This window comes from Bos grunniens, chromosome 6 (assembly GCF_055505025.1).
Source record: "Bos grunniens cultivar Pamir isolate PY7600 chromosome 6, Bosgru_T2T1.0, whole genome shotgun sequence".
NCBI classification, from domain to species: Eukaryota; Metazoa; Chordata; class Mammalia; order Artiodactyla; family Bovidae; genus Bos; species Bos grunniens.
The window spans coordinates 108,237,498-109,390,930 of NC_141170.1; the positions used below are offsets into that span (position 1 = coordinate 108,237,498).

Here is a 1,153,433-nt window from a genome sequence, read left to right on the forward strand (position 1 = left end):
TTCAGCTTCATCATCAATCCATCCAGTGAATATTCAGGCTTGATCTCCCTTAAGATTGACTGGATTGATCTCCTTGCTGTCCAAGGGACTTTCAGGACTCTTCTACAGCACCACACTTCGAAGGCATCAATTCTTTGGTATTCTGCCTTCTTTATGATCCAGTTCTCACAACTGTAGGTGACATCTGGGAAGACTATACCCTTGACTATACAGACTGCTCATTATTTCATTCTTTACTGAAAAGCAATAATGGGAAACAACACTAGACAAAGTCATTGGGGAGAGGTTGAAAATGAAAGCAAAAGTTGCGTCTGACTCTTTGCGACCCCATGGACTATATATAGTCCATGAAATTCTCTAGGCCAGAATACTAGAGTGGGTAGTCTTTCCCTTCTCCAGGGGATCTTCCCAACCTAGGGATCGAACCCATGTCTCCCACATTGCAGGCGGATTCTTTACCAACTGAGCCACTAGGGAAGCCCAAGAATACTGGAGTGGGTAGCCTATCCCTTCTCCAGCAGATCTTCCTGACCCAGGAATTGAGCCAGGATCTCCTGCATTGCAGGGGTATTCTTTACCAACTGAGCTATCAGCGAAGCCGGGGGAGAGGTTAATTATTAAATAATTGATTTTTCATTATTATTTAAATCCTGAGCACACATTGAGGACAGCAGTAAGTGGGTCAATTTTAGAATATTTACCGTTACCCTATATGCAAGACAGCAAAAGAGACACAGATGTATAGAGCAGTCTTTTGGACTCTGTGGGAGAGGGCGAGGGTGGGATGATTTGGGAGAATGGCATTGAAGCATGTGTATTACCATATGTGAAATAGATCACCAGTCCAGGTTTGATGCCTGAGACAGGGTGCTCAGGGCTGGTGCACTGGGATGACCCTGAGGGATGGGATGGGGAGGGAAGTGGGAGGGGGGTTCAGGATGGGGAACACATGTACACCCGTGGCTGATTCATGTCAATGTATGGCAAAAACAAACAAAAAAACAGAGTATTTACCTGTTAATTTGCTTGAAATTGTGATCTTAATTTTTCCCTCATTACCCTTTAAATTTACAGGTTTGGAAATCAGAAACGTATAGCTTTTTATGAATGAGGATTGATAGTGATCATTAACAGTTACACTTAGGCCTGGTTTACACGTCTATACAATGTGTTGACTAATATTTGCCTTGCTCTTCCCTTGTCCTCAGGCTCTGCTAATTAATGATTATCAATGCTAATAATTTTGAGTTACAGGTTAGAAATGCTATTTAGATATATTTTAAAATAATATGAGAAGATTGGCATCCTATATTCTTAACTAAAAAATAAAAACAAAATTAAAACAACATAAAAGCACAGACATGTTCATCAGAAAAATGTCAATCCATATGGCCTAGAATTCTGGTCAGTAAAGTACTTTGATTTCAAAATATAGCATATGTACTTAATATAACATATACATAAATAAATAATATCCATGTAATGTAGACTGTTTAAGGTACACTGAGTGGATGGGGAACCAACACTTGGGAATACTGTTCACTCTGCTTTTCCTTTACCTCTATATGCATTGTTGGTCCTCAGGGGAAGGTCTTTTGCATCTGTCCATAACTACCCTCCCTCTTTCTCTGAAGAATGGATTCTGAATTGCTTTTCAGAGGATATATATTTTCAGATTGCCCCTCCTCATTCTAACTCCCTAATACAAGGAGATTCCAACCACCAGTATAATAATAAATCTCTGCTTAAAAAAAAAAAAAAAAAAAAGAATTAGAGATGTCATTCACATTTAACCACTAAAAAAATTTATCCCAAGTTTCAAAAAGTGAATATATGTATATATATATGTGTATATATATATGTATATATATATATGTATATATATATGTGTGTGTGTGTGTGTGTGTATATATATAGTTCATTGTGAATATAAAAGAATATTAACACTATTTCCATTATGTGATTGTTTTTCCATTATGTGATCGTTAATGAATAACAGCATGGGAGAAAAAAAAAGAGCTGTTAAGCTGTTAAGAAGAGCTTGTGTTACATATATTTCAGCTATATATATCTGTGAAGAAGCTAAGAATTTTGATTCTCAAAATAAAATTGATATCTATTTTAATTTTGTAATCCACTCTGACCACTACTCTGACTACTCTGACCATTCTAAGTAGAATACTACTTAGAATATTGCTACTAGTTTTGGGACTGAGTAACTTAAGATTTCTAGAGAATTGGTGATATTTGAAGGTGAACAATAATGATGTCTATATTTTGAAATCTGATTTCTTCATAGGATGGCATCATTAATTACAGAAAATGAACCCCCTCAAAAAAAGATAATAGTGTGATTTAAATACATTTAAGTATTTCCTTAAGTGCATGAATATTCAAGGCCTATTGACTCTAAAATATGTGTATCCAAGAGGAGTTTCGACATTAGTGTGAGAAGAATATACTAGAGCTTTTATCACATTTATTTTGTCTCATCTGGATATTCTTTCAGTTATTATCTGCATGTACTATGTATATCATGCATGCTAAGTTGGTTAGTCATGTGTGACTCTTTGTGACCCCATGGACTATATCCCGTCAGGCTCCTCTATCCATGGGATTCTTTAGGCAAGCATAGTGGAGTGGATTGCCATGCCCTTCTCTAGGGAATCTCCTGACTCAGGGATCGAATCTGCGTCTCTTGTGTCGTCTGCATTGGCAGGTGAGTTCTTTGCCACTAGTACCACCTGGGAAGCCCCAATATATATCATATGTCTATATAATAATAGATAATTGTATAAATAATTAACTAAACATTTAAATAAATGTAAGCTAATTTTAAACATTTATAAAGTTAGGAGACCAATGGTCTAGAAAATTCCCTTTACACATTACCCAGGTCATAGAAAATTTAACAGAATTCTAGAAAATGTTAATTGTGCAAGAATTAACCTCAATTTAATCACTGAAAATGATGAACAAATTGTTTACTTCTATAGAGAAAAAAGGAGAGATGTACATTTCTTTAACTTTTCAATGATATGATTTTTTTATATAGGATTGTGTAAATCATACACCATGAATATGATTTCATTATATATGAAAGCATATTATCATGCAAGCAAAACCCAAACGCCATGAAAACAAATTTATGATTTTTTTCTGGTAAATTTTCTTTTTTTAAAATCTATTTTAATAAGAAATTAGGCTATTTTTATCTTTTTAAAATCACTTATTTGTGAAAATGCCAGGTCTATTCTTTGGAAAAAGATGGTATAATTTATGGGGTTCCTTCTTGCTTTCAAAAACCTGTTATTCTATTTAAAAATATGAATAGAGTGCTATTACTCAATCTTAATTTATTTTTCTTAGTCTTTGAATAATTCTTTTAAAAAAATCAATATTTCTATGTCTATGTCTTCCTAGGTAAAACTGAATAGTTCTTCCTATCAAATGCTAGAATCTTGGCAGAATTAATTCACAATTATTATCTCTGAGACCTGAAAAGAGTCATGAATGGGCTTGCTGAGGTGGAATTAGATTATTCTTCACTTATCAACTGATCATACTCGTTATATTTAGCATAGTATTTCTTCTATGGAGATTCTTGGTTGCCAGTTTTTGTATATACTGTAGGAAGTTGTACTGATTAGATATTATAGGTAGTCAAACAAATGTATTCTGTTCTACATTAGTGGTAGCTGTTCCCATTTACCCTCGAGAAGTGGCTTCTACAATCACAAAGAAACTACTAACAGTCATAGGTACGGTAGCCTGCTTAAAGAAAGATTTAAATTTTTGAATATATTTTATTTTAAAAATATGTTTTCATTTAGGGCAAATAGAAGATTGCCCAAATTAAATTTACTTTCTCTAAAATAGGGAGAAAAGGAAGAAAGTACTACAGAGTGTAAAGTGTGACTTTACATTTTATGGTATGCTTTCTGTGGCAAGATGGGCATATATACTTATGAGCCCAACCATGACTTCAGGGCAGGAGCCAATTTTTCAGTGAACACTGAAAAATGAAGTTTTAGAAATGTCACTTGTATATACATTTCCTCTTCTTTCCCTTTCTTTTCTTTTTCTATAGAAAAACTGATTAAAAAAAAAAAAAAAAGATACTTGTAAAACACCCTAACAAATTTGTTTAAGGATAGTTTCTCTTAACAAAAAATAATAAAATTGTTTTGGTATCAAAAGAGATTATGGCCATACTAAGCACATTTTGTTCATTATTCTATTTTCTTTTCTTGAGCCATAAGTATGAGAATACAAACTCACTAGATTTTTGAGAGGTTATAAAACTGAATAGCATTAATTGGAGAGTTTAATGTCAGGGATAAGATTACCATTTGTGATTCACAGTTTATACTAATTCTGAAGAGATAACTAGATCACCCTCCACACAGTATTTCTATGAAGTGACAGCAGTTTCTTTACATTTGTAAGATGTCCCCAAGATAATGCAACGAAAATCATTCAGCAATATAGCATAGGATGAGTTTAATCTTGACTTCTTGAGTTAGCATTTCTCATCACTATCAGTGGGAAAGAGTCAATCATTTACTGCTTAATTCAAGTTTATCAAACTTTCTCAACCAAATTAATAATGCCACTTTTCAACAACAGCAATCCTACTTGTAAGCCTCACCTGAGTTCCTTGAAAAGCTTATTAATAGACAACTATTTAATATATCCAAATCTTATTCTCCTTTTCTGAGTCCAGAAAAATTTCTAGGTTATTTTTCTTGAGGTTTTTCTACGTGCAAGTGATGTTTCATGCTTGGAAGCAAAAATCAGAAATATACTACTCTATCTACTAATAATTTAATTAAGAATTATTTTAGTATCTACTTTATATATATTATACTGCACAAGCAAACAGAAACATGTAAGACCCTAAACGTGTAATATCTGACCTCACTCACTGGCAGGTATTTTTAAAATCCAGTCATAGAGAAAGCTGTATATCAATAAATAATTGTATCTAATTCAGTTATGTTAAGCATCTGACCATAAATATAGTCAATATATGTGAAAAAATTCATATATTTACATAGAGAGCTGAAGTAGCTCGAAGCTCATTTTTTTAAAAAAAATTGACAAAATTTAGCACATTTATTTGACAATTTTAGATATTCAATAGATGTTTTTTTTTAATTGGAATTGAATCCTCACCCCCATTGCCTTAATTGCCCAGATTTAGCAGAGTACCTTATTTTCTCCCATTATGTTTCAGGAACATAGGGCAAATTATACATGCCTAGCAATTGAATATGCTGAAAACAGCTTTGCTAATCAGATATGGGCTATATTCCAAGCACATTCACTTGACATTTACCCTGAAGGCCTTTAACTTTCAGCTTTCCCAAGTGAGTGACAATCAGGATGTAATCGGTCGTTGAATTTTTCTGAACTTATATTATTTTTAAATGTGGCTATATGAAAAGAATAACACAGAAATAAATGTATTTTTGCAAGTTGCATTTTCAGTATTATTAGATGCATCTGTAAATAAAAATGTTGTCTTTTCACGCAAGTTAGCCTTTGCATTTCTATACTTAAATCTGCAAATTAAGACTGTTTTGAAACCCTATAGTATCCTTTCTATTAGAAATATGCCTGAAGGCTGCCAAGTGATTGGAACATCCAATATGCCTAATAAATAATAGATGCGTGTATTGACTATGGTTAATGTGGACCTTGTCTTCCTTCAGGATATGGAAAAACATTCAATTATTAATTTTAAAATTACATTCAAGAAATAAACAGTCTTTAAGGTTTAATCCGAGGATCTTAGAAGATCTATTGCTAAAAAATTATAGTTTTTTCTAATGTGTTTTTTTCTATTTGTCTCAACCCCTTGTAATATATTCTTGTCTTTATATTTGGAATCTCCTAAATGCTAGGTCTTTCATGTCCTTTGAAACGATATGTTTTAAATATAGGATGTTACACATTATATGCATGTGTTTCTTATGTATTTATTTTATTGGCATTTTGTATTTTATATTGTGAGAAAGTGTGATTATTTCTTTCTCAGCTAGATATTTTAATACTAATAAATTAGTTTACAGTTGACTCCTATTTGTGACTCTACAGTTAGATTTGCAAAATACCCTACATTTTAGACAATTTTGTATATACAAATAATAATCAGCTTTTATTATGTTTAAATTCTGTGACTGGAAAAACATTTATTTTGTTATTACTATATATGCTAAAATTTTCTCTAAACGTCTACAGTCGCAAGTAAACACTGCAATTTCCATGACTGAAGGCCTTTGCTGGCTTCCCATTGTACCTATGAAACATTCTCACGATTGTTAACATCCTCCTTGTATTCCCTGTATTTCCCAGTTCTTTTAGTATTAACTTGCTGCACATCTTCACAGCAAAATAGCAATGATTCCATGAATCTTACTCTCTGAATTGGCCTGTTTATCCCGGACTATGATATGGCATCCCTTCCTCATTGTTTCCATGGCAAAATATTAATACAAGTTCCTCTTCAATTTCATCATCATAACTATTTCCCCAGGCAGTGCTCTAAGAGCTTTATGTTTGTTAAGTCATTAATCCTCAAAGAACCTGATAAAATAGTTATCACCACCACCTTCATTTTATGGATGGGAAAACCGAGGCACAGTGAAGTTAAATGACAGCCGGTTAGTGTCTGTGTTAATCCACTTGGGTTGCTACAAAAAAAAAAAAAAAAAAAAATTGCCTGAGTGGTTTTAAACATCTATTTCACACAGTTTTGGAGGCTGGTAAGTTCAAGATCTCACCAGACAGATTCTGTCTCCTTGTGTCCTCACATGGAAAAGCAAGCTCTTTGGGATTTCTTTTAAAGAGACGAGGCTGCTGCTGCCAAGTCGCTTCAATCGTGTCGGACTCTGTGCGACCCCATAGACGGCAGCCCACCAGGCTCCCCCGTCCCTGGGATTCTCCAGGCAAGAACACTGGAGTGGGTTGCCATTTCTTTCTCCAATGCATGAAAGGGAAAAGTGTAAGTGAAGTCGCTCAGTCGTGTCCGACTCTCCGCAACCCCATGGACTGCAGCCCACCAGGCTCCTCCGTCCATTGGATTTTCCAGGCAAGAGTACTGGTGTGGGGTGCCACTGCCTTCGCTAATCACTGATAAAGAATCCTCCTGCCTACCTAGGAGACATAGGTTCAATCCCTGGGTCAGGCAGATCCCCTGGAGAAGGAAATGACAACCCACACTAGTATTTTTGCCTGGAGAATCCCATGGACAGAGAAGCCTGGCGGGGTACAGTTCATGGGGTCACAAAAGAGTCAGACATAATTTAGCGACTAAACAACAACAAAAACAAATCACCTTCCAAAGGCCACACCTCCTAATACTATAATACCTGGAGTGAGAATCTCAACGTATAAATTTGAGGTGAATAAAATCTTTCAATTCATAATGGTGGCAGAACAAATATTTGTGTCCAAACAATAAGCTTCCATAATCAATATCCTTAACTGCAGCCTTTTCTAACTACAAGCTCCAGCCTAAGAATAATTTTGTTTATGAAGTATCCTAATATCTTAAGACCAAAAATACTTTGCCTTTCAGTGTAGAGTTTATACCCTTTACATTTCTACTTTTTCTCTTATAGTAATTGAGGTTTTGCTGTAATCATTCATGAATGTGAAATACACCATACAAGTGTAAGACTTGTTATAACAAGTAATTTATAATCAAGTATCAGCAATATTTAAAATTTGAAAGACTTTCTTGGGACCCTTCCCACGCACCTCTTGGCACAAATACTCTTTCACCTCATTAAATTTTCTTTTTAAAAAAGCTTTATAAAAACTGCCTATACAAAATGAAATATTAAATGATGAAAATATAAAAAGATTAAACAGCATTAAATGATTAAAAAGCATTACAAAGTAAAATGTCCCAAAACTGTATATTTTTGTCATTTTATCATGAAATAGCAGTAGAGAAATCTGTACTGAATTACCTCCTTGACTTTAATCAAAATTGCAATTTTGACCAAATTCACATGTAGATATCTTTTAAAATATTTGTTCATTTCTCCAGTACCTTTATCTGTATTCTGTACATATTTAGGTATTTAGTACATATTTTCCAAAATTCTTCCCAAGTCTAGAAAATAAGGCAGCCTGCTTCTCCAGATTTGCCACACATTCACTGAATTTCTTTTTCCTGCTTCAAATCAGAATTAGCTTGCCTTCCTTGACATTACCAAAGCAGATATAGAGATTCAGGTACCAGGAATACTTGGTTGCAGACAGACTTTTTTTTTAATATGGTAATATGATACTGATTATCTGGCCCCAGTTGGAGCTGAGAGCAATTAAAAATCCAGCAGGTATTGCATAATTAGAGTTTGGCAGCATAGAGCATACAGTTGTAAAACAAATAATTAAATAATAATATGTGATCATCTGGAATTGAAGGACACATTAAGAAAAGACTGAAAAATTAAGTAGAGATTGATTAAAACAGATAGTAAAACAACATATGACACCTATTTTAGAGGAGGAAAATATAAGTATTGGAGGTAGATTGAATTCCTCTAATCCTTACAAATAACCAGAATAATGAGAAAGATAAGCTCAAAACCTATATTTTAATCTCAAAGTATACTGAATCCAAGGACTTCCTATAATTCTTTTAAGTCGCAACCATAAGGCCAGAGCTGCCAAAATTCATATGCAAGGTCAGAATTGGTTGCTTGCCAATTTGTAATTGTTAGTAGGATTTACTATCTCACAGGCTTTAGAAATGAGATTGAGGTTATTTAATAAAATAGAGGGGGTTACTAAGAACTGGAAAAGAGCTCTTAGTAATTCATCTTCGCAAACCCATGGGGGATTGTCACCTGAAGAGCTGGTTCCTTATTACTCAGGTATAGTTCTTGCGTTCTTGAAGTGTGTGCAGTAACTTAATGTAAGCAAATTATATGTGAGGGAATGCCAAATTTTCTTCTTCCAAACATCTCCCTTCTACACACAACTACAGTTAGGATCTCAGCACACTAATGGGTGAATTATAAAGTTATAAGTAAAAGACTTGTCTCACGAAAGCATCTCAAGCAGTGAAGGTAACATTCAAGCCTTTAATCACTTACTGCTAAAGTTTAGTCACTCAGTCGTGTCCAACTCTTTACAACCCCATGGATTGTAGACTACCCGGCTCCTCTATCCAAGCGATTTTCCAAGCAAGGGTACTGGAGTGGGTTGCCATTTCCTTCTCCAGAGGATCTTCCCAACCCAGGGATCGTCGAACCCGGGTCTCCCACATTGTAGGCAGACACTTTACCATCTGAGCCACCAAGGAAGTCCCTGCTAAGGAGTTAACAAAGAGACCAAACTGGTTTTCCTAGTGTCACATTTTCCCACACAGAACTGCACTGAGTGAGGGGCAGATGGACCAGCTCAGACACAGGGATTCTTCTCCCTGCTGAGGGAGTCCCAAACAAAGTCTCATGCTCTTTTATAGACCTGAGAAAAGGAGGAGGAGAAAGGCCAGGAGTGGAAAAGTATTGAGCCAGAGCGGAAGGTATTTTCAAAGCTTCTACTTTCTCCTTCAGAGTAGGAGACCTTGGCAGAGGCACTGGGGGTAGGCCTTTGTTCAGGACTCCTTTACCCTCAATACACTCATAAAGAGGTCTCAATACAGGAGCACCTGGGTTCTGAATGCAGCTATGTGCAAGGCCATGCATGGGCTGTCAGCTCCTGAGTCTTTGATTCCAATTCCTTTCAGAGACTTCACAAAGACTGTGCACAAAGTCTGGTGTAGGGAGGAGAGTTTTCTCCAATGAGGACTTCCTGATAAAGGCTTTGTAACTGACTAGGCTTGGACTTGAAAAACCACACATAGGATTTGACCTCTTCAGTTTTCCTGTACGTGCTGCAGTTTTGTTTATTATTTTTTTAATTTCTTAAAACTTTTTTGTTGTATTTTATAGTTGATTAACAATGTTATGTTAGTTTCAGGTGTACAGCAAAGTGATTCAGTTATACATACACATGTATTTATTCTTTTTCAAATTCTTTTCCCATTTACTTTGCTACAGAATATTGAGCAGAGTTCTCTGTTTTTTAATGTTGAGTAATTATTATTTTTGTCTGGGCCATATTGAGTATTGTACCATAAGTCTCTGATACTATTTGATTTTCTAGATGCCACTGATATTTTATTTTTCTTTTATTTTGCAGGTTTCTGAGATAATAACATTTTTCTTTCATTGCACAAAGTTTTAGTAGACCGAGCTGCTTTAGAAGCTGTTTGCTTTAATGATTGACTGAAACTTTGATCCAATAGTGACAAAATCGTGACGGACTTAAAGTCCTAGATATTGCTTGATATAATATAGAAGAAAGCATTTATAGGATGTAAGGAAATGTTGGTATGGAAGAAATAGTGGAAGATAAAGTAAAAGAAAAAAGAACAAATAACAGAAGAATGACATCATTTGTGACAGCCTTACCCTACTGTCATTTAGAGAAGTGAAGTGAGAACTGAGAGCTGTGTCCTATACCAACATCTCTTCCTGTTGCATCACATGTATATGTATGTATTATATATAACCTATTGTATTGACATATATATCACATGGATGGATTATATGTATTGAAAGTGAAAGGGTAAGCCATTCAGTTGTGTCTTTGTGACCCCGTGGACTGTAGCCTACCAGATTCCTCTGTGGGCTTCTGGGATTCTCCAGGCAAGAATATTGGAGCCATTGCCATTTCCTTCTCCAGAGGATCTTTCAGACCCAGGAATCAAACCCAGGTCTTGCACAGTACAGGCTTTTTTTTTTTTTTTTTAACCATCTAAGCCACTAGGGAAGCCTAGATCTAATATGGAAATAGGAATAATACACACATATTATTCTGATGTATATTTTACCTTATATAATAGATATAGGTCACATCTATTTTTCTATGTAGTGAAATTTATTTTTTCTTTTTCTTTTTTGGCTTAATTTCTGAGTCTGGAGAACCAAAGAAAGAATAGCCATAACCCAGATGTATTTAGCTAGGAAATAAATGTGGAATTAATGAGCCTTGAGATGTACTTTGTATTTCTTAAAGATAATTGGATTACATTAGAGGGAACACAGTGGGGGATAGAGAAATGATAGGGGAAAAGGTTTATATTGACACTGTGAAGCCCGAGTTGGAATTACTTAGGATGTTTTTTTCTTTTTGACTTCCCAAAATATGATCTCTTTCCTTTGGGGATTTCTCTATACAAACAAATATAGAATTTGACTCATAATAGGAAACTAAAGAAGACTAGATATTCAGCTCCTTAGATACCCTTTCAACTAGAACACACGAGAATTGTTTAGCATCAGAGGTTCTTATCTCTGACTTGTATTTAATGATGCAAAGAAGCAGAACCATGAAAAAATGCCTTTAGAGAAAAATGTTGCCATTATTGGAAGAAGCAACATGTGGTTTTCACGTGAGATGGCAGCATCATTGCCAATGGTAGCTCCCAATGTCCATCTCAAATATCAGTCATGCAAGCTGTGTCATCTGGTGTTAAGGGCTCTCGGTAGTTGGCTCCTTCACTAGACTGCTTTCAGTTCAGTTCAGTTCAGTTGCTCAGTCATGTCTGACTCTTTGTGACCTCATGAACCACAGCATGCCAGGCCTCCCTGTCCATCACCAACTTCCGGAGTCCACCCAAACCCATGTCCATTGAGTTGGTGATGCCAACCAGCCATTTCATCCTCTGTTGTCCCCTTCTCCTCCTGCCCTCAATCTTTGCCAGCATCAGGGTATTTTCAAATGAGTCAGCTCTTATCTTCAGGTGGCCAAAATATTGGAGTTTCAGCTTCATCAGTCCTACCAATGAACACCCAGGACTGATCTCCTTTAGGATGGACTGGTTGGATCTCCTTGCAGTCCAAGGGACTCTCAAGAGTCTTCTCCAACATCACAGTTCAAAAGCATCAATTCTTCAGTGCTCAGCTTTCTTTATAGTCCAACTCTCACATCCATACATGACCACTGGAAAAACCATAGCCTTGATTAGACGGACCTTTGTTGACAGAGTAATACCTCTTGGTGAATGACAATTGGCCAATAGCTCCCGCTGTCCAGCTTTCTTTACCACTTGCTAACTTTCTGAGCCTGTTTCTGCCTCTTTCTAGAGATTCAGTAAACTGTAAACATATCAATAAATTATTTTATGTTTGATTCAATCAGAGTCTGATTATATTATTCACAAATTAACAATAAACATGACTAGCATGTACTTGAACTTTTGTTATGCCAGGGGAGTTTGTAATTTCCTTGGTTCTGTCTCATCACAACAAAAATTTGAAATGACGGACAGACCAGAGTTACAGCCCCATGTAATTTCCTCGGACAGACCAGTGTTACAGCTCTGTGTTACAGCTCAATTTTATTTAGAAAGCAAAGGAAAATACATCCTTGAGGCTGAGAGTGCTGCTGCTACTGCTGCTAAGTTGCTTCAGTCGTGTCCAACTCTGTGCGACCCCATAGACAGCAGCCCACCAGGCTCCCCCCGTCCCTGGGATTCTCCAGGCAAGAACACTGGAGTGGGTTGCCATTGCCTTCTCCAATGCATGAAAGTGAAGTCTCTCAGTCATGTCCGACTCTCCTTGACCCCATGGACTGCAACCCACCAGGGTCCTCCGTCCATGGGATTTTCCAGGCAAGAGTACTGGAGTGGGTTGCCATTGCCTTCTCCATGAGGCTGAGGGTGGGTCAACCCAAAAGATGTGAAGAGAAGTCCCTGGCCCAATTTTGACTCCTCTTTTTATATGTTTTTTCTCCTCCACCTGAGCCTGCCCTATGTAAATTGGAGGAGGGCTGTTTTACCTGAGGTTCTCATTCTGATCCTTGGACCTGCCTTTGTTCTATTTTCATGGGCTTTTCCCTTCTTTGTCTTTTAGCCACCACAATTCTGGACTCCTTTTTCCTATTCTAACTACCTAATGGTTACAATTTTGATTATTGTATATCCTCAATTTATTTGGGTCATGAGCACATATTACCCATATCATAACACTGTATTTTTTCTTTTGAATTTCAATTATTGTTGAATTAAAAAAAAATTAATGGCTATTTCTTTCATCTATCTGTGAAATCTCTGGTCTTCTGTATTACTCATTCTGTTTTTCATGGTATCTGTTTTTTTTCTTAGTGTTGTCAAGATGGTATTACAATTTTACATTATTTAATAAAGAATATATTTTTATTTTCTATTGTTACTTTTTAAAGCCAAGCAAAGTGAACTAAATTCCTCTGAAGCCATTAAACTTTTACACTTTTATACTTTTCTTTGCAATGTAATGTTTTTCCCTGCTGTCTCTAGTTATGTTTTTCTGATATTCTGAATGCAACGTATATACAATTCTCAGTCCAAAAGGCCCAGCACTTAAAACTTATTATTGGCATGCTATCATGCTCTAAAATTTACTTTTGGAGATTATGAGTCCCAGAATTTTCAAAAAGCATTCCATTGTTGCTAACTCACTTCATTTTTATTTTTTGAATTGTAAAATCACTTGTGTTATAGCAAATAAAATCAAATGAAGAGGTGGAGGAGTTAGAAATTGGGAGAAATACTTAATTAACCTCACAAGAATGTGTTCTTGTCAAGCCCTACATCCTGAAAACATAGGAAAAACAGAAGATTCTAGGTTCCTCATCTGATCTTTGTTTCACAAAATAAATCAAAGCTACGATGGGAGCTGGTAGATTTTTCTTATCCTAGTTCTATTTGTCTTAGAATTGCTACCACGTTTTAAACTTAGTTATTTGTCACTTTTAGTTTTCAGTGTTATGATGGAGTTTTCATCATTTTTTGTTTTTGTGAATATGTGGAAACCAGTAAAATATCTCAAGAAATTCTAGCAAAATGCTCCTTTTCAATTGATAATTGTTTTAAAAAATTATAATTGAAAGGTTAAAAAAAGTAAATGGCGGCTATTGTTTAGATGAACCCAGTATCTATTTTTTCAGATTAGGAGCATCCACATTTTTAAGAGAAGAATTTGTATTTAAGCAAAACTAACATGGTCTCTTCGGAGAGGGCAATGGCAGCCTACTCCAGTACTCTTGCCTGGAAAATCCCAAGGATGGAGGAGCCTGGTAGGCTGCAGTCCATGGTGTCGTGAAGAGTCGCACACGACTAAGCGACTTCACTTTCACTTTTCACTTTCATGCATTGGAGAAGGAAATGGCAACCCACTCCAGTATTCTTGCCTGGATAATCCCTGGGATGGGGGAGCCTGGTGGGCTGCCGTCTATGGGGTAGCACAGAGTCAGATACGACTGAAGTGACTTAGCAGCAGCAGCAGCAGCAACGTGATCTGTGTGTGTGTGTGTGTGTGTGTGTGTATGAGGGGGATATTTTTTATAATTCATAGGCTTTAGATTGTCTTGAGGAAAATTTGATAAGCTATTCCTAAAGTTCCTCAAGTTATTCAGAAACTATTTAGAAAGGACTTTTTAGCAAGGTACAACTGTCTTGGGTTACAGCATTGTTTTTGAATTTGGTAAATGAAGAGTAGTCCTATATTGCAAATTATTGACTATTCAATTGAATTATATCTATTCTTAAATAAATTTTTGTATTTTTTTAATGTAAAATGCTCATATTTAGTCTTCAGCTCAAGAAATTCTCTTTATTTTAGGTTCCTTTGGAAAAGGCAATCTTGACTGCCCAGAACCATTGTATTTCTCCTGCCAAAGTTACCAACACTATACATTCTTGTTGAAATTTTATTTCAGATAGTAAAATTTGACAAACTGATGGCAAAACCTGGCAGATACACAGGTAAAATTCAAATTCATACTTTCATTTTAGAAATGCTATAGCTAGAAGGAAATGGCAATCCACTCCAGTGTTCTTGCCTGGAGAATTCCAGGGACAGGGGAGCCTCATGGGCTGCCGTCTGTGGGGTCACACAGAGTCGGACACGACTGAAGCAACTTAGCAGCAGCAGCAGCACAGCTAGAAAAGATAAACAGATATTTCAATAACTGGTATTTATGTTCTTGCATTGTTTTCAGGACACAGGATGCCATTGATACAGGATATTCTGTTGTTAAATCATTCTTAAAGCTAGAAAAGTATCAGTGACCTTTCTCTAGATATATGGTTCTCAAGTTCTGGGAACATTTAATAGACTAACTTTGACAATAGTAACTTGGTTTATATATCAGATAATCATATATTCTCTTTGAACACATAAAAAGATGTTGATTATAGAACTTAAGACCAATTATGCTAAAATTGCACATATAATTTTTTGATATTAAATTTAAAAAGACATTAATTATTATACAGTAAATAGGACAAACATTTGTTAGCAAAATGGATATCCTCCATAAAACTAATTAGCTATATTACTGGCATATGAATTATAGCAAAATATTGTCCTTGTCTGCCGGGAGCCGGTGAGGCATTCCACTCGTGACAAAGGTCATGATTCCTGAGGCTCGGCATACGCAAAGGCGGGATCGAGCCTCAGGAGTCCCCCTGGATATTCTCGAGCATCTACCCCCAAAAAACCAGAGTCTGCCTACTTTATTATTTTGTGCTCTCACCTCTGACTTTACTGGGGGCTGTCCCCCACCACCATCTCGCTCTCTCTGTCAAAGAGTTAACTTACAGCTCCAATTAATAAAGTTCCTGGGCAATTAGGAGTGTTTAAATCCAAACCCCTCAGATAGCTCTCTAACTTGCCTGACAAGTTTACCTGGACTCCTACAGCTATGCATATGATTGTTTACAGTCTCCCAGCCTCGAGAGGCACGGGAAGCTTAAGATATTCAAATAGCTTAGAGCCTCTCAGAAAGTTAGAAACTGTCAGAATAAAACTAGTAAGAGATTTCATTGATGAGCCAATGCTTGCTGCCAAGTTTCCACATCCCCTGTATTGTATCCTTGAATGTGTATTAATTAATATAGTTGGTATGTAGAAAAAATAAGTAGTGGCCTTGGTGTTAGCAAGTTTAGATCCTTAAGGTAATAAATTCTTTCCTTTGTTGTAAACCCATTATACATACGCCCTATAGGAATGCAGTTTTATCTAACACCTTCGGAAGATGGCGCCAAACCTTAAAATAATTACTCTTAGAGAAAATAAGTCTTACGGTTGACAAACCTTTGTCAAGAGTCATAAAATGTTAATAGGCCTTCTGGCCAGAAGATGATGTAAATCACCTAAACCATTTGTATAAGATAAATTTGCAGGAAAGAAACCCTGGCTTTTGATAAGGATCAAAGACTGTTGACTTTGCATCCCCTATTATCCTCTATGTGTAACTTAGGGTATAAAAACCCCTGTTGAAAATAAAGCTACAGGCCTTGCTCGCCAAAGCTTGGTCTCCCCATGTCATTTTTCTCCTTAACTTCCAGCTAAGTCTCCATCTGGAGTGCGGAGGTCCTAAGACCCACTCGAGAAGGTGTCTAAGGTGGGGCACCTTCCGCTATTCGAGAGGGTGCCTGTGGCCTCCGTGGTCAGAGCTAACCTAGTGTCACAGGTTATATTGATTTTCCGCGTAAACCAAGCTACTTAGCCTCTTTTCTCCACTGAATTTTCCTACTGAGCTATCCTCATTCTATTACTCTTTATATCTCTAATTAATATGTAAATAGTCGCCGACACTGTCTCTCCTTCGAATACCCTGGATCAGCTGGGGCTGGACCTCAGCACTTGTCTCTATGATGCTTATTATTAATGAGACAGAATTTCTAGAATGAAGTAAGTCACGTTCTACACTTAAGACAGTGTTGATTAGATACTTAGCTTTTATTTTGGGAACTTATTTTATTATTGCTGTTCATTTTCATATTCTTTTCAGAGTGACTTGATTTAGCAAAATACCGAGCTGCTGGTAATTAAAAGACCCAATATTCAGTTCAGTTCATTTCAGTCACTCAGTCGTGTCTGACTCTTTGCAATCCCAAGAATCGCAACACGCCAGGCCTCCCTGTCCATCACCAACTCCCAGAGTTTACTCAAACTCATGTCCATTGAGTCAGTGATGCCATCCAGCCATCTCATCCTCTGTCGTCCCCTTCTCCTCCTGCCCCCAATCCCTCCCAGCATCAGGGTCTTTTCCAATGAGTCAACTCTTCGCATGAGGTGGCCAAAGTATTGGAGTTTCAGCTTGAACATCAGCCCTTCCAGTGAACACCCAGGACTGATCTTTAGGATGGACTGGTTGGCTCTCCTTGTAGTCCAATGGACTCTCAAGAGTCTTCTCCAACACCACAGTTCAAAAGCATTGATTCTTTGGCATTCAGCTTTCTTCACAGTCCAACTCTCACATCCATACATGACCACTGGAAAAACCATAGCCTTAACTAGATGGACCTTTGCTGGCAAAGTAATGTCTCTGTTTTTTAATATGCTATCTAGGTTGGTCATAACTTCCCTTCCAAGGAGTAAGCGTCTTTTAAGTTCTTGGCTGCAATCACCATCTGCAGTGATTTTTGAGCCCCCCAAAATAAAGTCTGACACTGTTTCCACAATAATAAGTGACTTAAAAAAAATAATAACGTTTATCTTCCCATAACACTCCTGCAGTGATGACACAACGTAGCGGTGCAGCCCTGATCAGTGTGCTCATCCAGGGACAAAGACTGCTTCCACTGTGTTCTAGGGCAGGTATCTGTGAACATTTTCTGTAAAGGCCCAGAGTGTAAGCATTTTAGGCTTCACAGGCTATATGGTATATGGTGCAGCCACTCAACCCAGCCATTGTAGTCATAGACTCTATGTTATGAATGGACATGGTTATGTTACAATAATGTTGTTGTTGTTGTTGTTTAACAGGCAGAAGGGAGAATTTTACTTGTAAGCAGCAGTTTGCCAACTACTGTACTAGGGCAATGCTACTATTGCATGGTTGAAGTTTGGTCACCCCCATGTCTGAGTTTCACTGTGAAGGAGAGGAAAGGAAGTACGGAATCAGTATAGTGGTTTAATAACATCCAAACATGGAAGTGACAGATATCACTTTGGTTTACATTCAATTAGCAAAAATTTATTCACCATTTCTAACTATAAGGAAGGCTGGAAAGGATAGTTTAGCTGAGCAGTAATATATCCAGCTACAGTTATTTTTTCTTTTTAATTGAAAGTGTAGAGAAAGAATTTTAGTGAAAAACAGGCAATCTCTGTCACAACCGTATATAATTTGATGAGAAAAATACAGAAAATTGATATCATAATATTCTCCTATCATGATTTAGCCGGACAACAAATAGTATGAAGAATGATGTGTTATTGATCTCCCAAATTTATAAAATTGTCTTTACTAAGATTTTATATATTATAAAAACTATCCCTCATGAATTGGTATCTTTGACACACTGAATAAATTAGCTCTAAGTTTAAATGCTTAACAACTGTTCTAGATATTACAAAATCAGTAGTTTTTAACTGTCAGCTCATTTTTTTTTTCTTCTGAGTTTGTGTACCTAACAGTCTTAAACAGAATTTATAATTCACAGTCTGCAGAAATTGATAAATGTATCTATGAAGTTTTGTGGAGAATTTATGCTATTTGAAACAGCTGAATGCAAACTGGGTTGATGAAGCTCTCCAGCTGACAGTAGTTTGCTGAGGAGTGTCATGCTGCCTGCAAATGTGTCAATGTTTTATTAAATATTTTTCCAAAATTTACACTTCAAATCTATTTTCAATTTTTTAAAATCTAAATGACAATTAAGCACTACAAAAGCACTCCTTGAAATTAGTAGACCATATGAAGTTAGCTGCCTATACCTGTTCCATGAATAAGATTAAAATGCCAAGACTATATAATGATGTAGGAATGAAATGTGCTACTAAGTGTTTTATTTTTATGCTTAGACCTAAAGTGTAAAAACCTTTGGGAATTATTTATACCAAGTCTATAATTGTTCCAATCACTTCACAATTTTTCTTTAATATAAAATGATAATCATATGTACTCATTGCTCTCAAATGGCAACTTGCAAGGATACAGTTTTTTGACTGTCATACTGAATATATATTGGGATCCACAGACTTCCATTCTTACTTTTGTTTCATGTCAGATTCTCTCTCTTTCTGTTAATTCATGCAGTGATTCATACACTGCATTTTCTCATATTTTTACTGTACTGTTAACAGATAAACCCCCACTCCCAGTTGAGATATTTGTTAAGTTATTGCCAAATTTTGATGCCATGGAATACAATATGCAAATTTACATTTCTTTTTGTCTCCTAAAAGTTTCCCTGTGTTGGTATGATTTGTCAGTACATGATAGATTTTAAATTAATTTTTGCTTATCTGCCTGACTCCAGTACAATGATGACATTTTCTAGAGCAATAAACAAATCTAACATAATGAGCTATTAAATAAAATCTGTCTTTTTGGGGCAGAGTAAAATCTGGTTCCTATTTTATTTGAAAAGAATAACTTAATCATACAGCTGAGTATATGTAATATACTTTTCCAAACGATTCTAACACATTTCTTATATATCTTTTGGAATGTGCATTATGTTCTGAATTAAAACAACACCAGAATGATAGATCCTGGTTTATTTACTCCTGTTTCCACATCACAGTGTCCTTGAGCACAACAAAGCTATAAAAAATACTACCACACTACCATGGAAAAATAGTGAGATTATGCAATAAACTTTAACAGTTAAAATGATGAAGGGTTTGAATGTTAACTTACTGGATGTACAAAAGCATTATTACACTGGACGTAGAAATAATAAGATTTTGGCCTTAACTACTTTCCCCCCTCCATTAAGATAAATGTTTTGATGAAGAAATTGAACCTGAAAAAGACTCTATCAGTCTTTATTAAATGATCAATATAGTATCCTTTTTAAAGCTTCTTTCTTGCCTCCTCTTTTCTCTTAATGCGCCAACCATACTTTTATCATCCATCCAGATACTGCGGTACTTAGGCTATCACCAGGTTATAGCTGGAGAAAATGAGGATAGTACTCGGGAGTAGAAAGGTGTCATCCAAGAGCATAAGATGTTGCTCGTCTGGGTAGGTTGAAGGACTCTTTCTTAATCAGGGCTCTGTTTCAACCTACCCAGACCAACAACACCTTATGCTCTTGGATGACACCTTTCTACAGGCAGAGCCCTGGTTAAGAAAGAGTCTTTTTCATTCTCTGCATGTTTGGAAAATACTTAAATTTTTAAGATATTTTGAAAGATACATTCTTCTTTTTAACTTGAAGGAAAGAGCAGTAAGGGTTGGTGACAACCTTTTATTTGAATGAACTACATCAATGATTCACTGCTAGAGACACCTGAATCTAAGGAACAAAGGGGAGTATCATAAAACCAGGCAATGAATAAGACTAAACAGTGCACCATGCCTGGTGACATAGAGAAAACTTTTAGTCACTTAGAAAAATATAAAAACTTGGGCCTATAAATAATGCTGACATTTGAAAGGAAATATATTAAAAACAATTAGAATAGCAAGGAGAGATAAGAAAGCCTTCCTCAGTGATCAATGCAAAGAAATACAGAAAAACAATAGAATGGGAAAGACTAGAGATCTCTTTAAGAAAATTAAAGATACAAAGGGAATATTTAATGCAAAGATGGGCACAATAAAGGACAGAAATGGTATGGACTGAACAGAAGCAGAAGATATTAAGAAGAGGTGGCAAGAATACACAGAAGAACTATACAAAAAAGATCTTCATGACCCAGATAATCATGATGGTGTGGCCACTCATGTAGAGCCAGACATCCTGGAGTCCCTTGGACTGCAAGGAGATCCAACCAGTCCATTCTGAAGGAGATCAACCTTGGGATTTCTTTGGAAGGAATGATGCTAAAGCTCCAGTACTTTGGCCACCTCATGCGAAGAGTTGACTCATTGGAAAAGGCTTTGATGCTGGGAGGGATTGGGGGTAGGAGGAGAAGGGGACGACAGAGGATGAGATGGCTGGATGTCATCACTGACTCAATGGACATGAGTCTCAGTGAACTCTGGGAGTTGGTGATGGACAGGGAGGCCTGGAGTGCTGCGATTCATGGGGTCGCAAAGAGTCGGACACGACTGAGCGACTGATCTGATCTGATCTGATCTGACACCCCACAAGTGTATATTCTGTTGGAATTACCCAATGTCCATGGTATAAGATTGGAAGTTCTGAGCCTCCAGATCTAGAAAGAGGTCACTGACATAAACAAACGGTCTCCCATATAGCATCTCATAAGGATTAAGACCAACCTGTTCCTTAGGGGCAATATAGGTGTGGAGGAGAGCTATTGGTAAAGCCTCCTTTCATCCCAGGGAGATCTCCTGCGTTGTTTTTTATTGCTGCTTTTAAGAATTGGTTGGCTCTTTCTACTTTTCCTAAGACTGAAGCCTCCAGGCACAATGCACATAATAAGCAGTGCCCAATGCTTTAGAGATCCCTTGTGTGACCTTAGAGGTAAATGATGTCCCATTGCTAATTTGCAGTAACCTGGGCAGACCAAATCTTGGTATGATTTCATGGAGCAGTTTTTATTTTACCACCTCCTCAGCCTTCTCCTGTATAATGTCATGAACCTCCATCCATAGTTTTTCAGGCACTCTGACTATCAGATCTAATTACTTGAACCTATTTGTCACTTTCACTGTATAATCATAAGGGATTTGATTTAGATCATACCTGAATGGTCTAGTGGTTTTTCCTACTTTCTTCAAGTTAAGTCTGAATTTGGCAATAAGGAGTTCACAATCTGAGCCACAGTCAGCTCCTGATCTTGTTTTTGCTGACTGTATAGAGCTTCCCCATCTTTGGCTGCAAAGAATGTAATCAATCTGATTTCAGGATTGACCATCTGGTGATGTCCATGTGTAGAATCTTCTCTTGTGTTGTTGGAACCGGGTGTTTGCTATGTCCAGTTTGTTCACTTGGCAAAACCTTATTAGCTTTTGCCCTGGTTCACTCTGTGCTCCAAGGCCAAATTTGCCTGTTACTGCAGGTATCTATTGACTTCCTACTTTGCATTCCAGTCCTCTATAATGAAAAAAACATGTTTTTGGGGTGTTAGTTCTAGAAGGACTTGTAGGTCTCCAGAGAACCATTCAAGCATTCAAATAGATTCGAGGGATTAGATCTGATAGAGTGTGCAAAGAACTATGGAAGTTAATGACATTGTACAGGAGGCAGTGATCAAGACCATTCCCAAGAAAAAGAAATGCAAGAAGGCAAAATGGCCGTCTGAGGAGGCCTTACAAATATCTGAGAAAAGAAGAGACATGAAAGGCAAAGGAGAAAAGGAAAGATATACCCACTTGAATGCAGAGTTCCAAAGAATAGCAAGGAGCAATAAGAAAGCATTCCTCAGTAATCAATGCAAACAAATAGAGGAAAACAATAGAATGGGAAAGACTAGAGATCTCTTCAAGAAAATTAGAGATACCAAGGGAACATTTCATGCAAAGATGGGTTCAATAAAGGACAGAAAGCATACGGACCTAACAGAAGTAGAAGATATTAAGAAGAGGTGGCAAGAATACACAGAAGAACTGTACAAAAAAGATCTTCACAGCCCAGATAATCACAATGGTGTGATCACTCACATAGAGCCAGACATCCTGGAATGCAAACTCAAGTGGGCCTTAGGAAGCATCACTACAAACAAAGCTAGTGGAGGTGATGGAATTCCAGGTAAACTATTTCAAATCCTAAAAGATGATGCTGAGAAACTGCTGCACTCAATATGCGAGCAAATTTGGAAAACTCAGCAGTGGCCACAGGACTGGGAAAAGTCAGTTTTCATTCCAATCCCAAAGAAATGCAGTGCCAAAGAATGATCAAACTACTGGTCAATTGCACTCATCTCACAGGTTAGCAACATAATGCTCAAAATTCTCCAAGCCAGGCTTCAGCAATATGTGAACTGTGAACTTCCAGATGTTCAAGTTGGATTTAGAAAGGGCAGAGGAACTGGAGAGCAAATAATCAACATCTGTTGGATCATTGAGAAAGCAAGAGAGTTCCAGAAAAGCATATGCTTCTGCTTTATTGACTATGCCAAAGTTTTTGACTGTCTGGATCACAACAAACAGTCGAACAGTCCTAAAGAGATGGGAATAAAAGACCACCTGACCTGCCTCCTGAGAAATCTGTATACAGGTCAAGAAGCAACAGTGAGAACTGGACCTGAAACCACTTGTTCCAAATTGGGAAAAGAGTACATCATGGCTGTATACTGTCACCTGGAATACATCATGTGTAATGCCTGGCTGGATGAAGCACAAACTGGAATCAAGCTTGCCAGGAGAAATATCAATAACCTCAGACATGCAGATGACACCACCCTTATGGCAGAAAGCAAAGAACTAAAGAGCCTCTTAATGAAAGGGAAAGAGGAGAGTGAAAAAGTGGGCTTAAAACTCAGCATTCCGAAAACTAACATCATGGCATTGGGTCTCATCACTTCATGGGAAATAGATGGGGAAACAGTGGAAACAGGGCCTGACTTTATTTTTTTGGGCTCCAAAATCACTGCAGATGGTGACTGCAGCCATGAAATAAAAGATGCTTACTCCTTGGAAGGAAAGTTATGACAAACCTAAACAGCAAGTTAAAAAGTAGAGACATTACTTTGCCAACAAAGGTCCATCTAGTCAAAGCTATGGTTTTTCCATTAGTCATTATAGATATGAGAGTTGGACTATAAAGAAAGCTGAGTGCAGAAGAATCGATGCTTTTGAACTGTGGTGTTGGAGAAGACTCTTGAGAGTTCCTTGGACTGCAAGGAGATCCAACGAGTCCATCCTAAAGGAAATTAGTCCTGAATATTCATTGGAAGGACTGATGCTGAATCTGAATCTACAATACTTTGGCCACCTGATGCGAACAACTGACTCATTTGAAAAGATCCTGATGCCAGAAAAGACTGAAGGTCGGAGGAGAGGGGATGGCAGAGGATGAGATGATTGGATGGTGTCACCGACTCAATGGACATGAGTTTGAGTAAGCTCCAGGAGCTGGTGATGGACAGGGAGGCCTGGTCTGCTGCATTCCATGGGGTCACAAAGAGTCGGACATGACTGAGCGACTAAACTGAACTGAACTGAACTGAACTCAGCCTTCTCAGTCTGGGTGGGAAAGCCTTATCCATCCAGTGAATGTATCTATCATGACTAATGGGTATTTATACCTTTGAGAAACTGCATCTGGGGAAGTCCATCCAGCAGTCCTCTCCCGGGTAGCTCCATGTCATTGGATGAGCTGGGCAAGCTGGGTTCTAGGAGCTCCTTGGGGGTTGTTTAATTGGCAAGTGGGAGAAGAGGAGGCCATTTGCCTTATAGTGGTCCCTCCTTTTGGAACCACCCCATGTGATCTTCTTGAAGCCCCTGACTCTTAGTTTTAAGTCTCACCTTCAGTACATGAAGGAGTTTCTGGCAACTTAGTCTATGGAACTAAGGTGGCAACCCCAATAGGTCATTGTTCTGTGATGCTGCTCTCGTAGCTGCCTGATCAGTTGCTTGGTTCCCTTGTGCCACTTCCATGCTCCCTTTTTGGTGTCCTTTACAAAGGGAGACTGAAACCTCAGCAGGCAGATGGACTCCCTCCATGAGTCTAAGGATTTGATCACCATATTTGATTGGGGACCCTCGGATGGTCAAGTGGCCTCTTTCTTTCCAAATAGCACCATGTGCGTGTAACACTAGAAAGGCATACTTGGAGTCAGTGTAAATGGCTACTCTTTTTCCTTTTCCCAGCTCTAAAACTTGAGTCTGGGCTATGAGCTCAGCTAATTGGGCTGAAGTACATGGTGGCAAAGGTTTAGCCTCTACTGCCTCAAAATTGGAGACTACCTCATATCCAACTCTTCTTTTTCCATCAAGATAAAACTGCTTCCATCAGTGTACTAGATTTCCTCAGGATCGGTCAGAGGATTTTCTGACAATCCCTCTCGGGGCTTTGTCCAGTGGTCCAAGGTTTCTAGGGAATAGCGAAAGGGGATCGAGCCCCTGGGGGTAGGCAGGAGGGTAGCTGTGTTGAGAACCTCACAAGGGGGTGTAGTCAGGCTTGGATTTTCCATCAGCCCTACTTGATATTTGAGGATCCTTTTATCAGACATACATAAATGGCCTCTCCTATTTAGGAGTTGTTTCACTTGGTGGCTGGTAAAAATAATTTGCCCCCAGGAAAGAGTTTTAAAGCATCTTCTATCAGAACTGCAATAGCTGCAAGATTTCAAAGGCAGGGAAAGGAGTAGGACAATAAAGGAGTAGGACACTCGGGGACTGCCAGAAAGTGGTAGGAAAATATTTGTCCATCCCAACAACAAAGAAGTGCTCGGGTGAATCTTTTTGTAATTATTTTTCCTGTAGCACCCCTAATTGTTTGGGTTTGGGAAGAGAAGGCTCCCGGATAGGAGGTCAGGACAGAGTAGGTAGCCCCTGTGTTAACCAAGAAATGGTTGGACCTACCTGCCACATCCAGTTGCACTCTTGGCTCCAGCCCCGTGATGGTTATCTGTGACAGGCAGGCTGGCTGGAGCCGGCAGCTTCCTTCATTCCTGTTGAACCATCATGAGGGAAGGCTTGACTCTTGACCTTGAGGCTCTTGGGTATTGAGGGCAGAGTGCCGTCCAATGTCCCAGTTGATGACATTTGTAGCAAGCCATTTTAGGAGACTTGTCATGGTTTGGACATTCTTTGGCCCACTGTCCCGCTTGTCTACAGATTGGGCATTTGCCTTGTCCTTCAAGGACTCGGTGTTTGCCATAGGGCTTCTCTGGAGGGCAGCCAGCACACAGGCATGCCTTTTCTCTTTCCTTTTCTCCCCTTCCTGGGCATTGGCCTCCCTCTCCTGTTCTCTGTTATAAAAGGTATTGGTGGCTGTCTGGACCATCTCATCTAAAGAGGCAGCAGGGTCCTGCTGCTGTAGCTGTTGTAACTTTATCCTGATGTCTGATGCACACTGGGACAGGAATTTGTCCTTTAAAATCACCTGTTCCTCATAAGAGTCTAAGTCTAGATTGGTAAACTTTTGGAGGGCCTCTTTTTGACTTTCCAGAAAGGCAATGAGGTTCTCATTGGAATCCTGAGTTATTGCTGAGACCAAGCACAGCCCCACAACTAATAGGCTTCCTTCTGTTTCCATGCTTGGACTTCCATAGGGGTGAGTCTTTCTGAAGCTTATCCTACCCAGTACTGTTGCAACCTGAGAGCCAGGTGTTTCCAGGTCAGGGTGCAGATTCCCAGGCAGGCTGAGGTGTGATAGCCTCCTGGAGATCAAATCCCCAGGAAGCTTGAGGCAGGTCAGCCTCCTGAGAAGTGAGTCCCTGGGCAGGTTGAGACATGTCCACCTCCTGGGACCCCCAGACTGGTGGATCCCCGAGCAGGTTGAGGCGTGACAACCTCCCAAGGACCAGACCCCTAGGTGGGTCGACAGCCTGGGACCCTGGGCTGAAGTTGGGTGTTCCCAAGGCCCCCAGCGTGACTATTACTGGGTAGTATTAAGGGATTGTAATCTTAACTCATTGGCATTTTGTCCACCGCTGATGGGAATAGATATGATGCAAAGCAATCCAAGCCTATGCCCTAAGACTGGGAACATGGTGAAATATCCATAATCCTTATCCTCTGTTCTGAGGGAATGTAATTCATTGATTTCCTCCCCTAGTCCTTCATAAGAGCAGTCCTTATGAAGTCCTTCATAATAGTCCTTCATAATACCATTAGGGTGTTTCCAATAGTAAACATTTCATTGTCATAGATCCACTTTAGGTAATAACAGAAGTAATGACAAAGGATACTCATTGCCTACAAGGGGGGCAGGGTCCTGGTTGTAGGAGTTAGTAAGTGGCTTAAGGACAGAATGATAAGAGGCAACAGATCAGATGTTCTATAAAAGTGGAGTGGAGATTTGGTCTGGGGGTATGTTTGTAACTTTAGGAGAAGGGTGGCAAGGGTTTTGGCCCAAATGGCCTACAGAGCTAACTCTCAAAGTGGCAAACATCGCTGGAAGCTGAATTGCCCTTGAAGGGATGCCACCAATATAAGACTTCTAGCAGGCATTGCGTGCCTGCCATCTGCCCTAGTGGGTTCACTGAGAGATGCTGTTGTTGCACATGTTGTAGGAAAAATGGAAGATGAAGGCCTGAGTATCTAGAAGGATTGGATATTATCCAGAATTTCTCTCCCAAAGACCAGATATTTTCTGGCTGTCTCTCCTGAAGATTGTAGAGGCAACATCGTGGGCCCAAATAGTGCTCAGGAAAAGAGCAGGAAACAGGAGGGAAGGGGGCAGGGCACAACTTTTGCAAAAATGACATAGTCCAAGGGCTATAAACCAATTAAAATCAAATGGGTCCAAGAAGACAAGTCAAATTCAAAGAAATTTTGATCCTCAGTCTGCAAGCTAAATGACATCCCAGAGGTGCCAGGACAGTTCCAAGTCACTGTCTTGGACAGAGGAGTGGGTGGTTCCCCAATTGTTGGGATGATCCTTCCACTTATTAGCATATGAATTCACCCAGCTCACAAAACCTAACCATACCACATTCCACGGCGGATGCACTCTTCTCTGTGATAGCCCACACCCTGTGGGGTGTGCTTCTCTCTGAATTCTAACAAATCCACCTCTTACCTATCGCTGTGTCTCTCACTGAATTTCTGCAGTGAGACATCAGAGCCTGAGCTTCATTAGGTCCTGAAGCTAGGCACCATGGGTTTTGTCTGGGCTCAGGTCCTGGGAGAGAGGTATTGAGGGACAAGAGGGAAAAAGCAGTGGGGTAAAATGTGCCAAGGAATCCCCTTCATAACCTGCTGGAATATCTGCTAAATACCTGACCTAGGCTCACCGTTTTTATTGGCCTGATCCTTTCCACAAAGATTAAGGATGGAAGAACCCCCACCTGCTTGGCCAACAGCTACTAAAGCACAGCAGATAATAGAGCCTTCAGGACACCCTGAGGCACCCACTGCCACTCACATGTTGGGAGGGGATTCGAGGAAACAAGAAATAAGAAATTGTAAAGGAATTAAGATTTTGTTAGTCATATGTACTTTTGGACATAGCAGCGAGTACTTCCTACCCCAACCGGAGGTCTTCTGGAATCTGAGACTGAGCTGTGTGAGCTTTCTGTCGAGTTTGTTTTTGCTGCCCCAGTTTCCAGCATGCTGGCTTCTTGTCACTTCCACTGTGCTGGGGTTCTTCACATTCAGTTTCCACAGTAGGAGTTTTGCCGAGTTGGGCTTCTGCTGTGTTTGGCCTCTGCCTCGCTGGGGCTGAGCTGAGGTTGTTTCAACCAGGTTAAATCCGAGAAACGGCACCGTAGATGTCGGGGGAGTTTGTAATTCCCTTAGTTCTGTCTTGCCGCAGCAAAATTTGAAGCAACAGACAGACCAGTGTTATAGCTCAGTTTTATTGGCAAGCAAACTACATCCTCAAGGCCTGAGGGTGGACCAACCCAAAGACGCACAGAGGAGAAGCCCCCAGCTCAAGATTGGCTCCTCTTTTTATTTGTTTTTTTCTCCTCCCCTTGATCCTGCCCTATGTAAATTGAGCTAGCCAGGAGGGCTGTTTATTTTACCTGAGGTCCTCACTCCAGTCCTTGGACCTTCCTTTGTTCTATTTTTGTGGGTTTTCCCCTTCTTTGTCTTTTAGCTACCACCACTTTGAACTCCTTTATCCTATTCTAACTATCTAACAAAATTAAAAGATACTTGCTCCTTGGAAGAAAAGCTATGACTAATCTAGATAGCATACTAAAAAGCAGAGACTTACTTTGCCAACAAAGGTCGGTCTAGTCAAAGCTATGGTTTTTCCAGTAGTCATGTATGGAAAAAGAGTTGGACTATAAAGGAAGCTGAGCACTGAAGAATTGATGCTTTTGAACTGTGGGGTTGGAGAAGACTCTTGAGAGTCCCTTGGACTGCAAGGAGATCCAGCCATTCCATCCTAAAGGAAATCAGTCCTGAATATACATTGGAAGGACTGATGCTGAAGCTGAAACTCCAATTCTTTGGCCATCTGATGAGAAGAACTGACTCATTGGAAAAGACCCTGATGCTGGGAAAGATTGAGGGCAGGAGGAGAAGGGGACCACAGAGGATGAGATGGTTGAATGGCATCACCAACTCGATGCACATGAGTTTGAGCAAGCTTTGGGTGTTGGTGATAGACAGGGAACCCTGGCATGCTGCAGTTCATGGGGACTCAGAGTCAGATACAACTGAGTGACCAAACTAACTATATTGAAAACTAAAACGAAGAGCACACATAAAAAAAAAAAAAATGAAGAAAAAACTATTTGTATATAATCTATTCTATTTCTCCAGTAGCATTAAAGACTTCTATTACATGATGTAAGGAATAATGAATAAATGACATAATATGCTGAATCAAGAAAATAGAGAAAAAAATTAACTGATAAGAAGAGAAACCCTCCAAAAATATTGGAGGGATGAAAAAGGAGACAAAATTATCCATATAGAAGCCAGGTAAACAGATTTAACACTGCAGAAAGTCCAGCCAAATACCTAAAGGATAAAGTTGAGACACATTGCTAAAATAAAAAATAAAAAGGCAAAGTAATATGGATGACTAGGATGAGAATGAACAATATTGGTGATGAATTCCTTGGGATTTTTTATTGCCTTCCATATATCCCAGACAGAAAACTGCAGAGGTCCTCTATCAGGAACTGCCAACAGACACAGACAAAAATCTCCAAGAAAAGTCTAGGGCTGGGATAACAATGGACTAAGGACAGGATACCTTTTTTTTGCCAATATCTATCCTTCCTCAAACTAATACCAATGGAAATCAATCCCCACACATTTCCCTAAGGGGCTGTTCATCCCTCATCTGGCAAAAACAGGCAGTATTCCAACTCTCCTGCCTAGCAGTGTCTATGACTGGGTGCAAGTGTCAAGGAGGGTGCATATATTCCCTCTTCCTTTCAACTTGAATAAAGCAACCCTTCTCTGGTAGAGAGACTGTGCTCTGATCTCCCTACCAGGGTACTGGTAGAGGGGTCCAGGGGGAAGAAAAATAAATGATTTTTGACAAATATGTGAAAACAATTGTTGGAGAAAGGATACTCTTAAACAATGACATTAGAGAAATTGTGTTGAGGCAAGGAATATGATATTATTCAGAAAGCCTGCTGACCAAGAAGATGGCAGACAAATGTCTCAAAATAATCATGTTTTCAGGGCCTGGATGTCAGATTCTTTTATGGATCAGAGATGGGTGGAATAAGGAAATAAAGTAAAAAGACCATTTAACTTTTGCAAATATCTCCTAGAATGACAAGCCTCAGTCAGGGGGATGTGTTAGTTTCTTCTTCTTGCAATAGTTCACAGGTGGGCAGAGTCAGATTACCTCCCTGTGAGCTAACAAAAAGGTCAGGCAGTGGAGGTGGAATTCTCTGAGGCAGGTCATTAGGTAGGATTACAATAACAAAAGAGCAAAAACAAGGGTTAAAGTCAAAGAAGCAGACCCAGGAGGGAGTCAAAAGTAACCCTTGCTGGTTACAATTGGACTTCTCTAGGCAAACTGTGGAAAATTCTGAAAGAGATGGGAATACCAGACCACCTGACCTGCCTCTTGAGAAACCTATATGCAGGTCAGGAAGCAACAGTTAGAACTGGACATGGAACAACAGACTGGTTCCAAATAGGAAAAGGAGTATGTCAAGGCTGTATATTGTCACCCTGCTTATTTAACTTATATGCAGAGTACAACATGAGAAATTCTGGGCTGGAAGAAGCACAAGTTGGAATCAAGAATCCCGGGAGAAATATCAATAACCTCAGATATGCAGATGACACCACCCTTATGGCAGAAAGTGAAGAGGAACTCAAAAGCCTCTTGATGAAAGTGAAAGAGGAGAGTGAAAAAGTTGGCTTAAAGCTCAACATTCAGAAAACAAAGATGATGGCATCTGGTCCCATCATGTCATAGGAAATAGATCGGGAAACAGTGTCAGACTTTATTTTTGGGGGCTCCAAAATCACTGCAGATGGTGATTGCAGCCATGAAATTAAAAGACGCTTACTCCTTGGAAGGAAAGTTATGACCAACCTAGATAGCATATTGAAAAGCAGAGACATTACTTTGCCAACAAAGGTCCGTCTAGTCAAGGCTATGGTTTTCCCAGTGGTCATGTATGGATGTCAGAGTTGGACTGTGAAGAAAGCTGAGTACCAAAGAATTGATGCTTTTGAACTGTGGTGTTGGAGAAGACTCTTGGGAGTCCCTTGGACTGCAAGGAGATCCAACCAGTCCGTTCTGAAGGAGATCAGCCCTGGCATTTCTTTGGAAGGAATGATGCCAAAGCTGAAACTCCAGTACTTTGGCCACCTCATGTGAAGAGTTGACTCATTGGAAAAGACTGATGCTGGGAGGGATTGGGGCCAGGAGGAGAAGGGGACAACAGAGGATGAGATGGCTAGATGGCATCACTGACTTGATGGACATGAGTTTGAGTGAACTCTGGGAGTTGGTGATGGACAGGGAGGCCTGGCGTGCTGCAATTCATTGGGTCACAAAGAGTCAGACAAGACTGAGCGACTGAACTGAACTGAGGCAAAGAAGAAGAAGAAAAAGAACCTTGACTATACCTCACACTTTATAAAAAATTAACTCAAAATGGACCGTGGACTTAAAACTTAAATCTATAGAACTTTCTTTAACAACAATAGAAGAAAATGTTTGGATATCACTGAAGAAAATACACAGATGCAATAAATACATAAAATTATGTCCTCTATCACCAATCACTAGTGAAGTGCAAATACTCTTGCAATGAGATGTTACAATCAGCCTATCAGAACAATTAAAATTAAGAAAAAAAAATGATGCTATCAAATGCTCTAAAGGAGGTAGAAAAAAAATCAGTTATGTCTTGATAATGGAACTGTATTCCTCTGAAAAATGGTTTGACAGTTTATTATAAAGTTAAACATACAGTTAATATATGACATAAAAGTTGCATTTCTGGACATTTATCCCAGAGCAATGAAAAATTATGTTCACCTAAAAACCTGTACATAAATATTTATAGAAGATTTATTAGCCATATCTCAAAACTGCAACAACCCAGATGTTATTCAATGGTTGAATAAACAACTTGTGCTACCATGGAATGACTCAGCAATTTAAAAAGAAACAGACTATTGATGTATGCAACAATTTACATGAATCTTTGGAAAACAATGTTGAGTTAAATAAGCCAATCGGCTTGAATACTGGTTACATACTCTACTGTCCCATTTATATTAAAATTACAAAAGAATAAAATGCTATGTTTTGTTGCACCCAACTCTCTGTGACTTCATGGACTGTAACCAGCCAGGCTCTTCTGTCCATGGGGATTTTCCAGGCAAGAATACTGGAGTGGGTAGCCTATCCTTGTTCCAGGGGATCTTCCCAACCCAAGAATTGAATTGTGGTCTCCTGCATTGCAGGCAGATTCCTTACTAGTTGGGCTACCAGGAAAGCGCCCAGAATGAAGTAAAGAACACATTAATGGTTAGACATGTGAGGAATAATTTGTGAGTAGCCAAAAAGGATCACAGGAGTGATCTTGTGATGAAAATGTTCTGTTTCTTAACTAAATCCAGGTCAATATACTTTTTGTGATATTGTACTATAATTTGAAAAAATATATAACCATTAAAGGAATCTCTGTAGACTTACTCAGGATCTCTCTGCATTATTTCCTACAACTGCATGTACATAAAAATCATCCTATTGGGTAGTTCCTTGTTAACATTCTTAGTTGAAGAATGTGTCTATTACACAAGTTAATTATTGCACTGGGTTTCATGCTTAGAATTATATAACTTTAATGATACAATCCTTTGCTCTCTTCTATGGAATTATTCAATAGCTAAAGAGAAAAGAAACAAAAGGATATTAACCAAATGTTGAAAATTATGTAAATCCTGAAGTTTGTTTCTATATAAGATAGATTACTATCAGTCAAGAGAATGTGTTTAAACTTTTATTTTTAAAAACTACACTCATTAGTGAAAAGACCACTTTATCCAGTGAGATATAATTATGTAAAATACAACATATTTATTATTTAGTGAATAAAGAAAAAAATTTTAACGTAGGTTACCAAAGAGAAGGAAAATCATACATACCACACATATTTTCACTTTAAAATAAACAGTTGTGATGTTAATGGAGAATGAAATGGCAACCCACTCCATTATTCTCTCCTGGAAAATTCCATGGATAGAGGAATCTCGTGGCTAAAGTTCATGGGGTCACAAAGAGTTGGACACGACTGAGTGACTAACACTTGTGATGTTAAACAATTGCGACTTGTTTTCAACAAATGCTTTTGGAATAAGATTTCTGCACAGAGTAAACTCTGTGTGTGCTAAGTCACTTCAGTCATGTCTGACTCTGCGATCCTATGAACTGTAGTCTGCAAGCCTGCTCTGTCCATGGGATTCTCCAGGCAAGAATACCAGAGTGGGTTGCCATGCCCTCCTCTAGGGGATCTTCCCAACCCAGGGACTGAACCCATGTCTCTAAGTCTCCTGCACTGGCAAGTGGGTTCTTTAACACTAGCACCACCTGCACCAGGTTAAGTAAAGACACGCCCTGAGAAGGAAGCTTTTCACCAAGCTTCTACACAAGTCAAACAGTGAAAACGTCTGAGGATAGGAATTTTGAGGAGCTCCAAACTTGCTCTGCCCTGTTCAGGGACCATTAGACAACTTGTTTTCAAAGTTACTGTAATTGAGAGGTCCTGCTTTTTAAGACTGCCACAGACCTGGGAATGAAATATAGAATTAGGACACTTTAAAATGCCATGAAGATCACTGTTTTGAGATTCGGCCATTTTTTATTAAATCAACACTGCTGAAAATGTTGATTTTTATATTCTTTGCCATTTTCTCATGGCTTCTATTTAGGAAAGGACTTTTTCTTCTTTCAAAATTAAAGCTAAAAATTCATAGGAATTTCAGAATGGATTGGTGACTAATTTCAAATATTTATTTACAGTTTGCTATATAGTCAAAATTTCTTATATTAAATAAACTTATTTTAAAAAGTATTTTTGCTTTTATTTATGTGTTGTGTGCTTATGTGCTATAACAAGGGAACAAAATTGCTCTTATATAATTATTCTCTGTATCATTCTCTGTAGTAGGAGCACTGCAATAAAATCTCTTTTTAGAAAGAGACTTTTTTCTATCAAGTTTTAATTTCTGGTAACATTTCTATTAAAATTTCTATTAAATTACACACCCTCTTATACTGTTGGTGGGAATACAAACTAGTACAGCCACTATGGAGAACAGTGTGGAGATTCCTTAAAAAACTGGAAATAGAACTGCCATACGACCCAGAAATCCCACTGCTGGGCATACACACCATGGAAACCAGAAGGGAAAGAGACACATGTACCCCAATGTTCATTGCAGCACTGTTTATAATAGCCAGGACATGGAAGCAACCTAGATGTCTATCAGCAGAGGAATGGATAACAAAGCTGTGGTACATATACACAATGGAGTATTACTCAACCATTAAAAAGAATGCATTTGAATCAGTTCTAATGAGGTGGATGAAATTGGCGCCTATTATACAGAGCGAAGTAAGTCAGAAAGAAAAACACCAATACAGTATATTAACTCATATATATGGAATTTAGAAAGATGGTAATGATGACCCTATATGCGAGACAGCAAAAGAGACACAGATGTAAAGAACAGACTTTTGGACTCTGTGGGAGAAGGCAAGGGTGGGATAATTTGAGAGAATAGCATTGAAACATGTATATTATCATGTGTGAAATAGATCACCAGTCCAGGTTTAATGCATGAAACAGGATGTTGCACTGGGCTGGTGCACTGGGATGACCCTGAGGGATGGGATGGGGCAGGAGGTGGTTCAGGATGGGGAACACACAAGTACACCCATGGCTGATTCATGTCAGTGTATGGCAAAAACCACCACAATATTGTAAAGTAATTAGCCTCCAATTAAATAAATAAATAAGTAAAAGGACAAGAAAAAAAAAATTACACACTTAAGCTTGGTCTTATTAATCTGACAAAGCAAATAGGTCAATACAGTTAATAGCATTTTCCAAATACATATTCTAGTTCTAAAAATGACACAATCATACTTGGAAATATAAGGAAGGCCAAATCTCAATGACCAATTAAGGATTTTTTATTAGGAAATGATAAAAGATGGAAGACAGAGAAATTAAAAACTTAAGTATATTATGAAAGATTACATCTTCCACATTAGGGCAGTAGAGATGACTTTCAGGTTCTAATTGAAGATTTAATTGTCTGAAACACTGTCTGTAACATACTCTGCCTGACAGACTTGATGATTCAGAAATGCCTGACAGCTATTTATCAAAGACTGTCCTCTATGGTGCTTGCTTCATGTTGCAAAAAAACATTAAACATGATATACCGCTAACAGATACACAGCATGCCACTAATGAAAATAACACTAATTTCATGAGGTTTTAAGCCATATGTTAGCTTTAACATCTCTTATTCTTAGGTTTTCTTTCTATCAGGTTGCTTTGAGAATGATTCCCATCTTAATTCCACATAATGTTGTATTTAAAGTGCTTAGCTCAGTGTCTTATTGCCAGCTCAATAAATGCTTAACAGTATGTATTCTTGGTAGTAGTATCATTATTTAATATTTTTATGAGTTTAAAATTCAAAGATACTACTAATAATTTTATTTTTTAAAATTCACATTTATTTATTTAATTAGTTATTTTTGGCCACACCATGCAGCATGTGGGGATCTTAGTTCCCTGACCAGGGATCAAACCTGTGTTCTCTGCAGTAGAAATGTGGATGCTTAAACACTGGCTGGCAGGGAAGTCCTTTTTAGTTACTACCAATAGTTTTAAAGTAATTTCAAAATGCATTTGATGTATATATATTTAAACCCATTCAATGATACTACTTTATAATTTGTAGAGGTCCAAATGATTATTTGATTGATACAGCTTTATGTTATACATTGATTTCATTAAAATTATTTAAGAAAATAATCATAATAGTTATTATTTTATTTTTGATAAACACGGATTTATTATCTTTTTTTCAAAGAGTCAAAATGGTCAAATATCTCAGTACTGAAATTTTCTGAACCAGATAAGAATCATCTCACAAAGATGCTTACGTAATTAAAAATGGTTTTGCTTACCAAAACATAATAAATAGATAAAATTATATTTCGTAATATTATGTGAGAATAACTATCTTAACATAGCTACTTTATGAATGCTTATACATATTATTTTTAAACGATGTGTACATAGCCTATAATTCCATGAGGATATTGTAATATTGTTAAAAATTTGCATGTAGATGTGATTAAAAAGATAACCAGAAAAGCACACTATAATCCTTAGCAATAAAATAAACTTGCCTTAATTGATTTCTGCATCTACCTCTAGAAAAATAAATCACATTGTCACACTTTCTATTTTTTATCTTTTCATAACTTTTGTTTCTACAATGGGATCGTACATATACTGTATCTTGTCTACACTTCAGTTTTTAATTATAACAATAAATTTTAAAAATATTCCATATCAGTGCATGAGTACATGCAGATATGCCTCATGAGCATGTTCTATGTGTGTGTGTGTGTGTGTGTGTGCTCAGTTGCTTTGGTTGTGTCCAACTCTGCGATCCCATGGACCATAGCCAGGCTCCTCTGTCCATGGGATTTTCCTGGCAAGAACATTAGAGTACTATAGTTTATTTAATAATCACTTATTTAATTTATTAGCTCTATTATTTATTTCAATTGTATCCCAATTTTGCTATTTTGTGCTAATCTACATTATAATGGAAAACTTGGAAAACTTTCATCAGGGCATGCTCAGTCACTCTGTCCTATGTTCGACTCTTGCGATGCCACAGACTGTAGCCAGCCCCAGGCTCCTTTTTGAGTATATTCACAGGAAGTCATTGTAACAGAATTGCTAAGTCAACAATTTGTGAATTTTACATGGTAGTAAATGGTATTGGATAGCTCTCCAGAAAGTTTACACCAATTTTCACTCCCAACTAATTGTTTGACTATGCCCATTGCCCCATATTCCACTACAATATGAATATCTAAATTTAAATTATACTATGCTAAATGAGAGTACCGATACTATACTTAGAGACTGAAAGCTCCCATGTCATTTATTCTGTACACCTTTGGACTGTGACGTCTATAATAAAGCATATTCTCACAAGAAGTCTCTATTTTTCTTTTCTATGCATTCACTACCATTCTTGTATATCCTGTTAATCATTTAGATATTGAGGGAAGTATAAGAAGCAGGGCTTATGAGTTTTACAAAGCCTTGGTTAAAGCTTGGATTGTGGCAAAGCTCGTTAAATCTATGGTTGCTTAAAAATACTCTAGCTTCATCTGAGTGGGTTGCCTACATAAATTTTACTTGAATTCCTTTTGTCATCCATTCTGCTTCCCCAGAATTGCGTCTATCAAGAATATTGGGAAATATCTAGAAGCCTGAAGCTTTCCCAAGGCTGCTTTATACTTGAATGCAAGGCAGTGATTGATATGAGACGCTATATCCTCACAAGCTCTGCAAAATAAAGATTAGTTTCTCTGCCAAAATAAGTTTAACTTCACCAGGGGAGTGCTCAGGCAAGTTACAATAACTTCACATTTTTCCTCAGATTATTTTCATGGGCAACTGAATTATGCAACTACCGGGAGGTTGATGCACTGACCCGCCCATGCTCAAATTCATTTTATAGCACCTAAAAATGTCATAAATCACAAGACATAAGACAAAAGTTTTGAAATGAATAGTATAGCTATAAGATGGACTATTCATTATAGAAATAAAAAATGTTAAAGCCTCAGTATTTAGGGATGAAACAACATAAACTTTGGTTTCAGAGATAATTGTTTAATTTCAGGCGTATTTCAATTAATTATATTAAAAATTTGTATAATGAGTCCTAAATTAGGTATTGGTATCTTTCAGGCTAGTAGTTTTTCTAAGCATAAAATTCTATTGATCCTGTGTCTGGCTTATTGTACTTGAGGATAGAGTACAATCCATTATCAAGGAAAGCAAAACCATTAGACTTTTCATGCATTCAATTAGACTATTACTTTATCTGTCTTAATTGGTACTGCTAATAGTATCATATAATTGCTCTCTATATAGGCAGAAAAAGGGTTGTTAATAAGTCTTATCTAATTTTCAGAATGGCATTTAACTACTATCAGTAGAACTATACACACATTCAAGATCAATATGTAACTTAAACTGGGTAAATATAATTTACAGTGTGTTATACAGTATTTTTTTTGTTTTCAGAGAAACAGTTTTCTTTCTGCTGTTTTTCTTTTTTTGGTGAATGATTATATAAGATATAAACTTGAGGTGTGGATTGATGACCAAATGGTTCTCAAATTGGAATCACTGCTATTTACAAACTTTTATGTTTAATTATGTCACAAGAAATATTCATTAAAAGAAAACCTCCACTTAACAAATTATAACAAATCAAACAAAAAGATTAGAACTCTTCAACCTTCTTGAACTTATAAAACTACATTGCACTACTTAAACCATGTAGAAAGATACTAAGACTAGAGATTGTGTTAAAATACATGATTTTTTAAAATGCTGATTTTTGTTTAATGCAAGTTTTCTTATGAGTATAAGTTGATTTTCCTGGATGTTTTAATTCTATGAATGAGATACTATTTAACTCAGCTTTGAATAATGAAATGGTTTCTTTCAGAAGAATAACTTTTGCAGTGCCTAAGTAGCTCAGTACCAAGTAAAGCAGAGTCCTGAAAGCCAGAGTGGAGAATGTTCTGGACCTGGTGAGGTGAACTCCTAATCATCTGCAGTGGAGGCTCTACTCTGGGGAGATGGAGAGGGGGCAAAGAGTCCCCCTATTCAAACAAAGGATGCTTTGCTTGAGAAGCACACTTTACCACTCCCTAGAATTGTTCATTAAATTCTGTTTCATAAAATCACAGCACGGCTGTAGCTGAAAAGAAATTGAGCTGTAAAGAAATGTACATCCTAGAAAGATTATTTGATTTGTCCAAGGCCTTATCCAGCAGTTATCTGCTGATATTTAATTAGATTCAGAATTCCTCAGAATGTCATTTAATTTTTTGGTGGGGTGTTTAGATCACTGAACCATGAACTTAATTTAGAAAAATTTGCATAATATTGGGTTTTTTCAATCCATTTATACAACACATCTGACATGTTTTCAATCTGGAGAAAGCATATTTGCAGTTATTTTGCAAAAGCAGCTCTAAAAATATTTTACTTCTAACATCAAGATGCCCTTGCCTCAGAATTTATAATTTTTTTCAAGTATTTCTATGAGTTCTTCCCAACGGAAACTATGAACAGCTTACAGCATTTTTACTGACTTTCACTTTCTGAGCAGTTTAGACTGGAAAATGAGTGAAGAACGAATTGGAAAAAAAGAGCATCTCTCTATTTTCCAGCTCAGTAATATCCCTTAATGTTACATAAATTCTAAATGGTATAGCATGTAATATTTGAAGAGTGCTTTGGACTTGAACACTAGATAAGTCTGTTTCTTTTTACAGAGAAAATGATTTGAGAACCTAGACCACATTTCAAACAGTATTCAGATCAGATCAGATCAGTTGCTCAGTCGTGTCCGACTCTTTGTGACCCCATGAATCGCAGCATGCCAGGCCTCCCTGTCCATCACCAACTCCCAGAGTTCACTGAGACTCACATCCATTGAGTCAGTGATGCCACCCAGCCATCTCATCCTCTGTCATCCCCTTCTCCTCCTGCCCCCAATCCCTCCCAGCATCAGAGTTTTTTCCAGTGACTCAACTCTTCGCATGAGGTGGCCAAAGTACTGGAGTTTCAGCTTTAGCACCATTCTTTCCAAAGAAAGCCCAGGGCTGATCTCCTTCAGAATGAACTGGTTGGATCTCCTTGCAGTCCAAGGGACTCTCAAGAGTCTTCTCCAACACCACAGTTCAAAAGCATCAATTCTTCGGTGCTCAGCCTTCTTCACAGTCCAACTCTCACATCCATACATGACCACAGGAAAAACCATAGCCTTGACTAGATGAACATCTGTTGGCACAGTAATGTCTCTGCTTTTGAATATGCTATCTAGGTTGGTCATAACTTTCCTTCCAAGGAGTAAGCGTCTTTTAACTTCATGGCTGCAGTCACCATCTGTAGTGATTTTGGAGCCCAGAAAAATAAAGTCTGACACTGTTTCCACTGTTTCCCCATCTATTTCCCATGAAGTGGTGGGACCGGATGCCATGATCTTCGTTTTCTGAATGTTGAGCTTTAAGCCAACCTTTTCACTCTCATCTTTCACTTTCATCAAGAGGCTTTTGAGTTCCTCTTCACTTTCTGCCATAAGGGCGGTGTCATCTGCATATCTGAGGTTATTGATATTTCTCCTGTCAAACAGTATTACAAAACCACAAGTATGTAATTATCTCAAGGCTATTCTTTGTTTTGTTCAGAACAGTTTGGTAATTGAATAATACATATTCATTATGAGGAAAAGTCAGTTTCTCCTTAGTAATCACCTCTATCAGTAATCACCTCTTTTTCAGGTTCTTTGAAAACAGTTTTCACAGGAATTTAGTCACTTATCTTTTAGGGAAAGTAATGCAGTATCTATGCCATATATATAAGATATAATAGGGGCTGATGTTTTAATTATTTTTTCTTTGTACTATAGGAAGAGAATATCCAAAAACTTCAATGTATTTGCTGGGATCAACTCTCCAAGTGTTTGTCAGAAATGCACTTACAGATAGCTTTGGGGAAGTGACATTCATCTAATACATACTCCAGATATAAATACAGCAGAAAAATATCAATTCATATCAAATGGTAAACACAGCTTTAGAGAAAGAAAACCATAATATCTAAAGATATTGTTTGGAATCTGCCGGGGTCCAGCCCCGGTGGATCCAGGGAATTCGAAGTGGGGACGGCGTCGGCGAGGATCAGGAAACAACTGCTTAATTAAACGTTAATTAAGGATATAAAGAGTGGTTAAATAAGGATAGCTCAGTGAGGATATTCAGTGGAGAAAAGAGGCTGAATAATTCAGCCAGAAGGTGAGAGAAAGAACGACATGGGGAGACCAAGTTTCGGTGAACAAGGCCCGCACTTTATTTTCCAAAGTAGTTTTTATACCTTAAGTTATGCATAGAGGATAATGGGGGAAGGGGTAGAGTCATGCAGTAAGCCAGGCTTTCTTCCTGCAAACTTATCATATGCAAAAGTTTAGGTGATTTGCATCATCTTCTGGTTTAGAGGCCTGTTAACATTTTATGACCCTTTCTTCAGAAAACTTATTTTTCTCTAAAGGTCAGGCACCACCCTCCAAAAGCATTAGATAAAGTTGCATTCCTATAGGGCAAAGGTGTGGTGGGCTATAACAAGAAAAAGAATTAACTCAAGGGTCCAAGGTTACAAACATTAAAGCTACTACTTATACCAATTATATTAATCAATACACTGCCAGGGACACAGCAGGTAAGGGATATGGAAACTTAGCAGCAATATTGGCCCAACAAGTGAAAAACCTTTCACCAATACAATTTCTAATCAATCTTTTAACTGCTCAAAGGAATCTGTATTCAGACAGTTTAGAACATCTCATGCCTCTCACGGTTGTGAACTAAAACACTTTTGTCACGCCCAGGAACTTTATTAACTAGAGCTGTAAGTTAACTCTTTTTTCAGAGAGAGGTGGTGGGGGACAGCCCCCTGTAAAGTCAGAGGTGTAGGTGAGAGCACAAAGCAGAAAGTAGGCAGACTCTGGTTTTGGGGGTAGATGCTCAAGAATTTCCAGGAGGACTCCTGAGGCTTGATCCCACCTTTGCATATGCCGGGCCTCCTTCCTCATGACCTTTGCCATGGGCGGAGTTCCTCACGCTGGCTCCCAGCAGGAATCCTCTCTATTTTTAATGTGTTTGCTCAGTCCTTTAATATAAACCACATTCTAATATTTTGGGAGGAACATTTCTAAAATTTTAGTGGAAATATTTTCACATCATCTATAGCATATTTTATACACAATTAAATTTCTCAATTCAGCCTAAAATATATAATACAAACTTCAAAGCAAAATGACACATAAAAACTAAATTTAAAATAATTCTAGATGGATAGAAATAAGTTATTTATGTATTTAACTTATAGATTAATTAGCAAAATTATATTAGGGAAATCTATGTGACCAAGTGTTGGGTGATGACATTTTAGATAAGCCAAAAACACAACTGTGAAAGAAAAAATGGATAACTTGAATATATATCAAAATTTAAAACCTCTACTGTGCAGAAGACAGTTAAGAATAGGGAAGTCAAAATCTGAGAAAAAATATTTCCAAAGTATATATCTGATAAAGCACTAGTATCTAAATTATACAGAAAACTCTTAAAATTGAACAATAAGAAACAAACATCCAGTAAAAAACAGGCAAAAGATCTGAATAGGGAGTTTACACACACACACACACACACACACACACACACACACACATATACACATACAGATGGCAAACAAGCATGTGAAAAAATCAATATCATATACCATTGTGTATGTGTACACTTCAGTTATGTCTGACTCTTTGCAACCCCATGAACTGTAGCCCTCCAGGCTGCTCTGTCCATGGGATTCTCCATGGAAGAATAGTCCTCCAGGTCATATGTCATTAAGGAGTGGCAAATTAAGACAATGAGATATATAATTTTTCAGTTTAGTTCTGTTGTTCAGTCGTGTCCAACTCTTTGCGACCCCATGAATCGCAGCACGCCAGGCCTCCCTGTCATAGAAGGGCCTAAATCTAAAACACTGAAAACATCAAATGCTGGTGAGAATGTGCAGCATAAGGAACTCCTATTCATTGGTGGTAGGTGTGCACAATGGAATAACCACTTTGGAAGATAGTTTGGCAGTTTTAACTTTTTCTCCATCTATTTGCCATGACGTGATGGGACTGGATGCCATGATCTTCCCTTATTGAATGTTGAGTTTTAAGCCAGCTTTTTCACTCCCCTCTTTCAATTTCATCCAGAGACTCTTTAGTTCCTCTTCATTTTCTGCATATCTGGGTGGTGTCATCTGTGTACCTGAGGTTATTGATATTTCTTCCTGCAATCTTGGTTCCCATTTGTGCTTCATCCAGCCCAGCATTTCTCATGATGTACTCTGCATAGAAGTTAAATAAGCAGGGTGACAATATACAGCCTTGACATACTCTTTTCCCAATTTAGAACCAGTCCATTGTTTCATGTCCAGTTGTAACTGTTGGTTCTTGACCTGCATACAGGTTTCTTGACAGGCAGGTGATGGTCTGGTATTCCCATCTCTTTATAAGAATTTTCCACAGTTTGTTGTGATCCACACAGTCAATGGATTTAGCACAGTCAGTGAAGCAGAAGTAGATGTGTTTTGGGAATTCTCTTGCTTTTACTATGATCCAATGGATGTTAGAAATTTGATCTCTGGTTCCTCTGCCTTTTCTTCTGGAAGTTTCAGTTCACGTACTGTTGAAGCCTGTTCTATGCTTAGTCACTCAGTCATATCCAACTCTCTGCGACGCCATGGACTCTAGCTCACCAGGCTCCTCTGTCCATGGGATTCTCCAGGCAAGAATACTGGAGTGGGTTACCATGCTCTCCTCAAGGGGATCTTCCCAACCAAGGGATCAAACCCAGGTCTCCCGCACTGCAGGTGGGTTCTTTACCATATTCAACACTGAATCCTAGTTTAGACAATTTTGAGCATTATTTTGCTAGCATGTGAAATGAGTGCAGTTGTGCAGTAGTTTGAATATTCTTTGACATTGCCTTTCTTTGGGATTGGAATGAAAACTGACCTTTTCCAGTCCTGTGGCCACTGTTGAGTGTTCCAAATTTGCTGGTGTATTGAGTGCAGCACTTTCACAGCATCATCTTTTGGGATTTGAAATAGCTCAGCTGGAATTCCATCACCTCCTCTAGATTTGTTCGTATTGGTGCTTTCTAAGGCCCAACTGACTTCACACTCCAGGATGTCTGGCTCTAGGCGAGCAATCACATCATCATGAGTCATTAAGATCTTTTGTGTATAGTTCTGTGTATTCTTGCTACCTCTTCTTAATATTTTCTGCTTCTGCCTGTTCCATACTATTTCTTTCCTTTATTATACCCATCTTTGTATGAAATGTTCCCTTGGTATCTCTAATTTTCTTAACGAGATCTCTAGTCTTTTCCATTCTATTGTTTTCCTCTATTTCTTTGCATTGATCACTTAGGAAGGCTTTCTTATCTTTCCTTGCTATTCTTTGGAACTCTGCATTCACATGGGTATGTCTTTCTTTTCTCCTTTGCCTTTCAATTCTCTTTTCTCAGCTATTTGTAAATATGGATTTTAGTTAACAATGAAAGTGACGGTGTTAGTCTCTAATTAAGTTGGACTCTTTGATATCCCATGGACTTAGTCCACCAGGTTCCCCTGTCCATGGGATTTTCCAGGCAAGAATACCCAGGAGTGGGTTTCCATTTCCTTCTCCAGGGGATCTTCCCAACCCAGGGATTGAACCCACATCTCCTGCATCACACATAGATTGTTCACAGTCTGACTCCAAGGATACCTAGTTTATCAATTAATAATAATTAGTATTATCTCAGCAATTATTACAAATATGTCATCCTCATGCAAAAAGTTAATAGGAGCAACTAGGACGGAACTTTCTGCTCATTTATCTATAAATTTACAATGTCCCCAAGTAATGTTTATTTTTCAAAAAAATATACTTAAATTTCAATTGTACTATTAGCTCTGTAATCCTGGGCATTATAATTAAAACTCCTAAATCTTGACTTGTTTGGTTCATAACCTTCAAAATGAGAATAATCATATTTACACATTGAATTTTATAAACACTCTCTGACATACATCACAGCAGGATCCTCTATGACCCAGCTCCCAGAATATTGGAAATAAAAGCAAAAATAAACAAATGGGATCTAATTAAAATTAAAAGCTTCTGCACAACAAAAGAAACTATAAGCAAGGTGAAAAGACAGACTTCAGAATGGGAGAAAATAATAGCAAATGAAGCAACTGACAAACAACTAATCTCAAAAATATACAAGTAACTCCTGCAGCTCAATTCCAGAAAAATAAACGACCCAATAAAAAAATGGGCCAAAGAACTAAATAGACATTTCTCCAAAGAAGACATACAGATGGTTAACAAACACATGAAAAGATGCTCAACGTCACTCATTATCAGAGAAATGCAAATCAAAACCACAATGAGGTACCATTTCATGCCAGTCATAATGGCTGTGATCCAAAAGTCTACAAGCAATAAATGCTGGAGAGGGTGTGGAGAAAAGGGAACCCTCTTACACTGTTGGTGGGAATGCAAACTAGTACAGCCACTATGGAGAACAGTGTGGAGATTCCTTAAAAAACTGGAAATAGAACTGCCTTATGACCCAGCAAGCCCACTGCTTGGCATATACACTGAGGAAACCAGAAGGGAAAGAGACACGTGTACCCCAATGTTCATCACAGCACTGTTTATAATAGCCAGGACATGGAAGCAACCTAGATGTCCATCAGCAGACGAATGGATAAGAAAGCAGTGGTACATATACACAATGGAGTATTACTCAGCCATTAAAAAGAATACATTTGAATCAGTTCTAATGCAGTGGATGAAACTGGAGCCTATTATACAGAGTGAAGTAAGCCAGAAGGAAAAACACCAATACAGTATACTAATGCATATATATGGAATTTAGAAAGATGGTAACGATAACCCTGTATGTGAGACAGCAAAAGAGACACAGATGTATAGAACAGTCTTTCGGACTCTGTGGGAGAGGGAGAGGCTGGGATGATTTGGGATAATGGCATTGAAACATGTATAATATCATATAAGAAATGAGTCGCCAGTCCAGGTTTGATGCAGGATACAGGATGCTTGGGGCTGGTGCACTGGGATGACCCAGAGGGATGGTATGGGGAGGGAGGTGGGAAGAGGGTTCAGGATGGGGAACTCGTGTACACCCGTGGCAGATGCATGTTGATGTATGGCAAATCCAATACAATACTGTAAAGTAAAAAAATAAAAAATAATAATTAAATAATTTAAAAAATAAACTTAAATGCAGATGCATTTAAAATATGTGTGTCTGGCACATACCAATTGTGCAGTGAGTTCTAGTGAGGTCTATTATTATAATAATGTACTTATCTAATTGATTTTTTTATAATGCCACAAAAATAAGTGCTCTCTTAGGGATTAACCATGCTTCAATAGCACATAAAATTTAAAAATTGTGAAAACCTTTTCTGAAAGAATTGTCTCCTCTTCCCTGCTCTTTTTCCATTATAAACATAGGATTCTCTAAACTAAATAATCTTCTTGCCAGAGAGAAAAATCAGAATTAATCCTGCTGGTGATATCCAGGAAGGTGAAAATGAATCCATTCTTGGCTTCCAGTATGCTGACAAGTTACTTTCATCTGCCTTTTCAGTGTCTTGTTCTTTGTCTTATTTTCCTGATCTAAGATTATGGGCATGTACTTTCTATTTTTTTAGAGGATTGAGCCACTTTCTGCAATAGGAAACTATTTGGCCCTTCCTTGCTACTTCCTGGACTACAAGGTACTTGAACATCATATTTGAAATTTGAAGTTAAAAGAAATCCAAAATCTAATACAACCATGCAAGTGACATCATCTTAGCCAAATATTGCTCTCATTTCAGAGTCATTAACTGAAAAAACATTCCTATGCTATAAATAGCATTTATGATAAATATTACCAAACTGTTTAAATAAGCAACATCCATTGCAATTTGATTTTATTATTTTATCACTGATTTCTGTGTAATTCTTAGTGTTACACACACACAGATCTTAGATGTCATGACAGCTTCATAGGAAGTACAAGCATGATGAAGTAAAAGATATACATTCATATTAAGTTTAACTGAACTCTTTACTTCCTCACTTTAAAATGAAAGCATAAAGAAAAATGAAAGAGTGTATATATTTATACATATCAATACATTATATATCTATATATTTATACATATATTTTTATGATGAATCATTTATGGAAGATGCAACCTCAACCTTAGATATGCAGATGACACCAATTTTATGGCAGAAAGTAAAGAGCCACTTGATAAAAGTGGAAGAGGAGAGTGAGAAAAACTGGCTTAAAGCTCAACATTCAAAAAACAAAGATCATGGCCTCCAGTTCTATCACTTCATGGCAAATAAATGAGGAAACAAAGGAAACAGTAGCAGATTTTATTTTCCTGGGCTCCAAAATCCCTGAAGATGGTGATTACAGCCATGAAATTAAAAGATTCTTGCTCCTTTTGAGAAAATCCATGACCAACCTTGGAGAAGGAAATGGCAACCCACTCCAGTACTCTTGCCTGGAAAATCCCATGGATGGAGAATCCTGGTCAGCTGCAGTCCATGGGGTTGCAAAGAGTTGGACACGACTGAGTGACTTCACTCTTCACTCACTCATGACCAACCTAGACAGTTTGTTAAAGAGCAGAGATGTCACTTTGCTGACTAAGGTCCATATAGTCAAAGCAATGGTTTTTCAGTAGTCATGTACAGATGTGAGTGTTGGGCCATAAAGAAGGCTAAGCACTGAAATATTGATGCTTTTGAACTGTGGTGCTGGGGAAGAGTCTTGAGAATCCCTTGGATCAAGGAAAGCAAACCAGTCAATCCTAAAGGACATTAACCCTGAATATTTATTGAAAGGACTGATGCTGAAGCTGAAGCTCTAATACTTTGGCCACCAGATGCGAAGAGCCAACTTACTGGAAAAGACCCTGATGCTAGGAAAGATTGAGGGCAGGAGGAGAAGAGGGCAATAGAGAATGAGATGGTTGGATGGCATCACTGACTCAATGGACATGAGTTTGAGCAAACTCCGGGAGATAGTGAAGGAGAGGGAAGCCTGGCGTGCTGCAGTCCATTGGGTCACAAAGAGTCAGATAAAACTTAGCAACTGAACCAAAACATCAATTTATGGAAGATACTGTCATCCGGCCTACCAAGGATTCTGAATATAATAGATAAATAAATATGGAAATATTTATTCTTAAGATGTTAAAATAATTTTTTTTTCCTATGATGGAATTTAGTTGAGAAATAATATATAAAATATATTATTTTACATCTGATTGTATTCTGAAAGAGCCAGAGAACTCATTTTTCATAAAGTAACATTGTTGATGTCCCTCTCTATTATGAATGGAATGTTTGTATCTTCTCTGAACTTATATGTTGAGGTGCTAAACCCCTCCCAACAATGTGATAATACTTAAAAATAAGGTCTTTGTGAGATAATTAGGTTTAGATGCGGTCATGGCGGTGGGACTTCTATGGTGAAATAGGTGAGTTCGTAGGGAGAGACACCTGAGAGGATTCCCCACACCATCCCTCACACACCTTTGAGCGTGTGCTCAAAAAAGATGCCGCACGAGCGCACAGCGGTGATGACTGCCTATAAGCATTGAGAAAAGGCCTCAGAGTAAAAGCTACTTTGCTGACCCCTTCATAGTGGTCTTTCAACCTAATTCTTAACTGCGGGAAATAGATTTCTATTATTTAAGCTCTCAGTATTTAGTATTATGTTATGGCAGCCTGAACAGACTATATCCTCCTCATACCCAATTCATTTTATAATTATTTATTCTCCATAACACAATCTCTTATAGCTTATTATGCATTTAGTCATCATTTAAAATTTCTCTTTTTTAACCTAGAAGGTAATGTTCTAGGAACTTGTCTCTTTTACTTTTGTCTACCTAGTAATTAGAACACTGGCTACTGTTGGTATTCAGTAAATTCTCAAGAAATAAATCAATGCAAAAATCAAGAAACTTAAGCCACCCTCTGCAGCATTAAATTTTGGGCTTACTTTTAATATTTTATAGTCATTTCCCCTCCTTTGTCTTATACATATATTCTAAGAATATATGTAAGAATATATACATTTAACAGTGAAAATCTTAAGATTCCTTAAAAAAGCATTTCTTTGCTGTCTTGGTTTGTTATAATTATTAGAGAGCAAACGAGAGAGAGAGGGAATATGGTGCTGTTACTGATTGAATATTGTGTGATAATACTAATATCATGAACCTTTGTGAGCCCTCCAGTATAAAAGCTGAACATTAGTGATGACTTTGAAGCTCACCATGTGCTCCTTCAAATTCAAGGTCCCATCTCCCTGCTTATCCTCCAAACTGCTAGGCTCTCATCATTTTCCATCACACTGCCTTTCTGCCCTCTATTCTGCTTTATTTCTTCACTTTTGTCTTCCAATTGACAATTAACCTTTTGCTTGCTTATTTTAATTCTATATTTAAGTGATTGGATTTAGCTTTCATTCATTCTTTATATAATTCCAAAATATAAAGTCTTTAAAGATCTATATCTATAGTTTTGCTGAAACTCATTTATAAAGCATATTCTTAAATGGTATATATATATATATATATATATATTTACAGTGGTACTACATATTTGATTGTACCCAATTGGTGGCAATGCTAACAAACTAAAGTTATTCTAAAAGCATTTTAGGTTTATTTTTGACTGGAAGTGAATGTGCACGGGTGGGGAGCATTTTAGTATGCTACCTGGGTGCTAGTTAATGTAAGCATCTGAAGACTGGCTCCTACACATTGCCTCTGGCCCTAGACTCGGTTTTCTATCCTATAAAGCTGTAATTCTAGTTTTATGTCTGCTTATTGCTCATGATTCAGGTCTTGGATTTTTAGCTAATTTTGTTTTTTTGCAAATTTAGCAATGCTTTCAACAATAGAAGCAGAATGTTGCCCATTTCTTTTTTATTCTAATAAAGTTAAATTTTTTTTTCTTTTTTGTATCACAGTGCCCTAACTTCTTTTTCCATATTTCCCCAGTTAGGCTGATATCCCTGAAAAGGTGTGTCACAGGTCCAGAAAGGAATGCAGACACATGCACACTCACACGTGCATCTTGCAAAGCTCCATTTGCTTCTCCCAAGAGTTTCCTGAGGCCCTCCCCAGGGGAACCCCTGAATACATTTTTGGGATAATCAGAAGACTTTCTTTCACTCTTTCCTATGAATGTTTTTCCTCAGAGAGCATTCCCTTAAGACTACAGATCACAGTGGCTCTTTCTTAATCTTCTCGATTTTAGTTATCATGATCTGTGATGGTAACAGTGGCACAGACCTCCTTCCTGGGTCCCTGGAGCAGGGAGAATTTATAGTCTATATTTATATTATATTATATATTTATATTATTATATTGCTTTATATTGCTTCCCCTTCACTTGTCTAGCTTCCCACCCCTGCCCTTGGCCTCCTCAGGATTAAATGTGCAAGACTCTTTTTTAAAGAAAAGAAACTAATTCTCAAACAGAAAGGACCATTTAATACTAGGTATCCAGAAATTTCACTTACATGTAAACATGAACTAATTCATTTTTAAATGCCTAGATTTTCACACTGAAGAAATCTCTGGTGGGCATTTCCTCCTTCTGTTCCCGACTGCACTTTCCTGCCTCTCCAGTAACATTTCCTTCAGCTCTTAAACTATTATTCTTACTGCTCTCCTTTGGGAAAACTGAACCTCTTCCACAAGAAGACCCCTTATTCTTTAGCACTTCTGTTTCTCCTTTTCCCTTAACAAAGTTTCATTTTTTGTTTATAATATGGTCTCAATTAAAAACTAATTACTATCACCTTGTTCCACTTCTAGTTAGAGGTCAGGTTTTGGGATGATGAGAAGCATGGATAGGGGTTGCTATGCCCTGGTTCTATGGGCTATATTAATGAGCCTCTCTCTGACATTTCCCAGTATTTCTACCACTGAATACTAAGTTGACAGGGGCACAAAAGAGCTTTACAAGTGATAGTGATGACATTCTTCATTAAAAGGAATGACAATCTCTATTAATTTCTTCCGATTCTTTCTTTGGAAGAAGAATGGATGAGTCTGTTAATTTCTCAAGTGATACTTAGTACTAGATAATACTGTTTTCTGCCTAATGCCACCTGGTCACAAGTTATCTTTTATTTTCCAGTTTCTCTTCCCTCAGCTTTACTTCTGTCCTTCTTCCTCATAACAAAAAGCTTTGCTTTCAGAGTTCGTCCCTTCTCTGGTCATTTGGTAATCAACTACCCAAACCCCAACTAGTATAGACAAAAATCAGCCCTTGAGCACAGTTATGAATTGACCCGATTTGTTCCACAATAGGTATTAAAGCTTTTCTCTCTCAGCATTCATAAGTGATGATGGGTATTTTTTGATGACAGATATTTTTTAACATAAAACATAATATCCAAAATGATTTTAAAATAAAAAAAAAAACACCTTTTACTTCTATTTATAAAACAATTAAAAGCAGACCACTTTGAATTAATGTTCACTCTTTTCATTGTTACATTCTGTAACCATGCATATTTGCATTCTGCATGTACTTCCTGAATCTTTCCTCCTTTACAGACTCTCAAAAGTAGCATATGCATAGATCTTACATATAATGATTTCAAGCACAGAAAAAAAAAAAAGAAAAAAATGATTGTACATAAATAAAATAATTACCTTTTACTTTTTTATTCGGTATATTGTATATATTTAAATTGTGTTATTTTCATTTTTTCAGTCTACTCACTGATCATTGCATCTCCCTCAGAGGCTGAAATTTTAAAAGGTCATGAGGGGCTGACGGGAGACAGAGCAGCGAGCGAAGGCGTCGGTCATTTTGTGGATGTTTCCTGTGGGACGCGGTGGTGGCGGTTGGGTTGGAAGAGTGAGCTGTTCTTCACGTCGTTAAAAAAAATAAAAAAAAATAAAAAAATAAAAGGTCATGAGGGAATGATGCTGAGATGATAGATTCAAAGAGTTAGAGGATAGGCACATAGGTATATACTTAGATGAGGTAATATTAAACTAATTAGATGATATCTAATGACCTAAATCAAATCCCATATGATTACACAGTGGAAGTGAGAAATAGATTTAAGGGACTAGATCTGATAGATAGAGTGCCTGATGAACTATGGACTGATGTTCGTGACACTGTACAGGAGACAGGGATCAAGACCATCCCCACGGAAAAGAAATGCAAAAAGCAAAATGGCTGTCTGGGGAGGCCTTACAAATAGCTGTGAACAGAAGAGAAGCAAAAAGCAAAGGAAAAAAGGAAAGATATAAGTATCTGAATGCACCATTCCAAAGAATAGCAAGGAGAGCTAAGAAAGCCTTCCTCAGTGATCATTGCAAAGAAATAGAGGAAAACAACAGAATTGGAAAGACTAGAGATCTCTTCAAGAAAATTAGAGATACCAAGGGAACATTTCATGCAAAGATGGGCTCGATAAAGGACAGAAATGGTATGGACCTAACAGAAGCAGAAGATATTAAGTGGTGGCAAGAATACACAGCAGAACTGTACAAAGAAGATCTTCATGACCCAGATAATCACGATGGTGTGATCACTCACCTAGAGCCAGACATCCTGGAATGTGAAGTCAAGTGGGCCTTAGAAAGCGTCACTACGAACAAAGCAAGTGGAGGTGATGGAATTCCAGTTGAGCTGTTTCAAATCCTGAAAGATGATGCTGTGAAAGTGCTGCACTCAATATGCCAGCAAACTTGGAAAACTCAGCAGTGGCCACAGGACGGGAAAAGGTCAGTTTTCATTCAAATCCCAAAGAAAGGCAATGCCAAAGAATGCTCAAACTACTGCACAATTGCATTCATCTCACACGCTAGTAAAATAATGCTCAAAATTCTCCAAGCCAGGCTTCAGCAATATGTGAACTGTGAACTTCCTGATACTCAAGCTGCTTTTAGAAAAGGCAGAGGAACCAGAGACCAAATTGCAAACATCCTCTGGATCATCGAAAAAGCAATAGAGTTCCAGAGAAACATCTATTTCTGCTTTATTGACTATGCCAAAGCCTTTGACTCTGTGGATCAAAATAAACTGTGGAAAATTCTTCAAGAGATGGGAATGCCAGACCACCGGACCTGCCTCTTGAGAAATCTGTATGCAGGTCAGGAAGCAACAGTTAGAACTGGACATGGAACAACAGACTGGTTCCAAATAGGAAAAGGAGTATGTCAAGGCTGTATATTGTCACCCTGCTTGTTTAACTTCTATGCAGAGTACATCATGAGAAATGCTGGGCTGGAAGAAGCACAGACTAGAATCAAGATTGCTGAGAGAAATATCAATAACCTCAGATATGCAGATGACACCACCCTTATGGCAGAAAGTGAAGAGGAACTCAAAAGCCTCTTGATTAAGGTGAAAGAGGAGAGTGAAAAAGTTGGCTTAAAACTCAACATTGAGAAAATGAAGATCATGGCATCCAGTCCCATCACTTCATGGGAAATAGATGGGGAAACAGTGGAAACAGTGTCACACTTTATTTTTGGGGGCTCCAAAATCACTGCAGATGGTGATTGCAGCCATGAAATTAAAAGACGCTTACTCCTTGGAAGGAAAGTTATGACCAACCTAGATAGCATATTCAAAAGCAGAGACATTACTTTGCCAATTAAGGTCTGTCTAGTCAAGGCTATGGTTTTTCCAGTGGTCATGGATAGATGTGAGAGTTGGACTGTGAAGAAAGCTGAGGCACCAAAGAATTGATGCTTTTGAACTGTGATGTTGGAGAAGACTCTTAAGAGTCCCTTGGACTGCAAGGAGATCCAACCAGTCCATTCTGAAGGAGATCAGCCCTGGGCTTTCTTTGGAAGGAATGATGCTAAAGCTGAAACACTAGTACTTTGGCCACCTCATGCAAAGAGTTGACTCATTGGAAAAAACTCTGATGCTGGGAGGGATTGGGGGCAGGAGGAGAAGGGGACGACGGAGGATGAGATGGCTGGATGGCATCGCTGACCCGATGGACGTGAGCCTGAGTGAACTCCGGGAGTTGGTGATGGACAGGGAGGCCTGGTGTGCTGTGATTCATGGGGTTGCAAAGAGTCGGACACGACTGAGCGACTGAACTGAACTGAACATTTTCCAAAGTATATAAAGTCTTTTTGTATATAGTTTTAAGTATGTATTCTATTATTGAGTAATGTTTATCTTTCTGCATGATATATATATGTTATATTCTGCAAGATTATTTTACTGCAGTCATTTTCCACATGGAGTCCTCAGATAGCAGCATCAGTATTACCAGGGAGTTTTTCAGAAATGCAATTGCAGTGACATCCCCGAGCTCAGAATGGAATGGGAAACCAGGGATAGGTGCCCCAAAATGTGTGTGTAAACAGGCCTTCAGGTTATTCTGGTTCAAAATAATTGGGAACAACTGAATTAATGTTGCAGGTCAAGAAGCAACAGTTCACACTAGACATGAGACTACAGACTGGTTCCAAATCGGAAAAAGAGTACCTCAAGGCTGTATATTGTCATCCTGTTTATTTAACTTATATGCAGAGTAATCATGCAAAATGTGAGGCTGGATGAAGCACAAGCTGGAATCAAGATTTCCAGGAAAAATATCAATAACCTCAGATATACAGATGGCACCACCCTCATGGAAGAAAGTGAAGAAGAACTAAAGAGCCTCTTGATGAAAGTGAAAGAGGAGAGTGAAAAAGTTGGCTTAAAACTCAACTTTCAGAAAACTAAGACCATGGTATTTGGTCCCAACAGTTCATTACAAATGGATGGGGAAACAATAGAAACAGTGACAGACTTTATTTTGGGGGGTTCCAAAATCACTGCAGATGGTGATTGTAGCCATGAAATTAAAAGACATTTGCTCCTTGGAAGGAAAGTTATGACAATCTACACAGCATGTTAAAAAGCAGAGACATTGCTTTGTCAACAAAGGTACATCTAGTCAAAGGTATGGTTTTTCCAGTAGTCATGTATGGATGTGAGAGTTGGAATATAAAAAAAGCTGAGTGCTGAAGAATTGACGCTTTTGAACTGTTGTGTTGGAGAAGACTCTTGAGAATCCCTTGGACTGCAAGGAGAGCCAACCAATCCATCCTAAAGGAAATCAGTCCTGAATATTCATTGGAAGGACTGATGCTGAAGCTGAAACTCCAGTACTTTGGCCACCTGATGTGAAGAACTGACTTCTTGGGAAAGGCACTGATGCTAGAAAAGATCAAATGTGGGAAGAGAAGGGGATGACAGAGGATGAGATGGTTGGATAGCATCATTGACTCAATAGATGTGAGTTTAAGTAAGCTCTGGGTGTTGGCGATGGACAGGGAAGCCTGGTATGCTTCAGTCCGTGGGGTCGAACACAACTGAGCAACTGAACTGAACTGGTTTAATGTTATCCTAAGCCTAAATTATCAAGGCTTTCTTTCAATGAAGAAAATAATTAATCTTTTTTTGGTGCTTTTTATGTCCTCTGCCATTATGTATATAATATAAAATAATCTCCTTTATGATTTGTAGTTTTGTGAATTTATTGCCTAAAAATCAGCCCAAAGCATTAGAAACTCTAGGCAGTTATAAATATACCTGAAAACATGTTTATTTTCTTCTAAGATGTTTGCTTTTGTTTAATTTATAACCTCTCAATTTAAGCTTTTACTCCTATCAAGAACCTTGCTTACCCAACATATCTAAAATATACCATAATTCAAATCGCATTGTGTTCTCCTATCCTTGGGCTCTTATTGTTAAAATCTATTCACATAGCTGTTGATGTGGAAAATACTTTGTAACTACAATTTATGGCTTCAAGTTAGGGAAAAGAGTAAATGTATCAAGATGCTGATCTGAATCAAAATGTCTACTTCCCCTGTCTACTAAAACACATTAATATTTTAATATGTGTATGTGTGCATGCATAAACATATTGAAAAGACAAGAATGGATGATTTCAAGGGAACTGCATATTTCAATAAATAAGAGACAAGGGATTGGATATTTGTATGTCTGAAGTCCTAGTACAAAAGATCAAAGATAAAATTTCTTCCAAAGTATACTCCCAATATTTCTAATCCAGAAGTCATTGATTAAACAAGGCACAAGAAACTCGGCAATTTAAATAGAACATCGGTCTAACCATTCTTCCTTTTTTAACACCGAGCCTAAGGCAGAGATGACATTTGTTTTCATCACGAAAAACAAGCCTGACTTCCAAACAAGGTCCTCTGACTTACTGGGAAGTGTTGTAATATAAGTTTTGGGGTTCAAGAAAATAAAGAAGCACAATTTGATACTGTTTTTCATATCCTATTCATAAAGGAAGAATAAAAGGAGGTAGAAAAATGGCATTCTGTTCTCCAGAGAGGTTGTACTGACAAGATATTAGGAGAGACACTGAAGTAGCTTACATTCACCCTGAGACATGGGGAAGCAAGCTTATTCAACCCCATAACCCCAAATATTATCTCTTCCCAACAATGATGAGAAGCAGGCCACTGACATCCTTACTGGATATTAAATACTCCTGTCTCAACTTGAAACCCACTCTACTATGTTGTACTTGAGGATGCTGGGGCTATGGCTTACAAATAATAAAGCTCCCTTGTTAGCTAGCTGCATTATAGGATTTTCCAATATGGGGTTCTGAAAACACTGATGCCAGAAATTACTCAACTTGCAATTCCCTTTGAGTTTTGTTTGTTTTTTCAAATTATTATTATTCCAGTTCTGTCACCCATTTTTTTCACACTCTGACAATAGCATGATATCCATTCATAGATAACAAAGCCACCAAGGCAGCACTTCCTCCTCTGATCGGCATCCCCAAACATGGTGAGCCTCCTCCAATTCTACCACTAGGAGAATGGATTAAAAATTGCAGTGGGTACACAGTATTTATCTTTCTCTTTCTGACTTACTTCGTTTTGTATAGTAGGCTCTAGGTTCATCCACCTCATTAGAACTGATCCAAAAATTGCAGCAGGCACATCCAACAGAATACTACACAACAACTATGAAAGATGAAAAACTCCATGCAAAAGGCTGAACTTTCTAAGGTGTTTTATTATTATTATTTTTTTTTTCTGTAAGTTGTTTTAGTTTAGATACCTGACAAGCAACCAAATAAAGATCCACAAATGATAACAAACATATTAAATGAAAACATTTGTGGAATAATTAAAATGTATGAGTTACACAACTAGCTTGAAAGGACCAGATAAGGATAGATGCACAAAAATACCATTATTTTAATTAAAAGATTTGAAGAATTGTGGAGCTTAGGACCAATATGGATGGCAAGGTGTTGGTAAAAATATCCCTATTTTAATCACACTTGTGTTTTCTTGGAAAACAGTGAAATATTTTTTCTATTTTCAGAAAGGAGATAGGATTGTAAAAACTCTATTTTGAATTGTTTCTTCAGTTTTGTTTATTACCAAGTAATGCTCCCAATTATCTGACATTTAAAGATGCTTGCTTCTTGGAAGAAAAGCTATGACAAACCTAGACACCATATTAAAAAGCAGAGACATTACTTTGCCAACAAAGGTCTGTACAGTCAAAGCTTTGGTTTTGCCAGTAGTCATGTATGGATGTGAGAGTTGTAACATAAAGAAGGTTGAGCACTGAAGAATTGATGCTTTTGAACTGTGGTGTTGGAAGAGACTCTTCAGAGTCCCTTGGACTGCAAGGAGATCAAATCAGTCAATGCTAAAGGAAATTAACCCTGAATATTTATTGAAATGAGTGATGCTGAAGCTGAAGCTTCAATACTTTGGCCACCTGATACAAAGAGCCAACTCAAGAGAAAAGAGCCTGATGTTGGGAAAGATTGAAGGCAGGAGGAGAAGGGGATGACAGAGGATGAGATGGTTGGATGGGATCACTGATTCAATGGACATGAGTTTGGGCAAGCTCCAGGAGATGGTGAAGGACAGGGAACCCTGGAGTCCATGAGGTTGCAAAGAGTCGGACATGACTGAATGACTGAACAACAAATGACCCAAAAGACATCTGCATGACCTTTAAAAATGCATGGGAGGTGTTAGTAACAACCCACAAATTTCTCAAACAAAGACACCAACAATAGGTCACAATAAACTGTTGTTTTTTAGGAGATACCCAAATATAAAAATTTTGGCATATTTCAGTGGATACAATTTCAATCACAAGGGACTTTCAGCAATTTATTAAATGTTATGAGCATGTGTAGTCATTTCTAAGATAAGCAAGTAGAATTACACAGAGTATATTTGGAGACAGGCATTAATTATAAATGATTAAGTGAAAGAAAACATTTTTCATGAGACTATTTACAAATTGGCTTTTTATCTTAATGAATGGCAAACATAATTTTGACTACATTAACAAAGCCTCTCAAAAATAGTAAATCAGGAAAGGTCACCTGTTGCCCTTTTGAGTATAAGGAATTTTTATCAAAAAATTCCAGTAAAAATAGTTACAATTTTGTGATTTCAAGTATCATAATAACACTTTGATGCATTCTATAAATTGCCAAATTTCAATTCAAACAAGTATTTAACTATCTAGGTAAAGCAAGCTCCCATTGGATAAATGTGGAATTATATATGTGACTAAAATATATATATATATTTTAATTTTAACATACTGGAAAGATATTGATAACATTTTGGCAATGTTTAAAAAATTAAAAAAATTGAGATATCTGGATTAAATTTTTTAAAGCAACATAAAAAAATAAAAACAGTAGTGTTCTGAAGGAAATATTGCAGACAAATATGCCTATCCATATTTGTCCTATGTCCTTTAAAACTTTATTTGCAGGGCAATAATGGAGAAACAGACATAGAGAATAGACTTATGGACATGCGGAGAGGGGAGGAGAGGGTGAGATGCATGGAGAGAGTAACATGGAAACTTCTATTACCATATGTAAAATAGACAGCCAACTGGAATTTGCAGTATGGCTCAGGAAACTCAAACGGGGGGCTCTGTATTAACCTAGAGGGGTGGGATGGGGAGGGAGAGGAGAGGGAGGTTCAAAAGGGAGGGGATATATGTATACCTATGGCTGATTCATGTTGAGGTTTGACAAAACAACAAAATTCTGTAAAGAAATTATCCTTCAATTAAAAAGTAAATAAATTAAAAAAGAGTAATCACCATTTCTTAGTATTATAATCTGTAACATACAAGAAATGTCTCAGTGTGATTTTACCCAATTCCCCTTCAATTGCTCACTGTCCTTGCTAACTTGGTGTTAATACTTTCTTTCATTTTAGAAATTTTGTTGGTGGGTTATGATATTTCACTGTGGCCTTTACTTGAAATTCATTGATAATGGTTTGAACATCTTTTTAAATGTTTAACATTCATTAAGATATCTTTACTTGTGACATGTCAACTCATGTGGTTTGACCTTTATCACCTTTTTTGTTGTTGTTGTTAACTTTTTGTTTTGTTTTTAGTGGAAAAGTATTTTTGTCAGTTTTATGTAATGAAAATATTTTCTCCCAGCCACAGTTTGCATTTTTACCCTACTAATGATATCTTTGAATAAATCAAACATAGGAGTCTTTACGTTTGTAGTGATTATTTCCTGTGTTTTGATAAAGACATGCCTATTTAACTAAAGGTCTACATTATAACATAACGACAGAAGGATCTCTGCTCGTTTCCAAGGCAAACCATTCAATATCATGGTAATCCAAGACTATGCCCCGACCAGTAACGCTGAAAAAGCTGAAGTTGAACAGTTCTATGAAGACCTAGAAGACCTTTTAGAACTAACACCCCAAAAAGATGTCCTTTTCGTTATAGGGGACTGGAATGCAAAAGTAGGAAGTCAAGTAACACCTGGAGTAACAGGCAAATTTGGCCTTGGAATACAGAATGAAGCAGGAAAAGGCTAATAGAGTTCTGCCAAGAGAATGCACTGGTCACAGCAAACACCCTGTTCCAACAACACAAGAGAAAACTCTACACATGGGCATCACCAGATGGTCAACACTGAAATCAGATTGATTGTATTCTTTGAAGCCAAAGATGGAGAAGCTCTATACAGTCATAAAACAGGACTGGGAGCTGACTGTGGCTCAGATCATGAACTCCTTATTCTCAAATTCAGACTTAAATTGAAGAAAGTGGGGAAAACCACTAGACCATACATGTATGACCTAAATCAAATCCCTTATGATTATACAGTGGAAGTGAGAAATAGATTTAAGGGACTAGATCTCATAGACACAGTGCCTGATGAACTATGGATCCCTGTCTCCGTATACAGGAGACAGTGATCAAGACCATCCCCAAGAAAAAGAAATGCAAAAAAGCAAAATGGCTGTCTCAGGAGGCCTTACAAATAGCTGTGAAAAGAAGAGAAGCCAAAAGCAAAGGAGAAAAGGAATGCTATACCCATTTGAATGCAGAGTTCCAAAGAATAGCAAGGACAGATAAGAAAGCGTTCCTCAGCAATCAATGCAAAGAAATAGAGGAAAACAATGAATGGGAAAGACTAGAGATCTCTTCAAGAAAATTAGAGATCCTAGGGAACATTTCATGCAAATATGGGTTCAATAAAGGACAGAAATGGTAGAGATCTAACAGGCAGAAGATATTAAGAAGAGGTGGCAAGAATACACAGAAGAACTGTACAAAAAAGATCTTCATGACCCAGATAATCACGATGGTGTGATCACTGACCTAGAGCCAGACATCCTGGAATGTGAAGTCAAGTGGGCCTTAGGAAGCATCACTACGAACAAAGCTAGTGGAGGTGATGGAATTCCAGGTGAGCTATTTCAAATCCTGAAAGAGGATGCTGTGAAAGTGCTGCACTCAATATGCCAGCAAATTTGGAAAACTCAGCAGTGGCCACAGGACTGGAAAATGTCAGTTTTCATTCCAATCCCAAAGAAAGGCAATGCCAAAGAATGCTCAAACTACCACGCCATTACACTCATCTGCACGCTAGTAAAGTAATGCTTACAATTCTCCAAGCCAGGCTTCAGCAATACGTGAACCGTGAACTTCCAGATGTTCAAGCTCGTTTTAGAAAAGACAGAGGAACCAGAGATCAAATTGCCAACATCCACTGGATCATCAAAAAAAGCAAGAGGGTTCCAGAAAAACATCTATTTCTGCTTTATTGACTATGCCAAAGCCTTTAACTGTGTGGATCACAATAAACTGTGGAAAATTCTGAAAAAGTGGGAATACCATACCACCTGACCTGCCTCTTGAGAAGCCTGTATGAAGGTCAGGAAGCAACATTTAGAACCAGACATGGAACAACAGACTGGTTCCAAATAGGAAAAGGAGTACGTCAAGGTTGTATATTGTCACCCTGCTTATTTAACTTATATGCAGAGTACATCATGAGAAACTCCGGGCTGGAGGAAGCACAAGCTGGAATGAAGATTGCCAGGAGAAATATCAGTAACCTCAGATATGCAGATGACACCCCCTTATGGAAGAACTGAAGAAGAACTAAAGAGCCTCTTGATGAAAGTGAAAGAGAGTGAAAGTTGGCTTAAAGCTCAACATTCAGAAACAAAGATCATGGCATCCAGTCCCATCACTTCATGGCAAATACAAGGGAAAACAGTGGAAATAGTGGCTGACTTTATTTTGGGGGCTCCAAAATCACTGCAGATGGTGATTGTAGCCATGAAATTAAAAGACACTTACTCCTTGGGAGGAAAGCTGTGACCAACCCAGATAGCATATTAAAAAGCAGAGACATTACTTTGTCAACAAAGGTCCATCTATTCAAGGCTATGGTTTCTCCAGTGGTCATGTATGGATGTGAGAGTTGGACTATAAAGAAAGCTGAGCACAGAAGAATTGATGCTTTTGAACTGTAGTGCTGGAGAAAGAGAGTCCCTTGGACTGCAAGGAGATCCAATCAGTCCATCCTAAAGGAAATTGGACCTCAGTATTCATTGGAAGGACTGATGCTGAAGCTGAAACTCCAATACTGGCCACCTGATGTGAAGAGCTGACTCATTTGAAAAGACCCTGATGCTGGAAAAGATTGAGGGCAGGAGGAGAAGCGGATGACAGAGGATGAGATGTTTGACATGGGTTTGGGTGGACTCCAAGAGTTGGTGATGGACAGGGATGCCTGGCATGCTGCAGTCATGGGGTCGCAAAGAGTTGGACAAGATTGAGCAACTGAACTGAACTGAACTACATTATTATCTTTGAGAGACTTTAGAGTTTTTCCTTTTCATTTATATCTGAGTCCAATAGGAGATGATTTTTCGAATGATGGAAGATTGGGACCAGATTATTTTTTCATGTAACATATAGTTGGCGAGGTCTTCATTTCCTTATCTCTAGCAAATGTCTATAGAAGTGTGGGTCATTCCTGAACTCCCTGTAAATGCCTCCCACAGGCAAGAGGCCCCATTTGGCCCACTTCTCCAGGATTTTCTTCTTTTTCTTCTCTTGCCTTACAAGTTATTGGGTTCTTCCTCATTCTCTGAGGTCTTCAACAAAGTTGTTTTTGCTTGTTTGTTTATTTTTCTACCTTTTCTAGTTATTATTAGTAAGTATATAAGTCAGAAATAAACTAATATGCCATAACCCGAAGAATGACATTTTTAACTAAGAATGAATGTTTTACATTAATTGTTGTTTCTAAATATAATGAATTACTCATTTACTTCCTTCCTTTGTACACTGTAGACTAAATAGACAATACCAAATATTCCATGTTGCACAAGACTATTCCAATTTTAGTATTGGAAATCCAGTATCTCAAGAAACCTTGTAAACTAAGGAACCAGGGCAACTGTTTAACCTATTAGTAAGGGAGTATATATTGATAGATATTCTTACATTATACTTTCCATCTAATTTTTGAGAAAGTCCTACTTGGCCATAGAGTACTAATTCTTCAACAATCACATGCACTCTGTTAAAATCTAGGTTTCAAAACCTTTTTAAAAAGGGTTTTATATTAGCTAAGATTAGTTTTGACTGCATGTAACAGATTAAACCAAAATAACCATGTATAACAAAATAAATCATTTCTCAAGTTTTGAAATTCTAAAAGTAGTAAGTTCAGAGCTAGTGTGATCAGTTCTCCATGAAGTCAGACTCCCGATATCCTTTAATTTTATTACTTTGCCATAAATGGCCATTCCATAGCTAAACTCCTGATGTGTGTGGCTGCTAGAGTACTGTCCACCAAGTAGAAAGAGAGGAGAGGGCTTTAATCTTTCCCTTTAAAGATATTTTCTAGAAGTTGGCAAAACCACTTCTGTTTGTATCTCCTTAGCCAGAATATAATCACATAGTCATACATGGATAAAATAGACATTTAAATTATTTGTGCTTTATTTTGATTAATAATTCACCTAAACCCAGAATATATTACTAATGAAAAAGGCAAGGGTTTGTCAACAGAAGAATGGAGTGAGAAAATGTGATTCACATATCACTTCACACCATTGCTTCATTGTAATAAATATAGTACACAGCCATAAAAAAGAGAAGTCCTATCATTTGTGATAGACCTGGAGGTTATTATAATAAGTGAAATTCTTTATTATCAACAGATACAATATGCAATTAGAAAAATGTTTGTATGTCATTGCAACAGAAGCAATATACTTTAGTTTGTTTACAGTCAATTTTATGGTTTGCTCAGCTGCCATTTTATATATTTTATAAACATAGTTGCTTATTATAAATTATATGTTAAAAATGTTCTGTTTATTTTAGCCTCTAATGCACTATTTTGTGTGGGTAGCAAATGCATTGTTATTTTGTGCGTGGTGCGTACTAAGTAAAAACAAGGCTATTTTTAAACTTCTGAATAAAAATTCATGATATTTGATAATGGTGGGTGTTTGTGTATATTTTTAACATATTATAAAATATATATGTATTCTAAGTTGTATTTCTCATCTTCTTAATAGCACCAGAAGATCCCCTGGAGGAGGAAATGGCAATCCACTCCAGTAATCTTGCCTGGAATATCCTATGGACAGAGGAACCTGGCAGGCTACTGTCCATAAGGTCGTAAAGAGTGGGACAGGACTTAGTGACTAAATATCAACAGCAACGAAGCACAAAATAAATGTCACTTCCTTCCCTGGTGATGATATATTTTTAAACACAGTCTAAAATCATACCAGAGTAGGAAATGGCAACCCACTTCAGTATTCTTTCCTGGGAAATCTTATGGACAGAGGAGCCTGGCAGGTTATAGTCAATGGCATTGCAAAAGTGTCAGACACGACTGAGTGACTAAAGGACAAACCACAACTAAAATGATCTATATTCTTGACAATTGCATCATGTTGTATCTTCTTTCAGCTTGCTTTTGACTAAAGTATGTGTTAGTCCAGGCTTCTCCTGAAGCATTGAATTCCATTACATATCTTGACTTCTTTAGTATTTTGCATTTTTTTAAGTGGCTTGAGAAACTTACAATAGTGAAGTGTTAGTTGCTCAGTTGTGTCTGACTTTCTGAGTGGGTAGCCATTCCCTTCTCCAGGGGATCTTTCCAACCCAGGGATCAAACCAGGTCTGCTACATTGCAGGCAGATTCTTTACTGTGTGAGCCACCAGGGAAGCTCAAAATAGTGAAAGGACCTGCTTACATTGTTAAGGATGTATTTTTTTAAGAAAAAAAATATTTATACCAAGTGATTTTTAGAGTTTATCTGAACAAACCTTATGGCATCCAAAAATTAAGTATCAGAAATTACAGGAAAATACATATATAAAAGTTTAGAGGAGAGTGTATACCTCTGAGATGGAGAGAGGACATCATTTAGAAGCATATGAGAGGTCTTCATGCTATTGGTAATATTCTTATTCTTAAACTGTGTAGGTGTTCATTATTTCTCTCAAAATTAATATAACTATTATATACATTCTGTAATATATTCCTAATTTTATTATAGGACAATTTTCAAAAAAAGGTAAAATTATGACCTTAATGCTAATATAAAATTTGAAAATGTGTCAAAAATTTTATTTCATTCATTAACAAAGGAGACACTCAGAAAGATGTTCAGATCAATTTAAAGTATTTGAAAAGCTATGTATTTAATAAAGGCATGTTATAATAAGATTTTCTGGGTAAGATTCATATTTAAATTTAAATATTATACATCACAATGCTTAGATGGTTTTTTCTTTCATGCATGTATGTGTGTTAAGCCACTTCAGTTCTGTCTGACTCTTTTGCAACCCTATGGACTGTAGCCCCCCAGGCTGCTCTGTCCATGGGACTCTCCAGGTAAGAAGACTGGAGTGGGTTGCCCTACCATTCTCCAGGGGTTCTTCCCCACCCAGGGATAGAACCTGGGTCCCTTAAGTCTCCTACATTTCCCCCCAAACGATATTGTAAAGATATACCAATCAGATTTTTTTGCTTGTTTTGAAATTTAGAGGTAGTTTTTCTTAACAGTTAAAAATTTGTAAAAATAAGTTAAAACTAGAGTTGGAGAACAAAGTTTTATATTTATACAAAAACATTTCACTTTACTTAAAATTTTCATTGAAATAATCTGAATAACTCACATTTGAATAGATATAAAGAAAGATCTTTTCTTACAAGATTGCCCTATAAGTAATCTTTTTTATCTGTTTAAACTTGAAACAAAAATAAGGATATTAATAGAAAAATTAGTTAAAATTATCCTTATTTTTTCTTTTGCATGACTCTTATCTATTAAATAGTTATTTATTGTGCTTTATAGTAATATGTCCTTTTTCATACCACATGCTGCTGTGAGATCTAAGGATACCAACAGAAATGTGACAAACTAATTATTTTCTCTCACTGCATTTACAATTCAGTGGCAGACAGTAAATGACAAGTACAATACATAATGGTATTTCAAATAATAAGTGATACATAAAATTTAAAAATAAATTAAAAATAAAATTAGGATAATGGGAAAGAAAATATCTATGGATGGATAGTCAGTTCAGTCACTCAGTCATGTCCGACTCTTTGTGACCCCATGGACTTCCCTGTCCATCACCAACTCCCAGAGCTTGCTCAAACTCATGTCCATCAAGCTGGTGATGCCATCTGACCATCTCACCCTCTGTCACTCCCTTCTCCTCCTGCCTTTAATCTTTCCCAGCATCAGGGTCTTTTTAAATGAGTCACTTCTTTGCATCAGGTGGCCAAAGTATTGGAGTTTCAGCTTCAGCATCAATCCTTCCAATGAAGGACTGATTTCCTTCAGGACTGACTGGTTTGATCTCCTTGCAGTCCAAGAGACTCTCAAGAGTCTTCTCCAACACCAGAGTTCAAAAGCATCAATTCTTCATGCTCAGCCTCCTTTACAGATAGAGGGAGACCATTTTGATTATGGAGACAGTTTAGGTCAGGAAAGCCTCTTTGATGATGAAAAAAGCCAGTTCTGCTAAAATCATTTGAAAACTGTAGTTGCCTTCAAATACATGCTTTTGACTGACATAAGTGATAAAAATACCATGTTGCAATTTAAAAATTATGTTACAAATATATATCATGTCTGACAGATAAATTGAACTTATCTAATAAACTGTTCAGTCAAATTTACAAGTAGAAAAGGCCAATGCTTCAATCCTGGTGGCTGTATTTCAAAGTTATTTGTCAAAATTTAAAACAAAAAATAAATTATGGCCTTAAAATATGAGTTTTGGGTATGCCACAGGTTGTAATATAAGATTTAGTTTAACAAGATTTTCAGATCAAGTTGCAAAGTAAATCACTCCATGACTGAAAAAATGCTGCTAAAATCTTAAGATTGTATTTATCTGCAGATTGTGTCTCATAATTACCATTAATCTTTAGTTGGTTAAAATGAACAGTTTCTCATATTATCCTTTTTATGGTTATTGAAGGGATATAAGTATGTTTTAAGTGTTTAAATTGTACACCATCTCAGTGGACACAGTGAGGAAAGTAGTCTTCTTTTTGGCCATTGCCGTAACTTCAGCTCACTTTTGTCCTTTCCTGTTTCTCGTTTGTCTGACAGTTCAATCTGTAACTCTAAATAGTATATTATGTGGCTGTTCCAATTTAGGAATTGAATTGTATCTCCCTCTCCAGATTCATATGTTGAAGTCCTAATCTACAGTATGTTAAAAGAAAGAAATATAGTGTTAAGTCATGTCCGACTCTTGATCCCACTAAATGCAGCCCGCCAGGCTCCTCTGTCTATGGCATTGTCCAGGCAAGAATACTGGAGTGGGTTGCCATTTCCTTTTTCAGGGGATCTTCCCAACCCAGGAATTGAACCCACATCTCCCGCATTGCAGGCAGATGCTTTACTGACCGAGCTACGCATGGAGTCAAACAGGACTGAGCAACTGAATAGCAATCATTTAGTACTCACCATAGCCCTACTATGTACCTACTACTATTATCCCTATTGTGTAAAGAACAAAGCACACGAAGGAGAGAAGTACTCTTCCAAAGGTTACAATCAGTGTGATTTCAGAGCTGCTTATTTAACTCTGCCAACAGAACACTGATTTCTTGATTCTTCAACTCAGTTAACTCTAATTAACTTTTCACTAAAAAACCTGTGGAATTTTGTTTGGTTAAAATAATCTCTCTTACCATGACCTGAAATATTTATTAATTTTAATTAATACTTTCTACTGGTTACCTTTTTAAAATATTACATTTAGACCTCTACTTCCCATTCACTTTTGGACATTATTTATCTACCACTCTGTACAATTAAGAAAATAGTACTTCTCCATTTCCTTCCAACTGTTTTTTCCCTTTTTAGCTCCCAGTCTCTGTCTGTTCTCCTATTATGTTTACATCATCAAAATAGTTACATGCAGTAAACTTATAACCTGATTAAGTCTACCTAGTTTCAGATATCATTTCCTATTATATAAAGATTCTCTAAATTTATAATATAAGTAAATCATGCTGCTGCTGCTGCTAAGTCGCTTCAGTCGTGTCCGACTCTGTGTGACCCCACAGACGGCAGCCCACTAGGCTCCCCCGTCCCTGGGATTCTCCAGGCAAGAACACTGGAGTGGGTTACCATTTCCTTCTCCAGTGCATGAGTGAATGTTCAAAGTGAAATCATAGATATGTAAATATTATTGTATGTCACTAAGCATGCTGTTTCAAATTTAAAAATCAGATGCAGCATATTTTCTGACACTTTTTCAACCAATTAAAATGTTTAATTTACCTAACTTAAATTTATTCACTTTCTTCTACATATTCTTTTCCAAACCCCACTTTCTCCAAAGTTTCCAATGAATTTCCCATTATTTTACTATTCAGTTCAGTTCAGTTTCTTAGTTGTGTCCAACTCTTTGCAACCCCATGGACCACAGCACACCAGTCCTCCCTGTTCATCACCGACTCCCAGAGCTTACTCAAACTCATGTCCATCAAGTAAGTGATGCCATCCAACCGTCTTATCCTCTGTTGTCCCCTTCTCCTCCTGCCTTCAATCTTTCCCAGCATCAGGGTCTTTTCTAATGAGTCACTTCTTCACATCAGGTGGTCGAAGTATTTGAGTTTCAGCTTCAGCATCAGTCCTTCCACTGAATATTGAGGACTGATTTCCTTTAGGATGGACTGGTTGGATCTCCTTGGAGTCCAAGGGACTCTCAAGAGTCTTCTCTGACACCACAGTTCAAAAGCATCAGTTCTTTGGTTCTCAGCTTTCTTTAAAGTCCAACTCTCACATCCATACATGACTACTGGAAAAACCATAGCCTTTACTAGATGAACTTTTGTTAGCAGAGTTATGTCTCTGCTTTTTAATATTCTGTCTAGGTTAGTTAACAAATTTTCTTCCAAGGAGAAAGTGTCTTTTAAATTCATGGCTGCAGTCACCATCTGCAGTGATTTTGGAGCCCAAGAAAATAAAGTTTGTCATCATTTTCATTGTTTCCCTATATATTTACCATTAAGTAATGGGACCAGATGCCATGATCTTAGTTTTCTGAATGTTGATTTCTAAGCCAATTCTTTCACTCTCCTCTTTCACTTTCATCAAGAGGCTCTTTAGTTCTTCTTCGCTTTCTGCCATAAGGGTGGTGTCATCTGCACATCTGAGGTTATTGATATTTCTCCCAGAAATCTTGATTCCAGCTTATTCTTCATCCAGCCCAGCATTTCGCAGGATGTACTCTGCATAGAAGTTAAATAAGCAGGGTGACAATATACAGCCTTGATGTACTCCATTTCCAATTTGGAACCAGTCCAGTTGTTTGGAATCAGTCCATGGATATTGTTCCATGTCCAGTTCTAACTGCTGCTTCTTGACCTGCATACAAATTCCTCAGGAGGCAGGTCAGTTGGTTTGGTATTCCCATCAATTTAAGAATACTTCACAGTTTGTTGTGATCCACACAAAGGCTTTGTAGTCAATAAAGCAGAAGTAGACGTTTTTCTGGAATTCTCTTGCCTTTTCCATGATCCACTTGATGTTGGCAATTTGATCTCTGGTTCCTCTGCCTTTTCTAAATCCAGCTTGAACATCTGGAAGTTCTCAGTTCACATACTGTTGAAGCCTCGTTTGGAGAATTTTGAGCATTTCTTTCCAAGCATGTGAGATGAGTGCAGTTGTCTGATAATTTGAGCATTGTTTGGCATTGTGTTTCTTTGGGATTGGAATGAAAGCTGACTTTTTCCATGTGACAACTGCTGAGTTTTCCAAATTTGCTGGCATATTGAGTGCAGCACTTTCACAGCATCATCTTTCAGGATTTGAAAGAGCTCAACTGGAATTCCATCACCTCCACTAGCTTTTTTGGTAGTGATGCTTCCTAAGACCCATTTGACTTCACATTCCAGGATGTCTGGCTCTAGGTCAGTGATCACACCATTGTGTTTATCTGGGTCATGAAGATCTTTTTTGTACAGTTCTTCTGTGTATTCTTGCCACCTCTTCTTAATATCTTCTGCTTCTGTTGCTGCTGCTGCTGCTAAGTCGCTTCAGTCTTGTCTGACTCTGTGCGACCCCATAGACGGCAGCCCACCAGGCTCCCCCATCCCTGGGATTCTCCAGGCAAGAACATTGGAGTGGGTTGCCATTTCCTTCTCCAGTGCATGAAAGTGAAAAGTGAAAGTGAAGTCACTCAGTCGTGTCTGACTCAGCGATCCCATGGACTGCAGCCTACCGGGCTCCTCCGCCCATGGGATTTTCCAGGCAAGAGTACTACTTCTGTTAGGCCCGTACAGTTTCTGTCCTTTATTGAACCATCTTTGCATGAAATGTTCCCTTGGTATCTCTAATTTTCTTGAAGAGATCTCTAGGCTTTCCCATTCTGTTGTTTTCCTCTGTTTGTTTGCACTGATCACTGAGGAAGGCTTTCTTGTCTCTCCTTGCTCTTCTTTGGAACTCTGCATTCAGATGCGTATATCCTTCCTTTTCTCCTTTCCCTTTCACATTTATTTTGCTCTTAAGACAGAACAATAATAAGTCACAAGCATCTTTATTTGATAAAACAAATAAGTGTCTACTGACTTCCTTTCCAGTGAGTTATATGACTCTTGTCCTGATATTTCATTTCAATACATACATATCTGGGCTATTTTTAATTCCAATATTTTTAGTCTTCTTAGCTCTTTTAAGTCATATTTCAGCACTTAAGACATGCATCTGGGTCCTAGCATATTGTCATTTATCTTATTTTATCCATATGCCAATGACAAGGCATATTATTTCAGGTGGAAATTTGTTTTTGTTGAGAACTTTGCTTGCCTTGTTTTTTTCTATGACTACTAATGAAAATCCTGATAAAAGTTAATAAAAGTTCTTTTTGTAGTTTACATTTCCTCAGGGCAGACTTTGAGGCATGCATTTGATTTTAGATAGTTGATATTATAGGTGAACCTAAAAAACACTTTAAGCAGAGAGAGTAAGCTGTACAGAGATGGGAAGGTGGCCAGTAGAAGCTTTGTTATCAAGTGAGTTACCGCCCTGGGTAACTGAAGCCTACCTAATCCCACAGAGTATCCCTCAGGTTCAGCTAAGATGATGTTCCTCAAAGTGAATCCATCTGAGGAGTGAAGGTCTAGGGGATCTATTCCCCAATTTTTTCCAGGCATCAGATATGGAGTTCACTGGATGTGGAACTGGATTTCCTGGCACGGGCACCAATTAGATGAGAAAGTTCTCAGGCAAAGACGGTCTGGTGCCGGCAGTCGGAAGTTGGGCCTGAGGCAAGGCATGGCAGTGGCAGGGGCTGCCAGCGGTCAGAGCCACAGCACTTGGTCTCCAGTCGTGGGCGCTACATTTCATGTGTGTACGTGACCGTCAGCTGGCACCTGTTTCCGCACGCCCTATGGAAGGGTTTATGATTCTATCTTTATTCTCTGAATCCCCACATTTTAGGAGAATGTGTCTACATATTTATTTTTAAAGGCTCTAACATCTGACAGAGCCTTTTAAATAAAGTACAAAGCCTTTCTTTCACTTTGTGAAAATGTATCCATTATTATTGTGATTATTTCCTTTATTTCACTATCACTCTTTTCTTTTTCAGAAACTTCTATTAGACAGATGTGGGTGCATTTCCTAAGCTTTATTTTCTCATACAAATTGATTTTTTTCTAGACAATTTTGTTTTTATTTTCCACGACCTATTTCTTACTTCCTGTTTCTTTTTTCATAGCATGTTGTTAGGTTTTATGGATTCATTTTATATTTTTTATAGAAGGAATGTATTCTGAGGATATTTTAGAAGCATATTCTGGTTTTCTCATTCCTATCTTTGCCCTTGTTCTCAAATTAGTCAAGTATCACTGAACAGACTTTTATTATTGTGACACCTCCTTCTGGAGAAATCTCTTTCTTATTCAAGGTCTAGCGAGCAGTTTTTTCATCTCTCAGTTTACCATCAGTCACTCTAGTATTTAGTACAGATTTCAAGTATTTGTCAGGTCTGCTTTTTTTGCACTGACTTTACAACTGTAGGCTTTCCTTTGCTTTCATGTATTACAAATGCTCATCCTCTCTTTTTCATTATTTGACCATTTTACTTGAATTCTAGGGAAGCAAGTGGAATAGTTCACAAATTTTAGGCCAGATTAATTCACATTAACATGAATACATATAAAATATGAACATTTTAAACTATAAAACATAAAATATAAACATTTTAAATATTTTCAAATTATTTAAAACTTCCCTTTATGTTTACAAGTTAAAAATAATGGCAGTGAAAATGACACAGTAGGTCTAAACACTTTGCAAAAAATCTTTCTAGCTTCTTCGATATTGGTGCTTCAAAAATGTCTAGTTCTACTTTTGTTCTCTTATTTTTCTTTAATTAGGTAACTTTTTTTTTGTTTTCTATATGTTCTATTTTTTCCTGGCAGTTCAAATTATTTGATAAATTTGTCTATATAGATGTCATTTTCAGTAATTTTTGGTTGGAATATTATATCTGTTGTAAAATTAATTCTGCCACTGTGACAAAACAGTTAAAGACTTGGAAATGTCTGTAGAAATATTGCAGAGAGGGAAATTAACAGAGCAACTTCTTATACAAAGTTCAGGATTTAAGCTAAATATGGCAGATCATTTCTTTTGACTTTCAAAATCTGTATCAAAACTACTTACTTTCTGGAAAATAATCAATGACATTATAAATAATTCTGAAACTCTTACTTAAATTTTACAAAAGAATAATTAAATAGAGCTGGAATAATGTAAAGGCCACTGCAATTCTGTAAAATATATATTAAGGGATTATCTTTTAGCTTATTTTAAAATTTTAATGAGCTTTCCAGGTAGTGCTAGTGGTAAAGACCCCTGGCTGCCAATGCAGGAGACATAAGAGATGTGGATTTGATCCCTGGGTCAGGAAGATCCCTTGGAGGAGGGCGTGGCAATTCACTCCTCTAGTCTTGCCCAGAAAATCCCATGGACAGAGGAGCCTTGAAGGCTACAGTCCATAGAATCTCAGAGAGTAGGACATGTTTGAAGAGAGTTAGCATGCAGAATATTCTTTACCAATCATTTCCCTAGACCTTTGTTAATATATTTTCTAATTTCTACTTTATTTTACTTCAGATTAATGTTCCATTTGATATTTGTCACTAAAATAATTATTCCTAATTTCTTTTTTTTAATATGAGATTTATTATTGTTATTATTACATTTCTGTTCACTGCTATTTTCATAGACATTGTACACAATATTTTTATTTTTTTGAATGTCTATTTTATTTTTTTATTTTTTTTTAATTTAATTTAATTTTATTTTTAAACTTTACATAATTGTATTAGTTTTGCCAAATATCAAAATGAATCCATCACAGGTATACATGTTTTAATTTCTTAATAATTATTTCACAAATTACACTATTGTAGTGATGGTGATTATAAGAAAGAAAAGATCAAAAATATAACCAAAGATATTTGAAATTTGAATATTAATGTTAAACAGAGATACAAGATTTTAAAATATTTGTAAGATAACAAATATGAAGAATGAAATTATATTTCTTCTAAAAGAAATAGCTTACTAGTAAATAATTGCTATTGTTTTCACAGGCAATTCAAGGTAAAGAGAGGAAAAATGTTATTATATATAAATACGTTCAATTAGAGATATTTTTCTTGTATGTTTCTTTGTTGTGGTGTGGAATTATAGTTTAAGAAGTTTGGACTGAATTTGTAGACATTGTGGCTTTTCTATATAAAGACTATTCAGTAGGGAATAATCAGAGGAGAGTTGACAGTTGAAACAACAACAAAAAATTGTTCACACATGGGAACTGAGTGGAGATATAAAAGCATATATCAGAATGTTATAATAAGTTTGGGAAATATAAATTATATTCTTCAAAGAATTATCTGAAGGAAGCTAATAAGGATTTTTTCAGAGATGTAACAGAGAACAAAGAGATTGTTTTGGCATGAAAATCAAAGAAGGGAAAATTTTAAAACACATGCTAAATATCAAATGTGACTAAAAAGAGAAAATTGAATTTTAATAAATAATGATTTGAATAAGAAGTGTATTACAATTGCCTTAATTAAGTGTTAATCAAGTAATACAAGAGAGACTACACTGCACAGAGTCCAGAGGAAACTGTAGTAAGAAAACACAGAAGCAATGGACAGAATTCTCATTGGAAAATGTGGGAAAAGTAGAGTAATACATATATAAGAAGGAATCATAAAAATGTTGGTGATCCTAGTCTTAATTCAAGCCTGGAAAACATATTAAGTTAACAGGAAAATTTAAATGATAAAATAATAACTCTTGCTAGTCAATTTTTACACAAAATATTTCACAAATAGTTTTACAGAAACCATGCCAATTTTATCATACTGCAAAATTTTTCAGATCACAATGTATGTAAGCTATCACTAATATACCAATTGTATGCACACATGTAATGATTAATACGGTTGTACTATCATTGCAAAAGGATCCTGAAGAAGGAAATGATGAATAAAGTTACGCCACAAAGGAAAAAACAAAAAAGTTTGAGTCATCTTGCTGCTGCTGCTGCTAAGTCGCTTCAGTCGTGTCCGACTCTGTGAGACCCCATAGGCGGCAGCCCACCAGGCTCCACCGTCCTTGGGATTCTCCAGACAAGAACACTGGAGTGGGTTGCCATTTCCTTCTCCAATGCATGAAAGTGAAAAGTGAAAGGGAAGTCGCTGAGTCCTGTCTGACTTTTCTCGACCCCATGGACTGCAGCCTACCAGGCTCCTCCGTCCATGGGATTTTCCAGGCAAGAGTACTGGAGTGGGGTGCCATTGCCTTCTCCATTGAGTTATCTTAAATAAGATTAAAACAAAATCCACAAGATGCCATCTAGACAGCCAGCACAGTTTATATATATTGGAAAGCGATTTTCTCTCAACTTGTCTTAAATCTAACCTAAAGTTGTAGATGCTGTATATAAAATCATCATTAACACTGCCTCAGTTTTAAGCATCTCACTTTCCTTGGAACCAAAGATTGGAAGAGTTGATCAAACAGTATACAATTCTCATGAAATAGCAAACTGCTGCTGCTGCTGCTGCTGCTAAGTCGCTTTAGTCATGTCCGACTCTGTGCGACCCGATAGACAGAAAGCCCACCAGGCTCCCCCATCCTTGGGATTCTCCAAGCAAGAACACTGGAGTGGGTTGCCATTTCCTTCTCCAATGCATGAAAGTGAAAAGTGAAAGGGAAGTCGCTCAGTCGTGTCTGACTCTTAGCGACCCCATGGACTGCAGCCTACCAGGCTCCTCCATCCATGGGATTTTCCAGGCAAGAGTACTGGAGTGGAGTGCCATTGCCTTCTCTGAATAGCAAACTAGACTTCTTCAAATATGCAATTTTTTTCTTACATTTTAATTATTTCCCATGCCATATACACTAACAAAATTATGAAAGTAAAGAATCTGGGTTGTAGTATATTTGCTCAATGACTAACTGTTACTCTGAAATTTTGAGTAATTAGTAAGTGATTTCCGATTTCAGGCAACAGTTCTCTGGCAGGCCTTTGAAATGCATAAAGACAGCAGAAGAAATCCCCAAATGTCCTGCACAGTTCCGTATGGATACTTGCTTGCCAGAGGTCGAATGACAGGAAAACCACGAGGCTCCACTCCTGACACAGAGTGGTGATAAGCTATTCTAATTCACTATAACAATCTGGGTTTCTTTAAACAATTATGAATTGAGCCTGCAAATTTATCCATCATCTGTAACAGCAGGGCTGCTATGAAGTTACATAATAAAATAGGCAGGTGTTGGTTTGGCTGCAGGAGGAAATGTCTGAAAAAGAATTACATTTAAGCAACTTACTTTCAGTGGAACTACTACCAGCAAATTTCTTTGGAGAACTTATATTTTAGTCACTAAAAATAGTTTCAAAAAATCTTTTGACTCTCAAACATTCATAGGCTAGATTAATATCTTTCAGTTTAGTTTGGGTTAGTCTTTTTCAAAATGTATCTATAATAAATTTTTATATTTAAGGAAAATTTTGTTAGCGGGAATGAAATTCACATACTATTCATTGTGAAAGGATCAAATGATTTCAGTAGATTCTTTCAGCAGTTGTTTTTAATGATCAGTTAATTTTTTAAAACAAGTGAACTGGATCAGACTCTTAAAAGTCCTTTTCATGAGACACCTGTGAAAAATCATTGAATTATTCACATTTTTAATGCCTATGTTAGGGGAAGCACACTGACTGAAACCATCCACCCTAGCCAGGCACCATAGTAGCTATTTGCATGAGTTGTTTTACGACAGGAGCTCCTGATAAGAAACACAGAACTAATAAGCCATCACCAATGAGAAGAGTTCAGGAAAAGTCAAAAGGAGACACCACACGTCCGACGACCTCCCAGAATCCTTCTTGCTGGCATCCATCTTGGCTGAACAAGGCATGGAGGCACCAGGAAGGACTCTGAGTCAGAATGACTGGCTAAAGACAACCCGAAACTAATACTTTCACCATAAAACCTGAGACTGTGAGCCACGTGGCAGAGCTAGTCTCCTGGTTTCCCTTACCCTACTGCTCTCCACCGTGGTGCCCTTTCCCAATAAAATCTCTTACTTTGTCAGCACATGTGTCTCCTCAAACAATTCATTTCTGAGTGTTAGATAAGAGCCCAGTTTTGGGCCCTGGAAGGGGTTCCCCTTACTGCAACAGCTATACATACTGATTGACATCTAGAGAGGATAAAAGTATGTAACTTACTGCATGTGTGGCCATTTTTGAATTTGTATGCTTTTGTATGCTATGCTTTGTAAGAATATATTTTGAGAATATGAGCTATTAAAACTACATTTGCCAAAAATTCCAAAAGCAAAAAGTAGTTTTCCCACATATCATTTTGTCAGTTGTCTTAGGTAGTGATGGCTTAATGTTACTATATATAAAAAAATGAGATGCCCTATTCAAAATGTGTCATTTGTAAATCAATCTAATGAATGAACTTAGAATATGAGATTGTTTTTCTGGGTAATGTTTCCCAAAACATGAAATAAACTTTTATATAGATAATTATCTGAATAGAAATCTAAAGGAGAAGCATTATTCCACTGCGTATATACATACATACAATGTATAAAATATATCCAACATATATTTACAGATATGCATATGCTTACATTTTACAAGCAAATATATGCACACTTAAAATGAAGGAAGACAAAAATGCAATTTTAGAAGGAATTTAATTTTAAGCGTATAGGAATAGATGGAAATTCTGAAAAAAAGGGACAATTTTAGAAGTAATTTATCTAGATTTACATCTTAATAATAAGACTGATGGCTAATTATTTTATTCATTGGAACTGAATGAGGAAAGATTATTACTCCTTTTTACTCTTGGCACTTTAAAATGTTAGCGCACACACGCAGAGGCAGGATTCCTTGCTTCTAAAGGCTTTTTGGATGTTTATTATCATTTTCTTCATCTAGTTTCTTCCAAAATTGCTAATACCTACAGTTTGAAAATTATGGGTTACATAGGAATGGTTCTTTCTTTGTGACACTCTTTTAGATTAAAATTGGAAATCACGATTCTAATCCCCTTTTTTCTCTGATTCTTAAATGCAGTAACTATTACTCATAAATGTCAGTTTCACATGGAATAAAATCTATTTAAAAATACAGTACATTCAAAAGTGAATGTGTCTTCTTTGTTCTCTCCTACATTCTGAACATTGTTAGAATTTGAGACATTTTGTTGTTCCTTTTAATCAATTTAAAATTTAGTCTTCTTATATGTGTCATTGAATAAGCCCACATTTAGTCTAAAATTCTCTTTAAAACATGCGTTTTCCTTCCTACTGTTCTTTTAATTTTGCACATTATAAGCCTAATTCTCTAATCCACAGGTTTACACAGAGGGTGGAGAATAGCAATTCTCACCCCTGTAGGAGTAGTGCCTTTTTCAGCAAGCTTGTTCTACCGCTCAAGTCCCAGAGGATGTTAAGGAAGTGATGCGTGTTCACTGACAGAGCTATTAACTCCAAGGTGACCCTACATCACATTTTAGTGGGTCCAAAATATAGATTGCATGTATATGTGATTGTGTGCATATGTGATGCTGTTCCAACAGACAATGGCTCAATAACTGACATCTCAACACGAGTGGAATTCATGCCTTGTAACAGGAAACTCAAAATGGTTTTGATGTGGAAACAGGGTTTTTCACCCCCTGCGTTAGTTGTGGCGGCACCCCATGGAGATGATAAGGGAAATAGGACGGGAGATGGAGTATGAGCATTTTTGTGCAGTCTTATTATGTTACATGGTCTTTCACTGAAGTCGATATAACCTCAGGACAAAATTAACTTGCTTTAAGCATTGCATTATGTTGGAAAATTACCAAAAACAGGGCTTAAAACCTGAAAGAGCAGGGAAGCCAAATATATGTAGATTAAGAATGTTTCTATACTGTATTTATAAATAATTTTAGTACACCATATCTGGGATAAAGTTTTGTTCTTAAAGTTAATTTTAGTGACTGACCATTTATTAGATATACTTCTTGAGAAAATGTGGTAATCATTAGTTTAGAAAGTCTTGCATTAGGACCTGAAGATTTTGAGAGAGACAAAATATAGGTGCTTCACTAGTTAATCAAAATAGAAGAAATAAAAGGAAAACAGATGTAAAACTATTACCAACTTTCTATATGTTCTTTCATCAAGTAATTGGGATATGGAAAATAGATATTTTTCCTAAAATATTCTTATGTATTTTTAGTTCAAGCCGCCACAAAGTGGAGGGGGAAATGACTAGTTTCATTAAAAAGAAAATACAAACATTTGATTAGTGTTTTTTTAAACCATTTCCCTACAAATTGCACTCATTTGTGTTAGTGTGATGCACACATTTGTGAAATGTACAAGCACCTGTGAAGTGCTATAATTGTTTTCTGTTAATAGATCCTTTACATCGGTGCTCTGCAATCCCAGAATATCTGAAGCTTCCATCTCAATGAAGAACTCACATTCTAGTCAAGCGCCCTGTTTTCCCCCATAACTATCATACTGAATCTTTTTTAGATCAGATAGATTTCCCATCTCCAAATTCCTTCAACTTTCTTCCTATATCCAGGAACAATGGCGGTCATGAATTCTTAAATTTCCAAGTACACATACAGTTCTTAGGCAGAGTAGTTTTAATTCATAGGTCTATTATAATAAATTGATCAGGAACACTATGAAAACTATGGCCTCATCTCCAGGCATAGAGAACCACATATGTGGATGTCTAGTGTCAGATAAGCAAAGTGGGGATTCGGAACAAAGTGGGTATGTGGTTGATATTACGGCTCTAAGCACTTGCCTCATCTGTACTGATTGAAAGACCACAGGTTCTGAGATGGCAAACACCAGATTCAGAATACTTACATTTTCTTAAAATATGATTATGATACAGTTTTTTAATTTGCCTGAGCCCCACTTTCTTATAATTGGGATTTATTTTTTTACAAAAATGTAAAACCTTTGGCAATGTTCAGTAAGCATTAGTTCCTTAGTCTCCTTTCCTTCCCAGTTCCAGATGTAAGTACCACAATATTAGAACAAAACTGCTATATCTGTATAATCATGATAACATCAATATATTAAAAAACTGTAATATGACTTCACTGTCAGGAAATGTTAATATCTATCATATAGAAAGATGTTAGTTTTTAATTTAGTTATTAACTATAATATATAAGACATTGACAATGGATAGACAAATACAAATGAATCAATACTGTATTTCCAAAGGCATTGCAGATTTTATTACTTTGGGAAAAATGTATACTTATGGCATTTCGTTTCTAATTACAGAATATTTTAATCATTGTAATTGGCACTAGCAGGATTTGCTGAAGGTAAAATAGACTAGGAAAACACTTTAAGCTCTTTTGAAGTAAATTTGTGTGGAAAGAGCAAGTGCAATATTATTAGACTTGTGCTAATTGCAGCGATCAATGCAAAGAAATAGAGGAAAAGAACAAAATGGGAAAGACTAGAAGAGGTCTCTTCAAGAAAATTAGAGATACCAAGGGAACATTTCATACAAAGATGGGCTCGATAAAGGACAGAAATGGTATGGACCTAACAGAAGCAGAAGATATTAAGAAGAGGTGGCAAGAATACACAGAAGACCCGTACAAAAAAGATCTTCACGACTCAGATAATTACGATGGTGTGATCACTCACCTAGACCTAGACATCCTGGAATGTGAAGTCAAGTGGGCCTTAGAAAGCATCACTACAAACAAAGCTAGTGGAGGTGATGGAATTCCAGTTGAGCTGTTTCAAATCCTGAAACATGATGCTGTGAAAGTGCTGTACTCAATATGCCAGCAAACTTGGAAAACTCAGCAATGGCAACAGGACTGGAAAGGTCAGTTTTCATTCCAATCCCAAAGAAAGGCAATGCCAAAGAATGCTCAAACTATCACACAATTGCACTCATCTCACATGCTAGTAAAGTAATGGTCAAAATTCTCCAAGCCAGGCTTCAGCAATATGTGAACCGTGAACTTCCAGACGTTCAAGCTGGTTTTAGAAAAGGCAGGGGAACCAGAGACCAAATTGCCAATATCTGCTGGATCATGCAAAAAGCAAGAGAGTTCCAGAAAAACATCTATTTTTGCTTTATTGACTGTGCCAAAGCATTTGACTGTGTGGATCACAATAAACTGGAAAATTCTTCAAGAGATGGGAATACCAGACCACCTGACCTACCTCTTGAGAAATCTGTATGCAGGTCAGGAAGCAACAGTTAGAACTGGACATGGAACAACAGACTGGTTCCAAATAGGAAAAGGCATACATCAAGGCTGTATATTGTCACCCTGCTTATTTAACTTAAATGCAGAGTATATCATGAGAAACGCTGGGCTGGAAGAAGCAGAAGCTGGAATCAAGATTGCCGGGAGAAATATCAATAACCTCAGATATGCAGACGACACCACCCTTGTGGCAGAAAGTGAAGAGGAACTCAAAAGCCTCTTGATGAAGGTGAAAGAGGAGAGTGAAAAAGTTGGCTTAAAACTCAACATTCAGAAAATGAAGATCATGGCATCTGGTCCCATCACTTCATGGGAAATAGATGGGGAAACAGTGGAAACAGTGTCAGACTTTGTTTTTATGGGCTCCAAAATCACTGCAGATGGTGACTGCAGCCATGAAATTAAAAGACGCTAACTCCTTGGAAGAAAAGTTATGACCAACCTAGACAGCATACTGAAAAGCAGAGACATTACTTTGCCAACAAAGGTCCGTCTATTCAAGGCTATGGTTTTTCCTGTGGTCATGTATGGATGTGAGAGTTGAACTGTGAAGAAACCTGAGCGCCAAAGAATTGATGCCTTTGGACTGTGGTATTGGAGGAGACTCTTGAGAGTCCCATGGACTGCAAGGAGATCCAACCAGTCCATTCTGAAGGAGATCAGCCCTGGGATTTCTTTGGAAGGAATGATGCTAAAGCTGAAACTCCAGTACTTTGGCTACCTCATGCAAAGGGTTGACTCATTGGAAAAGACTCTGCTGCTGGGAGGGATTGGGGGCAGGAGGAGAAGTGGACGACAGAGGATGAGATGGCTGGATGGCATCACTGACTCGATGGACGTGAGTCTTAGTGAACTCCGGGAGTTGGTGATGGACAGGGAGGCCTGGTGTGCTGCGATTCATGGGGTCGCAAAGAGTCAGACATGACTGAGCGACTGAACTGAACTGAACTGAATTGCAGACATAAAAATACCATTTGTTTCTCTACTGCAAATATGCTCCTTTTGTACTCTTTCTCAACCATGCAGTGGTTCCTAGGTGGAAGGACAATATATTTGCTTTACTGAGAGCAGAGTGGCTTCATCACAACTGGTTTGAGAATATAATTACTCTGAATTTGAACCCATTCTTCCATTCTGGTCAATTTAGATTCAGTTTCATTTCATTTTTACACCAGCCTGTATTCTTGATGAACACTTCCTTATAGGATTCATGGGTGTTTCAAATTCAAGATGTGATTTAATAGGTTTAAATTTTGATATTACAAACTCAACTTCTATTAATGATAGATATGCTCATTTGAAGAAGCTTTCTACAGATTTTATCAAACTATTCTTGAGGATATTAAATTTTTTTTAATATTACTTACATAAATAATATATAAATTCTACCATGCATGTGCATTGTAAACCAATCATCTAAAATATGTATTGAAGAATTCCAATTATAGATTAAAAATACAATAAATTTTATTTGTAAATGCTGCTGCTGCTGCTAAGTCCCTTCAGTCATGTCCCCAGACTCTGTGGGACCCCATAGATGGCAGCCCACCAGGCTCCCCCGTCCCTGGGATTCTCCAGGAAAGAACACTGGAGTGGGTTGCCATTTCCTTCTCCAATGCATGAAAGTGAAAAGTGAAAGTGAAGTCACTCAGTTGTGTCTGACTCTTAGCCACCCCATGGACTGCAGCCCACCAGGCTCTCCCGTCCCTGGGATTCTCCAGGAAAGAACACTGGAGTGGATTGTCATTTCCTTCTCCAATGCAAGAAAGTGAAAAGTGAAAGTGAAGTCGCTCAGTCGTGTCCGACTCTTAGGGACTCCATGGACTGCAGCCCACCAGGCTCCTCCATCCATGGGATTTTCCAGGCAAGAGTACTGGAGTAGGGTGCCATTGCCTTCTCCGATATTTGTAAATGAGACTCTAAGAGGACTCTGCTAATAGTATTTTTATTTCTTTCTGAATACAAAAGGTAAGTTAGTAAGTACAGCAATAACTTCTAATCACTGCATGGGTAATTAAGGTGAAACATGAATAAAAATGGGCTTCCCTGGTGGTTCAGACAGAAGGGAATCCGCCTGCCATGAGGGAGACTTGGGTTTGTTCCCTGGGTTGGGAAGATTTCCTGGAGGAGGGCATGGCAACCCACTCCACTATTCTTGCATGGAGAATCCCATGGACAGAGCCTGGCAAGCTATGGTTCATGGGGTGGAAGTCAGATATGACCAAAAGATTAAGCACAGTACACATGAACAAAAATGTGGAGTGTTTGAGACTTCACAACAAAGTACTGAATTGAGTTGGGAATTTTTTTGGATTGTAAATGAAGTAGCAACACTCTGAAAGCCCTGCCTATTCACTGTAACAATTTTGGAAAATGTGGCTTAATAATGACGCACATTGGTCATTCTCTTGCTGAGAATCAAATCAGCACTGCCTTTTAGAGCAATCTGACTATTGTAGTACTGCTAACACTTTCCAAATTTAACCATCCGTGCCTCTAAACGTGTCCTGTTTACAGTGTCACTTGAAAAGATCCAATAATTTTTTGTGTATACATTTGTCTTGACTGTGGATAAAGACTTTCATCCTTAGTGGATAGTGTTTGAAAGATTGCATCTGAAGAATAAATTATTTGAAATCAGAGGTTTTGTAGAAATGATTTCTAGAAAATGTAAGGAATAAGACAAAACTGTTATTGCACTTTACATATGAAGAGCTATCTTGGAGAAATTATTTACTTGAACTTGTGTAAATGCACCATACTCAGTGGAGAAATAGGATAAAGCTATTTATTCTTTGAAAATTAACAGGGGACACGTTCTCCCTTTAACAACTTGATTTCCATCAGGATAGTATAACATTATATTTCTCATCTTCCTTCAGGTACCTATTTTATGTCTTTCTTCAAAGATGCATGTGAGTGCCTTTTCCTAAAGCAACTGCTGCAGAAACCACACATTTCTCAGAAATTATCTCATAAAATTACTGCTCTATCCTTTCAGTATTTAATTGAGGCCCTGAAATTAGATTGGGCTTTTACAAACACTCATTAGTGGGTCTAATTCTTTTTATAGGAGTAGCCTTCATAGAAGAAGATAGAATTGGCATAGTGTACACATTTGAATTCTAAAAGTAATTATTCATATTCTTTTGAGAGAATAAAAAATCATTTCCTCTTCTTCCTTAGTTTTAGTTCATTTCCTCATTTGGTTCATGAAGGGGGCACAATTAGGTAAGATGTCATGGGAGAGAGGCCATGGAGACAAAAGAAGGACAGTCTCATTGATTGAAATTTTATTTCTTGCTCATTAATTATCTGGATGCTGCGCTACCTGATTTGAGAAAAGTAACTTCTGAAAATGTTGGGATTTCTTTGTAACATATTATTAACAAAGTTTAAATTTTAATTGGATTTTTGGTTACATGACCTTTGTTACTCCTGGCAGAGATGCCACACACTATAACTAGATAATCCCATTGGAGTCAGAAGGATTCCAAATGTCGAGATGGCAGTGAAAATGGTACAGCCCATGCTTCTGATTTTCAAAACGAAAAAGGCAAGACAAACCAGGCACAGGATATATAGGCAGAGAGACAACGAAAATGAGTCTCCTGTCTTCCAAGCCACCACCTATGCATATTTGAAGAAATAATATAAGAAAAAATACTGATTTTTTTTTGTGCTTAAATGAGATAATATGATGAAGAATCATAGGATCTACTGTTATACATCTGAATTAAACTCTGATTAGATGTTCTTGGAGGTAAGAGGAAGTACTATATCTAATATAAGTTACATAAAAAATCATGTCCCAGTTCTGCAAAGCACCCGGGTTTTATATAATTCCTGATGTCTGAATGTACTCTGAGAAAACATTTAGCTCTTGTGTGCACGCTAAGTTGCTTCAGTCGTGTCCAACTCTTTGTGACACTATGGACTGTAGTCTTCCAGGCTCCTCTGTCCACGGGATTCATACTGGAGTGGGCTGCCCTGCCCTCCTCCAGGAGATATTACTGACCCAGGGATTGAACCCCAGTCTACTCCATTGGCAGGCAAATCTTTACCACTAGTGCCACCTGGAAAGCCCTGCTACCCTCAACTTGCCATGAGGAGGCACTGAATGAGAATGTGATACCATGTAGAGAGAAATATCATTTGTACCTTCTCAGGAAAGAGGAAATATGATCATAACAGGATGAATACTGTTTAAGACTTTACTAATTTTTTTCCTAAAAATGTCAATTTTGTCTTATTTAAAGAAGTCAGCTAACTCTATATTTAATTTCCTCAGGAATTGTAGGACAGATCAAAAAGTAAAGGAAGCAAGTCTTAATTTTTTCTTTCCAAATATATAACCTCTTGGGGGGATTTATTAAGTTTGAAAAATAAGTAAAAGCAAAGAGTGTGCATGCAGACATCAAAATAGTCAGTTCTCAGCCTTTCCTGTAATTGAGAACTTATTCTTGGTTGAAGAGAGACAAGCTGATAAGGAAGAAACCATTTTCTCAATATCATTGCCACTTGTGTGGTGATCCGCACCCGGGCAGAGAATTTGACCTTATTATTTGACATGAGGATTAAAAATTCTAGGCTATACAGTAGTACGTTTAGCATATATTTTAACAAGAATGCTGCAGATGGATAAGTCTGTTGTTCTGTTGATAAATATACTCAGTATAGCCTCCCATTTCATCAGAGTAAATTCTGCCCCAGAGGAGCTTTGGCTCTGAAGACTTTTTCTGATTAAGCTTTGTGATCTATTGCTTCCTTCCTTTCAAAATTAGAAAACTAAATCTGCAAGCCATAAACTATTTCCCACTGCACTGACCATATTCTAGCAAATTATAACTATATAGCTTATAATTACTTCTTTGTATACAAGCCTAGCTCCATCAAAACATTTACTTTGCCTCAGCATTTCTCAAATCAAACTTACTATCAGAGTGTGTATTGTTATAGCATATGGATTTATATGTATTGATTTTGTATATATCTATCTTTGGAATATAATTGTGCACACAAACATGAATACACATCTATTTTACATATGTACATTATGTATGACTGGGTAAACAAGCCATTGAAAGAAAGTGAAGTCGCTCAGTCTTGTCCCACTTGTTGCGACCCCATGGACTGTAGCCTACCAGGCTTCTCCGTCCATGGGATTCTCCAGGCAAGAGTACTGGAGTGGGTTACCATTTCCTTCTTCAGGGGATCTTCCCAAAACAGGGATCAAACCCAGGTCTCCCACATTGGAGGCAGACGCTTTAACCTCTGAGCCACCAAGGAAGCTACTAAACAAGCCATTAAATGCAGTCTATTTCCTTTTTAATAGGAGGCAGTGAGATGGCTGGATGGCATCACCAACTGGATGGATGAAAGTTTGAGTGAACTCTGGGAGTTAGTGATGGACAGGGAGGCCTGGTGTGCTGCGATTCATGGGGTCACAAAGAGTCAGACACAACTGAGCGACTGAACTGAACTGAACTGAACTGAGGGGACATTATTTTTAATATACATTTATTAAAGTTTTATTAGGTATTTGTGAATAGCAAAAATAATAAGCAATATCTTATGTATGGATTTTATTTTTCATTTCATAATATACATATTCAAAGGGTTCCATCTTTGTTAAAATGCCTTAATAATATACGGAGAAGGCAATGGCACCCCACTCCAGTACTCTTGCCTGGGAAATCCATGGATGGAGGAGCCTGGTAGGCTGTAGTCCATGGGGTCGCTAAGAGTCAGACACAAGTGAACGACTTCATTTTCACTTTTTACTTTCTTGCATTGCAGAAGGAGATGGCAACCCAATCCACTGTTTTTGCCTGGAGAATCCCAGGGACAGGGAAGCCTGGTGGGCTGCCATCTATGGGGTCGCACAGAGTCGGACACAACTGAAGGGACTTAGCAGCAGCAATATATCTTTAAATCAATATTCAAAGTATTTATATATAACCTGAATTCCCAAACACTGTTGAGAATTGAGCTTATTGCAGCTATTCCAGTTGTTAAGTATCTCACTGACAAAGCCTGTGATTTATGTGATGGGAAGATGAGAAGTAAAGCTAGTCCACTGTGTCCTAAAGTAAATTATAAATGGTCAGCAAATTTAAGGGTTCAGAGCTTTTGAAAATAATTTCAAAGGGCCAAAATTTGGAAATTCAGTGAGACAAAGAGATAGGAAACTTGGGTTCTAGTTTCCTGACTAGAACATCTGACTGAGATTTGTTAGGGTAAGGCCAGGGGAGTTTTTTGGAGCAGGTTATGATATTCTTTCAAAAAATTTTTGTTGGCTCTCATATTTTGTGTATAAGTGTTTTGAGTTTACAGAAACAGAGTTTGGGTAGATATGTATACGGTAGCTCAATATTTTTTAATCATGAATCATGAAGTCAGTGTTTCTACATGTGCTTTTACTGTCTTAAAACTAAACTGCAAGCATTTAAATTAACTTAGAGCTTCAGATCAGATCAGATCAGTTTCTCAGTCGTGTCCAACTCTTTGTGACCCCATGAATCGCAGCATGCCAGGCCTCCCTGTCCATCACCAACTCCTGGAGTTCACTCAGACTCACATCCATCAAGTCAGTGATGCCATCCAGCCATCTATTCTCTGTCGTCCCCTTCTCCTCTTGCCCCCAATCCCTCCCAGCATCAGAGTCTTTTCCAATGAGTCAACTCTTTGCATGAGGTGGCCAAAGTACTGGAGTTTCAGCTTTAGCATCACTCCTTCCAAAGAAGTCCCAGGGCTGATCTCCTTCAGAATGGACTGGTTGGATCTCCTTGCAGTCCAAGGGACTCTCAAGAGTCTTCTCCAACACCACAGTTCAAAAGCATCAATTCTTTGGCACTCAGCCTTCTTCACAGTCCAACTCTCACATCCAAACATGACCACAGGAAAAACCATAGCCTTGACTAGACGAACCTTTGTTGGCAAAATAATGTCTCTGCTTTTCACTATGCTGTCTAGGTTGGTCATAACTTTCCTTCCAAGGAGTACACGTCTTTTAATTTCACGGCTGCAGTCACCATCTGTAGTGATTTGGAGCCCAGAAAAATAAAGTGTGACACTGTTTCTACTGTTTCCCCATCTATTTCCCATGAAGTGATGGGACCGGATGCCATGATCTTCGTTTTCTGAATGTTGAGCTTTAAGCCCACTTTTTCACTCTCCACTTTCACTTTCATCAAGAGGCTTTTGAGTTCCTCTTCACTTTCTGTCATAAGGGTGGTATCATCTGCATATCTGAGGTTATTGATATTTCTCCCGGCAATCTTGATTCCAGCTTGTGTTTCTCCCAGTCCAGTGTTTCTCATTATGTACTCTGCATATAAGGTAAATAAACAGGGTGACAATATACAGCCTTGACGAACTCCTTTTCCTATTTGGAACCAGTCTGTTGTTCCGTGTCCAGTTCTAACTGCTGCTTCCTGACCTGCATACAAATTTCTCAAGAGGCAGATACATTCTATCAAAGAAGATATGATTAGCTTAGATATAAGTACAAACAACTTTGCTTTGCCCAAAGTTATTAAAATAAAAAACTTGTGTGTGTGTATATATACATGTATATATAAGTGTGTATATATATATATATGTATATATACACACACACACACACAAACTTGGTATAGTATTTATTTACATAGTGATTCCACAGTCATGATTAGCAAGGATTTCTTGAAGTAACGGTAGGACTTGCTTATCTCACTTCCAATCACAGAAGAAAGGTTTCAGCACTATATTACTGAGTATGTTATTTGCTATTTTCTTACAAATATCCTTCATCTGACAGGACACATTTTAAGATAATAAGAAATACTATAAATAATAATAATAAATAGTATCATATTGGCACATGAATATGCAAATAGAATTCATGCAAATATTGATAATTAACTTATCAATACAGGCTAGTGGAGAAAACATGATCTTTTCAATAAGGAGTGCTGGGTCAACTGAATAGTCCTCAGTTCAGTTCAGTCACTCAGTAGTGTCCGACTCTTTGTGACCCCATGAATCACAGCACGCCAGGGTTCCCTGTCCAACACCAACTCCCGGAGTTCACTCAAACTCATGTCCATCAAGTCGGTGATGCCATTCAGCCATCTCATCCTCTGTCATCCCCTTCTCCTCCTGCCCCCAATCCCTCCCAGCATCAGAGTCTTTTCCAATGAGTCAACTCTTCGCATGAGGTGGCCAAAGTACTGGAGTTTCAGCTTTAGCATCAGTCCTTCCAATGAACACCCAGGACTGATCTCTTTTAGGATGGACTGGTTGAATCTCCTTGCAGTCCAAGGGACTCTCAAGAGTCTTCTACAACACCACACTTCAAAATCATCAATTCTTTGACACTCAGCTTTCTTTACAATCCAACTCTCACATCTATACATGACCACTGGAAAAACCATAGCTAGAATATCAATTACCTCAGATATGCAGATGACACCACTCTTATGACAGAAAGTGAAGAGGAACTCAAAAGCCTCTTGATGAAAATGAAAGTGGAGAGTGAAAAAGTGGGCTTAAAGCTCAACATTCAGAAAATGAAGATCATGGCATCTGGTCCCATCACTTCATGGGAAATAGATGGGGAAACAGTGGAAACAGTGTCAGACTATTTTTTGGGGCTCCAAAATCACTGCAAATGGTGATTGCAGCCATGAAATTAAAAGACGCTTACTCCTTGGAAGGAAAGTTATGACCAACCTAGATAGCATATTGAAAAGCAGAGATATTATTTTGCCAACCAAGGTCCGTCTAGTCAAGGCTATGGTTTTTCCAGTGGTCATGTATGGATAGTCCTAAAGAGGAATAAATAAATAAATCTTCACCAATAACTATATTCCATAAAATATTAATTAGTTGGACTGTAGATTTAAATGTAAAACAGTATAACAAAGCTTTAAGAAGTTAACACAAGAGAATGTCATCATGGATCACTTTATAAGCGGATTTCTTTATATGACACAAGACCTAACAATAATAAAAAAGATTTATAAATTCAATACCTTAAGAACTACAAAGTTTTATTAAATCCACCATTAAAAAGGAAAAAACAAACATCAACAGAGAGAATTTATTTCAATATTTACACTAACTTCCTGTTTCCAGAATATTCAAGAACTCAAATGCATAATTAAGTAAAAGAGAACTTAGGAAAAAAGAACAAGAAGTGTGAGGAAAATATTCTATAAGAACATACCAATATTCACTAAATGTATGAAAAACTGTTTAATTTCATTAATTAACAGGGACGTACATATTAAAAGCAAGTGAATGCTAATATAAACCCCCAAAATTGCAAAATTAAAAGAAAACAAAACCAAATAACCTGACAGATTCAAGTGTTGCCAAATATGTGGCAGTAGTAACTCTCTTAAACAGTTAAAGAAAATATAAATGTGCAACTTATTCAACTATTACTGAAAACGTCTGGATCCAATCCATTTCAGTTGAAAATATATAAGGCTTACAACTTAACAATTCTGCCCCTAGTTAGAGAACACATTTGTGCAAATATGGACAGGTACAAGAAGGTTCATAGCAACATCATAAAGAAACCAATAAGAAAATATTGGTGAAAATCCAATTTTCATCATTAGTGAAATGATAAATTCATTCATTACAATATTAAAACACAATTAAATGAAAAAATTACTTCTACATTTAACAACAGAGATAAATTTCATAAACATGATGTTGCATGAAAGACAGATATTACTTATATCTATATGTATATGTATATTCTGTGGTTTATGTATAATTACATAAAAGTACTACACCAGATATATATGTATGCTGCTAAGTCACTTCAGTCGTGTCCGAGTCTGTGTGACCCCATAGACGGCAGCCCACCACGCTCCCCTGTCCCTGGGATTCTCCAGGCAAGAACACTGGAGTGGGTTGCCATTTCCTTTTCCAATGCAGGAAAGTAAAAAGTGAAAGTGAAGTCGCTCAGTTGTGTTTCTTAGCCACCCTATGGACTGCAGCCTACCAGGCTCCTCCATCCATGGGATTCTCCAGGCAAGAGTACTGGAGTGGGGTGCCATTGCCTTCTCCCACATATATGTATATATGAATGCATTTGCGCTTCCTAGGTGGTTCACATGGTAGAGAATCTGCCTACAATGCAGGAGACCAATTTTTGATCCCTGGGTCGGGAAGATCCTTTTGGAAAGGCAATGGTAACCCATTCCAGTATTCTTGCCTGACAGAGGAGCCTGGTGGGCTACAGTCTATGTGATCACAAAGAGTTGGACACGGCTGAGTGACTAACACACACATTATATAATATATAAATATGTATACATAGTATGCATAATGTTAAAGTCAAGATTATAATTACCTATAGAATAAGGAAAGAAATATTAATTTGCAATTGAAAAGGGACAAGATGGCAACTTCATGGGCTTCTGGAATTATTAATAGTTTATTTCTAGAACTGAGTCATGCTCAGTTTGTGGTAACATTGTGTTGTACACTTCTTCTTTTGTCCTTTTCATCTCAAGTGAGACATCTTCAGTCAGTTCACAAAAAATAATAAACTAAACGGACAGTTAGATACACATAAACAAGGCCTGGGCAGGAAAGTGGAAATAAAGGAAGTGGGAAGGAGAGGAATGAGCAAAAGGCCAAGACAAAAGAAGAGACTGGATCCCAACTTGGTGGATGTGGGAGACGGAAATGCAAATGGCAAATGGCCTTTAAACCTTCAGTCCGTGCGAACAACGAAAAGTGTCCAATTCCTCTCTAAAATATAAAGAGTATGTCATTAGCTCAGTCAGTCAGCAACTGCAGTTCCTTAACCTGATTGAATCAGAAAAGTTGCTGCTCTCAAGGGGCATTAGTCTTATGGGAGAAAGAGAGGTATGAACATGATTTCCAGCTAGAAGAGTCTCAGTGTTCTCTAGTCCTAGAAGTGGCCTGTGATGCAGAAAGTTAATTTTTTAGTGACATTTAAATTACTGCAGAAATGGTGTGGCTTCACATTTGAGTGACATTTCAGAGATAAAATATACCTAGTGTAGTAGATTCAGTAATATTTATAAATTTGACTATAACTATAATGAGTTCCTGGGCTTCCCTGGTGGCTCAGCTGGTAAAGAATCTGCCTGCAATGCAGGAGACCTGTGTTCGATCCCTGAGTTGGGAAGATCCCCTGGAGAAGGGAATGGCTGCCCACTTCAGTATCCTGGCCTGGAGAATTCCATGAACTGCATAGTCCATGGGGTGGCAAAGAGTCAGACACGACTGAGTGACTTTCACCTTCATAAAGAGTTCCTATGGTTGCCATTTAAAACATAATTTTGAATTAACTACTGCTGCTATACTACTATCATTATGAAAATTTAACTCTAACTACATCTAGCTGATAGTTATTATTCAGAATTAATTCTTTCCCTCCTGTGTACCCTGAACTGTTTTAAGTGCTTTATGAGTATAAATTCTTTAAAATTTTATTTCAATCTTTTATTTGTCACAGAAGATTAATGAAGCAGCTACATTTAGTTTTCTATTTTGGAGATGAAAGAGCTAAAAACCAGAGAAATACCTAAAACTAATATATTCTACAAATGTATCATTATAAATAATTCACATTGAAAGTGGAGTTTTAAAAATATATACTGTTCTTCAGAGCCTAGAATATTAAGTACTAAATCATCTGAATAAAGAAACAAGCAAGTCCTGCCATATATCTGTTAGGCAAGAGTTTATGTACTCTTGTATATATTGTGATGTACAAGCCTTCTTAACTTTAAGAGAAAAGTGAACTCTTAGGTAATGAATTTTCTAGTTAGAGCCACATTGCTCTTCCTTACGTGAATATGACATGAATAAACCTTGGAGTATGTTTTCTATCTATTTTGATTGCCAATAATTTTATTACTATACACTAAATTAATTTTTCATTTTAAATATGTAAGTTTTGATAGGAAAATACCTATATTGAAAAAGATTCTCTTATAAGGTAGAAGAATCTGTCTCCTATTACTTTACCTTCTTGAACTTGTCCATTGTCTATTCTTGTTTTTTGTTGTTACTTTAATTATAAAAATTATTTAACATTTTTTGGAAGAAACCTATTATATTCACCATGAAAATGTTTGAAAGAAAAGCTGCACCTATCATATTAAATTTCACCTCACAGTTCTAGAAGACAGAAACAATAATTGTGCTATCACCATGCTCTGCTGTGGCACAGTTCCTAAATGATTCACTTTTATGAAAATATATTTTTAAGACTAGTATGAAATTTTTAAAAAGAAATAAGCATGACCTCATCTTCTTCCATTAAGCCTGTAAACCAGTACAGGGCAGAGAAGTGTTTTTAAATAATGCTATTTCATTTTGAACTTGATTTTCACAGGGAAGATTATAGAAAGGAAAGCCAAAAGCATAATGTTAAATCTTATTACTCGCTACATAGGCCAAGATACAAATATGAGGACCATGCACATCCCAAATGAAAATGCCATATCAAGGCAGTAATTCTGTCAAACATGAACTCAAGCCTAATAAACACAAATACTGAAGGAATATAGTGTTTATAATCTCTTGTGATTTGTGATGTTTGGTCTAAATTGAGCCATTCCATTTGACTTTCTACAGGCAAGGGAAACTTTTTTTGCAAATCTACAAGATATTTAACAGAAACTTGTAAGGAAACCGTCACTTGTAACCTACAGCCAGAGCACAGGCATATTAAGCCTGTTTTGAACATATTGGTGCCGATCTTGACTTGAGAACATTTTTCATTATCTAGGCAGATGACACTGCAACAAGTCAATTTAACACTTTGGCCATGAAAAATCTCACTCTTTGATCACACTGTGATAAAAATAAGAAGTTCAGAGTCGACATTGTTCTGAGAAGAGAAGCTGCTATCATGTGGTGATTTGTATCCTATGTTTGAATGTTTTCTATTTCCTCCACATCAACGTTCATGCTTTCTAAACAGCAAGAAAGTAGATAACTATTATTTAAAAGAATACTGTTTAAAAGAAAGAACTGCACATTTACTAACACAAATACACAAAAGTGACTTATTCAACTGGGTGATGATTTATGAATCTCTAACACAAATATAATATTTGTATTTTAGTTTCTATCCCAAGAAACTGGAACACTCAGTGTTCTGTGTGTTAGATTCTGTGAATAGTTATAACACCTGGAAAAGTTTCTGGTCATCCAATTGCAGTATAACTAGTCTAATCCAAAGCCTCTGAATATCTTTACCACTCATTAAGTTCAAGCCATCTCAAAAGATATGTGAAGTTTTTATCTTTCCCTTCTATCTGTCAGCATAAATTAATACTTGCCAAAATAAGAATTGAAGCAGCTAATTAAAAAAAATAAGGATAATAGTCAAAGTTTATAATAACTCGTATATTTAAAAATACTATACAAATGCATTGTAGTTTTTAAACTTTTTAATAACACTTCAAGTAAAAGAAATTAATTTCCTTTCTATTATGCATTAGATTATTTGTTTCTCAGAATATCTCACTGATATAAACAGCATGAGATTTTAAAGTTTATAATCAATGAGCAACCAATGTTCACTGAAAGGAAAAATGACTTGCCCACTGTTGGGAGCCAATTCTCCATGGGTCTCTTGCATTTCTGCTCATCTTCCGAGCAAAAGGTTGGTGTGTTTTATTAAAGATTCTTGTCAAGGATGTTTGTATAGTAAGCAGCCTGTGATGAGATTTCACTCTATTCTCACTAGAATGGATAAAATTGAAAACATTGAGAATACCATGGTTTGGATATGATATGGAGAAACTGCACTCTGACTTCAGCACAGGAGACATACTGAAGCTGGGCATTTGGTCTGTTTCATGGTTCTCTGATATAATCCTTACAGTCATAAATGATTTTTAGCATAATATGACCTTTAACTGGAGATGATGTAGGTCTCTCTCTAAATGTTGTTATAAAGACTTTTTGGCTTTTGAGCTATTCCTTGAATTGATAACTGACTTGAATCTGTCACTCTTTTTTTTTTTTTTGAAGTAAACTGTTGTTCTTTAGTCACTAAGTCCTCTCCAACTCTTTTGCAACCCCATGGGACTATACCCCACCAGATTCCAACAACTGCAAAACCTTTATCAAAACCACTGCTCTGTAAAACTCCAAGTGCTACAGTTATTGTTATGGGTAACAGAGTCTTGCTTGTCTTCACCCCAAATTATTGCATCTTCTGCCAGTGCCCATAAAACTGTGGCAAGTTAACTTTTTATCTAGCAAATAGGGTAAATTGTAGGCCCTTGACAGTCCTTGACCATTTTGGTGATGAAGATTTGTTACTGAAACAGAAACACCTTTCTCAGTCAGAAATAATAATGGCTGTTTGGTAAAGGAGATATGAGAAAACTCCCTGAGATGCAGCCTCAAAGGTTCTAGCTCAAGTTGTTCACAAGAAGGGCTGGTAGAGGGATCTATCTGCTAGTGAGTACCGAAACAGGAGGTGCTTGGGATGCTTTCCTCTTGGTAGGAGAAGGGAGAGTCAAAGGGGTCCCAAAGATGAAGTAAATCAGACCAGCAATGAAGACATAGAGCTCTGTATGAATTGAAAAGTTTACTTAATTAAGTCAAAGCAGACAATGTGCTGCTCAAAATAGAAAGTAAATATAAAATGTCGCTTGTGGAACAAGACCACTCTATCCTTCTGTATACCCTAATCACTCTTTCCATCTCAACAGTCTTTGAGAACTGCCACTGCGGAAGATAATCAGTGCTTGCAACACTGCAGTATTTAGCAGTTCTTGAGTTCCTAGGTTTATTGACACTGTAATTAACATGTATGGCCATATGGATCCAGTGACCATACATGGCAGTGCAGTAGTTAGACTCTGTGCCTTTGGCTTGTGCACACACTCTTCCTAAGTCTTAGGCTTTATCAGAATGGTAATGGAATCTGTGATGAAAGGAACTTCAGCGCTGACTGTCAATCATCCTTTATGGGGATTGTTATCTTATTCACTTCTCAAAAGGGTTACAGAGTTGTGGAACAGGCACTGGGCTCTAGAGGATGAAAATATCACCACCTACTACACTATGGATGGATGTGCTCCCAGAACCTCTCCTGAATGGGTCAGGCACACCGTATGGGGGACATTTCTGTTCTTACTGCCTGAGAACTGTTGTGATAATTTGCTAATAAATTCTGTGGATAGCAAAAGAAATTCTTCAGATGGCACAGCTTTTTCAAACTGGCAGATGTGCAGTAAATTTAATTGACTGCTATGTCTGCTGTCCTGCCATATAACTCTAACCATGCTTTGATCTCCATTCCTGTTAATCAAAGAAGAAAAGACAGGAACTGCAGAGATAGTACCTATGCTTAAAATACCTATGGAGGTCTTCTCCAACCATACTCTCCATCATTCCTTTGGGTACATAAATGCCACCCTGGCTGATAGCATAAGCTAACAGGACAGGTGAGTCTAACTGGTCTCAGGAAGTTCCCCTAAAGAATAATTAGACTCAGTTATTCTAAAAGGAAAATTCTCCAAGCCAGGAATCAAGAGTACATGAACTGTGAACTTCCAGATGTTCAAGCTGGACTTAGAAAAGGCAGAGGAACCAGAGATCAAATTGCCAGCATCCGTTGGAAAATTGAAAAGGCAAGACAGTTTCAGGAAAAAAAAATCTATTTCTGCTTTATTGACAATGCCAAAGCCTTTGACTGTGTGGATCACAATAAACTGTGGAAAATTCTTAAAGAGATGGGAATACTAGATCACCTGACTTGCCTCCTGAAAATCTGTATGCAGGTCAGGAAGCAATAGTTAAAACTAGACATGGAACAACAGACTGGTTCCAAATTGGGAAAGAAGTATATCAAGGCTGTACATTGTCACCCTGCTTATTTAACTTATATGCAGAATACATCATGAGATATGCTGGGCTGGATTGAAGCACAAACTGGAATCAAGGTTGCTGGGAGAAATATCAATAACCTTAGATATGCAAATGACACCATCTTGATTGCAAAAAGCAAAGTAGAACTAAAGAGCCTCTTGATGAAAGTGAAAGAGGAGAGTGAAAAAGTTGGCTTAAAACTCAACATTCAGAAAACTAAGATCATGGCATCCAGTCCCATCACTTCATGGCAAATACATGGGGAAACAATGGAAACAGTGAGAGACTTTATTTTGGAGGGCTCCAAAATCATGGCAGATGGTTACTGCAGCCATGAAATTAAAAGACACTTGCTCCTTGGAAGAAAAGCTATGACAAACCTAGATAGAATATTAAAAAGCAAAGACATTACCTTGCCGACAAAGGTCTGTCTAGTCAAAGCTATGGTTTTTCCAGTAGTCATGTATGAATGTGAGAGTTGGACTATAAAGAAAGCTGAGCACTGAAGAATTGATGCTTTTGAACTGTGGTGTTAAAGAAGACTCTTGAGAGTCCCTTGGACTGCAAGGAGATTCACCAGTCAACCCTAAAGGAAATCAGTCCTCAATATTAATTGGAAGGACTGATGCTGAAGCTGAAACTCCAATACTTTGGTCACCAGATGTGAAGAACTGACGCAGGAGGAGAAGGGGATGACAGAAGATGAGATGGTTGGATGGCATCACCAACTTGATGGACATGAGTTTGAGAAAGCTCCGGGAGTTGATGATTGACAGGGAAGACTGGTGTGCTGCATTTCACAGGGTCACAAAGAGTAGGACATGACTGAGTGACTAAACTGAACTGATTCTAAAAGGAACTGGAGCTTTAATGCATTTAATACAGGGAATGACCATGTGGGAAATACTCTCAACCTATGTCCCCCTATGCAAGTCCAACATGGGGAGCCCCAATAAGTGTGAACAGCACTTTCATTTCCAGTGTATTCTTTGCCTCCTAGGACTCTACTTTCAGTGTGAATACCAGGCATTAAATTGCCTCTCTTGATTTTCATCTTATGTGGATTAGACTAGAGATCTTTAAGTGTTTAAGGAAATACCACCTGAAACTTGGAAGGCACTTTTGCAGACTCAACTCATCGTCCAAAATTCTAAAATATGACCATAGTCAAGGTGGAATCTGCATAATCCTCAAAACAAGTGGAAAATTTCAGTCCTACACTCATGTGGCTTTGTATGTTGAATGGTGGGGGATTCATAAATTTGTATACCCAGGACACTGGAGTGCATGACTGAAGTTGGCACTGATGACTGGCCTCACCCTGATGCTAGGCCACCTGCTGATTGCAACCTTAGTTCAATGCTGTCTGAGAAGATCTAATCAGATTCCATTTCAGCTCCTGCTCAATGGATAAATTAGAGTAACACAGAGAGTAGTGTGCTCACGGCCAAACTTACCTAAAGTCAAGATGGTTTAGAAATATGGTGTGGTTAATGTTGGAAGATAATTCTCGCCGAGTCTCTTATGTTTCTTTTCTTCTTCTAAACACAGGCTTTCTTTTTTTTTTCCCCCTTTTTACTGGATTATATTTTGAAGAATCTTTGTATACCAGACATTTTAGAATGATAGTGAACAGTGTTTCTCTCCAGACAAAGGACAGATTTGTTTTCTGATGAAACTAATAAAAACAATGTCTCCCTCCTGGGCACTGACTGGCCCATTTGCTAGCAACTGTTCTACACCACTGGGAGGTTTTCTTAGCTGGAAGTCATTCAGCTGCAATGGACACTCACTGCATGTACAGCATCCACCTGGACCACTCCACACCCTCCCCATGGAACTCGGGGGCAGGCCAACCAATGCAAACACAAACCGCATGCTGCCTGGGGTTCTGAGTAAAAGTCTTTTTTAGACCAGGACATATATTTTCTGCCAACATACATGAGGCTGGGCAGCTGTACTGTTGGCTTGAAAAAGTGAAGTGAAAGTGTTAGTTGCATCTGATTCTTTGCGACCCCATGGACTATATCAGGCTCCCCTGCCCATGGAATTTCCAGGCAAGAATACTGGAGTAGGTTGCCATTCCCTTCTCCAAGGGATCTTCCTGACTCAGGGATCAAACCTTGGTCTCCTGCATTGCAGGCAAATTCTTTACTCTTTGAGCCACCAAGGAAGCCCAGAGTAACAAACTTTATACTCTTCACAGAGTTTGACATCCATATTTACTCCTCTACCATCCCAAGGAAATAGAACAGAAATTAGGCCTTCTATTCCTCAATAATATGTTCCTTAAGTACAACCATGACTTTTATTGTTTCCCCTACAGTGCCCCAGAGAAGGCAATGGCAACCCACTGTAGTACTCTTGCCTGGAAAATCCCATGGGCAGAGGAGCCTGGTGGGCTGCTATCTATGGGGTTGCACAGAGTCGGACATGACTGAAGTGACTTAGCAGCAGCAGCAGCAGCCCAAGGAGAATATATAGTCTAAGTGTATTTTTTGATAGAATAAAAAAAGTATTTCACACATCCCCATTTCTAATGTTTACTTATGAATCTTTTTTTTTCAATGAACAGCAACATCTAGAGTTTCACTGACATTATGTTTTCCTGTAAGAAAATTTCACCATGCTAGTGTTGATCTTAAAATTGGAAAGCTTATTTTTCTAGTTCAAATTTAAACTAAGAGATTAATCAGCAACAACAGGGCTGTAGGGGAAAACAGCATGCTGAAGTGAAAGTAGTTTTGGTTCTTTGAATTATAGGGATTTACTTTGTTATAAGATTTATGTACAACCTAAAGCAATGCACATTAAAAAAATATTTCCCAATTGATTAATCTGCAGTCTTTGGAAAAAGCAATGCAGACTTGAAAGTTTTTGATAAAAAACTTTGAAACACTGTGTTCTGGATTTATATGTTAGAATTCTAACAGAATTCAAAGTATGAAATTCTCATAAAATTTACAGTAGAACTATTAATTCTTATAATTTACAATACTATATATATGTCAATATATATTAAATGATTAAAACATTATGATTTTATGACATGAGATTCTAGTATTATTACATATTAATAGTCATCATGTAAACAAAATAAATGACTACAGACACTATTATTGGTGTATATCATAATTCATGTATAAACTTGTGTCTTTAAAAAGTATAAGTTAGAACTGAGGAAAATTAACTGAGGAAAACTTTAATAAAACTAACCTGATAAAATGCATTTTATTTATTTTTATGGAAGGTTGGTCTAAATCAGCTAAGTCTAAATTATAAAGTAAGCTTAACAGAGCTACGAAACAACTGTTTTAGTTGTTTATGCATTAGCCAATATAAATAATTTCAGCCATGTATTGCTTTAAAGAGGTCCTTAGATATCTGGAGTTAATTTGAAAATGAAGAAAAAAACACTTAAGAACATTATAGAGTAGTTCTTGTTCAAGATGGCCATGTATGATGACCATTAACTCATCTCCTCCCAAGAGTCTATAGCTACACATGGAACAACTTCCTCTTATAAAAACCTAATGGCTGGCGAGTAATGACTACACATTGGACAAATGAAAAGAAAATCACATCAATGTGGGTATGAAAGGCTAGGCCATAATAAATGTCATATATTATATTATCATATAAAGTCATATATGACAAACCCACAGGAAACATCATTTTCATTGGTGAAAAACCAAAAGCACTTCCTCTGAGATCAGTAACACGACAATGATGTCCGCTCTCACCGCTAATATCCAACATAGTTTTGGAAGTCCTAATCACGGCAATCAGAGAAGAAAAAGAAATAAAAGGAACCCAAACTGAAAAATAAGTTAAACTGTCCCTGTTTGCAGAGGACATGATACTATGATATAAAATACTAAAGATGCCAGTAGAAAACTATTAGAGCTCATCAACAAATCAGGTAAAGTTGCAGAATATACAATTAATACATAGAAATGGTCTCTTGCATTCCTATACACTAAAAATGGAAGATCAGAAAGAGAAATTAAGGAAACAATCCCATTTACTACTGCAACAAAAAGACTAAAACACCTAGGAATAAACCTACCTAAAGAGGCAAAAGACCTGTACCTAGAAATGTAAACAGGTGAACAACCTTTACTTTAAAGTCTGGATGCAATCAGCTGCCTCTGAGCTGGACCCTGTAAGATACTGATGAAAAAAATCAAAGATAACACAGACGGGGAGATATACCATATTCTTAGATTGGAAGAATCGATATTATGAAAATAACTATACTACTCAAAGCAATCCTCAGATTCAATGTAATCCTTATAAGATTACCAATGGCATTGTTCACAGAATTAGAAGAAAAATTTTACAATTTGTGTGGAAATATAAAAGACACTGAATAGCAAAATCAGTACTGAGGAAGAACAACAGAGCTAGGGGAATCAAGTTTCCTGACTTCAGGTTATACTACAAAGCCACAGTAATCAAGACAGTATGGCACTGTCACAGAAACAGAACCACGGATCAGTGAAAGAGGACACGAAGGCAAGAGATAAACCCATACACCTATGGCCACCTAATCTATGACAGAGGAGGGAAGAATATACAATGGAGAAAAGACATCTCTTCAGTAAGTGATGCTGGGAAAACTGTACAGCTATATGTAAAAGATGACATTAGAACACACCTTAACACCACACACAAAAGGAAGCTGCTCTTAAAGGACTCCTGTGCTCAGACTCATCTGGCCCAGGGCCCAGCTCAGAGGCAGCTGATGGCATCCAGACTTTAAAGTATGGGATGTTCACCATTTATATTAACATGCAGACCTGAGGAGCATGGGATGTAATTTAATACACACATCTAGGAACCTGGTGGAACCCTCTAAGGGAATGAAACTGCAGTTTACCCTTCTAGGTGAAGAAGTTTCTCTATTAGAGTTTTCACCTGTTCTCTGAGGTACCAAGCTGACCCTCTTGCAATCCTTTGACACTGAATCAGGCTTTTTAAAATGTAAATCTGATTGTTTCATTATTCAGCTGCAAATATTTCAATGACATCTTTTTTTTTTTTTGGTTTGTTTCCTGAAAAAAAAAAAAAAAAAACACAAAGCATGGCTTAAAAAATATTGTGATCAAACTCTACTTATTTTTTCACATCTGTAACCACTCATCCATGTTCAGAGATACCAATGTGTTTCACATGTTCCTCACTCTGCCTGGAATCATCTTCCAAACTTGAGTATGGCTAATTTTACTTTACTCACTTTGAATATCCACTCCTCTGTGAAGCTTTTATCTATCAGACAAGAGTTAAGTACTCTTCTGATATGTTTTCATGGAATGTTGTAATTACATCCATCATGCCATAGAGTCTATTTCATTTTTATGGATAGCTCCTTAGCCTACCAAATAGCAGATGTTCAAAAAAAATTGGTACATGAAAAAAGTGTAACTGGGACAAATTATAGGTAATAATTATTACCAGATTTATCCAGTGATGCAGATATATTGAAACATTAACTAAGTGTGGGAGAACTGTCTTGTCTCCATTATATAAATCAATATGTATTTTCTTTTCTTTATGATCTCACAGTTCTTGTTAGTAGTCATCAATAAGGCCTCGTGTTTCACATCAAAATTACACCATCTCCACTGTAATGTCAGTGATACCCACATTTTGCCAGGTGAATGGCTAGCACTTGGATAGTATTTTTTACTAAAACAAGAAAGAACTGCATTTTTCACCAAGTAACACTTGTGGCTTTATAGTTTTAAAAATTCAGAAACTGAACAAATTCTTGGCAGATATTTCTCTAATAAACAAAGAAAAAAATTATCCTTACAACAAATACTTCAATGATCATGAGAAAAAAAAAATTGAAATTAAGGACTTTCTTTGGTTCTTACATTTACTATGGCAAGGGAGTCATTTAAAGAATATTTTACATGGTTAGTCTAAAATACCAATAGGCTAGCAAATTATTCTTACTGAGTGCTTTTCAGAACTTGATAAGTTAGAGCCCTGTAATATTAAACTTACAGTTCCCAAAACGTATCAACAAAGTTTATATTTCATATACCTTCCTTCTGCACGAAATTAAATTAAAGACACTATACTATTATTTGAATGCTGCTCAGGAATGCTAATGCATCAAATGTATAATTCCTCAGGGAAAATCTCAAAGATAGCAAGTAATTAGATTGGCATTAACGGCCAGCTAATGAAAATTTAATATAAGCTGAACAGCAGGATATGAGGAAATTGTGGTGAATTACATTTAAAAAATTGTCATATTGTTGCAATGTTTTATTTGGTTAATGTGAATGTCTCATTTCTATGGTGTTAATTAAACCAATACAAACATTGAGTTAAGGTACCTGGTTCTTTGTAACATTATAAATGTCCTAAAGTCTTACATTTTTAGAAAAACATCTCTATTGAAGAGCACATCAAGTAACTTTAAAAATTATGGTTTTATTTTCTGATTGTCAGTTTTTGAGGAGTGGATAGAGATTTATTATGATTTTCATAATAGAGACTCTTTTTTTGTTAAAAGGATGCTTATAACCTAAGCATTCTTCGCCAAATCACTTTGATATTTATCTTTGCATATAAGACACATAGAACATCAAACCATAAAGGATATGAGCTGAGCAGATAGGTATCTTATTATTAAGGAAGTGTTGCCCTCCTTCTGCTTTAAGTAAGGAAGCAAGGGTCTGCATACACCCTCCCCTCCCCTTCTAGATGCTTCTCTTCTTTCCCAGTGCTGGTCAGTTTCATGTCAGTCATGTGTGTGACAGGGACTAAAATTATTAGCACCAATGAGTTTAATACAGGATCATAATTTAGCATTTAAGGGCATGATTTCTAGAGTTAGATATGAAGGTAAGCCTTCATGCTTACTATGGATCCCTTGCAAGCTGTTTAACCTCTGTAAAGTTGAATTTCCTCATCTGTAAAATAGGAGTAATTATTATACATACCTCACTGGGTTACTGTGAGGTTAATGAGTTGATGAATGCAAAACAAGGAATAAAACTTTTAGCGGTGAGTACATCTAATCACAAGCTCTGCTTATTCCTACACATTCAGGAGGATGGTATTGCTTTTCTACCTTTCAATTCTCCATAAACATCCTAACCCCAAATTTCAAACAGATGGCAAGTTTTATTTTTTCAGGGTCTCATTATGTAGGTTGAAGTAATGAGTGAGAGGGGTTCTGGAGAGGCGAGAGGAACTCCACAGGAAAATGTAAAGGAAAGGAAAAAGGGAGGAAGAGTCCAGAAGGAACTGTATGAGAGATTAGTAGAGAAATTTGGAATATGGGTAAGCAAGATTTTTTTGGAAACAGCCATATTGTGTGTGAGAATTATTAGTAGAAATGGAGAGATGGAGAAGGGAGGTAATGAAATAATTTTTACTGAATTGTGTAGATGTCCTTTTACTTAGATACTTCTTTTTAATTTAAAAAAATAAATTATCTTATTTTTTGTTGACCATATATTCTTTGAATGAAATACCAACTCAAAGTAAGAAGTTATTCTAACTTGATGAAGGTTACATATACATATATGTATTGTATACAATCAGTAGTCCTGCTTATGAAATTTCCTAGTTCAAAGATAAACTGGAAAAAGTCTACAGTTACAATATACTGCTATTTTTCAAGCAACCAACATTCTTTATCTGCTCCTCTAAATCTTAGCAAGGCTGTAAGGTTGAGAAACTCCCTCCTTTCTATTATAAATATCTGATAAAACCATTGTAATTTGCTGGAATAACAGTGATTTTACTCTACTTTTTTTTTTTTTTTTTCTTCTGTAGTCACGCCAACACTTTAGAGACTACTCGGGACTTTTCAAGGAAGAGATCACGTGAATTCAACCTGAAAATATTTTCCCACTGAACTGGACATCTTGACTATGCTTCTTCTCTGTGACATAAGCAAATATATCCACTGGCTACAGCACAAGTTTGACTATGCTTAAAAGCATTGTAGGGTTGTACCTGCAATGACATAATTTAGGGTCTAAATTACATAGTACTTTTCTTTTCCTTGTCATTGTTGCATATTCTTATACAGAATCCTCAGTCTTCAATAGTGAAAACAGTACAGACTTCGGTAAGAAATATTTCTGGATGTTACAGTTGCCATTCCAAAAGAGAGGGGTTAAAGAAATGCATTGTTTAAGGAAGCAAGCTTCTTGATTGTCATCTCAATACATAGCACTGAAAGGCATTATTCACAGGAAAAAGGGACAAAAGAGACCAAACTACATTTTGAAATGTACAGAATTCATACTTTGGGTCATTAGAAGCATATCGTTTTTCATTTTGACAGTGTTTTAAAATATAAGTATAAACAACATAAACATCCTTTTATCATTAGGGGCTTCCCGAGTAGTTCAGCAGGTAAAGAATCTGCTTGCAATGCAGAAGACCTGGGTTCAATCCCTGGATTGGGACGACCCCCTGAAGAAGGGCACGGCAACCCACTCCAGTATACTTGCCTGGAGAATCCCATGGACAGAGAAGCCTTATGGGCTATAGACCATGGTCAGATTATTAAGCCTAAAGACATCTGTATGCTTTCATAGAGCTTTAAGAATACAGGGAAAATTTTACCCAATAAAATGGCTACTTAAAAATATATAATAGGAGTTTTATGTAGATCAGTTCAGTTGCTCAGTCATGTCCGACTCTTTGTGACCCCATGAAGTACAGCCAGGTCTCCCTGTCTATCATCAACTCCCGGAGTCCACCCAAACCCATGTTCATCGAGTCGGTGATGCCATCCAGCCATCTCATCCTCTGTCATCCCCTTCTCCTTTTGCCTTCAATCTTTCCCAGAATCAAGGTCTTTTCAAAGGAGTCAGATCTTCACATCAGGTGGCCAAAGTACTGGAGTTTCAGCTTCAACATCAGTCCTTTGAATGAACACCCAGGACTGATCTCCTTTAGGATGGATTGGTTGGATCTCCTTGCAGTCCAAGGGACTCTCAAGAGTCTTCAACACCACAGTTCAAAAGCATCAGTTCTTCGGTGCTCAGCTTTCTTTATAGTCCAACTCTCACATCCATACATGACCACTGAAAAACCACAGTCTTGACAAGATGGACCTTTGTTGGCAAAGTAATGTCTCTGCTTTTTAATATGTTATCTAGGTTGGTCATAACTTTCCTTCCAAGGAGAAAGTGTCTTTTAATTTCATGGCTGCAGTCACCATCTGCATTGATTTTGGAGCCCAGAAAAATAAAGTCAGCCACTGTTTCCACTGTTTCCCCATTTATTTGCCATGAAGTGATGGGGCCAGATGCCATGTTCTTAGTTTTCTGAATGTTGAGCTTTAAGCCAACTTTTTCACTCTCCTCTTTCACTTTCATCAAGATGCTATTTAGTTCTTCTTCACTTTCTGCCATAAGGGTGGTGCCATCTGCATATCTGAGGTTATTGATATTTCTCCTGGCAATCTTGATTCCAACTTGTGCTTCTTCCAGCCCAGCATTTCTCATGATGTACTCTGCATATAAGTTAAATTAGCAGGGTGACAATATACAGCCTTGACGTACTCCTTTTCTTATTTGGAACCAGTCTGTTGTTCCATGTCCAGTTCTAACTGTTGCTTCCTGACCTGCACACAGGTTTCTCAAGAGGCAGGTCAGGTGGTCTGGTATCCCATCTCTTTTAGAATTTTCCATAGTTTATTGTGATCCACACAGTCAAAGGCTTTGGCATAGTCAATAAATGCTAGATCAGAGTTACAGAACTGTCTCAGAATTCTTAGCACATTTATGCTATATGCTAACAAAACTCCTTTGTTACTGGATGGTAAGAACTTCATTTGTGTAAGAATCTCTGCAAGTCTTACTGTTAATATTGCAAGGGGCTTAGCACAGAAAGCACTAGCGATGGATATAGAAATGTGTGTAAAATCTTCTCAGTATTTACAAGGCCATGATCAGTATATATGGTCTAGCTACTTTAAACACAGACCCATGCACACACATACAGTTTAATTTGTGGTTTCTATTATGTTCTATTACTACCATGATGGCCCACAGCACTTAAATCGAGTACAGACATTTTATCACTGCAACTGAAGAGTAAGAAAATGGAAGCAATAACAATGAAATGTAGTTCAGTTATAAAAATTCAATAGATTATAATATATATGTGACCAAAACAAATCACTGAGGAGAATAATTTGAAAATTATAACTGATTGTTATACATATAATTTGGCATACTGCATTAAATATAACAATTATATAAAATCTCAAATTAGCAGGAAATTAGCTAAATACTGCATTACATGTTACACTTCATATATTACTTTATATTACAATATTTATCTTTATAATGACTTGAAACCAAATTATTAAAAGCATTTCTCTGAATAAAAAGAGCCAGAGAAGAGTCTGACTTAGATTAAGCACTTACTTTTTCTGCACTGCTATTTCCTTGCCTTATGAACTGCCCTGTGCTCCCAATCAGGGCCTGAGCTTGTGACTTGCTTGGGATAATGTCATGTTAGCAAATGTGATAGAAGCAGAAGCCTGACTAGTACTTGCAGAGGGCTAGTCCTCTCTTATGGACTTCCCTGGTGGCTCAGACGGTAAAAAAGCATCTGCCTACAATGCGGGTGACCTGGGTTCAATCCCTGGGTCGGGAAGATCTCCTGGAGAAGGAAATGGCAACCCACTCCAGTATTCTTGCCTGGAAAATCCCTCTCTTATAGCTCCTGTAGCTTCTATTACCTTGAAAAGAAGCCTAGTCAGGCTACCAGATTGATGAGAGACATATGAACTGGTAACTCCATTGACCTGGCTGACAATCTGCAAACCATTCACATGAGTGAGGCCAAACTGGAGTATCCAATAACCAAACTATCACACTATCATGCAACAGAAAACCCAGCAAAAATGAATTCAGCTAGCCCAATGCCAAATAATTGCCAAAAGAGCCTACAAAATTATGATCTAACTAAATGGTTGCTGTTTTAGGCCACCTTGTTCTGAAGTGGTCTGTTACACAGCAAAAGCTACTCACACAAAGAAGTACAAACTAATATGTTAGGGGTTGTTAATTCTGTTAAGCAACATGCTGAAAATGGAAGGTTGCATGGCAATTTTAAGGATTATACAGATCTATAAAGAGTAGAATGGGTTATAATAATAAAACTTAAGAACCATTATTTATCTTTTTCACTTAGAATGCATTTAATGTTGTTTCAGTTACCTTACACATATGAACACTTTATATTCATATGTCAACCTGATAAATTGGTAGTATTTTTATCTCTCTCATTTTATATAGGAAGAAACAGAGAATAAATCAGTTAAACAAGATGGATGATTGATTTGAAATGAGGCAGTCTGGCTACAGAAACTGTACTCCCAAACATTGTATGGCTTCTTGTGACATACTCACAGTACACTGTAGGGTGACTAAGACAGGAAACAAAATATTATGTAAATTTCAACCTACATTTTTGTTTAAAAAATTAATAGTCTGTGCAGACTAGACAAGGATAAGAAGTGACATGAACATTAGTTTCTTGTTGTTATTGTTACAAATTACTGTAAATCAAATGGCTTGAACAACACAAAGTTACTATCTTACAGTTCTCTAGGTCAGGAGTCCAGTGTGTTTCAGTAGACTACAATCAAAGTACTGGTAGTGTTTCTTTGGGAGAATGTAGCAGAGAATGTTGGGGAGAAGGCAATGGCACCCCACTCCTGTACTGTTGCCTGGAAAATCCCATGGATGGAGGAGCCTGGTAGGCTGCAGTCCATGGGGTCGCTAAGAGTCGGACACAACTGAGGGACTTCACTTTCACTTTCCACTTTCATGCATTGGAGAAGGAAATGGCAACCCACTCCAGTGTTCTTGCCCAGATAATCCCATGGGTGGAGAAGCCTGGTAGGCTGCAGTCCATGGGGTCACACAGAGTCGGACACAACTGAAGCGACTTAGCAACAGCAACAGCAGAGAATGTGATTCCTGCCAATTCATCACATTGGCAGTGTTCATTTCACTGAGGTTGCTGGACTCATGTCCTTCCTTGTTGGCTCCTAGAGACAGCTACATTCTTTGGTTCCTACTCCCTTTCCTCCATTTTCAAATCCAGTGATGATGAGTTAACGATTTTTCAAGCTACATCTCTCTGACATGCTTTTCTTTTGTTGTTTTCCTCTTAAAAGAAATCATATGATTAGATTGGGTCCACCTAGATAAGCTAGGATAATTTCTTTATATCAAGATACTTAGCCTTAATTACATCTGCAAAATCCCTAATACTGTATAAGGTAACACAGTCTCAGTTTACAGGGATCAGGACACGAGCATTTTTGTGAGCTATTTTCTGTCAAATGTATCTCATAAAGATATATATCCCAAAGCTAAAACAACTATAATTTCTGAATGCTTTCAGTTGTAGGTGAGTTTTGTTCACTTCTTTAAGTTTAATAGAATTCTCTGGTATTCCCAAAGGGAAATTTATTATAATATTCATATAAATAATATTTGTACTCATAGTACATTTCCTGAACAATATTTAGGGTATGATTTTCAGATACCCCAATTTCTGTATCTTTTAAATATAAACAATTTTATTTAATTAAATTAACAGTGCTTGAATATAAAATTCTTTAATTTATTGCTATAGTCAAAATCATTGTGCCAAATGGCACAAAATTGGACTTATTTTCAAGTCTACATATTTACAGGTTATACTGCTTTTCTAGTAGTCCACAGGTATTAAAGAATTAGGAATTTAGGTTATTCTGATTTTTTTTATTAACCTATTATAGTATTACCATAAGCTTCTCATGAATAAAGTTAGTAATCCTTCTTGAATATCTTTTTAATTCCTTCCAGAAACTGAGTTAACAGAGAAATTTTCAGAAAGCTAATATTTTCAAAAGTTTTATTAAAATTTTGGTGTCCATTTATTAAAGTGGTATTGTGACATTGTTGACCTTTTAAGCTCTTATTAACTCATATTCTCTCTGTGTCTCCCTGCTTTTTCCCTCTCCTTGTTCTTTTCCGCCCCATCTCCTGTCCTTAAAATGTCTCTTTCCTTAATATCTCAGCACTTTTACATTCATATTTCCAACTCCATGTCCTTTGTATCTGTTTCTATTATATTTGGGGGCCTTAAATGACATATAGTGAGTCTTACTGAACTCTCACAGTATTGGCATTCTGTACACATGACACATTACAAGTAATACGTGTAATGGGATGGCAAGGAATGTTAGACATGCACATTGCAAATATTCCTCTGATCACATGCACGCTTCATTGTTCCATCACACATCACTTACGAAACTCAAATTAAAAAAATTGTTAAGATGTCACCATGATGGTGAGAGCACCACACAGAATTATGGGCAGTGTCCTTCTTAGCATAGGCCCCATGTGAAAGCACAGCTTGTATATCCATGAAGCCAGCCCTGTCTTCTTGCTCCCATATCACTTTCCCCATTTTCTCATTTGTGTTTCTTGTGATTACCTCCTGGACAAACTAATTGCATTCCAAACCTTTACTTATTTTATTTTAAGGAAATCATGCCAAAATGCCAATAGTATTGGTGATCAAACTGAAATGCTGGAATTAGTCAGAGAGCACCAAGAGCCCCACACTGCTGGTGGCAGATCAGGTCAGACTGGTAGACCGACAATGCATGCTAAACTGAAGCATCAGTTACTTAGACCCTCATTTTCAGAGAATGAAATCATGTGCAAGTAGAAAGGAAAATGTTTCATGCAGTAGTTCAAAAATTTGAAACATACTGGTGCAACAGCTATTCTAATGATATCAAACTTGGCTACATATTATCTACTGACCTAGGGAAAAAAGAGAATGACAAACTCATGTCAGGGGACTAGCAACATAAGTCATAATGCAAGTCAGAAATCCTTCAAGGCAAAATGTAGCACGACCCATATATTTAGTAACCAAAGGTCAGATTTGGCTGAAGCTTAAACCCATGTTTTGATTTTAAGAGCTCTAGAATCACCAAACAATATTAAATTCAGAGCCCCAGAGCATATTCACAGAAAAACTTACACCCTTTATAGAGAAGGCTTGGAACTGGAGATCCGGAAAAGACACTGGATAGGATTTCCCTGAACCCTCTGAGGGGATGGAAATGTGTCCTCATCTCTTGCTATAGGAGGGAAAAGTTGCCTGAAGATCAAGAACTATCTTACCTAAGAGAGATAATATGTTAATGATACTTTCCCTCATTGATCTTTACCATTTGCCTTCATTGCCTGCAAATTAATAGCCAAGCTAAACTCTCAGCATGTATCAAATGGGAAGTATGACTATATTATGTGAACAAAAGAGTTATCCATTTGTAAGAACACCATAAACTGGTCAACATCTAACAGGAGAAGAATCAATTCTGTAATATATAACATCTTATAATGTAAGATTAAGTATATAACATGGTGACTATGGTTAATAATGCAGTATTGTAAACTTGAAAATAAGTGACTGAGTATAGATCCTGAGTGCTCATCACACACAAAAAAGTGTTATCTATGTAAGATGATGGATGTGTTGATTACCTTGATCTTGGTAATCCTATCACAATATGGATGTATATCATATCATTACATTATATACTTTAAATATACACCATTATATTTGTCAAGTATTTCTTTAAAAGTTGGGAAAACAAAACAAAACAAAAAAAAACAGTAGAAGCCAGTTTACTATGAAAGTGAACTTTGAGTATATTGCACAGAAGAAAGAAGAAAAGACATAAAGCTACTTAGCAAGAGAGTATATAGTTATGGGAGTGATATCTGACTCATCAGGACTAACAGACCGGCAGGTTTGATGAAACGCCTGCAGCCAGTCCTAATATACTGCTGAAGTAGATCTGTATCAGTTTTCTACTGTTAATAACAATACTGTAAAACAGATAACCACAAAACCCAATGACTTAAAAGAGGAATCATTTATTCAGTGTTTTGCTGTTCTAGATCTCAATAAATGGCCAGTGGATTATCTCTCAGGCATACAACACTAGCAGACAGGTGGTGTGAATGTAGCTTTTCTAGTACCACCTTAGTTCATATAGCCTTTTATCCTCTTGCAGCTTAATTTACACTTCCTTGGATGGTGAGACAGAGGCTGAAGAGAAAGAACTGAAGTATGTACTACTCTAGGCTAGATACACATACATTGTTCCTTCCATTTCATTCTAGTGGTCAATGCAGGTTAAAGATCCAGCTGCGATTCAGAGAATAAAGAAAAAGAGTCTGTCTCTTGAGCTGCAAAGTCATATTACAAAGAAATTGGTACTAGAAGGAGTAGATAATTGAGCCATTTTTCAAATATCCCATCTCTCCTGAAGCTTGGGAAAAGATAATCATCACTGCTTTGACAGAAAATTGAAAAAAAGGAAGTCAGAAAACTCAGAGACAAGCATGCTAGGATGAATTTATCATGTGAGAATAGGAAGACTATCTGCATCTACTGTGCCAGATGCAGCATCTTTAGTGGAATAAACCCACATAGCCTCTTAGTATGGGATGGATAGCTATTGATCTGGCAAATGTATTTTTTCTAGTTACTGACAGAAAAGACCTTTTACATGTATGCTCTCGTTCTGAGAACCACTCAGATTTGGGAAGGAGGGTTCAAAGGCCTACTAATTTGAGTGAAGCCCTGGGCAAGAGATGAGTCTGCACCAGGTTCAGGTATCCATATAGGGAGCAGAGGCCAATTCTGAAAGGTGGGTTGCAGTGCAGATTACTAGGAAGCTGGAGCAAGGTCAAGCCTTCAGCAATAACGAATTATTAATAGAAGGGAATGGCTATTCACTCCAATATTCTTTCCTGGAGAATTCCATAGGCAGCAGACCCTGGAAGGCTATAGTCCATGGTGTCACAAAGAGTCAGATATGACTGAGTGACTTTCACAAACCGTAATTATGATCACTCTTAGTAGCCTCTAGCATTCTTCTAGAGCCTAGAAGAGACTCAGGATCTGAAAATATTACAAGAGACTATGAAATTGACTCTGTTCTTTATAAGCTGGGTTGTCAGATATACCAATTAATAAGTTTAGATGGGCACAGCAGCAATCCGTCACATGATGGAAATCACTCAATCTTGATGGAGCCACAGTCATTGAGTAGGTAGAGAGAGTACAAATGAGTTAAATGAACATAATCCAACATCAGCTACATATGTTGCACTAATACCTCTCCCTCAGCTAAGAACTACTTTCACATAATCAGCTGATGGAGGAGGAAAATACTGAGGACTAGTTCAAGGATGGGTCAGTGAAATATATATCTGAGCTCAAAATGGACTGCCACAATATGAGTAGCATTAAATGATAATGTTGAAGGAAAAAAAAAACCCTAATGGAAAGAATTTCAAGCAGCATACATGGTCATCAACTTTGCATGGAGGGAGAAATAGTTTGAGCTAAAGATACACATTAACTTGTGCACGTTTGTTAAGTTGCTAAGTTGAGTTTGACTGTTTTGCGACCCTGTGGGCTGTATCCCACCAGGCTCCTCGGTCCATTGGATTTTCCGGGCAAGAATACTGGAGTGGGTTGCCATTTCCTCCTCCAGGGGCTCTTCCTTACCCAGGGATTGGACCCACATCTCCTGCATTGGCAGGTGGATTCTTTATGACTGACTCACCTGGCAAGCCACACATTAACTTGTGGACAGTGGGAAATACATTTGATTAACTGGTTAGGGACCTAGAAGGAGCACTTCTCAATTCCTCTGTGGAACGATTCTCAGGCACACTCCATGTGCTTTCTCACAGTTGTAGGCAGGATTGGTCCCAGTTGACCATGCCAGTCACTTAGCCACTTATGTATAGTTAATTTCCCCCATTCATAGCTTATTCTCCTTGGCCCCTCATTTGATTTTCTCATGATTACCTCTCACAACTATCTGCAACAAAGCCTCATCTTAAGAGCTGATATTAGGAGAACCAAAATACTCATGTTTTCTGGCAGCATTGTTTTTCTTCAAAAGTAATTTGTGAATGTCCTATGCATGTTTATTGAACATTTTCTATTTTAAGGGTATTGGTTCTCCTTGACTTACTGCAGATTAGTTTATATATTAAACTTCATGTAACATCTTACATATTTTTCATTGCTACATATTTTAACATTTTAAATATTGTCATTTGCCATTCTGTTACCTTCATGACATTTTAATATGAAAAAATTTTAGTCAATAAATCTAACGTTTTCTTTCATGGTTTTTTCCTTCACTGTTTTATCATAGATCACATTTTCGTCTGACATTTTACTTGTAAACCAAGATCAGATATTCATTTTTATTTTCTTCTTATTTTTTTCCTTGCCAAGAATGCTAACTCTCCACTTTTTATAATTTCTGGTACTTCACCTAGTTAGTTTTCCAAAATGAGATCAGAGTGAGATCGCTCCTTTATGAATCTAATCTCCTAAAAAAACTTATAACACTTGGTTGCCTTTCCTCCTTCTTCAACCTCGAATACAACCACCACACTAGTTTTATTCACCACTGAGTAGCTGGCACCTAATTCAGTGCCTGGCACAGAGTAGGAGAGTAATAAATAGGTTTTGATGAATGAATTGACATTCATCTGGATTCAGTCACTTTCTTGAAAATAATTCTTTGACAATTAAAAAATTTCTACAACTGTTATTGATCTATTCATTCCCACTCATGCTTTTAAGTTGATTTTTCTAAACTTTTTGTAAAAATGTATTTTTTAGTTCAAAGTTGTTATAGAATTATGCATATTATTCTATTTTTATTTCTGTGGCCCAGAAAAAATTTTAATTGAAATAATTTTGTGCTCAATTTCCTTATTGTCAGTGTTCTCTTCAATGTATTTTGTCCTTGATTTCTGACCTAATTGGTTTCAAATGATCTACAATTTTCATTCATCCATATGAATGAAAACTAAATGTCTAAAAGTTGATTTAATACTTATGTTGAATGGTCCCTATTTTAGCACCTTAATTTATATAATTAGCCAAAATAGTTTCATCATCCAAACAGGGGCAACAAATATTATTTCCTATTAAATTCAGCACAGATTAGAAAGCATTCGATTGAGTCAGTAGCAGATAGAGTACAAATAAAGTTTTTCTTAGCATGCTGCATCAAGATTTCATATTCCTTTTTATATCAGTTGTAAATATATACTTATCAAAAGAAAACTCATCAATATTGGTCTAAGATTATTTTATCTGGGAAACCAAATGTTGGTATTCCCTAGATAATTTCCAGCAAATTTTACCATACATTCGACGAAGAGTTAGATTCTCCTTATTTTTCAAGTTTCTAATGCATTCAGTTCAGTTCAGTTCAGTTCAGTTCAGTCGCTCACTCATGTCCGACTCTTTGCGACTCTCACCAACTCCCAGAGTCCACCCAAACCCATGTCCGTTGAGTCGGTGATGCCATCCAACCATCTTATCCTCTGTCGTCCCTTCTCCTCCTGCCCTCAATCTTTCCCAGCATCAGGGTCTTTTCAAATGAGTCAACTTTTCGCATCAGGTGGCCAAAGTATTGGAGTTTCAGCTTCACTAAGGACTGGTCGATAATGTTGATTTTATTTCAGCATCAATTGTACTTTTCCTCTTTTATTTCTTTTTGCCAACTTTATTGATTTTCTTCTATACTGACTGAAGGTCTTATTTATTCTTTTGCCATTTTATAAGGTTTGATTATAATAAAAGATAATTTCATAGACTGCTCTTACCTAAACTCTCCACTCTCTGTTATGAATTCTGTTGTGACATAGCAATTTTTAGTTGGTGTAAGTGTACTACATAAATTTGCAAAGTTTGTATTTATATTTATTTTAATTATGAGTGCAACAGAATCAGAAATCAAAACTCAGTTGTTTCCCAGTAGCTTGACATATTTGGTAGTATCAAAGTATTTGGCTAGTTTTTATTGTATCAGAAACATTTACTTTTTTTTGATATGTGATCACAAGTACAAACAAATAAATTCTTCTAGAAATGTTCAGTAGAAGTGATGTAAAAAGCTATATTTCTTTGGGCATCTCCATAAATATCAGCAACAGCATTTTCAATGCTACAGGCTTGGGAAAGGGTCATTTTTCTTACTTAAGGCAGTGATATCACTTTGTCAATTGCTTCTATAGCTGAAGGATTGCTTGTTTTAGCCCTGGCTATAGCAAATACCTAAGTTCACTGGCTTGGATAACTGCCCAGCATTGCAAAGAATATTGGATCTTCTCTTGCTTTTTTATACCAGCAGAGTCCCCACTCTTTTGCCTTTAATGATATTTCTGAGATAATATTCAAGCTCTCTTTTCCCTCAACAAATTAGAAATATTTCCATATCTTGGGGAACACCAAAATTCCATCATATTGATATAAGACCAGGAAAACTATTAACACTACAGAAAGTTACTGAGAAAATCATGGAAAATGGCAGTACAAAGCATTTCTACTAAGTGTGCTCCTTAACTCTGTACCAATCACTAGTGTCTCTATAATCAAACAGATTTAAAGTCTGAGAGTTAGGATAAAAAAGTGTGGTCCTATGAAATGAAAATAGTTACGTGATGTTTTTCCCTTAGGTCAAATGATATCTGGGATACCACAAGCAGAATATCTCAGGGAATGTATTCATGAATAGAGGTTTTGGAGAATCATTGCTTTGAACAGATTTATGAAGTGTAGAAAGATGACATTCTCTTTGAATCTCAAGAGGTTGAAAATTAGTAAATCAGATGGACAGAAGCCTCTTCAAACTTAAAAATGCTAGGAAAGCTGTAAAGTTTCTAGCCAACATCAGGAGAAGAAAAACTTTACTTTCTGGACAAGGGAACTGAAAATCCTGGCTCTGGCCAACAGAGAGTGAGATCTAATAACTTCTACCATTCTTCAGTTCAGTCACTCAGTCGTCTGACTCTTTGCGACACCATGGACTGCAGAATGGCAGGCCTCCCTGTCCATCACCAACTCCCGGAGCTTACTCAAACTCATGTCCATCGAGTCGGTGATGGCATCCAACCATCTCATCCTCTGTCATCTCCTTCTCCTTCTGAATTCAGTCTTTCCCAGTATCAGGGTCTTTTCCAATGAGTCAGTTCTTCGCACCAGGTGGCCAAAATATTGGAGTTTCAGCTTCAGAATCAGTCCTTCCAAAGAATAGTCAAGACTGATTTCCTTTAGGATGGACTGGTTTCATCTCCTTGCAGTCCAAGGGACTCTCTAGAGTCTTCTCCAACACCACGATTCAAAAGCATCAATTCTTTGTGCTCAGCTTTCTTTATAGTCCAACTCTTACATCCATACATGACAACCGAAGAAACCACAGCTTTGACCGGATGGACTTTTGTTGGCAAAGTAATGTCTCTGCTTTTTAATATGTTGTCTAGGTTGGTCATAACTTTCCTTCCAAGGAGAAAGTGTCTTTTAATTTCATGGCTGCAGTCACCATCTGCAGTGATTTTGGAGCCCCCCAAAATAAAGTCTGCCACTGTTTCCACTGTTTCCCCATCTATTTGCCATGAAGTGATGGGACCAGATGCCATGATCTTAGTTTTCTGAATGTTGAGTTTTAAGCCAACTTTTTCACTCTCCTCTTTCACTTTCATCAAGAGGCTTTTTAGTTCTTCTTCACTTTCTTCCATAAAGGTAGTGTCATCTGCATATCTGAGGTTATTGATATTTCTCCTGGCAATCTTGATTCCAGCTTGTGCTTCATCCAGTCCAGCATTTCTCATGATGTACTGTGCATATAAGTTAAATAAGCAGGGTGACAATATACAGCCTTGACGTCCTCCTTTCCTAATTTGGAATCAGTCTGTTTTTCCATGTCCAATTCTAACTGTTGTTTCTTGACCTGCATACAGATTTCTCAGGAGGCAGGTCCGGTTGTCTGGTACACCCATCTCTTGAAGAATTTTCCACAGTTTGCTGTAATCCACACAGTCAAAGGTTTTGGCATAGTCAATAAATCAGAAGTTGGGGCCCACCTAAGTTATTTAGTACCTGAACCCATGCTCTAAGTAGTTTTCAAAATCCTCTGACAATGTACCTGATATGTTCTAGTAGCCAGAAAAAGAAAAGAAAGAAAAACATACTGAATATCAGATAAGTCATTGTAAATTAGAATTTTTAGAAGAGAGAGGTGGCAATTTGAAAAACAATGAGAAGAAAGAGAAAGACAGAGAGGGATATTGAGTTTAGGATGTAAAATGAAAACCAGAGCCAAACTTAGTAAAGAGAAACTTTATTCTCTTCAAACTAGTAAAGAAGAAACTTCTTCTTCCAAGAAGAAGAAAGGTACTATTTCAACATGGGAGTGGCACCATTGTAGCAGGGAGAATATTCTGATCATTATATTAAAAAGTGTCTCACGGGTTTTTCTTTCATAGAGTGAACTGAAGAAGGTTAGAAGGAACCAAGTATGGGCAAGTGGGATGGTTGGAAGGGGAATGACAGGGCAGAAGATCAGAGAATGTTTTTTGTTTTTTTTTTTCAATCTTGAGAAGGTTTTATTTCATTTTATTTTTTTAAATTTTATTTTATTTTTAAACTTTACAAATTGTATTAGTTTTGCCAAATATCAAAATGAATCTGCTACAGGTATACATGTGTTCCCCATCCTGAACCCTCCTCCCTCCTCCCTCCCCATACCATCCCTCTGGGTCGTTCCAGTGCACTAGCCCCAAGCATCCAGTATCGTGCATCGAACCTGGACTGGCAACTCATTTCATACATGATATTATACATGTTTCAATGCCATTCTCCCAAATCTTCCCATCCTCTCCCTCTGCAACAGAGTCCATAAGACTGTTCTATACATCAGTGTCTCTTTTGCTGTCTCATACACAAGATCAGAGAATGTTTTACCTGAACACCAGCTTATTCTCAGGGGAGGCTGAGGAGGGTAGGTACGCTGGTTCAGGCTGAAGGTGGGTCAAACTTTAGGTACCTTTGGCAAGGAGAGAAAATTAATCAGAGTTTGTTTAAAAAGTATTTTGTTCCAATTGATAAGCCTATCATTTATGAGACAAAGAATGAGAATTTGAAGGATCTCTGTCTGTTCTCGTTATAAGTACACATGGAGGTGTCCATGAATTTTATTGAAATTATATGGAGACTCCAGTACTCTTGCCTGGAAAATCCTATGGACGGCAAAGCCTGGTAGGCTGCAGTCCATGGGGTCGCTAAGAGTCGGACACGACTGAGTGACTTCACTTTCACTTTTCCCTTTCACGCATTGGAGAAGGACATGGCGGCCCACTCCAGTGTTCTTGCCTAGAGAATCCCAGGGACGGGGGAGCCTGGTGGGCTTCCATCTATGGGGTCGCACAGAGTCAGACACGACTGAAGCGACTTAGCAGCAGCAGCAGCAGTAAGTCCTTTTCAGCAAACCCTTTTTTAGAAAACAAAGGGTGAGTAGATTTCTTAACCTTGGCTGTTTTCTAGGATTTCACATAAATGGCAACATTCAGTATTGTCATGGAGTACTTTTATAGCACAAAACAGTTTGAAGAATTTAAGAAATACATATTTCCTGAAAATAATCAGGAGATAAATTGAAATAATTTTCTCTATTGGATAGATAAACTCTTACGTGAAAGATTAAATGGAAGAAATATCATAAAACTTAGGTTAAAATTTCAGAAAGGTAAAAATCATGAAGAAAGAGCCAAAATAACTAGAGCAGATAACGACAACTAGGACAAGGAAATGGCAACCCACTGTAGTATTCTTCCCTGGTGAATCCTGTGGTCAAAAGAGCCTGGTGGGCTGCTGTCTATGGGGTCGCAGAGAGTCGGACAAGACTGAAGTGACTTAGCAGCAGCAGCAGCATCAATGACAACTAATGTAAAAACAGTTTTTAATTATAAACAATACATTAAAAGAATCAAATTAAAGAGAGAGATGTGGGTTCAATCCCTGGGTCAGGAAGATCCCCTGAAGTAGGAAATGGAAACCCACTCCAGTATTTTTCCCTGGAAAATTCCATGGACAGAGGAGCCTGGCGGCTACAGTCTATGGGTTTGCAAAGAGTCGGACATGACTGAGCATGCATGGACATTACTATTTTCAAATTAAGACTTACACTTCTGAATTACCCTAGATAGAAGAGATCAACTCTAAAGTTGAAGCTGCCTAAAAAGCAAAGAAAATGAGAGTACATTTTACATCAGCACTTAAGCCTGATGAATTTTGAGGAACACTCTCACTGTAAACAAGGTATTCCAATTTTATCTGAAGCTAATTAACAGAGTCCCTGAAACTCTGTATGAAGCTATGGAATGCTGCTGCTACGTCGCTTCAGTCGTGTCCCACTCTGTGCAACCCCATAGACCGCAGCCTACCAGGCTCCCCTGTCCCTGGGATTCTCCAGGCAAGAACACTGGAGTGGGGTGCCATTGTCTTCTCCAAGCTATGGAATAGGCAGATACATTTTCCCCTCTGACTGGCAAGGATGGTTAGAATGAAGAATGAAGGGAAGACAGACATCACCTCCTCAGCATTGCACTGTAATTCTCAGCAGTTACATTTCCTCATGGCTCCACCTCTTGCCTGCCTGTGCCGCCATGATTCTACATTGCATCTTTGTATTAGTTTGTTGGGGCTGCCAAAACAAAGTATCACAGACTGTGCAGCTTAAACAAAAGGAATTCATTTTCTCCTAGTCTAAGAGATGCAGGTGTCCTGAGGTTCTGTTTCTCCTGGGGTCTTTGTCCTTGTCTATCAGATGGCCACTGTCTTGCTGTGTCCTTACATGATCTTTCCTGTGTGTGTGTGTAACGCTAGTTTTCCTGTGTCCAAATTTCCTTCTCTTGCAAGGACACCAGTCAAATTGGATTAAGGTGCAACTTAATGACCTTATTTTAACTTAATTAAATTTTAAAGGCTCTATTTCCTATTCTTAGACACTAGAAGTGAGGGCTTTAACATATGAATGTGAAAACAACTCAGTTCAGACACAGCATTCTTCTATTTAGTTTTTAGCCAAGGAGAGGTAAGAACATATGAAGGTAATTAATCACCAGGCCTCTTCCGTTAGCTTCTGTGCTCTTTGATCAACTTCACTTTTTATTTTTAGAAAAATTTTAAAATTTAACTTCATTATCAATTTTAATCCTTTAAGGATAAGGTAATGTCATCTCATTTCTTACATAACTCGTACATCTGTTAACCCACTAACATGCTTTTATTATGACCATTATAATTACCAAGCCCTCATACTAGATATATTTGCTTTGTATCAATAGATGTCTCAGATGCACATGATTTTTTTCTGGTTTTAAAATTTGAACAGTGTCATTTTACTATTTTCCATGACATGACAATAGGACTTAGAGACTAACCATGATAGACTGGCTATTCAGTGTCATTCTCAGCAAATTGATGTTCATCATGAAAACACCATAGTGACTTAGTGACTATGGGTCAAAAACTATTAAGAACCATTAAGATAGGTTAGACAAAATACAGCACTGAAGCTGAAGCGTTCTAGTAATGATTCAATGGACTGTGTTTTAATTACTTGCAGGTTCTCTAATTTTTTAATCTTACTCTTTATAAAAGAATTTTCTATTTTCACTCTCATGAATAAAATAAAGACATAAAACATTAGCTCTATTTTTGACAATAATGTGTAACAAACCAGTGCAAATCTTATTAGCTTAAAACAATAATCATTACTCTTATACATCTGAGTTTCCATTGATTGTTGGCTGGTCTAGGTTGGACTTGGCTCCAACCTCCATGTTGGACCCAGATCTGCTTTACAAGTCTTATCTATTTATTTATTTTTGATAATTGACCAGACAAGGATAAGTTTTTATTATAAGATGGAACAAGAGAAAGAAGCAAGCTCATTGACATAAGCATATTTCAAGCCTCTGTTTACAAATTAAGTCTGGTATAAATAACATCCTGTCAGCCAAAGCAAGCCTTATGATTAGCCCAAAGTTAATAGGCAAGGAAGCACTGTCTTTGTCTAGGGGACAAACTGTAAAGTCACATTATAAAGGAGTAAATAGAATGAAGGAGGACTATTTAAGAAAAATTGATATTTTTGTGAACGTTACTAAATATTAACAGGTTCTTAGCATTTACAGAGATTGTTCAGTATTGAATTCAACCCTCAACATTGTTCTCGGAATATTACAACTGAGTTCATATTATCAGTGTTATAGAAGAAGCCCAATGATCTAACTCTAGGGTTACTCTAGTGTTAGTCACTCAGTCGTGTCCAGCTCTTTGCAACCCCATGGACTGTACCCCTCCAGGCTCCACTGTTCATGGAATTTTCCAGGCAAGAATACACGGGTTGCCATTCCCTTCTCCAGAGGATCTTCCCAACCCAGGGATCAAACTCTGGTCTCATTCATTGTGGCATATTCTTACCATCTGAGCCATCAGGGAAGCTTGAAATATTACACTGGCTTCATATTATCAATGTTATGGAAGAAGCCCAACAATGTAACTAGTTGCATATTTTTACTATACCTGCTTGCATATGCACATTGTAAATAATCAGTTTAGTAACCATTCAAAGAAGCCTTTTCACTTTCATATCTTCTACCCTTTATATCTCTGCTTGACATTTTAAGTATACTGTCTGAACAGCCACTTCCTACTGATTATAAGATAAAGGATGTTATGGAGGATGAATATCAGCATGATAGCTACTAAATTAATCTATTGAGTCAAGATGAAGGTCTTTTACACAAAAGAAAATATCAGGACATAAATTTTATTGCTTTAAAAACTTAACTTCTTTATTATCAAGTCTTAAATGATTCTTCAAAAATATTTATGAGAGGAAAAATAAGCTGTTGATCATTGGGAATAAGCCTTACAGAAGACTTTTGGGCAGAACGCTCAAAGTATGAGTTTTATTATTCTATCCTTGAAGAGAGGAAAAATGTATATACTCTTTGAAGCTTGGGTAACTGAATTATTCTATACATTAAAAAATTGATTACTTGTTTAGTTTCATGGCACTAGTTGAAAATATATGTGTAGATAAAAAAATTCTAACTCTCTGTAAGGACATAAAAAATTTTAAAAACCTACTGATAGCTTTATAACATTTAGAAGAAACAGTCATGAGTTTTTTTTTTTTTTTTTTAGATTTGACATTTTCAATATATATAATATTGATTATTTAAAACATTCTTTAAAGTAAATTCAGATAATATACCCCAATATAACATTTGTTGTCAAGAAAAGATTTTATTTAATACACAGTTAAAGGTACACTAGAAATAAATTATTATTCAAAGGATAATGAGTAGAAGGCCATGCTTCAGTATCACTGCATTTTCATCTTGTTTAGGGCTTGTATTTCTTTGCTTTTTTATGCAAAATTTGCTTTTGAGTGACTATTACCCAGAATGATGCCACAATATATTTGCTGAGTACATGCTTTCATGAACAGAGGCAAAAAATTAAAAAAAAAGGATTCAAACTTTAAATATTCACTCCAACATCTTTTATGAGGCTTATCTGTCACCTCTCTTCTAATACTTTCCTTTTCACCTGGTACTATCCTCTGTCTACATACATTTTCAATAAATGTTAAAAAGGAAACTTGTCCTTGATCTTGATTTTGTTGGAATCTCAAAATACTATCCTGTCTTAAGTTTTGCAACAGACGACTTTGTCCAGTAATGCTCATTTATGGAGTAAGGAGATTTAGCAAATCTGAGGCTTGAAAATTTCAGACCTTTGAGATTCAGATAAAGTCTTTTGTCTTTCAGAGGCTGCCATTCCTCATGTGTTTGTCCAGAAAATACTAAGGACTTAGGGTAATAAAATGCATTGGGAAATATGGAAGGGTTAGTCTCTGGAAGGCTTGATGGCAGACTGATTTACCATGGATGTCTCCAATAGGAATATTCTAAAATAGTCTTCATTTTCAAGCAAGATGGCTGTGGCTTGTATGAAAAACCAGGCTTGATTTGTCCACAAAGATGGAAGTCTATAGAATTTGTCTTAACACAAAACAGGATATGTGGCCCAATATTAAAATTTCCTTAATTTGTTTTTTTTTTATTTCTTTCACTGCTGCAAATGGATACCTGGTTTTCCTGGTGACTCAGTGTGAGGTTAGGTGTGTTTCTCCCTTGTTTGCAAGCAAGACTGAGATGCTTGCAGAATTTGAGAAAACACTGTGAGCTTACTTACACAGTCACTATTTTTCCCATAACACAAATATATCTTCCTAAGACTTTATTCACTGTTATGAAAGTCTGTGGTATTCATGAAACTTGAGAATAAAAATGGAGTAACAAAGGAAAAAGAAAAACATAACAAACTGAGCATTACTCTTAGTATGACAGGTGATAAGCAGATCACAAATATAATCCTTATTCATAACATGCTTGCAAAAGGTACTGCTAAATCATATACAAATGAGGACCGCTTTATATAGTATGTAATTATTTATAGGGTACATTATCAAACCATAGATTGTATATATAGACAGATATGTAAAAAATTTTACTGAACTTCTTAATGATGGCACACAGGCATGTGAAAAATGAAGTGTTAAGTCAAAGTCAACTACAGTTAAAGTTTGTCCACCATATCACTCTTTTGATGGGACAATCCCTTGCTACTGAATCTGCTCTGTATAACAGTATCCTCAGCAGTATGCCTCTCTCCCAGGTCGTGGCTTAGTTGGTAAAAACGTGCCTGCAGTGCAGGAGACCCAGGGTAAGGAAGATCCCCTGAAGAAGGGAATTGCAAAGCACACCAGTATTCTTGCCTGGAGAATTCCATGGACAGAGGAGCCTGGAGGGTCAATGGGGTCACAAAGAGTCAGACACAATTAAGCAACTAACACTAACGCCACTAGGCCACTACATGCCAGTAATTCTCTACTCCAATTATTTTATGAAAATATTTAATTCTCTGATAAAATATCACACTCCTCCAAGGGAAGTAAAACATTCATGGTTGATGGAGTTTTTATTAACAAATGTTGCAAGAAATTTTTCTTGATAAACATTTTACAGTAGATTTTTTGACATATTGACATAGAGATTTGTCTTATTATTGCAGATCTTATTAGTGATGACCCTGTGCCAGAGATTTTTCAAGGGCATCTGTTGTTGACACTTCTCTTTATGGTTTACAGAATCAATGCCAATGATGTTCATGTGGAAATAGATATCTTTGTCTTCCTGCTGGCATGCCTTTCCCATTCTTTGCATTTTTCTAGTTCACATTAAAAACAGCATAAACAGTACCCAGCAAATTAATCCATAAAATATATAAAAATATTTATATATAAATGAAGAATAAAGATAGAACTAAAGTTATCTCTAAAAAAAAATCTCTGGCACAAATAACCAATTTTTAAAAATTCCCCCCCACCACAAAAAAATTCCCATTTAGTTTTCATCCAAATTGTAGAAAAAAGTTAGTGAAAATTCAATAATGATTCTTATTTTCACTTTTCCTTCCAACATTTCCCTCTAGTACATGTCCCATTGTTGAAAGTCTTTAAATTTGTCATTCATGAGGATTAGAAAAATGATCTAAACTGATGTTGCTAGGAACATTGCTATTACTGGGTTTTTATCATAATGATGCCCTGGGGAAAAAATATATTCTCATAAGTTGTTTTCTGCTCTTGCTTCAGATTTGTTTGGCCCTTGTAAATAATGAATACCCAATGGGAAAGATTTCGAGTTAGTTAGCCTGGTTTTTATGCATAATATTACTAGATTTTTAAACATTTTAGATACATTGTTTCATTTGAAAATATTACAAAATGTGTAAAGAAATAGCATTAATTCATAAGCAGTAACAATGTTGAAAAGAAAAGTATAACTTTTTTTACTTCATTAATTGTACTTTAAACAGTATATTTGTCTTTAGATGTTAAAAAGACCTCTTTTTAAAATAACAAATATTTCTTTCTTTGCATTCTTCTAATGTATTAGTTAAAACATTTTCAGAACAGACATCTTGAAATAATTTTCTGTATGGTGTACCTATAGCTGATTCTTGTTGATGTTTGAGAGAAAACCACAAAATTCTATAAAGCAATTATCCTTCAATTAAAACAATAAAGTGACAAAATGCTTTTTCAAAATATATACACATTAGCATTTATGGTTTAGAACATGAGAGTACCAAACTCTTTTCCAGTTTTGTTATGCTTAATGCAGATTGAAGTAATAAACAATATAAAGAAAAAGAATCTTGATGTTTCACTATTATATTTAATTTTATCATTTTCTGAAATGTCAAAATATACTTTGATTCAAATTGCTTTTATCCCATATAAATTCATACAAGAATTGAATTTAACACTAAATTTACTCCAGTAACTGGAAGATATTATGGCTATGTATAGAGGTATTTCAGTCAAAGGCTTTTAGTTAAATAAGCTGAATTAAGTTGACTTAAAGTTATCTATTCAGGATTAATTATGCTGCTAATGAATATAAATATGAATTCATCAATGCCACTCCTATTTATCAACTATTCTGATAATTATCAATTTTCTAAATACATTCATCATCATTGCTATATCATTATTGATACTATATTGTTTTGATAAATCCCATCATGTCTCTTTTTCAAAGAGAATATTACAAAGTTAAAATCATGTTAAAGGTAAAATATCATCTTTTAGTGTATGTTTCATTAATTCAAAATTTTGTACTTTATATACTAATGCTGCTGCTGCTGTTGCTGCTGCTGCTGCTGCTACTGCTAAGTCGCTTCAATCATGTCCGACTCTGTGCGACCCCATAGACGGCAGCCCACCAGGCTTCCCCATCCCTGGGATTTTCCAGGCAAGAACACTGGAGTGGGTTGCCATTTCCTTCTCCAATGCGTGAAAGTGAAAAGTGAAAGGGAAGTTGCTCAGTCGTCTGACTCTTAGCGACCCCATGGACTGCAGCCTACCAGGCTTCACCGTTCATGGGATTTTCCAGGCAGCAGTACTGGAGTGGGGTGTCATTGCCGTCTCCATAAACTAATGCAGGGCACATCAATTATACTTCTTTTTCAAAGTGAATTTATTTCATGATCATCTATACCTTAAATAGTCCATGCAGTTTTTCATATGCTTTTAAGTGGACTTATTGAGGCTCTCTGGAATCAAAATAACTACTACTCAATTTAATTTTCTTTTCCAGCTAGATAAAATCTACTTATTTATTGGCTTCATTTCAATTCTCCCACTTCTTATGTCCATATATATTTTGCTAACCATTTCTTCAACTAATTGTTTTTCTTAAATCACTTCAACAAGACTTAATTTGTTCAGTTCTAATCATTATATTGTATATAACTCTAAGACATTCTTCAATCAATGACATTAAATCACCTTTTAAAATAAATGATATATAAAACTGATTCCCAATATATTAGAGGAGACAGTAATAATGATTTAAAAACATTTCATTAGTAACAACATCTAACGACAATAATTCTTGAGGAAATGTGTGATGTAAGAGGGATAAATAGAAATTAAATTTTTCTCTCATTAAAATAGAGTGTAAAAGAGCAAATGTGATGTAAAAACAACGCTTAATTTTAAACATAATGCTGAATGCAAATTTTAATCACCTATAACCAGGGGATAAACATTTAAACTATGCCCCAATGTCCTCTAGCTATACCATCTGGAACATGTCATCTTTATCTCCCCAGTAAGGAATGAAAACACTGGATAGTTTTCACTGACAAATATATTGGTCCAGAACTGATATCCATCACTCTTCTAAAGCCAGACAGAGTTCTGCCTAACTTCCAGGGGCCAAAAAAGCATAATCCTCCAGTATACCTGGAAAAAAAGGAGAACCAGACGTGGATAAACAATAAAACTTTCTACCAATGAAAGTTTCTATGATAAAGACCAAGAAAGATATAAACACATAAATCACAGAGCAAATCAGGATGGATCACATCCATGTTTAAGAGAATCCTAGATGCTGTTTTGAGAAGTCTACTGTATGACAGAATCCTTGGGTGATATTTCAGGCTCAGCTGTCTGTAATCACAGTTTGAAGCTGCCCACCTCACATGAGATTTGGTGCACAATAATGTCTTGTAGATTTCTGCAGGGCATTAGAGTCGAGATTCAGTACCTTACTCCATCCCCAGACCAGCCATACTCAAGCACTTGATCCTGGCACCTCTATTCAGAGGCTACATCAGAGGAACTGGCCAAGGGATTTTTCCATAGTTTTGATTCACGAGCTTTCTTCTCCTAGCCTTTCCAAGACAAACAGGTCCATAAGCAGGCAATCACCCTTTTGGGGGTTCCCTGGCAAAAAGAAGATACCCCATATCTGAGTTGCATCTACAAACCTTACCTGGTGCCATTCTGTGGGGGGAAATTGAATATTGGGCAGCCGGCCCCTTGCTTTCTTCCTTCTTGCTCACACTGTTGTAGTAAGCGAATAAAGGCCTGATTGTTACTTTCACATTGACTCATTGCTCCTTTCACATTGACTCATTGCTCCAGCTGACCAACTTGACACCTGGTTGTTTGGCATTTTGAAGAGCAGAAAAAGTCTTGTGAATCTTGGGAAAGAACTAGAAGTCTCTTTGGAGAAAAACGTACTCTGATATCTCAGATCTGAAAAAGAAAAATTGAGCTGCAGATGTGGCATGTTAGGAAGTGACACTCTAACTGAAGTGCTGCTTTCTCCTAATGGTAAACATTACTTTAAAAATGTGGATAACAGAAAGTGGCTAGTTTGATTTTTAATTTATGAGCATGAACTGAGAATTGCTTTTATAAGATTACATGTATTTATACTGCTTTCCTTTAATTTTTAAATGTTCACCTTTATTTAGTGTAGAATATGTTCTTGCACTGCATTAAGATTTTTTTTAAAACAACTAAACATTTAGAATCCTATTCTAAATATTTCACACCTTAAAAGATGATGCTGTGAAAGAGCTGGACTCAATATGTCAACAAATTTGGAAAATTCAGCAGTGGCCACAGGACTGGAAAAGGTCAGTTTTCATTCCAATCCCAAACAAAGGAAATGCCAAAGATGGCTCAAACTACTGCACAACTGCACTCATCTCACATACTAGTAAAGTAATGCTCAAAATTCTCTAAGACAGGCTTCAGCAATATGTGAACCGTGAACTTCCAGATGTTCAAGCTGGTTTTAGAAAAGGCAGAGGAACCAGAGACCAAATTGCTGACATCTGCTGGATCACTGAAAAAGCAAGAGAGTTCCAGAAAAACATCTATTTCTGCTTTATTGACTATGCCAAAGCCTTTGACTGTGTGGATCACAATAAACTGTGGAAAACTCTGAAAGAGATGGGAATACCAGACCACCTGACCTGCCTCTTGAGAAACCTGTATGCAGGTCAGGAAGCAACAGTTAGAACTGGACATGGAACAACAGACTGGTTCCAAATAGGAAAAGGAATACGTCAAGACTGTATATTGTCACCCTGCTAATTTAACTTATATGCAGAGTACATCATGAGAAACACTGGCCTGGAGGAAGCACAAGTTGGAATCAAGATTTCTGGGAGAAATCTCAATAACCTCAGATATGCAGATGACACCACCCTTATGGCAGAAAGTGAAAAGGAACTCAAAAGCCTCTTGATGAAAGTGAAAGAGGAGAGTGAAAAAGTTGGCTCAACATTCAGAAAACCAAGATCATGGCATCTGGTCCCATCACTACATGGCAAATAGATGGGGAAACAGTGGAAACAGTGTCAGACTTTATTTTTCTGGGCTCCAAAATCACTGCAGATGGTGATTGTAGCCATGAAATTACAAGATGCTTGCTCATTGGAAGGAAAGTTATGACCAAGCTAGACAGCATATTAGAAAGCAGAGACATTACTTTGCCAACTAAGATCCGTCTAGTCAAGGCTATGGTTTTTCTAGTAGTCATGTATGGATGTGAGAGTTGGACTACAATGAAACCTGAGCACTGAAGAATTGATGCTTTTGAACCGTGGTGTTGGAGAAGACTCTTGAGAGTCCCTTGGACTGCAAGGAGATCCATTCAGTCCATCCTAAGGGAGATCGGTCCTGGGTGTTCATTGGAAGGACTGATGTTGAAGCTGAAACTCCAGTACTTTGGCCACCTGATGCAGTTGGTGACTCATTTGAAAAGACCCTGATGCTGGGAAAGATTGAGGGCAGGAGGAGAAGGGGACGACAGAGGATAAGATGGTTGGATGGCATCACTGACACAATGGACATGGGTTTGGGTGGACTCCAGGAGTTGGTGATGGATAGGGAGGCCTGGCATGCTGCGATTCATGGGATCACAAAGAGTCAGACATGACTGAATGACTGAACTGAACTGAACTGAAACATTTATAAAAACAACTGTTTTTCTAACCATAGGAGGACCAGTTATATAAATTATATGCCACTAATAGCAAATAAGGAATTTCACTGCCTCTCTCACTTATAAGTATTAAAATAATCATGTATTTTTCTGAACATAAAGGAAATTTGAAGTTTTTTTCATGTTCTATAGCAGTTCATACAGTATAATGAACTAAGTTCTAATGAATTTGAATATATATATCCATTTAAAATTAAACTATATCTTTCAACTAAAGCTTCTGTAAATTGTTGTCAAAATTTTTCTACTGTGTATTTTATCTCCCAGAAATTAAACAATGTAATTTGTAGAACATATTACTTTCTGAATTTTAAAAATTATGCAAATATTAATTTTACATATTTTAAAATAAATAATAAAGTGATCACATAAACCTATCTACTCTAAGATTCAAAACGTTCAGAAACTGCAACATTTCTATGACTGCTTTGGCAAGATGGCTGAGAGCTTATTAAGATCCATTCTGTACCACTTTCCTGGTAAGAGCTGTAGCAGGTATGGGCTGACTGGCTGTGAATTTTTCAGCTCTTATGAAAGCTAAGTGTAGATATTTGATTTAGTTCTTCCCAATGTTAGATGAGAAGAGATGTATACTACTGCTGCCAAGTCGCTTCAGTCGTGTCCGACTCTGTGCGACCCCATGGACTGCAGCCTACCAGGCTTCTCTGTCCATGGGATTCTCCAGGCAAGAACACTGGAGTGGGATGCCATTTCCTTCTCCATATACTTCTACACTGGGCCTAAAAAACAACAACAACAACAACAAAAAACATACAATATTTTCTTTCTTCAGTGACTGAACTGAACTGAAAGAATTTAAGAAGTATTATTTTATTACTTCTAGATAATATAAGATTTCAGTTTTAAGTTTCTTAAAAATTATTCTCAAGTAGTCTTCTTTGACTCTTATTTTCTACATATTTAGTGTAAAATTTAGGTACAATTTCAAAGATAGGAAAAGCACCATATTGGTTGAATATAAGGATAAAGAATATCATTTTTTCTACTTCACTTTTTTCCTGCTAAACTTGTTTTCATCATATTTTGTTCTGAAAGGATTTTTTTGCTTTCTGTATTTTACTGTTTCTATTTTACAAAACCATTGTAATTTTATTTTTCCTTGCTTTATAATGCTTTTAGCCTTAATTTCTACTTTTTCCCCCCCAGAATGCTGGAATTTTTATTTATTTGTTTAATTTAATTTTTGTTTATTTGTCTGTGTTGGGTCTTAGTTGTGTCATGAAGGATCTTCCATTGCGGCGCACGGGTTTAGCTGCCCCATGGCATGTGGCGTCTTCCCAGACCAGTGATAGAACTCTGCATTGCAAGGCAGATTCTTGACCAACAGACCATCAGTGAAGTCCTTAACTTCTACTCTGATATTAATGTTTTAGGCACAATTTGTATCTTTCTATTATATTGGAATGCATTTTATTTTATTGAAATACAAATAACATTTGACAGGACTTTCTTCTCATTTAACTTACTCTGTCTATAGAAATGACATTTACCAGTCCACCTTTACAAGATGCCAACACATCACCTTGTCTCTGTTGTAAATTCTCTTCTGTTGAGATCTTTTCTCTAGTTTAGTAATGTCAGAGTCATTTATCTAGTACTGACCTCAGACAGAATGCACAAGAGGTATAGCAACTTAACCCCACTTGAAAAGAAGTTCTGGACTGATTCTCATTTTGAGTGCCATTTGATCAAAAAGTTCATAATATCCTCAGCATTCCTGCTCCATTTTCTAGCAATAAACGCAACCTTGGCCTTTGTAGTGTCCTTCAATTCGGAGTCCTCTTTACTGGCAAAAACAGACATGTTAAATAATTAGACAAATGTAGAATGTCTGTACTACATCTCCTATTAAGGAGCAGAGTAACATTTTTTAATACTATGCCTTGCTCAAAATATTTGTTTCTTTAACCCAAAATGTTTTAAACATCTATCCCTAGAACAATACGTGTGAGTAGGGTGATGCTCAGTTCAGTTCAGTCGCTCAGTTGTGTCCGACTCTTTGCGACCCCATGAATCACAGCATGCCAGGCCTCCCTGTTCATCACCAACTCCCGGAGTTCACTCAAACTCATGTCCATCGAGTCAGTGATGCCATCCAGCCATCTCATCCTCTGTCGTCCCCTTCTCCTCCTGCCCCTATCCCTCCCAGCATGCCCTAGTAAAGACGCCTAGTAAAGACAAAAAGTTTCCTCTTTTTTTCACCGTGTCTCTGTCAATAAAATATACGAGATGTACTAAGATCTGTATATAGTCAAACACTTTATAAGGACATTATATTACAAAATATATCAGAGATGAGATTTCTGGGTCCTATTAAAAATAGTCATGCAATGCCCAAATTTTATAATATTTCTTGTTACATTATTTTGGGCTTCCCTGGTGGCTCAGACGGTAAAGCGTCTGCCCGCAATGTGGGAGACCTGGGTTCGATTCCTGGGTTGGGAAGATCCCCTGGAGAAGGAAATGGCAATCCACTCCAGCATTCTTGCCTTGAAAGTCCCATGGACAGAGGAGCCTGATAGGCTACAGTTTATGGAGTCGCAATTATTTCAAGGGAAAGTATTATTCCAACTGAAATTTGTCCTAATGATTGAATAATAACTTGATTCTCTAAGGAACACAATTGGTTTCTACATCTGAGCTGAAAACAAATGTTCTCTTGACATATAATAAAATTAAATATATTAATTCAGAAATGGCAGATGATATAAAGAGTAGGATGAATTACCAAAGTCTTTTTGTTATTTTCAATTCTTAATATTGATGGTAAGGTGACTACCACTTAATATTTTTATCATTATTTCAGACTGTGCTTATTAACAAACTTCAAGGTTGGGAAAAAAGTAATATGCTAGGGAAGCTATGTGATTTTATTATGACTTTTTAATATTCAATTCTGGTTGGTTTAAATATTTATGGGTAATAAAATAATGAATGAAAGAACAAAGGCAAATATAGAATTATAAAACTGTAAAAAAAAAAAAAAGAATAGCTTACACTTCAGTCTTATTTTTTCAATACAAATTATACTAAAATAATTGAACCATTTTTGCATGAAATTTGCCATCTAAATGCAAATGTAAACTTGTATTTTCTGTGTGAAATTAGAATAAAAATAATACAATTATCATGGCTTATAAAACATATATAATTGCAAAACCATGTCTATTACACTTCCAAATGCTTTGCTTAATCATGAAAGATTCATGGGAAATAGAAGATTTACATCACACAGACGGCAGACTGATACCATTCATCATGATAGCTTCACATTTTGGCAGTTGTCAAATATTTCATCTCATACATATACATACTAACGCTTTTATGTAGTTAATCTTATTATAACATTAAAAATTCTAACATACATTTAACACAAAATAAATTTTGCCTTATCTAGAGTCTTAGTGTTGCCTTGCTTTCAGATTTTCTTAGATGATTTTCATCTTTTACTAAAATTCTTTATATATTAAAATAAGTTATACATTTAATGCTTATTTTACCCAGAACTAGGAGAAAATAGAGAAACTTTGCAGTATAATATATCTGGATCATTTTTCTTCTGTTGCAATGTTTCACGGTCTTTTCCTTGGAGAAACCTGGTGCTCCTCAGAGAATTAGATTCTTATTTGATTTTTAGGACAAATTTAAGTTGGAATAATAACTTTCTTTGAAATAATATAAAAAGTAATATTCTCAAAGTTGGGTATTGGTATTACATGACCACTTTTTAAAAGGCCCAGAAATTTCATCTCTGATATATTTTGTAATGCAATGTACTTATTAAATTTTGACTATATATAGATCTGCTTATAGAACCTACAAAATATGTCTGTCATAACCAAATAATGAAATGCTTATTTTTCCTTGTTAGAATGATTATATTATTAAACAGGACAGTAAACTATTTAAAATAATGAAATAAGTTTTATCATTGATAATACTTTACCAGTATTAACTCCTATCATCTTAATAATACTGTTGTAAAATTCAAACATTATAAATCTAAATAAAATAGCCATACATATCATGGATTGGAATACAGGTCTCCCTGAAGCGTGTCTAGCACTCAATTGACTAGTATGCTTTGATAATTAATCTGATCAATTCAAAAGATACAAATATTCTATCCTTTACTTTGTTATTTACTTGAATTTACATAATTGTAAATCAGTTAATGTTCACATGAGTTTATAATTTATTATTTTAATCACATAATTAGCAAATAATTTTCAGTATATTCACATTAGGTTTCAATTGGGAAAAAGTTCTATATTGTTTTATTATTTATTATAGATATCTCTTTTTTTATTTTTAAAAATAAAAGTGTAGTTGATTTACACTGTTGTGTTTGTTTCAACTGTACAGAAAATTGGTCCAGTTATATATATGTATATTTACATGATGGACGTGAGTCTCAGTGAACTCCGGGAGTTGTTGATGGACAGGGAGGCTTGGCGTGTTGCGATTCATGGGGTTGCAAAGAGTCGGACACAACTGAGTGACTGATCTGATCTGATCTGATATACTTGTTCAACTTATATATACGTGTATTCCTTACATTCCCCTTTGGTAACCATAAAGTTGTTTTCTATGTTTGTGAGTCTATTTCTGTTCTATTTCTGTTCTATTACAGTCTATTTCTGTAAGTGATCATTTTTTAGATTCCACATGTAAGTGGTATCATATGATATTTATTTTTCCTTGTCTGGCTTACTTCCCTTAGTATGATAATCTCTAGGTCCAAGTATGTTGCTGCAAATGGCATTATTTCATTGTTTTATATATGGCTGAGTAATATTCCATTGAATATATATATCACATCCTCTTTATCTATTCACCTAAACACCCATTGACAGATAAATGGATACTCATTGCATTTAAATCAGATATAATTATCATATATTACCTTATATGGAAGAAAGTAAATACTGAATTCACAAGTTAACAGATTGTTAATAAATATAGAAAAGTGTTTTATCTAATAATTTATGTCTCAAAATTTTTACTCTCTGAACATGTTTGCTTTTATATCATCAAAAAATCTACAACCAGTAAGTCCTGGAGAGGGTGCAGAGAAAAGGGACCCTCTTGCACTGTTGGTAGGAATGTAGACTGATACAGCCACTATGGAGAACAGTATGAAGGTTCCTTGAAAACCTAGGAATAAAACTATCGTATGACCCAACAATCTTACTAATGGGCATATACCTAAAGGAAATAATAATTGAAAAAGACACTTGTACCCAAATGTTCATTAAAGTACTATTTACAATAGCTAGGGCATGGAAGTAAGCTAGATGTCCATCAATGAATGAACAGATAAAGAAATTGTGGTACATATATTCAATGGAATATTACTCGGACATAAAAAGGAACACATTTGAGTCAATTCTAATGAGGTAGATGAACCTAGAGTCTGTTATGCAAAATGAAGTAAGCCAGAAAGAGAAAAACAAATATCACATGTTAATGGAATATATATGGAATCTATAAAGATGGTACTAATCAATCTATTTGCAGAGTAGCAATGGAGACACAGACTGAAAGAACAGACTTGAGAATGCAGTGGGGGAAGGAGAGGGTGGGATAAGTTGAGAGAGTAACATGGAAATATACACATTAATACATGTAAAATAGATAGCCGGTGGGAATTTTCTCTATGATGCAGGGAGCTCAAGCCCCATGCCCTGTGACAACCTAGGGGGATGGGATAGGATGGGAAGTGGGAGGTAGTTTCAAGAGGGAGGAGACACGTGTATTCCTATGGCTGATTCATGTTGATGTGTGGCAGAAACCAATAAAAAAATTAAAGAAAAGAAAATAATGCAGTATTTCACTCAAGAATTTGTAAAAATCAAAGATACCATCAAAAATATAACAAATATATTTTCCAAGGAAAGCCCATTCAATTGATTCCATCATGGTTAGATAGAAGATATCATGACTGATATTATTTAGTCTGCATTTTATTAATAACTGATGTTTTAAATAATTTGAGCATTGTCAGGCAGGAAAAAAAAAAAAAAAACAGGAAAAACACACTGTTGAATCCTACTGGACTATTAAGTCTTCCCTGGTAACTCAGTTGGTAAAGAATCTGCCTGTAATGCAGGAGACTCCAGTTGGACTCCTGGGTTTGGAAGATCTCCTGGAGAAGGGATAGGCTACTCACTCCAGTATTCTTGGACTTCCCTCGTGGCTTAGATGTTAAAGAATTTGCCTGCAATTCAGGAGACCTGGGTTTGATCCCTGGGTTGGGAAGATCTCCTGGAGGAGGGCATGACACCCCGCTCCAGTATTCTTGCCTGGAGAGTGCCCATGGAGAGAGGAGCCTGGCAAGTTAAAGTCCACGGGTTCATAAAGAGTCAGACACGACTGAGCAACTAAGCACAGCACAATGCTATTATATTATATATTTATCAGATCAGATCAGATCAGTCACTCAGTCGTGTCCGACTCTTTGCGACCCCATGAATTGCAGCACACTAGGCCTCCCTGTCCATCACCAACTCCCAGAGTTCACCCAGACTCACATCCATCGAGTCAGTGATGCCATCCAGCCATCTCATCCTCTGTCATCCTCTTCTCCTCTTGCCCCCAATCCCTCCCAGCATCAGAGTCTTTTCCAATGACTCAACTCTTTGCATGAGGTGGCCAAAGTACTGGAGTTTCAGCTTTAGCATCATTCCTTCCAAAGAAATCCCAGGGCTGATCTCCTTCAGAATGGACTGGTTGGATCTCCTTGCAGTCCAAGGGACTCTCAAGAGTCTTCTCCAACACCACAGTTCAAAAGCATCAAATCTTCAGTGCTCAGCCTTCTTCACAGTCCAACTCTCACATCCATACATGACCACAGGAAAAACCATAGCCTTGACTAGACGAACCTTTGTTGGCAAAATAATGTCTCTGCTTTTGAATATGCTGTCTAGGTTGGTCGTAACTTTCCTTCCAAGGAGTAAGCGTCTCATAATTTCATGGCTGCAGTCACCATCTGCAGTGATTCTGGAGCCCAGAAAAATAAAATCTGACACTGTTTCCACTGTTTCCCCATCTATTTCCCATGAAGTGATGGGACCGGATGCCATGATCTTAGTTTTCTGAATGTTGAGCTTTAAGCCAACTTTTTCACTCTCCACTTTCACCTTCATCAAGAAGCTTTTTAGTTCCTCTTCACTTTCTGCCATAAGGGTGGTGTCATTATATATATATATATATATATATATATATATATAAATGGACTGTAAATATATAAAGTGGACTATTAAATTTATATATTTGAATATTAAACTACTGCTATGATGTGCTGTATGCTGCTATATTATGAAATAATTTAAGATATATACTTTTCATTTTATTATAAATGAAAAAGTAATGCAAGGAAATTATATGCTTTGCTTTGAATGAGATAGTCCAGTGTAGAGTTCAGCTATGCACTGAGTTTACAGCAAAGGGATAGGATTATAGAGCAGCATAACTTCAGATAGACATTTTATGGGAAATTCATTAGATGAAGGAATATCATCAAAGTATGATATCAGGAAGACCCAATCGATATTTGACATTTATGAGAAACAGGAACATATGAATCAATGTGATAAAATTTGCATTACTTTGTATGCATTGCAATCTATATTTCTTCAAAGAAGAGAATATAGAGACAAATTTTCCTCTGACTACAAAATCATACTAGGTAACATTTCCTCATGTAAACTCAATTTAGAAGTTTCATATATTATCCATGAAGGTCATTAATTTAAATATTGCATTAACTCAGAAAACTGGCAGTAGTTCTTCCAAACCTGTTATAGCTCATTGAGTGGTAAATTGGGCAAAGGCAGTTCTTAATTAAATTCATATGTGGTGGCTCTTTGCTAAATTAGCAACAAATGAGGATACTCAAGATTTTGTCTTCATTTTGCAAAATAAATAAATAAATAACAATTTCTCTAAGTATCATTTCTCTTATGAGAATAATTTTAATAATAAAAGTCTGTCTATATCATAGAGCACATTTGATAATGAAATCCACAAAAAGGAATCAAAAAAGTACAAATTCTTCATAGTACTTTACTCATTAAAGGACTCAAGTGGACACCACTCCAACCTTTTCTCATTAAAATAATGATTACAAGGTAATGTTGCCTACACAGCTTTATATTAAAATGAATAAAATGGTCAAGTTTTAAAACTATTCAAGTATATTTTGTTTTAATTGACTTTTTATTTTGTAGAAAAAGACTGCTTTTTAATGTATTATATAAATTATGGCTTGTAAAAGAAAGCAGTAAAATACCTTGAGACTGAAAAAGGAACTGTTTTCTTTTTGTTTACAGGCTAAAAGTGTTTTTCTATTTAGTTTTCTGAATATATTTAAATTGCTGCAGACCAACTACCTTGTGTTCAAGTCTGCTTTCAATTTAGCCACATGTGATGACAGTAAAACTGAATAATTTTATACTCTTTATAGATGATATATTTGCTATCTCTACTTCTTCAGAAATGATCAATAATACAAACTCCATCAGGGAAGATCAGTATTTTATTCCTCCTCTCTATACCCAGAGCTTAAAATGAAGCTTCACATCTAATTGGTATTTAACACGTGTTTTCTGAATGAATGCACACGGGATACTGCCATTCATTTATTGCTCCTTTGTGCCAAGTTCTCTTCTAGGGGCTGGGATAGAGCAGTCAAAAGTTACATGGACTCTTCCTGTCATGGCTTTTACATTTTTAAAGAGATAGAGAAGAAACAAATTTCATGGAGATTCTCACTTAATATATTACTAGGAGACTAACCCTCATTAACACTACAATAAAGATTAAAGAAGTATAAAGGGGTAGACAGTGAAAATAGATTAATTTCCATAACATATAAAATAATTTTATTAAATATTTTAATTACACTGTACATCTCCAGGTGAAACAATATATAATGTAGCATTTCATCATGAATGGTTTTTATTTTTGCTTTCAAAGAACTTTTTTAACTGGTGTTTCATAGAACATACGTTAGAAATGTCACCACAGTCATCTTTATGAATTGTACCCTATAAGAGAAAGCATCTCTTTCTTAAAAACTGTCACTATAAATATTCCATTGCAATATTACTAAAAATGTGAAAGTCGCTTAGTCCTGTCAGGCTCTGCGAATTCTCCAAGCCAGAATACTGGAGTGGGTAGCCTTTTCCTTCTCTAGGGGATCTTCCCAACCCAGGGACTGAACCCAGGTCTACCCTCATTACAGGTGGATTCTTTACCAGCTGAACCACAAGGAAAGCCGAAGATTACTGGCATGGTTAGCCTATCCCTTCTCCAGCAGATCTTCCCGACCCAGGAATCAAACTGGGGTCTCCTGCATTGCAGGCGGATTCTTTACCAACTGAGCTATCAGGGAAGCCCCCAATATTATTGAACTGATTTTTGCTTATTATTACTTATAGTGTTATTTATCATTACTTATTATTTATTATTATTTTATATATTACTATACTGAGATTTATTAAAGGCTTTACAAAAATTACAATATTTTAGGCACTGCACTCAATACTAGTAGTGCAATATTAAATAACATATACTCTCCTAAAAGAGTTCAGTCTTTACTAACATTTTCTCAGAATTGAAAATTCAGTATGGTTTAGAAAGTAAAATCTCTATGTAGTCAAAACACAAAAACAAGGTTCCATTTCTTCTAATGACTAAGTTCCTACAGAACTGTTTTCTCTGAGGAAAACAATTATAAAATCTAGACATAAGGAAAACCTGGAGGATCCAGAGAGTAAAACACAGCAAACAAATTCTTGTTGAGCATACACTCTCAGAGAAGCAAATCTTATTCAGTGAGTTCTTGCTTTCACAGTTTTTAGCCTTTTGCCAGTCACACTCTAGTGTGACATCTGGGGTGTTTGTACTGGTGGAAAATATGCAGTTATTCGTGCCTGAGGAAACAGAAACTTGAACTGAGAGAAATTTCTGGGTAAGTAGGTAGGGAATGTCAGGTAGAAAAAAGCCATAGAAAAGATCCCCAAATTCTCTCTACCCACATTTTGGCGAATACGAAGGAAGCATATGTTAAGCAGAGTCAAAGCAGCTCTGAATGAAAACTACCATATCTGACAAAACTGAAATATTTGATCCTAAAATCGATTTTGGAGGGTGATGTCAGCAAGATGGAGAAATAGGAAGCCCTACCTCTCACTTCCACTAAAACAATGACACTGATACTAAAGCACGTTGAAGAGAAATTCAGTATACAGCTAAGGAGCAGAGCTCTGGAGGAGCACAGAGCAGTCAAATTTCAATGGGTGAAAAGAACTACTGCACTTTCTCCCTGACAGTCCCTGCCTCAAATCTGCTTTGTTCTGAGAAAAGGTTGCTCTGTGATGTGATCTGTGGGGAACATGAGATTTTGGACTGAGCTCCTGGCCTCTCGGGGCATCCTGCATGAGGTCAGGTTCTACGTCACCTTATCTGGAGTCCTGAGTGACCTGCACTCCAGGTCACCACTCTTATGGACAGGGAGGAACAAAGGGAAGAGAATTCCCCAACAGCCAAGCATGGCTCTGTGAGACTGGGAATAGGTACAGAACAGAGGTTATTTTTCTTCAGTTAGAGCTAGAAGGAGTTGAAGAGCCTTATCCCAGCATTTTAGAGCACTCTCCATGAAGCCAATTTTTTCTTGCTTCATACCAAACAATGAACAACCTACAGAACACAGTCGCCTGGAAGTTAGCTATGAAGACAAGGTGCAAACATCCACTCTGCTCTGTATCACTGGGATAAAAGCACAGAGCTGAGACTTTTCCTATGTAAAATTAAAAAAAATATATATAGAGAGAGATAGGTATATGAATATTTACTCAACATCACTAATCATCATGAAAATGCAAATTAAAACCACAATGAAATATCACCTCTACCTCTTAGAAGATTATCATAAAAAAATAAAAGATACAATTGTTGGTGAAGATATGATCAAAAGGAACCCTATTGCACTGTTGGTGGATTTGAAAACTGTAACAGCCATTATGGAAAACATTATGGAATTTCCTAAAAAATGAACAATATGATCCATCAACGTACTTCTAAATAGACACTAAGTGGAAAGGAAATAAAATCAGTATATCAAAGAGATATATACACTCTCAAGTTCATTACTGCATTATTTACATTAACCAAGATATGAAACCATGCATTCAGAGAAAGAATTGTAAATAAGAAACATTTTATTGCATTATTTCTTTTTAATAGAGTTTAATACAGGTCAAATATCCATCACAGGTAAATTAAAAGACAGTGTTATATCTACACAATGTTCCTGTGTTTATCAATTTACAGAGTAGAGTATTCATGAACTAAACATGGATAATCATCAAAAACTGATAAGTGAAATACCAGAAGTACATACTGCATAATTTGATGCATATAAAATCTAGGAAAGGAAAATCAGTAATTGAAATAGAACTGTGGTTACCATAGCAGAAATCTCCACGTGGAGCTCAACTTAAAAAGCATAGGAGAAAATTAAAGTTGATGTAAATGTTCTATATTTTGATTGTCATGGTGTTTACATGACTGTAGAAATGCCAAAATACATTAAACTCTATATTTAAAATAGGTGAGTTTTATTTTATACAAATTACACATCAGTAAAACCAAGGGAAATACAACAGCTGCTTAAGCAGAATGTAAACACAGAGAAGGCAATAAATATGTCTAATTTAAACCTTAATCCTATAAACTCAAAACCTTATAATCCTCAGACCTTAAACCTCAAAACCTATCAAATATATACCTATCAAATATAAACCTATCAAATATATTCCAAGTATATCAAATATATATGTGGAAAATTCTTAAAAAGATGCGAATAACAGACCACCTTACCTGCCTCCTGAGAAATCTGTATACAGGTCAAGAAGCAACAGTTATAAGTGGACATGGAACAACAGGCTGGTTCCAAGTTGGGAAAGGAGTATGTCAAGGCTGTATATTGTCACCCTGCTTATTTAACTTATATGCAGAGTACATCAGGAGAAATGCCAGGCTAAATGAACCACAAGCTGAAATCAAGATTACCGGGAGAAATATCAATAACCTCAGATATGCAGATGACACTATTCTTATGGCAGAAAGTGAAGAGGAACTAAAGAGCCTCTTGATGAAAATGAAAGAGGAGAGTGAAAAAGTTGGCTTAAAGCTCAACATTCAGAAAATGAAGATCATGGCATCCGGTCCCATCACTTCATGGGAAATAGATGGGGAAACGGAGGAAACAGTGTCAGACTTTATTTTTCTGGGCTCCAGAATCACTGCAGATGGTGACTGCAGCCATGAAATTAAGAGACGCTTACTCCTTGGAAGGAAAGTTATGACCAACCTAGATAGCATATTCAAAAGCAGAGACATTACTTTGCCAACAAAGGTCTGTCTAGTCAAGGCTATGTTTTTTCCAGTGGTCATGTATGGATGTGAGCTTTGGACTGTGAAGAAAGCTGAGAACTGAAGAATTGACTCTTGCTCCTTGGGAGAAAAACTATGACCAACCTATACAGCTTATAAAGAACAGAGACATTACTTTTTCAACAATGTCCAGTTAGTCAAAGCTATGGTGTTTCCAGGAATCATGTATGGATGTTAGAGTTAGACATCTAACTCTCATAAAGAAAGCTGAGAGCTGAAGAATTGAAGCTTTTGAACTGTGGTGTTAGAGAAGACGCTTGAGTGTCCCTTGGATTGCAGGGAAATCCAACCAGTCTATCCAAAAGAAATCAGTCCTGAATATTCATTGGAAGGACTGATGCTAAAGCTGAAACTCCAATACTTTGGCCACCTGATGTGAACTGACTCATTGGAAAAAAACCATGATGCTGGGAAAGATTTAAGGCAGGAGAAGAAGAGGACAAAAGAGGATGAGATGGTTGGATGGCAGCACCAACTTGATGGACATGAGTTTGACTAAGCTCCAGGAGTTGGTCATGGACTGGGAAGCCTGGTCTGCTGCAGTCCATTGAGTCACAAAGAGTCGGACACTGAACTGAATTTGATAATAGATTCTTACAGTTTGTCATTTTAACTTTTTGCCTTGTGACTCTTCTTAGATTCAATGGTTGCAGTTCAGTTCAGTTCAGTCGCTCAGTCGTGTCCGACTCTTTGCGACCCCATTAATTGCAGCATGCCAGGCTTCCCTGTCCATCACCAACTCCTGGAATTCACTCAAACTCACGTCCATTGAGTCGGCGATGTCATCCAGCCATCTCCTTCTCTGTCGTCCCCTTCTCCTCCTGCCCCTGATCCCTCCCAGCATCAGAGTCTTTTCCAATGAGTCAACTCTTTGCATGAGGTGGACAAAGTACCGGAGTTTCATCTTTAGCATCATTCCTTCCAATGAACACCCAGGACTGATTTCCTTTAGAATGGACTGGTTGGATCTCCTTGCAGTCCAAGGGACTCTCAAGAGCCTTCTGCAACACCACAGTTCAAAAGCATCAATTCTCCAGTGCTCAGCTTTCTTCACAGTCCAATTCTTACATCCATACATGGCTACTGGAAAAACCGTAGCCTTGACTAGACAGACCTTTGTTGGCACAGAAATGTCTTTGCTTTTGAATATGCTATCTAGGTTGGTCATAACTTTCATTGGTTTACTGATTTGTAAATGAAGGAGTGAAATAATAGTTCACTGCAATCATGGTGGAAACAGACTGCCACAATAGAACAACAACAATCAAAAGCACTTTTTTTTTTTTTAAACTGCTTATTTCTCCCCTAATCCCTTGCTTTTTTTCAGGACTTATTCTTTCCCCAACCACAGTAAATCAAAGCCAATGATTCAAAGAAAACACAAATCTTAGTGTAACAAAAAGTCTGACTTGTAGAAGAAATATTTCATCTTTAAGTGTCTGAAAGGGAGAGGAAAGAGAGAAGCAAGGTGCTTTGATACACTGTGGAAGAGAAGTATTTAGTTTAATTGAGCCAGCTACCACAGAGTACCTCAGAGACTGGGGAGGAGCTGTGAGGATAAAGTACCACTGAGCATGCATGCACCTCTTGTTTCATTTGTGGGCTGCCTATACTGTTACAGTGAAAGACATTTCTAAACACAGCCCCTGCCCTGTTGCAAACCAAAGGAACACAGGGGCTTCGCACACCCTGTGTGGTGGTGGCCTGAAAGGAAAGCCTTATCCACGGCCCAGGGGAGAAATCAACAGAACCACAGGAGAAACTTCTCATGAACATGGGCAGTGTATGCCATGTACGACTGTTATTCTTCTTACAGGAATAAAGAAGAGCCTCTCCAGTCTAATCAGATCCACTTAATGTAGTTCCCCAGAAACAATGAGATTCATGCCCAAAGAGGCAAGTTGAAGTACTTGGTTTGACATCCAGATGCCTCTTTACAATGAATCAACACTAGTCATCTTGTGATTTTATCAGGAGAAAAAAAAAAAAAAATCTTTTCCCCATTATATCCATATGCTACTCAGAAATTTCTTGCCTATCCAAAATTATTTTTGAACATTTCAGCTTCCCCAGCAATAATTTGGCAGGGTTAACAACCTCCGCTAACTAAGTCATTGCTGAAAAAGAACAATTCATCGTTGCTGGGTTGGACATCATTTTAATTTGTTTGCCACTGTTCTTTCTCTGTTTTCCACATCTATGCCTTGGTGAATTCAGCTGTGTGTTGGTGCATCCTGATAGTATTTCTCTTGCCTTCATTTAAAAAGAAAAATACCAGCTGTTCAGATGCTGTGCTTTACATCTGTCTTCTTATCCTGCTCTGCTCTCTAAATTCTCAATTCCATCAAGATCATTACTATTCTTTCCAATCACTCTGGATCACAATTTTAGCATTACTTTTACTCCTATTACTGCTTCACCTCCAATCAATTATCAAATTTTTTTTGTTAATGGATTCATTTTTTTTTCTATTTGACATGTTAGAACAAGATTCTCCAATCTCTCTTTCTTCATTTGCCAGAAAGATAACTTTTATACTGTTTCCAGATTAGCACTCTATTTAACATCGCTTTCAGCACTTATTCCCTTGGTTAGAAACTTTTGCTCCTCTGAATTGTCGGGCAAATTGGATAAAAATGGCGTGACCTCGCACATAATTTTTTTCTTGCTGTCCTTCACCCTGCTTCCCATGCTTGTTTGTATTTCTAAATATATAATCCTTTCTTGACTGTGAAGTCTTACCTAAGAGAGATGTGTCTTCTCACCATATACATACTTAAGTCACAGATTTTGTTTTCATGGTGATATATAGCAAATCTCCTCATTTGTGGGGTTTGTGTTCTGTAAATTTGCTGTGAACACTGAATATTGGAGCATTACTCCCAGGAGAAATCATATATCCGTATCTATATACCTATATCTGTAAATTCTTATCTCACACAGATTATAATCTTAAATCCTAAAAATAATTCATCCTGGTAGTATATTTATATATATATATAGTTTTACAAAAGAGGAAACAAGGTTTAGATGCTTTATGTGACTTGCCTAAGGCCAAGTTTTAGGTTCTTGGCCTTCTAAGGCCAAGAAGGCCAAGAGTTTCTTGTACTCCACTGCCCCCAGCATTTCCACCCTCTACTCATTTCTGTATGAGAGCAGAAATAATTGCTTTGTGTGGCCTCTCTGAGAGCATGAGTTTAGTAGTAGTGATAGTCGCTGTCGTGTCCAGCTCTTTGTGAGCCCATGGACTGTAGCCCGCCAGACTCCTCTGTCCATGGGATTCTCCAGGCAAGAATACTGGAGTGGATTGCCATTCCCTTCTCCAGAGGATCTTCCCCACTCAGGGGTTGAACCCCGGTCTCCTGCACTTTAGGCAGATTCTTTACCATTTGAGCTACAGGGAAGATACTTACATGAGCTTAGGGTGACCAAAAACTTTTGCTACTCTACATATACCTGCAAATGTCCTTGAAAACACTGTGAATATTAATTTTAGGGTTACAAATACCTTGCTTATAGTAGGAATTCATTAATAATGATAATCAACTGAATATGTCTCTTCTGTGAGCTCATAATTTAATATCTGCAGCAGCAGAAAAAATATGAATTCTAATTCTTTTGTGTTTTTATCTTACCACATTTTTTAGCAATTAATTTAAGATAACCATATAATTGTGTGTGTGTGTGTTTAAAAGAGCTCTAAACAGTGGGAAGAACACAATAGATACATCTATTAAGCACCACTATATAACCAGTTGTCCATTGTTGTTATAAGCCTTTTCAAAATGCTCATTGGCCAGACTTCAATACAAAACTATTCATCTTGTAGTCATAGACTGTAATTCTTAGGGTGGCTCTTGTAGAAGTTTTAATCTAAAACCTCTGCAGATGACTTTTATGACGTTTGTGTTAGCAATAATAATGACTTCAACTGTTTAATGTATATCTACTCTTTGACTGAGGTATTATCCACAGTACTTTATATATAGTAGATTTTTTAAACTCCCATCAATGTGACCTAAGTCCTTTCCTGTTTTCTATGTCAAATACTTGGAAAAGGAAGAGCAGGCTACTACTGCAGGTTTTCTTAATTGTAGAAAACATCTTAAGTGCATGTCTTTGTATACAGATATCTCAAAATCCTCTGCTTATAAACTCTGTGAAACTCAACAATGTGTTGTTAACAAAAGTCTTTTAATACAATAAAGGTATTCTGAATAACTTTTAAGATTAAATTTGAATGTGCTGATTGAACAAAATCAAAAGTCTCCAAGGGATATACGGTTTTAGCTTGCAGATATAGAATGCTTGAAAGAGTGTCACTGTGTTGCTCCACATAACAAGGAAAAAGATGCACACACTTCCCCTGCAGTCATTAGACAACTGAAGTCACAAGCAAAAAAATAAAAAATAAAAAAAACCAAACTTTAAATTTGGAGAAATATAAGCACCTGCAGGGAGAATAAAAACTTGAGAATCTGCTACGTGGAACAGATTTACTGGATGTTACACAAGTAGTATTCAGCTAGAAATGTTTTTTGTTGTTGTTCAGTCACTCAGTCATGTCTGACTCTATGACTCCATGACTGCCGCATGCCAGGCTTCCCCGTCCTTCACTACTCCCTGGAGTTTGCTCAAACTCTGTCCAGTGAGTCAGTGATGCCCTCATCCTCTGTGATCCCCTTCTCCTTCTGAGCTCAATTTTTCCCAGCATCAGGGTCTTTTCCAATAAGTCAGCTCTTCGCATCAGGTGGCCAAAGTATTGGAGCTTCAGCTTCAGCAACAGTCCTTCCAGTGAATATTCAGGACTGATCTCCTTTAGGATGGACTGGTTGGATCTCCTTGCAGTCCAAGGGACTCTCAAGAGTCTTCTCCAACACCACAGTTCAAAAGCATCAATTCTTCAGTGCTCAGCCTTCTTTATGGTACAACTCTCACATCCATACATGACCACTTGTAAAACCACAACTTTGACTATATGGACCCTTGTCAGCAAAGTGATGTATTTGGTTTTTAATATGCTATTTAGGTTTGTCATAGCTTTTCTTCCAAGGAGCAAGCATGTCTTAATTTCATGGCTGTAGTCACCATCCACAGTGATTTGGGAATCCAGGAAAATAAAGTCTGTCACTCTTTCCTCATCTATTTGCCATGAAGTGATAGGATCGGATGTCATGATCTTAGTTTTTTGAATGCTGAGTTTTAAGCCAAGGTTTTCACTCTCCTCTTTCATCTTCAACAAGAAACGTTTTTAAAAACTGCTAAAGACTGATTGTGGACTAGCTGGGTACATGAAGCTCCTGGGAATCACAGAAATAGGTAAATTTTCACTCTTAAAAACTTTTCTTCAAGAACCCCAAGGGATTCACAGGAAATATTGGTGAGAGTCTTGAAGAAGTTTTCCCTGTGGTGCTGTGGACAGAAATAACAGCTACTGCCAAAATAAGCCTAGATCCATTTTCCTTTTTTTCCCATATGGAACAGCAGACTTTGCTTATAGGGAGAATGCCAAGGGAGAAAGTAGCCTGGGACACTGGTGGATACCCACTGGATTGGGGACCAGAATAGCAGAGAGCACTGAAAATATGTCTTTATCTATCTTCTCTACCGTAGAAAACAAAGAGTTTACAGTGCAGGGAAAATGGAAACAAAATAATAAGTTGGAACAAAGGTATAAACCCATTGCAGCAGGAGGGAGAATAGGAATTAAACAAAACAGAGAGAGAAAGAAGCAAGGAAGGAAGCGAGGAAGGCTGAAAACATTATACTTGAAGGGTCAGGTTTATCCTCTATGCCCAGGGTTACTTCTGGAGAATGGATAGAAACACTGCTGCTGCTGCTGCTAAGTCGCTTCAATCGTGTCCAACTCTGTGCGACCCCTTGGACGGCAGCCCACCAGGCTCCCCCTTCCCTGGGATTCTCCAGGCAAGAACACTGGAGTGGGTTGCCATTTCCTTCTCCAATGCAAGAAAGTGAAAAGTGAAAGTGAAGTTGCTCAGTCGTGTCTGACCCTCAGCGACCCCATGGACTGCAGCCTACCAGGCTCCTCCATCCATGGGATTTTCCAGGCAGGAGTACTGGAGTGGGGTGCCATTGCACTGGTGAAGTCTAAAAGTCACAATGCCTTCTTAGGACTGAGGCGTACTCCGAATATCAGAGACTGACTTCCCTACCTCATATCTGTCACCATGCGAAGAAACATCAAGTAAAAACAAAAGCAGAATACATTTGGGGAAGCTGCAAGTGATGGAGTTTCTCTGTTTAGAACAACAAAGGGAAAATCTAGAATCAGATGAGATGTAAAGTCAATTAAGCAACAAAACATTTAATCCCAGCTCAATTTCTGACTACATGAACACAAAAACCCCACCAAAGGCTAATCAGGAGGACAGCATACTCATCTTTAAAATAAATAATATTTATTTTAGTTTCTATCTATCCCATACAATACGGCTGCATTTCAACTAAAATTTATATGATGTAAAAAAAAGTAAGAAAATCACAGTCAGAAAATAAAAAAGAATAAAAAGACCCAGACTCAGATATTACAAAGATATTAGAACTATGAAACAGAGAGTTTAAATTAAGTAAATACATATATAAAGGCTACAATGGACATGGAAGACAGCATGCAAGATCAGACAGGTAATTTCAGCAGAGGAAAAATCATTAGAAATATCAAAAAGAAATGTTAGAAATCAGAGACATATTAACATACCTTTGATGAGCTCATCAGTAGGTTCAAATAAGGAATCAGTAAGTTGAAAAATAGGTTATTAGAAATTATTCAGTCTGAAATGCAAAAAGAAATGGGGTGGGCAGAGGTATAGTGCATCCAACAACTGTGTGACCATAGCAAGAGGTCAATAGACAAACCGAAATCTCAGAAAAATAAAAGAGATAAATGGGGAGAATAAATGTGAAGAAATAATGGCTAGCGGTTTTCTTAGTGACAGATACCTATTTATAAACAAACAAGCTCAAGAGAACATCAAGCAGAATCAGAAGAAACAAACAAAAACTCTAAACCAATGCATATCATTCTAATTAACATAAAATACATATTACCTGAAAAGGAGTAAGTGTAACAACTATAGAAATACATATTACCTAAAAAGGAGTAAGTAACAGCTATAGAAAACTTATTAGAAACTATGCAAGCAGAAAGATGAGTGATACCATTAAAGTACAAACAATATTCAAAACAGCTCTTAGAACTGAGTATCCCAATACCCAGTGGAAATATTGGTCAGAAATGGGGTTTTTGAAGACCTGTTCTATAAGAAATATTAAAATAATATCTTCAGATAGAAATGATACAATGTGGTCAGAAAGATTGATCTACATAGAGAAATGAAGAGTACCAAACATGGAATAAATAAAGGTTAAACATCATTTTTCCTTATTTTTTGTTACTGTAAAAGATAGCTGATTGGTTAAAGCAATAAGACAAACAGTGCAGCGTGTGTATGTAATGTATACGAGACTGAAATGTATGAATTCCATAGCACAAGGGATGGAAGGTAGGAATACCAATTTTTGTAAAGTTTTTCAGGAAATAGAAGAGAGAATACTTTCTTGCTTATTTTATGAGGTCTGCATTGTTCTAGTAGCAAACACATTACCATAACAGAGAATTAAAGACCAATATCACTTATGAATGTAAAAGCAAAAGCCCTTGACAAAATATTAGCAATTTGAATCCAGCAATATATTAAGAAGATAATATAGCACAACAAGTTGGAGTTCACTCAGATAATGCAAAGTTGACTCAATATTTGAAAATCAGTTGATGTTATTTCACCATGTTATCAAACTGAATAAGAAACTCATAGTTTCATCAGTTAATACAAAAGTAAGCTTCAATAAAATTCAAGATTTATTTATGATAAAAAATTCTCTTCTAAGTTTGAATAGATGATAAATCTTGTAACCTAGTAAAAGACATCTACAAGAAAACATAAAAAGACAAAAAGGATGGTGAGAAACGAGATGTTTTCTCCCTAAGATCAAGAGCAAGGCAGAAACACTTGTGGCATTTCAACTTTACTAGAAATATTGGTAATTTTAATAAATCAAGAAAAAGAAATGAAATGCCCACTTGGAGAGGTAGAAATAAAACTACTTCCCCCTTCATGGAAGTCATAACTATCTGTGTAGGAACCTCCCCCCAAATCTATAAACTTTAAGAATAAACTGTATATTTAAATAGTCTCAAAGTATCATTTTAAAAATATTCATTACTATTTGTGGTGGTTTTACCATATACTTACAGATATTCTATATTTTTATCCTCCAGGAGGTAGAGCTTAATTACCTCTCCTTGAATATATGCCGGACTTAGTGACTTGCTCCCAATGAATCAAATATGAAAACTGAAATATAGTTACTTTAAAGTAGAGAAACCTGAAGGACACAACCTTACTCAAGAGATGAAGATTAATATCATCAGCAATAAACTGTGCTGATATCATGTATCCTCTACTATAATTTAAGAGAAAGGGCACGTCTTTCTGAGTATTTCAAATTGAATATGAGGGATATTCCACAAAATACCTAACTAATATTCTATAAAAGTGCCAGGGTCAGGGGAAAAAAGGAAAGACAGAGATACTTTCACAGATTAAGACTATGGAGATGTGATGACTGAAAACAATGTCGTATCCTAGATTGAATTCTAGGATGTAAAGAAGATATTTGTAAAAAAAAATCTGTTATAAGACTCAAGTCTGAGGTTTGGTTAGTAGTACTGCAGAAGCATAAATGCTAGTTGTATTAAATATAAAATAATTGTGTATGATGTGAATGGAGCTTCCATGGTGACTCAGTGGTAAAGAATCCACCTGCCAATGCAGGAGATGCAGTTCAATCCCTGGGTTGGGAAGATACCCTGGAAAAGGAAATGGCAATCCATTTCAAATATTTTCCCTGGGAAATCCCATGAACAGAAGAGCCTGGCAGGCTACAGTTCCAAGGGTCACAAAGAGTTGAACACAACTTAGTGAATGAACAACAACAACATACTGTGAATATTAAGAGAAACTGGGGGAAGGGTATACAGGAACACTGTACTGCACTTTAGTCTCTAAATCTAAAATTATTTCCCCAAAAAGTTTTTAGAAAGTCATGGAAAAGGAAAATGTACATCATGTCTTCACTAATAATCATGGCTAAATTCATGAATTCTCCATATCCACCACAGTTCAGGAACTCATCAGAAGCAATTAATACACTGGTATTCTAGCATTCAGGTGACTATAATGAACAAATAAAGAAACTTTTGACTTTAAGGCCCCAAAATCAAGGTATGATTACCTTATGCCTATTTAGAAGAGAGCAGAAATTTATTTAAATAGCAAAAATAATTAAGTTGTAGTAGTAGAATCAAAAGACTATTACTGAGTCCTATACAATTTTGAGTTTTAAAAATCATTTTTATAAAAAGTTTTTATGTTAGTGTACCTAATTAACTTGTATATAATTTCAATACTGGAGTAATTTTGGAAATCACTTAAATGTCTTAGGTATAACAACAATCTGAGACTCTGTGCCCTGGGAAACAATCTTCTGATTAATAGTCTAAATTTTTTTCTATTTTTTTTTTTACAGTATATCAGTTAGTGACAACTTTACATAGTGATTCCAATTACAAACTACTTCAGTAAAACAGACTAGTTCAGTTCCATATTCCATCCTACACATGATGAATAAAGTTGTACATGTTTCTTAGCATATTTTGATTACTTTTTTCATTTATTATTAGATGATAATGATGAAGAAGATGAGGATATTTTCTCCACAGAGATAGAAAATTGAATGATAAAACATGTAAATCACTTAGAAGAATACATTGCATGAAGTTTAGTTGCTGTCATTAAGTAATATTCCCAAATGCTATGTACTGAACTGTGTTCCCCTACAATCCATATGTTGAACTCCTGACTCCCACTGTGACTGTATTTGGAGAGAGGACCTAAAGGAGATATTTAAAGTTAAATAAACTCATAAGCACGGGACTCTGACCTGATAGGAATAGCATCCTTCTAAGAAGAGACACAAGAATGTTTGCTCACTCTTTCCCTCTCCACATGCACTCACCAGGAAAAGCCATCAGAGGATCCAGAAAGAAGGTGGCTGTCTGCAGGCTAGGGATAAAAGCCTCATCAGGAACTGAACCATGCTCGAACCTTGGTCTTGGACTTCCCAGCCTTCAGAACCACGAGAAAACAAATTTCTGTTGTTTAAACCACACACTCCATGGTGTTTTATTAAGGCATTCCAGCCAGATGCACTAAAGATACTAATTAGTCTCCAGGAAATGCTTCTTGACATTCCCACACTGTTTATGTTCTATCTTTGATTTGATCCCAAACATTGTGATGAGTGTATCATTATGAAAAGCATAATGACTAAATGTGCTCATGGATAACATTCAACCCAATAGTATCAACTAAAAAAAAATAGGACTGTAGTCTGCCAGGCTCCTCTGTCAATGGGATTCTCCAGGCAAGAACACTGGAGTGGGTTTACCATTCCCTTCTCCAGGGGATCTTCCTGACCCAGGGATTGAATCTGGGTCTTTCTCATTGCAGGTGGATTCTTTACCATCTGAGCCACCAGGGAATCCCTTCTATAGGCCACCTATTATAATTACTGCATTTCTGCAGCAGTCATAATTTTTCACATTGTTACATAGAGCTTCCCTGGTGACTCAGTGGTAAAGAATCCTGGCAATGTAGGAGACTCAGGAGACTCTGGGTTGAGTCATGTGCTAGGCAGATCCCCTGGAAAAGGCAATGACAAACCACTCCAGTATTCTTGCCTGTGAAGTCACATGGATAGAGGAGCCTGGTGGAATACAGCCCATGGGAGACACAAAACAGTTGGACAAAACTTAGCAACTAAACAACAACCTGTGCTTGAAGAGCAAATTCAATCACTTACAATAATTCTCAATTTTTAAAGATTTGTAGTTTTCTATTTGTTACTTCAGTGTGATTTGCATATTAAAATACTATTTTTGTTTTGAATTCAGTATTATTTTAAACATTAAAATTTTCTCAGTTGAACTTTTATGCAAATTTACAGGATAAAACTATTCAATGATAAAAACAGCAATACATTTAGAAGTTGGGACAGTTTTGCTTGCTTTCTTTGGTGCATAAATAAGTAATAGTTTGTTACAGTATAAACTCATTTCAATTATATGCAATCCAATAGTCTTCTCCAGCACTGCAATTCAAAAGCATCAATTCTCAGGCACTCAGCCTTCTTTATTGTCCAGCTCTTACATCAATACAAGACTACTGGAAAAATCGCAGCTTTGACCATATGCACCTTTGTCGGCAAAGTGATGTCTCAGCTTTTTAATACGTTGTCTAGGTTTGTCATAGATTTTCTTCCAAGGAGCAAGCATCTTTTAATTTCATGACTATAGGCAACATTCACATTGATTTTCGAGCCCAAGAAAATGAAACCTGAAAGCAGGTAAGTGGTGTCCAATATACTACTGGGGAAGAGCAAAGAAATATCTACAGAAAGAATGAGGAGCCTGAGCCAAAGCGGAAATGATGCCAGTGTTTTGCATATCTAAATATCTGATCATCTGTTCTCTGTAACTCTTCAAGAGAAAGTGTTTGTTTTAAAATGTTTCTTTATTATGAGATTAAAAATAAGATTAGTAATACATTAATAAGCACAATATTAAATCTAAGTCATGTTTTACTATTTCTGCATAGCATGTTTAGAATAAATGTATCATCCAACACAGAAGTAATTTTCTTTTTAATAAAGCATGAACTTTGGGCCTGGTCTATGATCTATGTTTTCCTCATGAACATGTCTGGCATAACCCACGTGGAATGTTAATCCAGCTGAATTTATTGGACATTTTGGTGAATGGAATAACTCAGGGATCTGCATTAATCAGGTGATTCTGAAGAAAAAAAACATTAAGACAAGATATATCCATTTATTCATTTTATCAAGTCTTTGTTAAGAACTTTATATACAATTTGCTGTTCTTGGTTATAAGGACAGAGCAGTAAAAACAAAGTTCTATCTTAATGGGCAATACCTCTGATAATTCAATGTTAATAAGGTTTAAATGTATAAGGCTTCCTTATATTATATGGAGGGATAATGCATTCATAAAGACAATCATATAAATTAATTTTTAGTTACTTGGCTAAAGGTAAGATGGTAATATAAGTCTACAAAAAGACAAATCGAGAGAAAATCCTAAATACCAGAGTGGAACAAAATCCATATATAGCTCATGGTACATTTCATTTTTGTCTCACTAAAACTGACTCACCAGAATTCTACATAAAAGGGGGAAATTAATTAGTGCTATTTGATATGCAGATGACATCACACTTATGGAAGAAAGTGAAGAGGAACTAAAGAGCCTCTTGATAAAAGTGAAAGTGGAGAGTGAAAAAGTTGGCTTAAAGATCAACATTCAGAAAACGAAGATCATGGCATCTGGTCCCATCACTTCATGGGAAATAGATGGGGAAACAGTAGAAACAGTGTCACACTTTATTTTTTGGGGCTCCAAAATCACTGCAGATGGTGACTGCAGCCATGAAATTAAAAGACGCTTACTCCTTGGAAGAAAAGTTATGACCAACCTAGATAGCATATTCAAAAGCAGAAACATTATTTTGCCAACAAATGTCCGTCTTAGCAAGGCTATGGTTTTTCCAGTGGTCATGTATGGATGTGAGAGTTGGACTGTGAAGAAGGCTGAGCGCCGAAGAATCGATGCTTTTGAACTGTGGTGTTGGAGAAGACTCTTGAGAGTCCCTTGGACTGCAAGGAGATCCAACCAGTCCATTCTGAAGGAGATCAGCCCTGGGATTTCTTTGGAAGGAATGATGCTAAAGCTGAATCTCCAATACTTTGGCCACCTCATGTGAAGAGTTGACTCATTGGAAAAGACTCTGATGCTGGGAGGGATTGGGGGCAAGAGGAGAAGGGGACGACAGAGAATAGATGGCTGGATGGCATCACTGACCTGATGGATGTGAGTCTGAGTGAACTCCAGGAGTTGGTGATGGACAGGGAGGCCTGGCATGCTGCGATTCATGGGGTCACAAAGAGTCGGACATGACTGAGTGACTGAACTGAACTGAACTGAATATGCTTATTTTTAATTTCAGTAGAAGCCCATTAAGGTTATATTTTTCTTCTCATCTTTTTCAACATCAGTATCATCACTTTGCATCATTACCATTTACAGTGTCATTATCATCATCTTCATCAGCATTTTTATTGTTTTTCATTAAACATATATTGAATTTTACTGGGTGGTTAACATATTTTGTGCTAAAGGTACAGTAGAAAAGGTCTCCCTACAAATTCATCTCAATAAATAATTCCCCAATTCATCTTACTGATCAAAGCAGTTTTAATATATTTAAGATTCCTCATTATTATCATATCTTGTATCAAAAAGTGAAAGTGAAGTTGCTCAGTTGTGTCCAACTCTTTATGACCCTATGGACTTTAGACCACCAGGCTCATCCATTCATGGGATTTTCCAGGCAAGAATACTGGAGTGGGTTGCCATTTTTTTTCTCCAGGGTATCTCTCCAACCCAGGGACTGAACTTGCTTTTCCCTCATTACAGCCAGACTCTTTACCGTCTGAGCTGCTAGGGAATCCCAAAACAAGGCATCTTGCATCAAATCCATCAGCAAATTCTGTCTCTTTTGTTACCAAAATGAAACTGAACTTTCTTCTTTCTATAACCTGTCCTGCTGCTGCTGCTGCTGCTAAGTCACTTCAGTCGTGCCCGACTCTGTGTGACCCCATAGACAGCAGCCCACCAGGCTCCGCCATTCCTGGTATTCTCCAGGAAAGAACACTGGAGTGGGTTGCCATTTCCTTCTCCAATGTACGAAAGTGAAAAGTGAAAGGGAAGTGAAAGGGAAGGGGTGCCATTGCCTTCTCCGTAACCTGTCCTACCCAAGTTCAAATGCCCATGACCTCTCCCCTGAACTATTGAAATACTTACCTTACTTTTCTGCTTCCACTCTTGTTTCCTACATGTCACCTTCACAGTAGTTGAATGCCTTTCTTAAAGTGTTAATCAGATAAGGTCCTATTCCTTTCTGGACTCACCAGAGTCATCTTCACCATATTGTATTAGGTATCTGCTGTTGTAAAAAAATGACTACATGCTTAGTAGCTGAAAACAGTGTGGATTTACTATGTCAATTTGGGAGTTCAGGTGTCTGAAACCGGTTTCACTGGGCTAATATCAAAGTGGGTGTACTTCTGTGCTTCTTGCGGAGGCTCTAGGGAAAAATCTGCTTCTTTGGCTTTTCCAGCTTCTAAAGGCTGATTTAGAAGCTTCTAAAAGCTTCTAGGGCTTCCCTTGTAGCTCAGTTGGTAAAGAATCTGCCTGCAATGCAGGAGACCCAGGTTTGATCCCTGGGTTGAAAATATCCCCTGGAGAAGGAAATGGCAACCCACTCCAGTATTCTTGCCTGGGGAAACCCGTAGACAGGGGAGCCTGGCAGGCTACTGCTCATTGGGTCGCAAAGAGTCTGGCACAACTTAACGATCAAACTACCACCAAAGGCTGCTCATATCCTTGGCTTATGTCCTCCGTGCATCTCCAAAGCCAGCAATGGCCAGTCAAGTCTTTTTCATGCTACAGCGCCCTGACCCTGACTCTTCTGCCTTCTTCTTCCATATTTAAAGACCATTGCCATTATGTTGATTCCACTCAGAAAATTCAGCTTGCGGTCATCTGACTAATAAACTTAATACTATTTTAAATATTAATTCCCCCATACCATATGACAAAATATCCACAATTCTGAGGAGTGGGATGTGGATGTTCTTGAGGATTATTACTCCACCTACCACACACATTTATTATAAATTCATATAAGCCACCCTTGGTGAACTTTCTACTTTTCATGTCATATTTATTTTGTGCCTTCATTGATACACTTAAGTTGTTGTAATCTCCTTTTTGTTATTTGAAAAATGTGGATTTCATTCATTGGCAGGGATCTTATATCATTTCTTCTTTCTTCCCTGAGGAAAATTGTTCTCAAAGATGCATGCTTTAACTTCTCCTTTGTGTTATTTCATTTGTTGAAAAGTGCTATATACAAACATTATTAAGAGTAAATACAAGAATTCTCATTACAAAGAAAACATTTGTTCTATTTCTTTAATTTTGTATCTATGAGATGATGGATGTTCATTAAACTTAAAATATTTTATGATGTATAATAATCATAATGCCATACTTCTTAAGCTTATATAGTGTTTTATGCTGATTATATCTCAATAAAACTGGAAGAAGAAAAAAATAAAAAATAAAAAAAGTCCTTCACTAACCAACCTATGTAATACAATATTCTCTAAAAGTATCCTTTCCTTACCCTGCTTTACTTTCTTCATAAAATATATGTACTTATTTCTTTTATTACTATCTGAGTCCAACATAAGAATTTAAGCACCATCAAGGCAGAGATTCAGTATGTTTTGATTTACCTCAGTGTGCTTATTAACATCTAAAAAAGTGACTGTTATAGAACAAGCACTCAAATGTTTGTTATATAAATGGAAAGGTGTACACATGCTTGGTTTTCATGCTCAGATCTATGGTAGGTATTTCACATTTGATATATCACTTCATCTTCGTGGCTTTTTGATGAAGTAATTTGTCATTTATATTTTATAACCCAAATAACCACTGTTCAAATAAATGATTTTTTCTGAGTCTCCACAGTAGCAAAACTGGGATACTTACTCATATATGTCTGCTTTCATATTCCATATAGTTCCACAACAAAGTCTATGCTGTTCCACTATATTATGCTACTTTGTAGAGATATAATGCATATCCATGCCTTCCAGATGACTACAATTTTATTTGAGATGTTAGATATTTAATTTAAAGGATAGATATCAAGGTACAATAATTAGACTGTGGAAGAAATAGTAGAGTATTTGTTACATAGTATGTTTCCATACAATTTTATTGAATACTTGTTGAAGAAAAATCAAGTGCTTTAAGATTCCAGAGAAACTACAAAGGCACTAAAAGTTTGAGATAACTGTGACATCTTCAGAAGGAGGTACATTTGAACAGCATAAGAGTATACAGTTTATGCACTTTGCCTCACCACTCTCATTTATGTATTATCTGATGATAGCATTGGTAAGTGAATTTACCTATATTGAGCATCCTGATAAAGAACAGAGAGACCCTGCTCATGATTCATTTAGGATATTTTATAGTACAGTGATTCTCCACTCTGGCTTCACATTATAATCATATAATTTGTAAGGGAAACCTTACAAATACTTCCCCAAAGTAACTCCCCCCATATAAAGATTTAATTGGTACCAGAATCTTCAAAATTTCCTCAAGTGCTTTAATGTTTAGCTAAGCCTGGGAACCAATGCTATAGTATATGTGCCCTGAGAATACTTAATAAAGGCCAGGGTCTGCATTCAGTAATAGAAATGCTTAGACTTAACAGGTTAATGGTTACCTTAAACTATGATTTGTTGAAGAGAGGAGCTTTAATAAGAAACATTGTACTGCATTCAATCTAATTTTTTTATATAATAAATGAATACATAATTTAATTTAGATATCCAATAACTGAGTCATGAAAAACCTATATATATCCTCCCATTATTTAATGAATATAAATTATTGGGTTTTATGTATAAAATGATCTTTTCATGCCTTCAAAATAAGGTATGACTTCCTTTAAACTTTTCACTGGCGTAAAATTCCCAGAAGCAATAATTTCTTTTGTTTTTCCTGGGTAGAAGTTTTAACATATGTATCTCACAGAAGTAGTAATTTCATTTAAAATGACAGATGGGATACTGATGTAGAAATCTGAACAACTGAGCACAGACATGTTAAGTGTCTTAGGTCATTCTACTGGTTCCACTTACTATTCTTGAGAGAATGCTTCTTCTAAAACCTCTGTAAGTAAGGTATGAATGCAAGCTATTTTCACTATTTTTGGCTTTTTAAAATAATAATCATTTTCCTGTAAAGCCAGATACACTGAGTGGCAGAATACAACTTAGCTTTAATAAAAAACTATTATATTTTAATACTTTTAAATGCTATTGTAATTATTATCTCCCCAGCCAAAGAGGTACTTAGTTACCTTAGTAAAAAAAAAAAAAAAGATTGCTTAATTAAATAGAATAAACTGAAGGTTATATAAAGAAAAGTAATCATAAACTTTTCATGGAATATCACTGAATATCTGAATATGGTCACCACTTATATTTATAAATAATAACTACATAAAATAGCAAATAGCTCTAAATTAATATAAATTCCTGTTTCTGCTATATGGTAAACATTAGAGTCAAACACTATTTAAATTTGTGATTTGCTTAATAAATAATCTTCATTCCTTTCAAGTTTTACATATTTGCCTTTCCTATTATATTAAGACTCCTCATTAGTCTGCATGTTCTGTCACTATTTCTCAGATGAGCACTCCTTGACGTCAATGAATGGGTCTCTGTTGACGAATCACATTTGAATGCATAATCAAAAGCCAAGAAGAAAAATTTCATTCACAATGAAGACTGAAGTGAGGCAGGGCAACAGCATGGGCTGTTTCAGGGTTTTTAAAACCACAGGTTCTCTGTGAACTTTTCAATGTAATTGTCTGTAAGTCACTTACTTAAGCAGCAGACTTTTACACATAACATCCTTACAGAAAAAGCATAAATGAGAGTATACTTGAAATTATCACCTAAAAGTTGACATCAAATGGCAGTACCTATGACTGAAAAGTGAGAAACAGTGAGAAAAAAAGCTAGAGCTATAGATTTGGGTGTATGATTAACCAGTTATCAAGGTAGAAAAATACTTCATTGCTATAGCAAAGGGGCAGCAAAATGGACATTTTGAGATTAACTCAGCAGGTGCAGAAACCAGTCAATGCCTTCAAGCAGCTGCTCTGTACATGTCATTGGGAGTAAACGTGGACTTCACAAACACGTCTGAAAGAGGAGTCCAGCCAAGTGAATGAATATTTGACCTCCTACTTATTGTTTCTTTTCTGCCATGTCTCTTTAAGTATAAGCAGACTACTCACAGAATCATTTCAGGCTACACTGTTTAAGTCTCTGTTACTCAGCTGGCCCCTCACCAGGTACTTGACTTAGTTATGGATAATAATGCCTGTGGTATTGTTCTGAAAAGGAAAAAAATAAAAAAAATATTCTGACATGGTCTTTCTTGCTTGGATTTCATTTTCCAATAACGAAAGTTGAGCTGCAGTTTCATTATCAAACTCAACCTTAAGGTTGTCATAAAAACTTAAAAAAATACTTTAATAGATTAATAAGACCTGAAATGGAAGTAAATTTAGGATATTTTACTTGAAACTTTGAATTTTGTTTTCCATTTTTTCCTTCCTCTTTTCTTCTTTTTACCCTACTACTCTTCTCTCATCACCTTTTTTTCTTTCTTTATCAACTCCTGCTCTCCCAAATATTTCAAGTCCTTTTTTTCTCACAGTGGTGAGGTTGACTGTGGTCAAAGAAAGTACAACTGAAACTTGGATATGGGCCAGGGAATGGCCAGGGAAGTGATGGCCATCTTAAGATTAAGCTGGCTGCTTAGCCATGCTGTGCATATTCTCTTACAACTGGAAGCATTAGAGATGCTGAAAGTGCTGACTTGAATACTTGTGTGTTAAGAGAAAGCTCAGTATTTACACTGAGAATATTCAAATAGAATTGGAAAGACAGAAAATATATAAAGGTATTATGACAATGAAAGATTTCATTAATAAAATAAGTTTTATAAAAAGTCTGACACAAGTAACTTAACATACCTGTGACTAATATATGCGATTTAATTATGTTCCTTTGGTTCAGCACATCAGTCTTAGATATGTACCTAAGATATGAAAGATAAGAAAATAAATTCCATTATTGCAATTTGAATAATTATCCTCAATTTTAAAAGAAAATACATTCTTTTCATATTAAATCCTTGGTAACAAAATTAAACCAAAATATTAAAGGCTATATTTAGCATTTCCTTGTAAGGGGCATAATGCAATTATTTTCCTAAAATTACTATTGATTATATAAAATCAATTTATAAAAGGTCATTTCAAATTGGTCATTCTTATTATTCAAAAGCTTATTATTCTGATTTGAATTGAAATGAACATTTCTTATTGTGGCATTGATAGAATGTTACATTATATATCATTAAAATCTCAATTTTTGTATTCAAGAAATACAAAAAAATAATATGGGTAAGTTTAAAAAGAATTTTTTCAAATGTATTAATCTAGCTTCCCAACATTTTCAAATGATGTTTATCCATGGGCATTTGAAACGTTCTTTATGTGGGAAATACGACAGAGATTGCACATTATCTATTGACAGTTCTCTCCTTTTACTTCAGTAACACAAAATGTAATGATAGATATAAGAATATATGAATAAATTCAGCAATAAAAAAGTCTTTCATTTCTTGGCTTTCCTTTGAAAAAACGAGTAGTCAGAACATATACTGCAGTCATTGAATGGCACTTTGACGAAGAGCAGCTTCATTCCTTCTCACTCCCCTTCACTTATTTTTCCCTGAGTATAATTAGGAATTAGTGGTTAATACTATAGTATTGATCTTGTTGAGTAGAAAGAAACTTGAATACTACAGATGGGTTCGACAGAGGACAGTGACATTGTTGAGACACACAACTAGTCCTGAGCTTCCTGCCTAAAAATTTAGTTATATTTTAAAGCACTTTTATTTCAGCTCCATTTCTCTAGAAGCAAACACTATTTATCATTGATACACTACAAACATTTTAATTCCAACTACAGTTCTGGGTGCTTCTTTTACATCTGTATTCTGAGGGACAAAAATTCAGTAAACTTGACTGTTTATGGTGTGCTGATGACTCTGTTCTGCCACTACCCAGACCAATGAATATTTTCAGATTTCCATGTGGGTAACATAAGTAAGAGGTTATGGAAATTTCAGTGATGGAACAAGGAGGTAGGAAAGTTAGAGTCTTGATGTTTATTGATTTAAACTTGAAATTAAAATATGAATTAGTAAATAAAAGCTTAACATGCAGACATATAATCACACTAAGGCGATGGTTTTTAAAGATTTAAAGAACTATTTCTCTGGGGAGGTTTTTTTTTTTTAATAAACATTTTAGTATTCTTCATTGTGCCTCATGAATTTTTCCCTTAAAAGTTTGTTATGTTTCTTTCTACCATGTTAATTTATATGAAAAAAAAAAGATGTGTACTTTGATAATCTTAAATGTTATTTTCATATGTTTAATGGTACATTTTTATAGGACAAACCATTGTGTTCATATGTTATTCACACAGAAAAATATAAGAAACAAGAATGAGATAAGAAATCTGTATGTATTTGAGAATTGACAATTATACCATAAAATATATTTTCAAATATCAGTATCATCTATAACTGTCACTTTTATAATTTATGGTAATAATATGTTGATTGTAAGGTTTTACAGAGATCAATGCAGAAGTTTATAGGAATGGAATTACATAATAAGTGATTTGTTGTTCAACTGCCCTGTCGTGTCTGACTCTTTGTGACTCCATGGACTGCAGCACACCAGGCCTCCTTGTCCCTAACCATCTCCTGGAGTTTGCCCAAGTTCATGTTTATTGCACCAGTGATGCAATTATGCTCTCAAATGATTCACATAAATAGAAGTGAATAAGTAAATATTACACAATCTTAATAATTGTTTAACCTAAGTCATGGTTATATTGGATTGTATTGAACTGTACTATTTTCAAATATATCTTTAAAATTTTATTTTTAATTAAAAAATTAGATTTAATTGGAAATAATGATAAACTCTAAGTATCAGCAGATTAATGGATATAGTTTCTTAAAAATATATGAGCAAAATGATGCTCTACAATTTTAATATCTTTCTTATGTCACTTATGTTTCTTATATTTAACATCATCTTATGACTCAGACAATTTTACACAATATTGTAGATGTAACCTGAGAAGTAAAATGGACCTGGCCAGAGGCATAATATAATTTGCATATTAATAGTTATATGCTTTTCTGTGCTGTATTTCTACTAAAGGAGTCAAAACCTATCATATCAAGTTCACACATTCCTCATGCTAATAATACATAGTATAGCTTAATCGATTATTGTTTGTAAGATATATAAGAAAATAAGATAAGATGGAGTCTGTTGCTGAACAGTTTAGTTTCCATTTCCATAGGGACTATTTAGAATGATGCCTTGTGCTGTCAGTTCTTTCTCTCTAAACCCACTGCTTAATTCTTTCTGCAATAGCCCACTCTTCCTGCCTGTTAGTTATTTTTGATTCTAATATTTCCATCAAAATAATTTCCTGTTATTCCTAGCTCCTTTGGTTCTGAAAAATCTGTTTATGTGACTCCTATGGTTTCATCCAAGTTTCATATAAGGATACATAAGTATGAAGTGTGCTACATTCTATTTAAATGTAAGACATTACTATTACTAATAAAACTAACAAGATCACTGGAAACAAAGGCTATCTAAACAAAAAAGCTATCTAAATTCACAATGGATTACCAAGCAGTGTCTCTAAAATATTATGAACTATGTAATAAAGTGTTGTTGTTTAGTCACTAAGTCCTGTCTGACTTGTTTGCAACCCCATGAACTGTAGTCCACCAGGACTCTTTGTCCCTGGGATTCCCCAGACGGGAATACTGGAGTGAGTTGCTATTTCCTTCTCCAGGGGGGGTCTTCCCAACCCAGAAATTGAACCCACATCTCTTGTGTCTCCTGCATTGGCAGGCAGATTCTTTACCATGGAGCCACCAGCAAAGATATAAATAAATGAAATAGGTATAAGTAATTGAAGCTTCTGCTCAGTCCTTTTGCTTTTGTTTCCACTCTATCCACATATAGTTTATATAATTTCCATGAATTTCTTTTGATTTTTACTACCACCTTTCCGTATTCCTAAACTAACACTAACTTTACATATATACCTAAATACACATACATAAACATATGTATGTGTGCTGTGCTTAGTTGCTCAGTTGTGTCTGACTCTTTGCGACCTCATGGACTATAGCCCACCAGGCTCCTCTGTATATGGGGGTTCTCTGGGTAAGAATACTGGAGTGGATTGCCATGCCCTCCTCCAGGGCGGTCTTTCCAGCCCAGGGATCAAACCCAGGTCTCACACATTGCAGGTGGATTCTTTACCATCTATATATATTTTCTGTGTTTTAGTAGTCATATGCTTGATTGTAGTTTACATATTCTCTTAATGTTGTCTTTTATCATGTTTTCTATTAAAGTATTCCCTACATTTAATGTGTAACAGCAATAACTTTATCTCATCAAAGCTGATGGTCTACTATTCATACTGAGCATTGTCTTACCAGCAGCAAAGGTTAATGCCATGGTCTTTTAAGGAGACCAACCAATGTCTTTGTGACCAGTTGATGAAAGTGCATCCCTTCCACCCTGGAAATAATAGCATTTCATCCTAATTGTGTTTGTATATATTACAGTTATAAGTTTGCCTCACCTGAACACAGATTTCACCCAGCATCACTATCAGAGGCTCACAGAAGTCTCATTTACTATATCATGATTTCGCTTAGTATCCCTCATACTTGAGCAATCTATTTTATGGAGAATGTGGTGCTGCAGTGGGTACAATGCCATGAATACAACTGGTCACAGAAAACGCTATACTATCCAGAGTTCCATCCTGAAAAAGCAATGGGAGAGCTTCTTGACAATGTAGCAAAAGCACCAGCTTGAATACTGTATTACATGAGACTGGTGTCTTATCTTTCATGGTGCAGAATATTCCTTAAATCAATGGACATTTTATGGTTCTGTCATTACAACAGGTAGAATAAATGGGCCTGGGAACAAGGCATTGAAGGAGGAGTTGCCCTGCTTTCAAAGACTGAGTCACCATCAGTGACCTTCTTGGAAAATTGAAGTTTTCACAATCTTAGTCTTTGTGAGTGGAGTGTTATAAAAGGGACTTGAATGAAGAGCATGATGAAGAACCATATTTCAGACAGAGGGAATAGCAAATACAAACTCCACATGTGTCGTAAGCAGTGTGAACCACACAGAGTATTAGTGGTTCATGGGATTCTTCTCAGAGGTTCATACCCAAGATGAAAAATAGAAAATCTTGATTTTTTTTCTAGCTACGATATAATATCTTTTTTCCTTATTTTTTCTAAGATCCTTTTTCTGTGATTGTGTGCTCTCAATCAAATTTCTATTTCTATTTTTCACAACCATTAAGATTTCTAAGATTTCCTATAGTCAAATTCTCTCCAATAAATCCAGTGACCAAATGCCACATCTAAATGTTAATCTTTAAATTATACAGAACTGTGACTTGTATATTGTTAACCATCCAATCCTTGAAATTCCTGTTAACTTCTACAATAAACTGGTCTCCTGTCATTCAGTAAAAGGAACAATGTGGTTAGAAAGAACTAGCCTGGGGCAGATTTATTACTCTGCAACTTACCAGCCTCACAGGTATGATTCTAGCTCTATCTCTGCTAGGCATATTAGCCACTGAGAGAATGGTCTACTTAATCCAGATGCTGGCCTAAACATGCATGATCTCCTAAGAATATGATCTTAAACACTCCCACCAAAAGTGTCTGCTCTTCCTCACTGAACCATTTAGTCTCTTGGAATTAGTTTCAAATATTGGTTGTGTGAATACATTATTATTATTTACAGCATTCTTTTTTTAACTCTCGGTCTGAAGTTTGTTCATATATTTATAAATTATTGCCTTCTTCCTACTGTTCTCCTATGTACATAATTTTATACTATTATTTAATTTATTAAATCTACTAATCTCTCCTGGCTTTCATGATCTGGCATAATAAGATTTTGCTGTACGTGAGTGATGATATTTTCCACTATTTCTCAGGCAGCTTAACCAAGCTCTAGTGTGGTACATTTTCACCAGGGACATTCCCAGGGTTTTAGTCATCTATTCACAGTTTTTGTTTTTAATGACCACCAAGTATCATCCTCTCCCACAAAGCCTTTTCCAGTTAAGGCCAGACATTTTTCTTCTCTGAAGTATAAATCATTTTAAAACAATAATAATGTGATTTCAGTTATTTGTCAATATTTTATTATTTTTTAATTCCTAAGCCAATTCAAATAGAATACACCTTTTTAGGCTTTAAAGTGATTCCCAAAAAAGTATACAAATGTATTTGAGAATATAATACTTGCATAAAGTTGATTATAGGAGTCCATAAGCAAAGTAAGTCAAGGAAAGTATAAAACAGTGTGTTCATAGCTAATTGTTAAATACATAGCATAGAATTGATGCTTTTGAACTGTGGCATTTCAGAAGACTCTTAAGAGTCCTTTGGAATGCAAGGAGATCCAACCAATCCATCCGAAATGAGATCACTCCTGAATATTCATTGGAAGGACTGATCCTGAAGCTGAAACTCCAATACTTTGGCCACCTGAATGCAAAGATCTGACTATTGGAAAAGACTGATGCTGGGAAAGATTGAAAGCAGGAGGAGAAAGGGACAACAGAGGATGAGATGGTTGTATGGCATCATGGACTTGATGGACATGAGTTTGAGCAATCTCTGTGTGTTGGTGATGGACAGGGAAGCCTGGCGTGCTGCAGTCCATGAGGTCGCAAAGAGCCAACCATGACTGAGTGACTGAGTGATATATATATATATATATATATATATATATATATATATATATATATTTAATTCAGTTTGGTTCAGTCGCTCAGTCATGTCAGATTCTTTGCAACCCCATGAATCACAGCACGCCAGGCCTCCTTGTCCATCACCAACTCCTGGAGTTCACTGAGACTCACGTCCATCAAGTCAGTGATGTAATCCAGCTGTCTCATCCTCTGCCATCCCCTTCTCCTCCTGCCCCCAATCCCTCCCAGCATCAGAGTCTTTTCCAATGAGTCAACTCTTCCCATGAGGTGGCTAAAGTACTGGAGTTTCAGCTTTAGCATCATTCCTTCCAAAGAAATCCCAGGGCTGATCTCCTTCAGAATGGACTGGTTGGATCTCCTTGCAGTCCAAGGGACTCTCAAGAGTCTTCTCCAACTGTGGATGTGACTGGTGATAGAAGCAAGGTCCGATGCTGTAAAGAGCAACATTGCTTAGGAACCTGGAATGTCAGGTCCATGAATCAAGGCAAATTGGAAGTGGTCAAACAAGAGATGGCAAGAGTGAATGTCGACATTTTAGGAATCAGCAAACTCAAATGGACTGGAATGGGTGAATTTAACTCAGATGACCATTATATCTACTACTGCGGGCAGGAATCCCTCAGAAGAAATGGAGTGGCCATCATGGTCAACAAAAGAGTCCAAAATGCAGTACTTGTATGCAATCTCAAAAATGACAGAATGATCTCTGTTTGTTTCCAAGGCAAACCATTCAATATCACAGTAATCCAAGTCTATGCCCCAACCAGTAACGCTGAAGAAGCTGAAGTTGAATGGTTCTATGAAGACCTACAAGACCTTTTAGAACTAACACCAAAAAAGTTGTCCTTTTCATTATAGGGAACTGGAATGTAAAAGTAGGAAGTCAAGAAACACCTGGACAGGCAAATTTGGCCTTGGAACACGTAATGAAGCAGGGCAAAGACTAATAGAGTTGTGCCAAGAAATTGCACTGGTCATAGCAAACACCCTCTTCCAACAACACAAGAGAAGACTCTACACATGGACACCACCAGATGGTCAACACCGAAATCAGATTGATTATATTCTTTGCAGCCAAAGATGGAGAAGCTCTATACAGTCAACAAAAACAAGACCAGGAGCTGACTGTAGCTGAGGTCATGAACTCCTTATTACCAAATTCAGACTTAAATTGAAGAAAGTAGGGAAAACCACTAGACCATCCAGGTATAACCTAAATCAAATCCCTTATGATTATACAGTGAAAGTGAGAAATAGATTTAAGGGCCTAGATCTAATATATATATATCAATATGTGTATTTCAAACATTTATTTGTAGACATATGCAAACTTTCCATAATTAACAACAGGTCACATGGCAGAGTAATGTGATTGTTTCAAAAAGAAGCTTTCAAAAGTCAATTTGAACTAAGAATAGTTATTTTAGATAGCTCTCTTTACCTCATGAGATCAGACTAACACTAATTCAAGGCCTGCTGTCTTACCGATAAGAAAAAATAGGTTATAAACTTGATTTGTAAGTCATGTGATAATCAACAATGAACTTTGGTTTTCTATGCTATGGTAATAAAGGTGTTTTGAATTTAGAAATTCCTAGTACAGACACAAAGGCTGATGAGGTTACAATTTGCCAGGGTTATAAATCATTATGTTTTTATTGTAGAAGTAGTTCTTCAGTTCTTTGTTGTGATAGAGTTATTTGGCTTATGTCCCTTGTTTATGTTTGTATCATTATTATCTTATTTTTATGGAGACAAATTAAGGCAGTTGTGTTTTCTTGAGACTGACAGATTAAATTCTCTTTTAAGGAAAATTTTAGCTACTTTTTTTTTTAAATTTTATTTTATTTTTAAATTTTACATAATTGTATTAGTTTTGCCAAATATCAAAATGAATCCATCACAGGTATACATGTGCTCCTCATCTTGAACCCTCCTCCCTCCTCCCTCCCCATACCATCCCTCTGGGTCGTCCCAGTGCACTAGCCCCAAGCATCCAGTATCGTGCATTGAACCTGGCCTTTGCTTAGCAAATATGTTTTGCAAGTAGTGATTAACTAAGTACAATTATTCCTCAATTGTATAACACATCTACAGTTGTACAAAGTGGCAAAAGTTTTGCCTCTCCCTTCAACTTTTTTAACAAAAGTAGAAGAGTTTCTATTTTTGATGTTTATGCCTCAAAGATAAATGTATTATGTATTTACAGCAGCCACAGATAAGCTTAAACAATGCACATGAAACTCATTATTATTACTTCTTTTACCAAATTTGCTCTTTCTCTGCCTAAACTGACAGTAGAATTCTTGACGTCTTACTCATCCTTATTGCTGAAAAAATATGCTTTTTTTGTATATTTTTCTATTGGTTTATTTTATAGAGAAGTGTATGCTCAAGCATAAATGTTTTTAAAAATTTCTTTTTAGCAGTGGGTTAAAACATTTATATCTTTATATTTGTGACAATTGGGGAAAAACTTTAATTCTACAAATTTTTCTGTGCTCAGAGGCTAATCAGATAGCGTTTTCACTTAACAATTTCTAATCAAGGAGTTTTTATTATTTGTGAATTTAAGAATAAGGCATATTTGAAGATAACTTGCAGAAGGGAAAAATTCTCTTTGAAATAACATCATTGCCACTTGATGTTCCATGAAAGCTTACAAGGTGTTCGGATTTGTCCAGGCACTCTAAGTGTGTATCTTAAGTTTCACTGTTTTTCTCTCAAAAATCAGCTTATTAACAAATTCAACTAAGAGAGAGAGAGTTTAAGTAAGTTCCACAAGATCACACAGCTACTAAATGGCAGAACAAGAACCCAAACTCACACATCTGTACAGCAAAGCTTGAGCTCCTGATCACTGACCTTAACTACCTCCCAAGGGAATAGTGAAAGGAATAATATGTTATCAATAACACTGATGAAGCTCAGAAATCTATTCCTTTAACGTGGCACTGGATACATCTTCAAAGTGATGAAACTTGCTGAAATGGCTGAAGTTTCATAACAGAAATTTAAAGCATATGATAATAAAAAGATACTTTATTGAGGAGGAGATATGACACTTGGTATTTGGATTTAATTTTTAAGTACCTATTTTTAAAGAGTTCAGAAATACATGTACATTTGTAAGAGTAAGCATAAAAAAAATACAGTGTTAGATCTCTGCAGTGCCATATCTGAAGTCCAAAACAGACTACTTCTTTCCAGTGTAACATACAACCTTGAACTGTATGCAATACCTTTATAATTTTATTCTACATTTGCATTGCTATTTGCCTGCACTTAGAAATCCAAATATAGAATAATCTCATGAATTTATTAATAACGAGGTTTTGAAGTTGAGTCTTTTGGTGCCACCTTCTGGCATAAATTATTGTATAAAATGTTCCAAATTTCAACAAAGTTTCTAACAGTTAAATAAGTTAAAGTACATGATTTTATGTCTATCAGGTATATAAGCTTCTACTTCAAGGTAAATTTACTTGTACTGAGGTCAATATAGAAAAGGAAAGTGTGAAAGTAACTTGAACTGTAGAAAGGCAATATTCAGGCTTCAGTATACTATTTATCATGTACACAGAGGAAAAAAAACTAACATGAAAAGTAGTAACATTACACAACACCACTTTCTAAATTTTTTTATTATCTTTACTAACTGAAGGCTGCCAGTGAATTTAAATTTTTTCTGAACAACTAATATAAAACTCAATACCTTTCATTGTTCTTTGAATTAATTGCATTTGATCCACTACTTTAACTTTTACAAACTACATTATAACTATCAGCTTATTTTTGTGTTTATTAGTATGTCATTTATTGCACAAAAGTTATTCTTTCTTTATTTACTATACATTCCTCTAATTAAAATATAAAAACAATTTCTGAAAGGTAAGGGAAAGGTAAGGTTAGAAAGCTTTATCTAATGATGGTGACCTATTTTCCAGGAAACCACTAGCATCTGATGCTATTACAGTTCGAATTAAAAAAAAAAAAATCAGTGTATCCTAATAAATACACATTTGCGTCATTCCAGTCTTATTATTATGCATAATTTAGAGTGAATTTAACCATTCACTAGGAAACCAAAATGGAAACTTCTGAGTACAAGAATTTTTTTGCTTTTTATTATTGTCATTATTTTATCTTGTCATTATTGCTATTAGCAATAGCATTATTTGTACACCTTTTAAAATATATCGGTTTTATAAACTTGAAAAAAAAAGTTTTTTAGTGTTTTATTTTAAATTTAGAACACCATCTAATCTGGATTCCTATATATGCCTTCTAGAATACTTTACGTTATATTCCTCTGAGCGTATTTATTTTCTTCATATTTAGCTTTCAGTGTGATTACAATTAAAAATCTCTTCTTTCCTTCCCTCTTACTTTCCTTTTTCTATTCCTTTCAGAATCCAAGCACACATTATAAATATCACACATCGTGACCAAGTGGACTTTATTTCAGGAATGCAAGAATTCTTCAATATTTGCAAATCAATCAATATGATACACCATATTAATTTCATTGAATTGAAAGATAAAAACCATATGATTATTTCAACAGATGCAGAGAAGGCCTTTGAAAAAATCCAATACCCATTTGTGATAAAAATTCTCCAGCAAGTAGGCATAGAAGGAACATACCTCAACATAACAAAAGCCATATATAATATAGCAAACATTATCCTCAATGGTGAAAAATTACAAGTATTTCCTCTAGAATCAGGACAAGATAAGGGTGCCAACTGTCACCACTACTATTCAACATAGTTTTGGAAGTCCTAGCCATAGCAATCAGAGAAGAAAAATAAATAAAAGGAATCAAGATTGGAAAAGAAGTAAAATTCTCACTGTCTGCAAATTACATGATACTATACCTAGAAAATCCTGAAGATAATGACACCAGAAAATTACTAGAGCTAGTCGATGAATATAGTAAGGTCATAGGATATAAAATTAACACACAAAAGTCCCTTCCATTCCTAGAGGATAATGTTGGAAAATCAGAAAGAGAAGTTAAGGAAACAAGCCTGTTTTATACGGCAACAAAAGAAATAAAATACATAGGGAGGCCTGGCGTGCTGCGATTCACGGGGTTGCAAAGAGTCAGACACGACTCAGCAACTGAACTGAACTGAACTGAGAATTAATTTACCTAAAGAAAGAAAAGACTTGTATACAGAAAACTATTTTTCTCTTTTTCTTTTATCCTCTAAGTTTTAGTTTTTTATATATTCATAAATTTCCTTTATTTTTCTTATAAAACACTGCCTAGGAGATTTAGTCCAATAACCTCAATATAGAATTCAGCTATCTATATGTATGTGGAAACAGTGTCAGATTTTATTTTTCTGGGCTCCAAAATCACTACAGATGGTGACTGCAGCCATGAAATTAAAAGACGCTTACTCCTTGGAAGGAAAGTTATGACCAACCTAGATAGCATATTCAAAAACAGAGACATTACTTTGCCAACAAAGGTTTGTCTAGTCAAGGCTATGGTTTTTCCTGTGGTCATGTATGGATGTGAGAGTTGGACTGTGAAGAAGGCTGAGCGCTGAAGAATTGATGCTTTTGAACTATGGTGTTGGAGAAGACTCTTGAGAGTCCCTTGGACTGCAAGGAGACCCAACCAGTCCATTCTGAAGGAGATCAGCCCTGGGGTTTCTTTGGAAGGAATGATGCTAAAGCTGAAACTCCAGTACTTTGGCCACCTCATGTGAAGAGTTGACTCATTGGAAAAGACTGTGATGCTGGGAGGGATTGGGGGCAGGAGGAGAAGGGGACGACAGGATGAGATGGCTGGATGGCATCACTGACTCGATGGACGTGAGTCTCAGTGAACTCCGGGAGTTGGTGATGGAGAGGGAGGCCTGGCGTGCTGCAATTCATGGGGTCGCAAAGAGTTGGACACGACTGAGCGACTGATCTGATCTGATATGTATGTGTCTATATCTGTATCTATATGTACGCATGTGTCTATCTCTGTATGTATCAGCTGCCCTTGACATTATGATATTTTCAAACTGATTAAATAATTTCAGTACATGGTTCTTTAGTTAGTATTTTGTCAATAATGTGTCTTTAAGATTTATATAATTAGATAACTAAGTTACAAGAGAATCTAAATTAGAGTACCCTAGGAGATACTTCATCTAAATATTTAACACAATGCTTAGCTCATAGTAAAAAATAAGTTAATTACTATCATTATTAATGCTTTATTTACATAGGGAATTTTTAATATTTCTACATATAGTAGCTTAGATTATTTTTATAATTAACCTAAATTTCTTTTTATTAATATCAAATTTATTAACAAATGGCTCAACTTCATTTGAACATATGTTTTGTACTTCTATATTATGTAGTCAACAGTTTTCTTCCTAAATTTAGTTTAGGTGTTATTGCTGAATTTTAGTCAATAGCAAAAGAGGCCTTTCCAGCTAAAAAATCTGGAATGCATAATTTATAAAGACATAAAGGAAAATTTTGAATACTTAGGTTAAATAAGGAAATTTTTAATAATGGACTAAATACTTAACTAAATATATACAAGTGGGAAACTCTTTTTTCAAGATACTGCCAGATATCTTCAGATAAAACATGGCATTATTGTACAGTCACTTTAGAAAACAGTATTGAGGAAACTCAAAAAATTAAAAATAGAGCTATCATACGATCCAGAAATTCCACTTCTGGGAATATACATAAAGAAACAAAAATGATAACTCAAAAGATATCTGCACCCACATTTTCTTAGCAGTATTATTTACAACAGCCAAGACATGGAAACAAGTGTCCACCAAGGGTTGAATGGACAAAGAATTTGTGATATATATAATACAGTAGAATAATATTCTATTGTGTGTATGTATGTGTACACTCAGGGGCCTCCCAGCTGGCACAGTGGTAAAAAGTCTGCCTGCCAAGGCAGGAGTAGCAGGAGATACAGGTTCAGTCACTGGGTTGGGAAGATCCTATAGAGGAAGAAATGGCAACCCACTGCAATATTCTTGCTGGGATAATCTCATGGACAGAGGAGTCTGGTGGGCTATAAAACATGAGATCAGAAAGAGTCAGATGCAACTGGGAGACTGAGCTCGCATGTGTGTATATACATACACACATATACACAGCAGAATACCATCCAGTCATGGAAGAATGAGAAGCACCTACCATTTGTGACAACATGGATGGAACTTGAAGGTATTATGCTAAGTGAAATAAGAAAGACAAAGGCTATATGATCTTACTTACATATGGAACCTAAAGTAACATAAAAAAAAAAAAACCCTAAACTCACAAAAAGAAATCCAATTTGTGGTTACTAGCAGTGAAGGATGAGGTGAGGGGAAATTGGAGGAAGATGGCTAAAAGTACAAAATTTCAGTTATAAGATAAATAATTATTAGGTACTGATATATGAAAAACAGGAAAGTTGTTAAGAGAGTAAATTCTGAATTCATATCACAAATAATTTTCTCTCTTCTTATTCCCTTTACTGTATGTATGTGAAAAGATGGATTTTAGATGAACCTATTATAATTATTTACTATATATATGTTTGTTTATCCATACCTATGTAAATCAAACCATAATGTTGTACACCTGAAAATTATATAAAATATGTTAATTAATTCTCAATAAAACTGGGGAAAAACCTGTTATCTAGAAACTTTCCATTTATAATAAATCCACATAAAGCCCCAAGGAATTTTTTGTTCACTCTTTACTCTTAACATTGCTTCACTTATATTGCACTCAGTATCTTTATCTTAAAAATGACAATCACATGCTGTTAAAGCCAAAAATGCGAAGACATGATAACCAACCACAGTTTTCAGGTTGCCAGGTGTGATGTGAATGTTGTTAAAATGTTAATGTCTTTGATGCAGATGGAACAGAACAGAAATGGGAACTTTGTTCTACTTCACTTTAAAGCTAATAAACAAATGAGCAGACAAAGCCAGAGCTAATTTAAATTTATATTAATTATTTCTGCATTTAGCCTTCCATAAATTCAGTGAATCCTGGAAATGAATTTGAACATGCCACATACAACAGCACAGATTCTTCTTCAATAAAAGGCAATTTAAATTCTGGAGCTCTTTTTCCTATTATTAAAACTTCACTCTAGTTTGACTTCTCTTAATAATTTAATTAATAAACCACTGACAATTTGTTTTGAATAATTTACTTAACAATATGCTGTATATTGAATGACTATAAGAAAAATATTTCACTGAAAATTTCTGGTTCTAACTTTTTGTGTGACCATGAAAATTCTTTTTTCTTCTCTAAGGCTTTGTTTCTTCACGTATGGGGGAAAAAAAGGAGTTTGGAGTCAATAACCCTTCCAATGTCATCAGCTCTGAAATCCTCTGAGCATATTCCTCTGCCAACCAGAAGAATATGAATGTAACTGGACATTTTATTGTATGCATTTACTTTGTTGTGGTGGCTGGAGGAAAATCTCAGGATAAATAAATAAGTAGAATGGACAAACCTCTGTGTATGGTATGGTCTTCATGTGTTTCATGGTTGTACTAATGAATTCTAAGTTTCAGAATCTCAAAGATAACTTAATAGCATCCTATATATTATCCTTATCCAAGACTTTATGTGGAAGCCTTTACCACTGATAGACATTCATCAGAGTAGAGCGGAAGAGGATGTACATGTTGATATTTTGTTTAATGAATTTCTCTAAGATGAGATTCAGGAGTGAGTGGGTTTCATGATTAGTAGAAACCTCTTAAAGGCAGGACCTTTCGCCAGTATGTAGTGTGTATGTGTGTCTTGAAATGCTTACTAATGAGAATCCATGGGAAACAAAAAACTTCTCTTGCCCAATGCTTATACAGAGAATAGAGCTGTTTAAATGCTCATACAGATTATAGGCACTTGGAATAACAGGAGCAGCAACCATTACAGTTTGCTACAGAAGTTAGAGTCCATTTCTTACATTTTATGTGCTGGATAAAGTTTATAATATTATTGTACTTCTAAAGAAAAAAGAAATATGTTTTCATAAAGATTGTTATCGTATGAATTGTGTGTGTGTGTGTGTGTGTGTTTTGTGTTAATTGCTCAGTTATGTCCGACTCTTTGCAATCCCATGGCCTGTGGTCCACCAGGCTCCTCTGTCCATGGGGATTCTCCAGGCAAGAATACTGGAGTGGGTTGCCATGAACTTCTCCAGAGGATCTTCCAGATCCAGGGCTCGAACTCAGGTCTCCTGCATTGCAGGCAGATTCCTTCTAATATTTTGAAGCCTTAACCTCCATGAAACTGAATTTAGAGATGGGGACTTTAAGGAGGTAAAGTTAACTGATATCATAATGGTGAAGCTTCAATCCACGGAACTGAGTCCTCATAAGTAGAGGAGACACCAGAGAGCTCTCTTCACATACATACAGAGGTAAGATTATATCAGGGCAGTGACAAGGAGGCCAAAACAGGAAAAGCAGTTTTCCCAGAAGTCAACCCTACTGACACCTTGATCTTGGACTTTCAACCTCCAGAACTGTGTGAAAATAAATGCTTATTGTTTAAGCCTCCCATTCTTGTTACGGCAGCCTGAACTAACTAATATAAAGACTAATTTTTGAATTCAATCAGACTAATCATTAGGGGTTCTAAATTTTATTAAGAAATCCCATATTGTCCATGGAGTAACATTTCAATTCATTTCTCTAACAAGTACTTTGAACAGTGTTTGACCTTAAGCAGAGATGAAGAATAATAAAATTTTATTTTCTTCCTCTCTATAAGTAAGGTATTTTAATTTTCCTCTGAATTCTTTTAAGTTTTTTCTTTTTTCTTTTTTTTTTTTTGTCTTTGGTTTTCTTTAGTTTAAATATGTTACACCTAGTCGTATATAGTCTCTGGCATTTTTCCTGCTTGGTGTGTTGTCTGAACATCTGGATCTATAGTTTGGTGTCTGTGTAAAATTCTCAGCTATTTTCTTTTTATTTTAAATTCTTGCCTCTTTCTGTTCTTTCTCTCTCCCTTTCTTTCTTTCTTCTGCTTCTGACATTTCAGTTACACAAAAGTAACACATTTGTCAGAGAAGGCAGTGGCACCCCACTCCAGTACTCTTGCCTGGAAAATCCCATGGATGGAGGAGCCTGGTAGGCCACAGTCCATGGGGTCGTGAAGAGTCGGACATGACTGAGTGACTTCACTTTCACTTTTCACTTTCATGCATTGGAGAAGGAAATGGCAACCCACTCCAGTATTCTTGCCTGGAGAATCCCAGGGATGGGTGAGCCTGGTGGGCTGCCGTCTATGGGGTTGCACAGAGTCAGACACGACTGAAGTGACTTAGCAGCAGCCTCAACACATTTGTAATTGTCACAAAATTTTTGGATATTATGTTTTGTCTTTTCATTCCTTTTTCTCTCTGTATTTCAATTTAGAGAGCTCTATTCATGTATTTCACTGGAAGATTCTTTAACAGGAGCCACAGGGAAGCCATTTTTGACTTTAGGCTTCCATAAGGACATGTTTTATTTAAAAAGAAAATGAAGGGATTTTTTTCCTTTTATACACAATGATTTGTAGATAACATTTTTAAAGTAAAGGCCATGAAAGTAATATGTGTAACTGTTATTATTAATAGTAATTATTACTATTTTAAATATATTCTTAAAAGAGTTTCCTAAATGACTTATAAAACAGATGTTTTGAAAACGCTCAGAGCCAGTTTTAAGAAATACCTCATTAAATATTTGACCTAATTACAGGAGTTTAGATCTAGAATAGTATTTCACCTTCTCAAAACTGATTAATTGAGAATTTTTTTAAATTAAAAGTATCTTATTAGAGAAGCTAGTCAGATTGCTTTCTGAAAACTTCCACTGCATTTCAAATCAGGGAAAATACCTTTCTGTCAAAGAGAGAGAAAGTCTCTGATTAAAAAAATACTTTGCTAAGATGCCATTCATTCAATGACCATCATTTACCAAATTTTATTCAAATTTCACTCATCATCGACCTACAGATGGGAAAATAGCTGAGGGAAAAAGATCAAGCACAATGCTACGTAAGCGTTTTCATGCCAAACCACAGGGCATGAGTGCACATATGAGGAATGAAGTATCAAAGAACACAAGAAATGCATCGATCCTTAAATGCTATATATAGGTTCATTGCTTCCAGAATTTTTGTTTTGTTTTATGTTGAAACCCTATTCCCTTGAAATCTGAGAAATACAGAATTTGTATTCAAATGTGTTTGGAAATATTTTGAGCCATATGTTCTACCTCGCTCATTTGCTTAGTCCAAGTTCAAAAATGTCTCACACTAACTTGGTTTAAATCATGCATTACCAATGACAGCTATATCAGCCCCCAAGGGATGGATGTTGGTTCACGGGGCTGGAAAATTACTAGATAAAACAATAGTTTATGGCCCTCCCACACAAATTCTACTGGACAACACAAACAGATATTTATGGTACTAAGATTCCATGGATGGGGAGGGGGATTAAAAAATATCTGAAAGCTTCCTTAATGAATAAAATAGATTGTAAAACATTATTTTAAAGCATTTTCCCTTAAAAGTTTAATGTATGGCACTTCTATAAAAATAAATAACATAAAAATTATGTATCATTTCCTTTGTACATATATTAAGGAACTTCTCATAAACAGTATTATTTGTTTAGATAGCCATTGGAATTTTAGGTGATCTTTTTGGAAAAAAATGAAATATACTCAGTTAACATCATAAACCCTGAAATTTCCTAAGTTTTAAAAGAATAAATGTTTATAGATATTAACAGGCTTACTTTTCAAGCAAATGAGTAAGTGGAGAATAGACAAAAGTCAAAACAGAGATGCTTACTCTGACTGCAAAATCTTCTGTTATACTGAATTTTCTCCAAGAATTTGATTCTGCTTCTTTAAAAAAGAAGCATATGTGCACCCATGGGTGATTCATGTCAATGTATGGCAAAAATCACTACAGTAATTAGCCTCCAATTAAATAAATAAATTAAAAAAAAAGAGAGAGAAGCACTGAAGGCTTTTCCCTCCCTAAGTAAACTACTGGGCTTTCTTCACAGAAAAAAACAGCAGGCCCCACGGCTTCCACAGGCTGCCCACTGGTGTGTGTTCCACGGCACTGCCCAGGCCGTGACTTCCTCCCTGGGATTTTTCCTCTATTGGCTTCCATTCCTTTACATGTTGTCTTCTACAGATTCACCAAATTATCTTCACTGATGAACATATTCTTCTTCACATAGCTCCTTTATTTTTTCAAACCACTATTCTAACTTCACTAATGTTTCAAAAGAGACAAGACAAAATGCTTCTCTCAGTCTTCCATGGGTAAACCTCTCATAAAGTGTTAAGTAATAGATAAAACAAGCAATCTGTATTTTTACCAATAGTTACCCTATCTCAGTGAGCCTTAATTTCTCGGTGTTGAGCGGGATTTTCCTGCTGGCACCTTTGAATGTGGAGAATTTGAGGCAGAAGTACTTGCAATGCTTCTGACTTGTTTTAGATCACAAATCCACAAAAATTAGCCTTAGCTTATCCTTCTTTTTCATAATCAGAAACACATAATAATTTATTTTGTAAACTATATGTACCTCTAAAAAATAGCTGAAGGTTTTTAGACATTTCAAAAAATTCAAATAAAAGCTAATATATTTATATACTAAAATACTATCTTTATTTACATAGATTCATAATATCAAAGTTCAAAGAATATTAGAATCTTATAAATAAATGGGAATGTATTTACATCAACTTATATATAAGTTTCAGTAAAAATATTTTTAATTAAAGCCAATTTGGTGGAGAAAAATTGAATGCATATACATGTATGTAATGAAAGTACATATGTAATTGAACATATATACATATCATGTATTTATATTTTATTTTTATATATTATTCAATATGAGGTGTTTAATCCTACAGATATTATTAGCAAGAGTATTTCATAAACATAAAACATGTGTATGGATGTAACGTATGATACTTTTAACATGCAATACCATAAAATCAAATTCAGAATAAGAACAAATTATGTAGTAAACAGATTGGTTGTTTTATTTTAAAGCAAAGTCTTTGAAAATCTGCTGTTACTGAATGATCACTTTAGAATAAATTATGAGTGTTTTGAAATATCAATTATGTGTTATTGAAAATAGTAAGGAAAAGCAACATTTTCAACACCTCATTTGCATTGATGCCTCTTTGATGACTTCATTAAAAATGTGTTAATTGAACAGAATGTACATTCATTGAGAAAACTAACTCTGTTATAGTATGTATGGTTCATACTACTAACATATGAGTTTAAACACACAAAAAATATCTGCTGCTTAAATGATAAGGGGGAAATTAGCTGACATTTTTTCTGGAGCTACCATGAAAGCATGGGTTACATATTCTAACAACAGAAATTAATTTTTAAGTATTTATTATTAACTGGAAAAGTATATGGTTTCAGTGGCACCCAAACATATCAATAATTTATTACTAGCTTTTATATAACAGTTCAGTTCAGTTGCTCAGTCATGTCCAACTCTTTGCAAACCCATGAATTGCAGCGTGCCAGGCCTCCCTGTCCATCACCAACTCCCAGAGCCTACCCAAACTCCTGTCCATTCAGTTGGTGATGCCATCCAACCATCTCATCCTCTGTCGTCCCCTTCTGCTCCTGCCCTCAATCTTTCCCAGCATTAGGGTCTCTTCAAATGAGTCAGCTCTTTGCATTAGGTGGCCAAGTATTGGAGTTTCAGCTTCAACATCAGTCCTTCCAGTGAACACGCAGGACTGATCTCCTTTAGGATGGACTGGCTGGATCTCCTTGCAGTCCAAGGGACTCTCAAGAGTCTTCTCCAACACTACAGTTCAAAAGCATCAATTCTTTGGCGCTCAGCTTTCTTTACAGGCCAACTCTCACAGCCATACATGACTACTGGAAAAAAAACAGCCTTGACTAGACAGACCTTTGTTGGCAAAGTAATGTCTTTGCTTTTTAATATGCTGTCTAGGTTGGTCATAACTTTCCTTCCAAGGAGTAAGCATCTTTGAATTTAATGGCTGAAATCACCATCTGCAGTGATTTTCGAGCCCCCCAAAATAAAGTCTGCCACTGTTTCCACTGTTTCCCCATCTATTTGCCATGAAGTGATGGGACCAGATGCCATGATCTTCGTTTTCTGAATGTTGAGCTTTAAGCCAACTTTTTCACTCTCCTCTTTCACTGTCATCAAGAGGCTTTTTAGTTCCTCTTCACTTTCTGCCATAAGGGTGGTGTCATCTGCATATCTGAGGTTATTGATATTTCTCCCAGCAATCTTGATTCCAGCTTGTGCTTCTTCCAGCCGAGCGTTTCTCATGATGTACTCTGCATAGAAGTTAAATAAGCAGGGTGACAATATACAGCCTTGACGTACTCCTTTTCCTATTTGGAACCAGTCTGTTGTTCCATGTCCAGTTCTAACTGTTGCTTCCTGACCTGCATATAGGTTTCTCAAGAGGCAGGTCAGGTAGTCTGGTATTCCCATCTCTTTCAGAATTTTCCACAGTTTAATAGTAAGACATTGTATAAGGACTCTATAACACTAGTGAGAATTATAGTGTGATAGTATTCCATATATAATTGATAAGTGTTGGACTCCATCTAAGAAAATTGCATTAAAAAGACCTGTGGCACACCTTGGTAATAGTCTAGTTTCACCTATGATGAAATCATATAACTTTCAATACTTGAAAGCATTTTAGCAAAGAAAAAAAAATCAATTTTTAAAGTAGAGTATGCCACTTCTTTTGATACTGTTATTTTGTGGAATGTTTATATATAAATCTCTCAAAATAATTTTCCAGTGTTTCTCATTTTAACTTGAAAAATATCCCTATCTACAAACAAAGTATTTTTTGGACCTGTTTTGTTTTCTACACTCATTCTCTTCTCAAGAGTTTATTATGAGGCTTCAAAGAACAACTGAAACTTGCAACTCCCAAATGTTGTCTTCAGTCTGGATATTTTTTCATGACCTTTGGACCATAAATTTAGTTCCATATTTAACACCTGCACTTGGATGCCAAACAAGCAATTTAAGCTTAAAATGTTGAATTTGCTCTATCAGAGCATTCTCGTCTCAATTATTTCCAGCCTCTTCCTTTGATTGCTCGTCAAAAATATTGGAAACATCCTTGACATTTATTTATTTTAGACAATCAGTAAATCCCCTTGCTTCTACAACTTGCCACCATTTCCATTGTTCTATCACCATGGTCCAAACCACTGTCATCTGTAGGCTCTGCTATTAAATGTCCACTTCTATTTTTGCCTCTTGTAGATTACTAATAACAGTTAAGTAGAGTTGTTCTATGATGCTATTATATCAGGTCATCCTCTCAAAACCATTCAAATTGCAAATTGCATTAAATCAGTTGCCTCTAGAATCAAATACTTACCTTTCTGGCTTTATTTTCTTCTATTCTTGGTTTCAGCCACTCCCTTGCAGTTTTTTTCTCATTCATATTAAAAAAAAATGTCCATTTTAGGTCTTTGGCATTTGCTTTTTCCTCTTATGGAATATTTCTCTCCCAGATCTCTAAATATCTAGCTGCTTGAACTCCATCCTTTTTTTTTTCTTTCCCTAAAATGTCATCCCCTCCTAGATAATTTTTATTTACTATCTCAATGAACTTTCAAATTACCATCCTCCTCCATGAACTTCTTAACTTCTTAATATCTTTTCTGCTTTGCTTATCATCTGTTTCACCTCACTAGATTGTGAGGTTTATGAGATCATTACTTCCCTCCTAGTTGTATAGTCTTTGGCATTGGTTGCTTAAGTGAGGTTAAATTAAAAAAAAAAAAAAAAAAAAGTCATCTGGACCAAATAGATTACTTGGCTGGAAGAAATACTTCTATAGGTTTGCAGGTAGTAACTGGACAGTTATTGGTGTGAGACTGCAGGAATCTTAGTTACCCAGAGAAGGGAAAAAACCTGAGGATTCATGCCTTTCTTTCTTTATGAAAAGAAAAGAGGTCTTAAAAATCACTCTATTTTCAGTATGAAATTTAATTCCCCAGATATCCTCAGTCTCCTTAGGGTGTACAACAACATTTTAACAGTAAGTGTATTCTTCTTCTAATAAGGGTCAATAAAGTCCATGATTTATTTAAACATTTCATCATCTTCTTTAGGAATAAAGATGGAGATTGAGCCCTTGGCATAATATCTAGATCTTCAAGAGTCTGGCCTCAGCCAAAACTTTCAGTTAGAGCCCCTGGTGGCTCAGAGGGTAAAGCGTCTGCCTGCAATGTGGGAGACCTGGGTTCGATCCCTGGATTGGGAAGATCTCCTGGAGAAGGAAATGGCAATGCACTCCAGTATTCTTGCCTGGAGAATCCCATGGACAGAGAAGCCTGGTAGGCTACAGTCCATGGGGTCGCAAAGAGTCGGATACGACTGAGTGACTTCACTTTCTTTTCTTAACACATGTCCAATAAATTCATGTCATGAGTCTAAGATATAACTCCCCTAGGATATATTGGGCTTCCCTGGTGGCTCCATGGTAAAGAATCCACTTGCAGTGCAGGAGATGAGGGTTTGATGGAGACACGGTTTCAATCCCTGGGTTGGGAAGACTCCCTGGAGAAGAAAATGGAAACCCACTCTGGTATTCATGCCTGGAGAAATCCATGGACAGAGGAGACTAGGGGGCTAAAGTCCATGGGCTCGCAAGAATCAGACATGACATAGAGACTAAACTATCATCGGGCTTTATTACTGCCATCAAATGCCAGAGATGTTTTTTCCTGTGGATTCAATCTTCCCCAAACTCCTAGACTCCATTGATACCACAATATTTACACCCAGTATTTTGAATGTACATAACTATCTTTATCCTATCTTTTCTATGTTTTCATTATTCATCATGAGAAAATCCTAGACTCCCAGATCATCATTTACTGCTGCTACTGCTGCTAAGTCTCTTCAGTTGTGTCCGACTCTGTGCGACCCCATAGACAGCAGTCCACCAGGTTCCTCCATCCATGGGATTTTCCAGGCAAGAGTACTGGAGTTGGTTTGCATTGCCTTCTCCTCATAATTTACTACTACACTCTAAACTCCAGAGTTCTGCACAGCCACTAGACAGCATCTACTGGCTTTTCAATTCTACAGTTGATGGATATTGGGCTGTTTTCAGATTTTGATTTTTATTATTACTAGTAATGTTAGAAACATTGCTGTACATGTCTCCTTAAATCTGAATTTCAGATAAACAAGTATTTTTTATTATAAATATGCCCAAAGGTTCTTCCAACCCTACTCTCTTGAATTTACAGTTCATGTTTAGCAAAATCACTTATATTATCTACCTTTTTTCTGAATTGTCCCTTTACTTTCAAGTAGTGACTGCTTTTATTCTCTGAGAGTTCTTACACCCCCATAATTGGAGGTTGGTGGGCATCTTTTTTGTTCTTTATTGTTAATTTGAAATCATTCTCCTTCCTTCCTCCTTTAAATCCCTAGTTCTGAAACATATGTTATCAGATTATATTTTCCAGTCTTGCTCACTTAAAGTCTAATTAAGCAATCTCTTTAGTATAACCCCACACCTACCCCCCTCCCAACCCTGACAATTCCTTTAAGAGTTTAACTCCTAGCTCATAATTATTTCCTCCAATGACAATCACATTGTAATGTTTGGAGACTTCAATAATTATATGACTGACACCTTCAACATTGTGGCTCCAAGTCCTTGAAGCTCCTCCAATAACCTCAGCTACACATTCCCATGATCACACCTCACACACGGTTATTACTAACAAAGGCAGCTCTCTTGGTTTTCATCATGTCTTTTGGATGATTACATCTCATGTTCTTTTTCTGGATTCTTCTGGCTCCTTCTCTTCTCCCAGGCATGACTGTCAGGATGCTCAGTCCTTGGCAACTTTCTTTGGCACAGTGCCTTCTCTTTGGGGTGCTGCCAGTCTTATACCTTTAATTAGCATCCATATTATGATTAAAATCTACATTTACATTATTTATATACTAAGCTTAGACATCAGCTCTAAATTCTGAAATATCATATATCCTCTTTAATAAGTACAGACATCTCAAGCTTTACATTTAAAACTAATCACTCCATATTCACCTAAACTTGCTCTACTTGCACCTTCCTCTTCATAATTTAAAACAACTGCTTTCATGCAATTACTAAGGCAAAAAATTATGAGTAATCTTTGAATTTTCTTTCTTTCATATTAACATCTATTTTAGCAGGAAGTCCTCCTACTTCTATTGTCAAACTAGATTCAGAATCTGATCGCTTCTCATTATCTCAGTTGCTGTAGCCCCAGTTCAATTCACCATCCTTTCTCACTCAGATTATGGGAATGCCCTACCAACATATTTTCTTAATTCTACCCTTGGCCAGTTAAAAGTCTGTTTCCTACATTCCAACCAGAGATGTACAATTAAGACATATTTCAGACTATGCTAATTTTCTCCTGAAAACTCTTAAGTAGCTCCCATTTCACTCAGTCTCAAAGCAAAATCTTTAAAATGACCTGTAATTCCTTAGACATTTTGGCTCCCAGTTATCTCTGACTTCATTTTCAATCTTCATTCCCTCACTTTTCTCTGGCCACACTGTCATCTTTGCCAGGCCATGAATCCACCAGGCAGATGCCTCCCTTAGGCCTTTGCAATGGATTTTCTCTTGGCCTGGTGCACTCTTGCCCAACTTAGAGGCAGACCAATTTCCTCATATATTTTGCCTTTTCTCAATTATCAGATCCTCATTGCCTGACCACTATGTATAAACTCCATAAATCTCCTCTCTTATTACTACCAATTTTCTATACTCTGTTCTATTTAACATTAATAATATATATGTCATCAATTAATCTATTACAGTTGTTATTTAACTACTTCCTCTCTTTGTAATATAAAGATGAAGAGAGAGATAAGTGTGTGGTGCCTGGCACACAGTGGATGCTCCATACATATCTGTTATATTAACAAAATAAATATTTCATTGAGTAAAATAGGGATCTTTTTAAAGTACAACAGCTATGTCATCCCAATCTTGCCATTAATTATTAAACATCATTTTTTTACGGTAACTAAATACTGTTATTAATTCATGTCCACTGACATGTAGAGACAGTTTGTTGAGAGTAGTACTTATAGCTTCAATTTCTGAAACTAAGTGATTGCACAAAATTATATCCAGAGCCAGAGTATTTCTTTTGTCCTTTCCCATTCCCTCTTCAATGAGCTAATTATACTTCAAATTCAGCGTTCCTTCAAAAGAAAAAGCTGTCCCTGTACCTCTAATTAGATAAAGTTATTCATACCACTGTAACCTCTTTATCATGCTTTACTTCACTCTAATAATACTTTTAATAATTGTAATTAAATAATTGCTTCATTCCCTATCTGTCTCTTCCCAATAAATATAAGTTCCATGAAAACCAGGATTAGGAATATAATATTTCTTAAATGTCCATTTATAACTTGTCAAGTTATCCCTAATAAGTTTTGAGTTATTTTAAAATATACCCAATAATTATCTGTTGAATGAATAATTTTTATAGAAAAAGATCAATGACATTTTAATAAGCACCACTTTATTTCTTGACATATAATCAATCATTATTTTTTTGCTGATGACTATTACAAAGCATTCTCAATAATACTGATTACTAAGAATAATATCCCATATCATCTAAATTTGAACTGGACAAAATTTGTAATATATTATATATTGTATACATTTATATAAACATAAAAATTACATTTCTTAAGTGTTCAATAAATGGAACATTCACTTCTTATATGATTGGTTTAGCCTAATATGAATGTTAAAATTGTATATTCCAGTTTTACTTACAAAAAAGATCTATCTAGAAACTGAGTGGATTAGAGAAGTTATATATCTTTCAGAATTTACTCGTTATATTTATTTTTTTAAATTTCAAAATATGAAATGTTTAGCCTTACATTATCATTTGCTCTGATGTTTTTATAAAGCTCATAATTTTTGATATATGATATATCCTATTTTAGCAGAAATCACATATTACTAATTCGTAATATTGTCATTCAACATAAGTTATTTTCTTCAATCATACACGGAAAAAACCTCCCCAGGGATTCCCAAAGACAATCTCTAAAATTAAAAATAAATAAACTTATGTATTAGTTTAGCTTCTAAAAAAGGTAGTAAAATATGTGGCCTTATCATCTCAAGAGAGAATAAAATACATAACAAAAACAATACTATTATGCAATTGATAAATTCAGTCATCTACTATAGAGTATAACACTTATCTCTATAGGAATACTTATTTTTATCAATCAAGAATAATAAACAGGAATGACTTTTTCATCAATCTCACCCAGAGCAGTTACACTTTTCTAGTTTGAAAACCTAATATAAAATATATCCTTGGCTATCAAATCTCGTGCTGAGCAGAGCTGAAAATGCTAGCTTAAATTAGTTTGGGAGAGGGCAAAATAGCTCTATTTGGTCCTGAATGGATTTTAAAAATTTACTTAGACTAGAAAATTGGGTAAAAGCCTACTGTCTCTAAATTCTACATTTAATAATCTTCTTAAATTTTATGTTGAAAAAAACATGTTCTATACATTTCATCCAAGTCTCTATGAGAGGTAAGTATAAAGTGATTATGATTTGTGATGTTTAGTATTTTAATTTCTTTTTATTAAAAATATAGCAAACATATGACACCAGAAGAGAAATAATACATTTTGTAATTTGCATGAAGGAAACATTAATACCATTTGATGTTGGAAAATCTTGTTAGAAAATTTCATTTACTGGTAGCCTTTTTGCATTGACTAAAGAACATGGTTTAGCATACATATAAAAATATGAAATAGAGTGCCTGTTATTCAGGACCAAGATTTCCTTGAAATATATTGATTTCACATTTTAAATTACAATTTTAATGAATCTACTATCACTTTCACTTGATTTTTAAGCTATTATATTAATTTACATTTTGAAACAAAGCTTACAATTTATATTAATCTATTTTTTAAATTCAGTTTCCAAAAAGGACCTGTAAGTTTTAAGAAAACGAAAATGTACAAAAGATAAACAATGAAACATTCTACTGAAGTATTAATAAGGTCTAGAGATTGTTTTATATATATATAAAACATTGTTTCCTGTATATATATATATGTGTATATATATATATATATATATCCTGTATATATATATATACATATATACAGGAAAACATTGTTTCCTGTATATATATATATATATATATATATATATAGGAAAATTTTATATAATACTTTTCCCTATTTACATATTCACAGAAAGGTCTGAGGAAACAATGTAGTCAATTCCTGAACAGAAGATAAATGTAAACTGAATGACTGGTCTGAGTCATATGAACCAGATGGCAGCAGTAATGGACGAGGACCATGTTGCCTGACATCCAGTATTCTACATGTACAACTTACTTAATTTTACATCATAAAAATAATATATACTAGTTACAAAGAATATGAATTAATAAAATATTAGGAAATCCTCCCGTAATCCACCTAACCATTACTAGCCTCCTGCTGTTCCTCAAGCACACTAAGCAGGCTGCTGGACTGGACTGTAGTTTTGATGTCATTATTATAGGCTCTGGGACTTCCCTGGTGACTCAGACAGTGAAGAATCTGCCTGTAATGCAGGGGACATGGGTTCAATCCCTATGTCGGGGAGATCCCCTGGAAGATGATATGGCAACCCATTCCAGTATTCTTGCCTGGGAAATCCTACAGACAGAGGAGACTGGGAGGCCACAGTCCATGGGGTTGCAAAGAATCAGACACAACTGAAGCAATGGTACACAGCGCACACACAGCATACTCTTTGAACACTCTCCTTGAGGCACAGTTACATGATTCACTCCCATTCTTCAGATCACACTCGCTCAAATTCCCTTAACACAGTTCTTTCCTGGCTACGTGATATTAAAATGGAAACTCTCTCATGCTCCCATCACTGCTGCTGCTGCTGCTGCTGCTGCTGTGAAGTCGCTTCAGTCGTGGCCCACTCTGTGCGACCCCATAGACGGCAGCCCACCAGGCTCTGCTATCCCTGGGATTCTCCAGGCAAGAACACTGGAGTGGGTTGCCATTTCCTCCTCCAATGCATGAAAGTGAAAAGTGGAAGTGAAGTCGCTCAGTTGTGTTTGACTTTCAGCGACCCCAAGGACTGCAGCCCACCAGGCTCCTCCGCCCATGGGGTTTTCCAGGTACTGCAGTGGGGTGCCATCACTATATGTGTACTATGCTTTTTTCTTTTCTAGTTTCAGAGAAGACAGTGGCAACCCACTCCAGTGTTCTTGCCTGGAGAATCCCAGGGACAGGGGAGCCTGGTGGGCTGCCGTCTATGGGGTCACACAGAGTTGGACACGACTGAAGCGACTTAGCAGCAGCAGCAGTTTTTTCATCACTCAATATTTTACATATTTATTTACTGTATGTCTCCTCTCACTATATTCCAATCACAATAAAACTTTGTCCACTTGATTCAACACTTTATCTCAATTCCTTGACAGATTCCTGACAACTGGTAGATATCTATATCTATATATCTATATTTAAATAGATAGGTAGGGAGACAGATAGATTAATCTATCTATTATATCACTAATCTGCACCACTCCCCCTGCAAAAATTTAACTTTAAATGTTTATTCCACGCATGATCTGGGCAATATAAATTAAGAACATGAAGAACAAGAGGGGGAAGAAATTTCTAGAACCAGAGAAAGAGTATATTGTGTGGAGAGAACTGGACTAGAACTGGATTAGGCATCCTCAGTCTCAGGATGCCTCTGGGAACATACAGTGAAGCCATATAAAGAACAATAAATGAACTGCCCATGTAATAAGAGTAAATAAGGAGCAGTTACACACACTGACATGAAATCTACAGAAGAGGGTGGAAATATGTATTCTTTAAAAATATCTAAGAATAAGTCACCAAAATACACTCAAGTAAAATTTGGCAGAATGTTATGTTTTACCACTGAGATAAGAAATAGAGTTTAAAAGGATGTTTTCTTAGAGAAAAGACAATTGACAATATAGACAGAAAAGACCAGAAAAACTAAAGAATACTATCTTTGCCTAAAAACAAAATCCAACAACAAAATGCAAAATATTTTAGGCTCAGTTCAATCACTCAGTCATGTCTGATTCTTTGCGACCCCATGAACTGCAACACGCCAGGCCTCCATGTCCATCACCAACTCCCAGAGTATAACCAAACTCATGTCCATTGAGTCAGTGATGCTATCCAACCATCTCATCCTCTGTCATTCCCTTCTCCTCCTGCTCTCAATTTTTCCCAGCATCGGGGTCTTTTCCAATGAGTCAACTCTTCGCATCAGGTGGCCAAAGTATTCGAGTTTCAGCTTCAACATCAGTCCTTCCAGTGAACACCCAGTCTGCTGTTCTATGTCCAGTTCTAACTGTTGCTTCCTGACCTGCATACAGATTTCTCAAGAGGCAGGTCAGGTGGTCTGGTATTCCCATAATTCTCTTTGATGGCAAGGTAGGTTAATCCTTTTGATTTTAGGCCCAGCCTCTCTTTCAGTCAGTGGATTATTGGTCAATGTGTCCTGGGTATAAATACTAGTTTATATCTGGCCACTCCAGCCATCTAATTATTTATTGTCAATTACTGATCAACATCTGGATGCCTATCTATCTTGTCCACATGGTCCCTATATTATGCTACTATTGCCATGGTTTCTGAGTACTTTGGGCCACTGCTCTGACATTTCTGTTCATTATAATAACAAACTGGCTTCTGACAGTTAAGTATCAAGATCTGTTATTGACTGATTAAGGGTAATTTTCTGTGAATTGTTCTAAGGATGGCAAATTCCTTAACAGTATCTCCTTACTGACAGTTTTGGCCTGGAGAGTACAGCCACCACTGGCCTTTTCAGAGCTGATGGTTCTCCTCTCACCAGAACATTACTTACTGTTTTACTAAATGGAGTGTTTGCTAGACCCTCTAGCGGCACAACGCCCTTTGTGGGTTTTCCATCCATAGTGTATACATCATAGCCTGCTAATCATCTGAGCCTTTTCTTCCCTTTGTCTACAATGTGCCACAGCTCCTGTGGTTTTTTCTCAAAGTGTCCAAGAATCAGCCTCATAGTGTGTCAGCTGCCAAGGTTTTAAATCTTATGGAACATGGATATGTTCCCAAATCAACACATTCTCTGTTATACAACATTTTATTTTTCCTTATTCCCTTGAATTTAGTTTCATACAGTGTCTCCAGCTGGTAGGTTTTATAGTTCCTTGGGGTATAGACCCTTTTCTCCATGAGAAGACTTTGATCTCCTAGTGAAGTTAAGTAATGATTTAGTCCTAGTTATTGATTTAATGACAGGAGAGGAATTTTGGTCCTATTCTCGGGGGGATATATGTTGACTTATAAGCGCTGGTTTCTGCATCAATATCATCAAGCAAGAGGGTGGAAAACACTACTCTTTAACAACATGAAATGCTACCACTGAAAACTAAAAATGTTCTGGGGAATCTGGGTTGACTCAAAGCAGATGTCATCATCACACATTTCAGAGTCCAATGACCTTGATATAGTGGACCTGCTATGGCTGAAATTTCAACATTCTCTCATCTGCTACTACAACATAATTAAGTCCTGAGCACAACTTGCATGCAGCCTTCTTCCAGCTCAACCTGAGCTTATTCTATAGGATACCAAAATCTATTTATATGTTGTCAGAAAGGCTCTCTGGCTTTACTGCTTAGCTTTCAGTTGGTGATTAATCACACTCAGACTTTCTTCCCATTTCTCCAACCATATCATCTACTCCCAGAAGTAGCCACCTGATATCACTGTCTTCATAATTACTATTTCTCCCATATTTCTCAAGCTCCAGATACAATGCAGTCATAAATACATTCCCTTTCAGGAATATCCCATCCCGTGTCATTACTAATTAAAGTTTAATAATTGCATTCTAATTGCATGTCAAAATCTTTCTGACCTCCACCAATTCACCAGTAATTGGGCTCTAAATAACTAGTGTTAATACAACTGTAAAACCCCATACTAAAATCTGTGGTTTTTTTTTTTTTGACTTATTATAATTGTTTTTGGCTTCAATACCTACAGGTTAAGAAGAAGATAGTATTACTAGATGGGGAAGTTGGTTTGCAATACTTTACAGCAGAAGATATAGCTAATCCAAAGGGAAATCTGGAATTTGAATGACCCTTCAAAGTTGTCCCAAATTTGGAGAAGGTGGCTAGGCTCTTTAATACCAGTGTTGACCAGTATTCCTGCCCTAGAAAGAAGACATTTCCTTGTGAGATCACCTTTGACCACAAGCAATCACTGAAGGATAGCTTGAATGTGAACTCTCAGTCACTAAGACTCTCAGCATCTGGAGGAAGGAGTGCTTTATTACTGCTTTTATTATATATGCTTTAAAATATTTATTCATGAACATTCATACACATTTTTCATTCTTATGGTTTATACTCTGAAGACACCTTTTTTCTTTTATTTAAATAACATGATCAAATAATATGCTAAATTTCTTTCCATTTCAATATCTTTAAATGAGATACATGTTTTTCTTTTTTAAGCTCTACATTGTATAGGGTTAATAAATACACAGGCAGATAGCTGTTATGTTACTATTCATTAAGCTATTAATGAATAGCTATTAAGCTATTTATTTATTTTTGTATCAAGTTGTTTTCTGACTTAAAACAGATTTTAAGAATTTTGTATTGTTCACTGACTTTTAAAAATACGTTTTTGTACCTCCCATTAGCTAAGAACGATAGTTATCATAGCCAATAGTCATCATTTAATTCCTAAAATGCCTTAAATGCTCTTAGTAGGATGCTTTAAATAATGCATTTTATTAAATAAAATATTCATGTCTTCTTTTGAAAAATATTTTGTTTTATCTTTTCCCCACAAGATTAAACATTTTATGTCAGAGGTTTTAAACATGAAATTAACTGGGAAAGGATTAATAAAAGTCCAGTATTGCCTTTCTGGTTTAGTTATATTAGATATGAATTCTTCACCAATTTAATTAAATAGGGTAAAATTTTAAATACCAGTCAAAATCATTCTCTGATCTTATTGGAATTTTTAAAAATTCACATGCCATTTTATTCAGTGACATTAAAGAAGTCAGTTAATATAGTAGAGGCTCATTATAGTTTAGAATTGTAATCACTGTATTCTGACAATAGTTTAACATTAGTTCTTTGAGTACATAAAAGAATGGTATCTTCCAACAATCTAATCCATTCGTAAGAGCCGTGTACTAATTGGTTACTATTAGTGTACTAATTAGTGTACTAATTGGTTACTATTACTACATGATAGTCATGAAATAACCTGACTGCTGATTATATCACCATTGAAGACACTGTCATCGTTCTATGAGACTTCACTAACACATTACAAATTCTGATACATTAAGAATAATACTCAGTTCATTACTTCTTAATCTCCAATGAACTTTTGGTAGGCACCATCAATTCATGCAAAATGCTGGGCTGGATGAAGCACAAGCTGGAATCAAGATTGACAGGAGAAATATCAATAATATCATTTATGCAGATGATACCACCCTTATGGTAGAAAGTGAAGAAGAACTAAACAGCCTCTTGATAAAACTGAAAGAGGAGAGTGAAAAAGCTAGCTTAAAACTCAACATTCAAAAAACAAGTTCATGGCATCCGGTCCCATCACTTAATGGCAAACAGATGGGGAAACAATGGAAACAGTGAGAGACTTCATTTTTGGGAGCTCCAAAATCACTGCAGATGGTGACTGCAACCATGGAATTAAAAGACACTTGCTCCTTGGAAGAAAGGTTACGACCAACCTAGACAGCATATTAAAAAGCAGAGACATTACTTTGCCAGCAAATGTCCATCTGGTCAAAACTATGGTTTTTCCAATAGTCATGCATGGATGTGAGAGTTGGACTATAAACATAGTTGAATGCTGAAGAATTGATGCTTTTGAACTGTGGTGTTGGAGAAGACTCTTGAGAGTTCCTTGGACAGCAAGGAGAGCCAACCAATCCATCCTAAAGGAAATCAGTCCTGAATATTCATTGGAAGGACTGATGCTGAAGCTGAAACTCCAATACTTTGGCCACCTGAGGCAAAGAACTGACTCATTGAAAAAGACCCTGATGCTGGGAAAGATTGAAGGCAGGAGGAGAAGGGGATGACAGAGGATGAGATGGTTGGATGGCATCACCGACTCAATGGACATGAGTTTGAGTAAGCTCTAAGAGTTGGTGATGGACAGGGAAGCCTGGCAAGCTGCAGTCCATGAGGTTGCAAAGAGTCGGACACGACTGAGCAACTGAACTGAACTGAATCAATTCACTTTTACCTTTAAATCTTTCTCTTTCTTTTCCACCTGCCTGGCAAGATTTTATTCTCCAATGAAACATTTCAAGTCTTACACTGCCAAAGTTTAGTCGCTCAGTCATGTCCAATTCTCTGTGACTCCAAAGACTGTAGCCTACCAGGCTCGTCTGTTCATGGAATTCTCCAGGCAAGAATATTGGAGTGGGTTGCCATTTCCTTCTCCAATGCATGAAAGTGAAAAGTGAAAATGAAGTCTTTCAGTTGTGCCCAACTCTTAGCGACCCCATGGACTACAGCCTACCAGGCCCCTCCATCCATGGGCTTTTCCAGGCAAGAGTACTGGAGTGGGTTGCCATTGCCTTCTCCACTAGTGTGTGAGATGAGTGCAATTGTGTGGTAGTTTGACCATTCTTTGGCATTGCCTTTCTTTGGGATTGGAATGAAAACTGAACTTTTACAGTCCTGTGGCCACTGCTTAGTCTTCCAAATTTGCTGGAATATTGAGTGCAGCACTTTCACAGCATCATTTTCCAGGATTTGAAATAGCTCAACTGGAATTCCATCACCTCCACTAGCTTTGTTCATAGTCATGCCTTCTAAGGCCCACTTGACTTCACATTCCAGGATGTTTGGCTCTAGGTGAGTGATCACACCATCATGATTATCTGGGTTGTGAAGATCTTTTTTGTACAGTTCTTCTGTGTATTCTTGCCATCTCTTCTTAATATCTTCTGCTTCTGTTAGGTCCATACCATTTCTGTCCTTTATTGAGCCCATCTTTGCATGAAATATTCCCTTGGTATCTCTAATTTTCTTGAAGAGATCTCCAGTCTTTCCCATTCTGTTGTTTTCCTCTATTTCTTTGCATTGATCGCTGAGGAAGGCTTTCTTATCTCTCCTTGCTATTCTTTGGAACTCTGCATTCAGATGCTTATATCTTTCCTTTTCTCCTTTGCTTTTCACTTCTCTTCTTTTCACAGCTATTTGTAAGGCCTCCCCAGACAGCCATTTTGCTTTTTTGCATTTCTTTTCCATGGGGATGGTCTTGATCACTACTCCTCAAATCTGCTGGTCTCTATACACCTTCACTGTAAGAAATGATGCAAATATTTTATGGGTCAATTTCTTATCTTCCATTCATTTTTAACCTTACTACAATGTGCTCCCCTCTTCTCCAAAACTAATAAAAGAATGTTATTGTACCCCAATGTTCATTGCAGCACTGTTTATAATAGCCAGGACATGGAAGAAACCTAGATGCCCATCAGCAGATGAATGGATAAGAAAGCTGTGGTACATATACACAATGGAATATTGCTCAGCCATTAAAAAGAATACATTTGAATCAGATCTAATGAAGTGGATGAAACTGGAGCCTATTATACAGAGTGAAGTAAGCCAGAAAGAAAAACACCAATACAGTATACTTACTCATATATATGGAATTTAGAAAGATGGTAGCGATAACCCTGTATGTGAGACAGCAAAAGAGACACAGATGTATAGAAAAGTCTTTTGGACTCTGTGGGAGAGGGAGAGGGAGGGGGGAATGATTTGGGAGAATGGCACTGAAACATGTATAATACCATATAAGAAACTAATCATGCATTGGGATTTCCCAGAGGGATGGTACGGAGAGGGAGGAGGGAGGAGGGTTCAGGATGGGGAACACGTGTATACCTGTGGCAGATACATGTTGATATATGGCAAAACCAATAAAATATTGTAAAGTTAAAAAATAAAATAAAATAAGAAAAATTAAAAAAAAAAAGAAAGAAACTAATTGCCAGTCCAGGTTCGATGCAGGATATAGGATGCTTGGGGCTGGAACACTGGGATGACCCAGAGGGATGGTATGGGGAGGGAGGTAGGAGGGGGGGTTCAGGATGGGGAACACGTGTACACTCATGGCAGATTCATGTTGATGTATGGCAAAACCAATACAATATTGTAAAGTAATTAGCCTCCAATTAAAATAAATAAATTTAAATTTTAAAAAAAGTACATTATAAATTCACCCATACGTAGTTTAAAATACAGTAGATGCCTTTCAATCTTTATAATATCTCTCATTAGCAATTAACTTACTTGATAACTGCTTTCCTTTATACATATTCTCTTACACTCTATGCATTACAGGTTCTACTTTTTTCCCTACATTCCTAGCCATTGTTTCTCATACATTTTTGTAGGTTTCTTATTTTTCATAGTGCATTATGTGTTGAAGAGATTCATGTTTTGGTTTAAAGTAAAACAAATGTTAAAATAACAATAATAAGATCTAAAAATCATCATCATAAATTAATAAAATCAAAATAAACCAAAATAAAATAATAAAATAATAACATTGATAAATGTTTATCAAGCACTTATTCTGTGCAAGGAACTTTGCTAAGTTATTTTATACAAATTATCTTACTTGTAACAAATCTATTATATAGATAATAGAGTCATCTGTATTTGGAGATGATGAAACTAAAGAGAGAGTATGACTGGTCAGGTGAAACGATGCAGTTCCTGTCTTTCTTCTCATTCCCTGTAATCTCAACCATACTTGTAACTCTAAATGGCATCTCCAGGTCACAGCTCTGAAAATTTATATCTTTTGTTCAGATTTCTCTATTAAATCCAACATGTACATTCAGATGTTTCTTAGGCTTCTCTTAATGAACATTGCAAATCTAAACTGTTGTTCACTCCATTTCTCAAGAGCATCTGCTTAGAATATCAAAGAGTATATGTAGATGCTCTAAACTGAATGGTGCATGTACTCAAGCCTAAAATACAGAGCATTATTCCGAGACAAAGGCCCCTCACATTTATGGATACAAATATGACTCCCTTATCTCCCTGACTCAGAGAAAACCATGTAGGTTTTGAAAGGAGGCAAGAAGCTATCTTTGGTAGCTCAGACGGTAAAACATCTGCCTAAAATGTGGGAGACCAGGGTTCGATCCCTGGGTTGGGAAGATCCCCTGGAGAAGGAAATGGCACTCCACTCCAGTACCCTTGCCTGGAAAATCCCATGGACAGAGAAGCCTTGTAGGCTACAGTACATGCGGTTGCAAAGAGTCGGACATGACTGAGCGGCTTCACTTTCACTGTAAGAAGCTGTCTGTTCAGGGAATTCTGCAGTTGAGGTCCTAGAGCATGTCTGGAAGTGGGGACACAGGAACATCTTGCTCTTGGGGATTTCTTCCTACTGTTACAGTAATTCACTAACAACTGAGAAACTGTCCTGGAGCAGGTCTACAGCACAGACATGAAAGGGAGGGATGCAGTTTAATGACTTTATCATTCTGAAACGCCAATCCATTCCTGAGCTGGTCTGTGAAGGCCTGTATTTGGGCATAATTGCATTCCTTCCAGCCCAGGAGTATGTGGGCAAATGGCAGTCTGCATATCAACCACAGGATGTGTGGGAGTTGGAAAGGGGGGTTAGTGACTGAGCAATCTAATAATTTCCTGCTTCAGGTATGAGTAAAGCAGGGGAAAAAATCAAGGGACTTACTATCCCAGGACAAGTTTTGCTTAGATTTATAGACATAATAATCTGTGCCTTGGTTGTACAATATTTAGCTGCCAAAATGGTAAATGTCTTGCAGGATTTACCTGTTTTTAATAGGAGACAATGAGTCATAAAGACTTTGGCTCATCTTTAATTTAAAAATGAATGAAACAAACTAATAGTATTACTAATTACATTGTGTAAAATGTAGTACTAAAATAGTTCCTGTCATAATACTAATTAAGCATTTTTGATATTTTATTTTTTGTAAAAATAATTTCCAGAAACAAACTTACTGATAACAGAGTAATACTGAATATGGAGATAACAAATAGATAGATATAGACGTAAATATACTTATGAAAAGTTAGCAGCAGTAGGGACCAAGTAACCTGCAGTTTCATCACTATGAAAACTTTTCTCTTATTTTTTTTTTTAATTCAGAGAAGCATTAATTTTTTCCAATATTGCTAAAAAAAACCTTAAAATAACATAAAAAGAAAATCTATAAATTGTCACTCTCTAATATTATCTTTTTAAATGGTAATTTCTCAAACTAATCCTGTGATTTGGATAGAAAATAGCTTCAGTTTGAATTTCCATATTTAAAAATACTTATGAGGCTGAGGCCATAATTTTTCATATTTTCCTTTGCCATTTTTGATATTTTAAAGGACTCAGACATGATTACATATACATTTTATTTTTTTAATGGTACACATTTAATATTCTGTTGCAAGTGTTTCAAGAGAATATCATTCAAAACCAAATTTTTAGCTGAAAGTAATTTTGCTGGAGTAAATTTTCTTTTTTATAGGTATATTATTCCTATACACCATTAATCATCACATTCTGTTAACTAGAAATATATTTAAATTATTTTATAAAAATCATATTAAAGTGTAATTTAACCACAAGATGAATATATTTTATATCATTTAGGCTTACTCTTGGCTATATCTTTGTTGTGTCCTTTTAAATCTCCAACTGCTTGAGTCAGAGAGCTTGGAAATCAATTTGATGTTAGCATAAACACATGAGGGCCTTACCAAGAGAGAAAGGGTCCCTCTCTCATTGAAAGAGATAAAGCCCCAAATTCCCAGAGTCATTCATCATTTTGGGGTCTGACTTTACCAAAAAAAAAAAAAAAAAGAGCTCTTATTTCATGAAAAACAATTTCCTCTCACTATTGTGTTGTAAGAAGGAGACTCTGCTGCTGCTACTGCTAAGTCACTTCAGTCGTGTCTGACTCTGTGCGACCCCATAGATGGCAGCCCACCAGGCTCCCCCTTCCTGGGGATTCTCCAGGCAAGAACATCGAAGTGGGTTGCTATTTCCAAGAAGGAGACTCTGCAAAAAGCCAAACTGGTGCTGTAACATGCCCTGCCTATAGCTGGTATTCAAATCTTGGGAACTCACAGCTGATATCAGGAGTACTGTGTCAGCAAGAAAATACCTTGTGTAGACATAAGATTGAAGATGCTGACTTGGCTTAACGGTATTCTTCAAACATCTGTATGACTTTGTGATTTTTGTCTATCACATACAAAAGTACAATAAATATATATATATATATATTTTTTTTTTACAGCTCTTAGTGTGAAGAATACTTTTTTTTTCTTTTTTTAATTTTTTAACTTTACAATATTGTACTAGTTTTGCCAAATATCAAAATGAATCCACCACAGGTATACATGTGTTCCCCATCCTGAACCCTCCTCCCTCCTCCCTCCCCATACCATCCCTCTGGGTCGTCCCAGTGCACCAGCCCCAAGCATCCAGTATCGTGCATCAAACGATGCACATTTTACTAATCTCTAAAATGTATGTTTTTCCAATCTATAAGAAATCTCCAAACTCTAGTTGTATGTTTCTGTGAGGAGCCTGATAAATGACAACTAATAAAAGATAAATGTAGAAAGCGAAATAATTCATCAAACCATAGAACTATTATAATTTGTATTTTAAAAGTTTTCTAAGACTAAATATGTTTAAATTGAATTAAATTAATTCAAAGGAGACTGGGAGGGCTTTTTCTTGCTTTGATACCTAATTATCAACTCTAATGCATGTTACCATGGCATCCCAATGACTTCCAATGTGCCTGCCCAGTATAGTTTTTTTTTTCTTTAATTACAAGAGCCATTGACTTTATTTCTTTTTAATTTTCATTATTAACTTTTTAACATAAGCATTTAATTTTTTCTAAGAGTTGTATTTTGTGTGCTATTTGTATACTGTTTTATTTATCCATTTTTGTTTTTGTTTAATGGCCACTTTTTATTTTTTGTTTTAATCTTCTTACATCATTCAGTTTTAAGTATTTCTTGAATATCAAGAAATCAAACTAATATCAAATACACACTGGGGTCTAGTTCTTGTCTTGAAACTAGATTTTTTTTTAAATGTGCTCTTTTCAGTGTAAGCATATCTTTTTCAATTTTGTTTCATAAATATTTGGTTTTACCATTTATTTTGTGATTTCTTTTTAGTTCTATGTTATTTCTGTATGTTATCATTTGCTGAACTATACAAACTTTGTAGGCCCCCATTATCTATACTTAGATATACAACTTTCTTTAAAGTAGATTAAAATTTTCCTTAACATTTTAAACCACACATTCACCAGAGACATTCTTGAAAATATACTCAACCTACAGTTGAACTTTCTTTCAGAACAATTTGTGTTTCTTCCTTTTGGAGCATATTTTATTTTCCAAATTCATCTTTCAAATCTCTCCATTAAAGAAAACACTAATTTCTTTTATGAGTAAACAATCATGCCATCTAAAAATGTGCCAGGGGTGGAGTAGGCCTGTACTCTCTTGGCAGGTGGCACCAAAATGTTAGCTAGAGCTAGTTAAATTTTTGATGGTTTCACTGCTTCATTAGTCAATATATCTCCTCGATAAGCACATTAGTTTTATAGCACCTTTCCAGAAATTATGGATACAAAAATAAACTGAATAAAGAAAACTAGCATGAACTTTTTGGATCTTAATTTTTTCCAGAATCACTTCCATAGTTTTCATGTGGTTTACTACTATTGTAACAGTGAGACTATCTGTACATTTTCTTTATATAAAAAAATGTCCAGTAAGGCTTCTCTTGGTATCATTAAATTCAGCTTCAAAATAAATCCATTATTTTCTTCCCCAATTTAGCTAATACAGTTAAAATATATAAAAAATGGAGTTTAAATAAAAATAAAAATTATTGTAAAATAATGTTAAATAATTATGAATATTTATATATTCTCAGATTTTTATATAACTTTGGGTTACCACTGACAAGCTAATCTTAAAATATCAAACATCACAATGGAACCTACTGCACATGGTAAGTACATAGCTTGCTAAACATTCAATTTATATAAGTCTGACAGAACTTTTTGGATGTTTAATGTTTTCTGAGATAGGCCGATTGATAATGTACACTTGCATTTAGCAGCCATGCCAAAACTCTGCAAATTTTTCTAATTATTTTTTCTCAGTTTTTGAACTTATCTAGTCCTTGATGGGTAGCGAGTAGTTTGACAACCAGCACTGATGTGCAGGCTACACATTTAGTCTTAATCACAACCTTGGTATCTCAAAAACATATCCCTTAATCAAGGAATTCATATAATTACCCAAAAGTGAAGCTATCAGTTCATGTGCAAGAAATCACAGGTCTTAGTGTGCTCCATCACCCAGAAGCAGTTCACCTGGTAAAACTACAAAACAGCCTACTTCAGAATGATTTATGATGTCAGGAAGCAAAGAGAATTCCCTGAAAGCATAAGGAACTGCTCTAGAGCATTCACTCTTTGCCTTTAATGGGGGTGATTATGTAACATTATGGAAACCAACATGTTTTCAGAGGGAAAAGAGCAACCACTCAAAGTCTCAATATGATAATGAACAAAAGGTGTGACCTGGTACTGCCTGCAGAACATAGGGAACTACAGTCAGTGTGAGCCAATATTCAGCGTGCTCTCTCCCACAGAAAGGAAGTAAAGGCCCAGAATCCATGGTGGGGGTGGTTAAGAATGTCCCTCCCTACTATTATATCTAATAACCCACATAAAACATTTTTGCATTCAACTTCTGTGATCCTTCAGTTCAGTTCAGTTCAGTTCAGTCATTCAGTTGCGTGTGACTCTTTGCGACCTCATGGACTGCAGCACTGCAGGCCTCCCTGTCCATCACCAACTCCTAGAGCTTACTCAAACTCCTGTCCATTGAGTTGGTGATGCTATCCAACCATCTCATCCTCTGCCATCCCCTGCTCTTCCTGCCTTCAGTCTTTCCCAGCATCAGGGTCTTTTCAAATAAGTCAGTTCTTCACATCAGGTGGCCAAAGTATTGGAGTTTTAGCTTCAACATCAGTCCTTTCAATGAATATTCAGGACTGATATTCTTTAGAATGGACTGGTTGAATCTCCTTGCAGTCCAAGGGACTCTCAAGAGTCTTCTCCAACACCACAGTTCAAAAGCATCATTTCTTCAGTGCTCAGCTTTCTTTATAGTCCAACTTTCACATCCATACATGACTACTGGAAAAACCATAGCCTTGACTAGACAGACCTTTGTTGGCAAAGCAATGTCTCTGCTTTTTAATATGCTGTCTAGGTTGGTCATAACTTTCCTTCCAAAGAGTAAGTGTCCTTTAATTTCATGGGTGCAGTCACCATCTGCAGTGATTTTACAGCCCCCTAAAATAAAGTCTGCCACTGTTTCCATTGTTTTTCCATCTATTTGCCATCAAGTGATGGGACCAGACGCCATGATCTTAGTTTTCTGAATGCTGAGCTTTAAGCCAACTTTTTCACTCTCCTATTTCACTTTCATCAAGAGGCTCATCACTTTCTGCCATAAAGGTCGTGTCATTTGTGTATCTGAGGTCGTGTATCTGAGGTTATTGATATTTCTCCCGGAAATCTTGATTCCAGTTTGTGCTTCATCCAGTCCAGCATTTCTCATGATGTATTCTGCATATAAGTTAAATAAGCAGGGTGATATTATATAGCCTTAATGTACTCATTTTCCTATTTGGAACCAGTCTATTGTTCCATGTCCAGTTCTAACTGTTGCTTCCTGACTTAAAATATTTTTGCATTCAACTTCTGTGATTCTTAGTATCACTCTATTTATTCTCTAGGACCCAAAAAGAAATGCTTTCATCAGGAAATATAATTATGGGTTTATTTTTTTGAAACCTAAGAGGTCCACTTCCTATTTGAAGCTTTGCTACTTAACTGAGAGGAGTTAATGTACTAGACAAAGGGATTGATGTTTATTACGAATGAAAAAATCAAGCTGTTCCTCCATAGCAGTGTCAAGAACACATGTATTATTCTAATGATAAAGTGAGAGAGTTCTCTTAAGTGACTCCTATTTCCCATAGGAGATAACAGTGGTCACCCTGGTAAACACAGGAGCATGGAAAATATGTGTTTCAGGGGAATGAAGATTTGTATTAAGTTAACCCTACACATAAAAAAAATCTCCAACCAGTTAATACACTTATGGAAGGTAAGAAAACATGCAATAAATGATATAAGAAGAAATACTAAATTACTACATAAAAGCAACCCTGCTTTATATTAATTTGCCATTTCCATTATTATTCCATGTTATGTGTCTTCCATCCAAAACATCTGAGTTGACACTAAGGAGAAAAGGGGGAAAAGAAGTAGGTTGTACAAGTTATTCTCTATTTGTCTCTCCAGCTTCACTATCCCATCTATTTTATCTTGCTAGAAACACTGAACATCTGGCTTCTAAGGGCTAACAACCAACAAAGCTGTGATTTCCATCTTCCAGGAGAGTTATCCAATAGAGAGCAATGGAAAGCATTCAAGGGCTGTTGGAGAGAAAAGTCAGGGTATTTATTACCTTGGTTCATTCGATTTCTGTTTGGTTGCACTCTGGCAGTGGTTGCTCACCAGTATTTTTTTTTTTTTTATTATTGTTATTTTAACTAGCTACAGCCATAAGATGTAATAACCACTAGCTCTAAATCCCTACCAGCCTAGAGGTGATAACAGATGACTGCTGTTAATAGTCCTGTGGTGATTCACTGATTAGTTTTTTCTAAACTTGTCTTTACCTCCATAGATAATGTTCCATGAAACCCTCTTCATTTATACTTTTCAGATTGCCAACTGTTTCATGTGAGAATTCTAATCAAATGGACATTTTATGCTGTGATTAAAACAATATATTTATCTATACTAATTATAGTTTCTTCTATACAGAGGATAATTATTGCTATTAAAGATACAAGAAGGCAGAATCTAAGTTTTAAAATAAAAGAGAACTTTGATACAAACAAATGAAAAATTATTTTCTACTTTGTATCTATGTTAAAGTTATAAACACAGAAAACAGATCAGATCAGATCAGATCAGTCGCTCAGTCGTGTCTGACTCTTTGTGACCCCATGGATCGCAGCACGCCAGGCCTTCCTGTCCATCACCAACTCTCAGAGTTCACTGAGACTCATGTCCATTGAGTCAGTGATGCCATCCAGCCATCTCATCCTCTGTCGTCCCCTTCTCCTCTTGCCCCCAATCCCTCCCAGCATCAGAGTCTTTTCCAATGAGACAACTCTTCCCATGAGGTGGCCAAAGTACTGGAGTTTCAGCTTTAGCATCATTCCTTCCAAAGAAATCCCAGGGCTGATCTCCTTCAGAATGGACTGGTTGGATCTCCTTGCAGTCCAAGGGACTCTCAAGAGTCTTCTCCAACACCACAGTTCAAAAGCATCAATTCTTCGGCGCTCAGCCTTCTTCACAGTCCAACTCACATCCATACATGACCACAGGGAAAACCATAGCCTTGACTAGACGAACCTTTGTTGGCAAAGTAATGTCTCTGCTTTTCAATATGCTATCTAGGTTGGTCATAACTTTCCTTCCAAGGAGTAAGCGTCTTTTAATTTCATGGCTGCAATCACCATCTGCAGTGATTTTGGAGCCCAGAAAAATAAAGTCTGACAGTTTCCCCATCTATTTCCCCTGAAGTCGTGGGACTGGATGCCATCATGTTCGTTTTCTGAATGTTGAGCTTTAAGCCAACTTTTTCACTCTCCACTTTCACTTTCATCAGGAGGCTTTTGAGTTCCTCTTTACTCTCTGCCATAAGGGTGGTGTCATCTGCATATCTGAGGTTCTTGATATTTCTCCCGGCAATCTTGATTCCAGCTTGTGTTTCTTCCAGTCCAAAGTTTCTCATGATGTACTCTGCATATAAGTTAAATAAGCAGGGTGACAATATACAGCCTTGATGAACTCCTTTTCCTATTTGGAACCAGTCTGTTCCATGTCCAGTTCTAACTGTTGCTTCCTGACCTGCATACAAATTTCTCAAGAGGCAGGTCCGGTGGTCTGGTATTCCCATCTCTTTCAGAATTTTCCACAGTTTATTGTGATCCACACAGTCAAAGTCTTTGGCATAGTCAATAAAGCAGAAATAGATGTTTCTCTGGAACTCTCTTGCTTTTTCCATGATCCAGCAGATGTTGGCAATTTGATCTCTGATTCCTCTGTGTTTTCTTAAACCAGCTTGAACATCTGGAATTTCATGGTTCACATATTGCTGAAGCCTGGCTTGGAGAATTTTGAGCATTACTTTACTAGCGTGTGAGATGAGTGCAATTGTGCGGTAGTTTGAGCATTCTTTGGCATTGCCTTTCTTTGGGATTGGAATGAAAACTGACCTTTTCCAGGGCCTAGATCTGATAGATAGAGTGCCTGATGAACTATGGAATGAGGTTCGTTACATTGTACAGGAGACAGGGATCAAGACCATCCCCATGGAAAAGAAATGCAAAAAAGCAAAATGGCTGACCGGGGAGGCCTTACAAATAGCTGTGAAAAGAAGAGAAGCGAAAAGCAAAGGAGAAAAGGAAAGATATAAACATCTGAATGCAGAGTTCCAAAGAATAACAAGAAGAGATAAGAAAGCCTTCTTCAGCGATCAATGCAAAGAAATAGAGGAAAACAACAGAATGGGAAAGACCAGGGATTTCTTCAGGAAAATCAGAGATACCAAAGGAACATTTCATGCAAAGATGGGCTCGATAAAGGACAGAAATGGTATGGACCTAACAGAAGCAGAAGATATTAAGAAGAGATGGCAAGAATACACAGAAGAACTGTACAAAAAAGATCTTCACGACCCAGATAATCACGATGGTGTGATCACTGACCTAGAGCCAGACATCCTGGAATGTGAAGTCAAGTGGGCCTTAGAAAGCATCACTACGAACAAAGCTAGTGGAGGTGATGGAATTCCAGTTGAGCTATTCCAAATCCTGAAACACAAACATACATATATATATATATATATATATGCACATAAATTTATATGTATGGATATATAGTTTGAAATTTTTGGTTCATGAAAAAAAAAAAAAAAAAACATAATCTGCCTAGGATAAAAGACCTGAGGATATAGTTTAGCAAAATGTAAAGGGAGAAAAGAGGACAGAGATAAACTGCTCTGCACATGAAAGAGTGTTTTTAAAGTAGGGATAAATAGAGAAGAGAGAATATGGGATGTAAATCAAAAGGAGCAGGGAGTGATTAAGCAATGATGTAGAAACTAGAAATCATAAAAAATTCCTTGAGAGGGGTTGTCAGCTAATTTTTCATTAATGTGAGAGATATGTTATATTTATTTTGGGTTGTTTGTCTTGTTACATAGTAAAACTGAGCCATCTACTCAAACATTGAGTAAAATCTGATTAAGTCCAGGAAAGCCTCAAATTATGGTTCTGGGTGCAAAAATATCATAAAGAAGTGCTATTTACCTCCGATATTTACATCTCTGCTTCAATTACAATGTGGAGGCCAGTGCTGAGAAGAGTAATTGGCTTGTCAGATCCTTCCTGCCATGATAGCGAGGAGAGTGAATGCAGTAAATGAGAATGGCACAGAGAAGAAGCCACCTCTTAGAATCACCCTGGGAAATGATTAAGATTAATTCTTTTTTGCCCAAATACTCTAGGGAAAAGAAGAGACTGATGAGCAGGTAAGTTTTAAAAAATTAAAGTCTATAATATAAAATTGCATAAATCAGAAAACATATGTTTAATGGCTGAAAAGTGACAATGAAGTCACTCAGTTGTGTCCGACCCTTTGTGACCCCATGGACTGTAGCTATCAGGCTCCTTTGTCCATGGGTTTTTCCAGGCAAGAATATGAGTGGGTTGCCATTTCCTTCTCCAGGAGATCTTCCCGACCCAGGGATTGAATTCTCATCTCCTGCAGTGTAGGCAGAGGCTTTACCATCTGAGCCACCAGGGAAGATTAATGGGTGAATAAGCATCATACATTTCTAATACCTATGCTAATTTTGAATAAACTAGACTGCATAAGAGTCCATAAAGTATTTTATAGTATTAGCATATATAGGTTTAAAGCATTTTGAATAACTAGGCGCTATAAGATAAACTTTTTAAGTTTATTCATTATCTTTTCAAACTTTCCCCTTAATAAGATTGCCTACCATATGTTTTGTTTTCTCACTTCCTTGCTCTACATGTTGTTTCTGATATTTGTTTTAGCTCCTTCCATATGACAGGGGCAGATTCAGGACGCCAGTGAAGACACAGTGAAGGTTTACAGACTTCAGACACATATGTATATAAATACACACACACACATATACACACACACATACATATACACACATACACACATACACACACATACACACACACATATACACATACACATACACACACACACACACATGGTAAATTCAAAATTTCTGCCTGTTTCCATTAGGTGGTACTTATGTGGGTTTTATAGAAAATTCCATTGTGGGGCATCTCTCTGAGAAGTTAGTGATGCCTCTTCTAACTGGGTGTTCTTCCTACAGCCTTAGGATGGTACTGTGCTCTGTGTACGCTAGCCCCCTGCATGCATTTCTGCTGGACAGAAAAGGGCCTGTCTGACTCCTTAATCAATTTTACAGAAAATTACATGCATCCATACCATTTCTGGGACAGCCAACTATCCATGCTCTGCTGCTAAACAGTAGCAACTCTAGTAATTACTGTTCACCCTAGAGTTGACCAGATGGACTCAGATATCTCCTGGACTCTAGTGAACATATGGCAAGTTTTCCCAATAATTATCTTGAAGACCTTCAATGTCTTGAGATATATATACATATGTATATATGTATGTATGTATGTGTGTGTGTGTGTGTATATATATACATATATATGTATATATATATATATGCATTTTCTTACATTCCCCTTGACATGGGAGAGAAAATACAAAATACACCAGTAGCTCGATACAATTTAAACCTTCCTTGGCCACATAAAGAGTTCATATATACATCTTAACTATACAAATGACCTAGTTTAATCCCCTCAGGCTTATCTTTAATTTTTCTTATGAAGCATGGTGGTCGTAGGTAATATGCTGTTTCTGAGAGTACCCTTCAACTTCCATTTAGTCTTCTGTAAAGGTGAATCTAAATGAGGATTTTGCATTGCAAATATATGTTTTATTTTTTCAGTGATATTAACTCAAACTCTTTATTTCTTTCCCATGTTATTTTTCACACCTTCTTCTCCATCTCATTCAAGCACTTAGGGCTTTTGGTGCTCATTTTCCCAGGGGAAGGATGCAACCAAAAACAATTAAAAAAATTTTTTTTAAGTTATTTTTAATGCTTTGGTTTCCAAGAACTCAAGCAATTTTGAAAGACTCTATTCATAAGCAAAATGTCTGATAGATATTCAGAATTTATATAGTAATGGATCTGAGAAATAAGCAGACCTTTTCTGGAAACTAGAAAATATTCTCCCTGGAAAAGGAAAAAAAGGGCAAATAGTAGAACAATCTGTTCCAAAGTACTCTGCATCTTGTGATTTGAAAGAAACAGAAGCCCTGTGCCCTCCTTTCTATAGAAAGAGGTGTTCCATAAGAACTTTAAAAAATAGAGATTGTGAACCTAGTCATTTTGGACTGTAAAGAGCCTGTCAGCGATTTTCTTACCTCGGTATGATGGAAAAGTAGCAAAGTTAATCTTAACTACAGCATGAGATGATTGGGGAAAGCTGCTGGACCCGAGTCTTTATTAGATACAATAGTACAGAACATTCTCACAACATTTACAAATTGGACACAGATGGAATGATGCATCTCAATGGGTAAGTTGATATGTATATAGACACATGATACAAGGATTACATAGGCTTTCCTGGTGACTCAGATGGTAAAGAATCTGCCTGCAATGAAGGAAGGGATAGGCTACCCACTCCAGTATTCTTGCCTGGAGAATTCCATGGACAAAGGAGCCTGGAAGTCTACAGTCCATGGGGTCCCAAAGAGTCAGATACAACTGAGAGACTAACACACATTTTCATGCTCCCAACTACTTGTCAGTGAAAAGTCCTCTCAGACTTTTTACTGAACCTTGAAAAAAGGAGGTAAGTGGCAAGTTAAGATTAATTTTCTCCTATCTTGATTGAAAAGTAATTCAAAATAAAAATTAAATGGAGTTACAGAAAAATCACAGGCAGATGCTGTACCCTCTGAGCCACCAGGGAAGTCCTAAACAATAACGCATATCAGATTTAAGTCCGAAAACTAAAATGTGCATCTATGTGTGAGAAAGAATATGCATTAAATAAGTGCAACTATTTGTAAAAATAATATCATATATCACAATTTACTTGCTTATATAGTCAGGATTAATGGCAAATAAATTGAAAGTTTATATAGGATAATGAGTAGTAAACATTTCATAAATAATGTAAATCTTAAGTTATAATACAGAAACAATCTGTGTTGTTTCACAACATAGAGCATTTTCTAAAACCTGCAAAGGCAGGGTGATGTTTCTCATTATCACTTTGAGTTAAAGTTCACTGCATGCAATGCCTTAGGTGTTATAAATTACTCAATTCTGCAAACATTATTTATGTCACCAGATGCTATATTTTCATAAAAATCAATTTCCCATACCTTCCAAAATGATTAAGTTATAAGTAAAAATATCATAAAAATGCATACAAAAGAAGTTAACCTCAGAAATACTTTTATGTCTAATTATTTTCAAGTCGCTCCCTTATGGAAGAAATAAAATGAATGACAGAGAAGTTAAGTGAGAGAATATTAAACAATCCTTTTTAAAACACTGGTTAATTTGCCTTTTGAGTATAATGTACAATGTGCATATCTCCTCCTAAAACCAACAGATCATCCACCCAATCCTCTCTAATTGCAAAGCTGTCAGGCTCCTTACCTTGGCAAGCAGTGCCCTGTTACAATGGCTGTTCAAAAAATCAGTGCTGATGAGAAGACTTGTGCCAGAAACTGTAAGCAATTAATTTCCACATTGATCTCTGGAACTCATCCAAACTTTTCAAAACTGAAAAGAGCCTTGCCATGCTGTCACTCAGTGAATGTATTTCCAACCAGACTGTCTGATAACTTTGCTGTGAAAAGGTGGGATTAACTGGGTCTAGTAATAAATTATGTGGCTCCTATATTTATGTACAATATGTAATGCATGTTTTCATTAGTGAAAAATATATTTTTAAAAACAAACAAATGAATAAGGCTAGCAGTTGTTAAAGCCTATTTTTGACTAGAAAAAATAATCTTAATTTCAACATGGATAAAAATGAAACATGGCAATTGGCACCTTGGGTTTAATCCTTCCTCAAAAGATTAATTTATCTCACATCCCATATTCACTTTGTCAGGAAATCCTTATGGCTCTAATTTCCTAGTATATATTAGTACCTAAATATCTGCTGCCATTCCCCATACCTCTTAAGCCCATTTCACCAATATTTCACTCAGTAGTACCTGTTAGTACTACTTCTAAACCTACTTTCCTAATACATGTTTTCCACATATTTGCCAGAGTCTTTGTATTAGTTTTCTAGGGCTGCCATAACAAAATACCATACACTCAGTAGCTTGTAAAAAAGAAATTTATTTTCCCACAATTTTGGAAGCTAAAGTTCCAAGATCAAAGTGTCGGCAGGATCGGTGTCTTCTGAATCTTCTCTCCACGGCCTGCAGGGGCCTGCCTTCTCACTGTCCTCACAGGGTCTTTCCTCTGTGTGTACGCGTCCTGGGCGTCTCTTTGCATGTCCAAATTCCCCTTCTTTGTCAGTCATATTGAATCAGGGCCAATCCATATGAACTCATTTTACCTCAATTATCTCTTTGCAGGCTCTATCTTCAAATGCACTCACTCTCTGAGGTACTAAGATTTAGGAGTTTAATTTATGAATTTTGGAGGAATATAATACAGTCTGTAACAGTCATCATATTCAAGCAAAAGTAATATTCTGTCATAACTCTGCTCAGAATCCTACTCTAAATGAGAACCCTACATCTAAAATGAAAACAGCACCTAGCTCTTTCTCTTCCTATGGCTTTCCTCTTCACTTACTCTACCTCAGGCAAATTGGCTCTTCCCTTTCCATGATATAGAAAGCAAGCTAGAGCACCAGAGACCTTCCACTGGTGGTCAATCTGGAAGAACCATCTTCCAGGTACTACTAAGAACCACTCCTTCTGCATATTCAAGTCTTTGCTTTACATTTCCTCTGATACTCACTGAGGCATTCTTTATCATTCATCTAAAAGACTACTTCTCTACCATTTCATCTGATTTCCTTTTGTTGTTTTTATTACTACTCCCAAATATTTATTTAAATATCTATTAATTATATGTTAATCTGTTACTGGCACTAGGATGTAAGTTCCATGAGGCCAAGGAAAACTCAGTTTCTAGAACAGCACGTGATGCATGGTGCAAAGTCATTTGTTAGAGTAAGTGAATGAATCAACTGATAAGAAGTGTTCCTGATATGTTTCAATCATTAAATCTCTCTTTGAAAAAGCTACATATTTAGACAAATTTAACAATATTGTCTTTACATTTTCCAGGTCAGTGAGTGTTCCCGCTAAATACTTTTTCATATAGAACTCAATGACTTCCCACAGATTCTGTACTAATGATCCACTCAACTGTCTCTGAGAAGTATCTTAGCTTTAGGTTTCTGTTTATATAAATGCATTTTAAAACCTATTATTTTTTTAGTTTTAGTCAGACACTAGACTCTTCTAGCTAGTTTCCATGGTAGATATGATCTAATAAACATATTTCAATAAAAACACAATAATAACTATTTTTCACCTACTATATATTCACATATTTCCAGCTTAACAACCCCAAATAATATTGAATGGTAAAATTTCAGATCTCAGAAATAGGATCGTTTTGTCAGATTCTGGGTTCTGTTCTTCCAAGAACGGTTGAAACAGAATTTCAAGAAGTCCATCTACCCCTCTAGTAAGTATAAACCTCATTTCTCATGTTTTAATTCCTACTCATTGAGATCTGCTCTTTTTCTCAATGAGCCACTGGTTTTTTCACTGTTAGCTTACAGTCTGATCTTTCTCTGAGTAGGGTATTTGTCCACCTAGAAGATCTTCTGTCCTATTGATATTTTCTCCCATGTTTTATCTTGGGAAAAGGTTACGTTTATTTCCTGTAGCTGCCATAACAAAGTACCACAAACTTGGTAGCTTGAAACAACTGATACTTATGTACTAAACTCTGGACACTAGAAGTACACATTTAAGATTCTGAGCAAAGTCATGCTACCTCCAAAGACTCAACTGGAGAATCTGTTCCTTTCTCCCAGCTACTGACGGCCACCCCAGGATCACTATGCCTAAGGCCTCATTACTACAACTTCTGCTTCTATCTTCAGATCATTTCTTCTTTGTGTACTGATCTCTTTCTAAAGGTGCTTGTGACAGCATTTAGTGCTATAACAGACAGCTGATTTAATACAGGATTACATCTCAGAAACTTTAACTTAATCATATCTTCAAGAATCCATTTACAAATAAGTATTGATTGGACATTCACAGGTCCCAGGATTTAATGTGGATATCTTTTGGTGATCCATTTTTCTATTACCATAGAAATAATGAGGGAATTTTTCAGCATGACAAAGGAAATGTGTACCTTCCAAACTGAATGGTTCTTTTCAGTGCAGTTGAGATGAATGGGAAAAAGAAAAATTGCATTGTGCAGAATGTAGGACTGAGGTTCCATGTTTCTTGCCAGCTGGTGGCTGGAGGATACTCTAGATCCTAGCGACATCATTCAGCTCATAGAAACCTCCCATAATATCTTGCCATGGACACTCACATCATCAAACCAGCAAAACAAAGTTTTAAAGAGACTCTACGAGCAATATAGAGTCCTATCTAATGAAATGCTATCACAGAAATGACATCCCATTAATTTTGCTATAATCTATTAGTTTGAGATCTACTAATTCTGTATCTATTTCAGGGAATGGATTATACTTGACCCCAGGAAGGGGGCATCATAGTGAGCCATCCTAGACTTTGCCTGCCACACTGTGTTACTGTAGTAAAATATATTTGCATAATTCAAAAAGTATACATACTTTTAATGGATTTAAACTTACACATGAAGCATGGAAGACAAGAGTTATAAAAGAGAGATATAATAGACACAACTTCAGCAATATAAAACACAACTTAGAGAAATGTCCCTAGAGCATTCACCTGGAATAATTATGCTATATCCATGTCATTCATGAAGTTTTTGTCTTTGCTGATACTGGTATATGATGAAAAATTATCAGCACATTTGATATATGCTATTATAAAAATCTCACAAGATGAAAGATGAATTCTCTCATCAAATTTAAATGACCACTGAAGAGATCAGTCAGATCCTGCTCATGGCACACTCCTTAGCCACCACAAACACATGTAAGATTATGGAAATGTGCAACAGACAGCACACCATATTCACTAAGGCCCAGTAATCTGTTGATAAATAGAATTAAGAGATTCTAAGAAAAGTCTTTCAACTTTGCTTCCACTCCTAACACCTCTAGTAATGAAATTAAAGATGAGTCATGTGATTTTCTTTTCAGATAACTGAAAATCAATCACAACAACACAAAAATGAGAAGATGAAGCTTAAAGTAAGAGAGACCATGAGGAGGGGGAGGGGTCCCTGTGTGACAAGTGATTATAAGAAATAAATCCATATCTGTTAGAGTGGGATTTATAATATGGGTAAATCATAAAATATATAAATTTATTCTATATAAAGTTATGATATACAAATGGATTAAAACAAAGCCAACAATAACATCGCCCCAAGAAATCTAATCATATATAAGGAGTGATCAGATAAAGGCCAATGCTTTCATTAAAATCATTCATCTCACTTCATCATTAATCAATTTGTAACCATGAATATAAGATATGTGTGTATATATATATATATATATATATATATATAAAATTTAAAAGTTAAAAAGAACATGATAACACACTATAAAATTAAAATTTCAAAGAACATATTGCCAAAGATGGAAAAAAATTTCCCTAATCCTTAAAGAGGATTAAAAAGAAAAATCATGAGCTAATCATGCTTTACCTAAAAGAAATTCTTTAAAAGAAAATAAAATATATTTTTAAAATATAATCTTTCACTGTAAGATATAAATCATATTTAATATTTTGTGGGTATTTATATACATATATATGTATATTTGATGACAGGGGATGAGATGGTTAGATGGCATCACTGACTCAATGGATATGGGTTTGAGCAAGCTCCAGGATTTGGTGATGGACAGGGAAGCCAGGCATGAGGCTGTCCACGGGGCTGCAAAAAGCTGGATATGACTGAATGACTGAACTGAACTGAATTGATATATATATATATATATGAACATAGATTGTAAATTCTATTTATGTATATATTTAATTTATATATATGTACATACATACATATATACATACATTATATATATACATATACAATAATATTCATTAAGCTTTTAAAATTTTTGTCTTTGTCTTCATTTTTTTGTCTTTATCTTTGTCTTCATTTATCTGCTTAATTTCTTCAGGATGAATCAAATATGTAGCCTACTAAAACTGTGCTTTTGCCTTTTCTCATACTTCTAAACAATTTTGTTTTATATAATTTATTCCATGCCCTTTACGTTTTAATTGTTAAGAATTAACCCAAACTTGCACATAAAATGATGGGGGGCGCAGTATATTCATTAGATATCAAATCTAGATATCATCTAAAAGTCCTGCCCAAGGATTATTTAATTCTCTATTAGAATATACCTATTGAAACAAATAAATGAACAAAACAAGCTCATAGTTTCAGAGAAAGAACAGATGGGTGGTTGCTAATGGGGTAAAATGGGTGAAGGGAGTTAAAAGACAAACTTGCTGTTAAAAAATAAATGTTAGATCTTAAAAGTTTTCATTAAAAGAAAATAAAATTCTGTATTCATGGTAAGAGATATCAACTAGACTTATTGTAATGATCATTTCACAATATACACAAATATTAGATCATTATGTTGTACTCTTGAAACTAATATAAGGTACTATGAATTATGCCCTACTTAAAATTTTAAAATAAAGATTACACCTGTTTTCAACTTTGCTATTTGCTCTTATGGCCTCTCTGGTGCTCAGTGGTAAAGAATCTCCCTGTCAATGCAGGTGACTGATTTGATACCTGCGTTGAAACAATCCCATGGAGAAGGGAATGGCAACCCACTCAGTATCCTTGCCTGGAAAATCCCATGGGCAGAGGAGCCTGGCGGGCTACAGTCCATGGGCTTGCAAGAGTTGGACACAACCTAGTGACTGAACAACACAGGATACCCAACATGAGAAAGTCCTTGTTAACCTACAGATTAACTTGCAGATTTAAAGAAAAAACAATACAATTAACTGGTTTTGTACCTAACCTAGCATTTTAAAACAATTTTTTGTGCTCTTTGAAAGAATTTCACCATTTTACTGGTGCCAGAGTGCATGCTAATTCGCCTTAGTTGTGTCTGACTCTTCTCGATGTTATGTAGTCTCCCAGACTCCCCTATCCATGGGATTCTTCAGGCAAGAATACTGAAGCGGGTTGTCATGCCCATCTTCAGGGGATATTCCTGACCCAGGGATGAAGCCCAGGTCTCCTGCATTGACAGGTGGATTCTTTACACTAGCACCATCTGAGAAGCCCTAACTGGTGTCTGGTTAATGGCTTTCAAAGAGTTTTGTTTCTTTGCCTTTGGCTCCATATTCATTGATATTTGTATGACAATTACATTTTAACTCAAATTGTATACTTTGACATACATTTTGTCTCAAATCATGGCCTTCCAAGATTTCTTTTAGCCTTATGTATGTCTGATGAATCTTCAACATTTCATTTATTTTAACCTTGATGTTCTTCTGGATTTTAATGTCCATTTTTCCATTAATTGAAGAATTTAATAAGCTTACATTTATGGTCATAACAAACTTTAGTGGTCTTACACTGTCACCTTGCTTTATGCTTTTATTTATTTTCTTTATATCCTTGATTTTTTTTTTTATACAAGCCAATTTTGAACTTCTACGGAAAAATGTAGGTTTAGCAAGCTGTTTAATAGAAAGAAGACACATTACAGTTTAGAGATTATAGGAGCATCATTAGTCTAAATGTTTTACATGTATCATAATTACTGTGGTATGTCTGTAATTGCTATACTGAAAACTTTATTATTAGAAATATATCAAATGAGTGGTGATATTAATAAGGATCTCTTTTCTGATTTCAGTCAAAAAATATTTAAAGGGTACATTTTGGGTTTTGCCAACTTTTTTTAAAATCTCAAAATCTTAGTATCCAAATTTGTATGGGCATATGGTCCCATCACTTTATGGCAAATAGATGGGGAAACAATGGAAACAGTGACAGACTTTAATTTTGGGGCTCCAAAATCACTGCAGATGGTGACTGCAGCCATGAAAGTAAAATATGCTTACTCCTTGGAAGAAAAGTTATGACCAACCTTGACAGCATATTAAAAAGCAGAGACATTACTTTGCCAACAAAGGTCTGTCTAGTCAAGGCCATGATTTTTTCAATAGTCATGTATGGATGCGAGGATTGGACTATAAAAAAAGCTGAGCGCCAAAGAACTTATGATTTTGAACTGTGGTGTTGTAGAAAACTCTTGAGAATCCCTTGGACTGCAAGGAGATCAAACTAGTTCATCCTAAAGGAAATCAGTCCTGAATATTCATTGGAAGGACTGATGCTGAAGCTGAAACTCTAATACTTTGGTAACCTGATGCGAAGAACTGACTCACTGGAAAAGACCCTGATGCTGGGAAAGATTGAAGGCAGGAGGAGAAGGGGATGACAGAGGATGAGATGGTTGGATGGCATCACCGACTCAATGGACATAAGTTTGAGTAAGCTCTGGGAGTTCATGATGGACAGGGAAGACTGGCATACTGAAGTCAATGGGGTCACAAAGAGTCGGACATGACTGAGCAACTGAACTGAAATGAAAAAATATATACATTATTTTTGAAAGTAGAAAAATATATTGTTTAAAAAAATTTTCATAAAATTAGTGTTTCAATTAGTATATTAATTTTGTAGGTATAGATATGACACTTAATTTCTTTCAATGTATTTCAAAGTAGTAGCATATTTAATTGATAAAGCCTAAAAGTATAGAAGTTAGCCATTTTAAAATAAAAGTAGAATTATATTATGCTCTCTACAGGAATGTTTGAATCTTCTTTGTGATTCATTTAGTCATTTTAGAAGAAAAAAATATTCATTAAGTGCTCAATTTTATTTATACTTTTGAGTTGTTTTATACTACTTTAAAATTACAATAATCATTCAACTATAATCTACTTCTGATAGTAGCCTATAGAGATTTTCTATATGAAATACTGAACAGTCTGACAATGATTTCTTTCTTTCTTAACTTTCAACATTGAGGATAACTGAAGAACAGCTTTTTAATATCAGTATAACTTATTTGTTATGCTTCAGGGAGCAAAAATATACATTGCCAGATACACTGCAATTGCACTCACAACTGCAATCATCTCACACGCTAGTAAAGTAACGCTCAAAATTCTCCAGGCCAGGCTTCAACAGTACGTGAACCATGAACTTCCAGATGTTCAAGCTGGATTTAGAAAAGGCAAAGGAACCAGAGATCAAATTGCCAACATCTGCTGGATCATCAAAAAAGCAACAGGGTTCCAGAAAAACATGTACTTCTGCTTTATTGACTATGCCAAAGCCTTTGACTGTGTGGACCACAACAAACTCTGGAAAATTCTTAAAGAGATGGGAATATGAGACCACCTGACCTGCCTCTTGCAGAGAAGGCAATGGCAACCCACTGTAGTACTCTTGCCTGGAAAATCCCATGGGCGGAGGAGCCTGGTAGGCTGCAGTCCATGGAGTTGTGAAGAGTCGGACACAACTGAGCGACTTCACTTTCACGTTTCACTTTCATGCATTGGTAAAGGAAATGGCAACCCACTCCAGTATTCTTGCCTGGAGAATGCCAGGGATGAGGGAGCCTGGTGGGCTGCCATCTATGGGGTCGCACAGAGTCAACGACTGAAGCAACTTAGTAGCAGCAGCAGCAGACCTGCCTCTTGAGATATCACCATTCAGGTCAGAAAGCAACAATTAGAACTGGACATGGAACAACAGACTGGTTCCAAATAGGGAAAGGAGTATGTCAAGGCTATATTTTGTCACCCTGCTTATTTAACATATATGGAGAGTATATCATGAGAAACACTGGTCTGGATGAAGCACAAGCTGGAATCGTGACTGTCGGGAGAAATATCAATAACCTCAGATATGCAGATGACACCACCCTTATGGAAGAAAGCACAGAAGAACTAAAGAACCTCTTGATGAAAATGAAAGAAGAGGAGAGGGAAAATGATGTCTTAAAACATAACACTCATCCACTGGATACTTGGGGCTGGTGCACTGAGACGACCCAGAGGGATGGTACTGGAGGGAGGAGGGAGGGGAGTTCAGGATGGGGAACACGTGTATACCTGTGGCGGATTCATGTTGATGTATGGCAAAACCAATAAAATACTGTAAAATAATTAACCTCCAATTAAAATAAATAAATTTATATTAAAAAAAAAAAAACCTCAACATTCAGAAAACTAAGTTCATGACATCCAGTCCCATCAGTTCATGGCAAATAGATGGAGAAAAATTGAAACAGTGAAAGACTTTATTTTGGGGGTCTCCAAAATAACTGCAGATGGTGAGTGCAGCCATGGAATTAAAAGATGCTTGCCCCTTGGAAGAAAAGCTATGAGCAACTTAGACAGCATATTAAAAAGCAAAGACATTACTTTGCTAACAAAGGTCTGTCTGGTCAAAGCTATGGTTTTTCCAGTAGTCATGTATGGATGTGAGAGTTGGACTATAAAGAAAGCTGAGTGCCACAGAGTTGATGCTTTTGAACTGTGGAGTTGGAGAAGACTCTTAGAGTCCCTTGGACTGCATGGAGAGCCAACCAGTCCATCCTATAGGAAATCAGTCTTGAATATTCATTAGAAGGACTAAAGCTGAAACTTCAATACTTTGGCCATCTGATGCAAAGAGCTGACTCATTTGAAAAGACCCTGATGTGGGAAAGATTGAAGTCAGGAGAAGGAGATCACAGAGGATGAGATGGTTGGATGGCATCACCGACTCAATGGACAAGAGCTTGAGTAATCCCCGGGAATTGGTGATGGACAGGGAAGCCCATCATACTGCAGTCCATGGGGTTGCAAAGTGTCAATCACGACTGAGCTACTGATCTGAACTGAATTGACATACACTCCCTTTCCAGAACATGTTGTTATGAATGAGACTAAGTAGGAGATATGCAATTTTACACAGGTTTTCTTAATAAATATGTATCATACAAGGATGTTTCTGAATGTCCATGTCTCTGGGGAAGGTAGAGAGGGCCAGGGCAGGAGCTGGCAGTCTCAGCCAACTGTTTGTCAAAGGGCTGCTTGCAGCTATTTAGAATCATGCCATCATCTTAATATTCCCAGATACTTTAATGAGTTTTCACTCTAACTAAATGTGAGACTTGCAGAGATCATGGGTGCCAGACTGCTGTGACTGGCAACAAGCTTTCTTTGTTCAGTCAGATTTTACATCACCTAAACACTTCCATTTTTTGGTAGTTTCATTTTAGATGAAATCGAAGTGTATTTCAATTAAATAACTGACATTTAATTGTGAAAGAAACCAAGAACAGTATTGAATTAAAACCTTTAGTGAAGCAAATGTAAACAGAGGAAATATTAATAAAACTATATCTACCAGAAAGGAAAACTGATGGGAGAAGTGAAGTCATCAAAGTTCAGTATTAAAATTTCATGCTGGAATGTCAGACTGTTTCTGAGAGTCAACCATGATGTGTCTACATGTTACTTCCATCTCTTGGTAGTGATTCTCTAGCACAAAATATATTTTTGCTGGTAATAAGGTTAAATGATGTATTTTGCATTATATGGTAACTTAGGTTAGAGGTCACTTTTAAAGCATCTTTCAAAACCCACGGGAAAAAGAACACATTTTTAACCACAGAACACCTAAAATATATCTAGTGATTTTTAAATTTTAGATTACTTTTTTATACTTCATCCATTTTAAATTATTCTGGTATGGCCTGTGTTAAAAACAATTTATCAGTTGTTTTCTGGATATTGATATTGTGTTAAAGATAGCCAAGTAGATGCACATTTATCACAGATTATGTAAGGCACTTTAAAGTGCCATGAAATAGATATTTCTGCCCAAATGCCAATCCATTTTTAGCTTGTCTCCTAATAAGGAAGATATACGTGAGAAACAGGATAAAATGTTCCCCATTTTTCAATGTGCTTCAGTAAAAAAAAAAAAAAAAAAGTGAAAAAAATAAAAGAAAGACTCCACAAAGAAGAATATAGGTCATGAAGGCACAGTATTTAGGTCAGCAATCTGTGGAGAGAGCCAGTCCCAGGTTATAATGCAACAGGCTGCAAGGCTTTTGCAGAATGTATGAGAGGGAACAAATGTTTCAGGAAGACAATTGAAAAAGACTGAATTTAAAATGAACTTTGACCCACCTCGTAACAGATAATGATATTTTTTTTCAAAGAAAAATAAGAATATCATGCCCAAGTACCAGGGTTAAACTGGGTCAGTAATATTTAGACAAGGATCAGCAAAAGATAATCCTGGTTAAAAGAAGAGAGATTTTTTTAGAAAAGGAACATTCATTATATAAGAGCTACATTATAGTTTGTCATAAATAATTATATAGAAGTTAACTGTATGCTATTACTGCTTAGTTTTACTAATAGTAAGGACTGATATTTTCTAAAGGAATCATTTACAAGATTACTTTTTTGTCTATGTCTTGATGTGACACAATGATAATCTCTGTTCATAGTGTTGATTTTCATCTAACCTGGTTGTAGGGTCTTTTACCACAATAATTTCATTTATCTTAGAGGATATTCATTCTGAAGAAAGGAGACAACCAGGCTGTTGTACATGGAGGAATGCCATGACCTACAATTGCCCTCTCTGTAGAAAAAGGGAGAAAGAGCTCTCTTTTCATATCTGACCACAGAAATTAAGAAGGTGGGGTGATTAATGCTGTTAGATTATGCAAAGATTCCTGTGGGATGGAAAAGGGATTAATGAAAGAAGAAAGAGCAGGAGAGAAGGAACTTTCATCTACTCTTCATGGCTGAATCTTGTTCAAAAGTGCCGATCAGAAGGCTTATGTTCTTTCTGGTAATGATTTCTTTACTCATGTTTCTGGTAAGGAGAAACAATACAGGACAGTGTTATATTTTAAAGAATTCATAGTACAATTTATGCTTTTCATTGTCCTTCTTTTTCTCCTTCTCCATATATTAAATCAGGTAATCAGAATCTCTGAAGGAATAGACTTGTATTCAGATTTAATTCTCACTGCATGTATATAACAGAAGATTTGAAACACTGGCAGTAAAAGCAGATGCCCTTTATTCACCATCTACTAAGTTTTAGACACTGTTCTGAGTGCTTTAAAAGTGTTATTTCATTTAATGCTTAAAACTTCCCTGGAAGCATGTATTATTTTGCCAATTTTATTAAATAGATAAGTTGCTCAGAGCATCCAAGTTTACACAGCTGGGGTGGAAATTGAATTGAAGTTTTATTAACGGCAAAGCCCTCTTTGCTAACACCACACATACACATGCATAGGCATGTGTGCACATACACAAACACACACACACACACACACACACCCCAAAAATCTCACAACACATCAGATTTGAAGCTGCCTCTGCCCTGATGGATTTGGAGCATTATTTTTAAGAGCAAATATTTTTCTCAAGTAGCATACCTTAGACAATTTTACGGTGGACTGTACAATTCCCCCCAAACATAAAAATCCCTCAATCTGTTCTTGCTGAATTCCTCGATTTCATCCATATTAGCAAACAGAAAGGACATCTTTTCTGTCTTCTTGTCCTAATACTAAATAAATATTCCCAAACTTCTGCTACTCGTGGACTTCCTCTCCTTCTTGAATCTTTTTCCCCTCAGCTCCTGGGATACCACTGTCTTCTGGATGTTTCTGCTACTTCCTGGGATCTCCTTTTTATTCAGGTTTTTGCTAGTAAACTTTACATTTCTTCTGGAAGCTCTATCCTTGGCCTTATACCTTGACCACTAGATAGTCAATCCCTGATCAACAGTATTTATTTTTCTGGCCTCATCTAATGATCTTGATGTCTTATCAATCTGTGACACAATTATACATTATATTCATTCAAAATTATTTCAACACTCATCCAAGCAATAAAATTTCAGGAAGATACTAAGGTGTTGGTGGTACTAGTGGTAAAGAACTGCCTGCCAACGCAGGAGATGTAAGAGATGCAGGTTCAATCCCTGGGTCAGGAAGATTCCCTGGAGGAGGGCATGGCAACTCACTCCAGTATTCTTGCCTGGAGAATCCCATGGACAGAGGAGCCTGGCAGGCTCCAGTCCATAGAGTCACACAGAGTTGGACACAATGAAAGTGACTTAGCATGTACACAAGGCATTGTAGGCACAGTTGTTAACACTGGGGATACAGAGCCAAGCATCTCTCTCAAGAAGTTTGGATGTTCCATTGATATCTCAAATTAATTATGTTCCAAATCAGACTTTTCCACTTCCTCAGAAAATATTTTTCTCTCATAGTCTCTAAACAATAGCGAACTTGTTATCCATCCTTAAGTTTGAATTTTCGAGTTAGTGTATCATTTAATTGGCACATTCTATCATGTCAGTAAGTCCACAGGTTCTATCAATCATTATAGCACAACCCCCATTTCTCCCACAGCTACAGTTCAGACTCACATGGATTCTCATGTGGATTCATCAGGAAAATCCTCCTGACTACTTCCCCAATCCCTCAGGTGGCTCCTGTGTAATCTGTTTTCCACACTAATTCTGGAATGACCTTTCTAAAAAGCAAATTTGATCAAGACATTTCCCTGCTCAAGAGCTTTCCCAAAGCGCTCAGTATAAAGTTCAAACAGCTTAGTGTATAAAGCTTTGTCTTATTTTCTCTCTTCAGACTAAGTTTCTCCTTATAAGTACAATCTTATATGCATCCTTGCATGCTATATACAATTGCATAGTACAATTTTTCAGTTCTGTGTATTTGTTGATTATGTCTTTCTAAATAAAACTTTCTCCGAGCCCATCGTGATACATTAGAGAAATCCCTGGCATGTTTCCTTTCACATTCATCTGTAAAATAACTTTTGCATTGCAATTTAATTAATTTCTTTGATTATTTTACAGTTTGAATCATGAGCGTGTTGAATACATTTAAGATTTAGGAACTGTAGTTTAGGAACTTAACATATTTCTAAACCTACTACACTTCCTTGTGACATGAAATCCACTCAACAGGTACTAAATAATGTAAGGAATAACTACACTCCTGATGCATGCTCTGGAATCAGTCCAAGGCTTCATGTAAGAGTGGAATAGATTAAGTAAGTACAAATACTGTTTCAGTTGGTGTTGAAGAGAAAAGCTTTTGAATAAAGCAACGTCATGTAAAAATGGACAGACAAACATATAATATACAAAGTAAAGTATAAAATGTAAAGTAAATACACTAACCTATTGAGAGATTGTGTCTGTAGCTTGATGGCTTGAAATGTGCAATGGGGCTGACAGATGAGATCAAATGTAATTAAAATCTTTGGAGATTGCTTTTTCTTTGTTTTCTTCTTCCACCCTCCCTCTTCCTTTCTTCTTTCCTTTCTTCCTTTTCTTTCTTTCCTTTAGTTGTCTCTATTAATTCCCTTTTTCCTTTTCTTTTCACTTTTTAAAGACACACAAAAAAGAAGCCCTCATAGTAAAATGTTTTTTGATTCCTTGATATCAAAGCTTTTCAATATTTATGCAGTCTTTTCTCTAGTGCATGTTTCCTTTCCATTAGATCATGTGCAAAAATTTATTTACTTTCTCATTTGATTCACACAAACATAAATTATTACATAGAAACTAAAATGTGGGGGCATGCCATTTATCCTGTCTGGTCTTCTTCTACTGTTACATATTATGAATCTGAATCAAATCTTGAATTCAGACTTTATGGTCTTCTGTTTTATTTTGCTTCCTCTTTTCTGTTATGTGGATTATAAATTAAACTTGTGCTTCAGAGGTTCTTGGCTTGATTTTCAAAAGCGTATTTTGAGGCTGCTTGTATACTGGACTTATACCTAGTCTCTTCCCCAAGATTATGTTTCTTCTATTTCCTCTCCTCCATAACACTACCTTATAGAACATAGAAATCTAATGTAGCATGATACCTAAGGGCACAGTCTGTGGAACATGACTGTCTTGGTTGAAATAACTGTTCTGATCCTTACATGCTCTGTGACACTGTGCAAATTACTTAACATGTCTGTGCAGTAGCAATAAAGTAGCAATAACAATATGATCCTCATAGGGAAGTCACAAGGTTTAAAATATTTGATATGCATAACACACTTAGAATGACTTTAGAAATACAATAAGAACTAAGAAGATTTATGTTAATTTTCCTTAAAATCATCACCTCTTGCTAATGACAAAAAGATATATATATTTTTTAAAACATGAGGTATATTTAAACACTTAGAATGCTGTTCATGGCTTGGTTGTTCTATGCTTTCTTCTTTCTACATAGGTTACAAGTGTTTTAGCATTTTTCTTAAAAGGTCTTTACAGTTTATTGCTCATTAGTTGATTGCCAATGCAATAGCATTTTCTTTCCATCATCATGAGTGACAAGATGTCAAATGGAGGCATTTCAGTACTAATTAAAATGGTCAATTATGTATCTTGATGGCTAATGAACCCCTAATCAACAGTGTTAGAAAGTTTATGTGCATTCTATTGACATTCATCAGCACTCTCCGACATCCCAATATGAGTAAGCATTGCTTACTCTATGCTTATAGAGATAGATGTATCATTAAAACAATTATTATTGGCAGGGAAATAAAATTCTCATAAATTTGTATATATATTTCTTGGAGAGTAAACAGGTTCTAGCTTTCTTTTTTCTTGAATATCTCATTTGAGATATTATGTTGTAAGAACTTAGTGATATTTTAATATCTTCTATTTGAAGCAACTTTTTCTTAACCAAGAAGGGCCATTGATAGCAACCATTATAATGTCAATAATCACATTAAATGTAAATGGTCTAAATGTTCCAGTTTATTATGTAAATTGCTATAACTTGCAAAGAATATTTTAACCTGGAAAATAAACTCTTTCACCCAAGACTTACAAAGTTGAGCAAAAGTGTAATACTATGTTGTGCTATTTTTGACACATCTGAAAATTGACACATTTGAAAATTAAGAATACCAAAAAAAAAGCAAGAAGGATGGAGTAGAATTCATGGCAAACAACTCCTGGGTACATATACAAAAAAAATTAAAAACACTAATTTGAAAACATACATGCACCTTAATGTTGATAGTATTATTTATAATTTCCAAGATACTGAAGCAACTTAAGTGTTCATCAACAGACAAATGGATAAAGAAAATGTTCTCTGCCAAGTTACAACAATTTACATAACACACTGGAACTTATGTAATATGGTCAGCCATAAAAAAGAATGAAATTTGGCCACTTGCAATAACATAGATGAGCTTAGAGTATATTATGCTAAGAGAAATAAATCAGGCAGAGAAAGATAAGTACTATATGATATAACTTATATATGGAATCTAAAAAATAAAGCAAACTAGTAAATATAACAAAAAAGAGACTCACAGATACAGAGAACAAACTAGTGGTTACCAGCAGGAGAGGGGAAGGGGGAGGGGCAGGAAAAGTGTAGGGGACTAAGACATATGGACTACCATGTGTAAAATAATTAAGCTACAATGATATAGTGTACAACACAGGTGTTATAGTCAACAATTTATAATAACTATAAATGGAGTATAAATTTAAAAATTATGAATCACTATAATGTACACCTGAAACTTATGTCACACTGTTCAATTATACTTCAGTAAAATTATACAAAATAATTGGAAAAAATTAGTTGCCATTAAAAAAAATGTCAGTGCAAAGAAAAGTTAAAGCCTAGCTTGGATAGATACAAAATTTGCTAGAACTGCTCAAATTAATTTGGATTTTCGTTTTTAAAATTTGATTTGATATTATGTAAAATGAGTTTATTTTCACTTTCATTTTCTCTCATGAGTTATTTCTTTAAATAATTTGTATAATAAAATTATTCTCAGCTATTAAGTATTTATTGCATTTATATTTTAGATATAAATATGTAGTAGTCATATAATCATATATATCATGTAGTCATATATATCAAAAATATTTCTTTTTCTTTGCCATTGGTATAATATTTGGACCTTAGTTTTAGTGGTTTCATGGCTATGTGGTTTATTTGCTATTTACTCACTAAGTCATATCCAACTCTTTTGCGACCCCATGGACTGTAGCCCACCAGACTCATCTGTTATGGAATTTCCCAGGAAAAAATACTGGAGTGGATTGCCATTTCCTTCTCCAGTGTATCTTCCAAATCCAGGCACTGAATCTCCATCTTCTGCACTGGCAGGTGGATTCTTTACTACTGAAAGTCGCTCAGTCATGTCCCACTCTTTGCGACCCCATGGACTATACAGTCCATGGAATTCTCCAGGCCAGAATATTGGAGTGGATAGCCTTTCCCTTCTCCAGGGGATCTTCCCAACCCAGGGATCAAACTCAGCTCTCCCTCATTGCAAGTGGATTCTTTACCAGGTAAGCCATGAGGAAAGCCCCAAAATACTGGAGTTTGTAGTCTATCCCTTCTCCAGAAAATCTTCCCAACCCTGGAATTGAACCAGGGTCTCTTGCACTGCAGGCAGATTCTTTACCAACTGAGCTATCAGGGAAACTCTCTACCACTGAACCTCCAGGGAAAATTATGATTAAATCATATAAATTTATTTCTAATTATAATAAAATACATACTCAGGTTTAATTTTATTGTTTTCCACAAGTAGAAAGATTGTCATATCAATTTCATATATTGAAACCTATCCTTCATGTGAAGAGCTGGCTGGGGACAGGAGGAAAAGGGGACGACAGAGGATGAGATGGCTGGATGGCATCACCGACTCGATGGACGTGAGTTTGAGTGAACTCCGGAAGATTGTGATGGATAGGGAGGCTTGCCGTGCTGAGATTCATGGGGTCGCAAAGAGTCAGACACAACTGAGCGACTGATCTGATCTGATCTGATCCTTCCCTGGTGACTCAGATGGTAAAGGATCTGCCTGCAATGCAGGAGACCTGAGTTCAACCGAGGGTCGGGAAGATGCCCCGTAGAAATAAATGACAACCCACTCCTGTATTCTTGCCTGAAGAATTCCTGGACAGAGGTGCCTGGTGAGCTACAGTCTGTGGGGTCGCAAAGAGTTGGACATGACTGAGATACTAGTACAACCTATGTATATATGTCTGTATATAATATATAACATCATACTAATTATTAAGTACTAATACACATCAGTATTTATTGACATTGTGTACTACAATCTGTTTCTAAAATTTTTATATCTATTATTTCCTTATGGACATATCAATACCAATATCACAATTCTGTTAATCTTTAACAGTTTTATTGAGGTTAATTGATACACAAAAGATTGCATGTATTTAATGTATACAATTTTATGAGTGCAAACATATGTATACACTCATGATACTATCACCAAAATTAATGTAATACAAGCACATTTCTCACCTCCCAGAGTTTCCTTGTGTCCCTTTGTTTTTGTATTTGTGGTAAGAATGTTTAACATGAGATGAGCTCTTTTAACAAATTTTTAGGTAAACAACATCTTATTGTTAACTACAGGCACTGAGTTGAACAATGGATCTCTAGGACTTATTCATCTTGTATAATTGTAATTCTATACCCATTGAACAAAAAGCTGCCCATTTCTCTCTTCCTCCATCTCTAGGCAATGACCATTTTATTTTATGCTTCTATAAGTCAAGTTATACATCATCTGATATCTGTTGGGTGGCTATTATAAAAAATAAAATAAAAATGACAAGTGTTAATGAGAACATACAGAAATTGGTATACTTGCACACTGTTAGTAGGAAAAAACATGGAGTTTTCCCCAAATTAAAAACAGACTACCATATGATCCAAACATTCTACTATTGGGTATTTATCCAAAACAATGGAAATCGGGACTTTGAAAGGGTATTTGCACTCTCATGTTTATCGCAGCATAATTCACAAAAAAGATATGGAAACACCTCAAATCCCCCTCAATAAACAAATGGATGAAGAAAACATGATATTTATCTTCATGTTTATCTCTCTAACTCCATCTTTATACCATGATCTGTTAAGAATGAAAAAGGAAGCCTACCATTGGAACCAACATGGATGGATCTGAAAGACATTATGCTAAAGAAATACGTTAGTTACAAAAGGACAAATACAACATTATTCCACACTTCTGTGATTTTTATAGCATATATAAATTGATGCTGTATTTCAAATTAATTACATTTGTCACGTTCAATCATTCATTTGCTGTGAATTACTTCACAGAATATTATTCTTACCAAAATTGCTTTGCATTCTTTTACTTCTTTTTTCATTTTTCCTTGGTATATCCTTGAATATAAATTTATTTAATTTTTAACAGAACACTTTGGCATGCTGCCTTTTCCCAAGACGACCATAGTATCTTCTGTCAGCTAATATGCCTTTCTAGAATCTCACTAATTCTCCTCACAAATAACTGTATAATCTTCTCCCCTTGAATCTGAATGAGTTTTTAAATCACTTAAAACCATCAGAATGTGTCAGAAATTATTCAGTACAGCTTCCAAGGGTGTGAAGTGAAAGACAGTGAAACTTCTGACTTTTTACCTGAAATATCAGGATACTCATGTTTCGAACCTTCAAGTGCCATGTACACATTCCAACTGGCATATCATCATTCTCTTAGGAAGATCAAATAAGCATTCCATGGAGAAAGACCAGCTGGACTAACCACCAGCTCATCCAGCACCCGGACCTCACCAACACTTCAGTCTTAGTCCCAGACTAGATCCACATAAAACCCCAGGACATAGCCATTCTGGTGAACATTTCCTGAATCCATTATTCACAAAATCCATGAGAGATGATAAAAATACTTGTTTTGCTTTATGTCAGTGAATTTTGAGGAGATTTGTTAGTTATCAACAATAGCTAACTGGAATGAAATACGATAATTGGAATTAGGAATCTGAAAAAAGAGAAATTAAAAATTGTGTCATTGAGCTTGAAACTGGATGATTGATGAAAATTAGAAAAAATTGAGGAGGCTATTGATGAAGACTACAGATTAGAGAAGAAAATTTATGGGACACTGGATAAGATGAGACCTAAAAAATACTTTGAGCTTCTCCCTAAATTATCAGTCATTGTACAAGAATTTGATATCCTATCTCTGATTATAAGCAATGGATGGTACCATACATAGAGCTAGAGTAACTTTATTTTTAAATTGCTTTTTTGAGATGCAATTTATATACTGTAAAATTAACTCAAGTGCACAATGTAATACTTTTAGTGTATTTACCAACAAAATCTAATTTTAGACATTTTCACCCCAAATTAAACCCGATGCCTACTAGCACTAACTCCTCATTAATCTACATTTTATATAGGCAGGTTTGACTATACTAAACATTTCATATAAATAGAATAAAAGATTTTTCTTTTTTTTTACTTAGAGCTTTTCAGTGTTCATCCATGTCAAACTATGTGTCAGTTCATTATTTTTTTAACACCAAAACAATTCATTGTATGGACTTACCACGTTCTCTTTATGCATTCTTCAATTGAGAGACATTCTGATTGTTTCCACTTTGAGGCTATTATATTAATAAATAAAGCTGCATTTGTTTAAAGTGTTGGGTAAACATCTATGTTTATTTATTATAGGTATATAGCTAGGAGTGGCCCAGATGTTAAAGAATCCACCAGCAATACAGATCTGAGTTCAGTCCCTGAGTTCGGAAGATTCCCCTGGAGGAGGGCATGACAATCCACTCCAGTATTCTTGCCTGGAGAATCCCCATGACAGAAGAGTCTGGCAGGCTACAATCCTTGGAGTCACAAAGAGTTGATCATGACTGAGCAAAAAGGGGTGGAAATGCAGGGTTGGATAGTAATTCTATGCTTATCATTCTGAGGAACTGAAGAATTTTTGAGGTGGCTACTCCATTTTACAGTATCAGCAGCAATGTATAAAAGTTCCAATTTCTCCATTTCTTCACTAAGTCAAGAATTATGAGTGCTCCAACTTGTTATTTTTTTTTTTCAGACTTCCTTTAAATAGTCTGAGTCTATCGTGGTTCCAAATAAATTTGAGTGTCAGCTGTTGATATCTGCCAAACATTTTAAAAATAAAATATGAAGGAAGCCAATAAAGAAGGGAAAATGGTTTTATAGGGATTGAATCTGTAAATCCACTTGGGTAGTGGTGAAATTTTAGAAATAGGTCCTTCAAGCTATGAGTATGGGATATTTTCCACCCCTCAGAAGCAGGATGAAAAAAATAGGGAAATGGAAGTGGCAGTTTCCCATTTTAAGGATATATTCTGGAAGTGACTGTTCTGAGTTGCCAGCGCTTTTCAGAGCTTGGCTACTTGACCTCACCTACTACAAGGGAGACTGGGAAATGCAGACTTGTTTAGTCTGCATTACTTGCTTTTTATCAAGATAAATGCTGAGCTTCTGTTACTAATGTAGAAGAGTACATATTCATAGTGTACTTTCAGATTTCTGCCTCCTGTTGTGTAGTGCTGTTTCAAGGAACCAGACAAGGAAACTAGAATCATTTTTCTTCAGATTATTTTTAAGAAAAGCCACCATAGTGTGATATTACTCAGGCATGTTTGGAAGGAGTAACTATTGCAAGCCATTATTACACTATTCTTTCCCATCTTTTACTACATTTTCTGAATGGATACATGTATCCTTAGAATACATTATATGATTTACGCAATGTTTGGAAATATTTAACACTGCCTTCATGCTTTTCTAGCAAAATGACTTGCTTTAATGATTTTTATGAAATATTAATAATCAAATATAGTTGCCTGCTTAGCTTTATATTACACTTAAGATAGCTATGGTTTTTGTTTGCAAATATATAGACAGAATAAGTAAAATAAATCATTATTTTATAATTATATTAAAAGCATTTCATTTAAAAAGTAGGAAATGTGGAGTTTCCATAGCTGTGCATTGGAGGGAAACATGAAAATGAAAGATTTTTGGATATGCTGAGCTTGAGATATTGATCATACATTTATTTGGAAATGTGCTATAGACAGAACAAATATTTGAAATAGAAAATTGAAGCTTGAAATAATGAGATTTTTGAAAAGCAGATAGCTGCTCTAAATGATTTTAAATCTCTTGATCTCTGTGAATTATATCGTAAGATACTAAAAGAACTGGCAGTTGAGCCTAATAACCTTTTAAAATATAGGCAATATGTTATTAAACTGGAAGCACCACAAGTTCATGTGAAGTAAATAAGGTTGTGGTTCCACAAAGGAGAAAAATATAGTTACAAAACAATCTATCCCAGGGAAGAGTATCAAGTACACTGCTTAAAAGATCAATTTCTCATCTCTAAAATGTAATTAGAATCTTGAACTTTAAAAAGAAAAAAATAAGTGATTATCATAGGAACAATAAGTCACAACAGTACATTATTTTGGGGTAGACTACCAAGGGAAGTGAAACAGTAGCAACACTGGCATTGAGGATAGTTGATGCTGCAAATCACGACAGAAACACCATGGGGCTTGGATGCAACTTTGAGGTGAAACACAGCTGACTGAAGCACCTTGAGAAAAGTGTTTCTTCAGTTCAGTTCAGTTCACTTCCGTTGCTCAGTCCTGTCCAATTCTTTGCGACCCCATGAATCACAGCACACCAGGCCTCCCTGTCCATCACCAACTCCCGGAGTTCACTCAAACTCACGTCTGAGTCAGTGATGCCATCCAGCCATCTCATCCTCTGTCGTCCCCTTCTCCTGCCCCCAATCCCTCCCAGCATCAGGGTCTTTTCCAATGAATCAAATCTTCGTGTGAGGTGGCCAAATACTGGAGTTTCAGCCTCAGCATAGTCCTTCCAATGAACACCCAGGACTAATCCCCTTTAGGATGGAATGGTTGGATCTCTTGCAGTCCAAGGGACTCTCAAAAGTCTTCTCCAACACCACAGTTCAAAAGCATCAATTCTTTGGCACTCAGCTTTCATCACAGTCCAATTCTTACATCCATACATGACCACTGGAAAAACCATAGCCTTGACTAGACGGACCTTTGTTGGAAAAGTAGTGTCTCTGCTTTTCTTTTTTTTTTAAATTTTTTAATTGGTATATATTTATTTATTTTATTTTTTAACTTTACAATATTGTATTGGTTTTGCCATATATCAACATGAATCTGCCACAGGTATACATGTGTTCCCCATCCTGAAACCTTCCTCCTCCTCCCTCCTCCCTTCCCGTACCATCCCTCTGGGTCATCCCAGTGCTGTATAGAACAGTATTTTGGACTCTGTGGGAGAGGGAGAGGGTAGGATGATTTGGGAGAATGGCATTGAAATGTGTATAATATCATATATGAAATGAGTGGCCAGTCCAGGGTGATGCACAATACTGTCTCTGCTTTTTAATATGCTATCTAGGTTGGTCATAACCTTCCTTCCAAGGAGTAAGCATCTTTTCATTTCATGGCTGCAATCACCATCTGCAGTGATTTTGGAGCCCCCCAAAATAAAGTCTGACACTGTTTCCACTGTTTCCCCATCTATTTCCCATGAAGTGATGGGACTAGATGCCATGATCCTAGTTTTCTGAATGTTGAACTTTAAGCCACCTTTTTCACTCTCCTCTTTCACTTTCATCAAGAGGCTTTTTAGTTTCTCTTCACTTTCTGCCATAAGGGTGGTGTCATCTGCATATCTGAGGTTATTGATATTTCTCCCGGCAATCTTGATTCCAGCCTGTGCTTCTTCCAGCCCAGCATTTCTCATGATGTACTCTGCATATAAGTTAAATAAGCAGGGTGACAATATACAGCCTTGACGTACTCCTTTTCCTATTTGGGACCAGTCTGTTGTTCTTATTAGTCACTAAACATGGTTGTGTTTAATGGAAATAATATGCCTTTGCTTGTTGGCATGTGCTGTTTCTTGTGTAATAAATCACTCAGCAAATTCCAAAACATCCTTTAGAAGAACTCAGGGACTGTTTCCTCCATTAAGGATTATTTAACCTCAGCCTAAGAGAATACCATTACCACTTTCACAGCACCACATTTTGGCTTTTTTATTTTTGAGAATTTGCCCATTTGCTTGGGATGTTTGTTTATTTTGATCACACTCACTTGCAGCCCCTAGATTTAGAGGGCAAGGAATTCTGACTCTTAATTTTTTGTCAATAGCTTGGAAAAGTACTTTGCTGCTATGCTGATGAAGAAGCATGGAAGTGAAAGATATAACAATATTTTAGATAAAAAAAATTCAAAGGACTTTGAAAAGTAAGAACTGGATAGATATATCAGGATTAAATGAAATACCAACAATTTAAATTCGCATGCATAATATACAAAATACCAAGAACACAAGAACTATTTGAATAGGAAATACATTCCTTAATAGTAGTGCTTATGAAAAGTAAAGAATATTTAATTGATTTTAATCTCAATATACTTCAACTGTGTAAAATAAATATTGTAGTTGTCTGAAGTGTTTTAGAAACATGCCCATTAAAACTGTCTAATTCATCAAAATACCATACTTTGGTCAGTACATCTAAATTGTTTACATTTAATTTATATTTTGAATTAGTATTACATTTATTGAGTATAAAAGGATGTCAACATTGAAAAGACTTCCTGCATCACAATCCCTCACCTTCTCAGTTTCTACCCTTCCCAAACTCTTCCTTGAGCTTTCTTAAGGATATACAAGAAAATGTTATTATAGATTATCAACACCACTATTTTGTTTATACACAACATGCCTGCTTTTAATTAAAAAAATATTTTATAAGTATTTCCATATAATATAAAAATCTTCATTATTTTTACTGATGCTTAACATTTTATTGGATAGATGGCCTGAATTTTATCCAGTACCATACGTATGAACATACTGATGAACATTTTTATTCAATTATTCAAAGTTGTAAATGGCAATTAAGTAAAAAATATTGTAAATACCATGTTTCACATAATCACATGTGTGAAGTCATATAATCATGTAGGATATTCTTAGATGTAGAGTATCTGAGTCACAGAGTGTATGGGAGTTTTGCAATTGTAACACACATTATCAAACTGCCATCTTAGTATCTCATATTTTAAATATTATATTTTGGCATAATGCACATATCTTTGTATATTATTTTACTAGGTTATTGGTCATTTATAATCATTCTGTAGAAGCTTCCAGCTCTTCAGTTCAGTTCAGTTCAGTTCAGTCGCTCAGTCGTGTCTGACTCTTTGCGACCCCATGGATCGCAGCACGCCAGGCCTCCCTGTCCATCACCAACTCCTGGAGTTCACTCAGACTCACGTCCATCGAGTCAGTGATGCCATCCAGCCATTTTATCCTCTGTCGTTCCCTTCTCCCCCTGCCCCCAAACCCTCCCAGCATCAGAGTCTTTTCCAATGAGTCAACTCTTCCCATGAGGTGGCCAAAGTATTGGAATTTCAGCTTCAGCATCATTCCTTCCAAAGAAATCCCAGGGCTGATCTCCTTCAGAATGGACTGGTTGGATCTCCTTGCAGTCCAAGGGACTCTCAAGATTCTTTTCCAGCACCACAGTTCAAAAGCATCAATTCTTCGGCACTCAGCTTTCTTCACAGTCCAACTCTCACATCCATACACGACCACAGGAAAAACCATAGCCTTGACTAGATGGACCTTTGTTGGCAAAGTAATGTCTCTGCTTTTCAATATGCTATCTAGGTTGGACATAACTTTCCTTCCAAGGAGTAAGCGTCTTTTAATTTCATGGCTGCAGTCACCATCTGCAGTGATTTTGGAGTGCAAAAAAATAAAGTTTGACATTGTTTCTACTGTTTTCCCATCTATTTCACATGAAGTGATGGGACCGGATGCCATGATCTTTGTTTTCTGAATGTTGAGCTAGAGAAAGTAATAATTTTTGTGCTATCAGTTGTCAAGTTTTTGCCTTTTGCTATTTGTATTTTTAATGGTATATACACACACATATATATATATATATATATTTCAGCTAGTCAAAAATTTAATTAATTTTGGTAGTTGTCTGTTTTTCAATCTTTTCACATCTGTAGATAGTGTCATAGCTTTAATATAAAATTTTCTCTAATTAGAAAAACCATGTCAATGTATGGCAAAACCAATACAATATTGTAAAGTAAAAAAAATAATAAATAAAACTGAAAAAAAAAGAAAAGAAAAAACTGTTCTTCTAGTGGTTTTTACTTCATTGTTTCTATTAAGATTTTTGATCTATTTGGATTTAATTATCATGTTTTACAGTTTGTGTTCTATATCCAACATTTTTCTCACAATCACTACTCCATTTTTCCAGTAATATTTAGTCAGTTGTCCCTCCATTTTCAATATTTATAGATGTTACCTCTGGCAGAGTTGACACTTACTAGATGGCCCAAATGTTTCCCTACATATTTCTGTCAGCTTTTCTATTTGACTAGAGCCATATGTGTCTATGTGTCCAAAGAGCAATAATTAGTTATATTATCACTTCTCAGGAGTAGGTAGTTGAAAGCTGGTATAAGTCACCCATCTCTCTCATTTCATTCAGACTTCCAATACCACATGTTTCAAATTTCAGTTCCAAGCTAGTCAAACCTCCCTATCTACCTAGACATCTAAGAAAGGAGGCATAACACAATTCTACCAATCCAAGCTTGCCATGTAGTGTAAGCAAGAGACAAACTGCTGAAGTTTGGAGGTTCATAACAGCAACACAGTCTCTCCTATCTGTAACATTAAGCCCGATTTATCATATACTAAAAGCCCATGGATATTTGGACCTACTTCTGGATGTCTGCTACTTTCTACTATTCTGTGAGCAAAGAGATAGCAAAATAGACCTGGAGATGCCTCTACTTCCCCCTTTTAAATGGCTTAACAGAAAACTTGGGGGTAGGTTAGTTTAAAGTAGGAAAACGGCAATAGCACAGAATTCTGGAGTATTTTCAACAGAACTATTTTTTCTTCAATCAGAGAGCTAGAATTTGGAAGGTTTTAGGTATTTATCAACTTCCTTTTGTATACCAAGATGTTTTTGAAAAATAATATTTGATTAAACTGATGATATTAGTGCCTAAGACTGTAAATGTATATTCTTTATAATAAAATGTTGCATTTGAGGTTTAAGACCACCATCATTAATGTAAACCTTGAGTATCTTTTTTTATATTGAGTTGTTCTAGATAAATCAGTGGTTAACATTTACTCTTTAATACATGGTTATAATGAGTTGATTTAAGCAATTTTGGACAGTTCTTGCATTCATACCCAAAATTCATACTTAAAATTGTGCCAGAGAGCTTTAAAATACGAATCTGCATATAAATATGGGCTACTAATAATCTGCTCTCCTAACAAAAAATAAATAAATAAAACCAACGGTGAAACAAGGTGAATATCTTTAAATCTGTAACTTTAGAGTACTTGTTTTTACCTGATTTATATTATGAAAACCTTTAACAATTGAATATAAGTTAGGTCAGTTTCCAAAGTCGGGGGGACACAACTAAAAAAAAATTTACAGTGTTTCACAGAGTTCATTGTCCATAGGATTTCCCCGGTAAGAATACTGAAGTGGGTCGCCGAAATGCAAGGGATCTTCCCAACCCAGGGATCAATCCACCTGTGTCTCCCACATTGGCAGGTGGATTCTTTACCACTGAGCCACCTGGGAAGCCCCAGAGATCACAGAGCCTAATAAGTTCATAAAAGAGGCTCAACCTGTAAAGTTAGGATAGCCACAGATAGTTCTTACAAATGTTCTGAAATGTACATGACATACAAAAAATGTTTGAAATAAATGTAATTATAGGTACTTTAAAAGCTAGTATTAAGTCAAATAACAAATACATAAATCCTGTCAAAGGAAATCTCTGGGAAATAAATGCCGATAATCATTATTGCTATTTTTAACAGTAAAAATTTCATAAACAGTGTATATGAACTGAAATACATTTATAGTATAAGCACAAGTTTAATATGATAGCTTTAAGTTTTTAGATGTAATACAGGTAAATACTTTAAAACACATTCAAAAGTTGAAAGGTATAAAAAAATGTCAATTTTTATTACTTCTCTAAGTTTTGGTTGCTGTGTTCTATGATGTTCAATATTGAGAAATTAACATTTAATGTATACATCCATTCACATTGGTCAGATTGTTCAGTTTTCCTTCACCCTCAGTACATCCATTAACTGATTTCATTCAAAACCAAGTAACAGACTGGCCATCTTTCTAAAGTTTCTAGCACAAACCTTTGTACTGAGGATCTTGGGAGACAAGAAGAGAGAAATCAAGTTGCAGTTGTTAGAAGGGTTAGGCAATGATTTGGAGGCCATAAAAAGCTTTGCATCACTTGTTCTAAGGCTACTGATTGACAATTAGTTACAAAAATAAAGTGTGAAACTGTTCATACATCGGTTTTATGTTTGTTTTTAAATTTTATTAGGTGTGAAAGCTTTATAATTGATAAGATATTCTTTATGTATTCTTCCAAAATAGTGATTTATAAAGATGGTTAATACTATTAAGAGAAAAATAAATCATGTTCCAACTTGTTGATGTCTGTGTTTGTACTGCTTTTTATGTGGCTATTGCTGTTCATTCCAAAATTTGGCCACTGCCAGCCTTTTTAGGTTGATTTGATTTACAGCACCTTCTGCAGTTATATAATTGCTGTACTCTTGCCAACCATTATAAGATTCATCTTGTGCCTGTACTCTTAATTTGCTCTGGAAATTAGTTGGCATGAATTTCTCTTTGTTCTTATTTGATTATTTTCCAGATTCATCAACTAAACTTTTGCCTGAATTTTGCTAAGTCCATTTCACTTTTTTCTTTTGATTTTCATGAACTTTATAACTTTCCTGTGAAATGTTCTACATCTAATTCTACTTAATTATCTGGAAGAAATTCAAAGTGTGAAAGATTATAAATTTGAATGTTGCTTCCACTGAAGGTTAATAATCATGTTTTAAAATTTTGATTTGATTTCATAGGTGATTTAGCTTACAATACTTTATGCATCTTATATATTGCATTTTAAAAGTCAGTATAAAATACATACCTTGTATGTAATATATATTTCATTTTTACCTATCTATAAATTTCTTGTCAATCACTATTTAATTTTAACATAATACTTTTGCTTACTGTCTCAAACTTTTTTCCAGAACATAATTGTAAATCTTTAATATGCTGTACTTCATCTCCCTCAATTTATATGTAATATTCCTGAGTTATTTATAAAATCAGATTAATAGCTTACTGATTACTCACTGATTTTTTTCCAGGATCAAAAAATATCGTACATATTCTAATTCTGTGAACACATACACATGGAAGTTATTTATGTTAAATTGATATACAAAACATTATCATAGCATCACTCTTTTCTATTATTCATTTTCTCATTCACTGATATTGTTATTATTTTCTCATCAACAAACTTTCGCTCTATATTCCTATTTTGGTATTGAGCTCAAGTTAGTCACGTATTAGTGTACAACGAAAATATAACTGCCAAAGTGACTATTATTTCTTGTGTAATTGTAGAAGGTAACAAAGTATAAGCAAAACTTTATTAACTAATAAGAAGAAATAATTTTAAAATGAAAAAAAATCAAAACTGTATATTATTTTTTGAATTTTTCCTCATGAGTCAGATCTACTTAAAACAAACAGGCAGTAGACAGCAGAGGTTAAAACTAAACAGCCTTTTGTAGTAAAGGCTTCCTTTTAAACTTCAGGGAGATTCTCATTCTTCAGCAGTGCAATCACTCTTTGGCTTAATTTCCCTCTCAACAAAAAACGGACAGTAATAGAATCACATCAGGATGATTGCAAGAACAAACTGAAGCAATACACATGAAATATTGATATTGGTACCTGGTACCTAGTTAGTATTCAGGGAATCATGATATGCCTATAAAATTGTTACTAATAAATTGTTACTATTCCTGGATGGCATTAGAATAAGAGATTACATGGTCCCAATATTAAATGACTACAAATTCTGACAGTCTAATCAATAACCACACAATAGAAATGTAGGTATTACTGAGGGGACTATTAGTTTTAAATTAACATAATTTCTTCCCTAGTGATGATCCATACATATTCAAGTTCTGATGGTTTCAGTGTTCCTGTGTATCTTGTCTAATATACAGATAGACAGTGCCCAAACTTCTCTGTCTCACGTTTCCTATTCTTGTCTCCCATGACTTTAAAACTTCATCAAACATTTATTTCTTGGATGGATAAATTCACTCATTCATATTCTAGCCAAACTTTGCTGACTTGAGAACTACTCTGTTTGTCTCTTTTGACATATATCTTATCAGATATATTATTTCAACTATTGGATTTTACAGTCTAAATCTTAGAGAAAATCTTACTTTTCTGTCAAGTTTTTCCAGCATTCCCACTAAGTTAAGGGACCACATTTATGGTACTATCTACCTGTGCAGCTCATTTATCCCCGTAACACATTACACAGACTTGGAAACCCAAATGTGGTAACATAAAATACATTCTTTCTGGGCATAATTATTATTATACTCTGTGTAAAAAATTGCCAATTGTAGGTAACATTTTGTTAGTTATACTGATCCAAGCTAACTTTACTGTATTGGAGCTATCATTAGGCAATTTGGTTTTGTTTCTCCATTTAGATGCTCATTTTCCTGATTTTCTACCTAGTTAGGCATTTCATATATCTTGCTCTACCCTTCTGAAATGTGACATTTATATCTGTTTTTCTCTGAGTGATCTGTCATACAATGTGTTGTTGTGGTTGGTATTTGTGATTCTCTTTTATTTTCCAATTTCCTGGCATACATTATATGTGAAAAGTTTTTTTAGTTATGAAGCTATTCATTCCCCATACTTGAATTTATCAGTTTCTTTTAAAGATGTAGCAGGCAATATGACAAAGGGAAAGTTTCATGTTGTTTACTTTGTGTAGCCATATATGAACAGCTAATAAAGCATCTCAATGTCCCTTCAAAGTAGCTTATGTATATTTCTGAACAGGCAGATTTCCTGATCTTGTGGACATCTGGTTCTATGGTCTTTAACGTAATGTCAAGAAGTGAAGAGACTTTTACCATAAGTCATATTTTTTGTAAAACAGTAATTCAAGGAATTTAGATTTTACCTACTGTTTGGTTCCAAAATAAATATATATCCACATTAGTTCATGAGGAACCAGATTAAGTTATCAGAGTAGAAAGGTGTGAAAGGTAAAATAACTTCAGAGATGGTGGCTTTCCCACACTGAAGTGGTCTAAACTCATCTGCTCTTGTGCCTTTTGACCACTTGCTGCTGAGGTCTGAAATAAGTCTGGCTTCAAAGCCCAGCCTCTTAAACACTTGGTTATATCCTTCTCTAATGAGATCTTGCAGATCTTTGGAAAAATCCTATAAAGTATGCATTAATAAATGACTTCCAACGCTCTGTGGTGAACTAAATGGGAAGGAAATCTTAAAAAAGAGGGGATATATGTACAGATATAACTGATTCACTTTGCTGCACAGCAGAAACTAACACATTGTAAAGCAACTAAACTCCAATAAACATTTTAAAAATTAATAAATGACTCCCCAAAATCATTGATTCAGAAGTTAATAGTTAACAAACTGAAGATTATAACAAAGATGACATTAAAACTAATATCCAAATTACATCTTTGATTATAAACTTTAGTTACTGAATTTTTCCAGAAAACCATCAATATCCTTTAATATTGTACTCATTTTGCTATGTAATTGAATTTATGTTTTTTTTTGGTAACAGAATCATATTTGTTTTTCTTTCTACACCCATGGTTATATCTTTTTACTCATTTCTAAGTTAATCTAATTTAGTTAGCTTCTTCTACCTTTTATCTTTGACCTCTGCAATCTATCTATATTTTATTTATGGTTTACTTAAACAAATATACAATTATTTATTTATTTATTTACTTTTAAACAAACTAGTTTGGGATTCTCTTATAATTTCTCTATATTAGATTTTTTAATATTTCATTTTGTCAGTTTTTAGATTTAGAATTTACATTTCTAGAAAGTTTCAAGTTTAACTTGTTATTTTTCTAACATTTTTAAAGTATAGTTTCTTTTCTTTTTTCTTAAATAATAAAGTCACTGAAAGGTAAATTTTTCCTCTGAACAACATTTCCCATAGGCTTTCATTGAAATGTTTCTTTTTTCATTGGTTTGTGGAGAGAATATAATTTCACTTTAAATTTCTTCTGTGACAAAAGAATTATCTAAACCTGTATTTCTTAATTTCTAAATATATAACATGTAATAATTTGTATTAATACCTAATTTCATTGGCTTATAGAATGTGAATTTTAAATGTATAACTTTAAATACTTTAAAGATTTTCCTGATGTTAACTACAAGCACTTTTTCAGAAAATATCTCTAAGACATTCCAATTACACATTTCACTTTATGTTTAAATTTAAGAGAAGTATTACAGTTTTGCTTTGCTATTTTTAATTTTCTCTTGGATTCCCTTTTATTTTTAACATTCTCTCAATATAACATAATAAGTGTATTCACTTCAATGGCAAGATTGTGCAGAGATAACTGAATGGCTATTTCCATGCTATATATTAATTTCTTACTAATATTTTTTCTATTTTAAGAATGTTTAATAACCATGGATAACTAATTACCATACATCTCAATCATTTTAAATATATGTAAACACTTACATTAAAAGGTTGGTTTTTCATTGTAAATAACTTAAAATTACTTAATCTGATTTAAAAATCTCTACAGTTTCCTTTTCTTTCTTGACTTCTTATTTCTTGATATTTCTATAATATATTCCTCAAATTGACACGCATGGGTATTACCATAGTTATAGGTAGGTTCTTTTTTGTTTGCTCTTTAGCTTTTTTTCTTCTTTCTACTATTCCTTCACTTCTCAGTCTTCATTCCTACTGACTTAACTTTAGGTCTCAAAATCTACACTCTGATTTACTTTAGCAAGACGTTTTTTTTCTCATTTTAATCTTTTTTTTTTTTTTTTTTTTTACTTTACAAATTGTATTAGTTTTGCCAAATATCAAAATGAATCCGCCACAGGTATACATGTGTTCCCCATCCTGAACCCTCCTCCCTCCCCATACCATCCCTCTGGGTCGTCCCAGTGCACTAGCCCCAAGTATCCAGTATCGTGCATCGAACCTGGACTGGCAACTCGTTTCATACATGATATTATACATGTTTCAATGCCATTCTCCCAAATCTTCTCACCCTCTCCCTCTGCAACAGAGTCCATAAGACTGTTCTATACATCAGTGTCTCTTTTGCTATCTCATACACAGGGTTATTGTTAGCATCTTTCTAAATTCCATATATATGCATTAGTATACTGTATTGGTGTTTTTCTTTCTGGCTTACTTCACTCTGTATAATAGGCTCCAGTTTCATCCACCTCATTAGAACGGATTCAAATGTATTCTTTTTAATGGCTGAGTAATACTCCATTGTGTATATGTACAACTGCTTTCTTATCCATTCATCTGCTGATGGACATCTAGGTTGCTTCCATGTCCTGGCTATTATAAACAGTGCTGTGATGAACATTGGAGTACACGTGTCTCTTTCCCTTCTGGTTTCCTCAGTGTGTATGCCCAGCAGTGGGATTGCTGGATCATAAGGCAGTTCTATTTCCAGTTTTTTAAGGAATCTCCACACTGTTCTCCATAGTGGCTGGACTAGTTTGCATTCCCACCAACAGTGTAAGAGGGTTCCCTTTTCTCCACACCCTCTCCAGCATTTATTGCTTGTAGACTTATGGATCACAGCCATTCTGACTGGTGTGAAATGGTACCTCATAGTGGTTTTGATTTGCATTTCTCTGATAATGAGTGATGTTGAGCATCTTTTCATGTGTTTGTTAGCCATCTGTATGTCTTCTTTGGAGAAATGTCTATTTAGTTCTCTGGCCCATTTTTTGATTGGGTCATTTATTTTTCTGGAGTTGAGCTGCAGGAGTTGCTTGTATATTTTTGAGATTAGTTGTTTGTCAGTTGCTTCATTTGCTATTATTTTCTCCCATTCTAAAGGCTGTCTTTTCACCTTGCTAATAGTTTCCTTTGATGTGCAGAAGCTTTTAAGTTTAATTAGGCCCCATTTGTTTATTTTTGCTTTTATTTCCAATATTCTGGGAGGTGGGTCATAGAGGATCCTGCTGTGATGTATGTCGGAGAGTGTTTTGCCTATCTCCTCTAGGAGTTTTATAGTTTCTGGTCTTACGTTGAGATCTTTAATCCATTTTGAGTTTATTTTTGTGTATGGTGTTAGAAAGTGTTCTAGTTTCATTCTTTTACAAGTGGTTGACCAGATTTCCCCAGCACCACTTGTTAAAGAGATTGTCTTTAATCCATTGTATATTCTTGCCTCCTTTGTCAAAGATAAGGTGTCCATATGTGCATGGATTTATCTCTGGGCTTTCTATTTTGTTCCATTGATCTATATTTCTGTCTTTGTGCCAGTACCATACTGTCTTGATAACTGTGGCTTTGTAGTAGAGCCTGAAGTCAGGTAGGTTGATTCCTCCAGTTCCATTCTTCTTTCTCAAGATCGCTTTGGCTATTCGAGGTTTTTTGTATTTCCATACAAATTGTGAAATTATTTGTTCTAGCTCTGTGTAGAATACTGTTGGTAGCTTGATAGGGATTGCATTGAATCTATAAATTGCTTTGGGTAGTATACTCATTTTCACTATATTGATTCTTCCAATCCATGATCATGGTATATTTCTCCATCTATTAGTGTCCTCTTTGATTTCTTTCACCAGTGTTTTATAGTTTTCTATGTATAGGTCTTCAGTTTCTCTAGGTAGATATATTCCTAAGTATTTTATTCTTTCCGTTGCAATGGTGAATGGAATTGTTTCCTTAATTTCTCTGTTTTCTCATTATTAGTGTATAGGAATGCAACGGATTTCTGTGTGTTGATTTTATATCCTGCAACTTTACTATAATCATTGATTAGTTCTAGTAATTTTCTGGTGGAGTCTTTAGGGTTTTCTATGTAGAGGATCATGTCATCTGCAAATAGTGAGAGTTTTACTTCTTCTTTTCCAATTTGGATTCCTTTTATTTCTTTTTCTGCTCTGATTGCTGTGGCCAAAACTTCCAAAACTATGTTGAATAGTAATGGTGAAAGTGGGCACCCTTGTCTTGTTCCTGACTTTAGAGGGAATGCTTTCAATTTTTCACCATTGAGGATAATGTTTGCTGTGGGTTTGTCATATATAGCTTTTATTATGTTGAGGTATGTTCCTTCTATTCCTGCTATCTGGAGAGTTTTTATCATAAATGGATGCTGAATTTTGTTAAAGGCTTTCTCTGCATCTATTGAGATAATCATATGGTTTTTATTTTTCAATTTGTTAATGTGGTGTATTACATTGATTGATTTGCGGATATTGAAGAATCCTTGCACCCCTGGGATAAAGCCCACTTGGTCATGGTGTATGATCTTTTTAATGTGTTGTTGGATTCTGATTGCTAGAATTTTGTTAAGGATTTTTGCATCTATGTTTATCAGTGATATTGGCCTGTAGTTTTCTTTTTTTGTGGGATCTTTGTCAGGTTTTGGTATTAGGGTGATGGTGGCCTCATAGAATGAGTTTGGAAGTTTACCTTCCTCTACAATTTTCTGGAAGAGTTTGAGCAGGATAGGTGTTAGTTCTTCTCTAATTTTTTGGTAGAATTCAGCTGTGAAGCCGTCTGGACCTGGGCTTTTGTTTGCTGGAAGATTTTTGATTACAGTTTCAATTTCCGTGCTTGTGATGGGTCTGTTAAGATTTTCTATTTCTTCCTAGTCAAGTTTTGGAAAGTTGTACTTTTCTAAGAATTTGTCCATTTCTTCCACGTTGTCCATTTTATTGGCATATAATTGTTGACAGTAATCTCTTATGATCCTTTGTATTTCTGTGTTGTCTGTTGACACGTACAACAAGTATTTAAGATTTATCACATTTGTATCCATTTATTTTCTTATTCAACCAATGTTTATTGAGAGTCTACTGTCAATACTTGAGTGAAGCAGTAAAAGATTGTTTGGGAAGTAGAAATGTTATCCAAAGCTTCTTGTTCTTATTGAAGATCAAATTACTTATCAATAACAAGCATAATAAGGCAGACAAAAATTACAGTGCATAACAAGAAAAGTCTAATTCTTCAATGATGCCAATCTAAGTAATAAGCCTGTCTTATTTTAGGAGCTTCATGTAGCAGAAGTACTTTCCTTAAAATATGTTTTTATTTTTATCACATTTTGTATTAACAAAATTGTATCAACATTTTGAAACTTGACTATAATAAAACCATATTCATGGAACTATACAATTATATTACTCAGTTTGAATTTAATTTACATTAAATTGAAAACTGTTGCTCAGTTCAGTCACTCAGTCATGTCCGACTCTTTGCGACCTCATGGACGGCAGCATGCCAGGCCTCCCTGTCCATCGCCAACTACCAGAGTTTACTCAAACTCACCTCCATTGAGTCAGTGATGAAATTGTTGCTAGAATATATGAAAATGCTTCCTGAAGGGGTCCATGAAATCAGCCTTTTTGAAGCAGTTATCATAATTATTTATACCCATTTGAGATAGCTGGAGGCTAAATTAGATAATAGAGATCATAAAATCCTTGTGCTTATCTAGAATATGGCTGTTTCCATAACAAAGGATTTAAAAACACATCTTTAGTGTAAATAAAATATTTACTGCTTCATTAAATCATTTTGGCCTTATATAAGCCACATATCACAGAAAACTAGGAAAACAAAAAGAGGAGAAAAACTTCAAGTTTTCACTGGCAATATGAATTCCTAACAAGCCTTTTAAAGTTGACACAATTTTAAGCATAAATTCAAAATCAAGTATTAAACTTAAATCCCTAAATATGCCACCTTTACGAATTCAAAAGCAGGAACAACTCTTTCTTGTTTAGTTTTTTCCAAATGATTCCCATATTGACCATCTGCCATTTGTTGGAAGGTGGTGTTTTTTTCTCTTGGTAACAGCTTTGTTGAGGTATCCATACAACCTACCTATTTTAAAGTGCACAAGTCAATCGTTTTCAACAATTCACCCATTTAAATGTACAATTCAACGTTTGTATAGATATTCAAGAGTTGGGTAACAATTACCACAGTATATTTTAGGATATTTTTATCACCTCAAAAAAAAAAAAAAAAATGTACCACTTAACTATCACTGGAAAGTCACCCTAAGCCTTGAAGTCTTAAGCAAATATTCATCTCTTTTCTGATTCTATAGAGGTTTATTTCGGACATTCAATATAAATTGAATCATATAAAATACCTTTTGTAACTTCTCAGTTAACAGGATATTTTCAAATTTCTTCCATGTTGTACTGTAGTATATACCAGAAAGTCATCATTTTCATGACCGAATAATATTACTGTATATCTACATATCACATTTTGTTTATCTGTTCATCAGTTGATGGATATTTGGGTTATTGCCACCCTTAAGCTTTTCAGAAAAATTCTCGTATAAACATTCTGCATCTTAAACAAAATTGCAATTCTTTAATTTTAAATTACGCTTGCATGATATATATATATATATATATATATATATATATATATATATTTCCACTTTGTTATTTCATCTATTTGTATCTTTGAATCTAAAGTGTGTTTCAAGGAGATGCCATATGCAGAGCAGTATTTTTTAAAATCTTTTGATCTCTTTGTTTTGATAGAATTGTTTAGTCAATTTATATTTAAAGTTATTATTAATACAATTTAATTTGTCTACCATTTTATCTCTTATTTTCTGTCTCTTTGTGTGTTTATAGCTCTCCCTTTACTGCTTTACTTGCAATAAGAGGTTATTTGCTAATTTGACATTTTAAATTCTTCTATCATTTTCCATTATTTAGTTTTGAGTTAATGATTTCTCTAGGGTTATCACACAAATCATAACAGAATCTGTTTCAGATTTATTCCAGTGTGATATGAAATGGGAGTATAACATACATATTTCATCTATATATATATAACACTAAGTGTATTTTATGTTTATTATCTGTTAAATGTGTGCAATTTTACATATTTCAAGGACTATAATAAAAGAATGGAGAGTAAGTACATATTTATAGTTTTTGTAATATTAACTCTCTATTTGCTAATTTTCTTACCCTTCATTTTTTCCAGTGGGTTTCAGTTACAATCTGGAGTAATTTACTTAGCCCAATACTGCTTTGCTTTCATCTGCCTCTTTTGTGCTAGTATTGAAAAAATATATGTTTTTTTATGCTATATGCTCAGCAATATTATGAACATATTGTTTAATGTAATTGGTTTTTAAATCAGCTAAAAGAAGAAAGGAGACGAGATATACATTTACAGTCTTTCATAATTGCATAGTTGTCTTTATCGGTGCTTTTTGCTTTTTCATATGAGTTTGAATTACTGTCTGGAATCATTTACAGAAAGCCTGAAAAACTCCCTCTGGCATACTTAATAAAAGTGGGTTTACTAATTACTGCAAATTCACAGTTTTTGCTTTTCTTATAATGTCTTTGTTTCATCTTTGATAAGGTGGCTTTTCGGGGGATATTAAATTATTTGTGAGCAGGTTTTTCTCCCCCCATTTTCATAATTTAAGTATGTTATCCTACTGCCATCTGGCCTTGATTGTTTCTTGATTGCTTCCCAGGTGGTGCTAGTGGTAAAGAACTTGCCTGTCAACGTTAGAGGCATAAGAGATGTGGGTTCAGTTCCTGGATCAGGAAGATCCCCTCGAGTAGGAAAGGGCAACCCACTCCAGTATTCATACCGGAAAAATCTTATGGACAGAGGAGACAGGTGGGCTACAGTCCACGGGGTTGCAAAGAGTCGGACACAACTGAAGTGACTTAGCACACAGCACAGAAGCAGCACGCCAGGCCTCCCTTCCATCACCAACTCCTGGAGTTCACTCAGACTCATGTTCATTGAGTCAGTGATGCCATCCAGCCATCTCATGCTCTGTCGTCCCCTTCTCCTCCTGCCCCCAATCCCTCCCAGCATCAGAGTCTTTTCCAATGAGTCAACTCTTCGCATGAGGTGGCCAAAGTACTGGAGTTTCAGCTTTAGCATCATTCCTTCCAAAGAAATCCCAGGGCTGATCTCCTTGCAAGGGACTCTCAAGAATCTTCTCCAACACCACAGTTCAAAAGCATCAATTCTTCGGTGCTCAGCCTTCTACATCTAATATAGATGTTAGAATATGGTATTTATCTTCCTCTTTCTGACTCAATTCACTCCGTATAATAGGTTCTAGGTTCACCCACCCAATTAGAACTGAATCAAATGCATTCCTTTTTATGGCTGAGTAATATTCCATTGTGTATATGTACCACTACTTCTTTATCCATTCATCTGTCAATGGACATCAAGGTTGCTTCCATGTTCTAGCTATTGTAAATAGTTTTGCAATGAACAATGGGGGTACATGTGTCTTTTAAAATTTTGGTTTCCTCAGGGTATATGGCTAGAAGTGGGATTGCTGGGTCATATGGTGCTTTTATTCCTAGTTTTTTAAGGAATCTCCATACCGTCTTCCATAGTTGCTATATCAAATTATATTCCGACCAGTAGTGCAAGAGCATTCCCTTTTCTCCATACCTTTTCCAGCATTTATTGTTTGTAGACATTTTTTATTAGGGCCATTCTGACCAGTGTGAGGTGTTATCTTGTAGTTTTGATTTGCATTTCTCTAATAATGAGAAATGCTGAGCATCTTTTCATGTGTTTATAAGCCACCGGTATGTCTTCTTTGGAGAAATGTCTGTTTAGATCTTTTTATGACTTTTTGATTAGGTTGTTTGTCTTTCTGATATTGAGTAGTATGAGATGCTTGTATATTTTGGAAATTAACCCTTCATCAGTGGTTTCATTTGCTATTATTTTCTCCAATTCTGAGGGCTGTCTTTTAACCTTGCTTATAGTTTCCTTTGTTGTGCAAAAACTTTTAAGTTTAATCAGGTCCCACTTGTTTACTTTGGTTTTTATTTCTCTTACTCTAGGAGGTGGGTCATAGAGGATCTTGCTTTGATCTATGTCATTGAGTGTTCTGCCAATGTTTTCCTCCAAGGGTTTTATAGTTTCTGGTCTTACATATAGGTCTTTAATCCAATTTGAGCTTAACTTGTATATGGTGTTAGGAAGTGTTCTAATTTCATTCTTTTACATGGAGCTGTCCAGTTTTCCCAGCACCATTTATTGAAGAGGCTATCTTTACCCCATTGCAAATATTCTTGTCTCCTTTGTCAAAAATAAGGTACCCATAGGTGCATGGGTTTATTTCTGGGCTTTCTTTCTTGTTCCATTGGTCTATATTTCTGCTTTTGTGCCAGTACCATACTGTCATGATGACTATAGCTTTGTAGTATAATCTGAAGTCAGGAAGGTTGATTCCTCCAGCTCCATTCTTCTTTCTCAAGACTGCTTTGGCTATTTGGGGGTCTTTGTGTTCCCATGTGAATTGTGAAAAAGTTTGTTCTAGTTCTGTGAAAAATGCCATTGGTAATTTGATAGGCATTGCATTAAATTTGTAGATTGCACTTGGTAGTATAGTCATTTTCACAATATTGATTCTTCCTACCCAGGAACATGGAATATCTCTCCATCTGTTTATGTCACCTTTAATTTCTTTCATCAGTGTCTTCTAATTTTCTGTGTATAGTTCTTTTGTCTCCTTAAATAGGTTTATTCCTAGATATTTAATTCTTTTTGTTGCAATGGTGAATGGGATTGATTCCTTAATTTCTCTTTCTGATATTTCATTGCTGGTGTATAGAAATGCCAATTATTTTTGTGTATTTATTTTGTATCCTGAAACTTTGCTAAATTTATTGATTAGCCCTAGTAATTTTCTGATACATTCTTTAGTGTTTTCTATGTATACTATCATGTCATCTGTATACAGTGAGAGCTTTATTTCTTCTTCTCCGATCTGGATTCCTTGTATTTCTTTTTCTTCTCTGATTGTTCTAGCTAGGACTTCTATAACTATGTTGAATAATAGTGGGGGAAGTGGGCCACCTTGTCTTGTTCCTGATCTTAGGGAGAAATACTTTCAGTTTTTTACCATTTAGAATAATGTTTGCTGTAGGCTTATTGTAAATGGCCTTTAGTATGTTGAGGTAGGTTCCTTCTATGCCCATTTTTGAAGAGTTTTAATCATAAATGGGTGTTGAATTTTGTTAAAGGCTTTTTCTTCATCTATTGAGATTATCATACAGTTTTTATCTTTAAGTTTGTTAATATGATGTATCACATTGATTTATTTGCATATATTGAAGAATTCTTGCATCCCTGGAATAAACCAAACTTGATCATGGTGTATGAGCTTTTTGATGTGCTGCTGAATTCTGTTAGGTAAAATTGTGTTGAGGATTTTTGCATCTATATTCATCAATGATATTGGCCTGTAGTTTTTTTTTTGCATGTTGTCTTTGTCTGGTTTTGGTATCAGGGTGATGGTGGCCTTGTAGAATGAGTTTTGAAGTGTTCCTTTCTCTGCAAATTTTTGAAAGAGTTTTAGAAGGCTAGGCATTAGCTCTTCTCTAAATGTTTTCACAGAATTCTCCTGTGATGCCATCTGGTGCTGGGCTTTTGTTGTTTGGGAGATTTTTGATCAAAGCTTCAGTTTCCGTGCTTGCAATTGGGTTGTTCATAATTTCTATTTCTTCCTGGTTCAGTCTTGGAAGATTGAATTTTTCTAAGAATGTCGATTTCTTCCAGGTTATCTATTTTATTGCCATAGAGTTTTTCATAATAGTCTCTTATAAGCCCTTGTATTTCTGCATTGTTTGTTGTAACCTCTTTTTTATTTCTAATTTTGTTGATTTGATTTTTATCTCTTTTTTTCTTTATGAGTCTAGCTAAAGGTTTGTTAATTTTGTTTATCTTCTCGAAGAACAGCTTTTAGTTTTATTAATCTTTACTATTATTTCTTTTTCATTTATTTCTGCTCAGATCTTTATGATTTTTTTCCTTCTACTAATTTTGGGGTTTTTTTGCTCTTCTTTTTCCAGTTGTTTTAAGTGTAAAGTTAGGTTGTCTATTCAATGTTTTTCTTGTTTCTTGAGGTAGGATTGTATTGCTATAAACTTCCCTCTTAGAACTGCTTTTGCTGCATCCCATAGGTTTTGAGTTGCCTTGTTTTCATTATTTTTTATAGAAATTGTTTGATTTCCCTTTTGATTTCTTCAGTAACATATTGGTTATTTAGAAATGTGATGTTTAATCTCCATGTGTTTGTGTTTCTTACAGTTTTTTTTTCTTGTAACTGATACCTAGTCTCATGGCATTGTATTCAGAGAAGATGGTTGATACAATTTCAATTTTCTTAAATTTATTGAGGTTTGTTTTGTGATTCTGTCTCCTGGAGAATGTCCCATGTGCACTTAAGAAAAAGGTGTATTCTTCTGCATTTAGATGGACTATCATTGAGAACCATCTCATCTAATTTATAATTTAAGATTTGTGTTTCCTCATTAATTTTATATTTTGATGATCTGTCCATTGCTGTGGGGTATTAAAGTCTCCTACTATTATTGCATTACTGTCAATTTCTCTTTTTATGTCTGTTAGTGTTTGTCTTATGTATCGAGGTGCTCCCTATGTCAGGTGCATAGATATTTATAATTGTTATGTCTTCCTCTTGGATTGATCCCTTGATCATGATGTAGTGTCTTTCCTTATCTCTTGTAATCTTTATTTTAAGGTCTATTTGTCTGATATGAGGATTGCTACTCCATGATTCTTTTGCTTCCCATTTGCATGGAATATATTTTTCCATCCTCTCACTTTCAGTCTATTTGTGTCTTGAGGTCTCAAGTGGGTTTCTTCTAGACAGCATATATATGGGTCTTGTTTTTGTATCTATGCAGCCAGTCTGTGCCTTTTGGTTGGAGCATTTAATCCATTTACATTTAAATTAATTATTGATATATATATATGTTCCTATTGCCATTGTTTGGGGTTTATTTTGTAAATCTTTTTTCTTCTGTTGCATTTCTTGACTGTATAAATCTCTTTTAACATTTGTTGTAAAGCTTGTTTGCTGGTACTGAATTCTCTTAACTTTTACTTGTCTGAAAAGCTTTTGATTTCTCCATCAATTTTGAATGAGATCCTTGCCAGGTACAGTAATCTTGGTTATATATTTTTCGCTTTAAGTACTTTAAATATATCCTGCCATTCCCTTCTGGCCTGCAGAGTTTCTGCTGAAAGATCAGCTGTTAAGTGTATGGGGTTTCCCTTGTATGTTACTTGTTGTTTCTCCCCTGCTGCTTTTAATATTCTTTCTTTGTATTTAGTCATTGTAAGTTTGATTAGTATGTGTCTTGGCATGTTTCTCCTTGGGTTTATTCTGTACGGGACTCTTTGCACCTCTTGGACTGCATTGACTATTTCCTTTTCCATGTTAGGGAGGTTTTCAACTGTGATCTCTTCAAAAATTTTCTTGTACCCTTTCTTTTTCTCTTCTTCTTCTGGGACCCCTAGAACCTCTATAATTTGAATGTTGGTGCATTTGATATTGTCCCAGAGGTCTCTGAGACTCCTCAGCTCTTTTCATTCTTTTTACTTTATTCTGCTCTTCAGAAGTTATTTCCACCATTTTATCTTCCAGTTCACTGATTTGTTCTTCTGCTTCAGATATTCTGCTATTTATTCCTTCTAGAGTATTTTTAATTTCAGTAATTGTGTTGTTTGTCTCTGTATGTTTATTCTTTAATTCTTCTAGGTCTTTATTAATTAATTCTTGCATTTTTTCCATTTTGTTTTTTCAAGGTTTGGTCATCTTTACTATCATTATTTTGAATTATTTTTCAGGCAGTTTGCCTATTTCCTCTTCACTTATTTGGACTTCTCTGTTCCTAGTTTGTTCCTTCATCTTTGCAGCATTTCGCTGGATTTTATTTTATTTTTTTTTAAGTTATTATATTTGAGGTGAGGTCTCCTTTCCCAGGCTTCAAGGAAAATTGAATTTTTTCCTTGAAGAAGGTTGAATTCTGTCTTCCTTTCAGTTTATGCCCTTCTAAGATTGGTCCAGTGGTTTCTGTGAGCTTCCTATAGGATGAGATTTTTGCTGAGTTTTTATTTGTTTGTTTTTCCTCTGCAAGGCTGAGTGAGGTGGTAATACTGTCTGCTGATGATTGAGTTTGCATTTTTGTTTTGTTTTTTGTTAGATGAGGCTTCCTGCACAGGGTGGTACTGGTGGTTGGGTGATGCTGGGTCTTGTATTCAAGTGGCTTCCTTTGTGTGAGTTCTCACTATTTGATACTCCCTGGGGTTAGTTCTCTGGTAGTCTAAGGTCCTGAAGTCAGTGCTCCCACTCCGAAGGCTCAGGGCTTGATCTCTGTTCAGGAATGAAGATTCTACAAGTGGTTTGTTAAGTGAGATTTGGTATTAAGTGAGATTAAATCAAAAACCCAAAATGAGTAATCGAAGATGTACCCTAGACAAATGGTAGTTACAAAATCAGGTAAATAATAATTAAAATAATGGAATATCCACATATACATATACACCCATAAACAAAGTGAAAACAATTCAACAAAAATACAGTAGACTAACCTGATGAACAAAGGAAATAAAAAATTATATTTACCAGTTTAGAACAAAACTAACTTAAGCACAAACTGGAAAATGAAACTAAAGCAAGGTGCCAGTTGTGCAATAAAGAAATGAAAATAAAACTAACAAATATTTTGAGAGGAAGGAAAGAAGAAAATAAAGAAAGAATAGCTATGTAAAATTAAATAGAGGTAGATGAAGATGATTTATATATATTAAATATTAACTGCCAGGGGGAAAGAACAGCAGGAAAGGCAAACAAATGAATACATGTAGAAAAAACATAATAGGTTTAAAAAATTAAAATTATAAAAATATTTTTTTAAATGAAAGGAAAGAAAGGAAAACTCCACAGAACAGCTAAAGCCCAAAATATAGGCAGAGGTTTATAACAACAAGAGAAATTGTTACTGAATATACACATATACATATACACCCATAATCAAAATCAAAGCAGTCCAACAAAAATAAAGTACAATATATTGACCCAGCAAACAAAGAAAACAAAAAGTTATATCTACCAGAACAAAACTAATTAAAGCACAAACTGGAAAACAAAACTAATGCAAGGTGTCATTTGGGGAATAAAGCAATGAAAATAAAACTAAGAAATACGTTGAGAGGAAAGGCGAGAAAGAAAAGAAAGAATAGATATGCAAAGTTAAGTAGAAGTAGATAAAGAAGATTTATATATGTTAAAGATTAACCACAAGGGGAAAAGAACAGTAGGAAAAGCAAACAAAGTAATAAGTGTGGAATAAATAATAATAGGTTTAAAATTAAAATTAAAAAAAGAAAAAAAAAAGAGGAAAAATCCACAGACCTGTAAAAGTCCAACATAGAGGTAAATAAAGGTTTATGACAAAAATTAAAAAAAAAAAATTGTGACTGAGGGGGAAAAAAAAAAAAAGCTCAAAAGCTTAATTGGATTTCTTAGTGCCTATAAAATTGACAACTGCAACACAAGGGGGAAGAATAGGAGGGGGGAGGGAAGAAAAAAAAATTCCAAAGAATCTACAGAGCAAGTCAAAAAATAAGAATAATAAATGTTTTTATTGTATCACTGTTGTCAGAGTCCTTTCCCTTGCTGGGAGTCACAGTCCACCTCACCTCCCTAGGATGCCCTCTAACACTGTGCTGATCTCTGGACCTGCTGTGGGGGCAGCTCAGATTCTAATCTGGTCCTACTCTTGTGTGTTCTTGCCTCCAATGTCCACAGCTATCAGAACTAGTGTGTTTTCTGGGAGCTCTCAATGGCCTTTTATATATTCCATACACACACAGTCTGCCTAGTTGAGCATGTGGATTTAATTTGCAGCTTGTACAGCTGATAGGAAGGTTTTGGGTCTTCTTCCTTAGCCATACTGCCCCCGCGGTTTCAACTGTGGTTTTATTTCCTCCTCTACATGGGGGTCGTCCACTGAGATTTGGCTTCTGAGGCTGCCCTGGAGGGCTTGGTTTTGCCCCGTGAGGGCCAAGTGTGGAGGTGGTGCAGTTGCTTGGGTCACAGGGGTTCTGGCAGCACCAGGTACTCAGGGGAGTTGGTGGCTAGGGCAGCAGGAAATATAGTGCTCTAGAAAGGTATGGCAGCCAGTGTTGGCCAATATGGTCCAGTATTCTTGCCTGGAGAACCCCCTCTCTGGCAGAGAAGCCTGGAAAGCCACAGTCTACAGGGTCGCAAAGAGTCAGACACAGTGAAGCGACCCCGCACATATAGACGCAAGACATTTTTTTTTTCCTGTGGCAGCTCTGCCCCAGTGCAAGTTGAGCGTGAAGGTGGTGCAACTGCTTGGCTTGTGCAGATCCTGGCAGCACCAAGTGTGCAGGGACATGGACTGCCTCCACCACAGCAGTTACGGCCCTATCAGAGTCTTTTTTCAAGCCTCTTGTAGCTGGCGATCAGAAGGCCACTTTGGCCGGTCTTTGTAGCTCCACCCGTTCAGGCACTTAGAAGGCTCTCTTGCCTGGGGTTCTTCTCTATTTATTGTTCAGCACGTCAGGCACATAGAGGCGCCCCCCTAGCTGGGGTCCTACTTTGCAGATTGGTGCATCAGGCACTTAAAGGGGCACCCTGGGTGGGGTCCTACACTGTGGTTCAGTGTGTCAGCCTTTGACAGGCCAGACTCTCTATTGATCAGTTGCCAATGCTGGTGAGTTTTACATGGTTCTATATATTCTTTCCCACTGGTCCTATATATTCTTTCCCACTGGTCAGATACTCCTGTCTGCTCTCAGCTGGTGTTCTTCATGCCCTTCTGTGTCTGAAGGTGTATTCCTGATGTATCCAAGGAGAGAGATATACTCCACGTCCACCTACTTCTCCTCCATCTTGTTCTCCTGGATGTCTGCTCAGTTTTTGACTGGATTTTTTGTTTGTTTTTTTGTTATTGAGTTGTATGTGCTATTTGTATAGTTTAGAAATTAAGCCCTCATTGGTCATATCATTTGCAAATATTTTCTCCCCATTTGTAGGTTTTCATCTTTCTTTTCATGTTTCCTTTCATCCTATACTGTGCAGAGCTTATAAATTTAATTTGGTCCCATTTGTTTACTTTTACTTTTATTTCTTTTGCCTTGGGAGATTGACCTAAGAGAACATTGCTATGGTTCATGTCAGAGAATGTTTTGCCTAAGTTTTCTTCTAGGAGTTTCATGGTGTCATTTCTTTAAGTCTTTAAGTCATTTTTAGTTTACTTCTCTGTGTGTGTATGGTGTGAAGGAGTATTCTAATTTCATTGATTTACATGCTGCTTTCCAATGCTCTTAACAAAACTGGTAAAGAAACTGTCTTTTCTCCATCATGTATTCATACCTACTTTGTTGAAGAGTAATTGACCACAGGTGTGTAGGCTTATTTCTAGGTTCCCTATTCTGTTACATTGATCCATAAGTCTGTTTCAGTGCTGAAAGCATGATATTTTGTTTACTGTAGCTCTATGGTATTGTCTGAAGTCTTGGAGGGTTATGCCTCCAGATTCATTCTTTTTCCTCAGAATAGCTTTGGCAATTATGTGTCTTTTACATTCCATATAAATTTTAGGATTATTTGTGGTAATTCTGTGAAAAAATGTTATAAGCAATTTGATAGGGATCACATTAAATCTGTAGATTGCTTTAGGTATTATGAGAATTTTAATAATATTAATTCTTCCAATCCAAGAGCATGAAGTATCTTCCCATTACTTTGAGTTATCTTCAATTTCCTTTATCAAGATGTTACAGTTCTCAAGGGGCTTCTCTGGTATCTCAGATGGTAAAGAGCCTGCTTGCAATTCGGGAGACCTGGGTTTGATCTAGATAGAGAAGATCCCCTGGAGAAGGAAATTGTAACCCACTCCAGTATTCAGGCCTGGGAAATCCCATGGACAGAGTAGCCTGGAAGGCTACAGTCCATGGGTGTGCAAACAGTTGGGCAAAACTAAGAAACTGAGCACAGCACAACACACAGCCATTATACATAATGGCTACTCCAAACTCCTTGTTTTAAATCCAATATATGGTTACTCTCACTGGCAGTTTCTGTTGTTTGCTGTTTCTGTCCAGTTATGCTCAGATTATTTTGCTTCTGCTTGTATTTTATAATTTTTGTTGTAATCTAGACATCATGTAATACAATGTAGTGATTTTCATTTCTGCCCCAACTCCCATGGTTTGCTATTATTTTCTGATTTATTTGTTACTTAACTTCTCTGATGGCTTCCCTTATGGCCCAGATGGTAAAGAATCTGCCTAACATGCAGGAGACCTGAGTTTGATATCTGGGTTGGGAATATCCCCTGGAGAAGGCAACAGCTACCCGCTCCAGTATTCTGGCCTGGAGCATTCCATGGACAGACAAGCCTGGCAGGCTCCAGTCCATGGGGGTCACTGAGTTGGACATGACTTTCACTTCACTTCTACTATTTAGAAATATTTATCTACTTCTCCTTAGGTCCAGGGTAAGAGATGAAGTTTCTAGTATTCTCAGCGTGCAGAGTCCAAGGTAGAGTCTCTATCCTATGAAAGGAAACTGGGCAGAAAGACCCACTTCCAAATCCAACACACACACATAAACACACACACACAGGTTATTTCTCTCTCTCTCTCTCACCTTTATTGGCCTCATTCAGTCAGGACATGGCTGCTATGACAGGTAGCTGGAGGAATAATGAAAAATATGGATAGTCTTCCCTCATGAGAACATATCAAAGCCCTTGAACTAGGAGCTGGGGGAAGGGAGACACTTGTGTTGGTGGCTTCACCTACTTTATTTGTTTATCTGTTTGACCTTACCATGCATAGGAGCTATGAAGGCAGCACACTTTTTTTTTTTTTTTTAAAGCATCAGAGTTAAACTCAAGATAATTAGATTTTGTTCTCAAGTCCATAGTTAACTCTGTGAGTTAATTTGGCTCAATCACTTAATAGCTCTTGGCTTGAGTTTTCTAATATTTATATGTATGGTTGAGCTACTTATTTTCTAAGGTGACTTTCTTCTCTAAGTTGTAAGTGATAACTTCTGCTGTAATTGTCACAAATGTCTTTTTTAATATCTGATTGCTTGCTGCTTAGGTTTACCTATTCATGATCCACTTCCCCTTATCCTTAAGACAGAAGATTTATTCTAACTTCTATTACTCACAGAAAGTAAACTAGACCATTTAGCTTAAATTTAAATAGTCTTGAATTTAACCTTCAGTGTTTTCTGTGTTTGAATAGCTGCTAATTACAGAGAACCTAAGAAAAAATGATAATGGATGAAATTTATTCACAGAACACCAAATGTATCCCATATTTAAGTATCATCCTACCCACAGGCTAGAATATATTGCTTATCTCTTTTCAAACTTATGTTAGTATATGCTTCCATAACACATGGGTAGTAACATTTTCAACTTGCATACCTAGAATACTACATGTAAAGCACAGTGTTCAGGGATATAATAAAAATTTATCATATAGAAATATTGCTTTCAATTAGTTTACAATAAAATGCAATCTAAATAGAATATAACACATAAGTGACTGGTAAGCCTAAGGAATATTAAGTGAAAAAATAAATATGCTTGAGTAACTGGACAAAATTTTACTTGCAAGACATATATATATATAAATTCCTTTTATATGATATTTGGATTGATATACAAATACTTTTACTCAGTTCTGTATATTCACAGACAGATGTAAGGAAGTATATTATGCATACATATATATATATAATATCTATTAAAATTTTAGTATAAATTATAACATGTAAATGTGCAACATACACATAATATATCAATAAACTATCACTTTTTCATGCTTTTGTTTTACCCTTGGATATTTAACTTACTTTGGTTCTTATGAATTTTTCAGGGTAAAGTTTATATTACTGTGTTGCCCAATGCTTTTCAAATTTTAGAAATTTGAACTTGCACTTCCCCGGGGTACATGACAGTGTATAGAAAATCATCCACAGAAATACTGGTTCAGTGGGTCTGTAGCAAGGAACAGAATTCTGTAATTTTAACCAGTAACTGTTGAGAAATACTGACCTAGTTTTTCAGTTCCTTAAAATGGAAATGAGTTTCAATGAAAGGAAACAATAGAAACGGCTTTCCCTGATTTGAACTGAAAAAACAAACCTATTATTTTTTGAGAATTAAAGAAAATATAACAATGAATAAATTATTTCTTTATTCTATGCTTAAGCTATAATGCCGTCATGTATTATTTCTTTTTTATTTTCACTGTGAGGTTCTTTTTTTCAGTGACAGGTGAGGCAGAGACAGTGTATCTACTCTTAAACTCAGTTACAAAAAATTTGTTAGGTGACAATGAAATAATATTTCTGATGAAGGGAATAGAAATTAAAGTTCATTCATTTAATTTCATCCTTAAAGTAAAACTCTTTAAATTTCCCAATGTTTCTGTTCTTGTTTTGGTCTAATGTCTTAAAAGATACTTTTGCCCTTGTATCTTTCCAAGTTCTCTGTTAAGGTCAATGAAAATGACTTTGGTGATTTCTCTTGGTATTTGCTGTTCTCTTAATTCCACCCCATTACTTTCATTTATTCCTTCTTGCACCATGGTAAAGTATCCCTTTCTGCCTCTAATGTTTACATATGTCAAATGCAGATGCATTATTCTAAATTGAAATGGGTACTGTGGCAGCAATAAACAGAAGAGTGATGAAACAAGGCAATAAATAGGCATACATGAGGATTTACAAATGCAACAGCAGAGATTAAAAGTCACTCAGATAAGAGCACTATAAAGTCTTTGGTTGTCCTTTCCTTAATTGTTGGTCACGCTTCAGTGCAAAAACTTTGTTGCAGAAGTGAGTATCTAGCAAATCTTTATTACTTTTGTCCCAGGCTATTGTAAACACAATCAGTTATTTGCATTACTTCATATTTAGAAATACATTGTATTGCAAGCAAAAGAAAAATCTCCATCTTTTTTTTACATAATTCTTACCTTAGCCTATCTAAATTTAAGGACTTATATATGAACTGCTATAGCTAGACAACTCTCCCACACCCACTTTTTTTCCTTGAAACATTTCAAAATGTGTGAATTGATATAGGAACATATATAACATGTTAATTTTACATATCTATAATTATTCAAAATTAAAACCAATGTGAAACCCTATGTATATTTATTTTCTCATTCAAATATATGTAATCTGGCAATAGCAAGATAAATATGCTTGGTTAGAATCATTTTGTTTCAATGTTATGTAGGATATTGGGCTTCTCTGAGAGCTCAGTTGGTAAACAATCGGCCTGCAATGCAGGAGACCCGGGTTCAATTCCTGGGTTGGGAAGATCGGCTGGAGAAGGGAAAGCTACCCACTTCAGTATTCTGGCCTGGAGAATTCCATGGACTGTACAGTCCATGGGATCTCAAAGAATGAGACATGACTGACAGACTTTCATGATATTTCAAGTAACATTACAATTCCTTGGGGTCTTTACATACAAATTGGAAACTCCATATACTTTTAGTTTCAGAATTTGATATTTCTTTTAGAGAAAAGTTAAAATTCATTTTTTATCAATTAAAAATAAACACTGCTGGCAATATTTTTTGTAGAAATGTAATATTGTCTTTTCTGTATCCATGTGTACCCATGTTTTCTTTTCCAGTCTGTAACAGAATTCCAATTATATCCAGCGAGGCAATGTCAAGTTATAATAATTTTCTCATCCTTTCTTGCAATTAAGCTTGACTAAAGATACTGCAATAGTTGGAAGAGCTTCTAGAAAGGCTCCTTAAAAATAGCACAGAGATTTAAGAATAAAATCCTCAGAAATATGTGCTTATTGTTCCCTTACTTCAGCATCAGTTCTCAGTTAATATACTCCTGCCAGTGGGTTTCTTTTCCCATTCATTTTGCACTTCATCTCTTCTGTGCTCTCATGATTATAAACCCAGATAGTAGCAATCTCATCCACTCTCTCATTTTCAGTTTTTTTTGTTTTATTTTCTTATATTTCTAACAATCCTGAACTCTACAGTCTAATTAAACTGCTTTCATTTTCCCATTGTTCTGTTAGAAATACTTATTACCTCTGCATTGCCATACATATACCTTATTCTCTAAGACTCTCTTCTATGTGGCTGCATCATAACTTTCCAGTTCTTTCATCTACTTTACAATATAAATAAGTTGTTCCTATGAGAGTAGTCTATTCAAGATCATCTATTTTCCATGTTTTGTACATGAAAATGGGCCTTATCTCATTCTGTATTCAGATCCAGTTATTGTCGATTGATTATTTCCTACTCTAAGCCCTTTGCCTCTATGTGACTGGACACACTTGTATACCATCAATTTTCTTCCTTTAAATGTTTATGCAAAATATAATAATCATCATAATATAACATAATATACCTTTTGATGGACACATTCATTTAAAATCAGTCAGATAAACTTTATATTGCTAGATAATTGAACATTTTCCTTATCTCCCCAAATGCCTCTAAGACAGGAAACATCTCTTACACCATTTTGTACACTTTATAGCCCATATTCACAACACCCAACATATCTGTCTCTGAGCACTGCAAAAGGTCATTTCATGTCTTTAAATATCCTTCTCCATATTTTTCATTTGTTCAATACAGCTACAGATGTTTAATACAGCAACTCACCAGTTTCCTCTTCTCCCTAACTTCTCACTATTAGTTATCACAGAATATTCTATTCCTATTAGCCTTAGAGTTCTACTTGACTGTTGTGAACCTACACTAACTGTTGTCTGCAACTGTTCTAAAGAGTTTCAAGGTTAATGGAAAACACATATGCATATAAATAATAATGCGTTATAATTTAAAAATAAATATTCAAGCAAAGATCTTCAATTCCTTTTTTGAATCTACTCATAGTTATGAAATGGATACTCAAAGAAAGCCAGACTGATCATATTGTTTTCCTAGGTTTTTCTAATTGGAGATAATTAGGAATTGTTTCCATTCATTTCTTGGTCAGAAGTTAGGAATGTAACCTCAAAGATAGCAGTCACAATAGAGAATGGCAGCAAAGCAACAATAGAGAATGGCAGCAAAGCAACAATAGAGAATGTCAATTCTAAATAACGTAAACAAGCAGAATCCTATGTGGCCTTCCCAGGACAGACTCCTCCTCTTGTCCTCCATCTGCTTTTTGTTTGTAGAAAAACTAGGTTCCCAGGCTTCCCCTGAGCTTAAAAACAAATTGCTGGCTCAAGAGTTAATGACTGAAAGAATGTTAACATGTTAGAAACAAAATACATGGCAGCTGGGATAGGAGGACTAGTAAAAATTTCAACAGGAAATCTGCCATATAGCAGTCACGGAATCTCTAGTTCCTCACTAAAGAACATAGATAGCAGTGTCTCATTGTTTTCAGTTGTTTTACAAATAAAACTGGAACCAGATAGGAGAAGTTAACTGCATGATAATCCTAAACACATAGTTTCCAGACTGCCTGGCACATAATAATGTTAACCTGTGACTCCATCCAGTGATGTCACCATCAACCAATCAGAGAATTGTGCATAAGCTGATCACACACCCAGAGACTCCCCTCCTTTTACCCTGCATTTAAAAACTCTTCTCTGAAACACATTGGGGAGTTTGGTCTTTGGAGCACTGCTGCTGCTGCTGCTGCTAAATCGCGTCAGTCTGTCCGAGTCTGTGCGACCCCATAGACGGCAGCCCACCAGGCTCCGCCGTCCCTGGGATTCTCCAGGCAAGAACACTGGAGTGCGTTGCCATTTCCTTCTCCAATGCATGAAAGTGAAAGTGAAGTCACTCAGTCGTGTCTGACTCTTTGCGACCCCATGGACTGTAGCCCACCAGGCTCCTCTGTCCATGGGATTTTCCAGGCAAGAGTACTGGAGTGGGGTGAGCTGCCCATATTTCCTGCTTGACCCTTAAAATAAATGCTGTACTTTCCTTCACCACAATCAGCTGATATGCTTTTTCAGTAACAGTATGATCCTACAGGTTTTCCCATACCATGTAAAAGTGGGATATAAAGAAACATAGCAAAAATAATTCGTGTTCTAGAGACTAAATTACCTGGAACTCTCCTGATTCTTAAAAGTTTTCTTTCCCATAGTATCTTAATAAATTCCTTCTTACGGCAAGTTGAAATGAATGTCTGCCAAACACAGCTTAGATACTTCTAATTAATTTAATTTCAATGTCATTTAAGTGTTTTGAAACTTAAATATTGTTACACTCAATGTGAAGTACTTACTATGCATCCTTTCCAGTGGTGGACCAACAGTGGGTCAGGTAAAGCGGTTTGTCCAAGCTGTGGGGGGGGAAAAAAAATCTATGGGAAATCCATAAGCAGTGATAAAATCAATTCAACATTGGACTTAGAAAAAAAAACAAAAAACACTCATTTTGTGTTGCTAATCTTATGGTGGTTCAGATGGTAAAGAATCTTCCTGCAAAGAAGGAGACCTGGGTTTAATCCCTGGGTTGGGAAGATCCCCTGGAAAAGGGAATGGCTACTCATTCTAGTATTCTGCCTATAGAATTTCATGGACAGAGGAGCCTAGCTACAGTCCATGGGGTCACAGAGTCAGACATGATTAAGTGACTTTCAGTATTATTAACATCATTGATTAAACATTCTTCTTATAAAAATATCGTTTGTTATTAGAGAAAATTGCTGCAGTTAATACTGATGAAATATATAACTGAACTTCTAATTAGTGCATTCATGTTACTTTTACTTTAGTAAAAACTGTAGTCTATGTGGATGTTAATTTGGAGAACTCCCAACAATAGAGTCCTAGACACAACAGAGCTTTGCCACATGAACCCCATTGAGAGTTAGTTCATAACATTCAGAATCACTTGTGGTTGCTTGGGGCACAGTTCACATCTCCAAGTTTTGTAATGCTCCATATTCCATTTCACTGTTTGGATATAAAAATAAGCAATGATAACCCAGCAATTGTAAATACAAAGAAACAGAACTCATTAATGAAATCATTGTGAATAGCATTCTTTGTACACTGTAGAGTGTACTTTTGGACAGTGTTTTTCATTTCATATTTACATACATTTTTCAAAAAATACATTAATGTAATAAAATCCTTCCTCTTTCCCATATTTATACTATACGATTACTTCCAGTTATGTATATTTAATTTCTCAATTTATATTTTCATTTTATTTTTACTCATATGATTAATATAAAATAAAATGTGCTCTGTCTTCTTTTACAGACATTGTCATTATTTGGCTTTTTTCATGACTATTTGTGAAGCAGCTGGTTAAAAATGATCTTTTAATAAAAGTGTTAAATATGCCCTACTCCTTCCCTAAGAAAATCAAGCTATGGAGTAGAGATAATAGGAATACATACACATATAAACACACACATATTTATACATATGTGTGTGTGTATATATATATATATATATATATGCACCTAAGTTAGATAAATATGTGTGGTTCACCTGTAAAAAGTATGTCTCATTAATTTTTTTCTTAAATTTATCTCTGAGTCAGTAAAATTGTAATATATCAATATTTTATATCTAACTACTATTTCCAAAATGGCATGTGCATTTGTTTTCATTTTTATCTTCTTTATTTCTATTTTCTATAAGTTGTTTTCTACATAGTTTTTTTTTTAGAAAGGAAAAATTGCCACCAGCACCTGTCTTGTTTTGAGAGGCAAGATCTTATCACTGACAGCTAATCAATAAAAACAAATGAAAAGTAATAACGTCAGACTTGAGAAGTAAGGTTTTTATTCCTAGCCTGAAGCGAGGGTTCACCAATATGCTAAAATCAATCAATCTTTCTCTCAGACTGAACCTAAAGCCCAATCCTTAAATCTTTAAAAGGACCATACGCAGAGCGCCCTGCTGCTGGCTCTGGGAGCACAGCACAGAACTCACCCTGCTGCTGGCCCTCGAGCACGGCACAGAACAGACTGTCTGCCGGTCTCCCCGTCAAGTCCTCCTGTCCAAGACAGATCGCTGCGCAGGAAGACACCTGACCCTGAGGGCAGAGGGAGCAAGGCATCTGCACAACTCTTCTTGCTAAACAGATTATAAGCAACCTCTGTGCACCCACTGTGATGAAAGTCATTCTGAGCTTTCTGAGAATCAGGCAGAAAGCTGACTAAATGCAAAGTTGGGCAGTGATCAAATGCAATGGAAGTAATGGCCAAAGGGCTGTAGGTGGACTTGCATATGCATCATAATCCATTACCAGTAAGATGTGAAGCGATTTTGCTGGAAATCGCTTCCTTCATCAAATGAGAGAAACAAAATCACAAAAGCTTCAAGCTAATGTTTGAAAATGTTCTTGTATGTGCAACTTGCATATATTTTATTCTTCAAAAAAAAAATATTCTCTGCCTGTACCAATTCTGCTTAGTCCTTAGTCTGCCCTAAGCCTTGCCCTTTAGCACTCACACAGAATTGTCCTAATCATCCGACAGAGCTAATTAGAATATCAATGCACTTGAAAGAAGTCAGGGTATGCAGTATAAGATAGGATATTTGGCAAAATTAATAAGACACATATTCTTATAAGAGCTTAGAAACAGTCTTATTTATTTTATCCACTAGTTCTCTCTTATACATAATGGAAAAAAATATTTACTTGCATTCACACCATCAGATTTCAAACACTAAAACAATTATATTTTTACACAATTTCTCATAGGAAAGGTGAAATATATAATTTAGCAAATAGGATATTTTCCAATGACAGTTGTGGCAAAAATTATTTATCTGCAGAATGGGCTCAGACAGTAAAGAATCTGTCCATGGACAGAGGAGCCTGGGAGACTACAGTCCATGGGTCGCAAGGAGTCAGACATGACTGATTGACTATTTAACTTCCATTTTTCATTTTTATCTTCTCCTGACATTTGTCCCCTCCACCTTTGGGAAAAAAAGCTAAAATTTTATTTCTATTCTGGAGAGTAACAACAACAACAACACCTTGTTGCAGAATAAAGTGATTGTACCTGCAGCAATGTTCCTGACAACAAACAAAATGAAGGGTCCACCTCTGTCTTCTTTCTAATGCCTCCACATCTGCTTTCCTGATTTTAGCTGTCTTAATTCTGTGACGTTCCTCATGATTTAGTCATAGGGTGGATGGCTATGACTGAAAGAAAAATATATATTATTTAACAGATCTATTTTCATCTGGTAGAGTAGCTACAATGAGTAGTTAGAATCAAGACCATCTGATTTTATGCCTCATTATACCACAAAGATACCTGTGACCTAGAAAGGGTAAGAAGTTAGCGTCATAAAAATTTACTTTTTGTAGTTACCTGCAATCAAGCAGACCTATGTTTACTGTCCAGATGCTGTCTTTTATTTTTCTATCTTTTTAATTTATCATCTATCTATACATACACAGTGCATATGTAAAGACCAAGTGCTTGCTTTTATCCATTATTGACCCAATGAGTTGACTTGACTCAACTGGAGTCAGGCTCTTCTCCCCATTATAGGCTCACTCTTCAGCTTAAGCAAGCACAAAGAAGCATAGCATTCTATGCTTAAAACCTTAAACCCTTAAAATATTCTAATAACTGACTGACTTCAGAAGAGAATAAATTCCTGTTAAACACCCCTATCATGCCATCTGCTCACTTCCATCTGCTTGCCCTACTCCATAACAAAGTTCTTGCTAGCCCTGCTTACACTTTCCTACAAAGGAAAAATCTTTTTTTTCTATTTAATTTTGAAATATTTCTAGATCTAATGTTCCAAGCATTCTCCCTATTGCAAAAGTCTTTTTGCACTAAGTTTCAAAAGAGACTCTTCTCAAAAGAGGAGTTCTTTTCACTAGCTACCAAACTGTAACATCATCCCTTTCCATGTTCCTGTAGAATGAGTTCTGCACTTTCAGTTTATAAAATCTTGCTTTCTTCAAGCTCACAAGTCCATCCTAATAGCTTATTATTAATTCTCAATCTGCATGTACTCTTACAATGCGTTTACACTGTAACTGTCCCGTTCGTATAATACATATCTCGGCTCTCATGAGAATAACATTTCCATTTTCCCTTGTGACTATATCTAACAATATACAGGGACCTTCAGTCTTTCATTTCCTTGTCTCTTCTGTTGAGACATTTCCTATTTGGTCACAATTGATCAAAGTTTCTTTCATAGATTCTTAGAGAAATCATAGGTCTTTTTAAACTGGAGTTTCCTTTCCAAAAAGGTTTGCTTTGCATGGTCTTCTGAGATATTCAAACTATAGCTTTCTATCTTTATAGGTGGGCTTCTCTGGTGGCTCAGATGGTAAAGAATCTGCCTGACATGCGGGAGACCTGGGTTTGATGCCTGGGTTAATCCACATGTTGACATTCATGCAAAGTTTTGACCATGTAAGTCAAAATGATATTTTCATAGAAATCAGTGAACATATGCAAACTGCTGAAGATGAGCTAAGGTAGTCTATAGCATAAAGACTTCTGAAAGCTTATGATATTTTTGAGGTGTGCTTTTGTTGTTGTTGTTTAGTTGCTGTGTCAAACTCTTTTACAACCCAGGTGTGGTCTCTCACCTCAAAATTTTCTTTATTGAACTATGTATTTTATTATTTCTCTGAAATATCAGAGAGGTAGTAGTGACTGTGGCAACTTCACTAATTTATATACTGAATTTTTCCCAATATGGCTTATAAATAATATACTCATTGTATCTACTCTACCAGATGAAAATAAATCTGCAAAATAATGTATTTTTTTCTTTCAGTAATGTTGTGGATTTTAAAATTTAAATACCAGCAGCTTGTGACTTACTTCTGAACCAAGACACATTTTAGCAGGGCAACAATCAAGTGTGTGTGTGTTTATTTTTTGCAGAATTGTTTCTCAAATATAGATCCACTGATCTTTTGCATTGGTTTCAACACAAACCCTCAGACTTTACATCAAATAGCTCAATTATAATTTCCTGGATGGGGGTTCGGTTTTTTTAAAATAGATTATCCTGGTGATTCTTCTTACATACCTTAAACTGTGATGATCCCTGACACTGAGAAAAGAAGTAATTTACCTCCTATCTGCCCCCTATCTAGAGGTGTTAAAAGAGAACACAATCAGTGAAAAAGCATACTCAGCTCTCCATCTAGCCCAATAAGGCACATCAGATGTAAATCTCCCTAGCTTCAAAATTTTCTACTCTCATCTGTCTTAAACCTGCTAATACCTATTAACAGGAAGGATGCCAGAAGACACTGCCATGGTTGCCACTCCTAAGGGGCGTGGCTGAGACTCAGTCAGGCCACAGGGCCCCACTCATGGGCTGGGGAGTGGACCTGCTTCAGGTTTCAACCCTTGCAACCTGAAGTGATGCTTCTACTCCTGCAGCTGTTTCACTCTTCACCTGAAGTCCTAGCCAAAAATCTCTTCTGAACATAAATGGATTCTCTATTCAAAAGATCTAAAATATTATATCTTTAGATCCACAGGGTAAGATTCAGTGGCCTATCAGATCAGTTGCTCAGTCGTGTCCAACTCTTTGCGACCCCATGAATCGCAGCACACCAGGCCTCCCTCTCCATCACCAACTCTCGGAGTTCACTCAGACTCACGTCCATCGAGTCAGTGATGCCATCCAGCCATCTCATCCTCTGTCGTCCCCTTCTCCTCCGGCCCCCAATCCTTCCCAGCATCAGAGTCTTTTCCAATAAGTCAACTCTTCGCATGAGGTGGCCAAAGGACTGGAGTTTCAGCTTTAGCATCATTCCTTCCAAAGAAATCCCAGGGCTGATCTCCTTCAGAATGGACTGGTTGGATCTCCTTGCAGTCCAAGGGACTCTCAAGAGTCTTCTCCAACACCACAGTTCAAAAGCATCAATTCTTTGGCGCTCAGCCTTCTTCGCAGTCCAACTCTCACATCCATATATGACCACTGGAAAAACCATAGCCTTGACTAGACGGACCTTTGTTGGCAAAGTAATGTCTCTGCTTTTGAATATGCTATGTAGGTTGATCATAACTTTCCTTCCAAGGAGTAAGCGTCTTTTAATTGTCTGTACCATATTGTCAGTTCCTATGAAAATTTGAATTTCAGATTAATAACTGTATCTGGGTTACTTTTTTGAGTCTCTTAAGTATTTTTCTTATTTCCTTTTTGGGTCAGTAATTTTACATCTTAGCCTAACAGTCATCTTTTGAAAATAATGTTTTAGCTAACCTTCAAGCTTCAAAATTTATTAATTCAATTTACTGTTGCATCCCAACGCCTAATATGTAACAAAGTAGTATATTAATATTGCTTAATTTGTATTGGATTACTCAAGTGGAAGACAAAGCACATGCTCTAGGCAGCAGTAAAACAGGCTCCAAAATGATTTTGGAATGAATTAGGTATTAAATTTATTTTTTAAAGAAGTCATTATAGAAAATAAACTTTTATGGCATTTTATTTTTCTTACAAAATAAACTTTAGTCACTTGAAATGGCTGAAAAATTTTCCGCAATTTTTTTTTTTTACATTTGGAGCACCCAAATTTCTAATCATATATAAGCTGATTTCTAATGAGTAAAGTTTACCTAGTCATATATTCTTTGATTATAGCAGTAGATATGACTATATAAACCCAATAATTATTGGAATTTAATTTATAACCAGTGTTCTAACCATGACCTAAGCTAATATACTGTCATTCTGTATAGAAAACTTTCATATACAATCATTTTTCATATGTTAGCACACCTGCTAATCTATTTGTGAATATATGGTCATTATCACTTAATACTGCATCTGTATAAAGCTGGCCAAATGTTGTCAGTTAAAATGACACAGGTTCTCTAATTATAAAATAGGCATAACTGATTGCTAAAATATTACATATAAAATATATATAGAAATAATAAATAACCTTGATAAGGGTTCAATTTAGATAACTGATAATGATTAAATCATAATTTAAAACCAAGTAAAAAATTATTTGATATAATAGCATTTCAATCACAGAAAGTATAGATAAAACTCCTGTGGTAAGCTAAGATTAAACAAAGGAAACCAAAATGTTAAAACTAGGTAGAATATATGAAAGATGGAAATGCCATAATATTCAGAGGAATATTCTATATGCATAAATCATTTTAATTTGGTATGTGAAGACTGGTTTGAAGTAGGACTTTCAAGGTAACAGCAAGAAGAATTTTATTAATAACATAATAAAATAAGAATATAGAATATTACACTATTTTTGTAGTACAAAGTAGTCTCTTTTCCCAATTTTATTGACTTGATATTTTAATTCTTTTGATATGGTTCACTTTAAGTCATTGGCGAATGATGATATATCTAACATCCAATGTGTGAAACATCCAAAATAAGATATTAGATCATGCCACTTCTTCCAAAGTAAACATATAACATGATTCATATATGAAGAGTGCTAGAGTGCTACTGACTAGACTTAAATGTATATTTATGTTTGTTACATTTATAATCTTATGCAAGGAAGTCATGAATTTGTTATCAGTTATATATACATACCTCACCATTTCCTTGTAGTAAGCACCAATATAAATTAGTGAGATTATCCTAATTAAGAGTTAAACTTACAGTAATAATTATTACAATAATAATTTGTACAAAGTTAACTGAAACATACATGGGATGACTTTTCTAAATGAGTTTGATTATTATAAGACAAAATAAAAAAGATAATTTTAGCTAAGTTTTCTCATGACCTTAACCATGATGGGTAAATAATGGCTGCAAGCAGATATCTAAAACAACGATGACACAGTTGACATATATACTATTGTTGTTGTTCAGTCACTAAGTAGGACATGATTCAGCGACTGAAATGAACTGAACTGAACCGAAGATATTGTAGTCTGTGATGAACATTGGGCACTAAGATACATAGCATAAATGTGAAAATATAAAAAGTAATTGATTAATTAGGCAATTATTATTGAAATACATATATTTTCACACAAAATAAAATGTATGAAACATCTAAGGTATAAAATATATAATCTGTAGAGTTAATATACCAGTTCATTCATTCACTGTACCCTCTCCCACACGGTATATATTTCTACTTTCATCTATTTCTTTTCCTTCTGTCATCAAACATCTTAAAAGTCTGTTTATATTAAAGATCTTTAAATATTTTTCTATGTTCACTTTCAATTGCTGAAACATTTCTCATGGTTCTTCCTGCTTTCTTTTCATATTCTTCATTTGAAACTCCACATCTATATTTCCCATTTCAACCCTGATGCTTCCAAATCTGTAACTTCAGCTAAGACCTCACTATTGAGTGTCTGACCTACATTTTCAGTACTATTAATATAAAAATTTAACATAATCCAAATATAAATGAAAAACCTAACCACCATTTCCCCTTTATTTATATTTTATAGCTTACCATTTCTCAAGTCATTCTTAGAGGTCAATAAAGCTACTCTCTCTTCTCTTCCCACATTTCATTAGGCATAGGATCTGACTTTCTCTGTTAAATACATATGTTTCTGTTTCCTTACTAGTTCCATTCATCTTGTTTTAATTCATGACTTCTCTACAATTTCCTATCTTTTGGACATTATAAAAATTCAATCTCTGCTATCAGACTAATGTTTTTAAAGACATAATAACCATACTCCTCCATTACAGTTCCTCATCAATCTCCAGTGTATGATCAGCCTTCAGGATAAAACTGTTCATTATCAGTCTCTTTTTTGCACAATGAGTAAAATAGTTGATTGGTAATTATTTTCCTTTCTTCAGTGTTATTGTAATCTCATTGATACTCACAGTTCAGTTAAATCTGGGGAAACTTAGAACCTATACACAAAAGCTCAGGTTGTAACAGAATAGGCATTGCCAGTAAATACCAAGAATTTTGCAATACTAGGAATATTTGACCTGTGGATACTTTACTGCAAAAATGCTCAAAGGGAGAAAAATATTGATAGGGATGTGTTTTGCCAAATGTGGAAAGGTCAATATAAATTAGGATAAACCAAATGGTAATCTATCTTATCTTGATAGTTATGTGCATTATTAGGTTACTCCCACCTCCATCCCCAGTAATTCAGTTTTTCATTTGTTCAACACTTTTATGACTTTATACCATATTTGGGCTCTAAACATAGGAATCTGTGAAGAAGACATGTGCGTCAAGAATAGAAGATTTAATGGAGTGGAATCATAGAGATATAGGAATAGGGTAAGGTGGAGATTATTCTAGCTATTAAGAGAGGGAAAAGCTTTGGTAGCAGTGTCTGCTATGCACAATGAGCAGAAAGGCCAAATGTGGCTGGAGTTAAAGAGAAGTACAAATAAATTGATGAGTATTTTATTTTATGGACTGAAGCCTGAGAAGACTAGCCTTCAAGTTGAATGACCCAGGGAACTGAAGAAATAAATGCTTCTTCTTTCATGTCCTGTGTCCTCAGATATAATTGAAGATGACCTAAATAATCAACCAAAAAAGAAGAGTGACAGAGGAACCCTTAAACACAAAACCCTGCAAGTGAGAATCATAACAGAGGGGTTTATGTTGGTGAGGAGGAGAATTTCATTGTTTGAATGCTCCAACATAAAATCTTGCAAATCTCTGCCCATCATTTACAATTTAGTGTTTTTTTTTTTTTTTTCTTCCTAGAATTGTATTTCTTCCTTCTTTATCTTTGAGAATTCTGCCAGTAACTCAAGATAGGATATTCTCAGTCATATTTTACTTTTCTCATGTATAACTGTTGAAACATCATATCTTACTGATTTCAATAGTAACGTATTGTTAACAGAGCATTAACGCTGACTCCATACTGGTCTATTCCTTTAGCTCTTACCTTTGTGCTTGGCTGCCTATGCTTAGACATGCTGGCTCTGCACGTTTAAAAAGATTGTTGCCTACAGCCTGAAAGATATGTGATAGCCCATTCTCAAGGCCCTGCCTCCCAGACTTGACTGTTTAAGGTATAACACTTTTCCATTCATACAGAGATTACATTTGAATCAGTTCTAATGAGGTGGATGAAACTGGAGCCTATTATACAGAGTGAAGTAAGCCAGAAGGAAAAACATAAATACAGTATACTAACGCACATATATGGAATTTAGAAAGATGGTAACAATAACCCAGTGTACGAGACAGCAAAAGAGACACTGATGTATAGAACAGTCTTATGGACTCTGTGGGAGAGGGAGAGGGTGGGAAGATTTGGGAGAATGGCAATGAAACATGTAAAATATCATGTAGGAAACGAGTTGCCAGCCCAGGTTCGATGCACGATGCTGGATGCTTGGGGCTGGTGCACTGGGACGGCCCAGAGGGATGGTATGGGGAGGGAGGAGGGAGGAGGGTTCGGGATGGGGAACACATGTATACCTGTGGCGGATTCATTTTGATATTTGGCAAAACTAATACAATTATGTAAAGTTTAAAAATAAAATAAAATTGGAAAAAAAAAAAAAAAAGTTGCTTGGGCTAGTGCACTGGGACAACCCAGAGGGATGGTATGGGGAGGGAGGAGGGAGGAGGGTTCAGGATGGGGAGCACATGTATACCTGTGATGGATTCATTTTGATATTTGGCAAAACTAATACAATTATGTAAAGTTTAAAAATAAAATAAAATTAAAAAAAAAAGTTGCAGAACAGAGAATATTTGTCCTGTTGGAGGTTTACAGGAACATCTTAACTAGACTTAAAATGGACAGTTGCAATGAACAGTTGCAAGAACAAAGAATTAGCACATCCCCTCCAGGATCTGGCCTGAACCACGAACTCTGCAACAATCATATGTCCCCTCCATTTTTAAGATAAAAGAATCCTAACTCAGGGAAAATGATTCTTTGGTACACTATTCCACTATCTCCATCTGCTAGCTTTCCAAATAAGGTCATTATTCCTGGTCAACAACTCATGTCTTGATTTATTGGTCTGTCGTGCAGTGAGGACAACAATACTCATTCCAGTATATACATTTTAAATATAACTCTTAATTTTAGGAACAGGTAGGGGTACACATAATCAAGAGTCATGATCACATATTAAATAATAATTTTAGTAACCAAAATATAAATAGCATACCATTCACTGTTTTCTAAGTACTATTTCCTGCTCTATGCACGGGAAAATGCTGCAAGGAACTTTAGTAAGCATATCTATGTTTCACAAAGGATGATCTTCTATGTAATTGGAGTAAGTTCTCTACAATATGCTGTGAAAGCTCTTAACAGTCAAAATATGTCAGACATTGCCTCTTATAAGTGTTTGATAGTCAACCATAACTATTTGGCCTAAATGAGGTACTTATGTGAACAGATGTCAATACTGACAAATTGACTTATCAGATTTTTCTCCTTATAACCAGCATTGAGCATGGGATGGGAATTTAATTTAAAAGATGAGTGAATAATCATATTTTGAGGGCATTGCCTCAGGTGGGGAGACCTCAGAGAGGAGCTGGGTGTTAATATGAAGCAGCCAGTGCATTAGAGAAAAACTCAGAACTGTGGGGGCCTAAGTGTCAGGAGAGGATGGTGACTTTTTAAGTAAGTTGCATTTAAAATTATTTTTGTAGAACATGTATTAAAGCAACTGTTCATTGCAGGTTTTTCTCCATTTATTAAAGTGATTTCCATCAGTAAGACAATATGACTTTGAACAATAAGCTGGTTTTATAAGATTTTAAGGGAAGGATGTTGGCTTCTAGGGGCATGAAGAGATGTCTGAGTTTTCCAGTGTATCATCTCGCATGTACAAGGGGGCTCAGGGGATGGGGACACAAGGACAGCTATGAGGGAATTGAGTGGAACTCTCTGAAGATAAGGATTAACCTCTACCTCCAGTGAAGCAGAGAAGAGGATGCTGAAGAGACAGGTTTTTATATGCGTATTTCAGCATGCAACATAAAGTAATATTATGGATGATGTTCCTACAATTTGTCTTTCTTTGCCTCGTTTACTATAAGCTTTGTGACCTACACTTTAAAGTATTTGCCCTCCTTGGAGATTTATGCTTGAGATAAAATTTTGCTTAGTTATATGGTATGGCATTGATATAAAAATCCTTGTATTTCCAATTTTCTCCTTTGAGCATATCTTATTTCAGTAGATTTTAAAATGACTATGCTGGCTTTGCACAGTTTTGTTTTGTTATAATAGGGTTTTTGTACATGATTTCAAACTGAAGTCATTTAAAAAATGATTTTATTTCCCAGTGACAGTTCATGTAATTAAATATAAAGTTCCCATCGTACATATAGGACTGGCATTGTAAAATGCCACTTTAGTCATCAGGTCTTATTTATTAATACCTGTTTTTCATTTAATAACCAGCTGTGACGACAACTTCAACGCCAGAAACATATAATTGTGTATTACTCTACTGACATTTCAATGTGTGTGTGTGTGTGTATCTTACAAAAGCATATTGTTGTGAAGGTCATTTTGTAGAAATTTTATTTGGGAAGATTCTTAGTATGAGTAGGCAGTTTCAAATTTTCCACTCTTAATAAATCATTCATATACTCACATCTTATCCATTTCTGTTTTGTTTATTTAGCACTGTGATGTGATGATGAACTTACTGAAAGGACAAGAGGTTCTTTGTCACAAGGGAGACAAAGTTCTAGAATAAAAGATTGTAATCATAATTTTGAGTTTCTCCAAAAGTAGAGATAAATCAAAATGACTTCATTGTCAAGAAAGTGATATTTGTGAGCACTGAGTTACATTTGTGACTGGACTTAACATTACAGAAAGGTTACGGTCACATGAGCATGTTTTTCATTTTTATTCCGAATCAATCTTGTACTGGTAGTCTTCATGCTAATAATTGTCAAAATAAGCCACAGTAATGAAAAAAAAAAAAAAAAAAAAGAATTGGGTGACATATCCTAATTGTTTAACACTAAATATGTTGATCTCCTTCTGAAAGACACATTTGATTTTTCAGATGAACAATAACTTCTAGAATGTTAAACAATATCTCAATGAATGACTATGATTTAGAGTAAGACAAAAATAATGGTCTGGGTTTAGCAAGAAAGCACTATCAAAAAAATTTTAAAAAAACCCTAAGAAGTACTGCTGCCATTAAAAGCAGAAACAACTTTTATTTTTTTTTCCTTTAAAGAATATAGATGAAACTACTTTACAATACTTTAGGATATAGAATGAAAGTAAGCATTATCAATTAATGCATTTATACATTTTATACCTTATGAGAAGGACAAAGCCAGTGAAGAGGAAGAATAGTGTAATAAAGCTTAATGACATGCAGTTATTAAATTGGTCTTTGATTTTAAAGAACCCAGAGTGACAGTGAACCATGTAACACAAGATTCGGCTTATAAACTGCCTCACCATCCTTTAGAGCTGGTGCCAATTGCAAACTGCCTTCAGCCACTTTTTGTAATAATTGTCATGTTATTTTAATCATAAAAATGGCTTAGGATTATTAGAAATAATGGGAACTGCTATGGTCTGAATTATTACCCCCAAATCCATATTTTGCAGACCTCATGCTCAACATGATGGCACTGGAGGTGGGACCCTTGCAAGGTACTTAATCTATGACGTAAAGAGGGCTCTTGCCCAATCATACTGGTACCCAGATCTTGGACTTACAGTCTTTAGAACTATGGAAAAAAAAATTTTTTTTTTTATAACCTAACGCAGTCTGCGGTATTTTGTTATAGCAGTATAAATGGGCTAAGAAGCTTTGTTTTTTTCTCTTCAGTATGTCTTTAACCGTTTACATGGTATAATACAACAAAATAAAGCTTCCAATGGAATCCTACTCTTAATAAAAATAATTAGAAGGCAGCATGAATGTAGACACAAACCTGGTGAGGTATCCACTTATTAATAATTTCTTTTGAGGCCCTCTGATAAGAAACCCCCCATAAAAGTATCAATTTGAGGAGAATAGGGCAATGTTCTGATAGTAAGATGCACTAACTATATTCCACACTTGTTAATTATAATGAAGGCAGTTTCCTCTTTTGCTAAAAAATAATTTTAATGTAACTTTTACTATTCTTAATATAATAAGGGCTTCCCCAGGTGGTTCAGGGGTAAAGAATCTGCCTGCCAATGCAGAAGACCCAGGTTCGATTCCTGGGTTGGGAAGATCCCCTGGAGTCACAAATGGTAACCCACTCTAGTACTCTTGCCTAGAAAATTCCATGGAGGGGGGAGCCTGACGGGCTACAGTACATGAGGTTGCAAAGAGTCAGACAAGGTATAGTACATTGGACATGAGCATTATTAGTATAATATAAAAATTAACTGATAATAGGAAAGAACAAATCTGAATCCATAATGGATCTTTTAAGTTTCTTATAAGTTTCTATTACTTTATACTTTGTCTTCTATTGCTTTTGTTGTAAGTCAATCACTAAAGCAATGTTGCCCATCAGTTTAGTTCAGTAGCTCACTTGTGTCTGACTCTTTGAGACCCCTTGGACTGCAGCACACCAGGCCTCCCTGTCCATCACCAACTCCCAGAGCTTAACTCATGTCCATTGAGTCGGTGATGCCATCCAACCATCTCATCGTGTGTCATCCCCGTCTCCTCCTGCTTTCAATTTTTCCCAGCATCAGGGTCTTTTCAAATGACTCAGTTCCTTGTTGCCTGTAGCCTAAAGTATACATGGAGACCCATCCCCCCAGAACCCTGTGTCCCGGGCTCAGTCATGTCTGACTCTGAAACCCCATGGAGTGTAACCAGCCAGGCTCCTCTGTCCATGGAATTTTCCAGGCAAGAATACTGGACTGGATTGCCATTTCCTCCTCCCAGGGATTTTCCTGACTCAGGGATCAAGTGTGTATGTCCTGCCACTGGCAGGCAGATTCTTTACCACTAAGCCACCAGGGAAGCCCCCTGTGTCACATGGCTGAGTGCTAAGCTAAAATACCTTCCTTTAGCTCACAGGAAACATATTGACCTAGCTCAACTGTGAATGATTGCAGAAAAAAAGAAATTAACATACATCTCCAGAATCTGGCCAGAACCAGGAATATTTGAAACAACTTTTATAGCCATTTTTCTTTACCTCCTCATCTCCCCCTCTTTAATCTGTTGAAGAAACTAGACCCAAACCCAGGCAAGATGGTTCTTTGGGACACGAGTACACCATCTTCTAGGCCTGCTAGGTTTCGAATAAAGACACTATGCCTTGGCATAACAACTCTTCTATTGATTTACTGGCCTGCTATGTGGTAAGCAGTATAACACTGATTTCTATAACACTGATAAACATTTCCTATGCTGCTGCTGCTGCTGCTAAGTCGCTTCAGTCGTGTCCAACTCTGTGCAATCCCATAGACAGCACAGGCTCCCCTGTACTTGGGATTCTCCCGGCAAGAACACTGGAATGGGTTGCCATTTCCTTCTCCAATGCATGAAAATGAAAAGTAAAAGTGAAGTCGCTCAGTCGTGTCCGACTCTTAGCCACCCCATGGACTGCAGCCTACCAGGCTCCTCCATCCATGGGACTTTCCAGGCAAGAGTACTGAAGTGGACACCACTGCCTTCTCCAAAAATTTCCTATACACTTTATTAAAAAAAATAAAATGAAGATTTTGTTATGATGTAAGGGAGAGATAAAATAAAACAATTTATAGTCGATATTCTAGGAATCAGTGAACTAAGATGGACTGGAATGGGTGAATTTAACTCAGATGACCATTATATCTACTACTGTGGGCAGGAATCCCAGAAGAAATGGAATAGCCATAATAGTCAACAAAAGAGTCTAGAATGCAGTTCTTGGATGCAATCTCAAAAACGACAGAATGATCTCTATTCGTTTCCAAGGCAAACCATTCAATGTCACGGTAATCCAAGTATATGCCCCGACCAGTAACACTGAAGAAGCTGAAATTGAACATTTCTATGAGATCTACAAGACCTTTTAAGCCTACCACCCAAAAAGATGTCCTTTTCATTATAGGGGAATGGAAGGCAAAAGTAGGAAGTCAAGAAACACCAGGAGTAAAGACATATTTGGCCTTGGAATACAGAATGAAGCAGGGCACAGGCTAATAGTTTTGCCAAGAGAATGCATGGCTCATAGCAAACACACTCTTCCAAAAACACAAGAGAAGACTCTACACATGGACATCACCAGATGGTCAACACCAAAATCAGACTGATTATATTCTTTACAGCCAAAGATGGAGAAGCTCTATACAGTCAGCAAAAACAAGACTGGGAGCTGACTGTGGCTCAGATCATGAACTCTTTATTGCCAAATCCAGACTTAAATTGAAGAAATGGGGAAAACCACTAGATCATTCAGGCATGACCTAAATCAAATCACTTATGATTATACAGCAGAAGTGAGAAATAGATTTAAGGGACTAGATCTGATACACAGAGTGCCTGATGAACTACGGGCGGAGGTTTGTGACACTGTACAGGAGACAGGGATCAAGACCATCCCCAAGAAAAAGAAATGCAAAAAAGCAAAATGGCCATCTGAGGTGGCCTTACAAATAGCTGTGGAAAGAAGAGAAGCCATAAGCAAAGGAGAAAAGCAAAGATATACGCATCTGAATGCAGAGTTCCAAAGAATAGCAAGGAGAGATAAGAAAGCCTTCCTCTGTGGTCATTGCAATGAAATAGAGGAAAACAACAGAATGGGAAAGACTAGAGATCTCTTCAAGAAAATTAGAGATACCAAGGGAACATTTCATGCAAAGATGGGTTCAATAAAGGACAAAAATGGTATGGATTAAACAGAAGCAGAAGATATTAAGAAGAAGTGGCAAGAATACACAGAAGAACTGTTCAAAAAATATCTTCACAACCCAGATAATCACAATGGTGTGATCAATTACCCAGAGCCAGACATCCTGGAATGCGAACTCAAGTGGGCTTTAGGAAGCATCACTACAAAGCTAGTGAAGGTGATAGAATTCCAGTTGAGCTATTTCAAAACTTAAAAAATGAAGCTCTGAAAGTGCTGCACTCAATATGCCAGCAAATTTGGAAAACTCAGCAGTGGCCACAGGACTGGAAAAGATCAGTTTTCATTCCAATCCCAAAGAAAGGCAATGCCAAAGAATGCACAAAATACCACACAATTGCACTCATCTCACACGTTAGTAATGCTCAAAATTCTCCAAGCCAGGCTTCAACAATACATGAACCATGAACTTCCAGATGTTCAAGCTGGTTTTAGAAAAGGCAGAGGAACCAGAAATCAAATTGCCAACATCTGTAGGATCATTGTAAAAAAAAGAGTTCCAGAAAAACATCAATATTGCTTTATTGACTATGCCTAAGCCTTTGACTGTGTGGACCACAATAAACTAAGGGATATTCTGAAAGAGATAGGAATACCAGACCACCTGACCTGCCTCTTGAGAAACCTGTATGCAGGTCAGGAAGCAACAATTAGAACTCGACATGGAACAACAGAATGGTTCCAAATCAGGAACGGAGTATGTCAAGGCTTTATATTGTCACCCTGCTTGTTTAACTTCTATGCAGAGTACATCATGAGAAACACTGGGCTGGAGGAAGCACAAGCTGGAATCAAATTGCCAGGAGAAATATCAATAACCTCAGATATGCAGATGACACCACCCTTATGGCAGAAAGTGAAGAAGAACTAAAGAACCTCTTGATGAAAGTGAAAGAGGAGAGTGAAAAAGTTGGCTTAATGCTCAACATTCAGAAAACTTAGATCATGGCATGTGGTCCCATCACTTCACGTCAAATAGATAAGGAAACAGTGGAAACAGTGGCTGACTTTATTTTTGGGGGCTCAAAAATCACTGCAGATGGTGATTGTAGCCATGAAATTAAAAGATGCTTACTCCTTGGAATGAAAGATATGACCAACCTAGACAGCTTATAAAAACCAAAGACATAACTTTGTCAAAAAAGGTCCGTCTAGTCATGGCTATGGTTTTTCCTGCAGTCATGTATGTAAGTGAGAGTTGGAGTATAACAAAAGCTGAGCACCAAAGATTGATGCTTTTGAACTGTGGTGTTGGAGAAGATTCTTGAGAGTCCCTTGGACTTGAAGGAGATCCAACCAGTCCCTCCTAAAGGAGATCAGTTCTGGGTGTTCAGTGCAAGGACTCATGTTGAAGCTAAAACTCCAATACTTTGGCCACCTGATGTGAAGAGCTGACTCATTTGAAAAGACCCTGATGCTGGGAAAGATTGAGGGCAGGAGGAGAAGGGGATGACAGAGGATGAGATGGTTGGATGACATCACTGACTAAATGGACATGAGTTTGGGTAAGCTCAGGGAGCTTAGTGATGGACAGGGAGGCCTGGCGTGCTGAATTCCATGGGGTTGCATAGTCTGTCAGAACTAAGCAACTGAATTGAGACTGAGACTGATGTATGCTATGTTGCTTCAGTTGTATCTCACTCTGCAACACTATCAACTATAGACTACCAAGCTCTTCTGTCCAAGGGATTCTCTAGGCAAGAATATTGGAATGGGTTGGCATTCCCTCCTCCAGGGGATCTTTCCAGATATGACTATACTGATACACATAATAGACAGAATTTGTCTATTTATAAGACATACACCAATTTATAAGCCAAATAATGTGTTTAAAAATTATTTTGTATAAGAATATTTAAAAGCAGAAGTATAAGTGGACATTAGAGTAAAAGTAGCTGTATGGAAAAGTAATAAAACACATGATTTATCTGTATATGGCAAGAAAAAAAGAGCATAAACTTAAACTAAGTAAAAAAAAAAAGTATGCTATTCCTCTTGATGACTCAGAACTTACTGAAAGTGATGTGATAAAATAATTCTTGATGTTATGATATACAATGGCAAAATAATGAATTAGCACAGAAACCCTGAAATCCCATAGTATACCAAGAAATACACCCAGCTTCCAGAGTTTAAAAAAGACCTTGCAGACCATATTGTTTGAAAAGTGACAAAGAACATAGGATTAACTGGGAAAATAAGCAGTGGGTGAAATGCTATGGTTATTATATGGAGAATTCTGGGAAGAGCAACAAAGTAAGATTAGGAAAAATGTAGACAATACAAAAATTCATAAAAAGTCAATATGAAATTGTTACAATATTAATATTTTATGCTACAAATATTTATGAAAAAATAACAAAAATGGGAAATATTTTGAAAGTTAACATTTATTAATGAGATTGAATAATATCGATGCACTGCACACATCTTTTCAAATTTAAAACTTCCTTTTCAAAGGAATCTCAAGTATCTTCTTTGTCTTGAGTATAAATCCTTTTGCAATTAGATTAAATTGCATTCACTTCAAAATCAGTTTTATTCCAATTTTTTCTATAGTGTGCCAAAATACTCTATGTTGGTTTTATTGTTTAGTTGCTAAGTTGTGTGCAAATCTTTTGTGACCTCATAGACTGTAGCTCAAGTCTATAACTGTACCAAGTTCCTCTGTCTGTGGGATTTCCCAGGAAAGAATACTGAAGCAGGTTGCCATTACCTCCCTTAGGGTATCTTCCTGACCCAGGGATTGAACCCATGTCTCCTGCATTGGTAGCTGGATTCTTTGCCACTGATTCACCAAGGAAGCCGAATATATTCTATACCATGGTCTTATATCATAAAGGTACAGAAAGCTTAAAATCAACAAAGCATAATTTTCATAGCATCCAAATAAGAACAATATAGTTCTAAATATAACTAGTATAAGTACATCCTTTTATAACTGCAGTTGAGTTGGAAACTGGAAATATCTTGAAGATTAATATTGTTTTTAAATAATGTGTCTATGAAAACCATGGTCACTCTGTTCACCTTAATATGACTGAAGCTTCATTTTCCTTGAAGCTTCAGAACACATGATTAAACACTTTGCATATATCTGAAATTTTTTACATTATTTTTAATATTTAAATCATATATTTAACTAGTGTTGTTTGAATAAAGTTTTTATAACATTTAATAGTAAGATTTGTTTTTTAATTTACTTAACAGTTTGATTCCTTTGTGTAGAAACACACATTAAAAGTCTTCTACACTGATTACAGAGTTCTCAAATTATTCAAAGCAATGTTCTTAATGTTCTATCTAATGCTCTTAATGTTATAGCTAACACCACAGGTAACATTCCTTGATTTGTGAAGTCCTTCACTGACATTTCTTTGTTACTGTGTGTCATATGTGAAGAGGTCAATGGAATGCCAAACCATCTCTTGCTACATTTTTAAGTTGGCTGAAATCTACGTTTCTGACCAATCCAAATGATGAGTCAGTCCTTCTCTGTTCACAAATGCAGTTGAAAAAACATTTTTTATGTTTGTGAAATAAATTATCTTGTTTCAAATACTAAAAACAATGTTTGCTCTGGGACTTTTTACTTCCTTATGGGCATTATATATTCAGGCAGTAAAGCTTCATTTTTCAAGCAAGATGCTTTCATCAACTGGCAATGAAAATCTGCTTGACTAGACATTATTATACAGTTGACATGTTATTTGACACAGAGTAGACACACAGCTGACACTATTTGATACCCATTTGAGATCTTTCACTCTCTTATACATTCTTCTCTAAACACTGTCAATGCTTAATTGAATAAAATTATTTCATTAGATTTTCCTCCATAATTATCCTTGCTCAGGTGAAAAAGTATTTTTTTCAACATTGTAGGATTGCTGCTTCTATTTTTCACATTTTCTATTATTCTGAAGAAAACTAACCTTCATACTGAAGATGGTAGAAGTATCTTATTCCTTTCCCAACTTCTTAAGCATAGTTCCTCAAAAAGTGCTTAGTCTTAATTTTGCCTCTAATAAAAAAAAAAAAAATAGAAATGCAAGCATGTTGGGTAACTGTATTTGCTAGTAAAATTATAAAGCCTATTTGGAAGTATCAGTTGAAATATTACTCATAAATTTTTTTCAGTTGGCACTTGTAACATGAAAACATTTTCCCTGTGTATATGTTTTGAATCTCATGAATGCTGCAACTATAAATAAAGACTGATATAAGTGTTTTGTATTGACAATAAAAATACATAGGCATTTCTGCCATTGGAGAAATGATTTTCCTACTAGTGAACAAATCCTGGTATGTAACAAAATTACAGCCTTGCTTTGATTTATACACATGCTTTCCTTTAAAAAAAATCATTGTTTTTAAACTTCTATAAAAATTACTATGTTAATATGTAGGAGAATTGCTTATCAGATCAGATCAGATCAGATCAGTCGCTCAGTCGTGTCTGACTTTTTGCAACCCATGAATCGCAGCACACCAGGCCTCCCTGTCCATCACCAACTCCCGGAGTTCACTCAGACTCACGTCCATCGAGTCAGTGATGCCATCCAGCCATCTCATCCTCTGTCGTCCCCTTCTCCTTCTGCCCCCAATCCCTCCCAGCATCAGAGTCTTTTCCAATGAGTCAACTCTTCCCATGAGGTGGCCAAAGTACTGGAGTTTCAGCTATAGCATCATTCCTTCCAAAGAAATCCCAGGGCTGATCTCCTTCAGAATGGACTGGTTGGATCTCCTTGCAGTCCAAGGGACTCTCAAGAGTCTTCTCCAACACCACAGTTCAAAAGCATCAATTCTTTGGCGCTCAGCCTTCGTCACAGTCCAACTCTCACGTCCATACATGACCACAGGAAAAACCATAGCCTTGACTAGACGAACCTTTGTTGGCAAAGTAATGTCTCTGCTTATAGACACAGATAAACAGAAGGCATTTCTTTCAGATTAATGTGTGAATGTAAACTTAAAAGCCGTCCAGGAAATAAAGTTCTCAATTTTTCAGGAATATCTTAAAAAAAATAAGAAATGTTTGCTGTTGGTCAAGACAGAATAACACAGACAATCTTCAACTCTGAAATAATATCTATAATGACTAAAACATATTTTAAAATAGTATTCATATATTGCATATCAAATGACCCATGCTGTGCTTTCTGAGAGAGGGAAATGAATGAAGCAAACACTGAAAACTCCATGAAAGTTTTGAGGTTTCAGAAAGGGAGGGGGGAAATATGGTGATTTCCCTGAGTTGAAGAGATGGAGTTGAGAGTCTTAGGAGGATATGAGTTTTAGAACTCACAAGTCAGTACTTGTTCTTCACAAGTACTGAAGAACAGAGAGTCGGAGGGAGGGAAGGATGGAAGAGGAGGATGAGAGAGAGAGAGGAGAGAGACCAGCTATAGAAATCTGTAAAGTGTACCTGAAGCATTCAGTCACTAAGAATCAGTGCACTTATATAACAAAATTAAGCTTGGGAAATGAACCACATGAAATAAGCATAGAGATTTCTGGAGCTCATGCAAAGCCAGGAATAGTTTCTACTTCAACCAATCACAGTGGAAAACATCATAATTCAAGAGAATCCAGGGTGGTTTTTCCTCAGTAGTGTTACAAAATGAGCCCTACACTAACAGTTGCTTTGGTTGCACACATCAAAACATAAAACAAGATCCAGATGGGTCAAATGTTTTTCAAGTATAATGTAAACCTTGCCCACAGAACAAAGTAAAACTCACAATGTCTGGTTCCAAATAAAAGCTAGTATATTATGTATAGAAACAGAAAAACATGAGCTATAATTAAGAAAATAGCAATCAATAGAAGCACAAAAATGATAGAATAAGGAAATAAGGGCATAAGTGACTATGAAATGTATTTGGTACTTTCAAAATGTCACAGGAAAAATTGAACATATTAGTTAGACACATAGAAAATACATATATAAAGGTCCAAATCAAATTCTATAGATGAGAAATATAATATCTGAGATGAAAAATTCACTGGGTGGGAATAACAATGGATTAGAAACTTCAGAAGAAAAAAAAATAGTTTCCTTAAGACAGAGTATATTATAGTGATAGTCATTCAGTCTTGTCCACCTCTTTGTGACCCCATGGACTGTAGCCCATGAGGTTCCTCTATCCATGGGATTTCCCAGACCAGACAAGAATACTGGAGTAGGTTGCCATTTCCCTCTCCAATGGATCTTCCCGACCCAGGGATCAAAGCTTGGTCTCCTGCATTGCAGGCATATTCTTTACCATCTGAGCCATAATAATTATATTTTCTGAAATAAAAAGATGGAGACAAACAGTGAAATCAAAAATGAAAACAGCTGTGAGATGTGGGACAACTTTAAACAATCTGTTATAAATGAAGTCCTGGAAAGGGGTGGTACAGGAAAATATTTGAAAAAATAACTGTTGCATATTTCCTGAAAGTAATGAAGTATATAAATTCACAGATCCAAGAATCTTGACCATTTCCAAATCTTAGATAATGAATAAAATTTCAAGTAAACATTAATCAAGTTCCTTAAAATCAAAGATAAAGAGAATACCTGTAAAGCAGTAAATGGAAATAAACACATTACATGCAGAGGAACAAAAATAAGAATTGTAGCATGGTTTATGTTATAAATAATGCAAGCCAGGACAGACTAGAGTAGCATTTTAAAATTATTTAAAAATAAAATAGCTATTGGCCTTGAATCATTATAACAACAATAACAAAAAAAAATCACTTTTCAAAACAAAGGTGAAATAAATGTTAGACATAAAAAGCTGAAAAAATTCATGACCAGCAAATCTGTACAGTTTTCACTGTTAAAGGATGTCATTCAAACAAAAGGATAATGATACCAGGTATAAGTCAGTGCAGGCATGTGTGCATGCTCAGTCACTAATTCTGGCCTACTCTTTGTGGACCCTATGAACAGTAGTTGGCCAGGCTCCTCTGTCCATGGGATTCTCCAGGCAAGAATATTGGAGTGGGTTGCTGTGCCCTCCTGTAGGGGTTCTTTCTGACCCAGAGATCAACCCATGTCTCTTATACCCTCCTGCATTGGCAGGTGGGTTCTTTACCACTAGCGTCACCTGGGAAGCCTAAGAATCAGTACATTCACACAAAAAATAGGAGTTCTGGAGATGGTAAACATTATGAGTACATTTAATTTTCTCTTATCTTTTAAAGTCTTTAAAAATAATTGACTGTTTAAAACCAAAACATGGAACAACAGTCTGATACTAAACAGGGAAGGGAATACATCAAGGCTGTATATTGTCACCCTGCTTATTTGAATTATTTGCAGAGTACATCATGAGAAATGCTGGATTGGATGAAGCACAAGCTGGAATCAACATTGCTGGGAGAAATATCAATAACCTCAGATATGCAGATGACACCAGCCTTATGGCAGAAAGTGAAGAAGAACTAAAGAGCATCTTTTTTTTTTTTCTAATTTTATTTTTAAACTTTACATAATTTTATTAGTTTTGCCAAATATCAAAATGAATCCGCCACAGGTATACACGTGTTCCCCATCCCGAACCCTCCTCCCTCCTCCCTCACCATACCATCCCTCTGGGCCGTCCCAGTGCACCAGCGCCAAGCATCCAGCATCATGCATCAAACCTGGACTGGCAACTTGAAGGTGAAAGAGGAGAGTGTAAAAGTTGCCCTAAAACTCAACATTCAGAAAACTAAGATCATAGCATCCGGTCTCATCACTTCATGGTAAATAGATGGGGAAACAGTGGAAACAGGGACAGACTTTATTTTCTTGGCCTCCAAAATCACTGCAGATGGTGACTGCAGCCATGAAATTAAAAGATGCTTGCTCCTTGGAAGAAATGTTATGACCAACCTAGACAGCATATTAAGAAGCAAAGATATTACTTTGTCAACAAAGGTCCATCCAGTCAAGGCTATGGTTTTTCCAGTAGTCATGAATGGATGTGAGAGTTGGATTATAAAGAAAGCTGAGCACTGTGTAATTGATGCTTTAGAAATGTGGTGTTGGGGACGACTCTTGAGAGTCCCTTGGACTTCAAGGAGATCCAACCAGTCCATTCTAAAGGAGATCAGTCCTAGGTGTTCTTTGGAAGGACTGATGCTAAAGCTGAAACTCCAGTACTTTGGCTACCTCATGCGAAGAGTTGGCTCATTGGAAAACACTCTGATGCTGGGAGGGATTGGGGGCAGGAGGAGAAGGGGACACCAGAGGATGAGATTGTTGGATGGCATCACCAACTCGATGGACATGAGTTTGATTAAGCTCTGGGAGTTGGTGATGGACAGGGAGGCCTGGCCTGCTCGGTCCATGCGGTCATAGAGTCAGACATGACTGAACGACTGAACTGAACTGAAAACCAAAACATTAACAGTGTATTATTTAGTTTATAATACATGTAGAAGTAAAATGAATAACAAAATTTGCCCAAAAACCAGGAGAGATATAATGAAACGATAATATTGTAACGTTCCTAAAATACACATGAAATGGCACGATATCCCTTGAAGATATATGGTATTAACTATAAATAATTATAGAAACACAAAACAAAATATATAGTTAACATTCTAGCATGATATTAATAATACTGAAAAAAGCAGAAAAGGAAGATGATGTAAAATGAAAATAATAATGATAGATTTAATGCTAAATATTAGAAACAATTATCACAGTAAATGCAAATATTCTAGACAATTTAGAGTCAGGTGTTGTTAACTGAATTAAATCAAACTGTATGATGCCTAAAAGAAAACTAATTTTAAAATGTAAGCAAATAAATATGCTAAAATAAAGGGAAAACATTTTCAATAATAATAATCAAAAGAAAACTTGAAAAGCTATAATAACATCAAACAAATTTGATTTTACAGCAAAAAATATTATTAATCATGGAGAAGTTTACTTCATGGTGATAGGAATCAATTTGTATTTGCACTATCTTAAGGGCATATATCTAGCCTCTCTACCCATGTTATAAACTGATTCACCCAATTTCCTCCTAATCCTGACCTTTTCTAAGGCCCTAACAAGGCTTAAGAAACAAAGATTATATCTAAGAAAAATAAGTACATGATCAGATTGTAATTTTTGCATTATTATGCCTTTACTCTGGGTTTAAATGGTTGATTATGGTCTGCCCTTGTGTTGCCATTAGCATAGACTTGACATGCAGTAACGAACAAAAAATTTAAAACCTCAGTCACCTTGCTAATGCTCTGAAAATGTGCAAGCACTTTTTTAAAAATAAGGAATGTGAAGTCAGCTTTCCTGGAATGGCAATATCCTTTGCATCCTTTTATTTTTAATCTTATTCACAAACTCAAGGTTATGGCCCATTGTACCAGGTTAGTAAAGGGAATGATGATGGATATGAAGAAATTTATCCTGACATTCTGAATAATACTGTTAGAAGTTGTTTCACAGAGATGTTTAATTATGTGAGAGTGTGCATTTGTATGTGTGTCTTATGTCTATGAAAATTGCCAATATGTCTTCACTAATTCTGCCTGTCCCATATTAAAATAAACCATTTGTTCACAGAAATGTAAGCAATATTCCAATACAGTTTTCTAATGCTTCTGTAATTTATTTGAGCACAGGAGAATAAACTCTACTTTGCATAGAGTAACACTGTTGGACTGATATATTTAACATATCTGAATTCTAATATTGGCTTTACTATGATTTGAGGATGTCCTTGATCTTCTCTAGGTCATCAGAACTTTCTTGATTCTGCCACTAAAGCAGTTTCTCTTGGGATCAGAGTCCACACTTTGCAACAAATATAGAGATTGCCTAGCAAGCTCTCCAAGGATGAAGGAAGGTCTCTGCTTGGGCAAACCAGGATTGGTATCATTGTTTTCCCCAAATATCTAGATGCTTCCCAAATTCAAATCCTTTCTCATCTCTATATGCAATACTATGTTCCTAGGGATAAAATACGTTTTAGAAACAATTATCTTAATAAAATATATACATGAGAGGTTTCTCAAACTAACTTTTGGAGATTTTTTTTTTTTACATTAATCCCTGTGGTAAAAAGAATTAAGAAAAATCCTTTTCTCTTCACTGGCTTTTGCTTAGTAAGTATTTTAAGTTTTATGAAGCAAAATTTGTATGCATTTTCCTCTATAATTTTGTGTCCCATCCACAAAATCTTTACCGCTTACCTCCTCAAAATATTCTGTGTTTTCTTCCTGAAGCTTCATAGTGAAACTTTTAATGTTTTTATTCATTTATAATTCAGTATTAAGATAGTATCAGTTCATATTGTGACATGAAGTATCAAGTATCATTTCTCTTTTATGAATACTATTTATTTGCTATATCATTTGTTAAAGACTTCTGCTTTCTCATATAAACACATTTTCTTGTTTTTAAAAAATCAATTGACTATATATCAGTTCAGTTCAGTTCAGTTGCTCAGTTGTGATCGACTCTTTGTGACCTGGGTTCAATCCCTGGGTGGGGAAGATTCTCTGGAGAAGGGCATGGAAACCCATTTCAGTATTCTTGCCTGGAGAATCCCATGGACACAGGAGCCTGGTGGGCTACAGTCCATAGGGTCGCAGAGTCAGACACAACTGAAGTGACTTAGCATAGCATATATGCACTACATGGATGCATATCAAAAGCAATATGTTAACAAAATAATCTAAACACTAAAGAAAGTAAGATAGCAATTTGATTTACATAAAATCAAGAAGCACTAAAACTAACCTGCAGGTTTGAACAGAGTAATAGTTGACTGTGAGGGTTGAGGACTGAGTAACAGAGGCATGCAGATTCTATCTTGATTGAGGAACTGAATACACAGATACAAAAGTTTTTTTTTTTTTTAAGTCACCAAATTTTATGCAAAAACATTTATTTAAACATTATACAGGAAACTGAGGATGATCCAAAGAAATTGGAAGACATTCCATGCCCTTGGATTTGAAGAATTAATGTTGTTAAAATGACTAGACTACCCAAAACAATCTACAGATGCAATACAATCTCTATCAAATTATCTATGATACTCTTCACAGAACTAGAACAAATAAACCTAAAGTTTATGTGGAACCACAAAGGACCTAAGATTATCAAAGCAATCCTGAAGAAAAAGAACCAAGTTGGGATGTATAACCTTTTCCAGACTTCAGACAACTCTACAAAGCTACAGTAATTAGGCCTGCATGATAATGGTACAAAAACAAACATGGATCAACGGAACAGAATAGTAAGCCCAGAAATAAACCCCCACACTTACACTCAATTAATCTTAGACAAAGGAGGCAGGAATATACATGAAGGAAAGACAATATCTTCAGCAAGTGATGTTGGGAAAACTGGAGAGCTGCATACAAATCAATGAAAATACTCCTTCACACCTTGTAAAAAATTAACTTGAAAATGGCTTAAAGAATTGAAGATAAACACCATAAAAATACTAAAAGAAAACATAGGCAAAACATTCTCTGAAAAAAAAATCATAGCAATATTTTCTTCAATAAGTCTCCCAAGAAGAAATAAAAGTAAAAGTAAACAAGTGTAAAAATAATCAAGCTTACAAGCTTTTGCACAGCAAAAGTATCATAAACAAAATGAAAAGGCACGCTACAAATGGGAGATAATATCTGCAAACAGTGCAAGCAACAATGGCTTAATTTCTCAAATATACAAGTGGCTAATACTATTCTATATCAAAACAGCAAACAGTCTAGTCAAAAATTGGGCAGAAGACCTAAATAGACATTTCTCCAAAGAAAACCTACAGTCGGCCAACAGGAACATGAGAAGATGCTCATCATAGCTAATTATTAGAGAAAAACAAACTAAAACTATAATGAGATGTCACTTCACTCCAAAGTGGCCATCATTAAAACCTCTACAAATAATAAAATAACAGAGAACGTGTGGAGAAAAAGGAATATTCCTCACTGTTGTTTGTAAATTGCTGCATCCACTATGGAGAACAAAACAAAACAAAAACTAAAAATAGAGTTACTTTATGATCCAGCAATTTCATTCTTGGGCATATAACCCAAAAAAGATGAAAACTAACTTGAAAAAATATCAATACATATACCAAATGTGTATAGCAGCACTATTTATAATAACCAAGACATGGAAGCAACCTAAGTTGTCCATTAATGATGAATGGATAAAGAAGATGTGGGGTGTGTGTTCATGTGTATACATACATATGTATATGTGTGTACATATACAATGGAATATTACTCTCCCATTAAAAGGATGAAATACTGCCATTTCAATAACATAGATAGACCCAGAGATTATCATACCAAATGAAGTAATCAGACAGAAGAAGAGAAATATTATATGATATCACTTACACATAGAATCTAAGAAACAATACTAATAAACTTACTAACAGAACAGAAAAAGACTCACAGACAGAGAAAGTAAATATATCATTAACACAGTGGAACATGAGGAAAAGGGACAAATTAGGAGTATGAGATAAACTGGTACACACCACTATATATAAAATAGATAAACCAGGATGATTGATGTATAGCACAGGTAACTATAATATTGGAAAAGAGTCTGAAAAAATGTATATGCATCTTTCTATCTATATACACACACACACATATATATATATATATATACAGTTTGTTATACATTTGAAAATAATTCAAAATTGTAAAGCAGCTATAATTTAATAAAACCTTCACATATATACATATATAAATAAATAGCTTCAGGAAATAAATAAAAAATTACATTATTTAAAATGCCTAGGAAAAAATTTTCTGTCTATAAACAGATAAACCCTTGCTATGCACTTCATGTATCAGAAAAGCATTACTAATATCTCTAATGCAATCTATATCTCTCATCCAAGAATTTCTGTTTCTTGATCATAAACCATTACTTAGAGGAAATTAAATAGTGAAATATGTCATATTACAAAAGATGACATGATGATATGAGATGGTTTATAATATTTCACAATCACATGTATATAATAAATTAATAAGGAAATTAAAAGCAGAAGATATTAAACAAAGTAAAACCAAAGTTGAGGATATGTCATGTGTCATATCAGACATGACAAACATATGTGACACATCACAAATATATATGTCATAAATCATAAGTACTTTATAGATGATGCTAAAAATTTGTCTCTAAATTTCCTATTAGTCATTACAAGAAAAGAAACATAGCTATAAGTTTCAGAAAGAAAAAAAATATGGTTTGAAATAAGAAAGCAATTTTTCTTGCTTTGAAACAGGACATTAAAATTTTTCAGTGTGTCTTAAAAGAGATACTGAATAAGAAAATGGGCACTATCATCAATTTCGTCCTTAAAAAGTTAACAGAAAAATATATTTGACTCTTTTTTCCAACTATTCTTCTAGATTCAACTATTTCTTTTCCCTTGATTTTGCCAGTTAGAATGACATAATGTCAAAGTGTATTAGAGTGAAATTTGTCCTTCAAAGGAACAAAATACACAGTCTGAAGTAGTAAATCTATAAAACCCTTCTAATGATGACTGTAATTTAGAAGAATATATATTTAAAGCAGTACTGAACTTTTTTTTTCCTTCCCTGCTTAACATATAGTAAAATCGAACAACCTTGTTAAAACTGCATTATCTACAATGAATCCAAATAGTAATTTGGTCTAGCTCCATATTGTTGAATATTCAGTGAATTGCATGATGACTGGGGGGAAAAAAAAAACAGAGCTCCTATTTTTTGGTTAAAATGAGTAATTTTAAGGAAAAAGAGTTTTTATTTCTAACCTATATCAAGATAATTAAGCTGTATCATCATTGGAGATATATTTCTCTACATACTCACAGACTCCAGAACACTGATTTCATAGGGGTTAAGTGCCTAAAACCTGACTCTCAAACAACTTCAGTAGTAAGTATCATCATAAAATATATGATAAAACATGATACATACTAGTGAGTGTCACAATAAACCATAAAAAGATACATCAATCTTTTAAGTAAGAATACTGACAATACACAAAGATGGTTCTATGCTTCTGACATATTAAAAATGAGATGTTTTTCTTGAATTTATTTACTAAAAATATATATTATACAATTATATGTTAATTTTGTATTTATTATGCATAAACTTTATGTTTTTTATTAATTTATTTAACTGGAGGCTAATTACTTTTACAGTATTGTGATGGTTTTGCCATATATTGACATGAATCAGCAATGGGTGTACATGTGTCCCCATCATGAACCCCCCTCCCACCACCCTTCCCATCCCATCCCCAGGGTCATCCCAGTGCACCAGCCCTCAGCATTCTGTCTCATGCATAAACTTTATATTCAAAAACATTTTCAGTATTCCATAAATTGCACTTATTCTTTTAAAATTTGTAAATAAATTGTCTTATTAATAAAACATTTGAGTACCCAAGATAAAATGTAAACAGTGTTAGATTTAACATTTAACCGATTAAAATATAATGTGGATAAAATGAAAAAAAAATACAGGATAAGAACTTAAAAATATTCAAGCATATATTGTGAATAGTTCCAATTTCCTCTCTAAACATCATATACTAAATGTATATTTTACATGGAACAAACACTGAAGGGTGCTTTCTAATATACTTCTGAAATGACATTTTCTTAGTATGACCTTTCTTTCTAACGATAACTTACATTTTAATTAAATTGGACCATTTTCATTACATGCCAAATATCTCTGATACATATTATCATTGTCCTTTGTCAGAATTGATAGCTAAAGGTCATGGACTTATATAATTATTGAGATTAACAGAATTGGTAATTTATGAGAAAATGGCACATACCTAGTAGTTATTCTTTCAGAAAAGTGTAACTGAAACTTTCTAACGTTTGAACAGGTTTGAAAGAAAATTAGAAGAATGAAATGACTCAAATAATCATTAAAAAACTCAAAATTTGAAAATTTGCATCTACAGTCTTTTAAATTTATATCTTCATATTCTTAGCTTAATTCTCATTTTTAAACCATAAATATATACACTGAATTAAGTTGTGAAACATCCTATTCATTTGACAAAGACCATGAAAAAAGAAAGTTAAACAACACAGTTAATGATTATTTTCATCATGCAATAATTTATAATCACAAATATAATCAAAACAAATTTAAGTTAAAAAATTACCAACAAATACCTCCTTCATTGTCCAATTTTTTATTTTAGTTAAATTTCATTTTCATTTTAAAAAATGTTCAAATGAAGTATCAAATACAATGGCAATATGAAAAAGACAAAAAATATGACTTCTTGTAATGATGGAGCTGTTATCCTAGTATTTTAACACTCAAAATGTTAAAAAATAGACAACTTCATATCAGCAATAAATAAAGTATACAAAATTAAGATCAAACTATATCACTTGTAACTTCCTTTAACTCTGTATAAGTTTATAAACATATTTATTGTACATATTTAAATTAACCTTTTAAAAATTCAAAGGTATTAATATTTTACAGCAAAATTCATTTTATTACTTCTTTATGTCTGTTCTCCCTCCTTTATCTAATCTCATCTTCCTATAAAGTTAACTGCTGTTACTACTCTCTTTTGTATCTTCTCAAAACTTATTTTTTATGTGTATAACAGCAAACAAAAAATACTTTTTGAAAAGAACAGAAATAATGATGTACAATGCAATGTGTTCTGCACTTTTCTTTTTAAACTAAATACACATTGGGGTGTACTTTAAAACAATATTATAAGAGTTTGCTTTTCTATTTACTCTTTCATAGTCTTTGCTGCATGGACAGATTTATCATAACATATTTAATTCAATCTCCTATAAATAATTATTTTGACTTTTAAGAAATGGGAATACAAGTAATGTTAGAATGATTAAACTTGTAAATAGAAGATCATTTAAATCAACAAGAAAGAATAAACAATAAAAATAAATACTGTATATCAAGAAACAGTTAACATAAAAGGAAATATAAATGGTTGCCAAACATATGAAAGATGTTCAACTTAACCAAGAAAAATGCAAATTGAAACCACACTAAGAAACAACTATTTGCCTACAGTATTGGTGAAATTCATGTTGGTAATAAACATGGAAAGTAAAGATGCAATAAAATACAATGGGAAAATAAGTGCTTTCAAATATCAACAATAGGTGTATAGAGTGAAACAACCACCATGAATAGCCATATTATTTTGTCCATATTATATATGCATATATAATTTTTACTCAGTTGAATAAAATTATACATGCATTTATCATTTGATATGTATTCCCAAATGCATTTACCATTTGATCTGGATTCCCAGTTGTGGAGATCTTTCAAACTAATATAAATGTTAAGAAAAATGCATTAGGCTTAGCTCTTACAACATGGATTTTTTCTAACCAGAGGTTTGGAAGAATGCATATATACCTCAAGTAAGGGATTGTTTAAATCATGGTATAGTTTATTTAATGTACTATTATCCAGTCAAATAAAAAATGACAAAACAAAATTAGATGATATGCAAGATAAGATACATCATTAGGTTAAATGAGCAACGTGTATAATTTTATATATAACATCATATTTTGTGGAAAAATGGCAGAGTTAATACGGATAAATGTATTTCTTTATATAGTATAATAGTTTTTACAGACCGTCTCAGATTCTTCAGCAATCCTTCATCAAGAGATGAGATGCATGTGAAAAGTAAAAGCAAAGTCACTCAGTCGTGTCCGACTCTTTGTGACCCCATGGACTGTAGTCCACCAGGCTCCTCTGTCCTTGGGATTTTCCAGGCAAGAATACTGGAGGGGATTGACATTTCCTTCTCCAGTAGATCTTCCAGACTCAGGGATTGAACCCGGGTCTCCTGCATTGTAGGCAGACACTTTACCATCTAAGCCACCAGGGAAGATATGCATGCATCACCCTTTAAATCTGTAAGATTGTGACTCACTTGTTCAATCTGCTCAGAGCTGTTAATGAAATAGAATGTGTCAAAAGTGATGCTATATTATTACCAAGGGCCAGCTTCATGGACATGCAATCTGTCAGTCACACAGAACCCTATGCTTATAATGGTCTCATGTTCAGTTTAACACTCTACCATCAGGGTCTTGAAACTCCTAGTAATCATTGAAAAAACTAGGTCTCTATTTTCACTTCGCACTAGGCTTTATGCATAACTATTGAGGCTGCTGCTGCTGCTGCGTCGCTTCAGTCGTGTCCGACTCTCTGCGACCCCATAGACGGCAGCCCACCAGGCTTCCCGTCCCTGGGATTCTCCAGGCAAGAACACTGGAGTGGGTTGCCATTTCCTTCTCCAATGCATGAAAGTGAAAAGTGAAAGTGAAGTCGCTCAGTCGTGTCCGACTCTAGCGACCCCATAGACTGCAGCCTACCAGGCTCCTCCGTCCATCGGATTTTCTAGGCAAAAGTACTGGAGTGGGGTGCCATTGCCTTCTCCGACTGTTGAGGCTAGGTCATAAGAAATATTGCATATAACTTTACCCACTGAATGTTTGCACTTGGAGTCCTGAGATACTTCCTAACAACTCCAACAACCTTGAATACATTATGTGAAACTCGAGCTAAGTGGAGGGGCCATGTACATGTGCTCTGATGCACCGTTGAGTCATTTGAGCCAAGGGGCACACTTTTTGACTCAATGAGTCTTCATGGATGCCAGGAGCCAGCTACAGGATTACCAGCCTTTAAGTTGTGTCTGGGTTTAAAATGCTGATGTCATGTACAGACAATCCTTGCTGTGCCCTAAGAGAACTGATGACCTATAGATACTATTTAATTTAAAAAATAAATGGCTGTTTCAAGCCACCAATTTGGGATAATTTGTTATGTAGAAGCAGTAGCCAGAAAAATTTTATATAAGAAACTGTGGAAGGAAATATAAGAAACTAAACAAAATTTATTTATGGAGTATTGAGGTGGAATCCAAGAAAGGAAGGGCAGGACATGGGTGGAGAGAATCTTTCACTGTGTATCTTTTTTATATGTTTGGATGTTTGGACCAAGTGGGTGTATTTTTCTTCAAAAATGAATAGAAATATGAACAAAAATGAAAGATTAATTTAGGATGTGTGGGTTGAAGAAAAAATATTTTTGCATTAATGCAGAGGTGGAGTTTTCTGAATATATTTTCCTGAATACTTGGGATCCTTGTCTTATAGAGAGCCTTGGGAAGTTATTTATAACTCTATAGAAGTTATAGAAATCCAGAGAAACTCATCTGACTAAAAAAATTCATTTTTACATTTCCAGGGAAAATGACGCTTGAAACTTTGAAAACATCTCTAAAAGCCTGTAAAAGCCAATGACACTAGAGTTTACTGACTTTGAGAGGTATATTTCATTTCAAAAGGTTTCAGTGAGAACCCAGAAGTCTTTCTATACCTTCATCATGACACAAAGATTTTTCTCCTGCCTTTTCTTCCTCTATGTAAGCAGAGATTATCTATTTTTCTCCCCTCACTTATGGATTTTCATGCTACTCACAGAGGGTATTTTTCCATCTGGCTTTCACCACATTGTTCCAATGGCTTTCCTGATGGCTCAGACAGAAAAATCTGCCTGCAATGAGGGAGACCTGGGTTTGACCCATAGGTGGGGAAGATTCCCTAGAAGAGGGCATGGGAACCCACTCCAGTAATCTTGCCTGGAGAATTCCATGGACAGAGGAGCCTGGTGGGCTACAGTCTATAGGGTTGCAAAGAGTCAGACACGACTGAGCGACTAACACACACATGGACACACACAATAAGAAATATGTCTCTGATCCAGAATACCTCACACATACATTGAGGATAAAGTTAATAAACATTAATTTTTAAAACATATATATATATATATATATAATTTTTAAAACATATATATATATACTTTTGATAAAAGTATATAAAACTACATGTAAAAAAGTTTTAGAGAAGCTATTTCAAGGAAAGGTACTGGTTTGATACATAGTGGGGAAAAAGAGATAGATGCAGAAGTGTTAAGTACAACTTTCTTTGAGTGTTAGAATGCTGGATGTTCTTTTCATTGTTTTCTTTCACAATTCACATATGTTTCATATTATTCATGGATAATACAAAGTAAATTCAAGTATACACATAATTTTCTTCTATTTTTATTGAGATATAATTGGCATATAGCACTGTATAAGTTTAAGGTGTACAGCACAGTGACTTGACTTATACACATCATGAAATCACTACTACAGTAAGTTTAGTGAATATCCTTCATCTCATATAGATAAGAAATGAAAGAAAAAAGTTTCCTTGTGATGAGAAAGAAAAACAAACAAAAAAAAGATATGTATGGCAGAGTCAAGAATATGATCTGACTTGCACCACTAAGTTCACAGCAGCACTATTCACAATAGCCAAGAAATGAAAACAACCTAAATATTCACTGACAGATGAATGCATAAGAAGATGTGGTACATATATACAGTGGAAAGCCATTCAGCCATACAAATGAAATAATGCCATCTGTAGCAACATGAATGGACCTAGAGATTATTAGCACACTAAGTAAATCCGAAAAAGAAAGACAGATATCATATATTTCTCACTTGTGGAATCGAAAATATGACACAAATGAACTTAATCAAACAGACTTGGCTTATGCAACAGACTTGGAAACATAGAGAACAGACTTGAAGTTGCCAAGACTGAGGAAGCCAGAGCAGGAGTGGATTAGAAGTGTGAGATTAGTGCATGATTGTGTGCTTAAAACGCTCAGTTGTGTCTGACTCTTTGCGACCCCATGGACGACAACGCTTCAGGCTCCACTGTCCGAATTTTCCAGGCAAGAATACCGGAGTGGGTTGCCATTTCCTTCTACAGGTTCTTCCCAACCCAGGGATCAACCTTTATCTCCTGCATCTCCTGTACTGGCAGGTGGATTATTTACCACTAAGTCCCCTGGGAAGCCCCAGGGAATTAGTAGATGTAAACTATTATGTACAGATGGATAACAATAACATCCTACTATATAGCACAGGGAACTATATTCAATATTCTGTGATAAATCATAATGGAAAAGAATATGAAAAAGAATACACATATACACACATATATAACTGAATCACTTTACTGTATAATAGAAATTAACACAACATTGTAAATCAACTATACTTCAATAAAATAATTATTTTTTAAGAAAATAATATTATCTGGAAGGCCAATTAGGAGGTGACTCCATATCACCTTGAAAAAGAACATATAATCTTGGACTAAGGATGTAATAAAAAATAGAAATTGAGAGTTGTATTTACATTTGAGATATATTCTGAAGATGGTTATAATAGTATTTAATGATGGACTGGATAAGCAGTATGAATAAGTTGAGGAAAGATTACAATATTTTTCACTGAACAACTGGGTTAATAGTTTTCAAATTAATTTACATAAGCAATAATGGTGGAATGCTGCATAGTTTAAGAAAATTTCTATTCATCATTGATCTAATTTTGTTAAAAACAAGATAATAACAATGCGATATGACATTTAAAATAGAAATTCTCTGGATAAGAAAGCTGTGATACATATACACAATGGAGTGTTACTCAGCCATTAAAAATAATACATTTGAATCAGTTCTAATGAGGTGGATGAAACTGGAGCCTATTATACAGAGTGAAGTAAGCCAGAAAGGAAAACACCAATACAGTATACTAACACATATATATGGAATTTAGAAAGATGGTAACTATAACCCTGTATGTGAGACAGCAAAAGAGACACAGATGTATAGAACAGTCTTTTGGACTCTGTGGAAGAGGGAGAGGGTGGGATGATTTGGGAGAATGGCATTGAAACATGTATAATATCATATATGAAATGAATCACCAGCCCAAGTTCGATGGTTGCTCGGGGCTGGTGCACTGGGATGACCCAGAGGGATGGTACAGGGAGGGAGGAGGGAGGGGGGTTCAGGATGGGGAGCATGTGCATACCTGTGGTGGATTCATGTTGATGTATGGCAAAACCAATACAATATTGTAAAGTAATTAACCTCCAATTAAAATAAATAAATTTATATTAAAAAATAGAATCAAAAAAATAAAATAGAAATTCTCAATTGAATATAAAGGTCGGAATTCATATTGCCAAACTCTTTAGTTCCTCTTTGGAAAACAGAAGGTGACTAAACAACATTAATTTTGGTGATTAAATGATAACTATTTTTACAAAACTTTTATTTCAGCCAAATATGATATAATGGTTTACTGGATAAATTTCCAAGTTCTTTTAAAACAACAATGCTAGAAATTACAGACATTCCCCAAAAATTTAGCTGCAAATACATTAGTTGTTCAAGTTATAGAAATTATTGTCTGTTATGAGGAGGTTTGCTTGGAAAGCAAAATACAGACTTTGTACTATTACTTTGTTCTATTTCTCTCTAGCTGCCTCTCCCCTGAAACCTCTTCCTTTATTTTCTTCCTGCTTCCTTGCCTGCCTTCCTCACGTTGTTTGCAACATTTTTTCCTTACCCTGTAAGTACAATAAACAGCAAATATAATCTTTGACACTGCAACACTACCTATTATATCATAATATGAAAACAATGTAATTAAAACTCTGATAGAATACAGACGACTCATACAATGACAGAATTGCGGCTAATTAAATGTTTCTAGACTTCCTAATTTTGCACCTAAAATATACTGAGGTATATTTTCCTAATCCAGTTAGGCCCCATATATTATACAATTAATAGTGATTAAGGCAAATATTTATTAAAATATGTGCATTTGAATATACACACATCAGCTTAGTTCAGTCGCTCAGTTGTGTCTGACTGTGACCCCATGGACTGCAGCACACCAGGCCTCCCTTTCGATCACCAGCCCCTGAAGTTGGATAATATACGTGTCTGTACATATAATATATATATATATATATGTGTGTGTGTGTGTGTGTTTATACACATAAACACATATATTATCTGCATCAATGTCTGATACATATAATATATATATATATATATGTGTGTATGTGTGTGTGTGTTTATACACATAAACACATATATTATCTGCATCAATGTCAGTAATAAATTATGAGAACTGTATGCTGCTGCAGCTGCTGCTAAGTTGCTTCAGTCGTGTCCGACTCTGTGCGACCCCATAGATGGCAGCCCACCAGGCTCCCCCGTCCCTGGGATTCTCCAGGCAACAACACTGGAGTGGGTTGCCATTTCCTTCTCTAAATGTATACTGATATATAAAACTCAATCTCAGGCATAAAGCCAAAGTTTATCTCTTTTCAACTATTAGCAACAAAAACCCTTTAACATTCTACATATCAGTCATTATTCTTAATACAAATCCAAAACCTCTCTAATAAAATTAAGCATAAATATAAATTATTAATGAAACCTACAAATTGAGAGAATTAATATCTATTTGCAAATTGGTTTTAGGAATAGAAATAGTACATACGAAGTGATATATAGACAGAAGATAATTAATAATCAATATTTATTAATTGGACTAGAATATTAAAGAAGTAAACTATGGCTTACATATGAATTTTATAATATAGTTTTATATTCATCATTTTTAAAATTTTCAAAAGTACTGAATTATCAAGAACTATCTTCCCAATTACATGGACTAAATAGTCCAGTCAATTTACAATGTCTTTACTCTTCATCTTCAAGGCAAATGTTATTTTTTATAATTATAATAAAAGCTATATTATCTCTATTACTTGAGTAGCTCAAGATTATAGAAAACTTTACTAACATAAACTCTAAAAAATAATTTTTGTGCATATGTACTAATACATGTATAATATTCTTAAATCTACTATCATAAAAATATATCAAGAGATAGAGTAACCTGATAATCAGTAGCCATGTCATTTATACATATTTAAGGAAGACAGAATGTGGTTGAGTACTGTAACAATTCAGAGTTGAGCACCCTCTTGAGAATTGAATCCAATTTTGTTTTCTTAAGGCTTATATTTATTATCTTATTAGGAATGCACTGAATGATAGCTACAAAAGGTAAAAGTGAATAGACAAATTCAACTTGAATCAAAGGAATCTAAATGAAGATTACTCTTTCCTGAATATCAGATTCCAGGGAATATAGAGAACAAAGGGGAAAAAAAAACCTCATTTGACACACATCTCCAAACTATTGGTTTCTGAAATCTATACTAGGTGATTTGGCAGGGTAATCCTTAAGAAATATTAGTACAACAAACATATTGCAATACTCTAAACTGGGTTGGATATAAGTCTGTATATGATAGATTGTGACTACAGACATGTTGTAGGGAGAGCTGAATCCTTTCATAAATATTTTAGCCTTAGTACTGCAAAAGCCATCAAGTAGTGATTGAGTTAGAAGATGTCTGAAATGCTGTTAACAGGAGAATAATAGCCTGCCTTATAGTCCTATGGGCATCTGAGCCCTAGAACTAATACAATATTGATCTGGAGGAGTCATAAATGCAATCAACTCGAGTGATTTCCTGTGAAGGTGTTTTCTTCTGTGAACTTTCACAATTATTATTCTGCACAAACCTTACAGAACTGGGATACTTATATTCTAATTTCAATGGTAGTGCTCTATTCCTAGCAAAACTTGTAAAATTACTTAATTTCTATTTCAGATTTGTGTTTAAAAAACTACCCAACCCATAACTCTATTGTTAACATTTATGAAGTAATTATTCTGTGTATCAAACTCACACACACACTATTCTTTCAATTAGATTCAAACTCTTTTAAGTTGTTTAATATTCTATATTGATGTACTTCCTAAATTCTGGTTAAGAGATAAAATAGCTTGTGGATTATATGTATGTAAATGTGGCATTTATATACCTAACTACATATCTATGTATATAGTTAGGTGTATCAATGTTTATATATATGTAATATGGCATATATCCAACTCTTTATTTATGATTATTTAGTAACTTTTACCTATATATTTCAAATACATGCATCTTCATATAAGTGAAGAAAATACTATAAAATCTATGGAGTCAGTTTGAGTTGGTCTGTGCCATTTAATTGTTCTGTGATCAGAATCAATCTAAGCTTTCTGATTATTCACTTCTCCAATTGTAAAATGGGTGTAAGTATAAATAAATAAATGATTCATAGATGGATTTATATCTATATATTTATATAGAATTACATATTTAGGATAATAGATTTAAAGTTATTAGAAGAAGCAGAAAACTGATGCATATAAGGGGCTAACCATAGTCATATTCACACAGTAAGCTCTGAAATGTTAATATAACTAGCAAAGGAAAAGATGGACTTTTCACAAATTCAGATTTTTTAAAAATCCAGAATTAAAGTATCTTAATCTAATGAGGTTTAAATGTAATATCAAACTATGAGACCATAATATATATTACTACTACAATAAAAATAATTTGTCATATCTAAATTCATACTATTGAGATTTAAAAAATCTGTATTTATAAATTGCTTGTTTAGCAAAATTAGATATAAGTGTTATTCCTGTTCTTACTATCTTTAAATTGAATGCAAAGAATATGTATTTGATTTGTATGTATTGTGAATATTTTACAGGATAATAAAACAATTTTCCCTTGACTCTTTTTGTAAAATATTTAGAAAGTTACCAATGACAACTAATTTTAAGGAATTTTAAGAATTTATATTTCTTTGAAGCAAAAAGGAAAGCTGGAAAAAAATGTACCTAAGGTCAGTTGATATGATAGAAAAAAAAATGTGCTTTTATCTGTTTAGTTTTTACTCAACTCCCATTTAAGAAATAATAATATATAATAAAATCATACTTCAAAATTACCAATAGGAATGCATGTAAAATAAACATATATATGTATATATGTTATATATAATTTATTTAGAGAACTTCCAGATGTACAAGCTGTGTTTAGAAAAGGCAGAGAAACAAGTGATTAAATTGCCAACACTCACTGGATCATAGAGAAAGCAAGGGAATTCCAGAGAAAAACATCTACTTATGTTTCATTGATTATGCTAAAGCCTTTGACTGTGTGGATCACAGCAAACTGTGGAAAACTTGTAAGAGATAGGAATACCATACCTTGCTACCTTTCTCCTGAGAAGCCTGTATGCAGGTCAAGAAGCTACAGTTAGACCTTGTGTGGAACAACTGACTGATTCAAAATTGAGAAAGGAGTAGAACAAGGCTGCATATTGTCACCGTGCCTATTTAACTTTAGGTAGAAATATCATGTGAAATGCTGGGCTGGATGAAGCTAAAGCTGGAATCAAGACTGCTGGGAGAAATATCAATAACCTCAAATATGCAGATGACACCATCCTTATGACAGAAAGTGAAGAGGAACTGAAGAGCCTCTTCATGAAAGTGAAAGAGGAGAGCAAAAAAGCTGGCTTAAAACTGAACATTCAACAAATGAAGACCATGGCATCCAGTCTCATCATTCATGTCAAATAGATGGGGAAACAATGGAAACAGTGACAGACTTTATTTTCTTGGTGATGGACAGGGAGGCCTGGCATGCTGCAGTCCATGGGGTCACCAAGAGTCGGGCACGACTGAGCGACTGAACTGAACTGAAAATAACTGCAGATAGTGACTGCGGCTGTGAAATTAAAAAATGCTTGCTCCATGGAAGAAAAGTTATGACCGACCTAGACAGCACGTTAAAAAGCTGAGACATTTTACCAACAAAGATCCATCTAGTCAAAGCTATGGTTTTTCTAGTAGACATGTATGGATGTGAGAGTTGGACCATAAAGAAGGCTGAGCACCAAAGAACTGATGCATTCAAACTGTGGTGCTACAGAAGACTCTTGAGAGTCCCTTGGACAACAAGGAGATCAAATCAGTCAATCCTAAAGGAAATCAACATTCAACATTCCCTGGAAGGTCTGATGCTGAAGCTGAAGCTCCAGTACTTTGGCCACCTGAATACAAAGAGCCAACTCATTGGAAAAGACTTTGATGCTGGGAAAGAATGAGGCCAGGAGCAGAAAGGGGTGACAGAGGATGAGATGGTTGGATGGCATCATCGATTCAATGGACATGAGTTTGAGCACACTCAGGAGCTAGTGAAGGACAGGGAAGCCTGGTTTGCTGCAGTCCATGTGATCTCAAAGAGTTGGACATGACTTACAGACTGAACAACAAAGACTTGTTAAAGCACTACTATGATATATATACACTGAATAATATTAAAAGAAATATGAGAAAGATTCTAGTAGCTTAGATTAAGAATAAATTTAAATTTCTACTTTAATGTTATATTTTAAAGTTTTCTTAAATTGTAATCAACTGCTTTAACACATGGTGAATTATTTCATTTTCATAACTCTTCTAGAGATTATGTGACTTGTCTTAGAATTTAGGGAAAGTGACTTTAACTATGAACATAAAGTGAGTGTGCAAGGCTTTTTTAATTTAGACTTTATTGATTTTTTTTTTTTTTTTACCACATGGCATGGCTTTTGACATCTTAATTCCCCTACCAGGGATTGAACCTAGGCCCTCTGCAGTGAATGCATGGAGTTAACCATGAACCATTAACCACTGGACTGCCAGTCCTTAACCACTGGACTGGCATTCCAGCAAGTGTGCAAGGCTTTAGTTAAGACAAACCTGATAAAACTGGGAAACCTGCAATTTGGTCCTTAATCTTCAATTTGATTTAAGATCAATTCACTTCAAGAATAACTTTTATACACTAATAAATATGTTGATGATGCAGCTGTGTATACTCAGATATTTTACTTAATACTAAAAATAATCAAGGGAAGTTTAAATGTTCCAATTTATTATATACTATATAAATAATTTATTTCAAACTTTGATGTCAAAATGATTATGACAAGGGAAGAGAACTTGCTTTTTTACAGTGTTTTTTTCATAAGAAAAACCAAATAAGCCCTTCACTATATAGTTCATTAAACTGACACTGCCAGTCAAGTTTCCCTAAGAGCCAAAGTAGATGAAAACGTCAAAGTTTTATATTTATATCTTGGTTCACTCTGTTTGGATTTATCACATTGTGACAAATTTATTACAAGAGCTTTACCCACTCTGAAGATCCTGAAGTATTTCATTATGAAATACAAAATATGTCTACAGGATCATACAAATACCCAATGATTGAATGCAATCTTTGCTAGACATTAGAAACTCTACATTGTATCCATTGCTGGTAAACAGCATCTACTTTATATCCTTGATTCTATTTTTACGATGATTCTACTTTTATGATTTTATGACACCTTTTAAGATGGTGTCCTATCTCTATTCAATATTTCCACAATTTGTTACTGAAAAACTTTTGACATGGTTTTTAAATTGTCTGCTTATGAGCGTCTGGTAGTTGGTGTAAACGGGATCACTTTGCTGTGTATTTTCTCTAGAAGTTACAATTAGTTCAGTTCTTCTGTTGCATCTTAATGTACAGTTCAAATACATGTTGTATTTAGTTAAATTAAACGACAATGTCACATACTATAACTTCTCATCCAGGAAGTACTGAGCACACTGCAGAGATAAATGTCTCACTGGGTGATACAAAAAGCAGTTTACATTAGGGAAAAATAAAACTTAAAATTACATGAACAACAAATGACATTTATACTTTTAGAGGAAAAAAAAAAAGCCTAGAACTATTTTATTTAACATGACCTTGCCATAGGGAAATGAAGATTTTTTGACTGTTCTTATCCATCTACCCATCCAAGATAATCTTAATACTTATCAAAACATATTTTAGCCAAAAAAACCCCTCTGGAATCCAGGATAGAAATTATATAGAATGCTGTTGATTAGAATTTCTGGTTTGTCTATCTGTATAGAATCATTTGTGATACTTTATAGCTATTCTGTCATGAAGTATTTGAAATATTTAGAGAGGGTTAGATGGAATAGCTTGACAAGGAAATTATTTCATTGGAACTACAGATCTCTGAAAACAATATTTTGAAGAACTATACCTCTCTTTACCATGATTATTTGATCCAGTCTTAAATTTCAGATAGGGTGCACATAGACAGTTAATGGAAGACATACAATTTAATAGTCAGATTAATGGAATTAGAAATTTAATCCATGAAGTGGCAGATAGCCTAATCAATCACTTACTACTCTAAAATAAATCACACTTTACTATATTTCTAAAACACATCAATTATATGTTAATTATAAATTTAGAAAGGAACTTCACAAACAATAAATTTAATGAAAGTTTAACTTAAGAAAGGAAATAATTCTTTAATAGTATAACCAAACAGGACTCTATAGGGCCTTCCCAGGAGAGACCCCACCCCCCACCCTGAGTCTTCTACTTGCATCTAGTTTGTAGAAAAGCTTTAGTCTCCCAGGCCTCCTTTCTGAGTCACAGAAATTTGGCTCAAGAGTTATGATTGGGAAAATGTGAACATGTAGTAACAAAAAATAGCAGCGGGGTGAAAAGAACTGGTAACAAATTAAACAACAGATCAGTCATATAGCAGAGTCACAAAATCTTTAGTTCCCCTCAAAGGACACAGATAACAGTGTCTGAAGCACATTCCTGAATTGTTTTACAGGTACTAAAATCCACACTAGATGGAAGAAGATAACTGTATGATGACCATGAAACACACAGTCCCCAGACCAGCTGGAGCTTAAGGTCTGATGACATTAACCTCTGTGGCATCACCCTATTACCTCACCATCAACCAATCAGAAATCATACAGGAGCTGATCACATACCCTGTGACTATCTCCCTCACCTTGCCTTTAAAAACTCTTCCCTGAAATCCATTGGTGAGTGCTGGTCTTTTGAGTATGAGCCATCCATTTCCCTTCCTTGGCCCCATGTTAGACATCTTGCAATAAACACTGTGCTTGTCCTTCACCACAACTCAGTGGCAGTAGATTGGCTTCACTGAGCCTGGGCAAGCAGACCCAAGTTTGGTTCAATAACAGAAGGATTGAGTTTTGTTTGTTTGTTTGTTTTAATTTATAAATGTTGATTCAATTTTTAACTTCAAACTATTACCAGTGTTGTGCATTATGTTCTAGTTTTATATTTAATTGCATTTAATCACAAACTATACACTGCATGCTTTTAAATTTTGTTGCTTTGGGTGCACATGGGCTAAGTCACTTCAGGTGTATCTAACTATTTGTGACCCTATGGGCTATAGCTCACCAGGCTCTTCTGTCCATGGGGTTCTTCAGGCAAGAATACTGGAATGGGTTGCCATTTATTCCTCCAGGGGATCTTCACAATTCAGGGATCAAGCCAGCATCTCTTATGTCTCCTGGACTGGCAGGCAGGTTCTTTACCACTAGTACCACTTCCGTTTGTTGCTTTAATTTAGCTTAAATCATATATGGGCTACACTGATGGCTGAGCAGGTAAGGAGTCCACCTGCAGTGCAGGAGACACAGGAAATGGGGTTTCAATCCTTGGGTCAGGAAGACCACCTGGAGGAGGAAAATGGCAACCACTCCAGTATTTTTGCCTGATAAATCCCATGGACAGAGTAGCCTAGTGGGCTATAGTGCATGGGGTCACAAAGAGTCGGACACGACTGAGTATATACATTAAAATTTTTTTCCTAATTGATTTAAGTAACTGATATTCACTGTGGGATTAACTCTGTTTCAAATCAAATGACTGGCACTTAACTGGCATCATCTTTGGCACTATATTGAATCTTTCTATGACCATCTGCCTTATTGTCAAATGTCTAAAAAAAGTTGCTATGAGGTTTCAAAGAGTCAACATTTATTAAGAGTCTAGATAATTGCCTGGCAAACATTTAACAGAATAGAATTATAATGTAAATTTCATCTGTTTGTATATTTTTACTAGTAAGTAGTTTTTTCATTTACAAAGATTTCATATCTTATTTGTTTTCTAGTTTGATTTGATAATTCTTATTCAAATCTCTTCATTCTTCTCTTAGAAAATTTTCTCAATTCTTCCAATTATTTTAAAAATAAATGTTCCCTTGGGTTTCATCTTAGCCTCACGTCTGCATCTACATGCTCTGCTTAAAGGATGTCATACAGTGCTCTGGACTTAAATGCCATCTATATGAGAGTAACTGGCAGATTTATAGATACAATCCCCACTTTTCCCTTGAACCACAGAACCGTATGTACTACTAACTGCTGTATTTCCATTAGTTTGTCAAGCTGGCTTCTGAACTTAAGGTGCCCCAACAGAATTCTTGTTTGGCCTCACTTTCCTCAAGACATCGCTTCCCCTTGATCTTCCCTGTGTTTGTAGATAGCAACTGTACTGCTACTGCTAAGTCACTTCAGTCGTGTCCAACTCTGTGCGACCACATAGACGGCAGCCCACCAGGCTCTCTCGTCCCTGGGATTCTCCAGGCAAGAACACTGGAGTGGGTTGCCATTTCCTTCTCCGATCCATGAAAGTGAAAAGTGAAAGTGAAGTCGCTCAGTTGTGTCTGACTCCTAGAGACCCCATGGACTGCAGCCTACCAGGCTCCTCCATCCATGGGATTTGCCAGGCAAGAGTACTGGAGTGGGGTGCCATTGCCTTCTCCCAGCAACTGTACTACTCTCCCTCAGCTGCTCACTCTGAAAGCCTAAGAGATACCTTGATTCTACTCATTCCTTCTCTTCCACTCTTAATTCTTCAAAAAGCTTTTAGACTCAACCTTAGAATAAATGCCTATTGTGTTCTCCTCCTTCCATCTTAACTATAATCACTATCATTCAAGACTCTTATTTTTTAATTTGAATTATTAATAGCCTATTAACTCAACCCCCTGCTACATTCGGTCCTCTTTTAACATATACTTATTATAGAACCCAGAGGGATTTTGTATTAGATAATTTTTCTCATTAAAACTCTCCACGTTAGGTTTCATGCTTTTCTACATTTGAAGACTATTTTAAAGTATAAACCTACAAGATCTTCTAACTGCCTGTATTTCACATTGCACTTCAGTGATAAAGTGGTTTATAATAAGAAATATATATTTGCTCTTCCTAGTTTGCAACAGAACTAAAACACTTGCAGTTTCCTAAGTGATGATAGCAACAAAGGTATCCTTTGTTGTGTGAATGAGCTGACTTTGGAAAACATCTAAGGACAGGGCCGGGTTACCATGACAGCCAACCAGGAATAGAGGACTGAAACATTCACTCCCTCCCCCTAATTTCTTCACAGTTCTGAGAGGCTGCTAAGTCCAAGATCAAAGCACTGGCAGATTCTGTGCCTCAGCAGAGTTCACTTCCTCGTGGAGGGCACTTTCTAGCTGTAACTTCACATGGTGGAAGGAGCAAGACAGCTCTCAGGTCTCTTTTATTAAAAACATTACTCTCATTCATAAGGGCTCTGTTCCCATGACTTAACTGCTTCCAAACTGACTTACCTCCTAATACCATAACATTGGGAATTGGGTTTTAACATATGAGTCTTTATGAACAAACATTCAGATCATAGCATTAACTAATGTATTAAACATACATAAACTAATATTTATATGTATGAATTTACAAGATGTGAAGTAATATTCACAATAAATATGTTTAATGTTATTGTTGTTAATCTCTATCTTACAAATAATGAAAATGCAGCATAAGAGTCAAATAATGCTCCCAGAATTATAAAACCTGTAAATCGAGAATCAGGATCAAATTCAGACATGCTGAAACAAGAGCCCATAGACTTCATTTCTAAGACATGAGATCCATAAAGACAGAATTAATTTTGTGCTTGCTGATATGGAATGCTGAACTTTTACCCTCACCATTCTATTTTTACTAAGATACATATTTTTCAATTATTGCATCAAATTTTTTTGCTTCCATTATTGACTATTCAGACTCCCTACCATAAGGTTAGAAATACTTCTTAGTGATACAGATTACTAAAAAATAAAAATAGTGCTCATCTGTATATTTACCAACAAATTCTAAGGAAATAAGAATGTGATGCTACATTTCTCAAGTCATTTCTGATGACTGACATAATGTTTACTGAATTGATATATTTATATATTGACATATATATTCAACATATTTTAAAAAGCTAGGTAAAAGAAACCTGTTCCCTCTAATATGATTCTTTGTTTTCACCATTCTGCACAGTGAATTTATGCAGCACAATCATACCATAGTGTACTTGGTGTTTCAATCTTCACAAAAATTATATTAGGAAGTAGAAGAGTTGTCAGCAACAATCCATCAGAGATATCAGGAAAAGAGATTTTTGTATTTAAAATAATTATCCTTAGATGCTGAGGTCATGAGCCTCAAGGAAAATTTCAGTATGCCTTTTTTTTTCTTATTTATAATTTATTGAATGTGATTTATCTTTATCCATTTAGAGAATTCCTGCTGCTAGCTTTATGGCAGAATTTTGCATATATTTTGCTATAGGTGACATTCATTTTTGTTACATATTTTATTCATGTTTAATATGCAAATGTTTCTCAAAGCAAATTACCATATATATTTGATAAAATGCAACATGTTATTTTTAAAAATTAAAATATGATACATATTTAAAAGAGGCAGAGTACTGTCTTCAGAGAGAACTTTAAAACTCATCAGTGTTTAATATATTTGCTATTTTTCTTGTTGTTTAGTTAACTTCACAGGCTGTAACAGTGACCTTGGTTTCTACTAATCTTAGCACAGCACTCAGCAAGAGTTTCAAACTGCTAACAAAGCTCTGATTTTTCAATAGACATAGGAGTCACAGTAATACTTTTCTATTCTGGACTAAAATTGGATACCTCTTCCATTATCAATACTGAATTAAATATATTATGGTTGATTTTAATAATTAATGAAGATCATAAAAATTAATGTTAGAGTCTGGATGTTGACAAGTTGTATTTTACAAGCTTTTAAAAAACTGTAACTTCTTTTTTTCTGCTTTCACTTCATCAGAATTACTATATATCTTAATCTCAAATTTTTCCCACTATAACAAATGTACTTGGCTCCCAGCACAATCTTCTAAAGCTGATATCATATTGAATATTCTTTTTTGCTTTTTTATTTTAATGTCAATTTTCTAACATAAATTGATGTCTCATGTCTCACTATTATAATTCACTAGTTTATTATAGGTGAGGATTAATTTCTTCTATTTCATACCAACATTGGTGTTGTTTAGTTGTTAAGTCATGTCCAACTCTTTGTGACCCCATAGACTGCAGCACATCAGGCTTCCCTGTCATTCACTCTCTCCCAGAGTTTGCTCAAACTCATATCCACTGGAGTCAGTCACGCCATACAGTCATACCAACATTATGAATATTTTAATTGCTGCTGCTGCTGCTGCTAAGTTGCTTCAGTCGTGTCTGACTCTGTGCGACCCCATAGATGGCAGCCCACCAGGCTCCACTGTCCCTGGGATTCTCCAGGCAAGAACACTGGAGTGGGTTGCCATTTCCTTCTCCAATGCATAAAAGTGAAAAGTGAAAGTGAAGTCGCCCAGTCATGTTCGACTCTTTGCGACCCCATGGACTGCAGCCCACCGGGCTCCTCCATCCATGAGATTTTCCAGGCAAGAGTACTGGAGTGGGTTGCCATGGCCTTCTCCAGATTTTAACTGCAAGTAAATACAATTACGTGATTTCTTTAATTTTCTAATGAGCATCAATAATATTATTTACTTGCTTGATAACTTCATTTTAATTGAATCTTGAGAGGCAAAATTGTAAAGCAGATACTTTGTTATAAATTATAAGACCAGTTTTTTGGTGTACCATATTAACCTTTCAGAACTTGTTAATTTAACCTGTTTTACTATAAAACACAAGTGTGCATTTTCCATTTAAGGCTATGGTTCAAACTTAATGAAAAATGAAAATAACATGAATATCTTTCTTTCCAACATTTCTTTATAAAAGGGCCAAAGTTTGTATGCAGCATAGTCAAAAATGAATGAGTTCTGGGATGAAAAAAAAACCTGTTTCCTTCAATATTTTCAATGAGCAATAGCAGACTAAAATTTCAATAGGTTCTAAAAACTCTATAAATCATGGTTTAACAAGCCTTTTAAAATATGCTGCTTCTGTACTCCCTTGTCTCTTCCCGATTTTTTTCCTCTTCTCTCTCCTCCTCTGACCCTTCCCTTCCACTTCCTTCTTTTCTCTCTTGTCTTCCCTTCCCTTCTTGTCTCTTCTTTTCTTTACGATTTAAAGCCAGTAAGCTGAGCACACACATTTTATAGGTAACATGCCCTCTAGAGTCAGACTTTTGCGGGTAAAATCCTTGCTCAGTGTCACAGCACTGTTGGCTTTTCTAGTTTGTTAACATGAGTTGTTTCTTTTTTTTTGAGGGGGGCTGCTTTGGGAGGTCTTTATTAAGTGAAACTCAATATTAATCTTTATTAGTCTCAGACATGAAATTTTATAATGATTGTCTTTTATGATGTTTGCATTCAAAACAATTTCAACAAAGTTATATTAGCTTTTATATGTTCTGAAAATATCCACTACTGGGGAAAAATGTTACTCTTAGTAGAGAGAAAACAGCAAGATAAATATTTTTAATGACAAATCTGTAAGCAGTTTTAAATTCATTTTCTTACTTAATCCTGAAAATAGAACATTGAAATCAATGTTCACAACGCCCATTATATAGTAAGGAGGGAAGCTGGAACTAGTTGCTAACGTCATCTGAAGCCAGTACCTATAGTGTACTATAGTTCTTTATGGTATTCCAAGACAGAATTAACATATGCTATTCAACATGCTCATTTGCAACAGTCCTTGATTTCAGAAAAGACAGAAAAGAATATGCTTGTATCTACTTTCTAAGATTGCTTTCTGTCCTATACTTTACTTAATCCAAAGTGATTCATCAGTAGAAAGCTAAATGGCATTCATATTATTTTTTTTGGATTTTAGGACAAAAATATTACATGAGATACAAGCATTCTAAATGTGTAAGAGGTAACTTATTTGCATTGTAATTAGCTATTCTTCCTTAACAAGGTGACTTGACATTGTAAAGTACTGATGCTGCCATTAAAATGCCTGTGAAGTCATGTTCTTTATTGCTAATCAGGAAGTCTTTTAATATAGCTGAAGTCCATTGTCACTAATTACTACCCTAATAGAATGTCTGTATACATACTGATTTCTTGAAATACACTTTGTTTTTGGTGATAATAGAAATGATCTGACAGGGATACTGCCTTGGCTCATCTTTTCTTTAAACAGCAAAGAGGAGGAGGATGAAAAACAGGAGAAGGGGAAGAAAGAGGTGTAGTGGGGAGGAGGGGAAATGGGAGAAAGAGGAAAGGAAGCAGAAGGGAGTAAGGAAGAATGAAAAGAAAAGATATACAGTGTATTTGGTTATTATAAATCCCAGAGCAATAGATTGAGTTGGATGGTGGTGAATATAAAATGTAAACTTCCATTAAATCATTTTATAAACCTTTGATGGCATATTTTAGTTCTCATGTATGCTTGTATTAATATATCCACTTTTCCTAGAGCAATTTGCATCTTTTTGACTCTCTATATTTTACCTAACAAAAATTCTCCCCCACCACATAAGGAAAGAATATAAATAAAGCAAGAAAATAAAAGGAAGTGAAGGGAAGTAAGTGGACAAAGGGAGAATAGTCACTGAATATGCATCCTCTGCTGGATTTTAGTCCCATAAACCGTTTCCATGTTACTGAAGCTATTACACTCTCTGTGGCTATAGTTCTGGCATATATACAGTGAAATAATTGAGCTAAGTAAAAACATAGGTGATTTTCAGTTATATAATTTATGATGATTTCAAATATGAATGGTTATCAGAGAGGAGTGAATGACAGAGGAGTGGATAAAGAAATTGTGCTATATACGTACAGTGGAATATTACTCAGCCATAAAAAATAAAATAATGTCATCTGCATCAACATGGCTGAATCTAGATATTGTCAGAGTGGATGAAGTAAGTCAGAGAAAGACATATATATGATACTGCTTAAATGTGGAATCAAAAAAAAATACAAATGAACTTATTTACAGAACAGAAATACAGTCACAGATGTAGAAAACAAATTAATGGTTACCGGTGGGTAAGAAGGTGGGAGTGATAAATCGGGAGACTGAGAATGACATATTCACACTACTAGGTATAACATAGGTAACTAACACAGACCTATCACAGAGCACAGGGAACTCTACTCAATACTCTGTAATGACCTATATGGGAAACAAATCTAAAAAAGAATGGATATTTGTGTATGTATAACTGATTCACTTTGTCATACACCTAAAATTAACACAACATTGTAAATAAACTACACTCCAATAAATATTTTAAAAAGAAAAGAAAGAAAAAGAAAAAAAAATGATGTAAATGTCAAGATCAGATATGTTAAATTATTTTCTGCTACCTCCCTCAGGCTCTTCCATTTTATTAAACTCTGCTTTCTCAGTATGCTTAATGTCTATCTAAAGGAGTGTTTCTTGGCAATCTGTATTTTTAATCTTGCCCTAAGTAGAGTTGATGCTGCTGGTTCCAACCACACTTTGAATTTCAAGGTTCGAGGGAATCAGATGCCATCAGTTTAAATCTTCTGTTATTTCCCTATTATAAAAGTATTACTTTCTTCTTTTTTATAAATATATTTACTTCTTAAATGCTAGGTAAAATTATAGGATTGCCTCACAATTCTGAGACTTAAGAGTCTATTTTAAAACATTGTAGGGATAAGGTATAATTTTTTCTCTTAGTTATTACAGTGATGCTATCTAACTCTGCATCCCAGATACTATTTAGCAAAGCAGAGTTTCATATATATTGCTGCAATTTCGAAAACATAAAAGCATGCATGGGTAGTTTTGTGTTTTTAGGTAATCTAAAGGCTAGATCCAGACACTGATGGAGGTTTTGTTCTTTTCTACAGGTGATTTTCTTCAACTATTGTACCTAATAATAAGAAAGCATCACCAGTCACATTTGCTTTCTAATGAGTTCTTTAAAACCTTCTGGGGGCAGCTATCTTTTCACCCTGAAGTATCAAATAGCTGTTGTATTGCACTAAATTATTCTCTCCCTTCCTGAACCTAGAAAGCCTAAAAAACTTTTTATCCTTGCCTATCTAATTTTTTAAATTCTTTGCAGAATACTTTTCTGGTATTACATAATTGAACTGAATATTAAGCAGAATAATTGAGGCTTTTCAGATATTCCTTAAACCGATAAAAATAATTTATTTGTGCCATTAAGATTATTATAGCTTTCTGATGTACTCCCTGAGACTTCAGAAACAAATATGATGTTGACAGGTTAAAGTGAAAGTCGTTCAGTCGTGTCCAACTCTTTGCGACCCCATAGACTCTATAGTATATGGACAGTATACATATACAGTATATAGACTGTATTAAATTCTCCAGGCTAGAATATTGGCATGGGTAGACTTTCCCTTCTCCAGGGGATCTTCTCAACTCAGGGATCAAACCCAGGTCTCCCACTTGGGAAGCCAAAGAAAGGAGTTGGTAGTCTATCCCTCCTCCAGCAGATCTTCCCGACCCAGGAATTGAACTGGGGTCTCCTGCATTGCAGGTGAATTCTTTATCAGCTGAGCTCCAGATGGATGTTAGCAAATTAATAAGAGTCCTCTTTAAGTCAAAGTTAAGTTGACTTTTGACATCAAATCTGATCAAATCTAATTGATGTTTTTCAGAAAACTCTATATTTTTGAAAAAAACAAAAAACAAAAACCCATAAAAACTCTTAAACAGTTTTCTTTCTTTAGTGAGCAGAAACATGAAGGAACATAGAAACAGAGCATATGTAGAGTAGCAAACCAACATAGAAAATCATGTTGGTGGCTGAAAGTCCACCACCATAATGTTTTGGGGGGCCCTCTTGAGATATAGAGCAGACCAATCAATTTTGTTCACAGACCAAATTAAATGAATATGGATAGCCTTTTCACATAAAATCCCCCAAAGACATGAAGTCTAGATTCAAACCCCAAAGAGAAATTGTTAAATTTTCTCTCCATGACCACACTCCTTTACAAATAATGACAATACAAGATTCAGTTCTTTTTGTGGAAAAGTAATAATGTGGTCACTTACAACACATTTTTATCACTTGTACCTAATTACTTCTCAGCCATTAAGAGTCACACTTATCAATGAGAGTCAGATATTAATTGTGAATTTTATTTGGTTTCCATTCTAGAATTTGTGTAAATATGCTCAGTCTCTATTCAGAAGCCCCATGCTCATCCATTATATTTTAAATAATCTCAAACTTTATTTATAATACTAAGTGCATCAATTAATGACATGTTTAAGAAAGTGACTTCCCTGGTGGCTCAGACGGTAAAGGGTCTGTCTACAGTGTGAGAGACCTGGGTTCGATCCCTGGGTTGGGAAGATTCCCTGGAGAAGGAAATGGCAACCCACTCCAGTACTCTTGCCTTGAAAATCCCATGGATGGAGGAGCTTGGTGCAGGCTACTGTCCATGAGATCACAAAGAGTCGGGCATGACTGAGTGACTTCACTTTAAGAAAGTGACTTTGTTATTAATTTATAACCATGCAGAACCAAAGAAAAATAAGTGAGAAAAGAACACACAGATAGAATTTTGCAATTTTAACAGAACAGTAGCAGAAAACTAAAATCTAAAGAGATAATTTTTTTCTATCTAACTGAAAGTTTTCAAAGATATTGTGGCACTGAAAGCTAAACTTTTCCTTTCTTAAACTGAAGAAATTTTTGATCGGTTAATTAGTCATTCTGGAATAAACACTTAATAAGTCATAATTGGCAGGATAAATACTGCTGCTCTTACAAGCAGTTCAAAGCCTGTTTGTGGAAGAATTTTTGCAAACATCTGTATTCAGTATTATCTTTTGTAACTGTAATTAGAAATTCAGAGGAATGTTAAACAAAGGTTAGGTCTGAAGTAATCTCCAGTGTATATTTTATATTGTTGTGTGCATTACTCTAGTTTAAAGTGATGCATTTATCCTGACGTCCACAATACAGAAAAACAGCTCTTTTGTGGTAATTCTGAGAATTAGGAAAACTGTGTAATATTCATATGGCTTGAAAAGTAATTTGCAATATATGTAATGGATTTGCATTTATTACTATTGCTGTATTGTTACAGATAATTTTCCATGTATTCTATTTGGCATATGCTGTAGTGCACATAAGAATTTTTTTTTTCCTTCAACTGACAGATATTGAATGGAGTGAAGCCAATCAGTACAGTTTAGCTCTCTGACTCTAGTAAATTCTGCAATGATTCTCATGGGATATGCTAAGGTGATGCTAAAATAGGTTATTATAAGTCAAAATATCATTGGGCAAAACTAAATTGGTTCCAGAGTCATTAAGCCTGCTGACTAAGGATTTTTAGCCTGTTAAACATGATTCCCCCTTTCATACAGCTTTCCTTATCCTCTCAGTATTTATAGCAGCTTCCATTTTTTCATTCACTCACAATTGCACTAGATCTTACTTATTATTTTTAACATATCTGAGTTGAATTACTTTCATTGATTGGAGGACTTTAGAAGGGATTTGTGAAGGAAATACAAAACTTTCTCAGGAATCAGACATAAGCAATGAGTAGGGAATAGACATAAGACAAAGAACTGTACTAAGGAGTGGTACATGGGTGAACAGTCACTGTAATTTCTACTGTTGCTCAAATTACTAGTATCTTCCAGTTACTGGACATATTTTATCTGCAGTGTTCCCAAATGTTCTGTATGTATATAGTAATTTAGCACCGGTTTTGTAGTATGTGCCACCATTTGGTATTTGTACCATCTTGACAACTTGCCGAAAGTTATAAAGTTGCTAGGATCTGTACCCTCATCTATAAGGACATAACCTTTTCAATAGTAAGGCTGCGTCTCTGATTCAGAACCAGTAATTTAATTTGAATTAAGGGCAGACAAGAATCAGCAGAAGACTGGGCTGGACTTCAGTAAGGCATAAACGTGAAGTGTCACAGGAGATCATCTGGCAGACAGGGAAGCAGTGGCCTGGTGTCATTGAGACACAGAAGAAGGTATATCACACCATGATTTTGGGGAATTTTCAAATAATTCATGACTTTTGATATTTAATTTAATGAATTTATCTCACCATTTTATATTCACATATTTACCAAGCACCCTATTCACCATTTGGAGCATGCACACAATATGGAGTGCACACAACTATATCTAGCCTCATTCAGTTTTTAGTTAACAAACAATGAGTGAGCAACGGCTCCACCTTAGGCAATGACAGAAACCTTACTTTAGATCTGTCATAGTAATTTAGTAAAAAGAAATAAAGATGTGCATGAAGGTAACTATAGAGAACAGAAGGATCTTGTGACTTATTTTAATGTAAATCCTGATAATGAAGTCAAGGTGAGAGGAAGGAAATAATGATTGCATTGAAAAGTAGAGACTGGGTGGTGGTGGTGGTGTCATCATTGGGTTGTGTCCAACTTTGAGGCCCCACTGAGTGTAGCCCACCAGGCTCCTCTGTCCATGCAATTTTGCAGGCAGGATACTGGAGTAGATTGCCATTTCCTTCTCCTGGGGATGTTCCAGACACAGGGATTGAACCTGCATGTCTGGCATTGCAGGTGGAGTCTTACCACCGAGCCACCAGGGAAGCCCCAGAGACTGGACAGGGTTTAGGATAATTTCTGAAGTGAGGCATTTTGGTTAGGCTTTTAATCATGTTAGAATTAGCTTTAAAGAGTATGTGCAAAAGGTGGTAGAAAAATATAATTTCATAATATATTTATGAAATGCTTAGAAATGTTAGCAATATATTTTATGTAACATATCACTTATATAATATCAATAGAATAACTTATTCATTCGTTCAAAACCTTTTTGATAGTCTATTCTGATTCTGGGTCAATTACTATGTTAAGAACAATAATGATGAATTTAGAAAATATATATTAACCTTTAAGGAGTCTAGTGGGGGAAATAAAGTCCATTAAAATAACTGCAGAACACTCATGAATTAAAACACAGAAGTGAAATGTGCCGAAGAAACATATACTTGACTTTAACGAGAAGTCAGAGAAAGACTCTCTGATAAAGCACGAAGAGGAGATGGTGGTGTGTTAGAACCATGAGGAAAGAAAGTTCCAGGTAGAGGAGAGTGAATTTGTAGTAACAGAATCTAAAAAGCAACTTCATATTAATAAATTGAAAGTCCTCTGCTATTTTAAATATAACCAAAAAAAAGAAAGGGTTAAGAGGCAGTCAGGGGACTAGATTTTGAAGGTACATTCAGGTCATGGACATCAACAGACGGCCAGCACCGAAATCAGATTGATTATATTCTTTGTATCCAAAGATGGAGAACCTATATACAGTCAGCAAAAGCAAGACCAAGAGCTGACTGTGGCTCAGATCATGAACTCCTTATTGCCAAATTCAGACTTAAATTGAACAAAGTGGGGAAAACCACTAAACCATTCAGGCATGACCTAAATCAAATCCCTTATGATTACACAGTGGAAGTGACAGACAGATTTAAGGGACAAGATCTGATAGACAGAATGCCTGATGAACTATGGAAGGAGGTTCATAACATTGTACAGGAAATGGGAAGAAGACCATTCCCAAGAAAAAGAAATGCAAAAAAGCAAAATGGCTGTCTGAGGAGGCCTTACAAATAGCCGTAAAAAGAAGAGAAGCCAAAAGCAAAGGGGAAAAGGAAAGATATACCCATTTGAATGCAGAGTTTCAGAGAAAAGCAAGAAGAGATAAGAAAGCTATCCTCAGTGATCAATGCAGAGAAATAGAGGGAAACAACAGAATGGGAAAGACTAGAGATCTCTTCAAGAAAATTAGAGATACCAAGGGAACATTTCATGCAAAGATGGGCTCGATAAAGGACAGAAATGGTATGGACCTAACAGAAGCAGAAGATATTAAGAAGAGGTGGCAAGAGTACATGGAAGAACTGTACAAAAAAAGATCTTCATGACCCAGATAATCACAATGGTGTGATCAATCACCTAGAGCCAGACATCCTGGAATGTGTAGCCAAATGGGCCTGAGGAAACATCACTAGGAACAAAGCTAGTGGAGGTGATGGAATTCCAGTTGAGCTATTCCAAATCCTAAAAGATGATGCTGTGAAAGTGTTGCACTCAATATGCCAGCAAATCTGGAAAACTCAGCAGCGGTCACAGGACTGGAAATGGTCAGTTTTAATTCCTAGCCCAAAGAAAGGCAATGCCAAAGAATGCTCAAACTACTGCACACTTTCATCTCATATGCTAGTAAAGTAACACACACAATTTTCCAAGCCAGGCTTCAGCAATACGTGAACTGTGAACTTCCAGATGTTCAAGCTTGCCAGGAGCCAGCACGGGAGTTCCCACCTATGACAAGGTCATGCGGGAGAGCCCTGATGGGCAAGGCGAGTCAGGACTCAAGGGGCCCCCTGGATCTGCCTAAGCATCTATCCCAAAACCAGAATCTGTCTGTTTTACTATTTTACAACTTTCACCAACTCCTCTGACATTAACAGGGGGCTATCCTCGACCACCTTTCTTTGAAGGAAATCAACTTAAAGCTCTAGTTAATTAGCCTCCTGGGCATAATAGGAGTGTTTCAATCCAAACCCCTCAGATGGCTCTCTAACTTGCCTGACAGGTTTATCCGGACTCCTACAGCTATGCTTGTTTACAGCCTCTTAACCGTGAGATGCACGGAAAGCTTAAGATATTCAAACAGTTTAGAGCCTCTCAGGGAGTTAGAAATTATTAGAATAGAACTGGTGGAGGATTTCATTGTTGAGCCAATGCTTGCTGTCAAGTTTCCACATCCCCTGTATTGTATCCTTGGGAGTATATTAATTAATATAAGTTGGTATATAGAAAAAATAAGTAGCGGCCTTGGTGTTAACAACTTTAGACCCTTAAGGTAATAAATTCTTTCCTTGCTACAGCCCACTGCACCTTTGCCCTATAGGAATGCAACTTTATGTAGTGCTTTTGGAGAGTGGCGCCAAACTTAAAAAAAATTACTTTTAGAGAAAATAAGTGTTCTGGTTAACTAATCTTCATCAGAACAAAGAGTCATAAAATGTTAATAGGTCTCCTGGCCAGAAGATGATGTAAATCATCTAAAACATTTGTATACGATAAGTTTGCAAAACAAACAAACAAACAAACAAAGCCTGGACTTGATAAAGATCAAAGACTGCCGACTTTACATGACTTTATACCCCCTATTATCCTCTATGCACAACTTAAGGTATAAGCTCCCTTTGAAAATAAAGCTACGGGCCTTGCTCATCAGGCTCGGTCTCCCCATGTTGTTCTTGCTTCCTTTTCTCTTCTTTTCTTCTCTGTTCTTCCTTCAAGATGACTGATTGGAGCATGGGGGCCCTCTGAGACCACTTACCTGCCTGGGCTTCTAAGACCAACTCGAGAAGGCGCCTGCGGCCTCTGTGGTCAGAACAAGCTCGGTGTCACAAACTTTATTGGTTTCCCAAGTAAACTAGTCAGATCAAGCCTCTGTCTCTCCCCTTTTATCTATACTTTCAATTGCCAATGCCATCATCCTGAAGCTATCCCTGGATCCAACCTGGGCTGGACCCTGGTACAAGCTAGTTTCAGAAAACGCAGAGGAACCAGAGATCAAATTGCCAACATCCACTGGATCATAGAAAAAGCAAAAGAGCTCCAGAAAAACATCTATTTCTGCTTTATTGACTATGCCAAAGCCTTTGACTGTGTGGATCACAATAAACTGTGGAAAATTCTGAAAGAGATGGGAATACCAGACCACCTGACCTGTCTCTTGAGAAACTTGTATGCAGGTTAGGAAGAAACAGTTAAAACCGGACATGGAACAAACAACTGGTTCTAAATAGGAAAAAGAGTACATCAAGGCTGCATATTGTTAACCTGAATATTTAACATATATGCAGAGTACATCATGAGAAATACTGGGCTGTAAGAAGCACAAGCTGGGATCAAGATTGCCAGGAGAAATATCAACAACTGCAGATATGCAGATGACACCAGCCTTATGGCAGGAAGTGAAGAAGAACTGAAGAGCCTCTTGATGAAAGTGAAAGAGGAGAGTGAAAATGTTGGCTTAAAACTCAACATTCAGAAAACTATGATCATGGCATCTGGTCCCATCACTTCACGGCAAATTGATGGGGAAACTGGAAATAGTGGCTGCCTTTATTGTTGGGGGCTCCCAAATCATTGCAGATGGTGACTGCAGCCATGAAATTAAAACACACTTACTCCTTGGAATGAAATTTATTTCCAATCTAAATAGCCATATTAAAAAGCAGAGATATTACTTTGGTAACAAATTTCTGTCTAGTCAAGGCTATGGTTTTTCCAGTAGTCACCTATGGATGTGAGACTTGGACTATAAAGAAAGCTGAGCACCAAGAACTGATGCCTTTGAACTGTGGTGTTGGAGAAGACTTTTGAGAGTCCCTTGGACTGCATGGAGATCCAACCAGTCCATCCTAAAGGAGATCAGTCCTGGGTGTTCATTGGAGGGACTGATGCTAAAGCTGAAACTCCAATACTTTGGCCACCTGATGCAAAGATCTGACTCATTGGAAAGGACCCTGATGCTGGGAAAGATTGAGGGCAGGAGAAGAAGGGGACGACAGAGGATGAGATTGTTGGATGGCATCACTGACTCAATGGACATGAGTTTGGGTAGGCTCCGGGAGTTGGTGATGGACAGGGAGGCCTGGTGTGCTGCGGTTCACAGTGTTGCAAAGAGTTGGACACAACTGAGCAAGTGAACTGAACTCCCATCTCTGTGCTCAATGCAAAAATTTTCATTTTATTCCAAAGAAATAAGTGGTTTAAAGTTCTTTTTTTTAATGTCAAAAAGATACAATAATCATTACAACAAAATTTTGTTTTCTTTATTGTGGAAAACAAATTTTTATGGTTGTGCGAACTTAAGTGCTTTAGGTATTCTCTAATTATCAAATGAAGAACTGTCTGTGTGTGTCTACATGTGTCTGTACACATGTCCATAGATTACATATGTTAACTTTGTTTTCCAAATCTTCTGGATCCCTGTTATTACTTTAACAACTTGATTTATTAATTTCATACAGTAATGGTGAATTATTCATCTTACTCTTATGTAACAACCTTCTACAAACTGTAATTCCTCTAGGTCAATAGATAGTCTAACTCTACTTAGTATGCAATTGCCAAATGCAGCATATAACTCCAAATACTTTTACCAAATGTTCTGATGAACATGAAGTACTGTAAAAATACTTGACTGTAGTATCTTTTCAATGTTACACTTCAGTTAAATTAGTTAAAAGTTAAATTCAGTTCAGTTCAGTTCAGTTGCTCAGTCATGTCCAACTCTTTGCGACCCTATGAACGCCAGGCCTCCACGTCCATCACCAGCTCCCAGAGTCCAACCAAACCCATGTCCATCAAGTCAGTGATGCTATCCAGCCATCTCATCCTCTGTCGTCCCCTTCTCCTCCTGCCCCCAGTCCTTCCCAGCATCAAGGTCTTTTCCAATGAGTCAGCTCTTTGCATCAGGTGGCCAAAGTATTGGAGTTTCAGCTTCAACATCAGTCCCTCCAATGAAAACCCAGGACTGTTCCCCTTTAGGATGGGCTGGTTGGATCTCCTTGCAGTCCAAGGTACTCTCAAGGGTCTTCAACACCACAGCTCAAAAGGATCAGTTTTTCAGTGTTCAGTTTTCTTCACAGTCCAACTCTCACATCCATACATGACCACTGGAAAAACCTTAAGTTAAATTAATGATTTTCCATATTTTCCCTAATGATTCTTATTTCTGTCTTCCCTTCTGTCTTGTCATTGTTTGAGCATTTTTATGACACCATTTTTACATCTCTATCATTTTTTTTAGTATTTCTTTTTCCATAAAACTTAATTATTACTCTAGGGTTTATTCTGCCTATATTTAATGTTTCACAGTCTAATTTTTGGGGGGCTGTGCTTGTGGGCTGTCACTTCCTGACCAGAGACTGGACCTAGTCCACGAGAGTCCTAAGCATTAGACCACCCAGGAACTCCCTCACAGTCTACTTTCAACTAACAAATGCTGAGTCCCTTTTGGGGTGAAGATGTGAGCTCTTAAGGGATTGCCAAAGAATGCTACACTACTGTCTTGGGGAATGTACTCTTTTTGTTTTTACAGGATGTATTTTAGTGTCATGTCAACAGAATAAGGCTGCCCTATTCTGTGTCTTTATTCAGTCATGTCCAACTCTCTGTGTCCACATGGATGATAGCCAGTCAAGCTTCTATGTCTATGGGATTTTCCAGGCAAGAATACTGGAGTGGGTTGCCATTTCCTCCTCCAGGGGATCTTGCCAACCCATTCCTTGAACCCGCATCTCTTATGTCTCCTGAGTTTGGTAGGTGGATTCTTTACTGGCTGAGACAACAGGGAAGCTTTTTATTGGTGAGTATCAATAGTAATTATCTCATCTTCTTCTGGATCTAGTTAGTACACAGAAATTTATAGTATACACAACATTGTAAAATATATGCCAAACAGTGATAGCTCAGGATGCCTGTCTCTGTCCTCTTTCTCTCTATTTTGACATCTATGACTCCTCCATGTGATTAGATTGATTTTCTGGCAAAGATGGACACAAAAAAGGACAGAAATGGTATGGACCTAACAGAAGCAGAAGATATTAAGAAGAGGTGACAAAAACACATAGAACTATATAAAAAAGAACTTCATGACCCATGTTGTGATCACTCATCTAAAGACAGATATCCTGGAATGCAGAGTCAAGTGGTCCATAGGAAGCATCACTAAGAACAAAGCTAGTGGAGGTGATGGAATTCCAGTTGAGCTATTAAAAATCCTAAAAAAATGATGCTGTTAAAGTGCTGCACTCAATGTGCCAGCAAATTTGGAAAACTCAGCAGTGGCCACAGGACTGGAAATGGTCAGTTTTCATTCCAATCCCTAAGAAAGAGAAGGCCAAAGAATGTTCAAACTACCACACAACTGCATTCATCTCACACACTGCCAAAGTAATGCTCAAAATTCTTCAAGACAGGCTTCAACAGTTCATGAACCATGAAATCCCAGATCTCCAGCGTGGGTTTAGAAAGGCCAGAGGAACCAGGGATCAAATTGCCAACATTTGATCATCAAAAAAGCAAGAGAGTTCCAGAAAAACATTGACTTCTGCTTCATTGACTATGCCAAAGCCTTTGACTATGTGGAAATAAACTGTGGAAAATTCTGAAAGAGACGAGAATACCAGACCACCTGACCTGCCTCCTGAGAAATCTGTATGCAAGTCAAGAAGCAACAGTTAGAACTAGACACAGAACAAAACACTGGTTACAAATCAGGGAAAGAAGTATGTCAAGGCTGTATATTGTCACCCTGCTTATTTAACTTACATGCAGAGTACATCATGAGTAATGCTGGGCTGGAGGAAGCACAAGCTGGATTCAAGACTGCCAGGAGAGATATCAACAAACTAGATATACAGATGACACCACCCTTACGGCAGAAAGCGAAACTAAAGAGCCTCTTGGTGAAAGTGAAAAAAGTAAGTGAAAAAGTTGGCTTAAAACTCAAGATTCAGAAAACTAAGATCATGATATCTGGTCCCGTCACATCAGGGCAAGTAGATGGGGAAACAATGGAAACAGGGATAAAGTTTATTTTGGGGGCTCCAAAACCACTGAAGGTGGTGACTGTAGTCATGAAATTAAAAGACACTCTTTCCTTGGGGGGTGGGGGAAACTATACCAACCTAGACAGCAAAATAAAAAGCAGAGACATTACTTTGCCAACAAAGTCCAGCTAGTCAAAGCTACGGTTTTTCCAGTAGTCATGTATGGATGTTAGAGTTGGACTATAAATAAGCTGAGCACTGAAGAATTGATGCTTTTGAACTGTGGTGTTGGAGAAGCCTCTTGAGAGTCCCTTGGACTGCAAGGAGATCCAACCAGTCCATCCTAAAGGAGATCAGTCCTGAATATTCATTGGAAGGACTGATGTTGAAGCTGAAACTCCAAAACTTTGGCCACCTGATGCAAAGAACTAACTTACTGGTAAAGACCCTGATGCTGGGAAAGATTGAAGGTGGCAGGAGAAGGGGATTACAGAGGAAGAGATGGTTGGATGGCATCACTGACTCTACGGACATGAGTTTGAGTAATCTCCAGGAGTTGTGGTTGGACAGGGAAGCCTGGCATGCTGAAGTTCATGGGGTTGCAAATATTCCATCACACCTGAGCAAATGAACTGAACTGACTCCTCCAATCAGTCTTCCCTATTAATAAGAATCACAAAGTTGGAGCAGTGGACATCAGCATCCAAGCTGTTTTGTGAACAAACCTTTATGATATACAGGCCAAGTTCTTTGGGGATTCTCAGATGAATTTTTACTATAGCTCAAGGATGGGCCTAGGGAAAAAATATATATGCATCAAAACTTTATATATGACAAAGGTGGCATTATTTTTTTTTTTTTTTACTTGATAAGTTCTTCCTTCATATCAGTCAGTTCAGTCACTTAGTCATGTCTGACTCTTTGTGACCCCATGGACTACAGCACATCAGGCTTCCCTGTCTATCACCTACTTCTGGAGCCTACTCAAACTTGTGTCCATGAAGTCGGTGATACCATCCAACCATCTCATCCTCGGTTGTCCCCTTCTCCAGACTTCAGTTTTTCCCAGCATCAGGGTCTTTTCAAATGAGTCAGTTAATCGCATCAAGTGGCCAAAGTATTGGAGCTCAGCTTCAGCATCAGTCTGTCCACTGAATATTTATGACTGATTTTCTTAAGGATTGACTGGTTGGATCTACTTGCAGTCCAAGGAACTCTCAAAGTCTTCTCCAACACCACAGTTCAAAAGCATCAATTTTTTGGCACTCGGCTTTTTTTATAGTCCAATTCTCACATCTATACATTTACTTTATATAAGTCATTTAGTTTGGAGAAGAGTGATTACCGAGACACGTAACATCAAAAACTAGATAACAATTACATTACCCAAATCCTGACTTAAGCTTTTAAAGGTATTCTCTAGTAAATATGATGATTTTTCAACATTAAAATTATGTGTCAACCATGGTGATTAGTAAAAAATGTAAAGGTTTTATGTATTTAAAGTACTTAAGAGAACGATTTGTCTTTTTTGGCATGAGTTTTTCAAATCATATTTATATAATTTCCTCTCTTAAAAATGTTTTAAAATGTATTACCTAAATCTTAAAAACCCTGAACATGCAGTAAGCATAATAGAAAGTACACAATCATAAATGCACATTGAAAACATTAATTGTAATTTTGCAAAACTAATTATAAAATCACAAATTTTATAAAGAAGATTTTTAAAAAATATCTTTACATTTTGAAGCCACACATGCTTAGTGTTTTGTTTAATAATAATTTATTTTAAATGTTGTCCAAATACATATCCATATTTCTTACATTAATTGTAGAATTTCATCAAAATTTTAAAAAGGTATGTATCTTCATTTTATTTGAAAATAATGGAAGAACTAATGGAAAGGGAGAGGAATACAAATTAGATAAATTTACAAATCATTTATGATTCTTTAAGTATGCAATACCAGAGAAGACACTCTCTATATCACAAATAAGATACTCTCCTATATTACAAGAACATATGTTTATACATATTTATCTCTATAATGTCCTTGCTATAAGACTACAACTCCAAAGTAAACACTTCTAGTAGGATAGCCAATCAACAATTGAAATTCACTATGAACTAAATACAAACACCCTTCTTGCTTTCATTATTTTCAATTTATATTTCAGCCTGAAATAGCCTTCAAAATCCAATAAAATACCTCATTCTCCAAGGCTTTTTCAAACATCTGCTGCACAATTGTATTTCTATCCTTTGTATATTTTTGAGATTTATAACTAATTAAATGCTATATGAATTCTGTTTTCAGGTAGAATATAACACAACTAATGGTAGGAGTCTTATATATTTTCTATTCCACATATATCTAATGCTTTGTGTTCAATATCCCAGATACTCAAAAAATGTTAGTTAATTTTTAATTAAATGGTATGATCATTTCTAAAACTGTTATTTACATTGATGAACATATGTAAAATTAAGAGTAAAACTGTCTATAATCATTGAAACAAGTTACGATTCAGATCAGATCAGATCAGTTGCTCAGTCGTGTCCGACTCTTTGTGACGCCATGATTCGCAGCACGCCATGCCTCACTGTCCAACACCAACTCCCAGAGTTTACTGAGACTCCCGTCCATGGAGTCAGTGATGCCATCCAGCCACTCATCCTCTGTCGTCCCCTTCTCCTCCTGCCCCCAATCCCTCCCAGCATCAGGGTCTTTTCCAATGAGTCAACTCTGCGTATCAGGTGGCCAAAGTACTGGAGTTTCAACTTCAGCATCATTCCTTCCAAAGAAATCCCAGGGCTGATCTCCTTCAGAATGGACTGGTTGGATCTCCTTGCAGTCCAAGAGACTCTCAAGAGTCTTCTCCAACACCACAGTTCAAAAGCATCAATACTTCGGTGCTCAGCCTTCTTCACAGCCCAACTCTCACATCCATACATAAAGCATAGCCTTGACTAGACAGACCTTTGTTGGCAAAGTAATGTCTCTGCTTTTGAATACGCTATCTAGGTTGGTCATAACTTTCCTTCCAAGGAGTAAGCATCTTTTAGTTTCATGGCTGCAGTCACCATCTGTAGTGATTTTGGAGCCCAGAAAAATAAAGACTGACACTGTTTCCACTATTTCCCCATCTATTTCCCATGAAGTGGTGGGACCAGATGCCATGATCTTCGTTTTCTGAATGTTGAGCTTTAAGCCAACTTTTTCACTCTCCACTTTCACTTTCATCAAGAGGCTTTTGAGTTCCTCTTCACTTTCTGCCATAAGGGTGGTGTCATCTGCATATCTGAGGTTATTGCTATTTCTCCCGGCAATCTTGATTCCCGTTTGTGTTTCTTCCAGTCCAGCATTTCTCATGATGTACTCTGCATATAAGTTAAATAAACGGGGTGACAATATACAGCCTTGACGAACTCCTTTTCCTATTTGGAACCAGTCTGTTGTTCCATGTCCAGTTCTAACTGTTGCTTCCTGACCTGCATACAAATTTCTCAAGAGGCAGATCAGGTGGTCTGGTACTCCCATCTCTTACAGAATTTTCCACAGTTTATTGTGATCCACACAGTCAAAGGCTTTGGCATAGTCGATAAAGCAGAAATAGATGTTTCTCTGGAACTCTCTTGCTTTTTCTATGATCCAGTGGATGTTGGCAATTTGATCTCTGGTTCTCTGCCTTTTCTAAAACCAGCTTGGACATCAGGAAGTTCACAGTTCGCGTATTGCTAAAGCCTGGCTTGGAGAATTTTGAGCATTACTTTACTAGCGTGTGAGATGAGTGCAATTGTGTGGTAGTTTGAGCATTCTTTGGCATTGCCTTTCTTTGGGATTGGAATGAAAACTGACCTTTTCCAGTCCTGCGGCCACTGCTGAGTTTTCCAAATTTTCTGGCATATTGAGTACAGCACTTTCACAGCATCATCTTTCAGGATTTGGAATAGCTCAACTGGAATTACATCACCTCCACTAGCTTTGTTTGTAGTGATGCTTTCTAAGGCCCACTTGACTTCATATTCCAGGATGTCTGGCTCTAGGTCAGTGATCACTCCATCATGATTATCTGCGTCGTGAAGATCTTTTTTGTACAGTTCTTCTGTGTATTCTTGACATCTCTTCTTAATATCTTCTGCTTTTGTTGGTCCATACCATTTCTGTCCTTTATCGAGCTCATCTTTGCATGAAATGTTGCTTGGTATCTCTGATTTTCTTGAAGAGATCCCTAGTCTTTCCCATTCTGTTGTTTTCCTCTATTTCTTTGCATTGATCACTGAAGAAGGTTTTCTTATCTCTTCTTGCTATTCTTTGGAATTCTGCATTCAGATGTTTATATCTTTCCTTTTGTCCTTTGCTTTTCACCTCTCTTCTTTTCACAGCTATTTGTAAGGCCTCCCCAGACAGCCATTTTGCTTTTTTTGCATTTCTTGATCCCTGTCTCCTGTACAATGTCACGAACCTCATTCCATATTTCATCAGGCACTCTATCTATCAGATCTAGGCCCTTAAATCTATTTCTCACTTCCATTGTATAATCATAAGGGATTTGATTTAGTCATACCTGAATGGTCTAGTGGTTTTCTCTACTTTCTTCAATTTAAGTCTGAATTTGACAATAAGGAGTTCATGGTCTGAGCCACAGTCAGCTCCTGGTCTTGTTTTTGCTGACTGTATAGAGCTTCTCCATCTTTGGCTGCAAAGAATATAATCAATCTGATTTCAGTGTTGCCCATCTGGTGATGTCCATGTAGAGAGTCGTCTCTTGTGTTGTTGGAAGAGGGTGTTTGTTATGACCAGTGCATTTTCTTGGCAAAACTCTGTTAGTCTTTGCCCTGCTTCATTCCGTATTCCAAGGCCAAATTTGTCTGTTACTCCAGGTGTTTCTTGACTTCCTACTTTTGCATTCCGGTCCCTTATAATGAAAAGGACATCTTTTTTGGGTGTTAGTTCTAAAAGGTCTTGTTTCATAGAACCATTCAACTTCAGCTTCTTCAGCATTACTGGTTGGGGCATAGACTTGGATTACAGTGATATTGAATGATTTGCCTTGGAAATGAACAGAGATCATTCTGTTGTTTTTGAGATTGCATCCAAGTAAAGTAGTGTTTAAAAAGATTATGTGCAGTATTTGCTACATCAAAGATATGATTAAAATTTTATATCAATAACACAAAACAGAATATATATGGCTGAGTCTTTAAAAAGAGTATTTGATATATATTACTAGTAAATTTTGTACTATTTGAGATATTACAAGAGACAGTATGTCATCACACTTAATCTTTAACAGGTATCACTGTAGGAAATTGTACTTCCTGATATCCTGTATTTTCCTTTTCCAGAATGTGATTTCACTTGCAGAAGCTTATTTACTATAATTAAGGATTGTTTCCAAATTGCTGCTATCAAAATTAAAATAAACTTCAGAACTGAAATTATTCTAAACCTACCAAAGTTATTACTCAAACAAATGAATACATTCTAGACTATGAAAATAAAGAACACCACATATTCCCAAGGAATAGAAAAATAATTTATAGAACAGTAAGATGCAGAACACAGGCCACGAAATAAAACATTAAGCAAAGTGAAAAGCAGCTGTTGAGCTGTATTTCAAGTACTTCTACTTCTGAAAGAAATATGCTGATGTATCAGAATAAATAGAAAGAAACTTTTTTTTTTTTGCAGAGAATTGTTTCAAATCATCAAATAAATGGAAACCATGAATTTATCAAAGTAACCTAACTTGTACTGCCATCTAACAAAAGATAAGCAAATATCTGGCTTAATAATATTCAGGTTAAAGCAAATCTAAAATGTGTAATATATAAATTAGTAAAACAGCAATGTTACATCAGCAGTTTTATAAGAATGAAAATATGTCACAAATAATACTAGAATATTGTATTTGACTTTGCTATTCATATTATTAATAAATATTATTAATGAATATATTAAATGAATGGAAGAATATTAAAGTTTGAATATTTGAAAATAACATATAAAATAACTTCCATACCTCATCATCAGCATATAAATTCTTTCACTTTTAAACATTTATCAGAACCAACTACAAAATGAATGCTTATAGAAAATTAATGAGTTTGATAAGCTGTAGACTAAGAAATTCAGAAAATCAGTGGATTTTTTTTTTATCTGTTCTGCTCCTTATGTCTTTTAGTTTTATTATAACTTGTTATTGTTTTTCCTTCTTTTTCATTTCCATTTATTGAACAAATATTTCTTCGGTACTAAAGCCCTATTATACTAAATGCCCTGTTATAGATATTTAGAGTACATCAGTGAACAAACAAAACAAAATACTACATGCAGAAGACTTCTATTCCATTAGTAGAGATCTAATAAACCTAATAATGAGTAAAATATATAATGCTTCTGAAGATGATAGTAAGAAAACTAAAGAATGTGAGAGAAAAATAACATTTTTAAATGTGTTTAAATGTGTTAATTCAAATTTAAGCTTAGAACCATTTATCCATGATGCTGTAAAAGTGCTGCACACAACATGCTAGCAAATTTGGAAAACTCAGCAGTGGCCACAGGGCTGGAAAAGGTCAGTTTTCATTCCAGTCCCAAAGAAAAGCAATGCCAAAGAATACTCAAACTACCGCACAGTTGCTCTCATCTCATATGCTAGAAAAGTAATGTTTAAAATTCTCCAAGACAGGCTTAAACAGTACGTGAACCATGAGCTTCCAGATGTTCAAGCTGGATTTAGAAAAGGCAGAGGAACCAGAGATCAAATTGCCAACATCCGTTGGAAAAAACAAGGGAGTTTCAGAAAAAGATTGACTTCTGCTTCATTGAATATGGCAAAGCCTTCGACTGTGTGGATCACAATAAACTGCGGAAAATTCTGAAAGAGATGGGAATACCAGACCACCTGACCTGTCTCCTGAGAAATCTGTATGCAGATCAAGAAGGAACAATTAGAACTGGGAATGGAACAATAGACTAGTTCCAAATCGGGAAAGGAGTACATCAAGGCTATGTATTGTCACCCTGCTTATTTAACTTGTATGCTGAAAACATCATGAAAAAGGCTGGAAGGGATGAAACAGAAGCTGGAATCAAGATTGCCAGAGGAAATATCAATAACCTCATATATGCAGATGACACCACCCTTGTGGCAGAAAGCAAAGAAAAAATAAAGAACCTCTTAGTGGAAGTGAAAAGAGGAGAGTGAAAAAGTGGGCTTAAAGCTCAACATTCAGAAAACTAGGTCACGGCAACTGATTCCATCACTTCATGGAAAATAGCTTGGGGGGCAATGGAAACAGTGACAGACTTTATTTTGGGTAGTTCCAAAATCACTCATGAAGATGGTGAGTACTGCCATGAAATCAGAAGATGCTTGCTGCTCGGAAGGAAAGTTATGACCAACCTAGACAGCATATTAAAAAGCAGAGACATCATTCTGCCAACAAAGTCCAGCTAGTCAAAGCTATGTTCTTCCCAGTAGTCTTGTATGGATGTCAGAGTTGGACTATAAAGAAAGCTAAGCACCGAAGAATTGATGCTTTTGAACTGTGGTGAGAAGACTCTTGAAGAATCCCTTGGGACTGCAAGGAGATCCAACCAGTCCATCCTAAAGGAAATCAGTCCTGAATATTCATTAAAAGGACTGATGCTGAAGCTGAAACTCCAATTCTGTAGCCACCTGATATGAAGAACTGACTCATGTGAAAAGACACTGATGCTGGGAAAGACTGAAGGTAGGAGGAGAAGGGGATGACAGAGGATGAGATGGTTGGATGGAATCATCGACTCAATGGACATGAGTTTGAGTAAGCTCAGGGTGTTGGTGACAGACAGGCAGGCCTGGCATGCTGCATTCCATGGGGTCACAAAAAGTCAGATATGGCTGAGTGACTGAACTGATTATAAGAAATCTTTTCATTTACTCTTAGTTATATTTCTATGGAACCTTGATTGTTTTTATTAAAATAGTGTTTGGTGCATTTTAAAATCTTTCTATTGAATTTTTTTGCATTGAAAAAATTTTAAGTAGGCTTTTTACATATTTCCTGTTTTAAAACTGTTGACTTTTCCCTTAAACTTTAATGATTTCTTCTGTTTCATAAAAGCAACATCTCTCATATCTGGACTATATCAACTACATATTTTACTTATTTATATTGGAAATGATTAGTTGTTTCTAACAGAAAACTATTTTTATCTATATCCTATTATTACTTGATTAGAGTTCCAGAAAAACATCTATTTCTGCTTTATTGACTATGTCAAAGCCTTTGACTGTGTGGATCACAATAAACTGTGGAAAATTCTGAAAGAGATGGCAATACCAGGCCACCTGACCTACCTCTTGAGAAATCTGTATGCAGGTCAGGAAGCAACAGTTAGAACTGGACATGGAACAACAGACTGGTTCCAAATAGGAAAAGGAGTACGTCAAGGCTGTATATTGTCACCCTGCTTATTTAACTTATATGCAGAGTACATCATGAGAAATGCTGGACTGGAAGAAACACAAGCTGGAATCAAGATTGCCAGGAGAAATATCAATAATGTCAGATATGCAGATGACACCACCCTTATGGCAGAAAGTGAAGAGGAACTCAAAAGCCTCTTGATGAAAGTGAAAGTGGAGAGTGAAAAAGTTGGCTTAAAGCTCGACATTCAGAAAATGAGGATCATGGCATCTGGTCCCATCACTTCATGGGAAATAGATGGGGAAACAGTGGAAACAGTGTCAGACTTTATTTTTGGGGCTCCAAAATCACTGCAGATGGTGACTGCAGCCATGAAATTAAAAGACGCTTACTCCTTGGAAGCAAAGTTATGACCAACCTAGATAACATATTCAAAAGCAGAGACATTACTTTGCCAACAAAGGTCCGTCTAGTCAAGGCTATGGTTTTTCCAGTAGTCATGTATGGATGTGAGAGTTGGACTGTGAAGAAGGCTGAGCGCCTAAGAATTGATGCCTTTGAACTGTGGTGTTGGAGAAGACTCTTGAGAGTCCCTTGGACTGCAAGGAGATCCAGCCAGTCCATTCTGAAGGAGATCAGCCCTGGGATTTCTTTGGAAGGAATGATGCTAAAGCTGAAACTCCAGTACTTTGGCCACCTCGTGCGAAGAGTTGACTCATTGGAAAAGACTCTGATGCTGGGAGGGATTGGGGGCAGGAGGAGAAGGGGACGACAGAGGATGAGATGGCTGGATGGTATCACTGACTCGATGGACGTGAGTCTGAGTGAACTCTGGGTGTTGGTGATGGACAGGGAGACCTGGCGTGCTGCAATTCATGGGGTCGCAAAGAGTCGGACACAACTGAGTGACTGAACTGAACTGACAAAGGAAACATTCCCCTCATTTATGATTTTTATTTTGTTAAGTTTTTATCATTGTACTAGTTGCCTCTTGCTGTGAAACAAGGTCGCACAAATGCTTTAGCTTAAAGCAACATGTATTTATTATCTCAAAATTTCTACAGGACAGAGTTTTGGGCATACAGCTTACCTGAGTTCTCTGCTTCAGTGTCTCACAAGACTGCAATCAGTGGGAGCAAGGGTTAATAACAAATCAGATACTTGTCTGGGTAAAGATCTGCCTCTAACCTTCCTGTAGGTCACTGGTAGAATGCATCTCGTTGTGTCTGTAGGAATGAGCTCCCCCCACCCTTTTTCTTTTCTGGCTACTGGCAACTGACCACTGACCTCCTAGGGGCTCCCCACATTTCCTTGGAACATGTCCCCCTCCACTGGCAGCTCATTTTTCAAATGTAGCAAAGTAGAGAGTCATTTTCCTCATTTGTACGAGTGTGACAGGGCCTATAAATAACATATGAGGAACACGAGGGTGACCACACATCAACAATGTCATTATTCTAGACAGAAGACCTTACCATACTCAGAGTATACAGCATGAACTACACTAGGGTTTGCTGTGTGTGCTTAGCGGCTCAGTCATGTCCGACTCTTTGTGACCCTATGGGCTACAGCCCTCCAGACTCTTCTCTCCATGGGGATTCTCCAGGCAAGAATACTGGAGTGGGTTGCCATGCCCTCCTCCATGGGATCTTCCCAACCCAGGCACCAAATCCAGGTCTCCCGCACTGCAGGCAAATTCTTTACCATCTGAGTCACCAGGCTGGCCTGCCACAATGATAACTGTAAATGTTTCTGTTCATGTCTGGTGGTTTTCAACAGGCAACACCCATGAGATAGCCTTAGCTCCCTTCCCTTTCACCCTTGCATGTTTTGACCAATGGTCTTTCAAATACAATCCTCACATCATATTATTTGTTTAGACTACCAGGCATCCATACACTGGTTTTCTGTGATACAGCCTGATTATTTGGTCCTCTGACAAGACTAGAGAATAGCTAAAGCTTAATAAACTTTATTTTACTAATATAATAATTTTAAAACTGTCTTGTTTGCTTTTGCATTTTCATACAACTATGCCCCTTTATGCTACGAGTACCAGAATACAATATGCTATGAAATTCCTCTTCATTTCAAACTTTATTGTAAATGTCTATAAATGGTCTATAAATTAAACGAACTAATCTTTATAATGATGTAGAGTTGAACACACGGATTGAGGGTTGAAATTTATTGTCTTACTGATTTGCAAGATAACCCCTACACATTAGATATGATCTTTATATTCTAGTTATATCCCCTACAATCCCAAGTTAGAACGAAACAACAGAAAAAGTCAATGTCCATCTCTATATACAGTGGAGCATCTTGTTTAATTATACATGAGAGTGTGGACCTTGTAGTTGGATTGCAACTGCTGATGTGATTAGAAGATGTCCCCAGGCATTTTTTATTTTACCTTTACTTGAATTTCCTTGCAAGTTCATGGACAGGATTTTCCTTTATTAAATATCACCATGGTCATTATAATGGTAATTTGATAGGAGGTATATTAGCTGCTAAGTCGTTTCAGTCATGTCCGACTCTGTGCGACCCTATAGACGGCAGCCCACCAGGTTCCACCGTCCCTGGGATTCTCCAGGTAAGAACACTGGAGTGGGTTGCCATTTCCTTTTCCAATGCATGAAAATGAAAAGTGAAAGTGAAGTCGCTCAGTTGTGTCCGATTCTTTGCGACCTCATGGACTGCAGCCTACCAGGCTCCTCCATCCATGGAATTTTCCAGGCAAGAGTACTGGAGTCGGGTGCCATTGCCTTCTCTGAGGTATATTAGGCATCATATTAAATAAGGATTTTCCACATATTATTGAGTTTATTAAAGTAATAATGTTGGTTACAAGAATGTTTAAATTTAATGATCTTTTAATACTTGTTATTTTACCATTCTGCATTTATGATTGTAAGTTTTAAAAGCCTAAATTGTTTTATTTTTATTATAACCTCTCTTTCATATCTGTTTTAACTTTATATATCAAATGATGATCAATTTATTATAATTATTACTAATTGTGCTATATATGTTTCAAGGTTTATTTACTGATTATAATTTAAAAAACAGATCCATTTAAAAAGCAGTATTACAGGTAAGCAAATCAACTAGGATTATGTTTTCTAAACTTTCCTACTAGGTGGTAATAAGAAAAGTTTTCATAAATAATAGTAAAGAACTATATCAGATACTTCTTTCCAAAATGTATATAAACTGAATTATTAACTTGGATGAACCATTAATGTGTTTTTAACATTTTAAACGAAGATCATGGCATCTGGTCCCATCACTTCATGGGAAATAGATGGGGAAACAGTGGAAACAGTGTCAGACTTTATTTTTTGGGCTCCAGAATCACTGCAGATGGTGACTGCAGCCATGAAATTAAAAGACGCTTACTCCTTGGAAGCAAAGTTATGACCAACCTAGATAGCATATTCAAAAGCAGGGACATTACTTTGCCAACAAATGTCCATCTAGTCAAGGCTATGGTTTTACAGTGGTCATGTATGGATGTGAGAGTTGGACTGTGAAGAAGGCTAAGTGCCGAAGAATTCATGCTTTTGAACCGTGGTGTTGGAGAAGACTCTTGAGAGCCCCTTGGACTGCAAGGAGATCCAATGAGTCCATTCTGAAGGAGATCAGCCATGGGATTTCTTTGGAAGGAATGATGCTAAAGGTGAAACTCCAGTACTTTGGCCACCTCATGCGAAGAATTGACTTATTGGAAAAGACTCTGATGCTGGGAGGGATTGGGGGAAGGAGGAAGAGGGGACGACAGATGATGGGATGGCTGGATGGCATCACTGACTCGATGGACATGAGTTTGCATGAACTCCAGGAGCTGCTGATGGACAGGGAGACCTGGCGTGCTGCGATTCATGGGGTCACAAAGAGTCGGACTCCACTGAGCGACTGAACTGAACTGACTGAACTGAACATTTTAAAGTTTGACAATTTGACACATTTTAAACTACACTTTTAATGTTACAACTGAATGAATTTAGAAAATTTTTACAGTATTGTGATGTTACCAATTGGGCAAGAAGATCATACTATTATCCACTTAAAATCTCATTCAAATATAGGTCATTAGAGTGCTCTTCTCTCTCCAGTACTAGGTGTATGTACAGGAGACTTTGAAGTTGAGGGTAAACATAAATCTAAACCAAGAATTAAAAATGTAAATTTGCGAGGAAAGGTAACTTTTTATTAACAAGCCATGCTGAAGTTGTTATATATTTTCACCACTCTTTGAATAATATATTAATATATGGTGGGGTGTTGAAGGGTGTTGAGTAGATCTGTTAAAAGAACTACAGATTCTTTAAGATAGAAACCAATATTGCAATGCATAAGTGTTTCATTTTTTTTTACTTTCCTATTTTATTCAGTAATTTTAAATATACATTATTTCCTCAAATTTCTCACACATCACTACTTTATTAGCCTGAAGAATATCATAACCACATACTGTTCTTCTCTTGAGATATGCAATTATATTTTTGCCTAATGGGGACAATATTTAAGTATTTGTTTGCAGCTTTAACAGGAAAGCACGGCAAGAAAAAGAAAACAGATATCATTTTGTTATTCATTACTCTTTCTTTTTTGATAAATATTTTTATTTTTTATATTATTTGCTATAAATAGTATTGGATTGATTGTTATCTCTGATCTGTTTTTTTTTTTTTTTAAAGAAAACATAATATGGATCACTAAATCCAATACCCTTTGGGACTGAAAACAATAATTAGTGCCACAACCTGTCTTTCATGGCATGTTTGCTGTTATAAGGAGAACAAAGAATCACTACAGTGTATCTCTACTTTCAATTTAACTGATGTAAACTCTTTTTCTATTTGTCTTAACCTTAACTTGAAGAGTTATAGGGTGATCTTTCTGAATTCTTTGTAATCTCCCTATTAAAGAAATATTGACCATACTTTAACTCTACTATTTCTGGAAATTATATGCCAAGTTTTATTTTCATACAGTTCAGTCTAAATCTGGGAAATCCTAACACATTAAGGGTGAATGAAAATACAGAATCATGTCACACTCACATTTTACATTCTCCTAGAGAACACTGAAGCATTTTAAAAGCTCATAAATATCTACCAAAAAGAAACATTTTTGTAAGAATGACAGAACAAAGACCTAAGATATGCAAGAAAGGGGAGACAGAGATCACTACAGATGAAGCAGAGATAGAATAGATAGTAAGAGAATACTATAAATGACTATATGCCAAGAATTTTTAAGCCTAATTTTAAATGGGGAAATGCCCAGAAAAAAAGTCAACAAAATTTACTTAAAATGAAATTAAAAAAAAGCTTGAGCTGTCCTATAAGAATTCAATAAATGTAAGCAGTGGTTAAATATCTGCACTGAAAGAACATATCAGACTCAGATAATTCCATAAGATAAATCCTCCTAAATTCAAGGAATGTTCATCCTAATTTTATATTACTTTTTCTCAACTTTTTATTTTATAGTGGAGTGTAGCTGATTAAAATGTTTTGATAGTTATAAGTGCACAGCAAAGCAACTCATACACATATATACACATATACAATTCTCCCTCAAGCTCCCTTCTAATCCAGGCTGCCATATAACATTGAGCAGTGTTCCATGTGCTATACAGTAGATCCTGGTTGGTTATTCATTTTATTTATTTTTAATATTATTATTGTTATATAGTGTACATGCCAACCCCAAACTCCCTAACTATCTCCTCTCCCAATCCTTCTCTTAGTAACCATAAATTCATTCTCTAAGTCTCTGAGTCTGCTTCTGTTTTGCAAATAAGTTCATTTATATCATTTCTGTCTAGATTCTGCATATATGAGATATTATATATTTCCCTTTCTCAGTTTGACTTAACTCCACTCAGTATGACAATCTCTAGGTCCATCCATGTTGCTGCAAATGGCATCCCATCCTTTTAACAGCTGAGTGATATTCCATTGAATATATACACCATATTTTTTATCCACTGCTCTGTCAATGGACATTAAGGTTGCTCCCATGTCTTGGTTATTGTAAACAGTGCTGCAGTGAAAACTGGGGTACATGCTTCCTTTTGCACCACATTTTTCTCTAGATATATGCCTAGGATTGGGATTGCAGAATCATATGGTAGCTCTAGTTTTAGTTTTTTAAAGAACTCCCATACTCTTTTCCATAGTGGCTGTACCAATTTTAAATTTCCACCAAGAGTGTAGCTTAAAATTTGTTAATTTTATATTACTTTTTTTTGATAAAAAAGAAAAAAATTCCTTACAACTCAATAAGATCAGCTTAACCTAATAACCAAAGCAGGCAATGTGCCACAGGTCAATTTCTTTCAGATTTCAAGTTGTAAAATTTGTAAAATTAAAAAAAAAGATAAATTAACACCAACAATGAGTCTAAAGATAACATACAATCACTAAATTTTTAAATCCCATTTTGCTTGGATAGTACACTATTTTAAATATCCATAAATGTCATTTTCCGTATTAACACATCAAAGCAATTAGGCCTAAATTAAAAAAGATTAGAAGTGATCCCTTTAAAATCATGAATAACATAAAGACATCTATTAATATCTCTTCTATTCAGCATGATATTGGAAGCCCTAATAAGTTCAATAAAACTAGAAAAAATAATTAATACATACTATTAGAAAGGAGTGCAGAAGGAAATAGCAACCCACTTCAGTATTCTTGTCTAGAGAATTCCATGGACAGAGGAACCTGATGGGCTACAGTCCAGGGAGTCACCAAGAGTCAGACACGACTGAGTGACTAACACGTTAGAAAGGAGTGAATAAAATTCTTATTACTTTAATACACTATTATTATCTAATGATTAACCCCAAATAATATATACTTTTAAAATACAGGAGAGTTTAGCAAATCAGTTGGAAATTCAAATAATATATAAAAGTCAGTTGAATTGTTTTACATTTAAAGTAAACAAATAATGAATCTACTTATAGACTGCATACTATTTACTGTAGTATTTGAATACTATATCATTTCCTAGCAATTAATACAATTTAAATGTGAAAATGTGCATTAGAAAAATTACCAGATTTTTGAGACGTAAAAATAAATGTAAATAAATGTGCACACACACGTGTATGGTAACATTTTGTATTATTTTGTGGTTGTATTGTTTAGTCACTAACTCGTGTCCAACTCTTTGGAACCACGTGGACTGTAGCCCACCAGGCTCCTCTGTCTATGGAATTTCCCAGGAAATACTGGAGAGTTTCTCTTTCCTTTTCTGGGTGATCTTCCTGACCCAGGGATCGAACTCGCCTCTTCTGTTTAGCAGGTATATTCTTTACCACTGAGCTACCTGGGAAGCCCATTCTGTATTATTATATTGAGTAATGTTCTCTTTCTTGTGACATGGAAAGAGAATTAAGAGTATGTACAAGGAAGTGACTATAATGATTTATCATGATGTTTAAATTGACCAGAGAGGTGTAAAAAGATTCAAGGAAGTGAAGAACAATGCTAAAGAAGCAGGAACAATAGGTTAGAGGACCTAGGTGAGAGAGCAATTCTTGGAGTGAGTTGAAACTATAGTGGGTCCCAAGTTGGTATATATGAATATAAGACTATAGTAAGTTTTGAGGTGTTCTCTGCACCCTGGGAACAACCTGATTATCTGAGGAAAGGAGTTCAAAGAAATGAGTGGCAAGAATGCCAGAAGAATTATTTATGTGTACAGTGAAGCTGTCAATAGTTGACAGAGAAGAGAATAAAAATGTGGAGAAGGAAATGGCAACCCACTCCAGTAGTTTTGCCTGGAGAATCCCATGGAAAAAAGGAGCCTGGCAGGCTACAGTACATAAGGTTGCAAAGAGCTGGACATGACTGAGTGACTAACACACACACACACACACACAATGAAAATGAATATATTGAACACATTGAAAAATGACTGAGCACATTGAAAAAGAAAGGGACTATCCTGATGGGGATCTAAAAGATATGAAAAGGTATCTAAAAGAGAATTTATCAGAATTTGTTGCATGCAGCTGAAGGTGCTCAGTGCAACTAAATACAATGTGGAATCTTGAATAAGGTATGAAAACAAATGATGGACACCAGCATATTTTTTTGAAATCTGAACAAAATCTGTACTTTAGTTAATCATACTGTGTTGTGCTGTGCTTAGCCGCTCAGTCATGTCCGACTCTTTGAGACCCCATGGGCTGTAGCCCAACAGATTCCTCTGTTTATGAGAATTCTCAAGGCAAGAATACTGGAGTGCATTGCCAAGCCCTCCTTTGGGGTACCTTCCCAACCCAGGGATCAAACCCAGGCCTCTAGCATTGCAGGCAGGTTCTTTACCAGCTGAGCCACTAGGGAAGCCCATGAATACTGGTGTGGGTAGCCTATCCCTTCTTCAGGGGATCTTCCCCACCCACAAATTGAACCAGGGTCTCCTGCACTGCAGGTGGATTCTTTACCAGCTGAGCTACCAGGAAGCTCTAATAATACTGTATCACACATTCATTTCCTGTTTTTTCTGTTTGTTTGTTTGGTTGGTTGTTTTACAACATAGTATTTATTGATACTCTCAGAATTGACTTAGCAGTTTCAAGCCTCATTAATTTAAATCTTCTAGACTTGTAGCCGGAGAAGGCAATGGCACCCCACTCCAGTACTCTTGCCTGGAAAATCCCATGGACGGAGGGCCTGGTGGGCTGTAGTCCATGGGGTCGCTAAGAGTCAGACACAACTGAGCGACTTCACTTTCACTTTTCACTTTAATGAATTGGAGAAGGAAATGGCAACTCACTCCAGTATTCTTGCCTGGAGAATCCAGGGACGGCGTAGCCTCGTGGGCTGACTATGGGGTCGCAGAGAGTCAGACATGACTGAAGCGACTTAGCAGCAGCAGCAGCAGCAGCAGACTTTTAGCAGTAATACTAGATGCCAGAATAAATACAACTATATCAAATTTTTGAGTGAATATAAATTATATATCTAGCATTCTATTGTGACTTAGTCAAATGAGTGGACCTCAAATGTCACAAATTTTTAGTTAAGCAAAAATTTGTAACTTTTCTAAAATAAATACACTATACATACTATTTACTACAGGATAAACTTTTACTTTGATCTATTTGTTTCACTGTTTCTATTCTACATTCAGTGTTCCCATTTCATTTATGTTTTCCAATTTCTCCATTTTATTGTTGTTGTTGTTCTTTCTCAATCCTTTATCAAATGTCGTAGTAAAGGTCTTTTACACATATAAACTTATAACCTTTTGCATAGCAAAAGAAACCACTGACAAAATGAAAAGACAAACAACTGAATGGGAGAAGATGAGAAGATATTTGCAAATGATATGATGGATAAGGGATTAATATTCAACATACATAAACAGCTCATAAAACTCAACATTCAAAAAGAAAAATAAAACATAATCAAAATATGAGCAGAAGAACTGAATATACAATTTTCCAAACAGGAAATGGAGATGGCCAACAGGCATATGAAAAGATGATTAATACTGTTAATCATCAGGGAAATGAAAATTGAAATCACAGTGAACTATCGCCTCATAGTGTCCACAGGACTGGAAAAGGTCAATTTTCATTCCAATCCCAAAGAAAGGCAATGCCGGAGAATGCTCAAACTACCGCACAATTGCACTCATCTCACACACTAGTAAAGTGATTCTCAAAATTCTCCAAGCCAGGATTTGGCAATATGTGAACCGTGAACTTCCAGATGTTCAAGCTAGTTTTAGAAAAGGCAGAGGAACCAGAGATCAAATTGCCAACATCCGCTGGATCATCGAAAAAATACATCCAGAAAAACATGTATTTCTGCTTTTTTGACTATGCCAAAAAGCCTTTGACTGTGTGGATCACAATAAACTGTGGAAAATTCTGAAAGAGATGGGAATACCAGACCACCTGACCTGCTTCTTGAGAAATCTGTATGCAGGTCAGGAAGCAACAGTTAAAACTGGACACAGAACAACAGACTGGTTCCAAATAGGAAAAGGAGTTCGTCAAGGCTCCTTGCTTATTTAACTTATAAGCAAGGTCACCCTGCTTATTTAACTTATATGCAGACTACATCATGAGAAACTCTGGGCTGGAGGAAGCACAGGCTGGAATCAAGATTCCTGGAAGAAATATCAATAACCTCAGTTATGCAGATGACACCACCCTTATGGCAGAAAGTGAAGAAGAATGAAAGAGCCTCTTGATGAAAGTGAAAAAGGAGAGTGAAGAAGTTGGCTTAAAGCTCAACATTCAGAAAACGAAGATCATGGCATCCGGTCCCATCACTTCATGGCAAATAGATGGGGAAACATTGGAAACAGTGGCTGACTTTATTTGAGGGGGCTCCAAAATCACTGCAAATGGTGACTGTAGCCATGAAATGAAAAGACGCTTACTCCCTGGAAGGAAAGTTATGACCAACCTAGACAGCATATTAAAAAGCAGAGATATTACTTTGTCAACAAAGGTTGGTCTAGTCAAGGCTATGGTTTTTCCAGTAGTCATGTATGGATGTGAGAGTTGGTCTGTGAAGAAGGCTGAGTGCTGAAGAACTGATACTTTTGAACTGTGGTGTGAAGACTTTTGAGAGACCCTTGGACTGCAAGGAGATCCAATCAGTCCATTCTAAAGGAGATCAGTCCTGGGTGTTCATTGGAAGGATTGATGTTGAAGCTGAAACTCCAATACTTTGGCCACCTGATGCTAAGAGCTGACTCATTTGAAAAGACCCTGATGCTGGGAAAGATTGAGGGCAGGAGGAGAAGAGGATGACAGAGGATGAGATGGTTGAATGGCATCACTGACTCAATGGACATGGATTTGGGTGAACTCCAGGAGTTGGTGATGGACAGGGAGATCTGGCCTGCTGCGGTTCATGCCATCGCAAAGAGTGACTGAGCAACTGAAGTGAAGTGAACTGAACTGAACTGGTTCTTAAAAGTGAAAGCGTTAATTGCTCAGTTGTGTTTAACTCTTTGTGACCCTGGGGACTGTAGTCTACCAAGCTCCTCTGTCCATGGAATTCTCCAGGAAGGAATACTGGAGTGGGTTGCCATTCTCTTCTCCAGGGTCTTCCAGACCTAGGGATCAAACCCAGGTCTGTGGCACTGCAGGCAGATCCTCTACCATCTGAGCCACTACTGTTCTGGGTGATGATTAACTCTCTTTTATGTCATTATAAGAAAATCACATCATGTCAATTCTATGTTGATAGGTTTTAAATGGATATAAAATATATTTTGATAAGTTTTTCTTTAAGAATTATAAAGAAATTCCACTTGTCCTCTGTATTCCAATTTTTTATTTAAGGTAATCAAGCCTTCCTTTATTTCATTGTTACTTTATATTTAATATGGTGTTTGTGTTCAACTATTTGGCAAATTTTCTCCATTTTTAAAATTAGTTTATGTTGCACCTATTTTTCTTACTATTTTTGGGTTAAGATAAAAATCCTTGCTTTGGGTTAATAAACTTCTTATACATATGAAAGTTTTTGTTTTTCATAAAATTTGGGAATTTTCTACTCTTTAAAAAAAAATCCCTTATTTTTTTTCCTATTGCCTCTGAAATTCCAATGACACATATGCTAAATGCTTGATACTGTTTCACATCTTAGTGATGTGCCTTTCTTAATGTTTTTAAGTCTTCATGCATATTCAATATTTATAAACTATCTTCTATTTCAATTATCCACTTTTCTGCTACCTCCAATCTACTGTTATTTCTATCCATTAGATTTTTTTTTACAGGTACTGTACATTTTTTCTATAATTTACATATCTTTAAAAACAATTTCTATTTTTGTACTATAGTTCAGTTCAGTCGTTCAGACGTGTCTGACTCTTTGTGACCCCATGAATCGCAGCACGCCAGGCCGCCCTGTCCATCACCAACTCCCGGAGATCACTCAGACTCATGTCCTTCGAGTCAGTGATGCCATCCAGCCATCTCATCCTCTGTTGTCCCCTTCTCCTCCTGCCCCCAATCCCTCCTAGCATCACAGTCTTTTCCAATGAGTCAACTCTTCGCATGAGATGGCCAAAGTACTGGAGTTTCAGCTTTAGCATTATTTCTTCCAAAGATATCCCAGGGCTGATCTCCTTCAGAATGGACTGTTTGGATCTCCTTGCAGTCCAAGGGAGTCTCAAGAGTCTTCTCCAACGCCACAGTTCAAAAGCATCAATTCTTTGGCGCTCAGCTTTCTTCACAGTCCAACTATCACATCAATACATGACCACTGACCTGTTAATTTCTATATCCATATTTTCTTTAATTTCTTAACTGCAAATTGCAATTCTTTTGCCCACTTTTATTGACTGCTTTTTTCCTTACCTATAGTGTAAAATTTCTTCTCATGCCTAATATTTTTGCTTCTTGTTCATTTTTAGACTAGATACTGCAAATTGTGTTAGTGTCTTCTGCATATGAATGATGTTGGTCTATGTAATATTTATCTATACTGGACTTAAACTCCAAATGCTGTCTTCCCTGTAGTGGAATGCAGCTGAACTCTTTGCTTAGGTTCTTCAATCTTTCAGTTATTCCTTTTCTTTTTGAAGCCTGATATCACTCCCACCTATGTGGAACTTTCCCCTTTTATGATCCTCTCCTTACTAGAATCCATCCCGTTTTTTTAGCAACAGCTCTACAAGCTCTTGATTTTGTAACCAGCAATGCCATGGCTTTTTGCTGGATTTCTGCTTGCTCTCTAGTGTACAAACTTCAGTGTGCATTTATGTATAAAGCCATACAAATGTAAATATTCTATTATACAGTAACCTTCTTTTAATGACATATTCATTCCTAGGGTTTGTTTTTTTTTCATTTTGGTTGCTTGTCAGTTCCTCTGGATACTTGGATTTTTAAAAATGTACATTGTTCACAGTTAATAATAATTATTCAGAATATCTGGAAACAGAACCCAATGTCATTCTTTTTCAGCATAGAAAATAAAACATTATAGTGCCTCTGTGTCTTCTAAAATCTAAGAAAAGAAATCCTCATCAGTTTCAGGCTAAATCGTGTTATGCAAACAAATACATAATTAGAATATCACTAAACTAATGTGATTATAATTAATGTAGCACACCTGCAAAGTGATTACCTAAATCAGTCTAAATTAAATGTCCTAGATACTTACATTTACCATTAACATAAAATCAAAACTTTTATATTTCATTTTGTTTGCAGAAAAAGAATGACTCATTTGTGTTTGGAAGTCCCAGAATAGTGATTATTGTTGCATTAAATACTGACAGTACCTCCAAATGTGCAATTAGTGCTATTTCATTTCATATATAATTTGAAGTCATCATAGGCTATTAAGAAAAATTGTTAACATTTATGGAAAAATAAGAGGAATGGTTTACTTTATGTTTAACATCTCCCCTTCTAGAAGGGGTAAGAATGACAGAAAAAAAAAATGGTAATGCACACAGAGCTTTGACTGTCTCAGAGTAATACACAACATATCCATGATTTATATCTATTATTTCCTGACATAAAAAAACAAGAATATCCCTCACTTACTAGTGACCTATTTTTACCACTCCTTCCATTCCTGTTACTAAGCAACCAAAAGACCTTAAAAATATTAAGAAGAACTGTAACATTTTTACATCTCTCATATACAGTAATGTACCTCAAATGTGCTCTAAAAGCAAATAAAAAATAATCCTTTCCTATTTGTATTTTTGAGGATTTACAGGATTGTCACATCATATACCAAACATCATATACCAAAATTTTCTATCACAATATATTTTATATGGAGTTTTACTTGAGGAGGAATTTTTTCTATGCAGGATCCAGAAGATTCAGTGCTTTAAAAATCTTTTAAAATGGAAATTTTACTGTGAGGATTTAAATTGTCTTTGTTTCCTTCCTGACTCTCAGTAGTAAGAATACCCAAAGTCCTTTCATATTCCTTCTGAATATATCTGTCAACTCCAGCCTTCCTTTTGCTTTATGTACCCTATCACTTCATCCTCTATTACTTTTTTCTTATCAATATTGTCTTCTCTCCTTAAAAAGAAATAAAAATAAAAATTATAATATTCCCAGCCCAGCAGTCACTGCTTTAGTTCTTAGTAGAAATATCTGATTCAGATCTTACATTTAGTATAAAATCTAGATAGGACCTTGTTACTCAATAAAAGACTCAGTAAGCAAACTTTATGTAACAATATAACATTCTGCTATGAGTTCTACATGTATTATTTTCCTTTTCTTGATTAAAGAGTACACATAATTTTTCAGAAAATTTAAACACACAGAGAAAAAAATTATTGAAATTATGAAGTCATCATACCAGCAACAGAGTAGTGAGGTTTTTGAGTCCTTTTGTTTTTTAACAGTTAGAGAAGCATGAGGGAAATCAACTTTCCTCAGTTAACTTCAATAAAATCTTCAGCTCAAAATTTTCTGTTGAGTAATCGACACTCAGACGCATATATCTAAAAACATCTTTGGCAGTACCATATTTTTTCTATGTTTTAGAAATCTTGTTAAGAGTGATATACATATATGACTGATATGCGGTGTCAGTAAACTGAGCATTTGATTTAATACTGAATTTTAGCATACTTTTTTTTAAGTTTTTTTTTTTTAATTTTATTTTTAAACTTTACAATATTGTATTAGTTTTGCCAAATATCGAAATGAATCCACCACAGGTATACCTGTGTTCCCCATACTGAACCCTCCTCCCTCCTCCCTCCCCATACCCTCCCTCTGGGTCGTCCCAGTGCACCAGCCCCAAGCAACCAGTATCATGCATCGAACCTGGACTGGCGACTCGTTTCATACATGATATTATACATGTTTCAATGCCATTCTCCCAAATCTCCCCACCCTCTCCCTCTCCCACAGAGTCCATAAGACTGTTCTATACATCAGTGTCTCTTTTGCTGTCTCGTACACAGGGTTATTGTTTCCATCTTTCTAAATTCCATATATATGCATTAGTATACTGTATTGGTGTTTTTCTTTCTGGCTTACTTCACTCTGTATAATAGGTTCCAGTTTCATCCACCTCATTAGAACTGATTCAAATGTATTCTTTTTAATGGCTGAGTAATACTCCATTGTATATATGTACCACTGCTTTCTTATCCATTCATCTGCTGATGGGCATCTAGGTTGCTTCCATGTCCTGGCTATTATAAACAGTGCTGCAGTGAACATTGGGGTACATGTGTCTCTTTCCCTTCTGGTTTCCTCAGTGTGTATGCCCAGCAGTGGGATTGCTGGATCATAATGCAGTTCTATTTCCAGTTTTTTGATGAATCTCCACACTATTCTCCATAGTGGCTGTACTAGTTTGCATTCCCACCAACAGTGTAAGAGAGTTCCCTTTTCTCCACATCCTCTCCAGCATTTATTGCTTGTAGACTTTTGGATCGCAGCCATTCTGACTGGCGTGAAATGGTACCTCATAGTGGTTTTGATTTGCATTTCTCTGATAATGAGTGATGTTGAGCATCTTTTCATGTGTTTGTTAGCCATCTGTATGTCTTCGTTGGAGAAATGTCTATTTAGTTCTTTGGCCCATTTTTTGATTGGGTCATTTATTTTTCTGGAGTTCAGCTGTAGGAGTTGCTTGTATATTTTTGAGATTAGTTGTTTGTCAGTTGCTTCATTTGCTATTATTTTCTCCCATTCTGAAGGCTGCCTTTTCACCTTGCTAATAGTTTCCTTTGTTGTGCAGAAGCTTTTAAATTTAATTAGGTCCCATTTGTTTATTTTTGCTTTTATTTCCAATATTCTGGGAGGTGGGTCATAGAGGATCCTGCTGTGATGTATGTCGGAGAGTGTTTTGCCTATATTCTCCTCTAGGAGTTTTATAGTTAAGAGGGGTTTCCGACTGTATGTTAATGATTTATGTTACCAAACAACTCACAGTATTGGTATCACTGACTTTCATTTTATTCTTTGATTTCACTCTGTTGTTTAACCTAACTTAATCTATTCTCTTTCTCATCCAATTCCATTCTATATTTGAAACAGGAAGAAAAAAGATAATATGGCGTTTCACTTTTGAGAGACATTTATCACTAGGAAATTCTCACCTTTTATGTCAAGGTATGGCCCAACATGAACCGTGGATTTTATAGTTTTCAAGCCTTAAGCTTTTAAAAGATTTATGCAAATTTTCTGAGTCATGAATTTTATATTTTCCATGACTCTGGATTCTGTGTCCTCAAATGTTATATTTATACCACCCTTCAGCAGTTAAAACAAAAGCTGAGTTACTGTAACAAGTGAAACGAAAGTTGCTCAGTGGTGTCTGAATCTTTGTGACCCCCATGGACTATAGTCTAATTCTCAGGCCAGAATACTGGAGTGCATAGCCATTCTCTACTCCGGGGGATCTTCCCAACCCAGGGATCAAACCCAGCTCTCCCACATTGCAGGTGGATTCTTTACCAGCTGAGCTACTGGTAAAGTAGTTACCAGGGAAGCCCAAAGATGGCTACAAATTTACTTGCTTATTGATAGAAACTGTTAATCTCCATGAAGCTAACTATATGAATTATCCAGGTCTGCATGCATCTCTATTCTAAATAAACTCTTCTAGAGTCCAGATTTCTTCTATTGCAAGGCTGCATAATCCTCTAGGTCATTTTTGTTGTCAAGCTGGTCAAAGAATCACATTGTTTTATTTAGAAGTCTACTGGTTAGATGGGGAAAAAGAGGGGAGTAAATCAGTGATTTAGGATTCTGAGGTATCACAAGCACACATTACTTCTGGTCATATTCCAATGGATAAGTATAACAGAAACTAGATGATAAAGTGTTCCCAGAAAGCTTTGTGACCCAAAAACTAAAATTCCAAAGAAGAGAAAAACAAAATATATGTGTGTGTGTAATGGTCTCCTAAGAGTCAGCCCCCTCTGATGACATTTCTACCTATGCACATAATATGTTTATTCCCTCTTAAAGTGAGAAAATAAAAATCTCATGTATTTACTATATTCACTTCAAATTTCAGATACCTAGAGAATGTAAAATCCTCCTTATCAGTTTAGATGTAACTCCTCATGACCATCCACTCAACCAAAGTTTAGCACATTTTCAATGTATAGTAGCCCAAAATAGGTTATTTATACCAATAGTGCACAAATACTTTAGTAAAAACAATCAATTAAAAATGGGGAGACTGGAAAACAATTATTGATAGTAACTTTAAAATTTATCTTGGCACGATTTATGAAACTTCTTACCATAGCAGTGAGATAAAATTTTTCCTCAGACAATCTATTTACCCCTGGTTCTTCTGTCTGGAATAATTTCATTAGAACAAGTATCATTAGAATAAGTACATTAGAACTCCTACAATAAAATGCTACCAAATGGGTGGTTTAAACAATTAACATTTATTACTCACAACTCAGGAGGCTGTAAAGTGTTGAGGATCTGCTTCTCATTTATGGATGGCCATCTTCTCTCTGTGTCCTAAGGCAGTGGAAAAGATAGGACAGCACTCTGCGGTTGCTATTTATAATCCCTCTCATGAGGGGCCCACCCTCATGAACTGATGAACTCCCCAAGGCCCCACCTCCTAATACCATCACACTGGAGGTTAAAACTTCAACACATGAATTGGGGTAGACACAAACACTCAGTCTACATAACATCCTTTATATTTTATGAACTGTGCTTTTGACCTATGTGAGGATAAATAATATACAATCATCCATGTCTACTGTCTACCATTACACCTTTTGCAGTAGACATTGGAAAATACACCTTGCCTTGTGGTGTTTATGGCGGGCTATGAACACCAGGTTTAGAATCTCTTTAACATACAATTTCCAAAGCTTAGTAGGCTTCTGATTTATTGTTTTTAAATCAGCACTATCAGCTAGTTCAGTGCAGTTCAGTCACTCAGCCATGTCTGACTCTTTGTGATGCCATGGACTGCAGCGCTCCATGCTTCCTTGTCCATCACCAACTCTTGGAGCTTGCTCAAACTCATGTCTCTAGAGACAGTGATGCCTGTTGTGCCCTTCTCCTGCCTTCAAACTCACCAAGAATCAGGGTCTTTTCCAATGAGTCAGTTCTTCGCATCAGGTGGACAAAGTCTTGGAGCTTCAGCTTCAATATCAGTCCTTCTAATGAATATTCAGGACTGATTTCCTTTAGGATTGATTGGTTGAGCTCCCTGAAGACCAAGAGACTCTCAAGAGTCCTCTCCAACACCACAGTTTGAAAGCATCAATTCTTTAGCACTCTACTTTCTTTATAGTCCAAAACTCACATCCATACATGACTAATGGAAATACCATAGCTTTGACTAGACGGACCTTTGTTAGCAAAGAAATATCTCTGCTTTTTAATATGCTGTCTAGGTTATTCACAGCTTTTCTTCCAAAGAGCCAGCGTCTTTTAATTTCATGGCTGCAGTCACCATATGCAGTGATTTTGGCACCCAAGAAAATAAAGTCTGTCACTGTTTCCCTTGTTTCCCCATCTATTTGCCATGAAGTGATGAGACCGGAGGCCATGATTTGTGAATGTTAAGTTTTAAACCAGCGTGTTCACTCTCCTCTTTCATTTTCATCAAGAGGCTTTTCAGTTCCTCTTTACTTTCTGCCATAAGGGTGGTGTCATCTGTGTATCTGACGTTATTGATATTTCTCCGGGCAATCTTGATTCCAGCTTGTGCTTCATTCAGCCCAGCATTTTGCATGATGTACTCTGCATATAGGTCAAATAAGTAGGTTGACAGTATAAAGCCATACTCCTTTTTTATGAACTGTGCTTTTGCCCTGTATGAGGATAAATAATATGTAACCATCCATGTCTACTGTTGGCCATTACACATTTTGCAGTAGGTGTTGGACAATATAGACACACTCCTTTCCCAATTTGGAACCAGTCTGTTATTCCATGTCCAGTTCTAACTGTTGCTTCTTAACCTGCATACAGATTTCTCAGGAGGCAAGGAAGATGGTCTGGTATTCCCATCACTTGAATAATGCTCCACAGTTTGCTGTATTCTACATAGTCAAAGGCTTTTGGCGTAATCAATAAAGCAGATGTTTTACTGGACTCCTTCTGCTTTTTCTATGATCCAGAGGATGTTGGCAATTTATCTCTGGTTCCTTTGCCTTTTCTAAACCCAGACAGAACATCTAGAAGTTCATGGTTAATGTACTGTTGAAGTTCTTGGTTCATGTACAGTTGCAGCCTGGCTTGGAGAATTTTGAGCATTACTTTATCAGCATGTGGGATGAGTGCAATTGTGAGGTAGTTTGAAAATTCTTTGCCATTGCCCTTCTTTGGGATTGGAATTAAAACTGACTTTTTCCAGTCCCATAGCCACTGCTGAGTTTTCCAAACTTTCTGGCAAATTGCATTCAGCATTTTAACAACATCATCTTTTATGATTTGAAATAGTTGAGCTGGAATTCCATCACCTCCACTAGTTTTGTTCCTAAGGCCCACTTGACTTCACACTCCAGGATGTCTGGCACTAGGTGAGTGATCACACCATCGTGGTTATCTTTTTTATGAAGATCTTCTTTTGTATGGTTCTTCTGTATATTCTTGTCACTTCTTAATATCTTCTGCTTCTGTTATGTCCATACCATTTCTGTCCTTTATTTAGCCCATCTTTGTATGAAATGTTCCTTGGCATCTTTAATTTTCATAAGAGATTTCTAGTCTTTCACATTCTATTGTTTTCTTCACTTTCCTTGCATTGATCACTGACAAAGGCTTTCTTATCTCTCCTTGATATTCTTTGGCACTCTGCATTCAAATGGATATATCTTTCCTTTTCTCCTTTGCCTTTAGCTTCTCTTGTTTTCTCAGTTATTTGTAAGGCTTCCTGAGACAAGCATTTTGCCTTTTTGCATTTGATTTTCTTAGGGATGGTCTTGATTACTGCCTCTTGTACATTGTCATGAACCTCTGTCCATAATTCTTTAGGCACTCTGTCAATCAGATCTAATCCACTGAATCTATTTCTCACTTGCACTGTATAGTCGTAAGGGATTTGATCTAGGTCATACCTGAATGGTCTAGTGGTTTACCCTACTTTCTTATATTTAGGTCTGAATTTGACAATAAGGAGTTCATGATCTGAGCCACAGTTAGTTCCCAATCTTGTTTTTGATGACTCTATAGAGCTTCTCCATCTTTGCCTGCAAAGAATATAATCAATCTGATTTTGGTGTTAACCATCTGTTGATGTCCATGTGTGGAGTCTTCTCTTGTGTTGTTGGAAGAGGGTGTTTGCTATGACCAGTGCATTCTCTTGGCAAAACTCTGTTAGCCTTAGCCCTGCTTCATTTTGTACTCCAAGGCCAAATTTGGCAGTTACTCAAGGTATCTCTTGACTTCCTACTTTTGTATTCCAGTCTCCTGTGATGAAAAGGATACCTTTTTTTTTTTTTTTTTTTTTTTTGAGGTTAGTTCTAGAAGGTCTTGTAGATCTTCATAGAACCATTCAGCTTCTTCAGCATTACTGGTTGGGGCATAGACTTAGATTACTGTGATATTGAATGGTTTGCCTTGGAAAGGAACAGAGATCATTCTGTCGCTTTTGAGATTGCACCCAAGTACTGGATTTCTGACCCTTTTGTTGACAATGAGAGCTACTCCACTTCTTCTAAGGGATTCTTGCTCACATTAGTAGATAATGGTCATCTGAATTAAATTCACCCATTCCAGTCTATTTTAGTTCACTGATTCCTATAATGTCAATGTTCACTCTTGCCATATCCTGTTTGACACTTCTAATTTACCTTGATTCATGGACCTGACATTCTATGTTCCTATTCAATATTGCTCTTTATGCCATCTGACTTTACTTCCATCACCAGTCACATCCACAACTGGGCACTGTCTTTGCTTTATACTCAAGCTTACATTATTTTAACTTGATAGGCTTCTATTCTGTTGGCTTTAGCTCAGCACTATGTGCAAGTAACATATAATGCTCAACCTTACTTTGTTGTTTGGTTTGTACTCTGCACCAATGTCCTTCTCTCTCATTTAAGAGGAAGCTACCCTATGCCATTTAAAACAATAAACTGCCTATAGAAAGATGCATCTTTGATACTTGCACTGGGGTAACCCTCCATCCCCCTTTATTGCATGGCTTAGTAGACTTAACAGGTCTTAAGGTATATCCTTTTGAATAGCCAAATATCCTGCTACTTTGGAAACAGGAACATTTGGTTTCCTCATATTGTGGTGCCCCAAATCTCTAAATTATTTTCCTTCTATTACTGCTTACTAACTAGCAACTTGTTACCTGAGTTCATGTCTTCTTTGACTACTTTGCTAAAGCACCAAGGAGCAAAAACTTACTCCTAACTTTCTGGATACTTTCCCTCCAGCTATATCTCAATAGGCACTGGGTAATTTGCAGTAAAAATGTTATCTAATATTTTTGCCAAAGAATTGTAAGTCTAATCAAGTCTATAAGTCAAATTCTAGTTGCAATAAGTTTTTCCTTACTGTCAACTTAACTTGTCAGCCAATTCTAAATTATTTGTTTTTGTCGCATCAAATGCCTTCTGAGATCAAGTATCTCTGCTAGAGTAAAATAATAGCTACTAAAAGAAAAAAAAAGAGCTCTGAGAATAAGCATTTGAATAAATAAATCTTTTGTTTTTCTCTCTTCCAACAGTTCTGTTCTCAGGGAATGACATCTCTTTCATTTTGAGTTTCTAACACCTTTTAGGGCAGGGATTCTCAACGTGCAGTTTGTATTAGTGGAATTCTGGGAATTTCTGAGATTTTCAGGTGACTTCAAATTCAAACTAATTTGCACATCAATACTAAGATACTATTTACCTTTTTATCCCATCTTTATATTTGTACTTATGCATGTCACTATTCACCACCATGCAATTACAATAAATAAACTTTTAAATTCAGTGTTGTTTAACAATTGCCTTGATCAAATAGTAGCATTATTAATTTTATTAAACATCATTCAGTTCAGTTCAGTTCAGTCGCTCAGTCGTGTCTGACTCTTTGCGACCCCATGAATTGCAGCACGCCAGGCCTCCCTGTCCATCACCAACTCCCAGAGTTCACTAAGACTCACGTCCATCGAGTCAGTGATACCATCCAACCATCTCATCCTCTGTCGTCCCCTTCACCTCCTGCCCCCAATCCGTCCCAGCATCAGAGTCTTTTCCAATGAGTCAACTCTTCACATGAGGTGGCCAAAGTACTGGAGTTTCAGCTTTAGCATCGTTCCTTTCAAAGAAATCCCAGGGCTGATCTCCTTTAGAATGGACTGGTTGCATCTCCTTGCAGTCCAAGGGACTCTCAAGAGTCTTCTCCAACACCACAGTTCAAGTTCAAAAGCATCAATTCTTCAGTGCTCAGCCTTCTTCACAGTCCAACTCTCACATCCATACATGACCACAGGAAAAACCATAGCCTTGACTAGACGAACCTTTGTTGGCAAAGTAATGTCTCTGCTTTTGAATATGCTATCTAGGTTGGTCATAACTTTCCTTCCAAGGAGTAAGCGTCTTTTAATTTCCTGGCTGCAGTCACCATCTGAAGTGATATTGGAGCACAAAAAAATAAAGTCTGACACTGTTTCCACTGTTTCCCCATCTGTTTCTCATGAAGTGATGGGACCGGATGTCATGATCTTCGTTTTCTGAATGTTGAGCTTTAAGCCAACTTTTTCACTCTCCACTTTCACTTAAACATCATTAGGCACACATTTTTTAATATTCTGTGTAACAAAATTATAAATACACATAAAGAAATTCTTCAAATTCTGGAAAATATGATGATTTTCTCTAAGTAAAGCATCTGTGTTTTTTTCTGTTTGTATGAGTGTGTTTTGCATTTGTATTTTTTGTTGTTGCTATGGAAAACCAATTGTATTTGAAAAAAAGTTGATGGATGAACTTAGGTACAGACTTGTTATTTGATAGATTGTAATTTTTTAATTAACATTTCACAAGGATAAAATGACACTGTTGCTAATAATAGAATTTTGATATGAAATAAACGTTTTTTAGAAAACTCATATCTGCAGCTATGAACTTGACATCTTCCCAAGACTTAACTGATTTTTCTGATGAAACTGGTGAAATATTAACAAATGTGAATGTCGGTATTATCTAAGGAAATGTGTCAACATTGCAAGATCTTGTAAGTGAGTAAGCCAAATGGGGAACACATGTATACCTGTGGCGGATTCATTTTGATATTTGGTAAAACTAATACAATTATGTAAAGTTTAAAAAGAAAATAAAATTAAAAAAATAAAAATAAAAAAATAAAAATAAATAAATAAATAAAAAACAAAAACAAACAAAAAAAACTGCACAATGTATCAAAATCATTGATGTATTAAGTTTATTGTAACAGAGTGGAAAGATTTTTTGACACAGTTTCTATTGTCACATCATGAATAATTTTTATCAAACTAGAACTTGTAAAGCTTTGATGGAATATCAATAATTCACAATTATTGAAAAATGTTATTAAAGTATCTCTATTTGTCCAACCACATGTCTGTGTAAGACTAAATTTTCATAATATATTTTGACCAAAATAATATATTGTCATCTTACCATCGGTTAAATAAATAATTAGAAATGAAAATTCAAATGCCTTCTCTGAAACCAGATACTAATGAGACTTGAAGAAAAAAAAAAAAAAAAACAGAATGCTGTTTTTCTCAATAATTCTTTTGGAAAGATAATTTTCTTCATAAAATGTGCTATTCATTTGTCATTCAGTTGCTAAGTCATGTCCAACTCTTTCTGACACCATAACAATGGATGAGAACCTAGAGTACATATTCCAACTGCTTGGCCAAGATGACTTATCTACTATTCTTATGGAGGATTTTAATGGATTTTATAGCTGGTACTCTTCTCTTTCACACAGCCTGCTATGATAGAAAAATAATACATTGCAATTAGATTTTTTACCACACTCAAATATATTTGTGGAAAAATTGGCTCTTTCTTATTAGTAAATAGGAGAAGTGGAAAAAGGTATTCATGACAAAAAACAAAAGACCTAAATTAAATATTTATCATCTCCAAAAATTCCTTACAAGTTGACCACTAGCAGCCTCTTTCAGCCACTGCCCTCTTGAAGGTTAATGTTTCCATCAGTGTGATGGTTAATGTATATATCAACTTGGCTGGGCCATTATGCCCTAATAAAATACATGAGGAATACGAAAGAGTGAGAGATACAGAGGGAGAGAGAGAGATTTTAAGGAACTGGTTCATAACATGTAGTCTTATATATGCATTTATAAATATATAAATGTATTACCACAAAGGTACCTGCCTCCTGAGAAATCTGTATGCAGGTCAAGAAGCAACAGAACTGGATATGGAACGAAAGACTTGTTCCACATTGAGAAAGGAGCACGTCAAGGCACTATATTGTCACCCTGCCTTTTTAACTTATATGCAGAGTACATCATGAAAAATGCTGAGCTGGATGAATCACAAGCTAGAATCAAGATTGCCAGGAGAAATATCAGTAACCTCAGATAAGCAGATGACACCACCCTTATGGCAGAAAGCAAAGAAAAACTAAAGAGCCTCTTAAAGACAGTGAAAGAGGAGAGTGAAAAAGTTGGCCTAAAACTCAACATTCAAAAAACTAAGATCATGGCATCTGGTGCCATCATTTCATGTCAAATAGATGGGGAAACAATAGAAACCATGACATACTTTATTTCCTTAGGCTCCGAAATCACTGATGGTGACTGCAACCATGAAATTAAAAGACACTTGCTCCTTGGAAGAAAAACTATGACCAACCTAGACAGCAGAGACATTACTTTGCCAAAAAAGGTCTGTCTAGTCAAAGCTATGGTTTTTCCAGTAGTCATGTATGGATGTGAGAGTTGGACTATAAAGAAAGCTGAGTGCAGAAGAATTAATGCTTTTGTACTGTGGTGTTGGAGAAGACTCTTGAGAGTCCTTTGGCCTGCAAGGAGATCCAACCAGTCCATCCTAAAGGAGATCAGTCCTGGGTGTTCATTGGAAGGACTGATTTTGAAGCTGAAACTCCAAGACTTTGTCCAACTGAAGAACTGAAAATCATTGGAAAAGACCCTGATGCTGAGAAAGATTGAAGGCAGGAGGAGAAGGGGATGACAGAGGATGAGATGCCTGGATGGCATCACTGAGTTGGTGGACATGAGTTTGAGCAAGCTCTGAGAGTTGGTGATAGACAGGGAAGCGTGGAGTGCTGCAGTCCATGGGATTGCAAAGAGTCAGACATGATTGAGTGACTGAATGGACTGATTGCTGCTGCTGCTGCTAAGTCGCTTCAGTCGTGTCTGACTCTGTGCAACCCCATAGACGGCAGCCCACTAGGCTCTTCTGTCCCTGGGATTCTCCAGGCAAGAATACTGGAGTGGGTTGCCATTTCCTTCTCCAGTGCATGAAAGTGAAAAGTGAAAGTGAAGTCGCTCAATTGTGCCCAACTCTTAGTGACCCCATGGACTGCAGCCTCCCAGGCTCCTCTGTCCATAGGATTTTCCAGGCAAGAGTACTGGAGTGGGGTGCCATTGCCTTCTCTGGAATGGACTGATTACCACAAAGTAATAGATATTATATTACATTGCTTTTATTTTCCTAATGATATCTCTAGTAAAACACTAAATTCTACCAACTCTGTTAAAAACATAAATATGTTCAAGTGAAATTTTAACTATATTTCATGAAGGATTCATTATTCATACTCTCATTAATATATTTAAATATTTTCAATAATCTATTTAACACAGTTACATTAGAAATATGCACTATGTTGGAGTTAATGTTTCTGATATTCAGGGATAAAAATGTGCCTCCTCCCCAAATCTAATATAATAAAATCCACTTTTCCTTTGAACTTTAATTTTTATTTTGCTTAATTTGAACACAATACAAATTTTACTATATAGAATATAACTTTTAAATCTCATCTTACATATTCTGTTAAAAGTTCCATATGAAAAGAAAAGAAATATGTCTATCTATTTGTAGCAGTATAGATTTTAAACACAATCTTTATTACAATTATTGATTAATAAGTCCAATTGCTGATGGATATAAATATGCTCCAAGCAAAGAAATATGTCTGTCTCCATTCTTACTGTCATTTCTTATATTAGTTTCAATATAAATTATACTACAAAATCTCATATTTGTGTTTTGAGTGGCAGTTGATAAAGACATTTAAAATGCATCCAATTTTTTCTATGTTTCATACCTGGCAGATATGACAACTAGCTATTGCAACAGTAAAGATTGCTTTGAAAAATTCCATTCCAAAGCCCTTCATTTTATTTGGCATATTTGATGGCATATCTATTATTTTATTTTTAACTAGATTCCCCTTCTTTGTGTGATTGCTTTATTAGCTTTATCATTCTTATACGTAACAGGCTTACACTCTGAACGATGTTCTTTCTGTTCTCAAGCCTTAACATTTGTATTCTATCAAGAACTCTATATTTTTCTTGTTTCTATAAAATCATCACTGTGAATCCTTCTTATATACATTTCTGGTTTGTTCTGTAATTTCTTGTTCACATGATATATAATATCCTGCATACTTTTCACATTCCCCTAGTTACATTTAAGAAACTCATTCTCCATAAACTGGTTTGGCATATGGCTAACTGCAGAATTTCACCTTTATAATTATACTTTTTCATACTTTTCCTCCTGTTTTTCTTTCTTTTTTTTTTCACCTAAATTCCTAAATTAATCATCAATTATTTAACATCATAAAATATCTTAAATTTACATTTTTTATGTGAGTATAACCATTTATTTGTGTATTTCACTCATACCTAGCTTACTGAACTAAGCTGAAGTCTTATTGTTGCTGTTTAGTCACTAAGTCATGTCAGACTGTTTTGGGACCCCATGGACTGTAGCCTGCTAGGATCCTCTGATAATGTGATTTCCCAGACAACATATTGGATGATTTGCCATTTCCTTCTCCAGGGATCTTCCTGACCCAGGGAGTGAACATGTGTCTCCTTTGTTAGCAGGTAGATTATTTTACCACTGAGCCACCTGGGAAGTCTGTAAGTTGCTGTCTACTACAGTCTACAATTTGGATCTCTGATTGAGAAATAGTGTCTTCTTTGGTCCAGTTCTAACAGTCTTTATTTTTTGTTTAAACACATTCAAGGGCGCAGGAGTGGCGGCGAGGAGCTATCCCTCATCCAAGGTCAGGAGCAGTGGCTGCACTTTGCTGGTGCAACCATGAAGAGATATCCCACGTCCAAGGTAAGAGAAACCTAAGTAAGATGGTAGGCTCTGAGAGAGGGCATCAGAGGGCAGACAGAGTGAAATCACAGTCACAGACAACTAGCCAATCTGATCACATGGACCACAACCCTGTCTAACTCAATGGAACTAAGCAGTGGGGCCACCCAAGATGGATGGGTCATGGTGGAGAGGTCTGACAGAATGTGGTCCACTGGAGAAGGTAATGGCAAACCACTTCAATATTTTTGTATCGAGAACTCCATGAACAGTAGGAAAAGTCAAAAAGATAGGACACTGAAAGATGAACTCCCCAGGTCAGTAGGTGCCAATATGATACTGGAGATCAGTGGAGAAACAACTCCAGAGAGAATGAAGGGATGGAGCCAAAGCAAAATCAATACCCATTTGTGGATGTGACTAGTCATAGAAGCAAGGTCCAATGCTGTAAAGAGAAATATTGCATAAGAACACAGAGTGTTAGGTCCATGAATCAAAGCAAAATGGAAGTTGTCAAATAGGAGATGGCAAAAGTGTACATCCACAATCTAGGAATAAGTGAATTATGGGTAAATTTAACTCAGATGACCATTATATATACTACTGTGGGCAGGGATCCCTTAGAAGAAATGGAGTAACCATCATAGTCAACAAAAGAGTCCAAAATGCACTACTTGGATGCAATCTCAAAAATGACAGATTGATCTCAGTTCATTTCCAAGGTAAACCATTAAATATCACAGTAATCCAAGGCTATGCCCCGACCAGTAATGCTGAAGAAGCTGAAGTTGAACGGTTCTGTGAACACCATAAGACCATTTAGAACTAACACCCAACAAAGATGTCCTTTTCATTATAGGGGAGTGGAATGCAAAAGTAGGAAGTCAAGAAACAACTGGAGTAACAGGCAAATTTGGCTTTGGAGTCTAGAATGAAGCAGGGCAAAGGCTAATAGAGTTTTCTAAAGAGAATGCAGTGGTCATAGGAAACACCTGCTTCCAACAACACAAGAGAAGACTCTATACATGGACATCACCAGACGGCCAACACTGCAATCAGATTGATTATATTATTTGTAGCCAAAGATGGAGTAGCTATATACAGTCAGCAAAAACAAGACCAGGAGCTTACTGTGGCTCAGATCATGAACTCCTTATTGCCAAATTCAGACTTAAATTGAAGAAATTGGGGGAAACCACTAGACCATACAGGTATGACCAAAGTCAAATCCCTAACAATTATACAGTAGAAGTGGGAAATAGATTTAAGGGACTAGATCTGATAGAGTGCCTGATGAACGATGGACAGAGCATTAAGGCATTGTAAAGGAAATAGGGATCAAGACCATCCTCAAGAAAAAGAAATGCAAAAAAAAAAGCAAAATGGCTGTCTGAGGTGGCCTTACAAATAGCTGTGAAAAGAAGAGAAGCCAAAAGCAAAGGAAAAAAGGAAAGATATGCCCATTTGAATGCAGAGTGCCAAAGAATAGCAAGAAGAGATAAGAAAGTCTTCCTCAGCAATCAATGCAAAGAAATAGAGGAAAACATTAGAATGGGAAAGACTAGAGATCGCTTTAAGAAAATTAGAGATACCAAGGGAATATTTCACACAAAGACAGGCTCAATAAAGGACAAAAATGGTAAGGACCCAACAGAAACAGAAGATGTAAAGAAGAGGTGGCAAGAATACACAGAAGAACAGTACAAAAAAGATCTTCATGACCCAGTTAACCATGATGGTATGATCACTCACCTAGAGCCAGACATCCTGGAATGTGAAATCAAGTGGCCTTAGGAAGCATCACTATGAACAAAGCTAGTGGAGTGGATGGAATTCCAGTTGAGCTATTTCAAATCCTAAAATATGATGCTGGGAAATGCTGCACTCAACATGTCAGCAAATTTGGAAAACTCAGCAGTGGCCATGGGATGGGAAAAGGTCAATTTTCATTCCAATCCCAAAGAAAGGAAATGTCAAAGAATGCTCACACTACTGCACAATTGCACTCATCTCACACGCTAGTAAAGTAATGCTCAAAATTCTCCAAGCCAGGCTTCAAAATAATATGAACTGTGAATTTCCAGATGTTTAATCTGGTTTCAGAAAAGGCAGATGAACCAGAGATCAAGTTGCCAACATCTGCTGGATTATCTAAAAAGCAAGAGAGTTCCAGAAAAACATCTATTTCTGCTTTATTGACTATGCCATGGCCTTTGACTGTGTGGATCACAATAAACTGTGGAAAATTCTGAAAGAAATGGGAATACCAGACCACCGGACATACCTCTTGAGAAACCTGTATTCATGTCAGGAAGCAACAGTTAAAACTGAACATGGGACAACAGACTGGTTCCAAATAGTAAAAGGACATGAAGGCTGTATATTGTCACCCTGCTTATTTAACTTATTGGCAGAGTACATCATGAGAAACACTGGGCTAGAAGAAGCAAAAGCTGGAATCAAGACTGATGGGAGAAATATCAATAATCTCAATATGCAGATGACACCACCCTTATAGCAGAAAGTGAAGAACTAAAGAGCTTCTTGTTGAAAGTAAAAAAGGAGGGTGAAAACATTCACTTAAAGCTCAATATGCAGAAAACTATGATCATGGCATCTGGTCCCAACACTTCATGGGAAATAGATGGGGAAACAGTGGCTGGCTTCAATTTTTTGGGCTCTAAAATCACTGCAGTTGCTTACTGCAGCCATGAAATTAAGGACGCTTACTCCTTGGAAGGAAAGTTATGACCAACCAAGACAGAATATTAAAAAGCAAGGACATTACTTTGTCAACAAAGGTCCATCTAGTCAAGGCTATTGTTTTCCAGTAGCCATGTATGGATGTCAGAGTTGGACTATAAAGAAAGCTGAGTTCAGAAGAATTGATACTTTTGAATTGTAGTATTGGAAAAGACTCTATAGAGTCCATTGGACTTCAGGGAGTTCCAACCAATCCATCCTAATGAATATCAGACCTGGGTGTACATTGGAAGGACTGATGTTGAAACTGAAACCAATACTTTGGCCACCTGATGCGAAGTGTTGACTCATTGGAAAAGACCCTGATGCTGGGAAAGATTGAGGGCAGGAGAAGAAGAGAACATCAGAGGATGAGATGGTTGGATGTCATCACCGACTCAACGGACATGAGTTTGAGTAAACTCCAGGAGTTGGTGATGGACAGGGAGGTCTGGCATGCTGCGGTTCATGGGGTCGCAAAGAGTCGGACATGACTGAGCGACTGAACTGAACTGATTCAGAGATAATGTTGAGCTCTGGTTATTTGACACTGGTTTACTTATTTTGCAGCATGGCAGAATAAATTGAGGCTGCAGTGGAAAAAATGTGCCAACATGTCATGATGTTGTCAAATTGGTAACACAACTTTATCAGTTATAGAATATCTGGATTAAGATATCTGGAGTTATTTTTATTAACTCTGGGAAATGTTTTAAAATTTTGTGGCTATATTTAAGAATGTATATAGAAACCAAACAATAACATCATTTTATTATTTAATCACCTTTAATATATTGTTGTATTTTTTAAGTGAATAAACTACAGAAACCAGAAGCATACAGCTGGATAAATTTTCACAAGCTAAATACAGCACACGCTCAAATCAAAAAGTCAGCATCATCAGAACTCCAGAAATCTCCTTGAAACTTTTCTGTGTCTTTCTCTCAGGATAACCACCATCCTGACTTCTAACAACATAGATTAGATTTGCTATTTGAGGACTTTAGCTAAATGATAAGTAAGGAGTTCACGTGCTTTATAACTGGTTACTTTTTAAAAATTATGTTTGGAAGTAACATCCATATCACTTACGGAATAGTGGTTTGTTCATTCTCATTATTTTTGTCAATTCTGAATATTGTTGCTCTGAACCTTCTAATAACTGATTTTAGCTAGATATGTGTGCGAATTTCTGTTGAACATACAATTAGAAACAGAATTGCTGGATTATATTGATTTTTGTCTCTTAGTGTCCAGCCACAAGTATCTGAGATCTGAAGGTGTTCCACATTCCCAGTAACACCTGGTATTATTATAAGTAATTCTGTTAAGTGTGTAGTTCTATTTCATTATATTTTTCATTTATATCCTAATTAAATGCCTGTTCATGCATCATTTGGGTATTTAGAAAGCCTTTCTGTGTGAAGTAACTGTTAAGTTTGTAAGCCTCTTTGGTTACTGAACAGGGTAGTTTTATCTTATTAATGTTTAGGAGTTCTTTGTATATTGCGGATATAAGTCCTTGTCAGATACCAGAATTACAAAGATATTCCTCAATGTCACTTTTTCACTTTATTAATGAAATATTTTGATGCCCAGATGTAATCATTAATATAGTGTCAGCATTATAATTTTACACATTATGGTTAAGGTTTTTGTGCCCCAGTTGAGAAATCTTTGCTTACCATTTGTCATAAAGATATTCTCATATGTTTGATTTTGAAAGTATATTGCTTTATCTGTCACATTTATTTTTACAATCCAACTAAAATTGACATTTATGAATACTATGATTTAGGAATCCAATTCCCCCCCCCCCCAAAGGATCCAATTGACATTGTACTAATTATTGAAAGAACCATCATTTTTGCAGGACACAATGGTATTGATTATGTCACAAATAAGCTGACTGTACATGTGGGAGTCTGAGAATATTTTTTTCTTCCATATTTCATTAATTTAATTTCTTAAATTATTTCTGCCTTTATTATTTAATTGGGTTTGAATAAATTTTATATTATTCACATCCAAGGTCAGAGAAACCCCAGTAATATGGTAGGTGCTGAGAGAGGGCATCAGAGGGCTGACAGACAGAAACCACAATCACAGAAAACTAACCAATCTAACCACATGGACCACAGACTTGTCTAACTCAAAGAAACAATGAGCCATGCCGTGTAGGGTCACCAAAGACAGACAGGTCCTGGTGGAGAGTTCTGACAGAATGTGGTTCATTGGAGAAGGGAATGACAAACCACTTCAGCATTCTTGCCTTGAGATTCCCATGAACAGTATGAAAAGGCAAAAAGATAGGACACTGAAAGATGAACTTTCCAGGTCTGTAGGTGCTCCCTATGCTACTAGAGATCAGTGGAGAAATAACCCCAGAAAGAATGAAGAGATGGAGCCAAAGTGAAAACAACTACTTAGTTGTGGATGTGACTGGTGATGGAAGCAAGGTCTGATGCTGTAAAGAGAAATATTGCATAGGAACCTGGAATGTTAGGTCCATGGATCAAAGCAAATTGGAATTTCAAGAGTGAATGTCAACATTTTAGGAACCAGCAAATTAAGATTGACTGAAATGGGTGAATTTAACTCAGATGACCATTATATTTACTATTGTGGGCAAGAATCCCTTAAAAAAAATGGAGTAGCCATCATAGTCAACAAAAGAGTCTGAAATGCAGAACTTGGATGCAGTCTCAAAAGCAACAGAATGGTCTCTATTAGTTTCCAAGGCAAACCATTCAATATCACAGTAATCCAAGTATATGCCCTGACCAGTAATGCTGAAGAAGCAGAAGTTGAAAAATTCTATTAAGACCTTCAAGACCTTTTAGAACTAATCCCCACCCCACCCCCCACCCCCCCGAAAAGATATCATTTTCATTATAGGGGACAGGAATGCAAAAGTAGAAGTCATCAAACACATGGAGTAACAGGCAAATTTGGCCTTGGAATACGGAATGAAGCAGGGCAAAGTCTAATAGAGTTTTCACAAGAGAACACACTGATCATTGCAAGTGACCTCTTGCAACAACACAAGAGAAGACTCTATACATGGACATCACCAAATGATCAACACCGAAATGAGATTGATTATTTTCTTTGCAGTCAAAGATGCAGAAGCTCTATACAGTCAGCAAAGCAAGACTGGGAGCTGACCGTGGCTCAGATCATGAATTCCATATTGCCAAATTCAGACTTAAATTGAAGAAACTAGGGAAAACCACTAGACTATTCAGGTATGACCTAGATCAAATCCTTTACGATTATACAGTGGAAGTCGGAAATAGATTTAAGGGACATGATTTGATAGAGCGCCCGATGAAGTATGGACAGAGGTTCATGATATTGTACAGGACAAGGGATCAAGGCCATCCCCATGGAAAAGAAATGTAAACAAGCAAAATGGCTGTCTGAGGAGGCCTTACAAACAGCTGTGAAAAGAAGAGAAGTGAAAAGCAAAGGAGAAAAGGAAAGATATACACATCTGAATGCAGAGTTCCAAAGAATAGCAAGGAGAGATAAGAAAGCCTTCCTCAGTGATCAATGCAAAGATATAGAGGAAAACAACAGAATGGGAAAACCTAGAGATAGCTTCAGGAAAATTAGAGATACCAAGGGAACATTTCATGCAAAGATGTGCTCAATAAAGGACAAAAATAGTATGGACCTAACAGAGCAGAAGATATTAAGAAGAGGTGGGAAGAATACACAGAACTGTACAAAAAAGATTTTCATGACTCAGATGATCACGATGGTGTGATCACTCACCTAGGCAGACATCCTGGAATGCGAAATCAAGTGGGCCTTAGGAAGCATCACTATGAACAAAGCTAGTGGGGGTGATGGAATTCCAGTTGAGCTGTTTCAAATCCTAAAAGATGATGCTGTGAAAGGGCTGCACTCAGTAGGCCACCAAATTTGGGAAACGTAGCAGTTCTACAGTATTGGGAAAGGTCAGTTTTCATTGCTATCCCAAAGAAAGGCAATGCCAAAGAATGTTCAAACTAGCGCAAAATTGCACTCATCTCACATGCTAGTAAAATAATTCTCACAATTCTTCAAGCCAGGCTTGAACAATACGTGAACCATGAACTCCCAGATGTTCAAGCTGGTTTTAGAAAAAGCAGAGGAACTAGAGATCAAATTGCCAACATCCACTGGATCATCGAAAAAGCAAAAGAGTTCTAGAAAAACATCTATTTCTGCTTTATTGACTATGCCAAATCCTTTGACTGCGTGGATCACAACAAACTATGGAAAATTCTGATAGAGAAGGGAATACCAGACCACCTGACCTGCCTTTTGAGCAACCTGTATGCAGGTCAGCAAGCAACAGTTACAACTGGACATGAAACAAGACTGGTTCTAAATAGGAAAAGGAGTACATCAAGGCTGTGTATTGTCACCATGTTTATTTAACTTATAGGCAGAGTACATCATGAGAAATGCTGGGCTGGAAGAAGCACAAGCTGGAATCAGATTGCCAGAAGAAATATCAATAACCTCAGACCTGCAGATAACACCACCCTTATGGCAGAAATTGAAGCAGAACTAAAGAGCCTCTTAATGAAAGTCAAAGAGGAGAGTGAAAAAGTTGACTTAAAACTCAACATTCAGAAAACTAAGATCATGGTATCCAGTCCCATCACTTCATGGCAAATAGATGGGGAAACAGTAGAAACAGTGGCAGATTTCATTTTTTGGGGGGGCGGGGGGGGGGCTCCAAAATCACTGAAGATGGTGACTGCGGCCATGAAATTAAAAGATGCTTACTCCTTGGAAGGATAATTATGACCAACATAACATAGCATATTAAAACGCAGAGACATTACTTTGCCAATAAAGGTGCATCTAGTCAAAGCTATGGTTTTCCAGTGGTCATGTATGGATGTGAGAGTTGGACTATAAAGAAAGCTGAGCACAGAAGAATTGATGCTTTTGATCTGTGATGCTGGAGAATACTCTTGAGAGTCCCTTGGACTGCAAGGAGATCCAACCAGTCCATTCTAAAGGAAATCAGTCCTGAATATTCATTGGAAGGACTAGCGCTGAAGCTGAAGCTCCAAGACTTTGTCTACCTGATGCCAAGAACTAAAAATGATTGGAAAAAGAGATAGGGATGACAGATGATGAGATGGTTGGATGGCATCACTGAGTCAATGGACATGAGTTTGGGTAATATTGTGGAGTTAGTGATGGACAGGGAGGCCTGGCATGCTGCAGTCCATGGGCTCTCAAAGAGTCAGACATGACTGAATGACTGAACTGAACTGAATTTTTATATATTGTGACTTTTTTTCACTTTCTATCAAGAGAAGAGGGTTTAATTTTCTGACAATATTTTTGTTTTTGTTTATATTTTTAACATTATCAGTATTGTTTATACTTAATCTTATTTTAGAGGACATATAGAAATGGGATTTTAATATTTATGTTTCTTTAGGTTCAAAATAAAAGGACATGTATTTTATATTTGGTGATCTATATATGTATGTGCATGTACATATGTGTTTTCGGTAATTGCTAGTTAGTGGGATAATAAATTAATAAGCATTTTTTCCACTTACCAAATAGTTTTCTATGCTAGAATTCCTCACATAGACTTTGTACTTTAAATTTTTAATCTATTTTGAATTGAATATTTCTGTTATGTGGAGTTGAAAGCATTTTAAGTTGAGAATTTGATTGTAGTATACCAGAGCAAATATTAGATGACACATTGTACATGTACAAGCAATGAAGATCTGAAACCAAGATATCAATGCTTGGCAAGAAGTGGTTATCACGAGAACTTTACCTTTCAGAATCCATGATTGCTTGGGAGCAATAGTGAACAATACATTTGGGGATAATAGGAAACTAAATACTTCAGATTGGTAATAATGGCCTCAAGACGGGCATTAGTGTTAGTGTAAATACCAACTTTCAGTATCTTAAAGGCAACTTAATAAAATTAGATAGAGAAGCCAGAGTAGGAGAGGAAGACTACTGAAATAAAATCAGTTCTTGGCAGGAAGAAAGTTTCAACTGATAAATGCTTAGTGTGGGACATGCCCCCCTTTACACATCCTCAAAAAACATTTAGGAGCACATTTCATAGCAAAGCAGAGGCAAGGATTCATCAGTCAAGTCATCAGAGGCTTAAACCATTATAATCTAGGTAATACAATTTAGTGGATGCTTCTTTATGTTTACTATATAGATGAATCAGATGTGTGCAAGTGAAAAAAAAAAAGCTGGATCAACAAATGCAAATAAATTAGCTTAATCATAAAAATCCATATGTCCATTAAAATAAGTCTATAGCAAATTTCTACAAAAATATTTTGAAATAGCGGGAAGTAAGAGGAAAGAATTTAAGGTAGAAGAAGCATTTGCTGCATCAGCTCTCAGCTGGGAAATAGGCTGATGTGTTTGAAGAACAGAAAGAGACTGTAAAGCCTGGAAGATGATGAGGAAGAGAGGGGCTTGGCATGAAATTATATTAGATTGTGATCATGAATGCATGACACTGCATGTTGTCATAAATTTTAAATATTATCCAAACATTTGCATTTGGAAGTCATATAATTATTATTATTATTATTTAGTAAGATACCTGGCTTTATCTTTTGAAAAGAAACAAACAAACAAGAAAGAACAACAGGGACCAGGTTGTACACTCTCAAAATAATCTAGTCATGAGAATTGATGATATCTTTACCTTGATGGCTTTGACTAACACGACAAAAGTGGAAAGTTGTGGAAGCCATTAAGTTAGGAATGTATTTGGTAGAAAAACTAATAAGGACATATGAAGTGGGTGTGGGGATGATATGCATGAGAAATATGAAAAATTATTTCTAGACTTTGACATTAACAACTGGATAAGGGCACACTGGGGGATGAAGTGTTCTCTTAATAAATTCTTTAAAAAATGGGGAGCAGGAGGCCCCTTTAAGAATCAGATTAAAATTCTGAGACAAATGCTTATAACTGAACATATTTACAAGACATATTAAGGTACTGACGTCCTTGGAACCAGTCCCAAGAACCAGAGTTCAATGAACTCAATTATGGCAGGTTTGCTATTAATCAACGATACTTCCTTTGACAGAGCTCTGGCGGTTCACCTGGTTGGTTGGCCATGGATTTTATGTCTTAACTATCCTTGTAGGCAGGGGCAGCTGTGCCACTAGGTACTGATCAGTAGTACCTGGGTGAAAATGATGTGCACACCTGATGCTTAAAAGTGATACAAATGAAGTTATCTTTGCCCCACACTTTCTGTTCTCTTATTACTATTTGAAATACAAACATAGCAGTGACCATATTTTCATTGTAGATATGAAAATAAACTAAGTTATGAAAATAAACTAGCAATGAAACACAAAAATTGAATCTAGAGGAGAGTACATCTACTCCTCTTAGACTAGACTCTTACATGAAAGACAAGCTTCTACCTTAATTAAATTACTTAAAAAAGTGATTTAAAAGTGATTAAGAAAAGCCTATATCTTAACTAATACCTACTAAAATATATGAAAAATATTGAGTTGACATGGGCTTTGTAAAGAGAGATTTATAGCCTGAATCACATTTTCAAAGATCCCAATATGATTAACTTGCTGCTCTTAATGATTTGAAAATTAAGTTGGAAAGTGGAAATCCTTTAACATATAGATCATTTAAATCTATAAAATTTTCTGCAGATTAGGAAAGACACAAAAAACATGACAACAACAAAACACCAGCAACTAAAACTTCTTGAAATGATAACCTCTTCTCTAAATTTACAGTAGCAATGTGTGAATTAGCTCTGGTTTACATGTTAGCAAATAAAAAATCGAGAGGTCATCTTCTTTTGGACACAGATGCCTGCTTAATGAACTTGGAACTGGCATTGCCACAGGTGCACAGAATCTAAGAATGTTTAATTGCTTGTTCTTGCAAAACCCTGGCACACTAAACCCAATATGTTTTACTTGTATATGTCACTTAGAAAATCTTGCTTACTCAAGCAAAGCCTGTATCTCTTCCACCTGTGCATCTCAACATATCATGACTACAAGGTTGTTCTGGGCATTGAACGCAGTAAAAGAGCTGGTCAGTTATTATAAGAAAAATGACAAAATCAAAGCACAATAGTGACTGGCTAATTCCAGGGGCTCAGCTTTTTATCACTTATTCTGTTTCTCATCCTATTAAAATCTCATATCTGGGATGTCTATAAGGGCTATTGTTAAATTTAGTACTTGAATACTGTTTCTTGATCAATGTTGACCAATAAATTGTGTATCTTTATGAGTCTAATGGCAACCCGCTCCCATATTTTTGCCTGGGAAATCCCATGGACAGAGGAGCCTGGCAGGCTATAGTCCATGTGGTCACAAAAGAGTCAGACATAACTTAGTGACTAAACAACCACCACAAAAAATAACTGCTTTACAAGGCTGGGTTACTTTCTGCTGTGCAGCAAAGTGAATCAGCTATATGTATACATATATCCCCTCTTTTTTGGATTTCCTTCCCATTTAGGTCAATAGGGTCTTGAGTGGGATCATGGCAGGGAATCCACCTGCAATGCAGGAAACCCAGGTTCGATCCTGGGTCAGGAGGATCCCGGAGGAGGGCACGGCAACCCACTCCAGTATTCTTGCCTGGAGAATCCCCATGGACAGAGAATCCTGGTGGGCTACAGTCATAGGGTCACAAAGAGGCAGACTCAAGTGACAGCATGCATGCACACAAAGTGTTGAATAGAGTGCCCTGTGTTATACAGGGGGCTCTCACTATTTATACATAGTAATGTTTAGTTTATACATAATAAACTAGGGAACTAGGGAACAGTCTCCTATGTATAAACTACATGGTTTTTACATGCCAGGGAAGCCTGGCATGCTACAGTCCATGGGGTCACAAAGAGTCAGACACGACTGAATGACTGAACAAGAACAAATTTTCCAGATAATTCTTTATATTGCATTAATTGTCTATTAAACTTAAATAAGCCTCAGAGCAGATTAACATATACTATTTCCATATTTTCAAATGAAAGTGTAGTCATCGCAGCACTGTTTATAATAGCCAGGACATGGAAGCAACCTAGATGCCCATCAGCAGATGAATGGATAAGAAAGCTGTGGTACATATACACAATGGAGTATTACTCAGCCATTAAAAAGAATACATTTGAATCAGTTCTAATGAGATGGATGAAACTGGAACCTATTATACAGAGTGAAGTAAGCCAGAAAGAAAAACACCAATACAATATACTAACGCATATATATGGAATTTAGAAAGATGGAAACAATAACCCTGTGTACGAGACAGCAAAAGAGACACCGATGTATAGATCAGTCTTATGGACTCTGTGGGAGAGGGAGAGGGTGGGGAAACTTGGGAAAATAGCATTGAAACATGTATAATATCATGTTTGAAACGAGTCGCCAGTCCAGGTTCAATGCACGGTACTGGATGCTTGGGGCTGGTGCACTGGGACGACCCAGAGGGAGGGGAGGGGAGGGAGGAGGGTGGAGGGTTCAGGATGGGGAACGCGGGTATACCTGTGGTGGATTCATTTCGATATTTGGCAAAACTAATACAATTATGTAAAGTTTAAAAATAAAATTAAAAAAAAAAAAAGAAACATCAAAAAAAAAAAAAAAGAAAGTGTAGTCTACTAAACTTCAAGCCTAACCTTAGTAACTACAATATAGGTGAGAAAAGTAAAACTGAGAAATAAAAACAAGAAAATGGTAACTTTCTCAAAGGGAAGTTATACCGTTTACTGATTTACAATGATTTTCAAAGAATTATTATAGTACTGACATTCTGTGATAGCAAAGTAAGATATATTATGCTGTTTTACACATTCATGTATACATGCATATGTATATAAATATACTATATAATATATATTATATGAATATATTAAAACAAATAAAACACTTTATATAACTAATCTGTTTAAATTTCTTAACCCTATTAAAATCACATTGGATACTCTTCATAAAACATCTCTTTTTACCTACATTTCTCTGTTTGCTCTTTAGTATTGATTTTTAAATGCTGAAATAATTATGGTACAGTATAACTTAGCAGTATGCATTCCTGATTTATGTTAAAGTATTTGTTTACTTTTGGTTGATTTTTCTTATCTGTGATTTCAAAATCAGACTTTAACCATGAAGTTGGTTTCTGTACATAGAATTTAAGAAACATTCTAAATTTAAGCAACCAAAATCTGAGATCCTCGGAAAAAAAGTATTTCTATTTTTTTTTCTTCTTTTAGTACAAAATCAACTTTATTGGAAGTTCTTATGAGAATTTGTTGAGATAATGCATTCAAAAATAATTAATATAATTCTAATATATGTCAGTAATAAATAAAGCATTTTTCCACACCTATTTTAAAATTCCATTGGGAAATGACAGAAATAAGATTTTTGACTTGAAATCTCTAAATTCTGTTATGGACTCTGATCAATTTCACTTCTGACAGGTGCATTTTTGAGGAAACACCAATCGTGCTATATATGAGTTACTACTGACACTCCCCCATCAAAGCAGTAAAAGCAATGAGGAGGAGGAAAATCATAGAATGTGGTAAAAACTACGCAGAATAATATGAGAAGAAAATCTTTGAGAAACAGAAGTAGGAGAATAAGAGACTAATTAATCAGTTTCTTCCAGAAAGAATGTTACGATATGGTAGTGGTCAAATGCATATAAAAATGATTAAGATAGAAGATCTAAACATGATAAATAATTTTGGAACCCTGAAATGGAAATATATATATATATATATATATATACACACACACTAGAAGAAGCAACAAAAACAGGAAAATATCCATCAATATTTGTGATTTTTTTTTTTTTTTTTGCTTATACAGCGCAAAAAGAGATAGAGGCAAAACCCGCCTCAATTCAAGAGGAGGCCCTAGTTGCCCACACCAACTCGAGAGGAATCCCGAGAGACCCCTCACAACTCTAAAGGATTCCTGACTTCCCAGAGACAACATGAGAGGCTCCCTCAGGTCCCCGTGGCAACGCGAGGTAACCCACACTTCCTGCGCAACTCGAGAAACACCTTGAGATTCCCCCTTCCATGCAAATTGAGTCCTGATTCCCCTGCCGTGACTCCAGAGCACTCGAGCGCTCGCCCTCGCAACTCAAATGGAAACTTGACTTCCCTGAGGCAACACGAGAGGCTCCCTGAGTTCCCCATGGTACCTGAGGAGGAACCCCAAGCCTCCAGCCTCAACTCGAGACAAACCACGAGATGCCCCTGTCAATGCGAGATGAAGCCCTTTTCTCCTGCAGCACCTCGAGAGCAAACCCAGGTTCCCTCTCAAAACTTGAGAGGATGCTTGACTCCCTTTAGGCAGGCTCCCTTAAGGGGGCCCAGAGAACCCCGCCACACCTCGAGATGAAAGCCAAGTTTCCCACGCTAACTCAACTAGAACCCCGTGTGTCCCACTTCATCCAGAGATGAGGGCCCATTCCCTGCTTCAACTCAAGAGGAATCCCAAATTCCCCTCGCACCACAAGAGGAGGTCTGTGTCACCGCTTGAATCTCGAGTGGAACCCCACGGATCCTGCTGCAAGGAAAACGGACGCCGAGTTCCCCCTCCGCTCCAGATAAGTCCTGATTCCCCTGCTCCCCTGCACCGGCTCCAATGTATCCAATGCACCGAGTATCCCCTCACAACAGGATGGGAGGCCTGTCGGCCCTGCCTATCCTCTTGAAAAAGCCCCAATTCCCCGCCTGAACTCGACCGGAGGCCTGACACCCCTTTGACAACTCGAGAGAAATGCAGAGTTCCATGCCTCAACACCAGGCGAGGCCTGACTCCCTTGTTGAACCTTGATAGGAAGCCCAAGATCCCTGACACCACTGGAGAGGAATACTGAGTTTCCCGACTGAACTCTAGACACGGCCCTATTCGCCGGCAGCGACTTGAGAGGAATCCCCGACGAGACCCTCGCAACTGGAAAACAGACCTGACTTCTCTGGGGCAACCACAAGCTGGTACCTGAGATCCCCGCCGCAACTTGAGATGAACCCCAAGGTTCCTGCCGCAACTCAAGAAAAACCACGTTTCTCCCTCAATGTGAGATGAGGCCCTTTTCCAGAGCAGTGTCTCTAGAGAAACCCCACGTTCTCTCTTGAAATGCGAAAGGGTAGTTGACACCCTTGATGCAACTCAGGAATGTCCACAAGATACCTGTCCCCACTTGAGAGAAACCCCGAGTTTCATGCCAAAACTCAAGAAGAGCCCCGTTTTCCCCCTCCTCAACTCGAGATGAGGGTCGATTCCCCTGCTTCATTGGGAAGGGAATCCCAACATTGCCGTTGCCCCTCAAGAGGGGGCCGGTCTCCCCTTGAAACTCAAGCGCATCCCCGGGAGTCATGCCTCAATTTGAAAAGACTCCGATTTCCCCAGCCACTCCAGATAAGCCTGATTCCCCTGCACTGATTCGACTGGAACCGCGAGGATCGACTCAAAACACGAAGGGAGGTGTCACAGCCCTGTGGCACCTCGAGAAAAAGCCCCAGACCCCTATGTCCACTCGACAGGAAGCCTGACGCCTCTTTTACACCTTGAGAGGGAAGCGGAGTTCCACGCCTCCACATGAGACGAGGCCTGAATCCCCTGTTGAAACTCCACAGAAACCTCGAGATCCATGTCAGAACTGGAGATGAACTCTGAGGTTCTGGCCTCAACTCGAGATGAGGCCCTTATGCCCCTGCACCAACTGGAAAGGAATCCGAGAGGCCTTTCGCAATTCGAATGGAGACTTGACTTTCCTGAGGGAACACGAGCGGGTCCCTGAGGTCCCCGTTGCAACTCGAGAGGAACTCCAAGTGTCCTGCCACAACTCGAGAAACCCAGGAGATTCTCCCCTCAACACAAGATGAGACCCCTCTCCGCTGCAGCATCTCAAGAGAAATCCCACCTTCTGTCTTAAGCCTTAAAAGGGTACTTGACACCCTTAAGGCAACTCAAAAAGTTCCCCAACATACCCGTCTCCACTCGAGAGGAACCCCGAGTTTCCCGCCACAGTTCAAGAAGAGCCCCGGTTTGCCCTCCTCAACTCGAGATGAGGGTCCATTCCCCTGCTTTGTCTGCAAAGGAATCCTGATGTTCCTGTCACATCTCAGAAGGAGGCCGGTCTCACCTTGAAACTCGAGAGGAACTCCACGTGTCGTGCCACTGTTCAAAAAGACCCCAATGTCCCCGACCACTAGAGATAAGGCCTCATTCCCCTGCAACGACTGGAATGTCACCCCAAGGATCAACTCACGACATGAAGGGAGGCCTGAGAGCCCCGTGGTGCCTCTAGAAATAGCCTCTGATCCCGACGTCAACTTGACAGGAGGCCTGACACCCCTTTTCCACCTTGAGAGGAAAGTGGAGTTCCATGGCCCAATACGAGACGATGTCTGACTCCCCAGGGGAATCTCCATAGGGACCCCGAGATCCCTGTCAGAGCTGGAGAGGAACCTGGAGTTTCCCGCCTCAACTCGAGATGAGGCCCTAGTCGCTTGCACCAACTCAAGAGGAATCCTGAGAGGCCCCTCACAACTCGAAGGATTCCTGACTTCCCAGAGACAACATGAGAGGCTCCCTCAGGTCCCTGTGGCAACTCGAGGGAACCCACACTTCCTGCCACAACTCGAGAAACACCTTGAGATTCCCCCTTCCATGCGAATTGAGGCGTGATTCCCCCGCCATGACTCCAGAGTACTCCAGCGCCTGCCCTCGCAATTCGAATAGAGACTTGACTTCCCTGAGGCAACAAGCGACGCTCCCTGAGCTCCTGGTGGTAACTGCAGAGGACCCCAAGCCTCCCGCTGCAACTCAAGACAAACCACGAGATTCCCCTGTCAACGTGAGATGAGGCCCTTTTCTCCTGCAGCGCCTCGATAGCATTCCCGAGTTCCCGCTCAAAACTCGATAGGAGGCTTGACTCCTTTTAGGCAACTCAAGGGGGCCCAGAGATCCCCATCACAACTCGTGATGAAAGCCGAGTTTCCCGCCACACCTCGAGAAGAGCCCTGTGTGTCCCACCTCATCTGGAGATGAGGGCCCATTCCCTGCTTCAACTCAAGAGGAATCCCAAATTCCCCTCGCACCACAAGAGGAGGCCTGTGTCACCAATTGAATCTCGAGTGGAACCCCGTGGATCCTGCTGCAAGGAAAATGGATGCTAAGTTCCCCCTCTGCTCCAGTAAGTCCTGATTCCCCTGCACCAGCTCCAATGGAACACCAAGTATGCCCTCACAACAGGATGGGAGGCCTGTCGGCCCTGCCTATCCTCTTGAAAAAGTACCAATTCTCAGCGTGAACTCAACCAGAGTTCATCCTCCCATGGTGGGAGGATGGTGGGTGGGTGCTGGGCGGGTGCTGGGTGGGCGCCCTGCTATGTATGTATTTCATAAATAGCAGGAAAGACAACATAAATGCTATCACAAGGTAAAACTTCGCAGGAAATCCATTTCATAAAAACAGAGTTTCTAAGAGATGTGTAGGCATGTATCTTCAAATAATGAATATACAGTAAGGATGACTACAGGATGCCATGTTGTAAATAATGGTTAAATAACATCTGAACAAAGTTAATTATTTGTGGAAAGTTTTGAAAAAAATGACTTTGACAAGATAGAAAGATATTTTTTTTCTCAAAGAAAAAGCAATTTGCCCAATACAATCTGGCTAAAACTTTCTTAAAGAACCCAAGAAAAGTACCAGATAATTTAGTGTAAAAGTTGAAATGTTATTGCTAAATAAAATTAGGTTATGGAGAAATAAGATAATTACTTCACTGAAGAATTTTTATTTATAAAAGATAAAATGTTAGTTGATAAACAAGAAAGCCTCAGATAAACCTCAGCTGGAGCATAATTAAATGAGCTTCTGTACAGTGTTTTAGTTTTGAAGGCTAAAGACATAACTGAGCTTCTTTCAAAATGGAAAGAGAATTTGATGTTTTAAAATATGATTCATAAGAGGGGGAAAGTAAAGTTAAGAGTTATTTGTTCAGACACTGTAAATGGTAAAATTACCTAAAAATGGGGGTAATAGGGAGAATGGAGAGAATACACCTCGATGTTTAAGTGTTCTCAGCACTCCTGGGAATTTATTTATCCCAGAGAATCAAAGATTTATGCTTACATAAAATCCTGCACACAAATGTTTATAGCAATTCTATATATACTAGCAAAAACTGATGACAACCCAATGTCCTTCTGTGAGTGAATGGTTATACACATAGATTTGGTACATATATACTGTGGAATATTACTTAGCAATGAAAATGGAGAAACCATTAATATTCAAAATAATTCAGATCTCTAGAGAATTATGACACATGAAAAATGTCAACTATGTATGATTCCATTTATACAATACTCTTGAAATGACAAATTTATAACAATGGAGAACAGATCAGTTGTAGAGAAGTTAAAGAGGAGGTGGAGATGAAAATCAGTGTGGCTATAAAAGGGCAACAGGAGGAATCCTTATGTTAATGAAACTCTTCTGTATTTTAACTATCAATGTCCATATTCTAGATATGATATATAGTACTATAGTTTTGCAAACTGTTACAACTGGCAGAAACTGGGTAATGGTACTGTATTTATTTCATATGGCAACAGATAAATCGCCACATTCACAACAAAAAGGATATGAGGAACAGAAGGTTTGGGGACATCTTCTGAATTCAGAATAGTACTTAGAAGAAGGAAGAGAGAGAGTGTTTCAGAAGGAATTCTGAAATACGTAAGAAACTACCATATTATTAAAACAATTCTCAAGATCTGGAGCCAAGATGAACTATAGTTTTGGATTTTTTTGTCTTTTATTTATTTATTTTTTTATCTTTTAAGGATGCAAAGATGCTTGTTTTATTGTTGTTAAAATAGAGTGCTTCATAAAGACATTTCTCCTTTTTTTCAGTCCTTTTATGTTTATTATTTCTTTTTTCATATATTTTAAATTTATTTATTTTAATTGGAGGCTAATTACTTTACAATATTGTATTGGTTTTGCCATTTTTGCCATACATCAACATGAATCCACCACGGGTGTACACGTGTTCCCAATCTTAAACCTCCCTCCCACCTCCCTCTCCGTACCATCCCTCTGGGTCATCCCAGTGCACCAGCCCTGAGCACCCTGTATCCTGCATCGAACCTGGACTGGTGATTCGTTTCTTATATGATATTATACATGTTTAAATGCCATTCTCCCAAATCATCTCCCCCTCCCTCTCCCACAGAGTCCAAAAGACTGTTCTAGACATCCGTGTCTCTTTTGCTGTCTCTCATACAGGGTTATCGTTACCATCTTTCTAAATTCCATATATATGCATTAGTATACTGTATTGGTGTTTTTCTTTCTGGCTTACTTCACTCCGTATAATAGGCTCCAGTTTCATCCACCTCATTAGAACTGATTCAAATGTATTCTTTTTAATGGCTGAGTAATACTGCTTGTGTATATGTACCACAGCTTTCTTATCCATTCATCTGCTGATGGACATCTAGGTTGCTTCCACGTCCTGGCTATTATAAACAGTGCTGCAAGGAACATTGGGGTACACGTGTCTCTTTAAATTCTGGTCTCCTCGGTGTGTATGCCCAGCAGTGGGATTGCTGGGTCGTATGGCAGTTCTATTTCCAGTTTTTTGAGGAATCTCCACACTGTTCTCCATAGTGGCTGTACTAGTTTGCATTCCTACCAACAGTGGAAGAGGGTTCCCTTTTCTCCACATCCTCTCCAGCATTTATTGCTTGTAGACTTTTGGATCACAGCCATTCTGACTGGCATGAAATGGTACCTCAATGTGGTTTTCATTTGCATTTCTCTGATAATGAGTGATGTTGAGCATCTTTTCATGTGTTTGTTAGCCATCTGTATGTCTTCTTTGGAGAAATGTCTATTTATTTCTTTGACCCATTTTTTGATTGGGTCGTTTATTTTTCTGGAATTGAGCTGCAGGAGTTGCTGGTATATTTTTGAGATTAGTTGTTTGTCAGTTGCTTCATTTGCTATTATTTTATGTCTTTAGTTTAATATTCTAAAATAAATAATTGAGTTCAACAAACATCTGGGCTTATGATATACTATTATTATGGTCAAGCATCTTTGCAAAATTTGTTCTATTTTGTCTTTGTTTCATCTAGTCCCAGTCTTTAATCACTATCAGCACCCTATCTTTAGTGTTTAATGTATTTTTAAATACACTGTTGATCTGATTATTTAACTTTGCATGCATGCACATACACACCCCCAACATATATACATGCATACATACATATACACACAAAATATTGATCTATGTATCTAAACATTTTACAAATAAAATTGTTATAAAGTTACTATTTTTAATTCATAATTATATTTTCAATATATGCTTTTATTTTAATATGAAGCAATATTCATATTTTTGGGTTACAATATCTTGTTAACAGTATATATATATAAATTCTAAACAGATCTGCAACAATCAGGTAGTTTACTGCCAACAATTCACTCATAAAAATACGTTAATAAATGTTCTTATTTTCCTGTGTAATATATTTCTGAAATTGCTTACATGATCTTAAAATCTTAAAATATGTCTTGATACATAAAGCTGAAATATGTGAATATTAAAATAAGATAATCCAGTACAAAATCAAATATGAATAGGAAATATTGATTCTGCTGCTTTCTTAATAATCTCATTTGTTTGATATATTATTGTTAATTAATTACTTTTTAACTCTTCTCATTTTGTTTTTAGATGTCTCTTAACCTAGCATAGGACTCCCCTTGTGGCTCAGCTGGTAAAGAATTCACCTGCAATTCTTTACCTGGGTTCAATCCCTGGATTGGGAAGATCCTCTGGAGAAGGGAAAGGCTATCCACTCCAGTATTCTGGCCTGGAGAATCCATGGACTCTATAGCCTATGGGGTCGCAAAGAGTCGGACACAACTCTTTGCGAGTTGTGAGTGACTTTCACTCACTTCACTAACCTAGCATAAAGTGATATATGCATTTTTTCAGTTTAGCCTGATTTTCTCTGCTTTTTTAAAAAATATTTTTATTTATTTGACTGCTTTTTAATTAAAGAATTTAAAAATTTTATATAGCATATACTTTGTTTTCATTACTTATAGTAGGACTTTTGGTTTTATTTTTGCAGTGACTTACAAAGTTCTTCCCTAGTATCCATCCGACTTTCTAAGCACCATCCCATCTTCTAGCCTAGAATTCATGGCTGTTAAAACTATTTTGGGAAGGTCAGGAAGGGTGGCAGTGAGGAGATACCCCTCGTCCAAGGTAAGGAGCAATGGCTGAGCTTTCCTGGAGTAGCCGTTAAGAGATACCCCATGTCCAAGGTAAGAGAAACCCAAGTAAGATGGTAGGTGTTGCAAGAGGGCATCAGAGAGCAACCACACTGACACCATACTCACAAAAAACTAGTGAATCTAATCACACTAGGACCACAGCCTTGTCTAACTCAATGAAATTAAGCCATGCCCGTGGGGCAACCCAAGATGGGTGGGTCATCGTGGAGAGATTTGACAGAATGTGGTCCACTGGAGAAGGGAATGGCAAGCCACTTCAGTATTCTTGCCTTGAGAACCCCATGAACAGTAGGAAAAAGTAAAATGATAGTATACTGAAAGAGGAACTCCCCAGTAGGTGCCCAATATGCTACTGGAGATTAGTGGAGAAATAACTCCAGAAAGAATGAAGGAATGGAGCCAAAGCAAAAACAATACCCAGCTGTGGATGTGACTGGTGACAGAAGAAAGGTCCAATGCTGTAAGAGCAATATTGCATAGGAACCTGGAATGTCAGGTCCACGAATCAAGGCAAATTGGAAGTGGTCAAACAAGAGATGGCAAGAGTGAATATTGACATTCTAGGAATCAGCGAACTAAAATGGACTGGAAGGGGTGAATTTAACTCAGATGACCATTATATCTACTACTGCGGGCAGGAATCCCTCAGAAGAAAAGGGGTGGCCATCATGGTCAACAAAAGAGTCCGAAATGCAGTACTTGGATGCAATATCAAAAACGACAGAATGATCTCTGTTCGTTTCCAAGGCAAACCATTCAATACCACAGTAATCCAAGTCTATGCCCCAACCAGTAACGCTGGTTAAGCTGAAGTTGAACGGTTCTATGAAGGCCTACAAGACCTTTTAGAACTAACACCCAAAAAAGATGTCCTTTTCATTATAGGGGACTGGAATGCAAAAGTAGGAAGTCAAGAAACACCTGGAGTAACAGGCAAATTTGCCCTTGGAATATGGAATGAAGAAGGGCAAAGACTAATAGAGTTTTGCCAAGAAAATGCACTGGTCATAACAAACAACCTCTTCCAACAACACAAGAGAAGGCTCTACACATGGATATCACCAGATGGTCATCACCGAAATCAGATTGATTATATTCTTTGCAGCCAAAGATGGAGACGCTCTATACAGTCAGCAAAAACAAGACCAGGAGCTGACTGTGGCTCAGACCATGAACTCCTTATTGCCAAATTCAGACTGAAATTGAAGAAAGTAGGGAAAACCACTAGACCATTCAGGTATGACCTAAATCAAATCCCTTATGATTATACAGTGGAAGTGAGAAATAGATTTAAGGGCCTAGATCTGATAGAGAGAGTGCCTGACGAACTGTGGAATGAGGTTCGTGACATTGTACAAGAGACAGGGATCAAGACCATTCCCATAGAAAAGAAATGCAAAAAAGCAAAATGGCTGTCTGGGGAGGCCTTACAAATAGCTGTGAAAAGAAGAGAAGTGAAAAGCAAAGGAGAAAAGGAAAAGATATAAACATCTGAATGCAGAGTTCCAAAGAATAGCAAGAAGAGATAAGAAACCCTTCTTCAGCGATCAATGCAAAGAAATAGAGGAAAACAACAGAATGGGAAAGACTAGGGATCTCTTCAAGAAAATCAGAGATACCAAAGGAACATTTCATGCAAAGATGGGCTTGATAAAGGACAGAAATGGTATGGACCTAACAGAAGCAGAAGATATTAAGAAGAGATGGCAAGAATACACAGAAGAACTGTACAAAAAAGATCTTCACGACCCAGATAATCAAGATGGTGTGATCACTCACCTAGAACCAGACATCCTGGAATGTGAAGTCAAGGGGCCTTAGAAAGCATCACTACGAACAAAGTTAGTGGAGGTGATGGAATTCCAGTTGAGCTATTCCAAATCCTGAAAGATGCTGTGAAAGTGCTGCACTCAATATGCCAGCAAATTTGGAAAACTCAGCAGTGGCCACAGGACTGGAAAAGGTCAGTTTTCATTCCAATCCCAAAGAAAGGCAATGCCAAAGAATGCTCCAACTACCACACAATTGCACTCATCTCACACGCTAGTAAAGTAATGCTCAAAATTATCCAAGCCAGGCTTTAGCAATATGTGAACCGTGAACTTCCTGATGTTCAAGCTGATTTTAGAAAAGGCAGAGGAACCAGAGATGAAACTGCCAACATCTGCTGGATCATGGAAAAAGCAAGAGAGTTCCAGAAAACCATCTATTTCTGCTTTATTGACTATGCCAAAAAGCCTTTGACTGTGTGGATCACAATAAACTGTGGAAAATTCTGAAAGAGATGGGAATACCAGACCACCTGATCTGCCTCTTGAGAAATTTGTATGCAGGTCAGGAAGCAACAGTTAGAACTGGACATGGAACAACAGACTGGTTCCAAATAGGAAAAGGAGTTCGTCAAGGCTGTATATTGTCACCCCGTTTATTTAACTTATATGCAGAGTACACCATGAGAAACGCTGGACTGGAAGAAACACAAACTGGAATCAAGATTGCCGGGAGAAAAATCAATAACCTCAGATATGCAGATGACACCACCCTTATGGCAGAAAATGAACAGGAACTAAAAAGCCTCTTGATGAAAGTGAAAGTGGAGAGTGAAAAAGTTGGCTTAAAGCTCAACATTCAGAAAACGAAGATCATGGCATTCGGTCCCACCACTTCATGGGAAATAGATGGGGAAACAGTCTAAACAGTGTCAGACTTTATTTTTCTGGGCTCCAAAATCACTACAGATGGTGACTGCAGCCATGAAATTAAGAGACACCTACTCCTTGGAAGGAAAGTTATGGAAGCAAAGACCAACCTAGATAGCATTTTCAAAAGCAGAGACATTACTTTGCCAACAAAGGTTTGTCTAGTCAAGGTTATGGTTTTTCCAGTGGTATGTATGGATGTGAGAGTTGGACTGTGAAGAAGGCTGAGCACCAAAGAATTGATGCTTTTGAACTGTGGTGTTGGAGAAGACTCTTGAGAGTCCCTTGGACTGCAAGGAGATCCAACCAGTCCATTCTGAAGGAGATCAGCCCTGGGATTTCTTTGGAAGGAATGATGCTAAAGCTGAAACTCCAGTACTTTGGCCACCTCATGCAAAGAGTTGACTCATTGGTAAAGACTCTGATGCTGGGAGGGATTGGGGGCAGGAGCAGAAGGGGACGACAGAGGATGAGATGGCTGGATGGCATCACTGACTCGATGGACGTGAGTCTCAGTGAACTCCGGGAGTTGGTGATGAACAGGGAGGCCTGGTGTGCTGGGATTCATGGGGTCGCAAAGAGTCGGGCAGGACTGAGCGAATGATCTGATCTTATCTGAAAACTATTTTGCATTGTAAACTCAGAAAACTTTAATACACAAAAACAAATATATTTTCATCTGGATTTGACAAGAAGTATATCACATTTTCATTCCTCCACATACTGAATTCCCTATATTGGAGTTGTCCAGGTGTTTATTCCATTTCTTTGTTCATTTTATAAATTTATGCAAAATAACTTACATCAAATTTTACTTTGCATGTTTCTTTTATCCCCGCTTGTTATAAGGTGAAATGTTTCCACTCAAAAATTTATATCTTAAAGTCATAAGCCTTTAGCACCCAGAATGTTAACTCATTTGGAAACAGAATTATAGAAAATTAATTAATAATGTCACACTGAAGCAAGTTGCCTGTCTAATCCATTATGTCATGTGTCCTTAAAAATGGGGAAATGTGAACAAAGATATGCACACAAGATGAACCCTATGTGAAGATAAATCTAGAGACCAGGGTGCTGTTTCTGCAAGCCACTGAATTTTTAAAAATTGTCAGCAAACCACCAGAAACTGAGAAAGGCATGAAGCAGACTTTCCAAAGAGTCAAAAGAAACCAACCTTGTGGATACTTTGATCTTGGACTTCCAGTCTCTATAACTGATATAATAAATTTCTGTTCTTTAAGCTACCTAGTTTGTGGTATTTTTTTGTGGTCACTCAAGCATGTTAATATACCACCATTTTGAAGGTATATTTTAATCTTTTCCTCCTGCTTATCTCTAGTTCATGTAATCATTCTCCCACACATTTCTGTGTCAAATATTCTTACCTCCTGTCTTCCTGTGCTATGCTCAGTCGTGTCCAACTCTTTGTGACCCAATGGACTACAGCCTGCCAAGCTAAATGATCTATCTACTCTGTTTCATTTTCACATCTTACTTTGCCTATCAAGGTTGTCAAAAGAATCCCGATGATAAAATAAGTCCCTCACCATCATTCTCATCTTACTTCAATTTATCTTCTGCCTTGCTTCCTCTTCCAAATTGAGAGCCCAATATTCAGGCTTATAGGCCCAGCTTTTACTTCAGTTTTGCACAGCTCATGCAATTTCATCTATTGGAGTCTTCTGAAATCATTTTAGATCATATATAACTTTGATGATCTGTGCTGTCTTTGGTTAAACAGATCTCAGATGTAGTTTATAGTTTTTGATTTACATAATGTAGGAAGGGCCCTGTCTTTCAACATACACTGCTCTGATCATTCTTTCTGTTTCTGAAAATATTTTTAAAGCTTTGTCAAGGCAACTGAGCACATTTGGAGATTTTTTTAATCTTCTCTTTTCTCAGATGTACTGTATTTTGAGACCTTGTTTTTTGGGGAAGGAGGGATGGACATATAGAAGTATAAATCTGATGTAGTCTGGGTGAGTCTTTCTGATTCTGTATCAACTCTTGGAATTATATATTTAGAGATATAATTGGATGCTGCTTGAGATTATCCAGGAAATAAAGCTTTTAACTACAACCATTGGAACTATCTACTTTTTTTTTTTTTGAAGAGAGGTAGGGCTTATATGGCAACCCACTCCAGCATTCTTGCCTGGAGAATCCCAGGGATGGGGGAGCCTGGTGGGCTGCCTTCTATGGGGTTGCACAGAGTCTGACACGACTGAAGTGACTTAGCAGCAGGGCTTATATAATAAGATAAGCACGTATATTAGTTCAGAAATATGCCTCCCAATCCAGATAAATCAATGATTTAGTGACAGAAATCCTTGGTACATGGTCATTTTTAAAATAGAGCTTACACAGCCAAGATTTATCTTTTTTTTCCCTATCTATTGTCAATGTAAAGTAAACAGAATATAAATCAGACATGTTTAGTTGATTGAAATAGTAATATCCAAGGCCAATTTCTTTTGAATACTATTTACTTTGTGCTATTCATGAAATAAAATCAATTATATCGAATAACAAATTTGTCATTTTATTTCACTTTCACAGTGATTTCTATATATACTACAATAAAGGTGTAAATATTTTTTAAAAAGAGAACTAAAAAGAATAAAAAGTCCAATACTTTTCCTTAATATAAAAAAACTTTCATTTTAAATATTGGGAAGTAAATTAACTTATAACTATTACTCAAAATTTTAAAATATTATTTAAAGAAAAATATTTATTAAACTAGATACTAGATATATGATCTATACTTTTTTTGATAAAAGATGACCTTTTTTACCCTGTTATATTTTAAACAGAGTTTTAACACTTCATGATATTCCTAATTGCATGAAATATATATTCCAGTATATTTCCCTTTAGGGTTTTTTTTAAGCCAAGGTACCTGATGTGAAGCACGATGATACAGATAAATTGGTAGTGACAGATACAATTTTTTAGAATTAATTTATGTGAAAAAGAACCTAAATAAGTCTCTTGGGAATGGTGAACATTATGTATAAGATATCTTTTTTAAGACTCTTTTTTTAAACAAAAGTTTCATAGAGCAAGGTAATATTCCTTAAATCCCTGAGCCTATAAATGAGTTCCAAATTGATGAAAATACCCAAACCTCTACGAGAACTATAGTACTACTTAAAGTTGTCTCTTTGGGAAGTCATTATGTGGATTGAAATGTGCATTTTATTCTCTATTGGATCTTTTAGAAAAAAAAATGTCAGTTTAATAGTAAATGGTAAACTGAAATTCATGTTTAATACATTTTATACAATCAGCATGCTTAGTCATTCAGCAGTGTCCAACTCTTAGTGACTCAGTGGATTGTAGCCTGCAAGAGTCCTCTGTCAATGGGATTGTCTAAGCAAGAATACTGGAATGGTTTCCTCAGTGTGTATGCCCAGCAATGGGATTGCTGGATCATAAGGCAGTTCTATTTCCAGTTTTTTAAGGAATCTCCACACTGTTCTCCATAGTGGCTGAACTAGTTTGCATTCCCACCAACAGTGTAAGAGGGTTCCCTTTTCTCCACACCCTCTCCAGCATTTATTATTTGTAGACTTTTGGATCGCAGCCATTCTGACTGGTGTGAAATGGTACCTCATAGTGGTTTTGCCAGAAGGAAAAACACCAATACAGTATACTAACGCATATATATGGAATTTAGAAAGATGGTAACAATAACCCAGTGCATGAGACAGCAAAAGAGACACTGATGTATAGAACAGTCTTATGGACTCTGTGGGAGAGGGAGAGGGTGGGAAGATTTGGGAGAATGGCACTGAAACATGTAAAATATCACATAAGAAACGAGTTGCCAATCCAGGTTCGATGCACGATACTGGATGCTTGGGGCTAGTGCACTGGGATGACCCAGAGGGATGGTAATGGGGAGGGAGGAGGGAGGAGGGTTCAGGATGGGGAACACATGTATACCTGTGGTGGATTCATTTTGATATTTGGCAAAACTAATACAATTACGTAAAGTTTAAAAATTAAAAAAAAAAAAAAGAATACTGGAATGGGTGAAGTGAAGTGAAAGTCGCTCAGTCGTATCCGACTTTTTGAGACCTCGTGGAATATACAGTCCATGGAATTCTCCAGGCCAGAATACTGGAGTGGGTAGACTTTCCCTTTTCCAGGGGTTCTGCCCAACCCAGGGATCAATCAAACCCAGGTCTCCCACATTGCAGTCAAATTCTTTACCATCTGAGCCACTATAGTCAGCACATTTGAAGTTAGACAAGCAAAAAGTAAGAGATACTGCTTTATTCTTTTTAAAATACTTATTTATTTGACTGCATCAGGTCTTACTTGCCTCATGCAATATATTTTGTTGGGGTGCAAGGGCTTCTCTAGGTGCAGGGCATGGGTTCAGTAGTTGGGACCAGCATGCTAAGGTGCCCTGCAGTGTGTGGGAACCCTGTTGTTTCTGTTGTGTAGCTGCTAAGTCTTGTCAGACTCTGTGATCTGTAGACTGTTGCCCGCCAGATCTAGGATCAAACCCATGTCCCCTGCATTGGAAGGTGGATTCTTAACTACTGGACCAACAAGAAAGTCCTAATGTTTTATTCTATGCTGAGCCTTAGCCATATAAGTCAATAACCTGAATTAGCTCTAAGTAGAATAAGTCAGTTGGGCCAGTCTTCAATAAACCTAATCTTCTGACTTAATTTAAATAAGTTCCTATATCAAACATGGGTTTTGCAAAGAAGCACTGAGAGCTCTCTTGTTTCGGATATGTATTTCTTTCTTTCTTTTTTACTTTACAATATTGTATTGGTTTTGCCATATATCAACATGCATCCACCACAGGTGTACACGTGTTCCCCATCCTGAAACCCCCTCCCACCTCTCTCCCAATACCATCCCTCTGGGTTATCCCAGTGCACCAGCCCAAGCATCCTGTATCCAGCATCAAACCTGGTCTGGTGATTCATTTCTTATATGATATTATACATGTTTCAATGCCATTCTCCCAAATCATCCCACTCTCTCCCTCTCCCACAGAGTTCAAAAGACTGTTCTATGCATCTGTGTCTCTTTTGCTCTCTCGCATACAGGGTTATCATTATCATCTTTCTATAGTATATATTTCTTTTTGAATGAAAGTGCTTACTAAAGTCTAAGCCTTCACTGCAGGTATGGTATTTAGTTGCTGTGACCTGGCATGTCTGTCCAAGTTCAGTAATGATCTGAGACTAACTTCTTCCTTTTGACTTTAGAATAAAAGAATTTTTAACAATTTAGTGTAATAAAGTCAAGTCAAGACTTTGAAATCACATTTATTCTGGAGAAGAATGTCTCATTCATAAGAACAAGCTGCACTGGAACCATAGTGGAAAAATGAAATTAGAATGATAACTGATGTGGATTTATTGTCTGTGGATTTATCTATTATTTTTGATGTAACTGATTCCAAAGATGAGATTTATATATACCACGAATGAGCAAATAAAACTTTGCATAAATTTCAGACATTTTTTAACCTAGAAAAGCCCAGGTATTAAACTTTGTATATTGTCTAGCACAGCAACAAGCACAAAGTAACCTTGTAAGTCATGTTAAGATAATTATAGAATTTAACCAGAGTTTCAGCCACTTTTTGTTTTCCATCCAGTTCTACAATTTTACATGTAACCTGCATGCAAATGACCCCTAAACTACTCTTGAATCCCAGATATATGAGATATCAGTAAGAGAGGATGTTTAAAAGATGGCACAGGAAATTTAGCTGGAAAAGGAGATACAGAGATGAAGGGATGATGGGCATACACAAATTAGAAGTGTGAACTCTACTGAAGTATAAAGTCAAATAGGTACGAAAAAGTCGGTTGGTTTGCACTGGCGGCTGAATGGCCCAATTAATTCAGGGGAGGGAGCTTCTGAGCTCTCCAAAAAAAATAAATAAATAAAGTCAAATAATAATTGTTTTCGTAGTGCTTCAGTAAGTATGAAATATTAAGCTCAAAAGTGGGAATGCCAAATTCAGACATAAACAAAGAAGTCTGTAGGAAGGGCTGCTGGAGATCATTCTTGGAGTGCAGGAATAATAAACTAAGTGGCTTTGATATTGGATAGATAATATGCACTGTTATTTACATCATTCTAGATGACAGTAGGTCATAGGATTAGAAGGAAAGATTAAATTCAGTTTCAAAGTTTTCAGTGAAGGCAGGTAAGTTTTAAAGAAAGGAGTCAATAACAATAGTAAGAAAACAAAATTCAATCTGTCTCAAATAAGTTGTGTTTGTCTCAAGAAGATAGGTTAATAATGATCTGATACTTTCAGTGACAACAGAGGACGCGAGCTCCTGACCATGATGCATGTGAGTCAGATATTGAAAAATAAAAATCCATAACTTGAGAATTTTGCAAGGGAAGGACAGTCAAGATGGATGGCTATATTCCAGTTAAGGTATGCATTTGTAAACAAGATTCATAGAGGAATCAAGGGTAAGGAAGGATTTTGTAATTACTCAAGACAAAGTCAAACAAAAGCGTTAAATCCATGATTAGGGAGAGAAAGGAAAACTGTTAAATAAAAGAAGTACAAAGCAGAAGAGGCACTGTTGTTCTTATTTACTCAGTCCTGTTCAACTCTTTGCGAAGCTATGGATTACAGCACACTAGGCTCCCTATATCCTTCACTATCTCCTGGAATTTGCTCAGATTCATGTCCATTGAGTCGGTTATGCTATGTACCCATCTTATCCTCTGCCACCCCTGTCTCCTTTGGCCTTCAATCTCCCCCAGCATCAGGATCTTTTCCAGTGAGTCAGCTCTTCACATCAGGTGGCCGGTTTGGGAGCTTCATCTTCAGCGTCAGCCCTTCCAATGAATATTCAGGATTAATTTCCTTGAAGATTGACTGGTTTCATCTCCTTGCAGTCCAAGGGACTCTCAAGAGTCTTCTCCAGCACAACTCAAAAGGACTGATTCTTAGGCACTCAGCATTTTTATAATCCAGCTCTCATATCCATACATGACTCCTGGAAAAACCATGGCTTTGATTATACAGAAGTTTGCTGACAAATTGATGTCTCTGCTTTTTCATAAGTTTGTCATAGCTTTTCCTTCAAGCAGCAAGCATCTTTTAATTTCATGGCTGCAATCCATGAAATTAAATCACGGTCTGCAGTGATTTGGGAGTCCAAGAAAAGAAAATCTGTCACTGTTTCCACTTTTCCCCTCCAATTTTCCATGAAGTGATGGGACGAGATGCCATGATCTTAGTTTTTTTAATGTTGAGTTTCAAGCCAGCTTTTTCAGTCTCTTCTTTCACCCTCATCAAGAGGTTCTTTAGTATCTCTTCATTTTCTGCCATTAAAGTGGTATCACTGCATATCTGAGATTGCTGATATATCCCCCAGCAATCTTAATTTCAGCTTGTGATTCATTCAGCCTGGCACTTCACATGATATACTGCCTAGTGTCTCAGTGGAAAAGAATCCACCTGGAGTGAAAAAGGTTACCTACGTGAAGAAGATTCAGTTTGATTCCTGGGTTGGGAAAATCCCTTGGAGAAGGAAATGGCGATCCACTCCAAGACTCTTGGCTGAGAAATCCCATGGACAAAGGAGCCTGGAGGGCTACAGTGCATGCTGTTGCAAGAGTCAGACAGGATTTAGTGATTAAGCCACCACTACCACCATTCTGCATATAAGTTAAATAAGCAGGGTGACAATATACAGCCTTGTCATACTCCTTTCCCAATTTTGAACCAGTCAATTGTTCTATGTCCAGTTCTGATTGTTACTCCTTGACCCACATATAAATTTCTCAGGAGACAGGCAAGGTGGTCTGGTATTCCCATCTCTTGAGGAATTTTCCAGTTTGCTGTGATCCAAACAGTCAAAGGCTTTAGTGTAATCAAACATCAGAAGATGTTTGTTTGGAACTCCCTTGCTTTCTCCATGATCCAAAAAATGTTGGCAATTTGATCTTTGCTTCTTCTGCCTCTTCAGAACTCAGCATGTACATCTGGACATTCTTGGCTCATGAACTCCTGAAGTCTAGCTTGAAGGATTTTGAGCATTACCTTGCTAGCATGTGAAACAAGCACAATTGTATGGCAGTTTGACAGTTCTTTGGCATTGCCCTTCCTTGGACTGGAATGAAAACTGATCATTTCCAGTCCTGTGGCTACAGCTGAGTTTTTCAAATTTCCTGGCATCTTGAGTACAGCACTTTAACGGCACCATCTTTTATAATTTTAAATAGCTGAGCGGGAATTCCATCACCCCCACTAGCTTTGTTTGTAGTAATGATTCCTAAGGCCTATTTGACTTCACACTAAAGCGTGTCTATCAAGATTTCCCAGTTAGGGAATCTTGTGTCAGTGTCCTGGTGGTGGAGCTGAATTTCTTATCTCTGGAGTGCAAGAAAGTTCTCTGGAGAGCTATATTAACAAGGCTACAGTCATTAAGACAGTATGGTACTGGCCCCAAGACAGAAATATAGATTGATGGAACAAAATAGAAAGCCCGGAGATAAATCCACACACCTATGGACACCTTATCTTTGACAAAGGAGGCAAAAATATACAATGGAGAAAAGACAATCTCTTTAACAAATGGTGCTGGGAAAACTGGTCAACCACTTGTAAAAGAGTTAAACTAGAACACTTTCTAACACCATACAAAAAAATAAACTCAAAATGGATTAAAGATCTAAACATAAGACAAGAAACTATAAAAATCCTAGAGGAAAACATAGGCAAAACACTCTCTGACATAAATCACAGCAGGATCTTCTATGACTCACCTCCCAGAGTAATGGAAATAAAAGCAAAAATAAACAAATGGGACCTAATTAAACTTAAAAGCTTCTGCACAATGAAGGAAACTATAAGCAAGGTGAAAAGACAGCCTTCAGAATGGGAGAAAATAATAGCAAATGAAGCAACTGACATAGAATCTCAAAAATATACAAGCAACTCCTGCAGCTCAATTCCAGAAAAATAAATGATCCAATCAAAAAATGGGCCAAAGAACTAAACAGACATTTCTTCAAAGAAGACATACAGATGGCTAACAAACACATGAAAAGATGCTCAACATCATTCATTATCAGATAAATGAAAATCAGAACCACAATGAGGTACCATCTCATGCTGGTCAGAATGGCTGCTATCAAAAAGTCTACAAACAGTAAAGGCTGGAGAGGGTGTGGAGAAAAGGGAACCCTCTTACACTGCTGGTGGGAATGCAAACTAGTACAGCCACTATGGAGAACAGTGTGGAGATTCCTTAAAAAACTGGAAACAGATCTGCCCTACGACCCAGCAATCTCACTGCTGGGCATATACATCAAGGAAACCAGAATTGAAAGAGACATGTGTACCCTAGTGTTCATTGCAGCACTGTTTGCAATAGCCAGGACATGGAAGCAACCTAGGTGTCCATCTGCAAATGAATGGATAAGAAAGCTGTGGAACATATACACAATGGAGTATTACTCAGCCATTAAAAAGAATACATTTGAATCAGTTCTACTGAGGTAAATGAAACTGGAGCCTATTACACAGAGTGAAGTAAGTCAGAAGGAAAAACACCAATACAATATACTAACGCATATATATGGAATTTAGAAAGATGGTAACGATGACCCTATATGCGAGACAGAAAAGAGACACAGATGTAAAGAACAGACTTTTGGACTTGGTGGGAGAAGGCAAGGGTCAGATGATTTGAGAGAATGGCATTGAAACATGTATATTATCATATGTGAAACAGATCGCCAGTCCAGGTTTGATGCATGAGACAGGGTGTTCAGGGCTGGTGCACTGGGATGACCCTGAGGGATGGGATGGGGAGGGAGGTGGGAGGGGGTTCAGGACGGGGAACACATGTATACCCGTGGCTGATTCATGTCAGTGTATGGCAAAAACCACAATATTTTAAAATAATTAGCTTCCAGTTAAAATTAATTAATTTTTTTTTAAAAGGATGTCTGGCTCTAGGTGAGTGACCACAGCAGTCTAGTTATCCGGGTCATTAAGACCTTTCCTGTACAGTTCTTCTGTGCATTCTTGCCACCTCCTCTTCATGTCTTCTACTTCTGCTAGGTTCTTACCATTTCTTTCCTTTCCTATGCCCATCCTTACATGAAATATTCCTTCGATATCTCCAATTTCCTTGAAGAGATCTCTAGTTTTTCCCATTGTGTTGTTTTCCTCTACTTCTTTGTTATAAACTATATTTAATTAAAGCATATCAAATTTGGGCTATCCTATATTACTGTTCTTACCTAACTCTTTACACCAAATTTGGATCCCCTTCTTTTAGTTTTTTTAAAAAATCTTACGTTTGATATTTATTTTATATTTCTCTCAAAATAATATATGCATTTTCTATACAGCAAAGGACTTCTCAACTCTGACAGCACAGAGGAATTACCTGAGGAGATGTGAAAATAAGTGAATATAAAAGATGATGCCCTCATCCCATCCCAGATATTGAATTAATTGATAGGATCAGTGCTGGCAGGTATGGAAATCTCCTTCAATGGTTTTAATGTGAAGACAGAGATGAGAACCATGCAAGTAAGTTGTCTCACAGAGATCCACCACTCTTTCTTCCTCTACATGTTTTTTGTGAACTCCAGAGTCACCTCTGGGTTTCGATGCCAGCGCCACAGCAACGCTTTAGTAAAGACGCAGCTGCAGATAGCACAGCATGCTGTAATACCACTCACAAATGGAAAACTCTGAACAAAAGGCAATCAGCAACAACATTCAGAGCTTCAGGTGCTTAGTGACTATCATAGACTCCTTTTTGGAGGAGCATGTAATAGCTTAGTCACTTGGTCCAAATAACTTGAATGCTAAATCACAGACAGCTGGGTCCATATCTTCCCCATTGTTCATTCTTGAATAAATACACACAGTAATACACTATGGTAAATAAAATTAATCACACATGCTTATGTACATAATATGAGTCTGCTGAATGTTGGGCTGTTTTGAATCTATGGGTCTGTTGAAACAGTCTTTGTGGGTAAACAGTCGCAGATGGGCACATTTTCTCTATTAAAAACACCTGCAAAAGGTTGCTGGAAAAGTTTCAAAAAAGCTTGAATGATTTCAAAATTTATTTTACTCCACCTGGTGATTGATGGGTTTGCAGTTTTTTTCCCTTAGGAATCCGTGTATTATTAGAACATTCTGATTACCTCACTGATGCCATCAGAGGAACCGGGCAAGGTGAATATTGTATCTCTATCCTTCATTCCTTTATGTATTAACCTCTTCCTTTCGTCACTCAGTCACTACTTACTTACTATATAGAAAGATCTCTGCAGGTAAATGAATATAATGCAAATAATCTGTCCCAATTATATTTCTTTCATATTACTCATCCTAATGAACAGAATTATGTAGAAACTTGAACAAATAATTTTATCTAATTTATTAATCACTTGAAACAATCTTTTTTCCTATGCTCAGCATTGTTCCTACTTCTATTCTGAGATATTTCCATTCCTGAATTAATAATAAAAGAAGAAAGGGAGCCTCCTCACCCTTATTTTCATTTACTCTTTCTTCACCACACTTATTCTACTCTGGCCTTATCATATACCCTTAAATATGCTATCGATTCAAGTATAAATTTTGAAAAAAAAAATTTCAACCCTGTACAGAGAGGAGGCATCAATAAATTGTGAACGTCGAAAACAGCTATGGCCATTACCAAGTACAAAATAAAAGAGGACTAATAGCATATTAAAGAGGTGATAAACTCTCTGTCTTCAAATGTATTTTTATTTTATAAGTAAAGTTGTACTTCTGCTGTACTGAAGCCATGTTTGTTTAATTGATGTTTTTCATTTTTCTTCTCTTTGAAACTATTCAACAAAGAAAGAAACTTTGTTTTATTGTCTACATTTTATTCAATCTGTTTTGTGTTCTAATATCCCTCTTGATCATGTCAATTTAAGGGAGATTATGGCAAGTCCCGGAGACTCTGGAAGTATATATCTATGGAATGGGACAAAAGGGATTCGTCAATAAATATTACTGAAAGGCAAGGTGTTTAACTTTATTCTTATTTTATGGATACAAATTGTAGTTCACCTTCCACCAGGTATAAAATAAAGGACAAGTGAAAGTTTTATTATATGCTTAGCATAAAGCTTTGGGCTATTAAATGTCAATTACACAAATAATTTGTATGTTAATGAGTTAATCGGGGTCCTCAAAACAAACAATGAAAATATATTATTAAATTTTATAGCTATAATCACAGATTTGCATTTTCCTAATAATGAGTGAGGTTGAACATCTTTTCATGTGCTTATTGTCATCTGTGTGTCTTCTTTAGAAAACTGTTTATTCAGTACCTCTGCTTAGTTTTTCATTGGGTCATGTGGGTTTTTGTTTTTGTTGAGTGGTATTAAGGTTTTAATATATTTTGGATATTAAAAACGTATAGGTTATAGAATTTGCAAATCTTCTCCCAATCAGCAGGTTGTCTTTTTGCATTATTGATGATTTCCTTTGCTGTGTAGAAGCTTTTTTGTTTGACGCAATCACATTTGTTTACTTTCATTTTTGTTTCCCTTGCCTAAGGAGACAAATCAAGAAACATATTTTTTAAGACCATGTCAAACAGCATACTGCCTGGGTTTCCTTCTAGGAGTTTTATGATTTCAAGTCTAATATTCAGGTCTTTTACAAATATTGAGTTGATGAGTGTTTACAGTGAGAGAATGGTCTAGTTTCTTTTTTTTTTTTTTTTGTATGTTGCTATCATGTTTTCCCAACTCTATTTATTACAGAGACTATGCTTTCTCCATTTGCCCTTTTTTTTGCTCCTCTGTCATAAATTAATTTTCCATATATGTGTTCTTTTATTTCTGGGCTCTAAATTCTGTTCCATTGTATGTACTATCCTATGTATCTTTCTGCCAACATGATGCTGTTCTGTTTACTCTGGCTTTATAATGAACTTGAAATCAGAGCGTATGATACCTCCAGCTTTGTTATTTTTCTCAGGATTACTTTGGCTATTAGTGGTCTTTGGTGCTGCCAAATAAATTTTAGAATTTTTTTTGTTCTCATGTGAAAAAATATCATTGGGATTTTGATATGGATTGCAGTGAATCTGTAGATTGCTTTAGGAAATATGGACCAATGTTGGACCATTGAACCAATATGGATATTTAAACAATGTTAATTTTTCCAATCTGTGAGCAGAGTGTTCATTTGTTTATATAGTTTTCATTTTCTTAATACAATGTCATATAGTTTTCAGTGTATAGGTTTTTCACATCCTTGGTTAAATTTATTCCTATGTATTTTATTATATATGATGCTATTATAATTAGGATTGTTTTCTTAATTTCTCTGCCAACTCACTGTAAGCAAACAGAAGGGCAAAAGTATTTTGTATGCTGATTTTGTTCACTGAAACTTTACTGTATTCATTTATTTTTGTGGAGTCTTTAGGGTTTTCTATATATAAAATCATGTCATCCACAAGTAGTTAAAGTTCTATTTCTTCCTTTCCAATTTGGACATCTTTTATTGATTTTTCTTCCTAATTGTTCTGGCTAAGGCTTCCAATATTCTGTTGAGTAAGAGTGGTGAGAGTGGGCACTGTCGTCTTGTTCCTTGTTGTAGGACAGCTTTCAGCTTTTCACCACTCAGTACGATGTTAGCAGCAGGTTTGTTATAAATGGCTTTTATTATGTTGAGGAATGTTCCTTCTACATTTTATTGAGATTTTTTTTTCATAAATCATTATTGAATTTTGTTAAAGTTATTTCTGCATCTACTTAGATAATCCCAGATTTTGATTTTTCATTTTGTTAATGTGGTCCATCATGTTGATTGATTTGCAAATATTGAACCATCATCGATCCCTGGAATAAGTCCCACTTAATCATGATATGTGATACTTCTAATGTTGTTGTTATTTAGTCACTAAGCTGTGTCCTACTTTCTTGTGACCCCATAGACTGTGGCCCATCAGGCTCCTCTGTCCATGGGATTTCCCATTGAGAGGGCTACCACTTCCTTTTCCAGGGGACTGTCCCGATTCAGGGATTGAACATGCATTTCCTGCATTGGCAGGCAGATTCTTTACCACTGAACCACCTAGGAATCTCTGATACTTCTAATACATTACACTATTTGGCTTGCTAATATTTTGTTGAAGACGTTTATATCTGTGTTCAACAGACACATTTGTTGTAATTTTCATTTTTTTGTATGGTCTTTGTCTGATATTGGTATCAGGGTGATGTTGGTCTCATAAAATTAGACAGGAAGTGCTCTCTCCCCTTCAGTTTTATAGAATAGTTTGAGAAGGACAGGTATTAAATCTCTGACTGTTTGGTAGAACTCACCTGTGAACCCATATCATTCTGGCCTTATATTTTGGAGGAGCTTTCAAAGTATTTTAAAATTTCATTTATTTTTGGCCGTGCTAGTCTTTGTTGCTGCACGGAGCTTTTCTCTATTTGCAGGAAGCAGGGGCTACTCTCTAGTTGTGGTGAATGGGCTTCTCATTGAGTGGCTTCTCTTGTTGAGGATGCATGGGCTTCAGTATTTGTGGCACATGGGCTTATTTGCTCCACAGAATGTGGGATCTTCCCAGATCAGGGATTGAATCTGTGTCTCCTGCACTGGCAGATGGATTCTTTACCGCTGAGCTACCAGGGAAGCCCCTGAGGAGGAACGATGTGTTTAATGTTTTAATCTCTGTACTATTGATGAATGTACAGATTTTCTATATCTTCATGATTGAGTTCTGAATATTTGCATGATTTTAATATTTGCCCCCTTTTCCCCTAAGTAGTCCAATCTGTTGTGCATAGCATAGCAGCTCATATTGTTCCCTTATAATCCTTTTTTTTTTTCCCTAGGTATCCATTGTAATTTTCCTTTCTTCTCTGATTTATTAGCACTTTCTTTGTTCTCTCAGTGAGTCTAGCTAAAAGTTTTACCAATTTTGTTTATCTTTTATATTGTCATTTTAGTCTATTTACTTCTTTCTACTAACTCTGGACTTCATTTGTTCTTACTTTTTCTAGTTCCTTTAGGTGTATGGCTAGATTCTTTATTTGAAGTTTTTTTTTTTTTGTTTCTTGGGGTAGGCCTGTATTGTTATATTGCTACAAACTTTCCTTTTAGTACTATTTTTTCTTTTTTTTTTGCACTAAATATATTTTAGTATGTTGTACTGCTCTATTTCATTTTTATCTGCTTTCAGGTATTCTTTTCCTCCTTTGATTTCTTCATTGACCTAATAGTTGTTCCGAAGCACACTATTCTGTCTAAACATAATTCCAGTTCTTTTTCTATAGCTTATTTCTACTTCATGTTGTAAAAAGCACTTGTTATAACTGCTATCTTCTTAAACTTAGTGAGACTTGTTTCATATCCCAACATATGATCTATCTTGAGGAGGTTCCATGTGCACTTCAGAAGAATATGCATTCTGCTACATTTGGATGGAATATTCTGTAGAAACATATCAAACTATCCAGTTTACTGTTTCACTAAAGGCCGTTTTTCCCTGTTTCCTATTGACTTTCTATCTGGATGATTCATCAACTGATGAAAGTAGAGTGTTAAAGTCCCCTACTATTATTATCTTGTCAATTCCTCCCTTTACATCTGTTATAATTGTTTTATATATTTTGGCTGTCCTATGTTAGGTGTATATGCATTAATAAGTATTGTGTCTTCTTGATGAATTATCACCTTTATCATTATACACTCTCCAATTTTGTCTCTTGTTACCTCTTTGGCTTGAAGTCTATTTTTTCTGATATGAGTACAGCTACACCTGCTTTTTTCAGCTATCACTTGCTAGGAGTATCACCTTCTATACCTTCAATTTTAGCCTGATTGTCTTTAGAACTGGTGAATGTCTTGGAGGCAGCATATACTGGGTCTTTTGTTTATTAATCCATCTAGCCACTGTTTGTCTTTTAACAGATAAATTCAATCCATTTACATTTAGTGTAATTGTTGATAGTTGAGGATTTAGTATTGCCATTTTTCTTTTGTTTTCTGGTTGTTCTGTATATAGATTGCTTCTTTTTCCTTCTGTTTCTGCCATTTTAGTTTGGTGGCTTTACATGATATTTTTCACAATTTTCCTTTTATTATTTTATGTCTCCACTCTGCACATATTTTGTGGTTACTGTGAGGTTTGCTTAAAAGTCTCATATTTAAAACAATCTTTTTTTCTGCTGATAGCATCTAATCTTCATTTTCATATATAACAGATACAAGGAGGAAAACAGCATGTGCCATTCAGAGTCTACTGAGCTAGCTTCTTCCCTCAACTGAATTAACTATTAACCAATGATTCTGATGATTTACATAAATATTTTAAATCAGATTAATACCTGCATAAGAGTCTAGTCAAAAAGATCTATATAGGGGGACATAAAATAAGCAAGAACTGAAAAGATTTTACTGGTATATCACCAAATTAGGCATTACCAAATCAATTTCCTCATGACTCTTTGGAAAGTCACCATTCTTTTCTATCTGTGATCACCCTCTGTTCATTATGCTCATTCCACTGGATCAGAAAACAACTGAGAAAATTGCTTCAAAATATTCCTGTTAAAATATTAATTTAATGAAAAGAGAGATGTGTTCTGCAACTCTCACCTTATCACACAACTGAATTTAACATTCTGATTTTAGAATCCAAAACATGGCCCGAGAACTTCACTAAAGAAAAGAAAATTAAAGTTCAAAATGTTGTGTCTATAAAATGATAGTTTTTAAAAAGTGAAATTCTGGTAGAATGTAAGAAGATAATACTGAACATAGGTGAATTAAGAGCATGAAGTATAATAGAAAGTTAAGGGATATATGGAATGTGACTTTTACTTGAATCAATTATTAAAAAAAAATAGGCTTACAAAAAACTGTTTGTATAATTTAAGAAAACATTACCTTTGAATTTCAGATACATATTTGTTATTGGATGTAAGGCTTGGTGTAAAAAACACTGAGTTCTTTCTTACTGTATTTTCCTTTGCTAGAAAATTCAGGTGGTGTTTTGCAAATTTCTAAAAGTTTGAAGGTAAAAAACATTACAAAGCATAGTCCTCAGATAATCATGCAAAACAGAGTATCTCCATTTTGAGGTGTAAAGAAACACAACTTGATAGTTACCAGTGATGATAAACTTAAAATTAAAAAATAAAAACATGAATGTTATTTGCACACTGTACATTTTCTAGTACTAGAAAAAGACACATCTCAAGAGATTAAATAGAATAAGGGAAATATCAAAATTAACATATCCATGGTGACATTTAAAATAAATACTAAAATATGTGATGTAGCATTCATTAAATTATTTTAAATAACAAGGGTAATGTTAGCACATTTTTTCCTCTCATGAAAAGATGAGTTTATATTTAGAATCAGAATTTCCTGCTACACACATGTAAAACTATTCTGAAGAAATTAATCAAAACTATTAAAAATGTTTTACTTTTTTAAGACTTTTTCAATCACACAACATACATTGGAGCCAATACTACAAAAGAAAAGCAAAATAAAAATTTATACCAATAATAATTAGCTTGGTGCTAATTAAAATTCCATACAGTTTCTTTCTAAATTAAAATTACTCATCATATTTAATCTCATTAAAAATAAATTTTACCCAATTGACAGAACCTCAAATTTTAGATTTGATGTAATTTTGATAAAAATTATACATGTGAGCACTCACTTAGAGCCAGACATTCTGGAATGTGAAATCAAGTGGGCCATAGGAAGCATCACTACGAACAAAGCTAGTGGAGGTGATGGAATTCCTGTTGATCTATTTCAAATCCTGGAAGATGATGTTGTGAAAGTGCTACTCTCAATATGCCAGCAAATTTGGAAAACTCAGCAGTGGCCACTGGACTGGAAAAGGTCAGTTTTCATTTCAATGCCAAAGAAAGGCAATGCCAAAGAGTGCTTAAACTACTGCAATCAATTACACTCATTTCACATGCTAGTAAAGTAATGCTCAAAATTTTCCAAGCCAGGCTTCAGCAATACATGAACCGTGAACTTCCAGATGTTCAAGCTGGTTTTAGAGAAGGTGGAGGAACGAGAGATCAAACTGACAACATCTAATGGATCATGGAAAAAGCAAGAGAGTTCCAGAAAAACATCTATTTCTGCTTTATTGAATATGCCAAAGCCTTTGACTCTGTGGATCACAATAAACTGTGGAAAATTCTGAAAGAGATGGGAATACCAGACCACCTGACCTGCCTCTTGAGAAACCTGTATGCAGGTCAGGAAGCAACAGTTAGAACTGGACATGGAACAACAGACTGGTTCCAAATAGGAAAAGGAGTTCGTCAAGGCTGTATATTTTCACCCTACTTATTTATTTAACTACTATGCAGAGTACATCATGAGTAATGTTGGGCTGGAGGAAACACAGCTGGAATCAAGATTTCCGGGAGAAATATCAATAACCTCAGATATGCAGATGACACCACCCTTATGGCAAAAAGTGAAGAAGAACTAAAGAGCCTCTTGAAGAAAGTGAAAGATGAGAGTGAAAAAGTTGGCTTAGAGCTCAACATTCAGAAAACTAAGATCATGGCATCTGGTCCCATCACTTCATGGCAAATGGATGGGGAAACAGTGGAAACAGTGGCTGACTTTATTTTTCTGGGCTCCAAAATCACTGCAGATGGTGACTGCAGCCATGAAATTAAAAGATGCTTACTCCCTGGAAGGAAATTGATGACCAACCTAGATAGCATGGTCAACCACTTGTAAAAGAATGAAACTAGATCACTTTCTAACATCATACACAAAAATAAACTCAAAATGGATTAAAGATCTAAACATAAGACCAGAAACTATAAAACTCCTAGAGGAGAACATAGGCAAAACACTCTCTGTCATACATCACAGCAGGATCCTCTATGACCCACCTCCCAGAATATTGGAAATGAAAGCAAAAATAAACAAATGGGACCTAATTAACCTTAAAAGCTTCTGCACAACAAAGGAAACTATAAGCAAGATGAAAAGACAGCCTTCAGAATGGGAGAAAATAATAGCAAATGAAGCAACTGACAAATAACTAATCTCAAAAATATACAAGCAACTCCTACAGCTCAATTCCAGAAAAATAAACGACCCAATCAAAAAATGGGCCAAAGAACTAAATAGACATTTCTCCAAAGAAGACATACAGATGGCTAACAAACACATGAAAAGATGCTCAACATCACTCATTATCAGAGAAATGCAAATCAAAACCACTATGAGGTACCATTTCACGCCAGTCAGAATGGCTGTGATCCATAAGTCTACAAGCAATAAATGCTGGAGAGGGTATGGAGAAAAGGGAACTCTCTTACACTGTTGGTGGGAATGCAAACTAGTACAGCCACTATGGAGAACAGTGTGGAGATTCCTCAAAAAACTCGAAATAGAACTGCCTTATGATCTAGCAATCCCACTGCTGGGCATACACACCGAGGAAACCAGAATTGAAAGAGATACGTGCACCCCAGTGTTCATCACTGCACTGTTTATAATAGCCAGGACATGGAAGCAACCTAGATGTCCATCAACAGATGAATGGATAAGAAAGCGGTGGTACATATACACAATGGAGTATTACTCAGCCATTAAAAAGAATACATTTGAATCTGTTCTAATGAGGTGGATGAAACTGGAGCCTATTATACAGAGTGAAGTAAGCCAGAAAGAAAAACACCAATACAGTATACTAACACATATATATGGAATTTAGAAAGATGATAACAATAACCCTGTATACGAGACAGCAAAAGAGACACTGATGTATAGAACAGTCTTTTGGACTCTGTGGGAGAGGGAGAGGGTGGGATGATTTGGGAGAATGGCATTGAAATACGTATAATATCATATATGGAACGAGTCCCCAGTCCAGGTTTGATGCACGATACTGGATGCTTGGGGCTGGTGCACTGGGACGACCCAGAGGAATGGTATGGGAAGGGAGGAGGGAGGAGGGTTCAGGGTGGGGAACACATGTATACCTGTGGCAGATTCATTTCGATGTTTGGCAAAAGCAATACAATATTGTAAAGTTTAAAAATAAAATAAAATTAAAAAAAAAAAAAAAAAAGCAGAGACATGACTTTGTCAACAAAGGTCAGTCTAGTCAAGGCTACGGTTTTTCCTGTGGTCATGTATGGATGTGACAGTTGTACTATAAAGAAGGCTGAGCAATGAAGAATTGATGCTTTTGAACTGTGGTGTTGGAGAAGATTCTTGAGAGTCCCTTGGACTGCAAGGAGATCCAACCAGTCCATTGTAAAGGAAATCAATCCTGGATGTTCATTGGAAGGACTGATGTTGAAGCTGAAACTCCAGTACTTTGGCCACCTGATGGGAAGAGCTTACTCATTTGAAAAGACCCTGATGCTGGGAAAGATTGAGGGCAGGATTAGAAGGGGACGACAGAAGATGAGATATTTGGATGGCATCACTGACTCCATGGACATGGGTTTGCGTGGACTCTGGGGGAGGCCTGGCGTGCTGCAGTTCATGGGGGTCCCAAAGAGTTGGACACGACTGAGCAACTGAACTGAATAATACATGTTGAGAAGAGCTCAGCTATATTTTTCCAAGCACTTAAAACTTTTTTTTTAACATACACTATTTTCATTATCTTTCCATTTGTTGCTTACTGTCAATAAGGAATACATGTATGAGGCTATACATAAACCATAATCTTAAGTTCACTTTGAAAGTTGGGAAATAGAAAAACTGTTCTTCAGTTTAATTCATATTTTCTAGTTTTGTTTTCTTTTTCTTTCTAGAAAATCTATATATAGGAAACCCAATATAGGTAAACATTAACAGGTAATTGTTTACAAGTACAAATATGCCACATTTACCAGTTTGGGCTCAGGTATACTCTTCAGTTACATCTGTAACAGTTCCATAGTTTTAGTTTGGATATCCACACATCCTGGAAGTAACCCAGTTGCTTTTTAGTAAATTGATCCCATCATTTTCTGGAATTCCTTGGAAAACCTGATTTTCTTAACCTGATTACCACTTCTCCTCATTTATCCAGAGTAACTGGCTAAAAAGTGGGCAATAATTCTGTTTTGTTGAATGAGACATGAGGAGAAATCAGCTGCAGCTCCTTAGAATTTCCATTCACATCCTTCAGATTCTACATGGAACATCTTAGCATCAGAGGTTGCTGCCAGTAACTTTGCCACCATAAGGAAAGCCAGCCTTAGAATATAGTATGTATACTACAAAACAACCAGCTTCCCTGATGGCTCAAATGTAAAGAATCAGCCTGCAATGCAGGAGATACAGGAGACACAAGTGTGATCCATGGGTCAGGAAGATACCCTGGATAAAGGCATGGAAACTCACTCCAGTATTCTTGCCTAGAGAGTCCCATGGACAGAGGAGCCTGGTGGGCTACAGTCCATAGGGTCAAAGTCAGATACTGCTGAAGTGACTTAGCACATGCATGCACACACTACAAAACAACAGTTTATAGAAGAAGAGAGTTTGCCTTTTCTGAAACTGTCAAATCTAGATCAACATTAAGTTAACCCAGTATGTAACTTTTTCAGTTGTTGAATCAAAACAGGACAATTGTCCTGGGTCTATTTATACTGAAACGTTTCACTTAGAACTAAAAATTTCCCCCATTTGTATCTAAAAGTTATCTTTTTATAAATTCTTTTTTATATCATGACATAATTACAATAACATCTATACAGTAAAATGTGCAAATCTAGGAAGCTGATCATCAGTTCAGTTCAGTTCAGTCGCTCAGTCGTGTCCGACTCTTTGTGACCCCATGAATTGCAGCATGCCAGGCCTCCCCGTTCATCACCAACTCCTGGAGTTCACTCAGACTCACGTCCATTGAGTCAGTGATGCCATCCAGCCATCTCATCCTCTGTCATCCCCTTCTCCTCCTGCCCCCAATCCCTCCCAGCATCAGAGTCTTTTCAAATGATTCAACTCTTCACATGAGGTGGCCAAAGTACTGAAGTTTTAGCTTTAGCATCATTCTTTCCAAAGAAATCCCAGGGCTGATCTCCTTGCAGTCCAAGGGACTCTCAAGAATCTTCTCCAACACCACAGTTCAAAAGCATAAATTATTCTGCGCTCAGTTTTCTTCACAGTCCAACTCTCACATCCATACATGACCACTGGAAAAACCATAGCCTTGACTAGACAGAACTTTGTTGGCAAAGTAATGTCTCTGCTTTTGAATATGCTATCTAAGTTGGTCGTAACTTTCCTTCCAAGGAGTAAGTGTCTTTTAATTTCATGGCTGCAATCACCATCTGCAGTGTTTTGGAGCCCCCCCAAAATAAAGTCTGTTTCCCCATCTATTTGCCATGAAGTGATGGGATCAGATACCATGATCTTAGTTTTTTGAATGTTGAGCTTTAAGCCAACTTTTTAATTCTCCTTTTTCACTTTCATCAAGATGCTTTTTAGTTTGTGTTGATCACAGTAAACTGTGGAAAATTCTGAAAAAGATGGGAATACCAGACCACCTGACCTGCCTCTTGAGAAACCTATATGCAAGTCAGGAAGCAACAGTTAGAACTGGACATGGAACAACAGACTGGTTCCAAATAGGAAAAGGAGTATGTCAAGGCTGTATATTGTCACCCTGCTTATTTAATTTATATGCAGAGTACATCATGAGAAACGCTGGGCTGGAAGAAGCACAAGCTGGAATCAAGATTGCCGGGAGATATATCAATAACCTCAGATATGCAGATGACACCACCCTTATGGCAGAAAGTGAAGAGGAAAGTGAAGCTGATCATAGGTGGAGATAAATGTTTAAACTGTTTCCATTCATCATTTTTTAAAGAGGTTAATCTACACATAAAAAATTACAAAATTGCTTTATTTCTCTTGGTTTATCTATCAATTTCTTGGAAGTGCTAGTATTCATGTATTTTAAACTGAGCAAATCAAATAATAAATATCATATTTGAGATCCCACTGTTAAAAGAAATCATGTGTATTGAATACGAGCTTTAAGTGAAAGTTGCTCAGTCGTGTCCGACTCTTTGTGACCCCATGGTTATACAGTCCATGGAATTCTCTTGGCCAAAATACTGGAATCAGTAGCCTTTCCCTTCTCCAGGGGATCTTCCCAACCCAGGGACTGAACTCAGGTCTCCCACATTGAAGGCAGATTTTTCACCACCTGAGCCACAAGGGAAGCCCAAGAATCCTGGAGTGGGTAGCCTATCCCTTCTCCAGTGGATCTTCCCAACCCAGGAATGTAACTGGGATCTCCTACATTGCAGGCAGATTCTTTACCAGCTGAGCTACCAGGGAAGCCTGAATAGGAGCTTTAGAGGGCTTAGAAATGAATTAATGATTATATTTATTTACAATGTATCTCTTCAGTATTTCAATAAAAAATAATCTAAACTATTTAATAATAATAAATAATCTAAAGTGATTCTTTTGTACAACATTAATGCATAAACAGTTCTGCATCATAAAAACACAGTATTGATCACATGTTGCCTTCTAAAGCCTATACTTGTAGTCTTGAATTTTGTACACCTGAAATTGTAATGCATATTAAAGAGGATTAGAGTCATGTGTATTGCTGTTTAAATTTGGTTACACTTGTAGAGTCCTCTCCCTTCCCGTACTGTATTTCGCTACATATTTCTGCCCATTTATGGTAATTATTTGGAAAAAATGAATTAGGTCTCACCTATCTGTCCTAGATTTCAAAATCTCATAATTTATTAAGGAAGAATTGGGTTAAAAATCATCATTTTTGTCTCTTAACTGATAGCTGTAAAATTTCTTAAGATATTGGCCTTAAGATGCATTTTAACTGTTCAAACTTTCAAATATCTGAATGTAAGAGACAAGGAGATTTATCTCAGAATCAGAACTCAGTTTTGACAGCTTGTTGCAGAGGCAAGCACTGTGTAACTCTAAGCTTGGTGTTATGCCTTCTTATAAAGAACTCAAGCAACTAAAATGTTTTATTATATCCACAACATAAAACCAACTGAATAAAGATTAGGAAAAGGTTGGGTTATGGAGATACAAATAGAGTCACTCTTTCAATTACATTTATTTTTATGTAAATAGATATTCATTATAATAAAATATAATCCTAATACTCTTTTAAAGAATATAATTCATCTTATTAAAATAATAAAGGGAAAAATATTTAAATTTGTTTTAAATACAAGAATCAGAAACCTGAAGATGATAACTTTTTCATTACCAGGAATTACCTCCTAAAATCTGAAATGCTTAAACTGTATGTAAATGCTAATAATATCAATTATAGTTTTACTATAGTTTTATAGTTTTAAAACTATATCCATAGTTTTAAATGGAGCATTGTGAGGAGTATATCATGAATTGATGAATTATATAAGCAATGTGACTTGCTCTTGGTTATAGCAAAATCTTCCTTTCAAATAATTTATTCACTTAATACAATTTGAGCAACATACACACATATTATATAAACTATGTATCTGAACATATACACTTTTTTCTTAAAAATTTAAGCTTGGACATAATTTTATATTAAAAATGGTATATTTAAAATTGATCCCAAAATCACATATTTGGAAGCAGTCTCTCTTTTATTCAGTTACAAAACCCATCGATTTGGAATCCAACCACCTGCTGCAGCAGATGAGCACCTCTTCCTCTCTGAAAAGAGAGTGCCTCAATTTGTGCCTTGGAGCTCTTTTTGGCTATCTTTTCTTTCACTTATTATCTATTCTTTCTCTTCAATATGTAATCAGATGCATGTAACTACATTTTTCTCATTTTTAAAAATATATTTTCAAACCTCATCATTCCAAAAATCAGTAACAACAGCAGCAGCAAAGCAATGACAACAAAATTCTGTGGATCCCGCTCTTCTTCCTGTTCCCAATAAGAAGTAAGCTTTCCTTCATAACCAATGTTCTCAAAACGTTCACTTATTTTATTGTTTTGATTCTATCACATACATGACTTGTGACTGACCACACTGGTTTTTGCCTCAATGACCAAAACAGTCCTACTACTGGATCCAAACCACAGCTTCTCTGTCACTAAAACCAGCCTTCCTTCTACCCCAGAGTGTGGCTCCTTCCCTGTCCATTCCTGAACTCCCATTTGCCCTACATTCTCTTTTGTAATATTCTCATGATTTTCTTTCTTCCTCACTGAACCCCAATTCACAGTCTCCTTTGCAGATTTGTTTTCAACTGCAATACAATTTGAAGTTGAGTCCCACCAGGTTTGGACCTAGAAAGACTTTTCTTCTCAATCAATGTCCTCTCTCTGGATGATCTTACCCATATTCTTGGTTTTAAAATACACTTACACATAGAAAATTTACAAAAATATGTCATCAGTTCTGATGTCTCCTCAGAGATTATGATGGAAAAAGACTCTCTGGCATCTCTATTTGAATGTCTTAAAAATTTTTCATCCTCAACATTATAAACCATAGCAGAAAGTTTACATGTTACTATGTAAGTAACCATTTTGCATTGTTACCTATTAATAAAAGATATTTCCAGTTATTCTGTTACACAAGATAGAAACTTTGGAGATATTATTTAACCCTTTCCTTCTCTGCTGCTGCCGCTAAGTCACTTCAGTTGTGTCTGACTCTGTGCGACCCCGTAGATGGCAGCCCACCAGGCTCCCCTGTCCCTGGGATTCTCCAGGCAAGAACACTGGAGTGGGTTGCCAGTTCCTGCTCCAGTGCATGAAAGTGAAAAGTGAAAGTGACATCGCTCAGTCATGTCTGACTTTTTGCGACCTTATGGACTGTGGCCCACCAGGCTCCTCTGTCCATGGGATTTTCCAGGCCAGAGTACTGGAGTGGGGTGCCATTGCCTTCTCCGCTTTCCTTCTCTAGCCATGCCCAAATCAGACCCAGCATCAAGTCCCACTGGTATAACCTAAATTATATCCATTAAATGTAATCATTTTATTTTGATAGTAACTCCCCCTCCCTGCCCCTCTCTAACCACACCCACAAAGTAGTTCAAGTTACAAGTGCTCATTACGTATCTTAGAGAATATTAGTTATTCTGCCAAATCCACTTTCCCTCTTTCATTTCATTCCCCATTTCTGAATTGGGAATTCTAAAGTGTAAGTGAGATGCTGAGATGAAGCCCTTTATTAAAATATGTAAATGGATCTTCAATTACCTTATACATAAACAAAAATCTTTAATATTTGCCTCATGAAATGCTATGTGATTTGACTTCTACTTGTCCCCAGAAGCTTCTGGTAATGTGATGCCATGATCAGTACTAATGCTTTAAATAAACTTATTTATTGAAGTATACTATACTTTCAGAAAAAAAAAAAAATACCTACATCCAGATGAGTTTTCATTATGTAATCACACATATAAAAAGATAATTTTCTTGAGACAATGTTTCCTTGAAAACATTTTCAAGGCCCAAGTTGGAGTCATTCTGCCCGGGGTGCCATGGAAGCAAACTGAACTTTCCTGTTCTTATAAATGCTCCTCTTAATCAGAAACATAGAATATCTAGTCAGTCAATCCTGAACCACCAAGCCAACTCTGGGCTGTATACATATTTCCCTTTTCCTTGATCTTTCTAAAGACGGTCAGCCATGCAACCCCAGCCAAAACCATGCCATCTCTGCACTGCTGCTTCTAACACCCTAAAAAATTGCTCTTGCCTAGACATCTGTCAGAAAGAGTACCCCACTGCTTATGAGCACTGAACTCTCCCAATCCATAATGTTTTCCTTGAATAAAGGATATCAAACGCATTACTAAATTGGTTATTTTTTTGGTCATTTAACATCTTTTTTTTTTTTTTTTTCTTCCTCTATTTACATCATTACCTGTGTGTTTTATGTTGATTTGCCTCACTGGTTACAAATTTTCTAAATAATTTCACTGTTCTATTGAATTTTTCAGTTTGAATTATTTTATTTTCCTAGGTTAACTTTTCCAGTGAGTGTAGGTTTGTTTGTTTGTTTTTCCTTTGTTTTTGTTGGTAGTGGTTAGCAATCCATAGACTATTTATTCTCCCTCTTTTTTGATCACAAATGTTTGGCAACATTCTCCATTTTCCATTTTATCACCTATTTTCTGAATAAATTAAGCATGGTTATTTTAAAATCCATGTATGGTAATTTTATTATCTTATTATCTTCTGATTTTTCTTTCCCTCTCTGCCCAATCCTCTACCTCTTTCTTTTCTTCCTTCTTCCTCTTCTTTTTGTACTTAACTCTTTCCATTAACATGATTTATGATCTTTTATTAAAAATTGGCTATTTGGTATGAAAAATGATGGAGATAACTTAAATTCTTTCTAATGGTACCTTCCTCTAAACATTTAATTTTGCTCTCTAGCATGCTATTAAAGTACATGGTGAAAAAAAAAAAAAGTACATGGTGATTAGTTTATGGGTTGGGGCCCATCTGGAACTAGATTTCAGGCCTTTGTGAAGATAAGTTTATTGCATGTTTAGTACTGTTGCTATAATTTGGTGAACCTTGACATCAATTTTTGACTCTTAGCTATTGCTTTTGCAAAATTTTTAGTCCCTTGGCCCTGTTCACTAAACACCAATGCAAAGTGTTTGTATATTTTAAATACAATATATATTTGCAATTATGGAAATGGTTAATATCTTTTTAAAAATCATATCTTTTTCATTCTATCATCTTTTACTTGAATATTATTATGCTTATGAGCATTCTTACATTACCTTTCATGTATCTTAATTTCACCATTTCTTCTAATTATATATCTGTACTATATTTTAATGTCTTTACATTTTTTTCAAGTACAAGTTATTAAGTTTTTCTTTAAGTTTATCTTAGTGTGCCTCTTAAGATTTCAGTGTGCTTTAATAACATGTATTATGATTTTTGTTTCTAGAATTACTTATTTTTAAAATTCTCTTGGACTTTCTGTAATTCTTATTTTTAATTTATCTTTAAGCTTTTGATTTTGAGTTGTATAAATTTAATCTATATTGCATTCTATATAAAATTACAAAAACAAAGAATTTACTTTGTTTTTTGTTTCCCTGTGTCTCTCACTCATGGTTCTCTTTTGAATGCATGTGTTTTGACATGAGTGCAAATGCTTGGGAAATTAATCTACATTCTTTGAGGTCTGTTTTGAATATGTGCTTTTCCAGAGAGAATTTGAATTTATAGTTGGCTAAGTGTGATAACAACTTAAACAACTTGATATAAAAATGCCCCCATGGAACCCTCCTACACTGTTGGTGGGAATATAAATTTGCGTAGCCACTATGGAGAAAACAGTATAGAGGTTCCTTAAGAAACTAAACATGGAGGTGCCAGATGATCTAGTGATCCCACTCCTTGGTATGTATCTGGATAACACCATAATTTTAAAAGAAACAAGCACCCCAATATTCATTGCAGCGCTATTTATAATAACCAAGACATGGAAACAACCTAAATGCCCATCAACAGATGAATGGATAAAGAACACATGGTACATAGATACAATGAAATATATAAACTCAGCCATAAAAGAAGAATGAAATAATGTCACCTGCAGCAACATGGATGGACCTAGAGATTCTCACACTAAACAAAGTAAGTCAGAAAGAGAAGGAAAAATAGCATATGGTACTGTTTATATGTGGAATCTAAAATATGACACAAATGAACTTATCTATGAAATAGAAACAAACTTATAGACATAGAGAAGAGACTTATGATTGCCAAGAGGTAGAATGAATTGTGGAGGGATGGATTGGGAGTTTTGGGTTAGAATACACAAAATATTATATATACAATGGACAGACAATTAGGTCCTACTGTATAGCACAGAGAACTACATTAAATATCTTGTGATAAACCATAATAGAAAATAATCTGAAAATAACGTGTGTGTGTTTATATATATATATAACTATACATATACATACTATAGAGTGTATATGCTGTATGGTATATACAGCATAAATTAACACAACATTGTAAATAAGGAACACTTCAAAATAATTTCTTAAATGGCCTCATTTTATTTTTATATATTTCACAAAATAAAGTTTAAATTTATCCATGCTATTTTATGACCGTTGTCTTTTCTGCAAATTAAACATAAATTTTTTTCCCCACCTACTCAATAAAGGAATCAGGACAAGAAAAATTCTTTAGAGACATCTTTTTTTCAGAGTGGGTTTATTTTTCTCTTGAATATTATAATGAAAATATATGAAGATGTCTCTCTTTATGATCCTACTTCTATAAAAGTTTCTACTAGATTCCCTAATATGGACAAATATTATTTTCTGAATTATTTTAAAGCACAGACTTCAAAAGAGATGCCTAACATCTAAATTTACTAGAACTTAGATGGTATCTTAAGGGTGATATCTGGCCAGGATAGAGTTAAATGACATTGCACCAAATATTTTACATTGGAGGTGGATTCTTAACCTGTCTGAGCCACCAGGGAAGCCCTGCACCAAATTTTTTAGATCTCCTTACGTAGCTTAAAATGTTACTGAAATATTATTAATCAACCAAGATCAACATTATCTTGGCTCATGTATATTTATTTAGGTGTGGTGGTGTGACCAAGTGCCAGACAACGGAACATGTGCCGAAGTAACAAATGAAAGTTCCAGATCTAGACATTAAAAATCTCTCACAGAGTCATTTAATTATTTTCTTCGGTCCCCTGGTCAGTGTCCATGTGCTGACTGACAATGGCAGAGCCACAGGACTGTAGGAGAGTAGATCCTAAATCACCTAAAGCAGAGGCTCCAATATCACTTATTTAACTTTTTGTAAACAAGAAGTAAACTTTCTTGTGTTAAGTCAGTGATGTTTTAGGTTTAACTTTTACAGCACTAGCATTACTTTATCTAATCTATAATTTGGTCACTTGCAGTGCTCTAATAATTCATAGGGCATTTCCTTAATGTTAGGTGACAACAGCTAAGATTCATAGAAGATGCTGGTAGAGGCGTCATAGAACACATAACATCATAAAATTAGAAGAAACATGGATCTATACTAGTAGTAATTACCGATGTTTCCCAATATTTCTGTCTCAGCACATTTCCTACACACATATATTACATTTCCCAGTTCCTTCGTGGTTGTCGTCCAAATGGGCTTCCCAGGTGGTGCTAGTGGTAAAGAACCTGCCTGACAATGCAGGAAACATAAGAGATGTGGGTTCAATCCCTTGGTCAGGAAGATCCCCTAGAGGAGGGCATGGCAACTCGCTCCAGTATTCTTGCCTAGAGAATCCCATAGACAGAGGAGCCTGGCGGGCAATAGTCCATAGTGTCACAAAGACTCAGACATGACTGAAGCAACTTAGCATGTAACGTGCTTAGTCACGTCTGCCAGGTTCCTCTGTCCAAGGGATTTTCCAGGCAAGAATACTGGAATGGATTGTCATTTCCTCCTCCAGGGTATCTTCGGAAGCCAAGACTCAAACCTGAGACTACTGCCTCACCTGCATTGCGGGGAGATTCTTCAGCTGCTGAGCCATCATTCAGTTCAGTTCAGTTCAGTCGCTCAATGCGAAGAGCCATCATTGCTGCTGCTGCTGCTAAGTCGCTTCAGTCGTGTCTGACTCTGCGCGACCCCAGAGACGGCAGCCCACCAGGCTCCCCCGTCCCTGGGATTCTCCAGGCAAGAACACTGGAGTGGGTTGCCATTTCCTTCTCCAATGCATGAAAGTGAAAAGTGAAAGTGAAGTCGCTCAGTCGTGTCTGACTCCTAGCGACCCCATGGACTGCAGCCCACCAGGCCCCTCCGTCCATGGGATTTTCCAGGCAAGAGTACTGGAGTGGGTTGCCATTGCCTTGTCATCTTTATTTGTAGCTGACTGGACAGGATTAGTTCAGGAAGACCTCATTTGTAGTTGAATGAGGTCCTCCTGAACTAGTCCCATCCAATGAGCTACAAGTAAAAGTAACATAACACTTTGGGACTAGAGCATTAATTAGATGGTATTAGTTCTACAAACCTCTCTCTTTTTTTTTTCTGCTCAACTGACCAGCAATCTTCCTGGAAGTAACTGTACTATCAGCTCAGAGTAAAGATGTCGCAAAGCAAAACTCAGAGTCACACAGTAATTTGATATATAATCGTTAATCAAGGTAGGAGAAATGTTTCGTTTCATTCTACTGTGGTATTAAGTTGTTTGGTTTTTTAGTGTAACCTGCACTATACCCATGCTAAGTAATGCTGAGATATATAAGTTGCAATACAGATCAAGTGCCTACTAAGCTAAAACTGTAGAAGAAATTGAAAATGGTATTTTAGAAGGACATTGGTAGCAAATCGCTACATTTAGAAACACATTAGATACAAAACTGTTGAGCTCAAGAGGATTTGCTCTTTTTACAAGCCAAGCAAAATGGAATAGAAGGCAAAAATGTTGTGCCAGCAGAGTTGCAAAAGGTAACTTATTATAAGCTGAAAATGTAAGCAATGAACTCCAAGTCTCTAATGAGTGTCTATGTGTGAGGAGTAATTTTAGAATTACTACATGGAATTCATCACCAGACACTTGCATCGAATTGCTCTATAGAAGAAGAAAAAGAAGAAGAAGAAAAAAAAAAAATCCACTAAGTTCTAATATCTTAAGTTTCTGAGATTTTGAGTTTGTTAAAGTAGTTATTTGATTCTAACATACTAAAACTTTTCATTTCTTTATTCATTTTCTCATCTGATTATTCCTTATTATCTTGTGAAAGTAAATATATTTGTAAATTAACATTTACAATCATATTTTAAGAAGCTCTTGTGTTTTTCCCCCACTGGGAGAATTTTGAAACATATATAAGCCATCATATTAACAGAAACAGAAGTATGTTCCTTCAGATTTTAGCAAATAATCCCTAATTCAGGGAAACCTTCTAGGTTTCACTATCTGACATTCTATTCCAGTGCAGCAATTATGTAAATTTAACTAAACCACTTATAATTACTAACATTTATATTTATGATTTTTCTGGGAAGATATTTTTCAATTACCAATCTATCTCACTTTGAGATCAAGGAAGCAGAGGCTTATTTTTTTCCTTTTAATTATTTCTGTGTCTGATGAATCTAGTAGAGTTCTTAAAAAATGAAAAGATAATAAATCTTTATAATTTCTCTTATATAATATCTCTTTTAATTAATGACCTTTTAAATATTATTATTGCACTTATTCATACAAACTTTATTTTTATTTTTTTTTAGACAAGCGCGAAATGGCCTTGGCGCGGGCCTTGCCGCCTTGCTTGCCACGACCAGACATGACAGCGACACCCACTAACAATTGCTCCCGCCAAATGCCCGACAAACTCTCATACAAACTTTAAACAATGTAAGTACAGGAAGAGATTTTTCTGATATGGAAGGTCCAACCTCAAGTGTATGAAAGCATTCACAAAAATATTTTACCAAATAATGCCAATTATAATATCAAGATTGAAACACAGCTCAGTAAATATCTGTTTGTCACATCTATATCCAAGGCAGTATGCAGAAACTTAAACAAGAAAAAGGTACCAATGGGAAGACTTAGCCTTAGCTGTCAATTTAATTAAAGTCAAAATGAGTGTACAATAACTCATACCAAAGCAGAACACAGAGGTATTGCTGGAGCCATACAAAATGGGACACTATACTATTGTCTTAGTTGGGCAATTCTGTGAGTAAAAGGAGATGCTACTGACAACTATGCTGGTACAACTAGCATAATCTGGAACTAACCCTAGCTAACTGGCTGGTCTATACTGATTTACAATATCAGCATCGAAGAATAGAAGAGTAAAAGAGCCCTTTCTCTTGAGAATAAAAAATATGAGAGTATTTTTTGGTTGTTATTGGTAATTAAGAAAACTGAATAGAAGTACTAAAGTATTACAGGTACACAAACTCATACAATAAAAGGCATTTTATCCCCAAAATCTAGGAAATTTCTATGAACAATTAAATGGTTTATTTAATACATAAAGATGGATATTTTAACAAAGCTCCAATTCTGTAGACATCAGTATTATTATTTTAAATTTGAGCAAATACATTCAGAAAAATTAAAGCTCATGCACAAGTTATTAATAACACAGATGTTAAATTGCACATTGAATTTTAGTCCCAGTGAAGATCTATTTTTTCCAGTGGTCATGTATGGATGTGAGAGTTCAACTATAAAGAAAGCTGAGCGCCAAAGAATTGATGCTTTCGACCTGTGGTGTTGGAGAAGACTCTTGAGAGTCCCTTGGACTGCAAGGAGATCCAACCAGTCCATCCTAAAGGAGATCAGTCCTGGGTGTTCATTGGAAGGACTGATGCTAAAGCTGAAACTCCAGTACTTTGACCACCTCATGGGAAGAGTTGACTCATTAGAAAAGACTCTGATGCTGGGAGGGATTGGGGGTAGGAGGAGAAAGGGACGACAGAGGATGAGATGGCTGGATGGCATCACGGACTCAATGGATGTGAGTCTCAGTGAACTCCGGGAGTTGGTGATGGACAGGGAGGCCTGGCGTGCTGCGATTCGTGGGGTCGCAAAGAGTCGGACATGACTGAGCCAGTGAACTGAACTGATGCCTCATAAAACACTTATATAAAATTCATGTCAAAGTAATTTCTCAGAATAACTAAGAGAATTTGGTTAATGCCTCTGATATTAGTAACAGAATAACAAAGTTACATGAAAAACTGCATTCAAGTAATGACACAATTAGAAACTGATCTTGAGCTAATGAACAAATTCACAAAATATCAACTTTTGTTCATAGTTTTAAGAATCACAAAATACAAGAACTCCTGAAAGCTGTTTCTTAAAGTGTGCAGCATAGAGCATTTAACTGAATATTTATGAAAAGTAAAACTAAATAATTTCTAGGATACTAAGTTTTCCTTTGAAGATGTAGATGTGCTTTCATATTTTATAAGTGTGCAATATGCCACTATGAAAGGGTAAATATCTTAAATTTTAATTATTCTAACTATACTTTTTTCTTTTCTTCCTTAGAATTGTGCTGCTAAGTCACTTCAGTCGTGTCCAACTCTGTGTGACCCCATAGACGGCAGCCCAGCAAGGCTCCCCGTCCCTGGGATTCCCCAGGCAAGAACACTGGAGTGGGCTGCCATTTCCTTCTCCAATGCATGGAAGTGGAAAGTGAAAAGTGAAAGTGAAGTCGCTCAGTTGTGTCCGACTCTAGCGACCCCATGGACTGCAGCCTACCAGGCTCTTTCATCAATGGGATTTTCCAGGCAAAAGTGCTGGAGTGGGGTGCCATTGCCTTCTCCAGACTTATAAAAGGAAACTCATCATCTGCAGTTATTTTCTTCCAATCCCTTTTATGATATTCATGCCCACTGTCCTGCTCTCAGATTTGTGCAGTGCCATGAAAATGTTCAAGAACTTGCTGTACCCCAGTGAGAGATGTCTAAGACCACACTAATTGTTTCTGGAATGTGGTCATCCATTTCTACCTACATAGGATGCTTTGTGTGTATTCTCTTGTCATAAGCATTTGTTCTGATTTCCTTATTTTTTAACTTGTATAACAGAGTTATACCTAGTAAAAGTTGTTATCATTTTCATTTTCTCATATGTCTGGCTACCTATACTTTTAAATACTTTCATGAGTATAACATTCTCTTTGCTTCTGTTTTTATACTTCCTGTTTTCCTTGACCAATGTTTCTCGTAGACATTCACCTGTTGCTCAGTTTCATAAATGCAACCTTACTGTGACCTCTGGAATGTTTTATACACATTTTCTCTAAAATTTTCTCCATTTCCAGCCAGTCTCCCAGTAGGTGCCTGTCCATTAAAGGTTTTATTTTCAATTATGGTAATATAATGCCAAGATGCACATAATATGTACAATTAAATGGTCTAAATTGTGTGTATTGGCATATCAGAAGATGATGAAGAAAATGGCACAGAAAAAATATTTGAAGAATTAATGTCTGAGAATCATCCAAAAATGATGAATATCATGAACAAAAAATTCAAGAAGCTTGGTAAATATCAAGTAGGATAAATAGAAACTAAATCACATCTAGTCTTGTCTTAGAATGCTGAAAAGACAATATAAGCAGAAAATATTAAAACTCATCAAAGTTAACAGAGACAATAATTTCAAAGCAGCAACAGTAAGACTAAGGCCTTCCTTAACAGAAAATATGAAGGCAAGAGACAATAAAATTATGTCTTTAAAGTACTGAAAATGACAATAACTGTAGCAACAACACCTGTACACTTACCAACCTAAAATTCTGTACATACAAAAAGAGCACAAAAGTGAAGGTAAATGAAGGCATTAATGAACAAAAAAAAAGCAAATTTTTGTTTCAAATAAGTTTCAATTTTAAGATAAGGTATAGGAATTTTTTTCAGGATAAAGTCAGTAATTTCAGATGAAATCGTAGAATTGAAACAAATAATGAAATGTACTAAAATAGGCAAATATATAATATAAATATAACAATGATTTGTAGCACTAATTATAACAATGTCTTGGGGGGTCTTTTAACATATATATATAAAACTTATGAGTAAATTTAAATTACTCATATAAAATACTCATAATATAAATTACTCATACAAAATATATAAGTAAAATTTCGTGACTAAATAATAGAAAAGAAGGAATGGGAAATGCAGTTGAATTATGTTAAGTTCAGTTATAACAGGTGAAGAATGTAATCTCGAGAATAATCAGTAAAATATGTATATAAGGTGTGGACATTAAAAATTAAAGGAAAAGTATGTAAAAAGTATGTAAAAGTATGTAAAATGAAGTTGAGAAATGAGGAATACAATGGCAAAGAACAGAAAGGACAGGAAAAAAGAAAAACAGGTAATGATAAATTAAGCTCAACTAATTTAGAAATTTATACTCATTATGAAAGGACTTATTTCTTTACTGAAAAGCTAAAGTTTGTTACATTAGATAAAAAATATAATGCATTAAAATTCAAAGCTTACAGATTTTAAAAATAAGGACATGACTTGTTCGAAAGTAAAAAGCTGAAAACCTTTAGAAATAAAATGTAAACTTCTATACTAATATCATACAGAAGAGATTTAAATGAAAAGAGGCATTACAGACTCAAAGAGACATTCCATAAAGATGAAAAAAGGCCAATAAATAGCAAACATATTAATAATATGAATTTCAAGCTTATTTTTTAAAAAGGAACATCAGAGTAAGAGAAATAGATAAATTATAAACATAATCAGATATTTTAACACACTTCTTTTTCATAGTGAATGAACAAAACTAAAGAGCAGTAAGGACTATTTCTGCGGGAGGAGCCAAGATGGCAGAGAAGTAGGACAGGGAGAACACTTTCTCCCCCACAAATTCATCAAAACAGCATTTAAAAGCCAAGTAAATTCCACAAAACAACTTCTGAATGCCGGCAGAGGACATCAGGCACCCAGAAAAGCAACCCAAGTCTTCGAAAGGAGGTAGGAAAAAATATAAAAGACAAAAAAAGAGACAAAAGAGGGAGGGACAGAGTTCCGTCCTGGGAAGGGAGTCTTAAAAAGAGAGAAGTTTCCAAACATCAGGAAACCTTCTCACTGCAGAATCTGTGCCAAGCTTTGGAAGCACAGAGGGCAACATAAGAGGGAGAAAAAATAAATAAACAATTAAAACTCGCAGATTGCAAGCCCTACTGTAACTCCCCCAGCTGAAAAGCAGTGCAGACGCCTGCACACGCCATTAGCAAGCGGGGGCTGGGCAGTGAGGCGCGGCGTGGGCTGCATCGCTTAGAGTAAGGACCTGGCCTGAAAACCCTGAGCGCTATCTGAGCGAAATAATCTTGGCTAGCAAACCAGACTGTGGGATATCTACCACGTGAAAAGCCAGCCCTAACCTAAGACACCGCCAGGCCTGCGCACGGAACAAAGGACTGAACAGAGGTAGCCGGCTGTAGACCTTCCCCCTCCAGTGACAGGCAGCCAGAGCCGGAAGGGGGCAATCACAGCCCCAGAGAAACATTATCTATAAAACTGTAAGCAGGCTTCTTTGCTAACTAAAACTTCTTGGGGGGTCTGGACGGTCAACATCTCCCTGAGAAGGTGCGCTGGTTGTACACCTAGATAACTGAACGGAGGGGAGGCAATAAGTCGCAGCAATCGCACTCGCTAAACACCTCATCACCTGAGCTGCTCGGACCTGGGAAGGGCACAAAACGCAGGCCCAACCGAGTCTGCACCTCTGAGGACTACCCGAGTGCCTGAACCTGAGCGGCTTGGACCTGGGAGGTGCAGGGAGCCCAGGGCCGGCCTCAGATGGTTCCCGGCAGAACAACCTAGAGCCTGAGCAGTGTGGGCAGGGAGGCTACATGCGCCGTGAGTGGGGGCAGACCCAGTGTGGCTGAGGCACTGTGAGCACACGCCAGTGTTACTTGTTTGCAGCATCCCTCCCTCCCTCCCCACAGCACGACTGAACAAGCGAGCCTAAAAAGAAAAAAAAAAAAAGTGTCCTCCACCGTCCCCTTTGTGTCAGGGTGGAAACCAGACACTGAAGTGTCCAGCAAACAGAAGAAGCTATAACAGAGGGAACCACCTTGGAAGCTACAGGCAATAGATTAAAACCCTGTGGTTATTACCGACTACATAGGAAGGGGCCTATAGATCTTGAGAAATAAAAGTCGGACCAAGGAACTAGCCAAAAATGAGCTGAACCCGCAATACTCACAACATAATGAGAGAAAGTCCTCGATATATTTTTACTATTTTTACGATCATTCTTTCTTTTTTATTTTTTTTTAAAAATTTTAAGTCCTCTTTTATTCCTTTAATTTTCACTTTTATAACCTATTACTTTGCAAAAAAAAAAAAAAGACCCTATTTTTTTTCTTCAGCAAACTTCATATATATATTTTTTATAATTTTTTTACCTTGGTTTTTTTTTCTTCTTTTCTTTAACATTGTATTTTTGAAATTCCAAACTCTACTCTAGATTTTTAATTTTGGCTTTTTGGTATTTGTTATCAATTTTGTACCCATAGTTTTTTTTATAATTTCTGTGACTTTTTTTTTTCTCTCTTTCTCTTCTTCTTTTATATAATATTGTATATCTGAAATTCCAAACTCTACTCTAGATTTTTAACTTTTGCCTTTTGGTATTAGTTATCTATTTTGTACCTATATTTTCTTTATAATTTTCACAACCTTGTTTGTTTTTGTTTGTTCGTTTTTTCTCTCTTTCTTTTCCTTCTTCTTTTCTTTAACATCGTACTTTTGAAATTCCAAACTCTACTCTAGATTTTTAATTTTTGCTTTTATGTGTTTGTTACCAATTTTGTACCTTTAAGAACCCAATCTTCAGTACCCATTTTTCACTAGGGAACGAGATTACTGGCTGAACTGCTCTCTCTCCCTTTGGACTCTCCTTTTTCTCCACCAGGTCGCCTGTGTCTCCTCCCTAACCCCTCTCTACTCTACCCAAATCTGTGAATTTCTGTGTGTTCCAGACGGTGGAGAACACTTAGGGAACGGATTACTGGCTGGATCTGTCTCCCTCCTTTTCATTCCCACCTTTTATCCTTCTGGCCACCTCTGTCTCCTTCCTCCGTCTTCTCTTCTCTGTATAACTCCGTGAACATCTCTGAGCAGTCCAGTTGTGGAGTGCACATAAGGAAGTGATTATTGGCTAGCCCACTCTCTCCACTATTGATTCCACCTCATCTCATTCGGGTCACCTCTAACTCCCTCCTCCCTCTTCTCCTCTCCATGTAATGCTGTGAACCTCCCTGGGTGACCCTCACGGTAGAGAAACTTTTCATCTTTAACGTAGATGTTTTATCAATGGTGCTGTATAGAAGGAGAAGTTTTGAAACTACTGTAAAAATAAGACCGATAACTGGAAGCAGGAGGCTTAAGTCCAAACTCTGACTCCAGGGAACTCCTGACTCCAAGGAACATTAATTGACAGGAGCTCATCAAACGCCTCCATACCGACACTGAAACCAAGCACCACACAAGGGCCAACAAGTTCCAGGGCAAGACATACCAAGCAAATTCTCCAGCAACAAAGGAACACAAACCTGAGCTTCAAGATACAGGCTGCCCAAAGAAACCCCAAAAACATAGACATCTCAAACTCATTACTGGACACTTGATTGCACTCCAGAGAGAAGAAATACAGCTCCACCCACCAGAACACCAACACAAGCTTCCCTAACCAGGAAACCTTGACAAGCCACCTGTACAAACCCACACACAGCGAGGAAACGCCACAATAAAGAGAACTCCACAAACTGCCAGAATACAGAAAGGACACCCCAAAATCAGCAATTTAAACAAGATAAAGACACAGAGGAATACCCAGCAGATAAAGGAACAGGATAAATGCCCAGCAAACCAAACAAAAAAGGAAGAGATAGGGAATCTACCTGATAAAGAATTCCGAATAATGATAGTGAAATTGATCCAAAATCTTGAAATCAAAATGGAATCACAGATAAATAGCCTGGAGACAAGGATTGAGAAGATGCAAGAAAGGTTTAATAAGGACCTAGAAGACATAAAAAAAAGAGTCAATATATAATGAATAATGCAATAAATGAAATTAAAAACACTCTGGAGGCAACAAATAGTAGAATAACAGAGGCAGAAGATAGGATTAGTGAATTACAAGATAGAATGGCAGAAATAAATGAATCAGAGAGGATAAAAGAAAAACAAATTAAAAGAAATGAGGACAATCTCAGAGACCTCCAAGACAATATTAAACGCTACAACATTTGAATCATAGGGGTCCCAGAAGAAGAAGACAAAAAGAAAGACCATGAGAAAATACTTGAGGAGATAATAGTTGAAAACTTCCCTAAAATGGGAAAGGAAATAATCACCCAAGTCCAAGAAAGCCAGAGAGTCCCAAACAGGATAAACCCAAGGCAAACACCCCAAGACACATATTAATCAACTTAACAAAGATCAAACACAAAGAACAAATATTAAAAGCAGCAAGGGAAAAACAACAAATAACACACAAGGGAATTCCCATAAGGAAAACAGCTGATCTTTCAATAGAAACTCTTCAAGCCTGGAGGGAATGGCAAGACATACTTAAAGTGATGAAAGAAAATAACCTACAGCCCAGATTATTGTACCCAGCAAGGATCTCATTCAAGAATGAAGGAGAAATCAAAAGCTTTTCAGACAAGCAAAAGCTGAGAGAATTCTGCACCACCAAACCAGCTCTCCAACAAATACTAAAGGATATTCTCTAGACAGGAAACACAAAAATGGTGTATAAATTCGAACCCAAAACAGTAAAGTAAATGGCAACGGGATCATACTTATCAGTAATTACCTTAAACATAAATGGGTTGAATGCCCCAACCAAAAGACAAAGACTGGCTGAATGGATACTAAAACAAGACCCCTACATATGTTGTCTACAAGAGACCCACCTCAAAACAGGGGACACATACAGACTGAAAGTGAAGGGCTGGAAAAAGATTTTCCATGCAAATAGGGACCAAAAGAAAGCAGGAGTAGCAATTCTCATATCAGATAAAATAGACTTTAAAACAAAGGCTGTGAAAAGAGACAAAGATGGTCACTACATAACGATCAAAGGATCAATCCAAGAAGAAGATATAACAATTATAAATATATATGCACCCAACACGGGAGCACCACAGTATGTAAGACAAATGCTAACAAGTATGAAAGGAGAAATTAACAATAACACAATAATAGTGGGAGACTTTAATACCCCACTCACATCTATGGATAGATCAACTGAACAGAAAATTAACAAGGAAACACAAACTTTAAATGATACAATAGGCCAGTTAGACCTAATTGATATCTATAGGACATTTCATCCCAAAACAATGAATTTCACCTTTTTCTCAGGCGCACATGGAACCTTCTCCAGGATAGATCACATCCTGGGCCATAAATCTAGCCTTGATAAATTCAAAAAATTAAAATCATTCCAAGCATCTTTTCTGACCACAATGCAGTAAGATTAGATCTCAATTACAGGAGAAAAGCTATTAAAAATTCCAACATATGGAGGCTGAACAACACGCTGCTGAATAACCAACAAATCACAGAAGAAATCAATAAAGAAATCAAAATTGGCATAGAAACGAATGAAGATGAAAACACAACAACCCAAAACCTTTGGGTCACTGTAAAAGCAGTCCTAAGGGGAAAGTTCATAGCAATACAGGCATACCTCAAAAAACAAGAAAAAAGTCAAATAAACAACCTAACTCTACACCTAAAGCATCTAGAAAAGGAAGAAATGAAGAACCCCAGGGTTAGTAGAAGGAAAGAAATCTTAAAAATTAGGGCAGAAATAAATGCAAAAGAAACAAAAGAGACCATAGCAAAAATCAACAAAGCCAAAAGCTGGTTCTTTGAAAGGATAAATAAAATTGACAAACCAGTAGCCAGACTCATCAAGAAACAAAGGGAGAAAAATCAAATCAATAAAATTAGAAATGAAAATGGAGAGATCACAACAGACAACACAGAAATACAAAGGATCATAAGAGACTACTATCAACGATTATGTGCCAATAAAATGGACAACGTGGAAGAAATGGACAAATTCTTAGAAAAGTACAACTTTCCAAACCTGGACCAGGAAGAAATAGAAAACCTTAACAGACACATCACAAACATGGAAATTGAAACTGTAATCAAAAATCTTACAGCAAACAAAAGCCCAGGTCCAGATGGCTTCACAGCTGAAATCTACCAAAAATTTAGAGAAGAGCTAACACCTATCCTGCTCAAACTCTTCCAGAAAATTGCAGAGGAAGGTAAACTTCTAAACTCATTCTATGAGGCCACCATCACCCTAATACCAAAACCTGATAAAGATCCCACAAAAAAAGAAAACTACAGGCCAATATCACTGATGAACATAGATACAAAAATCCTTAACAAAATTCTAGCAATCAGAATCCAACAACACATTAAAAAGATCATACACCATGACCAGGTGGGCTTTATCCCAGGAATGCAAGGATTCTTCAATATCCGCAAATCAATCAATGTAATACACCACATTAACAAATTGAAAAATAAAAACCATATGATTATCTCAGTAGATGCAGAGAAAGCCTTTAACAAAATTCAACATCCATTTATGATAAAAACTCTCCAGAAAGCAGGAATAGAAGGAACATACCTCAACATAATAAAAGCTATATATGACAAACCCACAGCAAACATTATCCTCAATGGTGAAAAATTGAAAGCATTTCCTCTAAAGTCAGGAACAAGACAAGGGTGCCCACTTTCACCATTACTATTCAACATAGTTTTGGAAGTTTTGGCCACAGCAATCAGAGCAGAAAAAGAAATAAAAGGAATCCAAATTGGAAAAGAAGAAGTAAAACTCTCACTATTTGCAGATGACATGATCCTCTACATAGAAAACCCTAAAGACTCCACCAGAAAATTACTAGAACTAATCAATGATTATAGTAAGTTGCAGGATATAAAATCAATACACAGAAATCCCTTGCATTCCTATACACTAATAATGAGAAAACAGAAAGAGAAATTAAGGAAACAATTCCATTCACCATTGCAACGGAAAGAATAAAATACTTAGGAATATATCTACCTAGAGAAACTAAAGACCTATACATAGAAAACTATAAAACACTGGTGAAAGAAATCAAAGAGGACACTAATAGATGGAGAAATATACAATGTTCATGGATTGGAAGAATCAATATAGTGAAAATGAGTATACTACCCAAAGCAATTTATAGATTCAATGAAATCCCTATCAAGCTACCAACAGTATTCTTCACAGAGCTAGAACAAATAATTTCACAATTTGTATGGAAATACAAAAAACCTCGAATAGCCAAAGCTATCTTGAGAAAGAAGAATGGAACTGGAGGAATCAACCTACCTGACTTCAGGCTCTACTACAAAGCCACAGTCATCAAGACAGTATGGTACTGGCACAAAGGCAGAAATATAGATCAATGGAACAAAATAGAAAGCCCAGAGATAAATCCAAGCACCTATGGAGACATTATCTTTGACAAAGGAGGCAAGAATATACAGTGGATTAAAGACAATTTCTTTAACAAGTGGTGCTGGGAAAACTGGTCAACCAGTTGTAAAAGAATGAAACTAGAACACTTTCTAATACCATATACACAAATAAACTCAAAATGGATTAAAGATCTAAACATAAGACCAGAAACTATAAAACTCCTAGAGGAGAACATAGGCAAAACACTCTCCGACATAAATCACAGCAGGATCCTCTATGACCCACCTCCCAGAATATTGGAAATAAAAGCAAAAATAAACAAATGGGACCTAATTAAACTTAAAAGCTTCTGCACATCAAAGGAAACTATTAGCAAGGTGAAAAGACAGCCTTCAGAATGGGAGAAAATAATAGCAAATGAAGCAACTGACAAACAACTAATCTCAAAAATATACAAGCAACTCCTACAGCTCAATTCCAGAAAAATAAACGACCCAATCAAAAAATGGGCCAAAGAACTAAATAGACATTTCTCCAAAGAAGACATACAGATGGCTAACAAACACATGAAAAGATGCTCAACATCACTCATTATCAGAGAAATGCAAATCAAAACCACTATGAGGTACCATTTCACGTGGGTCAGAATGGCTGTGATCCATAAGTCTACAAGCAATAAATGCTGGAGAGGGTATGGAGAAAAGGGAACCCTCTTACACTGTTGGTGGGAATGCAAACTAGTACAGCCACTATGGAGAACAGTGTGGAGATTCCTCAAAAAACTCGAAATAGAACTGCCTTATGATCCAGCAATCCCACTGCTGGGCATACACACTGAGGAAACCAGAAGGGAAAGAGACACGTGTACCCCAATGTTCATCGCAGCACTGTTTATAATAGCCAGGACATGGAAGCAACCTAGATGTCCATCAGCAGATGAATGGATAAGAAAGCTGTGGTACATATACACAATGGAGTATTACTCAGCCATTAAAAAGAATACATTTGAATCTGTTCTAATGAGGTGGATGAAACTGCAGCCTATTATACAGTGTGAAGTAAGCCAGAAAGAAAAACACCAATACAGTATACTAACGCATATATATGGAATTTAGAAAGATGCTAACAATAACCCTGTGTTCGAGACAGAAAAAGAGACACTGATGTATAGAACAGTCTTATCGACTCTGTTGCAGAGGGAGAGGGTGGGAAGATTTGGGAGAATGGTATTGAAACACATATAATATCATGTATGAAACGAGTTGTCAGTCCAGGTTCAATGTATGATACTGGATGCTTGGGGCTAGTGCACTGGGACGACCCAGAGGGATGGTATGGGGAGGGAGGATGGAGGAGGGTTCAGGATGGGGAACACATGTATATCTGTGGCGGATTCATTTTGATATTTGGCAAAACTAATACAATTTGTAAAGTTTAAAAATAAAATAAACTGAAAAAAAAAAAGGACTATTTCTGTTGCTGCTGCTAATTCACTTCAGTCGTGTCCAACTCTGTGCGACCCCATAGACGGAAGCCCACCAGGCTCCCCCGTCCCTGGGATTCTCCAGGCAAGAACACTGGAGTGTGTTGTCATTTCCTTCTCCAATATATGAAAGTGAAAAGTGAAAGTGAAGTCGCTCAGTCGTGTCCGACTCTAGCGACCCCATGGACTCCAGCCTACTAGTCTCCTCCATCCATGGGATTTTCTAGTGTATTTTAAGAATGCAAATTTGTATTATGAATTGCTAAAATCACTGCATTAACAGAATAAAAGAAAAATAGTATACTTCAATATGCCTTATGATAAAATTCCCAGGAATACAGTGAAACAATGAAAGTCAAATTTGCTTTTTGCATCCGACTCTTTGTGACCCCATGGACTACACAATGCATTGAATACTCCAGGCCAGAATACTGGAAGAGATAAATGTTCCCTTCTCTAGGGATCTTCCAAACCGAGGGATCAAACTCAGGTCTCTAGCATTGCAGGTGGATTCTTTATCAGGAGAGCCACAAGGGAAGCCCAAGAATACTGGAGTGGGTAGCAGTGGATCTTCCCAACCCAGGAATCAAACCAGAATCTTCTGCATTGCAGGAGGATTCCTTACAAACTGGGCTATCAGGGAAACCCTAGAATTATCAGGGAAGTAATCTAGAATCAGAAGCAAATCTTTCCAAAGTTACAAAAAATATCTACAAATACCCTATTGGCATCTTATAACTAACTATCAAACTTGTCCTTAAGACAAAAGATAAAGATGCATTTTTGTTCACTCTTTGGTTCATTATTATGAGGGACTTCCTAACTAAAGTAATAACACAGATTAAAGATTTAAAAGACATAAATCTCTTGTGCAATTGACATGAATACATGAAAACTTTAAAAGTACCTATAAAATGCACTATTAGTAATAAGTCAATTAAATTGCTAGATATAAAGTCAATACATACAAATCAACTATATTTCAATATACTGACATGTGAAATTAAAAATGTAATCTAAAATTTCTTTTAAAATAGCCTAAATATACCAATTATCAAAGAAGAGTCTAATATGGTCAGATCATGTTGCTGACAGAAATTTAAAAGACAAACTCAGCTCATATTTCTTAATTAGCAAATAACTTAGGATGTGAATTCTCCTCATGTTATATTGATTCAATACAATATATCACCAGTGTAGGTTCAATTCATGAGGCAGCGTGCTCAGGGCTGGGGCATTGGGATGACCCTGAGGGATGGGCTGAGGAGGGAGGTGGGAGGGAGGGTCAGGATGTGGATCACATGTACACCATGGCTGATTCATGTGAATGTATGGCAAAAACCACCACAATACTGTAAAGTAATTAGCCTGCAATTAAAATAAAAATTTCAGCATAAATAAAAACAGATGTAATACAAAAAAAAAATACAATCCCAAGGAGCTTTAACAGTCTTATGGTTGTGAAATTTTGCAACATGATCTTAAAATTTATATTTGAATAAAATTGCTTAGAATAGCCTAGACAATCTTGAAAAATAATTCCAAGTTGGAGGATTTATTCTACCAGATTTTGAAAGTTACAATCATACAATATTAATTACGAGGGTGTGATTCTGATATGAGTACAGAGATGCAATCAAGTTGCTCAAGAATATATACACACCTATATACATCAATTATTTTTTACAAAGATATAAAGAAAAATCACAGGAGATTTTTCACATTTTTTCACATTTCATTTTTCAGTTGCTCAGTCAGAAATGGTTAGTCATTAAAAAAAAATGGTATTGGATCAAATAACCTTAAGAAAAGATAATGCAAAACACATTTTGGTCTCTGCATGATTGTTAACTCGGTTCAGTTGTGTAGGACTCTACACAACCCTATGGACTGTTGCCTGCCAGGATCCTCTGTCCATGGGAATTCTCCAGTCAAGAATACTTGAGTGGGTTGCCATGGCCTCCTTCAGGGGATCTTCCTACCCAGGGATTGAACCCATGTCTGCCTGAGTCTCCTACAGGCCGGTTCTTTAACCACTGAGACACCTGGGAATGGTTAGTGAGCTTCACCAACTCAGTGGACAAACACTTGAGCAAACTCCAGGAGGCAGTGGAGGACGGAGGAGCCTGGCATACTGCAGTCCCTGGGTCACAGAGAGCCAGACATGACGCGACTGAACAACAAAAATCATACCAAGTAAAGAACGGCCTTTTTATAAAAAGAAAGCCACATTCCTAATGATCATTAACCTGAATATGTATTTTCAGAGTGTATTTGCTACTAAAATATTTAAGCAGCCACTTACATGTTTTTGAAACACGGTGCAATTTTCAAGTTTGAAAATACGTCTTTTATGGTTCAGTGGTCTCTTGAAAAATTCCTACAAAAACGTAGTATCTTATTTCATCTCTGAGAAAACGGCCTCTTTCTTTAGTTTCTTTTCCAAAGAATTTCAAAAAAAAAAAGTATTACTTATAAACAAAGAAGGATGGACCAAGACAAACAGTATTTACTTACCTAAAACCCTGCTGGAGGAGGTCACGGAAAGGACATAACGGCTGACTGAACCGAGAGCAGGACGGGACGAATCCCCAGGGCTCGGACTAGCAGGCTCGCCAAGGCACCATCCCCGCCTCCTGGGCCTCGGAATCTAGGCCCCGCCCACTGCTCCCAGTGCGCAGTCGCAGCTCTGCCGGAGGGCGCAGCCTATGCGGCAGAGCTATGCGCTAGTGACTTAGAGTAGAGAGGACTGAAGGGTGATGGAACCGCATTAAGAATGCTTTATAAAAAGTTCTAAGCTTCTGGTTGGGGAGAGCAGAAGTCTACATACTCACTTTTGGCCGTCAAAGATGAACCTCCCCAGTAAGTCGCCTTGCTTATTTAAACGTAAATCCACCACCTACCAGTCTGAGGTGGTCTGTCCCTCTCTTCGTCCTCTCCTCGCCCTCCTCAGAAGGGGGGGCCAGTTTGGAATTTCACCACAACTCCCCAGATTGTGAACGAACAAACAAATCTATCTCTTTCAGATTTGTTTCTGTTCTCGGCTTCTTGAAAAAGGAACTGGGAGTTTGCGGAGATGTATATTTATAGAGTGCAACTTATTTCACGATTTAAAATGACAGGTGGGAAATAATTTTTGCTTTGCTTTGATGTTTCAGATAAGTGCTGTTGAAGAGAAATTTATATAAACTAAATTATATATTGAAATTTAACTTATTTTAACAATTTCTAGTAATAGAGTAAACTGTATCTAGAAAAAGGGTGAAAACTTTGCCTTAATCATTTAAAATTAATGTATCAAATAGATAACGTCATATATTGTTGATAATAATGGGCTTATAGTAGCGTCCTTACATTTCATATCTAATTCACATTATTTCACATTTCATAAATCATTCCAGTAGATCAATTTACAGGGCATCTATAATGAGGTGTTTGATATGAGACCTTCTCTTTAACATATGCATTTATACAGCTATAAATTTCCTCTAAGCTCTGATTTAATTTCATACCACAAGTTTCAGTGTTTGTTTTTCATCTCAAAAAGTTTTCAGAATTTTTCTTGAGATTTGTTCATTGACCGACCCATTGGCTCTTTAGGAATATAATGTTGTATAATCATCACATGGTTTTGATTTTTAATTTTGTTCTATTACTCATTTCTAATTTTATTCTATTATGGTGTGAAAATAGGCATTGTATTGTTCTGTGCCTTTTAAATTAATTGAAATTAGTTTTATGGTCTAGGATTTCAGCTGTTCTGGATTGTGTCCCATGTGTCCTTGAGAATAATCTCTGTTCTGCTATTTTATGGTGGAATATTTTACTTATGTCTGGTCTAGTTTATAGTTATAGTTTATAGTGTTGTTAAGGTATTTTATTTCTTTATTGATTCTCTGCCTAGTTGTCCAATCAACTGTTGAAAATTAGACATTGAAATTATCATTGCTGTATTGTCTTCCTCAAGTCTGCTATATCATGTACTTGCCTTAATTTTTATTTTGTATACACAGGGGCTTTGTTTTTATGTATATATATTTTTATAATTCGTATAACTTTTTGATGGATTGTCTCTGTTGCCATTTTTAATGATCCTCTTTATCTCTAAGAATGTTCTTGTTTTAAATCTACTTTGATAACAGTATAACCATTCCAGCTTTCTTAAGGTTACTGTTTACATGACATACTTTCCATTTAAAAAATTTTTCAAACTATTATTAATAGTGTGTTGAATCTAGCATGTCTGTGATAGACAATATAGTAGGATCTTTTTTTTTTTTTTTGTATAGGAGGACAACCTCTGTCTTTTAAATGGATAATATTAATCAATACACATTTAAGGATATTATTTATATGGTTGGATCTACCTTTGCCATTTTACAGTTTGTCTCTTTCTGTCTTATCTCTTTTTTTCTTTTACTCTGATGTTCTCTTTTGCTTTATATGAGTATTTTCTAATATATATATTTTTAATTCCTGTAAAGATTTTTAGCTATGTTAATCTTGTTTCCCTCATGGTTGTACTGCAGCTCCATATACATTTTTTTTTTAACCATATACATTTGAACTTATCTGAATCTACTTTAGATTTAAAAGAGCTTAATTCCAGTGAACATAAAAGCATTTCTCACATACAGTTTTATTACCCCTGCCCACCCTTTGTGCTGTTAATAATATACATCAGATCAGATCAGATCAGTCACTCAGTCGTGTCCGACACTTTTGACCCCATGAATCACAGCACGCCAGGCCTCCCTGTCCATCACCAACTCCTGGACTTCACTCAAACTCAGGTCGATTGAGTCAGTGATGCCATCCAGCCGTCTCATCCTCTGTCGTCCCCTTCTCCTCTTGCCCCCAATCTCTCCCAGCATCAGTCTTTTCCAATGAGTCAACTCTTCGCATGAGGTGGCCAAAGTACTGGAGTTTCAGCTTTAGCATCATTCCTTCCAAAGAACACCCAGGGCTGATCTCCTTCAGAATGGACTGTTTGGATCTCCTTGCAGTCCAAGGGACTCTCAAGAGTCTTCTCCAACACCACAGTTCAAAAGCATCAATTCTTCAGCACTCAGCCTTCTCACAGTCCAACTCTCACATCCATACATGACTACAGGAAAAACCATAGCCTTGACAAGACGAAATTTGGTGGCAAAGTAATGTCTCGCTTTTGAATATGCTATCTAGATTGGTCATAACTTTCCTTCCAAGGAGTAAGCATCTTTTAATTTCATGGCTGCAGTCACCATCTGTAGTGATTTTGGAGCCCAGAAAAATAAAGTCTGACACTGTTTCCACTGTTTCCGCATCTATTTCCCATGAAGTGATGGGACCGGATGCCATGATCTTCGTTTTTTGAATGTTGAGCTTTAAGCCAACTTTTTCACTCTCCACTTTCACCTTCATCAAGAGGCTTTTTAATTCCTCTTCACTTTCTGCCATAAGGGTGGTGTCATCTGCATATCTGAGGTTATTGATATTTCTCCCAGCAATCTTCATTCCAGCTTGTGTTTCTTCCAGTCCAGCGTTTCTCATGATGTACTCTGCATAGAAGTTAAATAAGCAGGGTGACAATATACAGCCTTGACAAACTCCTTTGCCTATTTGGAACCAGTCAGTTGTTCCATGTCCAGTTCTAACTGTTGCTTCCTGACCTGCATACAAATTTCTCAAGAGGCAGGTCAGGTGGTCTGGTATTCCCATCTCTTTCAGAATTTTCCACAGTTTATTGTGATCCACACAGTCAAAGGCTTTTTGGCATAGTCAATAAAGCAGAAATACATGGTTTTCTGGAACTCTCTTGCTTTTTCTATGATCCAGCGGATGTTGGCAATTTGATCTCTGGTTCCTCTGCCTTTTCTAAAACCAGCTTCAACATCAGGAAGTTCACGGTTCACGTATGGCTGAAGCCTGGCTTGGAGAATTATGAGCGTTACTTTACTAGCGTGTGAGATGAGTGCAATTGTGCGGTAGTTTGAACATTCTTTGGCATTGCCTTTCTTTGGGATTGGAATGAAAACTGACCTTTTCCAGTCCTGTGGCCACTGCTGAGTTTTCCAAATTTGGTGGCATATTGAGTGCATCACTTTCACAGCATCATCTTTCAGGATTTGGAATAGTTCAACTGGAATTCCATCACCTCCACTAGCTTTGTTCGTAGTGATGCTTTCTAAGGCCCACTTGACTTCACATTCCAGGATGTCTGGCTCTAGGTCAGTGATCACACCATCGTGATTATCTGGGTCGTGAAGATCTTTTTTGTACAGTTCTGTATATTCTTGCCATCTCTTCTTAATATCTTCTACTTCTGTTAGGTCCATACCATTTTTGTCCTTTATCAAGCCCATCTTTACATGAAATGTTCCTTTGGTATCTCTGATTTTCTTGAAGAGATCCCTAGTCTTTCCCATTCTGTTGTTTTCCTCTATTTCTTTGCATTGATCACTGAAGAAGGCTTCTCTTTCCCTGCTATTCTTTGGAACTCTGCATTCAGATGTTTATATCTTTCCTTTTCTCCTTTGCTTTTCACTTCTCTTCTTTTCACAGCTATTTGTAAGGCCTCCCCAGACAGCTGTTGTGCTTTTTTGCATTTCTTTTCCATGGGGATGGTCTTGATCCCTGTCTCCTGTACAATATCACGAACCTCATTCCATAGTTCATCAGGGACTCTATCTATCAGATCTAGGCCCTTAAATCTATTTCTCACTTCCACTGTATAATCATAGGGGATTTGATTTAGGTCATACCTGAATGGTCTAGTGGTTGTGCCTGCTTTCTTCAATTTCAGTCTGAATTTGGCAATAAGGAGTTCCTGGTCTGAGCCACAGTCAGCTCCAGGGGTCTTGTTTTTGCTGACTGTATAGAGCTTCTCCATCTTTGGCTGCAAAAAATATAATCAATCTGATTTTAGTGTTGACCATCTGGTGATGTCCATGTGTAGAGTCTTCTCTTGTATTGTTAGAAGAGGGTGTTTGCTATGACCATTGCATTTTCTTGGCAAAACTCTATTAGTGTTTGCCCTGCTGCATTCTGTATTCCAAGGCCAAATTTGCCTGTTACTCCAGGTGTTTCTTGACTTCCTACTTTTGCATTCCAGTCCCCTGTAATGAAAAGGACATCTTTTTTGGGTGTTAGTTCTATAGTGCATTTTTATAAGTTGTAAGCCAGAAATGCATTTTGAAAATATTACTTTATATAATTTTATGTCTAGTAGAAATTTTAAAAAGTCGCATCTATAGACGGAATTTGTTATATTAACCTCCTTGTTTACCAGTTCTGTTTCTGTTCATTTGTTCCTGTGAATTTGAGTTACTGCCTAGTGTTGTTTCCTTACCTTCCTCCAGTGGTTTTGTTCCCAGTCACTATGTTTCTGCTATTATTTTCAAATATATTTTTTTCCATGTGTTACAGGTCCTACAGTAAAATTATATTCTTGTTTTTAAATTCAACTTTTTAATAAATCAGTTTAAAAAGAAAGGAGAAGAACTATAAAATCATACCTTTTTACATTATGTGATTACATTTCAAGGGCCTCTATGTGCATGTGTGTGTGTGTATTCAAATTACTAAGTCACCTGCTTTCAGCCCAAAGAACGTCTTTTAATATTTCCTGTAAAGCCATGTGCAATAAATAAATTCTCTGAGTATTAGTTTGTTTGAAAATGTCTTTACTTTGCCTTCAGTTTTGAAAGGTATTAATATTTTTTTCCTGGCGAGAAGACTCTAGACTGATAGGATTTCTTTAAGCACTTTGAATATATCATCCTACAACCTTTTAGACTTCATTGCTCCTGATGATAAATCCAGTTAATTTCATCAGGGTTCTTGTATACATATAATGAGGGCATTTCTGTTCCTGCTTTCAAGGTTTCTCTTGTCTTTGTCTTTCAACACTTCAAAAAGTTTAGACCCCAGGAGGGCTCTTCTTAGTTGTCTCTTTCCCTGGTTCTGTCTCAGTTTGACACACCAGTTTCACTTGTCAAGAATCCTGCAGCGATATTTAAGCTCTGGTTTTCACAGGTAGCCCTTTCCCAGCATGGGACCTCTGCCTTACATCAGCCTTTCAGCCTTGGCAAGGGCCGATTCAGGATACACCATTCTCTGCTATTCTGCCTTGTGATTGGGAAGAAAGAATCTTTTGGTCATACTCTTGCCTGGAAGAGAGCTTTTGCAATGTGAGGCTGCTGGTTGTGACCTGTCCTTCCAGGAGAAACAATAAGCTTTGGTTGGGGATGGAAGGTGGATGGGGGGAGTCCATTTTCTTGGACACCTCTGCCCAGAGTTGAGTTTCTGTCACTGAAATGGTACAGTGAGAAAGGGTCATGGAACTAATGCCACAGACTCTCATTTTTTTCCTCCATGATTTGGTATGTTTAGCTGCTTTTTCTTTCATTTGCTGTAATTCTTTAGGATAATCTCCATACCCTTTAAATAGCTCTTCTTAAGTACTTTTCCTTATTATGTTTATGTTACTGGAGAGAAATTTCACATAGTTATTCATGCTGCCAACGAGGAACTTGTCCATCCTAAACTTTCTTGTTTAAGCTGTGCTTCAAGATTTCTGTTACTGGGAAAAACATGGTACCTGATCAAAAGTATTTATTTGGGATTATTTAAAATGTTTCTCTTAGTAAAAGCAAGTTACATGTACTTAAATGATACAGTTTCTAATTGAATATTGATAAAGTCTTAGTTGTTGTATCAGTTTTCTACTGCCACTGTAACAAATTATCACAACCTGAGTGCCTTAAAACAACATAGATATATTACTTAGTATCAAGAACTCAACTGAGCTGGAATTGAGAACTAAACTGCTAGGTGTTGGAGTAGCTGATTAAAACAATGAGACGAAAATGAGAATTAAAGCTTTGATATCTTATTATCCTGGTATAAACAAGAGGCTAAAACTGGAGAAAACTCCTGTCCCGTTTCCTCTATGGAATTTTGTCCCAGTCGAGTGTTAGAATAATCAGTGCAGATGTGAGGGTTATCTCACTGATATAGCCCTGAACAAAAGGGTACAGCAATTATATGGACTCTGGGGTGAGGAGAATCTAGAAGTAGAAAAGTACTAGGTACCAAGTTTGGATGGGAAAAAAAAAATTCGAGATTTCTCCCGCCTCCCCTACTTTAGAAGACCTTGGTAGACATGCCTGAAGAGGACCTCTGCACAAGGTCTCAAAGAGACCTAGAAATGAAGGCAATTAAACTAGGAATGCAAATATATAAAGAGCATATAAAAGGGTCTGAGTCCTTTACTGCAACTCCCTTCAGAGATTACAAAGCACTGGCTATGCACAAAGCCTGCTTTGGTGGAGTGTGGGGGAAAGGGCAGCTTTTCCTATGCTGCTGCTGCTGCTAAGTCGCTTCAGTCATGTCTGACTCTGTGTGACCCCATAGATGGCAGCCCACCAGGCTCCACCGTCCCTGGGATTCTCCAGTCAAGAACACTGGAGTGGATTGCCATTTCCTTCTCCAGTGCATGAAAGTGAAAAGTGAAAGTGAAGTCGCTCAGTTGTGTCTGGCCCTCAGCGACCCCATGGACTGCAGCCTTCCAGGCTCCTCCATCCATGGGATTTTCCAGGCAAGAGTACTGGAGTGGGGTGCCATTGCCTTCTCCGAGGCCTGCCTAATAAAACTTTTGTAGTTGCCTGTAGTCGGTCCTAAAAAATCATGCTTTTGCCAGTGCCAGACCCCTCAATTATGGTTCTGTAGATCTGAAGTCCAAAACTGACTTTCTGTTCTAAGATCAAGGGATCAACTGAGTTGTGTTTCCTTTAGAAAGCTTTGGGATATCATCTATTTTCTTTTCTAGCTTCAAGAGACCACCTACATTCCTAGACTCTTGGCTTCTCCCTCCTTTTCAGTCAGAAGACCTGATCACTCTAACATTGTATCACTATAACATTGCTTCCATCTTCACTTCTTTAATTCTGACTCTCCCACTTTCCTCTTTTACTTTAAAGATACTTATAATTACAATCAGCCTACCTAGATCACCCTAACCTCTATTTTAGTCAGCTGATTAGCAATCTTAATCATATCAACAACATAAATTCCCTTTTGCCATGTACTCTTAAATATTCATAGATTCCTGTGATTGGAGCCATTATTTTTCCTACCATATTTGCATATCTCAAAAACCGTTTAACTGTCCCTCATAATCCTGCCAATATAGCCAGACCATTTACTTAAATTACTTATATCATCACCCACATGAGATTTCTGTTCTTTATTCATGTCTCATATAAATATTCAAATCAAGCAAATGTCTGTCTTATAAGTAATTATGGGCTCTAGTGTCATATGTCCTTTCCCTGTGTTTCTTACTTTCTGCTCCTAAATTACATATTTGTGAACAGATCTTTAGACTTTCTTGGTGGTTACTCATATTCTCAAAGCCACATCTTTACTGCCATCCTAACATGGTTGCTATTCAGTATATCGTAACAAACTATGTCAAGACTCACTCCATTGTTGCTTCAGATTATATGTAGCACTGGTCATTTACCAGAATTTTGAAAAGACACTCCTCAAGAAAGGAAAATACACAAAATCTCTGTATGTCTGTGTGTTAGTGGTGGTGGGGGGGCGGGGAAATCAATAATTAGCCTTTGATTCAGAGACAGTGAATAAAGACAAATAAATTATGTGTATGCAATGTTGTTTGAGGTATTCCCTTACTTTCCCGTCTGACACTGCTGGGGTCTGTAGTGATATCCCTTTCATTCTGGATACTGGTAATTTGTATTCTTCTCTCTGTATATCATTCTCTTTCTTTTCTTTTCCCCTCTCTCCAGCCTCCAACCTCATCTACCCCATCCCCACACCAGAACTCTATGTTTGTCTCTCTTTGTCTCTGAAAGTTTATCAATTTATTGATCTTTTCAAATTTTGATTTTTAATTTTCTCTGTTTTTCTATTTTCAGTTTCATTTATTCTTACTTTCATTTGTGTTATTTTCTTTGTCCTTGTTTTGCATTTAAATTTTCGGATTGTTTTTCTGGTTTGTGAAATTGAAAGCTTAACTCACTAATTTTATATTTTCCCCCTTCATATGTGTATGTATTTTTCTCTAAAGAATGACTTTATTAGCTTCCACAACTTTTGGGCTTTTTGATCCATACAAGTGTTTCATTTTAAAACTATTTTATGTTAAAAATATTTTTCCCTTGTTTGTTTTCAGCTCCATTTTATTATGGTCAGATACTGTACCCTCTGTAATATCAATTATTTTAAATGTTTGATATTTGTTTAGTGGATCAGTATATAGTCTACATTTAGTATATAGTCTATACTATATACATCAGTATATAGTCTACCTGTGATTGTTTCACAGGTACTTAAATGTATTTATATGGCTTCTGCTATCATTGGTTGTAGCTTCTGTAAATGTCATTAAGTAAAGTTAGTTGATGGGGCTCCCCAGATGGCTCAGTGGTAAAGAATCTGACTGCCAATATAGGAGAGATGGGTTTGATCCCTGATGCAGGAACACCCTCTGGAGAAGGAAATGGCAACCCACTCCAATATTCTTGCTGGAGAATTCTATGGATGGAGGAGCCTGGCCTGGTGGGCTACAGTCCATGAGGTCACAAAGAGTTGGACACAACTGAGAACAAACACACACACACATATTCTTCCTTTAAGTAACGTTACATTATGTAATATAAAGTGTAAGAAAATTATGATAGTATGATTCATCCCCCCAGTTGTGTTATTATCATCCCATATATCTGAAAAATAACAAAAGGACTGTCTAAATAACACAATGAGATAACAATAAATAAACAAAATAAAAATAATAGCAAAAACTGTCTAAATAACTTGGTTTCTTTACAAAGTAGTCAAGTAAATATATAAATATAATTGGATAAATCCTCATTAATAGTTTATTATGTAAATTTATTCCATTCTATTGTAAATTTTTCCCAAGCCAGGATTAATATATCATGTTTTGTTAAATGTTACAAATAATCCATATGAGAAGTATGCCTTCTCAGTCAAAACATTGCAATTAATTAAGAATATTAGTAAAGGAGGTTTGATTTATTTTTCATTAGCATACATAATTTCAGAAATTTAGGGACAAATAAATACATTTATATAAAGGGGGTGTTGAAATAGCGACAACCTCAGATTTGGAGATCACACTACCCTTATTGCAGAAAGTGAAGAACTAAAGAGACTCTTGATGAATGTGAAAGAGGAGAGTGAAAAAGCTGGCTTAAACTCAGCATTCAAAAAACTAAAATCATGGCATCCAGGGTCATCACTTCATGGCAAGTAGATGGAAAACCAGTAGAAACAGTGACAGGCTTTATTTTCTTGGGTTCTAAATCACTTCAGATGGTGACTGCAGCCAGAAAATTAGAAGACACTTACTCCTTGGAAGAAAAGTTATAATGAACCTAGACAGCATATTAAAACCAGAGACATTACTTTGCCAACAAAGGTCTGCATAGTAAAAGCTATGGTTTTTCCAGTAGTCATGTAGAGATGTGAGAGTTGGACAATAAAGAAAGCTGAGCGCTGAAAAATTGATGCTTTTGAACTATAGTGTTGGACAAGACTCCTGAGAGTCCCTTGGACTGCAAGAGGATCAAACCAGTCAATCCTAAAGGAAATCTACTCTGACTATTCATTGGAAGGATTGTTGCTGAGGCTGAAGCTCCAGTTTTTTTGCCACCTGATGTGAAGACCCAACTTATTGGAAAAGACCCTGATACTGGGAAAGACTGAAGTCAGGAGGAGAAAGGGATGACAGAGATTGAGATGGTTAGATGGCATCACTAACTAAATGGACAAGTTTGAGCAGGCTCTGGGAGATGGTGATGGTCAGGGAAACCTGGTGCGCTGCAGTCAGTGGGTTCACAAAGAGTCAGACACAACTGAGCAACTGTACAACAACAGAGGAGGAGCTGTATGTTCCTGAGTGGTTTATATACAAGTGGATGAAAATTTGAGTTCATAATATGTCTTCTCTTTGTCTGAAATTTGGGACTGGAGCACAGGTCCTGACTTGTCCATGCTTCCAGGAATTGTACAGGAGGGCCAGATGGACTTACTTGATTTCTGTAACTGTAAAATTAGAATTAAAAACTTCAGAAGTTTCTCTTTTTTTCCCTCTCTCCAAATTACTACACTTGATTTTGTTGAAATATTCTCTCTAACTTGAATTTTGATTTCATGAGTTTTCCATTTTTTGATTATGTATTTATAGGCATAGTGTTATTACCACAATAGTGTCTTTTGCACATTTTTCTGAATTTTTTCTTCATAACAACATTTTAATCACTCTGTGGATATATATTAATTAGTTTTCACTGCAAAAGTAATATTATAGTGCATATAAAATAAGATAAACAATAATAAAGCAAACTTAAATAGAATTAACATACCTGAAATATTTATACTCATGATCACTGATCATTTTCATGAGTTGACTCTAGAAGTACTACTATTTGGCTAGGTACTTCACATGGGTACCATGGGGTTTTAACATGGACATTAATGCCCAGTTTATCAATCTGGTTTATATTTTAATCAGTGTTTTCATTTATAATAGTTCAAAAGGCTTTCAGTTTATTAACATGTGTTTGGTAAATATTCAAGTACCTTTTATTTTAAAATTATAGGTTATAATTTCTGGTCTTAAAATTGTCCAGTTGCTTTATGTATGAATACATAATTCCAAAACTTTGACTGTGTAAGTTTTGTTGCTGTTGTTGCTGTTATGAAGATCTTTATGGGGCATAATTTTACATGCCATAAAATTCACCCATTTTATATGTACAGTTCGATTATTTCATTTATACAGCTGTGCAGTTATCATCATAATCCAGTATCATGGTCAGTTTCTGTTTTCTTAGTCCGTCTTTTCTGTATGGTGAAGGAGGACTTATTCTTTGAAAGACCCCTTCAGTGAAAGATGAGTGGATCTGAACTCTAAAATGACCTATACGATTATTTTCTAGTCAAATAATATCTCTCTTTAATTTGACATATGCATCTTTCTGGTACAAAATGATTTCTAAAAGTATCAGGACTATTTTGCTACTGTTAGAAGGAAAATTTGAAAGGTTGAACAGGGCAGACATAGCCTAGATTCTGTTTGGTTGTTTATTTGACCTTTCTGTAAGTGAAAAATTTCCACAGAATATTGATTACTGTTGAAGTTTCCAACTCAGATGTAGGCATTGACTGGAAGCTATTGTGAGCAGTTCTCTGATGCTCCCAAACCATGCTTGTGGAGAGCATTGTTCACATGCTGCCCACATCTCCAGCTCACCTGGGAAGCCAGTCCTACAGTCTCCAGGCTGGGGCTACCTCTTCTCGGTGATGCACCCAGAGAAGGAAACTTTAGTGTATTCACCTGGCTCCCTACCACAGAGACACCTTTGGAAAGAAGTCACCTGAGACAGGTTAGCCCCTAAATACTTTCCCAACCCTTGCTCTGGCCTCCTACCTGCAGAGAAGCAGAGCAGGGACACCTGGTGCCACAGGTGGACTCCACCTAGAACAGTGGGAGCAAAGAACAGGATTTCATTGTTGAGGTTCTTAGTCACCAGAGGACTCTGGCTTCCACGTCTCAGCAGGCCAGCCCTGATCTGGACTCTTCCTTCACTCTGACGAATCCCAAACCCAGAGGAAACCCTATGCCAGGACCTCTGCCCCCAGACAAAGGAAGACACCTGCCACTTCCACGCCCTGACAGTGTAAATTTTTCTTTTTTTTTTTTTGTTCTTTTTTTTTTCTAATTTTATTTTATTTTTAAACTTTACATAATTGTATTAGTTTTGCCAAATATCAAAATGAATCCGCCACAGGTATACATGTGTTCCCCATCCCGAACCCTCCTCCCTCCTCCCTCCCCATACCATCCCTCTGGGCCGTCCCAGTGCACCAGCCCCAAGCATCCAGCATCGTGCATCGAACCTGGACTGGCAACTTGTTTCCTACATGATATTTTACATGTTTCATTGCCATTCTCCCAAATCTTCCCACCCTCTCCCTCTCCCACAGAGTCCATAAGACTGTTCTATACATCAGTGTCTCTTTTTTTAAAGGCAAAAGAGGTCTAAAATGTTTTTACATATCTGTGGGTTGTTATAATTCATTTATAATATATATTTTCCAATGGTTGTGAAGAAAAGTATTTTCTGTAAAGATTTTATAAAATCTTCTTACTCAACTGACTGGAAAGGAAATACTTGGTAAAGTAGTCTTCAAACATTTGTGAAATAAAATGAAAGGAAAACACTTCCGTGGAGCCAATAGGCAGAGTTGTATTGAAATGGACATTAAACCATTTTCACATGCACAGACTAATGAGTTTATAGGGAATGGTCCCTAATTAAAACAGACTATCTTACTCAAAGAATGTGGAGCAGAAGAATGCTGTTTTTTTTATATTATATTTTAAATATTATATTAATACATTAGCATTATTAATACACATTAATATATTAATACACATTATATCAATACTACCATGAACCTATGGTGTTATATAAGGAAAATTGAAGTTTATGTCTATCAAATCTGCAACTTAAATCTTGGCCCTCAGAAATTATTAGAGGTTTTCAACAGCATCTAAGAAAGTTGTAGATAGGAGAGTTGATATCAGAATTACATTTGTAGTATTTTCAATTCAGTGCATAAATTTGTGTTTATGTTCATGTCGATGTGTGAATTGAATGTGTGTGTTTCCATGAGCCATGATGTAAACGTGCTATCAATATGTTAGTTGACTGTCTTGTTTTGCTAAGTATTATACACACATATAAATTCCTGTTAACTTAAATATTTTAAAGAATGTCTGTTTCAAATTATTTTTATAAACCTATAATTTTAATATGATTGCATAATATTTTATAAGAAGTGTAGTTTTCATAAATTTACCAATTTCAGTTTTTGAGTCAGGCATATATTATAACAGCAGAATAGCAGAGTAGGCTGAAATAGTCTAAGCTTTAAGTCTGTCTTGGAAATGAGACCAATTGCTCGGATAGGGTATCCTCCAGTTTGGGAGCAGGTTCACACAATAGACACAACTGTAGCTCAGTATTATGTTTCTAAACAGAAAATAAAAAATTGAGGGAATTAAAGTGATTTTAATATTTCTGTATCCTGTTGATTTACTCTTCTTTATTTTAGAAGTTTATTTCAGTCTAAGTAACTGAGATTGATGATGATCCACCATCAGCCATCTGTTCTCACTTGCCTTTACCAGAACATCCTAAATTACTTTGAACATTTTTCAAAACATTTTACATTGTTCGTGTTTTAGCTTTTATTTCAGGCTGCATACTTTATAAGTCATGCAGAATTCCTGTGTTCCATCAGTAAAACATCAAAAATAGTAAGAATCATCCTACTTATTCTGCCAATATTGCTCATCAAATGTTTGGAAAATATTAGATTTGATTCTGTGATAGATCTATCATGAATTCTTTACTTACAAGGGTTAGAGAAATTAGAAGTGCAATGGCATGACCTTTGAGGAAGTATAACACATTATACATGTAAAAATAAAGATAAATATACTAGGCACATATGCATATATACACACATATATGTACATGCATTCTGATTGTTATAACAAATTAAAATAATTTAGTGGCTTAAACCAATGCAAATTTATTATCATAGAATTCTGGGGTCAGAATTCCAACATGGGTCTCATTTGGCTAAAACCAATACATCAGCAGGGTTGTATTTCTTCCTGGAGAAAAATAGCAGGAAGAATGTGAGAATCCACTTCCTTACCTCTCCAAGCTTGTGGAGACCACCTGCATTCCTTGTGGCCCTTACCTCCATCTTCAAAGTCAGCAGTGGTGGGCAGGGTCCTCATGCTGCCATCTCACTTGGTCTCTGTAAGTAGGAAAGATCCTTTGCTTTTTAGGGGCTCATGATAGATTGTGCTCACTTAGGATATTCATGATAATCTTCCATCTTTAAGTTATTTAAGCTTAATTATTTTTGCAAAATCCCTTATGCCGTCAAGTTAACCTATGCAACAATTCTGAGGATTAGAGTATGGCTATCTGTTGGGGCTATTATTCTGTATAAACTGCTAAATATGAGACCTATTTAGTAATATTTAATAATATCAAAAGTCATTTGATTCAAAATGTGAAAAATCACAAATGCTTTCTTTGGGCTTAAGATAAAGTATGCAGTTAATATTTTCAATGTAATATTAAGTAAGTATATATTTATTGACAAAATATGAAAAAATTAACTGTAAAAGGAAACATTTATAAAATTGTCTTCATTAAAACTGAGAATTTTGGTCACCGAAGGCATTATTAGACTGAAAAGGAAAATGAGGGCTCATATCCAGATTATAATAAGTACACCTAAACATCAATAATAAGTGATCAGATGATGCAATAGAGAAAAAAAAAAAAAGAAAAACACTTGAATTTTCAATTCATCAAGAATAAATACAAAATTTCTGTTAGCATCTGTAATGGATCTTAATATCATTGGCAAAAGGAAAATGCAAATTAAAACCTTAATGTGGTGGCATAGATAGTAAAGCATATGCATGCAATGCCAGTGATAGATCTGGATTTGATCTCTGGATTGGAAAGATCCCCTGAAGGAGAGCATGGCAACCCACTCCAGTATTCTTGCCTGGAGAATCCCCATGAACAGATTGTAGCCTGGCAGGCTACAATCCATGGGGTCGCAGAGAGTCGGACACAACTGAGCGACCAAGCACAACACATACACCTACCTTGATGCTATTTTTTTTTAACTGACAATACTGACTTTGATAAATATGTAGAATGATTGAGACACTGATACACTGCTTTTCGAAGTAGAAATTGTTACAACCACTTTGGGAAACTATATAGAATGTATACCAGTGCTGAATATATGCTTTCCTTATAACCCATTCATTCCCCTCCTAGATAGATAGATAGATAGATAGATCGATAGATATGTAATAACATGAGTACCAATATCCATCAAAAATGTGCAGAAAGTTTGTATTTTTTAATACTTGTTTATATTAGCCTCAAAGATGAAGCAACTAAAATTCTATCAACACTAAGATAAATTTGATATGTTAATACAATGGAACATTAAACTCAGTAAAATGTAACAAACCACTACCACATGCAACATGTGTCAATTCAATAGAAATAGAAGAGCAAAAACATTTACTGCAAGCAGTATATAGTATGTAATTGCACCCATGTAAAGTTCAAAAACAAGGGTAAATCTCTGGTGATAGCAGTCAGATAGCAGTTACTCCTATAGGTGGCTTATAGACGGTGATGTGAAATGAGAGACGCTTTTGTGGAAAATCTCATATAAGTCTAGGGTGCTGGTTACATAAGGATATTTATGTATAAAATATTATCAAACTGTATCACATCAAACATTAGTACATTTTACACTATGTGTATAGTATTTCTGTTAAAATATAAAGAATCACCTGGAGTGGTGTTTGCTATTAAAAGTCAATTTCTGGCAAATACTTCCAGAGTTTCTGATTGAATTAATCTTGTATGAATACAAAGTATGAGAGCTTTTTGGAAAGCCTCCAGGTGATTCTAAACCACCACTTTAATAAAAATTGCTGGAGGACTGAGATGTAAAGAGACTGCTTAAAGACTAAATGGCCAGCAATTTGGCTAGAGGAGTAAAAATAATCGAGTGCAAAAGCTACAGGGGTAAACGCATTCTGAAACCAACCAGCAATACCAGATAAGGAGATAACGGCCACTCAACACCATTCCACAACATTGGGAAAGTTACCAAAAGCCCCAGACTCTCTGAAGTGCGGAGAAGGCGATGGCACCCCACTCCAGTACTCTTGTCTGGAAAATCCCATGGACGGAGGAGCCTGGTAGGCTGCAGTCCATGGGGTTGCTAAGAATTGGACACCACTGAGCAACTTCACTTTCACTTTTCACTTTCATGCATTGGAGAAGGAAATGGCAGCCCACTCCAGTGTTTTTGCCTGGAGAATCCCAGGGACAGGGGAGCCTGATGGGCTGCCGTCTATGGGGTCGCACAGAGTCACTGAAGTGATGCAGCAGCAGCAGCAGCTCTAAGGTGACCAGATGTTTTCCAGATACTATTGGAACAGACTATCATTTCCAATAGTTGGAAGATCGTAGCATGCATGTTTAGCCTCCCAGCTGTTGCCTTCTGCTTGTTTTGTGAGTATTCTCCTAAAAGTGTACAATTGGAGAAATAACAAAAATCTTGACGACAAGGTCATCAAAAATTAAGATCCTGCCTTGCAATTTTCTCTCCTCCTTCAAGTGCTAGTCTTCTTTGCAGTCCTAAATTCCAACCTCTGTCTTCCCAACAGTGGTTCCCATTGTTCTTCATAAAAGAATCATATTTTGATGCAATTGAATGGGTCATAAGGAAGGCATATACTTAGCACTAGTATCCCCGAACTACTGCTTTCCATTCAGTCTCTCTTACCGTGGATGAGAATTGACAAGTTCTCTAAAAAGAAAAATGCCCTCAGTTATCTCAGATACTCAACTCCTTGACTCTTAGAGGAGTTGAGTATCTGAGATAAGTGAGGGCATTATATATATATAATGGAACAGTCATTCTATATATTGTTCCCAGATACTACAGTAGTGGTAGAGGAGCAAAAGTGAACAAGTTTATATTCTTGATATAAGAGAAAGTACAAAGTGACTGGTATTTTTACACTCTAGACAGAGAAGAATGCTAGAACCCTACAAATTTCCTTTCTACTCATGTTATACTGATCACTTTTATTAAAAAGATATAAAATATTACATAAGATATTATTGCTATTTTTGAAGTATACACACACACACACACACACACATTTACTGACAGATACTCTATTTTAAATGATCTTTTGATGTCAAATCTCTCAACCATCTGGGATGATTTCCTCTCTGCCTTTTGTATTTCTGTAAATACAGATGTGCTATTGATGAATTATCTCACTTTATTTTTTTCCCTGAAAAGTCTTTTACATTTTATTCTATTTGAATAAAGTGTTATTTAGTGAGACTCTGGACTAGCAGATATTTTCTTTACTAAGAAAAATATGTTGATTCTGGCTTCCATTGTTCCTCATAAAATATCAGATTTCAGTGCAGTTGTTCCTTATTTGAGACAATCCAACCACCTTGCGGTAATTTTTAAATTTGCAATGTGTCTTTGATTTTCAGCAGTTGTTTCCCATATATGTATATTTCTGCTTTGTGTTTTAAGGTTTCTTGAATATATAACTGTATTTCACAAGCTTTTGTGTTTCCATTATTTATGTTATAATTTACTTATTTTTTGGTGCTCTTTTTCAGGTAACCAATGATTTCCTCAACTATAACTTTCTTTTTCCCAGTATTTTTTGAGATTATATTTCATCATTTTCTTTGATTAAAGCGTAACAACAAAAATAAATTAATTTATATGTAAAGAACTTGACAAATATTTACATATGTAAACATATCTATAGCCACCACCTAATAAAGATATTGACCGAACATTTATAACATCCTGGTAGATTTTTTTCGGCACCATTCCTGTCAAAGATAACAATCATTTTTATACCAGTCATCATAAACTAATTTTGCCCTGTCTTGAACTCATATGAATCCCGCTCCAAAAGTGAGAAAGTTTGCTCTATCTACACATCCATTCACTTAATTGTTCATTTCCAATATCGTGTATAGAAGCTATCCTTGCTTGGTCGTGTCCGACTCTTTTCGACCCCATGGACTGTAGCCTGCCAAGCTCCTCTGTCCATGGGATTTTTCAGGCAAGAATACTGGAGTGGGTTGCAATTTCCTGCTCCAGGGGATCTTCCTGTCCCAGGGATCAAACCTGGGTCCCCTGCATTGCAAGCTCTGAGCCACCAGGGCATTGTTAGAACTGTTAACCAGGACCTCCAATGTACACAAGTATGTCAACCAAACTGCAGTGTTTATGTACAATATAATATGCTTTATTTTACAAACTCCATTCTTTCCAAAGTTATTTAGTCAGCATTTTTCTGCTTACCATGGAGCTTTCATATATGCATAATTCAGTTAAATTGTTTTCTCTCATTTTGCATCCCATCCTATAATTTCCTGTCTTACAAAATGATTTTTTTTAAATTTACATACATTAAGGTTCACTCTGTGTGCTAAGTCTTATGGGTATTGACACGTGCATAGTGTCATATATCTACAATTACAGTATCATATAAATAGTTTCAAATACTCTGAGAATCCCCTGTACTATCTATTCAACTCTGCTTATTTTGAGAATATTATTCTGAGTGTTGTTTTATTCTGCTCTGTGTTTCATCTGTGTCTGCCTTTTTCCTTTTAACTATATAGAACTTTTCATAATTGATTGATGCTTAGGTCCAATAAACAGTTGTCTTAGCTTCTATTAAAACAATTAAGTCAGCCACTATTTTTAAAGGTGCAATAGCTGGTACATTTGGGAAATTTAAAATTTAGGGAAAATAATGCAGGTACAAAGTTAAACATTAGGAAAAAAAGAATACTAAAAATGGATGATCACTTTATAAGGTTATTTTTTCTATGTTGGAAAAACCTAACATCTAACCAATGTTAATGTATAAGAAATTTTTTCATAAAATGTTTAGTCTTACAGAAACATACACATTGATATAATTTAATACAGGAAATATAAATTTTGCTTGTAGACATCATATTATAAAAGTTTTTTTAATACATTATGAACCCATCCACATCAAGATATTATTTTCATTTCATTTTTATTTCCTATTTTAGTTCACTTATAACCCACAGGAAATTTAAAAAGTAAGCCCTTCTTGCTGCTGCTGCTAAGTCGCTTCAGTCCTGTCCAACTCTTAGCGACCCCATGGACTACAGCCTACGAGGCTCCTCCATCCATGGGATTCTCCAGGCAAGAGTGCTGGAGTGGGGTGCCAAGCCCTTCTTAGCTGCACTAATTGTAAACATGAATTAAGCTAGTCAACTATTTTATTCAAACTCTTCAAAAACTATGCTGATAACAGTGTTAAAATATATTTTGTATTAATATAATAGAAATAAAATTGTTAAAATGAATTAAAATACATTAACATAATTTCAAAAATCATTTAACACAAATGTTAAAAATTAATTTGGTTGGCTTATCCTAAAAACTTATATTAGAAAAGTATTTTGAGTAATATCAAATTCCATATAAAATACAATTGCCAAGCTAACTAATTTCAACTTAAAATAGAAAAAAAACCATGTTTTTTCTACATATTGCTAATTTAGAAGCCTACTCTTTCAAACTTCAATGTGATTTTGTAATATATTAAAAGTATTTGCATATTGAAAATATGCTATTAATAATGAAACCTGGAAATGCCTTTATGTGATTAGAATTCTATCTCCTCCACACACAACAAACACTGTAAGAGATTTTTGATAGCATGAAGCCAAGATTAGCAAGAGAAAATCAGAATAGTAACAAACCTATCAATGGTACTCTAAATTAGTGAAGATTACAATAAATCTGCTCTCATCTTCGCAATTCTGCAATTTTCACTGCAGCTCCTTTGAAACCTATTATAGCTTACTGCAATAATTTATTTACCCTTTCCTTCATTTTCATCACTTCTTTTAAAAATACTTAAAATTAATACTCACTATTTGTTATTTCACAGTATTTTAGACTTTCTGTTGTATTTCCAAGAGTCACCCAACCCACAAAGAAACAAGTGCTTATATATAAGGCATAGAAAACCATAATAATATTTTATCTGAAAATGAATATATTTATATATATTGACTTAAGGAACAGGATGATTTTCACAATACTATAACATCTGTGTTTCTTGCAACGAAAGATCTTCCATAAACTCATTTGACTCCATAAAGCCAAACTAATATAATTACAGTAGAGTAACCACAGTGAGATGCAAGTATTAGTTCAAGAAGCTCACATTAACATAAATGCCTTTTCAGATTGGAGGCAGCCAACTTCACCAATAAAATTTTGAGTATATATAAAGTGTTTACAGTAGTGTATTTCCTCAGAAGTCTATATTTGGGGAGAATTATAAACAATTATAACATAAGCAAGAGAGAGGATTAGAATTTTGGAAGTAAGCCATGTGAACAGCAGTTCATTTGTTTTATAGAATCCTAAAGTGAGACAAGACCATCATTTTTAATATGAGAAGATTTTCTATCGAAAAAAAAGAAAACCTGCCTTGAATTAATCTAGAACTGAGAAACATATCTAAAAGTAGAATGCATAAATAAACCAACTTCAAAAAAAAGTATATAAAAAATAAGTAGGTATTTGCAGTATTAAGATGATAAAAATGAAAACATCATAGTTTAAAAATTACTATAAGAAACCAAGCAATGTACAATATTTCTAAGTGAGGGAGTTACTATCAAAATTCAATTTTTAAATAATTACATTACCAAATTAATGGAAACATGATAATTTACACTAACGGGCAGAAGCATTAGTAAACCAGTAAATCAGAAATTGTAGCAATAATATATGAGTGTCTAATTTTTCACAGCACTAGACTGCCAAATTAAATCTTGGATGGAAACTGATGTTCCATTTGATTTTATAATTATTGACTTGGCCATGAACTTGCTACTCACCAAAAATAGTTATGAATGATTGCCCAGCTGTTGCTGGCAGATAGAAGGGCTGCTGAAAGTTGAGCAATAGTTTCAACTTCTTATTGAAGTTACTCTGAGTGAATGAAGTAATATTGGTAGCTGATGAGGCTTACTTGTAACTACACAAATTTGGCCATGTACATGCAATTGTTTAAATGTTTACAATTAAATAATGTTAATTAACAATTATAAAAAGACCAGAACTTTAAAAGTGAAGTGAACAATTCATCATATATTTTTCTTCCTTATAATCTAAAAATCTAAATTTTAATTGGTGGAAATTTTTTTCAATTAATATTTTTCTATAAATTAATGTTAAATATGAATCAAGTAGTATAAACAAAGAATTATGTGAAAAACTTATATTTTTATAAACCATATGTGACTGCAGCCTATTATTTCCTACAGAAATATGCTTGTGTTTTCTGTAACATGGAGTGGAATTTAAACATTGCTGGAGAAGTTAGGACTAAATTCTGAATGTAAATGTACCCAGTGTATATTTACATATTTGACAGCATCAGCTGTAAATTGGGCTAATTATTAAAACATTAAAAATTATATTTTGGTTTTAAGTTTATTAATTTGGTAAAATGTATATATTTGTAACCTAGGATTGGTAATGATTTTGCTGTAGCAGTAAAAATAAAATGTAGTTCAGTTTATAGTATTGAAACATAAATGCATTTTTCTCTACAAAACGTAGGTATCATCTGTAAGAAACATATGAGTTATAACATGAAAGAGTATAAGGTAAAATGATTAAATAATCTGTTCAAGCCACCATCTTGTTATAGTATGCCAGAAGACTATCTTTCTCTTGAAATTTAGTGAGTTCACAAGAATATACCTCACTTATAGATGGTTTATGTTTTAGGATATTTAGGATTAGAGATGGCAGTGTTCTTTATGTATTATGTTAAGATCATGTAAAATTGAATACTGGCCTAATGGTTATTTCTCCAATAAGGGTTATCATTAATCTGTTGCATTTTCAGTAAGACTTCTATTTACCTCCTACTTTCCCAACAACACCCCAGCTTCTAATTCTTGACAGAAGGCTTTAAAGACAGAAGCAGCTTACACTTCTATCTGTTAATGATCCTCATTTGAATGATCTGTTCACAAGTTGGCAGAGATGCAGCCATATTGCCTGACACAGCTGATTATCATATCTTAGCAAATGAGGAGAGCCCTAGGGCATTAAGAACTCTCAACTATTAATACTGGTTTTGCCACAAGGCAGTTACATAAACTGACAGTTTGGCAGAGGCATGCATCCTTGCATACTCATATACTGATTACCTCTGAAATATCATTAATATCACTACATTTTCAGTTACAGTTCAGTTAAAAAAAATCAACCATTGTGGAAGCAAAAAGTATAAACATATTACCTTGATGCTATTATAGTATCTATTATGCAGCAGTTCATCAGATTGAAAACTTTAAACAAAAATAATGAAAATATAATAAAATGTGTTTTTCTTTTTTTCTGAAAATGTCAACTGTACATGGAATGTGCTTCCAAATTTTAGACTTTAGAACTATGTAAGAGTTCTCACAAAAAGAATTTGGACTTAGAAACCATTAAGATTTTTAATTGATGTAAATTTTGTTTGAACACTTAAAATAATGTTTTTCATAAATGATGTCTAAAAACAGGATGTTTATATTTTAGATGAAACATATACCAATGTTTTAATTGTTATATTAAGGACATTTTGGTATGTAATATTAATATTTAATATTGCTTAAATATTGGTAAGAAATATGAAACTGATGAGTTTTTAGTGTTCAAATGATTCTTTGAGGACGACAATAATTTATAAATTTCAGCAGTTACAGTTACATGATTAATTACAATTATCTAAAAGATCATGGAGAATATTGGCATCAATCATCTGAAGTATATTTTTACCTAAGTTTTGTCTTCAGTATATTTTATATTGCATAGAGAAGGTAATTTTCTCCACCTACAGAACTTAATCTATACTAAATTATAGGATGACACTTTTAAAAAAAGTCAGTGGGCAATTGCACAACCAATAACCTGGTTATAACATGTATGTTCCTACATACTTAAACTTTAAATCCTTGAATTGATTATTTAGTGTGATGATTTTAACAATATTATATTTAAATCTTTTATTTTTTTTGGCATTCTCCATGCCTAAAATTGAGAAAAAGCAAGTGGATAGAGAAAAGACCCTTAACTTGATAATTATTCTTGCTTTGTATAAATTAGCACAAGTCTTGGGCAAAGCCTTTGGAATACACTGTGATGCTTCTACTTTCTCTAATCAATTATCTCTTCTAATCTTCAGGAATGATATTTTACATCTTCATTCTTCATAAAACCCAAATGTTACTTTTTTAATATAAATTTATTTATTTTAATTGGAGGTTAATTACTTTAGGGTATTGTATTTGTTTTGCCATATATCAGCGTGAATCCGCCACAGGTATACACGTGTTCCCCATCCTGAACCCCCCTCCCTCCTCCCTCCCCGTACCATCCCTCTGGGCCATCCCAGTGCATCAGCCCCAAGCAACCAGTATCATGTATCGAACCTGGACTGGCAATTCGTTTCATATATGATATTATACATATTTCAATGCCATTCTCTATAATAGCCAATGTTATTTTTGATGCATGATTTTATTTTGTATTTCAATGAGAAAATATAAACAAATCTTAATCTTCACTTTTTATTACTTTTCTTTATATTAGGTCTCTTTTTTAACTTTATTGAGATATAATTCACATACAGTATTATTTACCAACTTAAACTGGATAATTCAGTGGTTTGTAACGTGTTCAAAAATTTGGACAGTCATCATCAGGTCAATTTTAGAAAACTTTTCCCTCCCCAGAAAGAAAATGTGTACCCATTATACTAACTCCCCATTATTCCCCAGTCTCTTAAACTCTACATTACAACTTCTATACTTTGTTTATAGGCATATTTTGTACACAACATATGAATGGAATCATATGATACCTGGCCTTTTGTATCTGGCTTTTATGACTACTTTCACATAGCACAATACTTTCAAGGTAGTGAAAGATTGAGATGAAATGGAAAATCCACAGAATATTTCCAGAGAGATCTCTCTCCTGTTTGTTTGGTTCATATGTTTCACCATCAATGTACTGTGTTTCACACAGAAGAGTTTTCTATAGGAAAATTCATACCATCCTAGGGCAGTTGTATTATCCTGACAACTTTAGTATCATCTCTTCCCTAGGCTCCCAGGTAAAGTTTGCAATCTCATGAATAGCTTTCCATCCAGTTCTTCCAAATGTAGTATTGCAGGCTTTATAATCATCATTACTTCAGGTTACCTGGCAAGGGTAGACACAGATAGGCATGGCAATCACAGGGTAATTTAGCCATTAAGTTGGCAAAGACTGTAGGTGGAAACGAAATCATTTTGTGAAAGTACATGCCCTCCTTGAAGATATTGTTATCTCATACCTGTTTTGTCAGTAAAAATTCACTCAAATATAATTCCTGAGTTTACTAATTTTCGTTCACTCACTCAGTCATGTCCAACTATTTGCGACTCCATGGACTACAGCATGCCAGGATTCCCTGTGCATCGCCCACTTTAAAGAAAAATGTTTTCTTTAAAGGACATGGGGCTTCCCTGATAGCTCAGTTGGTAAAGAATCTGCCTGCAATGCAGGAGACCTGGGTTTGATCCCTGGGTTGGGAAGATCTCTGGAGAAGGGAAAGGCTACCCACTCCAGTATACTGGCCTGGAGAATTGCATGGACTGTATACTCCATGGGATCACAAAGAGTCAGACATGACTGAGTGACTTTCACTTCACTTCACTTAAGGGACCATATAATAAATACTTTAGGTTTTGTGGATCATACAGTATGCATCATAACTAATCAACTCTGTCACTGTAATGCAAAACCAATCATAGATAAGTTGTAAATAAGACAACAAACTATCTTTCGATAAAACTCTATTTGTAAAAACAGGTGCCAGGCTGAAGTTGTCCTGGGGGTCATATCTTGCCAGCCTCTGCTCAGTTTTATCATCAGCTTCATAATGATAAGTACTGAATTGCCTCTGACTCCATCTGTCACTTCTTTCCTCCCATTTCTTTCTACTTTCTCCTCCTGGTGTATTACCAGAAAATTATCCTAAATTCTAAATCTCTTCCTTGTAGTATGTAAAACCTGGCCCTCCTATATGGCACCGTTTCCACTATCTATCTCAAATGTAGGCCATGTCATCCAATCTTCAGTTTTATTACCTTTGTCCTTTTTAGCCATCAGTCCCTGACTTGTTAAAAAACACTTGTTGTCAACAGAAACCTCCTAATTTCAGTATCACTAACAAGCTTATATTGCTTCCTAAACATCGCATCCCGTCTTTGTGTTTTTTTTTTTCCTTCAATAACTGAAAATATATCTATAATTTATAAAATCTAGAATCTAATTCATTGGATAAATTTCACTCTATTAAGTAGCCCTAATATATTACTCCAGAGAAGGCAATGGCAACCCACTCCAGTACTCTTGCCTGGAAAATCAAATGGGTGGAGGAGCCTGGTAGGCTGCAGTCCATGGGGTCGCTAAGAGTTGGACATGACTGAGTGACTTCACTTTCACTTTTCACTTTCATGCATTGGAGAAGGAAATTGCAACCCACCCCAGTGTTCTTGCCTTGAAACCCCAGGGATGGGGGAGCCTGGTGGGCTGCCATCTATGGGGTCACACAGAGTCAGACACGACTGAAGCGACTTAGTGAGAACACATTGCTCAGATCATGAACTCCTTATTGCCAAATTCAAACTTAAATTGAAGAAAGTAGGGAAAACCACTAGACCATTCAGGTATAATGTAAATCAAATAATTTATGATTTTACAGTGGAAGTGAGAAATAGATTTAAGGGACTAGATCTGATAGAGTGCCTGATGTTCTATGGAATGAGGTTCATGACATTGTACAGGAGACAGGGATCAAGACCATCCCCATGGAAAAGAAATGCAAAAAAGCAAAATGGCTGTCTGGGGAGGCCTTGGAAATAGCTGTGAAAAGAAGAGAAGCAAAAAGCAAAGGAGAAAAGGAAAGATATAAGCATCTGGATGCAGAGTTCCAAAGAATAGCAAAAAAGATAAGAAAGCTTTGCTCAGCAATCAGTGCAAAGAAATAGAGGAAAACAACATAATGGGAAAGACCAGGGTTCTCTTCAAGAAAATTAGAGATACCAAGGGAACATTTCATGCAAAGATGGGCTTGATAAAGGACAGAAATGGTATGGACCTAACAGAAGCAGAAGACATTAAGAGGTGGCTAGAAAACACAAAAGAACTGTACAAAAAAGATCTTCACGACCCAGATAATCATGATAGTGTGATCACTCACCTAGAGCCAGACATCCTGGAATGTGAAGTTAAGTAGGCTGTAGAAAGCATCACTACAAACAAAGCTAAGGAGGTGATGGAATTCCAGTTAAGCTATTTCAAATCCTGAAAGATGATGCTGTCAAAGTGCTGCACTCAATATACCAGAAAATTTGGAAAACTCAGCAGTGGCCACAGGACTGGAAATGCTCAGTTTTCATTCCAATCCCAAAGAAAGGCAATGCCAAAGAATGCTCAAACTACCACACAATTGCACTCATCTCACACGCTAGTAAAGTAATGCTCAAAATTCTCCAAGCCAGGCTTCAGCAATATGTGAACCGTGAACTTCCTGATGTTCAAGCTGGTTTTAGAAAAGGCAGAGGAACCAGAGATCAAATTGCCAACATCCGCTGGATCATGGAAAAAGCAAGAGAGTTCCAGAAAAACATCTACTTCTGCTTTATTGACTATGCCAAAGCCTTTGACTGTGTGGATCACAATAAACTGTGGAATATTCTGAAAGAGATGAGAAATCCAGGCCACCTGACCTGCCTCTTGAGAAACCTGTATGCAGGTCAGAAAGCAACAGTTAGAACTGGACATTGAACAACATACTGGTTCCAAAGAGGAAAAGGAGTCCATCAAGGCTGTATATTGTCACCCCGTTTATTTAACTTATATGCAGAGTATATCATGAGAAATGCTGGGCTGGAAGAAGCACAAGCTGGAAGCAAGATTGCCAGGAGAAATATCAATAACGTCAGATATGCAGATGACACCACCCTTATGGAAGAAAGTGAAGAGGAACTAAAGAGCCTCTTGATGAAAGTGAAAGAGGAGAGGGAAGAAGTTGGCTTAAAGCTCAACAGTCAGAAAACTAGGATCATGGCATCTGGTCCCATCACTTCATGGGAAATAGATGGCGAAACAGTGGAAACAGTGTCAGACTTTATTTTTGGAGGCTCGAAAATCACTGCAGTTGTAGATTGCAGCCATGAAATTAAAAGACGCTTACTCCTTCGAAGGAAAGTTATGACCAACCTAGATAGCATATTCAAAAGCAGAGGCATTACTTTGCCAACAAAGTTCCATCCAGTCAAGGCTATGCTTTTTCCAGTGGTCATGTATGGATGCGAGTGCTGCACTGTGAAGAAAGCTGAGCGCCAAAGAATTGATGCTTTTGTACTGTGGTGTTGGAGAAGATTCTTGAGAGTCCCTTGGACTACAAGGAGATCCAACCAGTCCATTCTAAAGGAGATCAGTCCTGGGTGTTCTTTGGAAGGAGTGATGCTAAAGCTGAAACTCCAGTACTTTGGCCCCCTGATGCGAAGAGTTGACTCACTGGAAAAGACTCTGATGCTGGGGGGGGATTGAGGGCAGGAGGAGAAGGGGGCGACAGTGGATGAGATGGCTGGATGGCATCACTGACTCAATGGACGTAAGTTTGAGTAAACTCCAGGAGTTGGTGATGGACAGGGGCACCTGGCGTGCTGCTGTTCATGGGGTCACAAAGAGTTGGACACGACTGAGCATCTGAACTCAACTGAACTGAATACATTACTCACTTATTCAGTTTGTATTCTGTAGCTGGGATTGCATATCATGTTAATATATTCACTAAGCCATCCTATCCTTCTGTCTTTTGTTTCCCATGTCTCACAACCCTTAACATTCCAGAAGAGTCTTATTGTTTTTCTTAACTTGCACTTGAACAGGGAAGTTCTGCTGGAATGAATCACACAATAAGCAAGAGGAAACTTACTCAAAAATCATACTTTAGTATCTTAATTGAACCTTCAACTGTTCCTGGGAAATATATTATTGTGTATGTGCAAACAACTCTGCTATAATCTTCAAATGTTCTTAGCCTTTTTCACATTCTTTAAACCTCAGAGCCCTCACTGCTATTACTTACTGTACTCCACTTAGGAGAACATCTGGTCTACTGCTAAATCTGTTCACAAATGTGCAAAACTATTTTTATTGAATTCACTTAATTTCTTCTGTTCTTCAATTATAATAAAGACTATGTCTCTCATACTAATGCCAAATCCTTCTCCAATCCTTTGAATGCCCCCTCTTCCAATTATATCTTGTCTATTGAAATAAAAAAAATGTACTCAAGGATTCAACATTGATAACATCATTGGAATTTTCCTAGGGGGAATCACTGTTACTCTATTCTGACAAATATGGTTCATGTGGAGTTGATTGTTTTCTTTGACTTCAGAGTTGAATGTGTGAACACAGCTTGACTGGTCAAAGTATTGTATACTCTTCAGAGTATTTGGTTAGAAATGACTACTTGTCTCAGAGACTTTCAAAACTAATAATGTTCTCAGTTTTAAAAGAGGCACTGTCTGTTTCATCACCAGACCTTAAACTTAAGGGAATGTAAGCCTGCACTTCTGATAGCTAGCTATGAAGTTATCAAGTAATAATTAGAGGAGAGGAGAGCTGAAGTAAGAGAGAATTAGACCTGTCGTCTCATAATATGAAGTCTTGAATTGTAGTTTGCCAGAAGATTTGTCACCGAACTTTTAGTAATATTAGGAAATAGATAACTTTTTTCTTTGAATTATGTACTGGTTACTTACATCAAATATCCTTGAATATAGATGTGATTGCTTTGTAATTTATTCATTTTACTTATCTCTAATATAGGGCTCCTCATTTTTTCAAAAAAACAACTCCTGCTTCGCTCACCAAAGGCTGCTATAGGACAAAATCCAGTAGAACTTGTCTGTCTTGTTTCACTTAACTCTTTAGCATCATTTGGAAGTGCTTAATACTTCCTTCTCCTTGATATAACATGGAATAATTATGGAAAAGGACTGTACATGTCTTTTGTAATACTGTAAGGCTGCCTCCTGAGTTTTAAGACTTTCTGAAGGATGTTCCAGTAAAGATCTCAGGGATGTTGACTGTTTGGTTCAGTCAGAAAATCACTTTTGCCCAAGGTGTCAGCTTTCTTATTATTTAAGGAAAAACTGGTTTAGTAATATGAATAACATGGAGATCTTTCATTAACTAGCTGAAATTTACAATTTAATGTTGATCAGATTGATATTTTGTATGTCAGGGTATTACAAATTATACAAGATATGAGTAGATATACCTCCATAGATATTTTGAACAATTTCTATGACTTTAGAATCAAAGAATAGATAGTTTGAGAATGGCTTTTTTCACATTCAGGTTATGTGATACATTGCTAAATAATTATAGTAAGCTCTTTAACCTTAAGTCATACTATCAGTGTGTGTGTGTGTGTGTGTTCTCTCAGAGGAACAGAAAGTGGTCCTAAAAAGATGATACATGATGGAATTTATTTAAAAATATTCATAGGAAACTGTTCAGTTCCCATGAATACATTATATCCAATGAAGAATTTTTAAATATCCCTATAATCAATGTTGACAGTTATAAATAATCAAAGGGGTGAAAATTGCTTGTTAAAAATTCTGTTGAGAGTAATATCAGCAAAACGGTGGAATAAGACGTCCCAGTCCTCATGTTCCAACAAAACACCAATTTGTTAACTGTCTATGGATTAATATACCTTTATGAGTCTCCCTTATAGCACTGCAGTTGAACACAAAAATGAAAAGATGCATTGAAAAGGTTAAGAGCAGTTTCATTTTACCTCAGTCTCCTTTCTCCTTTCAATTCAGCACTGAGTGAGAGAGAGCCCTTTGTGGCATATCCTGTGGAGAAAATAGGGGGCAAAGTGGGTACCTGACCTCCCAGTGTTTCAGAACACTACCCAAAAAGTCTGTTTCTAATGCATTGCGCCTAGGAGTCTAAGGGAATCAGCTGAACTAGTTTGTTAGGGGTAACTAAGAACAAAGAAAGGCGGGAGTTCTCAACAATCAGTGCAGGGATCTCAACAACTGGCCTACAGACCACCTCTTCTATAACTCAGTAGCTGAAAACAGACAACCCAATTTAAAAATGAGCAAAATAACTGAAAACATTTTTGCAAAGAAGACATTTGGCCAGTAAGTATGTGAAGAGGTACTCAATATCACTAATCATCAGAGATATGCAAATCAAAGCCACAATGACATATCACCTTATAGCTTTAAGTATGGCTGCTCCTAGAAGACAAAACAAAAATAATACAAAACAACATACAACAAATAAACTAATATTTAAAGGATGTGAAGAAAGGAAAACTTTGTACACTGTTAGTGGGAATGTAAATTGATGCAGCCACTGTGGAAAACTGTATTGCATGTCCTCAAAAAATTATAAATGGACTTACCATATCGTTCAGACATCCCATGTCTGGGTATTGTTCCAAAAGAAAGAAAATCAGTATTTCAAAGACATACCTGGACTCCCAATTTCATTGCAACCTTATTAACTATGGCCAAGGTATTGAATCAACCTTTATTTCCTCGTGACAGGCAAGTGAATAAAGAAAATGTGGTATCAACATATAGTGATATTATTCAGACTTTTAAAAAAAGAAATCTTGCCGTTTGCTATCTGGATGATGTTATGCTAAGTCAAATAAGCCAGACTCAGAAGGACAAATACTACATAATCACACATGTATGAGGAATCTAAAAGTCAAGCTCGTAGAAGCAAAGAGAATGGTAGTTGCCAGGAATTGGGGATAGGAGAAAATATGAAGGTATTGGTCAAACAGTCCAAAGCTTCAGTTATGCAGAACTTCTAGAGATCTACTCTGCAGTTTAGTGACTATAGTTAATAATACTTAACTATAGTTTAAAAGTTTCTAAGAAAATAGATTTTATTTTGTATCCATATCACTCACAGACATATACCCACACACACACAAATAATTAAAGAGAGTGGGAAGAAACATTTGGAAGTGATGAATATGTTTATTTCATTGATTGTGGAGATGTTTTCATGGTTATATACTTATATCCAAAATCAAGTTGTATATACTAAATATATAGAGCTTCTTGCACATCAATCAGATTTCAATAAAGATTAAAAAATCTATTGATACTGAAGCGTTGTAGTTATAATATATTCAGATGCAAGATGTAAATATAATCTTTAAAAGTTTTTGATCCATAAAAAATAATGTGAATCAAAATTATGAGACATTTCCAAAAATCTTTACTAAATAATACAAGTTCTGAAATAAGACTGAATAGTTTAATATTATAAGGACTGTAATATTCTGCCAAGAATTCACACTGAAATTTATAGAGGAACAGATTTTGTGAAATAATTAAATGCTATTCATTCTGTGTGATGATGTTGTGTTGAATTTATTATGTGTATGCTAATTTATTTGTATGAGATTCTGCCATGGATGGAGTCTTATGCATATGTGTATGAATATTTCCTTATGTTATGCTTGGGTGTACTCCAATCTCATCCAAGAGTGAAAAATGAACTTTGGGGGAAATTAGAATTGCTACCAAAATACTAATCCTATCAAATAGGAACATTTTTACATATGCCTTGAGTAAAGTGAGGAAGACATTTGTAGACTTGAAAAATGTAAGCTCATTCACAAAAATGAATCCACATACATTGAGTGTTTGGCATCATACAGATAGTATTTTTTGCAAGGATGCAACCATAAGTTGGCATTTGAATGTTAATGTTTCTAAAATTTTCAACAGCTTTGTAGTTTGAACATATATAGTTCGATGTGATACTAAATCACAATATGTAAGAAATATGTTATAGCTATGTGATAAATAAGGAGAAGGAACATTTGGATTGTTGAAACTATGAAGAACACTTTATGAAGCTCTTGTGTGAGAGCAGCACTAGTAGGTTCTCAATGATGTAAAGCTTGTTGAAAATGTAAAACATAAATCACTTTAGTACCAGACTATTGTGTTGTTTCAGCATTTAACCTTGCTTCATGTACATGTAAGATTATTTTTCATATTAAATCTGTTATCTTTGATTTATATTTACCAAAAATTAGATTTAAGAATATTCTTCATTTATATAATTTACTCGAAGGTTACCAAGGACCTTATTATCTACTGTAATAATATATCCAAGCAGGAAAATATTATTATTTATGGAGCAGATCCAATTGAATATGTCAATAATTTGATGTATTTTATCCATAACATATGGGCTTTGGGGGACAACAGTGGTAAAGAACTTACTGTCAAAGCAGGAGACATATGAGATGTGGGTTCTCTCCCAGGGTTGTGAAGATGCCCTGGAGGAGGGAATGGCAACCCACTCCAGTATTCTCACCTAAAGAATCCCATGGACAGAGGAGCCTCGTGTGCTACAGTCTATAGGGTTACAGAGTCAGACATGACTGAAGCAACTTAGCATGCATGCACATCCATAAAATATAAAATTTAAAAATATGTTGTAATTTTATCAAATAAAAATATAATCAGACAAATACAACCTACAGGAAAAAAAAAAACAAAACAGTGATGCAGTTTAAGAAAATTAAATGGTAGAATTTATTATAGTCCATAAAATTATACCAGGAATATTTTTTACCCCCATGACATAATTTACATTTTACCTAATACATATGTATTTAAAATAATTTTAGTGTATAAATGTAAGTTGCTTTTATTTCTTAGAATAGATTTTGATGTTAAAATAGTTTAATTTTACAAATATGATGAAGCAAATGGGTTAATCTTCAAATAAGTGTTTTAGAATGTTGACTGTATTTAGTAATATTTTTACTATTGCAGTGTCTCAGTTTTGATATTAAATTATATGATTACTTTGTAGGGTTTTTTTGTCACTAAAATTACATTTGGTAGAGACTGAACATGTATTATAGATTCCTGTACCAAATCTTTGAAATGCATGTATTATAAAATAGAAACTTATAAAATTATAATTGCATAAAGTAACTAGATAGCTTATTTAACTAGAAATTATCAGATATATCTAAAAGGCAGAAAAGAAGAAGCGTTGGCTTGAAGAATGATATCACAACCAGTAAGTTTACAGACATATGCTGGAAATCATGTGTCAAGTTTGATGTGTTTCCAAATGTGGTGAAGAACAATAGGAGGAATAGACACAATGGTAGCCAAGAAATGTTAGTGGATTCTCATGACTAACGCTGTACTCTCACCAGTTTTGCTCTTTTTCAGAAAATTAAATATATGTTTAATATATGACCTTTCAATTGTGGTACAACATAGTTACCCAAAATGAAAGAGAGAGGTCAGCACATACTTGGACAGAAATGTTCACAGTAATTTCATTAAAAATAATTCAAAACTGAAAGTAAGCTAAAATGTCTGGATAAATAGGTTGTTTTATGTCTCTACAATGAATATTGATCTATCAAAAAAAGGAAATATTGTTGCATAAAACCTGAAAGAACATAGGACAAACTATGGTGAGAGAAAGAAATGATGCTTGAGGAAATATGTAATGGGTGCTTCTATTTATTTGAAACTCTAGTAATGGAAATATAATCTATAGGCAGAAAAACAAACAAACAAACAAAAACCAACATTGATTGACTATATTTAAGAGTGGAACTATTATATAGAGTGAAGTAAGTCAGAAAGAATAACACCAATACAGTATATTAACGCATATATATGGAATTTAGAAAGATGGTAATGATGACCCTGTATGCGAGACCGCAAAAAAGACACAGATGTGAAAAACAGACTTTTGGGCTCTGTGGGAGAAGGCAAGGGTCAGATGATTTTAGAGAAAAACATTGAAACATGTATATTATCATATGTGAAATAGATCGCCAGTCCAGGTTTGATGCATGAGACAGAGTGCTCAGGGCTGGTGCACTGGCATGACCCTGAGGGATGGGATGGGGAACACATATACACCCATGGCTGATTCATGTGAATGTATGGCAAAAACCACCACAATATTGTAAAGTAATTAGCTTCCAATTAAAATAAATTTTAAAAAAAGAGTAGAATGAGAGAAATTAAGAAGTAGCACAATAGAATTGTTTAAGTTGATGGAAATGCTCTATATCTTGTTTGTGTTGGCATTTAAGAGTATAACTTTATTAAAAACTCATTAAATTGTACAGTTTAAGTAAGAAAAAAATATAATTAACTGAGCTACAGAACAAAATCAACAAAGTTTAGAAATGAACTTTTGACAAAATGAAACAGCAAATACCAAGTCACAGATGAATGACTAGAGCACAACATGGGAAAATAGTGTTTTTACTGTGAAGAAACCTTGCAGACACCACCTTAAACAGGTGTTCAGGTTACCACCACCAAATAACATATTATTTCATACTCTTTGATATGATACAAGAAAGTCACTTCACCTCTGTGATATTCTCCCCCTAATCAGTAATCCCAGACTAATCATGAGAAAATATGGAACATAAAGATATTTTACAAAATAGCCAGTCAGCACTCTTCAAATATATTGAGTTTGTGAATAACAGGGGCAAACTGAGAATCTGTAGCAAACTGAAGTAGAGACATGACAACTAAATGTTTAGATTAGGATCAATAAAGGATTAGTGGGAAAACTGGTGAATAAAGTCTAAGACTTACTTTGTAGTATTGTCAATTTTGTAGCAATGTTAATTTTATGAAATTTATATGTTCACCACGGTTACATAAATGTTAACATTACAGGAAGGTGACCAGAGGGGATATGGAAACTCTGTACTGTCTTTGAAACTCTTTTTATAAATCTAAAATCATTTCAAAGTACACCATTTACAACAATCACATCTTTCACCTACATGAGAAAGTGATTTACAGCTCTAGACTTCACAAAAATCCTATTTTGCCTTTCTGCTCTATTCAATGGAAGGGTCATCTTGACAACACTCCATCTTGATTTTCTTAATTATTTTATGTCTGTCTTGCTTTTCAAAAAGTAAACTCCGAGACTATAGGGAATTTGTCAGTTCAGTTAAATGTGATACCCAAAGTACCCAGAGTTTAGTAAATATTCAAGTTGAATTCAAATTTAGCATTCTGTGGGTTAGAAATATATTTTGGGTATAACTATTTCAATTATTTGGCTTCCCAGGTGGCTCAGTAGTGAATAACCCACCTGCCAATGCAGGTGACGAGGGTTTGATCCTGGTTCGGGAAGATACTTGGAGAAATGGCAACCCACTCCAGTATTCTTGCCTAGGAAATCCCACAGATAGAGGAGCTTGGCAGGCAAAAGAGTCAGACACGACTTAGTGACTAAGCAACAACAAATTTCAACCCTTATTATTTTGAGGTTAAAAAAAGAAAAATATGTTGCAGAATCCTTGTCAAATTTCTACAATACACTCCTCAAGGCAGATAATATATCTATTCATGGTTTTACAGGGAAAAGAAAAAAATACATATATACTCAATTGTTATTGTTTTTTATATTGAATATTAGCCATCTCTGGCCAAATAATAGAATACCGCTAGCCTAGTTCCCATTATAGGAGTTTCTACCTGATTTAAAGAGATAGCCATGTTGTTCTTGGTTTAAATAATTATAATAGGCAGTAAAATGTCATATCGTGAATTAGAAGAGTAATGCATAACCTTGGATTATGTATCACTTAGAGTAAAACTATCTTGCCTGGAGAATCCCAGGGTTGGGGGAGCCTGGTGGGATGCTGTCTGTGGGGTCGCACAGAGTTGGACATGACTGAAGTGACTTAGCAGCAGCAGCAGAGTAAAACTAGCCTCGTTATTATGAAAATGTAATCCCTTTAAAATAATAGTTTAATATATTGTGCTTTTGCTAAGACTTTGATACATAATTTTTTCTAGAATTTTATAATCCTCATATGACAGCCAAATATAACATGTTTTTTGTTAAAACTTATGACATTTTGTTGTCTACACAAATCTTTGACTTTTCACCCATACTTCTGTAAAATTAATTATGTTTGTTCTTGTTTTGGAGCATTTGATGGATTATATAGCTATGATTTGTGTATTAATACTGAATGTTAAAGTTTATAAAGTCTCATCTATAAATTTAGTGGTGAATCAAATTAGTAAGGAGTGACAAATAAAATGAGAAATAAAACTCTAGCATAAAACAGGTATCATTTAAATTGATTGCACTTATGGAAAATATTACTTAATTTTCAGAACAATTATGTTACATCCAAAATAGTTATAGACCTACTTAATAACCCAATAAGAAATAATTAAAATATTGCAAGTAATTTTAAAAAATTTGAATGTGCTATTTATAAATATGATTTTATTTTTAAATAATTTTAAGTTTCAGAAGCATTGCAAAAAATTAGAAGGACATTTTCATTTATCCTCAGCCAGTACCCCTAATGTTTATAACAGTTGCACAATATAAAAACTAAAACCTAAGGAATTAGTACCAGTATAATACTAATATATAAACCATATATGCTATTAGGATTACTTGGATTATATAGGATTATTTTGAGTATGTCACAGATACTCCAGCCTGTAACAGTTCTAAGTTCATCTTCCTTTGTCTTTTATGACACTTTTCAAAAGTACTTGTCAATTATTGTGTACTTGACATTGCCCCTTGATATCTGATATTTACTTTTTTTATTTATTTTAATTGGAGGTTAATTACTTTACAATATTGTATTGGTTTTGCCATACATCAACATGAATCCACCACAGGTATACACATGTTCCCCATCCTGAACCCCCTCCCTCCTCCCTCCCTGTACCTTTGATTAAATTGAAATTATATTTTTCAGAAATAATGCTACAGAAATGAAAAGTGTCCTTTTCAATATATCATATCAAACATTATTTCAATCTCTTCATTTTGATGATGTAAGCTTTGATCACATAGTTTAGGTAGTATCTGCTATTTTTCTCCACTTCTTACATTTTTCAATTTTATAATCAATACATATTTGGGTAGAGAAATCTTGAAACGTGTGAGAAACAAATTCACCAGAGTATATACACTACTTTTGGTCTTTAAACTATTTACCAAAGTTACTTAGATCAACTTTTTTCTTCTGCATCTCCTCAAGTACTATTCAGTTCAGTTCACTTCAGTTGCTGTCTTGTCTGACTCTTTGCGACCCCATGAATCGCAGCACACCAGGCCTCCCTGTCCATCACCAACTCCCGGAGTTCACTCAGACTCACGTCCATCGAGTCAGTGATGCCATCCAGCCATCTCATCCTCTGTCGTTCCCTTCTCCTCCTGCCCCCAACCCCTCCCAGCATCAGAGTCTTTCCCAATGAGGCAACTCTTCGCATGAGGTGGGAAAAGTACTGGAGTTTCAGCTTTAGGATCATTCCTTCCAAAGCAATCCCAGGGCTGATCTCCTTCAGAATGGACTGGTTGGATACATAATTCATTTGTAGCACAAGTAGATTTATTTTTCTGTCTACATTCCATTTGAATTCCCTGCACACCATGATTGAACTTTTCAAATTTATATACACTTATACAATTCATTCCATGTTGTGTAGTTGCTATAGGTTTTGACAAATACAGATAGTCATTTTTCTACTACCACAATAACATACAGCATATATTTGTCAGCCCAAAGTTTCCCTCAAGCTGTCTCTTTCAGCCAGTCTCATCTCTTACTCCAACCACTGGTAATCACTGATTTATTTTCCATTTCCATATTTTTATTTTTTGTAGAAAATCATATAAATCTAATCATATAATAAATAGTCTTAGGAGTTTAGCTTCTTTCCTTTAACAAGATGTATTTAATATCTTGCATGTGTGAATTAATAGTTTGTTTCTCTTTATTGCTGAATGTTAAGATTCCATCCTTAATAGTACTGATAGTATCAGGTTTGGTGATTTTAGTTATTTTATAAAGTATATACTGGCATCTCTTTATGAATGTAACTTGCATTTCCCTAATATTAAAAGATCTTTTGCCCATTTCACATGTTTATTTGCCATTCATGGATCTTCTCATTTTTTAATTTTATTGCTTGCTTTCTTACCAGTATGTGTTGTATTCTATACACTAGGTCCTTTATCAGATACATGCTTTGGAAATATTTACTTTTAATCTGTACCCTCCTTTGGTCAGCATTATTTCAACAACTTTTACATAGCAAAACTTGAATTTTGATAAAGTCAAATACTTTTTAAAAAAAATATTATATTTTTGATGTCAGGCCATAAACTCTTCGCCAAACTCAAGATCACACAGAGTTTCATGTAACTTTTAGAAATTTTTCAGGTGAAAAATTGATATTTATTTCTAGGCAGTGAGCCATTTGATGATAATTTTTGATTAAAGTATATAGTTTATGGAGGTTTATTTATTCTATAAACATGGATTACCGTGATACTGAATGGTTTGCCTTGGAAACGAACAGAGATCATTCTGTCGTTTTTGAGATTGCATCCAAGTACTGCATTTCACACTCTTTTGTTGACCATGATGGCTATTCCATTTCTTCTTAGAAAGAAGCTGAAGTTGAATGGTTCTATGAAGACCTGAAGACCTTTTAGAACTAACACCCAAAAAAGATGTCCTTTTCATTATAGGGGATGAGAATGCAAGAGGAAGAAGTCAAGAAATACCTGGAGTAACAGGCAAATTTGCCTTGGAGTACAGAATGAAGCAGGGCAAAGGCTAATAGAGTTTTGCTTAAGATAATTCACTGGTCATAGCAAAACCCTTTTCCAACAACACAAGAGAAGACTCTACACATGGACATCACCAGATGGCCAACACCAAAATAAGATTGATTATATTCTTTGCAGCTCTATAAGATGGAGAAGCTCTATACAGTCAGCAAAAAAAAAAAAAAAAGACCAGGAGCTGACTGTGGCTCAGATCATGAACTCCTTATTGCCAAATTCAGACTTAAATTGAAGAAAGTGGGGGAAAACCACTAGACCATTCAGGTATGACTTAAATCAAATCCCTTATCATTATACAATGGAAGTGACAAGTAGATTCAAGGGACTAGATCTGATAGAGTGCCTGATGAACTATGGAATGAGGTTCATGACATTGTACAGGAGACAGGGATCAAGACCATCCCCAAGAAGAAGAAATGCAAAAAAAGCAAAATGACCATTTGAGGAAGCCTTACAAACAGTTGTGAAAAGAAGACAAGCCAAAAGCAAAGGAGAAAAGGAAAGATATACCCGTTTGAATGCAGAGTTCCAAAGAATAAAAGGAGAGATAAGAAAGCCTTCCTCAGTGATCAATGCCGAGAAATAAAGGAAGAAAAATAGAATGGGAATGACTAGAGATCTCTTCAGGAAAGTTAGAGATACCAAGGGAATGTTTAATGCAAAGACTGGCTCAATAAAGGACAGAAATTGTATGGACCTAACAGAAGTAGAAAATATTAAGAAGAGGTGGCAAGAATACACAGAAGAACTGTACAAAGAAGATCTTCATGACCAAGATAATCACCATGGTGTGATCACTCACTTAGAGCCAGACATCTTGGAATGTGAAGTCAAGTGGGCCTTAGAAAGTGTCATTACTAACAAAGTTAGTGGAGGTGATGGAATTCCAGTTGAGGTATTTCAAATCGTGAAAGATGATACTGTGAAAGTGCTGCACTCAATATGCCAGCAAATTTGGAAAACTCAGCAGTGGCCATAGGACTGGAAAAGGTCGGTTTTCATTCCAATCCCAAAGAAAGGCAATGTCAAAGAATGCTCAACCTACCGCACAATTGCACTCATCTCACACGCTAGTAAAGTAATGCTCAAAATTCTCCAAGCCAGGCTTCAGCAATACGTGAACCGTGAACTTCCTGATGTTCAAGTTGGTTTTAGAAAAGGCTGAGGAACCAGAGATCAAATTGCCAAAAACTGCTGGATCATGTAAAAAGCAAGAGAGTTCCAGAAACCCATGTATATCTGCTTTATTGATTATGCCAAAAAGCCTTTGACTGTGTGGATCACAAAAAACTGTGGAAAACTCCGCAAGAGATGAGAATACCAGACCACCTGACCTGCCTCTTGAAAAACCTGTATTCAGGTCAGGAAGCAACAGTTAGAACTGGACATGGAACAACAGACTGTTTCCAAATAGGAAAAGGAGTACGTCAAGGCTGTATATTGTCACCCTCTTTATTTAACTTATATGCAGAGTACGTCATGAGAAATGCTGGGCTGGAAGAAGCACAAGCTGGAATCAAGATTGCCAGGAGAAATATCAATAACCTCAGGTATGCAGATGACACCACCCTTATGGTAGAAAGTGAAGAGGAACTAAAAAGCCTCTTGATGAAAGTGAAAGAGGAGAGTGAAAATGTTGGCTTAAAGCTCAACATTCAGAAAACTAAGATCATGGCATCCAGTCTTATTACTTCATGGCAAATAGATGGGGAAACAGTGGTTGACTTTATTTTGGGGGGCTCCAAAGTCACTGCAGTTGTTGATTGCAGCCATGAAATTAAAAGACGCTTACACCTTGTAAGGAAAACTATGACCAACCTAGTCAGCATATTAAAAAGCAGAGACATCACTTTGCCAACAAAGGTCCGTCTAGTCAAGGCTGTGGTTTTTCCTTTAGTCATGTATGGATGTGAGAGTTGGACTATAAAGAAAGCTGAGTGCAGAAGAATTGATGCTTTTGAACTGTGGTGTTGGAGAAGACTCTTGAGATTCCCATGGACTGCAAGGATATCCAACCAGTCTATCCTAAAGAAGATCAGTGTTGGGTATTCATTGGAAGGACTGATGTTGAAGCTAAAACTCCAATACTTTGGCTACCTGATGCGAAGATCTGACTCATTTGAAAAGACCCTATGTTGGGAAAAATTGAGGGCAGGAGGAGAAGGGGACGACAGAGGATGAGATAGTTGGATGGCATCGCCAACTCAATGGACATGAGTTTTGGTAGACTCTGGGAGTTGGTGATGGACAGGGAGGACTGCGGTGCTGCAGTGCATGGGATCACAGAGTCAGACATGACTGAGCAACTGAACTGAACTGATTTATGCTATATATGTTGAAGTCCAAATGTTCCAGTAAAATTTTTGAAAACATTATCATTTGTTTATTGAATTATATTTTTACCCTCATCAAAAATGACTTAAATACATTTTCATGTATCTATTTATGTAGTCTCTATTCTAATCCATTGATTAGATTTAGATGTTTATCTAATCAATGTGTTTATCCTTTCAACAATATTTTCTTGAATGCTGTCTTGTCTTTTTCATAAGGTTTGATATCATTTTTTTCAAATTCTATCATCTTTGTATATAAATTTAAAAATCAGTTAGTCAGTAGCTATCCAACTTGATTTTAACTCAGAATGCATTCAAGGCTACAGGTCCCACTGGAAAATATTGATATAACAATGTTGAGTCTTCCAATCCAGAAGCATGATAAAACTTTTCCTTTATTTAGTTGTTCTCTGACTTCTTTCATGGATGTTTCCAGGTTCATTAGGCATATGTTGTATATTTCTGTGAGATTTATATCTATTACATTTTATGTTAATATATGTCATATTTTATTTAAAGTTTCAATTGTAATTATATGCAAGTGCAGCCAATTATTATACATTGACATTTTGCTCTGTAACTGTTCTAAAATCATGTTGATTTTTCTGTGAATTTTCTATTTTTTCTTCTACTAGTTTTGAGTTTAATTTGATCATATTCCAGTTTAGGTAATCTTACATTGAGTTTTGAAAAATAACATAAACATTTTCTGCTTACATTTTCCTTTAATCACAGCTCTGTTTCATCCCTTATGTTTCAATATTTTTATTTTCATTTAATTCAAAGTATTTTTATCTTCTTTCTATACTTTTTTTCACCCTTGAATTATTTAGAAGTTAATTTTTTTATTTCCAGTTGCTTGGGATTTATCTACATATCTTTCTGTTGTTGATTCAGAGTTTAAATCATTTATATTCTGAGACCATCTTTGTGTGTATTGTTTTCTTTTAAATATGTTGAGGATTATTTTAGGATCCAAGATCTGGACTATATTAGTGAAAAGTTCATGTTTACTTGTGATGAATGTCTCCTCTGCTGTTGATTAGTTGTGTGTCAATTTTAATAAAGTTGATGGATAGTATTGTTTAGGTCTCCTGTATCCATATTTGTTGTCTGCCTAATTGTTTCATCCATTACTAAAAAGCTTTGAAGTCTGCATAACTCTAGATTTGTTTATTTTCCTCTAAATTCTGTCAATCATTGTACAATGTAGATTAAAACACTCTTTGTTGTTCAGTATGTACACATAATTCTCTAGCTTTGTTTTGAATAGTATTTGAATGGTATGATTTTTTTTTTAATTTTTACCTGTCTGTTTCTCTAAATTTAAAGCAGGCTACCATAGGTAGTATCTAATTAGATGTTTGTTTGTTTGTTTTAACCCAGTGATTCTCTTTTATCAATACTTGGTTTTCTTACATAATTCAAATTTAATGTGATAATTGATAATGATTGGAATTGCATGCTTAGTCACTCAGTTGTGTCTGACTCTGTAACCCTTTAGACTGTGTTCTGCCAGGCTCTGCTGTCCATGGGATATTTCAGGTGAGACTATTAGAGTGGATTGCCTTTTTCCTCCTCTAGGGGATATTCCCAAACAGGGACTGAACCTGTGTCTCCTCTGTCTCTTGCATTGCAGGCAGATTCTTTACCCATTGAGCTGAAAATCCCTCCCATTTGCTATGTATTTCCACTTTTTCTGACTTCTCTTAGCTTAAGTGAGTTTTTTGTATGACTCTATTTCATTTCTTCTGTTAAATATTTGTACCACTTTTATTAAACTTTAAAGAAAGCATAAATATTTTAATAAACTATAAATATAAATACTTTTGCAGTTAATTGTGTTTTAGATAGTTCATTGTCTTTTACTGAACTTTAATTAAATATGTTATCTTTACTTCATTTTCAGTGCTCTTCATTTCATTGTTTGAAATATTTTTGTCTTGTATTCTGTTCCTTCTGCCTGAGAATTTCCCTTGCCATAACTTGTAGAGAGTATACCAGCAGTAGACTTTTGTTTCTTTTTACCCATTTAGATTATGAACAATATTGCATTTAATCTAGATGTCAAATTTTGGGGAAACTGAGTTGCATAAATATGAGAATTTCAATCTGTTATTAAATACTATATCAATCTGTTTAACATAGTTATTTGCCATAAATGTATTACAAAATTTAATGAGACTTTTTGTTTCATTGATGCTATCATAATAGCATATTTTGTCATTTATGTTTTCTATTGAATTACTTATAGGATATAGAGGCACCATTTGCTTTTAAAGTTTGTATTTGAATCTAGCGACAGATTATTTCTGTGTTGATTGTTTATCTGGCTTTTTTTTCTGTAAAGATATTGTAGCGTGATCCATTAGTCCTTTCCAGTCTTTGCAACTTATATCTTTTCTCTGTCACTGAACACTATTGTATTCATCATCTCTTTTTCTTGAAAAAAAAGTGCTCTTCAAACTCCAAATTTTAGCTCTATTAGAAGTTTTTTTTTATTTTAAATTCATTTTATATCATTGATTTCTTATCTTCATTATCTTATTCCTTCATATTTTCTTTTTTTTTTTTTTGCTGTCATTTATTAAAATATGGATGCATACTTAATTCATTTTCAGCTTTGTTTTCTATAATATATAACCTGTATAAGTCTCTCCCTAAGATATGATTAACCACATCATCCAACTTTTACACATTATCTGTTCATTATTGTTTAGTTCAAAATATTTTCTAACTTTGAGATACGTCCTTTCCTTGACTAAGAATATTTTGAAGTGGAGTGCATAATTTTCAAACAGATACACAGTTTTCCAATTATATTTGTGGCTTTTTCCCTATTTGCCAATAGGATCATATCTGTTCTGAATAATAAAAATTTTTGAAACATGTTGATTTTTTATATCTTAGAATAAGGTCAGTATTTGTATTTGTTCCAGGCCCACCTGTAAAGAATACGTATTCTGCAGTTGACATGCATTCTATTTATTATTTTATTGATAATGGAATACTATTCAAAGAAAGAATGACTTGGTATATTAGATTGAGAGTACTGAAGCTCTGACGGAGAAGGCACTGGCAACCCAGTCCAGTACTCTTGCCTGGAAAATCCCACGGATGGAGGAGCCTGGTGGGCTGCAGTCCATGGGGTCGCTAAGAGTTGGACACGACTGAGCGACTTCACTTTTACTTTTCACTTTCATGCATTGGAGAAGGAAATGGCAACCCAATCCAGTGTTCTTGCCTGGAGAATCCCAGGGATGGAGGAGCCTGGTGGGCTGCTGTCTATGGGGTTTCACAGAGTTGGACATGACTGATGGGACTTAGCAGTAGCAGCAGCATTGGAGCTCTGAAAGATTAATTTGACATGCAGTCACTTAAAAGCACTATCAGTATAATAGTAAATGATAATTTTGTGACCACTGAGTTGAACAATAATTCTCCCAAAGGCTGGCATTGTATTATCTACTTTTGTACACCAATAGGCCAGCATACAATTGGAACTTGATTAGTAGCTATTAAATTGAATTGAAATGACCATCTTTTGAAAGTCAGTCATTTATCACTAACTAACTTATAAGCACCTACTTGGTATCTGGCACTCTTTTAGATGTGTAGGCTCTAAATGTAAAAACCATAGTCCTATCCTCAAAAGTTCCCAGCCCAGTAGAGGAGAAAGACAACTGTGCGGTTAATTGGGTTTGGCAAGTAACATGTAGAACACAGTTCTCAGCACTGACTTCACATTAGAATCACCTGAGAAGTTATAAAAGAAATCTTATGTCTAAGACCTGCCCAAACTATTTGAATCAGAATATTTGGGAGTGGTTTAAAGCCATAAATATTTTGATGCTCTATCAAGTACCCTGATGGGCAGAGAAGAAAGTTGAAAGGAAAGGTGTTCATAATAAAACCTAGTAGTTATTTTAACTAGGTTGTGACAGGCCATACTGATTAAATAAGGAGGGGATGAGATGACTTGAAGCTGGTCTTCAATTTTTTGAAGGTAGGGTTTATTTTTGGCTCACCCTTGCCCTTTGTACCAACTGAAAAGTCTGCATGTTAGCCATGTCTCCTCTTTCTTGTGTGCTCAGTGGCTCAGTCATGTCTAGCACTTTGCAACCCCATAGACTATAGCCTGCCAGACTCCTCAATCCATGAGATTTGCCAGCAAGAATACTGGAGTGGGTTGCCATTTCCTCCTCCAGGGGATCTTCCTGACCCAGGGATCGAACACATGTCTCCTGTTGCTCTTGGATTGGAGGCAGATTCTTTACTGCATGAGTCATCAGGGATAACCTCTTTCTTGGCAGGACTTAAATCTCAGTTGGTAATATTTTGGCTATTATTGTAAGAGTTCACTGGAGACTCACCTCAACTTCTTAGTATCTCTGCTATAGCTGTAAACTAGGAAAGTGCTTCAAGGGTCAGTATGAGTCCCTGTCAATGAGCTTTTCACTCCCTTTCCTTATTCGGTCCTATAAATCCTTGTCTCCTTGGTAACTTCCCAGTGGCACAAAAATATCTAGTTTACTATTACAGAAAAGAGAAATTCTTCTTATACTTTGTTGTCAATATTTTAAAAATTATATCCCTAGTAAATGAAATGAAAAAGTGAAAAGTGAAGTCGCTCAGTCGTGTCTGACTCTTTGCAACCCCATGGACTGTAACTTACCAGGCTCCTCAGTCCATGGGATTTTCCAGGCAAGAATACTGGAGTGGGTTGCCATTTCCTTCTCCAACTTCATGTGCAACTTGAGCTAAAAAAAAAAAAAAAAAATTCTCTTCTAGGCCCTGAAGCTTGAGAAAACGAATTTTCCTAATCACGTGCTTCATGTCAAGTAAAATGTAAAGCTGCACAAATACATATTTGGTTTAACAGTGGACCTTTTTTTTTTTTTTTTAAATAGAAGTGAGGCAATTAAACAAAGGACAACAAGACCAAAATACCTTCATCAACAGAACAACTCCACCTGTCCCCTCTGTCCCTTTTACCACTTAGTGGGGTAAAATGTCCAGTAGAATGTAAAATGCAGCATTCTCAATCATGGGATCTAAAAACTTTTCATGATAACTTATTGCAAATTGCACTTGACAGTTCACCACGACAGTGGAAAACTGGCCCCTTGTTTGCTTATACAGTCCTTGAGCCCCAAAGAGAAGTCCCTAGTAGAAGAACCTGGATAAAAAGTTTGCAGCTGTGCTCAGCCAGCTGGCTCCGCTCTCCGGGTCGGAGCCCACCTGGGACACCGCCTTGTCCTGCCCACTTTGTCTTGCTCCTTTGTGGGACTCTCATGCTCGGGCAGGTAGTCAGGCAGCTCCGTGTTCTGTTCTACCTCCACAGGTGTGTCCTGGAATGGGACTAGTATCTCTTCTCCACTTTTGCTCTTCACAACTTGCTGAGCCTTCATAAACTGGGTTGATGCTATTGCTGATGCCAAAGCTTTACGATCTGAATGGATTCGCACCACACATCTCTGAACGGCCATTTGAAAAGTAAAGCTAATAACGCCTTTAATTTTTAACAAGGCCACTTCACACAGGGACATATTATCAAGACTATCTATATGCAAAACCACTGTTTTGGCACATTTGTTTGTAGTCCCCCCAAAAAAACTGAGCTTTCCTTTGACATGAATTCATTTCATTGAAACTATCCCCAACTGCCATATTGGAAGATTGAAGAATGTCATCGATTTCAGAGGCTAGCAGTTTTGTTTCCCCTGGAGTTGTAGACTTCTGTATAACATTTTGCAAGCTTAACATCTTTCCCAACTCTCCTTTGATCTTTTCTCTGTTGGCACGGCACTCTGCCAAGTATCGAAAAGCAAAAGGTCCATAAATAAAGTAAGTCCGGGCAGACATCCCTGATCCTAGACAATGGCTTGTCGGTTTAAAGGATCTGTGGCTAGGTCTCGGAGCTGGTTAACTACAGAGAGAGCCTCAGGTTCCTCATTCATCGTGGAGGATGACGAATTCATCTTCTATGCAGTACACGTGGACAAAATCTTCTTAAGTTCACTCCAGTGCTCTAGGAATCTACACCCTGCCGCACCATTAGGGCCACATCGACGATGAGGTAGAGGAACCCAGAGTCGCGTAGCAGGGTCAGCGATGACAAACGACCAAGCTGACTTCTGAAGCCTAGAAGCGAGGATACTGGTGGGAGAAATGAAAGTCTCCCATTTTTCCTGTTTGATTATAAACATGAATAAATATGAATGTTTATCATATAAATATTATGTGTGTAATATAAGTATAAAATATGAATATAACTGTACTGTCGTGTGGTTTACATATTTGGCTTTCTGCCTTACAGTACTGAGTGACATCTTTTGTTTTTTTTCAGGTTATTCACTTTTTATTTTTTTTCTTAAATATAAATTTATTTTAATTGGAGGTTAATTAGTTTACAATATTGTATTGGTTTTGCCATACATTAACATGAATCCGCCACACGTGTACACATGTTCCCCATCCTCAACCCCTCTCCCACATCCCTCCCCATACCATCCCTTTGGGTCATCCCAGTGCACCAGCCCCAAGCATCCAGTATCATGCATCGAACCTGGACTGGTGATTCGTTTCATATATGATATTATACTAGTTTATATGCCATTCTCCCAAATCATCCCACCCTCCCCCTCTCCCACAGAGTCCAAAAGACTGTTCTATACATCTGTGTCTCTTTTGCTGTCTCGCATGCAGGGTTATCATTACCATCTTTCTAAATTCCATATATATGTGTTAGTATACTGTATTGGTGTTTTTCTTTCTGGCTTACTTCACTCTATAATAGGCTCCGGTTTCATCCACCTCATTAGAATTGATTCAAATGTATTCTTTTTAATAGCTACATAATACTCCTTTGTGTATATGTACCACAGCTTTCTTAGGTTACTTCCATGTCCTGGCTATTATAAACAGTGCTGCGGTGAACATTGAGGTACATGTGTCTCTTTCAATTCTGGTTTCCTTGGTGTGTATGCCCAGCAGTGGGATTGCTGGATCATAAGGCAGTTCTATTTCCAGTTTTTTAAGGAATCTCCAAACTGTTCTCCATAGTGGCTGTACTAGTTTGCATTCCCACCAACAGTGTAAGAAGGTTCCCTTTTCTCCACACCCTCTCCAGGATTTATTGCTTATAGACTTTCTGATCGCAGCCATTCTGACTGGCATGAAATGATACCTCATTATGGTTTTGATTTGTATTTCTCTGATAATAAGTGATGTTGAGCATCTTTTCATGTGTTTGTTAGCCATCTGTATGTCTTCTTTGGAGAAATGTCTATTTAGTTCTTTGGCCCATTTTTTGATTCAGTCATTTATTTTTCTGGAGTTGAGGTGCAGGAGTTGCTTGTATATTTTTGATTTAGTTGTTTGTCAGTTGCTTCATTTGCTATTATTTTCTCCCATTCTGAAGGCTGCCTTTTCACCTTGCTTATAGTTTCCTTTGTGGTGCAGAAGCTTTTAAGTTTAATTAGGTCCCATTTGTTTATTTTTGCTTTCATTTCCAATATTCTGGGAGGTGGGTCATAGAGGATCCTGCTGTGATGTATGTCAGAGAGTGTTTTGCCTATGTTCTCCTCTAGGAGTTTTATAGTTTCTGGTCTTACGTTTAGATCTTTAATCCATTTTGAGTTTATTTGTGTATATGGTGTTAGAAAGTGTTCTAGTTTCATTCTTTTACAACTGGTTGACCAGTTTTCCCAGCACCACTTGTTAAAGAAATTGTCTTTAATCCACTGTATATTCTTGCCTCCTTTGTCAAAGATAATGTCTCCATAGATGCTTGGATTTATCTCTGGGCTTTCTATTTTGTTCCATTGATCTATATTTCTGCCTTTGTGCCAGTACCATACTGTCTTGATGACTGTGGCTTTGTAGTAGAGCCTGAAGTCAGGCCAGTTGATTCCTCCAGTTCCATTCTTCTTTCTCAAGATTGCTTTGGCTATTCGAGGTTTTTTTGTATTTCCATACAAATTGTGAAATTATTTGTTCAAGCTCTGTGAAAAATACCGTTGGTAACTTGATAGGGATTGCATTGAATCTATAAATTGCTTTGGGTAGTATACTCATTTTCACTATATTGATTCTTCTGATCCATGAACATGGTATATTTCTCCATCTATTAGTGTCCTCTTTGATTTCTTTCACCAGTGTTTTATAGTTTTCTATATATAGGTCTTTAGCTTTTTAGGTAGATATATTCCTAAGCATTTTATTCTTTTCGTTGCAATGGTGAATGGAATTGTTTCTTTAATTTCTCTTTCTGTTTTCTCATTATTAGTATATAGGTATGCAAGGGATTTCTGTGTGTTGATTTTGTATCCTGTAACTTTACTGTATTCATTGATTAGCTCTAGTAATTTTCTGGTGGAGTCTTTAGGGTTTTCTATGTAGAGGAGACATCTCTTGAAGTATATAATTATTTTAAGTTTTAAAATTGTATACCTTTAAGGAATTTAATCTTTTAATTATACACTTAATATAGTCATATATGTGTGTGTGTGTGTGTGTGTGTGTATATATATATGCATTATGTATTTTACCTTGGTAAATTTATTCCTCTATCAGGGAATATTTAAACATTTTTTTTTTAAGCCTGCTATTTTCACTTATATCTTTTTCAATTTATTTCCTCTTCATATCCTCTTTTTCCCCTTCCCTTCCCATTTTTTTTTCTTTTTAACTTTACCTTCTTCTTCTCTTTGACTTCATTTGTTTTATTGTCACTATTGACTAATTTTAATGAATAAGGATTTTTTTAACATTATAAAATAAAATCTCAGCAATGTTATATATACCTTAGAATTTGCTTAGATAAGTTTATACTAGTGGTTGCAAATATCATAATTTTCTTTTCTGATTTTCAGTTATCACTTGCCAGTCTATTTTGAATTTCTATATGTGTGATATCAAATATTCTTTCAAGAAAAATCATATTTTAATTGTATTTAGCTTTGACTGATAAAAATACAGCCTGAAATTTTATTTCTTTGGCTCTGTTATCTGAACTTTAAAACAAGGTATTATATGGAATAGTTTTTATCTTTCCTTTAAGTTTTAAGTTTTGTAATTAATGTTGTCTAGGAATTAGCTATATGACATGAATCTCTTTAAATATATTTAAAAATACACTCATTACTGTTTCCCCCCACACCCCCATGGGCTGTATACAAGGTGACCTCTGTCATTTATTTCTTACATATATGGAGAAAATTGATGCCAGAATAATTGTAAAGTTGATGAGGTATATGTATATGAGTGTCCATATATCAACTAAAAACATAGTTCATCTATTAAATGAATAAAAATATGAAAGCTAATGATTTGTCTATACTAATATTTTCCTTTATTATACTGCAATGTTTAGGAATCAACAAAACATATTTAGAATTTTGTAAGCATACATAACCTTGAGCACACTTATGCTTGGGATACTTCCATAGCTAACACTGAATGAAAAAAAGACAGGCAGGTAACAAACATGAAGGAGTTTCAGTAGTCTGGTCTGTGTGTCTTTCTGGGATTAGTAAATTGTTTTCATTATATTCCAGATATGGGAAAGTAGAGATGTCTGAACTTATTGCTAGAAGGACATGAGAAAGCAGAGATATTGTGTATAGTAAGTAGGTAGTGGTGAAAAACTGGTATATCTTTGCAATGGTATATGTCATACATATGACTTGAGTGATTTTTATGTGACTTGTAAAGATTATTTTTAAGTTATTTATTTCCCATTGAGGTTTCTTTTTCAGATATTACCTAACGTGATATATATATTAGGTATTAGATTTAGCTTCTAAATTTATCTTGCTCTTTTCCAATATAAAATACATAATAAATAAAATACACCCTTTTTTCCTCTAATTTCATTTTAATAAATGTGTCAGACTCTGAAAACAGTTTCAGCATTGTTTCAAATAATGCAGAGATTTGCAATAAGTAGATTAATTTCCATGAATAGTTATGTCTGATTAATATAATCCCTTTGATACATGACTTTAAATATATTTTATATATATTTTATATATTTAATATATCTCAATATATTGAGATACAATTATTATTAAAATAATATATATATAAAATTGCTAGAAATTTCATGAATATGCTTATACCAATTTTAATTGTGAATGGCTTCAATAAAGAGAAAGACAGCAGATCTGTGAATAACAATAAACTTCTAAATTTCAAGCGCATTTTCTTCCACTGAACTCCAAGTTAGCCAAGCTTATGTAGTTGTGCAGAAAACCCATCTTTTTGTAGAAAAGTATGTCATTAGTGTAATGAGAAATCTTATATCTTAGTTAAATCACCCAGATGTTATATTTTACTATAATATTCCCCAGGAAGTTGGAAGAACAGGTGGTTGATTGTATGATGGCACAGAGAGAAAGGAAAGGATGCATCTTTTTTTTTTGTAAACTGTCCCAAGTTTTTTGGAAACTGGTGTTTTTCCAAGAGTCACAACTCTTCCAACAAGAACATGTTTCTTTCTAAGCTGTTTAATTCCACTATATTCTATTTTAGCCTATTTCATATCTGGGTCTCTGCCACAAACACAAACTGTTCTTGGTCACTGTGTTAAAACAGTGATCCAGAAACAGTCTGTTTGTGTCAGTTTCAACTCAAAATATACTCTGTATTTCCTGCTAAACTGCCAGTCCTGTAGACTAAACTCAATGCTTAAAACTTGAAAAATGCAAGTTCTTTCTATTATATAGGTATTGTGTATTTTTCAACATTTTTACTGGCTTCTCTTTGCATCATTAAAAAAATCTGTTCAGTACCTTTAAACATTTATCCATAAAAAATAATAAAGTCTCACTTCTAAACACATATACATCTTTAAAATTATTAATAGCAAATATCTTTGAAAATTTCTAAACTGTTCTAAATATGCTAAAAAAGTTGTTTTTGAGATACATGAGCAGATGTATTTATCAGAAGTAAATGTTTTAATATAGAGTTGTTTTGCATTATTGCTTAAAAAGATTTTGGAAAACAGTATTTATGTCAAGTATTTATTGTATATTGTTTTTTCCTAAATTTTATAATTGGCTCTCACATGAGAAGATAATTAGTATTGACTCCAGTACTCTTGCCTGGAAAATTCCATGGACAGAGGAGCCTTGTAGGCTACAGTCCATGGTGTGACAAAGAGTCAGACACGACTGAGCGACTTCACTTCACTTCACTTCTGTAGGCTGAGCTTGTATCCCATATATGTGCTACATTATGTAATTAATTTATTTGTTCATTCATTAGCTTCGCTAAGTAGGGTATTGTATCACCTATAAATAATGACAGTATTTTCTCCCTTTTTATCCTCATGACACTGATTCACTTTCCTTGCTTTATTTCATTATCTATAGACTATATCATTGGCAAGCATCAGTAATTATCTATGTTCATTATTCTTGCAATATATAAAGATTTCCTTTCACCCTGTTTGAGTACTACATCTAGAGATTTCTTCAGCATTCTTAATCTGTGTGTACCAGAAAATATTTTATTCTTCTGTCATATTGGAGATAGATGTAATATTCTGGTTTCAATTGTTTCCAAACAACACATAGCATAGGATTCTGATTCCATAAAAATGAGAAACGAACAAGGTGCCCTGATGGTTATACTGCTGTCTGCCTGGAAGTGCTTTATCGTCTGCAGCAGAGTCAGAGACAGCCAAGTAGAGCACTGAGTTTTGGAGAAAGTTTGAATATTGGAAAGGCTAAAGCAGCTGAAATTCATGGAGGAGTGTAATAGAAAAAGCAGTGAATAAAAATACAGAGCTCTCTAAATCACATATGTAGTTGCTTGCCTCTGCTGGGACTAAACATTAAATTGAAACTCCTCGAGATCTGTAAAGATATACAGAGGAACTGTACACTAAACAATTCTAAAATGTCATGAAAGGTTGTTGCTGAACGAAAAGATGCTGGGATTCTTGGCCTCCAGAGGAGAAGAATTCAGTCTGGGGCCAAAGACGAGGCTTGATCGCACAGAGCTTTTGTGTAATAAAGTTTTATTAAAGGATAAAGGCAATAGAGAAAGCTTATAACATAGGCATCAGAGGGAGCAGAAAGAGTACCCCCTGCTAGTCTTCAGCTGGATGTTATACAGTCACTAGCAGTCTGTAAATGAAAGAAAGGAATGTCTTAAAACTCAGAATGGTACCAGGCCCCTCATCCATAAGATGTATTTTGGAATAATCTTGGCACCAGATGATTCATCCTGGGCCATAAAACAAATGACTTGAATTTTGTACAAGGCCAGATTACCATACAAATAGTTTCATTTACATAGATTAGGGGAACAATATCTGAGTATAACATACTGGTTTGTCAAGTAGGTTCTGAGCCATTAGGTGGAATCAACTTGAAGACAAGAGTTTGGGGTAAATGCATAGTACATTAACATAGCTTAATAAAAACATTTCCATAAGAAAAATGCATTGGTTAACTCAAGGTTTGAGAATAATTAACTTCAGGTGAAACCAGGTGTTATGGCAACACAGTATTTTAAGGGAAACCTCCTTTTAAATTTGTATAGAGAAGGAAAAAATATAGCTAGCTTGTTTCCTCCTGCTGCTTAAGAGAGATAAAAATTTCTGACACTTGCAGCCTAATTCTTCCATTTGGAGACCCCTGGCCTTCCTGCCTGTTACCCTCTCAGTCACACAAGCTTCAAAGAAATTCAAGTGTCAATGTACAAGAATAAAGATACTCCTTGACATTTAGGAATGACCTCCAGAAGGATCAGCCAATAGTAGAAGAGCTAAACTGGCCCTAGCATAAAGGCTAATATTGATTTGCACCCACAAATATAAAAATATCATAAATGTAGCAATCTAGTTTTCAGATAGCTTAATTGCTTGCCTAAGTATATTTTAAAACTTCTTATATAGTAAGACAACATAATCAGAAACTCAAAATTTGGTAATGTCTATATCTAATAACGTTACTAGATATATACTGAAATTAAGATAATGCAACCTTAAGAGAAATATCATGCAGTGCCAGTTCAACAAAGATATAAAACTACAGCCAACCACGGAAAATATCACACACCCTTGGACACCGCTATAAGGACTCTGAGGATTGAGACTAGCAAGAGGGGGATGCCCAATACCCCTCGCCATCCCAGTTCAGCAGGAAGTAGCCAGAAGACCTCAACGCCTCTATTTCCAAAGAATTGGGCCTCCCATCTCTTGAGGGGGGAATGTTAGGTAGGTAGAATAGGGGAAAGAAGTCCAAAATGTCAGTGGCTAAAAGACAAGGAAGGTCAAAGAATGGTCTGAGGACCAGAGTGAAGACTTCAGGCAGAACAAACAGAACAAACAGCACTCCTGGCTAAGCCCAATTTGCATAGGGCAGCCCCAGGTGGAGGAAAAAAACTATAAAAGGAGGAGCCAAAGCGCTTTCTCGCGGACTCTCTCTCTCCCGCGTGCGTGCGCTCTTTCTCTCTCTCTCTCTCACTCTCTCTCTCCTGCTATCTTCTAAATAAAATAGAGCTGTAACACTGAAAAAAATAATAAAACACAATAAATTATATTTATAAAATTTTAAATGGGCTTAACAATATATTAGACACTGGGAAAAATAAAAGAAAATATGAAGACAGAGCCATGGAAACCATCAAAACATGAACTTTCCAGTATGATAGATTCAATTCACCACACAACATTTCAGTACTCAATATTCACACAAAGTTTTGAGACACTGCTTTAGACAGTGCATATTATAAAACATTTCTATCACTGTAGAGTCCAATTGAAAAATGCTGAGCCACGGTAAAGCACATAGAGAAAATGTCCAAAATAATTAGATCTCCAATGGATGATAGTAAGCAGAAAAATAATAAAGATAAATAGCCCAAAATATTCTAAGTGTGATGAATACTGTAATCTACAGGTCTAAAATAGCAGCAAAATTTAAACAGGATAATTAAACATCAACAACAAGGGACATCATAACCTAAATTAGTGAAAATTAATGTATGGGAAAATTATAAAAACATTCAAACTTAAACGAGAAAGAGCAATTCATTTGCTATCAAAAGAACAGTCACAATCTTCTCATCAAAAATAGTGTTAGCCAGAACACAATGGAATGATATGTTTAACAACTTATTTAATAAGCTGATGAAATAAGTTTGAGGAGGGGGAAAACCTAAAAACTTAAAATTCTACACCTACAAAAATTTTTGCAGTAATAAAGCCAAAATAAAATCAGACAAACAACAGTGGAGGGAATTTTTTGCCAGCAGACAAATACTATATAAGAAATTAAAAAGGTTTTCAGGCAAAATATAAACAGCAATATATGAAGCAATGTTAAAAAGCAAAATCACCAGAAGTAATAGGTATGTGGTAAATATAAAGACTTTACTTTCCCTTTATAAAATTATTTTATGAAATGATGGCATTAAACAGATAACCATCATCTTAAGTTATAATTATTTGGACAAATCCTATAACAGAGATAACATGAGTTTATTTGACTTTTTCAAATTTAGGTAGAACTAAAGTTCTCTCCCTGAATTATATTTAATACTGATAGCTCTAAAGGCATATCTGTTTTAATTAAAACAATAAACCTAAGCTACCTTATATTTACCAAATGTTATGCTAGATCAGGGAAAATTGAAAAAAAAAAAACATTTGGTTTAGTTTCCATATTTCTGAATCTAGACTGGATTTGTTAGTCTTTAAGCTATTTAAATAGAGCTCATGAACAAATTGTCAGGGGAGTGTGTAATTTCCTGAGTTCTGTCTCACCACAGCAAAAATTTGAAGCGACAGACAGACCAGTGTTATAGCTTGGTTACAGCTCAGTTTAAATGGCAGACCCATGCTGCAGCTCGGTTACATCTCAGTTTAAACTGTGGACCAGTGTTACACCCAAAAGAAGTGCAGAAAAGAGAAGAGAAAGGCTCAGTTTTGGCTCCTCTTTTTATATGGTTTTTGTCCTCCCTCTGAACCAATCCTAGGTAAATTAGGCTAGCCAGGAGGTCTGTTTGCTTCACCTAAGGTTCTCACTCCGGTCCTCGGACCTTCCTTGTTCTATTTTTACGGACTTTTTCCTTTCTTTGTCTTTTTAGCCACTGCTATTTTGGACTCCTTTTTCCTATTATAACTAGCTAACAAAATGAACTTAGGTAATTCCATCCAGAGGTAGAAAAACATCACACATCTGTAACATATATACATAGATATACATATAGACAGAAACAAGACATATAGCTTTTATTTTAAGATTTTAGCCAAGAGATCAAGTGCTTGTCACATGCTACCTCACTTTATCCTGTCCAACTCTTTGTGACCCTATGGCCTATAGCCCACCAGGCTCCTCTGTCCATGGGATTCTCCAGGCAAGAATACTGAAGTGGGTTGCTCTGCTCTCCCCCTGGAGATCTTCCCTTCTCAGGGATCAAACTCATCTCTTACATCTCCTGTCTTGGAGATGAGTATGATAATGCAAAACTCACTAGTTTTTACGAGAAAAGTTGCGTCCAACTTGTTTCTGGCAGATGGAATAAGTTAAGTTTACCTGCTCACATGGCTAGAGCTTTTTACTTACATATGTGAAGCAACCTTTTAAGATCTTTCATAGTTCTTGTTTTCAAAATAACCTCTTTTTTTACTTTTTTCCTTTTGATAAGAATTACCTTGGTTTCTAGAGGCGACCAGGTAGAATGTGTAGACCTAAAACAAATAGACTGCCAGATATTTTTCCAATCAAGATGGATTCAAGATCAATAGAGAATAGTAATTTGGTATCTGTTAGCATGGCAATGAAATTTCTGGATGGCAATAAAATTTCTGGATGGCAAGGAAGATGATCACTTTTATAGCTGAAAAGAAAGTTGGGAGGACTATAGTAAACAGAGGCCAATAGCTTTTAATTGGCTGACTTGTAGCCAGGAAAGGAGTCTTTTCCCTGTTGAACTCTGCTGTCTTCATGGGAAGAGAACTCCTTTTCTGATCTCCTGACTAATTTAGGTTTCTGTTCATTAACTTTTTTTACAAGAAAAATTAAAGTCACAGAGAAAAAGTCCAAGTTTCAACAAGCTACACCTTTTTTTCCAACAAGCTACACCTTTTTTTCCCTAAGTCCAGATACTTTATAGTATCTGTAAGCCTTTTGGAGAAGGCAATGGCACCCCACTCCAGTACTCTTGGCTGGAAAAATCCCATGGACACAGGAGAACACTGGTGGGCTGCAGTCCATGGGATCGCTGAGTCGTGTCTGACTCAGCGACTTCACTTTCACTTTTCACTTTCATGCACTGGAGAAGGAAATGGCAACCCACTCCAGTGTTCTTGCCTGGAGAATCCCAGGGATGGGGGAGCCTGGTGGGCTGCTGTCTATGGGGTCGCACAGAGTCGGACACAACTGAAGAGACTTGGCAGCAGCAAGAGGGGAGGATTTGGAATTTGTAAAAACGATAGGTGGCTTTTGAATTGTTTCTGGAGCCACATTTCAATTCTTGTAAAGACTCAATTTGTAAAATAAAAATAGTTGTTTTTAATTCTTCAAAGAAGTTGGCTGCAATGTGAACAATAGAGGTTCACACACTCTACCAGCTACATTAGTCTGTTTCTTTATATAAGGCAGAAAATCTTCAACTATGATGAAATTTAAAATATTACCATGTTCTAGATTTAGAGTTCTGTATCTTTGGAATATTTTAGTGAATGCTTCCACAGAGTTTTCAGGAGAAAAAAAAAATTTTTTTTTTTTCTTTTTAGGTACATACTTTGATTTTATCTTAGGAGAGAAGGGCTGAAGCAATGTTTCTTTATGACTCTGAATTATCAGCTTCAGCTTGGCCAACTTCTCATTATAGAGCTACTTAAATTATTTTTTAAATACAAATAAAAGTTTTTAGTATTGCATACTGTCAGGTTTCAGCCAAAACAAGCAGTAAATATTCCTAGCAGTATTGAACTACCTCATGAATGCAAGAAACTGAAAGTCGCTCAGTGGTGTCCAACTCTTTGAACCCCATGGACTATACAGCCCATTGAATTCTCCAGGCCAGAATACTGGAGTGGGTAGCCTTTCCCTTCTCCAGGGGATCTTCCCAACCCAGGTATTGAACCCAGGTCTCCCACATTGCAGGCAGATTCTTTACCAGCTGAGCCACAGGGAAGCTCAAGAATACTGGAGTGGGTAGCCTATCCCTTCTCCAGGGGAATCTTCCCAACCCAGGAATCAAATTGGTGTATCCTGCATTGCAGGCAGATTCTTTACTAACTGAGCTATCAGGAAAGCCCATGAATGCAAGGGTCATCCCTCAGAAGGGTACAAAAATTACTGCTCCTACATGATCCAGAGCCAATTCCAAAAATATCCCCTCAAAAGAAAGACTTAGTTCTCCTGAGAGCTGACAATAGTAAAACACTAGCAGCAAATGAAGTTTACCTCAAATTTCTACCTGGCTGTATTTTTTAAGCCCTCAACCTTAAGGTTGCCAAGAAAGTTCTCAGGGCACAATATGAGACAAACAAGAAGATAATAACAATGTCTGGAGATAAAGAAGATTAATGACCAGTGGGTATCCAAAGGGAAATTCTCAAGTCACAATTCAAGGATCTAATTCTGTTTTACTATTTTTTTTCCTGCCAAATCGAATTTAGAAAGGAAGGGACAAAGTGACATTTTAACTTCCTGTCTTGACTAGACACCATAGAAAGAAATCAAGGACCGCTGACTTTAGAGAGTATTCTCACTTCTACCAGTTTTCCCAGGATTCTGAATGCAGAGAGAGTGGAATGTCCTAATGGGTCTTCTGGTCACCAGAAACTATAGAGGAGGGAGAATAATTTTCTCTCTACTTTTTATGGTGAGTTCTCAGTTAAGACCCCTTTTTCCTTAGGGCATATCTTAAATGGATAAGCCTAAATTGAAAACTCTCAATGTGTCTACTGTAATTCAAGATTATCTTTGGTAGGACTAAACTGCTTGTTCAGTCTTAAAACTGTATTCACCTGTCACCTCACATTGGACCTAATCCAGTTTAAGTGGGACTCAGTCCAAACCTGAACCAGATCTGTTTCTAACTGAGACCTAGTCTGACTCCAGTGGTTTCCAGACTCCATCTGGGAAAAAAAAAAAAAAAAGTCTGAAAGTTTACAATGTAAAAACTGTGGAGCTGGGACCAAGAGGGGCTGACCTTTTACCCTCAGAGGCAGGGAGAAAGCAGAGAGCTCAAGGGGCCCAACTCATACCTATATCTGGCTGCTCATTACTTCTCCAGAAAATGGCAACCCACTCCAGTGTTCTTGCCTGGAGAATCCCATGGACAGGGGAGCCTGGTGGGCTGCCGTCTGTGGGGTCGCACAGACTCGGACATGACTGATGAGACTTAGCAGCAGCAGCAGCAGCAGCAGCATTGCTTCTCCACGATGTGGGCATTTCCTTTGGTTTCCTCTTTTGACTCCTTAACTGTTAAATGATTATCTGAGGCATATTAAAAATTTTAAGAATTTATTAGAGCAAAAATCGATTCAAACCCAGCAGCATCCAATGAGGTATATAGAAAGGAGCTCTGAGGAGCTGTATAAAATGAGATTTTTATAGCCAGAGGGAGCAAGCAGAAGGAAATTATATTAGGCAAAATGTGTTGGTTATTTCAAGGTTACTTTCCTTTAGGGGATGGTAGGGGGTCTATCTGGAGAAGGCTATGGCACCCTACTCCAGTATTCTTGCCTGGAAAATCCCATGGATGGAGAAGCCTGGTGGGCTACAGTCCATGGGGTCGCTATGAGTTGGACACGACTGAGCGACTTCACTTTCACTTTGCACTTTCATGCACTGGAGAAGGAAATGGCAACCCACTCCAGTGTTCTTGCCTGGAGAATCCCAGGGACGGGGAAGCCTGGTGGGCTGCCATCTATGGGGTCGGACACGACTGAAGTGGCTTAGCAGCAGCAGCAGGGGATCTATCAAGCTGATTACCTAACCTCTGCTGACCAGGTGATTTCTGATTGATTGGTTTAAAATTTCATTTCTGAGAGAGCCAAAACTGTGATTAATTATATATCAATTTGGTGATGCAGAGTTTAGGAAGCCCATATTGGAGATGTTTTCTTCTTTTTCAGCAGGTTTAGCATTAATAAATAATCATAGGTTCAAATAAAATGTTAATTACCATTTCTAGATTATGCAATTATCAGGAAGGACTTGGAAAGTATGATAATGACAACATTTCATTTTCGTCTCCATAAATGTCATCCTATCTTTGGAAGTCTTCAGTTTTAACATGGATATAAAGCTATACAATTATGATAATCCAAAAATAAAATATAATTTTAATATGTATGATTGTGATTAACCTATTCAAATATTTTAAGTATTTCAGAAAGACATATTTTCACTTTTTTCATCAAAAGCAGAAGGATGCATTAATATTTCCCACTTCATGTCAAATAGTACTTGATATATCACTTTCTCCTTTAAATTAATAGATACTTAATTTTTCTATTTCCTGTTTCCATCCTGTCCTGCCTACTATTACTACCCTAGGCAGCAGGGATTCTAATGTATTTGATAGCTATAGCTACACTTTTGATTGTGTATGTTTTATACAAATGTGTATGGTTATTCTCTGTATTTGTTGTTGTTCAGTCACTAAGTCATGTCTGACTCTTTGCGACCCCATGGACTGCAGCACACCAGGCTTCCCTGTCCTTCAGCATCTCCTGGAGTTTGCTCAAACTCATCTCCATTGAGTTGGTGATGCCATCTAATCATCTCATCCTCTGTCGTTCCCTTCTCCTCCTGCCATCAATCTTTCCAAGCATCCGAGTCTTTTCCAATGAGTTAGTTCTTCACATCAGGTGGCCAAAGTATTGGAGTTTCAGCTTCAGCATCAGTCCTTCCAATGAATATTCAGGATTGATTTCGTTTAGGATTGACTGGTTGGATCTCCTTGCAGTCCAAGGGACTCTCAAGTGTCTCTCCAACACCTCAGTTTGAAAGCATCAGTTCCTTGGTGGTCAGCCTTCTTTATGGTCCAACTCTCACATCCATACATGACTACTGGAAAAACCATAGCTTTGACTGTATGGACCTTTGTCAGTAAAGTAATGTATCTGCTTTTTAATATACTGTCTGGATTTGTCATAGCTTTTCTTTCAAGGAGAACAAGGTTCCTTGAGTTTATGGTGAGCACTCTGGACTCTGAATTCAGCTATAAATGGAATCATGACATGATTTCATTTTTTAAAGTTTTTTCTCCTCTCAACTCAGTTTTATGTCCATCTATGCAGTTTGATGTCCATTACTTCAGTTTGCCAATCATATTTCACAGCATTGATTTTTTAAAAAGTTATTCATGATAATTGTTAAAGATGGTAAGGCAGACTTTATTCAAGGTGAGTTATTGTCATAGGTATAGGGAACTCTGCACTGGATCTTATAGTGGAGGAGAAAGATTTTACTTGACTCCAAATACCAGGAATTTGGGAATTTATAGTCAAAAGTCTATGAGTGAAGGTAAAGTGGATGGAATATTACTAAGAAGAACAGTCAGGAGTAAAAGGGTGTTCTGGTTAAACTGGTTAAAAGCAGACTATAACCTGGAGATGGGGCAGGATAAGGAACTTAGTTCGATATTGAAGGTGATCAGATATGGAGAAGGAAGAGTTCTAGCTAAACTGACTTAGCATTATTCTTGCTAAAAACTGAACAACACAGAGATGAACACAGAAGCCCAAAGTTGAAGCCTTGTTGGAAAGGAACTCAGAGGAGCATGAGTAGAATTTGGTTAAGGACAGAATCTGTCAGTATTCAAACATCAGATGTGGCTCCTAATTCATGTACTAGTACAATTCATATTATGTTTGGACAACTTGATGACCTCTCTGAAAATAAATAAAGGAAAACTACATTTTAAAATACAGTCAGATAGCCCTGAAGCAAATACCACTCAAGTACATACCACTTTTGCAGCCTGCAGACATAAGGAAGAAAAGAATATTGCTTTTCTTCTGGCCTGAAGGAGTACATTGATCACTTGGGAATTTGATCCTGTTCTTTTAGCCATGGCCTACACTCAGTGAGAAACCTCCACAACCTCAAACTCTTATTCTCCCACAGTGAATTTGTGTTCAAAACGACCGTCCCCAGTTTTCGCCTAAGACTTAATAAAAGCAAGCTCCCCCCACCTTTGTTCTCTAGACTTGCCTATGTTTCACCAGAGCTTGCCTATCCAAAACTGCAGGTTTCTGCTATTTCCAAATAAACCCATTTTACTGGTAAGATAACTCACTATTTTATATATGAGCTTGACACCTCCAACTTTAACACAGACAATACTATGATGTGCATTCATTGTTAGCTTTTTAATATCAGTATTTATTAATATTATCTTGAAAGCACACATAAGGTTTTTGAACCAGAGGAGGTTAACGTCTGGGCTTCCCTGGTGGCTCAGCAGTAAAGAATCCTCCTGCACTGCAGTTACATCCCTGGGTCAGGAATATCCCCTGGAGAAGGAAATGGTAACCACTCTAGTATTCCTGTCTGGGAAATCCAATGGACGGAGAGCCTGGTGGGCTATAGTCTATGGGGTCACAAAGAGTCAGACATGACTTTGCAACTTAACAAGAATAAGAAGATTATTATTTATGACAAATAATAGACAGTTGGTTTCCCTGTATTACCAAAAGTGGGGTCTGGCTGTTTGTTTCCCAGAAGCCAATAAAGAGACCAGGTTGGTGGAGAGGATGCTATCATCTGGTGGGAGACGTAGATGAAGGCAGAAGTCTGTCTAAAGGTCTACTCTCTCCACTGGCAATCAAGGGACAAGAGCTTTTATAGACAGATAGAAGGGCCTACATACAGAAATAGACCATCAGCTCTGACAGACATCTTGAAATTCATCATTGGTGATCTGATCAGTGTCATCTTGATTGTTTGATTGTTTTCAGTACAGTTGATCTTCAGTTCCAGGGTCAGTTTGTTTCCATTTCTTTAAGGCCAGTTCTTGGAATTGTGGCAGCTTATGTCTTGGGCACAGTCTGGCCATTATGTAGTTAATGTCTTCCACCTGTTGAAGGTTTAAGTATCTACAAGACAGCTCAGAATATTACTTATACCCCTTGAGGAGGAACTAAATGTTCTTGATTATACTTAATGTTTACATTATTATTATTTGATCTCCTTGACTGTTTTCCTTTGTTCTACATGTTCTCATTTCTCTGACTTAACTTCTTTAACTTATTAACTTACTAAGTTTTCCACAGACAAAAGACAGGCAGAGGACATGCGGGTGGGGAGTGGGCAAGGACCATAGGGTCCTGCTCTATTTCACCTGCACCGCAATATTTAGCATGAGGCAGCACAATGAAAGCTAAATCTCACCCTACACACATGAGGTCCATATTTTAGGCAAAGAACCCACAAATATCTTTTTTTTTTTTTTGCTTACATGGAGCAAAGAGGCAGCTGTCAGCAGTCACCTTCTGAGATAGTCTCCTTAGCAAAATAGCAAGTTATCCTGGGTTCTTATTCTCACCCTTTGGTATGTAGATAAATTTCTAAATGGGAGAGATTTAACTTCTCCAGATTTATAACCCAGATGTTCATCTCTTTTGAAATGTAAATCCCTACTAAAATAACTTCTGAATCCTTGCAGAGTTTTTGTTACTCAACCATCTTTTGTGGTAACTCAGGTCTATAGTTATAACCCTTTTTACCACAGAGGAGAGGCGCAATTAGGTATATTATTAGAGAGACAAATGGCTACAGATGAACTATCTTATTAGGTGAAATGCAAAGTGTTTCTGGGAAGTAAAAACAAACCTACTCTGTCTTCACAGTATATCATTTCCTATATCTCAGGAGGCTGAGACTTTATAACTACACTGAGAAGTTCTGGGAAGTTTCATTTTTCCAAATTCTTGTATACAGAATTTCACTGATAGTTTGGAAACTTCCTCTGAGCTATAATACATTCAGAAACTGGATTAATGGAAATTAAATTTGGTTTCTAAGACTGCAGCACCAGTCTATAATTTTCCTCGACTCTAAATCCATGGAAACTCAGCATTAGCCACCTTTTTAAAGTGAACAAATCTAATGTTAAACACTAATTAGTCATTGCTATTATAATTTGCATCTCTCCTATGAATTTAAGCATCTCTTCATATGCTTGTTAATCTTTTGACATTTCTTTTTATATTTTACTCTCTACTTTTTTGGGGGATTCATCACCTATTTGTTATTTCTTGGCAAACTTCTGTTTGCTGTATCCAAAGTAGTCTTCACAGTCTTCCTGTTTTTATTTATTTTATTTTAAATATGCTTGTGCTTTGGAGTTCTTGCCTAAGACATTGTTATCCACAAAAAGTTGGCCCTGACAGCATTCTCATATCTTGTATCTAATTTTTATAGTTTTTCTGTTAAGATTTTTACTTAACTCATCTGTAGTATATGGGTCCATGTAAAGATTGCTTTATTTTTCTTGTATTTTCAAAATGTAAGAACAGCTTGTAAAACTTGTATTTTCTGCTCAAAAATGTGAACTCATCAATATATACGTTGTACTATCTAGGCCTCTGCCATTACAATTTAAACAATGCTCAAGAATACAGAGAAGAACTATATAGAAAAGATCTGCATGTCCCAGATAATCACAATGGTGTGGTCACTCACCTAGAGCCAGACATCCTGGAATGTGAAGTCAACGGGGCCGTAGAAAGTATCATTACAAACAAATCTAGTAGAGGTGAAGGAATTCCAGTTGAGCTATTTCAAATCCTAAAAGATCATGCTGTGAAAGTGCTGCACTCAATATGCCAGCAAATTTGGAAAACTCAGCAGTGGCCACAGGACAAAAAGGTCAGTTTTCATTCCAATCCCAAAGAAAGGCAATACCAAAGAATGCTCAAACTATCGCACAATTGCACTCATCTCACACGCTAGTAAAGTAATGCTCAAAATTCTCCAAGCTAGGCTTCAGCAATATCTGAACCATGAAATTCCAGATGTTCAAGCTGGTTTTAGAAAAGGCAGAGGAGCGAGAGATCAAATTGCCAACATCTGCTGGATCATCGAAAAAGCAAGAGAGTTCCAGAAAAGCATCTACTTCTGCTTTATTGACTATGTCAAAGCCTTTGATTGTGTGGATCACAATAAACTGTGGAAAATTCTGAAAGAGATGGGCATACCAGACCACCTGACCTGCCTCTTGAGAAACCTGTACGCAGGTCAGGAAGCAACACTTAAAACTGGTCATGGCACAATAGACTGGTTCCAAATATGGAAAGAAGTACGTCAAGGCTGTATATTGTCACCTTGATTATCTAACTTCTATGCAGAGTATATAATTTGAAACACTGCGCTGAATGAAGCACAAACTGAAATCAAGATTGCCGGGAGAAATACCAATAACCTCAGGTATGCAGATGACACCACCCTTATGGCAAAAAGTAAAGAGCTAAAGAGCCTCTTGATGACAGTGAAAGAGGAGAGTGAAAAAGTTGGCTTAAAGCTCAACATTCAGAAAACTAAGATCATCGCATCCGGTCCCATCACTTCATAGCAAATAGATGGGGAAACAGTGGAAACAGTCACTGACTTTATGTTTTGGGGCTCCAAAATCACTGCAGATGGTGATTACAGCAAGGAAAGTTATCACCAACCTAGACAGCATATTAAAAAGCAGAGATGTTACTTTGCCAACAAAGGTCCATCTAGTCAAGGCTATGGTTTTTCCATTTGCCATGTATGACTGTGACACTTGGACTATAAAGAAAGCTGAGCACAAAAGAATTGATGATTTGAACTATGGTGTTGAAGAAGACTCTTGAGAGTCCCTTGGACTGCAAGGAGATCCAACCAGTGCATCGTAAAGGAAATCAATCCTGGATGTTCTTTGGAAGGACTGATGTTGAAGCTGAAACTCCAAATACTTTGGCCACCTGATGCGAAGAGCCTACTCATTTGAAAAGACACTGATGCTGGGAAAGATTGAAGGCAGGAGGAAAAGGGGACAACAGAGGATGAGATGTTTTGATGGCATCACCGACTCACTGGAACTGAGTTTGGGTAAACTCCAGGAGTTGGTGATGGACAGGGAGGCCTGGCCTGCTGCGGTTCATGGGATCACAAGGAGTCAGACATGACTGAGCGACTGAACTGAACCCAAATTTAAACTGATGTCACTCTTCAGTATGTTTGTACATGAGAGTGTATATATAATTTTATATATTTTTATTTGAGATATATATTATATATGATATATACATAATTATTATTATATAATTTCTGTTTTCATGATCACAACCTCTGTCAAACTAGCCCAAGCCACAATCATCTCTCATTTATGCAACTGCAATGGTCTTACTCTTGGTTTCACTGATATTTACACCTAACCCTCTAAATTTCACTCATCAATAAGATTGTATATTCAAACCATCCTTAATAAAATCTGAAGACTTCAGCTGGGCCTACCAATAAATATAAAAAATGCTCTGCGTTTTGGCTAGTGTTTCATCTTTTTATTTTCTTAATCACTAATCTTCAAATACACTTTCCAAGACTATGTATCTTTTGTCCCTCAAATTTTCACACACACTCCAGCCTCAGAGGTTCTGTATTTGCTATTATCTCTGATTGTGTGGATCACAACAAACTGTGGAAAATTCTGAAAGAGATGGGAATACCAGACCACCTGACCTGCCTCCTGAGAAATCTGTATGAAGGTCAAGAAGCAACAGTTAGAACTGGACATGGAACAACAGACTGGTTCCAAACTGGGATAGGAGTATGTCAAGGCTGTATATTGTCACCCTGCTTATTAACTTATATGAAGAGTGCATTATGTGCAATGCTGCATTGGATGAAGCATAGCTGGAATCAAGATTGCCAGGAGAAATATCAATAAACTTATATATGAAGATGACAGCACCCTTATGGCAGAAAGTGAAGAAGAACCAAAGAGCTTCTTTTTTTTTTTTTACAATATCATTTCAATTTTGTTTATTTTCTTTATAAAGCAAAGTTAACAGTTGCATTAGTTTTCATACTGGACAAAAATTGTAAGTCTCAATGATAGTAAAGGTTGGAATATTGATTCTCTTTAATTTCAAATCCTATTAGTGTACCTAGCTCCTCTGTATATTTTAAACACAGAATTATATGTGCAATGTTTCTTCAGTATTTTAAGGACTGTCTCTGTTCCAACCAAATTATTATGTACTTATTATTTATAATATTAAGCTGCATTTTTATAAATTGATTAGTAAGCCTTTAGTTTTTTTTAATCTATTTTTTATTTTATTTTATTTTTTAAATTTACAATATTGTATTGGTTTTGCCATATATCAAAATGAATCTGCCACAGGTATACATGTGTTCCCCATCCTGAACCCTCCTCCCTCCCCATACCATCCCTCTGGGTTGTCCCAGTGTACCAGCCCCAAGCATCCAATATCGTGCTTCAAACCTGGACTGGCGACTCCTTTCATATATGATATTATGCATGTTTCAATGCCATTCTCCCAAATCATCCCACCCTCTCCCTCTCCCACAGAGTCCATAACACTGTTCTATACATCAGTGTCTCTTTTGCTGTCTTGCATACAGGGTTATTGTTACTATCTTTCTAAATTCCATATATATGTGTTAGTATACTGTATTGGTGTTTTTCTTTCTGGCTTATTTCACTCTGTATAATAGGCTCCAGTTTCATCCACCTCATTAGAACTGATTCAAATGTATTCTTTTTAATGGCTGAGTAATACTCCATTGTGTATATGTACCATAGCTTTCTTATCCATTCATCTGCTGATGGACATCTAGGTTGCTTCCATGTCCTGGCTATTATAAACAGTGCTGCAATGAACATTGGGGTACACGTGTCTATTTCCCTTCTGGTTTCCTCAGGTGAAAGAGCAGAGTAAAAAAATTGGCTTACAACTCAACATTCAGTAAACTAAGATCATGGCATCTGGTCCCATCATTTCATGGCAAATAGATGGGGAAACAGTGGAAACAGTGAAAGACTTTATCTTTCTGGCTCCAAAATCACTGCAAGTGGTAGCTGCAGTGATGAAATAAAGATACTTGCCTCTTGAAGAAAAATTATGACCAACGTATATAGCATATGAAAAAGCAGAGACATCACTTTCCCAAAAAAGATGTATCTAGTCAAAGTTTTAGTTTTTCCAGTAGTCATGTATGGATGTGAGAGTTTGACCATAAAGAAAGCAGAGCTACAAAGAATTGATGCTTTTGAGCTATAGTGTTGGAGAAGACGCTTGAGATTCCCTTGGAGAACAAGGAGATCCATCCAGTCTGTCATAAAGGAAATCAGTCCTGAATATTCATTTGAAGGACTGATACTGAAGCTGAAACTCCAATACTTTGGCCACCTGATGTGAAGAACTGACTCATTCAAAAAGATCCTGATGCCAGGAATGACTGAAGTCAGGAGGAGAAGGGAACAACAGAGGATGAGATGGATGGATGGCACCACCGATTCAATGGACATGAGTTTGAGTAAGCTCCAGGAACTGGTGATGGACAGGGAAGGCTGGCGTGCTGCAGCCCATGGGGTCCCTAAGATTCGGACATGACTGAGCGACTGAACTGACTGACTGTGAAAACCTCTTGCACTTAGATTTGCATCTATCCCTCATTCCTCCAGTCATGTACCCAAATTTCAACACCTTTGACGAGGTCTTCACCAGTTTACCTGTCTAAAATACATTATTCTTCACTTTGTAATACCCTAGCTTTCCTCATTATACTCCTAGAACATATGAATATATTATATTAAACTTGTCGACTAAAAAGATGCACAACCTTGGAGTTGCGAGTTAAGTTTTAATTGAAGCAAAATGAGGATTGCGGCCCAGGAGAGAGCACCTCAGATAACTCTGAGAGACTGTTCCCAAAAAGGAGGTGGAAGGTCAATTTATATGATTTTGGTGAAGGGGGAGTTCAGTGAAATCAAGTGGTTACTTTAAAAAAGATTTCTGCTAAGTCACGAGGAGCTGATGTCACCATAAAGAGACTTAGTGCTGTTCTAGATATGAGGGGGCTTCCCTAGTATCTCAGGTTGGTGGCTCAGACAATAAAGAATCTGCCTGCAAGAGGGGAGACCTGAGTCCAGTCCCTGTGTCAGGAAGATCTGCTGGAGAAAGGAATGGTTACCCAGTAGCCATTATCACCAGGGAATGCCAGAATTATTTCCTAGGAAATTCCATGCACAGAGGAGCCTGGCAGGGCACAGTCAGCAAAAACAAGACGGATAGCTGACTGTAACTCAGATCATGAACTCCTTATTGAAAAATTGAAACTTAAATTGCAGAAAGAAGGGAAAACCATTAGACCATTCAAAGGACCTAAATCAAACCTCTTATAATTATACAGTAGAAGTGACAAATAGATTCAAGGGATCAGATCTGATAGACAGAGTGCCTGAAGAACTAAGGCCAGAGGTTCGTGACATTGTACAGGAGACAGTGATCAAGACGATCCCCAAGAAAAAGAAATGTAAAAAGGTAAAATGGTCATCAGATGAGGCCTCACAATAGCTGAAAAAAAGAGAAGCTAAAGGCAAATGAGAAAAAGAAAGATATACCCATCTAAATGCAGAGTTGCAAAGAACAACAAGAAGAGATAAGAAAGCCTTCCTCACTGATCAATGTAAAGAATTAGAGGAAAACAATAGAATGGTAAAGACTAGAGATCTCTTAAAAAAAATTAGAGATACCAAGGGAATATTTCATGCAAAGATGGGCACAATGAAAGGACAGAAATGGTATGGACCTAACAGAAGCAGAAGATATTAAGAAAAGGTGGCAAGAATACATAGAAAAACTGTACAAAAAAGATCTTCATGACACAGATAATCATGATGGCATGATCACTCACCTAGAGACAGACATCATGGAATGTGAAGTCAAGTGGGCCTTAGGAAGCATCACTATGAACAAAAGGAGTGGAGAAGATGGAAATACAGCTGAACTATTTCAAATCCTAAAAGGTGATGCTGTGAAAGTGCTACACTCAATATGCCAGCAAATTTGGAAAAACTCAGCAGAGGCCACAGGACTGGAAAAGGTCTGTTTGCATTCCAATCCCAAAGAAAGGCAATACCAAAGAATGCTCAAACCACCACACAATCGCACTCATCTCACACGCTAGCAAAGTAATGCTCACAATTCTTCAAGCCAGGCTTCAGCATTACGCGAACTGAGAACTTCCAGATGTTCAAGCTGGATTTAGAAAAGACAGAAGAACAGAGATCAAATTACTAACATCTGTTGGATCATAGAAAAGGCAATATAATGCCAGGAAAACATCTACTTCTGCTTTATTGACTATACCAAAGCCTTTGACTGTGTGGATCACAACAAACTGTGGAAAATTCTGAAAGAGTTGGTAATATGACACCACCTTCCTTGCCTCCTGAAAAATTTGTATGCAGGTCAAGAAGCAAAAGTTAGAACCAGACATGGAACAATAGACTGGTTTCAAATTGGGAAAGGAGTACGTCAAGGCTGTATATTGTCACTCTGCTTATTTAACTTATATGTAGAGTACATTATGTGAAATTCCAGGCTAAATAAAGCACAAGCTGGATTAAGATTCCTAGGAGAAATATCAATAACCTCAGATATGCAGACAACACCATCCTTATGGTGTAAAGTGAAGAAGTAAAGAGCCTCTTGATGAAAATGAAAGAGGAGAATGAAAACACTGGCTTGAAACTCAACATTCAGAAAACTAAGATCATGGCATCATGGCAAATAGATGGGGAAACAATTGAAACAGTGGCAGAGTTTATTTCCTTGGCCTCCAAAATCACCACAGATGGTAACTGCAGCCCTGAAATTAAAAGATGCTTGCTCTTTGGAAGAAAAACTATGAACAACCTAGACAGCATGTTCAAAAGCAGAGACATTACTTTGCTGAAAACGGTCTATCTAGTCAAAGCTATGGTTTTTCCAGTAGTCATGTATGAATATGAGAACTGGACCGTAAATAAGGCTGAGTGCTGAAGAACTGATACTTGGGCTGTGGTGTTGGAGAAACTCTTGAGAGTCCCTAGGACTCTCAAGGAGATCCAACCAGTCCATCCTGAAGGAAATCCTTCCTGAATATTCATTGGAAGGTCTGATTCTGAAGCTGAAACTCCAGTACTTTGGCCACCCGATGTGAAGAACTGACTCATTGCTGGGAAAGATTTAAGGCAGTGGGAGAGGGGAATGACAAAGGATGAGTTGGTTGGATGGCATCACCTACTTGATGGACATGAGTTTGAGCAATCTCTGGGTGTTGGTGATGGACAGCGAAGCCTGGCGTGCTGCAGTCCATGGGGTCACACAGAGTTTGACCGGACTGAGCAACTGAACTGAAATGAACTCACTCCTGTATTATTGCCTAGGAAATCCCATGGACAGAGGAGCCTAGCAGGCCACAGTCCATGTGTTGCAAAGAGGTGGCACAACTGAGTGACTATCACTTTCATCACACTTTAGATATAAGGAGATACAAAGATTGGGATAAAAAAAAAAACATTCCTGAAAATATCTAACTATATACAGGTCTGTTCCACTAGTTTCCTTGGGGCCTGGAGAGCCTCACTCTCCACCTTGAATTCCCCTTAGGTGGTATTAAGTGTCCACAGTTGCAGCAGCACATGGTTCAATCTTTGCAGAGGCAAGGGCAAATGCCTTTGTTGTCATTCAGTCACTGGCAAATGCCCTTGGCAAGTGCTAATTTGCAGCTGAAGAATTTATATTTCTTTTCTTATTTGCCTGCTCACTATTTCTCTGTCATAATTTAAGGCTCATGAGGGTGGAGATTATATTTTATTCTCCATTATATTTCTTGTTATATAGTAGAACCTTAGTGAGTTTTAAAGGAATAAATAAGTAGATCTCCAGCTGACAGAAAACATACAGTTTTAAAGATATGATCATAGATATATTAGAGAGAAATTAATTGAATAACATTCTACCTATTTAAATTGAACTTAGAAGGGAAAGCACATTAAATAATAAAATAATAATTAGAATTCTAACATTAAGGCCCTGGTTTGTTTATTGTGAATATCATTTCTGATTTTCAAAATCAAAAGACATACCATAAAAGCATATTAAAACAGAAAAAGATACAGAAATATTTTGAATTGAAAAGATAACCAAATTATACCTTTTTAAATGATTTGAATAATTTTAAAATATATTGAAAACACTGATATAATACTTGTGAAAACCATAATTAAATTTATATACTTTAACGTAGTAAATATGTAGGTATTTTATCCTTTTTGATGATGGTTGAATAAATTAGATTTATGTTTGTCACTATCATTGTTTGCAATTGCAATATTTACACCTGCAAAGAAGTCATAGCTTCTTTAAAAAGAGTATTGATCATTTAGTGTGTATTCCATTCACATAGCCTTAATGCATACTAAGAATGTCAAAGCTGCTGCTGCTGCTAAGTCGCTTGAGGCATGTCCGACTCTGTGCGGCCCCATAGATGGAAGCCCACCAGGTTTCCCCGTCCCTGGGACTCTCCAGGCAAGAACACTGGAGTGGGTTGCCATTTCCTTCTCCAATGCATGAAAGTGAAAAGTGAAAGGGAAGTCACTCAGTTGTGTCCGACTCCTAGTGACCCCATGGACTACACCCTACCAGGCTCCGCTACCCATGGGATTTTCCAGGCAAGAGTACTGGAGTGGGGTGCCATTGCCTTCTCCAATGTCAAAGCTAGTTGAGTTAATTTCATAGAAATAATTTGTTTCCTTGAATCATGTATTAAAAAATTAGATGCAAACAGTTATTTAGCCTATAAATAAAATTGCTTGTGTGTGTGTGTGCTCAGTTGCCAGTCCTGTCCAATTCTTTGCGACTGCATACACTATAGCCCTCCAGCCTTCTCTGTCCATTGGATTTTCCCGGCAAGAATATTGCAGTGAGTTGCCATTTCCTCCTCTAGGGGATTTTCCAAACCCAGAGATAGAACCCATGTCTCCTTGAACCCATGTCTCCTTAGTCTCCTCTATTGATGAAGGATTTTTTTTTTTTTTTTTTTTTACTATTGAGCCACCCAAGAAACCTCCAAAATATAATTGCTTACATAACAAAAATTTGTAAGACATTTGCATCAAAATGTAATACAAAATATTTATTAAAAAATAAAATCAAAAGAGTGAAAATGTTACAAGAATTCTTTTTTCTCTCTAAGAACACTGTCTGAGCTTTAACATGTTCATAATTCCACTTCAGTATTCTTGGGCTTCCCTGGTGGCTCAAATGGTAAAGAATCTGCCTGCATTATGGGAATGCATAGGTTCAATCTTTGTTTTGGGAAGATCACTGGAGGACGGCATGGTAACCCACTCCAGTATTCTTGACTGGAGGATCCCCATGGGCAGAAGAGTCTGGTGGGCTACAGTCCATGGGGTCTCAAAGAATCGGACACGACTGAGTGACACAGTGCAGCACAATTCCTCTATATGAATGCTACATATACATGTCTCTCTCTCTCTCTCTCTCTTTTTTTATTAGCTTTGGATTTCATATTAGGAGAATATAACATCTTTAATTTTTATATCAGATCAGATCAGTCGCTCAGTTGTGTCCGACTCTTTGCAATCCCATGAATCGCAGCACACCAGACCTCCCTGTCCATCACCAACCCATGGAGTTCACTCAGACTTACTTCCAACGAGACAGTGATGCCATCCTCTGTCGTCCCCTTCTCCTCTTGCCCCCAATCCCTCCCAGCATCAGAGTCTTTTCCGATGAATCAAGTCTTCGCATGAGGTGGCCAAAGTACTGGAGTTTCAGCTTTAGCATCATTCCTTCTAAAGAAATCCCAGGGCTGATCTCCTTCAAAATGGATTGATTGGATCTCCTTGCAGTCCAAGGAACTTTCAAGAGTCTTCTCCAACACCGCAGTTCAAACGCATCAATTCTTCGGCGCTCAGCCTTCTTCACAGTCCAACTCTCACATCCATACATGACCACAGGAAAAACCATAGCCTTGACTAGACGAACCTTTGTTGGCAAAGTAATGTCTCTGCTTTTGAATATGCTATCTAGGTTGGTCATAAATTTCCTTCCAAGGAGTAAGCATCTTTTCATTTCATGGCTGCATTCACCATCTGCAGTGATTTTGGAGCCCAGAAAAATAAAGCCTGACACTGTTTCAACTGTTTCCTCATCATTTTTCCCATGAAGGGATGGGACCGGATGCCATGATCTTCGTTCCTTGAATGTTGAGCTTTAAGCCAACTTTTTCACTCTCCACTTTTCACTTTCATCAAGAGGCTTTTGAGTTCCTCTTCACTTTCTGCCATAAGGGTGGTGTCATCTGCATATCTGAGGATATTGCTATTTCTCCCGGCAATCTTGATACCAGCTTGTGTTTCTTCCAGTCCAACGTTTCTCATGATGTACTCTGCATATAAGTTAAATAAACAAGGTGGCAATATACAGCCTTTTCATATTTGGAACCAGTCTGTTGTTCCATGTCCAGTTCTAACTGTTGCTTCTTGACCTGCATACAGGTTTTTCAAGAGGCAGGTCAGGTGGTCTGGTATTCCCATCTCTTGAGGAGTTTTCCACAGTTTATTGTGATCCACACAGTCAAAGGCTTTGGCATAGTCAAGAAAGCAGAAATAGATGTTTTTCTGGAACTCTCTTGCTTTTTCCATGATCCAGCAGATGTTGGCAATTTGAGCTCTGATTCCTCTGCCTTTTCTAAAACCAGCTTGAACATCAGGAAGTTCACGGTTCACATATTGCTGAAGCCTGTCTTGGAGAATTATGAGCATTACCTTACTAGCGTGTGAGATGAGTGCAATTGTGTGGTAGTTTGAGCATTCTTTGGCATTGCCTTTCTTTGGGATTGGAATGAAAACTGACCTTTTCCAGTCCTGTAGCCACTGGTGAGCTTTCCAAATTTGCTGGCATATTGAGTGCAGCACTTTCACAGCATCATCTTTCAGGATTTGGAATAGCTCAACTAGAATTCCATCACCTCCACTAGTTTTGTTCATAGTGATGCTTTCTAAGGCCCACTTGACTTCACATTCCAGGATGTCTGGCTCTAGGTCAGTGATCATGATTATCTGGGTCGTGAAGATCTTTTTTGTACAGTTCTTCTGTATATTCTTGCCATCTCTTCTTAATATCTTCTGCTTCTGTTAGGTCTATACCATTTTTTCTCCTTTATCGAGCCCATCTTTGCATGAAATGTTCCTTTGGTATCTCTGATTTTCTTGAAGTGATCCCTAGTCTTTCCCATTCTGTTGTTTTCCTCTATTTCTTTGCATTGATAGCTGAAGAAGGCTTTCTTATCTCTTCTTGCTATTCTTTGGAATTCTGAATTCAGATGTTTATTCCTTTTCTCCTTTGCTTTTCGCTTCTCTTCTTTTCACAGCTATTTGTAAGGCCTCCCCAGACAGCCATTTTGCTTTTTTGCATTTCTTCTCCATGAGGATGGTCTTGATCCCTGTCTCTTGTACAATGTCACGAACTTCATTCCATAGTTCATCAGGCACTCTATCTATCATGTCTAGGCCCTTAAATCTATTTCTCACTTCCACTGTATAATCATAAGGGATTTGATTTAGGTCATACCTGAATGGTCTAGTGGTTGTGCCTGCTTTCTTCAATTTCAGTCTGAATTTGGCAATAAGGAGTTCATGGTCTGAGCCACAGTCAGCTCCTGGTCTTGTTTTTGCTGACTGTTTTGGCTGCAAAGAATATAATCAATCTGATTTCGGTGTTGACCATCTGGTGATGTCCATGTGTAGAGTCTTCTCTTGTGTTGTTGATAGAGTTGTTTGTTATGACCAGTGCATTTTCTTTGCAAAACTCTATTAGTCTTTGCCCTGCTTCATTCCGTAGTCCAAGGCCAATTTTGCCTGTCACTCCAGGTGTTTCTTTACTTCCTACTTTTGCATTCCAGTCCCCTATAATGAAAAGGACATCTTTTTTGAGTGTTAGTTCTAAAAGGTCTTGTAGGTCTTCATAGAACCATTCAGCTTCAGCTTCTTACTGGTTGGGGCATAGACTTGGATTACTGTGATATTGAATGGTTTGCCTTGGAAACGAACAGAGATCATTCTGTCATTTTTGAGATTGCATCCAAGTACTGCTCTTTGGACTCTTTTGTTGACCATGATGGCCACTCCATTTCTTCTGAGGGATTCCTGCCCGCAGTAGTAGATATAATGGTCATCTGAGTTAAATTCACCCATTCCAGTCCATTTCAGTTCGCTGATTCCTAGAATGTCGACATTCACTCTTGCCATCTCCTGTTTGACCACTTCCAATTTGCCTTGATTCATGGACCTGACATTCCAGGTTCCTATGCAATATTGCTCTTTACAGGATCGGACCTTGCTTTTATCACCAGTCACATCCACAGCTGGGTATTGTTTTTGCTTTGGCTCCATCCCTTCATTCTTTCTGGAGTTATTTCTCCACTGATCTCCAGTAGCATATTGGGCACCTACTGACCTGGGGAGTTTCTCTTTCAGTATCCTATGTTTTTGCCTTTTCATACTGTTCATGGGGTTCTCAAGGCAAGAATACTGAAGTGGTTTGCCATTCCCTTCGACAGTGGACCACATTCTGTCAGATCTCTCCACCATGACCCGCCCATCTTGGGTTGCCCCATGGGCATGGCTTAGTTTCATCGAGTTAGACAAGGCTGTGGTCCTAGTGTGATAAGATTGACTAGTTTTCTGCGAGTATGGTTTCAGTGTGTTTGCCCTCTGATGCCCTCTTGCAACACCTACCTTCTTACTTGGGTTTCTCTTACCTTGGGCCTGGGGTATCTCTTCATGGCTGCTCCAGCAAAGCACAGCCATTGCTCCTTACCTTGGATGAGGGGTATCTCCTCACCACCACCCTTCCTGACCTTCAACGTTGGATAGCTCCTCTTGGCCCTCCTGTGCCCACGCAGCCATGGCTCCTTGGATGTGGGGTTGGTCCTCCCAGCCGCCGCCCCTGGCCTCTGGTGTGGGGTTGCTCTTCCTGGCCGCTGCCCTTGGCCTTGGGCTTAGGGGCATGTGGTAGCTCCTCCCGCCCGCTGCCCCTCGCCTCGGGCTTGGGGCGTATGGTACCTCCTCCTGGCTGCGTCCCCTGACCTCGGACATGGGGTAACTCTTCTGGTAGCCACCCCTGACCTCGGATGCGGAGTAACTCCTCTCGTCGCAGCCCCTGACCTCGGACGCGGGTAACTCCTCTCGTCGCCGCCCCTGACCTCGGATGCGGGGTGACTCCTCTCGTTGCCGCCGCTGAACTCCGACACAGGGTAGCTCCTCTCGGCTGTTCATGCGCCGTTGCAGTCTGCTATTCTCGGCCGCTGCCCCTGACCTTGGACGTGGGGTAACTCCTCTTGGCTGCCGCCCTTTGGGCATGGGGTCCTCCTGACTTCTGCCCCTATCCTTGGACGTGGGGTGGCTCCTCTCGGCCACGCTTTAGCGCACCCGTCGCAGCCGCCTGCGCTTTAGTGTGACCGTTGCAGCTGCCTGCGCTTTAAATCACATAACCACAAATTTTATTTATTTATTTTTTTAATTTTATTTTATTTTAAAACTTTACATAATTGTATTAGTTTTGCCAAATATCATGTAAAGTTTAAAAATTAAATAAAATTAAAAAAAAAAATGAATCCACCACAGGTATACATGTGTTCCCCATCCTGAACCCTCCTCCCTTCTCCCTCCCCATACCATCCCTCTGGGTCGTCCCAGTGCACTAGCCCCAAGCATCCATTATCGAACCTGGACTGGCAACTCGTTTCTTACATGATATTTTACATGTTTCAATGTCATTATCCCAAATCTTCCCACCCTCTCCCTCTCCCACAGAGTCCATAAGACTGTTGTATACATCAGTGTCTCTTTTGCTGTCTCGTACACTGGGTTATTGTTACCATCTTTCTAAATTCCATATATATGCGTTAGTATACTGTATTGGTTAAATATCACATAACCATTAAATTTTAAATCACATAACCATAAGATAGTGCTGGTTCAAAATGATTTTCAAAAACTGCTCGGAAGGTTATACTGCAAATCATAAACAGGGCCTGAAGTTTTCACATGCTATTTCTTTTCCACAAGGAAAAAAAAAAAAAAAAAAACACGATGAAGTGTTCTTGCTTACAAAATCGTAGGACCCTGATTATAAACTTTACATACTCATAAACTTATCTAGAGCCAGACATCCTGGAATGTGAAGTCAAGAGGGCCTTAGAAAGCATCACTATGAACAAAGCTAGTGGAGGTGATGGAATTCCAGTTAAGCTATTTAAAATCCTGAAAGATGATGCTGTGAAAGTGCTGCATGCAATATGCCAGCAAATTTGGAAAACTCAGCAGTGGCCACAGGACTGGAAAAGGTCAGTTTTCATTCCAATCCCAAAGAAAAGCAATGCCAAAGAATGCTCAAACTACCACACAATTGCACTCATCTCACATGCCAGTAAAGTAATGCTCAAATTTCTCCAAGCCAGGCTTCAGAAATACCTGAACTGTGAACTTCCAGATGTTCAAGCTGGATTTAGAAAAGGCAGAGGAGCCAGAGATCAAATTGCCAACATCCGCTTGATCATGAAAAAAGCAAGAGAGTTCCAGAAAAACATCTATTTCTGCTTTATTGACTATGCCAAAGCCTTTGACTGTGTGGATCACAATAAACTGTGGACAATTCTTCAAGAGATGGGAATACCAGACCACCTGATCTGCCTCTTGAGAAACCTATATGCAGGTCAAGAAGCAACAGTTAGAACTGGACATGGAACAACAGACTGGTTCCAAATAGGAAAAGGAGTTCATCAAGGCTGTATATTGTCACCCTGCTTATTTAACTTCTATGCAGAGTACATCATGAGAAACGCTGGACTGGAAGAAACACAAGCTGGAATCAAGATTGCCGGGTTCTCCCGGCAATACCAATAACGTCAGATATGCAGATGACACCACCCTTGTGGCAGAAAGTGAAGAGGAACTAAAAAGCCTCTTGATGAAAGTGAAAGAGGAGAGTGAAAATGTTGGCTTAAAGCTCAACATTCAGAAAATGAAGATCATGGCATCTGGTCCCATCACTTCATGGGAAATAGATGGGGAAACAGTGCCAGACTATTTTTGGGGGCTCCAAAATCACTGCAGATGGTGAATGCAGCCATGAAATTAAAAGACACTTACTCATTTGAAGGAACATTATGACCAAGCTAGATAGCATATTCAAAAGCATAGACATTGCTTTGCCAACAAAGGTCCATCTAGTCAAGACTATGGTTTTTCCAGTGGTCATGTATGGATGTGAGAGTTGAACTGTGAAGAAAGTTGAGCACCGAAGAACTGATGGTTTTGAACTGTGGTGTTGGAGAAGACTCTTGAGAGTCCTTTGGACTGCAAGGAGATCCAACCAGTCCATTCTGAAGGAGATCAGTCCTGGGTATTCTTTGCAAGGAATGATGCTAAAGCTGAAACTCCAGTACTTTGGCCACCTCATGTGAGGAGTTGACTCAGTGGAAAATATTCTGATTCTGGGAGGGATTGGGGGCAGGAGGAAAAGGGGATGACAGAGGATGAGATGGCTGGATGTCATCACCGACTTGATGGATGTTAGTTTGAGTGAACTCCGGGCGTTGGTGATGGACAGGGAGACCTGGCGTGCTGTGATTCATGGAGTCGCAAAGCATCATACATGACTGAGTGACTAAACTGAACTGAAACTTATCTAGAAAAATACAGATTTTTTTTTAAGAATGAAAGAAAATTTAGATGTTTTAATCATATTTGTTCTTTTAAATGATGAGGAAGTACATATTATCTGCACTTTCTAATTCCCTTGACAAACTGTCTTCTTACATTAACCACAATTACCGCTTAATAGTTTACATTTTTAAAATTAGCATCCCTTTAAAAAGAAGTTCCCAATTTTACAGTAAATATTATGAATGTTTCTGGTTTTTAATTTAAAGATACTTTCAAATATAAGAAACCTCTAGAAATCTGTTAGTAACTCTATGTTATATTCCAAAAACAGAAAAGAAATGGGGAACACATGTATACCTGTGGCGGATTCATTCTGATATTTGGCAAAACCAATACAATAGTGTAAAGTTTAAATATAAAATAAAGTAAAATAAAAAATAAAAAAAAAGAAAAGAAATAATAAAAATTCCTGCAGAAGATGTGAGAGTCATGTGGAAGTAAGAAACTGAGTAGGAATCTCAACAGTGATTACATATTACTATTTATTTTAATTACTGATAGGTCTTTTAGGATTAACTCTTAAATAAAAGTAGAAATGTTTCCTTATGTTGTGTGCCAAAAGGACTCATCAAAAATACATACATATTTGCCAGTTAGTACCTGAATTTTAATCAGTCACCTTCTGTCATGTAGTAAAGCATTTGTAAATCTTTTATTCTATTTAATTATCAATTGCACCCAATGCATAATGAGCATATAAAATTATAATATCTATAATGCAATTTTTTAATCCCAATAAGAATTTTTTTTCTTTCGTGAATGTGTATCATATCATTTCTAGAAATCTTTAGTTTAAATCTAATAATTAACTATTTTTCTTTACTTATTACACCTATTTAGAATTCATTGCGAGCCATTCATATTAGAAATTAGAATCCAGATATTAAACTAGAGAGGTGATAATCCAACTGAACTATCAGCAATAATGTGGGCTGGAAAAATAAAACTAACTGAGCTTAGACATGCCAAGTAGCACAGTTTAATGGGCCTTGATCTCAGGGATTTGGGAAGCACAGGGAGATGTGGAGAACATATCACTCTGTTTTTCTGGTTTTTTATTTTGTCTTTTCTCTCAAAGATGTGTAAGGCTAGGCATTAAAATCTGAAAAGAGGTCAAACTTCTGTTTTAATGAAGGCAGAGTATCCATACTTTTCCAAATTTTTTGACAAGGAACAAACAAATTATACACTAAACAAATTGAGTGACTCTGAAAAATGGACAGAAGAAGGAAGGTCACCTACAGGACTTAAGATCCAAAGGAAAACCTATAGGAAAATATCCTGGGTTGGAGTTTTGCTTCATATATGCTAGATTTAGAATGCAAGAATCCACAATCCAGAAATGCCAACAGAGTTAGATAAGAATGATTTAACAAGAGCCTACTTTCTCAGATCAAAAGATGAGAAATATAGAAAACTAGCAAGACATAAATATTTTAGAAAGTAAATTCAAAATACCACAGACATAAAATTTCGGGCTTCCTACTCACTCATGCCAACAAAGCCCAGTTAAATATAAAACCATCTTATACTGCCCAGATGTTGTCAAATAAAGCTTAGTAGAGAACTAGACACTTTCCCAAGCAGTGATAGTGGACTGAGGAAATGATGCCTATCTTTAATATGTGAATTTAGGTCAAATGAATATCCACGAGGAAAAAAATGAATCTTGATGCTTACCATAGACAGAGCATCTGTTTAAATGGATCACCGATCTAAACGTGATGGTGAAACAATAATGTTTGAGAAATAATCATAGGTCAATCCTTTTGTTAACTTTGAATAAGTGATAATATATTAAACAGGGAATTAAGTGTACTAACCACAAAAGAAATAGTTGATTAATTGAGCTACAATAAAATCATGAACTTATATCTTAAAATAGTACAATAAAGAGGATGATTTGAGAAACCATAGATTGAAAGAAAACATTTCCAATACATATTTTGTATAAGATACTCTGTGAAGAATGTATAATGAACCAAAATCAGTCAGTAAAAGAAAGAGCAACAGAATAGGAAAAAAAGAAGTAGATATAAAGATGTATCATTGGATTTGCTGCTGTAGGCAACAAGGGCTCAATTATCCAGGACCTTTAGAAATTTTACCAGAAGTTTCCCAGAATTTTATCCCTGACATACTGAAGGCTGAATCATGTCTCATTCTCCATTTTTGAGAATTACAGCTGGGGAGAACAGATTAATTGCCCCACATTTTTAAGCTGTACATATATACAAGGAGAAATAATACATTGATGATATAGAATGCTTTAAAGAATGTAGAAAGATACCAGGCATTCCTGAGATGTTGTCAGTGAAAGGGACATTGGATTTGTCCAAAACAGCTGCAGCCCACATCAAAGATTGAGCGACATAATGCTGGGTACTGATGAAGTTGGAGCATCATTAATTGTGAAGTGAAATCGCTCAGTCGTGTCTTACTCTTTGCAACCCCATGGAATGTAGCCTGCCGGACTCCTTGTTTTGTGGGATTTTCCAGGCAAGATACTGGAGTGGGTTGCTGTTTCCTTCTCCAGGGGATCTTCCCAATCCAGGGATCGAACCCAAGTCTCCTGCACTGCAGGCAGACTCTTTACCTTCAGAACCACCAGCAGGCCTATCATTAATTAGGTGCAATGCTAAAAAACAGATGAACTAAAGAGCAGAGGAAGGAGTAATTTAAAAGATTACCCTGGATTCTTCTGTGAAAGAGGACAATTTCTAATTTTCTCCCTCATGGGGTAGTGTAGCCATTATTTTATTATCCATGCAATGCATGATGTTGCCTATATTTTGTCACTGTTTCTATTTTCATGAATTTTTATCACACATTGTATCTATTTTAAAATATCAAAGTTAGCTTAAAATTTCAAACTAAAATTTCGTCCTCAAACTAAAGAGGATGAATATTATGAACAAGAATATAAATAAACACTTAGTATTTGTCTAATTATGGATATGTATATTGAATATATATATATATCCATTATATATATATATATATATATATATATATATATATATATATATATATACACACACACACTATATATATCACACCATGAGAAGTGCTTGGCTGGCTGAGTTACAAGAATCAAGATTGCCAGGAGAAGAATCAACAACCTCAGATATGCAGATGATACCACTCTAAAGGCAGAAAGTGAAGAGGAACTAAAAGCCTTTTGATGAGGAGAAAGAGAGTGAAAAGCTGGCATGAAACTCAACACTCAAAAAACTAAGATCATGATATCTGTCCCATTACTTCATGGCAAACAGACGGGGAAAAAGTGGAAGCGGTGACAGATTTTCTCTTCTTAGGCTCTAAAATCACTGTGGATGGTGACTGCAGCCATGACATTTAAGAGGCTCTTGCTTCTTGGAAGGAAAGTTATGACAAACCTAGACAGCATACTAAAAAGCAAAGGTATCACTTTGCCAACAAAGGTCCATATAATCAGAGCTCTGGTCTTCCCTGTAGTCGTGTACAGATGTGAGAGTTGGACCATAGAGAAGGCTGAATGCTGAAGAATTGATGGTTTTGAATTGTGGTATAGGAGAAGACTCTTGAGATTACCTTGGCCAGCAAAATCAAACCAGTCAATCCTAAAGGAAATCAACTCTGAACACTCAGTGGAAGCACATATACTGAAGCTGAGGCTCCAATACTTTGGCCACCTGATGTGAAGAGCCCACTCATTGGAAAAGACCCTGATTCTGTGAAAGACTGAAGGCAGTAGGAAAAGAGGGTGAAAGAGGATGAGATGGTTGGATAGAATCACCAATTCAATGAACTTAGGCAAACTCCTGGAGATAGTGAGGGACAGGGAGGCCTGATGTGCTACAGCCCATGGGGTTGCAAAAAGTTGGATACAGCATTGCAACTGAACAACAACAACAGTATATTCAGTCAGTTTAGTCACTCAGTCTTGTCCAACTCTGCGATCCCATGGACTGCAGCATGCCAGGCTTCCCTGTCCACCACCAACTCCCAGAGCTTGCTCAAACTCATGTCCATCGAGTCAGTGATGCCATCCAATCATCTTATCCTCTGTCACCCTCTTCTCCTCCTGCCCTCAATCTTTTCCAGAATCAGGGTCTTTTCCAATTCATCAGTTCTTCTCATCAGGTGGCCAAAGTCTTGGAGCTTCCGCTTCAGCATCAGTTCTTCCAGTGAATATTCAGGACTGATTTCCTTTAGGATTGACTGGTTTGATTTCCTTGCAGTCCAAGAGATTTTAGAGAGTCTTCTCCAACAACACAGCTCAAAAGCATCAATTCTTCAGCGCTCAGCTTTCTTTATGGTCCAACTCTCATATTTATACATGAATACTAAAAAAAAAAACATAGCTTTGACTACACAGATCCCTGTCAGCAAAGTAATGTCTCTACTTCTTAATATGGTGTTTAGGTTGGCTAAGATTAAAGATTTACTGAGCGTGGCCCTGCATATCAGAACAAGAACCAGTTTCCCCCACAGTCAGTCTCTCCCATCAGAAAGCTTCCATAAACCCCTTATCCTTATTCATCAGAAGGCAGACAGAATGGAAACCTCAATCACAGAAAACTAATCAAACTGATCATACAGACCAAAGCCTTATTTAACTCAATGAAACTATGAGCCGTGCTGTGTAGGGCCACCCAAGATGAGAGGGTCATGGTGGAGAGTTCTGACAAAATGTGGTCCACTGGAGAAGACAATGGCAAACCACTTCAGTATTCTTGCCTCGAGAACCCCATGAACAGTATGAAAAAGCAAAAAGATAGGACACTGAAATAGGAACTCCCCAGGTCGGTATGTGCCCAATATGCTTCTGGAGAAGAGTGGAGAAATAACTCCAGAAACAATGAAAAGACAGAGCCAAAGTGAAAACAATTCCCCAGTTGTGGTTGTGACTGCTGATGGAAGTAAAGTCTGATAATGTAAAGAACAATATTGCATAGGAACCTGGAATGTTAGGTCCATAAATCAAGGTAAGTTGGAAGTGGTCAAACAGGAGATGGGAAGAGTGGCCATTGGCTTTTTAGGAATCAGTGAACTAAAATGGACTGGAATGGGCAAATTTATTTCAGATGACCATTATATTTACTACTGTGGGCAAGAATCCCTTAGAAGAAATGGAGTAGCCCTCATAGTTAACAAAGAGTCCAAAATGCAGTACTTGGGTGCAATATCAAAAATGATAGAGTGATCTCTGTTCGTTTCCAAGGCAAATCATTCAATGTCACAATAATCAAAGTCTATGCCCCAACCACTAATGCTGAAGAAGCTGATTTGAAGACCTACAAGACCTTGTAGAATTAATACGTCCTCCACCCCCCCGCCCCCCATAAAAAAAGAACAATATATTCAGGACCACACCAATTTTTTTTTTAAATTTCAGTTTGACTACAAAAGTATTTAAGATATAAGACAAAATAAATGTGAAACATGAGTCAGAGTTAGTTTTTGTGTTTGTTTCTATGTTAAATATTTTTTTTAAAATTAGATTCCATGTATATACAATGGAATTATAGGAAAAATGTCTTTCAAATTTAATGTATTTAGATTTCATTGAAATTCAATTTCAATTTCTTATATAACATTTTGCTCATACCTTGTTCTTTAAATATATACAATTTAATCTCATTTGTTTCTTAACAAAAATAATACTAGTTAGCACAGGATAGTTACCATGCTATTTTATTGAGTAATAATTGATGGTGAATTTATATAGTTTATAGGAAATAACTCAGTGAACCATACTGGAATTTAGCTCATCCTTAAAGTATTTGTTTTAAAAAAAGATAGGATGACACATTAGTGGTCTAAAAATAATATAGCCTTCAGAAGATTAACAATTTACTAAAATGTTATTTTTACACTGGAGAAGCTCTGAATAAGTGGAAGAAAATTATGTAATGCTAAAATGGTAAATCTAATCTAACATTTGGATGCATATATGATAAAGGATTTTATATTGGTATTTTCTGTTATGTAAAAGCAATGATATCCATCCAAGATTTTGTTTTTCCAAGATGAAATAATGTATACAGACAGATATATTAATACCTTTTTTGTTTATTCCAAAATCTTTACTCTATGCAAATAATCACAGGAAAAGTTACTATATTAGCATGAGGCTCATTCTTATCAGCTCTTTGTAAAAGCAGAAACAATCCCAGCATTTCTATACTTGTGTTTGAAAATGTCAAGTATATCTATAAATTTCTGTTTTCTTAATATGTAGCTGTCAGAGTAGTCAGTACTGTACACAGATATGTACTCTAGAGTCTGTTGCAAACAATTTCCAGTACACTTATATAAATTTTCCCTATAAAGTTTGAATATTTAAGCAGAGTATTTATTTTACACATCAAACTATTGAAATGTGTATCTTAGCACTGATTACAAGTAACTACAGCAAATTGATATGAGGGTCATGTATTGGCTATTTAACAATTATTGATTAATTTTTTTAGTGATTATTTAGTGTTAGTAAACTCAAACAGAAAGCAATTATGACTGAAATAATATACCAAGTAAGATGTATAAGTGTAAGTTCTTATTTCTAAAACTTGGTAGACAAACAGATTCTGACAACAACAATAATCAGAGAAGACTAAATAATTTTGAAGCTTAATCAACACCTCAAGTATAAATTAAAAAATTGTTCACTGATAAGTTCTCAGTAGCATTGACTGATGCACATTTTTAAGGGCAACAGCAGCCATATTTCAACAGGGAGTTTAGACATTGATAAATTTATCACATGGAAACTTTTCTGGTATTCAGCTCATATAGCAGTGAAATGTTGCCTTTGTGAGAATTTACAGCCATAATATGAGATACATAGCTCATCCTTTTATTTATTGTAGAAGTCCCCTGACTACTAGCAAAGTTATAAATGGTGAATTGAGTCACAAAAATATAGTTGCAATTTAGTCTAAGTCCTTTTTATACTAAAAACAAAAACAGGTTTGGAAAATGATTATCAGTAACACATTTGTTTATATAGCTTAACAATTAATTTCATAAAAAATAAAGTATTTAAGTTACTTAATTAGCAAATGAGTTGATTAACTCATTGAGAAACTCAGAGTGTTGAGGTGAGAAATCTACATGACAGTTTTTATGTGTGCAGCAGAGTAGAACTCTACAGAGTTACTGCTTTGGCTATAATGTGAATCATTATGGAAATAGATGTTGAAACAAAGTCAAGGAAAATAATTTTTATTTGGCTATTATAGTCTGGGGTCTGTGTGATTGTGGGTAGCAAACCGTAGGTAATCCTTAATTTCTACCACCTGGAGGTGGTTTTGGAATCTGCAAAATAGCTCAAAGAGATTGTTTTGTGTGGGTTTCCCCAGTGGCTCAGCTGTTTAGTCCTCCTGCAATGCTGGCAATGAGAGACACAGGTTTGATCCCTGAGCAGTATCCATCTCTGGGTCAAGAAGATTCGCTGGAGAAGGGCATGGCAACCGACTCCAATATTCTTGCCTGGAGAATCCCTGGACAGAGAGGCCTGATGGACTACAGTCCATGGGGTGGCAAAGAGTATGACATGACTGAAGCAACTTAGCACTGCACTGCATAATAAATATTGATGTGATAAAACTCAGTAATTAAAACAAACAGAAATCTCAGATTGATGATTTAAGAAATTACTGCATGTTGATGTGTGGCAGAACCAATACAATATTGTAAAGTAATTAGCCTCCAATTAAAATAAATAAATTTAAAAAAAAAGTTACTGCAGCAATAAAGAATCATTTAAACTTAAAAGATTTGTGTATGTTAGTCACTTAGCAACCCCATGGACTGTGGCCTGCCAGGCTCCTCTGTCTGTGGGACTGTAGCAAGAATACTGTAGTGTGTAGCCATTCCCTTCTCCAGGGGATCTTCTTCACCCAGGGATCGAACCTGGGTCTCATCATTGCAGGAAAATTATTTACCACTTGAACCACGAGGGAAACCCTTAAAAGATTTAGAGGGGTTCAAATATGAAGGAATGAACAAGATATAACAGGGACATGTGACCTAAAAGAAAGCTAAGTTACAGACTTCAATATCGTAAAATAAGGGAATTTTAAAAAAGACAGAAAAAATATCTTTATAAAGCATAATATAATCTGTGACAAAATAATAGTTCACACAATATTGTGATAAAGGATAAATGTAAATGTGGCAACATAGTGTTAAAATATTTAAGGCTACAGTTTAATAATGTTGTTGTTGTTGTTTTGTAGTCACTAAGTTTTGTCTGACTCTTTTGCAACCCTATGATCTGTAGCCCACCAGGCTCCTCTTGTCCCTGGGATTTTCCAGGCAATAATACTGGAGTGGATAGGCCTTTATAATAAAGAAGAACAAATATAGACCACTTATTTTCTCTTAAATGTATGGCAATATTTTCCACCATTCCCCTGTACAGGGTTTGTGTTTTTGTTGTTGTTAATTTGCTCAATTGTGTCTGATTCTTTGTGACCCCATGGACTGCAGGACGCCAGGCTTCTCTGTTTTTCACCATCTCAGAGATGATTGCTTAAACTCATGTCCACTAAGTTGGTGAATGCATCTAACCATCTCATCCTCTGCTGTCCTCTTGTCCTTCTGCCTTCAATCTTTCCCAGCATCAGGGTCTTTTCCAATGAGTCAGTTCTTTGCATCAGGTGGCCAAAGTCTTGGAACTTCAGCTTCAGCATCAGTCCTTCCAATGAATAATCAGGATTGATTTCCATTAGGATTGACTGATTGGATCTCCTTGCAGTCCAAGGGACTCTCGAGAGTCTTCTCCAACACCACAAATTGAAAGCATCAATTCTTCAGTGCTCAGCCTTCTTTATGATTCAACTCTTAAAGCCACACATGACTAATGTAAAAAACTTTGCTTTGCCTATGTGGACCTTTGTTGGCAGAATGATGTCTCTACTTTTTAATATGCTATCTAGGTTTGTCATAGCTTTCCTTCCAAGGAGGAAGCATCTTTTCATTTCATAGCTGCAGTCACCATCTACAGTGATTTTGGAGCCCAAGAAAATAAATTCCGTCACTGTTTTCTTTGTTTCCCCATCTATTTGCCAGAAAGTGATGATACCAGATGCCATGATCTTAGTTTTTTGAATGTTGAGTTTTAAGGCAGTGTTTTCACTCTCCTCTTTCACACTCATCAAGAGGTTCTTTAGTTTCTCTTTGATTTTTGTCCTAAGGGTGGTGTCATCTGCATGTCTAAGGTTATTGATATTTCTTCTGACAATCTGGATTCCAGCTTGTGCTTCATCCAGCCCAGAGTTTCTCATGATGTAATCTGAGTATAAGTTAAATAAGCAGGGTGACAATATACAGCCTTGACATACTCTTTTCCCAATTTTGAGTCAGTCTTTTGTTCCATGTCTAGTTCTTATTGCTCCTTCTTGACCTGCATAGAGGTTTCACAGGTGGCAAGTAAGGTGATCTGGTATTCCCATCTCTTGAAAAATTTTCCACATTTTGGTGTGATTCACACAAAGGCTTTAGAGTAGTCAAGGAAGGGTTTCCATGTAGACATACAATTCCACTTCTTATCTAATCAATTTGGCATACCAAAATTTACCATCTTTGTCTCCTCTGTCATCAGGTTGTTGTTACTTTGTGTGTTTCATGTCTACTAGAGCATTTGTATCAGGATTAATGTTTCTTTTTTTTTTTTTTCTTTTCTCTCATAATCTTAAACTACTCTTGACACTATCTGCTCTTTACGTACAACTCTATTTCTTTGGCCCTTATGTTACAAAATTCAAATATCTTTGCTATAGGCATTGCCTCCAATTCCTTTTCACCCATTTTTTTCTGAGGTCTACTCTAAACAGGCTTTCCTTACAACTAATGAACAGAAACTCTAAAGCTAAGGTGATAATTAACTTGTACATTGCCAAATGCAGTGGCAAAATTTTAATCCTGAGGGTACTTCTGAAAGTAGCAGGACAATTCACTCCCTCTATTATATTTTATCTTTGCTTATTAGATACCACCATTTTCTCGGTTTCTTCTTACCACAGACTCTACTCTTTTACAGTCTCCTGTACTATTTTCTCCTCTTCTTGTCAACATAAGTATTAAGTCTCTGCTGCTCTTTTTAATGTATATTTAATCACTTGATGATGTTATTCCAGCTCAAGACTTTAAACACTGTATGCCCATGTTATTATAATTATTCCAAGCTCAAACATTTTCTTTAGAACTTTCTTGATGTTTGATTCTCTGAGTGATACCTGGAAAAAAAAAAAAAAAGGTCTAACGATGATTATCAGTCTTCTAATTAAAAAAAAAAAAAGAGTTTTTTGCAAAAGGCTTCCCTTTTATCTGCTTCACTATCTCTGTTAAAAAAATATACACCATTGACTTTTCTCTTACACCATATTGAACTCATCAATACATTCTGCTTGCTTTACCTTCATAATGTAGTTAGAATCAAACCAATCAAACATCTAAACATGAAAACTACAATGTCAGAGATGATAAACATATAGACAGTTTACTTTGCCTGAAGGGAAAAATGGCAGATGTGTGATTAAATACCATTTCATGGACTGTGATCACTGTTTCAACTGTATGGTCAGAGACTTGGAAGGAATGTGACTGAATATTTGGTGACAAATAATTCTGAGGAATAGTTGTATAAGTAGACCTCTCTAAGTGGCAAAAGAAAATGTTTTGTCCCCTCTCATTGTTCAACAGTAGGTAAGCTCAAATGCAGTACTTGGATGCAATCTCAAAAACAACAGAATGATCTCTGTTCATTTCCAAGGCAAACCATTCAATATCACAGTAATCCAACTCTATGCCCCGATCAGTTATGCTGATGAAGCTGAAGTTGAATGGTTCTATGAAGACCTACAAGACCTTCTATAACACCCAAAAATGATGTCCTTTTCATTCTAGAGGACTGAAATGCAAAAGTAGGAAGTCAAGTGATACCTGGAGTAACAGGCAAATTTGGTCTTGGAGTATAAAACGAAGCAGGTCAAAGGCTAACAGAGTTTTTCCAAGAAAATGTACTGGTCCCCCTCTTCTAACAACACAAGAGAAGACTCTGTACACTCACATCACCAGATGGTCAAAACTGAACTCAGACTGATTATATCCTTTGCAGCCAAAGATGGAGAAGTTCTATACAGTCAGCAAAAACAAGACGGGGAGCTGACTGTGTCTCAGATCATGAACTCCTTATTGCCAAACTCATACTGCAATTGAGTAAAGTACAAAAAACCACTAAACCATTCAGGTATCAGATCAGCTCAGTCGTGTCCGACTCTTTGCGACCCCATGAATCACAGCACGCCAGGCCTCCCTGTCCATCACCAACTCCCAGAGTTCACTCAAACTCACGTCCATCGAGTCAGTGATGCCATCCAGGCATCTCATCCTCTGTCGTCACCTTCTCCTCCTGCCCCCAATCCCTCCCAGCATCAGAGTCTTTTCCAATGAGTCAACTCTTCACATGAGGTGGCTAAAGTACTGGAGTTTCAGCTTTAGCATCATTCCTTCCAAAGAAATCCCAGGACTGATCTCCTTCAGAATGGATTGGTTGGATCTCCTTGCAGTCCAAGGGACTCTCAAGAGTCTTCTCCAACACCACAGTTCAAAAGCATCAATTCTTTGGTGCTCATTGAGTTAGACAAGGCTGTGGTCCTAGTGTGATTAGATTGACTAGTTTTCTGTGAGTATGGTTTCAGTGTGTTTGCCCTCGGATGCCCTCTTGCAACGCCTACCATCTTACTTGGGTTTCTCTTACCTTGGGCATGGGGTATCTCTTCACGGCTGCTCCAGCAAAGCTCAGCCATTGCTCCTTACCTTGGACGAGGGGTATCTCCTTACCGCCGTCCTTCCTGACCTTCAATGTGGGATAGCTCCTCTAGGCCCTCCTGCGCCCATGCAGCCACGGCTCCTTGGATGTGGGGTTGGTCCTCCCCACCGCTGCCCTTGGCCTCTGGCTTAGGGGTGTGGGGTAGCTCCTCCCAGGTATAACCTAAATCAAATCCGTTACAATTATACAGTGGAAAGGACAAATAGCTTCAAGGGGTTAGATCTGACAGAGAATGCCTGAATAACTAAGGCCAGAGGTTCATGACATTGAACAGTAGGCAAGGATCAAGAACATCCCCAAGAAAAAGAAATGCAAAAAAGGAAAATGGTTGTCTGAGGAGGCCTTTCAAATAGCTGTGAAAAGAAGGGAAGCAAAAAGGAAAGGAGAAAAGGAAAGATATACCCATTTGAATGCAGAGTTCCAAAGAACAGCAAGGAGAGATAAGAAAGCCTTCTTCCATGATCAATGCAAAGAAATAGAGGAAAATAGTAGAATAGAGAAGACTAGAGATCTCATCAAGAAAATCAGAGATATCAAGGGAATATTTCATGCAAAGACGGGCCCAATAAAGGACAGAAATAGTATGGACCTAACAGAAGCAGAAAATATTAAGAAACGATAAAAAAAATACACAGAAGAACTATACAGAAAACCCAGATGACCCAGATAACCACAATGGCATGATCACTCACCTAGAGACAGACATCCTAGGATGCGGTGTCAAGTGAGTCTTAGGAAGCATCACTATGAACAAAGCTAGTGGAGGTGACAGAATTCCATTTGAACGCTTTCAAATCCTAAAAGATGATGCTGTGAAAATGCTACACTCAATATGCCAGCAAATCTGGCATACCCAACCAAGGGCTGGAAAAGATCTGTTTGCATTCCAATCCCAAAGAAAGGCTATGCCAAAGAATGCTCAAACTATTGCACAATTGCCCTCATCTCACACACTAGCTAAGTAATTCTCAAAAATGCTCTAGGACAGGCTCAACAGTATGAACCATGAACTTCCAGATGTCCAACCTGGATTTAGAAGAGCCAGAGAAACCAGAAATCAAATTGCCAACATCTGTTGGATCATTGAAAAAGCAAGAGAGTTCCAGAAAAGCATCTATTTTTGCTTCATTGACTATGTCAAATCCTTTGACTGTGTGGATCACAATAAACTGGAAAATTCTGAAAGATATGGTAATACCAGACCACCTTCCCTGGCTCCAGAGAAATCTGTATGCAGGTGAAGAAGAAACAGTTAGAATTGGACATGGAAAAACAGACTGGTTCCAAATCAGGAAATGAATATTGTCACCCTGCATATTTAACTTATATGCAGAGTACATCATGAGAAATGCTGGGCTGGATGAAGCACAAGCTGTAATCAAAATTACCAGAAGAAATATCAATAACTTCAGATATGCAGATGACACCCCCCTTATGGCAGAAAGTGAATAAGAACTAAAAAGCCTCTTGATGAAAGTGAAAGAGGAGAGTGAAAAAGTTGGCTTAAAAGTCAACATTCATACAGTTATGTAAAGTTTAAAAAAAAAAACAAAAACTCAACATTCAGAAAGCTAAGATCATGGCATCAAGTCCCACCACTTCATGGGCAAATATATAGGGAAAACAATGGAAAAAGTGACAGACTTTATTTTGGGGGCTCCAAAATCACTGCAGGTGGTGACTGCATCCATGGAATTAAAGATGCTTGCTCCTTGGAAGAAAAGCTATGAGAAACCTAGACAGCATATTAAAAAGCAGAGACATTACTTTACCAACAAGGTCCATCTAGTCAAATCTATGTTTTTTCCAGTAATCATGTATGGATGTGAGAGTTGGACTTAAAGAAAGCTGAGCACCAAAGAATTGATGCTTTTGAACTGTGGTGTTAGAGAAGACTTTTGAGAGTCCCTTGGACTGCAAGGAGGTCCAACCAATCCATCCTAAAGGAGATCAATCCTGGGTGTTCATTGGAAGGACTGATACTAAAGCTGAAACTCCAATACTTTGGCCACCTGATGTGAAGAACTGACTCATTTGAAAAGACCCTGATGCTCAGAAAGATTGAAGGCAGGATGAGAAGGGGATGACAGTGGATCAGATGGTTTTATGGCATCACTGACTGTATGGATATGAATTTGAGTAGGCTCCAGGAGTTGGTTATGGACAGGGAAGCCTGGTGTCCTGCAGTCCGTGGAATCACAAAGAATAAGACATGACTGAGCGACTGAACTGAAGCTCAGCAGAGGAAGGTTTTAATCAGAAAATAGATAGGATGACTTGTTCTGTGGATACCCTTGGGTTCTTTCCCCAGGCACACTTGTCATTGCTCATGTGACAAAGTTGAGCATGGTGTCAGGGATGGAGGTTATGCATAGGCTCAGGAACTAGACTTATGTGTGCCTGTCCACAGTTACTGATGAAGTCCAATATTCCAACAGCAGAAATCAACACAGTTCTTGATTTGACACTATTTGCCAGGATAATCACCCTGTTAGCTAGTGGCAAGTTGATTACATTGGATTGCTTCTGTCACAGGAGGTCTTTTGTTCTTAATGGAATAGATATTTACTCTGGATATAGATTTGCCTTTCTTACTTGCAATACCTCTACCAAAACTGCTATACATGGGATTACACAATATCTTATATACTAATATACTACACAGCCTGGCTTTTAATGAAAACCTCACCTCAAAGGTAATGAAGTATGGGAATGGACCCATACTCATGGAATTCATTGGTCTTACCATGTAACCCATTATCCTTAAGCAACTGGCTTGATAGTTGTTTGAAGACTCAGTTACACTGGTAGCTAAGGGGCAACGTCTTGCAAGGCTGGGGCAGTTTTATCAGAAGGCTATATAGTTTCTCAAGTAGAGTCCAATATATGATACTGTTTCTTCCATAGCCAAGATACAGAGGTTCAGTGTGAGAATAAAAGTGCCATCATTCTCTCTTATGCATAATAACTCACTACCAAAATTTTTGCTTTCTGTCACTGTGACCTTATGCTCAACTGGCATAAAGGTCTTAGTCCCAAAGGGAGAAATATCTACATGAAGAAACATACCAATTATTTCAATAAACTGAAAGTTACGGCTACTACAAGGCAATATTAGATACCACATGCCTCTAGATAAGTTTGCAAAAATCTGTATAATTAATGTTGCCTTCCAAGTGGTAATTGGGCTGCTACTCCACAGTGAAGGTAAGGAAGAGTATACCTGTGTTATTTGAAATCCCCTAGAGTGTTGCCTGGGAAATCCCATGTATGGAGGAGCCTGGTAGGCTGCAGTCCATGGGGTCGCTAAGAGTCAGACACAACTGAGCAACTTCACTTTCACTTTTCACTTTCATGCACTGGAGAAGGAAATGGCAACCTACTCCAGTGTTCTTGCCTGGAGAATCCCAGGGACAGGGGAGCCTGGTGGGCTGCCATCTATGGGGTCACACAGAGTTGGACACGACTGACTTGACTTAGCAGCAGCTGCAGCAGTGTATCTTACTATTACTTTATGTTCCCTGGTGGCTCAGATGATAAAGAATCTGTCTGCAATGTAGGATACCCATGCTTAACCCCTTGGTTGTAAGATCCCCTGGAGGAGGGAATGACTACCCACTCCAGTATTCTTGCCTGGAGAATTCCATGGACAGAGGAGCCTGGCAGGCTATGGGGTTGCAGAGTTGGACGCGACTGAGAAACTAACACTCTTATTTTCACTATGGTTAAAGTCAGTGGAAAACTACAGCAACCCAATTCTGGTAAAAATGTTATTTGTCTAGACCCTCAAGAATGAAGGAATGATCTTCAGAAGGCCCCTTCTCCAAGGGATCTTCCTTAACTAGGGATTGAACCTGGGTTACCCACATTGCAGGCAGATTCTTTACCATCTGAGCCACAAGGGAAGCCCAAAGAAGGCCTAATTCAATTTTAATTTTAATGAAGTTCAACTTATCACATTTTCCTTCTTGGATAATATTTTTGGTGTTGTACAAAACCTCACTAGCCAGCCAAAAGTCATGCATATTTTCTTCAGTGCTTTTGTCCAGAAGCTTATGGTTTTACATTTTGAGTTTTGGACTATAACACAGTTTAAGTTAGTTTTTATATAAGGTGAGAGGCCTGTATCTAAGTTCAATTGTTATATATAGGCATCCAGTTGTCCTAGCTCTATCTGCTGAAAACTCTCCTTTCTCAGTTGAATCCCTTTGTCTTTTGTCAAAAATCAGTTGACTGTGTTTATGTAGGTCTATATCTGGGCACTCGATCATGTTTTATTGACCTCTTTTTTAGTATCTTACCATCATCATGTGCTTTCGATTTCAATTGTTCTGTAGTCTTGAAATTGGATAGGAAGTTCTCAATTTGTTTCTTCTTTTATGTAATACTGACTATATTGTGTCCTTTGTTTTTCCAAATACATCTTACAGTCTGTTTATATCCACAAAATATTCTCCTGATATTTTGATTGAAATTGTCTTGAATTAATAGATCAATTTGGGAGAAATTAACATCTAACAATACCAAGGCTTCCAACTTTATGTTTCCAATCTATGCAAAATACACCTCCATTAATTTAGATCTTTATATTTTTTCCAGTAATTTGTAGTTTTCCATGTATAGTTTCTATGCATACTTCTTAGGTTTGTACACAAATGCTTCATGATTGTAGTGCTATTTGGAATGTTATTTTTTAAAGTTGCAGATTCAGTAGTTTATTGCTTGGGTATAGGAAACCAATTCATTTTTGCACATTAACATTATATTCTGCAACCTTGCCAAATAAGCTTACTACTTAGAGACTTGCTTTTTTTGTTTGTTTGCTTTTTGTCTGTTCTTTGACATTTTCTACTCTAGATCACTGAAAATGTATTGAAAATCATTTCATCTGAAGATGAACACAATTTTCTTTCCTATCGGCATCCTTTTCTTTCTTTCTCTTCCTTTATTGCCCTAAGGGAAGTTAGATCTTCTAATATGGTGTTGAACAGAAGTCGGAGATGAACACATCCTTTCCTTGGTCCTGATCTTAGAGGGAAAGTAGTAGTCTCTCAGTATTTCCTGGTGGCTCAGTGGTAAAGAATCTGCCTGCCAAGCAGGAAATGAGTTTTCAATCCCTGGGTCAGGAAGATCCCCTGGAGAAGGAAATGGTAATCCACTCCAGTATTTTTGCCTGGAAGATCCCATGGGCAGAGGAGCTTGGTGGCCTACAGTCCTTGTAGTTGCAAAGAGTTGGAAGACACAGCAGCAGCTGAAACAGTGGTCTCTCACCATTCTGTATCACATACCTATAAGTTCTGTTTATAGCCTGTTTTAGGGCCTCACCAAGTAGCTTAAAAGGTAAAGAATATGCCTGCAATGCAGGAGACTCGGGTTTGATCCCTGGGTCAGGAAGATCCCCTGGAAAAGGAAATGGCAACCCACTCCAATATTCTTGCCTGGAGAATTCCATGGACAGAGAGCCTGTTGGGTTACAGGCTATGGGATTGCAAAGAGTTGCACACGACTGAGTATCTAATGCTTCCATCTTCATAGCCTATTTTTATGGTAAGGGAGTTCTATTCTAGAATTTTGGGGGTTTTTCATCACAAATTGGAGAAGGCAATGGCACCCTACTCCAGTACTCTTGCCTGGAGAGTCCCATGAATGGAGGAATCTGGTAGGCTGCAGTCCATGGGGTCGCAAAGAGTCGGACATGACTGAACGACTTCACTGTCACTTTTCATTTTCATGCACTGGAGAAGGAAATGGCAACCCACTCCAGTGTTCTTGCCTGGAGAATCCCAGGGATGGGGGAGCCTGGTGGGCAGCCGTCTGTGGGGTCACACAGAGTCGGACATGACTGAAGCGACTTAGCAGCAGCAGCAATCACAAATAGGTTTTCAATTTTGCTGACTACTTTCTATGCATCTTATGATTTTTCTCATACAGTCTACTAACCTCACAAGTTGCATTTATTTATTCATTAATGTTAAACTAGTTTCCTAATCTTGAAACAAACTTCACATAGTCACTATATCTTATCCTTTTAAATATTATTGTATTTGATTTGATGTTTTGTAAAGATCTCTGCTTCTCTTTTCATTTTTAGTAACATTTGGTAGTTTTATTCTAGTTAGAAAAATGTCAATTACTGAAATATGAAAGAAATAGTATTGGATACATTCCTATACTAAATAATTTTATTACCATGCAAAAAATATGCTATCCTGAATCAAACTAATTTATACAAAAATTAGGTAATATATATGTTTTAAATTCAAAAAATATTTTTAATTGTGTCTATTCTTTAGAAATACTGTTTGTATTGTGTGTAAGTATATACACACTTTACTGGGTGATGTTAAATAAAATATGAAGGTAGGGCAACAGTTCAGATGTGTTATTATATGGAAACAAAGATCACTGACTCTAGAGTCAGAACATTTAAAGTGTAAATCCCAGCTCTAACATTGTATGAACCTTGAAAATTTTTTTGCTGTCTCATTAGGTCAATAGAGGCTTCTCTGGTGGCTCAGTAGTAAAGAATCTGCCTGCAGTGCAGGAGACCTGGGTTTGATCCCTGGGTTGGGAAGATCTCCTGGGGAAGGGAATGGCTACCCACTCTAGTATTCTTGCCTGGAGAATTTTGGGGACAGAGAAGCCTAACAGGCAACAGTCCATGGATCCCAAAGACCCAGATGCAACTGAGCAATTAACACTTTCACTTTCAGGAGATCAGTAGAACAAGTAATCCTATTTCAATCATGGAATTATTATGAGATTATATGACATGATGTTTTTCAAAATTCCCAGTATAGTTCTGACACATAATAAATATGTATTCATTTACTCAGCAAATGTTTGTTTAATGACTGTTCTTCTACTATAGTTAATAGGCACAAATTGAAAATCAAGAAGCCATGACTCTGAAGATGAATATGGTTAATTATGAAAAGTATAATTTAATGAATAAAAGTTTGTGACAGTTTATCAAAGCCTTTTGTGATTTGATTGAAAGGATGAGAGGCAGAAAATGAGTATGTTCCCAAATTTTCAGTAATCTATGGAGTGACCACAACCTAACACCCTGACATTTCAATTATTAATTCTGAAATATGTGGAATTATGTGTTTGGAAAGATGCTAATTTTGCCACAAATTGTCATTTTTACTAATCTGGATTAGAAATGTGCTAATGTGTCTCTTACATCTGCAAGAGACATTGGCAGGCAGATTCTTTACCACTGAGCCACTTGGGAAGCCCAGATTAGAAATATGTATTAATAAATTAACTCAGTTTTAATATTCTGTTATCAAAATTGCCAAACAAATAAGCAACTGACTAATAAGTCTAAACACATTAAAATAAGCTTGAGTTAACTACATTTTAAACAAATACATTGATATCAAACTAAATACAGATTTTTTGAGAGCCTAATACTTCAATGAAATTTGAAAACTGGATTATGAGTTTTTAGTATACTTTAAAGATTAATTAAGCTAATGTAAAATGGAACTGATTTAATAATTATATGGCTTTGTATCTTTCAGGTTCCTTTATTATGCAAAATTTGAATTTTGACAATGCTTTCACCTAATTTTGAATAGTTGAATTTTAAAATTATCATACATGTAATAGTAGATATTTTTATAGGAATGGAAACCTAAAATATAAGAGAATTTAGAATATAAGAAATTATGAAGCAACTGATACTGCAAAATATTGATTTAACCAAGTTCACAAAGGAAGTATGTTAAACTCCTCACATGCTTTTTCATCAAAACTTCAGGGAACTTTTATCTGCAGATATTCAAGTGAACCATTGTTTTTATATGTACCTAAGTAGCAGAAATAAATAGAGACATTGTTGTATCAATGTATTGATCTCTAATGGGTGACTGCACACAAGCAGTAATACGTTAGACAAGAAACAGGTTATTTTTCTGCATTAGCTCTGAGGTGTCAGGACAAGTAAAACAATGACAGCGATATTAATGTAGCACCTCCAGGTGACAGTAGAAATAAGAAAGCTATTGATTTGTTAAACATCTTTAAAATCAGGAGTAAATCATTGTCTCATGAAAAAAGTGACATATTTATTTATTTCAAGCCTGGCATTTTATGTGATTTAAATGACATGTTCTACTTTCCACATTTGAGATTTAAGAGTACAAATAGAGATGTACATGTCATGATGATAACACAAGCTGATAGATTTTATCACCCATATTTTTTAATATTTAAAGAAATTAACAAGGAAACATAGTAGCAAAGAAAGAATAGTAACTGATTTGCATTATTATTATTTTTTTAATTTGGGAAGAATGTTGTCCACAGTACTGCCATTTCTGATTATTTCTTTAAGCTATTAAAATTGCATTGAGTGAGGGATCTGATCATTTAATTAAAAACAAAGAAAACCCTAAAAAAGATTAATCTGAGTATTAAGAAGGTATGTCAGCAAATTTATAACATACAAAAAAATAAAATAACAATTCAAAGCAGAAAAAGAAGAAAAACAATTAAAATCAATTTACATGAAATGATATATAAAAACATACACAAATAAATATGATCTCATAAGAACTCACAAATAGAAATATCTGTGGCATGTGAAAGGTTATTACAAAGTAATATATAAGATTAGTTTGGGAATTTTGTACCAAAATAAATAATAAATACCAACAGAGCACATTGTAGAGACTGTAAAGTGAAAGTGAAGTTGCTCAGTCGTATCCGACTCTTTGTGACCCCGTGGACTGTAGCCCACCAGGCTTCTCCATCCATGGGATTCTCCAGGCAAGAATACTGGAGTGGGTTGCCATTTCCTCCTCCAGGGGATCTTCCCGACCCAGGGATTGAACCCAGGTCTCCCACATTGCACGCAGATGCTTTAACCTCTGAGCCACTAGGGAAGCCCTCGAAGAGAGAATGTAAGGGGAAATATTATGACCAAAGTTTTATCTAAACAGATTTTTAGTATGATAACATGCAGAGCTGGAAAAATAAAAAATAAAAACTCTGTCTGAGGAAAAATCCAAAAGGCTAAAGTATTTATTTCACCTCTTCAAATGTCAGTAATGAAGCACAGTCCAGATTTATTCAGTGTTTCCTAGGCAAAATGGAGAGAATAGAAATAGATATTTTTGCCCAATGACATTTTATTGGAAACTCCATGTTCCTCCTCATATGGCCACAGGTTTTATTCTAATATTTTCATTTGGAACCTGTTTTATTTTGTAAGCAGTTTTTATATGCATATAACTGCAAGGAGATTCAACCAGTCCATTCTAAAGGAGATCAGTCCTGGGTGTTCTTTGGAGGGAATGATGCTAAAGCTGAAACTCCAGTACTTTGGCCACCTCATGCAAAGAGTTGACTCGTTGGAAAAGACCCTGATGCTGGGAGGGATTGGGGGCAGGAGGAGAAGGGGACCACAGAGGATGAGATGGCTGGATGGCATCACCGACTGGATGGACATGAGTTTGAGTGAACTCTGGGAGTTGGTGATGGACAGGGAGACCTGGCGTGCTGCAATTCATGGGGTCCCAAAGAGTCCACACAAATGAGCTACTGAACTGAACTGAACTGAAACACAATGGAAACTTATGTTAATAAAATTGATCATCAATAATTTTTAAAAATTTATTTTCTATTGAAGGATAATTGATTTACAGAATTTTGTTGTTTTCTGTCAAACCTCAATGTGAACCATCCATATGTATACATATATCCCCTCCCTTTTGAACCTCCCTCCCATCTCCCTCCCCATCCCACTCCTCTAATTTGATACAGAGCCCCTGTTTGAGTTTCCTGAGCCATACAGCAAATTCCTGTTGGCTCTCTATTTTACATTGAAGGAATACTTCCATACAGATGTGACACATGAAGTTTAACTAGACTCTAATCACATCAAGAGTATAAGCAGGGCATTTAAATTAATGGGAGCAGCACAGGCAAAACTCTCTGACTGGTAGACTTCCTTAAACAGAAAGGAGGTTATCGTAGAAAATTTTTGCATATCATAGGATCAGAAATTTTCAGAGCTAGATGAAGCTTAAGCAGAATTTACACTTAACTTCCCAATATTCCTAAATAAGAAAACTAACAAGACAGTTCAAGAATTCTGCCATATACTACATAGGCAAAACAAAACAAACAAAAAGAACTGTAACTGTGTTCAGGTTCCTTGACTCCAAGTCTGATATCTTTATAGTCTCACCAAGGTGAAGATCACAAGATCTATGTTTTGCACATCTGTGCACAGTGACTTAAATCTTTTTCCTTTAAATAATCTAAGACCCACACATCTTTATGAAGTGTGATTTATATTATTATATGAGAAATATTCAATGCAGTTTTAGAAATGCATATTTTTCACTAAATATCAGTAACTGGATAAGAATGAACACCTCTTCTTCCTTTTTCTCTACCATAAGGTTTGCTAGCTCTACACAGCTGTAGAAATTTAAATAACTGGCATGTGGGGACAGGGAGAAATTTAGCCTTTTCAAGCAGATTTTTTTTTTTTTTTTTTTGCAATGACATATTGTCTCATCAACACATCTAGGAGCTTCTATTTTTGAAATGCTTCACTTATCACTTGTGGAGTGTTGAAATGGAACCTATTTTTTCCCCAAAGAGAACATTCCTTGTGAAGACAGATTGTCTCATCTGCATTAAGGAACTGTCCCTCATGTAATACTCTGTCTATTGAGACAGCACATGCTTTCTGTCTGCAAAATTTGAATATTTAAAGATTGGGACTTTTATTTTATTCTTCAATGGTATTTTGTTGTCAGGAGCTAATATTCTAACTGTTTGGGTTTGCATTCCTCATAAAACCTAATTATTATACTTTAAAAAGAAGAAATCATACTTCCATAAAAAGATACTGAATACAGAGATTGCAGATAAAACTTGCCTTGGCTAGTTAAGGCCACTTTGATAAAAATTCATGTTAGAAGCCATAGAGTTGGACATGACTTGGTGAATACACAACATTCATTTTGAAAATATTAAATTTATAATGAAAAAGCTCCATGTATTTTAATCAAATGAACCTTATGTAACCAGCATGTAATCAGCATTCAAATCAGAGCAGCAGACATTCCTAGTAACCTCGTGGAACATTGAAATAGAAGCTGTTTTTTCCCAAACCTTTCTTACCTTCTTGGATTCATTACACTAGCAAGGGTAATGACTATCCTGACATCCAACTATCAGTTTCTTTAGCCTATGGTTGACTTTCTGTATGAGGAATTATACAGTATGAATTCTTTTTTTCATTTTGCTTGTTTCACTCAGTAGTTTCTGACTTGTATGCTCAAGGCATCTGGGGAAAATGAGGTTCAGACAAAGGAATAAATCTAGCTACCTCTCAGTCAGTGGTGAGGAAAATCAAATTGACACTTTTTCCTGTACAACAACATCATTCAATTGCAGATAAAGACAGAGAAATATTTACCAACATTCATAAAGAATAAAGTGCACAATTTTATACCATATCATGTTGTTGTTCTTTAGTCACTAAGTTATGTCCAATAGTTCTGCAACCCCATGGATGTAGCTCACCGGGTTCCTCTGTCCATGGGATTTCCCAGACAAAAAACTGGAGTGGGTTGCCATTTCCTTCTCCAGGGTATCTTCCCAACACAGTGATCAAACATGCATCTCCTGCATTGACAGGCAGATTCCTTACCACTGAGTCACCAGGGAAGCCCTACCATATCTTACTGACTTTAAGATATAAATAGAGCAAATAGTTTCAAAGAGGTAAGAATTCAGGGAACATAGCACCTAAAATTATTTATAAAAAACAAAAAATACTTCATGATAAAATGTAGCCATTTAATAGAATAAAGCAACTTTAATAAAAGTATCAAGTACTACATATAAAATTATATATAAACAATGGTCTAAAAATATAAGTGTTGCAAAGCATATAAGTAGAAAAATAGCATTTTGAGAATTAACACTTGGAAGTTAGAGGCAGCAAGGAATACTAGTGCCATAATCTCATTTTTTTTTACTTAGAAATTAATACAAGTTATGTAGATTTGTTAAAGTAAATTAAAAACATATTTAAATCCATTATGTAAAGTCAAAATATTTAACCAAGGAACTTAAAAATAAAAGCATAAGTATTAAAAATTAAGAGATAGGCAGAGAAGAAACTTCTACCAATGTTTATATTTTTTGTTTAAAATCACTTAAAATGTCTCTTTATATTTTCTCCCTTCCTAATGTCTATTGGATTAAAATACTTACCATTTCACTATTTTTTTTATTACTATTTTGGAGTCATTGATTGCATTCCTCTTTTTTCTTTTATCCTTAAAGTTTAAAGCAAATACTGTTGTTGTTAGTTGCTATTTCATGTCTGACTCTTTATGACCACATGAACTGAAGAATGCAGACTCCTCTGTTCTGTACTATCTCCTGGAGTTTGTTCAAATTCATTTCCATTTCGTCAGTGATGCTATCCAACCATCTCATCCTCTGCTGCCCCATTCTTCTTTTGCCTTCACTCTTTCCTGGCATCAGAGTCTTTTTCAGTGAGTTGGCTTTTTGCATCAGGAGGCCAAAGTTATGGAGCTTCAGCTTCAGCATCAGTCCTTCCAATGAATATTCAGGGTTGATTTCCTTTAGAATGACTGGTTTGATCTCCTTGCAGTCCAAGGGACTCTCAAGAGTCTTCTCCAGCACCACAATCCGAAACCATGAATTCTTCAATGCTCAACCTTCTGTATGGTCCAGCTCTCACACCCATACATGACTACTGGAGAAATCATAGCTTTGGATATACAGACCTTTGTCAGCAAAGTGATAGCTCTGCTTTTTAATACACTGTCTAGGTTTGTCATAGCTTTCCTTCTGGCTAGAGTCACATTTAACTCTCAATATTCTAACTATTTTATAACTGCTTTTACAATTAATTAATGTTAGGATTGAGTGCCCTATTGTTTCTTGTATCTCAGATGTCTTCTAAATGTTTGTTTCCTTTTTACTAAAATATAGAGTTAATATTTTATTTTGAGAGTTTGATAATGATAAAAAAGCATTAGATCTGATAGAGAGTCATAGTTAAAACATTGCCCTTGGGAGTCTATGCTGATCATTTTCTTGCTCTATGGCCGGAAGTATAGTGCTCAAAGTCTCTGTTTTCTTTTCATTTGCACAATGAAGATAATTATATTAGAAGATCTTATGCTGTCTTCCCTGTATGTTGACCCTTTATATTTTTGTCTATGTGATCTTTGAAATGTATACATTTCTCCACATTTGTGTTTGTGTCTTTTAGTGGTATGTTTTATCCACTCTACTGTCTTTGTAATGAGACAGTGTATCTTTAATTTGTAAAACTTACAAATATAGACAGATACAAATATAGTTATATACAAAGACACAGACATATATAGATATATATCTATATCTTTCAATGGGTCCAATGAGATGTTTTTCATAGACATATGTTCTTATGTTATTTTTACTTGTCTTTATTTCATGAAGCTTTTCTCTGTCCTACTAATTGTCTCTAATTTATATTTTTGAACATCTTAAATGAGTTTCTTTTAAAATTGTAGTTAGACATAGTTAACTCATAATTAATATAGGTTGAAATTATGTATTGATTATTTATTTACATTGTTGGCTTTCTTAACATTTTTTTCCATAAAATGGAACTTAACTTTTAAATTCCCTTTTAAAGAGAGAAGATTGCTGTTATTTTCACTCTTTAAGTATTATATAACTGTTTCTTGCTAATTGCCAATGATGCACTAGGTGTTATAATACCAGATGATGTTACTGTAATTTTATATTAGGATATTATGCATCTGGTTACTGAACTGGTATTAAGTTTATGGTGTGGTTTCATCCACTTTTCCTTTCTTTTCCTTCTCATTCTTCTTCACAGGAGTCAAATCATCACTTAAATCTTACTACACTTATAGCCCCATCCAGTTCCCCTTTCCCTATATTTTCCTCATCAGCATTTTTTCCAATAAATCTCTTGTTCTTCTAATATCATTTTGGTTTCTATGCCACAGAAGACCGAGACTAACCCACTGGGTATACCATGTAATGACAATTTATTGTACTTTTATTTTCTACCACTAAGAAAGAACAGTACTTGGTAGGTCTCTGTGACTTATGGATACAGGATATATTTTCCATCTTCATACATTTAACAGATCAAATGAAAGAATGAAATTGTTCAGTGGGCAGTGTGAAAGGCATTTCTTTGGCTTCAGTGGGTAAAAGTTTTTGAGTCTTAACCTAAATTGAAGAGTTCTTTTGCAAAATCAGGCTGATGCTATACTCCATGGAACCTCAATTTAAATCATCCTCATGCTGGGCTTTGGCCCCCTTCTCGCCCACTTTCCTCACTACCTTCTGATCTCACTTGTACATAAATTGATTTTAAAGGTGTGTTTCTGGAGAATATATTTTAAATGACTTCTTACAACATGCACAGTAATAATGAAGGGAGAATTCTGAACAAGGTAGACATAATCATTCCTTTAAGGAAATTTGCTCAATTATAGTGCTTAGACCTAACATGGTAAATGAAATAATTATAGATTTTAGTAATGTTTATGCACACCATAAACAACTGACTGAGATAACTAATAACTGGGGGTTTTTCATATAAAATAATCAGAATCTGACAGTCCCAGACTCTCTACGCTCTGCTGCCAAGTCATAGACAGCTGATGTGTTCACTTCAAGCATAAAGCATTCAGTATGCACCCTGGGGATGAAGAAGTGCTGAGTTCCTGTTAAGTAGATATTATTCCATTCCCAATGGGATGCACATAATCATTCTCTGCAGGTAAACTATAGTTATACCCTTCCAAGAAGCATTTTATGCTCCATCACCTACAATCAGTGGAGATAGTCCCCTACATTAGAAACCATATCCACATACAGGGAACAGGTATTCTTTAACTCAAATTCAAGCTAACAGCCAATAATCACCAATCTAATAGGAAAATTCAGACAATTAAGGCATAGTAATGATGTTCATCAATATATAAAAAGACAAGGGAAATCCCATTATAACAAGCTACCTATTTCGGAGAGGGAAAACATACCTTCAAAAGAGAAATTTTAAAAAGCTCACATAATAATATGAGACAAAATATATAACTATATAATTTCATAAACAGCAAAGGGATCACTATGTTATGCCAAAATAGTCAACCAAGAGGATATTATGTTTATAAACATGTCTACCTGTAAAAACATAGGTTCAATATATGTAAAGTGGAAGATAGTTAATCATATAATCAATCATGGGATAATTTCTTACTCAAAAGGGTAAATAAAACTAATCATATTTCTTAACACACAAACAGAAGTATACACAGACACACAGATCTAATGAAATAACTTCTACATGTGAAAACAAAGCTTTGAATTATTTGAAGAAAATATATAGAAATTATATTCTTAATCTTGCAAACATTAAATGAATTCCTAAGCAACGTGCCAGCAGCCAACCTACACAGATAAGATGTATAAATTTAAAACCATATATATATATAAATCTGTGTGCATCAACAGAACAGATGAAAATATATCTCCAGATAAGGATAATAGATTTTTGAAACTTTCACAAATATAGAGACATCACAAACAAACCAATATGAATTATAACAAATGATAAATGGGCCAAATATGTCAAGAAACACTTAGTGGAAGAGAGGAGTACTTTTACATGAAAAATATTCAAATACATGTGACATATTGTTTAATAGTCATTAGATTGTCAAAAATTAAATTGTGATCTAAATTAAGCCTGTATAGTGATATGCAGAAATAATAATTCTTATATGTCCACTGTAGACAGCAACTGTGTAATATTAACAAAACTATAGTTGCATGAACCCTAATAGCATGTGCTCCCTAGCAATTTCTTATGCCAAAATAAGACCTGTACAAATTTTCTAGTCCCATTGTTTATAACAGTTACAACCTGCAAACCAGTCATATATCTACTATAAGAGAGTTAATAAATTATTAATAATTTTTATGTTTAAATTAAGAAATGCCATATATATGCCAGATTAAATTTCACAAAGATACATGTATAAGAATATGCATATCAGAATTTTTACAGTAGCAAAAATTTTGGAACTAAGCTATATATTTCTTAGTGCTTGCTTTGTGACATACACTTCATAGAGTATTGCATATAATGTTAACTTGATCTTCAAAAAAGCAACTAGTTTTAGACTGTGTAGCATTTTTCAGAAGAGGGCGGCCCAGAGGTAACAAGCAACATGGGTGCAATGTGGCTTCAGTCGTGTCTGACTCTTTGTGACCCCTTGGACTATAGCATGCTAGGCTCCTATGTCCATGGGACTCAGACAAGAATATGAGTGGGTTTCCATGCCCTCCTCCAGGGTGTCTTCCCGACTGAACTCTCATCTCCTGCAGCTCCTGTGTTGCAGGTGGATGCTTTACCTCTGAACCACTGGGGAAGCCCAACAGGTAGCATGCTTAAAGTTATTCATAAAATTAATAGTAGAGCCAGGATATAAACTCAGTCATTATACCTCTAGAAGCCATTGCTGTAAATGCTGTGCAAAACATTCATTATGAGTATAAAGGATGTACTTAGCACACTAGATAGTATTTTAAAGTAATGAAACTTGGCTCCATGTATTAACTTGGATTTATACAGCAAAAATATCATATAATAGATAGCTATAGTATGAAACATGTATATAAATTTTAAAAACATGCAAACCCCAAACCATATAGTATCCAGATGTTTTGTTTAGCTACTAATTCTAAATTTCAGTTCAGTTCAGTTCAGTTGCTCAGTTGTGTCTGACTCTTTGTGACCCCATGAATCGCAACACGCCAGGCCTCCCTGTCTATCACCAACTCCTGGAGTTCACTCAGACTCAGGTCCATCGAGTCAGTGATGCCATCCAGCCATCTCATCTTCTGTCATCCCTTTCTCCTCCTGCCCCCAATCCCTCCCAGCATCAGAGTCTTTTCCAATGAGTCAGTTCTTCGCATGAGGTGGCCAAAGTACTGGAGTTTCAGCTTTAGCATCATTCCTTCCAAAGAAATCCCAGGGCTGATCTCCTTCAGAATGGACTGGTTGGATCTCCTTGCAGTCCAAGGGACTCTCAAGAGTCTTCTCCAACACCACAGTTCAAAAGCATCAATTCTTCGGCACTCAGCCTTCTTCACAGTCCAACTCTCACATCCATACATGACCACAGGAAAAACCATAGCCTTGATTAGCCTAACCTTTGTTGGCAAAGTAATGTCTCTGCTTTTGAATATGCTGTCTAGGTTGGTCATAACTTTCCTTCCAAGGAGTCAGCGTCTTTTAATTTCATGGCTGCAGTCACCATCTGCAGTGATTTCGGAGCCCAGAAAAATAAAGTCTGACACTGTTTCCCCATCTATTTCCCATGAAGTGAGGGGACCAGATGCCATCATCTTTGTTTTCTAAACTTAGTCTTGACTTTTTGCCACCCAGTGGACTGTCACCCACTAGGCTCCCCATTGATAGGATTTCCCAGGAAAGAATACTGGAGTGGGTTGCCATTTTCTTCACCTGGGAATCTTCCCAACACAGGAACTGAACCTGCATCTCCTACACTGTGGTGGATTCTTTATCACTGAACCACCAAGGATGCCCCCATATTCTATAGATAAATACCTAATAAAATAGAAAATGACCTAGGCATGATGAGCCATGAATCAGTATGGCTGTTAATTCCAAAGTGGAATTGGGACTAGAGAGTAAGATTGAGAAGGGGTGAACAAAGGCTTCAATAATGTTATTTTTTAGATAAATAAACACTATAGAATAGATTCAGTACTTTAATAATTCCCATATATTTTGGAAATTTTGCACAATTTCACTGACTCAGAGTATCAGCATGCCAAGAAGTGGGGGCAGTCAAGCCAAGGTTGAAAGGCTTCCGGGTCTGGTGTTTATGTTAGGAGCACTGGACATCAACCTGCCCTCCTACAAGTGAGCTCATCTGAGAATGGGCTGCTGTAATATTTTTACACAGAAACCTAAGTCAAGGGCAGTTCTCAAACAACATATAGATTAATAATAGTCTGTACAGATCCACACTGTAAGAGGATGAATAAGAGAAAAAAAAAAAGCAAACAAGGCTTATAAAATAAGGGAAATAAAGCAGAGTTCATAGAGCTTAGAAAATAAACATCTGAAAAAGACCACAATGAGGGTAGAAAAAGACGTCAGGAAACTGTCACCTATTAAATGTATTTCCCTTCAAATATGCTAATGAATTCGATTTGTCAGTATTTTTAAAATAATTTTTGTATTAATGTTTATCAGTGATACTACCTTGTAATTTTCTTTTCTTGTAGGGTCTTTATTCCCGCTATCAGAGTAATGCTTATTTTTTAGAACGCATTTGGAAGTGTTTCCTCTGCTTAAGTTTTTGGGACATGTCCGAGAAAGATTGACATTAATTCTTTTTCAAATGTGTGGTAGAATTTAGCATGACAACCCACTCCAGTATTCTTGCCTTGAAAATTCCATGGACAGATCAATTTACAAAGAGTTGAACACAACTGAGCATATACGCACACACGCACACACACACATAATTTAACGATGAAGCCTTCTAGTACAGAGCTTTCCATTGTTAGGAGGTGTTTTATTTATTTTATAATACATCCTAGGTATTCATACATCCTAGGTATTTTTCATTGGTACTTCATACTCCTGGTCCAAGACAGCTACCAAAGCCATTATGTCTACATTCAAGCCAGTCCAGATTTAGGAATCTAAGTAAAAGTATCATATAATATTCCTGCTGACATCTCATTAAAATTTAGTCATGTGCCAAAGATTGCCCCAGGTCTTTCACAATCATTTTTGTAACTATTGACATCATAGAGAATTGCTACTGGTATGACAATAGGAGATGATTAATAAGTTAAAAAAAAAAGAAAATTGATTATCTCTGGAGAAAAATGGTATGGGATGTGACTGAAAAGATTATACATGACCATAGAGATGACTTCAGATGCAATACAACAGGTGCATGAGTGTTAGTTTTACTATTATAATCAATAGTATTTATTTGCAGACCTCCATATACTGATACTAACACTGTATACTAGTGCCCAGGTTACAGCACTACCCAGGTTTATTTTTAGGACTAAGCACTTCCTTAGGCAACTGCATTAGCAGGGTAGCTGTGTGATTGATGGCTCTTGGTTGAGTGACTCTCTGTATAGCTGCAGCATACAAAGTCATGTCTTCCTCACAGAGTAGGGGTCTCACATCCATTGACTAGTCTATATGGGAGACGAGAGAATGATGTAGACCCTGCAAGATCAGGGCTCCCTGTAGGCTCCACTCAAATTTGTTGCAGCTGGATCACCTGTCAACTCCTACCTCCACTCCATCTCACTTCCTTCTCTTTCCTTAGGAGTTAATCCATTGGGAACTGCCCACCACCTCCATACAGTTTCCACATGTAAATCTCCACCTCAGAGTCATTTTTCCTGAAAACCTCCTAAGAAAAAGAAAATGGTGTCTAATGCCTGTATTATATGTTCACAAAAGTTTAATCAATTGTTAGATGAAGCATTGCATAACAGATCAGAAATGTTTAATGACACAGTTGTTAAAATGCCATGTTTTTTTGTTTTGTAGCAATACAAGAATATTGCTTAATTTTCAAGCACTTCCCTATTTAAGATTTTGTTTGCAGAATCAAGAAAAATCTATATTTCAATCAACTCTATAAATTATAGGTATCATAGCTAAATTATTAATTCCCAAAGAGTGTTAAAATGCAAGACAGTTTGGAGGGAAGGAGGGATGCTAAATAAATCAATGGTGATTTTAATAAACTAGAAGCTTTTAGGTACTAAATCTGTCTGCATCTGATCTGAATTGCAATTACCTGTCAAAAATTCATCCATCACCACAAACTCCAAACAAACTTTCTTGGCAGCAGATGTTTGAGGGAAGCTATTTCGTATGGCAAATTTTTCTTTTGGTTTACAACATCCTGAAGAATGACAGAAATTTCAGGGAACATTTCAGTATAACTCAGCAATAACCTAATAGGTAGAAAAAATCATGGTCTGCATAGCTCATATAATGTATAAATATGTGCTTTATACATAAACCATTTACTCACAAATGAATGGCTTGATTTCATTGGTTCTACTATAATATTTCAGTATTTTCCAGGAATACATGAAAACGTATATTTTAACAATAGACTTGAATGAAGCATTCTCATTTCATAATATTTTTGTGTTAAAAATATCATAAGTTGTATTTGAATAAATTTAACTTGTCAGTACTTTGTAGTCTTCATTGATAACTTAGCAGGGTTCAAGGGGACTATCTACAATGACCCTGATAAAAGGAAAATCTAGAGGTATTATTGGGAAAACAGCAAACTGCTGTTTGTAACTTTCATTCCTTATATTTATTCTTTCTTTGAAAAAGAAATATTGCCACTTTTTAAATTTTGCTGCCAGGAAATGCATTTCTAATTCAATTTTTACTGAAAAATTTTTTATAGATCAAACATACTGTTTGGTACATAATAGATTTTTATAATTATTGGTCCGTTGATTGATGCCTATATTGAATATATGGATGTTTCTTTTATTTTGTTGTTTATTTTAGTACTCAAAGTCATATATTCCTGAAATGATTTATTGTTTTGTGTGCAAAAAAAAATCCAATATTTCTAAGATAAAACATGGAATAATATCTTTGTGCGTTTAGGTTTAAAATACAGATTTTCTCAGAAGTCAAAAGAGCAATATGCATAAATATACAAAAATATGATAAAGTAGGTTTCGTAGTTAAAAACATCTGTTAATCAAAATATACATCAATTAAATAAGTTTGCTGTAAGTTGAAAGTAAATATTCACAAACCATATAAAAAGATCTACAATTCAGTAATAAAAATATAAAAATTTTAATAAACACATAAGAAAAATGTTTAAGTAATGTTTACAAAGAGTTCGCTAATGTCCAATAAACAGGAAACATTCTTAACCTTATTAATTTTAGGACATTATAAATTGAAACCACAGTTAGATATTACTATACCCACCATAGCAGTTAAAGTTAAAACTGAAAGGACGAAAAGATAAAATGCTGGTAAGTGTATAGGAATACTGAAGTGCTCAACTTTTGTTGCTGAGCCTGGAAAACATTACAACTACTTTGGAAAAAGTCCTGGAAGCTTTTTTTTAATACACATAAAACTAAATACAACAAAACCATAAGCCAGCGATTTCACTCCCAGGCTTTTATAAAGATAAATAAAATCTATTTTATTTAATAGAAAGTAAAACCAGTCCATTCTAAAGGAGATCAGTCCTGGGTGTTCATTGGAAGGACTGATGCTAAAGCTGAAACTCCAATACTTTGGCCACCTCATGCGAAGAGTTGACTCATTGGAAAAGACTGATGCTGGGAGGGATTGGGGGCAGGAGGAGAAGGGGACGACAGAGGTTGAGATGGCTGGATGGTATCACCGACTCGATGGACATGAGTTTAAGTAAACTCCGGGAGTTGGTGATGGACAGGGAGGCCTGGCGTGCTGCAATTCATGGGGTTGCAAAGAGTTGGACACAACTGAGTGACTGAACTGAACTGAAAGCTTATATTAAAAAAAAAACAAAAATAAGGGGAAAAATCAACATAATTCATTTCAAAACTGGACATCAATTGATTATCCATTGTCTATAACTGATTAATAAAATCCTGTTGCATATTTATGTATGCGCCATATATTTATACAATAAAGACAGAAAGAAACTGCCACTACGTGAAACCAGAAAAATGAAATTCAAAACTTTGTTCTGAGTGACAGAAGTCTTATAAAAACAAATTGAATATATGATTCCACTCTCACCTATTTTAAAATCAAGCGATTCATCTATGGTGGAGAAAATGAGAACAGTAATTAGACGTCTAAAGGAGTGAGTGCGGTGATTGACTCAAAAAAGACATAGGAAACTTTTGGAGGTGATAATTATGCTAAAATATGTGTGTTGTTTGAAATTTATTGGAAAGGTATTAAAAAACATGAAATGGTAAATGAATAGTAAGAATTATAAAAATGTGACAAAATAAGTTTAGTAAAAATTATTAAAGGTGATTGAATGCTCATTCTAAATTCTTTCATTTTCCGCCGGGCAAAATTCTAGCAATCAGAATCCAACAACACATTAAAAAGATCATACACCATGATCAAGTGGGCTTTATCCCAGGGATGCAAGGATTCTTCAATATCCGCAAATCAATCAATGTAACACACCACATTAACAAATTGAAAAATAAAAACCATATGATTATCTCAATAGATGCAGAGAAAGCCTTTGACAAAATTCAACATCCATTTATGATAAAAACTCTCCAGAAAGCAGGAATAGAAGGAATATACCTCAATATAATAAAAGCTATATATGACAAACCCACAGCAAACATTATGCTCAATGGGGAAAAACTGAAAGCATTCCCTCTAAAGTCAGGAACAAGACAAGGGTGCCCACTTTCACCATTACTATTCAACATAGTTTTGGAAGTTTTGGCCACAGCAATCAGAGCAGAAAAAGAAATAAAAGGAATCCAAATTGGAAAAGAAGAAGTAAAACTCTCACTATTTGCAGATGACATGATCCTCTACATAGAAAACCCTAAAGACTCCACCAGAAAATTACTAGAAATAATCAATGACTATAGTAAAGTTGCAGGATATAAAATCAACACACAGAAATCCCTTGCATTCCTACACACTAATAATGAGAAAACAGAAAGAGAAATTAAGGAAACAATTCCATTCACCATTGCAACAGAAAGAATAAAATACTTAGGAATATATCTACCTAAAGAAACTAAAGACCTATATATAGAAAACTATAAAACACTGGTGAAAGAAATCAAAGAGGACACTAATAGATGGAGAAATATACCATGTTCATGGATTGGAAGAATAAATATAGTGAAAATGAGTATACTACCCAAAGCAATTCATAGATTCAATGCAATCCCTATCAAGCTACCAACGGTATTCTTCACAGAGCTAGAACAAATAATTTCACAATTTGTATGGAAGTACAAAAAACCTCGAATAGCCAAAGCTATCTTGAGAAAGAAGAATGGAACTGGAGGAATCAACCTACCTGACTTCAGGCTCTACTACAAAGCCACAGTTATCAAGACAGTATGGTACTGGCACAAAGACAGAAATATAGATCAATGGAATAAAATAGAAAGCCCAGAGATAAATCCACGCACATATGGACACCTTATCTTTGACAAAGGAGGCAAGAATATACAATGGATTAAAGACAATCTCTTTAACAAGTGGTGCTGGGAAATCTGGTCAACCACTTGTAAAAGAATGAAACGACCACTTTCTAACACCATACACAAAAATAAACTCAAAATGGATTAAAGATCTAAACGTAAGACCAGAAACTATAAAACTCCTAGAGGAGAACATAGGCAAAACACTCTCTGACATACATCACAGCAGGATCCTCTATGACCCACCTCCCAGAATATTGGAAATGAAAGCAAAAATAAACAAAGGGGACCTAATTAACCTTAAAAGCTTCTGCACATCAAAAGAAACTATTAGCAAGGTGAAAAGACAGCCCTCAGAATGGGAGAAAATAATAGCAAGTGAAGCAACTGACAAACAACTAATCTCAAAAATATACAAGCAACTCCTACAGCTCAACTCCAGAAAAATAAACGACCCAATCAAAAAATGGGCCAAAGAACTAAATAGACATTTCTCCAAAGAAGACATACAGATGGCTAACAAACACATGAAAAGATGCTCAACATCACTCATTATCAGAGAAATGCAAATCAAAACCACTATGAGGTAGCATTTCACACCAGTCAGAATGGCTGCGATCCAAAAGTCTACAAATAATAAATGCTGGAGAAGGTGTGGAGAAAAGGGAAGCCTCTTACACTGTTGGTGGGAATGCAAACTAGTACAGCCACTATGGAGAACAGTGTGGAGATTCCTTAAAAAACTGGAAATAGAACTGCCTTATGATCCAGCAATCCCACTGCTGGGCATACACACTGAGGAAACCAGAAGGGAAAGAGACACGTGTACCCCAATGTTCACCGCAGCACTGTTTATAATAGCCAGGACATGGAAGCAACCTAGATGTCCATCAGCAGATGAATGGATAAGAAAGCTGTGGTACATATACACAATGGAGTATTACTCAGCAATTAAAAAGAATACATTTGAATCAGTTCTAATGAGGTGGGTGAAACTGGAGCCTATTATACAGAGTGAAGTAAGCCAGAAGGAAAAACATAAATACAGTATACTAACACATATATATGGAATTTAGAAAGATGGTAACGATAACCCTGTGTATGAGACAGCAAAAGAGACACTGATGTATAGAACAGTCTTATGGACTCTGTGGGAGAGGGAGAGGGTGGGAAGATTTGGGAGAATGACATTGAAACATGTAAAATATCATGTAAGAAACGAGATGCCAGTCCAGGTTCGATGCACGATACTGGATGCTTGGGGCTAGTGCACTGGGACGACCCAGAGGGATGGTATGGGGAGGGAGGAGGGAGGAGGGTTCAGGATGGGGAACACATGTATACCTGTGGCGGATTCATTTTTATATTTGGCAGAACTAATACAATTATGTAAAGTTTAAAAGTAAAATAAAATTAAAAAAAAAAGAAAAAAAATAAATCCAGAAGGAAGGAATAAGATCAAAAAATAAAATAAAATAAATTCTTTCATTTTGCTTTGTTTTTGATAACTTTTATAATAGAACACTGGAATTAATTTGGAAATACAAAGAAGCTAGGTGACTGGTGGTGAAGTAGCTCCATTTCTTCCTCATATAATCATAAATGCCTAGACATAACACAAATGCAAGCAAAGGAAGCCTCTGAAAGTTGGAAAGAGAAACCTAGATAGGGTAGGGATCTTAGGACTTCACAAAGAGATGGCAGTGAATTCCTTGAGTGTCCTTTTTATATATAACAAATAAAACTCGGCAGAAACCTGAATCCCCAAAATGACAAATGACAGACCAAAATGATTAAGAAAAAAAAAATCTTTGAGAAAGGCTTTATACTCTAGTAATATGATTAGGAAAAATGTTAGTCAGATGATAGAAAGGGCTTCCCAGGTGGTGCTAGTGGTAAAGAACCTGACTGTAGGAGATATGAGATGTGGGTTCAATCCCTGGGTTGGGAAAATCCCCTGGAGATGGGCATGGAAACCCACTCCAGTATTCTTGTCTGGAGAATCCCATGGGCAGAGAAGCCTGGTGGGCTACAGTCCATAGGGTCAGAAAGAGTTGGACATGACTAAAGCACCCTAGCAGGCATACATGCAATGGCAAAAATCTATTTTGGCAGAACCATTCCATTCCAGTGAAACAACAACTGAACAATGGTACCACGCCTACTCGTGGTCTCAGGCCAACTAAGTAAGTAATAATAATGTGATAATTAATATAATAATGAAAATTGAGCAGAAATAGATGAGATAGATAGACAGTAGGCAAATGATAAGGAAAATTAACACAGACAAATGTGGATTCCTTTAACAGGTGAATAAAATTGATAGACTCCTAAGATTGATAGATGATAACATTCTGAAAGAAAGTAAAAGGAATATGGACTACTTTATGACAAATTTCACAACTTAGGAAATATGAATTTAAGATAAAATAGAATATTTGAAAACCCTGTATTGGCCAAAAAATTTAATTCATTACCAAAAACATTCCTAGAAAAATCTACAGGCCCAAATAGTTAGTCTAGTGAATTACTAAAATAAATAATATAGAAAATATCCAAAGAAAGGAGGGAAGAAATGCACACTGTTTTTCTTGAGATCAGTATTAACAATATAGAAATACCAGATAAAAGCATTCTGTATTATTTATATATCAATTACCTTCATACACACAAGCATAAATGCTTAACAATGTATAGGCAAATAAATTAGGCAATATAAAAACAGGATAATATATTATGGCTAAATGTTACTTCTCTTAGGAATGCAAATTTGGATTAACATTCAAAAATTACTTAATGTATTTTACTATATTAGTAAAATAAAATATAAATCACATGGCTCTCTTAATAGAAGAAGATTAATTTGGCAAAGTTTATCATCTATTCTTGATAAAAATCAAGAGCGAGTTAGGAAGAGAATGAAATTCTTCAATCCAATAAAATGCATATGTTAAAAACCTATAGTTATCTCATATGGTGAAGAAGTGAAGTGAGGTTGTTCAGTTGTGTCCGACTCTTTGCAACCCCATGGACTGTACCCTACTGGGCTCCAACATCCATGGGATTTTCCAAGCAAGAGTACTGGAGTGGGTTGCCATTTCCTTCTCCAGAGGATCTTCCTGACCCAAGGATCGAACCTGGGTCTCCCACATTGTAGACAGATGCATTACCGTCTGAGTCACAAGGGAAGCCCTTGATATGGTGAAGCTAGTGACCAAATCAAGCATATTGATTCTTACTATTTCCTTTCAGCACTGTACTAGAGAAGTTATCCATTACACTTACAAAAAGAAAATAAAGACACATATATTAAAAAGGAAGAAGTAAAGCTCTTTTCACAAATGAAATGATTGCTTACATAGGAATACCTAAGTTTTTAGAGGAGAAATATTAGAACTACTTAGTGAATTTAGAAATGTTCGAGATAAAAGATCAAAATATGAAAATGTGTTGCATTTACATATACTAGACTTAAACACTTTAAAATGAAAAAAATATAAATCCCTTTTACAATAGTATCACAAAGCATATGATGTTAAAGAGCACATTTCACAAACTACTTCCTAGTTTCCTAAAACTACAAAACATTGCTGAGAGAAAATAATAAAATTCTGGGTAAATGGAAAATTATACCATGTTCATGAATTGGACATATATATTTATTTAAGATTCCCATTCTCCCCTGTATGATCAATGTTTTAGATCATTAAAATGTTTTTTCTTGTGCGAATGAATACTCTTAAATTTATGTGAAAGAATACAAAAGTTCTAGAATTTCTGAAAGCAGCTTGCAAAGTGAACACAACATTGGAGGATGTATACTATTTCACATCAAGACTTTCCACGAAGCTGAAGTAATTTGTTTTCATGATAAATAAAAATTATTAATGCAAGAGAATTGAGTTCAGAAATAGACCTGCAAATATAAGGTCAATTGATTTTGATAAAGGTGACAATTTACAGTGAAGAGATTAAGTTTAGTGAAGAGATTAAATAAATTTTAAATTGTACTGAAACACCCAGATACAATTTAGGAGAAAAAAAAATAGCTTTCTCTTACACCATGCAAAAATAAATATTAATTTGAACAGGATCATAAATGTAAATTTAGAGTTTAAAATTATACAGCTTCTATAGGAAGGACTGATGGTGAAGCTATAGCTCTAATACTTTGGCCAACTGATGCAAAGAGCTCACTCATTGGAAAAGACCTTAATGCTGTAAAAATTGAGGGCAAGAGGAGAAGGGGTCAACAGAGAATGAGACGGTTGGCATCACTGACTTAAAGGATATGAGTTTGAACAAACTCAGGGAAATAGTGATTGACAGAGAAGACTGGCGTGCAGTTCATGGGGTCACAGAGTCAGATATAACTTAGCGACAGAACAAAAAATAAAAAGAGGAAAACAATATATTAGTGGCCTCACAATAGGTAACAATTTCTGAAACTGGACTTGGAAAGCAGCAATATTAAAAATTATATACTAGATATAATTAAAATCAAATATTTTCAGAAGATCGCATTCATTTTTGGTGGGAATGTAAAATGACGCAACCACTTTGGACGACAGTTTGGGGACTTCTTACAATACTAAACATACACTTACAGTCCAGCAATCTTTCCCCAAATGAGTTTAAATCTTATGTGTACACAGAAAACTATACATGAATGTTTATACTAATAACAGCTTTATAATTGCCATAACTTAGAAGTAACCAAGAAATACTGCTATAGGTGAATGAAGAAATAAACTAGACAGTGGAATATTATTCAATACTGAAAGAAATGAGCTATCAAGCCAGAAAAAGAAGAATTAAATGCATATTGCTCAGTGAAATAAGCCAATTTGAAAATGGCTACATACTATATGATTCCAATTATATGACATTCCAGAAAAGGCAAAACTATGGAGATGGTAAAATAAGAATGACTTCCAGGCACTTCTAGGGATTTAGTTGGAAAGAAGGGAGCAGTGAATAGAAGGAGCACAGATACTTTTTAGGGCAGTGACATTCGGTCATTCACGTGAGGGGATGGGGAATGAATAAGGAGTATGTGAGAACTCTCCACTTTCCACTTAGTTTTACTTTGAAACCTAGAACTGCTCTGAAAAATTAAAAATTAAAAAAGAAAAGTTAAATTTTTGTTACTCAAAAGACACTACCAAGTAAAGAAGTAAGGTAGATAAAATAAATGCTAAATATTTGTAAAATATATAACAATTACAGAACATATTGAAATCTTATAAAGAACCTGCCCATCCCAGGACTGAGATAAGAAAATCTCAAAAGGTACCTGCAGCATCCTTTGCTCTAAAGTAATGAATTGCCCAAAGAAATGTATAAAGCACCAAGAAGCCATCTTGAAAAGACTCCTGACTTAATCTGGGACAATGTGAATATCAGAATATACAATGACAGAATGTATGTAGCTCATTGAATAAAAAACATTAGACCTTATTTATATAAATATATCAGTAATAAACAGAGGGAAAAAGCTTTTAAGATAGAGTGCTAACTATATAATCAAAAATATGGATGAAAGGTTAATGAGAAACAATATATTTGCAAAATTTCAAAATGGATTCTCCAATATTATCTATTGAAAACAAAGAGGGAAAATAACTTCACTACATTGGAAAAACCCTGAGAATAATTCTAAAATTAAATGGCTAAAATTAACATTACCATTAATGAAATGAATCAAATGTCTTTCTTCCTGATATGTTGCATTCAGAAAGACAATTTCATATTTGCCAAAATGTGTATAAACTGAATTTAGTATAAAAGAATCTGCCTCCAATAGAGGAGACCCAGATTCGATCCCTAAGTTGGAATCATCCCCTGGAGAAGGAATTGGCAACCCACTCCAATATTCTTGCCTGGGAAATCCCATGGACAGAGGAACCTGGCAAGCTACAGTCTGTGGCATCACAAGAGTCAGACATGACGTAGTGACTAAACCACCACAACCAATATAAGAAACATACAAATCTAGGGATGTTTTTAAAACTTATTGCCAAAATCAGAGAAGATGAAGACTGAGTATTTACTCAGATTAAAGATTACTAGCACATAGCGATGGACGTGAGTCTGAGTGAACTCGGGGAGTTGGTGATGGACAGGGAGGCCTGGCATGCTGCAATTCATGGGGTCGCAAAGAGTCGGACACAACTGAGCAACTGAACTGAACTGAATTGAACACATAGCAACTATTGATAAATGCAATGCATAGACTAAAATTGAATCTTGGACTGGGAATAAAAGTATAATTGTGTAATTTACTTTGAGATGGTTAAAATTAAAATGTAGATTAGATAATAAAATTGTATCATGTTAAATTTTCTGATTTTGATAACTGCACTGTGATATGTGCATTGCATATTTGAACCAAAGACTTTGTTTTCGGGGAAAACACATGGAAATATTTAGGGTTAAATGGGAATGTTTCCAACCTACCGTCAAACAGCACCCTACCCTTTGCCTACTAGTGCCAGTCTGTAATAATAACTGCAAATTGAAATCATGCAAAGTCACTGTGAAAAATTCCTAATGTACCATGACTTTTAAGATTTTTGTCAAAACATTAAAAATTCTCTTACTTTCTGTTATAATGTATAGAGTAATTAAAATTAGTGAAACTAAAATATATTTTAAATTCTGTAATGTAAAAATACTGTCAGAGGACCCAGAGATCAAATTGCCAACATCCTCTAGATCATAGAAAAAGTAAGGAAACTCAGAAAAACATCTGCTTCATTGACACTAAAGCCTTTGAGTGTGTGGATCACTACAAACTATGGAAAATTATTAAAGAGATGGGAGTACCAGATCCCCTCACCTGTCTCCTGAGAAACCTGTATGCAGGGCAAGAAGCAACAATTAGAACTGGACATGGAATAAAAGCTTAAAACACAACATTCATTCAAAAAACTAAGATCCTGGCATCTGGTCCCATCACTTCATGGCAAATAGAAGGGAAAAAAGTAGAAACTGTGACAGATTTTCTTTTATTGGGTCCAAAAATCACTGCAGATAATGACCGCAGCCACAAAATTAAAAAGATGCTTGCTTCTTAGAAGAAAAGCTATGACAAACGTAGCCAGCGTATTAAAAAGCAGAGACATCACTTTGTCAACATAGGTTCATATAGTCAAAGCTATGGCTTTTCCAGCAGTCATGTATGGATGTGAGAATTGGACCATAAACAAGGCTGAGTGCCGAAGAATTGATGCTTCCAAATTGTGGTGCTGGAGAAGACTCTTGAGAGTCCCTTGGGTAGCAAGGAGATCCAACCAGTCAGTCCTCAAGGAAGTCTACTCTGAATATTCATTGGAAGGACTGATGCTGAAGCTGAAACTCCAATACTTTGGCCACCTGATGTGAAATTAAGGGCAGGAGGAGAAGGGGACAACAGAGGTTGATATGGTTGGATGGCATCATAGACTCAATGGACATGAGTTTGAGCAAACTCTGGGAAATAGTAAAAGACAGGGAAGCCTGGTGTGCTGCAGTCCATGGGATCACAAAGAATAGGACATGACTGAGTGACTGAACAACAAATGTAAAAATATTAGAAATATTTACAATTAAATTATTTTACTTTTTTCTGTAAAACTTATCAAGAGAAATTTGAAAATTGCTTGCTTCCTTTCCATCATATTATTTACAATATATATGAGCACCTTTTTATTCCTTAGTGAATTATTATTCTGCTTCTTAAGTTAGAATTGGCTTCTAATGTTTTATCCTTTGCACTTTCAATAATGTAAAAAATTTCCGAGAGTTTGTTTAATGTGGTTCTTTTACCAGCATCGCTTCTGAAACACCATCATTTTTCTTTAAGCGTTTGCCTCATTTATTTATGGCTATAAAATTGCCTTTATTAACTCCTTTATTAACTTCCTCTGGTTGCATACTTTGTCTCTCAAATATTGATGGAATCAACATTTCCATGGTCAGCCTCTATTTCTTCCATGACTCCTTTTATGTTCAATTTTAGTTTCATTCTAGCATTATTACTTTTCATTTGTTTGTTGCACTTTCACATTTGTCGGGCAGTATCCTCCTTCGTAGTTCATTTTTATAAGATGCCATATGGGTTTATCATTGGGAGATAAGAAATTGCTACACACTTTTATATTTGTGAGTGAACTGAATAACAGATATATAGTGACAGAGAACTGACAGTCTCTGAAAGAAATGACATGGTTAGTCACTAATCATGATGAACATGTGCTACTTGCATAGTAATTTATAGGAAGAGCTAGCATTGAAGTTTATACTCTGCAATTCAGTTCAGTCGTTCAGTCATGTCTAACTTTTTGCGACCCCATGGACTGCAGCATGCCAGGCTTCCCTGTCTGTCACCAACTCCTGGAGCTTGCTCAGACTCATGTCCATTGAGATGGTAATATACCACAGAAACTGAAATCTGAACTTTGTTGTTGGGCCTGCTGCTGCTGCTGCTAAGTCACTTCAGTCGTGTCTGACTCTGTGTGACCCCATAGACGGCAGCCCACCAGGCTCCCATGTCCCTGAGATTCCCCAGGCAAGAACACTGGAGTGGGTTGCCATTTCCTTCTCCAGTGCATGAAAGTGAAAAGTGAAAGTGAAGTCGCTCAGTCGTATCTGACTCAGCGACCCCATGGACTGCAGCCTACCAGGCTCCTCCGTCCATGGGGTTTTCCAAGCAAGAGTATTGGAGTGGGGTGCCATTGCCTTCTCTGTGTTGGGCCTGGTATTATATAAATAAAACTTGGTAACTGAAATTTATTTTTATGGAAGTAATGTTAGTGCTCTGTGGGTGTTTGTATGTCTGTGTACTTATGTGAACAAGTATACATTTGTGCATGCAGATGTTTTTTTGCTGAGATGAAGACAGAAATAGAGAAGCAGGTCAGGCAAAAGGATGTGAACAATTGTTAATCTGTGGTAATGAGGTTTCATTATACTGCTCTTAAAACTTTTCTGCAAGTTTCAAATCATAGCATAATAAAAATTTGGATAATTAAATAAAGAAACAAGGAAATGAAGTACTAACTTCCTCTTTCTCAAGACTGCTTTGGCTATTCGAGGTCTTTTTTGTTTCCATATGAATTGTGAAATTTTTTGTTCTAGTTCTGTGAAAAACGCCATTGGTAATTTGATAGGAATCACATTAAATCTGTAGATTGAATTTGGTAGTATAGTTATTTTCAAAATATTGATTCTTCCTACCCAGAATCATGGAATATCACTCCATCTGTTTATGTCATCTTTGATTTCTTTCATCAGTGTCTTCTAATTTTCTGTGCACATTTCTTTTGTCTCCTTAGATAAGTTTATTCCTAGATATTTAATTCTTTTTGTTGCAATGGTGAATGATATTGATGCCTTAATTTCTCTTTCTGTTTTTTTGTTGTTAGTATATAGAAATGCAAGTGATTTCTGTGTATTGATTATGTACCCTGCACCTTTGTCAAATTCCCTGATTAGTTCTGTAATTTTCTGATACTATCTTTAGGGTTTTCTATGTACAGTATCATGTCATCTGCAAGCAGTGAGAGCTTAACTTCTTCTTTTCCAATCTGGATTGCTTTTCTTTCTTTTCTTCTCTGATTGCTATAGATAGGACTTCCAAAACCATGTTGAATAATAGTGGTGAAAGTGGACAGCCTTACTTGTTCCTGATCTTAGGGGGAATTCTTTCAGTTTTTTACCACTAAGAATAATATTTTCTGTAGGCTTATCATATATGACCTTTACTATGTTGATGTAGGTTCCTTCTATGCCCACTTTTTGAAGAGTTTAAATCATAAATGGGTGCTGAATTTTGTCAAAGGCTTTTTCTGCATCTATTAGTTTTTATCTTGCAATTTGTTAATATGGTGTATCACACCGATTAATTTGCATATATTGAAGAATCCTTGTATGCCTGGAATAAACCCAACTTGATCATGGTGTAAGAGCTTTTTGATGTGTTGTTGATTTCTGTTTGCTAAAATTTTGTTAAGGATTTTTGCATCTATGTTCATCAGTGATATTGACCTCTAGTTTTATTTGTTTGTGTTGTCTTTGTGTGGTTTTGATATCAGGCTGATGGTGGCTTTGAAGAATGAATTTGGAAGTGTTCCTTCCTCTGCAATTTTTTGAAAGAGTTTTAGAAGGATAGGCATTAGCTCTTCTTTAAATGTTTGATACAATTCTCCTATGAAGCCATCTGGTCCTGGCCTTTTGTTTTTTGGGAGATTTTTGATCACAGCTTCAATTTCAGTACTTGTAATCAGGTTGTTTATAATTTCTATTTCTTCCTGGTTCAGTCTTGGAAGATTGAACTTTTCTAAGAATCTATCCATTTCTTCCAGGTTATTCATTGTATTGCCATATAGGTGTTCATAATAGTCTCTTAAAATCCTTTGAAGTTCTGCATTATTTGTTATAACCTCTCCTTTTTCATTTTGAATTTAGTTGATTTTATTCTTCTCTTTTTTTCTGATGAGTCTGACTAAAGGTTTGTCAATTTTGTTTATCTTCTCAAAGAATCAGCTTTTAGTTTTATTAATCTTAACTATTGTTTCTTTCATTTCTTTTTCATTTATTTCTGCTCAGTTCTTTATGAATACTTTATTTCTGCTAATTTTGGGGGTTTTTAGTTTTTTTTTTTTTTTCCAGTTATTTTAGGTGTCTAGTCAATGTTTTTCTTGTTTCTTGAGGTAGGATTGTATTGCTATAAACTTCCCTCTTAGGACTGCTTTTGCTGCATCCCAAAAGTTTTGAGTTGTCGTGTTTTCATTGTCATTTGTTTCTAGAAATTTTTTGATTTCCCTTTTGATTTCTTCAGTAACCTGTTGGCTATTTGGCAACATATTGTTTAATCTGCATGTGTTTGTGTTTCTTACAGTATTTTTTCTTGAAATTAATATCTAGTCTCATAGGGTTGTGGTCAGAGAAGATGCTTGATATGATTTCAATTTTCTTGAATTTACTGAGGTTTGATATGTGACCCAAGACATGGTCTATCCTGAAGACTGTTCCATGTGCACTTGAGAAGAAGGTGTATTCTTCTGCATTTAGATGGAATGTCCTGAAGATATCAGTTAGATCCATCTCATCTAATTTATCATTTTAAAGTTGTGTTTCCTTATTAATTTCCTGTTTTGATGATCTGTCTGTTGGTGTGAGTGGGGTGTTAAAGTTCCCTACTATTTTTACTTTCATGCATTGGAAAAGGAAATGGCAACCCACTCCAATGTTCTTGCCTGGAGAATCCCAGGGATGGGGAAGCCTGGTGGGCTGCCGTTTCTGGGGTCACATAGAGTCGGACACGACTGAAGTGACTTAGCAGCATTATTATGTTACTGTCAATTTCTCTTTTTATTTCTGTTAATGTTTGTCTTATGTATTGAGGCGCTCCTATGTTGGGTGCATAGATATTGCAATTGTTATGTCTTCCTCTTGGATTGACCCCTTGATCATTATGTAGTGTCCTTATCTCTTGTAATATTCTTTATATTTAGGTCTATTTTGTCTGATATGAAGATTGCTACTCCAACTTTCTTTTGGTTCCCATTTACATGGACTATATTTTTCCACCCTCTCACTTTCAGCCTATATGTGTCTTTAGGTCTGAAGCGGGTGTCTTATAAATAGCATATATATGGGTTTTGTTTTTATATCCATTCAGCCAGTCTGTGTCTTTTGGTTGGAGCATTTAATCTATTTCTATTTAATAATGGATATATATGTTCCTATTGTCCCAGAGGTCTTGGAGACTATCCTCAGTTCTTTTCATTCCTTTTACTTTATTCTGATCTTCAGAAGTTATTTCCACCATTTTATCTTCCAGCTTACTGATTCATTCTTCTGCTTCAGATATTCTGCTCTTGATTCCTTCTAGAGTATATTTAACTTCAGTAATTGTGTTGTTTGTCTCTGTATGTTTATTCTTTAATTCTCCTAGGTCTGTTAATTGATTCTTGCATTTTCTCCATTATGTTTTCAAGGTTTTTGATCATCTTTACTATCATTATTCTGAATTTCTTTTCAGGTATTTTGCCTATTCCCTCTTCATTTCTTTGGGCTTTTGTGTTTCTAGTTTGTTTCTTCATTTGTGTAGTATTTATCTGCCTTTTCATTATTATTATTCTTTTAATTTATTGTGTTTGAGGTCTTCTTTTCCCAGGATTCAACATTGAATTCTTTCTTCCTTTTGGTTTCTGCCCTCCTAAGTTCGGTCCAGTGGTTTGTATAAACTTTGTATAGGTGAGCACTGTGATGAATTTTTTGTTTGTTTGTTTATCCTCTGATGGGCAAGGCTGAGTGAGGTGGCAGTCCTTTCTGCTGATGATTGTGTTTGTTTTTGTTGTTGTTGTTTGTTTGTTTGTTGCTTAGATGAGGCATCCTGGACAGGATGATGGTTGTGTGATGCTGGGTCTTGTATTCAAGTGGTTTCCTGTGTGTGAGTTCTCACTATATGATATTCCCTAGGGTTAGTTCTCTTGTAGTCTTGGGTCTTGGAGTTAGTACTCCCACTTCAAAGGCTCAGGGCTTGATCTCTGTTCAGGAATGAAGATTCCACAGGTTGTTTGTTAAGTGAGACTTGGTATTAAGTGAGATTAAAACAAAAATCCAAAATGAGTAATCGAAGATGAACCTGAGACAAATGGCAGTTACAAAATCAGGCAAATAATAATTAAAATAATGGAATATCCACATATACACATACACTTATAAGCTAAGTCAAAACAGTCCAACAAAAATAAAGTACAATAGATTGACCCAGAGAACAACTGAAACCAAAAATTATATCTACCAGTTAAGAACAAAACTAAATAAAGCACTAACTGGAAAACAAAAGTAAAATAAGATACCAAGTGGGGAATATAGCAATGAAAACAAAACTAAGAAATATGTTGAGAGGAAAGGAAAAAAAGAAAAGAAAGAAAGAATAGATATGTAAAGTTAAATAGAGGTAGATAAAGAAGATTTGGGCTTCCCTGGTGGCTCAGATTGTAAAGTATCTGCCTGCAATGCGGGAGACGTGGGTTTGATCCCTGAATTGGGAAGATCCCCTGGAGAACGAAATGGCAACCCATTCTAGTATTCTTGCCTGAAGAATCCCATGGACTGAGCAGCCTTACAGGCTACAGTCCATGGGACTGCAAAGAGTTGGACAATACTGAGTGACTAACATACAAACAAAGAAGTTTTATATACATTAAAGATTAACTGCAAGGGGAAAAGAACAGGAGGAGAAGCAAATAAATAAATAAATATAGGAAAAATAATAATAGATTTAAAGAAATTTTAAAAAGAGAAAATTTTTAAAAAGCAGGAAGAAGAAATTAAAAAAAGAACAAAAGTTTTTTAAAAAAGGAAAATTCTACAGAACTGCAAATGCCAATGTAGAGGCAGAGATTTACAACAACAATAAATGGTATGACTTAAAAAAAAAAAAAAAAACTCAAAACCTCAATTAGATTTCATGGTGCCAATAAAATTGACAACTACCACAGAGGGGATTTAAAAAAAAGGAGAAAAAAAGAAAAAAATATCCAAAAGAATGTACAGAACAAGTCAAAACATAAGAATAATAAATGTGTTTCTCAAGTCACTCTGTCAGAGTCCTTTCCCTCTCTGAGAGTCACAGTCCACCTTACCTCCCTATGATGTACTCTAATACTGTGCTGGTCTCTGGCCATGCAGCTCAGATTCTAATCTCATCCTACTCCTGTTTGTCCTTGCCTCCAATGTCCACAGCTATCAAAACTAATGCATTTACTTTTGTTGGCACTCTCAATATATTTTTATATATTCCATAGATGCAGAGTCTGCCTAGTTGGTTGTGTGGATTTAATCTGAAGTTTGTAAACCTGGTGGGAATATATTGTATTGGGTCTTCTTCCTTAGCCACACTGCCCCTGGGTTTCTATTTTGTGTGTGTGTGTGTGTGTGTGTTTCCCCCACCTCTGCATGTGGGCCGTCCCTTGGGATTTGCTCCTGAGGCTGCCCTAGAGGACTTGGGTCTGCCCCAGTGAGGGCCAGGTGTAGAGGTGGTGCAGCTGCTTGGGTCGCAGGGGCTCTGGAAGCACCAGGTATTAAGGGCAGTTGGCAGCTAGGGAAGCAGGAAACATAGTGCTCTAGAAGGATATGGCAGCCATTATTGGCCAATGCGCTCCAGTATTCTTACATGGAGATCCCCCTGACAGAGAAGCCTGGCAGGCCACAGTACAGGGTCACCAAGAATTGGATATAAATGAAGCAACCCTGCATGCATAGATGCAAGACTTTCTTTTGTCTGTGGCAGCTCTGACCCAGTGAGGGTTGAGTGTGAAGGTGGCACAGCTGCTTGGCTTGTAGGGACCCTGGGGGTGCCAAGTGCACAGGGACACGGACTGCCTCCACCACAGGATTATGGCCCTATCAGAGTCTTTTTTTGAGCCTCTTGTAGTTGGTGATCAGAAGGCCTCTTTGGCCAGTCTTTCTCTGTAGCTCCACCCATTCGGGCACTTAGAGGGGTCTCTTGCCTGGGGTCCTTCTCTGTTGTTAGGTTAGTGAGGCATATAGAGGGACCTCTCTGGCTGGGGTCCTACTTTGTAGATTAGTGCATTAGGCACTTAAAGGAGCACCCTGTGTGGGGTCCTATTCTGTAGTTTGGCGTCAGGCACTTTATAGGCCAGTCTATTGTTCACCTGCTGATGCTGCCATGTGGGGAGAGATGGGCTATGGTGATGACTCCACCCTCTATGTGCCCCAGCAGTATCACCTTGCTTCCATGGCTTCCTGGCTTTCCTTCACAGGCTTTTCCCACCACAATCTCCTCCCTCATGGGCCTTTGATCTGTATCTTCACAGTCAATAGCAACCATCACCCTGGGATTGCTCCACAATCCCTAAACTCCAGCTCCCAGCTGCTGCACCTTCTGGGGCCCTGTGTCCCTGGCTGGCAAGGACTGTCTGATTCTCATTCCATTGGGCTGCCACAGATCGGCTGTTTCAATCTCAGCCTTAGATCTTTCCCCTCTGACTCAGACAGTTGCCCCAATGTGGGGATGGGATTGCTGCTTCAGTTCCCCAACCCACGGAGGGCAGGTCCAGTCCTACTAACACTCCTATTTCCTCCCCTAGTTCCTCTGTCCTACTGAGTTTTGTGTGGTTCTATATATTCTTTTCCATTGGTCAAGTACTCTCTCCATTCTCAGCTCGTATTGTCCATGCGCTTTGTGTCTGAAGGTGTATTCCTGATGTATCCATGAAGAGAAAGGTATTCTACATCTTCCTTCTCCTCCACCATTTTGTTCTCTTCCAGCACGGAGGGTCTTTAGTTGCAGCATGCAAACACTTAGTTGTGGCCAGTGGGATCTATTTTCCTGACCAGAGATCAATGCATTCTTCTCTGCACTGGGAACATGAAGTCTTGGCCACTGGACCACCAGTGATGTCCCTGGAAACCAGAAATTCTTTTAAAAAATCCTTTATTAAAATATCCAAAATAAAACTATTTAAGAAAAGGTAGAGAACATGAAAAACTAAAGTTTTAGCAGAGATCTCAAATGCAATTGGAGATATCATTAGCAAACTAAAGTACTGACTCAGTCTGTTTTTCAAAATGTAATATTGGTTGTCACTTAATGCTCCATTTCTAAGGAGTAAAATAGATACGTAACAAGTTTTCCACTTTCCTAATAGTTCCTGGACAAGATTTGCCTCTCAACTTGATCATCGTTTCTATTTTTATTTTATTTGTTTTTGATCCAGTTATTCAGTGGCTTACCTAATGACTCAGACTGTAAAGAATCTGCCTGCAATGCAGGAGACTCAGATTCAATCCCTGGATTGGGAAGATTCCCTGGAGAAGGAAATAATAACCCACTGCAGTATTCTTGCCTGAGAATCTCATGGAGAGAGGAGCTTGGCAAGCATCAGTTCATGGGGTTGCAGAGTGGGACATGACTGAGCAAGTAACACTTTAATTCAGTGCTACAATCTGTGATATCTATCAGAAGCATCTTTTTATGAATGGAGATCTGTCAATAACCCTTTTATAAATATTTGTTCATAGTGCTGTTAATTTTAACCAATAGTTTTTATTTCAACCCCTATTTTATATTATTTTTGATTAAAAGCTATAAGCACTTTTGTGTATAAATAACTGGAACTGACTGGAACTTAATATACATTATAAACATTGCAATCACTTTATAAAAGTTTTGATTTGCCCACCATTTGCTCGTCTAAATATGTTTTCTCTTACATTTCATGCTGAAGATTGAGTTGGGAAAGAACAAATATGAAAATAAAACAAACAAAAAAAAAAACAGCTTGTAGAAAGAAAAATACATCTTTATAACAACTTAGGAAATGAGATGTGTTCCACAGACATTATGATTCCCTGAGCAAATCTCTGAGAATGCCTGCATAGCTTATTGCTGAATCCTTTTCCAGAAATCAGATGAAGGAAGCTGCATTATCAATATTTTGGTTCTCCCAGAGGAGAACTGGCTTTCAGTGACTGCAGGGGAGAATGTTGAAAGAATTAGCTTCTTTCTTCTAATTAATATACTTCTGAAAGGCCCATCCCATCTCCAGAGCACTGACAGCACCATCTGTGGACACACGTGTGGCCTCTGTGTAGTTTGATTTCTCCCTTACTGATTCTTGCTTCCACAGGGTTTGTTTCTCAGGATGTGCTGTAACTGAACCGCATGCACATCGATCTCTTTCTCAGGGTTTGTTTTTGAGCAACCCAATTCAAGATGGATAAGGATATGATGCCTGAGAGATAATTTCATTAGTATAACTGTGTTCTGGCATTCTTTCAAACTCTTTGACATTTAATGCTGATGTCTAACTTCTCACGCAACAAATATTATGTCTATGAATTACATCAGGAAAATGGGGGACACCATCTTAGAGCAATGTTTCTTAAACCTCATTTTTTTTTTACCAAAATCCCCTGGAAAGCTTAATAAAACTAAGATTGTGGGACCTCACTCCTAGAATTTCAGATTCGACTTGTCTGTCGAATTTTGGAAGCCAAAATTTTTCATCAAGTTCCCAGGTGATGCCAATGCTACTGTTTTGGGGCACACACTTTTAGTGAAATGGTTATTAGATAGCCTTCTTTAGAAAAAAAAAAAAAAGAGGAGTGGTAAATGTCAGGAAATTTGATGATGCCAAATAAGCATTTTCATAAAATAAGAAACTATAAAAATTATAAGATATGGAGGACAGTTTTCAAATTTGATTTGGATATAAGTAGTTTATTTTCTCACTATATATAACAGGGTAAAGGAATCACACTGAAATATGCTGTCAGAGGAATCATTTACTATTTGTAAGAGCAGATTATGAAAAGTTACTGTGATGTCAGGAATGCTTCACCATAATTATCATGTAAGATATAATTGCTGCCAACTATAGAGAAAGAGAAATGTAAACAGTGACTGTTGGGTCGGTATTTTCTTCAGGCAGAACCATTTATCTTAAGACTTGGTGCACAACATAGCAGACAGATTAAAGTAAGAAATTGGGTTAAATGCTTTAACTACATCAAAAAACACCATTGGTGGGAAAACTGCTGAGAGTAATATCATTAATAAACTCTACCTCACAAGTCATTATCAGTCTTTCTGAAATTAAACTTTCAAGGAAGAAAATATGACAAACCATGCTATAAAGTACCACAGAAAATTGTATAATTCTTTAATGTTAAAATATATTAATGAGAGAGGCTTTTGCAAAATGTATGGGGACCTGCCAAGAACAGGTTTTGAAACATGATTAATAGGTTCAATGTATCAATATTAAGAGACAGGTTTTATAAAACCACAGTCATTCATTATTAAATACACAATGCCAGACATTGCCTCAGGTATCATAGGTTTACTAACAAATACAACAAAGATGTGCATTATCTTCATACAGCTTTCATTCCAATGGGAGAAAAAAACAATTACATATAACCGGACATATACAAACACATTCGTAATTATTTTGACAAAATTAATGTAAACTAAAAGTCAAAATCTTATTTTAAAGCAAAATCAAAAGATAGTGCTATCTACTGTTGTAGGAATAGGAGTTTAACGTAAGCAATATGATACGTATGCATGCTAAATAGCTTCAGTCATGTCCGACTCTTTGCAACTCTATGGATCCCAGTCCGCCAGGCTCTTCTGTCCACAAGGTTTCTCTAGGCAAGAATACTGAAGTGGATTGGCATTCCCTCCTCCAGGGCATCTTTCTGACCCGGGGATCCAACTCGCATCTCTTACTTCGCCTGCAAGATGATATAGTGTATATTTAAAACTTTGAGTGAAGGCAACATCAAAGATATAAAATGGAGAAATGCGAAAATATTTTTAAATGACATTAAAAGAAATATCAAAGAACAACAATAAGATAATATCTATAAATCTGAGAATGCTTATGAAGTTAAAATAAATAGTTATATGCCAAAGCAGTGATGATAAACATACTCTAATAAATTGGTACAATAAGAGTAATTTTAAAAATTGTAGGAGCAAGAATTAGCCATTTTAAAAAGCCCATACCCCCTTATAAAGGTTTTATAAGCAATTTTTAAATCATATTAATGTTATGGATTATAGATTCTCAAGATGTATTACTAAGGATGTATTTTTTAAAAATAAAACTTTAACAATGAAATACAATGATATAATTTCAGGATAACTATCTGAAACAGTAAAAATATGAAGTGTATTAGTAAATATATACATTATTGAAATAGGAAAAATAATTAAAATATGATAGAAAAAAAAAAGAATGCCAAAAAAGATCTTCTAAAAGTTATGGTAATTATTTTGTCCACCAAGAAAGCCTCCAAGTGAACAAAAAGAAAAAAGAGTTGAGGGTAGATAAACATATTTTCATGTAGGAGAAAAGAGATTATGAGGTATGTATACAATAGAGCAAGTGGTTGATGTCAGTGTGCATTAAAAATTTAAACCGACAAGGTGAAAACATGTTGCAATAAAAGTTTCATAAACGTTTTCTGGATCCATTGTTCTTACATGTCATAGAATCTAATTCCAAGCATCATAGGTGTCAATGCTTCTTTCAAATAGACAAGTGTTTCCTGTTTCTTCTTACTGATATAGAAAGTCTTAGACTGGAAATCCTCAGTTTATTCACCTATGAAATTAATTCTGCTTCTGCAAATGAATTTGATTAGTTTAAAATCACTGTGGAATATATCAAGATTAGCTGTATTGAGTGCGACTTTAGAAATAATAGGGACTTGGAACTCTAATCATTTCTTATTAACACAGCTGAGTAATCATCTTAGAAATGTGGAAAAAAGAATCTGTATTTAATGATTACTTTACACTTCTCCAGACTAAAGGCAAAAAATCATATTGACTGTATTCTAAAATCATTACTACCAAAATATTAACTGGAAGATTTACAGAAAACTCATGACTTTATCTAAATTTCATCTTTTTTTTTTATATGTGTAACAGCATATTAAGTTTAAAACTTCAAAAACATTATACTGAGTAACAGAAGATGAATACAAGAGAAACATACATTCTATACAATTTCTTTGAAATGAAACTCAGGGACAGTTAAAACTAATCCATGGTGACAACAGATCTAGTGGTTGCCTAGGGAAAGGGGTAGTACCCACGGGGAAGACTGCAAAGCAGTAAAAAGAAACTTTTTGGATGATATCAATGCTTTACATCTTAACTGAGGTAGTAGTTTCATGGGTATATGCATCTGTCAAAACCCTTTGTTTATGCTTAAAATATATATATTTTTAACTTTTAAAAATTAATTTATTTTAATTGGAGGCTAATTACTTTACAGTATTGTAGTGGATTTCCCATACACTGACATGAATCAGCCATGGGTATACATGTGTTCCCCATCCTGAACCCCCTCCCACCTCCCTCCCCATCCCATCCCTCAGGGTCATCCCAGGGCACTGGCCCTGAGCACCCTGTCTCATGCATCAAACCTGGACTGGCGACCTGTTTCACATATGGTAATATACATGTTTCAATGCTATTCTCTCAAATCATCCCACCCTCACCTTCTCCCACAGAGTCCAAAAGTCTGTTCTTTACATCTGTGTCTCTTTGGCTGTCTTGTACACAGGGTTATGGTTACCATCTTTCTAAATTCCATATATATGTTAATATACTGTATTGTTGTTTTTCTTTCTGACTTACTTCGCTCTGTATAATAGGCTCCAGTTTCATCCACCTCATAGTGCTGATTCAAAAGCATTATTTTAAATAGCTCAGTAATATTTCATTGTGTATATGTACCACAGCTTTCTTATCCATTCGTCTGCTGATGGACATCTAGATTGCTTCCATGTCCTGGCTATTATAAACAGTGCTGCGATGAACGTTGGGGTACAAGTGTCTCTTTCAATTCTGGTTTCCTTGGTGTGTATGCCCAGCAGTGGGATTGCTGGGTCATAAGGCAGTTCTATTTCCAGTTTTTTAAGGAACCTCCACACTGTTCTCCATAGTGGCTGTACTAGTTTGCATTCCCACCAACAGTGTAAGAGGGTTCCGTTTTCTCCACACCCTCTCCAGCATTTATTGTTTATAGACTTTTTGTGAACAGCGATTCTGACTGGCATGAGGTGGCACCTCATTGTGGTTTTGATTTGCGTTTCTCTGATAATAAGTGATGTTGAACATCTTTTCATGTTTGTTAACCATCTGTATGTCTTCAAAGAAGAAATGTCTGCTTAGTTATTTGGCCCATTTTTTGATTGGGTCATTTATTTTTTTTTTTGGAGTTGAGCTGCATGAACTGCTTATATATTTTTGAGATTAATTCTTTGTCGGTTGCTTGGTTTGCTATTATTTTCTCCCATTCTGAAGGCTGTCTTTTCACCTTGCTTATAGTTTCCTTCGTTGTGCAAAAGCTTTATGTTTAATTAGGTCTCATTTGTTTATTTTTGCTTTTATTTCCATTACTCTGGGAGGTGGGTCATAGAGGATCCTGCTGTGATTTATGTTAGGGTGTTTTGCCTATGTTTTTCTCTAGGAGTTTTATAGTTTCTGGTCTTACATTTAGATCTTTAATCCATTTTATTTTACTTTTGTGTATGGTGTTAGAAAGCATTCTAGTTTCATTCTTTTACAAGTGGTTGACCAGTTTTCCCAGCACCACTTGTTAAAGAGATTGTCTTTTCTCTATTGTATATTCTTGCCTCCTTTGTCAAAAATAAGGTGTCCATAGGTGCGTGGGTTTATCTCTGGGCTTTCTATTGTGTTCCACTGATCTGTATTTCTGTCTTTGTGCCAGTACCATACTGTCTTGATGACTTTAGCTTTGTACTAGAGCCTGAAGCTCTTGCCAATTAATGTTCCCTGGAGTCAGGAGTTTTCTGGTGTTCTCAAGTTTTGGATTTAAACCTCCAGCCTCTAGCTTTCAGTCTTATTCTTACAGTAGCCTCAAGACTTTTCTGTCTATACAGCACTGATGATAAAACATCTAGGTTAATGGTGAAAAGATTCTCCACAGTGAGGGACACAGAGTTACATGGAGAAGAGAAGAGAGAGGAGGGAGATAGAGGTGACCAGGAGGAGAAGTTAAAGTGAAGTCGCTCAGTCGTGTCCAACTCTCAGCGACCCCATGGACTGTAGCCCACCAGACTCCTCCATCCATGGGATTTTCCAGGCAAGAATACTGGAGTGGGGTGTCATTGCCTTCTCCGAGGAGGAGAAGAGGGGGAATCAAAAGGGGAGAGACCAATCTAGCCAGTAATCAGTTCCCTAAGTGTTCTCTACAGCCCAGAACACCCAAAGAGATTCAGAGTTGAAGAGGAGTGGAGAGGAGAGGAGAGGCCAGAGAGAGGAGAGGAGAGGAGAGAGAGAGAGAGAGAGGATAGAGAAGAGAAGAGAAGGGGGAGGGAAGAGATAGAGGTGACCTGGGGGAGAAAAAGGAGAGTCAAAAGGGGAGAGAGCATTCAAGCCAGTAATCACACCGCTAAGTAAAAATGGGTATTGAAGATTAGATTCTTAAAGGTACAAAATTGATAACAAATACCAAAAAGCAAAGATTAAAAATCTAGAGTAGAGGTTTGACTCTCAAAAATACAATATTAAAAATACAAAACGAAATAACAAAAATTATAAAATATATATATGATATTTGCTTTAAAAATAGGGTCTTTTTTTTGCAAGATAATAGTAGGTTTTAAAAATAAAAATTAAAGGAGTAATAGAGAACTTAAAAAAATAAAAAATGATAATAGTAAAATATATCTAGGAATTTCTCTGGAGCTATTGAGGGTAGTGTGGGGTCAGTTCAGTTTCAGATAGTTCCTTGTTCCAGCTTATACTTCTTCTCAAGGTCTATAGGCTCCTTCCAATGTTTAGTCAATGCTAACTACTGGGTTTTAATCTGTTGCACCTGTCACTTCCAAAGCGGTTCCCTCTTCTTTGTTTCCTCTGTTTGCAAGTCTCTTCAGTGTCTTAATTTCTGCCCTGACACAAGGGGGCAAAGGTTGTCACTTATTTAGGCTCACTTGTTCAGTTGTGCTGTGGGGAGAGAGGAACAGTGCAAACAAATGTCACTGGCATGTGTGGGGAGTGCTTGCAGCGTATGGACCACACTGGATTTGCCCCAGCTCATGGAGTGTGTGCTTTCCGGGTCTACACTACTCAGGCTCCAGGTTGCTCTGCAGGGGAACTGTCCAAAGCAGGCACCGGGCTTCATGTACTTCCCAGGTCTAAGCTGTTCAGGCGACCAGGTGTTGGCAAGCGTACTGTCTCAGGTGGTCTGTGCATCTTAATCACTTCCCCAGTCCCAGCCACTTGGTTTCCTGGGTGCTCCGCAAGAGCACCGTCTCTGGTGTGCCATGTGTCTCCTCTGAGCTGATCTCTGCCTGTGACCCTCCTGGCAGATATCAACTGTCCAGGATCCCAGGAATACTTGGTTAGCAACTGGGAGCTTGCTCACAGTTTGGTTGGAGGATGCCCTCTCTGGGGCCAAAATGGCCCCTTACCTTCCGGCTCTGGCTGTCGCCCGCCTGCGGCTCTGCCACCAGTGGGGGGAGGGACCGGTTTGTAGCCAGCTAACTCTCCTCTGGTGATTGCTCAGTCCTTTGTTCTGTTAGCAGGCCAGGCTGTGCCTTAGGCTAGAGTTTTTTGCGGGAAAGTTTTTTTTTCTCTCTCTCTCTCTTTTTCCCCCCTCTCTCTGGCTATCCTACCGTTTGGGTTGCTAATGCAACCTGTGCCTCCCTGCCCAGCCCCCACTGGCTGGTGGTGAACATGAGCGCCTAGGCTACTTCTCTGCTGGGAGTTGTGGTTAGGCGCGTATTCTATGGGTTTTTTTTTTTTTTTTCCTCCTGGTTATGTTGCCCTCTGAGATTCCAAAACTCTCCACAGACCCACCAGTGAGAGGATTTCCTGGTGTTTGGAATCTTCTCCTCCTTGACTCCCTCCCCGGGACAGGTCTCCGTCCCTAACTCTTGTCTCTTTTTGTCTTTTTGTATCTTGTCCTACCTCCTTTTGAAGAGCATGGGCTGCCTTTCTGGGTGCCTGGTGGCCTCTGCCAGCATTCAGAAGTTGTTTTGTGGAAGTTGCTCAGCATTCAAATGATCTTTTGATGAATTTGTGGGGGAGAAAGTGACCTCCCCATCCTATTCCTCCACCATCTTAGGACCGCCTCTCTAAATTTCATCTTAACACACACAGGTATACACACACCCATGCATGCATGCACGCTCGCATGCACGCACGCACTTCCCAGGTGGCGCTGTGGTAAACAATCTGCCTGTCAATGCAGGAGATGCAAAAGATGTGAGTTCTATCCCTGGGTTGGAAAGATCCTCTGGATTAGGAAAAGGCAACCATTCCAGTATTCTTGCCTGGAAAATTCCATGGACAGAGGAGAAGGTGGGCTACAGTCATGGGGTCGCAAAAAGTCAGACACAACTGAGCATGCATGCAAGTAATATACACACAGCTTATTGGAAATACATTGGTTTTTACCAAAACAAGTATTTTAATGTTATTTATTGTTTTGGCTTTTCAATTGACTTGCTTACTTATTTTTCATTTTATTATGATCTACCATTGGATGCTCTCCTGCCATACCATAATGATTAGGAATTCAGATATATACTTTTAAAATTTTACCTTTTTAAAAATATGTCTACTATTTTATGGTTTAAAGCAATCTATATGAATATAAAAGGTAGCTTGGGTGTTATTTTTTTCTCAGTGTATAAAAAATAATCTTGAATCTAGGGTTTGATTATATAATCTGTTAAATCTCTCCTAGCTTTGGGTGGTTTTCAGGCAATCTAGAATCCCTTGGCTTATAGATTTCTGCCTTCATATTCACGTTATGGTCTCTAAATTTTCAGTCATTTTGAATTGGATCCCAGCCTATTGCACGACTTCACTTTATTAATTACACCTGAGAGGAACCTATTTTCAAACAAGGTCACATTCTGAGTTTCTTGAGGGTAGGTCTTTAGCATATGAATTCTGGGCTGCTGCTGCTAAGCTGCTAAGTCGCTTCAGTCGTGTCCTATTCTGTGCGACCCCATAGACGGCAGCCCACCAGGCTCCCCAGTCCCTGGGATTCTACAGGCAAGAACACTGGAGTGGGTTGCCATTTCCTTCTCCAATGCATGAAAGTGAAAAGTGAAAGTGAAGTCGTTCAGTGGTGTCCGACTCTTTGCGACCCCATGGACTGCAGCCTACCAGGCTTCTCCATTCATGGGACTCTCCAGGCAAGAGTACTGGAGTGGGGTGCCATTGTCTTCTCCGAAATTCTGGGCTAACACAGTTCAAACCATAATAGTCGTTTTCATACACTTTCCAATTCGGTTAGAGTTGTGATTTTTATTGAAATATAGTTGATATATAACTTTATACTAGTTTTAAGTGTACAGCTTAATTATTGTTGTATATTTTGCAAAATGATTACCATAAAAAGTCTAGTTATTGATTGACTTGCACAAAAATTGTTTTTATATTGTGTGACCTAAGTTTCAGTGCTTTTTGAAATCCAGGCATCCGTTATACATGGATATTTTGACATCCAAAATGAAAATCCACTATCTTTTAAATGGAATGTTTTGTTACTTTTTGAGTGGGTTTGTATTATTGATATTTGGTGTGTTTTTTTTAGCCACCTTTTGACTTATTTTCTCATTATCTATAATTTGTTAAGTTTTTGTCCTTTTTCTTTACTTACACATTATTGTTGCAAATTTGATTTTGTTTCCTCCCTCTCTTTGCTGCACTAGTTTGAGAGCTATGTTTATTCTTACTATTATTTTAGTGAATATGCTTCACCTTCTGATATTCATAAATAATTTAATAAGTATAATATTTTCTAAACTCTAGTCTCACCAAAAAAGACAAAAAAAAAAAAAACTTGTTGGAGCATAGAAGTGATGGCAACATGATTGAACTCCAGGTGCTTTTAATTTTCCCTGGCTTAATTGGAGCAAATGCACTACAGCTTCTCCACAGGCTCGACAGTGTACACTTTGTCTCACAAAACTTCCATTCTTACTCAGTTTTGTAGATCACAGATTTCCTTTTGATTTTTTATTGTAGGCTCCATGGATGATTGAAACAGAAACAGCACCAAATCCGGCCCTCATGGATCTTCCAAGGTATGTAAGTAAAATTTATATTATAAGCTTGTATGTTTTAAACAAAAGTGGTGACCCCATGGACTGTAGTGCACCAGGCTCCTCTGTTCATGGTATTTTCCAGGCAAGAGTACTGGAGTGGGGTGCCATTGCCTTCTCTAGTTACATAAGAAGTAATAATAAATGCTGTGAATATTGTGGAAATACACCCTTGAAATTAAAAAAAAAAAATCTAAATGTCCAGTTTAGTCAACATTTCTGAATTTAACTTCATGAGTACTTAGGAGTGATGTACATATCAATCTAATTTAAGAGAAGAAAGAAAAATGAAAAAAAAATATGTATAATAACAAAGGAACGTGATCATTATTATGAAGTATTGCTTCTTCTGTTTAGCATAAAATTTTCACCATGCAATACATGTGTTGCGTAACATGAATGCTTCTGTCATTTTAAATATGGTTAATATGCAAGCCTGAATGTTATGTTTGCTTACATTTTGTTGATTTGGATGGGAGGAAATAAGAATTGGTCTTTCATTTTGCTTTTTGGAATACTGGAAATTTCAAGCCTTTCTGTCTTTAAGAAAAAGATCTTAAAAATTTATCTTGACTCAAGGTATATTTTGAAATAAAAGCAGGATTACATTTTTCATGGTGAGAAACTAAAGAGAGTGTTGGAAGAAAAATATGGGAGTTACCAGCTAGGGCCCAAGCCTGACAGGTGATATGGGAGAAATGAGTCAATAAAAGTATGTGTGAGCTAGGAAAATGATTGGAAAGAATGGAGAGCTGAATCCTCTTCTGCAGACCAGTAAGACTGCATTTATAGGAGAGAACCCCATTTCCTCACATTGGCATAAAAATGGCCTCTGCTTCGGTGTCCTACTCATTAGTCATTTACCATGTCACATCACTTACTGTTAATTCCATTTTATCATCTCATTTGAAGAGTTGGAACTCTGGTTAGACACAGCAATTTATAAGAAAATACAAGTATTTAAAAAGTATTGGTTTATTTGCTTTGTGCTACTTAAGGGGAACATTCCATAATGGCATTAGATGAGAATAGATTATTTATAAGAACTCTTTAATGTCATTGCCTATCATTCTATATCAGAAAGAACTGTTTTGTCAACAACTAAAAAATTAATCAGTCAATTTAAGAAAGAAATGGAAAACTTGACTGAAGTAAACTTGAGGATTATATCTCAGGAGCAGCCTTTCTGAAAGCTCTGAGAACTATTTCTCTCATTAGAGGTCAAAGCACAGTTACATAGATTTTTGAGACAGAGGGCTGTACATTCCATGATGAAGATAGTTTGCACAGTCCAGACCTGTAAGTACGAAGTGGTAAGATGTGACCCCATACAAGATCAAGAAGGAATATTATCTTTTAAGAAGTTGTCTTTTTGTTGCTAGGGGAATGTTGTTTTTTATGGTATTTCTGCTAATGATGAGGTTTGGTTGATGTAAATATAATGTAGATACACAATATACAGTACAGGAGAGAGGGAAGGTCAAAGGACAATGACGATTTGAAAATTCTTTCATGTCTTGCTATAGAATATGAATTTTATTTCTCAGTTATGGTAATTATTATAGATGTATACCTGTGTTTCTTATTATTTTTCTTGATTAATATAAGTAATGTCTTGCATGTAATCAACACTCAATAAATTTTAGTGTTATATTTATTATTAGAGTCACATAAGCATGCATGCTCAGTTGATTAGTCATGTCTGACTCTTTGTGACCCCATGGACTGTCACCCTCCAGGCTAGAATACTGGAATAGGTTGCTATTTCCCTCTCACATATCAGGTGGTCTCAATATTGGCTTGTATACTCATTTTTTGAGGAATAAATACAAATCTTGTCTAGATCTATCAAAGAAATAGTGCACTGGACAGAGTTAAACAGGCAAGGAAGGCTTTATTCAAGAGTGTTACAATAGAGAAGAGAAAGTGGACTCAGTTCTACTGAAAGAGAAGGTGAGATTTATAAGGGCTGTTGTGAGCTACTGAGAAAACACCGGGAGGTGTTGAGGGGGAGGCTGGTCAATATGATTAGGCCATTTGTGTTGCTGATTGTCACCTTTTGAAGTCAGTGTCCTTATTGCCCAGTCTCTGTGGGATTGCATGTCAAGGGAGTCCCCAGGTCCATGGGGAAGATACTCCCTGCATTCCAGTAAAAACTGGAGAAGATTTACACCTCAAAGGAACAGAAAAAATAATTTACAAGAGTTCTAAAGAAGATGCTTTGAAAAAAGAGAGGTCAGGGACTTATAGTCAGGAAGAAGACAGTTCAAAATATAGTAAAACTGAGACAGGAAGATTGACTTGTGCAGCCCATATGCACAAAACAGTAGGGGACAAAAGCACTTTGTTCTGAATTATCTTGAAAATAACTGTTTGTCCATATATTAAGGGACTGAAATAGTCTAGGAGTTAGAATACCCTTTATGAACATAATTGAAGAATTTTAAAAGTAGAAAAATATAATTTACTATCATTTACTCTAGATAAAAACAAAGTAATAACTCACTGTAAAGTTTTTTGCCAAGTGAAAAGGTCTTTTGAAAAGTAAACTTACTGTTTATCTGGACTTATTTTAAAAGTACTCAAGTACTTTTATAAGTCTTTTATATCCTATTATTCTAATTATTAACTGAGAAATGTTACTGATAAGAGAGAGATGGTTCAGGAAGTAGTACAAAGTGAATAGAGGAAATATCAAAGTTAAAGCAAGGATTTCTGTGACTCTGGTGAGCAGATAAACTATATCTTTGATGCATATTTCATAGCCATCTAATGGACAAAACTTAATATAATGGTTGCTTAAAGGTCTAGATAGAGCAATGTGAAGACATTGCAGTAATGAGCAACTTTAAATGCTTTTAATGATTATCTAAGGAACTATGCTGATATCTTTAATAGATTTGAAATGATTAAATGAAGAATAACTGCATTGAAAGTAATCTGGAAATCCATGAGGCATATCCTCAGTAAAATAATCACCAAGCAAGAATTTTTCAATAGCAGATGACTGAATGTCAAAATACAAAGTCATACTATGCTAGAATTTAAAATTAAGCATACAGCATTCACTAGAAAATGTATATATTGAAGTCAGGATGTTAAAAACAATTCTATATGTAATCACAAAAGAATGAAAATGGACATTAAAGTCTTCAAATGACTCATTTAGTTTAGGGATCATTATAGCTTAACATTGATAAATGTTATGTACTTGTGCTTTTTTTTTAGGAGAAAGAGATCACAGATAATTTAAATATTTTAAAATAATGATACAGTAACATCAAGTTTTTCAATTTTAATTTTTTAATATTTGTTTTTATATTTAATGCACATATGAGTGAAGTTAGATTTTTTTTTCACCTTATAATCACCAACTCAATGGACATGAGTTTGAGCAAGCTCCGGGAGTTGGTGATGGACAGGAAAGCCTGCCATGCCGCAGTGCATGGGGTTGTCAAGAGTCGGACACAACTGAGCAACTGAACTGAACTGAATGTTACCAGTATCATAGGATAAATGTATTGTCTTTAATAAATCAGTAACAACATAAAATAATAATAAATTGAAATATATCTCATGCCTGAGTTGAAATAGAGAGTCTTTAATATTCCTCAATAAGTAAAAGACGCTTACTCCTTGGAAGGAAAATTATGACCAACCTAGATAGCATATTCAAAAGCAGAGACATTACTTTGCCAACAAAGGTCTGTCTAGTCAAGGCTATGGTTTTTCCTGTGGTCATGTATGGATGTGAGAGTTGGACTGTGAAGAAGGCTGAGTGCCGAAGAACTGATGCTTTTGAACTGTGGTGTTGGAGAAGACTCTTGAGAGTCCCTTGGACTGCAAGGAGATCCAACCAGTCCATTCTGAAGGAGATCAGCCCTGGGATTTCTTTGGAAGGAATGATGCTAAAGCTGAAACTCCAGTACTTTGGCCACCTCATGCAAAGGGTTGACTCATTGGAACAGACTCTGCTGCTGGGAGGGATTTGGGGCAGGAGGAGAAGGGGACGACAGAGGATGAGATGGCTGGATGGCATCACTGACTCGATGGACGTGAGTCTGAGTGAACCCCCGGGAGTTGGTGATGGACAGGGAGGCCTGGTGTGCTGAGATTCATGGGGTCGCAAAGAGTCGGACACGACGGAGCGACTGAACTTAACTGAACTGAATATTCCCCATGAAATCATTTTGGAAGTTAGAAAGCACTTGGTATGGTCCCATGAAATATTTCCCCCGAAAAAAATCCCACTTTGCAACACATATTATTAAAGGTGGTACTATATATTTAAACCCTCCAGCTAGAATAAGACTGTGTCACAGATATTTATCTGGGAAATTGATTATAGCCTTTGTTTAAGACTTTTTTTCTTCTAAAATACCTTTTAAAGTAAGTAGAAATAGTTGTAAATAAAATTAACAATGTTTCCACTAATGGAGTCTCATGTGGAAAATTCTTCGGATGGAATATAAGAAAACTCAGCAGAGACTACACAATAGTGTAAGTTAAAGCTGTTCTTCCTTTGGTACAAAAATAATACATTTCTTAAAGGAAGACTCAAACATCCTATTATTATGGTAAATATAATCTTGACTATCACTGTGCTTTCATCATATCAAAATGATATGTTTAGAAAGGACAATTATTCTTTCCTGGTCTATTTCAAATTACCATTTTGAGGGCTGAAAGTGTTAATTTGCGCATTACTCTTTATTCTTTCATACTCTTCTTCCATGAGTCCACAAAATAACTATACTACTTCAATCTTTTGAATATATTCATTACCATTCATGTATTTCATATGCAGAATAATATAATCTCAATTAATCAATTATTTTTTGACATAGATATTATACTCTATGCTTGAAGAAAAGAAATAGTTGAAAATTTTATCCAGTTAATGTTACTTCTGAAAGTATTCCTGAATGATTATGACTCTTCAAAGATATTAAAGAACAGTGAAATGAATAATTTAAAATTGAAACAGTTTATACACTTGGAATAATAATCCTCACTACCAGCAAGGAAGGAGTAATTTTCAGTTATTTGACAATTCAAAACACTATTCTTAGTCTTCAGTCAGTTTCTTTCACAAAATATTTTTCATTATACTACAAATTTTACACTAAACTATGTGTATTCCAATACCATACTTAATCTGTTTTATGGATAGTATAGTTATTAAAATATTGAGGTAAATATTGTTATGAAAATTAATAATCACAGTAATGTTAACTACTTGCACAATGTTTTGATTACTTTAAATTGATACATGTGTATATATACATGATTTAAATTTAATTTCAAAATAACCAGTGGAAAATTATATATACAAATATACAGAGGAATAAAATTTTACATATGTATAATACATATATATTGGTTGGTTTTTATTTTTGGCAAGTATAGTATAGCATGTGTCTCTTTGGTTCAGCTGACTGAATTCCCTTTGCTCCCCTCTCCATAAATTTTTTAACTAAACAATTTGTTTTGAGACATAATTGACAGGTAGTACTGTATATATATTAAGTGTTAAGGTATATAAAATAGTAATTTCGTACATTAATATTGCAATATGGCAGCCATTGAGCATTAGCTAGCACCTCTATCATGTAACATAATTATGATCTCTTCTAGTGATGGGAACATTTAAGCTCTAGCCTTCTAGTAAGCTTAATGTTTATAATACACTTTTATTGTCTATAATAACTACACTGTGTATTAGATCTCTAGGACTTATTTATCTGGTAGTTATTAGCATGTACCCTTAAACATCTCTTCCATTCCCCTACCCTCTAGGCCCTGGTAACCATCATTTCACTCTGTTTTTTCAAGTTCATTTTATAAAATATTCCCACATACAAGACATCATACAGTATTTGTCTTTCTCTGTCTAACTTATCTCACTTAGGCCAATGTCATCAAGGCCTGTCCCTGTTGTCACAAATGACACAATCTCCTTTTTCCTCATGGCTGATTAGTATTTCACTAAATATATATGGTCCCATCTTCTTTATCCATTCATCATTTATGAATAGATTGTTTACTTACTTTGGTTCCTGTGAATAATGCTACAATAAACTTGAGATACATATATCTTTTCAGTAACTTGTGTTTATTTCCTTTAGATATATACCCACAAGGGAGGTTATTAGATTATGTTAGTTCTATTTTATGTTAGTTCTATTTTTGAGGAACTTCACTTCTCTTTAGTGGCTGAACCAGTTTATAATCCCAACTGTGCTAAAGGGTACCCTTTTCTTCACATCTTTGCCAAAATTTGTTATCGCTTGTTCTCTATGATATATGCTCTTACAGGTATGAAGTGATATCTCATTGTACTTCCCTGATGATTAGTGATATTGAATATGTCCTTATGTTCCCATGGCCATATGTATACCTTCCTTGAAAAAATGTCTATTAAGTTCCTCTGCCAATTTTTTTTTAATGGGGTTGATTTTTGCTGTTTTTACTGAGTTGTATGATTTTGAGTGTGTGTGAAACTAAGTTTAATTTTAAGAATTATTAAGAATTTTAATTTTAAAAATAAGGACATCTTATATTTAAAGGTCCTTATGAACTTATGTTCTTCATACCTTTTTGTTTATTAAAATAATTTTTCTTATTTAAAGAGTAGTGATAGTAGTGAAAGTGAAAGTCAGTCATATCCGACTCCGCAACCCCATGGACTATACAGTCCATGGAATTCTCCAGGCCAGAATACTGGAATGGGTAGCCTTTCCCTTCTCCAGGGGATCTTTCAGACCTAGGGATTGAACCCAGGTCTCCCTGATTGCAGGCGGATTCTTTACCAGCTGAGCTGCGAGGGAATTGTGCTTATTGTTATTATAATACATTCATTTGAAAACATAAAACATTGCTATACCCTGGCCATACTCTCCATTTCCTCCCTCATTTATTTAAAAATTTTTCTTATCTATGAAATCTGAAAATCTGAAGACCAATGCACCTTACTGTAGATAAGCATAAGAAGTGAAGAAGTGAAGTCGCTCAGTCATGTCCGACTCTTTGCAACCTCGTGGACTGTAGCCTACAAGGTTCCTGTATAAAGCAAAAATGTTAAAAGCTTGGCACAATTATGATTTTTTTATTAAAAACTATCATCTGTTGGTGGGAATGCAAACTAGTACAGCCACTATGGAGAACAGTGTGGAGATTCCTTAAAAAACTGGAAATAGAACTGCCTTTTGATCCAGCAATCCCTCTGCTGGGCATACACACTGAGGAAACCAGAAGGGAAAGAGACACGTGTACCCCAATGTTCATCGCAGCACTGTTTATAATAACTAGGACATGGAAGCAACCTAGATGTCCATCAGCAGATGAATGGCTAAGAAAGCGGTGGTACATATACACAATGGAGTATTACTCAGCCATTAAAAAGAATACATTTGAATCAGTTCTAATGAGGTGGATGAAACTGGAGCCTATTATACAGAGTGAAGTAAGCCAGAAAGAAAAACACCAATACAGTATACTAACGCATATATATGGAATTTAGAAAGATGGTAATAATAACCCTATGTACGAGACAGCAAAAGAGACACTGATGTATAGAACAATTTTATGGACTCTGTTGGAGAGGGAGAGGGTGGGAAGATTTGGGGAAATGGCATTGAAACATGTATAATATCATGTATGAAACGAGTTGCCAGTCCAGGTTCGATGCACGATACTGGATGCTTGGGGCTAGTGCACTGGGACGACCCAGAGGGATGGTATGGGGAGGGAGGAGGGAGGAGGGTTCAGGATGGGGAACACATGTATACCTGTGGCGGACTCATTTTGATATTTGGCAAAACTAATACAATTTGTAAAGTTTAAAAATAAAATAAAATTTTAAAAAATCATCTAAAATGGGTTTATTACCCATTTATTATCATTTTTAGCTACTCTGAAACTAAACAATAATTGGTGAGATATTTTGTATAGTATAATCTTTAAACAGAAAATGTAACTAAAGATATTCTAAAAATAGCTTAAGTTTATTGCATTAGAAAGTATTTGTCAATTTGCACACATAGAAATATTTATGGAGTCAGTTCTTTCTAGGTCATCCTGAGTGTCTGGTCATTAGAATTTTCCTATGAACGTTTATCCTACAAATGTCTTTGTGACTGGTGGTCTATTTGATATTAACTTTGAGAGACATTGTTTTTGTATAATTTAAATTATTCTGTATAAGCTTGCAGCCTGCTTGTTCATTTAACCTCATAAACATTTTTATGTTAATGTGATCTTTGTAGACTCTTATTTTATTGGAGTATAGTTGATTTACAATGTTGTATTAGTTTCAAAGTGATTTAGTTACACATATGTGCATATTCATATTCATTCTTTCTTAGAGAACTATTGTTAAACCCCAAGAAAAACAAAATGGGCCATTTCATGTCATATGGGATAGAAACAGACTCTGTTGAAAGGTCCTTATGACTAATACCTGTCTTTTGCTCATTTGTACTTTAAGCTTTTAAGCTTTCAAAAAGATTATATATATATATATATATATATATATATATATATTCAGTTGAGTTCTAGAAAGGATATACTAGTTAACCTCTTCTGATCTTTGTGTTCTATGAGTGGGGTTGGTGATTTTTTTTAATTATTTTTATTTCCCAGATGAGGGTAGGAATCCATGACATGCCCATCATCATGGGAAAATCTAACTTTCCCTGTCCTAATATACTCTTCACCATATCAATTGACGTAAAAATTAATAGAATTTTGTCCATGGCTCAAATTCCAGAGGTGAGAGGAAAAAAAAATTCATTTGACTATTCAGTTCCAGAATCATTGTGCTCTGTGGTTTCATGGATAATTTGGTGGAAAATTGAGAGAGGATCCATTTGGTACATTCATACAGTTACCATTTTGAACCTAAGGATAGTAATTTTGTGTATGAGGCAGAATAAAAGCAGGAACTAACCATTGAAATAGTATTGCATAGAATGTAGTTCTTAAAAAATAAGCCTTGCATTTTGGACCTTGAAATACCAAAGTCATCAAGGCACAGATATCTTATTAGATAACCAAAGGCAAATCCATTTAAAGTACAAAGCTTGCATTTTATCCAGGAACTTTCTTAAATAAGTGAGGTGAAACATCAAAATCACCTTGAAGTAAGAGTCAATGGCTATATAAAAGTAATTGAATCTGAAAGTTAAAAAGTTAAGAATACATGTAGCAAATTTTAAGATTAAATACTATAGGCTAAAGGTTTTTTAAAGTTACTTTAAAGATGAAAATATTATGTATATTTTTAAAGTAATAGCATATATTTCATCTCACTGACAATTATTAAGGTCAATTTACCAAATATTCAAATATTTAAAGTTATATTAAAATATATGGTAGGATAATATAGCACTATTTCAGATAATGTATAAGTTATCCTCAAAGCTTTAAAGAAGCAAATCTTAAAAATCCACAGCATTACCATATTCAACAACTCTGATCCTTCATGTGGTAAAAACAAAAAAAATTGACAAACCATTAAAATAAACCAAAATCTCTGTCAATTGAAAATATAACCTTGTATTATACACTAGAATAGTGCATGAGTCATTGTGAAGAGTCATGTTTTCAGACCAATTTGGGAGGAAATATTTGGCAACTGACTATTTGTATATATATGTTTTTCTAACCAAGGCTTAATTGAAGTAAAATTCACAAAATACTAAATTCACCATTTTAAAGTGTGTGCTTATATTCAAGGTGTGCAACCATCATCACCTCTATTTACTTTCAAAAACATTTTCATTACCTCTGGAGACATTTAAACAATTAGTCCTCAATCTCCCTCCTCTCCACACAGTCCCTAGCAAACACCATTTTGCTGTCTGTCTCCATGAATTTACCTATCATGGATGCTTCATATAAAGAGAATCATAATTAAGTGATTTTCTGTGCATGACTGCTTTCATTTAGCATGTTTTCAAGGTGTGTTTTCTTTATAGTATGTATCCCTACTTCATTTCTTTAATTGGCTGAATAATATTGAATGTATAAACCACATTTTGTTTATCCATTAGTTGATGGACATGTAGATTGTTCCTATTTTTTTGTAGGTTAGGAATAGTGCTATTATGGACATAACATATGCAAGTAAATATTAAGTTCCCGTTTTCAATTTTTTGGGGCATGTATACAGAAGTGGAATTGCTAACCCATATTTAGGCTGTTGGAGAAGGAAATGGCAACCCACTCCAGTGTTCTTGCCTGGAGAATCCCAGGGACGGGGGAGCCTGATGGGCTGCAGTCCATGGGGTCGCACAGAGTTGGACACGACTCAAGCGACTTAGCAGCAGCAGCAGCAGCAGCAGCAGCATTTAGGCTGTATTTAACTTTTTGAGGAACTAGTAAAATTTCCACAGCAACTGAAAACCATTTTACATTCCAATCAGTGATGTGAAAAAATTTCCAATCTGTCTGTATCTTCTTCAACTCTTCTAAATTTATTTATTTTAAAATTATAGCCAAGTTACCCTCTGAGCCATCAGGGAAGCCCATAGCCAAGTTAGAAGGTGTGAACTAGTATCTCATTAGGGTTTTGATTTACATTTTCCTAACGATTAATGATTGTAAACATCCTTTCATATGCTTTAACCAAAATTTTAGGATCAGCTTTTTCACTATGACACTGCTAGTTTGTTTTATTTGTTTTTTTCTTGGTAATAGAGCATTATGTCTGTTCTGGAAAAATTCAAGAATATTCACAAAAACTTATTTTAGAAATGTATGACTAAATGACTATTAAAATTGCTTTAATAAAATGTAATGGTAACCTAAAAGTATATTTGCCAAAACTATTTCAAAATATTAGATCAACAATAAAATTTGATCATTTGAATATCTTTGAAAAATGTCTATTCAGGCCTTTTTAAATAAAATTATTCTATGTGTGTGTTGGTGGTGGTAGTTGTTTGCTTATTGAGTTGTATAGGTTTCTTTATATATTTTGAGTATTAATGTCTTGTCAGATATGTGCTTTGTGAACATTTTCTCACATTCCATATGTTACATTTTCATTTTGTTGATCATATCTCTTATTGTGCAGACGTTTAGTTTGATGTAGTCCCAAATGTTTTTTGTTGTTTATGTTTTCATGTTTGCTGTTCTATGTGAAAATTGTGACCAAGACCAATGTCAAGGAGTTGTTTTATTCTAGAAATTTTATGGCTTTAGGTCTTACATTTAATAATGTTCCAGTCTAGTCGTTTTTAGGTTCAATCCCGCCAGGCTCCTCTGTCCGTGGGGATTCTCTAGGCAAGCATACTGGAGTGGATTGCCATGCCCTCCTCCAGGAGATCTTCCCAACTCAGGGGTCGAACGCAGGTCTCCTGCATTGCAGGCAGATTCTTTACTGTCTGAGCCACCAGGGAAGCCCTCAATCCATTTGGCTGCCTTTAAACTTTGTTAATCTGGATGTTAGTTTCTTTCCTCAAGATTGGTAGATTTTCAATCACTACTCCTTTAATTAGACTCTCTGAGCTTTTCTTTATTTACTTTTCTTTCTGGGATTCCCATAGATATATATTGTTTCACTAGTGAGGTCCCATAATCCTGAAGGCTTTTTAATTCTTCTCCTTTGTTGCTTCTGTGACTGGATAATTTCAAATAATTTGTCTTTTAGTTTCACGATTCTTTATTCTGCTTGGCCATGACCACTGTTGAAGTTCTCTATTGATTATTTATTCACATTAGTCAGCTCTGTAATTTTTGTTTCAATGGCTTCTGTTTCTTTTTTAACTTCTCATTTTGTTCATGCACTGCTTTATTAATTTTCTCTGTTATTTATTAAATTTCTTTGTTATTGTGGCTCATTGATCTTCTTTAATAAGATCATTCTGAGTATTTTGTCAGAAAGTTCATAAATCTCCATTTCTGTAGGGTTAATTATTGAAGTTTTATTATTGAAACTTGGAAACACCAAGTTTCCCTTGGTGTCATGTTTATCTGATTCTTTAGAATACTAATTCCTTAAATTAGTAGTATATTTGTGTAAGCAGTGTTGTTACCAAACTCAAGTTTACCAGCTTGTCACTTAAGAATCCAATACTGAGAGACTAATTTTGGATAAAAGAAAAGAGCTTTATTGTGGAAGCTGGCAATATTGGAAATAAGAGGGACTCATTCCCAAAGAACTAACTCCCACTGTTTATCAGGAGGTAAGAGCTTTTAAAGGGGAATTTCAGTTGTTTATAGACAGAGGGAGGGTTCTATATGCAGAGCAGCACAGTCAGCTCTGAAAATGAACTTGGTCATACAGTGGTCTGATCAGTGTAATCTTGATTGTTTCAGGTATAGTTAATCTTCAATCCCAGAGTCAGTTTGTTCCCATTTCCTTGAGGCCAGTTGTACAAGATTCAGCAGATTACATCATGGTCACAGTCTGGTCTTCTTCCACCTGGTGGGGGTTTCAGTATCTGTCAAACCACTCAAGGGATATGGCTCAGAATATTTTTTTTTATTTTATTTTATTTTTAAACTTTACATAATTGTATTAGTTTTGCCAAATATCAAAATGAATCCGCCACAGGTATACATGTGTTCAGCCCTTGCAGAGAAATTTAAGGTCCATGACTTTGTTTAATCACTAAACTATTAGTATTTTGTCATTTGATTATTTTCCTTTGTTTCTGCATTTTCTCATTTCTTTGATTAAATTTATTCTTTGGCAAAAGTTTTTCTACAGACAAAAGACCGGTGAAGGACATGAGCAGGGACAGGGAGGGGGGATGTCTGTTCTGGAAAGCCACATAGGGCCCTGCTCCATTACAGTGTCATCTTTCAGACTTTACAGGTACACATTGGTAGGGAAAGACACTCACCTGTCACCTCACCTTGAGCTACTGCACAGGTTAACTGGTAGTATCCATGAGTAGGCATTGCTTGATTCCCTGACTCATGCACTGGGCTTCAGGTCCTGGTCTGCAATCTGTTTGGGCCACATGCTTTACCCTGAAGCTGGACAAGGCCATAGGTTAGGCTTCATAATCAGGTGGGCTACTGGCTATCCTCCACTATTCAGCAAGGTGCTTGCTGGGATCTCTAGTTGAAAGTGGCCTGCAATTATTTGCCATAGTTGAGTGGGGCCAGATACTCGTGATCAGGTATGGTTGCTCTCTGGGTTTTCTCCCTGGGTAAGGCCACAGGTTGCATTCAGCAATTGGGCAGGGTTATAGGCTAAGCTCCACTGCGTATCATTTTTGGACTGAGCCAGGTTGGCTGATAGATGTGATAAGGCAATAGCTCAACAGTGTCTGGATGGTCTAAAATAGCCTCACCTTTATATCTGGGACCTTATCTCTGACAGTTGGGGTTGCTTAGATCTGTCTATACAGAATTTATCATCCTCAAACAGGACACACCTGATATATTCACATGGTAGTAGAAGGAAGTGAAATAGGGTAAAGATCAAGCCCCTAAGCACAAGCAGCTGTCATATCTCTGCTAGCATCATAATTGCTAATGATCATGAGGCAAAACAAGACATAAGACGAAGACCAAAACCAAATTCAAGACGTAAAAATTAGATTCTGTCTCTTCAATTGCAAAATATTGTATATATTGTTTCAGTCTGCCATAAGGATTTTTTAAAAAAACTTTACTCACAAAGAATAAATCTAAGTAGGTTATAAATACCATCATATTTTTTAATGCATTTGATTATATTTGGATAAAAGGTATGAGAGTAGATATGGTGTATTCTGTGACTTTAAATGAATCTGGGAAGTATGATGCTTTAATCAGAGGAACTATTATCTGTATGTAAAAAACATTCAAATTTCCTTTAAATAATAATTACTGTGTCTAATAATACAGAGTCCTCAAATTCCCAGAGGAAAACCAGTTTATTTTTTAATGATATTTATAAAAAGTCTGCCTTTCGTCTTTTGGTAAATTTACAAATCAGCAGTGATACAGAGGTATATATAAAGACAATTTCAACCTCTTATATCACTTATTTAACCAAGGATCATACCCAAACTTTTGTTACATTGTCTAAATATTTTGAAACTTCAAACTGGCAGTCATACAAAGTAGACAGTGTACTCTAGACTATTTTGACAAAGTGTGAATAAGATATCCACACCATGACTTACCTTCTGAATATTGCATATGTCATTGCATTTAGAGCATTAATAAATGTTGTATTCAAAAACATTGGGGCAGGTTAAGTAATAAACCAGTGTATTTAATCACTGATTAATGTGAATCATCTAAACTGTAGATCGGAGAAGGCAATGGCAGCCCACTCCAGTACTCTTGCCTGGAAAATCCCATGGACAGAGGAGCCTGGTAGGCTGCAGTCCATCGGGTCACTAAGAGTCGGACAGGACTGGGCGACTTTACTTTCACTTTTCACTTTCATGCATTGGAGGAGGAAATGGCAACCCACTCCAGTGTTCTTGCCTGGAGAATCCCAGGGACGGTGGGGCCTAGTGGGCTGCCGTCTGTGGGGTTGCACAGAATCGGACACGACTGAAGCGACTTAGCAGCAGCAGCAGCAAACTGTAGATACACACAGAAAGTGTCAAACAGTAGGTTGAGATGAATCAAGCAATATATAGTAGAACTCTTTTAACAAAGAATTAGTAAAATAAAAAGACATTATCCAAAATAGGACTCTTAAATAGAATATTTGGAATTACTTGTGACACCTGCAAATGTGTAATACTATATTTATAGGTCTTTGGTAAAGATATATTTGAAAACATATCAAAACATATATTATATTGTAAGTTTTATAATGGTGTGTTATATTCTATTGTGGAGACCAATAATAAAATTTATTAGGAAAATCACTAAGACCAAAGAATCTTAGATGGAAAACAAGATGGGATTAAAATCCAAAAATATAAAGTAGAAGAATAATAGCATCAAGGTGAGGTAAATGAACCTAGTTAATGTACAGATCTAATAAATACTGTATTAATTTGGTTTGTCAATTTTTGTGGGAAGCAAATGTTAACATCAAACATAGACTATTTGAATGTGATGAAGTATATTCACTTTTAGGAACATAGACTTTTGGTTCTAAAACTTTCTGGTCTAGTTATCAAAGCAACAATTAAGAACGTTACATTGACTTCCCAAAATAATTTAGCTATTAGAAGCAGAACTGAAATCATAATTCACATCTCATTCTTACTTAGTGATATTTTCACTTAATTATGCTTCTTTTAAAATTCCAGATTGAATTTTCACAGTCCAAACAGACCAGATATTGAATTATTATGGAAATTCAATTATATATGTTAATACAAAATCCCCAAATGAAAATTTTTCATTTTAGATGAAGGTTTTCCTGCTGGATAACATCCAGTCCTATTTCTAGCTAAATTATAATGGTAGAATTGGTAGTTAAGTTTCAATTTCTGTATCCCAAATAATTTTGTCTTTTATACTTTCTACAATTTCAAATGAAATTTATAACAAAAAGATAGTAAAGTCAACAAAAAGTGACAATTTTGTGAAATTGACCAAATGTAAGTACCATGGCTCATTATGTAAAGCAGCATTGAGCATAAAGGTCATTACAGCAACAAACCTTACTAATTTTTCATAAAGGCAATTCTGAATGTGGTAAAATCAACTTTAAAACCAATGTCTAATAGTAAGAAATAGATTTATTATGTTTACTTTTTACTTTTAATTAATGTGAATGCCTAAAATTGGGGAAAAAAAAGAATAAGAATCTCTGACACACATTTAAATCAAAATGACCAGGCATAAGAGCTCTATACATCTAACAGACTGATGAAAGGATTCCTATTTGACATTATCTTTTAGAAAATAAATAAATGAAGTGATTACAACTCTTTTTTTTTTTGTAATTGACCTGTAAGTTACTGGCAGAAAAATCAATAAATTCCAAATGAAAAAAAATAATGCAAAAACCACACTCAGCTTTGACCTAAAAACATGTATAACAATCAATATGATAAAGACTCTGTAAATGTGATTTTAAAAAAGAAAATGTAGTGCATTCATGTGAAAAAGTCATTTTGCCAGCTAAACATTCTCTGCTAATACTGAACATTCATTTCGCTTAGGTTTTAAATATTCCTGTGTCCTGAAAATGCATACATTATATTCTCAGTGTTCAAAATAATAATGTGCTAGAATGAAAGCACATCTCTGCAGGTGATTATTATACATACATTATCTATCCTGTGTGTTTGTAGGAAAAATATATTTTTCAGCATTAGATGTTATAAAAAAACATGAATTTAGTAGACTGTTTCTAGAAAACTGGAAAAAATATATTGCATTATTAAATAGTACCTTTAATTAATGTAGGCATGCTATAATCTTGTGTTCTGAACTATGACTAGCAGAACTATAACGAGCAGAAGACCTACTCACAAACTCGCTTGCTAAGTTGTTGAAGTCATGTCTGATTCTTTGAGACCCTATGGCCTGTATCCCACCAGACTCCTCTGTCCATCTGATTCTCCAGGCAAGAATATTGGAGTAGATTGCCATTTCCTTCTCCAGGGGATCTTCCTCACCCAGGGATTGAACCAAAGTCTCTTATATCTCCTGTATTGGCAGGTGGATTCTTTATGACTAGCACTGCTTAGAAAGCTAGTTTCTCAGTAAATAACTATTCATAGTGATACTTAAGATAAAAATCAAAAGGCATCTCCACACTGTTCTCCATAGTGGCTGTACTAGTTTGCATTCCCACCAACAGTGTAAGAGGGTTCCCTTTTCTCCACACCCTCTCCAGCATTTATTATTTGTAGACTTTTGGATCACAGCCATTCTGACTGGTGTGAAATGCTACCTCATAGTGGTTTTGATTTGCATTTCTCTGATAATGAGTGATGTTGAGCATCTTTTCATGTGTTTGTTAGCCATCTGTATGTCTTCTTTGGAGAAATGTCTATTTAGTTCTTTGGCCCATTTTTTGATTGGGTCATTTATTTTTCTGGAGTTGAGCTGTAGGAGTTGCTTGTATATTTTTGAGATTAGTTGTTTGTCAGTTGCTTCATTTGCTATTATTTTCTCCCATTCTGAAGGCTGTCTTTTCACCTTGCTAATAGTTTCCTTTGATGTGCAGAAGCTTTTAAGGTTAATTAGGTCCCATTTGTTTATTTTTGATTTTATTTCCAATATTCTGGGAGGCAATCCCACTGCTGGGCATAAACACTGAGGAAACCAGAAGGGAAAGAGACACGTGTACCCCAATGTTCATCGCAGCACTGTTTATAATAGCCAGGACATGGAAGCAACCTAGATGTCCATCAGCAGATGAATGGCTAAGAAAGCTGTGGTACATATACACAATGGAGTATTACTCAGCCATTAAAAAGAATACATTTGAATCAGTTTTAATGAGGTGGATGAAACTGGAGCCTATTATACAGAGTGAAGTAAGCCAGAAGGAAAAACATAAATACAGTATACTAACGCATATATATGGAATTTAGAAAGATGGTAACAATAACCCGGTGTACGAGACAGCAAAAGAGACACTGATGTATAGAACAGTCTTATGGACTCTGTGGGAGAGGGAGAGGGTGGGAAGATTTGGGAGAATGACATTGAAACATGTAAAATATCATGTAAGAAACGAGTTGCCAGTCCAGGTTCGATGCACGGTACTGGATGCTTGGGGCTAGTGCACTGGGACGACCCAGAGGGATGGTATAGGGAGGGAGGAGGGAGGAGGGTTCAGGATGGGGAACACATGTATACCTGTGGCGGATTCATTTTGATATTTGGCAAAACTAATACAATTATGTAAAGTTTAAAAATAAAATAAAATTTAAAAAAAAAAGAAAAAGAAAGGCAGCACTCAAAAAAAAAAAAATCAAAAGGCAGCCTACTATATTCTAAACAGAAATTTATACAAATTGTACAACATTACATAATTCATTATCTTTAAAATTTATATTAAAATGTCCTTTAAATTTTTCATAGGATACCAAAGTTATACCTCCAAATTTAATTCTTTGACATAAATGATTAAAATCTGAGTTTATTTGACTTCCCTTCCAGGGAAGAAGAAGAGTCTTTCTTCTTCCTGTTTTCTCTGTTCTTGTCAAAGGACTTGAAAGAGGTCTCCCAATTCTATTTAATTGTATTTTATGCTTACTGATTTTCTTTTATATTTCCCCTTTGATCAAGATCTTTCTCTGAAACATTGCTGATCAAGAGTAAGATTTTCCAGTTTCAGCACCTTTTTGTCCTTCAATACCAAGAAGTACATTTCTTGGAGGTAGTGTCTCATGTTGGAGGAAAAGTACATAGCTTGGAAATTATTAAGGTTACATTCAAGTAACAAGGAAGCGGAGGAGGGAGAATTCAGGTACTTTTTATCTAAAGTCTATATATTATTAGGATTATAGACATTAGAGATCATCTGAAGTGGTGTATTATCATCAAAGGTTTTGTGATAAACTCCAGTAGGCCTGGTCCAGATATCTTGGGAAAAGCTGTCTCATCAGATGTTGTTGAATCAGGAAACAGGTAACCAGATGATGTTCACTTCTAGTCAGGGTTCACCACTTTCTTTAGATGTGTCCGTTTAAAATGTCCTAGAGCAGTATGATTGGAGAAGGCAATGGCACCCCACTCCAGTACTCTTGCCTGGAAAATCCCATGGAAGGAGGAGCCTGGTGTGCTGCAGTCCATGGGGTTGCTGAGAGTCAGAAACGACTGAGCAACTTCACTTCCACTTTTTACTGTCATGCATTGGAGAAGGAAATGGCAACCCACTCCAGTGTTCTTGCCTGGAGAATCCCAGGGACGGGGGAGCCTGGTGGGCTGCCGTTTATGGGGTTGCACAGAGTTGGACATGACTGAAGTGACTTAGCAGCAGCAGCAGCAGCAAAGCAATATGAGGGCTTTCCAGGTGGCACAGTGGTAAAGGATCTGCCTGCCAATGCAGGAGTTGCAAGAGAAATGGGTTTGATCCCTGGATTGGAAAGATCCCATGGAGTAGGAAATGGCAACCCACTCCAGTATTCTTGCTTGGAAAATTCCTTGGACAGCGGAGCCTTGTTGGCTACAGTCCATGGGGTTCAAAAGCATCAGACACAACTGAGCACATATAGCACACAAACAGATCAGTATGGACAAGATTCCTTGAGTCATAATTTGGATAAGTGGGATAAGGTAGGCACTTTTGAAGCCTTGTTAGTGCTTTCCCACCAATACTGATTCACAAAGACTATCATTTTGTCAGTAAACCAATAGTTAAATGTGTGTATAGAGATATGGAGTTGGAATTTTATTTTGTCCGGTAAGATGGGGTTGTTATTTGGTTTAAACCAGAGCTTTATCTTTTTATCCAACTAAAAAGTTTTAAATTTTCAACCTTATTTTTTTTTTCCTTTTCTGAGTCCAATCTTGGGCATTCTGTAACCAGTGATTCTAAATTACCATTTGAAAAAGTATTCCTTTGAATAACGACAGATGTTTAGCTATTATCGGTCCCATAAGAGCAGCATTCCTTGCAGAAATATCAACAAGGTGATTTCCTTTAACTTCCAGAGTCAAGTTTAGAATACTCTGGAGGGGAGTTCCCTGGTGGCCTAGCAGTTAGAATTCAGGACTTTCATTCCCATGGTCCAGATGGCTCATTTTCAATCCCTGGTTAGGGAACTGAGGTCCTGCAAGTCTTATGGTATGGCCAAAATAAAAAGCCCCAGAATCTTAAAAATAGCTAAAGTGGCTGGTAAAAGTATTGCATTGTGTAATTCCTGAACATAGGGGCTGATTTTTAATTTTATTTTACCTGGAATTAAGAAAGCTGTGTTTCTTCTACAACAATCCAAAATCATGTACTACTTCAGAAGCATATCTACTATCACTATCAGTTCAGTTCAGTTGCTCAGTCGTGTCCGATTCTGCAACCCCATGAATCGCAGCACGCCAGGCCTCCCTGTCCATCACCAACTCCCGGAGTTCACTCAAACTCACGTCCATCGAGTCAGTGATGCTATCTAGCCATCTCATCCTCTGTTGTCCCCTTTTCTTCCTGTCCTCAATCCCTCCCAGCATCAGGGTCTTTTCCATTGAGTCAACTCTTCACATGAGGTGGCCAAAGTATTGGAGTTTCAGCCTTAGCATCAGTCCTTCCAGTGAACACCCAGGACTGATCTCCCTTAGGAAGAACTGGTTGGATCTCCTTGCAGTCCAAGGGACTCACAACTGTCTTCTCCAACACCACAGTTCAAAAGCATCATACTTCGGTGCTCAGCTTTTTCACAGTCCAACTCTCACATCCATACATGACCACTGGAAAAATGATAGCCTTGACTAGACAGACCTTTGTTGGCAAAGTAATGTCTCTGCTTTTGAATATGCTATCTAGGTTGGTCATAACTTTCCTTCCAAGGAGTAAGCGTCTTTTCATTTCATGGCTGCAATCACCATCTTCAGTGATTTTGGAGCCCAAAGAAATAAAATCTGACACTGTTCCCACTGTTTCCCCCTCTATTTGCCATGCAGTGATGGGACCAGATGCCATGATCTTCGTTTTCTGAATGTTGAGCTTTAAGCCAACTTTTTCACTCTCCTCTTTCACTTTCATCAAGAGGCTTTTTAGTTCCTCTTCACTTTTTGCCATAAGGGTGGTGTCATCTGCATATCTGAGGTTATTGATATTTCTCCTGGCAGTCTTGATTCTAGCTTGTGCTTCTTCCAGCCCATTATTAATATTGGCAATTTTGTTCTTGGCTAATGGTGAGCTGGGAAAGATTGAAGCCCAGAGGAGAAGGGGACAACAGAGGATGAGATAGTTGTATGGCATCACCAACTCAATGGACATGAGTTTGTGTAAACTCAGGGAGTTGGTGATGGACAGGGAGGCCTGGCATGCTGCAGTCCATGGGGTCGCAAAGAGTTGGACACTATTGAGCGACTGAACTGAACTGAACTGAATGTACAAGCTCATTTAAGAGTATATAATTCAGCCTATTGGACCAAAATAACCATAGGTAAAGATTTTGCCTCAGTAACAAGAAAAAGAGTGATAATAACATACCCAGCACAATATTGACTGTAACCTTTTAAATAACAATCACCAATTAACCATGAGAGGTCAGAGTTACCCAGTAGAATTTCCTATAGGTTATCAGGGGGAGTCAGGAGATGGCCACTTCATAGGTGGTGAGGTGGTTGACTGAGAAATGTTGCATGTAATGAGAATTGAAGAGACCTTCTTGTTTATGTAGTACACAGATGGTTAAAGCAGACCCCATAAGTTTCTTAGTGACCTTAACCAAAAGAGCAATAACCATATATCTCAAGGCAAATGGTTATCCCCATGCCATGGGGTCCGGTTTCTAACTGTCATGCCCTATGGGTCAATGGTGATACCTGTGATTTGGGGTGAGTGTTCCCTCTTTTCATATAATAAAGGAAAAAAAGGAATCTGAAAATTGGGGTGTCCAGGGGCTAATGGATTCATCAAACTCCTTAAAGGCCTTGAAGTCGGTCATCTGATTTCTCATAAAATTGGGTCAGGGCTATTATGGCCAAACCACTCTATCTTTTACTAAGCAATAAGTGAAATTTGGAGTACAATTTTAGTGATAACCAAGTAGCCTGGAAAACTTGCAGTTGGTGCTTAGTTTTGGGTTTTAGAAAACTTAGGACACCATAAATTCTATCTGAATGTAAGTATAACCCTTGTTCTGATATCAGTCACTCTAAATATCAAACCTTGGTTGGGCAAACTACAGTTTTTCTTTGGTGAACTTATGTCCCTTTAAGGCTAAAAGCTTTAGCAAGTGGGTACTGCCTTTCTGCGAGTTTTGAGAAGGAGAACAAAGCATCAAATCAACCATATGTTTTGGAGTAGAACCTCCAGGGAGAATTTATCATTCAAATCAACCTTCAGTATTTGTGAGAAATAAGGTCTCAGAAAACCTCTGAGACATTATTGTCCAGGTGAATTCTTTCTTCCCAAGTTAAGGCAAAAAGGTATTGGCTAGTTTCATCATCCAGAATAGTAAAGAATATACTGCATAAATCAATCACAGTAAAGAATTTAACTTTGGTTGGAATGGATGTTAGCACTGTATGAGGGTTAGGAAACAGGATGTCAGTGGATAGCAAACTATTTCTTGTTCTAATTTCTTGGACAAACCTCCACCATCGACCCTTAGATTTTCTTACTGGTAAAACAGGAGTTTGGGTGAGAAAATGAGGCACTGGGCCTTGTAGTTTTCTTATATGGGCTTTTGGCCTTGAAAGGCTTCTTTACTTATAGGATATTGATTAATTCTGCAAAGATGCTTTGGAGGAGTCTCTTTGAATTTTGATGAGTGCTGCCCTGTGAATTTTCCCAACATGAATTGAAGATTTTTTCCATAAGGAAAGTGGTAGCTGAATCAATAAGGAAAAAAAATGATCAATGTTTCCAGAATCAGCTTTAGTACTGTCAGAGATGGAAAAAATAAAAGTTGTCAAATTATTATTTAATTCATGTTGTGGGGTACTTTGCCTACTGTCAATTTCAAAAAGTATTTTTCCCTTTTGAGAGAAAGACATTCCTTGCATGATACTCTAAGTCTTGGTCTAATAAACAATTGTTGGGGAGGAACAAAAGAGGAAAGGGTGTCTATCTCTGAGAGCCAAATACAAAGGAAGAGGTTCAGAGACAACAACCTCTTGAGTTTCACTGGAGGTCCCCATTATTTAAACTGTTTTACCCCAAGACAAAGGGTTGTTTTACAATAGTGCTGTTGAGCATCAAGAGTGGCTCTGGTATCAGAGCCACTTCCATTACAAATGGAAGAGATTCATCCTCAACCTGGAGAAATGTTTCTCTAAGGCAATTAAGAGAAAAGATTGGGAAGAACCTCTGTAATTCCTTAGAGTCTGGTCACTGAGAATTAGAAGGACATTGGAAAGTCTAGTTAGTGGGCAGAAGGTGCCTGAAACATTTAAATTTGTAACAATCTCTTTTACAATGCCTGGCTTTTTACAATAATAGCAGAAACTAGGAGAGTTTTGATTTTGTTTAGGAACCTTTATTTGCTTGAGTTGAAGATTAAGAATTTTGATAGCCTTTTTTGAAGGTGACTCATCTGGAGTAAGAAAACTAATTTGCTTGGTTAACTAAATATAGAGTGGTCATTCTAGTCCTTCTCACTAGAAGGGAAAGGTCCTGTTTCAGCCTGTTAATAAACAGATAAAAGATACCTGCATGCAATCAATATCTGAAGGAGTACCAGGATTTTATTTAAGAATAATCTAAAGTCAATTGAATAATTCTGAACAAGTTAATCAGATTTTTGTGTACAAGTCTGAATTTTATTCCAAGGAACAGGTTTTGGAAGGGTGCTATGAATTGTTCAGTGATTGTCCAAACCTGAAAATACACTAAGTTAGTGGACTGGTCTTCCAGTTGTAATTCCAGAGACCTTTCAGGACTTACCCAGTTAGCAGTTGCCATCCAGTGTTGTGCCTGGTCTTCACTGACAAGTATATAAACTAGCTGGTATAAGTCAGAGAAACCAGGTTGATAGATTTGAATGACGTTTTTTAAATTTCTTAGCAAATCTGCAAGATTCTTTGATTATTTGGAGGAAATTTTTGACTGTGGCTCACAGTTCAGCTTCAGTCCATAGAGTATAAAAAAACTGTGTGTTTAGCTTCTGGATCCTCAGAAGCCTTAGTTTTAAAACTTTGTGATATGTTCAGAGGAAAAGGAATAGGAATAGAAGAGTTTCAGAGAACTGAGGTAGTTTGTGAGAGAATTAGTGTGGGGAATTGAAAGTACAGTGGAGGCATAGGTGGCATAGAATGGAAGTAATAAGATGGCAATGGGAGTAGAGTGGCCAGAAGGAGCTGAGTGAGAGAGATAAGATAATGCCAGAGGCAGAACCCAAGACAAAGAAGGAAAGTAAGATGAGCCTGAGGCTTTGGGACCCATTTTAACTTTTCTTAATTTTTCTTCCCTCAGTTAATCTTAAAATCTTATTTTGAAGAGTGGTTATTTTATACTCCTGATAACATTGGGAAGCCTCAAAATACCAATTGAGATAAGCATTTCATTCACTTCTGGAAATTTTTGAACTATTGTAGTGAGAAACCTATATGCAGGTCAGGAAGCAACAGTTAGAACTGCACATGGAACAACAGACTGGTTCCAAATAGGAAAAGGAGTACCTCAAGGCTGTATATTGTCACCCTGCTTATTTAATTTATATGCAGAGTACATCATGAGAAACGCTGGGCTGGAAGAAGCACAAGCTGGATTCAAGATTGCCGGGAGAAATATCAATCACCTCAGATATGCAGATGACACCACCCTTATGGCAGAAAGTGAAGAAGAACTGAAAAGCCTCTTGATGAAAGTGAAAGAGGAGAGTGAAGAAGTTGGCTTAAAGCTCAACATTCAGAAAACGAAGATCATGGCATCTGGTCCCATCACTTCATGGGAAATAGATGGGGAAATAGTGGAAACAGTGTCAGACTTCATTTTGGGGGGCTCCAAAATCACTGCAGATGGTGACTGCAGCCATGAAATTAAAAGATGCTTACTCCTTGGAAGGAAAGTTATGACCAACCTAGATAGCATATTCAAAAGCAGAGACATTACTTTGCCAACAAAGATCCATCTAGGCTATGGTTTTTCCAGTGGTCATGTATGGATGTGAGAGTTGGACTGTGAAAAAGCTGAGCAACAAAGAATTGATGCTTTTGAACTGTAGTGTTGGAGAAGACTCTTGAGAGTCCCTTGGATGGCAAGGAGATCCAACCAATCCATTCTAAAGGAGATCAGCCCTGGGTGTTCTTTGGAAGGAATGATGCTAAACCTGAAACTCCAGTACTTTGACCACCTCATGCGAAGAGTTGACTCATTGGAAAAGACTCTGATGCTGGGAGGGATTGAGGGCAGGAGGAGAAGGGGACGACAGAGGATGAGATGGCTGGATGGCATCACTGACTCGATGGACATGAGTCTGAGTGAACTCCGGGAGTTGGTGATGGACAGGGAGGCCTGGCGTGCTGCAATTCATGGGGTCGCAAAGAGTTGGAAACGATTGAGTGACTAAACTGAACTGAGTCCAATTTTGTTTTAAGGGAGTTGAATGTTTGGATTTCAGATGTTCCCCATAATGGCCATTGATATTCTAAATAAATTGCCTTTGATCACGTTGGTTCATTTAATTAGAAATGTGCATAGGAAAGACAGGTTTTTTAGACATAACACTGGCTGGAGTCCCTGTGGTGGGGGTACCCTGATAATAACTGAGTTGCCATTTTTCAGAGGTTTTTCCTCAAGAGTAAAGTACAAATGTCAAACAATTCAAATGGCTTATAGCATAAATGGTTTGCAAACTATTTGAATTGAGCCAATCTCAGCCATTCCTAAAAAGCAACTTGGTCCCAGGGGAGCTAGGCCAAAGACTTTTTAAGTCAGTCTCTGGAGAATAGTCCTTAATAGGGCATAGGCCAGAGACTGAAAATTGGCAGTTTCAACTGAAGCAGTTTCTTCCTGAAGTTACTGGGCTGAAGACTTTTTCAGCCAGCTTTGGTTGAAAGTCTGATCTCAAAATTACACCTAAGTGCTAAATGAGTGCTGACATACAGAACAAGGACTTAACCAGACATACAAACTTTTAAATAGATATCTAATAAAACCTGGAGGGTAGCAAATTCAAGGAAGACATGAGCTCAGATATAGGAGAAAGATATCTCTTCAAACTTTAAAGCCACTGAGAAAAATCAGTTGGAAATGATGGGTTCAGCTGTGGGTACTATACCTGTTTGCACAGCAGCCTTGGAGCCCTTTACAGCAGGCTTCCTTATTCCCCATACTGGCCACCAAAATGTTAACCTGAAACAAACAGCCCAATATTTCTCCAGCAAAGATGGGTTTATTCAGATCAGCAGAGGATTGCAATACAGGGTCTTCAGCCATGGTGAACCACGTGCACATCCCCATATGGCAAAGGAAAGAGAACACTTTTTACAGAGGAAAAGAAAGCTGGGTGGGCTATAGTAAACAAAGAGTCCATGGCTTCTCAGAGGCTGAGTCTCTTCTTCCTGTTGGGCCCTGCTACAGTCACAGATCATGAGAACTTCCCCTTCTGGTCTCCCAACTCTAATGAATTAAGTTTACTGTTTCTTAACTTTTTAAAGAGTATACATTAAGGATATTTATGGATACTTCACTTAGACAGCAAATAAGGTCGATTAAATCAGAATTTCTATGGATGGGACCAAGGGATGAATAACTTTTTAATGTCCCCCAAGTGATTCTAATGTGCAATGTATAGCTAATTTTTAAAACCACTGAGTTAGAGAAATGAAAATATAAAGTTTTAAAAAAGCTATTTCTGATGCATAGAAGATAGAATGGAAAAATAGTGTTAAAGACAAGTGGATACACATTTTAGTCTTTTTGATAAGATTATTTCAGCTGTAATATAATCATTAATAACATACAATATAAGCTCCTCTTTTTATCACATTTGTGGCTCCTAACAATGGCACCCTACTCCAGTATTTTTGCCTGGAAAATCCCATGGGCAGAGGTGCTTGGAAGGCTGCAGTCCATGGGGTCACTGAGATCGGACACGACTGAGTGACTTCACTTTCACTTTTCACTTTTATGCATTGAAGAAGGAAATGGCAACCCACTCCAGTGTTCTTGCCTGGAGAATCCCAGGGATGGGGGAGCCTGGTGGGCTTCCGTCTATGGGGTCACACAGAGTCGGACACGACTGAAGCGACTTAGCAGCAGCAGCAGCAGCCACGCCTTTATATCTTTTCCATCATGACACAGTTTCATGTATCTTCAATATACTGTTTGCTTTCTTCTGGACACAATCATTAGCTAGTAATGTTCTTTTAGGGGTTAATCGGAATATATTACAGTACCACAAATTGGTTAAGAACAAGGCAGAAAAGAGGAAAATATATTTACCCTTTTTTCCTAAGCTCACAGTTGGGTTTAATATTTAGCAAAGTATGCTCAAATGATTGAAATAATCTTGAATTCAGTAAAACGCTGTAGAAAAAATATACTCAACTTGAAAACAGGAAACCATATATCTGAAATATCAACACCTTACCACATAATCTTAGAAATTTGGGCCTACCATTTTAGTGTACAAGAGGTAAAGTAGAACACTGCTGTGAATGCCAATTTGAGGTGGCCAAATTATGACTTTTGAGTTCTTTTTTCTTCTTAGTAACATGAAACATATTTTCTAAGGATCTTTTCAATATTATAAATTTATATACAAGTTGTTTAACACTGGATGGAATTAAACCTAAGAGTAACTGAAATATAAACATAAGTTTTCTTAAGTAGATCGGCTCATCTCAAAAATAACATATCTTGAAAAACAGATTTTTTTGACCTTGTGAAAGATAATTGTCCTCATTATATCTTTGACTCTGTTTAAAAACAAACAAAAATAATAAGCTATCTATTATCTATGCTATATAATTTGTGGGATTCTTATGGAAATTAACCTAATTGTGCTTGTAGAATGTTTTGAAATACACTTAAAATATAAAGTAGTATAAACTAATTTAAGTATATTCTTTTGTGATATCTATGATCACTATTCATGTCTAATTTTTATATGAAGATATTTTTAAGCATTCATATCCTGGGGATTGTTCTGAAGTTTCCTATTTACTCACTTAGATTTTTTTTCCACTGAAAATCTATAAAATAGACACTAAGCTTCATTTTACAGGTAAGGAAACTCATGCAAGAGAAGAAATATACCTTAGCCAATAAACTCACTGTGGAAACAGTGCTTACTGAGTTGTAGGCTTCAGAGTCTGTGGAGATCAATTATATTTAAGTTTTTCTTTCTGCTTGTCTATTTTAATCATTAGCTTAAAAATATGTTTGAATTATTAATAGGTAAGGTAAGTCACTTCAGTCATGTCCGACTCTGTGAGACCCCATAGATGGCAGCCCACCAGGCTCCCCTGTCCCTGGGATTCTAAAGGATTAATTAATCAGATGCTGTATGTCAAATGAGATGCTAGTCACTAAAATAGATACAGTCACTGCTCTCATGGAGCCTGCATTCTAATGTGCATCAGGCAAACCAAGCAGACAGATGTAACTAGTAGGCAGCATTAAAGTTGATTATAGATCAGAATACATGTGGGCATCCTGCAGTCCATGGGGTCGCAAAGAGTCAGACATGATTGAGCCACTGAACTGAACTGAATTGATATAGGGTAATGAAAAAATGTGTTTCTAAGCAGAATTATTTAAAATGGAATTTAAAAGGCAAAAATAGAGCACTGTGAAGAGTAGCAAAAGGCATTACAGACACAGGAAACAACATATTTTGTGACCAATATAATGGTAGCATAGTCATTGAGGAAGAAATGAGATGGCATATGATTTGAACCGTACATAGTCTTAAAAGATCATCATAAAATATTTGATTTTTATTTTAATTCCAATAGGAATCTACTCAAATTTGTTGTGTTTTGTCTTATTATTGATACAATAAATTTGTATATATTTATAAATTTCCTTCAGTGATAATAAATTATAATCAGAAAATTATAAAGTTATAATTTAATAATCAATTTTATGATCCAAATATAGTATAATTTTTCTGATTATAACCAAATTATAATCAGAAAAATATTGCCAGGCTTCTGGTTTTAACTTAGACTTGCAAAGAGCTTGGGAGGCATCACTTTCTTCATTAAAATAGAAAAATCTGACCTAACTAAAAATTAATAATTTCTTAGACCTACTAGAAAACTTAACACACAACAAACTGTCATTCTAAAATCTGGAGAGAAAGGTACATCCAGTGAGATACAGAAACAAAGAGAAGTAATAAGTTAAAAATCACCCAATATTTCTGTCTGTCAGATGACAATGTTATCATCATCTAGATACTCAATATTTTTTATAAGTAACTCCCGTTGTTCAAATGTTCAATCAAAACTCACTGAACATGCCAAAGTCAAAGTTATACAACTCAAGTTAAAACTTAATAAGAAGTAAACTATTTGCATAAACAGGTAATGACTTTATATAATTTTTTATTAATAAATTCAAGGTAATATATGATAACTTGTAGAAAATAGACAAAAATGGTTTTACCAGATCCTGAATTCTAGGGGGAAAAAAACAAAACTCTAAAACTGAAAAGGCTACAGTTGAAGAGCTCAATATGTAGGGTTAATTAAGAGTAGTAGAGTCAGAGGATTAGTAACTAGAAGTCAAGTTACTAAAAATATCTAAAGTCAAAGAAAAGAAAAGAACAGAAAACAGAGAACATACTAAACAGATCTAACATAAATAGAATTAGACACAGACTAGAAAGGAAGAGAATAAGCAGCAGCCTTATTGGAAGAAACTATTTTCCAACCTGAAAGAAAAATCTAACCCTTGCCTAAGCACTTTGTGTCATTGCTTAGACCCATTCTCCTATCTAAGAAAAACTACAAAGCAGCAAGAGGAACAATCCATGACACCCTCAAAAAAATGGCAGTATGATTTACAGACATGGAAATAAAAAAAGGTGTTAGTATGAAAAAAATAGCATGGTCTGTTTAAAGTCATCATAATAAATTTATCCCCTGTAAATTTTCTTTCAGAATGGAAGATGTAATAATGATTTCATGTAGATGGTATTTGAGAGTCTGCTTTGAGTATACAAATAGAATACTAAATCCACACATGGAATACTAAAAGGAGATTTTTCAGGAAAAAATAATAGCAGAAGGATGAGGGAAATGTAGGAAAGAATAAAGAGCAAGTGAAAAGTAAAATGAGATATTAGATTTATTATAACCTCAAATTCAATAGAGGTGAGTATTCTGGGATATCAAAAGAAAAAGAAAAACTTTCCAAGTACCAAAAGATTGTAGTGAAATGTTTTAGTCTTGTACCAGAAATAACAGTTTTGTTTTTGTTTTTTTTTTAGTTTTCATATCTTTTAATTTTTATTTTTGTCATTAGAAACAACCCTGAACATTGACTTTTGAATGGGAGGTAAATAGTTTAGATCAGAGATTGCAAATTCAAATGTCAGAAACTCATAAAGTCACTTGAAGGACAAGTTGTAGTTCAGCAGCCTGTATCAACTTTTGCTCACAGATTTCTCAGCAATTTGTAGTGTATCTGATAATGCCACAAGAACCAAAACAAGGTACACTGACCTGATCAGGGTTGGGGAGAAACATTTAACTACTAAGAAGGAATGAAAGTTGATAGGGAGACATCAGATCAGATCAGATCAGTCACTCAGTCGTGTCCGACTCTGCGACCCCATGAATCGCAGTACGCCAGGCCTCCCTGTCCATCACCATCTCCCAGAGTTCACTCAAACTCAAGTCCATTGAGTCAGTGATGCCATCCAGCCACCTCATCCTCTGTCGTCCCCTTTTCCTACTGCCCCCAATCCCTCCCAGCATCAGAGTCTTTTCCAATGAGTCAACTCTTCTCATGAGGTGGCCAAAGTACTGGAGTTTCAGGTTTAGCATCATTCCTTCCAAAGAAATCCCAGGGCTGATCTCCTTCAGAATGGACTGGTTGGATCTCCTTGCAGTCCAAGGGACTCTCAAGAGTCTTCTCCAACACCACAGTTCAAAAGCATAAATTCTTCGGCGCTCAGCCTTCTTTGCAGTCCAACTCTCACATCCATACATGACCACTGGAAAAACCATGGCCTTGACTAGACACACCTTTCTTGGCAAAGTAATGTCTCTGCTTTTGAATATGCTATCTAGGATGATCATAACTTTCCTTCTAAGGAGTAAGCGTCTTTTAATTTCATGGCTGCAGTCACCATCTGCAGTAATTTTGGAGCCCAGAAAAATAAAGTCTGATACTGTTTCCACTGTTTCCCCATCTATTTCCCATTAAGTGATGGGACTGGATGCCATGATCTTTGTTTTCTGAATGTTGAGCTTTAAGCCAACTTTTTCACTCTCCTCTTTCACTTTCATCAAGAGGCTTTAGCTCCTCTTCACTTTCTGCATTAAGGGTGGTGGCATCTGCATATCTGAGGTTATTGATATTTCTCTCAGCAATCTTGATTCCAGCTTGTGTTTCTTCCAGTCCAGCATTTCTCATGATGTACTCTGCATATAAGTTAAATAAGCAGGGTGACAATATACAGCCTTGACGAACTCCTTTTTCTATTTGGAACCAGTCTGTTGTTCCATGTCCAGTTCTAACTGTTGCTTCCTGACCTGCATACAAATTTCTCAAGAGGCAGATCAGGTGCTCTGGTATTGCCATGTCTTCCAGAATTTTCCACAGTTTATTGTGATCCACACAGTCAAAGGCTTTGGCATAGTCAATAAAGCAGAAATAGATGCTTTTCTGGAACTCTCTTGCTTTTTCCATGATCCAGCAGATGTTGGCAATTTGATCTCTGGTTCCTCTGCCTTTTCTAAAACCAGCTTGAACATCAGGAAGTTCACAGTTCACATGTTGCTGAAGCCTGGCTTGGAGAATTTTGAGCATTACTTTACTAGTATGTGAGATAAGTGCAATTGTGCAGTAGTTTGAGCATTCTTTGGCATTGCCTTTCTTTGGGATTGGAATGAAAACTGACCTTTTCCAGTCCTGTGGCCACTGCTGAGTTTTCCAAATTTGCTGGCATATTGAGTGCAGCATTTTCATAGCATCATCTTTCAGGATTTGGAGTAGCTCAACTGGAATTCCATCACCTCCACTAGCTTTGTTCGTAGTGATGCTTTCTAAGGCCCACTTGACTTCACATTCCAGGATGTCTGGCTCTAGGTCAGTGATCACACCATCTTGATTATCTGGGTCATAAAGATCTTTTTTGTACAGTTCTTCTGTGTATTCTTGCCATCTCTTCTTAATATTCTGCTTCTGTTAGGTCCAAACCATTTCTGTCCTTTATCGAACCCATCTTTGCATGAAATGTTCCTTTAGTATCTCTGATTTTCTTGAAGAGATCTCTAGTCTTTCCCATTCTGTTGTTTTCCTCTATTTCTTTGCATTGATCACTGAAGAAAGCTTTCTTATCTCTTCTTGCTATTCTTTGGAACTCTGCATTCAGATGTTTCTATCTTTCCTTTTCTCCTTTGCTTTTCGCTTCTCTTCTTTTCACAGCTATTTGTAAGGCCTCCCCAGACAGACATTTTGCTTTTTTGCATTTCTTTTCCATGGGGATATTCTTTTTTTTTTTTGGAATTTTATTTTTTTTATTTTATTATTTTTTTTCTAATTTTATTTTATTTTTAAACTTTACATAATTGTATTAGTTTTGCCAAATATCAAAATGAATCCGCCACAGGTATACATGTGTTCCCCATCCCGAACCCTCCTCCCTCCCCATACCTTCCCTCTGGGCCGAACCAGTGCACCAGCCCCAAGCATCCAGCATCGTGCATCGAACCTGGACTGGCAACTCGTTTCCTACATGATATTTTACATGTTTCAATGCCACTCTCCCAAATCTTCCCACCCTCTCCCTCTCCCACAGAGTCCATAAGACTGTTCTATACATCAGTGTCTCTCTTGCTGTCTCGTACACAGGGTTATTGTTACCATCTTTCTAAATTCCATATATATGCATTAGTATACTGTATTTATGTTTTTCCTTCTGGCTTACTTTTTTTTATTTTTTTATTTTATTTTTATTTTATTTTATTTTTAAACTTTACATAATTGTATTAGTTTTGCCAAATATCAAAATGAATCTACCACAGGTATACATGTGTTCCCCATCCTGAACCCTCCTCCCTCCTCTCTCCCCATACCATCCCTCTGGGTCGTCCCAGTGCACTAGCCCCAAGCATCCAGTACCGTGCATCGAACCTGGACTGGCAACTCGTTTCTTACATGATATTTTACATGTTTCAATGTCATTCTCCCAAATCTTCCCACCCTCTCCCTCTCCCACAGAGTCCATAAGACTGTTCTATACATCAGTGTCTCTTTTGCTGTCTCGTACACTGGGTTATTGTTACCATCTTTCTAAACTCCATATATATGCGTTAGTATACTGTATTTCTGTTTTTCCTTCTGGCTTACTTCACTCTGTATAATAGGCTCCAGTTTTGATCCCTGTCTCCTGTACAGTGTCACGAACCTTATTCCATAGTTCATCAGGCACTCTCTCTATCATATCTAGGCCCTTAAATCTATTTCTCACTTCCACTGTATAATCATAAGGGATTTGATTTAGGTCATACCTGAATGGTCTAGTGGTTTTCCCTACTTTCTTCAATTTCAGTCTGAATTTGGCAATAAGGAGTTCATGGTCTGAGCCACAGTCAACTCCTGGTCTTGTTTTTGCTAACTCTATAGAGCTTCTCCATCTTTTGCTGCAAAGAATATAATCAATCTGATTTCGGTGTTGACCATCGGGTGATGTCCATGTGTAGAGTCTTCTCTTGTGTTGTTGGAAGAGGGTGTTTGTTATGACCAGTGCATTTTCTTGGCAAAACTCTATTAGTTTTGCCCTGCTTCATTCCGTATTCCAAGGCCAAATCTGCCTGTTACTCCAGGTGTTTCTTGACTTCCTACTTTTGCATTCCAGTCCCCTATAATGAAAAGGACATCTTTTTTGGGTGTTAGTTCTAAAAGGTCTTGTAGGTCTTCATAGAACCGTTCAACTTCAGCTTCTTCAGCGTTACTGAAGGTTGGGGCATAGACTTGGATTACTGTGATATTGAATGGTTTGCCTTGGAAACGAACAGAAATCATTCTGTCGTTTTTGAGATTGCATCCAAGTACTGCATTTCGGACTCTCTTGTTGACCATGATGGCCACTCTATTTCTTCTGAGGGATTCCTGCCCGCAGTAGTAGATATAATGGTCATCTGAGTTAAATTCACCCATTCCAGTCCATTTCAGTTCGCTGATTCCTAGAATGTTGACATTCACTCTTGCCATTTCTTGTTTGATGACTTCCAATTTGCCTTGATTCATGGACCTGACATTCCAGGTTCCTATGCAATATTGCTCTTTAGGGAGACATGGATACCTTTTTTTAACTTACTGGCATGAATCACATTTGCAAAATTCTTCACATAAAACTCATGTATCTTAGTGAATAAATCCATTTATATTATCAACTTTTTTAAAAAGATTGAAATAAAGTCATACTTAAAAATGCTTTCTTTGGGGAGAGTGGTAGGAACCATACTTAAAGTTTTTAATTAGTAGAGTTAGCAGTATTGATTTGGTAATAACACACCATATATATGTTCTTAGATAATGCAATTCATTAATAATGGATTGATGTCTTTCATACTGTGGATTTTTAGAAGTCTACTTATTCCACATAACATAACTTTCTGCATTTCTGAATTTGTTCTTTTAGTGTTAGGATGGATTTTATCAAAATAATGTTAGATTTAATTACACGTCAATAATATAAAAGGTCATTTTAGTGAATTACAATGCTATTGAGTCATAAATAAGAGTCCATACACAACTTATTCTGGATTCATGAGCACAAAATGTATAGGAGTTTTAAGACATGAAGCCATATTTTTCTGCCATAGAGTTGAATTAAATTGATCTAATTTTAGAGTGTCTGACACATGTACACATATGATTTTGTAAAAAAAAAAAAAGTCATATAAGATATTCAGAGTGTTGAAGGAATGTAGAAGACTGTGTAAAATGTTATATATGAAACATAATGTGGTAAATTATATATTTCCTAATTCCACTTGAACTCAGAAGTTGAATAAAAGAATAAAAAGACTATTTTGCAAAGTCATATGTGCTTTGGAAATGAAGCAAAGAAGGGGCTATTAAGTTTTGGAGGGTATGGTGAAATTTTAAATAAGTTGTTCAAATATATATCTGAAAAATGTGGTGTGTAAGGCAAACCCTAAATAAGCCATATGGGATATAAGGGTATCAGGATGGAATATGGAGGGTGTTAGTCAACAAAACAAATAGCAAATGCAAAAACCCTGAACTGAGACTTCCTGGCATGTTTAGAGAACGTTAAGGAGTCAGGTGTGGCTGGAATGGAGGGAGAAAAGAGGAAAGGTTAAATAAGTGAGTAATGGAGTTTGGGGGATAAGATCATAGTCAGTTCATCTCTATCAGAATAATTCTTTGTAAATTCATTCAGGTCATTGTGAGTATGATATTGGAATCCTTTTTACTGCTGAGTAGTATTCCACATATGGATATAATATAGTTTATTTAACCTGTTTCCTATTGAAGGATAGGCTTCCAGGTGGTGCTAGTGGTAAAGAACTCGCTTGCCAATTCAGGAGATATATAAGAGAGAGATGTGGGTTTGATTCTTTGGTTGGGAAGATCCCCCTGGAGGAGGGTGTGGCAGCCGATTCCAGTATTCTTACCTGGATAATCCCATGGACAAAGGAGCCTGGCAGGCTACAGTCCATAGGATCACAAAGATTTGGATACAACTGAAGTGACTTAGCATGCAACATGCACTATTGAAGTATAACTGGCTTTGTCTAGTTTGGGGCTATTATGCATAAATCTGCTATAAACATTCACATACAAGATTTTGTGTGACCATGTCTTTGTTCTTCTGGAATAAATGCCTAAGATGCAATTACTGGAATGCATGGTAATTGGGAGTTAATTTTCTTTAAAAGAAATAGCCAACATTTGTTGTTTTTATTGTTTATCCCTTCAATAGGTGTGTCATGTTTTAAAAATAATAGCATATTCCATAGTTTTTAAGTTAATAGAAAAGTAAATTTCTCGTATACCTCCTATAGATCTTTATGTACAGATAACATTAAAGGGTCCTTTAGCAGTTTTCAAATGACAAATTCACTCAATAGTCTAACATCCATAAGACATAAAATACTTTCTCTGCAAATTTCTAAAAACTTTCTATTAGCTTAAATTATAGAGATAGTCATTGAGTCCAAATTTAGATAATCAACTAAACAAATATAAAAACCATGTCATACTTTTAATGCTAGCATGTTACATTCAGATTTTCAGGTAAATTCACCCATTTTAATACATATAACTCAAAAGTATTTTTCTCCTATTAGGGCCTCAGCTTCAGAAGCAATAGATAGTTGTATTCTCCACATTTTGCCTGCATAAAGTATGACTTTTTTTCATTTATTTTTCAGTATAATTCATTTTATATTAAATTCAGACTTATATTTAGCATACTGATCCATATAGATATCAAAGTCTAGTTACAGACCTGGATACATGAGGAGTAGTGGAGGTGAAGTTAACTTCTTGCAGCATAACACATCCAATAGACAGAATGATTATTGAAACTGGAAGCATCATCATCTTACACCAGGAAAGAAGACTATCAATAAAACTTCATTGGCAATGTGTGGTTCTGGTTTTTATATATTCCTTAGTGTCTCCATTTCAACTTATAAGGTTCTGGTGTTTGTGTATCACTGCCTTATCCTTTATTTACTAAAGTTTTGGATGATGTGCATTTAAGTAATGCTGAATTCTGACTCAGTATTCCAGGTATGAGATAGAAGTATTCATTATGATTTTTTAAACATCCTAGTGCCTTGAGGGAAACATATAGGCACTTGAGTTTGTCATTCTCTGTAAGTTGACAGCACTCTTATAAACACTATTTTCCTGCAACAATCCTCAAATCTTTTGTGACCTTGATACTGATCTATGGCAGTGAACACTTGGTTCCCCAGGCGTAGCCTGTAATAGGCATTTTGTAACTAGTGGTCACTGATGATATTTTATTTGTCTTTTACCACTTTATGACAATTACTTACAAAATCCTCTGTCTCTTTTTAATTATATGTATAATATGGCATATGAGCCCAAATTAGACACAAATACTCTTATCACCCCTCTTGCTACTGCTGCTAAGTCACTTCAGTCGTGTCTGCCTCTGTGCGACCCCATAGATGGCAGCCCACTAAGCTCCTCTGTCTCTGGGATTCTTCAGGCAAGAATTCTGGAGTGGGTTGCCGTTTCCTTCTCCAATGCACAAAAGTGAAAACTGAAAGTGAATTCGCTCAGTCGTGCCCAACTCTTAGCGACCCCTCGGACTGCAGCCTACCAGGCTCTTCCGTCCACGGGATTTTCCAAGCAAGACTACTGGAGTGGGTTGCCACTGCCTTCTCCTATTAAACTCTCTATATTTCTAGTTTCTGACCCTTCTTTGTACCTATTTCTTTATCAATTAAGTCTTTTATAAATAAGTGACTGAAAACAATGCTAGCTAATTTTAAGGAAGAAATGCAATATTAGTCATAATTCTCCAGAGAAACAGAACTAATAAAATGTTTTATATATTTATCATTAATAAATATAAATATATGTAAAATAAAATACAAAACACGCACAGAAATAAGATATAAATACCAGTACACACACAGACAGGTCCTGGAAGGTATGAAATCTGTAGGGGAAACCAACAGGCTGGTGATGCAGGGAAGAGCTGATGCTGTAGCACTTGTTTTTAAAGACAAAATTCCTTCTTCAGAAAGCCTCAGATTTTGTTCTTAAAGCCTTCAACTGATTGGATAAAGCCAACCCACATTATAGAGGATAATCTTCCTTACTCAAAGACTACTGATTTAAAAGTTAATCACACATAAAATATACTTCTCAGAAACAGTTAGTTTGGTATGAGTATCAACTTGGCCTAGCCAAGTTGGCGTAAAAAATTAACCATCACAAATATATTGGAACATATACACAGTTTATATACAGGGATTCAGGTTATCCAAGATTACTGAAGGGATTCTAGTTTGTCACTGCTATTGTCCAAATTTTATCTTCTGTTAACTATCAGAGCTACCACCCATGGTAGCCTACTTAACTAGTAGCCACAATAACACTGGGGAGAAACTTTAGCCTTAGCTTCCATTAAGTATTTCAGTTATTCCTTCTCTTATTCAATACAGACCTATGAATCAATTATTACATGCCATAATACTAGTAAATTTCAAGACTATGACAGAGATCAAAACTAAGGTTTCTGATCTTATGGGAATTTCCATTATAAAATGGAGTAATGGATACTAAATGAAATTAGGTAAGGGTATTATACATATGAACAAATCAAAAAATATGATTACTAGGCTACAGTTTTGACTCGTAGTCTGTGAAGGTGACATTGAGTAAAATTGTCACAAGGAAATGAGGGTGAGAAATAGTCATATGTGTCAAGATTGTAGATTGTCTTGTAGGCCATTGAGGACATGGTTCTTTCCTTGAAAGGGCTAGGGCTGCATTTGAGGTTTTTAATCAGAGGAATGGCATCACTTGATGCATGTTTAATGCACTAATAGATTTTTCTTCTTTTGTACATTCTTTCTTATATTTTCAATGATAATTTCCGAATTGGCATGCATGATGTCACCATCAGGAACAGTGATATAGACAGACTTAGGAAATGAATTAATGATAAAAATTGCAGCTGATAAGAGCCAAGTATTTTTTACTTTGATTTCATTGCAGGTTTTATTTATAGTAAAATATATTTCATGGTCTAATACAATTTATTAAGACAGAATTTAGTAAAAATACAATTATTATAATTTATAATAATAACTTTTTCCAGCCATTTAAAAATATATTTGTATAAATCAGATGTATTTTTTGAAGTATTCATTCTCAATGGATTTTACCTACTGCTCTATTTTCCTCATTTTAGTTAAAACATAACATTCATTCAATGATGTAATCATTTTTCTCTAACTTTTTCTTTACGACATTTTATTTTATTTCAAGCTATATGATCCACTTAAGCTATAGTATATAACATTTATACTACATTTAAAGCATTGCTAAGTGACCTTTAACGTATTTATGAAACACACTCATCATGGAATAACTGCTTGTCTCTTACACCCTGGTGTGAATTGTGAGCTATTAAAATTTAAATATATTTTAGAATAGCACAAAATATGCTCCATATTATGGATGAGTTTACTCATGAAATAATTTTTATCTTAAAGTATTATATATGAAAATAAATCTATTTACCTGATTAATTTGCTAGCTCTTTCTTTCAGTTAAGACATTCAGTGCTATTTGATCTTTAAATGTGAGCAAATTTATGGAATTAATTAAGTGAAATCATTATAGCACTTAAACATTACAGAGCACTTTCCTTATAATTATCTCATTGACCTTATTTGATGTGATATAATAATATAACTCTTCACAATTCCAGTTGAGCTATTCCAAATCCTGAAAGATGTTGCTGTGAAAGTGCTGCACTCAATATGCCAGCAAATTTGGAAAACTCAGCAGTGGCCACAGGACTGGAAAAGGTCAGTTTTCATTCCAATCCCAGAGAAAGGCAATGCCAAAGAATGCTGAAACTACAGCACAGTTGCACTCATCTCACACGCTGGTAAAGTAATGCTAAAAATTCTCCAAGCCAGGCTTCAGCAATATGTGAACTGTGAACTTCCTGATGTTCAAGCTGGTTTTAGAAAAGGCAGAGGAACCAGAGATCAAATTGCCAACATCTGCTGGATCATGGAAAAAGCAAAAGAGTTCCAGAAAAACATCTGCTGCTGCTGCTGCTTCTGAGTCGCTTCAGTCCTGTCCAACTCTGTGCGACCCCATAGATGGCAGCCCACCAGGCTCCACCGTCCCTGGGATTCTCCAGGAAGAACACTGGAGTGGGTTGCCATTTCCTTCTCCAATGCATGAAAGGGAAAATCGAAAGTGAAGGCACTCACTCGTGTCCAACTCTTCACGACCCCATGGACTGCAGCCCACCAGGCTCCTCCATCCATGGGATTTTCCAGAAAAGCATCTATTTCTGCTTTATTGCCTATGCCAAAGCCTTTGACTGTGTGGATCACAATAAACTGTGGAAAATTCTGAAAGAGATGGCAATACCAGACCACCTGATCTGCCTCTTGAGAAATTTGTATGCAGGTCAGGAAGCAACAGTTAGAACTGGACATGGAACAACAGACTGGTTCCAAATAGGAAAAGGAGTTCATCAAGGCTGTATATTGTCACCCTGTTTATTTAACTTATATGCAGAGTACATCATGAGAAACGCTGGACTGGAAGAAACACAAGCTGAAATCAAGATTGCTGGGAGAAATATCAACCTCAGATATGCAGATGACACCACCCTTATGGCATAAAGTGAAGAGGAACTAAAATGCCTCTTGATGAAAGTGGAAGTGGAGAGTGAAAAAGTTGGCTTAAAGCTCAACATTCAGAAAACGAAGATCATGGCATCTGGTCCCATCATTGATTTCACTTAATGGGAAATAGATGGGAAAACAGTGGAAACAGTGTCAGACTTTATTTTTCTGGGCTCCAAAATCACTACAGATGGTGACTGCAGCCATGAAATTAAAAGGCACTTACTCCTTGGAAGGAAAGTTATGACCAACCTAGACAGCATACTGAAAAGCAGAGACATTACTTTGCCAACAAAAGTTCGTCTAGTCAAGGCTATGGTTTTTCCTGTGGTCATGTATGGATGTGAGAGTTAGACTGCAAAGAAGGCTGAGCACCGAAGAATTGATGGTTTTGAACTGTGGTGTTGGAGAAGACTCTTGAGAGTCCCTTGGACTGCAAGGAGATCCAACCAGTCCATTCTGAAGGAGATCAGCCCTGGGATTTCTTTAGAAGGAATGATGCTAAAGCTGAAACTCCAGTGCTTTGGCTACCTCATGTGAAGAGTTGACTCATTGGAAAAGACTCTGATGCTGGGAGAGATTGGGGGCAAGAGGAGAAGGGGACGACAGAGGATGAGATAGCTGGATGGCATCACTGACTCGATGGACATGAGTCTGAGTGAACTCCGGGAGTTGGTGATGGACAGGGAGGCCTGGCGTGCTGCGATTCATGGGGTCGCAAAGAGTTGGACACAACTAAGTGACTGATCTGATCTGATCTGATCACATAAAAGTATAACCTTCATATGTGAAAATTCTGAATATTCATTTTTCTTTTTACTATTTCACTATAAAAGATAAGGATGGTAAAGAAGTTTGAGGAAACAAAACTAAATACAACAAAATTCAAAAATGTGCATTTCGTTCTGACCTGGAATTGATTAAACAAAGTGTATATCTTAGTATTAATAAGTTTTGCCTCACTAAATAAGTAAAGTTTGCCTCAGTAAATAAATAGTTTTTGTTTGTAGACTGCAAGTGTCCCATCAGTATTTAACTTTTTGACCAAATCAGAATAATTTCCAAGTGTCAACCTCTGTGACTCTTCCTGAGAGAATCTCTGCCCTCTGGAAACTGATATGCCCATGTTACAAAGAAATGCCAATGAATTAACATGCCCCTGAGAACAGTTCTCAGTCATTGACTAATGGAAATAACATGAATATACCCCAGGTCCATCCCTCCAAGTGAGTTAACACTGAGCTGTATGCCCTAAATGAAACTCCTTAGTCTCAAAGTAGGATTTATCTTCAGGTGTTCACCATGTTAACTTGCTTAATAAGGCACCCTGTACTGGCTTCTTTCCTTTCCATGTCTCATTTCTTCTCTCCCCTAACATTATTTCCTGGGAACACCTTACAATTAAACTAATTTTATGCAAATCCTCATATCACAGGAGGATCCTGGGGAAACACAAAATAATGCAAGCAGTTAAACCAATAAAAATTATCTCCAAACTTCTGTTGAATAGGCCTTAGAAATAAGCCATTGGGAAAGGGGCTTGCTTCTTATCTAAGAATACTGGAAAAATTAGATCAGCAAACAGCATGTTTGACTTCTAACGTCTGTCAGAGAAAACATTAAAAGACAAACTTGGTCAGAGGAGGAAATTCTCTATTCCACTCTTCAGAGTTCACTTTTTGAAATGTGTAACTGAAGGTAAAGGCTAAATTGTGTGAACCATTAGTTAACCTGCTTACATGCAGTTATGATCTTCTAGAATTTTTACTCATTTTCTAATGAAATACTAAGTGAGCATCACACCCACATATCCCATTCTTTGCTTCTTTGCCATCGTTTAGTGTCATGATAACTTTAAAGGAACTGCTGGAATTCCTATTTTTCAGCTCAATAAAAACAAGGTTTTGTACTCTAGTAGAAATTTTTCTTCCTCTATTCAAAATAAAACAAAAACAAAACCCCTCTAATCCAACAAAGCCCTAAATTTGAAGAAATAAAATGATAAAATAAGAGAATTTTGGGGTACAAAGTTAAGACACTTCCTCTTTTAACTCCTTGTTTCCCAGACTCTATTATGACTGTGGGAGGAAAAATAGAAAATACTGGTTAATAGTTCATAACTTTTATGGTGGACAGAATGTAGTTTGTTAGGTGTTATCACACAACTTGTTCTGTTTCTTAGTAATTTCATAATTTTTGCTGCCAACTTATTTAAGGTAGTGGGCCATTAATGGGTATAAGCTTATTTCTTCTTTTGCTGCACTTTACAAGAAGCAGTATTTTAGAGAAACATGATGGGAAATAATGATTTCAGTACGTTCAGGAACAATGCTGGTGGGCATTGTGGACAGTGCCACAGTTTATCCAGTGAGAAAAAAAATCCCCTTACACAAAGTCAAACAGTCCAAGAGCAACAGGGAAATTCTTGGTTTGCTTCCCACAGTTCAGTAGATCTGGGCAATAAGAGATCTGGGAGCCCAGATAAATTTAAACTGTTTATTATTCCTGGTATAGCAGGAAGCAGTGATTTCCTGTTGTGTCAGTTTCTCTTGCCCCTCAAGTCCCATAGGTCTGAATTGCTATGAGACCAGGTGAATGCTATAGAAATAGAGGATCTTTGTCAAAGCTGAGGAAGACTGACATTAGCCAGCCACAACTTTATGAGGGGATTGATAGCAAAGCAGCCCAATATTTTCCCTGGAGGAAATCTTTATCTTTGATATTGGTTAGGAAACAAGTCTGTCCTTTGGCCCAGAGGAAGATGCTATCTTTAACTTCCAAGGCTGCTTACTTTGGAGACATCTTTGAAATACAGTCCTTAAGAAGAGTTTTCATAAATCATATAGAAATACCATGAAGCATTGCCTCCTGATTCTCTCCATGATGAATTCTGATATAATTAACCTTAATTAGCCTATTTCCAGGCAATGGTAAATTCGGTTACTCAAAGGAATTAGTTTTGGTCTCTGCTTTTCAAAAACTGAGTACACTTTAATAGAAGAATCAAATAAATCTTGATGTGAAGAAGCGCATACTGTTAGCTCAGGCATTATTTCAATTGCAGATCTGCCACCATTACCCCTTTGGCAGTGATCTTACTGAGTAACACTGGAATAAGAGACCAACTGATATCAGAGTTTTAGTCTTATTGTTATGGAAAGTGGAGTCCAGCTGCTCACCACTCAAAAGTCAATAAAGAGGTAAGGGTCATGGAAAGGAAAGTTTGCTTTATTTCAGAGGCTAGCATTCTGGGGCAGGGGGCTGAACCCCCACCCCACATTGACAATCTCTGAGCAAGAGATTTTAAAGGGAAGTTTCATGGGTGCATAGGTGGAGGGAGGGGACTACATGCAGAAACAGCACAGTCAGATCTGACAGTTGTCTTGAAATTGGTCATGTGGTAGTCTGATCAATATCATCTTGTTTGATTTAAATACAGTTAGTCAGTTCCAGGGTCAATTTGTTCTTATTTTTTGAGGTCATGTCTCAGAGTTGTGGAAGCTTATATCATAGCTACAATCTGGTCATCATGTAGTTAACTGCTTCCATCTGTTGGGAGTTTCAGTATAAGAAAGCTCAAAGGATATGACTCAGGATATTAAATATGTAATCCTTGAGGAGGAACTGAAGATCCTTGACTTCGCTTAAAGACTAAAATATTATTACTTAGTCTTGTCTGACTGTTTTTCTTTGCTTCCGTATTTTGTCACTTTTCTGACTAAATTTATTCTTTGGCTAAAGTTTACCCACAGAAAAAGGCAGGTGGAGGACATGGTGAGCAAGGACCTACTGTTACATTGTTGCTCACCTTGTTATTAAAGGCCTCATCTGTATGGTACCTCCTTTGGTGGTCATCCTTATACCTTGTTTCCATCACTAAAGACCTGTCTTTACTTCTATTTCTCAGTGTCTCTTGTCATTTTTGTTCCTTCAGTCTTGTTCTTCCAATACCCTGACCACCTAGGCTAACCATTAGTGACTGTCCATGGATTTATGTGGACCCATGTCTCCAGGCAACTCTTAATTAAGAGAAATCATATGTACACCTCAAAGTACTATTCATTCCACTTCAGATTCATCCTTGAGGAGAGGTAATGTTTACATGCATGGTGCCAGCATTCCTCAGACAAGTGTACACATAAAGCCCCATGAGGACAGTATTGGTGAACTGAGGGGAAGATGCCCAGTGCAGGTGTTGTTAGTGTGTGAGATACTTCATTATGCCAGCAAGATCGGCTTAACTCCAATCTTCAGTGTTCTCACTTGCACATAATCTTGGGGTACTGCTATATGTATTGCACATTTAATTTTGTGGGTCAAAGCTTACGGGCAGTTCAGATTGAATGGTCTCTTGGAAACTCATATTCAGATTAGTTGCTATATGGCTCTAGAGAAAGTCTGGGGCTATATCTCAATAAGAGACTAGTAATCTAGAGAATACTGTTGTTACTCTAGCCACAGTAGACTGTGGCTTTCCAGAAGCTCCATAGAGCAAGCATGTCTGCTGCAGAAAATGTAAATAACATTTTATCTGTAGAATTAAATCAAAGTAGCAGAGTTCCTTGCATACCAATAAAAACTGGCAATAATAGAATCTCTGAAAGATGGTCAAAGGAACTGCAGGCTATGATGTCCAACCTAAATAATCCCATAAACTACACTTTCCCTGCGCAAACCAATAACTGTTTTAAATTGTGTGGGAAAGAATATTAATGAGCAAGTGAGTTCAAGTCATAGTTTCACCACTGGAATAATAATAATTGTGAACAAAATGTAAGTGGAGAAGTTTGAAAAGACAAAGCCAGGAATCTTTCCATATCAGTTATTTGTCCAGTTAAGTTTTATCTGACCCTTGTGACCCCATGGACTGCAATAGCCAGGCTTCTCTGTCCTTCACCATATCCTGGAGCTTGCTCAATGTCCATTGAGTCAGGGATGCCATCCAACCATCTCGTCCTCTGTCATCCCTTTCTCCTCTTGCCCTCAATCTTTCTCAGCATAAGAGTCTTTTCCAAAGAGTTGGCTTTTCACATCAGGTGGCCAAAGTATTGGAGCTTCAGCTTAAGCATCAGTCCTTCCAATGAATTTTCAGGACTGATTTCCTTTAGGATGGACTGATTTGATCTCCTTGCTGTCCAAGGGACATTCAAGAGTTTCTCCAGCACCACAGTTCGAAAGCATCAACTCTTTGGCACTCAGCCTTTTTGTGGTCCAACTCCCATATTCATATACAACTACAGGAAAAAACATAGCTTTGACTAGATGGACCTTTGTCAGCAAAGTAATGTCTCTGCTTTATAGTATACTGTCTAGGTTTGTCACCTTTTTTTTTTTTTTTTTTTTTTTACTTTTTTTGTTTTGTTTTTAATTTTATTTTTAAACTTTACATAATTGTATTAGTTTTGCCAAATATCAAAATGAATCCGCCACAGGTATACATGTGTTCCCCATCCTGAACCCTTCTCCCTCCTCCCTCCCCATACCATCCCTCATTTTCAAGAGTCTTTTAATTTCATGGCTGCAGTCACCATCTGCAGTGATTTTGCAGCCCAAGAAAATAAAATCTGTCACTGTTGCTATTGCTTCCTCAACTATTTGTCATAAAGTGATGGGACTGGATGCCATGATCTTAGTTTTTAAATGCTGGGGTTTAAACCAGCTTTTTCACTCTCCTCTTTCACCTTCATCAAGAGGCTCTTTAGTTCCTCTTTTCATTCTGCCATTATGGTGGTATTATCTGCATATCTGAGGTTATTGATATTTCTCCCTGCAATCTTGATTCCAGCTTGTGATTCACCCATACTGTCAGAGATAATAGTAAATGGTTACCACTTGATCTGTGTTCTCAAAATTTTGCATAACTCTGGAAATAACATTCTTCACACACACACAAACACATATTTAAGATTAACAAGAAGTAACAAATAAATATATTTTCATCCAGGAAATATGCTATTAAACAGCTAAAAAAAACACCTTTTTTAACCTTGATAGCCCATTAATTTGAAAAATGTAGGAGGACTTAAAAACTTCTATCACTGAAATTTCTATTAACCTGGAACTACTAAATTGGAGAAGCATCAGTTAGAAATGACATGGAACAACAGACTGGTTCCAGATTGGCAAAGGAGTACGTCAAGGCTGTATAATGTCACCTTGCATATTTAATTTATATGCAGAGTACATCATGTGAAATGCCAGGCGGGATGGAGCTCAAGCTGGAATCAAAATTGCTGAAATATCAATAACCTCAGATACACAGATGACACCACCCTTATGGCAGAAAGTGAAGAAGAACTGAAGAGCCTCTTGATGAAAGTGAAAGAGGATAGTGGAAAAGTTGGCTTAAAACTCAACATTAAAAAAAAAAATAAGATCATGGCAGCTGGTCTCATCATTTCATGGCAAATAGATAGGGAAACAATGGAAAAAGTGACAGACTTTATTTTCTTGAGCTCCAAAATCACTGCAGATGGTGACTGCAGCCATGAAATTAAAAGACTCTTGCTCCTTGGAAGAAAAGCTCTGAACAACCTAGACAGCATATTAAAAAGCAGAGACATTGCTTTGCCAACAAAGATCTGTTTAGTCAAAACTATGGTATTTCCAGTAGTCATGTATGGATGTGAGAGTGGAACTATAAAAAAAGCTGAGCACCAAAGAATCGATGCTTTTGAACTATGGTCTTGGAGAAGACTCTTGAGAGTCCCTTGGACTGGAAGGAGATCAAACCAGTCCATGCTAAAGGAAATCAGTCCTGAGTATTCATTGAAAGGACTGATGCTGAAGTTGAAACTCCAATACTTTGGCCACCTGATGTGAAGAACTGACTCATTTGAAAAGACCCTGATGCAGGGAAATACTGAATGGAGAAGAGAAGGGGATGATAGAGGATGAGACGGTTGGATGGCATCACTGACTCGATGGACATGAGTTTGAGCAGGCTCTGGGAGTTGCTGTTAGACAGGGAAGCCTGGAGTGCTGCAGTCCATGGGGTTGCAAAGTGTCAGACATGACTGAGCAACTGAATTGAACTGAACTGACTAACTTGGAGACAGTTTTGGAAATATGGAATAGGAGAAATTAGTATTTTTATTGCTATATAGGACGATTCTATAAGGAAACACCTGTAAACATTTATCCACCTGGTATTTGATGACAATAACTTCAGTCCAGTGTATTATTAGAATAATGTGTGGTAAATTATTTGTTCATGCCCCAGCCCTAATGAGTATTATTATATCAATACAAAGGTGGAAACTGGGTTGAGAAAAAAATACATGTATTTAATATTTGTTAAACTATCATTTATTTAATTGCAGAAACGGTTTCTCAGATAATGTGAATTTTTAGCTTCAACTAACATTTCTTCCACATGACAAAATACAGAATTTTTAAGTGGAAATGAATGTACTAATTCAAATACACAGAGATTCATTTCCTTGAATCAAAGGGAAAAAAATTAAAAAGAGCTATTCATGACATTCAGAGCAACTGTTAAGTATTCATATTTTTGCAGTTTGTGGATCACTGGAACACAACATTCAGAGCTCTATGAAACTGCCTTAATGATAACTGCTCATGCACTTAGTGCTTCAAAATCTGTTTGAATATAGAAATCAATTATGTGAACAGGTGCAACCAAGTAACTAGGTTTCATGCTCACTGGGATATCACAAACATTTAAATTTGATAAAGTTAATCTACAAATATGTTCCTTCATATACAACAATAAGTTAATATACATTCATGAAAATGCAAATATAGAAATCAAGGCCTGGAAAGTGATTACGATTTCTTTTTAGCAAAGTGATGCAGTAATTTCAGCTCCATGCAAAATTTTTCTAAGGATGAAATCAACATTGAGGCAAAAATAGGCTAAATTATTTTTGCCAACTGTATAGCATTTGCTGGTATAAAATCTGATTATTTTGTTAATAAGAAAACTAAAAACAAGAAGTACATTATTGAATTTCTAGAACGAAGCCCTTTAAAAACATATGCATTACATAAAATACAGAAAAAAAAATGTATGATTTGTTTTATCCAAATGTTAAATAAAATTAGATTCGTAAAAGTTAGTTTCTTTTAGTTAAAATAAACTTTAAATTAAAAATAAGCAAGTATTTTTAATTTGTAGCTAGAAAACTGATCCCATAGAGTAACACTGTACTGATTCTGATAAATGTCATTCACTAAAATATTCCCTAGGAGAAATGATAGGAAAAAAAAGTGAAAAAAGACACTTTCTTTATTAACTTTAATACTTTTGAAGTACTTTTTATTACTTTCTTAATTCTAAGAACATCTGTGTATAATTTAATCTGACATTGAAATAAAAAGAAAATTGAGTAGTATATTATAGCTGTTAATAATATGAGAATAACTTTATTATCATGTTCTCTTAATAAAACAATATTAGAATATATAAAGTTATCTAAAGTAACTGGTATTTCAATTGAAATATTTTTCAAAAATTACTGCAGACTCTATAAAACTGATCTATAAATCTTACTAGAGTTTACTAAAACAGAAATAAAAGAAGCCATGTCCTCAAATATCTCTGAGCTAGGTATCATATATTTAGAATCAAAATCCTATGAAATAATTCTTTCAATATTTTTTGAAGTTCTCTTATCTGACACAGTGAGTCTAAGAAATATGCTGTTGAACCATTCTGAGGTCTCAATAAGTGTCTGAGGTCTCTACAAATGTTTTAAAGGTGTATGCTTGACATTATTTTGCCCTTCATTTATTAGTATATTTGACTTTTGCTGAAAGAAACATTATAAAAATTAATTTTATTTTTGAATATAGTATGTTCTGGATACCTTATATTTTCTCTAATACCTGCTGGACACCTATACTCTTCTTCATCTCTCTCAGTCTACACCTTACCATAGAAACAAATGAGTTGGCACTTTCATTCTGCATGGAAATCCCCTATACCAAATCCCCTAGTTCATTATAAGTCCCCTTTTCTGTGTTATCACAGTTTCTGTGTTATGACAGTGTTGGCTCGTGTTCTCATTCTACCTAGCATAGGTCCCATTCTCCTCCAGCTTTGGTGTCCTTTAGAAATTCACTAATGGTCTTCTTGAGGAGCTTCCAGTTTTCATTTACTGCCTAATTCCAAAAGGAATGTCATATGTGCGAATTGTAGCATCATCCTACTTCTGATTTCTGTTCCTTACTTACTGCTTTGTAACAAGACAGCTCAATATTTAGTGGCCTAAAGCAACAATGTTTTTCATCTCACAACTCTGTGAGTAAACTGGACTTTTAGAGAGGTTCTTACTTGGGATCACCAAAGTGCCTGCTGATCCAGTAGCATTCAGTGCTGATGGGAACATAATGTGGTATAGCTGCTGTGGAAAACAGTGTGGTGGTTCCTCAAAATTAAATGTAGCATTTCCATGCAGCCCAATAGTCCCACTTCTGGGTGTACCCAAATGAATCAAAAAGTGGAGACTAGCACAGGTATTTGTGTTGCTGTTGTTCAGTCACTAAGCTGTCTCTGACTCTGTGATCCCATGGACTATAGCATGCCAGGCTTTCCCGCCCTTCACTATCTCCCAAAGTTTGCTCAAATTCATGTCCACTAATTCGGTGATACTATCTAATCATCTCATCTTCTGCCACCCTCTTCTCCTTTTGCCTTCAATCTTTCCCAGCATCAGGATCCTTTCCAGTGAGTCACCTCTTTGCATCAGGTGGCCAAATTATTGCAGCTTCAGCATCAGTCCTTCCAATGAACATTCAGGGTTGATTATCAACAATAGACAAAAGGTTCAAAGGATCCAAAATTAATCAGTGGATAAAGGATAAACCAAATGTGGTATATACATACAATGAAATACATTTAAACTCTAAAAAGGAATTAAATCCTGACATATCCCACAATATTCAGAGAAGACAATGGCACCCCACTCCAGTACTCTTGCCTGGAAAATCCCATGGATGGAGGAGCCTGGTGGGCTGCAGTCCATGGGGTCGCTAAGAGTGGGACACAACTGAGCGACTTCACTTTCACTTTTCACTTTCATGCATTGGAGAAGGAAATGGCAACCCACTCCAGTGTTCTTGCCTGGAGAATCCCAGGGACGTGGGAGCCTGGTGGGCTGCCGTCCATGGGGTTGCACAGAGTTGGACATGACTGAAGTGACTTAGCACACATCCCACAGTATATAAGAACCTTGAACATATTAGTCTAAGTAAAATAAGGTGGATGCACAAGGGCAAATATCATACAACTCCACTTAGATCAGATATCTAAAATAGTCAAATTTATAGAGACAATGTAGAATGGCAGTGGCCAGAATCTGGGGATAGGGAGGAATGGAGAATTGCTTTTTAACAGTACAAAATTTCAGTATGGAACACAAAAACTTCTGGAGATAGATGGTGGTGATAGTCACGCAACAATATGAATGCACTTAATGCCATTGAATTGTGCACTTAAAAATGATTAAGATGGTAAATTTTATGGTTTATATATTTTACCAAATAAAGAAATTGGGAAAATGTTAGGCCTATATGCTCTCAAATGAAAAGATATTCAAATAATATAATTAAAAAAATTTAATGAGAGGGAATTCCCTGGTGATCCAATGGTTAGGATTCAAAGCTATCACTACTGAAGGTGAGGGTTCAATTGCTGGTTGAGGAACCAAGGTCCCACAAGCAGTGATATGTGGCCAAAAAAACAAAATATGTAATGAGATATATGTTAAAGAAGTACCAAAATGATGTGAGGAAAGAGATGAGATTTTGTATTTGCTGATGCATTTTTTTTTGTTACAGTGCTCACAGATTGAATCTTTTAATGATAATGCATTTGTATGTTTTAATTGGAAAAGGACAGTTTTCATTCCATTCCCAAAGAAGGGCAATTACAAAGAATGTTCAAACTGCTGCACAATTGCACTCATTACACATGCTAGCAAGATAATACTCAAAATCCTTCAAGCTGGGTTTACTTGCCTCCTATGGAACCTGTATGGAGTTCAAGAAACAACAGTTAGAATCAGACATGGAACCATGGACTGCTTCAAAATTGAGAAAGGAGTACATCGAGGCTGTAAATTGTCACTCTGGTTATTTAACTTAAATGCGGAATACACCATGCAAAATACTAGGCTAGATGAAGCACAAACTGGGATCAAGATTGTCGGGAGAAATATTAACAACCTCATATATGCAGATGATACCACTTTAATCGCAGAAGGTGAAAAGGAAATAAAGAGCCTCTTGATGAAGTAAAAGAGGAGAGTGAAAAAGCTGGCATTCAAAAAACAAAGATCATGGCATCTGGTCATTTCATGGCAAATAGAGGGGAAAACAATGGAAACAGTGACAGGCTTAATTTTCTTGGGCTCCAAATTCACAGTGGATGGTGACTGAGTCATGAAATTAAAAACTGCTTGCTCCTTGGAAGAAAGGCTGTGACAAATCTATACAGTGTATTAAAAAGCAGAGATGTTACTTTGCCAAAATGCCCAAATCTATGATTTTTCTAGTAGTCATGTACAGATGTGGAAACTGGACAATATAAAAGACTGAGTGCTGAAAAATTGAAGTTTCAAACTGCAGTGCTGGAGAAGACTGTTGAAAGTCTTGTGGACTGCAAGGAGATCAAACCAGTCCATCCTAAAGGAAATCAATCCTGAATATTCATTGGAAGGACTGAGTTTGAGGCTGAAGCTCCAGTACCTTGGCCACCTGATGAAAAGAGCTGACTCTTTGGAAAAGACCATGACACTGGGAAAGATTGAAAGCATTAGAAGGGGATGAAAGAAGACAAGATGATTGAATGGTATCACCAATTCAATGGATATAAGTTAGAGTAAACTGGAAAATAATGAAGGATGCAGAAGCCTGGCATGCTACAGTCCATGGTGTCACAAAGAGTCATGACTTAGTGACTGAACAACAACAACATCTTATAATTAAAAAGAAAATGATTTGACAATGAATAAATCACCATAATATAAAGCACATGACTTTCTGATAAATACACACATATAATAACAAAGAAAAAATCATTTAACTGCATGAAATACTTGAACAGTGATTCGAGAAATTTAGATTTATTTGTGTATTTCCAAGAGTATGTGCATATTTCCATTTGGCATGGGCAGCCAGAAAACTGAAATTAAGAGATAGAACATTGATTAAGAAAGCTAATATGAAATTACTACTTTTCTCGTGTTGAAACACCCTTGTGCATAACCCACCCCTTGCATACACAGTTGATTTTTCTGGAAATAGAAAAAAAGGAAAACAAAAAACACTAGAAAGAAGCTAGAGACAAAAACTGAGAAAGAAATGTCAGAGACTTTGGTGACATATGAACCATAGAACACAAAATGCCAGTGGACTTCAATAGCAAATCAACTTTTAGATTATAACTGTCTTCATGTGTTTGCTGATCTTAATATAATAGAGTAATAACACTGAAAGAACTAATTCTCTTAGCTATACCAAGTTGCTCCACACTAAGACCTTTAAAAATGAAGATGTCCTTTGCTTTGTTTGGATCAGTGTATTTGAGTATCTTTTCGATCCTTCTAAACTCGTTTTAATCTGAGGACACAGTTCTGTCTACTTGTGTTACATCCAGCCAAATCAATCTGATGTATTACTCTCCTTAGAAAAGCTCTCTCAACAACTCCTGCTTCCAAAGGACCAGTAAAACTTGGACACTCTTACCTAATGTTTCTGCACTGGTAGTATCAGAGGTGGGAAGTTTCTGTAAAAGTAGCTTGTAAGTTTTCGTAACTAACGTCTCATTAATCATTTTACCAAAGAAGTGGTATTCTCTTATGGAAGCAACTTATAGAAATATGTAGACATTCAATTATTTCATGAACTACGGTACATTTAAGAACATAAAAGATTGCAGTAGTGCTTTGAGACTTACTGCAAATCACGTTATCTTAATGCCAACTCTGTCCCCAGATAACAATGATGCATTCCCAAAGTGTTAAAAATACTGCAGTTGATAGCTGTATTGTGAGGAAACAGGAATTGCATGAAAATATTGTTTTCCCTAAAGGAGTCACCTAGTTCTATTTAAGTAATGTGGTTCTAACTAGTTAAAAAGGTAAAGTATATTGAAAAGAAAAAAATTGGAAGTGAAAAATACCAGTTTGATTAGATAAACTTAACACTGCAACCCAGAAATGGCAACTGGAAAAAAAAGTCTCCCCTTCCTACTGCCTTCTTTTACCAGTCTTCCTTTCTTCTATATCTGAGTGTTTCACAGACACAGGATCCAAATATTATAGAGATATGTATCAGAAATAGTTATGTAGAGCAAAATCACTCTTAACCACTTTTAACTAAACAGTGTTTGTGCCACATTAATTTATCCATTTTATCTCCAAAGCATAATAGCTGTTCATAGCATGCTGGATGACCATATCATTTTTTATAAGGGAAAAACAAAACAGTTATCAAGTAACATGTACGCCCTGGAACTTCAGATTCCATCAGTTAAATTCTGTGATTATCTAGAGTCAGTTATGTTTATTTACAAATTATATTTGTAGGTGTTTCAACAACAAAGAGAATTAATTCCATTTGTAAAACTATACATAATGCTTGTTTAAAACAAGAAGTAAACAAACCTCAAATGTGAATTATTAATGAACTTTCAAATGAAAGCTTACCATGGAGGAAAGAGAACTGTAAAAGTTCGGGGGGGGGAAATCACAAAGACTAGCAGGATTTTTAAAAACAGTTTTCTCTACACAAGCACATGTTCTTATACCTATCATTGTTTCACATGCCTTGAGTAGATACTGCTAAGTTCTGAGTAATTATAATGATTCTATTTTGACTGTTAGTGACCCAGTTCAAGCTTTTGGAAAAATTTTATCACCCTTAAAAAAGAAATAATTTCAGAAGAAGGAAGTATTTTCTTCCTTTGTGAGAATGTAGCAGTGGAAAACTCAGCAGTGGCCACAGGACTGGAAAAGGTCAGTTTTCATTCCAATCCCAAAGAAAGGCAATGCCAAAGAATGCTCAAACTACCACACAATTGCACTCATCTCACACGCTAGTCAATGGAATTCTCCAAGCCAGAATACCTGAGTGGGTAAACCTTTCCCTTCTCCAGGGGTTTTCCCAACCCAGGGATCAAATCCAGGTCTCCCATATTGCAGGTGCATTCTTTACCAGGTAAACCACAAGGGAAGCTTACATGCTAGAAAAGTAATGCTCAAAATTCTCTAAGGTAGTCTTCTACAGTATGTGAACCAAGAGCTTCCAGATGTTCAAGGTAGACTAGGAAAAGACAGAGGAACCAGAGATCATTTTACAAACATCCACTGGATAAGAGAAAAAGCAGGAGAGTTCCAGAAAAACATCTACTTCTGCTTCATTGACTACACTAAATCCTTTGACTGTATGGATCACAACAAACTGGAAAATTTTTAAAGTGATGGCAATACCAGACCACCTTACCTGCCTCCTGAGAAATCTGTATGCAGGTCAAGAACCAACAGTTAGAACCAGACATGAAACAATGGACTAGTTCCAAACTGGGAAAGGAGTACGTCAAGACTGTATATTATAACCCTGCTTATTTAATTATATGCAGAGTACATCATACAAAATTCTGGACTGGAAAAAGCACACGTTAGAATCAAGAGTACCAGCAGAAGTATCAATAACCTCAGATATGCAGATGACACCACCCTTATAGCAGAAAGCAAAGAAAAACTAAAGAGCCTCTTGATGAGAGTGAAAGAGGGGCGTATAAAAGCTGGCTTAAAACTCAACATTCAGAAAACTAAGATCATGGCATCTGGTCCCATCACTTTATAACAAATAGATAGGAAAACAGTGGAAGCAGTGACAGACTTTATATTTCTGAGCTCCAAAATCACTGGAGATGTTGACTGCAGCCATGGAATTAAAAGACACTTGCTCCTTGGAGGAAAAGCTGTGACAAAACTAGACAGCATATTAAAAAGCAGAGACATTACTTTATCAACAAATTCCATATAGTCAAAGCCTTGATATTTCCATTAGTCATGTATGGATGTGAGAGTTGGACTATAAATAAAGCTGAGCACCAAAGAATTGATGCTTTTGAACTGTGATGTTGGCTAAGACTATTGAGATTCCCATGGACAGCAAGGGGATCAAACCAGTCAATCCTAAAGGAAATCAGACCTGAATATTCATTGGAAGGACAGATGCTGAACCTTAGCTCCAATACTTTGGCCAACTAATGCAAAGAACTGACTCATTAGAAGAGACCCTGATGCAGGGAAAAATTGAAGGCAGGAGTTGGATAGGACAGCAGAGGATGGCATGGTTGGATGGCATCACCGACTCAATGAGTTTGAGCAAGCTCTTGGAGTTGGTTTCCATTCTTTCCCCATCTGTTGGCCATGAAGTGATAGGAAGCTATGGTTTTTCCAGTAGTCATGTATGGATGTGAGAGTTGGACTATAAAGAAAGCTGAGCACCAAAGAATTGATGCTTTGAACTGTGTTGTTGGAGAAGAATCTTGAGAGTCCCTTGGACTGCAAGGAGATCCAACTAATCAATCCTAAAGGAAATCAGTCCTGAATATTCATTAGAAGGACTGATGCTGAAGCTGAAACTCCAATACTAGGCCACCTAATGTGAAGAACCAACTCATTGGAAAAGACCCTAATGCTGGGAAAGATTGAAGGTGGGAGGAGAAGGGGACAACAGAGGATGAGATGGTTGGATGGCATCACTGATGGAATGGGCATGAGTTTGAGTAGGCTCTGGGAGTTGGTATTGGACAGGGAAGCCTGGCGTGCTGCAGTCCATAGAGTCTCATAGAGTCGGACATGACTGAGTAACTGAATTGAACTGAAGACATTTGGGAGCCACTGAATTAACCAAACTCTGCTCTCCTTAGAAGTATCTTGCTATTTAAAAAAATACATCTTCTTACTGTTTGCATTTTTTGTGACTCCTCTGAAATGATCCTAATGTGGTTTGGGTTAGTCTACAAACAGTAGACAAACATTTGTCAAAGGTGGCTATAAATCTGACTACTTGGAGCATTTTTACAAAACAAACCAAAAACAAACAACAAAAACAATATCTGAGCTGCATGCTAGACAGGGTTAACCATGATGTCCTGGCATGAGTAATCTTTAATTACCCTATTTGGCTTCAATGTACAGCTGTATATGGGACCACTGAAGTCCGTAGGTGAATTTTCCCTGCAGAGCTCCAGATCTCTTTCTTCAGTGGCATCTCTCTGGGGATAATAGGATGGGTTTGGAGATTTGTATAAATTAGCAACCTTCTCTTGAAATTTGGGGAACAAGCTGCTCCTTTCTTCTGTGTTGGAGCACATTACTATTATCTCATTCTCTACATTGAACAAGCGTTAAGTTTATAGAGGCTTCTCTGTGGTATTCTCACTGTCCACATCACTAACTGGCAATGTTCACGTTCTTAAGAAAATGTTTGTTTATTCTTTTAAGTTGCACATTATTTCTGACAGCTGTTCTGTGTTCATTGGGAAAGGGGAAGACCAGCACAAGGCTAGCCATATGTTCACTGAAGTGAAAGAGAAAGTTGTTCAGTCACGTCCGACTCTTTGTGACCCCATGGAATGTAGCTTGCCAGGCTCCTCTGTCCATGGAATTCTCCAGGCAAGAATACTGGAGTGGGTAGCAGTTCCCTTCTCTGGGAGATCGTCCCAACCCAGGGATCGAACCCACACCTCCCTCATTTCAGGTGAATTCTTTACTATCTGAGCCACCAACGAAGCCCAATGTTCATTAGGAAATTATTTCATTATTTGATAATGGTGATTATCTTAAGTGCCTGAAAGTCCATGTCAGCTTTTAGTATTTTTTAAAAAGTAAACCACCTTGGATATTTACATGAATTTCACTGGGGAAAAAATTATTCTGATCTTACTTTTTCAGTAACTTGAATTTTGGCACCTTTATTCTAGGTTTTTGGAAATCAAACCCCTGTTTTCCAAGGATATCCTGGATAACTGCTCTATTGATGTACTTGTTTTTCTTCTGTAGAACTGTTATTTTATTTATATCTTCACTATCAATTCAATTCAACTTTTGGATGGACTGTGATGAAGGTGTGTTAAAGTAATATTGTTGAAGTTCTTTCATATTTCATCATATATTATGAAATGAATTATATAGCCAGTATAATAATGATATCAGGGATAAACTATGTCTTATGACTATAATAGTAGTGATGTTTTTTTATAAGTATATAATAAATTATGTATATATTATTAATATACTATATATAAAGCAGGCAGGTTGGTTGATAGGTGATAAATAGATATAATATCTACATAGAGGTGTTGTTTTTTTTCTTAAATGAGAAAGTATCTTTCCATCTCTATAGGCAAATTATTTTCAGAAAAACTGTTGATACTTGGGCAGACTTGCCTTGGTGCCTCTGGTACTTTAATGATCAAATTATATTAAGCTAAGATTCAAAAGTCCCAGTAGGCTTATCTTGATGTGATGTGTTTTTATTTTATAACAGTTCATAGCCTGTGAAGATAGAACTGGAGCATCAGTTTAGGGTGTGAGCAGAAGCAACAGAACTGAGGCCAGATTTCTGTATTTATCTTTCGGTTTGTCCTAAAAGCCATGCATATGGTTTAGATGTGCCTGGCATCCTTGGCAAAGCCAGCCACGTCAGGGAGAGAGAAGTCCTACCAAGCCAGATGGATGCTGACTAGGCTGATATCCCTCTGCTAAAACCATGCACTTGTGGTGCTTTTCCAGGGGCTACTGGCCAAGAGGTTGACCACAGAGAAGGAAAAGCTTCCAAGAATGCTTATGTTTCTCCAATTTAGGGATTATCATAGGGCTTTTTCAAATTTATTTTATTCCCTATAATTCAATCTTGTTTTTGAAAGAGGGTTATTTTATGGTGGACTCTAGCATCTGTCTTTAATATGCACAGCCAGTAGAAATCAAATTCAAATTTGTAGTTTGTGAAAGACATCTGCAGGAGTTTTCTTACTTTAATATTCTTTAGCAATTTGCACTGTTATTGGGGAACAAAAACATAAACATCTAGGTGAATCTGTAATATCTATTTGTGATATACTTGTGGCTATTTCTCATTCAAGTACAATATGTATATATTATTTCCTTATTAAGAAATTATTGTGTTCACTTAATTATATATATTTAAAATTATGTGCTTATAATTTCCAGATTTATGGCACAGCAGAATATAGCATTTACTTTTAAATTTCCCTTTGTTATACCATATTAACCTCTTTTTATTTCAGCATTTAAAGCAATTTATCTTACTCTTCCCCACAATGACTCTATAAGTAGATATGTTACAAGTATAATCTCTAAGTAAATGGGGACCCATTGCAATACTAATTCAATAGTGATATAAATGTTACTTCCTCTTCATCCTTTTATTGCTTAATTATTCATTATGTACATATTAAAGTATTTGAATTATTTTCATCACCACTTTATTTCATATTATTTATTCATTTCAAACTTGTTATTAAAGATTTAAAATATATAAAATTAAGCTAAATAATATTACTTTAAATTATGTGTATACCTTATTGCCGCCTTTCCTGGTAGCTCAGCTGGTAAAGAACTCACCTGCAGTGCAGTTTGATTCCATGTCCAGTTTGATTCCATGGTCAGGAGGATCCCCTGGAGAATGGCATGGTAACCGACTCCAGTATTCTTGCCTGGAGAATCCCCATGGACAGAGAAGCCAGGTGGACTACAATCCTTGGGACTGCAAAATCGATCACGACTGAGCAACTAAGCATACACACACATACCTTATAGTAATAAGCTATGCACACATACCTTATAGTAATAAGTTACGCACACTAGCAACTAAAACCATGAAACTTTGTTAAACCCTCATGTGCCTTTATACATTTTTCTTTTCTTAAGCCTATGTTAATGTAGTATCTTTAATTTTCAGTTTATAGTAAACATTTTGGTTTAAGTATATAAAATTATATTTCTATCAATGTATGATATTGTTGTATAAGCTATAAACACAGTATATCTGGTATTATTTCACAGGTATTTTCCAAAACAGTTTTCCTAATATTTGAGTAAATAAGATGACTTAAATTAATGATAGTGTTGATTATTTTATTCTCACTGATAATTAGTATTCCCTTTAGTTATCAATATAATGTATTTCCTTTTTATAATCAATATAATGTTCTTTGTTTAAAACAATGCAATTATTTCTGTAACTTTGTATTTTCCAATGTGCACATGAATGAGCTTTATCCTGGGATACATAAAGAATGATTAATTTAATGTATACATATTTATGCAAATGTTAAATTTCAGTACATATTGTATTTTCATGTTTACAGGTATTAAATTTTGCCAGTTTTATAACTATAAGCTACATTTTACTTTTGCTTTAATTTTGATTTACTTTTACAAGAGAGGCATAACATATATTCAAAGTTATTATTCCACTAAACATTTTATTACTTATTGCTTATTCATGGCTCTCAGTCGTGTCCGACTCTGTGATCCCATGGACTGTAGAGCATCAGGCTCCTCTCTCCATGGGATTCTCCAGGCAAGAATACTGGAGTGAGTTGCCATGCCCTCCTCCAGGGGATCTTCCCAACCCAGGGATCGAATCCAGGTCTCCAGTTGCAGGCAGTTCAGTTCAGTCACTCAGTTGTGTCCGAATCTTTGCAGCCCCATGGACTTGTGGCATGCCAGGCCTCCCTGTCCATCTCCAACTCCCGGGATTATTCAAACTCAAGTCCATTTGAGTTGTGATGATATCCAACCATCTCATCCTCTGCCATCCCCTTCTCCCACCTTCAGTCTTTCCCAGAATCAGAATCTTTTCCAATGAGTCAGTCGTTGCATCAGGTGGCCAAAGTATTGGAGTTTCAGCTTCAGCACCAGTTCTTCCAATGAATATTCAGGACTGATTTCCTTTAGCATTAACTGATTGGATCTCCTTGCTGTTCAGGGGACTCTCAAGAGTCTTCTCCAACACCACAATTCAAAAGCATCAATTCTTCAGTGCTCAGCTTTCTTTAAAGTCCAGCTCTCATATCCATATATGACTACTGGAAAAACGATACCTTTGACTAGATGGACCTTTGTTGGCAATGTAATGTCTCTGCTTTTTAATATGCTGTCTGGGTTGGTCGTAGCTTTTCTTCCAAGGAGCAAGTGTCTTTTAATTTCGTGGCTGCAATCACCATCTGCAGTGATTTTGGAGACCCCCAAAATAAAGTATCTCACTGGTTCCATTATTTCCCCCATGTATTGCCATGAAGTGATAGGACCAGATGCCATGATCTTAGTTTTTGAATGTTGAGTCTTAAGCCAACTTTTTCACTCTCCTCTTTCTTTTTCCTCAAGAGGCTCTTTACTTCTTCTTTGCTTTCTACCATAAGTGTGGTGTTATCTGCATATCTGAGGTTATTGGTATTTCTCCTGGCAATCTTGATTCCAGCTTTTGCTTAATCCAGCCTGGCATTTCACATGGAAATGGAAAGATATACCCATATGAATTCAGAGTTCCAAAGAGTAGCAAGGAGAGATAAGAAAGACTTCCTCAGTGATCAATGCAAAGAAATAGAGGAAAACTCTAGAATGGGAAAGACTAGAGATCTCTTCAGAAAATTACAGATACCAAGGGAGCATTTCATGCAAAGACGGGCACAATAAAGTACAGAAATGGTATGGACATAACAGAAGCAGATATTAAGAAGAGGTGGCAAAAATACACAGAAGAACTATACAAAAAAGATTTTAATGACCCAGATAACCACAATGGTGTGATCACTCACCTAGAGCCAGACATCTTGGAATGCAAAGTCAAGTGGGCCTTAGGAAGCATCCCTACAAACAAAGCTAGTGGAAGTGATGGAATACCAGTTGAGCTATTTCAAATCCTAAAAGCTGATGCTGTGAAAGTACTGCACTCAATATGCCAGCAAATTTGGAACATCCAGCAGTGGCCACAGGACTGGAAAAAATTCAGTTTTCATTCCAATCCCTAAAAAGGGCAATACCAAAGAATACTGAAACTACCACACAATTGTACTCATCTCACATGCGAGCACAGTAATTTTGACCCTGGCTCAAAATTCTCCAAGCCAGGCTTCAACAGTATGTGAACCATGAACATCCCAATTGCAGGCGGATTCTTTACCATCTGAGCCATCAGGGAAGCCCATTGTTTATTCATAACTTTAGCCTATTTTATATTTCTTTTCCTGTGTGAATTGTTTTCATATACTTGTATATGTGTTGTTTGTATATGTATCTGTATATGCAGATACATTTGCGTATTATATTTATAATGTCTGTATTTATGTTGCAAATATCTTAACTCTGTGCGATCCTCATATCTTTTCTCTAGCAGTTTTTAATAGCAAGGCATGCTACTTTATCAGTGTTCTTTATTTGTGGTTTTTGAAGTTTGTGTATTATCTATATATTTCTTTTCTCAGAACATTTTACCCTGTAGTCTGCATATTTAGTTTTGTTGCTACACCATTCATTCAGTTCATTTCAGTTCAGTTGCTCAGTCATGTCTGACTCTTTGCGACCCCATGAACTGCAGCACACCAGGCCTCCCTGTCCATCACCATCTCCCGGAGTTCATTCAAGCTCACATCCATCGAGTCAGTGATGCCATCCAGCCATCTCATCCTCTGTCGTCCCCTTCTCCTCCTGCCCCCAATCCCTCCCAGCATCAGAGTCTTTTCCAATGAATCAACTCTTCACATGAGGTGGCCAAAGCACTGGAGTTTCAGCTTCAGCCATCAGTCCTTCCAAAGAACACCCAGGGCTGATCTCCTTTAGAATGGACTGGTTGTATCTCCTTGCAGTCCAAAGGACTCTCAAGAGTCTTCTCCAACACCACAGTTCAAAAGCATCAGTCCTTCAGCACTCAGTTTTTGCTTCACTGATATTCAAATATTCTTGTTTTATATGGTTTCTCCATATATATTTAAATCTGCTACTGGGCTCCATCCCTGCATCTTACTTAGATGTAGAAAATATCATGCTACTATTAGGAATATTTTTTTTCATATTTCTTCCTTTTTAGGAAAAAGATTCTTGCACTTATGTATGAATTTTATCATTTACTTTTTAAGTTACTCAAATAATTATTTGGATAATTTTTGGAATTAAATTGAATAAATGTCATATTTATTGCATAGAACTTTAAAATTGTGTCTCTTTTGTGAAGTGATCCATTGATTCTATTTATCTCAAATGGTTATTTTTTTTAAGTCTAATATAAGTATGTTGACTTCTTTTTGGTTGTTAGTTCTCTTATTTCCAAATATTCTTGTTCTTATACTTAGTGGTTCTTTCCTTTTTTTTTTTTTGTATCTTTTTTTATTATCGAATATAGTGGGAAAAGGAAATGGCAACCCACTCCAGTATTCTTGCCTGGAGAGTCTCATGGACAGAGCAGTGTGGCAGGCTACTGTCTATGGGGTCGCAAGAGTTGGACATGACTTAGCGACTAAATTACCACCATAGTTGATTTACAATATTGTGTTAGCTTCAGGTGTATAGCATAGTAATTTAGATATTTTTTCTGATTATATTCCATTATGTTATTATATTATATTCCATATTTTCCATGTCTGTGAGTCTGTTTCTATTTTGTATATAGATTCATTTGTGTTCTTTTTTATATTCCACATATAAGTGATATCATGTTTGTCTTTCTCTGACTTATTTCACTAAGTATAGTATTCTCTAGGTCAACGCATGTTGCTGCAAATTCAATATTTCATTCTTTTTTATGTATAATATTCCACTGTGTGTGTATACCCCACAGCTTTTTAAGCCAGTTTCCTGTTGATGGGCATTTGGGTTGTTTCCACGTCTTGGCTGTTGTACATAGTGCTGCTATGAACACTGGGGTGCATATAGCTTTTTGAATGAGAATTTTTGTTTTCTTTCTGGACATTTATGCGAGGCTGGGCTTGCTAGATCATACAGTAGTTCTGTTTTTAGTTGTTTAGAAAGTTTTATACTGTTTTCCATAGTGGCTGTACCAGTTTACATTCCATCTAACAGTGTGGGAAGGTTTCCTTTTCTCCACACCCTTTCCAACACATATTTGTAGAGTTTTTGATGATAGCCATTCTGACATGTGGAGTGATATATCATTGTGGTTTTGATTTTCATTTCTCTAACATTTAAGGATGTTGCACATCTTTTCTTGTGCCTGTTGGCTATTGATATGTCTTTGTGGAAAAATGTCTATTTAGGTCTTCTGTCCATTTTTTGAATAGGTTGTTATCATTGTTCTTATTGAGTTGTAGGAGATGTTTGTATATTTTGGGTATTAACACCTTGTCAGCTGTAACATTTGCAAATATTTCCTCCCATCACATAGATTGTCTTTACATTTTGTTGATGGTTTCCTTGGTTTGAAAAACATGTTTAGCTTTGATTAAGTCTCTCTCTCTCTCTCTCTTTTTTTTTCCTTTTATTACTTTTGCCCTGGGAGTTTAAGCTAAGAAAATATTGTTACAACTTATGTCCAAGGATATTTTGCCTATGTTCACTTAGAATTTTTATAATGTCCTGTCTTATATTTGGGTCTTTAAACCATTTTATTTTTTTATATGATATGATGAAATGTTCTAATTTTATTAATTTACATGTGGGTGTTTAGCTTTCATACACCACTTGCAAGGAGACTGTCTTCCCCATTGTATATTCTTGACTCTTTGGTCAAGAGTAATTGACTGTAGGTGTTTAGACTTATTTCTGGGCTCTCTATTTTGATCTGTTGATCTATATGTCTGTATTTGTGCCAATAACGTAGTGTTTTGTTTTGTTTTGTTTTTTTCTGTTCCCAGGTATTTTATTCTATGGTTTATTCTACAGTATTTTTAATACTTTTTTTTAATACTTTTTATTGGAATATAATTGCTTTACCATATTTTGTTAGTTTCTGCTGCTGTGTGAATCACCTGTATGTGTACATTTATCCCCTTCCTCTTGGACCTCCCTCCCCCTCTACCCCCAATTCCATGCCTCTAGGTCATCACAGAGCATCAAGCTGAGCTCCTTGTGCTATACAACAACTTCCTGCTACTTATTTTACACATGGTGATGTTTATATGTCAATGCTTTGATTACTGTAGATGTGTAATATACTCTGAAGTCTGAAAAGGTTTTACCTTCAGCTTCATTCTTTTTCTTCAGGATTGTTTTGACAATTATGGATCTTTTGAATTTCCATATAATTTTAGAATTATGTGTTCTAGTTCTGTGAAAAATGTCATGGATATTTTGATAGGGATTGGTTTGGATAGTATGGCATTTTAAGTATTAATTCTTCCAGTTCAAGAGCACAGGATGTCTTTCCCATTCTTTGAAACATCTTTAATTTCCTTTACAGTGTTTTATATTTTTTAGTATGTAGTCTTCCACCTCCTTGGTTACGTTTATTCCTATGCATTTGTTTTGTATGCAGCTTTAAATGGGATTTTATTTTATTTTTTACTTTCCCGATCTAATGTTTCTAATATTGAGTAAAGAAATGCAACAGAATCCTATGTATTAATCTTGTATCCTAGTACCTTGCTGAAATCATTTATTAGTTCTAATAGGTTTTGTGTAAAGAATTTAGGATTCTCTATATAGAGTATTATATCATCTTCAAATAGTGATAGTTTTACTTTTTTCCTTCCAATTAGAATACCTTTTTATTTCTTATTCTTCTCTAACTGCTGTGGCTAGAACTTCCAATATTATGTTGAATAGAAGTGGTGACAGTCGGCATCCTTGCCTTATTCCAGAATTTAGTGGAAAGTCTCTCAATTTTTCTCAGTTGAGTACTGTGTTGGCTGTAGGTTTGTTATAAATGGCCTTTGTCATGTTCCTTCAGTATCCACTTTTTTATATGTTTTTATTTAAATAGTAAAAAGTATCTTTTACAATGTTGTGTTGGTTTCTGCCATACAACTATGCAAATCAGCCATAATTATATGTACATTTCCTTCCTTCCCAGCCTCCCTCCCTTCCCTTCATCCCATCCCTCAGGTCATCACAGAGCACAAGACTCGGCTTCCTGTGCTACGCAACTTCTCACCAGCTATTCATCTTACACCTGGTAGTGTATATACATTGAGGGTACTTTCTCATCCAACTCTCTCCATCCCCAACTGCATCCACAAGTCCATTCTCTTCATCTTCATTTCCATTCCTTCCTTGCAAATAGGTTCATCAGTATCATTTTTCTAAATTCCATGTATATGCATTAATATAGTACATATTTTTTCTCTTTCTGATTTGCTTCGCTCTGTATAACAAGCTCTAGTTTCATCCACCTCACTAGAACTGACTCAAATTTATTCTCTTTTATGGCTAATATTCCATTCTATACGTGTACTACATATTCTATGCCCACTTTAATGAGAGTTTTAATCACAAATTTTGTCAAATGCTTTTTCTGCATGTATTTAAAGGACCATGTGGTTATTCTCTTTCCTGTTATTGATATGGTGTATCACATTGATTGATTTGCATATGTTGAAGCATCCTTGTAACTCTGGGGTGCATCCAACTTATCATGGTTCATGATTCTTTTGAGGTATTGTTGGACTGAGTTTGCTAATATTTTGTTGAGGATTTTTGCATCAATTTCATCAAAGTGTTTTTTTTTTTTTTTTTTGGTAGTGTCTTTACCTTGTTTTGGTATCAGGGTGATTCTGGTCTCATAGAATGAATTTGAGAGTTTTTGCTTCTCTTCATTGCCTGGAATAGTGTAAGAATGATAGATGTAAGTTCTTCTTTGTATATTTGGTAAAAATCTCCTGTGAAGTATTCCATCCTAGACTTTTGTATGCAAGTAATTCTTTTATTACAGATTCTATTTCATTTCTAGTGACTGATCTATTTCCATTTTCTGTTTCTTCTTAACTCAGTTTTAGCAGGTGGTATGTTTCTAGAAATGTGTCCATTTCCTTTAGGTTGTCCAGTTCAGTCCAGTTCAGTTCAGTTCAGTTCAGTTGCTCCATCATGTCTGACTCTTTGTGACCCCATAGACTGCAGCATGCCAGGCTTCCCTGTCCATCACCAACTCCCGGAACTTGATCAAACTCATGTCCATTGAGTCAGTGATGCCATGCAACCACATTATCCTCTGTTGTCCCCTTCTCCAGTCTTCAATCTTTCCTAGCATCAGGGTCTTTTCCAATGAGTCAGTTTTTTTGCATCAGGTGGCCAAAGTATTGGAATTTCAGCTTCAGCATCAATCCTTCCCATGAATATTCATAATATTCATTGTAGTCACCACCTGCAATGATTTTGGAGTCCAAATCAACTAGGCTGTCCAGTTGTTTGGCATGTAACTGTGTATATTTTTGCTTATGATTTTTTTTTGATAGTTCTGCACTTTTGGTTGTTATTTCTTCTGTTTCATTTCTTGTTTTGTTTACTTGAGTCCTCTCTTCTTTGTGAGCCTAGCTAAAGGTTTGTCAATTTTGTTTATCTTAAAAAATAAAAAGCAGCTCTTTTCTACTGTTTTCTTAATCTTTATTTTATTTATTTATTTCCTCTCTGATCTTTATTATTTCCTTCCTTCTGCTGAATTTGGGTTTCCTTTGTTCTTTTCGTAGTTTCTAGGGGTGATAGGTTAAGGTATTTTTTTGATACTTATTTTTTGTTTCTTGAAAAAGGCATCTATTGCTATGGATTTCCCTCTTAGAACTGCTTTTGTTTCATCCCACAGATTTTGTAAAGTTGTCTTGAGGTTTTTTTTTTTTTTTTTTTAATTTCTTCTTTGATTTCATTGTAACTCACTTTTTTTCTTTTTTTGGTAACGTCTTTTTTAGTCTTCATGTGCTCATTCTTTTCTTGTTTTTTTTTCTCTGGCTGATTTCTACTTTCATACTGTTGCAGTTAGAGAAGTTGCTTGAAATAATTTCTGTTTGATTAAATTAGTTGAGGTTTATTTTAAATCATTTTATAATTTACATTTTAATAAATAGCCTTCCAGCCTCTTCAAATATTTATTTTAAAAAATTTTCTCTCTGGTACTAAATAGTATTTATGGCTGCAAAAGTGAAAGTGAAGTCGCTTAGTCATGTCCGACTCTTTGCGACCCCATGTAACTATAGCCTAACAGGTTCCTCCGTCCATGGGATTTCCCAGGCAAGAATACTGGAGTGGGTTGCCATGTCCTTCTCCAGGAGATCTTCCCAACCCAGGAACTGAACCTGTGTCTCCCGCATTTATGGCTATATATGTCCATTATTATGCTGAGGTATAATCCCTCTATACCCAATTTTTGAGAAGTTTTATCATAAATGGATGTTGAATTTTATCAAATGCTTTTTTTCTGCAACTATTGAGTTGATTATATGATTTTTATCCTTAATTTTGTTAATGTGCTGTGTTAGCTTGATTGATTTGCAGTTGTTGAATCATCTCTGTATCCCTGGAATAAATCTCACTTGATGATGTGAGATCATCAAGTGGTGTGTGATCTTTTTATTGTATTGTTAAATTTGGTAAGCAAAGTTTTCTTGGTGAGAATATTTTACATTTATGTTTATCAGGAATATTGACCTATAATTTTCTTTTCTGGCTTTGTCGTTGTCTGGTTTCAGTATCAGAGTAATGCTGGCAATATAAAATTAATTTGGCTGTACTAGTTTGCATTCCAAACTAGTACAGCCACTATGGAGAACAGTGTGGAGATTCCTTAAAAAACTGGAAATAGAACTGCCTTATGATCCAGCAACCCCACTGCTGGGCATACACACTGAGGAAACCAGAAGGGAAAGAGACACGTGTACCCCAATGTTCATCGCAGCACTGTTTATAATAGCCAAGACATGGAAGTAACCTAGATGTCCATCAGCAGATGAATGGATAAGAAAGCTGTGGTACATATACACAATGGAGTATTACTCAGCCATTAAAAAGAATACATTTGAATCAGTTCTAATGAGGTGGATGAAACTGGAGCCTATTATACAGAGTGAAGTAAGCCAGAAGGAAAAACATAAATACAGTATACTAACGCATATATATGGAATTTAGAAAGATGGTAACAATAACCCGGTGTACGAGACAGCAAAAGAGACACTGATGTATAGAACAGTCTTATGGACTCTGTGGGAGAGGGAGAGGGTGGGAAGATTTGGGAGAATGGCAATGAAACATGTAAAATATCATGTAGGAAACGAGTTGCCAGTCCAGGTTCGATGCACGATGCTGGATGCTTGGGGCTGGTGCACTGGGACGGCCCAGAGGGATGGTATGGGGAGGGAGGAGGGAGGAGGGTTCGGGATGGGGAACACATGTATACCTGTGGCAGATTCATTTTGATATTTGGCAAAACTAATACAATTATGTAAAGTTTAAAAATAAAATAAAATTAGAAAAAAAAAAAGAAAAAAAATAAAATTAATTTGGAAGTGCTTCCTCTTGTAATTTTTTGAAGCATTTAAGAAAGAGTGGTATTATTCTTTGAGTGTTTGGTAAAACTCATCACTGGTACTGGTACAGGGCTTTTGTTAATTGGGAGATTTTTGATAAATGCTTCAGTCTCTTTACTAGCAAGTGGTCTATTTTGCTTTCTTTAGATAACCCTTACTTTACTGACTTAACTATAGCATTTAATGTTCTGCTAAATACCTAATATTTTAATTGTCAATATTATTTTCATAGTCATAAGTGGTTTACAGACAAGGTTCTTAATTTTGTGAGTAATCAGGTTTGTACAATCAGAATTTTGCTAGTTTGATTCAGTACATTATAAGTTTTCTTTTTTTGGCTCTCTGAAATAATTTACACAAGGAAGTTATAGTGTGTTTATGAATGATGAAATCATTCACACTAAAAATAATCTGAGTTTAAGGATTTTAATATGATTCTTTCATATCCTTATTTTGTTCACAATTATTAGGCTATTTTAGTCCACAAAGTTTGGATATATCTATTTTTCTCTAAAAATATGTCCCTTTATCAAGATTCTCAAATTTAGACCATAGAGTTTACTTTCCTTTTCATCTATATGTATCACTACCTCTTATTTATTTCTTATGTTCTCATATACACTTTTTCTTAGCTTGTAATAGTTTTATAATTAAAAATAACAATTTGGTTTCACATTCTCCTCTGCCTAAACACCCACAATGGTCTAACAAAATATATCCACATTTGGTGTTTGGATTCAAATTAGTTTTGGATATAAGCCAAGTTTCAGTACTCAGTGTTTTAAGAAAGACTTAAAATTTCACATAAATAACAAGAAAGGCAAACTAAATCAGAATATTGTGAGGTTAAAACAGTGCTGTTTTCAGTAAAATATAGTACCATACAGAAAAGATATGTGATTAATAGTGACTAATATTCTTTAGAGTATAAACAGGAACACACATCCTTCCTTTTAAAATATCTAAGTGCAAATTACTGCATTTTAATTCATAACCATAAATGCGATAGTTTTACTTCTAAATCTCTAAACTTCAGTATTAGGTTTATGCTGATGCCAATTTGTAAGTCACTCAGGCAGAAAACTACAGCTTTTGCCTGAAATACCCAGATGCTGTAAGAAAACTTAAGTCTTTGCCCTGAATTATCAAGAAATGTAGAGCTGTGTGTACTGGACCATAAAATCAATTAACAGATGTTTTTCCTCAGCTCAATAGTTCATTCGTATTTGCATACAAAGTATTACATATCCTGTTATATAGGATATGTCTTTTCTGATTACAGAAAATACATTTAAAAATGTATTTTTAAAAGAAAAATATTTCAGCTTTAAGTCTTTATTCATTTTGCTGCAAAATAGGTCATTTCTTTTTCCACTAAAATATTTACTTTCTTCTCATGTCTTCTATGATCATGAGCATCATCATAAGAATATAAGTTAGATGTTGTATCTAAATATTTTTTAATTCCAAATATATTCCAGAAAATATACTATAATTTTCACAAATTTTAAAAGCAAATATTTTCATTAAAAGTTTTTTAAAACATTTTATCCAAGAGTATTACTTCAATCCAGATTCATTAATATTAGTGTTTTCACATTTATCATTTCTCCCATTTTACTGTTCTTTCTCTCCATTCTTCTCTTTCTTTCTCCCTCTCTGACACATATATACAACTTCCAACACATATACAGAGTTGTTTGTGTACATATTCCCTAATGAGAGGTACTTGCCAAACCGTATTTCAAAGAGTATGGAAAAAAGAGGCAAAAAGCTGCAGTTGTTTTTCTGCATAATTTTAATATAAATTGAGTGTATACTAATGAGTAGAATAAAACCTACTATAACAGAGATAAAATTAGAAAGCTTCCTAATAAAATACATGAGAAATACTATATTTATGTAAATACAGAATATTTGCAGATAAAGAATAAAATAGATAATGATTAATGCTATTTATGTGATTGAAGGCTATTTATCAAATAATCTGAGAAGACTTTATATATATACCACATCTATATCCATTATGTGACAGTAAGTAATATAATTCAGTGTCCAGCCATAGTTGAGGCATTGTAAAGGAAATTTTAAAATCCTAAATATTTAAGTGTTCAGATATAGGCCTACTTAAGGAGGCATATGATGATTCATTGTTATTAAAATTACTCATATAGTAATTGGAATACTGACCTGATTTTCCTTTAACAAGCTTCAAAATTTTAATGTATTCAGGAGAAATATAATGAAAGGTAGGTAGCCAATGTATAATAAAAAGCATGAGTTTTGCAGTGAAGTAACTTAAATTGAGTTTTCAAAAATGTAAAGCATTTAATAACCTTGAGCAAGATGACATCTCTTAGCTTTAGTTTCCTCATCTAGTAATCTGGAGTTTTAAGGATGTTGTTGACAGCTCTTAAAATTAAGAAAAAGTGTACAATATTTCTAAAGCATTTGAGACCTTACTAGGTGGTTATAATTTTTCTCAGAATGGCATTTGCTATATAAAAATGAAATAGTTCTCAAAATAAACCACTTTATTAATAAGTCCAGACCTTTGATCTTCCTGTTTCTGTTTGCATCACCAGAAAAGATTTATAAGATTTGTTTAATATGCATCTTAAGACATGTTGCAGTAATTATTTTTAAAAATCATGGACTGGAGAACTTTTCAGAAGTCATATAAAGAACAGCTATTGAATTATGGAATAAACTTAGAAAAAGAAATGAAAACATTCAATATACAATTTTCAGAAACATTTAAAAAATGTTAGGTTTTTCTCTGAGCAACATACTTTTGTCCTTAGCCAATATATATATATATATATATATATATATATATATATATATATATATATATATAAATATATAGATGTTGCCAATATCCCAGTAAAGAAATATAAGTACTATGGGCCTCCCAGGTGGCAATAGTGGTAAAGAAACTGCCTGCCAATGCAGGAGATGTAAGAGATGCAGGTTCGATCCCTAGGTCAGGATGATTCCCTGATGGAGGAAATGGCAACCCACTCCAGTATTCTTGCCTGAAGAATCCCATGGACAGAGGAGCTGGTGGGCTACAGTTCACAGGGTCGCAAAGAGTCAGACATGACTGAAGTGACAGCACACAGGGTCAGAACAATATTATATCTGCTAGAAATTTCTGTTTTACTCTAAATTTATGTGAAAGCTGATGATATCCCATTGAATAGGAATAGTATTTTTGGTTCATCTTTATAAATTATCTGGAAAATACTAAAGTAACAGCACTTCTTCAGTTATCAGTTAGAAGTGCCACAGTGAGCCATAACCAGACCAGGACCATCTATGCAGTGCTCACTTACAAAACACACAGAAGGATGTGTTTGCTGTTGCCATATTTATCTTTGCAATGAGAATCTGTAAATGTATAACTGATCATCTTTATTTTTATCAAATAAATGCTAGTTATTAAAGCAGAGACACTCATTTTGAGATTTGTAGGATAACTAAAGAACTTAACTTAGGAAGAACAATGACAACAGATTGTTAACTAAAGAACAATAAAAACAAGATTCATGGAAATCAGTGTATATGGCTAATGCTGTGGGGACTGAATTGTACCTATTATAATGAACCAATTATTTCTAAAACATAAATGATTATACAGCAAAAATAGGCTTAAAAACACCAGATTAAACTACTGATATATATTTTATTATATATAAAATTAGTTTAATATAACAATTAAATAACATTTTAGTGGCAACCCACTTCAATGTTCTTGCCTGGAGAATCCCAGGGATGGGGGAGCCTGATGGGCTGCCGTCTATGGGGTCGCACAGAGTCAGACATGACTGAAGCGACTTAGCAGCAGCAGCTATATATATATATAAAACTCTTATTTTATTTCTTTAACAAATTAACTTTTATAAAGTTATAAAAGTTTATAGTTCTCCATGTATTCAGGTCAAGGTACACTGTTCAGTTCATGATTATATTCTTATAAGATATGCAGCAGAAACTTTTGAGCTTCCTTTCAAAAATCTAAAGATGTGATTCAGTGCATTCAATGTGAAAAACTGGGGAACTCTGATAATAATCAGAAGCCATCTGGCAAATAGTGAAATAATTGAAGAAAGGAGAGGCTTGAGGAAGTTAAAACTTCAATATGTTTACCAGAATGTACCCAAAGAAGAAACTTAAGCTTCCAATTTGTAAAGATAATAACACATAGTAGATGAGGAAAACAGCTTTAAAAAAAAATGTGCATTATTCAATAATTCAGAAGTTTTTAAATTATATTGCTTAGTTGATTTCTTTTTATTTATACAGACAATAATGCAATCATTGAGATTACCTGTTCTCAACAGTTAGGTGCCATTGACATCAACTTTTCCACATATTCTTTCAATAATCAAGAATATACATTAAATAATACAAACTCTTAAAGAAATTAGATTAGCAGTGGTTCTAGATCATGTTTACTGTCAACTTTTCTTTCTTTCCCATTTAATATTTTCTTTCTGTAATGTTCAGTGATTGTTCAGAATTTATGCTAATGAAAGCTGCCTCCTTGAAAACCTAGAACTGAAGAGAAGCAGAAAACATTAACAATTTACATATAATAGCAAACAAAAAAACCATGCTGAGCCACAAGATGTCACTGTAGTTCAAGCAAGCCATAGCTTTCTCTAAATTGAATAGAAAATGGAATATATTGGGCTTAATTTATATATTTAATCTGCTTTTGATTATATTCCAGATATATTTAATAATGGGCTATAAAATGAAGATGGAGCAAAGAATAATTTGCACTTGGAGTTTTTAATTTTCATCTAATTTTCTGGAAGTTGCAGTGGTAGATGTTGGAAGAAATAAGTCAGTTCTTTAAACTTTATGAAAAAATAACATAAATGAATAGTTAAAACAAGGACAAATGAGTTATAGACTTTTAGCCTTAACTTTATATGTGTCAGTTCAATTCAGTTCAGTCACTCAGTCATGTCCGACTCATTGCGACACCATGAATTGCAGCATGCCAGGCCTCTCTGTCCATCACCATCTCCCAGAGTTCACTCATACTCACGTCCATAGAGTTGGTGATGCCATCCAGCCATCTCATCCTCTGTCTTCCCCTTCTCCTCCTGTCCCCAATCCCTCCCAGCCTCAGAGTCTTTTCCAATGAGTTAACTCTTCACATGAGGTGGCCAAAGTACTGGAGTTTCAGCTTTAGCATCATTCCTTCCAAACAACACCCAGGACTGATCTACTTTAGAATGGACTGGTTGGATCTCCTTGCAGTCCAAGGGACTCTCAAGAGTCTTCTCCAACACTACAGTTGAAAAGCATCAATTCTTCGGTGCTCAGCTTTCTTCACAGTCCAACTCTCACATCCACATGACCACTGGAAAAACCATAGCCTTGACTAGATGGACCTTTGTTGGCAAAGTAATGTCTCTGCTTTTGAATATGCTATCTAGGTTGGTCATAACTTTCCTTCCAAGGAGTGTCTTTTAATTTCATGGCTGCAGTCACCATCTGTAGTGATTTTGGAGCCCCAAAAAATAAAGTCTGACACTGTTTTCCCTGTTTCCCCATCTATTTCCCATGAAGTGATGGGACCAGATGCCATGATTTTCTTTTCTGAATGTTGAGTTTTAAACCAACTTTTTCACTCTCCTCTTTCACTTTCATCAAGAGGCTTTTTAGTTCCTCTTCACTTTCTGCCATAAGGGTGGTGTCATCTGCACATCTGAGGTTATTGATGTTTCTCCCGGCAATCTTGATTCCAGCTTGTGCTTCTTCCAGTCCAGAGTTTCTCATGATGTACTCTGCATAGAAGTTAAATAAGCAGGGTGACAATACACAGCTTTGACATACTCCTTTTCCTATTTGGAACAAGTCTGTTGTTCCATGTCCAGTTCTAACTCTTGCTTCCTGACCTGCATATAGGTTTCTCAAGAGGCAGGTCAGGTGCTCTGGTATTCCCATCTCTTTCAGAGTTTTCCACAGTTTATTGTGATCCACACAGTCAAAGGCTTTGGCATAATCAGTGAAGCAGAAATAGATGTTTTTCTGGAACTCTCTTGCTTTTTTTATATGTGTAGGGTAGTATAATATTCGTGGTATGAGATCTGAATTTAGATTGTGTCTTCCCAACTGCTCTTAGACTAACCTATCTCATTCAACTGTAAAGTGGGAATAATATTTGTGATTATCTCAGAGGGCTCCCACAGATAAAATAAAAATTGTTATATCTAGGATTTACTATAAAATTAGGTTTTAGAGATTGTTATCTTATTAGAGAAAGAATCAAACCTCTATACGCCAACTACTTTTTTAAAATTTACATTTTAATATTTTAGTATATCATGCCTTCAATTTTCAGGTATGTATATTATAAAGCCCCCATGTTATGAACTTTATCCTCTTCTACTTCTCTCTTCCCCAAATTGCCTACTAATGTGGTAAGAATCAGAAGTTATATTATGTTCAATTATGACCATGAAGTCACCATGAAATGTTGAGTAAGTTTTAACTAACTTTTGTGACAAGGGAAGTGGTAGATGAAAATGTTTTTCAGAAGTTTTGAGTGATTTTATCAGGTTGGTTTATTTCTCATCCTTAGTTCTTATCTTCTAATAAAGATTTGGAGTGACAGACTAATTACAGCTCAAACAGGCAAATTTCTTGGCTCTTGTCTCATAGTAGCAAAGACTCGAAACAATAGACCAGTTACAGCTCAGTTACAGCTCATGCAGACAGAATTTTTGTTAAAAGACAGGAGATAGTACACTCCACAGATGTGGGAGGAGGCCAACCCCAAAGGATTCACAGTAATACCTCTTAGCTTCCCTTCTTATACTTCCTATCTCCTCCTCTTGGTTGTGCCCTGTGCAGAAATAGGGCTTGTACCTGCCACCAATCAAGAAAGGAAATGGAAACTCATTCCAGTATCCTTGCCTGGAAAATCTCACGAACAGATAAACCTGGTGGGCTGCAGTCCATGGGGTCGCAAAGAGTCAGGCATGACTGAGCGACTAACACTTACTTACTTATTTAATCAGGGGATGCAAATGGGCATATACTCAAGGCCAATCAGGGAAGGGGGCATGTCTGGGAACATGCAAAATAGATCTTTACATATTCATATAGGCAGGCATGGACTGAGGGTTTTGACTGACAATTACAAGTTACTTAACAATAGGCCCTATTGCACATGTCCTTCCCATAATCCAGTCTGTTATGATCAGCTGTATGTATGTATAGAATATTTATAAACTCTTGGTGGGCTCCTGGCTGCCTAAGGTTACTTGAGGACACAGTTGTTCATCAAGGGCACATGTGCCAGAGTTGGAGAAGCCCCTGTGGCTAGTTTGTATTTACTGTGTGCCTAAGGCACATACTCAGGGCTTGGAAAAGTCTCTTTGATTATTTTTATAGCATATCTGTGAGCTCTTGCTGGTGTGTAGGGTGGGGTTTAGAGGCCAGCCTGCATCCATTTTGGCTAGGCCCTCCTTCCTAGATCATGCCTGAATTCTTACCTAACAATTTCAAATTTATTTTTGTTTTGTTTTTCCCCTACAGTGCTTTCTGTGGATAATTAAAGATCCTTCTTTGATTTTCAAATACAAAAGGCCTCCTTTAGAGATGACTTTGAAGCAATGCTTTCCATGAATTAACATATCTTTTGCATATATATTTGTGCTTCAGTCATAGCTCGGTTGGTAAAGAATCTACCTGCAATGCAGGAGTCCCCTGTTCGATTCCTGGGTCAGAAAGATCCCCTGGAGAAGGGAAAGGCTATCCACACCAGTATTCTGGCCTGGAGAATTCCATGAACTATATAGTCCATCGGGTTGCAAAGAGTTGGGCACAACTGAGTTTTCAGACACATTTAATATTAATTTTCACTTTCAGACATATTTAATATTAACTTTCAAATAATTTGGTTTTCTCTTATGAAGAATTTAGGCATATATTCTGGAGATACCATCTTTAGTTCTGTAGTGTTCCATTATGGTACACATATGTGCTTCATGTGATTTTATCTAAACTCTAACGAGATATTTGTTTCTTATTTTGTTGTTCAAGGGAGAGATTCATGGACATGGTAACAAAAGAATATTTTAATGAGAAAACCAAATTTCTTTGCTTGTATAATAAAAGTTTTACTTTGTTTAATTACTTTTGGTACCAATATAGAAGCAAAAATATTTTCTGTACGGGGGCCTTCAATAACTCATACATTAAGAACTGTTATCTCAAAACATAATACACTCTTTTTACATAACATAAACTCATGCCTTTTTATTGAAAAGACACCTCATTTGATGAATATTGCAGTTCTTTTTCTGTTGCTTTCTCTTTATCATTTTATCATCATTTCACACTGTATGATGGTTCTAGAACTTTAGAATTTAACTTACTCTGACCTATAGCTGGGAATTCTAATTCTCATCTACATAATTGATTTATTATTGCAGCTTGACTTATTATAGGTAATTTGACCTTGTTTGAAATAAATGAGTTTTCTTTTCGTTAAAGCTATCTGCTATGCAGTGGTAAACAGATAAAAATGTGATAGGGTTCTAAGCCCATGTAAAATATAGGGAGTGTTGAAATATATATAAAAGTATATATTTCCAATATATAGGAATCCTTAGGGGAAAAGTTGATTTTTTTTTTAATTTAAGGAATTATATCTTTTTATTTCTCTATTTTCTATTTAAATTCAAGTATTATTTTTTTTTTGACAATTCAAGAAGGACCAGAGACAAGTTTCTTGTAGAAGGAGAGAAATAAAATAGAGAACAGAGAAAAGGAAATACATTTGGAGGCAAAATAGCAAAGAATAGCCTGGGAGAAATACCCTTTTGTCTGTTAATATACATTCTCTGTATATTCAGCAAGTTTTTAAATGAATACTATTTCTGCTGTTTTGCTTTTCTCTTATATAAAAGTTTAGTTCTTGAAATAGAATTATAACATTCATTATTGACTTTAAAAAAGTAAAGTGCTACATCTGTTCAATAAGGAATAGAAAGAGTTAAGATGAAGCAGTAAAATCAGTGGTTTACTAGAAGATAACATCAGTTCTCAAAGGCATCTGGACTCTTTTGTTGATTCTGTCAGAAAATTGATATTAAACCTTAAAAAAACAGAGTAACTTTTCTCTTTTCTTTTACTAGAAATAATAGAAAGTTTAATATGTTTTCTGAATGCTTTCAATTCCATGCAGCTAATGAAATAGCTTTTTTGATTACCACATAAGTATTTGATGATTGTGACGTAGTAAATCAATGCTATTAATATAAGTAGCAATTAAATCTTTCCTGTGACTCTTAAGTAATGAGATGCATAAACAAACAAAAAATTCATGGAGAAATATTTATAATAATTTATCATAAATGCAATTGATTTGTGCTTTTGATAATCTCTCAACTTTACAAAGTCTTCTTTGTTAAACAGATAAAAATTAAAGAACTAATAGAAGTTATTATATCATGAAACGTAAGAGCAATTTTGCTTTTCATATTTTTGATTTGCTTTATAACTTGCCTCTGTAATAAAATAGATTATTTCAATAATATTCTATTAAATATTAAATAATATTTAATAGAATAATATTCAATAATATAATATTCAATAATATATGAATATAATATGCATATAATATATATGAATATTATATGAATATAATATAATATTCAATAATATTCTATTAAATATTGAATAATGTTTAATAGAATGTTAACTGAATAATTTTGATAACATAATATCCACCTAAATCTGGCAAATTAAACATATGAAATACTTATTCACATATAGAAAATATTTTTATTAAAACTTTAGTGTTTATTTTAACTATTGTCTACTTAAATATTATTAGATTAGTTTAGGTGTATAGCATAGTAATTTGATGTTTTTATAGACTATATAGACTAGAGCTATAGATTAGAGCTTTTATAGACTAGAGCTTCCTTGGTGGCTCCGATGGTAAAGCGTCTGCCTGCAATGCGGGAGACCTGGGTTCGATCCCTGTGTTGGGAAGATCTCCTGGAGAAGGAAATGGCAACCCACTCCAGTATTCTTGCCTGGAGAATCCTATGGATGGAGGAGCATGGTAGGCTACAGTCCATGGGGTCGCAAAGAGTCGGACACGACTGAGCGACTTCACTTTCACTTTCACTTTTCATAGACTATATGCCACATAAAGTTATTATAAAACATTGGCTAAATTTCCTTTGCTATATATTATATCCTTGTAACTTATTTGTTTTATACGTAGTAGTTTATACTTATTCCCCTTTACCTATTTTGCCCCTTCTCCCACCCATCCCTCCACTTGTATTCACTAGTTTGTTCTATGTATCTGTGTGTATCTGAGTCTATTTCTATTCTATTTGTTGGGTTTTTGTTTTTGTTTTTGTTTTTTTTTCACTTTTTAGATCCCACTAATAAGTGAAAACATATAGTATTTGTATATATCTAATTTATCTCACTAACCATCAGATCAGATCATATCAGATCAGTTGTGTCTGACTCTTTGCGACCCCATGAAACGCAGCACACCAGGCCTCCCTGTCCATCACCAACTCCCGGAGTTCACTCAGACTCATGTCCATTGAGTCAGTGATGCCATCCAGCCATCTCATCCTCTGTCGTCCCCTTCTCCTCCTGCCCCCAATCCCTCCCAGCCTCAGAGTCTTTTCCAATGAGTCAACACTTGGCATGAGGTGGCCAAAGTACTGGAGTTTCAGCTTTACCATCATTCCTTCCAAAGAAATCCCAGGGCTGATCTCCTTCAGAATGGACTGGTTGGATCTCCTTGCAGTCCAAGGGACTCTCAAGAGTCTTCTCCAACACCACAGTTCAAAAGCATCAATTCTTCGGTGCTCAGCCTTCTTCACAGTCCAACTCTCACATCCATACATGACCAAAGGAAAAACCGTAGCCTTGACTAGACAAACCTTTGTTGGCAAAGTAATGTGTCTGCTTTTGAATATGCTATCTAGGTTGGTCATAACTTTCCTTCCAAGGAGGAAGCGTCTTTTAATTTCATGGCTGAAGTCACCATCTGCAGTGATTTTGGAGCCCAAAAAAAGAAAGTCTGACACTGTTTCCACTGTTTCCCCATCTATTTCCCATGAAGTGATGGGACCAGATGCCATGATCTTCATTTTCTGAATGTTGAGCTTTAAGCCAACTTTTTCACTCTCCACTTTCACTTTCATCAAGAGGCTTTTGAGTTCCTCTTCACTTTCTGCCATAAGGGTGGTGTCATCTGCATATCTGAGGTTATTGATAGTTCTCCCAGCAATCTTTTTTTTTTTTTGGTTTAAAATAACATTTTATTGCCCAGGATATTTTTTTTTTCCTTGTGTCATATTTTGCCTGTTTTATTTGTTTTTCTTTTCTTTTTTCATAACTATAAATTGAAGCTTAGGGAAGCTTGCCTTTGTCTTGAAAAACAAAACAACAAAGCTTTCATATCATGTGCAACCTGGTCCCATTAGAAGAGACAGGTGGGTTATCTTATAAGAGTAAGATTTATACCACGAGTGGTGAATCTTGATTCCAGCTTGTGCTTCTTCCAGCCCAGCGTTTCTCATGATGTACTATGCATATAAGTTAAATAAACAGGTTGACAATATACAGCCTTGATGTACTCCTTTTCCTATTTGGAACCAGTCTGTTTTTCCATGTCCAGTTCTAACTGTTGCTTCCTGACCTGCATACAGATTTCTCAAGAGGCAGATCAGGTGGTCGGGTATTCCCATCTCTTTCAGAATTTTCCACAGTTGATTGTGATCCACACAGTCAAAGGCTTTGGCATAATCAACAAAGCAGAAATAGATGTTTTTCTTGAACTCTCTTGCTTTTTCCCTGATCCAGTGGATGTTGGCAATTTGATCTCTGGTTCCTCTGCCTTTTATAAAACAAGCTTGAACATCAGGAAGTTCACAGTTCACATATTGCTGAAGCCTGGCTTGGAGAATTTTGAGCATTACTTTACTAGCGTGTGAGATGAGTGCAATTGTGCAGTAGTTTGAGCATTCTTTGGCATTGCCTTTTTTTGGGATTGGAATGAAAACTGACCTTTTCCAGTCCTGTGGCCACTACTGAGTTTTCCAAATTTGCTGGCATATTGAGTGGAGCACTTTCACAGCATCATCTTTCAGGATTTGGACTAGCTCAACTGGAATTCTATCACCTCCACTAGTTTTGTTCATAGTGATGCTTTCTAAGGCCCACTAACTTCACATTCCAGGATGTCTGGCTCTAGGTCAGTGATCACACCATCACGATTATCTGGATGGTGCAGATCTTTTTTGTACAGTTCTTCTGTGTATTCTTGCCACCTCTTCTTAATATCTTCTGCTTCTGTTAGGTCCATACCATTTCTGTCCTTATCGAGCCCATCTTTGCATGAAATATTCCCTTGATATCTGTAATTTTCTTGGAGAGATCTCCAGTCTTTCCCATTCTGTTGTTTTCTTCTATTTCTTTGCATTGATCACTGAAAAAGGCTTTCTATCTCTTCTTGCTATTGTTTGGAACTCTGCATTCAGATGCTTATATCTTTCCTTTTCTCCTTTGCTTTTTGCTTCTCTTCTTTTCACAGCTATTTGTAAGGCCTCCCCAGACAGCCATTTTGCTTTTTTGAATTTCCACTCATATTGTTGCAAATGTTAAGCTCTCATTCTTGTTTATGGCTGAGTAATAATCCATTGTGTAGTATGTCCCTGTATGTGTATGTCTGTGTGTGTATATATGTATCCACCCTACATCTTCTCTCTCAAGTCATCTTTTGAGGTACACTTAGGTTGCATCTATATATTGACACTTTAAATGATACTATGAATATGTTGTTGCTGTTTTGTTGCTACATCATATCTGACTTCTTTGCAACCCCATGAACCCACCAGGTTCCCCTGTCCATGGAATTACTTAGGCAAGAATACTGAAGTGGGTTGCCATTTTCTTCTCCAGGGCATCTTCTGGGGGTGTATATATATTTCTAAAATAGTGTTTTAATTATCTTCAGACGTGTACCCAGGAATGAAATTGCTGTATCAAAAAAAAAAAAAAGATATTGCTGTATCATATGGTTGATCTGTTTTTAACATCGAGGAGGGGGGAATGTAAATTGATACAGACACTATGAAAAACAGAATGAAAATTCCTCAAAAAAATCATATTTAAATAATATGTATAAAAAGTTGACACCATTAATTTCACACAAAGTGTGCTAATATTGAATTAGAAAACTTAGACATTTCTTTTTATATGGTATTCAATGAGAATATACTGCTAACTTACCCAGAGTTTAGCAAAATAAAATAAGAAAAAGCTTACTAGGCAGAGGCTTTACTGTAGACATATGCTATAAATAGCTAATTTTCAAATACAAATGCTCATTAAAAAATAAATGGTAATTTTTCTTATATTTTTTCAGCAAAATGAAATCCTCAAAGTAGTAAAAAAAAAAAAATCACCATCTTTAACACCAGATTTCAAAATAATACTTTTGACATTAAAACATTATGAAATATGTATAATGTCTTAATAACAAAAAGTTTAAAACTCCACATTATATGTTTGAATTTTATAAATAAGGCTTTTGGAGATATAAATCAAATAAACATTTATTTATTTAATCAATCATTCACGGAAGTGTTTGGCTCACTAGATTCTTCATCTTTCTCTTTTCCTGGATGGAAAGAGAAGTAAATGATGTTAGAGTCATACAGTGTGAATTCCTGATTAATTTTAAATTTTATGAGCACTCTTTTTTGAATTTTTTATTTCTATAAACTAAAATTTTGATGCAGTTATCCATATAGCATTGATTAAGTTAATAGTTTGTCTTTGGAAAGTACACCTTTATTTATTATTATTATTTTTCATACACTGTTTTTTTAATTTAAATTTATCTTAATTGGAGGTTAATTACTTTACAATATTGTATTGGTTTTGCCATACATCAACATGAATCTGCCACGGGTGTACATGTATTCCCCATCCTGAACCCCGCTCCCACCTCCCTCCCCATACCATCCCTCTGGGTCATCCCAGTGCACTAGCCCCAAGCATCCTGTATCCTGCATGGAACCTGGACTGGCCATTCATTTCACATATGATATTATACATGTTTCAATGCCATTCTCCCAAATCATCCCACCCTCACCCTCTCCTACAGAGTCCAAAAGACTGTTCTATACATCTGTGTCTCTTTTGCTGTCTCACACACCGGGTTATCGTTACCATCTTTCTAAATTCCATATTTATGTGCTAGTATACTGTATTGGTGTTTTTCCTTCTGGCTTACTTCACTATGTATAATCGGATCCAGTTTCATCCACCTCATTAGAACTGATTCAAATGTATTCTTTTTAATGGCTGAGTAATACTCCATTGTGTATAGGTACCACAGCTTTCTTATCCATTCATCTGCTGATGGGCATCTAGGTTGCTTCCATGTCCTGACTATTATAAACAGTGCTGTGATGAACATTGGGGTACACATGTCTCTTTCAATTCTGGTTTCCTCAGTATGTTGCCAAGCAGCGGGATTGCTGGGTCATAAGGCAGTTCTATTTCCAGTTTTTTTCTCAATAGAGGCTGTACTGGTTTGCATTCCCACCACAGTGTAAGAGGGTTCCCTTTTCTCCATACCCTCTCCAGCTTTTATTGCTTGTAGACTTTTGGTTCGCAGCCATTCTGACTGGTGTGAAATGGTACCTCATTGTGGTTTTATTGCATTTCTCTGATAATGATGTTGAGCATCTTTTCATGTGTTTGTTAGCCATCTGTATGTCTTCTTTGGAGAAATGTCTATTTAGTTCTTTGGCCCATTTTTTTATTGGGTCGTTTATTTTTCTGGAATTGAGCTGCAGGAGTTGCTTGTATATTTTTGAGATTAGTTGTTTGTCAGTTGCTTCATTTGCTATTATTTTCTCCCATTCTGAAGGCTGTCTTTTCACCTCGCTTATAGTTTCTTTTGTTGTGCAGAAGCTTTTAATTTTAATTAGGTCACATTTGTTTATTTTTGCTTTTATTTCCAGTATTCTGGGAAGTGGGTCATAGATGATCCTGCTGTGATTTATGTCAGAGAGTGTTTGCCTATGTTCTCCTCTAGGAGTTTTATAGTTTCTGGTCTTAGGTTTAGATCTTTAATCCATTTTGAGTTTATTTTTGTGTATGGTGTTAGAAAGTGTTCTAGTTTCATTCTTTTACAAGTGGTTGACCAGTTTTATCAGCACCACTTGTTAAAAGATTGTCTTTTATCCATTGTATATTCTTGCCTCCTTTGTCAAAGATAAGGTGTCCACAGGGGCATGGATTTATCTCTGGGCTTTCTATTTTGTTCCATTGATCTATATTTTTGTCTTTGTGCCAGTACCATATTGTCTTGATGACTGTGGCTTTGTAGTAGAGCCTGAAGTCAATCCAAATTGGAAAAGAAGAAGTAAAACTCTCACTGTTTGCAGATGACATGATCCTCTACATAGAAAACCCTAAAGACTCCACCAGAAAATTACTAGAGCTAATCAATGAATATAGTAAAGTTGCAGGCTATAAAATCAACACACAGAAATCCCTTGCATTCCTATACACTAATAATGAGAAAACAGAAAGAGAAATTAAGGAAGCAATCCCATTCACCATTGCAACAAAAAGAATAAAATACCTAGGAATATATCTACCTAAAGAAACTAAAGACCTATATATAGAAAACTATAAAACACTGGTGAAAGAATTCAAAGAGGACACTAATAGATGGAGAAATATACCATGTTCATGGATCAGAAGAATCAATATAGTGAAAATGAGTATACTACCCAAAGCAGTCTATAGATTCAATGCAATCCCTATCAAGCTATAAATGGTATTTTTCACAGAGCTAGAACAAATAATTTCACAATTAGTATGGAAATACAGAAAACCCTGAATAGCCAAAGCAATCTTGAGAAAGAACCTTTAAAACTGACTGTAGCATCTTCTAAAGCTGCTGTTGTTAAGATACCCCATATGAAGTATTAAAACAGAGAAACATATTTAACTTTATTAGTCAAAATAAATATTAATAATTATTGGACATATGTGTATTTATTACAAGTAATTAAAAATCTGCTTATATTGGTTTTCTTAATTTATTAAAGGTATTACTGATTACCATGAGATTTATCAGTGAGAACTAATGTGCTTACAATATTTATCAAGTACATATGAATTGAAAACAGTGTTTTTCTCTGCTGATTTATTTTCACTGTATATATTTGCAGAATGAGAGATTTCAGAGTTATAGTGGGATATCACTGTTTACCTTTCACAATAGAATCAGGCTAGAATAATATTAAAAAACTTTCTAAAGATAAACCTTTATTTGCTTTTATGTGATTTAAACATGTTGTAGTCTATGCCATGGAAGTTATAGTGCTTTGCATTTGATAAAATTGCTTACATATCTCAAAATATCTAGACCTGTAGAAAAATGCTTATTGACAATTGAATGGCAATATATAACAAAGTAAATATCTGGTTTATGATTATAGCCATATTTATTAAATAACAGAAATATTAATATTTAGTAAATTTGAAAGCTATAATGTACTTTTTCATAATTTCTGTGAACATTAACTATCACATAAAAGTATTTTTCATCTTCATCCTCTTTGCTATAATTCATTATGTTTCCATTACTTAGTGTTAAACCTATGATTTGGAGAATATAATTAGGTTAAGGTGACTCCTTCTCCTTCCCTTTAATATTTTTATTAATACTAAGTAAAATGTAAAAGCATGTACATGGGTGCTTTTGCATGGAGAAAATAGGGGGGTGAGTTATCAAGCAAAAAAAGGCTTTATGGTCCTTGATCCCATGATATTCAGTTTATCTGTGGCCTCATAACAGACCCCCACAGTATTAAAGAACAAAACAACAATGATTCCTTTTAGGCTCATGAAATTTGTGGAACTAAATTTCAAACAGAGAACAAAGAAAATGGCTTGTTTTTCCAGTATGATTTCTGGGGCCTTAGCTGGGAAGACTTGACTTGGCTACAGAATAGAATCCAGCGGAGGGTCCCTCCCTCACCTATTTGCCACTTAGGCTGGTATGATATAGTATGACTCCATTTTTGACGTTTGACTACTAGCTTTCAGGCTTACATATCTGCTTTATTTTTGTCCACCAGAACAAGTTCATAAGAAAGCATATCTGTGCCCTTCTTTTGGCACTGTCAGGAAGTTCCTTCAAAACCTGGCCTATGCATTGGAACCGTCTCACCTTGACCTCAAAACCAATCACAAGAAAAATCACAGCCATTCATTCCATCTTTTTTGGGTGCCTGCCTGTTCTCTCCAGAAGCCTGATTATATTAGTAACACATATTTTCATGCACTTATTGTGTGTGTCTGTGTGTGTGTGTGTATGGAGTGTCAACAGTCTCATTATCCAAACTAATATTTTAAGAGAAAAGGAGAGTTAACTCCAAGATCCAACAACAGGACAGCTAAGAATCTGCCAATGCCCAGGACACTGGTTCGGTCCTTGGTCTGGGAATATTCCATATGCCATGGGGCAATTAATCCCATTCACCCCAGCTACTGAGCATTGCACTCTAGTGTCCATGCTTCATAACAAGTGAAGCCACCACAGTGAGAAGGCTGCACACTGCAGCTGGAGAGTAGACCTCACCCTTGGCAACTAGAGAAAGCTTGTTCGCAGTAACAAAGACCCAGTGCAGCCAAAGTAGATACATAAATGATTTAAAATCCACTTGGCTGGCAATTCTCTAACATGAAGACTATGCCCATCCTCTCTGGCATATTCAAAGCATGGAATCTCAGGTTGTGCAACTTCTTTCAAAATAATATTGGGATTGGAGAATAAAGGTACCCGAGAGCAAGGTAGAAAATACATTACTTTTTGTTAGCTAGCCTCAAAACTAGTGTCATTTCTGTTGCATGGTGTAGGTTGAAGCAGTCACAAACCTTCCCAGGTTCAAGCAGAAGGGACATAAATCCTGTTTTTCAATGGAAGGTTTGTTTTTAAAAAGTGCCGTTATGTTTTAAAACCCTCATGAAAAGTTATATTTGTCCATATTCCATCCAGTGTGCCCACAGAGCAGGGAAAACCTTCCATCTAGCTACCTCAGTTCTCATGTAATCTCCAGAACATTCCCATTCCTGGAGTTATTTATTTCAAAAACTTAATCTTGCATGTGTTGATCATATTGTATGCCTAACCAGCTTTATCTTGGGCAAACCCTGGGAGGTGGTGCGAGACAGAGGGGCCTGGCATGATGCAGTCTATGGGGTTGCGAAGAGTCGGACATGACTGTCCACTGAACAAAAACAGAAAAGTCAACTTCGTAACTTTAGAAAGTCAGCTTCCTCTGATAGAGTCTCAAATTCTTTACCCTCTAAAATAATCAGTATTATATCTTTCACTTACTTTACAGGCTTGTGCAGTAATGCAGTATTGTGAGTAAAAGTGAATTAAAATTGTAGAGTATTGTATAGTTCAAGCTTTACCAAGTTACTGGGCATTTGGGGGAAATTGTGAACTATGAATAATGTTAATGAATATTTATCATCACAGTAAATATGTTAATAAAATGTGATATTTTCACTGTAACAGTGCAAAATTTTTAGAAGACCAACATAATAACTGCAATATAGAATGGAATCTGATAAGTACTCTGTATTTGATTATTTTAACAAGTTCTGAATGTAAGAAACTCTAGAATTATGTAATGTATAGTTATTTGAAACTAAATAATATTCCTAAAAGATCATGGAATTGCTATTTAAGGATACATGAGAATATATATATATTTCCAAGAGATTGTCACAACCCAGGGATCTTCCCAAAAGAGGGATCTTCCCTGCTTCTCCAGGGGAATCTTCCCAATCCAGGAACTGAACCCAGGCCTCCCTCATGGCAGGCAGATTCTTTACCACCTATGCCACCAGGGAAGCCCCTTAAAACTAAATAATAGTCCTAAAATATCATGAAATTGCTATTTGAGGACACATGAAAATATATGTTAATATTCATATGTTTTAGGCAGATCAACAAGAGAACAATAATATGCCAGTAGTTTTAAATCATACATTATTTCTTTGTATGATGTTAGATTAAAAACAAAATTAAGAGAATTAATTTCCCTCCAATTCAGAATATGTCATATGTAATCAGTAGCATATACAAAAAAAGTGTTTTACTTATAGAATTTATAGACTAAAATATAACTATAGTATGCTCTTTAAGTTTGGATGACTTCTGGCATACTTATACAGATATATATCCTAATTTGTATTTCTCATTTTATGTTTAATTTTTCACTAGGGTCAAACTTAATCACTCAAGAGACAAAGTCAGGTAGAGGCTATTACACTTCTAAGCATAGTTATAACTTCAAATTTTACTCATACAATTTTTACAGCTAATATCTTGGTAAGTAGAAATAAAACCTCCAGAATTTAAATAAAAGTAATCATCATAATGTGATAATCATGCAGAACAATGATCATGGGATTTTAAAATTTTTACTGTGTGTTAACTTCCCATGGTACTATCACATTAAAAGAGCTTGGAAAATATTTAGGACCATCCCATTAAACAAAATTAAATTGTGCCTAAGTCCCAGTTTCATAAATCAGTTATTTTCCATATTTAAGGAATATCAATATTGGATGCTGTTTAATTAATTTTTGCAGAAGTATAGTTGATTTACAATATTAGTATCAGGTATAGAAAATAATGATTCAGTAGTTTCAATAATATTTTTTAATAAATTATGCTCCTTTTAAAGTTATTACAGAATATTTTCTATATTCCCTATGTTGCATAATATATATCCCTGTAGTTTTTAAATTTTATGCACTGTAGTTTGTACCTCTTAATTTCCTATCCTTGCCTTTGCCCTACCCCTTTCCCGTCTGTACTAGGAACCACTAATAGATTCTCTGTATCTGTGAATCTGTTTCTATTTTGTTATATTAATTCATTTCTTTTGTGTCTTAGATACTACATATAGGTGATAACATACACTGTTTGTCTTTCTTTGGATGAATTATTTCACTAAGCCTAATACTCTCCAGGGAGAAGCAATGGCACCCCACTCCAGTACTGTTGCTGGGAAAATCCCATGGATGGAGGAGCCTGGTGGGCTGTAGTCCATGGGGTCGCTAAGAATCAGACACGACTGAGCGACTTCACTTTCACTTTCCACTTTCCACTTTCATGCATTGGAGAAGGAAATGGCAACCCACTCCAGTGTTCTTGCCTGGAGAATCCCAGGGACAGAGAAGCCTGGTAGGCTGCAGTCCATGGGGTCGCACAGAGTCAGACACGACTTAAGCAACTTAGCAGCAGCAGCAGCAGCAATACTTTCCATGTCCATCCATGTTGTTGCAAATGAAAAAATTTCATTTTTATGGTTGAGTAAAATTCCATTGTATATGTATGTGTATAAATATATAATATTACATATAAATAATATATAATATATGTATATATAATAAATATATGTATATATTATTTATATATATATTATACATATATATATATATACACACACATAATAATAATAATGTTGCTGTGAATGTTGAAGTTCATGTGTCATTTCAAATTTGTATTTTTGTTTTCTTCAGATATATACTCAGCAGTGGATGTCAGGTCTGAGCTGGTTCTTTCTCTCTAAGTGTATCCTATCCCCCTGCCCACCATTGACTCCTTTGTCCCAGAGGTTAACCTTGCTGACACAAGAAGGTCAGAGAGAGCACTTTCTATGGGTCAGGGCTTGAGTTGGGGTGGTTCCAGCACCAGTCAGATCTCTAGACCATTCCCTATCTGCTAAATCTATGAACACCAGCAACGGCTGCCCTCACCCCATTCAGATGCCCTGCCAGGCCTGAGCTAGTACCATCCCCTACAACTATGTATTTCCCTTGGCCACAACAGCCTTTGCCCTAGTTTGATGCTGCACCATGTAGCAAGAGTGGCAGTAGAGGCTCAGCTCAGGCTAGGGCATGCTCTGGAGAGGTCGTGACAAGTGGGCCAGAGTTCAGGGCATTTTCAGTTTGTTTCCTCTGCCTTGTTTTGGGAGTAAGAAAGTGTGCACACAATGTTACTAGTTGAGACTAGATTTACTGTCAGTCCCACAAAAGAAGAGAATGACATGGCTCAGAGTTCCTCCCCGGGGAGTGATTAGCTCAAACCACACATTGGGCACCCCAGCTATGGAGGCCAACACTGGAAGAACAAGTCCTTTTCTGTGTCCTCATTCATGGGAACAGGCACTAACCTAATTGCTTCTCTTCCCTTTCTACCCAATTCCCCATGAATCTTTCTTACAACTTTGGTTATATGAGTCTGCTTGCCAGTATACAGTTTGTTTTCAATGAAAATTGCTGCTTGTATAGATGTATTTCCCATGTGTTTGTTGGGGAGTATCTGAACTCTGCATCTTTCTAACTGCTGCCTTGATCTCCTTCCCAATACCATTTAAAATAGTGTAGTTCACAAAGGAAAGTAAATCTAAAATTGTTTTTATAAAGCAAACACAAACCCAGAATTCAAGATAAGAATTTACCAAAAAAGGGAAACTAAAGGCAATTGGTACTTATGAATACCTATGAAAAGCAGCAGTGATTTTCTTATATTGTTCCTAAGAGGGTGAATTATCATCATGTATTATAGAACACATGATTCAATTTTGGTACGTTCAAAATTTTTGAACTATTAATTACATTAATTAAATTTTTAAACATTTTCCTAAATGTCCTGCTATTTCAAAATGTTCAGGAAGTTCAGTCTAGCGTTATTTGTAACTGCAAGCACAGACAACTAGAAATTACCTAATAACCACCAGTTGTGAAAATTGTATAAATATATCTCATTCATAAATTGACATTATTTTCTCCAGCTGAAATAAATTAGGTAAATCTATAAGCACTTTTGTGAACAACGTTCAAGGTGGATTGGTCCTAAAGAAAAGATGTCTTTACTGGGACATGACTGAGCTCTAAGTTTATCAGTCTAAGGATATGTATTTTATGCAAGCCACATGCCAAAGAAAGAAAGAAAATTACTCTTAGCCAAACTGCACCCTATTCTCTCCCCTCCTGTCTACCCTGAGAAGCAGTAAGACTTCCACATAAGACAGCTGGAGGTGGACAAATAAATGCAAAGGTAAACAGAGGTCATTTCAGGTTGTTAGAGTTGAGTATTATCTACCTGTAAATGAATCTAAAGATGAGAGAGTCCTTAAAGGCGAAGGAGAGAATGTTAAACTCTGGGAACAGTGATCCTTGATAGCAGGCATATTTCCTACCCTACTTCATCCTCCAGAGTCAAAATAACCAATTTTCAAAATCTGGTAGGTAGAGAAGACACAAGAAAAAGAACTCTCACTATTCAACTATACTCTTTTTGTTTATAACAATTACAAGTTAAGGGAAATAATACAATTTAACATATCATATTGATTTTTATAATTATACAAAACTAGATATTCTGATTAGTGACCTGTTTTTCATTTAAATAATTATAGTAATTTTTAATTCCTAAGAATTACTAAAATTTAGTGTTATCAAATCTTCATCCTGATAGCAGGATGAAAAAAGAAAAACAAACTAATTCATAGAATATAAATTCTAAGTTACCACAAGAGCAAAAATAACATTTGTCATAACAATGGCTTGCAGTCCTTGTGTGATGAAAATTTAATTTATGTGCATAATTGTGAATTTCTACATGATAATATTTCAGTCGATATGGTGGAGTTATAGCTATGTGTTATCATTTAGCCCTAGGCCTGTATTAATGTTAACTTTTAGAAGAATAAATATCTCCAGGGATTTGGATATGTAGCAGTATGAAACTTGAAGGGTTAGACATTGTAATTTTCTCTATATAATTCTAAACTCTTTAATCTTTGGACTTTTTCACTATATCTTGGATGTCTCTTACAGTCTTTTCAGTATTGTATAAATGCCTCATTAACAAAATTGCTTTCTTCATCCAAAATACAGTCTTAAATGAATTTATATATTTTAGCCATCTATTGCCTATTTGTATTAAAATTTTGAAAATGGATTAATTACCCTCATAAGCTGTTTTACTTTGATGCATTTATTTTATTCTAGTCTGTTTCAGTCATTCTTAAAAAGATTTATGTTTAATCTTATTTAGGTACAGATATTGCTCATTTTTGCTTACTATTATAATATTGTAATAGTGATTGAACAGAGCTTCTCGTTACAAATGCACTTTCTGCCTATGTTAAAATGTCAGTTTTCTCAGATAAAATTATCTGTATCATGGTCTAAACAGATTTAATATATCAACTATTGGATTCCTATCAGTGACCAGAGTCAATAGTAGGAAAAGAACTGTACTGCGGATGATATTGCTAATTATTAGGAAATATATTAATAATTTGGAAGAAATGCTTGTACAGACTCAAATTTGTTAAGATTACTTTAAAAACTGAAGTGTTGAAAATCACCACCATAAAATCAAAATGTTAATGAAATAAAAAGTAAATACATCTTATTAATGAGAGAGTAGGTAAAACACATGTTCAATAATTAATCTACAAGGTATATTGTCAGCCTAAATGAATTCTATATCATTGCTCTGGCAGGGATTGAGCTCCGCTGAATGCCTTCCTTTAAGGATGCTTTCTTGTAGGGCCTCGCCAGCACGACATTCCTTAATTACAGATTCTCTGTGTTTTGCCTCAGTATATGCTGGCCATCACCTGCAGAATGTTCTTCCCATTGTGTGATCCAAATCTGAGTGACGATAATACACTAACCCTCTACAAAGGAATTGTGGAATTGTGTTAGTAGCTTTATAGTTTATAATAGAAGAATACATTAGTAAAATATCCAAAAGATGGAAGTTGAATAAAATGTATGAAACGTGATGTGTATTACATTGTCATTTTTATTACATTTACTTTAATTAATACCAGAATGATAGCTTAATAATATTTCTGTCATTTAAAAAGAAATATAGTATATTTCAAAGCCTGAGTCAAAATTAGAGAATATTCTCATTACTTTAAGAAAAGACATTGTTACTTTGGATAATGAAATTTAATAAATTATCATTTGCCTATAGACTTTATTGTTGTGAATTCAGGTAGTTCTAATGGCTTTTGGAATGAATGAGCCCTAACAAGAGATTTGAATGGTAATATAATTAAAGAGGCAAAGAAAAGTCTTTTCAGGTTAGAGTGGTGTAAAATGCTGTCAAGCTGATTCATGTAGTAATATTAGAATAAGGCTCTATTCCAAACTAACAAAGGTCTGTATTGTAACAAAGCCAGCTAGGTTACTGTGATCTTTCGTGCACATGATTTGCAACTTGATGTGATAAGAAGAGTACAATTGGTAGTATTTAAAAAGAGCAAATAGTATGGATCAAAAATACCAGTGTACCTGAAAGTTGAAATAGTTAGTCTCACAGTCGTATCCAACTCTTTGTGATCCCATGGACTGTAGCCTGCCTGGCTCCTCTGTCCATGGAATTCTCCACCCAAGAGTACGGGAGAGGGTTGACATTTCCTTCTCCACTTGATCATAAAGCAAAAAAAAAAACTTGCTAGGGAAAAAAACAATCATGGTCAGAATGATTAGGTATGTGAATAAATTAGATTTATGTCTTTCAAAACAATACTTTGGAAGACATACATATTTAAAAACAATGTCTACAAGCTTTCTATATCTATATCTATCTATCTATCTATATATATATATCTTCTACCCATTGAATCATTAAATAAACTGAGCACTATGTATTAGGAAATATATTTGGATATTTAAATTACACAGTCAATCTCTTTATTTAATAACTTAGTTTTCAATATGTGGCTTTCTATGGTAGAAAACAGAACTTTCCAAATAGTCCCAGTTACAAAGTATCTGTTTGATCCCTGAACAAATTTTATTTTCAGCATTTCTAGTTCAGATGGTATTGTGGGTCTCCACTAGTTTTAGTTATAGAACTTAAGGTTACAAATAGTAACTTTCTGTTTCTGCTGAATAAATTTTATGTATATAACAAAAGAGTTAAAGCAGGGGAAGTTCATTTTAGAGATAGACTTAAGGACTATATGATTTATATTTTTTTAACTTGAGGGTTCCTCAGTTTTCACCCATGAAGACCTATAAGGAAAATAAAAATTATCACTGATCACATGTAACATCATTTATATAAATTAAGAAAAAGTGAAGATCATTAAGGCCAATATCCTTAACAATGTTTATGCAAAGCTATTAGGTTTTATCTATTTTTCTAATGGTTTTGTCAGTGGTTTATCTTTAATAAACTCACTGACCAATTTGTACATAAACATATGCACATTTCTACACATTGCTACAGGTATATCTTTTTAAAATTAAACTATGATTAAATCCTATAGAAACATTTGAGGTTTCATTTGTTACAAAATTAGTTGCTTCCTGAAGTTGACTTCCACATAGTTTCAGTTCAGTTCAGTTCAATTCAGTCGCTCAGTTGTGTCCGATTCTTTGCGATGTCATGAATTGCAGCACGCCAGGCCTCCCTGTCCATCACCATCTCCTGGAGTTCACTCAAACTCACGTCCATTGAGTCAGTGATGCCACTGTCATCCCCTTTTCCTCCTGCCCCCAATCCCTCCCAGCAACAGTCTTTTCCAATGAGTCAACTCTTCACATGAGGTGGCCAAAGTACTGGAGTTTCAGCTTTAGCATCATTCCTTCCAAAGAAATCCCAGGGCTGGTCTCCTTCAGAATGGACTGGTTGGATCTCCTTGCAGTAAAAGGGACTCTCAAGAGTCTTCTCCAACACCACAGTTCAAAAGCATCAATAAAAAGAATACATTTGAATCAGTTCTAATGAACTGGATGAAATTGGAGCCTTTTATACTGAGTGAAGTAAGCCAGAAAGAAAAACACCAATACAGTATACTAACACATATATATGGAATTTAGAAAGATGGTAATGATAACCCTTTATGCGAAATAGCAAAAGAGACACAGATGTATAGAACAGTCTTTTGGACTCTGTGGGAGAGGAAGAGGGTGGGATGATTTGGGAGAATGGCATGAAACATGTATACATGAAACATGTATAATATCATATAAGAAACAAATCGCCAGTCCAGGTTCGATGCAGGATACAGGATGCTTGGAGTTGGTACACTGGGATGACCCAGAGGGATGGTACAGGGAGGGAGGTGGGAGGGGGCTTCAGGATGGGGAACACATGTATACCTGTTGCGGATTCATGTTGATGTATGGCAAAACCAGTACAATATTGTAAAGTAAAAATAATAATAATAAATAAATGATAAATGGTTTAAAAAATAAGTGAATAAAAATAAAAATGTTGCCAACCATAAAAAAATTAAGAAAAACAAAAGAAAAACAAAAGCATCAATTCTTTGGCTCTCAGCTTTCTTCACAGTCCAACTCTCGCATCCATATATGACCACTGGAAAAACCATAGCCTTGACTAAATGGACATTTGTTGGCAAAGTAATGTCTCTGCTTTTCAATATGCTATCTAGGTTGGCCATAACTTTTCTTCCAAGGATTAAGTGTCTTTTAATTTCATGGCTGCAGTCACCATCTGCAGTGATTTTGGAGCCCCAAAAGATAAAGTCTGACACTGTTTTCCACTGTTTCCCCAACTAAAGCGACACTAAATATGTTATACAAAATATAAAATCACTGATGTTTATACGAAGTACGATTTTAAAAAGGTTTTATTACCAATATATTTAACAAAATAGAATAAAATGATCATGGGTGTGAAGTCGCTTCAGTTGTGTTTGACTCTTTGCAACCCCATGGACTGTAGCCTACCAGGTTCCTCTGTCCATAAAATTCTCCAGGCAAGAAGACTAGAGTAGGTTGCCATGCCCTCTTCCAGGGGAACTTCCTGACCCAGGGATTGAACCCATATCTCCTGTGTCTCCTGCCATGCTGCTAAGCAACCAGAAAAGCTCCCTAAAATGATCATATATCATGTTAAAATGAATGCATTCCTTAAAAAAAAAAAACAGAAAACAAGAGCTGTTACCACACCTAAAAGTGAGTAGGTATATACCAACAAAATGCTTCACTGAACCAGAATTGCTCACACTCAGTACTGATGTATAGGCATAAATGTTTGTTGAAAAATGAGTTCCATCACTAAAATACTGAAAACCTTCAGATGTGAAAGTCAGTCATTTGAATTTTAGGGATATCAGCTAATATATTATAATTTTATAAAACATTAAGATATGAATAATGCTGAGGTGGGAGGGGGCTTGGGATGGGGGGGATACATGGACACCCAGGGCTGATTCATGTCAATGTATGGCAAAAACCACCACAATATTGTAAAGTAATTAGCCACTAATTAAAATAAATAAATTAATTAAAAATAATCAAGTTTTTCTGATAATGCCCTATTAAAATATTTCACTACTTTAATGATATTCATAAATTAATATATTGAATATGTTAATGAGGGGAGGAAATCTTTAAATATATATATATATACATGTATATACACACACAGCTTTATTTTATCAGTAGTTTTAATTGATGTATGGTTGACTTACAATGTATTAATTTATGTTTTATGGCAAAGTGATTCAGTTATACATATTGTTGTTCAGTAGCTAAGTCATGTCCAACTCTGTAGTCCCATAGACTGCAACTCCCCAGGCTTCCCTGTCCATCACTATCTCCTGAAGTTTGCTCAGACTCATGTCCCTTGAGTTGGTGATGCCATCCTACCATCTCATCCTCTGTCACAGCCTTGTCCTCTTGCCTTCAATCTTCCCAAGTACCAGGGTGTATATGTATATATTCTTGTTTAAAAATATTCTTTCCCACTGTGGTTTTCAGGCTTCCCTGGTGGTTCAGATGGTGAAACATCTGTCTGCAATGTGGGAGACCCGGGTTCAACCCCTGGGTTGGGAAGATCCCCTGGAGAAGGAAATGGCAACCGCCTCCAGTACTCTTGGTTGGAAAATCCCATGGATGGAGAAGCCTGGTAGGCTACAGTTCATGGGATCTCAAAGAGTTGGACATGACTGAGTGACCTCACTGTATCATTGTATTGTGATTATCATAAGATATTGAATATGGTTCTTTGTGTTATAAGTAGGATCTAGTTGTTTATCCATTGTGTATATGAAAGTTTGCATCTACTAACCCCAAACCTCCACTCCACCCCTGCAGAATTCCCTCCCACTTGGTAACCACCAGTCTGTTCTCTATATCCATAATTCTGTTTCTCTTTCATAAATAGGTTCATTTGTGTCATATTTTAGATTCTATTTATCAATATAAGTAATATCATGTGGTATTTGTCTTTCTCTTTCTGATTTACTTAGTATGATAATCTCTATGGCCATCCACGTTGCTGCAAATAGAATTATTTCAATCTTTCAATGGCTGGGTTTCCCTTGTCTATATATATTACATATATGCATAATGTGCTTGTGTTCATGTACTTATTTATATGTATTCCCTTGCATATATGTACTATATCTTCATTATCCATTCATCTGTCGATGGACATTCCATGTCTTGGCTATTGTGAATAGTGCTGATATGAACACAGAGGTGCATGTATATTTTTGAAGTATAGTTTGGTCTGAATATATACCCAAGCCTGGGATTGCTGTATCATATGACAAACTCTAATTTTAGTTTTTTGCGAAACCTTCATAATGTTTTCTACAGAGGCTGTATCTACTTACATTCCCATCAACAGTGTGAGAAGGTTCCCTTTTCTCCACAATCTCTCCAGCATTTGTTATTTGTAGACATTTTAATTATGGTAATTCTGACTGGTGTGAGGTTAATATCTCATTGTAGTTTCAATTTGCATTTCACTAATAATTAGTGACATTTAGTTGGAGAAGGAAATGGCAACCCACTCCAGTCTTCTTGCCTGGAGAATCCCAGGGATGGCGGAGCCTGGTGGGCTGCCATCTATGGGGTCGCACAGAGTCAGACACGACTGAAGTGACTTAGCATAGCATAGCATATTGATCACCATACCTTCATGAGCTTTATCTTCCAGAACTCCAAGAGCTTCTCACAATCAAAATTAGAGAAATATCCCCTCGTGTTTTGTCAGGGGAATGGAAATAGTAACAATTTTGAATTATGTCCAGGTAAAAAATGCCATTTTGAAATGTCCCAAGAAGTAAAAGAATCATTTTTAAGTAATCCCAGAGAATTCTCCACAACTAAGTCCTACTCAGCAAGACTTTGAAAAGATATTATGGGCCTTATTCCATTTGGAAAGAGAAAATTGCATAACACAATCTCAGTCTAGCATTTGCATCTCTTCCTGGTGGCTCAGATGGTGAACAAACTGCCTGCGATGCAGGACACCTGGGTTCTATTCCTGGGTCAGGAAAATCCACCCACTCCAGTATTCTTGCCTGGAGAATCCCATGGACAGAGGAGCCTGGTGGGCTAGAGTCCATAGGGTTGCAAAGAGTCAAAGGACTGAAGCGACTTAGCATGCAAAATTAGGGTGAAAAAAAAAAAAGACCGAGAAGCATTTGTGAATGTCACAGCCACAGAAAGCATCACTGAGACTGAGGCTTAATTAGAGGATTATTGAATGCTTCCTCTCCACCAACACTTTATCACCACATCAACAAGTCAACAGGGGGTCCTGTTTAATAACCGTGGACTACAGCTACAAGGGACATCAAGCAGGATAAATAACAAAAAAGTGTACACCCAGAGCTATCATTTTCAAACTGCAAGAAACCATAGAGAGAAAATCTTAAAAGAAGCCAAGTATATGTGCTGGGGGGAGCCTTGCCTATAGTGTAGCAAGGTTAAGAATTATATCAGTCTTCTTTTCACCATCCATGCACACAAGAAGAGAACTGAATGAAATATTAAACTAAATAAATATTAAAATGTAAAATATTAAACTAAAATTAAGGCAAACAAGCAAAAATATCAACTTTGAATTCTGTATTCATAAAAATTATCTTTCATAAGTGATGGAAAAATACTTTCTCAGATAAAACTGACAGTTTGATGAGAAGGATTGGTTTTAACTAAAAGTAAAGAGGAAAAGATTGCCCTGGGGATATCAGTCAACCCTGAGTATAAACAGCAGTACCTGAGACCCAGAAACAAGTGCTACTGAAGGCCAGAAAGAATGTGATCATATTATTTGCAAAGAGTGAAAGTCTTATTTTCCCCCTTCTTTTTGTTTTAGTAGCTCTTGTTTATTTTGTTGTCTAAATGTGCTAAAGAGAAAAAATGAATCTAGTGATATTGTAGAGTTTTTCCCCTTACAACTACATAAAAATTATAAATGCTTAAATATACTATCCCTTTAATACAGAGATAAAATAATATTCCTTTCAAGATAGATGTAACTGGGAAATAGTCAATACATTGTATCCCTAAATTTCAATGATATATCCAAATTCATTCTCTTTGTTATTTGAGAATATTATCAGATGACCAGACATACTTATCTCAAAAGCATGAAGTTAGTTATTCCAATTTATATGACACTTAAAATAATTTTGGGTACCTGCATTGCTGTCTGTGTAATATATTTCATTATAAATATTAATCTAGAGTTTTAGAGGTTTGCAGTACCTACCAGCGGAGAAGGCAATGGCATCCCACTCCAGTACTCTTACCTGGAAAATCCCATGGATGAGGAGCCTGGTAGGCTGCAGTCCATGGGGTCGCTAAGAGTCGGACACGACTGAGCGACTTCACTTTCACTTTTCACTTTCATGCATTGGAGGAGGAAATGGCAACCCATTCCAGTTCTTGCCTGGAGAATCCTAGGGATGGGGGAGCCTGGTGAGCTGCCGTCTATGGGGTCACACAAAGTTGGACACCTGAAGTGACTTAGCAGCAGCAGCAGCAGCAGCAGCAGCAGCAGCAGTAGCAGTACCTACCAGTATGTAATACATGGTGTTTCTCTGTTTTGAGATTATTTGTTGAAAAGTCTCTAATCAACTTTCTCACTAATATCAATATAATACATTTACTATAAGCAGAATGAGCAACTTGAGGTAAATTAAGTAATATGTGTCATAAAATTACAAAATGCAATTTTAATCTATGATCCACTGAGTATATATGGAAAATCATATTTTTATTAAAGTCATTAATCTTGTTAATGACTTATTGAACAACTAAGGTGCCCAATGCATGATAAAAATTGATCCAAGTACCTACTTTATGTTTAACAGTTTCATTGAACATCACCTCTTTGACACAAAGTAATTATTTTTTATACAAAGTGGCATTCATAATATTTCAAGGGTTATGCTTATTACTAAAAGTTATAAAAATAGAATTATTATATTGATTTTATAATGAATTCATTTTCATTAATTTTTGTAAACTACTTTATCATATACTATGGGATGGGGTCTGAAAGATCATGTCATTATATTTGTTTGATGTCTGGAACTTAGAAATTCATTCTAAAAATGCATATGATGTATATGGCTTACCTGTGAACTCTGTCACATCCCAATGAAATAGAATTATAACACTAGCATATATTTTTATATATTCAATTAGATTTTTTTCCTAAAGTCCTGTGTTTCTGTTATTCAGGATATCTTTACTTCATATTGCTCTTTATGATATATAATTTAGAGTTGTGGTTTTAAGTTTCATTTAAATTTTTAATAAATAAAAAATAATTTTTCAAACTAATTGACACAGAATAAGCAATTATGCATGTTGTCCCTCAGTCTCACCCTAAAATTAAATGTTGCCTAAAGTTTCAGGAATATATTAGTTGATGACATTGGTTTAATTGTCTTTATTTATACTAAGCACAGGTGCTATAACATGATATTTGAAAATATCTGTTCAATTCTGGGAAAGAGAAATAGGTGGATTTATGGAACAATTATACTATAAATTATCTAGACTTCAAACCAAAATTAATGTCAGAATCAGTATACAGGAGATTCTCCAGTGGCTTTTATAAGATTTGTTCTTTGTTCTTGTTCAAATCAATACAGCTATCAGGAAGACTCTTATACAAAGCTCAGAGAGTTTACAAATACATGTGTACTCACTACCTAGTGCCATATTTATATCCCATCAAAATAAAAGCTCTCTAAATACAGAGTTGTCTTTCTGGTATGGATTCTATTTTATCCTTGAAATCTGATAGTTGGTAGTAGATTCTCATTTTATTAAAAATTTGTTGTAATAATAAATTATTTTGCAAAGACAGTAGGAATATAAAGGGACTTAATATATGTCATGTCACCAGTGACAAAGGAGGTCCAATATATTTGAGAAGAAAAGATTTGGAAGAGCATGATGTTTACTCCATAAAATCCAGGAGGGAGTTCATTAAAGAGGAATTAAACATTTCTGTTGCTCCCTTTTAAACAGTTAATAGTTTTAGTAAAATATTTTAATATAAGGATACATTTCCTAATAGAATGGCCTTACAAAATTGCATACATGCCTTAACTATAATAAATTACTTATATTAAATGACATGCAAGGACAGTCCCTTGATCAGACATTGTATAAGCTTCAGACATTGGATTGTGGGTAAACTTGGCCTTTGTGTTCTTTACATTGCTCAAACGATATGATTATAATAGTCTTGCAAGATCCCTTTAACTCATGAAGCACATATTGATTTTATGGACCCCATAAGAGTGTTTCAATTAAATTATAATTTTTGTGCTCATGTGTGTTTAATAAAATACTTTGTTATATTTTTTAGCATTGCTCTCCTATTATAGTTAATGAACTTATATCTTCAACTCTCTAACTACTAAACCAAAACAAAGCATGATGCCATTATTTAAATACTGAACACCAATAATTAAAAGGCAGCGTAATAAAGTGAAGCTGGTAATACTTTAGAATACTCAGGAGCTAAATTATTATTTCAGTTAAATATTAATAAATATCCTGATAAGGAGATTGACTTTGAATGCTTGGTTATTTCTGTGAAGCTCTTAATTAGTTGATGTCCAGCAGATTAAAAAAGAAAGTTTGATTAAGGGCTTTATGTGCAGAATTCTAAGACTCCAAATACAAAATAACAAGACTATCAATTCATCTGAATAGTGTCCTATTTTGTTTACTTTTCAGCTTAAAAAATGATTAATATTCTATATCTACTTTTAAATCAACGATTGGAAATTAGAAGGTATTTGTTAGTTTACTAGTTTGCTTACTATAAACTGCCAAGCATAGTAATGTTCTTGTTGATGGTTTATACTGTACATTATAGTAAAATATTTTAAAATTGTTCTAAATTATATTAAAGATTAAAAGAACAGCTTTTTGTATTTTTATTAATATAGCTATAAATCTTACTAAATATCAAGATGTCTATCACAGTGAAGGCAGTGGTGAAATTTAATGTATCCAATTATCTAAAATTTCAAATACAAATGCATGCATTAATTTTCCATCTGCCTCAGCTATTTTGTGTACTAGCATATGCACAGTAGATATAGAGAGAGGAAGAAACCACATTGGTTTGAAAGGACGTTCACAATGCAGAATTATCACCTAAAAATTGAGTAAAGTCACCCTTTCATACAAAGATAAAAAAATTCCCTGAGGATAATAAGGGATATCCTGCATAGAGTTTTTTGACCATACTATTAATAAAATATAAACTGGAAATGTAAAAATTATTTGATAACTTTTCAAACTGGAAGAGCTAAACTGGACAATTGCTGTTATTCAGTCTCTAAGTCATATCTGACTCCTTAAGACCCCATAGACAGCAGCGTGCCAGGCTTCCCTATACTTTAGCATCTCCCAGAACTCAGTCCATTGAGCCCATGATGCCATCTAACCATCACATTCTCTGTCATCCCCTTCTCCTGCTGCCTTCAATTTTTCCTAGCATCAAGGTCTTTTCCAAAGAGTTAGCACATCACATCAGGTGGCTATAGTTTTGGAGCTTCAGTTTCAGCATCAGTCTTTCCAACAAATATTCAAGGTTGATTTCCTCTAAGATATTTGATCTTCTTGCAGTCCAAGGGACTCTCAAAAGTCTTATCTACCACCACAGTTTGAAAGCATCAATCCTTTGATGCTCAGCCTTCTTTATGGTCCAATTCTCACATCCATATATCACTGCTGGAAAAACAGTAGCTTTGAGTATATGGACCTCTTTTGGCAAAGTGATGTCTCTGCATTGTAATGTGCAATCTAGGTTTGCCATAGCTTTTCTTCCAAGGAGGCCAAGAAAGAAAAATCTGTCATTGTTTCCATTGTTTCCCCATCTATTTGCTTAAAGTGATGGGACTGGATGCCATGATCTTAGTTTTTTGAATGTTGTGCTGTAAGCCAGCTTTTTCACTCTATTTCATCTTCATTAAGATTCTCTTTAGTTCCTCTTTGCTTTCTGCCATTAGAGTGGTATCATCTGCATATCTTAGGTTGTTATTTCCTGATCATCTTGATTACAGTTTGTGATTCTTCTAGCCCAGCATTTCACATGATGTACTCTGCATATAAGTTAAATAAGCAGAGTCACAATAGACAGCCTTGTTGTACTCCTTTCCCAGTTTTGAACCAGTCTGTTGTCCCATGTCCAGTTTTAACTGTTGCTTCCTGACCTGCATACAGGTTTCTAAGGAGGCAGATAGGGTGTCTGGTATTCCCGCCTTTTTAAGAATTTTCCACAGTTTGTTGTGATGCACACAGTCAAAGGCTTTAGTGAAGTCAATAAAGCAGACATTTTTCTGGAATTCTCCTGCTTTTTCTATGATCAAATGAAAGTTGGCAATTTGATCTCTGGTTCCTCTGTCTTTTCTAAACCCAGCTTGTACATATGGTAGTTTTCAGTTTCCATACTGTTGAAACCTAGCTTGAAGGATTTTGTGTATTACCTTGCTAAGAAGTGAAATGAGCACAGTCTGGACAATGCAGAGTATCAAATTATATTTTTGGGACCAAGTGATTTAATTTGATAAATATTTGAGAGTGCATGTTAACTATTACTTTAAAGATCCTTTGCCTGATTCAAGGTAAAGTTCCAGGACAATATAATCCAAAAAGTGAAGGTTAACTCTTCAGAGGATTACCTGAGATATTGATAATTATTGTGGCCATATTTAAAGAAAGAACATTTTCTGGATGCCTTCAACCCCAAAATACAGGGACTAATAGTTTTTGTGAACCAGCTTTTCTCTGTGATTATATTGTTTATGCTATGCTGTGCTATGCTAAGTCACTTCAGTTGTGTCCGACTGTGTGCGACCCCATAGATGGCAGCCCACCAGGCTCCCCTGTCCCTGGGATTCTCCAGGCAAGAACACTGGAGTGGGTTGCCATTTCCTTCTCCAATGCATGAAAGTGAAAATGAAAGTGAAGTCACTCAGTCGTGATGACAAATAGAATATAATAAATTTTATTTTATTTAGTAACAATAATTTATTTGCACTATTATTGTAACAGTTACTACATATTGAGTGATTGTAAACATTCAGGGTCATTTTAAGGGCATTAGCTATTAACCATTTGTGGATGACGCACTGGAAACCTAAAGATTTTGTATAAGTTTTCCAAGGTTGCAAAATTAGTGAATAAGTGACTCTGATTTAAAAATTATATTTTATTTAAATATTTTAACACTTCATTGCTCTATCTCTTATTTTAATCAGTTACTTTATAATACTATATACATGAACACTCTGTTGGTAGAAACACATGTTAATATATAACCTTGATATATTTTGATGTTAATTTTAAGCACAGTATTTAATCATATTTGTCTGAATACTTTAATCACATTTCCTGTAGTGGTGACATTGGTAATTATCTTCATGGCTTTACTTATTCCTTCAGTATATTTTATCTTTATAAAATACATTAAAGCACATCTAGTTTAAATGAAGCATTTCACATACTTGAAAAAGGAGATAAAAAAGATAGAGTAACTTATCAAAGTTCTGCTAATTACAATTGCCAAGGGCTCCTGACTCTTCTATAGCTTTATTAACAGCACTAAAAGATTTTATAACACCTTGTGAATACACACATCCCTGAGTTGAATTCTACATTAGAAATTAAGAAAATATCTAGAGTATATGGTACACAATAAAAACTCCTGCTTTTTCAGGGACATAGAAGTTATTTTTTGAACTTAAAATGAATATTTTTCTTATAAATAAAATAATTAATATTGGTATTGAAATAATCAAATTTCATAATATGTTATAACCAGGCATATATAATTTGCTTTAGAATTTTACTGTATCCATAATACATGATAGTAAATTATGGCATGGCTATAAATTCCTGGAAATAAATATTTCTTATGGATAATTTAGGCTTCTTGGGGAGCTGTCACCAGGCAGAAGAGAAGACCCCACAGACTCATCTTCTTCTAGACCACAGCTCTGCCTTCCCTGAGACCTCAACCTTGTGTAAGGAGAAAGCTGTGAGAGTTCCTACAGCTCAGGGGTGGATTTTACCCTGTAAAATACAACCTAACACTTTAATGATGCTACTGATTATTGATGCAGAGAAAGCACACGCAAACTGTTTATATTCACATGTCCTGTGAAAATTGTAAACATAAAATTCAGAGGAAGAGAGCAGGGAAAAATCAATTAGAAGAAAGAGGAGGTATGCTTATTTAATTTGCTAATTGCCATTTATTAACATTTTATTTCAGCAATGAAATTAAAAGATGCTTGCTGCTTGGAAGAAAAGCTATGACTGACCTAGACAGCATATTAAAAAGCAGAGACGTTACTTTGCCAACAAAGGTCCATCTAGTCAAAGCTATGGTTTTTCCATGTATGGATGTGAGAGTTGGACCATAAAGCACTATGAGCACTGAAGAATTGATGCTTCTGAACTGTGGTGTTGGAGAAAATTCTTGAGAGCCCCTTGGACAGCAAGGATATTCAACCAGTCCATCCTAAAGGAAATCTATCCTGAATATTCATTGGAAGGACTGATGCTGAAACTGAAACTCCAATATTTTGGCCACCTGATGTGAATAACTCACTCACTAGAAAAGACCCTGATGCTTGGAAAGATTGAAGGTGAGAGGAGAAGAGGACAACAGAGGATGAGATAATTGGATGGCATCAACAATTCAATGGCCATGAGTTTGAGCAAGCTCGGGGAGTTGGTGATGGACAGGGAGGCCTGGTGTGCTGCAATCCATGGGGTCACAAAGAGTTGGACATGACTGAGCAACTGAACTGAATTGACCAGTTTATTTATTAACTTTATTTTCTTAAAAAAAATTACTTAAACTATTGCTGCAATATCCTCAAATGAATAATGGGTAATAATTGGGATCATACATGTAATGTTCTTAAAATATTTATGGGACAGTATGACCAGATCAGAAAACTGATCTTATAAATCAGTAAAAATACTGATCTTACTGATATTAGCTCATAAAATATAAATACCCATTATGAACTTTACACTATGAATGGAAAAAGATATCATATCCACATAATGTGAGATGTGAATTCATGAAATGTATGGAAGATATGATAGGGAGATCTAGAAAAAGCTGATATTGTTTATTCAATGTTGAAGAGCTTTGACAGGCATGGGTAATGAGGAGTTTTCACTGATAATTTAACACTTGATCAAAGACTTGACAGGGGGAAAAAAGGCTCTCCAGATAATGGAATAGCATTATTAATAAACAGAAATATGTGATTATAAGATCTACTTCAGAAATTATATGTCCATTACTTGAACTGTTTGGGAGGAAGGAATTGAATATGAAGTTAGGTTAAGATCAGACATTAAAGCATTATGAAAATAGTTGTCACAAATTTTCAATCTAATTTTCTGAAGAACACATTTAGAGCCATTTATATTTAAAATAAACAACACAAGCACATTATTGAAATATAAAATGAGGAGCAAAACATGAATAAAGGGGAAGACTTCCTGAATGAGGAACTTAACAGAAATTTTCCCTGGCAAACAGCCTTCAATGCTGAAAACTATTTTTAAAAACACCATTTAGAGAGAGATTTGGTTATTACCCAAAAATAGAAAGCAGATGAAGAAACTTTATTCATGAAAATGTAGTCAATCTCAGAAAAAGAGTAAGAGTCTAAGGCATTTGAGCCTTGCTGCAGTCTTCCCCTGCCTCTCAGATCAGCATGATGGAAACTCCACTACAAGCAGTTATTGCCAGAAACACAGTTCTGCCTCTCATCTCCCATGCAAGGGCTGCAGTATCTGCCAAAGAGGAGCAAGACACCAGCATTTCACATCCCCAACTCTGCGAACAGCTGAGAAGTCTGGGGCTCTCTTGGTCCACCCTATCCTCAACTGTAAGAAGGCAGCTCTGTCTTAGTTGAAGCAGACTGAAAATTCTAGGTCCTTGGTCACTCTCTCAGCAGCTCACTCACAAGGTGGTTCTAATCCTGCAGAGACAAGCCAAGAACACCAAAGGCTTGAACCCCCACTCAGCAGCTTGTTCAGGAAGCAGGGTTCTCAATTTAGAAAAGCGAGTCATGTGTTGTCTCTAGCTCCTGAAAGGTGGTCAGAGGTTTTGACCATGAGGGAAAGGCAGTCTGTAATAAAAGAATTCTGAAGCTCTCCCCAAGTAAACTGACTTATTTGGAACAGAGTGTGGAAAAGATCAAACCTGAAACCATAAAACAGCTGGAAGTTTTCCAGAAAGAACCAGGGTAAGAGCTAGCTAAGAATAAACTTCCTTATATCAGGGGAAAAAAAAAAACCCTCAAAACTGGCCTCAAGGAAAGGGACAAAATGTAACTGGTTCAGACTGTGCAGTGATGTATGTCTTTTGGTCTTAACAAACACAATACAATACTCTGCCAGAAATCAGTGGAGGCTAATAGCTGGGTATGATTGTCAAAGAGATCTAGGAAAGACACAGTATGAGAAAGTGCTGATAACCTTCTCTCAGCGAAAGATGATTCCAAGTAAGCCTGAGGATGCATCCTCAGAGTACTGGCATCAGATATTTCACATTAACAAAAAAATAAACTTCAGCAAAATAGTTAGCCAAGTCACTGACCAAATAGCCAGCATATAACGGAGGGAAATATTGGGGAAGTAGGTCAATAGGAATCCAGAGTAGCTACCGTATTGAATAAAATGTCCAATATTAAAAAAAAAATACAAGATAAGAAAAGCAAAGTGTGATAGATACAAGGAACCCCCCACCCCCGCACCACATAAACACGCGCATGTACCCATTGTAATGTGATACTGTCTTCCGTTCAGTTCAGTTCAGTCACTCAGTCGTGTCTGACTCTTTGCGACCCCATGAATCGCAGCATGACAGGCCTCCCTGTCCATCACCAACTACCAGAGTTCACTCAGACTCACGTCCATCGAGTCAGTGATGCCATCCAGCCATCTCATCCTCTGTCGTCCCCTTCTCCTCCTGCCCCCAATCCCTCCCAGCATCAGAGTCTTTTCCAATGAGTCAACTCTTCACATTAGGTGGCCAAAGTACTGGAGTTTCAGCTTTAGCATCATTCCTTCCAAAGAAATCCCAGGGCTGATCTCCTTCAGAATGGACTGGTTGGATCTCCTTGCAGTCCAAGGGACTCTCAAGAGTCTTCTCCAACACCACAGTTTAAAAGCATCAGTTCTTTGGTACTCAGCCTTCTCCACAGTCCAACTCTCACATCCATACATGACCAAAGGAAAAACCGTAGCCTTGACTAGACAGACCTTTGTTGGCAAAGTAATGTCTCTGCTTTTGAATATGCTATCTAGGTTGGTCATAACTTTCCTTCCAAGGAGTAAGTGTCTTTTAATTTCATGGCTGAAGTCACCATCTGCAGTGATTTTGGAGCCCAAAAAAAGAAAGTCTGACACTGTTTCCACTGTTTCCCCATCTATTTCCCATGAAGTGATGGGACCAGATGCCATGATCTTCATTTTCTGAATGTTGAGCTTTAAGCCAACTTTTTCACTCTCCACTTTCACTTTCATCAAGAGGCTTTTTAGTTCCTCTTCACTTTCTGCCATAAGGGTGGTGTCATCTGCATATCTGAGGTTATTGATATTTCTCCCGGCAATCTTGATTCCAGCTTGTGCTTCTTCCAGACCAGCGTTTTTCATGATGTACTCTGCATAGAAGTTAAATAAACATGGTTACAATATACATCCTTGACGTACTCCTTTTCTTATTTGGAACCAGTCTGTTGTTCCATGTCCAGTTCTAACTGTTGCTTTCTGACCTGCATACAGATTGCTCAAGAGGCAGGTCAGGTGGTCTGGTATTCCCATCTCTTTCAGAATTTTCCACAGTTTATTGAGATCCACACAGTCAAAGACTTTGGCATAGTCAATAGGGTGTATATATACACACACACATACACACACACACACATATATATATATATATATATATATATATATATATTTGTGGAATGTTGGCTCTTGAAATAAAGCCTTATATTTAAAATCAATTGACTTTTGACAAGGATGCCAAGAAACTTTAGTGGGGGAAATTTTGGTCTTTTCAATGAATTGTGCTCAGATAACTAGATATCCACCTATAAAACAATAGATTTGGACCCACTTTTTATATCACACATGACAATTACATGAAAATAAATTACGTGCATAAACGTAAGAGCCAACACTATAAAATTCTAAAGTCATAAGTGTGGGAGTAAGTCAGTGTGAGTTTGGCAAAGCCCTCTTTAATACACAAGCAAGAGCATGAGAATCAAGAAAAAATCTGAAACATTGGACTTCATTAAAATTTAACACTCATTGTATTATCAGTGTTTCACATAATCACTAGAAATCTTAAACAAAGAACACTCACTGTTTGCAATTTTTACAGAGAAAAGATAAAATATATTAAGGAATATAAAAGAAGGTCTGGATAAATATATTGATAACACATGTCCATGGATTTAAATTATGTGTTTAATAATTAAAAATGTCAATTCCCTCAATTTAATTTGTACATTGAAAACATTTAAAGTATTTTAAAATTTTGTGATAAATTACCAGATGCCTTAGTGACTGAGACCAATAAGCATGTATTATATTTCCCGAGTGACTCTCCCCTTCTGGTTTGGTTTGGCTAATTTTAGCAACTGACTAGAATTGGATCAGCTGAAACATCTTGGCTCTGCTCTGTGTGGTCTCTCAGCCTTCATGACGTGAAGCAGAAAACAAGATGAATCATGCAAAGCCTCAAGTCTGAGGCAGTGAAAATGCGCATCATCCTATCTGTTGCATTCTACTGATCAAGCCAAGTCACAAGTTAGTCTTAGAATCAAGAAGTAGGAAAGTAGGCTTCAAATCTTGAAGAAAGTAGTTATAATATCATTTTGAGATAGATGTGTGCCAGGGACCAGCCCCGGCTGATCCAGGGAATTCGAAGCGGGGATGGCGTCGGCGAGGATCAGGAAACAATTGCTTAATTAAACGTTAATTAAGGATATAAAGAGTAATAGAATGAGGATAGCTCAGTGAAGAAATTTAGTGGAGAAAAGAGGCTGAATAATTCAGCCAGAAGGTAAGAGAAAGAACGACATGGTGAGACCAAGCTTCGGTGAACAAGGCCCGCACTTTATTTTCCAAAGTAGTTTTTATACCTTAAGTTATGCATAGAGGATAATGGGGGAAGGGGTAGAGTCAGGCAGCAAGCCAGGCTTTCTTCCTGCAAACTTATCATATGCAAAAGTTTAGGTGATTTGCATCATCTTCTGGCCCGGAGGCCTTTTTCTCTAAAGGTGATTATTCTAAAGTCAGGGGCCAGCCTCCAAAAAGCATTAGATAAAGTTGCATTCCTACAGAGCAAAGGTGTGGTGGGCTATAACAAGAAAAAGAATTAACTCAAGGGTCCCAGGTTACAAACATTAAAGCTACTACTTACACCAATTATATTAATCAATACACTGCCAGGGACACAGCAGATAAGGGATATGGAAACTTAGCAGCAAACATTGGCCCAACAAGTGAAAATCCCTTCACCAATACAATTTCTAATCAATCTTTTAACTGCTCAAAGGAATCTGTATTTAGACAGTTTAGAACATCTCCTGCCTCTCACAGTTGGGAGGCTCTGAACAGTCACACGTGGCCGGAAAAACCTATTCAGGCAGGCTAGAGGATTTCCAAAGGAGTTTGTAGGTTGAAACACTGTCACACCCAAGAATTATTAACTGGAGCTGTAAGCTAACTCTTTTTTCAGAGAGAGGTAGTGGGGGACAGCCCCCCGTAAAGTCAGAGGTATAGGTGAAAGCACAAAGCAGAAAGTAGGCAGACTCTGGTTTTGGGGGTAGATTGCTCGAGAATTTCCAGGGAGACTCCTGAGGCTTGATCCCGCCTTTGCGTATGCCAAGCCTCCTTCCTCATGACCTTTGCCAGGGGCGGAGCTTGCTCCCAGCAGATGTGGATTCAAGGAGAGACAGAATTGGGATATTAATAATTTTTGCAATTAAGCTGCCACAAAAGAAATAATAAAAGTTTATGAATAGCAAAATAAAATATGAACAAATAGTAGGAAGTACACAGAGAACTTATACCACATGATAAAAAATAATTTGCAATTTCATTATAATGATAAAACTATGATTATTCTTAAGAGGGCGTACTAAGTCGCTTCAGTCATGTCCAACTCTTTGCGACCCTCTGGACCATATAGCCTGTCAGTCTCCACTGTCTGTGGGATCTCCAGGCATAAATACTTGAGTGATTTGCCCTACCCTCCTCCAGAGGATCTTCTCACCTAAGAATCAAAGCTGAATCTCTTATGTCTCCTGCAGTGGCAAGTGGGTTCTTTACCACTGGTGCCACCTGGAAAGCCCTATGATTATTTATATTGGCCCCCAAATATACAAATAAATGTATATTCTGATCTGTTTCCAAATTCTCTATTTCAAATACATGTTATACATGTTATATATATATATATATATATATATATATATATATATATATACACCTCTGATGTGTTACTTGCTCAGTCTTGTCCAATTCATTGTGACCCCATGGACACTAGCTGGCCAGGCTCCTCTGAGCATGGAATTCTCCAGGCAAGAATACTAGAGTGGGTTGTCATCCTCTCCTTCAGGGTATCTTCTCAACACATATGTATGCATGATAGAGATAGAAATATGACATCATATCTGTAATTCACATGTGTTAACATACATCATGAGAAACGCTGCACTGGAAGAAACACAAGCTGGAATCAAGAGTGTTGGGAGAAATATAAATAACCTCATAACCTCAGATATTCAGATGACACCACCCTTATGGCAGAAAGTGAAGAGGAACTAAAAAGCCTCTTGATGAAAGTGAAAGTGGAGAGTGAAAAAGTTGGCTTAAAGCTCAACATTCAGAAAATGAAGATCATGGCATCTGGTCCCATCACTTCATGGGAAATAGATGGGGAAACAGTGGAAACAGTGTCAGACTTTGTTTTTCTGGGCTCCAAAATCACTGCAGATGGTGACTTCAGCCATAAAATTAAAAGACACTTACTCCTTGGAAGGAAAGTTATGACCAACCTAGATAGCATATTCAAAAGCAGAGACATTACTTTGCCAACAAAGGTTCATCTAGTCAAGGCTATGGTTTTTCCTTTGGTCATGTATGGATGTGAGAGTTGGACTGTGAAGAAGGCTGAGTGCTGAAGAATTGATGCTTTTAAACTGTGGTGTTGGAGAAGACTCTTGAGAGTCCCTTGGACTGCAAGGAGATCCAACCAGTCCATTCTGAAGGAGACCAGCCCTGGGATTTCTTTGGAAGGAATGATGCTAAAGCTGAAACTCCAGTACTTTGGCCACCTCATGCGAAGAGTTGACTCATTGGAAAAGACCCTGATGCTGGGAGGGATTGGGGGCAGGAGGAGAAGGGGACGACAGAGGATGAGATGGCTGGATGGCATCACTGACTCGATGGATGTGGGTCTCAGTGAACTCCGGGAGTTGGTGATGGACAGGGAGGCCTGGCATGCTGCGATTCATGCGGTCGCAAAGAGTCAGACACGACTGAGCGACTGATCTGAACATTGCATTGTCAATCACTATAATCTTTTCAGTTTTGTTACACTTGAGTATTTGTTAGCATGTTATTATCTTCTCCTTGAAAGCATTACTTATATGTTTTTACAACCAAGTAAAAAAGCTGGCAACATATATCTTTCTTCGTTATTTTGAGTGCTTAATAATATATCCATGTCATTTATCTGACATATTTGCATGTAAAACATGACTATCAAATAGTGGTTGAATTCCAATTAAACTTTCCCTATGGCATTTATTTAAATCTTGGGTTTAGTGACAATACGAAATAAAATATATTATTACCAGAAAGCAATATTTAAACTATATAGGTTCAGTAGACTTTCATCTCTGGGATTCTTTAGTTGTGTGAGAGTGTAAATGTTTATATGACTATTTAATAATTGTACTGTATTAGTAAAAATATATAAATAATATACTGATTGCAGGCATAACACACACCCATATAGGCATCCATATATTCATGAAGAAATATGATCCACTAAAAGTAGTATGGTAGATCTGTATTCCCCTTCATGGGTCATAGCCTTGTCATGGTGAAGAGGCTTGCATAACTCAGTGCAGCTATGAGCCATGCCATGCAGGGGCACTCAAGATGAATGGGTCAGAGTGAAGAGTTCTGACAAAACATGGTCCTCTGGAAGAACAAATTGCAACCCACTCCAGTATTCTTGCATGGAGAACCCCATGAACAGTATGAAAATGTAAAAAGATATGACACTAGAAGATGAGCTCCTGAAGATCAGAAGGTGTCTAATATGCTGTGGGGAATAGTGTAGAACAATTACTAACAGCTCCAGAAAGAATGAGTTGCTGGGCCAAACCAGCATTAGGCACCTGGAATGTTAGGTCCATGAATCAAGGTAAATTGGAGGTGGGCAAACAGGAGATGGTAAGAGTGAACTTCGACATCTTAGGAATCAGTGAACTAAAATGGACAGGAATAGGCAAATTTAATTCAGATGACCATTACATCTATTACTATGGGCAAGAATCTCTTAGAAGAAGTGGAGGAGGCCTCATAGTCAGCAGAAGAGTTCAAAATGTAGTATTTGGGTGCAACCTCAAAAATGACAGAATGGTCTCAGTTTGTTTACAAGGCAAACTATTCAGTATCACAGTAATCCAAGTCTGTGCCCCAACTACTAATGCTGAAGAAGCTGAGGTTGGCCAGTCCTATGACAATCTATAACACGTTTTAAAACTAAAACCAGAAATGATGTCCTTTTCATCATAGGGAATTGGAATGCAAAAGTAGGAAGTCAAGAGATATCTGGAGTAACAGGCAAATTTGACCATGGAGTTAAAAATGAAGTGGGACAAAGGCTAACAGAGTTTTGTCAAAAGAAAATGCTAACCCTAACCCTAACCATTTTCCAACAACCCAAGAGACTTTTCTGTACATGGGCATCATCAGATGATCAACACTGAAATAAAATTGATTATATTCTTTGCAGCCAAAGATGAAGAAGCTCTATACAGTTAGCAAAAATAAGACCTGGAGCTGACTGTGGCTCAGATCATGAGCTCCTTATTGCAAAATTCAGGCTGAAATTGAAGAAAGTAGGGAAAATCACTAGGCCATTCAGGTATGAACTAAATCAGATGCCCTATGATTATACAGTGGAGTTGATGAATAGATTCAAGGGGTTAAATCTGGTAGAAAGAATGCCTGAAGAACTATGGACAGAAGTCCATAACATTGTACAAGAGGCAGTGATTAAAACCACCCCAAAGAAAAAGAAATACGAGAAGGCAAAGTGATTGTCTGAGGAGGTTTTACAAATAGCTGAAGAAAAAAGAGAAGCAAAGGCAAGTGAGAAAGGGAAAGATAAACCCAACTGAAAGCAGAGTTCCAGAAAATAGTAAGGAGACATAAAAAGGCCTTCTTAAATGAACAATAAAGGAATGGAGGAAAACAATAGAAGAGAAAAAACTAGAGATCACTTCAAGAAATTTGGAGATTATCAAGGGAATAGGGCATAATAAAGGATAGAACAGGGGACAATAAAGGATAGAAATGTTAAGGACCTAACAGAAGAAGAGAGATTAAGAAGAAATGGCAAGAATATGCAGAAGAACTGTACAAAAAAGGTTTTAATGACCTAGATAATCATGATGGTGAGATCACCCACCTAGAGCCAGACATCCTGGAGTGTGAAATCAAGTGGAACATAGGCAGAATTTCTATGAACAAAGCTAGTAGAGGTGATAGAATGCCAGTGTAGTTATTTATAACCCTAAAAAAAAAAAAAAAAAAAAAAAACGATTCCATTAAGTTCTGTACTCAGTACATCAGCAAATTTGGAAAACTCAGCAGTGGCCACAGGACTGGAAAGGGTCAGTTTTCATTCAAATCCAAAGAAGGGCAATGCCAAAGAATATTCAAACTATTGCACAATTGCACTCAAGTCGCATGTTAGCAAAGTTATACTTGAAATCCTTCAAGCTAGACTCCAGAAGTACCTGCACTGAGAATTTCCAGATGTAAAAACTGGGTGTAGAAAAGGCAGAGGTAGAGGTCAAATTGCTGACATTCAATGGATCATGGAGAAAACAAGAGAATTCCAGAAAAAAATAACATCTACTTCTCTCTCATTGACTATATGAAAGACTTTGACTATGTGGATCACAACAAACTGTGGAAAATTCTTGAAGAGATGGGAATACCAGACCACATTATTTGTCTTCTGAGAACCTGTATGCAAGTCAAGAAACAACAGTTAGAACATGGAAAAATGGACTGATTCAAAACTGGCAAAGAATACAACAAGGCTGTCTATTGTGACCCTGCTTATTTAACTTATATGCAGAGTACATCATGTGAAATGCCAGGCTGGATGAAGTACAAGCTGGAATCTAGACTGTTGGGAGAAATATCAACAACCTCAGATATGCAGATGTTACCTCTCCAATGACAGAATGTGAACAGAAACTAAAGAGTCTCTAAATCATGGTGAAAGAGAGTGAAAAAGCTGGCTAAAACTCAGCATTCAAAAAACTAAGATCATGCATCTGGGCTCATCAGTTTCAGTTCAGTTCAGTCGCTCAGTTATGTCCGATTCTTTGTGACCCCATGAATCGCAGCACGCCAGGCCTCCCTGTCCATCACCAACTCCCAGAATTCACTCAGACTCACGTCCATCGAGTCAGTGATGCCATCCAGCCATCTCATCCTCTGTTGTCCCCTTCTCCTCCTGCCCCCAATCCCTCCCAGCATCACAATCTTTTCCAATGAGTCAACTCTTCGCATGAGGTGGCCAAAGTACTGGAGTTTCAGCTTTAGCATCATTCCTTCCAAAGAAATCCCAGGGCTGATCTCCTTCAGAATGGACTGGTTGGATCTCCTTGCAGTTCAAGGGACTCTCAAGAGTCTTCTCCAACACCACAGTTCAAAAGCATCAATTCTTCGGCACTCAGCCTTCTTCACAGTCCAACTCTCACATCCATACATGACCACAGGAAAAACCATAGCCTTGACTAGATGGACCTTTTTTGGCAAAGTAATGTCTCTGCTTTTCAATATGCTATATAGTTTGGACATAACTTTCCTTCCACTTCATGGCAAATAGAAAGGGAAAAATGGAAGCAGTGACAGATTTTATTGTCTTGGGCTCCAAAATCACTACAGCCAGCACCTGCAGCTATGAAATTAAAAGATGCTCTCTCCTTGGAAGGAAATATATGACAAACCTACATTCGGTTCAGTTCAGTCCATTTCAGTCTCTCAGTTATGTCCAACTCTTTGCAATTCCATGGACTGCAGCACTCCAAGCTTCCCTGTCCATTACCAACTCCCAGGGTTTACTCGATCTCATGTACATTGAGTTGGTGATGCCATTCAACCATCTCATCCTCTGTCGTCCCCTTCTCCTCCCGCCTTCAGTCTTTCCTAGCATTAGGGACTTTTCCAATGAGTAAGTTCTTCACATCAGGTGGCCAAAGTATTGGAGTTTCAGCTTCAACATCAGTCCTTCCAATGAACACTCAGGACTGATCTCCTTTAGGATGGACTGGTTGGATCTCCTTGCAGTCCAAGGGACTCTCAAGAGTCTTCTCCATTACCACAATTTAAAAGCATCAATTCTTTGGCTCTCAGCTTTTTCTGTAGTCCAACTCTCACATCCATACATGACCACTGGAAAAACCATAGCCTTGAGGAGATGAACCTTTGTTGGCAAAGTAATGTCTCCACTTTTTAATATGCTATCTGCTACTGCTACTGCTAAGTTGCTTCAGTCATGTCCAACTCTGTGCAACCCCATAGAGGGCAGCCCACCAGGCTCCCCCATCCCTGGTATTCTCCAGGCAAGAATACTGGAGTGGGTTGCCATTTCCTTCTACAAATATGCTGTCTAGGTTGGTCATAAATTTTCTTCCAAGGAGTAAGCGTGTTTTAATAAAATAGATATTTTTAAGAGCTGAAGAATATCATAATAAATAAGAATGAATTTGAATTACCCCAAGCATGTTAATATATGCTTCCTGCTGTTTCTATAGAGTAAATATAATGAATTCAAGAAAAATAAGCAAATAAATAAAAACAAAAATAATGCCCCCCAAAACAAAGGATGAATGTTTTTGTCAAATTTTGAGTTGAATCTAATGAACAAGTTTCAAGAAAAGTAGAGATTGCTACTGATTCTGATCTTAGACTTAATATTAATCTGTCACTGGAAAACAAAATTCTGAGTTTCTAAGCATTTAAAAAAAATATTTTCTAATTTTTATATTATAATATTTTGTGCCTCTAAAAAATAAAGTCTAAAACATTTTAAGGAAAATTATATCCAATAAATTTTATTCTCAGTGAAGTTGTATGTAAATTTTCTGATGTATGCAAACATGCAGGTAACATTATATCTATGAATCCATGTTAAAAGCTCAAGGACAAAAATCTAGCCAAGCAAGAAATAAAATAAAATAGTGTCAATGAATGGATCTTTGTAAAGAACTGATGGTAAGTATCAAAACTGATTAAATGTAAAAATAGTGCTGAGAAATATTGAAATATTGTTTCAGAATACATTATAAGCATTATAAACATTGGTAAGATAAAATGATGCTGTATTTACATAACAGAATAAGTGTATGGTTTAAATTCCTTTATAATCTTATTTTTGTTAGAACAACATTATTAGATTACCTAGAGAGGCAATTTAAAAAGCAATAGTTATATGTTTTATATTATGCTAAGGGCTTACCTGGTAGCTCAGTTGGTAAAGAATCTGCCTGCAGTGCAGGAGACCTGGGTTTGATCCCTGGTTTGGGAAAATCCCCTGGAGAAGGAAATGGTAACCCACTGCAGTATTCTTGCCTGGAAAATCTATGGAGAGTGGAGCCTGGCAGGCTACAGTCCATGGGGTTGTAAGAGTTGGACATGATTTAGTGACTAAAACACCAAGAATTAATATATATTATTTTTATGTATTGGCACATAGGCACAGACATACATATACGGACATATATACATCCTCAAGCCTTTTCATACTATGCTTCCATTTGCAGAAGGGTACCAGCATTCAGATATTGAAGCCACAGCAAGTGAGATGGTAAATGGATGCTTGAAATCGTACACATGCTCTGGCACCTCTTTCCTACAGTAGCTTTTCTCAACTATGGAGCCTGTGGAGTGTGTCTATTTTCATATAGTTCTCCCTTTAGTGGATCTAGTGGATCTAGTGGAAGAAGTAAATGTTATTGCTGTGGTAACCTTACCATTTCCCTCTTCAAGCCTCTGTTTTTTTCTTTCTTTTTTAATTTTCCATGTAGTCACAAGCACATATTTCAGTGTGAAAATTCTCTTAGAGAAAATTCAAATGTAATTTATAAGCCTGGCATATTTTAATCAATATATTTTTATTTTTACTGGTGGTAATTTGGAGCAGGTTCCTCACTGATATTTTCTGAATGTTAGAAAATCCTATCCAGTTCTCTTATAAATGTTAGTGTCTACAAGAGTTTTAACACTTGCTATTAAAATTCAACAACTTTTTGATATTTTGTTTTATACTGATGATTTAAAATTAAAATAACTAATCTGGTTATCATGCACTTCAAATTATGAATCTTTATTTTCATCCAAATTCTATACTATACAATGTCTTTACTATACAATCATAATAGATTGGAAGAATTTTCTAAGTGCAGTCCTTGATCCTTGGGGAATTACAGAAGTACTTGCAAATTAAAAGTAGTTTACATGTTTTTCTCTGGTTTATATATATTATTAAACCTACATTGTTTATTTCTTTTTTTTTAATTTTATTTTATTTTTAAACTTTACATAATTGTATTAGTTTTGCCAAACATCAAAATGAATCCATCACAGGTATACATGTGCTCCCCCTCCTGAACCCTCCTCCCTCCTCCCTCCCCATACCATCCCTCCAGGTCGTCCCAGTGCACCAGCCCCAAGCATCCAGTATCGTGTATTGAACCTGGACTGGCATCTCGTTTCATACATGATATTTTACATGTTTCAATGCCATTCTCCCAAATCTTCCCACCCTCTCCCTCTCCCACAGAGTCCATAAGACTGTTGCATACATCAGCGTCACTTTTGCTGTCTCGTACACAGGGTTATTGTTATCATCTTTCTAAATTCCATATATATGCGTTAGTATACTGTATTGGTGTTTTTCCTTCTGGCTTACTTCACTCTGTATAATAGGCTCCAGTTTCATCCACCTCATTAGAACTGATTCAAATGTATTCTTTTTAATGGCTGAGTAATACTCCATTGTGTATATGTACCACTGCTTTCTTATCCATTCATCTGCTGATGGACATCTAGGTTGCTTCCATGTCCTGGCTATTATAAACAGTGCTGTGATGAACATTGGGGTACACGTGTCTCTTTCCCTTCTGGTTTCCTCAGTGTGTATGCCCAGCAGTGGGATTGCTGGATCATAAGGCAGTTCTATTTCCAGTTTATTTCTTACATTGGTGTTGGATGGCTTTCTACCCACGTGTCTTATAGTGGTTCATTGCTCCCTAGAGATATGTATGTGTTAGTGCCAACAGGTAAGCTTAATCAGAATAATGAAACTGCATTATATGTATTTTTGCCAAGTTTTCCTGGTGAATATCATGTTCAGGGAACAATAAGAACCAATGTGTTACCTATACAGCACAGACAATTTAAAAAATTGAATAAAAGTGAGAACTCAGATAAAAAGTATCATCAGATACTCAGATGAAATAATGTTTCCAGGGAATTTGGGGCTGGGTATTACTAGTACATGTCCTGAGGTGATTATTGTTTTCTCTGCCAATTACCAGTTTATCAATTCTAGCCCCAAATTCACCTTGTTTGTCTCACTGTGTGATACTGGAACTAGGCCCTCTATTTCTCATTTGCTGTTGGCGTACTGCTAATCTTTGTCATTAAATTATACCTCTCTTCTTATTCCAGAGTGTTTATTCCTTCTTGCTCATATGATGTGTGGTAGTCAGCCACGTTTGACACCTGTGCTGACATTCATTCTTCAGCAAGCTTTAGTGGCACTTGTGTGGGTGATTTATTAGCAAAATGAATTGATATGCTAGTATTTTTCCCAGTGAACTCAATCAAACCCCATGGATATTTCCCAAGAAGTATGCAGCCAGTAGTTTCCTTTCTGCTATCCAAAGCCTCATTCAACTTCTTTCTCATCCCAGTGGTCATAGTCATGCCATTTCCGATGAGGTGTGAATCTCTTTCAAATCTCTTCCTTCCTGTGTACTCTCAGGCCAATATATATAATGGCTGATCCTACATTAGCTACTTTTTAAAAACACGTTTCTTTATCCTCTTTCACTAATTAATATGACTTTATATTGAATTTCCCTATTCAAATTACCAGTGTGATTTCTGTCTCCTGAAAAACCCAGATTAATACAATTCTCAGATAAACACAATTAATCAATACAACCCAGGTTGATATAATTCTCAATTCTCTACAGTTCCTTCTCATTGGATTCCTTGAATTCTGTGGTGATTGCAGTAGTAATAATGATAATTTCAGGGCCTGCTGGTCCTACACATAAATGAAATTGATTCCTGAGACCTCAATCAAACTCTATCCCAGGATGGTGTTGAGCTATTTAATACAAATCATTCTCCATGGACCACCTTATCTTGAAAGCACAAATATATTACCAAAGTAAGTTACAAATAAGTTAACCAAAGAAACAGCAAAGGAACCTAAACTCTTTTATTTATAATAATTTTTCACCATATTTCTCTCCATTCACTTTTCTGCTTTTTTGGGGGATTTTACTAAGTGTTATTCTTACTTTCAAACTTAATTAGAAAAACATTTCTAATGCTACTTGTTAATAATTTTCTATGTACCAGATACTATTTTTAGCTGATAAGGATACTGTGAAAAATATATAAAATGTCAACCCTTAGAATGTAGGTATTTTTATTAGTTAGATAATAAAATAGTAATAAATATGTGCATTCAATAATGCTAAGTGATTTGTTCGGTTAAGAAATTTAAAGCAGAAAGATGAATACAGAATATAAGAGAGTGAGTTACATACTACTTTAGGTAGCATGGTCAAAGAAACATTCTTCAAGATATAATATTTGAGCAAGGACATGGGATGAGGAAGATATCCATGTAAAAGAGATTTTTCTTAGCAGAAAATAACATAAAAGCATTGAGTTAGGCATGTTTGAATAATAATTTAGAAACCAAGAGGTTTTATAACTATAGACAATGATGGTCATCAGTTCAGTTCAGTCACTCAGTCGTGTCTGACTCTTTGCAACCCCATGAATCGCAGCACGCCAGGCCTCCCTGTCAATCACCAACTCCTGGAGTTCACTCAGACTCACGTGCATTGAGTCAGTGATGCCATCCAGCCATCTCATCCTCTGTCGTCCCCTTCTCCTCTTGCCCCCAATCTCTCCCAGCATCAGAGTCTTTTCCAATGAGTCAACTCTTCGTATGAGGTGGCCAAAGTACTGGAGTTTTAGCTTTAGCATCATTCCTTCCAAAGAAATCCCAGGGCTGATCTCCTTCAGAATGGACTGGTTGGATCTCCTTGCAGTCCAAAGGACTCTCAAGAGTCTTCTCCAACACCACAGTTCAAAAGCATCAATTCTCTGGTGTTCAGCCTTCTTCACAGTCCAACTCTCACATCCATACATGACCACAGGAAAAACCATAGCCTTGACTAGATGGACCTTTGTTGGCAAAGTAATGTCTCTGCTTTTCAATATGCTATCTAGGTTGGACATAATTTCCTTCCAAGGAGTAAGCATCTTTTAATTTCATGGCTGCAGTTACCATCTGCAGTGATTTTGGAGCCCAAAAAAATAAAGTCTGACACTGTTTCCACTGTTTCCCCATCTATTTCCCATGAAGTGATGGGACCAGATGCCATGATCTGCATTTTCTGAATGTTGAGCTTTAAGCCAACTTTTTCACTCTCCACTTTCACTTTCATCAAGAGGCTTTTTAGTTCCTCTTCACTTTCTGCCATAAGGGTGGTGTCATCTGCATATCTTAGGTTATTGATATTTCTCCTGGTATAGGCAAATCAAATGAGATGTGTAGTCTTTGAATATAGTATCAAATAGAGCACTCTTTATAGAAATGGGAATACAGGCAGATATCAGTAGCTCACCTGATGCTCTTAAGTTGGGTGGCCAATTGTAAAGCCAAATACTGATTGTTAAGTAGGAAATTGGTGCAGAGTCAATGTTATTATTGTTATGTTGAATATTAGAGTCATATAAAATTATAAAAGTAACTCATAGTTAAATTGTTGGAATTGATAAGCAATCAGGGTTTGTGTCAGTCAAAGAAAAGAATATCCATCTAATGTTGGATAATTCTAGCACTTATAAGCCAGAAAATGGAAATATTCAACAAGAAATAAAGAAAGCCAGTAAAGTGCACATAATGAAAACAAGTAGGTATGGTAGTCAGAAATTCACGGGAAGCAATAATTTCAAGAAGGTGATTTTCATCTGTGGAGTGATCAGGTGAACTGAAGTCAAAGAATTAGTCATTTGATTGGGCAAGAAGGAAGATGTAGATTTGGTTGAAAATTTCAGTGGAATGACAGTGATTAAATCCTGCTGTTGGTAGAAGAGGAAAAAAAAATGTTTATAAACAGAGAAACAAGGAGGTATCTGAAACTGGTAAATTGAAAATACTATAGCCTAAGACTTACATAAAATAAGCATAAGAAAGAGACACACTTAGGATGCAGCAAAATGAGAATATTAATTTAAGAGAAAGTACTTGAATACAAAAGATGGGATGAACTGAAAAACTGGAGGAGTTTATCTTCCAATACAAGAAGTATACCTCACAACAGGAAAAGTTCAGGAGGGGACTTTGGGTCTCCATGTAGTTGAATGAGTAGAGTTTGTACTGAAAATATGACTCAACCTTTTCAAATGGCTTATGTTGTTTGTTTGTTTGTTTGGGTCATTTTTTTTGTTTTGGTGTTTAGTGAAATAAAGGTGATATGTGCAGATGTCATATTACTATCTTGTGAATAGATATAAAGTATAACATTAAAATATTATTAACAATGAAGAATACAATAACCAGAGAATGCAGTAGGATTGCTAAAGCATTGTTATGACCTTGCTTAAAATTACCTGCTGCTGCTGCAGCTGCTAAGTTGCTTCAGTCGTTTCCGACTCTGTGCAACCTATAGTTCTACAATTTCCGATGTTCTTCATTGGTTGGTGCAGATGAAAACTCGTCTGATAATATTTTCTTTTTTGATGTGGGCATTTCTTGTAGAAAAGGTCTTACTGTTTATAAATAGTTTCCACTTTTCTATCTCAGACAAGCTGTTTATTCTCTATTTAAATTTCCCCCTCAGGGGACATAGAATACTAAGTTGACATTATATTTTCCTTCTGTACTTTAAAGATGCTGCCCTGTAGTCACTTTGTATCCAGTGTTTCTGACAGAAAGTCTGTCTTTCTAGTCTTTATTTCTTTTTATTCAAAGTTTTGTTTCTTTTCCAGAACTCCTTTTAAGCTTGTGTCTTTATCACTAGTTTTAAGAAATTTGATTATAATATATTGTGGTGTAGTGTTCACATTTTTTTTTCCTTTTTTGTACTTGAGCTTGATTGTGCTTTTGGGATCTGTGGGTTTATGAATTTTATCAAATTTGAAAAATTCCTGATAATTATATACATATGTATGTACACAAAGGAACCCAAGAGTGCAGCACCTTCCAGGGAGACTGTCACCCCAGGCAGTAAGTACACAGCATGCAAGATTCAAAAGTATGAAAGGATACATAGAAAAAGATGGCAAAGTAGAAGTTCACGCACTCATCTTCTCCTGCAAAAGCTCCAAAATTAAAACTTGCTGCTGAACAACTGTCAACAGGAGAATGTTGGATCCTACCAAAAAAATATACCCCACATCCAAGGGCAAAGGAGAAGGCCCAGCAAGATGGTAGGAGGGGTGAAATTGCATTTAGAATCAAACCCCATACCTGCCAGAGACACTCGGAGGGCTCAAACAAACCAAATGCACACCAGGACCCAGGGACCCCACAGAGACTGAGGCAGAACTGTGTATGAGTGTCTCCTCTGGAGGTCTGGGTCAGCAGTGGCCTGCCGCAGGGGCAGGGGCTCTCGGTGCAGCAGACCTGAGTGTGGCATAAGCCCTCTTGGACGAGGTTGCCATTAACCCCACCATAGAGCTGCCAGAACTTCCACAGGACTGGGGAAATAGACTCTTGGAGGGCACAAACAAAACCTTGTGCACACCAGGACCCAGGAGAAAGAAACAGTGACCCCCACAAGAGACTGATCCAGATTTGCCTGTGAAGTGTCCAGGAGTCTCTGGCAGAGATATGGGTCTGTGGTGGGCTCTACAGGATTGAGGGCACTGAGTGTAGCAGTGTGTACATGGTACCTTTTGAAGGAGGTCTCTGTTATCTTCATTACCTCCACTATAGTTTGGCCTCAGGTCAAACAACAAGGAGGAACACAGTCCCACCCATCAACAGAAAATTGGATTAAAGATTTACTGAGCATGGCCCCACCCATCAGACCCAGTCCCCGCGCCCCACCCCCCTCCCGTCCCCCCAAGTCAGTCTCTCCCATTAGGAAGCTTCCATAAGCCTCTTATCCTTATCCATCAGAGGGCAGACAGAATGAAAACCACAGTCACAGAAAACTAACCAAACTGATCACATGGACCACAGCTTTATCTAACTCGATATAACTATGAGCCATGCCCTGTAGTGCTACTCAGGAGAACAGGTCATGTGAAGAGTTCTGACAAGAAGTGGTCAACTGGAGAAGGCAATGGCAAACCACTTCAGTCTTCTTGCCTTGAGAACACCATGAACAGTATGAAAAGGCAAAAAGATATGACACTGAAAGATGAACTCCCCAGGTCAGTAGGTGCCCAATGTGCTACTGGGGAAGAGTGGAGAAATAACTCCAGAAACAAGGAAGAGACAGAGCCAAAGTGAAAACAATTCCCCATTTGTGGATGTGACTGGTGATGGAAGTGAAGTCCAGTGCTGTAAAGAGCAATATTTCATAGGAACCTGGAATGTTAGGTCCATGAATTAAGGCAATTTGGAAATGGTCAGACAGGAGATATCAAGAGTGAATATTGACATTTTAGGAATCAGCAAACTAAAATGGACTGGAATGAGTGAATTTAACTCAGATGACCATTGTATCAACTACCGTGGGCAAGAATCCCTTAGAAGAAATGGAGTAACCATTGTAGTCAATGAAAGAGTCCAAAAGTCAGTACTTGGATGCAATCTCAAAAATGACAGAATAATCTTTGCTCATTTCAAAGGCAAACCATTCATTATCACAGTAATCCAACTCTATGTCCCAACCAGTAATGCTGAAGATGCTGATGTTGAATGGTTCTATGGAGACCTACAAGACCTTCTAGAATTATCAAAGGGACTGGAATGCAAAAGTAGGAAGCCAAGAGATACCTGGAGGAACAGTTAAATTTGGCCTAGGAGTAAAAAACAAGGAGGGCAAAGGCTAACAGAGTTTTGACAAGAAAACTCACTTGTCGTAGCCAACACCCTCTTCCAAAAAAACAAGAGAAGACTCTACACATGGACATCACTAGATGGTCAATACCGAAATCAGATTGATTATATTCTTTGCAGCCAAAGATGGAAAAGCTCTATAAATTCAGTAAAAACAAGACTGGAAGCTGACTATGGCTCAGATCATGAACTCCTTATTGCCAAATTCAGACTGAAATTGTAGAAAATAGGGGAAAAACCACTAGATGATTCAGGTATGACTGAAATCAAATCCCATATGATTATAAAGTGGGAAGTGACAAATAGATGCAAGGGATTAGATCTGATAGTGCCTGAAGAACTATAGACGGAGGTTTGTGACACTGCACAGGAGGCAGTGGTTAAGACCATCCCTAAGAAAAAGAAATGCAAAAAGTCAAAATGTTTGTCTGAGGAGGCCTTACAAATAGCTGAGAAAAGAGAAGTGAAAGGCAAAGGAGAAAAGGAAAGATATACCCATTTGAATGCAGAGTTCCAAAGAATAGCAGGAAAAGAAAAGAAAGGCTTCCTCAGCGATAAGTGCAAAGAAGTAGAGGAAAACAATAGAATGGGAAAGACTAGAGATCTCTTCAAGAAAATTAGAGCTACCAAAGGAATATTTCATGCAAAGATGGGCACAATAAAGGACAGAAATGGTACAGACCTAAGAGAAGCAGAAGATATTAAGAAGAATTGTCAAGAATACACAGAAGAACTATACAAAAAAGATCTTCATGATCCAGATAACTATGATGGTGTAATCACTCACCTAGAGCCAGACATCCTGGAATATGAAGTCAAGTGGCTATAGGAAGCATCACTACGAACAAAGCTAGTGGACGTGATGAAATTCCAGTTGAGTTATTTCAAATCCTATAAGATGATGCTGTTAAAGTGCTGCACTCAATATGCCAGCAAATTTGGAAATGCAGCAGTGGCCACAGCACTGGAAAAGGTCAGTTTTCATTATAGTCCTATCCCAACGAAAGGCAATGCAAAAGAATGTTCAAACTACAACACAGTTGTACTCTTCTCACATGCTAGCAAAGTAGTGCTGAAAGTTCCTCAAGCCAGGCTTCAACAGTACATGAATCATGAACTTCCATATGTTCAAGCTGGATTTAGAAAAGGCAGAGGATGCAGAGATGAAATTGACAACATCCACTGCATCATCAGAAAAGCAAGGAAGTTTCAGAAGAACATCTACTTCTGCTTTATTGACTACACCAAAGTGTTGACTATGTTGATCACAGCAAACTCTGGAAAATTCTTCAAGAGATGGGACTATCAGACACCTGACCTGCCTCCTGAGAAACCTGTATGCAGGTCAAGAAGCTACAGTTACAAATGGACGTGGAAAAACAGACTGGTTCCAAATAGGAAAAGGAGTACATCAAGGCTGTATATTGTCACCTTGCTTGTTTAACTTATATTCAGGGTACATCATGTGAAATGCTGGGCTAGATGAAACACAAGCTGGAATGCAGATTGCCAGGAGAAATATCAATAACCTCAGATATGCAAGTGACGCCATACTTATGGCAGAAAGTGAAGAAGAACTAAAGAGCCTCTTGATGAAAGTGAAAAAGGAGAGTGAAAAAGTTGGATTAAAACTCAACATTCAGAAAACTAAGATCATGGCATCTGATCTCATCACTTCATGGCACATAGATTGGGAAATAATGGAAACAGTGACAGAGTTTATTTTGGGGGGCTCCAAAATCACTGCAGATGGTGATGTAGCTATGAAATTAAAACACACTTGTTCCTTGGAAGAAAACTATGTCCAAACTAGACAGCATATTATAAAGCAGAGACAATATCTTTGCAACAAAGTTCCATCTAGTCAAAGCTATGGTTTTTCCAGTTGTCATGTGTGGATGTGAGAGTTGGACTATAAAGAAAGCTGAGCGATGAAGAATTGATGCTTTTGAACTGTGGGGTTGAAGACTTTTGAGAGTCCTATGGACTGTAAGGAGATCCAACCAGTCCATCCTAAAGGAAATCAGTTCTGAATATTCATTGGAAGAACTGATGCTCAAGCTGAAACTCCAATACTTTGGCCACCTGATATGAAGAACTAACTCATTTGAAAAGACCATGATGCTGGGAAAGATTGATGGTGGGAGGAGAAGGGACAACAGAGGATGAAATTTTAGGATGGCATCAGCGACTCGATAGATATTAGTTTGAGTAAGCTCCAGGAGTTGTTGATGAATCGGGAAGCCTGGGGTGCTGCAATTCATGGGGTCCCAAAGACTTGGACAGGACTGAGCAACTAAACTGAACTGATGTATATATGTATTTTTTCCATCTATTCCTCTCTCTCTTCCCTCTACTTTGATAGCTCTAATTAGGCTGCTTGAGTCATCCCATATCTTGCCATCTTCATTTACCTTATTTCCTTTTTTCTCTGTTTACTCTCCAGTAGCTGCTATTTTGCTTTCAATTTCCATAATATTTGTCTATATTGCATAATCAACTTTTAATTATATATAAAATATTTTAAATTAGATACATTGTATTTTTCATCTTTAAAATTTCAAAAAGGGTCTTTTTTATAGCTCTTGTCTCTAATTAATGTGCTCAGTCTTTACCTTTTAACACTATATAGCACAATAACTATTTATACATACCATCTGTGTAAATTCTGATTCTGTTTATTTGTATCTGTAGATATTTTTTCCTTTTCCTTCTTCTTTGTAATAATTTTTGTTGGATGCCAGTTATTATAAAGTATACCTTGTATGACGCTGGATATTTTTATATTCCTAAAAATATTTTTGAGCAATTAAAATAGTTCTGCAGAACCAAAGCAGTATTCTAAGGGTCATTTTCCTCATTCCTGAGGCAATACATTTCTGATTATTCTACCCCATGAACTGTGATTTTTAGATCCTCCATGAATTATAAGTTTTTTTCATTCATACGGTTGGGGAAATAAACTATTCCTACAACTGTATGAGGACTTCCCAAGTGGTGCTAGTGGTAAAGAATCTACCTGACAATGCAGAAGTTGCAGAGATTTGGGTTTGATCCCTGAGTTGGGAAGATCCTCTGAAGTAGAAAGTGGCAACATGCTGCAGTATTCTTGCCTGGAAAATTCCGTGGACAGAGGAGTCTAGTAGGCTACAGTCCTGGGGCCACAAAGTTGAACACAACTAAGCAACTAAGCACAGCACAGGACTGTGTGAGCTCTGAAACTTTTCACTTTGCTTCTTTTGGATGGTCCTTCTGCCAGCTTTGAGTTGTATGAACATGCATGAACTAATCAGTACTCAGCTGAAGACAAGGGAGATCCTCTGCAGCTCTACAGACCTCTCTCATCCTTTCTCTCCCTGTGTATGTCTCTTTCTGGGTGTGTGTCTCTGAAGCTCTCTCCACTGAATTAATCTGCCATTTGAATGCTAGCTTTTTTAGGCTTTCAATCTAGTCATATCATGGAGGTTGCCAGAAACCACTGGGATTTGTCCTCACTTTGCTATTCTTTTTATTTATTCTTTTTACTTAGAGAATAATTTGTCCTCACTGTGCTAAAGAATTCAGGAAATTGAGTAATTGTAAGACTCATTTGTTTCACTACTCTCAAGGTTCATTCTTTGGTGTCACCAAATTTTTTCACCTATTTTATATATTTTATCATTAATTTTGGGTTATAGGGTAAATCCAGTACCTATTATTCCATCTTAGGCACAGGCAAAAGTCAAGTTACTCATTGTTAATGGTAGTTTTTAGTCTGCCTATTACATGGAGCTTTCCTCTGTACCAAAAAAAAAAAAAAAATCACACTTTTAAAAATAAGCCAATATTAAGTTTATTAGTGAAAAACCTGGTTTGACTTTATATTAATACTCTTACTATTATTCTAGCTTATTAATTTATAATTTAAAAAATCTAGGTATTTCAGCCTATTTTATATATTTGTGTATATATATATTATATTGTAATTTTCTCAGGTTTAAATAATATAATATTACCTCCAGTGTACATATTTGTACATTATGTTTTGCATTCTTTTTCTGTTTAGTGTTCCAGTTTATGTCTTTGGCATTTGTCAACTCAGACAATGAACTCTCAATTCAATTTTAAAATTATTGATCACTATTTTGGTCAATACTAGTCAATATTTAACAAAGAAATCTTGTTTTATATTGGGTAAAATTTGTTCTGTTTAAGTACTTTTAAAATTGAATTACTTTATGTACATTTTTTAAATGGTATGATGTGTTATAATCAAGCATTTTTAAAGACATTAAATAATATGTGACATTGGGCTGCCCTAAGAATAGTGTTCCAGTCCATCATATAAAAATACATATATGATACACGGTACAATAGTTATTTTAAAAAATTATCAACTAATTAATTCTGCTGAAAATAGCTCTATTTTAGTTCCTTAATACATTCTGAGTATTGTATTTAAAGTGCTAATAACATTGGCTGGGATTTTTAATATGTGATTAATATCTTCAGTGAGATACAGTAACTACTTAATCTTTATTGTCTATCCTAAAGGAAATCAGTCTATCCTAAAGGAAACAAGTCTATCCTAAATTGTCTATCCTAAAAGAAATCAGTCTGTTCTAAACCAGTCTATCCTAAAGGAAATCAGTCCTGAATATTCATTGGAAGGACTGATGCTGAAGTTGAATCTCCAATACTTTGGCCACCTGATGCAAAGAACTGACTCACTAGAAGAGAGCTGATGCAGGGAAAGATTGAAGATAGGAGGAGAAGGGGATGACAGAGGATGAGATGGTTTAATGGCATCATTGACTCAACGGACAGGAGTTTGAATAAGCTCCAGGAGTTGGTAATGGACGCTGAAGTTCATGAGGTCACAAAGAGTTGGACATGACTCAGTGACTAAACTGAACTGAATCTTTATTATAATCATCATGTATTAAGATAATAGCTTCAAGTTAGAATTGAAATAGCATATAATTTTAATTTATATACAATGTTTTGTATAATTATGTAATTATAATATATCTACACAAAAGTATATACAGTTCTTTTACTTGAAATTAATTCATTTTGGCTGTCTCATTAAAAGACTAAATTGTATAAGTGGTCTTTTAATTAAGGGAGGTTAAATTATATTTCCCTAGATATATTATCAGTCTAATGAGTTCCAACGCAAATACAGACATTTTTTTACAGAATAAAATAAATTGATGTTGTAAATTAAGTCATTCTCTTTTTTACCAAAATTATTTTTTATTGTAACTTGCTTTTATTTTTTAGTAAATACATGCTAATAGTCATATATTGATGTTTATACTTATTATATATTCATAAATACAATTACATATTTGTGTGTATATATGTTTATTTTATATGTAAATATTACTCTTTATATATAAAACTCTAACTCTTTATGAAATATTCTTTACTAATTCAAAAGTTCTTTATAATCAACTTGAGATTAGCAAGCAAAAATTTCCATAAAAGATTATTGCTGAATTCCTTCTGAAGTTTAATAATACAGAAATTATGGGCTTGATCTTGAAACCAGTTAATAAAACTATTAAGCATTTCAGAGAATGTCAAAAGATAGTCCTTTGTTTCTTGGCAATTTACTACTATACTCTAAATTTTATTTTTTATAAATTTATTTATTTTAAATGGAGGTTAATTACTTTACAATACTGTATTGGTTTTGCCATACATCAATATGAATCCGCAACAGGTATACACATGTTCCCCATCCTGAACCCCCCTCCCACCTCCCTCCCATACCATCCCTCTGGGTCGTCCCAGTGCACCAGCCCCAAGCATCCTGTATCCTGCATTGAACCTGGACTGGTGATTTGTTTCATATATGATATTACACATGTTTCAATGCCATTCTCCCAAATCATCCCACCCTCTCCCTCTCCCACAGAGTCCAAAAGACTCTTCTAGACATCTGTGTCTCTTTTCCTTTCTCACATACAGGGTTATTGTTACCATCTTTCTAATTTCTATATATATGCCTTAGTATACTGTATTGGTGTTTTTGTTTCTGGCTTACTTCACTCTGTATAATCGGCTCCAGTTTATCCACCTCATTTGAACTGACTCAAATGTATTCTTTTTAATGGCTGAGTAATACTCCATTGTGTATATGTACCACCGCTTTCTTATTTATCCGTCTGCTTATGGACATCTAGGTTTCTTCCATGTCCTGGCTATTAAAAACAGTGCTGCAATGAACTTTGGGGTACCCGTGTCTCTTTCAATTCTGGTTTCCTCAGTGTGTATGCCCAGCAGTGGGATTGCTGGATCATAAGGCAGTTCTATTTCCAGTTTTTTAAGGAATCTCCACATTGTTCTCCATAGTGGCTGTACTAGTTAGCATTCCCACCAACAGTGTAAGAGGGTTCCCTTTTATCCACACCCTCTCCAGCATTTATTTCTTGTAGACTTTTGGATCACAGCCATTCTGACTGGCTTGAAATGGTACCTCATAGTGGTTTTGATTTGCATTTCTCTGACAATGAGTGATGTGGAGCATCTTTTCATGTGTTTGTTAGCCATCTGTATGTCTTCTTTGGAGAAATGTCTGTTTAGCTCTTTGGCCCATTTTTTGATTGGGTTGCTTATTTTTCTGGAATTGATCTGCAGGAGTTGCTTGTATATTTTTGAGATTAGTTGTTTGTCAGTTGCTTCATTTGCTATTATTTTCTCCCATTCTGAAGGCTGTCTTTTCACCTTGCTTATAGTTTCCTTTGTTGTACAGAAGCTTTTAAGTTTAATTAGGTCCCATTTGTTTATTTTTGCTTTGATTTCCAGTATTCTGGGAGGTGGGTCATAGAGGATCCTGCTGTGATGTATGTCGGAGAGTGTTTTGCCTATGTTCTCCTCTAGGAGTTTTATAGTTTCTCGTCTTACATTTAGGTCTTTAATCCATTTTGAGTTTATTTTTGTGTATGGTGTTAGAAAGTGATCTAGTTTCATTCTTTTACAAGTGGTTGACCAGTTTTCCCAGCATCGCTCGTTAAATAGATTCTTTTCTCCATTGTATATTCTTGTCTCCTTTGTCAAAGATAAGTTGTCCATAGGTGTGTGGATTTATCTCTGGGCTTTCTATTTTGTTCCATTGATCTATATTCTGTCTTTGTGCCAGTACCATACTATCTTGATGACTGTGGCTTTGTAGTAGAGCCTGAAGTCAGGCAGGTTGATTCCTCCAGTTCCATTCTTCCTTCTCAAGATTGCTTTGGCTATTCGAGGTTTTTTGTATTTCCATACAAATTGTGAAATTATTTGTTCTAGCTCTGTGAAAAATACCGTTTGTAGCTTGATAGGGATTGCATTGAACCTATGGATTGCTTTGGGTAGTATACTCATTTTCACTATAGTGATTCTTCTGATCCATGAGCATGGTATATTTCTCTATTAGTGTCCTCTTTGATTTCTTTCACCAGTGTTTTATAGTTTTCTATATATAGATCTTTAGTTTCTTTAGGTAGATCTATTCCTAGCTATGTTATTCTTTTCGTTGCAATGGTGAATGGAATTGTTTCCTTAATTTCTCTTTCTGTTTTCTCATTATTAGTGTATAGGAATGTAAGGGATTTCTGTGTGTTGATTTTATATCCTGCAACTTTACTGTATTCATTGATTAGCTCCAGTAATTTTCTGGTGGAGTCTTTAGGGTTTTCTATGTAGAGGGTCATGTCATCTGCAAACAGTGAGAGTTTTATTTCTTCTTTTCCAATTTGGATTCCTTTTATTTCTTTTTCTGCTCTGATTGCTATGGCCAAAACTTCCAAAACTATGTTGAATAGTAGTGGTGAAAGTGGACACCCTTGTCTTGTTCTAAATTTTAAAATTTGTTATTACTTGGAATTGCTTTACCTTGGAAATCATAAGGGCTTTCCCAGTAGCTTGCTGCTGCTGCTAAGTCACTTCAGTCGTGTCCGACTCTGTGCGACCCCATAGACAGCAGCCCACCAGGCTCCCCCATCCCTGGGATTCTCCAGGCAAGAACACTGGAGTGGGTTGCCATTTCCTTCTCCAATGCATGAAAGTGAAAAGTGAAAGTGAAGTCGCTCAGTCGTGTCTGACTCCTAGCAACCCCATGGACTGCAGCCTACTAGGCTCCTCCATCAATGGGATTTTCCAGGCAAGAGTACTGGAGTGGGGTGCCATTGCCTTCTCCTCGCAGTAGCTTAGTGGTACTTAGGAATTCTCCTGCAGTTTAGGAGATGCAGTTTGATCTCTAGATTAGGAAGTTCCATTGGAGGAGGTCATGGCAAGCCACTCCAGTATTTTTGCCTGGAGAATCCCATGGATAGAGGAGCCTGGCAGGATATAGTCCATAGGGTCACAAAGAATCATACATGGCTGAAGCACGCATGCATACACTCAGAAATCTTATAATCTAACAATCTTTGTCCTTTTTGCCCAACAATATATCAGGGTCCTTCTCAGTATTTATTTTACCTATTTGTTGTTGTCAGTTTCAACCCTGTCATCTCAACTCACTTCATATTTTCCAGCATGCCAATATCTCAACACAGCATTAATCTGCCTCATATTACTCCAAGGGTACAACATTTAAATCAGTATTTGTCAACTTAAAAAAAAAATCTCCTTCCCCAAGAAATACTTTTAGACATTTTATTTCCTAATATTGCCCTCCATGGATCTATATATTTGTTTTGTATTATATGTATATTTGTGCTTTATAAATAATCAAGAGAAAGATTATTTTTTCATCCCTATGAACTAATATCATCTCTTTGGAGGTGGTGTATTCTCTCTCTCTTTGATAATGCTTACTATAAATATTGTTGTTCAGTTGCTAAGTTGTTTCTAATTCTTTGTGACCTCATGGACTGCAGCACACCAGGCTATAGATTTTACTTTGTCTATATTCAACCCTCATCCCAGAGGTACAGAGTGCTGGAGCAGAAAGGGCTGGAGCAGGTGCTCAGTGTGGATCAGAGCACAGGCTGCAGTGGTCCCAGAGCCAGTCAGATCTCTCTTGATTTGCTGCCGTCACAGTCACCAGCAGTGGTTGTGTTAGTCCCATTCAAATGTCTTCCTTGGTTTAAGAAAGTCCATTACAACTGTTGGGGCTTCCCTGGTGGCTCAGATAATGAAGAATCTGCCTGCAGTGCAGGAGACCCGGGTTCAGTTACCTAGTCAGGAAGATCCCCTAGAGAAGGAAATGGCAACCCATTCCAGTATTCTTGCCTGGAGAATCCTATGGACAGAGGAGCCTGTTCCATGGAATATAGTCCATGGAATTACAGAGTTGGACGAGACTGAGTGACTAACACAGCACAATACAACATAACAATTGTGCCCTCACCTTAGCTGCTGTAGCCCTTGCCATATTATGGAGCAGGAGGGGAAAGCTGCCAGAATTCCTGGGCCATTTCAGTTTCCTTCCTTTGGCCTGTTTTGGGTATAATCAAGAGTTATACTGTGTATAACTCTTTAAGACCTTGGTTTCTTAAAGCCCTCCTGTTAGTCTCAGTGATGTTCAAGACACAAAAGGGAGCTCATCTTACAGGTATTGGAATCCCCAAGGCCTATGGTGCCCAACATGGGAATCGAACCATTCACTCTCCAGAAAGAATCCTTAAGCCCATATAATCCCTTCCTCTAACTATGTCCCTTTCCAGGGGCCCACATCCAAATCTAACGGCTTCTCTCCCTTTCTTAGCTGATACCCATGTAGATAGTTCCTACAGCCTTGGTTTTACAAGTCTTTCTATTACACATGTTTATTTTCACTGAGAATTGCTCCACATATAGATGTAATTTTCTGTGTTCAATAGAGGAGGTAAGCTCAATAGAGGAGGTAAGTTCAATAGAGGAGGTAAGCCAATCCCTTCTCCATGGGATCTTCCTGACCCTGGAATCAAACCCACATCTCCTGCATTGCAGGCAGATTCTTTGCCAGATGAACCACCAGGAAGCCCACTTGTGCAGCAGGGAACAAATAATAGTTGTTGAAGAATGGGATGGATTTCAAGGCATTGGAAGCCTTGGGAAAATGTTATAAGCTCAGGAAAGGTGACTAATATCAAGAAAATCTATGAAATTCATAAGAATCCTCCTATGCTGCCACCTTGATATCCTCTTTCTCACTCATAATACTTTGTGTCAGTTAATTCTAATATATAAACTCACTGGAATGATAATTATGTTGCCTTGTTTCTGTTGAAGCTCACAGTAGTACTTTCCTTAGAATAATTCTAAGCCACGCACAGTCACAAATTTTTTTTCTCATATTTTACATTTTATAAATATGTCTATGATTCATTTGGGGTCAACATTAAGGTATATTATAACATTAAGGTATGCTGCTGCTGCTGCTAAGTCACTTCAGTCGTGTCCGACTCTGTGCGACCCAATAGACGGCAGCCCACCAGGCTCCCCCGTCCCTGGGATTCTCCAGGCAAGAACACTGGAGTGGGTTGCCATTTCCTTCTCCAATGGGTGAAAGTGAAAAGTGAAAGTGAAGTTGCTCAGTCGTGTCCAACTCTTAGCGACCGCATGGACTGCAGCCTACCATGCTCCTCCGCCCAGTATAATTTTAGGTTAATATAATATTTGTTTAGATATTAAAATATTTAGTGCCATTTTAGAAAAAATAATCCTTTTTCTATTAAATGGCTTTATACTTTTTCAAAACATAATCGATTACATTCATGTGGGTCTTTATATGGACTCTTTATTGGAGATGGAGACCTTGACCCTGAGGCCTGAGGCGGCGACGCAGGTCAGGGGTGTGCCTGCCCCGGCTCCTGCTCTGGCCGTCCCCCTCTCCGCGTGTCCGGGACCCTGGGACACTCTGCTGAGGACGCTGGCTGGGAGGACGCAGCGGTTCCAGCGCTGGACCAGAGGCGTGGGGAGAGGAGCGAGCAGTCAGCCCCGCCAGCTTCCAGAGCGACACTTCCCAGGCCCCGTGGGGTGGACCAGACCTCCGACGCCTCCACGTTCTCACCGACCCCGGGCATGGTGACAGACGCCGTCCAGGAGAGGCTCCCTTCTGGCCAGGTGGACTCCCAGCGCCCAGGGCCATGCAGACAGGCGCCCTGGAGGTGCACACACACATAAGGACTTCTTGCACAGGACTGGCTCCTTTTTTACACGTTGTCTTAAAGGCATCGAAACTGTCCAGAAAGTGATTTATAAGTTCTTTTTTGCATTGTAAATAAAGATCCCGTGTAACGAGAAAAAAAAAAAAATTGGTAATTTATTCATTTACATATCTATCCTTTCACCCTAACAGAAATTATTTTCCCTTATAGTAAAATTTAAAAACAGATGATGTGAGCTTTTCAACTTTGTTCTTCTTAAGTTCCTTTTTTAACAATTAATTTTGACAAGTATACTGTTTAACTTCTAAATGTTAAAAATACTTTTTTTTCTGATATCTTTCTGTCATTTATTTCTAGCTTAAGCTTACTTTTACAACATTTAAATACGAAGATGTGCTTTATGGCTGGAAACATAGTCTATCATAAGAATGCAGGTGCTAGAGCATGCACTGGAGTAGAATGGATGTGATGCCTACGTGGTGCATGCATGCTCAGTTGTGTCCAACTCTTTGAGATCCCGTGGACTCTAGCCCACAAGTCTCCTCTGTCCATGGAATTCTCCAGGCAAGAATACTGGAGTGAGTAGCCAATCCCTTCTCCAGGGGTCTTCCTGACCCTGGGATCAAACCCACATCTCCTGCATTGCAGGCAGATTCTTTGCCGGATGAACCACCAGGAAGCCCACTTGTGCAGCAGGGAACAAATAATAGTTGTTGAAGAATGGGATGGATTTCAAGGCATTGGAATCCTTGGGAAAACGTTATAAGCTCAGGAAAGGTGACTAATCTCAAGAAAATCTGTGAAGTTCATAACACTGTTATGGAATCTTTTAAGAAGATATTTACCCTGTGTATACAGGGGAATAATCATTTTCAGTCCAGTCGCTGAAAATAAAGCTCAGAATCCAATTATATGCAAAGATACAGAAATTAGAATGTGCTTAATTCTAATTAATTAATCGACTTAATAAGAAAAGTTAATTGACTTAATAAGAAAAAACTCTCAAAGTTTGACCAAAAACTGCTTCCATTATAAACCATGAGAAATACTACCTCAGAATGCATTTTCCACTTTGGGAAGTCAAAAGATATCTTGTGATTCCAATATCTCATTTTCCATTTCCATGGGAGCATAAGAGTTTCTGCCTGATTCAATATTTCTCAATATTTTCATCCCTCTGCTCAAAAGTCTTTGAAAAAGTTTTATATATATATATATATATATAATATCTAGTAATTTAATTTATCTAGATTTGTACTTCATATATAAAAGATAAGGTATAAATCTCCCTCTTTTTACTCAAAGCATGGTTAGTGACTAAAAAACATTTTCAAGTTATATTAAAATTTTAAGGCTACTAGCACTTAAATTAACATAACTTTACTTAATGACAATATTTAATATGCTTGGAAAAAATTATACCTCTTGATGAAAATAAAAGTGAATAATTAAGTACAATCTGGAACCAAATGGTTTGTCAGTTTTTCTAGAAGTAATTCTATATTTTTGGTAAAGTACATCTCTTGGCTCTTCTTTTTGTTCATAAACTACTTTTTTATAATTCAATTTATTTTATTATAATAATTGTGTAATAATTCAACAGTTTCAAGTGAAAAAAATTGAACTATCTTTGGAATATTGTTGTTGTTTAGTCATTTAGTCTTGTCTGACTCTTTTGTGACCCCATTGACTTTAACCCGCCAGGCTCCTCTGTCCATGGGATTATCCAGACAAGATTATTGCAGTGGGTTGCCATTTCCTTCTCCAGGGGATCTTCCTGAGCCAGGGATCAAACCCATATCTCTGTGTCTCCTGCATTGCAGGCAGATTCTTTACCCTTGAGCCACAGGGGGAAGCCCATCATTGGAATAGCCAATTATGGTAACTTAGAGAACAAAATTAACTTGTTTTTGTTTTTATGTATATGACTCATAACAATGACAACATAGTTTAGAGATAAAAATTTACATTTAATTTTTAGATATATTTACTAACAAAAATTGTTAAATTGGCAAATATAAAATACTATATACACATTTTAAATTGAAGTAAAAGTTCTGAAAACAATCCTAGATGAAATGATGACTAAGACGTAAACCAAAATATTTTTCTTTCTAAAAATTTGCTCTCAGTTTGTCACTGAAAAACACTGTCAAACATGAAAAGCCGCAATGTAGAATCAATGACCATTTCTACCTATTGGTTTTAAAATAGATATGATCATTCTATTATGAATTATCACGAGATGAATGTTCTACACACTAGTAGATATTAGATCAAAAGTCTTTTTGTTATTATTGGTGTTAACCATGTTCTAAAGTGGTCAATAATGGAATAACATTTATTTTAACTTTTCACTTATATGAAATAAGAATGTTTAAGGACTACAGGGTCCCTAAACAATAGGTTTTGTCCCTTTAATTTAGGTGTCAGCAAGCTTTTCTGCAAGTGTCCACTTAAGGAAATAGTTTATGCTTTATGGATCATATAATCTCAATTTTTCCATTGTAATGAGAAAACAGCCAGAGACAATATGGGAAAGTAATCACTGTGGCCGTGTTCCAATAAAACTTTATTTATAAATGTCAATTTGCTGTACAGACTGACATTTGCCATCCCTATATTTTAATCAGTAGACGTAAAATAACAAAATAGCAGGAAGCTTTAATAATAGAACATTTTTGATGCTTTGAAGCTTTTCTACAAGGAAAAAAATCACATCCATTTTAATTTATCCTCATTGTGTTCCTGCATTTATTCATTCTATGAAGATTTATCAAATACCTAATAGTTCTCAAACACCATGGTACAATATGTATAACCAGAAGTGAATGTGTTTAGATATTGTACAACTATTAGTTAATTTTTGTCATTCCAAAATTAAGTCTCTATTAATATTTGTTGCAAAGAATTCCCTCTGTAAGTGAAAGTAACTGGTAGACAGAAGCAGATATCTCTTAATTATACATAGTGTTTATTGAATCATAGATTTTAATATAATGTAAAAATTAAATTGGCACTCAAACTTTTCTTGATAATTTGAATCAGTACCACACTTGTGGTCATCAATACCAATTTATTAATTACTTGCATATTGTCTGAAGGATTATTTCTGTGTTTTCTCAAAACTCACACAATGGAAATTAGTGCTGAGGAAAAAAAAAAGTTAAGGGTGTGATTTTACCAATCAAACTTCTCATTAGAAATAGTCTCAAGGAAGTAACCACTTAATTGAATGAAAGTTGACTGAAGCAAGCACACAGACTGCTAAATAAACAAATGAGATATGCATAAATTAGATACAGTAGAAATGTCAGATAATTATTATCAATCAGGACTTGGCAAAAAATAATGACTGAAATATTAAACAAAAGTGAGTAAAAACATATTTATTAAAACCAACCAGTTTGACATGAGCAAGAATTGTTGGGTTTTGTTTATTAGTGAGATGTTGTGTTACTGAAATGTCCGTGTCTAGTACACTGCAGTAGATCTTTAAGTCAACTTTCAACTCAATTGAAAAGTGTGATATTTTACATGATCTGCAGAAAAAATAACTTTGGATTGTTTAATATATAGACTGACTTTACCAAGGCTTAAAAGAGTGTGAAATATTTCTTTCTAATGGGAAAAAAAAAAGTTTTTTTGAAGGATGACTTCTAGCTTTTTTCAAAAGCAAGTCTCATCATAAGTGTGTCTTATATGTGGGCTTCTTCTATCCAGGAGTAGCTTATTGTTTTGTACAACACTCATGCATTTCTTAGGGTTTTCCTGGTGGCTCAATGGTAAAGAATCTACCTGCCAATCCAGGAGACACAGGTTGAGTCTCGGGATTGGAAAATTCCCTGGACAAGTAAATGGCAACCCACTCCAGTATTCTTGTCTGGGAAATCCCATGGACAGAGGATCCTGGTGGCCTACAGTCCATGGGGTTGCAAGAGTCTGACCAGACTAACAACGAAACAATAATAGCATGCATTTCTTGATGTAGAACTTCTCATGGCAAATACCCAAATCAAATAATTGAAAGATTAAGTGAATGTAATACACACTTCCTTGATAAAGGCTTGTTCTCAGTAATCTTTAGACATTTGGTCCCATTTGTTGTTTTTGTTGTTCACTTGTCCAGTTGTGTCTGCCTTTTTGCAACCTCATGAACTGCAGCATGCCAAGCCTCCCTATCCCTCACCATCTCCTGAAGTTTCCCCAAGTTCATGTCCATTGCATCAGTGATGCCATCCAGCCATCTCATCTTCTAATGCCCTCTTTTCCTTATGCCCTCAGTCTTCCCCAGCATCAGGGACTTTGCCAATGAGTTTGCTGTTCACATTAGGTGACCAAAATACTGGAGCTTCAGCTTCAGCATCTGTCTTTCCAATAAGTTTTCAGGGTGGATTTCCCTTAAAATTGACTGGTTTAATCTCTTTGCTGTCCATGGGCCTTTTCAGGAGTCTTCTCCAGCACCACAGTTCGAAGGCATCGATTCTTTGGTGTTCTGCCTTCTTTACAGTCCAGTTCTCACAGCTATGAGTGACCACTGGGAAGACCATAGCCTTGACTATACAGATCTTTGTCAGCAGAGTAATGGCACTGCTTTTCAACATACTGTCGATGTTTGTCATAGCTTTTCTGCCAAGAAGCAGTCGCCTTCTGATTTCATGGCTGCATTCATCAGCAGCAGTGATTTTAGGGCCCAAGAAGAGGAAATCCATCACTACATTCACACTGTCCCCTTCTATTTGCCATGAAGTAATAGAGCTGGAGATCAGTCCTTGGTGTTCATTGGAAAGACTAATGCTAAAGCTGAAACTCCAATACTTTGGCCACCTCACGTGAAGAGTTTACTCATTGGAAAAGACCCTGATGCTGGGAGGGATTGAGGGCAGGAGAAAAAGGGGACGACAGAGGATGAGATGGCTGGATGGCATCACTGACTCAATGGACATGAGTTTGACCAAGCTCCAGGAGTTGGTGATGGACAGGGAGGCCTGGTGTGCTGCGATTCATGGGGTCACAAACAGTTGGAAATGACTGAGTGAACTGACTGAATAGAGCTAGATGCCAGGATCTTTATTTATTTATTTTTTGTTAGTATTTAGTCCTAAGCCAGCTCTTTCACTCTCTTCTTTCACTCTTATGAAGAGGCTCTTTAGTTCCTCTTTGTTTTCTGCCATTAGAGTAGTATCATCTGTATATCTGAGGTTGTTGATGTTTCTCCTGCCTATCTAGATTCCAGCTTGTAACTCATCCAGCCTGGCATTTTTCATGATGTGCTCAGTTTAGTTCAGTTCTGTTGCTCAGTCATGTCTGACTCTTTGTAACCCCAAGAACTGCAGCAGGCCAGGCCTCCCTGTCCATCACCAACTCCTGGAGCTTGGTCAAACTCATGTCCATCGAATTGGTGATGCCATCCAACCATCTCATCCTCTGTTGTCCCCTTCTCCTCCTGCCTTCAATCTTTCCCAGCATCAGGGTCTTTTCCAATGAGTCAGCTCTTTGCATCAGGTGGCCAAAGTATTGAAGCTTCAGCTTTAGCATCAGTCCTTCCAATGAATATTCAGGACTGATTTCCTTTAGATAATTGACTAGTTGGATCTCCTTGCAGTCCAAGGAACTCTCAAAAGTCTTCTTCAACACCACAGTTCAAAAGCATCAATTCTTCAGTGCTCAGCTTTCTTTATAGTTCAACTCACACATCCATTCATGATGTGCTCAACATATAGGTTAAACAAAAACCGTGACAGCAGACAGCCCTGTCACTCCTTTCTCAATCTTGAACCAATCAGTTGTTCCATACAGAGTTCTAACTGTTGCTTTTTGACCTGCATACAGGAGTCAGGAGTCAGGAGACAGGTAAGGTGGTCTAGTATTCCCATCTCTTTAAGAGCTTTCCACTTTGTTATCCACACAGTCAAAGGCTTTAGCATAGTAGATGAAACAGAGTTAGATGCTTTTCTGGAATTCCCTAGCTTTCTCTATGATCCAGAAAATGTTGCAATTTGTTCCCTGGTTCCTCTTCCTTTTTCTAAATCCAGCTTGGGCATCTGGAAACTCTTGGTTCACATAATGCTGCATCTAGCAAGCAAGATTTTAAGCATTACCTTACTAGCATGGGAGATGAGTACAATTGTCTGATGGTTAGCACATTCTTTAGTACCTTTCCTAGGAATTAGGATAAAGATTGGCCTTTTCTAGTCCTGTGGCCAACTGCTAGGTCTTTCAGGTTTGCTGACATACTGAATGCAACCACTTGATGGCATCATACTTTAGGGTTTTGAATAGTTTTACTGGAATTCCAGTTCTACTGGACTTGGTCCCATTATTGAGACATTAATATTAGGAATTTACTCAAAGGACCAAGGAGGGGATATAAATGTGCCACATTTTGTTTGTATGCTTATTGTAAATAATAATTTGCTTTTAAAATACTTTATTTTCCAGAAAGACTCAGAGGAACTCCCTTAGGTAATCAGGTCTTGAACTACCATATTAAGTCTTCTGAGTGTGGGCTTATGAAAGACCAAGTGATAAATTAACATTTGACCCTGATCTCACTCTCACTGAGACCAATGAGGCTGTTCAAAACCTGTCTTTATTTTCTTCATTCCTAAGTGGATAATTGAAATAGTCTAAGGAGCTGGCAAAGCTCACACATTGGTTTCCTGAGTTGCAGCTAAATAGTCATTATGGTAAAAATGGCAAAATGTAAATCTCTAAAATGGCCCCATGCCAAATATTAAAGCAAATACAGTGCAGTGTTCAAGGAGAAATTGCAGAAAATGTGGCATTATAAATGTATGGGTGGTGATAACTATTATATCTTCTTTTAATCCATCCATGTTGCCCCATGGAAAATCAATTGTGTTATCTTAGATAATAGGGAATTAATGTAAACTTAACAAAATGGTAGCCCCATTTGCACTTCCCTGTCCTGGATGTGGTTCATTAATTGGGTGGATCAATATGGCCCCTGGATATTGAAGACAACATAAAGTCTTTAATATCTGGGTGGAGGGAAAAAAAACAGTTCTTTAAAGGTATAGAGATAGAAAAGAAAAGTCATTTTTTTCTTTAACCTCAGGCTTTAATATTTTCTGTCTGCTTCTTTTTATAGGTCTGCTAAAACAGCTAAGTTTATATATAGAGTTTACTTTGTAAACTTAATTGACTTTGCTTCCTTTGGCAATGTGGTGATATTAAATTTTTCAAAAGAGAATTTTCCCTTTGAAATCAGTAGAGCATACAAAGAAAATTTGGTTTATTTCCCAATGTGTATATCTAATTTCCAAAGAACTTTCTAAGAACTAAATAGTCATTTAGTGTTTTTGTTCTAGTCACATGCATTGCGTGTGTGTGTGCTAAATTGGTTGGTTCTTCATGTCCGACTCTGCACACCTATGGACCATAGCCCGCCAGGCTCCTCTGTCCATGATATTCTCCAGGCGAGAATATTAGAGTGGGTTACTATGCTCTCTTCCAGGAAATCTTCCCAACCCAGGGATGTAACTCACATCTCTTATGTCTCCTGCACTGGGAGGCAGGTTATTTACCACTAGTGCCACCTGGGAGCCCAGTTCAGCCCAGTCACATGTATTATCATGTTTTGTTTTCTTTTTTCATCTTGCCCACCTTTAAATGGCTGACTATCCAGGCCACATGGCTATCATTTTTTAACTTAGAAGACAACCTAACACAGTGACAATGTTTTTGAGAATAAGTGTCACTGTATGTCTGTACATTTTACAGTCATTTCAAGTAACATTGATCTTAGCTAGTGTGAAAGACCCACAGTTCTAAAGATATCTGTATAGCACTGATGCGTTAAAAATTTAAATATTCCTCCTTGAAATACATTTAGATATGGCTTACATAGATTTGTATTTACATTTATTTTTTTCGTAATTATTTTATTTTTAAATAATAATGCATATATATGGAATTTAGAAAGATGGTAACAATAACCCTGTGTATGAGACAGCAAAAGAGACACTGATATATAGATCAGTCTTATGGACTCTGTGGGAGAGGGAGAGGGTGGGAAGATTTGGGAGAATGGCATTGAAACATGTAAAATATCATGTATGAAACGAGATGCCAGTCCAGGTTCGATGCACCATACTGGATGCTTGGGGCTAGTGCACTGGGACGACCCAGAAGGATGGTATGGGGAGGGAGGAGGGAGGGGGGTTCAGGATGGGCAACACATGTATACCTGTGGCGGATTCATTTTGATATTTGGCAAAACTAATACAATTATGTAAAGTTTAAAAATAAAATAAAATTAAAAAAAAAAACACTTTAAAATATTGTATTAGTTTTGCCAAATATCGAAATGAATCCACCACAAGTATACATGTGTTCCCCATCCTGAACCCTCCTCCCTCCTCCCTCCCCATACCATCCCTCTGGGTCGTCCCAGTGTACCAGCCCCAAGCATCCAGTATCGTGCATGGAACCTGGACTGGCGACTCATTTCATGTATTTACATTTAAAATTAAGACGGAACAAAATGCTAACACTTTTACTTTCTGTTTCAATGCAGTCCCTTTAAATAAAAGTATGCTTCATTGTTAAAACATCACAATATGCTAGGGATTTATGTCAAAACAAAGAGTAATTATAGCAAAATATTTTTGTATTATTAGTAAAAAATCACAGGTATACATTAAAATCAATCCAGTTATTTAGTTAGTATCTGACAAAGATTAGAGCAGAAAGTTGTCATTCTGGTTTTAACTTTGAAACACTGTAGTCAACTCTAACTCATTATGTCAGATTCCTTCTCCATCCTCTACTTATTAAAAATTTATAGATATACATTTTTATAAGAGTTACAAAATAAACTAACCATTACTGTACTGGACAAACAATTTATTAAATAATATCCTAATGACTATAGCCAACATATGTTTCAAAGTTTTATTTGCAGAGAACATTAAAATATATAACTTATTTTTTGCTATCGTGGAAAAAGTAATTGAAAAATAAGATAAACTGATGATGTATTGAAGTAGAAAATATTTTAGGAAGGTCGTGAAAAATGCCTTAAACTGATGTTATTGAGAGTTATTAGAGAAGCTACAAAAAGAATTAGTGGAAATATATTGAAATTAGTTGCCAGTTAGAATACAAATATTATCATAAAAGGGGTGTGTATTAACTTTTGTTGCCATGTTACAAATTATCACAGATTTAATGGCTTAAACAATGCTCTTTGTTCATCTAAAAATTTCTATAGGTGAGAATTCTGGTCAGAACATAATTGAGTTCTCTGCTCAGTCTCAAAGCCTGTAATCACAGTATCTATCCACTGGACTGAGTTCTAAAATGAGCTCGGGATAAGTTGCTGGTTATGGTGCCTTGTTGAATTAGTAGAATAATAGGCAGCTTTCAAGGATGGCCTTTCATGACTCTGCCCATTTTTTGAAATATGAGCACAACTCAGTGACTTGGTCCTAACAAAAAATAACAAAATGAGGGGAGATCATTTCCACAATTAGGTGACCAAAGCAAAATAAAAAACTGTGACAGTGTGCTTGGTGGATCTCTCTTTTGCTGAATCTCTGATGAAACATGATGTCATGTTGAGAGATACTCTTTGTAGGAGTTCACATGGCAAAGGACTGAGATTTATCCCTGGCCAAAGTCTCATGAAGAAATAAATTCTTCCAACAAGCTTGCCGATCATATCTTGATTTCTGAAGCACAGAGACTGTGAGATAACAAGTATTCTTGTTTTCAATTCAGTTCAGTTCAGTCTCTCAGTCATGTGCAACTCTTTGCGACCCCATGGACTGCAGCATGCCAGGCTTCCCTATCCATCATCAATTCCCAGAGTTTACTTAAACTCATGTCCATTGAGTTGGTGATGCCATCCATCCATCTCATCGTCTGTCATCCCCTTCTCTCCTGCCTTAAATCTTGCCCAGCATCAGGGTCTTTTCAAATGACTCAGCTCTCTGCATCAGACGGCCAAAGTATTGGAGTTTCAGCTTCAACAAAAGTCCTTCCAGTGAATATTCAGGATGGATTTCCTTTAAGATGGACGGGCTCGAACTCCTTGCAATCCAAGGGACTCTATAAAGAGTCTTCTCCAACACCAAAGTTCAAAAGCATCAATTCTTCGGCGCTCAGCTTTCTTTATAGGCCAACACTCATATGCATACATGACCACTGGAAAAACCATAACCTTGACTAGACAGACCTTTGTTGGCAAAGTAATGTCTCTGCTTTTTAATATGCTGGCTAGGTTGGTCATAACTTTTTTTCCAAGGAGTAAGCGTCTTTTTATTTCATGGCTGCAATCACCATCTTCAGTGATTTTGGATCCCCAAAACATAAAGTCAGCCACCGTTTCCCCATCTACTTGGCATGAAGTGATGGGACAGGATGCCATGATCTTAATTTTCTGAATGTTGAGCTTCAAGTCAACTTTGTCACTCTCCTCTTTCACTTTCATCAAGAGGCTCTTTAGTTCTTCACTTTCTGCAATAAGGGTGGTGTCATCTGCATATCTGAGGTTATTGATATTTCTCCCAGCAATCTTGATTCCAGCTTGTGCTTCATCCACCCAGCATTTCTCATGATGTACTCTGCATATAACTTAAATAAGCAGGGTGACAATATACAGCCTTGACGTACTCCTTTTCCTATTTGGAACCAGTTTGTTGTTCCATGTCCAGTTCTAACTGTTGCTTCCTGATCTACATACAGGTTTCTCAAGAGACAGGTCAGGTAGTCTGGTATTTTCATCTCTTTCAGAATTTACCACAGTTTATGGTGATCCACATAGTCAAAGGCTATGGCATAGTCAATAAAGCAGAAATAGATGTTTTTCTGGAACTCTCTTGCTTTTTCCATGATCCAGCGGATGTTGGCAATTTGATCTCTGGTTCCTCTGCCTTTTCTAAAACCAACTTGAACATCTGGAAGTTCACGGTTCACATATTGCTGAAGCCTGGGTTGGAGAATTGTGAGCATCACTTTTCAAGCGTGTGAGATGAGTGCAATTGTGTGGTAGTCTGAGCATTCTTTGGCATTGCCTTTCTTAGGGGTTGTAATGAAAACTGATCTTTCCCAGTCCTGTGGCCACTGCTGTGTTTTCCAAATATGCTGGCATATTTAGTGCAGCACTTTTGCAGCATCATCTTTTAGGATTTGAAATAGCTCAACTGAATTCCATCACCTCCACTAGCTTTGTTCGTAGTGATGCTTCCTAAGGCCCACTTGACTTCACATTCCAGGATATCTGGCTCTAGGTGAGTGATCACACCTTCGTGATTACCAGGGTTGTGATGATCTTTTTTTGTACAGTTCTGTGTATTCTTGCCACCTCTTCTTAATATCTTCTGCTTCTGTTAGGTCCATACTATTTCTGTCCTTTATTGAGCCCATCTTTGCATGAAATGTTCTCTTGGTATTTCTAATTTTCTTGAAGAGATCTCTAGTCTTTCCCATTCTCTTATTTTCATCTATTTCTTTGCACTGATCCCTGAGGAAGGCTTTCTTTTCTCTCCATGGTGTTCTTTGGAACTCTGCATTCAAATGGGTATATCTTTCCATTTCTCCTTTGCTTTTGGCTTCTCTTCTTTTCACAGCTATTTGTAAAGCCTCCTCAGGTAGCCATTTTGCTTTTTTGCATTTCTTCTTCTTGAGGATGGTCTTGCTCCTTGTCTCCTGTACCATGTCATGAACCTCCGTCCATAGTTCATCAGGCACTCTGTCTTATCAGATCTATTTCTTAAATCTATCTACCCTTAAATCTATCTCTCACTTACACTGTATAATTGTTGCTGCTGCTGCTGCTGCTAAGTGGCTTCAGTCGTGTCTGACTCTGTGCGACCCCATAGATGGCAGCCCACCAGGCTCCCCCATCCCTGGGATTCTCCAGGCAAGAACACTGGAGTGGGTTGCCATTTCCTTCTCCAATGCATCAAAGTGAAAGGTGAAAGTGAAGTCGTTCAGTTGTGTCCAACTCTTTGCGACCCCATGGACTGCAGCCTACCAGGCTCCTCCATCCATGGGATTTTCCAGGCAAGAGTACTTGAGTGGGTTGCCATTGCCTTCTCCGATATAATGGTTAGGGAGTTGATTTAGGTCATACCTGAATGGTTTAGTGGTTTTCCCCACTTTCTTCAATTTAAGTCTGAATTTGGCAATAAGGCCACAGTCAGCTCCCAGTCTTGTTTTTGCTGACTGTATAGAGCTTCTCCATCTTTATATGCAAGAATATAATCAATATGTTTTGGTGTTGACCATCTGGTGATTTCCATGTGTAGAGTCTTCTCTTGTGTTATTGGAAGAGGGTGTGGCTATGATCCATGCATTCTCTTTGCAGAACCCTGTTAGCCTTTGCCCTGCTTCATCTTTACTCCAAGGCCAAATTTGCCTATTACTCCAGGTGTTTATTGACTTCCTACTTTTGCATTCCAGTTCCGTATAATGAAAAGGACATCTTTTTGGTGTGTTTGTTCTAGAAGGTCTTGTAGGTCTTCATAGAACCATTCAACTTCAGCTTCTTCAGCATTACTGGTTGGGGCATAGACTTGGATTACCGTAATATTGAATGGTTTGCCTTGGAAATGAACAGAGATCATTCTGTCGTTTTTGAGATAGCATCCAAGTACTGCATTTCAGACTCATTTTTTGAACATGATGGCCACTCCATTTCTTCTAAGGGATTCCTGCCTGCAGTAGTAGATATAATGGTCATCTGAGTTAAATTCACCCATTCCTGTCCATCTTAGTTCACTGATTCCCAAAATGTTGATGTTCACACTTGTCATCTTCTGTTTGATCACTTCCAATTTGCCTTGATTCATGGACCTAACATTCCAGGTTCCTATGCAGTATTGCTCTTTACAGCATTGGACCTTGCTTCCATTACCAACTGAGTTGTTTTTGCTTTGGCTCCATCCCTTCATTCTTTCTGGAGTTATTTCTCCACTGATCTCCAGTAGCATATTGGGCACCTACTGACCTGGGGAGTTCATCTTTCAGTGTCCTATCTTTTTGCCTTTTCATACTCTTTATGGGGTACTCAAGGCAAGAATAGTGAAGTGGTTTGCCATTCCCTTCTCCAGTGGACCATATTTTGTCAGAATTCTCCACCATGACCAGTCCGTCTTGGGTGGCCCCATTCGGCATGACTCAGTTTCATTAAGCCATTTTTTTTTTTTTTTTACTCAACTACATTTTGGAGTAATTCATTATGTAACAATAGATAACTACTAATGGAATAGTTACACCTTCTTTCAAGTAGTAACAGTTACAGTCAGTTCAATATCTGAGTGATTTGTAATACGACATTTTGTCATATATGTATATAGAATATTTTATTTGATTTAACCTTATGATATCTGTGTGGAAAGAAAAATATACCTTATAGTTGATGACAAATTACTTCCTAAAATGTTATATCTGTTGTGTCATTGAGAAATTTTAAGGATAAGCATATATTTTAGAAATACATGAATTTTGGAATGCACCATACCATTTTTTTCCCTATTGTGATGTAAGGACCATCTATATTAAAATAACCAGTAGTGAGACCTGAGGAAAGAAGGCTAAATTCAGGGCAAGCTCCCTGGCAATCAGTCGGAGCCTCTAGGTCTGGATGATATGAATCCTGAATTAAAGCATTTCAAGGAGATGAAAATCAATCTAGCATATAGTTTTGAAAGTCTCCAGTCTGGTCCTTTACTCTCCATAGGCAACCACTTTAAAATCTTTCAATATACATTTTAAATTTACCTTACATAATTCTATATGATACATGTATTCTGTTGATTCTTTAATTCATTTTTTCCAGCTTTGCACAATATTTAGTGATTTTCACCTATGGTAAAATGTAATCAGTCTCTGTTACAGTCCCTCCCTGCTCCAGTCAATTTTCTCTCCCCTCCAAAGCTCTCAGTAAAAAATATATCATAATTTGGTATCTATACTTGATGACTACATAAGCACTGCTATCAGTACCATACAATGCTATAGTTACTTTTCCATTGGGTTTGCCATCACCCCCAACTGTTAGCATTAATACATGGTTGTTTATTGATGTTCTTTAGTATTTAATTCTTCTTATATAGATAATCCTAAAAATTCTTCACCTGTAAGCTTATTTCAATACAGTAAAATGTATAAATTATTAATTTCAGTATACTCTTGCTGGAGATATCTGTCAAGGATCCTGATTTTTTTCTTCCATTCAGAACTTTTTTTCTTCTTTTTTTTACTATATCTATTCAATAGAAGATAACTTAGATATTTCTTCTACCATTTTCTTTGTTCTGTGTTAAATTCTTCATTAACTGGATCTCATATCTCACCTTTAATTTTGTTGGTTTGTTTATTCATTTTGAGCATCCCATGGCTTCCTTTCAAAGGAAACACAGACAGTATCTTGCAAATTGTTGTTGTTCAGTCACTAAGCTGTGTCTGGCTCTTTGTGACTGCATGGACTGCAGCATGCCATGCTTCCCTATCCTTCACTATCTCCCCCAGTTTTCTCAAACTCGTGTCTGTTGAGTCGATGATGCCACCCAAACATCTCATTATCTGTCACTTCCTTCTCCTCCTGTCCTCAATCTTCCCAGCATCAGGGTCTTTTCCAATGAGTCAGTTCTTAGCATCAGGTGGCCAAAGTATTGAAGCTTCAGCATCAGTCCTTCCAATGAATATTCAGAGTTGATTTCCATTAGTATTGACTAGTTTAATCTCCTTGCTGTCCAAGGGACTACCAAGAATCTTCTCTAGCACCACAATTTGAAAACATCAATTCTTTGACTCTCAGCCTTCTTTCATTCCAGCTCTCACATCTGTACATGTAAATTGTAAAGTTCCTTAATTACAGATTACCTGGTTGGAAATAATTTTTCCTCAAAAATGTGAAATATTTACCCATTGTTTTATTTCATATTTTGTTTTGGCAAAGATTTATGCCTTTTAAATCAGTTATTTGCAAGCAAATATATTGTTTTTTTTTTCTTTGTATTCTTCTCATTTTGTTTTTGTCCCAGTTTCCTCATTGCAAGCTTTAGATTTCCTGTATATATTTGATTATATACATTTTAATATAGATTTGATATTTCTCATTATCATATTAAAAGTAGCATGGTCCTTCTTGGAATGGACACCTATGAAATTTGGTTCTTATGAATTGTATCTATTATTTCTGTGGTGCATTTCTTCACTCCAGCTTCTCTTCCTTTGTCCAACTTTTGTTGGTTGAATATTGGATCTCCTGAAATGATTCTCTCCTTGACCTCTTTCCCACAATACTTTACTTTCTAGGAGGTTTTCTTGCCTATATTTTCCTTCGAATATTTGTTTCCTGATTATTGTTTATTTCATGATAAAACAAATTTTTTTTGGTTACCAATTCATAAAATGGTGAATGGAAGCTCTGAGTTTATGTGTCTGCCTTATGTGAAGAATGCTAAGAGGGCGCTTAGATATTTGACTGTTGGGCAGCCCTCACACTGCTGAGATGCATAGAAAAAGAGTGGTCCCAAAGAGAAATATTTTAAAGTTCTACATACAATTTACAAGAACAGCTGTTCTGCTGAGTGTCAGAAAGGGGCTAAGAATTTAACTTTACATTGTAGAGATCAGAGATCAGCAAGGTCTGTTCACCATGTATTTTTGTACTGACCATTAGTTAAGAATGGTTTTTACATCTTCTAATGATTTTTTAAAAGGCTATTTTTGGCACATGAAAATTATATATAAAGTGCAAACTTCATTGTCTATAAATAAGCATTTATTGTAATCTAGCCAATTTATTTGATTGTGTATTGTCTCTGGTTACTTTTATTCTATACAATCAGTTGTACTAGTTGAATAGTTGTGACTGAGATTGTATTTAACCTCTCGTTGGTTTATACTGATATTGGGCTTATTACAAACTACAGCGATGTAGTTGTAAGTTGACACAATTTAAACTGTCATGCGTAACATGATAATACAGTGTATTTTCTTTGTGTTTGTTATTAGTCAATATCTATTGCATAAAAACAAAAAGGAAATGTACAATCCAAATGCCATGCTTTTAAGGGGTTTAGATAATTTTCTTACATGATTATATGGCAAGACATTTTAGTTATGCATCTATACTCTGGTTGGACTAAAATAATACAATATATATATATAAAGATTCACCAACTTGCAAAAATTAGTTGTAAAAATAGAAATATTAAAGTAGAATATTTTATCACCATGGAATTTTTACACATATACACACACATACACACACACATAGGTCAAAATGAGGCTACAACAAAAGTAAGTTTCCAGGTTATTCATTTGTTAGCCAAGAAGGGAAAGCTATTTACCTATGGTGACTTAATTAAATCATGTTTGACTACAGAGGCTGAAGAAATGTATTCAGAGAAAATAAACTTAAGACTGTTAACCTTCAGTTGTACCAATGGATTTACAAGTCTAGGACATCAGGAGAAATATCAATAATAAATTAAAAAACAAGATTTCCTATTTTTCTTTGGCTCTTGGTGAATTGACAGATATTACCAATACTATTTAGTTGTTTGTTTATTTGAGAAGCCAAAGCTGAGCTTGAAGTGACTGAAGAATTAACTTCTATGAATAGCTTGTGTGGTATAGCCACAGCCAAGAATTGATAAAAACATAAATTTAGTTCAACCAGAAATGGATTTCACTAAGATGTATTACAAATAAAGGGCATATAAATATATGTGGAAGAGAAAAAGGTGTGATTGGACAAATATTAAAAGCTTGTAAGAACTTAATGCTTATCATTATGTTTTTATTTATTTATTTATTTTAGTAGCAGGTAAATTTGCAATAATTATTTGAATCTCAGTTCAGTCCAGTTCAGCTCAGTCACTCAGTCATGACCGACTTTTCGCGACCCCATGGACCAGAGCACGGCAGGCCTCCCTGTCCATCACCAACCCCCAGAGATTACTCAAACTCATCTCCATTGAGTCAGTGATGCCATCCAACCATCTCATCTTTAGTCATCCCCTTATCATCCTGCCTTCAATCTTTCCCAGCATCCAGGTCTTTTCAAATGAGTCAGCTGTTTGCATCAGGTGGCCAAAGTATTGGAGTTTCAGCTTCAGCATCAGTCCTTCCAATGAATATTCAGGACTGATTTCCTTTAGGATGGACTGGTTGGATCTCATTGCAGTCCAAGGGACTCTCAAGAATCTTCTCCAATACCACAATTCAAAAGCATCAATTCTTCATCATTCAGCTTTCTTTACAGTCCAACTCTCACATCCATACACGACTACTGGAAAAACCATAGCCTTGACTAGACAGACCTTTTTTGGAAAACTGATGTCTCTGGTTTTGAATATGCTGTCTAGGTTAGTCATAACTTTCCTTTCAAGGAGTAAGTGTCTTTTAATTTCATGGCTGCAATCACCATCTGCAGTGATTTGGAAGCCCCCCAAAATAAAGTCTGCCACTGTTTCCCCATCTATTTGCCATGAAGTGATGGGGCCAGATGCCTTGATCTTAGCTTTCTGAATGTTGAGCTTTAAGCCAAAGTTTTCACTCTCCTCTTTCACTTTCATCAAGAGGCTCTTTAGTTCTTTGCTTTCTGCCATAAGAGTGGTGTCATGTGAATATCTGAGGTTATTGATATTTTTCCCAGGAATCTTGATTCCAGCTTGTGCTTCATCCAGCCCAGCATTTCTCATGATGTACTCTGCATAAAAGTTAAATAAGCAGGGTGACAATATAGAGCCGGTTTGGAACCAATCTTTGTTCCATGTCTAGTGCTAACTGTTGCTTCCTGACCTGCATACAGATTTCTCAAGAGGCAGGTCAGGTATTCTGGTATTCCGATCTCTTTCAGAATTTTCCAAAGTTTATTGTGATCCATGCAGTCAAAGTTTTGGCATAGTCAATAAAGCAGAAATAGATGTTTTTCTGGAACTCTCTTGCTTTTTCGATGATCCAGCAGATGTTGGCAATTTGATCTGTGGTTCCTCTGCCTTTTCTAAATCCAGCTTGAACATCTGGAAGTTCATGGTTCACATATTGCTGAAGCCTGCCTTGGAGAATTTTGAGAATTACTTTGCTAGCGTGTGAGATGAGTGCAATTGTGTTGTAGTTTGAGCATTCTTTGGCATTGCCTTTCTTTAGGATTGGAATGAAAACTGACCTTTTTCAGTCCTGTGGCCACTGCTGTGTTTTCCAAATGTGCTGGCATATTTAGTGTAGCACTTTCGCAGCATCATCTTTTAGGATTTAAAATAACTCAACTGGAATACCATCACCTGCACTAGCTTTGTCCATAGTGATGCTTCCTAAGGCCCACTTGACTTCACATTCCAGGATATCTGGCTCTAGGTGAGTGATCACACCATCATAATTACCTGGGTCATGACAATCTTTTTTGTACAGTTCTGTGTATTCTTGCCAGCTCTTCTTAATATCTTCTGTTTTGAATCTCTTATATGGTTAAAACAGTATTCCATACTGATCTTTATTTGGTCTTATGAGCTTAACCAACATTACTTGCATGCATTTTTATCAGAAATAAAAGTTAAATATTTCAACTTAGTTATAGGTCTTTAAAGGAGTAGGTGCTATAATTTAATTGCACCTCTCTGGGCTCATGGCTGACATTGACATTTTTATAAAAGAAAATTATTCTCAACTGCTATTAACATTGAGTAGCTCTGGAAATTAGCTTTTGCTAAAGATGTGAGATGAGTGTGTGCTGAGTCACTTCATTCCTGTCTGATTCTTTATGACTATATAGACTTTAACCCCCCAGGCTCCTTTTTCCATGGAATGCTCCAGGCAAAATTACTGGAATTGGTTGCCATGCCCTGCTCCAGGGGTTCTTCCTGACACAGGCATAGAACCCATATGTCTTATGTTTCCTGTATTGGCAGGTATGATTTTTACAAGCACCACCTGGGAAGCTCACATTCTTGATAATGTTCTTTAAATGCATTTAACCTAAATTTGCAAGGCAAAAAAGTGCTGATATGCGAAATATATACTATGTTGACATTTAGATGAAAACTAATATTGTTCAAACCACCAGTAATATTAAACTGCTCTATATACTTGCTGTACTCTCAAAGGTAAGGTATAAAGTGAGAGCACCACCACCCCTCCCACTCCAGTTTGCAGCAGATGTATTTTCTGAGCTCAAACCACAGTTCTAGCAGCTTTTTTTTTCAGACCTCAGTAGAAATGCAAAGGAAAATTTCATATTTCAAGATATATTTATTCAATTGAAGACCTTTCACCCAACCTGCAATTGGAAGTGATTAATCTGCAAAATAATCATATACTGAGGCAAATATCAATAGAAAAATGTAAGAGAATTTGGTATTTCCTTTAAGCCTTGAATAATCTCAATTAAAATCATATGCTCATTGATTTCTATCAATATTTGTCAATACCTATCATAGTGAAAAGACATTTTCAAAGATGAAATACAAATATCTCATCACATCCCATCATTAACAGATGAGCATTTGGAATTTTTCGATGATAAGTAATACTAACTTTGAATTTTAATTAAGTGAAATATTATTTATTCCCTATTTTAGTTTGCTAGGGCACCATAATAATTATGACAATCTGATGGCTTTAAACAACAGTTTTGTTGTCTCACAGATCTGAAGGGTAGTAGTTCAAGTCAAGGCTTTCTCATGTGTTTCTTTCTGAGGGATAGGGAAGAATCTGTTTTCAGTCTGTCTTCTGAGTGATTTAGTAGTGGTCTTCAGAGTCCCTCCACTTGTTGACACATTGTCCCAATCTCTGACTGATGATCATAGTAATGATCAAGGTAAATGATGGCATTTACCTTGTGTGCATATCTGTCTCCATTTTTTTTCATTTTATAATGACATCAATTATACTGAATAGGGCCCATCCCAGTGAACTTATTTTAGCTTGATTACTTCTGTGAAGACATGATCATCAAATGAGCCCACATTCTGATGTTTAGGACTTCAACATAAAAATTTTTAGAGAACAGAATTCAACCCATAAATTCTTTGAAAAAGAATTTCATTCTTCTTATTAGCAAAATTATACTATAAAATTTATTATTTTTTATTTGAATATCAGTCATTATAGTTTGTGTAAATGGATTATATATTAGCGCTACTCCTTTGCTCACCAATCTATGTGGTGAGTCAGATTTTAGTTTCTCTATGTGTCAGTTTATCCAGATATGCATCCTCCATTTGTTGGAAAGAATTGAATACATGGCTGGAAGGTTTTGTGGAGAAGACTCAGTAGGCTAATTGTTCCTTTATGTTCAGCCCTTTTTCCTGATTTAAATTCAACTCCTCCAGCCTTCCAACTATTGTACTTGGGGCTTGTAATTCTCAATATTTTCTTAGGTTCTTATATATAAACCATATTCATGATTAGTTTTCAAAAATAATTTTTGCTTCCAACTCCAAGTTGTTTACCATCCATCCATCTACTTCTTATGTCCATCTTGTCTGTTGTACCTTGAGTCCAATTAAGTGTTCAGTGAAGAAAACTGAGATTAGGAGTGTACAGAAATGGCCAAGCCCTCATTCTCAGTCATTGTCTAGGGGTAGCCTGGAAATAACAAGGTTTCAGTGTAAATGCTGAGGCAGATCCTAAAGACAGCATAGCTGAAATTTGTAGGCTAACTGCACTCCCTGAAGTTGAATGGCAAGTTCTTTTTTGAAGGGATATTTGAATAATACATCCCCATTGTTGATGCAGTTCACTTCATAGTGCTACTTAGATTTACTATTTTTTTTACTCTTTCTTTAAATATTTTTAAAGGAGTTTTCATTTCACAGAAAAATTAAAGGGAATGTAAAGAGATATCCCATTTACATCCTACAGTCATATATGCATATATTAGTGAACTCAGGTCCAGTTGCCAGCTGCTCTTAAATCAATACCCAAGGGGCAATTGTTGATAGAAAGGAAAGTTGCTTTTAATCAGAATGTTGGCAAACTTGGGAAATAGTGGACTCATTGTTCTCCAAAAACTGTTTGCAAAGATTCTGCCCAGCCATGAGTTTTCTGAAGGGAGAAAGGGAAATAATCTCTGTTAATCTTTGAGATGGGGGTCAGAGTCATCACCATCCCCCAGTGCATGCAGGCTTGTTGACTTCTTTCTTTATATGCCATCTTGTTCACACAGTTTATTCACACAATTTGATTGCAAGGTTACTGAAGGGGAATCTAGGAAAGAGATCGATCATCTGTTAATTACTTGTCCTTTATTTCCACGTCTTTGATCTACAGAAAGAGCCAACAGGTTAGGCAAGATCAAAAGATCTGAAAGGTTTGCTAGGGCCAAAAAGGAGTAGAGACTGTGTGTGTTGAGGGGGTGAGGGTGGTGGTGCCTGGTTTAATACTTACAATGTAGCTTGCCTTAAATTGGCAAGAAAACGGATTCCCTGCTGAGGGTGGTTTCCTGCAAAGAGCTGCTTACAAATATCCTCCTCCATTATTAGCATTCTCCCACCAGAGTGGTATATTTGTTACAACTGATGAACCAGCACTGAGGCATCATAATCAAAGTACCTTATTGGCCTAAAAGCTGAGCCTCCCAAAAGAACTAGATTGTCATAAAACTTCTCCCCCAAAGTTTTGCAGCTCTTATCACTAGTGAGAAGTCAACAGCACAACAAAACAGACATTGTCACAAAATCATGTCACCCATGACTTTACTATCACATGCGCAATATGAGTATAGTTCCTCCTATGTTCCAGTTGGGTTTTTATGCTGACAGGAAACTTACAAGATGAGGTAATCTTAAGAAACAATGGGCATTCCTCATGACCTTTTGTAACCATCTATTCTAAACTGCCTCATTCTTTTGAGGGGTCCGAATCTCTGGTGCCATACTTTTCTCAGTCAGGATTAAGGCTGTTGGGGAACAAAATTTTTCCTCTGTCCTCTTACATTTGATGTCTGGGGCTGAAAATTAACAAATTACACATCAGCAAGAGGTAAAAGGGCAATTCTGTCATGCAAATAATATGGCCTTGTTTCAGAACTGAAAGGTAGGGGTTATGTTATAATTCTTCCAATAGTACATAAACTCCTCACTGAAAATTTCTCTACAACCAACACTATAAATTCTGAAGATTTTAAGTTGCAGATTTCAGGACTGCATGCATCAAAATCTGAAGCTACTATAGAGCCCTTTTGTGTTTTAGTCAGTTCAGTTCCGTTCAGTCACTCAGTCATATTGGACTCTTTGCGACCCCATGGACTGCAGCACACCAGGCTTCCCTGTCCATTACCAACTTCCGAGCTGACTCAAATCCACATCCATTGAGTCAATGATGCCATCTACTATCTCACTGTCTGTTGACCCCTTCTCTGCCCGCCTTCAATCATTCCCAGAATCAGGGTCTTTTCCAATGAGTCACTTCTTCCCTTCAGGTGGCTGTTGTCTTGGAGTTGCAGCTTCAACATCAGTCCTTTCGATGAATATTCAGGACTGATTTACTTTAGGATGGACTGGTTTGATCTCCTTCCTGTCCAAGGGGTTCTCAAGAGTCTTCCCCAACACCACAGTTCAAAAGCATCAATTCTTCAGCGCTCAGCTTTCTTTATAGTCCAGCTCTCACATCCATACATGACTACTGGAAAAACCATAGATGGACTAGATGGACCTTGTTGGCAAAGTAATGTCTCTGCTTTTTATTGTGCTGTCTAGGTTGGTCATAACTTTGCTTCCAAAGAGCAAGTGTCTTTTAATTTCATGGCTGCAGTCACCATCTGTAGTGATTTTGGAGCCCCCCAAAAGAAAGTCTGTCACTGTTTCCATTGTTTCCCCATCTATTTGCCATGAAGTAGTGGTACAAGATGTAATGATTTTAGTTTTCTGAATGTTGAGCTTAAGACAACTTTTTCACTCTCCCCTTACACTTTCATCAAGAGGATCTTTAGTTCTTTTTTCTGCTGTAAGTATGGTGTCATCTGCATATCTGCAGTTATTAATATTCCTCACAGCAATCTTGATTCTAGCTTTTGCTTCATCCAGTCCAGCATTTTTCATGATGTACTCTGCATTTAAGTTAAATAAGCAGGGTGACAATATACAGCCTTGACATGCTCATTTTCTGATTTGGAACCATTCTGTGGTTCCATGTCCAGTTCTACTGTAGCTTCTTGACCTGCATACAGATGCCTAAGGAGGCAGGTATGGTGGTCAGGTGTTCCCATCTCTTTAAGAATGTTCCACAGTTTGTTTTTGATCCACACAGTCAGAGGCTTTGGTATAGTCAAGAAAGCAGAAATAGATGCTTTTCTGGAACTCTCTGGCTTTTTTGATGATCCAACAGTTGTTGGTAATTTGATCTCTGGTTCCTCTGCCTTTTCTAAATCCAGCTTGAACATCTGAAAGTTCGTGCTTCATGTACTATTGAAGCCTATCTTGGAGAATTTTGAGAATTACTTTGCTAGCGTGTGAGATGAGTGCAATTGTGTTGTAGTTTGAGCATTCTTTGGCATTGCCTTTCTTAGGGATTGGAATGAAAACTGACCTTTTTCAGGCCTGTGGCCACTGCTGCATTTTCCAAATTTGCTGGCATATTGCATGCAGCATTTTCACAGCATCATCTTATAGGATTTGAAATATCTCAACTGGAATTCCATCACCTCCAAAAGCTTTGTTTTTAGGGATGCTTCCTAAGGCCCACTTTACTGCACATTCCACGATATTTGGATCTAGGTGAGTGATCACACCATCATGATTATCTGGGTCATGAAGATCTTTTTTGTGTAGTTTTTCTGTGTATTCTTGCCAACTCTTCTTAATATCTTGTGCTCTGTCAGGTCCATACTATTTCTGTCCTTTATTGAGCCCATCTTTGCATGAAATGTTCCCTTGGTGTCTCTAATTTTCTTGAAGAGATCTCTTAGTCTTACCCATCCTATTGTTTTCCTATATTTCTTTGTATTGATCACTAAGGAAGACTTTTTTCTCTCCTTGTTATTCTTTGGAGCTCTGCATTCAGATGGATACATCTTTCCTTTTCTCCTTTGCCTTTCACTTGTCTTTTTACAGCTATTTGTAAGGCCTCCTCAGACAAGCATTTTGCTGTTTTGCAATTTTTTCTTGAAGATGGTTTTGATCACTGCCTCCTGTGCAATGTCACTTCCATCTATTGCTCTTCAGGCACTCTATCAATTCTAATCTCTTGAATCTATTTCTCACTTCCAGTGTATAATCATAAGGGATGTGATTTAGGTTACACCTGAATGATCTAGTGGTTTTCCCTACTTTCTTCATTTTAAGTCTGAATTTGGTAATAAGAAAGAAGTTCATGATTTGAGCCACAGTCCCTATTCAAATTTTTGGCCTCTTTTCATTGGGTATATGGGTTGGTGACTTATTCTCAGGTGAGAGAAATGGCTTACCTGCTATAGTGGTCCCTTGTTATGGCAGAAAATTCAAGTTGTAGCTGTATACCTTTTAGTTTTGAGGGAATTAGCCTGGTATGACCCCTTCCCTGCTGCTGCTGCCACTGCTGCCTAGGTCGCTTCAGTAGTGTCCAACTCTGTGCAACCCCATAGATGGCCTCCTACCAGGCTCCTCTGTCCCTGGGATTCTCCAGGCAAGAACACTGGAGTGGGTTGCCATTTCCTTCTCCAATGCATGAAAGTGAAAAATGAAAAGTGAAAGTGAAGTTGCTCAGTCGTGTCCGACTCTTAGCGACCCCATGGACTGCAGCCTACCAGGCTCCTCCGTCCATAGGATTTTCCAGGCAAGAGTACTGGAGTGGGGTGCCATTGCCTTCTCCGGACCCCTTCCCTAGATCCCTAGAAAACTTACTGAAGGAACTGTTCTCTGATTCTTCATAAGGTTTGCTTATACCTTCTAGAGCACATGGCTGTTACTGAAACCTACAATGTGTTAACCTCCTATTTAGTTTCCCTGTCTGCAGATATCTTGAGGTAATGAATTTCTTTAATGCTTTTCAGGGTATTCAGATAGCTCAATTTTCTGAAGACTATATTATGGCAGAAAATGAGAACATTAACATAGACCTGGAACAAATTATGTTTTTGCCATTCCATGTGAATTTGAACTATTTCTGATCTTTCTTTTTTTTTTTTTTCTTTCCTTTTTTTTTTTTGAGAGGGTGGTATATAAAAGAATACATTTGACAAATCAATGACTGCATATTATATACCTAAATTTTCAATCTATTCTTGCAAAAATTCTATCTCATGGATGGTGGGCACAACTGTGTCTATGGCTTGCTTGAGACTGTGGTATTCTACAGTTCTTGTGTTAAGACCTGCCTGAACTATACAACATAGTTTTTTTGTGTGTGATTTGTATGAAATATGACTACTCCCACCCCCTTTAGATTTTTAAGGTATCATTAGTATCTTCTATTTCCCTGGATATAATGATGATGATGTGGTTTACTACAGAGGTTTTCTTCCTGTAATAGCTTTTGCCCATTAGTCCAAAGACTTTTATGGGTGTTTTTCCAACTTCCAAGTATATAGGTTTCAATTATACACACATGGCATTGATAAAGTGGCTTACCCACTGGTGCTAATGGTTAAAGAACCCATCTGCCACTGCAGGAGATGTAAGAGATGCAAGTTTGATTTGTGGGTCTGGAAGATCCCCTGGAGGACAGCACGGCAACCCACTCCAGTATTCTTGCCTGGAGAATCCCTTGGACAGAAGAGTCTGGTGGGCTTCAGTGCATAGGGTCACAAAGAGTTGGACACAGCTTAGCACAGGGTAGATAAATGACCCTGGGTGGGTAGATGGAAAAAGTAACAACTGTAAACCAGATTCTGACTTGGATGTCCATTATCTAGTTTCTGTTCGTTTTCTAAAAGAGGGACCATGGTGATGCTCTAGGTATCTGGCATAAATATCACATTATAACCTGTAGCCAACAGTCACTGAAATTTCTGGGGTTTCTCTTTTCCCATTGTATGTGAACTGGATTTTATCCTTTTAGGAAAAAGATCAGAGGAATGATTATACTATACACATGCCTTGGTGTTGTTGGTCCTTCCTCTGTAGGTTCCTGCGTTCACAATCACTTATAGCTATGTGCTTATTTATTCATGTTTTGTATAGAACACCCACAAACACATGCACACTCATGGAGTCCTTTCTTTGCAGAGTAATGCAAGACCATAAAAATAAATTTATAAGCTGAAATCATACAAAGTATTCTTAATTGAATCAATAGAAAATATGATTTTCCATAAACGCTAAGATCATTTTTCAAACTTTAATTTTTTCTTACCCTCAGTTGTGTTTTTAAGGAAATGGAAAAAAGACTGAAAACCTAATGTTTATTTGTTCTCAGTCACTCAGTCATATCTGACTCTTTGAGATCCCATGGATTGTGGAATTTTCCAGACAATAATACTGGAGTGGGTGCCATTTCCTACTCCATGGGATCTTGCTGAACCAGGGATCAAACCTTCGTCACTTGCATTTCCTGCATTGGCAGGCAGATTCTTTACCATTTTGCCACCTGGGAAGCCCAATATTCATTTACTACATTGTAATTTAAAATATCAGAATTAACATGTCTTACTTTGCAGAAAAATGATCAAGAATACATTGAACAGTGGTTGCCTTTTTCTCATTGTATAATCTACAGTTTGGAACAAACATTTTTTATGTCATGAGGAAGTGACATGCTTCTTCCTGTGTTTGGGTCAGCTTTCAGTATTTTATCGTTTGCACTTTCAGTGTCATGAAATATTTCCTATAGTTCCTTTAATGACGTTTTTTTGGCTGGTGTCATTTCCTCTGGAACTTCTTTATCCTTTTCATCATTACCATATTTTTTAGACTGATAAGTTTATCTTCACTCCAGTCTACTGGCTGCATATCCAGAGTTTCTTCAATTGTGATAGCCCAACATTCTGACAGTCATTTGTTTCTTCTCTAAATTCAGTTCATCTGATTTGAATTTCATTTCCAGAATAATCACCTTTTCTTTTTTTATTGGCTACTTCCCTCTTTTGATTCTGGATTATTATATACATGATAGGGGCTTGTTGTTCAGTCACTAAGTCATGTTCAACTCAACAACCCCATGGACTACAGGACAGGACACCAGGCTTCCCTATCCTTCAATATGTCCCCCAGTTTGCTCAAAGTCATGTCCATTGAGTCAGTGATGCCTCCAAATATCTTATCCTCTGTCACTCCCTTCTCCTTCTGCCCTCAGTCTCTTTCAGCATCAGGATCTTTTCCAATGAATTGGCTCTATGCATCAGGTGGCCAAAGTATTGGAGCTTCAGCTTCAGTATTGATTTCCTTTAGGATTATCTAGTTTGACTTCCTTGCTGTCCAAAGGACTCTCAAGAGTCTTCTCTAGCTCCCCAATTTGAAAACATAAATTCTTTGGTGCTCAGCCTTCTTTATGGTCTAGCTCTCACATCCATACATGACTACTGAAAAAACCATAGCTTTGACTATATGGACTTTGTTGGCTAAATGCTATCTCTGCTTTTTAATGTGATGTCTAGGTTTTACACAGCTTTCCTTCCAAAGAGCAGGTGTCTATTAATTTCATAGCTATAGTCACCATCTGCTGTGATTTTGGGGGCCCAAGAAAAGAAAATCTGTCACTGTTTCCACATATTCCCCATCTATTTGCCACAAAGTGAGTGAAGGGACCACATGTCATGATCATAGGAGCCATTCAGTGGGGAATAAGCAGGAACCACAGTTACATGCATTGCTATTTATGTGTGGTTTTGATGATGAAAGTGCATTCACAGACTCTGAGAGAAGTAAAGTGATTGGTCACTAATCACGGTGTTTATCTGTTACTCATGTGAGATTTGAAGACTGGGGACCTAGAAGTGACACTAGTACTTTCTCAATGGAACTGTAGTATCTGAAATTTGAGTGTAGATGTTGAGGGGGGGAGACAGAATTATTTAAACTCTGGTAACTGAGATTCACACACTTCAGATCCATGTTAAGTGAAGACTGCTTCTGTCCTTGTGTTGACTGTGTGTTTGTGTGTGCTGCTCTCCACCATCCGAGATCTGTTGAATTAGAAACTCTAGGGTAGAGCACAGTGATGTATATTTCTCTATTTTATCAAGCCTCCCAAGTGATTTTGATAGATGTAGGTTACACACACACACACACACACACACAGAGTAACTATCATTGCCTGCCCACCTACTTTGTTCTTAGAGATGTAGCCTTCACAACTTTGTGCAGATCAAGCCCCTTTGCATACTATGATAATCACAACACTCTGGATTGCTCCTAGTAGCTAGGAACTAATACTTGACTTCCACTGCTCCAGGTTCCATCATTCCTAATGATGTTAACAAGCCTAGCTTTGTAACACCTTCTTCACTCACCCCTAACCTGCAGAGGGAAGTTACCAGGGACCTTAGTAATGATAGTGCCCCTCTCATTATACCATTTCTGATGGACTTGGTGGAAGGGTGTGTCTTCTGGTTCTTCCCTTGAAACTTAGTAATCTGTCCTGTCTTTTTCAACTAATAAATTCTTTTTCAAAGGGTAAAGGAACAAAAGTATCAATGGAAAACTAAGAAATTTGCAACGGAGATGTATAACATATATCATTATACTATCAGTTCAGTTCAGTTGCACAGTCGTGTCTGACTCTTTGTGAACCCATGAATCGCAGCGCGCTGGAACTCCCTGTCCATCATCAACTCCGGGAGTTCACTCAGATTCACATCCATTGAGTCAGTGATGCCATCCAGCCATCTCATCCTCTGTCGTCCACTTCTCCTCCTGCCCCCAATCCCTCCCAGCATCAGAGTCTTTTCCAATGAGTCAACTCTTCGCATGAGGTGGCCAAAGTACTGGAGTTTCAGCTTTAGCATCATTCCTTCCAAAGAAATCCCAGGGCTGATCTCCTTCAGAATGGACTGGTTGGATCTCCTTGCAGTCCAAGGGACTCTCAAGAGTCTTCTCCAACACCACAGTTCAAAAGCATCAATTCTTTGGCGCTCAGCCTTCGTCACAGTCCAACTCTCACATCCATACATGACCACAGGAAAAACCATAGCCTTGACTAGACGAACCTTTGTTGGCAAAGTGATGTCTCTGCTTCTTAATATGCTATCTAGGTTGGTCATAACTTTCCTTCCAAGGAGTAAGAGTCTTTTAATTTCATGGCTGAAGTCACCATCTGCAGTGATTTTGGAGCCCCAAAAAAGAAAGTCTGACACTGTTCCCACTGTTTCCCCATCTATTTCCCATGAAGTGATGGGACCAGATGCCGTGATCTTCGTTTTCTGAATGTTGAGTTTTAAGCCAACTTTTTCACTCTCCTCTTTCACCTTCATCAAGAGGTTTTTTAGTTCCTCTTCACTTTTTACCATAAAGGTGGTGTCATCTGCATATCTGCGGTTATTGATATTTCTCCCAGAAATCTTGATTCTAGCTTCTTCCAGCCCAGCATTTCTCATGATGTACTCTGCATATGTTAAATAGCGGGGTGACAATATACAGCCTTGACATACTCCTTTACCTATTTGGAACCAGTCTGTTGTTCCATGTCCAGTTCTAACTGTTGCTTCCTGACCTGCATACAAATTTCTCAAGAGGCAGGTGAGTGTTCTGGTATTGCCATCTCTTTCAGAATTTTCCACAGTTTATTGTGATCCACACAGTCAAAGGCTTTGGCATAGTCAATAAAGCAGAAATAGATGTTTTTCTGGAACTCTCTTGCTTTTTCGATGATCTAGCAGATGTTGGCAATTTGATCTCTAGCTTGAACATCTGGACGTTCATGGTTCAGGTATTGCTGAAGCCTGGCTTGGAGAGTTTTGAGCATTATTTACTAGTGTGTGAGATGAGTGCAATCATGTGGTAGTTTGAGCATTCTTTGGCATTGCCTTTCTTTGGGATTGGAATGAAAACTGACCTTTTCCAGTCCTGTGGCCACTGCTGAGTTTTCCAAATTTGCTGAGTTTTTTCCAAATTTGCTGAGTTTTCCAAATTTCTCCAGGTCAGTAGGTGCCCAATATGCTACTGGAGATAGGTGGAGAAATAACTCCAGAAAGAATGAAGGGTTGGAGCCAAAGCAAAAACAATACCCAGTTGTGGATATGACTGGTGATAGAAGCAGGTCCGATGCTGTAAAGAGCAATACTGCATAGAAACCTGGAAAGTCAGGTCCATGAATCAAGGCAAATTAGAAGTGGTAAAACAAGAGATGGCAAGAGTGAACGTTGACATTCTAGGAATCAGCTAACTAAAATGGACTGGAATGGGTGAATTTAACTCAGATGACCATTATATCTACTACTGTGGGCAGGAATCCCTCAGAAGAAATGGAGTAGCCATCATGGTCAACAAAAGAGTTCGAAATGCAGTACTTGGATGCAATCTCAAAAACGACAGAATGATCTCTGTTTGTTTCCAAGGTAAACCATTCAATATCAGAATAATCCAAGTCTATGCCCCAACCAGTAATGCTGAAGAAGCTGAAGTTGTACAGTTCTGTGAAGACCTACAAGACCTATTAGAACTAACACCCAAAAAAATGTCCTTTTCATATGGGACTGTAATGCAAAAGTAGGAAGTCACGAAACACCTGGAGTTGAACAGGCAAATTTGGCCTTGGAATACGGAATGAAGCAGGGCAATGACTAATAGAGTTTTGCCAAGAAAATGCATTGGTCATAGCAAACACCCTCTTCCAACAACACAAGAGAGAACTCTACACATGGACAATACCAGATGGTCAACACCGAAATCAGATTGATTATATTCTTTGCAGCCAAAGGTGGAGAAGCTCTATACAGTCAACAAAAACAAGACCAAGAGCTTACTGTGGCTCAGATCATGAACTCCTTATTGCCAAATTCAGACTGAAATTGAAGAAAGTAGGGAAAACCACTAGACCATTCAGGTATGACCTAAATCATTCATTATAGTATAGCTCATATCTAATAGAATAAATATTTTCAAATATTCTACCTAGTAACATAGATGTATTCTTTCTTTATCTATTTAAAATATTTATTATAATTTTTAATTTTATGGAAATTTTGAATGTTATTTTCCATTTACAGTTATTACAAAATATTGGCTATAATCCCTGTGTTGTACAATATATCCTTGATGGTATCTTACACCAACAGTTTGTGCTTCTCACTCTCCCATCCCTATATTTATATCCCCACACTGGTAACCACTAGTTCGTTCTCTGGATCTGTGAGTCTGCTTATATTTTTGTTACAGTCACTAGCTTGCTATATTTTTAAAAATTCTACATATAAAATGATATGATATTGTATTTTCTTAGACAAATACAGTATTTTTTAAATTGAAGTGTAGTTAATTTATGCTGTGTTAATTTCTGTTATATAGCAAAGTGATGTAGTTATACATATACATATATATATATTTATATACACATTCTTTGTAATTCTTTTCCATTACAGTTTATATTTAACTGTATTAAATATAGTTCCCTGTGTAATACAGTAAGACCTTGTTATTTATCCATTTGATATACATGAGTTTACATCTGTTAATCCCAAACTCCCACTTCATCCCTTCCCACTCTCTGCCCTTGGCAGCCACAGGTATGTTCTCTGTGTCTGCTGCTGCTGCTGCTGTGTCGCTTCAGTCGTGTCCGACTCTGTGCGATCCCATAGACGGCAGCCCACCAGGCTTCCCCATCCCTGGGATTCTCCAGGCAAGAACACTGGAGTGGGTTGCCATTTCCTTCTCCAATGCATGAAAGTGAAAAGTGAAAGGGAAGTTGCTCAGTCGTGTCCGACTCTAGCGACCCCATGAACTGCAGCCCACCAGGCTCCTCCGTCCACGGGATTTTCCAGGCAAAAGTACTGGAGTGGGGTGCTATTGTGTCTGCTAGTCTGTTTATATTTTGTAGGTATGTTCTTTTGTGTCATATTTTAGATTCCATGTGTAAATAATATCATATAGTATTTATCTTTCTGTTCTGACTTACTTTACTTAGTATGAGATTCTCTAGGCCCATCCATGTTGCTTCAAATTTGTTGTTGTTTAGTTGCTAAGTCATGTCTGACTCTTTGCAACCCTATGTACAGTAGCCCACCAGCCTCCTCTGTTCATGGGATTTCCTAGGCAAGAATACTGGAGTGGGTTGTATTTCCTTCTCTAGGGGATCTTCCCTACCCAGGAATTAAACCTAAATCTCCTGCATTGGGAGGCAGATTCTTTAATGCTGAGCCACCAGGGAAGCCCATTGCTGCAAATGGCTTTATTTAATTTATTTTCATGGCCAAGTACTATTCCACTGTATGTATGTGCAACTTCTTCCTTAGTCATTCACCTATCCATAGACACTTAGGTTGATTCCTTGTCTTGGCTACTAAGGGTGGTGTCATCTGCATATCTGAGGTTATTGACATTTCTCCCGGCAATCTTGATTCCAGCTTGTGCTTCTTCCAGCCCAGTGTTTCTCATGATGTACTCTGCATAGAAGTTAAATAAGCAGGGTGACAATACACAGCTTTGACATACTCCGTTTCCTATTTGGAACCAGTCTGTTGTTCCATGTCCAGTTCTAACTGTTGCTTCCTGACCTGCATATAGGTTTCTTAAGAGGAAGGTCAGGTGGTCTGGTATTCCCATCTCTTTCAGAATTTTCCAGTTTATTGTGATCCACACAGTCAAAGTTTTTGGCATAGTCAATAAAGCAGAAATAGATGTTTTTCTGGAACTCTCTTGCTTTTTCCCTCATCCAGCGGATGTTGGCAATTTGATCTCTGGTTCCTCTGCCTTTTCTAAAACCAGCTTAAAATCTGGAAGTTCATGGATCACATACTGCTGAAGCCTGGCTTGGAGATTTTTGAGCATTTACTAGCGTGTGAGATGAGTGCAATCGTGCAGTAGTTTGAGCATTCTTTGGCATTGCCTTTCTTTGGGATTAGAATGAAAACTGACCTTTTTCAGTCCTGTGGCCACTGCTGAGTTTTCCAAATTTGCTTTTATATTGAGTGCAGCACTTTCACAGCATCATCTTTAGGATTTGGAATAGCTCAACTGGAATTCCACCACCTCCACTAGCTTTGTTTGTAGTGATGCTTTCTAAGGCCCACTTGACTTCACATTCCAGGATGTCTGGCTCTAGGTGAGTGATCACACCACCATGATTATCTGGGTTGTGAAGCTCTTTTTTGTACAGTTCTTCTGTGTATTCTTCTGTTAGATCTATACCATTTATGTCCTTTATCAAGCCCATCTTTGCATGAAATGTTCCCTTGGTAACTATAATTTTCTTGAAGATGTCTCTAGTCTTTCCCATTCTGTTGTTTTCTTCTATTTCTTTGCATTGATCACTGAGAAAGGCTTTCTTATCTCTCCTTGCTATTCTTTGGAACTCTGAATTCAGATGCTTATATCTTTCCTTTTCTCCTTTGCTTTTCTCTTCTCTTCTTTTCAGAGGCCTATTTGTAAGGCCTCCTCAGACAGCCATTTTGCTTTTTTGCATTTCTTTTCCATAGGGATGGTCTTGATCCCTGTCTCCTGTACAATCTCACAAAACTCCATCCATAGTTCATCAGGCACTCTGTCTTATCAGATCTAGTCCCTTAAATTTATTTCTCACTTCCACTGTATAATTATAAGGGATTTGATTTAAGTCATACCTGAATGGTCTAGTGTTTTTCCCCACTTTATTCAATTTAAGTCTGAATTTGATGATAAGAAGTTCATGATCTGATCCACAGTCAGCTCCCAGTCTTGTTTTTGCTGACTGTATAGAGCCTCTCCATCTTTGGCTGCAAAGAATATCATCTATCTGATTTCAGTTTTGACCATATGGTGATGTCCATGTGTAGAGGCTTCTCTTGTTTTGTTGGAAGAAGGTTTTTGCTATAACCAGTGTGTTCTCTTGGCAAATTCTATTAGCATTTCCCCTGATTCATTCCATATTCCAAGGCTAAATTTGCCTGTTACTCCAGGTGTTTCTTGACTTTGTACTTTTGCATTCCAATCCCCTATAATGAAAAGGACATCTTTTTCGGGTGTTATTTCTAAAAGGTCTTGTAGGTCTTCATAGAACCATTCAACATCAGCTTCTTCAGCATTACTGATTGAGGCATAGACTTGGATTACTCTGATACTGAATGGTTTGCCTTTCAACAGGAAACGAACAGAGATCATTCTGTCATTTTTGAGATTGCCTCCAAGTACTGCATTTCGGACTCTTTTGTTGACCATGATGGCTACTCCATTTCTTCTAAGGGTTTCCTGCCCACAGTAGTAGATATAATGGTCATCTGAGTTACAGTCACCCTTTCTAGTCCATTTTAGTTTGCTGAGTCCTATAATGTCGACATTAACTCTTGCCATCTCCTGTTTGACCACTTCCAGTGTGCCTTGATTCATGGACCTGACATTCCAGGTTCCTATACAATATTGCTCTTTACAGCATTGGACCTTGCTTCTATCACCAGTCACATCCACAACTGGGTATTGTTTTTTCTTTGTCTCCAACCCTTCATTCTTTCTTGAGTTATTTCTCCACCTGTCTCCAGTAGCATATTGGGCACCTACCGACCCGGGGAGTTCCCCTTTCAGTATCCTATCATTTTGCCTTTTCATAGTGTTCCTGGGGTTCTCAAGGCAAGAATACGGAAGTGGTTTGCCATTCCCTTCTCCAGTGGACCACATTCTGCCAGACCTTTCCACCATGACCCACCCGTCTGGGGTGGCCCCACACAGCATGGCTTAGTCGCATTGAGTTAGACAAGGCTGTGTTCTGTGTGATCAGATTGGCTAGTTGTCTGTGATTATGGTTTCAGTGTGTCTGCCCTCTGATGCCCTCTCACAATACCTAATGTCTTACTTGGGTTTCTCTTATTTGGTCATGGGGTCTCTTTACAGCTGCTCCAGCAAAGTGCAGCCACTGCTCCTTACCTTGGATGAGGGGTATCTCCTCACCACCGCCCCTCCTGACCTTGAATGAGGAGTAGCTCCTCTCAGCCCTCCTATGCCCATGCAGCCATGACTCCTTTCGGCCACCGCCCCTGACCTCAGGCATGGGGTAGCTCCTCTCGGCCACTCCTGTGCCAATGCAGCCTGAAAATCTTGGTCACCTCTCCTGACCTTGGGCTAGGGGCAGCCCCTCTCGGCCAGGCTTTTGCACAGTCTGTCCCAGCTGGCGCGCTTCTATGAACATCAGTTCGGTTCAGTTCAGTTGCTCAGTCATGTCCAACTCTTTGCGACCCCTTGCACCTCAGCACGCCAGGCCTCCCTGTCCATCACCAACTCCCGGAGTTCACTCAAAACTCATGTCCATCGAGTAAGTCATGCCATCCAGCCATCTCATCCTCTGTTGACCCCTTATCCTCCTGCCCCCAATCCCTCTCAGCATCAGAGTCTTTTCCAATGAGTTAACTCTTCTCATGAGGTGGCCAAAGTACTGGAGTTTCAGCTTTAGCATCATTCCTTCCAAAGACACCCAGGACTGATCTCCTTTAGGATGGACTGGTTGGATCTCCTTGCACTCCAAGGGACTCTCAAGAGTCTTCTCCAACACCACAGTTCAAAAGCATCAATTCTTTGGCACTCAGCTTTCTTCACAGTCCAACTCTCACATCCATACATGACCACTGGAAAAACCATAGCCTTGACTAGACGGACCTTTGTTGGCAAAGTAATGTCTCTGCTTTTGAATATGCTATCTAGGTTGGTTAATACTTTCCTTCCAAGGAGTAAGCATCTTTTAATTTCATGGCTGCAATCACCATCTGCAGTGATTTTTGAGCCCAGAAAAGTAAAGTCTAACACTGTTCCCACTGTTTCCTCATCTATTTCCCATGAAGTGATGGGACCAGATGCCATAATCTTCATTTTCTGAATGTTGAGCTTTAAGCCAACTTTTTTTACTCTCCTCTTTCACTTTCGTCAAGAGGCTTTTTTAGTTCCTCTTCACTTTCTGCCATAAGGGGTGCATATATCTTTTAAAATTGTAGTACTGTCCAGATATATGCCAAGGGTGGGACTGTTGGATCATATGGCCTCTCTACTTTTAGCTTTTTGAGAAGCTTTCATACCATTTTCCATAGTGGCTGCATCAACTTATGTTCCCACCAACAGTGTAGGAGGGTTCCCTTTTCTCCACAGCCTCTCCAGCATTTATTTGTAGATATTTTATTTCTAGAAGGAAATAGAATTGTCCACTTTCCTTTTCTCAGGTCACATAGTGTTTGGCAAAGTAGATTCCACTGAGAGTATGCCCTGGTTATCGAGAATGTTGTGAGTATATTTTAAAATGATTACTTTCCTGTTCTTCCTACTTGACACAACAGGATTTTTTTCTCCAGTCTCAGTCAAGAGAACCTTGTGAGGTTTCTGGTAGTGATCCCTAATACTAGGTCCCTAGAAATTTTTAATTCTCAGGGTAGTCCTCAGCCTCCAAAACAGTCATCCTCCAGCAATCTGTCAAAACCGGTTTAAGTATCTCTGTCAATCGCTGGCCGCAGTGACTTCTGCTACAGGTAAGCTGATGATGACTGTGGCTCTTTGTATTTTCCTCCCTCTCCATTTTTCAAAGTAGTGGTTTGCCCTGTTACTTCAATTCTCTAATAAATCTAAGAAAAGTTAATGATTTTTATTTTGTTCAGCCTCTTTTTTTCTTCTTTTCATTATGAATACAGTATTGATGACTTTTAAGCTCTTTACATGTCAGTGCAAAAACTGGAGCAACAATTTTTTAAAGATCTTTTTCTCCTTACTTACAGAATTTAAGCAGTGTGACAAAATCTTTGATAGTCACTTAACTTTCTAACTTTCACTCTTTTATTCTAAAGGTCGCCAACCAAGCTCCTTGCTCATTTGTTTATTTAATAAATTTAATAAATCTTAAATTTATTTATTTGCTAGCAAATAAAATTGACATATGATTGTAATATTTATTAAAATTTATGTCTTAAATCACTGCTACTGTTTTATATGGTGTTCTCTTTATTATTATTATTTATATTAATACACAGTTTCTGAGTGTTGGTATTATGTTAAATGTATTGTTTGTGAGCAAATAGTAATTCAAAATATGGATTATATATCTGTTCTATTATGTCAAACTATTTTGAGAGGATTTGTATCAGTTCTCTTGGCAAACATATTTTTAAAATATGCTAATATATGCTTAGTTTTATATTATCTTTGCTGAATCACTAGTCAAGTAATTTTATGCCCCTCAATATAATCAGTAATCAGCATGAATTTACTTTTGACTAAATCAACATTACTTTTTTTTTAAGTATTGTTATCTATAAGGGAGAATCAATTATTTGTCGTTTTAAGTACACTGCAAATCAAGACAAAATTATATTTTTTCAGTGTCTAGCTTATGCATACTAATAAAGGCACTTAATACATTGTGCTTCAGGGGATATTGCTCTCATATCTGCTGTCCTACATTTTTTATTTTTCTGTGGATACTAATCAGTTTTACACCTTGAGCTGAGGGACTGTGACCTCTTATAGAGGAGAGATTTGACAAATAGGTACATTAAAGTGAAATAATTCAAAACTGCCAGTTATTTATAAACAACTCTTTAGCTTCTGAAATATAGCAGAATGTTATCATTCTCAAAGTTAGCACCATTAACTTAATAGACAATATCATTGTATTTCAGTGACAATAGATTATATTCTTCAACCTTGAAGATTACGTAAAATCATTACTAGCTTCAGGAACAATTCTTCAGGTGAAAGGAAGAAATAGAATATTAAAAGTGTATATACTTTCATTCCTTTGTTGGTATCCTTCTTCAGTCTGCAAATCTCTGGGGTCACACAGAGTCAGACACACAACTAAAGTGACTTAGCAGCAGCAGCAGCAGAATTGCTACAGTATTGCTCTTTGTCCTTTTTTCTAAGCCTAACATCCCCATTAAGACTTTTCCCAAAGCTGCAAGATTTTACCACAACCTATTAGGAGTGATATGACCTAGATGTTGCCTCACTCTGACTCTTTTGTTCCGTGTTATTAATTAATCCACAGGGAACATTTTCCAAATATTTTAAGTTTTCTGGCTTTATGGAGGAGAAGGCAATGGCACCCCACTCCAGTCCTCTTGCCTGGAAAATCCCATGGGTGGAGGAGCCTGGTAGGCTTCAGTCCATGGGGTCGCTAAGAGTCAGACACGACTGAGCGACTTCCCTTTCACTTTTCACTTTCATGCTTTGGAGAAGGCCATGGCAACCCACTCCAGTGTTCCTGCCTGGAGAATCCCAGGGTCGGGGGAACCCGGTGGGCTGCCGTCTATGGGGTCGCACAGAGTCGACATGACTGAAGCGACTTAGCAGCAAGAGCAGCAGCAGCAGAAGCTTTATAGAGGTATAATTGATAAGTAAAAGTTTTGTGCATTTAAGGTGTACATCGTGATGTTCTAATATATGTACATTATGAAATGATTACCACATCAAATTAATTAACATACCAGTCACCTCCCAGGGTTACCTTTGGGTATGTGTGGTAAAAATACTTAGTATCTACTGTTTAGGCAATTTTCAATAATACATTATTATTAACTGTAACCACCATGCTATGCATTAGGTTCCCAGAACTTATTCATCTTACTGAAAGTTTATATAATTTGACCAGCATCTTCCAGTTTCCTTCACCTCTCAGTCCCTGGCAACCACTGTCCTATTTTTTCTTTTTTCTTCTATGAGTTCAATGTTTTTAGATTCTACATATAAGCATCACTGTATAGTATTTACATTTCTCTGTCTGATTTGTTTCTCTTACTCCAGGTTCATTTATTCCAGGTAATACACTCTGGCTTCATTTGTGTTTTTGTCATGAATGGCAGGATTTCCTTCTTTTTTAAGGATGAATAATATCCCATTATATATTATGGAATATTATATACTATATATGAAATATTATATGATATTCTAATATATATCACATTTTCTGCAAACATTCATGTGTTGATTGACACAGCTTATTTGCATATATGGACTATTGTGAGTAATGCTGCAGTAAATATGGGAAAAAAGATATCTGTTTAAGACACTGATTTTATTTCCTGTGAACTTGTATCCAGAAGTGTAATTGCTGGATCATACAGTCATTCTATTTTTAATTTTTTCAGGAATCTCCATACTGTTTATCACAGTGGTTGAAAAACAGATTCAGTTCTAGACTTGCCAAGTCCTGGTCCTCCAGCCCCAAACATCCCAGCACTAGCTGTTTTGCTTTGTCTCTACACAACTGTATCAGGCAGCTGTGACTGTTCAATAAATGTCCCAGAATAAAATTGTGTACATATAAGGAACCACTTTAGTCTACTACAGTCCTGTGGAAGCCATGAATGCTCTCACCCTGGGCACTAGAGCCAGGTAATCCAGAGACATATGCCATATCTGTGGCCAATAACACTATGCCCAGACTTGTCCACAAAATCTGTTTCAAGAGATACAGCGATACCTGGACAGGTGGAGGAAGAGACCAAAGATGCCACTGCTGAGCTCCACCACCTGCCACTGATGCCAGTTCTGCCCTCAGTCTCTAGCTGTTTTCCTAAATTTCAGTCCTGCCCCTCAGGCCATAGCTACAGGCTTCCCTGATGGCTCAGTGGTAAAGAATCTGTCTGCCAATGAAGGAGACACGGGTTCAATCCCTGGGCCAGGAAGATCCCCTCTAGAAGGAAATGGCAACCCACTCCACTATTCTTGCCTGGGAATCCTGACAGAGGTGCCTGGCAGGCCACAGGCCATGGGGTGGAATAAAAGAGTCAGATACAAAGTAGCGACTAAACAACAACAGCAACAAATAGGCCTCTTGCAGGAAAAGTGTGAAATGTTTCAACCTGCTGAGTTTGCAACAGACCCTGGGGATTAGCCATGTGAGTCTAGCAAGCCCTTTAAGAACTTCTTAACAGCTTTGTAGGCAGGACCTCTTGGACACAAGCCTTGCTGGCATTAAGACTAGGCATTTTGGGTGCACATCACTTAGGCAAAAGTCTTAAAAGTTTGGGTGCTGCATGTGGACCTACAGCCATCAGACTTCAAAGAGAAGAAGCTCAGGGTTTTGAGTTGCTTCCTGCTTGTGGGCCGCAAGACCAAGGGGTAGAGTTTTTGGTGATACTGTGTCTCAGCTTCCCCCATCTGGATATGCAAGTTTTCTAATTTGTTTGCCAAACGTAGGAGTAGCTCAGGTAGATTTTAGATTTCTTTCAGAAAAAATTTCGTATTTAGCTGTGGGTCTATGTGTCTGTGGGCAGAGGTGGGTTCAGTAGCCTCCTAAACCTCTCTAACCCTGTCAGGAAATTCCACAGTGCAAATAAGTTCCAGCACCATTCACACCCATTTCCTCTGATTTCTGAGCTCAGATTAATACCACAAATATTTTTTTATTATTTTTTTTCTCATGACTTTGTGGTTTGGTTGAAAGATCCTTTTGATCTGTTCTGTATTGGCTGGAACTGAATGAGCTCCATGAACTCATTCACATATCTGGGTCCTTAGGTATACTGGCTGCCTCATCTGTCATGTCTGTCCTCCTGATCTCTGACCCTTCATGCGCTAGCCTAAGCTTGTTTATATAATGGATAAAGGTTCCCAGCAGCAAGAGAAGGCAAACCTGTATGCACCAGCACCTTCAAATTTCTGCTTGTGGTCATTCTTGTTATTGCCCAATTGGCAAAAGTAAGTTATATGGCCAAATTTGGGCTCAGAATAAATTCCACTCCTTAATATAAGTAGTGGCAAGGTCTCATCATACAAAAATATACTTAAAGAGATAGAAAGCATTATTAAAGCAATTTTTTTACAAACAATCTACCACATCAGTCTTCAGGCCTCTCCTCAATTTTGTCTTCCTAAGAGTGATTCCTTCCTAAGAGACCTTCCTTCTTAAGATCTCTCCCACCCTCCTCCATTTACATGTTTTGTGCTTTTTTATACCCTCATAGAGACCCTTTCAATTTTCCCTTTGGAGAATTAACTATAATTCATAATAACACATGTCTTAATATATAATTTAATATTTTTATTAACTAATTGATGATGATTGTATTTCTTAGTATATTTTATCAGAACCTATGCTTGTTAGCTGCTTATCTCAGTGAACTCAATAGCCATCTCAGTGCCAACTGAACTGACATTTCTCAATATCATTTAAAAAGAAATTGATCATTGAATGTTGCCAATGGGTTAGAAATGTAAACTTCAGTGGAATAAAAACTGTTTAAAAGCATAATGGATTATGATAAGCATAGAATGTTTATGTATGTGTTTGTGTGTGTCAGTGATACATTTTTACCTTAGTAGAAAATTTTTGTTATACAATTTCACTTTAATGAGATAAAACTAATGCATTAACTTTGGAAAAGAGAGTTTTCAGAGAGGAGGATTAAATAAAATTAAACCATATAAGGCAGGTAAAGGAATGAGTCTTTGAGACTCACTTCATATTTTGTACATATTGCATTTTTACTCTCTTAGCACAAATGGTGAAGTCTGTTAGAGCATGTGTTTTCTCTCTTTTTTCTCTGCAGACCAACCTGGCTGCAGTAGTAGCTCTTATTTGAGCCCTTCCAGATAATATCATCCCACAAAATATTTACTAGCAATTTAAACTTTTCATCAGAATATTATACAGAAATAAAGACAAAATAATGCAGAGCAAAGAAAAGGAAGTTTTGTTTTGTTTTATGTGTTTGTTTTTACAAAGTCTACTTCACAGCAAAGAAATTCCAAAGTTAGTATCAGATATTTTTCTCTTCTAATATCCCTTCATGGTTTTCCGATGTCTAGGACAAGCTCCCCTCTGTTACATTAAAAATAATTTTAACTCTGCTTTCATTTCTATTAAAAATGTATATATCAAAAATCATATTGTTTGTTAGCAAAAGCCAATTTTCCTGTAAATAACAGTGTCTACCTGCCTTAAAAGGCATGTTGTTCCTAATCCTATTTGGTTGTTCATGTTCTTTATGTTCCCATTGCAAAATACTCACTCATTGAGTATTTATTCTTAAGTATGAAATTAATTTTACTGTATAAGAACTCTGATGACTAATTTATATCCTCTCTTGGATAGAATAATGTAGTATACTTGTGCTAGATGGAAGAGAGCAATGTCATAAAACACATGGGCTTGAGTAGTAGCAAAGACTACCCAGATATGAACAGAAAGATTAAAAAATTAGATTTGGAAAAAGGGTTGAAACCAGGATTTCAGATATAAGTGGGAAAGTCATATTTAAACTCTGAAAAACCAATATCATGAGAAAAAAAAAAAGAACCTTGAGTTATTCAATTTTTATTATAAGGAGGAAACAGGAGGAAAAGGGGACAACAGTGGATGAGATGGTTGGATGGTATCACCAACTCAATGAAGGTAAGTTTGATCAAGCTCCGGGAATTGATAATGGACAGGGAAGCCTGGCATGCTGCAGTTCATGGGGTCGCGCAGAATTGGACACGACTAAGCAACTGAACTGAAACTGAAAGATTATATGATTTTATCAGGAAACAGGCAAATGATATGAGAACTTGCAAAATATGGTAAAATAAAGTTGTAGAAAATGAGAAATACATTCTAGTCTCTAAATTGTAAAATTTATTTATGACTCATTGAAGAACATATATGTATAATTTATAATGAAAGAATATACAACCCATTCTGTATCATCAAAATATTGTCGTTATTGTCTAGGAATATAAAATACAATATATGATTACAGTCAGAACTTTGAAAACAGTTGTTCCCCCAAGCAGCATACAGTCAATTATTCTTTGCATTCTCCGAAAAGCAAACTGTTCATATTTTATAATTATCCTTGCCTTTTACTGAAATTCTAGAGATAGCCCATGGCTTAAATAGCCTTTAAGCAAAAAAAAACCCTCTATCAAAATCTCATTCCTCTTCCCTAGAAGATTAATCAGTCTTTATAGATCCCTACTTGACCCTGATAGACAGTTTACCTTCTATATTCCACCATGCAATATTGCAGAGTTCTATTATTTCTCATTTTCTTTTTTTTTAATTGGTAATATGCAATTCTTGAAATCCTTATCTAATTTGGAGGCATTGCTTTAAAACTCTTTGGGCAAAATCCACAAAAAATGCAGTATAACCTTATATATCTAGTACAGCTTTATCCAGTATGATAAACACATGTTTTCAATTATAAAAATGTACTTATTTTAAAACATTTGAAAAATACAGAGAACAAGAAGGAAATGTAAAAAGCACAAAAATAAGGCCTATATTCCTCTTATCTAGTATATCATGTTCCTTTGGGTGCCATAAGAAAATACCAGAAGCTAGGTGCCTTAAAATAACATAAATTAATTTTCTCTTGATTCTGGAAGCCAGAAATTTGAATAAGTGTGTTGGCAAAATCATGCCTCTGCAGAAACCTGTAGGGGAGCATATTTTCTTGGTTCTTCCAGGTTCTGATGGCCTCAGGCATCCCTTGGCTGTTATGAAATAGCTTCAGTCTCTGCTTCTATTGTCACATTACTATATCTTCTCCCTGTGTATCTTCACGTCTTCTCTACTTCTGACCATTTACATCACTTATTAGGACACCAGTCATACTGGATAAAGGACTCGACAGTTAAAATCTTAACTGATTTTACCTGTAATTACCCTGTTTCCGAAGAAGGCAATGGCAACCCACTCTGGTACTCTTGCCTGAAAAACACCAAGGACAGAAGAGCCTGGTGGGCTGCAGTCCATGGGGTCACAAAGACTCAAACATGAATGAGCTACTGAGCACCATGCTCACTTTGGATATTTGTTTGTCATATCCATTAAAAACATATAATTTATCAAGACCAACCAATGCAATAAAGATTAAACTCATTTTACACAGCAGAAAAACCCTAAAGCTCAAGGAAATTCTAACTTTTACTCCAAAATAATTTTCCATTATACCAAAGTCCTCACAATTTATTAATAATGCAAAAAAGAGTCACTTGGGTATACATGTTAAAAATGTTTATTTCCAGTCAAGATAACTAAGAAATTCTAAATCAATAAAGAAAAGGTAGGGGCAAACTGGAGAAGGCAATTGACAACCCACTCCAGTACTCTTGCCTGGAAAATCCCATGGATGGAAGAGCCTGGTAGGCTGCAGTCCATGGGGTCAAGAAGAGTCAGACACGACTGAGCGACTTCACTTTACGTTTCACTTTCATGCATTGGAGAAGGAAATGGCAACCTACTCCAGTATTCTTGCCTGGAGAATCTCAGGGACGGGGGAGCCTGATGGGCTGCCATCAATGGGGTCTCACAGAGTCGGACATGACTGAAGCGACTTAGCAGCAGTAGCAGCAGGGGCAAACTAGGTATAATTATTGCCAAAAGAAATACTAATATCCCGCATGCCTGGTTGCTCAGTAGTGTCCAGTTGCTTGTGACCCCGTGGACTGTAACCTACCAGACTCTGTCCATGGGATTCTCCAGGCAAGAATACTGGAGTGAGAAGCCATGCCCTCCTCCAGGGGATCTCCTGAACCCAAGGATCAAACACAGGTCTCCCATATTGCAGGCAGATTCTCTACCATCTGAGCCACCAGAAATTCTAAATCAATATAGAAAAGTTAAGTGAAAACTAGGTATATTTATTATTAAAACAAATCCTAATATCCTAGTTGACTGTAAATTTGAAAGACATGTCTCTCCATAAAACATATTCCTTGTTTCATAACATTTGGGATCTTATATAATAAACACACATAGCAATTATGGAACCATAAAGACATGATGTGATTTAAATTTTTAAATAATTGTTGCAGAAGCTCAGAGGTGGGAAGATAAAAGAAGACTCATTCATTAAAGAAAGCTTCATCATCCTGATCTGAACTATGTATGTCAGGATTAGTGAATAGGAGAATAAGGTATATAAACACCTTCTATGAAGCTTGAGCATAACATGTGCAAAATTAAAGCACATAATACCTTAGGAACTGAACAGAAGAATTATGTTGGGCAGATAAGATTGAATAGTGAAACCTAGCTTAAATTTTTGCAAATTCTGAATATCAGTCTAAGGAGATATTTCCTAAGTAGTTACAAGTTCCAAGGTCAATACAGGGCTTTCAAATTTTAATAAATTTATAAAAAATATAAAATGGTTTGGAAGGGAAAGAGAATGGATGAAGAAATACCATACAAATATAAATCTATTAGAGAAATCAAGATATGTAATCATGGGGAAGAAAGAAAAAAGAAAGGGATATAACATGAGAATGACTTCATTGGGAAAATAAGCGATCTAGTTTGCTACACATAAGAAAATGAATAAAGCCTACAAGGAGGAAAACAGATAAATGTCAAATTAACATTAATAAAACATTAATTATTTACTGAATGAATTAGTTATAGTTATAATAGCATAAATTAGTTATTGAAAATTATAAGATTCTTGAAGAAGTTTAATCATAAGGAAAGTAAATTTGGAAATGATGAGATGCTATCAAAACTGCTAGGAGATTCAGGTATACAGACTATGTGAATTGAAGGTTTTCAAACATAGTAAGTAACAATAATATTACCAAATTTCTAAGAACTTTAAACTCTGTGCTAAATTTATGCCACTACAATGATAGATATCACTATAACATGAGTGGAGTGTTTCCCATTTTCCCTGTGAGGTAAAGTGGGTGTGGAAAATAGCTTTTCAGTTGAAGTCAGGTCAGAGTAGAGTAGAATCATATTCTTTTACCATTGAAACAAGTTAAAGGCCAAGAAGGTCTTCTGTTCTCCTTGAGTGTGAATGTCCTGAGTATAGTACATATGTATTAGCCATTTCTCTGTTTGTAAAACCTCAAATATTTTGGCTAAATAAATGAAAGAAAACAACAACAACAACAATATCACTCCCTTGTGACCACTGATGTTAGATAAGTTTAGTTACTATTACAGTGATATCACATAAAATGACAAGTATGTTCTACAGAATATAAGTGGAATCGTAGTAATTTTTAAAATATATATTTACATTTGCAGTGACAGATCTTTTGGAAACAGCAAACCTAGTTTTCTTTGAAAATAAAACATTCGATAGAGAAATTTCATTAAAGCCTTTAGTTGACAGATTAATTCTATAACTTTGTTCTTTGTGAGAAACATTTCTATGGCTATGTTTCTAAAATATATAAACTGATATACTCACACCCAATTAAAATGAGCAAGACAGATTGGTTTTTGTACACAATAGCATTTTTATGGACTCTTATTTCTTCATAGACCACTTAGCTGTAAATAATCCATGCAAATAGCAATTAGACCTTTCCTGGTTTATGCATATAAACATAATGGTTATTCAAGGAACAAGGAAATGTTTCAAGCAATTTTCTGTATAAAATATGCATATTTAAAACCATATGTTTGAAAGGCTTAGTAAATAGTTCTGAAGTGAACTACAAGGGAGTTAATTCAGAATGGTAAATTTCTGTAGGTATATTTCTCATGCAGAACGAAGTTAGTAACCTTCATATACTGTAGCAAACAAGGCAAAAACTGTTGAATTTCCTGTTATTATCTTGAAGAATTATGCTGGTAAATATTTCAATGTGTTTTTCTTAGTTATTGATAAGGGATGAAAAATCAGATGTTCCCTTAACCACAGTGTAGTTATAGAAATTAAGGAATTATGTATAATATCATATATGAAATGAGTCGCCAGTCCAGGTTCGATGCAGGATACTGGATGCTTGGGGCTGGTGCACTGGGACGACCCAGAGGGATGGTATGGGGAGGGAGGAGGGAGGAGGGTTCAGGATGGGGAACACATATATACCTGTGGCAGATTCATTTTGATATATGGCAAAACCAATACAATATTGTAAAGTTAAATAAAATAAAAATTTTAAAAAATGACAAAAAAAGAGAAATTAATGAATTAGCATTAGATATAGTACCAGTATTTCATGTGATGACCATATTAAAACTATATATTGTCCCACTAGAGTCACTTGTAGAAAAAGAAAATCTGGTCCTACATCCAGTCCAGAATTTTACCTTGAACTTATTATGCTTCTTTAATTTCCCTTAATAGGTTCTGAAAGCTCCTCAGTCTTTTCTCATCTTCAGTATCATTTGTATTTTGTGGGATGTCTCTCAATTTACATTTTTCTGATGTTTCTTCATGTTTATCTGCAGATTAAGCATTTTTGATAGGAATGTTTAATCCTTTTATGAGCATGATCACAGGAAGAATATAAACTCTACATATGATTTATTGCTGGCAATAACTTAGTTTATATGTTATCTTTCTAACTTCTGCTTTGTGATGTTTCTGTATTTCTAATTTATAAGTCTTTTGGGTAAGTACTATTCTGAAAGTGTAACCAAGATTTATGCCTTATTTTGGCCTTGCAAAGGAGCATCAGCAAAAATGTGTAGGAGAATTTTATGTCCACTGTACAATTAATCACAAAGACATTAAGACTTACATTGAGTAGACTGAGGTGAAGAGTTATGCAGCAAGTGATCTTGCATAACAGGAATACAGGCAGAATTAATAACAGGTGTACATGAGTTGGAGTATTGTCTGAAAGAAAATGAATCTAGTTTCTTCTATTATTCTCTGTATTTTTCTGTAAAATAGATGGCAGGATATCAGCTTGATAAGAGAGAGGAGGAGTTGTTAGGGATTTGATGAGAGAAAATGGTTATCCTAGAGATAATTAAGAGTTCATTGATTAGAGAAAAAAAGAATGCCTAGGAGAAATAATACTCAACTTGAGATGGATAAGCACCTCAGTTCACTTAGAATAAAAAGAGTGAACATAGCTGTTTTATTTATTATTTTCTTCTTGGGAGCATTTACTGAGTGTGAAATGATCTGTAGTTGACCCTTGAACAACACCAGTTTGAACTACAAGGTTTCACTCATGAGTGGATTTATCAGTAGTAAATATAGTGCTACATGCTTCATGGTTGGTTGAAGCCACAAATGTGGAATCTGGGATATGCAGGTCCCACTGTGGGACTTGGATGTCCACTGATGTTATGTCCCTTGTGGGTTCTGGAACCAGTCAGTCCCCTGGGAATAGTGATGGATAAGTGTAGTTTCAAGGACAGAGAAAGTTTGAGAACCAAGTATTAAAAGTCTACAGTGGAACAGAGAATGATGAGTGAAAGTGAAAGTCACTCAGTTGCATTCAACTCTTTGACCCCATGGACTATACAGAATTCTTTAGGCCAGAATACTAGAGTGGGTAGCCTATCCCTTCTCCAGGGGATCTTCCCGACACAGGAATCAAACCAGGGTCTCCTGCATTGCAGGTGGATTCTTTACCAATTGAGCTATCAGGGAAGCCCGAGAATGATGAGAAAGGGAGGGAAAGTGAAATGTATTGGTAGTGTAAATAGATTTGACCAAAGTAGTGGTTGAATGGTCTAGTGGTTTTCCCTACTTTCTTCAATTTAAGTCTGAATTTGGCAAAAAGGAGTTCATGATCTGAGCCACAGTCATCTCCTGGTCTTGTTTTTGCTGACTGTATAGAGCCTCTCCATCTTTGGCTGCAAAGAATATAATCAATCTGATTTCAGTGTTGACCATCTGGTGATGTCCATGTATAGAGTCTTCTTTTGTATTGTTGGAAGAGGGTGTTTGTTATGACCAGTGAATTTACTTGGCAAAACTCTATTAGTCTTTGCCCTGCTTCATTCCATATTCCAAGGCCAAATTTGCCTGTTACTCCAGGTGTTTTTTGACTTCCTACTTTTGCATTCCAGTCCCCTAAAATGAAAAGGACATCTTTTTTGGGTGTTAGTTCTAAAAGGTCTTGTAGGTCTTCATAGAACCGTTCAACTTCAGCTTCTTCAGCATTACTGGTTGGGGCATAGACCTGGATTACTGTGATATTGAATGGTTTGCCTTGGAAATGAACAGAGATCATTCTGTCGTTTTTGAGATTGCATCCAAGTACTGCATTTCGAACTCTTTTGTTGACCATCATGGCCACTCCATTTCTTCTGAGGGATTCCTGCCCGCAGTAGTAGATATAATGGTCATCTGAGTTAAATTCACCCATTCCAGTCCATTTCAGTTCGCTGATTCCTAGAATGTCGACATTCACTCTTGCCATCTCCTGTTTGACCACTTCCAATTTGCCTTGATTCATGGACCTGACATTCCAGGTTCCTATGCAATATTGCTCTTTACAGCATCGGACCTTGATTCTATCACCAGTCACATCCACAGCTGGGTATTGTTTTTGCTTTGGCTCCATCCCTTCATTCTTTATGGAGTTATTTCTCCACTGATCTCCAATAGCATTTTGGGCACCTACTGACCTGGGGAGTTTCTCTTTCAGTATCCTATCATTTTACTTTTTCATACTGTTCATGGGGTCCTCAAGGCAAGAATACTGAAGTTGTTTGCCATTCCCTTCTCCAGTGGACCACATTCTGTCAGATCTCTCCATCATGACCCGCCCATTTTGGGTTTCCCCACAGGCATGGCTTAGTTTCATTGAGTTAGACAAAGCTATGGTCCTAGTGTGATTAGATTGACTAGTTTTCTGTGAGTATGGTTTCAGTGTGTTTGCTCTCTGATGCCCTCTTGCAACACCTACCGTCTTACTTGGGTTTCTCTTACCTTGGGCATAGGGTATCTCTTCATGGCTGCTCCAGCAAAGCGCAGCCATTGCTCCTTACCTTGGATGAGGGGTATCTCCTCACCGCTGCCCTTCCTGACCTTCAATGCTAGTAATGCTCAAAATTCTCCAAGCCAGGATTCAGCAATATGTGAACTGTGAACATCCTGATGTTCAGGCTGGTTTTAGAAAAGGCAGAGGAACCAGAGATCAAATTGCCAACATCCGCTGGATCAGGGCAAAAGCAGGAGAGTTCCAGAAAAACATCTATTCTGCTTTATTAATTATGCCAAAGCCTTTGACTGTGTGGATCACAATAAACTGTGGAAAATTCTGAAAGAGATGGGAATACCAGACCACTTGATCTGCCACTTGAGAAATCTGTATGCAGGTCAGGAAGTAACAGTTAGAACTGGACATGGAACAACAGACTGGTTCCAAATAGAAAAAGGAGTACATCAAGGCTGTATATTGTCACCCTGTTTATTTAACTTATATGCAGAATACATCATGAGAAACGCTGGACCGGAAGAAACACAAGCTGGAATCAAGATTGCCAGGAGAAATATCAATAACCTCAGATATGCAGATGACACCACCCTTATGGCAGAAAGTGAAGAAGAACTAAAAAGCCTCTTGATGAAAGTGAAAGTGGAGAGTGAAAAAGTTGGCTTAAAGCTCAACATTCAGAAAATGAAGATCATGGCATCCGGTCCCATCAATTCATGGGAAATAGATGGGGAAACAGTGGAAACAGTGTCAGACTTTATTTTTGGGGGCTCCAAAATCACTGTAGATGGTGACTGCATCCATGAAATTAAAAGACGCTTACTCCGTGGAAGGAAAGTTATGACCAACCTAGATAGCATATTCAAAAGCAGAGACATTACTTTGCCAACAAAAGTCCGTCTAGTCAAGGCTATGGTTTTTCCTGTGGTCATGTATGGATGTGAGAGTTGGACTGTGAAGAAGGCTGAGCACCGAAGAATTGATGCTTCTGAACCGTGGTGTTGGAGAAGACTCTTGAGAGTCCCTTGGAGTGCAAGGAGAACCAACCAGTCCATTCTGAAGGAGATCAGCCCTGGGGTTTCTTTGGGAGGAATGATGTAAAGCTGAAACTCCAGTACTTTGGCCACCTCATGCGAAGAGTTGACTCATTGGAAAAGACTCTGATGCTGGGAGGGATTGGGGGCAGGAGGAAAAGGGAACAACAGAGGATGAGATGGCTGGATGGCATCACTGACTCCATGGACGTGAGTCTGAGTGAACTCTGGGAGTTGGTGATGGACAGGGAGGCCTGGCGTGCTGCGATTCATGGGGTCGCAAAGAGTCGGACACAACTTAGCGGCTGATCTGACCTGATCTGATCTGAGTGGTTGAATAGGTGGTGTGAGAATACTAGAATGAGTCATTTTGAAAAACGGAAGAAGGTAATCAATAGTGAAATGTTTAAAATGATGATCTTGGAAGTGATAACAGTTGTTGATAACATACACGTATATATTATATGAATATACATATATTTATACAATATGTATGTACATGTATACAGGCATGTATACATACACATGTGCTCACACACACTAGTGTGTGTCATTAGGACAGTACACATAAATAATACAAGATGTGAATATTCTGATGCCATATTGGTTTTCATTGGAGAATTTAAAAAAAAGGAAAAGTGAACAAAAGGAGGCACTGTCTGTGAGAAGAAAAAAGAAGTAAGGAGGAACTCAACCTCACCAACACACCTGCAATTGTTGTGGTCAATAGAATAAAGGAAAACACATATCTAATATTTGATAGAATATCAGTTATAAGTTATATACAGTGTAACTGACATATGCTTTGTGTATAAATTGTTTTCATTTCTTATATGTGACCATCAAATGTGAAATTGTTTGGTCATATGGTAAATGTGTCCTTAAATGCATCTCTTTTAATATTCATTGATTCAGAGTCCATTTTGTTGATATTTAGATAGCCACAATTTAAAATTGAAAAGAGCTGGACTGTAGCCCACCAGGCTCCTCTCTCCATGGCATTTTACGGGCAAGAAGACTGGAAGTGGGTTGCCATTTCCTTCTCCAAGGGATCATCCCCACCCAAGGGATCAAACCTAGGTCTCCCACATTGCAGGCTCAGCTTAGCAGCTGAACCACCAGGGAAGCCCATATAGCCACAGTAGTTTTTTTTTTTTTTTTTCTTATTATGTGTGTGCTATATGTTTATCCATTCCTTAGTTTTTAATTTATTTGTGTTTTAGAAATTTAAGTGTGTCTTATGGAGGCTTGTATTTGGGTCTTTTTATATGTTCAGTCTTGCAATCTTACCTCTTTAATTAGCATGAATAATTCACTTATATTTAATGTAATTATATGGTTGATATGGTTGATACTGATGAGTTTTTGTGCTGGGGATTCCCAAGATCACACCCATGTTTTATGGTTTTCAAGAGAATTCAGAATATAGCCATACTCATGGTTATGATTTATTATTAATAGAATAGAAATATACACAGTAAAATTAACAAAGGGAATAGGTACATGAGGCAAAGTCTGGAGTGCAAGCTTATGAAGAGTCATCTCTGACTAGAGTCACACAAGGAATGCTTAATTCCTTTAGCAAAAATTGTGACACCATATAATATAGTAATTCAGGCACGGTTTTTATAGGAGGCTAGGCATATAATCATCCTCTACCTAGTGTGTACAAAATATGAGACTTCCACAAGAAAGTGAGCTGCTCAATACAAGCCACATTGCTTTTACAGACATTTAAGGCACACTGAGCTAGATTTATCAGTTCTGAGAATGGCAGGAATCCTTCCAAATTCCAAGTTTCCAGATGCGAGGTAAGGGCTAAACTTTCAGGAAGGTCCTTTTCAGGATAGCAGTCTCAAATCTGCCATCTTAATCCTTTTTTTTTTTTTTTAATATATAGTCCCTCCCTTTGACACTTAGTCTAGTTATCTTTAGAAAAATTTATTTTCAGTAATACCTATGTAGGTCAATCTGCGTATTGATCTCATTTATGCCCATCAGGATTAGTTAAAACTAATCTCATTAAATATAAAGATCTCTTGTAGAAAGTCAAGTGACTGCTTTCTTAGCTTCTGCATTAACCTTTTTACTTGGCCTGAGGTATCTGTCAAAGCAACACTCTGTCCAGTATGTTACAGCTGACCTGAAACCCATCCAGGGCTGAGGGCGTGCCATGATTGTCAGAAAACACGCATAAGAAGTACAGTTTAGAGCTAACACATGGTGCACCCTAGGAACAAAGAGTTTGTGATTGCCAGGACACTGCAACAGGGCATACATCGTTCAGGCAGCACAGGGAGCTACCCAGCCCTGCTACCCCAGGGTTCGCAAGTGAGTTTGGAGAGTATTAGAGTGGTTCCCTGAACACAGTCAGTTTGAAGTCTTGCTTATCTATGATACTAATTCATCTACCTCACCAATGAGAATGGCATCTGAAGTTGTGCTGTGTGTAAAGTTGAGGAGCTAAGGATATTGCCTGTTGTCTCACAGCACTGTCAGGTGTGATCTTGAACTCAGAGTCCATTTTCTTTTTAATTAATTTATTTAAACAGAAAAAGTTTCAGCCCTTTAGAAAGACAGCATAAGAATTATCCTTGAAGAAGAGGGGAGAGCTTTCAGGAGCACTTCTGAGAAACAAAGATTATTATTGTTTTACAGTTTCTCTTATGTCTTCCCTGGTTATGTTTATTCATAGTTTATAAAATCAGTGTGTCCCATTTAGCATAAGTAAATTTTCAATTTTCCCAATCATATTTTTTTGGGGGGGGGGATTACTTTAAAAGTAAGTTAGAATGAATCTCTATCTACTTTTTTTTTTTTCCCAAAAAAGGAAGTTCCTGTGAGAAGCCATAAAGGGAGATAGTCCTCGGCATGTGTAAGGACATGCCTTACATGTCTTACATTCCATGTCCTTACACAGGCACAAGAAATAAAGTTAGGATGTCTGTAGAATAGGTTAGGACTGTGGTGATAGTGGATGCTTTCTAGAGATTATCTTAGGCATAGGTTAAATTTTAGGCAAGGCCATTTTTCTTTGTGGCTTCTGTTTCAGATAGCACATTTATTTGATATCAGTCTTAATCATTAAATAATTTTGCAGTGCCTTCTACCCTGTATATCAACATTAATGCTCTGCTCCTATGCCACTGACCAAATCAAGTCCTATGTCCAAGCTCACCATGAATGTAGAAAGGAAGTCTGCTCTTTCCACTGGACAAAGCTGTATCACATGACAACATGAGACAGCAAGCTCGATCCTTTTGTAGAAACAATGAGTGAATAAATGGAAATAATAATACAATCTACTGTACTGTCATTCATTCAGTATTTACTAATTCTATATGGTGGTCTAAATGCCTTTCATATGTTAAGAGGGATTTTTCACCATGTTTCAGGTGAAAGTATAATTTAGTATAATTATTCCTGAGTAATTTGAGCATGGCATTCAATTAATTTAATTTATGCCTGAATTTATTATTTATATCAATTTTCAGCAATTTGTATAATAAAAAGACATACACATGAACCACTTACAGACTTCAGTATAATCTCAAATATATATGCTGCTGCTGCTGCTGCTGCTGCTGCTGCTAAGTCACTTCAGTCATGTCCAACTCTGTGCGACCCAATAGACAGCAGTCCACCAGCTGCCATCCCTGGGATGCTCCAGGCAAGAACACTGGAGTGGGTTGCCATTTCCTCCTCCAATGCATGAACGTGAAAAATGAAAGTGAAGTCGTTCAGTTGTGTCCAACTCTTCATGACCCCATGGACTGCAGCCTACCAGGCTCCTCTGTCCATGGGATTCTCTAGGCAAGAGTACTGGAGTGGGTTGCCATTTCCTTCTCCAATGCATGAAAGTGAAAAGTGAAAGTGAATTTGCTCAGTCGTGTCCGACTCTTAGCAATATCTTGGACTGCAGCCCACCAGGCTCCTCCATCCATGGGATTTTCTAGGCAAGAGTACTGGAGTGGGGTGCCATTGCCTTCTCCATCAAATATATATACATATATATTTAAAACCCTACAATTATATATATATTTCTTGCTTTATTTGTTTATTTATACAGAAACACATATGTATATGCTCATCATAAAACCATTTAGCTGTATCAGTGGTGACATGATGTAATTGTGTCAACAGGAAAAGATGATGGTCAGCAAAGTGAAACAGAGTTGAAAACTATTACTTGATAAAGTAATAGGCATGGAAACCATGTTAGCTATGATGAGAAATTCATGATTTAATTTTATGAGTTTAAGTTTCTTAGTTTTATTTAAGTAATGTGCTTCAGTTTATAAAATTGGGGTAATAAACAGTAAATTTTATGGGGCTCTATGTGAATAAAATTAACATATGTTAATTTTGGAATTGGAACAGTTAGAACCAGACATGGAACAACATACTGGTTCCAAATTGGGAAAGGAGTACGTCAAGGCTATATATTGTCACCCTGCTTATTTAACTTATATGCAGAGTATATCATGAGAAACACTGGACTGGAGAAAGCACAAGCTAGAATCAAGATTGCTGGGAGAAATGTCAATAACCTCAGATATACAGATAACACCACCCTTATGGCAGAAAGCAAAGAGGAACTAAAGAGCCCCTTGATGAAAGTGAAAGAGGAGAGTGAAAAAGTTGACTTAAAACTCAGCATTCACAAAACTAATATCATGGCATACGGTCCCATCATGTCATGGCAAATAGATTGGGAAACCATGGGAATAGTGACAGACTTTATTTTCTTGGGCTCCAAAATCACTGCAGGTGGTGACTACAGCCATGAAATTAAGAGACACTTGCTCCTTAGAAGAAAAGCTATTACCAACCTAGACAGAATATTAAAAAGCAGAGACATTACTTTGCTGACAAAGGTCTGTCTAGTCTAAGCTATGGTTTTTCCAGTAGTCATGTATGGATGTGAAAATTGGACTATAAAGAAAGGTGAGTGCTGAAGAATTGATGCTTTTGGACTGTGGTGTTCGAGAAGACTCTCGCGAGTTCCTTGGACTGCAAAGTGATCAAACCAGTCAATCCAAAAGGAAATCAGTCTCGAATACCATTGGAAAGACTGATGCTGAAGCTGAAACTCCAGTACTTTGGCCACCTAATGTGAAGAATTGACTCATTGGAAAAGACCCTGATGCTGGGAAAGATTGAAGGCAGGAAGAGAAGGGGATGACAGAGGATGAGATGGCTTGTTGGCATGACCGACTCAATGTACATGAGTTTAAGCAGGCTCCGGGAGTTGGTGATGGACAGGGAGGCCTGGTGTGCTGCTGTCCATGGGGTTGGAGAGTTGGACACGACTGAGCAACTGAACTGAAAGCAGTTGGATCATTGTATGGAAATAGTAAATATTTAGCTTTAACACATTATTTTTAATTTACCCCTGTAAAAATGTACATGAAAATATGAAAGGAGAAATGTCTAAACTTTTTTTTTGTGATAGCATTTAATTAGTATCATTAAAGATATTTCTCTTGAATATGATGTTTTCCTTAAGCACATATAGTTAATATGCAAAAGTTTCTCTAGTAGTCATTGAGGTCATTATTGAAAGGTACTTGAAGTGAGACAATTTGGGGCCTGGCAATAAAATGATGTGTTTGAAAAAAAGAGGAACTAAAATGTATGAAGTGAAATGAAGTGAAGTCAATCAGTCGTGTCTGACTCTTTGCAACCCCATGGACTGTAGCCTACGAGGTTCCTCCATCCATGGGATTCTCCAGGCAAGAATACTGGAGTGGGTTGCCATTTCCTTCTCCAGGAGATCTTCCCGACCCAGGGATTGGACCCGGGTCTCCCTCAGTGTAGGCAGATGGTTTACCGTCTGAGCCACCAGGAAATGTAAATGTATAAGATGTATAAGACTTTGTAATTAATTATATAGCACAAGCAAGGAAAAAGATCATTGATTAATTATAATTTTCTGGCTGTATCTGGAATGGAGGATAATGCCAGAACCGAGATCAGGGAAATGAAGTAATAGAAAAGATTTAATGGAAAGTTTGAGATTTGAATTTATACAAGTTTGTCATGATGACAGAAACCTTATTTCAATACGCGCATTTAGCACAGACCCACATGCTGAGTACAGTACCTTTAAGATACCGTGTGTGACGCTTGAGGATACATGTCCTTGCATTGATGCAAAAATAAGACAAACATGTTGCAGTTCACATAATTATGGAGGACAATCAAAATTAATTCGGATACTTGAATTTGTAAGAAGTTCTATTTCCTTTATGATCAATATTGTATTCTTAATACAGTGATATAAAGGAATTAAGTGTGACATAAAAAAACATTAAAAGAAATACTAGATGATATATCATAATGCATTGTCTCCTTAAATGTCTAATAATCTGACTATATATGAATAACAAAGAATATTTGCTCTCTCACTCTTTGGATTTTTATTTTCTACCTACACTTATTATTATTTCTTTACCAGTCCCTCTATAGAAACAGATTAATTTCACTATGATTCACAAGATGAATTTGCCTTAATATTCTTTACCTGACAAGGACTCCTAAATCTTGGAGCTGCTAACCCAACTCCTAAGTGAACTATGATTTCCATGATACAAAGAAAAATACCTGCATGATAAGGTTTACTCTTTGATGAATATAATATGTTGTCTTGATAAAATTAGATCTTTATTAATTTCAAAATCATTTTCTGGCTGTGTTTAGGGAGTTAAAAAGATTAAAATATACTGCCATGAATTTCACAGAAGTGATTTGTTTGGGTGAATTATCTGATAACCCAACAATTATAGGTTATATAATTATAGGTTATAATATCTGATAACCTAAGCCACTGTTAGAAAACTCTTGACTATTATCTGATGAAAAGTTAATTAAAACATTCAGCTAGCACATTTGTCTTTCTTTGAAGTTCCAATAATCATATTAATGGAATACGAACAGAATATGTGAAAAGCAAAGGCAAGCAAAAGTTAGGAGATTTGGAATACATGAATTAGAATTTTTTATACAGTAATTTCCTATGCTAAGCCAAATTTTCAATAATTGTCACATAAGAGATTCATTTGAAATTTTCTAAGAAATTCCAGTGGGTAGGTTTATTTTTTTGATCAAGCATATGAATATAAAAATGAGCATGAAGAGTGACCTTTGCTATACTTCTGATTTCAAGCAGCCAATTGTTTAATGTTGACAATCTGGCAAAGAAAACACCAGAAAAAAAAAAAGAAGAAGAAGAAGAAAGAAAAGAAAAATAACCATAGACTAATGAGAAAACAGAGAGAAAAGTAAGTAAATAACTCATGAAGCATTTTGATTATCACTCACTATATCTGTTTCAAACATTATATTAAATGCATTTATCTATTGCTTTAACAAGTATTATTTAAGGAAAATTAGTATAAAAGGGGGCTTCTCTTATGGCTTAGCTGGTAAGGAATCTGCCTGCAATGCAAGAGACCCAAGTTCAATCCCTGGGTTGGGAAGATCCCTTGGAGAAGGCGATGGTAACCCACTCCAGTAGTCTTGCCTGGAGATTCCCAAGGACAGAGGAGCCTGGCTGTTTGCAATCCATGGGGTGACAAAGAGTCAAACATGACTGAGTGACTAACTCACACATGCGATATAAAAGGAAGAATTGAAGCAAAAACAGATGAATGTGCACATGATATTATTCAACTTAGAGGAGAACGCTATTGCATAACAAAACAAAAATTCTCAATATATTATTTAAATGAATTTGCTGAGTTGTAAAAATAGTACAGATTAATTTATCAAAGAAAAGTATTAAGCATGATGCATTATATTTCTATTTAGAATAAGCACTAAATGTGTGGATCTTTTAAATGTTTACTGTATGAAATTTTATCATTTACTCAAGATTTCTTCTATCCATAAAGCATAGTATTTAGATGAATAACTATGCTGATGCACTGATTCTGCTTTTCAAAGCTGCTTCAAATAGAAATTACTATTTCCGAATTAGTTGTAAGGAACATACGCTAGCAAAGCAAAATTAGTACTGAATAAGATTTTACATTTTATGCAAAGAGAATACATTTAGAAAGTAATTCCTTGAAATTGTTTAAAAAATCCCATTTTATGTGCAAATGATTTTGCCTTTGAGAAGACATAAGATGGAATATATCTCCCCAGCAAAAATACAAACATTAACATTTTGTTTTAGGCAGATGTTGTCACAGATGTACGGGAAGATTTAGGATGTGCTCTGACCAACCAGCAGAAATTACTCTCTCACAGACGAGTAAGCATCCATACCAAGTGCACTGTCACCAGCCTTGAATTTCTGTGTAACATAATGAAAAGCCATCTGTCCATTGCAGCAACTGGCCAAGAGAACAACCCAATACACTATTTGATTTCCCTATATTTAAAAGTGAAATAACAGTATTTCTTAACACAGCTCATTTTTTCTCTAATATTTTAAATAAAGGGCTCTCCAAAATCCTTGACAAATTTTGTGGTTCATGATAAAAAGCAAAATGTCTACCGTTGACCCAGATGAAAACAATGTTTGTTTTGACTATTTTATACTGAGTTCTCTTTTCTTTTTAAGTAATACACGTTAGGTTTCAGAGCAGTTTTAGGTTTACAGAAAAGTTGAGCAAAAAAAAATGCAGAGAGTTTTCATATACTATCTCTCTCCTATTCTTACATTACCCTGTTTTAATAACATGCATTGCTGTGGTATTAGATTGTGAAGAAGTAACTTCAGTTTTGGACTGTGAATTTTAAATCATTATAACTAGACTCAAACATATCTTTATTAATAAAAATAGGAACCATTACCATCAACACATTTTGCCAATGAGAAATACTTTTTTTTTTTTCCTGTACCATAAACATCCATGTTTCAGAATTTGACAAACTCTTGTAAAGTATTTTCTGCCTCCTGCTGGTTGTGGAAGCATTTTCCCCACAAAAAGTTGTCAAGATGCTTGAAGAGGGAGTGGTTGACAAGAGATTAGGTGAATGGTAGATGAGGCAAAACTTCATAGCCTAATTCATTCATCTTATGAAGCAATGAGGTCAGGTTATTGTCATGGAGAAGAATTGGACCCAATCTGTTGACCAGTACCAGCTGCAGTCATTGCAGTTTTGGGTGCATCTCATCGATTTGCTGAGCATACTACTCAGTTGTAATGGTTTTGCCAGGATGCAGAAAGCTGTAGTGGGTCAAACCAGCAGCAGACCACCAAAAAGTGACCATGATCTTTTTGGTGCGAGTTTGGCTTTGGGAAGTGAAAGAGGAGAGTGAAAAAGTTGGCTTAAAGCTCAACATTCAGAAAACTAAGATCATGGCATCTAGTCCCATCACTTCATGGGAAATAGATGGGGAAACAGTGTCAGACTTTATTTTTTTGGGCTCCAAAATCACTGCAGATTGTGATTACAGCCATGAAATTAAAAGATGCTTACTCCTTGGAAGCAAAGTTATGACCAACCTAGATAGCATATTCAAAAGCAGAGACATTACTTTGCCAACGAAGGTCCATCTAGTCAAGGTATGGCTTTTCCAGTGGTCATGTATGAAGGTGAGAGTTGGACTGTGAAGAAAGCTGAGAGCTGAAGAATTGATGCTTTTGAACTGTGGTGTTGGAGAAGACTCTTGAGAGTCCCTTGGACTGCAAGGAGATCCAACCAGTCCATTCTGAAGGAGATCAGCCCTGGGATTTCTTTGGAAGGAATGATGCTAAAGCTGAAACTCCAGTACTTTGGCCACCTCATGCGAAGAGTTGACTCATTGGAAAAGACTCCGACGCTGGCAGGAATTGGGGGCAGGAGGAGAAGGGGACGACAGAGGATGAGATGGCTGGATGGCATCACTGACTCGATGGACATGAGTTTGAGTGAACTCCCAGAGTTGGTGATGGACAAGGGAGGCCTGGTGTGCTGCAGTTCATGGGGTCGCAAAGAGGAGGACACGACTGAGTGACTGAACTGAACTGGGAGTTTCTTGTTGGTCCAACCACTGAGCTGGTCTTCGCTAGTTGTCTATAGAACCCACTTTTCAGCACACGTCACAATCTGATTGAGAAATTGTGCATTGTTGTTGCATAGAATTAAAAGAAGACAACACTTCAAAACAACATTTTTTGGGGGGAAGTGGGTGGGTTAGCTCATGAGACACCCACTTATCAAGCTTTTTCACCTTTCCAGTTTGCTTCAATTGCTGAATGACCATAGAATTGTTGATGTTGAGTTCTTCGGCAGTTTCTCATGTAGTTGTAAGAGGATGAGCTTCGATGATCCTCCCCATTGGTTGTTGTCAAATTCCGATGGGCAGCCACTGCTCTCCTCATCTAAACTTCTTGAACCTGCACTGCACTATATGTTTGTTAGCAGTTCCTAGGCCAAATGCATTGTTGATGTTGCGAGTTGTCTCTGCTGCTTTACAACCAATTTTGAATTCAAATAAAAAAAATTGCTCAAATTTGCTTTTTGTCTAACATAATTTTCCTAGTCTAAAATAAATAAAAAAAGACACATCAATTAATGTCATTAACAAAAAAACATAAAATGCTAAATGCCCAGTAAAATTATTTATAACATAACCACATTTATTTAAGAATATATTCCAATATCAAACAGGAAAGTTCAACAGTGCAAAACTGCAATTAATTTGCACCAATGGTCACAATTGAATCATTATTATTAACTAACATTTATACCTTTTGTTACCTTTCACTCATTGTCTTGTACACATTTGTGGGTTTTGCTAAATGCATGTCATTGCAGTATCATACAAAATATTGTCACTGCTCTGAAAATCCTCTGCACTCCACCTATTCATCATCTCCCTTTTGGCCCCTCAACCTCTGGAAACCACTGATAATTTTATTCTTAAGCTTTGCCTTTCCCAAAAGTCATGCAATATGAAGGCTTGGAATCATATACCACATAGTCTTCCCACATTGGCTTCTTCCACTTATAAATATGCATTTAAGTTTTCTCCATACTTCTTCATGGCTTGATGACTCATTTCTTTTTAGCCCTGAGTTTTGACATATTTTATATAAGCATGGAGCCATTATAGTGATATCAAGATTGACAATATACCCATCATTTACAAAAGTTGCCTTATTCTATTTTTGAAAATTAATAGACCAAGACTTTGATTTTGAGAAGTTTGAAGTTTATCAAAAAACTGAATGAAAATATTCAGAATTCCCAAGCTTCCTCACACACAGCCCCAATTTGCCCCATTATTAGCATTTCCTTTTAGTATAGGACATTCTTTTTCACAATTGTTGAGTCAATATTGATGTGATATTATAAACTAAAGTTCACAATTTACTTTAGAGTTCACTTTTTGTTTTGTACATTCTATAGGTTTTATAAAACATATAGTGATCTTCATCTATCATTATATTAAATTACAGGATAATTTCACTGGACTAAATATCCCTTGTGCTCTCCCTATTCCTCCTTTCTTTCCTCCTCTCTGAACCCCTGATAACCACTTATCATTGTATTCTCTTTTTCTGAATGTCAAACAATTGGAACAATATAGTACATAACATTTTATGACTTGGCTCCTTTCACTTAGTGATATGAATTTAAGGTTACTCTGTGTGTGTGTGTGTATTGATAGCTCATTTTGTTTTATTGCTGAATAAATCTCTCCAATTATTACTGAATGAATCCCTCCATTGTAGGGATATACTACATTTTGTTTGTCCATTTCCTTATTGAAGGACATTTAGTTTGCTTCCAGTTTAGGGCAATAATCAATAAAGTGGCTTATGAAAAACTGTTGTGCAGATTTTGGATGAACATACACTTTCAACTAATTTAGGTAAATACTTAATAATGCATGATTACTGGATCATATTGTGAGACATATGTTTATATTTGTAAGAAAACGCCAAACTTTCTTCCAAAAGTTCTGTATCATTTTCCTTTTTCAGCAATGAATGAAAGTTCCTGTTGCTCCACTTTCAGCATTCAGTGTTATCAGTGTTTTGGCTTTTAGACATTTGAAAAGTTGTGTAGTGGTATCTTGTGTTTTAATTTGGAATTCTCCAGGACCATAAGATGTTGAGCTTCTTTTATATAGTCATTTACTATCTACATATCTTCCTAGATGAGGTATCTGTTTATATCTTGTGACTACATTTTAATTGAGTTGTTTTCTTATTGTTGAGTTTTAAGAATTATTTGCCTATTTTGGATACAAGTCTTTTAACAGATACATGTTTTGCAAATATTTTCTCCCAGTCTGAGGCATGTCTCTTCATTCTCTTAACAGTGTCTTTCACAGAGCTGAAGGTTTTAATTCTAATTAAATCTTTCTTGGTTTTTAGCAGCTAAGTCATGTCTGACATTTTGCAAACCCATGCACAGTGTCCGCCAGGCTCCTCTGTCCATGGGATTTCCCAGGCAAGAATAATGGAGTGGGTAGCCATTTCCTCTTCCAGGGGACCTTTCCAGCCCAGGGATCAAACCCACGTTTCCTGTATTGGCAGGTGAATTTCTAAACCAATGAGTCACCTGGGAATCTCAATTAAGACCTACATTAAAAAAAAAAAAAGTATTGATCATGCTTTAGTTGTTGTCTCTAAAATCTCACTGCCAGATGGTATCACCAACTCAATGAACATGAGTTTGAGCAAGCTCCAGGAGTTGATGAACAGGAAAGACTGGTGTTCTGCAGTCCATGGGGTTCGCAAAGAGTCGGACATGACTGAGTGACTGAACTGACTGCACTGAAATCAGTGATCAGCTGTATTTTCTTTTATATTTTGTTTTTCCAGAATTTTATAGTTAAGTATTTTACATAAGTATTTACATCTAAGTACTTTAGATCTATTGCCATTTTGAATTAGTTTTTGTAAAGTGGTAAGGTCCTTGTCTAGGTTCATTCTTTTTTTTTTTTAACTCATGAATGCCCAGCTCTGTTTAATGCTTTTTTGTCAATAATACATTGATGATATTTATGTGAGTTCTGGCCTCTGTTCTGTTCCACTGATCTACTTGTCCATTTGCCAATGCTATACTGTTTCAATCACTGTAGTTTTATTGTTATGAATGTCCTTGTTATATTTGCTTATTAGTTCCAGGATATTTTTTGTTGATTCTTTGGAACTCTCTACATAAAAAATCATGTCATCTTTTAAATTTGACAGTTTTATCTTTATTTCATAATCTGTATATCTTTTAGTTTTCATGTCTTATTCCATTAGATAGGAGTGGCTTAAATGTATCAGTACAATATATTTTAAATAAGAGTGGTGGGAATGTACATCTTTGCTTTGTTTCTGATCTTAATGGGAAATCTAAAAATAGGCAAAGGCTATATTGTAACTGAAGTACTAAATGTGTGTGGATATAAAGTTATGAATGAAAATGTTTAATTAGAAAAAAAAATGATAGGGAATTCCTGAAACAAAGATTCATATGGAAGTATGTGTTAAGGAGTTATCGACAATGATTGAAAAAAATGACTAGCTTTTTGGTGAAATGCAGTTAGTTCTTTTATTCATTCACAGTATCAGCTTTAGTGCTAATATATGGGTCTAAATACACAATGTGGCAGGTTAATCAAAGAGAGACAGTAGAATTGTTAAAAAATAGCCTAAACATTGTTACATTATTTGTTGTATAAATATAAACATAGGTGTATAAACATATGTATTTAAACAAGTAATTAGGCAAACCAAAATGTATTTATGTATTTTAATTCCAAATTATGATTAGAAAGATATTTATTCTGAACCCTCTCATTCATCTTCATTTTTTTAAACACACACACACACACATACACACACACACAGTATATCTGAGGAATGCATTGCCTTGTACCACTATACTCCAAATAGATCCCCTTTGATTAATATTTCCAGGTATTTAATTTTATAAAAGAGCATTTTTGTTAAACTATATGCTTCATTTGAACATGTCAGCACATTTCATTCATACTGAGAAAAAGAAAGCAGGGTTACTTGTATACTGCATGCAATTCAGTGATGGGCTCTGCCCCTTCTGTAGTATAGTTTTTCACATGTAAATTGTGACAGTGAATTTATAACCTCTGCACATCATTCTCCTTTGAACATAAATTCAAGATATGTGTAGGATACCTGTAAATAGGAGGGACCTTTATTGAATTTTTATCACTGGAAAGGGGAAGGGAAGGAGGGATGGTGAGAGGGGACAAGAGAGAGAGAAAAAGAGAGAGAGAGAGAGAGTGGAGTAAGGACTTCGCATTTCAAAAAAAAATATATCCCAGTAGTGGGCCTTAGTGGAAATTCTACATACATGGAAACCAAAAGACTCCCATCCCACTTGCTCACAGGATGGGAGTGGTTAAGTGAAGACTTGAGGAAAGCTGAGATGTTCTTCTATGTTAAGGCCTATATATGAGCTTTAAGCTTCTTCAGAAAAAGAATTGAATAAACATTATCTGGAAGCCTTCTACTCTTTACTTAGTCATTACTCTGCCTCATATTAATTTATGGGAACCTTGTAATTAAAGAATGAATATATTGGATTCATAATTAACAATTGTATTTAATTTATAGGATGATTAATACTGTGTATCAACTTGGCTGGGCCACGGTGCCCAGATATATAGTCAAACACTATTTTAGCTGTTTCTGAAAGGATGTTTTATAGTGAGACTAATAATTAAATCTGTGAACTTTGAGTAAAGCAGATTGCCCTCCAACATTAGCTAGGTGGACCTCATCCAGTTAGCTGAAGTCCTAAAAAGAAGAAAAAACTAATCTCCCCTGAGCGAGAAGGAACTCTAGACAGACTGGCTCTCTGATTTGAACTGCAACATAGACTCTCCCCGTGTGTCTCCAGCCTTAGGGCCTTTGAATCTAAACCGCAGATTTTAGTTTTGCCAGCCTCCATAATCACACAAGCCAGTTCTTTAAATCTTTCTCTGCTTAAATCCAAATCCTTTTGCTTCTGTTTCTCTATAGAATCCTGAAAAATATAACTTATATTCATAAATTATTTTCATATTTTGTCATATCTATCACCTTTGTTTTGAAATATTAGTAATTGTTGATATATACAGATAATATCTGTGAAAAGATAATTCTTGTCGCTGCTATTGAAAAAGTTACAAACACTTTTTCATATGCATTGGCATATCATGTTTAAAATTTCAAAGTACTTAAAATATCCATTGTATTCCTTTTATGTCATAATATTGGCAGATAAAAAAGTTATACAAAAGTTAGGGTTCTTTAGGTAGGTCCTAAAGCTGGATTTTGATACTTAGAATTTGAGTTCATATGCCTGACTTTCAGGTCACTGATCCTTCTGCATTCCCGTAATTTCCCTCAATCTAGCTCTGGTAGAGAAAGTTGGATATAAATTATTCTCTGTGGGGGGAAAAAAAAATTTTGTGCTATTTCATCTTAGTGGTTATTTAACTATTTTAGAGAATTGCCTAAGGTTATTAGATTTCCTCATATGATATTGCCTTAAAATGAAATGTACCTTTCTGAAATTATAATCTCTTTAATAGCATACTATTTAGTGTATTACTGAGCACTTTAATCATACACTTTTAATTATTTTCAACTCTGGTAATGACCTTATTACCTATATCCATATTAATGGATGTCTTCCTTATAATGATCTACTTATAAACCATTTAAACTTCAAGATTATATTTTAAATATGCCATTATTGCAGAGCTTCTGTTTTTTATAATAAATTATTCAAATTCACTAGTTAATATATAAGTTGATTTTCAAAGATTTTCTGCAGGAGTGACCACATAATATTCATTCTGTAGGTATTGCATTGATTTCTTTGGAGATGGCAAAGTACTAGCTCATTAATATTGTTACAGTGACAAACCTTTTCCACAAAGATTACATAGGCTGATCAAACTGTCAACATGGATTTGTACCAGGAGTTTCCAACCAATCATCTATTATAAAAGGGCTAAATTAGAGCTATTGATATTCTTCCAAAACTTCTATAAATTTTATTTAATATTTTATACTTTATTAAGGGAAAAAATCCCTGGAGGAGGTTATCACAACCCACTTCAGTATTCTTGCCTGGAAAATCCCCATGGACAAATAAGCCTGGTGGTCTACAGTCCACGGGGTTACAAAGAATCAGACATAACTGAGCAACTAAGCATACAGCATACTTTATTAAATATCTACCTAAGTGAAAAAGCTGGCTTAAAACTAAGCATTCAGAACACTAAGATCATGGCATTCAGTCCCATCACTTTATGGCAAATAGATGGCAAAAGAATGAAAACAGTGACATTTTATTTTCTTGGGCTCAAAAATCATTACAGATGGTGACTGTAGCCAGGAAATTAAAAGATACTTGCTCCTTAGAAAAAAGAGCTATGACAAACATTGATGGTGTATTAAAGAGCAGAGACATCACTTTTCCAACAAAGGTCTGTATAGACAAAGCTATGGTTTTTTCAGTAGTCATGTATGGATGTGAAAGTTGGACCATAAAGAAAGCTGAGCGCTAAAAAATTGATGCTTTTTAACTGTGGTATTGGAGAAGACTCTTAACAGTCCCTTGGACTGCAAGGAGATCAAACCAGTCAATCCTAAAGGAAATCAGTCCTAAATATTCATTGGAAGGACTGATGCTTAAGCTACAATAATTTGGCCACCTGATGGGAAGAGTTGACTCATTTGAAAAGACCCTGATGCTGGTAAAGGTTGAAGGCAGGAGGAGAAAGGGATGACAGAGAACAAGATGGTTGGATAGCATCACTGACTCAATGGACATGAGTTTGAGCAAGCTCCAGGAGATGGCAAAGGATAGAAAAGCCTGGTGTGCTGCAGTCCATAGAATCACAAAGAGTTGGACATGACTGAGCAAGTGTACAGTAACAACAAAATGATAGGTATAAGATAAATAGTAAAGGATAAATATTAAATTTTTGACATCCTAAATACGAAAATTTTGCAGAGTATATAGAATTTTTAGATATCCAATTACTTTAGTTGTTTTGTATGAATTCGCAGATCTTTGAACTTTGTAATCAGTTTAAACATTTATAGTGTCATTTATATATCTAATAAATAAATAGAATGTATCTTTCCTTCAATAGTGACTAAATTAGTTGGCCTGGAGATAACTCAGCGTTTAAAGGTATCAGTGACATTTTTGCTGAACATTCTTTTTTGGACAGAGATATTAAAGATTAAGTACAATCTCCTCCTCAGAGAAAAATCAGATTCATGAGAACTTGTCAAGCTCCAAAAAGGAAATAACCTTTTTATCTGGTGTTTGGTCTTACTGTAGAATAAACCTTTTATCTAAATAAGACTATGACTTTATGTATACCTCAACTTTAAGTTCTCTTTTTTTCTATGATGAGCCTATGTGCTTTAAACCTCATTTTTCTGTCTTTAAGGTCAGCTTAACTTTACCTTGTTATTATAACCTATGTTGACTTAATTGACCTTTTGATGCTAGTGTATCTGATTTCAAGTCTACTCAGTCATGATAGCATCTCGGGTCTATATAACTTGCTAGATTTTACTTGTGATCATTCATATTATCTTCTATCCCAAGTCTGTGGTGTTTATACACCATATGGTGTTTGTTAAGGGGGTTTAAACAAAATCGTTTGTATTTCTGATCCAGTCTCTTATGCTAATATGATATTCTAGATGGCCCTTTTGTAGTTTTTATGTAACAGTTACAATATTGAATTTCCTGATTCTTTTTCTGTATCAAATTAAATTCATTCAGAAGAGATGTAAAGATGGTTTAATGTATCTTTGTAGATTTATTTTAAAAGACTGGAATCACCAACTTTAAACAAATCTACAATAAATATTAAGAGAATGCTGATGAATAGTGGTGTTAATCATTATCACTTCACTTCCTTTGCCTAAGTGCCGTCTGATTGGGTCCCCCTTTCCCCCCCTTACTTGTTTGTTTATCTATGTTGAACTAATTCTGACTGCCCCTGTAGCCCTCTCAAAGTAAAACTGAACCCTGCCCTCAATTAGGTGTTTCTGATTCTGACCCCAATTTGAAACTATTATCCTATTACTTGATAGTGGGCATTAAATCCATTTATCATCCATGTGGTGGTTAATTTTATGTGTCAACTTCACTGAATCACTGAGTTTCCAGGTATTTGACTAAATATTATTTTTGGATCTGTCTGTGAGGGTGTTTCTGATGAGATTAGCAGCTGATGTTGTGAACTCAGCAGAGCATATTTCCTCCCCAGTGTAAAGATCACTATCCTGTAGATTGACAGCCTGTGATTGTGTGTGGTGATGAAATAACAAAACTTATTGTGGTAATCATTTTACATGCAGCATATTACAAATATTGTATTATAGACTAATACTAATACAATATATCTCAATTTTTAAAAGGGGTTACCAAATAGAAAAAGAGGAGGTTGAAATTTAGCTGAAGCCAAAGACACTTTTATACTCTGTGAATATAGTTGTACTTTAATCTACAGGAAAGACAAATTTTATATATAAGGATAGTAAATCTGGAAAAAACATTATACATAGATTTCCCTGGTATAATTTGGACGAAGGAACTGTAAAGATGACAACACAGAGAACTGAAGGCAAGTAAAGTAACAGTCCACAAAATATCTGAGGAATAAGAAATCCTGAATAAGGCAGGGATTGCCAATGAAAAAGAGAGCATTTATTTATTTAATAGGAAACATTTGGGAAGGTGGTTTTGATTTGAAAGAAAAAGTTTGGACTTTGAATCACATTTCTTAAATTTGAATTTTATTACTCATTACTGGTATCATTTTTAGAAGCTAATTATACATTTAATTCTCAAGTTTTCATTTTTGTATTTAGTCTAACCATATTGTAGACATTTGTATTTTTCTTATAGTTGTTCACATTCTTTTCTCTTGTATGCAATTCCATAGTTCTCAATATGAAAGAATAATTATGTGAAAGGAATAAGTGACACTTTGAAACTAGGCAAGTTTGATCCTATAAGTAAGTTCTTAAAAACAAATTATACTATACATATATATATATATGTATATATTTATAGCATTAGAAAAACTATCTTGTCAACTAAGATATCATCACATGTATTCTCAGATTAAAGGAACACTTTTTTCGTCTGTCTTCCAAGTCATCACACTCTCCTGATTTTCTGCCGAACTAGGTAGTGTCTCAACAGAGAGACTTTGTGTGCTTACCCTTCTTCTTTTCCCTTGGAATAGCAAGTAATTACTGAATATAACTTTGGTGTGACCCTTGTACTTGATCCTTTTCCCTACCTATAGCAAATTCTTAGCAATATCATTCAGTCTTATGGCTTTTATAAACCATCTTATGCCAAATTTGCTTTATTGGTATCTTTTAGTATATCTCTATTTAACCACCTTTATGACCCAAACACCAAGAAGAGTGTTTGGCTATCATCAAATAAATAAATACAATTGAAATATTACGTATGCAGTTTGCATAACGATGAAGTAGACAAGTATATGTCTGTTGAGAACTGCCCTCATTGGTCTATAATGAGATAAAAATGAAAGATTTGGCAGATTAATACAGAAAACATTTAAAATAAGATGACATTAAGTTAAGGATTATTCTGAGTAAAGAAAAATAAAGAATAAAGTTAATTTTCTGAAAAAAAATGTTTCTTTTTATGTTCTCCAATCTGCATTGGAGAAATAATATAATTTCTCTGAGAGTCAAGTCCACTAGCGGAACGAAACCTTTTCTGTTTTGTACAGTTTTGCTCTGGACTTGTTACTGAAGTAAAAAATGTGTCATTTGTTTACTGATGGTTTGTTGAAGCTTAAATAGTAATACACGTAAGTTGCATGGGAAAAGGTTTATCTCAGAGTGTTAAATAAATACCAATTGTTTTCATGTTAGTACAAACAGTTATTATATTGCAGTTATTAACCAAGTTATCAAAGAGCTTACTCTCTCTATATATTAGCGTAGGAATGTAGGATTTCTGGTTTTACATTCAGTATTTAATCTATTTTAAATTAGTTTTTGTGTATGGTGTAAGATGCTGAGTCGTTCAGTTTAATTCATTTACACATAGCTGTACAAAATTGTCAATTGAAGAAACTATCTTTTTGTGAGTATGTTTTTTGTTCCTTTGTTGTAAATCAATTTGACTGTATATGCATTGATTTATTTCTGGGTTTTCTGTTCCATTGATCTATTATCTGTTTTTATGCTAGTACCATACAGTTTTGATTCTTATATAGTTGTAATAGAGGTTGAAATCAGTAAGTGTGATATTTCCAAGAAATATCACCAAAGTTGATAGATTTTGCTTTGGTTATTCAAAGTCTTTTACTACACTATAGAAATTTTAGGATTGTTTGTTCTGTTTCTATGAAAAATGTCACTGGAATTTTGATAGAGATTGTGTTGAATCTATAGATGGTGTTTGGTTGTATGGACTCTTAACAACATTAACTTTTCTGATCCATGAATATGAAAAACATTTTCATTTATTTGTGTATTCAGCTTATTTTATCATTATCTTATGGTTTGCAGTGTACAAATATTTTACCTCCTTTGTTAAATTTATTACTGAGTTATTTATTATTTTTGATGCAGTTGTAAATGAGGTTGCTCTTGATTTCTCTTTATGATAATTTATATTAGTATATAGAAATGTAATATATTTTTATGTTAATTTTGTATGCTATACATTTACTGAATTTGTTTATTAACTAGTCCTCAGAATTTTTGATGGCGTTTTTAGGGTTTTCTGTATAAAATATCATGGCATTTGCAAGTTTTAATCTCATTTTTCTTTCATTTTCCCTACTATTAATTTGTATCTCATGAAACCATTTGTACTTTCTCATTATATATTTATGTTTGTATTTTCTATCCCCTTATCTGTAATCCATTTTTAATATGTAAAAATATATTTTTCAAGACCAAGCACTGCTAGACATCTAAAGTCCTTTTCCAATGTCATAACTTCCCATAAAAATGCCGATTTAGTTAACTCCTATAGGCACATGTACTTTATATACTGTGTATTACAGACATTATCATTTATTCTTTTGGGGTTTTAAATTTCATGTGTACTTGTCTTTTTTTTTTTTTTACTGATTACATATTCCTCAAGATCTCATCTTCTCTATGTGCTTAATCACTCAGTTGCGTTCGACTCTTTGCAATCCCATGGACTGTAGCCCACCAGCCTCCTCTGTCCATGGGATTCTCCAGGCAAAAATACTGGAGTGGATTGCCATGCCCTCCTCCAGGGGATCTTCCCAACCCAGGTATCAAACCTAGGTCTCCCACATTGCAGGTAGATTCTTTACTGCCTGAGCCACTAAGGCGTATAACAAACACTTAATATACATTTGATTAGTGAAAAAATTTGCTGAAAGATAAACCATCAGTTGTAAACTATAAAGGATTATGATCACTACATTAAATCTAAACTTCTCTATTTCTTGTTGTCAAATAACAGTGCAACTTTATGTGGGAAAAAGATGTTTACAGAGATCAATTTAGAGACAAAGAACTAACATAAATAAGTTTTAAAGACAGTAATCATATGCAGAGGCTAAAATAGAACAAATTTAGAAATTTAAACTAAAGCAAAAGTTCTCAGAAAATATGGGGAAATGTAGCTATCTGACTGGAGAAGGCAATGGCACCCCACTCCAGTACTTTTGCCTAGAAAATTCCATGGACAGAGGAGCCTGGTAGGCTGCAGTCCATGGGGTCGCTAGAGTCGGACACGACTGAGCGATTTCACTTTGACTTTTCACTTTCATGCAATGGAGGAGGAAATGGCAACCCACTCCAGTATTCGTGCCTGGAGAATCCCAGGGACGGGGGAGCCTGGTGGGCTGCCATCTGTGGGGTCGCACAGAGTCAGACACGACTGAAGCGACTTAGCAGCAGCAGCAGCAGCAGCTACCTGATATATCAGACAGAACTGAGAAATTTGTTGTAAATATCTGACAGTAAAAAGTTAAGTGACCTATTTAGCTTGTCTTTCATCATTGTCAGCAAGACATTAAGTCTGTAAAATATGAAAAACTCATTTTCAGCTTATTTGTGACAAGTTGTCCCATCTTTTAGAACCACATGTTCATACTTTTATTTCACATTTGTCTGTGTATATAAAACAAAATAATTTGAGGCAGTCTATTTGTAAGATTAAAAAAAAAAAAAAACTTATATTACTTGTAAATAAAAAGTTAGAAGCCATGGAAAATTTTAATTGACCAAAGCCTAACTATTTAAGTTAAGCTTACTTGGGCATTAGTTTTAGTTCTAGAATCCTAGGAAGTCATGTGGACTATGCATATTTTTACTCAGAACTGATAAAGAACCTAAAACTTATATTACTCTCATTCTACATGAGAAATTAGTAGGAAGATACTGGTGCTGTACAGAAAATAAAGGAAACATTTCTGCAGGTTTTTCTTTTCTCCTTCTTTCCCACTCATTCTCATAAAATCCATTTCTTCCCCAAATATCATTTTCTCCTTTTCCCTTCAATTGATTGACTTTCAGAGAAATACTGTGAATTACTATCATGCAATTAATTCAAATAAACTTGCCAGATAAATATCTCACCTTCTCACTTTTGCAGTATAATGTAATTCTCTATGTTTTCATGCTTTTATTTTATAAAATACTTTTTACATTGTATTATAACTAGCTTCATCTGCTGTTCTATGAGCCTGTGTTCTCCTATATGGAAAAGAACAGGTTATTTATCTTTCTAAATTCAATATTTTCCTGTGCTAAGTGCATAAAATAACAACAAATTATTAAACAGATATATGAATAGATTATCTATGTATTGCATAAATACTTTAGTGCTTTTGAATCTATCATAAATAAGCATTGAAAAGTCAATGTTTACAGTGTAAATTCAGTTTCAGTTATCCTATTTAATTCAACAGATTATTGGTAAATATCCTTTATATGCAAAGAATAGTACTACATTCTAATATACAAATGCCATTATATTTTACCTTAAGTGAGCTGAAATATACATGTGGATAATAGATGTTTGGACAGAATATCAACCAAAGGTTAAACAGATGAACATATATGTGAATTAATATTTTAAAAATTATTAGATGCAGGGAAATAAAAATCCAGCCAAAAGAGGTATTTACTGAGTCACTTATCTACATCAGGCTTCCCAGGTGGTACTAGTGGTAAAGAATTTTCCTGCCAATGCAACAGAAGAAAGAGACTCAGGTTCAATCCCTGCATCGGGAAGATCCGCTGGAGTGAAAAATAGCAAGCCACTCTAGTATTCTTGCCTGGAGAATTCCATGTACAGAGAAGCCTGTTAGGCTATAGTCCATGGGGTTGCAAAGAGTCAGACAGAACTGAACACATGACATTGAACATTCAGAGAATACTGCCTAATCAGTTCTTATAGATGTGTACTTCAATCTATCTTCAACTCCTATGGGTGTTATTGGAAAAAACTCAAAAAATACCACCTTTTCTCTGCACTCTGGCTTTGCTTTATTTACTAGTAGGCTACCTCCATAAAGTGGCTGGCTATTAGGCTTAAATCTCATATTGCAATTTGAGCAAAAAGAAATGGGACAAGTCTCTTGGACTTTGCAGAGGAAAAAAGAAAATCTTGCAGTTATAAACATCTCTGTGCCCTAGCTGACCAGAGTCACTGATCTGATTTGTCAGACTGAGTCAGAATATTCTCATAACTGCTTATGGAACAAAACTGAAATGTGGAAATATATGTATACATGGCTGATTCATTTCATTGTGCAGCAGAAACTAATTGAGCATTGTAGATCAATTATACTTCAATTAAAACAAAAAAGAAAAAAGCAACATTTAACATTACAGAAGTATCTACAGTATTCTATAAAGGCAGAGAAGATATGCATACAATGTGTGCTCAATTGCTCAGTTGTGTACAATTCTTTGTGACCCCATGGACTGCAGCCCACCAGACTTCTCTGTTCAAGGGAATCCAGGGGATTTCCCAGGATAGAGTAGGTTGCCGTTTCCTACTGCAGAGGATCTTCCTGTACCAGAGATTGAACCTATGTCTCTTACATCTCCTGCCTTGGCAGGCTGATTCTTTACCACAATACCACCTGGGGATCCCAGAAAAGGTATGGTCATATATTAAAATTAGCTTCCTATGGTTCTTCCTATGGTTTGGCATATCTAGGCTTCTGGCATTTCCTAGACTATTTTGTCAGCCCCTCTGACTTATCTCACTGACAGAAACTAAGAATCAACCTATTAAACTTCTCATATACAACATTTAATTAAGGATCCTATTAATGGAACTTCAAGGAGCAGGTTGAGGTCAATCTATGATTTTAACCTCAGTCATGTTGTCAGGGTCTTGTACTCAGACAATTATTAAATTAAGAATCCAGAGTATACAGGTAGCTCTTATCCTATATGGTGAAAGTGTAGGCTGTGGCCAGTCTCTTATCCATTATAATCCAAGCAGGAGAGTTTATACTAGCTGACTTATTTTTGGTGCTTTAACCAATAATTAGAGGAGCTAATGGATGTGCCAACATGCAGCTCATATCCACTAAAGACAGTCCTTGGCCTAGTCATTCCCAAATATAAACAAATAACCCAAAGGCATATAGGTCATTTTGGGTTCAGTTCAGTTCAGTTCAGTTCAGTCAAAGCTAGTGGAGGTGATGGAATTCCAGTTGAGCTATTTCAAATCCTGAAAGATGATGCTGTGAAAGTGCTGCACTCAATATGCCAGCAAATTTGGAAAACTCAGCAGTGGTCACAGGACTGGAAAAGGTCAATTTTCATTCCAATCCCAAAGAAAAGCAATGCCAAAGAATGCTCAAACTATCGCACAATTGCACTCATCTCACATGCTAGTAAAGTAATGCTCAAAATTAAACTGTGAACTTCCTAATGTTCAAGCTGGTTTTAGAAAAGGCAGAGGAACCAGAGATCAAATTGCCAATATCTGCTGGATCATGGAAAAAGCAAGAGAGTTCCAGAAAAACATTTATTTCTGCTTTCTTGACTATGCCAAAGCCTTTGACTGTGTGGATCACAATAAACTGTGGAAAATTCTGAAAGAGATGAGAATACCAGACCACCTGATCTGCCTCTTGATAAATTTGTATGCAGGTCAGGAAGCAATAGTTAGAACTGGACATGGAACAATGGACTGGTTCCAAATAGGAAAAGGAGTACGTCAAAGGTGTATATTGTCACCCTGCTTATTTAACTTCTATGCAGAGTACATTATGATAAATGCTGGGCTGAAAGAAACACAAGCTGGAATCAAGATTGCCAGGAGAAATATCAATAACCTCAGATATGCAGATGACACACCCTTATGGCAGAAAGTAAAGAGGAACTAAAAAGCCTCTTGATGAAAGTGAAAGTGGAGATTGAAAAAGTTGGCTTAAAACTCAACATTCAGAAAACGAAGATCAAGGCATCTGGTCCCATCACTTCATGGGAAATAGATGGGGAAACAGTGGAAACAGTGTCAGACTTTATTTTGGGGGGCTCCAAAATTACTGCAGATTGTGACTGCAGCCATGAAATTAAAAGACGCTTACTCCTTGGAAGGAAAGTTATGACCAACCTAGATAGCATATTCAAAAACAGAGACGTTACTTTGCCAACAAAGGTCGATCTAGTCAAGGCTATGGTTATTCCTGTAGCCATGTATGGATGTGAGAGTTGGACTATGAAGAAAGCTGAGCGCTGAAGAATTGATGCCTTTGAACTGTGGTGTTGGAGAAGACTCTTGAGAGTCCCTTGGACTACAAGGAGATCCAACCAGTCCCTTCTACAGGAGATCAGCCCTGGGTGTTCTTTGGAAGGAATGAGGCTAAAGCTGAAACTTCAGTACTTTGGCCACCTCATGTGAAGAGTTGACTCATTGGAAAAGACTCTGATGCTGGGAGGGATTGGGGGCAGTAGGAAAAGGGGACGACAGAGGATGAGGTGGCTGGATGGCATCACTGACTCAATGGACTTGAGTTTGAGTGAACTCCGGGAGATGGTGATGGACAGGGAAGCCTGCTGTGCTGCGATTCATGGGGTCACAAAGAGTCAGACACGACTGAGTGACTGAATTGAGCTCAACTGAGCTTATTCCCCTCACTATAACAGGCATTGGCTTCTGGTAAGAAAGAGTTGGAATACTGAGGAAGATGATAAAACTGAAAGTTTAACACTGGGAAAATGACCTGTATAAAGCTTTTGTCTTAAGACTTTAGAAATTTTTATGTTTTTTTTTTCACTTATTTTCCCCTGGTGGCCAAGTAGTTGTGAGACTAGAGTCTCCAGGTGGAGACGCCTTGTATGTATGTAAAATCTGTTCCTGATTAAAAAAAAAAAAAAAAAAGATGATTTTCCTGGAAGTTGTAGCCTTTGAGAACCATGTCTAAGGTCTTGTAGGATTAGTTCCCTCAACAGAAATTGTTTTGTCCAATTACTTCTGGAAAGTGAATTAATCCCTTTCCATATGTTAAAAAGATTTTATATAATTTTCCCATGTCTTTTAGTCAACTTTTATCACCTTTTGATGACTGTATATTAGAATTTGTCACAATATAATTACTTTGTAATATAATTATTTTCTTATAAACCTACTATTTATGTTCTTTTTCCCTAAGGAGTATTGAAATTTCATAAGCATCTTCACTATTTTAACTATATCTTAAAGAGTAATGTCCCAGTAGACTTTCAACTAATATTTCTCAGAGTGAGCAAATCATGTATTTTGCAAAGTAATTTCATTAAATGATTGATAAAAGTTTTGCCCATAATATTGTAGTTGCCAAGCATAATAGGTAGATAATATTATTACAAATCTGCACATTCCCAAGATTTTCTCACCCTCTTATTTAACTCTTCCTCATTTTATTCCAAAGTCTTTAAGTCTCTGCCCATTACATTTTCTCATTTTTTTTTCTACTCCAGGATTATTGTTCAGTTCATGTCTATACTTACATTGTGAATAGATGAATGAAATAATAAATTAATAACTAGATGAGTGTATGCCTACAGGTTAACCACATTTAGTTACTTCCTAATTTTTTGTGAAAATTCTTTTAATTAAAATATTCTTAGTTATATGATTTGAGTAATATAAAAACAGTCTTAGAAAATTAATGTATACAGTTTTACCAATTGTAGCATAAGTGCAAGAATTCTGACAAATTAGTGCATTACCTAAATCATCTCAAAAGTCAGTTAAATAAAACATTCAGAGTAGATTACATTGTTTTATAAACTAACAAGCTGATCGACAACAATAGCAGAATAAAACCTATCAATGAATTTCATCTGTGAGCGTTGTTTAGTTGGGCTTCCCTGGTGGCTCAGATGGTAAAGAATCCCTCTGCAATGTGGGAGACCGGGGTTCCATCCCTGGGTTGGGAAGATCCCCTGGAGGAGGGCAGGCAACCCACTCCAGTATTCTTGCCTGGAGAATCCCCATGGACAGAGAAACCTGGCGGGCTACAGTCCATGGGGTCGCAAAGAGTCGGACACAACTGAGCAACTAAGCACAGCACAGCACATTGTTTAGTTAACATACTAATTAATGTGTGTATTTTCATACATCATTCAGAGCAGATGTGTAGCAAAAATAATTTTTCATGAATTTTTTGAATAAATGAAAGTCATGCATTTTTAATATTTTAGAACCTTCTTATAGAATTTCAACTTTACAGGAGTAGGTATTTAGTTTGTTTCCTTCATTGATACAGTGAAGCTCTACCTACCACATTGTTTAAGCAAGGAGTGCTTACTTGATAAATACCGGTTGAAAGAATGTAAAAATGTCAACCAAAAGAAAAATAGATGCAAAGAATAATAAAAAATGTAAGCCAATATATATAGGAGTGTTTTGAGAATTTAATGCAATAACTTGGTACTTGTCTGTATGGAATAATGGTAAAGATGAGAAAAATGATGATGGCATAGGGACCTTGCTTATAGTAACCTTGCTTTAATCAAATGCAACATTATTATCTTAAGCAAAATAAAAATGCATTAGTAATCTGATAATTACATATATTGTCCAATAGGTATTATAGAGATTCATAAAAATGTGCTCTCATGAAATTTATGACAATTGGTAGATTTAAGTCATTCAAATGTATACAACATATATATTTGCTAAGACCTTAGTATGTGTCAGTCATTATGTTAAGTAATAGGAAAAATAAATTATCACATAATAAATACAATTCCTGTGTGTATATATATATATATATATATATATAAGTTTAAAATACCAAGGGATGAAAAGTTATTCATGCAAATACATATATAATCTCAACTGCTATAGATACTTCCTATACAAACTTTGGGGCTTTCCAGGTAACACTAGTGGTAAAGAACCTGACTGCCAGTGCAGGAGATGTAAGAGAGGAAGGTTTGATCCCTGGATGGGCAAGATTCTCTGGAGGAGTGTGTGGCAACACTCCCAACTATTGTTGCCTGGAGACTCCCATGAACAGAGGAGCAAGGCAGGCTATAGCCACAGTCCATAGGGTCACACAGAGTTGGACAGGACTGAAGCATCTTAGCACACGCATGCACGTGCACGCACACACACACACACACACACATAGATACTTCAAATAAAAACTGATTGTTATATGATGACCTGTAATGTACTATACAGATTTGAATGATATCAAACATTGCCTAGTATCATTTAATATTGAATATTGATTTGACCTGAAATTATGTTTAACTTTAGGTATTTGATATTTAATACCTAAAAGGTAACAAGTAATTTAGGTCCATCATCTTTAACCATATTTTTAAAAATATCAAATGATCATAAAACGATCATTTGATATTATAGTGTATCAACCAACTAAATATTGAGATGACCTATTAGCAAAGGAAGAATATTCCCAATCTGGTTTTCACAAAGCAATCAAAGAGCTTAGCTTTTTTATTTTTTTCCCCCTTTGAAGAAACAGTAAATAATCAAACTTCTGTAAAACACTGCAGAAATTATCTATCCACCAACCATCAAGTTGCTTAGGTTGCCACAGTGTATCTCACCTTCCAGAGGCAGACAGGCTCTCTTTTTGAATAGCAGTGCAAATTGTCCTGGTGAAATTGTGTAGTATATAATAATAAACAGACATTTCTAAAAAGATAACTGTAATAATCTACTGCAGAATTTTGTATAAGAAAAATTTTATTTCATTTTTGAGGATTAAATATATACCAATGGACTCATCATGACAGCCATTGCTAGAAGTTATATATGTATATCCTGGAGAGGGCATGGCAACCAACTCAAGTATTCTCACCTTGGAGATAGAGATAGAGGATGGATAGAGGAGCCTGGCAGGCTACAGTCCATAGGGTTGCACAGAGTCAGACAGGACTGAAGTGACATAGCACTTACACATGCATATATGCATAAAAATACGTATATGCAAATACATATATGCAAAAAAAATTCAAGAACATACTTTTAGAAAACAATAGTAAATATCTTTCCATTCATGTTCTAATAAGTATCATATCTACATCTGTGAAATTTTCATCATTACTCTCTCTATATATGTATGATATCTCATGGATATTGTGACATATATCAACCTCTGAAACCTAGTAAGATGGAAGTGTTTCAGTGAAGTATATTTCAGAAAACATGTATGACAACTTAGCATTGCGATTTTAGACATTCCTTTGCAAAATAGTGTCTGATCTAATAGTGAATGGTACAGTTTCTTTTTATACTTTTAAAAGCAAAGGACCATAAATTTTTATTACTTAAATTGTTATATTTTATTATTTGGCACATTTAATATTTGAAATTAGAGTTGTCATATGTTTAGTTCAATGTAATGCTTTATATTCTATGCTAATCTAGAAAATGTCATTTGAAGCCATTATTATTAATTATCCCCATCTGTGTTCCTTTACAATATTTGAGTAATGAGCCATTAACTCTAGTGGCTCAGTGTCCCTGATTACTGAATAGTGCCTTGCTTTTAATGTAAATTGTTGCAACAAAATCAATGCCTCTTCTAATTAAATGAATTAATGGATTTGAGCACTAGAAAAAAAAATTGAAATGTATTACTTGTAAACTTTTCAGAGCTCCATTTCAATAATGAATTATCTGATTAGCAGTGACAAAGGAAAAGTTCAAGGAGACTGCCTAGAAAGTAATCTGAGACATAAAAAAATCAACTCTTGTCACCTTTTTTTTCATGATTATTTTATATGACATTACAATTTAGGTAGAACACTAATACATTTTAAAATTATTTTAACTGCTTGGCTAAATTTAGTCCTTTATAGTGTCAGAATTGGAGAAGGCAATGGCACCCCGCTCCAGTACTCTTGCCTGGAAAACCCCATGGACAGAGGAACCTCGTAGGCTGCAGTCCATGGGGTCGCTAAGAGTCTGACACGACTGAGCAACTTCACTTTCACTTTTCACTTTCATGCATTGGAAAAGGAAATGGCAACTCACTCCAGTGTTCTTGCCTGGAGAATTCCAGGGACAGGGGAGCCTGGTGGGCTGCAGTCTATGGGGTCACACAGAGTCGGACACGACTGAAGCGACTTAGCAGCAGCAGCAGTGTCAGACTAATCAGGAATTTATTAATTTCTCCATTCCTATTGCTGTTCATTTGATTTTGCAATTTAATTATTGTAATTATCTTAGTTACCTCAATGATACTGATAATGTTATTGTTTAGTCACTTTAGTTGTGTTCAGCTCTTTGGCAACCCCATGGAACTGTAGCCCATGAGGCTTCTCAGTCCATGGGATTTCCCAGGCAACAATACTGGAATGGGTTGCCATTTCATTTTCTAGGGGATCTTCCTGATGCAGGAATCAAACCTGCGTCTCCTGCATTGGTAGGCAGATTCATTACCACTGAGCCACCAGGGAAGATTGATGTTGATAATATTGATACATTATTGAACTTATTTTTTTTTTTGCATTTTACTTTCTTGGCCTCAAGAATTATATATAGAACTTAATTATTTCTAAAGATTTTGTAGTTTACACGTTATCATTTTATATTCATTCAAGAATATGAATTTTCATCTTGTTTGTACAAATGATTGAATTTGAACATATTTAGGATATTATTTATGAAGAATTAATATTGATGATGGAATTAGTTGATTCCTAGCAGAATTCCAAATGTGATTCTTTGGGAGTAATAGTAAGGGAGTTCACGTCTTCTTTCCAGACCCATATAGTCTTCCTTCAGAGGATACAGAGACATAGAGGTCTATGATTCAGTAATCATAGTGCCATCTGGAGGACAGTATACTAACCTCATGGTGTACTGCCTCCAAGCTGGGCCTTCAGAAGGTAATTTCAATGTACTAGTAGGGTAGGGTAATTGTTTTTGGAAAGAATGTATGCATATATACATATAAATTCTGTGTATGTATGTATTAAAAAAACCTGATATTTTAAAGCAGTTGGTTTTCTCTTTAGCCACACCACTCTTCTTGCCTGGAGAATCCTAGGGACAGGGGAGCCTGGTGGGCTGCTGTCTCTGGGGTCACACAGAATCGGACACGGCTGAAGGGACTTAGCAGCAGCAGCAGCAGTAGGGTAGTTGTTTTTGGAAAATATGTATGCATATATACCTATATATTCTGTGTATATGTGTATTAAAAAACTCCAATATTTTAAAGCAGTTGGTTTTCTCTTTATTTTGAAAAATAGGATTCATAACTAAATATTTAAGAAACTATAACTCAATGAAAGTGGCTCAGTAGTGTCTGATTCTTTGCATTCCCATGGACTATGCAGTCCATGGAATTCTCCAGGCCAGAATACTGAGGTGGGTAGCCTTTCCGTTCTCCAGGGGATCTTCCCAATCCAGGCATTGAACCCAGGTCTTCTGCATTGCAGGCCGATTCTTCACCAGCTGAGCCACAAGGGAAGCCAAAAATTAAGCAGCCTGATTAAATAATGGGCAAAAATGTTTGAATAGATGTTTCACAAAAGAAGACATGTAAATGGACAACAGGTATATGAAAAGGTGTTCAACATCATTGTTTTTAAGGGAGCTGTAAATCAAAACCATGGTGATCTATCATGTCACACCTGTTAGATGTTTATTACCAAAACAGAAAAAAAATACCCCCAAATATAACAAATGTTAGCAAGGATATGGAGAGATTGGAAGACTTTTGCACTACTGGTGAGAATGTAAAAGAGTATAGCCATATGAAAAGAGTATAGTATTTACTCAAAAAATAAAAATATTAAACTAACATATGAATTAGTAATGCCACTGGATATATATATATATATATATATAGTCTCTAAAAGGATTGCAGTATGTGTATACATTCCCATGTTCACTGCAGCATTATTCACATAGTCAAGACATGAAAGCAACCTATGTGCCCATTGACAAATTAATGGATAAAAAAATGTGGTACATGTATACAATGGAATACTGCTCGGTCATTAAAAAGAATGAAATAATACCATTTATAGCAACAAATGAATCTAAAGATTTTTATACTGAGTGAAGTAAGTTAGACAGCGGTAAACGAGCATATGACATACCTTATATGGGAAATCAAAGAAGAAATGATACAAATGAATTTGTAAAACATAAACAGGCTCACGGAGTTAAAGAATGAACTTATGGTTGTTGAGGGTAAAGATGGGGAGAAGGAGTAGTTAGGGAGTTTGGGATTGACATGTACACACTGCTATATTTAAAATGGGCAACCCACTCCAGTACTCTTGCCTGGAAAATCCCATGGACGGAGGAGCCTCATAGGCTGCAGTCCATGGGGTCGCTAAGAGTCGGACACGACTGAGCGGCTTCACTTTCTCTTTTCACTTTCCTGCATTGGAGAAGGAAATGGCAACCCACTCCAGTGTTCTTGCCTGGAGAATCCCAGGGACGGGGGAGCCTGGTGGGCTGCCGTCTATGGGGTCACACAGAGTCGGAGACGACTGAAGTGACTTAGCATAGCATAGCATAGCATAGCAAGGTCCTACTGTATAGCACAGGAAACTCAGCTCAGTGTTATGTGGCAGCTTGGATGGGAGGGGAGTTTGGGCGAGAATGGATAAATGTATACATATGGGGGAGTCCCTTCACTATTCACCTGAAAATATCACAACATTGTTGACCAGCTGTACTCCAATATAAAATAAACAGTTAAAAATAGTAAACTGCATGATCAAGTGAAAAAAAGAAAATGTGGTATACCTATACAATGAAATATTATTCAGCCTTTAAAAGGAAGAAAATCTTGCCAAATGCAAGAAAGTAAATTAACTTAGAGGACATGATACTAACTGAAATAAGTCAGTCACAGAAGGACACCTGCTGCATAATTCTACAGCAAATTCCCTACATACAAACCTTCAAGTTGCAAATCTTCAAAGATGCTAACATTCGTCCCATCAGTGTCAGGCATGAGTGATATTGAGCTTGTCCTCCACCTCCTACTGCTGAGGCGCCATCAGCTTCTACCGTCTCTCACATCCTCTCCTTCCTCTGTTGGTGACTGTTCTTGCCTGTTCACTTGCCACCAGGCCCTGTGTACCAGCTGTCATACTGTGCTGCTGTTCTTTTCCAGGTACTCTACTGTAAGATTAAAAATGTTTTATTTATTTTTGTGTTTGTTTTTTAAGTATCACTTGTGTGAAAAGTACTATAAACTTATTACGATACAGTATTAATAGCAGACTGTTAGTTTGGGTACCTAGGCTAACTTTGTTGGACATACAAACAAAATGGACTTAAAACCCACTCTCAGAATGGAACTTGTTTGTATGTAGGAGACTTAGAGTAGTTGTATGAGGTATCTGAAATAATTAAATTGATAGAGACAGCAGAATGGTGGTTGCCAGGTGCTGAGAGGAGAGTGAAATGTGTAGCTGCTATTTGAGGAGTATAAAGTTTCAGTTATTCAATATGAATGAGTTCTAGAGCTCTGCTGTACATCACTGTGCCTACAATGGACAATTCAGTATTGTGCACTTAAAAAAATATTGAGGGTAGATTTCACATATCAGGGTATCATATAACTCTCTTTTGTTTTAGACATATAAATATTTAAATTGGTGGCTTATTTTGACATAAAATTGATAAATATCTATTATAGAGAATGTAAAAAGAACAACAGGCAAAAAGACAAAAATATAATGCCACCAACCATAAATAATCAGTGGCTAACATTTAGAAATATCTATAGTCATATATTTGAATGTGTTTGTATAGTTACTTTCATGTGGTTTTTAGTCTTTTTTTTCCATTTAGTCATACATTATAATCATTTGCATGTAACTAAATATTTTTGAAAAAAAATACTACTGTATGTGCAATGATCCCTGCATGTGCTATAAATTTATAAACATTATCTGTTTCACATTTCTCACTATAATAATAAAAGTGTCTTCAATTTCATTAAGATAAGTATTTCTTCATATCTCAGATTATTTCTTTAGAATGGCTTCATATTCCAGCTATCATTAATAATATACCACAAACAATAGTAATACTACAACTACTATCGTAGTATATAGCTAGGCACTATTATGACTGTCATTTCATTTGATCATCTCAAAAATCCCATGAGGAAACTTTCCTTATCCTCTTTTTGCTAATGCAGAAATCCAATCTGAGGCTAAGTAACTTGATATTAGTTAAAACAAGCAAACTAAAAACCGCTTTGCCTATTGACTAAAGAGGTTTTAAGGGCCAGGATGCCTGGGTTTAAAGCCCACTTCCTCCCCTTACTGCTTATATGGCTTTGGAAAAGTTATTTTTTTGTGTGTGTGTGACTTAATTTTCTCATCTTTAAGATGATGATATTTAAAAGTGCTTTAATGTTTTATTGTGAGAATTAAACAAGGGATACATGCCCAACATTTAAACTAGCTCCTGGTTAGTAAAAATAGCTTAAGGAATGTTTGCAAATATGAAATTGGAGCCTTCTGAGAGGACTATAAAATTAGAATCCCTAAAATACAGTGCACTGACAATCAATTCAAGCAGTATGACTAACTGTACTATTTCCTTTATCTTCTACAGAGTTTTCAAATATGTGTACATATATATTCAGTTGGATTTGGAGGCAAAGAAATTGACTATTTTCCAATACCAGGGTACTTAGAAGGCAGAAGCATTAGATCAGCTCCCTGGAAGACATTTGAGATCAGAAAGAAATGAGATCAGAATGGAAGTTCAATAGAAACAGGTGATTAGAATTTCAATAGAAAGATAACAATAAAAATATATTCTACTTTATGTAAATGCAGGTATGAAATTTCCTGAGAGACACTGATTAGGGCATTGGAGTTAAATTTAAATATATTTCCACAAAATTTTGAGCTCAGTATGAAATGATGATGAATGATTAGATTGGGTGGAAAGCTGAATTCAGTTTTGGACCTGTTGAACTAGAGGTGCACTGTGTCTTTTAAGTAAGGAATTCCCATAGAGCTATATGTGCAGTTCACATCATAAGGATAAAGATTCGACATATAAGTGGAAGTAGCTGATGCATGGTTGACATGGAATTATTCATATTTCTGCTTCATGTATATATATGAAATGTATATATACCCATTTATGTTAGTCACTCAATCGTGTCTGACTCTTTGCCAATGCTATGGACTGTAGCCTACCAGGCTCCTCTGTTCAAGGGATTCTCCAGGTAAGAATACTGGGGTGGGTTGAGAGTGGGTTGCCATGCCCTCCTCCAGGGTATCTTCCCAACCGAAGGATCGAACCCACGTCTCTCTGTCTCTGATATATATATATATATATATATATATATATATATATATATATATATTTACTTTTTGTAAATTCTAAAGTATATATGACAAAATGTCAAGAAATAAAACTAAATCAGAGGTGGAAATATCCGAGAAAAAGAGTTAAAATTTGTAGCGCTAAATGAATGACAGTAAGTTTCCGTGGAGATGAATGCAAACTATTGAGTACAATAGTTTGCTGAAAGCTTGAGTCATCAGCAGGGTAAAATCTGTAAAAATAACTAGGACTGAAGGGAATTTGAACAATTATTTTATCCTTTAACATATTTTAGAATTTTTATGACTTTTAAAGTTTTAAAATATTTACAAGTAATGTATTTTTACGTTGGATAAAACTATACATTGAAAATATAGTTATTTCAACTCTAAATGGAAGTGGAAACAATTAGTTTTATTCCACAATTATTTTATCTACTTGAGCACAAAATTCAAACTCTTAATCATATCTTATTTAACCCTATCAAATTTTAAATTAAGAGACTTTATGAATTATGATATTATACTATAAAATCTTTAATGAAGCATTTAGTCACCTGAGTTTTCCAAGGCATTATGTCCATATTATCAATTTGTGTTTATAATGCAAAACCATATGTACAGACTTGCAGCTTAACACAATCTAAACCTGTTGTTTACCTTGAGAAAAATAGAAATATAATTGAAATATAATCAAGATATATACATGAAATTTATATATTAGGAATACTTTTAGTTCACTCACATTGAAAAATCACTGGAGGTTTGTGGATAAGGAGGCTTGATGTCTTTGAGATTTGGTTGTTTAATAGTAAAGAGTAATTGGAAAATGAAGGTTAATTTGAGGGCTAATGATGTTTTCATATCAAATTTCCTGTATTTTATTTGTAACTTTTTCATTGATTGAAAGATTCTTTGACATCTGTAGTGCTTACAATTTTCAGAAGTTTCACATATATGATTTCATATAATCCCATAATAGCATTAAAAAAAAAATAGTCCTCTAATCCTGTATTGCCTCTCCCCTAGCCCTCTCCCCACTGGTAACCACTAGTTTGTTCTCTGTATCTGTGAGTCTGCTTCTTTTTTGTTTCATTCTCTAGTTTGTCATATTTTTTGGATTCCACATATGAGTGATATCATATAGTATTACCTACAAAATTTTCAGTAAATGTTATTTGATTTTTTGGTGAAAGTGATGTATAAACAGTATATAATAGAAATAGGCAAGAGTTTTGTTTGAGGCAAACCGAGTACTATAGCCCAGAAGATAGGCTCAGGAAGCACCCATGTTGTGTTCTGCTGGACTACAAAATGCGGAAGTCTTACAAAGACAAGACTCACAAAATTACATATGCTATTATATTTGTCAAGATGACTGGAACTGCCAAGAAGTAAAGGTACTCTTTAAGCAAGGATTTTGGGGTCTGAAATGTTTGCACAGTTACAAGGGAGGAACATGAGACTGTAAGGTTGTAGCTGGCAGCTGTTGGCTGATATTGTTTTGAGAATGGTTGATGGTATCCTTGAGTCATGCAATTCAGAAAATTCAAATTCTCAGTGATGCAGGAGTGTTTGTGAAGCCACATATACAATGGTCATTCCTCTCCATCTTAGGTGCCTGAAACACAGTTAATTTTTTATTTTTATATGCCTTTTTTCCCCCCTCATGGTTAAAGTAGACATGTGTATAGTGTGTTAGTCACTCAGTCGTGTCCAACTCTTTGTGACTCCATGAACTGTAGCCAGCGAGGTTCCTCTGTCCATGGAATTCTCTAGGCAAGAATACAGGAGTGGGTTGCCATTCCCTTCTCCAGGGGATCTTCTCAACCTAGGGATTGAACCATGGTCTCCTATATTGCAGGCAGATGCTTTACCATCTGAGCCACCTGGAAAACAGACATAGAATGCATATTTAATAGGCTGTTTTGGTTAACTTGGAGTTCAAAATAAGTTGTATATAAGCCAGGATCATTCTAAACAAACATTCTAAACAAACTTTTCTGATCACCTTATTATTATCACTCAACCCTTCTTTTGCCTCTTTCTCCTGATTTCCCAGACCTGGTGTCATTGTCCCTTTAAGTTCTTCTCTAGTTAGTGCTAAGTTGCTTCAGCTGTGTCCGACTCTTTGTGACCCCGTGAATTCCTCTTGTCCATGGAATCTTTCAGGCAAGAATACTGGCATGGGTGCCATTTCCTTCTCTGGGGGATCTTCCCAACCCAGAGATTGAACTGCATCTCCTATATCTCTGACATTGACAAGCAGGTTCTTTACCACTAATGTCAGCTATACCAGCTTTAAGTTCTTCTCTACCCCTTGTTATAAATGAACATCTCAAAATGTCCTACAGTCAGTTGTGAGCTAGAGATGTCCCATATTTGCCCAAATGGGTAGATTGCTAAATTTTTAGCAATTTGCTCAAATGGGTGGATTGCAAGAAGAGAAGAATTTGTTGTTAAAAACTAAATTATAGTATAATTAAATTACTTAAAAGCAAAATAAATACTTAGAATTCATCACTTCCCAATTGTTTTACTACATTCTACTAGTGTCTATATTTGAAGACATACAAATGTTGCGGTTTCTTTGTGATGGAACTGCTAATTTAATAGTGTGCCACTTCACATTTGTCCCAAACACTGCATTCAGGGCTTCCCTGGTGGTTCAGATGGTAAAGAAACAGCCTGTGAATGCAGAAGACCCTTGTTCAATTCCTGGGTTGCAAAGATCCCCTGAAGAAGGAAATGGCCACTCCAGTCTTCTTGCCTAGAGAATCTCATGAACAGAGCAGTCTGGCAGACTACAGTCCATGGGGTTGCAAAGAGTTGGCAGGACTGAAGTGATTTAGCACGCACACACTGCATTGAGTAAGGTTATGTTAGTATCTTGAAATCAACAATGGTGAGGATATTTATACTCCTGAAGTTGACATCTGTTACAATTCAGAATTTTAGAGCTATTTTTTTCCTTGGATAGCTAATTGTTAAACATTTACTAGCATGCAACTAACTACAGGTAGAATGAATGAAAATTTTGCTATGTTATGCTTATATAATGTCTTTGCATTTTGAAAGGATAGTTAGAAATCCACGCATAACTTGGAATAGAATTGTTTGCATTGTACTAGTTCAGTAAAATCTGTACTTTAGGGGAAATTTTCTCCTGCATCTCATAAATCATACTCAGTATCCAACCAAACTTTGTCTACTCAAAATGTTGACTCATATCTCATGGATCTTCTCATTTTTTCTTTTTTTTTGCAATGCTGTACCTAAATCACAATAAAAATTTATTGATCAATCCCGATGTTTTGCATTTTGGAATATGAAACAAATATATTTAAGATCCCTCAGAAAATGCAAATATATCATTATTTGCATTAATGATAAAACATTAAAACTATGTATCTCCTTTTAGTATGTATTCATTATTAAAGAAAAATATAAAATAAAGTACTTGCATAAAAATGTTTATTAGGGTTGTGGATAAAATATAATTGTCTTTATTATAAAAAGATTGATTTACAACCTCATGAAATAAGCAAAGAGGTTTGGTCAGCTTACCAATGTGTTTTGAAGCAAAGTACTTATATATGACTTAGTCTGACTTTATGGTTATTCACGATAAGGTGAATTTTAATTGAGTTTTATATAGCATTATAATAAAATATTTTCTTTTGTATCACCTTTTTAGAATAAAATTTACCCAATATAGATTCCTATATGTAAAGAGTTTCTTAATTTTTCTGAACTAATTATCATGTATATATACCTATTTCTTGGCATTTAAGTTTGGAAATTATGTTGGGTGATGTACTTTCTGTAGATCAATATAAAATAGTTGATATTCTTATAATGTACCATGTGTTTAAGTGACAAATTGTGGAAGACAGGCTCTGAGATTAAAATTGGCTTCTGGAAATTGTAACACCTAAACAAAAAAATTTACATAATGAGAACTTAATTCTCCTTTTCTTTTGTTTTTGTTCACTCCCTAAGTCCTGCCCCTCTCTTTGCTACCCCATAGACTGCAGCACACCAGGCTTTCCTGTCCTTCACTTTCTCCTGCAGTTTGCTCAAACCCATGTCCATTGAGTCAGTGATGCCATCCAACCATCTCATCCTCTGTTGTCCCCTTTTCCTTCTGCCTTCAATATTACCCAGCATCATGGTCTTTTCCAGTGAGTCAGTTCTTTGCATCAGGTAGAAGTAGGAGCTTCAGCTTCAGCATCAGTCATTCCAGTGACTATTCAGAGTTGACTTCCTTTAGAATTGACTGCTATGATATCCTTGTAGTCCAAGGGACTCTCATGAGTCTTCTCTATCACCATAGTTCAAAAGCATCAATTCATGTGTTCTCAGTCTACTTTATGGTCCAACTCTCACATCCATAATTAACTACTGGAAAAATGATAATTTTGACTATATAGACCTTTATTGGCAAAGTGATGTCTCTGCTTTTCAATATGCTATGTAGGTATGTCATAGCTTTTCTTCCAAGGAGCAAGCACCATTTAATTGCATGGTTGCAGTCACTGTCTGCAGTGATTTTGGACCTGAAGAAAATAAAAAATTTCAGTCATTGTTTCCACTTTTTCCGCATCTGTTTCCCATGAATTGATGGGAACAGATGCCATGATCTTAGATTTTTGTATGTTGAGTTTTAAGCCAGCTTCTTCATTCTCCTCTTTCACCCTCATCAAGAGGCTGTTTAGTTCCTCTTTTCTTTCTACCATTGCTGTGGTATAATCTACACATCTGAGGTTGATATTTCTCCCAGCAAGCTTAATTCCATCTTGTGTTTCATCCAGCCCAGCATTTCACATGACGTACTCTGCATATAAAGTTAAATAAGCAGAGTGATAATATACAGCATTTACGTACACCCTTCCCAATTTTGAACAAATCCATTGTTCAATGTCAGTTCTAACTGTTGCTTCTTGACCTACAGACATACAGGTTTCTAAGGAGACAGGAAAGGTGATCTAATATTCCAATCTTTTCTAAGAATTTTCAAGTTTGTTGTGACCCTCACAGTCAAAGACTTTGTGTTATTTGTTGTTCAGTTTCTCAGCTCTGTATGACTCTTTGCAACCCCATGGACTGCTGTATGACAGGCTTCCCTGTCCTTCACTATCTCCTGGAGTGTGGTTAAACTCATGTCCAAAGGCTTTAGTGTAGTCAGTATAGCAGAAGTAGATATTTCTCTGGAATCCCCTTGCTTTCTGTATGATCCAACAAATGTTGGTAATTTGATCTCTTGTTTCTCTATCTTTTCTAAATCCAAATTGTACATCTGAAAGTTCTTGGTTCGCGTACTGTTGAAGCCTAGCTTGAAGGATTTTGAACATTACCTTGGTAGCATCTTAAATAAGTGCAATTGTATGGTAGTTTGAGCATTCTTTGGCATTGCCTTTCTTTAGGATTGGAATGAAAACTGACCTTTTCCAGGCCTGTGGCCATTGATGAGTTTTTCCAAATTTGCTGACATATTGAATGCAGCACTTTAACAGCATCAGCTTTTAGGATTTGAAATAGCTCACCTGAAATTCTATCACTTCCACTAGCTTTGTTTGTAATACTTCTTCCTAGGGCACACTTCACTTAATACTCCAGAATGTCTGGCTCTAGGTGAGTGACCACACCATCATGATTATCCAGGTCATTAAGATCTTTTTTGTATAGTTCTGTGTATTCTTGACACCTCTTCTAATATCTTCTGATTCTGTGGATACTTGCTATTTCTGTCCTTTATTGTGCCCATATTCGCATGAAATGTTCCCTTGTATCTCCAATTTTCTTGAGAGATCTCTAGTCTTTCCCATTATATTGTTTCCTCTATTTCTTTACATTGTTCACTTAAGAAAGCTTTCTTATTTCTCCTTTCTATTCTCTGAAACTCTGGGCATTCAGTTGGATATATATTTCCCTTTCTCCTTTTTGTTTTGCTTCTCTCCTTTTCTCAGCTATTTGTGAGGCCTCCTCAGGCAACCACTTTGCCTTCTTGCATTTCTTTTTCTTTGGATGGTTTTGGTCACCACCTCCTATACAATGTTATAAACTTCCATCTATAGCTCTTCAGGCACTCCATCGACCAGATCTAATACCTGAATCTGTTTGTAACTTCCACTGCATAAAGGGATTTAGTATGTTATACCTGAATGGCCTAGTGGTTTTCCTTATTCAATTTAAGCCTGGATTTTGCAACAAGGAGCTCATGATCTGAACCACAGTCAGCTCCAGGACATTTTCTGCTGACTGTATAGTGCTTTGCCGTCTTTGGCTCCAAAGAATACAATCAATCTGATTTTGCTATTGTCCTTCTCTTCTATCTCTTCCTCAGTCACACACCACCCCTTCTTCTTCTTGTTTATTCACATCATCTTGCATGACTAGCTCATTGCTATAAACAGCAGAAGCTCTGAAAATACTTATGCAAAACTCACACATTTCATATCTAGTTTGTTTTAAGGGTGTTAAAAATAAACCTTTGAAAAGACTTATAATATCAATATTCATTATTTTGTATTGATTAGTTGTCACTATTTAGTTCTGCAACCAAACTAACATTTGCAGTATTATGCTTTCAAGAATTCAAAATTATCTTTGTGAAACACAATAGAAATTGTTTTCACAGCCTAAGGTAAAAAGTTACTTTTTTTTTTATAATTACAATTAATGATAGTGTTTACTTCTAATATTCCAATGAAGATTTAAAGTATAATTTGTATCATAGTGATTTTATTTAATTTATTCTATTCCATTTTAATCCACTCCAGTAATTCCATGCAAAAATACTTGAAAGGATCAAATAGCTGTTTTTGTACTCACTAATAGTTTACTACCCTTAGTATGAAAAACACTTCCATAAGCAACACAATTTAAGATTACTATTGGCTTCACTCTATTTTTTTGTTGGCCTGAGAACTTCCTGTTTATATGCTACTTGGACATAGAACGTGCCTCTCAAAATAGGTACCCTCTACTTCTCTCTTGCTCTGAGTGTGAGAAACAAGATTATTCTCCTTCTGATATAAGAGCTGTTTTTGCTATACTATTTCTCTTTTTCAAAGCCTTTTATTTGACTCGTATTTTGCTTTGCATGAAAAACATGAAAAACATTTTTCTTTGCATGAATGTTTTAATTCACTTCAGTCATTCACCACTGGATCACAAAATAAAGTAGAAATACATTATAGCCACTTCAACCTTGATGGCTTGGTGACACTCCTATAAAGTAGGTAGGTTATTTTTTCCCAGGTAAAACTTGGACTACATAGCCCAGAAGTATCAGAGAGAAACTCTGGAACTAACTTTGTTATTATATTCTGTGTTTGAGAGAGTAATTCATTCTAGTGCCCAACCTGTGAACTCTTTGAGTAGTTTCTCTTTTTTTCTTTTTGCTATTATTTATATGAGTCTATCAGATTAAAGGAAACTTAGAATATACTTGTGAGTACATTGTAAGCTGCACTTTAAAGTAATATACCAGGCATTTACTTCTTTCAACAGGTCCTGAAATAGGCAAGCTCATTTAATTCTATGTGTATCTCCAGGCTTTGATTCCCAGGTTGTTGTTGTTCTGTCGCTTAGCTGTGTCCAACTCTTTGTGACCGGGTTAGACATCTGTTAACATGGCTGAAATAATTTTAGTTATACCAATTAAAAGAATACCAAGTAAGCTTTCCATTTCTTTTACTCCAGAAAGTCTGCACACTTAAGCAACATTAAATGTTCTTGCTGATATAATCCTTCTGATTAACCACTTCTACCTCTTTTGGAGTCCACTGCTTTTGGCACTGTATTACAAGTATGTGGTCTCTGTTGCCCCTCGTCATCTCCTCCTACTGAGATCTGGGAGCAGAGTTTAATAACACAATCTCCCACAGAAAATAACAAACCCACAGAATATAACATATATGTATATGTATGTAGGTATGTATGTATGTGTATATATATATATATATGAAAATAACATATATAGTATCCACCTTATTAATATGTTCTTCAATAATATAATGATTTTAGTATCTTTTGGGCTCTCTCCTCAAGCATAATTTGGGCAAAGATGGCTATATCCCCAAATCTTTTTTTCTTTGTTTCCTCTAATTATTATTCTTTTTTTTTCTTTAATGTCTGACTCCTTGAAGACTTTGTTCCTTTCACTTAACTAATCAAGTAAAGAATGAACAACTGAAACCACACTCTGGCATTCTAAGCAATTCACCAAATCCAGATTGTGAACAAAGGCACTCATTTTTTAAAAATTTACTCCAGTGTAAAATTAAAATACTCTTATTTCTAGCATCCTCAGAGTTATTTATACATCTAGTAATTTTCTAATGTTTGTATTTTTAATCTTCCTTATGTTTATGCCTCTCCTGCCAGCAGGTTGATATCTGATTCTAATAATAAGCCTAGAGGCAATGGGGAATGGGACATGAGAAGAAACTTCCTTGGGTGAGGGAAATATTAGTTTTTAAAGAAAGACATGAGCTTCTTCATTCAAGCTAAGTACTGCTGCTGCTTCTGACAAATTGGACTTAGTAAACATGGAGGCTGGAGAGTTTAAGAACTCTGAGTAACCCAAGTCCTCCCAAATAGTTGGTTCTTGGATATGTACTCAAAGTCAGTTTTATATATGCAATCTAGTGAGATCATTAAGCTACTTCATAATTCCAATTAGGTATACTTGAAGGATCACAAAAATGAGTTATTTACTTCCTCTATTCTATTTTGCAAATTGAACTAATAATTTAGTGATATATGCTTGTAATTAACTATTATTGGCAATAACTATTCAACGTAGTAAAACTTTTCTTTGAAACACTTTTTCATGATAGTTGAATAAGGCTGTTTTGGTTTGTTTTAGTTTCCCCAGCCATTTCAGTAGTGGAGAGAAAACTAGACTGGTTTCTTCTTTCCTATCACTGTAAACAAGGCAGGCTTGCCTGGTTTGTTATTTTTGTATAGCCCTCTTCTTAATATTTTATTGTGTAATTTATTGATACTTATGAATCGCTTAAAAGAATAATTTTACATTTCATGTCATAAATTAGTGGTTGTACTATATGGTTCTAAAGAATTTTACTTAAGAGACAAGATCTATAGAAATATGTGTTTCTCACCTACCTTGTTTGATTCAAAACACATGTGTATCTCAAAGCTTATTATTTTTTTATGTTCAGCTAATTTTGGAAAGTAGACTCTCATGGCAATATCTTAATTGCATTACTTTGTTCAGAACTATTTTTGACTTGCTGCTGCTGCTGCTAAGTTGCTGCTGCTAAGTCATGTCTGACTCTGTGTGACCCCATAGACAGCAGCCCAGTCTTCCCTGTCCTTGGGATTCTCCAGGCAAGAACACTGGAGTGGGTTGCCATTTCCTTCTCCAATGCATGAAAGTGAAAAGTGAAAGTGAAGTCACTCAGTTGTGTCTGACTCTTAGTGACCCCATGGACTACAGCCTACCAGGCTCCTCCGACCATGGGATTTTCCAGGCAAGAGTACTAGAGTGAGTTGCCATTGCTTGCAGTTTTGAAAATAATAGCAATAAGTAAACTTTTTAAATGGTCAAATTCTAGAATATTGACATGTTTATATATTTTGAATAAGAATGCTGTTTATCTACATATCTTTCTGTTTTAAGTATCAGTACCAGCAGGAAATCGAACATCATTAGTGGAACAATTTATAAATGAACAATGAAATTTATTTTAAAATAGATATATATCTATTACTCAGCTTGACAACTAACTGGTTTTCTTTTCACAGTTTCAACGTAGTTTGCATAATTTTAACAGAGTATTGCTATGTTGTATAAGTGAATCTAGTTATCTTATCCATTAACAAGTACTCATTCTAAATCATGCTTTCTATTCTACATATAATACAACATACTTGTTTAAAATTTATAGGTTAGCTTTGTCCATTCATCATCATTAAAGTAAAATTTTCTAGTTGGCAGACATTAAATGGACAGAGTTTGAATCTTACTTGCAATTGACTCAAACATTGTTCATCTGAAAGCATATTGTTAGCAGTTTAGAATCAATGCACAATAATATCCCAGAAAAGCTATTATGCTTGGAAAGTATATTTTTCAAAATAAGATTTAGTTAATATGTTGGAAGAAGAAAATTTGTCAGTGCTTACAAACGGTTTAAAGAATTAAAAAAAAGAATTTTCTACTTCAAATTTATGACTTTCTGATATTATTTAAACCTTTAAGAGATAAGTAAATTACCAGTGGAATTGCTGTGAAATTTAGATAAACCAACCCAATCCCTTAAGGCAGAATTACAATACTACAATTAAAATAAGTCCTAATTCCTAGTCTGTATAATACATAACTTGTTAAAACAGAAAGCAAGCAAGCAAACAAATAAAACTATAAATGGACTTCTAGATCATACTGGCACTTTATTCCAGAGGAGATTTGTGTATCATTTGTTCTCATCTACTTCAATACAATTTGATTTTAATCCCACTATATAGAAATTACTTAAGAAAGTGACTATTGTCATTAAATAGAAACTGAAAAACTTCAACTATTTAATAAAGTCAATTTTTCCAAGGATTAACTGGAGAAACTTACCCATCTCCAGGGTATCTTCCCAACTCAGGGATTGAACCCATGTCTCCTGCATTGCAGGCAGATTCTTTACAGTCTGAGCCACCAGGGAAGCCATTGATCATAAAATACAAGGTTAAATTGATGGCACATGCATACTTCCTACTTTAAAGACAGAGATGAATATAGTAATCATCTTTAATATGAATTTTTATATATTTCTGGAGCGAGATGGTTCACGGTATTTTTACAAGCTGAATAAAAACATTTTATTGTCCATCAATTCAACAAAGTCTCATCAGTGCTATTTACAGAGTCTATTCCACTGTTAGATAAAAGATGTTACCAAATTATTGAATGTTTTCTATACAGAATTTCACTATATGTGCTTGTATGATATGATATGATGGTCATGTGAGAAGGCAAAGACTTCATAAATGATAAAACCTGTGGTACCATTGAAATACTTTTGCATATTTTGGATATATTTTTCCATTTTCCCTGTTTCTATTCTATTGGCATCATTGACAATCATCCCCATGATTGAATGGAGTGCTATTTTATTCAATACTTGATTTAAATCAATGTGTAATTATTTTTTTTTCTTAAAATAAATATGTGGGGATTCATTCAGAGATTATTACATGAATTATTATGTGTTTCCTCATAGAGTTTTATACTCTTGAAATGTTCTAAGGTCATTGTAGGCAGCTCTTAATTTTTGACATTTCAGTTAAAAATCAGTGATTCATAAGTAATGGTTTCAAACTTAAAGCTACATTTACTCATATAAATTAGATTGAAAATAATAGAAGATGCCAGACTGTCTCAAAAACATTGTTTTTTAAGCCTTTAATGAACATGATACACATCACACTCTTAGGACCATTTAAACTATAATTTATCATAATTCAATAATAGTGCTTATTATTTATCTTCCTCATTTTAATAAAGACATATGAAAGGCAAGTATAGTTGAATCTAAGAATCCTATCATATGTTGCAAATCCTTGGTGGATTTTCTATTAGAGATTTAATGAACTTACATGTGAGTGACAGAGTTGATATTTATCTATCCAATGACATTTTAAGGTCCAGATTTTTATATTTCTACAGAACTATTCAGTTCAGTCAGTTCAGTTCAGTTGCTCAGTCATGTCCAACTCTTTGCAACCCCATGAATCATAGCAGGCCAGGCCTCCCTGTCCATCACCAACTCCCGGAGTTCACTCAGACTCACATTCATCGAGTCAGTGATGCCATCCAGCCATCTCATCCTCTGTCGTCCCCTTCTCCTCCTGCCCCCAATCCCTCCCAGCATCAGAGTCTTTTCCAATGAGTCAACTCTTCACATGAGGTGACCAAAGTACTGGAGTTTCAGCTTTAGCATCATTCCTTCCAAAGAAATCCTAGGGCTGATCTCCTTCAGAATGGACTTAGGTGCCGCCTATATAACAAGACTTTAAATTGTTTTGTACATGAAATAATGAAAAGAAACCCAGTCAATTACTTGATTAACATTTGTCATGTCTGTGTTGAATGCATGTGTGCGTGCGTGTTCAGTTGTGTCCAACTCTTTGCGATCCCATGGATTGTAGCCTGCCCGTAGTTTATCACCAAATTGATACAGACAGCTTCAAAATCTGTCCTTTAATGTACATCCTATGTTTTAATGTATCCTTTCAGTTTTCATTCACATATCATTTACATATCATTACTTACAAAGTTCTTCTCTCTCCCTTCCTTAAGTGTCATTGTCTGATTAGTCTTTATGGTTAAGAGCCTTACGTATCAAAGACTCCTCCTGACTATAATCTCCACATAGAAACAGCGATTAAATTCATCTTCCTAACACATGAAACATGTCCAGTGCACATTCTGTCAACTTCCATCCTGGCTGCTACCTTCAGTAATTATTGACTTACTACTTAAGTCACCTTCTATTCACCTGAGACCCATACTTATTCCTCAAAGTTCTAATCATGATCAGACTTTTTGACTTTCCAAAATTTTTTTCACTCTCTCCTATAACCTTACTGTTATGTTTTGGCAGCGGGGTGGGGAGTTGCTGCATCAAGTACATACTGTGCCTTTGTATGAAGAAGTGGTAGAAGGAGGAAAAGAAGTGGGGTGGGAAGTAGAAGGAGGAAGAGAAGAAAAAGAAGACCTACTCTTTTCTAGATGTTTTAGACTGAGGTTCTTTTTTGGGCCAAATTAATTACAAAATGACCACATCCTCAGGACAGACACAGCCTCACAGTTGTCTGAGAAGCTACTCCTATCTCAGTGACCCTGTGCAGAGTACAACCGCCTAACCACACAGTGGCCCTGGTTAACATGGCCCTATTCCATCTAAACTGACAACCCAGAAGTTTAGTTTTTAAATCTACTTTGTCATGAACATGGACTCCTCTCCAACCTTCTGGGCTATAATTTTACTACACATACTTTTCTCCCTCCCTTCCTTGAGATTTTTGGTGCTTCATTTATCATCATATATGGTTTTTCATTGAGCATTCCACTTGTCTGTTTCCATTTTTCATGTTTCTTACTATATTATTTTTTCTCTTTTTCTATCAATTTTAGTACATTATCTACCTCCAAATTTCTTTTTACTTTTTAAGCACATGTATTTGAAATATTAGAGAAGTCATTCACTACTTTCCAAGTTTCTTATAATCAATTCCGGGGTAGTCCTCCCTCTAGTTTTGTTGTACAACATTCAAGTTCTCTTTAGCAGAAACTTAGTGAAATGTGATGTATACGTGTAATATTTCTCAATTTGAAGGGGCTTGTTTTTTCATTCCCTAAATCTCTAGCACATAGTTCACAAAGCCCCTGTGTGTTTTGAGCTACGTTGTGTAGTAATTTTATCAAGATATATTCAATACTATCAGTTTTACTGCTTTTATTATGATGCCTTATATATGATTCATGGACATGTGAAGAACTAACCGTAAACACTGATTTGTTATTTTCTGTAGAAGTGAGTTTATTATTGATTCATGACTTCCCAAGAGAAAGATGATGAAAATTGATCTTACTTCATTATAATACAACTCTGAAAAGCAACAAACAACCTCTTTATAGTTTAGCACTTTATAAAATCAAATACTTTGTCTGTGCTTGGAGAGAAGAGGAGGTAGTCCACAGAATTGTGAGACGTGGCTTTTAAAGGTCTTGATTGCATCTAGTCAATACAAACCCTCATTTTCTTATTTTTCTGTACCTCAAATGATTATATCATTGATTGACACAGGTGTTTCTGTCAATTTACATTGAATTTTTTCTCTATATTAGAATTTTTACCATTAATAACAAATAGTTTTATACTCTTAAGCATTTTTAGAGAAGTCAATATAATTCATCTCATTTTAGTATAACACAATATATGGTATAATTATCATTATTATACATATAAGGCGACTGAGTTTATACTAAGTCCATAGTTGAACATTGCATATCTAATTAGAAGAAGATCCATAAATTAAATACAGGAGCTTTATGAAAATTTCATCTTTCTTCTATACTAGGTTTATTATTTCAAGGGTTTAGATTGCTCTTGGATGTAAACAAAACAAAAATATTAAAACAGCTTTCTTAGGTACCATGAAAGTATTTGCAAAATAGAAGAAATACTCAATATATCATTGAAGTCAAGGTATGCAAATCAATCCTTCTTTGTAGTTTAACACAGGTTCTTGCATAATCATTTGTTCATTCAAAAACTAAATATCTATTATTTTCCAGGACTATATTAAGCATTAGTATTATGTTTAAAATGTTGACTAATAGCCTCAAGAAATTCATCACATTAAGTAGCCTGAAATTTCTTTTGGAAAGGATGTAAGCTATAATAGTGGGTTAGGTATATGAATTTCAGAGGCCATTTCAATAATACCAGGAAATTTCTCTTAAAAACGTAACTAAGGTAGCAAAGAATTTGCCAAAATGGAAACAACTCATTCAAATTATTCATAGAATACAACTTTGAAAACAATAGGAGAATGCTTTTAAGTTGGTATGAGGATAAATCCTACTTATCTTCCATGGCCATTTATTATATGGTACTTTCAGTTAAACTTAGCAAAAAATATCCCAAATAATCACATATAAAATAAGACTCAGAGTTACAATTCAGGTAATACATCCCAGTGTATGATAGGTCTCTTGTCAGGTCAGTGTGTAAGTAATGTCATCAAATGCCCAGGTTTTTTGTTTGTTTGTTTGTTTGTTTGTTTTTACTTCTCTGTCAGTTTGTTAGATAAATTTATCCATATGCTATAGAAACTCAACATTTTTAGACATCACATCTAGAAACACCTCAACAGGGTTTTCCTCATGCCTCATTTACTAACATGCTTCATATTCCCATGATGTGACTGAGTTAGATCCAACAGGACACACCCTCTGGGGTCTGAAACTGGGGACGGCTTCACATAAAGCATGGACCAAGTGGGGATAAATTTAACGTTATGTTCCATGGAAGAGGGCTTCCCTGGTGGCTCAGATGCTAAAGAATTTGTCTGCAATGCAGGAAGTCTGGGTTTGTTCTGTGGGTCTGAAGGATCCCCTGGAGAAGGAAATGGCAACCCACTCCAATATTCTAGCCTGGAAAATTCCATGGACAGAGAAGCCTGGTTGGCTACAGTTCATGCGGTCACAAAGAGTTGGACACAACTGAGCAACTAATAGTTTCACTTTTCAGAGGAAAGAAGAGAATTTTATAAAGGATACTTTTTTGTCCATCCTTAAGATCTTTGACAAAACCATTTATAAGCTCTGCTGTTATTCACCTTAATAGGGAATGCAGGTTGCTGGTCAATTTTGAAGGAGAGAATGATAACTTCAGATTTGAGATGGTAAATAATAAGCTTTATAATCGTTTACAAGGGAAAATAAAATGAATCTGGATTTCTAGGAAGTGGTTCAGTTCAGTTCAGTTCAGTCGCTCAGTCGTGTCCGACTCTTTGCAACCCCGTGAATTGCAGCACGCCAGGCCTCCCTGTCCATCACCAACTCCCGGAGTTCACTCAGACTCACGTCCATCGAGTCAGTGATGCTATCCAGCCATCTCATCCTCTGTTGTCCCCTTCTCCTCCTGCCCCCAATCACTCCCAGCATCAGAGTCTTTTCCAATGAGTCAACTCTTTGCACGAGGTGGCCAAAATACCAGAGTTTCAGCTTTAGCATCATTCCTTCCAAAGAAATCCTAGGGCTGATCTCCTTCAGAATGGACTGGTTGCATCTCTTTGCAGTCCAAGGGACTCTCAAGAGTCTTCTCCAACACCACAGTTCAAAAGCATCAATTCTTCAGCGCTCAGCTTTCTTCACAGTCCAACTCTCACATCCATACATGACCACTGGAAAAACCATAGCCTTGACTAGACGAAACTTTGTTAGCAAAGTAATGTCTCTGCTTTTGAATATGCTATCTAGGTTGGTCATAACTTTTCTTCCAAGGAGTAAGTGTCTTTTAATTTCATGGCTGCAGTCACCATCTTCAGTGATTTTGGAGCCCCCAAAAATAAAGTCTGCCACTGTTTCCCCATCTATTTCCCATGAAGTGATGGGACCAGATGCCATGATCTTCGTTTTCTGAATGTTGAACTTTAAGCCAACTTTTAGACATAAGCATATAGATTTTAGGTGAATCCATATTTATGGATTATTTCACCCAGGAAGAGTTTGAAAAGGCATGAGAAGAAGATTGAAAATAATGGTTCAGAAATATGGATACTTGTATGAAAAAAAAAGTCATGGAAGAATTCTGAGTAGTAGAATAGAAACAGAACTGGCCTTGGAATTGTTTCTCTGTTTATGTGATTGGGGAACTTGATGGAAAAAAAAAAAAACCCAAATATTTGATAATGTTCTAGCATCAAGCTGTAATTATTAACTGAAAAAACATGAACCAATATAAATTTTACTATTTTAATTAAAATAAGTAGAATAATAAAATACACTTTGTGTGGATCACAACAAACTGGAAAATTCTGAAAGAAATGGGAATAGCAGACCACCTGACCTGTCTCTTGAGAAATCTGTGTACAGGTCAGGAAGCAACAGTTAGAACTGGACATGGGACAACAGACCGATTCCAAATTGGGAAAGGAGTATGTCAAGGCTGTATATTATCACCCTTCTTATTTAACTTATATGCAGAGCACATCATGAGAAACGCTGGGCTGGATGAAGCACAGGATTGCCGGGAGAAATGTCAATCACCTCAGATATGCAGATGACACCTCCCTTATGGCAGTAAGTGAAGAAGAACTAAAGAGCATCTTGATGAAAGTGAAAGAGGAGAGTGAAAAAGTTGGCTTAAAGCTCACCATTCAGAAAACTAAGATCACGGCATCTGGTCCCATCACTTCATGGCAAATAGATGGGGAAACAGTGGAAACAGTGGCTGACTTTATTTTTCTGGGCTCCAAAATCACTGAAGATGGTGATTGCAGCCATGAAATTAAAAGACGCTTACTCCTTGGAAGGAAAGTTATGACCAACCTAGACAGCATATTAAAAAGCACAGACATTACTTTGCCAAGAAAGGTCCATCTAGGCAAAGCTATGATTTTTCCAGTAGTCATGTATGGATGTGAGAGTTGGACTATAAAGAAAGCTGAGCACTGGACAATGGATGCTTTTGAACTGTGGTGTTGGAGAAGACTCTTGAGAGTCCCTTGGGCTGCAAGGAGATCCAATCAGTCCATCTTAAAGGAAATAAGTCCTGAATATTCATTAGAAGGACTGATTTTGAAGCTGAAACTCCAATACTTTTGCCACCTGATGTGAAGAACTGACTCATTTGAAAAGACTCTGATGCTGGGAAAGATTGAAGGTGGGAGAAGGGGACAACAGAAGACGAGATGGTTGGATGGCATCACCAACTCAATGGACATGAGTTTGAGTAAACTGCAGGAGTTGTTGATGGACAGGGAGGCCTGGAATGCTGCAGTCCATGGGGTTGCAAAGAATCAGACACAACTGAGCAACTGAACTGAACTCAATAAAATACATATATGTGTTTTCTCTTATTATGCATGACATTAAGTCTTGTGAGTATCCTTTCACAGTGTGAAGACAATATGATTTTAATTTATACTATTGTTGTTCCTGAATAGATTATCTCCTCTATCTACTAATTTTTACATCATTCTTGGAATTTTAAAAATATTATCAGTCCATAAATTATTATCCTGATTCTTTCATGCAGAGAAAAATGATATATTGGTATCACCATTTAATTGCAGATTATTAAATTATTTATTACTATGGAGTATCTGTTATAGATAGCTATATGAAAATGTTCACAAACTAGTTACAAGAGCAAAAATTATCCAGGAAACTAAGTTTATTTATGTAAATTTACATATACACTACCAGCCCTCAAAAATATTATCATTAACATTATTGTGTCCCTACTATATCAGTTCAATAACTATAAGCTTGCCTAGTCCACATGCAAGTCATACAATTTGTCTGAGTTTATGTTTTTAAACTAGTGGAGTTTTTCATATGTGTATTTCTATAAGACACATGTGGCATTGTAAATGTATTCCTAGATTTGGATGTATTTTGAATAAAACATATTTATATTAAATCAATTGCAATCTTTATTTTTTTTAATTATTGCTATAATTTATGTCAAAGAATGTTCCACCTATGTATTCTAGGAGTTTTAGGGTTTCTGATCTTAAATTTAGTTTAGTCTGTTTTGAGGGTTTTTGTTTTAATATGGCTTTTAAAAAATGTTCTCATATCAATTTTCTTCATATAGCTGTCCATTTTTCCCACTATTACTCATTAAAGAAACTGAGTTTTCCTTATTATGTGCTATTTCATCCATTTTCATAGATATGTGCCTGAGTTTATTTCTATATCCTCTGTTCTATTGATCTATGTGTCTTTTTTGTTTTTTCTCCAGTACCATACTATTTTGATTATCGTAGCTTTGTAATATAGTCTGAAGTCAGGGGGCATGATTCCTCTAGTTCTCTTCGTATTTCTCAAGATAGCTTTGGCAATTTGGGATGTCTTGTATTTCCATAGAAATTTTAAAATTGTTAGTTTATATTTCTGTGAAAAATGACATTGACTTTTTTATTGTATTTAATCTGTAGATTGCCTTGAGAAGTATGGTCATTTTAACAATATTAACTCTTAAAATCCATCAACAGGGTATATCTTTCCATCTTTTTGTGTCATCTTAGGTTTCTTTCATCAATGTCTTGCAGCTTTCTGAGTACAAATCTTTTACCACCCAATTACATTTATCCTTAGGTATTTTGTTCCTTTTGATGCAGTTGTAGGTGGGATCCTTTACTTAAATTCTCTTTTGGATAGTTTGTTGTACACATATAGAAATGCAATGTATTTCTGTATATTAATTTTATGTTCTGAAGCTTTACTGAACTTGCTGATGAACTGTAGTGGTATTTTTGGTGTTATTGTTAGGATTTTCTATGTATGGTATCATACTGTCTGCTTAGAGTGAACACTTTTACTTCTTCATTTCCAGTTTGGATTTCTTTTATTTATTTAAGTTGTATGATTGCTGTGGCAAGGACTTCTAATACTATACTGAATAAAGTGGTATATGTTGGCATCTTTGTCATGTTTCTGATCTTAGAGGAAAGGCTTTCATCTTTTCACCATTAAATACAAAGTTAGCTGTGAGTTTGTCATAAAATGCCTTTGTATTGAGGTATGTTTTCCTTATAACCACTTTGTCCAGAGTTCGTAATTGGACACTGAATTTTGTCAAAAGCTTTTTCTGAATGTATTTAGATAATCATATGGTTTTAATTCTTCACTTTGTAATGTGGTGTATCACGCTGATTGATTTGCAGATACTAAAACTTCTTTCCATGCCTGGGATAAATCTTAATGACCATGGTGTATGATCTTTTAATATTCTGTTGAATTCAATTTGCTAATATTTTTTGAGGGTTTTTGCATTTATATTCATCAGGGATATTGAGTTGTAACTTTCTATTTTTGTGATATCTTTGGTTTTGGTATTTCTTTGATGTTGGCCTTGTGTTTTCTTGTTGTTGTTGTTGTTATTGTTGTTATTTTATTCATACTGATTCTTCTTTACATCTTTTATCTCATTGTTAAGTCTCTCACTGTATCATCTTTATGATCATTATTTGAACTTTTGCTAGGTATATTGCTTATCTCCACTTAGTTCTTCTTCTGGGGTTTTAACATATTCCATCAATTGAAACATCTTCCTCTGTGCATCATTTTGCCTAATTTTCTGATATGTATCTTTGGATTGGTTACACTTCCTGACCTTGGAGTAGTGGCCTTGTGCAGGAGATGTCCTATGCATCCCAGTAGCACACTCTCTGGTCACCAGAGCCATGTGCTTTGGGATGTCTCCTGTGGAGGCTGCATGGGTCATTCTATAGTAGTAATCTGACTACTGTGGACAGTCTGGCAGGCATGGCAAGCTCCTGGTCCTGATGGTTCCCAGGCCTTGCCTTGTGTGAAGACTGCAGTTTTCTGGTTGGCAGAAATGGGTTGTTAAGCAGTTGATGCAAGACCCCAGGGGAACCCAGGTCTAGTGCTGACTTACTGGTAGGAGAGCTGGGCTCTAAGGTGGGTGGTTGTAGGGCCATGGTTTCTAGATTTATTGTCAGCCTGCTAGTGGGTGGGGCTGGTTCTGTACATCACTGCTATGGATTCCAGTGTGTTCAAATGTTGTTACTGACCCTCTATTGAGTGGAGTTGGATCTCAGAGTGACAGACTGAGAAGTTCAGTGTATTTTAGAGCTTTTATTATCCTTTTGATGGGAAAAACTATGGCCCAGAATGCCCAATGGCTGGTGCCTACCTGTTGGTGGGTGTTCTGAGTGTTGCATGGTAGGTTGCAGGGTTGCGGTAGTCTTGTGGTTTGTGTCTTCCCCAAGTTGGATGAGGCTGTGGCCAGGGACTTCTAGGGCTGGTACCTTCCCACCTGTGTGTAATGCTGGGCCTAAAGCTAGAATCACTTCACTAACGTGACTAGGGTTGGGCCTAGGACATCCTAGGACATTTTTCACTGATGCCTGCTCACTGGTGTGTGTGGCAAGGTCCTGGGCCCTCTACTGGCCAGAGCTATGTCCATGGGTGGCTGTGGGCTTTCGGCTTCTTCAGGTAGCCTGTCCACCAGTGGGTGGGGCTTTGTCCCTGCCCAGCTACTTGCTTGGCCTGAGGCCTCTCAGTATTGGTACTGACAGGTTGGTGGGCAGTGGTAGGGCTGGGTCCCAAGACTAAAAAGCTGGAGAGGGGATTCCAGATTGATTCTTGCCAACACCAATGTCCATGTGGTAGAACAAACTCCCCAAAATGAGTGTCTCTCATGTCTATGTCACCAGGGTAAGCTTCACTTTCCTCCTGCCTCTCCAGGGGACTCTCTAAGATAATCAAGTGGCTTCAAATTACTGCTTCTGCCCTGAGTCCCAGAGCATATGGAGTTTTGTGTGCACACTTTAAAAGTGGAGTCTCTATTTCCCACAGTCCTCTGGATCTCCTGAAATAAAACTGTTAACATTCAAAGTCAAACATTTGAGGGTATCATCTTTCTGCACAGGATTCCTGGGCTGGGAAGCTTGAGGCCAGGCTCAGACTCCTCGATCCTTGATGGGAAAATTTTCAGCTGTAATTATTCTCAGGGTTATAAGTCTTGACAATACTGTGTCTCCTCTCCTTCTACCCATCTCCTTATGGTTTCTTCTTTATATCTTTAGTTATAGAAGATATTTTTTGATAGATTCCAGTCTTTCTCATCGACAGTTGCTCATAAATAATTGTAATTTTGGTCTGCACATGAGGGTAGGTAAGCTCTGGGTCTTCCTACTCTGCCATCTTGTAGCAATCTCTAATCAATTTAAATCTTGATGTACATATTAGCTAAGATTTGTAGTTTTACATGAAGTTTTTCTTCCACATTACCCTTGCATTTGAAATTTTATTGTATTTAAACAATTGAACCAGCACCATTAAGCTCTTCCTCAGTCTGGATGTATATTTGTCATATACATACTCAGTAGTTATGTAACTATGTAAATTCTAAGTATTATGCATATGGATATTTGCAAAAATTGACAGATTTGGATACTTTCTAAACAGGTCCATTAGTCAAAAGTCATTGGAAAGAATTTTAGCACATAAGTTGCGACAGAAAAATTTTGCCATTTTAATTTATTTTTAAAAATTAATCTATCATGGTCAACAATTTACTATTAAGGAGCCACTGCAGATGAGCGCAGTCAAACTGTTTTCAGACTAATCAGAGAATTCATAAATCATAAAAAAATGAAATTAGAAACATGAAATATTATCAGTGAGAAACATTTAGCTCATATAATTTATAATGTAGTGGTTATATTCCAAATAAGACAAAAGTAATTTTTGAAGTCCAAATGTCTTTAAATGGCACCATTTTGGAAAAATAATTGTATAGCAAGCACACTATTCTAGTATAGTTCTGAAAAAAACAGGCCTATATTCCTAATATTATTAAGGCAGATCACTTTGGAACTTTTCTAGACCAGGTCGTTCAGGTGTCTAACAGGAAATGCTGAAATACAGGAGAAGCTTGTCTCTGCAGGCCAATAATATTTCATCATCATTGAATGTGTTTATGTATCACTGAATAGTATATAGAGAGAGCCTAGTTTAGAATACCTTTCCAGCAGAGTGTTCAGTTGTCTACTGAAGATCAGGCAAATTCTCCTGCTCTCCCTAATCTCCTTACCTTCTCCCATTCAATTTAGTATCCCTGAGATTGTGTTTCTTCTACACAGTCCATTATCTGGATTCCATCAACAGGGAAGATTCTGAAAAAATATTGTCTGTATATTCTATTTTTATACTTATTGTTATTATTTTGAAGTGTAAAGTATATTAAGAACACACCTAGTGAAGACGAAAGAAAATGTCCAAATACTGATCCTGTCATATTTTCAGTCTGGTAGAAAATGACATACTCCTGCACTGCAACACACTTTTCATTTTTACACTGCACAGAACACTCTTCTTTTAGGATGTCTAAGATTCAAGCAGTATGGTTATCTTGAGTTGCTGAACATGAGTAAAAAACGGTATGCAATTTCTGGTAATGTGAAGAATATGACAAGTTCCTCATTATTGGTGGGATTTTTTTTCCCTTGCTATAAAATTTGGGCACAAATATTTCTCACTAAAAGAAGCGGCAAATTCTCACTAATCACCTAGTCTTAGAACAATAATTTGGAATATGTAGCTAAAATATTACAGTGATTCCACAGATGATCAATTTTGACGTAATGAAATTAAATAATAGTTGCAACTACAAAACAAAGGGAAAGATCTCTGTAAAGAATCAGAGAACCTGGTTATCACCAGTCAATAGGATTTTTAATTCCTAACACATTAATACCATTCTCAAATCAGATGAGGTTTCATTAATTGATATTATTTTTGATAAATTGGCATAATTGTCTGTTTTTCTTATTAGTTTTATAACTTTCACAATTCCTTTTAGGTGTGATTAAGTCAACCATTATTTAATAAATAACCTTGATTATAAATCATCATTAACTATGCATCATTCCTTTATTGAATTTCTCTAAGCCCTTTTTCTACCACTCTTGGGTGAAAGCACTAGTTTTTATATCAAGCAAATATGTAGCATATTTTCCCTCTGTAAACTGGTATTATGAGTTCAGTGCATGTACTGTAGCCACTCTTTGCTTTGACATTCAGTGATTTGGACTCTTAAGGAATCTTTCACAAGATGCGTAGGTCCTAGTCCTGAGCATCACACTGTTAGACCCAATTGAATCTCACTCATATATGACCACACTGTGGTTTCTGAGAATTTTTGCCAATAGCATTCTCACTTTATCTTCTGACGAGTATCAAAATTATTTCCTTAGGTCCTCAGCATTAAGTCTAATAAAAAATTCCTTAGCTTCTTTTAAAAAATTATTTCCAAGCTTACTTAACTTCAAATCCCACAGAAACATGTTACTGCCTTAGGAAATGAAGTATACCCACATGTTTCTCCTGATCTATGCAAATCTGGCACACAGCTTTCAGCTGGTTAGGTAATGCATAATTAAATGATGCTTATTTTGAGCATTTGAATGTATTGTTGAAATAGTTTTTATATGAATCATAAGACTTAGTACTGAAAGCAAATAATAATAGCAAGAAAAAAATTTAACGTCATGCTATGAAATGATCTTAAATATTTTTGCCCTGTGCATAGAGTAATTTAAGAATGACTAACTCAGGATATACTTATAACAATATATTATAAGATATTCTGATATACTTTAACTTCACCTAGTCCCAGAAATTATGCAAGAATATTGTTATATGAGATTTGCCCTGGGGATGGGATTAATCTTGTTTGAAACTATTTCAGAAAACTTCATACAAGGGAAATTAGGTACTGGTAGCAGAGTTTTGGTTGAGAAGGAAAATCTATTTTCTGAAGCCTAAAGCCTATGGACCTTTGCAGTTCTGCTGGCCACAGAGGATGAATTACCTAGAGTTATTTTAATTACTTACTACCATACCTATGAAAGGTATATTCTTCTAGTTCTTCCTGATCAGTGTTTCTTGAAAATGTCCCTAAATATGTGTACACATTTACAACCTCATAAATTTATATTTCTTGGTTCTTCTGAAAGGTTTCTCCTCCCTAAAGTACATCTTCAATAATGAAACTAGAACCATTCTAAAGTAAATATTTTATTTCATCCACCTTTTCATAAACATTCACTGACTCTATGCAGTTCAAGTCACAGCTCGTAATACACCATCAAAAACTGTTCAGCTCTAATACTAATGATCTACTCTTTATTTAAACTATGGTTCAACCCAACACAAATTCTCACTGTTCATAATATGTAAAAGATGAGTTCTTGCCTTAATAACTGATATATTCTGTTTCATTAGGCATGAATAGCATCCCTATAATTTAAATTTATTTATTAAAATATTACTACTAAATTAGGTGGCTCAGTGGTAAGGAATCCACCTGCCAAGCGGCAGACATAGGAAAGATGGGTTTGATCCCTGAATTGGGAAGATCCATTGGATAGGAAACAGCAACCCACTCCAGTATTCTTGCCTGGAGAGTCCTATGGACAGAGAGTCTGGCAGGCTTATTGTGACCCCCATGGAGTCACAAAGAGTCAGGCACGACTGAGGGACTAAACAACAACAACAACTAGATTAACACTTGGCATCTCACATATAATATAATCATTCTTTGTTTTTTTTTGATACCTAACAAAATAATCTTCACTTGCTAAATATTTGTTAATTACTTGAATAACAGTTATATTATTAAAGTAATACTGCATCATCAAATTAGTTGTTAAACTTTGAGATAATAGTTTTAATCATTAAAGTTTTTATTTCATCAGTATGAAAGTTTTGTTTCTTTAGATGCCATACACTTTATTATTAGCAAAAAGTAAAAAATAAGTACATTAATTTCAAAATTTAAATGAAGATAAACTTAATGTATAAAAACATACAAATAAAATGTAAAATGATACTTATAGTTTCCAACTATAATATTAGCTCAGATGTACAAATTACTGATTAGAAGAAATTCTTTCACAATATTGTTATTACTACTTTTGCCATTGATAACTAAATTGTCAGGTTTTCTTACTTGTGAATAGAGATGATAGAGAAAAATAGAACACAAATTTTTTTCCCTTATCAGCACTGTGGTGTTTTGCAATGAAAAGAAAATACATTAGACACACTGAAGGAATATCACGTATCAGGATTTTGCTACTGTATATTTCCCACACCTGTTGGCTGGAGTGGAGTTAAAAACTTCTCTGTAGCTTTGACTTGACAGTGGGGAATCAAAGGAGTTGTTGTATTTCCTCAGGCTCAAATGAGGAAAACTATGAACCACTAGTAGGTCTATAGAAAGGATTTCAAGCATGGTACAGGGCAGAGATAATGAATCATTATTTGGAAGTAGCTAAATAGATGAATCTGTGGTTATTGATATTTCTCCTGGCAATCTTGATTCCAGCTTGTGCTTCTTCCAGCCCAGCGTTTCTCATGATGTACTCTGCATAGAAGTTAAATAAGCAGGGTGACAATATACAGCCTTGACGTACTCCTTTTCCTATTTGGAACCAGTCTGTTGTTCCATGTCCAGTTCTAACTGTTGCTTCCTGACCTACACACAGGTTTCTCAAGAGGCAGGTCAGGTGGTCTGGTATTCCCATCTCTTTCAGAATTTTCCACAGTTTATTGCAATCCACACAGTCAAAGGCTTTGACATAGTCAATAAAGCAGAAATAGATGTTTTTTTGGAACTCTCTTGCTTTTTCCATGATCCAGCAGATGTTGGCAATTTGATCTCTGGTTCCTCTGCTTTTTCTAAAACCAGCTTGAACATCTTGAAGTTCATGGTTCACATATTGCTGAAGCCTGGCTTGGAGAATTTTGAGCATTACTTTACTAGTGTGTGAGATGAGTGCAATTGTGCAGTAGTTTGAGCATTCTTTGGCATTGCCTTTCTTTGGGATTGGAATGAAAATGGACGTTTTCCAATCCTGTGGCCACTGCTGAGTTTTCCAAATTTGCTGGCACCTTGAGCACTTTCACAGCATCATCTTTCAGGATTTGAAGTAGTGAAAGAAGAGAGTGAAACAGTTGGCTTAAAACTCAACATTCATAAAACTAAGATCATTGCGTCTAGTCCCATCACTTCTTGGGAAATAGATGGGGAATCAGTGGAAACAGTGTCAGACTTTGTTTTTTTGGGCTCCAAAATCACTGTTGATGGTGATTGCAGTCATGAAATTAAAAGACATTTACTCCTTGGAAGGAAAGTTATAACCAACCTAGATAGCATATTCAAAAGCAGAGACATTACTTTGCCAACAAAGGTCCGTCTAGTCAACGCTATGGTTTTTCCACTGGTCATATATGGATGTGAGAGTTGGACTGCGAAGAAAGCTGAGTGCTGAAGAATTATTGCTTTTGAACTGTGGTGTTGGAGAAAACTCTCGAGAGTCCCTTGGACTGCAAGGAGATCCAACCAGTCCATCCTAAAGGAGATCAGTCCTGGGTGTTCTTTGGAAGGACTGATGCTGAAGCTGAAACTCCAATACTTTGGTCACCTCATGCAAAGTGTTGACTCATTGGAAAAGATCCTGATGCTTGGAGAGATTGAGGGCAGGAGGAGAAAGGGACGACAGAGGATGAGATGGCTGGATGGCATCACTGACTCGATGGACATGAGTTTGGGTGAACTCCAGGAGTTGGTGATGGACAGGGAGGCCTGGCGTGCTGCGATTCATGGGGTCACAATGAGTCAGACACGACTGAGCAGCTGAACTGAACTGAAATGAAATAGGTGACTTTAAGAAAAAATTTTTTGGATTATCATGGTTTCATAATTTTATGTATAGGTAATCAGGGTTCCAGTCCAAAAAATATGAAGTCATTTAGATTGCACATGGCCTGGAAGAAGTACAGGTTTGGGAAAATTAGACTTCTGTTGCAAATGTTGAGTCTAGGGTCACATGGCCACAACTCTAATGCTAGAAACTAGCCACCCAAAGAGACAGAAAACATCAGATAAACCCCAATGGTTATCAGTCCATGGAGCAGAGGGACTGAACAGCTAACTCCTCAGAAATTAGGAGAGAAGGTTCAAAGGTCATGTGGGATCTGTAGAAGCAGTCCTTTCTTGCTTTACAAGGTTTCTTGCTCTATAGTTTGGAGCTTAGCAGGGGAACAGAGCAGTGGCAGGAATCTGAAAGACAGAATATTTGCCTCTCCAGCATAAAATTTGTCTCCAAAATTCTGATTTAAGCAAAGTAACTATTCAAATTAAGTTAGTCTTACAACACTAGACAAGCTTTAATCAACCCCTTACTTGCCCCTACTCCATAAAAATAACTATCATCAACTGAACACAGCAAAAGTACATTTACATCTCTACTGGATATTAATATCAGTATGATAGTCCTTTTCATAAAGGGAAGGCTAATAAAGCCTGGTGAAGACATAGTTACCTGCCCAACTCTCTGAACAAAACAGTTAGAACTTCATGAGTGTTCTATGCTAAATAATCCCCCCTGCAGATGTCCAGGTCCTAATCCCCCAAATCTGTGATTATATTATATTGCATGGCAAGAAGGACTCTGTAGATGTTATTCAGCTTATTGAAATGGGGAGATTATCCTTCCTTATCTCACTGGGCCTGTTGAAACCTCATGGATCCTTATCAGGGAGAGGTAGGAGGTCAAGAGTTCTGGGTAGGGAGGGTTGAAAAATGCCAACCACTGGCTCACAAGTGAGAGGGAGGCAGACTTTGGAAACTAGTAAGACAAGAAGAGTTTTATTTTTCTCCTAGAGGGTAAAGAATCTGCCTGCTGATGCAAGAGCCACAGGAGATGCGGTTTTGATCCTTGGGTCAGGAAGATACCCTGAAGTAGGAAATGGCAACCCACTCTAGTATTCTTGCCTCAGAAATACCATGAACAAAGGAGACTTGCAGGCTGCAAGTCCATGGGGTCCAGAGTAGGATACAACTGAGTGACTGAACATGTACCCAGAAGAAATGCAGCTCTGATGAAACATTGTAGGCTTCTGATCTGCAAAACATCAAATAATACATCTGTATTGTTTTAAAGTCATTACATTTGCAGTTTACTGCAAATTTACTGCAAGTTTACTGCAACAGCAGTGGGAAACTGACACAATGGGTCTAGAGATAGTTTTCAACCACTTCAATACAGAATTGTATTGGACACAGAGAAAAGAGGACAAGAGAATGAACAAAGCAGCAATCCTTTCCTCAGCAGCAATAAGAAGACCAATATTTTTGCAGCATATCTAAATACTCCAGTTTGTTCACCAAGCAGTTTAATTGTTTCAACTTCTAATAAGAGATAAAGGATAGAACAAGAAAAAAATATGAGGAAGGTAGATGAAAGCATAAAAGATAATGGATCATCAGGATACAAAGTAAAATGCTCATGAAGATTAGGTAGTTCTGGCTTATTAATATATAGATTAAGAATATTTCCTATTATCATACTTCATGATAGCCATTTTTGATCACAAACACTTTTTTGGTTATCTATAAATTATTCTTTTAAGTCTTCAGAAAATATTTCTTAATACATCGCCCATAGTTTTAGCTTTTTCCATACCCAACAACGTCAAAACACATTATGCTGTGCCTAGTCATGTCTGACTCTTTTTGCCCATGGACTGTAGCCCTTCAGGCTCCTCTGTCCATGGGATTCTCCAGGCAAGAGTATTGGAGTGGGTTGCCATGCCTTCCTCCAGAGTATCTTTCTAACCCTGGGATCCAACCCCGGGTTCCCACATTGCAGGTGGATTATTTACCATCTGAGACACCAGGGAAGCCCAAGAATACTAGAATGGTTGGCCTATCCCTTCTCCAGTGGATCTTCTCAACCCAGGAATAGAATCAGGGTCTCCTGCTTTGCAGGCAGATTCTTTACCAGCTAAGCTATGAGGGAAGGCATCAAAACACATTAACCTCAGAGAATAATGTGGCTGAAGATTATTCTTAATGAAAACTACGAGGGAAGCCATCAAAACACATTAACTTCAGAGAATAATGTGGCTGAAGATTATTTTTAATGAAAACAAAATATTTTTCACAAAAGCAATCTCACGCATTTCTGTGACTCAAAACAGATTAAGTATTTGCCACAAAAATAAAAGCAAACCAAACACTGGCATGTGTCATTATAGGAACTGTGTACTTTTCTTCTAATGTGTTCAGCTGTGATTGTGTATTTCAGATGTGGCCATTCTGAGTCTGGAATCATATTGGACGAATATCAAATCTCATTATGAATTTATTAATTAAAACCTAATTTTAATCTTTCACAAGGAGCACAGGAAGATGTTGCTACTTTAGGGCAACATCCTTTAAATTACTCATGGGTTAGAAGAGGATGGACAGAACTGATTTCCTATTTGGCCTCTGGATGTGTCTATTAGATTGCATGTCTATACTTGACATACAATCTTATAAGGACAAATGTCTGGTGTATATATACTAGGTTGAATTCAACTATTTATGAGTACCAGCTGGACTCATAATGAAGTATCTGCCATCCTGTTCCCAAAAGCCAGCCCTCTGCCAAATTTAAAGCAAATTAATGAAACTTGTTCATTGAAGGGAGACACTAGCATTACACTTTGGCAGGCACTATTTGTTACCCACTGCAGAATATATTTAGAGTTTCATTGTGCCATTGTAAACTATGTTTACTGGAGGGGATACAATTGACAGTATCAGAAAATTACTTTTTTTTCCCACAAAATTATATAAATGTTATATGGATCTAGTGGATGAATAATCATTTTCAGGTTAGTGTGTCAAGGACTGAGATCACAGCCTGATACTGTGTTTGTGTTAGTTGTTCAGTTGTGTCAGACTTTTTGTGATCCCACGGACTATAGCTTTCACGCTTCTCTGTCCATGGACTTTTCCAAGCAAGAATACTGGATTGGATTGCTGTTCCTTTCGCCAGGGGATCATCCCAACCCAGGGATCAAACCCCAGTCTCCCACATTGCAGGCAGATTCTTTACCATCTAAACCACCAGGGAAGTCCACGACTCATGGGAATATATATTAAAGTGCATTTTTGTGTGTATGACTGTATGTAAAACTCAAACATTCAATTTTTACATTTTTTGAATGTGAATTTTGTGTTGTTAGTTTCTCAGTTGTGTCTAATTCTTTGAGATCCTATGTACTGTAGCCTGCAATGCTGGTTTGATCCCTGAAAAGCATTTAAATTATAAAGTAATATAACTTTGTATATACTACCTTGTGAATTATGATTTTTCAATGGCTTTTTAAGTTGTGCAGATGGTGACTGCAGCCATGAAATTAAAAGATGCTTACTCCTTGGAAGGAAAGTTATGACCAACCTCGATAGCATATTCAAAAACAGAGACATTACTTTGCCAACAAAGGTCCGTCTAGTCAAGGCTATGGTTTTTCCTGTGGTCATGTATGGATGTGAGAGTTGGACTGTGAAGAACACTGAGCGCCAAAGAATTGATGCTTTTGAACTGTGGTGTTGCAGAAGACTCTTGAGAGTCCCTTGGACTGCAAGGAGATCCAACCAGTCCATCCTAAAGGAGATCAGTCCTGGGATTTCTTTGGAAGGAATGATGCTGAAGCTGAAACTCCAGTACTTTGGCCACCTCATGCAAAGAGTTGATTCATTGGAAAAGACCCTGATGCTGGGAGGGATTGGGGGCAGGAGGAGAAGGGGATCACAGAGGATGAGATGGCTGGATGGCATCACTGACTCGATGGACGTGAGTCTAGTCTCAGTCAACTCCGGGAGTTGGTGATGGACAGGGAGGCCTGGCGTGCTGCAATTCATGGGGTCGCAAGGAGTGGGACACGACTGAGCACTGATCTGATCTGATCTGAATCTAAATTAATTAGATATTGCCTTTACTGTGTTCATTTGGTTTATATAAATAGAGACAAATGCAATAAAATATTACCAATAGATTACTAAACTTATTAGTCATTTTATTCAAGGACATTTGTTCCATCAATATTTTGTTCAGCAGATTGCCATTATAAGAAACTGTTCAATCAACACAGTCTATCTTACCAAACTAAGTACACTTTAGCTGTTATTGATCTTATATCTACAGTGCTTAAAAATATGCTATGAATTGTATAGATTTCAGGTTATTTAACATAGGTAACAAAATGACCAGTCAGTCATATAACCTGACTAACTCTGGATAATGACCCAAAGTGCCTATGGCATTAACTAAAAAATAATTCTAGTTCACTTACTCTTCTATAAATTGAAAAACACTTGCAGGACTAAATGGATGTACTTTTCAAAGCAAAATAATCAAACCCGTCTATTTTGCCATTCTGATGCAATTTATTCACTGAAGCTGATAATTTTCTTTTTTACAAACTCTGTCAGCATGACTGTGAAATCAATGCCAGTGAAATATTTTGTTTACAATTTACCCTCCATTTCCCCTAGACTTTGGAGTTTTAATACCTATAGCAGTTGCATCTGACTCTATTGATCTAGTTGAAAATTAAAGGGCAAATAAAAGCAATTGGATAGTGTCATCAAACATTCTCATCCAGGGACTGCTTGATTAATTAAAGTATGCTACATTGCATTAAAAATAAAGTTAACCTGTTATTTTCATTTAAATTAGAATTAAAACTGAAAAATATAAGTAAATTATGCAGGATTTTCACAACACTCTGACATGTTGGTCAATGACTTTGCTAACAATTCAATAAAAAATCTGAATTAAAGATAGTATTAGATTGGTGGAAAAGTAAGTTTTGTTTTGCATTGTTAAAATTTGCTATTGGAATACAACCTTAAATAAATGCTGTTATGTTATACATCATTTTAATGTGCATTTCTTGCTTTATTTTTTTTGCTAATGAATTTTTGCTTGCTATTTTATTGTATATGTATTTTAGACTGTGGAAAGATGTTAAACAAAAAGCCAATTTGAGCAATTTTCTTATTTGAGTTCAAAATGGGTCATAAAGCAGTGGAGACAACTTGCAACATCAACAATACATCTCACCCAGGAACAGCTAGCAAAGGTACAGTGCAGTGGTGATTCAAGAAGTTTTGCAAAGGAGATGAGAGCCTTGAAGATGAGGAGCACACTGGCCAGCCAACGAAGTTGACAACGACCAACTGAGAGGATCATCAAAGCTGATCCTCTTACAACTGCATGAGAAATTATCCAAGAACTCAATGTAGACCATCCTATGGTCATTTGGCATTTGAAGTGAATTGGAGAGGTGAAAAAACTCAATAAGTGGGTGCCTCAAGTCAAAAAACAAAAAAATCATTTTGAAGTGTCTTCTCTTATTCTGCACAGGAACAATGAAACATTACTCGATTGGACTGTGAGATGCGATGAAAATTGGATTTTATATAACAATCAGTGATGACAAGCTCAATTTTCAGACTTATAGGAAGCTCCAAAGCACTTCCCAAAGCCAAACTTCTACCATAAAAATGGTCATGGTCCCTGTTTGGTGGTCTGCTGTTGGCCTGATCCACTATAGCTTTCTGACCTGGAAAAACCATTACATCTGAGAAGTATGTTCAGCAAATCAATGAAATGCACTGAAAACTACAAGGCTGCAGCAAGTGTTGATCAACAGAAAGGGCCCAATTCTTCTCTGGGACAACACCTGACTACATGTCACACAATCAACCCTTCAGAAGTTGAATGAACTAGACAACAAAGTTTGGCCTCATTTGTGAAATTCACCTGACCAGTCATCAAATGACTACCACTTTTTCAAGCATCTTGTTAACACCTTTTTTTTGTAGAGAAAACGCTGCCACAACCAGCAGGAGGCAGAAAATGCTTTCCAGATTTTATCAAATCCCAAAGCATGGAGTTTTATGCTGCAGGAATAAACAATCTTATTTCATTGGCAAAAATGTATTGACTATAATGGTTCCTATTTTGATTAATAAAAATGTGTTTGAGCCTCATTATAATTATTTAAAATTCAGGGTCTGAAATCATAATTATTTTTATACCAAACTATGCCTCTTGAGAAATCTGTATGCAGGTCAGGAAGCAACAGTTGAACTTGACATGGAACAACAGACTTGTTCCAAATAGGAAGAGGAGTACGTCAAGGCTGTATATTGTCACCCTGCTTATTTAACTTATATGCAGAGTACATCATGAGAAACGCTGGGATGGATGAAGCACAAGCTGGAATCAAGATTGCTGGGAAAAATATCAATAACCTCAGATATGCAGATGACACCAACCTTATGGCAGAAAGTGAAGGACTGAAGAGCCTGTTGATGAGAGTGAAAGAGGAGAGTGAAAAAGTTGGCTTAAAGATCAACATCCAGAAAACGAAGATCACGGCATCTGGTCCCATCACTTCATGGGAAATAGATGGGGAAACAGTAGCAGACTTTATTATTTGGGGCTCCAAAATCACTGTAGATGATGACTGCAGCCGTGAAATTAAAAGACACTTACTCCTTGGAAGAAAAGTTAACCTAGAAAATAACCTAAAAAATAAACCTAGACAGCATATTAAAAATAACCTAAAAAATAAAACTAGACAGCATATTAAAAAGCAGAGATATTACTTTACCAAAAAAAGTCCATCTAGTCAAGGTTTCGGTTTTTCCAGTAGTCATGTGTGGATGTGAGAGTTGAACTATAAAGAAAGCTGAGCACTGAAGAATTCATGCTTTTTCACTATGGTGTTGGAGAAGACTTTTGAGAGTCCCTTGGACTGCAAGGAAATCGAACCAGTCCATCCTAAAGGAAATCAGTTTGAATATTCATTGGAAGGACTGATGCTGAAACTCCAATACTTGGGCCACCTGATGTGAAGAACTGACTCATTTGAAAAGACCCTGATGCTGGGAAAGATTGAAGGTGGGAGGAGAAAGGGACAACAGAGGATGAGATGATTGGATGGCATCACCAATTCAATGGACATGAGTTTGAGTAAACTCTGGGAGTTGGTGATGGACAGGGAGGCCTGGCATGCTTCATTCCATGGGGTTTCAAAGAATCAGACACAACTGAGCAACTTAACTGACTGATACCTTTCTCAGCCTTCCCTGGTGGCTCAGATGGTAAAGAATCTGCCTAAAATGCGGGAGACCTCGGTTGGATCCTTGGGTTGGGAAGGACCCCTGGAAGTGGGCATGGCAATCCACTCCATTATTCTTGCCTGGAGAATTCCATGGACAGAGGACCTTGGTGGGCTAGAGTCCATAGAATAACAAATAGTCAGACACAATTGAGCGACTAAGCACAGCACAGAGCACGTGCCCCTTCCAAAGATAGGGCACTAATGTTACATTCTCTATAGAAAGAAGTTGACTCTTATAGTCTATATTATGACAGTGTTATTGTAATGGCATTATCCCGTATATTTTCACACAGATAAGATTCAAAGACAGTAAGAAAATTAGGATTATGTTTAAACATTGACATCCCTTAACAAGGAGATCAATTTCCACTCTTTAAATATTTAAATTTAATGCTGATCATGCGACAAGGTTGGAAATCATAATGCTTCATGTGGTTACCATTTATAGATCTATTATTTGCTAGGTACTTTATACAATATTTTTTATTTTTGAAATATGGCAGCAAATATGTATGATTTGTATTGTATAGGTGAGAAACTTAGAAATAGTATAGTATGTGTTCCAAGTTACAGAAAAGCAAATAAATAAACTGACATTTGTATGAAACTTGACTAGCCACTAAACACCCAATATCTCGGATGCATCCATCTGGCAACATTATTTTCATAATTTTTTTTTTTCAAAATAGTTGATATGGTTTCTTAGGAGTACAAGACTGGTCAGTTTATAGAACATTCAGTTCAGTTCAGTTCAGTCTCTCAGTCCTGTCCGACTCTTTGCGACCCCGTGAATTGCAGCACACTAGGCCTCTCTGTCCATCACCAACACCCAGAGTTCACTCAGACTCATGTCCATTGAGTCAGTGATGCCATCCAGCCATCTCATCCTCTGTCATCCCCTTCTCCTCTTGCCCCCAATCCCTCCCAGCATCAGAGTCTTTTCCAGTGAGTCAACCCTTCACATGAGGTGGCCAAAGTACTGGAGTTTCAGCTTTAGCACCATTCCTTCCAAAGAAATCCCAGGGCTGATCTCCTTCAGAATGGACTGGTTGGATCTCCTTGCAGTCCAAGGGACTCTCAAGAGTCTTCTGCAACACCACAGTTCAAAAGCATCAATTCTTCGGCACTCAGCCTTCTTCACAGTCCAACTCTCACATCTATACATGACCACAGGAAAAACCATAGTCTTGACTAGATGGACCTTTGTTGGCAAAGTAATGTCTCTGCTTTTGAATATGCTATCTAGGTTGGTCATAACTTTCCTTCCAAGGAGTAAGCGTCTTTTAATTTCATGGCTGCAGTCACCATCTGCAGTGATTTTGGAGCCCCCAAAAAGAAAGTCTGACACTGTTTCCACTGTTTCCCCATCTATTTCCCATGAAGTGATGGAACAGATGCCATGATCTTCATTTTCTGAATGTTGAGCTTTTAGCCAACTTTTTCACTCTCCTCTTTCACTCTCATCAAGAGGGTCTTCAGTCCTTCACTTTCTGCCATAAGGGTGGTGTCATCTGCATATCTGAGGTTATTGATATTTTCCCCAGCAATCTTGATTCCAGCTTGTGCTTCTTCCAGTCCAGCGTTTCTCATGATGTACTCTGCATAGAAGTTAAATAAGCAGGGTGACAATATACAGCCTTGACGTACTCCTTTTCCTATTTGGAACCAGTCTGTTGTTCCATGTCTATTTCTAACTGTTGCTTCCTGACCTGCATACAGGTTTCATCAAGAGGCAGGTCAGGTGGTCTGGTATTCCCATCTCTTTCAGAATTTTCCACAGTTGATGGTGATCCACACAGCCTAAGGTTTTGGCATAGTCAATAAAGCAGAAATAAATGTTTTTCTGGAACTCGTGCTTTTTCGATGATCCAGCAAATGTTGGCAATTTGATCTCTGGTTCCTCTGCCTTTTCTAAAACCAGCTTGAAGATCTAGCAGTTACTAAAAAAAAAAAAAAAAAAAAAAACACTTAAATATAATTTGCATATAAAGAAGTGGTTGAGATGATTGTCCCTTAAGGGTCAGAGTCCCATGATTGAAGAGGCAAAGCAAAATTTCCTCCTTTAAAAAAAATATCTGCTGTTAAAATTAAAACTACTTTAGTTAGTTAGCTCAGTTGCTCAGTCATTTCCAACTCTTTGTGACCCCCATGGACTGCAGCAGGCCAGGCTTCCCTGTCCATCACCAACTCCCTGAGTTTGCTCAAACTCGTGTCCAGCAAGTAGGTGGTGCCATCCAACCATCTCATCCTCTGTCTTCCCCTTCTCCTTCCACCTTCAATCTTTCCCAGCACCAGGGTCTTTCCAATGAGTCAGTTCTTCACATCAGGTGACCAAAGTATTGGAGTTTCAGCTTCGGCATCAGTCCTTCCAATGAATATTTAGGACTGATTTCTTTTATAAAACTGAGTAGGTTGACCTAAAGCACACTGGAGAATATGTATGGCTTATTTCCATTTGCTATTGGACAAATTCTGTCATTTAAGGTTGTAATTTTATGTCTCCTTATTTTAGTTTTAGGATGCCTATGATTAACCTATCTTGAAGGCCAATTTGTATTTTGATGGATATTCAACACCTCATTAATAGTTTTTGAAATCATTCTCATTTATCTTTCTTAGCTCTGACTGCTACCAAGTCACTGGCAATTTTTATCATATCATATCAGATCAGATCAGATCATTCACTCAGTCGTGTCCGACTCTTTATGACCCCATGAATCACAGCACGCCAGGCCTCCCTGTCCATCACCAACTCCCAGAGTTCACTCAGACTCACGTCCATCGAGTCAGTGATACCATCCAGCCATCTCATCCTCTGTTGGCCCCATCTCCTCCTGCCCCCAATCCCTCCCAGCATCAGAGTCTTTTCCAATGAATCAACTCTTCGCATGAGGTGGCCAAAGTACTGGAGTTTCAGCTTTAGCATCATTCCCTCCAAAGAAATCCCAGGGCTGATCTCCTTCAGAATGGACTGGTTGGATCTCCTTGCAGTCCAAGGGACTCTCAAGAGTCTTCTCCAACACCACAGTTCAAAAGCATCAATTCTTCGGCGCTCAGCCTTCTTCACAGTCCAGCTCTCACATCCATACATGACCACAGGAAAAACCATAGCCTTGCAATGGAAGCAAATACACTAACTGAATTAACAATAAAATGGGCAGATGTCTCTGATCTTTGGCTCAGTTCACCTAAGCAAAGGCAATAAATTTACACTTCACCCTCTGCCTGTCAGTGAAGAAATTATGTAGGTGAGTTAAATAATGTATTCTAATTTCAAAGATGTAAAGAAATGTACAGATTTGAGTTGAGAAAGTACAGGATTATTATTATATTGCAAATGAACAAATTGATATGTAAAGATGTAAAGGGTCTTGTTCAGTCAAAGAGCAAGCAAATGCTGAAATCAAACTTGGAACACAGATCTATCCTAATTCATTCATTTTTATCATATCATATTGTAAGATATTTACTTAAAATATATCCTTTCTAATACATTTTATTTCATGAATTGCCCATTTGTCTTCGGCATGCTACTTAGAAATTGTAGGAATGAATAAAGCAAGCCTAAAATGAAATTAAGGTGTACAATTTGATGCAATTATTAAAAGAAAAAATTAATTGTACATACCTACATATTTACAGTATTCAGAATGGTGTCCTTTCAAATATACTTGTGCATTACTGAACACAGAATATTTTCACTTTCCTTTATGAAAAATAAACAATAGCAAGAAGCATTATTCTGTAGAATTTGAATCTGTTACGTAGTGACATAAAATATGTTTGTTCTTCGTTTTCACTAACTTTAAAGAAAAATTAATATTTATTTCCTGACAGGTATGTGATACTAAACTTCAGTATTGGGAACCTACTCAGAAAAATTGAAGCTGATGGGACAAAAACACTCAAAAAAATACTGAAAAGAAATTTAGCTATCAATACTTTCATGAAGATTGTACATTTTCTCTCCTCACTCCAAATGCTCTTTAGGGATTGATATGTCTATATTTGCCTACATCAAAAAAAAAAAAAAAAAAAAGTAGAATGAGCAAGTAGTTTGGTATTGAAAATATATATGCTTTCTTATAACAGACACTTCCTTGTCATTCAAATGCTCCTACTAATTCCCGCCCCGCCCCCCACCCTCACCCACCCCCCTCCCCCCGCCCCCGGAAGGAATTAGGATGAACTTACAGTGTGTAAAAACAACAAAATATCCATGATTGGGCTTAAAGAAAAAACTTTTAACACAAAGAAAATGTATTAATCATCAACTGTAGGCTTTTCATAATTATTTTTATCCTATAGTCCTGTCCTGAGTTTCCTTCTTCACTTTAGTATTGGGTTTTTTGAATAAGAAAAAATTTGAACAATTTATTTTCCAACACAATGAACAAACTACTGAGATGTTGAAAAATGATGATAGAATGATTAGGGAACTAGCGTTATAAATTTTTTCCAACTTCAAGATGCCAACTTTCTTTAGTGTGCTCAGCATTTTTTTGTCAGTGTTTATATTTAGCTTGCTCTTGGTGTGTTTGACTAAAGGTGTCCCCCTTTTTGAGGAGTTTTAATCTCCCATAGCTCTGGCTATCACTACCTCCAAGACTTTGTTTTCACAACACTTATTTGTAGAAGAAATAGGCCACACACAGCTTCCCAGACACCCTATATCCTAGCTACAAATAAAGTATTAGAGATAGGTACATAACTGAATACCACCAAATAGATACCTTCTCATAAAAATTAGGAGTTAGAACAGGAGGAAAGTTAGATTGATTAGAACCAAGGCTAAGCTAATGTGACTCAGTTCTATACAACTCCAATATTGAAGGCAAATTTGGGGGGTCCTGTTGATCAAAAAGAGAGTAAATAGAAAAAAACTGAATTGCAAGAATGAAAAAAAAAAAAAAAAAATATATATATATATATAACAAAGGAAATTGAGACCCGTGGTTAGAAAATGGAAACTTTTTTTCTGGTAGTTTTTAATTGGTTTTTAGATCTTGCTGTGCTGTTTGAAGTCCAAGAAATGTATGATTTTCCTTATAAAAAACTCATTATACTAAAGCTAGTTTGGACATGTTTTTGTTTCTATGATTCTAGATATAAGAGCAAAAGTATTCCTTAGAAAACCTTTTTAACTATTTTATGTTTTCCATAATTTAAGCTTTGAGCATTTTCAGTTTGCTTTCTTTACTTAGTGCTTATTTAGCTAGAGTTCCATTACTCAGCCCGAGAATGTGGCCAGAAAACAGAAAGTTTGAAAAATTAAGAAAAGTAAATCTTCTGTAGCTTGAAGCTATAGAATGATATAACTTAAAGCTTTATAATTTTCAACAGGGTAAATCTGATAAAGTGTTAAATTGAGAACATATTTCAACTCCCAACTTTATATCTTGTTTAGGATAAAGGCATGTTTAATATTGCCCTGTTTTTTGTTATTACACAATCATCCTTGGAAATATTATTTTATCAAAATATTTTAAAATACTTAAATTTCAGGAAGTAATATTCCCTATGAATGGGAACATTTAAATTTTATATGACTTGATTTTGTTTAACTAAAAGTATATAATAATATGATACCATTCAGAACTCCATCTGAATCTTGACTCCTTTGCCTTGATTCATATTTATACACATATTTGTTTGACTTTTTACATCTGTACACATAGCTACATGTATTTCCTTCTGAAGGAATTGTAATGCCTAAGGTTATAGGAATATTAGGAAATAAAGTATTGTGATGCAAAATTATATGAAAACTCTAACCTCAAATATACTCTAGAATAACTTTTGTATTATATCTTGGTAAAGGTAAAGATGAAACTCCATTTGTAAACGTTTGTCACCTATTTTGATCAGGAATATTTCTTATTGCCTTAATTATGTGCTTAGTTGCTCAATCATGTCCAACTCTTTGTGACCCCATGAGTTGTAGGCCACCAGGCTCCTCTGTCCATGGGTTCTCCAGGCAAGAACGCTAGAGTGAACTGCCATTTCCTTCTGTAGGGGATCTTCACAACCCAGGAATCAAATGCAGGTCTCTTGCATTGCAGGCAAATACTTTACTGCCTGAGCCACCAGGGAAGCCCCGGGTATATATCATTATATTGGTGCTTTAGGAAAAACCAAAAAGTCGATGTTCAACTTGATATCAAAGTATTTGAAGCAACTTCATTTTTAGTGTGCTTCCCTAGTGGCTCAGTGATAAAGAATCTGCTTGCAATACAGGACACAAGGGTTCTATGCCTCATTCTGGGATATTCCCTGTAGTAGGAAATGGCAACCCTCTCCAGTATTCTTGCCTGAGAAATTCCATGGACAGAGGAGCCTGGCAGGTTACAGTCCATGGAATCTCAAAAAGAGTCAGACATGACTTAGCAACTAAACAACAACATTTTTAGTAAACAGTAGCTGAGATTTCCTATAATCTTGCTTTCTTGTGTATATATATATTGATAGATATAAACAAAAATAAATCAACATTTTTCATCTCAAGAAAAATTTCTAAGAGCTAGAAAGATATAAAGTATATAATGAATTTTATAATATATATCACAGAGAGATCTGAACTTTAGAATAATCCATCTACTACAGTTTAAAACTGTTGATTAGTAGGTAACAGAAATCTTGTAACAATAACTGTAGTGGTTCACTGCATCTAATATGACATAGTGGTAAAAATATTTAAAGATTCCATATTGTTTCAGGAATTTCATTGAGATGTGGATACAAAACTATATATTGCTTATTTTCTTATAGTTGTTTTAACTAAAGTATTACTGCATGTATATCTTACATATAAAATACATTATATTTTATGTGTACAGTTTTAGTAGTAATAACTAAGCCATATCTGTATATACACTGGCAAATTTCTAAATGTTACAAGAACCTTGATTTCCTAGTGTATCCCTTTTAATTTTATATAATAGTCTCTTTAACTTCAGGAATAAATAACCTGAAGTTACTGATCAGTTCAGTTCAGTTCAGTCACTCAGTCGTGCCCGACTCTTTGCGACCCCATGAATCGCAGCACGCCAGGCCTCCCTGTCCATCACCAACTCCCGGAGTTCACTCAGACTCACGTCCATCGAGTCAGTGATGCCATCCAGCCATCTCATCCTCTGTCATCCCCTTCTCCTGCCTCTAATCCCTCCCAGCATCAGGGTCTTTTCCAATGAGTCAACTCTTCACATGAGGTGGCCAAAGTACTGGAGTTTCAGCTTCAGCATCATTCCTTCCAAAGAAATCCCAGGGCTGATCTCCTTTAGAATGGACTGGTTGAATCTCCTTGCAGTCCAAGGGACTCTAAAGAGTCTTCCCCAACACCACAGTTCAAAAGCATCAATTCTTCGGGGCTCAGCCTTCTTCACAGTCCAACTCTCACACCCATACATGATGACAAGAAAAACCATAGCCTTGACCAGACGGACCTTTGTTGGCAAAGTAATGTCTCTGCTTTTGAATATGCTATCTAGGTTGGTCATAACTTTCCTTCCAAGGAGTAAGCGTCTTTTAATTTCATGGCTGCAGTCACCATCTGCAGTGATTTTGGAGCCCCCCAAAATAAAGTCTGTCACTGTTTCCACTGTTTCCCCATCTATTTCCCATGAAGTGATGGGACCGGATGCCATGATCTTCATTTTCTGAATGTTGAGCTTTAAGCCAACTTTTTCACTCTCCACTTTCACTTTCATCAAGAAGCTTTTTAGTTCCTCTTCACGTTCTGCCATAAGGGTGGTGTCCTCTGCATATCTCTGGTTTTTGATATTTCTCCTGGCAATCTTGATTCCAGCTTGTGTTTCTTCCAGCCCAGCGTTTCTCATGATGTACTCTGCATAGAAGTTAAATAAGCAGGGTGACAATATAGAGCCTTGACATACACCTTTTCCTATTTGGAACCAGTCTGTTGTTCCATGTCCAGTTCTAACTGTTGCGCCCTGACCTGCATACAGATTTCTCAAGAGGCAGGTCAGGTGGTCTGGTATTCCCATCTCTTGCAGAATTTTCCACAGTTTATTGTGATCCACACAGTCAAAGGCTTTGGCCTAGTCAATAAAGCAGAAATAGATGTTTTTCTGGAACTCTCTTGCTTTTTCAATGATCCAGTGGATGTTGGCAATTTGATCTCTGGTTCCTTTTCTAAAACCAGCTTGAACATCAGAAAGTTCACGGTTCATGTACTGATATATGTTATTTATTTTCATAGTTTATTTATTTTACCTATTTTAAAAATTCTATTATAAATAACATCATATAGGAAATAAAGACAAGTTTTTTTTTATTACTTAATGCCATGATTATTAATAAAATCAATGCTGGCAATGGCAACCCACTCCAATATTCTTGGCTGGGAAATTCCATGGACAGAGGATCCTGGCGGGCTACGTTCCATGGGGTAGCAAAAGAGCTGGACACAATTTAGTGACTAAACAAATTATCAGTATAAAAGCAATATCAGAATTAAAGATTTATATCGCTGCACTTATGTCTACAAAGTAATCCACCACTTGGGTATACCACAATGTATTCATACACTACATTGTTAAGTGACAATGGCTTATGATCTCTCCTTTTTTATTACAGAAAGTTATCCTCTGATTATTCTTGAACATTTGTTCTGAGGAACAGGTGAAAGAGCATTTCACAGGTATGTCTGGGCAATAAGTCAAAGAGTACATGTATCTTCAAATATAACAGTTAATGCAAAAAATATCTTCTGAAACACATGTAACAATTTCCTCCCAAGAGCATACTGATGAAACCTTTGTATCAGAGGCTTCATATGCTTCTGCCAGCTTGTTGTGAATGAAATATTATCTTACTGTATGTCTTAAAATTTCAATTCCTAATTACAAATGAAGTTGAACAAAAATTTCCATGCAATATTGATCATTTGTGTTTCCTCTTCTGTGTAATGTCTGCTTATGTCTTTTTGCTCCTTTTCCTAATTTGTTGCTACTTTTTATTGATTCTTAGGAGTTGTTTATATGTGTTGCATAGAACTCATGTGCATATTATAAATATTGTAGAATCTCTCATAGTTTTTGTATATCTTTCCAATAATTTACATTATATTTTGATGAAAAGAAATCCTTAATTTTTATTTAGTTGCAGTATAAATTTTGGCTTTGTCCTAATATACTTCTTCTTCCAGGTCATTACAATATCATATTTTTATAGACTTTCTTAAAATAGGTCATTCACAAAAATCAGTTATATGTCTTTAATTGATTTTTAGTGAATGGTATATTCATTTTCACTTAGAAAATTGTTGCTAAAAAAATCCATGCTTTAAAAGTTCTCTTTTCTAGAATTCTTCATAAAAGAACTGAGATACATGGCTTGAGAATTAAACATTCAGACACTTAGGTGAAAGAAATTCTTACACAATGACTATTTAGTGATGTCAACCAGCAATGAATAATTCCATACCCTTAGCATGTGATATGTGGGTGTATGTTATATAAATACATTTTACTTTCTAAATGTCTACACAACAAATACAGGGTATAGCATAATAGGAAAATAAAATCCAGGTAATATAAGCATCCCAAGAATCAGTTTTTTGCTTGCAGCTCAGAAGAATGGCACCTCCATCTAGTTGTCTTAAGAAAGATGGCACCTTATTAAGAATACAAAATTTTGTTGATTTATTACTGTGGAATAACTAGGACAGAGGACTTCCTGGTTTAAAGAAAAAATATATTATTTAGAGGCAGTTGCTATACCCAGAGTTATAGGAAAAAGACGATGGTTTTATTTTAGGTACCCTGTCTTACAACCAGTGCAGTTCCAATCCTGTGACCTTTAAATTATTCCTGCCAGTTTCCACTTTTATACATTAAACTTGGATTCTTTCCCTTCTTGCATAGCATTGATGCTTCATTATCCATTGTGGCTCAAGATTACCTTTTCTGGACATAATATTAAACCATTATTGCATATTAAGATATGGTTGGAAAAAGTATATATCTTTACACATCCAACAAAACTGTGTTTATCTACCATGTCTTAACTATATTACTACCCACCTCTATTTTCTGTACTTCATAAATATCCCTAATCAAAGGAACTGAACAGCAATTGTTTCTTTAAAAAGTTGTATCATTTAAACAATTTATTTTAGGTAAATGACCCTCTCTTGTTTACTAGTATACTCTAGAAGTAAGTGCTACTTCGAATAGGTCTACTTAGAAATACAGATATACAGGATATACAAATATATATACATATTCCTCCAGATATACAGGAATATGTCAAAATTCTATGAAATGGGCACACATCTTAATACACAATTGGAAAATGAAGAGCAAAATGAAAAAAAAAAAAAATTCAGGTCATCAGATAGACCCCTAATTGATACTTTGTTCTTTTAGCTCTTTTAAGATTTACATGATTAATCCTCATTCCTACCAACAGTGCAAGAGGGTTCCCTTTTTTCCACACCCTATCCAGCATTTATTGTTTGTAGATATTTTGATGATGGCCATTCTTACAGGTGTGAAGTGATACGTCATTGTAGTTTTGATTTGCACTTCTTTTGTAATGAGCGATGTTGAACATCTTTTCATGTGTTTATTAGCTTATGTTTGGAGAAATAGCTGTTTAGGTCTTCTGCCCTCTTTTTGCGCTTCCCTGGTGTCTCAGATGGTAGAGAATCTGCCTGCAATATAGGAAACCCAGGTTCAATCCCTGGATTGGGAAGATCCTCTAGAGAAGGGGATGGCAACCCACTCCAGTGTTCTTGCGTAGAGAATTTCATGGACAGAGGAGACTGGTGGGCTACAATCCATGGGGTCTCAAAGAGTTGCTCACTTTTTAATTGGGTTGCTTTTCTGATATTGAGCTTAATGAGCTGCTGTGAACCTATTTGCAGGGCAGCAATGGAAACACAGACATAAAGAACAGACTTGTGGAGACAGGGAGGGAAGGAGGGAGTAGGACAAATTGAGACACTAGCATTGAAACATATACATTGCCATATGTAAAATTAGATAACCAGTGGAAACTTGCTGTATGACGCAGGGAGCACAAATCAGGGAGGCTCATGAGGGAGAGGACATATGTATACAGATGGCTGATTCATGTCGATGTGTGGCAGAAACTAACACAGTATGGTAAAGCAATTATCCTCCAATTAAAAATAAATTAATTTTTTAAAGAAAAAAATTACATAATTAAACACAGAATAAAAATAGAGATCAAAATAACACCTATAATCCTGACAAAGATATATCAGATGATGCAACTTGATTGGTGGCCTTTATGGATCCAATCTCTAAATACCAGACTAATCACCTAGTTGCAGAAGCATTGGAACTCCCATGGGCCTTCCCACATGGGAAATACATATAGATCAAGTCTGTTATTAAATTCTAGGGAGGGTTCAATCTCCAGAAAAAGTTCAAAGAGAATAAATGGATCTGAGCTAATACAACTCAACTCCAATAATTTGCTCATCTGGTAGGTCACTCTATCCATCCACATGACAGCGTGCATGAGTAGAGGGAAGAACTCAGAGTGTGTCCAGGGAAATTTCTACTTCATGGAAACAAAAAATAATGGGATGCATGAAAAACGGACAAATGGGAGAGAAGGAGGCCCATAAAAGAGATCAGACATGACTAAATAACCAAATTATTTTCCTAAGCTGAGGGTGTACACTAACCTCATATTTTAAAGGCAAAAGTGAACCAAAGGACAAAATTTAGAAATAATATGCAATAACTGCTATGTTGGTGATAATAATTAAAGAATCCAAAAATATGGGATTTTGTGATACATTATTTTTTTGTCTTATGGTATCATTTAAGTAGAATTTTGTTGGGTTTCTCTTTATTTATTATTATTTATGAATTGGTCTTGAATAAGAGAAACATTGTAGAAACTTCCATTTGTGCATCTGGGTCCAAAGTGGCTGACTGCATTTAGATGGAGCTTCAGTGTGATGGAGTCAGAAATCAAGGTTTAATAGGAACTACACAATTTATGCATCTGAGATGAAACTAATCAAACTTCAACTGATTTTTAGAGGACTGAGAGGACTGTGAATGAACAAAGCAAGGAAAATTAGGAAGCACATATTAATACACAAGGCAGAGGATAATGCTATCAGCAGGTATAGAAATATTTTTTGAATATTCACAGCCTAATACTTCTGTACATTATGGTGGAAAAATTTCACTGGTCCAGTATTTATTTTTAAAAATCTCATGTGGATTTTTATTGTCAGGGACCATCCTATGCGCTGTGTGTAACGGCTCTTTCAATCATTATAAAATCTTTATGAAATGGGTACTGTTGTTGTCACCATATTACAGATGAGAAAGCAGAGTAAGCGGTGGACCTGGAATTAAAGCCCAGACAACTTGGTTCTAGAAATGTGTTGTGCTATGCTGGACAAGCTCTTTTAAGAGGAATAACAACAATCCAAAAAAGTCTGTAAAGAGGAAAAAAGATTAAACAATTATACATTTTCTCAAGTATATATCATTTGAAACTCTAGAGGAAACTAAGAATGTATCTCTGATTAGAATACTTGCAAGAGACAAGAAAGTTTCTACACTTTTGAGATAATTCTGACACAACCATATTCACAAACTTTTTGAGAAGGGATAAAATAGAAACTAATATAACACCATAGGGAATTTGGATCAATTCCATCTTAAAATATCTTACAAATGACATTTCCCATTTCACACAGTATCTGAGCAGTAGTGTCTCATATTGTACCTCCAAAGCTACCGTTAAGTTTCTAATGCGGATACTGCTCTCACGTTTTAAAGGCAAATGTGGAACAAAGGCCAACACCTAGAGAAAGTTGACAGTAAGTCCGAAAATGGTGGAGATAGTTAATTTTAATCTATTTTGTCTGTTTTATTTACTGCAAGATGCAGAGAAGCTCTATATCTTAAAAAAATAAATACACAAGTAGCCAAGGCACCATCTAACTAACATGGCTAAATCGTGTCTTCTCCAAATTCATATGTTGATCTCAATCTTAGGTACCTCAGAATATAACTGTATTTGGACATTGGGCCTTCAAAGTTAAAGAAAGTTAAGTTAAAATAAGGCTGTTAGGGTAAGTTCTTATCCAATATGACTGATGTCCTTAACTGAAGTGAAAGTTGTTCAGTCATGTCTGACTCTTTGCCCCGCCATGTACCGTAGCTTCCAGGCTCCTCTGTGGGATTTCCCAAGCAACGATACTGGTAGCAGTAGTAGTGATAGTTGCTCAGTTGTGCCCAACTCTTTGCGAGTCGCATGGACTGTAGCCCACCAGACTCCTCTGTCCATGGGATTTTCCAGGCAAGGATACTGGAGTGGGTTGCTACTTACTGGCATTTCCTTCTCTGATGTCCTTCTAAGAAGAGGGAATCTGGACACACAAATAGACACCAGTGATGTGCATACACAGAGCAAAACTCTTGTGAGGATACAGTGTCTATCTGCAACCCGAGAGAAGGGGTTTCAGAAGGACATTTTGGCCTTGGAATTTTGCTTCCAGTGCTGTGTGAGAAGTGGAATTTTTATTTTTAAGCCATCTAGCACGTTTTTTTTTTTTTCCCCTTATGGCAGTTCTAGAAGCTAATATAGCACCCTATCACATGTCAAGTGTTTTAGTACAAACCATGCTACTGTTATTGTACCACATTCTCCTCAACTTTTCTGCTTACTCTCTTACAATATGACAAAACTCAGAATGAACTCCAAGGATATGGTTTATTGCCTCTTTGAAAGCATAATCAGCTAGGAAAATCAGTGAAAGTAGGGACAAAGTATAGTAGATTCCAAAGCACAATGTATTTCAGAAAAGTAGCCTTTATTGTATAAAAGTGTTAACTATTTCTTACATGCTCAAAATGTAAAAGAGAAAAAAAAGAAAGAAAGAATAATGCAACCATAACTACAGAAGATTCCAACTCTGCAATAAACACTGCTGTTGCTGCTGCTGCTAAGTTGCTTCAGTCGTGTCCGACTCTGTGTGACCCCATAGACGGCAGCCCACCAGGCTCCCCCGTCCCCGGGATTCTGCAGGCAAGAACACTGGAGTGGGTTGCCATTTCCTTCTCCAATGCATGAAAGTGAAAAGTGAAAGTCAAGTCTCTCAGTCGTGTCCGACTCTTAGCGACCCCATGGACTGCAGCCCACCAGGCTCTTCTGCCCATGGGATTTTCCAGGCAAGAGTACTGGAGTGGGTGCCATTAGGGGAATATTTTCTAAACATAGGCTATACATTCAGAAAATACACTTCAGATTTACAGCTTAGGTGGGGAACTGATACTGAAAAAGTGAAGGGTGATACTGATAAAGGCATTCTACTCACCCTGTATTTTTTTTCCCCAGTGCATGTTTGGATAGATATCATCTATTCAAACATGAGAAAGGAGAACAAAAATAAATTATGCAGCTCTAAAAATAAATTATATTATGCAGGAAGTGAAGCATTTCGTTGACTTTGAAAACTAAAACTTATCTCTGGGAAAATTCCTTTTTTACCCCAAAGTTGAAAATATTAGTACATGTTTACTTTGGATCTCTATGCTCACTATAAAGAGGAGGGAATAAAATCATTAAGTATATACTAAACTCAAAATAAATAAAGAAAAAGTTAGAATGTAACACAACCTAATATGAAATGCCATCCCAGAATTCAAAATAAAATAAATACTATCAAAGACCGTGCCCTCTGAGAGTGTAGGTAATGGCATCAAAGGTTTTTATTAGGCAATACATAGTTCAAGAGTCTAAAATATGAATGAATAATGACAGAAAGTTTGAATTATAATTAATAAAACTCTTCAATAGTTTCTGATTTACCAAAGAAGACAAATCGTGGTGATTTCAAAACTGACTTAAGTAATGGTAAAATAAACTTTGAAAATATAAACATAAACATTATATCTGAGAAATATCTGGAGTGTTATGACAAATTAAGAAATCAAACTAGAAGAGATCAGGATGGTGAGTAGGAAGACATGTAGCCAACCTCTCCCTACAAATGTATCAAAATTACATCTGCACATGGAACAATTCTCACTGAAAACTGACTGGCATTCAGAAGACTCTTATATGATCACGGCTGTAAGAAAGACCCAGGTGAAACTGGGGAGGAAGGGAAAAGAAGGGGCAGATTGGGGCCTGCATTCTTGGAAGGGAGCACAGAGAAGGAGGGAGGTTACATGTGCTCAGAGACACCTGGGGAGTGAATGGTTCCAGCCACATATTGGGTGCCCCAGAGTTGGGTCTGACCCAAGCAGAACAAGTCCCTTTAGATGGTTTAAAAATGAGAGGGACTAACAGGAGGGCTCTGAGAAACCTAGGATCTACTTCTGAAGAGCACACACACTTGCTTATTCCCAAAATAAGGCAGAGGAAGCAGAATGAACTTTCACATGAGTCTGAGTGGTTTTCTGCACCCACCCTGGTGCACAGCCATTAGAGGGAAGCCCTCATCCATCCCTGCTTGCTCCACAGCTCAGCTCTACATTGGGCAATGGCTTCCACAGCTGAGGGGTGAGCTCAGTCATGAAGGACACAACCAGCTTGGACCCAGGATGGCACCTGAAGCAGGGGGATTTGGGCAGCCATTGCTGGTGTGTATGGCTTCAGTGCATCAGGAGTGGTCTGAAACCCTGACTGGGGCCTGGACTGACACAGGCCAAGACAAGACCCACCTCAAGGGCCCTCTCTGGCCAATCTTGCTCTTCAATGCAACTCCAGACTAGGGAGAGATCTGTAGTGGATAAAAGGAGTGCTCAGGAATGAAGGACAAGGTCAGATCCAACCCAGAACAGCACATGGCGGGGGTGGAGGCCATCCACCCCATCACTGTCACTTGTGGAGACGAAGCAGTGCCTGGGAAGGCCAGAAGGCTGACTGTGGCTGGGACTGTCCCCCCGACCCCAACCAAGTGGGGTTTTAGCCTCTTACTCCAGCGCTGTTCCCTTCTGAGGATGAGGTGCTGGTGCTGCTGATGAGGGTGGGGTCAATACACAGTTGGATGGAACAAAGCCAGCTTGGACCCAACCCTCAGGCTTCTGCTTCAGCAATTGTGACATGCCACTGCCCCCATAGGATGGTGGTGGCCACTGAGCAGAGGAGAAGCCCTTGGCCTCACCTGGCTCTGTCTCTAGTCCCTTCATCTCCAGACTCATCTCCTACCAAGGAGAGTACTCCAGACTCATCTCCCTTGCAGAAGATGACTCATGCTCATGTCAGAAGCAGATCTCCCACCAAAGCAACGTTTCATAGATTTATAACCAAGAGAGTGATTATGCATGCTTTCTCGATTTTAACTTTTTAACAGAAACTAAATGCTAAATTAGTGATAATAAATTAAAAGAGATTTATTCAAATCATTTTAATATAAATTATTTCATATGAAATGCTCTGAAAACATCATAGAAGTTATAGATCATTCTCAGATGTATACTCTATGAACATAATCATACCCAGATTCCTGTTCCCTTCAAACTACCACTTGATCCCTACTGACCTTTGCCCTTGTATAAATTCCCTGCTTTTTGTGTGTAAGGAGCCTGTGAATAGGAGATATCAATTCCTGGATTTTAGTAAATTATATGGCAAAGGGCAAACTATAATATGTGACCTAGTAAAATCACATGAACTCTTTAAAAGGAGGGTTTTCTCGGGCTGGAAGCAGAAGAGGAATCCAGAGATTGACACATAGTAGGATTTGACTTTCTCTTGTGGTTTGAAAATGAAGGGGGACATAGAAAGGAATGTGGATAAGCTCTAGGAGAGGAGAGCAACTCATGGTTGACAGTTATAAATAGCAAAATTTGGTACCTGAATCCCATGATCACAAATAAATTAAATCTACAAGTCATAAGTGAGCTTGAAAAATAACCTCCATATGAACTTAAGCCCTAGCTACTGAGTTCATCCCAGGGAGAATCTGAACAGAGAATCTGGTCAAGAGGATGTCATATTCCTAAAGTATAGGAGATGTGATATTTAAAAGTTATGGTGATTTAAATTTTTGGTAACTTGTTACATAGAACTAGAAAATTAATCCATCCCTAGAGTACATCTCAGAAAATAATATATCTGGTTCCTTTAAGTCATTTCCCATCCACTAAAGAGCTTTTACAGATGGTAAAGTATCTGCCTGCAATGCAGGAGACTTGGGGTTGATCCCTAGGTCCAGATGATCCCCTAGAGAAGGAAATGACAACCCACTCCATTATTCAGGCCTGGAAAACTCCCTGGACAGAGGAGCCTGCCAGGCTACAGTCCATGGGGTCACAGAGTCAGACACAACTGAGCGACTTCACTTTAAAGAGTTAACAGCAAGGCACTAGTTCAGCAGGAATATTGAATAGAGCAAAGTAGTCAGAAAGAGATGAAATTTAAAGGTAGAATAGTGTGACAGCAGTAAGACTATCCTTTAATTTGGTTGGAAAATTAGTTTTTCAAGGCTTGGCAAGAAAGGTAAAAATGAATCATCTTAAATATATGCATCATTAATTTCAGAAGGTCTTCTAGAGAGGAAAGTGCTCTAACTCTTGATTGTATAGCATTTAGTATTTCCTCCGATGACCACACCTCTTTGATTTAATAACAATAAAAATTAGTATAAAATGTAGAACAGTCATCACTTATCAGTAAGAATTTTACAGTTATGATTTGTAACACTTGACCTTCACACACATAATTTTCTATTTTGTGTCACAGATCTATGAAAATTAACCTTAGTAATTGTAAACACAAGAAGTGTGTATTTTTTTTAACACAAGTGAACAAAAAAACCATGACCCAGTAAGAAGTATACCTTCAGTTGAGGGCCACAGAGTGCAGCCATGAATCAAATACTAAGCATGGTATACATTTTGCAAAAAGTGTAGTGTGGTAAGCAGGCTGCGTGATGAATCTCATTATGTAGTTGGGAAGAGTATAGTAACATATAGCATGTAGATTGGATAGATCCCCTGGAGAAGGAAATGGTGACCAACTCCAGTATTCTTGCCTAGGAAATAGTCCCTCGGACAGAGTAGCCTGGTGGGCCACAGTCCACGGGACCACAAAAGATCTGGACATGACTCAGTGATTAAACAACAACAACAGTAGGAAGAAATTAAGCTGACAATGAATCTACAGTTATGATTATATGAAGTTGGATCTGATTTATAAAACTTTTGTGATTAGTATTAAAGTAAGAAAAAAATATCCTTTAAGAGATTCTTAAGTCTTTGAATATCTAATGAAAACACACACAAAAAAATCTTCTTTAAAATCATATGGGTTTACATGATAGCTCAGTTGGTAAAGAATCTGCCTGCAATGCAGGAGAACCCAGTTCGATTCCTGGGTCAGGCAGATTCTCTGGAGAAAGAATAGGCTACACACTCCAGTATTCTTGAGATTTCATTGTGGAGCTGGTAAAGAATCCACCTTCAATGTGGGAGACCTGGGTTTGATTCCTGGGTTGGGAAGATCCCCTGGAAAAAGGAAAGGTTACCCACTCTAGAATTCTGGTCTGGAGAATACCACGGACTGTATACTCTATAGGGTCACAAAGGGTCAGACACATCTCCTTCTAAACAATCTACTTTTGCTGTATTGACTAAGCAAAAGCCTTTAATTGTCTGGATTACAACAAAATGTGGAAAATTCATAAATAGATGGGATTACCAGACCACCTGACCTACCTCCTGAGAAATCTGTATGCAGGTTGAGAAGCAATAGTTAGAACTGGAAATGGAACAACGGACTGGTTCCAAATTGGGAAAGGAGTAAGTCAAGGCTTTATATTGCCACCCTGCTTATTTAACTTATATGCAGAGTACATCATGTGAAATACCAGGCTTGATGAAGCACAAGCTAGAGTCAAGATTGTCAGGAGAAATATCAATAACCTCAGATATGCAGATGACACCACCTTTATGGCAGAAAGTGAAGAGAAACTAAAGAGCCTCTTGATGAAAGTGAAAGAGGAGAGTGAAAACGTTGGATTAAAATTCAGCATTCAAAAAACTAAGACCATGGCTTCCGGTCCATCACTTCATGGCAAATAGATGGGAAACAAATGAAACAATGAGAGACTATTTTGGGGGGCTCAAAAATCACTGCAGATGGTGACCGCAGCCATGACATTAAAAGATGTTTGCTCCTTGAAAGAAAAGCAATGACAAGCCTAGACAGCACACTGAAAAGCAGAGACATTATTTTGCCGACAAAGATCCATCTAGTCAAAGCTATGGTTTTTCTAAAAGTCATAAATGGAAGTGAGAGTTGGACCATAAAGTAAACTGAATGCTGAAGAATTGATGCTTTGAAATGTGGTGTTGGAGGAGAAGCTTGAGAGTCCCTTGGACTGTAAAGAGATCAAACCAGCTCATCCTAAAGGAAATTAGTCCTAAATATTCATTGGAAGGACTGATGCTGAAGCTGAAACTCCAATACTTTGGCCACCTTATGTGAAGAACTGACTCATTGGGAAAGACCCTGATGCTGGGAAAGATTGAAGGGAGGAGGAGAAGGGGATGACAGAGGAGGAGATTGTTGGATGGCGTCACCAACAAAATGGATATGAGTTTGAGCAAGTGTTGGGAACTTAACATTCAGAAAACTAAGATCATGGCATCTGGTCCCATCACTTCATGGGAAATAGATGGGGAAACAGTGGAAACAGTGTCAGACTTTATTTTTCTGGGCTCCAAAATCACTGCAGATGGTAACTGCAGCCAAGAAATTAAAAGACTCTTACTCCTTGGAAGGAAAGTTATGACCAACCTAGATAGCATATTAAAAAGCAGAGACATTACTTTGCCAACAAAGGTCCATCTAGTCAAGGCTATGGTTTTTCCAGTAGTTATGTATGGATGTGAGAGTTGGACTGTGAAGAAAGCTGAGCGCCAAAGAATTGATGCTTTTGAACTGTGGTGTTGGAGAAGACTCTTGAGTGTCCCCTGGACTGCAAGGAGATCCAACCAGTCCATTCTGAAGGAGCTTAGTCCTGGGCATTTTTTGGAAGGAATGATGCTAAAGCTGAAACTCCAGTACTTTGGCCACCTCATGAGAAGAGTTGACTCATTGGAAAAGACTCAGTTGCTGGGAGGGATTGGGGGCAGGAGGAAAAGGGGACGACAGAGGATGAGATGGCTGGATGGCATCACCGACTTGATGGACGTGGGTTTGGGTGAACTCCGGGAGTTGGTGATGGACAGGGAGGCCTGGCATGCTGCGAATCATGGGGTTGCAAAGAGCTGGACACGACTGAGCGATTGAACTGAACTGAACTTGGAGTTGATGATCGACAGGGAATCCTGATGTGCTGCAGTCCATCAGGTAGAAAACAGTTAGACATGACTGAGAGACTGAACTGAACTGAAAATCATATGAGAAAAAATTAATCATTTTGATCAGTTAATGCACTGTTACTGTTGAAAGAACAGTACTTAAGAAAAACTAAATTTTAACAAGTTTACATTTTTATATATTCTCAAAATGGCCAAAATTACCAAGTATATATTAAGAAAGTATTTTTTATGGAATAATAGATTCCTCAAATAAATGTTCATTGTGTGTTTATAACCCCTCCAAATTCATTTCCAAAATATCAAAACGTAAGCAATCTTAACTTCAGAAATTAGAAAATATTTCAGTTTCAGTGTTTGGTACGTTAAAGTAATTGAAGATCAATTTAATCAATATAATGATTTACTGTTTGGAGAATAAAGAACTAAGATATTCTAACCCATAGGAGATGATTAAAATAATTCGAGAGATCTAAGATTTATGGTTTACCAAATATTAGTATAAAGTATTTATATATAGGAAGAGCAGAGAATATACAGAGTACACAAGCAGTTCAGTTCAGTTCACTTCAGTCGCTCAGTAGTGTATGACTCTCTGCGACCCCATGAACCTCAGCACGCCAGGCCTCCCTGTCCATCACCAACCCCTAGATTTTACCCAAACGCATGTCCATTGAGTCAGTGATGCCATCCACCCTTCTCATCCTCTGTCGTCCCCTTCTCCTCCTGCTCCCAATTCCTCCTAGCATCAGGGTCTTTTCAAATGAGTCAACTCTTCGCATGAGGTGGCCAAGATATTGGAGTCAGCTTCAACATCAGACTTTCCAATGAACACCAAGGACTGAGCTCCTTTAGGATGGACTTGTTGAATCTCCTTGCAGTCCAAGGGAATCTCAAGAGTCTTCTTCAACACCACAGTTCAAAAGCAACAATTCTTCAGTGCTCAGCTTCCTTTATAGTCCAATTCTCACATCCATACATGAATATTGGAAAAAACATAGCCTTGACTAGATGGACCTTTGATGGAAAAGTCATGTCTCTGCTTTTTAATATGCTGTCTAGGTTGGTCATAACTTTTCTTCCAAGGAGTCAGCATCTTTTAATTTCATGGCTGCAGTCACCATCTGCAGTGATTGTGGAGCCAAAATAAATAAATAAATAAAGTCTGCCACTGTTTCCACTGTTTCCCCATCTATTTGCCTTGAAGTGATGGGACTGGATGCCATGATCTTAGTTTTCTGAATGTTGAGCTATAAGCCACCTTTTTCACTCTCTTCATTCACTTTCATCAAGAAACTCTTTAGTTCCTCTGCACTTTCTGCCATAAGGGTGGTGTCATCTGCATATCTGAGGTTATTGATATTTCTCCCAGCAATCTTGATTCCAGATTGTGCTTCATCCAGCCCAGCGTTTCTCATGATGTACTCTGCATATAAGTTAAACAAGCAGGGTGACAATATACAGCCTTGAAATACTCCTTTTCCTATTTGGAACCAGTCTGTTGTTCCATGCCCAGTTCTAACTGTTGCTTCCTCACATGCATATAGGTTTCTCAAGAGGCAGGTCAGGTGGTCTGGTATTCCCATCTCTTTCAGAATTTTCCACAGTTTATTGTGATCCACACAAAGGCTTTGGCATAGTCAATAAAGCAGAAATAGATGTTTTTCTGGAACTCTCTTGCTTTTTCAGTGATCCAGCGGATGTTGGCAATTTAATCTCTGGTTCCTCTGACTTTTCTAAAACCAGCTTGAACACCTGGAAGTTCATGGTTCATGTATTGCTGAAGCCTGGCTTTTAGAATTTTGAGTTAGTTTAGTAGCGTGTGAGATGAGTGCAATTGTGTGGTAGTCTGAGTATTCTTTGGCATTGCCTTTCTTAGGTATTGGAATGAAAACTGATATTTTCCAGTCCTGTGATCCCTGCTGAGTTTCCCAAATTTGCTGGAACATTGAGTTCAACACTTTCACAGCATCATCTTTTAGGATTTGAAATAGCTCAACTGGAATTCCATTACCTCCACTAGCTTTGATTGTAGTGATGCTTCCTAAGTCCACTTGACTTTGCATTTCAGGATATGGCTCTAGGTGAGTAATCACACCATGGTGGTTATCTGGGTCATGAAGATCTTTTTTGTACAGTTCTTCTTTGTTTTCTTACCACCTCTTCTTATAGCTTCTACTTGTTATGCCCACACCATTTCTGTCCTTTATTATGCCCATCTTTGCATGAAATGTTGCCTTCGTATCTCTAATTTTCTTGAAGAGATCTCTAGTCTTTTCCATTCTATTGTTTTCCTCTATTTCTTTGCATTGATCACTGAAGAAGGCTTTCTTATCTCTACTTGCCATTCTTTGGACCTCTGCATTCAAATGGGTATATCTTTCCTTTTTTCCTTTGCCTTTCACTTCCCTTCTTTTCACAGCTATTTGTAAGACCTCCTCAAACAACCATTTTGCCTTTTTATATTTTTTTTTTTTCTTGGTGATGCCTTGATCCCTGCCTCCTGTACAATGTCACAAACCTCCGTCCATAGTTCTTTTTATTTTTTTAGTTTATTTATTTTTTAAAATATAAATTTATTTAATTGGAGGCTAATTACTTTACAGTATTGTATTGGTTTTTGCCATACATCAACATGAATCCACCATGGGTACGCACGTGTTCCCCATCATAAACGCTCCTCCCACTTCCCTCCCCATACTGGGTCATCCCAGTGCACCAGCCCCGAGCATCCTGTATCATGCATCGAACCTGGACTGGAGATTCATTTCACATATGATATTATACATGTTTCAATGCATTCTCCCAAATCATCCCACCCTTGCCCTCTCCCACACAGTCCAAAAGACTGTTCTATACATCTGTGTCTCCTTTGCTGTCTCGCATACAGGGTTATCGTTACCATCTTTCTAAATTCCATATATAAGCGTTAGTATACTGTATTGGTGTTTTTCTTTCTGGCTTACATCACTCTGTATAATAGGCTCAAGTTTCATCTACCTCATTAGAACTGATTTAAATATATTCTTTTTAATGACTGAGTAATACTCCATTGTGTATATGTTCCACAGCTTTCTTATCCCTTCGTCTGCTGATGGATATCTAGGTTGCTTCCATATCCTGGCTATTATAAACAGTGCTGCGATGAACATTGGGGTACACGTGTCTCTTTCAATTCTGGTTTCCTTGGTGTGTATGCCCAGCAGTGGGATTGCTAGGTCATATGGCAGTTCTATTTCCAGTTTTTTTTAAGGAATCTCCACACTGTTCTCCATAGTGGCTGTACTAGTTAGCATTCCCACCAACAATGTAAGAGGGTTCCCTTTTCTCCACACCCTCTCCAGCATTTATTGTTTGTAGACTTTTGGATAGCAGCCATTCTGACTGGAGTGAAATGGTACTTCATTGTGGTTTTGATTTGCATTTCTCTGATAATGAGTGATATTGAGCATCTTTTCATTTGTTTATTAGCCATATGTATGTCTTCTTTGGAGAAATGTCTGTTTAGTTCTTTGGCCCATTTTTTGATTGGGTCATTTATTTTTCTGGAATTGAGCTGCAGGAGTTGCTTGTATATTTTTGAGATTAGTTGTTTGTCAGTTGCTTCATTTGCTATTATTTTCTCCCATCCTGAAGGCTGTCTTTTCACCTTGATTATAGTTTCCTTTAAACTTCTACGCAACAAAAGAAACTATAAGCAAGGTGAAAAGACATCCATAGTTCTTCAGGCACTCTATCAGATCTAATCCCTTGAATCTATTTATCACTTCCACTATATAACCGTAAGGGATTTGATTAAGGTCATACCTGAATGCTCTTGTGGTTTTCCCTACTTTCTTCAATTTAAGTCTGAATTTGGCAATAAGGGGTTCATGATCTGAACCAACCTCGATTATAGGCAAAATAAAATCTAACTCCCTATTTCTTTCTTTTTTTTTTAACTCCCTATTTCTTGAACAGTCAAATTAAACAGTTAGATTCTCCAAACAGGAAGGCTTGCTATCTTACATATAATTTAAAATTTAAAAATATTCTATGTTCTCCTCTAGGAGTTTTATAGTTTCTGGTCTTACGTTTAGATCTTTAATCCATTTTGAGTTTATTTTTGTGTATGGTGTTAGAAAGTGGTCCAGTTTCATTCTTTTACAAGTGGTTGACCAGATTTCCCAGCACCACTTGTTAAAGAGATTGTCTTTAATCCATTATATATTCTTGCCTCCTTTGTCGAAGATAAGGTGTCCATATGTGCGTGGATTTATCTCTGGGCTTTCTATTTTATTCCATTGATCAATATTTCTGTCTTTGTGCCAGTACCATACTGTCTTGATAACTGTGGCTTTGTAGTAGAGCCTGAAGTCAGGTAGGTTGATTCCTCCAGTTCCATTCTTCTTTCTCAAGATCGCTTTGGCTATTCGAGGTTTTTTGTATTTCCATACAAATTGTGAAATTATTTGTTCTAGCTCTGTGAAGAATACTGTTGGTAGCTTGATAGGGATTGCGTTGAATCTATAAATTGCTTTGGGTAGTATACTCATTTTCACTATATTGATTCTTCCAATCCATGAACATGGTATATTTCTCCATCTATTAGTGTCCTCTTTGATTTCTTTCACCAGTGTTTTATAGTTTTCTATATATAGGTCTTTAGTTTCTTTAGGTAGATATATTCCTAAGTATTTTATTCTTTCCGTTGCAATGGTGAATGGAATTGTTTCCTTAATTTCTCTTTCTGTTTTCTCATTATTAGTGTATAGGAATGCAAACTCCTAGAGGAGAACATAGGCAAAACACTCTCCGACATACATCACAGCAGGATCCTCTATGACCCACCTCCCAGAATATTGGAAATAAAAGCAAAAATAAACAAATGGGACCTAATTAACCTTAAAAGCTTCTGCACATCAAAGGAAACTATTAGCAAGGTGAAAAGGCAGCCTTCAGAATGGGAGAAAATAATAGCAAATGAAGCAACCGACAAACAACTAATCTCAAAAATATACAAGCAACTCCTACAGCTCAACTCCAGAAAAATAAACGACCCAATCAAAAAATGGGCCAAAGAACTAAATAGACATTTCTCCAAAAAAGACATACAGATGGCTAACAAACACATGAAAAGATGCTCAACATCACTCATTATCAGAGAAATGCAAATCAAAACCACTATGAGGTACCATTTCACACCAGTCAGAATGGCTGTGATCCAAAAGTCTACAAATAATAAATGCTGGAGAGTGTGTGGAGAAAAGGGAACCCTCTTACATTGTTGGTGGGAATGCAAACTAGTACAGCCACTATGGAGAACAGTGTGGAGATTCCTTAAAAAACTGGGAATAGAACTGCCTTATGATCCAGCAATCCCACTGCTGGGCATACACACTGAGGAAACCAGAAGGGAAAGAGACACGTGTACCGCAATGTTCATCGCAGCACTGTTTATAATAGCCAGGACATGGAAGCAACCTAGATGTCCATCAGCAGATGAATGGATAAGAGATCAGTGGTACATATACACAATGGAGTATTACTCAGCCATTAAAAAGAATACATTTGAATCAGTTCTAATGAGGTGGATGAAACTGGAGCCTATTATACAGAGTGAAGTAAGCCAGAAGGAAAAACATAAATACAGTATACTAACGCATATATATGGAATTTAGAAAGATGGTAACAATAACCCGGTGTACAAGACAGCAAAAGAGACAGTGATGTATAGAACAGTCTTATGGACTCTGTGGGAGAGGGAGAGGGTGGGAAGATTTGGGAGAATGGCAATGAAACATGTAAAATATCATGTAGGAAACGAGTTGCCAGTCCAGGTTCGATGCATGATGCTGGATGCTTGGGGCTGGTGCACTATGACGGCCCAGAGGGATGGTATGGGGAGGGAGGAGGGAGGAGGGTTCGGGATGGGGAACACATGTATACCTGTGGCGGATTCATTTTGATATTTGGCAAAACTAATACAATTATGTAAAGTTTAAAAATAAAATAAAATTAGAGAAAAAAAAATATTCTAGTCAGTCTCATAAAGTTTCTTAATTTATCCCCTGTGAATAGAACATATTTAGAGTTGGAGGTTGGTCTGTTTTGCCTGCAAGATAGAATGTCTTTCTCCAGGAAAGAGCTTTCTGCTTTGCAACAAAAATAAAGAGAACAGTGACTTTTGCAAATACACTTGTTTGAACTCAATATTATTAGGAAAACCACAAAATTCTCTATGCACAGAATGCAAATCTTTACTGGCATTATTTATTGTCTGTATATATGTATATGGTGGTTTAGATGCTAAGTTGTGTCCATCTCTTGTGACCCCATGAATAGTAGCTTGCCAGGCTCCTCTGGCCATGGGATTCTCCAGGCAAGAATACTGGAGTGGGTTGCCATTTCCTTCTCCAGAGGATCTTGCCAACCCAGGGATAGAAACTGTGTCTCCTGCCTTGCAGGCTGTTTCTTTACTGACTTAGCTACAAAGGAAGCCCTATATGTTTATATAGAAGAGAGACAAAAAGAGATTTCAACATGTTGTTAAGTGATTTTTCTTCCAAGGACATAGGGTGGATGCCCTCCCACTTCTTTAGAATGTTCACTGACATCTGGAGAATTTACTAGAACCATGACTTGAATTGAATGACAGTTCTATTTTCAAGTTGAAGCAAACTATTCATTAAATAATTTGATTAAACACCTTATTAAACAATTCCATTACATAAAATTCACTTTTTATGTCAAATCTAGATTTATCAAGATGTATAACAGAAGAAATGGCAATAAAATTAAAATTGCCTTCTAGGATCTAAATGTGAATGGATTTGAAAAATATTCATTTATTGCTAATTTCAGGTTATAAAAAGAACTTTTTTTTAAAATTATAGCTAAAAATAAGCTGTCACAAAGTGTTATTTTTCTGAATTTGGATTCTGTAATAGTAACTCTCAGTTTGCCCTAAAGTGTACTAACATCATTGCCTTAGTCCCTGCTAGCTGGAAGAGAGAAAGTTATATAAAGCCTGCATTTTGTATACAGAGTTCTATAAGCATTTGAATGCAATGTTACACTATTTTCACTGTGTCTTTAAATTTAACTGATGCTGCTGAAAGTCAACATCTGACTGTAAAGGGCCAGCTACTCTTCCTAGCCTGGCTTTCATTTCACAAAGCAGCTTTCCCCAAACATGTTTCATTTTCATTTGCTTTGTCAAGTAAAAAACAAAACAAAATAGATTTTTTTTAAAAGCCTTTTTTTCTTTTTACCTGTGGTAAATAACAAAGTCTTTTCAAGCGGAAAGACTAAGATTGGCTGCACTGAATACATTACAGCGTCAATAAGACACTATCGATTCTGGAGGTAATAGCCCTTTAACTACATGGGGTAAAACAATTTTGCAAGGTAAACTTAATATTACTTAAAGATAATGTAAGATATTTGAATATAATAAAGAAATAGAACCACAAGTTTTAGAAATTTTATACAGAATGGCATGTGCAATGTCATATAATGACATATTAATCAAACTCCAAAACTGGTTAAATGATTCATTGTATGCATTTTGTGATCCACTGAGACATAGTAATTATCTTTGAAAGGCAAAAAGTTGCTTAATTCATTTAATCATAGATATTTAAAACATTTCCCCAGAATTTTTTTTAGCATGTATGCAATAATATATAAGTAGAAAATAACCTCCATCTCCCTCTCTTAGAATAAAACTTTTCATAGTTCTCTGGGTATCTTGTATGTATGCTTATAAAATTATTTCTTTAGATAATTTATTTTCCTATACATTCTCATTGAACATTTAAAAAACCTTATTAAATAATAAAATATTTTTAAATAAGTTTTTAAAATATTCATTCTTGGTTATTCATAACAAATTACTTATTTTTAAATATATAAATGAATTGCTTAAAATGTTAACCCAACCAGAGTGACTTGTATTCTTGATCATTTCCCTGTTCAATTAAAAAGTTATTTTATAACATTAGGCTGTAAGAATGTAATAGAAAATCAGTCAAAACACATATATTTCTTATCTACATACTAATAACACTTAAATTTATATCCTGATTCATAGGTTCTAAAATATTCTAAAACATTCTAAAAAATTTACCTGTCAACTCCACAATCTTGGAGTGGGCATCTCAGTCTTAATGCATTCAAACAGAATTCACTATATCACCCTGCTCTGCAGAGTGACTACCCCTATATCCTTTCTACTTGGATATTTAGCACCTCCAAATCAAAATCTGCAAACAGCCCCTTGATTCCTCTGAGGTATTTTCCACATTTAATCTGTATTCTTTTTTTATATTTCTGGATTAATACTTTATAATACAGTGATTTAAATGAATATATGTACATGTAGCTTTTCAATGCTTGGTTTTAATGGTTACAGAGAAGAAAATGATACTGTATCAAATTATGTTGATCTTCAATTAATAAGTTCATCTTGAGCTGCAGGAACTAAATTATGATATTCCATTTCCAATCAGAAGTTAACTTTTCACAAATTCAGCTCATAATTTTCATCTTCACTGATATTGATCAGTTTTAAAACTTAACCAATGCATACTATAAATACATTGATTGTATTTTCAAATTCCACTGAAACTCTTCATATGAAAAATAATTTAAAAGGTTAAAACATTCCTTTCCCAAGTTTTATAAAGTGTCATGAGAATGCTATAGGTGAAATATTTATATTGGTAACTGAATCACACTGTGATATAAAAAGAGCAGTGATAAAGAAACAAGGTAAAGAATACAAGTAAACTTAGATAAAAAACACAAAAATATAACTGTGATAGATGAACACAGAGAAGTGCACCTCAGGCTGAGGTGCAGATTTTGCTGGCACTTGTTCATGGTGCTCATCCCGCCTCCTGATGGAGACAAGACTCTATGAGCGCCCCACAGGCTCTTCCCTCCTCTCCTAGAAAGACACATGCGAGTTTCTGGAAACTGTTCTAACATCCTTTCCAGAATGAAATATGAATCATAGGTTAATTTCTTGTTAGTTCTTGGTAGGCTGAGGCTTTAAGAATACTTGAGTCCCTTCTTGGTGCTACAGAGTTTTCCAAATAACTATTTTCAAATTTATGTTTTCAGAAAACAAGTTTTATTTCAGAAGCAGTTTCTTGGAACATTTAAGTGCATCTATTTGTTTTGCAAAATTATATGTTTGGTGACATAATTCTTACATCTCCTTATCATTCCAGGAAAGATGAACAGATTTTAGAATATATCTTTCTGTAAAATATGTAACTGATATATAATTTTGTCAGATCTTTGAATGAACTGTGATCATCTCCTGTAGCTCTTTTTGACATCTTTCTGCATTAGCTAGATTACGGATAATTCAGAGTGTGTATTGCACATGTAGCTTTCTCTTTATGATCATACTTCAGAATATTTTTATCAAAATTCAAGTCAAAATAACCACTCTTTGAAAGGTAACACAAAAATAATAGTTTATTATAAAGCTAATATTTTAGCTGAAGTATCACTTAAAGTATTTTAGTTTGGAAATATTATTCAAAAAAGTCTAAGGTGATAAAATAATGAAATCTTTACTCTCATATAAATATAGCATGTGAAGAGTTGACTCATTGGAAAAGATTCTGATGCTGGAAAGGATTGGGGGCAGGAAGAGAAGGGGACGACAGAGGATGAGATGGCTGGATGGCATCACTGACTCGATGGACGTGAGTCTCAGTGAACCCCGGGAGTTGATGATGGACAGGGAGGCCTGGCGTGCTGCGATTCATGGGGTCACAAAGAGTCGGACACGACTGAGCGACTGAACTGAACTGAAATATAGCACGAACATGTCAACATCTGTATTTAATTAGTTAGATATTGAAAGAAACAATGTTGCAGCTGGTTCACAGGAGAATCAAGAGTGCCAAAAATACATAGAGATGTAAGAATGATGACATAAATCTATGAATAGAGATAAACTGGCAAAGCCATCAACATGAATAGACCAATAAGGACTTGTGTTACATATGAAACCATTTGCGTTTCTTAGGACCAAAATCATTTTCATTGTTCTGTTTTATATTTACTTGCAATTTATAGATTGTCCATAGGTCACAGACAAGAAAAGGCAGAAATAACCTGAGGGTTTAATACAATGCTCTGTATATTTGTCAATTTCAGAGTTTTTACAGTGTTTTCTGACAGTAGCAAATAGTAAACATTGATATATTTTTAAAATATCTGTATTTTCCAACAATTCCCTAAAATTCTTTTCATGTGCTTTATTTCTCAAGGTATTTATCAATTTTGTTGTTCCTGTGTGGGCTATTTCCATATTTAAGTTATTAATATTACTGCTGTCAAACTTTGTACCTATATTTGATTCACACATATATAAAATTTTGTTGAGTATACTTAGAATTAGGGCTGCAGCAAACTTTGTATGTATGTGTTTAGCTACAGTAGATATTGTCCTGTAGATTCTCAAAGTAGTAATCCCCAAAATAGTATCAGATCAGATCAGTCGCTCAGTCGTGTCTGACTCTTTGCGACCCCATGAATTGCAGCACGCCAGGCCTCCCTGTCCATCACCAACTCCTGGAGTTCACTGAGACTCACGAGTTTTAATTTTTCCATAACTTATCAACACACAATATAGTATTTTGCATTTTAAGTATTTTTTTCTGTATATTAAGATTTAGCTACTTTTAAGAAGGCGTTTAGATAATTTTAAAGTTTATTTTCTTTGGTTTTCTATACTTGTGTTAATATTACATACAAATAATTATGATTGTTTACTTCCATCTTTTCAACTCTTTTTAAATTTCTTTCTTTCTCCTTTCTAATTTAGCTTGCATCTCCAGAAAATGTTTAAGAGTAATTATATGCTTTCTGCAACTTTGTGGAAAATGCTCTACACTTTTCTCATTTTATACACATCTATATCATATCATGTATCATATTTATGTACATAATCTTTAGAATACTGAGTAGATGTAATTTAATTTATCCATTATACAGTATTTTAACTCAAATTCACACAAACATTATATGAATTTCACCAAATTAAAAAACAATTATATACTTTTTCTTGGACATTAACACTGGAATGATATTTTATTATATGTATTATTGTTTAAATATGGGGCTAGGTTATGTTTGCTAATATTTTCTTGTGATATTGCATACATTTCTTCAATCAATTGCACTGCAGATGGTGACTGCAGCCATGAAATTAAAAGATGCTTACTCCTTGGAAGGAAAGTTATGACCAACCTAGATAGCATATTCAAAAGCAGAGACATTACTTTGCCAACAAAGGTCCAACTCGTCAAGGCTATGGTTTTTCCTATGGTCATGTATGGATGTGAGAGTTGGACTGTGAAGAAAGCTGAGTGCCAAAGAATTGATGCTTTTGAACTGTGGTGTTGGAGAAGACTCTTGAGAGTCCCTTGGACTGCAAGGAGAACCAACCAATCCATTCTAAAGGAGATCAGCCCTGGGATTTCTTTGGAAGGAATGATGCTAAAGCAGAAACTCCAGTACTTTGACCACCTCATGCAAAGAGTTGACTCATTGGAAAAGACTCTGATGCTGGGAGAGATTGGGGGCAGGAGGAGAAGGGGACGACAGAGGATGAGATGGCTGGATGGCATCACTGACTCAGTGGACGTGAGTCTGAGTGAACTCTGGGAGTTGGTGATGGACAGGGAGGCCTGGCGTGCTGTGATTCATGGGGTCGCAAAGAGTCGGACACGACTGAGCGACTGAACAGAACTGAATCATTTTTTGTTCAGTTTAACAATTTTGATAATTTCAATCTTACGCTAGACTCATGGAAAAGAATTTGGAAATACTTTTCCTATTTAGAATAAAGTCAAAATATATTTTCATTGACTACTGCAAACACTGTAGAGAAGCAACAGTGATAGTTTTCAAGTACTCACAATTTTTTCTTAAATATACCAGGAGAGGCATAATTATTTCCATAAGATTAATGAATAAATCAGAGCAAAGAATAGAATTCCTCTTTATCCTTGATTGAAAACAAATTAATTTCTTTGCCATTTAAAGCCCCCCAAATCCTTTAATTTCATTGCATATTCTACCCTACTGCTCTCTGACTTTTATCTATTATTTTATGTGTCATCTCATTTATTGTGTTTGACTACTATATTCAACTGTCAATTTCTTTGTTTGCCACTGTTCTGTGTGGCCTATTGTAAGATGCACTTATTGGATTTTTTTTTTTAATGACAGTGTGAAATTATACTTAATTATCATGGTTAACACAGATTTTTAACTAACTTTAGGTTACGTATTTTCTGTTTTTCATCTTTTGTAAATAGTTTGCACTCTGTTTTTAATTTTATCTCTACCATGTTGAATTTTTTGGCTGAAGTTGCAAAAGTAACTGATAGATTAACAGGAGAAAGTATATAAATGTATTTAATACAAGTTTGGTGTGACACAGGAGCCTTCATAAGAAAGAAAAAAATAAATGAAACAACTCAGATGCTGTTATACTATATTGAACAAAGAGAGGAAATTTTGGAAAAGTAACTAAACTTCCCTATATATAGGGAAGATTAAGAAAAACACCTTTAAAGTCTTTTCTTAATGTAATTTACTCTGACATGTCTCTGTGTACAGGGAGAACATCATTTATATGAGATATTTACCCTTGTCTTCATGAATGAAAAGGATCATTAGAATGTCTGCTTTGTATCTGCCATTTTTCAAGTGCCTTTAGTTCAAAATAATTCTAGTGATGTAGCATGTTTTGGGGTGTTATCTTCTGCCCACCTTTCACTGTCACTTTTAATATTTTCTAAAAAGGATATATAAAATCCTGTTTATTTGATGTATACCGATTTTTTTCAAACCCAATTCAAGTATGACATCCATTTAAAAGCCTTTCTTAATCTTTAACTTTTCTCTGTGCTAACATGCTTTAGCCCTGTTTTAGAAAGGCATCAATGACTCTGTTTTGATTTTATTGAATTACATGACTAAAATTTCTCATTGGAATATAAAATTATTTGAAACAAATCATGAGTCATACCTCTCTTCAACTCCACGCTGCTGCTGCTAAGTCACTTCAGTCGTGTCTGACTCTTTGTGACCCCGTGGACCGTAGCGCACCAGGCTCCTCTGCCCACGGGATTCTCCAGACAAGAATACTGCTGTGCCCAGTACTGGAGGGCACAGTGGGTTGCTGTGCCCTCCTCCAGGGGATCTACCTGACCCAATGATTTCAAGCCCGCATTTCCTGTGTTTCCTGTGCTGGTAGATAGGCGGGTTCTTTACCACTAGCGCCACCTGGGAAACCCTTTCAACTCCATATTTAATATTAATTTTTGTTTCTTTAAAAGCCTTTAACAAATATTTGTTAACTAAGAGCATTTCTGAGAGTTTTCCTACTGGCCTCATTACAATCTTTCCACAGTTCTGGATCTTTACCTAGAATCTTAGACTGAGGAAACATGGCAACCTTTGGAAAGTCCATGAGACAATTTTTTGAAACTGAAGCCTACATCTGATAAACTCTATTATGTTGCTGGGAAAGGAATCCATGATGAAAATTTTTAAGGGATCAGCTTATATTTTCAAAGATCTTATGTGGAAATTCCTTTCAAGAAATTAAGTATTGAGTATATTTTTTCTTCTATTACAAACATAAATGTTTGTACAGGATTATCATTGGGATCTACTGCAGTTGCATGAATGGGTCTATTATTTAAACATCATATGCTAGTATTATATAAAAGGAAAAAATTAAATTGAATTATATAAATCTTATATAGTCTGTTCTGTTCCAGTTCTATTTCTCTAATTATTAATAGTTCACATGCAAATGGTAAACAAGTATTTAATGTAATTTGGAAGTCTCATTGAAGTTTGAGTGTTGCCTTGTTAGATCACCAAAAAACTGACACCTGAATGTTAATTATTTACATAAGCAAGGGGAAACAATACAGAGCTGTATACTCATTTGCCCCATGATCTTCCTTTTGGTTTGGCCTGACTTCATGCTCTGCCTCGAAAGAGCTTATTCTCAGTGTTCTCTGAGAATTTTAGGAAGGAATTAAATACAAAACAGAGAGCTGATGCCCTTCATCTCTGGTGTCCCTCCAAGTCACAGTTTTTAACTATGTCTTCACTTACAACTTCTGAATATGATTGCCTTCTGCCTTTGTTTATGAAACTCAGCTATGTGTGCGTTTCTTATGTTTCATCAAATGACTGTCACCTACCTCCTTTGAAAAGCCCAATATTTACTATAATATTTTTAATGTGTTAGAAATTATAATGTGTTAGATTTTTATATTCGTAAGTTTTTTGTGTACATGTGTATTCTGGTTAAAAAGTGTGACTTGACTCATTCCTATTTTTACTTAGAAATATATTTTTACTGGAAAATATTTTTCATAAATACATGTACATTGTTTAAGTAGGAACTTTTCTCTTTATATAATGTTAACATTTGATTTAAAAGCTATACAAAATTATTTTACAAAAAATATACAATAGTTTCAGATTTTTACAGATATATATATAGATATATAGATATAATAATCTCTAACTTGATCATTTGTTCAGAATAACAACTGATGTCCCCCAAGGTTAACTAAAGATACATAAACTCACTTAATAGACAGCAATGCACTTGCTTGCTACTATTCCATACCTTAATGGTATGGCTGTGACACAAGGAAATTTAAGAATTTCAGAGTAAAACTCACAAAGGATTTGCTTTAGTAGTTATAGTGACTTAACCCATCCTGTTTTACATATCAAGGAATGAAATTTTAATTTTACATGATTTATGCTTAATTAGAAATTTTATTTTATGACAATTTCAGGTCATAGATAGAGATTTATTTTATTTTATTTTTTAAACTTTATAATATTGTATTGGTTTTGCCAAATATCGAAATGAATCCACCACAGGTATACATGTGTTCCCCATCCTGAACCCTCCTCCCTCCTCCCTCCCCATACCATCCCTCTGGGTCATCCCAGTGCACCAGCCCCAAGCATCCAGTAGAGATTTTTAAAAGATATGTGAAAGGCACATACAGAGCATAATAATCAATACAAAGGAACTTTATAAACCAATTAGTTCTTCAAATATATACCAGATAGTTGAGGTAAACATTCATATGAAAGTCATAAGTAATAAAACTAAAGAGAAAAGAGTAAGTGATTGCTTTTCAGCAAACCTTTAAAAAGAATAAAGCAAAGCAATCTCAAATAAATCCTGCAGTTTACAAAATGATTTGCCATTACAACGATTAATTTCTAGTTTATAATGGGTTTTATTTTCACGCTTTTGCAGTAATACATTCATTTCATGCTCAATTTATACCAGAGCTAGTCACAGAATTCTTTATAAAGATAAAGCCAAGTTATATTTAATCTTATCTTTTAAGCTGTATCAGCATGACATTCTGTAAAACTGGAAGTTACTAATGCAGTGTGCCAATAAAATATAGGCAAGAGATATTTTAGGTCTCTAGTGGAAGAAAAGATTACTTCATTAACTGTACACATATATTTTGATATATTCAGCTGGTATAGATCTATCTATATTATCTGATTGATGTGAATCCTCAAAATTTAGGAGGCCATTAGACTTTGTTTTTATATATATACATATATAATATGTAATTATATATTAATATAGTTAATATATAATTATATGTATATTATATATAGATGCAATTATACATATAATTATATATGGAGCAAGCTTCATCCTTCTTTTTAGTGTATTTCATCACATCCATTTTAAAGGGGGAAAAATTGAAAATTATGTAATGGAATAGAATTGGACATTGTGAGTGGACTGTAATAATTATAGCAGGAAAATAAATATTTCTGGTTTATTATGAGTGTCTTGATTAATTAACAAGTGTGTTCATATACCTCTTGAAAATGCAGGGCTTAAAAAAAAAGACTGAATTTTTTATTAGCCCTTTCTTGGTGATTTTTAGCTAGTAAGGATTCCATGTTTATAGATCCTTAGTAATTATATATATCATATTTTTAAGCAGTGTTGGAATTATTGTTACTTTTTCTCAAGTTAACAATAAAATATTTTTTTGTTGTTTCTATATTCCTAAAGCTTTCAAACTAAGTGATACATGACAAATATATGTAGGGTGAAAAACTGAAGAAAAAGTGAAAAACTGATTATATAAAGTTTAGTGATAAAAATATATGAATTTAAAATATCAAGATTGAGGCTACATTTGCAAAATGTGTACTTTTTTCCCAATGAATTTTGGCAAATATAGACCATATATGCAATTCATGCATATTAGTTTGATAAGTGTTCAATATGGATAAGTGCTGAAGCAACAACAGTTCCTTAGGCAAAAATCAAAACAAAATAAAAAATCAGAAACAAAAAAAAGCAACCAATTAATTCACAATAAATACAAATTTCAATTGAAAATAGATCATGGATTTAAATGTAAAAGGTAAAGCTCTAAAACATTTAGAAGAAAACCTAGGACCACATACACATTAATTCAAAGCAATTCATCGATTTAAATATAAAATTATAAAACTTCTACAAAATAACCTTAGGAAAAATCTTTGACATTACAACAAATGCATATCCCAGAAAAATGAAAAATTAAATTCACACGGAAACTTGCATGTCAATGAAATCAGCACCAAAATTAAGAGACAGAATATCTCACCTGTACAGGATCCTTATTTTAGAAGCTTAGTTATTATTATTATTTTATTTATGTAAATGTATTTATTTGAACTGTTTCACTAAACAATATTCTATCCCTTCTGTTGCTCTTCTTCTATTATTGTATTCTGAATACTTATGCTCAGGCTCTGAAAATCCATACTGCAATGTCCCTCTTATATCCATTCCCTGCCCCTCATTAACACCTTTACTGTCCCCTCCTCACCCTCACTTAGGCCCAAGATCTCACACTGAGCAGATACAGATACCTCCACTTTCTATTTTAGACTGTTTCTAAGTTTTCTGAAAGTAAATACTTTAATTCTCTAAAACTATGACTGTAAATATTCATGAGAGAGGAAAAAGTCTTCATAAGTGATCAATACAAAGGAATAGAGGAAAACAATAAAATGAGAAAGACTAGAGTTTCTTCAAGAAAATTAGAGATACCAAGGGAACGTTTCATTCAAAGATGAGCACAGTAAAAGACAGAAATAGTATTTGACATAATAGAAATGGAAGATATTAAGAAGAGTTGGCAAGAATATACAGAAGAACTGTACAGAAAAGATCTTCATGACCCAGATAACCACGATGGTGTGATCAATTCAGACATCCTGGAGTGCGAAATCATGTGGGCCTTAGGAAACATCATTATGAAGAAAGCTAGTGGGGGTTATGGAATTCCAGTTGAGCTATTTCAAATCCTAAAAGATGATGCTGTGAAAGTGCTGCACTCAATGTGTTAGCAAATTTGGAAAACTCAGCAGTGGTCACTTGAAAAGATCAGTTTTCATTCCAATCCCAAAGAAGGGAGTGCCAAAGAATGTTCAAACTACCACATAATTGCACTCATCTCACACACTAGCAAAGTAGTGCTCAAAATTCACCAAGCTAGTCTTCAATAGTGTCTGAACCAAGAACTTCCAGATGTTGCTTGATTTAGAAAGGCAGAGGAACCAGAGATCAAGTTGCCAATGTCCACTGGATCATCAAAAAAGCAAGAGAATTAAAAACAAACAAACAAAAAACACATACTTCTGTTTCATTGACTACACTAAAGTCTTTGAATGTGGATCACAACAAACTGTGGAACATTGTTAAAGAGAGGAGAATACCAGTCCACCTTACCTGCCTCCTGAGAAATCTGTATGCAGGTCAAGAAGCAACAGTTAGAACTGGACATGGAACCAACAGTTAGAACATGAACATGGGAAAGGAGCACATCAAGGCTGTATATTGTCACCCTGCTTATTTAACTTATGTGCAGAGTACATCATGCAAAATGCCAGGCTGGAAGAAGCACAAGCTGGAATCAAGATTGCCAGGAGAAATATCAGTAGCTTCAGGTATGCAGATGACACCACCCTTATGGCAGAAATTGAAGAGGAAGTAAGAGCCTCTTGATGAAAGTAAAATAGGAGAGTGAAAAAGCTGTCTTAAAGCTCAACATTCAGAAAACTAAGGTCATGGCCTCTGGTCCCATCACTTCATGGCCAATAGATGGGAAACAATGGAAACAGTGACAGACTTTATTTTCTTGGCCTCAAAAATCACTGCAGATGCTGACTGCATCCAAGAAATTAAAAGATGATTGTTCCTTGGAAGAAAAGCTATGACAAACCTAGACAGCATGTTAAAAAGCAGAGACATTACTTTGCTGACAAAGTTCCATCTAATCAAAGGTATGTTTTTTGCAGTGGTCATGTATGGATGTGCAAAATAAAGAAAGGTGAATGCCGAAAAATTGATGCTTTTGAACTGTGATGTTGCAGAAGACTTAAGAGTCCCTTGGACTGCAAGGAGATCACACCAGTCAATCCTAAAGGGAATCAGTCCTGAAGAGTCATTGGAAGGACTGATACTGAAGCTGAAGCTCCAATACTTTGAGGAAATGACTCATCAAAAAAGACCCTGATTTTGGTAAAGATTGAAGGCAGGAACAGAAGAGGATGAGATGGTTGGATGGCATCACTGACTCAATGGACATGAATTTGAGCAGGCTCTGGGAGTTGGTGATGGACAGGGAAGCTTGGTGTGTTGCAGTCCATGGGGTCACAAAGAGTCAGACACCACTAATTAACTGAACTGAAGAGTGTAAATAAAATTGATGTAAATTCAGAGCCTCTATCTGGAGCCTCAGAACACGTTTAAAGTACAGTGAATCCAAACCACAGATTCTTCTTCAAAGTAGGCTGGTTTGTGCTATTAAGAATAAAATACAATCAGAAACACCTAATTACTCTGTGCATGTGTGCTAAGCGTCTTCAGTCATGTCCGAATCTTTGTGACCCCATGGACTGTAGCCCATCAGGCGCCTCTGTCCTTGGGATTCTCCAGGCAAGCATACTGTAGTGGTTTGCCATTTCCTCCCCCTGGATCTTCCTGACAAGAGGACTGAGCCCACATCTCTTATGTCTCCTGTGTTGGCAGACAGGTTCTTTACCACTACCACCACCTGGGAACCTAAACGCTCTGGGTGATCTCTAATCACTATCTTTGCTAAGGTTTTACAAAATCATACTGTCAGTTACCACTATCATCTTTTTTGTATGCATGCTTTCTGTCTCATAGTTATCTGTACTTTCATTTTTCCTAACTAGGCTTCCCCCATCTCTTCTCTCCAAATTTTTTTCACTGTATATTTTGGACTCTCTGTCCTTTGTTAAACAAACTCTCATTCTTAATTTTCCCATCTACATTCTCTTTGTTTTAGTGTGATAATGACAACTATGCTCTTCCTCTCTTGCTTACCCTTTTTTGATTAAAATTTGAAAGTTGAAATTTCAGATGTGCTTGATGCCTTCTCTTCTCATTTATATTTTGTAAAGTTTTCTTGCTTCTTTAAGGCTAATGCTACCTGCTTCAGCACATTTCTTTACATTATTATGGTCAGATAAACTTCCTTTATGTATTGTGGGATTGGAACCTATATTATGTCTGTTTCTCTAGTTGAATATTGTCCATATTTCTACAGACTTCATATTTCATATGGAATTTCCGACAATACACACTTACTGACTAGTCAGTGTCATTTTCAGCAAAAGCCACCAGATACCGTTCCTCAAAGCTGCATCTGTACTTTTAATAATGTGAGCCTCTAAATCATTTCTCTACAATATTTTGTTATCTTTGCATCTTGTCTACCCCCACCAAACATTTGGCCTATTGAGAATTTCAGTTCTTAATTGAATATCTTAGTTTGTTCTTTTTAAAATGTATCTACTCTACTTGTTTTCTTTCATATGTGTTTGTTCCCCACCCTTGTAGTTATTCCACCATTATTTGTTTTTTGTTTTTGGCTCCCCAACAAGACTACATGGTATATCACTCAAGCACTTTCATTGAAAATTTCACTCATTTTCCTCACTCTACATGTTTTTAACTCACCTGGAAAAATGTCTGTCCTGGGAAATTCCAAATGTGCATTTTCTCTGCCACTCTGAGGCCACTATACACTGCCACAGTGAATCATACAAACTTAAAGACTGTTGCCACTATAAAATTTAAACTGTCCAATTTCGTGTTTGCCCCAAATATTGCAGAACAACCTTTCATTTCCTTCATCAGCTTTCTCATTCTTTTCACAACACTACTTAAAAAGTTTCCAGTCACTTATACTTCTGACTCTCCAACCTCATTTCTAACATTTAGGAGATAAGCTTGCTTTCTACTTCCTGGGAAAATAGGCACCAATTTCCTGCCAGTAGACTTACAGATTTACAAGTATCAGTGCTCGTAAATCAACTTTCTGTTGCTGTTCTTTCATCCATGAACTGCATGCCATCCATAAGAATAATTTTACAATTATACTAGATCAGTGAATGTCACATCTTGCCCTAACAATTTAGGACATTTTAATTTTATCATATACTTTATTTGTTTTAAATTACTATCTATTATCAGATAAACATGATCAGAAACTCAAATTGCTCTCCATTACAAGTAAATGCAATTCATGCTTCTGGATTAAATTCCAAAATGAAAAAAAAAATGATGTAAAAGGTATTATTGAAACATTTAGGGAAATTGGCATATCTCCTATATATCTGTTAGTAGTATTTTACCAGAACTGTATTTCCTGATTATTCTGTTGTTTTTGTTTGTTCATTTTTAGATCACAACACTTCTACATAGTATTGATTTTGATAAAGAGTTTGTTGATGCTCTGTCATCTTATCCACATGGAGAAGTGCTACTGGGTAATTAGTTAGACCTGAAGCTAGCAGCCAAAATTAAGAAATTTGAGCCTAGAAATTAAAAATACCTAATTTTTCTGACTTAAATGTTTTGTCCCTGTCTCTTCGGTTTGGACTGCTATAACAAATTACCATAAACTGGGTGTCTTATAAACAACATAATTTTTTCTCATGATTTGGGAGCTTAGAAAGTCTATGATCAAGGCATCTGCATGGTTGGGTTCTGCTGAGGTTTCTTTTTCAATTGAAGACTGTCATCTTCTCCTTGAATCCTCATATGACTGAAAGAAAACTAGAAAGTTCTGTGGGGTCTCTTTTATCAGGGCTCTAATCTCATTCATGAGGAATTCATTCTCATGACACCATTACCTCCCAAAGTCCCAGCTTCTAACTACCATCAACTTAAGAGTTAAGATTTCAACGTATAAATTTTGAGGGGACACAGATATTCAGTTCATAGCAGACCATACTAAAGTATTTATAGGATACCCAAGATAATTAGGTACTTTTAAATATTTGATGCATTAAAGTAATCATTGCATCATTTTGGCGTGTTTAATATATCACATAATATTTTTGTATGCAGAAAAGCCAGCATCTACAAACAAAACAATGACATTCTAACAATATGTACATAATGAACTAAGCTGGAAGAAACTGAACAATTTTAACTAGGCTAAGATCATTTTTGAACTTAGCAGTAAATAATGGAATATATATATTTGTTAACAGTAAGTAAGGGGTGTAAGATTTACAAAAAAACTTTATGCTTTCTCTTTTTAATTGACATTTTATTACTACAATTGAAGTGTTTAATTTCAGATGCGAGTGCTGTGTGAGAGGTTAGTTGACTCATACTGCACTTTGTATCACATGAAGATGGATGTGAAAACTGTTTCAATAGCTGTTTTTATGCTAAAATATATTTGCTGTATGATGTAATCCTTTGGGATGCTTGTGCTTAGTATTTATAGTTTAAATAACTTGAATGTTTGAGTACTGAGTAAAAAAAGTGCTGGTTGCTTAGTAGATTTGGAATATAGAATAAATTTAGTGGTTATGCTTATATAATCACAAATTAATACTTCTAAAACCATTATTTATATTTTTTAAAATTACTCATTCTCCTTAGCCTTATTTAATGTTTTTGAATAAATTTATTTAGATGAATAATATTAGTGGAACATCCAACTATCTGTGAGTTTGGATGACTAGTACTCACCTATACAAAAAAAATATGATTTTAGACATTTACTGTGTGATATGGTTATAGTAAAGCTTGTTGCTGTTACTCTAGACAGCTAAAACTGATGAGATACTTGATAAAAGTTGTTAGTTGAATCAATAAAAGCATCACAGAAACACTTCAATTAAGTTGCTCAGATAGGTATTTAACTTGTGTGTAAATAGTTAGCGTTAGTTAATTAAATGTCAATGGGTACTTCTAGGTAAATTATTGATATTTCTCTGTAGTTAACTCAGAAACATGTTTCAAGAATTTTGAAAGAGTTTTATTTAGACATATGTCAATAGGATCTATTCAACACAAATGACTATTTATTTATTTTTGATTTAACTGACAATGAATAAAAAATTGCCCCCTCTATTTAATTTGAATCAAGGACTTAACTGCAATTTAATATTATCATTGTGCAACTAATGGTGTATGGTACAGTATTTAAATTAGTAAAGTATCTATTTTTATTGCCTAACATAAAAATTATTCGTTGGTGATTTTCAAATGCTTGTTCTATGCGACAAAGAATAGGGTTGCTATTTCCTTAGGGCATTTTTCTTTTAACAAACATAATCTCAAAAACAAATATGAACAGTTTCCATTTTAAAAAGAGGCAAAATATTCATTGTCTACCTGAATTGTCTAGACAGAAATCCTAAGAATACAAATCAATTTTAGACAATTTAATGTTTAAAACCAAATCATCTCAAACATCATTCTGTTTTCTGAATGAAATTACCCCATGTGCATTGATCTTGGAACCTTTAACTGCAATGATATTGGAAAATCAATTCATAGTTGTATTAAAAGTTGAATTTGCTAAGAAGGTTAAGATATGACATTCACTGATCTAGTATAATTGTAAAATAATTCTTGGTATGAATTTTCATAGTACTTCTATCTTCTTCTATTAGAGAAATCTCATTTTCCTCCTTTAGATCTTATTTAGTTGGTGATCAGTGTTTATAATTTGATAGAATGAGTAAAATCTCCTTTTTCTTCTCCAAACTTCAGTACTTCTGAATATTTCTTTGGGGACAAAGCTTTCAGATACCTAATTTTTGGCACATATCAAAAAGTCACTAATTAAGCCTTTCAACAAACATTCATTGAACACCAGTTATGGCGAAAGTTAGGGTTAGGGTTAGGGTCATGGCATCTATTGAAAACACAAATTGAAATTTTCAAATGCCTACATTTGTAAGTATTGGGCAAAATAATATAAAGAAAATAGTTAGTTCATAGTTAGTTCAGTCACTCAGTCGTGTCTGACTCTTTGCAACCCCATGAATTGCAGCTCGCCAGGCCTCCCTGTCCATCACCAACTCCAGGAGTCTACCCAAACCCATGCCATCCAGCCATCTTATCTTCTCTTTTCCCCTTCTCCTCCTGCCCCCAATCCTTCCCAGCACTGTTAAAACCCTGTCCATAGGACCAAAATTTTTTTTAATATAAATTTATTTATTTTAATTGGAGGTTAATTACTTTACAATATTGTATTGGTTTTGCCATACATCAACATGAATCCACCACAGGTATACATGTGTTTCCCATCCCAAACCCCCCTGCCTCCTCCCTCCCCGTACCATCCCTCTGGGTCATCCCAGTGCACCAGCTCCAGGCAACCAATATCATGCATCGAGCTTGGACTGGCGATTCGTTTCATATATGATATTATACATGTTTCAATGCCATTCTCAAAATTAAAAATCCTTGTCCTCTCTATTGAATTTTTCTGTCCCTGCTTTGTATATGTATGTAGGTAGGCAGATATGTATGCATGTATGTGTTTCGTAATAGAGACATTTCACTAAGTCAAGATTGTTTATAACCTCAGAAATGCAAATTCCAAAATTTTGTTACTTTCATTTTGCAACAACAATAGAATCCCCACTTGTTCTAGATCTGGAATAAGCAAATAGAATTGCAGTAAAAATCTTATATTGCAAGCTTTCTTGGGATATTTTAATCTTTAATATTTATCCAGTATTTATTGGTCATATCAGATATATGAAACTTTCTATTAAGTATACTGCAATTAATAGAAGAGGCTTCCCTGGTGGCTCAGATGGTAAAGAATCCACCTGCAATGCAGGAGACTTGGGTTCGATCCCTGGTTTGGGAAGATCCCCTGGAGGAGAAAATGGCAACCCACTCCAGTATTCTTGCCTGGAGAATTCCATGGACAGAGGAACCTGGCAAGCTACAGTCCATGGGGTCACAAAGAGTTGGACATGACTGAGCAACTTTCATTTTCACTTTCTTTCAAGTAACAGAAAATGATAAAAAGGAATAGCTAGTATCCTAAGGGATTTCTGAGCCTTCTGTATATGGGTTTATGAGTATACGTAAGAATATGAACAAATATGTGAAAATATTTGTTAGTGTGTTTGAATTTGTGTGTATAAAAGTATGTGTATATTTCTGTGTGTGTGTATGTGTGTGTTTGAATTTGTGTGTATAAAAGTATGTGTATATTTCTGTGTGTGTGTGTGTGTGTGTGTGTGTGTGTGTGTGTGTGTGTGTGTTGGGGGATGTTCATTATGAGTGACTCTGAACTAGTCACTTTCCTAGTGGGGTGAGCTGTTTCTTACACGCAAATTGATCTTTACATGGAGACAGTGTGATACCACTGTTTTTGTTTTCTTCATGTTTATTTGGGATTTTTTTTTTTTTTTTTTTGCTCATAGCAGGTTGTTTTTCATTCTGTCAGAAATATAAAGGTTTATTTCTCTAAAAACCTGGCTATTCTTTCTCACTTGCAGCCTCATCAACTGCTAAAGAAAAATTAAATTTGTTTTAAGCCTACAAAAGCTGGGTTGTTGGTAAATTGTTGATAATAGTTTAAGGAAAGAAAACAGAATATAGCACCAAGGGGCAATATCCTCAAATCTTTCTACAGGCAATAAATGACTAATATGGACATGGAAACTATGCTGAAAGGAATTATTAAAAATATGACTTTCCTTGAAACCAAAATTTCTGAGGCTCTGAATGCTTTTGCACAGTTATGTGGAAAGTCTATTTTCATAAATATTTCTAGAATACTACAGGCAACCTTTTGAAATTCCCTTTCAATATGCCTAGGAAGTCACTCCTATTTGTAAACTATTTTAACTTCTCAGAAGAAATTTAGGAAGACAGATAATCCAGGAATATATTTCTTGATACCATGAAAGTTCAAGAGAAGAATAGTTACCAAAATTCAACTGGTTGTGAAATCATAGAAAATATAGTTCTATTTTATTACTGAGTTTCTAAGACTTTGCTTTCAAAGAAGAAAGTATCATTTGAAAAGATATATCACTGGGGTCATAGATAAACTTTACTCCTTTGAAATATTTTCCTTTCCTAGTGTTTTTTTTCCAGATAACAGGTCTGAAAGCAAATATTTTCAGAATGTTCAAAGAGTGAATAGAATTAGGGGAATAAGCAAAATCAGTTACTTAGAATCAAACAACCAAAGCAGTTAACTTACCTAATTTTAAATTACTTGAGAAGTCTGTGTGTAATAACAGCAACATGATGAAGTGAAAAGCTACCTTTGTCTCTCCTGTTAAATCTGCAACCAGTAAAATATACACAATATAAAATAGGTACCTCTGCCTAACACACCAGGATGTTGGAGAATTCCACACATCTGTGCAGCTAAAGGTGAGTGGATGGACAACATAGAGGAAGAAGAACTGAGAAAATAGCAGATGTGGTGCTACCAATTTCAGCTCCCTTGCTGTAACATCTGAGCACATGGATCCAGAAAAGCTGGTTGTAGCAGGGGAGGATGTGTGCATGACTTGTCTCCTGGCCACAGCAGCACCTGCAGCCACAGATAACTGACCAGCAGTGGCAATGGGGCCTGAGACTCTTCTTCCAAATGCCAAGACACCCATGACTCTGGGCCCAAACCCACCATCCTCAATGACAAAGCCCACCAACCATACAACAATGGACATGGTTGAGATGCCCATACAACCCTGGCTCCCTCCCTCCTTCCGTGAGGCAGCAGAGCATATGATAGGGACTCCCAGCCTCAAGAGAAGATCCCATCACCCTAGTACACCAGGCAGCAATATCAGCAACACTGACAGAAGCAAGACACCAATGACTCCAGAGTCACAGGAAGCAATAATAAGGGCACAGTGCTACATCTCTGGTAGAGGAGGTAGAGCCTGGAAAATGCAGTCTTGCAGATAAAATCAGAGGCAGCTCAAGTAAGAGAAACCAAATACTTGTGGTATATATACCTGCTAGAAAACTAAAGTCTCTAATTTCTAACATGTTGAATCTTAGAATCAGGCAGAAAGGTGTTTGCATCTATGTACTGGCAGAGGAAAAATTCATCAAAACCATGAAGAACCGCAGTAACACTGTACCACAAATGGATGATAGTTCTCCAGAAACTGAGATTAAATACCATAAAATACTGGAATCTACCTGATAGAGTGTTCAAAATAGTTGTCATGAAAAAAGTTACTGAGCTACAAAAAAGATTAGAAAGGCAGAATTTTGTTCAAGAATAAAAATTAATGAACAGAAGGACTACTTTACCAAAGAGAATGAAACTCTAAAAAGAAACAAACAGAAATTTTGTAGCTGAATAAATCAACAAACAAGATGAAAGATGCATTAAAAAGCACCAGAAATAGAGAAGACCATATAGAAACAAAGCTTGGTAGTTTAAAGATAGATATCTAGAAGTCTATGTGGAAGGAAAAATAAGACATAAAGAAATGAGGAAATTCTCTTAAGAGATACCAGATGCTTTTAGGAAGGGCAACATTATTGTAATAGGTATCCCAAAATGAGAAGGGAGGGTGAAGACAGCAGAGTGTTAATTTAAAGAAATAATAGACGAGAACTTCCAAAATCTCAAAAACTGTATAAAGAAACTATATAAAGCCCGTGAGTCAAGGACAACCTCTAATTGCCTAAATGAAAAAAAAAAAAAAAGAAGAAGAAGATGAAGTTCTCAGGGCACATTATATTAAAATAAGACAAAGGTCAATGTAAGAGAAAGAATTTTAAATGTAACCAGGGTGGTAACTTACAAAAGAATTCCCATTAGGCTATCAGCAGAATTCTTAGCAGAAAATCTATATACCAAGAGGGAGTGGAACGGTATTCTCAAAATACTGAAAGATTAAAACTTTGACCCAAGTATACTCTATAAAAATTATTGCTCAGATATGAAAGAGAAATAAAAATTTCCCAAAGAAATGTGAAGGAATTCATCAACAGTACATCTTCTAGCAAAAACAAAAATACATAAAACTATGAATAAGGTAATAAATAGACAAAATCAGAAAACTTCAACTCTTTATCACAATAGGTTTTTAAATGATTTATAATAGAATACAGTTTAAAGGGAAGAAAAAGTAGAAATAACAACTATAGCTACTTCAATTTGATAATAGATTCCCATATAAACAGACAGTTTGAGACAACAAAAACATAAAAGAAAAAGAGGAAAAGGATGAATCTCAAATAGGTAAATGAGGATAAGATGCTCTCAGCAGAATAAAGACTATTTTATCTATGAGATGTTTTATACAAACACCATAGTAACCAGAAAACATAAATCTAGGGACACAGAACATAAAAAAATGAAACTGAGGAAATCATTATAGAAAACCATCAAACCAGCATTTCAAATAGAAACACAAGGGGAAAAAAAATGTACAATGCAACCAGGAAAAAAAAAAAAAGATAAAATATCAGTACTAAGTCCTCATAATAATCACTCTAAATGTAAACAGATTGCATTAATCCATCAGAGAAGTGGCTGAGTGAATTATAAAACAAAAACTAACTAGATGTTCCTTCCAGGAAACTCACCTCAGCTCCAAAGATGAACAAAGGCTAAATGTAAAGGGATGGAAGATGTGTGTCCAAGCAAATGATAGCCAAAAGAAGGCAAGTATAGCCTTACTCATAGCAGACTAAATAACTTCAAGCCAAAAAAAAATATGAATCAAAAATGAACTGTAGGAGGGAGGAGCCAAGATGGCAGAGGGGAGGGGGAGAACACTTTCTCCCCCACAAGTTCATCAAAAGAGCATTTAAACGCCGAGTAAATTCCACAAAACAACTTCTGAATGCCGGCAGAGGACATCAGGCACCCAGAAAAGCAACCCAAGTCTTCGAAAGGAGGTAGGAAAAAATATAAAAGACAAAAAAAGAGACAAAAGAGGGAGGGACGGAGTTCCATCCTGGGAAGGGAGTCTTAAAAAGAGAGAAGTTTCCAAATATCAGGAAACCTCACTGCTGAATCTGTGCCAAGCTTTGGAAGCACAGAGGGCAACATAACAGGGAGAAAAAATAAATAAACAATTAAAACTCGCAGATTGCAAGCCCTACGGTAACTCCCCCAGCACAGAAGCAGCACAGACACCTGCACACGCCATTAGCAAGCGGGGGCTGGGCAGGGAGGCGCAGCGTGGGCTGCATCGCTTAGAGTAAGGACCTTGCCTGAATACCCTGAGTGCTATCTGAGCAAAATAATCTGGGCTAGCAAACCAGACTGTGGGATATCTATCACATGAAAAGCCAGCCCTAACCTAAGACACTGCCAGGCCCACGCACGGAACAAAGGACTGAACAGAGATAGCTGGCTGCAGACCTTCCCCCTCCGGTGACACGCAGCCAGAGCTGGAAGGGGGCAATCACAGCCCCAGAGAGACATTATCTATAAAACTATTAAGCAGGCTTCTTTGCTAACTAAACTTCTTGGGGGTCTGGACGGTCAACATCTCCCTGAGAAGGTGTGCCGATTGTACACCTAGATAACCGAGCAGCAGGGAGGCGATAAGTCACAGCAATTGCGCTCGCTGAACACCTCATCACCTGAGCTGCTCCGACCTAGGAAGGGCACAAAACGCAGGCCCAACTGAGTCTGTGCCTCTGAGGACTACCCGAGTGCCTGAACCTGAATGGCTTGGACCTGGGAGGTGCAGGCAGCCCAGGGCTGGCCACAGATGGTTCCCGGCAGAACAACCTAGAGCCTGAGCAGTGTGGGCAGGGAGGCTACATGCGCCGTGAGCGGGGGCAGACCCAGAGTGGCTGAGTCACTGCGAGCACGCGCCAGTGTTACTTGTTTGCGGCATCCCTCCCTCCCCACAGCGCGACTGAACAAGTGAGCCTAAAAAGAAAAAAAAGAAAGTGTCCTCCACCGTCCCCTTTGTGTCAGGGCGGAAACCAGACACTGAAGAGTCCAGCAAACAGAAGAAGCTATAACAGAGGGAACCGCCTTGGAAGCTACAGGCAATAGATTAAAACCCTGTGGTTACTACCGACTACATAGGAAGGGGCCTATAGATCTTGAGAAATAAAAATCGGACCAAGGAACTAGCCAAAAATGAGCTGAACCCACAATACTCACAACAAAACCAGAGGAAGTCCTCGATATATTTTTACTATTTTTATGATCATTCTTTCTTTTTTTTTTTTAATTTTAAAAAAAAATTGTAAGTCCTCTATTATTCCTTTAATTTTCACTTTTATAACCTATTACTTTGCAAAAAAAAAAAAAAAAAGGCCCTATTTTTTTTTCAGCAAACTTCATATATATATTTTTTATAATTTTTTGACCTTGTTTTTTTTTTTTTTTTCTTCTTCTTTTCTTTAACATTGTATTTATGAAATTCCAAACTCTACTCTAGATTTTTAATTTTAGCTTTTTGGTATTTGTTATCAATTTTGTACCTATAGTTTTTTTATAATTTCTGTGACTTTTTTTTTTCTCTGTTTCTTTCTCTTCTTCTTTTATATAACATTGTATATCTGAAATTCCAAACGCTACTCTAGATTTTTAATTTACGCTTTTTGGTATTTGATATCAATTTTGTACCTGTATTTTCTTTATATTTTTTGCGACATTGTTTTTTTTTTTTTTTTTCTCTCTCTCTCTTTCTTTTTCTTCTTCTTTTTTTTAACGTTGTATTTTTGAAATTCCAAACTCTACTCTAGATTTTTAACTTTACTTTTTGGTATTAGTTATCAATTTTGTACCTATATTTTCTTTATAATTTTCGTGACCTTGTTTGTTTTTGTTTGTTCGTTTTTTTCTCTTTCTTTTCCTTCTTCTTTAACATCGTATTTTTAAAATTCCAAACTCTACTCTAGATTTTTAATTTTTGCTTTTATGTATTTGTTACCAATTTTGTACCTTTAAGAACCCAATCTTCAGTACCCATTTTTCACTAGGGAATGAGATTACTGGCTTAACTGCTCTCTCTCCCTTTGGACTCTCCTTTTTCTCCAGCAGGTTGCCTGTGTCTCCTCCCTAACCCCTCTCTACTCTACCCAACTCTGAATTTCTGTGTGTTCCAGACAGTGGAGAACACTTAGGGAACTGATTACTGGCTGGATCTGTCTCCCTCCTTTTCATTCCCCCCTTTTATCCTCCTGGCCACTTCTGTCTCCTTCCTCTGTCTTCTCTTCTCTGTAAAACTCCATGAACATCTCTGAGCGGTCCAGCTGTGGAGTGCACATAAGGAAGTGATTATTGGCTAGCCCACTCTCTCCACTATTGATTCCACCTCATCTCATTCGGGTCACCTCTAACTCCCTCTTCCCTCTTCTCTTCTCCATGTAACGCTGTGAACCTCTCTGGGTGACCCTCACGGTAGAGAAACTTTTCATCTTTAACGTAGATGTTTTATCAATGGTGCTGTAGAGAAGGAGAAGTTTTGAAACTACTGTAAAAATAAGACCAATAACTGGAAGCAGGAGGCTTAAATCCAAACCCTGACTCCAGGGAACTCCTGACTCCAAGGAACATTAATTGACAGGAGCTCATCAAATGCCTCCATACCAACACTGAAACCAAGCACCACACAAGGGCCAACAAGTTCCAGGGCAAGATATACCAAGCAAATTCTCCAGCAACAAAGGAACACAGCCCTGAGCTTCAAGATACAAGCTGCCCAAAGTCACCCCAAAACCATAGACATCTCATAACTCATTACTGGACACTTCATTGCACTCCAGAGAGAAGAAATACAGCTCCACCCACCAGAACACCGACACAAGCTTCCCTAATCAGGAAACCTTGACAAGCCACCTGTAAAAACCCACACACAGTGATGAAAGGCCACAATAAAGAGAACTCCACAAACTGCCAGAATACAGAAAGGACACCCCAAAATCAGCAATTTAAACAAGATGAAGAGACAGAGGAATACCCAGCAGATAAAGGAACAGGATAAATGCCCACCAAACCAAACAAAAGAGGAAGAGATAGGGAATCTACCTGATAAAGAATTCCAAATAATGATAGTGAAATTGATCCAAAATCTCGAAATCAAAATGGAATCACAGATAAATAGCCTGGAGACAAGGATTGAAAAGATGCAAGAAAGGTTTAACAAGGACCTAGAAGAAATAAAAAAGAGTCAATATATAATGAATAATGCAATAAATGAAATTAAAAACACTCTGGAGGCAACAAATAGTAGAATAACAGAGGCAGAAGATAGGATTAGTGAATTAGAAGATAGAATGGTAGAAATAAATGAATCAGAGAGGATAAAAGAAAAACGAATTAAAAGAAATGAGGACAATCTCAGAGACCTCCAGGACAATATTAAATGCTACAACATTCGAATCATAGGGGTCCCAGAAGAAGAAGACAAAAAAAAAAAAAAAAAAAAAAAAACACCATGAGAAAATACTTGAGGAGATAATAGTTGAAAACTTCCCTAAAATGGGGAAGGAAATAATTACCCAAGTACAAGAAACCCAGAGAGTCCCAAACAGGATAAACCCAAGGCGAAACACCCCAAAACACATATTAATCAAATTAACAAAGATCAAACACAAAGAACAAATATTCAAAGCAGCAAGGGAAAAACAACAAATAACACACAAGGGAATTCCCATAAGGATAACAGCTGATCTTTCAATAGAAACTCTTCAAACCAGGAGGGAATGGCAAGACGTACTTAAAATAATGAAAGAAAATAACGTACAGCCCAGATTATTGTACCCAGCAAGGAACTCATTCAAGTATGAAGGAGAAATCAAAAGCTTTTCAGACAAGAAAAAGCTGAGAGAATTCTGCACCACCAAACCAGCTCTCCAACAAATACTAAAGGATATTCTCTAGACAGGAAACACAAAAACGGTGTATAAACTCGAACCCAAAACAATAAAGTAAATGGCAACGGGATCATACTTATCAGTAATTACATTAAACGTAAATGAGTTGAATGCCCCAACCAAAAGACAAAGACTGGCTGAATGGATACAAAAACAAGACCCCTACATATGTTGTCTACAAGAGACCCACCTCAAAACATGGGACACATACAGACTGAAAGTGAAGGGCTGGAAAAAGATTTTCCATGCAAATAGGGACCAAAAGAAAGCAGGAGTAGCAATACTCATATCAGATAAAATAGACTTTAAACAAAGGCTGTGAAAAGAGACAAAGAAGGTCACTACATAATGATCAAAGGATCAATCCAAGAAGAAGATATAAAAATTATAAATATATATGCACCCAACACGGGAACAACACAGTATGTAAGACAAATGCTAAAAAGTATGAAAGGAGAATTTAACAATAACACAATAATAGTGGGAGACTTTAATACCCCACTCACATCTATGGATAGATCAACTAAACAGAAAAATAACAAGGAAACACAAACTTTAAATGATACAATAGACCAGTTAGACGTAATTGATATCTATAGGACATTTCATCCCAAAACAATGAATTTCACCTTTTTCTCAAGCGCACATGGAACCTTCTCCAGGATAGATCACATCCTGGGCCATAAATCTAGCCTTGGTAAACTCAAAAAAATAGAAATCATTCCAAGCATCTTTTCTGACTACAATGCAGTAAGATTAGATCTCAATTACAGGAGAAAAACTATTAAAAATTTGAACATATGGAGCCTGAACAACACGCTGCTGAATAACCAGCAAATCACAGAAGAAATCAAAAAAGAAATCAAAATTTGCATAGAAACGAATGAAAATGAAAACACAACCACCCAAAACCTGTGGGACACTGTAAAAGCAGTCCTAAGGGAAAAGTTCATAGCAATACAGGCATACCTCAAGAAACAAGAAAAAAGTCAAATAAATAACCTAACCGTACACCTAAAGCAACTAGAAAAGGAAGAAATGAAGAACCCCAGGGTTAGTAGAAGGGAAGAAATCTTAAAAATTAGGGCAGAAATAAATGCAAAAGAAACAAAAGAGACCATAGCAAAAATCAACAAAGCCAAAAGCTGGTTCTTTGAAAGGATAAATAAAATTGACAAACCAGTAGCCAGACTCATCAAGAAACAAAGGGAGAAAAATCAAATCAATAAAATTAGAAATGAAAATGGAGAGATCACAACAGACAACACAGAAATACAAAGGATCATAAGAGACTACTATCAACAATTATATGCCAATAAAATGGACAACATGGAAGAAATGGACAAATTCTTAGAAAAGTACAACTTTCCAAAACTCGACCAGGAAGAAATAGAAAATCTTAACACACCCATCACAAGCACGGAAATTGAAACTGTAATCAAAAATCTTCCAGGAAACAAAAGCCCAGGTCCAGATGGCTTCACAGCTGAATTCTACCAAAAATTTAGAGAAGAGCTAACACCTATCCTACTCAAACTCTTCCAGAAAATTGCAGAGAAAGGTAAACTTCCAAACTCATCCTGTGAGGCCACCATCACTTTAATACCAAAACCTGACAAAGATCCCACAAAAAAAGAAAACTACAGGCCAATATCACTGATGAACATAGATGCAAAAATCCTTAACAAAATTCTAGCAATCAGAATCCAACAACACATTAAAAAGATCATACACCATGACCAAGTGGACTTTATCCCAGGGATGCAAGGATTCTTCAATATCAGCAAATCAATGTAATACACCATATTAACAAATTGAAAAATAAAAACCATATGATTATCTCAATAGATGCAGAGAAAGCCTTTGACAAAATTCAATATCCATTTATGATAAAAACTCTCCAGAAAGCAGGAATAGAAGGAACATACCTCAACATAATAAAAGCTATATATGATAAACCCACAGAAAACATTATCCTCAATGGTGAAAAATTGAAAGCATTCCCTCTAAAGTCAGGAACAAGACAAGGGTGCCCACTTTCACCATTACTATTCAACATAGTTTTGGAAGTTTTGGCCACGGCAATCAGAGCAGAAAAAGAAATAAAAGGAATCCAAATTGGAAAAGAAGAAGTAAAACTCTCACTATTTGTAGATGACATGATCCTCTACATAGAAAACTCTAAATACTCCACCAGAAAATTACTAGAACTAATCAATGATTATAGTAAAGTTGCAGGATATAAAATCAACACTCAGAAATCCCTTGCATTCCTATACACTAATAATGAGCAAACAGAAAGAGAAATTAAGGAAACAATTCCATTCACCATTGCAATGGAAAGAATAAAATACTTAGGAATATATCTACCTAGAGAAACTAAAGACCTATACATAGAAAACTAAAAAACACTGGTGAAAGAAATCAAAGAGGACACTAATAGATGGAGAAATATACCATGTTCATGGATTGGAAGAATCAATATAGTGAAAATGAGTATACTACCCAAAGCAATTTATGGATTCAATGCAATCCCTATCAAGCTACCAACGGTATTCTTCCCAGAGCTAGAACAAATAATTTCACAATTTGTATAGAAATACAAAAAAACCTCGAATAGCCAAAGCTATCTTGAGAAAGATGAATGGAACTGGAGGAATCAACCTACCTGACTTCAGGCTCTACTACAAAGCCACAGTTATCAAGACAGTATGGTACTGGCAAAAGACAGAAATATAGATCAATGGAACAAAATAGAAAGCCCAGAGATAAATTCATGCGCATATGGACACCTTATCTTTGACAAAGGAGGCAAGAATATACAATAGTTTAAAGACAATCTCTTTAACAAGTGGTGCTGGGAAATCTGGTCAACCACCTGTAAAAGAATGAAACCAAAACACTTTCTAACACCATACACAAAAATAAACTCAAAATGGATTAAAGATCTAAATGTAAGATGAGAAACTATAAAACTCCTAGAGGAGAACATAGGCAAAACACTCTCTGACATACATCACAGCAGGATCCTCTATGACCCACCTCCCAGAATATTGGAAATAAAAGCAAAAATAAACAAATGGGACTTAATTAAACTTAAAAGCTTCTGCACATCAAAGGAAACTATTAGCAAGGTGAAAAGGCAGCCTTCAGAATGGGAGAAAATAATAGCAAATGAAGCAACTGACAAACAACTAATCTCAAAAATATACAAGCAACTCCTACAGCTCAACTCCAGAAAAATAAACGACCCAATCAAAAAATGGGCCAAAGAACTAAATAGACATTTCTCCAAAGAAGACATACAGATGGCTAACAAACACGTGAAAAGATGCTCCACATCACTCATTATCAGAGAAATACAAATCAAAACTATGATGAGATACCATTTCACACCAGTCAGAATGGCTGCGATCCAAAAGTCTACAAATAATAAATGCTGGAGAGGGTGTGGAGAAAAGGGAACCCTCTTACACTGTTGGTGGGAATGCAAACTAGTACAGCCACTATGGAGAACAGTGTGGAGAGTCCTTAAAAAACTGGAAATAGAACTGCCTTATGATCCAGCAATCCCACTGCTGGGCATACACACTGAGGAAACCAGAAGGGAAAGAGACACGTGTGCCCCAATATTCATCGCAGCACTGTTTATAATAGCCAGGACATGGAAGCAACCTAGATGTCTATCAGCAGATGAATGGATAAGAAAGCGGTGGTACATATACACAATGGAGTATTACTCAGCCATTAAAAAGAATACATTTGAATCAGTTCTAATGAGGTGGATGAAACTGGAGCCTATTATACACAGTGAAGTAAGCCAGAAAGAAAAACACCAATACAGTATACGCATATATATGGAATTTATAAAGATGGTAACAATAACCCTGTGTACGAGACAGCAAAAGAGACACTGATGTATAGAACAGTCTTATGGACTCTGTGGGAGAGGGAGAGGGTGGGAAGATTTGGGAGAATGGCATTGAAACATGTATAATATCATGTATGAAACAAGTTGCCAGTCCAGGTTTGATGCACGATACTGGATGCTTGGGGCTAGTGCACTGGGACGACCCAGAGGGATGGTATGGGGAGGGAGGAGGGAGGAGGGTTCAGGATGGGGAACACATGTATACCTGTGGCAGATTCATTTTGATATTTGGCAAAACTAATACAATTTGTAAAGTTTAAAAATAAAATAAAATTTTAAAAAATGAACTGTATATGAAGTTAGTTATCAAGATAAAGAGTGGTTATTAATATATATATATGTACACATATATGTACATATATGTATATATATGTATGTATACACCCTTATCATAAGAGCACCAAATGCATAAAATAATTATTACCAAAGCTAAAGGGATAAATTGACAGCAACATAAGAATAGTAGGGTACTTTAATGCCTCACTTAAAACAATGGATATATCATGCCCAAAGAATGTCAACAAGGAAACAATGACCTTAAATGAAACATTAGACCAGGTGGATTTGATAGATTTTTACAGAACATTTTATCCAAATGCAGAAGAATACATATTCTTTTCAAATGCACATGAAAACTTGCTCAAGAATAAACCATATTTTAGGACATATAACAAGTCTCAATAAATTTGAGAAAACTGAAATTATATCAAGCATTTTTTCCCTGTGATCACAATGGTATGAAACTAGAAATCAACAACTAGAAAAAATCTTCAAAAATGTGGAAACTGAAAACATACTACAGCAGTTGGATCAGAGGAGAAATCAAAAGAGAAAATTTTAAATTACTTGAAGACAATGAAAATGAAAATATGAAATGATGAAGTTTAGGGGATGAAGCAAAAGTAGTGTTAGGAAGTTTATAGCAATACAAACTATGGCAAGAAACAACAAAATTTGCAAATAAACAAGGTAACCTTACACCTAAAGGAACAAGATAAAGAACAAATGAACAAAAAGAACAAAGCCAGTATAAGAAAGGAAGTGATAAATACTAGAACAGAAATTCATGAAATAGAGACTAAAAAGGCAATAAAAAAGATCAATTAAAATAAGAGCTGGTTCTTTGAAAACATAAAGTTGACAGACCTTTAGCAAGATTCACTAAGGAAAAAGAGAGGGCTCTAATGTATAAAATCAGAAATGAAAGATGAGAAATTACAATGAATACCACAGAAATACAAATGTATAGAAGAGAATATTGTGAACAGCTATCTGTAAACAAATTGGACAGCCTAGAAGAAAGGGACACATTCTTAGAATCACACAAACTTTCAAGGCTAAATCAGGAAGAAATATGAAATCTGAAGGTAGATTGAAACAGTTATCTAAATCCCCAAATAAACAAAAGTCCAGAACGAAACAGTTTCACAGGTGACTTCTTGCAAACCCTTAAAGATTTAATATCTATCCTTCTCAAACTATTCTAAAAGTTGAAAAATTCCTAACTCATTTTGTGAAGTTAAAAAGTCTGGTTTTGACCCCAGAACCAGACAAAGACAATACACAAAAGAGAAAATAACAGGTCAATATCTCTGATGTAAAAATTCTCAACAAAATATTAGCAAACCAAATAGAACCATAAATTAAAGGATCATATACAGTGATCAAGTAGAATTTATTGCAGGAATGCAAGTATGCTTTAGTATCAACAAATCAATCAATGTGATAAACCACTTTAACAAAAAAAGAAGGATAAAAACCATATAATCATCTTAATAAATGGAGGAAAAATTAACAAGTTTCAACTCTAATATTTATTTATAATAAAAATTCTCAATAAACTGGATATACAAGGAATATATCTCAATGGAATAAAGGTTATATGACTAGCCCACAGCTAACATCAAAGTCAATGGTGAAAAACTGAAGGCCATCAATAATGCATATTCCCACCACTCTGATTCAACATTGTGTTGGAAGTCTTAGAGCAATTAGGTCACAAAAAGAAATAAAAGACATTCAAATTGGAAACAAAGTAAAATGGTTACCATTGACAGATGACATGATACTGCATATAGAAAACATTGAAGACTCCACCAAAAACTGTTAGAACTAATAAATGTATACTGAAAAGTTGCAGGATACAAAATCAATATAGAAAAAAATGCTGCATTTCTTTATATTAACAATTAGCTGACAGAGAAATTAAGAAAACAGTCCCAGTTACAATGTCAATAAAAAGAATAAAATGCCTAGGGATAAATTTAATCAAGGAGGTTAAAGACCAGTACACTAAAATTATTGTGATGCTTTGTAAGAAATTGAAGAACATATAAATAAATGGAAAGAAACTCCATGTTTATGGATTATAAGATTTAATAATGTCAAAATGACTGTTTGCCTAAAACAATCTACTGAGTCAATGCAATACCTAAAATATTCTAAGGACACTTTTACAGTAGCAAAAAATTCTAAAGTTTATATGGAAACACAAAAGACCCCAAATAGCTAAAGCTATTGTAAGAAAAAAGAACAAAGCTAGAGGTATCACACTCCTTGACTTCATACTATACTACAAAGCCATGGTAATCAAAAAATAAAGACATTAGCAGGGAAACAGATAAATATATCAATAAATAATATAATACTCATAAATAGACCCACATGTGTATGGACAATTAAGATATGACAAAGGAAAAAAGATCATAGAGTGAAGAAAGTCTTCTAGGTACAAAGTTGGGAAAATTAGCAGCCATAGGCAAAAAATTAAAACTTGACCACTGTCTCACATTATATTAAATAATCAACACAAAATGGATTAAGGACTTGAATGTAAGATCTGAAACTATAAAACTCGTAGAAGAAAACAAGTTAATATGCTCTTTGACATTGGCCTCAACAATATATTTTTGGATATATCTCTTTAGGCTAGTCAACAAAGGTCCATCTAGTCAAGGCTATGGTTTTTCCAGTGGTCATGTATGTTGTTGAGAGTTGGACTATAAAGAAAGCTGAGCACTGAATAATTGATGCTTTTGAACTGTGGTGTTGGAGAAGACTCTGAGAGTCCCTTGGACTGCAAGGAGATCCAACCAGTCCATCCTAAAGGAGATCAGTCCTGGGTGTTCATTGGAAGGACTGATGTTGAAGCTGAAACTCCAATACCTTGACCACCTCATGTGAAGAGCTGACTCATTTGAAAACACCCTGATGCTGGGAAAGATTGAGGGCAGGTGGAGAAGAGGATGACAGAGGATGAGATGGCTGGATGGCATCACCGACTGAATGGACATGGATTTGGGTGGACTCTGGGAGTTGGTGATGGACAGGGAGGGCTGGCGTGCTGTGGTTCATGGGATCACAAAGAGTCGGACACAACTGAGCTACTGAATTGAACTGAACTTCAGGCTAGAGAAACTAGAAAACAAATACACAAATCAAATACATCAAATAAAAACCTTTCGTGTAGCAAAGGAAATCAACAAAATTAAAAGACAATTAATTGAATAGGAGAAGATAGCTGTAAATGATATTTCTGATAAAGACAATATACAAGTACATAAATAACTCACACAATTAACAACCAAAAAAAAAAAAAAGATACAACCTTATTAAAAAATGGGCAGGGGAGTTGAATAGACATTTTTTCAAAGAAGAAATGCAGATAGCCAACAGGCACATGATAAGTTGTTCAAAATTATAATTTTTAGAAAAATGCAAATCAAAACCAAAGTGAGATACTGCATTTTGCCTGTAGAATGGTTGTTATCAAAAAGGTAAGCAACAAGTGCTGGCAAAGGTGTAGCCACACACTGTTGATAGAAATGTATACTGGTGCAGTCATTGTGGAAAACAGTTTGGTAATTCCTCAAAAGCTGGTGCACTGGGATGACCCAGATGGATGGTATGGGGAGGGAGGAGGGAGGAGGGTTCAGGATGGGGAACACATGTATATCTGTGGTGGATTCATTTTGATATTTGGCAAAACTAATACAATATTGTAAAGTTTAAAAATAAAATAAAATTAAAAAAAATAATAGAACCACCATATGATTTAAATATCCAACTTTTGGGTATTTTTTCAAATACAAAAGTGCTAATTCAAAGACATATTCACCCCATGTTCACTGCAGCTTTATTCACAGTAGCCAAGATATGGAAGTATCCTATGTGTCCCTCAACACATTAATGGATAAAGAATGTGTGATATACACGAAGTAACAACACTCAGCCATAGAAAGCAATAAAATCAAGTCATTTGTCACAACATATATAGACCTAAAGGGTTTTATACAAAGTGAAATAAGTTAGACAGAGAAAGACAGGTACTGAATGATTTAATAAGTATGTAGAATATAAATATAAACAGACAGTAAACAAGTGAGCAAAACAAACAAAATCAAACACATGGAGACAGAGTAGATTACTGGTTACCAGAGGGAAAGTGGGAAGGGAAGGTTGAACCAGCTCTGTAGTAGTGAACAACCAATTCTAAGATGACGGAAAATAAAGTTTTGGTGGTCATCACCCAGTACAGTTTATAAACGAAGAATTTTTGTACATGTAAAACATATAAAAAATGTATACCAATTATTCCTCAATGAAAATAAACTGAGAATAAATAAATTCAAAATTGACATAACAAAATTTAATATTACCTGTGCATTGAGTGTACAAAATATCTCCATCTGCAAAAATTTTAAATCATAGTAAAGAGAAAAATACACTTTTATATGTACTTTGTTTCTTTATTTCCCCCCATTTTCCCCCTAATTGTATCACAAATGCTTGGAAATTTATTCATCTGGATCTCTAATTGGTAGACAAAATTATGTTCTAGTAATTTGAAGGGAAACTTTTCCATTTCCTTTATTTTGGAAGAAGGAAAAGAGTCAGATAGATTTTCATATAGTCTTACCCAGTAACTTGGTAATATATATATAGAAAATTTTCAGGTGCAGTTTATATATGATAAAAATAAAATATATTTTCATGTGTTCTAATTGGTGAATTTTGCCAATTCTATACAAATGTGTAACTAAAGAAAGTCCATTAGTGCTTATTTCCAAACAATGCCCCCTTTATTTCAATCCAGAGAAAATCATTTTCTTATTTCTATTACCAGCATTTCAGTTCAGTTCAGTCGCTCACTCATGTCCGACTCTTCGTGACCCCATGGACTGCAACATGACAGGCTTCCCTGTCCATTACCAACTCCCAGAACTTAGTCAAACTCATGTCCATTAAGTCAGTGATGCCATCCAACCATCTCATCCTCTGTTGTCCCTTTCTCCTCCCACCTTCAATCTTTCCCAGCATCAGGATCTTTTCAAATGAGTCAGCTCTTCGCATCAAATGGCCAAAGTATTGGAGTTTCAGCTTCAACATCAGTCCTTCCAATGAACACCCAGGACTGATCTCCTTTAGGATGGACTGGTTGGATCTCCATGCAGTCCAAGGGACTCTCAAGAGTCTTCTCCAACACCACACTTCAATAGCATCAATTCTTCAATGCTCAGCTTTCTCTATTATCCAACTCTCACATCCATTCATGGATACTGGAAAAAACATAGTTTTGAGTATGTTTGTTGGCAAAGTACTGTCTCTGTTTTTTAATATGGTGTCTAGGTTGGTCATAACTTTTCTTCCAAGGAGCAAGCATCTTTTAATTTCATGGCTGTAGTCATCATCTGAAGTGATTTTGGAGCCCCACAAAATAAAGTCTTTCACTGTTTCCATTGTTTCCATCAATTTGCCATGAAGTGATGGAACCAGATGCCATGATCTTAGTTTTCTGAATATTGAGTTTTAAGCCAACTTTTTCATTCTCCTCTTTAACTTGCATCAAGAGGCTCTTCAGTTCTTCTTCACTTTCTGCCATAAGGGTGGTGTCACCTGCATATCTGAGGTTATTGATATTTCTCCTGCCAATCTTGATTCCAGCTTGTGCTTCACCCAGTCCAGCATTTCTTATTACCACCAGTGTGTTATACCAAATCAATACCAAATCACTAATCAAAAACTTCATAAATGCAATCATATGGCATGTATTCTAGGTTTGTAGAAACTTTCACTCAGCCTTGTGTTGCATTTGCTGCTGCTGCTGCTACTGCTAAGTCACTTCAGTCGTGTCCAACTCTGTGCGACCCCATAGACGGCAGCCCACCAGGCTCCCCTGTCCCTGGGATTCTCCAGGCAAGAACACTGGAGTGGGTTACCATTTCCTCCTCCAATGCATGAAAGTGAAAAGTGAAAGTGAAGTGGCTCAGTCGTGTCTGACTCTTAGCAACCCCATGGACTGCAGCCTACCTACCAGGCTCCTCCATCCATGGGATTTTCCAGGCAAGAGTACTGGAGTGGGGTGCCATTGCCTTCTCCGTGTGTTGCATTTATCTGTAGTCTTTTCCTTCTGTGTTGCATCTCATTGTATGAATACTTCACAATGTGTTTATCCATGTCCCTATTCACGTATATATGGATTGTCATCAATTTTTAGCTACTGAAAATAAGTCTACTATGGGTAATTATATCCAAGTCTTTTTATAAATTCAGGTTTTGGCCTTTTTGAGTAAATAGGAGCCACAATGCTGAGTTATTCCCCAATTATAAGTTTCAAATTGTAAAATACTGCCAAATGGTTTGCCATAGAGGCTGTGCCAACTAATCTTATGTCAGTAATCAATCAGATAATGAGTGAGAAAGTTTCATTAGGAAAAAAGCAAAAGGTAGAGCAAGACAAGATAAATAATTTGTGGCCAAGGATTAAAGACAGATGACTTTCCTTAGAAAATTATTCCTTCTTAATTCTAAAGGTATGTGGGATGTATGTGTGTGTATGTGTGTGTGTGTGTGTGTGCTGTTTGCTGATACGAAAATCTAAATTGTAATGCCACCTAACATATAAACCAGTTGTGAAATACTATCTTTTAAAACTGCAAGTATATTCAAATGGAGCATTAAATTTGTAATATGCAACTGTAGTTGTTAGTTATTTAAAATCCAGAGGATTTAAGACCTTGGAGCCGAGGCTGAATAAAACAAATTAGTTGGTATTGTCTGGGAAGTGTGAAGTTTCCTCGGTTCTGTCTGTCAAAACAAAAATGTGAAGGTACGGACCAATGTTGAAGCCCTCGGACAGACCATGTCACACCTCTAGGACAGATCAGTGTTACAACTCCGTGTTACAGATCAGTTTTATTTAGAAAATAAAAGAAAATACACCCTCAAGGCATGAGGGCGTGCCAACCCAAAAGACGCATAGAGGAGAGAGAGTGAGCAAGAGTGAGTGAGAGAGAGGAAGAGAGAAAGCCGGAGAGAGAGACCCCCGGCCCTTTGGCTCCTCTTTCTATTTTTTTTTCTTTCCCCTGCTCTATGTAAATTTGGCTAGCCAGGAGTGCTGTTTGTTCTAACTGAAGTCCTCACTCTGGTCCTCAGATCTTCCTTTGTTCTATTATTTCAGGCTTTTACCTTCCTTGTCTTTTAGCCACCGCCATTCTGGACTCCTTTTTCCTATTCTAACTACCTAACAGTATGATACAATGAAGAAGTCAGCGATTCAGTGTTTTTAATTTGCATTATAATTTTCTGCAAAACTGCTGGCTATAAGAAAATATGTATTTCTTAATATTACTGTGGAAAAAAAAGATATCCCTTGTGTCAACATATGCATAAGACTGGCACTAGCAAATTTAAACTCCTTTAATTTTTATACAGCAATTGGACAAATATTTAACACTAAGAACTTGAAAAAATGCTTTTAATCTTTACATTAAAAATAAATTAGTGATTATGAATTTGTTCAAATTTAAGAACTAGGAGTATTTTATAAACATATATAAGGTATATATGCATATAAAGTATGCATATACATATATATGAAATTGGCTTCCCTGGTGTCTCAGATGGTAAAAGTATCTGCCTACAATGCAGGAAACCTGAGTTCGATCCCTGGGTGGGGAAGATCCCTGGATAAGGAAATGACAACCCACTCCAGTACTCTTGCCTGGAAAATCCCATGGACGGAGGAGCCTGATAGGAGACAGTTCATGGGGATGCGAAGAGTCTGACATGACTGAGTGACTTCACTTCACTTCTTCATATATGTATATATTTCAAGTATTTATACATTATTTGGGATTCCCTGATAGCTCAATTGGTTAAGAATCCACCTGCGATACAGAAGACTCTGGTTCAGTTCAGAAGATCCACTGGAGAAAGGATAGGCTATCCACTCCAGTATTCTTGGGTTTCCCATGTGGCTCAGCTGGTAAAGAATCTGCCTGCAATGCAGAAGACCTGGGTTCCCTCCCTGGGTTGGGAAGATCCCCTGAAGAAGAGAAAGGCTACCCACTCCAGTATCCTGGCCTGGAGAATTCCATAGACTGTAGAGTCTATGGGGTTGCACAGCCACTTCATACATTATTTATATAATTACAAGCTTCTCAGCTTTATCATATCTATATTATATGGCAGAACTGGAATTTGAATTCAGGTATTCTGGCTCTAGAATTAAACTTCTTCAAAGAAAGTTGGTTTAACTGTAAATTGCTACAAAGTGCTTCAAAATTGGTAAATGTCAAAATTGTCAAATTGGCAATGACTATTTAAATACAATGTGTATTGTTGAAAATATTGAGATAATATCAACATTGTTGGAAATATTAATGGTATCATGTTTCTTTAAATAATAATATGTTGTTAAGACTTTTTAATTTTTTCATGCAATTTGATGAAAAATTTCAATTCTATATGGAATTTTTAATATAGAAATGATTTAGAATACAGCTCCTACCAAGATCTTAGGCTCACTTTAAAGAATAAAAACAGTTGTTCTTCATTACTTTTACAATTTTAGCTGTTACAATTTTCTTATATAATTTTACAATAGTCATAGGTGGCAATATCATTATCACTATTTTTATACACAAATGCTAAAGTTTACAGATATTACATAATTTTGTAGACTCAAAATTTTATTAAATCTTGGATCCAAATTTTAGATGTAGCTCTAACTAATCAGATAAACACTTACTAATGGGAAAAAATACTAGTAACTGATTTCTTTTTGTTTTCATTTTTGTAATAATCATTACTAAACTTCCATTTTCAAAAATATAAGAATATATGGCCCTTACTAATATGTGTTTCAAATATTTACCCCAGGGAATTTATCTACATTATATTTATTTTTAATATAGTAAATTTACCTTCTTTTGAAAAGAAGGAAAAGACTATAAAGAGTATGAACTAGGTGATTATAGATGAATAAAAATCATATATATATAATGTTTGATATATACATAGTATGTGAAAACCAAATATGTGTATTGAATATAATTAATATAGTTGTATGTGTAAACATTAAAAAGACTAAATAGAAAGTCAATAAAATGTTCATATTTTGAATCTCTTCCAATTTGCATCATTTACAAGTATGTTTCTTGTTTTTTCTTTCCAAATTATATATAATGTGCATAATTTACAAATCAAAAGAAAAATATTACATATTTAGATAATAAAACACTTTTGCTAAAACATATAGAAAGAGACATTCAATATAGATGAGTAAACACAAATTTACACACTTATTTATGCACTTCCAACATTTTTGTTTGTTGATATATATGCTTAAGTTCAAGCAGAGCAGTAGACAGTAAAATCTTTAGGTGAGAAATAGAGACATGCATAGTGACTCACAAATCAGATTTTTTCATTAAAAAGGAGCTCAAATTGCATGCTGAATTTAGTTCCTTTTCTAAAAATAAACTGTCAAGTTATTTCTACTCTAAAATGAAGAATGATTAAATTCAGAGAGGGTTAGCCTGATGTAATTCATCAAATATTTAATATTAATAGTAGTTCCAAGCAATACATCAACTTTAGTAATAATAAAGAGAAATAGAAGAAAAACAAATGGATAAGACTTTTTTAAAAACTATCCTTTCATGTCTAGAATGAATTAGCTTTCATGCCTTCAAAAAAGTATACTGAATATAGTAGGTAAATATCATTGCAGTGTAAAATTTAATATGCTAACATTTTTTTCCTATTGAAGAAAGGAGATTTTGCAACTATTTCTACAAAGTTTTAGTGTATAATTTATTAGCATAGTTTACTACCTATTATTAAGTAGTAATAATCCTTGGTTATTATCAAATCATTACTAATGTCTTCATTTAAGAATGGCAAAAAATAGAGATTTCTCTCCAAAAAATGTGAAGTTCTCACATCATAAAAAATTTTAAAGGAAAAATTTGCTTACATATATGTTTAAAATATGTTTACACTTAAATAATAGTTATATATTTACTTCAATCTGTATTACTCAAGTATTTGCTGATAAATCAAAGTATTTGTTAATTTTTAAGAAGCACAAAGATTGTCTTTGGACAACTGTCTAAGATAAATAAAATAGAGGAACTTTATTGAAAAATGATATTAAAATTTATAATCAGTATTGCAGATTGAGATGGAAAATCACTTCATTAAATTGCAGAAAAGGGGATAAAGAATATATTTTTAGAAATGAAAATGACTTCAACTTTAATTATACTGTTAAATTATTGTTGAAATAAAGGTCATAATCATAAAATGTAATTGAAGGAATTTCATTATCATTTACCCTGAGGGACCATTTCTATTTCAAAGTATATATTGCATATTTGACAGTAAATGTAAAATGAATATTGTTTTATTTGATGGACAAACTGAGAAGATAAGAATTTTTATATGTTAAAAACTGAAGTAGATTTTTAAAATTCATTTTATCTTCCTATATCGTCAATCTAGTCTAATTTCTAATTTAATAATTTATCAACTGTTTTTGAAATATGATGGGCTATTAAAATAATGGAAATCTGTTTAATTATACTTCACATTATCAAAATGTACTTTTATAACCAAACTTTTAAACCAGTATAACCACTATTTTAAAATACAATTATTTATTATACATTCAGCATCCTTATTGTGGATTCAAAGATACAAAACATTGTGTAATGTTATCAGTATGCACCTATAAGTAAAATATTCACCCAATTCCAGTTCCTGTGGACTACAGCCTGGAAAATCCCATGGATGGAGGAGCCTGGTAGGCTGCAGTCCACGTGGTCGCTAAGAGTTGGAAACGACTGAGAGGCTTCACTTTCATGTTTCACTTTCATGCATTGGAGAAGGAAATGGCAACCCACCCCAGTGTTCTTGACTGGAGAATCCCAGGAATGGGGGAGCCTGGTGAGCTGCCATCTATGGGGTCGCACAGAGTCGGACACGACTGAAGTGACTTAGCAGCATGTTATTGATGTTACACCTTGGGGTCAAAAAGGAAACAAAATAGTATATTCTAGGGAGTCATAAGTCTTCCATTAGCAGCATAATTCTGGAATAATATCACAAAAACTTTCAGTTGCCTCCTCACTTCTCACAAGAGGAATAACCATACATTTTAGGATCTCTTCTAGATATGATTTTTGCAGTTCATAGAAAAAAATCCCAGAAGTTGTAGAGGACAGAGGAGCAAAAGAGTTGTAAATGATCTTCATATTAGGTAAAACAATCACTTTCTCTAATTTTCTGCCAGTTAAAATGTATAACTTGAGTAGAAAGAATACTTGTTTCAGACAATATGTACATGCAGTGACTCATATCCCAGAGAAAGACCAGCAGATTAATGGTTTAATATGCAGAGTACATCATGAGAAACACTAGGCTGGAAGAAGCACAAGCTGGAATCAAGATTGCCGGGAGAAATTTCAATAACCTCAGATATGCAGAGGACACCACCCTTATGGCAGAAAGTGAAGAGGAACTAAAAAGCCTCTTGATGAAAGTGAAAGAGGAGAGTGAAAAAGTTGGCTTAAAGCTCAACATTCAGAAAACGAAGATCCTGGCATCTGGTCCCATCACTTCATGGGAAATAGATGGAGAAACAGTGGAAACAGTGTCAGACTTTATTTTTTTGGGCTCCAAAATCACTGCAGATGGTGACTGCAGCCATGAAATTAAGACGCTTACTTCTTGAAAGGAAAGTTATGACCAACCTAGACAGTATATTGAAAAGCAGAGATGTTACTTTGCCAACAAAGGTCCATCTAGTCAAGGCTATGGTTTTTCCAGTGGTCATGTATAGATGTGAGAGTTGGACTGTGAATAAAGCTGAGTGCTGAAGAATTGATGCTTTTGAACTGTGGTATTGGAGAAGACTCTTGAGAGTCCCTTGGACTGCAAGGAGATCCAACCAGTCCATCCTAAAGGAGATCAGTCCTGGGTGTTCTTGGGACGGACTGATGCTGAAGCTGAAACTCCAATACTTTGGCCACCTCATGTGAAGAGTTGACTCATTGGAAAAGACTCTGATGCTGGGAGGGATTGAGGGCAGGAGGAAAAGGGGACGACAGAGGATGAGATGGCTGGATAGCATCACCGACTCGATGTATGTGAGTTTGGGTGAACTCCGGGAGTTGGTGATGGACAGGGAGGCCTGGCGTGCTGCAGTTCATGGGGTCGCAAAGAGTCGGACACGACTGAGCAACTGAACTGAACTGAACTGAAGTATGCAGAAAAGAAAGTTGTGAAAAGATAACAAGCACAGTAGTGAAAATAATGAAAACATTTGAAAATATGCATTCCTTATTTGACATTGTTTAATATTTGCTTTGGTGTTTCACACTATGTGAAGAATTACTTTTAAAAGTTGGAATTTTTTATTAATAATTACAGAGATCCTAATTTAATGTAGAATATTTTGTATCTTTTGCAATGGATATTTCTTGAGCTACTCTTCTCAATGCATATATATCTCTACATCTACATTTACTGAACTCTAATAAATTTTCAGGGTTCTCTGCCCTTAATGTAGATGAGAAATGATGAATAAGATTCATTTGTCATTAATGCAAATAGAAAGGAACACAGGGAAATATCTATTAGGAACCTGTATTTTTTTCCCAATTGCTAAAGCAACAAAGAAATATGTATTATATACCTAAAAGATTTTTATTTTGTGAAACTAAACTGCAGGAAAATTTACACATAGCTCTTAATAGCAACATATATTTTCTTGTTTCTAAGTAAAATATGATTAACTCTAGTCACCATGGTGTATGTTATATCCCCATGACTTATTTATTTTATAACTGGAAATTTGTACATTTTGACACCTTCACCCACTCCCCCAAGCTACCACCTCCAGCAACCACCAATAGGTTCTATATATAGCTTGGCTTTGTTTGTTTGTTTAATTCCACATATAAATGAAAACAAACAGTGTTTGTCTTTTTTAGTCTTAATCATTTCACTTAGAATAATAACTGTTAAGGTTCATCCATGTTGTTACAGTGCAAAGACTAAGATTTCATTCTTTTTATGGTTAAATGGTATTCCAGTATACTCAATGGACATGAGTTTACTCAAGCTCTGAGAGTTGGTGATGGACAGGGAAGACTGGCGTGCTGCATTCCGTGGCATTGCAAAGAGTCGGACATGACTGAGTGACTGAACTGAACTGATATATATATATAGAGAGAGAGAGAGCAGAGTACCTTTATATTTTTGTCCATTGATAAACAGGTTGCTTCCAAGTCATGATTTTTATTTAAAAAAATGCTGCAATGGATATAAGGGTGCATATTAACTTTTCAATTAATATTCTTTTCTATCCTTTGAATACTAAGTAGAACTGGTGTAAAATATGGTAGTTCTATTCTTAATTTTTGAGAAACCTCCATACTGTTTTCCATAGTGGCTGTACCAGTTTACATTCTCAACAGCAACCCACAAGGGTTTCCTGTGTTTCCATGTTTATTACTTATCTTTTTGATAGTCTGACAGATTTGAGGTGAAATTTCATTTTGGGTTTGGATTTGCATTTCCCTGATGATCAGTGAAGTTAAGCATCTTTTCATGTATGTTCACCATGTGTATGATTTTTTTTTTGAAATAAATGTCAATAAAATCCTCTGCCCATTTAAAAACTGAATTTTTTTTTCTATTGTGTTGTATCAGTTCTTTATATATTTAGGATACTAATCCCTTGTCACTTCTAGGATTTGCAAATATCTTCTCCCACTGGGGAGATTACCTTTTCATTTTTTTTATTTCCTGTACTGGACATAAACTTTTTAGCTTGATGTAGTCCCACTCCAGTGTTCTTGCCTTGAGAATCCCATGGATGAGGGAGCCTAGTGGGCTGCCGTCTATGGGGTCGCATGGAGTCGGACACGACTGAAGCGACTTAGCAGCAGCAGCAGCAGCAGTCCCACTTATTTATTTTTGCTTTCTGTGCTTTTGCTTTTGGGGTCAATTTCAGAAAATCAGTATTAAGGAGCTTACCACTTATATTTTTCTCTAGAAGTTTTATGGTTTCAGGTCGTATATGCCAGTCTTTAATCCATTTTGAGTTAATTTCAGTGTGTCGTGTGAGATAGTGGTCCAGTTTAATTCTGTTGCATATGCCCATCCAATATTTTCCAATATTATTTATTGAAGAAACTGTCTTTTCCTCATTGTATATTCTAGGTTTATTTGTTATGGAGTCTTTAGGGTTCTCTCTATATAATATCATGTTATTGGCAAATAGTTATAGTTTGGCTTCTACCCTTCCAATTTGCATACTGTTTTTTCTTTCTTTTTTTTTGCTTTGGCTAGTTGCCTCTGACTACAACTTTCCGTAGTATGGTGAATATTATAGAAGTGACAACAGTGAGCATTCTTGTCTTATTTCTGATCTTTCAGGAAAGCTCTTAGCTTCTCACCAATAAATATAATGATAACCATGGGCTTGTTATGTGTGCTGTGCTGTGCTAAGTTGCCACAGTCATGTCCAACTCTTTATGACCCCATGGACTGTAGCCCACCAGACTCCTCTGTCCATGGATTCTTCAGGCGAGAATGCTGGAGTGGAGGAATTCCTCCTCCAGAGGATCTTTCTGGCCAGGGATCAAACCTGCATTTCCTGAGTCTCCTGCATTGGCAGTCATGTTCTTTACCACTAGTGACATTGGCTTTTATTATGTCTAGGTGATACTCTCCATACCCACAGTGTTGAGGGTTTTTATTACAAGTGGATGTTAAATTTTGTCAAATCTTTTTCCTCTATTTATTGAGATATCATAGAATTTTGTCTTTCTTTTTTTCACACAAGCTTTGTATTTTACTAGTGTTGTGATCTTGTTTCCTCTTATTTTACTTTTTTGTTGTTGATGGAGTACCATCAATTTACAGTGTTGTGTAGTTTCAAGTGTACAATAAAGTGATATCATGTGTGTGTATACACACACACACACACACACACACACACATGTATATATGCTCATATTATTTTCCATTATAGGTTGTTACAAGATACTGAATTTAGTTCTCTGTGCCATATAGTAGGTCCTTTTTATTTGTGTATATATGTTAATCTCAAACTCCTAAGTTATCTCTCCCCCAACCCCTGCTATCCCTGTGGTAATCCTAAATTTGTTTTCTACATTGGTGAAGCTGTCTCAGTTTTATAAATACATTCATTTGTAGTTTACAAATATAAGTGCTATTATAGGATATCTGTCTCCATTGCCTGACTTATTTCACTTCAGTTCAGTTCAGTCACTCAGTCGTGTCCAACTCTTTGCGACCCCATGAATCGCAGCACGCCAGGCCTCCCTGTCTATCACCATCTCCTGGAGTTCACTCAAACTCATGTCCATCGAGTCGGTGATGCTATCCAACCATCTCATCCTCTGTCATCCCCTTTTCCTCCTGCCCCCAATCCCTCCCAGCATCAGAGTCTTTTCTAATGAGTAAACTCACCATATGAGGTGGCCAAAGTACTGGAGTTTCAGCTTTAGCATCATTCCTTCCAAAGAACATCCAGGGCTGATCTCCTTTAGAATGGACTGGTTGGATCTCCTTGCAGTCCAATGGACTCTCAAGAGTCTTCTCCAAAACTGCAGTTCAAAAGCATCAATTCTTCATCGCTCAGCTTTCTTCACAGTCCAACTCTCACATCCATACATGACCACTGGTAAAACCATAGCCTTGACTAGACAGACCTTTCTTGGCAAAGTAATGTCTCTGCTTTTCAATATGCTATCTAGGTTGGTCAAAATTTTCATTCCAAGGAGGAAGTGTCTTTTAATTTCATGGCTGCAGTCACCATTTGCAGTGATTTTGGAGCCCAAAAAGATAAAGTCTGACACTGTTTCCACTGTTCCCCCATCTATTTCCTATGAAGTGATGGGACCAGATGCCATGATCTTCGTTTTCTGAATGTTGAGCTTTAAGCCAACTTTTTCACTCTCCTCTTTCACTTTCATCAAGAAGTTTTTTAGTTCCTCTTCACTTTCTGCCATAAGGGTGGTGTCCTCTGCATATCTGAGGTTATTGATATTACTTCACTTAGTATGATATATATATATATATATATACATACATACATATATATATATATATATATACACACACACACATATTTAACACAAGATTTTTGTTACTGTCTCACATTTCTACATGGTACTATGAATCATTTAAATTAGCTTATTTATTTTCACTTGTTGATGTTCAAAACTAGAAAGAGAAAAAAAGTTATCAATTTTGGAATTCAAATAAGAATACTGGCTTTTATTTAAAAACTTATAGGAGCTTAGCATCATAGAGCAATACAGAGCAGCCTATGATATTAGTAAGAGAAGAGCTTGGAGAAACTGCAAACTAATGGCTACTCTTGACCCACTGAGGGTGAGGACAATTATTCTGGAATTATAGTAAAGACATTCACTGCAGGGGGAAACAGAATTCAAGGATTTTATTATCTATGGAAGATTTGCAGGACACCATACAAGTAACAAGCAACAAAGTCTTTTACCCAAATAATGAGAGAAAAGTTAAAACTTTAAATCTTTGAAAAGAAGACCATTGTTTTATATTTCACTTATGATGAACAATTTTCTTAAAAGGAGATTTTAGTATATCTGAGTGAAGTCTTCCTACAAATAAGGAAAAGTATATAGAAAATATGAAGAGGATCTTAGACAACTATTTCAAACATGTTTAAAATTTTTTTTTTAATTGGAGGATAATTGCTTTACAACGTTGTTCTGGGTTTGTCATACAACAACATGAATATGCCATAAGTATACATATATCCCTCCCTCTTGAATCTCCCCCCCACCTCCAACCCATAAACTCCCTCTCATCCTCCAACCCCTTCCACCCCCTACCCCATCCCACCCCTCTAAGTTGTTACAGAGTGTGGGGTTGAGCTCCCTGGGTTATACAGCAACTTCCAACTACCTATTTGTTTTACAGATGGTACTGTATATATGTCAGTGCTACTATCTCAATTCATTTCAACCTCTCCTTCCCACACTGTGTCTGCAAGTCTCAAATTCACAATGTTGTTTTAAACAAGTTTTGTACAGAAAACATGTAGTCAATTGCTAATTGTATGATTCAGATAAAGGTTACAAAAGGAGTTTTTGAAGAAGGAAATCAACATAGATCAAGTCACTGAGGAAAATTAGCTCTTTAACATAAGCACTGCACAGCATTACCTCAGAAACAAGAGAAAATTCATAAAAGATAAAAATTGCTTGATTGCCACATAAAAAAGAATCTCTAGAAAAACATAATAACATCATGGATAGGTACAGTGAAATATTATTTTCATGTTTATATTAAAAATAAATAATAGTTACTTGTCTATGTTTCTATTCTGGGCAAAGGTACAATCAAAGTAGTGTAATTTTTACTAGTGTGAAAATACATTTGAAACCATGTTATTGCTTTTCACTACAAGCCAAATGAGTGATGGGAATGATTTGTCATGATTTTTAGTGCTCTGGGAATCTCACAATAGAATGTGAAGGACTAGAGATCTCTTCAAGAAGATTAGAGATACCAAGGGAACATTTCACACCCATTCAAAGATGGGCACAATAAAGGGTAGAAATGGTATGGATCTAACAGAGGATATTAAGAAATGGTATGGATCTAACAGAAGATATTAAGAAAAGGTGGCAAGAACACACAGAAGAACTATACAAAAAAGATCTTCATGACCCAGATAATCACAATGGTGTGATCACTCACCTAGAGCCAAACATCCTGGAATGCAGGGTCAAGTGGGCCTTAGGAAGCATCACTATGAACAAAGATAGGGGAGATGATGGAATTCCAGTTGAACTATTTCAAATCCTAAAAGATGATGCTGTGAAAGTGTTGCATTCAATATGCCAGCAAATTTGGAAAACTCAACAGTGGTCACAGGACTGGAAAAGGTGAGTTTTCATTGTAATCCCAAAGAAAGGCAAGGCCAAAGAATGATCAAACTATAACACAATTGAATTCATCTCACATGCTAGCAAAGTAATACTCAAAATTCTTCAAACCAGGTTTCAATGGTACATGAATCGTAAACTTCCAAATATTCAAGCTGCATTTAGAAAAGGCAGAGGAACTAGAGATCAAATTTCCAACATCTGTTGGATCATCAAAAAAGCAAGAGAGTTCCAGAAAAAAATATTTACTTCTTATTTACTGACTATGCCAAAGGCTTTGACTGTGTGGATCACAACAAACTGTGGAAAATTCTGAAAGAGATGGGAATATCAGACCACCTGAACTGCCTCCTGAGCAATCTGTATGCAGGTCAAGGAGCAACAGTTAGAACTGGACATGGAACAACAGACTGATTCCAAATCAGGAAAGGAGTATGTCAAGACTGTATACTGTCACTCTGCTTGTTTAACTTATATGCAGAGTACATCATGAGAAACACTGGTCTAGATGAAGCACAAGCTGGAATCAAGATTGCCAGGAGAAATATCAATAACCTCAGATAGGCAGATGATACCACCCTTATAGCAGAAAGCAAAGAAGAACTAAAGAGCCTCTTGATGAGAGTGAAAGAGGAGAGTGAAAAAGTTGGCTCAAAGCTCAACATTCAGAAAATTAAAATCATGGCATCTGGTCCCATCACTTCATGGCAAATGGATGCGGAAACAATGGAAACAGTGACAGACTTTATTTTCCTGGGCTCCAAAATCACTGCAGATGGTGATTGCAGCCATGAAATTAAAAGATGCTTACTCCTTGGAAGAAAAGTTATGACCAACCTAGACAGCATATTAAAAAACAGAGACATTACTTTGCCGAAAAGGTCTGTCTATTCAAAACTATGGTTGTTCTAGTAGTCTTGTATGGACATGAGAGTTGGACTATAAAAAAAGCTGAATGCCAAAGAATTGATGCTTTTGAACTGTGGTGTTGGAGAAGACTCTTGAGAGTCCCTTAGACTGCAAGGAAATCCAATCAGTCCATCCTAAAGTAAATCAGTCCTGAATATTCATTGGAAGGACTGATGCTGAAACTGAAACTCCAATACTTTGGCTACCTGATGTAAATAACTGACTCATTTGAAAAGTCCCTGATGTTGAGAAAGATTGAAGGTGGGAGAAGAAGGGAACGGCAGAGTATGGGGTGGTTGCATGCATCACCAACTCAGTGGACATGAGTTTGAGTAAACTCCAGGAGTTGGTGATGGACAGGGAGGCCTGGCGTGCTGCAGTCCCTGAGGTTGCAAAGAGTAGGACTCAACTGAGTGACTGAATTGATTGAAGGACTGACTGACTGAGTCTCACAAACTTGAAAAACAAGTAAAGTTTTGATTTAAAGTCATGTTGCAGTGCCTCCTAAAGTAGAGTTAATATATCTTTAACTCCTTTATCACTATTTCAAAACCCTAATTTTCATCACACAAGTTCTTTATGAGATTAAGAAAGTATCTTTCTAATTACATTAAATATTTAATTATGATCATAACTACCTACTGTAATTTATCCTACAATTTGGGTGCAAATATTATAGCAGCATTCTTATATGTGCTAGAAGTTTCAACAGATAGTTTAGTATTATTTAATTCATGCTGACTTCTGAACTGATGAAACCAGCCTTCATTGACTGGTAAAGTTTTTAATTAACATAAACATTCAGTTGTAGTCTGAGGGGTTCACCAGATATAACAAAGACACCCCTATTACTAAGGAAATTTCAAGGATTTATAGATAATCTTCCAAGATCCTTCACAAAGGTCAGATTTTAGATCTGACTTTTTCGATGTCATTATTAACCCAGTTTCAATTCTATAGACTTCATACATTTTGCTACTGCTGCCAAGTCACTTCAGTCATGTCCGACTGTGCGACCCCATAGACGGCAGCCCACCAGGCTCCCCAGTCCCTGGGATTCTCCAGGCAAGAACACTGGAATGGGTTGCCATTTCCTTCTCCAATGCGTGAAAGTGAAAAGTGAAAGTGAAGTCGCTCAGTTGTGTCTGACTCTTAGCGACCCCATAAACTGCAGCCTACCAGGCTCCTCCATCCATGGGATTTTCCAGGCAAGAGTACTGGAACGGGGTGCCATTGTTTTCTCTGTCATACATGTTAAAGCAAGTATTATCAGTTTTATTTAAATTTTAGAATATTGTTGAGTTACAATTGATGAACCTACATTGACAGTTCATGATCATCCAAAGAGCAGAGCTGACATTAGGGTTCTTTTGGTGTTGTATAATCTATGTGTTTAGAAAAATGTTTAATAACATATATCCATCATTATGATATCAAACAGATTATTTTCCCTGCTCTAAAAATCCTCCATGTTCTGCCCATTCTCTCCCCACACACCACAACCCTGACCACTGATTTTTTTTAAAATTTTCTCTATAGTTTTCCTTTTTCCAATATGTTGAAAATCATATAGTACATAATGTTTTTTAGATTGGCATCTTTCACTTAGTAAAATGCATTTAAGATTGTTCCATGTCTTTTTAACTTAATAGTTCATTTTTTTTAACCCTGAGTTTAGCAGCATTGTCTGGATATATCATAGTTTATTTATGCATTCACATACTGAAGGACACCTTGGTTGTGTCCAAGTTTTAGGAATTATGATATAATTATAACTGCTATAAATGTTCTATAAACCATGTGCAATTTCCTTGTGAACATAAATATTCAACTGCTTTATATAAGTATCAAGAAGCTTGGTAACTGGATTATGGAGGAAGATATGTTTAATTTTGTAAGAGGCTATCAAATTGTCTTCCAAAGTGGAAGCCATTTTGCATTCCTACCAGAAAGTTATGATAGTTCCCTTTATTCCATATCCTTATCAGCATTTGGTATTGTCAGTGATTTTGGCCATTCTAGTGGGTATAGTTGTATCTCATTTTTTTTTTTAGAGTTCCATTTCCCCGATGACATATGATATTGAGTGTCTTTTCATATGTTTTTTTGCCATCTGTATATTTTCTCTAGTGAGCTGTCTGTTAAGATCCTTGTCTCATTTTTCAATTGAATTGTCTGCTTTCTTACTGTTGAGTTTTTCTAGAGCTTTTGTGTATGTTAGATAACAGTATTTTGTGAAATATATCTTTTGCAAAAATTTTCTCACAGTGTGTGGCATATCTTCTCATCCTCTTGACATTGACATTAAGATAGATTTTAATTGTAAAGAATTTCAGCTTCTCATGGACCATGTCTTCAGTATTATATCTAAAATGTCATTGCTGTACTCAGGATCATCTAGGTTTTCTTTTGTGTTATCTTACTGGAATTTTATAGTTTTAAGTTTTACTTTTAAGTCTGTGATCTGTTTTGAGATAACTTTTGTGAAGAGTGTAAGATTCATTTTTCTTCTTTTTTTAGATGTCCAGTTTCAGTACCATTTGTTAAAGAGGCTACATTTGCTCTTTTGTCTAAGATCATTTGACTCTACTTATAAGATACTATTTCTGTGATCTGTATTCTGTTGGATGAATCTAGTTGTCTGTTCCTTCATCAGTATCATTACATATTGATTATTGTAGATTTATATTAAGTCCAGAAGGCAGGTAGCATTAATCCTCCTAATTTGTTCTTCTGCTTTAATATTGTGTTGGCTATTCAGGGTCTTTTGCTTCTCTATATAAATGTTAGAGTCAATTTGTCAGTACTCATAAAATAACTTGTTTAATTTTTATTAGGATTGCATTAAATCTGTAGATTAGATTGGGAAGAATTAACATCTTGACAATATTGTTTTCCTATTCTTGATCATGGAATATCTCTCCATTTAGTTCTTACTTCATTTTGTTCATCAGAGTTATGTAGTCTTACTTATGTAAGACTTATACCTAAGTATTTCATTTTGGGAGATGCTAATGTAAATAATATTATCTTTTTTAAAATTTCAAATTCCACTTGTTTGTTGCTAGTATGGTAGTGGTGGTTTAGTTGCTAAGTCGAAAGGTGGTTTAGTTGCTAAGTGTCTGACTCTTATGACCCATGGACTGTACACTGCAAGGTTCCTCTGCCAATGGTATTTCCCAGGCAAATACCATTTAGAGTGGGTTACCAATTCCTTCTCCAGGGGAATCTTCCTGACCCAGGGATCAAACTCGGGTCTCCTGAATTGAAGGTGGTTTCCTGCATTGGAGTTGGATTCTTTGCCCACTGAGCCACCAAGGAAGCTTGTTGCTAGTATATTAACCTTGTACCCTATATCTTGTTATAATCACATATTAGTTCCATGAGTTTTTCTGTCATTTTTTTCAGATTTTATACATACACAATTATGTCATTTGTGAACAAAGACAGTTTTATCTCTTTACTAATCTCTATAACTTTTATTTTATTTTTCTGACTTTCAGCTTGCTGTTGAAAAGGAGTAGTGACAGCAGACATCCTTACCTTGTACATGATTTTAGTGGGACATCTTTGACTTTCTCAATATTAAACATGGTGTTAACTGTAGGTTTTTTGTAATCTTTATCAAGTTGAGACTGTTTCTCTCTATTCCTAGTTTAGTGATTTTTTCCATAAATATGAAAAATGCTATCCAATATTATACATTAGGGAGGAAAAAAGCACTGTTCCTTATAATGTAAAAAACAGAGAAAATTTGAGAAGTAAAAAGTTTACCATGACTCGAACTATTTCTCCAAAAGCCTAGTAAAACATATTTAAAAATACAGTATAAACTCATCAGGATTTCTTGATATATTTTACTGATGTATAATATGTTTTTCATGTAGTGAAAACACATAAGAAATAATTAAATTATTGGTCCCATAAGTCTTATTATTATTATTATAGCTCTTACTGCTAAAGTTTATTATTCATTACTCTTTTATCTTTTTATGTTTTAAATTTTTATTGAAATATAGTTGATTTATAATTTTGTGTTAGTTTCAGATATACAGCAAAGTGATTCAGTTATATACATATATATATATATGTGTGTGTGTGTGAATATATATATATATAAATATATCCACTCTTTTTTAGATTATTTTCCCATATAAGTCTTTACAGAGTATTGAGTAGAGTTCCCTGTGCTATATAGTAGGTCCGTATTAATTATATATTTTGTATATAATGTAAGTTCATGCTAAGTCATCCCAGTTGTCAGATGGAACTGGACTTGCATCACAGTTGAGGAATTCTGGACTTACTGAAGACAAATTTTCATAAGGTGCTGTAACAAATTTCCCTATCTCCCCAGAAGGAAACTTACATTTAGTGTACCAGACAGTAAACAAATCTGCCCTTTATAACTGTACTGGAAAGATAACCCAGGACAAAAGGGAAGCAGTGCCTTTGTAGGATAGGCAGACATACCAGAGATCCATGGGAGATTTTCTCCCAGGAATATCTATCTTCATTTCTGTACCATCTTGGTTTCTGACAAATTTTCTCATGTGTATACTTCTGCCTCAGACACTTTGATAATGTGACTCAGATCATTTAATTAAAGCTACTCCAAACCTGGCTTCAGGTGCTAAAGGGGAAGCCAACTTGCATTTTTGACCATGGCAATGCAACCCAGTGTCCCAGATTTCAACCAGCTGAACTATCCCATAAAGCATCAAGGTTTAGCTTCGAAAGCCAGGTAATTTCAAGTTTCTCTATTGACTCTTCCCCTGGGCCTGAGATATTAATTCAGGTACAGAAGGATTATGAAAAATAGATCAGAGACAACTCTGGCACAAAAGAAACAATCTAGATGAATTATTTCCTTCTAATAACCCTAGCCAGTGAGTTTCCACTCCAGTATTCTTCCCTGGGAAATCCCATGGACAGAGGATCCTGGTGAGCTACAGTTCATGGGGTCACAAAAGAGTCAGACACTACTTAGCAACTGAGCATGCATGAACACAGTGCTGAACTTCTACTATCAGTGATTTCAACTAAAGGCAGAGAAAGACTGACTGTCTTTTCTAAATGGATGACTCTTGTCTAAGGGAATACTGCCTCAAGGGTGGACATAAAAACACATGAATTATCTCTTCATAATGTCCCCACACATCGAGTGACCTGATATGAGAGTTAATGCCACAACCATGTAAGCATTACATGGATTACATTACATTGGATTTGTTAAATAATGAAGGTCTCTTATGACCAAACTTAGTGTTTAAATCCCAGTGTTTTGAAGAGAAGTTAATGCTTGGCTTCAACATATAATGTAAAGCCCCATCTACACATACAGGGCCATTGGAAAGATATTATTATGTATAACTCACGAGGACCCCCAGTGAGACATCTGTTGGAGGGCATATTATGTCAGTGTATCCAGTGTGACCTCCAAGCCAGATGGTGAGCCTTAGAATTCTTGATTTACTTCAAATTATTGAGTCTGGTTCTTGTATTTAAAGCTGTTGATTGCAGTCAATCAAATCTGCCTTATTTGTCCATGCCACCAGACACCAGGTATTTATCCATCCTACAAAGTGACTGAGAAACAGCTAGTAAGTGAGGAGAGGGAAAGTGCCTGATGCTGTTGACAAGTGCTGTGTGTAAGAGGAGCAGTATTTAACACTGTTGCTGCATTTTCAATATACCTCTAGGTGAAGTTAAGAGAAATGGTGATTAAATCATTGTTAAAGCCATCTAGAAAGAATGGCAGACTAGCTCTCCATCAAATTTAAGATGCTTTAATGGTTTGAGAGAGAGACATCACTGTGTTTTCCTTTGTGAGAAAGGTTCCAACAAGTGTTCCAGACAAGATTATAAATGTCACCCTCGCATTCCCTTACCACCTTGGACGTCATTCTGTCTTCCCCAGGTGCCAGAATTTTGATCTCCATTGTTTGTGAAATATAATAAGAATGAAAATCTCTAGCCAAGAAAAAAAAATGCCTCTTCAAAGGTAGAAGAGAAAGAAAATAGCTTTATTATTGAGTAAAAACATCAATGTGATGCACATCACAGGCAATCTGCTAAAAATTTTCAAAGACAAATAAATCCTAGTTTTATATAGCTATGCAGATACAAGTCCTCCTACTGGAACTAGTGATTGTTGATCTTGAGAATGCACATGTAGGAGGATTTGACAGCACTGTTTATCACACATAGTTCACCCGAAATGTACTTGTTATTAGGGTGACTGTCTATCTTAGCTAATTGACTTTATCTAAAAGAAAAGCAAAATTTTGATATTTTACAATAGGAGACAGTATTGAATCTTGCAGGCAGGCGCCAAAAGAAGTTAGGCTCTTACCCTCCCATAGAAACTGGGAGATAGGAAGCCTAGCTTCCTTATCGACTGCATTTCAAAGAGTAGGTCCTTGGGAAACACTTTCCTGTGCCTGAAAGCTGGCAAAGCCTTAATTTATCTTTTAAAAAGGTTTGCAAAGATTAAAAATGTTTCAAAGATACAGAGAAGTAACTTGCAATTACAAGTTTACTAAAAAATTCCCTAAGAAAAGGAAAGGGAATCTCTTATTTTCAAAAGGGAGGGTTATTCCTTTATCATGTTCAATTTGTATTTAGTTTTACAGCTTTCACCACCACAAAATATGTTTCTCATGCATTATCTGTAATTTCAGCCATCAATTTATACCTAGACTTTTCATAAAGATGCAGCAAGTGCAAGAATTATTGTAACTGAATTTTTAGAAAACATATCCAAAATGAAATTTAAATCTTCTGTGCTTCCTTTGGCCCCGCAGTGTGTCATGTACTAAAGTCAGGGGACAGAAAAGTGCATTATGGCCAGCAATGTCCAGGATAAAACTCTTAAATTTTCAAAGTATTTAAATCCCTGTCTCTTATTCTAATCATTACCTGAGAATCACCTGAAAGGAGATGATCACTTTTTGGGACAGCCACATTAATTGAAATTGAGATGTCATTAGTAAGGTATATGGCTTCCCAGGTGGCATTAGTGGTAAACAACCCACCTGCGAATGCAGGAGACATAAGAGATTTGAGTTCAATCCAATAGTCAAGAAGATCCCCTGAAGGGGGAAATGGTGACCCACTCCAGAATTCTTGCCAGAAGAATCCCATAGACAGAGAAGCCTAGTGAGCTAGAGTCCGTAGGGTTGCAAAGAGTCAGCCCTGACTGTAGTGACTTAGTGCACAAGGTATGTGGAATAGAAAGAGGTTAGAGTGGAAAAAGCACTAAAAAGCAGAGACATTACTTTGTCGACAAAGGTCTAGTTAAGGCTATGGTTTTTCCAGTGGTCATGTATAGATGTGAGAGTTGGACTATAAAGAAAGCTGAGCGCCGAAGAATTGATGCTTTTGAACTGTGGTGTTGGAGAAGACTCTTGAGAGTCCCTTGGACTGCAAGGAGATCTAACCAGTCCATCCTAAAGGAGATCAGTCCTGGGTGTTCACTGGAAGGACTGATGTTGAAGCTGGAACTCCAATACTTTGGCCACCTGATGCAAAGAGCTGACTCATTTGAAAAGACCCAGTTTCTGGGAAAGATAGAGGGCAGGAGGAGAAGGGGACAGCAGAGGATGAGATGACTGGATGATGTCACCAATTCAACGGACATGAGTTTGGGTGGGCTCCGGCAGTTGGTGATGGACAGGGAAGCCTGGCATGCTGCAGTTCATGGGGTCACAAAGAGTAGGACATGACTGAGCAACTGAACTGACTGACTGACTGAGAGTGGAAAAGCTAGATGTCCTTTGAGTTGGTTTTTGAGAAGGCCATACCAATGCTCATAGATAACAAGTGCTTGTCCACAGTAGGGATTATAGTGCATTCATATTATATCCTGGGTGTTGCCCATTGTTGAGTGACTTTTGTGATAATAGTCCTAACATGTCAAGCTGCAAGTGGTCTGAGAAGACAAACAGGTGACAGATATTAGTTTCAGTGGTCATATGTATGTGAAGTTTGCCAGTTGGTTTGGAATGGCATGAAAATAACATGAAAAAATCAGCAGAGGTGAAGCACCACTAATAGCTCTGACAGGGAGCAAATGTTTGCCATAGTCCGTATCCTAGAATAGATTGAGGGCAGTGCCATATGTAATGTGGGCTCATCCGTCAGGGAACAAATAGATTAAATTTTAGCAATAGTCCCAATCCTGCATTCAATAAATATAGGCTTAAGATTTGAAACATGGAGTCTTTTACTTTGTACCCAGGATATAACAGTGTATGTTTCCCTATATTCAGTGTCAGGACTGGCCCAGGCAGCAGTTGCAGCAGTCTGGATGATACAGATGATACAGAAAAATCTGTATCAGATTTTTTCCAGTTGGTTTCATCAGCAACTCTTACCATGGGCATCTATATGTGAATGACCTAGATGGTTTGATTTGAACCTCAAAAAAAAAAAATGGAATTGAAATTAATTTAGAAGCTAATATTACATGGATGACTCTTAAAACCAAGAGATTAAATACTTTCATATATGTAGAGGGTAAAAATACACAAGAAAAGCACCCAAATCTAAAACTTTATAGTAAAACTGAATGACCAAAATGTTTCTTCATGTTATGTTTTACTCTTTTCTCCCTTCCTCTCAGTTTGACTACTAAATGATTTTTCTTCTTGTATTTCAAGTTAAAAATAAAACCTTTCTCTAAAGTTATCAGAGTCTTAGTTACTAAAATCTTGTCTAATGTTCTTTTTCTAAGAACTTTTCTATGTTTATTCACTAACAAACTGTAACCCATATGCAGATTTAAAAGTTCAGTTTCTTCTGCAATAATCAATATATATTTATATCCCTATAGACTTTCTTTAAAGTATCATTCTTGAGGATTTTTAGTTCTCTAGATGGCATATCTACTGACCACATCTTTAATAAATCTATATACAGGAAAATCATTTGAATTATATTGTCTGAAAACAAAGTCAGTAAAGCAATTGTTTGCTGAATCATTTGGTACTTTTGAAGAGAAGTGATTTTATTTATTTTAATATATTAGAACTGCTTTGGGGTTTGACTACATAGGCATATAATATATGCCATTTTGAAGAATTATTACTATAAACTCAAACCTCCTAAAATTGATATGTTGAAACCAATATGATGGAATTTTTAAGTTGCCCTTTGGGAAGTGATTAGGTCATGAGAGTAGAGCCCTCATAAATGGAGTCAGTATTTTTATAAAAGAGATTAAGGTAGTTCCTGCTACCTCTACTATGTGAGATTACAGTGAAAAATGGGCATATGTGAACTAAAAGTAGATTCTCACCATACACTAAATCTGCTTCTGGGACATCCCAGCCACAGAACTATGACAAAATTATATTTTTTTGTTTATAAGCCCACAATTTATGGGATTCTGTTATAACAGCCTAAACAGACAAGGACAATTACTGTGACCAAAATATGCTCATATATACATCCTAATAGTCAAAAAATAATGTATCTAAAAATTATGTAGAAAAATACATCTGTCAAAGTCAATGCATAATAATAAATATGAATAATATGTTGAATTTGTGTTCAGTTGCTCAGTCGTGTCCAACTCTTTGTGACCCCTGGACTTAGCCCATTAGGCTCCTGTATCTGTGTTGAATTTATATTATTAAAAATTAAAATATTCTATTAAATATCTGTAATATTCAAATATTATTAGAAGCAAGATTTCTGGAATTAGGGAGCTAGAAACTGGGCAGATACTTTCTCCCAGTTAAGAAGGATAAAACTGGACATATTTTTTTCAGATCAACGATTTTAACACTTTGGAAATCAACCGAAGTCATATAACATTGATAAAACATTCAAGAAAAATACTAAAGCACCTTTAGAAGAATAAGTCTATGACATGTGAGTCTGAGGCTCTTTCATTAGCAGAATGTTTTACCAGAGAGGGACAAGTTTAATAACCCAGCAGCTTTGTTGCCTTAGAGGAAACTTGCTTTGTTGTAAAATCTGGAAAATCTCCAGAATCATCAGAAAATTCCAGGAATCATCAAAAATACCAGACTTTGGTGGAAAAAAAATAGGAAAGGTAAAAATTACAGCTAGCCTGGAATTGCTACCTGGTTGTGCAAGCAAACACTGACAGGATAGGCAGAAATATGCCAGGGTATCCAGGGCATATGGCAGCTAGGGTGGGCCTTGATGACCCTTACATATCTCTAGTGATCCTAGAAGCTGTGTGCATGTGCCAAACTGCATCCATGGACAGGAAAGAACAGAAAGGCCTAGTATTTGTTTTCTGTTTCTGCTTTAACAAATATAGGTCTCAAACATTGGTCTCAAAATAGTAAAACTGTATTGTCTCACTGGTTCTCAGGTTAGAAGTCCAAAATCTGTCTCTGAGGCTAACGTCGGAGTGTTGCTATGTTAGTTCCTTCTGGAAGTGCCACAGAAAGTCCATGTTTTTTTTTTTTTTTACTATGGCTTATCAGCTGCATTTTATTTTTATTTTTTAAATAAATTTATTTATTTTAATTGGAGGTTAATTAAAGTCCATTTCTTAAGTCTTCCAGCTTGTAAATGTTCTGGGCTTCCCTTGCCTCTGTGGAATCACTCTGATTTGTTTCTCCTGTCACATTGCCTTCTCTTTGACTCTGATCATCCTGCCTCCCTCTTCTGAGAATCTATGTGATGACATCAGATCCACCTGGACAATCCAGGATAATCTCCCTATTTCAAGCTTCTTAACTTGTTCACATCTGCAAAGTTCTTTTACCATATACATTAACATATTTACAGATTCTGGGGAATTAGAACATGGACATCTTTGTGTGGATTACTCAGCCTAGCACAGGGTTCTAGCTATTCACATATCCCAGACTGAATGTGAAGTCCATTCATGCAGAGGTTCAGCACAAGAAGTATCTCAGCAAAGAGTAAAAGTTTGTGCACATTTGTCAGTAGCCTGAACTCCAAATTCATTCCTTAATCCATGAACAGATCTTTCAGAATCTGATGGAAACCGTACTGGCTCACAGTATTTGTATACAATCAGTTATTTGCTTACTACTATGATATTTGCATATCATACAGATATGATATAACTGGCATACAGAGATGACATAACTTTATTAAGAAAGAAAGATGGATGGAAAGGATGGATGGATATAAGAAAGGAAGGAAGGGAGGGAGGAAGGAAGTAATAAAAGAAGGGAGGGAAGGCAACACAAATCAGCAGATGCACACCATAGAGGGAACAGACATTACAGAATTAAATGAGGGGAATCACTACTAAAAAAGCACAAGCACCAAGCAAAAGAAAAAAAAAGAATTTAAAACATCCATATTAGAGAGGAAGAAATAAGCTTATTTGCAGACAGCCTAATCTTGCATGCAGACTATACTAAGAAATCAACCCTCCCACATGAAAAATAAATAAATATTTCTCCATCTATTAGTGTTCTCTTTGATTTCTTTTTTTTCTTTTTTTTTTTCTCTTTGATTTCTTTCACCAGTGTTTTATAGTTTTCTATATGTAGGTCTTTAGTTTCTTTAGGTAGATATATTCCTAAGTATTTTATTCTTTCCATTGCAATGGTGAATGGAATTGTTTCCTTAATTTCTCTGCCTTATGATCCAGCAATCCCACTGCTGGGCATACACACTGAGGAAACCAGGAGGGAAAGAGATATGTGTACCCCAATGTTCATCGCAGCACTGTTTATAATAGCCAGGACATGGAAGCAACCTAGATGCCCATCAGCAGATGAATGGATAAGAAAGCGGTGGTACATATACACAATGGAGTATTACTCAGCCATTAAAAAGAATTCATTTGAATCCGTTCTAATGAGGTGGATGAAACTGGAACCTATTATACAGAGTGAAGTAAGCCAGAAAGAAAAACACCAATACAGTATACTAACGCATATATATGGAATTTAGAAAGATGGTAACAATAACCCTGTGTACGAGACAGCAAAAGAGACACTGATGTATAGATCAGTCTTGTGGACTCTGTGGGAGAGGGAGAGGGTGGGGAGATTTGGGAGAATGGCATTGAAACATGTGTAATATCATGTATGAGACGAGTCGCCAGTCCAGGTTCGATGCACAATGCTGGATGCTTGGGGCTGGTGCACTGGGACGGCCCAGAGGGAGGGTATGGGGAGGGAGGAGGGAGGAGGGTTCAGGATGGGGAGCACGGGTATACCTGTGGGAGATTCATTTTGATGTTGGGCAAAACTAATACAATATTGTAAAGTTTAAAAATAAAATAAAATTAAAAAAAAAGAAAAATAAATAAATAGACCCACTAAAATTAAGAAACAAATTCACTGAGTTTCAGGTTACAAAATCAATATAAAAGACCAATTGCATTACCATATACTAGGACTGAACAGTTATTAGGGAACCAAGGTGGCTGCTGCTGCTACTTGCCCTCAAATCAGTACCTAAGCGAGAGAGAGGCAAATGTTGGTAGAAGGAAAAGTTGCTTGTAATCAGAATGCTAGCACTCTGTGGAAATGGTGGACTCAGTGTCACCCAAAAGACATTTTCAAAGATTCTGCTTGGCCATGAAGATTTTTTAAGGGAACAAATGGATTAGATAGAGGGTCAGAATTTGCCATCTCCCACTGTATGTAGGCTTGTCAATTTCTTGTGATCTTTCATTAGATTCTATTTTGTTCATGCAATTTATTTGTGAGATAGCTGAAGGGAAAACTAGGGAAGAGATCTGGTCATCAGTTAATTACTTATTCTTCATTTCTCATATTTTGGTCTACAGAAAGAACCAAGAGGTTAGGCAAGGTATTGTGTGATCAAAAGACTTGAAAGGTGTGCTAGAGCCAAAGATGAGTAGTGCATGGTGGTGCCTGATTTAAGGTTAGTGACAAGACAAAAGGAACTGCAAAGAGCTCTTTCCTGCAGCTCTTTTCTAACCCTAAGCCTAACCCTAACCCTAATTTTAGAATTCAAAATTCTAAAGCTGCTTACACAATAAAAAAATACATTAAAAAGAAACTTTTCAGTGCACAATGGCTTCCAAAAATAAAATACTGAGAAAACTTTAACAAAGATGAGCAAGTCCTATAGTGACTCCCAAGGCATTTATGAAAGAAATTTAGGAAGATCTAAATCAGGTTTAAGAAAATGTTTTCTTGAAGTCCTGATATAAACCAAACAAGTCATAAAGACTTATCCAGCCAAGAAGCAAAAGTGAGGCTATTACAAATGTAGGTATGTAACCACTTTAAACACTAAATATGCAAAAACACATAACAAAATTGGTAGTAAGCCAGTTTGCCAACCTCTAATCTAAATAAAAATAGAATAGAGAGACATTGTATACTCAAAGATGAGGACACTTAATATTGCTAAGATGAAACTTTCCCCTGAATTGATAGTCTACACAATCCCTATTAAAATTTCAGCTGAGTTATTTTTTGCAGAAAACTATAATTTGATCTTGAAATGATGGCCAATTGATTTTGACAAAGTTACTGAGGCAGTTCAATGTGGGAAAGACAGTTATTTCACAAAAGATACGAGCCATTTTGTGACTCAGTTGTACATAATATATGTAAAAAAGTAATTGCATTAATAAAATATAATTTCAACCTCTACCTCACACCATATATAAATATTAACTATAAATGAATCATCCTAAATATAAAGGCTGTAACTTTAGAAAGTCTAGAATAAATCATGGGAAGAAATCTTTGTAACTTGTGTTGAGCAATGTTTAACTCATAAGAGGAATTTTGATCAATTGTTGTCACCTAAATTAAAAAATATATATATGCCTTAATTGACAAATTAGAGCAATAAGACAAGTCAGTGACCTGATAGTTGTGTATCTGTTAAAGGACTGTATCTAAAGCATTTAAAGAATTCATACAACTCAAATCCTAAAAAGAACAGATCAAATAAAAATTTGCAAGATATTTGAATTGATATTTCACCTTAGACATTTGAATGACTAATAAGCATATTAAGGCTTCCCTTGTAGCTCAGTTGGTAAAGAATTTGCCTGCAATGCAGGAGACCTGTGTTTGATTCCTGGGTCAGGAAGATCTCCTGAAGAAGGAAATGGCAACACACTCCAGTATTCTTCCCTAGAGAATCCTATGAACAAAGGAGCCTGGCAGGCTTCAGGCCATGGGGTTGCAACAGTCAGACACGACTTAGCAACTAAACCACCACCAATAAGCATATACAAAGAAGCTCAGCATTTTTAGTAATTAAATTATTACAACTTAAAGCCCTAGTGAGATGCCACTTCACTCTCTCTAGAATGGCAATATTGTAAAACAGATAATAATGAGTATTGTCCAGGATGTGAAGAAACTGGAACCCTCATAGAATGCTGAAAGAAATGTAAAATGATATCACCTCTGGGAAGTATTTTGGCAGTTTCTTAAAATGTTATATATAAACTCACCCTAAGATCCAGTTATTCCACTCCTAGGAATCTACCTATGAGAAGTGAAAACTCATATGCACACAAAGAGTTGTATGCTAACTTAACTGACGTGATATTCATAATAACTAATATTTTAAAATAATCTAAAATGTCTACTTAATGGTGAATGGATAAATGAAAGATGGTGTATACCTAAACAGTAATAGTATTCAGCAATATTAAAGTTTTTTAAGTATTGAAAGAAACTGCAAAATGGATGAATCTCAAAAATGTTATGCTAACTGAAAAGTGCTAGACACACAAAAAAACTATATATTATATGCTTCCATACATATGATGTATCCTGAAAAGTCAACTTTATATAGACTGTTGCTAGGAACAGGGATTTTACAGCAAAAGTAAATACAAATTCATTTTGGACAGATTTAATATTCTAATAATGTGCTGTGATGAGGGCTGCACAATTCCATGCATAATTCACAATCATTGAATGTTATGCTATGTTAATTATGCCTACATAAATGTTTTAAAACCATGAGATTAACAAATTTATAGACAAATGGAAAATCCCATGCACGGAGGAGCCTGGTAGGCCACAGTCCGTGGGGTCGCAAAGAGTCAGACATGACTGAGCAACTTCACTCACTCACTCACTATACACTGATGATGGGCTTCCCGGTGGCACTAGTGGTAAAGATCCTGCCTGCCAATGCAGGAGACAGAAGAGATGCAGGTTTGATCCCTAGGTCAGGAAGATCCCCTGGAGGAGGGCATGGCAACCTCCTCCAGTATTCTTGCCAGGAGAATCCCATAGACAGAGTAGTCTGGTGGGCTACAGTCCATGGGGTTGCAGAGTTGGACACAACTGAAGCCACTTAACACAGACATACACTAATGATACAAAGACTGAGAACCCAATAGAAAAATGAGCATTTCTTAGTAGATTAACTTTTAAAAGGTCTAAAACCTTTGAAAATACTTTTAACTTTCTGAGCAGTTAAGATAAATGCAAATCAAAGCATTAAGTTAACACTATTTTGAAAAAAAAAAGTTTAAAGTAATAATATATAATATTTTGTCTATGCCAGAAAAGGGGTAAATTTTTTGCTCAAGGAAATAGAAATCATGACAGATGCTTGAAAATCTATCCCTATTAAATTTTGAAAATGAAATATACCCTATGATCCCCAAAGTCTTCATCTCTGAAACTTTAACATAGAATTGAAAGCAAAAGCACACAAGAATTATTGGAAACATATTTAATCTAGCTTTGTTCAGAGTAGCAAAAGTAAAGAAAGTAAATTCTGGTCATTAAGAAAATGGTTGCATGAAATTTTGAACATAGTACTGTGCTGTTATGTGCCTGTTTCTGCTCAAACCCATCCCCTACCCTTTCTCTTGATGTAATCTGTATTACAGAGGATACAACTCAAGCATATTTTCCCAGCACCCACCAAATGGCTTCCGAAAAAATTTTGCAAGTCAGAGCATTTGCAGGAAACTGGAGTGCAGGAGGTGAAGAGACTGGCTTTCTTTCCCCCTCTTTCTGTAGCAGGCTCTGGTTCTAGCAGTGGGGACCTCTCCAGGGTTCCAGCTCTTAACAAAGAGCTTCTGATTCCTGGGCTCCGTTCCTCACCTTCTCTCTCTCTCTCTCTCTTTTTTTTTTTTTTTTTGTGATGAAAACATTTAAGGTCTAGTATCTTAGCAACTTTCAAGTATCTAATCAGTTCAGTTCAGTCGCTCAGTCATGTTTGACTCTTTGTGACCCCATGGACTGCAGCAGCTTTGGCCACCTCATGTGAAGAGTTGACTCATTGGAAAAGACTATGATGCTGGGAGGGATTGGGGGCAGGAGGAGAAGGGGACGACAGAGGATGAGATGGCTGGATGGCATCACCGACTCGATGGACGTGAGTCTCTGTGAACTCCTGGAGTTGGTGTTGGACAGGGAAGCCTGGTGTGCTGCAATTCATGGGGTCACAAAGAGTCGGACACGACTGAGCGACTGATCTGATCTGATCTGGACTGCAGCATGCCAGACTTCCCTGTCCATCACAAACTCCTGAACATTTCCTTAGAGTTGGTGATGCCATCCAACCATCTCACCCTCTGTTGTCCGCTTCTCCTGCCTTCAATCTTTCCCAGCAAGTATGTAATACAATGTTGTTAACAATAATTCAATTAAAAATGGTCAAAGAAACTGAAATGATATTTTTCCAAAGAAGAAATAGAAATAGCTAATGGTAACTTAGAAGAGTTCACTCTTCCAAGCTCATATAGACTAAATGATATTCTAAATCTAATGCCTATGCCTGGGTTGATAAATTTCTGTACGCTTTTTATAAAACAGATATGAGCTTCTTCTTATGAACGTTCTTCAAAGACTGCATAAGAATCAAAGTGAGAAAGAGAAGTCTATTTCCTAAATCAAATGAAAGCACATATAGTGGTTAAGCTTCGGTGCTTTAAACTGTGAATTGTAATGTATGTCTGTTTGAAAAGTCTTGTTTTCCAAAGAAAATCTCTATGTAAGGATCATAATGTTAAATCATAAAAATTTCATGTGCAAAAAAGTTATGCACATAAACGTGTAATCAGAAAAAATATAATAGATAAATTTTAAAACATGAAGAGGAAGCTCCCTGTCTTAACTCTCTTCTTTTGGAATGACATGTAAAAAAAAAAAAAGAATTATATGATAAATTTAAATACATATTTCAATAAATTAAAATTATATCGTATGAATTCACAAGTTGAATTATGAAATATAAAGTAAAAATAGTACATTCTAAAAATTCATGATCTATGAATAATAGGTACAATGTGTATGTGTGTTGAGGGGGCAGGTTTTATGATGTCTCTAAGTCTTCTATTTTCAACATTTGTTTAAAAAATGACATCTAACTGTAGCAATTCTTATAAACTCTTCTGATATTATCACTCAGGACTACTCCAGAGATAGTGGGACTAAAGGTATTTTCTAAATAAATAGAAAATGCAAAACAAACTTACAAAGAAAAAGCCTTTATAGAGACACTTTCACTTGAAGAAATCATGCATCATTCAAATGCTGAGACCATAAGAAAAATGTAGGAAATAATGGTGCAGAGTCTGGTGGTAGGCAGATTATATAAGCCATGCCAAGAAGACTGCATATATGATGGGAATTTGTTGGAAGATTTATTTCAAAAAATGATAGAACTGAATCTGTGGCTTATAATGATCACTTTGGAAAAATTAGAGAGGTCTAAATAGAAATTAGTTAGACCAAAACCAAATATCTCTCCATGTGAGAAAAGATAGGGACTAAAGTCAAAGCAATTTCAATGTAAATGGGGAGATGCCAAGAGATTGAGAGAAGTTAAGACCCTCTGATCTTTGTGATGATTGGGTTTAGCAGATTAAAAAGTGTTGAACAAAATTTCACAATATTTATGAATAGTGAAAATAACTGTGTTAATAAACTTAAATGAGGCAAATATATACAAGAAATAAATCTGGGGGAAAATTAATGAATTATAATTAATGGATTGTGGGTATGTGGTCTCAATATGCTATGTTTTACTCATGTAAGTACTAAACCCATATTTCCTTTGCTATGACCTATAAGCAGGTCAAGAAGCAACAGTTAGAACTGGACATTTAATAATGGACTGGTTCCAAATTGGGAAAGGAGCACATCAAGGCTATATATTGTTACCCTGTTTATTTAACTTCTGTTTAGAGAACATCAGGAAGTTCACGGTTCATGTGTTGCTGAAGCCTGGCTTGGAGAATTATGAGCATTACTAGCATGTGAGATGAGTGCAACTGTGCGGTAGCTTGAGCATTCTTTGGCATTGCCTTTCTTAGGGATTGGAATGAAAACTGACCTTTTCCAATCCTGTGGCCACCGATGAGTTTTCCAAATCTGCTGGCATATTGAGTGCAGCACTTTCACAGCATCGTCTTTCAGGATTTAAAACAGCTCAACTGGTATTCCATCACCTCCAATATCTTTGATCATAGTGATGCATCCTAAGGCCCACTTGACTTCATATTCCAGGATGTCTGGCTCTAGGTGAGTGATCATACCATCGTGATTATCTGGGTAGTGAATATCTTTTTTATACAGTTCTTCTGTGTATTCTTGCCACCTCTTCTTAATATCTTCTGCTTCTGTTAGGTCCCTACCATCTCTGTCTTTTATTGAGCCCATCTTTGCATGAAATGTTCCCTTGGTATCTCTAATTTTCTTGAAGAGATCTCTAGTCTTTCCCGTTCTGTTGTTTTCCTCTATTTCTTTGTACTGATCACTGAGAAAGCCTTTCTTTTCTCTCCTTGTTATTCTTTGGAACTCTGCATTCAAATGGGTATATCTTTCCTTTTCTGCTTTGCTTTTCACTTCTCTTCTTTTCACAGCTATTTGTAAGGCCTCCTCAGACAGCCATTTTGCTTTTATGCATTTCTTTTCTTGGGGATGGTCTTGATTCCTGTCTCCTGTACAATGTCACGAACCTCCATCCATAGTTCATCAGGCACTCTATCTATCAAATCTGGTACCTTAAATCTATTTCTAACTTCCACTGTATAAGGGATTTGGTTTAGGTCATACCTGAACGGTCTAGTGCTTTTCTCCACTGTCTTCAATTTAAGTCTGATTTTGGCAATAAGGAGTTCATGATCTGACCCACAATCAGCTCCCAGTCTAATTTTTGCTGACTGTATAGAGCTTCTCAATCTTTGGCTGTAGAGAATATAATCAATCTGTTTTTGGTGTCAACCATCTGGTGATATCCATGTGTAGATACTTGTGTTGTTGGAAGAGGGTGTTTGCTATGCTAGTGCATTCTCTTGGCAGAACTCTATTAGCCTTTGCCCTGCTTCATTCTGTACTCCAAGGCCAAATTTGCCTGTTACTCCAGGTGTTTCTTGACTTCCTACTTTTGCATTCCAGTCCCCTATAATTAAAAGGATATCTTTTTGAGGTGTTAGTTCTAGAAGTTCTTATAGGTCTTCATAGAAATGTTCAACCTCAGCTTCTTCATCATTACTGGTCAGGGCATAGACTTGGATTACGGTGATATTGAATGGTTTGCCTTGGAAATGAACAGAGATCATTCTGTCATTTTTGATATTGCATCTAAGTACTGCATTTCAGACTCTTTTGTTGACTATATTAGATACTCCATTTCTTCTAAGGGATTCCTGCCCATGGTAGTAGATATAATACTCATCTGAGTTAAATTCACCCATTCCAATCCTTCTTAGTTCACTGATACCTAGAATGTAGGCTTCAGCATTACATGAACTGTGAACTTCCAGATGTTCAAGCTGGTTTTAGAAAAGGCAGAGGAACCAGAGATCAAATTGCCAATATCCACTGGACATTGAAAAAGCAAGAGAATTCCAGAAAAACATGTATTTCTGCTTTATTGACTATGCCAAAGCCTTTGACTGTGTGGATCACAATAAACTGTGGAAAATTCTGAGAGATGGGAATACCAGACCACCTGACCTGCCTCTTGAGAAATCTGTATGCAGGTCAGGGAGCAACAGTTAGAACTGGAAATAGAACAACAGACTGTTTCCAAATAGGAAAAGGAGTACATCAAGGCTGTATATTGTCACCCTGCTTATTTAACTTATATGCAAAGTACATCATGAGAAATGCTGGGCTGGAAGAAGCACAAGCTAGAATAAAGATTGCCAGGACAAATATCAATGACCTCAGATATGCAGATGACACCACTCTTAGGCAGAAAGTGAAGAAGAACTAAAGAGTCTCTTGAGAAAGTGAAAGAGGAGAGTGAAAAAGTTGGCTTAACGCTCAACATTCAGACTAAGATCATGGCATCTGGTCCCATCACTTCATAGCAAATAGATAGGGAAACAGTGGGAACAGTGGCTGACTTTCTTTTTCTGGGCTCCGAAATCACTGCAGATGGTGAGTGCAGCCATGAAATTAAAAGACGCTTACTCCTTGGAAGGAAAGTTATGGCCAACCTACACAGCATATTCAAAAGCAGAGACATTACTTTGCCAACGAAGGTCTGTCTGGTCAAGGCTAGGGTTTTTCCAGTGGTCATGTATGAATGTGTGAGTTGGACTATAAAGAAAGCTGAGCGCCGAAGAATTGATGCTTTTGAACTGTGGTATTGGAGAAGACTCTTGAGTGTCCCCTGGACTGCAAGGAGATCCAACCAGTCCATTCTAAAGGAGATCAGTCCTGGGTGTTCTTTGGAAAGACTATTGTTGAAGCTGAAACTCCAATACTTTGGCCACCTGATGTGAAGAGCTGACTCATTGAAAAAGACTCTGATGCTCGGAGGGATTGGGGGCAGGAGGAGAAACGGAGGACAGTGGATGAGATGGTTGAGTGGCATCACCGTCTTGATGGACATGGGTTTGGTTGAACTCCGGGTGTTGGTGATGGACAGGGTGGCCTGGCATGCTGTGGTTCATAGGGTCGCAAAGAGTCAACACGACTGAGCGACTGAACTGAACTGAACTGAACTGACATAGTCAAGTGTCAAAATGGACATACTGATTTGCAGGCAATTAAAAAATAGCACTTATGAAAGTGATTCAAGCAACACCAAAATAAATTGATTTTTAAGGAAACCACTCAGAAAAATAATTACCATTTTTATGACTTACTGATGTGGTTTTGCAAAGATACATTTCAAATTACTATATATGAATGTTTATAATTTGGCCTTGTGGCTCTGCTGGTAACGAATCCACCTACAATTTGGGAGACTTATGTTCGATCCCTGGATTAGAAAGATCCCCTGGCGAATGGAAAGGCTACCCACTCCAGTATTCTGGCCTGGAGAATTCCATGGACTGTATAGTCCATGGGAGTGCAAAGAGTCAGACACAACTGAGCCATTTTTGCTTTCACATACTGATCACATGTTTAACCGTCATAGTTTTTAATAAGTAGAAGGAACTTGCTTTTTCCCCCTATTTTGTTTTATATCTATTGACATACTTCACTCTTAGCTTCTAACTGGTCTTGATTTTACACAGCTGTGAAACTCATTTGAATAAGTTCATTATTTTGCTGCTATAAGAAACAAAATTTAATTTAATTAGCAATCATTGCACCTCCAAATTGAGTTAATTAAAGATCTAATCAAGCCTCTTGGGGATAAGTAGATTGTCAGTTGGGAAAAATCATCTTAAGGCAAAATTCTAAAATCAACAATAAGATTAATAGCTTTTCTAATAAAACTTTGTGTTTCTAGACTCCTCTCAGCTCCATCAGTTCAGTTCAGTTCAGTCGCTCAGTCATGTCCGAATATTTGAAACCCTATGAATCTCAGCACCCCAGGCCTCCCTGTCCATCACCAACTCCCGGAGTTCACTCAAACTCACGTCCATTGAGTCGGTGATGCCATCTAGCCATCTCATCCTCTGTTGTCCCCTTTTCCTCCTGCCCCCAATCCCTCCCATCATCAGTCTTTTCTAATGAGTAAACTCACCATATGAGGTGACCAAAGTACTGGAGTTTCAGACTTGGCATCATTCCTTCCAAAGAACACCCAGGGCTGATCTCCTTTAGTTCAGTTCAGTTCAGTCTCACAGTCGTGTCCAAATTTTTCTGACACCATGAATCGCAGCAAGCCAGGACTCCCTGTCCATCACCAACTACCGGAGTTCACTCAGACTCACGTCCATCGAGTCAGGGATGCCATCCAGCCATCTCATCCTCTGTCGGCCCCATCTCCTTCTGCCCCCAATCCCTCCCACCATCAGTCTTTTCCAATGAGTCAACTCTCTTCGCATGAGGTGGCCACAGTACTGGAGTTTCAGCTTTAGCATCATTCCTTCCAAAGAAATACCAGGGCTGATCTCCTTCAGAATGGACTGGTTGGATCTCCTTGCAGTCCAAGGGACTCTCAAGAGTCTTCTCCAACACCACAGTTCAAAAGCATCAATTCATCCATGCTCAGCTTTCTTCACAGTCCAACTCTTACATCCATACATGACCACAGGAAAAACCATAGCCTTGACTAGAGGGACCTTGTTGGCAAAGTAATGTCTCTGCTTTGGAATATGCTATCTAGGTTGGTCAAAACTTTCATTCCAATGAGGAAGCATCTTTTAATTTAATGGCTGCACTCACCATCTGCAGTGATCTTGGAGCCCCAAAAATAGTCTGACACTGTTTCCACTGTTTCCCCATGAATTTCCCATGAAGTGATGGGACCAGATGCCAGGATCTTCGTTTTCTGAATGTTGAGCTTTAAGCCAACTTTTTCACTCTCCTCTTTCACTTTCATCAAGAGGCTTTTGAGTTCCTCTTCACTTTCTGCCATAAAGGTGGTGTCATCTGTATATCTGAGGTTATTGACATTTTTTCTGGCAATCTTGATTCCAGCTTGTGCCTCTTCCAGCCCAGCGTTTGGCATGATGTACTCTGCATATAAGTTAAAGAACCAGGGTGATAATATACAACCTTGATGTACTCCTTTTCCTATTTGGAACCAGTCTGTCATTCCATGTCCAGTTCTAACTGTTGCTTCCTGACCTGCATACAGATTTCTCAAGAGGCAGGTCAGGTGGTCTGGTATTCCCATCTCTTTCAGAGTTTTCCACAGTTTATTGTGATCCACACAGTCAAAGGCTTTGGCATAGTCAATAAAGCAAAAATACATGTTTTTTTCTGGAACTCTCTTGCTTTTTCCATGATCCAGTGGATGTTGGCAATTTGATCTCGGGTTCCTCTGCCTTTTCTAAAACCAGCGTGAAGATCTGGAAGTTCACAGTTATTTACTGCTGAAGCCTGGCTTGGAGAATTTTGAGCATTACTTTACTAGCATGTGAAATGAGTGCAATTGTGCAATAGTTTGAGCATTCTTTGCCAGTGCCTTTCTTAGGGATTGGAATGAAAACTGACCTTTTCCAGTCCTGTGGCCACGATGAGTTTTCCAAGTCTGCTGGCATATTGAGTGCAGTACTTTCACAGCATCATCTTTCAGGACTTGAAATAGCTCAACTGGAATTACATCACCTCCACTAGCTTTGTTCGTAGTGGTGCTTTCTAAGGCCCAATTGACTTCACATTCCAGGATGTCTGGCTCTAGGTGAGTGATCACACCATCATGATTATCTTGGTCATGAAGATCTTTTTTGTACAGTTCTTCTGTGTGTTCTTGACACCTCTTCTTAATATCTTCTGCTTCTGCTAGGTCCATACCATTTCTGCCCTTAACCAAGCCCATCTTTGCATGAAATGTTCCCTTGGTATCTCTAATTTTCTTGAAGAGATCTCTAGTCTTTCCCATTCTGTTCTTTTCCTCTATTTTTTTGCACTGATCGCTGAGGAAGAGTTTCTTATCTCTTCTTGCTATTCTTTGGAACTCTGCATTCAGATGCTTATATCTTTCCTTTTCTCCTTTGCTTTTCATTTCTCTTGTTTTCACAGCTATTTGTAAGACCTCCTCAAACAGCTGTTTTGCTTTTTTGCATTTCTTTTCCATGGGGATGATCTTGATCCCTGTTTCCTGTACAATGTCACAAATCTCCGTCCATAGTTCATCAGGCACTAGATCTATCAGATCTAGTCTCTTAAATCTATTTCTCACTTACACTGTATAATCATAAGGAATTTTCTTTAGGTCATGCCTGAATGGTCTAGTGGTTTTTCTCTACTTTCTTCAATTTAAGTCTGAATCTGGCAACAAGGAGTTCATGATCTGAGCCACAGTCAGCTCCTGGTCTTGTTTTTGTTGACAGTAAAGAGCTTCTCCATCTATATCTGCCAATAATATAATCAATCTGATTTTGATTTGACCATCTGGTGATGTCCATGTGTAGAGTCTTCTCTTGTGTTGTTGGAAGAGAGTGTTTGCTATGACCAGTGCGTTCTCTTGGCAAAACTCTATTAGTCTTTGCCCTGCTTAATTCTGTATTCCAAGGCCAAATTTGCCTGTTACTCCAGGTGTTTCTTGACTTCCTACTTTTGCATTCTAGCCCCCTATAATGAAAAGGACATCTTTTTTGAGTGTTAGTTCTAAAAGGTCTTGTAGGTCCTTATAGAACCATTCAACTTCAGCTTCTTCAGCGTTCCTGGTTGGGGCACAGAGTTGGATTACAATGATATTGAATGGTTTGCCTTGGAAATGAACAGAGGTCATTCTGTCATTTTTGAGATTGCATCCTAGTACTGCATTTCAGACTCTTTTGTTGACCATAATGGCCACTCCATTTCTTCTGAGGGATTCCTGCCCGCAGTAGTAGATATAATGGTCATCTGAGTTAAATTCACCCATTCCAGTCCATTTTAGTTCGCTGATTCCTAGAATGTTGACATTTGCTCTTGCCATCTCCTGTTTGACCACTTCCAATTTGCCTTGATTCATGGACCTAACATTCCAGGTTCCTATGCAATATTGCTTTTTACAGCATCAGACCTTGCTTCTATCACCAGTCACATCCACAACTGGGTATTGTTTTTGCTTTGGCTCCATCCCTTCATTCTTTCTGGAGTTATTTCTCCACTGATCTCCAGTAGCATATTGGGCACCTGGGGAGTTCCTCTTTCAGTATCCTATCATTTTGCCTTTTCGTACTGTTCATGGGGTTCTCAAGGCAAGAATACTGAAGTGGTTTGCCATTCCGTTCTCCAGTGGACCACATTCTGTCATACCTCTTCACCATGCCCTGCCCGTCTTGGATGGCCCCACAGGCATGGCTTAGTTTCATTGAGTTAGACAAGGGTGTGGTCCTAGTGTGATTAGATTGACTAGTTTTCTGTGATTATGGTTTCAGTGTGTCTGCCCTCTGATGCCCTCTTGCAACACCTACCATCTTACTTGGGTTTCTCTTACATTGGGCGTGGGGTATCTCTCCCTGGCTGCTCCAGCAAATCGCAGCCGCTGCTCTTTACCTTGGATGAGGGGTATCTCCTCACCACCACCCCTCCTGACCTTGAACCTGAAATAGGTCCTCTAGGGTCTCCTGTGCCCACGCAGCCACCTCTCCTTGGATGTGGGATTGCTCCTTCCAGCAGCTGCCCCTGGCCTCGGGTGGAGGGTAGCTTCTCTCGGCTGCTCCTGCGCTGTCGCAGCCTGGCACTCTCGGCGGAAGCCCCTGACCCTGGACATGGGGTAGCTCCTCTCGGCCGCGCTTGTGTGCCGTCGCAGCCACCAGTGCTTGCTCTATAACTCTTTTCAATATTGAATACTGAATGTCAGTAGGCTTATATCTGAGCAATATGCTCTATTCATACTAAATATATCTTTATCAAATTTTACAAAAGTAAGCAAGATTTAGGTCCTAAATGGAAGAAATAATTAAAATCTACATCAGAAAATATTACATTATAGAGTATCTGAGCACTCATGTTTCCTGTGTAAAACAATATCAATTTAATCAATGCTATCAGTTATTGAAATGATAGTATACAAATGTGTAATAGCTTTACTTAAATAACATCTTATTTTCTTCTCAATTCTGTTTGCAGTGCTTACTCACTGAGTTGTGTCCAACTCTTTGCGACCCCATGGACTATAGTTCACCAGGATCCTCTGTCCATGGGGATTCTCCAGGCAAGAATACTGGAGTGGGTTGCCATGCCCTCCTCCAGAGATCTTCCCAACCAAGGGATCAAACCCAGCCAGGTCTCCTGCATTGTTGGCAGATTCTTTACTAGCTGAGGTACCAGAGAAGCCACACATACATTATATATGTATGCATATATATGACCAATAAATTGACAATTCTAGCAATAGTATCGGAGAAGGCAATGGCACCCCACTCCAGTAATCTTGCCTGGAAAATCCCACAGATGGAGGAGCCTGATGGGCTGCAGTCTGTTGGATAGCCAAGAGTCGGACATGACTGAAGTGATGTAGCTATAGCAGCAGCAATAGTATTCAATAAAATTTTTTATCAGTTTTATTTCAAACTTTTTAAAAATAAGATGAAATCAGATATTAAGTCCTAAAAGTGAAAAAAATGGCAATAAGTCCAGAAAAATAAAAGAATATGTAGGGATGTATTATACCATAATAGGTAAAGGCACTGGCTTTCAAGTCCTCCATGCGTTTATCATAGAAGGGAATTTGGGGAAATAGCTTATTCACACCCAACTTGAGGATTCTCCCTTGCAAAATGAGCATGTTCTCTTCCTCATCAAGTTATTTTGAAATTAAATAATGCGGCATTCTTACTACTCAGTAATATTTGATCTTATTACATTATTATTCAGTCAGTAAGGCAAGTCCCACTCTTTGTGAACCCTTGAACTTTAACCCACCAGGTTCCTCTATCCATGGGATTTCCAGCCAAGAATACTGGAGTAGGCTGCTATTTCCTTCTCTAGGTAATCTCCCCCACCCAGAGATTGAACCCATGTCTACTACTTGGCAGATGGATTGTTCACTGCTGAGCCACCTAGGAAGCCCTACTACACTATTATTATTTGATAAAACCCATGGAGAAAAAGTCAGTCACAAATGCTCAGGAGTTATGAAACAGCAGGGTACATGTACTTTTATAAAAATACCAAAAGGTAACTACTTTGCAAATAGATACAGTCACAGAACATCCTAAAAATGGATAATGATAATAATTCCAGATAAACAACAAATAATTCTATATTTTAAAATTGTATATAAGTGATACAGACACCATCAGCCTATCATTTTAATTATGTTAACATTAAATGTTAAAATGTGAATTTCTATATTCAGTTCAGTTCAGTTCAGTTGCTCGGTTATGTCCGACTCTATGCAACCCCATGAACTGCAGAACGCCAGGCCTCCCTGTCTATCACCAACTCCCGGAGTTCACCCAAACCCATGTCCATTGAGTCGGTGATGCCATCCAACCATATCATCCTCTGTCGTCCCCTTCTCCTCCTAACCCCCAATCTTTCCCAGCATCAGGGTCTTTTTCCAGTGAGTCAGCTCTTCACATCATGTGGACAAAGTATTGGAGTTTCAGCTTCAACATCAGTCCTTCCAATGAACACCCAGGACTAATCTCCTTTAGGATGCGCTGGTTGAATCTCCTTGCAGTTCAAGGGACTCTCAAGAGTCTTCTCCAAAACCACAGTTGAAAAGCATCAATTCTTCAGTGCTCAGCTTTGTTTATAGTCCAACTCTCACATCCATACATGACCACTGGAAAAACCATAGCCTTGACTAGACGGACCTTTGTTGGCAAAGTAATATCTCTGCTTTTTAATATGCTGCCTGCTGCTGCTAAGTCACTTCAGTCGTGTCCGACTCTGTGTGACCCCATAGATGGCAGCCCAACAGGCTCCCGGGTCCCTGGGATTCTCCAGGCAAGAACACTGGAGTGGGTTGCCATTTCCTTCTCCAATGCGTGAAAAGTGAAAGTGAAGTCGCTCAGTCGTGTCGGACTCTTAGCGACCCCATGGACTGCAGCCTACCAGGCTCCTCCATCCATGGGATTTTCCAGGCAAGAGTACTGGAGAGGGGTGCCACTGCCTTCTCTGAATATGCTGTCTAGGTTGGTCATAACTTTCCTTCCAAGGAGTAAGCGTCTTTTAATTTCATGGCTGCAATTACCATCTGCAGTGATTTTGGAGCCCAGAAAAATAAAGTCAGCCACTGTTTCCCCATCTATTTTCCATGAAGTGATGGGACCGGATGCTATGATGTTAGTTTTCTGAATGTTGAGCTTTAAGCCAACTTTTTCAATCTCCTCTTTCATGTATTACATAGTTATATTTTTAATGGAAATTAAATAAAAATAAAAAAGAGATCACAATAGATCATTTGCTTTAAACCATATAGATGCAAGTAAGTAAAAATATTTCCTGGAAATTGATATAAAATCATAAGTAATTATTATGTTATCTAATGTTATTTAATGTTATTTTGTTATAATTAACTAACATTAAATAACATAATGTTATTATGTTATTTAATGTTATTTTGGACTTCTAAGTCCAAAAGTTTCAGGACTGAGAATGAATGCTTAACATATCAAGTATGATTACACACAAACATACACATTTATCACACATAGAGATACACACATCACACATTTTAATTATTGATAACATTTCTCTTATCCTCCTTTCCCCAATCTATTTTATGGATGCTTTTTAAATACCCTAAATACAGTGTCTGTATAGGTAAACTAATTTTTCTTGTTAAAGAAACAGTGCAGAATAATTATAATTATTACTATTTATGAATAAAACCTTCATGACACTTTGTATTAGGAAAATTTGTTGATTATCAAGTATGTTAGTATCAACAGCATGATGTGGTCAACAATATACTTCCATTTTGCTCTCTCTTCATTCTGTTATTTTTTTATATTTTATTTCTGTACATATTACATTTTTTCCTACAGAGATTATAAATTCCATACTATGTCATTTACTTTGTTGTCAAATTGTTAAATTTTGATATATATATATATTTAAACTCATGAAACCATCACCAATTCAGATGACAAAACTTTCAGCTCCAAACTGTCCTTGTGCTCCTTTGTAATCTATGTATTCCTCCATCTTATTCTCTAGAGATTAAGTTTTCCTCCATCTTATTCTCTAGAGATTAATTTCCACTTGCTCAAATTTCACATAGATATAGTCACAGTCTGTATTCTTTTCTGCTGGTTTCTTTCACTCAATATACTTTAAAAAAAAATCCACACATGTTCTTGAATGTAGCAGTAGTTCATTCCTATTTATTTCTGAATAATAGTCAGTTGTATGTGTATAATCTATGTTATTTATTGATTTACCTATTAATGGGTATCTGGATTGTTTTAGGTTTTGATTCTTACAGGAAAAGCTAATATGAACATTTTGGACTATGGCTTCATTTTTCTTTCTTTCTGAGGGTAATACCTAGGAGTAGACTTTCTTGCTGATATCTAAGTGTGTGTTAGACTTCATGAGAATTTATGAAATTATTCTCCAAGGTTGTTTCATTTTATAGCAATATACTAGGTTTCTGGCTCCCTCAATGGTGTAGTGGTAAAGAATCTGCCTGCCAATGCAGGAGACTTAGAAGATGGGTTCAGTCTCTGAGTCGGGAAGATCCCATGGAGAAGGGCATGGTAACCCATTCCAGTATTACTTTGAAAATTCCATGGACAGAGAAATCTGGCGGGCTACAGTCCCCGGGGTTTCAAAGAGTCCAGTGCAACTCGGCGCACAGGCACACACACATGAGGGCTCCAGTTCCTTCAAATTCTTGTTAATTTGCTATCATCATCAGTCTTTTCAACTTTAGCCACAGCAGTGTGTATTGTCTTTATGTTGTGGTTTTAAATTGTTCCCTCCTAATTGCTAATATTAAATATATTATTTTATTTTTAATGGATTATTTGATTTTGCTTACAGAACTCTATGCCCAACTCAAGAACTAAAAAATTTTCTCATATTTGCTGCTTAAATTTGTATAGACTTTAAAACTTAGCTCTTACATTAGATCTATTATCCATTATAAGTAAATTTCAATTTTGTGTAAAATGTGAAATTTGAATAATGTTTTCATATTTAAACAAATTGCAGCAGTTAGCTATCAATAAATGATATACAACTAAGATAAATTTAAAGCAGGTATGATTTCTAAAATCTGAATATTATTAAGTTTTATACTACCTCATTTATAGCTGAGTAAAGCCTGCTACAGAAAGCATCACTACGAACAAACCTAGTGAAGGTGATGAAATGCCAGTTGAGCTATTTCAAGTCCTGAAAGATGATGCTGTGAAAGTGCTGCACTCAATATGCCAGCAAACCTGGAAGACTCAGCAGTGGCCACAGGACTGGAAAAGGTCAGTTTTCATTACAATCCCAAAGAAAGGCAATGCCAAAGAATGCTCAAACTACTGCACAATTGCACTCATCTCACATGCTAGTAAAGTAATGCTCAAAATTCTCCAAGCCAGGGTTCAGCAATATGTGAACCATGAACTTCCAGATCTTCAAGCTGGTTTTAGAAAAGGCAGAGGAACCAGAGATCAAATTGCCAACATCCGCTGGATCATGGGAAAAGCAAGAGAGTTCCGGAAAAACATCTATTTCTGCTTTGTTGATTATGCCAAAGCCTTTGACTGTGTGGATCACAACAAACTGTGGAAAATTCTGAAAGAGATGGGAATACCAGACCACCTGATCTGCCTCTTGAGAAATTTGTATGCAGGTCAGGAAGCAACAGTTAGAACTGGACATGGAACAACAGACTGGTTTCAAATAGGAAAAGGAGTACGTCAAGGCTGTATATTGTCACCCTAGTTATTTAACTTCTATGCAGAGTACATCATGAGAAACTCTGGACTGGAAGAAGCACAAGCTGGAATCCAGATTGCTGGGAGAAATATCAATAACCTCAGATATGCAGATGACACCACCCTTATGGCAGAAAGTGAAGAGGAACTAAAAATCCTCTTGATGAAAGTGAAAGAGGAGAGTGAAAAAGTTGGCTTAAAGCTCAACATTCAGAAAACAAAGATCCTGGCATCTGGTCCCATCACTTCATGGGAAATTGATGGGGAAACAGTGGAAACAGTGTCAGACTTCATTTTTCTGGGCTCCAAGATCACTGCAGATGGTGAGTGCAGCCATGAAATTAAAAGACACTTCTCCTTGGAAGGAAAGTTATGGCCAACCTAGATAGCATATTCCAAAGCAGAGACATTACTTTGCCAACAAAGGTCCATCTAGTCAAGGCTATGGTTTTTCCTGTGGTCATGGATGTGAGAGTTGGACTGTGAAGAAGGCTGAACGCTGAAGAATTGATACTTTTGAACTGTGGTGTTGGAGAAGACTCTTGAGAGTCCCTTGGACTGCAAGGAGATCCAACCAGTCCCTTCTGAAGGAGATCAGCCCTGGGATTTCTTTGGAAGGAATGATGGTAAAGCAGAAACTCCAGTACTTTGGCCACCTCATGCGAAGAGTTGACTCATTGGAAAAGACTCTGATGCTGGGAGGGATTGGGGGCAGGAGAAGAAGGGGACGACAGAGGATGAGATGGCTGGATGGCATCACTGACTCGATGGACGTGAGTCTGGGTGAACTCTGGGAGTTGGTGATGGACAGGGAGGCCTGGCGTGCTGCGATTCATGGAGTTGCAGGGAGTCAGACTCAACTGAGCCACTGAACTGAACTGAACTGAAAGCCTGCTACATGTATTGCAAATAAACATCAATAAGCAAACTATTTTATTTGAACATGTGTGGGTGTATAAATAGATATTTATGTATCTATGTATGTTTGTGTGTGTGTGGTATATATATTTATATATTTTCAATTAAAGAACATTCAGTACAAATTACATTAACTAAAGAAATCAAATGAAACAACAGAAATTTCAGTTCACTGGTCCATTTGTTATATGCCCTTGACACGTAGTTAAAATTTGGATTTTTCTTCATGTAAATTAAGAAAGTTAATTTTTCTCAACTGATATATCCTGTTATATAAAGTCATTACATTTTCTAGATTTAAAAATGTCATGTAGACTATTTTGTATAATATTTTAAAACATTTGATTACTGCAGTCTCAAATAACTGATTTTATATGTGACTTTTAAAATATTTTATATATGATATCTGAAAATTAATTCAAGTAATAAATTATTACATATTTAAATAGAATCATTATCCATGAGATTGTCAGCTGCATCTTTTTATTTTATTTTATTTTATTTTTAAATTTTACATAATTGTATTAGTTTTGCCAAATATCAAAATGAATCCACCACAGGTATACATGTGTTCCCCATCCTGAACCCTCCTCCCTCCTCCCTCCCCATACCATCCCTCTGGATCGTCCCAGTGCTCTAGCCCCAAACATCCAGTATCGTGCATCGATCCTGGACTGGCATCTCATTTCATACATGATATTTTACATGTTTCAATGCCATTCTCCCAAATCTCCCCACCCTCTCCCTCTCCCACAGAGTCCATAAGACTGTTCTATACATCAGTGTCTCTTTTGCTGTCTCGTACACAGGGTTATTGTTACCATCTTTCTAAATTCCGTATATATGCGTTAGTATACTGTATTGGTGTTTTTCCTTCTGGCTTACTTCACTCTGTATAATAGGCTCCAGTTTCATCCACCTCATTAGAACTGATTCAAATGTTTTCTTTTTAATGGCTGAGAAATACTCCACTGTGTATATGTACCATAGCTTTCTTACCCATTCATCTGCTGATGCATCTGTTTTAAGAAGGAAAATAATTTCCAAACTGAATATACTTTTAGTTTGATAATTAGTATCAGCATATGACACTTGAATTATTAGAAACTCATTAGATTTTTAAAAATACTTTTGCTTAGTTATGATGACACCATACCAGTAGACAGATATCAAATGCATAAAGGAAATTGCTGCTTCCAAATATCACTGTTAATTGAACAGCCAGTTTTAGGTAAAAAGTGATGAACTAAAAAGAAGAGATCAACGTAGAGCTTGGTCAGTAAATGAGTTTAGGCACATCATTCTTCAAACCACAGCATTGCAAATACTATCAAAAATCAAGAGTTGAAATGCTTAGCTTTAAAGAAGAGAAAGTAGTTTTTGCAATGTAATTGATACTATTAAATTGACAAAACAACATTTTGTGAGGATGTATAGACAGAGTGCAGGGACATGGCAGGGAAGGAGGAAAAAGTCAAATATTTTTGATAACTTAAGCCATGTAGCACGGATTAGTTAAGAAAAAAAAAATCCTTTTTGTTTTGCAAAATGCCAACATATTTCAAAGTGATATATAAAATCATCAGTCAGAAAAGATGATGTAGCTAGCTCTAAATGATTTTTTAAACATTTGTTGGTCACATATAAATCATTTACATACTTAAAATGCATATTCTTGACTTTTTGTAGTCAACAGTTTAAATATATTCAGAGGGTTAAATTGTGCTGGGAAGCAGGATAATCCTTCATTTAGCTTATAATTGGTTCTGGAATCTGTTATCAAACTAGGGCTCTAATTTTAAGAGTTTCCTCTCTAAAACAGGACTTTAATATACGTTAAAACAATAACTTGGTGTTATGCACTCTGACAGGCTCTTCAGTTCAGTTCAGTGGCTCAGTCGTGTCTGACTCCCTGCGACCCCATGAATCGCAGCACGCCAGGCCTCCCTGTCCATCACCAACTCCCAGAGTTCACCCAGACTCACATCCATCGAGTCAGTGATGCCATCCAGCCATCTCATCCTCTGTCGTCCCCTTCTTCTCCTGTCCCCAATCCCTCCCAGCATCAGAGTCTTTTCCAATGAGTCAACTCTTCACATGAGGTGGCCAAAGTACTGGAGTTTCTGCTTTACCATCATTCCTTCCAAAGAAATCCCAGGGCTGATCTCCTTCAGAAGGGACTGGTTGGATCTCCTTGCAGTCCAAGGGACTCTCAAGAGTCTTCTCCAACACCACAGTTCAAAAGCATCAATTCTTCAGCGTTCAGCCTTCTTCACAGTCCAACTCTCACATCCATACATGACCACAGGAAAAACCATAGCCTTGACTAGACGGATCTTTGTTGGCAAAGTAATGTCTCTGCTTTTGAATATGCTATCTAGGTTGGCCATAACTTTCCTTCCAAGGAGTGTCTTTTAATTTCATGGCTGCAGTCACCATCTGCAGTGATTTTGGAGCCCCAAAAAATAAAGTCTGACACTGTTTCCACTGTTTCCTCATCTATTTCCCGTGAAGTGATGGGACAGGCTCTTAGCTTTTATATAAATAATTGATCGTTTAGGTTAGTGATACCCAAATAGATCAGTAGAGCACATTTGAGTGTACAACCTAGCAGACAAACCATCAAGTCATAAATTATTTTTTTTAATTGATGACCATAATCTTCATGTGAATCTTATACTGCCATCAGACTGTTTTCCTATATTTCCCTTTGCTTTTCGCTCTCCCATCCTTCTAAGTTTTTGACCTCATCCCTGTTGGCAAAATTTCAAGATCTTATGACTCCGATGCCCTGTCCACATTCAAAGCTAATGATATTGCTTCCTACTTACCTGAGGGAACTCAGTTAATTAGAAAATAATTTACATGAATTCTCTTATGCTTTACTCACCACCAGAGTCTGTATCTATGGTTTTCTGTCTCCAGAGCCCTTGGCCTCACATCAACTTTCTATGTTACTACAGTAAACAATCCTTCCACTTGTGGACTGAATCTTAAACTATATAAGGACATTGCTCTGGAAATTCTCTTTTTCTTTGTAGTGTTTTGCTAAGAGCTATACTTGATACATTGACAAATAAGAACTGAGATAAATAGGCCTTTATTATGAGGGTTTATTTTATTTTATTTTATTTTATTTTTAAACTTTACAATATTGTATTAGTTTTGCCAAATATCGAAATGAATCTGCCAGAGGTATACCTATGTTCCCCATCCTGAACCCTCTTCCCTCCTCCCTCCCCATACCCTCCCTCTGGGTCGTCCCAGTGCACCAGCCCCAAGCATCCAGTATCGTGCATCGAACCTGGACTGGTGACTCGTTTCATACATGATATTATACATGTTTCAATACCATTCTCCCAGATCTCCCCACCCTCTCCCTCTCCCACAGAGTCCATAAGACTGATCATTTAGAAAGATGGTAACAATAACCCTGTGTACCAGACAACAAAAGAGACACTGATGTATTATGAGGTTTTATGTTAATAAAGTTGAGCTTGTTAGCGGAGTGTAATCTCCTTAGTTCTGTCTCGTCACAACAAAGATTTGAAGCGACAGACTAAAGTCCTCGGCGCGTCACAGCTCTTGGACAGTCCATGTTATAGTTCTTGGACAGATTGGTTTTATTTAGAAAATAAAGGAAAATACATCCTCGAGGCGTGAGGGCATGACAACCCAAAAGACGCTAAGATACGAAAGAGAGAGAGACAGAGAGAGAGAGAGAGAGAGCACTTTGGCTCCTTTTTTTATGTTTTTTTTTTTTTTCCTCCCCCTGGGCCTGCCTTATGCAAAGTGGGCTAGCCAGGAGTGCAGTTTGTTCTACCTGAGGTCCTCACTCCAGTCCTTAGACCTTCCTTTGTGGACTTTTCCCTTCCTTGTCTTTTAGCCCCACCATTCTGGACTCCTTTTTCCTGTTCTAACAACCTAAAATTCCCCCCTCAAGAGATGGGAGGCCCAATTCTTTGGGAATATGGGCGTTGAGGTCTTTCTGGCTACTTCCTGCTGAACTGGGAGGGCGAGGGCCATTGGGCCTCCCCCTCCTGCTAGTCTCAGGCCTCAGAGTCCTTATACTGGTGTCCGTCTAAGGGTGGGTGATGTTTTCCACGGTCAGGTATAGTTTTATATATCCTTGTTGAACTGGCAGTGCATGTTGTAGCCTGGTGACGTGGGCAGAGACAAAACGTGTTAGACATGCAGCAATCAAACAGCATCAATATGGCATAACAAGGACTAGTAGGTGCACTGCTGCTGCTGCTAAGTCGCTTCAGTCGTGTCCGACTCTGTGTGACCCCATAGACGGCAGCCCACCAGGCTCCCCTGTCCCTGGGATTCTCCAGGCAAGAACACTGAAGTGGGTTGCCATTTCCTTTAGCCAACTCCAAATTTCCATCACCAGGATGGCTCAAGTCCCTCCTTGTTCAGGGATCAGAAGATCTATCTCCTGTCTGTTTTGGAGTACATCCACTGGCAAGCTCTGTTGGCTCTTTAGAGCTGTCCTGAGAAATCTTAACACCAGAAACCAGAGTTTGGGAGTGTTCATTAGAATGGCACTCATTTGTAGTTCTGAATAGGTATCTGAGAGCTTCCAGGGGCTCACAGGTGTATTGAGTGTCCTCTTTTGTTTTCTTCCACAGCTTGACTCATGAGTAGTGAATCCAGGAGTCATGTCCTGGTACTTTGACTGCTGTGGGGGTAGAAAGTATTACAGGGCCCTTCCATGTGGGCTGGAGTTGAGCCTTTGGGGACCTATCTTTCCAGACTTTAATTAGGACTTGAGTCCCTGGAGCATATAGTGGGGCTCCCTTAGAATCTTTTGGGTCCTGGTTGACACCCCACAAGCATATATCTTGTTGGAATTGCCCAATGGCCATGGTATAACATTGGAGGTTCTGAGCCTCTGGATGTAGGAAGAGGTCATTGAGATAAACAAAAGGTCTCCCATATAGCATCTCATAATGATTAAGACCAACCTGTTCCTTAGGAGCAATTCAGGTGCAGAGGAGAGCTATTGATAAAGCCTCCTTCCATCCCAGGGAGGTCTCTTGGGTTATCTTTTTCATCACTGATTTTAACAAATGGTTGGCTCTTTCTCCTTTTTCTAAAGACTGAGGCCTCAAGGCACAATGGAGATAATAAGTAATGCCCAATGACTGCAAGGAGATCCAACCAGTCCATCCTAAAAGAGATCAGTCCTGGGTGTTCATTGGAAGGACTGATGCTGAAGCTGAAACTCCAATACTTTGGCCACCTCATGCAAAGAGTTGACTCATTGGAAAAGACCCTGATGCTGGGAGGGATTGGGGGCAGGAGAAGAAAGGGATGACAGAGGATGAGATGGCAGGATGGCATCATCGACTCAATGGACATGAGTTTGAGTGAACTTCAGGAGTTGGTAATGGACAGGGAGGCCTGGCATTCTGTGTTCATGGGGTTGCAAAGAGTTGGACATGACTGAGTGACTGAACTGAACTGAACTGAACTGAATGCTTTAGAGACCCCTTGGGTGACCTTAGAAGTAAATGATGTCCCATCGTCATTTTGTAATGACCTGGGTAGATCAAATCTTGGAATGATTTCATGAAACAGTGTTTTTACAACCTCCTCAGCCTTCTTAATCCGGGTGGGAAAACCTTCGATCCATCCTGTGAGTGTATCTATCGTGACTAATAGGTATTTATACCCTTGAGAAATGCATCTGGGTGTAGTCCATCTGACAGTTCTCTCCTGGGTAGGCCCCATGTTATTGGACAGGTTGGGACAGCTGGGGTCTATGAGCTCCTTGGGGGTTGTTTAACTGGCAAGTGGGACAAGAGAAGACCACCTGCTTTATAGTCGTTTGAAGGCCTGTTCCTCTGAAGGACTTTCTAGTAATCTTTGGAGGGCCTTTCCCCCTAAATTAGTGGTGGCATAAAAAGAGTTAACCAACTTCCATTGGAGTTTCCAGGCAGAAAAACGACTCCCTCCTTTTGGAACCACCCCATATGATCTTCTTGAAAGCCCTCACTTTTAGCTTGAAGAGTCTCACCTTCAATATATGAAGGAGTTTCTGGCAAATCAGTCTGTGGAGCTAAGGTGGCAACCCCTATTAGGTCACGTTTCTGTAATGCTGCTCTCCTAGCTGCCTGATCAGCTTCTTGGTTCCCTCGTGCCACTTCCGTGCTCCCTTTTTGGTGTCCTTTACAGTGGGAGACTGAAACCTCAGTGGGCAGATGGACTGCATCCAAGAGTCTAAGAATTTGATCACTGTACTTGATTGGGCATCCTAGGGTGGTGAAGTGGCCTCTTTCTTTCCAAATAACTGCATGTGCATGTAGCACCAGGAAGGCATACATGGAGTCAGTGTAAATGGCTACTCTTTTTCCTTTTCCCAGCTCTAAAGCTCCAGTCAGGGCTATGAGCTCAACTAATTGGGCTGAAGTACTTGGTGGCAGAGGCTTAGTCTCTATGGTCTCAAAATTGGAGACTACTGCATATCCAGCTCTTCTTTTTCCATCCAAGACAAAGCTGCTTCCATCAGTGTACCAGATTTCCTCAGGATTGGTCAGAGGATCTTCTGACAATCCCTCTCGGGGTTTTGTCCAGTGGTCTAAGGTTTCTAGGCAACAGTGAAAGGGGAGAGAGCCCTCAAGGGTAGGCAGGAGGGTGGATGGATTAAGAACCTCACAAGGGGATGTACTCAGGCCTGGATTTTCCATCATCACTACTTGATATCTGAGGATTCTTCAATCAGACATCCATAAATGGCCTCTCCCATTTAGGAATTGTTTCACTTGGTGGCTGGTAAAAATAGTTTGCCCTCAGAAGAGAGTTTTAAAGCATCTTCTATCAGGACTGTAAGAGCTGCAAGGTTTCAAAGGCAGGGGGAAGATTTCTTCCCAATAAGGGAGGAGGACAGTCAGGAACCACTAGAAACTGGTGGGAAAATATTTATCCATCTAAGCAACAAACTGTTCAGGTGAATCTTTTTGTAATTATTTTACCTGTAGCACCCCAAATGGTGCAGATTTGGGAGGAGAAGGCTCTGGAGTAGGTGGTCAGGACAGAGTAGATAGCCCCTGTGTAAACCAAGAAATTCTCGGACCTACCTGCCATATCCAGTTGCACCCTTGGCTCCAGCCCCGTGATGGTTATCTGTGACAGGTGGGCTGGCTGTAGTGGGCAGTTTCAGTCCTATTGAACCATCATGAGGGAAGGCTTGACTCTTGACCTTGAGGCTCTTGGGTCCCGAGGGCAGAGTGCCACCTAAAGTCAGTTGATGGCATTTGTAGTAAGTCGTTTTAGGAGACTTGTCATGGTTTGGATATTCTTTAGTCCAATGCCCCACCTATCTACAGATTAAGCATTTGGCTTGTGCCTTGTCCTTCAAGGACTCAGGGTTTGCCATAGGACTTCCCTGGAGGGTGGCCAGCATCTGGGCATGCCTCGTCTTTTGCTTTTTCTCCCTTTCCTGGGCCTTGGCCTTCTTCTCCTGTTTTCTCTTATAAAAGGTATTGGTGGCTGTCTGGGCCATCTCATCTAAAGAGGCATCAGGGTCCTGCTACTGTAGATGTTGTAACTTTATCCTGATGTCTGAGGCACACTGGGACAGGAATTTGTCCTTTAAAATCACCTGTCCCTCGTAAGAGTATAAGTCCAGACTGGTAAACTTTTGGAGGGCCTCTTTTAGCCTTTCCAGAAAGGCAATAGGGTTCTCATTGGGCTCCTGAGTTATTGCTGAGACCCGGGCATAGCTAATTACTTTTTGATGGGCTGCTTTCAGTCCTGCCTTCACACAGATCAGAAAATGATCCCTTTCCCAGATGTGCTCAGGGTCATTATAATTTCAATTAGAATCCAAAGAGGGGACTGCAGTTTCCCCTACTGAGTCTTTATCACTTGACATGTGAAGCCCCATTGCATACCTTCGGGCTTCTTCGGGACCCTAGTATGCTCAGGTTCAGATAAAGTTTGACTAAGTATGATGACCATGATGTCCTTCTACATCAAGTCAAAGGCCAAGGTGATGTGTTGGAATATATCTATATAGTTGCCTGTGTCATCTGTAAAGCTTCCCAGGTCTTGTTTGATCTGTCTTAGTTCTAAGAGGGAGAATGGCTTATGAACCCGGGTTGGTCCAAATTCTCCTCCAGTTTCAACTAAGGGACATACTCGAGTAGGCTTTTGTGGAGGGGGTGCTCCCAGATATGGGGGCATGTTTGGATACAAGGAAGGAGCCCAGGTAACTCAGGAGCTGTAGGAGGCTCCAGTCTCTTCAGGGGGCATGGGATGTGAGCCTTCATGGGGGGGTTCCTTCCCTTGGTTGCCTGTACCTAACATGATTTGCCTAGTAGGCTCACTTTTAGGGCACACAACAATCCCATACTTAAGACAGAGTTCCTTCATATCTCTTAGTTGGAAGAAAATTTGGACATATGGGATCTCTGTCCATTTCCCTTGTCTTTTGCATAATAATTCTAGCTGGAGGATGGTATTGTAATTTAAACTCCCATCCACAGGCCAGTGTTCCTCATCCCCCAGAGGATACTGGCCACGCAGTGGCACAAAAGAATTTTAAGCGACTTCTCCTTAGAGTTTGAGGATCGAACAGCTTCCAGTTATCAAGGATGCATCTCAAGGGCATCTGCTGGGAAGTGGATTGGTTATTTCACATCTGAAAGACAGTCTTGACAGGGAGGAAAAGAAAAAGAAGAGACTAATAGGCCTCCTTCTATCTCCATGGGTGGACTTCCTTAGGGGTGAGTCTTTCTGAAGCTTATCCTACCCAGTACTGTTGCAACCTGAGAGCCAGGTGTCCCTGGATCAAGGTGCAGATACCCAGGCAGGTTGAGGCATGACATCCTCCTGGAGATCGAATCCCCAGGCAGGTCGAGGCAGCTTGGCCTCCAGAGAATTGGGTCCCTGGGCAGGTCAAGGCGTGATGATCTCTTGGGACCCCTGGACTGGCGGATCCCTGAGCAGGCTGAGGCATGACAACATTTTGAGGACCAGATTACTAGGCAAGTCAAGGCAGGTTGACCTCCTGGGACCCCCAGACTGGAGTTGGGTGTCCCCAAGGTCTCCAGTGTGACCAGTGCTGGGTAGGATTAAGGGGTTGTAAATTTAACTCATTGCCAGTTTGTTCACCAGGGATGGGAATGGATACCCTGATGTAAAGCAATCCAAGTCTGTGTCCTGAGACTGGGAACCTGGTGAAGCAGCCATAAGCCGTATCCTCTTACTGCTCTAAGGGAATGTAAGTCACTGATTTCCTCCCCTAGTTCTCTACAAGAGCAGGTTGAGGTGTCTCCAGTGGTAAACATTTGGTTTTCATAGACTCACTTTCAGTAATAACAGAAGCAAAGACAAAGGAGTGGGTTATCTGGCCCTATTAGGGGCATTAAAGTATTTTAATAATAGGTGGAGTGGAGCAATGTTGCTTACAAGGGGTCAGGGTCCTGGTTGTAGGAGTTAGTAATTGGCTTAAGAACAAATTTGTTAAGAGGCAACAGACTAGATGTTCCATAAAAGTGGAATGGAGATCTGATCCTGGGGTATGTTTGTAACTTTCGGAGAAAGGTAGGAAGGGTTTGGGCCCAAATGGCCTACAGGGCTAACTCCCAAAGTGGCAGCCTAATTATCCCTGGAAGCCCAATTGTCTTTGAAGGGATGCCAACAGATTGACTTCTCACAGACGTTATGTGCCTGTCACCTGCCCTAGCAGGTTCACTGAGAGATGCTGATGTTGCACATGTTGTAGGAAACATGGAAAATGAAGGCCTGAATATCTAGAGGGATTAGATATTATACAACATTTCCCTCCCAAGAGCCATCTTGTCCCTCCAGACGATTGTAGAGGCAACATCGTGGGCCCAGATGGGGCTCAGGAAAATAGCATGAAACAGGAGGGAAGGGGGGCAGGGCACAACTTCTGAAAGAATGATATAGAGCAAGGGCATAACCTAAACCAGTCAAAATCAATTGGGTCCAAGAGGACAAGTCAAATTCAAGTAAACCTCAATCCCCAATCTGTAAGCTGAATGACAGCCAGAGGGGGCAGGACAACTCCAAGGCACTGTCAAAAAATGGAGGAGTGAGTGGTTCCCCAATGGTTGGGATGATCCTCCCACTCATTAGCATATGAATTCACCCCAAAAGCAAAACCTAGCCACACCACATTCCATGGTGGAAACATTTGCCCTCTGCAATAGCCCACATGCTGCAGAGTGTTTTTCTCTCTGAATCCTAACAAATCCACCTCTTACCTATAGCTTTGTCTCTCACTGAATTTTTGCAATGAGACATCAGAGCTTGAGCTTCATTAGGTCCTGAAGCCATGTACCATGGGTTTTGGTCGGGCTCAAGTCCTGGGAGAGAGCTGAAGGGCAGGAGGGAAAAGCAGTGGGAAAAACATGTCGAGAAATCCCCTTCATAGCCTGCTGGAAATCTGCTAAATACGTGACCTGTGCTTACAGTTTTCATTGGCCTGATCTTTGGCACAAAGAAGAGTAAGGACAGAAGAACCCCCACCGGCTTGTGTAACAGCTACTGGGGCTCAGCAGATAGCGCCTTTGAGACATACCAAGGAGTAGCCTCTCCAGAATCCCTCAATTGCACCCACTGCCGCCTGCCTGTTCACGGAGGGATTTGAGGAAACAAGAAATGAGAGATTGTAAAGGAATTAAGATTTTGTTAGGCATATGTCCCTCCAGCCATGGGAGCGAGGACCTCCTACCTTAACCAGAGGTCTTCTGGAATCTGAGACTGAGCCGCATGAGCTTTCTGCTGAGTCCGTTTTTTCTCTGTCCCGATTTCCAGCACGTTGGGCTTCTTGTCACTTCCCCTGCACTGGGTTTTCTTCACATTCAGTTTCCACAGCAGGAGCTTTTGCCAAGTTGGGCTTCTGCAGTGTTTGGCCTCTTCCATGAAGGGGCTGTGCTGAGGTTGTTTCAGCAGCTTAAATGGGAGTCAGGGCACCACAGATGTTGGGGGAGTGTAATCTCCTCGGTTCTGTCTCGTCACAACAAAGATTTGAAGCGACGGACTAAAGCCCTTGGCGCATCACAGCTCTTGGACAGTCCGTGTTATAGTTCTTGGACAGATCAGTTTTATTTAGAAAATAAAGGAAAATACATCCTCGAGGCATGGGGGCATGCTGAGCCAAAAGATGCAAAGAGAATAGAGAGACAGAGACAGAGAGTGGGTGCACACAGGAGAGAGAGAGAGACCCCTGGTCCTTTGGCTGCTCTTTTTATATATTTTTCTCCTTCCCCTGGGCCTGCCTTATGTAAACTAGGCTAGCCAGGAGTGCTGTTTTCTCTACCTGAGGTCCTCACTCTGGTCCTCAGACCTTCCTTTGTTCTATTTTTTGAGGGCTTTTCCCTGTCTTGTCTTTTAGCCACCGCCATTCTGGACTCCTTTTCCCCAATCTAACTACCTGACAGGCTGTATTTAACATCTGCTGTAGCCATATATGCCAGAGCCTCAGTTTACTGCTGTGTCCTCACTTCTCCTGTTGCCTTTGAGTTTCCCTGAGGATACCACTTTAAACACAATTTGTATCTTGCAACTCTGCCAGCTGTAACCCACTTTCCTACTGGAGTTGTTGATATTATGATAAGGTATGGGGTAAGGAAAGAGTTCTCAAAACATGATTAAATCTTAGTCTTTTAAGATTGAGAGCCTCTGTCTCTCAGTTGTGACCTTCACAAATGTTTCTAAAACTGACCCTCTGTGATGAGATTAGAAGCCTCATTTAGGAAAATGGGGTCCAGGAAAGGTGAGATACTGCCCTGATAAAGACTCCTGATAAAGACTCCTCCTGGAGAGTGAGATTTTTCTGATAGAGCTGGTATATTTCAAATGATTACTGCTTCCTCTCTGCTTGACAGAGACAGGAAGAGATCTTTTTTGGCCCTTCACTATGTGAACGTGATGGGGCTCCTGGAGGTAAAACCTACAGAATTTTGATGTTACCTCCCCAGACTGTGTCACTCAAGAGTGTTATCTTGCATACTAATGCACATCCAGCCTCCCACAGTTCAGAAAAATGATCGTTTCAGTGTTCCCACCAGCCGTGGTTTCAGCGGCTTCCATTCTAGGTAAGCAGATCTCAGTGAGAACTGGATTTGCCCAGCTCTACAGATTTCAGAGGGGTCATTTACCTTGTGACCTCAGTTCTCTGATGATTCCAAGAAACATTGCTTATTTTTAGATTGACCTTTCTCTTGTAAGGACAGAATGATGATCTCCAAGTATTTTTCTGTCAGAGCAGACACTGAAGCTCCTCTTCTTTATATATTCAGACTTTCTTTTCTCCTGAGGCATTTCTATTAGCATACAAATATACTCTCAGAAAGTAGGGAAAACCACTAGACCATTCAGGTATGACCTAAATAAAATCCCTTATGATTATACAGTAGAAGTGAGAAATAGATTTAAGGGCCTAGATTTGATAGATAGAGTATCCAATGAACTATGGACTAAGATTCATGACATTGTACAGGAGACAGGGATCAAGACCATCCCCATGGAAAAGAAATGCAAAAAAGCAAAATGGCTGTCTGGGGAGGCCTTACAAATAGCTGTGAAAAGAAGAGGAGTGAAAAGCAAAGGAGAAAAGGAAAGATATAAGCATATGAATGCAGAGTTCCAAAGAATAGCAAGAAGAGATAAGAAAGCCTTCCTCAGCGATCAGTGCAAAGAAGTAGAGGAAAATAACAGAATGGGAAAGACTAGAGATCTCTTCAAGAAAATTAGAGATACCAAGGGGAGATTTCATGCAAAGATGGGCTCGATAAAGGACAGAAATGGTATGGACCTAACAGAAGCAGAAGATATTAAGAAGAGGTGGCAAGAATACACAAAAGAACTGTACAAAAAACATCTTCACGACCCAGATAATCACCATGGTGTGATCACTGACCTAGAGCCAGACATCCTGGAATGTGAAGTCAAGTGGGCCTTAGAAAGCATCTCTATGAACAAAGTTAGTGGAGGTGATGGAATTCCAGTTGAGCTATTTCAAATCCTGAAAGATGATACTGTGAAAGTGCTGTAGTCAATATGCCAGCAAATTTGGAAAACTCAGCAGTGGCCACAGGACTGGAAAAGGTGAGTTTTCATTCCAATCCCAAAGAAAGGCAATGCCAAAGAATGCTCAAACTACCGCACAATTGCACTCATCTCACATGCTAGTAAAGTAATGCTCAAAATTCTCCAAGCCAGGCTTCAGCAATATGTGAACCATGAACTTCCAGATCTTCAAGCTGGTTTTAGAAAAGACAGAGGAACCAGAGATCAAATTGCCAACATCCACTGGATCATGGAAAAAGCAAGAGAGTTCCAGAAAAACATCGATTTCTGCTTTATTGACTATGCCAAAGCCTTTGAAAGTGTGGATCACAATAAACTGTGGAAAATTCTGAAAGAGATGGGAATACCAGACCACCTGACCTGACTCTTGAAAAATCTGTATGCAGGTCAGGAAGCAACAGTTAGAACTGGACATGGAACAACATACTGGTTCCAAATAGGAAAAGGATTACATCAAGGCTGTATATTGTCACCCTGCTTATTTAACTTATATGCAGAATACATCATGAGAAACGCTGGGCTGGAAGAAGCACAAGCTGGAATCCAGATTGCCAGGAGAAATATCAATAACCTCAGATATGCAGATGACACCACCCTTATGGCAGAAAGTGAAGAGGAACTAAAAATCCTCTTGATGAAAGTGAAAGAGGAGAGTGAAAAAGTTGGCTTAAAGCTCAACATTCAGAAAATGAAAATCATGGCATCTGGTCCCATCACTTCATGGGAAATAGATGGGGAAACAGTGGAAACAGTGTCAGACTTTATTTTTTGGAGCTCCAGAATCACTGCAGATGGTGATTGCTGCCATGAAAGTAAAAGACACTTCTCCTTGGAAGGAAAGTTATGGCCAACCTAGATAGCATATTCAAAAGCAGAGACATTACTTTGCCAACAAAGGTCCGTCTAGTCAAGGCTATGGTTTTTCCTGTGGTCATGTATGGATGTGAGAGTTGGACTGTGAAGAAGGCTGAGCGCTGAAGAATTGATACTTTTGAACTGTGGTGTTGGAAAAGACTCTTGAGAGTCCCTTGGCCTGCAAGGAGATCCAACCAGTCCATTCTGAAAGAGATCAGCCCTGGGATTTCTTTGGAGGGCATGATGCTAAAGCTGAAACTCCAGTACTTTGGCCACCTCATGCGAAGAGTTGACTCATTGGAAAAGACTCTGATGGTGGGATGGATTGGGGGCAGGAGGAGAAGGGGACAACAGAGGATGAGATGGCAGGATGGCATCACTGACTCGATGGACATGAGTTTGAGTGAACTCCGGGAGTTGGTGATGGACAGGGAGGCCTGGTGTGCTGCAATTCATGGGGTCACAAAGAGTCGGACACGACTGAGTGACTGAACTGAACTGATGCAGGGGGTTGTGGCTCATATGGTGATCTTTGTGGACTTATTATTACTACACAAGTGTAACTATTCCCAAATATTTGGCTGGATCTATTATTGACAAAGGTGAATCAAACAAATGCGTTGTGAGTCAGGAGCTTTGTCAAAATTGATAAGCCTTTTGAATGATCTGAAGAGCAGATCATTACCATTATAGGAACACAAGACCAGATACAGAATGCACAGTATTTGCTCCAGAGCAATCAGTGTGAAGCAGTATGCACATAGTGGAGGATTCTAATGCAAGATTTTTTTTTTCTTTTTTATATGTTAAGCAATCTTCTGAAAAGTTTTCTAAAACTAGTGAAGAACTGAAGTTGTCCTGCTATTTTTTTTTTTTTAATCTGCTTCTGTTTAAAAAGTCAACATTCCTATGCTTCATAGGTGTTCTGCATTTGAGGTGTAGTGAAATCTTTGCTGTTCACCAGATGTAATGCTTTAGTTCCTTACAAACAGGGTTGTGGGTGGGGGATGGTGTGCAAAAACTAACACTGAAATTTTGAAACAGCAGCAGAGTGAGTGAATTTTAATTTTTGTTCATTGTTGGTGGTTTCAAGAAGTCCCCCCATGTAATTATTGTAAACACTTTGCTTTGTGTCACTGTAACATTTGGGGTGGTGGGACAGGGAGGAAAAGTAACAGTAGTCTATATATTGGCATCTATTCAGAGCAGAGTGCAGAATGTAATGCTCTTTTGTAAGAAACATTTTATGATTTTAAAATGAATTTAGTGAACCTATTCTTGGTGGTCATTTTTTTTTAAGATGGTCATTTTTCAAATGGCTGAATTCCCTCCAACCTACTCCCAAATGGAACATTAAGTTTAATTTTCAGCCCTCTGTTGGATATAGATAAATGACATCTCTTCTTGGAGTTAGGAAAAATATCTTAACATACTCAGTTCTGGTGATTCTTAATGATTTGAAAGTCCATTGCTTGGGAGGAAATTCCCCCACAAATTCATATTTATAATAAGCTGGGGATTTTTCTTTTAAAAAAAAAATGCTTGACTCTACTTTTCAGCAATTTTCTGTTTGCAATTGTGAAGAACAAGGTGGGGAGCAGCACAACCAGTGAAATAGTGGTATAAGCATATAGTAGTAGTAGGGGTAGTGTTAGTCACTTAGTCGTGTCTGACTCTTTGTGACCCCATGGATTGTAGTGCCCGAGGCTCCTCTGTCCATGGAATTCTCCAGGCAAGAATACTGGAGTGGGTTGCCATTTCCTTCTCCACTCAGTAAGGAAGGAGGTCTGTAAGTGGTGATTCAAGGGTTACTGAAACGGTCTCTAGCAGAGAGTTCAAGGGCATATCTCAGAGGGCTCCAGAGGGTTGCTGGAGTATAAGCATGTACCAGAAGCTTAATGGCAAGTTTTATTAATCAGAATAATACTTAGTTATGGAAGTGACTGATTCTAAATAAATTCTGATTATTTTTATTAAATAATTTCTCACCTATAGACTTAAACTGTCAGTTTGGTAGAGTCTATTAATTTAGCTTTGTAATATATATATACATATATATATATATATATATATATATATATATATTCTTCCTTTTCCCTTATATGCAAATTGAAAGAAAAAGATGTACCATTTCTCTGTTGTATGTTGGATTGTGTAGGAAATGTTTGTGAACAATTCAAAAAAGATGAAAAAATTCCTGGGGATGTTTTGTGTAGTATCTCTTGGCATTTGTATTAATAGTCAAAAGTTCACTTCCAAATAAAATTCCCACAATGCTAAAAAAAAAAAAAAAAGGAAAAAATGCAGTGGTTCATCGATGATGAATGGATAAACAAAATGTGGTATACCTATTGTCAAATATGGGTCCTGCTGCTTGTCACTTACAAAATAAATTACATACTCACAAATGTTGGTAGCAAAGAAAGGTACCTTTAATCAAAATACCAGCAATCTGGCATTCTTACTAAAGATACCTTCCCTTTGCTACCAACATTCTGCTTGGCCATGCACTGTTAAAGGAAAAGAAGTAGTCTCAGTTAATTACTGAGATGAAGGTCAGAGCCCTTGCCATCCCCTCACTGGTGTAGCCTGGTGGACGTCTTCCAGTCTTCCTCTAGATGTTATCTGGTTCACACAGAGTGTTCGGGAGATGACTTAAGGGGAAGCTAGTGAAGAAATCTGGTCATTTTTTAATTACTTAGTCTTAATTTCTACTTCTTTGACCTATGGAAAGAACTGATAAGTTAGGCAAGGTATTGTTTGACTAAAAGATTTGAAAAATGGTCAAGAACCCATCTGCCAATGCAAGAGACATAAGAGATGTGAGTTCGGTCCCTGGGTCAGGACGATTCCCCTGGAGGAGGGCATGGCAGCTCACTCCAGTATTCTTGCCTGGAGAATCTCATGGACAGAGGAGACTGGAGGCTTACAGCCCATAGAGTCACACATGATTGAAGCAACTGAGTACGCATGCATACATGATTCAGCAATCCCACTCCTGGGCATATTCAGAGAAAATCATAATTTGAAAAGATGCATGTATTCCAATGTTCATTGGAGCACTATCTACATCAGACAGGACTTGGAAGCAACCTAAATGTCCATCAATGGAGGAAAAAATAAAGAAGATGTGATACATATATAAAATGAAATATTACTCAGCCATAAAAGAACAATAATGTCATTTGAAGTGACATGGATGGACCTAGATATTGTCAGACCAAGTAAGTCAGACAGAGCAAGACAAATATATGATATTGTTTATATGTAGAATCTTTAAAAAATGATACAAATGCACCTACTTACAAAACGGAAATAGAGTCACAGATATAGAAAACAAACTTACAGTTTCCAGGGGACAAGGGAGGAGGGATAAATTGAAAGACTTAGATTGACATATGCATGCTACTATGTATAAAATAGATAACTAATAAGAACCTACTGTAGCACAGGGGATTCTGTTCAACACTCTGTAAGGACCTATAGGGGAAAAGAATCTAAAAAAGATACATGTATATGTATAACTGATTCACTTTGCTGTTCATCAGAAACTAACACAATATTGTAAATTAACTATATTCCAATAAAAATTAATTAGAAAAATAAATGTGCTTGTACTGGAAATGAGTAGAGCTTTGGGGTGCTTCAGTTGGAAATCAGTTGCAATATAGCTTTGCTGAAATGATAAGAAAAGGGGTTTTCTGCAAAGAGCTGTTTATATATTCACACTATGGTATACTGTTCTGCATTAAAAAAGAATGAAATAGTTTTGCATGGCATAATATTGATGACCCTTAAAAACATCTGAAGTGAAAAAAGTCAGATAGAAAAGACTGTCTTTTTTACAATTCCTTTACATAAAATTTCTAGAGAAAGAAAATCTTTAGAAATAACATGCAATTATGTTTGCCTTGGGCAGGGGTGAGAAAATGGAATGGTTGCATGTAAACATAACTTCCCTTTTTTGAGGTCACAAATATATTCTAAAATTGTATTTTTGTGGTTTGCACAAAACTATACATTTATTAAAATATTTTGAGTTGACACCTGAAAAAGATTGAATTTTATTAAACATTTTGTATCAATAAAGTGGCTTTAAAAAATAGCAGCTTGCTTCCCTACCATTAGCCTAATGGACATATTACTCCTCTTACTTTGAGTTTATTTTTACAGTATTTATTGTATTTTGAAATATTACATAATTTGTTTTTTATTAGATTATTTGTTCCCTCAGAATATAAAGAGCAAAGGTATTTACAAGTTTTGATCTGTATGCTAAGCTGAGAATAGTGTTAATGCATCAGTCATCTTTTTTAAGACTAATTTATTTATTTTTGGCTCTGCTGGGTCTTCGTTGCTGCACAGGCTTTTCTCTAGTTGTGGTGCTTGGAGGTTGCTCTCAAGTTGCAGTGTTCAGGCTTCTCATTGTCGTGGCTTCTCTTGTGTGGAGCACAGGCTCTCGGTGCTCAGATTCAGTAATTCCAGCACAAGGACTTAAAAGCTGTGGCTCCAGGACTCCAGAGCACAAGCTCAATAGTGGAGGCACACGAGCTTAGTTGCTCCGCGGCATGTGGGATCTTCCAGACCAGGGATCAAGCTCGTATCTTCTGCACTGGCAGGTGGAGTCTTTACCACTGAGTCACCAGGGAAGCCTCAAGCAACATTTTTAATGAATTCACAAAGACACTCTACTTAAAAATGACATAGGACCACTACCCAAAATTTATTTTAAGATGATGCAATAGAAATAAATATAACATATATATTCCAATATTTTAATCATCACAAATGCAAAATATGTATCTTTAAGTTTGTCAAATGTCTGCAGTGTTTGAGGAAAGTTATTTGACCTAAAATTATTACTTTTCTGCTTATTCTTTTAATTAGAGTTATAGTTTATTTATTCAGGTATGCAATGTAAATCTATACTCATTTTCTTAGGAAATAATTTTGTGTGAATCTTTCATATTTCAATAGCCAGATTATATGATTCTTAAGGATATGAAAAGTTTTCTATACTTCTACAAAACTATTGTTCAGATAAACTAAAAAGACTGCTAGATATTTCTCCAGCAAAGCTAGGTTTATTCAAGATCAGCAGAAAATTGCAATCATTTGCAAGCCACATGCAAATTCCTACACAGTCACTGAAGGAGAACACTTTTATAGAGGAAAAGGAAGTTGGTAGGGCTATAGTAAACAAAGAGTTCATGGATTTTTATTTGGCTGAGTCCCTCCCAGGGAAGAAGTGTCTTTCTGCTTCCTAGACTATCATTGCGGGATGTAAGAGTTCCCCATTCTGGTCTCCCAACTTTATTTATTTGAGGATTTTTTCGTATTAATTCTTTTACATTTCCTCTTTTTGATTAAGATCTTTCTCTGAAAGCATTACTGATCCAAAGTCAGGTTTTGTAGTTTCAGTTGCTTTTTGTCCCTCAGTGTCAGGAAGGACTTTCCTGGGTGCAGTGTCTCCGGAGGGAAAGTGTACAGATAAGAAAATTGTTGAGGTCACATTTGAGAGAAAAGGAGGGGTAGGAAAAAGAACTCTCAGGTATTTTTACCTGAAGTCCATACTCTATCAATGTAATACACATTGGAGATCATCCTAAGTGATATGTCATCATCAAGATTTAGTGACGAGCTTCCATCAGACTTGGTACAGCTATGTTTGGAAAACTGTCTCATAAGATATCACCTGCTTCAAATATGAAAAATAATTACTTTCAGATCACCAGATAATGTGCAGGTCTAGCTCAGATTTGGTGCTTTCTTAGGTATGTCATGTGGGCCAAAGAATCTGTTCTTTGGATTTGGGTGGCAGAAATGTCGGCTAGTAGTACCTGATGGGGACCTTTCTAGTGAGAGTGAGAATTTTTCTGCAGGTGTGTTTTCTAATAAACAAAATCTTCAGGTTGCAAGGAGTGATGCTTAAAGTCTCAAGGGCAAACTGAAAAGAATGCTCTACTAAAACATGGTCATTTTTATAGAAGCAATCAGCATTTGTAATATTGGAGTATATTTCCTTTTATCAGTTGTGGTTCAAAAGAAAAAGGAGCCAAGTGCATTGGGTGTTCTGTAATTATCTCAAAGAGTGAGCGTTTACAAACACCAAAAGGAGTGTATCTAACATTTAGAAAGATTGACAGAACTAATTTTGCACAAGGCATATGGAGGACCTGTGTAAATGTTGCCAACTGAGTCTTAAAATGCCATTGTTGTATTCATCTAAAACAGTCTTAGGGTGATAAGCACAGCAAAAGTATTGTAAAACCAGTCAAACAGCACAGATTTGTCTGGCCAGTAAAATTAATTCCTTAGTCACTATGAAGTTTGAGAGAGGTTTCCTAGGTAGAGAATGACTTTTCCAAAAAGACTTTAGTCATAGAAGAAGTAGTAATCTGTCTGCAAGTGTAGACTTCAATCTTATCTTAAAATACATTATACAAAAAAAAAAAAAAATCTGCTTCATTGACTACACTAAAGCCTTTGACTGTGTGGATCACAACAAACTGTAGAAAATTATTAAAAAAGATGGGAATGCCAGTCCACCTTACGTGCCTCCTGAGAAACTGTATGGAGGTCAAGAAGCAATAGTTAGAACTTGACATGGAACAACAGACTGGTTCCAAATTGGGAAAGGAGTATGTCAAGGCTGTATATTGTCACCCTGCTTATTTAACTTATATGCTGAGTACATCATGCGAAATGCTGGGCTAAATGAAGCACATGCTGGAATCAAGATTGCTGGGAGAAATATCAATAACCTCAGATATGTAGATGACACCACCCTTATAGCAGAAAGTGAGGAGGAAGTAAAGAGCCTCTTGATGAAAGTGAAAGGGAAGAGTGAAAAAGCTGGCTTAAAATTCAACATTCAAACTACCAGGATCATGGCATCCAGTCCAATCATTTCATGACAAATAGGGAAACAATGGAAACAGTGAGAGACTTTATTTTCTTGGGCTCCAAAATCCCTGCAGATGGTGAATAAAGCCATGGGATTAAAAGATGCTTGCTCCTTGGAAGGAAAGTTATGACCAGCCTAGACAGCATATTAAAAAGCAGAGACATTACTTTGCTGACAAAGGCCAGTATAGTCAAAGCTATAGTCTTTTTTTTCCAGTAGTCATGTATGGATGTGAGAGTTGGACCATAAAGAAGACTGAGCAGTGAAGAATTGATGCTTTTGAACTGTAGTGTTGGAGAAGACTCTTGAGAGTCCATTGATCAGCAAGGAGATCAAACCAGTCCATCCTAAAGGAAATCCGTCCTGAACATTCATTGGAAGGACCGATGCTGAAGCTGAAACTCCACTTGATGCAAAGAGCCAGCTCATTAGAAAAGACCCTGATACTGGCCAAGACTGAAGGCAAGAGAAAAGGGGATGACAGAGCATGAGATCGTTGGATGGCATCACGGACCTAATGGATATGAGTTTAAGGAAACTCCAGGAGATAGCAAAAGGCAGGGAAGCCTGTCATGCTGCAGTCCATGGGGTCACAAAGAGTCGAACGTGACTGAGTGACTGAACAACAACTTTTCTCCTGGAAATATCAGCAAGGTGATTTCCTTAACTTCCAGAGAATCAAGTTTATAATGGCCTGGAATCTTGTAATCACTTAAGTAGCAAGTAAAAATATTATATCTATAATTCTTGAACATATAGGTCTTTCTAAATTTTATTTTCACTGGAAATAAGAATGACATGTGACTTCCACAATATTCCAAAATCATGAGCTATTCCAAAATCTTATCTACTATCAAAATCTATATTGAAAATTTGTTTTTGGCTAAAGTGAAAACCTGTAAGAGCATATAATTCATCCTGTTGGGCCAAAGTAGCAATAGATAAAGATTATCCCTCGACAACATCAAAAGGAGCTGCAATAGCATACCCAATGCAACATTTGCCATTGTCATGTTTTAAATAAGAACCATCAGTGAACCATGAGAAGACAGAAATATCAAAGGTATTTCCTGTAGATCACAAGAGTCAGGAAATGGCCCGTCAGCTTTAAGCAATTGTGAAGGACTTCACCAGTGATGGAGAGGGAAAAGAGTAGCAGGATTAAGGTTACTATGATATAAAAGAGTAATATGAAAAGCAGTTAACAAAATGTCTTCATAGGAGGTCACATGGTTGACTAATAAATGTTCAGTGTAGAGAATTCAGAAGAGCTTCTAATGCATGAGGTACAAAAATGGTTAAAAGGAATCCCACAGTGATTTTCTTGATGGTCTTAATCAAAAGGGCAGTAAGCATAATAGCTTTACAATAAGGGGGTTATCTACATGCCATCAGTTATCAGCTATATTTTATGGATTGACGGTGGTCCTTGTGTTTTTGGGTGAGTAACCAAAGCCATCCCTTTTCCTTTCATATACAAAAAGAAAAAAGGAATCTCATAACTGGGATCTCCAAGAGAAGGTAGGTTCATCAGACTCTCGTTTAAGTCCTTGAAGTCAGTATCATCTGGTTCTTCCTATAAATGGAGTTGGGGTTGTTGTTCTTTAGGAAAACGTATAGAGTTTTGGCCATAAAAGAGACATTTGGAATCCAATTTTTACAATAACAAACCAGCCCAAGAAAATTTCAAATTTGCTGCTTAGTTTTGGGTTTGGGGAAACTTAGGACATCAAAAAGTCTATGAGCATGTAGGTGTAGACCATGTTTTGATACCAGTTGCTCTAAGTATCAAACCTGAATTTTGGCAAACTGCAGTTTTTCTTCGGTGAAGTTATGTCCCTTTAAAACTAAAAGCTTTAGCAAGTGGATACTGTCTTTCTGTGAGTAGGCTTCAAAAGAAGAGCAAAGCAACAAATCACCCACATAATGCAAGAGTAGAAGCTCTGGGGGACATGATATCACTCAGATCAACCTTCAGTATTTGTTAGAAATAAAAAGAACTCTGAGTAAAACCCTGAGGCATTACTGTCCAGGTGAAGTTGTTTTTATTTCCAAGTGCAGGGAAAAGACATTGCCTAGCCTCATCAAATAGAGTACTCAAGAAAGCAGTGCTAAATCAGTTAAGGTAAAAAATTTGTTTCTCCTGGGAATGAAGTTTAGTAATGTATGAGTGTCGGAAACAACGGAGTGTCCATTAATCCATAAAATATTATAGCTAGGAACCTATGGCATGCAGATAACCCCCTTATCTTACAGCTGTTGTGCTTACTGCCCTTAGGAACACTTACGACCAAACAATTGCCATTAACACTTGCTATTAATATATCACTAAGCCTAATTAATGAAAAAGGTGCATCTGTAAGATTGCTTAGTAAGTTTTCTTTTTTTTTTTTTTTAAGTCAATACTTTTGGAGAAGTCTTTGCTGCTACTGCTGCTAAGTCGCTTCAGTCGTGTCCGACTCTGTGCGACCCCATAGATGGCAGCCCAACAGGCTCCCCTGTCTCCCTGGGCAAGAACACTGGAGTAGGTTGCCATTTCCTTCTCCAATGCATGAAAGTGAAAAGTGAAAGTGAATTCGCTCAGTCATGTGTGACACTTAGCGATCCCATGGACTACAGCCCACCAGGCTCCTCCATCCATGGGATTTTCCAGGGAAGAGTACTGGAGTGGGGTGCCATTGCCTCCTCAGGGAGATGTCCTTATGGTTGTTTAATTGAGGATCTTATTTCTTGATGTTCAATATGAAGACACTGTATTAGTGCTTGATATTAAAAATACCAAGAAACATTTAAAGATGAAAATCTATGTGATAATACTGCTTCAGTTCGGTTCAGTTTAGTTCAGTGGCTCAGACATGTCCGACTCTTTGTGACACCATGAATTACAACATGCCAGGCCTCCCTGTCCATCACCAACTCCTAGAGTTTACCCAAACTCATGTCCATCGAGTTGGTGACACCATCCAGTCATCTCATCCTCTGTCGTCCCCTTTTCCTCCTGCCCCCAATCCCTCCCAGCATCAGAGTCTTTTCCAATGAGTCAACTCTTCGCATGAGGTGGCCAAAGTATTGGAGTTTCAGCCTTAGCACCAGTCCTTCCAAAGAACACCCAGGACTGATCTCCTTTAGAATGGACTGGTTGGATCTCCTTGCAGTCCAAGGGACTCTCAAGAGTCTTCTCCAACACCACAGTTCAAAAGCACCAATTCTTTGACACTCAGCTTTCTTCACAGTCCAACTCTCATATCCATACATGACCACAGGAAAAACCATAGCCTTGACTAGACGGGCCTTTGTTGGCAAAGTAATATCTCTGCTTTTGAATATGCTATCTAGGTTGGTCATAACTTTCTTCCAAGGAGTAAGCTTCTTTTAATTTCCTGGCTATAATCACCATCTGCAGTGATTTTGGAGCCAGCCAAAATAAAATCTGACACTGTTTCCACTGTTTCCCCATCTATTTCCCATGAAGTGATGGGACCAGATGCCATGATCTTCGTTTTCTGAATGTTGAGCTTTAAGCCAACTTTTACACTCTCCTCTTTCACTTTCTCAAGAGGCTCTTTAGTTCTTCTTCACTTTCTGCCAAAAGGGTGGTGTCATCTGCATATCAGAGGTTATTGATATTTCCCCCAGCAATCTTGATTCCAGCTTGTGCTTCTTCCAGCCCAGTGTTTATCATGATGTACTATGTATATAAGTTAAATAAGTAGGGTGACAATATACAGCCTTGATGTAATCCTTTTCCTATTTGGAACCAGTCTGTTGTTCCATGTCCAGTTCTAACTGTTGCTTCCCGACCTGCATACAGGATTTTCAAGAGGCAGGTCAGGTGGTCTGGTACTTCCATCTCTTTCAGAAATTCCCACAGTTTATTGTGATCCACACAGTCAAAGGTTTTGGCATAGTCAATAAAGCATAAATAGATGTTTTTCTGGAACTCTCTTGCTTTTTCCATGATCCAGCGGATGTTGGCAATTTGATCTCTGGTTCCTCTGCCTTTTCTAAAACCAGATTGAATATCTGTAAGTTCACAGTTCACATATTGCTGAAGCCTGGCTTGGAGAATTTTGAGCATTACTTTACTAGTGTGTGAGATGAGTGCAATTGTGTGGTAATTGGAGCATTCTTTGGCATTGCCTTTCTTAGGGATTGGAATGAAAACTGACCTTTTCCAGTCCTGTGGCCACTGCTGAGTTTTCCAAATTTGCTGGCATATTGACTACAGCACTTTCACAGCATCATCTTTCAGGATTTGAAATAGCTCAACTGGAATTCCATCACCTCCACTAGCTTTGTTCGTAGTGATGCTTTCTAAGGCCCACTTGACTTCACATTCCAGGATGTCTGGCTCTAGGTGAGTGATCACACCATTGTGATTATCTTGGTCGTGAATATCTTTTTTGTACAGTTCTGCTGTGTGTTCTTGCCACCTCTTCTTAATATCTTCTGCTAGGTCCATACCACTTCTGTCCTTTATCGAGCCCATCTTTGCATGAAATTTTCTCTTGGTATCTCTAATTTTCTTGAAGAGATCTCTAGTACTTCCCATTCTGTTGTTTTCCTCTATTTCTTTTCATTGATCACTGAGGAAGGCTTTCTTATCTCTTCTTGCTATTCTTTGGAACTCTGCCTTCAGATGCTTATATCTTTCCTTTTCTCCTTTGCTTTTTGCTTCTCTTCTTTTCACAGCTATTTGAAAGGCCTCCCCAGACAGCCATTTTGCCTTTTTGCATTTCTTTTCCATGGGAATAGTCTTGATCCCTGTCTCCTGTACAATGTCACGAACCTCCATCCATAGTTCATCAGGCACTCTATCAGATCAATCCCTTAAATCTATTTCTCACTTCTGCTGTATAATCATAAGGGATTTGATTTAGGTCATACCTCAATGGTCTAGTGGTTTTCCCTACTTTCTTCAATTTAAGTCTGGATTTAGCAATAAGGAGTTCATGATCTAAATCACAGTCAGCTCCCAGTCTTGTTTTCGCTGACTGTATAGAGCTTCTCCAGCTTTGGCTGCAAAGAATATAATCAGTCTGGTTTTGGTGTTGACCATCTGGTGATGTCCACATGTAGAGTCTTCTCTTGTGTTGTTGGAAGAAGTTGTTTGCTATGACCGGTGTGTTCTTTTGGCGAAACTCTATTAGTCTTTGCCTTGCTTCATTCCGTATTCCAAGGCCAAATTTGCCTGTTACTCCGGGTGTTTCTGGACTTCCTACTTTTGCATTCCAGTCCCTATAATGAAAAGGACATCTTTTTTGAGTGTTAGTTCTAAACGGTCTTGTAGGTCATCGTCGAACCGTTCAACTTCAGCTTCTTCAGCATTACTGGTTGGGGCATAGACTTGGATTACTGTGATATTGAATGGTTTGCCTTGGAAATGAACAGAGATCATTCTGTCATTTTTGATATTGCATCCAAGTCCTGCATTTTGGACTCTTTTGTTGACCATGATGGCTACTCCATTTCTCTAAGGGATTCCTGCCCACAGGAGTAGATATAATGGTCATCTGAGTTAAATTCACCCATTCCAGTCCATTTTAGTTCGCTGATTCCTAGAATGTTGACATTTGCTCTTGCCATCTCCTGTTTGATCAGTTCTAATTTGCCTTGATTCATGGACCTAACATTCCCGGTTCCTATGCAATATTGCTCTTTACAGCATCAGACCTTGCTTCTATCACCAGTTACATCCACAACTGGGCATTGTTTTTGCTTTGGCTCCATCCCTTCATTCTTTCTGGAGTTATTTCTCCACTGATCTCCACTAGCATATTGGGCACCTACTGACCTGGGAAGTTCCTCTTTCAGTATCCTATCATTTTGCCTTTTCATACTGTTCATGGGGTTCTCAAGGCAAAATACTGGTTTGCCATTCCCTTCTCCAGTGGACCACATTCTGTCAGACCTCTCCACCATGAACCACCCATCTTGGGTGGCTGCTTATGTGGCACTAAATTAAAAATTCAATAATTATTCTGTAAATCAACCCTTAAAATACAGTCTTCAAAAGCATAGAAGGTGGTTTTGATTATTTTCATTTTATAGATGAGAAAACAAGTTTTAAGTTTTAAAAGGAAAAATTATGTAGCCATTTGAATTAGGATCAAAAATAGCTTTTTAAACTCTAAATTTTTGTTCTTTACATGGCATAATATTTTTTCCAGTGGATAAATCAATATATGGATGTGAGTGCATGTATTTTGGAAGTCTACAAGCAATAAATGCTGGAGAGGGTGTGGAGAAAAGGGATCCCTCTTACACTGTTCGTGGGAATGTAAACTAGTACAGCCACTATGGAGAACAATGTGGAGATTCCTTAAAAAACTGGAAATAGAACTGCCTTATGATCCAGCAATCCCACTGCTGGGCATACACACTGAGGAAACCAGAATTGAAAGAGACACGTGTACCCCAATGCTCATGCAACACTGTTTACGATAGCCAGGACATGGAAGAAATCTAGACATCTATCAGCAAATGAATGGATAAGAAAGCAGTGGTACATATACACAATGGAGTATTACTCAGCCATTAAAAAGAATACATTTGAATCAGTTCTAATGAGGTGGATGAAACTTCAGCCTATTATACAGAGTGAAGTAAGCCAGAAAGAAAAACACCAATACAGTATACTAACGCATATATATGGAATTTAGAAAGATGGTAACGATAACCCTGTATCCAAGACAGCAAAAGAGACACAGATGTATAGAACAGTCTTTTGGACTCTATGGGAGAGGGAGATGGTGGGATGATTTGGGAGAATGGCATTGAAGCACGTATAATATCATATAAGAAATGAATCGCCAGTCCAGGTTCGATGCAGGATACAGGATGCTTGGGGCTGGTGCACTGGGATGACCCAGAGGGATGGTATGAGGAGGAAAGTGGGAGGGGGGTTCAGGATGGGGAGCATGTGTACACCCGTGGCAGATTCATGTTGATGTATGGCAAAAGCTATACAATATTGTAAAGTAATTAGCCTCCAATTAAAATAAATAAATTTAAATAAAAAAAAGAACTGTTACACTTAAGGTAATTTTTTTGCATTCTTAAATTTTTCCCAGGAGTTTTTTAAAATGCAAAAATTCAAAATAATTTATCTTTGATCCTTCTCTTGAATAACCTCTCTAACTTAAAATGTAGTGGGATCACTGTTATGATAATTTCTCAGAGAAATTTACTTTTTTCAAATTAAAAGAAGTAATTTTCGTGTCAATAAGCTACATGTAACTTATTCAACCTTTACTTCCTGGTACTTTTCATTTAGAAATAAAATCTTATCTTCCCATAGGACTTCCTGCATAAAAAGTGTATTTTTATATTAAAAAATACCTTTTATGATTTTCTGAGATATAAACATAGGAATGATGATGTTAAACAATATATCCTTTAGCTCTAAAATTGTAGTGGGATCATGATTTCATAAGAAGAAAATTAGTTATGTAGGTAACATTATTGTATAATTTCCCTCAGGATCTCTACAACCAGAGTGGTTTTATTGCATCCTAAAACAAGTCACCTACATTCATGGTAGATATAAAGAAATGTTGAATAAAACAATATCATACAGTGGTTCACAGTATGAACAAAGTCATCTGTTTATGTTACCATGAATAGTTATGAATTGAGATGCTCAAAAGGTTTTGCCTGCAAAGCAATGCCTGCTAATTTATTTTTATAGCAAATGGAAGTCTCATTTTTCACACTTGGGTAGTTTGCATTCAAATGTATGAATAACTTCAAATGCAATCACTTCCACACAGCATGCTTTTTTGTAGAGTGTAAGATGGAATTGCTAATGGTCTCTTGTTGGGTAGTCATCTTCTTCATCAAAGGTTTTATCATATTTTATTTTAAAAATGTGGCATGTAGGTTGGAATTTATTTCTTTAGAGCACAGTTTAATAAATCTGCAATTAATTAATTTAATACAATATTTAATGTATAAAGTTGAAAAAGAAAATGTAAATTGTTCCTTTAGGAGTCTTGGAATTTTGCCAGTTCACTCTGGGGTTCTGAAACTGAAGATTTTCTTAAAGAATTTTTTTTTAAACAAAGAAAATGACATACTTTATCTATCAAAATATTTGGATTATTAAAACTTAACAGAAAGGAATATGCTATAAATAAGGTACTTCTAAAAATGACTATCCCAATAGTTGAATATAATAAAACCCAGAAGCCAGGACAAGTATTAAATGTCCAGAAATGTAAATTTAAATGGCAAAATTTTAATTTCTTTTTTATTTCAGATAGCATAGATTGTTGTTGTTCAGTCACTAAGTTGTGTCTGACTCTTTAAAAAGCCCATGGAAAGTAGCCCACCAGGCTCCTCTGTCCATGGGATTTCCTAGGCAAGAATACTAGAGTGGAGTAGCCATTTCCTTCTCCAAAGAATCTTTCTGACCCAGGGATTGAATCCGCATCTTCTGCATTGCCAGCAGATTCTTTACCACTGAGCCACTTGGGAAGCTGAGAATATATTGTACTTTTACATAAATATTTCTATTTATCATTATAGGGGGAAATAGAAATAAAGTATTTCAAATATAAACATAATACATTTGCATCAAATGTTACTTATTCACATGAAGAGTTCTAAGTATAAATATTTGAAAAACAAATCAGAGTTAGTTTATCTCAAAATTATAAATATCATTTGTTATTCATGTAATTATGTTTATAATACGACTTTATTCCAATTTAAAATTATCCTATATAAAAATGGAAGTTGACTTATTAGAATTAAATGTAACACACACCACTTCCACAATAAATAAATAAGTGCAGAAATGAGATATTTATGCTTAAATATGCAAATATAGTATTCATTTTAAGAAAAAAATAAGTAATATTAAATTCAACAGGTCAAGTAAATATTTACCATTATTCTTATTATACAGAATTTGTATATATTGTTTACTCTGACAGATACAGTCCTAAGTGCTATACATATTTTATAACATTAATTGCACAGCAAGTCTTTGAGAACACGCCAGCTTCACATATAACAGGTTAGAAAACTGAGGCTTGCAAGTAAAGTAATACCTATATCTCTCTCTGTATCGATTAGATTTCAGTCAGGGAAGCAGAGACACCATGAGATATGGAGTAATGGTTTTATTATGAGAATCAGACTTTGATTAACCCAGGGACTGGTTAAAATATGTATGAGGAGTTGGAGCCTCTGAATCTCATGACTGGCCTGAATTTCTGAAAGTCAGTTGGTAGTCAGGAAGAAAAGCTGGGCATGAAAACCTGGAGCAGGAGGGGAAATCAGAGCCCATTAAAACCACTAGAATATATTGTGCATCTTGCACCTTGTGTCCGGGGAGGAGAGCAGGGTGAGTGACAGCAACAGATAGGAACACTGTGCTAGAATACAGCAGTGCTTGCCACTCTAAACTGACCTAAAGAGCAGGAGAGATAGACATGCTTGTGCTCAGTCATGTCCAATTCTTTTGTGACCCCATGTACTAGCCTGCTAGGCTCCCTGTCCATGGGATTCTCCAGTCAAGAAAACTGGAGTGGGTTGCCATTTCCTTCTCCAAGTTTCTTTCCTGACCCAGGGATCAAACCCAGGTTTATTTCGTCTTCCACATAGTCAGGCAGATACTTTAACCTAGTGCCATTGGGAAAGCTTATAAATCTCATGCAAAATCATCTTGTGATGAATTCTAACATGAAAATTAGTGAAAAAGGAATATTGGGGAATGTAGTTTCAACATAGTAAAGACAAAAAACTAAGCCCCATACAATTCATTTTCATTTGGGTCTAATTATTTATCATCATCTGTTTTCTCTTCTACCTCTTTGAATACAAAGTTGAAATCAATTTTTCCTTTCAGATTCTATATAATTGAATTATATAGAAATTAAAAAATAAAGCAGTTGTTTGGAATTATGAAAAATGTTTTCTAAATGGTGAATTTTATAATAACCCGGTGTACGAGACAGCAAAAGAGACACTGATGTATAGAACAGTCTTATGGACTCTGTGGGAGAGGGAGAGGGTGGGAAGATTTGGGAGAATGGCATTGAAACATGTGAAACGTCATGTATGAAATGAGATGCCAGTCCAGGTTCAATGCACGATGCTGGATGCTTGGGGCTGGTGCACTGGGATGACCCAGAGGGATGGTGTGGGGAGGGAGGAGGGAGGAGGGTTCAGGAGGGGGAACACATGTATACTAATTAAATAATTTTCTATTAAAGAAAAAAACAAAACAAAACAAAACAAACAAAAAAAAATAAAGTTATCACTTAGCAATCAGTTCAGTTCAGTTCAGTCGCTCAGTCGTGTCCGACTCTTTGTGACCCCATGAATCGCAGCACACCAGGCCTCCCTGTCCATCACCAACTCCCGGAGTTTACTCAGACTCACATCCATCAAGTCAGTGATGCCATCCAGCCATCTCATCCTCTGTTGTCCCCTTCTCCTCCTGCCCCCAATCCCTCCCAACATCAGAGTCTTTTCCAATGAGTCAATTCTTCACATGAGGTGGCCAAAGTACTGGAGTTTCCGCTTTAGCATCATTCCTTCCAAAGAAATCCCAGGGCTGATCTCCTTCAGAATGGACTGGTTGGATCTCCTTGCAGTCCAAGGGACTGTCAAGAGTCTTCTAGAGGAATGCAATAAAATTAACTTTATTCCCTAATTATGTTTTCTTTTAATGTTTCAGAATTAAGAAAAATATTTGATAAAATGCTAAATGTTTCACAGGAAGAGAACACATGAACTAATTCTGAAACATAAATTAATTAAAAAATAAAAGTCACTTTATTAGTTCATAATGCTCATATTTAAACAGTAAAAACAAGACAAGGAGCTGAATGTGGCTCATATCATGAACTCCTTATTACAAAATTCAGATTTAAATTGAGCAAGTAGGGAAAATCACTAGACCATTCAGGTATGACCTAAATCAAATCCCATACTATTATACAATGGAAGTGACAAGCAGATTCAAGGGATTAGATCTGATAAGAAGAGTGCCTGAAGAACTATGGACCAAGGTTTGCACCTGAACAGAAGTCCATGAAACCAACCCCAAGAAAAAGAAATGCAAAAAGGAAAATATGTTCTCTGAGGAGGCCTTACAAATATCTGAGAAAAGAAGCAAAAGCAAAGGAGAAAAGGAAAAATATATCCATGTGAATGCAGAGTTCCAAAGAATAGCAAGGAGAGATAAGAAAGCCTTCCTAACTGATCAATGCAAAAAAAAAAAAAATAGAGGAAAGCAATAGAATCAGAAAGACTAGAGATTTCTTTAAGAAAATTAGAGAACAAGGGAACATTTCATGCGAAGATGAGCATAATAAAGGACAGAAATTGTATGGACCAAACAAAAGTAGAAGATATTAAGAAGAGGTGGCAACAATACACAGAGGAACTATACAAAAAAGATCTTAATGAGCCAAATAAATGTTGTAATCACTTGACTAAAACCAGACATCTTTGAGTGTGAAGTCAAGTGGTCCTTTGAAAGCATCACTATAAACAAGCTAGTGGAGGTGATGGAATTCCAGCTGAGCTATTCCAAATTCTAAAATAATGTCCTATTAAAGTGCTGCACTCAATATGCCAGCAAAATTGGAAAACTCAGCAGTAGCCACAGGACTGGAAAAGGTCAGTTTTCATTCTAATCCCAAAAAAAGGCTATGCCAAAAAATTTTGAAACTATCACACAATTGCACTCATCTCATACACTAGCAAAGCAATGCTAAAAATTCTCTAAGCGAAGCTTCAACAGTGTGTGAACCGAGAACTTCCAGATGTTCAAGCTGGATTTACAAAACCCAGAGGAACCAAAGATCAAATTGCCAAAGTCCACTGGATCATAGAAAAAGCAAAAGAGTTCCAGAGAAAAACATCTGCTTCATTGACTATGCTAATGCCTTTGTGTGGATCACAACAAACTGTGCAAAATTCTTAAATGAATGTGAATACCAGACCACCTTACCTGCCTCCTGAGAAATCTGTATGCAGGTCAAGAAGCAACAGTTAGAACTGGACATAGAACAACAGACTGGTTCCAAACTGGGAAAGGAGTACGTCAAGGCTGTATGTTGTCACCCTGCTTATTTAACCTATATGCAGAGTACATCATGAGAAATGCTGGGCTGGATGAAGCACAAACTGAAATCAAGATTGCCGGGAGAAATATCAATAACCTCAGATATGCAGATGACTTCACCCTTATGGCAGAAAGCAAAGAGGAACTAAAAAACCTCTTGATGAAAGTGAAAGAGAAGAGTGAAAAAGCTGGCTTAAAACTCAACATTCAAAATACTAAGATCTTGGCATCCATTCCCATCACTTCAGGACAAAAAAAATGGGGAAACAATGGAAACAGTGACAGATTTTATTTTCTTGGGCTCAAAAATCACTGCAGATGGTGACTGCAGCCATGAAATTAAAAGATGCTTACTCCTTGGAAGTAAAGCTATGTCCAAACTAGACACATATTAAAAAACAGAGACATTAGTTTGCCAAGAAAGATCCATTTAGTCAAAACTATGGTTTTTCCAGTAGTCATGTATGGATGTGAGAGTTGGACCATAAAGAAAGCTGAGTAGTGAAGAATTGATGCTTTTGAACTGTGGTGCTGGAAAAGACTCTTGACAGTCCCCTGGCCTGCCAGGAGACCAGACCGTTCAATCCTAAAGGAAATGAGTCTTGAATATTCATTGGAAGGACTGATGCTGAAGCTGAAACTCCAATACTCTGGCCGCTTGATGTGAAGAACTGACTCATTAGAAAAGACCCTGATGCTGTGAAAGATTGAAGGTAGGAGGAGAAGGGGATGACAGAGGATGAGATAATTGAATGGTATCAATGACTCCATATACCTGAGACTGAACAAGGTCTGGGGACTGGTGCTAAATACGGAAGCCTGGTATGCTGCAGTCTATGGGGTGGCAAAAAGTCAGACATAACTGAGAGACTGAACTGAATTCAATGATTAGATCTATTTGAGTCTTCTAATATAAATACATTTTGTTTTATTGGAGGGTATGTGTAAATGCTAAATTATATCATACATAAGATATCATCAATAAAATTGTTAAGGCTTTTTTGAATAATTTTCCAAATTAATAACTGAATTCATGTTTCCTACAATGTCTATAAAACAAACTTTCAGATTTCACCATACCAGATATATATTTTATGTTAGTAAAATTTTGCATTGATTAAAAATCCCAATAAAATTAATGTGATGATAACACAAAACCTAATAGTAGATAGCAACCCTCAAATGAGACAGACATTATTTACATCTGAGGAAAATGTTCTCTAACTATGACACTGTGGTAGTTTGGTTTATAATCATAATTCTGGATAAATCAACAATATTCCTTGCATCACTTAAGGATAGGTGCCATCCGAAAGACTGGGAAAACTTTGATGCAAATTTTACCTGTTACAATATACTTCCTAATGGTAAAATATAGTATATCTTCCCCACTCTCACCCTCAGAATGAGGCCTTTCAGAATGAGGCTTATTTTCAGAGTCAGTTAAATTTGTTCTACTGTCCTCTTCATAAAAATCTATTTACTTCTCTTCATAGAACAGAATCCCTTGGATACAACTTAAAACATGTTAAGAGTTTAGAAGCAAAAGCAACACAGCTTTAAATGTGTATTTCCTTGGAGAAAATTACTTTCTTGGAAGCAAAAGAATGAGTGTGTTAAAAGTAATGAGTCATGGTAAGCTTTGACTTTCAAGTAAGGAGACTGTGTGAAAGGAAAACCACAAATGAACCTGCTTATCTACAATAGGCAATCTGATTATCTACAATAGGTAGATATATAGGTGTATATTCTCTGTTAATCTAGTAAAACTTTACCCAGGGAAAAATTGATGATATAATGAGCAAAACTTCATAATCATTAGAGCTTTAATGACAAGTATACATCTAAGATCATTAATTTGCCATTTACAAAATAGAAAGGATTTTGGTTGAAATAATGAATGACACATTATGAGCTCTTTTTTGGAAAATCCCAACGTGTGAATGTATATGCCACCAAGGATCAGCCAATGAAATTCCTGCAGAACTATTCATATCCCTAAAGGATGATGCCATCAAAGTTTTGCATTCATCATGACAGCAAATGTCAGCAAATTTGGAGGACCCAGCAGTGGCCACAGGACTAAAAAAGGTCAACCCTTATCCCTATTCCCAAGAAGGGTGGTACCAAAGAATGTGCTAACCATCTGACAATTGCACTCATCTCCCATGCTAGTAAGGTCACACTTAAAACTTGCATGCTAGGCTTCAGCATTATGCAAACCAAGAACTTCCAGATGGCCAAGCTGGGTTTAGACAAAGAAGAGAAACTAGAGATCAAATACCAACATTTGCTGGACTATAGAGAAAACAAGGGAATTTCAGAAACATCTACCTAGTTACATCTACTATGTTAAAGCCTTTGACTGTGTAGATTATGACAAACTGTGGAAAGTTCTTAGAGAGACGGGAATACCAGACCTTCTTACCTTTCTCCTGAGAAACTTGTAAGTGGGTCAAGAAGCAACAGTTAGGACCCTATATGGAACAACTGATTGGTTCAAGATTCAGAAAGGAGTATGACAGGGCTGTCTGCTGTTACCCTGTTTGTTTAACCTATATGCTGAGCACATCATAAGAAATGCAAGCTGGAATCAACATAGGCAGGAGAAACATCAAGAACCTCAGTTATGTGGCTGATACCACTCTAATAGCAGAAAGCAAAGAGGAACTAATGAGCCTCTTGAGAAGGCTCTTGAAGGAGGAGAGTAGAAGACCCGACTTAAGACTAAATATTAAAACAACAACAACAAAAACTAAGATCATGGCATCCACCCCCATTACTGCAGGGAAAATAGAAGGAGAAAAGGGGGAAGTAGTGACAGATTTCCTCTTCTGGGGCTACAAAATCACTGCGGATGGTGACTGCAGCCATGAAATCAGAAGATTGTTGCTTCTTGGCAGGAAAGCGATGACAAACCTAGGTAGTATGTTGAAAAGCAAAAATATATATTACTCTGCTGACAAATGTTTGTATAGTCAAGGCTATGTTCTTTCCAGTGGTCATGTTCAGGTGTGAGAGCTGGGCCGTAAAGAAGGCAGAGCACCATAGAATTGACACTTTCAAACTGTGGTGCTGGAGAAAACTCCTGAAAGTCCCTTGGACAGCAAGGAGATCAAAACAGCCAATCTTAAGGGAAATCAACTCTGAATCTTCGCTGGAAGGACTGATGCTGAAGCTTCAGCTTCAATATTTTGCTCATCTGATGCGAACAGACAACCCATTGGAAAAGTTCCTGATGCTGGGGAAGATTGAGAGCAGAAGGAGAAGAGGGCATCAGAGGATGTGGTCACTGGACAGCATCACCGATGCAAAGAGCATGAACTTGGGCAAACTCCAGAAGATGGCGAGGGGCAGGGAGGCCTGCAGTGCTGCAGTCCAAAGGGTCACAAAGAGTCAGACATGACTGGGTGACTGCACAACAACAACATGGGCCAGTGATAACGTTGGAGGAACCAGTTTTCCAAAATTTGAATAAAATTTTTAAAATAAGTATTTTCAGACATTGAAAAGCCAAAAATCTATTGTGGTTGCTGGGAAAACTAAACCAGACAAGATGAACCTGTTGGTTGCCCTTCAGGCTCCGTGTCTGGGGGAAACTAGAGCACAGGGCAAGGAGGAGTATCCCAAGCAATAATCTTGCTGAGTGTCCAAATTAGTGATCAGATTTTAGGAGAGATCATGGCATGTCTGAACATTTCAGGGACAGTTTCAGAGAAAAGAGACCATTAGAGAAAAAAAAGCTCTATAAATGGACATCAGATCCTTTTGAATGCTTCTTGAAAACTAAAACAAAAAAAAATGGGTAAAACAGCACGTATATGGGTAAAAAATGAGCTGAAACATATGAGTGAAATGTTTTCCAGACTTTCACATAGCTATAACGAAATTGAGTTTCATTGTGCTGGAGTAGAATTCAGAAACCCTCCGTAAAAGTCATGGCTTAGTATTAAGGCTAAAAACTTGTCAGTGGGTAGGGAACCCCAGACATTCCCTGACAAAGCTTCAAAACAATAATTGAAATTCAAGCTAACACTTAATTGCCTACAAGGAAAAAAAAATTGCAATATTCCTTAGAAGACAAAAAAATCCAGACCCTCAGTAATCTCAAATTAAATGGGTCATCTAAACAAACATTACTAACCATGTTTGAAAGCAATAAAATGCAACTCAGAAAGGAGAAAGCATACCTGTCCATAGAAACAGACCCCAAATGAGGCAGATGGTTAAATATAGACAAAAACTTTAAAACACTTATTGGTTACATTTGTTACTGCCTCTCTTCTTGACTCTGATCAGGACACATCAAATAAAGTTTGTAAATGTCCAGAGGTAAAAATCTGAACACTTGCTTTTGTTGCTGGGTCTATGGCAACATTATCATGTGGTCATCTGGCTGAATGAAGAAGGCAAAAAGAGACTGATGTATGGAGTCCCATATTGTTGTCATTTAGACTGTGACTCAGACCATGAACTCCTTAGGCAAAATTCAGACTTAAATTGAAGAAAGTAGGGAAAACCACTAGACCATTCTTTCATGTATGACCTAAATTAAATCCCTATTATACAGTGAAAGTGACAAATACATTTAAAGGATTAGATCTGAAAGACAGACTATGGACGGAGGTTCATGACATTCTACAGAGGTGGTGATCAAAACAATCCCCAAGAAGAAGAAATGAAAAAAGGCAAAATGGTTGTCTAAGGAGGCCTTAGGAATAACTGAGAAAGAAGAGAAGCAAAAGGCAAATGAGAAAAAGGAAAGATATATCCATCTCAATACAGAATTGCAAGCAATAGCAGGGAGAGATAAGAAAGCCTTCCTAAGTGATCAATGCAAAAAATAAAAATAAAAACTAAAGGAAAACAATAGAATCAGAAAGACTAGAGCTCTCTTAAAGAAAATTAGAGAAAACAAGGGAACATTTCATGAAAAGATGGGCTCTATAAAGGACAGAAATGGTATGGACCTAATAGAAGCAGAAGATATTAAGAAGAGGTGGCAAGAATACACAGAATAACTATACAAAAAAGATCTTAATAAGCCAGACAACCACAATGCTGTAATCACTTGACTAAAACCAAAAACATCTTTGAGTGCAAAGTCAAGTGGTCCTTTGAAAGCATCACTATAAACAAAGCTAGTGGAGGTGATGGAATTCCAGCTGAGCTATTCCAAATTCTAAAACAATGTGCTATTAAAGTCCTGCACTCAACATGCCAGCAAAACTGGAAAACTCAGCAGTGGCCACAGGACTGGAAAAAGACAGTTTTCATTCCCATCCCAAAGAAAGACTGACAGGAATGTTGTAACTACCACACAATTGCACTCATCTCATACACTAGCAAAGTAATGCTCAAAATTCTCTAAGTGAGGCTTCAACAGTGTGTAACCAAGAACTTCTATATGTTCAAGCTGGATTTAGGAAAGCCAGAGGAACCAAAAATCAAATTGCCAATCCACTGGATCATAGAAAAGCAAGAGAATTCTAGGGAAAAAAAAATCTACTTCTGCTTCAGTGACTATGCTCATGCCTTTGACTGTGTGGATCACAACAAACTGTGGAAAATTCTTAAAGGAATGTGAATACCAGACCACCTTACCTGCCTCCTGAGAAATCTGTATGCAGGTCAAGAAGCAACAGTTAGAACTGGACATAGAAAAATGGTCTGGTTCTAAATTGGGAAAGGAGTACGTCAAAGCTGTATATTGTCACCCTGCTTATTTAACATATGCAGAGTACATCGTGTGAAATGCTGGGCTGGATGAAGCACAATTTAGAATCAAGACTGCATGGAGAAATATCAGTAGCCTCAGATATGCAGATGACACCACCCTCATGGGAGAAAGCGAAGAGGAACTAAAGAGCCTCTTGATGAAAGTGAAAGAGGAGAGTGAAAAAGCTGGCTTAAAACTCAACATTCAAATTACTGATATCATGGGATCCATTCCCATCACTTCAGGACAAATAGGTGAGAAACAATGGAAACAGTGACAGACTTTATTTTCTTGGGCTCCAAAATCACTACAGATGGTGACTGTAGCCACAAAATTAAACGACACTTGCTCCTTGGAAGAAAAGCTATGACCAACCTAGACAGCATATTAAAAAGCAGACAAAGTTCCACTTAGTCGAAACTATGATTTTTCCAGGAGTTACATATGAACGTTAGAGCTGAAACATAATGAAAGCTGAGTGCCAAAGAATTGATGCTTTTGAACTGTGGTGTTGGAGAAGACTCTTAAGAGTTCCTTGGACTGTAAGGAGATCCAACCAGTCAATCTTCAAGGAAATCAATTCTGAATATTTGTTGGAAGGGCTGAGGCTGAAGCTCCAAAACTTGGCACCTGATGTGAAGAACTGACTTATTGGAAAAGACCCTGATGTTGGGAAACATTGAGGGCAGGAGCAGAAAGGGGCGACAGAGGATCAGATGGTTGGATGACAGCACCAACTTGATGGACATGAGTCTGAGCAAACTCTAGGAGTTGGTGATGGACAAGGAAGCCTGACATGCTACAGTCCATGGGGTCACAGAGTCAGTCAAGACTGAGCAACTGAACTAACTGTCTCATTATGGGAAAAGGTATTTTCTTTGTCCTAATATATAGTGTTCTGTATCAATACACTTGTTCAATAGAAACTTCATACAGTTTACAAAGTTTTCAGTCTAGGAATGGCACCAATACTGAAGTCAGCATATTTTATCTTGCTAAACTTGTGATATTATATAGAATAAATGCATGTATGGATTACATGAGCTAAATTTGTTGCTTAATGTCAATGTTTACTGACAGTTTCACTTAATTCTATTTGGTCCCTTTGATTGGAGGCATGTGTTCGTGCTAAGTTGCTTCAGTCCTGTCCAACTCTTTGCCACCCCATGTGTGTCCATGGGATTCTCCAGGCAAGAATATTGGAGTGGGTTGCCATTTCCTCCTCCAGGGGATCTTCCTAACCCAGGGATTGAACCCATGTCTCTTATGTCTCCTGCATGGGTAGGCAGATTCTTTAACACTGGCACCACCCAGGATGCCCCTTAATAGGAAGCAATATAAATCAAAGATATTTTCCTAAACAGGATACAAATACTGCTTATTTTACTCATATGTTAGTGCCTGCTTACTGGGTCAGCCAGGTGCTACTCTTTGTGACACCATGGTCTGTAGCCCGCATGCCACTCTGTTCATGGGATTCTCCAGGCAAGAATACTGGAGTGGGTTGCCATTCCCTTCTCTGTGGGTTCTTCCTGACCCAGGGGTCGAATTCAGGTCTCCCTCATTGTAGGCAGTTTCTTTACTGTCTGAGCCACCAGACCACCAGAAAAAATGCTTAGTTAAATACTTTAAAACGCAATGTGGCACACTATATTTTGTCTGTTAATATAGCACATTAATATGTAAAACATCTATTGACACATATGAACATTATTTAAAATTCAGCTTTAAATTTGTAGACTTGAGCTCTTGTAATTGAATAAGATAAAAGAACAAACATAATCATCTTGAAAAGTTAGCTTTTCTCATTAAAAGTGGTCTTCATTGACAGTACAGTTCAAACTCAAGATGGATTACTGTTGGTGATACTTTTCATCTGTTTAGCTGTGTCCCCATCAGCTGCTGACTTTGCTCCTTCTGTTTTCTGTCTCACATTCCATCTTAATAATTCCTACATATGTTACTCATACTTGGTGAACATGTGAGCACCAGAAATGCCAAATTTTCACATTCTTTCCTGTGGCAGAGATCATTAGCTCTATAGACATTTTTGACACAAAAGGCAGGGTGCTTAGTGGCTTAGGAATTGAGTTCAAAATCTAACATGAGAATTTACTTTGTCTAGCATGTTCTTACTTGGAGGAAGATCACACCAAACTCACAGTCAGACTCTACTAAGGGCTAAAAATGTAGATCTTAATAATTTTAAGCTAGGTAATAAATGTCACCCTGATTTTTTATATTTCCATACATTTTACTAAGATATAACCACATTTTATTCACCACATATTTATTGAGCTCCTAATAGATTAGTCACATTTAAAAACTCCACAGTAAAAATCTGTGACTTTGGAAAACACACAGAAACATATACATGAACATTTAGGTACAAATAAAATTAAAACAGCAAAAATTTAAAACTTTGTAGTAATTAATTCATGTAATAATTTCTAGTAGCAGCCTTAAAAAATATGATTTTAATTGAGTTTTTCAGTTTGCCTTTTAGTTGATTATGATGTCAGTGTTCTTATTTTAATACTGTTGCTTAAATAAAAGTTTAGTTGAAAAGAAAAATTGTTTATTTGAGTATTTTCCATTTAGACATATGGAAAGATGTTAAGTATAAGCTTGCTACCTGACAAGAAGCAGGATATTTTCTAACTAATTTTTTAATGATAGATATCTATTAAAACAATCTTTCATTTTGTCATTTAAATACTGTTATAGTATTTAAGGTCCATTTTTCAGTGTTTATTGGTAAATAACATTTTTAATTTCCACCTTATAGAGTGTGATTTTTAAAATCTAAAACAGACCCAGATTGAAATTTCATGTGAAACGGATTTCATAAATGGTTATCAGAAGGAAAAGCATAGCATGAAATAGTTTTATTTTTATTTTAATCTTTAGTCAGTGAGTTTTCAAAATTTCAGTTGCCGTTTTGCCAAATAAGAACAAAATTAGTTCTCACTAATCACCCTGCTTATTGAACTTATATGCAGAGTACATCATGAGAAATGCTGGGCTGGAAGAAGCACAAGCTGGAATCAAGATTGCCAGGAGAAATATCAATAACCACAGATATGCAGATGACACCACCTTTATGGCAGAAAGTGAAGAGGAACTAAAAAGCCTCTTGATGAAAGTGAAAGAGGAAAGTGGAAAAGTTGGCTTAAAGCTCAACATTCAGCAAACTAAGATCATAGCATCTGGTCCCATCACTTCATGGGAAATAGATGGGGAAACAGTGTCAGACTTTATTTTTTTGAGCTCCAAAATCACTGCAGATGGTGATTGCTGCCATGAAATTAAAAGATGCTTACTCCTTGGAAGGAAAGTTAGGACCAACCTAGATAGCATATACAAAAGCAGAGACATTACTTTGCTAACAAAGGTCCGTCTAGTCAAGGCTATGGTTTTTCCAGTGGTCATGTATGGATGTGAGAGTTGGACTGTGAAGAAGGCTGAGTGCTGAAGAATTGATGCTTTTGAACTGTAGTGTTGGAGAAGACTCTTGAGAGTCCCTTGGACTGCAAGGAGATCCAACCAGTCCATTCTGAAGGAGATCAGCCCTGGGTGTTCTTTGGAAGGAATGATGCTAAAGCTGAAACTCCAGTACTTTGGCCACCTCATGCGAAGAGTTGACTCATTAGAAAAGACCCTGATGCTGGGAGGGATTGAGGGCAGGAGGAGAAGGGGATGACAGAGGAGGAGATGGCTGGATGGCATCACTGACTCGATGGACGTGAGTCTGAGTGAACTCCAGGAGTTGGTGATAGACAGGAAGGCCTGGCGTGCTGCGATTCATGGGGTTGCAAATAGTCGGACACTACTGAGCGACTGAACTGAACTGAATCAACCTTACTGGGCTTCTCTGGTGGCTCTAGTAGTAAAGAATCCATCTGCAATGCAGGAGACCTGGGTAGAATCCCTGGGTTGGGAAGATCCTCTGAAGGAGGAAATTGTAGCCCACTCCAGAATTCTTGCCTAGAGAATCCCCACAGACAGAGGAACCCGGCAAGCTACAGTCCATGGGGTCAAAAAGAGATATGACTGAGGGACTAAGCACAGCACAGCAATTAACCCTACTATTCATTTATTTTCCACTGCTATTTATTATTATAAGAAGTTGATGATATAAATGTTTAATAATTAACTTTCAACTAGATAACATGATTGCAATGAAGCCTCTAAAGCACTTACAGAAATCTATCAATGGCATAAACATTTTTTGAAATTGACTTGACTTAATATTGATTAATATTAAAAACCAGGAATTTAGGCAACTCTGAATATTCAATCAGAATTGGGTTAGTGAAAATAGATAGCTGAACTGGTACTAGAATGTGTGATTCTTTCTTTATTATTTGTCCACCTTTCTTCATTATTTGTCCCCAGTTTTTGCTCTTCTGAGTTTTTTGCTTTAATTATTTCCAAGACTAGAGTTGCTAGATTTATTTTTCCCTGAAGGGACCAGTTTACAATTCAGCAGAATACTGTGGAACATAAATAGTTTTCACTATTTGTTGCTAGTTAAACTATTTGTTACTAGTTAAACAAGTTAATGTAAAACTAGTTAACTTTGGTTTCCATTTGTTAAAAAAACAAAAATTCAGGACTAGCATATTTGAGACTCTTAGTAAATACTGAGTCTGAGGATAAGGTTTAGAAAAATTTAGCCTTCTATAAGCTTTAGTAAGAAGACAAAATTAGCCCCATAAAGGGATATTTCTCTCAAGTGAATTTTAAGTTTATAACTTAAATGCATTGCAGATATTTCACAAAGTTTTACATTTCTTTTTATATATACCTTATAGTTTTTCTTTGGTTGTTTTTAGTTATGCCTTTTTAAACCCAAATTTTATAAGTCTTGTGTCTGGATTTTTGGAAAATAGAAAGAAAAATTTTGTCTCCTCTTGAATGTTTGAAAATTTCTATAACAAAAGCTAAACAAAGAGATAATGTTCTTATTTGAATAATAGCAGCTAATATTCCTGAATAATGTATACATTCCTGGCTTTAGGCTAAATCCTTTTCTTGCATTATCATATATTCCTTATAGTAAAGTCTTGAGATATTTTTTCCTTGTCATTCCCTTGTACAAAAGAAGAAAGTGTCAACTGAAAATAAAATAATGCACAATATGAAAGTTGTGACTGAAGTTTTATTTTGGGCCAAATGAGGAATACAGCCCAATACACAGCCTCTTAGATAGCTCTGAGGAGCAGCTCCAAAGAGGTAGAGGGGTGGTCAGTAAATATATAATTTTCGGGAAGGGAGGATACATGCAGTCAACACTTCTGTCAGAATGTTGCCATTAGTTACAAGGAGAAGATGTCTCAGTTAATGGTTTTAGGGATTTTTTAGATATCAGAAGATGCAAGAAATTAGTTACTTAATAAATAAATATTTCTAACTATTGTGTTTTATTATGCATTGTGCATTTTAATGTAAAGTATCTTTCTTTGGTTGTTCAGTTCAGTTCAGTTCAGTCACTCAGTCATATCCGACTCTTTGCAACCCCATGAATTGCAGCACACCAGGCATCCCTGTCCATGACCAACTCCTGGTTTTTACCCAAACTCATGTTCATCAAGTCAGTGGTGTCATTCAGCCATCTCATCCTCTGTCGTCCCCTTCTCCTCCTTCTCCCAATCCCTCCCAACATCAGGGTCTTTTCCAATGAGTCAACTCTTCCCATGAGGTGGCCAAAGTATCAGACGCTATGATCTTAGTTTTCTGAATGTTGAGCTTTAAGCCAATTTTTTCAAACTCCTCTTTCACTTTCATCAAGAGGCTTTTTAGTTCCTCTTCACTTTCTGCCATAAGGGTTATGTCATCTGCATATCTGAGGTTATTAATATTTCTCCAGGCAATCTTGATTCCAGCTTGTGCTTCTTCCAGCCCAGCATTTATCATGATGTACTCTGCATATACGTTAAGCAGGGTGACAATATACAGCCTTGACATACTCCTTTTCCTATTTGGAACCAGTCTGTTGTTCCATGTCCAGTTCTAACTGTTGCTTCCTAACCTTCATATAGGTTTCTCAAGAGGCAGGTCAGGTGGTATGGTATTCCCATCGCTTTCAGAATTTTCCACAGTTTATTGTGATCCACACAGTCCAAGGCTTTGGTATAGTCAATAAAGGAGAAATACATGTTTTTTCTAGGACTGTCTTTTTTTTTGATGATCCAGCAGATGTTGGCAATTTGACCTCTGGGTCCTCTACCTTTTCTAAAACCAGCTTAAACATCTGGAAGTTCATGGTTCAAATATTGCTGAAGCCTGTCTTGGAGAATTTTGAGCATTATTTTACTAGTGTGTGAGATGAGTGCAATTGTGTGGTAGTTTGAGCATTGTTTGGCATTGCCTTTCTTTGGGATTGGAATGACAATTGACCTTTTCCAGTTTTGTGGCCACTGCTGAGTTTTCCAAATTTGCTGGCACATTGAGTGCAGCACTTTCACAGCATCATCTTTCAGGATTTGGAATAGCTTAACTGGAATTCCATTGCCTCCACTAGCTTTGTTCATAGTTCTGCTTTCCAAGACCCACTTGACTTCACATTCCAGGATGTCTGGCTCTAGGTGAGTGATCACACCATCATGATTATCTAGGTCAGGAAGCTCTATTTTGTACAGTTCTTCTGTGTATTCTTGCCACCTCTTCTTAATATCTTCTGCTTCTGTTAGGTCCATACCATTTTTGTCCTTTATCGAGCCCATCTTTGCATGAGATGTCCCCTTGGTATCTCTAATTTTCTTGAAGAGATCTCTAGTCTTTCCCATTCTGTTGTTTTCCTCTATTTCTTTGCATTGATCACTAAGGAAGATTTTCTTATCTCTTCTTGCTCTTCTTTGGAACTCTGAATTCAGATGCTTATATCTTTTCTTTTCTCCTTTGCTTTTTGCTTCTCTTCTTTTCACAGCTATTTGTAAGGCCTCCTCAGACAGACATTTTTCTTTTTTTCATTTCTTTCCTTGGACATGGTCTTGATCCCTGTCTCCTGTACAATGCCACTAACCTTTGTTCATAGATCATCAGGCACTCTATCTATCAGATCTAGTCCCTTAAATCTATTTCTCATTTCCACTGTATAACCATAAGAGATTTGATATAGGTCATACCTGAATGGTATAGTGGTTTTTCCTACTTTCTTCAATTTAAGTTTGAATTTGGCAATAAGGAGTATATGATCTGATCCACAGTCAGCTCCCAGTCTTGTTTTCGCTGACTGTATAGAGCTTCTCCATCTTTGGCTGCAAAGAATATAATCAATCTGATTTTGGTGTTGACCATCTAGTGATGTCCATGTGTAGAGTCTTCTCTTGTGTTGTCAGAAGAGGGTGTTTGCTATGACCAGTGCATTCTCTTGGCAAAGCTCTATTAGCCTTTGCCCTGCTTCAATCCGTACTTCAAGGCCAAATTTGCCTGTTTCTTCAGGTGTTTCTTGACTTCCTACTTTTGCATTCCAGTCCCCATGTAATGAAAAGGACATCTTTTTGGGGTGTTAGTTCTAAAAGGTCTTGTAGGTCTTCATAGAACCGTTCAACTTCAGCTTCTTCAGTGTTACTGGTTGGGGCATAGACTTGGATTACCGTGATATTTAATGGTTTGCCTTGGAAGCGGACAGAGATCATTCTGTTGCTTTTGAGATTGCATCTAAGTACTACATTTTGGACTCTTTTTTTGACCATGATGGCTACTCCATTTCTTCTACAGGATTCCTGTCCAGAGTAGTAATTATAATGGTCATCTGAGTTAAATTCACCCATTCCAGTCCATTTTAGTTCACTGGTTCCTAGAATGTCAACGTTTACTCTTGCCATCTCCTGTTTGACCACTTCCATTTTGCCTTGTATCATGGACCTAACATTCCAGGTTCCTATGCAATATTGCTCCTTACAGCATCAGACCTTGCTTCTATTACCAGTCACGCGCACAACTGGGTATTGTTTTTGCTTTGGCTCCATCCCTTCATTCTTTCTGGAGTTATTTCTCCACTGATCTCCAGTAGCATATTGGGCACCTACTGACCTGGGGAGTTCCTTTTTCAGTATCCTATCACTTTGCCTTTTCATACTGTTCATAGGGTTCTCAAGGCAAGAATACTGAAGTGGTTTGCCATTCCCTTCTCCAGTGGACCACACTCTGTCAGACCTCTCCACCATGACCCTCCAGTCTTGATTGGCCCTATAGGCCATGGCTTAGTTTCATTGAGTTAGACAAAGCTGTGGTCCTTGTGATCAGATTGGCTAGTTTTCTGTGATTATGGTTTCAGTGTTTCTGCCCTCTGATGCCCTCTTGCAATACCTATCATTTTACTTGGGTTTCTGTTACCTTGGTTGTGAATTCTCTCTTCACAGCTGCTCCAGCAAAGCACAGCCACTGCTCATTACCTTGAACGAGGTTGCCCCTCCTGACCTTGAAAGTAGAGTAGCTCCTCTTGGCCCTCCTGCACCCGCACAACCACTGCTCCATGGACGTGGGTTGCACCTCTTGGCTGCTGCCCCTGACCTCGGCCTTGGGTAGCTCATCTTGGTCGCCGCCCCTGACCTCGGACATGGGATAGCTCCTCTCAGCCACTCCTGCACTGTCTCAGACTGGCGCTCTGGGTTGCTGCCCCTGACCTTGGATGTGGGGTAGCTCCTCTCGGCCGCAATTCTGTGGGGTCAGTAGCAGCCGCTGTGCTTCTGTGCTATCTTTGATTGTTAGATAAACTCAATCCCTGCTTTCTTGTTATTTAACTTGCCTGGTGTATCCTGCCTTTTTTTATTCAGCTCATTGAATATATTGTTTTCCCATCTTATACATTTTTTCTTTTTAAAATATCAGTTATTAATTTAAATACCTCATGAATCACTTGCTATGTCTTGAAATTTAGTGAAGCAAAATTTCTTGGTGATTTGGTATACTTATCTATTCATTTTCAGGAGTTAAGCTTTTGTTTCATTTTTCTTTTTTTTGTTTTCTTTTTTCAGTTCCTGACTGTAATTCCAATGTGATGCTTACAAAAGCCATTTGTGAAGACAAAGAATGAACTTTTAGGTAAAATAAGTCCCTCAATAGTATACATTTTTGTAATATTATCAACACAAAAGCATGAGCATATAATCTTGCTTCTAAAATTATAGCATGGTTTGAAGTTTTTGTACTGTTATTCATTGTTTTTGAAAAGTTGACTCATATATTTCAAACAATACCTAGTATCTTTCCCTGAAATTATGGTGTCATATATCTACAACAGAGTTGTAAACTGCCAACCAACTAGGAGAGGAGTCATATCAAAATACACTACTTGACTACACCCAATAAAATCACTGGGACTCCTAGGTGGCTCAGTCGTAAAGAATCTGCCTGCCAATGCAGGAGCCACAGGAGACATGGGTTTAATCCCTGGGTTAGGAAGATCCCCTGGAGGAGGAAATGGCAACCCATTCTAGTATTCTTGCCTGGAGAATCCCATGGACAGGGGAGCCTGGCAGACTACAGTCTATGGGGTTTCAAAGGGCCAGACATGACTGAGTGACAGAACACACGCAAAAAAATCATAAAAATAATCTACGATTATTTTAATAACAAGAGTTTTGATCAATTCTGAGTAAATTAAGTAAGATTATTATACCTATTGAATTCTTATTTAAATGTAGTCAACATAAATAGTGCCCAACTTATCAATGAGCAAAAGAATATACATTTATATAATTAGAATACATCCATAAAAACTGATAGATTTACAGATATTCTTATTGATATGCAAATTCAAAACCCAAGTGATAATTCACACTAGGGCTAATAAACAGCACCTAGTTTTTTCACTACCAATAGGAGCAAAAGTCTATGTACTAAAATTCTATCTTTATTTTAAAAAACTTTTATAATTTATCAAGGTCATATACTCACACTGCTGCTGCTAAGTCGCTTCAGTCGTGTCTGACTCTGTGCAGCCCCATAGACGGCAGCCCACTAGGCTCCCCCATCCCTGGGACTCTCCAGGCAAGAACACTGCAGTGGGTTGCCATTTCCTTCTCCAGTGCATGAAAGTGAAAAGTGAAAGTGAAGTCGCTCAGTTGTGTCCGACTCTTAGCAACCCCTACAAATGCCTTATTAGGATCTTAATGAGATTCATAAAACATTACAATTTATTTCATTTTTAATCATTTATAAATCATATAATTTTTCATGTTCAAATTGTTTGAAGGCCTATTAATTTTTAATATTTGTATATATCTTATAATTCTCTAAATGTGACAAATAGTAAAACTTAATAGTCAAACAAGGCCTGGGCACTATATAAAATTAGACACCACATAAAACTTATGGACACTACTATATAAAATTGATTTTCTTTTTCATTCTTGTAAACTAGCTTGTTAAATTATATTGTATTTTAGACCAGAGAGAATATCAGAATAGTTAAAGGTATGTGAGAATATTTGTCCTAAGCTATGTACAGAGTGAAGAAATATATGTAAAGATAACTAGAGATAGAGAGGGGGAAAAGGGGAATTAGGTTAAATCTACAAGGGTAAGTGATTTAGTAATCCAAACATCAAAACATACACCCAAAAAATTCTGTACATGGACATTAAAGAAAGTTCAATAACATTCATATTAGAATTTAATGACTGAGTAGAGTTTTCACCCAAATGTAAGTTATCACATAAGAGTAAGTTAAAAAGTTCTCATGGTTACAGTATCCAAAAATGATGATAAAACTAAGTTCAAGCCAAGATTAATAATAAGCAGAACCAAATGCTGAAATAATCATGAAAAAATGAGACCAGGAAAATAATCTATTTCCAAATGTTGGAGATCAGGACCTTCAAAAATAAGAGTATTTAAACTGCTTTATACGGTTTGTAGTTATACAGCAGAAAACAGAGATTTTCTTTTTAAATGCTTGGTTTTCGTGGATGCCTGAAAATCCATTGCCCCAGAGGAACTCTAAGTCTTCTTTCTACTGTAGCATCTGAGCAGTGAGAGTGCCTGGGTTGCCATATTTCATGGTGCAACTTATAGTTTATCATGTCATCTATCCTAGATATTGCATTATCATATATGTTTGATATTATTTTAGAAAACCAGGAAAGAAGGACACATGGAATCAAATGAAATATTACAGTAAGTGGTTCTGATTTATTGAGAATAATCTTTATGTATATTAAAGTGATCATAGAACAAGAATTACTGCATTCTGACTCATAAAACCTTCTGCATTAATTCAGACTTCTTTCCCCGAATGAAACCGTTTTTCACTTCTGTGACAATCTTACATAACATTTGTAAAATTTTAGTCATTCTAAGGGTAAGATTATAAGCATTTTAAAATTATTCAACATTGTAGGAACCAATATTCAATGCTATGAAAGAAAAATTGTCATAATTTTCAGATGAAATGAAAAGATTGACAAAAATGGGTAAATTGGGAAAAGTACAACAAAGAATCTTTAGATCTCGTTGATTTTAATGTGACATGTTAAGAAGCATATTCATAATGATTTTCAGATATTGTACATATAAATATTGTGTTCTTAGATCATTCAGTCATGTCCAACTATTTGCGAGTCCATGGACTGTAGCCCACCAGCCTTCCTGTTCATGGGATTCTCTAGGCAAGAATACTGGAGTGGGTTGATGATTCCTTCTCCAGGGGATCTTCTCCACCCAGGGACAGAAGCTGGGTTTCCTGCATTGCAGGCAGATTCTTTACCATCTGAGCCACCGTGGAAGCCCTTAAAATATTACCACATAATACGGAAAATATAATACTATCATAAAGAGAGGATCGATTTTATACTAGAAAGGCATTCAGTAATAAATAGTAGTCATCATCTAATTTGTTCCAAACTACTTTTTGAAAACAAATAGGAAGGAAAAAAAGAGTATGTTTGTTTTATCCACAACTGACAGTATCAGTAAAACTGAGAGTCAAAGGTTTTATAAATCATACTTCTCTTGCCAATACCAATTAATTTTCTTATTCATATATATTAATTAACATAGGTATTCTATTTTTTTTTGCTCTGTTCCTCTTCTCTCCATTCTTTTTTTTTTAATTTTATTTTATTTTTAAACTTTACATAATTGTATTAGTTTTGCCAAATGTCAAAATGAATCCATCACAGGTATACATGTGCTCCCCATCCTGAACCCTCCTCCCTCCTCCCTCCCCATACCATCCCTCTGGGTCATCCCAGTGCACCAGCCCCAAGCATCCAGTATCGTGCATTGAACCTGGACTGGCATCTCGTTTCATACATGATATTTTACGTGTTTCAATGCCATTCTCCCAAATCTTCCCACCCTCTCCCTCTCCCACAGAGTCCACAAGACTGTTCCATACATCAGTGTCTCTTTTGCTGTCTCGTACACAGGGTTATTGTTATCATCTTTCTAAATTCCATATATATGCATTAGTATACTGTATTGGTGTTTTTCCTTCTGACTTACTTCACTCTGTATAATAGGCTCCAGTTTCATCCACCTCATTAGAACTGATTCAAATGAATTCTTTTTAATGGCTGAGTAATACTCCATTGTGTATATGTACCACGGCTTTCTTATCCATTCATCTGCTGATGGACATCTAGGTTGCTTCCATGTCCTGGCTATTATAAACAGTGCTGCGATGAACATTGGGGTACTCGTGTCTCTTTCCCTTCTGGTTTCCTCAGTGTGTATGCCCAGCAGTGGGATTGCTGGATCATAAGGCAGTTCTATTTCCAGTTTTTTAAGGAATCTCCACACTGTTCTCCATAGTGGCTGTACTAGTTTGCATTCCCACCAGCAGTGTAAGAGGGTTCCCTTTTCTCCACATCCTCTCCAGCATTTATGATTTGTAGACTTGGATCGCAGCCATTCTGACTGGTGTGAAATGGTACCTCATAGTGGTTTTGATTTGCATTTCTCTGATAATGAGTGATGTTGAGCATCTTTTCATGTGTTCGTTAGTAACATAGGTATTCTAATTTCCATTATTTAAAAGGCAAGTAAAACTCTCTTTCATCACTATGATACTACATTTAAAATTTTAATTATAAAACTAGTTAAAGGTTTGCATCCAGTATTTAAAAACAAAGTATTTTATATTAAATTGGTCATTAAATAGTAATTGGGAATAAAGTATTTTTAAATGAATGCAAAATACCAATAAACATTATATCAATATCAGTTCATACTTAACAAATTTAGCTTTGGAATGAAAATTTCCCCACATAAAATGCACCATCAAGTCTGTATTGCCACATACATAGGTGTATTTAATTTTAATACAGTATTTTAGGATGTTAGAAAATACAATTGTATTAATAAAACTAAGATATGATTAATAAAAGTTCAACATTTGTAAGAAAATTTATTGTATATCTAAATATGTATTTCTTCAAAATAGTTCTAAATATGTTAAAGAGGAACACTATTAACAAATATTAATCATGAAAGTTAATAATTATTGGGTACTTACTGTACCCTAAGTACAGAATAACTGCTTAAAGAATTATCTGTTTTTGATTATATGTCATGTTTCCTTTTTCCAGAACTAATTACAAACTGTTCTTTTATACTATGCATTTCTACAGTGTGATTTTTACAGCGCTTTTAAAATGGATAAAGCTATAATTAATTAATTTTATATTTTTCAAGTTTATGCAACACTGAGAAAATACTGATTGTAACCCTTTTTTCTTCCTTTTCTGAAATTCAGGAAATGTTTATAGGGATAATGTTTATAAGGATTAGTCTTCTGTCTGAAATTCATGAATCTAACTTTTAGCCACAGTCAATAGGTCTGTTAACTAACAAAATTAATACAAAAATAAATAAATAAATACAAATCATTATATCTGCTATTTCAACCAAGTCAACACAGGATAAATATATATGTCTTTAAAAGTACATTTCAGCATTTTTCCATTTCTTAGTCTATTCCACAAATCTGTTAAAATAATTATTTATAAAATGTGCAATTTCTAACCTCTTAGATAAAAGGTAACAAATCAATTATAGTAATATTTTACTTGAAAGAAATTGTATTCTGAAATTCCTAATGCCATCACTAGACACACTGGAGCTCAAATTGCCCATTCACTGTCATTCTGGAAGAACAGACTTTGGTCCAGGACAAAAGTGTCAGAGTGAGAACTAAGATTTCTTGAGTCACAGGTTTGCATTCCTTTTACATCAACACTTGGCCACCATACTGAAAATGTTCAAACAAAACCAAACCTGAGGTGTTTTACTTTCAACTGAATATTTCGTCATATATTTTCTCCCCATTGTAGTGATTGGTAACAGTGTGTATTTTTGCTACATTACATACTTTGTACTGTAACACTCCAAACAAGTTTAAATTATTTAATACAAAGATCAATTCTAGTTTTATTCTTACTTTTTTTAAAACCATTATCCTTGAGAGATGATAAACTTTATATTCACAATTATAAACAAACAAACAAAAACAGATGGTTTGAGATGATTAAATTTTCAAATTGCTAATTATAAACAGCCAAGTGGCCATAATTTTCATGGTAGTCATTGCAATAATCATTTCTAATTTTCAGCTATAAAAAATCTATTAAAGAAAGTATAAAATGATATCTATGATATTTGGGTGAACTAGTATTTCTCCATGTAGACACTTTGCTAAGTAAGTGTCATGGCTTAATTATTCAGCTGACTTCCATCCAGAGGAATTCTGTCCATCTGTTCAAATCCATGTTAAACAGGGTCATTTAAGAAAATGAACTTATAATAACATATGGTAACTAAATTCAGTATGGATTTTCTACTGCATTGATTAACTTAGAGAAATTCTCTTATGAAAATATGTATGTTCACACACCAAATTTTTCTTCTACCATAGAAGAAGTGAAGGAAAAGCAGGCTTTCCTGTTGGTGTCAATTGTGTACACTACTCTCAGTGCTATTGGATAATCTCAGATTGGACCACATACATGTTGTATGTTTCACTTGAGGAATATAAAAGATTTTGCTTACTAATTTTTAAATTGCTTTGAAGTTTACTCTTTAAAGTGGAATTTGTGTTTATGTTAAACAGATTCAAACTTAGATAGATAGAATAGTAACAGAAAAATAAAAGACTGACCAAGAAGTTCGTATAAGGAAAAAAAAAAAAAAAAAGATGAATGTACCCTTCTAAGATTTGACTTGACTGATTAGCTCAATAATTTAATGATAAAAATAGTAAAAAAAAAAAAAAATTGAGCAATATCTTTTCTTTGCCATAACTGTTGTCTGGTTTGGAGTCCTACACAGGGATCTAATGTTTCAGGACAAATTCCAAGTGTTCTGTCCACATTATTCTTCGTGCATGCAAATTACTTTTAGATAAGATTTACCCCCAAATTCTGATGTATCTCTAAGCTACCCACCTTCGCTGAAACTTTCTCTACTTTTGAAACCAGAAAGCCAAAAAAAGAAAAAAGAAAAATAAACTTAGACATCTACATGAGATTTGAGAAGCTAAGTGACTCAATAGTTAATGCAAAAAAATTAAAGTATGATGCATGCTGTGAAAATGGACAATAAATGAAACACAGAGTGCACGGTTGTTTCAGCATGGGAAATATGAAAAAAGCCAGGATTTATCAAATTTGTATTTATTTTCAATACCTTTTTTAGTTTTGTCTGTCATTTTCACTGAGAATCTAAGACAATGAGAACAAGAGAATTATGTGCAGCTTTCTGCCAGAGTCCAGCTCTAGCAGCCAGGGATTCAACCTGAAGAGATGGACAGTGTCAGCGAATGAGATAGCCTCTTAGTTTTCTTTTGAACTGCCTATTTTTTCAAGTTTAAGATTCTCTTTTATATTTTACAAAAACATTAGGCCAGAGGTTTGACATTTTCAGTTCCCCCTCTCCCAGATTTATTATCTCCATAAACCATTTTCATTCTTCAAACAGAGTTCCTGCTTCAGGGATTCTCTCGGAATCAGCCTTATCATCTATTATCTACCTCCTCTAATGTGTCCTATAGTTAACTTGTGATTACATTGTAACTCATGCTACATTTCTTAGTTTACTACTTATCTTCCTAAATCCTGTTTGCCCCTAACATCCTGAGCTCACTATCTTTTAAAAATGCTTCTAGCTATAGTGTCTCTAAAAATTCCTAACTTCTATAAGCTATAGAAAAATATGCTAACTTTACAACATTCCTTAAATCTTTAACTTCTAACTATTTTAATTATTTCTAAGCCCTAAATTCAGTAAACTCATTTGCCATAAACATTCTCCTCACAAATAGGCTTCAGATAGCAATCCCTTCCATGGCCTCAAGCTATGGCCTATGTGCTCATCCTGGAACACTCTTTTGTAAAAGTCCTTGAACAAATGTCAATGATTAACATTATGAATTATTTTCTGAGCACAGCTGCAGAAGGCTTTGTGCCTTCTCATGCTCCTCTCAAGAACAATGAGCACCTTAATACTCCTTTTCAGTCAACTCAGCTGAGGAGAGGAAAAGACAAGTCAGAATTACGAGGCCTAACTCCTTTATCCCAGGACCATGCCTGAGGAGAGGGGTCTGGGGCCATGCCTCCATTTTGTCAGTAATGTCTAATGTGGCTCTAGACAGCTTTCACCATTGTGCATTCAGTTCCAGGCAAAAATATAATGACATTTCATTTGTGGATTCTTCTGACCCCCACTCCTGCCCCTCCCATTTCCATTTTTAAACAAAAAATAATTATTGATACAGTGTTGCTCAGTAAAATTTTAGTATTTCACTTTGCAAAATGTTTCCTTACATTTTGTCTGTTTAATGTTAAAATCACTGAGTAATTATTTATTAAAGCAGTAATTTAGGTAATTTTTTCATAAATTCTGAGAGAAAGAGGGAGAGAAAGGAGAGGGAGAGAGAAGAGTTTATTTAGTATCTTGGAACCAAATTGATCCCAAATAATCCCCTGATGGCTCAGATGGTAAAGTGTCTGCCTGCAATGTGGGAGAACTGTGTTTGGGTCGGGAAGATCCTCTGGAGAAGGAAATGGCAACCCACTCCAGTACTCTTGTCTGGAAAATTCCATGGATGGAGGATCCTGGTAGGTTACAGTCCATGGGATTGCAAAGAGTCTGACACATCTGAGCAACTTAACTTCACTAATATCCCATAATGTTCCTGTCACTTGGAAGGAAACTAATACTGAAGTAAAAATCTCCACACTATAATAGTAAAGTTTATTTCCCAAACCAGAAAAACCTCAAAGTTAATATTAGATCACTGTTAATTCAGCATTAAGTATTTAATTAAAGATTAAAATTCTTTCATCTCTTTTCTTTGGTCTTATTCCCGTTTTCTATCTTACATTTGTCTTCAGCTATATATATATATATATATATATTTTTTTTTTTTTTTTGCCAATTTTAACTAGTGTCTTTTTTAGTGTGCTATCTCAACTCATTTACTGTCTATGAGAAATATTTTCTATGTCCTTATTCTAATATAAATGATTCAACATGAATTTAAGTATCTCAAATTGTATAGTGCAGGTTTCACTTTTTTTGTCAAAAGTATCCTCCAAAGTTCAATATATATTATGTATATATGTAATATTAATATATAGTATAGCTGTATGATAGAATATATGCTTGTATTAATAAACCTTTCCCTAGCTTAAGGTTAGTAGATTATTTCATTTCATGGCATTTTTAATTATATTAGCTTAAATATGGAATTAAGAAATATTATTAGATCAGATATATTTTATGGGATTTATCTATAAGGAAATTGTAAAAAGATAATGCATATGCAAACCTGTATATTGAGTGGTTGCTCCATCTATTCTATTCAGATGTTATCTGAGCTACAACTCTATTCCTCTGTGTTTAGTTAGTTATTCAAGATAGAAACCACATGGCTGACTGTTTTTCAGAAGGAACCATTAACACCATATTTGTATATGCTTTACTCAGCTTGAGAAATACATTTCTCATATAGATATCTGGCCCATCACTTTATCTATCTGGGACCAAAGACACTGGATGCTAAAGGGGAGTGCTGGGAAATAGCTATCATCATTATAATTTCTTTTGTTCTCCCCTACACTCAAAATGTGCTTTCCTCATGGCTCAAATGGTAAAGGATCTGCCTGCAATGCAAGAGACCTGGGTTGGGTAGATCTCCTGGAGAAGGGAATGGCAACCCACTCTAGTATTCTTGCCTGGAGAATCCCATGGACAGAGGACCCTGGCGGGATACAGTCCATGGAGTTGCAAAGAGTTGGGCATGACTGAGTGACTAACATACACGCACACATTCAATATAACTTCTCTAAAGTTTTTAAAGTTTCTAACTTGTATTCTCAATTAAATTGAAATGTTTGAATAGGCTTTTTAAGGATTAAATTTGTATTCAGTAAATGTTTATCAACTGCCAAATGTATCAGACATAGCTCTAGTTTCTAGACATATATTAATAGGCAAATTACCATTCTTTGCATGCAAAGAGCTTACCTTGTCATGGAAGAGGTGAAATAGACTGCCAATAAATAAACTCTAGAAGAATTCAGTCAGCAACATCATTGATGTTTGTTTATTTTTATTCTTATTAACAGAAAGCCAATTGGAAATATATGCCCTTGAAAAAATTAATCAGTATTTCAATTGTCACTGTCTACAGCTTGACTTAAACTGTCAATAGAGCAAAAGGAAGTTTTAGTTTAAACCTGAAATACACATTGCAAAAGCATGGTATAATTTCTCAGAGAATGTATACTAAATATATATTATAAGTTACAGTATCTATGCATGGGGCTTCCCAGGTGTCTCAGATGGTAAAGAATATGCCTGCAATGCAGGAGACCAGGGTTTGATCCCTGGGTTGGGAATATCCCTGGAGAAGGGAATAACTTCCCACTCCAGCATTCTTGCCTGGAGAATTCCATGGACGGAGGAGCCTGGTGGGCTACAGTCCATAGGGTCACAAAGAGTCAGATATGATCGAACAACTAACACTTTCACTTTTCATATTTTTACATATATATTATATACAGAATAATTCAGACATATTGGGGGTTCAGTTTCAAAGCACTGCATGAAAGTTAATGTTGCAATAAAGTCACACAAGTCTTTTAGTTTCCCAATCTATGTAAAAGTTATGTTTATACAGTACTGTAGTCTATCAATTGTGCAGTAGCATAGTCTAAGAAAGCAGTGTACATAATTTAATAAAAAAATTACTGCTACAAAATGCTAACTGTCCTCTGAGCCCTTAGAGTTCCTAATCTTTTTGCTTGATTAAGGTAAGGTTCTTGCCTTGATCTTGAGGGCAGCTGATTGATCAGGGCGATGTTTCCTAAGGACTAGAGTGACTGTGGCAGTTTCTTAAAATATAACAGTGAAGTTTGGCACATAAACTGATTAGTCTTTTCACTTGAACACTAAGAAGCCATTGGAAAGTGAAAGTGAAGTTGCTCAGTCGTGTCCAACTCTTAGCGACCCCATGGACTACAGCCCACCAGGCCCTCTGTCCATGGGATTTTCCAGGCAAGAGTACTGGAGTGGGGTGCCATTGTCTTCTCCGTTAACAGCGGCTAGGCATATTATATTTACTTGGAGCTGATATACTTGGTGACAGCCTTAGTGCCCTCGGACATGGCATGCTTGGCCAGCTCCCCAGGATGTGATAGTTCAGTGCTTGTTGTAATGTGCCAGGCGCAATGCCTCGCCAGCAATGAGCTCGAAAATGTCGTTGATGAAGGAGTTCATGATTCCCATGGCCTTGGACGAGATGCCGGTGACTGGATGGACTTGCTTCAGCACCTTGTACACGTACACGGAGTAGCTCTCCTTGCGGCTGCGCTTGCGCTTCTTGCCGTCCTTCTTCTGGGCCTTGGTCACAGCTTTTTTAGAGCCTTTTTAGGGGCAGGAGCAGACATGTTCAGGTTCAGGCATGTCTATAATGACAACACCCAACAACACAGAAAGATCTTGAAATGCATTGGAGGTTTGTTAATTGGCCTAATTTCAATGTGTTGTGTCTCAGAAATTAGAGAGGCTCTAAAACAGGGAGAGAGAGAGGGAATCTATAGTAGTGTATTATTCTTTTCTTTATTCCATGAAAATATAAGTAGAAGTTACAGAAATCCCCCAGACAAATTGTAAGAAAAAACAACTTTCTATGTGTAAGATTTACTTACACAAATTTCATTCCCTGGCCTTTAGGATATGATAGTTATTTTATAAATGAAGAGCATACTTAGAAAAGAAGTCTGTAGATGCCTCTAGTAAATTAATACCAAATTAAAAGAAACAACAATGCCCTTACTAAAACTTACCAAAGTAGCATTTTAACTACTTCATTGTAGTCTGAGTCTGTGAAGTATAGTTATTGGGAGGAAGTGTACTGAATAATAACTCCGGGAGTTGGTCATGGACAGGGAGGCCTGGCGTGCTGTGATTCATGGGGTCACAAAGAATCGGACATGACTGAGCGACTGATCTGATCTGATCTGTACTGAATAATAAAAGACCAAGATAATGCAAAGTCATGGGAGAAATATTTTGAAACTTCTTTTCATGAGATATACAGTATGCCACAGTCATAAAAACTTTTAAAAGACAAGAAATTTTGTCTATAAAAACACTTTTCACAGTGCTATAGATGCTTTTGAAGGAAACAACGCTGACATCAGTTGAAGGTGAATCTGATAAATGCATGCCATTAGGTTTTTGACATTCCACTAGAGAAATGCAATAAAATCAACAGTGAGAAATAACAAGAAAGCAAAATAGAGACAAAGGCCAGGACCTCATAAACATTTTTCTTCAAAATTATAATTTAATCTCATATTGTCTCTTAAAATTTTATTGCTTACTAGTATTTTTTTATAAAAAATTATTGTGAATGGTTTCACTTTTCAATGTCTATATCCAGGGAAGTTTTTCTGTCTTTTTATATATCATGAAAACAGTTGGGATGATTGTCAAGGTATGTCAGCTAATTAATTTTATAAGGCATCATTAATTAGAATAACTTCATTGGTGGCTTATGTTAATATTTTATTAAAATATTTCTAAGAATTAAAAAACTAAGCAAGATACACTACTGAAGAAATAAAGAATAAGGCAAAATAAAGTGAGAGATTAGGTCTATCTAAATTTAAAATCTACTAAAAATCCCTTAAAGTAAAAAAGTATATATGCTCAATAAATTTAATAGAAAAAAGAATGAATACCTCTTGCGATCAGAAATTATTGGGGAATGCTGAGTAGAAGGAAAGTAGGTAGAAATCATAATGACAAGTCGGAAGTAACCATGGTGCAGGAAAAGGCCAGAGTGAAAATAAGGACAGATTCAGAGAAATACCTACACCCACTTAATGCATTACAAAGCTACACATACACACACACACAAGCAACTATAATCATCAAGATGATTACAACTTACATTCTCAGCAATAAAAGAGATCCTCCCCTCACTCCAGAAGCATTTGACCTAGACTAAATTCTAAAGCTAATATCCTTTTTTGGGGGGGAAACTAAAAGGTACACACTTTATTTATTATGTGAATCTTTCATAATGGTAAAATACATGGGATATGTGATTATTGTGAAATGACAATCAAGAGGGTTTATAACATTAAGTGGTATTTTATATTTATATACACTTTCAAATATAATAGAGTAAATGATAATCACAGATTTAAACGATAATCACAAGTGTAATAGGATGGAAGAAGTCTGAAAACTGTAGTTTTGATCTTTGGAGTCTTCATTATATCTATTTACAATCAGTTAAAAATGTAATCAGTTAATAGAAAAGGCTGCTGCTCCTGCTGCTGCTGCTAAGTCGCTTCAGTCGTGTCCAACTCTGTGCGACCCCATAGACGGCAGCCCACCAGGCTCCCCTGTCCCTAGGATTCTGCAGGCAAGAACACTGGAGTGGGTAATAGAAAAGGCTATTGAGACATAATTCATCTTCATTTTCTTTTTTGACATTCTTAAAAAGGTGGGAAAGTCTTGTAGTGTGGCTGTGGGTTCCTAAGTGAAATAAAAAAGTGTTTGACACCACCACAACACAAGCAGAGGACAGGAAGAAGCAATTCAAAGAGACATACACTAAATGCCTTTCATCACCAAAACACGTTATGAAGGCTCGAGTGGTGAGGATGAAGAAAACAAAAAAAATAGGACAACTCATGCAAAAGAAGTGTTGGGAGAGTGTGTAATTTCCTCAGTTCTGTCTCTTCACAACAAAAATTTGAAGCGACAGACCAGTTTTACAGCCCTTGGATGAACCAGTGTTAGAGCTCCTTGTTACAGCTCAGTTTATTTAGAAAGTAAAGGAAAATACATCCTTGAGGCGTGAGGGCATGCCAACCCAAAAGATGTGAAGAGAAGAGAGAGAGGCCCCTGGCCTTTTGGCTCCTCTTTATATATTTTTCTCTTCTCCCTGGGCCTGCCCTATGTAAATTGGGCTAGCCAGGAGTGCTCTTTGTTTTACCTGAGGTCCTCACTCCGGTTCTCGGACCTTCCTTTGTTCTATTTTCACAGCCTTTTCCATTCTTTGTCTTTTAGCCACTGCCATTATGGACTCCTTTTTCCTATTCTAACTACCTAACAGAAATAACAAGGAATCATGTAAATAGAAAATGTGGTAGCAATAGCAATAATAGCAACAAGAGAAACAATATTCAATAACAGTAACAGTAATAATAAAATAATAATAGTTATAAATGTATACATAGTTATATATATTATTTACTGAGCACATATTTATTATTACAGGACTTATCCTAACTGCATGATTTGTTACTGATATTTTCAACACTTGTAACAACATTGGGAGGTAAGTACATTTTTTCCCCCTATTGTTGGATGTTAAAAAACCAAGGCTTATAGAATACTTAAGTAAATTGCTTTCTGGAATATGGTCAATGTATTTATATTTATTATTGATTGACAACAGGAAAAGAAAACAATTAGGCCACTTGACTAAAGTACCAACAATCAAAAGGCGAGGAACATTAGAAATACTATTTGAAACCAAGCATTTGATCTCCACTAACAGATACAATTAACTATGCTCTGTTAAATCTCTCAAAAATATATTATTGATAAAGAATGATGTAAATGTTAAGGACAATAAGCAAATACAGTGAAAATGTTTATACCATTTTATCAAAATATTATATTCAAAATGTATTAATATTTTATATGTCAGAAAATAAAAAGCCAGCCCATAGATAATTATTTCTGCAAGAAACTAAAGATTTCTAGAAAGTTCAAAATATTAGCCCTGGATCTCCTAAACATTTCTGATAAGCATATCCAAACTTATACCCCAAACTGATAGTGTCAAATTTATCTAGGAATAAGCATGTTCAAAAAATAAAATGTCTGTTGAATGAATTTTGATTGTGATCCATTCAGCTCAGTTAGTTCAATCGTTCAGTTGTGTCCAACTCTTTGAGATCCCATGGACTGCACCACACCAGGCCTCCCGGACCATCACCAACTCCCAGAGTTTACTCAAACTCGTGTCCATCAATTTGGTGATGCCATCCAACTATCTCATCCTCTATCGTCCCCTTCTCCTCCTGCCTTCAATACTTCCTAGCATCAGGGTCATTTCAAATGAGTCAGTTCTTTGCATCAGGTGGACAAAGTATTGGAGTTTCAGGTTTAACATCAGTCCTTCCAATGAATATTCAGGACTAATTTCCTTTAGGATGGACTAGTTGGATCTCCTTGCAGTCCAAGGGACTCTCAAGAGTCTTCTCCAACATCACAGTTCAAAAGCGTCAATTCTTTGGCACTCAGTTTTCTTTATAGTCCAACTCTCACTTTCATGCATGACTACTGGAAAAAACCATAGCCTTGATTAGATGGATGTTTGTTGGCAAAGTAATGTCTCTGCTTTTAAATATGCTGTCTGGGTTGGTCATAGCTTTTCTTCCAAGGACTAAGCATCTTTTAATTTCATGGCTTCAATCACCATCTGCAGTGATTTTGGAGCCCAAAAAAGTAAAGTCTGACAGTTTCCACTGTTTCCCCATCTGTTTGCCATGAAGTGATGGGCCCAGATGCCATGATCTTCATTTTCTGAATGTTGAGCTTTAAGTCAAACTTTTCACTCTCCTCTTTCACTTTCATCAAGAGACTCTTTAGTTCTTCACTTTCTGCCATAAGGGTGGTGTCACCTGCATATCTGAGGTTATTGATATTTCTCCTGACAATTTTGACTCTAGCTTATGCTTCCTCCAGCCAGGTATTTCACATGATGTACTCTGCATATAAGTTAAATAAGCAGGGTGACAATATGCAGCCTTGATGTACTCCTTTTCCTACTTGGAACCAGTCTGTTGTTCCATGTCCAGTTCTAACTGTGGCTCCCTGACCTGCATACAGATTTCTCAAGAGGCAGGTCAGGTGGTCTAATGTTCCCATTTCTTTAAGAATTTTCCACAGTTTGTGGTGATCCATACAAAGGCTTTGGCCTAGTCAATAAAGCAGAAATAGATGTTTTTCTGGAATTCTCTTGCTTTTTTTATGATCCAACAGATGTTGGGAATTTGATCTCTGGTTCCTTTGCCTTTTCTAAAACCAGCTTGAACATCTGGAAGTTCACAGTTCTCCTATTATTGAAGCCTGGCTTGGAGAATTTTGAGCATTACTTTGCTAGCATGTGAGATGAGTGTAATTGTGTGGTAGTATGAGCATTCTTTGGCATTGCCTTTCTTTGGGATTGGAATGAAAACTGACCTTTTCCAATCCTGTTGCCACTGTTGCATTTTCCAAATTTGCTGCTATATTGAGTGCACTTTCACAGCATCATCTTTTAGGATTTGAAATAGCTCAATTGGCTCCACTAGCTTTGTTATTAGTGATGTTTTCTAAGTCGCACTTGACTTTACATTCCTGGATGTCTGTCTCTGGGTGAGTGATCACACCATTGTGATTATATGGGTTGTGATTATCTAAGGTTCATTATCAGTGTTAAAATGGAAAATATTACCTTTGAAACTCATTAGATGGAGTACTATCACTATTTCCATTAGTACCACCTATATAGGTGTTAGTATATATTTGAGCTCAAGGGTAAAATAATTTATATTTTTCATCATATTTGAATAATGGTATACTCCAATTTCATTATTATAGGTGAATGAAAGACAAATTTTTTAATGAAAAAATTTACTGGGTGAGTAACCACTTGAATCCTGTCCATAGTTGTATTATATTTTAACCATGTGAATTTAGTTGATAAATAAAGCACTTAATGGGCTTCCCTGGTGGCTCACCTGGTAAAGAATGCACCTGCAATGCAGAAGACCTGGATTTGATCCCTGGGTTGGGAAAATCCCCTGGAGAAGGGAAAGGCTACCCATTCCAGTATTCTGGCCTGGAGCATTCCATGAACTGTACAGTCCAGGGTGTCAGAGTTGGACATGACTGAGCAACTTTCACATACATACATACATAAGGCATTTACTGGCTATTGTTGGTTAACAGTTTACAAATTGCTTAAACATATGTAAATTTATTTGATTACTATTCTGTGACTTAGATGTTATTTTTTATCTCTGTGTCAGTAAATTTGAAACCTTAAACTTATAGAGCTTCAATACTTTTACCAAAGTCTTACCTGTCAGGACAAGGTAAACCCTGAAATAGTCCAGAATTTTGGTCCCAAACACCATTTTTTAACAGAGCACAGTAGTTCTCATTCTTATGTTAGATGTGACTATCAAATGAGGTACTAAAACTAGAGTCATATGTTAACTATTAAAAAGTATGAAAAACATCCTCAGTTATGTCCCCAAGTTATTTCTAAAAATCCATCCTATTTAAAAAAAAATTAGTTAATTTAAAAAGCGAGATTATATATATGTATGCACACATGCTCAGTTGCTTTAGTTGTATCTGGCTCTTTGCAACCTTATGGACTGTAGCCCACCAGGCTGCTCTGTCCCTGGGATTTGTAGGCAAGAATACTGGGTGGGTGTTGCCATACTCTCCTCCAAGGATCTTCCAGACCCAGGGATCCAGTCTGCATCTCTTATGTCTCTTGCATTGGCAGGCAGGTTCTTTACTACCAGTGCCACCTGGGAAGCCCTGAGATATATCAATTTATCAACAAAATAAATTAAAACAATTAATAAAATAATAGGCAAAGTAGTGCAGTAAAAAATATGTACGAAGTCAGCTTTCCCTTTACGCTGCACACTTCCCACTGCACAGAGTCTCTACTGTTCATCTGCAGTCACACACCTATATGAGCTATTGTTTGGTCAATGAAGACCTAGTTATTGAAAATTTTAGCTACAAAAAACTAATAAATAGCAATTACATATTAATACATGTTGTTGGAAAATGAATCATGGTCTAAAGGAAATATACATGAAATTGTACATTGTGCAGGAAACCAAGCAGGCAGCAAATTAAAAAATTATTATATATTTTTTTCTATAATTGTTGTATATAGTATTTGAAATTAATTTCTGGGTTTAAAAAAATCTGAAAATAATTACAACGATCTAAATAAATTCTTTTAAAGTCTTGCTTTTCCTTTGAGTTTTCACATGACATTGGCTTTTTTGTTAGTGAGGTTTTATTTTTTTTTAGATAGAAGAAAAAAATGAACTATAAAGATTTATAGAGTGTGTCACAGGATTCTTAGAGATTGCTGTTACCTTTAGATTGCTCTTTTATGAAAACATTTTTCTTCCATGCACCAATAAAGTTATTTCTCCTCATTGTGAGTACATTTTTTATGAAGTATTTTGAATTATTTTTTAACCTTGAAGTTAAACCTAGGAATATTACTGTACTATCACATACACACACAGACACACACAAACATAATACTATCTAGGTTTATAGAGCTGTCACAAATTTGGCCATATTCTGTAGATGATAAACACAGTTAAAATAAAAAATTTGAACCTTATAAAATGTAATAACCCTGATAATGGGTTCTGGAAAACTTAATATAATTTTACTTCTTCCATTTTATTATCCTTTATTGATTTTACTGAATTTTTGAAAACTGACCCAGAGTGTGACAAAAAAATTGTAAAACAACGCAAGTTATGGTCTTTCTTTGTATATGTTCCATGATTACTCAAAAAGAATGAAAACTCTGCTGTTGTTGGGTGAACTGTTTTATAAATGTCAGTTGGATCTTATTGGTTGATGGTATTGTTCAGTTAATAATTTAACTTTTGATAAAGATACCAATCTATTTATGTGAAATTTACATTGGAGATGCACTATACAATATATTTATTAGAAATAAATGTATATTTATATAATAAATATATATTCATACCAAATATTGTATAAAAGTATCAGTATATGAGAAATATACATTGCAAAGAACACTATATATATAATGTGCTTGAAAGTGAAGTCACTCAGTCGTGTCTGACTCTTTGCGACCCCATGGACTGTAGCCTACCGGGCTCCTCTGTCCATGGGATTTTCCAGGCAAGAGTACTGGAGTGGGTTGCCATTTCCTTCTCCAAGAGATATTCCCAACCCAGGGATTGAACCCAGGGATTGTCTCCTGCATTGTAGGCAGACACTTTAACGTCTGAGCCACCAGGGAAGTACCTTAAGTCACTCACAAGTGTCTGATTCTGCAACCCCATGGACTGAAGCCCACCAGGTTCCTCTTTCCATGGGGGTTCTCCAGGCAAGAAGACTGGAATGGGTTGTTGTTTCCTATATACTATATGCCATATGCTTCCCTGATAGCTCTGTTGGTAAAGAATCTGCCTGCAATGCAGGAGACCCTGGTTTGATTCCTGAGTCAGGAAGGTCCTCTGGAGAAGGGATAGCCTAACCCACTCTGGTATTGGGCTTCCCTAGTGGCTCAGCTGGTAAAAAATCTGTCTGCTTTGCAGGAGACCTGGGTTCGATACCTGTGTTGGGAAGATCCCCTGGAGAATGAAAAGGCTATTCACTCCAGTATTCTGGCCTGGAGAATCCCATGGACTATATAGTCCATGCGGTCGCAAAGTTGGACACGGCTGAGCGACTTTCACTTTCACTTACATATACTATATACTAGACATATATACTATATACATATACATATACTACCATTACTATATTCTGTTATACATGCATGTTTTTCTATAATTATAATTATCATAAAGAAAAAATATTGGTCATAATGGGGACAAAAATATATATTTATGTTCTTGCTCCTTTATATGACAACCCTGACTCTTTTTGGCTAAAATCACCCTTGTAATGAATAAATCTATGTTGATTTTACCTATAATCCTGGGCATAAAACATATTAAGGCCATTTGCAAATGAGAGGCCTTTATTTCAGTAATATGTAAGCTTGCATGTGATACTATTGGCTGCTTCTTTAGATATCATGTACTTATTAAGTATCACAGGGCAAGTTATATTTCTACTCTGCTTTAAGTCCCACGTCTTATCCAGTTTGATAAACTGTCTAACTTCTTATAGCCACTTAGCAAACTCTAATTTACCTGAATTTCAGAGTCAGAATAAGTCAAATTTTTGAAGCTGGAATTCATTGCTATAACATGAAAGTATAATTTAATACCTGTAATCAGTAACAGACTGTATTAGATAATTATTAGATTCAGTTCAGCTTCCTAATGCCCTAACACATATTCATAGCATTATTTTAAATGGAAATTTCTTAATGACATGAATCTATGTATTAACTGTTAGAGAATTGATTTTAAAAATAGAATAAATATCATTTTGTGTAGAAAAGACTTGATATGAAACTGACATTGGTAGAACTGAAAGGAGAATAAATAAATCCATAATTATAAAACTGGAGATGTCAGTATCCCCTACTCAAAAACTGATAAAACAATTAGAAAATCAGCAAGGATATAAAGAACTGAACAAACCATCAAGCAATAAGATCCAACTAACATTTATAGAACAATCCACCCAACAACAGCAGAATACTCATTCTTTTCAGGTAATCATGGAACATATATGAAGATAGACCATATCCTGAGTCATAAAACAACCTAACAAATGTAAAAAATGTGAAATCATATTTAGTTTTCCAACCACAATGATGGAAAGTAAGAATCAGTAACAACAACCACCACCAAAACAAAAAGGAAAATGACCAACACATGGAAACTGAAAGTAGGAATCAGTAACAACAACCATCACCAAATCAAAAAGGAAAATGAACAACACATGGGTACAGTAAAAATGGAGGGAAAACCCCCAAATTAGCTTTTGCCTTTACAAGTAGCAAAGGAACTGAATGGAGGAAATGAGGTAAAAGCTACACACAACTTGGGTTTTAGGATACAAACATAGTAATATATTTTTCATGAATATAAATTTAAATTAAAAAATAAATTCCTAAATATAGAAAGCAGAATGAAATGAATTAATCTACCTAAATTAAACTCTACACAACTCATGGACCATAACCAGAGTAACAGAAAATAAAATGAGAAAAGTTGAATTCATTTAAAATGCTATGCAACATGTAAAAATTTGACATAGCTAAGAGAAAGATCCATCTAGTCAAGGCTATGGTTTTTCCAGTAGTCATGTATGGATGTGAGAGTTGGACTGTGAAGAAGGCTGAGCGCCGAAGAATTGGTGCTTTTGAACTGTGGAGTTGGAGAAGACTCTTGAGAGTCCCTTGGACTGCAAGGAGATCCAACCAGTCCATTCTGAAGGAGATCAGTCCTGGGTGTTCTTTGGAAGGAATGATGCTAAAGCTGAAACTCCAGTACTTTGGCCACCTCATGCGAAGAGTTGACTCATCAGAAAAGACTCTGATGCTGGGAGGGATTGGGGGCAGGAGGAGAAGGGGACGACAATGAAATGGCTGGATGGCATCACTGACTCGACAGACGTGAGTCTGAGTGAACTCCTGCAGTTTGTGATGGACAGGGAGGCTGGCATGCTGCAATTCATGGGGTCACAGAGTCGGACACGACTGAGTGACTGAACTGAACTGAAGAGTGCTAAGAAGGAAATATATAACATTAAATATTTATATTAGTAAAGAAAAAATGTCTCATGTCAACACTCTAAGCTCCCACCAAAGAAACTTAGAAAAAGAGCAAAATAAACTTAAAGAAAATGGAAAGAAAATAAGAGCAAAAGTTGTTGAGATGGAAAAGAAAATAGAAAAAAAATTACTAACACTGAATTTGTTCTTTTGAAAAGAGTAATAAAGTTAACAAGCCTCTAGTAAAACTGACAAAGCAAAAAGAAGACACAAGTGAAATTAATTATTATAATGAGCCTCAAATATATCAAAGTACAACTAGGAAAAACTCTATGCACATCAATTTCACGATTTATATGATATCGATCAATTCTTCGAAAATCACAAGGTGCCATAACTTACCTAATTCAGTATAAAATAATACTTTGAATAGCCTTATAACTATTAAAATTAAATGTGTATTTTAAATAAAGTACCCCAAAGGAAATCTTGAACACAAGATGGTTTTGAAAGATAACTTCATCAAATGTTTAAAGATATATTACCAATCTGCACAATCTCTTCTAGAAAATACAAGCAGAGGGAATGCTTCCAAATTTATTTTATGAAGCTAGTGTTAACCTGATACCAAAATCAGGCAATGACAATGAAAGAAAGAAAGAAAAGAAGAAAGGAAAGGAAGGGAAGGGAAGCTAAGGGAAAAGAAATACAGAAACCACATACCAGTATCTCTCATGAATCTTGACTCAAAACTCTTTAACTGAAATATTAGCAAGTAGAATTCAGTAATATAAACTATTATATTATAAAAGGTAATAAACCAGGTGGGATTTATTCAAAGATGGTAAAAATTAGGTGGTTCAATATTTTGATAAATTAGTCAATCTGTATCCACACCTTAAACAGGCTAAGTAAGAAAAATTACATGGTCATATAGATTGATACAGTAAAAATGGATGGAAAATCCCCAAACAAATTAGTTTTTGCCTTTACAAGTAGCAAAGGAACTGAATGGAAGAAATGGGGTAAAAGTTAATCACAACTTGTGTTTTAGGATACAAACATAGTAGTGTATTTTTCATGAATATAAAATTAAATTGAAAAATCAATTCCTAAATATAGAAAGCAGAATGAAATGAACTATTCTACCTAAATTCAACTCTAATAACATCACAGAGGCATAATTTCATGTGACATTAAAACAAATTTATTTGACTTTATATCTTAGTGAGACAAAGTTTTTTTTTTTAATTTTAGTGTAATAATTTTTAATAATTGTATTGGTATTGTTATTCTAATGAATTAGATTTAAATGGTATTATGCTAATTTTAACAACAAATATTTTCAGGATCAGGAAAATATGTATGATTTTAGAGACTATGTAGAAAATTTAGTTAAAAATTGTGGTGAATTAATTTTTTGATTTTATGATTGATTAAAAAGTCAATATGCCTACATACTTAAAAGTCCTTTAAAAAATGACCAGTACCATTTCAGTGAGCATCACTGGACCTTAATTTCTAAATAGTAAACTTACTCTCATATTTTTGATGGGTAGCTATTGGTAGAATAAACTTTTCTACTATGATAGAAAAATTACATTGGCCACATCATTTTCAGACTTTCAATAACTTTATAATTCTTTCTGAAAAAAAAGACTGCCATCACAATTCTAGTGATTTGCTGGCAGAACTATATTAAAATTATTCTTTTGAAACTTATACTTTCTTGTATTACCATCAATTTTTCACAATAGCATGAAATACTTATCATATTTTGTTATTGAAAGTAAATCATATGAAAAATGTTATACTGTACTACTGTATTTTGACAGTATTATTCCAATTTTAGTTACCACATCATTTCATATTAATAAAGGTTATTGCTTAAAAAATTTTAATTTTTTAAGAATGACTTCAATTTTATGTATAAATATACATATATTAAAGAGTACATAGTATGCTTATTTTATTAATATATTAAATACATATTTCATTGTAATAAAACAATATTATTAAATATAGTACTTTTTGAATTAGTAGGTAGTACATGTAAGGCTTTAATTTGAGCAAGAAGTAGACATTTGTTTTACTAAGACACTGAGATTCAGGATTGTTTGTCAGAGCATTTAGCCCCACATCTTACTATATTAAGCACTATGAAAGCATTGTGAAACTGGTAAAAACTTTGAATTTGTGTTAAGCATGTGCAATTCTTTAGTCAAAACTAATTTTTCTACATAAATGTAATTTATATAGGAAAACCTCTTTCCAACAACAGGCTTTCAAAGTATAAAGCATAAAACTGAGAAATAAAAGTGTTTACTAATGAAGGAAATTTAGAGCAACCTGAATTATAGCAAGGCATGATTACCCATGAGAAAGCTTATGAACTATATTCACTATGATTCCTGAATGGGTGGTAGACAACAATACTTTTTACCCATGTATTATTTTATTCTTTCTCTGTGTGTGTGTGTGTGTGTATACAGAGAGATAATTAATTATATGCGTGTGTACATATATACGTATACTTATATGTGTGCGTGTGTGCATGCTAAGTCGATTCTGTCAGGTCCAGATCTTTGTAACTCTGTGGACTATAGCCCACCAGGCTCCTCTACCCATGGGGTTCTCCAGGCAAGAATACTGAGTGGGTTGTCACGCCTTCCTCCATGACATCTTCCCAACTCAGGGATCGAACCCGTGTCTCTTATGTCTCCTGCAGAAGCAGGTGGGTTCTTTACGACTAGCACCACCTGGAAGAGCACACACTTCTGGAGAGCAGACAAGTCCTACTGATACATGTAAATGATAATGTATGGGTCATGACTTAAGCAGTCTCGATGGTGAAATATGAAAGAGAGAAAACCTATCAGTTTTGATTCCGTGTAAATTATTCTCCTTATTTTATCCAGCTTACTTTTTATTCAAATAAAAATAAAATTTGTATTATTGCCTGGATTAATATGTGGATAAAAAAGCAAAGGCAATTAAAATACCAAAAGTTGGAAGGCAAAAAGGATGAATCCAGTAAAATAAAATCATTCAGAAAATAAGATTATTTTTTAATTTTGAAACAATTTTTCTGCATAAAATTTAATTTCTGTACATCTAAAGTTAGCGTACTAAGCTAAACTTTGTTATAAAACTTGAAAGCTAAATACAACCATTTAATCTCATTATCAAGAGTCAGCAAAGTAGCATCTGTTTGGCTGTTCAGTTTAGCTTCTGTGATTCAGTTCTGGAGTCTCTTCATAAAACAAAATTATCCTGTAGCTGTACTGTGCATTTATGCATGAGGAAAGCCTCTGAACTTGCAATTTTTGAATCATAATACTTTAATTTGATATTTTTTTCTAAATAAATGTTGTAATGCTCAAGTAATTGCATCCATCAGAACAAGTATTGCACATAAAATGATCCACACAAACTCCACTGCTTAATCTGAAATCCTGAGCTGGCCTGTATAAATGGATATTCAAGGTTGCATTTACTTCAGTAATGAAAGGCTATTCTTGTTCCCTTCCCTCTTTAGGATTCTTTCTAATGCTATTGTGTTTTTAGATCATTTGCAATTTCTTATACAAATGCTTTGCTTATTTTTCACCCCCCTTTACTTAGTACAACTGTTGTAAAGAAGGCTAGTATTAGGAAATTTAAAAGCTAATCTGAAATTCCACTTTCTAAAGTGTCAGGCATATGTGTGCATTGATAATCTACAGACTGAGAAGCATTTGGCCCCTGAATATGTAGGGCAGAGAAATAAAGGAGATCATACAGACCATTGAAAAAGGATTAGTGGTAAAATTAGGCAGCAGTATGAATCTATTGATTAATCTGCACTTTTGACTGCCTGAATTATGAAGATAGCAGGCTTCCTCCAGCCATTTGGAAACTCAGTATTTTCTTATTTATGATTAGTGAAGTAAATAAGTGTAGAATGACTTCATGGACTTTATTAACAAGAAAATAAAAATCAATTTCAAAATAATTTATTTGTGTATGACACAGTTTTAGCTTCTTTGGTATTGTTTTTATAAAAAATCTCTTATTGGTACACATTTCTAAAATTTAAAAATATCAATGGCATTTTATACATTTGGCAAATAATTCCTGAATAACTACTACCAAAGCCAAAAATTTTTAATGAATTAGTTATATAACAGTAAACTAGACAAACAGAGGAAATCTGCGTTGCTGCAATTTACATAGAATATGGACAGAGCACAAAAATCTTGCTCCCTTGATTTTAAATTCAGGTCACCTTAAACTTATCTCAGCTAGGGTAATTTCTACCAGTTGTAAAGACTGAAATGCACAACTTGGTTTTGTCAAGAAATGCTCCCATACAAAGAAGGCTGAGCAGAGAATTCCTATCCAGAAATTTATCACAAGGATTTTGAATTAGAGGAACAGAAGTTAGCTCATTATGTTTGTGCGTACGTATTTTTATGAACATAAAGAAACATGAAACATGCTTAAGACCTGATGACCTACAATTGTATAACTGTATTTTATAGGGTATAATTTCATACAGCATGTGCCTAGAAAAATTAACTCTAATATAAATCATTAGATTCTATTTGTTTATTGTGTCATTTAGCATGTTGTTAGTCATTGACAAATACAGATTTCTACTTGAAACTATTTTTCCACATGTCTGTCTTTCCTTCTTTGAAGATGAAACATTTAATTTTCTATAATACTAGGTGTGTGTAAAATACAAAAATGTGTTTCTAGCTGAATCCTTAAAAGAGGACTTGCCAAACTTTGACTCATAGGCCAAATCAAGCAGGCCACTTGTTTTCATAAATAAGTTTTTACTGGAGCAGAGCTCTACTGCAGTAGGTTGAATTATAGTCACCCTCCCCAAATTAATTTTTAAACAATGATGACAACAACAGCAAAACATTTCCACATCCTAATCTCTGACTCCTGTGGATAATTTTCCTTGCCAATAAAGTAAAATATAGCCAATATATTATAAAATATAATCAATATTTTATAACTTTAGAGTATAATTTATAAAAAGTATTTATAAAAATACTATAAAAATTTATAATAGTATTTAATCACTATGTTGTATACCTGAAACACATATATTAAAAATCAATTCCTTATGAAGAATTGATGCTTTTGAACTGTGGTGTTGGAAAAGACTCTTGAGAGTCCCTTGGACTGCAAGGAGATCCAACCAGTCCATTCTGAAGATCAGCCCTGGGATTCTTTGGAAGGAATGATGCTAAAGCTGAAACTCCAGTACTTTGGCCACCTCATGCGAAGAGTTGACTCATTGGAAAAGACTCTGATGCTGGGAGGGATTGGGGGCAAGAGGAGAAGGGGACGACAGAGGAGGAGACGGCTGGATGCCATCACTGACTCAATGGATGTGAGTCTCAGTGAACTCCAGGAGTTGGTGATGGACAGGGAGGCCTGGCGTGCTGCGATTCATGGGGTCGCAAAGAGTCGGACATGACTGAGCGACTGATCTGATCTGATCTGATCTGATGTAGTACAAGGGACTTTAAATTTAAAATTAAGGTTTTTGAAGATTAGGTAATTTAATGCAATCACAAGAATCTTTATAAGAGTGAAGTAAGAAGGATCAGAGCCAATGATAGGAAATGTGATGATGGAAACAAAGGTTAGGGATAGTGTGAGGAAGGGCCTTGTGTCTAGAAATGCAGGCAGAACTGAAAAACGAAAAATATTAGAAAATGGACCTCCCTTGAAGCCTTTTACATGAATGCAACCTTGCTTATGCTTTGATTCTTGACTTCAGACCTCCAGACATTTAAAATCATAAATTTGTATTGTCTTAAGTGACGAAGTTTGAGGTAATTTATTACATCAGCAAAGGGAATTAATACAGAGTTTCTCTAATGGCTCAGTAGTAAAGAATCTACATGCTAATGCAGGAGACAGGAGTTCAATCCCTGGGTCAGGAAGATCCCTTGGAGAAGGAAATGGTATAACCTACTCCACTATTCTTGCCTCAAAAACCCCATGGACAGAGGAGCCTGGTGGGTTATAGTCTATGGGGTTGCAAAGAGTCAGATACAACTTAGTGACTGAACAATAACAACAGGGAATTAATACACACATTTTAATTTACATATTATTTATGGCTACTTTTGCATCACAGTGGTAAAAAACAGTTTTACAAAATGTAAAATGTATAATAATTTATCCCCTTCTATGGAAAGAAAATCTTCAAAAACCTATCTTAAAATGAGAAGGACTCCCTCCACTCCAATTTTTTAAAACTTTTCTCAGATATCTGTTATGATCCCTCTTGTACTTAGCTTATATAGTTATTTGTATGTATTGATATGTGTATCTGTTTAATTCTGTGATGAATTTTTTTAAAGCAGCAAAGCTTGCTTGTATGCTTTTCTTCTTGTGCTAGTAGCATAGTTTCATTCATGTATTGGTGTTCTGGAACTATTAAATAATTAGAAATTTTACAAAACAGATATTTGGAACAAAATTATTTTATTTATAGGTTTTGTATAGTTGTGTTTGACTCTTTATTAGTTTTTATGAATTCATTATCTAGATATTAATTAAACCCTACAGTGATACATATTTGAATTTTTTTGTGTTGACAAATACCAATCCTGTAATATAGTCTCATATTGATTTTTTTTTATTTAAAAGCCTGTTTCTTTTCATAATTATTAAAAAAGAGAGAAAGCCAACTAGAAGAGATGATATTTGAGAAATTTAAGGAAGTGAAGGAGTTAACATGAAGATATCTGGAGGATGAAATCCCAGGCTGAGAAAAGTAAAGTTTTTCAATGAAGAATCTTCTTGAAATGTGAGATTAAAGCATAATGTTCAGAGGATCTGAGGTGTGCTGAATTCAGCTGTGGCCACTGGGATAGCCTGTTGAATATAACTCTAATTCTAAAGAAATATTCAGTGCCAAACTGGTCATTAATAATTTGCCATAACTCATGATTATCAATGGGGTCCTTTTTTCATCATTAATTTGTTATGAAAGTGAAAGTGTTAGTCACTCAATCATGTCTGACTCTTTAGTGACTCCATGGACTGTAGTACCCCAGACTCCTCTGTCCATGAAATTCTCCAGGCAAGAATACTGGAGTGGGCAGCTGTTCCCTTCTCCAGAGGATCTTCCCAACTTAGGGACAAAACCTGTGTCTCCTACATTGCATACAGATTCTTTACCATCTGAGGCAGCAGGAAATCAAACAATACAATAGTGTCTAAGAAACAATCAATATCATCAGTATATGTTAACACTACATTCAATATATATAGTATATAATAATATATATAATATAATAATGTTCAATGAAACAATAAACAGCTATTATTATAAACAACAAACTGTCCAGTGACAGGGCTGAAAAATTCATTTTGCATCATTATCATAAAGGTGAAGTCAAAGGCAAGAATAGAAAGTGGCCAAAGATGGAACCTAGGGAAACACTAACATTTAGAAAGTTAAAGAAATAGAAATAAAATAGCTAAAGGCTATTAGAAGGAGCTTCCAGAGATATGGAGACAAATCAAAAGAAAGTGATACTTTTAGTCATTTAAGGGTTCTCCAACACTCATAATGCAATGGAGAAATTTAAGTAGTAAATTCTAACAGCATATTAAAAGTCAGAGGCATCACTTTCCTGATAAAGGCCCATAGAGTGAAAGCTATGGCTTTTCCAGTAGTCATGTGTGGATGTGAGAGTGGGACAATAAAGAAGGCTGAGCACTGAAGAATTAATGCTTTTGAACTGTGGTGATGAAGCAGACTCTTGAGAGTCTCTTGGACTGTGAGAAGATCAAACCAGTCAATCCCAAATATTTATTGGAAGGACTAATGCTAAAGTTGAAGTTCCAATATTTTGGCCACCTGATGTGAAGAGCTGACTCATTGGAAAATACCCTGATGCTGGGAAAGATTGAGGGCAAGAGGAGAAAGGGGTAACATAGGATGAGATGATTCGATAGCATCACTAATTCAATCGGCATGAGTTTGAGCAAACTCCAGGAGACAGTGAAAGACAGGGAAGCCTGGTGTGCTGCAGTCCATGGGGCTGCAAAGAGCTGGACATGAAGGAGTGACTAAACAACCACAAAATTCTAAAAAAGTCTGGAATTGAAAGTCTGACTACAAGGTTTCTAGATAAGTTTTTGAAAATAATAAAAGATACAAAGCTAATTATTTTAATTATTCTAAAAACATGGAAATTATGATTAATAGGCTCTTATAGAATCATTCTATTAGGATTGCTCTTACTAACTCACTTTTCAGATTATAATCAATAAGCTAAGCAGTTTCCCATCTACCTATTTATAGAATGAATCTTAAAGGCACTTAGAATGAAGACTATATATCTATATAGAAAGACTAAATATGGTCATATCCTCTATGATGGATAAATATGTTAGTTTTCTATTCCCATAGAAGAGAAACATTAAGAAAGTGGTTTTAATTTTCTTTGTAACATCTAGATACGTTTCTATGACAGAAACATTAAGAAAACTATGTTACTTCACGGGTGAAATAGCACCTGGAATGATTATAAATTTAAAAAGGATTGTAATTTTTGAGTGGAGATTCTGAAACCAAATTTCGTATAATGAGAAAAAGATAAAAGCTTCTCAAGAAGAGAAACCCATCAATCAAAAGTACTCTAAGCTCAAAACACCTTATAAAATTAATAATATTCAGAGTATTCATGCAAGGTGTTAATTGGGTCACTTCACTCCAGCTAGGTTAAAAAAATAATTCCCTTAGCTTCTAGCAAGGTGATAATTGTATTCATTCTTACAAAATGAAATGACTATATATGGGTAGAAAATTCTTTGCACCTAGATAGACAAAGGCTGAGTGGAAATCAATGAAGTATAGAGAGAAAGCAAATAGAATTAGGACAATGAAATTTATAAGTATATATAATTAGCATTATAACAACCTCTTATTTGTGCATAATTAGTAGTTTTGTGGTAGATTGATTATTAAGTTTTAATCATAGAGTTACTTTGACTTTATTCTCCATTAGCAAGACTTTTGATTGCTGTGTTAATTTTCTTTTCTTATGAAACAAATCATTTGATTTTTTCTGACCATTTAATTTAAATCTTTTTATGAAATAAAATATCTCCCTAAAGTTTTCAATTATTTTCTAAATATGAATTTTTCAGTGATTTCTTCTGTCTTTTTGAGCAAATGGCTTTTATAATTCAATCTTGGATATTTTATTTTGCTAATCCTAGTCATTAACTTTTTCTCTGGTGCCTTACTATCAATCATGTTTTAATAACCATCTTTCCCTTCATTTTGCATTATACTTCCTATTTTGTCATTGAACACACACAGTTGTAAAAATACAGGACACATTTTCTTCAGTGTGCCACCTACAGATATTGTACATTTGTCACATACAGACACTGCAGTGAATGAGTTTTTTCCCCGGCTGTTGTGAGATAGATCAGATAGTGACAGTGCTCTAGAGATGGGATTTTTGGAGAAATGCCACTCCTAGTCTCCCTTCTATGCAAGATTCCTAATCTTAACAGCGACTCTGGTCATGAGACTGCTGGCTCTCAAGGCTCTGCAAAACCCAAGAAGAGGATGGAAACATATTGCAAACCCAGATGTGCTTTCCAAATTTCAGCATTTTTTGGATAAACAATGCTTAGATGATTGAAGATGTATTGGAAATAGCAAGAGAACTAGATTTAGAAGTAGATCCTGAAATGTGACTGACATACAGTCTCATGATAAGACTTTAATGAATAAGGGGCTACTTATAAATGATCAGAGCAAATGATTTCTTGAGATGGAATTAGCTCCTAGTGAAGATTCTGTGTCAGACCTCTCCACCATGACCCACCCGTCTTGGGTGGCCCCACGGGCATGGCTTATTTTCATTGAGTTAGACAAGCCTGTGGTCCTAGTGTGATTAGATTGACTAGTTTTCTGTGAAAACTAGTTTTCTCAATGCAACAAAGCCATGCCGTGGAGCCACCCAAGATGGGCCGGTCATGGTGGAGAGGTCTGACAGAATGTGGCCCACTGGAGAAGGGATTGGAAAACCATTTCAGTATTCTTGCCTTGAGAAGCCCATGAACAGTATGAAAAGGCAAAATGATAAGATACTGAAAGAGGAACTCCCCAGGTCAGTAGATGCCCAATATGCTACTGGAGATCAGCCGAGAAATAACTCCAGAAAGAATGAAGGGATGGAGCCAAAGCAAAAACAATACCCAGTTGTGGATGTGACTGGTGATAGAAGCAAGGTCCGATGCTGTAAAGAGCAATATTGCATAGGAACCTGGAATGTCAGGTCCATGAATCAAGGCAAATTGGAAGTGGTCAAACAAGAGATGGCAAAAGTGACATCGACATTCTAGGAATCTGTGAACTAAAATGGACTGGAATGGGTGAATTTAACTCAGATGACCATTATATCTACTATTGCGGGCAGGAATCCCTTAGAAGAAATGGAGTAGCCATCATGGTCAACAAAAGAATTTGAAATGCAGAACTTGGATGCAATTTCAAAAATGACAGAATGATCCTTGTTCGTTCCCAAAGCAAACCATTCAATATCACAGTGATCCAAGACTATGCCCCAACCAATAATGCTGAAGAAGCTGAAGGTTCTATGAAGACGTTTTAGAACTAACACACACAAAAAATGTCCTTTTCATTATAGGGGACTGGAATGCAAAGTAGGAAGTTAAGAAACACCTGGAGTAACAGGCAAACTTGGCCTTGGAATACGGAATGAAGCAGGACAAAGACTAATAGAGTTTTGCCAAGAAAATGCACTGGTCATAACAAACACCCTCTTCCAACAACACAAGAGAAGACTCTACACATGGACATCATCAGATAGTCAACACCGAAATCCGATTGATTATACTCTTTGCAGCCAAAGATGGAGAAGCTCTATATACAGTCAACAAAAACAAGACCAGGAGGTGACTGTGGCTCAGATCATGAACTCCTTATTGCTAAATCCAGACTAAAATTGAAGAAAGTAGGGAAAACCACTAGACCATACAGGTTTGACATAAATCAAATCCCTTATGATTATACAGTGGAAGTGAGAAATAGATTTAAGGGACTAGATCTGATAGACAGAGTGCCTGATGAACTATGGAATGAGGTTCATGACATTGTACAGGAGACAGGGATCAAGACCATTCCCATAGAAAAGAAATGCAAAAAAGCAAAATGGCTGTCTGGGGAGGCCTTACAAATAGCTGTGAAAAGAAGAGAAGTGAAAAGCAAAGGAGAAAAGGAAAGATATAAGCATCTGAATGCAGAGTTCCAAAGAATAGCAAGAAGAGATAAGAAAGCCTTCCTCAGCGATCAGTGCAAAGAAATAGAGGAAAACAACAGAATGGGAAAGACTAGAGATCTCTTCAAGAAAATTAGAGATACCAAGGGAACATTTCATGCAGAGATTGGCTCAATAAAGGACAGAAATGGTATGGACCTAACAAAAGCAGAAGATATTAACAAGAGGTGGCAAGAGTACACAGAAGAACTGTATAAAAAACATCTTCACGACCAAGATAATCACGATGGTGTGATCACTCACCTAGAGCCAAATATCCTGGAATGTGAAGTAAAGTGAGCCTTAGAAAGCATCACTATGAAAAAAGCTAGTGGAAGTGATAGAATTCCAGTTGAGCTATTTCAAATCCTGAAAGATGATGCTCTGAAAGTGCTGCACTCAATATGCCAGCAAATTTGGAAAACTCAGCAGTGGCCACAGGACTAGAAAAGGTCAGTTTTCATTCCAATCCCAAAGAAAGGTAATGCCAAAGAATGCTCAAACTACAGTGCAATTGCACTCATCTCACATGCTAGTAAAGTAATGCTCAAAATTCTCAAAGCCAGGCTTCAGCAATATGTGAACCGTGAACTTCCAGATGTTCAAGCTAGTTTTAGAAAAGGCAGAGGAACCAGAGACCAAATTGCCAACATCCTCTGGATCATCAAAAAAGCAAGAGAGTTCCAGAAAAACATCTATGTCTTCTTTATTGACTATGCCAAAGCTTTTGACTGTGTGGATCACAATAAACTGTGGAAAATTCTGAAAGAGATAGGAATACCAGACCACCTGACCTGCCTCTTGAGAAATCTGTATGCAGGTCAGGAAGCAACAGTGAGAACTGGACAAAGAACAACAGACTGGTTCCAAATAGGAAAAGGAGTACGTCAAGGCTGTATATTGTCACCCTGTTTATTTAACTTATATGCAGAGTACATCATGAGAAACGCTGGGCTGGAAGAAGCACAAGCTGGAATCAAGATTGCTGGGAGAAATATCAATAACCTCACATATGCAGATGACACCACCCTTATGGCAGAGAGTGAAGAGGAACTAAAAAGCCTCTTGATGAAGGTGAAAGAGGAGAGTGAAAAAGTTGGCTTAAAGTTCAACATTCAGAAAACATTCAGAAGTTCATGGCATCTGGTCCCATCACTTCATGGGAAATAGATGGGGAGACAGTGAAACAGTGTCCGACTTTATTTTGGGGGGCTGCAAAATCACTGCAGATGGTGACTGCAGCCATGAAATTAAAAGATGCTTACTCCTTGCAATAAAAGTTTTGACCAACCTAAATAGCATATTGAAAAGCAGAGACATTACTTTGCCAAGAAACGTCCATCTAGTCAAGGCTACGGTTTTTCCGGTAGTCATGTATGGATGTGAGAATTGGACTGTGAAGAAGGCTGAGTGCTGAAGAATTGATGCTTTTGAACTGTGGTGTTGGAGAAGACTCTTGAGAGTCCCTTGGACTGCAAGGAGATCCAACCAGTCCATTCTGAAGGAGATCAGCGCTGGCATTTCTTTGGAAGGAATGATGCTGAAGCTGAAACTCCAATACTTTGGCCACCTCATGAGAAGAGTTGACTCACTGGAAAAGACTCTGATGCTGGGAGGGATTGGGGGCAGGAGGAGAAGGAGATGACAGAGGATGAGATGGCTGGATGGCATCACTGACTCGATGGACGTGAGTCTGGGTGAACTCTGGGTGTTGGTGGTGGACAGGGAGGCCCGGCGTGCTGCGATTCATGGGGTCGCAAAGAGTTGGACACGCCTGAGCGACTGAACTGAACTGAACTGAAGATTCTGTGAGAGTTGTTGAAACAACAACAAAACATTTAGATATTACATAAATTTAGTTGATAAAGCATTGGCAGAATTTGAGAAGATTGACTTCAATTTTGAAAGATCTACTGTCGTTGAAAATACTAACAGACAGCATTGCATGCTACAGAGAAATTCTTGAAAGGAAGAGTCAACTTGAAAGGAAGAGTCATAATGTGGCAAATTCCATTGTTGAATGTCTTGATAAATTGCCATAGCTAGCCCATCCTTCAGTAAACATCACCCTAATCAGTCCCAAGGCATCAGCGTCAAGGCAAGACCTTCTATCATCAAACAGATTATAACTCACTGAAGTTATAATCAGTGAAGTTTCTCAGGTGACAGTTAGCATTTTGTTAGCAATAAAGTATTTTTAATTAAGGTGTGTATATTTTTTAGATAATACAATTGTTCGCTTCATAGATATTACAGTGTAAACATAAATTTTATATACATTAGGAAATAAAAAAATGGTATTACTTGATTTTGATATTAACTTTATTATAGTAGTCAGGAACTAGACTGACAATATCTTTAAAATATGCCTATTAGCTTGCCCAATTATTTGCCATGACTTTATCTCTCATGAAAGAGAAAAAAAGAGGGTTCAGAAAATGTCAAAAATTTCATTATAAACTTTATTTGCTTCATCATTTTCTTTAATATTGATTTTATCTTCAACTTTTAAAGGCATGATATTTTAATTATTCTATCAATAGAGAAACATACACTCTTGAGAATTAACTTTCAAGCAACCATTTGAATTCTTCTACAGCATTAATATGGCATTATCAGTGTGGTAAAGAAAGGTTTTTATTTTATCCTTCATCCAGATACTTGAATACCAACTCAAGAATTCAGATGTTACTCTAAATCTTCCAAGCAGAAAGGTATTTAATCCAGGTAATTGGTTATCAAAAGTAATAAAAAGACTAAACAAACATAAGACTAAAGAATGTTAACCAGAAATCTAGAACTCGACAGATATTACCTTGAAGGAGCCCTTTGGCCAGTACTACAAAGGTCACTGCCTCAAGCATATGTCTTCTGCTGCTGCTGCTAAGTCGCTTCAGTCGTGTCCAACTCTGTGCGACCCTGTAGACAGCAGCCCACCAGGCTTCCCCGTCCCTGGGATTCTCCAGGCAAGAACACTGGAGTGGGTTGCCATTTCCTTCTTCAATGCATGAAAGTGAAAAGTGAAAGTGAAGTCGCTCAGTCATGTCCGACTCTAGCGACCCCATGGATTGCAGCCTACCAGGCTCCTCCGTCCATGGGATTTTCTAGGCAAAAGTACTGCAGTGGGGTGCCATTGCCTTCTCCAACTTATTTCCCCTAGTCTCATGTAATTTTATTCCCTTTTCAGACTCAAAAGAATACACACTGGGAAAGAAATCTAGCAAATATATTTGATGGTAAAGGGAAAAGCAGAATCCCTAGCATATGTAAGGATATTACAAGACCCTATGATTTTTATGCTATATATATTTGCCTAAAACAACCAAAGCAAGAACAAGATACCACATAGATTTAATTTATATATAATAAAGGTATGTAAGATGCCCTCAAAAAATGAATTAATTTTTTAAAATCCAATAATTTTAATTGTCTGAAAAAAATCGGATGTTATGTGATAAAAGTTTCTTCTCACTAAAAGTGTTCAAGCACATAGAAAGGATGGTAATAGATCCAAACCTAGAAATATCCCTTCCCCTGGCATTTAAACTCTATGAATCCAAAAGGTTACCTGCTGCCTAATATGCTCAAGATTCATATAATTTCTCTCTGCACAATCATACTGAATATCCTTCCAGTATTGCCTTCAGTAAACCACAACTAATAGGACTGGACCAAGTGTCTTGAGGTTTCACATAAGCAAATATATAATATGCAAAGTAAAACTGTAGTCTTCCCTATTCCGTATTTCAAAGCTTGCTGGTTTTGTTATTGGGTTTTCAATCCTAAAAATTAGAAGGAAAAAAGGTGGAAGCAGTGACAGATTTCTTCCCCTCGGGCTCTAAAATCACTGCGGATGGTGACTGCAACCATGAAATTACAAGATGATTGCTTCTTGGCAGGAAAGCTATGACAGACCTAGACAGTATGTTACAAAGTGAAGATATTGCTTTACTGACAAAATCCTTAAAGTCAAGGCTATGGTCTTTCCAGTAGTCATGTACAGTTGTGAGAGCTGGACAATAAAGAAGGCAGAGTGCCAAAGAATTGATGCTTTCTCACTGTGGTGCTGGAGAAGGCTCTTGTGAGTCTCTTGGGCTGCAAGGAGATCAAACCAGTCAATCTGGAAGGAAATTGACCTTGGGTATTCATTAGAAGGACTGATGTTGAAGCTGAAGCTCCAATATTTTGGCCACCTGATTGGAAGAGCTGACTCAGTGGAAAAGCCCCTGATGTTGGAAAAGATTGAAGGTGGAAGGAGAAGAGGGCAACAGAGGATGAGACTGTTGGATGGCATCACTGATTCAATGCACATGAACTTGGGCACACTCTGGGAGATGGTTCAGACAGGGAGGCCTGGGATGCTGCAGACCGTGAGGGCGCAAAAAGTCGGACACAACTTGGTGACTGAACAACAGCAACAATCCTAAAAATTAGCACCGTAACATACTCAATTATTCAAGAGAGAACTCTTTAAGTTAAGCATATGGGTTCCCTTCCCATACTCCTGTATCTACTCTACCAGTAAGTCTTATAGATTTTTAATAGCAAACTGTATTTTGAATTCTTACTTTCTCTTCATTTCTATGACCACTAACCTAGTAAAAGCCTCATAATTTCTCACATAGACTATGGAAAAGTGTTCCAAGCAACTTACTAACTAGTTTTATTTGTTTCCCTCAATAAGTTTTTAGAAACATTTAATATATTATTGTCTCTAATATGTAAAAGTATTCCATTGTATCTCAGAAAGCTATCTAAGTGTGAAAGACCACCACATAATTTAACAGCCTGAAAGAATAACTGTTGTTTATTTCTTATGTTTGCTCACCCATGCTCAGCAGTTTTTCTTCGCATGTATGGTCAGCATTGTTCTGGCTAAATGACTTTTTGGATTTTGATTGAGCTTTGTCAACCAAGCTGTCTTGACTGATGCATGTGTCTTGTTATGCAGACAAGTAGCTCAGGCATATTAAGCAAGAGAGTGTCAAAATGCACACTTTTGAGGCTTTTGAGGCCCAGGCTTATAATTTGCCCAAGGCTCTTCAGATCTGAACCATGGGAAATGACTCTACTTTTTGAGAATTGGCAAAATCATATCCAAAAAAAGCACAACTATTTGAAGAATTAAAGTTTAGGGACTTTTTTTGCAACTTGCCAGACATAGTTTCCCAAATCACTTAATATCAAATCCAAACATCTTAATATGACCTACCAGCCCCTCTATTACCTGATTTCTGTCTATTTCTTCAGATTTATTTCATGTAACTCCCCCAATACACATTATGATACATCAATCTATTTTTCTTTCATTTTCTTATGTGGTCAACATCTTCCCAACTCAGGAACTATATATATATATTCTACCTGCTCCTTGGAGGAGGTACAATATGAACCTTTGTATGTATTCTTTTCTGTTTCAATATATATTCTTTTTCTGTTTCACATGATGAGAAATATATTTGCTTTAGGTTTTATCATAATTATTAAATTCCCCTAAAAGTTGTTTCTGTTCTGTCCACTTATGAAAACAAACATAAATCACATGTATACACATTGTTGTCATTTACATTTATTATAATGTATAATTTTTAAATTAAACTCATTTAGTATCTTTTTTCTGTACTAATCTAAAAATCACAATGAATACATTCATGATTTCTTCTCTTTTTCTCCCCCTTCTCATTTTTCTTTATTTTCTTTTTTCTATTTCTTGCTTACCTCTTTTTCTTCCATCTTTTTCTAATTGTATTCTCAAGTCCAAGGAAAAGTATCTTTTACACTGATAATACTGAATAAACACTGATTAAATAAACAAATAAAATGTTATAGCCATCAGTAGTAAATGCAGTGGCTATGTTCAACACAAACTTAAATTCAGATGTTATAATTTTTAAATAAAATGTTTAGAGAATTATTCCAGTTTTTGCATCTTTTCAATTATGATCAAGGATAATTATTTCAGTGTCTGTTAACATTTATTTTTCTTCTTATAAGGTGATTCTTCATATATCTAAGATGTTAATGTTGAAATTTCAACTATTGATCATTTGAAGACAAAGCTTCTTTTTGTTCTGACAGTTTTACCATTTCTCCCTTCACACTGGTTTTTGCCACACGTGTTTTAGTATGCCTCAGTGTAATATTCTTTGTATGCATTCTGTTTGGGATCTACACAGCTTCTTGAAATGTTCATTGATATTTTTCTTCAGTGTTGATAATATTCAATCTTTTCATAAATATTCTCGCCCTTTTCTTATTTGGGGACTACAATGACACATTTATTCACTATTGTTGCTGAAATCTCCTTGTAGGTCTAGATGTTGGGATAGTCCATCAATTTTATCTTATTCTGTCTTACAGTTTAGTATTTTTATTGACCTAATATTCTAGTTCACTAACACTGTATTTTTCAGTACTGAATCTGCTCTTAAAATCATCAAACAAATCCTTAAATATAGACATTTGATTTTTCATTTCTAGAAGAATATTTGTTTCGTGTTTAGATGTTTTTATTTTCTAGTAAAATCCTTTATATTTTAACATGTTTCTTCATATTTTTCTATATTTACTTGAATAGTATAATGATAGTCTTTTAGGTTTCTTGACAGTCACTGATATCAGGATCACCTATGAAATGTTTTTTATTTTCTGTGGGTTTGCTTATATTCTTAACATATATAGTAGTTTTTCATTTTTTTCCCAAATGCCAAATGTTATATAGGAAAAAATACACACGTTCAGGATATGGGTTAGCAGAGTTAACCCTTCCCTTTCTTGGTCAAGTAGGGTATGGTTGGTCACTTTCCCAGCCAGAGATTATGGTGATTTGAGACCAATTTGCAGTAGCAATAGAGTCCAGTCTATCTAAAAGACCTGGCACCTGACTTCCAGACTTTTAACTAAAAGTGTAATTTCTTCTAGAGGAAACAGCTCCTTAGAACGCTCTTAACTATATTCTGAGGAAAACTGATGAAAAAATTCATTCATTTTTCCAGAGATTTTTACACTGAGGATTTAGTTTAATACTGAACAGATTTCTTTTATTTACATATGTCCTAAGGGAAAAAGTGATATATGTATGAAAAACTCTGGTCTTCACCATGAGTTCTCCTGGTTTTCCACATGCATCATCTACTAGACTTTACACCCAGTTTTATCCAGGACTGCCAGCCCTTTTGTGGTGCCAAGCAGGACCAAAAACTCCATGGAAAAATCATTGACAGAATCTCCCCTTTCTGTAATTTTATCTACTATAATTTTCATTGATTCGTCAACGTTCAACTTGTCTGCTGGAAGCCATCCTTCCTATTGGAGCCTACATTTATATGTGCATTATTGTTTAGTTGCTTAGTCGTGCCTGACTCTTTGTGATCCCATGGACTGCAGCACGCCAGGCTTCCCTGTCCATCACCATCTCACAGAGTTTGCCTAAAATCATGTCCATTGAATTGTATGTATATTTACTTTAAAATACAAAAATTATACGAAATTAGCTTTGCTGATTTTATTATAAGGTATCATATTGGATCTTGCACTATATCATAAGTGGACAGTGTACAATATATCTTGAAGAAAAACTGAGCAATGCTGGCCAAAGGGTGGCATTAAGGGAATTAAAACAGGGATTTCTTCCAATCAAATACAAGTATTAGAATATTCTTTCCATTAATGACGAGCAAAATATCATTGTCAAAATTACACAAATCCTATTATTCATGAAAATTAAAGAAATTTAATATTTTAAAATTTAAATTTTACCTAAAATAATTTTGGAATTCAAATTAATGGATATATAATAACACAAAATAGGCAAATGTATTTCATTAAAACAACACATTTTATGACATTTTTAATGCTTACAGGCTCAAATATAATTTCTACTAAAATTTTCAAAAATTTTATTTTATGACATTTTAACACTGAAAAAAATATATTACTTGAAAAAAACTGCTTGTGACAACTACATAGACAAGATTAAATACAATCTAAGCTACATATTATTCAGAAAAGTGTCTGCTTGAGTATTCCTGCAGTACATAGGTATTTTTTATTGGGAATCTTGTTATATTTCTCATGGTTAAAATATTAATATTTTTTATAATTGTAATAATGAAGCAAAGAAAGCAGACATAAAAGAGTAGATACTATTGGAGAAGGAAATGGCAACCCACTCCCTACTAATATCCATAAACAGAAAAACTAGTGTGTGTTGTTGAAGTCAAGATACTGGGTTTTGTTATGGAAATTGTGACTTGGAAGTAGCATCAGAGGGCTTCTAAATCCTGGGGCCGTCAGTGATATGTTCACTTTGTGAAACACCATCAAGCAAAATGTCTGTGATTTGTTTGCTGTTTTCTGTACTTGTTAACGGAGAAGGCAATGGCACCCCACTCCAGTTCTCTTGCCTGGAAAATCCCATGGACAGAGGAGCCTGGTAGGCTACAGTCCATGGGGTTGCTAAGAGTCGGACACGACTGAGCGACTTCACTTTCACTTTTCACTTTCATGCATTGGAGAAGGAAATGGCAACCCACTCCAGTGTTCTTGCCTGGAGAATCCCAGGGACGGGGGAGCCTGGTGGGCTGCCGTCTCTGGGGTCGCACAGAGTCGGACACGACTGAAGTGACTTAGCAGCAGCAGCATACTTGTTAAACTTCAATACATTTTTTCTTAGGGCTTCCCTGGTAGCTCAGCTGGTAATGAATCTGCCTGCAATGCAGGAAACCTTGGTTCAGTTCCTGGGTTGGGAAGATCCTCTGGAGAAGGGATCTAATCCACTCCAGTATTCTTGGGTTTCCCTGATGGCTCAGCTGGTAAAGAATCCACCTGCAATGCAGGAGACCTGGCTGGGTTCAATCCCTCGGTTGGGAAGATCCCCTGGAGAAGAGAACAGTTACCCACTCCAGTATTCTGGCCTGGAGAATTCCATGGATTGTATAGTCCGTGGGGTTGCAAGCATCAAGTCAGCAACTTTTGACTGAGCAACTTTCACTTTTCATTTCACATTTTTTCTAAAAGATAGCTGGGGAAAAGTTTTGATGTCAAACCATTATTTTGTTAAAATCACTTTCCCCTGGAAATATGGCATGAATTATATAGAACCAAAATATGAAATAAAAATTACTTAAAATTTATTCTAGGAAGGAAATATTTAGAAACTCAATTAAAAAGTGAAAGGACTCTATAATTCATGAATAATAACACCAATGCCAGGTTTGAAGGACAAATATGGCATCTTATGAATCTCTCTAATAAATAGTGACATTGGTACCAATTAGATTTGTTATGTTAGTCAAATTAAAAATGCCTGTGATAAATAGAATTTGAATTGTCAGTACCTGCATAACTAGCCTTATTTAATGATGTGTCACTGAAGATGATTTAAATGAGAAGAAAATGAAGCAAATCTCTTGAAATGTGTTTAGCAGAATTAATTCTGAAGAGTTGAGGAGTTCATTAGAACTAAAAATATTGTTTTCTACTTTAATAAACATTTTAAACTATACAATTTAAAATACATTCAAATGAATAAAACAATCAATGATTAAGCCTATGATATTTAATATTTTCTTTTGCATTTGAGCATAATGTATAAACCATTTTCTGTAGCTGTCCTCGGTAAATCAATACAGTAATATCTCTTTCTGAATTAAGGCAGTTACAATTTTATAATAGTAATTATAATTTGTCATAATAATCTAGAATATGAAAACTTTGGTATACAAGGATTATATTCTAAGGACAAAATTGCATACTTTGGTGTATGTGGGAGTAAAATAGCAAAAACACTCATATCTGGCTCTTATTTTTATACTTTAACTTCTTGTGTCTCAGTCTTCTTTTGTAGAAGAGAAGTAAAATTATACCCCAGACTATAGGTTTCTTTTGAGAATTCAATGAACTGTTACTTATAATTTTTATCATTCTTTTGTTTGGTAATACACATTCACAAAAGACATGAGAGAAAATAGATTAACAAAGCACACAAAAGTCAACATAATAGAATCAATCACAAAAACAATTAGTACATTAAATATGAACTGGAGAAAGAGATATTTAGCAATAAAGATAAATCATAGGAGATATGAAAGAAGACATAAAAACATAAACACTTAAGAAACCAAGGCGCTACAATAGCATTTTGACATATATAGTCTGTTTTCTGCAAATCTATACCAACAATCTAAATAAGAAAAAATTTTTGATGGAACTTATAAGTCCAAACCTATTGTATGGTCAATTATTGAAACACTGAGTTTGAACACACTTTTTTAATAAAAATTGAAATCAATTATAGAAATAATGAATAGTTGTGAGTATATACCCCTTTTTGACAAGCTTTGTGTGTACTCTCAGATGTATTCAAAGAACTTATTACATTGTACTCTTTTTTCTTAGTGCTATACAAGATTCAAATCCTATTAAATCCTGTTTGAGGAAGCTTTAATCATTATTCCTTAAGATTCTATGCCCAAGAAATAATATGTTGCACATTGATTATTTTTTTCCAATATTAAAGATATATTTATTTAGTTCAGGTCTTATGGCTGGTAAACTTTTCTGCAATATACAAACTTTCTAGAATATATTGAAATCAATTTAGATAACTATCAACTACTATATAGATTACATTTTGTTTTGCCACCTTTCTCTTTTTCTGTTGCTCAACATTAAGTTTTAATGGGTGAGTCTGAGTTTTTCTTCAATCTAAGTAGTGAAAACCTATTATGGAGTCAAACAGTTTTCCTCCAGAGCAGCTCTTCTGCTTTTTATTTTCACCTTGGTGTCTGTGTGGTGAAGTAGGCATTTAGCTGTGAAGGGGCTATCTTCAGACTCCATCTTATAAAGTATTTCATTGTCCAAGACAGTCACTTATCTGTGAAACAGGCCTTTAGCAGTCCCATAGTTTTCAGTTGCATTGTTCCTCAAACAAAGAATTTCCAGTATTCCATAGGCAGCTTGGATGTAATTGGCTCTTCAGTAGAAAGAAGGTATTTTTCTCTGGCTAATATTTCATAGCTTAAGGTAGTTCTTAGTTATTCTTATGGATCAGTGCTGATATGTTTTACTTTTACCTAAATTGTGAGTTTATTTTCTCAAGCTCTAACTTAGTTTTTTGGAAAGTCACATTGTAATCGTAATTAAAAAAGAAAAAAATTCTTCTAAATTCACTTTCTTAGAATATAAAAGTTGTACAGAGCACAGATCGTACAAGTCAAAAATTTTATCTAAATCATAATCAAAGTAAGAACTCATATGAACAATCAGTTTATTCGTGATTATCTTCTCAAATAAGAAAGCTTGAAGAAACTAAGGGAAAAAAAAATTTAATATTTAAATTGAATTTAAATAATAGTTCCCAAAGGCACACAGTTTTGGTGTTTTATGTATGACTGATACTTTATCATTAAAAGTAATAACATCATCTGTTGAATAATGCTGATATAAAATTATTTTTGTTATTGCCTATTTGTTATTTCTATCTATGATTGATTTATAACTAAATTAAACCAGATGTTCAGATATCATTGTGTCTCTAATGATGCACTTAATACCACGTGCACCTTTAGAATGAATGTCATAATATATCACCTCTAAATTCTACATAATGTGGAGATAGTATTTGTCTATGTTAGATAAAGGATTATTTTTCATGATCTCAAATTTTTAACAACACAATGTTAATATTAGCATTCATGCTCTGAATGATTAGGATTTATCTAGAATCATTTATATGAAATATGCACATACTATCTCATAATTTGACAATAAATTGTTTGTTTTCCAGTATGTGACAGAAGTATGACTGAGATAATTGTTGTTTGAAAGAGACAGAATAAAGGGCTTGCTAATTATACATTCTTTCAGATCAGTGGCTCTCAAGGGCTAGTGTGCATAAAAATCATCTGTTAATATTCAAATCTTCTTTTCTATGATTTAATGAATGTTGATTTGAAGGGTAACATTTATACTCCCTTTCTGTTGTTTTTTCTGTGGCCCACATTCCTCTAGTAGTCTTCATCCTTAGGCTTCTTTTTTCATCCAGTCACTTTAATTCTGGCTTCTCTGGTGGCTCAGACAGTAAAAGCATCTGCCTACAATGCAGGAGACCTGGGTTCGATCCCTGGGTTGGGAAGATCCCTGGAGAAGGAAATGGCAACCCACTCCAGTATTCTTGCCTGGGAAATCCCATAGATGGAGGAGCCTGGTAGGCTACAGTCCAAGGTGTCACAAAGAGTCGGACACGACTGAACGACTTTTCTTCTTCTTTTTCTTCACTTTAATTCAATAGTGTCTGAGAGACCCATTGACCCAGACTTTATTAATGGTTGCGATTGCTGTTTCTTCAATATACATCAGAATTTTTCCTTCTTTTATTTGCTTATTGTGCCAAGATCAGTAGAGTTCTAATACTTCTTGCTTGCTTCTAATTACAAGGTCATACAACTGTCAGCAAAGTAGGCCTACCTATTCAGGGCTGGGGATAAAGCAAGTTTTATGAACTGCTTGATGCTTTTGCATGTATCAAGCAACAGGACAGAAGGAAAAGTATTCCTGTGTGATTTTTTTTTTTTCCAGAAGTAGCATTTGAGCTTGTTTTCTAAATTCTAAAGAAACTTATCAAAATGGAAAAGTAAAATCAGTGATGTTAATAGTGCATAGAGCATTGACTTTAAAGATCTCATTGCAGGGTTTCAAGGCCCAAGAGATGTTCTGAACCTTGTCCAGAATTTTCAGGACAACCAATTTTGAGGCTAAGTGATATTTAGTGAATCTCTTAGCAGCAATAAGCAGCTTTAGGACAGGTATACTATAAACAGAGATTACAAAAACCTTTAGAAAAACAGAGAAATTAAATAATGGCAACTTGGCAGATGTTTGTGACTAAAATTAGAAATTATTTTGACTATGAAATTCTTAAAGGATAGGGCAGAAGTTTAAACTATTTGTTTATAAATAGAATTGTTTCAAGAAGTAATGTCAAACATGTTCTTCTGGATATAAAACTTACCATTAGAATAAAAAGTTGTAAGAAATTCTATGGATTTTGCACACACATACACAAATTCATGCAGAAATAAGTAAAATAACAGAGTGTAGTTTGATACTAATTTGCCTGTAGAGAAATGCTCAAGTTGATCTTTCCAATAGTCTTAAATGGTTCTAGCTAGTATTGAAGTGGGTGTCCAAAAATTTTCCATGTACTAACTTGATAAAATATCCTTAAAATCATAGATTATTGTTTATCTTCTGAACAAGGAAGTAAATCTGGGGAGCTTTTTTCAATATTTCAAAAATATGTAAAAAGTAAATACTTTTAATTTAAAGGGTTGAAGAATTGGCATCTTCCAAAACTATGCCTAATAACTCATGAGAAAAGTATTCTTTTCCATCTCATTGACTCTGAATTCCCCTACTTAGAGATTTTTATATCCAATTATAATTACCTCCATTAAAGAGCAAAACAAAATTTGTATCAGTTGAGCTAAAAGTGCCCTCTGGCCATTTGGGATAGTCATAGTGACCAAAACTATGTATTTTGGCATTGGATAGGGTGTTCACCTTGACCTTTATAAGGAAATGGAAGAAGCATGGATTGAATCAAAGTGATTCTTGTAGTATCTCCAATATAATCATTGTTCACCATTGAAAATAATGAAAGCTAATGAAGCCCTTTACAGGAAGGAGCTCCAAGTAATCAGAACCTTCAGGAATGACTGAGTCATGTCAAACCATGGAAAGAACTCTGCCCAATTAAATGTCAACAGAATATGGAAGGAATGTGAACTGATACAGATGAGGTTACAGATGAGGAAAACTATTCATCAAATGCAGTGTTGAGACAAAATTTATTTTTTATATTCTTTTATTTCATTTTAAATAAGATCTCCTTCCTTTTCCTACTGTTTCAAAGGGAGAACAAGCTTTAAAAGAAGAAATGGCTATCATCAAATATTTTGACCTTGAAACTGATGAAGACTCTATTGATTTTTGGTTCACTACCTTGTGAGAATGAGTTGGGTGTTGTTAATTATATAGTACATAGACTCATTGTGCTGAATGTTTTCAGGAATTAAGGCAAATTTATGTAAGGTAAGAGCATGTTTTTTAGACAGAAAATATGATGGCTTGTTCTGAACACTTATGATTTTGGGTGGGGGGGCTGTGTGTGTATAGCATCTGGACCCCTTTTGTTTAGAGAATTGACCTTTCTGTGGATCTCAGTGGGAAGTAGCTTTCCATTAACAACACTAAAAATGCAAATATTCACTTTCCAAGCCTTCTTTGCAAAAGCAGGTGATGCTACATTAATTATACTTCACTAATTTGATTTTGTTAAAAATATGCAGGAAACATGGCATACTGTTACAGCATGGAAATTGTTACAGCATGTTCAGAATGCTTGTGAGGGAAAGCAGCAGTGACAGCTCGTGTATTGCTTGGCAAATGCAATAGAGGCTTCTTCACTGGCTCAGTAACATCTGTGGCTCAGTGTGAGACATTTCTCTCAATGCCATGCCAATGCTTTTCTATGTAGAACCAAGGTCAAGGGTCTCTATCCAATATCCTAAAACCTACCTCAGTTTGATCATAAAAAATATGTATAAGCTAATGCACCCAAAATTGAATGTTTGATTACTACGCCTAAACCTGTTGGTCCCCACCATCATTTCTTCATTATCTTGAAAAATAGTTCCACTAACCTCTCAGAGACCAAGTCAGAAATCTAGTTCTTGATTTTCCCCTTGATCTTAACCTATACATGATTTATCTCCAAAATATATTTCAAATCCTATCCATTTCCAAAAAGGCTGTGTAGGTCCAGTCACCAAATTTTCACCTGCATTTTTTGTTGTTGTCTCCAAACTGCCCTTTCTTCTTTCATCCCTAAATTTTGGATACTCTATGCTGTAACCAGCCAGGGTACAAATTAAATGCAATCACATAGCTGCTTACCTAAAACCTTTCAAATGCTTCAAGTTTTCTTACTGCTAATCTTGCACCCTCAGTGAGCACCCCCACTTGTGTTGCACACACTTCTATTAATACCCTTCTATTAATGTCCACTCCTGGCTTGTACTGAGCGCTTGCCTACTCCAAACACAGCAAATGTTGTCAGCCCTTTTTTCACCTTTACAGACACTAATTCACCACTGTCCTTCAAGTCACAGCTTCAGTCTTACCTCTTGGTAGATGCTTTCTGAATAACATTGAAAAAAGTAGGTCAGTTCAATCATATACTTGTTTTGTTTTGGTATTGACTTTCAGCATTGTTTGCTTCCTTCATAGTGTTCTGCAGAATTCATTAATATTCAATATGTTTGTTTAATTTATTTATATAATGTGTTTACTACACCATGGGCTCCTTGAAGGGGTAACATCTGGAATATTTTTCATTTCACACCTGAAGTCTAACATAGCCTCAGGACCATTGTTTTCTTATAAGAAAATTTTGGCAATGGAAAAATGAATGAACTGTAACAAACACATCTCTTTATTTCCATTTAAACTAATAGGGAGAGTCACCTGAATATTATGATTCCTTCTAAAAAAGTATGCATTATAAGTTAATTAACCCTTAGCAATTTTTTTATTAGTCACTCTGGAATTCCCATTTAAATATTATGAACATTTAACATTCCCCTCATTGGTCAACCTCACAACTGCCCTCCCCTTGTGGTAAAAAAATGAAGATATTGAAATTACAATATAATTTGAGATCATCTTATATAAATTTATTTAACCTAATGTTTTCTGAAACACAATATATTTCATTTGGTTTGTATTTTGTTTTAAACAAATAATATTTAAAAATGAATATACCTAATTTTTCTTCTCTTACTATCTTAATTGATCCCTTTTGAATTTCTTGCTTTTCCTTATACCTTAGGCAGACTCCCAACCCCTACATATAGCAGAATCAACCCAGTAAACTACCAATCTCATATGTAATAAACACTCACTATTTTCCAAGCATTAAGCTGAACTTGAATGGGGAAGGGACCACACCTGCTTCTATTTTCCATTTACATACTTTCTTCCAAGTTGGGAAATGCATTGGAAAGACTGCAGAAAAGGAAGAAATTAATACTTATTTCATTAGTGTTGCTCTGTCCTCTGTTGGTTCCCATGACTAAGATTGATTCTCATCTGTGAAGTAGTGTTCCAAATTACTGATATACAGTAATGGCATAGAATCTAAGGGAGATTTTTAAGATGGTTTGCAGGATGGAGATTCATTTCAGTTGGAACCCTCCCAAGATTCCCGCTTAGCTCTTGCCTACAGCAGTCCAACTAAGTCTTTTTTTTTTTTTTGGCTTTTAGTTTGTTAGAACTCATGCTTGGCCACCTTCCACATAATCTACTTGATATGTAGAAAACTCAAGGTTTCTTATTTTTCCAATTTTCTTTAAAAAATAAATAGGGAATAAGAAATCTCACATAAAAGCAGATGCCATTTGTGAAAAAGAGATGTACAACTTACCTTCTTGCAATAACTTTGATCACCATAATTGATTATTTTGGAGTCCTCACATATGACATGGTACATAGAGTAATATCTTGACTTTCCACAAAGACAGTGGAAACAAAATATATTCCTAGTAGGCAAAAGAATAATGACTTCAATAATTTCATGTAATTCCTCTCAAAGGAAGGAGTAAGCTGATGTTGATGGCAGTTGTAACTTGATTTCCTATTATTAAGTGCTGGTTATTTACGTGTCTTTTAAAGTGTTCAGTTCTCTTTAGAATATGCAGCAATATACACATTTTTTTTTCCTTCTGAACACTGGCCACAGATTCCAGAACTACAAAGCAAGTTGTTACATCTGTAAACATGAAAGTAGTCTTTCCTTTATGAAAATTGAACTTGCTTTCAATTTTTTTTGTTTTGAATATTTATCATCTTTAAACACAGAAGCTTCATTGATATATAATTTTCATAACATAGAATTTGTCTATTCAAAGTACTCAAATCAGTGAGTTTTCATGTACTTGCAGATGTCTATAATAATAATCACAATTCATTTTAGAACATTTCATCACCCCAAAAAGAAATTCTATGCACATTAGTAATCATTTCCCATACCCTATCTCCAGCCCTAGACAATCACTAATATACCTCTGATATCTAAATATTTGTCTATTTAATACATTTTACACAATATGTAACCTTTTGTGACTGGGCTCTTTCACTGGTAATGTTTTGGTTTCATCTTTTGCTATAGTAAATGATGTTGCCTAATAATATTCTATCGCATGTACATGTATTCTATATGTTTAATTTATCCATTTTTAGTTTATGGATAGTTTGTCTATTTATGCATTTTATATTATGAATGTACTATGGTGTATGCTAGGAAATAACTCTTTGTATAGATATATGTTTTCATTTATCTTGGTCATATATCTAGGAGAAGAAGTTCTAGAATATGTGATAACAATATATGATAGCAAACTTTTCCTTTTGAGGAATTAGAGACTAAAGTCAAAAGCAGCATTTCTACTAGTACTGTATTAGAGTTCCAAATTTTTCACATTTTTGTCAGCACTTATTTGTTTTATTGATTATAGACATCCTAGTGGTGGGACGTGCTGTCTCATAGTTTAATTTGTATTTTCCTCATTGTTAATAATTGTGACCTTTTCGTGTGCCTTTTTCTCAAATGCAAAAATGTCCAATAAAATCCTTTGCCCATTAAAAAAAATTTTATATTATTTGTCCTTTTATTACTGCTGTTGTTCAGTCACCATGTTTATTTGTGACCCCATGTACTGCAGTATGCCAGGCCTCCCTGACCCTCACCATCTCCCAAAGTTTGCCCAAGTTCACATCTATTGCATCAGTGATGCCATTTAGCCATCTCATCCTCTGACACCCTCTTCTTCTCCTTCTGCCCTCAATCTTTCCCAGCATCAGGGACTTTTCCAAAGAGTCAGCTGTTTGTATCAGCTGACCAAAATACTGGAACTTCAGCTTCAGCATCAGTCCTTGCAATGAGTATTCAGGGTTGATTTCCCTGAAACCAGAACGACTGGTTTGGTCTCATACCTGTCTAAGGATCTTATATATGTATGTGTGTGTATATATATATATATATATATATATATATATATATAAGCTTCCCGGGTGGCTCAGTGGTAAAGAATCTGTCTGCCAAGCAGGGAACCTGGGTTTAATCCCTGGATTGGGAAGATCCACTAGAGAATGAGACAGAAATTCTCAGGTAAGAATTTCTCAGTATTCTTACCTGAGAAATCCCATGGATAGAGGAGTCTGGTGGTCTACAGTCTGCAGGGTCTCAAAAGAAGTGGAAATGACTTAACAACTAAACAACAACTCTCTCTCTCTTTCTCTCCCTGTGTGTGTGTGTATATGTGTGTGTGTGTGAGAGAGAATATATGTAGGTGTGCACATATCTCACTTTAGTGATGGTATCCTTTGAAGCAAAAAATTACTAAATTTATAAAGTTCTGTGTGTGTATATGACTATTATTTATTTCCATTTATCACTTTTGTTTTGTTGTCATATTTCAGAAGCCTTTTCTGAACCATATTAACAAAGATAGAAGGAATGGCCAAGAAGTTTGTTCATATTTTCCTTTACATTTCATGGAAAAACCCACATGGACTTTTTGGTGAACCTAATGTACTTCTGTATTTCCACGTGGAGTTTCATATCTTTATCTCTTGCATTATATGTTGCAGCACTGTTTATTGAAGAGACTATTCTTTCTTCCTTTGAATTGTCTTGGCATCCTTATCAAAAATCAATTAACCATAAATCTAAGGATTTATTTCTGAACTCTCATGTCTATTTCAATGTTCATTATTATCCCAGTTTCATGATGTCCTGGCTACTATGGCTTTGTCAGAAGTTTTTAAATCTAAAGTGTGAGTCTTCCACTTTGTTCTTTCCTAAGTTGTTTTGACTATCCTGCATCCCTTAAAATTCCACATGAATATTAGCATCCACTTTTTTTATTTCTGCAAAAAAATAAGTAAACATCTGATAGTCTGATGGAATTGCAGTGAAAGTATAAATCAGTTTAGGATTTAGGATTTCCATCTTCACCACCATAAGTCTTATAATCCATGAAAAAAGAGTATCTTTTTTTTAGGCCTTATTTAATTTGTTTCTACGGTGTTTTGAAGTTGTCAGAGTATACTTAGCACTTATTTCATTTTTGCTGAGTATTAGATTCTTCTTAGTGCTACTTTAAAATTTTGAAGTTCATTTTTGGATTATATGTTGCTGGTGTAGAGAACGCAACTGATTTTTTGTAAATTGATCATGTGTCTGTAAACCTGATGAACTTATTTATTAGTTTGAATATTATGTGGATTCCATGGGATTTTATATATATATATATATATATAATCATTTTATCTGGAAATACAGTTTTTCTGCTCTTCTACTTTGGATGTCTTTTATTTCACTTATTTATCAGCCTATTTATCCTGGCTAAAACCCCCAGTACAATGTTGAATAGAGGTGATGAGAGATGGTTTCGTTATCTTGTCCCTAGTTTAGGGAACAAACATTAAGTCCTTACCCATCAACTAAGATGTTAGTTGTGGGATGTTATAACTATCATATATCAGATTGAAAAACTCCCTTGAGAAGTCACTTTATTTACTTTTTATCATGAAAAAGTATTGGATTTTTTCAAATACTTCCACAGGTATTCAATGTTCAAATTACTGCACAGTTGCACTCATTTCACATGCTAGAAAAGGAATGATCAAAATTCTCCAAGCTAGCTTCAAAGCACATGAACTGAGAAATTCAAGGTGTTCAGGTTGGATTTAGAAAAGGCAGATGAACCAGAGATCAAATTGCCAGCATCCACTGGATCGTAGAAAAAGAAAGAGAATTCCAGAAAAAATATCCACTTCTGCTTCATTGACTGTGCTAAAGCCTTTGACTGTGTTCAGTTCAGTTCAGTCACTCAGTCATATCCGACTCTCTGTGACCCCATGGAGGGCAGCACGCCAGTCTCCCCTGTCCATTTGATTGTGTGGATCACAAGCAAGCTGTGGGAAATTCTTTAAGAGATGGGAATACCAGACTACCTAACCTGCCTCCTGAGAAACCTTTATGCAGATCAAGAAGCAACAGTTAGAACCAGATATGGAACAACAGACTGGTTCCAAATTGGGAAAGGAGCATGTCAAGGCTGTATATTGTCACCCTGCTTATTTAATTTATATGCAGAATACATAATGTGAAACACTGGGCTGGATGAAGCACAAACTGGAATCCAGATTGTCGGGAGAAATATCAATAACCTCAGATATGTAGATGATACCATCCTTATGGGAGAAAACAAGGGGAACTAAAGACCCTCTTCGGAGAAGGCAATGGCACCCCACTCTAGTTCTCTTGCCTGGAAAATCCCATGGACAGAGGAGTCTGGAAGGCTGCAGTCCATGGGGTCGCTAAGAGTCGGACACGACTGAGTGACTTCACTTTCACTTTTCACTTTCATGCATTGGAGAAGGAACTGGCAACCCATTCCAGTGTTCTTGCCTGGAGAATCCCAGGGATGGGGGAGCCTGGTGGGCTGCCGTCTATGGGGTCGCACAGAGTCAGACACGACTGAAGTGACTTAGCAGCAGCAAAGAGCCTCTTGATGAAGGTGAAAGAGGAATATGAAAAAGCTGGCTTAAAACTCAACATTCAAAAAACTAAGAGCATGGCATCTGGTCCCATCACTTCATGGCAAATAGATGGGTAAACAATGGAAACAGTGACAGATTTTATTTTCTCGGGCTCCAAATTCACTGCAGATGGTGACTACAGCCATGAAATTAAAAGATGCTAACTCCTTGGCAGGAAAGTTATGACCAACCTAGCTGCTGCTGCTAAGTCGCTTCAGTCGTGTCCGACTCTTAGCGACCCCATGGTCTGCAGCCTACCAAGCTCCTCTGTCCATGGGATTTTCCAGGCAAGAGTACTGGAGTGGGGTGCCATTGCCTTCTCCATGACCAACCTAGACAGCATGTTTAAAAGCAGAGACATTACTTTGCCAACAAAGATCCATCTAGTCAAAGGTATGGTTTTTCCATTAGTCATGTATGTGTGTGGTCCATAAAGAAGGCTGAGCAGTGAGGAATTGATGCTTTTGAAATGTGGTGTTTGAGAAGACTCTTGAGAATCCCTTGGACTGCAAGGAGATCAAACCAGTCAATCCTAAAGTAAATCAATCCTGAAATATTGACTGGAAGGACTGATGTTGAAGCTGAAGCTCCAATACTTTTGGCCACCTGATTTGAAGGGCTGACTCATTAGAAAAGACCCTGCTCTTGGGAAAGACTAAAGGCAGGAGGAGAAGGGGACAGCAGAGGATGAGATGGTTGGATGGCATCACTGACTGAATGGACATGAATTTGAACAAGCTCCAAGAGATGATGAAGGACAGATAAGCCTGATTTGCTGCAGGCCATGGGCTCACAAAGAGTCCAACACACTAAGCAGCTGAACAACAGCAAAGAAAGGGCTATTTATTTTAATTAAAAAAGCTATGTATTTAATGGGAAAATCAAATGTAATTATTCCACTCAATATGTAATTTAAATTAAGTCTGAAATCAGACATTGGCCTAATGCAAGAAAGGAAGAGCCTTTTATAGGGAATCATATCTAATAGGATCAAAGTTTTTCACTCAAAGAATGCTTCATCCGTGTTGTAATCCTGTAGTTCTTGACTCATTAGTTCAAATGATAGTGTATGAGATTCATGTGAATGTAATTTGATAATTTGACACATTGTCTTCACACATGTAAAGCATATGTTTTCTTGACAAAAACTACCATTACCTGCTATCTTCTGTAATTTTATAACCAAGAAATAAAACAGAAATGCGTACAAAATGATACATTTTAAAACATTATCTTTTACAAAGATCTCTGATATTTTGTCTCTATCACACATTTATTTGCAAACACACACAGCCAGACACCATCATGACTTGGGATTTTCTTTCCACTGTATTATTCAACATTTTTATAATTTATAACTGTCATAAATTCCACAGAATGCTATGTTGCATTTGCTGGTCCTTCAGTTTTTTAAGAGTAAATAAAGGCAGATCATTTTCCTCCCTAGCATTTAACAATATCATAATGAGAAATACGCAATAGTAACACTAAGTGATATGATTTTGGTGCCTTTTACAGATGCCAGAAATCCCAGTCCCATTATTTTACAAACATAATAAATGTCCATTAACATCATATGTTAAAATGTTCAAGCATTCCCATATCGGTTTTGCCATGAAACGCTTGAAAAGGGAAACGAGGAAGTGTTAGTTGCTCAGTTGTGTCCGACTCTTAGGAACCCTATGTTCTGTAGCCTGCCAGGTTTGTCTGTCCATGGAATTCTCCAGGCAAGAATACTGGAGTGGGTTACCATTTCCTTCTCCGGGGGATCTTCCCGACCAAGGGATCAAAGGCAGGTTTCCTGCATTGCAGGCAAATTATTTACTGACTGAGTCTCCAGGGAAACCCTAACTATGTTTAACTAGTTTAACAAAAAAGTAAACTTTTAAGGAAAATACCTCTGAAAATTCACGTCTCATTTTCAAGTTAGGAAAACACACACAAAAACAATATTTAGGCTCCCTTTGTATGCCTCCTGCCCCTTAACTGTCATTCAAACACTTGTAAATTATCACATGTACATATATATACATATGTGCATATAATATTATGCATCTATATCTACATAAGGATATATTGTGTATACATCATAAATAGAAGCAAGGCAGTGTATTTAATGCATAAGCTACCAATATCTTGCTGAGATGCAGTTGAAGTATTTCTCTAAATTTTAGGTTTAGGTTTAGAGTTCTAGATTACTTGTGGAATGTTTTAGAACATGATTAATTTTCTTTTCTAGTTTTTCCCCATTTCAGCTTAGTTAATAGAGGGACATTTAACTATAGCAGTTTTTTATCCAAATCAACTTAATATCTTTTTCTGAAGAAAATTGGAAATTTAAAGTCTAAATAAGTTAAAAACACTTTTTATTTTTCACTGATAGAATAAAAGAAATCCATGATTTCTGCAGACTTTCTTAAAAAGAGCAAAGGATTGTGTTTTCCTAGGCTTAAAAAATGGACTAAAATTTTACAAAATAATTATTTTTAAGTTTTTATAATGTCATTTATTTCTCATTTATTTTTTGCATTTAAGTAAAAAGAAACATATTCAGGGAAATGTCACATTATATTATTACATGCTCTGAGATAGAAAAAAAACATGTATCACTTTACAGTTTCAGAGTTTGCTTTGTGATAATGGTTCTATGTGAAACTTTCAGTCAACTGTTCACAGCAAAACTGTGCAGCTCTCCCGTTGTTCCAGTAAAGTCACATGTATTATCTTTCAACCCCAAACATGTGAATGACAGCTGAACTGTTTTAGTTGGCATTCTGAATACAGGACACATAGTTTTGATGAAGGAGTATATTCCCTGTAGCATAAAGAACAATTTGAGCATAATTGTAGATTATTTGTCTCTAATGTATTAAATGGCTTCCCAGCTGGCTCAATGGTAAAGAATCTGCCTGCCAATGAAGGAGATGCAGGAGACATGGGTTCGATCCCTGGATCAGGAAGATCACCGGAGAAGGAAATGGCAGCCCACTCCAGTATTCTTGCCTGGAGAATCCCATGGACAGAGTAGCCTGGTGGGCTACAGTCCATAGGTTGCAAAGAGTCAGTATGACTGAGAGACTGAGCAAGATATTAATAAATGATAACTAAATTGAAGTGTTTGGCTCCAAGCCAAAATCCTCCAGTGATCTTTCAGGGATGACAATAGAGAATTACAAAGATTTTTTCTGACATGCTTCACAGGGAAAGCTGCCCTCCTGATACCAAAAATGGTGCATAGAAAGCACTTTGTAGTCTCTGAAGAGAGTTGGACTTATATCTGCTTTGCATAAGTCTTCTCTTGTGCAATTGCATTCTAGCCCTTCTATTAATGGTCCTCCTCTGAGACCTTCCTGGGGTGCTTCTGCTGAGACCTCCATATAGAGGGAGAACAAGGGAGCTCAAAATACTGTTTTCCGTTCTGACTCATTACTCATCACTTCTCTACTCCTATCACTTCTCCTTGCCTCTGGGTCCATACATTCAAGAATCTTTTGTTCAGAACTCCCTCAGCCATGAGACCATGACATGCACACTCATCTGTTTTGATATACTTATTTGACCCATACCCAGCACTCTTCTATGGAGAAGAATGGGACACTGGGGGAGTTAGCATTTTCTCTTTTATTCTCTTACTACAAATGATTAAGGTCTTGACTGCTCATCATTTTGGCTTGTTGTCTTAATCACTGACACCTGCCACATGTGTCAAGTTCAGTCCAGCTTTTTAAATGTTTATTCTGCCTCTATTTAAATTCAACAGAACAAACCAATTTAATACACCTAGAAAGCAAAAGCTCTCTGGCTTCTTCATACAGGCAAAAAGAGTGTCATTCATAATGAAACCCTGAACCCAGTTTTTCACATGTAAATTATGTCACATTTATCAATTCACAGAGTCAGTTGCTCCCAGGCCTAGGTTTTGTATATTAAAAGGGTCAAGAAAATTAAACTGATTTCAAAATTAAATCATAACCCATGGGAGAAAATTGATTATACTTTCTAGAGTAGGAGTTCCAAGGAGCAGTTAGTTGAGTCATCTCAGGCAGGTTGCTCTCTCTAGGAGTTCAATTTATCAACAAAATAAAGACCTATGAATAACATCTGATGAAATTACCTTAATATTTAAAATTAACAGTCTGTAAAATATAATTTTCATATTGCCTGCACATAATTGGTATTTATCGAATTTAGCCATTTTTATCAAAACCATTAGTAATATTAGAGTCAGATTCAAAACACATTGTTATGCTTTTTTTCTTACTGTCATATGTCTGAGTAGGTTCCTTGTGTCTTCATAAATTGAGATCACTATAATTATTTCCTTTTCGTTGTATTCCTTCCCTCAACTATGGACTTTATTAAATAAATGATTTTTTAGCTCTTTCTATACCAGACGATGAAAAAGACATTGTGCATACAAAGATACACTCATCTTTGTGGCAGGAAAAATGCAAACACACTGTGACAATATAACACTTTAATTTAGTAAAGAATACATGCATGTATGCACCTAATTTAACACTGCTTGAGCCCTTACCATATGTATTACATTGTGCAACATACTCTGGGAAATGTAGCTGATGGATAGCAGCAACATCTTTTCTCTGAGACAAGAAAAATTGGAGTAGAAAGTCCATTTCTGCTTATAGAAGGGTAGCTTGTATTAGACTTACCAAGCATCCAAAAACAATAGCAAAAATGTAAACAATAAAAAAACAATTATTTTAAGGGACTGGAGAGCAACTAAAGTCAGTATCCTGGTAAAAAATGAAGCAGACTAGGTGCAAAGGGTTGAATAATGTCCTTTGCAAATTCATTTCTACCCAGAATACCAGAATATGACCTAATTTGAAAATATTATGTAACTACATTAATCACCATGAAGTGAAGTGAAGTGAAGTCACTCAGTCGTGTCCAACCCTCAGCAACCCCATGGACTGCAGCCTACCAGGCTCCTCCGTCCATGGGATTCTCCAGGCAAGAGTACTGGAGTGGGGTGCCATTGCTTTCTCCAATTAATCACCATAAAGATCTTCATATTGCTCTTTTATAGTCACACACATTTCTCTTCACCCTATCTGATTCCTTAACCACTGGGAAACACCAGATTTTTAATAATCTTCAAGTATATTTTAACATATCCCCAATCTAAATAAAAAATGGAATGAAAATTTTGAAGATATCCATTGTAAGAGGCAAAGAGTAGCCTATTTGTGTGCCCACAACCTGTATTTCAGACATATGTATTATTTATTTGGATGAGTCATCAATTAAGATGTGAAAACTGTAACCAGCATAAACAAACATTAGTAGAAATTGGAAACTTCCTGCCTGTCCAGTGGTGATTCAGTGAAAGCATTTGAGTGCTTTCGTGGCCAAGGGCCCAGGTTCAATACCTTGTCAGGGAACTAAGATCCTGCAAGCCATGTGACCACTCAAAAAAAGAAAAACTAGTGGAAATAATATATTTTCTGAAAGAAAACACAGCACTGTGAATACAGTTATTTACATATGATCTAAAGTTATGCTACTTTGTTCTTGTCATAATCAGATGATATATCCAGAAATACTCTTTTATGATGTTCATTGACAAGTGATATACAAAAATAAAAGCAAGAAAATTCTAAGTGCATAGAAATAGAAGGTCAGATAATAGAAGTTGTATTCTTGAAGACTGTATAAGTTGGATAATAATAATAATATCTAACTTGAACAAATATTATTTAGAAGTATAGTGATCTGATTTTGAATCATGGTTCAAGAAATTATTCTTATGTTGACAGATAATTTCTGCAAACTTCAATTTTGTTTTCTTTGTTTTCTATGAGTTGTTTGTGTATTAATTAAATGTAAAGCATTTAATGCAGTTTCTGATATATATTAATTGTGCATTGCATGCTGCTTCTTATTATCTGTTCTCTTCAAAAGATAATGTTACTTCACTAGATTGTGTGTGTGTGTGGTTGTATAATCTGAGAGAGAGAGAGATGGTACAGAGATAATAATGACCTAAACCAAAAATTAACCATGGTTAACCTTAGGCTGTGGATTTAACTAGTATAACATTTTTTTTTTCAAAATTGTATATATTTTCCAATGCTTTTGAGTTTATCTATTTACTTTGTAATTAGAATAAAACTTTGTTTAAACATAATTTAGGTACTGTATATTTTCTAGGAAGTAGGCTTGATGAAATTGTAATAAAGTTACATGTGAGGAAAACAAACTTTTTATCATCTGTTCATATTAGTCAAGAAAGGTAAGCGTTCACAAGCTCTTTCAGGGATGGCAGACTTCTGAACTTTGAACACTGGGATTTTTCCACTGGGATATTTATTGAATGTCAAAGAGAAAGTCACATTTATTAAACATCTTTCCTAAAGTCTCTCATAGATTACATCAAAGTTACTGAACATCTTTTTTATCTTTCACAAAGTGGGGAAGAAGACAGGAAAAAAATCTGTGCAATATGTAAAGGTCTCTGTTTTACAGTGAGTCAGCTGTTCATATCAGGTGACCAAAGTATTGGAGCTTTAGCTTCAGTATCAGCCCTTCCAATGAGTAATCAAGGTTGATTTCCTTTAGGATTGACTGGTTTGATCTCCTTGCTGTTCAAGGGACTCTCGAGAATCTTCTCCAGAACCACAGTTCAAAAGCATCAATTCTTTGGTGCTCGGCCTTCTTTATGGTCCAATTCTCACATTCGTACTTGACTACTGGAAAGACTATAGTTTTGACTAGACGGACCTAAATCATAAAATTATGTTTTTGTTTTTTAATACACTGTATAGGTTTGTCACAGCTTTCCTTCCAAGAAGTAATCGTCTTCTAATTTCATGGCTGCAGTCACCATCTGCAGTGATTTTAGAGCTTCCACATTTTCCCCTTCAATTAGTCATGAAGTGATGGGACTGGATACTGATCTTAGTATTTTTAGTATTGAGTTGTAGGCCAGTTTTTTCACTCTCCTCTTTTACCCTCATCAAGAGGCTCTTTAGTTTCTCTTCATTTTCTCCCATTAGAGTGGTATCATCTGCATATCTGAAGTTGTTGATATTTCTTCCGGCACTCTTAATTCCAGCTTGTAACTCATCCAGCCTGGCATTCCGCATGATGTACCCTGCGTATAAGTTAAATAAACAGGGTGACAATACATGGTCTTGTCATATTCCTTTCTCAATTTTGAACCAGTCAATTGTTCCATATATGTTTCTAACTATTGTTTCTTGACCCACATACAGGTTTCCCAGAAGACAGGTAAGATGGTCTAGTAAGCCCATCTCTTTAAGTGTTTTCCACAGTTTATTGTAATTCACACAAAGGCTTTAGCATAGTCAATGATACAGAAGTAAACATTTTTCTGGAATTTTCTTGCTTTTTTTATGATCCAGCGAATGTTGGCAATTTGATCTCTGGTTCCTCTGCCTTTTCTAAATGCAGCTTGTACATCTACTGCTGCTGCTGCTAAGTCACTTCAGTCGTGTCTGAATCTGTGTGACCCCATAGATGGCAGCCCACCAGGCTCCTCCGTCCCTGGGATTCTCCAGGCAAGAGTACTGGAGTGGGTTGCCATTTCCTTCTCCAATGCATGAAAGTGAAAAGTGAAATTGAAGTCGCTCAGTCGTGCCCGACTCTTAGTGACCCTATGGACTGCAGCCTACCAGGCTCCTCTGCCCATGGGATTTTTACAGGCAAGAGTACTGGAGTGGGGTGCCATTGCCTTCTCTGAGCTTGTACATCTGGAAGTTCTTAATTCATGCACGGCTGAAGCCTAGCTTGAAGAATTTTGAGCATAACCTTACTAGTATGGGAAGTGAGCGCAATTGTCCCATAGTTTGAACATTCATTAGTACTGCCCTTCTTGGGAATTGGGATAAAGATAGACATTTTCCAATACTGTGGCTACTTCTGGGTCTTCCAAAATTGATGACATATTGAGTGCAGCACTTTAATCTTTTAGGATTCTAAATAGCTCTGCTGGAATTCCATCACCTCCACTAGCTTTTTTGGGAGAAGTTCTTCCTAAGGCCCTCTTGACTTCACACTCCAGGGTGTCTGGCTCTAGGTGAATGACCACACTATCACAGTTATCCAGGTCATTAAGATGTTTCAGTACAGTTCTTCTGTGTATTATTCTTGCCATCTCTTATTGATCTCTTCTACTTCTATTAAGTCTTCACCATTTCTGTCCTTTATTGTGCCCATCTTTGCATGAAATGTTCCTTTGATATCTCTGATTTTCTTGAAGTGATCTCTAGTCTTTCCCATTCCGTTGTTTTCCTCTCCTTCTTTGCATTGTTCATTGAAGAAGGCCTTCTTATCTCTCATTGTTGTTCTCTTTAACTCTGCGTTCAGTATACATTTATTTTCCTTTCCCCCTTGCTTTTCCTTTTTATTCTTTCCTCAGCTCTTTGTAAAGCCTCCTCAGAAAAGCACTTTGCCTTCTTGTATTTCTCTTTCTTTGGGATGGTTTTGATCAGTGCCTCCTGTACAATATTATTTACCTCTGCCCATAGTACTTCAGACACTCTGTTTACCACATCTAATCTCTTGAATCTATTTGTCACCTCCATTGTATAATCATAGGAGATTTGATTTAGGTTATGCCTGAATGGCCTAGTGGTCTTCTTTGCTTTCTTTAGCTTAAACCTGAATTTTGCTATAAGGAGCTGATGATCTGAGTCACAGTCAGCTCCAGATCTTGTTTTCACTGACTGCATGGAGCTTCTGCATCTATGGCTGCAAATAATGTAATCAATCTGATTTTGGTAATGACTATTTGGTGATGTCCATGTGTAAAGTCACATCTTTTGTTGTTGGAAAAGGGTTTTTGCTATGGCCAGGATTCTCTTGACAGGATTCTGTTAGCCTTTGCCCTGTTTCATTTTGTACTTCAAGGCCAAGCTTGCCTATTACTCCAGGTATCTCTTGACTTCCTACTTTTATAGACTTATTTATACATGTTACTGTGGGGGGATACATAATCGAGTATTTTTTTAAGAGTTCTCTTCAGTTTTATTATTCATTTCCTCAGTAGTCTTGATTTTTTCCCTTTACAAATCTTTCAGCATGGGGACATACCTTATTGAGTTCAGAATCAACTTTGATATTAGTCTTTCTACTGAGTCACATGTTGGAAAGGCTTGTCCTTATCCAGGAACAGATATTCAAAAGATCCTAATCAGTTTACTTGAAGGAAATGAATTCATGCTTTGAGGAATACACATAAATTAACTGTCTAAAACACGGAGAATTTTGCATCAGTCAGTATCATGTCATTACATTTCTCCTATTAATCTTATCATGTAGAAGCAAATTGATGCAGGCATCTCAAAGGAAATTCAACAGAGAAGTGGACCCAGAGAAAGAATAAAGCCAATCATGAACAAAGAACATTTATCTCCATATAAGACTCTTGTGCCATTGAAAGCTACATTTTTCCCTTTTCAGGTTGACCATATAGAGTAAGGATTTCATTTTTATGGTCAAAATTAACTTTTTTTTCCTAATAGACCAAAGTAGGGATTATGGTTACCAGTGGGGAGAGGGAAGAGGAGAGGGAAAGATAAGAATAGAAGATTAATAGATGCAAACTACTATGTATAAAATAAATAACAAAGCTGATAAAGCACAGGCAAATATAGACATTATTTTATAATAAATTTAAATTGAATATAATCTGCTGCTGCTGCTGCTGCTAAGTCACATCAGTCGTGTCCGACTCTGTGCGACCCCATAGACAGCAGTCCACCAGGCTCCCCCATCCCTGGGATTCTTCAGGCAAGAACACTGGAGTGGGCTGCCATTTCCTTCTCCAATGCATGAAAGTGAAAAGTGAAAGTGAAGTCGCTCAGTCGTGTCCGACTCTTAGCGACCCCATGGATTGCAGCCTAACAGGCTCCTCCGTCCATGGGATTTTCCAAGCAAGAGTATTGGAGTGGGGTGCCATTGCCCAAATTAAGAGCGGCCAATTCAGTTCAGTTCAGTTCAGTTGCTCAGTCGTGTCCGACTCTTTGCCACCCCATGAATTGCAGCACGCCAGGCCTCCCTGTCCATCACCAACTCCTGGAGTTCACTCAAACTCATGTTCATCAAGTTGGTGATGCAATCCAGCCATCTCATCCTCTGTGGTCCCCTCATCCTTCTGCTCCAATCCCTCCCAGCACCAGAGTCTATTCCAATGAGTCAACTCTTCGAATGAGGTGGCCAAAGTACTGGAGTTTCAGCTTTACCATCATTCCTTCCGAAGAAATCCCAGGGCTGATCTCCTTCAGAATGGATTGGTTGGATCTCCTTGCAGTCCAAGAGACTCTCAAGAGTCTTCTCCAACACCACAGTTCAAAAGCATCAATTCTTCAGCGCTCAACTTTCTTCACAGTCCAACTCTCACATCCATACGTGACCACTGGAAAAACCATAGCCTTAACTAGATGGAATTTTGTTGGCAAAGTAATGTCTCTGCTTTTGAATATGCTATCTAGGTTGGTCATAACTTTCCTTCCAAGGAATAAGCATCTTTTAATTTCATGGCTGCAATCATGATCTGCAGTGATTTTTGAGCCCCCAAAAAATAAAGTCTGACACTGTTTCCCCATCTATTTCCCATGAAGTGATGGGACCGGATGCCATGATCTTCGTTTTCTGAATGTTCAGCTTTAAGCCACCTTTTTCACTCCCCTCTTTCACTTTCATCAAGAGGCTTTTTAGTTTCTCTTCACTTTCTGCCATAATGGTGGTGTCATTTGCATATCTGAGGTTATTGATATTTCTCCTGGCAATCTTGATTCCAGCTTGTGCTTCTTCCAGCCCAGCATTTCTCATGATGTACTCTGCAAATAAGTTGAATAAGCTGGGTGACAATATACAGCCTTGACATACTCCTTTTCCTATTTGGAACCAGTCTGTTGTTCCATGTCCAGTTCTAACTGTTGCTTCCTGACCTGCATATAGGTTTCTCAAGAGGCAGGTCAGATGGCCATCTCTTTCAGAATTTTCTACAGTTTGTTGTGATCCACACAATCAAAGGCTTTGGCATAGTCAATAAAGCAGAAATAGATGTTTTTTCTGGTACTCTCTTTGCTTTTTTCATGATCCAGCAGTTTGGCAATTTGATATGTGGTTCCTCTGTCTTTTCTAAAACCAGTTTGAACATGTGGAAGTTCACAGTTCACGTATTGCTGAAGCCTGGCTTTTAGAATTTTGAGCATTACTTTACTAGCGTGTGAGATGAGTGCAATTGTGCAGTAGTTTGAGCATTTTTTGGCATTGCCTTTATAGCAGAAGGCAAATTATTTTGGAGGGTTGCTTACAAATATAATTATTATATTTAACAACTAATTTTGAGGTATTTTGACATATGAAATTTGCATATATTTAGGGAGTAAAACTTGATATCTGATGTATGTATACATTGTGTAAAGATCATCTCAATCACATTCAATAATTTAACCATCAACTCCATATAGTTCCCATTATGTGTATGTTGAGATTTAATGAAGATTTATTCTCTTAGCAAATATCAAGTATGCAATATAGTATTGTTAACTATCATCACCATGCTGTATAGTAGTAGACCTCCAGAACTCATCCATCTTGCGTTAATGAAACTTTTCACAATTTCCCGTTCTCCCCTCCTCCAACTCACCCCTAGAAAGCATCATTCTACTCTCTCCTTCTGTGTGTTTCATTATTTTAGATTCCATATATGAGATGATTTGTCTTTCTGTTTCAGGCTTACTTCACTTAGCATAGTGTCCTCCAGTTTCATTCAAGTTGTCACAAATGGAAAGAGTTTCTTCTTTTTATCACCAGTAATATTCCATTTTACTTATATATTATGATTTCTTTTTTTTTATTTATTTGTTGACACACACATTTGTTTACATATCTTGACCATTATAAATAATGCTGCAGTGAATATGAGAGTGCAGATATCTCTTTGAGATACTGATTCTATTACCTTTGAATATATATCTAGAAGTGGGATTGCTGGGTCATGTTATAGTTCTAGTTGTAATTTTTTGAGGAACCTCCATAGTCTTCTAAAATGGTTACACCAATTTATATTCGACAACAGTATATCAAGCAGGGTTCCTTTTTCTACACATTCTTGCCAACACTTGCTGTCTTTTGTGTTTTTAATAGTGGCTATTATAACAAGTATGGGCTGATATTTCACTATGGCTTTGATTTTTACTTTCCTGATTTGGTTTGATTTCCTTGGGGATTTTGAATACTTTTTCACATATCATTGGCAACATTCATATCTTCTTTGAATAAATGTCTATTCAAATGCCAAAATTTTAATTAGGTTTTTAGATTTTGTATGAATTCCTTCTATAGTTTGAATATTAGCCCTTTATGAGGTATCTGGGTTGCAAACATTTTCTCCCATACTGTAGACTGACTAATTTTATTGAGTGTTTCTTTCATTGTGAATAAACTTTTTAGATGCAATATCACTTGTTTTTATTGTTGTTGTTGCTTTTGTTGCCTGGTTTTTGGTGACACATCCAAAAAACTATTGCTCGAGGTCAGTGCTGAGAAGCTTAGCCCCTTTGTTTTCTTCTAGTAGTATACAGGTTAAAGATTTATGTTTGTGTTTCACTCATTTTAAGTTGACTTTTGTATATAATGCGAGATAATGGTCTAATTTCACTTTTATGCATTGGATATCCAGTTTTCTCAACACTAATTATTGAAGAAACACATTACATTGTGTTCTCTTGATAACCTTGTTGAAGATCAGTTGGCCATATATATGTAGGTTTATTTCTAGATTCTCTTAACTGTTCCATTGATGTAAATACCTGTTTCTATGCCAGTATTACATTGTTTTGATTAATAATATAGATTTATAATATATTTTGAAATCAGAGAATATGATTCCTCCAGCTTTAGTCTTATGAACATTGGCTTTGGTTCTTTAGGCTCTTTGTGGTTTCATATACACTTTAGATAGCTTTGTCCTATTTCTATAAAGAATACCATTGGGATATTGATAAGAATTTCATGGACTCTGTAGGTCACTGTGGGTAGTATGGACATTTTAATATTGATTTTTTTCAATCATTGAACACAAGATGTTTTTTCCATTTTTGTTTCTTCAATAGCTTCCTTCATCAATGTCGTATAGTTTCAGTGTGTAAAGGTTACTTTTAAAATGCACATGGAAAATTCACCAAAAGTGACCATGTACTGAGCTATAAATACAATATTAATAAATTTATAGATGTAAAATCAGTAAGGATATACAAAAATTAAATATTATAAAACAACTTCATGTAATTCACTTTTATGAAAGTTCAACTCACAATAACAGACTGCATGTTCTTTTCCTATTCATATGGTAGAGAAATTATATGATAGTACATGATAAAAGTCTTGATGCATTTAAGTGGATTGAAATCATACAAATTAAAATAAGCTGAAATTGAATAAAAGAGTGATAGATGAAAATCACCAAATATATGGAAGTTTAAAAGCATGATTTTGAATAGCAAAGATCAGATAAGATATCACAAGGTAAATTGGAAAATAATTTGAAATAAATGACAATGAATACAAATTTATTCAGATTTATGGAATACAACTAAAGCAGTGATTAGATGAAATTTTATATAATTAAATATTGTATTGTATAAGAAGAACAGCTGTAATCATTATATTAGCTTGCACCTAAATGTCTAGAGAAATAAAAGCTATTTAGAGAGATTAAAAAATTGAGGAAAAATGTATCATTGTCATTTCATTATCACCATAGACATTAAAAGGATAATAGGGAAATATTAAGAGCATCTTTATGTCAGTCAGTACAGCAACTTAGATGAACTGAATAAAATTCCTGAAAAACTACAAATTATATTCACTGGCTCAGAAGAAACAGAAATCCTGAGTAGTATTAAATCTCACAATAAATTCATAACTAGATCAGTTCAGTTCAGTTCAGTCATGTCCAACTCTTTGTGACCCCATGGACTGCAGCATACCAGGATTCCCTGTCCATCACCAACTCCCAGATCCATTGAGTCTGGAATGGCATCCAACCATCTCATCCTCTGACGTCCCCTTCTCCTCCTGCCTTCAATTTTTCCCAGTATCAGGGTCTTTCAAATGAGTCAGTTCTTCACATCAGGTGGCTAAAGTATTGGAGTTTCAGCTTCAGCATCAGTCCTTCCAATGAATTTTCAGGACTGATGTCCTTTAGGGTGGATTGGTTGGATCTCCTTACAGTCCAAGGGACTCTCAAGAATCTTTTCCAAAACCACAGTTCAAAAGCATCAGTTATTTAGTGCTCAGCTTTCTTCATAGTCCACTATCACATCCATACATGACTACTGGAAAAAACATAGCCTTGACTAGAGAGCTTTGTTGGCAAAGTAAAGTCTCTGCTTTTTAATATGCTATCTAGGTTGGTCATAACTTTTCTTCAAAGGAGTAGCATCTTTTTATTTCATGGCTGCAGTCAACATCTGCAGTGATTTTGGAGCCCCCCAAAATAAAGGCTGCAACTATGTCCACTATTTATCCATCTATTTTCCATGAAGTGATGGGACCAGAAGCCATGATCTTAGTTTTCTGAATTTTGAGCTTTAAACCAACTTTTTCACTCTCCTCTTTCACTTTCATCAAGAGGCTCTTTAGTTCTTCTTAACTTTCTGCCATAAGGGTGGTGTCATCTGCATATCTGAGGTTATTGATATTTCTCCCGGCAATCTTGATTCCAGCTTGTGCTTCTTCCAGCCCAGAGTTTTTCATGATGTATTCTGCATATAAATTAAATAAGCAGGGTGACAATATACAGCCCTGAAGTACTTCTTTTCCTAATTGGAACCAGTCTGTTGTTCCATGTCCAGTTCTAACTGTTGCTTCCTGGCCTGCATACAGATTTCTCAAGAGGCAGGTCAGGTGGTCTGGTATTCCCATCTCTTTCAGAATTTTCCATAGTTTATTGTGATCCACACAGTCAAAGGCTTTGGCATAGTCAATAAAGCAGAAACACATGTTTTTTCTGAAACTCGCTTGCGTTTTCAATGAGCCAGCAGATGTTGGCAATTTGATCCGGGGTTCCTCTGTCTTTTCTAAAACCAGCTTGAACATCTGGAAGTTCATGGTTCACGTGTTGTTCAAGCCTGGCTTGAAGAATTGTGAGCATTACTTGGCTAGCATTTGAGATGAGTACAATTGTGCAGTAGTTTGAGCATTCTTTGGCATTGCCTTTCTTAGGGATTGAAATGAAAACTGACAGTCCTTTTCCAGTCCTTTTCCAGTCCTTTTCCAGTCCTGTGGCCACTGCTGCTTTTTCCAAATTTGCTGGCATTTTTAGTGCAGCACTTTCACAGCATCATCTTTTAGGTTTTGAGATAGCTCAACTGGAATTCCATCACCTCCACTAGGTTTAATTGTAGTGATGCTTCTTAGGCCCACTGGACTTCACATTCCAGGATGTCTGGCTCTAGGTGAATGCTCACACCATCATGATTATCTGGGTTGAAGATCTTTTTTGTACAGTTCTTCTATGTATTTTGCCACCTCTTCTTAATATCTTCTGCTTCTGTTAGGTCCATACTATTTCTGTCTTTTCTTGAGCCCATCTTTGCATGAAATGTTCCCTTGGCATCTCCAATTTTCTTTCTTTTTTTTTTAATTTAATTTTATTTTTTAACTTTACAATATTGTATTGGTTTAGCCATATATCAAAATGAATCCGCCACAGGTATATATGTGTTCCCCATCCTGAACCTCCTCCCTCCTCCCTCCCCATACCATCCCTCTGGGTCATCCCAGTGCACCAGCCCCAAGCATCCAGTATCCTGCATAGAACCTGGACTTGTGACTTGTTTCATATATGATATTATACATGTTTCAATGCCATTCTCCCAAATCATCCCACCTTCTCCCTCTCCCAGAGAGTCCAAAAGACTGTTTTATACATCAGTGTCTCTTTTGCTGTCTCGTATACAGGGTTATTGTTACCATCTTTCTAAATTCCATATATATGTGTTAGCATACTGTATTGGTGTTTTACTTTCTGGTTTACTTCACTTTGTATAATAGGCTCCAGTTTCATCCACCTCATTAGAACTGATTCAAATGTATTCTTTTTAATGGCTGAGTAATACTCCATTGTGTATATGTACCATGGCTTTCTTATTCATTCATCTGCTGATGGACATCTAGATTGCTTCCATGTCCTGGCTATTATAAACAGTGCTGCGATGAACACTGGGGTACACATGTCTCTTTCAATTCTGGTTTCCTCAGTGTGTATGCCCAGCAGTGGGATTGCTGGATCATAAGGAAGTTCTATTTCCAGTTTTTAAAGGAATCTCCACACTGTTCTCCATAGTGTCTGTACTAGTTTGCATTCCCACCAACAGTGTAAGAGGGTTCCCTTTTCTCCACACCCTCTCCAGCATTTATTGCTTGTAGACTTTTGGGTCGCAGCCATTCGGACTGGCGTGAAATGGTACCTCATAGTGGTTTTGATTTGCATTTCTCTGATAATGAGTGATGTTGAGCATCTTTTCATGTGTTTGTTAGCCATCCGTATGTCTTCTTTGGAGAAATGTCCATTTAGTTCTTTGGCCCATTTTTTGATTGGGTCATTTATTTTTCTGGAATTGAGCTATAGGAGTTGCCTGTGTATTTTTGAGATTAGTTGTTTGTCAGTTGCTTCTTTTGCTATTATTTTCTCTTATTCTGAAAGCTGTCTTTTCACCTTGCTTATAGTTTCCTTTGTTGTACAGAAGCTTTTAATTTTAATTAGGTCCCATTTGTTTATTTTTGCTTTTATTTCCAATATTCTGGGAGGTGGGTCATAGAGAATCCTGCTATGATGTATGTCTGAGAGTGTTTTGCCTATGTTCTCCTCTAAGAGTTTTATAATTTCTGGTCTTATGATTAGATCTTTAATCCATTTTGAGTTTATTTTTGTGAATGGTGTTAGAAAGTGCTCTAGTTTCATTATTTTACAAGTGGTTGACCAGTTTTCCCAGCACCACTTGTTAAAGAGATTGTATTTAATCCATTGTATATTCTTGCCTCCTTTGTCAAAGATAAGGTGTCCATATGTGCATGGATTTATCTCTGGGCTTTCTATTTTGTTCCATTGATCTATATTTCTGTCTTTGTCCTAGTACCATACTGTCTTGATGACTTTGGCTTTGTAGTAGACCCTGAAGTCAGGCAGGTTGATTCTTCCAGTTCCATTTTTCTTTCTCAAGATTGCTTTGGCTATTTGAGGTTTTTTGTATTTCCATACAAATTGTGAAATTATTTGTTCTAGCTCTGTGAAGAATACTGTTGGTAGCTTGATAGGGATTGCATTAAATCTATAGATTACTTTGGGTAGTATACTCATTTTCACTATATTGATTCTTCCAATCCATGGACATGGTATATTTCTCCATCTATTAGTTTCCTCTTTTATTTCTTTCACCAGTGTTTTATAGTTTTATGTATATAGGTCTTTAGTTTCTTTAGGTAGATATATTCCTAAGTATTTTATTCTTTTCGTTGCAATGGTGAATGGAATTTTTCCTTAATTTCTCTATTTTCTCATTATTAGTGTATAGGAATGCAAAGGATTTCTGTGTGTTGATTTTATATCCTGCAACTTTACTATATTCATTGATTAGTTCTAGTAATTTTCTGGTGGAGCCTTTAGGGTTTTCTATGTAGAGGATCATGTCATCTGCAGTGAGAGTTTTACTTCCTTTTTTCCAATTTGGATTCCTTTTATTTCTTTTTCTGCTCTGATTGCTGTGGCCAAAACTCCCAAAACTATGTTGAATAGTAATGGTGAAGGTGGGCACCCTTGTCTTGTTCCTGACTTTAGAGGAAATGCTTTCAATTTTTCACCATTGAGGATAATGTTTGCTGTGGGTTTGTCATATGTAGCTTTTATTATGTTGAGGTACGTTCCTTCTATTCTGCTTTCTGGAGAGTTTTTATCATAAATGGATGTTGAATTTTGTCAAAGGCTTTCTCATCATCTATTGAGATATTCATATGGATTTTATTTTTCAATTTGTTAATGTGGTGTATTACATTGATTGATTTGCAGATATTGAAGAATCCTTGCATCCCTGGGATAAAGCCCACTTGGTCATGGTGTATGATCTTTTTAATGTGTTGTTGAATTCTGATTGCTAGAATTTTGTTAAGGATTTTTGCATCTATCTTCATCAGTGATATTGGCCTGTAGTTTTCTTTCTTTTCTTTTCTTTTTTTTTTTTGTGGCATCTTTGTCAGGTTTTGGTATTAGGTTGATGGTGGCCTCATAGAATAAGTCTGGAAGTTTACCTTCCTCTGCAATATTCTGGAAGAGTTTGAGTGGGATACGTGTGAGGTCTTCTCTAAATTTTTGGTAGAATTGAGCTGTGAAGCCGTCTGGACCTGGGCTTTTGTTTGCTGGAAGATTTCTGATTACAGTTTCAATTTCCGTGCTTGTGATGGGTCTGTTAAGGTTTTCTATTTCTTCTTGGTCCAATTTTGGAAAGTTGTACTTTTCTAAGAATTTGTCCATTTCTTCCACGTTGTCCATTTTATTGTCATATAATTGCTGGTAATAGTATCTTATGATCCTTTGTATTTCTGTGTTGTCTGTTGTGATCTCTCCATTTTCATTTCTAATTTTATTGATTTGATTTTTCTCCCTTTGTTTCTTGATGAGTCTGGCTAAATGGTTTGTCCATTTTATTTATCCTTTCAAAGAACCAGCTTTTGGCTTTGTTGATTTTTGCTATGGTCTCTTTTGTTTCTTTTGCATTTATTTCTGCCCTAATTTTTAAGATTTCTTTCCTTCTACTAACCCTGGGGTTCTTCATTTCTTCCTTTTCTAGTTGCTTTAGGTGTAGAGTTAGGTTATTTATTTGACTTTTTTCTTGTTTCTTGAGGTATGCCTGTATTGCTATGAACTTTCCCCTTAGGACTGCTTTTACTGTGTCCCACAGGTTTTGGGTAGTTGTGTTTTCATTTTCATTCGTTTCTATGCAAATTTTGATTTCTTTTTTGATTTCTTCTGTGATTTGTTGGTTATTCAGAAGTGTGTTGTTCAGCATCCATATGTTGGAATTTTTAATAGTTTTTCTCCTGTGATTTAGGTCTAATCTTACTGCATTGTGGTCAGAAAAGATGCTTGGAATGATTTCATTTTTTTTGAATTTACCAAGGCTAGATTTATGGCCCAGGAAGTGATCTATCCTGGAGAAGGTTTCTTGTGCGCTTGAAAAAAAGGTGAAATTCATTGTTTTGGGATGAAATGTCCCATAGATATCAAGTAGGTCTAACTGGTCTATTGTATTGTTTAAAGTTTGTGTTTCCTTGTTAATTTTCTGTTTAGTTGATCTATTCATAGGTGTGAGTGGGGTGTTAAAGTCTCCCACTATTATTGTGTTATTGTTAATTTCCCCTTTCATACTTGTTTTCATTTGTCTTACATATTGTGGTGCTCCTATGTTGGGTGCATATATATTTATAATTGTTATATCTTCTTCTTGAATTGATCCTTTGATCATTATGTAGTGACCTTCTTTGTCTCTTTTCACAGGCTTTGTTTTAAAGTCTATTTTATCTTATATGAGTATTGCTACTCCTGCTTTCTTTTGATCTCTATTTGCATGGAATATCTTTTTCCAGCCCTTCACTTTCAGTCTGTATGTGTCCCCTGTTTTGAGGTGGGTCTCTTGTAGACAACATATGTAGGTGTCTTGTTTTTGTATCCATTCAGCCAGTCTTTGTCTTTTGGTTGGGGCATTCAACCCATTTACGTTTAAGATAATTATTGATAAGTATGATCCTGTTGCCATTTACTTTATTGTTTTGGATTCAAATTTATACACCCTTTTTCTGTTTCCTGTCTAGAGAATATCCTTTAGTATTTGTTGGAGAGCTGGTTTGGTGGTGCTGAATTCTCTCAGCTTTTGCTTGTCTGTAAAGCTTTTGATTTCTCCTTCATATTTGAATGAAATCCTTGCTGGGTACAATAATCTGGGCTGTAGGTCATTTTCTTTCATCACTTTAAGTATGTCTTGCCATTCCCTCCTGGCTTAAAGAGTTTCTATTGAAAGATCAGCTGTTATCCTTATGGGAATTCCCTTGTGTGTTATTTGTTGTTTTTCCCTTGCTGCTTTTAGTATTTGTTCTTTGTGTTTGATCATTGTTAATTTGATTAATATATGTCTTGGGGGTGTTTTGCCTTGGGTTTATCCTATTTGGGACTCTCTGGGTTTCTTGGACTTGAGTGATTATTTCCTTCCCCATTTTAGCGAAGTTTTCAACTATTATCTCCTCAAGTATTTTCTCATGTTGTTTCTTTTTGTCTTCTTCTTCTGGGACTTCTATGATTCGAATGTTGTACTGTTTAATATTGTCCTGGAGGTCTCTGAGATTGTCCTCATTTCTTTTAATTCATTTTTCTTTTTTCCTCTCTGATTCATTTATTTCTACTATTCTATCTTCTAATTCACTAATCCTATCTTCTGTCTCTGTTATTCTACTATTTGTTGCCTCCGGGGTGTTTTTGATCTCATGTATTGCATTATTCATTATATATTGACTCTTTTTTATTTCTTCTAGGTCCTTGTTAAACCTTTCTTGCATCTTCTCAATCCTTGTCTCCAGGCTATTTATCTTTGATTCCATTTTGATTTCAAGATTTTGGATGAATTTCACTATCATTATTCGGAATTCTTTATCAGGTAGATTCCCTATCTCTTCCTCTTTTGTTTGGTTTGGTGGGCATTTATCCTGTTCCTTTACCTGCTGGGTATTCCTCTGTCTCTTCATCTTGTTTATATTGCTGAGTTTGGGGTGTCCTTTCTGTATTCTGGCAGTTTGTGGAGTTCTTTTTATTGTGGAGTTTCCTCACTCTGTGTGGGTTTGTACAGGTGGCTTGTCAAGTTTTCTTGGTTAGGGAAGCTTGTGTCGGTGTTCTGGTGGGTGGAGCTGTATTTCTTCTCTCTGGAGTGCAATGAAGTGTCCAGTAATGAGTTATGAGATGTCCATGGTTTTGTAGTATCTTTGGGCAGCCTGTATATTGGAGCTCAGGGCTGTGTTCCTGTGTTGCTGGAGAATTTGCTTGGTATGTCCTGCCCTGGAACTTTTTGGCCCTTGTGTGGTGCTTGTTTTCAGTGTAGGTATGAAGGTGTTTGATGAGCTCCTGTCAATTAATGTTCCCCGGAGTCAAGAGTTCCCTGGAGTCAGGGTTTGGACTTAAGCCTCCTGCTTCCAGTTATCAGTCTTATTTTTACAGTAGTCTCAAAACTTCTCCTTCTCTAAAGCACCATTGATAAAACATCTAGGTTAAAGATGAAAAGTTTCTCCACCATGAGGGTCACCCAGAGAGGTTCACAGCCTTACATGGAGAAGAGAAGAGGGAGGAGGGAGTTAGAGGTGACCCGAATGAGATGAGGTGGAATCAATAGAGGAGAGATCAGGCTAGCCAGTAATCACTTCCTTATGTGCACTCCATAGCTGGACCGCTCAGAGATGTTCAGGGAGTTATACAGAGAAGAGAAGAGAAGAGGGAGGAAGGAGACAGAGGTGGCCAGTAGGATAAAAGGGGGGAACGAAAAGGAGAGAGACATATCCAGCCAGTAATCAGTTCCCTAAGTGTTCTCCACCATCTGGAACACACAGAAATTCAAAGAGTTGGGTAGAGTAGAGAGGGGTTAGAGAGGAGACACAGGCGACCTGGTGGAGAAAAAGAAGAGTCCAAAGGGGGAGAGAGCAGTCAAGCCAGTAATCTCTCTTCCAAGTAAAAAATGGGTACTGAAGATTGGGTTCTTAAAGGTACAAAATTGGTAACAAATTCATAAAAGCAAAAATTAAAAATCTAGAGTAGAGTTTGGAATTTCAAAAATACAATGTTAAAGAAAAGAAGAAGAAAAAGAAAGAGAGGGAAAAAAGTCACAAAAATTATATTAAAAAATATAATTACAAAATTGATAACAAATACCACAAAGCTAAAATTAAAAGTCTAGAGTAGAGTTTGGAATTTCAAAACTACAATGTTAAAGAAAAGAAGAAAAAAAAAGAAAGAAAGAGAAAAAGGAAAAAAAAAACAAGGTCAAAAAATTATAAAATATATATATATATATATATATATATATATGAAGTTTGCTTTCTTAAAAAAAATAGGGTCTTTTTTTTTTTTGCAAAGTAATAGTAGGTTATAAAAGTGAAAATTAAAGGAGTCATAGAGGACTTAAAAATTTTTTAAAAATTAAAAAAGAAAAAGAATGATCGTAAAAATAGTAAAAATATATCTAGGACTTTCTCTGGTGTTGTTGTGGGTATTGTGGGGTCAGTTCATTTTCGGCTAGTTCCTTGGCCCAGCTTATATTTCTCGAGATCTATAGGCCCCTTCCTATGTAGTTGGTACTAACGACAGGGTTTTAATCTATTGCCTGTCGCTTCCAAGGCAGCTCCCTCTGTTTTAGCTTCTTTTTGCTGGTCTCTTCAGTGTCTGATTTCCGCCCTGATACAAAGGGGGTGGTGGACACTTTTTTTTTTTTTTTAGGCTCACCTGTCAGTCGAGCTGTGGGGAGGGAGGGACGCTGCAAACAAATAACACTGGCCTATGCTCACAGTGCCTCAGCCACACTGGGGCTGCCCCTGCTCGTGGCACATGTAGCCTCCCTGCCCACACTGCTCAGGCTCTAGGTTGCTCCACCGGGAACCATCCTGGGCCAGCCCTGGGCTGCTTGCACCTCCCAGGACTAAGCCACTCAGGTTCAGGCACTCAGGTAGTCCTCAGAGGCGCAGACTCACTTGGGCCTGCGATTTGTGCCCTTCCCAGGTATGAGCAGCTCAGGAGATAAGGTGTTTGGCGAGCGTGGTTGCTGTGACTTATCGCGTCCCCGCCGCTCGGTTTTCTGGGTGTACAACCGGTGCACCTTCTCAGGCGGATGTTGACTGTCCAGAACCCCAAGAAGTCTTAGTTAGCAAAGAAGCCTGCTTACAGTTTTGTAGATAATGTCTCTCTGGGGCTGTGATTGCCCCCTTCTGGCTCTGGCTGCCTGTCACCGGAGGGGGATGGTCTGCAGCCGGCTATCTCTGTTCAGTCCTTTGTTCTGCGCACAGGCCTGGCAGTGTCTTAGTTTAGGGCTGGCTTTTCATGTGGTAGTTATCCCACAGTCTGGTTTGCTAGCCCAAATTAGTTCACTCAGATAGCGCTTGGGGCATTCAGGCCAGATCCTTACTCTAAGCGATGCAGCCCACGCCTCCCTGCCCAGCTTGCTAGTGGCAGATGCAAGCGTCTTCACTGCTTCTCCTCTGGGGGAGTTACCATTGGGTTCGTAATCTGTGGATTTTAATTGTTTATTTATTTTTCCTCCCTGTTATGTTGCCCTCTGTGCTTCCAAGGCCCGGCACAGACTCGGCAGTGAGAGTGTTTCCTGGTGTTTGGAAACTTCTCTCTTTTTAGGACTCCCTTCCCAGGACGGAGCTCCGTCCCTCCCTCTTTTGTCTCTTTTTTTGTCTTTTATATTTTTTTCCTACCTCCTTTCGAAGACAATGGGTTGCTTTTCTAGGTGCCTGATGTCCTCTGCCAGCATACAGAAGTTGTTTTGTGGAATTTACTCAGCGTTTAAATGTTCTTTTGATGAATTTTTGGGGGAGAAAGTGGTCTCCCTGTCCTATTCCTCCGCCACCTTAGCTCCTCTCTCCAATTTTCTTGAAGAGATCTCTAGTCTTCCCCATTCTTTTGTTTTCCTCTATTTTTTCGCACTGATCGCTGAAGAAGGCTTTCTTATCTTTCCTTGCTATTCTTTGGAACTCTGCATTCAAATGGGTATATCTTTCCTTATCTCCTTTGCTTTTCACTTCTCTTCTTTTCACAGCTATTTGTAAGGCCTCCTCAGACAGCCATTTTGCTTTTTTGCATTTCTTTCTCTTGGGGATGGTCTTGATCGCTGTCTCCTGTACAATGTCACAAACCTCTGTCCATAGTTCATCAGGCACTCTGTTTCTCAGATCTAGACCCTTAAATCTATTTCTCACTTCCACTGTATAATTGTTAGGGGTTTATAACTAAATCTAGTTATAGATATTTCACCACATAACTAGGTATTTCACCACAAAGAAAAATCAAGTCCTAATGGCTTCACTAGGGAATTCCATCAAACATTTAAGAAACAAGTTATACCAATATTGCCCAGATTTTTTATAAAAGAGAAGAGAGAAAAGATCTTCCAAATATTCTCAATGAGGCCACCATTACCCTAATATTAAAGTCAGAAGAAAAAAAAAGGACCATAAGGAAATATATAAACATAATATTAGCTAATAAAATTTAGTAATATAAGAAAATGATAATATACCAAATAGGGTTCACTTTAGAAAAGAAAAACAGCAACAGAAAAAGAAAGAATTTTAAAAAGAACTTGTGATTGCTAGGGGCTAGAGACAGGGAGAAATGGGCCCACTTTGTTCAATGGGTGAGAAGTTTCAGTTATGCAGATGAGTAAGTTCTTGATACTTGCTATACTACATTCTGCCTATTGTTTTACATGTTTTGTGTGTGCCTGCTAAGTCGCTTTGGTCATGTCCCACTCTGAAATCTCATGGAGCCTGCTAGGCTCCTCTATCCATGGGATTCTCCAGGCAAGAATACTGGAGTGGGAAGCCATTCCCTTCTTCAGTGGCATGCAGGTTCTTCACCACTAGTGCCATCTGAGGAGCCCTATCACTGTCCTGCTGAGTACCTAAAACAGTTGTTAAGAAGGTAGATTTCATTTTGTGTTCTTACCACACGCACACACTTAAACCACACAAATAAAGAAAAACTAAAGGGGCACTAGGCAACTTTTAGAGATGATGGATTTTTTTTTTTAACTTCATTATAGTGATGGTTTCACATTTGTATCTATATGTTTACACTCATTGAAGTGTATGTGTTAAATATGTGCAGATTTTTATAAATCAACTGTACTTCAATAAAGTTGTGGGGTTTTCTAATAAAAGAAAAAATGGGAATGATTGCTTATCCAAGTTATATGTTTAAAAGTTAAAAAAAAAAAAATCCTGAGAAATTAAGGTGATAAATTCACAGAGATAAATTTCTAAGTCTTTGGATTGAATATTGGGCCTCAAAGATGGATAACTGTACATAGAAGATACACACAGTGAATGGTATTGCTGGAAAAAGAGGAAGGAAAAGATACATCTTGTTGAGTCAAGGGGATACTATTATGATTGATACAGTAATAAACCAGCTTCATGAAAATTACTGTGGTTATATGCTCTGGAATGTTATTTTATTTAGGAATAATATTTTTGTCATCACAGGCTTTAAACATAAACATAATTATAATTATAAAATTGTAATTAATAGATCTTATATTACTTTGTATTCAAATTTCATAGTACATTGGACCATTGTCCTAAAGTTGTTGTAATTATTGTTTAGTCCCTAAGTCATGTCTGACTCTTTTGTGACCCCATGGACTGTAGCCTGTCAGGCTCCTCTGTCCATGGGATTTCCCAGACAAAACTGCTGGAGTGAGTTGCCATTTCCTTCTCCAGGGGATCTACCTGACCCAGGGCTTGAACCCACGTCTTCTCCATTGGCAAGCAGATTCTTTACTGCTGGTCACCAGGGAAGCCCAATTGTCCTAATCACAATAGTTTTTCTTTTTTCTTTCTTTTAATGAAAGTTATTTAACTTAGGGATTTATTGTGAAACTTTTGCCTAATTTGTAATTCTCAGGTATTCCAGTCAAAACGTTTGCTTAAAAAATCAAAAGGAACGTATTTGATATAACTTTATTAGTTAATGCATACTTTTTACATTTCTATCCTGCCTTAAAAATACACCAATAACAGAAATTAAATGATTGTAGTGTGTCCAGTTTCACTGTGTTTGTGCTATAATTATTAACAGACTAGCTGGCAGGAAAATATTTGCTAAGTTATTATCTTCTCCCCTGCAGACTGTCTTTGATGCATACTGCTTTCTGAAGGAAATGGTTACATGTGTTTAATGAATTTCCTTCTGGTGATCTTACACCTGCTTTGTTAACAATTTTTTTCATGCTTTCATTTGTCACTAACTGATAATCATGACTTTCGAACCACAAAAAGAATTGTGTAGTACCCTTCTATTTTCTGCTTGTTATTCTGACATGGGTTATTAGGTATGTCACTTAGACAATGACAGAAATAACAGCTGTGAAGTTTATTGCACTAAGAAGTCATTTTTTATATTACTTTTGGCAATGTCTATTAAAAGTCTGTCCAATGTCTGATGGGAAAAAATAATAAATTCTCTTGGAAAAATAATTTAACTATTGCAGAGAGGACACAGTTATAAAATACATTACCATTAATCCTCTTCTCATTTCCAAAGTTCACAATCATTTGGGAGATATTTGTTAGAATGATGTATGTGTTTAATTTCATCCAAATTAGCCTAAAAGAAGTTTGAAATCCTTACAGTACATTGAGAATTTAATTCTGCAAAAGAGTTGTGATACACAGTAGAAACTCATGCTTTATAAAATGAAAATACTTTTAATTATTGGATTTATATTATTGATGTGGAGCTGTGTATATCTTCATTATGTCAATGAAAACACTGAGCACCTTGCTTCTCCATCACTTTGGCAGTTCCATCAGTTTCCTGTAATGTACATCTCAAGTCAACAAGCCATAAGAGATTGATGTGTAAAATAAGAACTTCTTAGGATTGTAAACCAGCTCTCTTGAGCTCCATTATCACATTTTCCCTCCCATAACAAGGAAATTATGAATACCTCTGTTATGGCTGGATAAGTCAGGCAAAATCTATATTTCAAGACTTAAACTGAATAGTTTATACAACTTCTGCATTGCCAAATTCCAGGTCCCACCAATATTTTGTCTTTTGGCCAGAGTCCTGTGACAAACTAATTCAAAGTAGTGTTTTAATTATAAGCAGCCTTATGTCACTTTCCTTGATTTATTACTCATTTGCTTAAGGAAGCCTATATATCAATATTTTCATCCATACATTCTCAAATTGCAGCATTCTCCTTGTGTCAGAGAGATCTAGATGTTTGTAAATGATCTGTGTCCCCTTCCATAGTTTACAGTTTTCCCTTAAACTACTGAAACAACCAAGGACTATGTTTCTTATTCCTTGTTTCTAAGTAAGGTGAATTGTCTCACACTGAAGAGTAAGCATCAGAAATGTCTATTTACTATCTGAAGGTGATAAGGTGTGGATTTGTCTTTTAATTATTCCTTTCTGTACCCACAGGATGTTGATTAAAATAATCTAGAAACCATATATTTAATATATCAGAAATTCTGAAATCCTGGTACTGAATAATTTGTGTGAAATAGAGCTCATTAGTTTTCTGCCACTCTTTTTTTAATTTTTTTTTATCAAAGGATAATTGTATTACAAAATTTTGTTGTTTACTGGCAAATATCAACATGAATCAGCCATAGATATACATGAACCTCCCTCCCATCTCCCTCCCCATCCCATCCCTCTAGGTTAATGCAGAGCCCCTGTTTGAGTTTCCTGAGCCATACAGCAATTTCCCCTAGGCTATCTATTCTGGTTTTAGAAAAGGAAGAGGAACCAGAGATCAAATTGCCAACATCCACTGGATCATGGAAAAAGCAATAGAGTTCCAGAAAAATATCTACTTCTGCTTTATTGACTATGCCAAAGCCTTTGACTGTGTGGATCACAATAAACTGTGGGAAATTCTGAAAGAGATGGGAATACCAGACCACCTGATATGCCTCTTGAGAAATTTGTATGCAGGTCAGGAAGCAACAGTTAGAACTGGACATGGGACAACAGACTGGTTCCAAATAGGAAAAGGAGTACGTCAAGGCTGTATATTGTCACCCTGTTTATTTAACTTATATGCAGAGTACTTCATGAGAAACGCTGGACTAGAAGAAACACAAGCTGGAATCAAGATTGCCGGGAGAAATATCAATAACCTCAGATATGCAGATGACACCAACCTTATGGCAGAAAATGAAGAGGAACTAAAAAGCCTCTTGATGAAAGTGAAAGTGGAGAGTGAAAAAGTTGGCTTAAAGCTCAACATTCAGAAAACGAAGATCATGGCATCCGGTCCCATCACTTCATGGGAAATAGATGCAGAAACAGTGGCAGACTGTATTTTTCTGCGCTCCAAAATCGCTGCAGATGGTGATTGCTGCCATGAAATTAAAAGATGCTTACTCCTTGGAAGGAAAGTTATGACCAACCTAGATAGCATATTCAAAAGCAGAAACATTACTTTGCCAACAAAGGTTTGTCTAGTCAAGGCTATGGTTTTTCCTGTGGTCATGTATGGATGTGAGAGTTGGACTGTGAAGAAGGTTGAGTGCCGAAAAATTGATGCTTTTGAACTGTGGTGTTGGAGAAGATTCTTGAGAGTCCCTTGGACTGCAAGGAGATCCAACCAGTCCATTCTGAAGGAGATCAGCCCTGGGATTTCTTTGGAAGGAATGATGCTAAAGCTGAAACTCCAGTACTTTGGCCACCTCATGCGAAGAGTTGACTCATTGGAAAAGACTCTGCTGCTGGGAGGGATTGGGGGCAGGAGGAGAAGAGGACGACAGAGGATGAGGTGGCTGGATGGCATCACTGACTCCATGGACATGAGTCTGGGTGAACTCCGGGAGTTGGTGATGGACAGGGAGGCCTGGCGTACTGCGATTCATGGGGTCGCAAAGAGTCGGACAGGACTGAGCGACTGATCTGATCTGATCTATTCTACATATGATAATGTAAGTTTCCATGTTACTCTTTCCATACATCTCACCCTCTCCTCCCCTCTCCCCATGTCCATAAGTTTATTCTCTATGTCTGTTTCTCCATTGCTTCCCTGTAAATAAATTCTTCAGTACCATTTGTCCAGATTCTGTATATATGCATTAGACTATGGTATTTATTTTTCTCTTTCTGATTTACTTCACTCTGTATAATATGTTCTAGGTTCATCCACCTCTTTAGAACTGACTCAAATGTCTTCCTTTTTATGGTTGAGTAATATTCCATTGTGCACTTGTATCATTACTTCTTTATCCTTCCATATGTCGATCGACATCTAGGTTGCTTCCATGTTCTAACTATTGTAAGCAGTGCTTCAATGAACAATGGGATACATGTGTCTTTCAATTTTGATTTCCTCAGGGTATATGTCTAGGAGTGGGATTGCTGGGTCATATGGTGCTTTCATTCCTAGTTTTAAAGGAATCTCCACACTGTTCTCCATAGTGGCTGTACTAGTTTGCATTCCCACCAACAGTGTAAGAGCATTTCCTTTTCTCTACACCCTCTCCAGCAGAGGGTGTAGACTTTTTGATGATAACCATTCTGACCAGTGTGAATTGATATCTCATAGTTTTGATTTGCATTTCTCTAATAATAAGCCATGTTGAGCATCTTTTCATGTGCTTGTTAGCCATCTGTATGTCTTCTTTGGAGAAATGTCTGTTTAGATCTTTTCCCCACTTTCTGATTGCATTGTTTTTTTTTTTCTGGCATTGAGTTGTATGAGCTGCTTGTGTATTTTGGAAATCAATACTTTGTCAGTTGTTTCATTTGCTATTGTTTTCTCCCATTCTGAAGGTTGTCTTTTCACCTTGCTATAGTTTCCTTTGCTGTGCAAAAGCTTTTAAGCTTAATCAGGTCCCTCTTGTTTATTTTTGTTTTTATTTCTGTTACTCTAGGAGGTGGGTCAGAGAGGGTCTTGCTTTGATTTATGTCATTGAGTGTTCTGCCTATGTTTTCCTCTAGGAGTTTTATAGTTTCTGGTCTTACTTTTAGGTATTTAACCATTTTGAGTTTATCTTTGTGTGTGGTGTTAGGAAGTGTCCTAATTTCATTCTTTTACATGTTGCTGTCCAGTTTTCTCACCATGTATTGAAGAGGCTGTCTTTGCCCCATTGTATATTCTTGCCTTCTTTGTCAAAAATAAGGTGCCCATTGGTGTATGGGTTTATTTCTGGGCTTTCTATATTGTTCCATTGGTCTATATTTCCATTTTTGTGCCAGGACCATATGTCTTCATGACTGTAGCTTTGTAGTATCATCTGAAGTCAGAAAGGTTGATTCCTGCAGCTCCATTCTTCTTTCTCAAGACTGCTTTGGCTATTCAGCATCTTTTGTGTTTCCATATGAATTGTGAAATTTTTTGTTCTAGTTCTGTGAAAAATGTCATTGGTAATTTGATAGGAATCACATTGAATCTATAGATTGCATTTGGTAGTATAGTCATTTTCACAATATTGAATTTTCCTACCCAGGAACATGGGATATCTCTCCACCTGTTGATGTCAGCTTTGATTTCTTTCATTAGTGTCTTATACTTTTCTGTGTACAGTTTTGTTTTTTTTTCTCCTTAGGTAAGTTTATTCCTAGAGATTTAATTCTTTTTGTTCCATTGGTTAATGGGCTTTATTCCTTGATTTCTATTTCTGATTTTTAATTGTTAGTATATAGAAATGCAAGTGATTTCTCTGCATTGATTTTGTATCCTTCAACTTGCTAAATTCACTGATTAGTTCTAGTAATTTTTCTGATATTATCTTTAGGGTTTTCTAAGTGCTGTATCATGTCATCTGTAAACAGTGAGAGCTTTACTTCTTCTTTCCTGATTTTTATTCATTTTATTTCTTTTTCTTCTCTGATTGCTGTAGCTAGGACTTCCAGGACTATGTTGAATAATAGTGGTGAAAGTGGACATCCTTATCTTGTTCCTGATCTTCGAGGGAATGCTTTTAATTTTTCACAGTTGAGAATAATGTTTCCTGTAGGCTTATTATGGCCTTTACTATATTGAGGTAGGTTCCTTCTATGCCCATTTTTTGAAGAGTGTTAATCATAAATCATTGCTGAATTTTGTCAAAAGCTTTTTCTGCATCTACTGAGATTATCATATGGTTTTTTTCTTTCAATCTGTTAATATTGTGTATCACACTGATTGATTTGTGTATATTGAAGAATCCTTGCATCCCTGGAATAAACCCAACTTGATCATGGTGTATGAGCTTTTAGATGTGTTGCTGAATTCTCTTTGCTAAAATTTTATTGAGGATTTTTGCATCTATGTTCATTATTGATACTGGCCTGTAGTTTTCTTTTTATGTGTTGTCTTTGTCTGGTTTTAGTATCAGGATGATGGTGGCCTCGTTGAGTTTGGAAGTGTTCCTTCCTCTGCAATTTTTTGAAAGAGTTTTGTTTTTTTATCTTTTAAATAAAAGTATATATATATATTTAATTTTATTTTATTTAACTTTACAATATTGTATTGGTTTTGCCATATATCAAAATGAATCTGCCACAGGTATACATGTGTTGCCCATCCTGTTTACAAGGTTAGGCATTACCTCTTCTCTAAATGTTTGATAGAATTCTCATGTGAAGCCATCTGGTCCTGGGCTTTTGTTTTTTGGGAGATTTTTGATCACAGCTTCAATTTCAGTGCTCGTGATTGGATTGTTCATAATTTCTATTTCTTCCTGGTTCAGTCTTGGAAGATTGAACTTTTCTAAGAATCTGTCCAGGTTATCCATTTTACTGCCATATAGTTGTTCATAATAGATCATATAATTCTTTGTAGTTATGCATTGTCTGTTATAGCCTCTCCTTTTTCATTTCTAATTTTATTGATTTGATTCTTCTCTCTTTTTTCCTTGATGAGTCTGGCTAAAGGTTTGTCAATTTTGTTTATCTTCTCAAAGAACCAGGTTTTGGGTCTTTCATTTCTTTTTCATTTATTTCTGCTCTGATCTTTATGACTTCTTTCTTTCTACTAATATTGAGGGGTTTTGTTCTTCTTTTTCCAGTTGTTTTAGGTGTAAAGTTAGGTTACCTATTCAATGTTTTTCTTGTTTCTTGAGGTAGGATTGTATTGCTATAAACTTCCCTCTTAGAACTGCTTTTGCTGCATCCCATAGGCTTTGTGTTGTTGTGTTCATGTTGTCATTAGTTTCTAGAATTTTTTTGATTTCCCTTTCGATTTCTTCAGTGAGCTCTTGGTTATATAGAAATGTATTGTTTAATCTCCATGTATTTGTGTTTTTTACAGTTTTTTCTTTTCTTGTAATTGATATCTAGTGTCATAGCATTGCAGTTGGAGAAGAAGCTTGATATGATTTCAGTCTTCTTAAATTTACTGAAGTTTGATTTGTGACCCAGGATATGGTCTATCTTGGAGAATGTTCCATGTGCACTTGAGAAGAAGGTGTATTCTGTGTTTGGATATAATGTCCTGAAAATATCAATGAGATCCATCTCATCTAATGTATCATTTAAGATGTGTTTTCTTATTAATTTTCTGTTTTGATGATCTGTCCATTGATGTGAGTGGGCTGTTAAAGTATCTACTATTACTGTGTTACTTTCATTTTCTCCTTTTATGTCTGTTAGTGTTATTCTTATGTTTTGAGGTGCTCCTCTGTTGAGTGCATAGATATTACAATTGTTATGTCATCCTCTTGGATTGATCCCTTGATCATTATGTAGTATCCTTCCTTATCTCTTGTAATCTTCTTTATTTTAAGGTCTATTTTGTCTGATATGAGGATTGCTACTCCAACTTTCTTTTGCTTCCCATTTGCATGGAATATATTTTTGCATCCTTTCACTTTCATTCTATATATATCTTTTGGTCTGAAGTGGGTTTCTTTTAGACAGCATGTGTATGGGTCTTGTTTTTGTATCCTTTCAGCCAGTCTTTGTCTTTTTGTTGGAGCATTTAATTCATTTACATTATATATATATATATATATATATATATATATATATATATATATATTCCTAGTGCCATTTTCTTAATTGGCTGGGTTTTGATTTTGTAGATCTTTTTCTTCTCTTGTATTTCTTGACTATGTAAGTCCCTTTAACAATTTTTGTAAAGCTGATTTGGTGGTATTGAGTTCTCTTAACTTTTGCTTGTCTGAAAAGCTTTTGATTTATCCATCAATTTTGAATGAGATCCTTGCTGGGTAGAGTAATCTTGGTTGTAGATTTTTTCATTTCAGTTCTTTAAATATATCCTGCCATTTCCTTCTGGCCTACAAAGTTTCTGCTGAAAGGTCAGCTGTTAAGCATATGGGATTTCCCTTGTATGTTACTTGTTGCTTTTCCCTTGCTGCTTTTAATATTGTTTCTTTGTGTTTTTTTCTTTGTTAGTTTCATTAGTATGTGTCTTGCGATATTTCTCCTTGGGTTTATTATGTATTGGACTCTTTGCACCTCTTGAACTTGATTGACTATTTCATTTTCCACATTGGGGAAATCTTCAACTATAATCTCTTCAAAGATTTCTGATACCCTTTCTTTTTCTCTTCTTCTGGGACTACTATAGTTCAAACATTGCTGCATTTGATATTGCCCCAGAGGTCTCTGAGTCTATCCTCAGTCGTTGTCATTCTTTTCACTTTATTCTGCTCTTCAGAAGTTATTTCCACCATTTATCTTCCAGCTCACCAGTTCGTTCTTCTGCTTCAGATATTCTGCTACTGATACCTTTTAGAGTATTTTTTATTTTCAGTGAATGTGCTATTTGTCTCTGTATGCTTATTCTTTAATTCTTTTAGGTCTTTGTTAATTGATACTTGCATTTTATCCATTCTGTTTTCAAGATTACTGATGATCTTTACTATCATTATTCTGAATTCTTTTTAAGTAGTTTGCCTATTTCCTCTTCATTTATTTGAACTTTTGTGTTTCTAGTTTTTTCCTTCATTTGTGTAGTATTTCTCTGTCTTTTCATTATTCATTGTTTTTTTTTAACTTATTGTGTTTGAGGTTTCCTTTTCCCAGGGTTCAAGTTTGAATTCTTTCTTCCTTTTGATTTTGCCCTCCTAAGCTTAGTCCAGCAGTTTGTTTAAGCTTCCTTTAAAGTGAGATTTGTGCTGAGTTTTTTTTTTTTTTCTTATTTGGTTTTCCCTTGATGAGCAAGGCTGAGTGAGGTGGTAATCTTGTCTGCTGATGATTGGGTTTGAATTTTTGCTTTTTTTTTTTTGCAGTTTAGATGAGGCATCCTACACAGGGTGCTATTGAAGGTTGGATGATGCTGAGTCTTGTATTCAAATGGTTTCCTTTGTGTGAGTTCTCACTATTTGATACTCCCTAGAGTTAGTTCTCTGGTAGGCTAAGGTCTTGGAGTCAGTACTCCCACTCCAAAGGCTCAGAGCTTGATCTCCGGTCAGGAATGAAGATTCCACAAGTGGTTTGCTATGGCATTAAGTGAGAATAAAGCAAATACCCAAAAATGAGAAACCAAAGATGAACCCCAGAAAAATGGTGGTTACAATATCAGGCAAATAATACTGAAAATAATGGAATATACATGTCTGCATATACACCCATAAGCAAAATCAAAACAATCCTCAACAAAAATAAATAAACAGTAGGTTGACCTGGCAAACAAAGGAAAAATGAATTAAATCAAGGTGCCAAGTGGGGAATAAAGCAATGAAAACAAAGCTAATGAATATGTTGAGAGAAAGGGAAAGAGAGAAAAGAAAGAAAGAATATATATGCAAAGTAAATAGAGGTAAATAAAGATTCATATACATTAAAGATTAACTTCAAGGGAAAAAGAACAGTAGGATAAGCAAATTAAAGAATACATGTAGAAAAATATAATAGGTTTTTAAAAATTAAAAATATTATAAAAAAGAGAAAATAAAAAGGAAAGAAAGAAGAAAGAAAAAAAAAAAAAAAAGATGGGGGGAATTCCACAGAACTGCAAAAGCCCAAAGTAGAGGCAAAGGTATACAGCAACAATAAAAAGTGTGACTGAATATACACATATACATATACACCCATAAGTAAAATGAAAACAGTCCAACAAAAATAAAGTAAAATAGAATGACTCAGCAAACAAAGGAAACCACAAATTATATCTACAGTTAAGAATATAATACTAACTAAAACACAAACTGGAAAACAAAGCTAAAGCAAGGTGCCAAGTGGGGAATAAAGCAATAAAATAAAATGAACAAATATGTTGAAAGGAAAGAAAAGAAAGAAAGAATAGATATATAAAGTTAAATACAGGTAGATAAAGATTTATATCTTTATATATCATTCACATCCTGGAATATCCTTTTTATATCATTTTATATATTCCTTTTTATATCATTCACATCCTGGAATGTGAAGTCAAGTGGGCCTTAGAAAGCATCACTATGAACAAACCTAATGGAGGTGATGGAATTCCAGTTGAGCTATTTCAAATCCTGAAAGATGATGCTGTGAAAGTGTTGCACTCAATATGCCAGCAAATTAGGAAAAGTTAGCAGTGGCCACAGGACTGGAAAAGGTCAGTTTTCATCCCAATCCCAAAGAAAGGCAATGCCAAAGAATGATCAGACTACCACACAATTGCACTCATCTCATATGCTAGTAAAGTAATGCTCAAAATTCTCCAAGCCAGGCTTCAGCAATACGTGAACCGTGAACTTCCAGATGTTCAAACTGGTTTCAGAAAAGGCAGAGGAACCAGAGATCAAATTGCCAACATCCGCTGGATCATGGAAAAAGCAAGAGAATTGCAGCAGCTGCTGCTAAGTAACTTCAGTCACGTCCGACTGTGTGTGACCGCATAGACTGCAGCCCACCAGGCTCCCCCGTCCCTGGGATTCTCCAGGCAAGAACACTGGAGTGGGTTGCCACTTCCTTCTCCAGTGCATAAAAGTGAAAAGTGAAAGTGAAGTCACTCAGTCCTGTCCAACTCCTCGCCACCCCATGGACTGCAGCCCACCAGGCTCCTCCGTCAATGGGACTGTCCAGGCAAGAGTACTGGAGTGGGGTGCCATTGCCTTCTGTGAGAGAATTGCAGAAAAAGCATCTATTTCTGTTTATTGACTATGCCAAAGATTTTGACTGTGTGGATCACAATAAACTGGAAAAATTCTGAAAGAGATGGGAATACCAGACCACCTGACCTGCCTCTTGAGAAAACTATGTTCAGGTCAGGAAGCAACAGTTAGAACTGGACATGGAACATCAGACTGGTTCCAAATAGGAGAAGGAGTACATCAAGGCTGTATATTGTCCTGCTTATTTAACTTATATGCAGAGTACATCATGAGAAATGCTGGGCTGGAAGAAGCACAAACTGGAATCAAGATTGCTGGGAGAAATATCAAGAACCTCAGATAAGCAGATGACATCACCCTTATGGCAGAAAGTGAAGAGGAACTAAAAAGCCTCTTGATAAAAGTGAAAGAGGAGAATGAAAATGTTGGCTTAAAGCTCAACATTCAGAAAATGAAGATCATGGTATCTGGTCCCATCACTTCATGGGAAATAGATGGGAAAACAGTGGAAACAGTGTCAAATTTTAGTTTTTTGGGCTCAAAAATCACTGCAGATGGTGACTGCAGCCATGAAATTAAAAGACACTTACTCCTTGGAAGAAAAGTTATGACCAACCTAGATAGCATATTCAAAAGCAGAGACATTACTTTGCCAACAAAGGTCCGTCTAGTCAAGGCTATGGTTTTTCCAGTAGTCACGTATGGATGTAAGAGTTGGACTGTGAAGAAAGCTGAGCACCGAAGAATTGATGCTTTTGAACTGTGGTGTTGGAGAAGACTCTTGAGAGTCCCTTGGACTGCAAGGAGATCCAACCAGTCCATTCTAAAGGAGATCAGCCCTGGGTGTTCTTTGGAAGGAATGATGCTAAAGCTGAAACTCCAGTACTTTGGCCACCTCATTCGAAGAGTTGACTCATTGGAAAAGACTCTGATGCTGGGAGGGATTGGGGGCAGGAGGAGAAGGGGATGACAGAGGATGAAATGGCTGGATGGCATCACTGACTCGATGGACGTGAGTCTGAGTGAACTCCGGGAGTTGGTGATGGACAGGGAGGCCTGGCATGCTGTAATTCATGGGGTGGCAAAGAGTCGGACATGACTGAGCGACTGAACTGAAATGAACTGAAAGATTTATATAAGTTAAAGATTAACTGCAAAGGGAAAACAACAGTAAGAGAAGCAAACAAAGGAATAAGTGTAGAAAAAAATAAAAATAGCTTAAAAAAATTAAAAATTAAAAAAAAAAGGAAAACTACACAGAAATGCAAAAGCCCAATGTAGAGGCAGAGGTTTATAACAACCATAAACAATGTGACTGAGTGGGAAAAAAGCAATAGACAACTATTATGGAGGGGCAAAAAAAAAAAAAAGAAAAAAATCCAAAAGAATCTACAGAACAAGTCAAAACATAAGAATAAAAAATGTTTTTCTTGAGTCACTGCTGTCAGACTCCTTTCCCTCGTTGGGAGCCACAGTCCATCTCACCTCCCTAGGATGCCCTCCAACAATGTGCTGATCTCTGGACTTGCTATGGGGGCAGCTCAGATTCTAATCTGTTCCTACTCCTGTGTGTTCTTGCCTCCAATATCCACAGCTATCAGAAATAGTGTGTTTTCTTTTATGGGAGCTCTAAATATCCTTTTATATATTCCATAAACACAGAGTCTGCAGAGTTGATCATGTGGATTTAATCTGCCACTTGTACAGCTCCTGGGAAGGTTTTGTGTCAAGAGCGGCTTGACAAGCAAGGTTTCTGAAAGTGCAATACGGAGGGAAAATGAGAAATGAGACACAAGAATTCAGTGAAAAGAGAGGATCATGGGACCAACACCGTTCCAAGATGAATGTGCTGAAACTGAATCCAAGCCAGCTTTATTATATTTTCAGCTGTGAATGAAAGAATATGTGGGGAGTGAAGCTATAACTCATATGGCCTTCAGGACCAAAGAACAAAATGATCATTAACCATTGAGTAACTAAGAAACAATAATCAATAACAAATCAGTAACTAAGACTAATATTCTTATCTATAGATTTTCCACCAGATACGTAAAACATGTGACTCTGAGAGCCAGTTGAGAATTAGTCTGGGGTCGGTTTTTCAACCCCAGGATCATATCTTGTTTTCAAGACTATGAACTGTTTCCTCTGGACTTGTTCTAAGAGTCTCATGCCTTATAGCATCCAGTTTACCAATAATTATAAATTTATTTTGTGGTCATTGCTGGGGCCTGAAGTTTTGGGTCTTCTTCCTTAGCCACACTGACCCTGGGTTTCAATTGTGTTTTAATTTCCACCTTTGCATGTAGGTTGTCCCCTGGGGTTTGCTCCTGAGGCTGGCCTGGAGGGTTTGGGTTTGCCCCTGTGAGGGCCAGATGTGCAGGTGGTGCAGCTGCTTGGGTCATAGGGATTCGAGCAACAGCAGGTACTCAGGGGGGTTGGCAGCTAGGAGGGTATGGCATACCCTCCTAGATGGCATACCTCTAGAAGGGTTGGTCCTAGCTGGCATACCTCTAGAAGGGTATGGCAGCCAGTATTGGCCAATAGGTTCCAGTATTATTGCCTGGAGACACCCCCACCTCACCCCAACAGAGAAGCCTGGCAGGCCACAGTCTACAGGGTCACAAAGAGTTGAACACAACCTAAGTGACCCTGCGTGCATAGACGCAAGACTTTTTTTGCCTGTGGCTGCTCTGCCTCAGTGAAAGTTGAGCATGAAGGTGACAGCTGCTTGGCTTGTGGGGACCCTGGCGGAGCCAAGTGTGTAGGACACAGACTGCCTCCACCGCAAGAGTTATGGTCTTATCAGATTCTTTTTTGAGACTCTTGTAGCTGGTGATCAGAAGGCCTCTTTGAGTTTTCTGCCACTCTTACTACAGAGCAGGAGCACCTGCTTTTGATTTTAGTTAAGGATGAAACACATTTCTTTGGCATTGTTACAAAAAACTGGAGATTATTAATATATTGTTTTAAGTTAGCTAATACAATAATAAAACTATTTATAACTAGTGTATCCCTATTACTATTATTATTTTATTCAGTAGATAGTAATTTATGATTACCCCCATGTCTTTGATGATCCAGTAAAGAAACTGAATTCTTGCCTCTATTTGCTAATCTCAGTGGCGGATATCTCATTAAATCAGATTAAACTAATGTGAATCTTTTGGAATGTTTGGGCTGGCATTTAATTTTTGAAAAATTGGAAAATGAGACTTTTCAAAGAAAGAGTTTGCTGGGCAAACAAATATTGTAAAATAGGGTGAAAGTGAAAGTGAAGTCATTCAGTCGTGTCTGACTCTTTGTAACCCCGTGGACTGTAGCCTACCAAGCTCCTCAGTCCGTTGAATTTTCCAAGCAAGATTACTGGAGTGGGTTGCCATTTCCTTCTCCAGGGGATCTTCCTAACCCAGGGATTGAACCCTGGTCTCCAACATTGAGGGCAGACGCTTTACCATCTGAGCCACCAGGGAAGCCCCTGATATTGTAAAATAGGGTAGATGTATGCTGCTGCTCCTGCTGCTGCTAAGTCGCTTCAGTCGTGTCCAACTCTGTTCGACCCCATAGATGTATGCTAACCTCACTGCAAAAGCAAGCTTTTTGGAGAACTTTAGCAATATATTACACAAAATATAGAGAAGCCAAATGTCAATGTTAGATGTGACTAGCTTTGAGTTTCAACTTCTATTATTGACTGGATTGTAAGAACTACTAACTTTATTTCTGTCTTTTGTTATTTGAAAAAGGAATATATTAACTGTGCCTTCCTATGAAATGCAGTTATGAAAATTCATAGGGATAACTTGTTTAAAGCGTTTAGCAAAGTGGCTGGTACATATTAATAGTCTGTAAGAATAACTGCTAGCATTTTATTAATAATAATAATTTATATGCAAATAGATATTGTAATTTAAAAATAATTTATGTATCCATTTACAATGGTCAACTTACTTCTTAGAAATACTTCAGGGGGAAGGGCGGGGCCTCTCCTCCCGGGCATTCTGGGGGCCGCCGGCGCGCGGGGCTAGCCGGCCAGCGAACGGATGAACGCGCGGCCCCTGCACACTCGGACGCCGCCCGCGCGCGTCGCTGGCACAGCTGCGTTCTCGCCTCCGCGGCTGGGCGCCGGGTCCCGCGCGAGCCGTCGCTGAGCGAAAATTAAAAAAAAAAAAAGAAAGAAAGAAATACTTCATCAGTAATTCAAATTGCTGTAAGCATTTGACAGAAATAAATCTTTATCTATTTAAATTTCTTAAAACCAATTTTTTAAACAGTTTTCTTACTTTTTCACTAAAATCAAATACCCTTGTGAATGTGTATTTATCTATAAATATATATACAAGAGCACAGATATATCTTCTTAAATTTCAGCTTCATTTAAAGTAATTTCTTTGAAGGAAGTAGCAAATGACAGAGAATATATAAAATGATAAAATATGGTATTTGCTGCTATGTGCCAAAGAGTATAGTGAGAACATGTTAATTATTGTTTTAGGTAATTGATTAATACTGAAAAATGCATTAATAAATTATAATTGAGGCAAAAATTCCTTTGGGAAATGTAGTTCCATGTAGTAAATAATAAACTGAGGTCTAGACTCAGAGAGATATATATATATATATATACAGTTTTATCATATTTTATATATTTTAGGAAATAACATATAGGTAAGCTAAGCAATGGAGAAGGCAATGGCACCGCACTCCAGTACTCTTGCCTGGGAAATCCCATGGAAGGAGGAGCCTGGTAGGCTGCAGTCCATGGGGTCGCTAAGAGTTGGGCAGAACTGAGCGACTTCACTTTCACTTTTTGCTTTCATGCATTGGAGAAGGAAATGGCAACCCACTCCAGTGTTCTTGCCTGGAGAATCCCAGGGACGGCGGAGCCTGGTGGGCTGCCGTCTATGGGGTCGCACAGAGTCGGACACTACTGAAGCGACTTAGCAGCAGTAGCAGTAAGCTAAGCAACACATTCTACTTATTGTCAAATTCAGACTTAAATTGAAGAAAGTAGGGAAAACCACTAGACCATTCAGGGATTATCTAAATCAAATCCCGTATGATTATACAGTGGAAGTGACAAATAATTTTAAGGGACTAGATCTGATAGACAGAGTGCCTGATTAACTATAGACAGAGGTTTGTGACACTGTACAGGAGACAGGGAGCAACATCATCCCCAAGAAAAGGAAATGCAAAAAAGCAAAATGGCTCTCTGAGGAGGCTTTACAAATAGCTATGAAAAGAAGAGAAGCAAAAAGCAAAGCAGAAAAGGAAAGATATAGCCATTTGAATACACAGTTCCAAAGAATACCAAAGAGAGATAAGAAAACTTTCCTCAGTGATCAGTGCAAAGAAACAGAGGCAAGCAATAGAATATGAAAGACTAGAGATCTCCTCAAGAAAATTAGAGATACCAAAGGAACATTTCATGCAAAGATAGGCTCAATAAAGGACAGAAATGATATGGACCTAACGGAAGCAGAAGATATTAAGAAGAGGTGGCAAGAATACACAGAAACTGGGCAAAAAGATCTTCATGACCCAGATAATCACAAAGGTGTGATCACTCACCTAGAGCCAGACATCCTGGAATGCAAAGTCAAGTGGGCCTTAGGAAGCATCACTATGAACAAAGCTAGTGGAGGTGATGGAATTCCAGTTGAGCTATTTCAAATGCTGAAAGATGATGCTGTGAAAGTGCTGCATTCAATATGTCAGAAAATTTGGAAAACTCAGTAGTGGCTACAAAACTGGAAAAGGTCAGTTTTCATTCCAATCCATAAAAAGGCAATGCCAAAGAATGCTCAAACTACCGCACAATTGCACTCATCTCACACGCTAGTATGGAGAAGGCAATGGCACCCCACTTCAGTATTCTTGCCTGGAAAATCCCATGGATGGAGGAGTCTGGTAGGCTGCAGTCCATGGGGTCGCTAAGAGTTGGACACAACTGAGCGACTTCACTTTCACTTTTCACTTTCATGCATTGGAGAAGGAAATGGCAACCCACTCCAGTGTTCTTACCTAGAGAATCCCAGGGACGGGGGAGCCTGGTGGGCTGCCGTCTCTGGGGTCTCACAGAGTCGGACACGACTGAAGCGACTAAGCAGCAGCAGTAGCAGCACATGCTAATAAAGTAATGCTCAATATTCTTTAAGCCAGGCTTCAGCAATACGTGAACCATGAACTTCCAGATGTTCAAGCTGGTTTTAGAAAAGGCAGAGGAACCAGAGATCAAATTGCCAACATCCGCTGGATCATCGAAAAAGCAGGAATTCCAGAAAAACATGTATTTCTCCTTTATTGACTATGCCAAAGCCTTTGACTGTGTGGATCACAATAAACTGTGGAAAATTCTGAAAGAGATGGGAATACCAGACCACCTGACCTGCCTCTTGAGAAATCTGTATGCAGGTTAGAAAGCAATAGTTAGAACCAGACAGAACAACAGGCTGGTTTCAAATCAGGAAAGCAGTGCTTCAAGGCTATATATTGTCACCATGTTTATTTAACTTCTATGCAGAGTACATCATGTGAAAAGCTGGTCTGGATGAAGCACAAGCTGGAATCAAGATTGCCAGGAGAAATATCAATAACCTCAGATATGCAGATGACACCACCCTTATGGCAGAAAATGAAGAAGAACTAAAAAGCCTCTTGATGAAAGTGAAAGTGGAGAGTGAAAACGTTGGCTTAAAGCTCAACATTCAGAAAACGAAGATTATGGCATGCCGTTCTATCACTTCATGGCAATAGATGGAGAAACAGTGGAAACAGTGACAGACTTTATTTCTTGGGCTCCAAAATCACTGAAATGGTGATTGCAGCAATGAAATTAAAACACACTTACTCCTTGGCAGGAAAGTTATGACCAACCTAAACAGCATATTTAAAAGCAGAGACATTACTTTGCCAACAAAGTTCCATCTAGTCAAGGCTATGGTTTTTCCAGTAGTCATATATGGATGTGAGAAGTGGACTATAAAGAAAGCTGAGTGCCGAAGAATTGATGCTTTTGAAATGTGGTGTTGGAGAAGACCCTTGAGAGTGCCATGGACTGCAAGGAGATCCAACCCATCCATCCTAGAAGTGATCAGTCCTAAGTGTTCATTGGAAGGACTGATGTTGAAGCTGAAACTCCAATACTTTGGCCGCCTGTTGTGAAGAGCTGACTCATTTGAAAAGACCTTGATGCTGGGAAAGATTGAAGGCAGGAGAAGGGGAAGACAGAGTATGAGGTGGCTGGATGGCATCACTGGCTCAATGGACATAAGTCTGGGTAAACTCCAGGAGTTGGTGTAAGACAGGGAGGCCTGGGCATGCTGTTGTCCATGGGGTCACAAAGAGTAGGACATGACTGAGTGACTGAACTGAACTGAATCAACACCTTTGTTATCATCCAGAAATAACAGTATTAACCTTGCATATATATCTACAACATAATCAGTAAGAAACTGCTTTAAAGATGTTGTATCTTTGAAAGCACTTATTAAAGCCTATCTCTTTGTTGTTCTCACTTTAATTTCTACATCAATTTCTATAAGTAATGAAAATTTTTTCAACATCAATCAATGCATTTTCTCTTTGTAGGCATGTTTTTGGAATATTTATAGTACCATTTATTGAAAATGCTTTATTTTCCCCAGTAAATTTGCCTTAGCATCTATGTTGAAATACATTGATCATATATAGCTCTGTTTTCCTCCCTCTCATTCCTTGCATTAATCTATCTGAATAGTTCATTGGCTTGTTGATTATTCACTTTTTATTATTATTAAGGTTTATTTTAGTAATTCTCCAAGCCAGGCTTCAGCAATACATGAATCGTGAACTTCCAGATGTTCAAGCTGGTTTTAGAAAAGGCAGAGGAACCAGACATCAAATTTCCAACATCTGCTAGATCATCAAAAAAGCAGGAGTTTCAGAAAAACATCTATTTCTGCTTTATTGACTATGCCAAAGCCTTTGATTGTGTGGATCACAATAAACTGTGGAAAATTCTGAAAGAGATGGGAATACTGGACCACTTGACCTCCCTCTTGAGAAACGTATATGCAGGTCAGGAAGCAACAGTTAGAACTGGACATGGAACAGTAGACTGGTTCCAAATAGGAAAAGGAGTTTGTCAAGGCTGTATATTGTCATCCTGCTTATTTAAATTATATGCAGAGAACATCATGAGAAACACTGGACTAGAAGAAACACAAGCTGGAATCAAGATTGCCAGGAGAAATATCAATAACCTCAGATATGCAGATGACACCAGCCTTATGGCAGAAAGTGAAGAAGAACCAAAAAGCCTCTTGATGAAGGTGAAAGAGGAGAGTGAAAAAGTTGGCTTAAAGCTCAACATTCAGAAAACGAAGATTATGGCATGCCGTTCTATCACTTCATGGCAATAGATGGAGAAACAGTGGAAACAGTGACAGACTTTATTTCTTGGGCTCCAAAATCACTGAAATGGTGATTGCAGCAATGAAATTAAAACACACTTACTCCTTGGCAGGAAAGTTATGACCAACCTAAACAGCATATTTAAAAGCAGAGACATTACTTTGCCAACAAAGTTCCATCTAGTCAAGGCTATGGTTTTTCCAGTAGTCATATATGGATGTGAGAAGTGGACTATAAAGAAAGCTGAGTGCCGAAGAATTGATGCTTTTGAAATGTGGTGTTGGAGAAGACCCTTGAGAGTGCCATGGACTGCAAGGAGATCCAACCCATCCATCCTAGAAGTGATCAGTCCTAAGTGTTCATTGGAAGGACTGATGTTGAAGCTGAAACTCCAATACTTTGGCCGCCTGTTGTGAAGAGCTGACTCATTTGAAAAGACCTTGATGCTGGGAAAGATTGAAGGCAGGAGAAGGGGAAGACAGAGTATGAGGTGGCTGGATGGCATCACTGGCTCAATGGACATAAGTCTGGGTAAACTCCAGGAGTTGGTGTAAGACAGGGAGGCCTGGGCATGCTGTTGTCCATGGGGTCACAAAGAGTAGGACATGACTGAGTGACTGAACTGAACTGAATCAACACCTTTGTTATCATCCAGAAATAACAGTATTAACCTTGCATATATATCTACAACATAATCAGTAAGAAACTGCTTTAAAGATGTTGTATCTTTGAAAGCACTTATTAAAGCCTATCTCTTTGTTGTTCTCACTTTAATTTCTACATCAATTTCTATAAGTAATGAAAATTTTTTCAACATCAATCAATGCATTTTCTCTTTGTAGGCATGTTTTTGGAATATTTATAGTACCATTTATTGAAAATGCTTTATTTTCCCCAGTAAATTTGCCTTAGCATCTATGTTGAAATACATTGATCATATATAGCTCTGTTTTCCTCCCTCTCATTCCTTGCATTAATCTATCTGAATAGTTCATTGGCTTGTTGATTATTCACTTTTTATTATTATTAAGGTTTATTTTAGTAATTCTCCAAGCCAGGCTTCAGCAATACATGAATCGTGAACTTCCAGATGTTCAAGCTGGTTTTAGAAAAGGCAGAGGAACCAGACATCAAATTTCCAACATCTGCTAGATCATCAAAAAAGCAGGAGTTTCAGAAAAACATCTATTTCTGCTTTATTGACTATGCCAAAGCCTTTGATTGTGTGGATCACAATAAACTGTGGAAAATTCTGAAAGAGATGGGAATACTGGACCACTTGACCTCCCTCTTGAGAAACGTATATGCAGGTCAGGAAGCAACAGTTAGAACTGGACATGGAACAGCAGACTGGTTCCAAATAGGAAAAGGAGTTTGTCAAGGCTGTATATTGTCATCCTGCTTATTTAAATTATATGCAGAGAACATCATGAGAAACACTGGACTAGAAGAAACACAAGCTGGAATCAAGATTGCCAGGAGAAATATCAATAACCTCAGATATGCAGATGACACCAGCCTTATGGCAGAAAGTGAAGAAGAACCAAAAAGCCTCTTGATGAAGGTGAAAGAGGAGAGTGAAAAAGTTGGCTTAAAGCTCAACATTCAGAAAATGAAGATCATGACATCTGGTCCCATCACTTCATGGGAAATAGATGCAGAAACAGTGGAAACAGTGTCAGACTTTATTTTTTTTGGGCTCCAAAATCACTGCAGATGGTGACTGCAGCCATGAAATTAAAAGACGCTTACTCCTTGGAAGGAAAGTTATGACCAACCTAGATAGCATATTCAAAAGCAGAGACATTACTTTGCCAAGAAAGGTCCATCTAGTCAAGGCTATGGTTTTTCCTGTGGTCATATATGGCTGTGAGAGTTGGACTTTGAAGAAAGCTGAGCGCCAAAAAATTGATGCTTTTGAACTATGGTGTTGGAGAAGACTCTTGAGAGTCCCTTGAACTGCAAGGAGATCCAACCAGTCCATTCTGAAGGAGATCAGCCCTGGGATTTCTTTGGAAGGAATGATGCTGAAGCTGAAACTCCAGTACTTTGGCCACCTCATGAGAAGAGTTGACTCATTGGGAAAGACTCTGATGCTTGGAGGGATTGGGGGCAGGAGGAGAAGGGGAGGACAGAGGATGAGGTGGCTGGATGGCATCACTGACTCAATGGACGTGAGTGTGAGTGAACTCCGGGAGTTGGTGATGGACAGGGAGGCCTGGCCTGCTGTAATTCAAGAGTTGGCCATGACTGAGTGACTGAACTCAACTGAACTGATGTTAATAATGAAAACTAATATCCTTTTTGTTGTTGCTTTAGTCACTAAGTCATGTGTGACTCTTTTCAATACCCATGGACTGTACCTACCAGACTCTTGTCTCCATGGGATTTCCCAGGTGGGAAATCTGAAGTAGGTTGCCATTGCTCCTGCAGGAAATCTTCTCAACTCAGAAATTAAACCCACATCTCCTTCATTGGCAGGCTTGTTCTTTACCACTGAGCCACCTGGGGACTTACCAATAAAAATAGAAGGCCTTTCTAACATTTTATTTCTGCTTTCTGCTCATCCAGCTCACATGCTATTGTTTCTTAGTATTTGAACTTTGTGTATATTTAAATCCCAAAAGATATCATTGTTTTATATGTCAGTATTTATCTAGATTTGCCCTCATATTTAGTCATTGTAATTTTCTTAATTCCTTCATACAAGATGAGCTTCCTTTTGAGTTCATTTCCCATTTTTTCTGAAGTATGCTTTGATATTTTACAATTTTGGTACAGCTTTTCTACTAAAATTATTTCCTATTTGTTTCACTCTTGAAAGAATACTATCAAGGGACACAACATTATAGGTCAGCAAGGTTTTTCTTTCAGCTCTCTGAAAGGTTATACTCTATTGCCTTTTGGTCTGCATTGTTTTCATAGAGGAATAATCTCTTTTTCTCTGTGGCTTCTTTGAAGGTAACCTACCTTTTTCCCCCTTGGCTTGCTTAAGTTTTTTCTCTTTGATTTTTCACAGTTTTACAATGATGTGCGTCAATTTGATTTTATTCACATTACTGTGGTTCACAGGGCTTCTTATTTATAGCTGTATTATTAATATCAGAAAATTCTCAGTCATTACCTTTTCAAATATTTCTCTACCCCAGTCATTCTTTCATCTCTTTCTAAAAATTCAATAAAAATATTTTAGACTTTCTCATTTTATTGTTTTTGTCTCTTATCAAGATCACATGCTGCATTCAGTTGGCACATCTGTAATTTCTACTTTAATATAGAAACTTAACCTCTCTGGCACAAAGGAACTTCTGAAATCTTCGCTACAGATCACACCTCTAGCTTTCCCCTATGTTTCTTAACAAGTGTCAGCATATAGACGAACCAGTTTTGAAGTCACCTATGGTTTTAAGGAGAAGTTGTACAGGGATTTCTGGATTTACCCCTTTAAGTCTCCCTCCCCAGTTTCCTGCCATTCTGATAGTTCAGACACAAGTCCATCTCACTTCAGTTCATTATGTTTACTGTATCAGTATCCTGGTCATGACATTGAACTATAATTTGCAAGGTGTTTCCATGAGAAAACAGTAACCCACTCCAGTATCCTTGCCTGGAGAATCCCATGGACAGAGGAGTCTGGTGGGCTATGGTTCATAGGGTTGCAAAGAGTCGGACACTACTGAAGTGACTGAGCATGCTTGCACACACACCATTCTGAGAAATGGAGTAAAGGCACATAAGCTCTCTCTGTATCATTTATTAAAATTGCATGTGGATCTACAAGTATCTCAAATAGAAAAACAACAAAAAGCTTTAATTAAAAAATCTAGTGGAGAGAGTCCATGCCAGGACTAAAATTCCAGAATATCCTCAAGACTAAAATTCCAGAATATCCTCAGATTGGGTTCAATTATTTTCATTAAATATAAAATTCTCAAATTATTTTGATATATAACAAAATTTATGAACCACTTAATAATAATGAAAAAATATTTTGAACCTAAATTTCAATAAGTATGTAATACAATTATTTTTTTAACTAGAAATCTCCTTATATATATTTGTTTTTCTCTGTGCAGAACATATATACATTTAAACCACATAGCCACAGTGATCCTTGAAGGATTTGCATATAGTTCAGAATACTTCTCTGGTGGCTCAGTTGGTAAAGAATATGCCTGCAATGCGGGAGACATGGGTTGGATCCCTGGGTTGGGAAGATCCCCTGTAGGAGGTCATGTCAACCTACTCCAGTATTCTTTCCTGGAGAATCCCCATGAGCAAAGGAGCCTGGCTATTTTCGCAAAAACAGAATTCTCAAAATTCTCAAAAAATAGAATGTTGAGCATTACCTTGCTAGCATGTAAAGTCAGTGAAATTGTGTGGTAGTCTGAACATTCTTTGGTATTGCTTTTCTTTGCAATTGGAATGAAAACTGACCTGTTCCAGTCCTGTGGCCACTGCTGAGTTGTCCAAATTTGCTTGCATATTGAGTACAGCACTTTAACAGCATCATCTTTTAGGATTTGAATTAGGTCATCTGGAATTCCTTCACCTCCTCTTGCTTTGTTCTTAGTAATGCTTCCTAAGGCCCACTTGATTTCACATTCTAGGATGGCTGGTTCTAGGTGAGTGATTACATCATTTTGGTTATCTAAGTCATTAAGCCCTGTTTTGTATAGTTCTTCTGCATATTCTTGCCACCTCTTCTTAGTATCTTCTGCTTTTTCTAGGTCCATACTGTTTCTGTATTTTATTGTGCCCATCTTTGCAGGAAATGTTCCCTCAGTATCTCTAATTTTCAAAAACATTACTTTTACTGTATCTATTATACTAGGCCAACCAAATTACTCTTATGAAACCATTGTTTTCTTTTCCTTTGAAATGGGTTAATTTCCATAAGTATAAAATGTCTTTGAATTTATTGGTGTTACTGGCAATAGGTGAGTATAAAGTATTGTGTGAAAAATGAAAGCTACACAAAAGAAAATTTAAATGCCACATGTATAGTTTTAAGATCACATTTTTAAATGTTAATAGATAGATATCCTATCTTGTTGAAATTTGCTGATGCAAACTAAAAAAAGAGCCATTTTGTTTGCATAGAGGAAGAAATGTTTCCACATTTTATCCTTAAAATATAATATTTTCAAAAGTATAGTCTTTATAATATACTAATAAATTAGCTATTAGAAAGTTTCAATATTGATCTGGCAATAACTTTATGATAAGTTAAAGGAGGAATTATCTTTCTATTTGAAACGGTTACAGTTTTACAGCAATATTCATACTCTATATTTATCACATGTTAAAATAAACACAGAAAAGAAAGCATGAAAGGCAGCAACTCAAAATTAGTGATAACATAACAGCATAGTTTCCCCAAATTGTTTTTGTCATTTTTCTAAATTATGCCTCTTTCAATTCAGAGTTTTGTCAATTGTCATTCATTAGAAATGTATTTGTGAATATGTGTGTCTGTATTTTCTTCTCTGTAATATCATCAAAAAGTAAGGAGAATATCTAAATATATTTATGTAACTCTAAACATTTCTCTAGGGATCATTCACACTGATTTGTGGACCTTTCTCACTCATAAAGAAATGAATAGTTCTGTTTTCAATTTTACCAATTCTGGAAAGAATAGGAATGACAGAGCCTATAAATTATCAAACACATTTCATGTACACTGAAGGAAATTGCAATAAGTTTAAAAAGACTAAAAACACCTAAAATTGATACGTACAAAATCCAAACCACCTGACAGATACTTGAGCTCCTTTAAATATTGAAATAGAATAACACATTGTGGCCAGGCAGTCCCTAGAAAAATCATATACACTTTGGGATTTCACAGTATTTGTGATAGCGCATGTTCTTTCAATGTGGCTATATGATGACAGAAGCAGTCTGTTACTATCAAAAAATATATATCAAATCTGAAATGATGACACTACCTTTCAGAGAATCCCCTTGCCCCATGTCTTTGAAGAAAATAATTAAGCAAAATTTGGAGGAAGAAGGTGAACCACAGTTATTATTATCTGAAGGTCATCATGGTTAAAGCCCGTGAGTGAGATGCCCAGCAAGTTCCTTTGTCCTCATGGTCCCCATTCTACACTGAACTCTTCTGTTTCATGTATACACATTCACAAAAATTTAAGAAATGAGGTTAGGAATAAGGGAAAGCAATATGAAAATTTTAAACTAAAAGACATAAAATGCTCTAGGAGTCAATATTTATCATAGCATATTTAGCATTATATTCAGTATTTATCACAGCATACTGCTGCTGCTGCTGCTGCTGCTGCTGCTAAGTCACTGCAGTCGTGTCCGACTCTGTGCGACCCCATAGACAGCAGCCCACCAGGCTCCCCTGTCCCTGGGATTCTCCAGGCAAGAACACTGGAGTGGGTTGCCATTTCCTTCTACAAGGTATGAAAGTGAAAAGTGGAAGTGAAGTCGCTCAGTCAGTCGTGTCTGACTCCTAGCGACCCCATGGACTGCAGCCTACCAGGCTCCTCTGTCCATGGGATTTTCCAGGCAAGAGTAGTGGAGTGGATTGCCATTGCCTTCTCCAATCATAGCATACTAGGCCTATTTAAATGCAATACTACATACCTATTGTCTTTGTTCCCATCTCAAAAACCAGACTGTTTGATCTATAGTTTTGCCTTTATGTTCTTTCTCACATTGTTCTGCTGCGGGGAGCGAGCTCCGCCCCTGGCAAAGGTCATGAGGAAGGAGGCTTGGCATACGCAAAGGCAGGATCAAGCCTCAGGAGTCTCCCTGGAAATTCTCGAGCAATCTACCCCCAAAACCAGAGTCGGCCTACTTTCTGCTTTGTGCTTTCACCTACACCTCTGACTTTACAGGGGGCTGTCCCCCACTACCTCTCTCTGAAACAAGAGTTAGCTTAGAGCTCCAGTTAATAATTCCTGGGTGTGACAGTGTTTCAACCTACAAACTCCTTTGGAAATCCTCTAGCCTGCCTGAATAGGTTTTTCCAGCCACATGTGATTGCTCAGAGCCTCCCAACTGTGAGAGGCATGAGATGTTCTAAACTGTCTAAACACAGATTCCTTTGAGCAGTTAAAAGATTGATTAGAAATTGTATTGGTGAAGGATTTTCACTTTTTGGGCCAATGTTTGCTGCTAAGTTTCCATATCCCTTATCTGCTGTGTCCCTGGCAGTGTATTGATTGATAAAATTGGTGTAAATAGTAGCTTTAATGTTTGTAACCTGGGACCCTTGAGTTAATTCTTTTTCTTGTTATAGCCCACCACACCTTTGCTCTGTAGGAATGCAACTTTATCTAATGCTTTTCGAGGGTGGCGCTTGACTTATCACCTTTAGAGAAAAATAAGTTTTCTGAAGAAAGGGTCTTAAAATGTTAACAGGCCTCCGGGCCAGAAGATGATGCAAATCACCTAAGCTTTTGCATATGATAAGTTTGCAGGAAGAAAGCCTGGCTTACTGCATGACTCTACCCCTTCCCCCATTATCCTCTATGCATAACTTAAGGTATAAAAACTACTTTGGAAAATAAAGCGCGGGCCTTGTTCACCGAAACTTGGTCTCCGCATGTCGTTCTTTCTCTTACCTTCTGGCTGAATTATTCAGCCTCTTTTCTCCACTGAATTTCCTCACTGAGCTATCCTTATTTAACCACTCTTTATATCCTTAATTAACGTTTAATTAAGCAATTGTTTCCTGATCCTCGCCGACGCCGTCCCCACTTCGAATTCCCTGGATCCACCGGGGCTGGACCCCAGCACACTGCAATCCTGAACCTTGGATTCATAGCCACCTGCTGACATTCACTATAACCCGTACCAAATGGGCTCACCATTCCATCATAAATAAATACTCTTACAATGTCTTCAGTAGCATCATATCCTTCTGGGTCTTCAATGAAACCTGGATCTCCTTCAAAGATTACCTCTCTTTTAGACTTCACCAAACCTCTATCATCTTTGAAAGATTTGGCATCAGTTCTATAATTGTTGCTGGCAGTCTAGTTCTTGAATTTTGAATCTTATCTAGAAAATAGGTCTTTATGCTGGAGAAATTCTATTCTGAAGAAATGGCACCAGTTCCATGATTGTTGCTAGCAGTCTAGTTCTCAGATTTTGAGTCTTACCTAGGGAATAAGTCTTTGTTTTATTCTTGTACAGGATCTTTGTTTAATAAAGCCCCTCTAGGATTGGAAGCCTGCCACTATCTTGTCTTTCTCCCTCCCTCACAAGGTTTGAAACTATTATTTATGACCCCCAGCTGCATTTCCATATTTACATTAATGGGAATCTCTGATCAGATTACTACTTTGTGTACCTCAATGTCTATCCTTATCAGCACCTGCCTATCATGACCATAATATTTTTAAGAGTTAAATTTTGTCCTCTAAACAGATATGTTAAAGTCATAACCCCAGTACCTGTGTGACCTTATTTGTTAATAGGGCCTTAGGAGATGTAGTCAAGTTAAAATGAGGTCACTAGGGTAGTCCTTATCTGATATGACTGGTATGCTTAAAAGAAAAGGGAAGATTAGTAAGAGATATACACAGGAGGAGACTAGTGTGGTGTACATCGGAGACAGAGACTGGAATAATGCAGCTGCAAGTCAAGAAACACCAGGATTAAAACCACCATCAGGAGCAAGGAAGAAGCGAGGGAGAGTCCCACCCATGGCCCTGTCCACCCACCCATAGCCCTGTCCACAAGCTGATTTTGTATTTCTTTTCCCCAGAACTCAGAAAGCATACATTTCTGTTATGTCAAGCTACCAGTTGGTAGGAGTTTGTTATGATAGCTCTAGGAAATGAATGTATTTATGTAACAAATTATTCATATCAGATATAACCTCAAATGGTAGCAAATTCTAATTCAGATAAGATTTGTGTCTTGTAAAACCGGTATCAAAAAGTGATGCTTGTATGCATCTTATTTTGTAAGAGAAAATTTTAAATAGACTGATTATTTGATTAAAAAAATTGTATGAGTTGTGAGAAAGAATTCATTTGGAAAGATAACAAACTGACTTTCAAAAATAATTTCAGTTGTAATACTGGAAATGATTGTGTCTTTACTCAATTTTAAAAAATGATGAATTAGTAAAAGATAAAATCTACAAACTGATGCAGTAGAAGCTTATTTATCTATGTACACTAATTGAAAAATTATAGACCTCCTTTGCATCAAAATATGCCATTGTTTAAAAATGCTTTGTTGACATTGGTACCTTTTATGTAGATTTTCTACTCTTTTTCTTCATATGTACGGTCCTAGATTTTTTTCCCTAAAACAACAACAACAACAACAACAAACTATTCTAATTGGTCCATTTTATAACATTATCAATAATTTTGATGGCAAGTGAATAGAAAACAGTAATATTAGATAACTCTGGAGTGAGCTGAGAAAAATATTAGGAAAGATTTCAGTTCCCTCACTCTTGTAGTCTATGACCGTGCCTATTTTAGTGCCTATCAGTAATAGAACTACCAGAAGGAATATTAATAATGATGGTAACAAAAATGACACTCATAGAATTCTGTGTAAAAAAATTTATGAGAAAACTATGTCAGAAATGTTAAACCATTTTTCTTATCCAAAATGAATGACATACAGCCTTCTTCACCTTTGCCAACGTTTAGCGCATTTCAGTTTTTAAGGCACGTCTTTTATTGTCCTGCATTGAAAAGAAAAATTGTGTTAAAAATTCCCAATGTAGGTACTCCATAGGCTGAAGTGATCAATAATTGATTTTTCATGAACCACTTCATCATAGAGACAGTTCCCTCCCACTGCCCAATTTGTCTCTGAACTACTTTTAGGTATACTCTACAGAAAATGCTTTTCATTTCCGGTTTAACCAGGGAACTGGACCAGGTGCATGTCATGTACTTCCAGAACGACATTACTGTGAGTAAACAAATTTGAGCATCAGAAAATGGTGCATGATTTTCAAACCGAGATGTTAAGATGACCACAATAAATGTTTACCCAGTATACAATTAAGTGAATATATCACTATCTTAGCTTTAGAATTTTAGAGGATTCAAATGAACTGCCGCTGCTGCTAAGTCGCTTCAGTCGTGTCCGACTCTGTGTGACCCCATGGACTGCAGCCTACTAGGCTTCTCCGTCCATGGGATTCTCCAGGCAAGAACACTGGAGAGGGTTCCCATTTCCTTCTCCAATGCATGAAAGTGGAAAGTGAAAGTGAAGTCGCTCAGCCGTGTCTGACTCTTAGCAACCCCATGGACTGCAGCCTACCAGGCTCCTCCATCCATGGGATTTTCCAGGCAACAGTACTAGAGTGGGGTGCCATTGCCTTCTCCCTCAAATGAACTGGCCACAGTCAATTCTAAATAATGATTTCAAACACAAAAATTCAATCTATTTGCTTTGATTTTATACAGTTATAACTTTTATGATAAAAGGTAAATAGAGACTATTTATGGCAATACTCTCCTCAATAGTATACTAGTACATATTGTCCCATTCTCAGATAACCTATTGCTCTAAAAATGCATTAGTCACTTTTCATTCAAAAGGGAGTGTGTTTTTCAGGCAGAGTTCATTAACCACTTCATTATTAATTTTGATATGTTATCAATATGGGAAGTATATTGTGGGTATAAAGTAAATGTGAAGTGAAAGTTGCAATATGAAGTCAATCTGTTGTTTAAGTCAAAGCTATATTTCTCACTGTGCTTATCTTTTGTGCTAGAGCAACTTACACAAGTTCTCAGTAAGTTAACTGACTCTATTGACTATGCTATTTTTGCACATCAAACAAATTAATTCAAATAAACATTATTTAGTGCTCTTACAAATACGTACACAAATAAAACCAAGGAAATCTTTTTGAAAATATTAAGGGAATAGACATACCATTTACCATTTGAAAATAAAATCTAGGTCAATATCATTTCCTAGTTGAAATCAGTTGTGAATGCATTACAAAGCCAATCTCATTAAAAACCCCAAGTATAGCTCACACTTTAAAATATAACAAAAACAATCACATTTAAATAAATGGAAGACTGATATAAAATGCTCAGTTGACTCTTTGCAACCTCATGGACTGTAGCCCCCTAGGCTCCTCTATACATGGAATTTTCCAGGCAAGAATACTAGAGTGGATTGTTATGCCCTGCTCCAGGGGATCTTCCCAAGCCAGGATTGAATCCACATCCCTTGCATTTTCTGAATTGGCAGGCAGATTCTTTACCACTGCACCACCTGGCTACACGTTAATGTGTATATTAATAGGTACACATTAACCTTCTGCTTCTTCAAATGCTCAGCAATCATCAAGAGTTATCCAGTTAAATAATTAAAAATCAAAACAAACAAAAATACTATGAACAACCTTATCTATAAAACAGAAAAAGACTCACAGAACAGATTTGTGGTTGCCAAGGGGAAAGAGGGTGGATGGATCAGGGTTAGAAGACGTGAATCATTGTATATAGAGTGGATAAACAACAAGGTCCTTCCTATATAGCACAGAGAAATATATTAAATATCTGGTGATAAACCATAATGAATAGAATATTTTGAAAAAGAATGTATACATATGTATAACTGAATCATTTTACTGTACAGCAGAAACTAATACAACATTGTAAATCAAATATACATCAATTAAAAGAAAAACAAGAACAACTATGAACAGCAGCTTAGGAATCTATTATATATAAATAAATATGCCATTTCATTACTGATGATTTCTAATTTGCTATTCTGTAATTTTTCACATTTTACACAGTAACTTAAGTAGATCAAATCCCGTATTCAAAATAGAAAATGTAGAATGAGTTTTCATCTTTAGTGTAAAATACCCAGAAATTTTATAACACTAAAATTAGCAAGATATAAAAATAAGTATAACTATTCTCTGTGTTGTAATTTAATTATTTTCACATATGTTATCACATTAAGTTCTCAAAAAAATGCTCCTTTTGCAAATCAGAAATCTATTAATTAGAATTTTAAGAATTTTCCCATGTTCTTGATTAATAAAGCTTAATCTCAGCCTGTGATCTTTTAACATCAAATCTCCTATTTTTCCTCTGATTCTCATTTAAAGTAGTTTTGTTCTATGCCAAGTAGATAAACTCTGAAGTGAGATTCCTTAGGACTTCCCTGGTGGCTCAGTCATTAAAGAACCTGCTAGCAGTGCAGAACACCCAAGTTTGATCTCTGGGTTGGGAAGATACCCTGGAGAAAGAAGTTCAGTTCAGTTAGTTCAGTTCAGTCACTCAGTTGTGTCCAACTCTTTGCAACCCCATGGACTGCAGTACACCATGGTTCCCTGTCCATCACCAACTCCTGTAGTTTACTCAAACTCATGTCCATTGAGTCTGTGATGCCATCCATCTCATTCTCTGTTATCTTCTTCTCCTACTGCCCTCAATCTTTCCTAAAATCAAAGTGTTTTCAAATGAGTCAGCTCTTCGCATCAGGTGGCCAAAGTACTGGAGTTTCAGCTTCAACATCAGTCCTTCCAATGAACACCCAGGACTGATCTCCTTTAGGATGGACTGGTTGTGTCTCCTTGCAGTCCAAAGGACTCTCAAGAGTCTTCTCCAACACCACAGTTCAAAACCATCAATTCTTTGGCACTCAGCTTTCTTTATAGTCCAGCTCTCACATCCATACATGACTACTGGAAAAACCATAACCTCGATTAGATGGACCTTTGCTGGCAAAGTAATGTCTCTGCTTTTTAATATGCTGTCTAGATTGGTCATAACTTTTCTTCCAAGGAGTAAGCATCTTTCAATTTCATGGCTGCAATCACCATCTGCAGTGATTTTGGAGCCCTGCAAAAATAAGGTCTGTCACTGTTTCCACTGTTTCCCCATCTGTTTGCCATGAAGTGATGGGACCAAATGCCGTGATCTTGATCTGTTTTCTGAATGTTGAGCTTTAAGCAAACTGTTTTCACTCTCCACTTTCACTTTCATCAAGAGGCTCTTTAGTTCCTCTTCAGTTTCTGCCTTAAGAGTGGTGTCATCTGCATATCTGAAATTATTGATATTTCTCCCGGCAATCTTGATCCCAGCTTGTGCTTCATCCAGCCCAGTGTTTCTCATGATGTACTCTGCATATAAGTTAAATAAGCATGGTGACAATATACAGCCTTGATGTACTCCTTTTCCTATTTGGAACCATTCCATGTCCAGTTCTAACTGTTGCTTCCTGACCTGCATACAGATTTCTCAAGAGGCAGGTCAGGTGGTCTGGTATTCCCATCTCTTTCAGAAATTTCCACAGTTTATTGTGATCCATACAGTCAAAGGCTTTGGCATAGTCAATAAAGCAGAAATACATGTTTTTCTGTAACTCTTGCTTTTTCAATGATCCAGCAGATGTTGGCAATTTGATCTCTGGTTCCTCTGCCTTTTCTAAAACCAGCTTGAACATCTGGAAGTTCATGTATTGTTGAAGCCTTTCTCAGAGAATTTTGAGCATTACTTTGCTAGCATGTTAAATGAATGCAATTATGAGGTAGTTTGAGCATTCTTTGGCATTGCCTTTCTTTGGGATTGGAATGATAATTGATTTTTTCCAGTCCTGTGGCCACTGCTGCGTTTTCCAAATTTGCTGGTATATTAAGTGTAACACTTTCACAGCATCATCTTTCAGTATTTGAAATAGTTCAACTGGAATTCCATCACCTCCACTAGCTTTGTTCATAGTGATGCTTCCTAAGGCCCACTTGACTTCAAATTCCAGGATGTCTGGCTCTAGATGAGTGATCACACCGTCATGATTATCTTGGTCGTGAAGATCATTTTTATACAGTATTTCTGTGTATCCTTGCCACCTCTTAATATCTTCTTCTTCTGTTAGTTCCATACCATTTCTCCTCTTTATTGAGCCCATCTTTTCATGAAATGTTCCCTTGGTATCTCTAATTTTCTTGTAGACATCTCTAGTCTTTCCCATTCTCTTGTTTTCCTAGAAAAGGAGAAGGGAATGACTGCCAAATACATTATCCTTGCATGGAGAATTTCATGGACGGAGGAGCCAGGCCAGCTACACCCCATGGAGTCACAAACTATTTTCTCTGAAGGATACACTGAAGTAAAATTTTTGCTATCATAGCAGGTGATGGCTGGGTTTGAAATTGGAAAGCCTGTGATAGAGTACATGGAAAATATCTAAGCCATATACTCCATACAAAGATGATGAGGGATTATCTCAGAATATCAAAATATTAGAATAGTAGTGGCAGTAATTCTAGGTCACTTGTATAGAATATTATTCTCTATATTTTGATATAAGCTTCTTTAGGGTTCCTACAGATCAGGAGATATAAAGGAAAATAGGCATACTTATCATTAATTGGGCAGATACCTCCTCACTCTTGGACAGCTGCCGAGAATTTTTAACATCGTATGCATCTCTACACGGCATTCCAGAGGCAAACAGGAGGCCATAGTCACAAACTTTATATCTTTTGTTATTGCTTCAAGACTAGACCAGAGGAAAACAACTTTGAACAAAGGCAAATTATCATTCTCACCAACTTTCAGTCTTGGAACAGACTCTATCCTAATGCCATGACTTACCAGAACCAATGTGATACAGCTAAAGTGTGTCTAGAAAATGATTCAGAAAATAAACTCAATGTATTTACTTAAAACATAGTAAAGTAAATTGATAAACATCCAGATCAAAAACAGGAAAATTTAGAGAATAGATAACATTAATCTAAGAGGAAGCAGAAGACAAAATATAAATGCATAAAGTAATAAGATAGAAAACAGAAAATTGATAAAGCTACTGAATATATGTAAGAGCTGATTCTTCTCATATAAAACAATACAAGAGATCAATATTTAGAGATTGACAATATAGTCAGGAAAAAAGACACATAAATTTAACAAAGAATGAGATAATATCATAAGCACTAATGAAATCTGGAGTTATAAGATGATACTTTTCTCAATTGTATGCAAATAAATATGAAAAATTTCATGAGTTATAAGGAAAATATGAATGGTAGAAACTAATCCCCAAATAGAACCAAATAAAGACCTTAAGTCATGTTTTCTAAAAGTTGCACATGAGTTCTGTTTGGGAATTCTTTTTTTTTTTTTTATAAATGTCAATGGCCAAGTCCTAATTTTAACAATTAAATCAAAATCTCTTTTGTATGTCTGTAGTATAGACCCTATTCTCCAGTAGTTCAGCTTCTCTTATGACTTCTTTTATACAGCCGGGGTTGGTAAGAAAACAGATGAATAATGATCTGCAGAAGCTCTGAAAATTAGTACAAAGAAACTAAACTGTCACAGAAATCATGGCCACATTGTCAACAGCAAGGGGAAGAGGGAGACACACAGACAGGGAAAGAAGATGGTTTAATCAATAGTTTAGAATATCACTGTCCATATGGTTGTGGACAGAAAATCCAAAGCACTGCCAGTGGCTGAATTGCTAAGTCATAAATTAGGAAGAATTGTTGAATAATCTTCCACCCAGACACAGGCAAAAAAATACACACACATACATATACACACACCATTTTTAAAGAGAGAAAAATTATGCTTATACAGAAAAAGAAAAATGAGGTCCAGTTTATACATAATGTGTATCTACAAAGGAGAAAATCAAACAAGTAAAAGGGGAAAACAATTCAAAAGCACTACAGTATTTGAGAAAGAAAACAAAACACAGCTATTGGTTAAAACTTCACAAGGCTTCCGTCCCTAAGATAAAGAAAGGACAAGACATACTCTAGTAAAATTCCTGCACATCAGAGAAAAGGGTAGAATTTGGCATTCTTGTTATAAAAATCAAATAACCTAGGAAATTAATTCTACTGAGGCTCTTCATATTACAAGTCTGCATTTTTTAAAGAAAGACTACCATATGAAGTATTCATTAAAGAAGGATGGAAAATTTTACATCCTTTTTAAAATTTTACAAATTTTTACAAACATTCACGGAACTGTAAAATGAACAGAGTCAAAGCATCTCAAATTATGAAAAAAATAGGGTGTACAATTATCAGGATTTTTTCTTGGAGAATGTTTTAGAGAATTGCATGTGTGGATAGTATTTGTTCCATGCCATTTTCTTTAACAGTAAGAAAATTTATCATCTCAAGTCAGCACAAAGCCACAATCTAGCAATATTTTCTACTCTGCCACTCTTTGTCTCTCAATTTTGCCCATTGATAAATAGCTGCAGTATCTCTGGACACCACATCAAGAAAAGGCAGTGCTGAGATTCAGAAATGGATCACCTCTATTCATATCTATATCCAAAAATAGAAAACATTTTCCTAGTGACTCCATAGCACATGATCTATCATAACCCTTTGGCCAGAATAATGTGAATTTTGCACATGTAAAAAGTCCATAGTCAGAAACAATGCGAACAATGAAATAAAGCAGAATAAAAAGTTAAAATATGTAAAGCCAGAAACCACAATAAAAACCAAAATTATTTCACTAGAGCTATATTTTTTAAAAATTTACCAGTCTTAGCACATGAGTACTCACATAGAATCCCCAAAATATGGATATATAAATATAACTAAGAATTAAATACTTTTAATTTCAATAACCTACATAGTACAACCTTTACTCTAACCCATGTATGTATAGTACAATTCTGTAACATAATAACAGAGAAATTCTATCATTAATGTTTCTGGAATAATCACAAAATTTGATCATGAATTAGGAAATAAAGAAAAAAGCACCAGACATTAGGAAATTAAAAAATCCCAGAAAGTAGAAATAAAGAAAATTTTACCTGATCTGGATGTAAGAAAGCTATAGATCTATTGTAAATGTAAAATGAATCAGCATCAAGGATATTTTAAAAATAGTATTAACATTTTGATCCAAAAAGAAATAAAGTTAACAATTTATTTGTTCTATTTACAAGCATTTCCAGTTATTATACAGCAAGCATAGTATAGCCACTGAGTACAGTGATGGCCAAACAAAATGTCCATCTCCTTCATGAAACCTGTGTTTTAATGGAATGGACCCACTGAGGAGAGAGGTGTTTGTGGGGTTTTGTTTTGTTTTTCTATTGAGGTATAAGATATCCTTACATATTTTAGACACGTTTTGTCAGATACTAACTTCTAGTCAATATTTTCTTCCCATTTCATAAGTTGCTTTTTCATTTTGTTGAGGGTTTCTCTCACTGTGCAGAAGCTTTTTAACTGAGTGTTTCTACTTTTTTGGTTGTTGTTGTTTTTGTTGCTTATATGTTTCATGTCATATCTAAAATTAGACCTTTGCCAAAACCAGTATCAGGGACTTTCTCTGTGTTTTCTTCTATGCATTTTTAGAGTTTCAGATTTTACATGTAAGCCTTAATCCATTTTGAGTTAATTTTTGTAAAGTTTCTTATTGCTCCAGTATCGGCCTTGATACTCAGTTAAATGGATTCAGCTTCATACCTATAAAAGCTAAAAGAATAGGTAGATTAAATGGAACTAGGATTGTTTGGAGAAATAAAAGGGGAGATGCTTAGCTAACAAGCCAAGAGAAGTTTGTTATGTGAGGGAGAGAAGTGTCATTGCCTATTAATGGAGAAGGAGGGAAAAAAATTAAGAGAAACTGCCTAGATTACATAAACTTTAGGGCAAAGGAATAGTTTTAGTTTGTTTACACTGCTATAACAAAATATCACAGACCAGGGTCTTATAAACAATAAGCATTTTATTTCTCACAATTTTTGGAGACTGGAAGTCCAAATTATAGTGCCAGCATATTTCTGGTGAGAGATCTCTTTCGGGTTGTAGTCTGCCCACTTCTCATTGTTTCCTCATGACGGAAGGAGCAAAACCTCTCTAGGGCCTCACTTATAAGCATACTATTTCCATTCTTGTGGGTTCCATTCTCATGACCTAATCTCACTGCAGAGGCCCCAGTCTGCCATTATATTGACATTAGGTTTCAACATATAGATTGAGGGGCGGGGACGTAAATATTCAGCCGATAACAAGAATAAAGGGGGTTTTGTCATTTTGTGCATTTTGTTTTTCATCAGTCATATTCTTCTTGATGCTTTGAGCATCACCTTTGTGTTGCTTTTGTATCTAAGACAGTGTCTTTGAGATTAAGAGCACAGAGGCTGATTTTTATTTTAACCACATGGAATTCCTTTCCATAAAAACACAAAGAGCCTGAGAAAAAGAAGGCACTCTAATCTTTCACACATTCACTCATTCTTTTATTTCTTCATCAACCTAATATTTATTGAGCACTATTTTGTGCTCGGTTGTATCCTGGGTGCTTGGCAATGACTATTTAATAAAGAAAACAGAAAAAGATATCTATCCTCATGAAATTTGCATTCCAGCAGGAAGAGACAGAAAAATATGATAATAATGTCAGTTGTAATCCACTCCAGTATTGCCTGGAGAATCCCATGGAGAGAGGAGTCTGACAGACTATAGTCCATAGGATTGCAGAGGATCAGACATGACTGAAGCAACTTAGCACATGTATTAAGTTAGGCGCTGGTAAGAACAATGCATAAAAATCCTCACTTTTGTTGTTATGTTTCTCTTGGCCTAAGATAAAATAAATCAAATTTCTCAAGGGAAATTTTTCCCACTGTTTTCATTTTCCTTCATAAGATGATTGCTGCTGATGGCCGTGTCCTTCTCTCTAAAATTACCAATAGTAATTTAACACATTTCAGCACACTTTCTAAAAATTGTGTATAACCTTGCCATTTTTTTCACATCCATTTTTTGTCTCCATATATATAAAACAAAAAAATTGAGAAAATACTTCATAACACATTCTCTTTTAACATTCTAAAAATAAAGTTAGCTTGGATTTAACTTCTTTGTCACAAAAATCTTGGTTTTATATGAAAGTGAAGGCCGTTATATCTTACAGGGATTAGACCTTATGCAAGTCCAGTAGCTGTTTCTGTAAAGCTATGTCAAGTTTCAGGGGTTGCAGCTTTAAACCAGAGATTAGCAGGCAATTAGAAAACAAAGATGGATTAAGGTAGGGAGAACAATCTGGTCCCCACATATATAAGCTGGAACCCATGAGAAAAGGCAAAATCTGTGTCATGTTATTGCTGCAGACTATGATTTAAAAATGGGAGATGGGGGATAAGATCAAGAGGAACCTTATGAAGGGAAACACATACACCAGGCCTAGAACTCAGATAATCTTAAAAAAGGTGCAGGGGAATGTGGAATAGATGCAGGCAGTGAGAAAAATAAGAATGTATATAGGTACAGAAAATAGCTGCTATTTCACTTTTGTTCTTCAGTCTTCAACAAGAATTTTATCATGGCCCCTGCTACCTGGAGAAATACTGGAAAGTAATTCTAGGAAAGGTAGTTCAGCTCCTCCAAGGTGACATACTATGAAGTCATCACAGAGAAACTGTTTTGAGTACTAGTCTCAATAGAAAACCTGTCTTATGATAAAGTTACAGAAACACAAAATACAATCTTATGAAATAAAGATTAAAATTTCTCTGTATCTTCATTCAATTTCCATAAAGATGACTGAACTCCACCTCTTCTTTTGCTCTTTGTCATTTGGCTAACAATTCATATTCCAGGAGAGTGAGGCCCTATGGGACACTTCCTTGTTTCTTGGTTTGTTTCTTGATTCTTGTTTCTTGGCTCTCTGGACCTGATATACAAAATGCCTTCAAATTACAGAGTTGAGTCAACTATTTAATAACTCAGACTAAAGGCAAATATTTTCCTCTTTCTAACAGCACCATGATTTCCTTTGGAAACTCAAGTTTTCTCCTTTAGTTAACATTTATCAGATAATCTTGAGCATGCAGCTCCAGCAAGGTCAATCACAATGATACAATAATTCAAAACATAATCAATCGTGAAGAAAAGTACCATATTAATTTTAATTAATAATAGTTAATAAAAGAACCATAATATTACTTAATATTAAAAGAAGCTTTCATAAAAACCAGGCCACATACAACATAGTTATATGTATTAGCTGGTACTCTATATTTTTATACTGTCAATCCTAGAATTGTAACAGATAACAAGGGGTCAATGCAGAAAGAAAATTATGGCTGGCACAGTAAATGATCCTGAAAGAATAAATCCAGAGTAGCATAAAACATTGGCATAGACTTAGACAGCAATCAATAGCAGTCTAATCTGCTCAAGAAGCTGAAAACACATGCTGTTTATCATTTAACTCCCTTTCACAAATTTAATCTTCTGCCAAATATTGTTGCTTTGTTTGCAGATATATAATTTGATAGTTATTTAGAGTTAGAGAAATTAACAATAGTATATAGGAAAAATACTTTCATAAACTATTTTTATTGGACTATACTTTGGAGAAAATGAAATAGAATATAATGATCTTACAAAGCAGTAGTTTTCAAAGTGTATCCATCCATTTGCTTGGGGACCAAACACTTTTAGTGGGACCATGAGATCAATGCCCTTTTCAAAATAACATTAGGAAAAATAAATATTAAAATTAGGAAAAATAGAATATAGAAATATAAAAGTATCTTTAAAAAAGTATTCAAACAGGTTTATCAGTTTTATTCCATATTTATAATCCATATCTATATATATTCCATATCTATAGTAAAGTCAGTTTTTCAATTCTGGTAAGCCTTATTTTTATCCAATTTTACATGACTTACCACATCTTTCAACATTGTCATTTCAAACGTTTCCAGGTTTTTATAGTTCCCATCCGCATACACCTACACATGCTTTATAGTAGACTTCTCCTACCCAGAGTAAAGTCTGAATTGTGGGAAACTGATCAGTCCTGGAAGTAGACATGGGAGAATTGTCTTTTAAGTGACTGATTTCTTACTTCATGAGGATAAATAGATTTTTATTTAAAGAAGTGGGTAAATACTGGGAAGCATGTCCAAAATCCTCTAATTGGGGATTAAAACAAAAAAGCAATATGAAAAATTGAAAAAAAAAAATCAGAAAAGATTGACTAAAAATCTAGGATTTTGAGAAATAAGAGAGATTCAGTTTCAAATAGAATAGAAAGTTTACATGATCAAATGCTACAGAAAATTTGAGGAGGAATATAGATCTACTTATTTAGATTTTTTTCATTGTCATTAATTATACAAACTCTCCAACTTGGTAGTAAAATCTTTTTAGGAAACGTGGTTGTCTAAAAGTATGAAAAACCTTGAGCTGGAAGAAGAGTTTTTATTTAACTCTTGCTCTTCTACTCAACCTTTAACAAACTGTGCAACATCTTTTGATGTTTCATGCATTCTCATAATTTGTAAAATAAACCTACCTTATTTATCAATTTGTGAAAAGTAAAATAATATTATATTAAATATACTTTGTAAAAGATCGTGTAATTTTAAGTAGATGTTTGTTTTACAAAACTATAACACTTTTGGCTTCTTGGCTTCCTTTTGTTCTAATTTTCTCTCTGCTGCTGCTGCTGCTAAGTCCCTTCAGTCCTGCCCGACTCTGTGCGACACCAGAGACGGCAGCCCACCAGGCTCCACCGTCCCTGGGGTTCTCCAGGCAAGAACACTGGAGTGGGTTGCCATTTCTTTCTCCAATGCATGAAGTGAAAAGTGAAAGTGAAGTCACTCAGTCGTGTCCGACTCTTCACGACCCCATGGACTGCAGCCTACCAGGCTCCTCCGTCCATGGGATTTTCCAGGCAAGAGTACTGGAGTGGGGTGCCATTACTTTCTCTGAATTTTCTCTCTAGTACATCTTTAATTCAATTTTCAAAAGATGACAATGGCATAATCTTACATCTTTAAGAGTTTATCAGAAATTTATAATTTTTTAAAAAGTCATCAAGATTACAAAAATGTAATTTACATCTATATAAGGAAATTGTACTAAAGCAACCTTCTGAAATCTTGAGACTGGAACAAAGAATGGGAAGTTACAAGACAAGATGACATAACAAAAAAGTAAGCTATCAAAATCAGTGATAATTTATCAATCAGAACTTGACAAAAGAAATATTTGACTGCAATGTAAATAATTTGCTTTTGATTAATCAGCTGCAGCTTTTACCCTGTTAAGATTTTCAAAATCCTACTCATAAATACAGAACATAAATTTTTTTCAACATTTTTTCTAAATGGTTATGAAAAATATTTCTAAGTGTCATTTCATATAACTTTCAGTTAAACAAAATATTACTGTTTATTGTCAATAATATACTTTGGAAGTAAATCTGAAGAATTATTTGTTCTTATTACATCAACATTTGGCACTGATTAAGAGAAAGTTAGCTTTAGAATTATCAACCATTGTATGTATCTGTATATAATTTCCCAGACTACTTCTCTAACAAAGGGATTTTAAGGGCATAAATAAATCAATAGGTATCTACTTGATGTAATGTTGACACACCCACACATTATATGCATAGCACATTTTGTGTGTATAAAATCCTGCTTTTTCTAACTTCCCTTTCTCAGTTTAGCCTCAAGCCTTCACAGTTGTTCTTCCTTTAACCTGTAATGCTCTTGATCATCCAAATCTCTATGTGGTTCTCTGCATCACATAATTTAAGTCTCTGATAAAATATTACTTTCTGAAAACTTTCTCCCCTTACTCTCCCTATCAAAAACTTAAGTAGTGAGTACAGAACAAGTCAGCTTTTGCATAACAATTATTCACATGGTTAAAGACAGCCATGAGCTTTCTCTGGTACAAGATATATATGTTTAATTTCATTGCTCAATCTTTGATGAATTTTAATATCCCCACCATTCCATTGCTCCCTGAATTACATTATATTTCTTAAGATAAATGTATTGTTGTTGTTTAGTCACTAAGTTGTGTCTGATTCTTTGTGACCCCATGGACGGTAGCACACCATGCTCCTCTGTCCTCCACTATCTCACCTCCACCAAAGTTTACTAAAATTCATGTCCGTTGAATCAATGATGCTATCTAACCATCTCTTCTTTGCTACCACCTTATTCTCCTGCCCTCAGTCTTCCCCAGCATCAGGGTATTTTCCAGTGAGTCTGCTCTTTGCATCAGGTGGCCAAAGTACTGAAGTTTCAGGAACAGTCTTTCCAATGAATTCAGGGTTGATTTCCTTTAGGATTGACTGTTTTGATCTCCTTTAGTCCAAATCTTTCAAGTTTCTCCAGCACCACAATTCAAAAGCATCAATTCTTCAATGGTTGGCCATTTTTATGGCCCAATTCTCACATCCGTACATGACTACTGGTAAAGCCATAGCTTTGAGTATACAGGCCTTTGTTGGCAAAGTGATGTATCTGCTTTTTAATATGCTGTTTAGGTTTGTCATAGAATTCCTTCCAAGGAGCTAGTGTCTTTTAATTTCAAGGCTGTAGGCACCATCCTCAGTGATTTTGGAGCCTGAGAAAATAAAATCTGTCACTTCTTACACTTTTCCCCCTTCTATTTGCCATGAGATGATGGAACTGGACGCCATGATCTTATTTTTTTTAATGTTGAGCTTTAAGCCAGCTTTTTCATTCTCCTCTTTCACCCTCATCAAAAGAATCTTTAGTTCTTCTTCACTTTCTATCATTAGAGTGATATCTTCTGTATATCTGAAGTTCTCTCAGCAATATTTATTCCAGTGTAGAATTTATCCAGCCTGACATTTTGTATGACGCACTCTGCATGGAAATTAAATAAGCAGGGACAATATATAGTCTTGTTGTACTCCTTTCCCAATTTGGAACCAGTCCATTGTTCCATGTCTAGTTCTAACTGTTGCTTCTTGATTCTACAAGTTTAAAGAAACTTAACCATACATGTTTCTCGGGAGACAGGTAAGATGTTCTGGTACTGCCATTTTTTTTAAAAGAATGTTCTACAGCTTGTTGTGATCCACACAGTCAAAAGTTTTAATGTAATAAATGAAGCAGAAGTAAATGTTTCTCTGGGATTATCTTGCATTTTCTATGTTCCAATAGATGTTATCAATTTGATCTCTGCTTGCAATGCCTTTTCTAAATCCGGCTTGTATATCTGGAAGTTCTTGGTTCATGTGCTACTGAAGCCACACTTGAAGGATTTTGAGTATTACCTTGCTAGCATATAAAATGAGGACAATTGTATGGCAGTTTGAACATTCTTTGGCATTGCCCTTTTTTGAGATTGGAATGAAAATTTACCTTTTCCAGTCCTGTGGCCATGCCTGTGTTTTCCAAATTTGCTGGCATATTCAGTGCAGCACTTTATACATTATCATCTTTTAAGATTTTAAATAGCTCAGCTGGAATTTTAGGTTGTTTCTATGTCTTCACGATTGGAAATATTTGGCTTGACTGTATTTATTTTTAATATTAGTTAATGTGTATAAAGTGAAATAACAGTATATAAATCAACATCAAGTTAGCAAGCAACATTAAGTTTAACAGAATAACTACCAATCCATATCATATTTATTATCTCTTATTGCTCTGTGAATAACTTTCCTGATGTGTGTTTTCTCACATTCCCTTACCAAAACAATGATTTGAAGTCCCAATTAATACAATAAATTTGTCATAAACACTAGAATTACATTGACGAAATGTATCTCACATTATTTTGTAGTAATAGAGCAACCCTAAAATTTTAGTTACCATTGTTATGTATAGTTGAGAAATGCTATTAATTCAGATGTTGAAATAATGAGTTTTTCATCCCCAAAAGTTCAGCATGGAGTTTGCTGATATAGAGGAACAAAATTATAAAATTCTCTTTCAAGCATTTAGAACTGTTAAGGATTACACATTCATAGTCTTTTCAGAATCATGAAACTGCTTGGGCAGAAGTAACAGAGTAAAGTATGATTGGTATTTTTCCATATTGCATATTCTGATATGCTTTCCCTAACAATTTTTGTTTCAATTTTGAAAAAAGCATCAAAAAGAACAAGCAAAATCATATGATTAAATTGTTCAGAAACATTTAAGTTCTGAATTTTCAAAAAGAAAATATAACTTTTAAGTATTTTACATTAATTCATTTTAATTCATTTTTTGTTGAGGAAGCTATGTTCTGATAGATGAACTCAGGCAAATAGTTACATTAGTATTGCCTTGCAGAAAAGGCATTGCGCTTCTTCACTGGCCATCTTCGTTCCAGCCCTCCTGTGTATTCCTGATCAGTCTTTCCTCTTTTCTTAAGTCTGTTTGTTTCCTGCCACACTTTCACAGATAATGGGAGATGACAAAGGGTTTTATTATTCACAGCACAGGAGCCAGCATAAGTTTCATGTTTACATCTTTTCCCTATGGCCTCAAGTCTCAGGAAGGTAATGGATAGCCACACCCAGTCAAATGTTGTATACGCACTGAAGAAATTCAAGCTTGGGAAACCCCAGTCTTAAAAAGTGACTGTTAGAAAATCTACACAACCTTTGCATAGAAGGAGATATTACCTTTATTTTTCCTGGTCAGGAAACAAAGTTTTCTGCTCCAGATTGGACCACACTCTCTATTGTACAGCTGTTTCCTATATAAACATCCTTGACAAGTAGTCAGGAGCAAATCAGACTCAAGACTTGAAAAAACCTGAGAGAACTATTATTAAGACAAATTGTATCTGATATTCTCAGGAGGTAACACCTAGCCAAACATCTGAATGGCAGGAAAGACAGAGTCACTAATAATCATGGGCAAACATCTTGGGCAGAGAACATAACCACTGCAAATATTCTAAGTAAAGAAGAATGTGGCAATTTAGGGCTGGGGGAGGAAGGGTAGGAAAAAACCATTATAAGCCTTGGGTGAAGTCTAATAAGTGAGGTTACAGAGATAGGCAAGAGTCAGGTTACACAGATTAAGGCTTCTCAGACTTTAATGTGCACACAAATTACATGAGGGTGGATCTTGTTAAAATAGAGATTCTGATTAAGCAGATCTGGGGCAGTCTGAAATTCTAAATTTCTAACCTGCTTCCAGGAAATGTCTGCCAGTGCTGGCAATCTGAGCAAGGGTATAAGTGAAAAGTGAAATTGTCAGCCTGTCAGTCATGTCCAATTCTTCATGATCCTGTGGACTGTAGCCTGCCAGGCTCCTCTGTCCATGGGATTTTCCAGGCAAGAATACTGGAATGGGTTGCCATTTCCTTGGCCAGGATTAGAGAAGTTCCCCAGGGGATATTCCAAAACCAAGGATTAACCAGGGTCTCCTGCATTGCCGTCTGATACTTTACCATCTGAGCCACCAGGGAAGCCTGAGGGTATAAGAGCCTTTTGCAACATATAAATGAGAAATGATTGTAGTATGGAGCAGTTTGGCAGTCAGAGGTAGTGAAAACTGGACCGATTTAGCATCACTTCAGTTCAGTTCAATTCAGTCGCTCAGTCATGTCCAACACTTTGCGACCCCATGAGCTGCAGCATACCAGGCCTTCCTGTCCATCACCAACTCCCGGAGTCCATCAAGTCAGTGATGCCATCCAGCCATCTCATCCTCTGTCGTTCCCTTCTTCTCCTGCCCCCAATCACTCCCAGCATCAGAGTCTTTTCCAATGAGTCAACTCTTCTCATGAGGTGGCCAAAGTACTGGAATTTCAGCTTCAACATCATTCCCTCCAAAGAAATCCCAGGGCTGATCTCCTTCAGAATGGACTGGTTGGATCTCCATGCAGTTCAAGGGACTCTCAAGAGTCTTCTCAAACACCACAGTTCAAAAGCATCAATCATTTAATGCTCAGCTTTCTTCACAGTCCAACTCTCATATCCATACATGACCACTGGAAAAACCATAGCCTTGACTAGACGAACCTTTTTTGGCAAAGTAATGACTCTGCTTTTGAATATGCTATCTAGGTTGGTCATAACCTTCCTTCCAAGGAGTAAGCGTCTTTTAATTTCATGGCTTCAGTCAACATCTGCCGTGATTTTGGAGCCCCCCAAAATAAAGTCTGACACTGTTTCCACTGTTTCCCCATCTATTTCCCATGAAGTGATGGGACCAGATGCCATGATCTTCATTTTCTGAATGTTGAGCTTTAAGCCAACTTTTTCACTCTCCACTTTCACTTTCATCAAGAGGCTTTTGAGTTCCTCTTCACTTTCTGCCTTAAGTGTGGTGTCATCTGCATATCTGAGGTTATTGATATTTCTCCCGGCAATCTTGATCCCAGCTTGTGCTTCTTCCAGCCCAGTGTTTCTCATGATGTACTCTGCATAGAAGTTAAATAAGCAGGGTGACAATATACAGCCTTTTCCTATTTGGAACCAGTCTGTTACATGTCCAGTTCTAACTGTTCTTTCCTGACCTGCATACAGGTTTCTCAAGAGGCAGGTCAGGTGGTCTGGTATTCCCATCTCTTTCAGAATTTTCCAAAGTTTATTGTGATCTACACAGTCAAGAGCTTTGGCATTGTCAATAAAGCAGAAATAGATGTTTTTCTGGAACTCTCTTGCTTTTTCGATGATCCAGCAGATTTTGGCAATTTGATCTCTGGTTCCTCTGCCTTTTCTAAAACCAGCGTGAACATCTGGAAGTTCACAGTACCCGTATTGCCAAAGCCTGGCTTGGAGAATTTTTAGCATTACTTTACTAGCGTGTGAGATGAGTGCAATTGTGCAGTAGTTTGAGCATTCTTTGGCATTGCCTTTCTTTGGGATTGGAATGAAAACACCTTTTCCAGTCCTGTGGCCACTGCTGAGTTTTCCAAATTTGCTGGCATATTGAGTGCAGCACTTTCACAGCATCATCTTTCAGGATTTGAAATAGCTCAACTGGAATTCCACATTATGATAATAGTGATCCTGATGGAGTGGATATAGAGTGTAAAGGAAACAGAGGTAACACTTTTGAGCACTCAGTTCTGATGTACATGTGTGGAAGCATTGATCTGATACTGATACCATGTCCTGCATGGTATCAGTGTAACTCAATTCTGACACTATCTACTTGAAGATAATATCCTAATGTTACAGGTTAAGAGCTCAGTCCTACAAGATGACTCACCCTTCAGATGTAGATTGCAAAGCCAGACTAACATTTGTGCTTTTGATGAACCCCTACTTGGGTTCAATGAATTTTCTAGAGGGGCTCAAGGAACTCACAGAAACATTTTACTTACTGGATAGCCAGTTTATTTTAGATGGATATAGCCAAGGAACAGCCAGGTGGAATAGATGCACAAGGCAACATACCCTATCTGAGCATGCCTCTCTTCACATGTTTACATGTTTTCCCTGCATAGAGTCTTTTCAATCTCTCTCCTTTGAGGGTTTTGGGAAGCTTGGTTATATAGGCATGGTTGATTAACCAAAGCATTGGCCTGTGGTGACTATAATCAGTCTCCAGACCCTTTCTCCTTCCTAAAGGTTTTGGTTGAGGGGAGAGTGGGACTATAAATTCCAGTCCCCATTTTTACATGGGTTCCAAGAGCCCCTTCATTAATATGGCAAAAGATTTCTTTTATGACTATCATCACTTAGAAAATTCCAGTGGCTTTGGAACTCTTCCTGATATAGGTACAAAGCCAAAATATAAATATTTTATTATAAATCACAAACATTAGATATTTTTGGTTTACAATCTATATAGATTGCAACATAACTCTTTGAGGGAAAACAAATGTGTACATAGGTGAAGGTGGGAATTAAGTATTCTATTTTAAGAATAAGTGTGAACTTACAAGTTGGCTTCCCAGGTGGCACAAGTAGTAAAGAACAGGCCTGCCAATGCTGGAGACAAGAGATGCAGCTTCAATCCCTGGGTTGGAAAGATCCCCTAAAAGAGGGCATGGCAACCACTCCAGTATTCTGGCCTGGAGAATTCCATAGAGGAGCCTGGTGGGCTACAGTCCATAGGATCACAAAGAGTCAGACACAACTAAGGTGACTTAGCACAGCACAGTATATGAACTTGCAAGACAGCCAAGTATATATACTAAGTAATTAGTTAGGTAGCATACAACTCAGGAGTGATAGGGAGATGTCATTAGCTTATAGCTGTTATATAAAACATTGATTCCTCACCAGCTAGGGAATTAAAAAGCAAAGGGTGATTAATAGCAAACTTAGGTGAGGTACACGAATGCAGATAACAGAAGATGGGTTTTTTTCCTTAAGTTCATTCAGAAAGATAACTATAAAAAAGAGTTGTAGTTAAAAGGAGGAATAGTGAAAATGGAGAGTTTATTTTCTCCTGTTTCATAGGGGAAGACACTAAAACACATTGATGTGTAAGAGGATTGATCAAGTAGCATGAGTGAAATTGATGCTCTACAGAGTATTACAGAGACAATAGAGATAAGTCCCCCAAATAGCAGAAGAAATCGGGATGTACACATGCCCAAAAATTTGAAAGCAGGGGCAAATTGTTCATTCATAACATGAAGGAGGGCAGTACTTGTTTGCTATCAGTAAGCTGAGACGTTGGTTTCTTATGACTTATCTTTTCTCAGTGAAATATGCAGCAGTGCCATTGTTTGAGGGAAAGAGTAGGAGACTGTTGAGGGAAAGAGGAAATGTGAACCAGTTGCCCTGGAGAACAAGGAGGCAAACGGGAGGGAAATGTGAGCATTACTGGGCAGTGTTGACTGATTTGAAGTTTCTAGCCATTTATTTAAAGTAAGTCTGATCAATATTCCATGCTGTTGCTCTTTTTTATTATTTTCCTAGGTGTTTACCTGCTTACCTGGAGAAGAAAGTCAATTAGTTTTTTCCCAGGGATTAGAGTGAAGTAGGGTCAGAAAAGCAAAGGAGTTAAAATGCTCACAAGATTTATATTTTATAATAGGATAGATTATCAACTCCCAATGGTATGAAGGGAGAAGTTAGGACTTAAGGGGATTGGATTACTGAGTGTACAAATTGAAGAAATTTAAATCAATGGAACTTTAGTCATGTAACTGATATTTCTTTTCTATCTCCAGTCATGACACTTAATACTAGACTGTTACCAGGAAAAGCTGTAGCTACTTTTTACATGACTTCTGCCAAGATTTAAGTTAAAAGCCATTTTTTTCCTTAGGTAATTTAGAACTAGTGAAAGTCATGGAGTTACCATGAGGAATTAGCATAAAATTCAAAAAATAATGTGAAACATATGGATTACTTACTTTGGCTACCACATTTCCAATCCAGCAAAAGAGAGAGGTCTAGCAGTTTTAAGGGGACATTTCACAAACACAAACAGAAAATACATTTATTAAAGAACACACAGGAGCCTCATTCACAGTCTAGCACTCAGCACTTGTCAGAGCACCATCTGTAAATCTGAACCACACCTTTCAGGTCATAAGGAAACAGTGCTCCATACAAGACAAGAGCCCTATGACCTCAAAATGAAATACAACTGCATCTGAGAACCATGAAATTTACATATTGTATTCCTGCCAATGTTAGAGATAGATACTGATATAGAATGTATGTAGGATTTGAGTGATGGATGTGCTTAGATAAGAGGAAAGGCAAATTAATTAACCTGTCAAATCCTTCTTCTCTAACAGCAAGAATGCAATAGATTCTTGCATAATTAGGTATTGATTCCCTATGTACTAAACATCTGTTTTCTTATCTTGATGTTCCCATTTGTGATTTCAGAGGAACTCATGAATTAGAAATGATTTTTGCAAAGGTGGCAAATGGAGGTTGATGCACATTTGAAATATTAAACAATTCATCTTACTCTTAAAATTGTGTATATGATGAAAACAGAACATTCATGAAGTGTATCACCATTTTTTACATTATCAACTAGATAACTTTGAGGCACAGAATTGGAAGTGGGTTTAAATTTATGACATCTTTAATGACATTTAATTAAACATATAAAATAAAAATCAGATCAGATCAGACCAGATCAATCGCTCAGTCGTGTCCGACTCTTTGCGACCCCATGAATTGCAGCACGCCAGGCCTCCCTGTTCATCACCAACTCCCGGAGTTCACTCACATTCACGTCCATCGAGTCAGTGATGCCATCCAGCCATCTCATCCTCTGTTGTCCCCTTCTCCTCCTGCCCTCAATCCCTCCCAACATCAGAGTCTTTTCCAATGAGTCAACACTTCGCATGAGGTGGCCAAAGTACTGGAGTTTCAGCTTTAGCATCATTCCTTCCAAAGAAATCCCAGGGCTGATCTCCTTCAGAATAGACTGGTTGGATCTCCTTGCAGTCCAAGGGACTCTCAAGAGTCTTCTCCAACACCACAGTTCAAAAGCATCAATTCTTCAGTGCTCAGCCTTCTTCACAGTCCAACTCTCACATCCATACATGACCACAGGAAAAACCATAGCCTTGACTAGATGGACCTTTGTTGGCAAAGTAATGTCTCTGCTTTTGAATATGCTATCTAGGTTGGTCATAACTTTCCTTCCAAGGAGTAAGCGTCTTTTAATTTCATGGCTGCAGTCACCATCTGAAGTGATTTTGGAGCCCAGAAAAATAAAGTCTGACACTGTTTCCACTGTTTCCCTATCTATTTCCCATGAAGTGATGGGACCGGATGCCATGATCTTCGTTTTCTGAATGTTGAGCTTTAAGCCAACTTTTTCACTCTCCACTTTCACTTTCATCAAGAGGCTTTTTCATTCCTCTTCATTTTCTGCCATAAGGGTGGTGTCATCTGCATATCTGAGGTTATTGATATTTCTCCTGGCAATCTTGATTCCAGCTTGTGTTTCTTCCAGTTTGGCATTCTAATATTGTATCATATCATTTAATCTTAAGATAATTTTATTTATGTAAAAAAATTATAATTAAAAGTACATGTATTTAAACTTTCATTTTTATAAAAATATACTCATAGTTCAACTATTGAATATATGTTTTACTTTTAAGCCTTTATGTCATGATAGAACAATGCTTATGATAGAAACCTAATACGGAGTTTGAATTCCCAGGGGGAAATAAGGTTAAGTGAAGCAGTGAGGTAATCTACAAAAATCAAGATGCATATAAAACTTGTGACCCGAATCAATAATTAAGTTCATGAGAATATGTGTGAGCTCTCACTTGGAGCTTTTGCCATGAGTCTTACAAATGTTAGAGGCCAGCCCAAGTTCCGTGTTCCTCAGAATGTTCATGGGGTCAGTTCTGCACAGGAAGAAAACCTAGTCTCCTTGGCCCCAGAGCCAATTAAGATCCAGAGCCAAATGCATTAACCATTAAAGAGTTATTAGACTTATTAACATTATATATGTCCTGAAAATAGCATTTCTAATTCTTGACCTAAGTCAATGATTATTATCTATGTATAAATATTAAAGTTGCAGAGAGAAGATAATGGTTTGGGAAGGAAAATAGTAGAACATAAGTCTAATAAAAGAGACTGGCTCCTGAAGGAGGTGGTCCCAAGATGGCAGAGAAATAGGACATGGAGACCACTTTCTCCCCGACAAATTCATCAAAAGATGATTTGAATGTGCAAAAACTTTCACAAAAAAACTTCTGAACACTAGCAGAGGACACCAGGAACTCAGAAAAGCAGACCATTCTCTTTGAAAGGAGGTAGGACAAAATATAAAAGACACAAATAATGACAAAAGAGTTAGGGATGGAGACCCACCCTGGGGAGGGAGTTGTGAAGGAGGAGAAGTTTCCACACAATAGGAAACCCTTGCATAGGCAGGTCTGTGGGGGGTTTTGGAATCTCAGAGGTCAACAGAATAGGAAGAAAAGAAAAGAAAAAAAAAACCAAAACCCAGAATACATGCCTAACCACAACTGCCAGTGGAGAAGTAGCACAGATGCTCACATCTACCACCAGCCAGTGGGGGCTGGACAGGGAGGTGTGGGCTGCATAATCAGTGCTTAGGGTAAGGACCAGGCCTGAATGCCCTGAGGACAATCTGAGGGAGCTAACGTGAGATAGCAACCCAAACTGTGGGATTGCCAGAGACAGGGGGAAAAAAAAGAAAAGAAAGAGAGAGAGAGAACTTTCCTGCAAAAGACTCTAACATGCAGCTTGGCCCACTCATGGAACAAAGGATTGAGCAAATACCAAAAGGACAGCTAGCCAGCTGCATACAGGCTCCTCTCCAGCCCCCAAAGGCAGAGAGGCAGGCATGCAACAGCCAGGGAGAAGGCAAGGAGCTGCTGCAATCTCAGCCCCAGAGATGGCATCTTCCACCAAACAGTGAGCAGGCTCCCAGTTGCTAACCTAGTCTTCCTGGAATCCTGGATGGTTGACATCTGCCAGGAGGGTCACAGCCAGAGATCAGCTCCCCAGAGGAGACAAATGGCACACCTGAGACGGTGCTCTTGTGGTACACTTGGGAATCCAAGCAGCTGGGACCAGGGAGGTGATTAAAACACACAGCCCACCTGGGACAGTGTGCTCACCAGGCACCTGGTCGCCTGAGCTGCTCGGCCCTGGGAAGGGCACAAAATACATGCCCCACAGAGTCTGTGCCCTTGTGGAGTACCCGAGAACCTGAGCAGCTTAGAACTGGGAAGTGCACGAAACGCAGGGCCCACTTCAGACAGTCCCCTTGCAGAGCATCCTGGACCTGAGCAGTGTAGACCCGGGAAGCACATGCTGCTTTAAGCTTTGGCAAATCCAGTGTGGTCCATAAACTGTGAGCACTCCCCACACACGCCAGTGATATTTGTTTGCAGTGTCGATCCCTCGACACAACACAACTGAACAAGTAAGCCTAAATAAGTGACCACCTTCACCCCCTTGTGTCAGGTCAAAAATTAGACACAGAAGACACTTGCAAACAGAGAAAGCCAAAATAAACAAAGAGGAGGGAACTGCTCTGGGAGTGACAGGTAAAACAGATTAAAACCCTGCAGTTAACATTGACAAAGCATTGGAGGGGGTCTATAGACCTTGAGAACAAGTACAAGCTGGAACAAGGAACTATCTGAAACTGAACTGACCCCACACTGCCCACAACAGCTCCAGAGAAATTCCTAGATATATTTGTATTACTATAACTATTTAATTTAATTTTTTTGAAAAATTTAAGTTCTTTATTACTCCTTTAATTTTCATTTTATAGCCTACTATTACCTTGCAAAAAATACCACTTTTTTAAAGCAAATTTCATATATACATATGTATATTAAATTTTGTAATTGATTTGATTTTGTATTTTTTATATTGTATTTTTGAGCATCTAACCTCGATTGTAGATTTTTAATCTTTGCTTTTTGGTATTTGTTATAAATTTTGTACCCTTAAGAATCTAACTTACAGTATCAATTTTCACTAAGTGATTTGATTACTGGCTTGGTTGCTCTCTCCCCTTTTCTCCCTCAGGTCACCTCTATCTTCTTCCTCCTCTTTCTCTTCCCTACTTAACGCTGTGAGTCTCTCTGGAGAACACTTAGGGAACTGATTACTGGCTAGATTGCTCTCTCCTCTTTTGACTCCCTTCTTCTCCTCCTGGTCACCTCTATCTCCCTTGTCTCTGGCTCTATGTAATTCTGTTAACCTCTCTGGGTGTCCCTCACTGAGGAGAATTGTTTAACCATTAACCTAAATGTTTTATCATCTGTGCTGTATGGATGGAGAAGTCTTGAGGCTACTGTCAGAGAAATACTGGAAACCAGAGGCGGGAGGCTTAACTCCAAAACCTGAGAATATCAGAGAACTCCTGATTCCAGGGAACATTAATAAATAAGAGCTCACCCAAAAGCTTCCATACCTACAGTGAAACCAAGCTCCACCCAAGAGTCAACAAGTTCCAGTGAAAGACATACTATGCTAATTCTCCAGCAAAGCAGTAACACAGCCCTGTGCATTAAAAGACAGGCTGCCCCAAACCATGCCAAACCCATAACCCCCCAAAACTCGCTACTGGATACTCCATTGGACTCCAGAGAGAACAGATTCAGTTCCACCCACCAGAATACAGATGCAAGCTCCCCTAACCAGGAAACCTTAACAAACCACTAGTTCAACCTCACCCATAGGGAGCAGGCTCCACAATAGAGAGGAAACATGAACTTTCAGCCTACAGAAAGGGCACCCAAAACACAGAAATCTAAACAAAATAAAAGGCAGAGAAATATTCAGCAGGTAAAGGAACATGAAAAATGCCCACCAAATCAAACAAAAGAGGAGGAGATCAGGAGTTTACCTGAAAAAGAATTCAGAATAATGATCAGATCAGATCAGATCAGTCGCTCAGTCGTGTCCGACTCTTTGTGACCCCATGAATCGCAGCACGCCAGGCCTCCCTGTCCATCACCAACTCCCGAAGTTCACTGAGACTCACGTCCATCGAGTGAGTGATGCCATCCAGCCATCCCATCCTCTGTCGTCCCCTTCTCCTCCTGCCCCCAATCCCTCCCAGGAACAGAGTCTTTTCCAATGAGTCAACTCTTCACATGAGGTGGCCAAAGTACTGGAGTTTCAGCTTTAGCATCATTCCTTCCAAAGAAATCCCAGGGCTGATCTCCTTCAGAATGGACTGGTTGGATCTCCTTGCAGTCCAAGGGACTCTCAGGAGTCTTCTCCAACATCACAGTTCAAAAGCAACAATTCTTTAGTGCTCAGCCTTCTTCACAGTCCAACTCTCACATCCATACATGACCACTGGAAAAACCATAGCCTTGACTAGACGAACCTTTGTTGGCAAAGTGATGTCTCTGCTTTTGAATATGCTATCTAGGTTGGTCGAATAATGATAGTCCATATCATCCAAATATCTTGAAAACAACATGGAGTTAAGATAAATAGAGACAAAGATTGAGAAGATGCAAGATATGTTTAATAAGGAACTAGAAGAAGTAAAGAAGAGTCAGTCAATAATGAGTAATGCAATAACTGGGATCAAAAGCACTCTGGAGGGAAAAAACAGTAGAATAACTGAGGCAGAAGATAGGATAAGTGAGGTGGAAGACAGAACGGTAGAAATAAATGAAGCAGAGAGGAAAAAAGAAAAAAGAATTAAAAGAAATGAGGACAACCTCAGAGACCTCTGGGACAATGTCAAACACCCCAACATTCAAATCATAGATGTCCCAAAAGAAGAAGACAAAAAGAAAGGCCATGAGAAAATATTTGAGGAGATAATAGTTGAAAATTTCCCTAAAATGGGGAAGGAAATAGCCACCCAAGTCCAAGAAACCCAGAGAGTCCAAAAGAGGATAAACCCAAGGCAAAACACCTCAAGACACATATTATTCAAACTAATGAAGATCAAACAAAAAGAACAAATATTAAAAGCTGCAAGAGAAAAGCAACAAATAACACACAAGGGAATTCCCATAAGGATAATAGCTGATCTTTCAATAGAAACTCTTCAGGCCATGAGGGAATGGCAGGACATACTTAAAGTGATTAAAGAGAAAAACCTACAACCCAGATTACTATACTCAGCAAGGATATTATTCAGATATGAAGGAGAAATCAAAAGCTTTACAGACAAGCAAAAGCTGAGAGAATTCAACACCACCAAACCAGCTCTTCAGCAAATGTTAAAGGACCTTCTCTAGACAGGGAACGCAGAAAGGTTTATAAAATTGAACCCCAAACAACAAAGTAAATGGCAATGAGATCATACTTATCAATAATTGCCTTAAATGTAAATGTGTTGAATGCCCCAACCAAAAAACAAAGCCTGGCCAAATGGATAAAAAATAAGACCCCTATATATTCTGACACACCTCAAGCCAAGGGAGACATACAGACTGAAAGTGAAGGACTGGAAAAGATATGTCATGCAAATGGAGACCAAAAAAAAAAAAAAAAAAAAGCAGGAGTAGCAAGACTCATATCAGATAGAATAGACTTTGAAACAAAGACCATGAAAAGAGACAAAGAAGGACAGTATGTAATGACCAAAGATCAATACAAGAAGAAGATACAAATAAATATATATGCACCCAACATAGGAGCAACTCTATACATAAGGCAAAAGCTAACAAGTATGAAAGGGGAAATTAACAGCAACACAATAATAGTGGGAGACTTTAATACCCCCACTCACACCTATGGATAGATCAACTAAACAATATTAGCAAGGAAACACAAGCTTTAAATGATACAATAGACCAGTTAGACCTAATTTATATCTATAGGACATTTAACCACAAATCAATGAATTTCACCTTTTTCTCAAATGCACAGGGAACACTATCCAGGATAGATCACATCCTGGGCCATAAGTCTAGCCTTGGTAAATTCAGAAAAAAATTGAAATCATCTCAAGCATCTTTTCTGATCATAGTGCAGTAAGATTAGATGTCAACTACAAGAAAAAAACTATTCAAAACACAAACATATGGGGGCTAAACAACTCTCTTCTGAATAACCAACAAATCATGGAAGAAATCAAAAAGGAAATCAAAATGTACATAGAAACAAATGAAAATGAAAACACAACAACCTAAAACCTATAGGATTCAATAAAAGCAGTGCTAAGAGGAAGGTTCATGGCAATGCAAGTCTATCTCCAGAAACAAGATTAATATCAAATAAATAACCTAACTTTATACATAAAGCAACTAGACAAAGAAGAAATTATGAACCCAAAAGTTAGTAGAAGGGAAGATGTAATAAAAATCAGAGTAGAAAGAAGTGAAAAAGAAACAAAGGAGACTATAGCAAAAATCGACAAAGCTAAAAGCTTGTTCTTTGAGAAGATAAATAAACAAACCATTAGCCAAACTCATCAAGGAAAAAAAAAAGGGAGAAGAATCAAATCAACAAAATTAGAAATGAAAATGGAGATATTAACAACAATCCAGAAATACAAAGGATCATGAGACTATTGTCAGGGACTATATACCAATAAAATGGACAACTTGGAAGAAATGGACAAATTCTTAGGAAAGTATAACCTTCCAAAACTGAACCAGGAAGAAATAGAAAATTTTAACAGACCCATCACAAGCACAGAAATCAAAACTGTAATAAAAAATCTTCCAACAAACAAAACCCAGGACCAGATGGCTTCATTTGTGAATTCTACCAAAAATTTAGAGACGAGCTAACACCTACTCAAATTCTTCCATAAAATTGCAGAGGAAGGTAAACTCCCAAACTCATTCTATGAAGCCACCATCACCCTAATACCAAAACCAGACAAAGATGCCACAAAAAAAGAAAACTACAGGCCAATATTGCTGATGAACATAGATGCAAAAATCCTCAAGAAAATTCTAGCAAACAGAATCCAATAAACATTAAAAAAGATCATACATCATGATCAAGTGGGCTTTATCCCAGAGATGCAAGAATTCTTCAATATTTGCAAATCAATCAATGTGATATATCACATTAACAAATTGAAAGATAAAAACCATATGATTATCTCAATAGGTGCAGAGAAAACCTTTGACAAAATTCAACATCCACTTATGATAAAAACTCTCCAGAAAGCAGGCATAGAAGGAAAATACCCCAACATAATAAAAGCCATATATGATAAACACACAGCAAACATTATCCTCAATGGCAAAAAATTGAAGAATTTCCCCTGAAGTCAGGAACAAGACAAGGGTGCCCACTTTCACCACTACTGTTCAACATAGTTTTAAAAGTTCTAGGTACAACAATCAAAGAAAGAGAAGTAAAAGGAATTCAGATGGGAAAAAAGAAGTAAACCTCTCACTGTTTGCAGATGACATGGCCCTCTACATAGAAAACCCTAAAGACACCACCAGAAAATTGCTAGAGCTAATCAACAAATATAGTAAAGTTTTAGGATATAAAATTAATACACAGAAATCCTTTGTATCCCTGTGCACTAACAATGAGAATCAGAGAAATTAAGAAAAAAATCCCATTGACCATTGCAATGAAAAGAATAAAATACTTAGGAACAAATTTACCCAAAGAAACAAAAGACCTATATATAGAAAACTATAAAACACTGATTAAATAAATTAAAAAATGACACAAATAGATGGAGGAATATACCATGTTCATGGATCAGAAGAATCAATATAGTGAAAATGAGTATACCACCCAAAGCAATCTATAGATTGAATGCAATCCCTACCAAGTTACCAACAGTATTTCACAGAACTAGAACAAATAATTTCACAATTTGTATGGAAACACGCAAAAAAACTCAAATAGCCAAAGCAATCTTGAGAAATAAAAATGGAAACAGAGGAATCAACCTGCCTGACTTCAGACTATATACTACAAAGCTAGTCATCAAGACAGTATGGTGCTGGCACAAAGAGGGAAATATAGATCAATGAAACAGAAAGTCCAGAGATAAATCCATGCACCTATGGATACCTTATCCTCTGGTCATGGACATTACATTGCTTCCATGTTCCGGCTATTGTAAATAGTGCTACAGTGAACATTGGGGTGCGTGCATTCTTTGGATTATGATTTTCTCAGCATATATGACCAGTAGTGATATTTCTGTGTCATTTTTAAGGAACCTCCATATTGTTTTCCATAGTGGTTTTGCCAATTTACATTCCCACCTACAGTGTAGGAGAGTAACATTTTCTCCACCAACAGTGTAGGAGTAACATTATCATTTTTAAGGAACCTCCATACTGTTTTCCATAGTGGTTTTACCAATTTACATTCCCACCAACTGTGTAGGAGAGTAACATTTTCTCCAGCATTTATTTTTGTAGACTTTTTGATGATGGACATTCTGACTTGTGTGAAGTGGTGTCTCATTGTAGTGTTGATTTGCCTTTCTCTAATAATTAATGATGTTGAGCATTTTTTGATGTGCTTTTTGACAATATGTATGTCTTCTTCAGAGAAATGTCTATGTAGATCTTCTGCCCACTTTTTGATTGAGTTTTTTTGTTTGTTTGTTTGTTTGTTGACCTAGAGCTGTGTGAGTTGTTTGTATATTTTGAAGGTTAATCTCTTGTTGGTCCCTTCATTTGCAGATATTTTCTCCCATTCTGTGCATCATCTTTTCACTTTGTTGATGGTTTTCTTTGCTATGCAAAGGCTTTTAAGTTTAATTAAATCCCATTTATTTCTGCTTTTATTTCCATTATTATAGGAGGTGGATCAGAAAAAAATTACTGCAATTTATGTCAAAGAGAGCAAATACATTTTAATATTTGACTTTAAGTTTTCAGTATTAGTTTGCTTATAGGTATGTACCAGCAAAAATGCATACATTACTATAGCATATTTGCAGTGTTATTAATAAAGACATGTCATCTTGTGTACAACCTCTATCCTAACAGCCTTTAGCTTCTACAACACTTACCAGAAAATGTAGCCTTGGATGATTGTAGAGTCACTACAACTGCACTGGAATATGTTGTTCAATTCCATTAAAACATTTCTCATTGAAGTGAAAATGACCAATTACATATAGAATTGGGTAAAGAGAAAGAAAATAGATACTTATAGTTGTCCCTGAAAAGTGAAATTAACATGGCTCATCCAGGTAAACTAACTCTGCTGAGGGGAAAACTAAAGAAACAGTGAAGAAAATAGGATTTTTTTTTTTTTTTTTTTAATGTACAATGTCTAGCATGCTGTATGTTTTCCCTGGTGTCTCAGAGGTAAAGAATCTGCCTGCAATGCAGGAGCCACAGGAGCCACGAATTTGATCCCTGGGCCAGAAAGATCACCTGAAGGAGGGCATGGCAACCTACTGCAATATTCCGGCCTGGAGAATCCCATGGACAGAGGAGTCTGGCAGGTTACAACCCATTGGGTCACAAAGATTTGGACATGATGGAAGCTACTTAGCACACAGTTTTAAAATATCAGGTAGATTTTATTACTCTCTCTTAGAAGCTGTCAAAAATTTTGTCATACATTATACAGTTTTGGACGAAGGAAATATTTATTATAGTTTAAGTCATGTTTTACCCTACTTCCTAAGTGAAAGCTTTTAACATTTAACGTTGTTCTATTTAGAATTAACTATCTCCTAAGACAACATTCTATTGATTATATCTTACAGCAAGTACCACATATGGATAAAGATAAACATCTTTTCATTTGTTCTTATTTTCAAATATAATTTGCCACCCATGCTGAAATAAGCACGTTTGGGTAGCTATAAACTGTATCTGGGAAGATATTTAAATAATGCCACTTATAACAATGCTAGTCTTCGGCTGAGACTTCTCAGTTCCCCAAAGGAATCAGTCCCTAGTGGCAACACAGAGTCTCGAGGCTGCTTCTCTGCTTTTTTGTTATAGATTGTATTGACTGTCAGTAGTTCCTACTTTGAAACAATTTGTCTTCCTCTTGAATATTTATTCAATCATACTTTGTTGTGGTATTGACCTTACACCATGAGGAAGCAATGAATAATGACAAACTTCCCCAGGTCCTGACAGATGGTCTTAGTATTTGGCTTTCCTATCAGCTCTGAACCTCAACATGTGGGAAACAAAGGAACAAAGTACAGAGGAAATGTCTGCATTAAGAGTCAAGTGACCATTTGCAGACAAGAAGTATGCCAACTCCTGGATTTTAATAGGGATATATTTTCATCTAAAAACTAAGTTTTCAAGGCTAAACATGAAAAGAAAGGTTAATATGTGTATTGCTGATTTTAGCTGCCAGACTGAAGCATATGTAAAAGGTTAAAGACATACATAATTACAAGTTTGAATATTACAAATAAGCCATAATTTTAGAATCTATATATTTTTGAAGTATGTATATTAGATATTATTTTTATTTTGTCACGCATTCAACACTTAACAGTTATTGATGTACAGTCAATTGACAATAAATTGTAAATACTTGAAATAAGATTCTAAAATATGATTTATCAACAGCACATGGTTTTATAAGCAACAGGTAGATAGATGTCTTATATTGATATACTCATTTCAGTTACAAACTTTCAAGCAAATAACATTGGATTTTTTTGGTTTAATATTCTATTCTCACTTCAACAGTTTCTCAATAATGTTATACTATGGAAATTACTGATTAGTATTTTCATTATAGGGGACTGGAATGCAAAAGTAGGAAGTCAAGAAACACCTGGAGTAACAGGCAAATTTGGCCTTGGAATACGGAATGAAGCAGGGCAAAGACTAATAGAGTTTTGCCAAGAAAATGAACTGGTCATAACAAACACCCTCTTCCAACAACACAAGAGAAGACTCTATACATGGACATCACCAGATGGTCAACACTGAAATCAGATTGATTATATTCTTTGCAGCCAAAGATGGAGAAGCTCTATACAGTCAGCAAAAACAAGACCAGGAGCTGACTGTGGCTCAGACCATGAACTCCTTATTGCCAAATTCAGACTTAAATTGAAGAAAGTAGGGAAAACCACTAGACCATTCAGGTATGACCCAAACCAAATCCCTTATGATTATACAGTGGAAGTGAGAAATAGATTTAAGGGCCTAGATCTGATAGAGAGAGTGTCTGATGAACTATGGAATGAGGTTCATGACATTGTACAGGAGACAGGGATCAAGACCATTCCCATGGAAAAGAAATGCAAAAAAGGAAAACGGCTGTCTGGGGAGGCCTTACAAATAGCTGTGAAAAGAAGAGAAGCAAAAAGCAAAGGAGAAAAGGGAAGATATAAACATCTGAATGCAGAGTTCCGAACAATAGCAAGAAGAGATAAGAAAGCCTTCTTCAGCGATCAATGCAAAGAAATAGAGGAAAACAACAGAATGGGAAAGACTAGGGATCTCTTCAAGAAAATCAGAGATACCAAAGGAACATTTCATGCAAAGATGAGCTCGATAAAGGACAGAAATGGTATGGACCTAACAGAAGCAGAAGATATTAAGAAGAGATGGCAAGAATACACAGAAGAACTGTACAAAAAAGATCTTCATGACCCAGATAATCATGATGGTGTGATCACTGACCTAGAGCCAGACATCCTGGAATGTGAAGTCAAGTGGGCCTTAGAAAGCATCACTACGAACAAAGCTAGTGGAGGTGATGGAATTCCAGTTGAGCTATTCCAAATCCTGAAAGATGATGCTGTGAAAGTGCTGCACTCAATATGCCAGCAAATTTGGAAAACTCAGCAGTGGCCACAGGACTGGAAAAGGTCAGTTTTCATTCCAATCCCAAAGAAAGGCAATGCCAAAGAATGCTCAAACTACCATACAATTGTACTCATCTCACACGCTAGTAAAGTAATGCTCACAATTCTCCAAGCCAGGCTTCAGCAATATGTGGTTTTAGAAAAGGCAGAGGAACCAGAGATCAAATTGCCAACATCTGCTCGATCATAGAAAAAGCAAGAGAGTTCCAGAAAAACATCTATTTCTGCTTCATTGACTATGCCAAAGCCTTTGACTGTGTGGATCACAAGAAACTGTGGAAAATTCTGAAAGAGATGGGAATACCAGACCACCTGACCTGCCTCTTGAGAAACCTATATGCAGGTCAGGAAGCAACAGTTAGAAATGGACATGGAACAACAGACTGGTTCCAAATAGGAAAAGGAGTACGTCAACGCTGTATATTGTCACCCTGTTTATTTAACTTATATGCAGAGTACATCATGAGAAACGCTGGGCTGGAAGAAACACAAGCTGGAATCAAGATTGCCAGGAGAAATATCAATAACCTCAGATATGCAGATGACACCACCCTTATGGCAGAAAGTGAAGAGGAACGAAAAAGCCTCTTGATGAAAGTGAAGGTGGAGAGTGAAAAAGTTGGCTTAAAGCTCAACATTCAGAAAACAAAGATCATGGCATCCGGTCCCACCACTTCTTGGGAAATTGATGGGGAAACAGTGGAAACAGTGTCAGACTTTATTTTGGGGGGCTCCAAAATCACTGCAGATGGTGACTGCAGCCATGAAATTAAAAGAAGCTTACTCCTTGGAAGGAAAGTTATGACCAACCTAGATAGCATATTCAAAAGCAGAGACATTACTTTGCCAATAAAGGTCCATCTAGTCAAGGCTATGGTTTTTCCTGTGGTCATGTATGGATGTGAGAGTTGGACTGTGAAGAAGGCTGAGCGCCGAGGAATTGATGCTTTTGAACTGTGGTGTTGGGGAAGACTCTTGAGAGTCCCTTGGACTGCAAGGACATCCAACCAGTCCATTCTGAAGGAGATCAGCCCTGGGATTTCTTTGGAAGGAATGATGCTGAAGCTGAAACTCCAGTACTTTGGCCACTTCATGCAAAGAGCTGACTCATTGGAAAAGACTCTGATGCTGGGAGGGATTGGGGGCAGGAGGAGAAGGGGACGACAGAGGATGAGATGACCGGATGGCATCACTGACTCGATGGACGTGAGTCTGGTTGAACTCCGGGAGTTGGTGATGGACAGGGAGGCCTGACGTGCTATAATTCATGGGGTTGCGAAGAGTCGGACACAACTGAGCGACTGATCTGATCTGATCTGACCTGATATTCATTTTCCCTAGGGGACTCTTTCTTCTCTCTCCAATTAATTCTTCATATTCGTCAGAATTTTCCTCCCTAATACAGATCGGATTTTCTCATTTACCTTTCTGAATATCCCATATGGTTCTCAACTGTTCAGAAAATAGACATTAAGGTCCTTAGAAAAAAATTTAAGACCTTTTATAATTTGAATGTGATTAACTTTTTTTAGTATCACAGGCCAATTCTTGCTTCAAATACTGTATTTAATCTACCCTGAGTCCTCTGAAAGTATTATGCTTTTTCACATCTCTACATTGTTCATCCCATTATTTAATCCTTCCCACCTTGCTCAGCCTAAAGATGCCTTACTCCTGATTCAACTTTGCACTGACAAGTTATATCCAACACAAGGGCTTCCCTGGCCCTACCATTTAGATCAAATTTCCCTCTGGTGTACTTTGATTAAAAAACCCTACATTTTAACCTCTGATTTGTTTTGCTTTTTAAATTGTCCCCTCACTCACAGGCATGCAGATTTACTAATGCAGAACCCACAAACAGATAAAAATATTAGATTATGATATTCTTCAGCAAAATAACTTAGTTTTATTTCTTATTTTCTCCCCGGACCCATGCACAGCTCTCAGCCATGTCTCCCGCAGTGCATATATCTGAAACACTTAAGAACAGAGGGTAGAGGGTCAAAATAATCATAGAAATAGAGAAGTCACTTTATACTCTATTTTTTCCCATTTACCTCTAATATTCTTATAATAAAAATAACATGAAATTTAAAAAAACAACTAATTATAATTTAATAACTTTAATTCATCTATTTAAATGTGTTTGATTTTTTATTTAATGAAACTATAGATTTAAAATGAAATATTTATGTATGCAGAAATAAAAACTTTATGGTATAAATAAAAAATATTTATTTCTTTAATTTTATTTTTCTATAACATCTTTGAAAAAATATTTCTATAATATTTTGGAAAATAATATCTATACTATGTAGCCAACCAAATAGCATCATTGCCATTTGAATAACAGACTCATGTAAAATTATATATACATCTCATTCCAGAAAGGAAAGATAACATAACAATCTTATTAAAGATTTTCATTATGCCAGATATTTTAGAATTAAAAGCAGAGCTGGAAGCAAGGCATGGCCTTTTAAATTTAAATGTCATCAGACATATTACACTTTTAATATTGAAGTGCTTAATTGGGCAACTATATCTTTTCTTCTTTTTTCAATTAGTCTTTAAACTATTTTATCTTCACAATAAAATCATGAATATTGCATGAATAAAACTTTTTAGTTGTATATAATATTTGAATAGTCCTAAGGAAACATCAGTTGTATTAATTAACAAGCACACTTGTTTACTAAAAATTGAAAACAATTTTTTATAGCTCAGTTGGTAAAGAATCCACCTGCAATTCAGGAGACACTGGGTTTAATTCCTGGATCAGGAAGATCCCCTGGAGAAGGGATAGGCTACCCACTCCAGTATTCTTGGGCTTCCCTTGTGGCTCAGTTGGTAAAGAATCTGCCTACAATGTAAGAGACCTGGGTTTGATCCCTGGGTTGGGAAGATTCCCTGGAGAAGGGAAAGGCTACCCACTGCAGTATTCTGGCCTGGAGAATTCCATGGACTGTATAGTCCATGGGGTTGCAAAGTGTTGGACATAACTGAGTGACTGTCACTTATAGAACCATAATGTTTATGATGGAATCAGTCCTATGCTTAGTATCAGAGCTTATATTTTAAGTCTGGATTCTAGCTACCACTATTATCTTTCATTCTTCTCAGGCTTTCTTTATTCAACAGAGTATAACAAACAATTATCCTTCAGATTCTATGGTTATATTTTAGCAGAGTAAATATTTTAAACATTTTGTAAAACTCTAAACTATTTTAAGGAGCTTAGGTCAGCATTTATGTTATTGTATTCAGTGCAAATGGAGAAATAGAACAAACCTAATAGTATCTTACAGTCTCTGCAAAAATTTCCCATTTCTAGCCAATAACTAAAATTCAGCTTGTTGTAATAAAACAAATAGATAAATTATAAAAGTGCTTAAATTGTAGAGAATCATTAAGAACAACCATCTATTTTTATAAGTGAAAAAACTGAGTTATAGGCCACACAAATGACTTCCTGAGAATCCTATATCTATAATCAGAATTTTAACATTGTGCCTGTTTCTCCCATAGTTGACCTCATATGGCAAAGGCCAACAGATATTCTAAGAATGTATCTTTTCCTATTGTGCATAAGGACAGATAAATCTCTGTAGGTAACCTTACAAGTGTGACAACTGATTCCACTCAAGTCATGCCTGCACAACTCCAAGGGATACCTTATAGTTTTCCTCCAACTATTCTCCAGTAGCTTCCTTCCCCATACACTGTAAGGATAACAAAGTCTCCTCTTCTAAACAATGGTCTTATCCCTTCCTCATCTTATTTACTCATTTTGTATCTGACTGATGTAGAAAAGTAATTTAAACACTCACACAATGAATGACTGCTCAACCAACTTGGGGTATTCAAGTTGGCTGAGCAGTCATTCAATTTCCTTGTGATTCAGGTGAATATTTGAGGCTTGTTTACAATCCTTGTTAATACAGGTCTCATTGAATTTTCACTATAGACCAGATTAGTTCTACTATCAAGGTGGTGCCCCTGCTTGAGTCTCTACTGAATCACAATCATTCAACAAAAACTGTCCATTTGTGCTAGATGGAATTTTAGAGTCAGCTAGATACACATGGGGCTTCCCAGGTGGCCCTAGTGGTAAAGAACCCACCTGCCAATGAAGGAGACATAAGAGACAGGGGTTGGGAATATCCCCTGGATGAGGGCATGGCAACACATTCCAGTATTTTTGCCTGGAGAATCCCATGGACAGAGGAGTCTGGGGGCTACAGTCCATAGGATCTCACAGTGTAGGGCATGACTGAAGTGACTTAACACACAAGCAGGCAGGTATACATGAGCTGCTTCATCTCCCTTGTCATTCTTTTCCTGGCCTCTTCAATTTCACCCTATGCCTATGTGAGTACAGTCAATATCATCCTCTAGGGGATAATACACAGGTTTCTTGAGCTCTTTCTCTGCCTAGCGTCTTCCTCTCCAGTGAGCGTCCCCACAGATTTCAACTGACTCAGCAACCTGGAACTATCTCTGGTTCCTTAACTCTACAAAATTACCTGGCTCTGTTTGATTTTCTCTGTAAAACATGTTTTGCAAACTCAATGGTGATTGTAAGGTTAACCTTAATGTTTTCTGTTAAGGCAGGATAACTGTCCTGTTCTGCCTTTGTCCTTTTACTGAAAAGGGTCATTTTATACATTTTGTCTAGTTTCCTGTGTTTACTCTGCAGTTTTAGCACTTACTCATGCCTGAAAGTAGAAGCCCCACTTGAACTGTAGTTACTGTCAATTTCACAGACATAGAACTAATTGCATAGTGGGAATATACAAGATAATGTATTAAAATTTATTTATTGAAAAGAAATTGTTAAATAGAATGATAAACTTTTATCTTCAAAAGCGTTAAAAATACTCTTACGTGTATATTATTCTTTGTCAGATAGGGATCAATAAACTGCTAAAATAAGCATCTTGTTATAGAATGTGCTCTGTAGGTGCCAATAGTTGCAGAGGTTTGACATTTTTGTTTGTCTTATGGGACTGATGAAGATAACATAAAATGCAAATTTAAAATTTCAATTTTGGTCTACATATAATGTGACATATAAATTTAAAAGTGAGAAGTTTAGACTAAGATCAGCATTGGTGTGGAGGATTAAAAAAAGGAAAAGGTATGTTAAAGAAGTTTTTCTTAAAAAAAAAAAAAGCAAGAGTAAAAAGTAACTTTCTCAAAGTCTGGAGATTTTAAATCATTTCTAAACATCTTTCTGTTATGCACTGTTATGAAGGAAGCTTGGTGCTTTACATTTTGATATGTGACTTTCAGGAAAAAAAATCTATTATGCTTGCATGGGTGGTGTCCTAAGTTCTGTCAAAAATAGTGCCAAACACAATTATAAATGAAAGTTCAGAAATCACATCCATATATTTAATATCTTACGTGGTCCAAACAATGACACTAAGCCAGTTTTATGCTGTCTAGATGGTATGATGAGTGATGGATTCTTCATTTGAGGTAGACATTTACTTCCTGGATAAGCTCTGGACAGTTCCTAGAGGCTCGGCTTCTCTCTAACTGGGGCATCATACTTGGTTTCCTCTAGACTACTCTCAGTAAATTTGATTTTTCTTCTAGGTCTTGCTGCCCTAATTATGTGAATCTATTTAAAATTCATCACTGATTTAATTAACCTCAAATGCCATTCATAATCCAGCTGTCAGAGCCAAGAACTGAGTAGCAGCTGGGAATACAAAACAAAGCAAAGCAGACAGTGCAGTAGAGCATTAAAAGGAGTGGAATGACAAATGGGGAATACCACCAGGAATAGAGAATTACCTTAGGAGAACAACTCAAAAGCACTTTGCATGATCAAATTCCACATGTACTTGTTTGGATGCTCTGGGAAATGCAGGCAGCTCTGTCTCCTGTTCATAGCAAGTTGTTCAGTGTCTAAAAGATAATTAGGCAAGTTGGACTACTATGCTGTTTTTCAGCACATATTATGCTGAAACACTGTGATAATAAGGCAATTTTATATAAGCTTAGCCTTTAAACTATGCTCAACTTCTTTTTCCTGAAAAGAATATCCTAAGCTTCAAACCATGATTCTACCACTAATTATTATGGCTTCATGAGACATAGAAGAATGAAAAAAATTGCCCCAGGTTCAAAGAGAAATTTGAAAATAGACATTGCCTTTTAATTAACAAGGTCATTAGAATTTTTAAAAATAGCTGTATATAATGTTTGGAGCTTAAAAAATGATCTATAAAGCCATGCTAATGAAACAAGCATGTGATTCTTATCTGCCAGAATGAAAAAATTTGATTTTGCTGCTCCCAACAAAACTGTTTACCATCCACCAACCAATCATGGAAAATAGAAATATTGACTACATAATAGTACTTTGGTGAGGAATTAGTGTTCTAATAGGAGAATTGTTTTCCTAAAATGCTATGTTGCTGTTTTCATAAAATATATCTAGACATAATTGACTTCCAATAGCAACCATATAGCACAATAGTTAAGAGCACCTTCTCAGTCATTTTCTTGATGTGTTACTTTCAGCAGTTACATGTGTGCCTCAGCTCCCTGTTCTGTAAAAAAAAAAAAAAAAAGTAAATTATAATGGTATCTAATGCATAAGGTTTTTCACATAAGTAGTGAAATGGTAAAATGCTTAGAAAAGCACCAAGTAAATACTGAGTATTTACTGTAATTATTATTATCACTGCCATTGTTTCGTTACTATTACTGTCATTTCAGTGAAGAATAAACTAATTTTGATTCTTCACATCTTAATTATTAATGTAACAATTTATGAATAATTTATTAATTATAAATTATTAATGGAAACAAGTATTTTTTCCACAGATGTTACTTTATTAATATCTTCCAGATTCCTTCTGAAGTAGTTACAGAGTTGAACACAAATGGAAATGTACTAAGTATTTACATACTGTAGAAATTTTTACTTACCAAAATTAGCCTAATAACCCATTATTTGTATATTAATTTATATTATCAAATGAGCACTCTGAGTTTAATAAAATTAAGTAATCCAGGAAAAAAACGTGAATAATCATGACTCCAAAACTGACTATTCCCTTTAATTTGTCATTGTTGTTCAGTCCCTAAGTCATGTCTGACTCTTTTGCATCCCTACGTACTGTAGCCCGCTAGGCTCCTCTGACCATGGATTTCCCAGACAAGAATACTGGAGTGGGTTGCCATTTCCTTCTCAGGGGCTCTTCCTAACCCAGGGATTGGACACATGCCTGCCTATTTGGTAGGTAGATTCTGTACCACTGAGCCACTCTGCATGCCAATGCAAGAGATGTGGATTCTATCTCTGGGTCAGGTAGATCCCCTGGAGAAGGAAATTGTAACCTATTCCGGTATTCTTGCCTGGAAATCCCATAGACAGAGGAGCCTGGCAGGCTATAGTCCATGGGGTTGCAAAAGAGTTGGACAGGGCTTAGCAATTAAAACAATGTTCCCTTTACTTAGAGAACAGTAAATTCTCAAGAATACACAGAGATCCTGGTCTTCAACAGGTAGTGACACCAGATTTCCCTTTCTTTGCAACAGAAAAGGAGAAAATGCTGGAAAACAAAATAGTTAAAAAATAGAAATACAAAAAAATAAGATGTGTAATTCAGTGTATTTCTCTTAGTTTGATTCAATGATTCTTATTAAAGTGCCAGATGTATTTCAGACACTTTTTAAGTTTTCAGTAGGGTAAAGGTTTACATAAAATATGTGTATTTTCAGAAAGGAATGGGGACAAAAGAATGTAAAATAATGATTATATATAGTTTCACTAGAATTCAATTCAGATTGTATAGCCAAAAGTCTGTCACTTTCAAAAAACTTTTATTTTCAGAGCTTTTTGGATTCTAAAATAACAGACAAGAATAATTTACTTGATTTTACTCATAGTATCCATTGAATTGATTTTCTAATTAGGAGTGATTTTTCTTTGCCTTAGTCATTCACTTATTAAAAAATTCTTACAACTACATACTTTACCTATGATATACATACATTCCATGGCCTTTATTTATTCAATATCTTTAAAAATATATAAATCAACTATTTTGTCCTAATTATCCCCAGATCTCACTAATTAATTAACAAAGCCAGCTTAATGTAACAAAATACCAAAAAGAGCAAAAATGACAGACACAGACATCCAATGTCTATTAATCATCTTCTTAGCTACCTGTTTATCTTTTTTTTAGTTGAATGATGACATTCCATATAGAAGTTCTAAAACTTAAGTTCTAGTCATTCTCCATTTGGATATATGAAATCTGAAGAATTTGCAAACATCCTGGAAGAGCATGATAAATGCATTTTTTTTTTAAAGTATGGCTTTCTTAGTCGAAATCAGATCCTCAAAATTATCCATAAATCAAATTAAAAATTACAAAAACAAGTTTCAAATATCATAGAATTGAACTTTCTGATAAGAATTTTTATGTCAGAAGTACATCATTAGTGTATCCCCCAGAATATTTTTAAGAATAAAATTATGGGAAGTGAAATATCCTGTGTGCATCTGCTCCACAGGCCTTCCTGAAGGCTTGTCCTTGATGCTGGCACAATCTATATCAGTATGCCTGGAGACAAACTGGGAACAAAGTATAAGCATGCGTGCAGCCCAGGGAACTCCTGCTGACTTTACCCAAGTTGACGTTGAGTCCAACTGTGGTCATTCTTCATTTGGTAGAAATTACTTAATCCTACATTTTACAAAACTCACGCCAGTACTAAAAATGTCTTTTCCTGCCAGTTTGCTCCTTTGTCTATAGCAGAGAAAGTATGGGGTTCCCCATGTTAACGTTCTTGATATGTTCCCAGATATCATGTATATGAAGGTAGAATAGAAACATTCTTCCTCTGAAGGTTTTATTTTGGCAGCTTTCTTTCAAGTATTATTGAATACTTGCCTTTACATAGGGTTCTCATTTAAAAGTGATCTAAGTAAATACTAGTGTCTTAACCTTTGCCAATTTTGTGTGTTCATTATTCCCCTGAGAACAGTCAGACCCAAAGTGAGTTTTGAAGACAGGAGCTTTTGTCTCTGGTCAAAACCATTGAAAATGCAGCACAAAATAAGAATGGCTCCTAATATTCTATGTAAAGGAGTGATTGTCATTCACAGGAAAAAAATATTGAATTTACATTCATTAAGTAAAACAGAAAAATTAAACTAAAAGCTGGTTCAGTTCGGTTCAGTCTCAGTCGTGTCAGAGTCTTTGAGACCCCATAAATCCCAGCACACCAGGCCTCCCTGTCCATCACCAACTCCTGGAGTTTACCCAAACTCATATCCATCGAGTCAGTGATGCCATCCAGCCATCTCATCCTCTGTCGTCCCCTTTTCCTCCTGCCCCCAATTCCTCCCAGCATCAGAGTCTTTTCCAATGAGTCAACTCTTCACATGAGGTGGCCAAAGTACTGGAGTTTCAGCTTTAGCATCAGTCCTTCCAAGGAACACCCAGGACTGATCTCCTTTAGGATGGACTGGTTGGATCTCCTTGCAGTCCAAGGGACTCTCAAGAGTCTTCTCCAACACCACAGTTCAAAAGCATCAATTCTTCGGTGCTCAGCTTTCTTTACAGTCCAACTCTCACATCCATACATGACCACTGGAAGTATTAAATAAGCACTGACATATATGAAACACTGAAGATACATAACATCAGTTATGGAAACATTTTATATCATTCATTATAAATTTCAAATTCCTCATGTACTTAAACAATTTTCACTGTTGAGAGACCATGCCCTCTTATATGCTTATACAGAGAGAAACTCATCCCTGGAAACTCAGTTAAATAACAATTGAAAAGGTCTCTGTTGGAAAGATACTAAAATGATTTTTTTCTTATTTTTATACCTATAATTCTTGCTTTAAACTATAATTTTAAAACATCAAATACTATTACTAAAAACACTGTGATAGGAAGCCCACACAAAATTTTTTTTTCCTAAAATATACTCTAAATACTTTAAAAGAACCATGTTGTTCTACTGTTTCCTTCTTTTCTGTTCAAAATCTGGATGCACCATCAATGCCTAAAAAAAATACATTAAAATAAAAAAGAGTCGCTTATAACTACCAATTTAATAATCATGGCTATTAAGTGTGGTATAAAATATTAGTTCAGTAGTGTCTATACAATTTAAATAGAGTTTTAAAAATATCTGAATAGCTAACTCTAATTAGGGAATGGTGTCTGGTGGTTTAGTGGATAAGTCCTATCTGACTCTTGTGACCCCATGGATTATAACTCTTCAGTCTCCTCTATGCATGGGATACTCCAGGCAAGAATACTGGAGTGGGTTGCCATTTCATTCTCCAGGGAATGTTTCCAACCCAGGAATTGATCTCGAGTATCCTGCATTGCAGGCAGATTCTTTACCACTGAGCCACCAGGGAAGTTATACAGAAATATTTGCAAGAATTAGAGAGAGAGAATCTAAGTAGAACTATAATGTTTGCATGAAGCTTCCCAAAGTTTGCTCAGATTTTTAGGCAAGAGCTTAGAAGCATAAGAAAAGTGCAGAAATACAATACCGTTTTCATCACATGATATCATACTAGGAGCATGACTTACTGTAGATACTGACCTTAATCACTGACTAAAGTAGTGCTTTACAGATTTCTCCACTAAAAGTACCTTTTTTTTGCTCTTTCCGTACTGTACTCTTTGCAAGGAAGTCATTCTTCATAGCTCATTCTTAAATAGTAAAAAGTTAACGCTTCATTACCTTGGGAGTGGACTATCTTCTTATTATTTAGAATTCTTGTGTACAAGAGTTTTGTATTATTTCTCTTATTTATATTTCATACATTCATTTATGTTTCATGTATTTATTTACACTAGTATGGACTTATGAATATTAATTTATACATTGGATTTTAATGTAATGCTGCATACTTTATTTTTTTGCTCAAACAGTTCCAGGTTTGGCCACTGGGAGCTCTTTCAGTTTGCTCCTGTATCCTTTTGACAGACATTCCATTGCAGGTGAGCTATTTGTTGTTTTAATTTTTGAACACTTCCTAGTTTTCTGATATCACAAGATGCTGCAGTCATTTTTAAGTATTTCCTACCCCAGTAATGGTGTATGTATTAATCTCTTCAAAATAGTTCATGCTTTTCCATAAAACTAATGTAAAAACTGTATTGCAATACAAAATCTATATACACAAGACATAACTAGTTCTTCAGAAAAGCAAATCTATGTGTTTAGCATTGTCACCTTGTGAGTCCCCAGCAGCAGTATGGAATGAGGAGGTAGTGCAGTGGAACAGCTAGAGTTCCTATCCTCCAGGACAATCAGTTGTATAGGTGAAAGAGTAAAGGTGGAAATGACCCAAATCCTTGCTGAAGGGCAATATCATTTGGACTGGTAGCCGAATGGGAATCACAATGGAAAGAACTTCTCAGACTTCTTTGTGAGGACATGTGTTATAAGATATTCAGGAGAAGAGGGAAACAAAAAGGCTGATGACTCCTCAGGTCACAATGATGGGAAATTAAACTGTTTATGAAATTTCTGCAAGAATTGTGTGTCCTTAAGCTGACAGGCCTGGGGAAAAAAAGAAAAACAATTAATTCACTAAGTTGTATCACAAATAAATAATTTTGAAAAATACAGAAAATGTGTAAAATCAACGAAAATGTAGTAGCCATGGTTTAATGTATGATTAAAGTCATTGTCAACATGAAAGTATTTTAAAGTAAGAATGGAATCACAGACATCCTTACACATTTTATGTGAAATATCAAGAAAGCTGTCTGAATTATCAAGCAAGCTGTCCTAGATCCTCTTGATAGAAACATCTTTTATTATATTATTTTATTTACTTGCTTCAGTATGACACTTATGTGAATAATTAAGCCTTTCAATAGTTCCCTCATTTGAGTCACTTTTTGGAATTTAATATTGTTAATGCAATGCAGTTGTTCCCAGTTTTAGTCTTTAGAGAGAAGAAACTGTCCCTGGGTCAAGGAAAAGTGTTAAATAGTAATTGGTTTTGGCAGGGAGATCTATATTCATCTTCCAGCACCTTCTCCATTGGGGCTCTACTGTCACCATGACCTCCACCTCCTTCAGCAGCATTCCAAATGTGCAGTGCTGCAGGCCAAAAGATGTATCTTGTGACATTCCCATAGGTAGGTTTTGCTTCCTAGGGAAATACTACTTATTCACATAAGTTTTCAACATTGTTGAGGAGGAAAACACCTTCTTTTCCAGTGCCTACGTGAGACACAGCATTGTGGTTTTTTTTAGCAGAATTCACTACTCATTTTTTTTTTCCTTCAAATAATGACATGAACTGCCTTATAATACTTTGTTCTTAATTATACTCCAAAGGTGGATAATTGGCACAAATTTAAATTGTTTTACATAAAATGGTACCCTTAATATTGACTGAAAACTAACTTAAAGTTAATTGCTCTAAGTTCAAAGCACTAAAACAGCAGGAAAGAAAGCTTGGTCTTTAAGTTGGTTCCATATAATTATGCTTCTAAAAATGACTGTACCATATTGGAAAATTTATGAAATCTGTCTTACTATGATTATATCATACTTCATATCTATTTTTTCTCTTACTAATACTTTTATTTTTAAACTGAAGATTTAACTATTTCTGCAAAATTATTAGAAAAACTTTAAATTGCTGAAATTATTGCATTTTCTCCATTCACTATTTAATTTCTGGTCAACATTCACTTAGCCTAAGAAAGGATTAGAAAAGAAAAGAAACAATATAAAATTTAGATGTCATATAAGGCATTACTGAAGAAACAATCTACATTATAAATATTTATGAGATAAAATTATCCACACATAATTAAATTAATAATTTCTTTATTTTCACTTCAACTTTTGATATATGTATATATTATCAAATAGTAGATATATAGTGTTGTAACATAAATTTTTATGTTTGAAGATATCAGAAAATATCCATTAAATTTAAGTGATATTAAAATGATGACTTGTGGACATTTAAATCAGTTTAACCATTATAATTGCATCCATGAAATTAAAAGATGCTTACTCCTTGGAAGAAAAGTTATGACCAACTTAGCATATTAAAAAGCAGAGACATTACTTTACCAACAAAGGTCCGTCTAGTCAAGGCTATGGTTTTTCAAGTGGTCATGTATGGATGTGAGAGTTGGACTGTGAAGAAAGCTGAGCACGAAAAAATTGATGCTTTTGAACTGTGGTGTTGGAGAAGACTCTTGAGAGTCCCTTGGACTGCAAGGACATCCAACCAGTCCATCCTAAAGGAAATCAGTCCTGGGTGTTCATTGGAAGGACTGATACTAAAGCTGAAACTCCAATACTTTGGCCACCTTGTGGGAAGAGTTGACTCACTGGAAAAGACCCTGATGCTGGGAGGGATTGGGGGCAGGAGGAGAAGGGGATTACAGAGGATGAGATGGCTGGATGGCATTACCAACTTGATGAACATGAGTTTGAGTGAACTCCAGGAATTGGTAATAGACAGGGAGGCCTGGTGTGCTGCGATTCATGGGATCGCAAAGAATCAGAAACGACTGAGTGACTGAACTGAACTGAACATTATAATACCACCCATTTCCCCCAGTATATCAGAGATTCATGGATATTCAAGGTATTCCTGATTCTGACTTCTACCCTTTGCAAATGGCTATCATTGAAATATCACCATATTCTTTTAAATGATGTGTTTGCTTCTTCTCCTTTTATCTTGTGAACTATTTGTGACTCATGGATATTTGTGTACAACATTTAGCATAGTACAGACCACATGAGGGAAATTCAATATTTGTTACATAACTGAATGTAAACGAATATTTTTATTCATAAAATGCTTGCTTATTTTTCAAATTGAATGCTTGATTCACATTTATCATGGAAATGACACTGTTGACAGCCAAGGAAGGAGGCTTAATTAGGGTTTAGAAAGAAGCATTATAGAATTACTAGTTTGTCCTTGAATTACCTCATACAAAAATTATTCCCAGTATTATGTATTTGACAAAGGTAAATAGCTTACCATTCATTATTTTCAATGAGTTTATACCTTAAATGGCCAACATTAAACCATAAACTACTCAAGGGAGGCAAGTTAACACTTCACTATACATCCAATATCACTACGTACCTAGTGTGTTACCTGCTTCAAAATAGGACTCAAATCAACTATGACTACTCTAAAAAAGCAGCAAATACTATTTGTTAAATCCAATACCACACTCAGCCTTGCATATTGAAGTTAAAAAGATAGTTCCTTCTCCTAGTGTTTATAAACTAGCAGAGAAAGAATAGTTATCAAGGAGTGAAAATGCATGGTGATAAACAGTGTGTTTGTGAAACTGAAGCAGGCTTCTTTGGTTTAAGGAAGTTTTCAAAGAACTCACGTATATGTTATGAACTAAAGAACAGTAAAGTAGAGTAGATATTTAACAGTAAAATAAACTAGATCTAGTAAACTAGATACTTTCTATGGCACCCCACTCCAGTACTCTTGCATGGCTGCAGTCCATGGGGTCAGGAAGAGTCAGACACGACTGAGCGACTTCACTTTCACTTTTCACTTTCATGCATTGGAGAAGGAAATGGCAACCCACTCCAGTCCTCTTGCCTGGAAAATCCCATGGACGGAGGAGCCTAGTAGGCTGCAGTCCATGGGGTCGGGAAGAGTCAGACATGACTGAGTGACTTCACTTTCACTTTTCACTTTCATGCATTGGAGAAGGAAATGGCAACCCACTCCAGTGTTCTTGCCTGGAGAATCCCAGGGACGGGGGAGCCTGGTGGGCTGCCGTCTCTGGGGTCACACAGAGTCAGACACGACTGACACGACTTAGCAGCAACAGCAGCAGACACTTTAAAGAGTTGATGAAAGATTTCTAGGAAAAGTGGAAGGCACATGAACAACTGTTTTAGCAAAATAATATCATGATACCATTTGTATTTAAGAAAATACCATTGCCTATGTTTTGGAAAATGATTTGGTGAGGGTCAGACGAAAGTTGCTTCATACAACTCCACAAAAGACTTATGTTGTCTGCGATAATATAACATCACTGAGAATGAAAAGTATAGGACAGATTCAGACACTAGTAAGAAGATAGTCTTAACAGGACTTATTCTTTCTATATATATAAAGTTAGAGAGAAGGTATATACATATTCTGCCTTAGAGAGTTCTTTCCACTATGTCTTCAAGTATCATCTATCTGTAGCTTGATGACTCCCAACAAAAACCTCCATCTGAGAGCTTCCTTTCCATCTCAAGACGTAGATTTATCTGTTCTCAGTTACCTGTATTTCCATGATTCAAGGGCATCTCAAGTTTAATACATTCAAGAATCAATTTATTTTACCTGACAGACTTCTCCTATGTTTCCTATCTCAAAGAATGGCACCAATATCTCTGAAGCTGCTGAAGCAGAAAGCTGAATTATGATAAACCCTTAACATACTTCCTCTGTAACTGTGCATATGTGAAAAGACCAAGTCCTATTAAGATTATTTTGTTATTGTTCAATCTCTAAGTCATTTCTGACTCTTTGCAACTCCATGGATTGAGGCGTGCAGGCTTCCGTATCCCTCACTGTTTTGTTACTAATACCTGAACCTGTCTTCTTCTCTCCATTCTTGTTGATATTTTAGTACAACCATAACTTTTGTGGAGTTCTGTAAAACAGCCCTGTAGTTGATCAGCTTTTGTCTTCACACTCACCAAACCACACTAGGTAGATGTTTAAGAAAATCAGTAAAGCCAACCCATCCTTGTCAAAGCAGCTTTTTTCCCTGTGATCATAAAAAAATACTATTTCCAGGTAAAAATGGAAAACTTTAATTAGTTAGTAAGTATCTTTCACCAATATTTCCATAAAACTTTATAAAGCATGTGCTCAAAATAACTAAATCAATATTGTGCAGTCAATAGACTTTGGATTTAATAGAATGCTTCCCCTAGCCTGGGCTTCCCTGGTTGCTCAGACAGTAAAGAATCTGCCTGTAATGTGGGAGACCCACGATCCCTGGATCAGGAAGATCCCTTGGAGAAGGAAATGGCAACCCACTCCAGTATTCTTGCCTGGGAAATTCCATAGAAAAAGGAGCCTGGTAGGCTACAGTCCATCGGTCAGAGTCAGACAGGACTAGCAACTAACTTTTTATTTCCCCTAGCCTAGTACTTTCAAATAATTTGTGAGAAATTTAAGAATTAACATCAACTTTATTGAAGTGGATGAAAACCACAGAGAACAAGCTTATATACAGTCTTAGAAGCTCATGGTGCTGATTCTATATAGCTTCTGTAATAGACTGCATTGGATATACAAATGATCAAATTAAACTAAATTTCAAAATATATTGTAAATGTGTATCCAGAGTAAAACAATATTTTTTAATATACATTTATTTATTTAGATTGGAGGCTAATTACTTTACAATATTGTTGTGGTTTTGCCATACATTGACATGAATCTGCCACATGTGTACATGTGTTCCTCATCCTGAACCCCCTTCCCACCTCCCTTCCCATCCCTTCCCTCTGGGTCATCCCAGTTTACCAGCCCCGAGCACCCTGTCTCATGCATCAACCCTGGACTGGAGATCTATTTCACATATGATATTATACATGTTTCAATGCCATGCTCCCAAATCATCCCACCCTCGCCCTCTCCCGCAGAGTCCAAAAGACTGTTCTATACATCTGTGTCTCTTTTGCTGTCTCGCATACAGAGTTATTGTTACTTGCTACTGCTGCTAAGTCGCTTCAGTCGTGTCCGACTCTGTGCAACCCCATAGATGGCAGCCCACAAGGCTCCCCCTTCCCTGGGATTCTCCAGGCAAGAACACTGGAGTGGGTTGCCATTTCCTTCTCCAATGGGTTATTGTTACCATCTTTCTAAATTCTATATATATATGTTATTATACTATATTGGTATTTTTCTTTCTGGCTTATTTCTGGAGCCTATTATACAGAGTGAAGTAAGCCAGAAATAAAAACAATAATTTTTAAAAGTATGTCCAAGATTTACATTTACTTCTGTTAAATGTTAATGCATTTATTCATTTAAAGTGTAACTGATTTACAATATCATATTAGTTTCAACAAAGGGATTCATTGTTTTTAGGATTATACTCCTAAAAGTTATTACAAGATAATGGGTATAAATCCCAGTGGTACTGTATAATATATCGTTGTTGTTCATCTATTTTACATAGTAGTTTGTACCTCTTAATCCAGTATCCAAGCCTTATCCTTTTGTCTTCCCTCTCCCCACCCTCCTCGGGTAACCAATAAGCTTGTTGTCTGTATCTCTGAGTCTGTTTATGTTTTTGCTATATATATTTGTTGGTTTTATTTTCTTTATTCCAAATATAAATGACATTATACAGTATTTATTTTTCACTGTCTGACTTATTTCACTAAGCATAATATTCTCTAGGTCCATCCATTTTGCTGAAAATGTCAGAATTTCATTTTTTTGATTGGCTAAGTGAAATTTCAATAGGTAGATAGATATACACACACACACACCACATTTTCTTTATTCATTGTTGATGAATAAAGATGCACTGTTGATGCACTGTAGACGGACCCTCAGGTTGCCTCCCTAGTTTTTTTGTTTTTGTTTTTTTTTGTCTTCCTCTGATTTTTTAAATTAATTTATTTTTAATTAAAGGATATTTGTTTTACAATATTGTGTTGGTTTCTGCCATACATCAACACGAATCAGTCTTGGGTATACGTATGTCCCCTCCCTCTTGAAATAGCTTGGCTTTTGTAAATAGGAACGCTATGAACATTGAGGTGTGTGTATCTTTTTGAATATTTTTTTCTTTGTCCATTTAGAATATATACTCAGGAGTGAAATTATTGGATCATATAGTACTTCTATTTTTAGTATTTTTGTTGTAGAATCTGAAGTCACAAAATACTTCTCAGAGGACACTCAAGACAGTGGAGTATAGTTCATTAAGCTATCAGGTCCAAGGGGAATTGGTTCCCAACAAGGACCTCAATGATATTGGAGGACTCAGTTTTACACCTTTTGCTACATGGCCGGTTACATGTTAGTAATTAGTTTTACAACATGTAGGTAAGGAAGAATTAACAATTACAGCATGCAGGTGCAGGCACCATCATTAATCTAACTGAGACAACCTGACCTTTACTTCCAGTCTTTGTTTGCCATCTGTGAGGAGGGGCTTTCCTGGTTTTTCTTTAAGGATGGTTAACAGGGTTCAGGCCCAATTCACATCCTGCCTTGAGATGGCTGACAGTCTTCAGGATGAAATCCCTTTTGCCCTCCCTGCAACACTTTGAGAAACTTCTATACCAGTTTCCACAGTGACTGAACCAATTTATATTCCCGCCATCAGTATTCCAGGGTTCTCCTTCTTTTCTCCACATCCTCATCAACATTTGTAATTGTAGACATTTTGATGAAAGCCATTCTGCCAGGTGTGAGGTGATATCTCATTGTTATTTTGATTTTCATTTCTAGCATAATTAACGATAGTGAGCATCTTTTTATGAGGCTATTATCCACCTATATATCTTCCTTTGAAAAATACCTATTCAAGTCTTTGCCCATTTTTTGGTTGAGTTTGTTGTGTGTGTGTGTGTGTGTGTGTATGTTTTGAGATTGTCTTTAATGAGCTGTTTAGATATTTTGGATATCAACACTTTATCAGTCTTACTGTTTGTAAATATTTTATCCCATCCTCTGGTTTGACTTTTTGTTTTGTCAGTGGTTTCCTTTGCTGTGCACAAGCTTTTAAGTTTAGTTAGGTCCCATTTCTTTATTTTTGCTTTTGATGTGGCTTGGGCATGATTCCCATTAACCATCATTAAAGAAAAACCAGGAAACCCCCTCCTCACATATGGCAAACAAAGATTTGGAAGTAAACGTCAGATTGTCTCAGATTAATGATAGCCCCTGTACCTGCATGCTGTAATTGTTCATTCTTCTGCACCTGCATGTTGTAAAACTAACTACTAACATGTAACCAGCCAGAGCCAGATAATATTGCCATGTTTTATGCCAAAAAGTGTTATGTCTATGTTCTCTTCTGAGAGGTTTATGGTTTTGGTCTTACATTTAGGTTTTTCACCTATTTTGAGTTTATTTCCATATATGGTATGAGAAAAAGTTGTAACCTTTGACATATTGCGGTCCAGTTTTCCCAGCACCACTTATTGACAAGACTGTCTTAACTTTGTTACATATTTTGTCTCCTTTGTTGAGTTGATTGACCATGGGTATGTGAGTTTATTTCCAGGCTTTCTATTCTGTTCCATTGATCTATATGTCTGTTTTGTGCCAATACATGTTGTTTTGACCACCTGAGCTTCACAGGATAGTCTGGGAAGGTCATATCTTCAACTTTGTTCTTTTGTCTCAAGATTGCTTTGGCAATTCAGCATCTTTTCTGTTTCCATATGAATTTTAGGATAATTTGTCCTAGTTCTGTGAAAATGTCATGGGTAGTTCCATAAAGATTGTATTATATCTGTACATTGCATTGGGTAGTACGGACTTTTTAACAATATTACATCCAAACCAAGAGCACAGGCTATCTTTCCATTTCTTTTCAGCAACTTCAGTTTCCTTCATCAGTTGTTTCATAGCCTCCGGATTATGGGTCTTTCATTTCTTTGGTTTACTCCTAGGTATTTTAAGTTTTGATGCAATTTTAAATAGCACTTCTTTACTTTCTCCTTCTGATATGTAATTGAAGTGAAGTGAAATCGCTCAATCATGTCCGACTCTTTGCGGCCCCATGGACTGTAGCCTTCCAAGCTTCTCTGTCCATGGGATTTTCCAGGCAATAGTACCGGAGTGGATTGCCATTTCCTTCTCCAGCGGATCTTCCCGACCCAGGGATCAAATCCGGGTCTCCCACATTGTAGACAGACGCTTTACAGTCTGAACTTATATGTAATTACTAGTGTATAAAGAAGCGGCAGATTTCTGCATGTTAATCTTGTATACTGAACCTTTACTGAATTCATAATGATTTTTTAAATACTTTTTTGGTGGAGACTTTAGTTTTCTATATAAAAACTGCTAATAGCGACCGTTTTACTCCTTACCTTCTAATTTGAATGTTATTTATTTATTCATTTTTGTCTGACTACTGTGGCTAGGATTCCAATACTATGCTAAATAAACATGCCAATAGTAAGTAATTTTGGCTTGTTTCTGAATTTAGAGGAAAGGCTTTCAGCTTTTCAGCATTGCATGTTATATAGGCTGTAGGTTTTTTGTAAATGGCCTTTATTATGTTGAGGTATGTTTGTTCCCTCCATCCCTACTTTGGTGAGATTTTTTTGTCTTTCTTTTAATCAAGAATGGATGTTGACTTTTGTCAAATGATTTTTCTGCACCTATTGAGATGACCATGTGGCTTTTTTCTGACCTTTTGTTAATTTGTTGTATTACATTGATTGATTTGTGGATACCAAGTCATCTTTGAATCCCTGAAATAAAGCTAATTTGATCATGATGTATGATATTGGATATATATCAGATTTGGGAAATAACATCCTATGAACATGTTTGTTGCTCAGTCGTGTCTGACTTTTTGAGACCCTATGTACTGTTACCTGCCAGATTCCTCTGTCCATGGGAGTCTCCAGACAAAAAGACTGTAGTGGGAAGCCATTTCCTTCCCCAGGGGATCATCCCGACCAAGGGATAGAACCCATGTCTTTTGCATTGCAGGCAGATTCTTTAACATCTATCTGAGTCATCAGGGAAGCCCCTAGTAGTGGAGAGGGTTGCCATGCCCTTCTCCAGGGGATCTTCCCAACCTAGGGATGGGACCCAGGTCTCCTGCATTGCCAGGGGATTCTTTACCAGCTGAGCTACCTAGGTACCTGAGTTCAACTGGCTCTCTTAATCTCTCATTGGATTCTGTTTGCTAATATTTTTAAGGATTTTTGTATCTATATTTATCAAAAATATTGGCCAGTGATTTTCTCTTTTTGTACTGTTGTTTGGTTTTGGTATCAGGGTAATTGTGGCCTCATGGAATGCATTTGGGAATGTTATGAACTTTTCAATTGTTTTGACCTAGTTTGATAAGGTTAGATATTAATTCTTTATATATTTGGTAGAATTTCCCTGTGAAGCCATATAGTCCAAGACATTTGTTGGCTGGAAGTTTTATAATTACAAATTCAATTTCGCTACTAGTGTTCAGTTTGTTCAAATTGTCTTTGTTCTTGCTTCATTTCTTGGCAGGTTGTATGTTTCTAGAAATCTGTCCATTTCTTTTGGGTGTCCACTAGGTTGATGTATAACTCCTCATAGTGTTCTTTTCTGATTTTTTTTTTTTTTTCCTATCTCTTGGTAATGTTTGTTATTTCTGCACTTTCACTTCTTATAATTGTTATTTGGGTACTTTGTTTCCTTCTTAGTGAACGTGACTAATGATTTATCAATTTTATCTTTTCAAAACCCTCCATCTTGTGTTCATTTATCTTTCATATTATTTTTTTTCTATTTATTTTTGTCTCTTTATTAATTCTTTAATTATGGTTATTTTGAGCTTTGTTCTTCTTTTGCTAATATTTTAGGTGGTAGGTTAGTTTGTTAACTTGAAATTTTACTTGTTTCTTGAGGGATGCCTGTATTACTATGAACTTCTCTCTTAAAATTGCTTTTGCTACATCCCATAGATTTTGGAAAGCTGTGTTTCTATTTTCTTTTGTCTTGAGGTATTTTATGAATTCTTCTTTGATATCATTATTGACCCATCATTTTTATAATAGCTTGTTGTTTAGTGTTGAGAGGGTAACAGGCAGGAAGGCTAAGGGCCCCCAAACGGAGGAAATAGGCTGCAAGTGACAGACAGTTTTTCTCTCTCCCTTCAGCAACAGGAGGAAATAAACTGTAAGTATCAGATTTTTTTCCCTTCTCTATACAAAATTAAAAGGAGATTTCTTTTAAAATTCTGTGTTCCATGACAACACCTGGTTCCACCTGAACTTAACTTTTCTCAACCCTTGAGTTTTCTTATGGAAATATTTTTCTTAAGCTGTTTTAATGAACTATGTATTTACCTTACACTCTATCTTTCTTCAAGTCTGTTCCACCTAAGACTCAGAACTGACTGGACAAACCAGTGTATTTTAACCAACAAACCAGTATGTTTTACTCATGCAAATGTTCTCCTAAACTATGTTAATGAGACTATGTATTTGCTTGGAAACCTGTGTTTCTTCAAGATTCATATCAATTATTTTATGGCCCAGGATGACTAACCTTGTGCCAATGTTATCTCAGAATGCATGTTGTGGGAGAGGGGCCTGGTGCCACTCTCTGAGTTTTGGGACATTTCCTTTTTCTAATTAGCAGCCTGCTGGTAGGTATATAACTTCCTGCTAAAGACTAGCAGGGGGGCACTCTTTCTGCCCTCTTCTGATGTCTGTGTCAGACATGCTGTCTCTCTCTTTTATACTTTAATAAAACTTTATTACACAAAAGCTCTGAGTGATCAAGCCTCCTCACTGGCCTCAGATTAAATTCCTGTCCTCCAGAGGACAAGAATCCCAGCATCTTTCATGGCTCAGCAACAACCTTTCAGTATTTGCATACCTGTTCTTTTCCCATTTTTATTTATGTCATTTGGTTTCTAGTTTCATACCATTTTGGTCAGTCAAAGTCCTTGATATAGTTTCTATCCTCTTAAATTTATTGAGACTTGTTCTGTGGCCTAGCATGTAATCTATCTTGAAGAGCATTTTATGGGCACTTGAAAAGAACATGTATTCTTCTGTTTTGGGATATAATGTCCTATAGGTACTTACGGAGTTCCACTGGGCTATTGTTTCATTTAATACCACTGTTTAAGAAAATTTAAAAGAAAACCTTTTAAATTTCTGTCTAGATGATCTGTCCATTAATATAAGATTTTTTTTGTCCTTACCCAGAAAAATAAACATAAAGGAACACAAGCATACTGCTAAGGAAAATCAAACCACAAGGGAAGAAACAAAAAGAAGGAGAAATAAGCAGAGAAAAACTCAAAAAATAATTAGAAAACAAGTAATAAAATGTCAATAAGAGCGTATCTATCAATAATTACTTTAAATGTAAATAAATGATCCAATCAAAAGACACAGAGTGGATGATTGGATTTTAAAAATCCAATTCTTTCTACTTACTTACTTCAAGGTATCACTTCAGATCCAAAGACACACACAGACTAAAAGTGAGGGAATGGAAAAAGATATTTCATGCAAATAGAAATGATAAGAAAGGGAGGATAACAACATATTTCTTTTAAACAAATTCTAGAACAAAAGATGAGGAAAGTCATTATATAATAATAATGGATACAAGAGACAGTCAATGCAAGTGAAGGAGATAAAATCTGTTCACATGTATGCACCAAATATTAGACACACCAAAACATATAAAACAAATACTAACAGACATGAAGGAAGAAATGGCAATAATACAATAATAGTAGGAGACTTTAAAACCACAGTTATATTAAAGAACAGATCATCTGTTCATTATATCTAGTATAGGGTTTTTTTTTTTAATTTTTATTACCAAGGGGTTAATATATGATAAGTTATTTGTTTTTCCTTTGTTTCTAAATAATAATCTTGCTAGGTAGAGTATCTTAGATTATAGACTTACCATTCCAGCACTTTGAATATATCATGCCATCTCTCTTCTGGTCTATAAAGCTTCCTTAAATTAGCTGATAGCTGAACAGAAATTTCCCTTGTTATATGACTTTTTTTTTTTTTCTCTTGTTCTTTTTAGAAATATTTAGAAAGATGGTAACAATAACCCTGTGTACAAGACAGCAAAAGAGACACTGATGTATAGATCAGTCTTATGGACTCTGTGGGAGAGGGAGAGGGTGGGGAGATTTGGGAGAATGGCATTGAAGCATGTATAATATCGTGTATGAAATGAGTCGCCAGTCCAGATTTGATGCAGGATGCTGGATGCTTGGGGCTGGTGCACTGGGATGACCCGGAGGGAGGATATGGGGAGGGAGGAGGGAGGAGGGTTCAGGATGGGGAACACATGTATACCTGTGGCAGATTCATTTCAATATTTGGCAAAACTAATACAATATTGTAAAGTTTAAAAATAAAATAAAATAAAATAAAAAAGAAATCTCTTTTTATCTTTAACTTTTGCAGTTTTATTTATGGTATTTCTTTTTTTTTTTTTTAATTTTATTTTATTTTTAAACTTTACATAATTGTATTAGTTTTGCCAAATATCAAAATGAAAAATATCATGTAAGAAACGAGTTGCCAGTCCAGGTTCGATACACGATACTGGATGCTTGGGGCTAGTGCACTGGGACGACCCAGAGGGATGGTATGGGGAGGGAGGAGGGAGGAGGGTTCAGGATGGGGAACACATATTTATGGTATTTCTTGATGTATTTTTTAGGATTTAATCTTGTTTGGAACCTCTATGCTTTCTGAACCTTGATATCTGTCTTTCTTCAGGTTCATGTAGTTTTTAGCCATAATTCCCTCAAACACATTTTTGATTCCTTCTCTCTCTTTTCTCTGGGACCCCATTTTATGTTTAATGTTATCACAGAGATCTCTGAAACTGTTTTCATTTTTAATTTGTTTTTCTTTTTGCTACTATGGTTGCATGATTTAAATGTATATTTTTGATAAGAAAAATATTTTATGGAATGAAATAGCTATATTTGAAAGATATTCATAATAAGTATAAATGAATTATTAAAAATGTAAAAAGTAATGTATTTTGTATTTATTTAAGCAATCAAGTTTAATGAGTGATCACATTTAATTGATATACCTAAAATATTAATCATGTTTCATAAAAGACATACATAATAGCATTAAGGAACTTGTATCTTAAATACACTTTTATTTTAAAAAGTGAAAATACTCCTTATTTTTAACTCCATGAAATCTACAATTTACTGTTCTTGGAAAGAAAGAAAAGACGCACATACTTCCTCTGCATATGCTTAATCAACTTTCCTAATACATGGGAAAACACCAGGCACCTGCCCACATCAGGAATAGTGCTTTGTGAGTGCCTCTGCCTGGAATTCTCCCTTCCTTAAAATACATGGATATTTATCCCTTATCTCTTTATGTTGACTTTTGAATGTAACTTTCTCTTTTCCTGATCATCTTAAAGATAAATTTCGCATCTACTATCAGGGTTGCTTTTTATTTTTTATCTACACTGCTTACTTTCCTTATTTTGCTTCATAGTAGCAACCATACCAAATATAATACATATTGTTTTTATTTGTTCATGGTCTATCTGCCACCTATAGTATGTGATCCTTTTAGATTACAGATTTTATTGACTGCTTTGGTTACTGCTATATCCCTAAAGATCAGGACAGCTGCATGTTAAATGATAAATGCCCAATGCATGCATATTTGTGGGAAATGTTGTTTTATTTCTAATACTCAAGTTTATTGATTAAAAAAGGTAAGTGAAGAATTCCCATTAGCTATAGGCTTAAAAATTCTGTCTTGAGATAAGAAATGTTAACTAGCTTATTCATATTTCATAAATACTGTATTATTTTTAGTCTAGTAAAATATATTATTGGAACATATAAATTAGAAAAATCAAATCTTAATAACTTTATATACCAAGAAATCTGTCT

At 36.4% G+C, this 1,153,433-nt stretch overlaps 2 long non-coding RNA genes and 2 pseudogenes across 25 annotated transcripts; 2 read left to right on the top strand and 2 right to left on the bottom strand.

Moving 5' to 3' along the window:
* Nucleotides 1–118,400: 118,400 nt before the first annotated feature.
* LOC147371186 (uncharacterized) lies at nt 118,401–434,984 on the bottom strand. 22 transcript variants are annotated; one of them, XR_015166264.1, is made up of 8 exons: nt 434,839–434,973; nt 434,627–434,701; nt 354,167–354,234; nt 266,978–267,120; nt 264,230–264,286; nt 161,241–161,305; nt 127,870–128,135; nt 118,401–118,490 (listed from the first exon to the last, which is right to left on the bottom strand). It is a non-coding gene; the product is annotated as an uncharacterized LOC147371186 (long non-coding RNA). The 22 variants fall into 22 exon arrangements; XR_015166260.1 differs by lacking the exon at nt 434,627–434,701 and having other exon boundaries at nt 434,839–434,980; XR_015166273.1 differs by lacking the exon at nt 266,978–267,120 and having other exon boundaries at nt 434,839–434,964.
* A 6-nt stretch (nt 434,985–434,990) lies between these two features.
* Nucleotides 434,991–632,896, top strand: LOC147371187 (uncharacterized). Of its 3 annotated transcripts, XR_015166281.1 has the most exons (4): nt 434,991–435,183; nt 435,348–435,443; nt 575,651–575,709; nt 632,753–632,896. It is a non-coding gene; the product is annotated as an uncharacterized LOC147371187 (long non-coding RNA). The 3 variants fall into 3 exon arrangements; XR_015166280.1 differs by lacking the exon at nt 632,753–632,896 and having other exon boundaries at nt 575,651–577,642; XR_015166282.1 differs by lacking the exons at nt 575,651–575,709; nt 632,753–632,896 and adding an exon at nt 473,677–476,234.
* LOC147371188 (armadillo repeat-containing protein 1 pseudogene) lies at nt 481,310–482,176 on the bottom strand (annotated as a pseudogene).
* Nucleotides 632,897–1,139,851: 506,955 nt separating the features above from the next.
* LOC147371189 (peroxiredoxin-6 pseudogene) overlaps nt 1,139,852–1,153,433 on the top strand; it is a 22,428-nt pseudogene continuing 8,846 nt past the window's right edge.